At 36.2% G+C, this 1,153,433-nt stretch overlaps 55 protein-coding genes, 4 long non-coding RNA genes, 1 other non-coding gene and 1 pseudogene across 97 annotated transcripts; 31 read left to right on the forward strand and 30 right to left on the reverse strand.

The window, feature by feature from the left end:
- The first annotated feature begins 107,046 nt into the window (after positions 1-107,046).
- On the forward strand, positions 107,047-107,165 carry LOC114804323 (U5 spliceosomal RNA). Its single transcript, XR_003752540.2, has one exon. It is a non-coding gene; the product is annotated as a U5 spliceosomal RNA (small nuclear RNA).
- Positions 107,166-160,816: 53,651 nt separating this feature from the next.
- On the forward strand, positions 160,817-397,446 carry LOC105213673 (uncharacterized). Of its 6 annotated transcripts, XM_054230205.1 has the most exons (8): positions 160,817-161,304; positions 215,246-215,892; positions 272,868-272,925; positions 299,906-300,631; positions 368,599-368,701; positions 383,024-383,046; positions 395,372-395,694; positions 395,936-397,446. In XM_054230205.1, exons 4-8 carry the CDS (start codon positions 300,064-300,066, stop codon positions 396,287-396,289), a joined length of 1,371 nt encoding a protein of 456 aa, XP_054086180.1. In that variant the 5' UTR covers positions 160,817-161,304; positions 215,246-215,892; positions 272,868-272,925; positions 299,906-300,063; the 3' UTR covers positions 396,290-397,446. The 6 variants fall into 6 exon arrangements, with proteins under 6 accessions (XP_054086180.1, XP_054086178.1, XP_054086182.1 ...); XM_054230203.1 differs by lacking the exon at positions 272,868-272,925; XM_054230207.1 differs by lacking the exon at positions 272,868-272,925 and having other exon boundaries at positions 395,372-395,640.
- Positions 397,447-397,898: 452 nt separating this feature from the next.
- On the reverse strand, positions 397,899-400,022 carry LOC105213666 (zinc finger protein ZFP2). The gene is made up of 3 exons (XM_011186651.3): positions 399,096-400,022; positions 398,466-399,032; positions 397,899-398,408 (listed from the first exon to the last, which is right to left on the reverse strand). Exons 1-3 carry the CDS (start codon positions 399,660-399,662, stop codon positions 398,034-398,036), a joined length of 1,509 nt encoding a protein of 502 aa, XP_011184953.2. The 5' UTR covers positions 399,663-400,022; the 3' UTR covers positions 397,899-398,033.
- Positions 400,023-400,158: 136 nt separating this feature from the next.
- LOC105213660 (nedd8-activating enzyme E1 regulatory subunit) lies at positions 400,159-402,358 on the reverse strand. The gene is made up of 6 exons (XM_011186638.3): positions 401,872-402,358; positions 401,442-401,814; positions 401,220-401,355; positions 400,702-401,166; positions 400,399-400,647; positions 400,159-400,339 (listed from the first exon to the last, which is right to left on the reverse strand). Exons 1-6 carry the CDS (start codon positions 402,102-402,104, stop codon positions 400,227-400,229), a joined length of 1,569 nt encoding a protein of 522 aa, XP_011184940.2. The 5' UTR covers positions 402,105-402,358; the 3' UTR covers positions 400,159-400,226.
- A 267-nt stretch (positions 402,359-402,625) lies between these two features.
- On the forward strand, positions 402,626-413,204 carry LOC105213640 (F-box/WD repeat-containing protein 7). 4 transcript variants are annotated; one of them, XM_029041669.2, is made up of 9 exons: positions 405,680-405,818; positions 405,937-406,690; positions 406,751-407,259; positions 407,323-409,425; positions 409,509-409,690; positions 409,763-409,988; positions 410,124-410,334; positions 410,415-410,586; positions 410,662-413,204. In XM_029041669.2, exons 1-9 carry the CDS (start codon positions 405,720-405,722, stop codon positions 410,771-410,773), a joined length of 4,368 nt encoding a protein of 1,455 aa, XP_028897502.2. In that variant the 5' UTR covers positions 405,680-405,719; the 3' UTR covers positions 410,774-413,204. The 4 variants fall into 4 exon arrangements, with proteins under 4 accessions (XP_011184929.2, XP_011184912.2, XP_028897502.2 ...); XM_011186627.3 differs by lacking the exon at positions 405,680-405,818 and adding an exon at positions 402,626-402,854 and having other exon boundaries at positions 405,937-407,259; XM_011186610.3 differs by lacking the exon at positions 405,680-405,818 and adding an exon at positions 403,482-403,823 and having other exon boundaries at positions 405,937-407,259.
- Positions 413,205-413,778: 574 nt separating this feature from the next.
- Positions 413,779-417,300, reverse strand: LOC105213632 (kinesin-like protein KIF23). The gene is made up of 5 exons (XM_011186596.3): positions 417,141-417,300; positions 416,329-417,078; positions 415,720-416,266; positions 414,751-415,638; positions 413,779-414,684 (listed from the first exon to the last, which is right to left on the reverse strand). Exons 1-5 carry the CDS (start codon positions 417,149-417,151, stop codon positions 414,181-414,183), a joined length of 2,700 nt encoding a protein of 899 aa, XP_011184898.2. The 5' UTR covers positions 417,152-417,300; the 3' UTR covers positions 413,779-414,180.
- Positions 417,301-417,414: 114 nt separating this feature from the next.
- On the forward strand, positions 417,415-419,106 carry LOC128921805 (uncharacterized). The gene is made up of 3 exons (XR_008471110.1): positions 417,415-417,541; positions 417,620-417,684; positions 417,808-419,106. It is a non-coding gene; the product is annotated as an uncharacterized LOC128921805 (long non-coding RNA).
- Positions 419,107-419,575: 469 nt separating this feature from the next.
- On the reverse strand, positions 419,576-423,441 carry LOC105213623 (sulfide:quinone oxidoreductase, mitochondrial). Its single transcript, XM_011186585.3, has 6 exons — positions 423,144-423,441; positions 420,983-421,088; positions 420,689-420,913; positions 420,422-420,622; positions 420,149-420,358; positions 419,576-420,079 (listed from the first exon to the last, which is right to left on the reverse strand). The coding sequence occupies exons 1-6, from the start codon at positions 423,254-423,256 to the stop codon at positions 419,579-419,581; spliced, it is 1,356 nt and encodes a 451-aa protein (XP_011184887.2). The 5' UTR covers positions 423,257-423,441; the 3' UTR covers positions 419,576-419,578.
- A 13,038-nt stretch (positions 423,442-436,479) lies between these two features.
- Positions 436,480-468,110, forward strand: LOC105213611 (neural/ectodermal development factor IMP-L2). Of its 2 annotated transcripts, none has more exons than XM_054230167.1 (4): positions 436,480-436,848; positions 463,223-463,516; positions 463,644-464,138; positions 464,476-468,110. In XM_054230167.1, the coding sequence occupies exons 1-4, from the start codon at positions 436,843-436,845 to the stop codon at positions 464,488-464,490; spliced, it is 810 nt and encodes a 269-aa protein (XP_054086142.1). In that variant the 5' UTR covers positions 436,480-436,842; the 3' UTR covers positions 464,491-468,110. The 2 variants fall into 2 exon arrangements, with proteins under 2 accessions (XP_054086142.1, XP_011184874.1); XM_011186572.3 differs by lacking the exon at positions 436,480-436,848 and adding an exon at positions 457,616-458,750.
- A 2,899-nt stretch (positions 468,111-471,009) lies between these two features.
- LOC105213602 (neurobeachin-like protein 1) lies at positions 471,010-548,686 on the reverse strand. 2 transcript variants are annotated; one of them, XM_011186541.3, is made up of 35 exons: positions 548,478-548,686; positions 547,608-547,811; positions 547,388-547,537; positions 546,652-546,838; positions 546,503-546,591; positions 545,907-545,978; positions 545,223-545,372; positions 544,873-545,148; positions 544,483-544,805; positions 543,944-544,414; positions 543,626-543,878; positions 543,379-543,552; positions 542,728-543,271; positions 541,940-542,667; positions 541,274-541,874; positions 540,998-541,134; positions 540,851-540,937; positions 540,495-540,788; positions 540,089-540,425; positions 539,687-539,874; positions 526,677-526,826; positions 525,785-525,942; positions 495,922-496,065; positions 495,585-495,857; positions 495,400-495,514; positions 495,008-495,176; positions 494,797-494,921; positions 494,426-494,733; positions 494,201-494,362; positions 493,663-494,133; positions 493,392-493,564; positions 493,033-493,325; positions 492,853-492,967; positions 476,752-476,929; positions 471,010-473,250 (listed from the first exon to the last, which is right to left on the reverse strand). In XM_011186541.3, exons 1-35 carry the CDS (start codon positions 548,526-548,528, stop codon positions 473,085-473,087), a joined length of 8,316 nt encoding a protein of 2,771 aa, XP_011184843.2. In that variant the 5' UTR covers positions 548,529-548,686; the 3' UTR covers positions 471,010-473,084. The 2 variants fall into 2 exon arrangements, with proteins under 2 accessions (XP_011184843.2, XP_011184852.2); XM_011186550.3 differs by lacking the exon at positions 545,907-545,978.
- Positions 496,331-497,709, reverse strand: LOC105213562 (cuticle protein 21). Its single transcript, XM_011186481.3, has 2 exons — positions 497,549-497,709; positions 496,331-497,334 (listed from the first exon to the last, which is right to left on the reverse strand). Exons 1-2 carry the CDS (start codon positions 497,561-497,563, stop codon positions 496,585-496,587), a joined length of 765 nt encoding a protein of 254 aa, XP_011184783.1. The 5' UTR covers positions 497,564-497,709; the 3' UTR covers positions 496,331-496,584.
- On the forward strand, positions 507,281-508,775 carry LOC105213571 (cuticle protein 7). The gene is made up of 2 exons (XM_011186491.3): positions 507,281-507,419; positions 507,557-508,775. Exons 1-2 carry the CDS (start codon positions 507,408-507,410, stop codon positions 508,187-508,189), a joined length of 645 nt encoding a protein of 214 aa, XP_011184793.1. The 5' UTR covers positions 507,281-507,407; the 3' UTR covers positions 508,190-508,775.
- On the forward strand, positions 513,080-520,303 carry LOC105213591 (uncharacterized). Its single transcript, XM_011186515.3, has 6 exons — positions 513,080-513,238; positions 513,363-513,753; positions 514,236-514,282; positions 519,018-519,074; positions 519,220-519,462; positions 519,555-520,303. The coding sequence occupies exons 1-6, from the start codon at positions 513,224-513,226 to the stop codon at positions 519,879-519,881; spliced, it is 1,080 nt and encodes a 359-aa protein (XP_011184817.2). The 5' UTR covers positions 513,080-513,223; the 3' UTR covers positions 519,882-520,303.
- On the forward strand, positions 531,593-539,257 carry LOC105213597 (uncharacterized). Its single transcript, XM_011186525.3, has 2 exons — positions 531,593-531,732; positions 536,504-539,257. Exons 1-2 carry the CDS (start codon positions 531,709-531,711, stop codon positions 539,255-539,257), a joined length of 2,778 nt encoding a protein of 925 aa, XP_011184827.2. The 5' UTR covers positions 531,593-531,708.
- Positions 548,687-549,360: 674 nt separating the features above from the next.
- LOC114804259 (odorant receptor 30a-like) lies at positions 549,361-551,334 on the reverse strand (annotated as a pseudogene).
- Positions 551,335-553,733: 2,399 nt separating this feature from the next.
- On the reverse strand, positions 553,734-557,744 carry LOC105214995 (odorant receptor Or2-like). The gene is made up of 7 exons (XM_011188726.3): positions 555,528-557,744; positions 555,311-555,461; positions 554,540-554,807; positions 554,375-554,474; positions 554,190-554,291; positions 554,017-554,124; positions 553,734-553,928 (listed from the first exon to the last, which is right to left on the reverse strand). The coding sequence occupies exons 1-7, from the start codon at positions 555,816-555,818 to the stop codon at positions 553,815-553,817; spliced, it is 1,134 nt and encodes a 377-aa protein (XP_011187028.3). The 5' UTR covers positions 555,819-557,744; the 3' UTR covers positions 553,734-553,814.
- A 5,709-nt stretch (positions 557,745-563,453) lies between these two features.
- LOC105213516 (protein tipE) lies at positions 563,454-584,905 on the reverse strand. Of its 2 annotated transcripts, none has more exons than XM_054228456.1 (3): positions 583,708-584,905; positions 571,735-577,478; positions 563,454-564,064 (listed from the first exon to the last, which is right to left on the reverse strand). In XM_054228456.1, the coding sequence occupies exons 2-3, from the start codon at positions 573,117-573,119 to the stop codon at positions 564,001-564,003; spliced, it is 1,449 nt and encodes a 482-aa protein (XP_054084431.1). In that variant the 5' UTR covers positions 573,120-577,478; positions 583,708-584,905; the 3' UTR covers positions 563,454-564,000. The 2 variants fall into 2 exon arrangements, with proteins under 2 accessions (XP_054084431.1, XP_054084430.1); XM_054228455.1 differs by having other exon boundaries at positions 583,182-584,905.
- An 11,160-nt stretch (positions 584,906-596,065) lies between these two features.
- On the forward strand, positions 596,066-600,646 carry LOC105213527 (uncharacterized). Of its 2 annotated transcripts, XR_008470767.1 has the most exons (3): positions 596,066-598,675; positions 598,816-598,922; positions 600,432-600,646. XR_008470767.1 is itself a non-coding variant. In XM_011186416.3 (2 exons), the coding sequence occupies exon 1, from the start codon at positions 597,316-597,318 to the stop codon at positions 598,663-598,665; it is 1,350 nt and encodes a 449-aa protein (XP_011184718.1). In that variant the 5' UTR covers positions 596,066-597,315; the 3' UTR covers positions 598,666-598,675; positions 600,432-600,646. The 2 variants fall into 2 exon arrangements, 1 of the variants encoding a protein (XP_011184718.1); XM_011186416.3 differs by lacking the exon at positions 598,816-598,922.
- A 1,175-nt stretch (positions 600,647-601,821) lies between these two features.
- On the forward strand, positions 601,822-607,592 carry LOC105213540 (protein tipE). 2 transcript variants are annotated; one of them, XM_011186454.3, is made up of 5 exons: positions 601,822-602,188; positions 602,270-602,465; positions 602,626-602,799; positions 602,898-603,134; positions 606,866-607,592. In XM_011186454.3, the coding sequence occupies exons 1-5, from the start codon at positions 601,966-601,968 to the stop codon at positions 606,909-606,911; spliced, it is 876 nt and encodes a 291-aa protein (XP_011184756.1). In that variant the 5' UTR covers positions 601,822-601,965; the 3' UTR covers positions 606,912-607,592. The 2 variants fall into 2 exon arrangements, with proteins under 2 accessions (XP_011184756.1, XP_011184738.1); XM_011186436.3 differs by lacking the exon at positions 606,866-607,592 and adding an exon at positions 605,021-605,184.
- LOC105214986 (cilia- and flagella-associated protein 298) lies at positions 604,670-629,352 on the reverse strand. Its single transcript, XM_054228457.1, has 4 exons — positions 628,807-629,352; positions 628,479-628,748; positions 628,298-628,414; positions 604,670-604,930 (listed from the first exon to the last, which is right to left on the reverse strand). Exons 1-4 carry the CDS (start codon positions 629,179-629,181, stop codon positions 604,913-604,915), a joined length of 780 nt encoding a protein of 259 aa, XP_054084432.1. The 5' UTR covers positions 629,182-629,352; the 3' UTR covers positions 604,670-604,912.
- On the forward strand, positions 615,668-624,072 carry LOC105213554 (uncharacterized). The gene is made up of 9 exons (XM_011186467.3): positions 615,668-617,114; positions 619,133-619,343; positions 621,030-621,114; positions 621,202-621,404; positions 621,533-621,696; positions 621,766-622,060; positions 622,248-622,385; positions 622,483-622,626; positions 622,700-624,072. The coding sequence occupies exons 1-9, from the start codon at positions 616,969-616,971 to the stop codon at positions 622,853-622,855; spliced, it is 1,542 nt and encodes a 513-aa protein (XP_011184769.1). The 5' UTR covers positions 615,668-616,968; the 3' UTR covers positions 622,856-624,072.
- On the reverse strand, positions 629,196-633,207 carry LOC105213507 (ero1-like protein). The gene is made up of 6 exons (XM_011186393.3): positions 632,616-633,207; positions 632,290-632,553; positions 631,095-631,771; positions 630,872-631,025; positions 630,645-630,799; positions 629,196-630,580 (listed from the first exon to the last, which is right to left on the reverse strand). The coding sequence occupies exons 1-6, from the start codon at positions 632,751-632,753 to the stop codon at positions 630,529-630,531; spliced, it is 1,440 nt and encodes a 479-aa protein (XP_011184695.1). The 5' UTR covers positions 632,754-633,207; the 3' UTR covers positions 629,196-630,528.
- A 584-nt stretch (positions 633,208-633,791) lies between these two features.
- Positions 633,792-635,204, reverse strand: LOC128921560 (uncharacterized). The gene is made up of 3 exons (XR_008470999.1): positions 634,795-635,204; positions 634,362-634,485; positions 633,792-634,277 (listed from the first exon to the last, which is right to left on the reverse strand). It is a non-coding gene; the product is annotated as an uncharacterized LOC128921560 (long non-coding RNA).
- A 3,952-nt stretch (positions 635,205-639,156) lies between these two features.
- LOC105213500 (protein masquerade) lies at positions 639,157-651,086 on the forward strand. The gene is made up of 11 exons (XM_011186380.3): positions 639,157-639,384; positions 646,268-646,483; positions 646,545-646,694; positions 646,859-647,131; positions 647,194-647,352; positions 647,417-647,490; positions 647,550-648,429; positions 648,497-649,466; positions 649,779-649,977; positions 650,082-650,160; positions 650,223-651,086. Exons 2-11 carry the CDS (start codon positions 646,378-646,380, stop codon positions 650,543-650,545), a joined length of 3,213 nt encoding a protein of 1,070 aa, XP_011184682.2. The 5' UTR covers positions 639,157-639,384; positions 646,268-646,377; the 3' UTR covers positions 650,546-651,086.
- A 3,008-nt stretch (positions 651,087-654,094) lies between these two features.
- On the forward strand, positions 654,095-669,405 carry LOC105214981 (NGFI-A-binding protein homolog). Its single transcript, XM_054229300.1, has 6 exons — positions 654,095-655,206; positions 665,415-665,696; positions 665,760-666,646; positions 668,370-668,461; positions 668,533-668,611; positions 668,827-669,405. Exons 1-6 carry the CDS (start codon positions 654,552-654,554, stop codon positions 669,184-669,186), a joined length of 2,355 nt encoding a protein of 784 aa, XP_054085275.1. The 5' UTR covers positions 654,095-654,551; the 3' UTR covers positions 669,187-669,405.
- A 3,513-nt stretch (positions 669,406-672,918) lies between these two features.
- LOC105213473 (venom serine protease Bi-VSP) lies at positions 672,919-680,115 on the reverse strand. The gene is made up of 8 exons (XM_011186345.3): positions 679,798-680,115; positions 676,048-676,187; positions 675,670-675,982; positions 675,209-675,608; positions 673,865-673,940; positions 673,555-673,639; positions 673,174-673,472; positions 672,919-673,107 (listed from the first exon to the last, which is right to left on the reverse strand). The coding sequence occupies exons 1-8, from the start codon at positions 679,853-679,855 to the stop codon at positions 672,970-672,972; spliced, it is 1,509 nt and encodes a 502-aa protein (XP_011184647.2). The 5' UTR covers positions 679,856-680,115; the 3' UTR covers positions 672,919-672,969.
- Positions 680,116-682,741: 2,626 nt separating this feature from the next.
- On the reverse strand, positions 682,742-688,421 carry LOC105213480 (venom serine protease Bi-VSP). Its single transcript, XM_011186358.3, has 6 exons — positions 687,987-688,421; positions 684,131-684,682; positions 683,672-684,068; positions 683,528-683,603; positions 683,080-683,463; positions 682,742-683,004 (listed from the first exon to the last, which is right to left on the reverse strand). The coding sequence occupies exons 1-6, from the start codon at positions 688,051-688,053 to the stop codon at positions 682,861-682,863; spliced, it is 1,620 nt and encodes a 539-aa protein (XP_011184660.2). The 5' UTR covers positions 688,054-688,421; the 3' UTR covers positions 682,742-682,860.
- Positions 688,422-696,291: 7,870 nt separating this feature from the next.
- Positions 696,292-705,639, reverse strand: LOC105213490 (uncharacterized). The gene is made up of 15 exons (XM_054229932.1): positions 705,508-705,639; positions 701,931-702,100; positions 701,353-701,713; positions 701,000-701,293; positions 700,706-700,914; positions 700,574-700,645; positions 700,337-700,467; positions 698,505-698,605; positions 698,244-698,422; positions 697,944-698,184; positions 697,413-697,788; positions 697,263-697,338; positions 696,884-696,968; positions 696,524-696,822; positions 696,292-696,463 (listed from the first exon to the last, which is right to left on the reverse strand). The coding sequence occupies exons 1-15, from the start codon at positions 705,590-705,592 to the stop codon at positions 696,323-696,325; spliced, it is 2,820 nt and encodes a 939-aa protein (XP_054085907.1). The 5' UTR covers positions 705,593-705,639; the 3' UTR covers positions 696,292-696,322.
- Positions 702,477-703,519, reverse strand: LOC114803931 (uncharacterized). Of its 2 annotated transcripts, XM_029039843.2 has the most exons (2): positions 703,084-703,519; positions 702,477-703,026 (listed from the first exon to the last, which is right to left on the reverse strand). In XM_029039843.2, exons 1-2 carry the CDS (start codon positions 703,172-703,174, stop codon positions 702,518-702,520), a joined length of 600 nt encoding a protein of 199 aa, XP_028895676.2. In that variant the 5' UTR covers positions 703,175-703,519; the 3' UTR covers positions 702,477-702,517. The 2 variants fall into 2 exon arrangements, with proteins under 2 accessions (XP_028895676.2, XP_028895672.2); XM_029039839.2 differs by having other exon boundaries at positions 702,477-703,519.
- A 1,906-nt stretch (positions 705,640-707,545) lies between the features above and the next one.
- LOC105213466 (adipokinetic hormone) lies at positions 707,546-708,267 on the reverse strand. The gene is made up of 3 exons (XM_011186331.3): positions 708,122-708,267; positions 707,913-708,053; positions 707,546-707,838 (listed from the first exon to the last, which is right to left on the reverse strand). The coding sequence occupies exons 1-3, from the start codon at positions 708,188-708,190 to the stop codon at positions 707,797-707,799; spliced, it is 252 nt and encodes an 83-aa protein (XP_011184633.1). The 5' UTR covers positions 708,191-708,267; the 3' UTR covers positions 707,546-707,796.
- Positions 708,268-710,250: 1,983 nt separating this feature from the next.
- LOC105213459 (ras-like protein 2) lies at positions 710,251-714,352 on the reverse strand. The gene is made up of 3 exons (XM_011186318.3): positions 714,091-714,352; positions 712,522-712,609; positions 710,251-712,463 (listed from the first exon to the last, which is right to left on the reverse strand). The coding sequence occupies exons 1-3, from the start codon at positions 714,202-714,204 to the stop codon at positions 712,054-712,056; spliced, it is 612 nt and encodes a 203-aa protein (XP_011184620.1). The 5' UTR covers positions 714,205-714,352; the 3' UTR covers positions 710,251-712,053.
- A 563-nt stretch (positions 714,353-714,915) lies between these two features.
- Map7d2_1 (ensconsin) lies at positions 714,916-738,576 on the forward strand. 10 transcript variants are annotated; one of them, XM_011186197.3, is made up of 16 exons: positions 714,917-715,104; positions 716,885-716,935; positions 720,878-721,134; positions 721,281-721,414; positions 721,670-721,791; positions 723,020-723,358; positions 724,632-724,775; positions 726,761-727,339; positions 729,301-729,474; positions 729,714-729,889; positions 729,968-730,816; positions 730,889-731,143; positions 731,210-731,730; positions 732,336-732,502; positions 732,566-738,251; positions 738,348-738,576. In XM_011186197.3, exons 1-15 carry the CDS (start codon positions 715,056-715,058, stop codon positions 732,580-732,582), a joined length of 3,834 nt encoding a protein of 1,277 aa, XP_011184499.2. In that variant the 5' UTR covers positions 714,917-715,055; the 3' UTR covers positions 732,583-738,251; positions 738,348-738,576. The 10 variants fall into 10 exon arrangements, with proteins under 10 accessions (XP_011184531.2, XP_011184499.2, XP_011184520.2 ...); XM_011186218.3 differs by having other exon boundaries at positions 714,918-715,104; positions 726,761-727,111; XM_011186262.3 differs by lacking the exon at positions 726,761-727,339 and having other exon boundaries at positions 714,919-715,104.
- Positions 726,161-728,301, reverse strand: LOC128921529 (uncharacterized). Its single transcript, XR_008470965.1, has 2 exons — positions 728,107-728,301; positions 726,161-728,028 (listed from the first exon to the last, which is right to left on the reverse strand). It is a non-coding gene; the product is annotated as an uncharacterized LOC128921529 (long non-coding RNA).
- LOC105213402 (myophilin) lies at positions 738,425-755,053 on the forward strand. Of its 2 annotated transcripts, none has more exons than XM_011186171.3 (4): positions 738,425-738,730; positions 753,273-753,492; positions 753,780-753,901; positions 754,003-755,053. In XM_011186171.3, the coding sequence occupies exons 1-4, from the start codon at positions 738,677-738,679 to the stop codon at positions 754,171-754,173; spliced, it is 567 nt and encodes a 188-aa protein (XP_011184473.1). In that variant the 5' UTR covers positions 738,425-738,676; the 3' UTR covers positions 754,174-755,053. The 2 variants fall into 2 exon arrangements, with proteins under 2 accessions (XP_011184473.1, XP_011184484.1); XM_011186182.3 differs by lacking the exon at positions 738,425-738,730 and adding an exon at positions 752,990-753,149.
- Positions 755,054-755,711: 658 nt separating this feature from the next.
- On the forward strand, positions 755,712-756,440 carry LOC105213386 (probable 28S ribosomal protein S6, mitochondrial). The gene is made up of 2 exons (XM_011186145.3): positions 755,712-755,866; positions 755,936-756,440. Exons 1-2 carry the CDS (start codon positions 755,822-755,824, stop codon positions 756,332-756,334), a joined length of 444 nt encoding a protein of 147 aa, XP_011184447.1. The 5' UTR covers positions 755,712-755,821; the 3' UTR covers positions 756,335-756,440.
- LOC105213394 (integrator complex subunit 7) lies at positions 756,346-759,825 on the reverse strand. Its single transcript, XM_011186158.3, has 2 exons — positions 758,158-759,825; positions 756,346-758,100 (listed from the first exon to the last, which is right to left on the reverse strand). Exons 1-2 carry the CDS (start codon positions 759,700-759,702, stop codon positions 756,520-756,522), a joined length of 3,126 nt encoding a protein of 1,041 aa, XP_011184460.1. The 5' UTR covers positions 759,703-759,825; the 3' UTR covers positions 756,346-756,519.
- A 203-nt stretch (positions 759,826-760,028) lies between these two features.
- On the forward strand, positions 760,029-762,750 carry LOC105213373 (nibrin). Its single transcript, XM_011186121.3, has 4 exons — positions 760,029-760,200; positions 760,275-761,114; positions 761,176-762,572; positions 762,634-762,750. The coding sequence occupies exons 1-4, from the start codon at positions 760,173-760,175 to the stop codon at positions 762,691-762,693; spliced, it is 2,325 nt and encodes a 774-aa protein (XP_011184423.1). The 5' UTR covers positions 760,029-760,172; the 3' UTR covers positions 762,694-762,750.
- Positions 762,654-763,912, reverse strand: LOC105213379 (uncharacterized). Its single transcript, XM_011186133.3, has 2 exons — positions 763,751-763,912; positions 762,654-763,693 (listed from the first exon to the last, which is right to left on the reverse strand). The coding sequence occupies exons 1-2, from the start codon at positions 763,830-763,832 to the stop codon at positions 762,714-762,716; spliced, it is 1,062 nt and encodes a 353-aa protein (XP_011184435.1). The 5' UTR covers positions 763,833-763,912; the 3' UTR covers positions 762,654-762,713.
- A 295-nt stretch (positions 763,913-764,207) lies between these two features.
- On the forward strand, positions 764,208-765,411 carry LOC105213364 (adrenodoxin-like protein 2, mitochondrial). Its single transcript, XM_011186108.3, has 2 exons — positions 764,208-764,613; positions 764,677-765,411. The coding sequence occupies exons 1-2, from the start codon at positions 764,435-764,437 to the stop codon at positions 765,014-765,016; spliced, it is 519 nt and encodes a 172-aa protein (XP_011184410.1). The 5' UTR covers positions 764,208-764,434; the 3' UTR covers positions 765,017-765,411.
- Positions 765,412-767,103: 1,692 nt separating this feature from the next.
- On the reverse strand, positions 767,104-795,276 carry LOC105213348 (cuticlin-4). 2 transcript variants are annotated; one of them, XM_011186088.2, is made up of 3 exons: positions 794,757-795,276; positions 773,368-773,587; positions 767,104-769,743 (listed from the first exon to the last, which is right to left on the reverse strand). In XM_011186088.2, the coding sequence occupies exons 2-3, from the start codon at positions 773,428-773,430 to the stop codon at positions 768,013-768,015; spliced, it is 1,794 nt and encodes a 597-aa protein (XP_011184390.1). In that variant the 5' UTR covers positions 773,431-773,587; positions 794,757-795,276; the 3' UTR covers positions 767,104-768,012. The 2 variants fall into 2 exon arrangements, with proteins under 2 accessions (XP_011184390.1, XP_011184399.1); XM_011186097.3 differs by lacking the exon at positions 794,757-795,276 and adding an exon at positions 775,113-775,226.
- A 15,264-nt stretch (positions 795,277-810,540) lies between these two features.
- Myt1_1 (membrane-associated tyrosine- and threonine-specific cdc2-inhibitory kinase) lies at positions 810,541-813,484 on the reverse strand. 2 transcript variants are annotated; one of them, XM_011186075.3, is made up of 6 exons: positions 813,349-813,484; positions 812,410-813,169; positions 812,151-812,349; positions 811,939-812,084; positions 811,442-811,836; positions 810,541-811,364 (listed from the first exon to the last, which is right to left on the reverse strand). In XM_011186075.3, exons 2-6 carry the CDS (start codon positions 813,154-813,156, stop codon positions 811,178-811,180), a joined length of 1,674 nt encoding a protein of 557 aa, XP_011184377.1. In that variant the 5' UTR covers positions 813,157-813,169; positions 813,349-813,484; the 3' UTR covers positions 810,541-811,177. The 2 variants fall into 2 exon arrangements, with proteins under 2 accessions (XP_011184377.1, XP_011184370.1); XM_011186068.3 differs by having other exon boundaries at positions 810,543-811,364; positions 813,286-813,446.
- A 249-nt stretch (positions 813,485-813,733) lies between these two features.
- LOC105213322 (calumenin-B) lies at positions 813,734-815,741 on the forward strand. The gene has a single exon (XM_011186058.3). It carries the CDS (start codon positions 813,928-813,930, stop codon positions 814,930-814,932), a length of 1,005 nt encoding a protein of 334 aa, XP_011184360.1. The 5' UTR covers positions 813,734-813,927; the 3' UTR covers positions 814,933-815,741.
- Positions 815,742-816,361: 620 nt separating this feature from the next.
- On the reverse strand, positions 816,362-818,750 carry Rac1_1 (ras-related protein Rac1). The gene has a single exon (XM_011186044.3). It carries the CDS (start codon positions 818,401-818,403, stop codon positions 817,825-817,827), a length of 579 nt encoding a protein of 192 aa, XP_011184346.1. The 5' UTR covers positions 818,404-818,750; the 3' UTR covers positions 816,362-817,824.
- Positions 818,751-818,895: 145 nt separating this feature from the next.
- LOC105213306 (vesicle transport protein USE1) lies at positions 818,896-819,975 on the forward strand. Its single transcript, XM_011186033.3, has 4 exons — positions 818,896-819,129; positions 819,183-819,391; positions 819,451-819,771; positions 819,830-819,975. The coding sequence occupies exons 1-4, from the start codon at positions 818,987-818,989 to the stop codon at positions 819,871-819,873; spliced, it is 717 nt and encodes a 238-aa protein (XP_011184335.1). The 5' UTR covers positions 818,896-818,986; the 3' UTR covers positions 819,874-819,975.
- A 4,409-nt stretch (positions 819,976-824,384) lies between these two features.
- LOC105213293 (60S ribosomal protein L18) lies at positions 824,385-825,523 on the forward strand. The gene is made up of 3 exons (XM_011186007.3): positions 824,385-824,490; positions 824,640-824,726; positions 824,887-825,523. The coding sequence occupies exons 1-3, from the start codon at positions 824,488-824,490 to the stop codon at positions 825,361-825,363; spliced, it is 567 nt and encodes a 188-aa protein (XP_011184309.1). The 5' UTR covers positions 824,385-824,487; the 3' UTR covers positions 825,364-825,523.
- Positions 825,322-827,670, reverse strand: LOC105213301 (folliculin). Its single transcript, XM_011186019.3, has 5 exons — positions 827,173-827,670; positions 826,587-827,108; positions 826,267-826,528; positions 826,101-826,203; positions 825,322-826,025 (listed from the first exon to the last, which is right to left on the reverse strand). Exons 1-5 carry the CDS (start codon positions 827,545-827,547, stop codon positions 825,905-825,907), a joined length of 1,383 nt encoding a protein of 460 aa, XP_011184321.1. The 5' UTR covers positions 827,548-827,670; the 3' UTR covers positions 825,322-825,904.
- A 287-nt stretch (positions 827,671-827,957) lies between these two features.
- On the forward strand, positions 827,958-838,119 carry LOC105213284 (zinc finger TRAF-type-containing protein 1 homolog). Its single transcript, XM_011185996.3, has 9 exons — positions 827,958-828,937; positions 835,531-835,589; positions 835,791-835,905; positions 835,994-836,117; positions 836,185-836,337; positions 836,452-836,612; positions 836,690-836,806; positions 837,268-837,353; positions 837,427-838,119. Exons 1-9 carry the CDS (start codon positions 828,437-828,439, stop codon positions 837,452-837,454), a joined length of 1,344 nt encoding a protein of 447 aa, XP_011184298.1. The 5' UTR covers positions 827,958-828,436; the 3' UTR covers positions 837,455-838,119.
- On the reverse strand, positions 837,498-840,517 carry LOC105213283 (ribosome biogenesis protein SLX9 homolog). The gene has a single exon (XM_054229967.1). It carries the CDS (start codon positions 840,387-840,389, stop codon positions 839,805-839,807), a length of 585 nt encoding a protein of 194 aa, XP_054085942.1. The 5' UTR covers positions 840,390-840,517; the 3' UTR covers positions 837,498-839,804.
- A 21-nt stretch (positions 840,518-840,538) lies between these two features.
- Positions 840,539-842,130, forward strand: LOC105213274 (cyclin-dependent kinase 8). Its single transcript, XM_011185986.3, has one exon. It carries the CDS (start codon positions 840,685-840,687, stop codon positions 841,984-841,986), a length of 1,302 nt encoding a protein of 433 aa, XP_011184288.1. The 5' UTR covers positions 840,539-840,684; the 3' UTR covers positions 841,987-842,130.
- Positions 842,131-842,263: 133 nt separating this feature from the next.
- On the reverse strand, positions 842,264-844,300 carry LOC105213263 (probable splicing factor, arginine/serine-rich 7). The gene is made up of 2 exons (XM_011185966.3): positions 843,648-844,300; positions 842,264-843,594 (listed from the first exon to the last, which is right to left on the reverse strand). The coding sequence occupies exons 1-2, from the start codon at positions 844,035-844,037 to the stop codon at positions 842,497-842,499; spliced, it is 1,488 nt and encodes a 495-aa protein (XP_011184268.1). The 5' UTR covers positions 844,038-844,300; the 3' UTR covers positions 842,264-842,496.
- A 231-nt stretch (positions 844,301-844,531) lies between these two features.
- On the forward strand, positions 844,532-853,473 carry Dennd5b_1 (DENN domain-containing protein 5B). The gene is made up of 18 exons (XM_011185956.3): positions 844,532-844,923; positions 845,021-845,645; positions 845,734-845,843; positions 846,457-846,627; positions 846,688-846,926; positions 846,987-847,276; positions 847,340-848,384; positions 848,453-848,659; positions 849,865-850,030; positions 850,096-850,408; positions 850,494-850,529; positions 850,596-850,725; positions 850,838-851,088; positions 851,157-851,302; positions 851,368-851,486; positions 851,550-851,929; positions 851,994-852,243; positions 852,390-853,473. The coding sequence occupies exons 2-18, from the start codon at positions 845,258-845,260 to the stop codon at positions 852,577-852,579; spliced, it is 4,431 nt and encodes a 1,476-aa protein (XP_011184258.1). The 5' UTR covers positions 844,532-844,923; positions 845,021-845,257; the 3' UTR covers positions 852,580-853,473.
- A 665-nt stretch (positions 853,474-854,138) lies between these two features.
- On the forward strand, positions 854,139-857,476 carry LOC105213225 (guanosine-3',5'-bis(diphosphate) 3'-pyrophosphohydrolase MESH1). Of its 3 annotated transcripts, none has more exons than XM_011185907.3 (2): positions 854,139-854,280; positions 856,833-857,476. In XM_011185907.3, exon 2 carries the CDS (start codon positions 856,856-856,858, stop codon positions 857,393-857,395), a length of 540 nt encoding a protein of 179 aa, XP_011184209.1. In that variant the 5' UTR covers positions 854,139-854,280; positions 856,833-856,855; the 3' UTR covers positions 857,396-857,476. The 3 variants fall into 3 exon arrangements, with proteins under 3 accessions (XP_011184209.1, XP_054085312.1, XP_054085313.1); XM_054229337.1 differs by lacking the exon at positions 854,139-854,280 and adding an exon at positions 854,296-855,945; XM_054229338.1 differs by lacking the exon at positions 854,139-854,280 and adding an exon at positions 855,982-856,074.
- LOC105213233 (choline-phosphate cytidylyltransferase B) lies at positions 854,140-870,564 on the forward strand. Of its 4 annotated transcripts, XM_011185927.3 has the most exons (6): positions 859,896-860,041; positions 860,165-860,412; positions 863,972-864,822; positions 868,988-869,311; positions 869,422-869,584; positions 869,716-870,564. In XM_011185927.3, the coding sequence occupies exons 3-6, from the start codon at positions 864,379-864,381 to the stop codon at positions 870,288-870,290; spliced, it is 1,506 nt and encodes a 501-aa protein (XP_011184229.1). In that variant the 5' UTR covers positions 859,896-860,041; positions 860,165-860,412; positions 863,972-864,378; the 3' UTR covers positions 870,291-870,564. The 4 variants fall into 4 exon arrangements, with proteins under 4 accessions (XP_011184237.1, XP_011184229.1, XP_011184221.1 ...); XM_011185935.3 differs by lacking the exons at positions 859,896-860,041; positions 860,165-860,412 and adding an exon at positions 854,140-854,280; XM_011185919.3 differs by having other exon boundaries at positions 859,913-860,412.
- LOC128921505 (tigger transposable element-derived protein 6-like) lies at positions 860,442-864,025 on the forward strand. The gene is made up of 2 exons (XM_054229335.1): positions 860,442-863,098; positions 863,152-864,025. Exons 1-2 carry the CDS (start codon positions 862,019-862,021, stop codon positions 863,542-863,544), a joined length of 1,473 nt encoding a protein of 490 aa, XP_054085310.1. The 5' UTR covers positions 860,442-862,018; the 3' UTR covers positions 863,545-864,025.
- A 1,650-nt stretch (positions 870,565-872,214) lies between the features above and the next one.
- LOC105213217 (RING finger protein 10) lies at positions 872,215-875,670 on the reverse strand. The gene is made up of 5 exons (XM_011185895.3): positions 875,067-875,670; positions 874,483-875,017; positions 873,329-874,422; positions 873,111-873,265; positions 872,215-873,049 (listed from the first exon to the last, which is right to left on the reverse strand). The coding sequence occupies exons 1-5, from the start codon at positions 875,149-875,151 to the stop codon at positions 872,558-872,560; spliced, it is 2,361 nt and encodes a 786-aa protein (XP_011184197.1). The 5' UTR covers positions 875,152-875,670; the 3' UTR covers positions 872,215-872,557.
- A 247-nt stretch (positions 875,671-875,917) lies between these two features.
- LOC105213208 (peroxisome biogenesis factor 10) lies at positions 875,918-877,124 on the forward strand. The gene is made up of 2 exons (XM_011185882.3): positions 875,918-876,317; positions 876,376-877,124. The coding sequence occupies exons 1-2, from the start codon at positions 876,009-876,011 to the stop codon at positions 877,000-877,002; spliced, it is 936 nt and encodes a 311-aa protein (XP_011184184.1). The 5' UTR covers positions 875,918-876,008; the 3' UTR covers positions 877,003-877,124.
- A 628-nt stretch (positions 877,125-877,752) lies between these two features.
- On the reverse strand, positions 877,753-898,241 carry Rbm12_0 (uncharacterized protein DDB_G0287625). Its single transcript, XM_011185782.3, has 4 exons — positions 898,036-898,241; positions 890,818-891,130; positions 879,902-885,513; positions 877,753-879,835 (listed from the first exon to the last, which is right to left on the reverse strand). Exons 2-3 carry the CDS (start codon positions 890,958-890,960, stop codon positions 881,784-881,786), a joined length of 3,873 nt encoding a protein of 1,290 aa, XP_011184084.1. The 5' UTR covers positions 890,961-891,130; positions 898,036-898,241; the 3' UTR covers positions 877,753-879,835; positions 879,902-881,783.
- Positions 877,769-880,381, forward strand: Dcaf11_1 (DDB1- and CUL4-associated factor 11). Its single transcript, XM_011185868.3, has 8 exons — positions 877,769-877,969; positions 878,028-878,301; positions 878,371-878,517; positions 878,576-879,163; positions 879,225-879,380; positions 879,521-879,627; positions 879,700-879,849; positions 879,922-880,381. Exons 1-8 carry the CDS (start codon positions 877,769-877,771, stop codon positions 879,937-879,939), a joined length of 1,641 nt encoding a protein of 546 aa, XP_011184170.2. The 3' UTR covers positions 879,940-880,381.
- On the forward strand, positions 891,981-896,897 carry LOC105213157 (myb-like protein U). Its single transcript, XM_011185768.3, has 2 exons — positions 891,981-892,298; positions 895,244-896,897. Exons 1-2 carry the CDS (start codon positions 892,284-892,286, stop codon positions 896,453-896,455), a joined length of 1,227 nt encoding a protein of 408 aa, XP_011184070.1. The 5' UTR covers positions 891,981-892,283; the 3' UTR covers positions 896,456-896,897.
- A 475-nt stretch (positions 898,242-898,716) lies between the features above and the next one.
- On the forward strand, positions 898,717-917,236 carry LOC105213166 (transmembrane protein 184B). 7 transcript variants are annotated; one of them, XM_011185803.3, is made up of 9 exons: positions 898,717-899,178; positions 908,711-908,978; positions 909,074-909,239; positions 909,312-909,570; positions 909,637-909,806; positions 909,876-910,042; positions 911,181-911,255; positions 911,321-911,405; positions 915,056-917,236. In XM_011185803.3, exons 2-9 carry the CDS (start codon positions 908,712-908,714, stop codon positions 915,334-915,336), a joined length of 1,470 nt encoding a protein of 489 aa, XP_011184105.2. In that variant the 5' UTR covers positions 898,717-899,178; position 908,711; the 3' UTR covers positions 915,337-917,236. The 7 variants fall into 7 exon arrangements, with proteins under 7 accessions (XP_011184105.2, XP_011184097.2, XP_028895741.2 ...); XM_011185795.3 differs by having other exon boundaries at positions 898,717-898,918; XM_029039908.2 differs by lacking the exon at positions 898,717-899,178 and adding an exon at positions 906,536-906,582.
- Positions 917,237-1,143,860: 226,624 nt separating this feature from the next.
- On the reverse strand, positions 1,143,861-1,148,477 carry LOC128921362 (uncharacterized). Its single transcript, XR_008470803.1, has 3 exons — positions 1,144,480-1,148,477; positions 1,144,180-1,144,405; positions 1,143,861-1,144,118 (listed from the first exon to the last, which is right to left on the reverse strand). It is a non-coding gene; the product is annotated as an uncharacterized LOC128921362 (long non-coding RNA).
- Positions 1,148,478-1,153,433: the final 4,956 nt, after the last annotated feature.

Raw genomic sequence — 1,153,433 nt, forward strand, 5'->3', positions numbered from 1 at the left:
AAGGAATTTCAATAACGCACCAGGTGACATGCGCCAATATCCTGGTGAACATAAATCCGACAATAAATAAGCAAAGGAACTCATAACAACCAAAGCTCATGCATACAGCACGTCATTCCAAAGGCCAAAATGGCCCCCGATTTCTGCTTCAAATGCCAAAATTGTGGACTGACACAGCATAAATTAGACTTTAAGCAAATACTAAAAGGTTAGTTAAGCAAATTTATACATGTAAATATGTACATATATACGCACACTTGAAAGGCCATCTGTAACTACAAATTCGGAATTTAATAAACTGAAGCCACTGCCAGTTTGCCAATGCGCTCGCTTTTTTTTTAATCACAAAACAATGAGAACAAATGTCCGACCACACTAACCCGATTATTATAAAGTATGCCGCACACACACAGACACAGTTATGCAGACGTATGCATTATGTAAAGTAAAAGTACATGCACAAGCATTTAACGCCAATTATCCAACTTATCATGCAGTTTGCTCGTTATCCACTGCATTTCATATTCGTTTAGTTTATTCATAATAAAAATCATCAAGTTTTATTAAAACGACAGCAAAGTTGCCTGCCTGCCGTCTGCCACACAAAACCGAATTTTACGGTAGCAGCTGTTGCAATGGAACGCTTATCGAGCTGGTTACGAAAATTTTCAATTAAATTTGCAAATACCAACTCACACATACATACGTACATAGAGACAATGTTTGTATGTGACTGCTCGAGTCACTTAGTCAGTCAGCGATTTTATTGCGCCACACAGAAGCGCCCACAAGCCGACACATACATATATATGGTATCGGTATGTTTGTATGTGTATTGTTAATGCCACCACACAAACCCGATGGTGGCCATAACGAGACGACCACGGCTGTCAAGTTAGAATTGTGCAATGACTGCGCTGCACTAAGTGACTGAGTGCGGACGTCAGTGGCGCGGCAGACACAGCGTCTGCATTTCAATTTGCCTTAATTCAAAATTATTCACACAAATTTTCGATTTTTTTCCAGCTATTTGTTTTCTTTAGCTGCTGGGCTTTTATGCAGTTTTTGATGTTTATACTGCTGCAACAAGTCGCAAAGCGTATAGTAGTTTTGTTCGCATAGTAGTAGTTTGTAACGGTATAAAATTGTGGAACTAAAGGTTGTCCAGACGCTTGTGAGTCCGTTTATCCGTACAACGAAAGGTTTAGTATAGTGAACCTCATAATTATTTGAACTGTTCAAATAAATCCGACGAAAACAATGAAATGTTGTGCAGGGATCTCTTTTTATTTGCTGGCACCAGGTGGAGCCGTTTTTAAACATGTCATTGATGAATACCTTGCGACCCTTAAGGCGGCGCTCAGCTTGTCTATTTGATATGATTTGATCCTTAGCCTTTACAGAGATCCATCGTTTTGTAAAGGTCAAAGGTCATATAATCATTTCCTAACTCCCATCCGCAGTTTTAATCGGTCACTTATTTCATTCCTTAATTTAACGACAACATGGACTCTGCGGTTCCAAACGAATATAGCCATCCCTTCCTTGTTGTGCTTTTCCCTTTTTGGTGTACTTTTTGTTGTTTTTGATTCTAGTTTTCATTGTACGATTTACTCGTAGTTGCGCAAAAGTTTAAGTAAATTCCATTGGCGAACGCCAACGTTGCCGGAGTTTTGATGTAAATGAGACCAATAGGTTGCTGGGTTATTTTCACACCAGCTCGATAAGGCACAAACGCACACATATACGTATGTATATAATATATGCCAAGCTTGCCACTTGCATATATGTAAGTGTGTGTGTGTGTTTGTTGGTTTATCAACTCTGTCTGCTGGCCATATCAGCATTTGATGAACTATGCTGCTCCCCGTTCGTTCGCCAACGGACGATTTAGTTTTAAGGGAACGGCGAGATAGCGCTCGTATAGTATTTTTATAACGCTTTGCCGCCATCGTTGCGGTTGCCGGATGTGGTGCGAATTGTTGCATATATGAATTTGCAATGAGCAATGCAACTGCTAAATGGCAAACTGGCAAACTGTGGCGATGGCGATGTGGCGTTGGCGATGACAGCAACACCGATGACGCTGCAAGTTGCCACATTGTCGGTTAAAAACTTTTGTTACACAAACACACACACACACATACACATAGAAGGGAGTGCATATAAACATCTTTACGGTTTGTTGATGGCGGTGGCAAGCAGTCGCATGGCAGTTGTGGCGGCATAAACAGCACCATCAAAATCCTTGTCCGTCTACCGAAGTCGTCTTGGCTGGTGCAATTTAAATTTTTCGCCTGTCAACGAACGAACGCACATACACACACACATGTGCGCCACTGTGCAGTTGTCTGCGCGTACTTTTGCATATAAAAATAGTTATGCCGCATTTAAGTTCATATGTAGCGCAATGTGCAATAAGTCTGTATGTGCGTTTGTGCCACATGCTCCGCATCCTTGTGTGTCTCTTGGGTGTCTGCTAGTTGCAAGGCGGCAACCTTATTTGGGTCGTAAATAGGGCAATCTCGCCTAGTCGTAACGCGCATGGTAGTTGGTTGTTGCTATCGCGCCAGTCGAAAGGTTGTTACAACCACTGCGGTGTTGCTGTTGCTGTTGAGCGCGCAGGCAGTTATGTTGCAGCTTGTTGGTGTGGCGTAGCTCTTGACTCGTCTCGCTTTGTGTGGCATTTTAATTTTGATTTTTCGCCTTTGCTTACACCTTTGCTGCTGCTTTGCTGTTGTTGTTGATTTGTTGCTTTGGTTTCCCATTGTTGTTTGTCATTTTATTTCGTTTTTGATTTGCAGATTTTTTAACGAAATAATGATTGATATGGTAAAGTGGTTTTAACGAGGCCATTTAATGGTAACTGCTGTGTACGGCGAGGTCTCTTGGGGTCTTTGGGTTATATTTACTTGTGTGCCACAGCTAACAAGGCAGCCTTGCTGCAAGTAGCAGCATTTGGTCTAGTGAAGGTTGCTGGTAGCATTAGTGGGGTTTTTAAAATAGGCAGACATGTATTTTTGTTTAGCTTGCTTTATAATAGTGGATACTGCCTTATTCTTGACTGACCAGATTTTTATAATCAATAATATAATAATGTTTGGACAACACTTTTAACAATTTTGTTCAAAATTATTATCACTAATAATTGTCTCTCTCAACACTCAAACAAATGGTAATCAAGAACCCTCAACAGGATGTCGATAACCCGCAGATACCTTTCAAAAACTCGCAAATAAACGATCCCCTTTGTAGCAGGAATAGTGTTAGGTAGCCACTTTGGAGGTTACGGGGTCCTTGGGAGCTGGACCGAAAGTCGCATGGTTTTGAACTTAGCCGAGTCAAATATTAAATTGGAATTACTTAGAATCTGAATCTGTTACAATTAATTTCTGGGTTTTCGTAAGTAGTTGAAAGGAGACTCTACTGTCAAAAAAGTATGTAGATTGGTTTCTAGTTGTAGACCTAGACATCTTCCGATGATTTGAAGGCTTTTATCGATGATTGTCACATACTACTCATAACGATTGTCATCGTATATTCATTCATTAAATTCCGTCCTTAACTTATGCACTTCTCGGATTCCGAAAGGTATATTCATATTCTATATTCATCTTGATCATCATTGAAAACGATTTTTTCGAAAATACTTTAACAAAACATAGATTTCTGCACTGGTCTGAACGATTTCTTTATGTTCTTGCCCAGGGACATGTTGCTGAAGTAAATACCAATGTCGAGTTGTTAAGAGGGCCATTCAAGAATCTGAAACTTTACACTTTAGCGAACTCCTAGACCCTTTTGTGAAATTAATTCATTCCTTATCTTAAAATCTATCAGACTCCACATATCAATCTTTGCATCGCTTGTAAACTACTAAAATTGCATGGAATGACCTATCGTGAAAGCGACTGGAATTTAGTGAACCTTCAATTTTCTGTTGCTAAATGTAATATGTGAGCAGCTAAACATGTTTTGAATACCTGAGCCAATGAACTACATATTTGTCTCGGTATTTATTGATGGTATCAAACTAAATTGGCAAAGTGTCAACTGTTGCCTATGGAACTGTGCCAAATCGGTGAAAGTCGGCTAGTGACAGCAAAAATTTCACACAATCTCCGTTGAGCTTCCAACGCTGGCGAGGTTAAAAAGTCAGTTCGCCTAAAAATGAGGTGACAACAAGGTTAACGAAATTCATATTTACCGAGTTTGTTTGAACTACATAAGCTGAACGCTCAATATTGACACTTCAAATACAGTTCATTTGGAGAAATTAGCATGACTAAAACATATTTTCACGTACAAACACATGTTTTTGTAAACTAATATGCAATATGTGACGAAATAGTACCTGTTTATTTATGTATCGAGGTATTAATGTATGGTATGTGTGTATGCTGCAATCCCGGAAAATTGCTTGCAAAGTGAAAATTTACAAGAAGTAAACAGCATTTTTCGACGGTTACAGCGACTAAGGCAACAATGATGTCGCCTGCAGAGCTATCGTTGTTGTTCTCGTTGTTGTTGTAAGTTAAGCTGAGTAATGCATCAGTCGTGTAAACAAAAACAAAGTGGCAAACGTGCAACAGCCATCAGGCAGAAGTTAGCAGCCCCATCAGCACCATGCTCGCTCTTCACTCAGCAACAGCCCGTCATCAGCAGAGGCATCCATCAAAGGCGTTGATGTGTTTACAAAAGTGCTGGGCGGAGTCGATGGCGACGGCGACAGAGACAGCAACGCTGACGTCAAGTGCATCTCCTTCGCAGCTGACTGAAAGTGCAGCTTTCGCCACAGTTGCGGGTGGATCCACACATATACAGCTATAATCAAACACACACTGAACACCAGCAACAGCATCCGCTGCCGCCTGCGCTGCTGTCGCTGTCAGCGCGCGAAGTAAATTTGTTTAGCTAACAAAGAAGAAAAATTGCAAACTATTTACCAAGTGCAACGTGAAGCGAGCAAAGAATGTCAGAGTAGAGTAAATATCCGTTGTTAAGGCAGCTAAAATGTAGTAGCTCAAGTGGTAAAAGCGTGCAAGTATGTATATTTCTGCAACATGTTGCTAGCATATGTATGCTTGTATATAAAAAGCATAGAAAATGAAGTGCGCATTAAGTTAGTCCGAGGTAAGTAAGCGAATATGTAAAGTGGCATGCATGTGTGGCACAAGCAATTATCAATGCTGATCGTAAGTACCGTTATCGTTGCATATAAGAATGCCCAAAAGCGCGACGCATTCAAGATGCTGATGACCGACACATGCAAATCCAGAAAAATGTGCTTTGTTTTGCCATTCCACACACATACATACACGAACACTTGCAACCAGTTTTAGCGGTAGTTGTTATTGCCACCCAATTCTAGGCAAAACTTTGACGCTGTTAGAGAGTATAGTGTAGCGTGTTTTGCATAAAATACAGGGTGCATCATATAGTCTTCTCTTCTGCTTGACTGGCGTAGACACCGCTTACGCGCTTATAGCCGAGCTCATAACAGCGCGCTACCATCTCTCCTTTTGGCAGTTTGGCGCCAACTGGTAACACCATGTGAAGCCAGGTCCTTCTCCACCTGGTCCTTCCATCGGAGTGGAGGTCTCCCTCTTCGTCGACTTCCACCAGCAGGTACTGCATCGAACACTTTCAGAGCTGGAGGACTTTCGTCCATTCGTTCGCTGAACTAAAATCCACAAAATCTTTGAAGCGAAAACTCATCGGCTCATCTGATGTTGATTTGTCCACGCTTCTGCACCATAAAGTAGGACGGGAATGATGAGGGACTTGTAGAGTTTAGTTTTTGTTCATCGTGAGAGGACTTTACTTTTCAATTGCCTACTAAGTGCAAAGTAGAACCTGTTGGCAAGAGTGATTTTGCCTTGGATTTCCAGGCTGACATTGTTATTGCTGTTAATGCTGGTTCCCAGATAGACGAAATTATCTACAACTTCAAAGTTATGACTGTCAACAGTGACGTGGGAACCAAGACACGAAAGTGCTAACTATTTATTTGATGACAGGAGATATTTCGTCTTGTCCTCGTTTACCGCCAGACATCGTATAGTCTAGAATATTTAATTTTAACGTGTCTCAAAGTTATTTCGAGGGGTTCGGGTAAAAACATTTAACCAATGTTACAAATAAATAAGGCCACGGTTATAGTGAAACAGAAGCTCAAACGGACAAAACCAAGAATAGAGTCAAGAACTCTATTCTTGTTGTTGCATGGGAGAATCTAAGCATTTACTGAACCACAAAACTGATACTAAGAAAGAACTTAATGCCATTATGCTCACTTATAACTTCTGGCACATAAATCTTTGAAATATCACACAATTTCTTCTTTCTTATGTCTTGAGCTTCTTGGTCGTCCTGTAATCTAACTTGGAATCACTATGGTAGATGTGAAATATGACAACAGTGCTGCGTGATTGAATTCCAAATCCTGAATTCAGACCTCCACTCAGCTGTTAATATAATTAGTAATTGTCATAAACACGAGTTAAACGAAATTTGAATTGAGAACTCTGGGAACACCCTTTATACACTTAGAAAAACATACGTGTACAGTTACTTACATATGTATCTCTCGATGCAGTACATATGTTTCATTTGGTTGGTTCTAGGCGGGTGCGACGACTACTCGTGTGCAACACACTCTATTGATTGACCGGCGACGCGCCTATTGCCGCCGCCATGCAACTGCCCCGCATCGGAATGCAATGCGGTAAGTAATGCAATTAATATTCAACGCCGATAGGTGCGCATAATTTACGTGCTGAGTTTATGATGTTGCGCGCCGCACCACACTATGCAACAAACACATCACACTGCACCGCACCGAAATGAACTGCGCCGCTTACCACAAGACTGTATATTTGCAAGTTAGCTTCATAATGGTGGCGGCCTGCTAGCTTTGCATCTGTGTGGCTGAAGGAGGGTTGTGTTAAGACTGCGCTACAGCCCACAGGCGTACAGCAAAGGAGGCGGCTTTGGTGAATTACAATGGCGAAGGCGATACTGCAACAGCGTGCAACTCGCTGCAACATTGCCACAACAATCAAACACACACACACGTGTTTGTATTATCATGGCAAGGCGCTGAGATTTGCTGCAAAATATTCTGCAGCCGCAGGAAAAGCATTTTTTAGCATTTGCACCAACAACAACAACAACAACAACAAGAACACCAACACATGCACAGCAACGCCCGAAAGCCTGGCAATAACAATAAAAGGCTAAGAAGGCGGGAAATATCAGCGATTGTTTGCATCTTTGTTTTTGCGCCTTTTCCACCTCGAGGTGTTTGACAACAATCTATGGCAGTTGTGTAGATTTGCTGCCAATGGCCAATGAATTTCGACCTTCCCTCTGCTGTAAACTTGTGACCATCTATGCGAAATTATGTGGTGATAACAAATGACAATGGTCACTGTGGCAAGTAGGCCTTCTATGCATGGCATTCATTGTTGTAAGCGCAATTATGTGTGTGTTTGTCTTTGTGTTTGTAAAAATATGCAATTTGGTTAGTAATACAATCGGAACTTAGATCTCTGGCGATAAGTTGGCATTGCTCGAAGTGCAAATATTTCAACTGATATGTGTATTGTAAACCCGAATAATTCTAAGAAATATTTAATTGTTCGGACATTTAGATGGTGAGTGTTTTCCATAACAATGAATTTCAGATTTATTTTTGGCATTTTTGATATTTTAAAATGACAACAGTACTCATGACCTTTTGAAATATACTAGAGAATGCTAAATCTCTAAAGCCGAATAACCGAACTAGTGGGCTTATCTGACCACTGAATAATGATCAAACGATGGATCGAGATTTTATACGTATATTGGTGACAACAGAAAGTTCAAATTTTTGCTGAAGCTGAATTCTAATATCGAATTAGAAAATGAGTCATGGACTTGGTAATGGGGCAAACATAAAGATTGCGGTGTTCTTTCGACACTAACAATTATGTCACTTAATCCATGAACCTAAATAAGCAGGTCTAATTATATCAGTTATTCAACCATTCCTTAGACTAAAGAATCTGTATAGCCTTTTACTTCTAGGTATAATACTGAGATCAAAAACTACTGTGCCGATTTCAAAAATTCTTTCACCATTGCAAAGCTACATTCGCCACGAGTAACATAGGCTATATTTATTTCTAGAAGCTTAACTTTCTGGAAATAGTTTCCAGGTGAGGGTATCAAAAAGGCTCCGTGATGGAGAAACTTAATCTGAAAATCGTCTTGCAAGTCACTCTCTTCGCATCGCAATCGTGTAACAGAGTGTCGAGTAACGAGCGCTTGCAACTGCTTGCAGAACAAAATATCAAAACCTTCCAAGTACGCTCTTGAGAGTCGAGAACGGAAAATTTTAGAAATATACAAGCTCGAACTAGGTTTCAAGGCCTGAGCGTTCCCAACGCCTTCATAATGAGAGAGAAGGAAGGACAACGGACACCAAAGACTAGAGGTCGTAATCAAGTTTTAGCTCATTGCAAGTAAAATATAATTTCATGTTCGAATTGTCCTCATTTTACTTTTTGAAAATGAACCCACTCAAGAAACGGGAAAGTACATATAATACATATGTATGGGTGAGTGTGTATAAGTGTGTAAAAACGTATGGGCTTTGAAATGTTTGTTTAAACCCGTGCGAAGCCGGCGTGGTCTGCTAGTAATTTATGTATATTAATTATACGATGAATTAAAAAAATCAGTTTTCAAATAACCTCCATTGCGATATATAACATTTATAGGTGTTTATTCTTGTTAAAGCGCCTAAGTATAGGCAACGTATTAGGTGTTTATTCTTGTTAAAGAGCCTAAGTATAGGCAACGTATTATTCTATATATATACTTATACCAATGGAAACGGCAGCAATTTTCTCTGCATTTTTATCAGCAAAAATCAAAATCTTTTCAGACTTGACTTAATAACTTTCCAAAACTCCTAACGTGTCCTCATATTACGCTTTTTTGTACATATCCAAAATAGAATCAAATACGGTCAAATATGGAAGAATATTCTGAAAAAAACATAAAATCAACAAGAAATATATTTATACAGAGACATTATTAATAGATATTCTGCAAGTAAATAAATGTATATTGCACAGCGCAAATAAATAAAGAAATCCAAAAATATATTTATTTATTAGTTTGCCCTCTCGTGGTCGCCACTGCAAATCGCTGTTGATGCTTTATTAAACTGCTCGTTCGTAAAACATTGACGTTTACTCGATGTTTATGCGGGTGATGCTTACGTTTCAACATTTTATTTGGTATTTTTGGTTCATCTCAGAACTGCAGAGCTCGAATCACAACAACAAACGCATACAGCCTGTTGGCATTTGTTTGCCGCTTTGCTTAGTATTGTTTGTTAATTTAGTTTGTTATTGTTTTTGTAATGCAAACAGCCTGAATTAGCCACATACACAAATCTAAACACACACCCACATTTGTTGTTGCATAAAGCCACATAATATTGATTGAAAATATTTAGACGCGACCAAAAATCAAACAATGAAATGAAAAGTACACCAGCGTTGGGGGAGAACGTGAGAAAAAAGTTTGATGAACGCTAAGAGTTTGTCAGCGCGGCGATTCGATGAGTAAATATGTGTATATTTATAAATATTTGTGTGTGTGTGTGTATTGTGGCAGCAGGATGTGATCATTTGTATGTTTTACATTATATTTGCCTTCGTGAATTGACTCTCTTACATGAGCTGAGTCAGCACGCGAGCAAAGATTTTTGTCAACAAGCGCATTTGTCCACAATAAATGACAGCTAAATAACAACAATTGATCCGAGAAGTCACCACCTCATCTTTTAGGCAATGCGAAGAATGCAAAATTTACAATTATCAGGGCAAATAGAGGGCTAGAATGAACTAAATGTGCTTGGGAGCTCGTTCAGAATATTAATGTGCTGTGGGACTATTTTACATTTGAGTTTTACTGAACAAGTATATGAATGATTTTGTTCAAGAAAATTAATAATTTAAGGATTCCCTTTGAAGGTATTTCAGTCGTGAAAGAGATTGCTACCTCCGAGTCTATATAATCTATGCGGCCCCTGATAGAGACAAAGTCAACTTTTTAAGACTAGATAGGAAGGTATCATTAGATCATCGATGTTCAGAGATCTCGTGTATGATAGTTTGTGATTTCAATGCTTTGTAAAGAATATAGAATAGGTTCCGCGGAGAAAACTTGACTTTTGATTTTTAGAATACGCTGAAGGTAGGTATTGTGGTTAAGTAAAAATATATTAGTAAAAAAGGGAACGAATCCTAGATTACTGATCGGTATGCGCCTCACGGTGACCATAACAACGACTAGAAAATACGATTTTAGATTACTGATCGGAATATATTCTATACTAACAATTGGACCGTTCGCGATTATACGAATAAACGAAATTTTTATCATAACAATTTATAAACTATTTTATGCTTAAAAAATATTAAAATTACTTACAGTTAATTTCCAATTTCAATTTTCTAAAAAAAATAAGAGAAGAAATATTGGAAAATTTATGGACAGGATATGGTGTTGCCATTATTAAATATATTTTTATTATAACTAGATAAATTCATAAATTATTTAAGCTAATATTTTCAAAATTAAATGAATAATATTTATTATCATATCTGTGAATTTGCGCCACATCAGTGTGCGCAATGGTTGTGCCTGCAGCGTGCAACATACCAATGCCAATAAACAACATTTTAATGTCATTAGCAACTGCCATATCCGCGCAAACACACATACACAAGCGCGCATACATGTGCGCGCATATAATAGTATCTCACCAGCATCAGTTGCCTTTCTTTAGGGTAAAAAGCCACCAACCCAACGCCACAGCCATCAAATTTCCAGCTTCTGGACTTGACTCAATTAATGCCAAGCGCTTGGCAGCAAAACAAACTAATCGCATTTGACCATCGAGTACCCCTTGTGTGGCACTAACACACACACACCACAAACCCACAATGCATTGTCAGCACAGTAGTGGTAGTAGTTGCAGCAGTAACAACAACTTGCTTGCAGCGCGTATTTGCATGCAAAATATGCTCCGGAGTGCACAATCACCGCAGAAATAAATCAAAAATCTACACCCGTGTTCGACTAATGACGGCGACGGCGCAACCTTTCCGTTGACCTCGTAATATTTAACATTTTCACAAAATTCTGCAAACAACAAAAGAAAAACGAAACAAAATACATAAAAACAGTTATTTTTATATGCTTCCGAATTTGCGATTGCGCGCGCCAATAAGAGCGCCGGCGGCGCTGCAGCCGCAACTCGCAACGCGGCAGATATTAAAGCTGGCAAAAGCTTACAGTTGTCCATATTGCATATGTGTATGTATGTGTTTGGTGTTGTGTGCCTTTACAGCTAAATAGATATGGCTTTAGCGCAAATCTGTTATTAGCGCGATTTTTTCTAACCAGGTGGCAATTGGCGCTATAATTGTTTAGCGCTTATTCGTGCGCTTTGCATTAAATTTATGCTTTTGTTGTGTGTGTGTGTGAGCGTGTATTTTTTTTCACTGCGAATTCAATCAACAAAAGTATAATTTTTATTGCCGCTTCTGGGCTTTATTTGTGACTTTGATTACATTCTGCGGTTTTTCAGTGCAATTAGGCTACTTGAAAAAAGTAATATAAAAATGTTCTTATATATATGAATATATGTATACATATATACATACATAGAGGCATAAAACAAAGAACGTAATTTGTAACACATAAAAGTTGAAATTATTTTATTTTGCGGTTATGTTTTGTTAATGTGCACTTTTTGTAATGGCAATGTGGTGACCAATAAAGTACATGCCAAAGCTTTAAATGTCAGAAAGTATTTGATATTAGAGTTTTTAAAGTGAATACGATTTAATAACGAATTATTAAAGTTTAGTTGCGCCGCTTGGCATATTTTTGCTGACATTTAAGAGGTTATATACAGTTAGAATTTTCAAAAAATCGATTTTTTTTATTTAATTTCGGTGAATAATCATTTTTTTTTTTTTTGAGAAACCGCCATTTTGTCAAAAAATTTTATTTTGCTTATTCCTTCGATTAATTACTAGATTTAACATTATTTTAACGAAATCTGTTTGGTTTTTTAATTTCGGATGATCCAGTTCCGAGATATAGTGGTCACCGCAAAACGTCTTTTTTGAGAGGAGCTCCTGGAGATCAGCTGTAGCTCTTTTTCAAATAAATCGTCCATGACGTCATAAACTGATGTACTTTGCTGTCAAACGAATCCTAAGACGACATTTCTCTCCCTATCTCCGTTTCCTTTGATCAATGATATGTTCTTAAATTATAAGGAGTGAGAGAGGATTCTGATCGACTCTTTAGTTAAAATTGCAATACACTTAAGCTTATACTAGTATTTTATTACTAGGCTCATATATGTCTTAATAGATCAATAATTGAACAATTATTCCATAAAGAAACAAATTTAGAAAAACTGTTCAATTTTGCTGATTGAATCACCTTCCTTGAGAAATAACATTATCTCGATATAAGATATTTATTACAAGCATTGTAATCAGCAAAAAATTTATATTTATATTACTTTATGGAGGATTTTAAGACAGATATATTAGAACTATGGCTTTGTAACAACATATTGCCTCAGCTATTTAAATGATATGAATTTGGTTTAAAATTAAGACGGGATGCCTTCCACTTGTCCGCGTTGGAAGAGGAGTGCTTAAGAGGGAACTGTGCCACCATTATGAATTTGTCTTTAATGGTATTACTAATTACCATTAGCCATTTAATTGATTCAATTACCACTTTTTGACTCAATTAATAGGCTTTCCAAACCACTAGTGAGGCAGTTAAAGGTGCAATCAAAAATAATGAGACCACTTTAGTCTAAGAAATCAGGAAAACACTCTAAGATGAATGTTTTAGGTCTACAACTTTGCTTCCGTCGTTTTCCAATAGATGTCTCTAGGGTCAAGCACTGATCGATTAAATCGATTTTTTTATATCGATCTTGGACATTTGTGTCAACATTAACCCAACCAAATATTTGTAGAGATCTGTTTGCATCCCAAACTTATTCCCAACAGAAAATGTCACTTTTTGAGCCGAATTCTCGACATTTACACGGAATACGCATGCTGCCAAAAAGATGGTCAAAAGTAGTAGCTAGCGACGGCCAATATTTTTAATAACAGTTTTGTAACCGTTTTGATAAAGAAGCAAAGTTGTAGACCAAATATATATAAGTATTATAGTGTGATTCGCTAAAAAATTTATATTTAAATATTGTTTCTCTCAACCTACTGTCTCTAGAACTACGTAGTATTAAATTTCAGTGGTTCATCGAAATCACAAAAAAAATTGTGTTTCCGTTTTGACTATATCGTGAAAAGAAAGTTATTTTAAGATTCTGGATAGAGTTGACACTAATGTTGAACCAGCTTAGTGCGATATATCACATATATGCTGGGCTAAAATAAGGTGTTTAATAACATTATTGTCCGACTCCAAATGTCGCTAGCCAGCAAATGAAATGATATATATGATCCAATTGACTTCTACCTATTAATCTGCCTTATTAGATTTCAAATCGAAATAAAAATATTTTTGTTTCAATGGTATTATCTATCACCTTGCTGAACTCGCTTAACGGAAATGAATTTCATTAAGTGCCGGAAGGGGTGAGTTTAAGTGCCCAAACTTGTGGCATTAGTTAAATATATTATATTTGCAATGCTTGAGTATCGTTCCCAACAATTTTATTTGCCAAAATATTTAAGAAAATCAAATGACCCAAAAATCCAAAGAGTTTCCTTCCTTCAACTCCAAGCCAGCAGCAACCAACACAACCTGCGACAATAATTCACCTTTTATGACCAGCGACATCTTTCAAAGAAATTACGTTTTCCCCCAACTGCGGCAAATAAAAGAAAAACAAAATGAATTGCTTCATTTACTCGTAGCTGGTTGCGGTGGCAAGGTCCAGCTGTGTGCACTACAACCAAGCAAACACACACACTCACTGACACATATGCACCTACACCGGCATAATGGCGCGCGAGTTTTATGAATACCTTTGAAAAATCAACCATGAAGCATTGAACGCATTGAATACTTTGCTTTGCCGTCGCGCAGCGATTTCGCTTTTATGTTACGAGTAGGTGCTCCGGAAAACTGCCAATATTCTTGTGTAGGAAAAACGTAATCGAGGAAATTTTTTGGCGCAGCTGAAACGCGTCACACACTCGATGCGATGTTGCATTTGATTGGTTGCCCCAAATGTGCCCCATGTTTTATAGCCAATTTTTTAATACGGCGAGTACACACACACATGTGGCAACCTTAACCGCGACACAAGGCGCTTTGAATGCAAACGCATACACATACATATATAGAAATATATATATATATATACATATATGTGTGTATGTATGCTTTATATATATTTGTTTGCATTTATTCGCGGCGATATTGATGTGCAGTCATTCATTTGTATTTAGCGGAATACATGCAGTTATATAACAGTGCATATGTGTATGTTTGTGTGTGTGCATAAATGCAAGAGCGCTCAGTTGCCACTATTTACTCGCACTTATTAACCCGTTTTGTCGTAAATCAAACGAAATTACTTTTTCGACACACCATCAAAATGCAATGCACAAACATACTCACCACACATACAAATGCACATACATACACAATATGCACATAATATATGAGCCAAATGTGTTCGCAAGGAAAATCAAGTATTTCCTCTTCTCTTTTGCGCTTTATAGCTTGCCGTATGTATATGTGTGTGTATGAATGCATGCGGTTCTTATTTATGTTGCAGAAATGTTAGAAATTGTTTTCGAATGCATTTTTAATAGAAAAAGTGGCGAGTATACATTGCAGCAGGTGAATAATTGAATTTTTTTTGAACCTGTGGCAAGAATTTTCGATTTGCAGCAATGTTGAATATTTTCAACGCGTATAGAATTGTATTCGATGACGTGATTTGAATATTTTAGATATTTTTATTTAATTGAAAATAACATGAAAGTGTAGCGAAAGCTTTAAAAGTTGTCAAATTATATAAAAGTTTTATTAAGCGAGTTGGAAAAGCTAGTATAAAACTCAAGAAAGTAATTATATAAGTCAAGAACTGCAGTGAAAATTTGTTTTCGAAATAGAGTTACCGCATACATATGTCGTAACATTTTGTTTTCAAATTGGACTGTTGAAACATTAGCAAAGAAAGTTAAAGAAGAAAAGCTTCTAAACATATAAAATAGCTCAGTGCTTGCCAAATTTTTAGGATGACAAAAATTATGAGATTTATAAAAATAAATAAAAAGCCTGCTTTAGAAGATTCAAAAACTTGATTTTTCCGAGGACTTTTTTTGGGAAGGAAAGAAATATTCGATTGTAACGAAACTGCCAGGTTTTATTGTTATATATTTCAACAGTCTTCTCAAGTTTTTTCATTAAAATATATGTCATATTATGCCTGGTATAAGCACTTCGCCGAGGCGCCTCGAGTGTGCATGTGTCGTGCGGCGGGAAAGATGTAGGTCGCAATTTCCATACATTTACAATAAATTTTGTGTCGTTTCAATATATATATATATTTGGCGTAGAAAACGCTTTAAGCGATTATAGCCGAATCCACCAGAGCGCGCCACTCGTTCCTCCTTTTTGCTTTTTGGCGCCAACTGGAAACACCAAGTGAAGCCAGGTCACTTTGCACTTGGTCTTTCCACCGATCTTTTCATAAAATTTTCGAGCATTACCCATGTCGGCCAGCTTTTCAAGCTTTTCATACTCACGCATTTCGACCTCTTTCTTTTGACGTCTGCAAATGCGTCTCGCTTCCCTCTTCAGTTCTCGATATCTGTCCCACCCCGAACGTGTTGTGGTCTTTGCAACGTTGCGAGGTAGGCAGTCTGTTTTCTCTCCACTGTTTCAATAGGACGTTTAATTTTGTCCCTATCTTTCCCGCCAATTAAGAAAAATCGTAAAAATTAAAAAAAAAACGAGAAATCGGGAGTCAAAGTTTTCGTATATAAAGTATACCTGCTCGACGCTTGCTCACTATTTCACCTGTAACTCTAAAAATATTTTTAATTTGTTTTTGAAATTTTAGGGACACATTCTTGGATAGTTTGGGGAGACATTTATGAATAATATCGATTTTTGAAGCCTCTAAAGCAGGCCCCTCTTAATGTACATATAAATAAATGTATTTCAAAAATAATTTAAATAAGTTTCAATTCTATTTATACTTCCAAGCGACGCTTTCATAAAATAATTAACTTAATATATTAATAATGATGGATACACCAAAATTATTTTCAAATTTTTGAAGCCAATTTGATTTGAACCAATGTTTTCTTGAAGATTTTCGGAACTTTCGTTGCAAAAAATTGCCAGAGGAAATGTCAAATATTTATAGATTGTTCCATACGTAAAAAATTAGTAACTATAATCCAAATTAATTTTAAAGGACTTAACACCTGGATCTGATCTAACAAAAAACATTTTTTTATTTTGCATTGCATCGCAATTTAGAAATATCATATTTAATGAGCACACATTAAGGTTGACCGGAAAGGCTGAACATCTTAAGCAGTCACACAAAGTATTTGCTACAATCGACGAGGTTGTGCCACGCTGACGCACCTCAGTCACAGATAATGCTTGCTTGCCATTCATTTGACAACTTCAACACTTTTGTTGCACCACTATGCTTTGACAAGCCTATTAGTCAGGCTGATCATTACATTATATACCAACAAAAATATAATTGGCATATCATCTTTTGCATGCATTCAACTCAACTCAGCACAACACAATTCAACTCAACGCACAGCAACCAAGCAAATCAACAGCACAATGAATACACAACTATTGCTACAACAGCAACAGCAACAACAATAGCGGCAACAATCAAAACAAAAGCAACATAAATTAAAGCTGCACAATAATAAATGATGATTTGAATAATACAATGTTCACCATAAGTGCAAAAGTTAAATGCTAATCACTCAATTAGGTAGTGAAGGAAATCACGTTGACCACAGACCAAACCAGACAGACAGACCGAAAGACGGACGAACGGGACGAATGGACGGATGGATGAGGCAGACAAACAGGCATTGCATTAAGCTGCAAGTAATACCCAAAGCAAGCAGATATACACAACCGCAGAGAGCCAAGTGCATATGATGCACAGATTGAAGCACACAAAAATACAAAAATACATATATGTGTATGTATATATGTATGTATGTATGTGTATACAATGTTTAGCTAGCCATATAAATAACCGGTTTCCGTGCGCAAATTTATTGATATGTGAATATTTATATATGAAAGCGTATGCTAAGGTGTTTGTATGTATAAATATGTGTGTCTGTGCTTAGTCTTCTTTGACGTGAAGATCCTCAGCACTCTTCACTGACGCTGACGCAACTGACTATCGATTGAAATTTACCTACTCTGTCTCAATCATTTCTTTCAAGTGTTTTGAACAGCTTGGTTGGATTGTTTTGGTGTTGCAAGTAGTGTGGCAACAAGTTGCTTTGTTGTTGCAAGCAAATATTTATGGAACTATGCATATATCTTTGTGTTGACCGGTTTACTTAAATTGAGAGAGTTGTTTACTAAGTTTCTATTATTTATGAACACACTCGCATGCACTTATGAACTTAATCACTGGAAGTGATGTATAAAACAACAACAACACACACAAACACACGTGAGGCATGAATTCTTCAGAGAGATGTGTGTGTAGTAGATATTTTGCAAATTTGGTTAGTTATTTTAAGAGCTAAATAAATTTTGCATATTCTGTGAATTATTTCATCAAAATTTAATTGAATAAATCCAGCTAATTTTATATACCTAATATATAAATATTTACTAGCACTCAGAGGTTAAATATTAGATTAGGAATATTCTCAGTGATATGGACGCTTCTGCTGCAATTAACAAATTGATAAATTGTGAATATGTGATGAAGTAGTATGTTGCCGAAAGGAATACGTCGAAGGCTACTTAAGGTCGCCTACGATTGCATGCAGGCAAACGTATTTAATAATATAATGAATGCTTGGGAACCAGCGCATGGTTTAAGTTGTGCGAGAGAGCGTTAAACAGTTATAGTAGAGAGGTTCGGCAGTATGCATCGAAGGTATATTGAATGGTTGATATTAATAAAATGAGGCTTCACTGATTACCACTCAAACTCTTTATCTTTCATTACAGACATATTTATATCAAAGTCCTTTAGAGTATTCGTGAGTCTTCGTGAAATGTATCGGGGTTCTGAACTACACAGTAAGCTTTAAAATCTTCTTAGCTACATTTGCCTACTTGCTTACACTTTGAAACTTCAGCTTCCGCTTGAGCTATTGAAATCTTATGGAGAATCAACAACAAATGAACCCATTCACCTTCACCCACGCGTTTTTGAGGGATAATATTAAAAAAAAAGCTATGGAATTATAAATATCTCACTCCATATTACGCTTTTTGAAAACATTTCACCGCGGCAGTTTATAATCTATACTACTATTATAAAGAGGAAAGATTCGTATGTATGTTTGTATTGAATAAACTCAAAAACTACTGAGCCGATTTCAAAAATTCCTTCACCATTGGAAATCTACATCCACCCCGAGTAACATAGGCTATATTTATTGCTAGAATCTCAACTTTCTGGAAATAGTTCCCAGGTGAGGATATCAAAAAGACTCCGTGATAGAGAATCTTAATCTGAAACTGAAAATCATTTTGCAAGTCATTCCATTCGCAAGTAATGAGTGCTCGCAGCTGCTTGATGTACAAAATTTCAAAACCTCCCAAGTACGCGCTTGATAGTCAAGTACGGAGGGTGTGCAGCGGCTTGGTATCTTTTAATATATCTCTATTCAGTATTTGTTCGAACTTCATGCTCTTTTCAAAAAAACTTTATAATACCAAACAACAAAAATATAGTACAACAACTAATAGTAATCTTCAACTACAGCTCACACAATCTGCAAAAAATCACTTGCACACCAATCGTAATATCCACTCAAGTTGCAAATCTATTATTCACAACAATCACCGCATTTTATTCACCACCTGATGACTGATGAATGATTAAAATGTAATCTTGCCGCCATTTTGGGACGGCCTTTCACATCGCTTTACGAGCATGCAAAATCATCATAATTCGCATGCTATAAGAGCATTACACTGAAAGCAACAACAACAACAACAACAATAGCACTCAACGCATAATCCATTTGTGGTATCCTTTCAACAACAACAGCAACAACACAAACTAATCTGCACTAACTTAAAAAGTTTGCTGACTGGATCTTGTCTTTGTTTGGTAGTTCATCGCTTTTTATCTGCACTCGCCGCTTATCTGCTATTTGGTGAATTTGTGGATTGGTGAGCGTGCGAGATGGAGAAAGGCGCAAAGGCGGATTTTCCATTTGAGCATTGAAATATAACAGACTCCCAGGGGCATTTCGCTTGAATTGGCGCGTTGCCATCATGCGCCAATACATGTGTACTTAAGCACAAACAATTGTATGAAAGTGTATGAGTGAGTGTATGTGTTGATGCTGATGCGTGTGCATATGTCATGTCGCACAGCTTTTGCATGTGTTTCTTGTTGGCGATTTTCGGCTTGCCAAAAAGGGCAAACACCCAATTTAGAGCCGCCGAAAAGGCAGTGATTTATGCACGTACGAAGGGTAAACACGGTGTCATAAATAAAGTGCGTGCATACTATAGACGATGGCATTGTTGTAATTGCAAACTTGTTTCGGTGCAGTGATTTGTCCCTAAGCGAAACTTAAAAATTTCAAGCGAAAAACGAATTTCGAAATGTCTATAACATTTAGTGAAGTAATAGTAGGTCAGTCGACGTCGGAGACTCAATGATATACGAAGAAGTCTTAAGAGAGATCTAAGTGGAATCTAGAAGGATTTTTATCCGGTTAAGGACTGTTAAATCGGCCATATTTCTCAAAAATATTTGGGGAATGTTTTATACCGCTACCGCTTATCTTCCGAAAACTCTGATTGCGCTTCTTATCAGCATCTGGGCCTAATGATGAATGAGGACAAAATATACTACGAGGGCTGCTATATATATTTCTGGCCTTATAATGAAAATACGAAATGAATAAATACGAAAATAGATTTTTTTTCTTTTGCATGCGCTCAAATGGAGGATGGGATCATGTGTAGAAGTTCAGGAGGATGGGATCATGTGTAGAAGTTCACGCAAGTGAGGAAAGTTTTTGATTGTCACTCACTTGGGAGTGGCCAGAAACGATTCTTCTCCACATGGTTCAAGCAGCTCACTACTTCCGGTTTTAGACCAAGTATCCTCTGGGTAGCCAACAGACATCCGTTTGAAGGCGAGCTAAAGTGAGAAGGCGAAGCCCGCTTATGCGGTTGTGCGTAGGGTTTGGGACCCACCACATAAAAACACCCCCCCAATGAAAAATCTACGAAAGCCTCGGATGAGACACCCCCCTTTTGATGACGACCCCTGCAAACGTTTTAAGGATAATGATATAAGGGCATGCACCTGGAATGTCCGGACCCTTAATTGGGAAGGTGCCTCTGCCCAGCTGGTTGATGTCCTCATACGACTTAAGGCTGACATCACCGCCATCCAAGAAGTGCGATGGACGGGACAAGGACGGAAGAAGGTGGGTCCTTGTGACATCTACTACAGCGGCCATATAAAGGAGCGCAAATTTGGTGTTGGATTTGTGGTGGGAGAGAGACTCCGTCGCAGAGTCCTGGCATTCACCCCGGTGGATGAACGTCTAGCCACAATCCGCATCAAAGCGAGGTTCTTCAACATATCGCTGATTTGCGCCCTCGCCCCAACGGAAGAGAAGGACGATGTGACCAAAGATGCTTTCTATGAGCGCCTAGAACGCACCTATGAGCGCTGCCCCCGCCACGATGTAAAAGTCGTGCTTGGTGATTTTAACGCCAGGGTGGGTAAAGAAGGTGTCTTTGGCACAACAGTCGGAAAATTCAGCCTCCATGACGAAACATCGCCAAACGGCCTGAGGCTGATCGACTTCGCTGGGGCCCGAAATATGGTCGTCTGTAGTACCAGATTCCAGCATAAGAAAATACATCAAGCTACTTGGCTGTCTCCTGATCGAAACACGCGGAACCAAATCGATCACGTTGTGATAGACGGAAGACATGTCTCCTGTGTTTTAGACGTGCGTACGCTCCGAGGACCAAATATAGACTCGGACCATTATCTGGTCGCAGCGAAGATACGCACCCGCCTCTGTGCAGCAAAGAATGCCCGTCAACAAACACAAGGAAGGTTCGACGTCGAAAAGCTGCAATCGCAACAGACAGCCACGAAATACTCTACTCGACTTGCACTCCTGCTCTCTGAGAGCACTCATCAGCATCTCGGTATAAGGGAACTGTGGAACGGCATCTCAAACTCACTGCGTACCGCTGCAGCCGAAACAATTGGTTTTCGGCAACGACAAAAAACAAGCTGGTACGATGAGGAGTGCCGTCTCGCAGCGGAGAGAAAACAGACTGCCTACCTCGCAACATTGCAAACGACCACAACACGTGCGGGATGGGATAGATACCGAGAGCTGAAGAGGGAAGCGAGACGCATTTGCAGACAAAAAAAGAAAGAGGCCGAAATGCGTGAGTACGAAGAGCTTGAGAAGCTGGCAGACAGAGGGAATGCTCGAAAATTTTATGAAAAAATGAAGCGACTTAACGAAGGTTTCAAGACCGGAGCATCCTCATGTAGAGACCAAGGTGGTAATCTGGTAACCGATGTCCAGGGCATACTGGGATTATGGAGGGAACACTTCTCCGAACTGCTGAATGGCAGTGAGAGTACAACACCAGGAGATGGCGAACCCGATCCCCCAATCGATGACGATGGAATAGATGTTCCATTACCCGACCATGAAGAAATTCGAATAGCAATTACCCGCTTGAAGAACAACAAAGCAGCGGGGGCCGATAGATTACCGGCAGAACTATTCAAATACGGCGGCGAAGAACTGATAAGGTGCATGCATCAGCTTCTTTGCAGAATATGGTCGGAAGAAAGCATGCCTGACGATTGGAATCTCAGTGTGCTCTGCCCAATCCATAAAAAGGGAGATCCCACAATCTGCGCCAATTACCGTGGGATCAGCCTCCTAAATATCGCATACAAGGTTCTATCGAGCGTATTGTGTGAAAGACTAAAGCCCACCGTCAACAAACTGATTGGACCTTATCAGTGTGGCTTTAGACCTGGAAAATCGACAACTTACCAGATATTCACCATGCGCCAAATCTTGGAAAAGACCCGAGAAAAGAGGATCGACACACACCACCTTTTTGTCGATTTTAAAGCTGCTTTCGACAGCACGAAAAGGAGTTGCCTTTACGCCGCGATGTCTGAATTTGGTATCCCCGCAAAACTAATACGGCTGTGTAAATTGACGTTGAGCAACACCAAAAGCTCCGTCAGGATTGGGAAGGACCTCTCCGAGCCGTTCGATACCAAACGAGGTTTCAGACAAGGTGACTCACTATCGTGCGACTTCTTTAACCTGATGCTGGAAAAAATTATAAGAGCTGCAGAGCTAAACCGAGAAGGTACAATCTTCTACAAGAGTGTACAGCTCCTGGCGTACGCCGATGATATTGATATCATCGGAAGCAACAACCGCGCCGTTTGTTCTGCTTTTTCCCGCATGGATAAGGAGGCGAAGCGAATGGGTCTGGAGGTGAATGAGGACAAGACGAAATATCTCCTGTCATCAAACAAACAGTCGGCGCATTCGCGTCTTGGCTCCCACGTCACTGTTGACAGTCATAACTTCGAGGTCGTAGATAATTTCGTATACCTGGGAACCAGCATCAACAACACGAACAATGTCAGCCTCGAAATCCAGCGCAGAATAACTCTTGCCAACAGGTGCTACTTTGGACTGAGTAGGCAATTGAACAGTAAAGTCCTCTCTCGACGAACCAAAATCAAGCTCTACAAGTCGCTTATCATTCCCGTCCTGCTTTACGGTGCAGAAGCTTGGACGATGTCAACATCAGATGAGACGACACTAGGAGTTTTCGAGAGGAAAATTTTGCGCAAGATTTATGGTCCTCAGAACATTGGCAACGGCGAATACCGCAGACGATGGAACGATGAGCTGTACGAGTTATACGACGACATTGACATAGTTCAGCGAATAAAAAGACAGCGGCTACGCTGGCTAGGTCATGTTGTCCGAATGGACGAAAACACTCCAGCCCTGAAAGTGTTCGATGCAGTACCCGCCGGAGGAAGCCGAGGAAGGGGAAGGCCTCCACTCCGTTGGAGGGACCAGGTGGAGAGCGACCTGGTTACACTTGGGATCTCCAACTGGCGCCGAACTGCGAAGGAGAGAGACAGGTGGCGCACTATCGTCGATTCGGCTATAACCGGCTAAACGGTTGCAACGCCAATCACACATGCGCTCAAACCAATTTTCGAAGCACTTTTTTTGAGCCTTTTCTTGATCAATTGTCAAATTGTGCGGGAAACGCAGGAACGAGAACAAACCTTTTTACGGGCAGGTGTTCATGCAATATCGAATGTATGCTGGTGGGAGAAATGCATAGGCATGCCTCTATCTGAAGGTATGTTACATGACGGTCTTGCAATATCAGTTCACGTACGGCATCGATGTTTTCTGGCACAACGGCTGTTTTTGGACGACCTTCACGGAATTCGTCTTTGAGCGAGCGTTGGCCACGATTGAATTCGTTGTACCAGTTTTTCACAGTGCTATAGGATGGTGCCTCATAGCCATACAAAGATTTAAGTTCATCGATGCACTCTTGTCGCGATAATCCACGTCGAAAGTTGTAAAAAATGATCGCACGAAAATGTTCACGAGTTAATTCCATTTTTTGACCGAGATGAATTTTTTAATTCCCTGTAAATAAAACAATTCACGATTAAATGACAAAACGTTCTGACAATGGAAATGTCAGATTGCACCTGGCAACACTTAGTGTTGCCTAGGCCAGAAATATATATAGCAGCCCTCGTATAAGCACATTTGCTACTTCTGACTCATAGCTTCAACAACTCCTCCGGTTAGCTTAATTTATGGAACCTTGTGCTTAGGAAATTGAGCTCAGAACTTTTGTAAAAAAGTAAAGCATATAAGTTAGGATTAAAAAACAAAGTCTATCTTGGAACTGATATATTTACGATGAATATGGTAAAGTATGATACAACACAAGGTCTATGCTGACTTTTAGATTATATTGTTCGATTGCTCTAAATGCCAACAAAATTCAAGCTTCTCAAAGAGGTAACAAAGAAACAGAGGTGACGTTCCCACGAAAGACGAATCTACAGCATCAAATTTGCGGTCAGCTAAAAACTGTCAAATCGGAAGTATTACTCAAAAATATTTTTCAGGGTTAATTACCGTTACAACAACGGTAACAATACATAACAACATCAACCACTATATTAAACAAAGAGCTATTGATAAATGAGGGAAACACGTATTTCCTTGAACCCTATTATATTAAGTTCAAATTAACGCAGCTTCACTGTATTTGATTTCCGCAATTTGTTATCCAATTTTGTAGTGTTGCACCAGTTGCATTTGCTTAAAGTACGAAGTGAAAAACAAAAACAAAAAAAGTTCAACCGCCCTGATTACTTGCTTATTAAGGACACAGCGCTTTAGGCTCGACAACTTCATTAATTTCACGCTTGTACCACGAATTTTTCAGCTAAACTCAGCACAACCCAAGACGGTTGCGCGCATCTGATGGAGAATGATTTCGGAGCAATATTGGTGTACCAAAAATATGAGTTAATTTGGACAATGCTACCCTTTACTGCATGGCATATTTAAATCTGCCTTTTCTGCGCCAGCCACAGGACATTCAAGCAGACTACTTGAGCACATGTGTATGTGTGTGTGTGTGTGTGTGTGAGAGAGTGTGCGGTGGCTTTAACTTTAAGCTTTATTTTTATACTTTTCCTCCGTTTAATGTAAAACAGTAATGCGTTAGCATATTTTATACCCTCCTTTATGCGTAAAATATGCAAACGCTAAGGGGAAGGAAGACGTCGGAAGGCAGGCAGTCGGTCGCCACACAACCAACCGCCTTCCTCGTTATTCAAATGCTATAGGAGCACCAACCAAAAAGAAGGCAAAAAGGCAACACATCAAGTAAAAAGCGGTAGAAAAAAACAGTCAGAACTCTGCTATGCAGTGGTAATTTGCAAGGCAAATGTCATAACAATAAAGTGGTTGCAACAGCAGAGGCAGCAGGCAGCTTTAAAGGCAACAGTAACCACATACTACTACTACTACTACCTGCCACAATGGTAAGCACTTGTGTTCACAGGAGTCCAGTGTCTTGTTGTTGTTGTTGCTATTATTGCTGTGACAATTCAGCTCGACGACTTTAAGGCAATTTTTATGCTAATCACCGGGATTATGCTGACGAAAGATGACATTCGCAATAGCGGTAACTGCCACCGCCACAAGCAACCGTACGTACGCTGTTCACAGTCGGTTGGTGCCGCATATGCGCATACATCGGTACTCTTATATGTTATGAATAAAAATATTATTTGCTCTTGCTCTGGTCTGCATATATTTTGTGACTCACCTGCATGTTGCAACATGATTAAATTTTATAACTAAACTTTTCCGGCCCAAAAGGTTTGCACTTTGTTTGCATTTGGCAAGTCACTTGGCGGAGTTACTTCTGCTTGTTCTTTCGTTTTTTTGGTGCAACTTTGTGTTGCATAAACAGCACCAATTAGGGCAGAAAGCCATTGGAAGCGACTGCTTGCATACCTGAATGTCAATTGTCAATTATATGCATTTGGTGCTCTTCTTCGGCGGATTAACATTTGCCATTTTGTATGAATTCCTTGGAGAATGTGGGTCAGCGGTAAATTAGCAAGTCAGGCCATTAAAACTGAACTGAACTAGCAATTTCTCAGTGTGAAGCAGTATTTAAGAAGAAGCTCGGAATGTTTTTGGAATATACTTCTGGGTATCTGTACAATGTTGAATGCTTTTCGTTGTTATAGAACAAAAGATTCCGAGAGTCTTCGTTCCGATATAATTCTATCGAATTTCTGAATAGTTATCTAAGGTCTATAAGGTAATGCAGTAGTTTAAGAGGCCTGGAATTACAAGAATTTTGAGATAAAATGCAGGATCCGTATTTGTTACCAATATTTCAAGATTTAAACCACAAGTAAGAGGAATATTTTCGGTGGACAATTTACTCATTAATATATTAATAGTATATCAGATATACTTTTTTCATGCAGGATCTAGTTGAACTCACAAGATCGCTGACCGTACATATCTTGAGTGTTACGAACTACTTCCATATATTGAAAATGTAAGCTCCCGACGAACAATATTTTCTGAGTACATTTTAGGGTAATTCTAGGTGAAGTACCGTTTCTTCGGAATTCTTATAAAAATCTAGAGACACTCAGAATTGATGGAATAACTATTGCTGGTTTTAAAAATAAACGCTCTGTGCTCTGAACTGAATGACCTTAAATGGTCTTTAAAGAATGCTTTAGGTTCGCGAGATTATATATATTTTGGGTATCGGCTGTTAAAACACGTTTTGCTCACGGGGTACACAATCTGACCTTACATATGTAAGTTGTCATGCATTTTTTTTGCATGAACTTACAACAAATGATCGAAATGCCATTTTTGGTAATAACTATTCCACGGTTGGCTTGTCAACTTAAGCGTAAAATGCAAAGAAACAACGCGGAAAGCAGAAAATCCAAATAAATAATAAGCGTGAACAATGTTTTGAAGAGACAGAAATTCTTCAGCGCTGCATGTTTAGCTGACATTGTTTACAACTACACCTATTGGCCAGCCACAGACAGGCAGATGTGTTTGTATATAATTTTTTCATTTTTTTTTTTGGGTTTTGGACCTTTTTTTGCTCTTGCGAAATACAGAATAAATAAATATTTTTAAAGGAAGTACAATAAATGATGTCGTTGCGGTCGATTTGCGCGGCTATGGCAATGTTGCACGTCGCCACCGTGCAACTTTCACCAACCAACCGCAAATAAATGTTATTGCCACAAACTATATTTTTGCTCATTATATGCATATTTGTATATGAATGTGTGTGTTGCACGTACACAAGTTTCAGAAGCTCTCTTGTGTGGCTTACAAATGTGTTTGCTAATTTAACAGCCCCAGTTTCACGGCTTGAAGTTACACATTTGCCACATGAATTAAAAACATTCTCCATGGCAAGTTATATATTTTCGTGCCTTTCTAATTTTATATTTTATATTGCAATAGTGATTTCTCCTTTAATGAGTTATTTTATTTCTTGCCACATCGTAAGTCTCCTTTGAGTTATCGGAGTTGGCACAAAAAATGCTTTTAGAGTTCTGTTCACAAGTGTTTAGAGGCCAAAAGAAGCCAGAATTGAGCTAAATTTCATTTCTCTAGAGTGAAATGTGAGCGCTTCTCAGTATCTCTAGATCAAAAATACAAGAGTACATAAATATTGTGTACCTGAAGATTGGAATTCAACAACAATTCACCCAAGCTCCATTTGCAAGCTTTAGAGTTGCCTGCTTTAATAGCAAATATTTTTATTCACAACCTACCGAAATGTATACATACATCTCAATGAGTTAACGATTGCCGAAATTTCGCAGAATCGCCGACCTCTCCATAATTCACAGCTTATTTTGCGCGCTTAGCTGTCTTTTCAACCGCAGATCGCATGAAATATCACTTAATTAAGACATCAGACTGTTTCACGGTTGTTGTTATTGTTGTTTCTTTTCGCTGCTACAAAATTGACTGCCAAAAGCAGCTTTGTATTGTTGGCTCAACGCTTTTTATTAACATAAACGCAACAAATTACCTGGTCGCGCTTTTGTTCGCCGCCGGTGATCAGCAGTCATATACAGTCGCTGTCGCTGTCACCGTCGACGTCACAGCAGCAGCAGCCGCCGATAAAACGAAAATGCTAACAATTTAACTTATGTTTGTAAGAATATGCACAATCACATATGAATATTAAGAAACACGGAATGTATCATAGCCGTTTTATATAAAAGGCTCATGCATATGAGCATTTGTTTTGAAGGCAAATGGCTGCAAGGGAGCAGAGAATAATATACATATATTTTTATAAAGAAATGTGTATATGTCTCCTTATTAGCCACCCGCGCAAAGCCGCTTAAAACAATAAAAAGCTGCGAGTGTGACTTTGGGACCATATTCATATGTCAAATGCTTAAAATCTAGCTATGCTTTTACATCTACAAGCGTATGTTTGTGTGTTGCCAGCATTCTAACGAAATGACAACAATTAATTATGACTTTTAAGCTGAACCTTTTCATGAGTTTTGCCGACTTTTTTACATTCTTTCGTATAAAACTATGGGGGTACACAAAAAGTACAAAAGGTTCGTGATTATTATGCTTTTTTATATTATTAGTTATTGCTATATATGGATACATATGAGTTTTATATGTATATAAGTTTGAAAGTAGAAGGGAGATGCATATTTTTTAGTCGAATATATAGTACTCAAGCACAGGTATATCTCAATATTTATTAATAAAAATTATCTAGGCAAGTGTGTTAATAAGTCGTGTGATCGGTTTTGTGCTCTAATAAGCTACTGATTATACGTTTGACCGCCGACTACATTTATGTTCCAGAAGTACTAATTCTCAGGGCTTAAGCTTGCTTATTAGGAAGTTATATTTCATTGTGTTCTGCACATAATTTTACATAAGAAAATTCTCACACGGACTTTATGTTACGCTATTTATTAGTATATTTGATTTGATAGTTGAAATCTACTAAAAGTGGCTTAACTCACTAACAAAAAATACAGAAGCACAAACTTTTACTGAAAGGATCGCACAGAAGGGCTGCCTTCAGATTGGCACGATCAATTTCAACCAAATTTGGTGCGTAAATTTTCATAATATTCTGATGTGGATGGATGGAAAACGAGAAAAATCATATCTCTACCACGCCTTCTTCCCATATAACATAACTTTAAATTCCATATGACACTTTGCAAAATTTAAATCAAGAACTAATAAAGATGTCGCTCAGTTCAGATAGCTCATCTAAATTTTTTCGAAATCGAATTATAGCTTTTCAAGGCCACAGATATCAGACATAAGGACTTCACTGTCTGCGTCTAATCTTTCATTATATTCTATAGAAAGTCCGAATGAATAATTTCTTTATAATACATATTGTACCCAAAATTGGTAAATTCCTCTAGCTCCCATATACCTAATATTATGATATAACCATATACATATATCGGTTAGTATCTGAGATATGTTAGCAGAGTTAAGTGAACTTATAACCTTGTATATAATGTTGTTGGTGACGAAAATAAAAAAATCGGACCAACTCCAGCTTCCGTTTACTATTTATAATTATTTCTGTTTTCTTGTGGACTTTATTCAGAATATGTGAGTCAAATTGTGTGTTATCATTTTATAAAAAATATAAATATTAATAACATTAACTCAGTCATTCCTTACTTGTTTGATGATAGAATTATATCTCTGAAGGATTGGAAGCTAAAGTTACGACTTCATCAGATGTCATATGTCAGATGTTCTATTAAAACGGTAAATGCCATTAAATTATTGAAGTAATTATGTCAAACATTAATGATTTCAATGGCCTTTGGATGTTTTGTTCTCATTTCTTTTATCAAGATAATTTATTTAAATGAATTTAATAAGGCACTTATGGACTTATGAGGGCTCTAAGCAAAAATATTAATGGAAATGCAATGAGCATTACTGCGTTAATATTAAAACTGAATAGCAGGCGATAATAGGGGATGTCAAATTTAATATAATATTAATCAATGAAGATACAAAATTGAAAGCGCACGCGTAGGCAGTTATACTAATATATAGAAATAGAGTAGAAGAAATGAATATGCAGTCCCTAATATGCAAAGTAATTACAAAAACAACTCTTAATGGGTGCTGAAATTTTTAGTTCGATCAGACATATTTAGAACATAACCTATACCGGTTAAACACCCTGAATTACAATAGCAAAAAACATATTTTCAGTTCAGTCTCTCATAGTCAAAAACATACTGTGATGTGTGGTCGGTTCGGTCCAATTCTTTCATTATATATTTCAATTTAAATATAATATTAGTTACAGTTCTGATATATTTTTACCGTTAGAAAGCTTTAAACAAGAGCATAACAACTAGACTGGTACCCATATTTTCGAATTAAGTGCTTAAACCCATTTTAAAAGCAGCTTCCGCAGTAGTTAAGACGCGCTCCAGCAAAGCAATGATGATATCGTAAAAAGAAATAAATTTGTGCGAATATTTTATTAAATGTGTGCGCGACCCACCCCAGCGAGCACGTGACCAAACGATCCGATAACTCACCGCCACTGACCACTGCACGACCTCATATAAAATTTATAAACTAAATGTGCGTCCGCTCACAGAGCAAAAGAGATGCCAAAAGTTACTAAAAATTCCAAAGCATGCTTACATATCCACATACACGCAAAAAGAGCATAACTTCAATATATGTTTGTATGTGTGTATGTGTGTATAATGCATAACTTCATTTTTATTATTTTAAAAGCAAACGTGATTGCATTTCACACCTCATTGAAATTGCGAATTAAAATGTCTTAATAATTTTACTAAACTGCCGCGATATTGGTGTGGCAGCCAGCTTGTGGCAACAACAAACAGGCCGTGCATGCAACATAGCAGCAAGTCTACTCATCTGCTCAGCGCAGACTTTGGCACTCGTACACACTTACATTTGTATTTGTTGTTATATGTTGTTGGCTCGTTCGTCCCGTTTATTTACTTACGTTCGAAGATCGCCGTTGGGCATGCGCAACATAAAGTATCCTTTGCGTGCTGATACTGTCAACATTCACAGAAAAGCAGCGTGAAAAAAACTCAAGAAATAATAATTTAAATAAAATCACTGCAGAAGCTGCACTTTGCATCGATCGCTTGGGTTGCAGTGGCCAACTTTTTTCAGTCAAATAAATAAACGCTTATTTATTACCGTAACTACCACGTTTGTGTGGCACGTAAGTTTGTGCGTGTGTGTGTTTGTAGTTATTATAAATTGTAGTGATTCACATTGAGTGGCATATTTATGGATATGTCTTCATTCGGGCGATCAGCTTTCATGGCTGCTCAAATTGTTCTTGTATTGGAATCTTAGTGATTTCCAGCAAAATTATTCCGTAAAGATACGAAATATATTTTACGAAAATTAATTTTGGGGTTCAATAAAAATATTTTTAGTTTTATTTTGCTCCCGATGTTTTAAATCCATACAAGTTGGAGCTTTTCGTCTGTCTTACTCACTTTCCTTTAATTTCCCTCATGCTTCTCGAAAAAAATTCTTAAGAAGTTCTAGTATTTATTTTAAATCAACGAAGAACCTAACCTTAAAAGAACTCAAAGAGCTGGAACGAGCAAAATTTTTAAATCGAGAACACAAAACATCGCCAGTTGCCTTTTTCGTTTTTCAAATTAACGCCAGTTCTACATTTCAAGTGCAGAGAGGTCACTATACACTTAGTCCTTATATTGGATGCATAGGCGCCCTTGCTTCCATTGTCCATCAAAGAGATTTTCATTGGAGCATCGTAGTCTAGTGTTTCAAGAATCTGTGATCCAAATCTCTATGGATCTACAAATGACGAGATCATGACTGATCTACGTTTCTAACATATGTACTCAGAAATATTGTCATTGAATATCAAGAAGAACAAGTTAAACGGAATGTGATACAACAAGTTACTGGATCCACACTGAGGTTACATGCCATTAACTCCAAAGGTCGGTATTATTTCGATTCTACACAACTTCATACATTATGAAATGCACCCTAGTGCTGAATGAATCCTTCGAGGCACAAGAAGTAGGACGCCGAAAGACAGTTTTTAAAGACTTCATATATTCGTCACCTACTATATTTTTGGAAAGTCTCACTCATTTTTTGGTTCCAAACATACAATTTTTTACAGAAAGGTAAATTAAATAAAATCTCTCGTTGTCTTGTTTAAGTTTAATTCAATAATTTTTGGAGTGGTTTGGTTGTAGCGGCAAAATGTGTGCGTCGAATTTGATAAGCCACGCAGAACTGTCAAAACATTCAACATGATTGCACTTGAAAAGGCTTTTCAGTGGAAAGAAGCGAGGAGCTGAAGTAATTGGAAAAGATGCGGCGGTATTATTTCAGACAGAAAATTAAATAAAACGCGAAGAAATAATCAAAACGAATAAATGTAAATGCGACTACAACTAAAACACACGCGCACATACAAGAAAAGAATTGTGAAAGAAAAGGGAAGACAGCGGCAAACAGGATATGCTGACATCAAATGAAAACTGACAAAGTGTAAAAAATGAAGTACAGGCGCACAGCGTGAAATATTCAAAAATTATTATGAGATCTCATTATGAGAGCATTTCAAAGGAATGCGTGCGGGAGAGCACAGGTTAAGGGATTTGGGGAAGGGCACTGAATAAGCAGTCTTGACGCTTGCAAGGCAAACAGCGGCGGGCGTAATGAAGACCGCAGAAAAGGGTTGGAGGCACAAGAAGTTGCGTTGGGTTCGGTCGCGCTTGTCGCCCAGGAAAGAGGCGGCCGCACTGCGGTCATTGTCACTCGTCGCGACCAGACAACTGTTGTCAACGGAAGCGTTAAGCCTTACGATGTTTGCGCCGACAGTTGAGCTGGAAAAGAGTGGAGTCGCAGTCGGAGTTGTAGAATTGGTATTCGGTACACATGTAATGATGAAAGGCGACGAAGAACGCGAGCTGGGCTGAGGAACCTGGCAGTTTTCAAATGAAATATAGCAGGAAAGGAAAAAAAGAACTTCTTTTTTATTTTAATTTCATTATAATAAGAGAAAGGCTGTCACCGAAGGATACTTTAATTAAAGGCGAAAGAATGGGGGTATACGGTAGAAATGTATTCAAGCATATCTCGAGCGCAATGAACACGACGTATGTGTGTGTGGCATAAATAAGATTGGACACTTGTTGAAAGTGTTGGGACTGAAGTGTGCTCAAGCATTGAAAAGGGTATCGCAATCTTGTTTATCATACATGAAAGCATAAAGCAAAGCAAAAGCGAACGAAAAAAAAAAGAGAAGAACTGAAGAGCATTCACGGCAATTGCAAATCGAAGCCCACAAAGCTAAGTAGCCGAACATAATGATAAGTATGCAATGCCGAATAAAAATATATGCTATCTAAGCCAGCTGCTCTCAAACTTTCACCAAAAAATGTGCGCTCATACACAATTGTGGCAAGTAGACACACTTTGCCACAAGTAGCATCCACACACAAAGCATATTGGTGGTCTTTGGTATATGTTACAGCCGAAAATTCACCAGCCAATAATATAAACAGTTTGAATTGCTCTTGAGGAGGACGAACGGAAAAAAAATGAAAATAAATTCAATCAACATGTTGCAGCTGCACTAACGAATTCGACAAAAAAGGCGCCTCAAAGCCAATGATGAAAGCTGAGCACCAACAAAATTTACTAGATGTGTTCAATAACAACAACAGCAACAACAATAACGGAAATCTGCCTCACGTTGCACGTAACTACGGTAGCCGTAACTGCTTTTAAAGACGCAAGCCAAGGTGGATCGTCGCTACCAACGTTGTTGTTGTTGCCGTACATCGTTGTCGTCGTCTCCGGTATTTGGGTGGCTTGCTACTGCATTTGAGCTTGAGCTTGGCATTTGGCCAAAAGTAGTTGCCAAAAAAACGTGGCAACAACAAAAGAAAACGGCAAGCATTTTATGGATATCGGTCGGAAGCATAACGCTGCTATTTTATGCACACACAATCACACACACATGCAGCTCGAATGTGCACTTCGTATCGTGCCGCTTGTATGCAAACAATTTTCAATACTCTACTCTGATTACAAGCGGCTCTCACTGCAATCACTAGACATGCGACACTAACACAGGCTTCCAAAAGGACAGTGGACTTGAAAACTAATAGTGACAGAGTGTTCGAAAAATTAAGCGGTTGTATTTTATATAGTAGGCGCACAGACACTGCTGTCTCTTGATATATGGTAGATATCTGGAGTGGAATAAAGCCTCCAAACTTATACACAATAGTTATATTTTCTAAATAACTTTGAGCTGTTAATGTTCATACAGGTAACAGGCTACAAACCCGAAGCAGTACTGGTTACTCAAGCTTGAGTAATGAGCGATGAGGTCTCCTAGAAATTTAGTTGAAGAGTTCTCCATATCGATTTTTTTTTCGTGCGCATTTTCGCTCCACTGTTCTAAAAACTTTCAGTTGAACTTTGCCGTATTCGATATCACATACAAAATAGGTGGCGTGGGGCATGCCACATTGGAAGTTCTTACTAGCTGCAATTGCCGCCGCTGCCTACTGCTTATGGTGTTGCTGCGGCGAGCTCTATATATTATAGTTACTTTAGTTTCGGCCTTCACTGAATGAGCCAAGCGAAACAACGAACAAACGAGCGAGCGACCCCAAACAGCCAATGCCTGCCACGCCAGTCGCACTCAGCGCGTACGTATGCACCGTTAGCTGGTGTGTGTGTGTGTGTATTGCAATTTGTTCGAATTTCCATTTCTGGCAATTGTCTGGACATAACCAAATCTTCCACTTATAAGTGCAGTCTAATGCAATTACCATATGCTAAGTGCTGACTACAACAACAAGAACAACAATAAGAATTAGCAGCACTGAAACAATAACGTGAAGGAAAATAATAGTAGCTGTCGATAGCTGAGGCCAACTTCATCGAACTTTGTTACCACAAAAGCGCTGCTTACCATACGAAACCCCAAGCGGCAAGCAGCAAGCAATGTGCAACATGCAGCAAGCAGCCAGTTAGACAGTTAGGGCAGGCAGGCAGCAAGCAGTCAAATGGCCGTGGCGAGCAGTGAGGCAATAAAGACTGGAGCATATCCATAATTTAGGACATCATCGAATTTTCAAACAAATCTGAAACTTTGTGGCATGCAACAAACACACACACACACTCACTAATATGCGGCGTTGCACGTTTCATTGGCCAAGACACAAGCTATTCCACTTGAATGTGTGCGAAAATTGCATTTGCTTCGACGATATTTCCCTTTTGGACATTCGGCGGCGGCTGTGACGGCGATCGCTTCAAACTAAGCAAACAAAATTATGGCCGCAGCCCAACAACAACACCAACGTTAGCAACTGCAAAAGGTTGCAAACAACGTGCCACCGCAATACAAACACGGCACTTGAACTTCAATAGCAAATAATAACTCGGCTGTTAAATGGAAATGGCCCTTTGTACGATGTTATTGTTGTTGTTGCTGCAACCACACTGCATGCCACCAAAGTGCTGAGGGTGCAACGCCGACAAAGCAAACAGAAAAAAAACGCAAGGAAAGCCAATCTGTGCAGCAAACAAGCCACAACGGAAGCGCTTTGCATATTCGCAGCAATAACAACAACAACAACAGCAGTAGTCGCAGCAGCAGCCACTGCGAACTTCACTAGCAATTTTCAAGTGAACGCTTCGGTATTGGCTTCTTCAAAGAAATTTCTAAATATAATTGCAACAGCTGCTTGCCGCAACACAAACCTTTGGGCATAAAGTTTTCATACTTGCAACACAAGTACGTATGCGCTGCTCGGCTGCGTCCCTGTCGGTATGCGCTGACAATTTAACTTGGTGAATGGCTAACATTCTCCAAATCCAGCTTCAAGTCGCCACAAATTCAACTCGCCTGAACCCTAGACTACCACGGGTGCAGACACAACCACACGCTGTGGCACTCGCATGCGCCTGTCGTTGCAAGCAATCCACTGACGCGGTGTACGAGTATCATTGCTGCATGATGTATGTGTGTGTGTGTGTTGGTCGCCGTCGCACGTGTGAATGGAAAAATTGTCACTTAATTGCCAAGGCGAACGTGATCGCGCACAATTTGCATGCGGCCAGCGAATTTTCAGAAGGTTCCGCCGCCAACCAAAAGACGGAAATATATTCGTATGCGCCTATGTATATGTATGTATGAGTGCGGCAAATTGGTGGAAAAAATTCCCCAGTGCTTTGTGCGCATGCAAACCTTCCAACGAACACACACTCACCTATATGTATGTTTGTTTGTATGCGTGCAACAGAGGAACTTGTACGCGAGTTCCATTCCCAAATCAATTTGGTCGGAATGACAGCGGAAAAGCGAATATCAAATTAGGAAAATTCTTTGAGTTTGTTTGCCAAACAAGTTGCAGTTGCACAGAAAATCTGTTGCTAGAAATTACGTTAATCAAAGTTCGTGTGTGTGTGTGTGAAAGAGGGATTTTGAAAATCAGAAATTCTTAACGTGTCCTTCCCAGGCTGCGCATAATTCATTTTGCTTCACTTGCGGCTTTTGATTAAACGAATTGCGGATAGATCTGTGAAATTCGTGCATGTTGTTGGTATTCAACTCGAATCCGAACGCATAAGCGCATACAAGAATGATTGATAATTTAATTATTTGTGAAGAAAATTGATTCTTTTGTTGTTTACGGAAATAGTTTGTGAATACGAAGGATAGTAGCGGAAGAGATAGGAAGTTTGATTTGGTTTGGCGCTTCGATTGGATTCTAAAAATAGTTTGAGGTAGAACCGATATTTTATGGAATGGCTCATACAGACAGATCAAACGGAATGTTGGTCAAACACCGTTGAATCTTAATATCTTGCTGTGGTCTTGACTAAGTGTAGTAGAACAACACAGACCATACTACGATATCTTCCCGAAAAATTTCAAAGCAAAGCACTGAATGTGACATAAACACATTGGTGTCCAATGTGTGCGCCAAGCGATTTTTCAGCCGACCTAAAACACTAACAATAATTTCCATCATGACTTGAAGCTGTTCGATATGTGACAGTGGATGCAATTGGTCTCCATTACTTTACACCGAAGACCAATCGATTGTTATTCGGGTTTCAAAAGCGAAATTTCTCCATTTGAGGACAACGTTGTTTTTCGTCGTATTTCATTTCTCTACGGATATTCTCCCTACTAAAACCTCAAAACCTCTGGAAAAATCATTTTTAAAGTTTGAATATCGGTATAAACGTTGTATCCTTCGATGGGAGCTTAGGAATAGAAAAATAATAGTTGGAAATTAAAATATAATTTTTCCAAAAACAAATATTTTCCTCAAACCTTCACGAATTTATACGAATATCCCAGAATTCACAGAATAATTTATGCCAGGTTCCATGAAATGACAAATTTTAGCGAAGGTATAGGTTACAGAGAGCTTGAAAGGTTTCTCTCCGATCTCTTAAGTTTTTTAACCATTTTCATAGATTCTGCTGAGATCTTCTTAAAATATTTTTGTATAAATTATTCTAAGACTATTTATAAACTGATATTGTACTACACTTCGAAGGACTTTGGAGATTCTACATATAATCGATCACTGAGATTTACAAGATTTATATTTAGATTCTCAAAATCAAGATGCTTCATTAATATTGAATCATGTGATACATATTGGTACTCTACAACACTCCATTAGGAATATATTGTATCGCTAATCCAGATTCGCTACCTACATAATCGCTAACAGTGACTCCAATTAGCTGTTATCTAACTCGCACACGTCAAGTAGCGTTAGACTTTAAAATATCTTCAAGCCTCTAACAGAAGCGCAACATCGCTGGTCTTGAGTGGAAATATGAAGTGTCATTGCTTATCTGACAAAAATGTCAAACAAAGCTTACGTTAATAATCCAATTTCCCATATAAACGCCGAAGCCTCAAATACAATGTGGTCAAGTAGGCAAAAAGAATACAACAAACACGCAAAAACCAAGTGCAACACAAGCTTTTTTTGCTTTAATTGACAATTATGGCGCATTTTTGTTTTGTGGCAAGGAACGGAAACCACAGTGCAAAAAAGCAAATGAGATGATGGAAATTTTTGCAACAACAACAACAGCAGAAACAATCGAATGTTTGCATCTCGCAACGGCTGTGGCACATTGTTCTCGGTTGTGCAACGCAGTGCTTTATTGTTGTTGTTGTTATTATATGTGTGTAGAAAGGTATTGACTTGGTGGCGGTGTGCACTGAGTATGGAGGAGTGAAAAAAGCCAGTCGGCGAAAATGCGCCGGTGTGGCATTGTTGCATGAAACCATAACCGCAACGCACACTTACCATAAAGCACCGTTACATTGTTATTTTTCTATTAACACAACAACGCAAAATAGAAACGACAACTTGCAGTGGCGGCAACAGCAACGAAGCCACTCAGCGCAAGTCAAAAGGCATGCGCAGATGCGCATGCGCCGCAACAACAGCACCTACACACTTATACACACACACATTTTTACAGATGTAGCCTTTGCAGTGGCTTCCACAACTTTTGTTCTAACTCAACGCGGCCGAGGCGAGCTTGACGCTCTGCTACGCAGATAATGAGAAGCAAACAAGCAAATAGCGCTATGGCAGCGGAACGCCGAAAAACAAACAATGCCAAAAACAAAGTAAATAAATAAAATCACTAGAATGTGGCAAGCGGCAGGCAGTGCTGCAGCAATGCGTTGCCGAAATGCTAAGAAATCGCAGCGATGCATTCACCCATTCCCCGACCAACTTTCACAGCCGCCAACTCCGTGGACCATTTTACTCCAGTACACAACCGAGTACGCGGGCAACCGACTTGCGGCCGTTCGATTTGTTGGGATTTTTAATTGGACACTAAATACAAAAAAGGAAATCAAGCATGGCGGTTGGTGTTGGGAAGCGAGGTCAGTTGCAAGCGCTTACCCTTCCAACTGCAAATTCAGCCACCATCGCAGCGATGGAGCGGCCACAAAGCTCTTCTTGTTAAGCGCAACTTGAGCGCTTTGTAAACAACTGTGCTGCCAATGAATGGCAAATAAGTGCAAATAATGAACGGTAAACAAATAAATTTAAATAAAGTGCAAATATTTGCAAATAGTTAAGTGAGTTCCGCACGCGCACACATTTATATTTACCGTAAACAATATGCGTTTCTAGCAATTAGCTTTAGTTTTACGATGGGAGCACATCTTCTACTCTTTTGCTGAAGAATTACTGTTGGTTTTGTAATAAAAGTCGTTTATTTATATTAATTCGTGGGAAAGGTGTGAGCTTTTAAGTCTCTAGACGCACTTCTAACAACATTACTTATTGACTTTTGTTTACAACAACTATTTATATTATATAATTTTTTGAGTATTTTTTTTTTCAAAAAGAAAATCAATTGTTCTACTTCCTTTATATGTAAAATAATTAACTAATTTAGATGATGTCCAAGACTACAAAATAAATAAGGACAAAAAACCTTCGTCCAAGTCCTTGTAAATTGTATCTCGAAGACTTGTCCAACATTTCATTAAGATCGTTTTAGTAGTACTCGAGATGAGAAACGTCTTTTAAAACATAATTTGGAGAAACCCGGCTGTATATCAAAACTAACGGTCGAAACCACCTGTAAATTTTGACATTATTCTAGAGATGTTGTAACTAGTATGAAATTAAATAACCCAATCGATTGTTTGGAACCTTGAAACCCATGTAACATGATCGTACTGTAAACTAGTAATAGTACTATGTCATAACGTGTTTGGTAGTTCATAACGGCATATATATATATATATATATATATATATATATCCACCAGAGCGCGCCATTCATTTCTCCTTCTTGCTTTCTGGCGCCAACTGAAAACACCAAGTGAAGCGAGGTCACTTTCCACTTGGTCTCTCCAACTGAGTGGAGGTCGTCTTCTTCCACGGCTTTTTCCAGCGGGTACTGCATCAAACACTTTCAGAGCTGGAGTGTCTTCATCCATTCGAACAATATGACCTAGCCAGTGAAGCCACCGTCCTTTTATTCGCTGAACTATGTCAATGTCGTCGTATAAATCGTACAGCCTCGTTTGCTATCGAAGGGCTCTGAGAGGTCCTTCCCTATCCTGACGGAGCTTTTGGTGTTGCTCAATGTCAGTTTACATAGCCGTATTAGTTTTGCAGGGATACCAAATTCAGAGATCGCGGCATATAGGCAGCTCCTTTTCGTGCTATCGAAGGTAGCTTTAAAATCGATGCAAAGGTGGTGAGTATCGATTCTTCTCTCTAGGGTCTCGTCTAAAGCCACACTAATAAGGTCCAATCAGTTCGTTGACGGTGGGCTCTAGTCTTTCACACAATACGCTCGACAGGACCTTATATGCGATATTGAGGAGACTTTTACCATGGTAGTTGGCGCAGATTGTGGGGTCTCCCTTCTTTATGGATTGGGCAGAGCATACTGAGATTCAAATTGTCGCGCATGCTTTCTTGTCTGCATGCTTTAACGGCATTTAGTCTGACTTTTTACTAGAAAATAAGATCTGTAGAAAAATTATAACTAAAACTCATTAAAGCGTAGAATAGCGAATGGAACAAGCTCTTTCTGGTTATGAGAAAATATCATATTTCAATTACTGGTTGTGATTGTGAGGTTGTGGCCACAAATACTTGTTACATCAACTGATTTGAAATAACTTGGACAATGGACCAACATATATGACTACTTCTAATACTAGAATTGATGAATGAGAAGACGCTGTATTAAAGTGCTCTGTAGATAGCGGATCAATTATATGATAAATTATGGAACCTACAATGTTTTAGACGACTTCGAATGATTGTATGTTAGCTCTCTGAGGAATCAGAGCAATTAGAATAAACTATTTTAGGTTAAATTCAAAGCTACGATATTTCTCCTTGGCGTTTGTTTTATAGGTTCGGGACTAGTCTTAAAAAACTAAATAAATCAGAAAGTCTGTCTTTTGATAACTTTAATAATCGAATAGAACTAAGCTCTTAATGTGATTATCTTACAAAAAAGCATAATTAGATACAAAAGTTGCAGAGTTAGTTTTACTTTTCTGTATAACATCAAGCCACGCACCAAAAATTTAACGAAAAGTACAAAATGTGTGTCACAAGTTATATACATATATTATATACATACATGTGTACTTATACACATAAGCTTTTCTTACTGATATAACACGTTGCCATACATACATTATACTTGTTTGAACTTCATGGCATACAAATATTATGATTGCATATAACAACATTTCACAATAGTTATAGGCCTTTCATAAATTTTCCAAAATTTGAAAGAAAAAAATCATTCATTGTGAAGTTAAAAGGGTTTATTTCTTCATCAAAGGTCTTATGTAGCCTCAATACACAACAACAACAACGGTTAAAGATTTTCCACCTCACAGGCTGCCACCCCAGCTTTTGTTAGATTGTGTAATAATTTGAGTATGAAATTGCCTAATGCGACTGTCAATTTTTCTCTCCAATGCCTCTGAGCAGCTTTTCTTGCCTCCGCACACCCCACACCACACACGATCTGTGAATACAAATACATGCGCATCAAGATAGCTAGTAAAAGCCATGCTTTTATGCTATTTGCCATTGTGTATTTAAATAAATTTATGCAAAGTTTTTTCTTTTGCCACAGAAAAACTTCAACAAAACGCACACACATGTGCACATATGCATACATAAGCACACATGCGTACTTAAAAAGTTTGCCATAATCTGATATTAAATTAAAACTCAGCAAAAAACTTCATCCGCACGCCAATGCCATTAGTTCAATGAAAATTGAAAGATTTCGCGTGCACAATATTAATTTTAAAAGTATTTAACAGAAATAAGCCATGCGATAGAAGGCAAAGGGGGGAAATAAAAAAGGAAAGAAAAGTGAAAGAAATTCAGATAAAAACACTCCACCTAAAGAGTGCTTAAAACTTTTGTAATAATTTTCACACATTTAATGTGGCAAAGTTTAAATTTAAAAGGCAGACAAAGGCAGCAGCAGAGCCCAGCGTGGCGAGTGCAAACACACACACACACAAAGGCAAACAAATGGCGATACATATGTAGAAAATGTTGTGGTTCAATAAACCGATGGATAAAGCACAAAAGCGAAGCTAAGAACGAAAGGATGTGCGATAATGTGGCTGGGCTTCTATCTGTATATGTGCGCCTGTGTGTCTGTGTGTGTGTGTGTGCTCGATGGCAAACATGTACGACAAGGATATGATATGAGCGTGGTAAAAGTCAAAGTCGCATGTAAACACAAACACTGAACTTGTGAAACACATGCTCACACATAACGGCATATGCCAGCCGACAGTCGACAAGGCAGGCGTAGCAGCGCACTCTGGCGATTTGGATGAGTGCGACTACATGAGAGTATATACATGAGTGTGTGTGTGTGTGTGTGCGAGCGTGGATCTGTGTGTACGCTTTACGGGCAGCTATAAAAATATTTAACTTTGAATATCGGCAAAGTAGCGCAAGGATTTGCGAACAAGGCAAAGGATTCTATGTATTTAATATGGCATGCTTGTAAGCAGGTATGTGTGTATGTGTGCGCGCTTGGTTAACCAGTTACGAGCTGAAATGCTTTTGTTGTTGTGCAACTTGTTTTTTCTGCTTTTATTTCTACACAACTCTCTATGACGTTACGGTATTTAATTTTATTCGCATTTGAACTGAGGCGAGTAAATGCGTATGAGCATAAAATTCCGGGAGTATGTCTGTGTGTGTGTGTATGACCTTATTCACACAGAAATAGACAGCAGAGTGAGCAAAACGTTTATTTTTGTAAGCAACGCCGTGTGTGTGTGTGTGTTTGTGCGCCCATTATTTACTTGCCAACAAAAATCTGCAAGTCAAACACCGAAAAAGCCTTTTGATTTCACAAGTAAACAGGATTTCACACATTGACAGCGCGGTGTGAATATGTGGCATGAACGCAAAATAATGATATAAATAATAAGAACTTACTAAAAATATAAATTTACATACCGACACACATATATACATAAAGGCAAGAAATTTCAGCCTCGGACAGCTTAGCATGCACACACACATAGAAATGCGAGCGCTGCGCAAAGCAGCAAGGAGCAAGCCTGTTCAGCCAACTGTTAAATAAATACTTATGTGCAAAAGGAAAACAATTATTTAAGTGCGAAAACGGAAGTTTAACAATGCGAACTACACAAAGCAAAGCAACGCAAAGAAATAAAAATAGCATAATGCATAGTTCACACTTATGCGCACACGTGCAGGCTGCCATATGTTGGGGTTAATACCAGTTAGTCATTTTTCACATTTACTTTGCGGTTGGAGTTAAAGGCAACTAAAGGCGACAAAAGCCTGCATATTTCTACCATATCCACATGGTGGGAATTTAGTCGCTAACAATGAAATTATAATCAAGGATCAGTTGTGTTGAGAACCTTTTTAATTTTTATGCACGCGGAATTGGTAGAAATATAAGCCAGGGACATGGTATTGATAAAGCCATGGCTTTGCATCGAATTACTTTTCCAAAGAGTCAAGGAATTTTCTTTTTTCGAATTCTCAAAGATAAATTTATAGCGCCGAATGCATACAAAAACTGAACTTGTGGAACACTTGCTCAAATAATCATATTTGCTTTTAAATGGAAAATGCTTTCTAATCTTCCTTTAAAAATAATATTTTTAAAATATTCTTTGTAGTTTTTCATGAGTAATTGTCATATTTATCGAACATCTAATCGAACTTCAATTCTACTTGTTTCATCAAAAGCGAGACTACATCATCTAGTAGCATGAATTAATACTCACAATTCCTCATGTTTGGAAAGGATGGACGTGTTTACCTTTTCTCACGATTCTGTGTTGTGTAATGGAACACGAAAAGGTAAAAGACTCTTTATAATGTGGACTTTGAATATTATATGTTTATATTAGGTTGATTTATTAATCTCCCTTCCTCTTTTTTGCTCGGATTTACTTCAAATATGCGCAGTTTCGTCGACCGCCTTCTTTAAGCGGTCCAGTTGTTCGCAGTAGATGGTAGAATTAAGCGTCTGGCCATATGGGAGCAGCTTATTGTGGATGATTCCCTTCCAATCCCACCAAACCCACAGCACTCAGAATGTTTGGGCCGATTCACCGGCCCTCGACCACGACCGTTTTCGCTTGATATTGTCGTATGTGAGCCATTTTTCGTAGCCAGTCACCATCCGCTTCAAAAATGGGTCGAATTCGTTCCGTTTCAGCAGCATATCGCAGGCGTTGATTCGGTCCAGAAAGTTTTTTTGGGTCAAATCATTCGGCTCTCAAACATCAAGCTTTTTTGTGTATCCAGCCCTCTGCAGATGGTTTAAAAAGGTTTGGTGCCCCCGGATTTGCCTTTAAAGATATACATTTGCTTCTGTGGCACTGTGATGTGAATTCATGCTTTCCAAGAACTCTCTGGACTTGGATATTTACAGACTTAAAGGTATTGCATCAGTAAATTTTATAAAAAAAAGTCGATTGAGAGCTTTTAGAAGTGTAATTAGCTTAAATAGAGTTTCCTTTAAGCTATTTAGTTATAGAGTGTTATTAGAAACCGTAGATCCTGACAAGCTTTTGACTTAAAAGGACATGCTACTGTAACCTAATTCCATTTGTAAAAGCTTAAGTGCTTGATTTGCTACAAAAATTAAAGCTTTTAAAACTCATACTCTTACTCCACATCACTCATCCCAATGCCATTAAATATATTGCACTTAATCACGGCAAAATCCTTACAGCGTAAATAATCCTGCTTATGTGTGTTGCATAACAGCTGCATACCTTCACCTCTCATTTCACTCTGAACTGATTACAAATCAATTTGAATCCACACAGTTGCACATTCATATGCAATCACACATATATGCATACACACACATAGACACATTTATAGTTTATATTTATTAAGCAATATATTGAGTGGATCTCCGCCGCACAACTCTTAGCCAATTAATGCTGAAGTTTAGCTAATGGCATGCAAAATAGCCTTGCATTGATTTATTCTCATACGAGTTGGCTTTATGAAACTTTTTCCACTACACTAAGCTGTGTGCCGAGCTAGACGACGGGCCAATAAATTCGTATTCATATGTGAAATGGCACATGGATGCCAAACAAATAAAGACACAATAATCGGGTGCGCACACACACTCAAATAGACATGATGAAGTGGGGAGAAAGGGCTTGATGTTTATGAAAATATAAAAATTCACAGTTATTTGGCAAATATAGCGATATAACAGCTTTTAGGCGCCAAAGGGCGAGCAGCGCCAGTAGAGAGTTGTTACGAGCAAATTGATATGAGTATTAGGGTGGGACTGGTTTTTACGAAAAATATTTCTTTTTTATAAAGTTTGCAGGTTACATACGACATGCAGTGACATATTTCGTCAATTATAAACATATTTGTTATCGTTTTAGAATATACCACCCTAATGCTATATATTTTCCCATATCATATATTAATACATTTACAAATGTGAATGGATATTCGGCTAGTCAAATATCAGAGGTTTTCTAATGGATGGAGGAATTTACGGCAGCAACTAATAAATATACCAATACATTCTTACGTACATCTATACATATACAGATAGATATGTAGACAACATTTCGCATGGAATGTATGAGCTCCGAATATTTCGTGTTTATTTGCGCAAACAAAATTCGCAATTGCAATAAATTGAAAATATCTATGAAAACCGAAATGGAAGAGGAATGAAAAAGTGATTTATGCGCCGAGGTAAACTCATATACATAAACACACACACACACCCATACACACACATAGAAATATCTAGACACATACTATACTCGTGTATGCTGTTTGGGAAATCAAGTGCTGTTATATGGTTAAATTTTCGGGATTTATGCACGCATGAGTGGACAGTGATGAGCACTCAACTGGTAGGTTAATGGCATGAGAAAGCGAGATAACACAGACATTGGCATATAATAATACTATATCGGCAGAAAAAACCATATATTTTCAATATGATACGGTGCATTTGGAATATGAACATAAATTTGGAATTTACGTAAGGTATGGTTGTATCTTTGTATGTGTACTTTTATGGCTTTTTAAAGTGAATGTTTAAAAGTAATAATAATTGCTGTAGCATCCACGATACCTTTAAATCTGGCTAAACATTTACATACTTGGTGGAGAATTATAAAATTAATTATACATATGTGTCGTCAGGTTTCATTGTTTTTGAGGTTAAACAACCAAAAAGTTGTTCTAGCAAAATAATATAATATAAATAATAATAATACATATATTCTACATACTAGAGATGTTCGGAAAAGCTTATCTTCACATCATGGTTTCTATTTCTATTTCAAACCCTTCTCCTTGAATATACACATGCTCTTTCTAATTTCGAATGCATTTAAATAATAATAAATCATCTTCGAATAGTATTTCCCATCATTCGACGGTTCCTAACTGCTTGTACATCATGAGTCTTGAGTAACTTCAGATTCCTATTGGTGGGGTCCATTTGAGTTCAATACTCACATCGAAACACATTTAATTATGAAAATATTACTAGGCCTTATACGAATACTCAAAGACTTGGAAGTCGTTAGTCATATAAATACTCAATATTTCCTATTAATCTCCTAAGATAGTGAAATATCTCTCCACCTCCCACTTCTTTGATCTGGATTCCGATATAAATATTTTTCTAACCTAACATTCGTTATAAATTAGGGTCCAAAACTAATCCCACTCTCCATTTTTTTTTTAATTTTTCGGCTTAAATATAAACTAACTATTAAACTTGTTGTATAAGTTTAGTTTCGAGTAACGAAAATACAAGAAGGTGAGGCATTTTTAAGGTGTTTCGAAATAGTGTTCCAGATTACCACTTGGCGCCAAACTTCCAAAAGGCGAGATGAGTGGCACGCTGTTGTGGACTCTACGCCAGTCAAGAAGAAGAAGATTAGCTATTCTTAAGATCTGCTCTCTTTATAAAGAAATTCTCGTCATACTAGTTTTATGTTCGATTTGCAATTCTTTAAATTTCGGTTATTATTAAACTGTAAGACCCCCGATCTTCTATACCAAAATTTTTCAAATTGGGTAAGTTTATATTTGATTCGCAAAAATTACATAGACAATCAAAGCTGTACATTTGTCGAACGAAATAATCGATGCCAACGAGATGTCATAGCCTGTCGTGGACTATCTATAGATTCTTTCAAAAGTTTCGAGAGATTACTTTGAAGACACACAGATTAAACTACGGAAACACTTGGTGTTACTACTTGGACGGCATTTAGTAAACCACTTCTTAAGTCCTTGAAATCATACTCTGAGTAGTGCTATCTTTTCCAGTTCTTAATTTCTTTCAAATTCCAGACTGTTTCAATTTGTAGAACAATTTAAAAAGCGACTGTAATCCTAATGAAATTTATACTATTATTTATGAAATACTATAATGAATACACATTACTTACAAAAGCATTAACCAGCATATTCACATTTGATAAATTACTTATTTTTCGGTACTCCATCTGTATTCAAGGTACGAAGTCAGACTTAATTTTCATACACCATTTGCATGGAAATGTAACTCTGCCATGCGTGCAAAAATATATATAATATACATGTACCGTTGTACAGTGACATTATCAACTTGCAACTTTGCTCAACTGTGGCATTCAAAATATAAAAAGTAAAAAAAATAAATAAAAATGGACTACAACAATAACAAGGCGGAGTAGTAAGTACAAGTATATAAAAATCCGCACTTTGTGATTCAGTGGTCAGTCACGTGAGAATTTTCGCATCTCTGCCTTTCATATTTACCAACGTACGCTTTTATCACCGAAAAGTAAACAAAATAAAACCGAAATACCTTTTTCCCACAGCAGTTTACGCATAACTGCTTCTAAACTATTTCGATTTTCTGCAGAAAGCAAAATTTTCCGCAGCAGACGAGCAGCCGCAGCGCTGCTCCAGATACATATGTGTATTTACATACAAAAACAAAAAAGTGAAAAATATTTCAAATTATAAAATGCAGAAAAATCCAAAAGTATAAAGCGAAAGGGAAAGGAAAACCGGGAGGAAAGTGTACCAGAATAGCAACAAAAAATAACAAAAACGAAATAATTCCTGTCTGCTATGGTGTGCTTTGAGTGGCGGATGTGGCATAATGGCAGTCTGGGGGTTAGCTGAATGCCTTTGAATTTGCACAGCAGAGCACAGAAGAACTTGCTCACTGATATACTGAGCCACAGCGTCCGCAGCGTAAGAGCCGCAAGTGTAAGGGAAATACTCAAGTCGTCGTCCGTTGTTGTTCCTGTTGTTGTTGTTGGTTGCTGCTGGCTGGTTGTCGCTTTGTGTAAGATGGTTACTTACTTCCGACCATGTTACTTTGGTTGCGTTTTTTCTGGCAACCGTGCTTGCTTCCACTTGCCACATGCCACATGCCACATCCTGTATTGAAGTGCTGTGCTTTAGCAGCAGCAAATGTGTTTGTGAATAAATTTTGGCGAAATTCTCGAGACAGATGATTGTTAGAAAGAAATGCTTTTATATGCTAAACATTGCAACAAAGTAAACAAGCCAAGGATTTGTCATTGTCTGGCTCTGGCTAGGCATACTTAGGTAAATAGCTTGTTGCGAACTGCCAGTTGTGTGGAATAAGAAGACGTTGGTTTAGTAAGACGCTTTAAGAGAAAGTTTAGTAGAAGACTTCTCGTGATGCGTCCGCCAATCATCAATATATGTATAGATGTGTGTGTGCGTATAAATTTTAATTTATCTGAGATTGGCTTGAGTGCTTCAGTCTAAACAATCAGTAGCTTTGACGAAATGAAACTTATCGTCTGCTTGATAGAACAAAGCAATGAGAGTGCAATTGAAAACGTACTTTTGAAAATAAATTGTACAAAAATCTGGTCTGTTTGTCATACTGGATTCAACGAAGTCTGATCTTTGAGCTATTAAGGCAAAGAGTCTTCGGGGAATGCTATCATAGTGACTGTTTCACACGTTTTAAATCAGAGACACAAAGGTTCTTAAAATGGATGATGCTTCCTTAACTCTGCGCTTGTTATTCGGATGCCCATCTCTCCAAAAATTAGTTCAATGTATAACATAATCCAAAGCATTAATAGGAGCCCTTCGAGTTCTCGAGATCGCCACGGTGGTAGGGAAAGTATTTTCAGCAACTCAAACATTCACCACCTCGATGTAAACTACAAAATGTCGAAGTTCCGGGAGCTTCACTTCCTACTTGAGAAACGGCATATTCTATACAAAATTTAAGAACTCGGACTAGTTCTTGGAAATGTTACCGATAAATGGATATCTAGACAGTACTTCCGGACTTCATATACACAACTAGATACTTTTGAAACAATAGTATGTTAAATGCATATTCTTGGGATCTCTGGGACCTTACACGAGAAGTAGGGAATTTGGGAAGCGCTTGATTATATATTCAGTGAATTCAATTCTATATATAAACGCTTCAAAGGTATACTTACTTTAGCCATTTGCTGTTTTCTAATTCCGATTACAAGAATCTGTAGAAGTCGGAAAATTTAAAATAGTTATTTCATTTTAGAGCTCTATTTATCATCTAGAATCGCCGATGAGTTGGTTATTGAATTGTATTACCAATAGAGTACAGTATTATACAGAGCTTTTCAGCAGATGCCGTATTACAACGACTTCCTTTGGTTGGTAGTAATACTTTCGTCGACGTTTTTCTCTTTTCCTTCAAAGCGTGTTAAAAGTACATTAAAACTTAATACTTAGATCCCCTCACAGCTTTAGCAAAGCCTTACTTATTTAAGCATCCATTTTAAAAATGAAATGCCATTTGCATTTCCTTTGCACGAATTCAATGCAACTTTGCAACACTCGATTACTTTGCTACACTTTGTGCTACCTTTGCCGCGTCGCTGCAACGACAAAAAAATAAGCAAATAACATTTTCACGCTTAATCGCCCGGACCAGCTGTCCATCAGCAGACCGTCCACTCAGTCATTCAATCAGTTTAGCTGTCATTTAGTTGAAATGGACAGTTTCTCTTATTGCTTTGCACAGCTTCCGTATTTTGAGTTTGTCATTATTGGTGTTAGTGTTGCCATTTGCAGCAAAAGAAATAAAAATTTGAAACAAAACAGTACTTTTATAGGTTCAACAGCAACATTCAGGCAACTGCACTAATGTATGGACGGACGGACGGACGGACACTCGTTTATTTATCTTCATGAAATTTTGCCAGAATTTTTTTTTGTTTTTTTCATTTTTTAGTCTTTTCATTTTTAATGGCAACAACATGAAAATGCTTTTAGACACAAAGACGTCTATATTAAAGCACTGCATAGCTGAGTAATAGATTTCTAGTTTACTATTTGGCTAAGAAGGTGACCGGTAGGAAATGAGAGTGGTGTTTATAGAGATTTTTGAAGGTTTCATAAATTGCATTTCCATTTTATCTTTAAATTACTCCGAGTGGTTTGGAAAACTATTTTCAAATGTCTAAATAATGCCCTGAACAACAAAATTATACATTTTTCATCACCCTCCTGATATATTTCCTACAGGTTGGTGCAGCACGTGTGTGTATTCATGAGCCCACTCCGCTTGTCTCTTATAAATTTGTCCAAAATGATGTGGCAAAGACGGATGAGCAGCTGAGTTGAGTGCTAAGGAAAAACTTTTCCATTGTTTCCACTTAAAGCACAAGCAAACACTCACATTAAAGCATTCATGCTATATCTATGCCTATGTAAAGGGTGATTTTTTAAGAGCTTGATAACTTTTTAAAAAAAAAAAACGCATAAAATTTGCAAAATCTCATCGGTTCTTTATTTGAAACGTTAGATTGGTTCATGACATTTACTTTCTGAAGATAATTTCATTTAAATGTTGACCGCGGCTGCGTCTTAGGTGGTCCATTCGGAAAGTCCAATTTTGGGCAACTTTTTCGAGCATTTCGGCCGGAATAGCCCGAATTTCTTCGGAAATGTTGTCTTCCAAAGCTGGAATAATTGCTGGCTTATTTCTGTAGACTTTAGACTTGACGTAGCCCCACAAAAAATAGTCTAAAGGCGTTAAATCGCATGATCTTGGTGGCCAACTTACGGGTCCATTTCTTGAGATGAATTGTTCTCCGAAGTTTTCCCTCAAAATGGCCATAGAATCGCGAGCTGTGTGGCATGTAGCGCCATCTTGTTGAAACCACATGTCAACCAAGTTCAGTTCTTCCATTTTTGGCAACAAAAAGTTTGTTAGCATCGAACGATAGCGATCGCCATTCACCGTAACGTTGCGTCCAACAGCATCTTTGAAAAAATACGGTCCAATGATTCCACCAGCGTACAAACCACACCAAACAGTGCATTTTTCGGGATGCATGGGCAGTTCTTGAACGGCTTCTGGTTGCTCTTCACCCCAAATGCGGCAATTTTGCTTATTTACGTAGCCATTCAACCAGAAATGAGCCTCATCGCTGAACAAAATTTGTCGATAAAAAAGCGGATTTTCTGCCAACTTTTCTAGGGCCCATTCACTGAAAATTCGACGTTGTGGCAGATCGTTCGGCTTCAGTTCTTGCACGAGCTGTATTTTATACGGTTTTACACCAAGATCTTTGCGTAAAATCTTCCATGTGGTCGAATAACACAAACCCAATTGCTGCGAACGGCGACGAATCGACATTTCACGGTCTTCAGCCACACTCTCAGAAACAGACGCAATATTCTCTTCTGTACGCACTGTACGCATTCGTGTGGTTGGTTTAATGTCCAATAAAGTAAACTGAGTGCGAAACTTGGTCACAATCGCATTAATTGTTTGCTCACTTGGTCGATTATGTAGACCATAAATCGGACGTAAAGCGCGAAACACATTTCGAACCGAACACTGATTTTGGTAATAAAATTCAATGATTTGCAAGCGTTGCTCGTTAGTAAGTCTATTCATGATGAAATGTCAAAGCATACTGAGCATCTTTCTCTTTGACACCATGTCTGAAATCCCACGTGATCTGTCAAATACTAATGCATGAAAATCCTAACCTCAAAAAAATCACCCGTTATTAGTACGACTACGTGCAACTTAGTCACTAATGTTTTGCTACCTGTTCTATTTGTTTGGTTATTAGCCACTGTATGTCACTCTGGCTGTTGTTGTATTTTATTTATTTTGTTGTTGTCTACTGCCAACGTCAGTGTTCGTTCCGCTGTTGAGTACCTGCTGCTTGTTGGCGCGCTCTTCACTGCTGATGTTGGCTAATTAGTTAGTAGTTCTCAAGACAGTTATAAATTTAGTCATTTAGTGGGTACTAAGTAGGCGATTAGCGATTGCCTTATGACAGCCAGAGTGCTTAACATAAAAAATGTACAGTTAAATTGTTGTTCCCCTTTTGACTTGGCCTCTATCATATTTAGTACCGTAATTTCATTACTTCACATTTCTTGGCTGCTGTTACCCACATGTTTACATATATATATGTATGTTTATGTAGTATGTTAAATTAGGCCGAAAGAATCCATTAATGGTTAATGTTATCAAAAATGTTTTGAGGTTAATGCTTGCCTAACGAAGAATGTAGAAAAGTGGAGTACTTTAGATTAATTTCTTATTCGATAATTTTTTGGATAATTCTTGTAATTGTTTCAATTTAGTTTTATAATTATCTAGAACTTCATTAATTTACTTAGCTAGGCATTTATTAGATCTTAGATCCAGTTTGAAGAAAGTTTTCTTACTTGATATTTCGTATTTTTTAAACATCCAGCTGTCAGCAGTTCAAATAGTTTGTTCGTTAGGAGATTCATATTGAAATATATGTAAAATTGTAATCTTAAAAAATCTTCTATTCATAACCATCGCAACTGGTTGACGGCATGGCTCCATCTTTTAATAATGCAAATGAAATTACCGAAGAACATATGCGTTATACTAAGAACTTCAGCATTCTCTGATTCCATGTATTGATTGCAGTTTCTCTGAGACCATTTCTTAAGAAAACCCCTAACTCTATCCTTACCTTTGTAGTTGAGGATAGTTTGAGGTTTGGAACCGGGCGGTTTAATCAACTCGTTAAAATGTCCGAACAATTCATTTTGGCCGACCCATGATTATCATGGTGGGTGGGTTTCCGACTAACCATCTGATGGCATCTGATGTTGTTCCGAGTGCGAGATACTAATAAATATTAGAAAGTAAGATAGTTCCGGAGAGATGATATATATGTATATATATATGTATAATATATATATATATATTTGGGGTAGGAACCGCTTTGGCGATTATAGCCGAATCCATCAGACCTTGCCATTCATCTTTCCGTTTTGCAATTTGGTTATAGGTCCCTTTCCGTCGGATTGGAGGTCGTCCTCTTCCTCGGCTTCCTTCAGCAGGTACTGCATCGAACACTTTCAAAGCTGGAGTGTTTTCGTCCATTCGAACAACATGACCCAGCCAGCGTAGCCGCTGACTTTTTATTCGCTGAACTATGTCAATGTCGTCTTATAAATCGTACAGTTCATCGTTCCATCGCCGTTGCCAATATTCAGAGGGCCATAAATCATGCGCAAAACCTTTCTCTCGAAAACCCCAAAAGTCGTCTCATCGGATGTTGCCATCGTCCACGCTTCAGCGCCATTTCATCATGACGGGAATAATAAGCGATTTGTAGAGTGTGATTTTTTTACTTTTCAATTGCCTACTCAGTCCAAACTAGCACCTGCAGGCAATTCTGAGTTGGATTTCGAAGCTGAACGGCTCAGAGAGATACTTCCCGATCCTGACGGAGCTTTTGGTGTTGCTCAACGTCAGTTTACATAGCCGTATTAGTTTTGAAGGGAGAAGAGATGATTCAAAAATTAAAAAAGGAACTTAATAAAACCTGTAAGTCAATTTCTCTATATTTATGTAAGTCTATAATACACAATGCTGAAGTTATCTGATCTTTAATCACATGAGTATACAACCCACTTTCTTCTTGACGTTCCTACACAAAGTCCACCAGTTTATTACAAAGATTATTATAACAATCGTATAGGCCGCAGTCTTGGTAGTAAAAAACGGCAGTCCATATTGATGAAAGCTTGTCTTACATGTAGATACATACTAACATACATATATGTAAAGAACACTGCGTCGCATTTCGCGAAAACAATTAGTACGCGCACCTAACACTTAGATAGCCATCAACAACTTTCTTGACCATTGTCCATATTGGCTGGCAGCATGTAGTATACCGCACTCCACCCCGTAGATAGCGAAACAGCAGCTTTGGCAAGCACGTTGCAATACTATGTGGTATTTGGTGGGCAAATCGCCAATTGTAATGCATTGGTGTGGCGTTGAGCCATGACACTTTTCCCCCGACGACTGCCAGCTAATTGCAGCGTGTAAATGCTAACAAATGGTAAGCGTGGAAAACGGTAGTATCCCCTAAAGAGTGAGAATGTGCCAAAAGATAAAATCACTTATACGCTCGCTGGCTGGCTGTCTAGTTGGTGTATGTGTGTGTGTGACGAGGAGGCGTGTGAGATGCCAACGGTCATTAGGCGAACGACACCGAAATGGTGAAACTGCGAAATACACGCGCTCACGTAGATGAACGTGTGGCCACAAGTGAAAACAAACAAATGCGTATGAATACCAGGAAGCAGTGGCATACGCACATTTGCCACAAAACATTTCAATCTGCAATCTAGATACAATCAGCTACGCAGAAGCACTTCAGGAAAAACAAATAGAAATGGACATTAGTGGCAGATATTTGTGTGAAAACTCGTATGCGCGTGTGTATACTGTGTGCCTTGTTGCAAGTGCATGTGGCAAGGTGAAAAAAGCATTTGAGATAATGGAAATGTAACACAGCGATATACACACGCACGCAATAATTAACAAACACGTCTACTAATCGTGTTGTCTACAACATGCCACGTAACCCCTTTCACACGTTGCACGTAACATCCTTGCTGCCACTTTATATACCTACAAAACACCGCTGTGCGTGTGCGTGTGTGTCTATTTTGTGTCCTCGGGCGATTTTTACACGAAAACACTTTTGCTGCAAAGTGAATTGTTGAAATGTTGTTGTTGACTGCCCCAAATGCCGCTCGCATGTCGGCCACCAATATGTGTTGGATTAGATGTTAGCAACAACAATAACAATAGCAATATAAGCTGTAGCAACAACAAATGACAGCCGCAACAAGCACACAGCATTGGACTGGACAACAACTGTAACATAACAACAACAACAAAAGCAGCAAAGCGCTGATGAACGCATGCAAAAACGCAAATGCTGCCACAGCAGCATGAAGCGGCGAGAACTCTTAAGTGTTGTCCGTTGCAACTACATGCCTTGCTGTTGCCGGTGTGTTGTGGCAGTTGTTGGCATTGCGTGCCACTCAGCTGCTTTGGCACTCTGTCTGCTGTTGTTGTTGTTGTTATTGCTGTCCGCCTTGTCTGAACGCATTTTTCACATTTTGCATACAAAATGTTGCACGCTTCATACTACGCATGTTGCATATTTAAATTTTGTTGCATGCATCGTTCACATTACTGTTGTTGCCAGCAGTATGCTGCCAACGATATCGAGATAGTTTGCTGCTACGCCACAAGCGTTTAAGACAACCAACTATGCAATGAAGTTATGTAGAAAATGTTATTAACTTTAATATTGCAGATAATATGGGTACGTGGGCAAGCAACACATACACACAAGCGGACAGGTAAAAGGTGAAGAGTGGAAGTGTGATGTTGACAGTAAGGAAAAAGGAAGTAATTTATCTTAGTTGGCGTCATTTTGGTATAGTAATTTCTTTCACGCGAAGGTCAAGGTTACTCCGACTCACCAAATATAGTTTTCTGGACCTTATCCGGGAAGCGAAATACTAAGAGCATAGTAAATATAAAAGCCGAACAGCAACATAGCAGCAGTCTTCTAGTTAGACAATGTAGAATAATATGTTATAAAATCTAATCAACAATATGACCTCCAAAGACACAGCAAGTCTCTACAACACCAATAGGTTAAACTCGGAAACTCGGATCCCGAAAAGGGACAACAACGTTTCAATATATTTACTTTAGTTAAAAGGCTAGGTTAGGTTAGGTGAAGGGGTAGATCACCGCAAATGCAGAGAATCTCACTGAGACAGATTCGACTGTCCATTGTGACACGCGGAAAAACTCCTAACGGATCACTAAAACCCTTATGTTGCGACGAAGCGCTTGGACTCAATGATAAAGTTCTTAAGTCGGCTAATTTCGATTCTAGTCATTTCGCTGGATTCGCAGAAAATAAGCCTACCGAGGTGCTTTAATCTAAGTCTGGCGAATGCTGAACATTGAAGGAGGAAGTGCTTGGACGATTCTTCTTCGCATTTCTCCAAACAGCTTTGGCAACTAGCGTCTGACAAGATCCCTAACCTCACCGCGTGTGTGCCTATTGAGCAATGACTAGTAAGCACTCCAATGATCGCGGAGAGATGAGCCTTACTGAGCGACAGTAGCTGGGAAGACCGTTTTCGATCCACTGTGGGCCAAAAGGACCTCGCTACTGCGCAGCTGCTGGTTGTTCTCCAGCGCTTGGCTAGCTCACTCAAAGACAGTATGTCCAGCGCTCTGGAGCAAATATTTAAATAAAATATTTAAATGGATACAAACTAATCGAAAGATCTCTAAAATTTATTAGGGTAACAGATGAATCTATAGTTCCAGTATATTTCCTCAAAAAATGTTTGTATTTCCTGCAAATAAACCTAGGTGACCGCAAATCCGGATCATGTGAAAAACAGTTATCATAATTTTGTGACGTGCGCTGCATAAATAGGAAGTTAATGCGCCTAAACTTTCTCCCTCCCCCCTCAAGCGCTGCGGATTTAAATTTACGATAACAATTTTGTTTGCACCCCACGTCTCTTAAGCCGACATAACTAACTTACATACAGCTTATCTATGTTTTTATATTAAAATCATATAAATATGCTTTTCCTAGGGGAAATCTCCCCTCTCCCTTACGAACAATGCTCGCCAATGTCGCAAACTACAGTTGGACAAAAATCTTCGGCATGTCCTCGTTTAGCCATAACAATTTCCAAACGATTATCATCAATTCTCGGCCGAATGATTAAATGAGCGACGCGCCAGTCACCAATACTCCGGCCAACAGACTCGGACTGAAGCAGATGGAGATGCAGAAGAGGGAGCGGAAGATGCTACTAGCGGCGTATTGAACGCGTTGGCGCGGTTTGTTGTTGTAAGCTGCTGGGCTTACGGCCGAAGCTTAAAGGAATTTGCCTGATAAATACAAAATACACACAACGCTAATTTTCTGCTGCTCCTGCCAGCCTCTACGGCTACTGTTTGCATGCCACTTGCCACTCTGCTTCTTCTGCAACTTGCTCTCGCTTCTTGTTTCTGTTGTTCGGTGTAATTTGTGTATTTTACTTGATTTTATTTTATTGTATTTGCTTGGCCAGAAATTGACGATGCGCAGCGAACAAAAGCGTTAAAACGAAATCAAGTGGAAAACAATCGCATTTTGTGTGAGTTCTTGTGCTTGAATAAGTTTTTCTCTCTTGTCCTTACGTTGTTAGTTAGTTGGTGTTGTCTGCGTAATTGTTGTTTTTGTTATTGGTATTTTGTCGCTGGTGCTAGTAACTCTGTGTTGTTGTTGTAATCATTATTGTTGCTAGCTATTAAGGTTGTTTATTTTGCGCCTTTCGGCTTATTAGTGTTGTGTCCTTATCGAAGGGTCTCCCTAAGCTATTGGCAATACATTGGAAAGCAAAAACAAACATACACAAGCTTAACTAGATATATCGACAAATAAATAGTTTCACTAAACAGCAGCTTAAATTGTTCTGTCCAAAAGCAAATTAGTTGATAGACGAAGGACAGATGTGTGTAGCTCTGTGAAGGGGTGCGTGTGCGATCGATGCTTACGGTACTTACGATGCTAACGAAAATGGCACAGAAACATACATTCATATAACTATACTACAAATACATAGTACAATGTTTCTTCACTGTCGACCCCCCTCTGCTTGTCCGCCTGCTTCTAATGAAGTTGCCATTTTGGACAGTTAGCTTTGGTAAAGGTCATTATCATAAATTTTGAAGCGTAATGCCACTACAGTTGCCGCTATTTTCCATTCCACTTCGTACCGTGTTTTGGCGCAATATTTTTAATGATAATGTGGGCATTATTTTTGCAAGGTTTTGGTGCCGGAAGAGTAATGCTTGTAATTAATAGAATTTTCTATGAGCTCGCCGGCGCGTTATCTTATCAAGAAATTAGTTTGCTATAAATTAATTATTTCGAAATTACCTTTGACTGCTTCTGATACTATTAAAGCTTTAGTAGCAATTTCTAGCAATAAAATGTGTTTAATGGTTCAACTTGAAACAAGTTTCTTCATAAAATCTTAAAGTCTTCTGTGATTTTGGATAATAATAGTTCGAAATGTTCAAAGTATTTATTGGTTAGTAGTAAAAGCATCATATTGTATTATGGTAATCTTGAGATAAGTTCCTCAATTTCTGAAACATATAGTTCTCATTTTCAGCTTAGAATTTGAGAACACCGTTGATTTCAGCTCAAAACCTACATATTTTTCGAATTCTTTCAAGTTCTATTCAATCTCGAAGTATAATATCGATAATTACTTTAAGAACTATACTTTTTGAAATGATCTTTCCTCTTGGTTCCATGATTAATTATGATTTTACGGTCGGACACATTACTCCTCCTTCCCTCCGTCAGGCCTATTAAAATCGGTGGCAATTTCTCGAAGTTCTCTTTTCATTGTACTATTATATTTTCGTGGTGTGTGGTAAGCTATTTTAACTTATGTTAAACTTTTTTCTTGAAAGGCTTCTGCCAAGACCTCAACTAGTCCTTAAAAAAACTAGAAGAATCATATAAAATTTAAATATGAAGAATATGGTTTTCAACATCGGAAACTTTTCGAAAATGTATTCTCGGAATTTTGTCGTTTGTACCGAATGTTTTGTGAATGATTTGAATTTGCGGAGTTGAAATATTCTTCTTTCGAAACATTGAGTCTTTATGAAAAATAAATCGATGTATAATATGTCATCAATTAGAAGAGCTGGTTCTGAGGGAAATTCGAATATCTATTAATTTTAAATATACTTCCTTAGTAATAACAGTTATATGTTCACCATGCTCTTCAATCTACTAAGCCCTTAAACTTTGCTCCATCTTTATACAAATTAATATATTCAATGCGAATTATGGGACACTAATCTAGCAACGAATGCCTTCATTTTCGACACATTCACCTTCCTTCATCCCATCTTGAAACATAAAATTAAATATTCATGGAATATTTAGGCACAACACTCACCATTATTGCAAATTGCGAGAAAGCGCTATCTAATCTGTGAAAAAGAAAATGAAGCTAATATTAAATGATGAGGCCTACAAACAATTTTCCTTACATAATATTACCTATTACTCACTTAGTTTAGTACAGATATACTTGAACCCAATACACATATTTATAAAGCATACTGGAAATCTTATATGTCTTTGCCACCCTCATTGTTCGCCTCATGCATCAATATTAATTGAAACTGTCGAATAAGTGAATAAAATATGAAATTCAGTAGTTTGAGTGACAACGAACAAGGGAACAAAAAGCAAAGAGTCTTAGCGAAAATAGCGTGTTGCCTGCAACATCCATATGTGAATGTAACCTACTGGCACAGCCACTCATGGAAGTTAGGCCTGACTATTTCATACGAGTGAGGCTGAACTGGTGACACTTTGTATGTGTGTGTGCATTTTGTAAATCATGTCGAAAACTTCAAGCGAATGGCGTTAGGATGTTTCGTGTCACGCATGTGGTACATAAAAATGCTAATAGAAAGATTGATGATAAATGGAGTGGCAAGGTGAAATGTTTGGAAATGAAATGCGAATCAATGTTTGTACTTACATATGTATGTATGTATGTGAAAAGCAAAATGCTATTAGGCACGTGCTTTAACCTGTGGGATTTCTGTGGAAAATGTAATTTCATATTTACAGGTGACAGACATTTTTCTACTATAAATATTACTAAACCGAAATGTACACAAATATTATACATGTGAACAAATGTTAAAAAATTGAGGTTTCGCTCTTAAGACACTAGGCCACGCCTATCAGTCGATCAGATGACATACAGTATGTCAACTATTTGATCATATACATTTAAAAATACATTATATTTTGTTCTTTCTATGTTAAAAGAAACTACTGAATAAAAAAAGTTAGTTCACTAAGTAGGCCCATGAAATTACAGTTAGTAAGTGCAGAATTACTGGAAATATGCCGCTAGTTTTCAGGGAATATTAACAAATGTAGACAAAGGCATGTGATCAATTAGTTGACTTTGTGAAGTAAAGAAGTATTGAAGCCGTAATATTGCTCTGCGATTCAAGTTTTTCTTCTTATTCTATAATTAAATATTGTGGGATCGTTTTGTAAAACGTGAGTATTTTTCATAGTTTTTCTTTGATATTTTCGTAAATTTGGCTTTACTATAGATGAAACAACTAAATGCAACAAAAATAGAAGAAATCAAAAGGCTTATTGATTTAAACACAACGCATAGGGAAATTGCAAGACTCGTTGATGTTTCTGTGGGCGTGGTTTCAAAAATAAGACAATCATTGAGTCCTTTATGCAAAAAAAACCCTCCTGGACGAAACCCAATTTTGAATGGAACACTGGAAAGGCGCATTGTTAGAATGATAAAGTTTGGTGTACATGAAAATGCGGGTCAAATCAGGCGTGAATTATCCCATAGGGATTAAATAAATGTGACAAGTGAAGCTATCAGGAAGAAATTGCGAAAAAACGGGTTACACGGGCGTGTCAGAGTAAAAAAACCACTGTTGACAAAACGACACCGTATATTGAGGCTTCAATTTGCAAAAAAATATGAAACATAAACCCAAAACGATTGGATGCGGGTCATATGGTCCGACGAAACAAAAATAAACCGTTTCGGAAAAGATGGGCGGCAATGGATTTGGAGAAAACCTCGTGAACCTTTGACAAGCCGTATTGTTCAACCAACGGTGAAATTTGGAGGAGGTAATGTAATGATGTGGGGGTGTATGAGGATGGAGGGGGTGGGAGAGTGCGTAAGAATTGCCGGACGAATGGATGCCAACCAATATGTTGATGTTCTTCAACGAGGTTTGTACAGGAGTCTAGAAATGTGGGACAAGGATGTGTCGGATGTCATCTTCCAGCAAGATAATGATCCTAAACACACTTCTCGTGTAGCTAAAGCTTGGCTTCAAAACAATGGGTTTGAAGTACTCGACTGGCCCCCTCAATCGCCAGACCTCAACCCAATCGAACATGCTTGGGTTGAGGTCAAGCGTGCGATTTCTGATACTCCAGGTGAGTGTCAGAATCTTAACGATTTATGGCAGAAGGCTCAAAATTCCTGGCAAAAAATTAGCGGAGATTTCTGCAAAAAGCTAGTCGAGTCCATGCCCAAACGAATTGAGGCAGTAATTAAAGCAAAAGGTGGTCATATTAAATATTAAGTAAAATATTCGTTTGTGTCAACTAATTGATCAAATGTGCAGCGGAGAAGTTTTTAACAAATCTTTTAAATGAAACATGCGTTTTGAAAAAAAAAGTATTAACTTGAATTTATTACCTTTACTTGTTTTGTATATGAAATAAAATTGGATTGTCATTACAAATAAAAAAGTTCTAAACAAAAATTCTTTTCTGGTACCCAGGTGTGATCAAATAGTTGACATACTGTATATATCATTCTTGATATTGCCGATCGCTCTATAACACTCTAGCACTCTTAACTACCATCTAACTAAAACCCAATAAAATTTTGGTCTGCTAAAAATAGAAATCTTTCAGCTGAACCGAGAAAAGATAAGAAGACGAATATATAAATTGTTATCATTTATTGTTGGTGGATAAAAATTGTCTTACTCCAACTAAATCACCTCTTAATGACAATAGTGGTTCTAGATTGGATATCAAGGCTGACAATATTTTCAGTGGAGATGAGAATTCTAGGGAATGCATTGCTTTAAGTTCCACTTATTTTGGTATCAAAAAGTTCAGTGAGATGCCTTCTGAAAAAATATATAATAAAGCAATAGAAGTAAAGACTGGCTTATAAGCCAGCCATATATGATATATAGTCCCTGACCTTGTCTCGATCGAGTTCTATTACCAACCTTCTTCTTAACTGGCGTAGAAACCGCTTACGCGGTTATAGCCGAGTCCACAACAGTGCGCCACGCATCTCTCCTTTTGGCGGTTTGGCGCCAATTGGTAATACCAAGTGAAGACAGGTCCTTCTCCACCTGGTCCTTCCACCGGAGTGGAGGTCTCCCTCTTCCTCGGCTTCCACCAGCGGGTACTGCATCGAAAACTTTCAGAGCTGGGGCACTTTCATCCATTCGAACAACATGACCCAGCCAGCGTAGCCGCTGTCTTTTTATTCGCTGGACTATGTCTATGTCGTCGAACAACACATACAGCTCATCATTCCATCTTCTGCGGTATTCGCCGTTGCCAATGTTTAAGGGACCGTAAATCTTCCGCAAAACCTTTCTCTCGAAAACTCCTAGTGCCGTCTCATCGGATGTTGACACCGTCCACGCTTCTGCACCATAAAGTAGGACGGGAATGATGAGGGACTTGTAGAGCTTAGTTTTTGTTCGTCGAGAGAGGACTTTACTTTTCAATTGCCTACTCAGTCCATAGTAGCACCTGTTGGCAAGAGTGATTCTGCGTTGGATTTCAAGGCTGACATTATTATCGGTGTTAATGTTGGTTCCTAGGTATACGAAATTATCTACAACTTCAAAGTTATGACTGTCAACAGTGACGTGGGAGCCAAGACGCGAATGCGCTGACTGTTTGTTTGATGACAGGAGATATTTCGTCTTGTCCTCGTTCACCACCAGACCCATTCGCTTCGCTTCCTTATCCAGGCGGGAAAAAGCAGAACTAACGGCGCGGGTGTTGTTTCCGATGATATCAATATCATCGGCGTACGCCAGGAGCTGTACACTCTTGTAGAAGATTGTACCTTCTCTATTTAGCTCTGCAGCTCTTATAATTTTCTCCAGCATCAAGTTAAAGAAGTCGCACGATAGCGAGTCACCTTGTCTGAAACCTCGTTTGGTATCGAACGGCTCGGAGAGGTCCTTCCCGATCCTGACGGAGCTTTTGGTGTTGCTCAACGTCAACTTACACAGCCGTATTAGTTTTGCGGGGATACCAAATTCAGACATCGCGGCATAAAGGCAGCTCCTTTTCGTGCTGTCGAAAGCAGCTTTAAAGTCGACAAATAGATGGTGTGTGTCGATCCTTTTTTCACGGGTCTTTTCCAAGATTTGGCGCATGGTGAATATCTGGTCAGTTGTTGATTTTCCAGGTCTAAAGCCACACTGATAAGGTCCAATCAGTTTGTTGACGGTGGGCTTTAGTCTTTCACACAGTACGCTCGATAGAACCTTATAAGCGATGTTAAGGAGGCTTATCCCACGATAGTTGGAGCAGATTGTGGGGTCTCCCTTTTTGTGGATTGGGCAGAGTACACTGAGATTCCAATCGTCGGGCATGCTTTCTTCCGACCATATTTCGCAAAGAAGCTGATGCATGCACCTTATCAGCTCTTCGCCGCCATATTTGAATAGTTCTGCCGGTAATCTATCGGCCCCGCTGCTTTGTTGTTCTTCAAGCGGGTAATTGCTATTCGAATTTCTTCATGGTCGGGTAATGGAACATCTGTTCCATCGTCATCGATTGGGGGATCGGGTTCGCCATCTCCTGGTGTTGTACTTTCACTGCCATTCAGCAGGCTGGAGAAGTGTTCCCTCCACAAACACAGTATACTCTGGTCATCAACCACTAGATCACCGCTGGGGGTCCTACAGGAGTGTGCTCCGGTCTTGAAACCTTCAGTTAGTCGCCGGATCTTTTCGTAAAATTTTCGAGCATTACCCCTGTCGGCCAGCTTGTCAAGCTCTTCATACTCACGCATTTCTGCCTCTTTCTTTCTTTTTCTGCAAATGCGTCTCGCTTCCCTCTTCAGCTCTCGGTATCTTTCCCATCCCGCTCGTGTTGCGGTCGATCGCAACATTGCGAGGTAGGCAGTCTGTTTTCTCTCCACTGCGAGACGACAATCCTCATCATACCAGCTGTTTTTTTGGCTTTTCCGAAAGCCAATGGTTTCGGTTGCAGCTGTACGTAAGGAGTTTGATATGCCGTCCCACAGCTCCCTTATACCGAGATGCTGATGAGTGCTCTCAGAGAGCAGGAGTGCAAGTCGAGTAGAAAATCGTTCGGCTGTCGGTTGTGATTGCAGCTTCTCGATGTCGAACCTTCCTTGTGTTTGTTGACGTGTGCGCTTTTCTACACAGAGGCGGGTGCGTATCTTAGCTGCTACAAGATAGTGGTCCGAGTCGATGTTGGGACCACGAAGCGTACGCACATCAAAAACACTGGAGACATGTCGTCCATCTATCACAACATGATCGATCTGGTTGCGAGTGATTCGATCCGGGGACAGCCAAGTAGCTTGATGGATTTTCTTATGCTGGAATCTAGTGCTACAGATGACCATATTTCGGGCCCCGGCGAAGTCGATCAGCCTCAGACCGTTTGGTGATGTTTCGTCATGGAGGCTGAATTTTCCGACTGTTGTGCCAAAGACACCTTCTTTACCCACCCTAGCGTTGAAATCGCCAAGCACGATTTTGACATCGTGGCGGGGGCAGCGCTCATGGGTACGTTCTAGGCGCTCATAGAAGGTATCTTTGGTCACATCGTCCTTCTCTTCCGTCGGGGCGTGGGCGCAAATCAGCGATATGTTGAAGAACCTCGCTTTGATGCGGATTGTGGCTAGACGTTCATCCACCGGTGTGAATGCCAGGACTCGACGACGGAGTCTCTCTCCCACCACGAATCCCACACCGAATTTGCGCTCCTTTATATGGCCGCTGTAGTAGATGTCACAAGGACCCACCTTCTTCCGTCCTTGTCCCGTCCATCGCATTTCTTGGATTGCGGTGATGTCAGCCTTTACTCTTACGAGGACATCAACCAGCTGGGCAGAGGCACCTTCCCAATTAAGGGTCCGGACATTCCAGGTGCATGCCCTTAAATCATAGTCCTTTATACGTTTGCCGTGGTCGTCATCAAAAGGGGGGTTTCTCATCCGAGGCCTGTGTTTCTTATTCACTGGTTATTCGTTTTTATGTGGTGGGTCCCAAGCCCTACGCACAACCGCATAAGCGGGATTCGCCTTCTCACTTTAGCTCGCTTCCAGACGGATGTCTGTTGGCTACCCAGAGGATACTTGGTCTAAGACCGGAAGTTGTGAGCTGCTTGAGCCACATGTAAAAGAATCGTTCCTGGCCACTCCCAAGTGAATGGCAGTCAGAAACTTTCCTCACTTACGTGAACTTCTACATATGACTCCATCCTCCTATTACCAACCGCATTATCTTAAAATTCTACTTGGAATGCTAATAGAAATAATTATTTTCTCTCTCTTACCTCTCGATGAAGTCCCTCAGTTCCTCACTATTTTCACTTCTGTCTCCATCCTTTCTCAATGGTACACGGACTCATTCAAAGAGGAATTCCATAGAGTTTTGAAACTTTCCGTAAGACCATTTACTATTGCTGACTATTACAGCTCAAGCGAGTAGAATAATTCTATCTTAAGGATCACCGAGCTTTTACAACGAGATCCCGTGAAGTGAAGAATGTTTCTAACGAGGGGTTTAAACATTTTGGAAATATTTTAGTTAAAAAATATATCCTCATGTATTCGACATACATATACTCCAACAAATTCTCTTGGGAACTATTAATTTCTAACTGTATTCTATGGTACCTTTCAGAACCTATTTAGCAGCCATTATAGTCGTAGGAAGGTTAGACAGGTAGAAGACAATCTTTAATATTTTTGAAATCGGTACCGGTTTTTTTTGCATACTTTGCTTATATCATTCTCTGTTAGCAGTCATTTTTAATGTGCGTTTCTGCAAATTTGTTTGCCTTTGCTTTGCACTGCCATTACTCTTTGTGACTTTAAGAAGACAGCTTTGCAAAGGCTTCATTTTGGCGTATCCGCAAAGCTGATATTAAGTAATCTTGATACACTTAATTGCTTACGACGCATCAACTATGCGCACACAAACAACCACAAGCATACAACATAATGTGAAAAGGTATTTGTTAAGGGTTTAAGACAAAGCGCAACGGAGAATACGGCATTTGTAGATCTGTGAAGAACATTGGTGGAGGCCAAAACCACCAAAGCGGCCGAAAAGATCTGCTGCAAAGTCGCTTAAGAGGAACGCCAGCTACAAGCACTATAATTAAGCGCCAATGGAGCTTATAAGTAATATATTTGTACGTATGTATGCCACCACATGTGAGTCCCTGCATAGTGCAACGCCCAGCGTTTTTTTGAGAAGCTCTGCAAATGCGTCTGGCGCTCAAATCGAATTAAATTGTTGCATGAAGAACGAATGCGTTGCGGCGTGTGGCACAAACTGGTTGCCAAATCAGATATTGTCATTTGTTTAATCCCTATGTTGTTGTTTTTTTTTCGCTGCTTGTGCGTTGTTTGCTTTTTCATGCCCCTGCTGCTGTTGCTGTTGCTGGTGGTTTTCAGACGCTTTTTATGCATTTACTTGTGATTTTGGGAATCTTTCCCCCTTTTTCGTGTGAATTCGCAAATTGTGTGTACAAGCGTTGCTGTTGTTGTTGTTGTTTGCTTGTTTTTAGTGCAAATTGAATGGAACGCCGTTGCAATAACTTTTGTTTGCTGCTGCTTTTGGTGAGTTCATTTCACCACCGTTTCACCGTTTCGCCATTTCGGCTTTCGAAGCGATAACAGTGCAATTTCGCTGCTTGTTTATGGCCGAAATTTTTATTTTATTTCATTTTCACTTTTTTCGTCCATTTTAGTTGCGGTCCACTACACGAACATTCGGCATTAAATGTATTTAAATTTTTATGTACGACTCTCACACACACACACAAACATGTACACACAAGGCGATATATTACTTTTTTATCATTAACTCTGACGCCAGGCGTTTGAGAAATTGCATGCACTGACTCTTTTTACAAAAACAAAAATAAAATGTAAATAAATTGTGAAAACATTTTACATGCATTTAAACTCATTCTTACAATGAAATGTAGCATTCCACGATCGTTTTGTGTGATAAGCCGATTCTGTTGTTGTTATTTGTGCTGCATACTAACATGCCTGCTGCCACACGCGTGTGTGTGAGTGTGCATGTCAGTATGTATTTGCGCACAAACAAATTGATTTTTAGGACTTCTGTGCCCCCATAAGTATACCTATGTGTACTTAGTTGCTATAATTTAAAGGTTGCCGCGGGAGCTCTCCGAAATTTCGCTGTGTGTAAAGTATAATAAACTTTTATGGTAATTGAATTTATTATCAGCGAAACTCGTCTCGTCTGACCTTATCAAGCGCTTTAGGTGTTATTTCTGTAGTTTTCATTTCTTTGCTTGCTTTAAACACGGCGTTTATTGTGCAGTTTTCATTATGCTGTAGTACAAAACGGTATAACGGTAAACATTTTACTGCAATTTTTAATATATGGTAGCGTTTGTTGACTTAAGCATGATAATTGAGGGTAACATCTTGAGGTTATTGATGTATTCAAAGCGTACAGCGGCGATTTTAAAGTGTTGTTGTAACTCTTTCTTATTTCAAAAAAAAAAAAAAAATATTGTCTTATTAAATTTTAGGGCAGCTCTAGAATATTGTCCTAAATTTCAAGATGATCTGAGTAGTAGTTTTGTAGTTACAGTCTGAAGAAGTAGCGATCCAGGGTAGGGTAGGTGGGATCAGCGTGCGTTTTCAGTCTCAAAACGGTGTCTTCAAAGTCGGTTGCCGACATCTCTCGAGAACTACCCAACCGATTTTGATGAAATTTTGGACAAATCTTGCATAAATATATTCTAGTTTGAAGTGCTAACTAAACACTTATTTTCACTTCAGATGATGAGGCTGGGTATCAAGCTGTTTCTTTTTCGTGAGATCGACGGAAATGACTTCACAATAGCAGAGATTTTAATATTTTTCTTCAAAAATTTTTATAGGGGTTGAGGGATGAAATATAATTAGAATTTTTAAGACTTTCACATTCAATCATTTTTTTATATTGAAAATAGGCTGGTTTTTTCGAACCCGGAAACCCAAAAAACAAAACAAATGTGTTCCAACTCAAACGGTTGGCTAGGTCATGTTGTTCGAATGGATGAAAGTGCTCCAGCTCTGAAAGTGTTCGATGCAGTACCCGCTGGTGAAAGCCGAGGAAGAGGGAGGCCTCCACTCCGATGGTAGGACCAGGTGACTTGATATTACCAATTGGCGCCAAACTGCCAAAAGGAGAGATGCGTGGCGCGCTGTTGTGGTCTCGGCTATAACCGTGTCTACGCCAGGCAAGAAGAAGAACTCAAAATAAAGGTTTTCGGTTTTCTTTAATCATGAAATTATCTAATTTGTTTCCTTACATATAAGTTGAATCTTTACTCTAAAATCTAAAAACTCCAGAACCGACAACCTTCATCTTTAAGAACATTTCGATATGGATGAAACCTACCAATCTTGCTGAAAAAGAAGGAAGCATAAGAATCGTATTCAGAGACCTCTGCAAACTAACAATTCAATCTCGGTGTTATTAATATGAAGAAAGAAAGAAATAAGAGGTAAAGATTATAGAATACATACACCATTTTCACACTTTTATTAAACTCAATTCGGTGGGAAAAAATAAATCAACAACGATAGCCGAATAAGGCGATAATCTGCTGGCGAGACAGTTCACTACGTGTTCATGCACGTCTTCCGAAATTTATTAGTTTTCCGGTAAATCATGACAAGCTACCAAGCAAACTGTAACGCACCGCAAAAAAAGCCAATCAAGACAACAACAAACAGCTTATAGTTGGCAAGCTGTTGCAATAACAGTCAATGTTGCAACAATCGCTACCGGTATTACGTAATAAATGATGTAAATTGCCGTTAGAGCAGCAGCCGTTATATAAGCACCGTTTTGGTGCGATGCGTCGCCTGGAAAATGGCGAAAATAATATGGCGCAATCGAAGCCAAGTGTTTTGTGCGTGCCACTGTCTGCATTTTGCGTGGCTGAGTCAGAAGCCAGTGTTGCAACATGCATGCAAGTGGCAAGCGGTTGAGCGTTCTTATCAATGTGAAAGGATCTGATTGCAATGCGAGCGAAAGTGTCGGAGCGAATGCGGCGACAACAAACACACACACACACACGCATAAGTTTAATCAGTATCTTTGGTGGCAAGCGAGACTCGTGTGAATGCCGACTGGAAAATTGGAGGCAAATTCGTACTTTTTTGTGTGTCTTTCTTGCCTGCTTGCCACTGTATCGATGCTTATTGGCGGTAGCGTGTAAATGATGATGTCGCCTTATTTCGCTGCCAGACACACATAAATTTTCGCAAAAATCGCATTTTTATGCTAATTTTGCCGCAAACACACTCTGACACACACAAACACAATCAAAAACCATCCAGAATGGCAACTATTGTCGTCGATACTCTGGCCGACCAGTCGAAAAATTACAAGTTGTGTTGACAACAACAACGACAATCACACAGCTTCTGTAACGCAGCGCCCGCCGTCGCCGCCGCGCACCAGCTTAGACTTGGCCATGCCATGCCGTCAGCGCCTCCAGCGCTGCTGATCATATCGCGTCGATCTTTACGCCGCGAATGCTTTATTATTACTTTGGCGCTTTGCGTGGCACATTTGCGCGCTCGCACACAGACACACACATGGCATTTGCCCGCCTTACTCTCGTATGTGGAAATATGCAAAAATCACACTAAATACTTCGTACATCTTCACGCTTCAGCATATTGAGCGCAACGGATGCAAAAATTAAGGGGTTTCAACTGCAACTGCGGCTGCTGCAGCCAAAAGTGGTCCTTGTAGATTTGTGTATGCATATGTTGCTTGTAAGACAACGCTTTGTTGCTGTTATTGTTGTAAGTGCTGCCAATAATTAAGTTGTTAAGTTGTAGCACGCAACATTATGCATGTACGGCGCTGCCCTCGCAACGTCAGTGTCAGCGCATGCATCAGTGTCGGCGCTGCAGGGCCATTCATTTCGTTTTGCGTCGCCCTGTCAGTCGACCGCTTGCAATATAGTGAACTTGCTTGCGCGGCATACCCTTTAAGTAATGATTCCATTGAAATAATAAACAGCAAGAATTCGTGTTATATATATTAGTAATGGCAGAAACGATGTTCTACCGAAGGAACGGTGTCTCTTAAAAGATATTGTGATAAAATAGATTTTTAATAATATTTTATAGTGAATACTCAATTTTAATACATCTTTGTTAATCGTAACTCTCAGAGAGATACTCAAAATGAGACCTTCCGGAGTCAATTTAGTCTCTAAAACTGTGTTAAAACTTAAATTGTTCTGGATAGGGTCTTCCTTCATATATTTTTACAACTTCAGCTTTCTGAGTTTAAGACTTATCAGTTCAACCACATAAAACCATATGCTCGATACCATGAAATGTGAAATTATAAATGAAATGGAAAAAGCTTTTACAGCTAGCATCCGGTAAGATTTTTAACCTAAATCCCGATGGCCAGTAAGAACCCTTTCGACTGAGGAGAGGTAAGCTTTACTGACGGAAAGGTTAGGATACAATAAACTCTTAAATTTTCCAAAAAGTTGGCAGCTCTATATTTAAATGTATATCTCCAGAATATGGTTACTCATTCCAGAGATTATTTTCCTCATTTCATAGTCTCATTTTATATCCAAGTGATATCAAACAGTAAAATACCATGAAGGGTATACAAACCACGACATCAATAACAACTATGTGATTACCTCAAAAGCACACATGAGTATTCAGCAAGCATGAATATACATATGCAATCATGTCGACATATACTTATATGCAAATAAGTATATACATTTCACTTATTTGTATTTGTGATTGTGTTTTCGGGCCTTAAGCTTGGCTATTTCCCAACTGGGGCAGATAAATTACAAATCTGTGTCCTTGAGCTGCCGCAATGCAATAACTCCTGCGCTAGAGTGCACTGCAGCAAGCGCCTACAGTCATGTAAACAACAGCGCGCACACACACACATGCAGTTACGCCTTCATACACTTATTGGCTGTCCCGGCTGCCTTGGCGAATATATGAGTTAATTATGGTGTTTATTAATACAACGATCGCTATCGCAGCGAAGAAGTCAAAGTATAAAAGTAGAATACACATATGAGTGCACATGAGTATGAAAAAAGTTAAATATGAGAAATAGAAAATAATCATACAAGCGTAGTTCCATAAAAGACACGATCAAACATAGCAATTTATTTGGTTTATTGCCTAAAATGGCTAAGCAAGGGCCAACAACGTAACAACGTGCTGTGGCAGTCGTGTAAATCCTTCTGAGCGCATGCGAACACCGCTGCCAACTCCTGTGAGCTCTGCAACATTGTTGCGATACATGTGCTGCAACAGACTTTTTTCACAGCATTAACTAGTTGTAGCGGACATGCACAAACACACACAGTCGATTTTTTGTGTTGTTACAACAGCAACAACAACAAGAACAATATTAACAACAACAGTCCTAAAACAACAACAACATGAGTTTTGACAACAACAACAGCAAACAACATTAACAAGTGCCAAGCATCATGTTTATTTGAAAGCCATAAATTTAAATACCTGCTTAGCGTTCCAAGCAATGATTATTCGGTAGTTGCAATGCACCATTACACAAACAAACCAACACACATGTAATCCATGTGTAATCCTTGTACGATTGGCAAGCTTGTGCGCTTGTAATTTTGTGTGCACATGCTGCTGCTGCATGCCGTTCGCCTACATTAACAACATTTGCTGCAAACTGCTTCTTTTTCGGGCCACTTTTAATGACTTCCCTCAACTAAACTCAGCTGCTTACGTAATCTTTTTTGCCCGTCCACGCGCTGGTGTTGTTGCTGAGGTGTCAAGAACATTGCATTTTATTTATTAATTACCAATTGAATGTGAACAACCGTGTTGTACATTCTTGTAAAAACTGCAATTTAAAGTTAGTTAGCTCAACGGCCCACACTGTGCGCTGCCGTGTGTTGCAGTAGCAAGTAGCTGCCGATTGTACTATATATGATTGCTAATTTAGTGTGCAGTTTTATGATATCACAAGCAATTGAATGTGTACGTAGTATATTTTAATGGGTTGTTTTGTTGTAATTTTTGTTGTAACTTTCATTTGTAGTCGAGAAATTGCTGGCAATGCAACTGAGGTCTCATGTAAACTTTATACAAAGTGAAGATATTGGCAGGAGACGTTCTTCTTTGTTTGACTTTAAGTTTAACTGAGCTTCTTTTGGTATTTATGGGAGTATACGACTAAAGGCGAGGTCTATAAATTGAGACGAAGTCCTCAAAATAGTTGCTCGGCAAAAGCTATATTTATTTCTTTGACCTCCGAATTCATCGGACTGCGAAATTTGTACTGACTAAAACAAACAGAATACACTGTTCTAAAATATTTCTATAAACTCTTGTTAGATGTGCTATAATCTCGGTATTCGGTAATGATGGACTCTATGCTATATATTAATATTTGAAAAATGTATAAACTTATTTTGTTCCAAAAATCAGTCAAGCATGCCAACGGAGATCGGGCCGCTCAAAACTGCTTACTCCGTCAATGTTTCGTCAGTTTCGTCGAGCAAATAATTGAGAAGAACATTGCCGAGTTGACAGTTCTTAGTGAGGTATAAAGCCAGGTCCATTCTGGTAATGTATGTAGACCAGACAATCATGGGAAAGGCTTCGTTGCACGATTCCCGATGTACTACATAGAGACCGATAATGGCTCCTTACTATATTTGCGTATCTGACACATTTTTTGTATGAAATTGGCGTAGGAACCGTTTAGCCGGTTATAACCGAATCGATGATGACGCGGCACTCCTCTCCACTCTCCTCAACGGAGTGGAGGCCTTCCCCTTCCTCGGCTTCCTCCGGCGGGTACTGCATCGAACACTTTCAGGGCTGGAGTGATTTCGTCCATTCGAACAACATGACCTACCCAGCGTAGCCGCTGTTTTATTCGCTTAACCATGTCAATGTCGTCGTATAACTCATGCAGCTCATCGTTCCATCGTCTGCGGTATTCGCCGTTGCCAATGTTCTGAGGACCATAAATTGTGCGCAAAATTTTCGTCTCGAAAACTCCTAGTGTCGTCTCATCTGATGTTGACATCGTCCACGCTTCTGCACCATAAAGCAGGACGAGAATGATAAGCGCCTTATAGAGTTTGATTTTGGTTCGTCGAGAGAGGACTTTACTTTTCAATTGCCTACTAAGTCTAAAGTAGCACCTGTTGGTAAGAGAGATTCCTTTTATAGAGGAAACCGAGTATTTAAAGTTAGAGTCTCTTTCTACAAGGTTATGAAAGAATTTTCTATGTCGAACGATTTTGCAGATAATAAAGCTAATGAAACAAGATCTTCCAAAACCTAATTTACGATTGCAGGTCACTCAAAATTCACAGTTGAAGTTACTATGACGACAGTCAAGTTTGTTGTGTCATATATACGATATCTCATTTGAAAGTTTCAGAAAGAGTGTTCAATGTGATCAACCTAACAACAAACCAGCCAAACTAACTCACTTTAATATAAGACCACTTTGTCTGCACCATCCAAAGATGCAATCAAACGAAGCCACGCATAAATCATTACTTCGTTATGACATTTCGCCTTCACTTTTAAAATGTTAACACCATAAGCGGTAGGGTCAGAGGCATGAGCGACTGCGCTGGTGACAAAATTCGACAGATGTCGCGTGAATGTAACGCGATTGCATAACCCAAAGTGCATTATTTAAGTAGTTGCCAAATGGTGAGTACTTAAATTAAGTAAGTTTCGGCGCAAAGGTCCTCCAATAGCCTGACTAAAACCAACGACAACAAAGCATAAGCCATAACCTGCGACAACACTTTGGTATTAGCTAGCACCATAGGAGCTGAGCGTGTTGTCTCCGCACCGAAAAGGCATAAACATATCGATGGCAAGAGATTGGCGAATGGTTGCGAGCAAATAGCACGGCATTAAGTGGTGAAGTTGCTGCAAATAGCCACGCAGCTGCAGGCGCTTAATACACGCCAAACCAAATGCGAGTGCTTAAATGCTTTTATAAGCGTGTATGTTGGTATGTTTGTATGTGTGTTATGGGTATAAAAAGGCATATTGTATGTTTGCACAATGCAACATAAAAACCATTCCGAATTGCACGATCAGTGAAGATCTTAATGCGAATCTTGTAATTTATTTGTAGCGCCAGTCGCACACACACACTCTCACGATGAGACACTCGACAGATCGGCAGATCAACGATCAACCTGCTTTTCGCCGCCATGCACTTGCCGCGCTCCGCTTGTCTGGTTAAACATGCAAAGGTACAGCGCAGCAACGCTCCCTTGAACGCCTGCGATCACCTGCGAACACTTGCGATCAAAAGCGCTTACGTAAACATTCGCTTGTGTGTGTATATGTGTGTGAGTGCCTGCCATTTGCATTCCCAACTTTATTTCTTAACTCATTCGTGCGCCAATTGCCCACAGCGGCAGTGCTTACGCCAACGCCAACGACAACGTCGGCAGCACTCGTTGTTGACTTTATGGCTTTACGAGGAGACACCGCCGCGGCCGCTGCGATGCCCTTTCGCAGATAATTTGCATGAATTTGCGATCATTGTCGATGGCATATCGATGGATGTGATCGCAAGTGGCGATACCATGATTGCGACGACGTTATCACCGCTGGCAACGAAACCACCAACCAAAACAAAAAACAACAAAGAGAAGCACCAACAACTCAACTGCCTGCAGTGAAAAAGTGGAGGGCTCCGGCAGCATGCAACGTCCTCGCATGCAAATATGTAATGTCGCATGCAACAAATGTTGCGTGAAGTGCTTTTAACCCAGAGCGCAACAACAAAAACCAGCGACATGCTTCCGCTCACGCCGCTCACTCCCTTCACTGAGTTAATGATGGGCCAACCGCGTCCACGGCATGGCATGCCGTGTAATGGCGGCGTCGACATGCCGCATTTAAATGCGTTTTTATGATGCGTTCGCAAATAAAGTAGCCGCAGCTAAGTCGGCATAGTTTAGATTGTTATCTACAAATTAAAGGGGAAATAAATGACACGCAAGTTCAGGCAGCCTGCCAGCAGTGGTTGCAACAACGGCACGAAGCGGAGCGGGGTGCAGGCGTACTTAAGCCGGATGGCATTTGCGACAAAATATGTTCGAGCTAAAAGGTTGCAAGTCGTGGAAATTGAATTGAAAAATGCTGTTTTATGCACACACACACGCTCACACACGAATACAGGCGACGCTCTACGGCTTATGTCAATTGTGGCAATAAATTGTTGGCGTAAATGCAAGCAAACGAATTAAATTAAATTAAATAGGCAAACTTTAGGGCGAATGTTTACAGATCAGCCCAATGTTGTGACTAATTTCAGTGGCAGCATTGGCTGCTAAGTTGTAAGTATGTGACATTAATCCGCGTGGCGGCAGGTGAGGCGAATGAGTCACTGAATTGTAGGAACTCCAGAACGCGGAGAGCGCAATGGTTTTTCGCAAATACCACGATGAAGACAATAACGATTTTATACAAGAGACGCAAAATGAGACTGTCTTAGTTCTACAAAGAACTCAAAAATCACCAGCTTGACCGCCCTTGACTCTTACTAGTGCTCCATTTGAAGAGATCAAGCCGCAGGTCGCGTGAGGCCAAGCAAGAGGTCAAGAGAGGGGCCAGGTGTCCTAGTTCTAAGCAGATGAGTCAATTATCATCAACATCAGGTTGGCACTACTACTCGGTGTCGGTCTTGGTCATTTGGTCACGTCGATAAGCCGTGGTTGAAGATTTCAAGTTAGGCCAGGTCTACCACCACTTGATCCTTCCATCTGAGTTTGGGTCCACCTTTTTTCGTCGGCAACCAGGTGGTACCGCATCGTATATTTTGCGTGTTGGAGGGTTTTTTCCATTCGAACAGCTTGACCAAGCCAACGTAATCGCTGTATTTTTATCTGTCGCTCTATGTCCATATCGCCAAAGAGCAGTTCGTCATTCCTTCCTTCATCCCTTCATTCCATCATTGCTTTGGAGAACTTTTCTCTCGAATGTTCCTAAGGAATGCACATCGCGGTTTGTCATCGTCTATAATTCCGCAGCATACAGCTGTCAGTCAGGTCCCCATATTGGTATCTGGGGATTTTTAAGTGGGATTTCAAGCATTTTCAGCCAAGACCAGCCACATTTTAGAAGCAAATAGACAACGGCGACATTTCGAGTATTTCACAATTCACTGACCTAGTTTCATAATATTTGCGTGAATTTCAAATATACTAGTTTATCTTTATGCAAAAAATCGTTTCAGCTTTTTCTCTGGTTTATGAATAATTTAAAAGTTTGCGTGCAGACAGACTATAATTGCCAAAACTGAACAGCATTAAAAAGTTGCAAAAATAAAAATGTGGACTAAACGCCCAAAAATGTTTTTATAACTGAGATTTCATATGCATCTACACACACATATATACAAATACACACGCAAACTGGCTTTTAAAATTATGATTTCCCATAAAGTCGTGTCAAAATCCCCAGCCACTGCATACATGTATTCGACCAAATTGAGTTGTACACAATAAATCGCTACAGTGGCGGCTGCCGCCATCCCCGCACAGTAGGGGTCCGACAGCGCAGTCGCAGCGCATTTGTATCATATGCAACTACTTTCGGCAGCCAATATCCGTCACTGCGCCGAAAGTGGCAACAACACACACGCGCGCACACACGTGTAGTTGTGGTAATAACACAATAACCTCGAACCAATTTATTATCCACAACAGCTTACAAGCAAACACGCTTGAAAAAATATCATAAATCGACAATGTTTGACACCTTTTTTTGGTGGCAGATTGGCAAAAAAACAAAAAACAGTGAAATCGCGCATGTGTGGCATGCAACGCGTGGCTGTTATCACACTCGAGTGGCATTTTCATTATTAATACGAGAAAATATTGAATTTAATCTACCTGCGTGAGCTGATGAATTGGCGCACCAACAACCAAATGTGTAATTTGCTTTTTCAACAAGCGTTTGCGCGATTTCATGTGTAACGAGTAGCAGTGTAGCGGTCGTGTTTTGCAGCAGATATGAAAAAGCTGCTGAAAAAATACTTTTGATTATTTAAAAAGTTAATTTGCAGTAAACGAAAAAGAGTGTGTACACAAAACTGAAAATAAAATCTTCAAAAAAGTTTTAAAATAGCGGAAAATATGAATTCAACCGCACAATCGGCTTATTAGTACAACAACTATCAGCGGTGTATGATAAGAACAAATGGCGCTGAAATAAATATATGCCCAATAGTATATGGGCTTATATCTCCAATGACAGACCTCAATAGGTTATCGGATCGGATTATAACCAACTGATATCGTTTGGGATATATTTAGAACTGGAGTCTCTACATTTAGTGGCAGAACCAAGGTATCGTAGTCTCCGACTTTTAATTAATGCTTTCGTACAGCTCATCGATCCGTCTTCTTGATCGAATATACACCGCTGACAGAGGGAAAAGGTTCATAAACCTTTCTGCTGAGTTTTCTTCTGAAACACCCTAAAAAGTACATCCGTACTCAATTCCAACGAAGAAGAGAGCTCTGATCTTCAATTTGCGTTTTGTTGTATTCAGATTAAAGATCGACTATAAACTATAAGCATCTATTATGAGGAACGGTTAATGTTAGGAGCCCCCACCCCTTTTAAAATGTACCTTCAATTAGGGATACATAAGATATATATCTTCCGAGGGAATTCGCATTCAAAAACATTCGCTTTTGGTTCTCAAATCCAATGACATAGGTGTGGAAGTCAGGTTCGCTACGAAATTGTTAGGGTTTTTCGTCGGTTAAAAGCAAATATCTGTTAGAATTTTCTTGTTCAAATTTAGACATATCATATGCAGGATTGAACATTTTTTATAGCATCAGATTCCTATCGGTTTTATAGAAGTTTTCTTCCATTTTACCCTGATTTTTATATGCAGGAAAAGTGAACATGTATTTTAGCCGGGTCCAAGATAGATAGGATACATTTTTATATAACTCCAAGTCTCACTTGAGCTTAAATATTGTCGCTGTTTGTTGTTGTTAGATTAGACCCTCAAATTGGGTAATTAAAACTCATATTTAAAGAGTTCTTGCGAGATGAAAATTTTATGTAGTTTTTGAATGAGAATCCCTACACTAAGGGGGATAATTCTCGATAAGAACCAAAGCCTCTTTACAGACAATTCTATTTCCGAATAATCGCCAACAACACTAAAAAGCCTGAAACCAAAATACCTTTGAATGTGGTCCTGAAATCATTACCACAGCATCAACACGAAACCATTGCATTTCTCTGCAGGGTTGGCAACCCAGCTGGTGCTGCTGCAACCGTTGCCAAATATACAGACAAATTTGTTTGCCATGCATTTAATTAAAACGGAAAAGTTGTAAGTTATTGTTATGAAAAATATGAATGCACGCACACACATACACACATATATTCTCATGTGTTAGTATTTGTGTGCTTGGTGGCGGCATGTTGCATGCAGTTAATCGGACTCTCCTGCTGTTGCCACCGCCTTAGCGGCTGTTGCCGAGTTTATTAAACGCATTTAATGGCTTGTAGTGTTGCACTCGCAGTTTACCTTTGCATTTGCTTTTATAGTTGCTGTTGTTGTTGTTGTTCGTTTGTTTTGGTTTTTCTTTCCGTTTTTGCGGCTCACTGTGATGACTAAACTTTTGAAAAGCTTCGAAAAAATGCATATTAAATTTGGCGAACGCAAAAAATGTTGAATGTTGTTGACAGCCAAAGTAAATATGCAAGCAATCCAACTGCTTTTAATTGAATTGTTTGGTAGTTCGTTTTTTTCCACAAAAAAAGTCTACATGTCGAGATTTTTTCGCGCCAGAGTTCATGCGCAGGGAGGGGTCACAAAGTTTTTGATTGACAAGCTGTAATTTATAATTCGTTTCCTTTTCGCCATTGCTCACATATGCAATTTGATAAGTTCAAATGGGAGCGTTTTAATTAATTTCGAACAATTTTAGGTTATGTGCTTTTGGTTGTCTGCATGAGGGGTGCAATACTGGAGTTTTAGTGATTGCGAAAGTTGTGCGAGACTTTTTTGATCAGAAAGCTCTTCAAAGGCAATCTACTTTTTTCTAAAGACTATATTTTTGTTGGTTACCAAAGTTTTGTGGGAGGAGTTGACCGGATTAATACCAGACGAAGAGTACTTATACACATATCAGTCGTTATTAAACCAAAATCCAGATATATCGGTTCTCCTACGAACTGGAAACTAATTTCAGACGAGCATACATATAACATCAGTTCTTCTTTCTAGATTCAAAGGAGCTATTATGACATTTTTTACATTAAATAATTCTATTCAAAAACTACATTGACCATTAAAGGTGAAGAAAGATAGGTATCGCTTTATTTTAGATCCATTGGGACATCTAAAACTAAGCTTCAAATATAATCTAAAGAGCCTACTTTTATGGGTTGACAACGGCTTTGAAAATTGGAGCTCGCTACTTGAGCGAAAGGATGTTTTTCTGAGGTTCTGGCTTCATCTACAACAACACGACTACAGATGTTTTTAATGACCGAAATGTTCACCCTGAAACCGTTTAAAAGTCGTAATGTCCTGACGATAGATTTAGTACTTTGGGTTCCATTATTTTGACGTTGGAATCCTGATTGCACAGAAACACAAATAAATTTTCATTGAAAGACTTAGGGCTGTCAAAATTAAGATTTGCGTAACAAGACTGTTAGGGACGATATGGTAAAAACTTATTACTTCTTCGGTATTACCGGATCAGACCATTTGTTGAAGGAGGACACGATACCAATCGCACACTCGCTTTCAAAAGAATCTTATTAGTCATACAAGGTGCTAAATATAACTGACCTGTATGTACTGTAATCAAAATACGCTGGTACCAATATTTATATACATACATAAGTCCCGAAATCTTATAACAAACTTTTCTTAACTTGAGGGGTCCATTTACCATCATTTCCGTCGTCTACTAAAAGAGCGCCTCCTTTCGCGCGAACTGAACGAGCGCAAGGTGCAGTAGACACCTCCCTGAAAAGCTCATAATGTGCATTTTCAAGGCCTGTAAACACACATACATAGGGACTAAATGCATTTATGAACACGTGTAAACGAACTTACATGCAACCAGGCATGCCACACTTATGCTTGTTTTTTAACCTTTCAAGCACTTTTTGTCTAGACAGACGCTACAAAAGGCTGGCTGCTTGCATGCAACTTGCTTTTTTTCTCGTTCGCCTTTCTCTTTTTTCGGAGCGACTCCTTTGCTGCACGCCTCTTTAATCGCTTTTTTACTGTAAAATTAACGCACTGCCTACACAACTCCTTAAGGAGCGTAATAAAAGGAGCAGACAGACGGCTGCAATGCATTTGAGTATGCAAAATGCTGGCTGCGTGTGTCGTCGTGTGTTGCATGTCTCGCCTAGGCGTAAGATAGGCTTTGTTCCACACGTTTTTTTTTGCTGTTGGGTTGCAAGTATCGTTTGTCTCTGCTTTTCATGGTCGCATTCGCAAAAAATGCAGCGGCGGCGGCGGCGGCAGCAGACAAACAGACATTAAGCTAACAAGCGGGCGCATGAGTGTCGCGGTGGCTGTGGCATGGTAATGACTGCCAGGCATGCAGTTCATCATTTTGTCAAATGTCAAGTTGTGTCAAGTTGACATTCAGGCAACACCCTCTGCTGGCTGGCGTAGAGGAGTGCAACATTGAAAAATTGCATCAAAGGTTGCATGGCAATAAAAGAAGCGTATGGCAAGTCCTTTTTGTTAAGTTATTTCGTTTTCTATTCCGCCGTGCGCTCAAGTGACTGCCGCTTTGGCATGCCTTACTTGCCACTCATGCATTGTAAGCTGCAGCTACAAAGTTGCATTTACTTGCCACATCCAGCGGCTGAGTGCAATGCGCCACTTGTGTTGCTCAAACACTTGTCGCCTGCCGTGGCAAACAAAGTTAAGTATTGCTTTTCATGCTTTTTTCCAATTTTGCTTTGCAACTACTTTTGTTGCGTCTGTGCTTCGCTATCTCGATTGCTTCGACAGGCGTTGACACACCCACTTCGTGTCTTAACATTGTACTTAATTACGCTAATATAATATGGCGTTGAAGAATTGCCAACGTCCACTTATACACCTTTCAAGACACACATCAAATCTTGGCGGATAGCTCATTTTTATTATCGTTGTAAAGATATTGATGTATGTGGCAAGCGAGCCGATGTGAGCTAAGTAGATTTTTGCATAGTGAAGCGTTTAATAAAGCAGCAAACAGTTGGCGGGCTTTGGTAGACAGTAGGAAACCTCTGTGCATATTTTTTGAAGTATTTGTACCAATAGTATCGGTAAGATGCTTCTACAGAGTGCTTGATTAAGAATTTGTTTTACCTTAGATATCTGTTTGAGGAAAACGCTGTCAAAAAGTTCTCAGCGTAAATATTTAAATTGCAGCCTTTTACAACTCAGTTCACTCTCGATAAGTTTTATTAATATTCAGACTGGAGACGCTTCTTATTGACAGGTCTTAAAATATATGAGGTTAAGAGCGGAAGACTTCTGCTTCTAGACTTAGGTCCAAATTACTTTTCTTTAGGAAGCATGGTATCATATGTTCAATACAGACAGGTGTCTAACTATTTGGCTATTTAACGAAGCTTCTGAGTTTTTTCCATCCCAGCTGCCCAATTTCTCTTAGATTAGAGTATTCGGTGCTATGGAAGGTATCTCTTCTTAACCGACAGAAGGCTGGGCATTCGCAGAGATAATGCTTTCAAAGAATATAGTCCTCGGGTGTTGAGATTCTTTGAGATAGTCGCCTTGAAATATTTTTTTTCTTCTTCAAATGAACGATAAAATAAACCTAAGATCCGTGCTAGGCGGACTTCGCACTGACTAGTAAATTTAAGGAAATTTTCTAATAAGACTCCTTAGCAGTCTATATATGCTGCTTTAAGTTGACGCTTTGTACGCATTGTACTAATTTACATACTACATGTATAGATTAGTATTCACATTGAATTCCGTCAATAATTGTAAGCAATTATTCAATGCTGATTATTACATTTAATAATAGCACTTAGATGTGGCAACAACAAGCGGCAACAGCAGTTACATGATTGCATGCAACAGCATCTCATCATTGGCCATAATTATAGCGACGTTATACACGAACTGCCACCTTGTAAAAGCTAAGCTACATACGAACTTATGTAGCAGCCAAGTGGCTGTATTTGCCTATGCATGAGTGCGCACTCATATAGAGACGGATAGGGTTTAAGTTCCTAGTGCGCATTCAAATTAAAGTGCCTGCCACTAACGAGCCTGCAATTAATTTCGCTGCCACTTGTTATATCCTTTGCCAGCCTCAATTGCTTTGATTGGTTTATTGTCGCTCGTAGCTGTGTTGCTGCTCGCATAATTGTGCAGACATGTTGGCAAGTCGTCGTCGTCGTTGCCGTCGTCGTCGATACACGCAGGCAACTTCATTTGCCATGAACTATCACCAGTTTTCCTAATTGAGTTATTGTGTTGCAAAGTATATTACTCGGTGCGATTTTATTGGTTACACTTAAGCGCTATGTGTTGCTTTTTTTGCTGTTGTTGTATACAAAATATTCGAGCGACATTTTATTAGTTCAGACTGGTTGCAGAAAGATGTTCTAGGATTATTTATTCTAAACTGTATATATCGGAAGAATATACAATTTTGTTTGAAATTTTCGCAGTTTGCAATACCGTTATTTAATTTTTTCATATTGAAAGTAACATTAGGAAGGTCCAAGAACCTTCATAATCGAGTTCTGAGTACATTAAAGATGAAATATTTTTTTTTCGTTCCAGATCTGGTCCCTAATATACACCAAATTAGCTTCTGTATTTGTTTTTATTGGAAAAATTAACGGTCTTTCAAGTTACAAGGAACTTTCAAATGGGGAATGAGCATTATGGGAACATTTTATTTTTATAATACAGTCGATACGATTTCCAGAAATACAGATTCGACCGGAGGCCGATCACCATTACATGTCCTCAAAGCCATTTATTTCGACGATCTTGTTAGTAGAAAGATTGCAGTTTTTAGTGTAGATCACGTAGATAGCAATCAAAATTCCAAAATTCCAACTACCAGAGAAGTCAACAATTTTCATAGAAGGTTCTGTGTAAGATAACCACTTAAATACCTCGGAGATCAAACTTTCAGTCATCCAAATTAATTTGTTGGAGTCAAAATAAATTTCCTAGATAAATTTGTGGTGGGTTCCAAATGCTTAGCTACATGAGATCCACCTTTGGGAACTTTCTGTCGTCACAAAACACTTACGGTTGATTTGTAATATGATTTATAGAACCTAACCTAATTCCAAAAGCAGTTCTCAGAAAAAAACATATTCGGAAGTGCAGAGCTCTAATAGTCATATATTTGATTTCCATCACCATCACCAAAATTCGGTATCATTTGTCGGCTTTTTCGACCATTTGTGCTACGCAGACAAGTAACCGTAAATCCGTTTAGTAATTTACAGTTTAAATGCGGATGTTGAACTTTAAATTGAACATAAACTTCAGTCGCGATAGCTACACGCTCCAAACTAAGCGGAGCGGGTGAGTGAGGTGAGCGCAGTTGGCGCGTTATTTACGTCTCAGGCGCATTTAGCAAACTGGGCTTACCGGCCGCCGGTTCAAGGCAACCCTGCTCAGTGACTTCGCGTCGGTAATTTAAGGCGCTACATCTTATCTTATCTGCACAATTTATTACAACAAAGGCAATTGGCTACTTGCTGGATTTCCTGGCGCACAAATGCGGATTCTTACAACGGCGCACTTGCCACAAACTGAAGCTTTGCTTAATTTCCCCCCACTGCTACTTTTACGCGGCGTTTATGCAAAAATGCTGTCTGAGTGCGCTCGCAGGCGGTTGCTGACCTTGTGGCGAGTGAAGATGTGGAAATTGTTTTACCTAAAATTGCTTTTAATTGTCACTGGGCAGAGCGTATTTAGGTGGCAGCAGTAGCTCGGTAGGGCCGGTGAATATTTGCAAAACGCTAAACAGTTTACATAATAGTGCTGTTGGTGTTGCTAATATGGACGCTCGCATTGTGGCACATTAGCGAATTACATGTTAACAGCTACACAAGCACTCACATATACTCGTATGTATATAGAATACATCACTATATACTTGACAGTATGTCTCTACGTTTGCGTTTTTCTACGCCTCTCCAGCTTTTTCTCGCAAATTAATCTGCCGCCACTCGCTACCAAATGACATTTTAATGGCCACTTAAGCGTAATTAATTGAAATTTGCGGCCAGTGCAATGGACAAATGCTGAAATTAAATAGTGTGCTAACTGCCTACAAACACACGTACACTCGTACTAGCAGGCATACTGTTGCACAATAAAAGCGCTTCACATACACACACTCAGCGTGTATGTTTGTATGTGTATGAGCAATAAAAAAGAAATGGCGGAAGCGCTCAAGTTCGCCTCTTTATTGCTATGCTAAAGTTCAGTAATTTTAATAGGTTTTTTTAATTTACCACAGTTTAACGAAAAATAAATTATATCTGCTAATAATCGTAAATGATCTGCAGCATATAACAGCATATAGTATTATGGGCCTCTTCACTGTGGCGGCGCAGTTTAACGTGGCTCAGGTGCATTTAAATTGCCAATTTTTATGAACGTTAAAATGTTTTAACTAAAATTAATGTCTTTCTTTGTGAAATAAAAACTAATTTCGTTTCATACACATCAATTAATTATATAATCCAAGGTTTTTTTTGTGATTTTTTGTGTTCTGGGTCGTTGAACTTAGACGACCTCTCTCTCTTAGTTTTTCAGGTTGTAGTTCAACAAGAACAAAAAAGTTGAAAAATAGTTTCTTCTATAAAAGAAAAAATCTCTAACCTGTATGACTTCCATATGATACACTTCAATTAAATATCCTTCCAACAAATTTTCAAATATATCTGTTATTTATTGCAAATTCTTCTTTCTTAGCAATGGATTGCTTGTTCCAAGTAAATCTAAAAAAAACATTATTTTAAAGTATTTTTATATTTATTAGATATCTAGGTTAATTATTTGGAGGATATTATATATATAACATGGCTCAGGTTTTTCATGTCTAGCAAAACTTTGTTTAATCACTTATATCAATGTCATCATCTTCGAAGTATATATGACGTTTCTTTATATCCTCATAACATTCTTATAAATACATATTGGCCTTACTCCAGTTTTTCATGAAGTTTTTATTTCGATGTTCGTCGGACTCATAATTCTTCGTCAGTTATGGTTCTAAGAACAGTTAACATATATTGTTAAACCTTGAATAGCATGGCATCCACTCTACCACCCTACTTGTTGTGAAAACCCTACCCTCAGCGATATCCAAAAAAATAAATCCATTAGTTGCCTTTATTATAAAATTGTGTGCGATTGCATGTCAATTGAAGTCGCAGCATCTCTCTTCTGTTGATACAAATTAAGTATCTCTTAAGTTAGGTCAAGCGGTAGATCTCCACAACTGCAGAGAGTCTCTCTGAGATAGCTTCGTCGGTCCTTTGGGACACCCAAATACTCCTGACGGTTCGCCAAGAATGTCGATCCCAGTCACTTCGCTGGGTTCGCCGAAGATGCGCCTTCCGAGGGGTTTTGACCTTATTCTGAAGAATGCTGGACATTGCAGAATGAAGTGCTAGCATGAATCCTTTCCGCCTTCCTCAAAGCAGCTTTGACAACTAGCGTCTGACTTCATCCCTAATCTCACCGCATGTGTGCCTATTGAATAGTGACCACTAAACTCACCAATAAATACGGCGAAATGAGTCATCCTAAGCGACTTTTTCAATCCACCGCGAGCCAGAAAGACCTCGTTACTGCACAGGCTGGTTGTTATCCAGCGTTTGGCGAGCTCACTTGCAGTCAGTGTGTCCAGTGATCTAGCGCAAGTGGATTTCGGACTACCCATCTCTCTCGGAGGGGCACACCTAGTGTGAGATTTCAAAAAAATCAATTTTTTGTTTGTTTCATATTTCGGTAGATTACACCTTTAAAAATAACATATTAAAATTTCAAATCGATATCTCAAATAGTTTTTGAGTTATAGTAATTTAATGAGCAGCCGCTCGGTAACAGTGAAAACGATCATTTTATCTTTAAACGCGTTTTTCTCGAAACAGCATTTTCCGAATTTGCTGCAGTGATTACTCAAAAACAAATGATCCGATCACTATCGATTTTTTTTACATCTATATATATGTTCTCCGTATAATGACTTATCGATTTTTGATCTGATCAAAAAATCGGATTTTGGCAGGCCAAAAACGACCAAAATTTTGGATAAAATTCGACTATTTTTTTAATACGCTGCCATATTGTCAATTTTTGATTTTTCTTTTTTTATCGTAGGTCATTGTACAGACAATAATATCTAGTTTAAGGAAAATTTTATTTTTTTAGATTTCATCCACGGAGAATCACCGCAACAGTGAAGGACCTCTTTTTTCGCGCAGTTGGAGATCGACTATAACTTAAAAAATATTTAATTTTTTTATTAAAAAATTTCACTGTATATTCTTGAAACATGTATAAATATGTTATTAAAATTTTGAAATAATTGATAAAGTATTTTTTTTAATAACAATTCCCAAAAGTCACCTTTTTTAGGCCATTACACTAGGTGTGCCCCTTAAAGGGTGACAATCGCGCCTGTGAAGAGGCTTCCTCACCGCCTATTGTGATGGACACCAAGGTCAGGGATCCACCCGGCGCATTGTCCGTCTTCGAAGTCGATTTCGACTCGTTCTCTCCACATCCATTTTAGTGTTGTTGTTCATTTCGAATGGTTCTCCATTTTGAGAATTAAAGAGCATGAGATGGACAAGTTAAAGACCCTTTGTACATAATTTTATACAAATTTAACGTAGCATTGATAGAAGTTAATTCTATTTTAGGGCTAGTTACAATAGAACCTGTTCAAAATTGGGTCCAGCCAGACATGAACATAATTACAGAAATTCATAAAAAAAATTGTTATGATAAATATTATGGAATACCTGTAGTCGCTTGTGGCAAGAAACTTCTACGAAATACCTTAAACTTTTACCGATTCATTGCACTTCGTTGTCTGATTGCACAAACTTTATAGACATATATGTATATTGGTATGTGTGTGTATGCGGGACATGAATAATTTCCATAATAAAAAATATTTCATTCTTTACTTGCGAAGCAAACAATGCATTGTGTGTTTCCAGCTGAAAAAAATACATAAATAAATAAATGTAAAAATCTTTGTTTTTTTCTTCGCAAAACTTTTAATGTGACGCATAATTTTGCACAAGTTGAAATTTTTGTGTTGCAATTGCAATTAAATTATGCAAAATGTACAACGTGCAACTATCTAAAATATTACTCACAAAGTGTGATTATGCAGACAGTACAACAGCAACAACAGCAGAAACGAGGGCTAACAACAACACATACATACATATTCCAAAAATAAGTAAACCGGCAGCTGAGGATGCAGTCACAAGTGCCACACAATACCAATGTGTGTATGTGTGTGTATGGCTGGCTGGCTGGTTGAAAGGAGGCAAATTGGAAGTTAAACAAAAAAGCATTAAATAGAAGGATAACTCTGCAGCAACAATTGAACGGATACCGCAACAACCTCACACACACACACACACACACACTCATACATGTGTGTGGCAAGTGCATGCGGCATGCAGCAGTCGAGCCAGTGAAAGATGCGAATGTGGATGACAAAAGGCTAACAAAGAAATTATGAATTTCAAATGAGCTGAGCGGCTGGTGAGTATGCAAGCAAAAATATGCCGGTAATGGGCAGCTGCTACTGCTGCCACAAATGCCAATGCGCTAGCGATGCAATGCAGCAGCAACAGCAGCAGCAGCTTGTGGATCTTTCGCTCGTTGTTTGCTTGGTTGGTTCGCTGGATGGCGGTGCTGGTGCTGCACTTGCTCATACGCAACGCAATCAATCGAACATTTGCTCCGTTGAATTTTTGCAAATAATAAGGGCAACAACAACAACGCTGTGCAACAACATTCGCAAGCAGCAGAGTAAAAATGCGCTGCGATATTGTCAGGTTAATCCGGTGGCTGTGGCTGTCGCATCGCACAATAATGAAATTCATATTGCAAGTACAACACAATAACAACAACAACAGCAACAACATGATGTGGAGAGAGAAGCAGCAAATAATAAAGGCTTGTTGACTTTTTGCATAAAGATGCGCTGAACGCGCACCTCTTAAACGCTGGCCATCGCCGCTGTCCGCGAATGCGAATCAATGCGACGGCGTCTCGTTGTGGTTTGTTGCTCATTTAAAATGCATAAAAGCAAAGTGCGCAAATAACTTGTAAAACATTGCAACGCTGCGATACACGAGTGCCACACTGCAGCATTTGGCTTGCCTCTTGCCTTGCAAGGCCCTTCGCTCGATAAGGCTGCTGTGTGTTTTTGTGGCAATAATAACAGCCTACAATGTTGCCGTTCATCGTGCAACAATTGCTGATCGATTACTGTAAGTGCGAGCGCTTTGTGCAACGTGTGCAACACATGCGCGCACTTGCAACGGTTTAAAGGCCATCAGTGCGCGGAAATCAAATGTGACTGTTGTACTGATATTTGTTGTTGCTTTTGAACGTGCGGATTGTTAGCAGTCGGTGATTATATTCGGTCTTCTTGGATTGCTGTAATTGTGCATATTTGCAATTCGGCTTACAATAATGGAGCGATGATTGGTTGCATTCAACACCGTTTCCAGATTCAAAAAATATGGAATTGTTGAAACAGCTTTTATATGTGCATATAAATGGCTTCAATGTATTGCAGCGGAGCACGAACCTACTTCTCATTTATCGTCAAAGCTTCTCCCAACGATTTCGTCAAGTACAGGATGGGACTTCCTTTTACAACAATCTGAAAGGTTATTTTCCATTTTTTCTCTCATATCATATATGATATCCCCCAAGCTATATTAACTTCCTATTCGAAATCAAAGATCTCACAACCATTCTCTCCACTATTTTATGGTCGCGGCAAAATATATAAATATATGTCTAAACAATGGAATAAGATAAGCATTCCCACAATATAGGTTACTTTGTCTACAGATGGACCTAATTTCTCAATAGTCTTCCCAGCAAATATGTTTCAATAGGTTTCACAGTGTTGACGCAGACCGAACTCCAGTTCTTGCCAGTTTTTGAATAGTATCGTGTTTGAGTTTTTTCCCTCGGGATTAGTAGTGCTTTTGAAGAAAACTTGTTATTCTTCGTCCCTCCATCTCCTTCATCCTTCTCTTTCTATTCAAACGAGAGACAAAATTTGAATCGATTCATAGGCGAACTGTAGGGAATAGTACAAAGATAAAGTATTTGATGGCAATTGTGGAAACATTGATATGGTTTTTATTAAACATTATCCCATCGTCAGAGTACTCCTACCATCGAAATGTTTTCATAACTATCTCTCTCACAATGAAGGTTAGAACTCTTATAGAAATGCATTCCGTTGTTTTCTCTTTAATTCTACGCTCTCAGAGAATTTGTAAAAACTAAATCGTCTATCAATAAATATCTTAAAGGCGGACTCCAATTGATTATTGTGATAGAATAAGATTGTGATCAAATAAGGTTTCCGTTGAGCAGAAGTCCGGTTATCTGATAACACATTTTACCAAAATGGAACGTTCAGTAACCGTGAGAGAGTTATCTACTTCCGGCTGCTTAATAAGAGAGGTGGCACTCTTCAGACAGTTGCAACATACACTGCGGCATGTGGTTAGCGCTAATCTCATTTTGTTTGATTAATCTGATCTGATATTTTCAAAAATCAATAATTTAAAATAAAAGGAAAGTGAGAAGCCAGCAGCAAACGCTTTGGAACGGAAGATCGCTTTCACACAACACAACCATATAACGAATGGGCGCTATTGCTGGGCAGCGGCGAACACTTTATCAAATATGGCGGAGACACATGCAAAAGCAACAACAATGAGCAATGGGCTTGCGTGCAGGTGCTGCTGAGCGAGCGGAATGAAGCGAAAAGAGACAATACAAAACTGCCTATTGCTAGGCCTTAGCCCCCCTTTGAATGGTATGATAGCAGCTTGAACGCACTTACGGCGCTAAGAACGAACAGATTTCCATGCTGTACTTCGTTCCGAGTGCAGGTGTACGTGTGCTTCTTACTGGGCTATCAGCCATGTGGACCAATCTCAATACAGAAGCGCATAAATCATAGCGTTGAAGGCAGACGGGCACCACCTCTTCTACACTCGACTTGCCAATGGCTAAGCTACCGGCTTGTAGAACACATGCACACTCATATCTGGCTGTTATGCTAGTTATGCTACATATTGCTACCACAAAAGTCACGTAAACATACAACAGCATTAGTGCGCTTGAATGTGTGTGTGTGTGTGTGAGTGCGTTGCATGCACCTATGCTTTATTATGCATGCATTTGTTGCAAGCCGGCGCGAAATGGCGTGGCCATGCAACATGTTGAATTTAATTTTTCAGCAAATATATCAAAATTAATGCATTTATGATGAGATTACAGGAAACGCGTTTGCATGCAAGCGAGAAAGAATGAGTCAATGTGGCTGCGAATGCGAATTTGTGGCATGTTGTTGTATGTACGTATGTACATAGGAAAACAAGGCTTTCCCCAACAATACGCCCAGTTTTCGCACACACACACAATCGTACATGCATGCGCCGGTGCAATGGATAAAATGTCCGCTTTACAGGAAGTACAAATGTCTGCTGGAAAGCGCTTAGGTACAGAGGGTGCCAGCAGGTACACACCTGAAGGTACACACCAGAAGTTGAGACCAATGAGAGAAAAAATGGCATAGAAGTTGGTTCGATAAAGTCCGCATTTGGTTTGCATGCGTTGTACCCAACGTGCGGTACGAAAATGTTATGAATCGAGTGTTTGGAATTTTAGTAATCATTTTAGTCGAAAATTATAGTTAACCTCGTAACCCTCTATGGAATAGCAGAAAATCTCAGAAGTTCTGTTATAATTTTAATATAAATCAAACCAAACCCAGGTTTTTTTTGGTTAAGAGCTCGCCGTCGAATATATAAAGAAGCCTAATCATAGAACAGCTGCGATCTTATAGATCATCTATCAAGTATTTCTTTCAGCGTTACTCTCATATGGTTAGAAGATTAAGGGCTAATTTCTTAGGTTAAAAAAATAACCCTACATAGAAATATATGAATGAAACCAGATGGATATTAAGACGCCGAAACTGATAAGCAGGGAGTTCGAAAATTCGAAAGTGCTGCTGACAGATGTTTCAAAGTTAGGTACAAATTATTCAAAGATTATAAAAGAAGACTGCGTTTATGGGGCTTGAAAACACTATATTTTTCAAGGAATTACCTTCATGAGTTTCTGAACAGGCTCAACTACTCAGCGAATGCTTCACAATCCACAATACCCGTGCTTCCACAAATTTCATTAACTCTGGTGTTGTGAGGATGAAAAAAGAGTTAAGATTCGGCTCGATTTGTCACCAAATCGCTGTTACGACCTCCAAACGAGATTTGAATTTTTAAAAAGAAGGGTAATGAAGTGGGGCTCACAAAAGGGATGCTGGTCAATGAAACATACAAAACAGTAACGTCACTTCCCTGGAGCCAGCTCTAAACACAGAACCACATATATAATTTATGAGCGCATAAAAATTCTCGAGAAACACCACTAAAATGAGCATTGGGTATAAATGTTGCAAGAACAGTGCGCTAAAAAATGACTGCCGCACCAAGAAAGCGAGAATGTGGAGGTGGTAGGCATCAAAAATTCCATTACGCCCGCTCTGAATTATTAAAAGATGCACAGACGTGTGCGCACATTGTAGTAAACTGGCGTATGTAAGCGCTGCGGCACAGATTCCCTTGGCAGTAGACAAAACACAGCATATGTGTGTGTGTGTGTGACTAACGGACTAAATGGCTGACTGACTGACTGTCAACTGACCACACAATTTCCCATGTCTGCGCCTTGCTGACATTACACCGATTTACTGCGTGCAATTATTTTAAGTGAATGAATACTCGAGCTGTTGGAAAACACTGCATCCGTAAAGCATATGCACAAACAAGTAGTTTGAGAAAAAAAACAGCAACAAGAAAGTTTTCTAAAAACAAAGCTACATGCAACATTGTTGACTGCCGTGCGGCTGTCATTTGAATTTAATTCCCAAAACCATCAGCTATAAGGAGCAAAAACCAACAACCAACAACCTTTCTGTTTAGACTCCCCCAAGAACGTCTGCTCTGCAATGACAAGGCTTCTCAGTGCTTTTCTTTTTATTATTTTTAACTGACTTTTAGCTAATGAACAGTGTTTTCAATGTGTGTAGTTGTGTTGAAGTCTCGAATAACTGAAATGTAAAAATCTTCCGAATTGTTCCATTGCTACATGTTTCCATCTATCTATTGTATTTTCTTCGGCTCATCTGCAATCTACTCGTACAATCACTGCCATAATTCAAAGCGGCACTCATACATAGACGATTGCACAGAAATTTGCAAAAGGCATACCGAGGACCCTGTAGGAAAAATTTAAAAATTTTAAGGATTATTGTGTCCGTTAAGCTATCAAAACTAAATATTTTAGTTGCAACCCGGTCTAAAAGCAAAGATCGAAAGTGGGCACGTGAGGATCTCTCGAACTGTCATTGAATTAGACCATTTTTTCTGAGGGCTCCCTTGTGAAATACCAAAAGATTGAGTTGAAATCGAGTTTTGTCGACTCTTTTTACCTTGAATTCAATTCGTTAAGAAATTGGAGGCATTTCTCAGGAATTAAGCCAGTCTGGGACAAAAGCCACGCCCATTTTCGATATAAAAATATTATAATTATATAAATATAGGAAGCTTTGTCGGAAAAGAGCAGATATATTAACTAAAAGTGGCCTCCTAAGTTTTCGCAAAAAGTCTGTATCTCAACCAATCAGAAGAGCTAAAAATTTCCTACAGACCACACACACGTGTTCATTTCCACATGTATGTGTGTGTATGTGTAATTTTGCCCTTCAGTCAACTTTTAAAGCTTTTAGAGCAAGCAGAGCGCCTGTAAAGGAATCAACCGAAAATTCTATATAAACACATTCAGTGAAGCTTAAACAAACATCATTGTTGGCAACGAAACAAAGCGAATCCTTGGGGACGTGTTGCAGCAGCAGCAACAGCAGCAGCAGCCGCCGCACAAACAAAACAAAACAAAATTACAATAACTGCAGCAACAGCTTGAGCGCTTGGCAGACAACCACATTGCTATTGCCTTTTGTTGATTTCCACAGGTTTCATTTGGTGTTGTTTATGCGGCTTTTGTGATTTGCTTCGTTGCTGTTGCTGCTGCTGTTGTTGTTGTTTATGTTTTCCTTTTTTTATTGTATTGCTGCTGCCACTCTGCCTATTTCGCTTGATAGTGTCTATCCCGCTGCCAAACACACACACACACACATACATGCTTATTTGAATGTATCAGGACGCACATATTTTGTTGTTATTGCTGTGGTTGTACATTCTCATTCATTTTCAGTGCCTTTGCGTTTTCGCAAATGGAAAATAAACACTCTGTCGAGAGCTGAAATATATACAAATAGTTAGTGCCATTGTGTTGCCATGTGAAAGGTGGTGGGGTGTGAATTTAGTGCGTATGGCTTCCAACGCCTCGCCTCGACACAGCGGTATAATGAAATATCTTTGTTGCTGTTGTTGTTGTTGTATGCATGTCTTGTTCCGTTGTTAAGAGGATTTTAATCTCATAAAAATTTATCAATTATTCTACAACATTTTTTGAGGAAATTATGCATTCAATTTCCCTTATCCTCACAGAAAAAAAACTTACAACAACCCAAACTGAGGCTGTGGGCATAGACTGCGGAATAAGTGCTGGGAAAATAATGAAAGTGTGGCGTTAATTCAAGATTATTCAAATGAAGACTTTTTTATTTAAAGTTGCGTTAAGAAAGGAATATTTATTTTTTTGTTTTTGGAATTTTGGGATACTTGATCTTCAGACTCTTTCGATGTTATTACAATTTTTTACATTTAGTAGCCACCTCGAACAATATCAAATATACGAATTAAGCCGAACTGTGAAACCTCTTACCTCCTCGAATACCGTTTTTTTTCATTTTGCTGAGTCAGAATCCATTTTTTTATTTCATCAAGTTGAGTGAGTAATAATTTTGAAACAAGTGGCAACCACCTTTCAAAGTCTACTTTTCACCTTCCTAAACCTCTGTAATATACTCGTATTGCATCTTACCTTATGAATTTTAATGAAATCAGTTATTAACTCTCTCATTTTTATGTATGTATGTTTGTTTGTATATTTTTTCAGTGGCACTGAAACGGCTACTGAAACTTAAAATATTTGAGCGACACTGTAATAAGGCTATGTAGTATTTGAGCAGCTTAGCAAGAAAGAAGCTTAAAGCTGGTGTCCTATTGAATGTAAAAAAATTCTCTATCTTTACAGTTTTGCACTCTTTTACAGTACTTCAATTTGGGGTTGGTCAAAAGGGTGTTTTTTAGTTTTTTTTTAACTATACATTTTTATTATCATATAAAAAGTTTTCGATAGAAATTTTACACTACTGTCAACTTTTTAATTGTTGTTTTAAATCACTGGAGTATCCTGATCCATCCAAAAAATATCGGATCGATTCAGCCTCCATAAAAATAGAACTCTGGCGACAGATTTCAGAACATTACTAAAGAAATGTCACCTATCAAAATGCATAAGTCACCTAGGAATTACAGAAGAACGTTAAAAGCAATGAAATAAAACAAGTCCAAATCCAGAAGCAATAAGTACTGGGTAATGGTTTTAATGTAATCGTAGGTATGATTGTGAGTTTTCCGAATTTAAGGTAATAATGCAATACACTTTGATAAATAAAAAAGTTCTACGATTTTGTGTCTCTGAAGCTGATAATATGGTTAAAGAAACAACTTTGTCAAATGTGTATGGTGTTAATAATGATCATTTGCACTGGAGAGACCTCAATATTTAAAAATAAGTGAGTTTTTTGTGATTGCTGAAACAAAAGATTCAAGAAACAAACTTCATTTACCTATTAAAATCAAAGGGTAATGTTTTAGATGTATAGAATCATATATATTACCTTTTAGTCTTTACAATAAAAACTGAAGTAATTTGAAGAGACCCCTATAACAAATTCTACCGAAGTTAATGTTTGTCGCAATAAAGTTACCCTATAACACTGTCTTTCTGGTAACAATTTTGATTTGATTATTTTAGAAAGTCTCCTAAAAAGATACCCTATACAAATTTTGAAAATACCAATGGGTAATGCGGAAAAAAATAATAATGCGGAAGAATCTTCAAAAATCCCAAAATTGATTAATTACATAGAAATAAAATGTACAAAAAAGTCATACGCCCAGAAATAAGCCAATTGAGGCATATAATAAAGGCAAATCAAAGCGCTAATGAATATAATTAATACTTGCACGATTGCCACAAAAAAATAATAACTAAACGATTTGTATGAAACAAGTTGGTGGATAAAAATAAACACTTATAAATTCGTGTTTATGAAATTTGGATAGAAAAAATGAGAAATTAATAAAAAAATTCGCTATGCTTAGGAAATAAACATGCCATACAACAGTGTTATAATACATACTGTCACACATACCTTTAACAAAATTGATTATACTATCGTTTTACGAATACCAAATAAAATAAATGTAAAGGTTCATAACTTTTGTTTTTCGTTAAGAAAAAAAAAAACGCAAGAGAAACTGGGTTGGGTCTGTTTTTGATTGCGCACAAGCGTCGCCACTACGCCTTGTGTGCCACAAATCATTGCGCGCACTTAAGCAATAACAAACAACAACAATAAAAGCGAAAAAGTGTCTACTAAATAGTAGCAATAATTTGGAAAACAAGTAATTTCCGATTATTATCGCTGGTATTGAATTTGCGCGGCGGGCAATGTAATTAATCAGTTGCTGCTTTGAACTGCTCATTTTGCCTTCATGCTACATACATATGAATCTGAGCTAGATACCAGCATAAGTGTTTGAGTGCATATAGCCCTGACTTTTTGCCCTTTGTAGCCGTATAGCTTTTCAAACGCACAGTAGCTGAATGTGCTTGTGTGTGTGTACTGAATAAGCGAAGGCTAATCAGTTTGGTGTTTAAATGAAAGATGATAGCTTAAATGCGGTTGAGGTTAGTTGGTATATATGGTTAATTGCAAAAGTGATTATGGAGTGTATGTATTTAATTTTGAAATACTTCAAAATTAGCTTTAATACTGAACACTTGATGATTCGTTAATTACTGCTTATTGGTATTCGAGGCTGTTCGATTTCTATAAGCTCTTTGACACAGGTATCATACAAATAAATGGCATTTTTAAAGGTTTTTAACCGTTTATAAAATTATTTTCATAACAAATCAACACTGAGAGCATCCTCAATACGAAACTCTCGAGCAGAGACCCCACCAGATATCAATAATCCCTATTCAATTATGAGCTCTGTTATATTATTCCTTGTTTGAAGTCAAATACCGCTATCAAAAAGGTTCTTCTAGGCAACTCGAGCGCAAAAATCCAAAATCTGCAAAAATTTATATAATAAAGGATCCCACTTTCTCAGCAGTAGTACCACAAAGAAGGTTGAAATTGAGCTGTAATTCCAAACGAAATCACTTTAAAATATATTCCCTGTGATCTTAACCATATGAGTGGAAATGAGTGTTCTGATAACTCTTTTTCAGTCCTGAAAAAACACTTGTGGATTTTGAAGGTAATCTCGCTATTCATTGAAAGCCTTTTCTAGCAGTCGTAATAACCCTTAAAAGAGTTGGACTTAAAATATAATTACCCTATTTATTTTGTCAGAAAAACTATGTTCTCTTTCTTGGAGGTCTTTGATGTAATTTTTAAAAAATTCAATCCGGCTTCTCCGACGCAATTTATTTATTTTTTATCACTGCGTTCGATCGAAGTTAAGTTTTATGCTTTATCATATGTATTGAAGCAATACATAATCTCACACTTTTAACTTACCAGGCAAGTCGACAGGGGTGCAGAAACAAGCACACATACTGAGTTGCTTGTGGTTGGACGATATTCTAGGCCATATTTTCTTACGCTTGGTTAACCAGTAGCCATTTTGAATGAATATTACCAGCAACTTGCACATGCATATGAATATATATGTATGTAGATATGTAAATGTGTAACGAAGTGCGTACTCAAGCCCAAAGCAGCCAAAGAAGCCTCCTAAGCTCTTGCTGAAATAGAAACAGAAGAAGAGGCATTGCATTGAATATCGATGATGCTGCGCATGCGTATGAGGGTCATAAATTTTCAATGCGAACGCACAATAAAATTGCAAAAAGCTACAGTCGAATAGAATAGAAAAGCAAAACAGTTGAGTTCGCGCTCAAGTTACCAACAAATGTATTTGCAACTGCAACATTTGCAGCGGGCTGCCGTTACACGCAGCTTCTATGCCACTATGACTGGTCTTGCGCTTGGGCCAAAAGGCCGTTGCATTCTTCGTCTTCGCATATGCATTATTTACCGCCACTGTGAGATGAATGAAGCCATGCCATATGTTGTTGTGTGGCTTCACTTATAACCGTAGTTCATGCGGCATTACGTGTTTCGTGCCACCATCACCACCAGCACCACACCAACGTCGTCATCATCATCATCATCGATTAAGTGACAGCCACAACAATAAGAATTTGAAACATGTTCGCACCATTTTAACGGTTGTTCGCACAAGCACACGCGTGCTCACATGCGGCTCGACTTGGGACGAAGGCCGTCGGGGTCAACACCAAGACCGGGCTGCAAATACATGCAGCAATGAGAGCGCTGAGCACAATGCAACACAAAGGCAGTAACGTTGGTGCAACCACACCAACCAGCTAAGCCAAGCCAAGCAACGGTTGTAATGTTGTCAGTGGCAGTGAATTTATGAGTTTGCCGCAAACAGATGGTTGCCTACTCCGCTTTCAACGGAAGCACAATTGGCGCAAAAGCCAAACAAAGTAGCAACAGCAGCAGCAGCAGTCGCTTGCCGGTGTTATATGGCCTCACCGCATTTGACTGGATGTGGGTAATCTAGAGCTCAATTGGTTAGCTAGCCGTCGCCGCCACCGCCGTTAAGCTGGTCTGCGCTGCAGCGGCGGCGATAAGCTCAAATGACTGTCGAAGCGCGCGCGTTGAAAGTTGCCGAACCAGCTGAGCAATTGTTGGCGGTCACAGCTGCAGCTGCTCCTGCCGCTGCTCCAGCTACTGACAGCTCAACTTGTCGGTGGCTTCGTATGCTGCGCGCTGCTCTTATCAGATGCCATTCGCTTCGTTTTTGTTTGCCATAATACTACTTATATGGAAAATTATTTATTTGAGTATTGCGGAAAGTTCAACTTGGCCGTTAACTTGTATTGGCGATATTGAATTTTATTGAAAGTATGAAAAGGAAAAAGTCGACAGAAAGTGTCCAATTATTTATTTTCAATGCAGAGAAATACATATACTAAGCAGGCTGCCTCTGTACACTCGTTTCATATCCAGAATTATGTATTGATGCCCTATCAGAGGTATTGAAATCTGGTCTCAATGATATACTAAGAAATCTGGCTTATAGAAAGTAATTTGTTGTTCAAACAAGAGTTAATTTTGAAAATTCTATCAGAAATACAATGAGGTTCTTTCTCTATAGAGATTATTATTTCAGAACATCCAAACCGTTGCCTTTATTCTTCAACTAGATATGACTTTCTCGACGTTCAGGAAAACTCTGAAAAATAATTGTTATCAACTTGTTGCTAGACATATTTCGTAATATCCAAGACTCGTTTTAGACTCCACATAATATGATAGGGTGATCCCAAAAATATCGAAGTCTTCATGATCAAAGAAATTACATCAGTTGTTTCCGTTATTCTTTGGCTTTTAAAAGCTGAACTTTATGGGGCACATGCGTAAATCGGCTTCAGTACTCCTGTTATCGCTTTATACCTTTGCAAATAATTTCATATCAAACTTAAAGACATCAAAATTGAACCCTATTTGCAGACTATCTCCTATTCACTTAAAAGTCTAAAGCTCCTACAGGTAATTTTCTTTAGAAAAAGGTTTAACAACATTTGTATACTAATTACATACTCTTATATATATCTACTATATGTATATGAGTAAAAGCTTGTGCTTCAAGGAAGAGGTCTCCACGCTGTCCACATTAATCACATCAGCTTTGACAAACATTAGGATCGTGTGTCCAATTAGTAATTGATGTAGTAAATACGAACATATGCAGACAGATCTGTTATGTTAACAGGGTGGTACTTATGCATGTTCCTTTTAATAAATAAACAGGCTTTCCTTTCTTTTGAGCTAAAAGAGTAATATACTGACTGAAGTTGTCAGGAGCCCTGTATATCGGTTGAATAAAACATTCTTCAATGGAGGACTCGATTTCCAATCTGATCTTTTTCTAGATGATTTATATCTTTCGATGACAGATTTTTCTTCTCCAAAGCTAAAATTATTTTCTTCAACTTTTGCTTACAAATATAAATAAATTTAAGTGATTCAAATCGCATCAGGACCACCCGTTCTTCTTATAAACCATACGGAGTACACGGTGTGGCAGTCAGACAACATCTTATGTACACGATTGTGTCCTATATTATGCACCGACGAGTGCACCAACACACTTCGCCGCCGCGCTGACATGTGATACAATGTTTGTGAATGGCATGCCGTCCTCTGACATGACAATGCAAGTTCAGCTCCTCTCAATCAGATGTGCAATGAGAACGTCTTTGATGATTTATTTATTTATGGATGAATAGCAAAGTAAATGACCAAACAGCTACAGCGACAGCAATAACAAAAACAACTGCAATAAATATAGTAACATAACAATTGCAACAAATTGCAAGTGTGCTACATACAAATATACAAATATAGACAGAGATATTTAGCTTATAGGTAGAGCGCACGTTTTAGCCAAATATCAGCCAGTCAAACGGTCAACAACAACCAAATACATACATACATGCAACGACAATGGACCCGGCGCTGAGCAAACATCAAAACCCTTCACGTAGCACACACTCAACTCCATCTGACAGCAGTCGCAGCATCTAAACACACACACTCACATACAAAGTCAAGCACAAAGCTTATGACTCTCCAACGACTCAAAGCACTTGGCTGCAACAGCGACATGTATCCACAAATCCTGCCAGCTGTTCAGCCATATCCCAAGTCTGATCACTCTAACATTTCCACCTTAACGGCCTCGTGTTCGAGCTTTAGATTTCCGCCAAAGCAGCGCCGGTCACCGCATTTGATGAATGCAATCGCTTTGGCGTTGAATGTATTTACTACCAGCTAACCAACCAACCAACCAGAGGGTTGGTATGAATGACACGGCTCGGCTGTGGTTGCGCTCCTCGGTTCTTGAAGCTTAAATGTGCACGTGACTTTGCGACGTTGTCAAACACGGGACATGCTCGAGCACATGTGTGTGTTAAATAATAACTAAATTGTTGATTGTATGTCCAAGCGTGGTACATGCTTAGTCGCTCGTAAATTTGACAGCAGAAGATTGACAGCTAAAATCACAAATGCCTGCAACGCGTCGTGTGGCTCATTTCGCCCCTCTCATACAGCTAATTTAACTTTGACAGTTACAAATAAGCGCCAGAATTTGGGTCAAGGTGGACATCGACGATATGTTTGTGACTATGAAATTAATAGCAGCTTATTTCGTTTGTATGGGGGGGTTTGAGTGAAATTAATACGGAAAATTCGACAAATTTAATTTTAAGGGTAATTTGTTGAATTTGTTGAATTTGTGCACCTTAAGTTGTACTTCGAACTTCACGAATATTACTCAATTCTATACTACATTTTAATGCCTCGATTCTTGCTGTTCTACGTTAGACCCTTGTATTAAGGAAGCTTACAGGAAACAGGATGTGAATTTATTTTGACGACTCTGGGGACCTCTTATGGAACATAACATTAAATAACTGCAACTACATTAGCGTTAGAAGCCCTTAGTGTACGGGTGCAACAATCGAGATGAGCAGATGGATTGGTTTATGGACCTTCTCTAATAAATTTAAAACTCTACAAATACTTTAGAGAATTCTGGACTAGAATCAGTAAAGCCAATAGAAAACAGCATCCCATTAACTTATTAGTAGAATAGTGAAGTCACTTAGAGCTTCGATGATAGAGGAATTCACGGACCATAGTTTCATAAGGTTTCCCAGTATTTGATATGGGTCATCAAAGGTCACATAATCTGAGATCTCACTTTAAGAACCTACGTCGTCGTTCAGCCGTTCCTGTTATTGTCTTCCGTGTCTCGATCTTCCATGTTGCCCAATGATCCAATCTGAATGAAAATAGGCCTTAACCGGGGTAGACTGTTAAATCCAGCGAGTTATTTATTGAACTATGTTACGATGGACCTCAATGGAGAATTCCTTAAGCGTACTAATGTTTTAAGTGTGGTCACCAGAGATCAAGCTTTATTAAAAAATTAATCTCTTGTTATTTTGTGTACATAATAATTTTTTCCGAGCAGTATAATGATTCATTTCACAATCAATGAGCAAATTGCCAGCTTATAAATGTTTCAATATTTGTTTAGTTCATGTATTTACATATACTTATTGTTGTTGCACTTTAGATACTCATTGACACTGCAAATAGTTGCATATGTGTTAGCGAAGCAATATTGCAACACATCGCCAACTAATTGTTATTGATAATCAAGCGTTAAATTACGCTTCACTCATCTTGTTTGATGATGTCAGAATCCAGAGCTGAGCTGAACTGCAACCAATCCAAATATATACAGCGGTTTACATGTATGACCAACTAAATAGAGATTCAAACCGAGTGTTACTGTTGCATATTCACATGTATGTGGCATGAATGAAGTTGTTGCACCTACCATGTATGTATATATGAGTATGTTGCAACATGCTGCATGTGTCATGTGTGCCGCCCCTCTGCTTGGCTTAACTTTGCACTGGACGTGGCTTACAGCGAGATATACGAGAGATCCACATGTATTTGTGTGCATCATCAGCGTCGCTATGATCATCTGTATTCCTTCATCTGCCGCACACAATCCATGTGGATATTGTACATGTTCGAAATCACATCGTTGATGCAATATCACCATTACCATCAACAAGCGCAATGTCCATCGTTCATTCGTCAGCGTCATCGCCATCATCATCATCATCACCGACGGCGGCAGCGACAACAGCTACGTTGTGTTGCACGTCACTGTCGCTGGCAACATCGTTCGTCGTTTGTGTATGTGTGTTTGTGATTGCCTTAATAAAATATTGCAATAATCGTAAGTATTTGAGTAGTTGTGTTTTTCGTTGCTTTTGTTGCTGTTGTTGTTGTTGTTGTTGTCGTTGTGGTATCTTGCGTAATGAAGTCCACAATTGCAATGATTGCAGCAAAGTGCCATTGCTGCTGATTATTTTGATGTGCCACTCACTGCCAGTTGGCTATGTTGGCGACATTGTCAGTTTGTCGTGACATTTCTGACAAACGAAATGCTCTGACAATCAGTACAAATTGTTTTTTCCTTACCAAATCCATCACAAGTTGATTTTTATGAGTTTATTAAATGCACGTACATACGGACAACTCGTATTGATAGATGATTTCAAGTGACTGTGGATTGGCATGCGGTTTTAGAATGCTTATATGGTTTTCCAAACGTGTAACTGAAGCTTTAATTTGTTGTTTTAGCAGTAGAATACATTCAGAAAATATCTCGTTCGAGATAACCAAAGTGTTTTGGGAACCAGATCTTGGTAGTCAGGAAGATCGATAACGCACTGTAACGATAAGAACCTAGTTGGATTCGACGTTGACTTCCATCTTTACATTAATCCTTGAAGTGCCATGAATACTTTGGCAATAACAAAAAGATTTGGGTTGATTGTAGGACACAGTGAGTTCGGGCCCTTGAACATTGAGTTCAGTAACCACAAGTTCCACAGTTCCTTATCTATTGCCATTACCATTATTTCTGAAGAGATTAAAGAGTTTAGGGGAAATGAGAACTAGCAGATTTTTTCTCGAAAGTTTGAAATTATATTAATGGGGAAGGTGAATAAAACTATCCACTCTCGAAGACCCTATAAGGATTTTTCTGACTCTTCCACAGCTAAATAAGCAGGTTTCTTGATAATTATACAAAAGTAAATCCTAGCCTGTTAATGTAACCTTGTCTTTAGGAATCGACAGGAAATACGTTCGAACAACACAGTGACTACAGAGAGAGGTCGCTTTCCCAACTTTGCCTTATTTGTACTTGGCGAAGTGGCCGTTAAAGCTACAAAGTAGCCACAGCTTTGTTGCCTAATTGTAAGGTCACAACATTGTTAAGCGCATTTGCTGGTAAAAGTCACATCAATTTTATTAGTGCGCGCTGTGGACGAACGAATATTTACCATTTTAGTACATGAAATGCTCCGTACACCAACAAGCAGAGACACCGGCAACGGTCAATGATCGTCTTTCCCACCAGCGAAACATTGGCATTTGGCGACCTCCAGGGTTGTGGCGTTCAACTATTTCATATGAACGCAGTGTGTATTGGCAATTCTTTTGTGACCGTTAAAACAATAAACGCAGCGAGCCTTCACCACCTTCTAAACTAAGCCAATATAACAACATGCGCGTACACATGGCCATGCCACGGCGTGCCAATAACAATAACACAACAACAACAGCGCCGAAGTGCAACATCGGTGACAACATGGTCAACTAGCGCGCAAGCAAACAAACCTAGAACCACAGCCGCCTGCGAGATGGGGCCAAAATACGGGTAACAAGCACGCATATTCGTACGAATGCGCGAAGGCAAAACGCTTTGCGGCTGCGGCAGTGCACGACGGGCAAAGGTTGTCGCAAAATCGCAATAACTAGCGTTCGCGCCGCTTGCCACATCACAGCTGCGGCGTTGTATCGCAAATTTTATATGCATTTTGTTTTCGCCATGTTGAGGCTGCCTGCCGTCTAAGTGCTGCGGCGGCTATTGTTGCTCATATTGTTGTACTGCATTGCATTAGTTGTTGTTGCTGTTGTTGGCCATGTCATCGTCGTACGCAATACTTTATCCATTGACATATCCGGTGTTTAAGTGCCAACTCGTTTCGATTAGGGTCGTAGCCGGCCGCTGTAAGCGCTTGTAAAGTTATGGAATTTCTGTTCGATTCGACTCCATTCCGTGTTGTTGCTATTTTATCTGTGATTGGCTGGCTGCTTACGCTTGACATCGCTAGCTTTTCGGCGTACATCAGGCTTCTCGAGATTTCTCATTTTTAGTGCGTGTTGTTTGCTGTCCACTGCGGCATGCTGCCATCTTGTTGCGCATTTCTGTTGTACTCTCGTACTAATGTCGCCCTTTTGTGTCGAGCTTTAAGCATTAAATATCAGATTTCTCTTACGCATTGTACATGGAATAGAAATAATTCATGAAATTTGTTTCTTGGCCATATTTGTTGCCCATTAGACTCGAAAAGCGATTGCAATTATTTTGGTTGTTTCGTTCTTTAAAAGTTCGTGAGGTCGTTACTTGTTTCAAGGGAGTACCACTTGTACTACTTTCTACTAGTACTAGTAAATGTTAATTTATGGATTAATTTGCGGAGTCCCAGCTGACTTAAGAATCACTGTTTGTGAGTTTTTTGGGAAAAAGGTCAACGATTCCACCATTTCTTACTTACAAAAGGTGTGGAACTTAAAGGAAAGCAATGTCAGTAGATTCATGGTAGGATCTGTGACAAAACCCCAAACAATTGGGAGTTTTTTTTCAGACTAACTATTCACCAAAGCATAAATATCTGGGTAGGTTGAAGCTTTAAGGATAGCAAGTATGGTATTTATGAGAATCTGTTTTTTTATAAAGAAGAAGATCTCTTGAATTGCATACACCATGATAGCGGAGGATTCCTTCCCTCCTTCTCATCGTTTTGAAAATATTGGGACTTGAATGCTCTTCTCAAAGAAGAGATGTAATATTTTCGACTCTCTTTAGTAATACCTAGAGTCTAAGTGGATATCCTCGGCTTGTCAAGGATTCTGTCGGTCAATATTCGTTCACAGTTGAGATTTTTTCATGATAAAACTGCTGTGAATTTAGTGGATGCGTTCACAGATTCACCTTCTGAAAGATCAGCTGTTTCAAAAAAACACTATGGAATATCTTTGAGGCTGGTCCAAATCTATCAACGTACCGAACTACGAGAAGAAAGAGCCAAATGCCAAAGTGCATTTCTCACTAACAATTTAATTTTAATAAAACATCTGTGCCTCGTTAATAATTGAATATAATACAAATACATACATAAGGATTTGAAGCATTTCTTTTTAACCAAAAAAGTTAAGAGCTCCGCTCAAACAGCTCAATTTCAGGTGTTGTGATCTGATTAAACACCAACGGAGAACAGAATTGCAACAAAAACAATGCGCAAAAGTGGCTGCTATAAGTATGGAAGCCCATTTGGGATCATATCCAAGGTACGCCATGGGTAGACGTGTGTGCAACCTTAATCCATTGCTTAATCAAATCCGAATTGTGCCTTGCTGCGCTGAATTATCACACATTCCATGTAATTTAAAGTGGATTGATATGCGTAACGTAATTTGCACATTCCGTGCCGGGCCAAGACGATCAGCAGGATATGCGCGCGCACACTCAGCGCACCACTCATGAAAGCTCACAAGCAGCACTGCAAAACGGAAAGAAGCTGCTTGCGACTGAGTGCACGCTAGAGCGGTTTTACGCCCTTCGAGCGCGCACATACACGTAGCAATAAATATCGAAAATTATATGTGCAATGCGCAGCTTTCGACACGCATTTTAACCGACCGCCAAGCCGCTGGGCCACCGGTCCGTCGGGCCGCTGGCTGGCCGGGTTATTGGGCTGCGTGTGACCGCATGCAGCGGCGCGAACAGATCGCCTTCAACTGCACATCCTTGCGGCGCAGAGTTGCAAGCCGCCAACAGCCAACAGCCAACAGCCGGAGCAGCGTTGGAATTAGTCGCTGAGGAAGTGCAAAAATGTGGTCAATCGTTGGAGAATGCTGGACATTCTGTGTGTGTGTGCCACGCAGAAATAACGAAGTCATTTAAATTCACAGCTTGATTTTCAAAATCAACTTTTGTCCAATTTGGACTCTTGCTTTGTTGCATTATTTGTTTGTTTGCATTATGTTGTAGGTTGCACGAGCATTCTTTCTTGAAGTGCCCGAAACAAATTTAAGCAATTACACGCAAAGACAGACAGATGTAGGAGAACTGAGAACTGAGATGTATATGCTTGAATGCTTGTGTTGTTTTTTCATGCAACTAACTAACTAATATGCAGACTCGTATGCCACATGTGATTGCACTCGTACACAGACACACACACCTCCACTGGAAACGTGGTCTGGTCATCACAAAAGCGCTGGGTGCACAGCTGTGGCCTTAAATTGCCTACACAAAAATCGCAAATGCAATGGGAATAAAGAAAAATTGTTATACGAGTAAGGGCGTACGAGGATTACACTGCAGAGTATGGGCTCGCAGTTTTTGCTTGAGGTTAAGTAGGATCTCCGACTTCTCCTCAGTTGTCGAATAAATATTTCGCCTTTTAGTAAATATTTCCGTGGTGAGGAGCACTCTAATGTGTCTTTAAGAATTTTTAAGGGTTTACGACCATTGGTTGCGAACCGATAAGAAGGGCACAATAGTCCAAAGATCGGAGTGCACACCTCCTATTAAATCTAAGTAGGATCAAGGATCCTCAAAATAGTCTACGAGTTGATATGGGTTATTGAAGAAATTTGAATGAATCTGGCTTTCAATGTTGCCCTCCGAGGTGTAATTACATGAGGACAGGAAATTATTCTCTTAAATCCTGGGTTTCGGCGACCTTGATACAAACCGAATGTGGTTACAGGACAAATATTTAATTTTAGTAATCTGTAGCTTGAATAAATAGCTTCAGGCCAGAAAGAACATGCCTAAGAGATATCGCGGGCACAATGAATAAGCTTCTAATTATAGTCATAAATCTAGATGGATTGCTTTTACTAGTTATCTAATAAGCCGTACTACTGATTGGGTGGGCGTCTTGCAAATCATCATAGAAATCGGTTCGAAGCTTTAAAGCTTCCCTAGAAGTTACTGAAATTTGAAAGTTCAGGTACCACAACTAACTTCAACGCAATAAAGGAACTTGCGTCGGGTATAACTAGATGGCAGGCAATTAAGTGCAGTAATAGTTATAAAAATGTACCAACCATGCCACGGTAAGTGTCATACAAATGCGATTTTTCTCATGTGACTTTTCTAATTTGTAGACACATAAATTTCATGCCTGTCTCTCTGGCTTCTACCGGCAGTAATCTACGGCAAATATACATAAATATTTTTATTATGACAACTATGGGTATGAAGAGACACGTCTGAGTGACATGAACAAATTACGGGTTTGATTTAAAAACTCTAGTACTAGTGTGGCACGTAAAATATAGAAAACATTACTTAACTAATACCCACAAATGTAGACACGTATACTACAAATACAACATATAGAGAACAATTAAGTTTTATGACAACACATGTAATATGTGGTTGAGGATGGTAGTTGATAGCAGATGACTTATGCGGAGGTGTTGAGTTAATAGTAAGATTAAAAGAAGGGGAAAAGTATTGGGAGGATGAAAATGTAATGCTTTTTTTTACAAATACTAAAACATGTATCTTATGATTTTCAAACTATATCTACTTATATAACTTTACCTATATCTACTTATAAACTTTATACCACGCTTACCCTATTGGATCAAATTTTTTCGGTTGTCTTCAAGGGCTTGGAACTATTTTAATGTAGTATCGAAATTTTGCGATAAAAACATTATAGGACATTAAAAATGGTTTTTTCTGCTCTTCTTATGTATTGTTATTATTATTCCGAAGTAATATTTGTATTAAGAAATTCCTTAAAATGCCATTCACTTCGTGATTTCCTTTCAAAAATTCCCAAATTTCGATCAATCAGGCATTATCAAAAGGCATTTCATGCAACTGATCGCCTTATCGCGCTTTTATCTACGTAATTACTGTAATTGTTTGTCACACACGAGATTTCGCCACAATCAATTACTTAACAACAACAATTTGGTGGCAACACCATGTGCGGTCGTGAGTGACGAATTTACTGCCAGCAAATCTACTATACATGACAACTACAGGCACATATACGAGAACATACTATGTACATATGTACGTTTAGACGTGTTTATTGCATGCCATTCGGCAATGCAACTAATGACAATTGACCAAGAAAGGAGCTGAGTGAATTAGTGAGGGAGTGCGCATGCGCAACATTCGTGCCATTGAAACTGTGGCGGCACAATTGAAAATTTTTTCAATTTAAAATGCAAACAGTTAAATGCATGTGGACGTGCCGTTCGGTGCGATATATGGAGTACATAGATACATATTTTTTTCAACTAACGGTATGTGAAATATGAATCACGTGCCAACTGCCAACAGTTGGTGCCACCTAAATGACCTTTGTCATTAATTTACGATTGTAAAACGTAAATTGGTGGAAAGAAAACGAAAAAAATTGTCGCTTTGTAAATACCTTTATTTTTTTTTTGTTTTCGATTTTTAAATTGTTGAATATGTGAGTTTATTTATAATAATGTATTTTGTAAATATTTCTTTTTATCGGGTGGAGTCGAGGATTTGGTTTATTTTCGATTTGCTTGACGTTGATGTTGAGACTGCTGGTGTATGAATAACAGCCAAGAATGTATGTTCGTATATCATACCACTTTATATTTTACGTCTATTTGCGATATAGATTTTAGAGCATATTTTCAAGAACGTAAATTGTCTGTATAAGAGCTCTTACGTTATTCATAAAAAATGTTATGTTACTCATAAAGAAATGTGTAGAAAGTGATATAGGGTATGATCTTATGGAAGACTCAAAATAATTTGAAAATATATAATGAATTCTGGGAACATAAATATCGGATATTTTTATTCCACAATATATGCTTGTGTTTCAGATATAATTTCAGTAGTATGTTTTTTAGTTCAGTAATTATACAAAGGACTCCAACCCAGCATCGGCTTAAAGCTTCGACATCCAAACGAATTATTCTTATATGACTTTTCACTATCAAGATCCAAGAATCCGCGGGAAAATCAAATACTTCAAACAATTATGGAACAACTTTATTAGAACAGTAGATCCACTCATTTATAAGATAAGGTTGTTTCACCTCAAAACCACTCAAACCTTGAAAATTTTAGTTGATCGAACTTAAGTTGTCCGAAAAGAAAAATAAATCTAGATAACTTTTGGAAGATAAAAAAGTTTTATTTTGCTATCTGTAAAGTAACAAAAACTAGAATGACGGAACCCAAAAGTTGATTTCTATCATTGGTTTCATTCGAACCCTCTTTAGTGCCCGAAACTTCAAAATATATGGCATATGATCTCTGCTATTCGAACTATATTTGAATATTTTCTCATTACATCGATATCCAGCTTCCCAATTTTTAAGTTTTAAGAGTGATTACTTATGATTTATAACTCAATAAACCCTCTCAGTGTAACGAGTTTACCTTTGTTCTTAATTTATTCCGTTTCTTTTTTTGCCACTGACCACAAAATCTTACAAACATAAAGAAAATATCTTACTTTTGCATAACTTTGCTGTTTAGTGCAAAAAATAATGATATTCTCTGGTAAAAAGAACTTATTAGTATTTCAAACGCCTGCAGGCCAAGGCAACGCCACCCCGTAGCGTTGGCTAAGCTTTCTACATTGCCAGACTATTCATCTGCACTTGCAGGTGCTGATGCCAAACGGCTGCTGAATACAGAACGCACTGGCTGCCGGTGGTGTGAGGCGCGCCGCAGGGCCCTGCAACGACCATCAGCCATATAAGGACGCAACTAATATCCCACTGTGCCTACGGCTGTCAGCAGGCCGCTGCTACACGTGTCTACATATGCAATTTCAAGTGTAGACATCTGTATGTATGTGCCGGCTTGTCGACAACGCTATTTAATATGCCAAACACACATCACCCGCCGGTTATGTGCAATAAATGCAGCAGAAATTACTAGAAATTATGCCAAAGTGCATGGCATTAAAATGCGTTATTTAAAATATGACTGAAAATAGTTAGTAACTAGTGAGTGCAGTTACAGCCTAGGTATATATGAGTATGCAGCCATAATTTTGCATTATAAATTTGAAATGGCAATACAACAACAGCAACAACACAAAGCACACGCTGTAGTCAACGCCACGGCCACTAGGCAACGCGCCCATCCAAACTAGGGCAAAATATTCAACTCTAAAAAGACGACTGCGAAGAAAGGCAGCGAAAATTGAGCGCAAAAAAGTGAAAAATCCAATAGAAAGAGAGAAATAAAAGTGCACAGTTAAATGGCAGTATTTTCATATTAAGAATCGGTATAAATAAGGCGCACAGGTTTTGGTTTGAAAGCGAAATAAATCACAGCACCTAACAGCAGTGCGCCAGTGCCAGAGCCCGGAGTGCCCATTATCCTTTGCGGCCACAGCGGCATGAAAACACTACACGGCATGCCTTCTCTCATACATACATACATATGAATATATTTATAGGTAGTTCGTTGGGTGTGTGTGGCTGTGTATTGGGTAGCTGGCAGACTGGTTAGCGCGACATGATTGTTAACAAGTCGCACAAACAAAAGACGCACAAGATAAAAGCGCACAAAAAGGAAGTGCCAGCAAAGCGTGAAGGAAATCACAAGAAATTGAAATAAAGTTGAATAAAATCGTATAAATTGTGTTAAAAAGGGATAAATTCAATTGAAATCAAAATCAAACTTAAACCCGCGTCGAGCGTTTTAGTTAACTACAATTCAACGTAATGATATAGTGGGACAATTCGGTTTTTTGGTGGATACAAATTTTGTTTGAGTAATGTTAATGATAGATATTTCAAACAACACGCATTGTTTGAGAGACTAAATCACGTGACATATGTTGAGCCAACCCCTTTGATTTCCTTCTTTGCAAAAATTGAATTACTCGAACCGCGAAGATCTGAAAAGACTGCTATACTCGTATCTTGAACTGAAATGAAACCTAGCTAGATGAAAAGTTTAAACGGATTAATATTACTGTGGAACGCAGCATTTTTTGATTATTATCTTCAAAGTTGGCTAGTTTTTACAAATATTTATCGAATAATTATAGGCAGAGAAAGAAACGTAACTCAATCAACTAGCTATTTGGAAAAGTTCATATATATTATATATTATACTAAAATCTTGTGCTGAGTGAATCTTTCCAAATAATTTTAAGCATTGAATTGATAATCTTTGATAAATCCTTGTCCAATAACTCGGATTTGTCGGAACAAACTTACTTACTTAGACCCAACTGCCATAGGAACGGATTATACTGGATAATCATTCTTGTCGAAGCCTTGAGCGTCCAAAATCTTGGGTCCGTTCCAGTTACTTAGCTTCAACTGCAATGGGAACGAATTATACTGGAACTTTTTTCTTGTCGGTTGTTGAATTATACATCTAGTTATTTCCTTCCGCTGATTTAAATAAACTTGGTTCCAGTTCCACAGCAACAGAACAAATAATCTGTAGAACTCAATAGATAATTACATCGAAATGGATCAGCTATAACCTAGAATACCCCACTGTACCACAACAGAATGTGAAGCCGGAAAAAAGATGAAATAAGCATAAAGAAGGTAAACAAAAATTGGTTAACCAAATGAGAAGGCGACAACAACAACAACAACAACGACAATGTACAAGACAAAAAGGGTTTAACAATGGTAAAATTGTAGAAATTGAACAAATGCGAATCGAGGCTGTGAATTCCAATATATAAAAACAACGGCAAATAAGAATAAGAAGGGACACAACAAACACTTAACGAGGAACCGAACGCAACGGAGGCGGTGTGCAGCTAAGGCAACCAAAGTCAACATAACCGCAGTAATATAATCACGCTGGAACCCAACGATCCCTCAGTCGCCATGGCAAGCGCGCGAGTTGAAATGATGGGAGAGACACACAGCCACAGCTAACAACCGGAGTAACAAAGGTGAACAGTGTCGATTTTCGCGCGCCTACTTTTTCTCGCCTTGTTTTTTATTTATATTCTGTGTACAGCATTTTATATGTATGTACACATTTGTTTGCTTTTATTTAGCTTTTTAAGAAATTCGAATTTCGAAAATCAAAAGCAAAAAACAACAAACAAACAAAAAAGGAAATAAACACAATCAGGCTAAATAAAGGATTTGTAAGGCGGCGAGGACAGTGGCAGTCGGACGTGTACACGAGTGTGTTTAACAAGCCGCAAAACAAACAATTTCGCTGTTCATCGCATTTAGTGCGAAGGCGCGTCCAGAGCGCTTTGACTGTATGTGCGGCGGTGTGGAGTCGGGAATCGTTAGTGCCACAAAATGCCAGCGGCACAACACCAATGACAACAATAACAAATCACAAATGCAAACGCCCAAACCGAGAACGGGGAAATCAGCTGTGGTAAGCAGCATTCAACAGCTCTCAAGTAGGCGCTGTTGTTGTTGTACAAAAACAAAGAAAACAGTCACAAGAACAGCGAGCATATTTGTAAGCTCAAAGTAGGCGTACGAAAAAAAGTGCATTTCCTCGCCTGGGTGGCATAGGTTAAGTGGAAAAGGCGTTCGCTAAAGTTCGCTGAAAATATCACTTTTTATGCGAATATTGAAAGAGAATATTGCAGGTCTCAAGTAAATTATTTGCGACTCACTTTTTCGAGTAAAAGGGTTTCTTAAGACATGAGGTATTTCAATGAATTTTTCCACGCGCATAAAATGTTTAGACCTCTGAAGACATTGTATAGTTTTCTAAAGTAAAATTTGCTCTTGACGGTATCCCATGGGAGTTAGAGGTTTAAATATGTTTCATGCAGGGAAAAAACCGCCAATTTTCAATATACAAAATTTTAGTATAAAAACTAAATATTTAGCTCTAACCAACTAATTGTTAGTTGGAGGAGGACTGTCTAAAATTTCTTCAAGATCGGTTGAGTAGTTCACGAGAAATCTTGTCAAACTACTTTTGAGAAAAAACCTGTTTAAAATTCGGAATGACAATGAAATGCGGACGTATCAAAAAAACTATTATCCGGATCTACTCGAATCTTTAGAATTGGAATTGGAATCTTCTATAGATACCTTCAAACTCGTAAACCTTTTAAGATAATGAGGAAGATAAGTGGTGAGGAAGAATCAGATCCAACCTCTATTATGATGAGGCAAGAGTTTGAATATGCATATGTCGGCGAGGACGTTTAACAGCCGTGAAGGAATGGCCAAGAAACTGGTGGGAACCCGCTATAGCCGTTCGCAAATCATGGTTCTCTTCGATTAACTCATATTAATCATCAATTTATTCGAATGGTCAGATAAATAATGACAGTATTGAGGAACTGTATTTAGTCGTTTTTCGCCATCAAGCTGGATCGTTTCGTTCAAAAGGGCCAAGTTCACAGGTAGATAATTTATGAATTATTCGACAGAATATATTTCAGCCAATAATTTTGAAATGTGAAGGACAAGTCACCACATTCGTTAGACTTAATTCAACTACTCGTAGCCTATATTGTTCGATTGAGATCCAAAAAAAGAACCTTTAAAGAAACTAAACCGAACGAAAACTTTTATAAATTAAATTTATATAATTGCAACATGCTTAATGATAGATTTGCTAATTTGCTTTTCAAATGAGATGTTCACTTGTTAGATTTTGATAATACTGAGAGACCGTCGAGAATTCCATACTCTTCTCAGTTTCAGGTTGCACGCTGAATAAGTGTCTTAATATATATATAAATTCTGAATTAAGAATTTTTACTCTATGGAATATATATCACATATGTATACAAACATATATTTTTTCAACTCAAACGAAACTCACATTAATCCAAGTGAATAAGTGTACAGTTATATTTGCACATGTGCTTACTCGAATGAAACTATTTTTGTGACTGACATTTTGGTAAAAGCCATTTGGTCCTATGCGTCAAATGTGTTGGCAGTTTAATTGAATTTTCCTGTCCAATTGGCAAAGCAATGCCATTAAATGTATACGCACGAGGCCATGAACACACACATATATACTTTATATATATATATATGATATAGTAATGGTGCAGGTGTGGGCGCGCCAAATGCATTGACGAACTATGCCGACGAAAGCAACAGTATTTCCTGTTAGCCTGTCCATTCAGCTGTCAATACCAGCACAACACTCAACGCCCGGGTGACGAGCAGTGCGAGCAAAGAGTGGCGACCAAATTTGCTATTGCTGGGCGCCCATTAACAAATGGCGTTTGCGTACGTGTGTCTGCAAATATTTGTGCAGTTGTTATTATAGGCAGGCGACTTGCACGATTATTTCACCAAAATTCACACGCAAACACGCGCAAAAATAATGAACAAATATACAAATGTACAGCAAATACAGCGAATGGAGTGAGACCCTGTAGGACATTGGATGGGCTTTGAGTGTGTGTGAGTTCTCGAGAAAGTATAAATCTAATGTAATACTAAAGATGTTTTCTCTCTTTTTTTATCGATTTTAAAACATTTAGTTAGCTCCTAGGTAAGAGGTAATTGGAGTCAAACAGTTTTAAAGTAACTAGTCAGTAACTAATTAATTTTAAACTATTGTAAAGTGAATTGCCTTTAACTTATTCGCGAATAACTTCGACCTGTGATTATACATATTTAAATGTATACCAACAGCTCCTAGCTAGGAGTAACTATAATAGCTCAGTGTATATTTCGCACTTGTTCATATTCTTGACGCCTATTCCCAGTATGCTTAAGACGCATTTGTTGTCTCGTATTGGATTCGACCAATGAAGTGAAGAGAGCGCGATAAACTCCAAAGGTCCAAGTCAAAATCAATCTAATCAAAATCAAAACCTTTTCAACACAAAATTAAGATTTATCAAGCATGAAGGTAAATCAGGATTTCCTTCGGCCAAGAACAAACACTTCTTCAGTCATTTCATGAACAACCTGATTTATTTTTCCTGCAGGGTTACTTTACAGTTTAAGTTACAAGCACTCGCACTCTCTCTCCCCGTCTTCCTCTCCGTCACACCGACTATTCATAAATTACATGCTTGTCAATATTGATTACAGAAGCTGTCAATTCCAGCTGCCAGTGCTGACTACAACTTTTACACGACTACTGGATTACTTGTTGTTGTTGTTGCAGTTGTTTTGAACGACGCGTATTATTAGCAAATGCGAATGTGTCAGTAACGCTTTTATTTGACTTCACTAAATGTTGCAACTATTTTTCTGATTGAATGCAACGTTTATTATTTTCTGCTGTTTTTGTTGCTCCCTTGTTGTTGTTATTGTCGTGTCCGTGCTGGTGTTGCATCAGCTGTGGGATGTGGCGCAAAGAGCTGCTCCCGCATCTTTCAAACAGCCGTTGCTTGGTGCAAAAAAAACCGCTAGCCGCATGCCACAACCGCTAGTTGCAACATCACACATACCACAGAGAGCGCAGCGCAAAAAAACCGCCGTTGCCGTTAGCGGCAGCAAAAAAGTGGCAACATTAACCGCAAAGCATCGAAACAATGGTTGTCACTTTGGTGAGATTTTTTTGTTGTTGTTGCTGCAGTTTTTTCGTCACTTTGGCTTGACTTTTCGACGCTTTCAAGTGTAAACGCCGACGCTGATGCCGCTGACGTGGTCACAGCTGCTCCCGCTGATGCTGCTGCTGCTGTTGTTGCTGCTATTGTTGCGGACGCGGCCAATGTCACCATGGAATTTGTTTATTTTTCGCCGTGCGCACTGTTGTTATTGTTGTTGTTTACTTATTTGTTAACTGCTGTTTGCTTCTCTTTTGGTTGTTGTTGTTGTTCTCGCCCAGAATTTTGTGTGTCGCGATTTTGCGCGATTTGTTGCGCTGCATTTTGCCAGCAACATTTCTGTTGTGCCACATTGTCACATCAATCTTCTTGGGTGTTCCGCGTCGGTCGCGACTGTTGCAGCAATCGTCGCTTGCGCAATTCATTGGCAGCTCGAGCGGCTGTTGCAAGTTGTTGGCACTTCGGCGTTGCTTTGCCGCGCTCAAGGGACCGTTTTCGTCACGCCAAGACGGTCGTCAGCAGCTCACAGATGCTGATGTAAGTATATGTATGTGAGTGAAGACCCAAGTGTTTTCTGTAGCCCACTCGGTGCTTTCAGTGTTTCGAGGCACAAATGCTGGTAGATATTCACTTGTAGGTGTGTGTGTCGCTCGCGCTGTGTGCCGTTGCCACATCGCGGTGGTAAAGGTTAAGCCCATTCGCGGACGCAACGCTGTTGACATTGTCAATCGATTGAATTATTGCATTAATGTCTTCAAAATGACACTCGCATTGATAAAGTGACATTAAAGTGACAGGCGTCACTAGAAAATCGCGTATGTGCGCTGCTGTGATGCAACCATGCTGTGCCAGCATTTGCACTGTGAAAAATTTATGTGAGTTCGATAGATCGTATTTGTGGTTTCTGTTTGAAAACGAACCAAATATTTTTGTACAAAATCATTTCTCTACTTCAGCGTATGGAACTAAACTCCTTTCTTGGAATTGATAAGCTAAGACCACATTGAGTGCTTTTCAAGAATTATTGAATAATGGAACTCGATGCTTCAATATTGTGGGAACTTTTTCCGACTTACTTTGATTCACTCTTACTAAGTTCAACTCGGTTAGTCTTTTTATAATCATTCGAATTCATACATTTCCCTTTTCGACTTTGGAAACATTAAGATTGGATATATCTCTATAGGGTAAGGTTCAGGAGCTTGTCCTCGTAATACGAAATTTTGAAGGATCCCACTTATAGATCGTCAAAAAGATCGCCTAAGCGCTTTGATCCCATCTCGAATTCTTAAAATGGGCCAGTCAATATGCTGGGTTTGACAAAGGTATGGCTACCGAGATATTTCAACGCTGGACAGCTTAGGGGAAAATTACCACATGTTCCCACACAACTACGGCAGTTTGAGTCTAACAGGATTACTAGCCTCATTGCACGAATGCCTATTGCACAGTGAGAACTTCCGCTATTGAATAAGTTGAACATTTTTAAGTTACCGAACTCACGGCAGATCCATTGATTCAGAGCTAGATCTTCACCGGCTTGTTCCAACGGGTGCCCTTTCTTGCGAGCTCATCAGTTCTGTAATTCCCAGCGAGCCCTCTATGTAATTCGTGCAGTTGCTTTAATCTCAGTACGACCTCTTCTAATGTATGGGCTGTCTCTTCTAATGTCTCTTCGAAACAATCCAACAAAACACTGTTTTGTTTCTTCAGAGCTACATATAACATCTTTGTTTGCTTATTTTTACTGAACTCCACATTGTTATTTCCAACAGAAATTCGAAAATCCACTTCCGTATAGTTGCGCGTACGTAAATACGCTTTTAATGCAATGCTGAATTAATTTTGATCGATTAATTGCCATATCAGTATATTCAAATTAAGAATCTTAAGTGATTATATGCAATCGTCATTATCTAAAGAGAAGGCAGAGCAAAGCGCACAGCAAGACTCGAATCAAAGGCATTTCTGTGTTGGCACCATGCTGCAAGCAGACAAAGTTTGAATGCCACATGTGGCATGGCATTCGCTGTTTTTTGCGATTTAAAATTTTTTCGTTACCTTTTTGTTGTTTTTTTTTTTATTTTATTCTGGGAGCATTTTTGCTATTTAGCTGCGCTGAAATGCAATCAACAATCGATTGGATTGCGATCACTATCACCAGTCAGGCAACGACAAGGCAATTACATTAATTAATTAATATGGCCCACGAAATTGCCAGCCAATGAGACAGGCAGAGCGACGAGTCGGTGTTAGTGGAAGTAGCGCTGAGAAAGGCTGGCAAGTCAATAAAGCAGTGGAGTCGACAGATCGGCGCTCTGGGTTGGGGACGGACGCCGAACGGTCGGAGCTGGTCTGGCATGCAATAACGTCAGTGGCATTGCGAAGCACGACTTTGTGTAGGAATGTGCGATGGTATGAGCAGGATGCACGCCAAGGGATGCTGGCTGGGGTGCCGTGTTTGAGATGCTTCTTTTATTTATTTATTTTTTTGATGTGGGATTTTTGTGATATTGTTGCACTGATTTTTCGCCTTTAAGCGCTTTTTTGTTCTATTTAGTATATTGTTGCTGTTGTTGGTTCTCTTCCGAAAAACAATCAACACCACACCAAATTAAAGCGCTTGATCACTCGATCATCGAAACGACTTTTTCTTACTCTTCTTTTAACTGACCTGTTCGCTCGTTTTTCTGCTCTCCATCGTGCTATCAAAAGAATGAACGATCGATCGATCGATCTCTTCGACTGAAGATGAATCGTGCGTCTGTTGTGATCTCGTTTAGCGAGCATGTGGAAGTTAAAAATGTATTTGGTGGTATGTAATACCAGCTGCAACAGATCAGCAATATGTGCATTTCACACATGTTTTGGTTAATCCTCGAGTTTGTCACGAAAAATTTGATATACGTTCTTTAGAGTTTGCTCAGGTCATTGATCTGTCGAAAAAACTCATGTTGAGATGGTTGTTATAACTGAATGATTTACTTGTGAGATTACTTCTCGAAGCATCCTGGTTTCTGATTCACTGAAATTTCAATTTTACTAAATAATTCTTTATGTTGACTTCCAAACAGAACTCTTCAAACAATGAAATATTCTTTGATTAGAGCTTATTTTGTTCCACATAAGGTTTCCTCGTCTTAAAGTGGATGCCATCAACCATTTGGAGATTTCATTCCATGTTCTGAACAGCTCATTTATTGTAACAATTGCTTGGTATTTGGTGAAAACTGAAAGCTGTTGAAATCAAGCTGCCAGATTGCAAACTCAGATTATTTGCAACATGGAGAATTGTTACGGTTTACTGCGTGCTGTTACAGCTGCCACAATCTTGTGCACATATTGAAATGTTGAATTCAGCAATGACCGAACGCTACGCAAAACTTTTGGACAGTTTAACAAGGGAGAGGCTACGCAGATTTCGCAAGCGGCATATTACTCGCCTAAGAAGAGGAAATTATGATTAATTGTGTTGCACACGCACGAATGGACCCAACTCGAATTCGAATGCCATGGAAGCCTTCACAACCATATGGCGACTAAAGTTTGGCCAACAGTTGTAGGTATGCACTGAAATATTAATGAGACGACGCCAGTATTGGTGGTGTGGCAAGTATTTGTTACAATTGTACGAACCTGTTCTCGTGTGCCGTTCGAAACGCCTCGCGTATGTGGGTATGTCTACAAGTATTGGGGCGACAGTGAATCGGGTGGACTAACAGCTATGTATTTGCTACAACAACAACTAAAGTTGAAGCGGCAAGCTCATTCATTCTCGAGCGTAAATGATAGAATCGGAGGCGCTGCTGAAAAATTACTGCTTACGCTGTCGCTGGTTCGGTTAAATCTAATAAGATTATTTATAAGGTGAAGTTGGTGAGCGATGGCGGTAGATGGAGAGTGGCGGGATGGCGGATGGTGATTGGATTGGGGAATTCGGTTGCATAGAACACTGGCGGCTGCATAGACGGTGATTTGTATGAGCAGCAGCGGCAGCAGTATTGGGTAACTGAACTGCCTGCCGCATACCCACATACGTACGCGCGTGAAATGCTCGATTAGATCGCTAACGTAATCAGAAGACATCATTTTTCTTTCAGCCGCGCATCACGGCCCATGCATTTTCCCCGCTTTTATCTTCCAGCACCAACTCAAACCCTCAACGCTCTGCGGTTAATTAATTCTTACGCCACTCGCACCCTACCACCATCTCCTCCGTCGGCGGACGCGGCGCATACTTAGTCAATAGCGCCAAACTCTAGTCGATTCATGTTGGCTTAATAAAAAATCGTAATTAATCAGTAGCAACGTTTAAAATAATAATAATCATAGAAGGCGAACGAGCAGCTGTGAAATGCGGAGGCGAAAGGAGGTGGATGGCATAATTAATGTGTGACAGCGCGTGAGCGTGTGGCAGCTTGTTGTTGTTGTTGCTGTTATGTGAGCAGGACAAGTGGCAGTGAATGTGTAGTCGCCTGGCTCGGTCACTGCTGTTCGCCGAGAATAAGTTTTGAAGTTAATTATAATCGTTTATTATTCTTTGATGCCTACGAAGGCTCGCAGTGATTTCGGTTGATATATCAAGCGTGGCAACCGGCAGCGGAAGCGTGGAGAATTTATTGTCTTAGCCGTTTACTTCGTTACGTAATTTATCGAGTTCTTTACCATGTATTGGTGTGTTTTTTTTTTGTTTTTGTAACCAATTGCGTGTTTGTTAGTTGCGACCGGTTTGAAAGGATTATGTAACTCAAAATTTAAGCCTTGCGCCAATGTCTACATATTTCAAATATTTTGTTGGCGTAAAAAAATTAATGCGATTTGGTTCGATTTCTCATGACTGCAAGTGACTAACTGGTTTCAGTGTTGGTGGGAATGCACATGTCTACTTTGAACATTACTTGAGCTAAGTACTATGCTTAGAAGTATTTGGGTGTTTAAATTGAGATGAATCACAGCTAAAAACAGTATAAAAAGCTCTTAGGATTATACTTGCTTAGACTAACTAAGACTTTCTTATTTCCAGTAGTCTTCTTTTTATACCTAGAGTATAGAAGCTGCCCCCTAAAACCAACTTATATTGCTTTTAGTCATTGAATACTTAAAATCAGAATCTTAAAAACAATTTCTTCTAAAGGATCTGATGTTTTTGTTGTTGTTATGTTCATACGAACCCTCTTTACGGATATAATCAATATTTTACTCTTACTCACAATAATATATATAAAGCCCATATGAGTAAGATTAAGAAAATATTATATATTCGGGATAACCTCATTAATCACTACTTAGTCGTAATATCTCAAATTTGTTTTCTAATCAGTCAGTAGTCAGTAGTAGATTGGTTAATCTGTATAGTCCTTAGCCGTAAGTCATTCTAATAGTCGATTAGTCAGTAAATAGTCGAATGTTAGTAGCTAATTAGTCATTAGTCGATACTGGTCAGTCATTGAACTTCAGTTGTTAACTATTATTTGTTAGTCAAAAGTCATCGATTATTAGTCTAGCCTTCTTTTTTCATCAAATTTCTATTATTATCTCTAGTTACAAACCTTGAGTTAGTTATAAGTTATTAGTCGTTATATGTTAGTGATTCGACTGGAGTTGTCAGCCTCTTTTTGTAAGTTAGTCGTTCATTACTCGGTTATCATTGTGGACATAAGTCTTTGGTTGTAAGACACTATAACCATTGCTTATTAGACCGTCTAACGTTTCTAGTCACTAATTAACTTTTGTGTATTAAGTACTTCTAACTTGACAGAGCCAACAACCTGTCATACTTCCACTTCATAAAGTTCAACGGTTTTTGCTGCCTCCAATGCACCGTTGTTTACAAAGCAGTAATAAGCAAACTTTACACGAGCGCCGCCAATAGCTGTCGGCGGTGAAAATTCGGCAAAATACAGGCAAACGAACTGCGAAACATCAACTCCCCGCGGCAAGAACAATCGAGCTAAAATGATTTATTATGCCACAAACGCTATTAACGAAGCCAAGCTGGCGAGTATGCGTGTGGCAAACAGCATTTGTTGTTGCAGCACATTGTCGCCACTGTTATTACTGCTGCAGCATTTCCGTCTAATGTTTCTACAGATGACGACGACGAGGTGGACAGTTAACATGACCCATCGCCAGCATATAAGTGTATGTGCACGAAAAAGGATGTTGCAACATAATGTTGCATAGTAGCAATTCTAGTAGGCAATAACCATACAGCAGCAATTTTTGTGTCAACAACTTGAACTACAAGGCACTCGAACTTTCTGTGGCAAGTTGTTGCAGTTGATAAATTACTTTGCAAATGCGTCGTGTTGCACATGGGTGCATGTGGTATGGATGCATATGCCGCCTAATATGCAAGTAAGGATAGCGAATGCGTGCGAGCAAAGACATGCGGTTATGCGGCGCTGGAGGCCATGCAGCCGTGCAGCAGTTCAGCAGTAAATTCCAATACAGAAGATTCATAAAAATTAAAAGTCAATCTGCAAAATGGTCACTTGACTACAAGTGCGTGGCAAGTTGAACGCATAGAATGTGGCGCTCGGAGACATTAACTATGATTGCTTTTGTATATGCATTCGGTTTGTGTTGCAATGTGGCAAGTACATATGTGAAATGTGTAGAAACACGCCCAAACAGAGCTGGGGCAAGTACAAGTACTTATGTATGTTCATGCGTCAAAAAGTTGCTGGTGAAATGTGTTGCAATGCGTTGCAATGTCATTAGTGTTTGCGTTAAGATGAGTAACGACTACTGTGGCAGCACTAACGATCTGTGCCAGCAATCGTCTTTGTAGCCTTCGTAGTTCACTGCTGTTCCTGCTACTTGTCATAAGCAAGCTTGTCGTACGCAATGTTGCAAGCACACAATGTTACAGACTAGTAAGCATTTATAGTTATTCTTGGTTTTTATTGTTTTTGTTTTATGTTGTTGCATTGCTAAACCAAGTTTGTCTTAGCAAGTTTTTATTTGATTTCATTTATGCCACATTTTATGCCACATTGCTATGTCCGTCTGCACGTCGTCCATTTGCCAGCCGCCACATGTTGCCACATCCTACTCACTTGCAACGGCTGCATTTGCGAATGTTCATCTGTTCATTTGTTCATTTATTCGCACACATGCATTGGTACGTGGTACGTCCACCAGCCAGCGATTACCGGGCAGTTAGCACCTGTCTGTGAGTCAGTCGGCGACTGCGCTGCAATTATTCAACTTGCAACTTGCAACAAAAGCAAAAACATACGCACAGTGAAATAATAAGCAATTGGAAATAGCGTCCGCCAACTTGCCACACAAGCACGTACTCGTATATCCTTGTATGTCCGCGCGACCTGACTCTTCTGGCTTCTGTTAATTACGCCACCAATGGCCGTGTGAATGTGTCGCCGCGACGACAAAAAGAAGGTTAAGTCAAATATCAAGTGCATAAAAAGAGCAGCGAAATTGTGGCAGATAACAAATTAGCAGCGACCACCGCTTGACATGCGCATAAATCAATTTTTTTGCGCTAACCACAGGGCGCCCTTTGCCGGCCGTTGGGCGAAGCAGCGCACTCACTCAGGTCAGGCGGTGTTGTACACTGTCACACACTGACCGCTTTCAATGTGCTCAATCAAATAATACTAGGAACTGGGCATGTTGTTGTTGTTGTTTTAGTTTGAAAAAATATTTGGACTTGGAATTTTAGGTGCATATGACTAATGCAGTTTGGTATGTTGCGGCTTTTTTTGTCATACTGTATCTCTAGTGGTTATCGAAGCCAATAATTTGTTGAAGTAAATTCAAAAAGGAAAATATCTTTGGGGCTTTGCGGTAGCGCAGCCTTAACTATCTGTCAAAATCACTTCATTCCCCTTGATTTATTGATATTTGAGTTCATTGAATAAAGTTATATAAAGATAGACCCACCTAAATTTTCTTCATATTTAAATAAGCATTGAATTCGAGGGGAGAAATTTACATTTTATGACGATTTTCAATTCAATCATCTCGAAATTCTGTCTAAACTGGAAAGAAGAATTCTTTTAAATAACATATTAAAATTTCAAATCGATATCTCAAATAGTTTTTGAGTTTTAGTAATTTAAAAAGCAGCCGCTCGGTAACAGTGAAAACGATCATTTTATCTTTACACGGGTTTCTCTCGAAACAGCATTTTCGAGAGTGATTACTCAAAAACAAATGATCCGATCACTATCGAATTTTTTTTACATGTTCTATATATCGATTTTTGATCTGATCAAAAAATCGAATTTTGGCAGGCCAAAAACGACGAAAATTTTGGGTAAAATTCGACTATTTTTTTAAAACGCCGCCATATTGTCAATTTTTGAATTTTTTTATCGTAGGTCATTGTACAGACAATATTATCTAGTTTAACGAGATTTTTTTTTAGATTTCATCCACGGAGAAGGCCGGAATCACTGCAGCAGTTAAGGACCTTTTTTTCGCGCCATTGGAGATCGACTATAACTTAAAAAATATTTAATTTTTTTCTTCAAAAGTATTTTTTTTAATAAAAATTCCCAAAAATCACCTTTTTTAGGCCATTACACTAGGTGTGCCCCTTAAGATGTTTCCTGTGAGTTCAGTATTAGCATAACAATTATTTTTGTCAAAAATATGGTCAATCATCAACTCTCCTATCGCACCTATCTTTGGAGGGATCAGTTCTAACATACCTTCTCACAAGGTTTAGTCTACTTCAGTGCCAATTAAGAGGATCAATTCACCGTCTTTTATAGATGCTAATCCAAACACCTTTTTCTTAAGATTTGATAACTTAAAAGGGGTGATTCATACAATTTAAACATCGCTTTCATCGATTAGCCGCTCTTTGACGAGGTTGATTATGAGATCTCGTGGCACTCACTTTGCTCATAGCTTTTATATACACAAAATATAGAATACAGCTTTTATGACGCTTCCATTCGTAGCAGCTTCTTTTAGACGATTATCCATCGCCTTCGATACTTTTATGGTATGCATGGAATTTAGGAAACCGCTCCAAAGTGTTTTGAAGACATCCATATAACTTCCTTGTAAAGTTTCCTGAGAAGAGACCTTTGAAAATTGTACACACAGAAGATTATGATGGATATTTTAAAATTTTAGTCCAGATTTTAGGCATATTTTGCTCTAGAATTTTGTAAGCCGGCACTGATACTGACTTCATTGTCATTTCTTAAGACCATTTGCATGTTTCAAGTAGTAAAATACCAGCGAAAAGAAAGTTAAAAACCTTTGAAATTCAACAAACAAACGTCCTTCCAAGTAATCTGAACGCAACTGCTGTGACTCCTGCTCCTTGAGTGTGAGTGAAAGCTTCTTTTCTCGATGGTAAATAATTAAAACCCCTCCAGATGGCAGACACGCACTCAAACCACTCAAATACAGGAGACGCTTAGACCACCTTGTACTTATGTACATATATATATATAATACAATCATATTAATTATAATATCACTCTAATTATAATCTTCACTTACATATGTACGAACGGCACTTTAACATGCAATAAGAGCACTTGTATACACTTATCCTTGCCACACTTTGTGGCACACCCCAATTAATATAGCTGTCATACGCACTGCCCCACACAATAAACTCACAAACAAACAACCATATCAAGCGTTGAGAGGGCGTATGGCCTGGGGGTAAAGTGTTCCTATTGATTTGCGCCGAAGTTGATAAAGTAAATATGCAACAATTTGCATATGGATGTGTGTGTTTGTGTGTAGAAGCACAAATATGTTCACTGATATCTACTAAGATGAAAGCGTACGCGTTCATGCAACACTAGATACATATCGCACAACGGCGTCAGCGTCTTCATGAGTATTTGATTTTAAGCACTCTGACACTTGTTAAGCTTAAAAGCTAACGGCGAAGCTGCAGGTAGAGCTGGCAAATGGGAGCAGCAATCAACTTGCAACGTGCATGAAAGTCCGTTGTCTGTGGTTGAAGGCATTGAGGATTATTGAAATACGGTTTATACACACACATATGAATATTCACTTATACACATGTATTGATAGATAAGTATGTGTGTGCCTGTGCTCGAGTGTGTCGAATTGTAAGCTCTGCCACACTTGAGGCACTCAACGATGGATTTATTGCACACTCAAGCACACGTACATGTGCTTGGCTCAATCAAGCAGATTGCTAATCAATTCCATAGATTTCTAGTCCATTTGAGAGATTTGTGTGCGCACATCTGTAAAGGTGTGTGTAGACACCTCTACTTCGTCAGAGCGTGTGTCTGTATCGCTGTGCAATTGTGAGGTTTTAATTTTAATCCTTTGACAGCGTATTGACATTTTGTGGCATTAAGTTGCGAATTCACTTCATTTTTGCTCGTCTATTATTGTTGTTGTTCTTGTTGCTGTCATTATGTTTGTTGTTGCTCTTGAAATAGCAGCAGCAATTTTTTTGTGTTGTTGTTGTGCTTGCCACATTTCTTTGTCTGCCATTTGTTGTGCAGAGCAGACGATGGACTCGACTGCCAATTGAACATTGAGTGGACATTGATTCACCATTGTTGCTGTTGTTGGAATGTTGCATGCCACATGCAGACACCTATGCTTTTTTTGTTGTTTTTGCTAGCTGGTAAAGCGCTACTTCGTTATAGTTGGTTATATTTGTCACACTCCTCAACACACTTTTACTTCTTCTTCTCTCACTCTCACTCACTTGCTCTCGCATTCTCCTCACCTCCTACCCGCAATGTGTGTGCTCGTTCGTGCTGCTAGTCATGTTGCAGTTGAATGCCTGCGGATAGTAAATTGTTAGATTTATCAAATTAAATGCCAACTTCGTCCGATTACGTGTGCAACGTGCTGCTTTCCGATACAACCAGCTACCAGGTACACACATAAATCGACAACAAGCGGTGTGTACACATGTGAGTCCAGTGTTGCCACAACTTCCACCACTACCACTTAGTGCATTTAGCGTTGCATATTGTTGGCTTTGTGGCAAGGAATGCAATCAATTAGGAGTTAAGAGCAAAGGTATAGATAAGCCACACCACAAAAAGCTACAAAAAAGCAAATAACGAAATAAAACGTACAAAATCAAGGTCTACGAAAACACGGACGCTAGAAAAACTACATGTCCAACTACTAAGCAGAAAGTGATGCACACACATAACGGTGTGTGTTTATGTGCATTGGCGTCTATTTAAATTTTAAATGTGTAGAGCTTAGAACAAATGCTTTTAGATTACGCTTTTAAATTATTAAAATGACCAAGTCGAGACGAAAAAGTGCAAACTCTTTGGAGGAGAATGGTGTAGAAGTGAAGAAGCTTTTGTCTTTTCTCCATCGGCAATGAGAATTAAAGGGTTGTGTGGGTGTTTTTATATTCACAATACGCCACCTATGGAGCAAATCTAGTCTTAAATTATTTTTTATAAAATTTAGTATGTGGTAACCCTATATATATTATAAAGCGTTCCGTTTGATATAATTCTTATATAACGTTCTCAAAACACGTCTGTAATCTAATAAAGGGTAGGTTAGGTTAGGTTAAATTAAAAATCTTGATCGATTTTGTAGGTATGACTTCATACTCGCAGACACTTATAATAACGCCTTCATATAGATATTGATTCTATGACCTTGAATGAAGCAGAGGAGCAGCTTTTAATTGCTTTTGCAAGTGTTCGACTTCTCGTATAAAGCCTCTAGATACTATCGATATATAAAAAATTGCTATAAGTTTAGAAATCCTGATGATTTTGGGAACCAGATGAGACGGACAGCGACCACATAAAATTTCTATCAAGTAAAGTCACTTATTGAGCTTTCATTAATGTGAATTTATGCCTGATAAAGACATCGTTGAACTAAGGAGTAGTTTCTATTTTGGAATAGACTCTTCAAGGATGATTTACATTTCACTTATGGTCGCTCCTGACATCAGGAGCCTTTCCTATAAAAATTTTGCGAATATATCGTCATTGAAGAAGGCTTTAACATATTGAACTAAACAATCTTGATATTAGTCTGTCTTAGAGTGACTACAGGGGAGAAGACTTGAATGGAGAGTTGAAAAATCTATTATTTAATGAAATTTCGTTTCAGAGTATACTTTTGATACCATTTAAGTCAGTGTATATATGAATTATAAGACAAAGTTTATTGAGACACAAAGCGCTAGAGTAAAGCTTAATACAAATATATATAATTTCTTATTCTATAACGAAGCGAGCTTAAATATATATTCTTGTGATATTTTCCTAAAATTTAACCAATCCCAAAATTGGTAATCTTTATTTATTTCACTTGGTATTCTTAAATAAATGCGGGTGCTGTTGTCAACATACGAGCTCAAACGGGCATGCATGGACGTTGCAAGGCAAGGCGGCAATATTTGCCCCAGAATGCTACATACGCTGATAACACAATCGGAAAGTACACACACACACACGTATCTGTAGAAACCAACATTATTGAAATAACGAAGAGAAATGGCGGAGAAACTAAAGGAAGGCAGAGAGAATAAAATACTTTATGAAGAATGCCACAGTATCAACTGCTGGGCCCAACTGGAATCAGCTGAATTATGGGGCAACTTGAAAGTTCCAGCACAAAGCACAAAGAAAACTAAGAAAAGGTGAAAAATGTTTCACTTATGCACAAGTTGGCGCCACAAGCGCATGAACCGTAGGAATATAAGTAAGTAAGTGCTTGGGTGTTGCCATATGGAGATGCTGCAATCGGACGCTTTGGCAACAATGTTGCAAAGTACCCAAGCATGGCGTAGCATCCCTTTGCCATATTTAAAGCACATATATGTATGTTTCTGTATGTATGTGTGCGTGTGTGTAAAGTATGAAATTTTATTTGGCGTTCAGCATCCGAGTGCCAATTTCCGTGGCGCAATTTTTAAAAGTGTTCTCATGTTTTGATAGTGTTGCTATCAGTGGCGCATGGAAATAAATGTGGCCCATAGAGATTAAAAGCAACACACATTGCCAGCTACACAAGCACACACACACGAGAGTGCTTCAAGTGGCAGTTTAGAGCGTAAAGTAAAGCCAGCCAAAAATACTTTAGCAATAATAAAATAAAGTAAATAAGGAAAAGCCAAAAGAGTTATCACACAACAAAAACACACACACACACTTACACGAAGTGCACATGCGCATGCCCATGCATATGTGCCAAAAATCGTACGAGTATATCGTGCTAAAAGGGCTAGCGTAAACTTGAATACACACACACACACAAACAACACTAGTAAACTGCTGTTCGCATTGTGCGGCAAAAGAGGCGCTTGCAACGCTTTCATGTGGCAATGGACCACGGCTGGCCACTCGCTGTTTGCTGGCAACTGACGTGCATGTTGTTAATATTATCTTTGGCAGCTTCGCTATTGCGTTGCCAGCTTCAGAAGCAACCCAACGTAAGAGTCACACCTTACCGCTCCTCTCCACCTCCACTGTAACTATATGCTCTTCGGGTTTTTTAACGTGTGTGCGCTCTGAGTGTAAGGCTTTATGTATTTGGGCATTCCTTGTCATTATTTGGCAATATTGACGTAACCTTTGCGGTTGACCCAGACCACCACCAATCGCATATGCCACATGTAGCATATTAAATATTTGTATGTAAATTTGAAGTTATTGTGGGCACTCAAGAGTTACGGGGCGATAAGATAATGTGTGGCAACTTAAAAAATGAAGCGCTAACCAAGTAGAGAGGGGTTTCAAGCGGAGAGAATGGAAATAAACAATTTTAGGTTATTGGACAGACTTAAATAGCGACAGATCAGAGTTAGGTTCCAGGGTGCATAATGCATGAAAAAAGGTCTTCAACTATATAACCTCTCTGAAGGGAATTAAATTTCATGGTAATGGTCTATTATAAAATTTGTGATAGAATAATTTAGCACATGTGGTAACCTTTTTTATTATTTCCCACTGTAACCTATCATAAGTCACCTTAAGCTTTACATTTCTGTTATGGTTTTGAAATGATCAATATTTGGAATGAATTTAAAACAACTTTAAAATAGGTGGCAACTCCCTGAAAATATTTTTGATAGTATTTTCATAAAAATGTATAGTTTGTATGTTTACAACAATTTAGCAATGCCTTTGACTTAAAATTTTCAAACAGGTGGCAACTCCATAATATTCTCAATTGTAAATTTTCCTAAAACTTAAAGTCGTCAGACAAACTTATTTACAACAATTCAGAAATATCTTTGACTTAACGTTCTCAAATAGGTGGCAACACCAGCTTAGTTATGTTCCTTAATTAAATTAAATTAAAATTGAAGACTCTTCATAAACCTGAATCAGATCTATTTTTTCTTAACAAATGCAAGAATTGCCTATCAAATTCACAATAATTCTCCGTTATTCATCACATTAAAGGCACAACCCAGACTGCTAGTCAAAATAAGAGTCTACCTCCATTCACCACAAGCAATTTAATTAAATAGATTTTACATTTCCTTGAATGATGCACCACAGTGTTTACACCTAGTAGCATACAAAAAACAAAAAAAAAAAGATGCAAAACAAGGAAAAGCTACGCGAATCGCTGCGCAGTTGCAAAGCGGCTGTAAATTTCATTTTAATCAACTCCGCGGCCACAGTTAAATTTTCAGCAAATAAAAGCAACGAACAATGGCGATGGGTATGTAATGAAAAAGGTAATATAACTGAACATGAAAACGAAAATACTAATGCTAATGTTCGCGATGATGAGTTAATTTAACAATGCAACAAAACGCAGCGGCATAACAACAGCAACAACACCAACCAAGAGACAACTAACAGCTAACAGCTAGTATGTAGTTAGGCGGGAACAAATGGCAACAGTGTACTGCGGCACAGTTGGTTGCCACAGTGAACGCAACGTGCAGCACGCAGCTTGAAATGTAATTTTTGCAACTTTACAACGTTGCGCTTTAATGTTGCACTTAAGTTGTAATACACTTACAAGCTCACACACACACACACACTCGCATACAACTACCTGCCGTGAGCTGCATATTTTGCGGCATAAATCTCAGCTCAGCTGGTGTGTTGTGTGCAGCGCAAAGACTAGAAAGTGTAGAAAATCAGCCATTAGATTAACTGCCAAGGCAGCAACAACAACAAAGTACAAAAACAAACGCTAAACGATGCAAGCAAAGGCGTTTATGGCGTAGGCAATTTCCCTTTTGCGAATGCTTTTGCTTTTTTAAGATTTTCATTTTCAATGCAGAAATATGCCTTATGCAAGTGAATTTCACTTTGTCGCACAGCTGCCGCCACATATTACATTATAATGCATATTTATTCATTTATTCATGTATATATGCTGTGAATGCACTTATGGTGGATTGCTTCCTTAAATATGTTTAACCATTCATACAAATAGCATTGAGTGAATCTTCATAACTAGCATTTTGGGTATTATATGCTGACTTTATTCAAAATTTCTTACATAAGTAAAAAATATGATGATCGTAAATACGAAATCTGTATGTAACATACATACTATATGCCGGCCAGTTTATTGCTTAGGATAGCTGAATTCAAAGCCTTTTATATTCTCGCAACAAAGTTGCTAGAGAGTATTATAGTTTTGTTCACATAACGGTTGTTTGTAACACCCAAAAATAAACGCGTTATATATAGGGTTATATACACCAAAGTGACCAGGGTGACGAGTAAAGTTAAAATTCGGATGTCTGTCTGCCCATCCGTCCATGCAAGCTGTAACTTGAGTAGGAATTGAGATATCTTAATGAACATATCTTGGAACACGTGTTCCTTGGCACCATAAGAAGGTTAAGTTCAAAGAAAGGCGTTATCGGACCACTGCCACGCCCACAAAATGGCAAAAATATAAAGAGCTATAACTAAGCCATAAATTAAGCTATGAAAGTGAAATTTTTTAAAAAAGATTGTTCTAGCAAGGGCCCCTACTAAGTTTTTTGTATATGTCTCGTAAACTGCTAAAGCTATATCAACGAAACTCTCAATAGTCGTTTTTTCAGGCATATTCTTATATAGTCCAAAAATAGAGGAAATCGGATTATAACCACGCCCACCTCCCGTACAAAGGTTACGTCGAACACTACTAAAAATGCTTTAATTCAGTAAGGAAAACCAACAGAAACCTTAAATTTCATTATAAAGAAGGTACAGAATAGATTCACTCATAATGGTAAACAAAATTTTAAACGGGTGTGGTTCCGCCCACAAAACCTTGAAATGGATGAAAGTGAAATTTGATTTGTGATATTTTCCTTACATGATATGTTGTGAAAATTGACCAAATCGGTTCACAACCGCGCCTACTTTCTATATACTGGAACTTTGAAGTCAATCCGAATCATTTGCTTTACAATATATAAGTTAAGCGCTAGTGAAGATATCGGAACAGAAGCATAGCTCTTCTAAAAATCGTCGAAATTGGACCATAAGTTTTAAAGGCCCCATATATCGAACATGAGGACCTCAGTGCTTGTAATTTTTTTTACCGAAAATATTGGTAAGCCTCTCACGTTTTTTTATCTTACCTTTATTAGTACTGCTCTATAGTGGATTTCCGCAAATACTTTACTGTTAACAATTGGCCCTCTTAAAAATCCAATTTTGGAACTAAAACTATATCTTTAAGAAGCTGCAGAACTCATAAGTATCAGTTCATCAGCACAAACTTCATACTACAGCTAAACTAAAACTAGAACAGTAAGCCAATATCGCTAGATTGCATTCGCACCGTGTGAAACTTTTGATACTCACAACAGGCACGCAAAGCCATAAATATAAGTAGTGTTTACACGAATGAGTGCGTTGTTAATTAGCGTTTGTGCAAATTAGTCACGATCCGCCAGCGACATACTTCACTTTAATAAATAAATTATTAAAACTGAACAAACAATTATGCAAGCCGAAGATTTTATTATTCACACTGAATAGGTACTGCGGCATGATGCACAACTGCTACCCAATGGTCATTAAAACTGACTAAGCCTGCACTGACACTCGACAAAGCAACAAAAAAGGAAGCAGCGCTATCCTTGCATAAACAGAGCAACATGTGTCAAACACTATTAGCAACATGCCACATTATTCATATTCCTTGGAGAAGTGTACAACTTGTAGACATTGAATTTATTATGAACTTTTCAATGGATGACTAGACTAGAAAAAAAGAGGTGAGAAACAGAAAGGAAGAGGTGGAAAATAAAAGCAACCACACAAATAACTGCACTTTTGCTTTGTGCTCCCACCACAGCTCCTTGCAACGTCACAACTCCTGCGCGCTCCAACTTCCTTACTCGCGTTCCTTGCTTCGCCTGCAGTTTGAGTAAACTTGTGTTTTTTAATTACCAAGCAGACAACAAATGGCCGTTGCAATGGTAAACACTTCACAAGCCACGTCGGCAACCGCATCGCATAACATGCCACGCAGCACAAATGCACAACAACAACTATTAGCTGTCGCTCTCAACTAGCATCCTCCTTGGAGTACACTTGTTTTCCTCTCGGTTTCCAGCTGTCTGTTGTGAGTTGTTCACTGCCTTTTACTTGTTATGCTCCTCCTTTCATTATTCGCAACTAACTATATATTTACTATACTCGTATATGTATATGTATGCGTGTGCTTGCTACTTCGTAAATTTGTTGCAAGTGGCAACCAATAATATAACAATTTTAATTTTCTGCCTATTTGGTGTTAATGTAATTATGTACTCGTAGTACCACTTCAAGGCATTTGGGAATACGTGACTACACCTTCCCGGGCGGGCAGCTCCTTTACGGGTGTTGCGTTTTCCTAAGTAACTTCTACTACAACATCTCCGTTTGCCACATTTTATTATAAATTTTTCGCGCATTCGCGTACACTTGGTGTGTGTTCTTGCCACATTGCGCTTTGTGCCACTTAATATGCCCGCTTTGTTGCAAGTTGTGCTGCCGCAGTAGACACTAGTGGGATTCTTGGGCTTACTATTGTTGGTTGGTCAGAAGGTGTAAGTACATCGGTTGCATTTAGGTGTTTTGTACGACTTGTTTGGGTGTTTGATTGGTACATTGTTGCAGCATCCGTCTGCGATGCGGCGCACTATTCACTATGCAACAGAGGTGTGATGCCCGCCTGTCGCTCGCTATGTCTTATCGATTGTAATCATGTCACTTTCGCATGATTGTCGCTTTTTTACACGCATTTGGCAAATGAAAAATCGCCCTTTTGATTTATGATGGAATTAATTTGCTCTTCGGGGGCAACATACCGATTTGTTGGGTGCAATGAAAGATTTTCATCAATTTATGGGATGTGACTTTATCGTGTATATCTATCTGTTGCTTCTGAGAGTATTATATTCTACCCAGATGAGACTAATAGATATGGAATCAGGTCACCAACAATGGATAAATTCTAAGTCAGGCAACCGAAACAGTCTCGGCAAGCTGTACAATGTGCTGGAAAGTCATTCTTGACATTCTGCCGATCAATACCTACGGCTAGTATGAGATCGACGTTTCGATAGGTTATTCGAGAGATTCCGAAGTTTAAATTTTATAAGTCGAAACTTTGCTTCCGCAGTTTTCCAATAGATTTCTCTAGGGTCAAGCACTAGTCGATTAAATCGATTAAATCGTTTTATATTGATCTTGGACATTTGTGTCAACATTAACCCAACAAAATATTTGTAGAGATTTGTTTGCATCCCAAACTAATTCTGAACTGAAAATGTCACTTTTTGAGCCGAATTCTCGACACTTGCGAAAATTTTGCTTTTCTTTTTTAATTTCAAGAAAAGTGCGGCTGAGGCTCATCGAACGCTTTCGGATACGTACGGTGAGGCTGCCCTAAGTGAAAAAAGCCTTAAATTTATAAAAAAAACGGCGGAACCAAAGTTGTATATCTAATAAAATAAAAAATGATCTTATTGGAATCTTTGTGATTTGTTCAAGTCTATTTGTCGGTACATAAACATTACGAATTTTTTAGGAGTTTTCGACATTACCCGGGAGTTGTCTTCAATTAACAAAATGTGAATGTTTCTGAAACAAGCCTTAAATAATAGCCTTTCTTAGATAGTACAGTTCCTCAATAATTCCTTCATGATTTTTAGCGGCTTCAAGGCTGAAACAACTTGGATTTCAAATTTTCAATCAATTGAAGAAAGCTACCGGAATCAAAGAAACTCGCCTAGACAGAGTTATAAAGGTCTTAAGGCGCTCTACCGATAAATGAGACTTAAATTTAGAAATTTTGGTACCAAAAATTACATTTCTTTAACGTTTATAGAGTGACTTGTCTGATAACCCAGCCTAAAACCTATTCTAAGCTAGCTAGTTCATTTAGCTAGCTTCATTATCCAACTTTATGTATACAAATATATGACAATAAAACCAATTTTATGCTGAAACTCATCAATCGCTTAATTTTGCCTGTTTTTCATAAAAATGTATGGACACATTGTAACTTCAGAACGGAAATAAACTTGAATCGATACTCAATAGTAGCGCTATAATACATTTGTACAATTTCCTGTATAATTCATTTTACCACACAATTCCAAAAATTTATTTACTCATCATCACTTAATGAGCGCTAATTTTGTCATATTTTCTTCTATTAAGATAATTTCGAATACAAATATGACGAGCGCAAAAGCAGCTTGTCATATGACAAGGCAAATATGCACAAAATGTTTTCTTTATTATCTAATTCAATTAAGTTCTTAATGAACTAATTCGTGGCAACCCCTGACGGCTAGCCGATCGTCGCAGCCGGTCGGTCAACCGCAACCGGCTACCAGCCACTTACTTACAATACAAATTGCCCGAATTCACTGTCATTGTCATCACAGTTTTCATCAGCGCGCATCAGCTTCTTCGTAATTCAATTCGTCTGTCTGCCTGTCTGTCAGTCGAGACATTGCCGGCTTGTCACCCGACGCAGTGTCGCTGTGTTGTCATAGTCGCCGACACTGTGGCTTGCAATTGTGTTTTGTATTTTGTACTTTCAGTATATTTGCTATTTAATAAAGTCATTAAAACTTATTTTAAAAACTAACTGTCCGTAATTAATAACCGTCGCGTTGCATTATCGCATGCAACTGAGCGCTGCGCATGCAGACAAGTCATGACCGTGAACAGTGTCACGGCTCTCACACAATTCATGCGCTGCGCTGGAAACAGAAGTCATCCAACTACAAACACTTTGGCCGCAATTCGTACTCATACTCCCTCCGATGACTGGCCACAATTTGTATTATCTACTTGGTGTTGTTGTTTTTGCTATACAGCCACTAAACGCCCCTCTTCATCATTGGTAGGGTAACATCCCAATTGTGAAATTATTTGCCACCAAATTTTGCCAAGTCACCGCGTAATGATTTGTCAAATAGCGCGTTGGCAACGTAACCAACAGCGCAGCGGTATGAGACTCGGACCCCAACCTGCCGCACGTTTTGCAACTGCACTGTGACTAATGTGATTGCTTGCAGAGTGATTTGACTTTTTCTATGTACTGTACACTTTAAGCGTGTTGTTGTTGTTGTAGGTATATGTTGTACAAAAATATTATAAGTCACTCGTTCGGTTCATGTATTGTTTTAATGTTGCCAGATTAGGGGCGTTGCGGTCGCACGTTTTTTTATATGTACCACGTCATGTAACAAGCCAAAAAAGGGCGGTTTCAAAATTTATTATATTGAAATTTATTTTTAGCTTAAAATCTTAATTTTTTACATAATATTTTTTGGTGCTTTTTAGATAAGCGGTTTTGAAGGCCGTGCGAATGGTGTGGTAGTAATTGTATATTCGTATTGAATTAATTTGAGTAATTGAACATATTATTGGTTGGTAGTGAATTTCAAATACTATTTAAAAAAAACTATTTTCGAATTATTTGAATATTTTCGGAAAACTAAATTTTGTCCGATTTCATGAAGTGCGGCAGAATTTCTTTGAAATCCGTCAAAATGTATCGTTTAACACCCCACTTTTATATCCAAATAAATTTAGTGTTTAACATGTGGTCAGTTTTGAAAATATTTACTTGATTTTAAACATACTGTCTCATGTATTATTTTAACTTTAATCACTTTCAAATCGATCGAGAGTATCGAATTTTTATAAGCAATGCCATTGAAGATATCCTATTTCCTCACGGAATGCTAACTATAGATAACACAAGTGAGGAAAATAGCTCTGAATATAAATAATTCTCAGTTTCTTTTATAAGGTGAAGCTGTGCACACTCTTTTAAGATTGAGATCATTCTAAGAAAAAGGAGTTTCAATTAGCCTCCAAGGTCTATGTTATGTAAAATCGTTTGGTTGAAGTAGTTATCCGTAGCGAAAAGTTTATACGGTCTTATCGAAAAGATTCAATGGCAATACATTTTCATGGTGCATATATGTCCAAAGTTATACTCGAACCTGATTTTTCTAAATAATAAAGTTAGAAATAGAAGTTGTGATCCTTTTGAAATACCTTGCAGTTTGGTTAAGGATTCTTCAGTGTTATAAACTTTTTGGATACGCTGTAAGTTCTAACTGAGCTTTCATTTTATGTTATTTGAACCTCCCAAATACTTAAAGAAAATTCGAATTTTGTCGTTTTAAAAATTTGAAATCAAGAACTCCTAAATTCGAATACAAACTGCTGCTGTTTTTAAAATATAATATGGGATACCAGTAACAGAGAATTAGGGTGATGGATCTTTGAGCTGATGGCAGAGTCATGTATGGTAGTGTCTTCTTCTGTGAGACCTCAAAGTTCGGTTACATTTCTGCTTTTTATACTGATGATCTCTTCATACTACCGAAGTGCTGTATACCGCCGGGTCCATCCTAAAATAAGCCCAGTAATATTCGAATGCTCACAAAATTTTTATATCTCCACTTTTTTTCACCGACAACAACAACCCACTGAAACTTCTTTCCTGTTGCACTTAACATTTCACGAGTTCTACGGCAATTGAAGCTTTCACTCTGCCACTCGTGCTGGAATAAATGAATGTTTCGCCACTATCGTTGGCAATTAGTGGCCAAGAAAAGTATTACACATCGTGTACGAAGACAAACAAACGGCAAGCGTTCCATTCAAACAAATTAAAGCGGAGCAAACCAACAACACCTACTAATTTCACTCGTCCTCGGCGATGCTTGTTAGCTGAGGGAATTAACAATGTTGGTAGCTTTCAAGCCAACAAAGTCGCCAGCAACAGCCACACGCAGCATGCACGTTTCCATACTGGCATATGGGAGCAAAGCATCAACAAGAACAAGTACAAATAAATGGCAAAGAGAGGAGTGTTTGGGATTGTTAAGCCATGAAGGCGCTGCAGCCGCCGAAGAAGAACGCCGAGTAAATGGCTATAGGGTTGAACAGCGTTAATTTCGACAAAAATGATGCGCGAAATTCGGTGCTCATCAGCAGCAGCAACAACAACAACAATAAAACGAACGACTTTGAGATATAGCAATTACCAAATTCTGCAGAATACACTGCTGCTATGGCTTCGAAGAATCAGCATAGTTGACGGCCATTAAATCATGCAACCGAAGTGCAAAACCCACTAAAGTAGAAGACCCCAACAACAACAACAACGCTATTCAAAACAATTGCGCCAAACACTTGCCAGCGATTTGGTGCGAATAAATCACACAGTTGCAGAACAATAACAACAAAGCAGACGGTAAGTGGGTAGGCGGGCAGAACCTACCCAAAAAACGAAACACGAAGATGTATGTGTGTGTTTGTGTGTGCGGAGGGAAAGAGAAAAGAATTCAAGCGCAGCTTTCGAACTGAATTGAGTTCACTTTCCGAATGCCCCGGCGGTCAACATGTTTCCGTCAATAGGGCGGACGGACACTTAGGTAGTGTAAATATTCGCACACTTCGGATAAAAATTAAATAAAATGCCAACAAAAAAAACAGTTGAGGCCAACAATTTTGGCAACAGCTGAGCTCGCTGCTTGCTCTGGTGTTGCAAATTGCCAGGCATCAAGCGCTTGCGAAGCGGCACGTTGTTGCCAATTTAGTTGTCACAGCAACGGAAGAATTATCGCTTTTGGCTAAATGAATTTTGTTGTCAACGTGGCCCAACGAGTTGAGGCTAAACTGCAGCAATCAACAATAACACTGAGCTTGCTAGTGTTGCCGCTGCTGCTGCTGGGTACACAGGGTGCCCGAGCTGCCGCTCCAATTGCCCACCAGCCAAATTCACTGCTTTAAAGCTGTTTTGCTGTTTTTTGGGGGAAGCGTGTTTCCGTGTAAACAGGCGTGACTTTATTATTAGCCAGCGTCAGCCAAACGTATGTTTAAGTAATTTTCATTTTTCGATCAGACCCTGGAACAGCGCAAACAACAGCACGCCACCACCGCCACCAACACCACGATTAGCAACTTCACCGCTGCTGCAAACTTATTCGGTCAGGCGAGGCGATCGCCAGCCAAAAATGGCGAATGAAAAGCACAAAAGTGCAGCGAAAAATTTCGGCAACTTAATAACTAACTGTTTGCGGTGAACTTATTTTGTGATCCCTCATTTCATTTCGACTTATTGGCAGACGCACCAAACTGCGCTGTTTGCCAAACAAAAGACTTAAGCGAGGAACTTGCTCTGCGGATACAGCGAGAACTTTTCACAAATGATTAAAATTGACGTAGGACTAATTTGTGGGCTTAACGGGCGATTAAGTGCCAAAAGCGTACAGGTTTTTCTTTCGTTGGTGTTGTTGTTTTCGTTTTTATTGTTGAGTGTTAAAAAATAGAAGCGCCAAAGCAAAAGTGGGGCTAACATATTAAATTGTACTGAAGACACCCTACACAGTGCGCAAAGTACACACAAGTGGAGCACTTAAAAATAAAAGGTTTCATATAAAATTGCTGAGGATTTTGAACTCCAATTTCAGCTTTTGGCAGCATCTTCAGATTTCGGAGTTTTAAAATGTTAATTTCACACATTGACCGCTTTATTCGACTAACAACCATCCAGAAAAAAATGTATTATATTTAGTATATGGACTTTATGTGCTTATTATGTGCCGATGTCCCCAACCCCTTAACTGGTATCCTGTGAGTCTTAACAAACTTAACCTCATTAACCGCTCGAATGTAAAACATAGGCCCGTCGTGACATCTGAACTCCTGAACTCTCTTTAAAATGTGAACAGACCTTCGTCGAGGTCGTTAGGTTTGGGTCGGTGAGCTTAAGGTCAAGTTTGTTTTCATTTTGGCTGAGATTAATGATCTTCGGCTGAGGGCAATGACCTTAAAGTCAAGATTGTTTTCATTTCGGATGTCACGTGAGTTCAGATTTGCTTACATTTTGGGATGAAGTAGTTTATTTATATTTTGAAGTCACGTGATCAATTCTGAGGATAACTTAATTTTAGATTTTTTATATTTGGTGGAGTATGAGATTAACGGTTTTTACTTATTTAAAAAGTCACATCAAAAGTCATTACATTTTGTGGAATCGCACGTCGCCAGGTGTCGATGAGGTCAGGTGCTTAGAGGAGTATTGATTTTAGATTTTCCAGTTGACTTTGTGCGAAATATAAAGTTAAATATGTAAAATATTTAAAAATTTTTAAGACAGAGAATATGAAATCTATTTAACAAATTGGTCGATGATAATCGATTCAAATATCTCAACACCGCATCGAATAGCCATACAAAATAGTCGTGTAAATCCTTCACAAATATCAAGACAACCTCAAAACAACATAACCAATACAATAACAACACACTCGACCTTGACTTATGCATGCGACAGCGCTTAACTCATTAGCGAATCACCTGTTGCCACCGCTCTTCCAACAGCAGTCCGTCGTTACCCGTGGCTTCCTTTAGCCGCGCTTAATGCATAAATAATTTTTCGATTAACTTTTTTCATTGCCATTTTATACAGCCATTCAACCGCTTATGATATTAAAAAAAAAGCAAAAACAATCACAAATGTGGAATACAATAGTGACGTCCGCCGCGGACTGATGTGCCATCACTTTGCATCACTCAAATGCTTCATCAATTAAATTTTCCCCCGCAACATGTTGAACAACCAACGCGATTGGCCGGTAGGCTGCCACCTAAAGCATATTTACTCCTTTGCAAAGCTGCAACCGGGAACCGGTAATCGGCGGCAACGGTCGCCGCGCCACTATCTTAAGTGATATTAATTTAAAATCCATTAATATCTGTATTTATGTATGCAAATAGCCGAGCGATGGTGCAATCGAGCGTGTTGAAAGCGAAACAGAAGATTGAGTTGGGCGCGGGGTAAGGCAGCGCCAAAGCGAAAACAGTAAATATATCAGCAAAACAAATTATATATTTTAAAATGATTTATGAAGATAAAATGGCATGCTGCAATACCAGTTTAGTGTTCGAGTATGTTTATAGATATAAGTATTCTACAAGCTAATTAAATGACAATTACGTGAAGTCTTAATCTCCAGTCGTTTGAATCTGTTTGAGCTTTTATTGGCGATGACAGTTTCCTTCTCATAAAAAGTGTTTTTATTCTAACATTTACTCAATTTTGCGATGGAGGAGACCATGATATGTCTCAAGAGGAAGTAAGAGTAATTATTATTCGAATTGTAACTTGATCGGTTCTTCGGAACATCCTCCAAAGAGGATTGCGGATACTTATTGGTCCAGACACTCTCGCCAAGTCAATGAAGTCTCGTCAAGCATTCCTCAAACCCTAGACAATATAAAGAGTTCATCATCATAGAAATTTTGGGAATGATCTTTATGATCAGATCGAGAAATTTCATTCGAAAGGTAGGAAAAGACTTTGACCGACAAAGCCGTTAAAGCTGTTGTATTCGAAATTTCGGAAACCTCCAAGTGGTATTGAACAAGTCTATGTCTACATTTTAATCGATTCCAACCCAAAACCAGAAGCTTTGGTTTTCAGCTATCATTGTCTTAAACTCTGAAGCGCTGAAACCCCAAGGACCAGAAAAGACTAGTGCGAAGTTAAAATTTGAAAACTTAAATAACTCTCTACGGAGTTGATCTGACCCACGGCATGCTGAAATCTGGTTCCATAAATAATAATAAAGTTTCATTATCTCACCTACCCTAAAGATCGTTAGATCGCCATAGATAAACTCTTTTAAGGCACAATAGCTACATCTCTACTTTATATAACTCAGAGCGTTATGTTTCATCTCTCGCAATGACTTGTCCAATTACGAGTACATCTGATATCAGCATATTTACCTTAATCCACTCCGTCTACTAGTATTACAGTACAAACAAAATGGCAAAACTAGTTCCTAGAAAGCCATCAATTCCGAAACATATTGAGACATTTCTGCCCACGTCCAGCTATCTTATAACAACGTCCATTTATTCACATACAAACACACACATGCGAGTAGAATGTATTCAAAATTCCTTCAAGGCAAGGTCATACACACCCGTCTTCGTGCAACTAGAACATACATAAGTGCCAGCGTTGGTGTGCTCAGCGCTTATCATACATATTTATGCATGAACATATTAACATATATAATTTATACGACCAGTAAATGCATGTGTGTATGTGTGTGCGTGAGTGTGTCTTGTGCAAAATAGCTTTGACTGACGTATTCAGTACAAGTTGGAATGATTGATGGCAAAATTACTTTTGATATATGTGCGCAAGCACCCTTCGTCTTCAATTACCCACTGGTCAGCAAGCGAGAGCACATAAACAAACACACATGCACACCGTTATATGTGTGTTGGGAAAAAGGTGCCTATGGCAGTCGGCCGGGTCCTCTGTGCAGGCTGAGCTCTTGTGCTTCGTGCCGTGTATTCCATTTCGTACACATTGTGGACAATCGACAAGCAGGCATGCGCAGCCAGCACTCAACAAGCGATACACGCATCCCGTCAAAGAGGACGACGACGACGAGGTAATCATGCGACTTGCCGCAAAGTCAACTCTATGCGGCAGCTACTGTGGCTTAAACTGCTCTCACTCTTCGCACACACACACTCCCATACTCGCATGGGAGTATTACTTTGAAGGCAATGCCAAATAAAGTGCATGCGATCAACGTGAATTCCCTTAGCCCCGTCCAGCCGCTCGACTTTCAAGCATTTCATGTGTCGTTGGGAATCTGTCTGCACTCGCGCCCCGTCGTTACCCCGCTCCGCTGCATGAAAATGAAAATGAAACTATATCAGATTTGTTGCTGCCGATAAGTTTTTCGCTGCTGCCGTTTAGCAGGTGCCATCTATGTGCGCTTAGCTCGTAAGTTGGTCGGCTGGTCGGACGCTGGCTGCTGCTTGAGTGATTTCATGTCGCCCATACTCGAGGCATGCCGACATATTCTCACATACCAACCCTATATACATATACATATGTATGTATGTATGTATGTCTGTATGAAGTAAAGTATTCCTAGCGAATATGTTGCTGCACATGTTGCAGTGACAGCACAAGTTGTATTGGCCATAGCCAAGAGCCAATTTGCTGAATTCCTGACGTCAATGCGATCTGCCTGTTCTGCCGTCCGCGTGTACATCCTCTTCATTCTCATCTTTCTAAATGGTTTTTTGTTTTGTTTTGCCTCATTTTCCTAGTTCATACTCATGCCAAGTACAGCTGTTGCCACGATGCACGCGCGTTTTTAGGCATCCAGTTCGCTTTTTGCTTCTCTTTTTGCGCATAGTTGCGGAGAACTCTTCTATTTACACCATCGCCTTCGTATTTACCTCGGTCCCTTGTATGCGAGAGAGATTATCATGTTATGTGCTATTTCCAATCGAATTCCAAAAGTACTGTTTGCTTTAGTGGCGTGCTGCAACAAGTGTGCTGTAGATCGGTGGAGTTCCCAGCCGATCGTGATATTGAATGACAAAGTGAAAGAGATCACTTTTATGGGATCTAAATTATTGCAACAACAATTTTTATTGTAGAATAATCATTTGAGAAGTAAAAAATGGAACTGGATGCCACGGAACCTTGCCTAAACTCAAATAAACTTTAATCCAAAATGTAACAATTTTTTTTTTACAAATTTCAGAATCTTCTTTCCCAAGAAACTATGATCTCTTGAGTACTACTTACAAATTTCGAGTCCAAACGTTACATAGTTCAAAGAACTTTCGGCAGCTTTCTTCAGAAACTACTTCAGATAATTGATGGAGTCTTGGCAGAAAATAGGTCAATTAACCATTCGGGATTTTGTAGAGTTTCACTTCTACGAATTGAACCTTTCAAATATGGTGGGAATCGAACTCAAACTGATCAGATTCAAGACTAGACTCTGTTCTTGCTACTTTCGTATCATGTACAATTTTCCTAGAAGAGCACTACCCCTCATATTATTATTGCAATACTTGTAGCACATTTTCACGTTCTTGTCTTATTGCACACTTTATGTCCTCTTCAATTGTGCATTTTTCCTTCAACAGTCCGTACATACTTAACCGAGCCTTGTCAATTGCCAGCCGCGTTTTTACTCTACTCCCCTCGAGGGATCGATCGCCTGTTGGCTGCTCGTGATTTTGATGCTTGTCACTTGTCGTTCGGTGGCCGCCATCCAAATCGATCGTTGTCAGGCGATAAGCTCGCATGCCTCCGAAGCCTTTCAACTCTTTCGACTGCGCATTTTGACGGCGCGCTGCGGAATTGCGCGCAGCCGATGCGGACCAGCACCGTTGAATTCGCTAATCGGCCGATAGAGGGTACTAGCGATCGGCAAGTTTTGCTAAACTGATTGAAAGATTGAGTGTCACCGATACTGTCAGCTAGCCGAGACATGAGTGTGCGCTGACATCGTCTGCTTCTCGGTGTTTGTGTGTGTGTGGACATGTTGCTTCTGTAAGTTGTTGTTTCTTTTGTACTTTTTTCATACTTTTTTGTCAATCGATTGTTGTAATTTTGGGTACACAGTGTCGACTTGTAGTTCTCTTGCGAACAGGTGCATGTCGGCTGAAAAAATGCTATACAACAAAAAATTGTGCCTGGTAGCCTGTCGAGTTGTTGAGGAAGAGTTGTTGTGGGTGCCAGGCGGCGGACTGAACATGTAGTACGACATTCTTCACATTCCTAATATGGATTAAATATTTGACATTTTGCCTCAAATGGCGTTTTTGCGTGTATGATAGACAAGTGTTTCAGTGATATTGCGAGTTCGATGGAATGTTGTTAGAAATTTCAAATAAATTAATGATTTCAGCGATTTGTGTGGCCAGAAGGAGTAATTTTCAAGCTAATTTTACCACTATCGATCGATTTTAATCAAAAAAAAATTTAAGAAAAACTGTTGATGCTCTCTTTGAAAAGGATTTAGTATGGTAAAACTTTTCCTAATGTTAGTTTTCTTGGTAGTGCAGTAATACTTGGACGCTACAAATTTATTTTACTAGCCCACAGCGAAGTTTGAAGTATCTCGGATCCCATTTCATTTAGTACTTGTCACAAAATGCTCTTCATAATCCTGAAAATAGAAATCTACATTTTTGGAGTGTACTCAAATTGTGGTAGTCAACCAGAATACAGTCAGTGTTCTGAGGGAGTTAACGGTACGGTCTAAGAAGAGATCTTAGTTGTATAAAAGTGAGTTTTAAATTTAGCTGGTTTCCCAAATGCTGTCTCGGAAAAAATCTTTAGGACACAATGAAATTCCTGTGGATCTGAAGTGTCTTTTTCTTCTTTCATATATATGATATTAGGTAGACTTATTCTGCAGTCCACCATAGACAAATTTATTTTTATTTCAGTACTTCTCAAACTACGAGATCTTGCACGGACTACTGGAAATTTGCAAGGTTTGGACTCAGATAAAGGTTTTGACATTTCTCAATTCAAAAGACCAGAAAAAGAACCCTCCTCTTACAGTCCTGGTGGCTGAAAACAAACCATCGACTATGTAATCTGGTTTCCAACTTCGGAACTTCTCATTCTAGTTTTCTCATTTCACAAGGCTTGGTACAACCCTCTCCATTCTATAAATAAACAATACAACTTTCGTGTTTTAAATACCACCAAAACAACACTTAATACTCCAAATGGTCTTTAGGAAAGACTTTTCGTGGGGTTAAGCAATAATTTTGAGCGAAAATTCCGCCTCGGCCTATTAAGGCTGCATGCGTAAAACTATTACGTTATTATATTAACAAACTTCATTAGCAAACGAATTAGATAACTAGTGAACGGTTACGCCACTCAAGCAGGCTGTCCGTCCATCACGATAATGGGTAATTTATAGTAGCTTCATTAACACCATTTGCCACAATCGAGAGATTTTCCAGGGCACACGCAACACACCCATACTCAGTCGTCTGCACGTATGGATGTGTGTTTGTATGTATGTATATGTGTGTATGTGTGACATGGCTGGCAGTGTTGCCACGCTTCATTGCTTACAACGCTGTCACTGATGGCCAAGCGATAAATTCATATCTGTCGCATTAATGTGTTGTCTACAATTCAAAATTTATGCCATTGCCGAACCCCGAGGCGAAAGAATAAGAAGCCTCTTAAGTGTAATCAAAAACAATGGCAAACATAAATAAATAAGTAAACATAAGTAATGCAGGGGCGTGTATACATACGCGCCGTTAGATTAGATGGATCTAATAGCGTAAAAACCGAAAAAGACACCTTTCCTATGAGACAATGGCTTATTTAGGGCAGAGGATGTTATGCCACCACACATTACCAGCGCACCATAAAAAACAACAACAAAAAACAACGAAATGGTAGTTGAGCGAATATAAATGCGATTAAAAATGCCGGTTAGTTGTGGTGGCAGCGTTGCGGTTGACGTTTGTCAGTGCGCCGCAGCCGTTATAGCGCGGCGCAATCAATTGTAACAATCAACGCGCTAAAATCGCTTCAACACGACATGCTTACGCGCACTCGCAGTGACATGCATACAAACAAACAAATGTACAAATGTCAATGCGTGTGTCCGCCGAGCCGGAGCGTTTAACAAGAAATGGGCGCGCTTTGAAGGGCCCCCGCAGTTGGCACGCACTGCAGTTGCATGGAATTCAACGGAGGTGCTGAGCGCGCTGACATGTGTTGCCTTCAATTGACAGCTATTCACCGAAAATGGTGAAATGTGTAATGCCACACCGTCTGCGAACGGCCATGGAGCTGTGCGTTGCAGTAAGCTTGTAGACATGCTTGAAATCATCATGGGTCATTGATCAACGTTCGGGTCATGATTATTCAAATGCAACTCTCCAGCTGCAAATAGCATGTAACCGCTGCATTGTTGTTGCTTAGAAATATTCTCGGTGGCTTGTCTCTGCTTGTTTCGGAAGTTGAGATTTGTCAGTTTGCATTTGTCAGCTTCGATAATTTCAATAAAAGGACGTAAATATGGGTGTGTTCTTGGCATGTTATGTGTTTGCCTTTATGGTTTTCCACTTCATTAATTTGATGGAAACATGCCAGATACTACTACTGAATTCGTGTTTCGGGAGTTAGGGAATATGGGTTGGAAAAATTACACGTTTTGGAGCTTTAAGACTTAAAGCCGTTGACAAAAATCTAAAGCTTTACTATATTGACTGGATTGTAGAATTGAGTATTGAAACTAAATTACAATTGAACTTCCCGACCTTAAATCACCATAATCCACAAAAAAACTTCGAGTTAGAGCGACTTTCGAGTCATGGAAGGTAATTTTTATGAAATTTGACTTCTATTGCCAATTCAAGAGTTCGATTTATGGAAGTTCAACTGTATTATAACAAGCAAACTTCGATATGAGTAATGATTCCTAAACGATATACTGAACCGATTTAATGTGTTTTGAATACTTTGTCACATTAGTATCGGTCGTTTAGAACGGAGGTCCTCATTTTGTGTATTTGGAGACTACAACAAGATTACTCGATTTCAACCAATTTTAGGGGAGAATTGACCGAACTGAAAAATCAAAATTTGTGCAAAGTTTCATTCTCATATCTGCAGTTTAGGTCAAAATGTTGTCTTATTGGAAGTGTGGTTGCTGTTCGGTCCATACATTTACAAACTGTATCATGACATTTCCAAAACCAATTTTTTTTCTCTAAGTCTGAGGGAAATAGCATTAGAAGCTTAGGTTATATGTATGTACATTAAACCAGTGAAAGTTTGAGAACCTATGAGGTTGGTGTGGTTCTCATTTCAAATCATCTCAAACTAGAATCCTCTATAACAAAGTTAAAGTTTTGGTTCTTAGTTTGTATCGCTTTACAGCGCTTTTCGTTTAATGAAATTTTGTGGACGTGGTAATGGTTCGATTTCTCCGATATCCAATAGTGGGATCTCCAGACCCTGGCACTCGTAAATTCCAAGTTTAATCAAGTAACATATATTTTTACTCAAGTCATCGCGTATATGGAGAGGCGATTGGACTGTCTCACATCCACTCCAGAACTTTGTGTCCAGAGCTTACTTCCACTCATCATCCTTATAATTTTTAATACATATTATTCTATCTCTATCCCGATTAGAATCTGCCTCACATCGCAACACTTCCTCGATAACTCTTCGCACAACATGCCGTCCCACCTAAACGCCCCTCTAGACAAACATACAAATTAAATGGCGCAAAAATACTACAAAGTCAACAGCATAAAATGCCAACTGTCAAAATAGGGCCAAAGGCACAAAATGTCGATGGAAATTAATAAATGACGAGCGCATAGCGCAGCCAGCGCATTGCACTTGATATGCGGCTGCCACACATGCAACAATTAGCAAAACAAACGCGAACGCATAAAATGATATGCATTTGTAAGGCGAATGCAATAAATGCAATACACAACAACAACTACAATAATAAGTGAGAAAACCTGGCAATAAATTGTAACAGTACGAACAACAAGGCTTTATGGTCCATTGCGACAGCAATCAAAACACTGTAACTATTATTACAACAACAATAAAAACAAAAGCAACAACAACGATGGCAATAATAATGCAATCAGCAACCAGTAGCTGCCAAAACGAAAAATGTAATGATCAGCGACTGCCAACCGCCAACCTGCCAATTGGCAACCCAACCGCCAACCAACGACCGCCTGCCTGCCTACCCTAGCCTAGATCACAACAAATACATAGCGTGGCGTCGATTTCGGCACAATGCGCAACGGTAGTGCGGCGCATGCGTAATAAGCACCTCTCAAACTGACATCACAATAAAATGTCATGATATGCCCCCATGGGTGTAACTACGACGGCCTCGTACCAGCCGCGCAATAACAACAAAAACAATTGCAAATAGCTTTTAGTAGCGTAAACGGCAGTTAAGCGCATCTACAACAAAACACCGCGCTGGCAGGCGTTCTCGACTGCCAACAAATGAGCTGTGTGGCACTTGTGCTTGTGTCCGCCTGCCTGCCACAGAAACAAATAAGCCATCGGCACTGCCGTAACGACGCGGCTTAACACAGCTCAGCGCGCGGCCTGGCCTTCCTGCCACTCATCGCCAGCGCGAACACTTTGACTTTGCCCGGATTTCGTCTATAAAACGTCTCACGTTACAATTAAAATCAATAAATCGACACTAATACCAAAGCAGAGCACGGAGCACAGAGCGCGTCGTGCCACAGACGTCGGTGAGCTCCGTTGGAACGCCGCAAGAATGTGCTGCGTCGGCATGTTGCATGCGGCTGGCTAGTAGTGGCGTGCGTGCCGATTAAAGGGTGATTTTTTAAGAGCTTGATAACTTTTTTTAAAAAAAAAACGCATAAAATTTGCAAAATCTCATCGGTTCTTTATTTGAAACGTTAGATTGGTTCATGACATTTACTTTTTGAAGATAATTTCATTTAAATGTTGACCGCGGCTGCGTCTTAGGTGGTCCATTCGGAAAGTCCAATTTTGGGCAACTTTTTCGAGCATTTCGGCCGGAATAGCCCGAATTTCTTCGGAAATGTTGTCTTCCAAAGCTGGAATAGTTGCTGGCTTATTTCTGTAGACTTTAGACTTGACGTAGCCCCACAAAAAATAGTCTAAAGGCGTTAAATCGCATGATCTTGGTGGCCAACTTACGGGTCCATTTCTTGAGATGAATTGTTCTCCGAAGTTTTCCCTCAAAATGGCCATAGAATCGCGAGCTGTGTGGCATGTAGCGCCATCTTGTTGAAACCACATGTCAACCAAGTTCAGTTCTTCCATTTTTGGCAACAAAAAGTTTGTTAGCATCGAACGATAGCGATCGCCATTCACCGTAACGTTGCGTCCAACAGCATCTTTGAAAAAATACGGTCCAATGATTCCACCAGCGTACAAACCACACCAAACAGTGCATTTTTCGGGATGCATGGGCAGTTCTTGAACGGCTTCTGGTTGCTCTTCACCCCAAATGCGGCAATTTTGCTTATTTACGTAGCCATTCAACCAGAAATGAGCCTCATCGCTGAACAAAATTTGTCGATAAACACATTTCGAACCGAACACTGATTTTGGTAATAAAATTCAATGATTTGCAAGCGTTGCTCGTTAGTAAGTCTATTCATGATGAAATGTCAAAGCATACTGAGCATCTTTCTCTTTGACACCATGTCTGAAATCCCACGTGATCTGTCAAATACTAATGCATGAAAATCCTAACCTCAAAAAAATCACCCGTTATATCGCCACAATTGGCGAACTTCATCTGTTACAGGCCACAACAACAACAACAACATAAAGTGGCAACAATAACAAAAAGCGCAATAAAGCGATTGCACGCAGCCACTTGTAGCGAAGCGCTGACGCAACCGCCAATGAAGCTGATGCGCTGCCGCTGCGTCTTGGTAGCCACAACAGTTCGTGCAACAACTCCTCTATGCACCAGTAATACTAACCATGTAACTAAATGTAGTATAACCGAATAGCAACAACAAACACAGCCATCGTCATGCCACATGATGCCACAGCGCCTGCGCCGTGCGATAAAGTATAAAATTTTATTACAATTTAATTCACAATAATTGCAGGCTGCCAGTTGATGTTTTCATACTTCTTATTTATTTGCACCAACCAAGGGTTAACGCACACACACACACGCGGCATGCAGAAAAATGTGTGGCAAGTGTGCGTTGGTGTGTATGAAGCGCTCTATCTAAGAGTGTGGAAATGTGCTTAAGCGGGCTCCAAGCGTGCGCAGACAAGCCAAACAAAGCGGAAAAGTTATGGGGCACTGCGGCGTATTGCGCGCCACATATATGTGGCACTTTTCCAAACAATGCTAATAAAATTACAGAAATGTTGGCGAGTGTGTCAGCAAATGCTGCTTTAATTAATAAATTCACTTGAAATAATTATCAACGCAATGATACAGGAAGTACAAATAGAGGTCTCTAATGTGAGACTTATGTAAGTGATTGTCACGATGTTCATATACTTTAGGCAAATAGTTAAGTGGCACATAACTCGTAATTCACAGATATTTGCTATTGAGAGTTATAATTCTTCTCACTTAAACGTGCTGTTTATTGCTGTTGTTGTTATCGTAACATAAAATAATGACTGCAAATATTTGCAGCGAAGTAAAAAACCAGCTTCGGTTTTATAGATCTATTGGGTTGGGAGCTCACCCATCTCTTCTATTTTTTATGTAAATCTTGTTGAATGATGTGCTTGCACTATAAAATTCTCAAAGGTCGCTTATATTTTCCTATATGGAGATAAATAAGTTAATATTTTACGAGAGGCCTACAGATCTCTTCGTTCTTTTTGTTCTTGCTTTTGTTCTCGAACAATATCTCTGACTCTGACTATTTGATCTCTCTCCTGTCTCTGTTTCGCTTAGCTCATAATAAGCTCTAAGAATCTTAAAAGGTCTTTACATTGACGTCTTCGTGGAATTTTTCTTCTCTTTAACATTAAATTCTACCGTGTAAATCGGCAACATTACTATTTTATAATTAGGTGAGAAGTTTCTGACAATATTAAGTTTTCTAGACATTTGGAATTATCGGCTGCTTACGACAACATCAACTCAAAGTAAGGATACACCTACAAATACTTTCTGTTACGCCCTAAAAACACTAAGCTTGTGAAGGCTTTTTGTCCGAGCTATAAAATCCGTTCCAAAGACTATAGGTTATGTACAGTATCCGATGCTTAGCAGTGTTATTAGGAAATATATCAGTTCTTTTTACTAATTTCAGTTGTTTTCCATTTCGTCGATAGTCGGGAAAAGATTTTCAGTGGCCTATAATAAAGTATCTCGCTGGCTTCTAAATCAAAAAAAGAAGAATAAGTACCGTAGAAATTTAACTTTGTTTTCCACGGTTCGGGTTCGCGTACTTAATATTTGCTTTCGTCATCTGAATCTTGATGGAAACAAAGTTCGATGCCAAATTCGTTGGAAATTTCTTAAATTTTTTGGAATTTGGAATTTTGGAATTTTCTGTAATGGAACATCGGAGTTAGGGTTCCTTCCACAACTTTTGAATATAATTTCCTGATAGAAGAAAGTTGAGGTTAAGTACGAGTAATCGATGTGCTGACTACGATAATTTCATAGCAATAAATAAAGGAAGGTTACCAAAATATCCTGAATTGAAAGGTCATCTAAAGGATATTTATGCTATGAATTCAAGAATTTCAACCCACTAAACTAGGTACTGAAGAAATTTATCCACAAACATTTTTCTGATTTGTCCAGAGCAAAATCAAAAACATTAAATTTTCATAAAATTATGGAATTTAAGAAAACGCTATACGTTGAGGAAGAGTACGAGGCCTTCATGCCAAAATCAATCAAGGCAAATCAACGAAGCATTAGCATTTAAATACATGCATACATATGTATAGTTTGTATGTAAATATGCGCTAGTAAACATGTAAACAACGCTGGAGCACGCTTCGCGAATTTTCACGAAATCAGTTATTGTTTTAACCTTAAATAATAAACACAAATTTTTGTGCAAATAGAAAACTTGAGTCAAACAAGCGTAGCGAAAAGCTAACAAAATTCGTAAATAAAATATAAGAACAACAAAAAACATAACAAAAATTTCTACAAATACAAGTATTAGACAAATAAGCAAGTCAAATAAAAATATTCGTTGCTCGTAAATCATTCAAAGATTTGTTCCCACACAAACTGAATGCCATCTGTATGTGTGTGTGTGTGAGTGCAACACAGTGTGGCGCTTTACTCGAGTGTATGTACATATATATGCATTCATCTACGCTTCGACTCACTCACTCATCCGTCGATTTGTGCCAACTTCAGCAACTTTCCGACATCGCAACAAATCGCTGCCACTGCGCGTCGAGTGGCATAATGAAGCGTTCCAATGTGTTGTTTTAAAATGCTAGCATATGTTCCATTGTTTACATATTTATATGCACATACTAGTGTGCTGTGTTTGCACAGAAATTAACGTAATGCTGTTGTCTTAACACAAATTTCGTCAAAACAACCGTAAGGAAACAATATGCCAAGTCAAATCATGCTAACTGTCGGTATTCAGTTTCAATGTTGGTAGAATTCAGCTTGAAATGAAATAAGCTAACAATTACTTATATGTATTGGTAAGTTCGAGTATATGCATATGATAAATACTTGGTGTTAGTGTAACGAGCATAAGCGCTTCGTAATGTGGGTCGACTTGCAACACCTGCGTTTGTTTTGTTAGAAAACAATTATGGTTGTTAATAAAGGTGAGACTATTTACATTGCATTCAGTTACCATCAAAATTAATGCATACATAAAGCTTTTGTTTAACTTAATTAATGTTATGAGCGTAATTTAATAGCGTAATAAAATTGAGAACTGTGATATTAGTAGCTTCTACAACCAGATTCATCAGAATCACAATCACACACATAGTGGTTTACTTTCTGTTCCCTAAAGTGAAGAGGTCCTTCAAAGTACTAATACCAGAAAACGGCTCATTGTTAAAAGTCTATACTTCCCTCAAGAAAGGTATATACCGAAGAAACATATCGATATATATTTAGGTAACCGCTGGACTCATTGGAGAATGCCTGATGATTACTGCGAGCTTTTGAAGAAGATAATGCAACCAACTTTACCGTTGACTGGTGGAGACACCGCTTACGCGGTTATAGCCGACGCCACAACAGCGCGCCATTCCTTTCTTCTTTTGGTTTGTAATGTCAATTGGTAATGCCAAGTGAAGCCTTGTCCTTCTCCACCTGGTCCTTCCAACGGAGTGGATGTTTTTTCCTCTTCCTCGGCTTCGACCAGCGAGTAATGCATCGAGCTGGAGCATTTTCGTCGCTGAACTATGTCAATGGCGTTCCATTGTCTGCGGTATTCGCTGTTGCCAATGTCCAGAGGACCATAAATCTTGCGCAAATCCTTTCTCTCGAAAACCCCAAGACTCGTCTCATCGGATGTTGACATCGTCCACACTTCTGCACCATAAAGTAGGACGGGAATGATGAGGGACTTGTAGAGTTTGGTTTTTGTTCGTCGAGAAAGAACTTTACTTTTTAATTGCTACTCAGTCCAAAGTAGCACCTTTTGGCAAGAGTGACTCTGCGTTGGATTTCAAGGCTGATATTATTATCGGTGTCGACACCAGGGTATTCAAAATTCTCTACAAAGCTATCCCAAGAGTGACGTGGGAGCCTCAGCTTAAAGAAGTTACACGATAGTGAGTCACCCTCTCTGAAACCTCGTTTGGTATCGAACGGCTCGGATAGATTCTTCCCGATCCTAATGGAGCTTTTGGTGTTACTCAACGTCAACTTACACAGCTGTAGTAGTTTTTCAGGGATACCAAATTCAGACATCGCGGCATAGAGACAGCTCTTTTTCGTGCTGTCGAAAGCAGCTTTAAAATCGACAAAAAGATAGTGTGTGTCGATCCTCTTTTCACGGATCTTCTCCAAGATTTGGCGCATGGTGAATATCTGGTCAGTTGTTGATTTTCCAGGTCTAAGGTCACACTAATAAGGTCCAATCAGTTAGTTGATGGTGGGTCTTTCACACAGTACGCTCGATAGGACCTTATATGTCACGTTAAGGAGATTTATCCTACGGTAGTTGGTGCAGACTGTGGGGTCTCCCTTTTTGTGGATTGGGCAGAATACACTTAGATTCCAATCGTCGGGCATGAAAGTTCACTCAATATGTGCTTCTATGGCGAAGAATCTAATCTGCGAGATAGATCCATTCGGAGGCCTCACACAAGTCTTGTAGTTCTTTCTAACTGTGGTATTAGGAGGAAGCTGGATTTATTGCAATACTAATACACACTTGTAAAGTTGACGCAATACCCTAGTGCCGCACGTTGCATGCCGCAAACACTTTTTTATGGACCTGCAAATTTCTACTACAGCTTTAGCGATTGTATGTAATACTTACGGCCATGCGACGTTGACCCAAGTCGAGGGTGTGGTATCTAGACAAGTGCGTGCGTTGGAGCTGGTGTCATATGCACATGTACAAACATACATCAATAGCAATGTGGCATCCACATAGATACATATAAATATATGATTTGTAGCGATTCTTAGCGGCTGACTTGCGCGTTGCCTGCTCGAGGCAACTCTTGCAAACTTTGGCTAAGTTGGCGACGATGATGCAGCACATGTGGCATGCGGCAATATTGAATTGTTGCACAGACCGTTAGGTTGCAATATGCTCGCGGCCATAGACAACGCATAAGCGATAAAATTATGCAGTGCAACGCACCGAAGGCAAGCGTTAGCCGACAGATGCCAGGCACTCGGCAAAAATTATAAGGAGAACCCAAAAAAAAGAAGTAGAAAAAAGTCAGTAAAAATAAAAAAAATGTTAGCAAATGTATGTAAATACGTTATTTGGCGGCAGAGGAGCCGCGTATGCAAGCAAAGGTGTGTAGTGGAGAAGTCAAACAATGCGGAAGATGACACTTGCAGTGTGAGGGCAGTCAGCGGTCTAGCATTTGTGTATGTGTGTTTTGTGCTTAAATTTACGGCTTTTTAATAACTCCCTTCTATATATACTTGCCACGCGCAAATATTGCTGCATGCAGCGGGCAAATAGTCACCTTTGATTTAAGCCGGCATCCACAGCATACGCTTTGTGCTCAGCGCTAAATATGCCGCCAACGGTTTGCCGACCAAACAATCGATGTTAAGACACCGCTTTGTTGATACAAACACACACACACACAGCTGCAACGCACAATGAAATTGTCAAGTTGACAAATAAATTTCAAGATTTCAGCAAGATTTACTTATGCTAATGACGAGCGGACGCGGACGCACTTGAAAAGCAAACACATACAGTGTGTGAGTGGTGCGCCTGCGCGCCGACGCAAGCAAGCAAAGCGAGTCAGCATGGCGCGCACGATGAACGGAGGGCATATCATGTGTGTGTGTGTGTGTGTGTGTGTGTGTACACATGTCGCTTTGCAAATATGTTTTCTTCACCCATTTACTCTACTCTTGCCGCAATTATTCATATTTATTTGAATTTCTGCGCGCCGTCGTCGTCGTCTTCGTCGTGTTGATGATAAATATTCCCATGCCCGCAAAAAGGCATAACTCATCCTGTGCGCATGCGCATCCTCCTCAAGAGTACATATTTGGCTTTCAACGAGCACCCAAAGTACAACAACTGCAAAAAAAGTAAACAAAAAAAACACAAACAAAGTATGAATAAATATTTGCGCGAAAAAATACCTTCAGGTGTTGTGCCAGCTTTTGAATGTGCGTAGCGCAAATGTTGTTGCTCTATGTATGTATGCATGTACAACAACATTTGTTTATTTATGAGCACATTTCTATCTGTTATCTTAGTTTGAAACGCGTGAAACTCGTTGCACGCGCAAGTCATCAAAATGACACGATTCCATCGCGTACTGGAATCATACACCTACATGTGTATGTGTGTTGGCCAATCTATGCGCACCTCTACTACGACCAGCTAGACAGATAAGCATCACAACACTTCTGTCTGCAGCAGCTACTCATCTACGCTGCCCCTCAACAGCAGCACACCAAATCTGAGTGTTCGCTTCGCCTCTCCTTTCGCTCAACACCCACCAATGTCAATGGACAGTACATCACTGCCAGTCGTCTGTCTGCGTCTGCGTTGTTCTCTGCCACCTTCTGTGTCATTTGTCTACCGCTCAGCGCTCGTGTGCCGCAGGCGAAAAACAATTAAAAATAGCACGTTCACGTAGTACGTCTGTCGCTTCCATGTACGTGTCGGCAGCCAAAACAAGCCAACTTGCGCCGCTCTCTAGCCCATAGCGTTCGGCTGGACAATATTCTAGCGTCGGTGGCGGCAGCGGCGCAGTTATGCGCTTCAACTTTCCACATCCACAGTTGTTGCTCCATTAGCCAGAGCACATGCAGCGCGATGTGTGCATATGCAAAAGTTAGTGACACCCTCGAAGATCGTCGTCATCTTTGTCGTTGTCCTCTGCTCGTGCTTTTGTTTGACTTGTCTCTGTGATACTCTGTCAACGGCCGGCAGCTAGACTTCTGAGGAATGCTTGCGTGCATGGGAGTTGGATAAAATTTGTCAGTTGTTATTGTTGCTGTTGTTATTGTTATAGCAGAGAGAAGTTATTCCTTTGCTTTTGCAAGTGCTTTTGTGTCAAGGATAAATAGCAGAATTTTTACTCGAAAAATAAAAAATAAGACTATCGAAAGCAACGCTCGGCATTAAAAAATTTTACGGCAGAAAATATATGTTCTGCGACAAATTCGATAATGATTTGATATCACTTTAGATACTGTAATTTTTAAGATTCTTTAAAATATGATTTTTTAAAACCTTTTTCGAACTTTTTCGAGAAAAGTTCATATATGATACTTAAGTCAGGCATTATTGTGCACCAAGGTCAGCACCGATATTTTCAAAGCTATCTACAATTTAGCACTTATAAAACGTGGTAATCACGATAGACAAGAATACCGATGGATCTGCGAAACTGTTATGGTACATCAACAGTAGATCTACTGCTCCGAAGTGCAGCCTCTTTACTCCAACAGCAGAGCGACAATAGTGGCTTTGAGTTCGATGACAATACTCTCAAGGCTTGTCAAGGAGTGTATGAACCTTTAGCATAATGTTACATGTGTACACGGTCTCGGCGGAATCACCGGTAACTGCAAAGTCGTTAAGCCAGCAAGAGAAGGTACCCAAGCCAAAGTGTCATCAAATTAGTAGTCCGTGGTCCACATGCGTGGACATATTTACATACCGCGAGAAAGCTCGGTAAACGCTGGACAACAACCAGCGCTTAAACGGTTGTAAGATCTTTCTCGCCCGGAGCGGTGCTTAAGAAATCCTTCACATTGCTCAGCAAGGTCCATCTTGTCGCAATCCTAGGAGTGCTAACTGGACTGTCCAATAATGCGATGAGACCAAAGATTTTGTCAAACGCAAGCTGCCAAACTTCTTAGGGAAAAGGGATGTGGAATCTTCATACAGGCAATTACTACTCCAATCTCCAACTATCTCCAAACTGAGGTCTAACCACCTTGGTAGTCATATTCGGCGAACCCGACCAACTGAGTGGCACTATTATTATCCAACATCAGAAATTTGTGAAAGACTCGTGATAGATCAGTCTCTTAACCAAACCTATCCTGATCTCATTCGATCTCATGTATTACGAATCTAGAGAAAGCAAGTCTAAGCCTATTTTTGGTCGAATGAAATTTTTAAATTCTTAAATATTGATAATTAAAAATTAGATTAAATATGATGTTTATAGATTTAGGAATGTCCCCCAATTCAAATTATGTATAGTGGCAGTTTGATTCTCTTCATATAAATAAAGAGTTCTAATTTTATTAATGTTAGGCAATAAAGAGAAACTCAATGTTATTCACTAGCCGCCGACTAAGTTGAGGAATAACTCACTCAACAAAAATAAATTCGGATTTCAAACTCAAACGGAGTAAATGAGCATGGAAACAACGCTGCATTGAAACACTACACTCACGGCCTTCAGGCAATAAGCATTTCTACACATAAAAGCCAAGAGAATACTTTGAGAAAATAAGCTCATGAGCTCAAAAGCCTGTTAGTGTATGAGTGAAATGCGCAGGAAATCACACTGAGCAGCCGAGTGTGCTCAAAAAGTACAAAGACCTTAAAATGTCGGGGGTATACAGTGAGCTGTAAACAAAAAACGCAAGGAAATGGAACGGTGCTCGTAAAAGAACTTAATGGGAATAATGCAAAAGAGATGTGCAACAAAACGGGGAATATGCTCAGATGGAGAAACATGTGTTCGTATGTGTGTGTGTTTGTGTTTCTACATATGCTCTTATACATTCGTAAGTTTATTCGAATTTTATAAAAAACATATGTATGTACTGCTGTGTGAGAGATGTGCATAAGTTCGACACACAAGAAGCTTGATAGCGCGTGTGGGTTGCTTATAAGCATATGATTGTATTAAACATACATACGTTCATATGTGTATGTAAACATAAAGCGACTAATTATCAAAGAAATAATAAAAAATATATTCCACATGATTTTATTTATATATTTATTTATTTTATTTTATTTTATTTTATTTTATTTTATTTTATTTTATTTTATTTTATTTTATTTTATTTTGTTTAATTTTATTTTATTTTGTTTAATTTAATTTAATTTAATTTTAATTTAATTTAATTTAATTTAATTTAATTTTATTTTATTTTATTTTAATTTTATTTTATTTTATTTTATTTTATTTTATTTTATTTTATTTTATTTTATTTCATTTTATTTTATTTTATTTTATTTTATTTTATTTTATTTTATTTTATTTTATTTTATTTTATTTTATTTTATTTTATTTTATTTTATTTTATTTTATTTTATTTTATTTTATTTTATTTTATTTTATTTTATTTGTTCTTCTTTCGTTCATTAAGCTTTATGCATTTATTATCATTTATTTATTAACTTAACAGTTCGATTGTCCAAAAATCAACGTCTTTCTCTTCATTTTCTTTTTCGAGAAGTAAATCCATTCGTTAATGCCTTAACCCCTACAGCTTTTAAGTGTATACAGTTAATGCAGCTAAAGTTGTGGAGGAACGAAACATGGCAGCTAAAAGCCGGTTTTTGCCTACGACTATATTTTCCAAACCAAGTTTCAATTCTCATTTCATATCATTTTTTAAGCGCTCCGCATTTATAAACACTGGAGAATAGGAAAAACCTGCGAAAAAGACACAACAAAATAAATAACAAATTGCACTGTTCCAATGCACGGATTCCCCACACCGAACAGAAAGTGCAACAGCAACAAAAAACTGCAACGCCAACACCAACACCACGACAATGTTCGAAAATTGCCAACGCGCCGGAATGTCGCAAACGCTGGAACAAAACAACAAAATAGCAGCCACATTGCGGTAGGCCGCTGCTGGCAGCAACAACTGCAGCTAACAGTATGCAATGCAAGTGAGTTAACAGCGCGGTGTCGCTGTTAAGCAGTTGAGTAACAGCGTGAGTTGCTCATGAAATCTGCGAACTCTCTGTTAACAGTGGCTAACAGCGTTCTGTTAATGACACTTAACAGCCGTTAGCCGGTCTTTTACAGCCGAGTTGTTTTTGCTGGTACTTCGCTTTGTTGGTGTTGGTGTTGCTGCTGCTGCCGCCGCTTGGCGCGCTTGTGTGCATCGTGTGCTTGTGGCCATTGCCAATGTGGTTGTTAGCTGCTGTTGCTTGTGTTGTGTTGCCATTGCCGGCTTTTTTCGATTTTCTGCTGTTTGGTTTTGTTCGAAAATCTGCGCGTCTCAGTTGAAGTGAGCCAGCCGTTTCGGCAGTTCGTTCGTACGTTGGCACGTTCGTTATTGGTTCAACATATCTCGATCGTTTGTTTGTTTTATCGCTGGCCGGTGGCGTAAAAATACGTTTTGTCTTCGTCAAAAGGCAAGTGGCGCGAGTTGGAATTGCTTTATGTTAACGCGAAAAAGAAATGTTTTCATGAAATTTGTTCAAGTGAATGCTTACTGTTCAATGTTGTTTGTGTGTAATGCTTAGTTGTTGTAAAGACACAGAATTATTATTGTTTTGTTTGTTTGTGTGTTTTGAAGCGAACAAGTATTTTGTTGCAAGTAAATAAAAATTCAAAAAAAAAATATTTAAAAAAAATGTTTTAAATTTTATGAGTTTGTAGCTTTAAATATTATTGAAAATTACATTAAATACGAATAATTTTATAAATATTTGTTGCCTCGTGCCTGTGCTTTGCATTTAATTTGCAACAATTTGCGAAATATTTTTCGAATTCTACCAGAGGTAAATCGCAATTTCTACATTTTATTTCAAAAACATATGCATGCCACATATTATTGTTGTTGTGCGCTTAAAAAGTTCAACAACATTTGCGAACAAAGTTTTGTTTTGTTTTGCTGAAAAAAAAAAATGAAAAATCTGCTGCGCGCGCCAACAACTCAATTGTCAAGTGATTACGTGCGAATTTGTTAACTTCCGCATTGCCGGTTCCGCCGCTGCCACAGCAACAGCAGACTGAAACCAATTTTCACTTGTTTAAATGCACTTTTTCCAAATTCCCGCGTACGCCAAACAATTTCTAGGCAAAAAGTTTGAAAAACGAACTACACTCTGCAGCCAGCAACAGCTGTGTGTGCGGCATAGAAAGCGCGGAAAATAATAAAAACAAAAAATATTTGTAAACATCATAGCAACAGCAACAGCGCTACAGCAGCGCGGCCTTGTCGGCGGAGCCACCACCCAGGCGGTCGCCCAACCGCAGCCGCCACAACACTGGTGTCCAGATATAAAGTTTCGGTGGCGTCCGAACGCGTGCGCGTGCTTTTGTGGTTCTTGCAATTTTGCGCTGTCGCTGTTTTGGTGTTTCGCATTTACAGTTGGTTGTTGTTGTTGCTGTTGTCTATTGCGGCTGCTGTTACCTATTAGCTAGTTGTGTATCTACACGCCGCGCGCAGTGCAAATAAGCTTTCAAAAGCTGAAAGGAAAATCGCCAGAAAAGCAAAAAACCAAAAAGTAAATAAAGGAGGAAGCACGGACGAGACGTTGCAAAGGATGATGATGTATGCAGCCAAAGGATGTGCAAAATGAAAAGAAAGTAAATGGAGACGAGCAATTTATAAATGGCAAATGCGAGAAAATAATACAGCAGAGCATTGACTTCGTTGGAGTTGCAACGCTGTTGTTGTTGTTGTTGTTATTGTTGTAAGCGTTGGTGGTGGCATGCTGCACAGCATAACTGGAAAATATAGCAAATGTGCGGGCAGCAAAAGCAGAAAATGAAAAGCGTAGCAAATCAACAAAATTGAAAAGCTTGAGTATATACATATATCTATCTAAATTGATGTATATATATACAGTTATATGGCTGACGGCTTTCCACCTCACTTGATTTATTGTCATTTAGAGCGGAATTCACATGCGTTTGTTTTATTGCACACACACACACACATACAATCGGATGTCATGCGAGTCCATCTAGTTGCCGGTTCTCTAATGTCACAAGTTGACTTGCGATTTTCGATGTGTTTGTTGTTTTGTTATTGTTGTTGTATACACAATAAAAACGCCTGAATTTCACGTATGCTGTGTGACATTTTTTTTCTATTTAATCACACAAACACATATGAAAATACATAGAAGCAGTGGACAGCACCGGAAATCACCAACTGGCAAGTGCCATGCTCTCGAGGATAAAGCCACACAGATACGCACATATATTAACTGTTATATATATACGGATTATAATACATATTCTATGAGCCTTACTGCCTTCCTCCAAACCACAGCAAAACAAACGACGATCCAGCCACTTCGCCATGCCGCCCGGCCGCCATTCGTTGCGGATGTGCGCTCCTAGACTGCCAGTGTCCACACACACACTCACTCGCACATACTCACTTGTGTGTGTCTAGTACGTAACTAAGTATCCATAACGGCGTTAGTGTATTCGCGTGTACAATACTGGATTTAACTCGAATTGCTCATATGTTCATTTGTTTGTACGTTTGTATGCCTCTTACCTGGCACTCATAAATTTATTATACTGGATTTTCCGGGCTTATTGTCAAAGTTGATTTTATACTCTTATTGGATTATGCGCAAATGATTCGCCAGTGTGCTCAGACCGGTAAGTTTAGTGCAACGTTGCATGTAATAAATGAAAAATGTATTACATATTTATTTTTTATTAATATTACACACAAACACATTCACACACTCACACATACATACATACTTAACAATACATGTATGGTTGTGTTGTTGTACGTGCTTGAATTTGCCATGGGATTTGACGAAATTTATATTTGCGAATATTTTATATTCACTTGAATTTGTGGCATATTTAATATGTTGCATATTTAAAATGTATTGATATGACCATCAAATGTGTTGCGCAATTCTATAATTTTATAAGCTTTGTGTTGGATGAAAAGTTTCATATTAGTAGTTTAATGTGCTAAAAACGAATTTATTAAATAATAAGATTTTATTCGATTTTGAAATGCATGCAAATTTTTAAATAGATATTTGTAACATATTGAGCTACTCGTTAAGAATTTAGCATTTATTCAGACTTAGTAGTATATCTGGGATGGGACTCTCCCACGCCAACAGAACTTGTTGTGAATTCAAGATATTGCGTTTAATTGTTAGTTTTCAGTGTCGATCTATCGATTTTATATCTATGTATCGCATGATTTCAATGTTCTTGTTACATATGTATCTTCAATATTCGGTTTGGATCGAACACTTCATCAAGACTCGAATCATTCTTTTTTACCATAAAATAATTTGAATGCATAATTTTCGCAAAATTTAAACTGAAAAATAATAATTTCATTGCTTGATTATCTACATCTCTAATTTATCGATAAGTAATGTAACATATCGTCTATGGTGATACGACTTTTAGGATTGTTAGATTATCGGTTTCAGTATGCCCCAAAAAAATTCAAAATTTACTTATATGATCATCGATAAATCAGATATATTTTCAAGTCAATTGTTTAGTTGTCAGGAAAACGAATAGCCACTGAAACACTAGCCCCATGTCTTACCAGATTTAAAACAAATATATATCTATAATGAGAATGCATCGAATTTTTAACTCGTCTAATAATTTTGAAATCGATTTATTTCGAGAAAATGTGAAGTAATCGATATTCACTCGACTAATCAATTTTAAATCAATTAATTTCGATAAAAACCCGAGATAATCGATATTTAACTCGACTAATATTTTTTTAAATCGATTTATTTCGATAAAATCCGATATTTTAATTCGACGAATCAGTTTCTAAATCGATTTATTTCGATAAAAACCGAGATAATCTATATTTTAATTCGACTAATAAGTTTTTAAATCGATTTATATCTATTAAAAACGTAATAATCGATATTACAAGGTGTAAAAATGACTCCGTTCTCACTAGCTAATTTTAATTAACGATGATTTAAAACCATGAAATAAAATTTTATTGTTTATCGATAACTAATAGGAAAGCGCATTTTATCGTTTTTTTTTTTCAAAAATGAAGAGAATATTTTCATTTTTGAAAAAAAAAAACGATAAAATGATATTCCACATTATTATCACCAAATACTCTTTTGACACCTTATTTTTGTTCATTTTGAATAACTTTAACGAACTTTTTCGAAGACAACACTTTTTCTATTAACAACATACCAACAACACAGACTATCTAAACAGCCTTCTCCGTTTTATATTACAAAAGATACAAAGCCAAATTAATATATCAACAATTCTAATCTAAAAATCGCTGTCTCCACCAACAATTAATACACACAACAATAAAGAAACAGAGTTTACCGTTTCAAATCGCAGAACAGCTCAATAATTTACTCGTTCCGCTTCATATATGAGCATGCGGCTAAGTGGAAAACCTGTTTCTATTAAGAAAAAGAAATTTCTACGCATCTTCCACACAACTGCACACTGTTATCATAACTTAATCTATCGATTCTGCGCAATCAGTTCCATTAAACGTGGAGGGACCAAGTCGAAAACTAACGATGAAATTCAGACATCAACACTAATGATCTGAATTTGAGAAATCACACCGAGCGGGCAACAAGTGTTGAGCGAGTATCAAGTGTGGACAACGGTGTGCTGGTGTCATTGATATTAACACTAGGGAACACGTACCAAAAACAACAAAAGAAGAAATTAACAAAAAGTTGCCGAAAGAAAAATTCGAAAAAATCATACACAGTTGAATGAATAGATGAAAGAATCAGTGAAACCTAAGCCAAAGGCAAAAATAAGAGAGCAAGAAGCAAAAGAAAAAAATGGAAAATCGTAACAGAAGCTACAGAACTCCCGCCTGCAGCTATTTCGTAAAACAAGTAAAGCATTTGAGTTGCAGAATAGAGATTACCAGTGGAATTTCACGCAAGCATAACTGTGTAAATATTGTATATAGGTACATATGTAGTTATATATGTATGTTGCAAGTAGATGAAAGCTTAAAGTAAAATATGCACAAAAGAAATATTTTTATTTTATATATTTTTTTGCGTATATCCAATGAAATTTGATATGATTTATGGGCGTACGACGAGCACAGGCACACTTACATATATATACATATACATATATTCATATATATTTATGTGTGTACAAGAAGATGTCTTCATAAAAAAAATATAAATAAGACGCCATCAGTGTTGCATGCTTCAAAAGCACGCGTACACTTTTCAGTAATTTTTTTAGGACTTAAATCAAAGGTGATTTGTGTAACTACATTGAGATTTAAGCGCGATAATGATGCTACACACACACACTTACATACATATACATATATGCTCGAGAGATGAGTTGCCTTGGCTGACTTGGCGATGATATAAGTTTACTTGGGTCATAAGCAATAAAGTGCAATATAACGAACATGAAAAGAAATATAGTAGATTAAGAAGAAGATCACAAAAAATATACATTTAATACCTACACACAACAACAACAACAACTTGATATCTTTGTGTAACTATAATTTAATGACTTTTGACAGCCAGAAAGCGCCAAAAGCATAATAATCAGCATGCTCATCATAATAATAATATTGACTTGAGCGCATATTCATAACTCACACATACACACACGCATACATACAAAGCTTTGCCGCATAAACGGCAGAGCATTGTCCGAAATGCGACACTTTAACAAGATTACTGATGACCGGCGGCAGATGTCAATGGGCAACTTTGATGTTGAACTTGTGAATTATTATATTGTACAGATGTATGTATGCATAAATGTACAATTTAGGTACTAACAGGTACATACAAATATATGTATGCTTGTATATATGCTACTTGTTGTGACTGCCTCAATTGATGTGGCATTTAATGAGCACAAGTGACGCAGTTAAAGCTTGAAAAAAACCGATTTATGAATCATTGTGCGGTTTTCATTGATGGAAGGTTGGTGTCTTATTAAAATTGTACTGCTTAGTCGGCATAATTATTGTGAAAAAATCAGTAGAATATACAGTTGAACTTCCATAACTCGAACTGCTCTAACTCGAAGTTCTCCATAATTCGAACTATTGAATTGGCAATAGAAGTCAAAATTCAAACAAATTACATTCTGTAACTCGGAAGTCTCTCTAACTCGAAGTTTTTTTTGTGGATTATTGTGAATCGAGTTAGAGAAGTTCCACTGCATTAAAAAATTAATTTTGAATCATTGTAATTTATATTCATATATGTTGTCTTGAGGGCAGAAAAAGCTATCTGGAGCGATTTTTCGATTTTCAATATATGGAGTAGGAACTAAAGATTTTCTAATTAAAACTAAGAACAGCAAAATTTAAGATTTAAGAAATTCGTACATAAGAAACTTAGTATCAAACACATTCTAACATTAAAAAAAAAAATCAAGACAGTTAAAAAAAGCTTAAAAAGCTTACTGAGTGGAAAACACCTCAAATATATGGACCTATTCTTGAATGAAGCAATTTTTACAATAACAAAATTTTACCTTTTCTTCTTCCTTAACATGACGATTACTCTAAAAATTTATAATACATTTTTGAGGTTCATTGATAAGCAACAACTACTACAACAACAATCATATTCAATTCAAATCATTTTGAGCAGTTTTTTTTGTTGCAAAATTACAAATACGTATTAATCAAAATAGTAACGCACAAATTACAAGTTCATCAATCACATTTTATTAAATTAATGCGTTAGTCTCTCTATGCGAGAGGTAAGTCTTTTGTAAAGATATTGATTTTGTAGATTTGCGATATTTCATATTCATCTACACAAATCAAACTATGTTGACTGAAACACTAGTCATTCAATTCATTGCACGCTCGAGGGCAGCAAATACAAAGAGAAGCTTGGAAAACATACAAACATACATACATTTTTATATAAATATGTATATATTTCTACACTCATGCATCACATATCACACAAAAGTCGCTAACAATAACTCAAGCAACAAAGACCAAATAAAATTAATTGGAAGACATATAAATACGAGTACGTCCATATCTACATATGTGTGAATATATATGTATGTATGTATTTGCATGTAAATACAAGCATTGTACAAATAACAATCGAGATTCACAAGCCAATATCAACAATAGACATATGACAAATTATCGTATTTATGTTGAATGAAATGAATATGTAAATTGAAAATTCTGTCAAATTTTGTGAGCTTGCAACAAAAGGCGGATTAGCTAGTTAATATAAAGCGTATAAAATGTGTATTTTGTAAATATGTTTGTGTGTGATTGAATTGTTATTTGAATAGACTATTTTGGGCTTTTCGAAATATGTTAGTACATACATATTTTCAAAATATTTATCAATTTTTCAGAGTTTAGAGCTTGCAAACATACATATGTATGTATATACCTGTATATGTATGTATCATAAGTTGATTTTCCTTTCAACATGCTGATTTGTGATTTGGCAGAACAGCATTGAAGCAAAAAAAAATCACTAAAACTCGACAACTTTGCAATCACTTTCAATATAACGTTATAACAAGGTCGAAAATCACTATATTAGGTACATCTATGAAAGCTGAGGGAAGTACCGCACAGATTCTATCAACTTTAATGCCATTGTCGTATTATTATTAGATTACCGATTTAATTGTATTAAGATATATATTAATTGATTGATATAAATTGACCGATATTTGTGGTATATAGTCAAACATAGACATGAAAATTGGTATGTTATGGCTTGAAACTGAACGATTTCGATAATTGTTTTAATCGAGAATAGCTTGGACATGCAATTTTACACCAAAGTGGGCGTTGGCCACGCCCTTTATCTTATAATTTTATTGGTACACATATAGAGTTGCTGTCTCTTCCTTATTGTTTGATGTTTCTGAAGACATTTATTGCAGATTTGACAAAGTTGTTAAAGTTAATATAATACATATACAAAGCGGTGAGCATTGAAATTGCAGAAGTACTTGGATTTTAATTTTATGATATTTGAAAAGTTTTAAAGTAATATTTGTGTAATTCTTATTATTACGTATTATTAATAAATATTTTTAGCATGAAAACGGAAGAGGAAATATCTTTTCATCTTATTTTGTATGTAACGGAATATTTCTTTATAAATGTATGTATGTATGTATTTAAATCGCATGCCACCCACTTCCACTTTGCCAGCTATTTTCATTAATTCTGATTACTGTTATTATTATTTTCCCCACGCATTCTTTGCACCAACTTACACACAGCACTAACATATACACTCACATACAAACATATGTGTGTATATATGCACATCCTCATTTCTGCAGAAAATTTTTGAAATTTCAAAATCAAATTTATTAAATCATAAATAAATTGCAAAGAAAAGCGGCGCACAAACATTCATTAACTTAATTTACTAAGCCCACGCACACGACCACTTGAGACCATATCGAGGTTAGTTGAGGTTGAGTGCCACAAGTTGCTATCATAAACAGGCGCAGCGATGAAAGTGCGCATTTACATAGCTACACACACATATAATAAAGTGTATTAAAATATGTATGTATAAATATAAATTATGTGTGTGTTTGTAGTGTTTTCGTGTCATAGTGTGCGTGTCATATGCACACACACCCAAGCACTTAAGTTAAACAAGCATTAATATTATAATGTCGTGGCATATATACATACATACACGCATACGTATGTGTATGTGTATTATTTGTGTAAGAAAAGCTACTTCAGCACCTGGCAGGTGGAAAAGTTGAGTGTCAAGAGGTTCATCTCATTTTATGAAGTTGTAAAAATTATTCTTTACCTTCTTATTTGCATTTGCTTAGTGTGAAGATTAAATTTTTCTTGTACAATTTCTAAAGTGTTGTATAAAGCAGTAAATGGAAAGGCAGTGATAGATATTATTCAAGAAATCCAAACCCTCGAAAAACGTAGGAGATCCGAGAAAGTTTTTTTTTTCATTTTCCAATTTTCTGAAGCATACTTATCAGGTAAATACTTGTATTCAACTCATTTCAATAAAATTTTAAATTTCAGTAATTTCCTCCAACGTAATCCTCTTCAACCGTCTATATTGATAAGTTGTTTGTTCTTTCTATCATACTCACCCGATTTTTACTTGAATAATCGAAAATAACAAATATCAAATATAATGTAAATATAAAATACTATCCCCAAACTCGGTATTGCCAGGTTCACTCTACACCCAAAAATATATAAGTATTAGAATTGACAGATTACAGATTACAATTTTTATTGATGACAGATTACAGAATATCCGTTCTCCCAACTAGATGTTATATATAATCAGAATGGACCCGTATTTTTATCTGGCCAAGGACTGTCAGTTACATTCCTCAAAATTAATTGGTGAATGTTTTATTCCGCTACAACAACAATAACACCATATTAGAATATGAGAAATATAACCGGAATAAATATACTACCAACATAAGGCCCCGTTTACACTTTGTCATATTACGGACATTAAATGATGAATTGTTTGACATTTGAATTTTTGTTACAGTTAACCGGAATAAAAAAAAACGAATATAGAAACTATTTAATTTATTATTTAGGCATCGAAAGCCATTAAAGCATTTCTCTTCCCAATCAAAATTAATCCCCCATTATATAATATGCATGTTGTATACAAACCTTGTGACAACCCGATTCCCATTCAATTAAAGCACAATGCAAAGCTCGCAAATTACAAGCGAAATAAACAAACAAAACCAACGGATTGCCGGCATTACTACGTGGCTTAATGAAAGCCAAAAAGTTGCATGCAACAAAGTAAAAGATTCTTGGAAAGTAAATAAACAAAGTGAACGATTTGCTTGTGTCTTCCAACAAAATTAAGACCGGCCATTAAGCGTTAGTTCTTTGGAATTTCGCCCTTTCTTTACTTCTGCCAGCCAGTACATTTTGTCACAAAGCGAAAAGCGAATTGAATTCGACGAAAACGACTTTTATTTATTTACAATGAATTTGTATTTATTTGTGCTGCTTGCTTTTTCGCCATTGACAAAATCCATTTAATGTGGCAGCTGTAATGCATTATTGCCTGCTGTGGCATAAAGTGTAAGCAGACACTTGTCAAAGCAGCCGCAGCGATCAAACCAATTTCAGCGACCAATATGGATTTATGTGCACATGTGCAACAACACATACATACATACAACTATAAGTATGTATCAAGTAGTCAACAGCGCATCGGCAAAGGGTAAACAATTGCATGTTGCCCCTTACAGTTGCATGCAACACAAAACTTTAATTGCTCTTGGCGGCTAATGAAAGCAGCAGCAGCAGCCGCTGAGTGGCGGAGTGCCTGAGTGTGGCTGACTACTGGCGGGCTTTGGTGACCTTTGTCAGCGCTTGCTGATTGTGTTTATGCTTTCTTTCATCCAGCTACACTGGTGTCATCAAATCCACATTTATCTATTCATTTACTCGTTAAATGCGGATAATTGTAAATGTCTGGCCGTGACAATCGCAATGTCGCTCAGCATAATAAAAATATGTTCCTATCTCGTATGTGTGTGTGTGCTCATATGTTTTCATTTATGCACTGAGCTTGTCTATTTGCATTTGTACATACAATATGTCTATGTTAAGTGTGTATGTATGTATGTCTGCTTAGACTGCTTGTACTTAGGTTTGCGTCACAGCGCGTCAGTGCCAATTACTTATGCGCTCATTCATGAACGCTTCCTTGCTGTCGGCCACAAAACGCCCGTCCATCGTGTTGGCTTTTAGTTCATTCACTTATGCATATCCATATAATAACTGCTCTCCCCGCTTTTCCAAGCTTCGTGTCGCCTTTGCATCACACTTGTGTTGTGTTGTTGGCATTTTATTTTTGCACACATTTTCTATTTGCCATATTCACCATTTTGCGTACTTTATTTTGCATTCCGCATTTTTCTCGCCAGCATCAGCAACTCAGCTTTTCTCACTTGCATATAACTGTATTTTGCGCTTGTATTGGCCACCTTGCCCTTGACATATGCTTCTCTCACACAGCATGCAACGGTCTGCTAACGGTGTTTTGTTTTTTTTTTGCTCATGTTTTGTGCATAAAAATTTCCTGCATTTCTCCCCAGTTATTCTATCACGGCTTTGTCTCCGTTCGCTATTATTTCACTTGCATAAATATTGAGGGTTATGCGTACACATATACACACATATACAGTTATACATATATACGTATGTATATTTATATTCTCTGCTGCTGCAAAAGTTATCCTACCAGACAAGTAGTCATCTAGCCAAGTACCAAGCGCTGCTGACAGCTATCAGTTCACCACAGCCGCGCGGTAGAAAGCATAAAATGCGAACAGGAAACAAAGGCAAAGTGAGAAGAAATGTGCAGAAATTAACAAAACAAAATGTGTAGATAGCAAGCCGACTGAGTGTCTGTGTGTGGAGAGAAAAGGGAGAAATTTGAACTTGAAATACGGCTTAGAAAGGCTTGAATCCGTCTAGACACACAAGTAGACAATGGGCGAGCAAGTATAACCACATATGCATACATACATACATAGTATATAATCATATATTTATACATATATTTCGTAATTCATAAAACCGTTGTGCATATCTGCACTTCTCAGAGACATACATGCCTCTAATTATGCAAAAACACATGCAATACGTAAAAAGTGAAGTTATTTCATTCATTGAAGTTATTGTTCGCTTGCGACTTTCTTATTCGGAAATGTCTAAGAGATTCTTTGGCGAGTTTGAAATGCACTAATCGAGAATTAATTAAGACATTTGTTCTTAAGTTTTGATTTTCATAATTCAAGTAGGTGGCTTGATTCCACGTGCCTCAAAGTTATAGTCACTCTCTCCATTAGCTCGCCAGCGAAGCTCACTCGGTATGAGATTAGGTTCATTCACACCAGTTTGTAAAGCATTGTTCAATACATAAATAGAATGCGACCATGGTAGATGTCAAGTTGTAGTACTACTTGGAAAATTACCCAATAACATATACCATTTTGAGCGACTTGGATTTTCCATTCTCCATTAAACGAACTTTTTTACTATCCAGTTCTTGAGATAAACTGAAGACGGATATTTGGCATAAGATAGTATATGTAAAACCATGCTTTCTTGTTAAATATTGATCAGGGTTTTTAATTGAGATGAGATGAAAACACCCTTCGAGGGTAGGAATTATAGTTCATTACTAGTTCCTTGTTTTCTTAAGAACTTTGTATCGGAGTCCATTATCAGGGAGTATTCTGTGATTGAAAATAGTATAAGTTCCGAGGTTTTGAGGGATGAAACTTTAAGAAATACCAAACTCATTACATTAAACCGATATTCATAGATAAACATAAAACGGAAAACTACTTATATTTAGAATGAAGAAAAGTAAGGGGTATTCCTACATAAATTTTTCAAAAACTCTTTGAAGAAAGAAAAGAACAAGGGAGACTCTTTCATATATTCTTTGCACTACTAAAAGGGCTTGGAACCTTCTTGGATTTTAATCTTACTTTCTGAAGATTATTTGTCCTCATAAAATGTATCGGGTCTCAAATATGCAAAAAGGTATCTGGTACGTTATAAGAACATGCAAGGAAAGAGTGTCTTCTAGATATAAACCAGGAAAGGAATTATAAAAGTGGCAGATTTTGAAGCGTGAGAATAAATTTCGAAATACGAAACATAGACCTTATAGAAATGTCGGTTCTATGAATAATCTTCCTTCTGGTCTATTAAAAAGTACTCAAAATATAACATAATAAAGTGAATTAGCGAATTTTTTAACTCGCTTAACACACTACAACCAGATGGAAGTCAAAGTATGGATAATTCAGATTAATAAACTCGGTAAGGAATTAAAATGCAAAGCGAAAATTATTCATAAGTCGAATAAATTGGCATATAAAACGGCAGAGCCAACAAAAGGCACCGAAAATTCAGCAAAGTGTAAGAGTAATAGCGTAAGAGTATAGTAAGAGTTGGTATGTGTATGTGTTGGTGTGCCGGCTGAAAGAAACCACAAATGAAGCGCACATTAACGCTTAATAACTTCATCAAGAAATGCAGTTGAGTGGGCAATTAATGAGTAGCAGCAATAAACAAGAACAACGAAAAACGAAGCAATAGCAGCTGAAAACAAAAGCAGAAGCAAAGGCAAAGCGCAAATCAAAATTAAGGCATAAAGAACAATCCCAATCATAAGTCAAGGCAGCAGTGGAAATGCAGTCAAAGCAGCGGTGGCCTCCGTGGTGGCACACAAGCGGAGAAAAGAGAGCCTTTAGCGGCGCAAATTATAGAGTGCAGTGGCGCAAGTGGCGGCAGCAGGTAAAGAATTCTACGAAATTTTTACGAATAAAAATTGAAAATAGAAGCTGCCAAGGCGCTGTTCGAAGCGCATGAGAACCGCGTTTGACTTTCAGGTAGCAAGCCACACACAATCACAGGATGGTAATCAAAAGTCAGCCATCAAAGAATGGCAAATGCCGCTAACTTCCGTTCGAATTTGCGTTAGTTAGACGTGCGCGATCCAATCGACCCTCGCCTCGCAAGGGAATCGACCCAGCGCCGCGAACTAATAAATCAAAGCGCGCCAAATTTCGACTGAATTAATGAGAAAACAAAACGAAATGTTGAGGGAAAAAGTCCAAAACAGCCTCAACATAAAAGTCAATAACTTAATTAGTGAGCCGAAATTACAAAAATAGAAACAAACGAATCACGAATCATAAAAAATTAAAAAATCCAACACTTTGAAGCAAATTGTCTTAGCGGCAGCGCTATTAAAGCTGGTTTAAGCGATAAATTATGATTGCCGCTGCGCGACAAAATGTTGTCAACACGTAACGAATGTGAGTCCAAAATTATGCATACCTCAAAGCAGTTATGTAAATTTATGATATTTTGGATATTTATAAGGCCACAAAGAAGGCGGATCGTTTATTAGAGAGCAAATGCTGACGCTCGTTTGGGAATTGGCAGAAATTGATCGAGAAGCAATACATATGGCATTAATTAAGCGCTTAATTAACAACATATTCTTGCATAATTTTGCATATTTGTTCTGATTTTTATTATTATTTTTGAAGAGTGTTCAACACGTGTGATGAGTTGTAAGGAAATTAGTGCGTAAGAAGTACTGTGCGTTCGAATGTTTAGAGGCAAATGTGGTGCCTTCATTCATGCGCAGTGAGAGGTGATCCCAAGGCCTATAGACTTTTTAGAACTTATGGTTTTCAATAAACTCAATTTTTATAACCGGAAACTTCCTTTCGAACTTTTGTAATGTAGTAAAGTATGGGTTAAATATATTGATTTGGTCAGTAAAACATCAGAAACTAGTTATAATCGCTCTCTATAGAACTTAGGATATGAAGAATACTTTAGATTACCCTATAATTTCATATTGAACCTGTGAATTAGACCTACATAGATAGCCCGTTCTAATCTGTTTTAAAGTATTTTTAAGAAACAATATGTCCATGAGGGTGAACAGAATTATAATGAAAACTATCACATGGAAAGCTTTCTGTCCAAATATAACTAGAAAGTTTCGAGAAAAATTAGAGCTTAGTCTTTTCAATGCCTCCCATCTCTAAGAATTTGTGTTTCCTCCTGTACTTTATGTTCCTTTTAAATAATATTGCAGAACTCTGATACGACTATGGAACAACCAAACGACAAATTCGATATTCGGTTCAAGAAAGGTTTTCAGAACATTTACTATTGGTATAATGCTAATATAATGCTTTTCGAATAATAAGAGAACTTATATATTTCGATGGGGCTAGGGTCGGATTAATCATAAAGACACCATAGAATACCAAGTTTTGAAAGGGGTAATTCAATTTTGAATCTTAAAAAGATAATGGGAGCCTGAAAATGCTCACTAGAATCATTGAGAGACAAAAAGTTTGTTGAAAAATACAAAAAACATATCCATGAAAAAATTGAGAAATAACCGATAGTTTTGACGCATAATTGAGTTTTATATTATTATTTATATTTTTGTTGAAAAATAAAAAAAATAAATTTCGATAAAATATAATAAATGTACGATAGCCGGAAGCCGTATTTGTCGAACAAGATCAAAGAATGGCGCCACAATATTTATTGCACACTCAAATAAAATTATTCAATCATTTTTGTTGCAAACTGCAAGCCAACTTAATGAGCTTTGTCATTTCATGCATCATACAAAAACATGAAATTAATCAAAATCATATTGATTAATATTGCAAAAAAGATTTGCACAAAAACTTTCATTTAACAAAAGCAAAAATAAATCATAAAAACATAATAAAAATCATAAATAAAATCTGTTAGCAAAAACTGCAAAAAACCTTAACCCATAAACTACCTAACAACTGCAGATGCCTCAAAAGTGTTCAACTCCACCTCAGAGCTTTATGCTCAGCAAACTCGTTGTGGAATTGTAATTTTATTTGAGTTCGTAAGAAATATTGGTAATTTTTTTACTGTTTTGGTATTTGCTTATTGTTGGGTTAACACTCACCGACAAATTAGCTCGCCTTACAGTTTTGTTCTTTTATTTTGGGGGTTTTTATACAAAAAAGCATGTTCGTTAGAAAAATTAATTTGCATGCAAATTTGATGGTTGTCCGCAACAACACAAGCACCAATACAACAACAATGTACGTACAGACAGACGGACAAATAGGCTGCGGCTGAGTGCGTTTATTTGGTTGATTGGTTTTGGCTTGAATTGCTAGCAGCTTAAGAGATCTTTTTGTTTTCATCCAATCGTTGTGGTTGAACTAAGAACCGGTTAAGCTTAACAGCTCAATTATTGGCTAGAAATTGAAAATTTACTTACGAGTTTTATTTGAAGGTAATTTGTGGGTTAGGAAGCAGATGAGACTCCATAAAGATGTGTGTGTTTAAATATGCTAAATATCTTCACACCAATAAGAATTGATAAATTCTGTCAGATGATGAACTAAGTTGATGTGGTGGCATAAGGTCTCAGTCATTAGAAGTGAGCTTCATTTTCAATATCTTCTACAAGCTCCTCAAGATCGAGAGCTAGCTATTCTCTGGAGAGGGGCGCCTGTGGTTTCTACCATCTGTAAATGCCTGAAAAAACTCTTCAGAACTCGAAATCCATTCATCAGAACGAATCGGGACTTATTCTTGAATCAATCAAGTAATGTAAGGAACCATGTTTTTTTATAACTATTGAAGATTGGAAACCATGGAGGTTAGTAACCGTTTTAGGGTGGTTTTGATCGCACAAAAATAGGTCATGTATATGCCTCTATAGATATTTTTGATTCCGAGAGGACCCCTAATATACAGACCTGCTAAGCAGAGATTAGTCGAGAAGGAAATCTGAAAGACTTTCAGACAATTTGAAATCAAAACTGAAGCAGCTTATAAAAGCCCAGATTATTTATGATCCAACTAGATCAAAGTTCTTATTCAAAGGTATTAATGAGACTAACAAAGTCAAGGTTCTCAGCATCCCTCTGCTGATTCCTCAATTAATAGCAATTGAAACATATTCACTTAAAATAAAATCATTTTAATGTCTCCCTTAAATTGCAATTTTCCATTTCGCGTATTTTTCTGCAAAAGTACTCCAATAAGCACTTAGTAACACAGCGGAGACTGCGTTGAATCGCAAACTTTGCCGCTGCGAATGTGTGATTGCAGGATAAAGCCCCTAAGAGTTAAGTCGCAATTAATTAAAATTGCCATTTAATCCTTTGACCGACACGACACGAACGGAACGCGGAAAGCGGCGCTCGAATTCAATCCCACACAATCAACGGCAGTTTCAGCGACAGCGCACGTTGCGAGACCGGGTGTTGAGAGTGCGAGGGCAGCGTGGGTGTTAGCAGGAATATACATTTATATTGTAGATCATGTATATACTCCCGTATACATATATGTACGTAAAAATATAAATAAGCACTTGAGCGCAAAGAACCAAATGCTATAAATAGCCAATACCATTTGGCTCAACGCAAAATTTCCATTTGGTCACTAATCAATGAATTTGACTGAAACATCCTTGCCTTGCCCAGGCCACTCAGTGGAAATGCTTGTCAACATATTTAGTCATTTAACTGTCAGTCGCATCGATTTCCACCCTCCCACCACCGGCCACAACCCTCGGCGCACAGTTCGTCAGCTAGCCAGCTAGCTAGTTGTTTAGCTTGATGGCTGGCGAGAGGTTGGGTCGCACGTTGTCGGTGGGGTTGTCGCCATTGTTTGCCCATTTCGTTGGCGAGAATTGCGGTTTGCTATTAGCGCTACACGAAATTAATTGATTGCCATTAGCGATAAACATGAATTTCCTTTGCATTTGAAAGCAGCGCGTTTGTCACAACGAAGGTGGAGCGGAAATTGGGTAGTGGTTAAATTTAAGTAGCTGGATTTTGACGCACACACGCAAAGACTACTATAATATATAACGAGCTGATAGATAAAAGACAGCGATAAAGCATGACGCTAAATTAATTAATTGGTTCTATGTCATATGTGTATGTTTATGACAGGCAAGCGTGCCAAGCGCTCATATGTATATTAGATTGAGTTGTTCTATGAAATCATTTCCCTATAATTCCTTACGAAATAATTGCCCGGGGATTGTGAAGTGATTGTATTTTTTTAAATTTATTGCTTGCTGGTAGCAGCACTTGTAATTGATTTATGCGAAATAATAACTATAGCGATGAGGAGTGACCTGAAAATAAAGAGATTATCCTTTCACTCCTGTCTTAGATTTTCATTTAAGAGATATGTTATGTAAAAAGGTATTCCAAAAAAATCTTTAAAAAATATTAGAGTTGTGTTGCCACCTTATTGAACATTTTTTAAATAATGAAATTGATAAAGTAATCGTAATCGTGTTATTGTAATAAGTGCAATGAAAAATATGTAGGAAATTGTATTATTAAATTTTTTTTCAAGTGTTGCCACCTGTTTGAATATTTCTCAATAAAATGTCTTATCAATGTTTAAAAGATAAACATATTAGTACAACATATGTATGAAAGGAGAGAGATTAAAACATATTTAATTTAAAAAAGTTTCTTGGTAGGGTTGCCAACTGTTAAAGAAAATGTTCGACTAAATAAAATAAATGTATAATATGAACATCAAATGTGTCTATTTTTAGAAATCATTTATTTTTTAGTATCATCATATTTGATAGGGTTGCCAAGTACTTTAAATATTTAATATACCCAAATTATCCATACAGTATATAGATTGAAAGTGATTATTAAAGTTCATAATATCTAATAAGTAAATTTTGAAATTTTCCTAATACTTCTCGTTCTACTCATTAAGCTCAATGTTTACAAGAAGCATAGCCAGGTTTCTGAATTTTCAATTTTAAGCAATTCTATTATCATTTCATTAATTGTATTCAAATGTGTTTCGTCCTTAAGCATGATTATATCCGAAGTAATTATAACCGAAGTGACAAGCAAAACAAATACAACTAAGCGGCTTCGAAACTGTAACATAACCAATGACAGCATGTATGAGGGATATACAGCAACTGACAGCAAAATATAAACAGGTCGATAAACATCTACAGAATAATATGCAACTAACAAACTCATTTAGTCAAAGAGCTTTTGTATCATATTTGGCTAACTCACACTGAGGCTGTTAAGTATTGGCAAGTTTGAAAAAACAGAAAATATGAATGGAAATCTTCGAAATATTGTATTTATTCTCTTATTTCTCAAGAATGTTTTGAAAGTCTCTATAATTCCTAATTCTACCCGAACCTCCAACCTAGTCTATTGATCAGATTTTGGAACAGTAAATAGCCGCTCTGATCCCAATGATATATTAGCATGACCTCATCGACAGATGAACATAAATTAGTGTTTAATGGTATATATTCTCCGAGAGAACTTCATTGATTTGAAGCTATCGAATCTTATGTTGTATTAAAAGCGATTATTGTATTGCAAAACGGCTTATCGAGATCACGCGACGCAATGGCAAGCATATTTTCAAAATGATCTCACATCATCTAAAACTCAATTTCAAAATTATATAAACCGTTTGGTTCATAACCGTTTGGTTGAAACAACCTTTCCACAATTAAACTGAATGTGAAAAGCCTTCAGACTATTTTTTAAGAGTTTTCTAGGTTCTAGTGACAGTGAAAGCGCAGAGTTGCATTTCAACTCACTCTATTTGAAGTATTTAAGAAACCACGTTCTTATCGAACAGACCTCGTATATATTGCACATTTTCTTGCAGCACATAATATGCTGTTCAAGTATTTCATTGCATATCACCTGCACTCACCGAGACTGACAAGCTGCTTGAAGAGACTACACAGTTGCTGAGGCCTCTGTGCATTTTGATGAAAATTGCCAGCAACATTGTTGTAGGCGTACGGGCGCTTAGGCGGCGTCAACCACAATGCTGACAAGCAGGCAATTCTTTTTGTTGGTGGATATTTCTGTAGTTGTTTTTGTTCAGCTGTGTGTGCGCGTTAGTTACAGTTATGTCAGTTGCCTAGTACTAAATGCACGCAAACACCAACATACACACAAATAAATGTCTATTTATATAAATATAAATGGGTGTGTGTGTGTTGGTGTATAATTTCTCTCTCCGAAACTATTATGTATTTATGCATTGCCGAGTGTTTTGTTAGCCACAAGTTGTCACACAGATTTTAAGCTACGTAATATTTGGGTTTTGCGCAAAATTGCTAACAACTGGCCAACAACAACAACAACGGGTACTCGTTGCTGCCACATAGCATTTGCAGACATTAGCGTGACATGCAGTCGTCGGCAGTTGTATGTGTGTGTGTGTTGTTGTTGCGCTGGTGTGCGTATTTTGCAATTTTGACATTTAAGTGCAACTTTATGAGCTCATAATTTAATCATGCAACATCACCAACAGCATCAACTTAATGCATAAATGGCTGCGCGTAATGGACGTTTGCCGCAGCTGTACGGCAAAACACAATAACAATAATAACCATAAACAAGAACAACAACAACAACAAATGCATACAACAACTCTCACTGGCGCACTTAACTGTAATTACGAATTCATGTTGCTACGGTGGAATTAAATAACAATATTTGAAAACTTATTCAGCCAAATGCATATGAATTTAATACAAGCGAATACATATGTATGTGTGTATGTATGCTGGTATATGATTGCATAACATATGTATGTATGTGCGTGAATATTCATTTGGTTGCATATTTATTCGTACTAAGTGGAAATATTAATTTTTAGTGTGTCTAACTTCAACTCAGGATCTGTGTGTGTGTGTGTATCCTTGCCACAAGCACAACCATATGAGTTGTGTACTTGCCACTACACTTTGTCGTTGTTGTCATGCCATTTGCCACTGCAACTACAGTCGCATTGGTTGATTTGCTTCCTTGAGCCGCCGCAGCCACAGCAGACGGCAGCAGCGACAAATTACGTTAATGTTGTGGCAACGCAAACGAACGCAGCAAAGCAAAGTGTGGTGTCCATGTTGCAGCTTAGCCAAATAGGCGTGCCAGACAGCCGGATAGACAGCCGAATGGTAGACGAACATACTCATACATATGGAACTAGAAGGGATACATGTGTACCCGGAATAGTTAAATACGAAATGCAGTTGGAGTGCCGTGACATGAGTAAATATAGAGAAATTTGAAAGAGAATATCTACTAGTTTGGATTTAGAAAGTTTAAACGTCGAAGAGTTTTGCACTTCTCCTCAATTCAGGCATTGAACAAATTTAGAAATGGTAGTTGATTGAAGCCGACATTGGTTTTGAGGAAGAAAGGATCACGAACGTTTTAGAAACGTCAAGCCTTCACAAAGAGAGATCCCGGTCTCCATCAACTTCTTTTAGCACCCAGAATTTCTGACTCTTTCGAAACTAGTCAACTTTTAATAATTTCAGTTTGCTCTTTAGACTCTATCGTACTCTACAACATATACGCATTTATGACACCAATTTACGGTTGGTTGCAATGGCTAAGCACCAATATGTTGCTCCCTTCACTATTTTGTCTTTGCTCGCATTGCTAACGAGCTGAAAATGTTGTATGCACGCCGTGTTGCATATTATGCGGAGGCAACAATAAGAAAAGAACTTCTCACAAATAACGCTGGAAAGCAAATAACTTGGAGCGCATTGTTATTGTAATTCTTGCATTTTTTAAGTTGCGTTGTGCGTCGTCGCATTTGTTGCAAGACGTTCAATATGGGTTGCATTGCCAAAAATGGCGAATTAAATAAAGCCTACATTTTCATATGCAACTAGCTCGATTTTTGTGCAGTATTGTTGTTGCTCATTTGTTAACTGACAACATTGTGCCCCGGAATACTACTGGATACAGACTCATTGCATATTAACAATTTGTGTTTGTTGGTATTCGATGCAAGTTGAGGGGAATTGAATTCTAGTCTTCATTGTTCTGTGTCTTAAATTCATCTGGACCAGATTTAGAAAAACATATACATATATATTGCTCTTCTATATTTCATAATCAACTGAAATAATGACGTGTTTGACTTTAATGGACCTTACGGTATGTTAACTAGTAACTGGAGAAGAAGCTATGAAGTTGAACTTTATCTCATGTTGGGGATCTTTAACATATTTGAACTAAAAATAGGTTCTTCTTACTATTACTCGAAAACAGGGATCCACACAGACTGACCCATTCAAAAAGGTATACTAATATCATTTAGAAAATGGAAGCCCTGGGCTGTTTTTTGCGGGTTTGTGAACAAGGCTTTGTGGATAGTCAAGTCTCTAATGGATTTGCAAAGGACAGTCTTCACTTCTTAGATTTTAATTAGTATTACCTTTTATCACTTCTTTGATGGTAACAACAGTTACATAAAAAACATAAGCTCTTTAAGCATCCCTGCATAAGAATACCTACTAACAATGGTGAAAGAAAACTCAACGATAGCAATAACAATAAAAATAACAACAACAACAATTTGTTACAACATCAGAGTATATGTATGTTCGTGCAACATAGACAATTACAGCGAAAATGCCAGCAAACGTGGTAGCAACAACAAGCAACTCTTACGCAGAGTGGTCAACGCCGTGATGTAAACATAAATGGATTTACACTCGCGAATGCATGTATTTGCAGAATCACACACACACACATGCAAACACATTTAACTTGTTTAGAAAATAAATGCGTGCGAGCGCATCCCGTTTGGGCTGCTGCAAATGCCTCTCAAGTAGAAATGACTTCCTACTTCACCACTTTACCGACCACCTCCCGCTCTCCACTGCGCTGCGCCGCGTACTACAACTTTTGTGCGCATGCAACTTATGATGAGGCTTCTGGCCACATGCGATATTTAATATTATTTTAAAATGTTGCTGCCAATTTTCCTCATCACTGCATTATGGCGCACTCGACATACCACTATGTTGCATGCCACATGCGCCGCATACTGCATAACTTATGCCTCTCGCATGTACGTATGTTTGTGTGTGTATGAGACAGTGCGTCTAGCAGTAAAGTGGTGGTGCCTCACACGCGTCGCAACGCAAGTTCTCGCAACTCCAGCGGTGTGGCATTTCTTTCTGCAGCCATTCAGTTCGCGCGCACTGCGAGTCTACTAGATGAATTGCCTTGTTGTTGTTGTTTTTCCTAGAAGACATTGGCGCGCACTTGCGGCAGTGTTGCGTTACGCGCGCACGCAGTTATGCCACACACAGGCCGCCTTTGCTGCCTTTGCTATAGTTGCATGCCACACATTGTACTTATTGTCTTAACTAGCAATGTTTTACTTCATTGCATTGCTTTTTTTGCTCGCTGCTTACAATGCCAGTTTGCTAGTTGTGGCCGTTGTTGTTGATGTACTAGCTTGAAGTACAACAGCCATTTCCCCTTTTTGCATTTTTGCCAACAATAATTCTTCTCTTGCCTTAGCTACAGCCACTCATATTCGACGTGCATAGTTGTTGCAGGCCCCGCAGCAGCATTGAAAAAGAGCCTGCAACAGTAGTGATAAAAAACGCCAAACTAAGCAAAAAATCGTGGATGAAAATGTAAACAAAAGTGTGCCTCTGCAGCGCTCGGTGAAGACACCACCCGCCTGCCCCACAAAAGCGCATCTGTATCCTGTTCGAGCGCCTCCTTCGCCGGTAGTTCATTCACAGTTGCTTCCTCGTCAATTTGAACTCGCTCTCTCTCTACAGTACTCCTTCTATTTGCTTCCGTCTCTACTAATTGTTCGTATGTCTTCGCTTTCCTTTCCCATTTTTTGTTGGCTATGTAAACTTCAACTCGCAACTCTTGCTAGGATTTTTCTTCATCCAAACTTCTGAAATTTGTTGTACATCGGCCTACATCCAATACCAGGGTTACTCAAAACTAAAGGACAATGAAAAAGTAAATTTCTCGAGTATAATAATTTGTTCCGATTCGATATCCATAGCATTCGAAGTTCTTAGATGTACCTCTAAGTTCAATTTATTTCTATGTAAGTCTGTCCAAACTCGTTCTCTCTCAACCAAAGTCGAAGTGTCTTTGACCCCATTATGACTGTTGCCAAAGTTCTCTATATCACTTTGTATAGTTCGACCAAGTAATTGATTCATTAAGAAGGCTATCCACCCAATTAGTAACTAATCTTTCTATATAGTTTCAATAATGATTGATTCTGGTAACATGTCTTTTTAAACTGTATGTATCCACCACCCAGGGATCTTAGGTGTTATCTTCCAGTACCGACAACAAGTATTAATTTCGGCAAGTATAAATCTTTTCTATATATTTCGTCACGGTATATGTAGGTCCATGAATATTGTAAAGGTTCTCACAGACAGTTTCCGAACGCTTGTGTTACGAGGTTCCGATGAAAATTTAAGGTATTCTTGTAAAGATCGGACCAATTTGATCATTTTTGTTTTAAATTAAAATAAATAAGTCTCTAGATTAGATTTTGTATCAAGAAAGCATATTTTTTTATTATGTTATGTGAGATCCGATCATCGTACTTAATAACTGTTTGAGACACATCGCTTCGACTTGCTCCATAATTTACAACAATTGCAAGTCGTTAAGGTTATAGGTACGAATGACTGATGGATCTCATGATAACCTTCTCTTCATGAAAATAACACGCTCTGGATATTATCGGCCTTTGAGAAGATCTTGATATTCAATTGAAATTCGGATCAAACCTCGGGCTTGTGACAAAGTACCACTCCATAACGACAACTCCCGAAATACTGTTTTCAGTGGCTGAAAGTTCTATATTCTATAATTCTTAAAGTCATTCAAAAAAATATTCCGCTGTAAAAACTATATTAAATGTGGAAAAAATTGATGACTTAAAAATACAACCCTACATGCATTTCCTGTTATGCCGTGCGAATGTACACTGAGTACGCGGCCCCACAGCGAGACTAAGCCTGTCCAAAGTACTTTTGCTGGTAGTTTTATATTTAGTAACATTCGCAGTTTTATTGTTTGCTTCTCGCTATTAAATAACACTCTTGTTTCGTTTCGCTATTTTTATTTGCAATATTCTTTTTTCTGCCACGCGGAAAAGCAAGAGTTCCAACTACATTTCCTCTCAGCTCGGCTGACACTCTTCCTCTGCGTTTTTGCACACACACACACAGGCGAGCTTTCAGAGCCTCTGCTGTATGGTTCTATTTATTTTTTTAAATACACAAGCGCACACATACACTGGTGTACATCCGATATTGTAGTGCGATTTTTTTCACATTTTTTCTATTATTTGTTCGTACTTTTTCCCATTTCCCATTGTTGTTCAGTGATGCAAGTTTTTCTCTACATTTAACATAAAATTTATGTTGCGGTATAAATGCATTAGCTTTGCTTCAGCGTGCCGATTATTTGTTTTACATTTTTTCTGGTCGCCCCTCAGCCGACCGCACTCGCTCTCGCGCGTTTTTGCTGATGCGAGAAATTAAAAACAAAATAAAAAAATGAAAGAATCTCTCTACAATTTGCAGGTGTTGAAGGTCGCAACAATTTTTAATGCTATTAATTTAAAGCTTTTTTCCTCTTCTTCTTCTTCTTCTATATACAAGTACACATTTTTTTGTCTCTATAATCACCTTCTAAATAGCTTTGGAACTGCAACTTTGTTGTGCGCTTTAGAGTGAATCACGGTAAATTAGGAAAATTGTGACAGTACGGAGAGAAGAGTGTGTAGCAAGTGCAAACTTCTAAATTTGAATACAGTTATTGAACTTTTTCACGGGGCTTAACTTTTATACTACGGTTTTTTACTGAGATCTCTAAATTCAAGCACAGGTAGGTAGACGCCTACGTGAGAGACTTTGACATTTTGCTCTTAATACCTGACCGTGTCGGCAAAATGTGGAAGGGAATTATTGAAAGTAGTATGAACTTTTGCGTAGCTTTATATCTTACACGGTTCGTCAACTCTGTCAATTTTTTCCTGAGTCAAAAGGAGGTGTGAATTAGTTGGGTAGAAAAGTTTGTTCCAGTTTAAATACTCATTTGCATATACTCGTGGAATCTATTGTGATGCAATTCAGTTAGGAAGAGCAAAGACTCTTGTACAATGGTCTTTAAACAAGTATTTGATATTGATATCTTGGACAATGAAATTTTTTTGAAATTAATTTAGGCTTCGGACGTCCTCTACACAGCCAGTTTTAGTTGAAGTGTCCAACATATTGCGATTTGTTATTGAAACTATCACACATTCAGCAAATGCCAATATTCCAAAGTCTAAATGTCTTGCCACAGCAACAATTTAGAAATCCATCTAACTACTCATACTCATAAAGTCCTCTAACTCTAAGTAAACTCATTTGAGAGCGATAAAAACTCAATCCAACGCATTGTCATTTTGACGCAAAAACTCAGTCACAGCGAGCATTGATTGATATCGAACTGTCAGCAGTCACTGACGATGACAATTGAGTACCAAGTGATTGGTCAACGCTGTGCGAATGACATTGAGGAGACGTCAACATAATTTATTTAATGGAAACATTTAACTGAGCCCCCAAAAAAGCAATGCGAGGCAGCTGCAATATAGTGCTCGGTAAACACATTACGTAAATTCTTTTTTTGTAATTTATTTGAAAAATGCATTTAACAAAGTGCGAAGGCCATTTACGGGTAAAAACGCAGAGCCATCAAATGCTGAGGCAGCGCAAATATTTCAACTAACTGCACTTGACAACAAGTACGAGTGCATGTGTGTGTGAGTAATAACCAACTCTTACTGCGTGATCTAAGCTTTAACAGCTTGAGACCAAATCACCACAAATCCACAGACGCAATCGTGGACCAAAGGCCGCGGGCACAGCGGTCCATCATCTGCGCGGCCCGTAAATCCACAGGGCCAGCAGTCAACTAAAGAGCAACGAGTAGCGGAGTGGAGCTTCTGCGATTGACATGCGACGATGAGTGACGTACCGTTGCGCCAATCGTGCTTAGCTGCTGTTGAGGAGAGAGGGACGCGTTTGCAGCGGATTGGGGTGGGAGGCGCCGGAGTTGAGCGCTTAGCTAAAGTAACATCTTACTGTATAATAGCGCAGACCACCTTGCTGCGCGAGGTTAAACAACGAAAGTCATAACTGCATAAAGCGAAAAGAATAAAGAAACAACAACAACTATGCGAAAGTAATAAAAAGCGTGGAGTAAAAAATTGACAGGCAGTTTAAACAACAAGTTCACCTGATGTCAACACACAACGCGTACGCCAACTGACGGATATAATGACGTACTGACGTGCAACGGCCGTTGAGTGCGGCAAGCGGGCGATGGGTGGAAGCCGCCAGACTGACTGACAGCGGGGCGTTCAACCAACACTGTCCGTGCTTACTATTTATATTACTTTACATTGTTGTTGTCTTCGCTGCTTTGGCGTTATTTTCGTTGCTTTTGCTGTTGTTGCTTTCTTTTTTTGGTATTTGTTCCGCGCTGCTGCGTGCGGTCTGTGCTGTGTGAAGCGTTTCGCGTTTCGCGTTTCGCGTTGACGGCAACATGTTGCGATTTCTGCGATAATTAGCAAAAATTTGCGCCCAACAACAGCAACAACAACAAGGATGGCGCACAAAATGCGCCGAAACAATGTTTTGACTGTGTTTGAAGTTTTTGCGCATTTTTGCAACGTTTTCATTAAACAATTTTTTTTTGGCACAAAATATTTTGCTTTGCGCCAAACAGCGAACTATGCAGAAATTAGTGAAACGTTAAACACAACTTTGCATGCAAAGCTTTAGCAAGGCTAAATATATTAAAATATAAGTATATTTTAAACTAAAAAGTGGGGTTCGCTGGAGTTGCATTGAAATTAAAATTTTTAATTATTTGTTGGAGTTGTATGAAAAAAATTGAAAACAATCCGTTATTTTTTCACATTATTATCGCAGATTTTTATGTGCATCTGTGCATAAATATAACTTTTTGAATTTAGCTAAGTGATGAGTTCGATAGCAAAACTAATTAAAAAGTTTTATTACTGTAGAAAAAATTGGTTAGGTTGCGTTTCCATGGCTTTAAAAGCTTTGTCTTATTACAAAAAGTAACGGTAAAATTTTCAGTTTTTCATTGCGAACATTGATTAAGTGCAAATTGTATTTTAATGATGAATTTTCCTTTTGTTGTATTTAGTTTATGAAATGCCTCTTAAAAATAAAATAGAAAAAGCTTTCAAAAAAGTTCAATTTTCAAATATCACAATTTTTGGATTTGTTTAGTTTTTTTATGCTAAAAGGATTACAAATCTAAATACAGTAGGCTTACGCGGTCTACTGCACTACGAATAAAGCTAGAAGCGTAGTGAAACATATGAGAATAACTCCGAGGGTTTTAAAGCTCTGTGAATACTTCCATTGTGGTACAATTTTTAAGAAAATCTGAACTTGAGTTCACTCGTTTTGTTGTATACTATAGAGAACTATGAACCGGTAAAATATTTCGAGAACTTTTAATCGAGCGTATGAATTTTTGTAAAATCAAGGTTTGTACTTGATAAACACCGAAAAAGTGTTGTTTAACTTGAGTAATCATAATTTTCTAGTATAAACTCTTTTTTTGTAAACAATGTTTAATGATCAACACTAGATTTATTCATATACCAGAGTTTAAATATAACTGGAACCTATTTTCAGTTTCAGAAAAAAAATAATAAAATTTAGAACCAGTCTTTACGGATATGCTTTTTCTTCCTAACATATAACAATAGCCCGTAGAATATGATACTGTATGTGGCCTATTTGAAAGTCCTACGTTCTGGGCTCACTTATTCGATTTTCCGGGTACATCCGGGAGGAATTCCAAAAAGATTTTAAGAGCCTTGAAGTGTTTAACTTCTTTATCTTACCTCTTTAGGATACATTTACAGTCCTCAAATTATATGTATACTACTTTGGTTCCATCTTTATTGTATCATAACGTGTGTGTATGTTCAATGTTCAAATATTACTTTATGATTTCCTGCCATATATTGCAGAGTAATATTAGGTTTTATTAGCAATCTGGTTCCGATTCACAGACCATTTTCCTGATTAGTGGGTTTTTCTTAGTAAACAGGGACTTGTGTTCGGTCTAAGCTCAATAGTATTCCTGACGAAGGTGGAAGATACGTCGGATTCAATATACTTCCAGACAAAATGTTAAATATTTCCAACCCCTCTTTACCTGATCCCAGTTTTTATTATCCAGACCAACATTATTTTAAGAACCTCATTCGTCGAAATAATACTTCTGTACTTTTCTGTAGTAAACCTTCTGGTCTTTGTTTACTTAACTTACTTATTGAAAGCATAATCGAAGAACTTCGTAATCAAATAAAATAATCAACGCTCCTCAGGCAAATCACACCAACAGCAAAAATATTAAGCAAACGGAGAGTCAACAACCAGAAGCCAAGAACCTACAAAGATGTGGTTCCTCAACTGTCCACGAGTGACCGCTGCAAGAAGCAGTACCCACATGCCGGGTGTTGACTGCCGGGAGTACCAATAACAAGCGTTATGAAGAAATCAAATAAAATGTTATGAATGCGAAAGTGCAACAACAGCACAAAAAAGAAGGCAACAAAAAAGCGAAAGCAAGTGAGGCAAGTGTGGCAAGAGAACGTTGAAAAACTGCTGCTGGCGGCGTTTGTCCACTGCATTTAAACTATGTGCCTCTCAAGTCTCCATGGCAGTGATACAGCAGCAGCAGCAGCAGCAGCTGGGACAACAATAATAACTGTGGCACTCCGTTTGATAGTTGCCACTGCTGAGAGTTGCTTGCTACTCACAGCAACTTGGCTGGCGATGCAACGCGTTGACATGTTACAAGCGAGAATTTGATGAGTTTTATGTGGCGGCAAAAGGCAGCTTAAATGCCGCGGAGTGTGAGGGACACGGCGGTGGCGGGCGGCAGGCGGTGTGAGGTGGTGCCAACGCCATGTCACAGTGCCACAATCACGAACGCTACCATAGATGGTGGAAGCATAAAAAGCCAGCTCGAGGAGCAGTGAGGATAGCGTGCAGGAGCATGGTTGTTTTTGCTGTTGTGTTGTTGTTTTTTGTAATTCTCTGGTATTGCTCGTTTGTTTATTTTTATTGTCAACCATTGCGCTCGCTTATTGTTGATGCGCGGTTGTTGCAACAAGATTTCGAAACAGACAGCTACGTTGTCAGTGTGTTTTTCTACATATTTATGAATGTCAACGCTCGCTGTTTTACAATGTTGTTGTCGTTGCTGATGTTGATTGACGACTGCTTGTGGGTGTTCGGCGCTGCTAGTGTGCAAGTGCAGCTGTGATGATTTCATTTTTCGCCATTTTCATTTTGTTTTTAGCTTTCTGTTTACCAGAAACTAAGTTAATTGTGTACTACTTAATGGTTGTTTTAACTAGACTTCGTAGCGTTGGCTTTTATGTGCTTTGTTTATTCGTTTGCTTGGCTTCCGAAGATAAGGTTGAATGACACAGTTATAAATATGTGCAAGCTGTTCAGTTAATGGAAGATATTTAATTACATTGAAAACATGAGATTTTAAATAAATTGCATTTTGGTTTTAAGGGAGTTTAAGAGCATGCTATATACTATATACATTTATATATGTCATATATTAAAATAATTATAATATAAATAATTAAAAATAATAGTTTTCTCTTTCATTGCAGGTAAGCATTTTACTCATATCAGCTGGTCAGGTTGGCAGGATGACTAGTAGCTATTATATATTAGTGAGTATGAGATATGAAGAAGTATCAATATTATAACTTTGAGGTGACAATTTTTATCCAAAAAGTTCAATTCAAAACGCCAAAGATATCTAGAGCTATTTTTCTATTTGAGTCAACGGAATGAATAAATCAATTCTTCTTTATATCCGTTTTGAAAGCTTATACTAAGTAAAGAATCTTTTCTGAAGTGAAATTTCGACAAAGTACAATAGACAGCATCATATACATTAGTGGACCAAAACCACCGCTGTCAGCAAAAATTTATTAAACCCTTGTCCGCAATTATTTCCAACTCTGTTTTAGTTTAAAACTCATTGAGTTTGTATTAGAGAGTGCATTGAAGATAATTGTGGTAAATGGCAAATTGTTAGTACTTTCCAACTTGAGCAGAAAATATGCGAATTTCGCTTTTTTCACACACACACCGACCACAGCATATTTAGCTCACTATAGCCGGAATATCTGGGCAACCGCTATCGCAGCGCGCGTGCGCATTAACGCATTTTCCAGCCAACTAAGTACCGGGCAGGCGAGCATAGCCTGCTGTACGCGTGTAATCTAGCTAAGTAATCTGGCGCAGGAAAATATCCCAACAATTTACCAACAAACTTTAAATGAAGTGAGCCATGCTGCCAGTTGGCCGTCAGCTCGAGCAATTTGTTGCCACATGTGCGCGCATGGCTTACAGCATTACCGCCGAAGCTTATATGTTTATTTGTGTGTGTGAGTGAGTGTGTTTTTTTAATGAAATTTTTGCAGTAGCTGCAATTTGTGCCCCCCACTTAACCACTCACCATGTTACCCCCCACCAAGCCACTGGCATTCACACCATAATAGCGGGCAACTAATCCGCGTTGTTGTTGCTGTCCCCGATAAAATCCTATGTTCGGCTTAGTGTTTATCGGTGCTCTAATGAAACAGTGTTCCATTGCCAGCCGCCTGGCCGTGTTTCGCATTGTCTGTCAGTCAGCTAGCCATTGCACCGGCGAAGTGCAGTTATTGGCGACACGACACTGACAGTGGCAGTGACCAACGTCACAGTCGCAGTTGTACAAGTAATGTGCAGCTGCAGCCAATGATCCAATTACAAATGCTGACCCAGACCTAAACTCCGGCGGACACATGTATTCACACTTACATACATATTGTATATGTTTTGTATGTATGAAATGGAGGCTTGTATGTTGTCTGCCACCGGTGTTTCGGCGTAAATTATATGGAAAATACATAGAGAATATTTCATATCAAATATCGAAGCGCACAGCTGGTATTTAAGCTAAACACATATATATTTACATCAACAGACAATAAAGGCCTTCAACGCACATAATTTATAGATATTCATTCGATTGAAATTTCTGTCTGAGATCGAAAAATGATCGTCTACTTCTGGACCAATAACTCTCCCATAATTTTCACATTCCTTTTTACTTAATATTTTTATCACTCAAACTTCTACTCTCCCTTTAAAAAAGAAATATGTGTTGTATAGTTCTAGTTCATCAAGTGAAGCGGTCTTTGATCGAATACTTTTTAACTTGACCTGGTGCTATTAAGTTGAGAATCAAGTGGGTAGAACAATACTTCTAAAGTTCTATGGTTCTTCTGATTATATCCTCCAATATTCTGTATTAGAACTCATATGAAAAAACTTACCAACGGAACTGGTTGATATCAACAAGAAGATGTAGCAGAAGCTATTTGGAATTCTCGAGAATTTTATTTTCATATCAGAGATATACAATGAGATAAACTAGATCGAAAAAAGTCGGCAGGACACGATAAAATTACTCCAAAAATACTAATTGAGTTACCAAATATTGCTTTAACAGTGCTCTCCTTGCTCTTTAACGCTATTCTCAGTTTCGGGTACTACCCAATTTCATGGAAGAAGATCATCATGATAGACAAACCAGGTAAAGACTTGACACAGCCGTCTTCATACAGCCCAATCAGTCTTCTAACCTGTCTTTCTAAAATATTTGAAAAGGTGTTACTATCAGAGATGTCTCCTTTCCTCCATGAAAATAATGTAATACCAACGCGCCAATTCGGTTTTCGTGGAAAACATGGCACTGTAGAACAAGTAAACAGAATTACTAACGAAATCAGAAGAGCGTTCGAGTATAGAGAGTTCTGCTATATTTCTAGATATGGCTCAGGCGTTCGATAAAGTGTGGCATGACGGGCTTTTATATAAGATTAAAAAAAGCATACCACTCAAAATGCATAAAACCTTGGAGTCTTATTTAAAAAATAGAAAGTTTACTGTCAAAGTAGGAGACTTCATATATGAAGAACGACCAATAAGAGTTGGTGTACCGCAGGGCAGTGTTTTAGGGCCAACTCTATACATAATATATACAGCAGACCTTCCAACAGCTAGTAATAATTTGACATCAACAAAAAAACAAAACTAGATCAATTTCCTTTAGGGAATAGAAAAAATGACAACTGTAGATGAGAAGTCCCTTTTACTATTTGAGAACCATGACGGGTTTTATAAGTGCATAAGTGCATAATATCGAATGAGGTCTGTTTTGAAGACGGCAACATTAATGTAGACGAATGAATAAATATTTTGTGTGAAAAACCTCGTAAGACAGGAGTAAATATGTATGTAGGTATTAGTTGTTCGGATGCCTATAGATTATTCAGACCTAACAGCTCAATTCTCAGTGTGGTTTCAACTTTGTAGGATAGGAAATGAGAAAAGGATGATATCTCCGCATCGTCCTGGCCTTCGGTTTAATCTGTAGGCTATTCAAGTTCCAATAAGAAAGATCTTTGATTAATTAATAAATAAGAGAGGATCTTTATGTAAAAGCATGCTTTCTTTGGACCACGTCTGATGAATTTAGTTCACTATGGGTCATAAATAGTTCCAATCGTTCCCTCATCGAGAATTTCTAAGCAGTTAAAATTTTAATAATTTTTAATAATATTCTTCGGAAACAATTTTTTTAATATCAATGTAGCGATTTCATTGAGCTATCAATGTGGATATCGTTTCAACACTCGTTTCCGGATATTTTTACGCAAAATTTACAACTTTAATCCGTTCAATAATATGCTTACAACCAACGCAATTTCTTTTGTTTCACTTCACCGCCAAACTGCTGACCCACATAATTTCAAAATATAAATGCAAAACGGAATATTAACGCAGCTAAATGAGTTGAGCCAAGCACTCGTGCATAAGAGACGCTTAAACTCACTGCATATCGAATTTCAATAAAAAATCATTAATAACTTCGCCCTCATAAAATTGAACTCGCCGTGTCAGCATATTTCTGTGTTATCTTTTATTGCTGAACAATGTTGTTATTATTGTTTCTACTGTCGCACCTTTAAACGCAACTTGACAACTCACTTGTCCGCTACAATCAACATTAACAGCACCTTCCCCCCTGTGCGCCACACTTCACCAATCATCGTCGCTTTAGTTACTTCCGCGATCATTGGAATTTTCTCAGCTGCCTACAGCAGCATTCATTGTCGTATGACTTTGTTGCACGACTTCTACGCGGCTTTTTGGCCGCATTGGACGCCATTAAGTTGTCGTTAATGCGCTGCAATTTCGCCATAAAAGCGGCTAAGACCCTTTCGTGGCAAATTCATAAGCCGATTAGACGCATTAATAAGAAGCAGAGCTACACACAAGTGTGTGGAGTCAGATTGCACACGCATTTCATGTTCGGGACACACACACTTAACGCGCTTGCCGTAACGCTGCGTTGATTAGCGGCAACTTGTGTGCGCAAATGCAATGGACGATGTGTCAAATTAAAAATCCCAGCTTTTGTATACATATATACATATATGTATATGTACGTATTTACACAAAAACTTATTACTTTGGTGGCACAAAAAGGGCACAGCAAGATACGTGTGACTTAGCAACAACAATGCAAGTGTGCGCTTACTTAGCTACTCGTGCCTTAACGCAAACATGCAAACCGTTATGGACACATATAAACACAATTCCGCACCTATATCTCCAACATTCCTGACAAACACACTCAACTTCACGTTGCCAACAATTTGTTGTCCACAATGTTGATAACCGCACCGCCACACGCAGCACACACCAACAACACGCTGCAACGGCAGCGAAAAGGCTTTGTGACAAAGAAATGAATCTTGACAAATACATTAAATGCTTAAAATGGACGTTGACGCCCTGAAATGGTATTGTACAAACTCGCTACTTGCTTCGCTTTTTATTGTTATCACAATCAACTCACGTACGTTGTTGTTGTTGCATTTTCATAGCTACTGTTCTGGTTTTGACTGTTGAGTCGTGCATAAAAGCTCAATAAATGGTTGCTGACTTTCAGCAATATTTTTCCATTCTTTGCTTTCGGTCAGTATTTATTTTGCTTGTAGCACAGTGTCTAGTGCTTGTCAACAGCAATAAACACATGCGGATGGAACCAGCCAGAAGTGTCGATTGGTAACCCATTTTTGGTAAGAGCAGAAAGTGACACAGTTAAGTGGTATGAAAGAGGTACTCAGAGGCATTGACGCGAACAATTTTAGGGGGACAAGTTATGGAATAGATGTGAAAAATATTTTAAGCGCCATTTTCAAATAAAATTTAGCCATATTTTTTTAAATTTTCTGCTAATATTGAAAGATTTACTATAAAGTAAATGTCAACCCTGTTCATTTTTTTTTGTTATTGTACTTCCTTATTGTAATTTGAACTCATGTGTTACCAATTTTACTGAATAATGTAATTGAGCATTAAACTTATTTTCTAAGAACTTGTGGAAACCCTGCTTGAAGGTCCAAAATTGTTAAATAAAAAATATTTATGAAAGGCATCAGTAAGAGGTATTAAAGAATATTCAATAAACGGGAAAATTATTGCAATCCTGTGCAAATAAAATTTTTACACTGTGGCAACTCTAAAATTTCATAGTACTTAATGTACATAATTTATTTTTTTGTACTTATTTCCATTAAAATATTTTTTATTCAAAATTTCACATTCGAAACTGGTGGTAACCCTATATAAATACAGATGTAAGCATATACTAATTGCTTGGCAACCTTATCCATACGATTAATTTTTCTTTAAAAGAAATAATAAAAAGAAAGGAGTGAAAATTTGTTTCGAGGCTTTTACTGGACTCTGTGATATTGATAAACTGTGTGCTCTTATACTCTTAAAATGTATGCTCAACTGAGTATTGTTAATATCTTAAACTTATATTTCTGATTCTATCAATATTCTTAAATCCGCTAGAAACCCCCTTTAACTACCCACCTGACTTCAGCATTCAATTTGTTTACTATTTCTCTCTATAACCACACGACTTCACAAGCTTTTCCAATTTTATTCCTCACTACTCATTCAAGGCGAAATCAAAAGCAATTTCACATTCGTTACTTCTTTCATACGAACACCAACTACGAATATACAGTTATGCAATAGTGTTTGTCTGACAAGTGTTTATGCCTTGTTGACATTTGGGCAAGGTGACATTTTATTGTTGTTGCTCGCTTACCCTTGTCAACACCACTATTGTGGCAATTGCCATTGCTGTCGCGCGATCGCTTTTGTCACTTTTGTTGCACAGGTGTTTTTTTGTTATTATTGTGACAATTGCCTCACTCATCAGCTCAACAACTGCCATCAGCTTACTTGGCTGGCAATGCCGGCGATTCAGTCAGCGATTTCTGTTGCTGCCCTTTACCTTTAGCTGCGCGGGGCCTCACGTGTCTGCATTGAAAGTGTTTTCATTTCATTTCATCTTTTTTTCAGTTTGATATTTTTTCATGCTTAATAACTGCGTGATTGATGCCCTTTTACATATTTACTTGGACCTTTTCGAAAATGGCAAGAGCTTGTCAGGAATGCTCAACATCAGAATGACAATTGGCATATGGAGTCAATTTAGTTGAAAACGAGTAGAGTGGATAAGTGATAAGCGGTGTAGGAAAGGAAAAGTGCCTATAAATATTTTACAAGGTTGTACAGCTAACTGACATTGCAATTACCTGTACTCGAAGCTCATCTACGAGGTTTTAATATAACAGACAAATCGACGGAGTCTCGAACTGAAGTTTGAGATACTCCTCATTGCTTATATCTTGGTTTTTATAGAACAGTTTGATGTTTAGACACTTATTGAATCTATGGGACACACTTGGATTATTTATGAATGAGCGTCTGTATTTTGAGTAATATTTACAGCCTCAGAGATAGTTCAAGGTGTTTACTTCATTTAAATTAATCAACTGATTCTCATATTAATCCATCTGCTTTGTTTGTAGAAAAGGTTATTCTTACTATTTTCGATAGTTTTGGCGAACCTAATTCTGAAAACTATTGTACAAAGCCCTATGCAAGCCCGATCAAGGAGTAAGGCGATGATAATTAAATAAATGTGGCTAATTTTCCTTGCCTATACTGCCAAAAGAAGATCGATAAAAGAAACTTAATTCTTGAATAATAAAAGATTGTCTGAAAACAAAATAAGTCTCTTCAAAAAATATTTCGACTAAAGAATATTCCTCACCTCAGTGTTTCAATAAAGTCAATAAGAAGAATGACCCGCCTCAACTATCAACTCAGCTGTCATGAACCAATACTTAACAGCTAATAACTATCCTCTTCAATAGCCAATATAAAATACTGGAGTGGGTATACATCTAAATATATACTATATACATATACATATACATATGTATATATAAGTCAAGTACAATAGCTCAGCACCTTCCGTTCAATAAGCTTGCTTGAAATCACTCTAAGTATTGAACGCTCGCATTTAAGTTGATCAGCTTTTGCGGCACTTCGTAATTGGAATTAAGGTGGCTTACTTGTCTATCGACAATGGCGAGTCAAGTTGATTGGAAAATCTCTTAATCCTGTCGATTAAATGCTACTCAATGTCGTTTTCTATGAAATTGTGCGTACTCCTGCCAAACAGCCACTTTGCCACACCTGTTAAGTGCCGCCTGTCGTCCGCTATGGACTTGAGCACTGGGCTCTCCAGCTGACAGTTGTAAGCAGTTCATTAGTATTTGTAACGTTTTATAAATACACAAGTAGAAAAGTAAATCAATTTTAGGTGTGAGAGTGTCTGTGTACGTATTGGAATGTTAATTGCTTGGTGCTTGCTCAGAATTTGTCATCAAGTGGCGCGGGCTTTGGAGCTCATTAATGATTTAAACGAATGCATTTTATGCGCTCCAATGAACTGTGCATTTGCATTTAAATATTTTGTAAATTAATTGCGAATGGTCTTAAATACACGTCATGGAGTAGAAATATGTAGACTGTCATTAGGAATATATAACTGCATTACCTTAAAGGTAAGGCACATTTAATGTAGCAAAAACAAAAATATTTTACTCGACCACTGTACTGACTTGGAATTAACGGTCTTCAAATTTTTGTCTCGCTATCAATTCATACCCGTGACCCCTTAGTCGGTATTAGCTCACTTAACGGAATCGGACGCGGCGTTCTGTGAGTATAGTTCTCCATATCTGAGTATTGAAAGGCAATTCTTCGAAGGTTCGAATTATATGGTTTTGAGTCTGAGGGATTCTCATTGAAAGCAACTCGATTAGCCTTTATATAGTCCGATCGCACTGAGCACTGATATAGATGAAAGCTATCCATCGATATGGAAAAGGATTAAAATTAACGACTGAATCCAGGTTACAAATATTTTTCTTATAGCAGAACTAGACTGAATAGCTAATCACTTTCCCCAGAGGAAACGTCAAGGACAAGGGTCTTAAGACCAGGACTGTCTCGTGACCTTACTCTGGTATATTTAAACAGCTGGCTAATTGCAACTCGGCGGCTTTAAAACCACCTAGCATGCCATAAAACAACTCATATTTACACATTAACGGCATTCCAAAGGCGTTCAGCATGAAAATTACCGCCAGCAGCTGCCACTGAGTTCGATTGCCAGTCGAAGAGAGAAAATACAATTTGCGCTCGCCACAAAATTTCATTAACGTTAATGTAAAAATCAATAAAATCGCTCGTTGTATTTACTTTTTGCTCAGCAGCGTGCCGCAGGCAATATGTTGACCAGAGCTTGCTTTCGCTGGCAGCGCGTGTTGAGTGAGTCTACAAAAGTCGAGTGGTCGCGGGGCAGAAGGCGATGTGTAAATATTTGTTGTTATTGTTGGATTATTTCACCTGCAAACTTACTAAAGTCGCGCTTCGAGGAGCGCTTGTGGCAAGTACTACTTTGCGAGCCCTCAACCTCACCTCACCTCCACCAGCAACCACAACAGAACTTTTAGTTCAATTTCATTAGCAAACTTGCGCTGTGTGCTGTCGGCATTGTGGCGTTGGCAGCGGTGGCTGCGATGCTGCTTGTTCGGGCATTAACCATACGAAAATTATGCATAAACTGTTGGGAAATTAAATTACCGTTTTTTATTTTCAGTTCTCGCAACGCAAACACTTTGCAGCGCTTTGTTTAAACATTTTATGTGGAAATTTTTGGAAATGTGTTTTGGCGGCTTACACCGCAGGATAACACAAACGGTGTGCTGTACTTGAAGGCACAACAACAACAACAAAAATTAATTTGGTTGGGGCATTTCAAAAGCACAAATTTCATTAAATATGCACTTGCCGCGCCACGTGGCATACGGCGAAAAGTTAAGCGGCTTACGAATAATTAAATAAGTTTAAGACCGCGATATTGGGTTGAAATTTCACAATAAGCTTGAAGATTTATTAACTGCACAAAGTAAGTTGGCGCATTAAGGGCTGCGGTGGCTGCCACCTGCGTATTGTCATAAGTCATAAGCGGGTTTATTTGAATATAAATTACTTTTGGCATCGCACATAGAAGGCTGCTGGCCAACGACAGCAGCACCACACGCCGCCACACAGATTGTCTGTGTCAAGTGCCGCGGCACATAATTAATTGATTTGTTATTCTTGTATAATGCTGAGGTATGCATAGCGAAATCCCGGGATAACCGAATACTTGTGTGGTATTAGCATACAGCTTCCGGCGGTTTTTGGTAGGATATTGGAATAAGACTTAAACAAAAAGGTCTTAAATCTTAAGTTTTCGTTAACACCAGAGGCTCTTTTCAAAGTAAAGTTTTTACTTTTGGGCGGTTTTCAGCAGCTGTCTTATACTTTATCTTTTATTAAATTTTGAATTTCTACGGTTTACTTTTGACTCGATTCTATGACTCCACACCTCAGTAATGATTCTATGAAGACTGTATATGTCATAAGCCTCCATTGCTACGATTCCCCAATCATAAAGTTTCCGTATATCCATGGTCTCACTGAAAATGAAAGGTTCTTTTCAGAGCGACGTAACTTATATAAAATCTATAGCTAGTACTCAAAGCGATTAAGAAATTTCACATAAATAAATAAAATATTTATATCAAATTTTATATTTTACCACTCGTGGGTCTCTCTGATGACTCATATAACATACAGTTTAGCGCCGTTAAATTGTCAGTGGGTAGGAGACACTCTCCACCCCTGCAGCTCCATAAAATTTAATTGAATTAAATAGCTACAGAGAAAGCATTCGCTCTAATGACACTCACACAGTTATCCACTGCTAATTTGCTGGCATTTCCGTGAGTTTAGGATTACTTTATTACTTTCCAGAGAGCCATTTCTATTTTGTGAGAACCAATGATGCGTTGTTAATTCCAATAAAAATCTGACTCATACCGTGCAGACAGGTGTTTAGGCCTTGCAGCATATGGACGACTGTGCCACTGGGTGGCAGGAAAAAATCATTTGAACTATTTTTATGATCGCTTGATGGCTAGCTGCCACTATTATTTTCGAATTAAACGCGTACATTAGGCTTCAAACTCAGCATCCAGTGTTGTATTTGGGAGCACTCGGCTGCGATGAGCGCCGCACATGTGTGGTAAATAATATAAAAATATTATATAAAATGTCAGTGGCGCCACATGCAACGCTGTGTGTATATGAAAGTATGTTGAAACATAAATTTTTTATTGGCAGTGCGCTAGTGGCAGCAACTTGTATGCATTCGATTACCATTAAGAACTAATCGAATTCTAGTGGTTATAAAATCTATAGACCGCAAATTGTTATGAAATTAGCTTTTATTTTTCACAGAGTGTGTGTATATGGAATAAATGTATATACATTAAAATAAATCTATATATATATTTGGCGTAGGAACCGCTTTAAGCGATTATAGCCGAAATAAATCTATACTACTATTATAAAGAGGAAGATTTGTATATATGTGTGTAATGAATAAGCTCACCATTCGAAAGCTGCATTCACCTCGATTAACAAAGGATATACTTATTGTTATAATCTGAACTTTCTGGAAATAGTCCCCAGGTGAGGGTAACAAAAAGTCTCCGGAGAATCTTAATCCGAAACTGAAAATCGTCAAAATATTAGAAATATACAACATCACGTGCTCATGGTAGGGTCATTGACCTGTAAACAAAAATATCACGTGACCTTGAAACGACCTCACGTGATCAGGGTGGGGTCATTGACCTCACTCAAAAATGTAAACAAAAATATCACGTGACCTTGATGTGACATCACGTGATCTGGGCGGGGTCATTGACCTGTAAACAAACATATCACGTGATCTTGAAATGTCATCACGTGATCAGGGTGGGGTCATTGACCTCGTGGGGTAACCTGATATGATGTTACCGGAACCGGACGGAAATGGGGCATCCGGGAACGGATATGGATAAGAGTAGTGCCGGAACCGGAAATGGTGTGGCTGATATTGGTTACTGAAACTGGAAGTGGGTCATCCGGAAACGGAATGAGCCAACTGAAACAAGATACGGGATAACCGATGGAACCAGGTATGGAAATCATGTGCCGGAATCGGAAATGAAGCAACCAGAAATATTTTATCGGAAACGGATGTTCGATATAGAGCGAAATTGGACAGGAAACGTCCCTTCTCCAGAAAGTACTTAGTGACGGAGGCAGCTTCAGCGATTAACATAAATGTTTCTTCTTCATAGAAGATGAGTTTGTATCATATCCGCTTCCGTTATAAGGCTTCCGTTTCCTGTAATCGTTATTGATATTGATGTAAAGTTTTATTGCGCTATCTTTAGCTCATTACACATAAAATATATTATCATGCCCGAATTTTCTTCATTTTACTTCTTTAAATGAACCCACGCAAGAAACGGGAAGTACATACATATGTATGGGAGCGTGTGTAAAAACTTATAACAATGAAATGTTTGTTTAAAGCCGTGCAAAACCTGAGCGGTCGGCTTGTATGGCATACTTATGTTTAAATGCGGCGCTAAAATGTACTAACTCTTCTATATAGTTCTTGCTAGAATTATAGTTAGTCAAATGTATGGCTGAATTCATCAACATTAAAGCTATTTATTTATTGCATATTTCTTTATCTCAGTATATATGCAACAATTAATTTATGCCGTTATTTGGCTTCTGCAAATATTATTAACTAACACACTACCTAGCAGGCACCCATAACTCGATATTAGCCACCATATCTAACTAATTAAGAGTATTGCAAAACAGTTATGCTTATTTTAATAAATAAGTAGAATTAAATAAATGTTCGTGTGTGTATTTATGAAATATTTTCCAATGATTTATTTATCAAGAATTCGTTTAATCGCGCTTAATGCTTCATGAAAGTGCCATTTAAAGCATTTACATGCGCATGCAAGCCACACAAGTAAAACACACACATTCACACACATTTGCTTACAATAAAACTCAACGCTGTGTCGACTGCATTGCAACGCGTCAATTTATGGCAAATATCGGCTTATCGCTATCGCCTTTCAACCCAGCTATAAGTAAAGCGGTTGGTTGGTTGCTTGGTGAGTGCGCACGAGACTTGCCACAGGCGCACCCTGCAATCGACCACATTGCATTTAATGCGCGCCATTTGCTTAACGGTTTTTATATATTCAGTTATTTTTTATTTAATTTTTTCTTTTTGCAATATGGGTAACTGCATTTGCTGTTGTTGCAGCAATTACTTGCATATATTATTTTTATGTATGCGGGAACATATGTACTTGAGTAAGTGGCACTATGAGTTGAGTGCAGAATAAATTCTGTGCGAGTAAGTGCTTTGAGTTAATTTGAAAAATCAATTACTTACTTAAATATAAAAATGTGTTTATATTTCCAAGTAGTTATTGGCAAGCACGTGGTAACTATGATTTTATACAAAATAAAAAAATTTAAATAGCGCTAATAGTAATAATGAAATTAAATAAATTGACAGTTTCACGAATCTTGAATTGTCATCTAGGTACCATAATCCATGCATACATACACTCATAAATCCATACACTTCTACTTGCAACACCTGCAGTTATTAGCATTAATTTGAAAATTACCAAGAGAACTGGTGAATATGATTTGAACTTATAATGTATGTATTTACTTGTAAATATGTATATTTGTACATTCACTGCTGTCAAGCACTATCGCTTGTCAATCTTCTTGCGTCGTGACAATTCAACAAAAAGCCCCGCAAGCAGCAGCTTATCTGCAAATAAAGAATAATTAATTAATTATTAATGCATATTACATTATCAGCATATAGCTTAACATAATAACGCTACGTGTTAACAAATGCCCGCTGTGATCAATCGCACAGAATTCATTTGAAAAATAATAATTTTATTTAAAAAAAATATATTTTATTTAATAAATTTTTGCAAAAATTATAAAAAAAAATTATATTTTTATAAATATTTTTATAAATATTTTTTAATATTTATTTACATATATTTACTAATTTATTATTATATACTCTATTAAAAATATTTATAATAGAAAACAATTTTTTTGTCATAATAGTTGATTTTCATATTTAGTTTAGTACTACAATCACTTCATAGTCGCTCCAAACATTAAAAAAAAAATTATAAATAATATTTTATATCTACTTTCTAATAAAATTTTCCGCAAGCTTCAGTTTTTTTTTATTTTTCAAAATATATTTCCACTTGTTTACAACTTCACGTGGTCAAAGGAAGTCCATCATAAAATTTTTACTATGCAACATTGGCCACATATGCATTTATGGCATGAATATACGCTTATTTGTATATATAAGTAAGCATCGATAGGTTTTTATGTTTCCAAGTAAAACATTAAATTTCTTGTTAACAGGATGTTGATACAATAAAAATGCTTTATAGTTTATGTGTGGGTCACTTGATGTTAGCAAATTTCAATTTGCCTACAGTATACTAAACTTAGTACAAGTAAACGCAGTGGTAATGTTATTATTCGCGCTATCAAAGTCTGCGTGTAAGTACACAGTAGAAGTGTAAATAATATCAGACCGGAAGACAACAAATAAAATAATAAAACATTGATTATGCCAAGTTCCTTCCACCTTCTACCTACCACTCTCAATATTAATTTTTATTATTCAGAGGCTTCTATTATGCACTTTGGTAGCCAAAAAATTGATTTGGCAAGCCTATTAGCTGCACTTTACTAGAATATATACCTGCTATAAACTAATTTGCTTGAAGGCTACTGTCTAGTGGAACACTTTCATATTGCTTTTTGCCAAAAACTACTACTAAAAGTTAGTGAAATTTTGTAAACTTGCACCATTACACTAACAAACACTAAAAAATCCATTAATTTAATGAAATTGAGCAAAGAAATATTTTTCATTTAATTAAAAGTAAAGTTAGTGCATATTTAATACAATATAGAATACAAATTCCCATCATAATATTCAATAAAACCGCATGCCACACAGCATTTCATCTCACCCGGTGATTGGCTGCTCGTACAAACAAGTTTACCGCTAAATCGTCTCGGCTGGTGAATGACTGGAAAGCCAATGCTTCAGAATTAAGCGTGGTGCAGCATTTAAATGCGCGCTGAGGGTGTACACTTGTTGTTATTGTAGCATGTGCTATTATTGTAGCCAAAGAGCAACAGCAAAAAAGGCAACAGTTTCCACCACACTTTCACACAAACAGCCATTGAGCTTATTACTATGTACGGCTGGCGCTTATCGGCAACATGTGCAGTCGCCCAGTGGCACGTAGCGGTCTAGTCATTTAAACTGAAAGCAACAAACAAGGATACACACATACATGAGTGAGAATGACTGTTGCTATTATGGATATTAATGCGGTCAGCCACCATAGCAGCAGCAGCAGTTATAGCAGCCTATGGTGGCAGAGAAGCGCGACACAAGTCTAGTTTGCCGGGGCATTTAAAATGATGAATTACACTTTTTGCTAACAACTTTGGCGGTAAAAGAATCATCTGGGAGCCGGTACATGCTCGGCATACAAATGTGATGGCAGCACACACGGTCGCGATAGTGGCAATGTTGTTGCTGTTGCTTTTGTTGTTTGATAGGCAATGCTAGTGCATAGCTGTAACAGCTGCCGCTTGAGTGACTAAGGTTATATTACGTAATATATATTGTGGTTGCGTGCGAAACTTTCCGGAAAAAAAAATTAATGAAAAACCCTAGACGAGCGAGTTTAATAGAAATGTTGACTAAATGAGGCAAATTGCTTTAAACAAAGGACACAAAGCGATTGTTGGCAATGAAGTTGAGCTTTAATTCAGAGGAGTTATATATTCGTTAAGAGAAAATATTTGTAGTAGGTTCAAAAAGCAAGTTTTTCAATATAATTTTTCTAATACAGTTGAGGAAAGCTTTTGGAAAAAGTTGTCTACAAGTAAAGTATTTTAACAAATTTGAATCCAATACAACAACAAAAAAAGTATAGCATGAAAACATCGTTATTTTCCACTTATAGTTCATATTTATCTGTCAAACAAAATATTTTCAGAAAAACAAAATTTACAAAAGGATATATAAAAAAATATTTTTGAAAAAAGAATTGAAAAAAAATATTTTTGAAAAAAAAAATTGAAAAAAAATATATATTGAAAAGCAATAAAAATTACCAGCAAAAAAATAAAAATTAAAAAAAAAGAAAAAAAAATAAATTTCAAAAAAAATTTGAAAAATATCAATTTTCGCTTTTTTCTACAGCTGTCAGCGATATTTTCAAAAGCCATAAAAATATGTCCCAGATATTTCAAAACTATTTTTTTTTTGTCTGCAAAAATGCATACCCCAAAACTGCCGCACAACTCAATTTTCTGCTTAGAGGCAGCTCGTTAATGTTGCATGCCAAATAATTTTCCAAAAACCCAAAAGTGTAATTGAGTGACAGTAACAAATCACTACAAGCACAATGCTACAAGGTAGTTTGTTTGCTGCTGTTTCTTAGTTTTATTTGTTCAACTCAACTGAAGTTACGGCCGCCAAGGCTGCCAAATGCCAGCCACAGTGACATGCCACTGCAACCGCTGACATTTGTACGTGGCACGTAAATTTGTGACACGCAACACACAACATTTCGGTATTTTTGCGTAGCATAGCAAAAATAAGGTTTCAACACAAAACGCAAAAATATACAAATGCCATAAAAGGCCAGTAACGGCTGACCAAGTTTGTCGCTTAAGTCTTTTGTTTATACGCGCTGTGGTGCTCGGTTTCATTTAGTTGTTAGTATGTATGCTAATTGATTTGCTTGTTGTGCACCATTTTTGATTTGGGAGTAATGCTTTTTGTAAGCTGGAGGCAAGTTGTTTACCTTTTAAGGGCACCAACAACTCACTTTCACTTGAAACTCAACGCAAACGCAGCGAACAAGTGATTTTTTGAAACGAAAACGCCTACAAACTCTCTGATTTTGTACTACATATGTATTTAACAGTATAGGTGTTGCAACTGTAAGGCGACTGCATGCAACTCACTTCACTGTGTCGGCAATTTCAAATGAAACACAGAAAAACATTTATCGGCATTTGATGCACCGCGCACCGTAAGAACCAATACTAACGCTTGGCCAAAGAGATATTGCTTCCATGTAAATTATTTTTCTTCCTCCAATATTTTCTGTTTACCTTTTGCGCCAAACACACGTGACGTGTCAAACGCTGGTCAATGCTAATATTATTGCATTTAATTCACTCCTTCGCCGTGCTTTGACAAATTGTCGCCATTTTTGTTGTGATCGTCGCCGCCAACACGAACGTCAAAACCACTTTGCATTACTGATTTTATTGCACACACTGACATATTGCTATTGCCGTACGATTAGCGCTGCAAATTGCACTTCATTTTTAATTTGAATTTCTATACGCAACCACTGGTGTTTTAGATTTGCTGGCGATAAGTGCTTGTAGGTCGGGAAACATGTAAGCCAATTCATATGAGTATATACATAAATATATCCGCGTACTCAGAACTTTTGTTGCTTATACTTTGTGTTGTTGTTCTCGTCGTAGCAGAGTGCTGCTGTTAATTATCGCGTTTTACATGCCATTTTAAAAAGTTAATATCTCTCGCAGGTCAAACTCGTTACACAAGCATTTGTACCTGTTTTTGCAGCAATTGAGATTCATTTTAATCAATTGAACACTTGAATGTGCAGAGTTTTCGCAAAACTAATAAATCAACAGCCTTTAATATGTACTGATTGCTAAAACTGGAAATTACTGTAATGTTGTTTTGATTGCTATCTTGAATAAATTATATTAAAAAAATAATAAAAAAATATAAATTACAAAAAATTATGGAAAAATTTAAAAGTCAACGTCTATAATAATTTTGTATTTTCCAGTTAAGATTAGCTACTGAGTCGGCCTACAAATTCTACAGTGATTTCAAGAAATAAAGGAAATCTTTAAATATATATATGAAATAGTTTTAAGAAGAGTTATCCTTAAGCTTTGATCTGAGATGTTGGAACTATTTCGGGCTCCCTTATATTTTTAGTGACTTGTCGAATAACACTATTAGCTCATTTGCTATCGTTACAATATGAATATTAATAAAAAAGAACACGTCACTGTTCACAGTCATGCCTTTGAAGTAGTAGATAGTTTCGTCTACTTGAGACCCAGCGTTAACAACACCAACAATGTCAGCCTTGAAATCCAACGCAGAATCACTCTTGCCAACAAAGTAAAGTCCTCTCTCGACGAACCAAAATCAAACTCTATAAGGCGCTTATCATTCCCGTCCTGCTTTATGGTGCATAAGCGTGGACGATGACAACATCCGATGAGACGTCTCTTGGGGTTTTCGTGAGAAAGGTTTTGCGTAAAATTTATGGTCGTCGGAACATTGGCAACGGCGAATACCGCACACGATGGAACGATGAGCTGTATGATTTATACGAAGACATTGACATAGTTCAGCGAATAAAAAGACAGCGGCTATGCTGGCTAGGTCATATTGTACGAATGGATGGAAACACTCCAGCTTTGAAAGTGTTCGATGTAGTACCCGCTGGAAAAAGCCGCGGAAGAGGACGACCTCCACTCCGTTGGAAAGACCAAGTACAAAGTGACCTGGCTTTACTTGGTGTTTCCAGTTGGCGCCAAAAAGCAAAAAGGAGGAATGAGTGCTAGTGAATAATCGCTTAAAGCGGTTCCTACGCCAAATATATATATATATGTAGTGGCATAAAACATTCTCCATTTAATTTTTGGGCATACTACCGATTTGACAGTCCTTGGCCGGATAAAGATCCGAATTGACCGTATTAAAAATATTTTTTCTGATTTAGAAACCTTTTAAAATATATTATTTTAGCGCCTTCACTTATGAAACAATTATTTTTTTCTCTTTAGATGCTAAAACTCTCAAATTAAAGAACTGCCAAGTTGCCACAGTTATAAAAAGTTCAACACCATTTAAGAAAAAAACATTATGAGAACCACAATTTTAGTAGGTACAGGATACTTAAAGTAATAAGCGTCGTACTACTCAAGTAGCCACTCAATCAAAAGTAGCTGTAAATGCAGGTAAAAACGAAAAAATATAAAATCCAAGCCCGCTGGCAACACCTGCTAAAAGCATAATTTTCAAATAGTTGCAACGAGCCACTGCAAAACTTTTTGGACACATGCGCCACACTGCACTCTACACCCATCGACAACAACAGTAACAACAAATAATGTATATTTCTATGAACTCTCTGGACAATGCCAATAATATTCAGTTACAATACTGTAAAAACTTTCGTAATTCGTAATTTATGTCGCCATAAATTCCGACATTTCTTGTGGGTCCACAATGCGAACAACGCGCTGCGGAGTGAGTGGCTGAGAGGTGAAATGAATGAAAGACTGGTCGCAAAGGTAATAATAATAAAACTAAGAAATTGCGAACGAACCAACGAACGAATTTTGCCAGAGGCCAGCAAAGAGTTACAGCTGTAATGCACACACACACAAACAATTTGCAGTTGCAGTTGTAAATGTAGGTGTGAGTGTTGTTGTTGTTGTATTTATGAGCGCAGCAGGCGAGCCTATAATTACCAGCTCATAAAACACAATCCACTTTTGTTGTTATTAGTAGGCAAAAGTTGTTGTTGTTGTTGTTTTTCTTATTGATGGTGGTGAAAATATAACTCTTAACTTGGTCGTTTAGCTGCATAACTGTATTTATTTGTTTATTTTCGGGTAGCGCTCGAGCCACTCAGCGCTTGACTGTTTGTCTGTGTAGGAGTGTAAGTGAGTGTGTGTGTGCGCATTTGAACTGTGAAAACAATCGCCGGAAACACCATTATTAAAATCATAACTAACCTGGCGTCAACAGCAACAACAACAGCAGCACCAGCAGTAAACCGAAAGTGCTGTTTTTGGGGGCAACATGGCAGTTTGTGATCGCGGGGAGTTAGCGAATGACAGCCAATGGCAATGGTGGCAAGTAAGTGTGCTGGCATAACTGTACTGCAACAGCGAGTCGGGACTGTGGCTTGGGTTGAAGCTGACACCACAATTGGCGCTGAGTGAGTTGCTATAGTTAACAAGCGGCTAAAATTTCGGCAGCCTGTCTACGGGTCCAATGCAGGGCATTGTATATATTTAGGCCTCAACGCTATGTTGCTGTTTTTTTCATACTTTTTTTTTCTGCGCACCTTTGTTGTTGTCAATGCTGCCACCGCCACAAAATATTCGCAGATTTTTCTTATGTCTCCATTCTACTTGCCTTTGCTGCGCTGCTCATATCACTGCAACATTTGTGTGGCCAAATTGCGAGTGACTAGCTTGTGTGTTGCACGCGTGCGCCAAACGCTCTGTCTGCAAGTGCAATTTAAGCGCCAAATAAATTTGCTCACAAAAGTTAAGCCTTCGTGAGGTTGGGTTTCGTTTTCCACCACGTCAATGGGGGCCAAGGGAACTATGGGTTTTGGCTGTATCTACTTTGAGTGGCATACAAATGCGCGGAAAAATGTGTGGCACATTTGAAATATGTTGCATGTTGCCCTAAATATGCCATGCAACTGAAAGAAATGTTGTAAATGTTTTGTTGTAAAATTAATTTTTACCTTATTTTGTTGCGATCAGAGGTAGACAATAGCTTTAGTGGAAGGTTGAGTCGGAATATTTTTAGGATTTGAAGAGATTTTAAAAGCCAATTGCTACTGTCTTATTCACAAATTAACATTCTTAGTTCAAACTTTTTCAAAATCTTATACCGTTATCGTAATATTTTAAAACATCACCTGCCTCGACTTTTTCGAAACAATTTTGTTGCATGTGAGGCAATTTGTTGCAACGCCAAAAAGTGGCGAGCGCTTTCGGTTGCATGCGTTTGACATTTAACAAATGCAACTTTTGTAACTCTTCGCCTGTCGCACACACACACATACTCACACATTTTCTGCTAATATTTTACCGTTGCTTTTTATTAGCTTTTCCGCCAAAGGTTTTCCTTGCATACTTTATTGCCAAGCGTCTGCGTTGAAAGATGTCAAAACAACAGCAAACACAGCGGTGGCAAACTTTTGGCATTTTCAGCATAAATATTTGTGCATATACCGTTATACAAATGTATATATATGTGTGTTGGGGCCTAAAATATAAATTTGTTGGCATTTTGTTGCATGTTGCATGTGCAACAACATGGGCATTGACTCGAACGCATTTAGGGCTTGGCGCATGATTAATGTCGCCAAATAACAGCGGTAATAACAAAGGTGAATTGACGTCGCCGTCTTTGGCAAACAACAGGTGACAAGTGGCAAACGCTTTCGAAAAATTACTTTGGCAAAAGGTCTTTAGGAGCTTTTAAGCTGTAAACGGTTTCGTTTGTGCATAAATAAAAAATATTTATGAATCTCAGTGAATGCATGAGTAAATGTGTGTTGTTGTTGTGTGCGGTTAAGTGCTGCCTGCAGCAGCCAACAATGCGCTGTGGATATTTTACTGTGAGAAAAGTTGAAAAAATAGGCAAAAATTTGGTTTAGTGACAATATATTTTTTTTAATTTTTAGTTGTAAAATTCACATTAAAAAAATTAATTTCTAAGTTCGAAAATGTATTTTCGAAATAAAAGAAATTAAGTCTATTTTTAAAAATCTTTCCAACTTGCGACAAATTATAGTTTTTGAAAAACTAATTTTCGAAAAACGAAAAATACTAATTTTAAAAATTTAAAGTTTCGAATTTTCTAAAAATTAATATCGAAAAATTAAAATCACTTAAAATTAAACACATAAATTCCAAAAAAAAGGAATATTTCAACATTTAAAATCCCAAAAAATTTGAAATCCCAGAAATTGCGTAATATTCTCTGTTCGCCTCCTGAACAGCCGTGCACACAACCGCCTCAATTTCCGCCTGCCAATTTCGTTTCAACGTTAATGCAATTACTGCCTTCAATAGCGCTAGTAAAAAAGCGCCAACAACAGCAACAAATATGCTACGCCGGCTGCCACTACCAATAACAGCACGTCAACGGCTAATGTGATTTATTGGCTTCATGTGAAGGCACACACACGCACACATACAAATATTTAGTTACAAAAACAACATACCAGCCGCCGACTGCTGAAGCACACACGAGTTTTTTCAACTCACATGAAGGCAAATGCAGATGTGTGTATTTGTGCCCATAAATACCTTAGAAGTTAATTGCGTGTAACGTATGTAGATGTGTGGGTATCCCTCCATATCTATATATGCTGTGGCACACTTCCACCCAAACAAATCGGCGGCACAGTCAGTGCCTTATCGCTGTCTCTTCGCTGTAAATTTACGGCTAATTTAATATTGGCGGAAAGTCTTAAGGATTCGCCTTGTGATTTCTTTGAAGAGCGCCGTTGCCGCTGCCGTTGGTTGAAGCCCCGAGTGAGGTGGCAAGTACAATTACAATTTTAATTGTGTTGTAAAAAGCGCTGAATTATTTCTACTTGCTCTTAATGGCATCACAAAGGGTAGGCGAAAATGTAATAATGTGCTTTCAGTTTTTCTCGTTTTTTGTCTGTGTCAGCCTTCTATGTAGCGCCAAAAAAAAAAAATAAAGAAATAAAACGGGGAAAATTAAGCAATGAATAGCGTCAATAATGCGAAAGTAAATTTATTTTGACGAAATTATGCGCTAGTGGAATTTTGAAATTGTGTTATGCCACTCGAGGGTTGTCGCTACTTATACGCAGCGTTTGAGCAACTCTAATTTCAGCATGTCAAAGTTGACAAATGTCACTGTAAAGATTGACATTTTATTTGTTTATTGCACAGTTTGTGGTTGGTGCCATATTTTGAAAGTTCAACTCAAATATCGGGCCTTCAGTAGAATTTTCATAGAGCTAGAAAATTCCATCTCACATGCCTTAGCTCTTATATGATAGAAGCTTGTATATGCGTCTGAAAACATTTAATACGAATCCTTTAAATGTTGAAATAGTACATTTGAAAATCATTAAAATATATGTGTTCTTCAAAAAATATTTCTTAACGTCAAGAAATTTAGGTCAAAGTGTCAAAGAAACAATGATATAGTATCTCTCACGTTTCTACTATGATCTCTCTAGAATATATAAAACAATTTGTCACAAATACTCGAGAAGATGTCCAAAATGAATTTACAGGTTCTAAGATTGTCAAGAAGAAGATTGTAATATATTTTACATGGATCAAACCTTTGATAACTGAAAAATGGGACATTGAGATCTCAAAATGGTACCCTGACATCATACAACATCTCTCTATAACATATAATTCTTCATACACCATACCATAGTAGGGGACTACTATTAGAATGTGGTCATATCAACCTTTTTTAATACAATCTACCCTGCATTTCTACTAATTATTCAAGATCGTGTCCAATATCCATAATATCGAATATCTGTAAAATTTTATGAAACCATATCTCGTGGAGAAAATTTTTTTGCTAATGAAATATTTTGGAAATACTTGGTCGATTCAAGCGACTAAAACTATTTTTACTTTATTTAGGAACCGAGCTGATTTTGTAACAAAAGTAGCCACTAGATGACGCTGACGTCGCTTTATGCTGGAAAAGATCTTTGGTATTAATATAGCACCATTGTATTAGAGGTCCAAAGAATACTATATTAAGGGATGTACACTAGGGTGGCCCTTATTTTCCAAAGTATTCCGATTCTTGATCGCACCCCCTAGAAATATGCGAATAGCCCAAAAACTAGTATATACAAAGTTTTGGGTCAATCAAAAAAGGTTTAGAGGTTGCGCAAGGAGCTTGAAATCCTGAAAAATTCAGAATTTTTGCCATTTTTATGTCTCCATATTTCAAAGCCACACTATCTGGTTCCCATACCGTAATAAGATCTGCATTTTATTACCTTTCCAAAATTACCACAATCTTAAAAATCGGTCGATTGATTGAGAGTTACAGAAATACAAATATGAAAGTAAATTTAATGTGGTGCATTCCCAAGCGTCGCATGCTCGTGATATACCGTTATAACGGTTCTAATGTTATTCTTATTATCTTATTACGGTATGGAAAACCAGTAAGGGATGGTGTGACTTTGAAATATGGAAGTCTAAGACATAAAAATGGCAAAAATTCTTATTTTTTTCAGGATTTCAAGCTCCTTGCGCAACCTCTAAACCTTTTTTGATTGACCCAAAACTTTGTATATACTAGTTTTTGGGCTATTCGCATATTTCTAGGGGGTGCGATCGAGAATCCAGAAACTTTTTTTATCCTCCATACAACTAAGGGCCACCCTAATGTACACATATGAAAAATGGATATGCGCTAGGTGGCGCTGTGACCAATTTTTTTAATAGATAATCAAATAATAATTATGATTTGAAATTATAATCAATAAAATGTTCCTGTATTTAAAAATTTTAATTTATTTCCTTCCCTTTATTTGCAGATAATCCAAAATTATTATCAAATTTATGCATCCAATCTGCAGTTCGCAGATTATAGCTAATAAGAATGTGAGTCTGGCAGCGAAACAATAAGGGATTTGGATTACCGTGTTCACATGAGCCTATATGGACCTCATACCATCACTGTGAAACACTAATAGCTCGACGATGTGCCATTTTATCTGATGCAATAAGCAGATAAACAGCAAAGTCCGGCGCGTTACAACAATAGCAAATAAAATTATAACCAAGTATATTCAAAAATAATATTCTTCACCAAATGCAAGCGGAGGAAACAAGCGCGATATTGCGAAATGTGAAATGCGAATAAAAACGCTTGAATTATAAAAAAGTGAGCTCGTAAAATGAAAACGGCGGCAATGAAATAATAATAGCTGCAAATAATAGTATGGAAACAGCAACAACACGTCGCAATAACAATTTCTGCACAGCGTCAATGCGTCTGCACGCACATTGCGTAGGCCCAACGAGTCGCACAAACAACGGCCGAAAGTGTCTTGCGTTTAATTAAACTTTGTCGGCGTGCGCATGCGCAGAGCCATACTCGCGCATATGAAAATATATGCATATGTATGTATATGTATGTGTTTTCAAATAGTCAAGTAAAGCCAAAGACATCGCGTGTTGGCACATGACGCATGCGTGAGTGCCATCTCCGGCACAGCCGAGTGCTCGCGCGGTTTTGTTGTTTATAGCAAACGACTGAGTGGGTTGCGCGCTTGCGCATGCGTCGACTCCCAAAGGAGTGTAGACAAATTTTTATGGGAATTTATTAAACAAACGCATTATGCCACAACAAACAACGCGACAAACAGCGGGCGGCGGCAACATGTGGTCGCGGCAAGACCTCATGCGCCTATAAAGTTGTTGTTGCTGGTGGTGGGGTCCACACGCATGCGCTTGCAAGTGTTGCAGCGTGCAATGAGCACTTTAAAGAGATACACACTGGCAACAACAACAACAACAGCAACAACAAATTGTAATAAAAAATAACATGAAAGCGTCCACTTTAACAATATTAATTTGCCCATAAAATTGAGTTTCTTATGTTAATTGAATGCGCCCGCTGCCAGAGGGGCCCACAATGGCCAGCAACAAGCCAGCGAGGCAAAGAGTCGGCGCACAACACAACAACAAGAAACAACAGCGCGCTCACTTGTAGACAACCAAGACGACGCTGACAAGCGACAATAAATGACAATAACAAAAACCATAATAATAAAATTTAAAATGCATATAAAATAGATATTTTCTAATAAATAAAATTCATTGCATTTTTATTCTTCTCTTTCAGCTAATTAATTGCCACGTATACGATGTACATGCAACACAGTTAGATGCAGTGCAAGCAAGGAGTTTAAATAAAGTGTTGTGCCACAAAAAACAACAAAAATTTAGTTTGGCGTTCACTAAACCAGTTAAATATTCGAAATTAAATAAGTGTTTGAGCAAAGTGTTTATTGGCAATGCATATGCATGAGTGTGTGTGCGTGCAAATACATAAATATTGGTTAAAGTATATACAAAAGTCACAGCTCAACGCACACTTGCCACAATGAAGTGCGCAAATTCTTAGCAAAATGCAAATTTAAGTTATACATTGTTATTGTTGCTGCGTTTCTACGGAAATAAATAATAAAATAAAGAGTAAAGTAATTGACTAAAAGTGCCTAGTGTATATGTAGTGTATCTGTGTATATGTCTGAAAGTATTGTTTGCATTTCTTAATAAAACCAAAAATTCAAGTGCATAAAGGTAAACAACAACAACCACAAAAAAAAAATATCAGCAACATCAGTGCTTTAACAACAACAACAAAATAAGAAATCATAAATTCCGCATGCAAACAAATGCGTTGAAAGTAGTGGAATAACGAATTTTAGGCCGGAAGCGGTGGCTAACGGAAATTTGCTGAACTGCAGTGCGGAAATCAGTGAAAAGGTATGCAAATAGAATTTACTTTTTTTCGATTGAATACAAGTTTTGCTTTAAAAATGCATATAAATTGTGGAAAAATGTTGTATTTGTAAAAAAGAACTTTTATTTTTGGCAACAAAATATTTTGCTATCTCTATTGTTATCAGGCATATTATGTTGAAATAATTTATGGAAAAATTTAGCATTGTAATTTATATTTTTTGCCTTTTGTGCATATTCTAAATTCTATTTTAGTGCTGTGAGCTTTAGCCAGGTGGCAACACTTTTCATTTTTGTAATTTTTGCTGCCATATTGCCATTTAATATCCATATAGTTCTGTTCCTCACAAAAGGTGGCTACCCTCTAACTTGTATTTTGTTCATTAAATTCGATTTCCTTTCGGTTATATCCTAAAAATGCATATATAAGTATTTTTATATTAGGTTGTCAAATATCTCCCTTCCTCCTTTTTGTCTTTTGAATTTCGCGGCTACAGAGCTCGTATCTGGAAATACTATACATCTTTGAAAGGCCTTGACATAACCTACAAAACGACGCTATGCATGATTAGTTTGGATATTACGTTCAACAGTTATAGATGTGTAAACATGGAGTTCACTAACGCCGAATGCCAAAATTCACAAGGCAAATCCGCTAGAGAAAAATGTCGTGAGATTAATGGTGTTTTGGAGGATGATACTCTATCACTTCAAACTGCGGAGGAATGGTTTCGACGATTCAGAGCGGGTGAAAACGACACCATGGATAAGCCAGCAGGCGGAAGACCTGTGACGACGAATACCGATCAAATCATGAAAAACATCGAGTTAGACCGGCATGTGGCATCTCGTGACATCGCCCAGGAGATGAGAGTTAGTCACCAAACCATTTTAAACCATCTGCAGAAGGATGGACACAAAAAAACTTGATGTTTGGGTGCCACTTCGTTGATGACTCGTCAGAAGCAACGGGAGCTCGGATGGAAGGTTTTATCGCATCCACCATATAGCTCGGACATAGCGCCAAGGGAATACCGTCTGTTCCTGTCTATAGCGAGCGCTCTTGGTAGTATAAAGTTGAACTCCAAAGAGGCTTGTGAAATGTGACTGTCCGAGTTCTTCGCAAATAAGGAGAAGGGTTTCTACGAGGAGGGTATTATGAAATTGCCGTCTAGAGGAAACAGATTATCGAACGAAACGGCGCATCACTGTGACACTTTTTATAAAGCATTGAATAAAGAGCAAAAAAGCGGAAGGAAGATAGACTTAGGATGAGTTTGACTAGGATAAGTTTTCTATTTTTTAGAAACCTAATCCTGCGCTGGCATTAAAAAGAAAAATAAGATTTCTTTTGATACGGTTTTAAACGATTACTAACCGCTTGTTATTGATGGCGATAGTCCTACCGGCTCTATTTATCAGAAAACTGAAAACACTAGTTTCTATAAAAATATCAAAATTGTGGCCCTACGCTCCTTCAGTGCCCCTATGCTTCTTGCAGGAGTAACAGGAACTAATATATATATAAACAGCAAAATTGATAAACTGAAAATACTAGTTTCTATATAAATATCAAAACTGATACACCAACAGCCAACATTTGTTAAGCAACGATTTGATAAAACGAAAAAAATAAATTTTGGACAATACACTCTTTGCATAAAGTTCTCAGAGCTATATTACAGAACCTTAAATGTAGGCAACATTATTTTATTTAAATGATAGTCGATTAGAATAATCCTTCCAGTTTCGGAAATATTCGAAGAGTTTACCTAGTGGACCTCTCTATGTTTTCATTTACTTAAAAAAATATTTTTCTATATTTTATCAACGCTGGTCATCAGCTGAAATTTTTTGCATTTTGAGAACGATAATAAATTAATTTACATAAATTATTGAACAAAATAATGGCATAAATAAATAATTGCTTATGGAGCACAAATTCAGCGGCAGCTGCTTAATGGTGTCGAGGAAATATTTTTCCGGGTATTTGTAGAACAATTTTATTTTATTCCGTATCCAAAAATAAATTCAATTTTAAATCGAACGAAAGTCAAATGTTTTAAATACTATGAACCGTTACTTATCTTTTTGCACCAAATCAGACAGTTTGCACAACCCAATTGCACAGTGCGAAAAGCAGATAAACTATTGAAAGGTTTAAATAAATGAGCTGCCACTGAACGGCCGAATAGCCACGAATGTAACATATCAAAAACAAAAAGGAAAAAAGAAAAGGTAGAAAACATGGATAAGCATTCAACAAAGGCTCGCATGGAAATCGCATATTTTTCGGTAGATAAATTCTATGAATAACTCATGCGGCAGTTAAAGTTAACAATGCGCTTTTAGGTCAGTGCAAAAGCTGGGCAAACAGAGTAAAGAGCGAAGAAAAAGTGCAAATACACACATACTTATATGCATAAATAGATGTCAGGAAAAATATTATTTGAAATGTATGCAAAAAATAATGCCAACAAATGTATTAAACTATGCGCCCCGCCAGTGCATAATACAGGGTGCCCATTTACATAAGCAAAGTAGTGTTGGAAGGCAACTAACATACGCGCTTAAGAGCGCGCGCGGAGAACAGGCGGCAGACAAAAGGATGTGCGCCCAGCAGCTGCTGCTCGTGAGCGTAGGTAAATCCCAACGGACGCGGATGGTGAATGCAGCGCATTTGCATTGAATGGGCGGAAAGCTGCCGCCCCACCGCAGCAGGCCCACACCTTCGCGGCATAGATGGCATAGAAATAGGCAAATGCGCTGGAGCTGGAACGAAATTATTTGCGCACATGTGAGCTGTGCCATGCAGGTCCCACACGTAGGTCCACAAACACACATGAAGGTGCAACAAAGTTTTCAATCAAATTTTTATGCATTTTTCGCTCACACACACATACCGTTAGCTGCAGACAAACCAAAAATGGGCAGACAAAAAATGAATTTCGTACTTCTTCTTCTTCTTCCTCTTTATGGAATATTAAATTAAGGAAATAAAACTTGCCATATGAGAATATTACAACAACAAAAAAGAGAAACTTGAGTGTGGAAATTGTTTGATAATGCGGCCTGAAAAATGGGCGTGCGCCATGTGCGACACCAACTAACACTCGGCCTACCAAGCCCACGTACACTAGCGGTTTATTAATGATGCAGCCACCAGGCCTCGACCGCCCAGCCAACTAACCTACCGCAAAGAATTGAAAGCGTTGAAAAACTACTGCCAACTGCCGACTGTGCACGCGACTGCAATGTGGGTCATTTAAACCACGAAAAGTGCGCTGTGAGTGAAAAGCGTGTGGAACATAACGGCGCAAGGGAGGCGTGGCAGCGGGCGCGCACATAAAGAAAATGCCTGAAGACGAAGGAAAAATTTTGCTGAGAAAAACAAAATCATAACGAGTGAAAGTGAAACAAAGGCGGCATATTAAAGTTCTTTCAAGAAAACAGAAAAAAACAAAAAAAAAAAAAAATATAAAAAAAAAAATTCCAAAAACAAAAAAATGTGGGTAGTCTTTGCATTAAAGTAAAAATGAGAAAAATAATACTAATAAGAAGAAGAATCAGCAGCAGCTGAAGAAATTTGCATGGTAATGAAGTGCTGAATAGTGAATACGAGCGCGCATATAGACACAGCCTCAGAGCTGCAAAGTAGTGCTATCAATGGCTTAGAGGCAGAAGATGAATGCTTATGTAAAATTATTACAAGAAAGCGCCAAAAGAAGAAGATGAAGAAGCGGCGAAAAGAACTCGTAAGAGCAAATCAAACAGATAATAGTGAAAAAATCTAGTATGCTCTGCCAGCAGCTATTCAACGCGAATGATGAATTTGATTGAGTAGATGAAGTGGCGCAGATAAAGAGATAGTGGCAGTTTTATTTTGTTAAGTGCTGAGATAACGAAAATAAGCAGCGACGTAAGGTAGTGCCGTGAAGGAAAGCCAGTGAAATTAGTATGCAAGCGCCAAGGACTTTGGAAAGTAGTGAATGCATGACTGCAAAGGAAATATAATTGAAATTATTTTCAAAAGGCGAAGCGGAAGTAATTTCGTGCGAAATCTTGAAGTCCTTCGAAATGATATCATGCATTAGTTGCAGTGCCTTAAAGGGTGTGATTTAGGTCAAAGAGGCAAACAAATTTATTATGAAGGACTTTTGAATATAAATATTAAATAATTCTGATTTTAAAAAGGTGTAGAAAGGTACTTTTCCAATATTTATTGGACAAATATTTTACTACTTGCCATTATTTCGCCTATGTTCATTGACAATTTCATTAAAATTCCTATAATAAGTCTTATCATTTGGAAAGACTATGTATTTTGACGTGCCCACGACAGTCGGGTAAATGTAACCAGAACGGACGCGGATTTTTATCTGGTTAAGGACTGTCAAATCGCCAATATTGTTCAAAATTATTTGGGGAATGTTTTTTCCGCTCACAACAACAACAAGATAAACAATATTCTAAGAGTTTCGTTCAAGCGAGGAGAATTATATACTTTTATAGAAGCAAACTTGTACTTGAGAGAGCAGTGCCACTAGATTCTGAAGTCTAAAAGAAATTCAAAGTTTATTCAAAGACAAGGGGTCTCTCTTTGACTTACCGTTTTAGCAACTCTCGTGTACAGTTGAAAAGAGAATTACTTTTAGTCATACTTCATGTAGTCAGAAAAAAAGCTGGCTTTCACGTTTTAAAAACCCCCATTTACTAAACTTTTGATTTGCTATACGATGTTTCTCTGAAATCAGAGCTCTATTGGCGCAAGAGATTGTTTGAAAAATTTGTTTTTGGTTATACTTTGGTCAAAAACAGCACTGTTCTGGGTTTCTGTAGTCTTTATGAAAAATGCCGTTGGGTTAAATATTTATTACAGAGTAAAATAGAGCGAATTGAAGAGGTCTAATTAGGCATTGAGCACATAAAAGATATGAGAAAGTTCATATGAAAAAGTCAGACGAAGGAATAAGTACAAAAGGGAGATAAAGTTTCTTCTTAAACGGGGTTACATCTCTATAAACCTTAGGACGAGTTACAGAATATGTTTTTAGGAGCTGATATTTAAATGAGCTGATGCCGATATTTAATCCCTTCCTATCAACAACTATTGTTATGAAGTGGAAATTTTTCATTTATCCATTTCACCTAAGCATTTAAGGTCTGCCCCTGTAGTTGAAAATTATAGAATATTCGTACTAGTTACATTTAGCTCACCAGTGCCTCCAGCCATTATTGCTACACTAACTAAAAACAACACCTTCATAATACACTCATTAAAATGCGTGGCAACACTTTGTTTTCGCAAGTGCACGCCTCTGCAGCGTTTAGCTCATGCTCGTATGGATATTTCCAACCAACACCTCTGCCAATATTTGTCACAAGTTATGTGTATTTTTTCACAAAGCGTCGTCGACTTTCTCAATAAAAATGTTAATTTATGCTCATTAAAGGTGTACATTAAACAAAAACAACAACATCAACAACACACCACTTAACATTCACACCAACTCAATCAAGCAACGTTGAACGCAACGCTGCATGTAATGCAACTTCAACAGCAACTGCAACTACACCAACGACAACGTGGCAACCACCAACTCAAATCAAACTAAATCTCAAAGTGTTTAGCTTTTGATCGCCTGGCGCTTGTTGCCGCGTCGCCGCAACGCTTTTGACACTCGCACTCGCGCTCGCGCTGCTTGAGTGTTATTAGTGGTGTAAATCGCTGTTTTGTTGTTGTTTTGTTATTGCTGATGTTGTTGTTGATGTAATTGCGTACGCGAATTGTTGCTGTTGCTTTGCTCAAATTGTTGCTTATACATATGTAAATGGAAGTGTATGCAAATCTCATCAGGGTCCCCTTGTGCTTAGCTTCCTCATATGTGTGTGACTGTGTGGCGCCATTCCCTGTACTAAATTAATTTCGCCGTGTTGCAGCAGTTTGTGGCACAAGTAATGACGCGCAGTTTCTCAGTCTCAGTGTCGCATCGCTCGTTTCGTGCAGCAACTTTGTTGCATGGTTGTCTTGTAAGCGTTGCAGTGGAAGAAATTCACCTAAAATATAGGATTTTGTTTGATAGAGCATTCAGTTTAAGGCAATCGATTTTGGAAATTTTATATATCAAAGTTCTAGTAAAATTCAGGGCATAGTTCCAGTAAATAGAACTCGATTATAGTATAGGAATCCCTCTTTCAACTGAAGACTCCGAAGTAATGGGATATCAGTCTTATTTTTTGTAATTAATTATTTAAAGAAGCTCATTAACCATAATTTGGTAATTTATATTTAATATTTAATATTTTTCATTTCTCGAGAAATCAACCCAGAGCAACTCTGTAACTCATTAAACTCGTTTTACTTCGAAAAATTAATGATTAATATTTAAGCTTAGGTGAATTCATGCGAGACTCAGTGACCAAAGAATTTAATATATGGAATTTTTCACGAAATACTTCTAATTTAATAATAAAGTGGACGATAGGTGGCGCTGTTCCCAACTTTGTTTTCTGCGGGGTTTCAAAGCTTTAATTATTTTAAATAAAGGCTGTGATTTCTTTAGCGTTTTCGATGAACAAATTTTTTATTAATTATATATTAGAATATTTAAAAGTAATAAAGCTTTGGCTACAATGAAAAAGCTCTTAAAATTTTGAACTTGGTAGCTCTAAATAGCTTTCAGTATTGCAAAATTCCTTCAACATTATGCTACGCGTTGACCCAACTAATTTGATTAAGCACGAATTGACAGTTAGCACGAACAATTCAAACAAGTAAAACACTCAATAATACCGTTATGCAGGCATATGTGCAATTATTTGAAAATACATAGCCGTTGCTTGAAGGCATGTCGATCGAAATAATATGCAGAATTGAAAAATCCAGTGCAACATTTTCACAGTGTAGCCAGCGGCGATGTCAAACATGATTGCAAGTATGTGTGTTTGAGTGAGTGTGAGTAGCGGCATATGCATATGTAAGCTGTTATTTATGTGAGTGCATGAATGTGTCATAAATTTTAATATATTCATTCAAATAAACGCCTCGGAAACGCCTCAATGTCTGACAGCCACAAGCTGAGATACAACACAACAAGCAGTTGATATATATGGCAGGAACACAACATATGAACACACATGAGCAGATATACATACATAGAAGCGCATAGCTGCATATGAGCGGTTATGCTATGCGACACATGGATCAAAGCAGACTGTGCTTGAAAATATCTGCTTCTACATACATACTTTGCATGCGCTTAATCAACAACAGCAAAACTTGGTGCAACAACTAAGCGATTAAGGTAAAATACTGATTCAAAGCGATGTGGCAGCGCGCGGCGGCCACTCAAGCGCATCGACCAACAACAAAAGCGGGGCGTTGAAATTGACACCTTGAGACAAAGCACAAAACAAAAGCGTAATGAATTTGAGCAAGAAAAAAATAAAAATAATAAGTACAAAAACAATATTCAACAACAACAATGACGAAAATAAGTAAAACCTGTATATTTAACCCTTTTTCGAGCGCGCCATTGCTTAGCAGGCGTTAACTGGCATTGTGCTCTAGCGCTATGCATATTGCTTTGGTTGTTGTATTTCCGTTGTTATTATTGTTGTTTTTCTTATTATTGCATATTTTTGGCGAATTGTGCTGTCACACTTCATAACGAGCGCATATTTTTTAAATGCTTAACACTCCAAATGACATGTGTACACAGGCAGCGCAGCAACAACAACAAGACCAACAAAAGCAACAAATAATAAAAATGTCAGCAATGAATACAATATGTAAAGGATGTTGTCGGTTGGCATTGCACGCGCAGCGACACACGTAGGCAATTCATTTAATTATTATGCACAGTGCTGTGAAGTGCCACAGCTTTGTTGCAAGCAAAGAGAAGTGAAGTGAAAAAAAATGAAATTCTTCTTCTTCGTTTCGAGGCATAAGAACAAGCAATTGCTTGAGAAAGGAAGCAAAACAGTAATCGAAAAAATGTGCAGGAAATTTGAGAATTGCATATATGAACGAAAGTGTCTTCATATAAAATCTGTGTATATGTTGTTACGAGGATGTGTTCAAAAGTTATTTGCCTTGGTAAAAGTTCCCTTATAATTTATATTATATAAGTGAAAAGCAAAGTTTTTCCCAATAAATCAAACCAAAATCCATAAATATAGGCTTGTTCTTGAAGAAACCCTCTAGATTGAGACTTACTGCTATAATTTCGGAAGGCCAGTATAGAGCTTTCATGTTGGATATATTTACCTACATAATTTTGTAAAAATACCTCAGAGCTTTCACAATTAAAGCGTTCACATATGACTTCGAAACGTCACAGCAGAACATTCATGATTGAGATTTTTTCAAATATCATAGTAGCAAAACAAAGCTTTCATGATTAAAGCTCTACTTTATATAATTACCGTATGGCACAACGGAACTGTCATAAGGAAAGCTTTCACAAATATACTTTTTAAACGCCACAACAGGGCTTTCATGATTGAAGCTTTCACTCGTACACTTACATAATGTCACAGCAAAGCTTTATGAAAGCTTCCACTCGTATGAAAGCTTTCACTCCTAATTGAAGCTTTTACTTCTATAAATTTGGAAAGTTCGAACAATTCGGAAAATACAGTTTAAAGGCAATGTAATTACTTTGGCAGTTAATATACTGTTACTTAACTGCTTTAAAGGGCATATTTTTAACCTCATTAAATTTCACACTCCTTTCTGTGATAGGTAGAAATTTATAGATATACATTATTTAAATGATTTTGCGCATTTATTAAAAAGACACGCACGTTGTGGTTCATTCTGCGATGTCATGACCAACAACCACATTGCTACGCGGCATGTTTTTCGCGACCGTGGACACAGACATTGCTGTGGCTGCCAGAGTTGTCACCGTGTGCACTTTGACAATGTGACACACCGCCATCAACAGAACACACAATCAACAGCCTACCTATTTTCTTTAACGGGCGAGTATTAACGCTTTCAGCCACGTTGCATGCTACATGCCGCAATGTAAATGCAAACATTAATAGCCATGACAACCGTAGCGCAGCTGAAAAACTCCATGGATATCATACACCGGAGCGTATATGTAACTGTAACTGCATGCGCAGCAGCCTACAGCCCGCTTACCGCATTTTCAAGTAATTAATCTGAAAACCACACACGTGAATCTCGATCTGCAGGATATTCGCACCAATCTCTCTGCGCCGATGGTGAGCAAGCATTACGCGTGGCTCCCTCAATCACACACATAGGTATATATGTAAGTATGTAGACATGCGTTTGTTTATAAATTAAAAATGTAGAAGCTTTCGCTGTTTTTACGAGCACGAAAAGGGTTGTCCAATCGCGGCGCTTCATTTAAATAAAACAAGTTGCATGCGAAAGAATTTTCCTTTAATTACATTGACTGGGTAGACCGGAAGGAGCTGTCCGTTGCATTCCTGTACACACACAACTACGATTGCATATTATATATCGAGCGTATGTTCATCACAGCACTTTTGTATTGAAAACTCCCGCATTTAATGCTCTCGCCAGCATCCTTTTCTCACAGCTTTCCTTATTCATCAGCAATGACCGCTGCAGAATGCAATTGATACTTATGCGGTTCCACGCCAGTTGCATTCTTGGTTTTCCTTTTTTCTGGCTTCTACACGACAGCTTTCACTGTCGAATCTGCGCAAACCGCAAGCTGAAGCCTTATAACATGCGGTAACAGAAGCTGTGGATATCAAATAAAGTGTTCGTTAAAAGGTGGGGTTTCATGCGAGAAAATATTTAAGCTGTAGTTGTGATTAATTTCGCAATATTTTGCAACAGATTTTTTAATTATTTATATATTTAATTATTATTTGCATATTTAATAAGAAAATATTCCACTGATTGGGCGAGACATTTAAAAAGCTTGCTTAAATGACGTCACACTAGCGAAGCTGTTGCGTGAGGGAATGAAAAATTTCAAAGTGGAGTTTAAAACTATCAGATGGTCTCAAAGTGGTTCAAAGCCCATTGAATTATACCAAATAATATGATATTAATAGGATACTCAGGTGTATTTAGGAAACGTAGGTTGCTTGAACTTAAGGAACTTTTGAGAGAAAAAATTATTAGAAGCTCGTCCTATGTAAGTCCTACATATATTAAAAAGTATCTTAGACAGATATGTATTTTATGGTCAGATAAATGTATGAGAACTTGGCACCTTACGGAGATAGTTCGTTATAATACATAGCAGCTCAGTCACCAAAGGAAATGCAGTTATTTTCAAATATTATTATATGTGGCTGAAAAGATAACTACGGCATTATATTATGTATTGGATCTCCGAGAAACTCAGTCGATGAAAATACACAAACAATTTTTCTGCGTTCTGGGGAATTCTGGTACAGTTTAATCACATTTATTCTCTTCCTCTCCTTTAAACTATAATTATATCCTGAACAGGGTATATTAAGTTTGTCAGGAAGTTTGTAACACCCAGAAGGAAGCGTCGGAGGCCCTATAAAATATATATATAAATGATAAGTATATATACGAACTAGTCCTTCAGTTTTTAAGATATCATTTTGAAATTATTTTCTCTCCAAGAAGCTGCTCATTTGTCGGAACTGCCGATATCGGACCGCTATATCGTATACAAACTGAACGATCGGAATCAAGGACTTGTATGGAAAACTTCCGCATTTTACTACATATCTTCACGAAAGTTGGTGTGAGTTATTATTGATCATAGAAATAATTTAATCTCCGAAAAAATTGTTCAGATCGGTTAATAAAATGTTTTCTTTTTTTTACTTACTTTTTCTTACGTCTTTAGATTTGCTTAAACATATAGTTACTAAAAGAAATGCACCTGTGAAGAGTTTATTAGCTTCGGTACAGCGGAAGTTAACGTTTTTTCTTGTTTTAGTAAGGTTTTTCTAGATGATGGAACTGCTAATCAAGAGAGCCTGTTGAATATTAGATATTAAAGGAGTGTGGTGGAGGTTCTCACCTCGGGGTTGCCAACTATAAATATTTATTAGAACAGGTTCGACAGATCTTCTTAGATATTTCGAATTCTGCTGAAGAATCCGAAACCGCCGCGCTGAGCTGTCAATCTAGAACCATTCAGGTACTCTGTAGAAAATAGTTTTGGTTTACAAGGTCGCCACAAACTGATTTAGAAGTTTTGGACGGGTTTTGACAAACTTCAAAGGGAAGTCTACAAGTTTCAAGAATATTTTACGAGGAGATTTATCAATATGATTATAGTTGTAAGTTGTTCCATGACGTACATAAAAATAGTGTTGCCAGGTGAAGAAAAAAATAGAAAATAATGAATCATTATTTTGTAATATTTTAAAAATTCGTTATCTATGTGATATATGTACTCATACATATTTCTATATAATAAATACTGACAGCTTATGCCTCGAAATCATTTTGAATACGTATACAAGTACACATAACACTCGTTGGCAGCTATAACTCACTCCCATATGCACATCATGTGGCTGGAATGCAATCAAATGAAAATTTGTACGAATATCAAGTGTAAAAGCAGCAGTGGAACTAGGCAAAAACAAATATTAATATACATATGCGCACAGACACCTCGGTACGTGTTGGTTGCTGCCAGCAACTGCTGTTGCTGCTGCTGCTGGCAATTATGTTGGCAATGCTTCCACTGGTGTTGCCTGTTGGCGCGCTGCATGTACGCCAGCTCGCCCGCTGACGGCTGTGTAGTTGTGACAAGTTTGTGTCGATTAGCATAAATTTGCAATTTTTACGACTGACAGACGCGCACAAATAGTAAATACGAACGCTCCAACACAAACAAACACACGAACACAGAGACGCGTATGTACGTGTGCGGCCATATGCACGTCCATAAGTGATTGCATGAAATGCAGTAAAAGCGTGCCGCATGTGGCAAGTAAATTGCTGCTTTGCACAGCTGAAAATTATTACATGGAATTGGCAATGAAATATGCAATTTTTCTAAATTTTATGAAAGGCCTTTTGGCCATATTTTTTATTTCCGTTTTCCAGTTTTTATGAGTTTCACCGCAGCACCGAAACCACCCACGGCGCCACATATGCGCTGCTCTCCGTCGACGCCGTCGCCTGATTGGAATGCATGGCGTGCAAGAGCGCTTGCAATTGTTGTTGGTGGTTTGTTTTTGTAATTGTTCAACGCTAGGCAACACTGGCGGCCATTTCCGTTCCGTTCCATTCGCTGCTGGTCAACACACATTGCAAAGCGCATATTTTCATATTTTAGGAAATTTAGTTTATTTTCTCTCCTTTTTTTGGTTTCAAACCAAGCGCAGACACAACTAATTGGTTGTTACTATTTTATGGAGTCCAATGCGAGCGCTGACGCAGAGCACAATGGCGCGACAGGATATCAATTAAAGCGCAGATTCGGCCACCAAGCGCCGCACCCCTCCGCAGGCTGACTGTCACAAAATGACGCAAAGATTATTGATTTAGCTGCGATTTTTGTGGCCACTCTGCGTGTGTGGGCGTGGCACACCGGCACTGGGTGTTGTAAAGCTCTGATTGCACACTTTTACTGCTAGTTGCCACTAAGCGGGCAAATGCTCAGTCAGCCATGTGAATTTAGTTGCCGGCTACGCACGTCTAGACGCGTGTGGTGCAAAGTTGCACAAACACACACACACACACAGAGATACAGCAAACTGCCATTAATTGCACCATATGAAAATTCCGCATCACAAATACCTATCTGTGTATGTGTGACCCCACACTTAGCATGCCGCAACTGCCCCATGTTGCATGCGTACTTAAGAAGCCATACAAGTCGCAATGGCGTGTAATTATCGTCTGTTTCATTTGCTTATTACCGCCGCGCACATATAACTGTAATGTACACCATAAGTTGTTGCATTCACATAAACAGCCACATAAATTGCTGCCATGTGCTGCATGTGTGTGTGTGTGTGGTATTCGGTGTCCGTTGCTTGGGGTGAGTGTCAAGCCGGGTGTTAGTTGCAACACCCCACTGTGCGGTTTTTTATTTCATTGCGTGCCCGTCCGCTTATTCTGGTCTAGAAAACTTTGCATACTGAGCTCTTCTGCAAAATTATTGTTTGGCAGTTAGGAATTTCTGCATACAAAGTTGAAAATCCATTTAGAATTGGTTGGTGGCTTAACGCCAATTGTGCGTAAATATGAGCGCAGCGTGTTGTCCATTGTTGTTTTTGCCTTGCTGCGCATTAATGGTGCAGTCTGGACTGGAAAATATGAAATAATATCTTGTAAATGTCTGGAAGACTTGAGTGGTAGTGTGTATTGTTGACCTTGAAAGGCAAAAAATTTATGAAAAGTGAGTTTTTTTTACACATAGACCCTGAAAGTTGTTGAAAATATTATCTTAAGTTCTTTAAATGTATTTATTTTAAGCTAAGAGAGTTACATTTCCCAAAAATAGTTTCCAAAATCCTTCTGAAAAACTTTCTAGATTTCTGTTAAACAGTTTGAGAATTACCACGTCACAAAGTTCAAGCTTGAACTTTTGCTATACAAACCTCTATTAAAAAACTTACAAAAAAGTAGTGAGTCCGAACATGGTTTGTATCTTAGCTTATCGCTCCGCTTTTCACAGCTGATTCATTAGCGATAATCGCACTTAGTACTCTTCAACAGCTTTAGTGAGTTGCGCTGGCAAAGAGAGTAAAATTTCTGCACGTAGAAAGTCTTCTCAGTACTCCATTTTCATAATTTAGAACGAGCTCGACCCATTTTCGAAGCGGATGGTGACTGGCGACGAAAAATGGATCACATACGACAATATCAAACAAAAACGGTCGTGGTCGAAGGCCGGTGAATCGTCCCGTACAATGGCCAAGCCGGGATTGACGGCCAGGAAGGTTTTGCTGTACATATGTTTGGTGGGATTGGAAGGGAATCATCCACTATGAGCAGCTCCCATATGGACAGACGCTTAATTCTACCATCTACTGTGAACAACTGGACCGCTTGAAGCAGGCGATCGACCAGAAGCGTCCAGAATTGGCCAACAGGAAGAGTGTAGTGTTCCACCAGGACAACGCCAGACCACACACTTCGTTGATGACTCGTCAGAAACTACGGGAGCTCGAATGAGAGGTTTTATCGCATCCTATATGGTGGCTATGCCCGGACATAGCGCAAAGTGATTACCACCTGTTTCTGGCCATGGTGAACGCTCTTGGTCGTGTAAAGTTGAACTCAAAAGAGGCTTGTGAAAAGTGGCTGTTCGAGTTCTTCGCAAGTAAGGAGGCGCAGGAGGAGTAAGGAAATTCAAAGCTTCTTTGTATTATTTAATTCTTAAGATTTGGCTAATTAGCTAAGTAAAAACCATTCAACCCCATCTCTTGTCATTTAATTGAAAAGAACTCTTTCAAAGTGCTCGAAGCAGTTCTTTTGCACATTTGCTGTCTTTTACTGAGAAGTTTTCATTAAAAAGAAGATTTAAATAACATCAAAAGTTACACAAATTAGCTTAAGCAAATAATTAATTTAACAACATGAGATTCGCATTTCTATAGACTTTGCAGAAAAGCTGACATTCTACGCTTCATTTCATAATGCCGTCTTTATACAAACAATTATTTTGAAGACATTCCTCCAGCCATAGAACGAATTATCATTTATACACAACAAAACCAATTCATCTTCATTAACAAATTACCGTAATTCACTGCTACAACATCGCCATCAACACACTCACACTTTGTGCCGGAGCAAAGCAACAACATAATAATCCATTGAGACAAACAAGCCAAAAACAAAGTTCAAAAAGTCAAATTGTCTACTTAACTTTGATATTATAGAATTAAAAGCACAAAATGGAATATAAATGTAGAAATGAACTGTCATTAAAATCGCCACATTCCTTGTGAGCAGTCAAACGGCAAATAAGACAAGCCACAAGCAGACAAACACAAACAATATTGCAACAACAGCAACAGCAACAGCATATTAATGTACAACAAAGTAGCAGCGAACAACTAGCAACCCATCCATCATTCAATGCGAGCATTTTATAACAACTTGGTAGACAGTTGATATATCTGTTGTTGTAATGCAGAGACATTTAAAATGACAGCTGCAACGAAAACAAAAGTTGTTGAAAAATTAGAATTTATGTTAACTCTCGCGACTATGACTGCCAAGCAAAAATTAAGCTGAAGACCAAAAGCAAAGCGCAAAAAAAGCATAAAATAAAAGAGCTGTAAAAGGTTAAGTGCTTAAAATAAGAACAAGAAAAAATGCCAACAACATGCACGCTAATAAAAAGCAATAAGTAAAGCGAAGTATGAAGCAGATGAATGACAATTACTAATGTCAACAATGACGTCTGCATTAATGCAACTCTGCGCGCTAGACATGACGGATGTATGTATGGCCGAGCGCGAAAGAGTGATTTGCTGGTGCTGTGTCGTCTTTGGACGGGAGCGGACGATGAACAATGACAATGAATGAGTCTGACGTAAATGAAAGAGATGTGTAAGCATTAGAGACGATGAATTTTGTAGCTTTTTTTTGACCGTTTGCAGTTTTTGAGTTGGCATAAGGATAAAGAAAAATGTTTAATCACAAAAGCGAATTTCATAAATTGCAAAGCGAGGGATTTTTAAATAATAAAATATAGACTTATGGATCCAAATATATTTTTGTGCCTTTGGGTTTCGACTTTTTGAGTTACGCCCATTTTTAGCCGATTTTAAGAACGTCAGGCGATTGGTTCTCGTTTTAGATCAAAACCTTTTTGAGTCAAACATAAAGATAGAAGACTAGTAACATAGATGTCAATCGAAGATTATTAAAACTATCGACGAAATAACAACACTCTATGATTTACGGCACTTTCGCCAGCCCGTAAGACGCTTTTAACTTTTTTAATGCAAAATTTAATTACTTTCTAAGCTGACTTAGAGGGGTTTTCCATTCTGGTAGCATATTTTTAGGCGATTAATGCATTTTGTTTACAATTTTGTTCATCAAATGACATCTTAGCAATTCTCAAACGGTTAATCAACATTTTTTTATTCTTAAGATCACTTTTTCGGGATAAAAGTCGTTGAAATATGAAATGAGATTTGTTACTTACATCGAATTAGTTTGCTTTACTAAAAATCATTGATATTTATTTTACTTTTGTATGAAAGTTTTCGAATATCTCCGAAGACATCGTAAAATGCCGATTAGTAGAGGCTGATCTTCGCGAAATGTGTGCCGGAGGATCTGCTCTAAGCATTTTTCATTATTATCTTGATATTATGGTTTTATAGTTCCATCAAATCCTTAGTAAAATAACTTATAACTACCTCCGATGAATTATTGAACCACTGAAGTTCACCGAAAAAACAAACAAAGCAACCAGCAGGACTTCAGGACTAAACTGACAGTGTCTTCATTACGCAGACTGCACTCACTCACCACCATCGACAATGCGGGCATGCGACTCTAATACGCAAGTAACTCTGTATATTAACAAGTAAGCATGTGTGCCAGCATTATCCGACTGCTGCTGACAATGTCAGCGTCCCTGTCACTGTCACATTTTGAACGACTGTCAGCGGAGTTTTGCGTTGATTCACCGTCCCTTTTGTTTTTGCACAAATACTTTTCATAAACAAGCTTCTTGTATGTTATTGAATGCGTTTTTTTTTGTTGTTCTTGCAACACACTCATTGAAGCACATAAACAGACAGTTTGTCTCCGGTCACCCTTACAGTTTTATTGCAACGCATTGTTGTTGCTTTTGTTAGCGTTACAACTTTTTCCCATTGTCACTTGTCACTTTCGTTGCGAAATCATATCTTTTTGTTCCATTAGCTTGGGCGACTACCACTTTGCCACAAAATGAGCCACCAAATGTGCTGTGGCATGCACTCGCTGACTGGCAGCTGCCACTGGCAGTGGACACACGCACTCGCAATTTGCTTCGGCATTCGTCGACTACTTTATCCATGCGCATCATCTCAGTGGCAGCGTCAGCAGCGTCGTTGCATTGCTGATTGACATTTGACGACTTTTGATGCGCGTTGCACGCTGCGCGCTTCTGCGGCAAGCAGTCTGGTTCCCATGACGAGGGCTCGTTGGGCGCACGCAGTCTAAAAAAAAACAACAAAAAACTAATCACGCACAAATGTATTTTGAGGGCTATCCACGCAGTGTAAGCAACTTCTTGTTCTTATTGTTGTTTTTTCTTCCATTCATTGCTGCTGATTTGGCACTGCACCATGGACGTAAGTGACATGCAACATTGCGCATGCGTGTAATCAAAGTGGCATTCTATATTCCGCGCAACATGCAAGCACACCTGTGCTTCTCGGGCGCTCTTCTCCCTCTCCCCAACGCTATGGTAAGCAAATTTTCTGCACGCACGGCGAGCGCACGAATTGGCTAACTGGTCTGGCTGCCTCAGCTTTTCTCACTCTGTCACAAGTTAATTGCCATTCATTTACTTTACCGTGCGGCTACTTATCGCTGCTAATGCTGCGGCACTTCTTCAATTGCACGAGTGTGTACGTCGCTTATTATTATGATTATTATTGCTGCTGCTTTCTTGTGTTGCTTAAACACCTTTTAGGTAAAGTAATTGCATGCGTTGACTTGTGGACAGCACAATTGATTAAAATAATTTGCTGGCGATTAGCCATTTCCGTAGTGAACGTGTGGCAGCCGCAAAGCGTGGCATGCAACGATTGGAGATTCTGAGAAAATTCCAAATATATCTCAGACTTCACCCGCTCTAAGGATGGGGGATCACTGTTTAACGAGTTTTCTTTCTCGTGAATATTTCGATTTTTGTGCTCTCAAATTCAATCAATATTTATTCCATTAAAAATCACTCAATTCACCTCAAACTATTAATTATTCAGAGATATATAAATATAATATAGAGAACTAGTGCAAACATTACCTTCTTCTTCTTCTATATAATAAAAGATAGTATTGTGGAAGAACGTTATTTCGACTAATTAGTACCGAATATCACGAATCGGCGTTTGATGTCCGTACACGACCGCACAACGATGCTTTCAAAATACGACCGATTTTCGGCACGAATGTTCAGTATAGAATACTCTTAAAAACATCTGGGAGATCCAACCAATTATTCCAAAGAACTCAAGGAATGTTCTCGCAATGTCTATGCTATTTCCGATGACATATACTTAGACTTATACTTCTTAATGACGCAGTCTTTAGGCTTGGTGGTAATAATTTCGGTTGAAAGAGTCTTACGTTATACAATAGAATTGGAGAAAAATCCGACTTTGACAATATTTTGGAACTGACCTTCGAGGACCTGATACCTTATCCAAAACATCGAGTGTAGTAAAAAACTACTTAAACGAGACAGAACTTAAGACATCCACCATATAAGACATACGAGTACAAAACTTCATTGCAAGAAATAGTGGGTGGCACAATTTCTTGCCGCTTGACACAGTTTCTACACAACCAAAACATCAGCTAAAGAAAAAAAGCTACAAACAAGCTTACACTTGTAAAAGCGCCAATTTATAGCTTTCACATACAAACAGACAAACAAACTATGATATCCAATTACTCATTTATACAGTCAATTCTTTTCTATTTAATTTTATCGTCTGCCAACTTGGTCAGTGGGTTTATTGCGTGACTAGCGCTGGCAATTGATTTTGCTCAACGACGGACAAACAACTGGGCGGAGATGACATACATACAAACATGCCACACTAGTCTGTTTGGCAATAAAAACTTGCAACTGCTAATTTCTGATGATTTCGCGGCGACAAACAGATACACTTGAACCTGTGTGTGTGCGATCGCTGCGATATCGATTACAATCGCCGTGCGCACTCAGTCGCCCAACATAATACATCAATTGAGAGCAGCGTTCGAGCTCATTTCGAAACATTTATCGTCTGCGGCGGCTGTTGCGTCTGCGTGCTCAGTGACATTTGGGTGGTGGCGCATAGGTAAGCAGGCATCTGGCTGGCAGTTGGCCACAGTCGCAACTTTATGACTTTGGCAATTTCCGCTTAACTACCGCCACTTATTACTGACATTAGCGCTGATATGTCCTTCCGCCGGGGGGTTGGTGGCGGTAGCCGCAAAGCAAAGGAAAACAATTTTTATGAAATTCATTTGATCCACGGTTGCAACCGAGCCGCCGCCTGCCGCAAACAATGGCCAAACGCCAGTTTTCACTCAAGCAAAACTGTGCCGCCGCCGTCGGAGTAAGCCAAACCCACATAATGGTGCCACACTTTTGGCTGCCAGATGTGGCATTGCTACGTTGCGCTCCTCGAGAAAGTCACTCCGCGCTTATGCTAAGGTAAATATTTGTGGCAATGCCAAGGCAGCGCATGGCAGTATGCAACGCATACTTGCCACAGCTGTGGTCGCGTACATTTCTACACAACGCTTGGCATTCATTTTCATTTCGCTTAACGCCGCCAATGTATTTGTGCCGCGCAAATGCGTTTACAAGTGTACCCCCACGTTTCTTTTCGCGCTTTTTTTGTTTTTGTTTTTATTCGCGTTTGTTTGCTTTGGCTTGGTTGCACGAACTTCTAATAAATCGACAGCGAGACGTAAATGTAAAACGCTTCCTTTTGACGCGTGCATGTGGCGCATTCTTTGTGGCAACACCGGCGACGCTTTCCGCCATTTCGCCAAACAAGCCGCACCACCAACCGCACACGTCCGGTCCCCACACCGTCTCGGTCTGTCTGTTTGTGCAACATTATTCTCTCCGCTCACATGCCACATACACACTACTCTAAGTATTCGCTTTTTGGCTGCTGGCGACCAGTCAACCAGCGAAGTCGACCACGCGAACCGACGCGCCGCTCTCCACACAGCATCCTCGTTTGCTGCCAACTTGGCTATTGCAGCTGCTGCTGTAATTGCGTTTTTATTTTTTGTTGTTGCCGACTGCGTATGCAAATTTATGACTGCCTGTTTTGGCATCAAAGGAGCCCGTTCCTACACTACCTGCTTTCCGCAATTGAACGGCACTTCAATACCCCGTGCGCGATGTGGACGGACCTCGCCCGGGCTCCACCAATTGCTTTAATGCGAGTGCAGCATACGCAGGTTATTAAATTCTTAAGCACATCTGTACACACGTCCAAATAATACATGAGTATGTAAGTAGCGCTACGTGGACCATATATCCCAGTTATCAAAAGGATTACGAGAAGTGTGAGTCTTAGTCTCCAACATAATTCGATTTTCCATGTTCTCGAGGAACTTATAATATTAAAAAAGCAACGAGACAAGGAATCTATAATGTCGAATACGATGGACGAAGCCCACCAAAAGCTAAATACGGTAGTATGACTTTCTGCTGAGTGTTCTGAAATGCCGTAGTTATCAAGCCACAAAATTTTGACTAAAAGCTCTGAAAACTCTTCAGAACTAAAATGCTTCCTTTTTACGATCCAAAGAAGATGCTTCGAACTTGAAAAGTTCGCTAGGTATGGTAGTAGGGGAGTTCGCCTTGGTCTAGTAAATCCTATATGAAATCGGGACAGAAAGCTACTTATTTTATTAGATCCAGCAATCAACTCTTTATGTCGCTGGAATTCTTAATACTCGGATGAACTCGCTCTGCCGTTGTAAGAAACGAGTACGAAACGAGTAATCTCTCCTTCATACTATTTGCGATCTCTATTTGACTGAATCTGTAACTCTAAGATCAGCATTTCGGTTTACTGGGATCATTAAAACTTACAAGAAGCTTCTGGTCCCCATTGTCTTTTGTTTTTATTTCGAATAACGAATTTTTGTTTTTCTTTTGTTATTGCAATCTTCCTACTCTTTGTTTGAATTGACATTAATAAAGTTGTTTGCCTTTATACGAGTACCATATACTTCCCACATTTGCTTTCTTTGCCGACTTAAATATTTCATTTCGATTCTTTCGCTTTTAATATTTATGTGTATTTCTTTCTTTCAACTTTTCATTTGCGCTCATTTCGTGTTCGCGGAAGTAATGAAAAGTTGCACATTGCCGGCGTTAAATGTTGCCGCCGTCGCAATTGCTCCAATGGCATCTGTGTGCCGCATCACCTCTGTCTCTGCTTGAGCTGAGCTGTTTATGCGCTTAATGACTTCATTTACTCGTCCGATCCTTATTTACGAGTATTACAACGCGCGGCCACAGCCACAACGGAAACTCGAAATGTTTTCTTATAAATACTTCAGTGGCGCGACGGTACTCGGTAAGCGGCTTGTGTACTCAAGGGCGGAGCATGAGACGATAATTTTTCAAAGTAGGTGGAGCCTGACAGACTTTCGCATTTCGCTACTGGTTGTTGTATGCAGCTGATGAAATAAAGGCATGAGGTCCAAGGGCGATCAGAAGAATGGCTACTTTTCATGTGTGTTGAGACCGCATTATTTATACGTTATAATATAGATATGGCCTGTGTGTTTTGGGGAAAATTGCATCAGCGCGTTAATTTTCGAGGGCGGATTAAATAATGATACAGAATATTTACTATTCATTTATACAAAATTTAATTAAAAGCAGAAGGGAGACTCTAGATTCGGTGGAGAAAATTGTATCTTTCACATTGAAGGATGCAGTCAGTGTTGATTTACCTTAAAGGATCTAAAGTAGCACATAAATCTGTTTTGTTTGATGACTGAACATTTTCGTGCTATTCTCAATAAAAAATAATTTCATAAGGTGCCTATATCTTTATTACAACTGGAACACTATTAGTAGAAATAAGGCTCAGTCCCGCTTATAATCCTAGTCAACAGGCAGTCGCAGTCATAAGTCAACTAATTAAAAATAGTCTTGGTTACAAAACTAATCATATTCTTAGTCTCAATATATTTAGATTTTTTCATAATCAGAGTCACACTCGCAGTCTCTCATATCCAAACAACCATATGCAGTAATTTGCATATTGAACAACACACCTTTCCCGACCTCGCAACCCAAATGGAGCACCACAACTGCGAACAATAATAAATAAAACCCATTTACTTCGTTTAATTGATCTCTTGAAACTTCTAATGCACTAATTCACCGAGTTTCCAGACACTTAACCCTGCCAAGCAATTTCCTCCGCGCAATCTGCGCGGAGATCAGCCAGCCCAGTGCTTGTGAAAAATTTTCGCTAACGATTAAAATCATCTCGGCGCGCGTTGTGTGCTTTTGTTGTAACCGGAAAAAGTTAACAACTCAACGCAGCGCAGAAAGGCGTACAAGAACAGCAGCAACAACAGCAACTATATGAGCAGCAAAGATTTAAAGTGCGTCTGCACGCAATGAAAAATACACCTGGCATATTTCCGGAAAACTCGAACTCGAGAAATACTGCAACCACGAGCGTATAACTCAGACACCTTCCTGTGTGCAGCTCGAGTGGCGAAAGTCTACATGCATCGTGTTGCGCTGTTACTTTTTTATTTCTTGGCTGTTGGCTGCTGCTGGTTGCACTGAAGCTTAGCCCCAACAATGAACTTCTGAACTGCTGGAGAACTTCAGTGCAACCAATTTGGTTGGTTACTGGTGTGCTTCCACTTGTTGTTGATGTTTTTTACTCTCTCTCACTTTTATTATGTATTATTATTGTTGTTGCGCCCGCATACAGCACAAAGGTAGCATTGGTAGCAATTACACACAAGCAAACATGCCGCGAGATATGCTGGTTGTGGAGACTCTGTGGTTGAAGCTAGTGGCAAGAATATGCAAGCAAAGAAAAGCAACAAAAATAACATAAAATATAGAAAACAATAAATGGCGGAATATTATTTATTAGGACCGCGATTGATGCTATTGCCGCCGTGGCTGCGGCTACTCGGTCCGCTGGGGCTGCTGGTCGCCGTCGCAAAGCGCCGTGCCACGTGCAGCGGCAGCAATAGAAACTTCAGCCAACAGCAACAATAAGCGAATAACACAGAAACAGCATAGACACCAGCGCCTTTAGCGTCCAGTTCGATGATGGCAGCAGACAGCTAACAGCAGCGCACCAATCGGCCAGCATTGAGGCAAGCGCGACAGCCAACAACAGAAGTTGTAATGAATTATTGCCCTCATCACTTGAGTTGAATGATTTTGTGGCGGCCACGGTGGCGGCGGCGGTGTCTGATTGCCGCCGCGCTTGGCTGGTTGAACAACGACTTGTGGCTGCCACCAAAACCTCAACCATGCAAAGACAACAACAAGCAGACAAACAGTCAAAGAGCCAAGCCACACTACAGACAGACACACAGAGTCTAACTAAGCAGCCAACTAGTCAGCTAAGTGAGCGGCAGGCGAGTTGCTGGAAGATGAAAAAAACGAGCTGCTTGGCATAACTGGGCGCAGAGCAGCAAGAGGCCATAATGGGGTCAAACTATTCTATTATTCTTATCATCGTCATAATCACCGCAACAACCCGGCAGTCAGCCGCACAACGTGGTGGCACTCCGCTAGTGCATGTGTGTGTGTGTGAGTGTGTTTTTGGCCAGCAAAGGCACATCCTAGAAGTAAAGTATACTGACGTACAACCAATAACATTTTTCAGGGGGCAGCGCTTGAGTGCGCCAAGAAAATTGAATGCAGTCAAGTAGCAAAAACAAAAATCGGTAATAGCCATAAGAAAACCACCAGCAACAACAACAACAACTACAATACACATTGCAAAAGCTAAATATTAGCGTTATTTTGTTGGAAAAACGTTGAAAATGCGGAAAATTTACCATTGTTGTTGTAGCAATTGAAATGGAAAATTGTGGCATGTCTACTCTACTCTGACTCCGTCGTCAGCCATTGCATTTGTGGGTGGTTGCTGGCGTTCACTTGTGACCGCGTGCGCTGACGTTTGACCACCAAAGCGTAAAAGTTCCACTTTCGCTCCACTTAATTTCGAAAATAAATACAATCGCATTACCGAATTGAATTGGCAACACTTTAGCATTGTTCCTAGCAGGTTTATAATGATAGATAACTAACCAACGATAATGGTTGTTAATGGCGCAGAGGTATCATTAAGTGAAGAAATTGGCGTTAAAATCAATAAGTGGTAGGGCAGCTCAATTGTTGAGTGATCAATGAGGAGTGTGAAAGATGTAATAGTTATTAAAGTAATTGTTGTGAGATTGGAGACCGAAGATGTGAAAATTTATTTGCTTTTATTTAAATTAAACGCATACGTATATGTATTATTTTAAGCATTTTAAATAATTCTTTTAATATTCAAAATCTTATCCCCATAATCATAATCATAACTTAAGTCATAAATTAATCACATTCATGTCATAACTCACAACCCAAAAATTACACTGTTGAATGCCATTATATCATATTTCTAAGTATGATCCCAAGTCGTCGATGGATACAATAAGAATAATACTAATAATTTTTATTGATCGTTTCACAACTGAATCATAACTGTAATCAAATACATCCCTATTTCAGTTTGCAGTCATAATCACAATCGAATAGTCACATATACAATCGTTTTGTCATAGTCATAATTACCTTCTTGATCATCTTCTGATCACTTGAGCACTTTCAAACGATATTCAACTAAATATGAAAATATGGATATGGAGATCTGGTGGTCAGTCAATATCCGCCCTTTAAGACAACAGGTTTCAGAGCCTGATTTATTAACGATACAGATCCATCGATGTCGATGTCTGTTTCAATTTGTTATAAATAAAATATGTTCGAATATTGACATTTAAAATATTATCGCATATCCAACATGCATATTTATTATTAATATATGAAATTTATTTTAAAAAAATAATGGTTTTAAAGTTTCGAATTAATTAGTTTTTTTTCTTCTATTCCAGGTATGTTCTGATCATATTCGAAAGTGGTACTCACAGACGTTATAAAAGAATTGAGAAAACTGGTAAATAATGATAATATTAAGCAAATTTAAATAATTTCATGGTATCCAATAATATAAATATATGAAAATTATAATTCTTTAACATTTAAAAAAGGAATTTCTCCATTGAAGTATCTAACATACCATACATTTTTACAAAAATAAATCCGACAATTTCTACAACCTCCCTATTCAGACACTTTGGCATTTGATCTTGACACAAAGCACTATGTAAATTTCAAGCAGACTACACGATTACTTATGTGAACATACATACATACATACATACAAACGAACTGGAAGTTGTCTCACGTATTCTCAGAAAATACATGACTTTGTGTATGTGTGTATGTACTTTGTCGCTCGCCTGAAAGTTGTACGCTCTTAGGGGAAAACTTTAACTTCAAATGTTGCGACAAAATTACCAATCAACGCTCCAGCCACAACCACATGGCAGCCACACTAAGTAGAAAATGATAAAAATAACTCGAGAATGTATATATATTTTATTTGTTTTAATTCTCAGACGACAAAACTTTGTCATTGATAATATCCGCTAGATAATAGTGAGCACAAGAATGACTGCAGGGCACAACAGAAACATACATGCGTACATAAATTCATATACAAATATACAAAATAGAAATATTGTGGAAATATATGAAAGACGTATCTATGTTCATACTATACATATTCAGATGTATGTGGAGCGTAACCCAGCAATTATTATTTTTATTTCTGAGCTGATTTTAATTGGTTTTGGTTTACGTCTACCCTAATATACATGCCTCGCATTGGGTTACGTCCTCATTTACTGACTTTGAAGCGCTAATTAATTTTTGCTAAATGGTCTGTGAAGTAAGAGTGCTTGTTTAGAGCTTGATCTTATTTTAATTGTGATCTCCAGAACTCTTCTTCTGAATAACATAGATAGTCCACTAAAGGATTAAATAATAATAAATTTATTTCGAATTCAAGACCATACATATACAAATGTTCTAGTTCGAGTCTCAAATTATTTTGTGTCTAATTATTTCTAACTTTTAGACTAAGTTTAAAAGTGGCTTAGATTACTCTAGTACTTGAACTATGAAATTACCTAACCCGCACATCTCTTCGGAAGACTTACACTCGTACAACCTGCATTATTCCTCAAATCTGCCACCCATCATTCATCTTACGTATGATTACGCTTCGCTTTCGCTAATCAGCGTCTCTAATCGCTTGTAATTCCCACAACGCTCGTCGTTTTTCTGATTTAGCAAGTTTTAGTTGAGAACTTTTGGATTATTGACTAAAATTGCGGCGAACGTGTCATCGCCAATAACCAATGGTGCTCGTGCCATTCCCTTACAGCTGGGAATATGGCGTCACCCAACCACAGCACACGTGCCCATGCATAAATACACAGACACACAAGCACACGAATGGATGTGCTGCGCTGATGATGGCCATCATCATCTGACTATTTATGTAATCATGAGTTTGCTCAACACTTTCACACTGTAAACTCAGCTGGGACCCAACAATGGACAATGCTTATCTTAGACAGCCGCAAGCGGAAAAGCAAAAATAAATGAGAAAGTAAATGAACACACACATACACCACTACATATTCGCATATAAGCAACGCTGATAGTGAATGTGTGAGAAGTTAGCGGCAAGGAAGGAAGGAAAGCCGGCAAGAACTGCGAAAGTGTGAGAGCAGGAAGTGTGAAAGTATAGATGTATGTGTGTGTGTGTGTGTGCGGCAGTAAAGCCGGAAGGATATACGGCAAGTTCGATGCCACGAGTGACCACTTGCACAACAACAATCGAAAAGTTTATCTGCCTTTCAGCGCCTTCATATGCACAGAGTATGCTGCTTGTTGGCGAGCGTAACTGAGCAACAAAAACAAAAAAATGGTGAAAAAACTTTATGCGAGTGTGAAAAACTTTAACGATTACTTTAGCATAAAGTTGTAATGGTGATTACGAATACGATTACGCTGGAAAACGTGTTGTGATTGTGTTTCAGAAAGTATTAAGTTCATGTTGCATGATGCTTATTTTGCAGTTACGGGTGTAAGTTGCACTGCAACTGACTTTAAATGTGGCTTGCAGATTTTAATTTAGAGTAGAATAAAGTCTGAGTAATTATTTGTGATAATCAGTATAAATTATAAATTATTATAACTGAGTAATTCTATAATGATCCTTAATCTTTGATCCGATCCTAGTTACAAATTCTTCTCATTCACTTGATTTTTTACCATTTGTCCTGATTTAATCTGAAATTTATAATACGTTTTCTCACGTTGTTGGTTGGTTGTTAAAACAGCAGAAAATGTGATCCAAAGAATTTTACGGAATGTTTCCAAGCCCACTTGTACCCAAGATGGTTTCTTCCCGGCTAGATTAGGTTAGGTTCTCTGACGGATCCCCATGAAATATGGATCACACTTGGACTGTTTAAGATAGTCTTATGTGAACTAGTACATCTCTAGTTGGATATTAATTCTCGACAATGTGTCTTGAATCTATCCCAAATTTTTTTAGGAGTTTTCCGCTTACTTAGACCTGACTTTTTATGGACTGATTTGACTTCAGTCTGATTTATGATTACATCTCTTATCGCTGTCTCTGAAGTACTGTCATGGAAGATCGTAGTAATAAGAATTGATGGATTTGCTTTACTCAGAACTTGATCTCGTAGAGTTCGTTGATTTTAAATGCCGGTCTTGGTATGGAACAGGTATCATTCCGGGTACTAGAAGTCTAAATTTTATATTCAATAACAACCTTAAGATTTGTCACTTAGCAGAGATTCATCCATTTAACAAGTGATTCTGTTTTTAATGAATAAAAGTCGAAGGATTGAGCCCATAGAATACATCCCATCCTGCACAAATCCCTTTACAAAACACTTACTTGTAAGATGAAACGTTCCGATTTTATTTGTCTCTCTATTTTATACGAAATTACCAATGAAATATGCTAAGAATGATATCAACTACCACCACACATACTTACATACCTATAAAACATAAAAACAATAAGAACGAAGCTTTCATTTGACATTCAAAGTCATTTGCCTACAAAAACATATGTTTTTCTAAATCTGTCAACATGGCAAACTAACATCAAAAACCGCAAATAATGCATGAAAATACTCTATGTACAAGCTGCACAACAACACTACTGCAAATACACTTGTTTCTACAATCGCTGCGCTCATATCTCTACATACTCATGAGTGTGTATTTATGTACTCAATACCGCATAGTATAAATAGGCTATGGTAAAGCTAAAAGGCGTGAGGTAATAATGTGAAACCGAAGTACCAAAGCTATTTTCATAGTGGCAAGCACTAGTCGAAGCAATGACAAGGAAGGTAATGATCCCCTGCCCGTTGGAGGTGCTGCAGGTGGTGCATGTTGTTGCAGTGGCTTGTACAGAGAAGACAATAGCTGGAGTTCAGAGTGGAAACCAACACAAACAATACCGATAAAATGGTGAACCGACAAGCGGGCATGCAGGCGCAGAGTCAGAGAAATGGAGAGTTGTAGAGACAAACCCACAGACAGGCAACAAACAGTTAAACCAGGATGCATTTAGAGATTTAAAGAATTTATGCACAGAATAAACACAAAAATATGTACGACAAATGCTCTTCAATGTAAGGACCTGTGAGAAAAATATATCAATGTAATAGAATGAACTCGAATAGGTAATATATGAGTGGGAATCTATATCCGACACTGTCATATAAACTGTTTTAAGGGCGTCGATAAGAAACTGGACTTCAATAGATGCTTATAGTTCAGGTTTCTTTCTAGATCCTAAAAATAAATGGATCGATGAGAGATGAGGATCGTCTGAATCTATACCGACTGTTCTAAAATGTGCTAGGACGTGATTTCAGCAGTCTTCTCCGAGGAATCCAAAATGTCGCATCGAGCTGTAGGACACTAAGAAAAAAATAGCAGACCCATCATAAAGTATCATTGGTCTTTTAGAAGCTTACATCAAAGAAAGGCCTGGACAGATGTTTTATTTATGGTTGTGAACTTTAAAGGAATCTGGAATCATATCACTATTTTCAAGAAGAGTGTGTAACTCTCTCATTCTAGGACCCCTATAAACTCAGCTAAAAATGTTATTGACTTTATCAGGGGAAAACTTGGAATTCAAGTTTGATTGAATAGAATACTACTATCAGTGTATTATAATCTCTTTAGCGTTATCCAGTTCCAAAATTAGAAAATCTTGGAATCACTCCAACTAACCGACCAACCAAGATAGTATGATTTTTATGGTTCTACCCAAAGTCCCGCTAAAGTTTCGTTTGATATTTGAAGTATGAGACTGACTACATGTTTCCACTGAAGGCGATGATGTTTTCAGCCGAGCTCTCTTCTTTCTTGCTGGGTCACTCAATAGAACGGTACTTTCTCTCTCCGTAGTATGTCTCCCCAGCACCTCGCCGTCACCGCCTCACGAATTATCATTGAAATTCTACGCTTTTAGTTGCTATAAAATGTAAGCTATTTAGTATTTTCTAAAATTTATGCATTGTTTATGCAAACACAGCGCGCGCACAGTGGCAAATGTAAGCCAACGTTTATATGAGTCTATGGCCAGGCATGCCACATACATACGAGTACATGCACAGCAGAGAGCATAGAGCAGCCGGAGTAGCGCGCACGTAAAGCAGACAGGATTTTTAAGGATAATAGTAACCGCTTTAGTGACAAACAACTCCAGCATATAAATACACGCATGCTCTTACATATAGTGTATGTGTGTGTGTGAGTGCTTTATGCAGATTGTAAATCCTAGACTAACTAGGCAAATGAACGTGGACACATTTTTCCTTGAATTGTGGTTTCTTTTGTACCGAAAAACTACTAAACAGCTAGTAAACAGCAAAGCACCACACTACATGGGTACTTTGTTAAATGGATTTGTTTACACGAGAATCGCTCGACATGCTGCAGCAACATAAAAGTTGTGGCAGTGTGTGAGTGTGCATATATGTGTGTGTGTGAGTTCGTATAAAATACGCTCATCATTTGCAGTTGTACGTGTTAAATATGCACATTTTATTTTTGTATTTGTTGTTGTTGTTGTTGCTATTGTTTTATCTTTGCCATGCCGTTGTCTCTGTGATGTGCTAACTGCCTCCGGGCTCAATCGTAATCTCACTACAAATGTGGCATTCAAATGACTGTAAATACAGGCGAACACTATGCTGTACATAGACATATATATATATATATATGTTAAGGATGAAGGACTGAGCTTGTATGCGTGAATGTGTGTGTTAGTTTAGTGAAAGTGTTTTCTTTTTCAACTATTTGTCTCTTAATGTAATTTTTGTAATTTGCTTGAGTGGTTTTACATGTCACAAAAATGTTGTTACAACAACAATAAAAAATAAAAACAACAAAAATACAAAAAAATAAATTCCTATTTCCTCTATTTTATTTAAGTCTATTTCATTTAAATTTAATCCGTATCCTTCACATTTGCTTTTGTAGCGTTGTTGTAGCGCAGTAAACCATTAAAAATGAAATATGTTGGTACTGTTTTTCTGTTTGCCGCCCAGAAAAATAAACTCATATTTTTCAAATGTAAATTATGATTCCTTCAGATCTTTTTCCATAATCTAAATAAGGTCTGCATGTTAATTTAGATCCTTTTCATCAAAAACTGCTTGGACACACACACCTACGTGAGTATATAGTGTGGGGGGCCTCACAGGACATGCGAAAAGGGATACCTTTATTTTTTGTGCAACACATTTGTAATAACAAGCTGCTGCAAACATAGTACGCACCGCCATTTTTCACATTAAAATTCACGACACAAAGCAACTTCAATTTTTATGTTCCAAACAGTTGATGTTCGGGGTTGTTTTAAAATTTAAATTAACCTTTTTATGTGCCACCGGTGGTGGTGTTATCATTGCAAATAGCATACTATTTGTCCAATTCAGAGTGCTGTATAGCACTACAAAGTAACTAGACCTTCATATACAGATTTGTAAATACTATACACGTGTATAGGAGTAGGGGGAAAATATAAAAGCTGACTGAGTGGAAAGTTAAATATAAAATATCGCGGCGATTATAAAGTTAACTTTCTTTATATAATGAGTTGATTCTGTCGTCTGTTTTCCTGGTTAGATGTATAAATTATGTTACAGATATCCGAGTTAACTGCTTGCCTTTCTGTCATAGATAGACTTATACTTCTTCGCCGAACAGTATTCATCATAAACATTACTTTATTGGTACAAGAGGTGATATAGTGAAATTCTAATATCTGAGCCGTTATTTGTCCCACAGGGGTCACTAAGGTCGAGTATCGCTAATTTTACTTTATATCCTCTCTTCGAAATATAATGTATTACTTTGTTATCCGACTTCCGACGATATTTTGAAACATGTAAATCTTTATTTTTCGACTGCTATGTAAAAAACTATCCAATATTAAAAAAACGGTTAATTCATAGCATGATAAATTTTCAACGATTCGTAAGAGTTCCGATATTAATCGAATCAATATATCCAGAATGGATGAGGAAGCGAAGGGAATAGGTCTGGATGTGAACGAGGACAAGACGAAATATCTCCTGTCATCAAACAAACAGTCAGCGCATTCGCGTCTTGGCTCCCACGTCACGTTGAAAATCATAACTTTGAAGTTGTAGATAATTTCGTATACCTAGGCATCAGCATCAACACCGATAATAATGTCAGCCTTGAAATCCAACGCAGAATCACTCTTGCCAACAGGTGCTACTTTGGACTGAGTAGGCAATTGAAAAGTAAAGTCCTCTCTCGACGAACCTGATGGCGCTGAAGCGTGGACGATGACAACATCCGATGAGACGGCACTAGGAGTTTTCAAGTTTTATGGTCCTCAGAACATTGGCAACGGCGAATACTGCAGACGATGGAACGAGTTATACGACGACATTGACATAGTTCAGCGAATAAAAAGACAGCGGCTACGCTGGCTAGTTCATGTTGTCGGAATGGACAAAAACATTTATTTATTCCAAGACTCTTAAATCGAATGTACTAATATGCCAAGATTTTTTTTCATTCATTTTCCTTAGAATAAACCAAATCTACGGCAAGAACTTTTTCATAAAATTTGTCGATCTTCTTGGGGTATCATTCAGTGCTTTTCCACGCTATTTGCTAAATTTGGATTACTTAATGTTTTGATCTGTTGTATTGTGAAAATAGTTGTCTTTCGGCAGCTGCTTCCTGCTTCGGATCTAGCTGTTGTCCCGACGTATAGTCCATGATATCTGTTTGTGATAGATCAGATAGCTACGGATGAGATGACATCCGGTTTGGATCTCTTGACGATATTTTATACAATTTTATCAAGAATTTCTTCGATGTTCAATGAAAACTGAACGAGAGTCTGTAAGGTTTCTCATCACTGAACATATTTATGCTTACCGTTTTACCAAGCCTCACATGCACATATGTATGTATGTACCCAAAAGTCCCTTGATTGAGAGCGATCACTTCGTTTTTCGCCTTGTCACCAACTAATGAACTCGACGAATTCGAACTGTCAACCAACAACCGCAATGAAGTCCCTTAACAGCAGCACTAAGCAACCAATCAACCCTGCATTGCATGCAAACAAAAAGCAAAAAACACAGCGAAAAATTAGCAAAAAGTGCCAAAAATTAAAGTGTATGAAAAGCAAGATGTTTGTGCGAAGAGCGAAACAAATGAAAAAATACGACAAATTAAAAGGCGAAAAAACGCAAAAACAGTACAAAAACAAAAAAAAGCTCGAATGCAAGCAGAAATCCAAGTACTCGTGCATGCGTCTCAATTGCCACTTCATGTCAGCGAAATTGGGAAGTGGACTTGGCAGAAACAGCGACGAAACGATGAAATGTGAATGAACGTGAAGGACTGTGTATACACACATACAGACAGGCACATATGCGTAGATGTGTTTGTTTTGCAAGTTTTTGTTTTGGCAAAGTGATTGTTAACCCTTTTTGGGTGGTGAGCGGCGGTTAGTGCGCTGCAAGTATTGTGCAAGTCTTAAGCAAACGTTTGGCGCAGAAGACTGTCGGACTCTTAGACAGCCCAACAGCCGGTGCACTTCCTGCATGCTGCAGTGGTGGTGAACATACATATGTATATGTATATGCGATGTGTATGTGTGTGTATGCTTGTTGTTCTGAAATTTTATTTTATTGTTTATGTGCTAAGCACTTAATTGGATTTTCGGCACACAAATTAATAGGAATTCCACGAAATGCAGTCATCCAATACAATTGAAGAGTTGAGTCGTCGCTGCCACTACAAGCAACAGCGCATCCGTGAATGAATGAGCGAGCCAGCGAGTGAGCACCCCACAAAAATTGCTGCTTCCTTTGCAGAAATTTTTTTATTTTTTTTTTTTATTGTTGTTGGGCTCATGCAGTGGTTATTTCGGCTGCACTCCGCTGCTTCATTGCCGAATGCCTGCAACACGTCCGCGAATTTATGCTGGCAGTTGTTTTTCTTGTGAGTGTATGTGGCAAGCAAAAAAGCAAATATTTGCAGTGCAAATTTTTTTCGGCCCAACTTTTTATTGCGAATTTTTCGTGGCAAACCCTTGCCTCTGTTAATTTAAACACATACAAATGCTGATAAACACACATACATACCTATGAGTGCTGTAAATTTGTTTGCTTGCAGTTTATCCACATAAATTTACGAGCTTGTAGCTTGACGTCGGTTTGTTGGTACTTTCGTTTTTTGCTGATTTTTTTTTATATGGCGTAGGAACCTTGCATTTCGCGCCTTGTCATTTTTATAACGCTCCAATATTTATTGTTCTCCGGCATTTGCTTGCACGTATCATATGTTTGTATGTGTTGTTGTTGTTGTTGGGTTTGTTGATTTATTTGCTACCGATTTTCACTGACACTGCCATTCCCATTCCCAATCGGTGGCGGCGTCACACACAAAGCTATAAAAAATATACAAAAAAAAAAATTAAAAAAAAACTCAACAACAACAACAAGCATGATTGCAAAAATTTGCTCAGTTTGATTGCCAGTAGCCGCTGTCGGCCTACTCCAACGTTCTTCATGTAGTCTTCAGCACCTCCGCCTCTTTTATGCTGTTCACGCCTATATTTGCCTGCTTTATTGACTCGGCTCCACTCACAAATCATGCGCGCACACACACACACAAACTTAAGCTTATGTGCCTCACATACATATGCACAGTGACAACATTTATTGGTTTATTTACATTTGAGTTCTCGCTGTCATTCGCAGGTGTCTGCGCGTCCAGTTTCACTGTCAAAAATTCATCAAAACACGAAACTGTAAAAGCTGTGCGCACTTATACTACCCTTTTATGTGCTCAGATTTTTATCGCCTCTTCAAGGTTTTGTCGCTGTTCTACCGTGCCAGCGTTGCATTTATTTGTTGAGTAAACAATATTTTGTCACTTTTCCAATTCCATAAGCTATAAACTGTTATGTGATTGCATGTAAGCTAAGGCTCTGGAGTATTCTGTTAAGTGATTTTGCAACTCTACCGGGATACATCATGCAGACTGTTGTTTATGTACTCAAATCTGTTGTTCTATATGTAGTCATTTAGCTGATGGAGTCAGTATATTGAAATATTGTACCTTAATGACAGACACAGTGTCATGGAAAGAGAGTTTGCTGCAATTTTATGATAGTTTCTTTCAGAATTTAAAGGGCGTTGTTCTTAGGTTTCCATTTTTGATTATAACTCAGTCCAAGAAATTGCGTTAGATTGTTCTCTTGACTACGCTTACCAAAAATATACTGGTGGTAGTTTAGAATGGCGCTTTATATTGTAATCCCAGCATTATCAATTTTATTCAGTTTAATCGACAAATATATATGACAATGTTAAAGATGGTTTGAAAAGAAATCTAAGTCGCGATACAGTTTAAGGTTTTATCTTTATAAAGAACTCTGAAGTACTCTCAGTTGAGCATTGAAAGAATCCGGTGTCAACATAATGGCTAAGATGGGAGGGAACGATAATAAAATCCGCGTTTGTGATAATTTTTTAATACCAAAACTTCAAATTTACCTATAAACTCGAGTGTGGAGGGCAATTTGAGGGCACATTTAGGTAGTCTTCCCAAATTACATCATTTTAGATAAGAACATCGACTTCATTTTCGTCTTGCTCATTTGAAACTCATAACTGAAAGAGCACACCATCATAATTTTGAATCTTCTAGAAAGAAAATCTAAAGAGAGACTTGTATAAAGCTTTATAAAATTTATCTAAAAAGAGACTTGTATAAAGCTTTATAAAATTTACTAGAGGAGCAATTTCATATCGGCAAAGCTCTCAGTATTTGAACGCTCTTCGATGGTACCAATCATTATTCTCAAATATAATGACATTTCTTTAGGAAAAACCATCTCTCAGATTTCATTTACAAAGAAAAGGGCTGTCGTGAATGTGTTCAAAGTAAGGAACTTGGCATGGTTCATGGGTTTCATTTTATCAAAAATAGATTCCTTTGCTTCATTTTCAAAAAAATAGGCACAGAGCCTTTGAACAATGAACTAAATAAGTAACTAAATATGTATCTATATTTCCCAGAAAGACGTGGGAAATTTTTAATATAGTATATGAAGATCAGAAGTCATATTCTAACATATGGTCACATATGTTCACAGTTTAGCTTCCAAAATCTAATAAATTCACTTTTTGCAATATTAAAAAAAATTATATTAAAACCCCAAAATACACAAATCAAACGCCAAAGTTCTCTCAAATATACACAACATACCGTTGAAATTGCCAAATATATGCGCTTAAGAGCATCAAACAGACTCTTAAATCAATATTCGCCAACACAGGCGTCATGCTACTTCTACACCTCGCACACTTGTCTGTATGCCAGCCTTGCGGCCGATGCAGAAAAAGTAAATAAATTTTAAACAGAAACAGGCATAGCACAACAGAAATAAATTAAATACGTTTTAAAATGGCAGCACTTCAATTGGATTGCAACTGATGGCTGTTAGCATTCCGTTTTTTCATTCCAACACAGCGCAACACACAGCAATAGCAACAGATTTTATTGCTTGCAGGCAGCAGTAGCAGCAGCAACAACAACAGCAACAGAAAAGGAATACATAATAAAAATCATATATGAATACTCAGGCACTAGCAGCAGCAGAAGGCGACAGGCGACAGGCGACAAACGACAAAGGAAGCCAAGCAAACAGGCTGTCAGACAGGCAGATGCACTTGTCATGTGTAAATACTTGCATACTTGCAGGCGCCCAGCAGCCAAAGGCGATAACAACAAGGCGACAGATACAATAGAGCACTCTCACACAAGATCCAGTGTGTATGTGGCACAGGCATGTATGTGTTGAGGGCATATATAAGTGCATTGCATATGTGAAGACATAAACATAGCACACACACACACACTCACGCATATATGTATATCATTAAATATAAATGCACTTGCGACTGTCTCCGTCTCAGTGGCTACAAAAAGAATACGCTTAAGCGCAGCCGGAAGAAAAGCGAGTTGAGCGGAACGGAAGCGTTCATGAGCGCAGCGCAGTGAAGAAGTAACTGTATACTAGAGTGCATATGTGTTGCATTTTATGCATGCGCGTCCTGTGTGGTTGACGGAAGCAATTCAGTGCTTGCCAATTGCAACAATGGACCATTTTAAAGTTGTTGGCGAGAGATATTAAAGCCACGCAGTTTATTTATTTTCCAACAACAAATTCAACTATTTCTTTTATATCAGATAACTGTGGGTGGGTGTGAGTGTTCGAGGGGAATTTGAGCTTAAAGGCTCTGGAGTGTTTATGAATGATTGGCGCCGGTGTGTTGAAATCAATAATAAAAAAATATTACTCATAAAATTATTTTATACTAGCCGACATCTAGTCTTTGGTGTTCGCTGAAGATAGCGGAATAAAACCTTACACCAATATCGATAACGACTAGGAAACGGAAGTCTGAAATCTGAAGCTGACGCTGCTTCCGTACCTAACCACTTTCTGGAGAAGGGATGTTTCCTGTCCAATTTCCACTTCCGCCATTTTGACGCCCGCTCTATATCGAACATCCGTTTCCGGTAAACTATTTCTTGTTGGTTCATTTCCGGTTCCTGCACATCATTCTCATATCTGGTTCCAGTTGCCTCATTCCGTTTCCGTTCCGTTGCAACATGCAGAGATCAATATTCAGCCACCCAATTTCCGGTTCCGGAAATACATGTCCGTTTACACAATATCCTGTTCCATCGTCTATATCCCGTAATGCCATATCCGGTTTCCATCATTTTCGGTTCCGGCAACATAGTTATCCATGTCCGGTTCCGGATACCCCATTTCCGGTTCCGGTAACATCATATCATTGTGATATTTTTGTTTACATTTTAGAGTGAGGTCAATGACCCCACCCAGATCTTGTGATGTCAATTCAAGGTCACGTGATATTTTTGTTTACAGGTCAATGATGTCCCAGATCACGTGTTGTCAATTCGACGTCACGTGATATTTTTGTTTACATTTTTGAGTGAGGTCAATTACCACACCCTGATCACGTGATGACATTTCAAGGTCATGTGATATTTTTGTTTACAGGTCAATGACCATACCCTGATAACGTGATATCATTACAAGATCACGTGATATTGTTGTTTACATTTTTGAGCGACGTCACGTGATATTTTTGTTTACATTTTTGAGTGAGGTCAATGATTTCACCCTGATCACGTGATGACATTTCAAGGTCACGTGATATTTTTGTTTACAGGTCAATGACCACACCCTGATCACGTGATGTCATTACAAGATCACATGATATTTTTTTTACATTTTTGAGTGTGGTCTTTGGTGTCCGATGTCTTTCTCTCGGATTATGAGGTGAGCTTGTATATTTCTAATATTTTGACGATTTTCAGTTTCAGATTAAAATTCTCCGGAGTTTTTTTGTTACCCTCACCTGGGAACTATTTCCAGAAAGTTGAGATTCTAGCTATAAATTTAACCTATTTTACTCGAGGTGAATGTTGCTTTCGAATGGTGAATGAATTTTTGAAATCGGCACAGTAGTTTTTGAGTTTATTTATTACAAGCACATATAAATATTTCCTCTTTATAATAGTAGTATAGATAAATGAAAAAAATAAAAACATAAAAATAAAATTTGAAATTAAAATTAAAAATTAAAATTTCAAATTAATAAAAAAAATATTAAAATAATTCTTATTATGAAAATTTATATAATAAAAATGCTTAAGAGGCCTTATAAAATAATAATTAGTACAATATTAAAGCATTATTTTCAGTTATCCTTTCGTTGCGGCTTAATTAAAACTACTTCACTTGCAACAAAAAAACTCCCAAAAAGGCAAATTCACAACGCACTTACTTGCGCTGCAAGCCCTGAAGTATGCTACAACTAACCATAGGCGCAGTCAGTCAACGCCACTGCATAACTACAACAACAACAGCAGCAATGCGTTGCCGAAAATCAAATGTGCATCAAGCGAACGCAAAGCCATGGCAAAGTGCAGTGCAATGCACTTTCAATGACGACGTTCGACATCAACACATACAACTTGACGCTGCAAGAAGCGTGAAACTACACAACTACAACAAAAATATAATCACCAAACAAAACGAACAAATATTATTTATATTCGCAAAAAAAAAACGACGAAAAAAGTGTAAAGTACACAACAACAGCAACTATAACGGTACAGCGAAATAAGCAAATAAAAAGCATAAAACATAAATATGCAAAAATAGAGAAATAAACAAAAGTCTCTTTTTTCGTTTGCAGCGTCGTTATATGTATATGTGTGTGAGTGTTTGTTGTAATGCAAAAAAGCAGTCAAAAGCATATGTAAACAAACAATGCATACTTACACGCTTGCAAATTTTTGCACACACTTACGAGGTTCATACATATACAAATTGTAATAAAAATTCATTCACTCAATCACACATACGTTCAAACAACAAATGATGCTGTTTTACCCAGTGAATATCATGTCTCGGACTAAGAAAAATTCTTAAAATTAGAAATTTTCATTTCGTTAAGGTTCGCATCTATTTCTGTGGTGTGCCACTTTGCTATTCAAAATCCTTCAAAAAAAATTAAATAAAGATTACGTCATACAAAATTTTTACAGTCTTCATATACACCAAATACCTTTTAAAAATTGTTCTTGTAAAAGTGATATGGTTTATATATTAAAAGTACTGAGAGTATAGTACTCTGTAATCAGGGTGAGAGCTGTTATCAAGATATCCATTTGTACAAAGTTATTGAACCGATGAAGTTACCTGAAGAACCTATAATTTTAGAAATATTATGAACGAAAAAACCCACTTCTTTAATTCTAAATTCAAACTTGATACATTCAGCTTCAGAGAAAGAAATTATTCAGTTTCCGATTTCTTTTCCTATAAACGGATCAACTATGCTCACGGATCCACTATGTATTCTAAGATCTCTCAATCAACGAAGATTTTCATTTTGTATTTAGAATATTACACTTTCCTTCGAAGGCGAATCTATACAATGGGTTCTTATAATATGCCGGAGCTCTTGTTTTGCTTTAAAATACTTATTGCAACGTTACTATTTCCAATATGAAGATGTCGTTTTATCACATATATTTAGATAATGTTGGAACTTTAATAAAACATGGAGATGGGAGTACTTTCTGTTTGGTTTCATAAATACTCAATGATTGATGAAATGTTCCATCAACTCATCAGGAATGTCATAACATAAGGTAATATGTTGAGAATAACTCAAATTTACTTATTCATATCAAACTCATTTCGTTAGGTTAATGTTTTTCATATCAGGTTAAAGAATTGGGGATTATACGACGGAACGATAACTTGATTGCACTTCGACAAGTCTTAAAAGTATTACCTCAATTCATACTAATTAATATCCATAAGATTGTGGGAGTGTGTCTTATACAATTCGACTCTTTATCATCATCTAAAAATATTGAGGTCATCTTACCATAGCTATTTTCCGTCATAGTCACTTATTTATTAATGTTCATGGACTATTGTTCCAAATTACACCTCAAGGAACAAATTACTATCTTATTGAAGGCCGCGTGGTTCCCTTCTATTTTCGAAGTACTTGGACTCTCAAGATTGTTTAGTCATTATTTTAACATTTTCGATTTAGAAGAATATTCTAACATTTCAACTTGAGGATACGCCATAGTAGGACACATTAAACTGGTATTCTTAACATAATTAAAATAAATCCTTCACTGGGTTATTGACAGTCGACGCCTGAGCCTTCTTCACTCTGCGGCACAGTAACAACCGTATTATTAACGCTTGTTGGCTGTGCAACAGAAATTGTTTGGCTTGTTGACAGGCCGAGAGCGAGCGAGTGGCTGGCTGGCTCGCAGGCGTAGCGGATTGTAAATGCTTGAGTGAATTTGCGTTTTTTTGTGTGACTTTGCAAAGGCCTCCGCGCAAACTTTTCCAAACACACACATGTATGCGTTGCCATTGTTGCTGTCACACAGTAGAAAAACGAACTTCACTTACTGCTGCAGCAGCAGCAGTCAACGAGCAAGTGCAATGTGCATTATTTTTATAGTTGCCACTTGCAACAAGCCAACACCCGCCGCTCCCACTTACGCAAAAGTGCATGCATCCTGCAAGCATATTTAACCACTTTGGGTTTTTTTAATTGCATTCTGCACTTTTTTTCGGCTTCGGCTGCGGCTTCTGGTTTTGGTTGCGTTCTTTTTTTCTTTATTATTGTTTTTGGAGTCATCACACGTCTCACCGCACATGTTAATAATCCGGCACTTGTCAAAACTGCCTGTGTTGCATGCAACGAAGCAACCGAGCATGCAGCCAACCAAACGACCAACGAACTTGCCACAAAGCCTATGAAGCACACAGCATAAAAGCCAACAAGCATGCCAGCAAGCGTCAGCCTAACGTCATGGTACGCGCTGAAAGCCTAACCGAAGCCGAAGGCGTAACACGGAGCCTACTCAGCGGCGGCGACGGCCGTGCAGCATCCTTGTTTGCTTGCGTGCAGCGCACTCGGAGCAAGCAATGTCCTGGTTGTAGTGCTGTGCAACCGCAACGACAATCACGCGACTGCTGCTCTTCTGCTCTTTGCTGCCTCGCTGATGTTGCCACATTACGCTTTTTTGTGTTTTTGTTGTTTTTCTTTAGTTTTTGGTTGTTTTTTGTTGGCTTTTAATTTTTCGTACTTTGGTCTGTTTGCGCATTCTTATTTAGTGTTTTTATGAGTTTTTTACTCTTCGCTTGCATTTGCTTGCTGCTTGCTGCTTGCTTTGTTTTGCTGCTGCTGCCTCATCATGGCCGCTTGCATGCGGCTCAACTTTGCTCGCATGTATAAGTAAATAAATGTTGCATGTAGCAGCAGTGTAAGTTGAGTCAAGCGAATTATGCACTCAGACGCAAAATGTCTGTCGCCACACACTCACATGCATATGTGGATGCTTAAGCGAGCAGTTGTGTGTGTATGCGCGCTTATCACATGTGAATATGCATCAGATTATTTATTTTTATGCGTTCGTATGTGTGACACTCTTGCTTAACGTGCAGCTTTATAAGCAAGCATCACTAAAAGTGAATGCATTGCAGTGTGATGACTTTTATGCTCTCTGCCGCCTTGAGGTAGGCTACAGTTTTATACAATTTCTTCAGTTTCGACGTTGGCGCGGGTTTTAAATAAGTTGTCCTTTGCTTTTTTCACAGAAAGATGCTTCTATTTAGCTTGTGAGAAGTTTTGAGTAACATTTTTTCGGTTGTTTGAGGTTAAGTTTTGTATATTCATTTATAGTAGTATATAATTTGTAGTTTTTGGATCATTTTTAAATTGCATATATCATATTATTTGAATTATAATATTTTTTTAATGAAGGGTTAAAGGGTCTTACCAAATATTTTATACTGTCTCACTTCGGAAAAATTTATATTTTCACAATTTTGTCGAGATATCTCAGATGGATATCTGGCTATATCCGCTGTAAATAAACAATCGATTTGAAAGTCCTAATAACAGGTATAAGGAGGGTTAGAGGGTGTATTAGCACCTGGACACATTATTCTCTGGAAAATATACCTACTGACTTCTATTACAAAATATCTCAAATGTACTAATATTTTTAGTATATAGTAAGTTGTAGGCACTGAGACCTCTATTTCTGGTGTCAGGGGGCTTGAAAAGTTATAGTCCGATTTCAACTATTTCTAGATGAGATACTATGATCTGCAATTTCTTGAAATTCTATAATGGTTTGAGCGTATTAACTCTTAGATTCCTAAACATCCAACAATGAATAGAGGATTATGGTCTAACATTTTATGTTTTAACATTTTGCCAAGAAGTGATGCGAAAACTGATGACATAATCATTTCGATTTCTTGACAAAGCTAATTTAAAAATCGGGGCTTGAAACATTGGTGTTTTACTTGAATGAATGGATGAACTTTTGTGTTTACAATTCCCTCACTACAACTAAGGGTTCTTAGAAGAAGTTTTTGGCAGTAATAATGCTAGTCGAAGTAATGATTCCACATTCCGAAGGTTTAATAAAGAAAATGCCATTAATAAAATAGGTTTTTCTAATTTTTGCTTTCTCGGTAGCAGGTGTTCGAGTCAAGAATCTCTATAATGGATATTGCACGCTCTAACGCTCAGCCTACAACCTTAACACAGCAGACGGAACTAAATGGAAAATGACATTGACAGGGGACCCTCCGTTAGCGCATCCATACAATTTGGGTAGAACATTAGGCAGGTTATTGTCAGGCCATCTGTCTTCGGCGCTTAATGCTTCACGCTGTTAATGAGCATCAAATCAGACAATGCTCATACAGCGAGAATGCTGTGTAAGGGTTACTAAAATCAGCGCTTACAATAACAATGCAGCATTAAGGGATGAAGATCGCTATATAAATAATATAGCGAAAGGAATATTGGTATTACAAGCCACCGCATTAGTATACACACGTAACCTCCCGTCAACTTGTACGGTTAAGACCAACGGTCCATAGCGAAATTATTATTACAAGCAGACCGAAACTCACGCCACCCAAAAGGCAGTTGGGAGTATTTATTACAGTAGAAAATTGCTTTAGCAAAATACAATTTGGACTAATAACGCCGGCGTGTAACTGTAATTTTCGGTCAGTGTCAGCCAGCAAAAATAGTAATTACGAAAAAGGGTTGTTCTGCACGCCCTCTACTGCTGCTCCTGCTTCCGCGCCAGTGTTTGTAAAATAATAATAAGCGTGTACGTGACACATGAAATTTGTTTGCATAAACACCGTTATTATTGCATGAATCCAACCCCCCAAAAAAGGAAGTGACAACGGAAATAAGGTGACGAACTGGAAAAATTAACAATGAAAATTTATGAATGAGCATTTGGAGCGCCAAGCAATTAAAAATAGAAAACGCTTCAACAGTGAGCGTTGAATAATTGCAAAAACGAAATACAGTAGGAAAATCATACACACTTCTAGACAACGTCAAGGTGAGGCGTTTTTAATTAGACAACGGAAGTTGGTGAATAAATAAATGAATGGCATTGCCATATTTGCAGCCAACTAGCAGGCATGATTTATGGCGCTGGAATCTGCATAATCCATAACTGTTTATCCTTGCATGTCGATATGTGTGTGTGCTGCTGCTGCTAAACCGCACTACAAAACCACAAAGCCGTTAATTAAGAAGGATGAGGCACTAAGGTTAAGTGTGTAAGTCAACAGTGTACTTGGCTTCTGTGCACACATGTTGGTCTCAGGCGGCGCAAAACACATTACTGCATACATACATGCACATAACTGCACATATGAGTTTATGAATAAACAGAGATAAGAAATACGCACACATAGAAAAGCAAATCTTTTGTATTTCCGGCCGTTTTAATTAGTTTCTAAAGCTAATCAAATATTTTGCTTGGGGCTGCTCAGACGCCAGCCACAACTTTACTGCTAAGAACCGTTATGAATTTCATTGCATAAGAATATTGCTTAGTGCTTTGCATACACCTTCGTGCATGCGCTTGTGTTTAAGTGTGTGTATGTGGGCTGATTTGCTTAGGCTTAAAAGCCTTGGAGGCAAAACCACAAACGCTGCTGTTGCAGACAGGCGCTCACAAATACACAAGAATCTATGTTTGTGTGTGTGTGTTAATAACATGATATGCCTCCACGCGATTTCTTTGCTGAAATGAAAGCCGCGCCACCTTTTCGGTTTCGTTATCCACTTGCTAATTCCGTCTTCTTTATAATTTCTCGGAATCCCAAACGTGGCTGCGTTGATTTTCTGCAACGCTGCACACAAACACCCACCACAGCTCTATATAAAGTAGCACATCTAGCCTGATATGGCGCCCGCCAACTTCTGAACTTTGCTGCTGGTGTTATCGCTCGCTCATATCCTTAATGAAATATCCTTGTTTACGTGTGTGGAGCATGGTAAATTTAGCGAGCGTTTAATAGTTTTTGCTTACGCAATGGCACGTTCTACACATACACATTTAAATTAACACACACACTCATATATTTCTATGCGATCAAACATAGCTTAGAAGCGCTAGTTTTCGCTAGTTGGCAGCAGCTGTGTATGACATGTCATCTCATATAGTATATGTATATATGTGACTGTATGCATATATGAAAACTAAAATAATAGTCGTGCCGCTGCAAAGCACAAGCTCATTAGCGCGATAACTAAAAACCATATTTAATCAAAATTGAATTAGTTAATTTATTTGATAATACAAAATAAATAATATATGCATGAGCTGTATAACGGTATTCCGGTTTGCATGCGGTTTATTAAATACGCAAATTAAATTTTAGTATTAAAATGCAGCGATTTTTATTTTACTTTACTAAGGTAAGCGCACATCAGTTAAATGTTTAATTTACAGTACTTGACAAACAAAATGTGTACTAAAAACACTTAAAATACAAAATTAATCATTTTAGAGGTAAACGATTGAAAGCAATCCCATTTTCCATAAATTCATCTAGCGAATAGGCATATAAATGACGTTGAAACTACTTCGGCAATTTTAGAGTTCGGCCCTTATAGAAATGTTAGATTCGTTCCTAAAGATCCACTTTATCTGAGCCAGTAGCCGCTTGCTATATCAGCATTCCACGACACAATACAGAATAATCTTTATGATGTTATATACTGAGTGGCTGAAATGTTGGCTACGCTTTAGAGAAAACAATTTATTCCATAGAGTTGGCATTGAGGACGGCACGCACATTAAAGCGATGTTAGAGTTTTCCTTCGCTGTCGCTTTTTGGTAAGATGTGACTTTCTGTTGATGCGAAAGGCATCAGTCTTGCCGATTATCCATATATTGTCGCGAAAGCATTTGCAACTATAATTCTTGCAATTTTACTGCCGTTTTCATTGATCTATGATTTGGATATATATTATACCTTGATATGGTTAATATGAGATATTCTTCTTCTATAGGATAATTCTTCGACTAAAATTATTCCCTGTATCCCAAAATATATAAAACCCAACTTTTTCAGCGGACGGTTGCGTTGTTTCACACTTTGGATACCGATCAACTTCATTTAATAGTTATCCAAAATCATTTGTCGATAATTTGGAAGTCTTCTGTTTTAATCGCCTTCGTGTCTTATATGGTCAGTAAATTATGTATTCGATATATATATATATATATATATGTATATATATATATATTATATTAACCCTCTCATGCCCGAATTAAAATGGGCGGAGATAACATTTTTTTAATACAGATATAGATTAATCTTAACTCAAATATGAAGTGATTAATTAGTTAATTAATTACAGGATGTTACCTATAAACAATAACTAAATTATTATTGTAAATAAACTAAAAACTTTTCTCATGACTATTTTTTTTTAAATAACTCTCTTATCTTTATTTATTTATATAGTACACTTCGATTTGCAATAAAACAATTATTTTATGTTTTTGAACACTTTTGAACACACTTCAGTATAACTTTTTTCGCGAAACCGATTTTGACAATTTCACTCTGCGGGAAACGCCTACTGAATGAACACGTGCACGGCTCAGAACAAAACAAGTAACTGTAAGCTTGCACAACACATAAGTCTACATAATCGAAAAAACCGCTGGTCTAAAAAATTCGAGAATTAGAAGCCGATAAATACAATGTCGCCTATAGGCAACATTGGGCATGAAAGGGTTAACTATAGTTAGCCTATATCGTTTTTTTTAATATCACAGTATGTTAATATGTAATATTGAAAGCACATTTTGGTCATCTGAGGCCAGTCAAGTGGAAGTCAACAATAATTCAGGGTCGATCAGTACTTTTGAATAACAATAACAGTCTAATATAATCAATTCTATTGGAATTTACTAAAATATTATTCTACGATGTTCTTATTTTTCAGGAATAAAGTAGGGAAATAATAAATATTTCAAGAATAATCATATTTAGGTTTGAGTAATGCTTTAATTGTATGTATTATTTGATAGAGAAATATTCAAGTACTTTAAGAAATAAAAACATTAAGAGTAAGTGGTATAACAAAATAACTATGAAAACCTTATATGAGGCATCATTATATGTTCAGTTTTTGTGCAAATTAATTTGGCCTAAATAATGAAAAATAAAGAATTAATAACAAAGTAAATTGAGGTCAAATAACAAAACACTTTGAGTTGAGAGTTTACAAGTAATAATACTTAAAATGGAAATTGATTAATTACAGCAGCGAGGGACTCTTACTTTGATACAACAGAAAAAAATAATTATTTAGAAATAGAATAAAATAAAAATGGGGAAAAATATGACAAAAAAACATGACAAAGCAATCAGCGATCAATCTTCCACGGCACTTTAAAATAATTACGCAAAATTAAAGCAGCTTCCAGTTAAGAAGCAAAAAATACCAAAGCAAACAAGAAATGTAAATATTTAAACAGCACACACTTAGAGACAAAAAGCACAAACACTTTATACAGAAGCAGCAAAACATGCTGCTTTAAAGTCAATAAATAGAAATAAAAATAAAAACAAAACGCCCGTAAATCAATCTCAATCAATTACCGCCAGCACATGAATGACGAAAAATCACATAATGAAATAATAACAAATAATATATTTCATGGCACAGCAAATGCGATTGACAAACGTCAGCGCCGGCGGTCAGCCGGTGAAATCAAATATCTGCACAGTGTCTCAGCTTGCCGCACGCAATCGGAATTATTCAGCCATTTGTTTGCTTTCACGTATTCAACTCACGCGTGAGTGCGAGTGTGTGTGTGTGTGTTTTAAAGTGTTTTTTGTTTTGAGTTTTTTCTTTCACCTTGCCAGAGACTGTGTTTTTGTCATTTTGCCAGTGGTTACCGGTGACCACTCACCTCCGCAGCTCAGACGCTCAGCTCTGCGGTAAATCTCATTTGAAAGCAATCAATTTCTATTTGATTACTTTCATCCGTTTATTTATTTATTATTTCTTTTACAACAACCACGTTTTTTGTTTAATTTTATTTGTCTTTCATCTGCAGAAATCTCATGTGGCCGCAAGCCATCACACGCACACACGCCGCATGAATGCTCAGAAATCCGTTACACCGAAGTGCTTTCAAAGCAAACATTATTGTCATTGTTGAAATCGTGTCGAGTGTCACTTAATCCAGTTTTCATACTTATTTGTATTTCCACCATTTCACTCTCCGCCGTTGTATTGTGTTTTTCTATATCGCATTTCTATTTTTATATATATTTGTATAGGCTATATTTGCAAGTGCTTGGGTGTGTGTGTGTGTTACGCGTGACTTAGATCTTTGTTTCGTGCGTGTGCGTGAGTTGGCTACTTTGCGTTTGGATTTCTGCCATTCACATTTCACATTTGCAGCCAAAAGCCACTTCTCATCTCATTCTTCGTATTGCTTCCCATGCAATTACACACACACATAGCTAAAGGTCTAGATTTTTTGCAATGTCAGCCAGTGCGTATACGTAATCAATGAGTTCATTTGAGTTGAAGTGTCGTGCTGCACAGTGTGTGTGCAGAGTTTGCCTATAAATATGGATAGATATGCATTTACTATAGATAAAAGGTATATAATCGAAAAAAAAAATTCAAATCAATAAAATTATTAAAAAAATATTTAAAAAAATATAATTAAATTAAAATTAAAACAAAAATAAATTCATTACATAAATTTCAAAGCATTTAAAATATTTAAAAAAAATATATTAAAAATATTTGCAATTATTAAGAAAAATATGAAAAAAAATATAAAAAAAATTTAACTATAAAATTTGCATTAACATTTTTCAAATCACTTAAATTATTAAAAAAATATTTAAAAACAAGTAAGGAAGGGCTAAGTTCGGGAGTAACCGAACATTTTATACGCTCGCAATTTATTTATTTAACTTTATTAATATTATATAATACACAATTACCGAGGTCCTCATGTTCGATATATGGGCCCTTAACAACCTTTGGTCCGATTTCGGTGATTTTTATAATGGGGCTGCCACACTATAAACGTAGTATTTGTGCAAAGTTCTGCATCGATATCTTTACTACTGCTTACTTTATATATTGAAAAGTAAACGATTCAGATCGTCTTCAAAGTTCTGGTATATAGGAAGTAGGCGTGGTTGTGAAGCGATTTGGCCTATTTTCACAACATATCATTGAGATGTAAGGAAACTATTACAAACCAAGTTTCATTGAAATCGGTCGAGTAGTTCCTGAGATATGGTTTTTAACCCATAAGTGGGCGACGTGCAGCTTCCATCTGGAGTGCAGCTTCCATCTGCCATTTCTTATGTGAAATTTAGTGTTTCTGGCGTTTTTCTTTATTGAGTTAACCCACTTTTAGTAGTTTTCAACATAACCTTTGTATGGGAGGTGGGCGTGGTTACAATCCGATTTCCTCCATTTTTGAACTGTATAAGGTAGTACCCAAAAGAAACGACTCTACAAAGTTTCCTTGATATACCTTTGGTAGTTTGCGAGATATGTACAAAAAACTTAGTAGGGGGAGGGGCCACGCCCACTTCCCAAAAAAATTACATCCACATATGCCCCTTCCCAGTGCGATCCTTCATACCAAATTTTACTTCCATAGCTTAGTTATGGCACTTTAAGTGTTTTCGGTTTTCGCCATTTTGTGGGCGTGATAGTGGTCCGATTACGCCCATTTTCGAACTTAACCTTCTTATGGTGCCAAGGAACACGTGTTCCAAGATATGTTCATTAAGATATCTCAATTTTTACTCAAGTTACAGCTTGCACGGACGGACGGACAGACGGATTTGAACTTTTCTCGTCACCCTGATCATTTTGATATACATATATAACCCTATATCTAACTCGTTTAGTTTTAGGACTTACAACCAACCGTTATGTGGACAAAACTATAATACTCTCGTAGCAACTTTGTTGCGAGAGTATAATAAATAAAATAAAAATTAAATAAAAATAACTTCATTAAAAAAATTTCAAAACATTTAAATTATTAACAATATATTTAGAAATAAATTTAAAAAAGTTCCATTCCTTTTCTCTAAACATTTAATTTAGATTATATTACATATTTAGGATTGCACAGCGACCTAAGGTCTATCGTGTCCAGTTATCACAGTAAACCTTCTAACCCCGTCACGTTAAGAAACCGAACAAGGTTCCAGGGCTGATGGATGCGATACTACCTCTTTAGGGATACAGAGCCCCAATTGTCTGACCCCTTTTCTTGGCGATCGCCGCTCAATGCTCAGGTGTCTCCGCTACCAAATCGCAAAATCGGCAAAAATCCGACGAGTAGTTTGGAGTGGCGTAGTCCCTGCATAAGCAACCAACAGCCTTCTTGCCATTTAAATCATTAAATAGTGAATTTTCAGGCCGATATTGTCAGCTTATCAAATGTCATTCAAACTTGAAGTAATAATAGTTTTCGGAAGTTTCGATGAAGATAAAAAAGTATCGGAAGGGTTCAATTCACTCAAAACATGAAGATGCGGAATTCGCTTTACTTGTCACCAAAGTGATGTTTCCCATATTGGTTTAGATCTCAGATATCCAGGAACACATGTGTAAGTTATAATGGAGACTTTGTTGACTTGTTTGTTCCGAGTTAATTCAGTTTAGATATGGTCCGCAAAAATTAAAAATTTGTTCATTTACTTAACAACTTCTCCAAATTCTACCTTTTGCCGAAAGTCTATTAAATATTTAACCGTAATATCTACAACTTTTCCAAACTACTTTCCATTTTACACACACTTAAGCGTAATTTACTTACCAAGCCTCTGATTATCTGTAGCTTTGATGCATTTTGTGTAATTTCGCACTGAAGTGCTGGAATTTCTCAATTCTCTATTCTCTGCTTTGCACTCACTCATCCACTTAACTACACTGACGGCATTCGTATAACCCAATTTGCTTTACTATATTTACTACGTTCTCTGCACTTCCAAAATCTCACTTGGGGTTTCTCTATGGAAATTTTTGCCATTGCCTTTTGCGTACAAATGCGGTTGAATGCAATAAAAATGGTATACAAATTCTTTGTGGCTTTTAGTCAAGCGCCAGTGTATGTGTTTGTGAAAGTGTTTTTGTTTGTGTGTGTGTGCGAAAGCTGGCATTCAATGCGGTTGGCTTAGAACTCACAAAGGCAAGCACTTAACACTTCGATAATTTCAATTTTGAATTTCACAAACTGCACATGGACTTGTATATATAGAGGTATAAATGTCTGTATGTAAGTATGTACATATGTACATCTATGTACTTTAATAAAAGCTGTTAAAAGTGAATGAACAGAGAAGAGAGCAAAAGGATTCCACTTTTGTTTTTATTTTTATTTTTAATAGTTTGCGGTTGCATTTCTGGTATGTCGTTTTTTATTAAAATATTTTACACTCGTAGTCGTAAAATGAGAGTCAAAGCCTGATTGCAAATACACGAACATTTTGTCATATGTGTTTGAGAATATTTTATGTAAAATGTTTTTAAAAATCAATAGTTAACTCATGTGTCTCTTTAAAGCGACTTTAAACTATTTACTGAGAACTAGTTTTTGAAAAATTTAAATGAATAACTTATATTTTAAATTTTAGCTGGAAACAGTCCAATAATAAGAAGAGATCTTAAAATCCTCTTGGATTTCATATTCATATTAACCGATTGAAAGAATATCAGAACCATTTTCTTATTCTTAAGGGGCTATACCAGAGTAGCCCATGGAAAATTCGGCGATTTTCGTGAATTTTTTTTAAAGAAAGTACTCGATCTAATGTTTCGAGATTTTTGGACATAATAAGCTATATATTTTCTGCTATACTTTCAAAATTTTTTTTTTCATCTGAATCAAAAAAAATCAAAAAGGTTATTAAAGTTGGAAGTATTTTCTATACAATGGCCTACGATTATTGAAAAATTTCAAACATTAACAAAAAGGCGTAAAAAAATAGGTTTTGGGTAAAAAAATGGTCCTTTTTTATTGCCAAATTGTAGTCATTGTTTAGGAAATATATTCAAGAATACTGAGCTTAAATTTGAAGTCGATCGGTCAATTTCTGGTTGAGTTAAGGTTAGCCTCTTAATAGAATTATTTCAGTTTTGAGCACAATAAAGGATAATAATATGGCTGCCGGATCCATTTAAATTATTTTCATGCCAGAAACCGTGACCATTTTTTATAGCAAAAATATCAAAATAATATATCATTGATTAGGAGTAGTTAATTTGCAGAAGAAGCTCAACCAACTGTCTTACAAAATGTCATATAAAAATATAAGGGAAAATACATTAAATCAGTTAGAATATAAAGCCAAGGTCATTTAAATGCACCGTTCGCAAAAAAGTCTCACTACCTTCCATTAAAAAAAAAAACACAAAAACAAATATCAGCCTTGAAAAGGAAGTCCAACAAAAATTGTGAAACAATGAATCACAGCGACGAAACACCCTTAAAAGCATTTAAGTGCTTACTTATGCACGTATGACTGACTGCGCCTGATGTTTGCGAACTGTCAAATAACTGACAAAAGTTTATTGTGCAACTGTCAAAAACTAACAACAAATAAGCGTGAAGATGAAATCTGCCAAAGACAAATGGAAGAAAATCTGATGTGATGAACAGCAACAATGAAGCCGCTACCACCACCAACACCGCTGTCAACTGTCAACTGTCATTGTTACCTGTCAAAAGACACGCACAAACTCAACTTAAAATGCACACATACATACATTCATATATATACAGTTATATTATATAAACTGTTAAATGTGAGGGCGTAGGTGAGTACTTTAATTTACATTTGTGTGCGCGGCGTAATGCTGTATAAATATGCATTTGGTTGTATGTATGTGTATGTGTTTCCTCGTTGTGATGAGCAAAAAGTGGACCACCCAAGCGCTGCATTTTGCGGGTCATTTTCGTTGACCACACACTGCTGGCCACCAGCCACCGGCCGCCGTCGCACAACGGTGTTGACAGGTGTGCAACAACAACATACAGCATATATTTGTATCAATCCGAAAATCAAATAAACACCGTGAAAAGCAAAAAACAAAAAAAAAATATTAAGAAAATATGTAAATAAAATTGAAAAATAAAGCGAAAATTCGAAACTGTCTCAAGTGTGTGCAGCCAGCACTTCAAAATAAAACACGTCACGTGCAGCAGCAGTGTGGTGTTTGATTTATTTACATTTATTTATCTTCTTTTATTGTTTCGAGTGTCAACAAACACACACACACACTCACTGGCGCACGCACACCCAACTCATTTCAATTATTTCTGCTGTCAGTCACTCGATTTTTTGCGCTTCAGCCGAAATGTGAACACACACATACACACAGCAACTGGTATGTGGCATTGTTTATGCGTGTGTTTTTGTTTACCTTGCACTCGATTATGACATTCCAAAAACAATAACAAAAACAGAATCCAGAAAAATAAAAAAACAACGCGCTCAGTGTAAAACCGAAACATTTAAATTGAAATTTTTATTTTTAAATGCACTTTTGCGTATTTGTTTATTTAAAGGGACCGGAGAGCGCTGAGAGTGCTGTGCACTTCAAAAAGTGAATATTTATTTTTTCAGTAAACATTCGCTTGTCACGCCCGCTGTCATTATCGCTTTGTTTTCATCAAATCATTAGTTAGTTGAGAAATTCGTTGAATAGCTAACATTTTGAAGTGCCTTTGCCATTAGATTTAATGCCACACACACACACACACACATGTACATGCATGTGCTTACGGTTAACCACATACAATTGCATGCTTTCAACGAAATGATGATTTCAACGAATTATGCCCAAGTAGGCTCAAGTGATACTCAACATTCAACAGAATCACCGGCGAGCGGTTTATTTAACAATAAATACCATAAATAAAGCAGAACTAGAGGAGCCTCTCGACCCTTGAGGTTATGTATGAAGGAAGTGATGTTAAGTAGTTTATTGAGAAAAACATATTGCAAGATCCATTGTATACCTTATTTTTATGGGGCAATCCTACTATTATCCAATCGTACTTTCAATTTATTTAACTCATTATAACCCTTGTGATCGCAAAAACTGTAAACGGCCCCAGTTCCAACCAAGAATAGAGTTTGTTGTAATAGTAATTTGTCAATGACAAATCACAGAACATTTTCAGGAAAGTCCTTTGGTGTCCATTTACATGAGATCCAAACGAATACACGAAGAATACCTCTAATGGTTTTATGGTATAATCAATAAGCATGATTCCTTTTAGAGCTCTAGATTATCAATGATTCATAAAACTTTCGATATCCATAACAATGCAATCTTCCTTTGGAGTTTGTGATATCTCATGCCTCAAAGGAACAACTTAAGCTTGGGCTAAAAAGCAGACCAGACTACAGGTGTAGGTGATATCTTAGTGTGAATTTTGAGAATAAAGGTTTTAATATTGAAATACAACAAATAGTTTAACAGAACGAAGAAGAAGAAATATAAAACAATAATACAGTAAAACAAATAAAGAATAAATAAAAAAACAGCCGCCAAAGCCTTGCATAAGACCGGCTATTTATAAACCTGTCTCATATTTTTCCATAATTAAATATTTATAAACAAAAATATAACAACAAACACAAAATTTTCTTCTTTATCTCCCACCTACTTAAGGTATTATAGAAACCCAATCAATCAATCAACGCTTAATACCATAATTCCCAGCCGAAGTGCAACTGAGCTTACACTTACACTTTGCATTCGCTTCTTTTTCCAAAACCGCTTTTCACAAGTTGCTAACACACAAAAGGTGTACGCCTGCGCTTTCAACAGCTTATCACTAATCCACCATAATTTGCCTACTGATTTCATTATCTATATCCCTCTCTCTCTCTTTCTCTCTGTCTTCCCATGTTTGTGCCACAAACAAGTAACGAGTGTTGAGCGTTTGTGTTACTTTATAATTATAACGCCAACCCAAATCTCGCCACAAACTAGCGCGCATTAGTAGTTTTGACAGCTCTGAGCGAGTGGGTCGGCCGATCCAACGGCGCGCCAGACCAGAAGTCAAATCGGCTAACCGCTGTTTGTAGCTGTCAAATAATTGCAGCCTCTTAACCCGCTCAAATTGGTGGTCTGGTCATTCACATACAAACAAATAAACAACTTATTCACCGCAGAAGTATTAATTATCTAACGGTTTTGATTGACAACATTGTTGAAATGCAGGAATGTTGGATTTACTTAAATCGCCTTAGAGGCCAATGCGCTTGAGTAGGTGTATATTTGGCTAGGCGTGTGGTTCACGAAATATTCCGTAATAGTTGAGACGATAAGTAGTAATGGTACCTGAAGAGTATGGTAGTCAGTTTCTCGACACACTTAAAGGCCGTCAGTTGGTTGGAGTGGTTGTTTGTCTAAGAAATCGGTCTCAATATTCAGTTCACCTAATAATGGTAAAGATGATCATCTCTGAAGATCCATAAATACCGTTTGAGATCTTTCTGAGAAGAACAATCTTAATCCATACTTAAGGAAACTCTCCATTCTATCGGTTATAGGGTCATGAAAGAGCTGAGTAGTATCGAACTAAATTTATGCCCAACATGGCCTTCATTTTTCCTGAATTTTTAGAGAACTTCAATGAGATTACATAAATTTGATAGGTGTTGACTCACAAAGCTTACAAATCGTTTGAAAGCTGAAACATAATTCTCGAGATACCACAAACATTAGTCTATTCTGTCTTCCCTTAATTCCAGTCTCAGCTAGACAGCTAGATTTAGTGCCGATCTCACAAAAGTAACCAAATATTAAGCTATCATCTCTCCTCGTGGCCTAGATAAGCTGCCAATTTGGAAGTGTGTTAATAGATAAATGCATAAATAATTTCATTCTAACTGTAATAAATCAGGCGAACCGAAGATGTCTAAATGTGTCATTGCTTCGAAGAATTTTACTTCAGAGAAAAGTCATAAACTAAATAAAAAGTTTTAGCCGCTAAAACAATAACCACAACTGACCGAACAACAGTGGCGCAATGCAACAACAACTACAAATACCGCTGTCACTGCTGATGAGTCAGTCTAAAGTCGCAAATTGAATGTGTTACCAAAGCGATGATCAACTAGAAGACCGCATGCATACAAGAATACAAATCTACATGCACTCTTAAAGCGCTTAAACACTTACTTCACACACATAAAAAGGCAATAATAACAACAACAACGGCAACAAAAGGCAAACCAGTTTGCCGCCAAATCATCCATAGCTGTCATTATGGCCTCGCAATTCGGTCAGTCTGTCAGTTGCACAGCCGCGGCGGCCGGCGCGGTAATTCCCTTAAAAAATCCAATCATCTTTATAATTTGCAAAACGGTTATGGTGCATGCAACAAAATGCAGCAGGCATTATTGTTATTGTTGGCGCTGCAGATAGATATTTGTTGGCTTGTGGCAGGCAACAACGACGTCGATTGGTCGCCCCAAATGAACAGCCAATAGCCCCCAGCTAAAGCGCTTAATTTCTTATGTTTTCCCGATATTTTCTTTCTTTTGCATTGTTGTGGCATTTTTTGCGCTGCCAAAATAACTATAAAGCCACAGAGAGAGGGGGAAACAATGAAATTGCCGAGTTTAACTGCGAAATTAGCAATAAAAATAAAAGTGCAAATTTCATGGCACAAATCAACACTTCGGGAACAACTTCTTGCGTCGAATGCTGGCGAGGAAGTCGTCGAAGAAGAAGAAAGCAACAAAGCCAACAAGAGAGCGGTGATTGAGTATTTTTGAGTTATGCCGAAATCGCCGTTGATTGAACGCTGAAGTTTATAGATTTTTATGCTGCGTTAAATGCCAAAGGCGGCCATAAAAACAACAAAAAATCCAAAAGAGAAAAGAAAACAACACAGCTCGCCTCAAATCAGGTTAATTGTAGTGTGGCGTTAGTAGTTGTAGAGTTGTTGTGTAGCTACTGCAGATTATCATGAGCGTTTGTGAAATTTTATCTATCTAACCATCCGCTTATCGCACGATATAAGATGCCAATTTCAGTGAATTATGCGATAAAAATGGAGAACTTGTTAGTCCCACGAAATTGAGTAGGTCCATCATTTGATGGGGCTATTAAATTTTTTTATTGCTGTTGTTTCGGAATGTTTTTCAACGAAAACCAATCATTTTTATCGCTGAAGCTTTTTGTTATAAGCACGTCATAATTATTGATCGTAAAGGCATTTAAGTGGGTGTGAACATTAGTCTTAGTTAGTGAGTTAGTTAATGAAAAAGCAGCAAATTATATGTTTTGAGTTTAGTGTCTGAAAATTTATGTAGTGTAAAAAATATCTAGTGGGAGAAATTTACTAAGCGTGTACGGAAGAGCATTAACTTACCAAAATTTTGTTAATCTCTTTTGCTTTTTATCCTAGAAAATATTTGGAATTTGATTAAAAGAAAAGAAGGCTCTAAGAGTACTGTTATGTATATATTTAAGCAATATTCTAATAATGAAAATTTAATCGAAGATTAAGAGGAGATTTTTACACATGAAATATGAAATTTATATGACAAACTTCTTTCTTTTTAATTTTCAGGTATGCATTCCCTACATTGATGTAGTAAATTTAATATTAATGGAGCAGATAATCTAAGGTAGGAAATCTAGGGATTATACATATGAATTTTATTTTATTTTATTTTATTTTATTTTATTTTATTTTATTTTATTTTATTTTATTTTATTTTATTTTATTTTATTTTATTTTATTTTATTTTATTTTATTTTATTTTATTTTATTTTATTTTATTTTATTTTATTTTATTTTATTTTATTTTATTTTATTTTATTTTATTTTATTTTATTTTATTTTATTTTATTTTATTTTATTTTATTTTATTTTATTTTATTTTATTTTATTTTATTTTATTTTATTTTATTTTATTTTATTTTATTTTATTATTAGCACCATATTCTGCAGCCTCTTCAAATTAAGACGGTGTAATAAACAATACATTCTTTAATGATTTAACGACAATTGAATTGCGCAGAAACGAGCTCAACAACAGATAATCTACAGTTACAAATCTCACTGCCCTTCTTGCGAACATATTAAATATTAGCGAAGAAAATCTTAAAAAAGAATTTAATTAAAAACCGCAGAAACAAAACAAAGAAATGCGTAAATCAAATTACAGCTTCCAGCTGACTCATGCCGAAAACGAGCCGAGGCTGTGAAAGTGTCCGGCGAGAAGAAGTGATAATTAATAAAATGCGGATAATGAAGTGGCTGCTCACAAGGCTTTGGAATGTGTTGTCACTGTTGCACTGACTCATGCGATTGCCACACAACAGTGACATTCATATATGCAAACTGCCAACGGTCCGTAGCTAACGGAAGTGCCAACGACAGACCACCATGTAAGTGCAAACAACAACTAAATAGCAAAATCTCAGACTATTTAATGGCCTCTATCGACACATAAAATCTTAATGATAGTTAATTTACGCGAAATCCCCGTCGCGCCCGCACTGCTGAGTCCATAGATAGGCAAATCAATCAAAGCTGTCACACACGACACATGGACACATACAAAAGTCCCGCTACGATAGCCCAACCCACACATATTGAACCACAAGCCAACGCTAAGCTGCCGTCTATGCCACAGCGGAAAGCCCCAAATCGGACAGACAGATAATCAGCTTGTGATTAGAGATCATTAAATTTGCGCCTAGAAATAACTAATGCCTCAACACAAATACACACACACACATATACAAACATATTCGTACTTGTATGTAGAACGCCAATCGCACCGCCTAATCACTTCCGCAATTCTAAGGTCGTCGCTGAGTTGGTGAGCGTGGTAAGCGAGTTCAGGCGACTCATGTCAGCGCCTCGATGCCTCCAACTGTCATGCCTCAAATTAAATAGCTGTCGTTGGTCGTGTGCGATACTTTCACTGTGATAACATTATTATCGCCAGCGCGCCCAACGACGCACACACATACATGCACACCTATCGCGATAGATACTGAAATGCGGAGCGCTGACGTGGAGGCACATTTTCAGACATCTGGCTGGAGTTCGCCTCCCATTTAGTATCGGCAAATTGTCTGCATGACAAATGCTGTCAATTTTTCTCCGTCTTTGCGGCCACTGTGATGAATACCCAGTGTTCATCCAATACTTCAGCGTTGACTTTAATAGTTTTCTTTCATTCAAACAGCTGGCACTAATTAATACTGACTAACACAGTCGCACTTTTGACATATGGATGAAATGGTGGAAAGTAGTCGCCCTGCAAAGGCCTGTAGGAAATGAGTTGTCTACTGAAAGTACATCTACGGACTGCCTAGACCCATTTGGAGTAAGTAACACTAGACAGTTAGACCACTGAATAATATTGCTGAAGTAACAGCCCTTGTCCGGATATAAATCCGGACTCGTTTTGACTTGGTTGACCAACCGACTGCCGAGAGCGTCGGCAATGGAGACTTCACCTCAATCTTATTGTTTTGGTTACCTTAAACTCTTAGTGGTGGTTGTCCCAATTTTCAAATGAATTGACAAACCGTTTCCAATTCTCATGACTATGGACTGCAAGCGAGAAAGCCTCTGCTCAGCTTACCTCAACTATAGAGACCGAAATGAAACGATGCCTTATTCGCATGAAATGTGGATCGTTCCGTGGTATTTTGTTTCAAAGTGATCGTGAACGTCTCTCGACCAACCATACGACTCTCGAACTCAGGACCCATTGTATTCCAACGTGTCCGTAAAGATCATTACTCCGAGACATCTTGAAACTGTTAATATTGCTTAATAACAATCAAGGTTTTCAAACTACTTTGTTACTCTCAAAAATTAACCTATATGCGACACTCAAAAAGGCAACCGAAAATATCCAATTTCTTCAGAATTTCTTTTATGAACCCAATCTTACCACACAAACCATTCTTCAAAGGCCTCTTGCTGCCTAATGAGTTGTCATTGCCTACGTCACTTATGTGCCGTCATCTCAGCGAGTCATTGCGCGAGAAGTACGAGCAGTGGCCGAATGTGTGTCGCAGATAATGACTGTCAATATGTCATCAAGTCAGATATTTTACTGTGATAAGCTCGTCGTAACTTGTGCCATCGTCTAAATTACTTGGGTTGGCCGCCTGACATGACGCTGGAACTCTGGCTTTTGCATTCACGCTGCCTTTCCGCCGAAGCTCCAAATGACAACGCAGACTTTAAGGTCGCCTTTTCGTCTCGGCTCACCTCTTTCGTCTTATTTTCTTTTGATTTAGCTGCTGCCACTTGCGACCGTTGCGTCCAACCGCCTGTACCGTCCGCGCGGCCGTCGGTAAGACAGTCTGGTTCAATGACTGCCTTATAGATGCCTTATCAGATTGTCACCTTAAGCAGCTACAATACAACAGCAAACAGCCGTAATCAGAAAAAGTAAAAACAACAAAAAACAGCCTACAACAACCAACCAACAAGATAAATAAAGAAGGTGCTAGCGCTTGACGGCAGACACCATTCAGCAGCCGTCTTTCTACAAGACTTTTCCTTAACAGATGTTAAGCACTTCATACAGCGCTCGGTATTAAGCAGCAGTAAGCTACAGCCGCGCTTGGCTAAGTACCTTCGTTGGCTTAGGCTTGTACTCTTTCAGTTTTCGTTCTTGTTGTTGTTGTTGCTGTTGTTTGCTTATGTATTGGCTGGCCGTTATCGCTGCTTTTGGGGCAAGTGTGTCAGGTTTTTTGTTTACTGTTTGACTTTGCCTCTGACACCTAAACGGTTTTTCATTGGAAGTCATTAGGTGTGAGGCTAACTGTCAGTGTGTTGGTTGTTAGATTTGGGTGTGTAAAGAACAATAAGTCGCCACACTCGCCGCACAGCCGTCTTGTACACACTCGTATATAATAAATTGTAATTTACGAGCGATCTGTAACGAATGATTTTGATAGTCGCGCCGGCTGCTTGATTAGCCTCTGCGACAATCTTAGATTTATGCCTGCTTGAGTGTGTGTGTGTGTGTGTTTTGTATATGTGCATGTATGTGTGTCTATTAGACATTTGCGCCAACGACCAGCGCTGTGAAAGTGTCTTGATTTAAATGAAGTGATTAGAAGTTAAAGCGTAGTGGCAGCGTTTATTCCATTCGAAGTAACAGGTTACATTCCTTAACGGTGGATTAGGTAATTGATAGCGATGGAGTGGAGCGAGAAGGAGAGAGAGGGAAAAACATGTTAAACCGTAAGCTACTTAAGAAACGCTACGTGCGCCGTGCAGAGGAAAATTGAAGAAATTTCGATTAGCTTGCTAAGCAGTTAATTGCTTGTAGCAAGTGTGTCAGTCTCTGAAATTAATGACATTATTATGTACATATGTTTGAAAAGTTAATGCTAAGCCATGATTTTTTCAATTTTCCCAAAAAAAAAACGAATTTAATTATAATAAAACAGCATGGTTATAAGTATAGAATTTCATTGTAATTCACATAAGATATTTTTGGGATTTTCATTATTACATATATACTTCATTTGTATAGTGTTCTGCTTAATGAAATGAATCATTTTAGAGCGATTTCAGCGAGAATTTGAAAATGTCAACAAGAACTTTCAAAATGCAAAAGGCAGCAGATTTCATTTTAGCAATTCTTTGATAAAAATATAATATTTTCAATCAAATTTCGTATATAAAAATTCCTATCCGTCCCATATTTTAACAAAATTCATATTTTTCGAATTAGAATTTTCCCAAAACAAAAACATAAATCCCATAGCCATAGAGATTAGACACCACCAACTAAACTTTATGTTTGGAAATTTAAAAGATAGTCACAAGAAACATCCTGTTACAAAATACAAATTTTCCTTGGACTCCATGACTACACGATGAGCCTAGGATTTTCAAAGGTTTCCAATATGACATTCGTCCGTTTAGAGAATATTGTGAATGATCAAATTCAAGGCTATGAAGAGTACAAAATGTGATAATCTCCTTCATTACCGTTAAATCTTTTACCATCAATTTTCGATAACTTATCGAGCCAGGAGATTCCACAACAAAAATTATTTAATACAAATGGGAAGTTTATATTTTTGAAGATATGTTATTGCAATGAAGCACTCGGTGTCTCTATTATTGTTCTGTTCATTCACTATTCCAATTTTTGGAAAAAAACATTTTTTGTGTTTCATAGCTATGAATCATGGTCCCAATTTTTTCCAAATAACGAAGGCTTTTGGATTCCAAACTACCATAGCATCTATATGATTTTTTTTAAATGAAAATTATTGAAGTCGATGTTTAGATTTCACTTAATTAGTCCCTGAGAGTTCTGGTTTCCACGTTTCTAGTATAATCATATTAGGTGTTACCTTGGTTGAATTGGTGACTGGAGACAAGAACCACATATGCATATTACTAATATAATAATATTCGATTCAGAAATTTTCTGGTCCGTCAACGTCTCTAACACAGACTTTTGATCACGCACAAACCTAACACTCCTAGGAGAAATCTCTCAGAGAAAATGCGAAATGAGATCCAGATGAAATCACCTGGAACGCGATCGACTGAAAGCCACAAGGTAGTTGAAGAAAAAGCCGACCTGCTCTAACCTGGAGAAGAAATGTGGACTTCGAAATATCTAAGGCCCAAAAAAAAGTTGGAGTCAAATCCAGAGGTTAGCACAAGATCGTAATAAATGGAGGAATCTTATTATGGCCCTTTGCTATCCCGTGGAGGCATAGGACTCCATACATACACGTGTATATGAATATTTCTTGTTGTACTTTATTATGAGTTTCCGCTGTCACTCCCCGCTTCAGAATCACAAATTAACAGAATCGCGTCCAAGTTAAGAAATACTAATGTATGCCTAAGGAGGTGTGCCAGTCATAAATGCCACAATAATAAATGTTGTAATATTTACTAATTCTGCAGCGCCGAAGGCTGCAACACTAGCGCTCACCTTCAAAACGACAAATTATTATTGAATATTAACACACATTTAACGGTAAATGCATACCGCTGTGCCTATTTAAAAATCATTAAAAATCATGTTTATTTTATTTTATTCAAATTCTTTTTTCGCCTCGCCCACTTGTGTCGCTGTGCGTGTGTGCAACATAAAATTATTGGAAAATTACTACAGCAAATTACCGTTATGATGTGGTACTTTTAAATTGCAAAATAATTGAATAACATTATCAAACATGAACAGGAATAAAAAAAAACACTGCCGATACAATATAATATATAGAAATATGCAGCAAAATTGGCTTGGACGCTGCCGCTGAGAGTGAGAAAAACGGTGCACATTAATGGCCAATTATAAGGCAACACGCAAAAAACACTGCACAAACGCATTAAAGTTACACCACAAAGAAGCAACCGGAAAAAACAACAACACACCAACAGCAACAACAAAACACGATTTTAAACATGCTACGGCAGCATTGTCGTTGTTGTACCTGAAAATCTGTTAAACTGTGGCAATTTTTCAATTCCGCTCCAAAATGCCAACGCAAATTGAAATCAATCAATTCGGGGTCGCAGCGAGCCCAAAATGTGCGCACACAACAACTGCAACAACAATAACAAAAACAGCAAGTTCCATGGCAGCACAAGTGCGCGCAGATAATCATCAGCAACAGTCGCGGTGCATGGCAGGCGGCGGGCGGTGGACCGCGGGGCAGGCGCATAGCACCAGCGGCTGTTTGGCGGCCATTAGCAGCGGCGGCAGGTCGATTGGCAATACACTCAATAGCAACAACAACAACCACAACAACCTTTAGTAGCGACTAAATATCATGCGGCAGGCAGACAAACACAGCAAAGGCCAACAACAACAACAACACGAGCATTGAACATTATTCATCCTATTAAATTGCCATCAATCATACGAATATTGGGAAAATTGAAGCGTTCATTATGACAAGCTTTTGCGGTAAACACGTACTGCGCCAGTTGGTGGTGGTGTCGGCGCCCGATTGCCCGACTGCTCGTCTCCTCAACCGCTCGTTTCGTTTGGCTTTTCAAAAGTGATTTCACAAAAAGGTGTGAAAGTTTTATGCAACACGTCGTCGGCGCAGGGCGGCGTTGAATGCCTGAACTAGAGAAGCAGCGCTCGATATTATTATTATTATGTTGTAATGTTGTTGTTGTTGTTGGTTGTTTTTGTTGTCGTTTTCGTTTTACCTATTACCTAAGTAGATGAATGTAGGTTGATGAGACGTCAGCCAAGTTGAGAGATCAAACGTTGCTTACGCAATCTGCTAACACCGGCGAAGGCATAAACAGCAGCACACACAAACATATACAAATGGGTGAAACACTAACAATTCACTGTTGCAATAACAGCAGCTCGTCCGCCGAAGTGTCAATGGGCGGTGTTGTGGCAGACACACAAGTGGCAGCGTTTGTACCAGCGAATGAGCTGGAAGATTGCACTGACCCAATTTCCGACTTACAAACAGATAGCCATAATTGATGGCTGTCTGTCTGTCTAACTCACTCCCTTCGTAAGTGTGTGTGCGTGGGTCTTTTGACGCTGTAAACAAGCAGGAAGCGAGCAGCCATCGCCTAGGCGAGCAATCAGTAAGCGGCAACTTTAGTTACTACTTGCGGACTCGCCGTGAATTATGATGAGCAAGTTGATGGCTGTTCGATGATTGCTTGATGCTGATGCCTGCGATAGCGCTGACATCTGACGTCGTTGGATAAACTTGCTGAACTCAGCTGTGCACAGTGCAAAATTCGCCTGATGCACATTTTCGTATTTTCGGTGCGCCTCTCTGGCGTGCGTGTGTGCTGGGGTGCACAAAATTTATTAGTTAAAGTGTCTGTTGAAGAGTTGTGTTTGTGGTGGTTTTGATTACATCACCAAGAAATAAAAGAGTTAGATATGGGGTTATATATATATAAATGATCAGGATACCGAGTGGATTTGAAATCCGGATGTCTGTCCGTCCGTCTGTCCGTCTGTCTGTCTGTCCGCCTGTCCGTGCAAGCGATAACTTGCGTAAAAATTAAGATATCGTAATGAAACTTGGAACACATATTCCTTGGCACCCTGAGGAGGTTGCTTTCGAAAATGGGAAAACTCTCTCCACTGCCACGCCCACAAAATGGCGGAAACTGAAAACCTATACAGTGTCATAACTAAGCCATAAATAAAGTTATTAAAATAAAATTTGGAACACAGGATCGCATTAGGGAGGGGCACATTTGGATGTAATTTTTTTGAATAAGTGGGAGTGGCCCCGCCCTCAAATAGGTTTTTTTGTATTTATCTCGCAAATCAATAAAGCTATATAAAAAAAACTTTCTGCGGTCGTTTCTTTTAGCCACTTCTTAATACAGTCCAAAAATGAAAGAAATCGGATATTAACCACGCCCACCTCCCATACAAAGGTTAGGTTGAAAATTACTAAAAGTGGGTTAACTCGCTAAGGAAAAACGTCAGAAACACAAAGTTTCACATAAGATATGGCATATGGAAGCTACACTCCGATTTTTTTACAAAATGGAAAATAGGCGAGGCATCGCCCACTTATGGGTCAAAAACCATATCTCAGGAACTACTCGACCGATTTCAATGAAACTTGGTTTGTAATAGTTTCCTTACATCCCAATGATATGTTGTGAAAATAGGCCAAATCGGTTCACAACCACGCCTACTTCCTATATACCAGAACTTTGAAGACGATCTGAATCGTTTAATTTACAATATATAAAGTAAGTACTAGTGAAGATATCGGTGCAGAACTTTGCACAAATACTATGTTTATAGTGTGGCAGCCCCATTCTAAAAATCGCCGAAATCGGACCATAGGTTTTCAAGGCCCCATATATCGAACATGAGGACCTTGGTGCTTCTAACCTAATATTAGGGTTTCCAACTTTCAATGGACTTTATACAATATATATGACGAATATGTGGATCAAATTGTGTATTGTGTAATATTAATAAAGTTAAATAAATTGCGAGAGTATAAAATGTTCGGTTACACCCGAACTTAGCCCTTCCATGCTATAGTATAACAATGTGATTTCACTATCACGGACAACCCCCGATTATTATCAAAGAAGGGTGGACTCTTAGAGGTCCGACAATATTTATGGTCCGTAGTCATCCAAATCAACTACTGAGGTTATGAGAGAGCAGAGATCCGTTTGCCTTATAAAATTCATATTCAATTTCTTGAGATAGAGCAGATTAGTGTGTCTGTCTTGTAATATCTTCGTACATCGGTTGATATATTCGATAAAAGTCAACAGAAGCCTATCATCTTCTTCGTTTACATTATGGCTTCATTGTTTAAATATGAAAGATCGAGTTAAGATCTTCATAGCAATACTGTCCTCAATTCGAATAAAAAAAATCTTTCTAATATATTTGCTCGACTTGAGTTGAAAAAATGCATACGCTTTCAAATCATTTAAAAGTACGTATTTTACTCTTACTTATGCCATATAAATATTTAATAATGCTAATGGAAAACTTGAAAAAAAATATTGGACTCATTAGTGGCAGAGTCACGTACGAATGACACTGAAAGTTTTAAAATGACCTCAATCAAAATTTTTTCCAATAATTGCAAATTTGATTTAAATTTAATTTATTCCATGCAGTCCACAGCACACCTTCTACGAGTTGTACGACGAAAAAAAGTCAAACGCAAGAAATAAATTTTCCCCGAAATCAAATTAAGTTTAATTAGCCAAATTGCTAATCTTGGCCAAGCAGTTTATGCCAAACTTTATCGTCAAAGCTCTAGCTTGCACACTACCAATTAAACTCACTTTCCCAGTTGATTGCTCATTCGGGGGTGAAATCAATTAATCCGACCTGCAATTCGTATGTCCTCAGCACTAATTTACGACCGTTCGCCTGTTCGCCTGTTCGCCCGTTCATCCGTTTGCTGCAGCTTATCAACACATTCATTTGGCTGCTCGCTTTTTCGAACTTCAATTTCATTCCCGCATTGCTATTGTTGTTGTTATCAACTGTTTTTATTTTTTTGTTGGTGTTGTTAACCCTTTTTGCCAATTCGTTAGTGAGCTGAGCTGAGCTGAGTCTCTGTGTCTGTCGCTGTGTGTCTCGGTGCGAGCGTTTGTTTGGCCTCATTTATCATTTAAAGTGCCAAATTGATTCCATTGCTTGCAACAACAGCAACAACAATCAAGTGGAGCAAAGTGTGCGGAGGAGCTGCAAGTGTCAGTTGTGGATTTTAATTTCCTTTTTTCTCGCTTTATTTTGGTCTCTTTTTGCATTTCCTCTTCTTATTTCGGCGTTGTGCTTGCGTTTGCCCTGCTTGCAACGCCCACATTTAAGTTCAATTGCTTTGGCTTCCAGCACATTTTTTCCCTCTTCATTGCCAGAACTCACTTCTCGAGCTCGTTGCTGCTGCTGTTGCTGATAATCAGACAAACGGAAGCAGATTTAGCTGTCTTAATTCTATTGTACATTTCCCATCTCTTATCCTTCCTCATTTTGCTGGCACTTGGCTCGTGCTTTAACAAGTTTCTGTGCTCTTACTGTTGTTGTTGCTGTATTTTTAATTTCTGTACTTCTGTGTTCGCACTTGCATGTATGCAAGTATTTGTTGTAGAGCACACAACGATTTTTCAGCATTTAAAAGTGCTCCAAAATGCAGCGACGACGGAGCGCTTATCCGCCTAACCGGCCGGGCTCCACCGGCACTGCGTCCATCTGGCATTCTGGCAGTTTGTCCTTTTCACTTGTCTCTTCACGTGATTCACTGCTTGGCGCCGGTCTCCTCTCACCGACTTGTTCTTCTTTGCTGTCGGTCCGTCAATCCGCCAACCCGCCAGCCTGCCAGTTCAACGCTCCAAAAAAGTTGGCTTCATTTTAGTTGCTTTCATTTTGGCATTTGTCCATTTGTCCACTTGTCGGTATCTCATTGCTTTCACTTTGCAGCTGCTTTATTTTCGGTTTCCGACAAATTTTTACTTAATTTTTTTGTGTTTTTTTCCACTGTTTTCCAACACTACACAGTTCCATCCGTTTTTGCACTGATTGTGTTCTACTTTTTACTGCATTTACAGCTCGACTGATGTTCTGCTTCGTTTTGGCGTCTCAAGTTCCTCAAAGTCTATGCGCTGCAGCACTTCTCTTGTTGCTGCTGTGGTTGTTGTAGTTGCTGTAAGTGTTTACGTTGTTGTTACTAATTCGAAAAAAATGCCAGCTTTTTGCGATGTCACGGCATGCGGTGCCCTTTTTAGACACCGTCGTATTGGTGGTGGCACCAATGACGCTACTTGTTGTTGTTGTTGCTGGCACTTGACCAATAGTTGACGTTCTATTATCCAAAGTGCACTTTTAAGTGCTTTTCCCTTTTGCTCTAATTTTACAAGTTTCATTTTCGTTACAATTTTTCGAGTTATATTTTCTATATTTGGCCACCATAGTACTAGATCCATTTATGAAAGTTGAAATGGCACAATTCCACAGACATAATAGCGCTTTTGAGTGAATTTCGTTTTGGTGAGTTGAAGTAATAATTGAAAATATTGAAGCATTTGCACTCGTAATTAGCGAAAATGTAGTGGCGTTGAAAGTTTTTATTACTACGGTTTAGATGGAAGAAATTGAGGTGCATTTATGATGGAGGATTTAAGGTAGAAAAGTGATAGTGAAGATATTTAAAGAATATTTAAAAGTTGAAGAAGGTCTTGATTGAAAATATCTCTTAATAATTAACAGCTCATATTGGTAAATAAGTCGCCGAAAGCTTTGAAGATGATTTCTCAACAGTTTGTTGAGATGCTATTGAGAATCTACTATTTAACCTTAAAATCAACTACATAAGAACTATAATTATAGGTTTTAAAATATTCTTATTAAATCCCTCGACTTTGTTTTCAATTAATTATGCCAAAAATCTAGTGTCTCAACTGTTTATTGAAAAACTATTGAGAAAATTTTTTATTACAGAGCCATAGAAGTTTATATTGAAAAATATCTGTCCCACACTGACTAACCTTATCCAACAATTGCCATAATTGAGTACTTAATTTTCTCACATAACACTTTTGCCATAAGTCCGCCAATTTTGGTAGCTTTTGAATTATGGTGTTCAAGTGAAAGTCTATAATTTGCCACCCACAACTTAAACGATTTCACACAAAATTCCAAAAAATTTATTAGCAAATATGAATTATGAAAAATGATTTCCTACGGTCAAAATAAACACATAATAAAGGGAAATATAATGGTGCAACCCGAAAAAAAATCGAAAAACTTAAAAGCGCAATCATCGAATGTCTAAAGGAACGAAGAGTGACGGACGAGCGAAATATTTTTTAAATCGCTGTTAATGTCTTCATTACATGCAGTATTTTCCCATTATTGTTATCTCGCTATGCATATAGCCGTATTGCATGTCGAGGTAAACAGAATATGCAAAAGAAAACCAAAGTGATGCCCAAAAAGATCACACGAAACCCAAGTGAGGTGTTGTACCCAATAAACCAAAATAATTCTATAGAGTGTGATCTCGTTTTATTGTGGATTGAGAGGAAGAATCTCACCCATTGAGTATCATAGTCCTAGTCTGCTAGAACTTCCAAGGTTTGGAATTAGAGAACTGATCAGAATTTACACTACGCCGTAGCTACCTATCTTCGGGATACTCATTATTCTTTAAAATGTTGATTTAATGGGTAAGGAATTAGTAATTGCGTTCCTGAGAAGTAGAGAGGGAATGGATTTCGGTAGAACAAATTGGTTTTCGGTTACTTATGTGTTCTCTACGGCAATGGAATGACTTTAAAAGCCATATATCTACGACAAGATCAGATAAGTCGAATGAGCTGCTTGGAATAGCCCGCACCGCCAAGTTATTGGTTTGGGTTGCAACAACGCACGGTCCGTTTGAGTTTCATAATTTTAGTTTCCATTATATTCCTCGTATATTGCCTTGATCATCAGTGCGAATATTATATGAAAGATGTTCAGATCGATCATCTCTCCATTAACCCTCCTCCTTCTTTCGGAGCATCGAGCTTGGGAGATATCTTTTTATATCGATTTTAAAATGTTAATATGTTTATAATTTTACTAGTCTATGTCTATCCGACCTTTTCCCATCTTCATCCAAGCCGACCGCAGGTTTCCATGAACTCGAATTTGTAATCTCAGGAAAACCAAAGTCAAAACATTAAAGTTCTCTCCAATTTGCTTGCTGGGTTATGAGCAGCTATCAGCATGCCATAAAAATCGTGTAGGTGTAATTGAAGTGGAGGAGGAGAAGAATAAGAACAAAAAAACTTCAGCTGCAACACTGAAGGTAACCGAAGGCGGCGGAAGATACTTGCAAAGCTCGCACACACTCCACTCACAACCATAGCCAGCATATAAACAGCACACAAAGCGCGCAGATGAAGATTGATTGCCGCTGTTACGGTTAATGTTGTTACGACTATAGCACGAGGTGTTGCTGTTGCATGCTGCGCCAAGTTGCACTTAAGCGCTTTTTCGTGGCCATCAACGGCACTTGCAGGTATTTGGCTATTATTACTGTTGTTATTGCGCTGTTTATTACATTGCATTGGTAGCAAATTGGTTTTCACTTTCGGGGGAAAAAAGTGAAAAAGCTGGAAATGTGGAAGTGATTGGATAGTTATGGTATGTGAAGCCAAAGCCGGGCTTACCGTCAGCCAACCATATTGCACTTAAACGCTGACGCTGCGCTATGGAAGACAGCAACTTTGCATTGCGGTTTAGCCACGGCATCACTGGTTTAGTGCCCTTCGGCGCACTGTGCTGCGAGTCTTTACCGTGAAGTGACGAATTATGGAAAATTGCACATGCCGCAACCATGAGGGGAGTGCGAGAGAGCTTGAGAATTGCACGGCAGCATTTATTGGCTACACTTATGTGCTGCGAAAATGACCAATCACCAATATGAACGTATATTCATACGCCTAACCCCCCGCAACCACAAAGGGTCCGCATAGCCCCCTTTACAGCGTTTAGGTATTAGAGGCAATGTTGCAAGTATAGAGATACAAACTTATGCAGCAGTTTCGACATTGCTGTTGAGTTGCACAACCTTTGTGTGTTCAATTAGAGTTGTGTTAAACACCAAAAAAGAAAACGATCCGCAGACGTGACTCAACCGGTGGCAACCGCTTACCTTACTTACAAAAATCGAAAATAATTTTTTAGCAAAGAAATTAAATTAAAAATACTTACGTACTCATTCTAATACGTTTTGCAACATGCGCAACACTTTGTTGCAAGTACGGTACAAATTTTTATCTTGCCCAAACACGCGACTATCAGCGCCATCGACCTCGGTGTGCGCAAGTCGGCAAATCGACGAATCATGATCAGCGATCTAATGTTGCCACCGAGTACAAGTTGAGCTGTATACCAACGGCAACATGTTCTTGCAACAGTGTAGATGCAAGACTTTTAAAGCCCAGGTTGGTATGTATGTATTGTTGCCACACTATTCTAACGAAATCTAAAAACATGTGAAAACAAATTAAATTAAATTTCCAAAAAACAATAAAAAAGTTAAATTTTAGTTTTTGTGATGACAATTCGTTAACGCAGACACAAGGTATTTTGTGCGCATGCGCAACATTTAGCCAAGCGGAAGCGATACGCAACAGTCGCGCAGACAATAAAATTACATGAAAATCGTGCTGTTTGCCGGCCGCAACAAAAAAATAGTTTGCACATTCGCAAAAATAAAGCACACTTACGAGGCAGTCTTTGAGCCAACAACAACAACACAAAGCGATTTTCATACTTTACGTAGCGCTCGTAATCGATTGGAAAACGTAATTTAGTCAGGTAGCACTCCGCACACCTCGCTTTGTCATTGCGCTCGTGTCCACCCGCACTGTTCGGCAGCTAGGCACAGTGGATCTTGCCTAGCACAGATTTAGTTATTTTGACTAACGAAAATTTTAACTCTCGGCGTGCTTGACAGAATCTTAGAAGACGTTACTTACATATTTCCTCAAGATTGCCATGACAACCTCTTCGAAATTCAACCGCAGATCGGAATTTTATATTTTCTCCGTGATTAAATCGCACCTCAGCGTTCCGGGTCTTTTCGAGGTCTTTCACTTTTGAGTCCATGTTGGGTCAATTTCCACCACTGTGCGTCCAAACATTATATTGTACTCGAATCGATCGCAATGTTGCTGAAACCTCAGCGCTTAAAGAGTCAATTGGTTGCGCATGCGCGCTGCTGCCGCATTGAAAAGATCACACAAGCAAGTTGTGTGTGTGTGTGTGTGTGTGTAATCAAAGTTACCTAACAATAAACATATTTAGGCGACTTGGCAGCGTTTATAACAACTCGCTATCAACTTGTATGTAAGTCTCAATTTTTATTGCCTTACATTTGACTTACTGCTCTTCCACCAAAATTTTATTGGCCCTGCGCAACCCCTTCAACATTGTTTGTGCGCTTAGGTCGCTGATTGGGAGCGCGACATGACGTAACTCTGCCCTCAGGTGCGCTCCCTAGTCTCCACTCCCCAAAAGTGCCCAAAATAGCATTTCAACTACCGCCCTCCCCCTCTAAGCCTGCCTCTTCTTGCCTGTCTGCTGCCACTAGCGTCGCCTTGCTACGCTTCCACTCTCCAACTTTCGTTCACAGTTCACAGTTTGTTGTCAGCAACATTTATTTATTGCAACTCCGTGCCCGACTTGTCCGTTTGACTTCATATCCATTTGTTGTTGCTGCTGTGCTGCTGCTGCTTGTTTATCAGACAGTTGGTTTGTTTGTGCTCATTCTGTGTGCCATTTCACTTTTTTCCAAATGACCAGCTCACCCTGTGCCCAGTCACAAAGCATTTATTATTATTTGGTGGGTTCGGTGCTGCCGTGCCGCCGATAACTGTAATTCATTGCGTTAACGGTGTTTGTGTTGCTGTTTTATTGTTGTTGCGAATATTATGTTTTTTTTTTGTTTTTTGAAGTTTGAAAAATGGTCCATGCAATGAACTGTCATTTTCAATTTTTGTTGGGTTTTCAGGTTATGTGTTTTGTTTTTGTTGTGGCTGTTCAATACTTTTAATGGCAGGAAAACGAAAGTGACAATTGAAAATGCATGCGGAACTTTATTTAACAAAACTCGCCGCTCAAATGATAGACAATTTTTGAAATATATTTGCGATATGACAATTGCTGCTGATGGCGCAATTTTCCGTTTGCAACGCTTAACAATTGCTGTGAAAATGCATGTTAATTAATCAAAATTTCAATGCAATCAAACTTGATTGTTATTACGCGCTCTGAAATTCATGCATTCACAATGGAAATATTTTCGTGTATTCAAAATCATAACGGGAAATATTTCCAAATTTAATGTATCAATTGGACTTGATGACGTTTATTTGACAAGCTGTTGAAATGATGGATGTGTGTTATTCGGATTAAGAGTATATCCATCATTCACTTTTTACTAAAAATTACGAAATGAAATTATGATAAGAATTTCTCAACAAAAATATCAACATCTTGTTGAGATTATGACAGATAAATTAGAAAAAAATACGAATTTTAGAAGGATAAAATTCTTACAGTATGTCAATAAACAGTTTACACATTGAAAATAAATACACTTTTTTCACTTTCCGCAGCAAAATTTTTTACTTTTTACTTCAGTTCAACATATTTTTTGAATCAGGGATGGTTACTTACAGTATTTCAAGAGATGTGATAAAAAAAAGCCGCGAAAGCAATGCAATAACCAACCAACAACAACAAAAAAACCAAAAATCATTTAATTTTGTTAGTGTCAAGAAAAACTTTACACACTACGATTATTTTACTTGTTAAGCACGTGTTATACAGTTAACCGTACTTCACCGTTACCTATTCTTCGCAAAGGCATTTGCAATGAATTTGTCAATTAGTTGGTGATTAATTTTTGCTTTTTTCATATCTAAAGTACCCGATATTGTGTTTTTAATATTCCATGCAAATTGTTTAGTTTGAAGAGGTCCAACTAATTGCCCCATAATCCCCAATGGAGTAAAAACGTTTGAGATCTAACAGCAATGTTTTCTTTAGCGCTCTAAATAGTGTATAATGGCTAATAGTATGTTTACATATGAAAATAATCTCGTTCTAAGCTCGTTCAATAATCTAACCGTTTACATATAGCCAAATGAGATTATCAATTGTCAAATGTGTTGCATTTGTTGTTGTATTACACAGATTTCCCTCGCTGTCCGCCATTGTTGTTTACATTTTCATTTGACATTTATCCTTTTCTTCGCAAAATTATCGATAAACCTAGGAATAACACCGAGAATCTAGTTGTATAAAACGAAATAATCTTATAATCTCGGATTATCCAGAGAGGAATTTTGTATGGGAAATCTCGTTTCTTAATTACAGATTATCGAGTTAAGCTCGTAAATGGAGATAATCTCGTTATATGTAAACATAGTATAAAATTTATCAGAAAATATGGAAATACAATAACCAAAACCAGAAAAGGGCCCTAAATTATAAATAAGTGGACATGTACAGGGCATAATGTCTCGAAAACTTGACCAAATTCCAAAAATTTCGATCAGTGTTACACATGTTAGTATATGCCTAATGTTAAATAATTACAATGTTAAATACAATGTATGTATAACTAAATGCATAAATAGTTTTCTCTACACCCAAAGCGTGAGTTCAAAATTCTCAACGGTTAGTTGAGAATATTTTTAATGTATTGCTAAGTAATGTTTATTTGAGAAATTAAAAAAATTAGCACTCACCTGTTTCAAATACTCTTAGTAGCTATAAAAGCTCTAGACGAAAAAGGTATTCTATAATCTATAAATTTGATGAGTCTGTTTATGTAACATATGTTTAACATCAAGCATATTTGGTTGAATAATTTAATTAATAAACAAATCATACCATAAACTTTAATTTGGAAATAAACTGTTATTTAAATTTCTCAACAAAAATCTCAACAGTTAGTTGAGTATTTGACTAAAATATAGTTCAACACTTCTTTGTCAAAAAGTTCATTAAAAATATAACCTTTTACACAGAATTACACTATTTATTAATAGAGGAGAGTGCTTAGCGGTTTAAATATATTTAAAGTCTACTTTAAGGTAACATGCGCATGCCATAATATTATATGTGTCTATAATTGCAATTACAAAAGATATATTTCTATTTTATTCTTTCCTCAGTGTCCTCTTGATATTCCTTTGTATTTAATTTGATACGAAATCTTACATCTTATTTACCTTCAACAATTTCGTTGGCAAAAAGTGCTTCGAATGGCATTGCGCGCGAATCATATTAACAAAATATTTATGCAACGTGCTTTTCGCTAATTTTTGCCACCCTTCCTGAATTTTTGCAACACAACGCTTGAACTCGCTGAACATTTATTTAGATGCACACGCTGATGTGTGATCGTGTAATCATAAATAAATATTTCCATAGCATATTCAAGTTGCATTGTTGCTATAGCCCAGAGGGATGATAAGGATTCACCACCCCCAAGAGAAGCATATTCAGCATGCTGTATTGCGCTTCACTCCACAAATGCTATGTAAACAACAAAACATATTTCTATTTGTTCAACAGTAATTGCAATATTTGCCCTACTGATTGCTGAGATGGCCACGAGCTGTTAAGTCGGCAAATCACTTGCTGAAATTGTAGAAAAAATGGGATATGCGAAAAAATTAGGCACACAATAGAAATAACTTAATTATAAATGGCGCACATTTGCTTAAAGCTCAAACACTCATCCATATATAACATATAGAGCCATTCATATGTATGTATAGTCATGAAATTACATTTATTGCATTCATTAAAGCAATTTAATTTTTTTAGCTTTCACACTTATACAAATCTGATTTCAATCATTCAATTTAGCATGACCTAATTGTGCTTGAATTTTTCGCTACTGTCAAAAAATAATTGAATTTTTATAATCACCACTCTCTTTCACTCTCACTCTCTTTTGAAGCACTAGGGATATACCCACTCGATGAAAATCTGTTACGGCCTTGGGAAATATGGCATACCGGAACCATTGAGCGGCAAATTTAATGCAAATGAGTGCTCCCAGGAGCCACAGTGACTTCCCTATATGGCTTATACAAATATTTTTATGTTTCCGTTTTGCTTTAGTGCTTTTATAACAAACATATACATGTAATTATTTGCATGTGTGCGGGTGTGTGAAAATATTTTCCGGAACCCCCGACACTTGTTGCGCCTCGCAGCGCGCATTACAAACCGTTATAGCACAGCTGTTGCTCTTGGCGAACTCCACACTGGACTAATTAAATTGTCGTAAAAATTGAAATGAAACAAGTTATACAAATTCACCGCCTATTTTTATGCCTTTTTTGTTTCTAATTAATTTTCGAGAGATCGCCACGCAACGATTCAGCCTTTTAATGTTATTTATTTATCATGAAAAACGCAGAAGAACTCACAACTCACAGCGCGCCTTGTTAGCTGCTATCAAATCAATTTTTATTGCATCTAATTTGGTTCAAATTAAAAAAAATAACAATAAACAAAGAACTCATTAAATTTTTCAACAACAACACTTAAACAGTACTTAGTCCCGAACCAAAAATTTATAGTTCAACCGAAAGAAAAACTAATTTAATTCAAATGACTGTGACTGTCATCTTGTTATGGGCACTTAGTTATGTAGATTTCTTCTCATCTATTTTGTAGCGTTCAGTATTTTATTGGCTCAACACGCCATTTTGAGTTGGAAGTTGAGTTGCCGAAATGTCGTAAAATTTCGACAATTTAAATTTCAACCCAATTTGAGTTAGTTCGCCACTGCGTATTTAATTTATCAATTTTCGAAATGTATATGAAATGATATCGTAAAAGTCAAAATTTGAAATCGTCGCTGTGTTTATTTACACAAACAATTCGTTTTACCGGTTTTATGAGGCAGCGCTGTGACAGCAACATATTTATGGCTAATTGCTCGTAAAGACAAACTAAATGCGACTTGAAGTGGTAGCGTGGTGTATAACTGTATGCCATGATATACTGCTTATATAGTATGATATACAAAATAAAAATTCAACAGAATTTGTCAATCTCCAATTGACCAGTTAATTTTTATGGGACTAAACGAATAAAATTGTCTGAAGATTCTTAGTTTTCATATTTATCTCTATTTATGCTTTCTTGATCTCTTCTCCACATAGCGCTATTGAACATCTAGTATAACCAGGCTTTCTTTCACGAAGGAGAAAACTATTTAGCCGAAAATCGTTTGCGGAAACCGGAATACCTATAAACGATATGGTTCTATGAGCTGTAATCTGATTTGGGTCTTCAATTAGATGTTATAAAAAGATTCCGCCGAAAATATATTTCCAAAAACACCCAAATATAATTTTATAAAATTCTATCGAGCCGACAGAGCTTAACCAAGTGTTTTCCGGAATCTCCCTCAGTATATAGACCCGACAGTCGTGAGAACATTACAAAAATCAACCACAGAGATCAAAGCTGCTTATGTTATAGAAATGGCAAGGATATCACTTTACAGTGTTGTTGTTGTAGCAATTATACTCGAACGTATTCAGAACGGATCGTTCAGATATAACTTAGTGGGCGTGACTGTAATCTTACTAAGTCTACAATTAATGCCACCCTTGTCGATCCATTGGTATATCTCAAGCTCTCTCAATTTACTACTTACAATGAAAGTCCAACTGGTCTTCTCGCTCCAGCTCCATCACTGGACGTCATTACTATGCCACCGTTAGTCAAACAAAACTATAATCTCAGTGCGCTAGCTAATTTAATATTAGCATGTGTGTATGTATTGTGATGTGATTTAGTACTGTCTGCGGAAACTCTTAATTGCTCTATTATGCAAATACATTTGGTGGACTTTCATAGCTGTTTTGTCTATGTGCTCCTTTCGATTTATTTCGCGCGAAATATTAGCCATAAATTAAAACTGTATCTAATCAATGCTGCCATCTAGTTTTCTATGTTGCTTTCCACGTAAAATTGCGCCACTTGCAACATACACTACACAGACAATATGCAACAAACAACAATTCTTACTGCTTTAGTGATTAAGATCGTTCAGAAAAACAACGCAACAAACATACTTATATATTTATATCTGTATCTATAAATATATATTTATACATGGTCTTGCATATGAATCGACTAATGACGGATATGGTGAACCAATTGCAGTCACTCGCTTTGCTAGCTGTAGTCATATACTCTCGCTGTGTATGCACCTGTGAAAGCAACAACAAACTGGTTCACATACACGCGGCCAATTAAAATAAAACTAACATTGGGGCACTCATTCAATTAGCAATAAATTTTCCAATAGTAAAAATTACCTTGCTTTTTCGAAATTTATGACACTATTTATGGATTTTATCGCCAAATCAAATTGCTACAACCAGCACAACAACAATTACCGCAATGGTGGAATGGAGGAATGAGTAATGCCAATAAGAAGTACAGCAGAGTTGGCTGAGTATTTGTTGGAGATTGCTTAGCAATGCTGATTGTTGTTGTTGTTGCATAGAAATATGAATGATGATGGAAAATGTAATTATTGAAGGTGAAAAAATCCGCGTAAAATGCAAAAACCAGAATGCAATAACAGAAAAATGCTGCAATTGCAGACAAACCAACAACAAACACACGCGCATACACACCAATTGACTTACATAAGCGCTGAAGAAGGGATGCCGTTGTAACAGCAAAACGACCTACAAAGGACGTGCGCTAAATTATGAAGCAATTGCGAGTGGCGGCCACCCGGTCGTACGGGTGAACCTTTGGCCCGTATGGCATGAGTGTGTATGAGTATATATGTGCGTCACTTCGTGTGGCAAGCAATGTTGCATACTTGCAAATCGTGTTTGTTCCAGCTACAAACACCCAACAAGCACACAGAGAGCTGCCTGGCATTAAACACGCCATAAGCTGAAAACGAAAATGCATGCCACAACTTAATGCCACCAAAGTGAGAGTAGCACACGAAGGGAGTGCAGGAAGAAGGTGCAGGGAAGTGCAGCGCAAAACAAAAGCAATCTTTTTGCCGGGCAATCACTGAAAATATCATCAAAAGTGAGATAATCGACGGCCTAAGCATAACCACAAGGCGCTCAGCTGACGCGAAGCTGACAGCGCGAGCTGCAACAGCCAGCCAGTCGGCCGTGCCACAGGCGCGCGTATGTGGTTATGTGGCTGTTTGGGAAGCAATAAAAGTGCAAAAGACAATCAGCCAGCAAAATGAGCAATTTTCTGTGAAAAAGTATTGTTTTCACTTTATATTTTGTTGCAGTTACAGCAGTGGATGCGCAGCAATTGGTTGCGCACAATTCGTTGCGGTACAACAACAACAACATGGAGCGCAACAAAAGTGGCCAAATAACAACGAGTTGCCACCATCAACGATGCCCTGCTGCTTCCTCCACCACAAAGTGCACACGTTCGTCGTTGAGCGAGATAAGTAATGCCAAGAAGAGGAAGATGCAACAACGTGTATTAATCCCTAGATATATATGCATCTGTACGGTCATATGTCGACCGGCGATTGTAAGCAGCTTTGTCTGCATTTCTGACTCATTCTGACACAATCAACGCTGAGCTTTTATTGGCAACACTGTGTGGCAGAGGCCAAAAGAGATCACGGTGTACGAACACAAGTGCGCTGCCACATATGGCTATAAATCCTGGTGCCCACTTGGATATGAAAATGAAATTGAAAACCAACGCCAACTTAACCACTTATGATGAAGACGTGATCACGATCACTGCCGGATAAAAATAAAAATAAAAAACAAAAAGCGAATCGCATAAAAAATCGCAAGAAATAATACATTCAATCGATTGCGGTTAAGACTAAATCGATGGTTATTGGTGGAAAAGTGCTGGTGTGTGCGAAATAAATAAGCAGATAAGCAAATATACCTTCATCAAATACGTGGAATTTCACTCTTTATAAAAGAAATCTTGTTGTCTTATTGCGATTATTACTCACAATTTGATACAAACTCAATTTTCAAATTCACGGCTATACGACTGAAATTAGTTGAGAATGCTATCTCTAGAGATTGTACACCACTTTTAAACATATTTATATTAATTTGGCTAGGGTCTCCATGGGTAGTGGTCGACAATGAAAACTTTTATAACACCATTCTTAAGTTAAGATAGCCTGGTAGGCCACTAAGCCACGAATAGAGCAGTTTTGGGCTTCAGCGATGTCAGTTGGTGTGCCGTCACGTAGTCCATGAGGAGTACTCATATATAGGATGCCTGTGATTGACGCCAATTCCATGCCATGTTCCAGGTTACCCTTTAGTTTGGGACCCCCAAATGCTTGAAGCATTGCCAATGCAGGACAAACGCACAGGAGGCTGTGGTCAGTGAGTATGCCAACCATGCTCTTATAGTTTTTCAACGGTCGGTGAAGGTAAAAAGTACGTTTTTAGCCCTAAAAATGCGCCATTTTGTGGCTGTAAAATCGAATAGAAGCAAAAAATAAATAAAATGGGACCGTTGGCTGGGATTCAATTCTATGTTGGACAAGTGTGCAAAATTTCAATACGATCGGTGCATAACTTTTTGAGTTATCGTGGACACCGACTTCAGAAAAGGCGTTTCGAGAAAAACGCGTTCAAAGTTTTGGGATTTGTCAAATCTTTTCACATATTCGTAAGCACTTGGGCCGGTGGTGACTTCCATCTTTCTCCGAATGAGCTGAAATTTTGAGACAACATTCTTCAATAGTTGTACATTCGATTTAACAAATAAAAAAAAATGATTTTTTTTTAATTTAATCCCATACCCCTCCCCCCCCCTTAATATAACAAACCAACCAGAAAGTCTCATATATTGATATAATACTCAATACCTCTATCATTCGAACATCAGAAAGAAAGTCCTTCAAGGTTTGACTGATGGAAACTCGTTTATTATATACGATATATAAATAGTGTAGAGGCTTCGAGTCGACAAAAAACAAAAAGATTTGGCATAGCCACTATTCATCTATCTCTTCTAGCCCGCATGACTCACTGAAAGGCCAAGCGACGGTTAAAATAACATTATTTCATTGACATAACTACAAATTTTAAACTCATTTAAATAGTGGTCTACGTCATCAGTATAGAATTTTTAAATAGTGAAGGTCCGCAAGGTAGTTAGAAGATGTCTCAAACGTCGTGTAATGCCTTTAAACCCAATTAGAGGCTTTATTATGGGTTGCAAACTGAACTCAAATATAATAATTGGTACCTGAAGAGAATATTTAGACTCATACGGCTCCTCAAAGCACTTGGTTTCGATTATGGAAGACCTTCCAATGAAAACGAACGTGGTCCAGATAAAAGCAATATTTCAGAACAAGCGACAGAAACTTGACTGAAAAGGAGTTATGATGCAGGACCGAAGTCAAGTTCCATTCGATGGGCTCCAGGTTTCCAATTCTGCACGAACCTTTTGAGATTATAATAACCGCCCCAGAAAATATCTGAATTAGACAACAATTCTGGCGAAGATTGGCGCCGCGGTCACTGAAGACACACGAAGAGATTTAAACGTGGCTATAATTAAAACATCATGAGAGACATTCAACCAAATTGTAAACTAATCACATTCATTTCTATACAAACGAAATCATAACTATCGTGGACATAACTAGCTCTGAAATGGAAGCTTAAAGCGATCATTTGAAATAAAATTGGAGCTTAATAAAAATAATATAACCAAAAACAAGAGCGTCCAGTTAGCGAACCCGTCACTAAAATGCCAACCGAGATGCCGACAACAAGCAGTCAAAACGGTTACGCCGCGCAATCAACAAACGTGGGCGTGTACAAGCAAAACACAACAACTTGAAAAACGCTGATGCTGTCTTTTATCAGTCACACGCCTAGTTTCTTGTGTAGCGATTAAATGCCGACAATAACAGGTACCACAAAACAATATTACCGTCATTACAGCAGCAACAGCAGTCAACGCCAACGCTGATACCGACGTCAACGGCAACGCCACCGAAATGCCAATTTTAATTAAGACCTCGTCAACAAAAATATGTATTTTACTAAAACAGAAAACAATTCATGCAAACAACAGCAATTTTATGAACGAAATAATCGGCAAACATTGCGAGCAACAAGCCGCACCGAAAATATCTGCTACTGCCACAACGCGGACGAGTGGTGAATGCAAAACAGTTGCCATCAGCTTGTACGTGGTGCTTGTATTAATAACAACAATAAAACTAACAGCATGTATTTGAGCGCCGACAATCAGCAACGTGCCACACTTACACTTACCACGTTTGTGGTTGTTGCATTTGCATGCGTTGTTGGCGGCCAAACTCGGCCGACTGCCTGGCAGGCTGCTTGGCTGATCCGGCAGTTGGCGCGCTTAAGCGACCATATATCAACAGGTTATATAAAAATGACGTTAATGAAGCTTGTTAACAAGATTTTGGCCAATGATTATGCTGCGGCTGTGGCAGCAATTGCGACAGCAAATATGAGCCAGCAAATTTATTTGTATTTCTTGGAGCGTAGTTTTTTGGGGTTTGCAAATTGTGTGCGAATAAAATTAAATATATTTTTATATAATATATTAAATAATATTATTTTTCTTTTTTTAGATACCTAAAACGTTACCTTTAACCTTAGATCTAGTTAGCACACATTTCGAGGGTCCCATTAAATAAAGCCTCGGTTAAGTTTTCTCTGAGGCCTCTCAATACAGCATAATCCTAAAGGCTACCACAAAATCGTGTCTGAACCCCGCTCCGACCTAATCTAAATATCCTCATACCAAATATAAACCGAATTATAATCATAATTTCGAATACCGACCAACAACTGGTTTAATAAAGATTAGAATTACTTATAACCTTAGAGAGAACTTGTTAGGACACATTTCAATTTCGTAAATTAAGTAAACCTTATGACTTCTCACTGTAGCACAAATCCAAGAGGTTCCACAAAATCAACTCTAAACGCCCGCTCTAACTAAATCTTAGCGACCTTATACCAAGTTTTGTTCATTGCAAACTTTGTCTCTCCAATTGAGGTCATACACAATGCCTGTTTATTGGGTCAATTAGTGATTACACCACAAATCGATTGCAATCAAACGAAATTACACGCAGCGCACAAAAGCCATTGATATCTTTGAGTCAAAAAAAAGAACGCCCAAAAAATTCATATTACGAAATTATGAGAAATATTCAAATAACTGCTTACACATTTTATGTGAAAGTGAACGCTTTCGCACCATTAAAGCTTGAAAAAGCAGGGTAATAATGTGAGTATACTTTATACACACGCATATACTCGCTTTGGATCATTAACCGGCGCAATCGAACGCGCTGGCAACCGCAAGTGTAACTCCCCAAAGACAATTACAACAAAAAAGTCGAAAACAACAAATTCAACAAAAATATCTAAATAACCGCATGCGCACAACAACAATGCCATAATCATTTATCATAATCATTGTGATTGATTCGTCTTAAAAAATTATTATAAATCGGGAGTTGTGGGCAACAAACAGGCAACAACAATAACGGAGGCATAAAAACTGTGGTATGAATATTGGCTGCAAATAAAACGCGATTCGTTCTGGTCATAAAACAGTGAAGTGCTATGTGCTCGAATATTGATGGAGTGAGTACGTACGCCAGCAACAAGTCGCTCTGGTAACAACCGCAAAAGCAACGCACCAACGGAAGAAAAAACGTATGAATTGAGAAAATCGAATTTTTACGCTTCGCAGCCAACCGCAAACGCCGCAATGATTCGCACAATTATGAACCGCTGCTTGATATAATAATAATGCCCGGTCTCGTAGAGACTCTACTACCAGGCTAACTACCACCAGCGAGCGAGTCACTCGTGCACTATTTGCGGCGAAAGTGGTTATAGCGTTTCGCGCCTATTAACGTCATTGAACGCAGAACGAAACCGAAGCACTCGTTTCTGGAGATTGGTTTAAGAAGTGAAAAAGTTGCACGAAATCTGTTGTACGTGTCACGGGAAGTGAAGGAACGGAACGAGGTGGGAGAGCAGCATGTTGATATTCAACACCACAAGTACTTATTTTTAAACTTGTTGCCGTTGCGAGTACTTAAAGCCCGTTGAGGATCATTTTCCCTCAAATTTTTCTCTAAGCTTTTCCGGTAGATTAAGAGATTCTTCATGGTTTATTTGAAGATAGTAGGAAGGTACAGAAATACACCAAGTTTTTAACGGCAGAAATATGTTTAATAGATCATGAAGACTATCTCTTAACTTGACTTGACGAAGGGAATAAACTTGTAATGATTAATAGTTCTCAATAAGCTAACTGCCAGATTTTTAATCTTATATCTCACAATTGTGTGTTTGACAAATTAAGCTAAAAAGGTTCTGAGAAATATTTTCAATATAACTATTACAGCGAACTCAAAACATACAATCCGTCTCAACTGCATTGATTAGCACAAAGTTCCAATTGCCATACCAAAAATGATGTAATACATACACATAATATAAGTACAAATAACAAAATCCTGCCACTAATCTTCTCAACTCAAACAAATCTCACTTTTTTCTTTCTCTTGCAGATCCCAGCGGCAACAGCTGTAGCACTTAATCATAGACTAAGACAACAAAAAAAGGCGAAGCGACTTCGAGCCGCCAACTGCCAAGCGTCAACCAGTGACAGCTACTGCCAAAGTAATCCGCTTGGCAACAGCTGTCACCACTCAGCTCAGTACGGAAAATGTTTCCCCGCCTGCCCGGTCCAATTGGAGCGGATATCTTTCTCGGTGCCACCACCACTGTGCGCACTGTGTTCCCGAACTCGCGACTAGATTCGCTATCCGGCAACAGCGGTGGCGGCGGCAACAGTGCACAAAATGAGCATCATCACACGCATCACCAACAGTCTCACGATGGCACCGTCACCCCAGCGCCCGCTTTCGGCAATCAGCTGCAATCGCCGAGCAACGCCAATGATTTCGCTGCGACGATGGATGCTGACAGTGGCGGCGGTGGCGTCGGCGGCGACAGCAGTAGTTTCAGTCCACTAGCTGCTGCGGATGCGGCGAGTAATAATTACCTGCCCGAAGACGATGCAGATTGGTGGTCGAATGCCATCGAAGAGGACACTTTCGACTCGCCGCTCGCGTTCGATAGCAGCGAGAATGGTTTGTGGAATGGGCGTTTTGTACCGCCACCACCACGCCCACCATTCCTGGATGACGGCGTCGCAGCGGACGGACTTACCACCTGTGATTTATGTACGTGGGCATGGCAGCGCAATGCCTACTCGCTAGATGGATCGATTGGTGAGTAATCAGCGCTAAGCTAACTAACCGCATATACACGTCCATCCATGAATATCAAAGTTTGTACTATGGCAGAGGCCAAAACTATATCAATAGCAATAACAATAACAATAGCCGATTACTAGACAAAAGTGGGCTGTGTCCACACTACTGGCGTTGGGTGGGTTTCGCATTTTTGCTGTCTCAACAGCAATTTATTGTGAAATGAGGATTTATGAGAGCAGCATATTGGCTCTAGCTTCGCCTTCGCGCCGTGGATACCAGATACCAGACCTACCTCTTTTTTGTCCGTAAACTATACGATCGATCGGTTATCTCATCGCGCATTTATTTTTGTTCTTCACTTTTCAATTAAAAACGTCGAATTTTTTATTCCCTTCTTTCATACCCTTTTTCCACTTAATCTGCCCACTTGTTTTGCGTTGCGATCCGATATCCATTGCCATAACAATCGATGGCGCAATAATTTATCGCTTCGATCGCGTCTAGCGATTTATCAAATTTTTAGATCTGCGCACAAGCGCTCGCTTACTTACAGATATGCGAGGCTCTGTATTTGTTGCTGGGAAGAAACTTGATTGCGTCGGCTTTTGGCTGCCACTTGTTGCATGAACGTTCCGTTAGCTTTTTTTATTTCTTATGAAGTATTATTTGGCGTAGAGTTACATATATTTTCCCGGAAGAATTTATGAGATTTTGTAGTTTTTTGTGCAATGGCCATATAAGGACAAAGAATTAGACTTGTTAACGATGTCATCTAACGTTAAATCTAAAAAAGATACGTGTGTTTTCAATGAAGTTGACTATCGACAGAGAGCTGTAAGATTTGAGTCATGCGAATAATTAGTTAGTGTCAGTCAAAACTGAGTTCAAATCTTAATCGTTGGTATGGAAGAACCAACAACAGTAATAATAATGCAGTTTAGCAAAGGTTACTCGGCCTTCAAGAGTCAACATGAGCTTTCCAATTGTAGAGGAAGACTTAATTTATGTGAGTTAACGATTTCAAGTCGGTTTGTAAGACATCGCTTCTTTAGAATATTATGTAAGATCCTGAATCTCGTCAATTTGCTAACTAAAAAGATGAAGGCATGGGATTGAATACATTATATTTTAATATTTTTATTTAACAATATAGTAAAAACGTATTACTTACTCCTCGGTCTATATAGATTTCTCGGTCTATATAGATTCTCATATCGGTCCAAATGGTCGCTGGCGCTCAATCCCTGCTTAGTTGATGGCTGTTCCCCAGTTTTGTACTGATCTTGTAACTTGTCGATTTTCAATACTGGCGTTACTATCTAGTAGACACTGAACCGGTCAAGTACTGTTATTTTAGCGATATTATTTTGTGGGAATGACTTATGAACTCTCCAATTTACCAAGACATCATAGACATTCGACAGATTATATTAAATTTTTCTCAATTAAAAATCGATAAGAATGGATACTAGGACTATATTTTAGATATTTAACAAAAAAAAGTGCTCCGAGTTCTGAAAGATTTTAATATGTTAACTTCATTTTCGCAACCAAAAAGCTCCTCATTGTACATATTCCTTCGAAGAATTAGATAAAAAAATTCAGTTTTTTGCATTTTGGTCTCATCTTCTGAAGTCTTCTATATAAAATGACCATATCCTGTCGACTAATATCCCAAAAAGATCAGCGAGGCGCCACAAAACAAGTTTTTAGCGAACATTAGCCAGTTTGTGATAATGACAGCGCCGCAACTGTACGCATTATGAAACCTAATTGTCAAACCTCAAACCCTAAATTTTAGCTAATAACATACGAAGCACTAATAGCCGGCCAGCAATATATTAAACTCGCACCTTTTGCACCATAATGACGCGGCGGAGTTTCACAGAGTTTAGCAGCTGCAATTCCAGTGAAAACGAGCGCTTTAACAAAGTAATCCTCAACACGGATTCGCACTCATTTGTTGAAGTGCAAAAAAATTGTGATTTGGCCATTCATTGCAATAAAAAGCGAGAACCCACACCACGATGCATAAGCCGGCCGCTAACAACCCTGCAGAACGCGGCGACACACCGCTACCCCGCATTAACATCATTTATATGTATGTATGTGTGTGTGTGCGCGGTTGTGTGCGCGGTTGTGTGCCAACAAATAATATTAATTTTAAATGCGCTCACTCGTGATGTCGGCTGGCGCATTAGTACGCCGCTATTTATGTATATGTGTGTGTACGGCGCGTACGTGTTAATCACACACAAACTGATTACATGGAAATCCGTCCAGCTACGCCTTGTCTGCACTGTGCCACACACTCTCGCTGGCGGACAGTCAACAATTCCACGTAAATGCCACTTAATGACCACCACAGTTGTCGCGCTTCTTTCACCTTATCCCTCTTATCCCTCGGCGCTCGGTCGTCACTTGCCTGATTGCCGACTATTTGTTGTTGTTTAATGGTTGTTGTTTGTAAGACTAGCTAGATGCACGTCACATGGGATAGCGCAGCCCAAATTGAGTCATTATGTGTTTACAAATTTCGCTACTCGCACACCCATACATACACACACTCATACATGCTTGCAACTCCACTTAACTCTTCCGCCAACGAGTGCGTGTCAGAGAATATTTTTCATAGTCGTTTTCATATTTGATTCCTAATGTCGAATTCAAATGAATTCGCTTGGCGCCCAAGCTGGTTGTTGGACGAGTGGTGCCACACTGCTGCCTGCCGCACCGCTGCCATTACAACAACATCAACACTAGAGTGTCGTGTGTCGTTATCGTTAATCTGTTTATGGCATTCATTGTTATGCGAAATGTCGATTTGCTCGGCTAGTCGCTTTTGTTATCACGTATGGCAGGCATGTTGCATGTGTGTGTGAGAGAGTGTTAGTGTCGAACTGGGCATTCGCATGCCACAAATTTCGTATTTGACGTTGGAATGGTGTCAACCAATTTGCAAATTGCACTCACATACAAGCGGACAAACATATTTTTTAACACCAATTCTCTGAGTTGCTGTCATTAATGGTATATGTGTGTATGTGTGTGAGTATATAGAGGGTACGTGCTTCCCTGTTGGAAAATTACTTAGTCAGAAGTTAATTGCTCAATTAGCGTTGTATAGAGAAGGTTTAAAGGAACAATTTTTTGAAGATTTTCTGTTTAAATGAGAGATGTGTAGTTATACATATATGAAAGATAAAATGTTAAATATAAAATATAAAATATAAAATCTAAAATATAAAATATAAAATATAAAATATAAAATATAAAATATAAAATATAAAATATAAAATATAAAATATAAAATATAAAATATAAAATATAAAATATAAAATATAAAATATAAAATATAAAATATAAAATATAAAATATGAAAGTTCTTCGCCTTCGAGGGTCGGCACTTTTTTACCCACAAGGTCCCCTTTTATTCATATATGTATATCTACAAACTCACTTCTGGCTGCCTCAATCACTTCCATACGAATATGTTAACTGTCGCCTAAAAAAACACTACCCTACCAGGACGTCCTGCTGTTTTTTAATTCGCTTTTGCATTTCCTTTTTCCAAATACCCTTCGAAGTGTTCGTTACGATTTCATTTATTTGGTGAACAAAAATAATAACGAGCCGGGGAAAAGCAGTCCAAACGAGTCCAAATGACTGGGCGTCATTTAGCTGTCGGCCATATTAACTGACATCATAACAAATGTCTTAATTTGCCGTTTGCGAATTTTTGAATTCATTCAACATTTCTTTTTTTCGTATTTATGGACATGCAAGCGTGTATTACAAACATTCTTATTCATACATATGTATGCAGTATTCTTCAGGAAACATATGAAATGTACAACAAACGAAGACTTGCTTCAATATCAAAAGTGCCCACAGAATTCTGTGGTCGGGTAATTGCCAACGACTGATCCTAAACTCGAAAGCTATAATTATGAGCTTATTCGAGCAATGAATGTTGGCTCCTTAAAACGTCACAAGCTATTAGTCGCTTCTCTCAAAACAATCGGCTACTTTGTTGACTGGTTGAAAGTGATAGCTTGGCACCTGGTCGTGAGTATGTAATGCTCTTGATCTCTAACTAAACGGTAGTTAGCAATTCGCAATTCGAATGGAAAAATGTTCCAATTTCTTGCATTCACAGCAAAATGTGGTCTAGCATTAGCCCTTCCACTGTGCCGAATATGACACAAAAAATTACTTACCATCATATTTATCCACGTTTCTAGATCTCATACGTATATATAGTATCCTGAACAAAATATTCGGGATTTAATGAATAATTATGATATTCTTTCTATTTGGCTGAAATGAAATTCGTGTCTATCATAAATTTCCGATTTTAAAAGGATTGTCTATATTGAAATGTTCAGGAAAAAGTACAACTCTCTACTGAATATTCCTTAATATGTTAGGTGATCGGTAAAAACGAGTTTGGTGAAGTTTCGGCTCCAATTTGCCATGGCATCATTGGAGATCTCTCACAGGCTATCACAGTGTGATCAAGAGTCTGTTTCAAGAAATGTCGATCGTCTCCAAGACTCTTCTAAGTATTTGTCATCTGCCTATATAACTAAGCTTGTGTCAACTGTCTTAAAGCGTGACAGCATTCATAAATTACTGTCCTTCAAAGAAGTTTAAGTATGAGGAGAGAAAATTTTGAGATATATATATTTTTTGTTTGCTTTTATTTTCAACAGACAAAGTCCTTACTAGGTTTATAATAATTATAGCTAAAAGGCATTTAGCGGCAGTAATAACATGTCACGTCTCAAGTCGCGCAATATCTTGCATGCCATTTACAATAAATTGATTGGCTTATTGCATGACAAATGAATGACAAACGGTGATTTCAAATGAAATCGGGTTTAAGCACCAGCTGAGATATTCAAATTAGAGTTGGAAAGCGATTTTTATACAAAGCGAGCACTTATACAAAGAAACGCATATGAGACTCGCCTACAACAAGAAACTGCAAAGTTTAGAGGTTAAATGCAAAATGTTGCAACATTACGTACTTGCCACATGCACACTTATGCTTATATGCAGGCAATACTGTCGTCATATGTGTGGATTATGCAACATAATTTTATAAAAAAAAAATAAAAGTTTAATGTAGATATTGTGTAAGAGCTTTTGCATCATACGTACATCCATACATATATCATACATTTATATAGTATCGTATAACAATACAACGACTGATGTGAATGAGAGAACACAGAGGCTACACAGTGAATAATGCAATTTGAATGCGACGTCGCGCAGTTAAACGGTCAGCAATGGATCATTAATCACGTTGCATTCGCATAATAATAATATGCAAGAGTACATGCAACAGCATGTGGCAAACGACAAGGAACAAAGCAACAAGACAACCGAATGATTCAACCAAAATACATACTACAATATAGCAGTGTGTGCGAGTATATGAGTGCATATGTGATTGCAAATATACAAGCGATTGCATTGCGTTGTTGCATGAATGGCGTGGTCATTCAACAATGAAATTGCATTTTAATTGCTTGTATTACTATACCGCTATACGGAGTCGGAAGGCAGGGAAATGTTGCTTAAGGCAGCCGCAAGGTGACAGATTACAAGCCAAGCAGCAGTGGCAGTGGCAGCGGTAGTGACTTCAGTGGCAGTGATGGCAAGCGGCAATACTGGCAAGGGACGCCCAGTTGTTGCGTTAGGAAATATCCATTTTGGGCATTGCGATTACAATGCAATTCGCATACAAACGAGCACATATGTTTTCGCATAGTAATTACAGTTGCATGATACGATTACCGCTGCGACCACTTCTGTTGTTGGCTGCGCACTGCCAGCTTTTCCTTAATTGTTGCCCCGCGTGCCTTACCGTAGGGCGAATTATTAATTTCTTATTTAAATTGCATTTACCTTAAGCGATTTAATTGCTGCAATATTGTGCAATGCATTGAACTTTGAGCGCTTTTAACTGTTAAATAAAGTTGATATTGAAACTCTGTTGAAGAATACTATATTGATATTTTTCTTAGAAGTTTACTTGTACCCCTAAATATAGTATGCTGCTGAGAGATAGACTCCCTTAGTACAGGATGTCTTAACTGCCAGTAAGTTTAAATTATACTTTAACTAACCGGTGGTTACCAATATTAAGTTACTATGACTACGAAGTCTATTTATCTAGTTCGGATTAGTAGATTTATAGATTCAAAACTATCTACAAGATAATTCTGGACAGAAAATTCTTAGCATCCCAAACATTAATATAACTGAATTTAATGAAATAAAAAATATTTCTGATTAACAAGGGATTATTGCAAGAAAATTGCGGCCTTGTGAAATACTTTTGAGAAGAAAAGCTTACCAAAAGCTTTCCGAAAGCTTTTCATCAACATTTCAGTAAATAGAACAGATATGGATTCACAATGACGAAGAAGTCTCCAGAATCTTAGTCCAAATACTGAAAATTTCCCTTATTATCACTCGACGTTTTCAGCGTTATCTACTCTTGAGGTAGCTGAAAGCTGAAAAATGACAGAAAATTTAACTTTTTAGTATAACAACTCTTTATAAAAACAGAGTAATCTCATTTCTAAAACTCTCTAGGATATAATTATATTATCCAGTCGATGAAGTTTCTGCAATAAAAATATTCAAGCTTATTTGAAGGTTCTTTCAGGGGTTTCTCTTTCTTAATAATACTTTAATGAAATTATTAACTCAATGAATTCTGCGAAGGTCCAAAACTTTCAGTTGTGAAAAATTAAACTAAATTTCTTCAAAAATAACACATAATTACACAAACCAACAACTTTCTTTCATGTGGTCTAAATCCTTATGTCGGCCACATACGCAAACCTGCAACCAATTGGCGAACCGAGTAAATGTCTAAATTATGAGGCCGCAACAAATGCGTCCAAACTAACAACAAAACAGCGCTTATGATTGCCAACACTCCACAACATATGTGTGGGGCATGCAACAACACCAGCAACACAATGGACATCATGCCAGTGTACTCCTACGAAACTGCTGACACTCACCAACACTTTACCCTTTCTTATTTCTTTTACTTTATTTTTATAAATTTTGGAAGTTGTTTTTGTTGCAAGCATTGTCCAGGAACGGTTCCACTGCTGATTTTAATGGCGGCACCGCAACGAATTTGAATCGCAGTGCGAATGTGAGTATGTCTAACCGTAAAAAATATATGTGCTGCCACAGTTGTCATTGTTGCTGTTGTTGTTGTTATTGTTGTTGACGGCGCCATTGTTGTTGTCCGGTCTAAATTGCACTTTATGGCAAATTAAGTTCTCAAACGATCCCTTCACAAGCACTCAAACACTTTTTTTTAGTAAAACCATTTATGCGCACACAAACACGCATACTTACCTTGGGTGGGTCTGTGTTGCTTGTTACAAGTGGCCTTTAACTGTGCCACACACTGCTTGTCAATTCGTCATTTGTTGGCCAATATATTGGTCATTTCGTTGGAATAAAAGGTTGTGTTAAAAATATAACAACAACGACGCAGGTTGTGCCTAGCCGAATGTTTGCATATGCCATGGGCAGACACACACACATAGATACTTCAATGAAAAGAAATGACTATAAAAACTACAAGGGCAATAAAGCTCATGAAAAAAAATCCTAAAAGCCATACACTTGTATTTCCGCCTACGAAACGCAGAGGGGTGCCCCTCCATCCACACCAGATTTCCACTGTGCGCCCTTTGCATATGGAGCACACATATTCATTGACGAAATGACTGACTAACTGCCTGGCTGGCTGTCTGTCTGCATTTTTATGGGGTTTCACTATTGGGGTTGCTCTAGCGCGCACTTGCCTCCCACCAACAACGGCACGGCTGTGTGGCAGCAACAACAGCGGCGCGCCGCCACCTCCACCACCGGAAGGATTATTGACTTTGAGTGATGTGCGTTTTTATTGTACGAAAATTATGGCGTCGAGTGCTGCGGCTGACAACAAAAGCGGCTCTGCTTGAACCCCGTCGCTTGGGGAGAGTTGTGGGCAACAGCTGTGCCGGCAGCGGCTGTCATTGAGCGCCATTTGGTCTTTGCCTTCTTCAACTGCCGCAAATATGGATTTGGCACAAATGAGTATGTACTTCCGTTGTATATGTTAGATATGTAAAATGTGGGGTCTAACAAATGTTGCAGCGCCCTCACAATATTATTTGAAATAATCTTTCCTCGCTTTGAGTTCCTTGCGTTCAAAATCAAAGCGAACCTTCACTGGCAGCCACGCGAATACGCATTTAATACATCTGAACCTTTCCATATTCTTCAGTCAATTGCCATTTACCGCAAATAAAATATGCAACAACAAGAAAAACATAAACTGACGAAAAAATCGCAATGTTCGACTTGGTATCGCCGGGAAACCAGCTGCGTTAAAGTGTAATAAAAATAAATTTTGCAAATTGGCTACGCGTTAATATTCCCGAATCGGTCGTTTCATTTCCCCTTGTCGCACCACTCCACATAAATTTCATTGCACTGCATTGAGACAATGTATATGAATACATACTCGTATATATGTATATAATATACTACGTTTGAGCGAATGTGTAATTGGTTTTGTATTTTCGTTTTTGTTTTTTTTTTATTATAATGCCGCTCTTCTCTCTATAGAGTGTCGTCTTATGTACCTGCTTTAAGGATTTGGCGTTAAGCTTATGCTTGGCAAAGATTTTCGTTGGGCTTTAAAGCTTTCGGTTATGTTTTGCTTTTGCCTTTAATGCTTTGAAAAGAGAAAAAAATATGGCCAGAAATTGATGAATATTGTGGTGCTACATAGTTGGAAATTTTTCTTTGATTATAGTAATCAATGCAGTGTTTAATATAGAGACTTTAGAATTTTATTTTAGTGGTCGCGTATAGATTTTATTCATTCATTTTTAGGCATATTTATGTGATTTTATAATTGTACTTTTTATATTATCAAATATGTAAATGAAATTGTAAGATACTCAAGTAGAAGTTTCTAAAAGCGACTTAATTAAGTCAATTAATAAAATGACAATACAGGTTAATATACTAATTGATTTACTAAGCATTTTTCTAATACTTCAATTGCTTCCACACTATTCAATTAGGTCAAATGAACTTGGAAGACTTAACAAAATAGTATTAAAGAATCAGGATTTCTAATATAATCGCGCTTCAGTGGAGTTTTATCCTTAATCGACTCTGGGGTTGGATTATTTTCGTAACACGAATAACCAATTTTAAAACTATCTTCCTACCCATTCCAAATTCAACTCTACATTTGAATTTTCCATTTTTAGTGCATTAGATCCATGTTCAATCTACTTGATTAAGAAATATCATAAATAATATTCATATTTATTTCAAATGTGTTGTTAATTCTCCTAATTGTCAATTAAAAAATAATAATACACTTGACCAGAAATAATTTTTTTCACTGTCTCATAATTTTGAATTACCATATATTATTAATTTACCATATAAATCCAAAATTGGCTACTTGTTTGACACCTAATTGACTCTCAATTTTAACTAAATTGAGAGAACAAACTTTCTTATGAAAAAAATAGATTGCAGAAATAGAAGAAGAAACGTTGCATTGATTGAAAATGATGATTAAAAATGTCAAACTGGACGAGGATATGGCTTATTCACACGTGTTATGGATATTTAAGTAACAAATTTATTATATGAGATATCCCGACGCCGATTTAGGTATTTAAAAAATGCTTTATAAATGTTAGTTTTCACCAATTATTTTTGTCACAACATAACTGAAGGGATTCTATTATACATAACTCTGTTCAATTCACTTTCTGTATTGGTACAGAAACTTTGTTAATTGACTAAATTAAAGTGCTGTGAAAAGTAAAACATCTCCCTCAGATTGTTTTGGATGGGCTCACAGTACTAATTAATAGTTTTGTAAAGGTATCGTACTGAATGTGTATACTTGTTTTCAACTGAAATTATCGGTCACGTCTCTGCTTAGACTTAAATGATTAATTTAAAGATCGATACTTCCATTTCAAGAACCGATACTTAGTTCACAAATCCTATGTAAGCAACGCCCTGTTAGTCTACTTAACTTCTTCTCTCTTATCAACCAGAAATAATAATAAGTCCCCACTCACGCCTTTTGCTCGGTACACTCATTAAATTCTGAAGTTAATTAAGTTGAAGCAACAACCGCGCCGTTTGTTCTGCTTTTTCCCGCATAGATAAGGAGGCGAAGCGAACGGGTCTGGAGGTGAATGAGGACAAGACGAAATATCTCCCGTCATCAAGCAAAAAGTCGGCGCATTCTCGTCTTGGCTCCCACGTCACTGTTGACAGTCATAACTTCGAGGTCGTAGATAATTTCGTATACCTGGGAACCAGCATCAACAACACGAACAATGTCAGCCTCGAAATCCAGCGCAGAATAACTCTTTACCCGCCGGAAGAAGCCGAGGAAGGGGAAGGCCTCCACTCCGTTGGAGGGACCAGGTGGAGAGCGACCTGGTTACACTTGGGATCTCCAACTGGCGCCGAACTGCGTAGGAGAGAGAGAGGTGGCGCACTATCGTCGAATCGGCTATAACCGGCTAAACAGTTGCAACGCCAATCACATACACATCACAATTAATTCAATTAAGAAAAACTAAAGCATAATTGGCTGCAAAATTATGTTATTGAAACAATTAACTGAGCATATAAGTTTACAATCACATTTGCAAATAAATTTTCTGCTAATTCCCAGTCCATTAGTAACATATTACACAATCTCTAGTACTTGTCAAATAACCATTACTTTCCTCAAATTACAACCTTGAAATTTTTAATTAAAGTTTACATAATGCTGCCTTTGCTTACTTTTCAACAGCATTTTCACTTAAATAAACATTGCAATTTGCATAACCAGTAAATGACCACAACGAAGTATTCATATATCTAATTAGTAAGAGAGCTATAAACGGTTGTCACTAAATATAGACAAATGTTAATTATCATTGATTTTTAAACTCGACGGCAATTTAATTTTTCTTATGCAAATTACAATTGCACCTTGAAAACGCCAACAGTCACACGAAGCTCGTCGTTGAGGCGCAGCGGCACAGACACCCAAACTTGTGCGATGTGGCAACATTGTGAAGCAGATGCCACACGAGGCAGAACTGTCAATTGCCATTCAGCGCCTTAAATAGTGATTGGTGGTGTATATATAGCAGCTACTGGTGATTGTCTGGCTGCCTGCTTGCCAGTCTTCCCAGCTTACTTGACTGTCTGCCCCACTGAATGCCTGCTCGCCGCGCTGGCTGTCTGCGACTCTCGGCGCGCTGATGTTGCCTGCCATTCAATTAATTAACTCGATTGCCAAAATTAACGCGCCTCATTAAAATGCCATTGCATTGCGGAGCTGCTAGCTGCATGCCGCGAATGCCTTTAAAGAATTCTTCTTGATGGAATGAGCGCATACACGAGTATAAATAAATATGTGTGGACCTACATTTAAAAGTGTGTGTGACGCTGGACAAATTTGAATGACGCAAAATGCAATGCTGCCACTCAAAAGTCGCCCCTAGGGTATATAGATTCAACAGATTTTTTTATTTTCTTCGACGCTTCCATTAAAGTTGTTTTGACTGCTTTAAGCGAAAATATTTTTTTTGATTTTCTTGTTCGCTTAGAGAAAATACTAATTTTGTCAAAAATTTCCACGAAAAAGTTTTCTCGTTTTCGCTCGCTGCTCCGGTCGAAATCCCAAATGTAATGTTATGTCATTGTTTTTGCCGTGCTTGCGGTTACTTGAGTCTTGTGCCATCACTTTTTCTTTCTCTGTGGGTGTGTGTTTGTGTATGACGCGGTGCGCTTTGTTTGCTATTGTGTCGCCAAGTGCGTGATTGCTACTGGCAGCTGTCCCACAAATTTGTCGCCTCGATGCAAATGGCAAAAACTTTTCTCAATTTAAATAAAAATCTTAAGTAGATGGCCAATTTTTCGCTACCACACCGCAGCGCCTTGCTAGGGAGCCACCCACTTGCAGCGACTACCACAAAGAGGCATTGCTCAGAAGACTCTACTGCCATATGCCGCGTCTGCCTGATGATTCACATTGTTTTTGCGCCCTCCGTCAACGCCTGCTGCCTACGTCTCGCCCTCCCACCGCATCTGTTGCACGTTGCCGCTAATGAGCTGCTGCCACATTCGAAATACTTTTTCCAGTTGCAGCAGTCGATTTTGCGCGAAATACCGCTGAAATAGCAAAAGACTTGAGCATATCACATAACTTTTCGCCAAAGCACATAAAAAAGCAAAACACAAAAAATAATTCGACGCCTCGAAGAAATTGAAAAAAAATGGAAATTGCATTGAGGAAACTAGCGCAAAAGTAGATAATGAAATTGCGAAAGAAAATTGTAAATTAAGAGAAACTTTTCAAATTGATTTTTAATTTTTAAACCACCACTGCCGCCATGGCATTGCAACGTGCCACATCGCTACGCTACGCGGTTTGTGTTGCGGCGGCTATTTTTACTTGTGCGCGTCTAGAATTTCCCTTTGATGCTGCCACTGCCACTGCTGTTGTGGTTGTTGTATACCAACGGCTGCTGTTGCTATTACTCCGTTGCCAACGCCTGTCGGTCGGTCTGTCTGTTTTGTCTATACTTCGTTTTGACGCCCCATCAAAAATAAAACTGCTTCGCTTTTTCCTGTGCCGCTGCCTACGCCCGCGCTACGAGCAGTGTCATTGAGAAATTGCTGCACTGTGGTGTGGGAGTGGCAAATGTTGGTATTAAAATTCGTTATTATATTTAAATGCTTAAAAATATTTGTTTATATATAAATAAAATATTAAAAATTTCGAAGAAAAAAAAAATGTTATACTAAATTTTTTTTGTTTAAAAATTTAAAAAAAAGTATGCCATAAATTTATTCCTCAAATATAATAATTTAATTGTGTGTATTTTCAGACTCCAGTTTTATTTAGTATTTTTTATAAATTAAAATTGAAAAAATTAAATTAAATTAAATTAAATTGAAAAAAAACCATGTAAATTTACCAAATGTTGCCTACCTTTAGGCGCAATATACTATAAGTAAAAAATAATAATTGAAAACGATCTTAAATTTTTAATAAACATTTTTTTTTTATTATATATTACACATATTTTTACCTTTGTAATTCTCGATTTATTCACCCACTCAACCCACTGTACACTATTAAGCACGCCGTTGCCAGCACTGGGCCCCGCCGCTGTCATTTTGTCTAAATATTTATTTTTTCCTGCTCTTCGCTGCCACTGATTTACTATGCTACAAAAGTCTGCTTTAAGCTGCTTTGATCTTTTGTTGTTTGTTTTAAAATTGGAAACAAATCCAAATATGACAGCAAATTAGGTGGCAGTGGAACTAGAGCTGAGACTGTGCAGCAATATGTTGCAACATACATACATATGCATATATGATTAAATAAACAACAGTAAATAATTGTATTGAAATACATACATATGAAGCTATAGATTGATACAAACAAACACTTGAAATGAGTGAAGCTGGGAGTTAGAGGCAAAAGTCATCGCTTAAGTATACATACCTACTACATACATATATATATAAGTATATAGTGAAATATGAGCACTGTTTATTTATTATTTATTTCAAGCGCGCCTTTTTTTCGCATTCATTGAACGAAAGAATGAAGCAAATATGCAAACATTTGCCAACTCAGTGCCACCAGCGCCTGGTGTGTGGTCCTGGTTGGGGTTGCACACTCTAATATACACACACTTGCAACAAGTGCGAGCGCCTGCAACAGCGCTGACTTTCCTTTGTTTTGTGTGTAAACAGCAGCAAATATATTAAATTTTGTGCAGAGCAAAAAATGGCAGCAATTTCAATTTCGCATTTAATAACACATTTTCCACCGCCTCACTGCCTCAGCGTCGCGCGCTGTGCGTCCAGCGTTTACGAGGTCATCACCATGAACATTATTGCATTTAATAAGCTGCAGCGCAATGCCACCACAATTCATAAACAAAAAGAACGCTGCCTAGCCTCGCGAAAAAAACAACAATAATAAATATTTTCTTCATACCATAAACAGTGCATTGTTGTTGTTGTGATTTTTAATTTCATTTCTTCGGTTCGGCTGTTGAGTGTGGAGATAAAGAAAAATCGATTTCTTTTGTTTATAAAATGTGCCATTAACCAGACCACAAAATAGGCCAAAAGAACAGCAGCAGCAACGTTAGGTCAATATACAATACATAAATATGGCACCGCTGTTGAACGGAAAATCCGCCAAGCGCTAAAATGCTCATTACTATTGAGCAGCGCGACGCGGCTTGCATACTTATTGAATAAAAATGAAATTCTTGCGAAGAAATATTTGCTTGATCGCACTATTTCCCGCTTTCAATTATCCATTCTTTCGCCATTCGCGTTTTCATGAGATTTTTTTTTGCTGCCACATCCGTTTCTGCCGCAATACGCCCAGTGCGCTGGACGGACCACGAACTAAAATGTGAAAGAAACACGCTGAAACACATTTTGAGTCTATTAAAGTAGAATTCTTGAGAAAACTGCGCTGTTAGATAATACGATTTTTTTCTCGAGAACAAAGCATAAATATTTGTTTGAAATTGCAGTGAAGATGCTCAAAGCAAAAGGCGAACAACATGAAAAGGGAAGTCATTCAGAGTTTCCGTCAAATTTTAATGAGAATTCGAAAAACAATTAGAATTTGTGTGCAAACATGAAATTCGACGAAAAATTCGGAAGAATTCAGAAATACACAGAACAGAACGATAATTGTGTTGGTGTATGCCTGAAGTGTTCTAATTTGGTTGAGAAAAGCCAAAATTTCTGGAAAAATTATATTGAGTGCAGTATTTATGCATTAATTTTCAGGTTATGGCTATATGAGTTGTTTTCGTAAGACGCTTTAATAAACAGCAATTACTCTATTGACCTAAATACAACCTGAGGTTAAATAGTTTAAAAAAAAATATTATTATTTTACAGTATTGTCTGTGCTCATAAAATTAAGGACCGGATTTTTCAGTTATCAGATCATTAACTTTGCTCATTTGCATAGAGAAAGCGTAAATCACTTCAAAGAACCCGGCGATTAATATCGTTTAGCTTGATACCATTAACAGTGAAATCTGTGATGGACATTGATTACTATTACTTTATCCAAATGAATATAGCATTTTTCTTAGACTCATACACAGGATGCTTTATGATGCTATCTCTTTCTTGAAACAATTGTTTCACCTTTCGTAAAGAAGTGGACCTCCGAGTCCACGAAAAAACTCTGCATTTTCAATGATAGATTGCTGAACCTCTTTCGGCTCATCATCTGCAGCCTAATGTCCTACGAAACCCCATTGCATCAAACCGAAGTCAAGTGGTAACATATTATTTCCAAAGAAAATCTGAGGGTTACCAAAAAAATCCGTGTTAAATTTCAAAATAAAATGTATATTCAAAGCTGGTCGTAATGGGTTTTTCGCGACTTGAAAATTTAATCATTAATAAGCTTATAAATCCTTTCTTATCGTTTATTTGGAAACAGTCCAAGATCGATTCTTCATCCTGATACCTTCGCGAAGTTAAACCAGGGTCATTTGATGAAATTGTTAACGACAATCACAAAAGCATACATTTTTAGTAGAACTCGGCAACTATGAATATCGAATAGAATAACCGTTCTTCTCGATCAGAGTTTCGAACATTAAGAATACTCTAATTAACAATACTCTAATCCTTCATCAGAATCCAAAATGGAGTCCGATTAGAATTGGTGGTGACATACATAAGTAGTTCAGGCAATACATAAAACAATCAGGTATGGGGTAGGTACCAACCTCCAACCTTCTCAAAAATGATGAAATCCGAAAAGACTCCATCTTTAAGAAAATAATTCGAGGAACTTAACTCCACCTAAGGAAGTTTCAAAACATTTTTTAGGATTTTTGTAAAGGCATCAAATTAAGAACTTGTTTATTATTCCATTAAGAACTATAAGTCCAAGTCTCACTTAATTGCCCAACTCGTGCTCCGACTTATTATTCGAATAAAATATAATTTTACTTTTGTGATATGCCTTCCGCAGTGCATATCGTTAGCAAATACGCCAGAGGACAACTGTAACTGCCTGACAACTATCAATTCTAATTCACAGTTATACCGCAACTATTCACCTTTTTTGTTGTGTTGCGAAAATGCCAAGAATACTTTCCTTCAATTAAAAGCAAAAAATTTGCTCGCACATTGAAATTCCCAAAAAGCTCGCACTTCAAAATTCAACTCAACCGAAAAGTTTTCTGGTCTACCGCAAAAATGTACAAGGCCTCTCTCCTGCACCCTTCTCCATGCAAGCGGGTGTGTGGTGGCCCACATATTTATTGCCAAACTGAAATTCATCTAACCTACTCTCGTAAACTTGCGTTGATGTTGTTGTTGTAATTTAATCCTATTATAGTGTGCAAGCTTTACAACAATTAGATGCAAAACTTTGCAACTTTCTTAGCTTGGGCAACAAACCAACCAACCAACACACAAACACAAATACAACTTTGTAACAAAGCAACAAAGTATTAAGGGTTCTCAAGAATACGTCTGAATATGTGTGTGTGTGTGTGCAATTTGTGGAGGGACTCTATAAAATTGTGTTGAAAGAGTTTTATCGAAATCCTGCGGGCACCTTTGCCGACAATGAAATGAAACTTTAAACTTGCCATAAAGTGCTGTTACAATCAGTTGCTTACTAACAATGTGGCGAATGCGATAGCTACGCGTATAAATGCATAGGGTTGCCACACATACATACCGATTATTTGCACTCTTTTTCTCTTTGATTTCATTTTCTACCATTTAGGGGTGTTAAGTTAAAAGCTTTTCAATTTTTAATTTGCACTACAGTCAGCAGCACAAGAAACTTGCTCAAGTGAGTGGCAAAACGGAAAGAGGTGTTTGAGAGAAAAAAAACACCGGAAGAAAACCGTTAGATAGTTGTTGCACTCATTGCGGCTGTCACCTAGCGCTTGTTGTGGAGAATTTCTGCAATTTAAAAGGTGACACAGTTTACGGTGCAAATAAGTTCAGCTGCATGCTTGTTTTGTTGTTGTTGTTGTCTTTTTAGAAGTATGCCACTGCATTTATTTCGAGAAATATTGTTTTGTACTAACTTGCAACTTCGTTCTGCTTGCGCTTTAAAAGTTTCAGTGTCACTGTTTATGTCTTCTTGTGTATGAGTGTCTGTGTGTGTGTGCGTTGAACTCCTGCAGACATTATTAATTCTTGAATTTCCTCTCAGCGTTTCCTCTCACTGCTTTTTGCTTTGCCTTGTTTTACGAAATTTCGAGTTAATTTGAAAAAGCTGCCAAATGTCTGTTTGAACTTCGTCCTCCTACACTTTTCTGCATTACTGTTAGTTGCAACGATTTTTCATTTCTCCGAATCGCGACGAAAAAAGACTGAAGCTAACAAACAGCGCAGAAATGGGCAACATTTAAATGGCAGCTCACTGCGAACGTAGATAATTCTGAAGGCTCTAATGTCAGGGGTCGTCAACTAGTGATCGCAATTGGAACTTTCAAAATATTTGTTTTTATACTCAAATAATTCCATTTTAATAAGAGAATACGGTTATTTCGTTCACTTAACGCTATAATTCTCATCCGGTTTAAAACTTAAATTATGATTCCCAATTAACTCTCAACAATAGAAGATAGAGTTTTGAGCGTCTTTTTTTAAGCCCTAAAAATATCTTCCAGTAAGCCTCAAGCTCAGTTGAGGTTGCTTGCTCTCTCGTGTAAATTGGCATGCAATATCTTCCCTCCGTGGTTCCAAACAACTTTCTGTCATAATCTACCACAAAAATACCACAGTTTCATTAGCTCATTCGGTGCCTCTCCATTTCGAGCTACATTTAATAATCCATTGCAAACCGCTGGTAGACTGGAATCTATCTATCCTCAAACGGCACCCACTGTGCCGTCACCTACCATCTTCATCTCCTCTGCAACTAACGGTATTTCGCTCCTCTCTTTACTTATTTCGCTGGTATCAGTTCTTCAAAACTTCGCAGCCGGCTTCAATTTCAACTCCCACTTGCCGACTTTTTCGACATTTCACCATTTCTTCGCCCATTTGTAGTGTGACAGGCGCCGCATTTCATTTACCCAGAAAAACTTTGACAGTTAGCCCGAAATGACAAATGAAACAACAACGTCGCAGCACAGCATAGCAATGGCGGCGGGTAAATGATAGTAAAGTGCGGGGTGCTGGTGCTGGTGGGGAAAAAGTAGCTTGTATTTAGTTGTAGGCGCGGCAGGAGTGCGAGGCAAGTGGCACGCTCGCAGACAGGCACGAAGGAAGTATTTATTTATTACTTAGCCAAAAGTTTTACAAAAGTGAAATTAACAAAAGCAAATAGCGGATGATGAGGAGGGAGAGGATGGAGAAGATGAAGAGGATGTGGAGGAAGAGCGACAAAAACAAAGACAAAACTCAACAAGCACACAATGACACAATGAAGCAACGTTATAGCGGGCAAAACAGCGCTTTACAGAAAACAACAACAACAACTGCTGCTAATGTACACAGCAATGCGTTTGAAAGATTTGCGTTCAAGCGTGAGTTTTAGCCTGAGCTTACAACTTGGTAATACGCTTCATTGCCAAAAAAAGTTGCGCTGCGCACTCGCTGCGATGGCTGACTGGCAGTCTGGCTGTACATTTCAGTGCCTGCCCGCCTTTCTTTATTTTCCATGCTTAATTAATTACCTTCTGGGTTTCATTTAATGATAGACAAGCTGTTTGTGCTGAAGGCAAGAAAATTTTAGCGCATTTAACATGCGGCAGGCGGTTTGAGGAGAGGGGTGGGGTTGTCTTCAAGCAATACTTGGTTGACAACAACATGAAAATGGCAGCGAAAAAGTTGCGCGCCAAACTAACTACGTGCAGGTATACTTATAAACAACTGAGAAAATAAAAACAAAAACAAAAACAAGAACGAGAAAATGTGAACTGAAGATTGCAAGCGCTGAGGGAAGAGTGGGTGCGCGGACGCTCGAAGACACTACCAGCACCTTAACAGCACAGTTATTGTGTTGTTGCTGCGATAAAAGTAGCGCACAACAGTAGATGAGCCTTTAATGCGCGACGCTTAAGCAGCCAGCAGTCCGCCAGTCAGCACGCGCAACGTTTTAGATAAGACGAAAAATATTTCAGCGAGTTAGTGAAGCATTTGAAAGCAAGTGACTGCACAAATTAACAAATATAATGAGCTTATTGATCCGACACTGATTAAAAAAGTGTGATAACAGCATTGATGTATGTTGTTGTTGTATTGTTGTTATTTCTCATTTTTAATTTCTAACTGCCAACAGATGCTGGCTGACAGGTGGCAACCATAAATTATAACACGTACAAAATGAGTTCGTACAAAAAAAAAAACAAAATAAAATCGAAAAAGAAAACGAAAATTATCAGCTGAACAAAGCACAACAACAACAACAACCAAGCAACAAAGTGAATACAACATTTTAATTTAAAATTGTTTATCGGCGATTTGAGAACTGTTGACAGCGGTCACCAGCTGTGCAACATCAATATTAAGCAAGCGACAAACTAGAGAAAAAAATACAACAACAACACACAGAAACACGAACAATCGATACACACACACACATTTCAACACTAAACTCTTAACTTGCCTTAGCACTTGCGCACGCTTGGCTCTACATCGTCGACTGTTGACAGTTGATTTGGGGTCACTCAATAGCTCCACAAGCGTCCGAGCGTCCAAGCGTCCACTAGGCCCAGCAAGTACCGCAACAATTCAAATTTGTACCACTTTGAACGCCTGTGGTGACGTGAATGGCTAATTTATGCTGCGACGCTCTCACCAAGCAAACGCTTTTCTATAGAAATCCACACACACACACACACCGCGCGGCGCGTACAGCAAATAGCGGTCATTAGTTATTTCATGCATACGAATTACATATTTTACCTTTTCCACAAAATCAGCTACAATAATATTTAATCTGGATTTGGATTTGGATTTGATTGCGTCCAACTGGTTGCTGTAGAAAAATATGCATACTTAAACACTGAAGCACTGACATTATAAACTAAATGCTTTTGTTTGTTGGTTGCTGTTGTTGTCGCTGTATTTGGTCGTGTTTAAATAATGAAGTGACAATGTCACCGCTGACGATCAATTTCAGTGTAGATAGCCATCTTAACGGCTCAATATGCTACTCGGTATACTCGTCTATATGCATATTTTACCTCGGATTTACATACATACATACGCAATGAGATGATTTGTATGCCTCAAAATCAGCTGGAATTTCTTTTTCATCAACCGTGGCTAGCGTGTTTTTAGTTGAGGCACACAAATTCAACGGTTAATATTAATCTAAAATCGTTGCTTATCGCAAGAAGATCAAGAAATTTGATATCGAAAGTTCTGCTTCGGACATTTAGTTATGCAAAATAGTCGACAACGATGAAGTTGTGATTAAGTTGACATCTCAACTTGTTCAATAAAAAGCTAGTTTTGTTTTTGTAGTTAATAAATAAAAGTTGTTGTTGTTGTAAGAGCTTATGATTAATACAAAAAGTTATATGCTAGGAGGCATTTTCACCTGCAACTAAATTTTAAAGCGGAAAGCAGAAGATCTGAATATATTGAGCTTCGGGAGATACATATATTATATTCATGGAAGCTTTTTCGTTTCTTTCTTCTTTACTAAGGTCCAAATATTTACTGGAGAATCCCTTTTTCATTATTTTCGTATGTATAAATAACTTAGGCGACTTTGATCTAATCTGGTTCATGAAACCGGAACAGGTATATTCTTCCATTCGTTAGTTGGTACAATACTAAGGCCAATTTTGACATAACTTCTTCACTCTAATTATGGAAAGTGGCTTATCAGTTTCATTTGTCATGCTTTCTATATTTCGACTAAACTTGAGCCACATGGTTCAAAGCTAAAACAGATCGAACTTTAGTTCAATTAATCCAATAGCAAACATCCATTATTTTTGAGACACGACCATAACTTTTCGAGACAAACATATGTTTCTCCTATTGCAAAAACCATCAATTGTACATGGCACCATGATTAACCTTTAGTTTACTAGCCCCAAGTAATTTTGTAGTTTGTCCCATACTGGTGCACAGCTTTTTCTGCGTTAAAGACTCTGAAAGGTCTGTGTTATTATATGTCCAATATTGGTCACGATGTATTAGTAAAGATTACTCGATTATTATTTGCTCAGTTACTATAGTTAAAAAAAAAAAAAAAGAAAATAGTGGTGTTTCTCGGTCTATATAATAGTTTGGCAGTTCTTGATCGAATAATTAGTCGAGCAAACTTACCAGACAATTTCTCGATACGGGTCAAGAATTACAGCAATGCCTGGATTACCTTACTATTTAACGGAGTAGAATAAGGATCTCTACGTCATGGCTGGGCTAGGTTAGTTCCAGTTCGCTGGGTTAGCCGAAGATATGTCTACTTCGACGCTTCGACATTAGTCTGGCAAAAGCTCAACCTTGAAGGGAAATGTACCTAGATGAATCCATTTGTCCTTCTTGCCGTCTTGCCGTCTTGCATACAGCTTTGACAGTTGCAGCTTGCACTTGACAAAACCTTTAGTCTCACCGATATATTCTAATATATTCTTGTTACGATATGAACTCGAATTTAAAAGCCATTTTCGAGTTTAGATCTAAAGACACACAATATTACTTTACCAATAATTATTTTGACAGTGCATCAAATTAAAATCAAGGACTTAAACAACTTATTGAGAAAGTCATATAATGAAACAAAGACTTGTAAGATTCTTAGTGTGCGGCTAATAGAACTATTAGTAAAAGATGACTAATTTAAATACTTTTTCATATTCTTAGAAAACACTTCTTCATAAATATTTCAAAATTCAAATTCTCCACTATTTGTGTTGACTTCCAGCGGATTGATTGCTACACCTACAAATAGTTGTGTATACATATGTATGTAGATAAGTGTGCCACATAAGAATACAGCATGCCCTTCGGTCTATTCGAAAGATCATAGAACACAATTTAAGCAAATCTCTAATAGTTCATTAAATTTAAATTAGAAATCACTTCATCTGCCCACCGTCGCTTGGATGGTGACACTAAAATGCTTGGAGTTTTTTGGATTTATTAGCTACGCTTGGCCGCGGACAGACGACATATTTTTTGATACAATATTTGTTGTTGCAGCGGCTACCTTAGCTATTTGTATGTTTGTCTGTTTTATTTTAATGGTTATTAATGTCACGGGACAGTGGCGGCGGATATAAAACATTTTTGGATTTTACTCGCTTGTTTTAATCTGCTGCTGCTTCTTCTTCTTTCACTATATTTCATTTTTTTTTATTTCTACAGTAAACAAATCTGTATGTCGCTAAACATGCGTGACAACAACAATAATAAATATCACAGCGACATTTTTTTGTCTACAAATTTTACGATTAAGATGACAATGCAACAACAACAACAAGCAGTAGTGGTAGTAGCAGCAACAAAACTAAATTGGCTGATAAACGGAAATTCCTTTTGTTTTGTTGTAATGAAATTTTTCGAATAGCTCGCTTACGAGTGTATATACGAGTGTGTATATTTGTTTTTTCTTTGATATTATGGAAATGACAAGCGACCACTTGGGAAAGTTGTTGGCGATGTTGTTAACAACTGGTGATTATTAGGTTGACTTTTTGTTGTTGCTGTTGTTGTTGCTGGTGTGACATATGTATAAAAAATATTTGAAAATAAAATAGATAAATCGCTAGGCGTACATGCGTGCTGCGAATAAACTGTCGGCTGTGTGTCTGAATATGTATATATGTGTGTATGTATCACTGAGTGTGTATTTGTGTTCGTATTTTGATTGGCGGCAGTTTCTTTTCGCTTTAAACTAATTAAGTTCTTGTCTAATGCCACATTTGTGTCTTTAAGTGAGTCAAACGAATGAGGCCAAAGTGATTAGGCGTGGCTGGGCGCAGGTTGCGGCGGCAAGCAACACATACACACACACTTCTATATGAAAGTGAATAAAATATATGCGCTGCGGCTGCGGTGTTTCGTGTCCAAGCGCTTAAATTTCTTCATATACATTAGTGTATGTGTGTGTGTGCGGGCCTGTGGTGTGGCAATTGCAACATTTGACTGCCGCCTGTGGAAATTAAAATTTAAGAGCGGCATGTCCATAGCGGTCTGCGAGTGAGTGGGTTAATGCAGCGCTTAGCGTGTGGCACATAAACTATTTCAACAGCAAACAGCATGGAACCGTTATACACATGTACCTCTATGTATGTGCGTGTGCAGATAAAATATATAAAATCATTTAATGTCTTTTATAATTCCTAAGACTTTAGCGCTCTTTCTTCCATCCGTCAATGCGCCTGCATGAGGTGGCTGCTGATGAGGAAGGTACTATTACCAGCGCCCACACGTCACCTACTCGCTGGTGCATAATCCACTGTTTAACAACAACCTGACTTTTATTTCATTGCCTCTACCATTTGTTCCCGTTCTTTCTTTAATTTTCACACAATTTCAGTTTTTTTTTTTTGGTTTTTAATTTGCGTTGTTGTTTTTACCCACTGCTGCTTGTGTTTGTTATTGTTTGTGCTTTAAATGTTGTTTTCATTCCATTGAATCTTTCAATTAATTAAAGCTTTTATTATTTGTTTATATTTACGAAATAAAAGCGAAAAACAAAAACACAAAGCGCACGCGGCACAGCATGTCAATTGCTACAATACAAATACAAATACAACAACAACAACGTATTACGCCAATTTGTGTGTGCAACATCTGCCCCATTGGTTGGCCCACAAAGCGGCAGGTTGCCGCGGTTGCCCATTCACGCGCTTCGCGGCTGGCCATTCGCCATTTATGGTCACTCCGTGCAATCGCATTTGTATATGTATATATATGTGTGTGTGTTTGTATTTACGCCGTGAGCTAGGTGAGATTTTGTGCACTTGCCACTGTGTGGTGTGCTGCTCCAGTTTAAAGAAATGCTTTCCACGACTTTATTTACTTGGATATACATGTGAGTGTTCTCGTTTAAAGAACGTTGTTTGATATTAAAACTACAATAACAATCATTTCAACAATACTATGCAACGCTTTCGGGATTTGTTAATCATATAATAATAATAAAAATTCTTCAAAATTTAATTAATGATATTTTATTAATTTTTTTTATTTATTTTTTTTTTTCATTTTAATAATATTTACAATATTGAAGTTCAACCAATACCGGTTGTCTAAGAAATTTGAAAGTGAATGCTCTCTTACTTTTCAGCACTTATTTACATACATACATATATCAGTCCATTTAATTATCACAGTACTATGTTCCATTCGCCACTCTCCAATTCTTGGCATACTCCGCATAAAACTTCAAGGCGGAAACCTAACTATACCTATACCACTTTTAAAAGTGAATTTTCTAAAGCCTTGTTATCATGGAATCCGTTGGAGAATTATTTGGAAATTTTCGCCAAATTTTTACTTATTAAAGAATGACTGTTGGATGAAGATATAGTCACAGCTTGAATATATCTTTCCCAGACTTCCATAAATAAAACAGTCCAAAAAATATTTGTTGCAGTTTTCTATTTCGAAAAAATTCGAATTTTATTCTCAGTTATCACTTTCAATTGATCAAGTAAAGTATATTATTGACTGATCTTTTGACAACATCTAAATTAAGTCCAAATAGTAAGATTAAATAAAAACGGTAACCAATCCACGTCACTGTTGACAGTCATAACTTTGAAGTTGTAGATAATTTCGTTTATCTGGGAACCAGCATTAACAGCAATAACAAAGTCAACCTGGAAATCCAATGCTCTCACTCTTGCCAACAGGTGCTACATTTGTCTGAGTAGGTCATTGAAAAGTAAAGTCCTCTCTCGACGAACAAAAACCAAACTCTACAAGTCCCTCATCATTCCCGTCCTACTATATGGTGCAGAAGCGTGGACGATGTCAACATCCGATGAGGCGACGCTAGGAGTTTTCGAGAGAAAGGTTTTGCGGAAGATTTATGGTCACTTAAACATTGGCAACGTTGGAAAGGTGTGCCGTACGATTTATACGACGACATTGACATAGTTCAGCGAATAAAAAGACAGCGGCTACGATGGCTAAGTCATGTTGCTCGAATGGACGAAAATGCTCCAGCTCTGAAAGTGATCGATGCAGCGCCGGAGGAAGCCGAGGAAAAGGGAGACCTCCACTCCGATGAAAGGACCAAGTGGAGAAGAACCTGTCTTCACTTGGTATTACCAATGCGCCAAACTGTCAAAAGAAGAGATGAGTGTGGCGTTGTTGTGGTGCATGTAAATTAAGTTGGGTTAACTTCTTCCTACAGACCTAATTTTCGCATCTGACAATACATAATTTTCACTTGCATCATAGCTTGGACTTTTTAAAACAGCCATGGTTATTCTTCGAGCAGACTAGATTTTCTGAATAAGATGAAATAAGAGCTTGAATGAGGCTGCGATTTGGCGATTACTCTGAAAAGCAAATTTCGATCATAGCTGGACATCCAGAATAGTAAGGACTATCAACATGGTGGAGGCGAAGAAGGTACACTAGAAAGGATTGGCCCTTTGTTTCGTCTACTAATTTTAGATTTCCTTAATGACTTTATGTTAGTTAGAAAGCGCCTTGAATATATTTTGTCACTATGCTAGCGATCGCGATCTTATACAATTGTTTGTTTGAAGGAAGATTAATTTAATTAGTGAAAAGTGAGGCTTTTTGACCTGAATTTTCCAAAATTTTTCTTTCATATGTAGAGGTTGCGAATTTAATACGAATACTAACTAACTAGGTACATGAAAATGAATTTAAATTGTTTATTTTTTTTATGCAAAGAAAGTTAATGTTCCACAGCAAAACGTTAATGGTGGCAACGCTCCAAAAATTGTGGTGCTTTAAAAGCGCAAATTGCCAACTAAAAAAGCAAACGAATGAGCGGTCAGAATTTGCTTTAGCGCCGCTGCCACGCGCTGGTTACCACTACATATAGGTACATGCATGTTTGTGGCACGTTTGGCGCATTGTGGCAGCCACAAAAGTAGCGGCAATAATTTATGGTAACTGTAAAATAAAACATATGGCCGCAGCGGTCAAAGGAATGCCAAAAATATACATGTGCAAAATACAATAACAGGAACAGCAACAACAACAACAACAACCACTGTAAATATTTGCTGCAAAAAGAGCACGAAACCAAAATAGGATCCACCGAAAATTGCTTTCCAACAGGAAGCTCGCAATTCGCCGAAATACAAAACGGCTGTCCGCATAATTGTAACTTCAACTCCAATTTCAGTTGGCGGCGAGCAAGTCAGCCGGTCAGCCAGAAAGCCAGCCAGCGAGCCGGCGAGCAAGCAAAGTTCAACGCCGCCGATGCCCACCGGTGAAATCGATAAAAGCGCACCAACACACACATACATGTTGATGCCATGTTGTAGAACATTACAACGCTGGATGTTGCCACAATTTTCGGCAGCAGCAGCAGCAAGTCATGGTCAAAATGTGCCACAGTAATCGACCCAAAAGTCAACCCAAGCCAACTAGCAAACACAAATATATGTGTGTGTGTGCTTTTAAATTGTTTAACCATATAAAAATAACTGTGCTGCTGCAGCTTGAAAATTTTCACAGTAGGTGTAAATTTATCGCGCGAGTTCGCAACTTTTTTGCTCTCTTTTTTGTGATTTTTTTAATTTTTGAGTTTTTGTGTTTTTTGGCCGACAGTAGTTGGTTTTGCGGCTTTGGCTTTGGCTTTTTGTTGGTGTTTGTGTTTATGCTTTGTACTTTGCTTTCATTCACCACCCAAATTGGGCCAATACACGAGCGCGGCGGCGCACACATGCTCGTAAATCCTTTGGCCTCAAAAGTCTAGTTTTTACTTCATTTGTTGTTGTTGTTGTTGCTACATTTTTGTTCAAGTTGTTGTTGGCTGAAAGTCAAATAGCGCTTTTTTGTTTGTTTTTGTTTTGGTGGTTTTATTAAATTTTCGGCTGAACATATTATAATTTTAATTTTTTGCTTGTCTTTGTTTGTTGCCTTTGTTGTTGCGTTTTGCTGGTATATTTTTAAGCCATTGTAATCGCTTTGTAATCTGATACTTTTCAGAGATTTCGCTTGCAATCGAAAATATTTTATTGGTTGACTCTTAGCTGACATTTTGCGATTTTTCATGCATGCCGTCCAGCTTGGCGGACCAGAAGAAAGCCGAAATTAAAAAAGGAGAGAAGAAGAACTCATTTAATCGGCGATGCGTTCGTAATTTATGGAATACGGTGGTGGTGCGATTAATATTCGGGGCTAAAGTTGAAGTGATGAGGTTTGAGAACGTGTGCTTGATAGTACGGAAATATATGGTAGATAGCGTTAGTGTTTTAAGAAATGTCACAGATTCAAATATGAAAACTTTCTTATAAAACCAGTAGACTTATTAAACATTCGAAGAGCAGTGCAGACCTCCAATTAAGTAGGTTCCATATGAAAAAAACAATCTTCAATAAATAAACGATCTTTTATCTGAACCTTAACTAGGATAGGTTTCGAAGTATGGTTCTATGTTTTGAAGTAGCCGAAAGTAAATATCGCCGAATTTCGCCTTCTTCCAAATATTGTGAGCCATTATTGGGAATGGAACGACGGCGAATTCGTAGAGTTTCCAAAAGCTCCAACACATTAGTGGTTTCTTTTATTGATATTCCGAGGACTAATATCAATAAAATAATTATTTCATCAAATCGACAACTAAGAAAAAGTAAAATAATTCTTACAATGAATCAAAAGAGAACGAAATAATCTGCAACACAACTACAATATTTAGAATCCAAAAAATTGGAAGAAATATACAAATATGTAAGTACATATTTTGTAAAAGAAAAATTAAAAAAAAATGAAGATAATCTCGAATTCCGATGAAACCGAAGTATAAGCAATAAAATAAAAGAACATACTTCATTTAATTAAAAATTGTACAATCTGTATTTTTATATACTCGCATATAGAATACTCGACCACAACACACACAAGCGGAATTAATTAAATTAACTTTCAATTTCCTTCAATCGAACGCATGCTGAATGAACATCAGAGAGCCAATAAAAATTCATCTGAGCTTTCCTATTACAGAAAAAGAATTTCGCTTTTTTTCCTATTATTTGTATAAAATGAAAATACTTTTGGGTTTCAAAGCAAAGTACAAACATCTCTCGAACCTCAAAAATACAATAACGAATTAGTGTAATAAAAACAAAATGTTTATCAGCGCAACGCAATCGGCTAAAGAACAAATTAAATTGTTGACGCAACAAAATGGAAAGTCAACACCACATACCACTTGTATACATACATATATATATGTAACGATGTGTGTGTTTGTGTGTAAGTGTGCTAAGCACAAACAGCAGCGATCAAACAACCCCAAAATTGGAAAATCGGAAAAGCGAAAAAGTAATTCGACAGCTAATCAGAAAAGTTCGGTTAACCGTCGAACAGCCACCAGGTCAATAAAATAATATTTTAACAAGCGAAAGGGACTAAACAAATAACGCCAGCGTGTGTATGTACAAACATATGGCAGGCGTTGTGCGTATTAGGGTGGTTCTAAACTTTTTTGGGTTAAAATTTATGTAATAATATTAGGTTGTCAAATATCTTCCTTCCTTCCTTTTGCTCTATATTCAATGCTTTATAAAAAGTGCTAAAGTGATCGGATTTAGTTCAAATATGCGCCGTTTCGTTCGATAATCTGTTTCCAACTAGACCGCAACTTCATAATACCTCCTACGTAGATGTCCCCCTCCTTCTTTGCGAAGAACTCGGACAACCACTTTTCACAAGACTGTTTTTAGTTCAACTTTACAACACCAAGGGCGATCGCCATGGATAGGAACAGGTGGTAATCACTTGGCTATATGGTGGATGCGATAAAACCTCCCATCCGAGCTCTCGTAGCTTCTGACGTTCAACGAAGTGTGTGGTCTGGCGGTGTCCTGGTGGAACACTACACCCATCCTGTTGGTCAATTCTGGACGCTCCTGGTCGATCGCCTGCTTCAAGCAGCCCAGTTGTTGCAGTAGATGGTAGAATTAAGCGTCTGGCCACGATTCACCGGCCTTCGACCACGACTGTTTTCACTTGATATTGTGTATGTGATCCATTTTTCGTCGCCAGTCACAATCCGTTTCAAAAATGGGTCGAATTCGTTTTGTTTCAGCAGCATATAGCAGGCGTTGATATGGTCCAGAAGGTTTTTTTGCGTTAAATCATACGGCACCCAAACATCAAGCTTTTTTGTGTATCCAACCTTCTGCAGATGGTTAAAAATGGTTTGGTGACTAACTCCCATCTCCTGGGCGATGTCACGAGATGCCACATGCCGGTCTAACTCGATATTTACCATGATTTGATCGGTATTCGTCGTCACAGATCTTCCACCGGCTGGCTTATCCACGATGTCGTTTTCACCCGAAGAATAATAAATGAATTTTGTCCAATTATTATGGTATTTATTACATTTTTAATTAGTAGTACTACTGTGTTACTACTGTTCAGCTTACTCAAAAAAAAAAAAAAATCGAACCACCCTAATGCCCAAATCTTCCTATGTGTATAGGGACTTATCTTTATGTGAGCAAATATGCGCAAAGGTAAAAATCAAATAAGCAGAATTTCCAAATCCAGAAGTAATATGATTTTCAAAGCTTATTTGCACAAGCAGTTCAAGTGAGATTATGAAAATTTTCAATGCGAAAGCGATTTCCAACATATATACACACTATATATAATTATGTATGTGTAAATGTTTATTTAAAAAGGGATCTGTTGCTACATTGGTGTTGGTGTTTGCAACCATTTTTGAGCTGCTTATTTAGCATTACTCGTAAGCGAGTAAGTGTGAGTGTGTCCGCTTGTAGGCTACAAAGGCTACAATGTTTTTGTTTTAGTCTACCTTTCATTTACACTTGCACTTCACACATCTGCACGGTAAATAGTAGCCAGCCAACTTTCAACTAAATCCCTGGCAATTGTACGGGTTAAGTGTTTAAAGGGTCAGCGCCAGACGCACAGCCGCCCAGCCACACAACACAGCAGCCAGTTACAACGGTAACTTTAAGCTTGTATGTTATGTGTTTGTGTGCAATTGAGCGAAAATCAATAACTGTACACAGGATTTGGGTAAGTGGAGCACTGGAGCAAACAAGCAATTTTAAATTAACCGCCTAAACGATTATTGGCTTTGTCAAAGGACTCGCAGCGTTTGTTTTGCTGCTGCTCACACATAAATATTTGTGCATATGAATTTTAATGACTGCATGTAAGTGTGTGAGTGTGTGTGTTTGTGTAATGAAAATGTGTACTGTAGTGGGTGAAAAGTATTTAAAAAGTCATTTAATGTCGCTCGCAGGCATTTAGGCAAATTTAGGCTGCTAGTTTGCTTAGTTAGCCATGCAGCCCTCACTACGGGTATATCTGCTCACATTAGTTGTCATTGATGCCGTAAGAATGGGTGAGCAAGCATTTACCCTACAGCCTACAGCTTAGCAAAATAACAATAATGAAGTCATCATATCTGATGTGTAATGATATACATGAAATTCGAAATAAAAACGAAGTGATACTTGCTCTAGGGCGCGCAGGAAGCATGGCTGAGCTAGTGAGTGACATAAAGCGTAAGCGTCGAAAGGCCCGAAAATGGTTGTGAAATACAAATACAAGCCTGAATTTTAAATAGAGGTGTCACTTACTATCTATCTACCTGTCGGACGGACGGCCGCCCTTCTAGGTGACATTCGCCTACTGCATACAGCGCACCGACCTTTTATGTGCGAGCACACGCGTCACACGCTCGCTGTGCATGGTATATAAAAAGACTGTGCGATGTTGAATAAGAGATATAAAAAGGTTACCCTTTTCCGGTCGCTGGCTACTCAGCACAACTTGACTTACAATACAGCGGCGATAACGTCTAAAAATGTCGCCTTAACTGTTGTGCTGATATTTTTAGTGTCCTCCTACCTATCTAATATATATTTGTTTGTATGTATGTATGTATGTTTGTTTGTCAACGTATGCAAGTCATTCTAATGACATTTTTATTTCCCCATACGCACGGTTGCTGAGACTATGTTACACAATATCTTTATTTACTTAATTTTCAGGGTTTTCAGCTTTGTTGACAAGCGTTTGCTTGCTGTTGTTGTTTTGGCCATCAGTTCATTCGATACATTTGCTTTTGTATTTACATAGCCAGAACGCTTGCCTTAATTTAAAATAGAGTTTTTATAGCGCTCGAACCTTTAATCAAAAATTGTTGGAAGTGCAGTAGTATAAGCGTGTGTGTGTGTGTGACTAAGTTACAGTTGCTTTATTTGCTTAACTAAATTTCTATTTACCCATTTTATTGTGTATATTTACCTTTAACGCTACCCAACACAGTGCAGCGTACGTTTGACCAATCGATAGTGTAAACAATAAAGTAGCATATGCTACCTAGACACACACTCACACACATACAGCGTTAGATAACGCAACATGCTGCCAATAGCTTGTGGTAAGCACCCTAACTTTATATTTGAAAATACATTTTTTCTACTTAAATATTTTCAATACCGTGCGCTCAAGCGAAATATACAAATTACTCCAGTTACCAACTCAATCACTCACTCATACTCTCACTTAGCGGCAACTCAAGGAGCTCAAGGTGCTCATTTGTGTGAAAATACTTTCGATTTGTTTCATTCTCACCTCATTCACAAGCAATTTTATTATATTATTATAACTTAGATTTTGTTTTGAGTAACCCACGACTCACACTCCACTCCACTCACAGTCGCACTCACACTATGTGCACCTTGAGCCACACTCATTGCGTCTAAAATTTACTCAAAGTTGAAAAAATACTTGAAATGAAAAATTCCAACTTTTTTTTATTTCAAAATTTCTTTTCTTCTTTTTTTCTACTCCCGCTTTCATTCTTTTCCGCCACTCAATTACTTAGTATTTATTTTTCTTGTTCGCCGCCACATTTTGTGGCAAGCTTTAAGTGTACTTTTCAAGCGCTTTAAAGTTAGCTTGTCAGTTTGTTGGCAAATTGTATTTGTATTTTATATTTTCTCATTGGCTTTATTAAGTTTTAGCCAAAGCATACCAAAAGCCAGAGCCAAAGCAAAAGCGTATTTTCACACACAGATTTCTCGACTCTTCTCTCCGCTGCGGTGGTTGGTTGGCCGTGCAAAATGTGGAACGTAGCAGAAATCGTATTCCGCATAAATTGAATTTCGTTGGGGAAGGACACGTTTAAGAATGACAAAGAGCATGAAATTCAATTACGCACAGACTGCGTTAGAATTTTCCCTTAAAGTCATTGCATGCGTTGTCAGGCATTATGATTAAATCCCGCTAGCGAGTGTGCGCATGTGTGTGTGTGTGTCACAGCGTATATAATTAGATGTCGGCAAGGCTCAGCGCGTAGGCGCTGGAGGAATTTAATTTGCCACAAAATAACATTTTAACTTAATTTTTAAAGCATTTTTGTGGTTTAATTGGTGTGTGATGAAAGTCGATTTTTGTAGGCGTATATTTAATATACCTTTCTTTCAAGTGCGTACCTTGCGGATAATTTCAATTTTGGCCAAAGTGCTTTAGTGCTGTTAGCGAAGCGCACAAATTGCGATAGACAAATTTGTGTGTTTTTATCGTAATATTTAGCATTTCTTGGTTAGGAAGGAGTAGACATTTTTTCTTTGATTTTGCATTTCATTGCTTCTGAAATACTTGTGTTTTTATAAACTGGATTTTTTGTAGTTTAATAAGTTATGTTGTTGTTGAGCAATTATTAATTTTGTAATAAAATAAAATGTTCAAGCATGTAAAAATTATTTGGTATCTAGGGATTGTTTGGTAGATCTGGTGTGACCTCCATGGTTACAGTTTATAAGATTTACATGTCACACATATTTAGGAAGACATTACTTTTAAATTGTATTCATATCTGCTCTTCACTCATGACATCATACTATAATATCACTTAATGTTTTTATGTTGAAGAGAGATTTCTTAATCAACTTTAATATTTATTACCCTGAACCACAATTATGCTTGACAGAGGATCCGTTACAGGGATGAATCTGAACATTTAACTTGGTTAATCTATCCTTAATTTAGCTAATTATTATCCTATACCTGAGACTTCCAAAATATGGAATGCCAAATTCTTTAGAACACTATTGAAATCGCTTCCATGAGAGAAAACCACATCCTACAGGCTCTCATTCGGACTATGGATAAAGTCGTACTTTATGTAATAAGAGGTCTACTTTTATATGTTCCATTTAATCTTGAACTCGAAAAGACTTTATCTCATAAATCTGAAGCCATATTGGTAATGTTGGTTTACGACACACAACCTTTGCTCAAACGACCTGCTTCTAAAATAAGGTCTTATATAACTTGGTTTGAACAACACGTAAGAAAGAGGGATCCAAAAAATATAATTATTGATAACATCTGACCTTATCAAAGTCAATTAATACGAGTAAGAAACGAAGATACTGCTACAGTATTAACTTAGTTTCCATCGAACTTGATAGATTGGGCATTAGGTGATTTGATGCGACCAAGTTATATTTAGAGCGTTATGATATAGTCCACATATCTTAGAAATTTGAGTTATTGCTTAAAATTTTGATTTTCTATATATTAAACGAGCAAAATTGTCTACAAAAACATAATCTATTAACGCTTTCCATATTCGTAGTATCCTATATTTTCTGCATTTAATTTCGAATTTGAAATCCAACGCAGAATCACTCTTGCCAACAGGTGCTACTATGGACTGAGTAGGCAATTGAAAAGTAAAGTCCTCTCTCAACGAACAAAAACTAAACTCTACAAGTCCCTCATCATTCCCGTCCTACTATATGGTGCAGAAGCGTGGACGGTGTCAACATCCGATGAGACGGCATTAGGAGTTTTCGAGAGAAAGGTTTTGCGGAAGATTTATGGTCCCTTTAACATTGGCAACGGCGAATACCGCAGAAAATGGAATGATGAGCTGTATGTGTTGTTCGACGACATAGACATAGTCCAGCGAATAAAAAGACAGCGGCTACGCTGGCTGGGTCATGTTGTTCGATTGGGCGAAAACACTCCAGGTCTGAAAGTGCTCGATGCAGTACCCGCTGGTGGAAGCGGCGGAAGAGTACGACCTCAACTCCGTTGGAAAGACCAAGTGTAAAGTGACCTGGTTTCACTTGTTGTTTTCAGTTGGCGCCAAAAAGCAAGAACGAGGAATGAGAGGCGCGCTCTGGTGGATTAGGTTATAGTCGGTTAAGCGGTTCCTACGCCAAATGTATATATATACATATGTGACCTGGTCTACGAAAAGGGAGCTAACGTGCGAAAACTAGTTTTCTGGGAAACAGCTGTTAAAAATAAACAACTCTCATCTTCCATCCGAATCAACTAAAAAGTGAAAATTGATTTTTTGACACCTAAGCCACCTTTCCGTAAACCAGGTCACATATATATATTCTCGAACACAATTTAAAGGAACGCCAAATAGTTATGTGCGGTAGGATGGTATAGATGGTGTAGCTTTAGACTTTCTAAAACGATCTCAAATGAAACAAATTCAACTAATTTATAAAGCAAGTTCATCAGCAACTTTCTATCAGCACCAATCATTCCAAATAATTTAAAAACGAATTCTCTACGCTTCAGAATAAGAGAACGCGCTTATTTTCATAGGCAATTTTTCACGCTACTCAAACAAATTATCTCGTATTAATATGCATATTAGTATGCAAAGTGAAAATTACCACAAAAATGCTGTTCAAAGATGAATTTATTATACAAAATCATCGGTGCGCCATTTGAAGCCATTGTCAGACGTTAATTTAGCGCATTTTTTCAAAGCGAAGTGGCAAATTGACGTAGACAAACACACGTAGGCATACACTCAAACCTCTATACACACACATACATATATAGATATCAGTTATACATATTTTGTTGCTGTTTTCTTGTTTTTTTGTAAATTTTTTGTGGTTTTTAAGCGGCACACACAGTTAAATAATTACATGTCATTCATAAGTTAATTTGTTGGAGCGTATTGTTATGTTAAATAAGACAGCTGGAAGCACGACCAACAACAAGACTAACTTAAAGAAGCAGCGCTTAATGCGATGCCAAAAAGTCGTCGGCACCGAAATGAGATGCGGAGCGCTGCAGAAGCGTAGCAGTAAGTGGAAATGAGTGGAAATGAGCCGTGATTAAGTGACAGGCAAGAGTGGCGAGCCGAACCGAGCGTGGAACCGGCAGACCGAAATGGAAAGAGTTGTTAGGCAGCCGTCGCTGCACGAATGTGTTTTATTGTGCGGCCTAAAAGCTTGTTCGCCTCATAATTAAGACGTTAACTTTGCATATTAAAGTATTTATGCAAATTAGCCGAGGGAGCCAAGTAAAGTGAAGCAGTAGGTAACTCGCAGGCGTACACACGCACACTCACTGAATTTGTTTTAAATGTACTGTTGGCATATAATATAAATTAACACAGAATTTTAGAGTAAAATAAAATATAAAAAAGTTACGCTTTATAGTCGCGGCCACCAGCTGCGCTTAAGTTCTTAAAATAATATTGTTTTTTGCATTTTAAATGAGGCTGCTGCGTTAAGACTGTGGTTTTTACTTGTGGAACGTTTCAAGCCCTGCAAACAACGGTCTAAATACTTAAGTGTTTATTGTTTTGGATGAATTTTTGAGAATGACATAAAGTGAATGGCTTAATCGTCACTGAATATTTTAGTTATGTATGGTAAAATATTTTAGATATTTATTTTAAGAAATTTAAAGCTTCATCAACATATTTGGAAACATTTGCGCCATTTTTAGTGTGTATAGTATATATTGGAAATTAAGATATCTTCATCAATGCTACACAAGACTGAGGATGATGAGTTCCTGAAACAACCGCTGAAAGACAGTCTGATCATGGGCATAGTGCTTTCAATGAGCTTTCAGCAAAGTATCACGGAAGTTGAAAGTGCGGTATGATCTGTAGGTTTCAGAGCAATTTGCTGTTGTTATACAGATGAGGCAAAAATACACAAATTCGGTTTTTGTTGTCACATGGATTCAACTTCCTTGAACCAGAATTTACAATCGATTATTATTGTTGTTGTAGCAATGGGAAAGCCTTTTAAATGTTTATATAAGAATTCTGCTGAGGCAATGGATTAATATCCATCATATATAGTTATTTATACCTGTTATCATGCGGCAATAAAAAAATTAATGATTATTATGAACTAGAGATGAACTCTACTTAAAATTGAGTCCTGTATTTTATAATAACTCTATCTGTGTCTTTCAAAATCTAGATTGGTTAGTTGATTTTTATGTTAAGGGCACACAAACTCTCCAAGACGGTTTTGATTATGGAGAAGATCTGCAGAAGTCACAGTTTGCAGTTTGGCTTAGTTTGGCGTATCCCTAAGAATAATACCTAAAGAGATTATTAAACTTTAACTTCTTGTTGCGATACAATATGGACCCAGGCATTATCGGATTTCTTTCAAAATATACAACATGTATTTAGAAAATATCTGAGTTCGCTTAGGGTATTTATCACTTTTAAATCATTCAATGGCATTCAGGTCTTTTTTGCAGATCTACTATTGAAAGCCATATAGTGTTGTACTTCTTAGAATACTATTGTTTCCAAACAAGAACATCTCCAACATATAAAGAGACTTCTAAATCGAATAAAAGGTCCAAGAGAACAGGATGTCTCCTTTTCAGACTTCTTCGTCTTGACTGGCGTAGACACCGCTTACGCGGTTATAGCCGAGTCCACAACAGCGCGCCACGCATCTCTCCTTTTGGCAGTTTGGCGCCAATTGGTAATACCAAGTGAGGACAGATCCTTCTCCACCTGGTCCTTCCATCGGAGTGGAGGTCTCCCTCTTCCTCGGCTTCCACCAGCGGGTACTGCATCGAAAACTTTCAGAGCTGGGGCACTTTCGTCCATTCGAACAACATGACCCAGCCAGCGTAGCCGCTGTCTGTTTAATCGCTGGACTATGTCTATGTCATCGAACAACGCATACAGCTCATCATTCCATCTTCTGCGGTATTCGCCGTCGCCAATGTTTGAGGACCATAAATATTCTGCTTCTTCTCATCGGATGTTGACACCGTCCACGCTTCTGCACCATAAAGTAGGACGGGAATGATGAGGGACTTGTAGAGTTTAGTTTTTGTTCACCGAGAGAGGACTTAGAATAGTACAAATTACATGAACAATCTTTGATATTAATCTCAATCTTTGTTTTGTATACATATGTGACTACACCTCGAAGATATTGAGCTCGTATGGCTCGCATTTGGTAAATTTATTAATGATGAGCTTAGCATTGTCTTAATCTTCCTGACAGTTTTATAGCTTATAAAATATTTAAAGATTAACCTTTAATAATCATGACACGGAGAAATAAATGAGCAAGCAAAAATTATGTGCCTTCATTTTCGCCTTTAATAAGCTGTGATCCATTCCCACATTAACACAAACCCACATGCGCACAATAATATAAGCTTTTGTTGTACATTTAACTAGAACAAATTTGTTTTATTTGTTATTTTTGCTCTTATTGCGCGCTTGTTGTTGTTGTTGTGCACAACGCGCCGCTTGACAAATGACAACTCATATTTTCCGCCAGCTCAGCGCAGCGCCTACAAGCCTAACATGTGGCGTAGAAGCACACACACACACATATATACTTATTTTAATATATACATATGTATCTTTTATGATACAAGAATGTGTGTGCACTCACTGGCAAACTCAATTAACATAAGCGTTAATTGAATTTTTTATAAGTGTGTAGAAATATGATTAAAAATAAACAAGCTTGAAAACTCTCTTAACACAGCGCCGCGCCGCCGTCTTTTATGTTTAATTTTCATATACAAAGAAAATAAAAAAAAATTAGAAATATATTTTAAGATTTTTATCAGCTTGTAATGCTTAATTTATGTGGCCGCAGCGCTTTATACTCGCAAGTCAAGTTCATTATTATTAAAATTTTTTTTGGTTTTTGGTTATTATTATTATTTATTAATATGTCCAATTTATTGTGCTGCACCGCTGTGTAGTGTCTCTTTATGGCCATTATATATGCTCTTACGAATTTTATATTCAAATTAGTTAAAATATTTTTTTGTACTTAAGCTGCTGCTGCTGCTTCTTCTTCCATATCCATTTGCGCTTAACTACGTGAAAAGCCGGCTTTTATGAGCTGCCAAATGGCGTAGCACAAAAGACAACAAAAACAACCCCCATCGGGCATTTGTTATTATATAAAGAAAAACAAATTTTATTTTCTTATTTTTATGTATTTTTAACTGACTACAGGAATTTTATTTGTTTTATGTTTTTATTATATACGACATACACACACCTTCTTATATAATGTTGTTTAGGTGTGTGCTCAGACGTATTTTTATTACAATTTTAACTGTAATTTTTCTATTGTTATTTGCTAATTAATTGCGCTGAAGTATTTCTCGCTCAGTTGCACGCACAAACACACATACATACATACATATGCATATGTAGACACAAGGTATTATTTACATATCTACGCGTAGTATTTTCATACTTTTATGAGGAATGTGTGTATTGCAACGCCTATTTGCCACACCAAACAAACATTTAGCTCCTCAACCGGCTGTACAACCTGGTCAGTTATGGCCAATACAAGAGTACACTGTATATATGTTTGTATGTATACACCAAACAGCTGCTTGACCACCCTTTTTATGTAGCCAATATGTAGGTACAAGCTTGTAAATATTTTTATGTAGTTTTGAAATTTTTTCCAAAATTTTTCTAACCTTCATTTTGAGCCACGAACATAATATTAATCGCTCTTTGTGCGCTGGTGTTGCCGCACTAATTGTTTTTGATCATAAATCAATGTTTATGTCTATTTTAATGTGGGAAAGCTGCCCTGCACTCGAAACTCTTTCCGTTCGCTAGATTTACGATCTTCGATAAGCGCGTGAAAGTTGAAAAATTTGCTACAGCAATGCATAGCTCGCCACTCGCATATTAACATTTATAATTAAAATATTTATTTTTTTTTTAATTCTTATATGAGTGTGACGAATTGCTGTGAGCTGTGTGGCACACAACTGTGTGTGTATTTGTGCTACAAAATTAAGTCATTTACTCTTAAGGCCGTGTAATTTTTCCAAAAAGTGCACGCACCTTTATTTATTATGAGTGTACTCGGGCAACCCTCCAGCGTGCAATATGCCACAGCAGGTGGGTGGGTAAAATCATTTTGGTGTGGCATGCCACATGCGTACAATTTGTATTAAATTATGTTATTAAAGTAAAATGTGCGAGAAAAAAAAAACAATTTTTTTCTAATTTAACGAAATATATGTTAGGATTTAGATAGATATTAGGGTTGTCCGTTTTTGCTAGGAAAATTAGTTCACATTATCATAGAATTATTACCAGATTAAAAGTCATCTCAATACAGTTTTGTTGCCCCGATAATCAACTTTTAAGAATATTCATATCGTTTTAGATCCCATAGAGGTCAACGTCTATATATTTGTGAATATATAAGGGTTTAGATAGATTTTAGGGTTGTCCGTCGTTTGCTAGGAAAATTAGTTCACAACATCATACAATTATTTATCAACTAAAGCTAATGTATCAACTTGGTTTCAGGGTTTTCAACTTTTAAGAATCTTCCTATCGTTATAGAGCACAAAGAGTTCATCGTCTATATATTTCTAATGGATACATATTAGGGTTATCCATTTGTTAAAACAGTTCACCATATCATTGAACAGTTCTCATAATTGTCCACTAAAGCTCCAGGTTTCAACTTAGTTTCGCATAATAATATTCTCCTCCGGATATTTTAAGGTAGAACGTCTCTGCTATTCAAAATCATTGGTCTCGCCGATAGAACTTCTTTTTATGTAGTCCTCTCAGTCGTTAAATGTTTTTTTTTGCATTGACCTGGAAAAATATAAATTTTTAAACCGAATGGCTTAGACAATTATTTCAAAATAGAAAAAATAATATTTCAAAAAATAATATAAGCCCTTTCTTCAAATATGAATTTATTTCATGTTCGAGTTAAATATATAACTTCCAAATTCTAAAAAAATATATTTTAAATAAATATTTCTTAATATTGCTGCAAATCTCTTTATACTAAGCAAATTTAGTAATATTTTTCAAAACTTCCTTATAAAAAAATTTCTTAAAAATTATTTTTTTCCTGCAAACAGCACCACCCTAATAAAATTGTTGCCCGCATATAGTTCATGTGCAAGTATGGAAGGCAGTCAACCTGGCGCCCCATAGTCATCATTAGCGGTTGACCGCGTGTGCACCTGTATCCGTCGCATTCGCCATAACCCTACCACTGACTACTCATAATAGGCTGTATTTGTGCATGCCACAACTATAATAAATGAATGAATGCTGGCAACCGCACACACAATTGAGTTGCAACATGTAGCACCTTTCAGTGTTGTTGTTTTAGTATTTTTTCTGCCGATTCTAACTACAGCATTTCATAGAATTCACTGCTACAAGCGGCGCACAACAACAAACGCGTCTGTGTGTGTGTTGTTTGCGGTCGCCACAATTTCATTTATAATTACACATTACACATTTACTATATAGGAAAACAAGCAAAGCGCCAAAGAAATACACAGAAAATATAATTGCCAAAGGCATTTGAAATGCAATAGGCAACCACAATAAGTAGACATATTCAAATGGTTGCTTATTTTACGGCTGGAGAAGGTAAAATATACAGCAACAACAACAACAGCGGCGGTGAGGAAAATAAAGCGCCTGTCTTCATTACACACGTGAAAACAAATAGAACTCCACAGGGAACACGAGTAACTCCGGTGAATTTTATTTATTTCCTGCTTGTCCGCCGTTAGCGCTAGCGCACTCCCTCCAACCACCACCATCGCCCGCGCCATCAGTTTTTCCACTTCCAATTTCCAGCAACTGCACTTCATTTGCAGCGCCGCAACGCCAACTAGCGGTTTCACTGACTCACCGTTGTGCTGGTTCGTTATTATTAATACCTTTATTTTGCCAACTCATTTGTTTGTGGCGGCCACGTGCATACATATTAAATAATGTACACGCCAGCCAGCGTTATAAGCCTGTGTTTATAAATAAGCATGCCGGCATACGAGTATGCGCAAATGAATACATATGCACTACTTAATTAGTCTAATTAGATATTTGAATCGCTTACAAAATTGAAATAGAGTTATTTTGCTGCTCACCAGCCTAGAAAGGACCACATTTACAAACGCAAGCATGTATGAATATATTCTTATAGAATATAGATGTGAGTGCTCATGTAAGCGCTGTGAGGAAATGAAGGAAAATATTAAGAATTTGTAATATGTGACTACTTCACAACTAGACCGAAATATACTAGTTCAACTTTTATGAGTTTTTTCGACACAAATATTGAAAATTAGTGTATTCAATATTAAAACTATTCTAATTAAGAATTTCTAGTATGTAACTAGTTTCCAACTAGTCCAAAACATACTAGCTGACTTTCTTCGACTTAAATTTTTAATATTTAATGTTATTTCTAGAAATATAAGGCTCGTTTGTGTTAGTGTGATTTATATAAATTTACGTTAGAATCATATGCGATAACCTGAAAGAATGGAAGCCTAAGATAATTTTTTTTTTAAGTATACAAGAAGATATAACATTAAAATGACCTCAGACTTTTCGCCTAAGATCTTTTTAAGTTCTTTTCGAATTACAAGAAAACAAATATCAATCGAAAACATATTTTTAGAAATAATTTTCCCTATTTTTCTCAAAGCAGTGCTCAATAGAAATTTTTAATAAGAAGATCCCGTAAATTCTTATCCTAATTTCGTATTTGCTGCTAAAATATAAAGTTTTTTGTTCAGAGACGAGGTTTAATTGTTCCGCCGTAGCCCTGGAACTCTCTGGAACATAAGATCTTCTCAAGAGTAGTTGAGCTATTTAACTAAACTACTTCTCATTAACTTCTCTAATTCGAATTATTCCAACCGAGTACTTCTTTTAAAGTAAAATTTGTTACATTAGAATGGCTTCGAAGGTAATAGCTTACTATCTCAAAAATGTCCACATAAGTCTAAGTCTAGATCTGATTTCATTCATATCTTAACTAACTACCTTTGCATCTGCACTCGTTTCTCATGTTCTCAGAGCACTAACTGACACACAGGCAAACACAATTAAATGGTATTCTCATTGCAAACGGTATTGTAATCAAATAGTATTTAGTCTACGTTATGAATACTGAATACGAATGCACACAGTGAAATAAATAGAATTACACACATACATATGTATATATATGTAAATTCGTATTGTATGAGTGCTCATTGATTCATTATAAGTAGAAGTGCAATTATGTTTTATTCAGGTTAATAACTTAATTATGAATGGCGAGCGAGTACATTGCTTACCAACCTGCCTTCCTCGCTGGCTTCCTCTCTACTGGCAGCGCGTAATGAAATGTAAAGGCGTAGCGGCTTTAGGTTGTTGTGTTCTTGGTAAGTATATACGGACATACGTATGTCTGTAAATAATAAATTCATATTATGAGGCTGCAATTACATTCAGATTTTCGCGCAGCAAATAAATTCCTAACAAATTAATATCAAAATCTCGTGGAGAATGTGGCAGAATGACAATTCGTTTTGGTAATGAGTAATTATTTTGCTAAGTGGCATCAGATGAAGGTTTTCTATGAATTAGTGTTAATGAATTTAGTTTTATGTGAAGAATTAAAAAATAATAATTTTTCTTCCTTCCCCAAAATAACATCTTCCAAATACATATGATTATTTGTAGTCTGTGCTATCTAAAATTCCTACCGGAATGAGTCATGATTCTGAAGTATATTTCTTTATGTCTATCGATTCTTGGAACGTTCCCAGAGTGAATATAAAGGGAGATCCATTTCGTGGTTCCCTATTTTTTTAATGAAAAAAAAAAAAACGGAAAATTCAAATTTAATGGTAAATGTTTATTATCATTCGAGAGAACATTCTTTGGAATTTATTTTTAAAATATTATCCATTTCTACTATTGACCGCGGCTACGTCTCAGATAATCCATCCTTTGAGTTCAATTTTCGATGACTCGTTCGAGCATTTCGACTGGCAACTGACGTGATGCTTTGCTCCAAGGCCGGAATCGAAAAGGGATTGACCGCATAGACTTTAGACTTTACATATCCCCACAGGAAAAAGTCTATGGTGTGATATCACACGTTCTTGGTGCCCAATCGACCTCCCCACGTAAAATTATCTGCTCACCGAAGTGTTCTCTCATTATATTATTATATCAATATAATATATATTATTTGAAATTATGAACAATCCCATTTAGTTCAGTTCCAAAGTGTAACGACGATTAATTGATGACAATACATACAATAATCAATTAACTTGATTGATTGCTCTTTCTTCATAAGATGTTTTGGAAACATTCTGTTCGAAAAAAAACGGTTTTTCGAAATTATAAATTCATGAAATTGAGTATTATGAAAATCAATATCATATATCATAACTTCAGAACAATATTTCTTCATTTTGTACTGGAGAAGAATCGGATAAACATCCTTCACACAACTGGTTGGAAGCACTATAATATTTATAAGTGTTAAGCTGTTAACAGGTCTTTTTATAGCAGATTTAAACTCCTAACAGATATAAATCAAAACAAAGAAGAGGTCTCGAACGAACAAGATTGCTTTGTATATAACGTTTGTATATGGTATATATGGGAGTCCGCTCGCTCGCTTAAAGCTGTTACAAACCCAGCACACCTTTTTTCGGAATTAATTGACTTAACTGACGAACGAAATAAATTAAAAGAAAAAGCAGAAAAACGCTTGAAAAATGACAATAATGCAATAATCCCTCGAGTATTGGCCTACATTACCAACGAAAAAACGCCAAGCGACCAAACGACCGACCAACATTAATTGCAACTATCAACGGTACAAAAGAATGGCACTTAAATCAGCAAACCGAACTGAAAGTGCAACAACAAAAAGCGCGCTGCATTTAAACGCGCTAATGATACCACAAATTGACCACTAATTATTACAACTGCGATGCGGCGCACATTTGCAACGCGATGTCAGACAACAAAAAACCATAAAAGCAACAACAATAGTCGGCAAGCGATGTGGACAAAAACAAAAACACACAGGCACAAATTGGGTTATCAAAAGCATTGAAATGCCGCTGAGCCATGCAATGCTGAGAACACAATCAGCACAACAACAACAACAATGTGTAGCGTTGAAAGCAAGAAAGGCGCAGAGTTGACTACACTTTGTCAATGCAGCGTATTTGGCGCAGCGCGCTTTTGCCTCATCAAATTGTCTTCATTTGCGAGAAATGTCGACGCGCGCACAGGCGGCCGAAAAAAGCAACACTGTGCAAAAGTCAAGAGCAATCTGGAGATGCCAACGTTCATCAGCGTGCCGGCCACGCAAATGCACGAAAATGTCAGCAACAACAAGAACAACAGCAGCAACAAGAAAGGCGAAAGCAACGGCAATTGCTTGTTGCATGTTGCATGTGGCAAGCAATGACGCGTCGCCATATCAGTGTCATTCATTAGCGTTACTGCTTGCGCTTTACTCCGCGCATACCCTTTTAGCTGTGCGCATGCGCTTAAGTATGCGCATGCGCTTAAGTATGCGCATGTGTGCAACAATTGTTGGCCACCTTTTCGCTGTTGCTGCCGCCACTGACGCGCCACTCGCACGCATAATGGGCGACTTTCCGTTGGTTTGTTGTTTTTTCTGTTTTCTTCTTGCCTCAATTGGGTTGCATGTTGGCGCCCTTTTGGGAGGTCCGCATATTTGCTGCATCGAAATTTCTGTCAACGAATTTTTTCGGCATAGCTTTTAATTTCATGCGCGCAACTCTAATTTTGGCGAACTCTGTGCGCATTTGTGTTGTTGGTTTTGCATTTCACCCAAAAATGCGACAGCGCACACATAAATTACATTGGCTGCCATCATTTATTTCGCTTACCGCGCTGACACATTGATTCCGTTTGCATTTCATTTGTGCGCATGCGCGCCCCTGTATGTGTATGCCTGAGAGTGTTCTCTTCATTTATTGGTTGTTTATTATCTGCGCTGCTTGTGTTCATTTGATTATCGCCAAAGTGCGCGCTTGCGCACTGCCACCAGCGCGATCGCATCGATTTGCGCGCGCACTTCTTCGCCGTTTTCATCTCGCCGCCGCCGCCACCACCGTCGTTGTATGTGACACTTGCAGCTGGCGCAGCGGCAGCACAATGACAGTCGTAATGCATCTGCTGCCACTGTCAGCGCATTGTACAATTTGTCATTGCGCTTGTTCGTAGCGCATGTACTCGCCTTTGTGTTTGTATTTAAGCGGTCTGTAGGTTGTAGTGTCACCATTGTTGCCAAATGTGCTCATGCGCAGCCGCAACGTATTCAAACGTATTATCCCTTCATTCATTATTTATTGCTTTTTCACTCCGACTTTTTTTAACGCAAATTTCGTTTCTGGCCTCCGTCGTCGTCGGGTCACCACGTCCAAATTAACAAATTTCGGCAACATGTTGCAACGCTTCCACTTCGCAGCGTGTTTCGACATTTTTTCCTTTCATTTGTTTGATTTCTTCTCGTTGTTGGCAGCAAAATTACCACCAACATTGTGGCACGTAAATGAGTTTTGACCTTAATATCGCGAATGTAATGAAAATAAACAAAATTTAAGCATCTTGAAATATTTTTCAAAAATTTCAGTGACAAAGCAGTTGTTTGTGTATGTGAAAATATGCAGCACTGGCGCCAGTTAATCATTCCGTTAGGTATTTTAAATGTTTCGTTATACGCGCATTGAAATTTCGAAAATTTCTAGAAATGAACAACAGCACTGAACTCGTCATGAGCTCAACAATATTAATATGAATCGAAACAGTTAAAATACTTATGTTTAAATGATTTTTATTAAAAAAATTTAATTAAAAGTTTTTCAACTGAAGTAAAGGTGCATAGAACATCAGTACTTCCCTTAGAATAATTTGTATCATGCTTTCAAACCATTGGAGACTGTGGAATCTTGAGAGCTTTTAGTTTTTTGTTGCCACTCTTTCATATACACATACACACTTTCGTTGAACGAAGCTTTCACTGTGATCACATAAAAAGCTTTCACCGCTTAAGTGAAGCTTTCATGTCTATTTCAATTATATACTTCGAATTCCATTTAATATCATTTAATTTCAATACGAGGTCTGCTATATATATTTCTGGTCTAATAATAAAAATAGGAATATTTATCAACGAAAATGGTTTTATTGTTTCTCAAAATATTCTCCATCAAGATTTATACACTTTTGCATGCGCACAAACCAATTTTCGAAGCACTTTTTTTGAGCCTTTTTTTGAGCGATTGTCAAATTGTGCGGCATCCAACGAGAACAAACCTTTTTTACGGCCAGGTGTTCATGCAATATCGAATATCGAATTCGTTGTACCAGTTTTTCACAGTGCTGTAGGATGGTGCTTCATAGCAATACAAAGATTTTAGTTCATCGATGCACTCTTGTCGCGATAATCCACGTCGAAAGTTGTGAAAAATGAAGGCACGAAAATGTTCACGAGTTAATTCCATTTTTTGGCCGAGATGAATTTTTTAATTCCCTGTAAATAAAACAATTCACGATTAAATGACAAAACGTTCTGAGTGATGTTATGCTAAAAAATGTCAAACTTTCCAATGGAAATGTCAGATTGCACCTGGCAACACTTAGTGTTGCCTAGGCCAGAAATATATATATGTTGCAGAGCTTCTCATTATTTTATTAAAAGCTTTACAGAAGTCCACTTTGACAAATTCCACTATTAAATAGTACATGTAATAGCTTTGCTTTGTTGCGGTAAAACACTTGAAAAGCTTTTAAATTAATTTAATAAGACCTTTATTATATAGAGTACTATATTTTCGTTTGAAATGCATTTATACAAGGCAATTAAATTGTCGATTCTCACACGTAATTATCATTTTCACAAAGCAAATCGAAAGCTTCCTTCTCCTTCTTCTTGACTGGCGTAGACACAGCTTACGCGGTTATAGCCGAGTCCACCACAGTCCGTCATGCATCTCTCCTTTTGGCAGTTTGCCGCCAATTGGTAATACCAAGTGAAGACAGGTTCTTCTCCACTTGGTCCTTTCATCGGAGTGGAGGTCTCCCTCATTCTCGGCTTCCACCAGCGGGTATTGCATCGAACACTTTCAGAGCGGAAGCACTTTCGTCCATTCGAGCAATATGACCTAGTCAGCGTAGCCGTTGTCTTTTAATTCGATGGACTATGTCTATGTCGGCGAATAACGAAAGATTCCTTACCATATCCAGTTCTCCATTCCTAAATGGACTATTAGGACATCTATTAACTATTGTATATCTTAAAACGTTTGTTGTCTCTACAAAAGAGATTGTATTGTAATTGAAATCAATTGAAATTACCTTTGAACGTAGGGAATAAAGAAAAGTTCTATACTTCAGTTTCTCCTTCCCTCAAAAACTCTACCATTATTATAAATTTTTCCAGCAATCCTCCAAAATATTGCTACAGAGTCGCACATAATGTTTAAATAATATTATTACGAGTACATTCGCGTGCAATAAATGAGCATTGCAGCACTTATATCAACCAAATTGCTTGTCAAGATGGAAAAATACTCACACTTAGCAAATAATTAATGCGCTTTGATTGCATTTACCGCTTGCACTTCGCGCTTAAATGCATAAATTTCTATTGGCGACAAGGCAACGAGACACAAATTTGCATATATTTACATACACACATACATATATGTTATCGTCATTGTATTAAAGTGCGCCCTGTAACAATATTGTTATTACATTATTATCGCGAATATTAAGTCATTTTTGAGCGGAAATTTAATTAAGCGCGAATGCGTAGCGATAAGCCAAGACGCAGGCGCAAGCGCACTAAGAAAACGAAGAATGCAGTCAGCTACATACAGGCAGACAGACAAACATACACACATTAGTGTAAGAGGCTTAATTAAACGTGAAGGAGACGAGTGTGAGACAGCGTAGCGCTGGCAGGCGTCACTTAATGCGCCCTTTAGCACCTTCGGAAGACAGGCGCCCAGACTTGCATAAAACCGGGGCGCATACAGCTGTCTTTGAGACGTCTTCGTTTAATTTCTTTTTTTGTTACTTCTTTGCTGCCACGAATGCAGTTCTGACAGTGGCTTTGTAATTTCAACTAATGGCGCAGGAGGGGCGCTGCAGAGCTTCAGCTAAAGTGAGCGAAAAGGTGTGGTGGCGGCGCAGTGTCATATGAAATTTCTGTCGCTTTATGCAAATTGTGCGCAAAATTACAGAATCAACAACTGTGGATGGCAGCGCCGAGCGCCAAACAGGTTTTCGCCTGCAAAATCACCGCCACTCGAGCTGACCGGTTGCTGCGCTCGTTGGCTGCTTATTTGCTTGCCTGCTTGAATGCAGCTCCGGTGGTATACATTTTGACTGCGCCTGCGTATCTAAATGCAGCAATCAATTGCTACGTTTATCTGCCGTCGTTGGTTGGGCGCTCACCAGCCCAGCGGCACAGCCAGTCATTCGTAATATTCACCGCTTGGCCTGGTCTTCCGTGCTAGCCTCTCACACTCACCGGTGTTTTTGTAATTGTTTGTTGTTCTTTCGAGGCTTGAAGTTTGCTTGAAACTGCAGCAACACTTTCCATTTTCAGTTTGGCGACGTGACAAAGTGCAATTTTTACGCTACACAAGTGTGCAACGCGTCGAAGTGCCGGAAAATGCGCCAAGGCGCTTGAACAAATGCACACACACAGACAAAAAGACAAAAGACATGCCAAAGCTTATGCTAAAGGTTTGCATAGGTGCAGCACGGAATTAAGCCTCTGTAGCACATATATCCTCTCAGGTGGCTGCCACTACTTTAGTACCGCGTTGCATGTGACATTTCATTTGCCAGCCGCATGTTTGCCATTTGCAAGTTGTTTTCCAACTATATTTTTCTACTCTTTGCATTTGTTGTTGTTGTTGTTGTAATGCATTACGTTTGTTTTCTGTGTCGCCAATGGAAATTGGTGAGAAATTTAATTGAATTATTAACGAGTTGCAAGCAAATTTTAATGCGCAATTTCACTGTTATCCATTTGCCGCACGCTGTCGCACAGCCACAAGGCTAGCCACCTGCTTGCACCAGCGATTTTGTCACCGCTAAGCGTAGTACTTACATGCATATCTGCATACAAATATACGCCAGCCATGCAACCACGATTGCCAGTTGTGCGCTTTTGCAATTTGTGGCACGTTGCTCTTTTGTGGCAAGTTGTAACGCTGGTTAAGTGGCATACGTATTTGCAATTAGTTGGCATAATAAACTTACTCGACAGCCTCTGCGTCGCAACGTTGCCGCGCCATTTTTCACTCGCGTGTGTGTGTGGCTGTGTTTGCTTGCGATTATGAATGCTTTCGCTAGCCGTGGGCTTGTTTTTTTTTGTTTTTTGTTTCTGTTGTGTTTTCCTGCGCTGTCTAGCCGCTCATTTCGTAATTTTTATTGGTTTTTATTGCTTGTGACTTGTTGTCAGGTTAATAAAGTCATTTTGCAAAAATCTCCACTATGTTTGACGTTTAAATGAGTTAATGACGGCAATTAACATTGTTGTAGTCGCAGCATGAACTTTAATTGACTCTGCATTTGCCATGCATTTGACAACACACTCGCTGTTTGCCTACCTGCCTTTCTTCCTCCGTGTCTATGTGTGTGTGTGTGTTTTAACTGATTGCCGTGAGCATTTGTGAGATAGTGGAAAAATGTAGCCGAAATGATCGCCGATTTTCTTTAATGACACAAAGCAATGCAAAGCGCTTAGCATAGTTTACTTTACTTCGCTTTGAATATGATTTACAACAGTTTTGTGAAGTTTGTTGTTATGCTGTGCCTCTTGTGGGTATATTGAGAGGAGAAAAGACTTCGCTCGTTAGTTTTATGAGGTAGAGGTTCATTTAGAAATAGATTTTAGATACATACATATATAATAAATACATGTATACAAAATTTCAAAATATTGTAATTGATTTGATTTAACGTTTGGCTTCGGTAAATATAAGTTTATTACAATAGATAATAATTGAAACTGTTTAAGAAAATAATTTATAGAAAAATAATATAAAAATATACACACATCATGGTTATACACATATTTTTAACAATTAATATAATCTTTAATACCAAATATAATCATTTGAGCCAACTTTTTAGGGACTTTTTTACTCTTCTCTGAACTTCAGTCAGGATTTTCAAAAAATCGATTTTTTTTTGCATTTTCATTAAGTGAAATATATTAAAAATATTCTCTGAAAATTTGAAGTTGATCCAAAAATTAGTTTTCCAAAACGCTCAGGCGGCAGCTATGTTATACTTTAAGATGTTGAGTGAATTCTAGAATTTCCTTCAAACAAACTAATATGCTTTTAAGCTCTAATTAAGTAGTTAATTTCGTCTAGCTTTATTATACTCTTATAAAATTAATTAGTATACTTTATATAATAATATTTCATCAAACACTCTATAGTTTCCTATTTCTTAGAGGTGCTCTTATCTACTCGTTCAAAGTTTATTTCTCAACAGTTGAGTAAATATATTCTAAATTAGTTTTAAATCAAGTTTAACTGAGTCCAACTACATTATACTATTTTAGATTGAAATGTTTTGGCACTTCCAGAGTTAAAATTGTAGAAAAATTCGCTCCCACAAATGTTTCTGATTAAAAAAGTAACCTGTTTCCAATTTCCTGTTTAATCCCCTCCTTTTTATTTTATTTTACAAAATCACTGTTACATATTCGACAGTTATTTTTCTACTTACTGTATTTTTGAAACTAATTTTCATGATTTTTCTTCATATATACTAATGTTGATTTTAATTTTTCTGAAATGAATATTAAATCCACTGATGTTACTCATACGCCAAGTGGAACTCTCTCAACAATTTTTAAATAATATACTGTATTATATATTCCATTTAAATGAGTAGTTGTTAATTCCAAAATGGCACAAAAACGAAAAATAACCAAGTTACAATAACAACAACAAATACAACATCAAAAAAATGTAACCTCACATAAATCAAATGTAAAGGAAATTAAACTGTGACGTAAAAGGATATTGAAAAATATATTAATGGAACTGTTTAAATATAGAAAAAATAAAAATTATTTCCATTTCAAAACTTTGAAAAACATGAATCTCGCCTTCTATGTCATCTAGACCTAAAAGCTACTATCATTGCTGTAAGCACCATTTTTTATGTATGTAAATATTTAAATACAATAACTATAAAATACGCATTAATTTATTTTTTAATTAAATACAATAAATGCATGCCTGCAAGAATGTTTTATAATCTACAAAATGTGATGTATGTGATTGGCGTTGCAACCGTTTAGCCGGTTATAGCCGAATCGACGATAGTGCGCCACCTGTCTCTCTCCTTCGCAGTTCGGCGCCAGTTGGAGATCCCAAGTGTAACCAGGTCGCTCTCCACCTGGTCCCTCCAACGGAGTGGAGGCCTTCCCCTTCCTCGGCTTCCTCCGGCAAGTACTGCATCGAACACTTTCAGGGCTGGATTGTTTTCGTCCATTCGGACACCATGACCTAGCCAGCGTAGCCGCTGTCTTTTTATTCGCTGAACTATGTCAATGTCGTCGTATAACTCGTACAGCTCATCGTTCCATCGTCTGCGGTATTCGCCGTTGTCAATGTTCTGAGGACCATAAATCTTACGCAAAATTTTCCTCTCGAAAACTCCTAGTGTCGTCTCATCTGATGTTGACATCGTCCAAGCTTCTGCACCGTAAAGCAGGACGGGAATGATAAGCGACTTGTAGAGCTTGATTTTGGTTCGTCGATAGAGGACTTTACTGTTCAATTGCCTACTCAGTCCAAAGTAGCACCTGTTGGCAAGAGTTATTCTGCGCTGGATTTCGAGGCTGACATTGTTCGTGTTGTTGATGCTGGTTCCCAGGTATACGAAATTATCTACAAAATACTCCACAATAATTACGCAGCGCTCATATGCAATCAACTGTCACCACTCCCCCGCAGCAAAGCATGCACATACTCGTGTGTATGTATTAATGAATAAATGTGTGGAGATTTTATTTCGGCATTTTAACGCAATTTCACATTATTTCGCATTTTTACACACCACTTTGCGTTGCCCTGACTTTTTGTGTGTTTATTTCCTTAATTTAATTCATTTATTGCTGTTTTTGTAATTACATGCATGTATACCGTAATGGTTGGCGCGCGGCGCATGTCATGTTTTCAATTGTGCTGCAATCTCGACAAAAATTTGTGAAATTTCAACTGCAAATGCAAATGCATGAGTCAGTTGGTAGGAGGGCGGCAAGCAAGAGAGAGGGTGAAGTAGTATGTTGCACTGTGGCAAGTCCGGACTTGGTTTTGCTTTCGTATGGCTTGAGGGCAGCACAATTATTTAATTGTGGCATATTTATGTTTTCACAATCAAAATTTAATTAAATTGCAAATAGAAATGTGAACGGGCGAATTGCAATGGAATAATCATGCGCTGGCGACTAGATAGTGTAGATAGTTAAGTGTGGTGAATTAATTGTATGGTTTTCGGTACATATATTTATATAATTTTTAATAAAAGTTAGTTTTTTACTCTTCAACTGGCTATTTTTGCTTTCATAAATATCATAAATAAATATGCGTTTTATTCACTCGAATAATGACCGCTTTGAGTCATTAAAAATATTTGAAATGCTGATTGTGTGCCAGATAATTTAGCATTTAATAAATCATGATAATGATGAAAAACTGCCTATAGCAACATTTTTTGTATATAATTTAGAGCTGTAGATGAATTTTATTTAACTTGAATGGTCTCTTCTATAGTGAATGTTTTTATTTAGTCAAAGCGCCAAAATGTAGGAAACACTTTGATATTTAGAAAGTGAATACGTAGTTTATTGCCTACCTTTAGGCGCATTGGTGCTTAAAACTTGTATATACACTGGTTCAAACTTAAACAAATTTAATTTGCTAAGAAAGGTTCATTTCCGAACCTGTCTTGTTGTACCTCGAATAGATAGTTGAAATATCTACCTGAAATTTTACTCGCATAAGCAAATTTTGTTGCCACACGAGATATTTTGAGTCACGAAATTCGAATAAAAGTGTATTAATCAAATATAATTTCCTCTTATTCACACAGAGGCTCAACCTTATTATTTATTTATTAATTAAACTCTGACACGCTGTGACATCTAATTGTGAGCGTGTAATAAAGGTGTGCGCTTTGCAGATTGCAGAAAAGTCACAATGCAAAGTGGCCACAGGCAGTGGCAACATTTGCGGCATGCCACACGCATTTTTTGCCAGCCATGACAGCCGCTGTAAAAATATATGATTCACACAAATTTATTTGCATGCGGTTCGCTTTTCGGCTGCAACAGCTCTGCAGCTGCGCACAATCGCCAACCGCTTTGGCAGCACTAACGTTTTGGCTGCCGGAAAATGCGATTGTTGTTGTTGTCTATTTTCAATTTTGTTTTAATTTAATTGAGTTGCACTTTCGGTTGCAAGTGTGCTAAATAAATTGCGTTTTATTTTATTACAACTATTGTTGTTGTTGTACTTGTGATTAGTTAATGCCACATGCACGCGTAGCGAACCAGTTCAACCAACCATCCGGCAACGGCGCAGCCATGCAACCGGTGCTGCGGTCCGTCCGTCCGTCCGGCCATCAGATAAAAGTGTCGCAGCCGAACTTTAAAAAGCCACAGCAACGGCATTTCAAATGCAATTGCAACCGCTAATATGGTCCAGGCAGTGCTTGCATTGTGCTTGTGTTTGTTGTCACGGCATTCAATTTTATCGCATTTACGCGACACCGCGATTTGCTGCCTATCCGCTTTGGTGCGATAATGCGCTGCCACTTTGGCCGCGATCGGCAGCCCGGATGCCCGACGGCCGTTGGCCAAAGTGTCGCACAACAATTTTAACGAATTTTCCCCCAAAAAAACTTTTGTTGCAAGTGTGTGTGTGAGTGTGCGTGTGAGTGGCAGCAATGTGTTGCTAATGATTAACAACATGTTTTCGGCAGCAGGTGGCTGCGCACCACGCTCCGTGTGTGTTCTGTGTTATTGCCACCGTTGGCAACAGCGATTTTATTGAAATATTTCACTTATTTAGATACACGTTGGCATTTTGTTGTTTTGTTGTTATTGCTTTTTTATTTCACTCATTCAAACATGCATATTTCTGAAACACAAACAAAAAAATATATACTTGTTGTTGGTGTTTCTGTTTCCGAGTGCCATTTAAAGCTTAATTGCAGTTCGATGTGACAAAATTAACATAGAAAAGCAATCAAGCGCCGCTAACGGTAAAGCCAAACTGAGCGCGGCACTTCATGTGACAACTAATACGCTTGCAACTGCATTTGCAGCTGCATCTGCGTATGTATGTGTGTTGTTGGCAGCCTCTGGGGAATTTCAATTTCGAAATTTTATGCGAATGTGATTACAATCGTTTTTATATTCTCCAAAATGTGCGGTTAAATATATTATATTTGCATTATTTGTTGTTATTATTGTAATTTGTATTTATTGCAAACGAGTTGCAAATGACACTTTAATGACCTGCAACATACACAAACACACACACAGCTGTATAGAAATCCGCGCGTAAAACTATGAAATATAGGCATATGCATTTGCAACATGAAATCTCGGCTTAATGATGATTAATGTCAGATGAAAATCGAATAAAAGCGAAATTGCATATTTTCCATTTCATTGAAGTGAATGTTGTTATTGTTATCATATTTTTGCTATATTAAATTACCGTTGTGGGTTTTGTATTATTCAGGAATTTTTCAATAAACATAAAGCTGGGCGCACAGTGGCGCGTAGCATTAGAGAGCAATTAGAGTAAACACAGAAAACCAAATACGAGGACATGGTATAATTTAATTAAATATTTATATGAATCTTATAGAGGTCCTCCTGCAATTTGTTGAGTCAATAATTATACCCTCTGTCACAATAAAAATACAAAAAGTTTCACTTGGTTTTAACAATGGCTTATAGTCTAGGCTATTATCTTCAACTAGGCTTCGAAATAAAGAAGTTCTCTCCAGGCATTTCAGTATCTTTGATATAAAGGTTGGTAGTATAAATGTTGTCAGGGCTTGTAAATTGTATTAGATCTACAACTTTGCTTCCGACGTTTTTTTTTGTAAATTTAAGGCTTTCTTCGTATAAAAAAGGTTACAAAAATGTTATTCAAAATATTGGCCGTAGCTAGCTACTACTTTTGACCATCTTTCTGGCAGCATGCGTATTCCGTGCAAATGTCGAGAATCCGGCTCAAAAAGTGACATTTTCAGTTTTGAGGATAAGTTTGGGATGCAAACAGATCTCTACAAATATTTTGTTGGGTTAATGTTGACACAAATGTCGACACAAATGTCCAAAATCGATATAAAACGATTTAATCGAGCAAAGTTGTAGACCTAATATTAAAACTATGGATATTTCTTTTCCTGATATTTATATTTGTTCATTAAATTTATTCGCAATTCTCTCCTCAGTATTCCGATTTTTTTGTCAATAAGAAATATATTTGAAGGCTTTTATTTATGCACAATCTTCAAGTTTTGACACTGAAGAGTTTTTTAAGTCTGAGTTCATATTTACACTGGTAAACTGAATAAATAGCGAACTTGTTCAACGATGAGGTCAAATTTATAAATCGTTGGTGGGAGTTTAACTTAATTGTTTTGTTCGAAGAGTAATTAAACTCAAGTTTATGGTGGCACATGGGTTTTTAGAGTTTTCACAGGCACCTTTCATATAACGTGAGGTTAGATTAGATTGTTATAGGGCAGAATCTTGCGATGATTTGAGCCTTTCATAAAGTTGTTGAGGCGACTGAAATGTACTCCGGGCAGTTCGTCTGGCTCGCCATAATTCGTGCTATGGAGATATTTTAGCCTCAATCTGGAGTAATGAAGGAGAAAGACTCTAGACGTTTCAATCTCACCTCTTTCGATACAATCATACTCCTAACATTGAAGCGATCTGAACATTGATAAGAGCAAATAGTTCAGAAAATCTAATATAACGGTACTTTTCAAAGAAGTTACACGACACGGCATTCATTCCTAACTTAATCAGTACATTTTTTGGATTCAATTAGTTTAATAAAATCGCCAATTTCCCTGGCCTAACTCGGCCTAATATTATACTAAATAGCACATCTGGCAAGAAAGCTATATTCTTCAAAAATGTGAGGTTACATATATTTCCACAGCCTGCTCCAAAGTTATCTTTGAATAACGAACGAAGACGATGCGAAGTTTCAATATTTTAAGAACCGAGTTTGAGATAATAATAGTTACAAAATTTAGAAATCAGAACGAATCGGGAAACTATCACAAGAACTTAGAGTGAAATAAGAGTTAATGTAGAGCAAATAAAATACTTCAAAAAATGACCTGTTATATTCAGGTCAGATTGCTTGTAACTGTATAAATTATAAATTATAATTGCATAAATTATTAATTGAATTGAGATCTTGCAAGTTACTATAAAAAATGCATAATACCTGGAAAGGATTATCAGTAGCTTACAATTATTACTATCTTTTTCAACTAAAAAAATATATTTTTCAAGTCTCAAACCATGTACCTTACAGTTTCCTTCATAGAAACCACGCAATATTATTTTTGAGAATTCACATTAAAAAGGTGCGTAGAGCTTTTCCTCCGCCTGTATAAGTATTTAAGCTGTCAGCAGCTTCTTTCTCCAACGAAGCTTGTCAAATATTTATTGCTCTCGTCCTTCAATATTTGCTCTGCTAAACGTTTATTTGTGTTTGTTAGTAATTACTTAAACAACTCTAGCAATATTATTGTTGTTGATTTCAAATAGTGAGTTACTTTTGAAATCTTTGTTATTGTTGTTATGGTAGATGCTCAACATTATTTGTTGCCACAATTATGTTGTTCAGCGTTGTCGAACAATTTGTTTGTTTAAGTTATATTTAAACAATACGCTATGTTGTTATTGCTGTTGTTGTTGCATTTGTCGCTGTCAGCCATTTTCATGCAGCCTTCAACATTTGACAATTTCTTCCTTCGAGCGCTCAGCATGTTGCAGCAATTTTCAGCTGAAAATCGGCGATTTTCGTCGACGACTTGGTCAGCTGTCATGTTGCAAATCGCTGCTTGAGTCGCTACAACAACAACAACAACAAGCAAATGAGAATAATGCCAACAAAGTGGGCAATGATCATTGTTATAAGCTAGTCTTTTGAGCTAAGCTAAGCTAGTGCTTGAAGTGCAACAACTTCACTTCATGCCACTAGACACTGCCAGCCGCCTTGCCACACGTCATTGGATTGCATGCCACAGCACTTTGTGCTCATTCCACGGCTTGTTGCGCGCTCGTTGCATATCGCGCTATTGTTTTAACAATCTTTTATCGTTACACTACTTGTTGTTGCTGTTGTTGTTGCACTGCCCAATAGGCGGTGGTTACATTGTATCGTTCCGAAATCCCCAAACAAAGTACTTCCATTGATTTATTTGTTGTTTTCCTAAAATTGCTGTCCCCGCGCAAACATCGTAACTCAAAAGTCAACGGCAACGCTAGATCTCAACTGCCTCCACCACATGGCAATCAGCCGCGACATTCTGCGCGCCAACAGTCACTCACAGCGCTCACTCCGCGTACGGAGTGGCCAAGCAGGAGGCCGTCAAATCAAGCAGTCAGTCAGTCAAGCGTAGCGTTCTAACGCGCCCAACGGTCCAACAGGCCATCCAACCGTCTAAGCCTGCATGCATCCGCTGAGTCGCCTCCGGTGAGCTGGTCGGTTTTTTTTTTGCGTCGGCGCATCGTCGTCTAGTGCCCAATTTCTCTTGACACACAGTGCAGCGACAACAATAACTTCTTAGATGGCGTTTTCGCAGAAACGAAACATCCATGCTCCCGCCTCACTCCCCCCAACGCCTCCACACTCACTTGCACAATTCGATCCATCAATTTGTCTGCCCATCTGCTAGCGGTGCCTCCTTCAGACATTTCAGCCTATCTCTCTCTGTGTGTGTGTGTGCTACGACATTGCCCTGCAGCCCCCTAATCCAGCCATTTGTCAGTTTGTTTGCATTATTAGTTGGAATCTCACGTTTGGAAAGACAAATGGCTGCGCTATCAGCAACTGGAGTAATCGATGTTCAATGATGATTGATTAGCAGCAATTTCGCTGTTGTGCTGCTCGCCTCGCAACACCAACACCAACAACAACAAGAGCAACAGCAAACAGCAAAGAGACAGCCACAGCAACCATGACAGTCGTCTCGAAACATAGACCAAAACAATAATAACAACAACAACGCAGAACAGTTGCCTGACTTTCGATTCATTCCATCTCGACAGCCCAACGTGCGGACGGACATCAGCCGTTGGATTTGTCGGCGCAACCATTTCGCCCGCCGCTGCCATTGGCGTGAATGATTTTACGCGGCCGCCTAAATGCCAACGTTTGATTTGTGGCTCAACTCGTCGCGCCCATCGCTTCGTTGGCCCAATGACTCAATATGCCGCTTGGTGATTCCACTGTGGCGTTGCGTTGCTCTGCGCCTGGCAGCTCTGTGGCATTGTTAATGCAGTCGATTTTTCGCCATTTCTATTCACCAACGACCCAAGTGACTACACGAGCCTATAAGGTTACACACCAGCCAAGGGCCGCAAAGTACTCGAATTATGTGTGAGAGACTTTGTATGTGTGTGTTTTGCGTTTCATTTTATTTTATTTCACTTAATTGATGCATTGTTTGGTGCGAGATAATGAGCTATGAAATTAAGTTGTACTCTTGGATAATTTTGTTCGCGCCGCATCAGTGACCTTCCATTAGTTGATATTGATATTGATTTTGGAATTGAAAACTGTTGTATAATGAAATTGAAGGAGTTTTAAATTAATAGAATGACTTCATGGTATATAGACGCAGAAAGTTTGGCATTAAAGTTGAGGTATGGATTGATTTAGAGTAGAAACTTTGCACCAAAAGTTCAAGGTACTTTGAAACAAATTAAAAAATTATATTTCATTTAATTTCCAAAGTATATCAAAATCGAAAAATTTCGTAAACAATTCCATTTGTATATATCATCTATAACACCGTACAACACTCGGCTGGGTATTGAACCAAACTAACTCGAAGTAACTGCCCAAATTGAAATATATTTGCTAAATAATTTCCAATTCCTAAATTTTTGGTTACATCGACCAACTTCTGAGTTCTTACAAAAGCTTGATGAGAGATTTTAAGTTGGTAGAACAAAGTGATCGAAAATAAAGGTACTCTTAGTGAAGCCTAAAACGTTTTTATATCTGATATTTGAAATATTGCCACATGTTCAGAAAGTCTGAGCAAGGATAGTTAGCATTAATACAACCGAACTGTTTATCTTTCATATGCTTTACAAAAAAAACATAAAATTTTATTTCTATACAATTTGACTCTAATTCTTCCCAGTGAGACTATTTTTATAAAATCTCGAATTTCAAATATACGTGCTATAAGAATTTCTATCCCAGCGCCATCTAGCGGGTTTTTGAAATCAGTTGATTAATTATACATCGAAATCAGAACATATTTAGACTTCGTTTCACTTCAGTAATTTTAACCCCCAATAAATCGTATATATAGAATTCAACATTATGGTAGGTCCTTAAAAATGCTTGAAAAGGTATAACATAAACATTTCATAGTAATGCACCGAAAAACATAAAATTAATTTAAATGCTTAAGAAATTATTTTCTAATACTTAAGGATCGACTTAATGTACGTAAAGAAGATTAGGTAGAAGATTTGCGCAAGAAATGATTTATGCTGTCTTTTCTACTTTCACCACAATAATTCAAGGAATTTCTTCGTCTTATATAATTATCAGGAGTGTCAAAAGCACACAGTTAATTTTCTTACTTACATGTGTCTGTGTGTATGTATATATATTAAGACTGGATATAAATTCTATGTACCATATACATATATTTATATTGCTTTGATTCGCCATCTTTGCTTGGTAACAAGCCAACGTTTTAGACGACACCAACGCAGAAGCTCATATATTCCTATGAATATATGTATGTGCGTTTGACCAAACCCGAAAGATTTATGTTATTGTTTTTGCACAAAGCTCTCACTATAATCAGTGAACATAAATCGATGCATATTTTTATTGTAATGTTCAATTATGACTACAGACTCTAGTTTGCGCGGGTAGAAACATATCCATTTATATATAATAAGTATGTGCGTACGTTTATACTAATATCTATTCAACTCTAGAGTGAATTTTCCGCTTACATTTATATTATATAATTTCTTTATGGGCATGTTCTATGGCAGTCATTGTAATTTTCTAGGGTGTTCTTTTAGAGGTATATACTGTAAATGCAATAGAACTGTCAAACCAGCTGTCAAATTTAACATAGTTAACTTAGGAATGTTACCTTGCAATGACTTTTCCAGGAATAAATCAATCGCTCAATAACTTTTTTCATCTATTGAACATCTAAGTTGTGGAATAACTCTAAAAAATATTAGTAATTTCACTCAAAGTTTTTTATCCGAAATAAAATCCCAAAACAATCTAAAAAACCACCCTATACCTGCTAACAAACCCATCCTTTGCGCAGATATCGTTAAACAACGCTCATAAGAGCCATGCCAATCGATACAAAAACAAATCGTTACAACAAAAAGAAATCATTAATTTATGTTTTTCACATTTCGATTGCCATTCTACAACAATTGTTAACAAATACTCCAACTGCAAATCAGCGACATTCACATCCGCTGTGACGCCCACTTTGACATGCAGTTGTTACAACAAAAACTATTAGCTGGAAAATTGAATTGAAATGAAGTCTTTATTTGTACATACACTTATCCAGTTTGCCGCCGGAGCATTGAATTGGAGATGAGGTGAGTTAGTTTACACAAAGGATATTAGCGCTTGACTGTAGAATACTTTCATGACAGTCGTGGGCTCTTTGGCATTCGCTAAACAGTTGTTAGAACAAAGCTAGAAGTATCTTGCCTTCAATTGTTTTGTTAGAATTGTTGAGTAGGCTGTTAACTGTTTGCTTGACTGACTGTCTGGCTGTCAGTTTCTTGCAATTAGTGTGTGGGTGCCAGCGTAAGAACATCAGATGCTTATCAAAATTATGTCTGTATGTATGTATGTATTCGCATAAACCATTAGCTTTGTGTGGGCGCAAATGAGTTACCGCTTTGATGTTGCTGGATGAACGCTGGTGGAACGCACTCTCGTAATTGTCACCCAGTTCTAATTGAACGAGCAGCTGATGCTTGGCTGCGTCACCCTGAGTGGAACTGCGCTCGATGAGCAGGTTTAAGGTAATTAATGCGCACTCGTTCCGCAAATGCTGGTAGTCTCCAAAGCACTTATGAGCACTAGTTTGCTTTGGCCATTTAATGCTTAAGCGGCAATTTCATTCGACAGCAAAAACAATCGAAGTGAATCGAGGCCAACTGTGGGTGGTTGGGTGGCAGCACAGCTCCGCCAGTGAGACCGGTGTGTGTGTGTGCATAAAAAGGATTTATGACATGTAATGGCAACGTGAAGGCGTTGTGGAATACATAAATGCTTGAGAGGACATCGCACAGTGGTCAGTAGTTCGTAAAATTTTACGCAAAATTTTGAATTCATATTTGAAGAGACGATTTAATAAAACTTTAATATTTTTTGAGAGAATTCAGAATATACTAATTTCCTTCGGTCACCGATTTAATGTTTCAATTTCATTGTAATATATCAGTAGTTCAATCACTTAAGCATTGCTTCTACAAATAAAATCTCGTTTTCACTCCCGATTCTCTCTTTCAATCTTATCTCTCTCTCACTCTCCCTCCCTCTCTCCCACTCTCTTCGTCTTTCTTTTTACGTCTCGAACTCTCTTTTCAGACCAAACTAAATGAATTAGGAGTTCCTTAAATCCTTCTCTCAACCACTCAAGATCCTTATTCGCTAAATATTGTCATATATTCGTAATATCACCGAATAAAGGACCTTCCTAATCAATACCTTAAAAAAATATAGAGTCTTGTCTTGTTTTGTAAATCTTTAGCTTGTCAACATAGGCTTTGGGAGGCAAATTGGGGTATTTTTTAAGATAATATTTTCAACTACGGATTTTTTTAATATTATTTTCCGATATTCTCAATATTTAACTTGTGCTCACCGTTCATTCATTTTGCTAACACTCTCCACTTGAAGTCGCACTGCCTATCGATTTTATTTGCATCAACGCCTGCAATGTTTGCCGGCAGCATCCCCAGTCAGCGCACTTAAACGAGCAACACACTGTTCCACCACTACATATAGTACAAGTTCACACTGCTATCTGCATTGTCTATTCATTTTTATTGAGACTCGTAAAATTCATTCATGACCACGAAACCACCAACGGACCACTATCACCCATATCGACTGCGACGGCAAGTCCAAACCGAGCGACCAACAACAAATCGGAGTCATCATCAGCAACAATCAGCGCATCGTAAGCAACTGAGTAACACACCGACAAGCACATGTATACATATTTAGACAAGCTGAGAGGGGGACACAGTGTTAGTTACGAGTGTACAATTGGCAATTTTATTGAAGCCGCAAAAATTGCATTTGGCCACGGCTGTGTGGCCGACTTTAATGGTGTTGCAAGTTGTACAAGCTGCAATTGCTGGCCTTGCCAACCAACCAACTGCCGTGCTGCTGCTGCTTCTTCTACAATTTTCGACATTTTCCTACCAAAAACTTAACTGCATTTGCCCTTTAAATGGAAATGTTAGCGACGAGCTCGAACAACGGCGGCGGCAGCAACGGGAAACAAGAGAGAAATTTGTGGTAAAAACTAGAATTAGAGCATGAAATTGCCGTAACATGACTGTGTGTAGGGGAAAGTGCTGTTTGACCATGCCTGCTTGCAATGTGGCAATGTTCGAATGTGCTTGGGTGTGTGTGCGTGTCGGCAATATTTCACACTTCATGTTGGTCCTTTGGCCGCCTTTTGGTGGTTGCACTTTTGCCACCAAAACAACAAGGCAAACAAAACCAAAGTCAAATGAAAATAAAAGTTCGAACACGCGTCGCTGATTGGATTTTCTCGGGGAAAAAAATTCAAATGAGATTTTTCACAGCCCAATAAGTTCTTTAACATTTTCATCAACTCTTTACCGCGTGAAATGCAATTTTTATTAGTTGGAAATTTTTAGCAAATTTTTCCGTTTTTATTTTTCGCACTACTTTTCATTCAGCACTGATTGCCCTCAATTGCTTTGCTGATTTCTGTCAACGCTGCCAAAAAAAAACAAAAATCGATAACTTTTCCAACTCCTCCAAATTTCTGCTGACAGCGTGTATTATTGAATTGTTCGCTGCGCGTAATCCCACACAATTGCAGCACGCTTGCCAAAAAATTCTATCGCCTGCTTAATGCCGCTGAGATAAGCAGACAAACGGCAAACGACTTAGGAGGCGCCTCATTCATTCGCTCGTTCGTTCATTTCGTAATGGCGTTTCCTTTAATTATATCTCGAAATGTTTTCATCTTGCCGGCTGGCAAATTCGTTTTAATTGTAATTGCGACAGTAAGCGCGCATTAAGTAGGCCAAAATGGACCAACGCGCCCGAGCTGGCACACAGCGCAGGAAGTATAAATGTAGAAGAAGAAGAGATAAAGTAAAGCTTTTATTATGTGTTAAGGAAATTGTAAAATGTTATCTCAGAGCCAAGCTATTTCAGGGCAATAATGAAATGGGCGCTTAAAATTACAGAGTGGTTGAGTATGTGGCCTCTTTTAAGTGATTCGTAGTTCAAACTCCAAATATTTATATAAAAATGAGAAATAAAGTAAAATAAAAGCATTCAGTACCTTCCAGCAACGACTGGAAATATCGCTCTTTAAAGGCCAGATAAAATATTGTTTGGCTCATTTGTCCTATAGTAATACATCTAAATAATGTTCTAGCTTAAAAATTTCTAGTAAAAGCCATCAACAATTCGTAGAATATAGAATACTCTCAAGGCTCTCTTCCTTGCTGTAAAAACTGGGTCATATTGTAATCGATGTCTTCGGTATTTTTTTTTTTTGCTTTCACAATTATTTTATTTGATTCTAATAAAATAGGAAAATAATTTAACAATTAAACCACATTTTTTTCAGAATAATCTTTTAATCGCGTAATCGTTGTAAAGAACAAACGATATTAATATCGATAAAAATTCAAAAAATAGTTTTATAAACTCATTTGAATAAAATAACATTATATGAATCAATTGAGTTCATTTAAATACATATCTGTAATCGATAAATTCGATTAACTGATAAAATAGTTTTTATAAACTAATTAAATGCTTTAAAAAGAAATAAAAATCGATAAATTAGATTTATCGAAATCGATATATTTTTATTTATCGATAAATTACTTTCATTTTAAAGCAATTATTTTGCTCGTTAGTGAATTAAGGTGAGGTGCAATATATAAGAAAGTTCAATAGTAAATTTATATTATTTAGGAGCTTACAAATATTTTAACCAAAAATTTCTAAGGAAAAAACTAAAATATTCAAACCAAAAATCGATTAACTAGGATATGATATTTATGTATATACTATGTCAGTGAATAGAAATATCAAACTAATTGATGGCACTTTAACCAACAGAGCATTAGTCACCAATGCCCCAATTCCCTCACTTAATTTCAACATATCACTTTCGTTGATCATCAATTTGCACCGCAACAGACGGCATTAATCCACACACAGCTGTTGAACGCTGCCGCTGATATCAAAATTAAGAACCCCTATGACCCGCTCACTTAGGCGCACTCGAGCACGCATTTACTCGTACTCTTTGAGCAGCGCCATTTATCACAAAGTGACAATCTTGGGCACAAAACGCCAAGAGGATGAAAGGCTCGCAAGCAAACAAATACAAACACAACAACTACAAACACACGTGGACGAATGAAGCACAAAGAGACCACACTAAGGACGCAGACGACGACGACTTTGGACCTACTTACGTACTTACTTACTTACTTATCTACACGAAACTATAAATCGTCGAAAAAACAATAAACATTTCAACCGCTTGATGTTATCCTTTCGCCGGTCGGCTACCCCTTTCGCACACCCTGCCCGCTGCGCTGCGCCGTCCAACTGTGTGCGGCGGCGCTGCCAAAAAGGCTCGAGGCGAACAAATGTTCGCTGTTGTCGGCTTAGTTGAAAAGTTTTCGATAAATAAATAAAGCAAAAACAAATATAACAAGTACAAAGGAGAAGAGCGTAAAGCGAACAAGCGAAAAAGGACGAAGGCAAGTGAATGGAGTAAAGCGCGAAGATGGAGATGAAATCGAATAAATTGGCCAACAAAAGCGAAGTGAGGCGGCCACCGAGTGACCTCCTTTCGACAGCAGCAACAACAACAACAGCAGCAGCAATGAGGCAGCCGTTTGCCTCGAATATTTATGCGCTTTTAATGATACCAAAGTGCAGAGCGCTTCTAACAGACAGCCGGTGCTGCCTTCAAGTGTCCGTTTGTAAGCGGCTGAATACATAGTTGTGGCAAGTGTGGCACGATTTTGTTGGCGCTTAGAAACTTGCGACGCCGCCGCAGTGGTATGAATGAGCTCAAAGTTAAATTACGGGTGAAATAAGTAATTAAAATACACACGCTTACAACAATGCGTGGCCATTAAGTGCTACAACAACAATAACAATATCCAAACACGTCCATAAAACGACGAAATAAATTTGTGGGGCGTCAAAACCGCAAATCATGTGACGAGTAAGCAAGTGCAAATGAAATTTCCAAAACGGCACGGCAAGCATACAACAACAACAACGCAAAACACTATGTTAAGCTCCTCCCACACGCTGCGTGCCGTTTATGTGGACAGGAAATGAGATAAGATCGTAAACGGAAGTTTGTTCACAAGAGTAAAAGTAGCTGCAACAACAACAACAGTTAATAATACCGTTACTAAACATACAACAAAATGTAAGACAAAGACCGCCATTTATTGCTTGTAAAAAGGAAAGTACTTCAAATTTGTAGGCCAGCATATCGTCAAGCATGCAATTAAGCGGCAAACAGGGTGGTACAGATGGACATTTTTTTTTTTTGGAAATATAAAAAGGAAAATTTTTTCAGTTTGATATATAAAAAGGTTTTATGATATAAAAAGGAGCATTTTTTCAGTTTTGAGATATAACACAAGATAGTATTTCGTAGCAAAACCTCAAAAATTTTTTATACTTTTCAAAAAGTAGTTAATCCTAAATGTAGGCAACGATTTTTAAATCGCAAATATAAAAACCGTTACCAAAAAGTAACTTTGTTTTATATTTAATAAATTTCAAATATATTTATTATATTCCTAACCAATAATAATAAAATATTCATGTAAAAAAAATTATTTTATTTTATCCTTGCATTTGTATCACCCTTTACAATTACCAAACTTGTAATTACAAAAACACTCGTAATTGTTATTTATTTGGCACGTCTAAAGTACACCACATGATGCTCTAACTCAAACAATTGAGCAAATTGATAATAATTCAAACAATTATAGAAGTTCCAATGAAATGATAGTGGCATAAGCAAGAAAAAAACTGTCAGAAGACGGAAGGAAGTAGGCGTGTTGCTTTACAAGAAGAATTATACACCTACGACCAAGCTGACCAAATCATCTCTGTGCAAACTTAACATTTCAAAAGTAATATAACCATTATTTCCTCTTGGGACACCAGCGTATCAGTAGCAAGTGTCTCCCAGACTGCTTGTATTTATTGCTGGCTGACAGTCGGATGCTTTAATAAAGGGAAAATATATATTTTGTTGCCGCATAAATTACTCACTTGGTCAGAGGGAGGCAACAATTCAAGAGAGCTTGAAAGCTTTCATGTTGAATTTCACTGACTTTTGTTAAACAATTTGCTTGCTAATGAGCTGCTCGCTTTCGAGCTTTGCTTCTATTCGTCTATTTAGCATAATAAATTTCACTCAATTTATTTGATTTATTAATGGAAATTATTGAAATTGCAATATAAGTGCTGATGTTTGTGGAAATTATTAGGCAACGGAATAATTGGCGCTTTCAAAGTGGTGATTTCCTAGGATAAGAATTTTTTAAATATTTTTGAATACACTTAAGTTGACATTTTTATATCTTAGAAAGTTTTCAAAGCCTAAGATTTTCAGGTTTTTTAAGCTTATTGGTATATAAAAAATGAGTATGTTTACTAAAATAAAATTTACACAAGAACTGGAAGTTTTTGAAAATACTTAAGTTGATACTTTTATATCTTAAAAAGCTTTTAAGCCTTTCAAAGCTTTTAAGACTTTTTAAGCTTTTAAAGCTTTTAAAGATTTTTTAGGCTTTTTAAGCTTATTTTTTTAGAAAAATTAGTATGTTTACTAAATAGAAATTATTATTTAATTTTTAGTTTTTAGTTTTTAAAAGTTTTGACTTACTTTTATATATACAATCAGCCACCAATTACTCAAAAAAACTATTATCATATAATTTCATTTCACTTTAAATTGAATAAACTCTTCATGAAATTAATTAACCTCACTTTTTTAATTACAGATCATGCCGGCGAACTCGGTTGGGCGTTCACCTTAATCATAGTTTCAATCATATCAGCTCTTATAGGTGCTATTGTAATGGTCATAGTTCTAAGGTGTAGAAGGTGAGTCACATTGCTAACACTTCAAACTTTATTTTCTATTTTACACACACACACACACAGAAACAGACAGACAATGACAATGGCAGTGTGAGTTAATTAAGCCATAAAACGAAAGACTTAAACGACAAACTCGTCAACAGGTAGGCGCCGCTTTATTATACAATTAAGTTGGATATGTAACAACGTGACAATTAGTTAGCTGAAGCGTGCGATAAACATACATACATACATACGTATACTGTTATAAGCAGCCAGCCAGTGAGTCAATTAGTCAGCTGATAGATGACAGTACACTCGCGGCATATGCCATTGCAGTTATGTGCTAATAATAGAAATGAAATCAACACGAGCGCTGCGCTGCGCATCGCTGCGGCCATTGAATGAGCCGTTAATTGGTGCGGCGCGCATGACAGCCAAGCGGGAATGCCAACAGCAATAAAAGCGCTGATGAACTGCTGAATATGCACTGTGTGAATTATGAATAACGCAACACATAGCTGAGTGTGTGATTTTTTTAAATAAATGAGCTAAATGTATTTTTATTTTGAGTTACAAAAGAATTTCGTGTTTGCGTTTGGAATTTGAGCTGGCGCTTAGCCATTTAGACGATCATTAAGCTGCTCTTTTTTGTATAAAATATTTATTAGCTTTTATTTATTTTATTTTCATTTTTTTTCATTTGATTTTATTTTTCTAATTGCCATTCAATGCTGTCAAATTAAGTCACGAATTCATTTCAGGTAAAAGGCAATTTTGTATATCATTTTCATTTTGCTACATTAACGGCACTTTGATGTATTAATAATAAAAGCCTCATAAATGCTCTTGAGGCATGCAACCATTGAAAAATCGTGCGTTTTAAATATTTAACTAGGTTTATTGTCATTTTAGTGCCAGATTCCCGGCACTCTGCGGTACAATGCCGCTTTAATTACATTATGCTGAGTTTTTCGAATTTTTTTGTGTATTCAAAACTGAAAATTTTTCACGAAAAAAATCAAAGCCATAACTCATTTGCGGTCTTATGGTTTGGGTAGTCCATTCATCATGCTCATAAAGCGCGCTTGTAGCATTCGTTGCGCTTGTGTGGGTGGCTGTAAATACCCCTTCACATTTTTGGCCAGCGCTATTGCATGCTTTTAATGCATATAAATACATATATTTATTAGTAATGACGTAATTATTGCTCAATTAAAATGTCAACATGTGCATAAAAATTTATTGCAAGGCTATATAAAAGACGAAATTGTTTTAAATTGCCCGAAATTTGTCAAATTGTTAGCTGTTTTTTATAGCAAAAAGTAATTGCAACATTACTGGTTGTATTGAAAAACGTCAATAGCTAAATGTTCCGTTGAGGTCATGAATGAAGTATTGTGGCAGACAAAATTAAGCGCATCGAATGGATTTATGTTCATGCAACAAACAAATATTTTTTTAAATAAAAAAGAAAAAAATATTTTCGGCATCAACGTGTAGCTTTAATTAAATAACCGGTCTCTAGTTCAAAAAATCAAAAAGTTCAAAGTCACAATTTTAGTGGCAAAGCACAGAGGCGTAGTTATTATGGGTACTGATATATATTTTTTTTTTTCATTAACAGAGCTCTTTGAATTAAAAAAAAAAATATTTATATTATGAACATGAAATCAAAGCTAACATATTTGAAGACAATATACAAAAGTCTACTAAGAACTACAAATATTTTGAATTGTTCCAACAATCCTTTCAAAAAGTAATTCAGCCTAAGCCCCTGTTAACTGCCTCGCCATCCATGCATTATGCCATTCAAAAATAATCATGTCAAAGTGTGGTATTAAGCGACAAATTCGATAGCACTAATGTTGCAGTTAATTGCGCTGACTTGAACAAGAGCAAGCTTACTGGCATTTACATATATGTCTGTATGTATGTCACATTTAAGTTCGAGTATATTGCAGTAATAAAACGCCAGTATTGCAGTGGAACTCCTACAACAAATTTCTCATGCAGGCTTTTTTTATTGTTTTTGCTGCAAAGCCATCAATTTGGCGCAGCATATTATTGTCGCATTGAATTGGCAAGCGTGGGACGGTTGTGATTGGCCATATCACAGCTGAAAATGAGCAAAAAAAAATAAAAATTACAAAAAATATTCTCATGATACAAAAAGTATTCAGTATTTTTTTATAGATTTTATTCTTAAATTTAATTCTACTGTGATATGTTTTCAGAAATTAAATAAAAAACAGGAAAATATAAAATATTAAAAAATAAAAAATAAAATAAAAGAAAAATATTAATTTTAAATTTATTTTTCATATTTATTACAAATTTTTATTAATTTTATTGTATTTTATAATTTTAGTTATATTTTACTTGTGAAACTCAAAATTTTTTGAAATGGAGAATTTTCGTCATGCAGTATTTTTTACTAAAATAATTTAATCATTTTAGTTTTAATATTTTCCAGTGTGTTCATTAACATTTTTCACACTTCCAGCACACTTTTCCAACGCTTGGTCATAGACAAGTGTCGCTTGTGGTTTTAATTGCGAATAATGACCAATAAAGTCGTTATTGTCGAGTGTGAGGTGCCTAACACAACATAACTAATACAGACAACAACAACAATAATAAACATTATGGAAAAAACAATGTTCTTGATTACAATAAAAGCGTGAAACAAATTTCTCAGCAATTAACTGCGCTTTTATGCAAATTTCTGTAATAACCATAAAAGTTGCTTATGAGAAATTGAACTGTGGGTGAATTATGAGAAATAAAATTAAAAAAAAAATATTAAAAATTATTTTTGTTAAAAATATTAAAAATTATTTTTGTTTTTAATTTTAATTGGATCCAACCATATAGGATGTATATATGGGAAATTAAATTTCATAAACAATCTTATCCTAAATCGATCTTAATTAATCAGTGATATTTCAATTAATAGTTTTCACTTATTTCTCTGCTTCTCGATCTGCTCGATCTTCTACTATATGTTTGGCTTTATAAAGATTATAAGCTAGTAGAAATCGAAATAACGAAAATATATCTACACACATATGTCTCCAGCTGAAATCATATTATATTTTGGGTCTAACTTTTTCTATATAAAAAATTAATTCAAAACCACACCAAGCTCTATGCATACAAGACCTATTAGTACCAAGTATACCTATACCATACACACCACATAGAAAAATGTCGGATTATTTTGATTTTTTCCTTCACAGCACCTCACATGTATAACAAGACACAAGTTTATATATATTTTCATACATACATACATATGTACATATGCCAACGTGTTCATATGTGAGCTGGGCTTGTGGCCTCGAATTACGCGTATAACATGTAACATGGTCTTTGGACACTTGTTGTCTCGTTAGCAGTACATTTTGCTACTGTCTTTATTACTTTTATTTTAGTATTAAGTTTATTGTTGTTGTTGTTGTTAGAAAATATACTCGTTCTTTAGCCGCACTCATATTACCGTCACTGCGACTACCGCTAGCAGGCAGCGGTCGTGCTGCACAATTCTATATTGTTGCCACATTAGCTGCACAATTGCATTGCTATGTTGTTGTTGTAGTATATATGTATGCAAGTAGCGTAGAGTTGTAGTGTCGTTTGACATGTTAAGCGCCAAATTAGTCGCAATTACATTGCAATTTCAGTTTAAACATTTTTCGAATAAATATTTCACGCGCACACAAACACAAACACACACATGCACACATGTATTACTCATAGGCAAATAAATCACTGGACTCGGTATTTATATGAATTACGGTACATTGCATTCTCCCGGGTAGATTTGTAGTTGGGTTTAAACGACTTTTAATGTCATAAATTTTACATATGCAATTATTTGCATTCAGTGTCAGATTGTAATGCAAAAGTAATCACTAATTACCCAGGAAACTGCTACTTTTATTTAAAAAGAATTCTAGTTAACGATTGCAGCAACATATTTTGGTATGAAATGGATATACTTCAGAACAAATTTCGGATTTTTTTCAATAGGATTCTAATTTGAAAAGGTACTCGTAAAAGCCTACGGCGTAACTGATCACCACCAAATAATCGTCTATATTATTTCGAAAGAGAAAAATATCAAATTCAATATGAAACAAAAACTCTGGTTCAGAGCGATCCGCCTATGCTCTCTTTTATGTGATTATTCTCTCTGCATGATTTATACCAGATGTAGTTCTATTGAAGATTATCTACTATAACATGTGTATTACTCATTAATGCGGTTTAACTAACTCATATTCCATAATTTTTTATTATACCAGTCTATGCGATTTATACCAGTTGTTGTTCGATTCGCCAACTGCCGTAGAATGAGACACACAACCAATTAAGATGGTAAAACTGACTTATATTCTATGAATTTTCAGTTATACCAGTCTATGTGATTTATACCAGTCATTGTTCGATTCGTTATTCTTCATGGTACACTATTCACAGGTCATTATGGTGGTATAACTTGTTTTATGCTATCTTTATTTCATTATACCAGTCTATGTGATTTACACCAGTTGCTGTTCGATTTGTAATTTTCATTGGTTTGGTATAAGTATGCAGTTTTTCCAACTAGTTCATTTTTAGAATAGAATTTCCAAATTGTAAAATAGTATATTTGCCGGCAACCGTGTAGCTATATTTATATGTACATTTGCGCATATTTAACTATAAATAATTTTGCACATACTTCACTGTTAGCAGATAGATATGTACATATTTACTCAAATTTTTTTTCCACCACACACGCTTCAAGGCTCATTAATCAATTGATTAAGCATATTTACCAAACAATGACAGGATGAATAAAATGTAAAAGCATTCACATATCAGCCGCAATCACACAACAACAACAACAACAAAAGCAACTTATAGTCAAGGCAACCAATATAACCAATGACAACAATAACAATAAAATAGTGATAATAATAAGCTATAGTTTATTAAGGATAATTTCAACAACACAACCGCAACATGATTGATATATAAACCTCCCATCACTTTGTATGTGTATGTGTTTATATATGTGTGTGTGTGTGTTGTATGTGCATAGCTACTGTTGTGACAACAGCTACAACAAATAAATAAATAAATAAGTAGCAACAACAAGAGCAACAGCAAAGATTGCATTGCAACTGTCAACTGTGATGCATTGACGTTTTATGTCACCAATTAACTTTCATTTACCACAACACTTATTCGGGGGTATGTATGTCGAGGTGTGTGCTGTGTGCTGCTTTTTGCACGCCTCATACTACATGCAAGTGTGTATTTATGTTCATGCAGATTGCTGGATTTACGCGAACAAGTGCACTCAGTTGTACTATCAATAATTGTCAGTTAATTGGGATTTTTTCGGAATGTAATATATTTTATATATACCATAAATATATAACTGTCTGCTTGTATTTGTATATATATTAAATATATGTATTTTTTAAATACACTTTACGTGTTATAAAAATTCTGATTTCATTCATCATTTTTTGCATTTTTTCGCATTTTAATGCTTTTTCATATGCCATTTATACACACACACACACTCTCGCAGTGGTATTTATGAATTGTAAATTAATCTGCATAATTTGCGCTGCCGCTGCGCTCGATCGCTTTGATTGTATTTTTACTCGCACGTTTACTGATTAACTGTTTACTCATGTGCAATTTTTTTTTCTCGAACAGTCCTTCTGGCATTAAAGCCCTGCAAATATTAAATATTAATTAACTGGTACACACCTTTTGTCAATTAAAGACCAATTTTCGATTTTTCCACCTCAATACTTGAATTAATAAAATTTTATACATATTTATTATATTACAGTTAATATTTAACTGCACATGTAAACTCCTCGTTATTCGAATGTGAATTATGAAGTGCTATGGATTCAATGATTTTATGAGTAGTGCTCTTTCATGGAAATGGGATTTATGATTTATGATCCACTACTAGGTACTTGGAAATATTAAAAAAAAACAAGTAAGGAAGGGCTAAGTTCGGGTGTAACCGAACATTTTATACTCTCGCAATTTATTGATGTAATTTTATAAAGATAACATAAGTTGACCCATATATTTTGTATAAAGTTCAATAGAATAACGAAAATCATCATAAATAGTATATGGGGACTGAGGTAATTCCTAAACCGATTTCACTCGTTTTCACCACCAAGATACAATATATCGAAGACTATACTATTATATGGGAAGTAGACGTAGTTGTGAACCGATTTCGCCCATATTCCACCCGTGTCATCAGGGTGTCAAGAAAGTGTTATATACCGAATTTCATTGAAATCGGTCGAATAGTTCTTGAGATATGGTTTTTGACCCAAAAGTAATTTTCAACCAAACCTTTGTGTGGGAAGTGGGCGTGGTTATTATCCGATTTCTTTCATTTTTGGATTGTATACAAAAAACCTATTTGGGGCGGGGTCACGCCCACTTTTCCAAAAAAATTACATCCAAATGTGCCCCTCCCTAATGGGATCCTATGTTCCAAATCTCATTTTCATAACTTTATTTATGGCTTAGTTATGACACTGCATAGGTTTTCGGTTTCCACCATTTTGTGGGCGTGGCAGTGTACCGATTTTGCCCATTTTCGAAAGCAACCTCCTCAGGGTGCCTAGGAACATGTGTGCCAAGTTTCATTAAGATATCTTAATTTTAACTCAAGTTATCGCTTGCACGGACGGACGGACAGACGGACGGACAGACATCCGGATTTCAAATCTACTCGTCATCCTAATCATTTATGTATATATAACCGCATATCTAACTTTAATATTTCTTGGTGACACAAACAACCGTTATGTGAACAAAACTATTACACTCTGTGCAACAGGTTGCGAGAGTATAAATATTTGAAATACAAAAAAAAAATATAAAAAAATTGTTATGCACCATTTTTTAATAAATTGGCTAACTAGGAAAAATTAAAAAAAATGCGGGCTTTCAAGCCTAAATACATTTCATAGAATGCTTAATATAACCTTATTTGTAATCTACTTTACCATGAAGTAATTTTTTTTCATATTATATGACTTATAAACAACCATACATGTATAATCCATGACCCGACGAAAGCAGCAATTAATAAAACACCAAAAACGCGCCAACAGTATAATTCAACCTGCCACAGTTTGCACCAACACTACATAAATATATATTGACTAAAGCAAAAAGGTTTATCACAAAAGCTAAGAACGTTTCTAACGAGCTCAAGGCTGCTATAACTCAAAAGACTTGACTTTGCTTGACTATTTCACTCCGCCTTGTAAACAGCTTGGAGGCGGGCTAACAGATACAAACACACCGACAATGCACTTTACTCGAGTGAGCACTTTAGTGACTTTTTGTGTTGAGTATAAGAATAAGGCTAGTATATAGAATATAAATGTGTATATATGTTTCGAACAACACTTAAAAATCGCGTGCATGCAACGATTAAAATTAAAATAGCAAATTTGATTTTTCCATTTGATATGACCATATAAAGATAGAGGTACGAGTCTAAATTATTTATTAAATACAAATGTATATGTCTACGAGTATATTTAAAATTCTCATATAACTTAAAAATTCAGTTTTCTGAAGTTTTCACTAGCCAATGGTTTGGTAGGCGTTGAACCATAATGGTTAGCTGATCAAAGTTAGCAAGCATTAAAAAAAAAATACCAAAAAAAACAATGTGATTAATTAGAAATACAATTAAAATGTAATAAAAATGGGCGGGGCTTGGCTTAAGACTACAAACAGCATACAAGTAAAGTCTAGCCAGTGATTTACAACTGCAGTCAGTAAAGTGGTGTGTGCAAGAAACGATTATTTTTAAAATGTTCCAATCAATGTGTTGGGTATTTGTTATCAAAGACCCACACCAATATCAGCAGAAATATTCCTCCGGACCAGGGTTCGGCTTAATGCCTCTTAGAATTGAAAGGGTAATGAGCAACACTGCTGCAAGGTGTTGCTCAAGTAATGACAAAGTTGATTCATTACTTACCGATCCAAGGAGGGTTAAATCGCCGAAAGAACAAGCCTTGGCTGGATAAAATCCGGGCTAATTCCGGTACCGCAGAACCGATTGTCGTGAGAATTGAAATCGATGGCATGTGTTCGAAAGTAAACGTCTATCTCCTCAACCTTCCTCTCCTGCTAGGAGCGTAACACTCTCCCCTATTCAATTTACAGTGACCACATTCACGAACTGGACGAAAGAGTGAAGTGGATAGCTAAATATTTCTGTCCTTGACAATAAAACTACTAATGTGAGCAACCCCTAAATCTTGTTTATTACCTGTACTCTTTCACATCGCATGCAACAGTGATTGTTACCAAAGTACGGAGCTGCAACAAGATTCTCAAGTCGTTAGCTGGCATTACTTGAGAAAAGCACAAAGAAATGTTTGCTGGCAACTTAACAGGCAATCGGCCGATCGTCACCTTTCATAAGAAAGCTACAGACTTCCCAGAACACCGCACTCCGGACAGTCACAGGAGCATAACGAAATGATCTCCAAGCAGGCTCTGTCAGGGTGCTTTCGCAGAAACCATCTCTTCAGGAAACTAAGGCGTCTCCCATAGCGATCAAGAGGACTTTCCTGAAATACGTGACTTCAGACAACCATTGAACACCATTCACAGAAGAGCTGTTTACACCCTCCTTGACTCCCTCCCAGTGAATCGCGTCCTTGGAGTCAAAGCAAACTTTATTTTTATTCCAAGGATGAATGAATTTTCATAATGAAACGGGTCTAGGACACAATTATGACGCCAGGACTTGACTTCTAGTGGGATGATCTTGAAATAATTAAAATTCTAAAAAATATATCAACTGGACAGTTAGGCATAAAATTTCATTGTCAACCAAATTTTACGCCACAAATTAACTGTTTTTTTTTTTTACTTTTAACCACACTCAGGGGCGAACGCAGGGGGGGGGGTTTTGGGGTGTTAAAAGTCCCCCCCCCCCACAGTAATTGAATTTTTAAATAATAGAATTTAATTATACATAGTCATTTGAAAAATTGTAATTTGTTGTTTTCAAAGCAATCTTTCTGCCGACGATGTAAGAATATGTAAAATCACTGAATACATTAGTCACTAACAGCGTTGCCGTTTTGATACAATTGTATATTCTAAATTTTGTGATTTGAGACTTTTTTGTTCACAAACGGCCTATTTTGATACTTTTCTGCTGATAGAATTTAATTTTTTGAAACTATGAAAATGTTAAACTAAAAACAAACCTATTGTATCTGGATAGTATTAAAAAGTTGTGGGAATTTAGGCCAATTAAAAAACCCAGAAAAATATAAACTGGACTTTGCCTTATAACTCTGTGGCTGCTGAATTTTTTTAGATTTAAGGGGAATTGTGAGCCCAAAATGGACTTCTTTTGAAAATTAGTTCTGAACTGAAAAGTCACCAATAAGGTTTCTATTATTTTTTTTAGAGTTTATTGTTAATCTTAATACAGGAAAAATTTGAAAACATTTTATTATGACTTTCAGTTTTCGTTCCATGAGCGAACTGTTGTGAAATAAATTTAAATTTAAATAAATTATGCTATTTGCAAAAAAATACTTGAATGTCTTAACTTAACCGCTGGTGTAGAAGATCCCGATGATTTCGTTGCTGAATTTAGAATGTGGAAAAGGTTAAAAATCTTTTCTTCAGATTATATTTTCTAACAAAAATTTTGAATATATTTTCAGGAACTGGTTAAATCAAACAACAAGATCCAAAACTTTTTTAGACGCGTTGAATTGTTGCGATGCAAAAATTTTCAAAACAGTGCATCGTTTTTTAAAGATTGGAGCAATAATCCCTATATCTGTCGCTTCAAGTGAACGCTCGTTTTCCTCACTTCGCAGGCTTAAAACATATTTAAGAAATAAAACTGGAGAAGCACGCCTGAACGGAGGACGTGACGAAGGAAGAGATTTTAAATGTTATCGCCCAAATTAAAAGAAGATTAGACTTCAATTTCTGAATAAAATAATGAAACATTGTCTTTTTACCTAAACCCCCCAAATTTTTTGCCTGCGTGCGCCACTGACCACACTTATGATTTTTATCCTCATAAACCTACATTTCAATAGCATTTTATGTATTTATGAAAAACCACTTCCATGACTACAGCTCATATGCAAAACCAAAAGTGTGCGTGAATATTCATATAGGCTCATTGCTCATGTGTATGTATGTACATATGTATGTATGAAGAAATCAGAAATCAGGTCAATAGTTTCCGTTGCTATTAACACCGCCTCGCATGCGAAGAAGGCAACCACTTTGACCGCCACTTTAAATACGCCATAACCATTATCATGAATTACCGCAAATGCCTACTCTGTGGCATTTAATAATAGGGCTACGCGCTCGATCAGCAAGCATTATGTGGCATGTGGCTGTTTTTCCCCGCCCCGAATGCAGGCAGCTTTTAAAGTGTTCAATGAAATTGGGTTGTTTGGTTATCTGACTGTCTGTCTGTCTGAATGGCCACATTTTTGCACGCTCACTACGCGTTGCAAGTTAAAAACTTTGTTGGAAATTTGTTGCAAATACTTTGCCACACACATACTCACACTCAAATGCGCGGACATGACTGCTTAAACATATATATGGATATGTATAAGTGCGCTACATGTGTATGCGCTAAGTATGTGTCAGGTTTACAACACACAAATCGGCACTTGCAACATAGTAAAAACGTGCCAAAAAAGTTGGAAGTAAAAAGTTTCTGATTTGGTGCGAATATTATTTTACTCTTTTTTTGTACTTTTGTTTTTATTTGTGTTCTTCAGCTGCACTTGCAACACTTGCAGCGTATGTTGACTCACATATGTGTGGCACGTACATCCATTATGCTTATATGCTAGCATATCTATGCATAGGTGTGTGTATACGAGCATATATGTGTGTATGTATATTTGCGTTGTATAAAATCACGTTTGCCCCAGAAACTCATTGACTTTGCGCTTTGCACTCATTTCATTTGAAAGCATTTAATGACTCCAGCACACATTTAGCATCAATGCGAAACTACGGTCCGTTATTCATTCAGTCCGTTAGTAGTACGCTCATTTTCGAGCTTTTGGGTTTAAATGAATTTCACTTAAATTGAAGCGCAAATTATATATTTGCCAAAGCAAATGAAAGTGTGGCAAATTGCATTCAGAGTTGAAAGTTCAAGTATCCACGAACACAAATGCAATGGAGAGCGTGCGCACAAAAATGCTGGCAAATAAGATGAAATGCAATGCAATTAAAATTTCCATTTAACTTTATTCTATTCTATTTGCCACATACTTGCACAATGTCAGTGGGTAAGCGTGCAGCAGCAGCAGCAGCAGCGGCAGCAAAAATGCCATTAAAAACGACTACAAAGCGGTGAAAAAATGCCAAGTACTATTGTTGTGGCACACACACATACACACACACAATGAGAACGCATAGCAGCATACACGCTTATCAAGGTAAACACTTGTGCAACGTAATTAAATCACCAGCGGCAAGCAAAGTGAGAAGCTTTGTAACATAATTTAACTTCAGCTGCCTAGTCACCGCTTTAGCTGCGCTGTTAACCGCTTTTGTTCCTTCAGGCGGCAACTGGCAAGCGAGGAGCTGCCACACTGCCACTGCCACACTCAGCAGTCAGCATTCAGCCTTAGCGTCCCGCTTCTTTTCGCTCTATTTAACTGACATTTTTATTTGACTTGAGTTGATGTGCCTGTTCCACCTGCTTCACATACACTGCGCAAACATACACACTCACACACATGTATATGTGTATGTACTTGCAACTTGTGTCCGCCACAATTGTGGCCCAACAGCCATAAATAGTGCAAATCTCATTTGCTACCAGCATCAGCAGTCAGCAGTCGGCAGCTGGCGACATTTTCTTTCACTTTGTTGCCTGCAGTTCTTTACGCTTCTTTTTTGTTTGTTTCTTCTTCTGCTGGAAAATCACTTCGGTTTGCATTTCGTTGAGTGCAACATCAACTTCCTTTCTACTTATGTTCCAATTGCACTAGCTGGACTGAGCCTTTCAATGGTATGCTATAGTCCATGCTTTGTTACAAATGTTGTTGTTAATGGATACGAGGTCGTTTTGATAAATATGAAAAGAGGAATTATAAGAAAAAAATATTAAAAAGTGTACTTCAAGAAGTATCTATTTTAGTGAAAGCTCGCATTGTCAGAAAACGTTGCCTACCTTTAGGCGCAATAAATAATAATAATAATAATAAAAGCCTATTCTCTGATAACACAGTAAGGAAGTTTTTACCTCAGGCACTCGCTTACACTGGTATAATATCTTTTCCACTTCTTTTATTTGGTGACCGGATTGACAAAAACTAAAAGCTCATAGGGCATCTTAAACTATAGTATTTTTAGCATAAGAAGTTGAGCCCAAAGACAAAGACAGTTATTAAAATTTGATTAGCTTTAAAAGCTTCCAAGAAGTTTTAATAGAACTTCCATAAAAGCTTTCATGTACTTTCATGCACTTTCATGTGCTTGCTTCAAGAGTGTAATTACTATTTGATTAGCATTAAAAGCTTCCAAGAAGTCTTAATAGAGCTTCCATGAAAGCTTTCATGTACTGGCTTTAAAAGTTCGATGAATTAGTTAGGCGTATTTTTCTAGCTGTGCTCGTATAACCTATATATAAATTTGTAAACAATACAAAAGACTCTGCATTTGCTCTTTTTAAAAAATGTCTCGCAACCTGCCACCGGTACACCCGACGCCAACAGCTAAATCTCATCCCTCGTCGCACTCATGTACCCCCACATACATACGCATAGCTAAATATACTCTCCCAATACATACGGTCGCTTATTGCCTGGTCATTTCACAGGTTTTTTCTATTTCGTTAGACTCAACAGCAATCGCCTCAAATCGTCGCACATTAAGTTGTAAACAAAGTATTTTTGCGATTATTGTTGTTGTTGTTGGTGGTGGTGGTAGTGGTGGCAAATGCAATTCTGTTGTTACGCAAATGGAAACGTCATAAACATTTCACAGCCGCATGACGCAGGCGCTCGCTGCTGCCTCACTTTACTTCACTACACTTCAGTTGAGTTTTATCGCTTTTCTTTCTTTATTATTGTTGTTGTTGTTGTTTGATTTCGTTTTATATCACAGTGTCGTTTTATTACTTTAAATTTCTGCATTGTTTTGCTTTTTATTCGGGCGCAATTTCACAGCCAATCTAAGTTTGTAATTCGATGTCGTTTAAAGTTGAGAACGCTTATCCGATTTGATGATTTTGTGACCACTGTTTGCTATTTGCAGTTGACGAATTTATTACTTTGCTGCACACACACCAAGTGCTGTTGTGTGTTCCTCTTAACGGTTTTATAAAATTACGCAGGCAATTGTATGAAAGCTTTGCTGCTGTTGGCAGAATGGCAGAAAAAGTATTTTAACTTTTGAAATAAAGCGGCAAATTGCTTTAATTTAGTCATTTGCTGGTGGATAAGTGCTGTAGTTGGGATTTGTATTTATAGAGGCGATCATTTATACCTCTAGAGGTGATTTGTTGTATTATATATCACGGGATGAAGTGAGAATTGCAAGTTCTTCTTCATAATACTACAAGTAGGATGCAAGTAATTTCTTTTTAAATATTTTGTCCGTTAGATTAATTGGTTATATGTAAATCTAAATTTCCAGATTTTTTAAAATAATTAATAAATCTATACAGAAGTATTATCTTTTGTCAGCGATGTAAAACAAACGTGAAGAATCTAAAGCTGTAACTAGTTACCAAACATGAAGGTGTTTTGGTATATTTAACGTTATTCAGCTTAAGGAAATGATAGCTGAATGCTTGAAAACGCCTGAAAAGCCCAAAATTGAGTTTCAGCTTAAGATTAATCTGTAATTTTTTTACGCACTAGGGACTTGCTTACATACTTAGAGCTGGATCTGGTTCGGTATAAGCTTTGACTTCGTAGATAGATGTGATTATGGTATCTTAATTAATATGTCTACTAACTAATGAGACTATTTGCAGGTTGAAGCAAAAATTATAAATAAAATTTATCATTATAAGTATTTTTCAGTTCAATCTCTACTTGTTGCGTCCTTCAGCAAATGAAAAAGCAATAATAATAAAATTTACGAAGTTTGTCGCTTAAGTCTTTAGTTTTTAATAACATTCATATATCATATAACAATTCTCAAGTATTAACATTTAATGTAGTAACTCTTAATTTATGTAACTGTAAATATCACCGTTATTTATGCCAACTATATAACTGTACTTTCTTTTTCTACTTTTTATTACAGAATAAAATCAGCTAACGGTAATGGTGAGTATAAAGACAGATTACAATATGAATTATAAGGATTACACATGCAAAAACAAAAAAAAAATAAGGAAAAAATGCGATGAATCATGGGAATGTGTGCCAATATTTTGTTGTTGTTGTAAAAACGCTAATCGCCGCATGATTGTTAGGAAAAATAGCTGAGCAAGCAACTTGCCACATAGCGAACATGTGTATGTGCCACAAATGCTGCATAAACTATGTCACATAAACAATAAATAGCCACACTAACAACAACTACAACAAAAAGTGTCACTTTCAAAGGCGTTTTGTGTGTGGCGCACACGGAAACTTAACTTAACCGTTAAAATTCCACCGTCGCGTAAAGTGACAAATGCGCGATAAAATATTTCCATTTTTCTTTTCTTTCGATTTTTTTTGTTTTTGTTGCAACAACAAATTATTATTCGCTAGCGCGTTTTCCAGGTGATTTGCAGACTTATGAGCAATGAGTGGCGCGCAAATGGCAGCTGCGGTAGCAACAGTTTGGCAATATCTCACCAAAAAGCTGTCGCATACTTACATAACTGTATATTAGAAATATACATATACATATATTAACTACAGTTTGCCGCAAGCCCTTGTCCGCGCAGCGCTATCGCGTCGGCTTATCTGCCAACGCGCGTTTTAAGAGCCAGTTGACTTAGACGCCAGATTAAATTTGAGTGTCAATAATGTCGCAAACGCAAATGCAAATACAACAACAACAACACAACTTAACTAAGTAAACACAACTTAAGGCGAACGTGCAACACGACAACAAATTGCTGACATGCGCCGTGTACCTACGCGCCGCACTGAGTAGAGCTGAGTTGAGTTGTTGAGGGTGTGCGCCAGCTCACTTTACAATTAATTGATGCACTGCGACGATAAACCGTTTTTCTGACGAGAATTCGGCGGCAATTTCAATTTCAAATTCAATTTGCATTTTAAAATGTAATTTCGTTAATGCGCCGCTGAAACGCAAAGCTGCGTGTAGGCGGTGGCGTTGCATGCAACTAATGCCACAAAAAGTGAGCTAAACAATAGACGAAGACGCCGAATAAAGTAGAAACCGGTGAAAAATCGCGAATCTCACAAATTGTGTGAAGCAAACTGTAAATGAAAATGCCAGCGAAAATACCGTTATATTTTTGCGACAACAAGCACACACACACCCACGAACATGCTAAGATGACAAATTTAGTTGTGATTATTGCATTAATGTGCGCTGCCTGTCTACAACAGCTGCTGCAGCGTCAGTGTTGCGCACACCCATACACACACACACACAAATGCACTGGAAAATTAAATTATTTTTAAACCAATTTTACACTCGCTGGCATCTTGTTATGCTCTATGCTGCGTAGCACTTAACAGCAACAACGACAAATGATCTGCAGCGTCTAGCATGCGAAGCTCGCTAATTTAATGCCAGCATTGCCACGCAACTGCCATGCTGTTGTGATGTTGCATGTCGCGATCTGCGCGCTTGTTGCATGCAACCATGCGCAACCGAATATTCACTCTACTCATAACTTAAATGAGCCAGAAACACTGCAATGAAATGTTAATAATAGCTAAAGCAAAACGAAAAGCAACTACAACAACAACAACAACAGCAAATTGCACATTTTACGCAATTGCATGCGTCTATGCCGCTTGTTGCAACAGCAAACATTGCCGCAATTCATCGTAAATGTGGCATCAACGCAAGCGACAAAGTGATGGAAGATAGCGAATATTTTAAATGTACAACAACAAAAACAACAGCTACAAAGTAATGTGCTTTGAGATTTTAATTCTTCGCTTGTGAGTTTGTATGTGTTTGTGCCTCTGTGAACCGCTTGCAATGACAGCGCAGCAATTGAGGCTGAAACATCGGCAATTTGCTCTTGCTTAAGTGAGCAGTTCGGCAGCTAATTAAGTAAAAGTACGCAAAATGCAAACTTAAATGGGAAATAAAGTAAAGTGTACTTATACACACATATACATAGGTAGATACTTACAAGGGAATTGAATACTTAGGAGTACTAATAATTCTGAACACACAATGAGATGATATTGTATTTCTCATCCACATTTCTTATTTGCAATTCTTTTATTTTGAAAATATTCAAACACGATTTCAAAAATTTCTACTTTATTTTAGAAGCATATAATTACTCAAATTAGACTGGGAATATATGCATTATAAAGAGTTCAAATCTCGAAACTTTAATTAACAGCTGGCAATTAAGCTAATTGAGTAAACTAAATTGAGTATGTGTGCGAACATTAAAATATAAGGTTATCAAATATCCTTTCTGTCTTCTGAATTTCGCAGCTGTGTATAAAGCGCTGCAGAGCTCGTATCTGGCAATACTTTACATCTTTGAGAGGTCTTCAAATAACCTACAAAAAGACGCTATGCATGATTAGTTTGGATGTTGCATTCAACAGTTATAGACGTGTAAAATGGAGTTCACTAACGCCGAAATTCATGAGATTTTAAAGTTTTCCTTCATTAAAGGCAAATCCGTGAGATTCATGGTGTTTTGTTGAATGATACTCTATCACTTCGAACAGCTTGATGTTTGGGTGCCGCATGATTCAACGCCTGCGATATGCTGCTGAAACGGAACGAACTCGACCCATTTTTGAAGCGGATCAATATCAAGCGAAAACGGTCGTGGGCGAAGGCCGGTGAATCGTCCCAAAGAGTGACCAAGCCGGGATTGACGGCCAGGAAGGCCTTTTGCTGTGTGTTTTGTGGGATTGGAAGGTAATCATCCACTATGAGCTGCTCCCATATGGCCAGACGCTTAATTCTACCATCTACTGCGAACAACTGGACCGCTTGAAGCAGGCGATCGATCAGGAGCGTCCAGAATTGGCCAACAGGAAGGGTGTAGTGTTCCACCAGGACAACGCCAGACCACACACTTCGTTGATGACTCGTCAGCAGCTATGGGAGCTCGGATGGGAGGTTTTATCGCATCCACCATATAGCCCGAACATAGCGCCAAGTGATTACCAACTGTTCCTGTCCATGGCGATCGACCTTGGTGCTGTAAAATTGAACTCAAAAGAAACTTGTGAAAAGTGGCTGTCCGAGTTCTTCGAAAATAAGGATGGCGGCTTCTACGAGGGGGTATTAGGAAAACAGATGGAAACAGATTATCTAACGAAACGGCGCATATTTGAACTAAATCCGATCACTGTAACACTTTTTATAAAGCATTGAATAAAGAGCAAAAAAAAGAAAGGGAGATAAGACAATCTAATACATATATGACTGAATTAGAAAAAAATGTGCTCTTCCTCACCAACTACTTTAAATTCGAACTAAAGTACAGATATACAATTTTGAAATTACAAAAAATTTTGAATACAATCGATCTAGGCTATATTGTACGAAATTTACCTTATTTTCTCTTAATTATAATTTTCTGTCTGTCAATTTAAATTTCCCGCAATTTATTTGATTAATTGCGCCCTAATTCTACCTGACAAATGTGCAAACAATTCTTAGACAATTTTTAATTCTTGAGAAAGAACCATACACACTGACGAAAACAAATGCTCACCAAATAGAAATAAACTCCAAATGCTCCGAACGCCAACGAAAAAAAAATACTTAAAAATCCAAAAAATTTCTGCATCTCAAATAGCGAGGCTCCTCTGTAACCTTGGACGACGCATTCCCATGCACTCCACACCGAGGAAATGACAAAACGGCAAAGTGTTGTTGTTGTTGTTGGGACACTTTAGCTTTAGACCAGCAAGCGGCAATTGTTGCTGACATTGTCGCAGTGAAATTATTTTCGCTTTTGCATAAATTTACAATACAATGAAGTGTTGTGCACTTGTTGTTGTGTGTTGTTGCCTATTGCTGTTGCTGCTGCCGCTGCCAGTGACTGCTGTGGCAACAATTTAATTAAATGGCCCATGGTGGATTGCTGGCTGTAAATACTTCATGCACTTCATCGTGCTCAAGCGTTTGCCTTGCATTGCATGTGCTTATGGACCAGGTTCGCCTTCGCTGCCTCATATGCATAAGAAAGGGAAGAATCGGCGCATGGAGACTTCACGTACATAAATTGCACGATTCAGTTGCATTGTGCCAAGCGACACACAAACATACTCGTACTCCTTGCCTTCGCCAATTTGATGCTCATTCAGCGTTTTGCCTGCAACCTCCTTGAGTGTTGCTCAAATCATTTTTAGTGCGCGAAGATCAGCTTCTTGCTTACTCTTTCTCTTGGTATTGTTTTATTTTTACACTTGTTGTTGTACTACAACTCCAATCAAATTCTGCATCCACCGTCTCTTCAAAACTCTCTCATTTTGATACCGAAATATTTCGCTGAAGATTTGTTACTTTAACGCCCATCGGGTATTTTTAATTTTGAACTCACACACACACACACACACATTTCTGTATATTTTTAAGCGCAGCATAAGAATGGCTGTCTCCTAGGTTGGGGACACACTTACGGTAATGACAGTTTCTTCGTTCTGTTCTGCTCACTCATTTCGCACATCTTCATTTGCGCATTTAGATTCCCACTTGACGGGCTGTTGCATGCCACATTTCCCTGCAATTGCATACATATGTGTCACATTAAATCTTCGCCATAAAAAATAGTCCACCACTGTACTCTTGTCATGGCAGGTCATGTTCACGCTTAATTTCGATTTTGCTAAATAAATATCACATAATAAAGTGCTGCAGTGTCATTTTGCGGCGTATTTTATAAAGATTTAAAACCTCTTAATATAATTCATGAGCATGAATCTATGAGCGGTTAGCAAGCTAAGTTCACAATGGCCATACATCAGCTGGTTGCTACAAAGTTGTCTGATATGGATGTATGACCTTATGAACATACACGTTTTACTAAAAGTCGCTACAAGGAAAATTTCTGCGTTTTATTGCTTTGCATTCTTGGTAATGGTAATGGGATTGGTAATGGTAATGGTATTTGTAGTCGTAATAATATTGGTATTGGTATTGAAAATGAAAATAAAATTGAAATTGATATTGGTCAGAGTCTTGGTATTGCGTTAGTATTGGTAATGGTATTTGTAATGGTTACAGGGTAACAGTATATGTATTGGTCTTGGTAATTGTAATGATAATTAAAATTAATAGTAATGGTAATGGTATTTGTAATGGTAATAATATTGGTATTGAAAATGAAAATAAAATTGAAATTGATATTGGTTGTTTAGTCTTGATATTGCTATTAATATTGACAATTGTAATAGTAATGGTAATGAGAATGGTAATGGTAATTGTAATGGTAATGGCACTGGTAATGGTAATGGTAATGGTAATGGTAATGGTAATAGTATTTGGCGATTTGCTATTGTTACTGAGACTGGTCTTGATCTGAACCACTCATTTCAAATACAAAACTTTGTGAAGTTCTTTGTTAAGCGCGCAATTTTAGTAAGGTTTAACATATCGTTAGCTAAAGACGTGGTAAGCCTCGAATTGCCAACAAATACTAATGATTTCATAAATCAAGCCCACATTTTGCTACTTCATACCAGATACCATAAGATAAGATATCTATAAATACTTACAACTAAACATCCTTTTAACAAACATGCCACAGCGACCTCATTTACAGCTTTATTATTTAAAATGAGCGACAACAGCTCCGTTGGAAGAACTAGTTTTCACATGCAAAGTCAAAATAAAAGGTCATATCGTTTATGTAACACTGTCAAGATACACATGCGATTTTGTAAATAGTCACATAGACGCGCACGCTCGCGGCTGGCGTGCTGGCTGCAGCGGCACATACAAGCTTTAATATTTATTTTATTATTATTTAAAATAAAAGTAAAATGTTAACCATTCTGCCTGAGACAAAATAACGGTCGCACACGAAACTGTACACTTCAGTGCAACAATAAATTATTTATGTGCAATTGACATGTACAAAACGGCGCTGCAGCCGAGCAGCTGCGATGCATTCCGCAGTGAGCGTTCGGTAGCCCACATTGGCGCAACCTACTCGTAATTTAATAATCGGCATTTCCTACTTGAGTGGTGGAGACAGGGCGCACTTGCGCGACCAGCAATCAAGCCGACGAACGCTACGAGATAATACTGCGTTGATAAGCAATTAATGCGAAGCTAATGTACCGCCGCATATAACGGTTTAGTGGCATGCAACGTATCTATAAAACATTTAAGCAGCTTAAAAGTGACATAGCGCTTAGCTGATAGTAAAATTAACTAAGGCTGACTTACATGCATAAGGGTACCCATATTAGGGTAGTACTTATTTATTGTTATGATCAATATGATTTATTTTAAATTTGCAAAATATTTACAATAAATGCATAAAATATATTTTATTTTATTTTTTAATTTATACAAACAAAAAGTGATTTCATAAGGAAATTATTTTGACAGTTGAAATATAAATATCAAACTCATATGTTTACTTTGACAGCTGATTTGACAGTTGTTTCCTAGGAAATGGTATATCTATGGTAAACTCCCCGTAGATTCAAATTAAAATAGTGTATATAATTCTCTTAAGGGGTTTGGGGTAGTCAGAGACACGAAATTAGAATTTTAAGTAATTTTATTTTTTGCTATTAAATCATGTTATTTTACAAAAGTAATAATATGGCAATATTATACAATGTTTTGACTTAAAGTCACGAAAATTTGAAAATAAAAAATTATAATTTCCCAAAAGATCCTTGCGGTGACAATCACAAGGTCTTGGAGATTCATCTAAAATCAATCGGAAAAAAATACTTTTATAAATAGATAATCCTGGGCTTGAACCAAACTTTTTTTTCAAAAATTTACAAAATGGCGGCCTCAGGAAATTTTTTCCTAGATTTTCGGGAAAAAATCAACAGTTCGGGAAAAAATCGGAATTTTTGAAAAAAAAATCTTTGGTTCAGACCTGAGTTCATTATGCATTCTAAAAGCTGTAGAAATTTCATTAAAATCTACCGAGCGGTTTTCGAGTTACAGCATTTAAAGTTTCACACTAGCGTGTTGGAGTTGGAGAGCGAATAACTCTAAAAGCCGATTATCCGATAAACTTCAAATTTTCAGAGTATATTTTAAGATATTACACGTAACGAAAATGCAAAAAAAAAATGATTTTTTATATTTATTGCACTTTGCTGCCACTTTTACTGAGGAAAAAATTTCAAAATGTTGGAACACCCTAATATGACCTCTATATATTAGGAAATATATACATATACCAATAGATGACATATGTGCTTTCTTGCCAATCTTCAAATTAAAGTTCAGACACTGGGTCAAGAGGCCAACTCGTCAGAGTAACAATTAGCAATCGTTAGTATGCTCGCAAGCCCATTACATGTCTTTCAATTTCGCCAAGACTGTTTCTTTTTTCGCCAAACATACATACAAACAGTCACTTTCTGTCTATTTCGAAAACGATTTTCCGATTGCGGTCACACGCAAATGCGGGTCAGTGATGTCGCGTAATTGCCAGCGCCTGCGCCCATGTTCAACTGTCAACCGAACTGAACTTTTACACACAAAGCACTGTTATGCTAACTGCTTTGCTACGCATACCTACAAATCTCAGCAACTTTTAATCGGCTGACAAATCACAAAAACCAGCGAGGAAACACAACAACACACACTCATACACCACCCAGCACCGCCCCACACGTACTCGTACACGCTTAGCGCCACAGTGAGAAACGGCCAAGGATAAGTGACATAACTTCCGCCTGAAGAGCGGCAAAAAAAAGCGGAGCGCTGGCCGAATAAGCGCCACATCGGGTGATCGCTGACCTTTTGTGTGTGCGCACGCCGCGAGCGACATCGAAACCGCGTGGCTTGTCGTGCGTGCATGCACCTCATCGCCAATCCCGGGCACACCTGTCCTCTACAGTGAGCAGCCTACTGGTGGAGCGCACTGAGCCGCCTTTGAGCGCCCGTCGATTTGTGTGCGCTTGTATGTGTTGGTCTTCGTTGTGTTTTTTTTCGACAGCTGGTTGCTGGAGCCTCTTTTAGGCGTGTGTTGACAAGAGGAAATAAAAGTGCAAACGTTTAATTGCCAGTTTGCATTTCGGCCAAAAAAAAGGAGCGCACAAACATCGCGCAACCGCCGCGAGTTGCGTTCCTTACAATTTGTTTGCCTTTTTATTTACAACGATTTGCTTGGAATGTTTAACTGTTTAACTGTTTGTATTGCTGTACTCCCAACGGTTTTAACTGTTTGTCGCATTTTTTCGGCCTTTCGGTATTTTTTACAGTTTTTTTTTTATTTCGGTGTGCCTTTTGCTCTGTGTGTGATTGTCAAAGGATTTGCAGCGCGTGTCTTTTCGTTCTCAACAAATCGTTAATCTGTTCGCTTGTTTCACTTTGTAATCACTTTTTGCCTCTCACAGTTGTACATTTGTATAAACCTCACCCACATTTTTTATGCGGAAACAATGTTTTTTATTCATGTATCTCTTGGCGCCATCTTCGTAAAAATTCGTAAATATTTCATGGCTATTGTTTTATATCAATATATAAAGGGGTTATATCAATAGGTTCGCTTTGTATTTGGAGCAATCTATTGATTCCAAAATTTTTTATATCTCATGGACCATTATAGATGGAGTTCTATAATTCCTATTTTAAAGAGTTTATAGAATAGAATCTGAAAATAAAAGGTTATGTATTCGAACTATCTTTTATCTACTTAACCTTATCTATTCAGATCAACCGATATCCAAAACTCTAATGTTCCAACCAATCTAGTTCCCGGAAACGAACTATAAATCGGGACATTATTTTCTATATTGTACAGTTCAAAATAGCGGGATTTTGTGGAAAAATATAATTCCTACAATCCCTAAAATACTAGTTCTATAATAATCGGAACCTGGATTTATAGTAAATAAGGTGTTCTATAACCTCTATTTTGGATCAGTGAAGAGCATGTTTTATAATGAGACAAAAATCTCCACGATAGTAGGTTCTTACATCTAAACAAAACAACATCTAACCTCAAAAAAATATATTTTTTTATACTGTTACAACAACAATAACTAACATTTCACGCAACTCCTTTCCCTTTGCTAATTTGCCATGTGTGTTGAACACATTTACAAGTGAAACAAAAACAATGAATGCAGAATCTCCCGACTGGTAGTCACGCACTCGGCTATTAACATGCCAGATCGTTTGACAATTTAACGATTTGCTGAATTACTTAATTTTTTTCTAATTTCTGACAGTGTAGAAAATAACAACAACAACATGCATGTTGAAGCTAAGCATTACAACAATGCGCCGAATTACACACGCGACCTAACTTAGTTTCGGTGATTTAAGTTGACTGCGTTGCACTAACAAAACTTTTGTTTTTGTTGTTATTCTCTGTTTTCCAGTGTTTTTACCTTTCTCCAAATGTTTGTTGTTTTTTTTTCTTTTTTATGGGTTTGTTTGCTTAACTTTTCTGCCATGCAACATGATGCCAACTTGCGCTTAACGGTTCTTGCCGAAAAAATTCGAGAGTAGCGGTGTGTAAAACAACAAAAAACGTACAACAAATTCCGCAACTCTACGTTGTACCACGCCAATGGCTAATTGGCTTTTCGATTGCAATTCTCCCCGTTTATTGGAGAAATGCTAATGGTCAATGGTCAACATTGGCGATTTGTCATCGGTGTAATTCGGTTGACAAAGTCGACAACTGCAATAACATGCAGGGACATACAGGAATGAGTGATACTTGCATTGCAATTGATACTCGATTGCTTCAGATTTCTTGAGGAAAATGAAAAAAAGAAAACTATTTTTTTTTTTTTGCTTTTATTAAAAATTTAAATTGATATGGCAACACTAGTGATATTTAAATCACTAAAAAGAGCTTTTGATTTCAACTTTTTGGGTTAAAAAAATAATGCTACCACACTTCGAAATGACACTCTAGCTGAGTATAACTTCAAGAAGATGCTAAAGTAGAGAACAAGGTGGCTATTATCACTTTGTTAGAAGGTTTTAAAGTTAACTTATATCAATAAAATCATATAAAGTATAAGACCATATCCCTTAAGGTCAAAATATTGTTCAAAATAAGTTTACTAATAGACAACGAACTCTTTTTAAAGTCAATTCTAAATTCTGAAAATTTTTTTTATATATTCAATATTATATTCTTATATTCAATTACAGAGGTTTTCACCCATTTGATCTATTGTCAAAAGTCGTAAAAAGCTCCTTGGCTCCTTTCGGTTAGTAATGAAAGCTATATAAAAGCTTCCACTCCCGTTCTTCGCCAAATATATGGCATGACTTTAATTTCTACTTATATATGTATATTAAAAATTAATCGCATTTAATCGCATATTCATATATTGCAAATGTACACATATCTGAGTTCCACAAAACTGACTCATAAGCCTTATTAATTACTAACGTTTGACAAGTGAAAGTTAAGCGAAACGCAAGCACACACACCCTCGAGGCTTTTTTGCTCCTAATTCACTGAATAATCAACAAGAGATTATTATCAAATATGTTTGTAATTTTTTGTTTGCAAATAAACACAAGCAAATTTCAAACACTCATACACACGCATACATCTGCATTGTTCAAGCAATTACACACATAATCACACAAATGTTGTTGTTGTTTGTGAGCAAACAATTTGGATTTGTATAAATAATTGAGTGTGTAATCGAATGCGAACGCTCCGCAAACAGTCAAGCAAACAGGCAAAGGCAAACAAACTTGAACGAGCGAGTGACATGCAGTCACATGTGTAACCAAATGCGACACCAGCCAGCTGAGGCCACACCCCCAACTGCTGACTGTCAACGAAGTCATTCATAACTATGAAAGCGATAAATATTGGATTTTTAAAGCGTTCGCATATCCTTACCACTGCCCCTCCCCACTCACAATCATATTTATTTAATATGCGCGTATCTATTTACACAGCCTCCAAAGCGCGAAGGCGCTCATATCGGAGCATATGTATGAGCAGTGTATGTATGTGTGTGTCTCTCTCAGAGTTTTCTTTGATCTTAATGTGCGCTATTAATGACACGCTAAGATAAAAGTCAACACCAATTTGTATTGTGACGTGTTTGTTTCAATGCACCGTAGAAATCCAAGTCAGCACTTATACATATTTAATAACTGTATGTGCGTATGTTTATATGTTTGTACAAATACTAGTGTTCCCATAGCTTTGAGTTTATGCATATGACTATTTGTAAGTCATAAATAATGGCACTTTAAACTGCCTACATTACTCATACGCCTCGGTGTGCCTTTAAAGTATCGAAAACAAATGAGATACATAAGCCAACTGTGCCTGCGCGCCTGTCGCTTTTCAAATCATACACTATGCATTTAAAATTGTACTGAAATGTGAATGAAAATCTTAGCTTACAAATATACAAATGCTCATACTCAGAAAAAAAATAAAAAAAATTGATAAAATGTTATAATTCCATGGCAGTGTCTCATGCACTCAGAAAGCAAGGAGTTGTCAAAGCATGTGCTTGTTGTTGTTGTTGCTGATTGGAGTTCAGCTCTTTTGGCAACGACTAAACATTAACTTATTCGATAGATGACATCCGTGTATTGTGGCACTTGTAAATATCTGCATACAAGGTGTGTTCAAAAAATAACGGGAATTTTAAAATTTAAGAGTTCAATTGTCATTTTTTTTTTATTTCGTAATTACTATTTGATTATATTATTTATTAAATTGATATACATCCACCTGAAGCACGATAAGATTTTCAGCTGTATCCATTGCTTACTTTGTCTGCAGCAGCCGCTAAGGTTAGTCGTTTCTATTATGAGCTTGCCGATTTTAGTTTATTTTTAACATACTTCTCATACTTTGTTGCTTGCTCGGGAATTCTTGGCCAAAAACAATACTGTGACTATGCTCCAGCCTCCATTTGGCTCCCTGGAACCTTTTCCTATTTTCAAAAATAAAGATAACCTTAAAGGGACACAAAATCTTAAGGATGGTATTGGCTTTACATTCACGAACCATTCTTCTCAAAGCTTACTTTAAGGTTTTGAGATGAGGAACAAAAAAACATAGAAAATGGACCGAAAAACTTAAAGGGTCGTTAGTGATATATTAACACATTCTGCTCCGCACTGCTTTTACATGGTTAGGCATTTCTTCTTTGCTTCGAATATTCGTTGTGACAGCCCATTTATGAATAAAAAAAATTCCGCGAATACCTCGAAAGATTGAAACCAATCGTATTTAAATATTGTACTTCATCCACTTAAATATTTCTAATATTTCCAGAACTTAAAACCTTAATTAACCATTATCTTCCCCACTCATTGCAGCTGGTCGCACACAACCCTGGTGGTGTCGCAACAATCGCAACGGCGGCTCGAATGGTCGTTCCACACTATCCATCAAACATCCCGCCGACAGCATACGAAGACGTCCGAATAGTAATTCTGGAGTTTGGTCATGGAGTCGTCGTTCATCGGCTAGTCCAGATCAAATTGGACCACCGTCATCGTCGCCCGCCGAGAATCATTACACGCACATGGATGATGCTTACAGTCCAGTTAATGAGGCATTGTATGCAGAATTGGATCGCGAATCGGTACGTTCGGCAAATCCGTCATATCAAAATACGGCCTACAGTCAGTGTGGTGAGGTGAGTTAAGGCAATGGTAAACTGGAAATGCATTTTCAGACATTTTTTCGAAATCTGACTTTTTTTGGAAATTAAAGCATGCTAACGGCAATTGAAAATTTGTAAAATTTGTTTGGTAGTTCATTTTTTATTAGAAAAAAAACAACAACTTTCCAACGAAAACCACACTCATTGTTACGCAATTATCTTCGAATTCGAAAATCAATCAATACATTAATTCCACTTCATTTCCACCTTACAGAAATACAACTTCCAACAACACGAACAGGACATTCCGATGGTGGTGTCATCCGCGCCCAGCAGCGCCTATTACTCCGACCTCTCGGTAACCGCCGTGCCAGGCGGCGGTAATGAGCGCGCCTACGAAATCGTTGGCTTAACGGTCATGTCACAACCCCTTCCCAACTGGGAAGGCGGCAGCAGCGCCGGTGTGCCCGTCGGCGGCGTTTTGGCTATGGGTGGTGGCGGCACATTGGGTGGCCTCGGCAGCGGCGGACCGAATGAAGCTTCGCAGCGACGCATACCACGCTTGGCGGCCATCAATGAGACAAGCACCAGTACCGTCGCGGCATCAGTGCCCTCGGATTATGTATGAGATCAGGTGGATGAGCGGCAGTGCGAGGAGGGTGTATAGCGATTTTAAACAGCATTTAACTGGAATTATTACGAACATACACTTGCAGAAATTTATACTTTACAGGTGTTAGTTGTTAAGACGGGCAGTGGGGGTAGGTTATTTGGAGCGGGAGTGTAGTAGTGTAAACAAAAGTTGTTTCGAAAAAAAATACGAAAGAGGAAATTCAACGAGCTTATATTTGTTAGTAAATAATTTATTGTGAATTATTCAAAACTGTTGAGACAGTGAGATTCTTGAAAGCATAAAGCGCTATTTATATATAGATTTTATGTTAGTTTAACATTTACATATATACAGTATACATAGTATGTGTATTTAACGTATAAAGTAAGAAGCTAAGTGCTTACGATTATCAAAAAAATTACCAGAATTACTATATTATGGTATGATATGGAAGTTAAAATAAATAAAAACAAAATAAATTATTTGTAATTATTCGATTGTAATTGAGTTAGTATGTAAGTCTGTTAAGATTTAACGATTTAATCGTTGGTGATATTTAGCCTAAATATTTAGTGTGGCGTTCAAATATGAAAGTAAACTTTGTATACGTTTAGAAAAACACACACACACACACACACACACATGCGTACATAAATATGTTTTAGACTTAGTGACAGCAAGCTATGTATACAATTTGAAAATAAGAAAATAAAGTAGAATAAAAAAAAATATATTTAAAAAGCTAACAGAGTTAAAACATAATTAGAGACATATTGAAATCCTTAAAGGAGCATATTAGCATAATGTATACTTAGCTGTTAAGCGTGAATGTATGTAAAATGTACATATATATGTTAAACTTAGTTTGTGTATGTACATATAAAGTTATTTTAATGGAAGAAAAAATCACATATTTATATAATGTAAGTGTTTCCGTATTGACTGAGCCTATTTACTTGCATATGTCTTTTAACTACTTGTACTATTAACACAATAACACGTAAACCAATAACAATGACCTTGCCTAAATAATGCATATTGCATACATACATACATACATTATTTTTACATGCATACGTATACATACAAGTACATACATATAATTATTTACAACTTAATTGTTATAGAAAATATACATTCAATATTTACAAGCTGCTGATTTCAAAGAATATTCTAATGTGCTCTAGCAAGTAAGCGTTAAAATAAATAATCTGAAAAACAAGCAAACCTGTTATCCGATATGAATTTAAATAGTTTACCTCTATCAGACATATTGTACATACATACATACATATTTACAAAGTCTACATTCTATTTGAAGTTGTACTTATTTTGAAAAACAGAAAACATTTTCGACTTATATGAAAGTTTTGAGAATATTCGTTACTCCACATATGTCCTTTTATTTGTTAGACTTTCTTCCATGACTTTTTGTTAAACAAAACATACGCCTAGCTGGTAAACTTAGCGCTAAATACTTAACATATTAATTATTATGAAAATACTGTCTATTACTTTCTGAACAATCTAATTCTAAAATTTTCATTCTTGACTTAAAAAGTATGTAAATTATGAAATATATGTGGACTTAATATAGTTTAGTATTTTTTAAGAAAATAAAGAATGAACTTTTAATAAAAAAATGTGTTGTTGTTGCTTTATTCATTTTTATTTTTTTGCACTGGTTCTTATCACTCACTCCCTAATGTAACCTAACTTCACAGAACTTGGTTTCCTATATTATTACAAAACACTTCGCTCAACATGCAGGACTTTCTACAACACCTTGGAGCACACTTTCTTCTTTCGGTTTCTTCTTTACACTATTTTTCACTTTTGTACTAGGCACACTGTCACGCTGATGAATCTTTCGATGTGTGCGCAATGCTGCCGGTTGTAAAAACCGCTTGCCACATTCAGGGCATTCATTTGGCTTCTCACCCGTGTGTGTCATTTCATGGTATTTACGCGTGTCCGGCTTGGCGAAGGTGCGTTCACAATAGCGGCAGGCATAATCTTTGGCACGCTCATGCACAGTGCGTATATGTGTTTTCAGATTGCCGGAGCTATTGCAAACGTGTGTGCAAAAGCGACATGGCCATGTACGTTCCAGTGTATGATAATTAATATGCACCTGCAATATGAATGTATGCATAGAAATTGGTTTTTGTAATGCATAAACTGTGAATACCTTTAACTCGTTCATTGTGGTCTTACGCATGCCACAGTGTGGGCACACATAGTTTTTAATACCCGCATGTCGCATAAGATGCACCTTCAGTTTATCTTTATTGGAAAATCGACGCATGCAATTTGGCTGATCGCACGCGTGTGGACGTTCAGATTTGTCCTTGTGCGTGTAATGATGGTCGTTCAGCATTGTCGTCGTTTTGAATACTTTGCCACAAATCTCACAAATGTGCGTCTTCAGCTCCGGGCCCAATTTATGACATTTACGCTGATGCATCACTAATGTTGGCTTGTGCTTATACACTTTGTCACAGCCCTCTTGGTCGCAAGCATACTGAAAGCTATGTCCCTCATGCTGTCTAAGGTGCCGGGCAAGTGCGTTCCAACGATTAAATGCTTTAGTGCAGCCCTCTTGTGTACACGGATACGGAATAAGGCCTTCATGTTCACGCTTGTGCGCCAGGAGGCGGTGCTCAATGAAGAAACGTGATGTGCAGATATCACAACGATAAGTTGGCTTTGTTTCGCTGTCATTCAACTGCTTTGTACACGTTGAAGTATCCGAAACCTGTAAATAGGAAACTAGTTTAAAATATAAACAATATTATGGTTTATGTTAAAACTGTCTTACTATTGATTTATTCATCGTTTCATGATTTAATTTGGTTGCAGCTTCATTGTTTTCATTAAGAAATGAGTTGTTATGGAGGCTATCGACATCAGAATCACTGTCAGCTTCAACGTGACTATGCTGATTTGGTGTTGACATGTCTTGACGCAAGTATTCTGTATTTTCCAAGTCATGATTTACTTTAGTTTTCCTCTCAAAATCTTCCTCATATTTGTCTGGAATATTTTCAAGATAAGTTTGTTCATCTAAAAGAGTAACATTCTCCTCCTGCACTTCCAATATTGAAATGGGTTTTTCATTCTCAAAAACCAATGGTTTCTTAGGCTTTAGAACCTCTTCAAAATGTTGGATTGATTCCCTACACATTTCTCGGAACTGATAGAAATCGTTAACTTTCTCATAACAATATGCACATAGAAATTTTGGATATTTGTCTGCTGGGCATATTTCCAATGAGATACAAATGGCTAGTTTCTTAAGGATATCCGGTGTTTCGAATATATTTAATTTTTTGTGTGAGTTTAATTCTTTTGTACAAGCACGACATGAATTGGATATCTTATCCATATTAAAGAATTTAAACGAATGCACTTTATTTAGATAGGTATTAGAAACTGAATCAATTTAATTTCATAACCTCTTTAAAAAACATCCTTTATTAACAGTATATTAGGAGTAATTATCTCCCCGGTAATATAAAAACACAACCTAAATTAAGAAATTCTTTTCACATATCAATTCCAAATTATAAAATATATTTGTTTACTGAAGTTTATTTATGTGCATTTTATATTATCAGCTGTTTGATAAACCAAATTGCAATTTTTACAGGGTTGCTAAGTATAATTGATGCTGTCATGGTTCTTGACTCAGCTATTTGAAATAAGTGCATTGCAGTAATTTCCAAAAAATTTATAATCCGAATTATAAAATTCTTTACTGCAACTTTTTGAGCAACTTTTTGAATGGAATAAATGTTTAGAAGCATATCCAGTATTAGTATGTGTAAAGAGACCAATTTCTTAGCCTGTATCAAACATTTACAAATGTTATAAACAACAAATTCTAATTGGAAATCGATAACATATATTTCGGATACAATTTTCGAAGTATCATACAAAATTCAAACGTTTACAATTTAAATGTTGTTGTTTCGGATGTAATGGCATTGTATAAAAACGTATTATCGATTGGTTTGTATTGTTTAGTTACTATTTTTATGACCTCCTGGGCTACGCAACCACCTGTTAGATAAATAAACGTTTTTATTATTTATCATATGATATAAATATGCACACAGTACCTATGAACGCTGATATTGAATGTATTTCCGAGCCACCGTAACGACATATTTCATGTATCAAATCATCGCTAATGGATGCATGAACTCCCCAATCTGAAAGCATTTTACTTGCAACCGTTTTAAGCTCCTTCACATCGGTTTCTACATAACATTCACCGGGCACATTGCCACATTCCGATACAAAACGCTCGTATGCACGTAGGGCCACATAATGCTCAGCAAGTGTGCCTTGAATCTCTAAATCATCAACTAAACATAAATGGTTAGTAAAATATTAAACAGAAAAGAATTCATTTAACAAACCGAATGAAAGTATATTACTGCTTTTAGCGTTTTCATCAGTAATTTTAGTTCCACGTATAACTGCCAGACCAGCTGATTCTCTGCAAAATAAGCGCACTGTTTTTTCACTAATGGTGTCTTCAGGCAAACCCAGCTCCTTTAAGTATTTTTGACATTTGCGATACACATTGTCGGCATCATGTAAAGCTTGGTTACGGTAAATGTTCTGCAGTGTTATATATGGTTCGGTATCCGCAGTCATATCTGGTAGAACACCAGGCAATGGTAGCAATCCCTTATTATCGTTCTCTACAAATTCTTTTAAAGCTTTAGTTATTATCCAAAATGGGCTACTCTGTTTGTTAAGGTTGGTACAAGCATTATCCTCGAAAATCGATTTGATTGAAGAAGGCACATTTCCACCACCTAAAGCAGTATTCACTGCTTTTATGGCTTCTTCATAGTTTTCCTCGTCCGCCGTCATTGCTGAAATATCATGAATGTAGGATATACAAACTGTACTTAAATATACTAATTACCTGAGCGAATCATTTCCTTCAATGATGACTTTTGCTTATAATTGACTGGAAATTGTCCACAACTTTTCTCCTTCCATAATTGCAGAAATTTATTAAGCACCAAGAGCCAAGGAACTTTGCTTGTGATTTCTGTGCTCTAAAAAAGTTACACAAAATTAATTGCCGCTGTTAATTAGCCTTTAGTATGTTAAACCAATTTACTTATATTTATTATAAATTTACCTCGAAATGTTTTTTTAATGCGGGAAAGGGTTGTTCTAATCGAAGGTCATATTGTCGGTTATCAGGATGTGATTCAATTACACAATGTTCTTTTATTTGTAAGCGAATGGAACCAAAAAAGCCCAATGATCTGCAATACACAAATGGAATATTTGCCTCCCATAGACGATCCGATAATCCCCACAAAGCTTTTTCACTCAAATTTGACGCAATGACTACATCAAAAGTATCGAAAAATGCCGGTCGATTTGATAGTATCCAATCAACACTTTCATCCACAAAATCACCATTAACATCTGTATTTAATTCTTGCAGCAACTGCATACAAGCTCTAGCTTTTGATTGACCAACAAAGGAGGCGTCCAAAAAGAAGCTAAATCAATAAAATAACTTTAGAAATTCTAAAATATATACACATTGTTTTAAATACTTTATTCCCAAGTCATCTTCCGTAACAATATTGCCATCTACGATAGTGAAGCCACCAATGCCGGGTAAGACTAGACTTTTCAAAACTTCACATCCTAATGCCGTCGCATTCAGCAAACAAATTGTTGAACTTTCCAATAAGGTTTGTCCATGTTCTCCCCATAAACGAATTTGACGGTCATATTTTCTACTTTTATCCGATTGTTCAGGAGATTTTGGCGCCGGTGATGACATTTTAAGTTTGCTATTTGCTCTATGTTGATGGCAGTCGGTGGCAGTTCAAGGAACCCAACAAAAATCAAAAATATCAGCTGATTTCTGCAAATTGGACTGTTTTGTTGTTATTCGAATTTTATTGGGGGCTGTTTCAGACGAGAGATGCCACAGTTAATAAATTATTTTATAATTCCATGTCATTTTCAAGAGAAATTTAAAACCATTTATTTGGTGCATATGTATTTAATTTAGCAATAAAAAGCAAAATACTATTAATATTATTAAAAAAAATTAAGTTCAAAACATAAAATAGAAAAAGAGAATTCATGTTCAGAATATTGACAACCAGTATCAGAATGTTGTTAGAGTAATTTACGTTAAAACACAGTGTCTTCTAAACGCCTTTTCGATGCTTTGGCATGAATTTGTGAAAATAAAATTGATCGTGTGCTGGCAAAGCTCACCTTGAATTCATTTTACAGTTATGCGAGTTTAGAGAATACGGTAACGCTACGGTTAAACTTGGATGCACTGGTTTCACGAAGAAATACGAAGTTGTCTTTTTTTAATGGCTGGCAATTTTTATACGTCTCACTCACTGAAGAATTCGACAGTTTGCAAGAAAGAACTCAGAAGTATTTTAACATTATAAAATTGCATAGAAAACTTTAAATAATACCAAAATAATTGAATTAACGCTAAAGGGCGTAGCAATCGCGGTGGATAGTGAAGGCCCAATAATTTGATTCGTGTGAAGTACACAGAAAGGTGAGAGCAAGCTTTTCTATATTTCAAGAATTGAAATTCTTCAAAGTGCTATGTGACAGCAACAAAGGCATAAAACGAAACGTAAAAGAAGTTGCAATCATCATTGAAGATGTTCTCCAATGTAAAATGGAAAAATGTGCTGAATTTCTGAAATTTTCTTATTATGCATCGTGTGGAGGCCATTTGCAGTGAAATTTTTCGTTAATTTGCAAGTGTAATCGTCCTCGTTGTACGTGTGTGTGGTGTGTGCATCGTGAATGGAGCAGAGCAGAGCAAAGCAGCAGTGAAAAGGTGGGGAGCAGCCAAAGTAGTAGAAGAAAAAACCAAAAATTCCTGATTTGGGGTGCGTGACGTTTCTTAACAGCGGTGCGAGCGCGTGTGCGATTTTGTGTATGTGGTGGAGTACCAGTGGCAATATGTCTGTATATGCAGTAGTGAAACTCATGGCGTCGCTGCTTTGCTCTGCTACGTCGGCATTTTCTCATTTATTTTTTGTGCTCATATATGTGTGTAGTATGGTTTGTTTTTTATCCGTTTAAAAACGTTAGCTGCAGCGGAACTCGATGCGTCGTTACCCCGTTTGTCGTCTTTATGCATTTCCTGAGTAATTTGGACCGATTTAATTTGCTACTGCAGCTAAATTGTATTATTTTGTGTTGTTAATTTTAGTCCATTTCTATTTTAAACAAGTACAAAGTAAAATGCAATTGTGTTTCAATGTTGATCCGTGTCATATCAACGGATATATGACCATATTTGAATTTGATTTGAAAAAATTGTTGATCTAAGCTGAAAGTGGTTACTTGAAATATTTTCCTGTAATAATTGAATACAAAAGATTGTTACTTAGAAATACTCCAGCATAAATATCATATGTCACTTGGTAAATTCATTATACAAGTAATCAATTTCCGTTGCATGTGTAAAGAAGCAGCTCATCCTATTCAGTCCCCGGCATTTTTCTGTAAGGTATGAGTACCCTTGTATGCACACACAACTCGAATTTTACATTCGCAGCTGTGACAGTCATGGTGCTGACTTCTGCCCGCCCAGCAACTATCATTTAATGTAGTATCAGTTTTTCGGCTATGCTCATCTTCTCGTCTTCATTTTGTTAGCAGCCTTTATTCACACAGGTAAGAATCAGTGTGTGAGAATTCTACTGTCCAAGTGACACAGCAAGATGCTCTAAACTGCTTACAATTTCATAGGTACGTGCAACGCTGTCAAACCACGGACATTGATTCCCAATAGTTCGCAGAGCATACCGACACATAAATGTCGCTAAATATACTTGTGGACGATAGTTATATTGGTGGTGAGAAAATGTAACGGACGTTAATAAAAATAAATTCATTTGATGAGGTGTAATGAACGTGTGGCTCTAGTTTTAAAAGAATTGCCGAATTAATTATATCGTGTCGGTTATGTGATAAAGTGTTTTTCTAGTGAAGTCTAAAACAATTTGTAAAATTAATATAGTAAAAGATCCAATAATAATAATTTTTGTCATATGTACATCACAAGGCCGTATATTTACATGTGGACTAACATCTTCTTGTCTAATTTTGAAACATCAAATTGTGTCATTATGTATTATTTATTTAGTAGATTTGAAAATGAATGGTTTCCAGATGTGTTAACCTTTCAAATTTCTCGTGAACCATCATAAAAACGAAAAAAAGTTGATTTCTCACAAAAGATCGTATATAAACGGTAATATAACAGCTGGCATGCCGCAGTGTCTATGTATGTACGACGAATGCAACCGAAATACCTATGTATGTACATATATGTGTATATATTTTTTGTTTGCGGCAGAAATTTTTGCCGCAAGGTGCACGCAGCATTACGTTTCATCGGTCATCAACATATGTACGTTTATGTGATTCTCTACTGTTTTTGCATTTATGTATATCTTTGCCCCTCACAACTTTTACAATATTCGCCAACACCAGTTGGTTGCAGTTCATTCGACTCATTTATTACGTTGATCACTCGATCATTCGCTCCTCCTTTTGACAGGGTTCGTTTCGGCTCATTTACACATATCCATTGAGTATCGTCTTCATTCTGGTTACACTCGATCGTTGCGGCTCGTTCACTCTACTTTAATGCACTTTTGTGATTTCCTTTTGATTGTAATGCAGTTGGTATATCTTTAAAATTGTTATTTCGTCGTTGTTGTTGTTATTTTCATTTTATACTATATAGGCAGGCAGGCTGGCAGCAGGCACTTTGATTGTTGGATCGTGTGTTGGTTAGTTGTTCGACAGTTGACTGGCTGCTGCGTGCTTATATACTGTCTTTCCCACCGATTCTTTTTTGCAGTTTACATGTTTGTATGTTTGTATGTGATTTTCGCTTTATTTACTTTTCCTTTATTTTGTTTTTGTACTTTTATATAGATAAATAAGTGGACATGTGTATGTGTGCATGGTATGTACTCATGAGAATCGCCATTTGAACGTGAGACAATGGGTACTATTTGTGATCAGTTGTTGAGTATACATAGTTGCTATTGTTGTTGTATACCATCATTGATGGTGTAGTACTAAATGTTTTTTTTTCCTTTGTTGTTGGTGTAATTTAAACTGCTTTTGTTGTGCTAGCTTACTGTCTTTTTGCTTTCGTAGTGTATGTATGGGAATTTTTGAATTCGCATTTGCACTACCCGTCCACAGCGAGATGAGCTGAGCACGCCGCAACGCCTGCGAGTTTGAGTACACGTTTTTACCACACAAACAAACAGTGTGTGTAGTGTGTTGTTGTATGGTTGCTGAATACTTGTGGGAATTTCGTGCGAGAAGATCATCGTCCGTACAGACTTGAGTTCTTTGATTGTTTTTTGTTTGCTTTTAATGAATGCATATTGCGTTTTATTTACTTCATTTTGCTTTACATAATCGCTGTGCTGTGGGTGAAATATCGCATTTCTGCACTTGCATATTAGAATCGTGTCTGGTAACGAAAAAACCTTAATAATATTTATTATCAACTTATTTTTTTATTTTTCGTGATTATTTAAGTTTGTAGAATATGATCAATAAGTATTCTGACAAAAACAATTTCTTCACTACAGCGTACAATTTTGGGAGACATCTGCTGGTCGTACCATATTATGGAAGAAACATGTCCCAAATCAATTGATTCAATTACATTAGGCATTGCTACAACCACCGTTGTTGCTGCCGCTATAGATCAAAAGGAACAATCGGATTCATTGTTGCTGAATCAAAAACCTTCAACTTCCTTCAACTTGAATACATCCTCAATGTCGCTGTTGCAGGAAGAATTCGTTGATTCACGACATGATTTTGCCGAAGTTTTGGACGACGAAACTACTACTTCAGGTGTATTGGAAACATTTGAGATAAGTTCGTCCAACTCGCTTCCGCCAAGCAGTTCAGATGAAAATCGAGAGGTTGTAGTGGACGACAGCTCTTCTACAGATACAATTAAACTGGTGGAAGTATCGGATGACACACGCACCAATAACAAATTTTTCGATGTCTCTGAAGTTTTTGTAATAAATGATGATGATGATGATGATGACGATGAAGCCGTTGTGCCGGAAGGGGAAGAAGCGGAAATGGAAGATGAATCCTTAGCGCCTGTGGATGAAAAGGATATCATTCAGCATTGTTTGGAAGACAACTCCAATCAGCATGAGCACAATCGATTTTCGACAAACAGCACGAATAGTCATTTGAGCAATGAAATCGGCAGCGTTATTGTAACGAACGGTCACGGTGCGACAATTTATTTGGAAACACCAGTGGTGGAGGAACAAAATCAACATCATGCTCAGTTAAATAATGTGGGAGGAGAAACAGGCGAGTTTGTCGAGAAAACAGGAAAACCCAAACGTCTAAGCGATGAATTTATGCTTACAGATGAAACAGATTCATTCAACAAAGTTGATGAAAACAATGCTCGAAATATAAATGCGGAGGATAAATCTAACGTGATCGCAGCACTTTTAGGACTTGATGGCGGTGAAATACTTCCGGATCGCATGTCATTTCGACTGAAAAAAATGAACATAAGCAATACGACGAGTGAAAAGCCACATGAACGTCCTTCCAGTTCGAAAAGCAATGAAAATGTAGTATTAGCAAGGCCCAATATTGCTGATATTGTAGCGATTGATGCAATAGAACGCACCGATTTCGAGGAGGAACAAAGGTTGACGGGCGGTATTATTTTGAAAAATAGCACCGTCGCGAAAAAGAACATGCTTAATTTAAGGCTGATTAAATCGTCGTGTATGCAAAATCAGCAAAAGAACTCAGGAGGCCAACAGGATCAGTTGGAGTTGGGAGATGATTGTCCTAGCAGCAGCAGCAATATAAATAATAGTAGTCACAGCGGTGTTGCCCGTGCCGTTTCATCTGACAGCAAGGTATTTATTATTGCTTTAAATGTGATGATAATTAGTGTTTATTAATGTCTAACTTTTTTACAGTGCGCTTACAAGGATCCAGCGTCTACGCCAACAAGCAGTCGCCCACACACCAGTCGTTTAACCAAATCTACTGCCAAACTTAATTTGTGCTCTTCTCTAAGTCATCCCCTACATCATCGGCAAGCACAATCATTTCAGGATCGAACCAAAGGTGCCAACAATTCCAAAACACAACTTAAATTAATACAAACTGGCAATAAGAACAGTCTGACATCATTAACCTCATCTTCACAAACATTTACGAATTCCGTTTCGTCTGCATCTACATCAGCTTCTTCGTCCTCCTCAACTGCATCATCATCTTCTTCATCTTTATCTTCGTCTGCATCATCTTCAGTAATTGTAGAGGCACCGACTGCCACTTCGACTTCATCCTCATCATTGCCAGGTGCCTCGGCATGCACAGTTGGAGGCGGTGGAGCGGAAATATACTCAAACTCTAATTCAAATGACAGTCTTATGAGTAGTTCATCGACAACCATCAATTGTGGACAGCGACAAAAACAGCAGCAGCAGCAACAACAACAACAACAACAGCAACAACTGTTACCGTATGTATTAGTTGATAGATCAGAAGTAGGAGGCTGTAGCCGCACCAGTTCTATGCATGCCGCTATAGCAATAGCAGCAGATAATGCTGCACAAGCTGCAGCTACCACAGAATCAGAAGCCATTCCTGTTTTTGATGACGCTCAACCCTCAACTTCGTCTGCTCGCTGTCATTATGCTCCGTCCATGAAGAATTTGCGTCAAGTCCATGCGAGCGCTCAAACAAATGAGCGTTATCTTGGTCGTTCAGTTGGCTCACAAAGTACAGGAAATGGCAATTTCCATTTAACTACAAGCAGAAATCGTCGTCGCGCTGATTTAGTTGCTCAGTTGAGTCGAAGCCATCCTCCGGAGCAAATGTTCAATGCTGCTATCAAGGTGATGGCCGAAGCTGCTGCAGCACAAGATGTTGCTGACTACAATGATGAAGCTTCATGGGCCGACTGTGATGAAAACACATCCGATGAGGAAATATGCACATGCATTCATAGTAGCAGCAGCAGCGCCAGCAATAGCAGTCACGGCGGCAGCAATACCAGCCTGAATGAGACAGATATTGATGGCGGTGACATTTCTTCGGTAGGTGCTGGTGGCGATGTCAGCGGCAATTGCACGGTCAAAGATGGCGATTTGTCAAATTATATACAAATGGTTTCGATATCGGAGGAGGTGGGCAATAGCGGCACTAACAACACGCCGGAGAGTACAACCACCTGTGCACACATTAACGCGCAGCAGCGTAAGCGAAAATATGACAGTCGTCTGATGGATGCTAACGCCAGTGCTGTAATCACCAGCAGCGGTAATGCCGCCAACATTGACGATGTTAATGGCAGGAAACGTATAGCTTATGATTTTGCGTTAACGCCACGCCACTCTAGTGCTTTAGTAGCTAAACCCTCCACAACTTCAACACAATTGGTGCAGCTATCATCAATCAGCAATTCACCTGTGGGTCGTCGTACACCACGTTCCATTATACCCACACGTGAGAATCCACCGCCCGAATTACAGCATTGGCTGACACAATTTCAACGTTGGACACACGTTGAGCGACTGATGGCCATCGACCGTTTGATTGAGTATTGCGAGCCAACACAAGTGCGTCACATGATGAAGGTGATTGAACCTCAATTCCAACGCGACTTCATTTCGCTACTGCCGCGCGAACTAGCATTACAAGTGCTCACTTATTTGGAGCCGAAAGATTTGCTGCGTGCCGCACAAACTTGTCGCAGTTGGCGCTTTTTATGTGACGATAATTTGTTGTGGAAGGAGAAATGCCGCAAGGCGCAAATACTCACGGAGCCACGTACGGATCGACCGAAGCGCGGACGCGCCGGCAATATGCCACCAATTGCCTCACCTTGGAAAGCGGCATATATGCGACAGCATATAATCGAAATGAATTGGCGTTCGCGACCAATACGCGACCCGAAGGTGTTGAAAGGTCACGACGATCATGTTATCACTTGCCTGCAATTCTCGGGCAACCGCATAGTGTCCGGCTCAGATGACAATACGTTGAAGGTTTGGTCGGCTGTGACTGGCAGGGTAAGTTGATTGCTATTTGAGAATAACCTAACCTCAATATTTATACATATTAATGCTGTTGTTTCCATGTATTTTGCTTATAGTGTTTACGCACACTGGTTGGTCATACTGGTGGCGTCTGGTCCTCCCAGATGTCAGGTAATATAATAATCTCAGGTAGTACCGATCGTACACTAAAAGTCTGGGACATGGATACCGGTCAATGTCTACACACTTTGCTGGGGCATACATCCACCGTGCGTTGTATGCATTTGCATGGCAATAAGTAAGAGCAACCTAATTTTTCATTGTTTAGTATGCACTTCATTCATGTATGTTGACTTTCTGTTTAATGTAGGGTCGTCAGTGGTTCGCGCGATGCGACTTTGCGTGTGTGGGACATTGTGCAAGGTTCGTGTTTGCATGTTTTGGTGGGTCATTTGGCGGCAGTGCGTTGTGTGCAATATGATGGCAAGTTGATTGTGTCGGGCGCTTACGATTACATGGTGAAGATTTGGCATCCCGAGCGACAGGAATGTCTACACACACTCTCTGGTCACTCAAATCGCGTCTACTCCTTGCAGGTAACTTGTTCTTACTATTTTTAGCACGGAAATTTAAGTATTTTTCACTATTTCCGTATCTTTAAGTCTAGTGTTTATAAAAATATATCGTTGTATATCGATAATTGATTAATTTAATACTCTCGCTATTTATAGTTTGATGGTATACATGTGGTATCCGGCTCGCTAGATACCTCTATACGCGTTTGGGACGTTGAGACTGGTAATTTGAAACACATACTTATGGGGCATCAAAGTCTGACATCCGGCATGGAATTGAGACAGAATATTTTGGTATCTGGTAATGCCGATTCCACGGTGAAAGTATGGGATATCACATCAGGGCAATGCTTGCAAACTTTGTCGGGTGAGTGCAAATCAATTTCCCCACCAAAATAGGTTCAATTTGTACAATATAATATCAAAATATATATTTTATATATGCAGGTCCCAATAAACATCAATCGGCCGTAACATGCTTGCAATTCAATTCACGTTTTGTCGTAACGAGTTCTGATGATGGTACAGTGAAACTTTGGGATGTGAAAACTGGCGAATTCATACGTAATTTGGTCACATTGGATTCGGGCGGCTCCGGTGGTGTTGTCTGGCGCATAAGGTATGTACAAAACGATATTTTTATTTTAAAAATATTTCAACTCTAACGGTATTGTATCCCGTTTGGTTTGTTTAGAGCGAACGATACGAAATTAATATGCGCAGTCGGTTCGCGTAACGGTACGGAAGAAACCAAACTCATGGTTTTGGACTTTGATGTCGAAGGAGCTTGTGTAAAATGTTCATAGAAATTGTGGCCATCAAGTTGCTGCAAATAATTACTATAACTAATTAAACATTTAACAGCTAAGGAGCAGAAATTCATAAGCGTGTGAAAAAGCGTACACTCCTCACAAAAGACTCGGTAAACGCGACACATGTATGTATGTATACGGATTTCGTTGAAATTGTCGAAAACCCGTTGAAATTTTTGTAATGTCAATATACACGAGCGTCACACATCTTTCGGATGGAATTTTACCTCCTAAGTTAGTACGAAAATAATGGTTAATCATGTGTTGTTGAAGAAATGCCTCACTGCAAATGAAAAATATGAGATAGAAAGGCGTTACCTAATTGGAGGATATGCATACACAAAAGTGGCTCTAAATATTTAGCTTATCTTGTTTAAAATTTTTTAAGATTAATCTTAATTTAGTAGAGAACTTATACGAATTCATTTAACCATGCAGAAATGAGCAACCATTGAATATACCTTCCAGTTGGGTATAGCTTTTGATTGCTATGCAATATCGATACAAGTTTTGTATGTCTCCGCAACAAGTTATGGCAATTATACATATACATATACCGTTATAATCGCGTGTAAAAAAATGAGAGGAAAAAATTGTAGAAATTAGAAAATTTAATTTTGGTAATTCGTTTTACATATTCGCACATACAAAGGAAAACAAATTGAAAAACATTTATACACATATTTTTTGTGTTAGTAGTACAACTAATTTGTATTTTTAATGTTTACATATTTCAAATAATTTAAGTTATCCGAGTTTGAATTTAACACATTTTAAACGAATTCGTCTGTTAAAAAGAAAACGTGGAAAATAATCGAAACAATATAGATCATATTTATAATGAGAGCTTTATAATCTTATCATGTACGAGTATGCGTAGCGATTTGGTTTGCGATTATATACATACATACATACATACTTATAAAATAATGTCAATTGAATTTGTTGTAAAAATTACATGTTTGATTCTTCAACACTTTAGTTACATACATATATATATATATACGAATATATATATATATAAATTTCTTTATGCAGTTTTTCCTTGCTGTCTTTCTGTTTTCCCGTTTTCTTTACTATTGTACTGTTAAACCTTTTTATGTTGTTGGCAAAGGTTGAAACTACTAGCAACTACTTGCGAGCAACAAGTAAATATTTCAAGCATACTCATGCACACATTGAAGTAATTGTAAATGATTTTATTTAGACTTTCAATTGAAAATTATGTTCTTCCACAGAAATCACCAGTCGCCAGTTTTCCGTTGTGGCTTTGGTGGTGCGTAATTTGTTAACCAGAAAAAAATTAGTAAATTTCTGTTTTGCTTATTTTTTGTTTGAACAACTCGAGTTTTAAGAGTCATCACGTTAATAGTTTTGTTTAAATTGTGTTATCAAACCAAACATTCGCACACACAGTTGTTAGGTAGTATTTTTTTTATTTTTATTAAAATAATTTGTATTTTCGCGATTTGTTAGCTTCGTTCAAAGCATTCTGAGTGTAAACACTGAGCAATTGTTATAGTCCGTTTTCCATTTAAGCAACACACGCTGTCAGTATCTTCAGTTGATTAATTTGAAATATGGCTTGTTACATTTAAAATAAGTATAGTACATATGTAGTTGCCACGAATATTGCCATGCCGATGATTTTTACGTAAATTTTCTGCAGAGAAAATCCGAATGCATATTTATAAACAAAAGCAAGCTAAACGAAATTGGAACAAATGCAAACCTATCGCAGTTAGTAATTGCAGATACAGCCTAAGTTTGAATGTATAAGATAATTTTGTGTAGCAACGCACACATGCATAGGCTACACGCCTCACAGCATGCTACAATAGCTAGAGTATATAAGCGAGAATATTAAGCCTTCGATTCAATTGTTTTGATAAGCATAAAAACCATTTAAGGTTTTTAATAAAAATTATTATTTTTTGTGTCTGTTTTTTTTTTTTGTTTAAAAGCTGCAACGACATTTGCAAGTTCGTGCGCTCGTAACCCCCTCCCCCTCCCCAATTCATGTGCGTATGTGTGTGTGTGTGCGTCTAATATAATATCTATTAAGTAAAGCATAAAAAAGAAGCAAACAAATTGAATATTAAATTTTAATTATAGACTGATTTATTAGTAACTAATCTATATTTTAATAACATTACTGTATCAGTTTAAGTATAACAAAGTATAAGAAAAAACAACGCAAAACGCAAAAAGAAAAAAAAAACGATGCGTCAAGTATGAAATAAAATGCATTAAGAGTTCAGGTCCAAATTTTGCCGTCGCATAAAAACCACAACAACAGCAGCAACAAGCCAAGCGAAAGCAGTAAAAAAAGCAAAGTGTTGGCTACTCACAACAAAACATAATCAGTATATACAAGCGTACATATATATGTACATACATAAATACAAATAAATATATATATATACATATAGTTATATAGAAATGAAGCATTAATTCATCAAATCATCTCAATTCAACGTTTCATCACGCCATGCGACTGGGAGACGCCACAAACGCTTGCCTGCTTGTTGTTTGCTTGATTTGTGCGCGCGCGCATGCGTATCAGCTATTAGTGTAAAGCATCCAATAATTAATATACTAAAAACTCTAAAAACAAATTAATTGCATATATACTATAATGGAATGCAACAACAAATACATACTTATATCTATAATCGCAATAAATTCATAAATTGATTAATAAAATACAGTAAATGTAAACAAAATATATCAAATGCAATTTTATTTATTACGAAAAGGTCAAAATGGTAGTTTTGAATTGTCAAAGTGTTATTGTGGTAGCAAGAAATATGCTTTCAATAGATTTCGGAATGTTGTTGGGTGAGGGTTCACTTGGTAATCGAACGCATGGAGACATTTATCACTCGAAATTCTAAACCATCCAGAGACGGCTTAAAGGTTGTAGGTCAAAATCTAGAATACAAATCTGAATCCAAAATCACAAAAATAAAAATTCTTTGTTTTGTTTTAAATTCATTTTTATTTTCTATTTCAAAATACTTCGTTGCTTGCAGTTTAAAAGCTTAAAAGCCTGCAAATACATTGGTTTTACGAGTATATATTGAGTTACAAGTAATATGTAAGTATGTATAATACCGTGTGATAATACAAAGTTCAAAGGTAAATGTAATAACAAAAAAAAATACAATTAAATACCGTTCAGCCAGTTTTAGTTACGATTAATTAAGTAAACAACGATTAGAATAATTAATACCACAATATATTGAAACTAAATAATATCTCTGCAAATATATGGGGGGATTAAACTATGCACTGTGGTAACTGTTAAAAATTAAAATTAAAAAATAAATTTAATACATCGTGATGGTTTATCGTCATCATTATTATTGTAGTTATCAAAGGACGGTTAAACTGTTTGTCTACACTTTGGTGCGTTTATTATTGTGCCCCTCGATGCCAACGCTACAACGCGACATTAACTCTTGCGCCGCATTGGTGCCGCCACTGAATGCCGCTGCCGACATTGCCGAAGAGGTGCCAACACCCAAACCACTAAGCGTTGCACCGCCGCTGTTACTTGGACGCTTGCGATTTGGCGATGGCACTGGCGATTTTTGCTTCAAACATTCTACGTCATCGAAAACCACTTGCGCTCCACCGCCACACGTTGGTATGACATTACCTTTGTAGAGCTTTGTTTCGACATCCCCATCGGTGTCGGCCTCTTGTGAAACCAAACAGTACTTGGTGTTCTTGTGATTCGTCAACTCTTTGGCGTCGGTGAGTTTGGTTACAGATTTACGATTCTTCAGATATGGTTGTAGAATGGTACCGAGTGGCACTGGATTGGGTGCACGATGCTCGATCCACTTTTCGCCGGCAGAACGTGAGCGACGATGTCTATTGTTAGCTGCGGCCATGCCCTGTCAATGAAATAAACAATTTAAAATACTTTTCAAAATCAATGTTTTTTTTATTTTGAAACTTACCCTCACATGACGCGGCGTGCCATACAGTTCTGTTCGCGCGCTATTTATTTGTGTAGATTCGGCACGCGTAGCTGATGGCGGCTCGGAAATCGCCAATTTATTGTCCAAAATATCATCGTTACTATTTCGACGCACCAGACTGGGTATATCCTCCGATTGTATAATATTGGAAACGAGACGTAGTTTTTCATCGCGTACGCGCATCTTTTCGCGCATTTTGTCGCGCTGCTCGCGTAATCTAATCTCCAGTTCACGATCTTTTTTATCCACCTCCACCGCTAGTTTAGAAGTGAATTTCTTCTTTTGCTTCTCTTTTTCTTGCTCTTTTTGATTGATCAGATTTTGTTGATCTCTTAATTTTCGTGTGAGTTCATCGATCTGTCTCTCGCGATTGCCCAATTTGTTGTTAAGTTCATCAATTGAGCTTTCATGTACGCGTAATTTATTCTCCATGGCTATCATGCGTTCTCGTTCTTGTTTATAAACGGTCTTCAATGATGCCAATTCCGTGCGTAACTGTAAGTTCTCTCTTTCCATTTGCATCAGATGCGCTCTGAAATTATCACAACGGGTCTCTAGATCAGCGCACAGTATTTTTCGTTTTTCTATGCGTTGCATTAAGTACTGCATCAACTCTTGTATGGCAGTCTGAGCTTCAGGACTATCAATCTTGTAATCCGGAAAACCGGGTCCCAGTGAGTACACCAAACCAATATCCACATCCAGTTTGTTGGCTTCGGTGTGTCCCAAGTCATTGAGATTGTTCACCGCTATCTTGAAGAGCTTGTTGGCCTTTCGACGTCCGGGAGTTAAGCCAAGATCCGGTTTTATAGGTGTGGCGCGCGCAATCTGCACCTCTTGAGTCATTTCGGCGAACTTCATTACTTGCTGAAAGTACACAGTTAATACGTCAATAAAATGTCTCAAAATATTAAATTTTCGAAAATTTCAATTCATTTTTTTCCTTACCGTATTTTCGTCATAATCCTCTGCGCGTGGATTGATACACACAATCATTGACACTTGTCCCTCACCATCGAAGTAGTTCTTGAACATATGTGTAAGCTTAGAGTCGCGATAGGGTATCTTTTTTGGTGCACTATTTGTAGGCGCCTGTTGATTTTCGCGTAGATATTCCAGACATGTGCGTAGTGTCATTAACGAATTGTTAATACTCGAAGCTTCGCGCAAACGCATTCCCGTATTTTTTGTACGTGATGAACGTTCGCTACCCGCCAAATCAACTAGTGATAGCTGACTGACCACAATAGTGCGTTTATCTTGCACAACATGCTCCCCTTGGCAATCAGTCGGTGCTTGCACCAAACGTATATTAAATACAGAATGACTACGACTTGATTCCGCGTTTAACACTGTGTGTCCCATACGTTTACGCTTTTGACCGAATTGAAAAGCCTCAATAGCTTCTTCCACTGATTTTATTTCTATTTCAGTCACACCATGTACGAACATATTGTGATTGGCATCTGAACGAATAATTTTGCTTTGCAAAGTTCTAAAAAAACAAATATGTGATATATGTAAATTATATACAGTTGAAATAAAGCAATATCTTACTTCTGAGGTGCATCTTCTTCCAGCAGGTCATAGACACTATTATTGTAAATCTCGATGTAAGTAACAAAGACCGCAAACATATTATCTTCTTCCAGCCCATGTAAAGGTGCTGCATCACATGAAGCTTGTGAAGCAATCTCAGGATCAGAATCTTTACGCCTTAGTGCGCTGCGTTCACCGGCTGCAAAACGTCTATTCATTTCTGCTTGTCGTTCAAGTAAAGCATCTGCTTCAGACAATATTTCAAATCCGTTTAATTTGTCGGGTTTGAAAATATATTTCTTCGCTTGATAGTCTGATATTGTTTTGAATAATGCATCCAAACAACGGGGCATAACACCGCGATGACGGGAATCTCCTGTCATTGTGTATGTCTTACCGCTGCCAGTGACACCATAAGTAAATAGAAGACTATTACGTCCTCGTATTAGATTCTCTACCAATGGTTGTGCCACAGCACCAAATACATCAGCTTGTGAGACGTGTGGTTCAAATACATGTTTGAAAATATATTGCATTTCACGCTGTGCTCCCTGTTTATGTTGCAAGGCTTGATCTGGTGGTGTCAAGACCACGGTGGTTGAGTTTTTTACTCTTACAGAGGACAAGTCCGCATCCGACTGCAATGGTCGTACGCGACAATAAACATGCACAGGATCGCGAGGCTTATTGGGATCATGATCAGATTTACGCTCATTATGATGGGTTTGACAGCGTGGCGTTTTCGGTGGACGCAATGGCGTGCGTGCGCTAAAGGAGAATTATAGCAAAATATATTACTTCACATTAGCAAGATTAACGAGTTTACTTACATTGTCTTCATTGTGTGTTTAGTATGGGAATTCTTATTTTTTCAATTTGAAGTGTAAAATATTTTTAACAAAGCACATTAAATCGAATTATGTATTTTTCATTCCATCAAACAAAAACTGGATTTTTTGGGTCCTTGCGCCTATCAGTTATTTTGAACATAAGCTGTCATTCGAATGACGCGCTAATTCAGCTGAAACAGGGTTGCTTATCTAAACAATTCACACGAATTGTATGCTATAATTGTGAATGCGAGTATAGTTCACCTGTAGATGGCGCTCGTGAGGGATAGGAAGCCAGCGTTTGTCAAAAGTTGTGATTGAAAAATCGTAAAGATGTATTTCTAAAATATGTAGGAAATTAATATTAAAGATCGGATGTTAGGGACAACTACGGAAATAAGGTAAATATAAGTTGTTTGAACATTATCTAGTATTGGTTAGGCAAAAAGAGGACTATAAAGAGTATTTTGGTATTGTAGCAGCCTCATCCGTTTTGTAATGTTGACTCAAGTATCATAGGGAATGGTTAAGCAGACAAGCGTTTGTAAGTTGCCAAATTCTACGCTATTGGACATATGTATGTATTAGTTTCTTTGTTGCATATATTTCGCAAGGATTGGGTGAGTTGTTTTTCTATAATATTTTAAGGATATTTCTCTGCTTTTAGCTGAATCTCGATGAACTTGAGGAAATCAGTTTTATTGAGGAAATCAGTCGACCATAGAAGTTATTCTATAGAGTATTTAATAGTTAGTAACGAATACAACTCGAACATCCGCCCTGACTCCGGCCCTTCAACTATATAAGAACTTTGCATGCTCCAAAATTTGGACAATGGCCATTTTTCTTTTGAAATAAATTAATAATATCTGCAGTAATTAATTTTAATACATACATATGTGTATATATTAAGTAATTTCACACAAAAAAAGTAATTTTGAGCAACATGAAAAAATCTGCATATATTCTAATAGATTTGCGACCAGCATAAATATGAATTCAAATTTTAATTTTTCGATTTCGATTTCCGCAAATCTTAATTTCATCATTTGTATGCAAGCTGTATTCCAAATGTTAATTTGCTTTGAATTCGGAGCCTACATATGTGTATTCGTATGTGCGTGGACACAAGAATCCACGGATATAAACATGTTTACCTGCGAGCATTTCGGTACTTTATATTCGGTTCAAGTTTCTTTTAATGCCAACAGTGAGTGTGTACAATGCTATTAGAATCTGCAACTAGAAAGTTTGTATATATGTGCATGTTAATGGATATGCATGGAGTCAACAACATATTTTGCGGATCACAAGTGTGCCGTTAGATAAATTATGATTGTAAAACAATTCTGAAAACACTAGCATATATGCATATCTCACATGTATTTCAAATGTACATACATACATATATTTATTATACATAAGGGTGGTGGGTCTTATTTATTTCGACTATTACACTAATTTCATCATATTTTCACCGTTTAGCGTTATAACTAGAATTAATAGTTATAATAAAAGAAAAAGGAGAATTATTTAAAAATACTTTTCACATTAATAGACATAATTATTCGAAATATTATCATTAATATAGTTAATAGATATTTAGTTCTTTCTATATGGACAAAATGTATTACCCTAACCTGTATTAGAAATTTGTGTATATGTACATACATCTTGGAGTTCTATGGTGTTATAGCACTTGTCGAGAATTCCAACTTTGTACTTCTACTAAAAATAAATATGTGCATAATATTGACAGATCAATGGCCTACTATTCGTTGGTTTATAAAAACAGTCCTGAAATCAATTGAATTTTAAATAAAACAACATCACAAACAACCGATATACCACATCACCTTACACGAATTCGAAATCCTGGAGTCAAAATTTGCACATGCACATAAGATTTGTGTTAATAAACTCTGTGTTAAATGCAGATCCATACATATGTGTATGTATGTAGGCTTACCTTTATTTGGGCTTGTTTTATTTATTTATAAATATTTAATATTACTTAAATACTCGATTCAAATCATTTCAGAAAGAACTAAATGCCTTTTGCTTTGTAATGTAAGAAGAAGTTGGGCAATTTTATTCAACATTTTGTATAAAAATATATTAAAAATGCAGTTTAATCGTCTCCTTACAGTAAAATATCTGGAAAAATCGACACTTGTATAACTCCCTCCTTCACTTTGCCGCTTCCAGAGGCTGCTACAGTATTTTTGGACGACCTCTTTAAGTTGTTTAAACTGCAGCGCTAACACTTTGCGATGCTGAAACAAATATAATACATAATTGTAGCACAAATATTTCGAAATTTTTATATTTAAATATTTTTTAGCACCTTTAACGCGCGCTTCTTACCATTTATTGCAGTTATCTCCTCACAAATACATTTATAAACCATGATTTACATTTATGCTGTCTCTTCATATTCACTTTTTTCCGAATTTAAATATAGACAAGGCGTTACGCATAAGCGCCGGGCCGTTCCAGTAGCCATTCATCATGAGTTTCCAATAGAGCGTGGGCATTAAAGCCTTCTTCATGAAGAACATTGAGTAGCGTTCTTTATTCTGTGCAATCGGGAATGTTTCCAATGGCTGCAGATTATAATCGAACTCAGCTAGAATGCAACTGCTGTAGCCGGTTACCAGCGGACAGGAGGCGTAACCATCATAGCTGCTCTTCAATTCTTTGCCCTTCAACGAAGCAATCATATTTTTGTAAACGACAAGCGATTGGGCGGCCGCTGAAGCGGCAGTCTTTGAGTTGGGCGATGCCGAGCAATCACCGATTGCAAACACATTTTTATAACGTAAATGTTGCAACGTCGATTTGTCCACATCAACGAAACCGGTTTCATTCACCAGCTCCTTGCACTGCGCCAACACCGGTGAAGTGCTCATCGGTGGTGTGACATGCAACATGCCATACTAGTGATAAGATATAGAAATATTATCGTTATTATTATTTCGTTTACATTTGTGTATATTTATCCATACCTTCTCCTCGAAAATCTGCTCCGGCTTGTCGAGGTCTTGGAACACCGCGATATCCTCCTGTGGCCGCACCTCAATTAGGTTTCTACGCAAATTGACTTTGATATCACGCTTCTCCACCACTTTCCACAGCGCGTCGGCATAGTGTTTCACGCCGAAAATGACTGGCAACGATGTATTATATGTAACCGTTATCTTGTTGCGTTTATTCAACTGAGAATCAATAAATAATAAATATTAAATTTGTGATTTATTATTTTCTTTCAGTGTATGTACCTTGCGGAAGTAGTGCTCGGCAATGTAGACAATCTTCTGCGGTGCGCCTGGACATTTGACGGGTGATGCGGGAAAGGTGAAAATGGCGTTGCCACTCTGTATGTTTTGCAAGCAAGCATACGTGCGATCAACGTATTTGGGTGAGTAATTTGAACAAACTTTGCCATCTGGTATTGAGAGTGCTTCAACTAAGCCGGGTATCTGTGGAGGTTATCATTAAAAATAATTAAAGCGGTGCAAAGCTTAGCATGCTTCTCCCACACTTACCTTATCATAGTTCAACTGCAGACCGGTTGCCAATAGCAACATATCATACTTGATATTTGTGCCGTTGGCCGTTTTCACAGTATTATTTTTCGGGTCGAATTCCACAGCTGAGGACTTGATCCAATTGATGTTTTTCGGTAACACCTCTGCCATTGGTTTATAGGATTGCTCCAAACGTTTCATGCCACCTCCGATCAGTGTGAACATCGGTTGGTAGTAGTGACGCTATAAGAAGTTTTTGATTATATAGTATATGGAACACAGTGTAAGTGACTTTAAATGTGAGGTGCATACCTCAGCTGGCTCCACAACGGTCACTTTGTTCTTCCCCAATTTCGAAGATAACTTCGCTGCTAGCGCGCAACCACCGGAACCACCACCGACAATCAATACTTGACAGCTACGAATTTAATAAAGGGAAATTTTTGGAAATTGTAATTTGAAGTAATAACATTTATAAGTTCAAGTTAAGTCAAGTTCTTTAAGGTATTTTAAAGACAACTCTTGGAACAAGCTATTTAATATACGAAGTAGGTTTTTTTTTGTTGCAAGTGTTAGGAGTTTTATAGGGTTGGACAGTAACTAGCACTTGCTCTTTCGCATGATCCTTCCGGCCCAACGTAAATCACAAGTGGTCTTGCGAACTCTTCGCCCTCGGTAAAATCAATTTTTTTACTGGACGCTAGCTACAGAAACTGCTTGGAGAAGGATAGGGTGGAATTTTCTCAACATTTCCTTCTGGAATACCCCGGCGATTAGCCGATATAGTAGTGAAAACAATTTGCAGATTTGCATTAAAATCTAGGCGATTCTTAAATCTAAGTAAAGGTATAAAATGTTTGGGATCTTAAAGGCCTGTCCTTAATAGTCTAAATTTGTTTTCATATGATAGGGAAAGGGTGCCACAGCACCTAAACTAACCATGAAGCAAAATTATGTCATCGACATTATCTAACGAGAGGCTCAAGGAACGTTTTGTAGTGTCAGGGTCGGACTATAAAGAAAGGGGTTTAAGCGTATTATTTGTAGGAAACATGGTACGTCCGGATCAAGTCTGGATATAAAGAAATTTGCTTAGAGAACTTAATTGCGCGAGGGTCATTCTTATTTCTCGTGGTAACACGATTTTTTTCCTGTAATTGAGCGTCGATTTTGACGGTGTCTAATGAACACAATTTATTACAAATTTCTAATACTTATCAATTCTAAGTTGCTTCGTTATCTTTTAAGTGTTGGATCCGATACTTTTGATCCATATATAAGTATCTAACGGAATGAGTGCATCAATCGAATCGAATAAGTGCTGGCAGTAACTGATTTTAATTTCGCATTGAATAACTATCTTTTTAATCAAATCATTAACCGGAATTATCTGAGCACCGCAATTTTTGAAAACAAAGATTACTTTGTGCGCATGAGTGATGAGCAAAATTTATTAATTAATTATATATTTGGCTAATATTAATTTCAATTTATATTTATAAGAATGCGTATATCTACAACTTAAAGTTTGTGTAAATAATAAAGAAAAAAAATGAAATGACTTGCAAAAATTTTCGAACACTATATTCTACCGAATATATTCGGTGCCTCGGCAGGAAATATAGAAACAATTCTAACTATGATGAAATGAAAATTTAAAATTTCTCAAATTTCGTTTCGTTTTCCCTACAGGATATCAATTCGCTTGACTTCATTTTAATTAACACATTGATTTATATTTGTATTTGTGTGCGTTATCTGAATACTGAGAAGTCATAAAGTACATGTGTTAGCTGGTACAATATGGAAAACACAAAATATTGTTTACATATACAAATATATGTATTTATATTAGCCATAAAATTGGTAATTTGCATAAAAACATACAAATAATCTACACTACCAAATATATTAGTTGCATACATGCTGGTTATCAGTAGAGCGTCGAGTTGTCTTTGGGGATTTCAGCATAGCGCTCTTCAAGTAATTTACTTACAAAATACGAGCATATACTGAATGACGCAACCAACAATTATCAACTCGTGTACCATTCCTTCTGGATCTCCAATTTTGTTTTTTTTTGCTAATTTGGTGAAAACACAATAGATATATGTATGTACATATACATACATATGTACATATATACTTACATCATACATGAATTCTAATTTGTAATAATTTGAATAGCAAAATTTATTAAAATTTTGTAAAGTGAAATTTTCCTAAATACCAGCTTAAACAGATTAGCATCTATGCTTGTTTATACTTTAAAAATAATATTTTTTGAATTTAATACGTTTCTCTATTTCACCTAGAAACAACCACCGATCTCGGATATTATCACAAAATAATTCCCACAATTTATATTTCCCTAACAACAAGTTAGTGAATACCCCTAAATTAACATGTTCTTAGCTGTCTTACATATACATACATATGTCTTACATATCTACAAACATGCATATTTACTTACTCGTGTTGATCTCTCAGCGCTTGACTGGTTACAAAAGTGCGAGCGGCAATGCCTCCACTGCCCACATAACGTCCAGCTGCGACGGGTACTTTAGTTGAGATTACTTTCAACATTTTCTTTAATACTTATTTATTATTGTTTATGAAACGATATTTATTATTATTTTTATTGCACTGCACAGCACTTGTTCCTTCACCGTCGAAGTCACATGTATTACTATTCTTTAACTTTGTGTCCAACTGAAAGTATACGTATTTGTAATATGTTTTTCACAAACATCTGCACATATATCAACCTTGAAAGTGTCGTCCACGAGTTTTCTATGTTTTTAAAGTCCACTATATTATTCATTTTGCGTCCGCTTTTCGCTGTATTTCGCTCATTAACTACTAAAAGCTCTGCGACGTGCCTCTTTCCTGCGTTAATTAATTTTTAAAATGCCATAACTCGAAATTTACTGATTTAGTTGTATTAATGATAATTATTATGGAACATAATAGGTGTAGTCAGTTGTATGAAGAAAAATTTACAAAATATATGTTTCAGAAACCTTCATAAAAGTTATTGAAAATATTGCTAAAACCATTAATATTAAGAGAAAGTGGTGATATCTTCAAAATAATGAACTTTTCGCCAAGTTCATGGCTTTAAATTTGTTTTCGTTTAAAGGCGCACTATAGATATACATACATATAAATAGATATAAAACTTGTTGTTATAGTTGTCGGTTTTGATTTATACGCTTCATTAGCCACTACAAAAGTTGAGAGAAACCTACTTATCGCTTAGATTAGAAACCAGAGATAAAGAGATGTACAACTCTCATATCACTGGAAGTGAGAGCGCAATTGTAAACGTCAAAACCACCTAAACTTTGACAGTTCGTCGAGATGAGGAGGTTTTGACGTTTCGCAATTGGGAAACTGGAAAGGCCAGATTGAAATGTTCCCAAAAAAATAATGCGATGGAGACATTTTTAGCCGCCTTGCAAGATCAGTAATAAGAACTTTAAACAATAAATATCAATGAAAACGCGTAATTTATAAGTGGTTTAAGAATATTTTTGTGAATTGCAGCATCGAGCAACTAATTTTTCATGGAAAATTATAAAAGAAATTGATTTATTTTCAGTTGACATTTAATAATTGACCATATTTATTACTGAAACTTCGAAAACCGGCTATTTTAATATACCATTTTATCGCTAAATGAAATTGAAATAAGTTATTTTATATTAAACATTCAGTATATAATAATTTTTAACCTTAATAAATGTTAGGTATTTTTATTTAAATGCCCAAAAATTAGTATTTTGTCTGATCTGGTAATAATGCAAAATGTTATAAAAAACGCAAATTTTGAGGCGCTCTCACACTGGAATAAGTTGGACATCCCTTTATCCCTGTTAGAAACGTTTAGTAGCTTTTTTGATTTCAACCAATTTTTTTGTTTTGAATATCTCTCTCTTTCTCACTCTCTCTGTCATATATAATAATAAACCGGCACCAGGAAAGCAAATACAAAATTAAATTTTCTGGCGATAAATTATCCATTTTTAATTCTAGTTACAAATATGTTTATGACACCGAAACCCATATACTTAAATGTATATGTATGTATGTATGTACATATGTAAGTGGAATGACTTGTTGACAAAGTGATTTTTTAATGGTTTTGCTTTGATGCGCTCTTTCTTTGTTATTAGTTTTTGCATTTACTCATATATGTGTATATTGGTAATTTAAATTTTCTCTCTCCTAAGTGTAAACGAGCGAAAGCTTTGCTGCTTGTCTACTTTGCTATCAGTACTTTTTATGCTCCACTCTTTGTGTATTTTCCTTTCGACATAATTGGTCGCGGGAAACAGTGTTTTCTGCTATAAATTTTTTGAAAATTTTTATAAAATTTATTTTTTAACAAAAAATTTTTTTCTTTATAAAAATTTATTTATTTTTTCAATTTAGTGTTATGAATTTTTTATTATATGTAATCGGAAGAGGTCGCCTCTAAACAGCAGCTGTTTTAGATGACTTTTTTCTCCTATTAAACTACGCTACTCCATCGCTTATGTTATAAACTTTTTATATATTATTCTATTCTACCATTGCCGGGTCCATTGACCTAAGGCAGTATCAGCATTAGACATCTCTATATATATATATATATATTTGGCGTAGGAACCGCTTTAAGCGATTATAGCCGAATCCACCAGTGCGCGCCACTCATTCCTTCTTTTTGCTTTTTGGCGCCAACTGGAAACACCAAGTGAAGCCAGGTCACTTTGCACTTGGTCTTTCCACCGGAGTGGAGGTCGTCCTCTTCCGCGGCTTCCTCCAGCGGGTACTGCATCGAATACTTTCAGAGCTGGAGTGTTTTCTTCCATCCGTACAACATGACCTAGCCAGCGTAGCCGCTGTCTTTTTATTCGCTGAACTATGTCAATGTCGTCGTATAAATCGTACAGCTCATCGTTCCATCGTCTGCGGTATTCGCCGTTGCCAATGTTTAGAGGACCATAAATCTTGCGCAAAACCTTTCTCTCGAAAACCCCAAGAGTCGTCTCATCGGATGTTGTCATCGTCCACGCTTCAGCGCCATACATCAGGACGGGAATAATGAGCGACTTATAGAGTTTGATTTTGGTTCGTAGAGAGAGGACTTTACTTTTCAATTGCCTACTCAGTCCAAAGTAGCACCTGTTGGCAAGAGTGATTCTGCGTTGGATTTCAAGGCTGACATTGTTGGTGTTGTTAATGCTGGTTCCCAGATAAACGAAATTATCTACAACTTCAAAGTTATGACTGTCAACAGTGACGTGGGAGCCAAGACGCGAGTGCGCTGACTGTTTGTTTGATGACAGGAGATATTTCGTCTTGTCCTCATTCACCACCAGACCCATACGCTTCGCTTCTTTATCTAGTCTGGAAAACGCAGAACAAACGGCGCGGTTGTTGCTTCCGATGATATCAATATCATCGGCATACCCCAGGAGCTGTACACTCTTGTAGAAGATTGTACCCTCTCTATTTAGTTCTGCAGCTCGTATTATTTTTTCCAGCAATAGATTGAAGAAGTCGCACGATAGAGAGTCACCCTGTCTGAAGCCTCGTTTGGTATCGAACGGCTCGGAGAGGTCCTTCCCGATCCTGACGGAGCTTTTGGTGTTGCTCAACGTCAGCTTACATAGCCGTATTAGTTTTGCAGGGATACCAAATTCAGACATCGCGGCATAAAGGCAGCTCCTTTTCGTGCTATCGAAGGCAGCTTTAAAATCGATAAAAAGATGGTGAGTATCGATTCTTCTCTCTCGGGTCTTTTCCAAGATTTGGCGCATGGTGAATATCTGGTCCATTGTGGATTTTCCAGGTCTAAAGCCACACTGATAAGGTCCAATCAGTTCGTTGACGGTGGGCTCTAGTCTTTCACACAATACGCTCGACAAAACCTTATATGCGATATTGAGGAGACTTATACCACGGTAGTTGGCGCAGATTGTGGGGTCTCCCTTCTTATGGATTGGGCAGAGCACACTAAGATTCCAATCGTCAGGCATGCTTTCTTCCGACCATATTCTACAAAGAAGCTGATGCATGCACCTTATCAGTTCTTAGACATCTCTCCAATAAAATATTATCGAGTTGGGTCAAAAAGTTAAGTGATTTTTGTTTAAAAAAAAACCCGAAATAACCCACGATTACCATATGGTAAAGCAAAAATTATCCCTATATCTTCATAAATAACTTCAAAATTTCACTATACAACTACAAACTACGTTAGTTCTTTGCATTTTCCGGAAAAGTTAAATATTGAATATAATGAATCGTAAAACAGATTTCATTTTCGTGCTCAGGGGGCCAAAATTCATGTGTGTATTTCAATTCAGAAAAATCAGAAACGTAAAAGATTCTGGGCAGTACTGGGTTGAAGTATTCTTCACAATAGCCGAAGCAGCTTCTACTTCTCAAAACCAGTTAGTTAATCGAAGATCTTCTCTATAGCTCTGCCACTGACACGATAAGCTTAGGTTTCGGCACTTCTTTCGATGGCCCTAATGAACGACGTAATATGCTCCAATTAAAAGAAAAATATTCATGGAACATCAACTGCAACTTCTCTTTCGAAATCTTTGGTATTTTTCGCTGTACTTTGGAGCAAACCTCGTAATGCAAAAATTACAACATTTTGTTTGACAAATTGATAGCTTTTGAGTGTTAAACTGCCTTTGAACGATAATTTATATCTATGAGAAACTTCTTTCCTCCTTAAGGAGTTATATACAGTTAGAATTTTCAAAAATTCGATTTTTTTATTTCATTTTCTTAATGTACATATATTTAAGAATACACACAGAAAATTTCATATCGTTCTGGTGAATATTTTCAAACTTACAAGCAAATGAAAAATTTGAAAAGGCGTTTCAGAGTGCTTGGAAGTACAAGGTCCAAACTTTAAACGCGTTTTTCTCAAAATGGTGTTTTCAAAGTCGGTGACCAACATTACTCGAAAACGGCTAGACCGATTAGTCTCAAATTTTAACACGACCTTCTTAAATATATTTTTTAGTAATTGATCGAAGATTTTTTCTCTCAGATAAATATTTTTTTTTATAAACAATTTAAGGCCGAAATTTCGATGAAAAATCGATTTTTTTTTTGAGAAACCGCCATTTTGTCAAAAAATTTTATTTTGCTTATTCCTTCGATTAATTACTAGATTTAACATTATTTTAACGAAATCTGTTTGGTTTTTTAATTTCGGATGATCCAGTTCCGAGATATAGTGGTCACCGCAAAACGGAGCTCCTGGAGATCAGCTGTAGCTCTTTTTCAAATAAATATTTTTACTAGTACTAAGTCTTAAAATACAGTTAAAAGATACCATAATATGTGTATAAATTTTTGGATCAATAAATTAAAAAGTTTTCTCAGAAAAAATTCTGGAAAATTCACTTTTTTTCGGCCGTCTAACTGTATATAACCCCTTAATACTTTAAAAATAGATCTGACCTTACCTTATCGAACCTGTTCCTTGATATATATATATTTTATAGTTGATAGAAGAGTTTCCTTTCCCATTGATATGACTCATCTTCAACTAACTCGGTATATATTTGCTTAACGTCGATTCGCCAATTTGAAATTCTTCAATTGATTATTGATTAACTTAGAATGTCTACGCATAGCTGTTATACAACATCTTTGTCCTATATAAAAAACTGATCGTCTTCGGTTTCGATAGTTAAACGGATGTCATTAACTCAATTACACAACTACAAAATGCATCGGCATACATTCGTTCCATAAAGACACACAAAGGCGCTTCTCATATACCTATCTGGTATACATATGCCACACCCGTATGTACTTTCTTTACAAAATGTATGACGCATAACCGCCTTCCGATTTGCATAAGAACTAAGAAGTGACTGGTTGCTAAGCGAAAGGATTTCGAAAACTGGACAAAACTAGTACAAAAAATAAATGTCGACATGTTAAATGCTGGGCGAAAATTTGAAATTGTAATCACATCGTTGCACATCGATCGCATGATCGCAAGAGATTGCAATTGAATTGAATTATCGGCGAATACTCGTACGCGTTTATGTCGGAGAAATGCTAAATGCATGTGATGATGAATTAAATTGGCATTCAACGACATAAAAATGTTAATATTAACGCCATGACTGGGTGATTGGATGGATTGGCCATGTGATTGCACGCCAAGCCGGTCGAACATCAAACCGCATATACATATTTATGTATCTGTGGGTATGAGGATTTAATTCAAAGAATCAATATATATTTATATACAGAATTTTCGATGTCTTCTATATGAAATTTGCAATATATATTTTTTATATTCACATACATAATATACATTGCATATGTACTGCAACTACTGTATTTACTATTTTTTTTGGAAATGCTCAGGAGTTTTGAAATATAATTTAAAAAAAATCGTCCACCACAGTAGTATTCAAGTCAAACAACAGAAATATTTTTGCAAAAAAATAATCAAATTTATTTAATAAACACATTTTCAGAATCAAAATACATTTTTAATTTTCAGTCCCGGACTTTTTTCGGGATCTCGATATCAGCAGAGTTCAAATATTTCAGAGTTAAGTATCTATGTACATATGCATAAGTGTGCCTTAACAAATTTATTTTTATAATTTAGCTCACTTATAGGCTGAAATATCCGCCTTTAACTGAATGGGACAGACTGAAATGAGAAATATTTGTTATTTGGTGTCTGGAGATAATGACCGATGCAATAAACTTTTACTAAGGGAATATATGGTTAGACCGATTTCAACCTTCATTGGAAGTCACAAAAGTACTTCATCCAGCATCATCCATATTAGAGGTCATGACGAGATATATGGCTTTCTCTACTGCAATTTCATTTAATTCTTTTTCGACTATTTTAAGATATAACAAACAAGTCTCTGCAACATGTTGCGAGCTTAGAATTCAACTACAATTTAAAATTTTAGTCTTCCTTCTAAACACTTTTCGATATATGTAACTGTTCTAGCAACTTTTCTGAGAACATATTCGGGCATACCTATGTACATATGTATTTGCATACACTGTTTTGATATTCTAATGCAATCAAGCGGTGGAATGACAAATCAACGGGTTATGAACTCCCCCCAAGGATATATTATTCAAAGATGCAAAAAACATATACTCGTATGTGTTTAGAAGCTTGAATTGAAATGAAAGCTGACGTCATTAGTCGAGTGGCCATAGTATGTTAATGTATTTCTTTGCATATTTCATCTAAAAGCCGGGTGAGAAATCGAAAGGAGTTATACGATAAACAACTATATTTTTTGGTGGAGAAGGATCTATAGATTATGTGTTCTGATTATTGAATTTAAACTTTCAAATATAAACGACGAACTTAACAAAGATAAAGATACATAATTCCGAGGTCACATAGGGTTTGAACTGTTAGAAGAAAGAGGACGTAGTAATGATTTAACTTAATTTTGACGATTTTCAAGGACTGGTAAATGAACATAAATTATTTTTTAAGGTTGTAACTTTGTATACATTTATTTGAAAGCTTAAAAAAGAAGAAACAAAAGTTACATAATTTGTTGTTGTTGTTTTTGGTGATCTTTTCGGCGGCGCCTGTGATTTCCGCTCACTGGAACACTTGAAACCAAAATTTCCAACGAGATTAGAAAGAGTACACGTTTGGCTCTAGTTTGAACTAAAATTAACAAAATGACGGACCTTTGAATTTTTTTTTTTTTGAAAATTGCTTTTTTAGCCACAAATCAAGTTGAAAAGTAAAGAAGATTTTCACCGATTTGATTTATCCTAGTTCATACCATAGCTATATATGTATAGAATAACGTATCTTATTTGGAACCGATTGTTTTTTTTTGAGTCATGCGCTAGTCGTAAAAACACTGTTTCGAGAAAAACGCGTTGAGAATTTTGAGGCGCTCTCGCCGTCGCCTGACGATTCCACCATAAATCGGTTATATCTTCAAGAGTTTTTGAAATTTTCACTTGAAATTTTAAAAGAACATTCTTGAATAGTTATAGGTTCGAATTAAATAAAAAAAAATCGATTTTTTGAAAACGAGAATGGGCATATGACATATGAATATTCAAAATTTAGAAACAAGGCTTTGGTTATATTATTATGTGACGTCTGATTCGGTTGGGTTTGAGGTATTTAGTCCTGGATTATTGCACTGATACAATTCGATTTCTAAAATTTTGTCTAAAAAAATATTTTTAAAGAAAATATGCAGAATTTCTTACCACAGGTTATTTGTTATATCGCTTGTTCCAAGCCAATCACTTTACGTACTTAAACTCGTCACTGCCAAATATAAATATCAAACTGTTTCTTGTATCATCTAGAATAAAACATTTTGTTATAGATTTAATGACTTCAATAAGCTTAAGAACCCACCTACGACCAACAATTGCATCACCCGACGCATTGACATATTAACTTACCGCCAGCTGTGTATCTAAAACACCGTTAATGAGTCATTGATATGATTAAATGTGTTATGGAAATAATATTAGTCTATGTAGGCATATCCGTTATGGCATTATGAGTTTTCATATTTCACAAAATGTCAAACAACGGTAATTTGCCGCACATAATTTGATGCCGTTAAATGCGCTGATACAACAATTTTGCTCGCAACATGAGCAATTGAAATGTCAATTTAAGGATTATCTATGTCCTCAATAACCCGTTTGATTGAGTGACGTTATCACCGAGCGCGACTGATTGACTGCAATGTTATACCGTTAAATTGGCTAATGGCTAATCTAAAAAAAAGTACAAGTTGACTAACTGTTGTTGTTAATTGTGTTGATTGTCGCCAGTAGAGCTGACTAGTTAACCGACTAATGAATGACATTTCAACCAATTGATGACATGCTGTGGTGAAATGGCATGAAGCCCTATCAAGAAATTGACTTGAATCATACGTACCTACATATTTATGTAGCCATTGTGTTTATGTCTATAGATGTGCTCATGTGGTTCCTGTCTGCCGAAACACATGCAGCGTATGGTGCTGGATGTATTCATGTCCTAGAAAGTGGGGGCGGTGCGTTACAGTGTTCCTTCGTGAAAAGGAAGCAAATTGTTATTCATACTTAGTATTTTTCTTGAATGTGAAAAAATTTAGAAATGGCAAATACTTTATAATACTTAAAAAATATTTGTTAGTTGGAGTAAAATGAGCATGGTCTATTTAGAACACAGTTACGAGACATTTATACGGAATTTGGCGAGCCATATGGATACAAAAGTGTACAGGTTTGATAACCGGGCAATAGGTGATTAATTTCTTCTGCTTGGTACTTATGAGAGCATAATCATCCCTCGGTAATCTCAAGGCACGCTTAATATATAAAAAAAGAAATATATAGAATTCCAGATAATTCAATATAATATCGATAAATCAATTAATATTTCGTGGAAACAAGTACGAAAGTATATTTGAATGTAAGTGTTAAGTCCTTTAACTGAAGCTGTCTAAGTGAGATTATCTGTTGTCATGGGGATCTAACGCTTGACCTAACCTAAGTCCTTCATAAATTATGCTGATTCCATGATCTATCTTATTATTATTTTACAATAGTAATTTCAACTACGTAAAGCACAATAGTTTTGAGTTCTGACCTTATATAGCCCACTGTACCTATAAGGCACAGAAATGGCAATTATTTGTTTGAAAATATCTTTGAGAAGTTATTTTGTTTGGTTTTTTTTTGGAGTTGAATTTAATTCTGTAATATTTTCGGAAGCACTTCAGATACTTGTATCTTGATAAGTTCACTTTACTTGAGTCCAAATTAATTTATTTTCACTTCGGCTTAAAATTTGTAAAAAAAAACTCTTGTTTTGAAAATTATACAGCTTTATTATTTTAAGATGTGTTTTAATTATTTTCTTGTACAGTATATAGTATTATTGATTTCTTCCTTCCTTCCTTTTTGCTACCAAAATATCTATATATAACTTACCCGGTTTTTATATTAACCTCTGTATGCCAGTCTATATTTACAATCAAAATATGGAGAAAAAATACCAGATATGATTGATGATGTGTATCCTTCGAGAAGCCTTGCAAATGTAGTTGTTTTTACTAAATAAACTGTAATTTAAAAATTGACTCATCAGTGGGTTTCTATATGTATATATCTACATATGGTTTCAAATAGATTGGTTTTAATTAAATTTTATTTTTATATTTTATTGTGACATGTCAACAACTGAACGAAAAGAGGTACAGTATTTCAGCTTTCAAACTTGCTGATGGCTCAATTTATGCGTCATTTGTATACATATTGTATCACGTTTTTTGTGTTTATGAATGAAATGAAAGTTATAATTGCTTTAATATGACGTCAATGAAAATAGATATTTAATTTTTGAGAAATGTAATTTTGCTTTGTTTAATAAATGTCTAATAGACTTGGCTTCCCATAACATAATTGAAAATTTGTCAACAATGGGTCTCTACTAATATCAATGTAATTAATGACTTTTCCTCAAACATTAATAAAATGACATGTTTGCAGCTACACTAACTCCATTGAACTTGAACTTGACTTGAAACCACTCCTAACATGTTATTACCAATTCGCTAGAGTTTCAACTAACTTTGATTGATAATTTTTTGGGGACAGATCGTCGCTGATGAAGCATACATTCTTTAATTATGACATACAAATATTCACATTCATTAAATTGAGAGTGAGTGTAAATAATGAAATAAGCAGATTTTTCAAGAAATTTGCACTCTCTTTAAGTCGGTGGTCGCGATTATGAAAGTTCATTGCTATTAAGGGCTGCAGTTAGCCCTACAGCCGGATACGAGTATGTGGGATCTCTACTAGTGTAGCTTTGACAAATGTTTAAATTGGCGATAACTTAACTGTAAGTTTACAAAGAGCTTAGGTTGAGATAGGTTAGGAGCTTAGGTAACCCTATAGGAAATGCTAATAATCTCGTAACTAAAGCAAGTGCTAACAAAGTAGAAAGTGTCATGACACATTTCTGCTATCGCCAATAAATATGTATATGTGTGGTAATCTACCACATGATTTTGAACTCAACTCAAATGGACACTCGCTGTTTGTTAATATCTACAAATATCCTTGAAGACCAAACGTTATTTTATAGTGATTATCCTAAATAATCCTACACACTGATAAACGATCTCATCTCATTTGACACGCTTTTGCTCACGAGATTAGCATTATTATCTGTTTCCGTGCTGGACAAATGCAACAATTTCTGCTGGTTGTCTTTACCGCTTATCGTTTCCCATGAAGTGCACTGTTGGCGGCGCCTAAGCGCATAAGAATACGTGATATGGTACATTTATTTGTTCCGGCATACGATTCATTAAATATTAGCACTTACTACTTACTATTTATCAATGAAAGTTTGTTTGAATATATTTTATTTGGGCTCGTGTGCAACATTCACATGTTTCACACGGTGTACTCGTATTATAGTTTTGTACAATATATTAGTATGTTTGTACATTATATAATAATAATCGAAAATTAGTTCAAAAATTATGGAAATTTTAAAATCCTTATATTTTTATGGCATGCATTCGTCATTTTCTTGCGTCCTGGAAATTGTTCTTTGGCTCTGACGGCTTTGCTTTGTGTTTGACGACGATTTTTTTCTATTTGTGGTTTTCTTTCTCTAAAATAAAGTTCAACTATTTTTTATGATGCTTTAGACTTAGGTTTTAGGGTTTGGCTTCCAACAACAAGGATATTTTTAAAAATTTTTTTTTATATGTATATACAATCACATATTTCATTTAAACAATTTGGCACATCAAAGATATATATTTAAACCGTATTTTTTGAAATTCCTAAAACTCAACCGTTGGTGCCACATTTTCCATGATGTGTCAAAAAAAAACTCGTGCTGTCGATATCATAACTCATTATTGGATCATCTAAAATTAATGAATGAAAAAATATTTCGATAGTACACAGATAAATCGCATTAGTGATCGATGGAAAGGAGAAAATATTAAAATTAAAATTTTTGACAGAATTTCAACAAAAAAACTTACTTTTTTGACACAATTTTAGCCATATATTGACTCTTTTTATACCCTGAACAGGGTATATTAAGTTTGTCAAGAAGTTTGTAACACCCAGAAGGAAGCGTCGGAGGCCCTAAAAAGTATATATATAAATGATCAGTATGTTGAACTGAGTCGATTTAGCCATACGAACTAGTCCTTCAGTTCTTAAGATATCGTTTTGAAATTTTGCAGATGTTATTTTCTCTTCAAGAAGCTGCTCATTTGTCGCCGATATCGGACCACTATATCATATAGCTGCCATACAAACTGAACGATCGGAATCAAGAGCTTGTATGGAAAACTTGCGCATTTTACTACATATTTTCACGAAATTTGGTGTGAGTTATTGTTCATAGAAATAATTTAATCTCCGAAATAATTGCTCAGATCGATTCACTATAGCATATAGCTGCCATACAAACCGAACGATCGGAATCAATGCCTTGTATGGAAAATTTTCGCATTTGACATGGTATCTTCACGAAATTTTACATGGATTACTGCTTAAGGTAATACTATAATCTCCGAAGAAATTGTTCATATCGGTTAACTATAGCATATAGCTGCCGTACAAACTAAAAGATCGAAATCAAATTTTTGTTTTTACTTATTTTTTCTTACGTCTTTAGATTTGCTTAAACACATAGTTACTATAAGAAATGCACCTGTGAAGGGTATATTAGCCGAACAGTAGTACAGTTAGTACAGCCGAAGTTAACGTTTTTTCTCGTTTTGTAATAAAAATAAATCCTTCCTTCATTAACTAGATAATGTTATTTTAAAGATGTGTGTAAAATTTGAACCAAATGGCTTTATCACTTTTCGATAAATCTAACGCGTTTAAAGTTTTCAATTGCAAGCGACGTGGTTTGATGAGCGGAATCTCCAAAGGGTATATCTCTGGATTGTTTGTTTTAAACATAACATTGTACTTCAAAATTTTGAAATTTTGAAACCCACCTAACTCTTAATCTTGTTATTAAAAGAAAATTCATTACATAATATTAGAGCAAAACAGTAATTATGGTAACAATTTGTATATTCGAAAATATTTACAATTTTGTAGAATTTCTTTTAGAAAACCCGTAACTACGCATTTTCATATTATTTGAATATGTGGTAGGCGGGAAATTCAAAATGCGCCTATCTCCGATCGCGCCAAACACTCTCACACATACACACATGAATATTCTCATATTTGCATATGCAAACACATACAGACATACATATAACTGCCAAAAATGAGAACGGAAAAGTCAAACACACACACACACAAACATACGCACAAACTAACTGACATGGAAGTCGGCCCACCCATGAATTTAACCAGTGCTAATACCAACACAATCACCACTACAAGCGCACAAGCGAAACCCCAATGCCAGAATGACGTCGCAGTCAGCTGCAAGAAAGTTGGCGTTGGCGTCACACGGCGGTGAGCAAGCATCAATTGGCATCATTGTGGTTGTCGTTGACAACAGCGCCGCGGCGGCCATAATTGAGCTCCACTGCACCGCACCGATAGGAGCAGTACCAGCACCAACAGCAGCCGCAGCGGCGCCACAACGTTGGCAATGATGATGACGGCAGCGACGGAGGCTGCTGCGCTGCGTTACGCTCTGCGCTCCATGCTCAATGCTCAACAAACAGTAGCGACTGTATTGAGGGATACTTGTTGATTCTGATATAAAAGCCTGGAATGCCGGAGCACAATTCACAATTCATTTGAAGAATTCCACAGCAAAGGATGTGCTAAAACAGTGGATTTGACAGCGCGCTAAACACACAAAACCGAAAGGCAAATTAACTGTTGATTTCAAAAAACCCCAAAAAAAAAGTGCGCCAAGTGAAGTGCGAATTTTGTGCGAACATAACGATTGTTATTACTTTGAAAAATATACAAATTGTTATTGTGTTTATGCAAAATAACACAGAACTATAAACAAATCGTTAAAGTCAGGCCATAAAGCGTATTCCCGCTAAAGTAAACAGCGAACGGAGATACACCAGCAATTGCAGAGTTCGTTAAGGATTCGTTGACAAATTCGACAACAACAAATAATCAAAGCGGAAAATTTTAAAATGCAGGTATGTTTATACACTTGAGAGTTGTTTGTGTTTTGCTTTGATTTTGCGAAAAAAAAGCTAAGCAACCGGTACTATTGTATCATAATTTATTAAGTTGTTTACAATTTTTCCGATACTAAAGGGTTTAGGAAGTAGAAGGCAACTACACGCTCAAAGCATAATTTGTATCAATGAAATATGTACAAAAAGTTCCACTTAATTGCTATATTTTCATATTTCTTTTCCTAAAATATTTATAATCAACCGAACAAAATACTTTTTCTTGCAAATACTAGTAAAAATTCATAAACAAATTATGCAAAAATTTCCGTAATTTTTCTCACTTAAGCTCATTCTATACAACACCGTATACTACATAAATATAATAAAAAATAATTAAAATATTTACGGAAAAATTATACCTAATATTTAAAGTAAAAAATTAGATTAATAACAATATAATAAATAGTAATGGATAATATAAAAGAACGCAGAAAACCCTTTTGTCAATCTATTTAAAAATTTGAATTGGGAAAATAATAAATTTAACAAGATGAATTTTTCATTTCTTTTAATTGGGGACTTATTATCATTAAACATTTTCGTAGTAAATAATTTGAGTATTAATTATCGCGCTAGATTTGTTCCATTTTGAGGGACCTACTCTTGGCTAAACCTTTTTGTCAAACCTTTAACCCTTTGAAATTTCATTTTAGAATAATTGTATATAATTTTACTCAAATATAAAGCTGTTAATCAGAGTACATTATTCATTATTTCGTATTTGAAATTGATAATAAAAACGAATCAACTAATTTACCGACGGACAATCGTAAAAGACATGTCTTTCATATAAAATTTTGAAATATTAATATTATTTCAAAAAATAAGCATTTTTAATCTCAATTATTTAAAGAAAAAAATGCTAACATTTCTTTCAATACAATTTTTTTCTATTTACTCCTTTAAGTTGTTTAATATAAACAACCGTCACTTGCATATACAACTGTGTGGCTTCCCAATTGTCTAGCAGCATCAGTCAACTTTGAAGCCCTAAAAGTATGCTTTAATTTCATCACAAGCAACGTTATTGCTGCTGTTAATGTAATGTTGTTGCAGAAAATGTTAACATTCAGTCAGAGATACTTAGAACTAAAGTTAATTGATAAGAATTAATTTTTTACTCTGATTAAATTGATATTGTTTTGTAAAAAAAAATCTTTTTTCGAAAGGAAGCACTATAGAGAATAAAGAAAAAATTGAAAAGTTAAGAATTTAAAGGCGACACCTTCTGAAAGCTCAAAATTTTGAATGTGAAAATATTTAGCTTTTTATGCTGTAATATTGGCGAATGCAAATTATTTGATAATTTATTATAATTTATAATTAAATATTATTGACTATAGTTTTATAACACAAATTAACTTTTAAATATGTAGTACAATAGCTCTTATTTTTGAATATTTTAATTATCGAAACTAATTTAAAATTTTTAATTAATGTAGGAAAAACTCGAAATTTCTAATGAAATCAGTTTGCTTTTTCTTTATATTTATTTAACCTCAATTAGCTTTTTAATTATCTTTACTGCTCAGTATTCAATAATAAAATCCATATGAACAGTTTTTGAACCTTTCGATCAAGCTTGGAACTCCTGAACTGAGCCATACATAAATTAGTAAGAACTCCATTTAAGCAAGCGGTAGCAATATGTTACTCCTTAAAATTTGATTTGATATCAAACTCAGTTTTGATTTTATTTTGTTGTAAATTTAGACACATTAATTCCTTCTTTTGAGATTGAAAAATTCGAGAAAAAAGAAAAAATGGTCTTATACGTTGAAAATGGTCTTAATCTTTTCTCGACTCATTGAAACGTGTATTAAAATCAAATCTCTTACAAAATCAAAAATTAGTAACAAGTTTGATTAATATAGACCACTTCTCAGTTCAAAGGGTATTTCTTTATAAATAATAGTTGACACATTTAATGATTTAGAGGACCAGATAACTTTACAACAAAAATAGCGTGAAAATTCCATCACTGAATATATATTTTATTAATTTGCTACCGTTTTAAATATTGAATAGAAAGAATAATTAGAAAAATATAAAAAACAAACTTTTTGGGAATTGCTTTAAAAAAGGTATTTAGAAAAGCTTTTTGATAATTTTGAATTACTTGGATTCATATCTGTCCATATTTTAATTAGTCCATTGTTAATAAGTGGTAGTCTTTAATGCCTATCTAGTCGCATATTGTAGTTAAAATTATCAATATAGGTGTTGAGAAAAGGGAAAATATATAATTATATATTATTAATTGCATTCGAATAACCAAAACCATCGGAGTGCTGAATCGAACAAACATCTGGCAAACTGAATTTATATTAGAATAGCACACTTTCTTTATATTTTATTTTCATAATTAGGTAAACACATACATCCTGTGTACTCAATACAACTGTTGTTGCTTTCACATATACATTTATATACTAGAAATGCCGTGTCGAAGTCCACGAAATAAAAATATTTCATTGAGTTAAATCTTATTTTAGCGAACTGAAGCAAAAACCTAAATACAACCTCATACATTCATATATGTATAAGTATGCTGAAAGCTATACATTCATACGTTTTTTGAACACTGACGTTCAGTTTCTTTTTTATTGTTATACTTTAGTTAATCAGTTCATATTTGTTTATTAACTATAAATTAAGCGATTATCTGCCTGTTTAAACGATTAGCTGCGTGCTTACGAACGCTTTCACATACCCATACACATATCTCTCGCTAGCTGTGCGACGTGAGACGGCACATTCGCCAACTAATTGACGCATTCGATCAAGTTACGTGTGGGCACGAAATGCGGCTAAGTAAATATTAACAAATATTATTGTTATTAATTTACATTTAATAATTGTCTATAGTGTGACTAATGTTGCTTTTGAATTATCCAAATCAAATTGTTCACTCGAAATCGAGACAATGTCAATTATAGGCGACCAAAGTGCCATGCTGCATTCAGCAATAATATAATATAATATATGCACATGCTTAATTGGAGGGAAAAATTCTACTAGTTATCATTATTGTTGTTGGTGGCCAACTTGTGACTACGTGAGTTTTCCAGCGTCACACGATCGAGCTGATGCCACATTGAGCAAGTGCGCCGACATTGCAACGGCGAATGCGCAATGGGACACGCAAGCCAACCGAAATCAAAGCCTATCTACAGTGCTACAATTAATTCTCATATACATATCACTATACATATGTACACTTTGTCTATATGTATGTAGTATGTGCAACTAAAAAAAAATCAGTTTAGTTTGGTTAGCAACAGCGCGCCAAAAGACAATTATTGTTGAATATGTGTAGACGTGTTGGGCGGCTGCAATGCAACTGCTTGAACACACACACTCACAAATCTAGACACATGAAAATGTAAATTGATGCAAGTAGATTTGCATGCAACGCATTATTTCCAATCAAAAAGCTGAAATGGAATTCCTTGTCATTGGCAAATTGCAGTTTCAGATGTGCAAAAGCGCACGCAAGCCACCAAGCGAACATGCACAGATTCATACATATGTATATATATATATATATATATATACTGCATAAGCTTACAATCGTATGTATATTTGATCTTTATAATTGCCAAATGACAAAAGTAAGTCAATTTGTTGCGGTTGGCAAAATATTTGCTGATATTTCGAAAAAAATAAAAATCAACAAAAGTTGTGAAATTCTATAGCAGCACAAGCGGACAAGATACTCATGTACATACATATATGTTTATACAAGCAAAAGAAATTTTGAAAAATGTTGCTACTCACTTAAGTAAACATGTATGTATGTATATACATATGTTATACAGTATTCCTTAGGGTTGTTTCTATAATATGAAGCCACTTTTATTAAATTAATGAAAAATAGTTGAAAATATGTTTCAAAAACATTAATATTTCTCAATATGCTTGTAGAATTTTAGATAATTTCAACTATTCAAATTCCACAATACAATACATTCCAAGAAAACAATAATTCAAAGATCTTTAAAGAGGAAGCATTAGATATATAATCTCGTCTAGGTTTCTTAATGGCTGTTTAGATTTCTTCAGAGTAGCGATTGGTTAATTTTCTTTAAAATTAACTTACTAACTTCTTTTAATCATTGTATAATTAGTCTGTTCTCGATTAAGAGCATTTTAAGGATTTTAAAAATTTTGTTGGAGGTTAGAGACTTCTTCATGTACTAACTTGATTTTATGGAATCCATCCTTACTTATACCAAAACCTTTATTTATTCATATACGAGGCGTGCACAAAAAATAAGGAGAATTTTAAAATATCCAATCGTCCGGAATTTTTTTTATTTAGTTGATATAGATAGGATATTGATATACCTCTGAAGAATTATAAAATTCTCAGTATTCTCAAAAATAAAGAGAACATAAAGGGCCATCGTTTTGCAAGCTTCCGAGAAATCGCTGAATCAAGTTTAATAAGTGTTTCCACGATTGGTAGAAACTCTGGCATCTGTGCATAATATCGAATAGGGCCCATTTTAAAGGCGACAACTTTAATGTAGACGAACGAAATTTTTATTCGTTTCGTTTTCATGTTTATTCGTACATCATAACAAGACATTTCGCAGTCACATACATTAATGAATATAATAAATATCATTAAAGCTTTGCAGATAGCCCAAATAGTTCAATTGAAATGAGTTACTTAATCTTTGTAACAGAAATATATTTTAATGAAAGCTTTTTTATGTCTCGGAGGTTCGAGATTGTCTGCTAAGTTATGATCTCTTCATCTTATTGTATAACTGTTCACTTTAAGAATGCATCAGATATATGTTACAGTACACACAACTGATACTTCTTAAGTGTCACCTTAAATTAAACGGTTCGCCCTCTGCTTGTAGAGCACTGTACTTGTGAGTTAAAGAAGCCATATAGTACCTTCATTAATACATGCAAACACAGAAAAGATCACGTGGTTTCAACTCTTCTTCATACATGTTTACGTACACATGCTTAATTACAAATAAACATATTTTCAATAAACATAAATATATATCACATTTAAATACATATGTACATTCATACAAAAATATGTTATCGAAGCCGATACGCAAATGTCACGCAACAATAAACGCGCCTACCGTCTCACGCATGCATATAATCGCCAACACACAGACATACATTCAAGCGTAAAGGGGGCGCGGCGCGCTACGAACAGCGTCAACAACAAGCGCAGCGTCGGCAGTCGCAACAGCAACAGCAAACAACAACACCAACAGCAGCGACAGCGATGACGAGGTCACATTCATAAAAACTGTGAGACGAGCCCCCAAAATCAATTCGTTCGTTGATTGAGCAACGCAACGCTTCGTTCGCATACTCGTACATACATACAGCCACAAAAGGCAATCGCACACACACACACACACACACACATACAAATCTGTACATACGAAGCGTTGTTTCACATTTGTAGCTCTCGTGTGCGACGTGCCAACATTATTCGCAGCATTTGAATGGCTCACGACGTGTCGTACAAATATTTGTGCACACCTTCGTGCCTACATACATAGAGGTGTCTACTTATGTGTTTGTGTGTGTGCGTATGTGCCAGCACAAGTAGCGGAGCACATAATCGTGCTACCCAACGGCTCAACGCCAGCTTCGTCAACGAAGTTAACGATTGTGTTTTTTATCGAAAGCTCGACTCTTTGACGTATAATTTTGCCTTGCCATGCACATGCGTTTGTATGTATGCATGTGTGTGTCTGCCTGTATATTTTTATGTGTGGATGACGCTGTACGTCGCTGCTGCCGTTGGCCAATTAATATGATGATGCAAATTGAGTAATTATGTATGTGCATGTGGTTGTGCGTCTCATTCGTAGAAGTCTACATACGTATGTACATATGTATTTCTAGTTAATTTATTTGTTTTTATCTACGAGCAACAAGCCCCCTTTTTGCCAATTAAATTGTTTTTCAAATAGATTACAATAACAACGTCACGTTCGTTACGTTCGTTATTCACTCAGCGTTGCACAGTGAACAGAGGTGAAGAAATGATTGGAAAAAGTAAAAAAAAAAATTAAATATAACGGTTGTTTTTAATTTGCACTTGAATAAAACTAAAAACACAAAGAACTTGTTCTAGGAAGCAAAAATAATATTTCTTGTTTTTAGTTGTCTCGTACACTTTTTTAATCCGTTAATTTAAATTTACAATTTTCGAAAGCGTTTTCCATCATTCGAAATTATTAAAATACTAAAAAATTTAGCTGACTTTGATAATACACTCTATAGCGCCTAAATGTAGGCAATAACTTTTTTAATTAGTTTAAAAATTATCAATAAAACTTGAGATATAGTAAGAGATATCGTGAATTAATTAAATATTTTAATAATAAATTAATGAAATATTTCATAATAAATTGCAAATATTACTTAAAATTAGTATTATTGTGAATTCTTCAGCTTGACGATTGGACAACAATTGGAAAACATGGCAAAATATTTCATTTTTACTTATAAAAAATTAGCTAATACAGTCTTTCTATTAAACGATGCGTGGCTTCGAAAATATTCACTATAGCGCCTAAATGTAGGCAATGAATATTTTTTACTAGTTAAAGCTTGGTAATAAATCTTGAGAAATAGCGAAAGAACATAAAATAATTACATATTTTAATAATAAATGGTATCGTAAACCTTGTGTTTGTCTCTAAATTTAATTTAAAAATAGTTTACTTTTTTCGGATTTATTAAATGTTAAAATATTTAATTTTACTTAAAAAATATATTTATAAATGACTTCGCTATAACGCCTTAATGTAGGCAATAATTATTTTTATTTTACTTATTTAAGTAATAAAACTTGATAGAGATCTCTTTTAATATTTTATTTTTTTTATATTTTTAATTTTTTTATTCTTACAATTTTACTGATTTCCTTACTCATCTTATCTATTTCATCATCCTATCATACGCTCTTCAACAATAATTGCCCAGTTAGTGAACACTGTGCGTTGTTATGTCTTTCTTATTAACCTTCCACTACCATTGACCTCGATCTCGCGGTTAAATTCCATATCGACTTCGATGCGATATGACACACACACATGAGTAAAGTCACAAGTATACTCACATACACATACATATAATCATATCAATTTCTATTGTCTCTCTGGCGTATGAGTCATCACCAGTTCAAACGGTAGTTTTGTAGCTGCAAACATGTTTGTACCTGTAGAAATGTTACCTAAGCACCGCCGTAAGTTATGTGCTGGTTTTCATGCGCTCCGAACCATTTGAAATCCGAATGACTGCACACCACATTGGATTTGCTCTGATTGCTACTTAGTAGGTAACCGATTGCTCGAAGTACACACAGACACTTACAAACATATATGCATACATATTTATGCTTGAGCAGATAACGTAAGTTGACGCTTAAAAATTCACACCTTGTTTCACACTTTTGCGTTTAACATACCAAATCACTGGCTGTCTCAAGTCCACCAACTTGTATATGTGCATGTATGTATGTATGTATGTGTTTGCGTTTCATGCCCCTCAATGTAAATATGTTTATATGTGTGTAATGAACTGTGATTGCGGCTTCGACTTAACTCGACTTGACTCGACTGGAACGCATTGTCACCTTCATTCGGTTCGTTCGCTCATTGTTTGCTCTACATGTCTCTGCTGCGTTACGTACGAGTATGTAAGTAAATATGTAAGCGTGTACCATACGCTTATACAAATGATTTGCTTGTATAACTGTCGGTATTTCACACTCATTACGGGGGGTCAGGTAGCAAGAGTGTCGGCGGCGACTCTTGTTTGCTCTTCAATTTTCGACATTTTTATGATCATGTATATATGTATGTAGTACATATTTATCTAGTAAAACTGATATACATATGTCTGCGTATTTGCAGACTTACCGTAAAGCGGTTGGTGTTTTCAGAAATGCACTGCATGTTTCAAGAGCGCATATGTAGATACATATGTATGTATGTATGTTCGAGTAATTTGCTGCTTTTGTTCTCTGCCAAATTGGCTGATGTAATACAGTGTCGGAATTATAGCAGACGTCACAGACATTCCAACTACTCACCGTTGAGCATTTATCCACGCGTCTACCCTCATAGTTCAAAGCGCGTCTACAGGTCGACGCGGTAGACTCCGTCTTCATCGGCGATAGAGTAAAGAGTACCTACAGCGCTGCGGTATGTGAGCGCAAGCAATGGCAGGTCGACTACAAATCATGCGGAAATACATATGTACATACATGTGTATGTACATGAGTACACACGAAAATAGGCGGTTAAATTGCATTGTTTATTTTAGTATGAAAATGAAAGTCACAGTGTCATTGCTCGCTTTGGGATTTTCCCTATGCCAACAGTGATTTACTCGTTAAACATTTGTGCTGCCATTAGATGAGCATTGTCACGTGAGTGTTTTACACTGCGCTGCCAATGAGTTAATAGGAAAAATACTTGACAGCAATTGTGTGCGTGTGTTTGTCTAAGGGTCTTTCATTTTAAGTACGTACTTGGTACATAGACAGACAGATAGTGGAAAAATCCCTTAAAATTCTCGATATTTTTTTTTTAAACAATTCAGAACATGCTGATGTAATTTCCAATTAAGCGAAAATAAGCGAGTGTGCTGAGAGCAGGACAAAACTGTTAATAAGCGCGAGCAACTATTAATCTATTGTTATATGTATGTATGTATGAGAAACTATTAGCTAGTTCTATAGTCACTTAGTTGTCTTAAGTTTTTGGAATTTCCTCTTATTATAAATATGATAAATTCGTACTTCAGATGCCAATCTTTATGGTTAAATGGATTCTCTGACACATTTTTATGTTAATTAACAGATACTGTTAGCATATACTATACTCTGTTGCTGCTGTTAGTAACAAAATGTAATAGAAAAGAGTTTTTAAAATTCATTGAAAAAATTGATAAAAAGCTAAATTTTGTCTAAATAACTGCATATATTAAAAAAAAAAAACTATTTACACTAGATTTATGTATTTAGATTATAACTAGATTTATACCGTTTAGAATGAACCTAAACTTATAAGAATTCGGTAGTAAATACTTGCTAGTTTTTAGTCTATCTAAAAATAGAAGTGTGTCAATTTGTATAAGCCTACATATGATGATTCACACCTTACAGACTATTGGCTATGCTTGACGTAGTATTTGATTTGAATTTTAAACAATTTTGCTAGCTGATAACATACACGTATGTTGCTATTAATTGACATTTAAGGGTATATATGCACATATGTTTAGGTGAATGAATTTCCGTGAATGATTCCAAGAAACGTTTAACTACGAAAACGTGTATTACGCATGTATTCAGAGAAAGGGTTATTGATATCATCATATGTTATACATACATCCATATGTACATATATATGTGTGTATACGTATGACTGTTCATATATGACATATATCATATGACTGTATAAACTAATTAGTATGTCAATTGGTTATTTTGAAAAATAATTCTAATTTACATTACAATTAGAAACACGTTTGGTCTAAAAAAGAGTAATAATAAAGGTATATGCTAACATAAAATTCTTTGTAATTATTTAATAACCTTCCCATTAACCGATTAAATGCAAATTTAAGGAATTGCGATGAGTTGGCACGAAAGTGACATGCAAAATATAAACAGTGATGAAATAATATTTTTTTTAATCTCATGAGTCAATTTGTATCTAACGTAAGCTTTAAAATTGTTTCAAAATTCAAAATGTTTAAATTTTAGTTGCTTTGAGTTGAATTATCTCATGTTTCCAGTTATTTCAAAAATTGCTATAATAATATTCCACGTTTACTATACATGAAGCAAATTGGAAATGCTAACTTTTTGAAATATTTGAATTAATATTTTACATCTCATTTTAGACCCATCATTTCGAGACATTTTTCGTTTTCAAACTTTTTTTCTATTTATTAATTATAATTAAGAATCTTCCATTTCTATAATGAAATGAAAAGAAATAATTCAATATAAATCGATATATGTATACATATAATGTTTTTCATACGGAAGGTTTCTCGCTTAAGTCTTCTGATTTCTCTAATTAGTTTATATTTCTAAGCAGAAAATCGGAAAATGCATAGCGAGAACTTATGATGGCCGTTTATTAATGTTTATTAATCATTTTTGGCACGCAGACATATTATTAGAAGAAAAATATTCCCTCTGAATTTCTTCAAAATATTTGAGAGACTTCCCTATAACTTCGGGAAAAAAATTATTAGAAGCACTGAGGTCCTTCATGTTTGATTTATGGGACCCTGATCACTTTGGTATATATAGCTCTACATCAAACTCTCTGATTAAAAAATACAATTCGTTGATTTCGATTTCGAAGGTCGAACCTTACATAGAATTCAAACTAACGCAAATTTTCATAAGAATTTTATGAAATCGTACCATTTAAAAAATTAGACTGCCGCGCAATAACTTTTCCAACTATATTTCGCAGAATTTGCTGCAAAACGAATGTTCTAAGAAAGAAATTACTGCATTATAAGCATATTCATGTGGATTCATAAGAAAGAAAGAAAGAAAAGTATATTCGTGTCTATGTGTGTGTGCGGTTGTGTCAATGAAATTAATTGCTTTCAAATGTTTAATAGCCAGCAACACACATGCAAACGCTTATATGTCTATATGTATATGCCTGGGTGTTTGTATGGGTTTGTAAAGAAAAAGCCGATAAGCAATTTACTGACGCCAGCCTAAGGCCGTTATAACGACTTGTGCCGATCTAAGCTAATCCATATCCATACATGACAAATGACTTGAGATCGACTGCCAACGGTCAGCCGGCAACAACGACCAGGCCAGACCAGACCAGGCCAGGATGACGTGAAGAAATGCATGTCGGCATGCAGGCACACAAGAGCCGCCGGTGAATGGCTCACCAATGAGGCTAACTGCCTCAACGTGCTGTTGCCAAAAGCCTATAATGCTACACACCCATACAAACAAATACAAATATGTATGTGTGTGAATAGTTATGCTCACGTTTCATGCGGCAACTAGCTGGCGGTGCAGCAGCTTATCTCCAGGTGGCCACGAACGGCAGCAATTTGTGCGCATAGCAACAAGCGACGAACAACCGGTGAACAAGCCGGCAAATAGCAGAACAAATGCACACACATACATACAAACAAGTAATGTAAATCTGTAATGCAAGTGTATGTGTGTGTGTGCACGCCGCCGGTGGCTTCACCGAAACCTGTTAACACAACGGCAGCTCTGTGGCTTCCATTCACACTTTTTTCTTTGGAGCTCTGCTCATTTTTCGCTTTGGAAATTTGTTCGAATGCAACGTATGGAATTGACCAAATGCGCTGGACCAAATGACTGCAGTCTCAACGCAGTACATACCTTCGCCGCCGGCAGCACTCGCCAACTATTTATTAATGAATTGGCACATTGCTGCTTCGTCTTCTTCTGCTTCGAGTTAATTTCTTTTGTAACGCTTAACATTTAATTCAATTCATTTGAAAGTGCTCGCTTATGTAGTCCTCGTGTGTGTTTCTTTTATGCTTAGAGAACTCTGAGTAATGGAATTCATTCATCCTTCTCTCACAATTCAACCTTCTGACACACTCTTATATGTACTTATCACCAATTAACTAAACGTAACAGCCAGTAGAATTCGAAGAAGCAAATATTGCAACTTGTGTGGACTTTTCGGCATCGGTTCGTAGAACTTTCCAGAAAGCGGCCAAGCGGCCCGCCAGGTAACTCCATTCGAGCTCAGCTCCTGGCACATACATTCCAGTCTTAACAATTGCTTTTGACCCGCTGAGGTCAAGCTGTTTGATTGGCTAGCAGCATGCATCGAATGGCACTTTAAGCGTTATTCCATGGAAAATTTTCGAATTTAATTCGACGATAACGTGCGCCAACTCACGTGTTGATCCTACTACTCTTTTCATTTGCTGGCATAGCAACAATTTTCTTCTTTCACTTTTTCCCCCTAATTACGCGGCAGTTGCCATGTGGCTTTCATTTCTGGCCCAGTGACGGCCCTTCAAGGTATTGAGGCCGTGCGCCTACTTATGTGCATAGACTACAATTTCTGGCATGTCTAGCTCCTAGCAAGCACATTCCATTGTTTGTGTTCACTTTACTTTTGGGCATGTAGTTAGGTAAAATTTTATTGCCAGTCATGTTGATCGATTTTCCATAATTCTGCACAGCACACTTAAGTGCATAACATACCATAGATATGAGTCATGCAATCGGAATGCAGCTTAAAAAACGCTGGAATGTTTGTATCTACTTTTGTATTTATCAGTTGTCAGTGGTTGGTGGTTAAACAATCGCATTATTGCATCGACAACGTGGGAGTATCGCTTGAGATCAGCGGAGTAATGGAGAAAAGTGCAGTATAGTTGTTTGAGAACTTCTATTTCTATTTGTTATATGTTTTCTATTCTTAGTTGTTATATATTTTTCCTATTATACATTTATGGAGTTCTGAGTATTTTTAGGAATTATTTAAATTCGAACAAAATCATGGTTATATTGATTCGCAGAACAATGATAAGATCGCGGTGATCATGATCGATCTTATGTTGATTAGACGCTAAATTAAAGTTTTGGAAAGTTTTTCGTATCAAATAAATATTATTTCTAGTCTCCACCTTCTATTAAAGTTACTTTTAGAGAATCGATATCTTTTTTCAATAGAACACATAATCTATTTAAAAACAAATGAAGTTATTTCGATTGAAGCGCCATCTGACGGATGCTTTCAATGCGCAATTCCAGAAAATCTACTGCTTTAAATTCAGTCACACTTTTGTTCAGATTTTCGAATACGAGATCTTTTTTTTTACTATAGCTAAATTAACATTAATTTTGCATTTCATACGCAGATTTATATATATAAATATATGAAAACTGAAACTCAATAATATATTATGTCTTTAACATACGCAGTTAAGTCTCAAATAACTTTTTATATAAGAGTTTGAATGTGTGTATGTTATATTAAAACAGTAAATTTACGAGTATACCTATATATTATATACATACAAACATATTAAAATATTGGGCAATATAATTAATTTACGCCGTTAAGGCGACATCAGCGTTTGGCCTGCCGTCATAGGGCCTTGACTATGCCGTTGTTTGAGTTTGCGTAGACGATTGAAATAGTTTGCACCGTTGTCATTTATAAAAGTTGTAGAATACATAGATAAGTTGGTATGATAACTATCACAACCGATTCGAAAATGAACTAGTCCTTTATTACTTACTTTGTGATGAACTCGTTACTAGTTGCAAAAGGTTTGAGTGTAGGATTCGTCATTTTCAAGAAAAATAAAATTTTTTCATAATTTCTGAAAATCATAAGAAATTTGATTATAAATTCTGCGACTATTGTCACACCCTTCGAAGAATATAAGTTCCTCATTAGTCTGTGATCACTTGGATTTACGGCCGGGTTGCGTAGGAAATCCAAAATCACCTCGTTCGTTGATTGGAGGACACCTCGAGTTCGTTAAACGCAAATAACACAAATTGGAGCCCAATCGATGAATGTCTGCCTTCGCATTAATATGCTGATAAATGAGTCTCTTCTGCGGAATTACAGTCTATTTGCATATAAATAACCCAAAACATCGTTAAAAAGATACATAAATATTAAAAATATACTAAATAAATTTTATAAATAGAATTTCGCTCATATTTTTTTTTCGAAATATTTTTTTTTTCAATAACGAAGTGAAATGTGGCTGTAGCAACTGACATTGGGTGGGGGATCGTCGATTCGTCATTGTCAGCGCTGGTGACGTGTGGTGCACAAACCGAAAATCCGCTAATAAGACTCGTTTGCATTTTTGAATATTTCACTCTCTTTTTTTTTTTTTTTTTGGTTCGGCGGTATTTTATATAAATGGATTATTTTAAGTGGCGCGATGTCATGCACGTTTGTGGTTTTGTGCCAAAACGGTGAGAAGACCGGTTGACGTTTGCAATCGTTTTGGGAATCCAAAAGAAATGCTAATACATATAAAATAGTGAAAATGTGAGCGAATAAATTAAAGAGTAGAATGACCGTGAGTTTATTGTGAAATTACACATTTTTTTGAAAATGTCGACATATGTATATATATTATTTAGTTATTGGTGTATATGTATAGAGGGATTCTTGTTAAGAATCGTAGAAGTTTCATAATCATATTTAAGTTAGTTCACTTAAGTCGAAAAGGGTTGCCACTTTTAGTTATAAAGCGATTTATATCTAAAGGCTATATCGCCTAGGCTGTTCCAAAAAAGTTGCAGTTGATAACCGCTAGAGGAATAATCTTAAACAAATTGAAAATTCTTAATATTTTCACTATAAATCAGGCCATTAGTTCAATTCAGATTATCCATTTATATATTCTAAATCCAAGAACAGAGTATCAATGCCCATTTATCTCTAGAGCTGCCGCCTAATTGCTTGCTCTTGCATATTAATAGCCTATATGAATTGTGACTTGTAATATTTAACGCGACATGACAGCTGTTGCAATTTACACAGAGTTCGCACAAATTGCACACACTCGCCAATAAATGCATTAGTTAAGCTGTATAAACGTTTATGCAAGTAACTAGAAATCAAATTGGCTTACTTAATTACACACGAGGCATTAATTTACTCGTACATATTTATATATTTACAAGTAATGAGACAATTAGTCTTGGGTTAGTGGTTAATAGCTTGATTTCAATAGTAATTGAATGCAGTCACGTACAAAGTTTCCGCTTGTAAAAGTACTTTATACACCATATATACATACATATATCTAAAGAACATACATACACACAAGTATAGTAGATTTCAACACATTAATTGGTTGCAACATTTATTTCACAATTTTTTATAATAGCAGTGGTTTCGTACAATGCAATGATTTGTGTAAGACATACAAAGTTAGCAATCATTTATCTTTCACTGCACTGGCTGCTATATACAGATATATACATACATATATGTATACTTGTTGCAATAATTTCTAATAAAATAAATTCACGCTGATGTGCTTGCCTTTCTTGTTCAAGTTAATTGCGTTTCGTTTTATGTGAAATTTCCTCATTTTTTCGGCCTTGATATTTTGACATTTCTACAATTTCATTTGTTAACTAAATGAATGGCAAGTCACAGAGATTTTTACACTATACTCAACAAGTATACATTTTAAGTATAAATATACATATTTACATACAGACAGCCATTAAATATCACATGCTTAGACATTATAGTGCCATATAAGGAAATAAGTGTCGGTAGCTGCTTTAGTGATTATTTGAGAGATTAATCTCTCATCAAATAGAAAGTATCCGGCTGAAATGCACTTCAAAGCTGAGAAATCAGCCAGGAATCGATTACTGAACGAAAGTTCGCCATAAAACCCGAGGAACCTTAAAGACAAGACCCAAACAGTCGATATGCCGAAGAAAAGATTCAAGCACTTTTTCTATTGGACCAGATTTTTTTTTGAAATATTTTTTAGAAATATAGTAATCGAAAGTGGATATTGATATATTGATTTAGACTTTCTTGCAGTTTACATGTCTTCCAGACCTATTTGAGATTCTCTGTACTACAATTTTTCCTAAAATGGCAATAAAAAATACCATGAAGACTTCCAAAGCATACATGGGATAGTTAATACTAGATAAAGAAAAAAACCAATAGATGAAAAGAAGCACTAACATGTTTCAACGACAGTCGGGTCTACATAACCATAATGGAGCCTATAAATTGTGTTCAGAGTCGCAATATAATACCAATTATAAATAAGCGCTATCTAAAAGATAATATTTTCCTTATTTCTACCTAGAACTTTTATTAAGGAAGCTCAAATCGGTCTGCAAACTTATCGACATACGTACACCTGCCAACACTAGAATCCTTCCCTATAGATTTACAAGCTTAAACGCCAACATATGCATAACTAGTATTATAAGATCGTCGCACTATGCAACTGGCCTATGAGCCAATACTTATACATATCGAAACACTCACATGCAGTTCAGCCTCTTTACATTTATCTTTCGCTTGTAATCTACAATTGTTTTTCGTTTTGCTTCATTTTTGTTTTTTTGCACAACAAATGCTTTGTTGTTTGCCGACACCGACGCGTACCTCATTCACAGCCAGTTCGACCGGCAGCAATAATTCTTATTAAATTATTTGCAAAAACTTGAAAAGTAGAAGAGAATAGTACTTTGTCACGCTGCCAGACAGCGCGGACAACTTTTTGTACCATACGTATAGTATATATTCACACGAGTTGAGCGATATATCACTTGTTAGCGTTTAAGTGTATTACGTGTACTTGTGGCGGAACATTGTCTTGGCACAGGTACAATCATACATATATGTATGTGTCTATATTATAGCCTAGAACATGTTGAACTGTGACAGCTGCTACTTATTATCCCCTTTTTGCTGCCGTTTCGACGCCTACTTTGCCACCGATCGATTCTGAAGTGATCTGATCACTTCGGCTCCAACTTAGCAGCATGTAGAATAGTGTTATCTTGGCAACTGACTTGTCTGAGCTGTTTGCACTTCCATTGCTGCCCGCTCGATTCACCTGCCTCCACCCATTCACTTTCCCAGCTGTCACTGCCAGTGCCAAAGCAATTGTGGCGAACCGAGTTGCCTGAACAAGCTGTCGCGTGTTCGAAAACTGTATAGTCATGGTAGTGGTGTTGCAATTCATAAGTGAAATATTAATGGGTGTTGCATTTGACTAATCGCTACTAAAATTTTGAAAGCTCGGATAACAACTAGTTTCTTTATATAAAACACTTGGAAGTTGAGAGTATAGTTCTTTTCGATAAGAAACTCGATCTTACGTGTCAAGATCGTCGATCACGCTTTGGAGTCTTATCAAGGTTCTCCAATTTCAGTATCATTTATTATTGCAGTGTGGTTCTCAGTCGGTTATTCTCGATCCTTCGATTGACTTTTATTACCGCCAACGATCATAAGAGAAGTAAAAAGATCATTAATATATCGTAGGACCACTAAATTTATGATATCTCTCCGTTAATTTTGTTAGCTTTGAGGTTGGGTAATATTCTAGTCAATCCCTCCGGACAGTTCTGGTCAAAAAACATTTAGTTATATGTATTATTATATTTTTTGCTTTCTTCTCCAAGTCACCTTAGCTCACCCATTATCTTCAAGTGCTCGTACATTCACTAATGTACTATATAGTATATATGTATGAACGACTATATATGTGGGGTGTATGTGCGCTTAGTGACATGAGAATAAATTGCTTCGTGCTGCCACTGTGTCTGCCACGTTCGCCTGACGCAAGCGTCTTTATAAGAGTCCGGTGCTTTTCATGCCAATTGCTATGTACTGTTGGGTTGGCTTGCGGACGGACCGTGGGACGGGAGTAGAGAGATAAATGTCGGCTGAGGTGTTTCGTTTCTGTTGGCGAGGCCCACCATGAGGTTTCTGCGGCTTTTCGTAGGAGGTACACACACACGCTTATCTACAATATACCGAATTGCGGTTTGCACATGAGTAGAGGAAACTAATATTGCATTAAATCATGCACTTACATATGAACAGACGGACAGACATGCAACATGTGTGCTTTAAAACATTTCCATTTCATTTAATTTGTGTAACGTGCAAAAGATCATCAGCCTACATATAATATACACACACACACCTGCATGTGGTTGGGTTGAGATCAAAGCACTAGCGATCCGCACCCAGCCGGAACGCGAATAGTCGGCCAGCACAGACAAACTGGCAACTATCATTCAAACTGAATTAAACTGATATTAATGAAAGAGGAAAAGTGTGCAAAGAGTAGCACACTTCCTCTGAATGAGCTAAGCCGCTTAAATATACATACATATATTATACATATTTACTTATATATCAGATATTATGTGGTCGGCAGTGTATTCTGCAGCATTTGTCTTACCGCCGACAAGTGTGTAATTAAAAAAATCTGCCAGCACCGCAACTGTGATACTCACCATTCGCCAAATGTCTGTCGGTTTAGCTAGTCTCGCGTGTGGGGCAACGGTCTGTCAGTAAGTCAATGGAGTGTAGGATTGCATACACGCCAAACTGTCTAGGCTGGATGCGGCACAAAGCACATGCAATTTCTTCCATTCATATATATCTATATACATATGTATATAGTATATATGATCTTTCGTACATACATATAAAGGCGTGTTTCTGCACGTAGGCCAGCCGTTGCACATTGCATGCAAAATTTTACAAGTGATAAATGTGATAATTATGTAAATTATATATACTCAATGAGATTAATTGACAGTCCCCACACGGCGGAAGGCCTGATTTATCTATTAAATATGAAATGTTAGGGAGGAATATTGATAAAATGCAATAAATCTTCAAATGGTCTCTACTTATTAATTAATAGATGATTCTATGTTACAAGTATTTTGACCTAAGGCCTTAGTTACTTGGACTACATTGTGAATTTACGCATTTTCACCGCGGTAGTTGGGGTTCGAGGGCATTAATAGTGATTTGTTATAGCGATTTGCTTTGAGAAAGTGTACTGTCCAATATAAAATCGGAGCGGGGAACAAAATCTCAGCGGGTCGCAAAACAGCAATCCGCGTTTTGGTCTTCAAGCCAATTTAGGATCAATAACCATTATCGATACTAGAAGAAATATGTGTGTGATGTGATTGGCGTTGCAACCGTTTAGCCGGTTATAGCCGAATCGACGATAGTGCGCCACCTCTCTCTCTCCTTCGCAGTTCGGCGCCAGTTGGAGATCCCAAGTGTAACCAGGTCGCTCTCCACCTGGTCCCTCCAACGAAGTGGAGGCCTTCCACTTCCTCGGCTTCCTCCGGCGGGTACTGCATCGAACACTTTCAGGGCTGGAGTGTTTTCGTCCATTCGGACAACATGACCTAGCCAGCGTAGCCGCTGTCTTTTTATTCGCTGAACTATGTCAATGTCGTCGTATAACTCGTACAGCTCATCGTTCCATCGTCTGCGGTATTCGCCGTTGCCAATGTTCTGAGGACCATAAATCTTACGCAAAATTTTCCTCTCGAAAACTCCTAGTGTCGTCTCATCTGATGTTGACATCGTCCAAGCTTCTGCACCGTAAAGCAGGACGGGAATGATAAGCGACTTGTAGAGCTTGATTTTGGTTCGTCGAGAGAGGACTTTACTTTTCAATTGCCTACTCAGTCCAAAGTAGCACCAGTTGGCAAGAGTTATTCTGCGCTGGATTTCGAGGCTGACATTGTTCGTGTTGTTGATGCTGGTTCCCAGGTATACGAAATTATCTACGACCTCGAAGTTATGACTGTCAACAGTGACGTGGGAGCCAAGAAGAAATAAGTTATCATAAATTATTGGGGTTTCGAAACTCAACTCCGAAAAAAGTAACTTTTATCTTCATCTTAGATTTAATTATATTATAAGTTCAAAGCAATAAGAAGATTGCTTCTAGAAGTCATAAGAAAGCATGAAACTGTGGGCAGTGCTTGGAAGATCACTGCTCTCACTTTGGTATGAACTCAGAAAAATGCATATACTGGACATATATTAGCAATTTGCCGAATTTTATCAAAATATTTGTATGACTTTATCAGCCATTTTGAAAACTAATTTCAACATAAAACAATGCAAGTAGGTGTAGCTCTCCGAGTATATGCGCGTATAAGCAATTAAATAAATGCTCGTCTGAAGACACGCATCTGCCGCTGTGATCTCAAATTCAACAACGAATTGGATAGAAGAGGCTTCGTCTAGCGCCACTCGCCATGACCAAATTTCTTGAAGAGGTTGGACCACCGTCAACTGGTGAGGGCTCAACAGCCAACCAACTAACACTGCTCACAACCACTTTTATTTTATTCAATTTGAACATATCCACATTAGCCAGCAGCGGCTGGCAAGAGCAAGCCAGTGCTTTATCAGATTTATCAGCACCTTGGAGGTGTGCGTAAGCTCCAAAAATGTACGTACTTGTAGGTATGTATGTATGTACATATGTTCGAATGTGCGAGTGTGTATGCAGCGCAGCAGAGCTCAATGCTACCGCCACGATCTCTTTATAATTTCTATGCACGAGTAAATTTATGTTATGGCGTTGCCAATTAATTATGTTTTTAATTTTCTAAATGGTGTTATATTATCCGCTTGAGATGTTATATATATTTTCATGGATTTTACTTGGGATACATTTAAGAGAATATTGTGATACAGGGGATCTCACTATATAATTCTGCAGTTTTAGATTCTGGACACCTACACTGTCTGAATATTAAGTGAATGTATTTTGTAAACCGAAAAAAACTTCCGTTTTGGCTGTAATATGTCGAAAATGTGCCTATTGGCAACACTGCACGCGCTTATATACAGGTTAGACAACTAGTCATAAAGTGTGTGACCAACATGACGGTGAGATCGACGGTCCAACGATCTGACCGACATGCCCACAAGTGCGCCATCACGACAAACACACGAAGTCCAATTCAAACCAAAGCAAACCAAAAGCCACAAACTCAATAGCAATAGCCGAGCGTAGTAAACCAATCACGATCGAGTCAGAGAGTACAAAGAGAACGATGAGCGACACGAACGTGTGGCAGCGCTGCGCTGCCGCTGTCAACGTCAGACAGGCATATGTGGGACTATAAAATGCAGCGAAGGTAGAAAACTCAATCAGTTCTGTTACAGTTTTCAGCTGTAAAACATAACTTGTTAGAAAATTGAGATTCACAACGTGTCCAAGCTTCCGCTCCAACTGAGAAATTATTCCATAGAACACTATTGTACAACAATTGTAAACGGAAATTTCGTGTGATCGTTACTACTTAAAAGATAATTCATGTTTGTTTAATTGTCGGAATTTGTTTGAAACAAAAGCGTTACAACAATTGCAACGTACGCCAACAACAATACTGTGCGAAAGTAATCTGTAATGTCAACTTTTTACTGTTTGAAGTCTATCGATCGTGTCGTATATCGTGTGACTAAGTGTCAAAAGCAACAAAAACCACAAAAGTATCAACCGCTCTTGAAAAGGCTATAAGAATTGCAAAAAAACATAAAGAGACTTATTGAAAAGCATTAAGAAAAAATTGTAAAATTGAAAAGCGATACAACAACAAAAGAACTTTAAACAAAAAAATCAACGTTAATACCAACGAATGTCATATAAATTGCCAGCATTGCAATTGCATATCAGTGTCGAGATAATCACCAAGTATCAGCTTAAAGCGCTACTCCAGTAAAGCACACATACAAACCCCACCACAGAACGCGCTGTGCCGTCAATTGATTATTTCGAAATTTTGTGAAAAAGCGACATAACGACGAGTCCCAACAGCGAGTCCACAGCGTGCATAGGAACGGCAGCAAAATCTCGTTAACAGTGCAAAGAAACTTTGCCAAAACGGAGTCCATACGAGGACCTATGTCATCACAAAGCTATCTCTTGTTATTACTGAAAATCAATACAAATCTACAATCAAGGACTCAACATAGTCTAGAGGTGTTAAATTCATTCATAACATAACACGAGCACAGTTGATTTGCGAGTTTCACAAACAACCCAAAAGTGAATATACAAATTAGCTGCTGCCCGCCTACCAAAATACAAAGTACGAGTTAAAAATAATTATACGAGTGAGAAAACTCAATTTCGGTGCGTATCCAATTAGAAAGCATATCCTGTACGTGTAATAACACGACGACGAAGAAGACGACGCTAACGAAAAGTTAATCCTTGAAGTGAAACTTTTCTATACCGCAATCATTCATAACCGAAGGAAAAAGAAGAAAATCAATGTGAGTATTTTGTGGCGGAAGAGAAAATTATTACTTTTGACTGGTTTTGAATTGTTGAAGAATAGGGGTTTTATGGTATAGGGGTTTCGGATAGATTGTTGCAGCAAAAAATGTGTTTGCTTTGAGACAATAGGAAATTGAGTGCTAATTGTTTATTTGTTTAAAATAATGACAAAATTATGGTCCGAAATTTCTAAGAAATTTTGAATAAACTTTGCTGGGACTTTAGTGAATCTTGTGATTCTTATTATTATTCTTTTTTAAATATTTTATAAAATATTCTAATCATTCTTATGGATTTTTGTATGGTTTTGGTATTTTAAAATTTGTTATTACAATATTTTTTAATATTTTGAAATTTTCTAAATTTAATTTAAAAAATATTTTTAATTTGCTCCTGTATTTGTTTCCTTTAATAAATTTATATCTAGTTCCGTTCAAGCTTATGGTATGAACCACCAAATTCTCTGATTCTTTATAAATTTGATTGCAAATCGTACCGAAATATATATTAAAACATCGTCATTTCCAAAATGACTAATCATTTAGCTAAAATAATCACTTTTTCGAAGGTTTTTCCCCAGCACTTCTTTATTTCCTACATATATTTACATACATACGTCATATTATAATAAAAATATTTTAATTTTCTGATGCAACATTTGTCATATATTTGCTCAAACAAAAGCAAGAAAGAATGAATAAATGGCAAAAACCTCAACTTGACACTCTATTCATACAAACATACACATACATATGCACATACATAATATGTGTGTGTGTAGACAGTCGACGAGTTAACCAGACAGCGATTAAATGAAGAGCATTTAAGTGCCTACGGTGAGTGTGCGATCACCTCAAGTGTAGGCAAAAGCTTAATAGAGCACACTTAATGTGTGAAGTAGCATACAACATACAACCACACATATGTATTTAATGATGGAAACAATGCAGTAGTACATATATACATACATACATGTACTTGTCGCGATCGTTTACATCAGACGCTCCAATTATACACACAGCAAAAAAATTAAAAAAAAAGAAATGGAAAAAATCTAAAAAAGTGCCACTTAGCCAGACAGCATACTCTATTGATACATATACATTCGTATATATGTATGTATGTGCATTTATTACACTGTCACTGTATCTAAAAATAATCGAGCACAACTTTTTCTGCAGTTAAATGAAGAAATTTACGTCACCACATTTAGATTTTTTTCACGCAGAAATCGTATGTGGCGACCCTTGGTTGATACCTTGGCCAAGAAATTGATCGTTGTCTATGGCTAAGCATTCGCGGCAGATTTGAGCATTGAAGGAAATGCTTACAGTTTATATATTCTAAATTTATATTTGTACATATGTATACTCATTCATTAATTAAATCAGTTTCCAACATACGTGTTGCGAAAAGGAAACGATCTTGGCACATGATCTGCAATAGATTTGATTGAATATGTATTTTAGTGCTGTTGGTTAATATATTAAAATATAAAAATCGAAAGTACTCTTTAGTTTATTATAACAGTTACTTCTACAGTGCTTTCCATGTATATTTTTAGTGTTATGACCAGCAAGATCACTGATCTAGCTTTTGTTTAGAAACACATTTGGTTCAAATTAATGTGTTTGTAATTTTTAGAAAACACTCTTCTAGATCACTCCATCAAGTTCTACTAAAAGCTCAGTGTTGTTCTTGTTTGTGTTTGTGCAATTCATCCCAGCAGTCAATGGTGAAATTTCGCACATTTCTGCCATGAGAAGCGCCCAGAAAACGAGAGAATTTTAGTATGTTATATATTTGTATGAATGTGTGAAGATTTTTTCTAAGAAACCCCATAATAAAACCTGTCAGCTTTTTGCGCTAAATATTTTCCATTTTGACTGAAATTATTCATTTAGTATTTTTGGTTTTTTCGAATTTCTACAAAAGTCTGCGAAAATCTTTATACTTATATCTCAACAGACGACTTCTTCACACAGTAATTATATAATATATTTAATAATCCATTTAAAAGTACTGAGCTCACTCAATACCACCCACTTAACGAGACACATTCATTGAAAAAAAAAACCATTCAAGCAAGATCGCGCTTACTGACCCATTTAAAGCAAAAAAAAAAAAAATACAAAGCAACAACAGCAACATATCAGTATTAAGCAATTAAACTAATCATAAATGTCGCCCAGCGCTTAGCCATAACACAAAATAATAATGATGTGATCACTATAATCAGGAGCTTAACATAAATTTACGGATCTATTAGCGCACATTAAAAATAAAAATTAAAACTCTTTTACGAGCGTTTAATAGCGCGCATTAAATGTTGAGGGGATTGTGCTCGAACACATACATTTGATAATAATACACAGCCACGAGACATATTGTTATATACCCAGTAGGAAATAAATACACTTGTTCTCGATAATTTTGGAATTGGCAAGTTGAAAGTAGTTTCTGAATAATAAAGAATATTATACAGTTGAATTCAATACAAGTACGCTTGGAAATACAACACTAAAGTGCTATAAAAGCTTGCTATTCTAAGCTTAATCGCTTAAGCGAGCTGCTTGTTCGATTCGTCACTTACCAAGATATAAATTCTTATATTTCATTACATAAAGAAATGTTTGATTTTATCGTTTATGGCAAACATTCAATATAAAACTCATTAAAGCACTACACACTAAATTACTTCATGAGAATTTGTTGAGTAATTTAAATTAAATTAAGTAATCTATGCTGCGGGTGTGAACCAGCCTTCATAGACTGCATAGAGTGCCAGAAAATGCTCACCAAATTGCTGTTTGACTTTATAGCAAAATTTAAATATTATAGTTTGTCATTTGTCAGAAATTTGGCTTAAAATAATACAGTTAATACTTAAATTTCATCCCAAAAAAATACACAGCAAGGTTTGAAATTTCCGCGTGGGTCACCTATATTATACATCTATGTAGGTATATGTCTCTGTAGAAATTTGTAAAAAAAATTGTGATTAATTCGCACATTCAAATTCGATTGTGTACTTCAACAATTATAATGTTGTATTTATTTCTTTTTAACGCCAATTTTGTGTGTGGATTTTGTGCATGTGTGCATTACATATATAAAATATTATATTACGACTGATATATATATTTTTTGTTAACCTGTTCATTAGTGGGCAGTCGCCGTAGAGGAAGAAGGCAAAGTTAATGTGGCACACGCATGACTCATGCCGCATGACATGATTTCCATAATGATTTGACTTTTTTACTTTCTTTCTACTTCATTTTCATTTTTTTTTTTGTTTAAAATTTTTTTTATTTTTTATTGCTGTTGCGATTTGTGTGTTGAGTGGTTTGCAGCGCTCGACTGGTCATTTAAGCGTTTGCTCGTCTTACCTAATTAGCATGACAATTAGTGTGATGCTACCACCGGTACGACGAGCACCTTGTACACGCTGAAGAGGCTTCTGGATAGAAGCAATAAATCGGTAAAATACCTGACAGCGCTGCCGGCAAATACATTATATATATTCAACTACAACTATATAGTATACGAAAAATAAGACAAAAAAATGAATTTGCCAAGATCACTTGCTTTATAAAAGTGTGCCGACTTATCTACGGGCTTTCTAGTACGCGCAGTGACGGTCAGTAGGTAACAAGTGTCTACCAATCACCACCATACCGCTGCTTGACAATTATTAATTTAATTAAACTAAATTGATTTCGTTGCTGCAGTGAGCGATAAGCTTTGATCGTTGAGGAATTTGATTTTTCGATAACCTCCGTGTGTGCGTGTGTGTTCTATGCACTGATCGATTCTGTATGCGCGTGGCTACTAACCACGAATTAATGGCTACTAAGTGGTAACACAGCTACAAATATCTATACTATATCGAAATATAGTGTAGACGCACGCGTTCGTTCATTTCGAAAATGTGTGTAGTGACAGTGGGCTCTTCGAGACTATACAAAATGTTCTTTGGAATGTCACGTAGGCACGATAGTAGATTTCTTAAAAAAAATGAAAAAAAAATGGAATTAAAAAATAAAATTAAATCAAAGGAAAAAATATTAAAATATATACAGTAGTAAGTAAGTAAGTGAGCTGCGTTGGCTTTTTGAGCAATTTACGTACTGTATTTAAATTTGATTTATTAGTGCTGCGCGCTTGAGTATTGCTGCCCCTCATTCATACTAGATTTTTTAATTGATATTGCTGTAGCGCCATTCTCGAGTACATTTCAATAAATTTTAAAATTCTTTTTTTTTGCTGCTTAATTGCATTCAATTTGCGTTATCTTTGACAATTACGCGCGCAGTGATATGATTTCCTGCGGTTGATTGACCTATTTATGCTGCATAACTTTATGGCCGCATATAAATCTTTCACTGATTTGATTTTTAAAATTTTTGAATTTCACATTTCGACAATTAATCTTAATCTATTATCTTTGTTTGCATTTCATTCACAGAAGATGAATATAAACATATTATTAATAGCACAGCTTGTGCTTTTTGCTGCCTGCATACAGAGCAGAGCTATTGAGGATGTCGACAATTCGATTGAGAATGCCGGTGAAGGTGATGGTGAAGGACAAACGCCGAAGCAGCGTTCACCCTTCGAGCAAGACTGGATTAAATTCGCTAAGAAACCACCAACTAAATTGCTGCAGACGCTCGGTCAGCCCGTTGAGATTGCATGCGAAGTGATGGGCTCGCAAGTGCCCACCATACAATGGGTTGTGGGACATTTACCGTTGTCAGAGGTGAGTTTCAAAGCCAAGCCATGCAGTGGCTACATATTTGCAATTCACTCTTAAAAAATTAGAAAAACTGTCACTTTGCTTAACTAAATTCATCATCCCTGCTCTCTCTCTCCTTTCGTTTAAACAGATCGACAGTGTTGAATCCAATGTTATATCCGAATCATCAACGAGCGCCATCGTGCGTGTACGCTCTGTACATGTCATCGATCATATGCTGAGTGAGGCACGCACCTACACATGTGTCGGTCGCACCGGTGGCAAGACCATTTACAGCTCGACAATTGTCTATCCACAAGCGGACATGAAGGAATTGGTGCAAGTGCGCGACAAACCATTCCCTGGCCCACAGAAACCACGCATTGTCTACCACGAGAAACTCCATTTGGATCTGGTCGACTCGAATATCGTATTGCCATGCAAGGTGCATGCTCGCCCACGTGCTGAGGTCTTCTGGATGAACGGTGAAGGCAAATTGATCGAACCAAATCATCGTTTCAAAATTTTGCCTTCCGGTGACTTGTTGCTCTCGAATATCAAGTGGGAAGATATGGGCGCCTACAGATGTATAGCACGCAATGCTATGGGCAAGGATAGTGCGGATACATTTGTCTACCCAGTACTTGTAAGTATTCGAAAAATTTATATCAAATGTAATAGAATTACAAACAAATGAACAAATAGTAACTTTAGTATTAGTTTGCTGATTTGCAAATTTCAAAAATAATTTAAAAAATTAAAAAAAAAATTACTTTTTCTAAAAATAACTTTCAAATAAAAAATATGAAAATTAAATAAAAAAATATAAAAAAATAAAAATAAAAATTTAAAAATTTTTCGATTAAAATATAAATTTAAATTTTTTATTTTTTTATTTTTTTTTTACTTTTTCTAATAATAATTTCCAAGCAAAAAAATTTTCGTATACTAAATCCATTTTCTTTTTGCTCTTATAATTACAGAAAGAAGACAAATAAACCAATTGTGGATATGTAAAAATGTCGTCTCCCCCCACCTAAAATCAAAACACACACACAAACACACATGTAAACACTAAACAAGGCAGTTGTACGTATGTAAATGAATGCACACGATCATAAAAAACGGTTCCTAAAGTGAAATATGATACCATTGTATTGTACGTTTTATTATAAATAGTTAAAATGCCTGCAAAGGTGCTACCCCATATTTGCGTATGCTTATTAAAAAAAAAAACTACAAAATCAAAAAAAATATTAAAATTATAAAAAATCAAAAAAAAAAAATATTATAAAAACATTTCCAAAAAAAAAACAAAAAAAAAATATAATATATTAAAAGTTTCAAAAAAAAGCTAAAAATATTTTTTAAAACTCTTAAAAAAAATATATAAGACACACAGAAAAAAATGTACAAAAAAAAACATACCAAATAATGATAGGCTATTTTATTAAATCATAATGTAAAGCAAGTATACACAAACAAAAAACGCTAATGAAATGTAACCAGCTCAGTTTCTTTAATACTACATGTTTAACTGCACACACACACATATATATTTACAAGCACACGCAACAAGATAGTAAATATATAAATAACAAGCACACGCACTAAAAATACAAATTATATCATCGATTTGTTGTACGAGTTTACACACAAGTCCACAAAAACACACTCACACCCATACATATATACCAACCTATGCAGTTAAAACGTCTTTGTTTTTTTTAATATTATATAATTATGTATTAACAGTTTTTTAAAAAAATATATTAGCTCAAAATTTCACATTCGCAAATTATAAATTTGTTTTTTTTTTTCTTAAACCTAATTGTTAATTTATTATTTTTTCGTATTTTCCTGTCTCGAATGCAAACAAACAACGAATTACGCTCCACTTGCATAACAATTAAACTTCTGTCTTTGAAATGTTTGTGTTTTAGCCCGTAGTTTTGTGTTAGTCATTAGTTTGTTAGCGTTTTTTTTAACAACAATACCAGTCACTTATATGTGTACATATAATTTAGTTTTAGTTTATTTAAATTAAATTTAATTATAGTTTAAAAATTGGCCGTACTTAATTTTCACTTAACTGAAAAGTATTTTAAATTTTGTTAAAACATATTAAGTTCTACAAATTTTTTTTTGGAACTAAAACACACAAACACAATGTATTTACACACACACACACAAACACAAAATATTTATAATTAAATCTTATAAAAATCTCAACTTAGCAACGCCAACACATAAGCATACATACAAACAAACAAACAAACAAGAATCCATTCATATCACTAAGCATTAATTTATTTATTTTACCAAATATCTCATTACAATAGTAATTTAGCCGAATAAAATGAAATAAATACCCAAATCAGTAACAATAACGACAAACACATATGCTCTCTAATTTATATTAATTTAACATTGTAATTCCACACAATTACTTATATAAGTTGTTTTTAGTTATGCCCCATAATTAACTTATTAATTTAATATTATATGATGCCTAATTAAGTTAATTACATTTATATTTAATATATAGTTTTATACCGAACTGATGTTTAGAAAAGACACACAATTTAAATCGCTGAAATAGTAATAGAACATGTATAATTTATGTGTTGAGATTGTGTAAAGAGTATATACAATGAAAACGATGAAAAAAATTCAATAAAATTCAAAAAATAATAATTTTACATGCATTTTATTACATTGGGTTTGTCATGGTAATTACAATTTTATATATTTATTCACGAGCGCCAAACAATAATATACATATCATAACCTCAAACTTGCCGGAAGTATACCTTCTTTATCTGGTCACGCTAGAAAAATATAAACGGAGAAATCACAATAAAATGAATGAATAACCCCAAACAGCTCGAAAGTGTGCCTCTTTATCTGGTCGCCCTGGAAAAATATTTTAGCGTTCGTGACTGGCCACTCGATTTTCTGTTCCCCCGATACGTTGTTCATCAATATCCATCACTTCGACAAATTGCTGAACGTCGTCAGGTCTTAATTTTTAAAAGAAGCACGTCTACTACTAAAGAGATGGCCGATCAATTGTATATAATCGTTCCCCTTATTAAATAGAGAGAAAGAGAGATCGATCCCTAAGGAGTTGCATTTGACGATTGTCTTATGCTGTCGTTTTATTTTTTATATTTTTTAGATATCATGTAAGAAAACTTCAAGTTTTAATAGGTGCACAGAAATAAACAGCAACACATTAATATCGAATAACAGTGAGAGTCTTCGCATATTCGAAAGCTAGCGAAGAGCTTTGTTTAACCAATCAGCTTCGAGTAGATAAATGCACAACTGTGTTGGTATTCACTTTTAAGTGCAGCGGACACGTACTGCATTTGCTGCTTACCTGGTATTTCAGCGTGGGTTTCTTCTTTTTTCTCTTTTCGATGGGTGGATCAAATATAATCAATCTAAGTTGTCCGCTGACAACTCTGGTTTCGTTGCCAAGAATCTCTATTACCACTAGTTATCTAGGTATTATTGGTGCTTAGCAGACGGCGACATGCTTTAGCTGAAACTTAATAGAAATCTTCTCTCTTGCATCGACCTCAGTGCCATCACATCATAAATGGCTCCTTGAAAACTCCAAAAGCTGCCTAAAATATTTTAAAATATTTTCAATGTTCCCGTTGCAGAATTTCAAATGCGAACACGATCAAATACAATAAAAAAGTGAATTCTTGACCAAAAACAATAATGTAGCGATGACCTCCATATTCGTCAGACATGACTCCGTGATTTTTCGAACTTTTCCCAAAGTTTCCAAAAATAAAGAGATCTTTAAAGAATCGTCTTTTTACAAGAATACAAGAATTCGCTGAAAGAGTCAAAGGCTATCCCAAAAATCGGGTTTGAGAAGTGTTTCGAAGATTCTAAGAAGCACTTGTATAATACCGAATGGGGACTATTTTGAAGGAGACAACATTAATGTAGACCAAAGATTAAATAATTTTTTCAAAAATCGATTTCTTTTAATAGCCCTCGTAGTATAACCTTCTGAAGTACCCACCCAATCTGCTAACGAAAAAAGAGAGCCAATTCAATTGATTCATACATAATTTTATAAATTTATTTAATATTTCTCAGCTGTTGCAGTTCTACATATAAATTATTCATTCGATATACATACGTAATCATAATGCAATACAATACAATTACAATACAATACAGTTAAAATTCCATACATTTCAATTATTTGACACTTTCGTACAATTTCTCTTAGCAATGCATCTTAAGAAACCTAATATGGTACGTCGAACACACTGGACAGTGCTTTTTCGCTAAGTTCTATGTGCTATATTTTCTTTATATTTTATTTTAAATGTACTTATGTATGAGTTTCAACAATTACTATAACCAATTATAAGTATGTATGTATATGTAGGCATACAAGCCTTTGTAAAATGACAGAAGAACAAACGTAACTTTTCATATGTCTTCGTAATAATGCCTATGCCTCTGTCGAACTTGTATGCATTTAGAATTTCTTTCAACGATTACACTACATTACATTGGATTACAATTAACATAATGTAATTATCGCTCAATTTTGTTTGCAGCAAATCTGTGAATACCATTAATACAATATGCGTTATACATAAATGTTAGTACATACATACATTCATATATAGGTTCACATTTTCTTTGTTTTTGTTATATGATTAAATTTAAATACAATTATTTGTATGTATGTATGCCACATTACATTGTTGCGTATTCATTACAATAGATTTTTTGTAACCACCTTAACACTTATGTTATTACTGTTAAAATTATTATTTTTTTATTTATTGTTTTTGCATTAGTCTGTCTACAGTTATCTTTCATAAAATAAATTTTTATAAGTTTTTTTGAATAATTTTAGCAAATAGGTACCTCCATTTTAGCAATACTTAAATGAAGAGTTGGAAGCTAATATTTAGACATACGTACACTCAGTAATCATAATATACTCATTTTTACGTAGATATGTAAAATCTGCAATTTAAATTGCTTTATAAGCCGCTTTTTGAGACACCAGTTAAACACGTATAAAGTTTTGAAACAGTTGAAAATACCACTCTTCCTACGTGGAACTAAAACAACATTGAACAAATACAAACATATGATAAATATTTGAGGTCTTACAATCAGTTACGGATATATTATTATACCTTTCATTTCTAAGATTAACAAATCCAATCCTTTTTTTTTCTTTCAAACCCTTCTTTTTTTTGGCACGGATTTCTCGGAAGCCATGATAAAAACCATACAATAATAACTACGAATGTCATAGAAACTTTTCAATGAACTTAAGCTACTTTTTAGAGCTCCAATATATCGGAATCATTAAAGTGATGTCAAATTAATATATCATAAAGTTCAACTTTCATTTACTAAATTAACAAAATTAGTCATTACAACTCAATTAGCTGAATTCAGTTCAAAATTGACTCTTCGTTTCAGTTCTTCAAATTTACTCAATTAAGCTAAACAATTAGTATTTGACAGCTGTCAAATGTGTAGCAAAAAAGTATTTTGAACTTATCCGCATACTCCACTAGAAATTTGGTTACAATTTCGTAAAGAATAAAAATAATAATTATTTAAAACTTAAAGATTTTTCATCTTTTTTCACTAAAAATATACATTATTTTCGTTATTGAATTGACTTTACACGGTTGCAGGAAGTTTTTTACAAAAATTTATTCTAAATTAAATGTTAATTGGGCAATTAATCAATTGATAAATTAATAGTAATTCGGAGTTCAATTACTGAAATGGGATTAATTAATTTCTCAATTAGGAGTGTGTCAGAATTTAGTATTAGAAAATTGTATAAATATGATAACCAATTCCAATCGCAAGTAAGCATATTACACTGCACCAAAGAGAGATACTAAAATTTGATATCACTCTATAGGAATGAATTAAGATTTTTATCACATCAATGATAAAATAAAACATAGAAATAATGGAGACCTTGACAGTTTTCCTTCACTTTAATAGTATCGGACATCTGCAAGGTAACTGTTTTGGTGACATACTAAAATTATAACAGCAACCCCAAAGAAACATCAACTGTTTTATCAACATTTATACGAAAATAATCTCGTTTTCAGGTTGGCAACGAGACCGCAGAAATATTCTAACTAAGGAATATAAAATATAATACTCCATACACTATCTTAACCTTTTACTTGATATAATCTCACAGAGCTAATAGACGCCGCAAATATTGTTGGTCAGTGAAAATATCAAGTGTGGATAAAGCACCTGCATATGCCAAGTGCAACAACACTATCGAAAGAATTTATAAGTATGTATGTATGTTTGTGTGCTCAACTCATTGACGCATGCTCCAATGCTATTCATATGCTCTGTGTTGAATTGGTGGCACACTTTTTTTTTTGAAATTTATTTCTCTATTATTACTATGTGTTCATTGACAAATTCAATGTTGTGAAATTAAAGTTTTATCTGAATGATATTGAGTGCGTCAAACGATGGCATGCAGTGTTTGTGTGAGTATCGCGCCACTTGCACACATTCCAACATACATATATACTACTATGTACACATATTGTCGCCATGGATCTTCATGACATTCCAGTATACATAGATAGTATATGCTTGAGTTGCTGTTGCTATGCGGAGTTTTTTCCCCCGCATTTCACATTTTATTCATCGATGGCTGGCGGTTAGCACGGCAATGATCAGTTGACTGTATATATGCCGGTGTTTCGAGCATAATGTGGGAAGTGGTTCGCTGTGGCGTTCATTCATGTAGTTTTCTCGTAGTAAATAGTACAGTGACAGCTAAAATTGATGATTAAAGTGAGGAATGGCAATCGAAGAGGGAATTGAAGGTTCTTTCTTTGTGATTGCATGAGCTGAGAGAGTTAAATATGATAGAAATGTGTGATTGCGGTAAAACCAACATAAATTCGGGACCGAGACTAATAAAAACTTTATTGTGCCTTTATTGACCTTTCAATATTTTTTTTTAAGATAATTCATAAATATTCTAATACTTTGAAGAAATCGTTAAGAATACTGAGAGAAAATCGTTGTTATTTAAAAAGGATATTTTTCCTTTAAATAATATAAAATATTTTAATGGGCCTAATCATTGAATCCGCAGCGAATTCGATTTCGATACGATAAAGATATTCCATCGAAAATATTCATGCATACATTGATTCCGTCGATAAACTGCTTTACCACAAAGTGAGAACGTAAAACTGTTTTTATCGACCTCTGTCGACAAATTTGATAGTGTCTGTGCTTTTTGCTTTGTTCAAAAAATAAAACTGACCTTTAACTATTGCGAAATTTCTTCAAAAAAATATTTAATTCACCTGAGACTATTTGAGAAAATTCTTTCGCTATTTCGGGGTGTAACTTTATATCGCTTTTTTTTTTTTTTGTAAGTCTGTTTTTGTCTCTAAAATACACATTTAAAATATAATTTAGTCCGTCATCAGTAATTGTTCACATAAAAAACTTCCAAATGGTTTACTTCTTTTAAATTTCCGCAACTCACTCATCAACGGATAGATTTTGAGCAAAATTTTCGATTTTGCGGATTCAATGATTTCGTAATTAGCGACGTCTATTAGCCGCGGAATGTATTCTTTCGAGTCGGGTCGGTTTCAATGATTCCGACGTAAAATTTTTCGATCGAAACGGATAACATTTTAAAATTATAACCAAACATTTTTTATGCGAAACAATTAAAACATATATCTAAGAATAATGCAGGGAAATTGCTTATATTTTTTTAAATCGTGGTAGCTTTAAATACAGAAGAGAATTTTTGAATATATGAATGAATTTCTAATTTTTTCAGCATAAAAATAAAATATATATTTTTTAATTTTTTAAATTTTTATTTCAAGTTTCAACATGCATAAAGATTATACAATATTTCATTTTCGGAAGATTTTATATATTGGGTCGTTCATTAAGTAATTTCATTTAATGGCAATAGCTTTTTTTATTAAATTTTTCGCAGCCAACTTCACACTTAACCGATTTCGAGTAACAGTTTGTTTGAACAGCTGACGTAGTAAAGCCTTTTCGTAAAAAGAATGTTCAAAATTATTGAAATAGTTTTTGTTCGGTGCCCTATCGAAGACGGAAGATCGAAATCAGCATTTTATAGATAGATAGTAGATAATAAGTGTGTATTTAAGCTTTCAAAGGTCCTTAAGGAATGTTGTTTTTAGATATACATACTATTAATCTAGGAATTTAGAAAAAAAGAACTGTCTTTATCCTCGAAATATACAATTGGTATTATTTCTATATAATTTTTAATCATTAACAATGCAAATCTGTCGTTGAAGGAAACAGCTTGCTCAAAATCGATTTAAAACATTTAATTCGACTCTGATATCTTATGTTTGAAAGTAAATAAGCAGTAATTAATTAAAAATTTTGGAAATATTTGTAGAAATTTAGTAGACTTATTTGTTTAAAAAATTATTTTATACAGCTTTTATAAGGATTGAGTGCTCTGATTAGACAGACAACAATTTAGTGATGGGTGATGTGAACTGCTGAGATGAGCAGATATTAAGAAGAATTTTTTGTTTCTTTTTTTTATTTAAAACAAGCGAAAATGGGACTTAATATTTAATTGGACAGTATTTAATGCTAATTCACAAACTTTAATTACATCTAGATTACATGCAGACGAAAATAATGAATTAGTAGTAATAAGATTACAATACAAATGTGTTAAGGACTTTTAATCCATTGCAAATCACTAAGTAATTAATACAATTACATATCAGTACATACATACAAACATAGAAAGAAATATGCTAAGCGACAAACGAACTAGTAAAATGGGTGCTGAGTAAACAAATTGCTGCTAGTGTGCACAACAAATGAACAGTTACTAGTTAACATATAAGTAACTTGTTTTAGTATATGCTCCCAACAACTGTAGCGCGCTTTTAGGCGCTCAACCTGTTTCTGTTTACATTTTTTGCTTCAACTGTTTACAGTTTATTTTTAAAACACAAATTTTTCCACTGTAACTCCTACTAAAGCTTTTTTGCACTATTCTCATTATTGTTTGCTTTGAGTTCTATTTTTAACGATTCCCCGCTGTTGTAAACATCAGCAGTAATCAGCAATTCATTATCAGTGAAGTGGATATTTTGTATTTGATCCTTCAAATTAGCAGCTGAAGTGCATACAATTGTTGTAAAGTGTTTTTTGCTTCTATATATGGATGTGTATAAATATATTTCTCAAGAGAATAGCACTCAAAAGCACTTCTCAGCCACTAGCAACGAATTGCGTGGGCGCTTATTGTGCTGACAAACATACATATGTATATTTCATTTTTACTTTTTAAATTTATTTTTATTATTTTCTTCTCACTTTGAAGTTTTCTACTCGTCTCGGTGCTGCTCCAACGCCTAATTCGCCGCTATACTAATTACAAGCACACATTACAACTACACACCCACTATGAAATTCGTTTGCTCACTTCATTTATTTGCCACATAAAGTTATTTGTTTTTTCGTTTCGGTTGTTAAGTAGTTTGACTTTTATTTAAACGTTGAGTACGGAATGTTTTTTATTGTTACCGGCCGGCACCTGCACGGCAATTACCGCCAAGCGCCCATCGCGTAGCGGTGCCAATATGTGTGTGTTCCCAGGTGTCACCACAACTGTCTGTATCGGAATATGCAGTGGAATGTCAAACACAGGTTTCAAGCTGAAATGAAAAGTGAAAAAATTGAGAAAAATGTGAAAAGCAAATATTTACAATTAAATTTACATATCTCAGAGTAGTGAGTTCACTACCGAAAAATGGAGACAAAAGAAATTGTACTTAAGAAATTTATTGCGACATATTAATTACAATTCATATTACAATATAAGATATGTATCAGTTAGAAAGATTTGAAAAAAAATAAGTAATAAAATAAATATAAATAAAAATAAATATTTAATTAAAAAAATAAATAAAAATAATTACATAAAAATTACATAAAAACAAAATTAAAATGATAAATAAATTACACAAAAATGAAATAAATTAGAAATTAAATATAACAAACATAAAAAAATTTATTTTTAAATAAAAAAAAAATTATTTTTATTTTTTCTAAAATTTGTGTTTTTAAATGTATTTTGTTAAAAAATTCAAAATTTCTTCACCTCTAATTTTCAAAAAAAAAAAAAAAAATTAGGAATTTCGCACGTTCATCTAAAAAAAAGTAAAATTTTTTAAGTAATTTTCATAGATAATGCGTTTATTTGCTGTCAAGATTTGAAGATAAGACTTACGTGACCTGCCAATTGTATGTGTTTTCGCAAAAATTATTTACTATACAATCATTCTACTATTTTATAACTCAATAATCTCAATGGGCAATGTCGGAAAAGGTATCTTAAGTCCTTAAGCTCATGGCTTATCGTACTAATTGCCTTGGTATCTATAACAACTTCATAAAGTTCACCTGCATCAATAAAATAAGCCTATAAATGTTTAGGTGGATGTAATAAATGTTACTACACCAGAGCTAACAAAGCGATAGAAATGATTCATATATACTTATATGATTTTATGACGCTGGTATTGAGTAATCGCAGCTGGGATTGATTTTTAATTTGCTAAATTTTTATACTCTCGCAACAAATGTTGCTAAAGAGAGTATTATAGTTTTGTTCACATAACGTTTGTAACATCCAAAACTAAACGAGTTAGATATAGGGTTATATATACCAAAGTGATCAGGGTGAAGAGTGGAGTTCAAATCCGAAAGTCTGTCTGTCCGTCCGTCCGTCCGTCCGTCTGTGCAAGCTGTAACTTGAGTAAAAATTAAGATATCTTGATGAAACTTGGCACACTTATTTCTTGGCACCATACTAAGGTTGCTTTCGAAAATGAGCAAAATCGGACCACTGCCACTCCCACAAAATGGAGAAAACCGAAAACACATAGAGTGCCATAACTAAGCCATAAATAAAGCTATGGAAATAAAATTTGGTGTGAAGGATCACACTATGAAGGGGCATATTTGGATGTAATTTTTTTGGGGAAGTTGGCGTGACCCCACCCCCAAATAGGTTTTTTGTACATATCTCGCAAACCTATATAGCTATATAAACCAAACTTTCTGCAGTCGTTTTTTTTTCAATACAGTCCCAAAATGAAAGAAATCGGATCATAACCACGCCCACCTCCCATACAAAAGTTAGGTTGAAAATTACTAAAAGTGGGTTAACTCGCGAAGGAAAAACGTCAGAAACACTAAATTTCACATAAGCAATGGCAGATAGAGCTGCATTCAGATTTATTTAACAAAATGGAAAATGGGCGTGGCGTCGCCCACTTATGGGTCAAAAACCATATCTCAGGAACTACTCTACCGATTTCAATGAAACTTGGTTTGTAATAGTTTCCTTACATCCCAATGATATGTTGTGAAAATAGGCCAAATCGGTTCACACCCACGCCTACTTCCTATATACCAGAACTTTGAAGACGATCTGAATCGTTTACTTTACAATATATGACAGCCCCATTCTAAAAATCGCCGAAATCGGACCATAGGTTTTTAAGGCCCCATATATCGAACACGAGGACTTTGGTGCTTCTAACCTAATATTATGGTTTCCAACTTTCAATGGACTTTATACAATATATATGACGAATATGTGGGTCAAATTGTGTATTATATAATATGAATAAAGTTAAATAAATAAATTGCGAGAGTAAAAAATATTCGGTTACACCCGAACATAGCCCTTCCTTACTTGTTATAGCCTAATTTTATGAGGGATAAGTTTAGTTTGCTCTTCTATAGATTGTTGCGTGATTATATAAGCTCACCAATTATTGCATAAAAGTGGTTATATCTATTTTTTTCAGTTCCTGGGGGTTTCTGGAACGTTTTCTATCAAGAACCTATCGAATAATATAAGAAAATTCTACCTTACTATGCTGTTTTTACTGCATATTCGCTAAAGGGGCAAGCACCGGTATTCCGGTTTTGCAGTTTTGGGTTAGATTTAATCCCACTTTGTCCTCTCTTATGTTTTAAAAGGCTAATATGAGGTTGGAGTCATCTGTACATCAATATAGAGACATATTGGAAGAACAGTTGATTTTATCGGAACTATTCTTTGATGACTGCTTAAAGGTTCTAAAGCTAATTTCTTAATAATTGACTGTCACACTGTAGAATTTTCTTGAATATATTACTAGAAACTTACTATCTGACTTATGTGTGTTGAGTTCAGATTTATGTTAAACTATATTTTAAGTGAATGATATTACTGTGGCATTCTTCGGTGGGATATAAATCAGAGTCCATATTGCTTGAGTTAACAAAACTGTCGGTGGAAAAAGTTTCTTACTCCGATCTAGCTATGCTGTAACAGTTAGCATTTGTCATAATATTATTTTTCTTTCGTTCAATAGTCATCATTTGACTCAAGAGGTGACATGCGACGAGAGTACAGTTTCGAACTGTGACCTTTCAGACATAGCGGAGAGAATATCGGTAACACGGCATCGATACACGTTCCTTAGTATCAGGGCTTACGGTCACCTAAGGAAAATCCTACAGCAAGTTGCTATTAGTTCGTCGAGATCTAAGAACTCGGCTCGGCATAATGAACCTCTACTAAGAATTAATGATAGCTAGTCATGTGATTTTAAACATACTCATGAATTTGTTTGATTTACTTATCACTAAATTGTCTAGTAATATAAAATACAAATATATTTGTTTAATTATTGTTACTCGACTTACAACTGAGTATATTCGAGAAACTTTATTAATGACATAATAATACAAAATATATATTCCAGACGCGTTTCATAATTACATCTTTCAATCACCTGACAAGACACACTCAAGGACAAACTGTTGAACGCGCAGCTTGTAAATGAAAAGTTTTTTTTTTATTTGCCTGTCAGCAGTTTGAAATTTACAATTGGACTTTTCCAGCAGTTTGCATTATTAAACAGCCACAAACACACACATGTACATACATACACATTATATAAATTTTTTATATGCACGGCCTATCAACCGAGAGTAATCAAGCAGTTTGCCGGCCGGCCGGCAAACATTTATTAAAGCAAATCTACAAAACTACCCATATCGCTGTCAGATGAGCCTCCCTCCACCCCACAGAACAAACAAATGCCAGCTGGCAACACAGCTTGTTTAACAGCCGCTCACACGCGCTTACTACTTACCCATGCAAACGACTCATGGTGATATCACCGGCATCGTCCGCCACCACCAAGTAGTCGGTTGCGGTATCCAATCCAGTTACACGTCCGGATACGTACTTGGAACCGAGACTAGTGCCGTTGATACTATAGACATGCACCGAATGCGAGGTATCGTCCAGCGCGCTGAATGCAATGTGACCTGGAACAAACCAGAATGAGCGAATTAAATTTTTAATTTATTTACTAAAAAAAAACAGAGCTATAAAAATGTTTAAGTGGAATTGAAGATAAATTAAATAAATGAAATGCTACAAAAAAAAAGGCAGAGAGAAAATGCACAAACCAATTCAAACATTTTGCTTGGCAATTTACAAAGCCATTAAACAAACAAAGACATGCATGCACTCGAATAGGAGGGACCCTGCAGAGAGATGATGCTGACGGTGCAATGAGTTGGTACTCTATCGGGATTCCTTTGAATTAATGGAAATCGAAGTGATGGAACTTAGATAGAAATTATGGTTCAGTTCTCAAACTTGATAGTAGGTTTTGCAGTTTTGGATCTTCAACTTCAACTTCAATTTTTACCCTGCATATTTGAGACGGATCTCTAGTTTAAAACATCTAATAGAACTTGGCACAACTTGGCATTTCCTCAATTTGTCTCTGTCTCTTTCTGTGGCAATTATTTCGAATTAGTGGTGTTTCGTGATGGATCTTATAGAAATGAAGGTTCATTTCACAAAGAACCTCAACCTCTATCCTGCGTATTTGGTACTGAACTCCAGTTTAAAGTATCTAATAGAACCTCGTGATGCTTTCATTGACACAACTTGACATTTCCTCAACTTCAAGAATAAGCATCATCCTGGATATTGCGTGAAAATAAACACACAAGGTGCTCTAGATAGTTTGTGATATCGTTATTCTTGAAGAATCAGATTCTAATGATATATTCGAAGAAATCAAATTAATAAACAATGAATGTGGAAGCTTTGAGACGTTCTCGAGTTCAAGAACCGCTTAGATCATTTTAAGAACTACCTTAGTGTGCAGGAAAGCAACCCGACCAAAGATCTAGCTAAGCCTAATATACCGTCAGTTATATAGGTTTACACAGAATATGCTGCTAAAAGTCATCAAGAGTGTTCCAGCATTGTTCTCGGTCATTTAACATGTATTAAACAGTCTAAAGATTTTAGCGGATCTTGTTATTCAGAGAGAGAGAGAGGTAAGAGAGAGAAGTGTAGATCATGAAAGTCTTTTGTGGTACTAGAGACAATAAAGATGCTGACGGTGTTCTAACGTGTCAGAGACCTACGGACTACTTTCCATTAGTGGACTAATACATTTCAGTATTTTTTGATTATCAATCACATCATTTCTCAGATGGGCTTTACAACCATAAACACATACAATAAACTTAAACAAAAGTTTACGATCACTTGTGAATGTCTAGGCTGACGAGCCTGCCCACACCAGTATGCACCGGTTACACAATAGCAGCAGTAGGCATCTACATTTCTAATTGACAACTTGATTAAGACCAACCAAGAAAAGAGCAGCCGCCATAGCAACAACAGCGACACAATTGCCGGTAGGCCGGTTCGACCTGATAGTCAAAAGAGCACAACGGAACGACAAGAAACAAAAAAAAAAATAAAACAACAACAACAAAAAGACGTGAGAAACTCGGTGTGATTGAATGATTGCACACACACACACAGCGGCACACCGGCGAATGTGATGATATGCAAGCCTGTCATGCACAGCACTTGTATGCACACACATACATATGCATATACAAACAGATATATGCAGTTAAATGGCACTTAGATAAACCAGCTGACACGCGAGATTTTCAAGATTTACAACTTGATGAGTTTTGAGTTGCCTGCCGGGCGGTCGGTCGGTCGGTCGCTTGGTTGCTTGGTCAGTTGGCCGCAAACACTGTGCCGTAATACATTATATGTATGTAGGTGAGTGAGTGTATGCGTGTGTGTTTGTATTTAACTGGCTGAAGCAGACTTTCAGTTACGACTGGATGCGGTTGGTTTGGCCACCAACCACCAACAATACCACCTTCACAGTTACGACAGCTAATACATGTCAAACATTTTGCACACACTTCACACACACACGCACAAACATACATACAAACCCGCATATAATCAAATACAATTGACCGCATGCCAATTTGTAAAGTAATAAAGTTTTCTTTTTTGTGGCAAATCATTGAATTTTTCGTTAAATCATACTCAATTAAGCCCGCAGATGCCCACACAAACACACATACATACACACTTTCACACAAGCTACTCAAATAGGCCTGTGACTTTTTAGTGCCGAAAGGAGGATAAGTAGCACTTCTGGTTGATGAGTTGAGAAATTTATTTAACAGCTACATTTCACAAAAGCCAACAGCAACAAAAAACAGCAATAATTTCAGCGGTGTTAACTAGTTTTATAATAATCCCGCAACTGATAAGCCTTAATATGTAGGTGTGTGTGTGTATGTAGCGTTACTTAATTAATTGCACTTACTTAACGAAGGTGAGTGCTTTTAATCAATCTGCTGTCAAATGCTATTAAAATAGGCATATATTATAACCTACATACGCACATACAGATAGCCATAATATACATATATGCATTTTATAAGCGATTATTTCCTGTAGCAAAATGATTTGAGCTGCTAATTTTGTTGGATTGAGATAATGCTTGTTTGATTAAATATTTTAAAAGTGCATTTATGGATTTTTATATATTTATACATATATGATCTTTCTTTTCAATACATATATATATATATATATATATATGTCTGTGCATAGCTTTGAACGTTAGTGTGGGCACGCCTTTTTATTATTTTAAGGAGCTTTCGATGAATAAAATGTTAAAAAGAGGCCAGCACTTTTCAGTCAGACTATAAAGAAGTAACAATTGAGTTATACAAATTTCAAAGTTTTAGCAAAAAAACCTGACAATCTATTCTTGGGAATACCTTGAGAATATAAAGGGGTTTATAAAACGGACATCTACAAAAGTAGACCGTTAGGTACAGCAAACGACACCATATTTCTCACGCTCTTTTAAAATTTCTCTTCAGTAAGGTTTGCCATTTCATCATTGAAAGATATACGATCCAACGAGTCGAAATTATTAAAATTTACCACCGAAATTCAGAGGCAGTGACCTCAACTTTAAGAGCGCTACGTTCAAATTATGGTCGTCGCAATCGTCCAATCTGACCGCTCAATGAATTTTTGAATATTTTTGGCCCAAATTGGATGATCTGAACTTGGACAATATGTGGTTCCAACAGGAAGGCGTCACAAGCCACACAGCAAATGTCACAAACGATTTATTGAAAATCAAGTTTGGTGAACGTGTTTTCTCATGAAAATTGGATTCAGCGCCTGGACTTCTGCAAGCGTGCCCCTGGTGACCTTGCAAAATAAATCGAGCTCCATACATAAAGGCATCGCATGTACTTTCACAGGAATAAAGAATTTCTATGATATCCCAAACCGTTTTTGTTTTGTTAAAAAAAAAACATTTGTAGGGCTCTTATTGAAAAACCCCTAAAAAGTTGATTGTTCTACCAATCATTATTCTCTCTCAGTGCAAAATACGACAGCAATATTTTAAAAAAGTGAGTAGAGCCTTAACATAGCGAGTACATAATTGGCGAATCGAAGACGCTTAACTGCTTTAAAGTTCTGAGAGATATTATAAAATGATTTGAACTACAGTTGAACTTCCATAACTCGAACTTCTATAACTCGAAGATCTCCATAACTCGAACACTTGAATTGGCAATAGGGTTTAGAAGCCAAATTTTATACAAATCTCTTTGAAGTGGCAATAGAAGCCAACTATCATACAAATTTCCCTCCATAATTGGAACTTTTTGGTCAGGGCATAACACAAAATTTAAATTTTTTTATAGAGGTTGAATTTTAGAAGAGTCCATACATATCTTATGGAGGCGAACAAAAAGTATAAATTGTAAAATATAAAGTCTCTCTAACTCGAAGTTTTTTTGCGGATTATAGTGATTCGAGTTAGAGAAGTTCCACTGTACCTCATAAAGTAAAACTTAAAATTTCATCAAACAATGTATGCTTGTGAGCTTCCAAAATACCGATGATTTTTACTGAGACAGACATGATAAGGACTTTTAAAATTAAATATTTATAAAGATATAATTATATAGATACTACACTTGATTTTAAGACTAAAACTGAAAAAAAGCTAAAGCGCTCGAAATTATTTTTTTTATTTTAATTTTGCTCAAATAGCTTCCTTAAACAAATTTAAATAGTTTTTTTTTGCTGAAATATATTCTCGTATGTATGTATATATTACATTATACATTGATGGATTGCTTCCGGAGTGTTCAACGAGTTCATGGAGGTATTTAGATCAGCATTTATTTATGATCATATGTATATTTATTTTTAAAGAGTCTGCGATATTTTATGCGAAATAAAAATCTTAATTTTATTCTACTTAAAACTGATAATGAATATTTGAATGCACAGATACATACAAATGTCTAATTTTTAATAAGATCTTCTACGCATTAACATACTCAAAAGTGGATCACCATTAGAATTACATCAGTCCAGCTAATTATTGTACGGTAACCCAACAAACGATCAAATACCAAAAACTAAAAAATGTATGAATCTCAAACTGTCCTTCAACACTTTGTCACTGGTTCTAGACAACATTTTTTGTGGATAACCTTAAGAGAAATATTATCTATAGACGAAAAGTTAATATTCGATTATTATTATAAAGAGGTGTTATAAAATATTCGCGAGTCCATTAAGTTTGAATTTGATTCTGGTATTAACTCAGCATTTTTTCGTTGAATTCAAATCAAAAAGTTTACTGGGTGCATAGAAATATTTTGTATTGTAATTTTTTATATGAACTCAGACATATGTGTGCATCCATGTTTGTATGTATTGGTGTTTCCAATATAGATTTAAATTTCGTAATTATTTATTAATTGGATGACGACAATGAGGCCGACAGCGCGTCCAACCATAATGAGATTGCCGACTGTGATGCAAGGGCGCTACGCTGTGGAGGAAGTGACCGTTGGCTTCTATATATTGTACATTAGACTACATACTAGAAATATTTTCTGATAAGAATAATTTTATAAATTTCAAGTAATGACGGACCTGCAGCGCGAGGGGCATTTTTGTACTCTTTGAGTGTTAAAAGTCAAAATTTCCAGATTTATCAATATTTACATATATCGATAAAGGTTCTGATAGATGTTAGCCGAAAGTATTACAGAATAATGAATGATTTCAAGAATTCAGATTTCATATAATAAATTTTAAACGCCAGCTGCCGGGTTTAACCAGTGCTATGTGGAACATCACCTAAGAAAGCCCAAGTTGAGCAAACGTTCTGAAGTGTTGACTCTCTTAATGTCAGTTCAAAAAGAGCTGCCTAATTAAGGCACCCACTATATTACTTCTTGGCATTTTCTATGAAGTCATACTGAAGAATCGATTGAAATCGAGTGTGAATTCAATAAATCTGCGCAGTTTACTTGGACATGATGGCACTTGCCACTTGTGAGATAACGAACGAGTGCGTTCGGCATGCCAGCACATACTGACAAACACATTAATGACATTTTTTTTTTCAAACAAATCAATAATTATAATTAAAATATGTACGTTTGTATTTGTGTCAGTGTGCTTTACATGCCTGCATACATTTTTTACTGCGACTGCTGATATGCTCGTAATACGTAAATTCCCGTATTTCAACACACAAACTGCGTTCGATTGGCTTGAAAATGAAAATGAAAAAAAAAATCCAGCAACAATAAAAAGAAGTTATCGACACGCTAAAGCCAATGTGCCGCCGCGATCGATGATAACGTCAATTGTCGCACGACTTGCTCGCATACGCAAGTGCAGCGGGCCTTTCGATTAAGTTGTCAGTGTCGGAGGGCGAGACGGGACGGCACGTATGTGGTGAACACGCGACGTGTAATGCGTAATTTCTTACATTACGGCGGGCGATTCACTTTCAGTTACTACCAATTGAGTACATTTTTACAAAATCTTTTTATTTTCGAAAGAAATTAGAGACTCTGGGAGAAAGTTTGACAGATGAGCTCGTAAACATCGAAAAATTTAAATTTTTAATGCAAATATTTATAATACTGCTATAGATGATGAGTGAACAGCTGTAATGAATGGTAGAAAATTTCGAACCTCAAATCGTCTGACATGTGGATAGCTTAATTTTACTAGATAATATAGTACGATAAGGTAAAGTTTCTTATAAATTCCCCTAAAATCAAGAGATTTTTAAATGATTTTTAAGGTGTTTTAAAATATTTCTTAATGGTGTTTCCAGCCCTTTACATTTATACCATTGCCGTTGTGGCCGAGAGGAAAGACTGTTGTACATATATGAAGCTATGAGATGTTGTCGTATCAGACATGAAAAGACGTCTTGACTAATCCGGTGTAGATTGAACCTAAGACCAGTCAAAACTGTTTTTTTTTTACAAAAATAATTTATTCAATATGTCACAGTTTTATCAAACAGACCTCGTATACAAATGTATGAAAATAAAGCACTAAATTCCCTGCCTTAGAAAGTCACATGCCAATTTCATCAGAAAAGGGACCGGATGTTATGTCTAGCACTGCTTCGCCCAACATACCCATTTAATTATTGAAACATTATCGCAACATTTAATCAAACTATCAAATGGATGTTAAGAATTATGTCTGAGTAGTTTCGTGTCTGCATTTAGAGAATTTTTGCAAGTCTAAATGTAGAGAGTAATATCAACAATTAGATATAGACAATAATACTTCTTGGAAAAAAGCAAATGACAGTTGTTCGTTGCAATAATTAAAAATGTGGATAGATAAATTGGATATGAATCTTACGATATATAACAGCATATTTCAGCTAAGCTAAGAATCTAGATTCTTCTCGAAACATGATTTGGGGATTCCCGTCCATCAGATTGATCTATTAAAGACGGAAAATGAGTCAACATTTCAAACAGAGTTTCTTGGGGGTTTTAAACATATAAAAAGGTATGTAAGATTGGCAGTTTACCATGTGAGACAGGGGAAGTTGTTACCCAGTCATCTAATCTTCCAATATGTTTAATTCGAGAAATATCGACAATTTATATTTTGCTAAATTCATCTCTGTCTATTACTAAAAAATATTATTATATTAAGTCACATGTATTTTCCAAAGACTAATCAACCACAAGTAATCACTAATTTTCTGTTGAACACCTACATATGTGTTAATTATTTGAAGTGTGACCGGAAACATTTTAAATATTTATTGACTTACAACCATGCGCTCAAACTCTTAAGACGCGCGTATTGAAATATATGAAACTCATTATGAGAAGTCACAAGCAGAAATTCATTGTGGCTGAGATTTCTCGATCTAATTAGTGCCTCATTCAGCGCTGCTACTAATATTTAAGTGCAAAAATGAATGAATCATTTAGATAAATTCAATTATATTTTGCATACTAATTTTTTATGCATATTCGATATTTTTGACAATGGCAACACACACTTTCGGCACGACGCCATTTACATGTAAATTTCGGAGCTTGTTGCCATGCCCCTACCTAGTGTAAAACCACGTAATCGTTTAATCGCTCACGTTTACACCTTACAATTTACTATACCATATATAAATAGAACACTCATAAATACTAAAAAAACTAAAATAGACACTTACGAAAAGTAGGTGTAAAGCGCATACTAATTTACAGCACTCAATTTATATTATGTTAAGTAGGTAGATAAAAATTTATGCATGTAGATATGTAGTCGTATAACCACATATGAGTACTTATTGAGTTTACAAAATGGAACTGGTACAGAGAATGGTTGTTAGAACTCTTTTATATTTTGTTTTTGATTTACTATTAGAACTCATTATGAAAGGCTTACACTGATTAAAGCCATATCGATGTACGAACTAATAGCCTTTTCGCACAGGAGTTTATTGATCAATTAAACAGCATTTGCTCGATTAAAGCGTTGATTTAAATCGATTTACCATACAAAACCATACAAAAGAAAAATCTTATTTTACTACATTAATTTTTAATGGAATACAAATCGAGTCAAAGCTTTGGAAGTCTGTTTTATCAAATTTAAAAAAAGTGTGTGTAACAAAGCAGAAAGATCTTTTGCAAAAGTGCTTTTAAAGACTAGTGCTGTATCAAATTGTCCCGCTCAGTTTTTGAATTAAAAATCTATGTGTATTACTGTGAGATTTACATTTGCTTAAAAGCAATGTGCAAATTACGTCGTGAGTCGAGTAATAAATATTTAACTAGATAGTGATTTATTGATAAAAGGTATTATAATACTTACAAAATTATACTTTGAGTAATCACATGAGTAATTCAATAACTAAGTAATGAATAAATACAATAAGTGTAAGTAAGTATGTATGAATAGGTATCAACAATGAGTTTTATTGTTTGGATGATATAAGCACTTAAATTTACTGTTATTTAATATTACGAATTATTAAAAGAAATAATTTCGAATCAGAAGTCAAAATTCCGAATAAAATATATACTCTCCATGTATATATGTTTGTATGTGACATAGGCGATAGGCGGTTCAAATTAATTTTGTATCAGTAAATGTCGCAAGCTGACGTTTTAATTGATATCGGTTAATAACTGTATGAGTTATGAGTAATATTACAAAACACCTGTGTCTTCGGAGCATTTCGAACACTGTAGATTAAGAATTTATGGACTCGTAATCAAACAGACATTTTTACCAAATTTAAAGAGCACAAAATATTGGCGTTTTAGCAAAAATAAGAGAACAAATTTAAATGAAGAGATATTCGAGAGTACGCTATTTCCGTTTTGCTCATATCAACATATGCTGTCATGTCATTATAATTAATTACAAAAAAAGTAGCAAATCTGAATCTTATATCATCAAAAGTACTTGAAAGTGACAAACTATCACAACATATTATCTTATCGCAAATACTTATGCAGGCTCTCGTACAACAAAAGAATGCGTCTACTCAATGGTGGACTCAATGAAATTACGAGATATTACGCTAAGGCAGCTGATAGAGGAAGCCAAGTGAACACGTGATATTAAATGTATTATGGCTATTAATTCAAGTGACCATTTTTATGCAAACACAGACTATCACATGTGCCTGTTTATCTAAGAAAATATATTTTCCTCCACACCACACGTAGTCGCCAAAGTGGGCGAGTAGGGTCGGGTGTACAGCCGTATGGTCACACGGTTATTTAATTTTTGGCCGTTCCGTCCCATGTAGGAAAAATGTCGCAGGCATAAAAAGAGATTAGTGAAACTTAAGAATTCTCAAACTGCAAAATTTTTCCGAAAATTCCTCACGTGGAGGGGGCTTATGAACGAGGTGTTTGAAGAATTAAAATATGGAGATGTACGAGGTATGTTCAAAAAAATAACGTGAATTTTAAATTTTTGATAAAAATATATTTTTTTTTCGTTCATCTACATTAATGCTGTGGCCTTTAAAATATATTCTATTCGATATTATGCACTTATGCCAGGGATGGTTCCATTTGAATCACTTCTCAAACTCGATTTTTGAGATAACCTTTGACTCTTTCAACGATTTCTAGTATTTTTGTGAAGTGACGGCCCTTTAAGGATATCTTTACTTTTGGAAATAAGAAAATTTTACACTGTCATACTATGCCAGCCATGTCTAGTGAATATTAAGGCTGGGGCATCGTACAGTATTGTTTTTGGTCAAGATTTCACGAAGAAGTAAGGAAGTGTGAGCTTTTCACGAAAGAAAATATCCAAGGTCATAAAAACACGTTTAATCTGAATTTTTAAATTTTATAATTACTGCTATTTTTTAACAGATCACGTATATTGGATATATGCGATTAAATTTTCGGAGCTGTCTGAACTTATGTCCTCTTCCATAGTCATTTCTTAATTGAACAACTTTTTTTATGGAAAATCATTCATGCAAAGTGAAATCTTAGAAATTTTTAGACGACAGGTAACTTCGCAAGAAGAGAATAGTTCATGATGAATACAAGCCGAACGCTCTATATAATTAAAAGTGCGCTTCTCAAATAAGAACCGACCATACTCAGGGCAAAAATTGTGCAAATATAAATATCGTAGAAATACAACGTCTGGAGACAGTCTATTTTGCCGCAGGTGCTGTCTTGCGCGCACAAATGATGACATAAATTTCTTAGACCACTTTAATGAACAACAAAATAAATAAACTATAAAAGAAACGGTGCGATACGGTGGTCTCGACGAAATAAAACATAGTCCAAAAGAGCACGACATACATATCTACATTTGTATGTATGACTCGGATATAGGTGACTAGGCGTAGTCGATGCGTTTGTGTTCGTCACATTTCATTCTTATTCATGGCGTTGGAACTGGTCACCGTTGCTAGTAGCATTACTCGCGCCCCTTTGGCGCCAATTATATATATGATATATATTTATACTATATGTCCCCTGTACATATGGCTATATTGGTAGGTGTGTGTATGTATAATTTATAACGGAGCGTAAGAACTTAATACGCAGTAGAGAACATTTTCTTAATCCACTTGTCCGACACATATATTTTTTGATAGTAATTTGTTTGATTAATTTATTGAATTTGCCGTGAGAAATGCTAACTTGAGTGCGGCGCGTAGGCTGCTGCTTCCTCTACTCACACATGCACACATACTCAAGTGGCTACACTATGCCCTTCATCACGCCGCCACGCCGCAACGTTGCCCAACCAACGCATTTCAACAATCGAGTTTGATTTAGCTTTCAGTTGAGCTTTAAAAATGCGACGCACAAGTTAAATTGTCCCAAAAAAAAAAGTATTCAAATCAAGTTTTTGATGGCAAGTCAAATGCACACATACATACACATAGCCAAGCACACAATAAAGAAATTTTGCATATTGATAAGACAGGCCCACTTCTGCTGTCCGCTTGTGTATGTCCGTGTGTGTTGTGAGCAATGATTTACGTTTACGTTTATATGTATGTACGGCATATAAATTAATTTCAATTTTGATAAATTTATTTATGATGCCATATTACGGGGAGTATATTAGAAAACATTTGCGTTAAAAAAGTGAAATTCACCGATCTACACACAAACATGTATTTATATCTATGAGTATACTCATATCAATTCATTTATTGCCGTTTAATTGTTCATAGGAGGCGCGTCAGTTGCCATCGCTCGCGTTATACTTAATAATTATAACGGCATATGTGATGACAGGCAAAAAAATATATATGCATATATGAGATATTTTATACTAAAAAATAAATAAAAAAATAAATCAACACAAAACACTTGTTGTTGTGTGCAAATTAAAATGTATATGCAAAATATTCTTATTGTCGTCGCCATTCGAATGTTTTCAATGGAATTTTAATGCCACATTCTCACATGATCCAAATATATTATTTATTACATTCGAATTTTTGTTTTTTTGGTTTTAAAAATAAATAAATTTAGTCATATCGTCTTAAGCTGTTGTCCTTCTTCTACTTTAGCATTATGTCTGGTGTGCGGGAAAATTAAAAAAAATAAATCACAAGCACATCCTACATAATATTTATCGTACACACCTGGTGATTATATAAAAAAACACTAGAGTCATACAGAACAAAAGAAACAAATTCTAGCTCATTAACATCTGAGATACATATGTGGTCAAATAATATTCGGCTAGATTTAAAGTGTTTTAAAGGAAATAAGTATAATAAATAATTTCTGCCAATATCAGTTGGGATTTTTCAAAATAATTTTTTTTTCGACCCTTCATAACATCTGTCATATAAACTGGTTTACAACATTGAAATTGAGGAAAAATTAGATTATAACCTTAGTTCTGATTTCCTTCTGTTGTTTTTCATTACGTCTGTTTTCGAATTTCGAAGGCAAAATTTCGATTTTAGTAACTTACTTCAAAAACTGTGAAGTTACTTACTTCTTTAAGGGGCACACCTAGTGTGAAGTTTCAAAAAAAATCGAAATTTTCCTTTCATATTTCGGCAGATTACACCTTTAAAAATAACATATTAAAATTTCAAATCGAAATCTCAAATAGTTATTGAGGTATAGCAATTTAAAGAGCAGCCGCTCGGTAACAGTGAAAACGATCATTTTATCTTTAAACGCGTTTTTCTCGAAACAGCATTTTCCGAATTTTCTGCAGTGATTACGCAAAAACAAATGATCCGATCACTATCGAATTTTTTTACATGTTCTATATATAGTTCTCCGTACAATGACCTATCGATTTTTGATCTGATCAAAAAATCGAATTTTGGCAGGCCAAAAATGACCAAAATTTTGGGTAAAATTCGACTATTTTTTTTTAAACGCCGCCATATTGTCAATTTTTGATTTTTTTTATTTATCGTAGGTCATTGTACAGACAATATTGTCTAGTTTAACGAGAATTTTGTTTTTTTTTTTAGATTTCATCCACGGAGAAGGCCGGAATCACTGCAGCAGTGAAGGACTTTTTTTTCGCGCCGTTGGAGATCGACTATAACTTAAAAAATATTAAATTTTTTTTCTTCAAAAATTTCACTGTATATTCTTGAAACATGTATGGATACATTCTTAAAATTTCGAAATAATTGATAAAGTATTTTTTTTAATAAAAGTTCCCAAAAATCACCTTTTTGGTAGGCCATTACACTAGGTGTGCCAATTTTTCGAAAAATAATGTTCATTTGTAAATTTTTTTCACGGTCTTAATGCCTTACTTTTAACAATTGGATTCCATGACATCGAAGGTTCCGATATATCCATGCTATAATAATGGTATACAATTTCCACTGCACTGATGGCATACCTCCCTTAAATCTCTACTTCCCTTTTTTATAATAATTTCTACTCCATTTAGTAATTATAATCCTAATAAAATGTAATACTAAATTAATTCGACATCATTGAGACTTCTGAGCAGTCTGAAATAGTATTTTTCTAGGGTAAAGCTTTATATTTGTCTGTCTACCATTACCAAAGAACGTTTACTATACGTTCTTTGTCATTACTCGCTAGTTACAAACATGTGTTGTCCCCCTAAACTTATGTATTACTCAAAAGTATTTTGTTATTATTCATCATTTTTTCAAATTCGTTGCTGTTGGGATTTCTATCCAACAACGCAACAATTTATATACATACATTAATGTAAATACCTTAAAATTATTCATGCTCTTAATGAATTTTGAGATAATTCCAATTTCCTTGGAATTCTTTTGGAATTTCAATAGCTTGCGTCAATTTCCTGTCATTAATTATGATTTCATGGAATTTCTTTAATAAATTATAAATACTCATTCATGCAGTGATAAGGTACATATTTAACAAGCGTATTCGGGGGCTTACTTTATGAATGCTGAGGAAACTTTTCATTTTTAATACATAGGAATGTAAGTACATATAGATTTGTAAATATTTTAATTTTATAGCAAATTTTTAAAACACTTTAGTGGTTTTCAGTACATCCTAGTGTTCAAAATTGCTGCGTTTTCCACAGATTACTCAATTTTATATGGCATTGAACGCACAGTTTACTATTTTTTTTAATTTTGGGCCGAAAGTTAAAGTTTGAAGAATAAAAAAATGGCACGTGTAGTAGTTTAGGTTGGATTTTGGGAGGGGTATGCGTATACGTAACATTTTAATCCGTTTGTGATACCCTAGCGAAAGAATTATGCACAAATTAATATTTGTATACACTATAACTGTATAATAAATTTCTAAATCTTCTTCAAGATGTTCTCAAAATTTAATATTTAAAATGTTTAGCTATACTTATTCTATATCATGTAGTGGTAATAATACAGTCAATACCAAGCCAGTGCGCCTGAATTATACAATATAATATAATATTAATTGATTAAAATGTTTAGAACTTAATTAAGTTGGCATTGCTGTTTTAAATATTCTGAGCACGCGTTCACACTAAAGAGATTAACTAATTTCGTTTAAGGTGGCTTCTAAAATCTTATAAAATATTACCGGAAGTGTGTGACAAATGTTGGCGGGGAAAAATGCTCAGTCATTGTTAAAAGTGTAAAAAAAGATTAAATTGATTCTAAAATTTTTGATATGCTTCGACAAATGATTAATAGACCACCTTTACTACATACAATCATACATATGTATATGTAAATATGTATTTATGAATATTTGTATTGATATCAGTGCTACACATTCCTTTACTTAAAAAAATGTGTACTTAATACTTTGATATATAGATCTGTACATATGCCTTAAATGCGGTAGGTGGGTATGTGTTGGAGTTGACTAGTCCAATTTCCTCGCTGATAACGCCGTGCAAAGTGAACGGCATGCACAAACGTGTATGAACACACAAGTGTATGTCTGTATGTATGTATGCATGTATGTGTGTGTATATGCATTATGATTCTTATTACGTGTATGCTTATGAGCTCTACACACGAGATAACACCATCACGTGATATACTATGTTCACGATTTGTATAACGCCTTTTTTTGTTCTTATAACCGTTTAGCTACATTTGTACGTGCATATGTATGTACGTGTGTATGTGTATGTCGGTATGACTAGACAATTTCAAATCATAAAAGCGCACAGTAGTTGTTAGCTTAGCTTAGCATGATAAGAGCGTATGCAATTACTTATTTCGAATGCTCTGCAACGTGTTCCGTTCCGTTGTGTGCGTTTGCATGCATGTTAGTTTGTATGTGTCCAATGGAAATTGAGGCAAACTATGAAAATGTTGTCGTAGGTCATTGACTAAATACTAGTCGTGTTAGGTTAGTAGCAGCCGTTCATGGACTTTAGAGCATACATATGTGTCTATGTTCTTGACTAAATCGAATGCTGATAGCGCAAATCAAATGTAAGTAACGTGTGTAAATGTAACACACATGTATGCATGTGCTTGTGGTGTTAATGTATGTTAACATCAATTTGCGTATTACAAATATAATCTCATATCAAATAAAATAATTTAATCGCTTTAAACAAAGAATTGGAGTATGCGTTTTATTGTTGTAGTTGCAGGGGTGAGGGTTATTTGAATTTGAAAAGTTTGCCGTTGATAAGTATTTTATGAATTTTTCGTAACATATTTACATTTAGTTTAATTAGTTAAATATATTTTAGAAATTGAAAAACTCCTTTATTTCTCACGCATTGTTGCATAAATATGAGAAGGCATGGAAATGGTTCACATTCTCAGTAGGCAGCTTTAGCAAGCTCTTACAAAATTGAAAGCTAAGTTTGTAATATGAGATTACATTTAGATTTCATATATTACAGTTTCATAATAATAATGTACTATTGAGATTTAACTTTTTTTTTAATTTTTTACGATTTGATTTAACAATAAAATTTTTCAGATTCTGAATGTATTGCTTTTCTACTTTAATCTTATTTTTTTATTTAATTTGAATAAAAAATGAAACAGTCAGATTTTTAGTAGTTTCCGCAACGAAATAAGTACTTCCGAAACAAAAAAATTCTGGGTGTCAAAACCGACGTTATCCATACATTTTATCCGGAAATTTTAAATAGTGTCTAAACACAATTTCCACAAAAATTAGTCATTAAACATACACATTTCTTATTTATAACATTTTAAAATTTTTTAAATAAAATTTTAAATTTATGAAATTTGTTATCCCATAAAAATCCCATTAACATTCTCTGTTGATAACATCAACATTCACTATAACATTAATAGGGGTTTTTTATGGCATTTATGAATTATTTCACATCACTGTTAATGTTATGTTCATTAACATTAACTGTTCTGCCTCTGTTAATATAATGTTAAATAACATTTTTCGATATGACCAATCAGCTTGATTATTGTAGCCTACTTTCAGGCTTACTTTTCAGCAAACGAAGCACTTCACGTAAAATATTACGACACAATATTTTTTTAACGTTAAATATAAATGAGTTTATATATAAATTTTGAAATGGGCACAAACAGCAATTTTGTAAATTTTTAAAATTATTTAATTTATATAACACTCACCATGATATGAAACTGTAACGTATGAAATTTGTACGCAGGTCTCAGTACAGCCAATGGGCTTCAGTGTGCGCACAAATTGACCATCCTGTATGGTATAAACGTTCACAGTGCCGTCCTAAAATCATATGATAGCATTAGTACTCAACAAGAGCCAACTAATTGCTTATTTAAGTGAATTACCAGTGATCCCGAAACGACCATATCCAATTCAGTGTAAATGGCGACACTCGAAATGGCATCATCGTGCCCATAAAGTGTGGTTAATGGTTTGGGTGAGAATACATTTTGCGTATTCAGTTGTGTGATAGCCTGCAAATGCGCCTGCCCTGTAAGCGCATGCATTGGAATGTTCGAACTGGCCGGCACATTGCCATACTGTTGCGTCTGAATGCTCCAAACGATGCAGGTACAGTCGCGTGAACCGGTCACTAAGTAAGAGCCACAGTTGTCCAACGCCAGACAGGTGATGATGTCTAATAGAAGTGAAAAAATAATTAAATTGTTTAAAAAGATGCAGTATGTTAAGTTTAAAAGCCCACCTAAGTGCCGTGTGACGGATGCCACCGCCTTCCCCTTATGTAAATTATAAACACGCAGTGAGTTATCCCAGATGCCACCCGCATACAAGAGTTTGCCATCTGTGCTCACGGCGAATAGTTGCGAATGTGGATTCTGGGAGGGATGGAAGGGACCAAATATGCGTTTGCGGTTTCTAAAAGAGTGAAAAGTTTTAATTACAAAAAAAAATTAGTAATCAGAGTTTTAAAGAGAGTGTAGTCTACATAATCACTATCTTTGGCTTTCACTCACTTCAAATTTGTAGTTGTTGCATCGATTTCCAGCAGAAATCCTCGATCCTTATCGTAGGACATCCATGAATTAGCACCAAGTATACATGACTTCGATATGCTGACTAGCACATCCGGACTGAGTTGTAGAAATGAGCGCGGCGGACTGCGAGGAGCGCTCAGGAAGACAATGGGATCTTTTGGTGTTGACAGCTCGCAATAATATTGCACAACCTTATCGAGAAATTGCGTCAGATCCGGCCGTTTCAATTCGGCGCGCACCAGCTTGAGTGCCGTCTCTTCTTGTGTCAAACGACGCGGATGTGGTTCACGCAACAGTTGTGATGGCACTTGACCGAAGTTGTTGATCATACCTTCAACAGCTTCACGTTCAACGGGATTGGTGATTTTATCCAAATCGACCGCACCTTCGTATGAACAATAGTAAAAAACGTTGAGCGCTTCGACAGCTTTGGGGCCTTTTTGTTTGTAGCTGTGATTAAATGAGGTTAGAAACTTAGTAAGCTGCAGATTAAAGCTTTTCTTATGAAGAGACTCACCCGAAAATCAAATCGATCCAATGATGTAGATTTTGACTCACATATTCCGATTCTAAAGCACGTCGGTGTATAGCTATAAACTCCTCCGGTGTGTTGGCCCATGTTGGCAGTATGACGTCATCCACTTTTTCTTTTGTGATCTGCAGGTGACCCAAATCAAATCTAAAATTGGTAAATGATTGGAAATAGTTCATGTATATGATTGGATGAATTAAATTAAATTACTTGTTCATATTTTTGAGAAACTCAGGAAAATAAAAGAATTCCGGTATGAGCTCCTTCACATCATTCGGATTGTCCATTAGCAATTTCCATGTTTGTGGTATCGAGTGGAATTGCCGATCGGCCACATCGAAGCGACCACTTTGCAACTCAATATGTAGCGAAGTAAACGGTTCCACGCGTAGCAAATAGTGCAGAACACCACCGGAATTCGAGTAATGTGTGCCGTAGTGGAATTTCGGTATCGCACCTGAGGGGTCTTCAAACGACTCGTATTTGATGCGTACGCCAGCCTCGTTTTTGGGATTGATCTGATGTGAGAATGTTATAAAATTTACAATTTGAAAATTTGAGAAAATAACGGCATAACTTACCACACCAACAGGTTTGGAGAGATCGCGAAAAGATTTTGGATCAGTTAAGTCTAAAACATCACTGGTATAGTCAGATAAAATCCAGGGAAAAACTGGGTACTGGCTGAGATCGTTATAAGAGCGGCCTAGAAGGTAGGGAAAACAAATTATGACGCACAAAAGTATACTATGAAATGGTGATTTCAATATAAACATTAAAAAAGTGACTTACCAGCAATTGTATTCAAGTACATAAGATATTCGAAATTTGAAATCTCACGGTTTAACCATTTCTGCGTAAGTCCCGAAGCGCGCAATAATTCGCCCGGAGAACGTCCCGAGCCATATAAAATATTTGGCGGTTGCAAGCTCAAAATTTTCGTAAAAACTTTGTTACGTGTCTAAAAATAAAATAGGTAAAATTACAGAATTTTACGATTCTATCCCTACAGGACTGTTCTGTATTGCGATTCGGTTTGGAAACACCTTTATATGCCAAAAAAAGTTTCTCACTATTAAAATAAATATTTCCTATTCAAAAAATTTTCAACGAATCGAATTTCAAAACACACCTCACATTATGTCAGAATCTTTATACACACTCATATGGGCTGTCGAACTCACCTTTGTGGTAAAATTGAGAAAATAACTAGTTTGATCGATTAAAAATATCTCTAAAGCGCTGCGCCGCAAATTGAATTTACGCAAATGCACCTCGCGTATTTTGTTGATTGGAAAGCTTTAATGAAATTAAGAGCAAATTTATGCATTTTCAAATTTTTAATCAAAAGCGCGTTAGTAGTACTCACCGAAAATCATGCTTGGAGCCATCTTCCGAGGGCGGACTCAAATCAATGAAAGTGAAAAGCGTTTGATTCACCTCGATCTTACCTTTCACCTTCGTCATGAGTGTAATCAGCTCACAGTCTTGTGAAATAACTGATTTCTCCAGTGGCACATCTTGTTGCGATTGCGCTTCAATCGATTGGCGCAACTCCTCTTCGAGTTGTAGATTCTCATCGTCCGCTAAAAAGTCACGTACAACGGCGCTCTTAATTGTCGAATCGAATTCCGAGATTTCTCTAAATTGTTATTATTATTTTTAATATTTTAAACAAATTATAAAGAAATTGTTGTGCTCCCTACCTTGGATCGTAGGCATTTGTGGCATTATCACGTAAATTCGCCGCATTCTCGTGTTTGTTCGGATACAATTGTGGTTCGAGTTTGAGACGCATGCGAGCGACATTCTCATGATTGGAGAGCATCCAATCATCTTCATGAGAATTACTGAAGGTGGAAAAAAATTGAGGTTAGATTTGGTTGGAGGCTAGTTGAATTTGATATGCCCTATATTCTCTAAGAGAATATATATTTATAAACCATTAAGTACTCTCAGAGAAAGATATGAATTCTAGCTGAAGAATTCGTAAAGTAGTCGTGGATGGTAAGAAGCAGAATTTTCATGGGAAAGCTGATCTGAATGATATTTTTTTTAATTTTGATATTCAGTAAGTCCTTAAAAAATTGTTATAGCTCAAATGAAAAACAAATATTTTTTTGTTTTAACAGTTTTTTTTTATTAACGATGAAAGTTTTCAACAAAGACAATGAGTTTTTCTAGTTTATTTACAAATGGATGTCCTCCGTTGAATTGCATTGTTCTACCAATAGTTGGCGCGCACAGCGCTCCCAAGTCATCCGGCAAGGCAAGCAACTCAACAAATAGCTGACATTTTGGACAAGAGTGTGTCGGTACGTTCGTTATCTATGGGTCAATGGTCAATAATCCAAGCGGTTTCCTTTTGTTTAGACAACAATTGGAGCGGCAAGGGTCTTGGCGACGACTGGTGCTGGAGCGGCCACAACTGGGGCAGCGACAGCCTTGGCGGCAACGACGGGAGCAACAGCGGCGACTGGCACATCCTTTTGGACGACAGCGTTGAAACCGTTGATGGGATCAGCGTAGTAGTTGACAATACGACGGGAACCATCGGGTTCGATGAGCGAGTATGAGCCACGGACGATATCACCATCGCGGGTCTCCTCTTGGGTCTTGGAGTCACCGGTCAAAGCATCTTGTACATTGTAGGCGTAGCTGTATTGTGGGTGCGGGTCAACAATGTCGGAGGCAACAGCAACTGGAGCGGCGACTGGTGCAGCCAAAGCTCTAGCGGCAACTACGGGTGCTGGGGCAGCCAATGGAGCGGCAACAACTGGTGCTGGAGCAGCCAATGGAGCGGCAACAACGGGTGCTGGGGCGGCCAATGGAGCGGCAATTGGTGCAGCGAAAGCTCTTTGGGCAAGGAGTGGTGCAGGTGCGGCGGCGTAAGCTCTGACTGGTTTCACAATTGGTGCGGCAGCGGCCAAAGGAGCTGGAGCGGCGTAAGCCAGAGGAGCTGGGGCGGCGTAACGAGCAAAGACGGGACCAGCAGCGTAGGCAGCTGGTGCTGCGGCGTAAGCCAGAGGAGCTGGTGCAGCAGCATACGCCAAAGGCGCAGGTGCTCCAATAATACCAGCGTTGGCAGAGAGCGCCAAAGTAGATAGAACAGCGGCAAACTAAAAGGTAATTGAATGAAATGTAATTACACTGTCTGAGTGGGTCTGCTTATTCCAACGGACACTTGGACACTTCCAATGACGATACGTAGGAACATGCCGAGATCTGCAACTGAACCATTTACGTATCGTACAAATGCGTAATCCAAGCGCCCGTTGCCTTCGTACGTTATGAAGGATATTAGTGTATGTCTCAGGAGCTCAAAATACTTACAACGAATGGACTCATTGTGTGCTTAAGCTGATTAGATTCTCACTGTCGGTTGATTAAAACAAAACTGACATACTTTTTCCAAAATCGCGACGCTTTTTATACTTCAAAAAATTCAAGTCTCGTGGGCACGCGATGAGCTCGCAGCTCTCGAAAAAGATTTCCAAAAATTTGAATATTTGCGTTGTAGCGGCAGCGGCGCGCTCTTCTACCACCAGCCCCCCAAAACTAGAGGTGTTGCGGATTGTACAAAAAATTTGCTCTACAATTATTTTGTTGTTTCAATTTTTTTTTTTTTTTATTTTTTATTATTGTATTTTATTTTTACCTTCTTCGATCGCAATACATAGCGAGTATATGACCTCTTCATTGCAAGCAACACTTCGCGCACGAAGGGCGGGTGGCGTTAATTCAAGTAGCCAAATACGAAGCCCAACTACCAATGACCAAGCGAACACTAATTTTGAAATGCCACTAGTAAATTCTGGGCACGTAAATCGGGTAAGTCAGCAAGGCAAGCGCGTGAATGCATAGTTTTCAATATTTTCGTATATTTGTATGACAGTGCGGGGGTGTAAGCGAGTTTCATGGCACAGCTTAGTAAGCTACAACGGAGTGCGACACTCACGCACGTGGCTTGTGCGCTACCTACTCCGAAGACCTGCGCTCTGGTGGCCATAGCAAGGCAGCGCCGTGGGGAATGACATCTAATTATTGGAATCAGTCGCGAAAGCGCCAACGCATATCAATAATTGCAATTCAATGCAAGTAAAAACAAAAAATACGTTTTCTCATTGTCTTAGTAATGGAAATGTTTTGCTACAAAATAAAGACATTGTAAATTTGCTTATAAAAGCTAGAAAACGCCAAAAATGTGAAATAAAAAAATGCGATCGATGAAATAAAAACCATGATAACGTACTAATTTCATTCAATTGTTGAAAATTTGTGAGTTCACCAGAGGCATTTAAATAACTAAAAATAGTTATTTGGTAGTTTCTTTATCGTCAGCTAATTTGAATTGATTGGCGTAGTGAAAAATGGAAAGCTTCACAATGAGTTGAGTTGCATATTAAAAAAAGAGGCTCACGCGCGTGAAGAATGTCAAGCAATAAAATAAAAATAAATTCAAACACATTTAGAATAAGGAAAATCAAATACACACGCGTACATCTATATCAGAATAACCAAAAAAGTAATGAATCCCAAGAATTCAGGCCGCATTTTGGGGCCGTCGAAAATGTGTTAAACAACAATGAGGAAGAATTCGCGCGCGAATATTTCAACAGTCGCAAATTTGGCAAACATTTTTGTGCAAACAACCTGTTTTTATATCTTTACATTGTACATTTAAAAGAAGTTTAGAGCAGCCAAATTAATTTAATACATTAAGGTTGTAAATGTGAACTAGTTTGTGCCCTTCGCACAACTGGCTACTCAATCAACGATCAGCTTTTAAATATTTTTGTTTTTGCTTCACATAAGTTGGTAAGTTGCATCAGCTGATTGTAATTTTATTAATAAATACAGTTATATTTACAGGGTGGACAACTACCCGTAGAGTTGCATTCCAGTTTCTCACTTTATTTGTATTCGATTAAAAATATATATAGTAAAATAAGATTTTTGTTTTGTATGGTGATTTACTTTAGTCGAGCAGAGCCCGGTTAATTGATCAATTAACTCCTGTGTGAAAAGGATATTATTTTACATTTATCTTTGATGAATGTGAAGAAAACATAACAGAACCTTATAAAATTGATTGCATAATATTTTAGGATTGGGAAGGCATGCGATCTAGTTTCAAAGAAGATACGGTCTGGTAAAACGTTTTTATTACTGTAAGTACTGTATGGAAAGCCTTTGATATAATTCTCATCTCGATGTCTACCTGGTGCGATAACACATAGTAATATCGTTCATAGATTTCTTTACCAGGTTCGAGGTAGACAAATAATTACAATTTCCATTATTTAAAAAATAAAATTGGCTGAAACCTTGTCAGTGGATTATTGTGCTTTCGGGCCTTTTTAATGATTTTCTTCTGAGATTAAACATTCAGCGGACAGACGATCCAATTTGACGATCTAATTTGAAAAGTGTCAGATTGTCAGTTGAAAGTCGAAAATTTGGTCTTATTTGTTCACGTTGTAAACCTTGGATCTTCATCTTGAGAATGATACTATTTCATCCAATCGTTAAGGTAAATGACAAAGTTTTTGGTTTATAACGCGATCTCTCCAAAAGTCAAAGAATTTACAGTTTGTATAATATTCCAAAAACAGACAAGTTCAAACTTGCAAATTTAATTAATTTTATCTTTAAAGCGATCAAAGAACGTGGAGCTTAAACATATCCATAAGTTAAAATATCAAGGCATCTGGTAAAACTCAGTTTTGAATTCTAAAAACAAACCTCAATGGTACTTCATATCCACTTTATATTAACTGTTGTTGAAAACTTTTAGGCAACAATTAAACAATGCATATTCATATGAAGTCTAGTTTGCCAATATAATAACTCCTTTCAAAAATCGCATCAATTAACAGACTGAAACAGTTAAATTAGGGATTCTGCGTTTGCGAAAGCAATGCGTTGAAAATTGTAACAAATGCACCGGAGTGACTTATGACAATGCGCGCACCCAAGCACATGAATGGCGACTGGCTACACCTTTTAATCCATTTCGCGAACAGGTTATACAATCGATGCCTAATTGATGCATTTTTAATAATGTGCCATTTTGGTCACACCAGAGCAGCAGATCACCAAGCGGCAGACAACAGGCAGTTGGCAACAACAAACGCCACGCAACAACAAACGCCACGCAACAACACTGTGGCAGCGACAGCGGCGGCGCAGAACAAAATCACCGAACAACAAATAGAAGTGCGACAAAAGTGAATGGCAAATGGCCGCGGCGGCTGATTGCACATTGTGATATGCAGCAGGCCGACGCGGCCCAAATGAGAACAGCAACCGCCGCAGCCGCGGCCGCAGCAATAGTCGGGCGTTACCGAAACGTTTTGGCTGTGGCATATGTTGTGCAATTATTCCTTTTATTTTTGCGACGCGTTGTTGTGTTTGCTTTGTTTTGACTGTGTTCGCATCTAGTAAATTTAGTTATTAATTCATTTGCAGGAGCGAGTAGCCATTAAACATTAAAAGGGTAAAGCGGCCACGCGCACACGCAGCAAACGTAAGCACAAGCCAACCATTTGTATGCCGCGCAAATAAAGCATCTACTGAGCTATGAAGACAAGGCGCGAGTTGTTGTGCGCCGAAATCGTTTAAGCAAATCTCTAAATCTCCAGATCGCAACACCGTTTCCGCCAGCGTAAGGCGAGCGGCATGTCATAACGCCAAATCTTACAAAAACAACAAAATGTCACACGACACAAATGTCATGCGCATTGATAGCGTGTGTGTGTGCGTTATGAAGTATGCCTTTTGAATTTGATCAAAAGTTCTATTTAAAATTTATTTGTATGCCCATCACGTCATTTCTGTCACTATTGTCTACGTGGCCCGTATCAACTGACGTAATTTTATCAATTTCGAAATGACATATGTATCTCCAAAAAAGGGTCCATATGTTGGGGTCCTCAACTAGTTTACGCTTTTGTATAATATCTTTATATTTAATAGGTGTTTACACCTCGACTAGATGCCTGTCCGTTCATTTCTTTGTATTTCTACTATAATTTGTTTCTATTATTTGACAAACCGAAGTATATACATATTTCTAGCCGACACCGAAAGGCTTTGAGTTCTTATGATAATCATTTTTCTCAGAAACAAATCATTTTCCGGTCTGCCATTGTTCTCCGAGCGATAAAAGCTTTGATATCAGATATCGAACTAAGGTCCAGCATAATAGTGGTACTCATCTCTCCACTGAAAAACATTCGGTTCGCGTTAGAGAGAGATAGCAGAGGCTTGTAGTACTTCTTATCGATCGCCTCCTTTGGGTATGAATACGTATTAGATAGGTTCTAAAAATAACGGGATTCTTCGTTTTTTGAAAAAAATCTCGAAACACTTCTCAAACTCGATTTTTGGGATAGCTTTTGGCTCTTTCAGTGATTTCTAGTATGTTTGCAAAAGGATGCCGCTTTAAGATTCTCTTTATTTTCGGAAATAAGAAAAACTAAGACGGAGTCATGTATTGTGAATAAATGATCAGGATGACGAGTGGATTTGAAATCCGGATGTCTGTCCGTCTGTCTGTCTGTCCGTGCCAGCGATAAATTGAGTAAAAATTAAGATATCTTAATGAAACTTGGAACACATATTCATTGGCACCCTGAGGAGGTTGCTTTCGAAAATGGGCAAAATCGGTCCACTGCCACGCCCACAAAATGGCGGAAACTGAAAACCTATACAGTGTCATAACATAACTAAAATTTGGAACACAGGATCGCATTAGGGAGGGGCACATTTGGATGTAATTTTTTTGAAGAAGTGGGCCCTCAAATAGTTTTTTTGTATTTATCTCGCAAATCAATAAAGCTATATAAACCAAACTTTCTGCAGTCGTTTCCTTTAGCCACTTCTTAATGCAGTCCAAAAAAGAAAGAAATCGGATAATAACCACGCCCACCTCCCATACAAAGGTTAGGTTGAAAATTACTAAAAGTGGGTTAACTCGCGAAGGAAAAACGTCAGAAACACTAAATTTTACATAAGCAATGGCAGATAGAGCTGCATTCAGATTTTTTTACAAAATGGAAAATGGGCGTAGCATCGCCCACTTATGGGTCAAAAACCATATCTCAGGAACTACTCGACCGATTTCAATGAAACTTGGTTTGTAATAGTTTCCTTACATTCCAATGATATGTTGTGAAAATAGGCCAAATCGCTTCACAACCACGCCTACTTCCTATATACCAGAACTTTGAAGACGATCTGAATCGTTTACTTTTCAACAGGACTAAGGACTAGTGAAGATATCGATGCAGAACTTTGCACAAATACTACGTTTATAGTGTGGCAGCCCCATTCTAAAAATCGCCGAAATCGGACCATAGGTTTTCAAGGCCCCATATATCGAACATGAGGACCTCGGTGCTTCTAACCTAATATTATGGTTTCCATCTTTCAATGGACTTTATACAATATATATGACGAATATGTGGGTCAAATTGTGTATTATATAATATAAATAGAGTTAAATAAATAAATTGAGAGAGTATAAAACGTTCGAACTTAGCCCTTCCTTACTTGTTTCTAATAATTTCAGCGCATATTAGTAGAGAAATAAATATGAAACATATAAACTAATCAGTATTTAGTATTTCTACCAACTTGACAGTTAATCATTAATTTTTTGCATCATTCGACTTTTGTTTAGCAAACTTGCGAACTATTTAAACCTTTGCCAATTTTCGAGGCCAAAACATGGTATTGGAAAGCAGGCTCCCGCACATCGCTAACTCCCGCGCTACCAAACTAGCCGGGGTTTGCTGAGTACGTGCGAATATAGGTATATATCATATATGAATATATTTACATTATATAACTAGCATTGTTATATAGTAGGATTTAAAAAGTATTTTTGTTTTGTTTATTTTGTTGTCACTGAGTAAGTATATAGTAAATATGTAGAAACAGCAATGCATCATAGCGCCGAAGTACATTTTGGTCTTTGGCCAATACAACACAAGGTCGTCGGTTTTTGTTAAAACCGTCACGTCACGCACAATAACATGGCTTAAACGTAGCATAATATGCAGAAAATAAAAGACAAAAACAACAACAAAAACTGCAGCAATTGTGTCGGGAATGCTAGTATTTTTGTTGGTGTTGTTTTCATTTTTTCTGCGCATGCGTACATACACTTATGTGTGCCTGTATCTGCGTACTGCCATTTAAACGCCGAAAGCGTGGCTCATTGTTGAGATAACGCAAAGCAAATTTTAATTGGTATTTGACTGGAAATTTTGTGTCCACGGCTTAAAGCCATATTAGTTGCGATTGTTTTTCCGTTTAAATAATTAACTTTTAAGAGTAAGGTATCTGCTACTTTGGCGTGAACTTGCAACACAAATATTTTGAACACTATTGGAACAGGTTCAGTACTAATCAGAGCGTTTTTTTCTTGAGAATGGAGATACTGGTATTTTAATTAGTGGTAATTACTTGAGATTTATTTATTAGGTCTACAACTTTGCTTCCGCCGTTTTCCAATAGATGTCTCTAGGGTCAAGCACTGATCGGTTAAATCGATTAAATCGTTTTATATCGATTTTGGACATTTGTGTCAACATTAACCCAACAAAATATTTGTAGAGATCTGTTTGCATCCCAAACTTATTCTCAACTGAAAATGCCATTTTTTGAGCCGAATTCTCGACATTTGCGGGAAATTTTGCTTTTCTTTTTTAATTCCAAGAAAAGTGCGGCTGAGGCCCATCGACATCAGTAACATCGACATTTATAACCGTTTCTATATAAAAAAAATTAAATTTACAAAAAATAAACGGCGGAAGCAAAGTTGTGGACCAATATATTCAAGGAGCTTAATTACTTCGAAATATTCTCAAAATGCTTGTTCAGAATTGTCTATTAAATTGATTTGCTAAAATTGATAGATGATTACGGCAATTGGGTCCACTTTCACAACTTAGTTCACAATTATTAACTAGAAATTGTTCTTCGCACTCAATTATAATGTCTCTGTATCTGTTAGACAATATCTATCGTTGAACCATATCTGGTCAAATGACCATGCGGTTCGGTTCGGTGACGACATATTTATGCTCAAAGTCTGCAGTAATACCTTAGATAACTATATAGAATTCCATTTGAGTCCTAGTTCAGGTTACGCTTGGTTTAGAAAACGTACTGAGAGATAGTCTGGAAATCGTCGGAGTAAGCCATGCTATTTTTAGAAACATATGGCAAACTGTTCCAACATTTTGGTAATGCTAATATATTCAAAAAAGTCCACATATTTAAGAAGTAGAAGTCCATGTGAGGATGTGAAATAATTTCGAATTAATCTTCCGAAAAACTTATATAAATGTAAAATGTCTATAGATCAAGACTTTTTAGGACTATCACCACCATCATATCAACAAGGTTAATGACCTTGCTGAGTCATGTATGGTGGACATGACACCGTAAGACATATATACGTAAACTCTCCATTTATGTCTCTGTTACAATTTATATCATCAATGCTATGTCACAATTCGATTGGCATGCGCTTGCATATCGGGTTCCCCTATTAACAATGACAAATGCGGCCCTCACTTGTGTGATGGTAAGCGATAAATATGATGAAAAATGCATTTGCGTGACTCTGACTCGCAAATAACTCTCGCTATTGCAGGCAGGCGACAGCCTAAAAAAAAACTTAATAGTTCAGACCATATTCTATTTCAACTACAACTGCAACAATTAAGATTCGAAGGCGTTTCGGCAACATTACCAAGCGTTTCGAAGTGCTCCAAATCAAGATGCGAGTGTGTAAAAGTACGCTTCAAACGGACATTTTAATTAAGCCGACATAAAATGCTCTACACGCACTGCCGCCATAAGTGTTGTCGTCATGCAACAGCATTGTTGTTGCAATTATTTACACAAACAAAAATGTGCTTGTGGAGGCCCCTCAAGTAACGTGGCCGTTACTTTAAATGTGTCTGCCAAGGCGTCAAAGGCTGCACAGAAAAATGCGTAAAGAGACCAGTCGGTGAGTCGGTCAGCAAGCCTGTCGATTGGACGATAAATTAAAAATGTTTTTGTATTTTTAATACTTGCACTCAATGTCTAATATGTACTGTCGACGCTGGCAGCGTTGCTTACAACTAACTAAATAATATTACGTCAGCATAATTTTTGGGGCAATTGTGGACTAAGCACATTTATGCGTTGCTGGGGCACACATGCTGGCTGCCACACAGCGAAATATATATTACATGGTGCAAACAGATCTCCACATACATCCAAACCGCTTGCCAATTGATGCATATGCGCATGTTCAGTTGCTTAACGGTTACAATGTATTTTTAAGTTCAATACGAACAGCGGAAAACAAGTCCAGTACACTGCACTAAACTCTGTTAGCCTCATGAACTAGTTAGTATAAGTGAATACCCTGTAGGAAAATCATAACTTAAATTTGCAGAATATTTTCGAAGCCTCTCAATAATGAAGTATACTTTTCGGCGTGGATAAAATATTATCCTTCGTTTTTATAATTTCTTTTATGAAAAAATTTGGAATTTTTTTGTTAGTGAAAACTTCTTACGGGCTGAGTCGTGATAGATCGGCGCGCTGTTAGTTCGACCTTCTTTAGGCTAGATAAGGAAGTGAAATGTATGGCTTTGGTAGTGAAGGAGAACAAGACGAAATATCTCCTGATATCAAACAATACCAGCCTCGAAATCTAAAGCAGAATCACTCTTGCCAACAGGTGTTATAATAGGTGTTAGATTGAGTAGGCAAGTTAAAAGTAAAGTTCTCTCTCAACAAACAAAGACCAAACTCTATAAGTCCCTCATCATTCCCGTCCTGCTTCATGGTGTAGTGGCGTGGACGATGTCAACACCCAATCACACGGCAATTGGAGTTTTCCAGAGATAGGTTTTTGGAAGATTTATGATACTTTAAACATTGGCAACCGCAAACGATAGATCTACGAGCTATATGAGTTATACGACGACATTGACATAGTTCAGCGCATAAAAAGACAGTGGCTATGCTGGCTAGTTCATCTTGTCCGAATAGACGAAAGCACACCAGTGTTGAAAGGCTTCGTTGCAGTACCCACTGGTGGAAGTTGAGGAAGATGAAAACCTCCACTCCGTTGAAAAGACCAGGTGGAGAAGGACTTGGCTGAACTTGAATGAACGGCGCGCTGTTGTTAATTTGGCTATAATCGTTGGAGCGATGTCTATGAGTGGGCAAACCATCCAAACCCCTTTCCGACAGGGTTTGCGCGCACACAGGTCTATAGCTTAGTAGCTAACTCTCGCAGTGGTTAAAATGTTCGGTATTTTGGTCAGTGACGCCATGCGCACTTCAAGTGCGTATTGAAAAACGCCGTTAAAATGCGAGCATTTTGAAAACTGAACCGTTTTTATGATGTCAAATAAAAAATTAGTTTGTATCAGCCGGAGACGGCAGTTAAGTTCTCGGCGCAAAGTGATTTTATGCGATTTGAGTTTTATGAACATGACACATGTGCAAATGGGCGATGAAATAGATGTTCACGCGCTTGGCAAACGCTAACGCTGCATGCAGCTTGCGGTACCGCACGCTTCCATATGGTCAGCTGAGCACATGGAAGCACGACGCCCAGCGCGCCTTATGGCAGCGCAATTCGATGCGTTCATTGAGAAAACGCTCGCTGTGAGTGCACAAAGCGCGCGGTGTGATGAAATCCATTGCTGACCATAAATTGTGCTGGCGCGCTGCCTTGCTGCCTTTAAACTAGATGATTGCAATGTGCAGCGGCGCAAGTGGATCGTACGTATGCGATCAATGCAATGGTAACCAATTAGCTGCGACTGACTGTTGCGATGCCAATCACATTGAATGAAAATGTCGTCGAACGTCGTCAAAATCTTGAATGGTTTGTGCTCTTGTTTGTGCACTAAATGCAGCGTTTTTGTGATCCTAAGTGGTTTGCTGTTGTTGTACATGTGAATGGTATGTATCGCAGCAAAGTCTTGGTGAATACGCGCAGCTGCTGGCGTTGCAGCTTCGTTCGATCTTCGCACGAATAGCCAAGTGACTCTGAAAATTCTTCACATTCGATTATAAAAGTGCACGCTTCTTGGAGGAATTATCTCAAATCACAATCGTATTTTTGTACGCTAACATCGTCGCAACCAGCATACACAGTAGCAACATGATCACTAAGGTAACAGCAAACCAACGATTGCATTTGCTACAGCGCACTGAACTAACGGATAACTATCCTGACGCACTACCGCTCAATTCTTTTCACAATTAAATTCGTCTACTAATTAGCTTTTTCTCTCCGCTGCTCCTTTGCAGGTGGCGTTGATCCTCTGCTTCAGCCTCTCGCTTGCCATTGCCGGCATCATCGATGGCTACGGCCATGGCGGTCTCAGCTTGCAAGCGCCCATTTCAATTGCCGCCGCGCCGGCCATCACATACGCCGCACCGAAGATCCTTGCCGCCGCACCAGCTATCAGTCAACAGGTTATACACGCACCAGCGCCAGCTCTCATCGCCCACGCAGCACCCACTTACGTGGCACAAGCAGCGCCCACCATCATCAAAGCTGCACCAGCCCTTGCTGTCGCCAAGGTAATCGAACCCGAGCCATACGATCCCAATCCACAATACAGCTTCGCTTACGGTGTAACCGATCATCAAACCGGCGACTCGAAAGCGGCTGAAGAGTCACTGGTCAATGGTGTCGTGCACGGTAGCTATTCCCTCACCGAACCAGATGGCTCTGTGCGCAAGGTCACCTACACCGCCGACAAAATTAACGGTTTCAATGCTGTGGTTGAGAAGCAAGGTGGCCCCGCACCCGTTGCTGTAGTGGCCAAACCTGTTGCCGTCGCCGCTGTACCCACCATCACTAAGGTCGCCTACGCTGCACCCGCCATAACCAAAGTGGCGTACGCCGCACCGGCCCTTGCGTATGGTCATCACTAAGCGCTGCCACTGGTTAACCTCACATACACATCGAGGTTACTCCACGGTATTTAATGTAATTGTTTCGTATTGTTGACCGGGCTGCTGAACTATGGACATATGACTTCTGAACCGAACAAAGGAACTTATATAACAGATATAAATATATATACATACATATATTAATAACTAAACAATTTACGTGTTAACTTATGAATACACTTATAGTCTTAGCAGAGCGCTCGTCTGCATGCGGAAACAACCAAGTCAACTAAAACTTCTTAGCTACAATTATATAAAAGAAAAAAACAACAAACAAACGAACACACACTCTCGCGATCGCGCGCATCACTAGCGATCATCCACGCCCATTGTGGGACATCGCGCTGCGCGCCCCAACACGCGTGACTCACCACTGTGGGTCGCGCCTCAGTCCGCGCGCTAAAACAACAACATGGCGGCGGCTGCTTTTGTCGACACAACATGCTGAGAATGTGTGCGGCACGCAGCAGCATTGGCGGCATAGTCATGTACCATGTATCTATGTCGTTGCATGCTTCAACCAAGAGCCATCATTCTCATTCATCTCAACTATTGTGCATCTAAACTAAACTCTTTATTAGCAATATTGAATATTATAATTAATTAATTATTTTAATTTTCGAATTTTTTGTTCATTGTATATATGTAAATATGTACGTGGAGAGAGCAGTGTGCCGGCGATTTCCAATTTGAACGCACACACACACACACAAACACAGTGTGATAAGTGAGTGAGTGTTCGTGTATTGGTGATCGCGGCAAAGTGTCTCGTGTATTAGCTTGTGCACTTACTGAAATAAAGAATTCAGTACAAAAACACTAAATTCCAGACATTTTATTCCAACATTTATTCGCCGATTTCGCAGTTATAACCGTAAATGGTAACTGGTCTTGCACACACTTTTTCGCTTTTTTCACCTTTTTCAGCGGTTTCAGTGCGATTGATGTCTCTCGGCTGTTGATGGCTACTGTTGTAGCCAACGGTGCGGTCCATTTATCAAATACACACACACTCAACAGTAGCAATATGTATAACTATGGTCTAGCGCAATTCGCGTCTGCGCGCATGCGTTTTTTGGTGGCGAGCGCATATGTTACATTTTCCCGCTACTACAGTCTGGGGCTCACTAGGTCAACGTGGTGATCATTAATTGTACAAGCCAGCAATTGGCCATATTAGTAATGCAATTGCAATTGGACAAAAGTTGTGGAAAAGGCGTGTCGTGTGGACTTCGAATAGAAATATACCAACACATATGCATCACATATATAGAGAATATAAACATCTGAACTGTGTGAACTTCAGCTTCTGAAATTTGTATATTGCTCTGTGCAAAGTTATGCGTATTGATTTCGGACCTCATGTGAGTCCACAGTGAATTAGAAAAAGGAAGAAGAAAACATTTCATTGATACCAAAAAATGTACTGAGCATAATAATAGTTTCTGTAAGTTTTTTTAAAAACATAAAGCAGCCACCTAAATGTAGGCCACACAAAATTGTATGTAAAATGTCGTTAACATGAAAAACGGCAGTATTTTTATACTGTTGCCTACAATTAGGCGTTATAGACAATTAGCTGAAAAGGCTAATAAAGTCTTTATTTTTGTTTCTCCGTTCTTGTAGTATTTTTTAACAGATTTTCACTGTATACCAATTACAAGAAGATTTGAGAAAGTTAAAAGTAAAACAAAAGTCTCAGATTGTGGTATTAAAGTTTCACATTTTACAGCCTAAAGGTAAGTCTCATCTATTTACTGGATTCTGAAATAAGTATCTTAGTCAAAAAGGAATTAAAATTCAGATTTTTTCTATGTCTTCTTATCTGAGTTAGGCCAAATGTAAACAGGCAAACAATCGGAACGAGCTTTGGATCAGGAATTGAAATCTCCAACTATACCTAACTCATTAAGTGGTTTACGGTTGTACAGATCTAAACTAGACATCTAAGGATGGTTGTTGTACAGAAAAAAGACCCCAATCAGTGTGGGAATGCTGTTTCGAAAATTGGTTCAAAAATGAGTTGGATCTTCATGGAAAATGTTAGGAAAAACAATATAGAAATTTTCAATTACAAATATTTGTTTTTATTCATTTAATTCGACACATTAGCAGAAAACATTGTCATTGTATCATTCTACCGATTTTGTATATATTTATTCATAGATACATATATGTTATAGAAGTTTAGAAAATTGAATATTTGGAAGACAAAAATCATAGGAAAGATCAATAGACCTCTTTCATTTAGAACCTGTGAATATATTAGAGGCTTTGCGGGCTAGCATTTTTGGCACAGCTCTGAAAATATTCAATGCGATCACAAGTTTTATTATTTTTCTCACAAAGAATTGTCATATCTACCCTTAAACGGTAACTATTTAGTTAGAATAAAAACGAAAAATTCTCTTTTTCAATCAAGTTAATAAGTTTACGTAATTTTTGGCCCACTGTGTTCGCGAAAAACATGGCAATTTATGAAAATATATTCTAACGCCGAATTCGCTGAATTCACACACCCATCGGTGTAGGCCATATACGAGTGCGTACAGCAATCGCAATGTATGAGCATGCGCATAAAATAAATAAATTCAACGAATAAATTTGTTGTTGTTGTTATTAGTTGTGTGTACGCAGAATTATGACCCTAACGGTGGTGAATTGTGAACTGCAAATAAAAAGTCATTTTGGCGTACCGTCAAATTAACCAGCGAACAAGAGTGTGTCAGCACAACGATATGCAAGCGGATATGCAATTCAGAGCAGTATATATACAGATATGTAAGAAAATATATAAATCTTTGTAAATGTGCAGCTGCCTGAGTTGAGAAGTGCCGTCGTGTAACTCACACGTTGCCACCAAAGTATTTTTCGCCTGCTTTGCTTGACCACCTGTTATCGATCACGACGCTACGGTACATGCTTTTGTGTGTGGCAGTGTTGCACCGTTAACAATTTAAAAATTGATAGACTGACAAGCGCTTAAATCACCATCGATTTAATTGTGTTGATTTTACAAGCGAGTGCTTGAGATTACTTCTACTGCGTTTGTATTTATGTACATATGTCTGTGCGTTATCCATTGAAATTGTATATGGAAATGCAAGCAGTTATAGGCTGTAACTGTAAAACTGGCATAGCGCCAAATTGTTGTATGATAAATAGGGTTATGTTACCATTTAATTTATTTAGGGGTCAAGACTTTGGCGTAGTTAAATAGGAATTATTATTTCAATGGATATATTTGTTTTTAATGTAAGCATCATATACTATGTACTCAAGAGAGCTAGGGTGGTCCGCGTTAAAAAAAATATTTAAATATTATTTTAAAAACATTTTCCACTCAAAACCATACTTTTCAATGGTGTTAGCGCTTGGTCTGGTTTCTATGACAATTTTTCTTCGAAAGAGTTTCATCACAGTTCTGTTAATAAATCAGAGAACAGAGTGTTTGAGATACGGATCGTTAATAATTTTTCGCTTAAGATTGTACAGTTACAACTTTCGATAGATTATGTTCTTTAGATGGCGAAGGGTTCTCACCTTGAATCGCAAGGCAGAGATAAAATTATGTTTAGAGGGGACATTCTCTTTAGGGACGATGAGGTATATTCTTCAATATATGAAAGTTTACGTTTTGATTAAGTTTTAGAATTATCATCTTGATCATTTAGGGATTTAAATGTTTGAAACGACATTTCAAAATGCTTAAATTATTCCGCAAGGCTGTCAGCTTCTCGATCGATTTCCTTGAAAATATTGCGCGACTTTTCTTAAACTTTAATGTCCGTCGGACTATATTTTAAGCAAGACTAGCGCAAACCCTTACCAAACAAGAATATAATCTAAGATTCTAACTGTCAGTGAGCACAATTAAGATGAGCAAGTCCGTCATATAGTCAACAAACAATGCGCCCAGTATCATCTTTAATAATACAGTTCGGGAAATTGTCGGGGAAGTTCAATCAAACATCTATCGAGATCTATTCTACAAGCATATTAGATATATCTGCGAGACAAGGCGCGAGTACATTTTCTTCGGATCCGCAGTAAGGCCCATGTTTTGTAATAGAAAAAAAAACTTTGCCCTAACTGCACGTGAAAAAAGTTAGTGACCCTAAAGGAAAACCCATTAAATATGTATATGTTCATTCCATACATTACAAAAATAATTGAAGCATCTGGTTTCTTTGTGTCTTCCAGTGCATTTTGGGTGCGTTGACAACCAATCATAATTGTACATTCCACAACAACAGCAATAAGAAACACTCATATGGCGCACGACGTAACGTAAATATTTTCATTTGGATGATTAATGTGCGCGTTGTGGAACGTGAGAGCCACAGGCGTTGTGGCGCTCTAACGCGCTGAAGAACAAGCGCATTGTAAGCTTATAGATATGTAAGTTCAAACGAATGTGTGACCATGGTCGGTGGGCGCGAACTCATATTACTCATCCATTTAATAAACACTTCCACTTTAAATAACACCTTCCACACACACACACTTGCGCAAAGGCAAAGCCATTTGTAAAATGCATTTATGTTTTGAAATCAAACATTTAAATGTCGCTACGACGCCACAGCGTTGGGTAAGCCCGGTGGCCAAACAGTTGGCACAGCGCGGCACGTCCGTTGAAGTAAATGGTGTTGGACGCGCATGCGCCAAAGCGAATATTGCCACACTAACCAACCATAATTGCAATATTTATAATTTCATTTGTACTGCGACTTATTCGTAAGGCACATGGAGGGCAGCGTAGAGCCCAACAGCTGTTGGGTTATTATGTCACTCCAGCGTTTACTTTTCTGGCTATCATTTCACAACTAACATCCATAAACGTATTGATTTCAAAATGTCAAGTCGCCGCCAATTCGTGCGGGTGGCTTTTGGATTTTGTTTATAAGCCCGACAGATGGGACTGATAACATCATTCCAACGAAAGTAATCAAACACTAAGTACAAGCAACACACTTCTTTGTGTCACAAATCAACAACAAATCAAGCAGTAAAATGGCTTTCCTCAAGGTAGGTCCACAAGTGACAGGATCTAGTAGTGGATTAAACGCTGCACAACTCGATTACATTCTTAACTCATAAAAATTGTTGAACGTTACCTTAAACTTCGTTTTTCTTTTTCACTATCTTCTAGTATACAATTGTCGTCTGCTTAGCGCTCGTCGGCGTCGCTCAATGCGCTTTGTTGCGCGCCGCGCCAGCGCCAGTCGCCTTCGCCGCACCCGCACCGGTCGTGCCCATCAACACCGAGGTTGATCCACATCCACAATACGCTTTCGCCTACAACGTGCAGGACGCACTAACCGGCGACAGCAAGAGCCAACAGGAGGTGCGCGATGGTGATGTGGTTAAGGGCTCCTACTCCGTCTTGGACGCTGATGGTTCACTGCGTACCGTCTTCTACACCGCCGATCCAATCAATGGTTTCAACGCTGTGGTGCAACGCGGTCCACCCGCGCCTGTGTTGGCCGCCAAGCCCGTTGTGCCACTTGCAGCAGCGCCACTGCCAGCTCGCTTCATCCAAGGTTAAGACCGTACTTGGAGAGTTCCTGACAGCCACGATTGCTGTACTATTTAACTTATACCTAACCTCACACAATAATTACTTGGTAGACTAGTCAAGCGGATTTGAAGGAGTGGACATTGTAGCGAGAAAAGCGTGAACGACAAAGATTTGTGTACTTGTTGTTGTACGTTTACAATTGTCAAAAGTCAATTTAGTTTAATTATTGCTTTGTTGTTTTTGTAGCTAATATTTTGTAGCGTTGTTATGTAATTTTTAACTACATTTAATATACATACATACAAAGAAACGCATTAACTTAAATCCATATGTGTGGACCCAAATAGCCCAACACATTCACAGATACTGCTCAGTTATTACAGATTTAAGCTTTTTTGTGTAATTTTATATGTTATTTTTGTAGTAATAAATCACTCAGCAACACTTTTGAGATCGAAATCAAACAAATGTTTTTCCATGTTTTGCCTTCTTTTTCCCTTGTAGCCAAGCCAAGCGGCGGCCCAATGCTTGAACTTTTTCTCGAAATTTTTGTGATTTTTTTTTCTTATTTTTCGCATGTGTCAATTGCGTATACGCCCAGTGGTCCGGCCTTAAATTGCAGCCGCAACAAATGTCGCACGCATTTTGACCAGCGTTTTTGTTGTTGCTTTGATATTTTTCCTTTTTTCGCTGAATATTGCGAACATTGGAACTGTCATACGACATGCGTAAATCATTTTCAAACGAAAAGTCGCAGAAAATATGCAGAAAATCGTAATGTGGTAGTTGTTGTGTGTGTGAATATTTTGGAATTATGAGTGCCATTATATGCTTGCCCAACCCTTTTACGCTACTTACATTTTAAATGTGCGTAAATAGTTTATTATTAGCCCCGATTAGCCCGATTAAATGGATGTCAAATGGCAATATGCTCACCAAAGCTTAACAGATCACTTATAACCTAACGATATTTCGAACATAATGAATTACAATACGACGATTTCAACGACAAAAAATGTCAACTGCAAGAGTACTAATCAGAATATTTCTATTAACCAGGTATGCACTTTAAATTGCCCAAAAGTCCAATCATTTTCTTTATCATGTTGATATCGGATGATCCAAGTGGAGGTACTTTTTTCAATAGTCCTTTTTTGACAGATCACGCGTGAATGGTGTCAAAAATATAGCGGCCGTAACAGAGAGTGTACACGGAGACCGTGGAGAGTCGATTCGGCACCGTTCGCAGCAACTCGCACTGACGTATTGAACGAATGACTTGGCACATTTTATGTCGAGATCTTAAATAAAAAAAAAACGCACAAAATACAGTTTGTGCAAGAACTGAAGACGCTCGACCTCCCCAAGCGACATCGCTTCGCTCTATGGGCTCTAGAAAAGTTCCAAGAAGATCCGATGTTTTCGAGCCTAATTCTGTTCAGCGATTAAGCCCATTTCTTTCTGGCTCAACAAACATTTGGGACGAAGAGCAACTTGAAGAGATTCAAGAGCTGCCATTTCATCCTGAAAAAACAACGGTTTGGTGTGGAATGTGGGACGGTGGAATCATCGGTCCATATTTCTTCAAAAATGATGCCGGTAAATAAAATTTGGTGTTCATCTCACTTCGGTTGTTGATCACAAGGCATGGAAAGAAAATAGCAGTAATAACAAAAGTCGACTAAAAAATATTCACTTCCTGATTGTAGCAAAACAAAACCACTTCTGCCATGTGGTGAGCATTATGTGAGCTGAGATAGATTAAGAAATCAAAATTGAAATCGTTGATCTCCCTTCTATTTTTAGCATAAATTACATTAGCATTTGCAATTGATTGGCGAAGTTATCGCATTGGAATTCGTCACAAATAATTGATATCACTAAGCTCTGCAATTCTGCAATATAAATTCAGGCACTACTCAGTGGCAATTTACGGTGGATTTCGTTGTTAAACTGTCACTTGGCATCTAATTGCATTCGCACAAGTGGCATGCCAAGAAAATTGCCACAAGCAGACACACATACATATTTATATGTTCGCTCATATGATACGCTTACTGTAACAACAATGTATCTGCAGGCATACATCGGTGCAAGTGTGTGTTGCGACAAAATAAGAAGCAAAAATGTTGACAACGTTGTAATCGCTGGCAACAGGCGAATTTCAATACTGAATGCAACAAGAAAATAAATATATATTTTATGTATGCATGTTAAACATTACAAAGGAGCGAGCAGACAAGCGATTGTTTGGAAAAAAAAGTTATGTGAAATATTCAGGCAGCTAATTGAAAGCAAACTTGACGTTTGCGCACACGCGCATGTGCAAACAAATTAACGCGCGATGGAGAATAAGTGAATATTTCCAAAACAACAAAAAGAAAATAAAATGATGAAATGTATAATTTGAATTGTAGTACTGGATCAATATGGTGTATAACGGGACATTTACTTGTTAATTTGCATTTTAGTCTGTTGATTAAATGATTTGAGACTTTTTCTATTAACACAATTTTGCCAAGGAGTAGGAGAGATTACTTAAAAGTCACTGACGAGCTCAAGGCATACATTCGAAAGATTAATGTAAAAAGAGCTGATCCAAAAATCCTATTATACTTCTTTGTTTGGAAGAATTTTTTTCTGACAATATTCTGCTGCTTTCGCGGTTTTTATTAGGGGTTCAATGTCCATTTTACCCGAAATAGCAACGATACCTAATCCTATACTAAAGGAAAGTCTCGTATATAAAAAATATAAGACATCAACGTTTGGAACTTTAATTAGTAAGAGTTAGAACGATGAATTTAAACACATAATAGGTTGGCAAATATCTCCCTTTCGCTTTTTTGCTCTTTATTCAGTGCTAATCACTTGGCGCTATGTCCGGGCTATATGGTGGATGCGATAAAACATCCCATCCGAGCTCCCGTAGCTTCTGACGAGTTATGTGGTCTGGCGTTGTCCTGGTGGAACACTACACCCATCCTGTTGGCCAATTCTGGACGCTTCTGGTCGATCGCCTGCTTCAAGCTGTCCAGTTGCCCGCAGTACATGGTAGAATTAAGCGTCTGGCCATGTGGGAGCAGCTCATAGTAGATGATTCCCTTCCAATCCCACCAAACACAGAGCAAAACCTTCCTGGCGGTCAATCCCGGCGTGGCCACTGTTTGGGACGATTCACACGCGACCACGATCGTTTTCGCTTGATATTGTCGGATGTGATCCATTTTTCGTCACCAGTCACCATCCGCTAAAAAAATGGGTCGAGTTCGTTCCGTTTCAGCAGCATATCGCGGCGTTGATTCGATCCAGAAGGTTTTTTTGCGTCAAATCTGCCGCATGCCCAATCATCAAGCTTTATTGTATATCCAGCCTTTTGCAGATGGTTTGGTGACTAACTCCCATCTTCTGGGCGATGTCACGAGATGCCACATGCCGGTCTAACTCGATGTTTTCCAAGATTTGATCGGTTTTCGTCGTCACAGGTCTTCCGCCGGCTGACTTATCCATGTCGTTTTCAACCGCTGCGAATCGTCAAAACCATTCCTCCGCAGTTCCAAGTATTAGAGTACCATGTACCATCCCCCAAAACACCATTAATCTCACGGAACGTTTCTCTAGCGGTTTTGCCTTTAACGAAGAAAACCTTAAAAAAAAAACCGCCTTTACACGCCTATAACTGTTGAACGCAATATTCAAACTAATCATGCATAGTGTCGTTTTGTAGGTTATGTCAAGAATTTTCAAAGGTAACCGCGAAATTCAAAAGTCAAAAAGGCGGAAGGGAGATATTTGCCAACCTACTATTATTAGCTGTATAGTAACTTCTAATTCTGATCGAAAGATTTTCTTCAGAATTATAAGATGCTCACAGAACATATTAAAGGTGAGAGTAATGATCTGTATTGAAAGCTTTGAGTCATCCATTATACAATGAAGGGATTAATTACAGATAAACACGATCCACTTAATATCCGCGTCCCATGTAAATTCCCAAGCTTTTAGATTAAAGTGTCATTTCAATTATTTTAATATCTGGTGAAAAGACGCATAAATCGTTCATCTGTCCATTTGTGCGCAACGGTACACTTCTTTCATTTCCAAGCACATTCGCCACACTTAGGTGACAGCAGGCATAAAACTAATTACCAACACGATTTCGAATAAATCATTATACTTAGAACGTTGAAAGCATTGCATGATTTTAGGGACGGTGCTTTTAAATTAAAAGCGAAACGAAATGCAAAGTTAAATTTGTCAATTAAGAGCGAGCATTTAAGGCGGAAGCCGCCATAGATTGAGGGGTGCAGCCAAAGCAACAGCGCACAGCCAGTGACAACGAAAGGAGCCGCCAACGAATTGCATGCCACTAAAAGTGTATACATGAGTCAGTGTGTGTGTGTGGTAGTATTTGCATTTTTTAATCGTTAGTATTTTGTCCACTACTCGACTTGGCCGATCGACACGCGTTCGCTGTGGTGCTCTATGTGGCTTAATAGGCCTAAATAGTGCATTAAGTGGCATGGCGACCAGCGGCCTATGGAGTGGCGAGCGATGAAAAAAATGCCCTGCCACCTCGAGACGGCTGCAGGCCGGCCAGGCTGAAAAATAGCATGCGCAAGCGCGTGCGTATACAGTGCCCACTATGTGTACTTGGGCGACGCCTGTGGGGCATGCAACACATTGCGCCGCTGAACCACCACGCCACTGCGGCAGTGCACCAGTTACGAGATGGGTGTGTGCGGCGGGGCTTGTGCCATGGCGGAATGCGTGCTCTTGTCATTTGCTGTTCTTATTTTTCATTGTTGTTGTTGGTGCGGTGCCAACATGCATTGGCGTTGTTATAGGCCTAAGCGCATAAGCGCCTAACCTATGCCTAAATCGCGAATGTGGCCACCGCCGCCTCCGCGTTCGGCACCACAGCAGTGAGCTAAATGTGCTGCCGCGCCGCCGTCACCAGCGTCGCTGTTGCCTTCACAAGCGAACGACGAAAAATGAATTATTTTAATTTCGCTCAAAGATACATTTTTTCTACACGTCTAAATACGCCTTTGTGTTCTGTTGTTGCTGTTGTTGGACACTTTTTTCTATTGCAACTTTTGCATAAAGATATGTATAAATTGTGTGTTGTTGTTGTTGCTGTTGCGGCTGTTTGTCGCTTGCATCAGCCAAATGGCAAGTACAAGCGGGCGTAAATTTCAATGCACACACATTTTCTGCGAAATCTGTGGCAGCAAAATCGGCTGGCTGCTGCGCCTATATAAAGCAATTGCTGATCTTGCATAGAACCACAGAGTAATTTCATTTGTCAAACGCAACAGTCAAGCAATCATGGTACAAAAGGCAAGTGTTTGCTTGTGGGTGTGTGTGTGTGTTCACGCACTTTCAGCAGAAGGATTACAAGAACTCGCACACAACTCCTGTCCTAAGCAACGGGATGCTTAGAACAGTAGGTTAACGCTTGTTGACACTTTTCTTCTTCTTGTAGTTCATCATTCTTAGCGCTTTGGTGGCCGCCGCCAGCGCCGTCGCAGTCCTGCCAGCACCCGGGTACGCCGGACTGGGGTTGCCCGCGCTGCCCGCCTTGCCTGCACTGCCAGCTTTGACGAAGTACGCCGCGCCTGTGTTGCCCGCCATCACCAAATACGCCGCGCCACTTGCCGTCGCCAAGGTAGCCGCTCCCGAGCCATACGATCCCAATCCACAATATAGCTTCAGCTACGATGTACATGTAAGTATAAGTGCTGTCTAATAGCCAACGCGCCGAGCTTTGCAATGGATTATAACCTCTGAACTCTTTCAACACCTTCTTTTCTCCCGTAGGATGGTTCAACCGGTGATGTAAAGAGCCAACAGGAACAGCGCAGCGGTGATGTGGTGCAGGGCGCCTACTCGCTCATTGAACCCGATGGTACTCGCCGTATTGTTGAATACGCCGCCGATCCAGTGCACGGTTTCAATGCAATCGTTCGTCGCGAACCACTCGCTGTTAAGGCCGTCGCTCCAGTTGCCAAGATTCTAGCTCCAGCTCCTCTGTTGCACGCTCCAGTCATTGCCAAGGCTATTCCAGCCTTGCCAGCATTGCCAGCTTTGGCGGCTTTGCCAGCGCTCGCTCATGGTCCTATTGCCTCACCTTACTTGCACGGTTAAGGAAACTCTACAACCACACAAGAACCACAACAAATACACTACACTTAGTCAATTCACATATGAGAAAATGTGAAGTATTGCCGTTGCCGACCTCTTGCCGCTGCCATCACCCTATGTACGAATGAATGACAACAACAACATTACACATTACAACATTACTAGCCCTCTGCAAGCCAACAAACCACCAAACAAACAAACAAACAGACAAACCGTCCGTCAAACGAAAGCATTTGCATTTGCTCCGCCTCCGGGTTTGAAGTGTTCTCGCAAGGCAGCAGACGGAATTCTACTGTACAGGAATCAACAAAGAAACATAAGAGAAAACGTATTACTTGTGGTGGTAGTCGTAGTTAACACAAACACTCTCACATCACTTACATACATACGCACTTCGGATTCGAATTTCAGCTAGTGGTCTCCACTCTCTGCTGCACGCGTTGGAGTCTCTCAGCCGAAGGACGTTGACAAGGAGGCTGCTCTCAGCTTTCTGCTTATTATGTTAATCTCGTTGGCTTGTTATTATAATATTTATAGATGTTAAAATATCCGAATATTTCATACATATGTACATTCACGCGCTTTACCATACTTTCTTCATACTTAAATATTATCTTCGTTATTCGTTACAATTCTCGTTTTTTATTAGTTATTTTAAGGCTGTTTGACCGCGATAAATACCTACATTACAATTATTGTATGTTAATACTCATATGTAAACCGAATAAAGTGTATCAAAGTATGCAATTTCAAAAAAAAAACTTTCTTTTTATTGAAAAAATATAGCAATCTAAAATTCCTTAATATAACCTGAAGGACCTTAAGAGAACATAAGGACATAAACACAAGAATTTTAGATTAGCTAGTATGTGTAGAGAATTTAATCTACAAACTACTGATGATGATTTACTCTGAACAACAGTCCTGATGAAATATTCATCCGATAATTACTAGCACTAAATTATGTAAAAAAGTTTATAAAATGATATCATTCGAAGATTCTCTAAGAAACATATACACGTCTTTAAGTGATATATACATACAATACGCGGACAGATCGTTTTTTTTTTGATCGTTTGAGGGGGTAATCTCAAGTCCAATGATGATAATGTCAGTTTATCAGCAATGCTTAGGTGGCAGTAGATCCATTGCTGAAGCACAGCCACGTTCAGAGATACAATAGTGGTGATATTAGTTAGTTAGTTCCTCATGAATACAGCGGATTACTATTGGATGCGTGTCCTGTGAGCTTTGGTTGTGATCCAATCTACGTCCGCGCATTATGGTTAAAAATCTTATCAAAAGCCAGTTGTCACAGTGGTTGAAAGTAGGCGAGCTAGAATCAACTCAATACTGCTAACGGGAATATAAATAAAACTCCAATGAAGTTGTGGTGGGTTCAAGACCATTTGTCGACAAATGAGATCCAAATACAGGAGTTTTATGGTTTCAAAAAGAACTTATCTTTGAATACTTTAGATATCAAAGAATATTGAAATGAATAAACTTCGAGTTCTCTTGTCATTCACATATATTTTGTATCAAAGGTATGGAGGACAATGAATCCAGGATGTCTTATGTGTGACATCAGTATTCAGTGTGAACAAATTATTGCCAAATAACGAAACTCTTTGTGGAATATAAATCTACATTTGCTCAGAGGCCTTAATAAGTGAAATCCTAGAAAATTTAGAAGGAATGAAGAACACAGCTAAAGCAAAAAATAAACAATTTTTGTGTGTTTTAGAACATTTTTATTTGAAATACGCTGAATTAGAAGATAGAAAAGTAGAATATAATATTAATGTAATAAGCGACTCGAATTCCAGTATTGACATAATATTTCTAATAAGTACAAATTTCAATGACTGGGGCGGTAGGTATTCTAGAAATCTCTAATACTAATAAATAGAGTTGCCAACTATGGAAAAACCAAAACAATGATCATCACTAAGTAAGAGATGAGACGTTTAGGCAAACCTCAGAGAGTTTCAAATAGTTTTTAATATAAATATATAGAACAATTAACTGCCCCAGATCCTCCTTCACACGGACTTCAGAGCTGATTGCCTTATCACAAAATAGGTGGAATTACTATCAACGTTGGTCACGAATTTTAGTTAAGACATGAAAAGCTCGAATGCCCACAGAAAATTCCATAAAATGTTTTAAGTTACGGTCAGGAGGGAATACTATTTGTCAAAAAGTACAAGAGTATCTCAAAATCCATAATGGGTTTTCCTTACGATTACTGCCCATATTAAGTAAAGTAATACTAAGGTTCATATCATTAGATTTGTGGGCACGTTGACATCTACTTGCATAGCTCAGTTTGATTTACTGCCTAATCTAGTTAATAACATATTTCATAAAATATGCGTAAAATTTAAATTGGAAAATTTCGGCGGATATTACATCAGCTAATGCACTTTCAATGTAGGCCTATTTATATATGTGAGTAATTGGTAGCATTTTTGGTGGTTTACAAGCGGTTTGGGTGTGGACAACTGAAGCATAAAAATGAAGTCGAATTATTTATTTAAAATAAATATATACGCACATGGCATGTACAGTGTACGCCGGCATGAACAGAACTTTATAAGAGCATTATGATTGTCAAAATTTAAAATTTTCTTTTTTTTCTATTAAAATACCTGATTTTCCGAAAATAAGTACATTGCAAAATGAATTGAACAAGAATTCAAACAATAATAATTAGTAGCAATAATCAACATTGACCGCCAAATACTGACAGCTCCGAAAAATACTGGCATAGTTACGCTTGTTTAATGGTAATTCTAATGACAAATGCGCAAAGCAGTCCAATTGGCAAGCAGAATGTTAAATATTTGTTAATGAAAACGTTTTCAAGGTGTCAGCAAATCAAAACATTGATTACAAGTCAATTAACAGCTGAGCGCATTTGGTATACACAAATGATGAAGTAAGAATTTCAAATGCCCCACACACACACACACACACACACACACATTTAAAGCAACAGTAAATAAATATTAAGCAGCAAATGAGTTGTAATAAATAAAAATCAAACCAAAATTTGTCTCAATCGACAACTCGCGCGAGCTTTTTCGCATTGCAGTTGCAATTGCTGTCTGTCCGGTTAAATTAGATCAAGTGCAGTAGTTGTTTTTGTTGCTGTTTTTACTTTTTGCATATGCAAATGTGACTATCAAATTATTTTTTTAAATGCAATTTATAGCGAGCAATTAGTGGACGCACCCCACCACAGCCGCAGCAAAACGGATTTCGGCACGCATGCGCGGCTCACGCATACACATATACACTGCGGTGTGTATGAAAAATTCATAGTATTTCAATTTGTATGTGTTTGTCAAATATGTCAAGTGGCTATTGATATTTAACTCACCTAAGAACCCGATTTCGATAGTCGAGGACACTTGTCGCAGCGAAACTGTCTTGATAGTGACCGTTCTACGCGCGAGCTTTGCACGCATGCGCAACGTGCACAATGTCAATGAAATTGTGAAGGTGTTTTGCATTCAGTAGTGGTTTCTCAAATATATAATTTTTATTTCGAGAGTTATCCTTCACGGTAATACATTGAAAGTATATAAGATGCTAAATTAGATGAGTTCTGTGTATGGTGAGGGTTCGATATACCGGAGTCAAAAACGGCGTTTTGTGCAAACGTGAGTTATCTTGAAATCAACACTGAACCCAGAGTAGTCTAGAATAAATTTAGGTACGCATCTCTACTCATTCCAGTCTTTAAGATGTAATTTGAAATCACAAATAGTCTATCAGGCATTATGAGACATATTTTTTATCAAAAAACAGTAGACTGTAACTTTCAAAATATACGAGTCTTTACTTTTTGAGTTCTTTGGCGGCACTTCTGATACAAAATATATTCTGAAACTATAAATATTCTCAAAATTTTAAATATCGAGCTGTATTTCTGAGAGTTATCAAGATATATGACCTTCCTTTTGTTGTGACAGGGAATCACATAAGGGGTTATATACAGTTAGAATTTTCAAAAAATCGATTTTTTTTATTTCATTTTCTTAATGTACATATTTTAAGAATGCACACAGAAAATTTCATATCGTTCCGGTGAATATTTTCAAAGTAACAAGCAAATTTGAAAAGGCGTTTCAGAGCGCTTGGAAGTACAAGGTCCGAGCGGCAACGCGTTTTTCTCAAAATGGTGTTTTCAAAGTCCAACATTACTCGAAAACGGCTAGACCGATTCGTCTCAAATTTTAACACGACCTTCTTAAATATATTTTTTAGTAATTAATCGAAGATTTTTTCTCTCCGATAAATATTTTTTTTAATAAACAATTTAAGGCCGAAATTTCGGTGAAGAATCCATTTTTTTTTTTTTTTTTGGAGAAACCGCCATTTTGTCAAAAAATTTTATTTTGCTTATTCCTTCGATTAATTACTAGATTTAACATTATTTTAACGAAATCTGTTTGGTTTTTTAATTTCAAATGATCCAGTTCCGAGACATAGGGGTCACCGCAAAACGTCTCTTTTGAGAGGAGCTCCTGGAGATCAGCTGTAGCTCTTTTTCAAATAAATATTTTTACTAGTACTAAGTCTTAAAATACAGTTAAAAGATACAATAATATGTGTATAAATTTTTGGATCAATAAATAAAAAAGTCTTCCCAGAAAAAATTCTGGAAAATTCCCTTTTTTTCGGCCGTCTAACTGTATATAACCCCATAAGACAAAAAAAGATATAATTTTGTGCAAATATTTCTTAAAACTCAAATTTTCATACAAGGGAGTATGAGGTCTTGAAATTTGAAAAATACCAGTACAAAGTCTGTATGAACTTTCGAGGAATAATTTGAATTAATGCATAAATTCATTATACTGTTATATGGCGCCTGTGGAATTGAAAAGAAGCGTGTATAATCTAAAAGCCAACAATCGTACTGTGTAATTAGTAGAGCTTAAGTTATCAAGCATAAACCACCGTAAACACGATCACACAGTACATTGGCCATCTAACTAAAAAGCGGAATTGACAGACACCACCACCACTAACCAATTAAAGCCGAAATCATAAGAGCAAAACAAAAAAGATAACAGTTATCACATTAATCACAAATACAAAAGCGTCATCGAGAGTGTCGCATGAATTCGCAATTAAAAATTGCAAAAATAATAACAAACTTCATTTCAGTTTAACAAATAGAAAGTAAATCGATATCGAGATAGACACCGTGCGCGCTTTGTCGGTGGAGATAAAGAGAAAAGCGTATTAAAAGTACAATCACACGTTTCAATTTAAGCTGAGCTGCATTAATTTCTCACAAAAACCGTTTAAGTCATAATACTTGCTCATCACTTAAAGACGCTACGTTCAATCCAGTGCGATTGTTACGAATCAAACGTTGATTACCTTGATTACTGCAAATGAAATGAGCGACGCAGCAAAGAGACTGTGCAAAAGTAAGAAAACAAAGTGAAATAAATGAGCAGAAAATATATGAAAAGCAAATGAAACACATAAAATTCGTCAGCGAATTAGTGAATTCGTTTGTGTCTTACTAGCGGCTTAACCACAGCTTAACTAAATATGAAAACTTAATTACTCGTCTTACAAATGCCGTGGTTCGTTGGCATTCGGCACGCCACAACAATGCGACAGCCAAAAATAAGTAAATAAGTAATCATGGACTGAAATTATAATTACATAGTACTTAATACAATTTGTTGCACAGTTATACGCTGTGAATTCCATAATTAAATCACAAGCGAAAAGGGAAAGGCGTGCGATCGCTGCTAGTCATGCTTATGTCATGACGCTTTCGAGTGCACAAAACACAGCACACAAATAGCTACTGCCCACTATAAGTTGTACTAACTGGCACTAGTACACCTGCCCGAGCGCTTTTCACTTACCCCGTAAACCATGGACCACGCGGTCCATACAAAAATCGTTTAGCCATCTTCCAGCGCTTCTTGATGTGACTCGTCGTGGTCTTTTGCGTCAGCGTAGCTGCATTCAGACGTGTCATCTCCTCGACTTGACGTACCTTCCATGGCATTACGATTTTTTGCTGTAATAAGACGATTATGAGAATGAAATCTTAATTATACTTATTGAAATTATTATTGTTAGGAAAAATATATGGACTGAATCCGAAAAAGGATACATATTTGAAAAATGAAATTAGATTTATACAATTAATGTATTTCGTTGTCTTAGTTATGAATTTAAATCTTTCCAATTCAATTTCAATTTGGTTCAATCGTTTTAACCTTTTAATCTATGAATGATATGATATTCATGAAATTATAGTACATCCATGCAATTCAATAGTAGTCTATTCAATAAAGTATCATTCATCTCAATTAATACTTATAATATTTTAATTTGATTCAATAATTTGTTATGAAATCCAATTATTTCAATCAAGTTAACTTCATTCAATTTACTTGTATGATTAATTTAACTCAATTTAGCTTAGATAAAATTAATTTAAATCACCAATGGAACTGAATTCAAGCGAATTGGATGTACTAAATTAAGTAAATACGATGTCATATATGTTTGTCCATTTATACGTTACGATTTAATTAAAATCATACCAATTCAATTTAGTTAAATTTAGTTAAATTGAATTAAATTTAATTAAATTTCAAATTTCCTTAAATAACAAAATTTAATATATTTTCATTTTAATTGAATATATTTGACTTTAATTGAGCTAATTGAATTTAATTCAACACAGTTGTAAAAATTTCGAGTTAGTTTTTATAAATCCATTAATTTTTACAACCAAATACTCACATTGAATATGCGTCTATTTTCCGCTTGATAAGTGCCGCGTCTCTTGGAAGCTGCTTTACAGGCCTCATAGCATTCAGCCCAATAACGATTGATTGGCTCCCAAAGATTTAATTCGATTTCGCGTTGATACACATCGTGCAATGGTTTCACCTAAAAGAGATAAAAGTGAGATCCAGATTAGCAAAAATATTTGGAGCTGGAAACAAAAAATCAAATGTTGTTGATAATTACGGACATATTGAAAAGAGATGTGAGTTCTTAATGGATAAAGATTTCCGATTGGAGCCAGTGTTACCAAATTATCTAGAACAAGGGTAATTGGCATTCACCACGTAAATACGAGCTTAAATTAATTACATTTTCTTGAGTTTGGTTCAAAGCGGACTTGAATGCTATTAGAGATAATTATTTCACACAAAAAGCTCTTCGGGATAATACTTCTTCCCGAGCGTAGTAGTACATAGTTCTATATAATGTGTTCAAATCAATTAGACAGGCGAAAATTAAATATAGAAAATTTTGGGAAAAAGCATTTGGTTTGTCTTATATAAACATAAATATTAGTAGAAAAATCTGAGGAAATTCAAAAGTTTGGCAATAGGAAGATTCATGCTTGTATGTCTTACGAAAAGTCCCAGATGTATGTAATTGTATCCTCCTATTTGTCTAATCTAAAGAATTAAAGATACACCATGAATCTTTTTTTGGTCAAATCGAAAACCGTTCTCAAAACAGTAGCATATGCCTAACCAGCAGATCGTGTATTTTTATCTAGCCAACCCAGTAACATTCCTCAAAATATTTCAGAGACATCATAAGCTAAAGAAAAACAACAACGAAGTCTCTTAATATTTATTATATGAATATGTGGCTCTTTAAGGTATGAGAGACATTTGTGGAATATCACTACAGGGCGCGCCACAAGCCAAAAGCGAAAATCCACGCGTTCAATTAACAACCACAAACACTTGCGAATATTTAACATGCATACATATGTACATGCAAATCATTCACCCACAGCAGTGCCTTCTTTACTGTCGAATTATGCTAATTGTGACAATGATCTACGCTTATTTGTTAGCGCAGACAGGGGCCACAACCCAACATTGTCGGCTGGTAAACGAGACAAGTGAATCATCTGCGAAAAATCTGATGCGCAACCACAACAACCACTTGCAAATGCATTTTGTTGCTATTACCAAATGTTATGTCATGCCAAGCGTGGTGCTGCAGCAATAGCACAACAAAAACAACAACAAATGCCACTTAAGCAAAGCATAATAGCAATTGTAACAGCGGTAATAAGTAAGTGATTAAGAAAGAAGAAAACCCACACGAATTTTGCACGCATGCGCAGACAACAAGTGATTGCAATGCATGAAATTAGGAAACACACAACAACAAAAACAACTATAAATATTACAAAAAGCATATAAATGTACATACATATGTAAAGATATGCTTGACAGTTACAGGCGCACAAAAGACGGACGGAAAAATGTTATGCACAAGCAGATAATTGACTTATTGTGTATGGATGTATATAAGTGTAAGTACATATGTATGTAGATGTGGCGATAGTGATGCTCCGCAGAGAAATAAAGCCATTCATTTAATTCAATTTTCAAAAATACACTTAAACGTCGGAGTTGTCTGCATAAAATTGCAATAAAGTCAATTGTTTGTGTGCACATCTCGTGACTCAAGCCCCCATAAATCTGCATGCCGCCACAAAGAAATGTCCGGAAATATCTAAGAGCGCTCAAATTCGATCGTAATATAATTTTATTGATGTTATATAATCAAGTAGTTCATAAGTGCTCTTTTAGGTTAGATTATTTCCCTCCGAGGCGCGGCGATCTCAAAAACTATTTTGAAAAATTTTCGAGGAGGAAGTGCTTGAATAACCCCTCTTCGCATTCCTCAGCGGTCTTGACAACTCGCGTCTGACTTGATCCATAATCTCACCGCATGTGTACCTATTTGACAATGACCAGTAAGCATATCAATTATTGCGGGAGGTGAAACTTCCTAAGAGACATCAGCTGGAAAGACGGTTTCCGGTCTACCACTGGCCAGAGAGACCTCACAACTGCATAGGTGCAGGTTGTGTTGTCTAGCGTTTGGCGAGCCCACGCGAAGTCGGTGTGTTTAGCGCTCTAGCCCAAGTTTCCAACGATTCTGCGGTGATCGGGTACTCAAGTCGTATTGCAAAGTAAATAATAAATACATATATTATAGCTACCTCGTTTCCTTTACAGTTTAATATCTTTAAGTGAACCATGTTGTAAAACCCTAGTATAATTTCTTCTGCACGGGTATAAAAAAAGTGTTTAGAAAAGGCGTAAAAGCCTTTAAAAGTATAATGAAGTCAAAATGGATTCCCCTAGGGCGTAACGTAAGCAAATGGGCAAGTCATTGCAATCTTTTACGATCATTTCGCCAAACAAAGTTGGGAGGAAAACAAGCAAAAACAATAAAAACAAATGAGAAAACAGAAAATCACAAAAGTTCAAGTTCAGCGATGAGGAAACATCACTGCCAACAGGCAAGCAGGCAAGTGGTAAAAAATCACTTTCCCGCTTGTTATGCGCCGAACCATGCTGAGTGGCTTTCAACGACCCGACGATGATGGGTGGTGTAACGACAGGGAAAAACGTCAGACATTTAGACATGACTTAATTGAGTTTGGGCAAGCTCCATGAATTATACGGTTGTTCATAAACAATTTGTGACACTTTTTCTTACAACAACACAAGAACTAAATGAATAATAAGCGACGAAGAAGCCAACTTCGAGGCGAATTGTGGAAAATTGCGACGAAATTTGTTAACAAATTTACCAATGTCAGCAACAAACAAATTGCGCAACAAAATGCTTTGTGGAAAACTTAAAGAGTTCCGCCTATTGTTAGTTGGGAAATTATTCCGAAAATAAAAGCTAAAGAAAACTAAAAAATATTAGAGGAAATAACGAACATAACAAAGAAAAGAAAAATGTAAAGATTTTTCAAAGCAAAGTAAAAAAAAGTAGAGCAAAATAGGCTAACCAAGTCAAGCAAATAACAAAACAAAAGAAAATGATCAATGAAAAAAATGGAAAATTCAAAATGCAAAGCAAAGACAACGCAGACGCAGTCGCCATGTCATTGGGTCAAAGCGACCGCAACAGCTGCGACGTCATAAATATTTAATATACACATCAAATACAAAAGCAGACGGGTAAAGGAGACGCAGTAAGAAGACACATAAAATCGGAAAATGGACTTTAATGCTTGCAATAAAGCTTAAGTCGTGATAAAGTAGACATCATCAGTGCGATTTACTGCAGCGGAACTAAATGCGAACTCAACCCGTTAGTCACCTGTGGCACCATGCGCACGTCACTAATAGCTCACTGAAGACACACAGTGGCTTTGAGCGCGACTTGAGTATTATTTTTAAAGCGCTTAAGCGGCTCGGCTACTGAAAAGTGGAGTGTAGCCACAAACAGTTGATGATGCTCAGTAGCACAACGAAAATTCGTTTTGGAAAATTGTGATTTCAAGTGGAAAATTATGAGGCGCTGTGAGACCTGACATAGGCGGCGATGGTATTTTCTTCAATGGGGAGAAAATGCTTGATATGTATTAACTTCAGAGGATCTAGCAGTGGTATTAAGCTATTTCCTGACTGTTTTGTTTTGCTGTTCATCTTAAAAGATCTAAGGAACGTGGTTAAACAACAAAATCAAAATTTTAACCGAGTTGGAGCGTTCGTTTGTATCTCGCTTATGTAATGGACCCGTATAACCAAACTAACGTTATATAAGTCAAGAGCGTTCAAGAGGAAAGTTCTCCAAATGTTTTTACGTGTAGGCGAAGGTAGTATAGAATTCTGTGGATGAACCAGCTGTATGTACACTTCGGGAATAGGGACGCCTAAAAATACAGCAACATTGTTGACCGGATGGATGAGCGTTCCCTGGTCAATGAAGAAAAGGACGCCCCAAACTAAGATGGAAGGACCGAGTTCATGTAGAACTGGCGAAACTTTCAATCTGCAACTGGCGCCATCGGGCGCAAAGCAGATGCGACTGTTAACGGCTTATCGACGTGACCAAGACCGACACTTAGTTTTAGTACCAACCTCAGGATGATACAACTTTAATTTTTACTGGTTAATAGTAGATAGACATCTTGAGAGAATCAGTGGTGAAAGAAGGAATTTTTACTACCCAAACTAAAGATCTATTGCGATGGACTCAATCAAATAGGCTCAACCCTCCTCGAAAATTGATCGAAAATAATGCACTCGTGTCTCATCTTGTGAAAAACCGGAAACCATACATATACATATAAGGAAAAGCACGCCGCCAGTAGAATTCGTGAATGCACCAAGCGATGATCGCGCTCAACTCACCGACAACCAGCAAATGGAAATAAAAACCAACATGTGGCGCCACGCCGAGCTAAACAAAGCGCACAAAGCGTGCGCAGAGTTGCGCGTCCACTGAGCAGGAGGCAACAATTGCTGCCACTTAAGAGGTAAACAATCACAACAACAAAAGAAGCCACTGAGGTGGCCCTGGCAGTGGCAGAAAGAAGCCGAAAAAAGCCAGCGGCAACTCCATTATGAACATACGAGGTTTATTTCCACGCACAATGGTTCATACAACTCCATATAACGTACATATGTACACTTATGGCTTTAGCAGTGGCAAACGGCAGCAGCAACACGATTTCGATAGTCTGGCTGTCTGCATTTTCATTAAAAACAAGACCACTTTCTTGCGATGGGTTTAGTAGCTGAAAGAAAGTCAACGTGAAAGACGTGATGAGCGCGACTCAGTTGGTGAATGTGCAAGTGACGAAAATTTGGTGAAAAACTGAATCACAAGCAAGAAAAATAACGGTGCATCTGTAGACAGATATTCAACAGAATAAAATTTAGTTGTTATTGTTGTAATTAAATGCAAATTTGTGCGCTCTGCAGTCGTTTAAGTCGAAGTCGAATACAGCCCGTGGAGTTAACAGCTCAACATAACGGTGATCATGCGGCGATTGTGGAAATTTGTTGTAAGTTCATCAAGCGAAAAAAAAATGAAATTATTAGTTAATAAAAGTGGTCCAAAAGCAGCTTGTCGCTGCATTACATAATAACACTAATCTAAAACGTAAAAAAAATATTGTAATTAAAAATTAAATTACGAGGCTCATCGTCAGGTACTTGGCAACCAGCCAGTTAAGAGTGAAATGTTCATGCTGATGGTGTAAATAAAAAAAAATAAAAACAAAGTTATGTATTGTATTAACTCGCGTGTGCGCTTCGAAACTATGTAATTTTTTATTAATACCATAAATTATCAAAAAAATAATTAGCAAGAAAAATTGTGTTAAGAAAATAAAACAAATAAAAATGCGCTTTTTTTGTTAAGTTCGGAACATGCATATAATAAAATATTTTAAAATATATGCTCAGCTGTAGGCAGTGAAGTGAAAGCTTTCCGCGCTTCCGCGAAAATTGATTTCGAAAATGCATTAGTTACGCGGAAAATGAAAATGCGATTAGCGCATCGACGATAAGCGGAAAATGTGGGCCAAGCTGGAATTGGTGCAAGAGTGCAAAAATATGTTGATATTAATTAAAAGTAATGGAAATCGAAATTGAAATTGCAAAATGAAAAAAAATAAAAAAAAAATAAATGTTTAACATAAATACCAACACAACGAAAACACGCACTGCACACCTAACGTGTAAGGCTCGTGCGAAACTGCAATTTGTAAAAATTAAAGTGTAAAATATTTACTCAGATTATTTGTGCGTTAACTCACTAAGAAATAATAGCCTTTACAGAAAAGAGTTGCACGCTTCTTAAAAAAATGCACGTGCCATGCACCACTTTTGGTTCAAAAACCATATCTCAGGAACTACTCGACCAATTTCAATGAAATTTGGTACACGATATTTTCTTGACGCTCTGATGTTATTGATAGAAAATTGAAGAAATCGATTAACCACACCTACTTCCCATATAACACAATTTCGAATTCCATCTAATTTGATCACCTTCCAATCTATACTACTATTATAAAGAGGAAATATTTGTATGTTTGCTTGTAATGAATAAACTCAAAAACTACTGTGCCGATTTCAAAAATTCTTTCACCAATGGAAAGCTACATTCACCCCGAGTAACATATGCTATATTTATTGCTAGAATCGCAACTTTCTGGAATTGGTTCCCAAGTGAGGGTATCAAAAAGACTCCGTGATGGAGAATCTTAATCTGAAACTGAAAATCGTCTTGCAAGTCATTCTATTCGCATCGCAATCGCGTGCCAGAGAGTCGAGTAAAGAGCGCTCGCAGCTGCTTGCTAAACAACATTTCGAAACCTCCCAAGTACGCGCTTGAGAGTCGAGTACGGGGCGTACGCAGCGGTTTAAAGAACAAAATTTTAGAAATATACAAGTTCGCACCAGGGCGTCGAACTCTGAACATTCATAATCAGAGATAAAGACAACGGACCCCAAAGACAAGAGGTCGTAATCAAGTTTTAGCTCATTGCGGTCTGCCAGTATATGTATAAAGCAAGTACATCTTCGTCGGAGCAAAACTTTACACAAACACTGCATTTGAGGTGTGGCATCAGTCATTTAAAAATGTTCGGAATCGGACTAAACTTTTCAAGGTCCCAGATATCGAACATGAATACCCGAGTGTCAATGGATATTTTTTTTACCGAAAATACCGGTGAAACTCTCAGAAAGTTTAAAGAAATTTTGAGCGAACCTTGTTCTACTTATAATTTGTGTCAGTGCCGAAAATGGATGATATCGGGTCATAATTTCTATTAGCTGATATATACCTAATATTAGGGTTTCCAAACATCCGATGGGCTTTAAACCGTATATATATGTGAGGTATCTTAAATACTTGGATATAGTGTAGCTTGATGATGAATACGAGTGAAATCGGTTAAGGACTTACCTCAGTCCTCATATACTACATAAAATTATTTCTGTTATTCTAATCGACTTTATGCCGAAAAGAATGGGTCAAACTGTGTAAATTAAAACTAAAGTGACAAAAATTAATTTGGAGATTATAAAATGTGCGATTACACCTGAACTTAGCACTTTCTTTTTTGTTTATGATTTTACTTGGTTAAAACCCTGCATATATTTTTGTATAACATCATTATATTTGCGTGACAATCGATTTGCTCCCCAGAGTATCAAGTAACAAGAGATCTCAATTATTCACCAAGTTCTCGCCTAATCTATCAAACAGATATCACAAAATAGCTACATGTCGATTATTTAAAGACTTTAGATGGAGTACAACTGTTTAAAATGCCGGTAATTTTGGATGCGATGATACTTGTTCTGTCATCAATCTTAGTTACAACTATATTATTTTTTAAGCTTACGTTTCGACACAATCGTAATTAGGGTTGTTTTTACTCGATCTAAAGATCTTATGTTAAACCTTGATTTATATAAAAAATACTATTTTCCCTTTATCGAAATTGATAAATTCTTAGTTTAAAGCATTAGTATAAAGAAACGTTATACCAAAATCATTGGGTTTATATTAAAATAAATTTGAAAATAATTGCTATATTTAGTTGAATATCTGTCAATTTTTAGCTATTAATTTAAAAAGTAAAAGTAAAAAAGTCAATAATCTCTCGAGACCATGTGCAGGGTTAGAGGTTTCTTACGGCATACCAGCTGCAAGAAAGTGCACATTTATTATATGTGACTGAAAGTGAATATGGTGTAAAAAACTATTAGCAGCTAGCTTCTAACACATTCACGGAAAGCTATAAAAGTTGCACTAAACGGGCCATACAAGTTTATGACTCAATTGCGGCGCAAACCGAAACACGATATTCGATACTTTATGTAAATATTTGTAGGCAAATCCTCGCAAGTGGTAACTGTAATGTGCTTGAGCAAATGCGATTGCGTCGACGAAAAGTGAAAGTGTCAAAAAAATAGAAAAAAAAAATTGCCAAAAGTGTGCGCATGCGCAACGATAAAGCGTGGGAAATTTATACTATTTATAAGCATGCTGTGGTGGGCCAACAACAAGGACCCACAGAACGGCGACACATAACAATCTTGTTATCTATCGGCGGAGGAGAAACATACGAAAAGCGTAAACAAAAGCCAATAGAAAAGTTAAAAAAAGTCATTGAACGATAGCGGTGCTGTGCTCGATGGCGACAAGCGTGCAAATAAGAAATGCATAACGCACGCAACAACCGGTGTGATCGTGTTCACCTAAAACTGGTTAATTGGAAAATAAATGAATGAATTGTAAAGAAACCTGTGCGCCGCATTGGTTATCCAGTCGGGATTTCTATGTTTATTTATTGGCATTTTTGCCATTTATAATTTTATTTATTTGATTAATACACCTATGGTCACCAATGACCATTTATATAAGTGCGCACACACATGTGTACATGGGTGGGAATATGCCTTTAGCTCGCCTTTAAAAGCATAAACTGACCACAACGTTCACGCATGCGCAGCTGTTGGACGTGTTAGCCACACATGGACGAAGTCGTCGACACACAGCTGTGCAGATTACAATTGAAAAATCGATAATCGATTGCTACATATGTGCACAAACACTTCTTATAAATGTAGAAGGTGTGTCGGTAGGGTCGAAGAAAACTTTTGAAAATCAAGGAAAAACATTTGAAATCAGGCTTCCTGATAAATCTATAAATCTAGAAGTTTAGATGGCTTATAAAATAACACGGATCCAACCACTCACTCAGTAAAGCGAATGTATCAAGGAAAAGACGAGATATCTCCTGCTTTGAAGGCTCGTATTATGTCCTTCAAAGCTGAGAAATTTCTGTGATTTTATGTGATTTTAACCGGCATCTATCAACCAACTTGTAATGTTTGATTCTGTTTTTTATGATATTTAAGGCTAAAATATCTTTTATTTCCAATGATGACCCAACCTCCATATTCGAGAAACACGATAAATCGATTTACCAACATACGAGTAATCGATGAAATAGTCTAAGGCTATATCAAACATCGAGTTGGAGAAGTGTTTCGACAATTGGAAGAAACGCTGGCTTTTATCGAATGAGGACTATTTTGAAGACGACAATAGTAATATAGACGAATGAATATATGTATATCGTTTTCAAAAAAAAACGAAAATTCCCGTTATTTTTTGAACACATCTCTTACATAGTTCTATAGGGTATATTTATGAAATATTTTTTTTTATATAAATTTTTAAATTTCTAATGAATTCCTGTAGACTTACCCTGTATTTGTATGCAAAAGTTTTCTTACCATTTTCTGCATTGTTTTGACACTCGCCAGCCAACACATTTCAGATTGGTTTTTACGCGAAATTCATTGTAAAATTTAATTAGGAATAACCACAGAATGCGTACATATGAAATTGATAATAATTAACAATGTTTGACAATCAACTTCTGTGTGTCAGAAGTAGATATTCACTGAAGAATAAAGTGAAATATTTCAACCTTGATTTTCGCAGAGGTGCGATCAAGGTTGTTGGGGTCGAAGATGAAATATACAAAAAATAAGAACGAGGCGACGGTAACCAGTGAGATCAAGTTATGATAGATTTAATTTAAAAAAAATTAAATTTTCTGAATTTCCATTCCATTCTAATTTGGAATGCTGTTGACCTATAACCTATATTAAGAGAGAAATCAATACTAAAACTTTTCCTCAGATTTGCAAATAAAGTTGGCTGTTGACCTAATGAGTTTTGTGTCTCGTTAATCCTCAAAAGTAAAACTTATATTAATGACATCATCACTCTCTTCCCAACAGATTTGTGCAGCATTACTTTCGTTATGCAATGTATGTGACAGCCAAACAACCAAAACGCATACAGAAGTTGACGCGACAGTAACAACAATACCGGTTACTACAACAATAGCGAACTCAAACACACTCGAAACAACAACAATAACAACACCAACTAATTTATCAGAACCATTGCCCACTTTGGCAGCAAAACTGGTACGACAGCGTCGTCAACATCCTTACACCATTATACGACATGTGGTGCGTACACCGAAACGCGGCACGAAGTCACGGCGACGTCAAAAGTGGCCCAAATACAAATATGGACCACCAAATTATAGTGTCGGTCGCCCCATTCCTTACTACAAGCCCACGAAGCAATATTTACCCGAAATTTCAGAACCACCGAAATATTCGTCAATCGACGAATTGGATTTGACGAATAACTTCAATTCCGCCGATTACGATGTGCATCCAGCAAAGGGTAATCATTACGAAGATCAAACCATGGATTTGGATTTCTACAGTAACACGGAACATACGTTTCCGGAAGCGCCTAAAGTGACGCATATAGAATACAGCACTTATGATGCGGATAAGGAGGTGCCCACCTATTCATATACGTCGACGAAGACGGAAATAAGAAAGCCACATTTGAAACTGCAAGGCTACAAAGGGGCGAAGCATCACGGTGGCGCTTATGAAATGTCAAGCAGCAGCAGCGGCGATTCCGGTTATGAGGATACGCACTCCTTTATACCGCCGGACAATGTTTACGACATGCATCCGATGAGCAGTTACGATACGACTTCTCCACAGCAAGACGATAAATTTTACGAGTACACTTCAGGGGACACAAGTTCACATTCGAATACACACATACCGGCCGCAAAGTATGGCGTACCAGATATGAATATACCGCTTCTTTTTGCACCGCCAGCCAAGCAGCCTGCTTATCATGCCCCAAAGCCGACAGCTGCAGCAGATAGCTATAGTATTTACGATAAGAAAATACCGAATGCTGCCTACAATTCGGTTAAAACTTCGGGTCATCATAGCTTTGCCGAACCACCGCCGAAAACTAATGTCGAAATCACGTATTCACCCTCTTATGAGATCACCTTACCACCTGCGAATCATAAGCCTCCGTCAGTTGATGATTATCGACCAGTACCTGGGCATTTTGCAGAGCCGCCAGCAGAGCCAACACCTTCTTATCATACACCTATAGGACCACCACATCAACCTACCACTACATATCACATACCCGAAACACCTGCACCACCTGCATACAGTCCACCGCCACCACCTCCACCATCTTATCATCCGCCTGCGTCGTACGCACCGCCCTCGTATCAAGCTCCACCAGAGCACCCCTCACATGCACCGCCATCATATGATGCACCGGAATCACATGAAATTACATCTTATGAAGACACCGATTTGCATGAACCACCGTCTTATCAACCACCCGACTTGCATGCACCTACATCTTATCAAGTACCAGAATCGCATGCCCCACCTTCATATCAAGCACCAGAGCAGCCGATACATCCACCATCGAGTGGCTTTGAGGTGCCCGCGCCACATCCTCCGCCAGCATATAGTGCACCACAGCCTACACCGCAACCGCCCTCCACATATGGCCCACCTGACCCGAACTTTCCTAGTCCGTCCGCACCTTCGGAGTACCCGCAACCTGACTACATAACACCTTCGAGTAATTTGCCTATAAATTCTAAATACATGCCGCCAGCATACGATTATCCCAAATCCAGTTACGAAGTACCCATCTATGACCCAATACCCTTTGAGGCATCGAACACTGAAGAACACGAAGCATACCCGCCACACACATTCGAGAACCCGCACACGGATCATCATGCACATTCCACATCCTCGCCTATACCCACCGCAGATGCACCATCTACACGGCATCCTGCGAATAACTTCCAGACACCGACGCCTACAAGAGTCACGAAGGGATTCAAAGTAAAAACCAAGCGGAAGCGTCTACGCAATAGCACTCCTGCTATTACCACCAAACATATTTTGGACGCACCCGAGTTAGAAGAGGCGTTCGAGGCAGGTCAACGTTATAAGAATCAATTGGCGCTAAACCCCGACACAGACGTCAATGAATCCAATCATGTCGAGGCGCAACCACCAGAAGAACCCAATTATTTTTTACCCACCATCACGCCAGATGTGGGAAACGATAACAGTTACGTTAGTACCGCATGGAATCCAATACGCATACGTTCCCCAAGTACACCCACAGCACTACCAGCCGCAGCTACGGTAACGAAGAGTCAAACATCGTCGGTACCGGCTACCGCAGCGGTACGACCAAAAGAACGTCGACAAAACTCTGGCCGTCAACGACAACAACAACAATCTATGGTGCCACATACGCAGACTATCGGCGCAAAGACGAGGACGCGACAAACAACAACACCGCTGCAAAGCGCTAGTGAGTCTGTTGCCCAGGTAACGGTGGATAAGTCGCGTTCTTATAGTTACTATGGCGGCAGTTCGACCATACCGAATGGAAACGATCATAGTTTACAACGTACACGAGCTAACATCTATAGACAACCGACAAGAGCGCCACCTGTTACACGAGAAAAAGTGCCCACAAGAGAGGAGACTGTGCCGCATCGCACAACGAAGAGTGTTTTCGAAACGACTTATTTCAAAAGTCCGCGAAATGAGCACTTGGAGCGACATCTGAGCGCATTTGCGCAGAATCTGCCGAAGAATCATAAATTGTACTGAGTGTGAATACTCGTATTCAGAAAAGGGTTGGGTAGAATTGTAAAAATGGGAAAAAATTGCCGGAAAATTTGGTTCCGTTCAGAGTGCTGAGATTTTCGGATTTCAAATATTTATGTATGTAGTATACAAAAATTAGATTAGACTGTTCTTAGCTGTATGGGCTAAGGTTTTACATGTAATTATTTGAAGAACATTAAAATAAAGCCGTTATCGATTAAAAGATTTCTCGTGGGCGAAGAGTATTCTGCTCGTAAATAAGATTATAACTCTCAGTTGTATCTAGAAACCTTGCTAACGGTTTATTTTGAAGCGAAGATTTAAATAGAAGACATTTGTATATCTTTTATCTATTTATAAAGCGACTTATTATAAAATAATAAATGTTGTAATAGGAATTGTAAACGTGTTTTACTATGGAAATGTACTTACGATGCGTTCGATGAAATTTCGCCACTTTTTGCTTGTGCTATACATTTGGAAATCGTTGAAGAACACAGGTCCCGATGAGGTAGGCGGTAAGTCAGGTAAGTTTATATCCAAATTGAAAACTTTACGGCATTTTTCCAGCAAAGCTTTCATAACCGGCATAAGAAAAGAATATTCTTCGGGATTACCAACTGGAAAGAAAGAAAGCGACAAATGTTATAAAGAAGAAATGGAGAGAGCGAAGCCTGATACTCAAATCAATATTCTGGCTAAACTTTAAAAGAAGATAGAATCACTCAGTTTACAACACAAGTGTCAATTAAACTTCAATCAGTTTAATGTTTAAATTGTCGATTATTCAAGTGAGCCGTTGTAACCAAAAACTATAAAATAGAGAATACCAACCTTCAATAGCATTATCCAAAGCGCGATTAATGCTGAACAACAAATACGCCAATTCACTGGGATCTTCTGTGTGACGACTCTGTAGAATAGCATGCAATTTCGCCGTTGCCATAGCAACCACACCTGGATTGGGATGATATGAACATTTCAGTAGCAAACCCAAACACAAACGTATCATATCCGACCAATCATCGGAGGAACCCTGTTGGAATATCATCAAAGCATCTAAGAGTGCTAAAACACCGTCTAAAAGCTTCGTGGAACATTTCTTCGATTCATCCTCATTCGAACCAAGCACGACCAGGTCATAGACCATGCGTAGAATTTGTGAGGCGTTCTAATGTTAAAAAAAGAATACTCATAAGAGAAGAATGTCATTACAGAATTATCATAATTAATGGCAAACCTCTTGGTTTATTAGCGTCTGATTGCCATTCTCGGATAGATCGAAAAGCGATGCCTGCACCGCCATTTCCAATATACGCAGACGCAAAGAGAGATGAGATGTAACTAAATCATTATTCAGCGCCAATAAATTTATGCAGCCGAGCACTTGTCCACGTTCCTTCCAACACTGCGGATGATCATTGCCCACGCCACGCCAGAAAACGGTGAATAATATATTGGATACCAGGTACACAAGCTGCTCTTCGCTATCCACATCGGCATCGGGTGGAAATTCAAAGCCGGTGGTTTTGCTCTATAAATAAAAGGGGAGTCGGTTAAATATTTGTTGCATAGAGCAGCTTAAGCAGTACTTACCTCCGAGTCGGTCTTTTTTAAAACTCGCTTTGGCGATTGCGTCGAACTATCCGAGCTTATCGACTCCGTGCGTTGACGCGAAAGGCTCTAAATAAAGTAAAAAAATAGGTTAAAAAAGCGTGTATATATTTACAGTTATTTTCTTACCGTTGTCTCGGCCTCAGTAGAGCCACCCAAAGTCAATGACTCAAATGTGTCTTGTATATCGTGTGTAGTTTGACGTATTACTGAGAAAACCGACGAAACATTTTCCACAACAGCACCCGAAACAGATTCGGCCAATTCTGTAAGACAATTAATTGTCAAAATAGCAATAATGGCATTCAGTATAATGTATAAGATCACCCAAAAGTTCCAAAGAAATTTTAGAGGTTAAGTCTAAGTCTAATTTTAGAAGTCATATTCGGACTTACTAAGCTTTACCTTTAATTTCACTCTCAATGACGTTGGCAGCCTCCGTAACGCTCGCTTGTATCTCGTTCAATATCAGGCCGCCATCGGTTTGCTCATCATCATGCTCTTTGGCTAACTGATCCAATTCTACTTGCTGTTCGCAGAAACTAATCAAGTCTGACTGATTCGCAAAGTCATTATTATCCTCCAGCAGGACATCCAAACTAATGCCAAAACTCTTGCGCTTCTCCTCATCGGGTTTTACATTCGTAATTGGTTTGTGTATTAGCAGACGGGCAATGGATTCCTGCCAACCCGATTGCTTGGCTATGGCTTGCGGTGAGTTATGCTTGACAAATGTGGTCTGCAGTAGACGCTTGGCAATCTCCAACTTAATGGGCAATTCGCAGGCGCTGATGTGATGCACGAGGAAGATAATGCCCGCGTAATCCGCATCAGTGCTCAACATTTCGTCCACCAGATGGAAGAGTATGGTGGAGCTGAGCGTCATTGGTATGGTGTAGGAGAAGAAGCCGGGAAAGAGTGAGCTATCGCTGGCGTTGTCATGCAGGCGCAATATTTGCTTGTATTTCTGATTCACACGCGAAGTGCTCAGCAAGCAATTAATGAACTGTGTAAAGGAAAGGAAAGAAAGTAAGTAATTGAAAGAGCAAATAGTAATTTGAGGTTATGTACCCTTATAGCCGCCTCTTGCACCTCGGTGCTGTAACTCTTATCCACAAAATAATTATACAGCAAATTTGCCGTTTGTGGTTCGTGCAGCAGCAGTATCATTTGATCTTTGCAATTTTTGCCCTTGATGTGGAAGGTCAACATCTCCAGAAACTCGATGAGCACATTCTCCTGCCGCACCGAAGCCAGGAAAGCAATCATCGTGGAAATCTCTTTGATATTAACATCTTTCTGCAGATAAAACCGCACAATGGCATAGAGCGTGGCGCGCAGTGTCTTCGCATCCTCGGGCGTAATGCTGTCCGGCGCACTATAGTGATCGCGCACCACATCCAAGAAGAACTGTATGCCGAATTTCTTGCGATAGTACTTGCGATCGTTCTTAATCATGGCGCTGAGGTACTGCACATGGCCGAGCGTGATTTGGAAGTTCATGCGCGCCCAAATGTGAAAGTTGAATGCGATGTCCGTGTACAGCACCTCCAGCAGCGCCGAATTGCCTTGCGCATTGCCACTCTCCGCCTTCTGCCCCTGCAGCGACTCTATGAAGAGATGCGTGGCCATCAGCGCATTCACATCGAAAATGCTGGGCGAGCACTTTTGCAGCATGGCGCCCACCATTTGCAGGCACTCACTATTCAGCATATTCTCCTGGTTGTTCTCGTGGCCATGCGTGAGGTAGCGCAGAAAGCAGATGAAACTGGCGACGGGGAATTGTATCATTTTCCATTCTGTAAGTATTTGGTGTATTATTAGAAGAGATCGAGTATAAAGTGATGCATGATACACACCTGTGTAAGAATTTGATGATAGCATTTCCCAATCGGAGAATTCCTCTGCGGTTGGTGTGCGCAGCTGCTCACCGCTGCCCAGTGAATCATTGCCATCGCCGCTGGAGAGTGAAAAGTCATCTTGCTGCTTTGTGAGGCGATGTAAAATCGGCAAAATCGCCTGTACGCCGCCAATACTATTGATTGTGTCCTGTATCTTTACGATGGAGCAGTGATGTGCCTGGACTTGCGATGGAAAACGACCGCCCGGTATGAGATCTTGACAGCTTTCGCTCCAATAACCACCGGGTGCATAGCAGAATACAAAACGCGTTGTTAGCTCGAGCAAATCATTGTCTTGCGAGAATATCGAGGGGAAATGTGCTCCCGCATCGAATATGGTCTTGATATTTGTGGTGGGCTCTGCCAAGAGTACAGCACCCACTTGACCGCGCAGACACGTTTGCTCGCCGAACACAGTGTCTTGCATGCCGATGGGAAAGTTTTTCACATTCGGATCGAATGAGCTTTGTGTGCGCAGCGGTAGTGTGAAGTAATTGGAAACCTGCGCGCGAGAGAAGTGTGTATAAATAAATAAATATTTAATTAACAGTAATATTATTATTATATTTGAGTAAATACTTGCTACTTGATAACCAGGTTACTACTCACATTGGTTGAGAGTGTGCGCTCAAGCAGGCTGGGCAGCACACCCTTATAAGAACTTCCCGACTCTTGTGATGATGAACGCGGGAAAGCTGAGCCAGTAGCGTTGGCTGCATGATGTTCGAGCTGATGACCACGCAATGGCAACGCTGCTGAACCGATTGAGCAGAAGTTGAAAGGCTGAAATTCGAGCGCAGAATAATGTTAATATTTACCAGAAAACAATGAAGAGCCAAAATGTAAACAAATTCACCTCATTTATTGCCTGCACTTTGAGCGTCGCGCTCAGCTTCTGCATGAAGTCAATGTAAACATTGATTTGACTGTAAGAAAATGGACGCTTGGGCGGCGTAATCGCGACGGTAACATAATGCCATTGTCCGTCCAGCAATGTTTTCGTATGCACCACTGATGTGAGATATTCGCGACGCGTCAACGCCGCCACAACCAAATTGCCGCTATTCTGTATGAACACCTCAAAACCGGTGTGACTCGCAGTGCGCAAGCTGTAAGCGTATAAAAGTTAATGTTTAGGGAATTTTATATGGATACAAAAGCGTAAAATACTTACTTCAGCAACATGCGTCGACAATTTGGCCGATCAGTATCCTTTGCGTTCGCAGCATCAGCAGCTTTGCCGCCTTTCTTACTACTACTCACATCCACATTTTCTTGCAGCCGCACGAGCATGTGAAATATGAAACCGTAAGAGCCCGACATGGACCAATTCTTGATATCGGGCACCACAATGCCCTCATTCGGGGCGCTAATGGTGAAAAACTGCGCGCAGACATTGCTGTTGTTGAGACTCTGCAGCGAGCAGACAATCAACGTTTGTAGCAATTGTTTGGATTGTGGAAAACCGCTCTCCTCACGCAACAAACTAAATATGCGCTTCAATTCAATCGGAATGATGCTAATTTTGCTCAACTCCTCAATGAGTTTGATGAAATTTTGTATGCAACTTTCAGCGAGCTGCTCGTACTGATGCAAGCACTCGCAGACAGCTTTAATGGTGCGATTGTCGCAAGCAACGGATTTACTAAAAGTTAAAAAAAAAAACATTTTTTAATTAAAAAATTTAATATTAATAAGATATTTGTTACTTACGTTGCATAATTGGTGGTGCAGCCGCGCAGTATCACATTGCTTAAGTAAATCTGTTCGCGCTCGTTCATCTCGGGCAACCACTCAATCAGTTTGATGACAACTTCTGGTAGCACAAGCAAATGGCTGTGCTCATTATAGGCCATATTGAAGCAGGCGTCCAAGAGCGTATCGTTAGGCACTGCCAAAGCTTTTAAGCTCTTGAAGAATTTCTCTATTTTATCGTACACACGCAAGTGTTCCGCAATACTGGGCGAATTGCGTGTAATCACCGCTAATGCTTTAGTGGTAGCGCACAACACTGGCGCATAGTTCATATTCCAACCCTATGGGAGTGCAGAATTTTACAATTAATAACGGTTTATTATTATTTAATTTAATTTAGTGGCATACCTTTATTTGCTTTGGAATGCTTATTAGCGCATCCACAAGCGCCGTCTCGCTAATCGCTTCACAGATAATATGCGCCTTCACCACATCGGCGAGGAAGAGACAGACATTCTCGACGGTCGCCGCCAGCGCATTCACATCTACAATCGCATCGCTGGCTTCATCATCACTAGCGATTTCAAACGCTACGCTATTGCCGTTGAGAAAGTGATCAGTGGTTAATAGCGTTTGCAGAGCATCACAGTAAAGCTGAATTAGCGTAACTAAGTCTATTTGGCGCTAAAGTAGGTAGAAAGAAAAAGAAATTATTTCAATTTTGCTAAATCTAAATTGATTTTTGTGCTGTTACTTACTTCTTCAGGACTAGATTTTTGTAATACAACAATCATAAGAGCACAGCATTTCAGCGCAACTGCACGCAGTTCACTGGCACTTTCCCACTGTGAAATAATTTTCATAATGACTGAAACGGTTGCGGGGCAAATGGCGCGCATGCCATTACGCTGTGTGTGTGTCGATGGGAAAGGACATTGTTAGAAATTGTTAACATTTTTATAATTTATTTTCGTAGCAAAAATATATATTTTTTTATCCATTGTTTACGTTTATAGCAATAAACATAAATAACAAATTTAAAATAACAGTTTAAAATCATTAAATAAACATTTAAATTTAATAAATATTAATTTGAGAGAAAAACGGGATTAATTTTTTTTTTATGTGTTTAGATATTTTTACTTTCCTTTCGAATGTAAAACTTTTATTTAAAAAATATATATTTTTTAATTTGGAATATTAAAAGCAAACCAGCTCTCAAACCAGCTTTGCTCTCTACAACCATTAAAAATAATTTTAATAAAATTTAGAAACAACAATAATTACGTTTTAGCACTGTTTTAGCACAAAACACCAAATAAAATACAGAGAAACATTATAAGCGATAACAGTATTTAGCAATTAGAAAACAAACAAAAAAAATATTCGAAAATACATTTACATATTAAATGACATTTAATTACGCTGGTTTAACCACTCACCAAATTATCACAGATTTCTTGCCCTTCACCACAATTTGCTGTACTTTTAGTTGTCAGAGTTGTTAGCGATTTCTGCAAGTGTGTTTGTACAGAATTTGCTTTCGTTTTTTAAAGTACGAGTACAAATGTTTTGGTAATTCAAGTAGTTAAGTTGCAACAAAAGCACATCACAATAAAATTAAATAAATGAAATAAGGGATATAAGGAAAATGTAACATTTACAATGTATATAGGTTTGAGGTTAGGTTGAATAAATTATAAAATTAAAATAGTAATAGAATGTTAGGTGACAGTAAAGAACCGAAGCGATTAAAAGGAATATGCATAAAGACAAATATTGATGTAGGGTCTAACTAAACATTAAACAGTTTTGCAACACACTGAAATTTAAAATTGCGCCTGCTAAGGACTAATCTTTATGCATATTGCAAAATAATTTAAAAATATATACGTATTTCAAAAGCATTAAGGTTTCAAGATATACACGCATACACATACATACATACATTTATGTGCATTAATATTTTATAATAATAAATGAAGCACATTTTCATATTTTATGGGCGTAAAATATGTTCCGCAACATATCAAACTACCTGAGATCCACATATAACAGCACCCAAAGCATTCACCAGACATTCCCCAATCGAAGGAAATTTGGTAAGCTCTTCCCGCTGGAAGCAATCTGAAAAAATATAATTTTTTTAATTATCTTTTATGAAAAGTATATATGTATAACACTCACCATAAATAAAGGGCACAATTTCCACATGCACTGTGTGCGGTTTATAAGGTATTTTATGAAAATCTGCATAGACGCCGCGTAAGAAGCTACGCCAAGTCAAATACGGATCATACATAACTTCCAGGAATTGCGAAAAACTGCGAAATAGATGCACTACTTCGGGAGATACCTGCTGGTGGGTCATGCACTAGAAGAATAAAGGGAAATGTATATGTAATTATGTTCACAAGAAAATTTAAAATTTTTTAATGAAATGAAATATTTAAATAATTTAATTAAAGATGTATTCTTTGTATTCATGTTTAAAATTTTAAAATAATACTTTTTACAAAGTTATAAGCATTAGTCATTTTAAGAATTTCATAAGTTAACAATTTACTGATATTGGTCTTAATATGGTTTGGTTTTCTTTTCCTGTTTTTTGTTATTTTTTTATTTCAATTAATCTTTTTTTATTCATATATCATAGAAGTTACATGTTCTTTGTGTTGTTGTTGTTATAACAATTATATTGCTTATCTTTCACGGCTATTGAATTCTAATTGAACTTGTTATTACCCATGCTTATCAATAAAAGCAAGGTGTCTTTTATTGCTTTATGATTAAAGAAAATAATGGTAAACACCAATATGTTAGCTCTGGTAAAGGAAATTATGCATTTCAAAAACCATTAATGATGAAATTCATTTTAATAGGCCCACTGTGTAATGTGCTAAAAATGCCTCAATTAATTTACCTCTTTGAATGTGTTGGCCAAAATTGCAATTAAATTCGATTTATATTCATATTTTATAATTGCCAAAATATTATCAAAATGTCGACAAACAATCACCAAGCAATCTACCAGTACAGCAATCTGACGTATCTGTTCATCGTCAAGTGTACCCTGAAAGATAGTAAACAACATGAAACATTAATTTTGTGCACTTATCACATTACAATGTTTTATCACAAACATTTTCACTGCTATCGCGTGCAATTATGATAAATTTTCCGATTGCTGGCAGCAACTCATCTGGCAAGCGGCCGAGATGTGGACCACTATCTGGACGCACCTCGTGCCACAGCGGTAGATCATCACGTTCAAAATCCACCGGTAATTGACTCTTCCAAATGCTCACAAAACGTTCGATAAATTCACGAAAATAAGATTCATCATTCTGTTTTTGTGCCAAAACAATAGCAACCGCCGGAAAATGGAAAAATAAAAGAGAAGAAGAAACAGAGAGCCATTAGTACAATGAGCGCAATTTTGGCATTAAATGAGCAAATGCCTGCAAAATCACTGAGAGCAACAGCAAGCGTTTATTTATTTTGTGGGTGGGCTGTGTCGGTTTTATTGTAATGCAATTTGATCCGCAACATTTTGCTAAGTGGGGTGGTTAGGTGGTTTTTGTTATCAGTATGTAAATCATGTTTATCTAGGTAATATCCGCAATGTTACATAATCCTACAGAAAAAAAAACAAACAGAAACAATGTGTATATCCATTTCTGTTTATCTTCGTATTATAAAGCAAATATTCTGGTTTATTAGAGTTGTGTAGAATTTCATTTTATTTTTTCACTGTTCACTGCTCACATTACATATACGCAATGCGATAAGACGAATTGTATAGAAAAATCCCCTATTCGAAATAGGACAACAATCTCTGAAAAATTGATGATTAATGCTTCAAACACGCCCATCAATAATTTACGGGTTTTGGCGATACGGCTTGGCGGTGTGGCACAATTACAGGTGACACTTGTACGCATTTTCACTTTCCAATTAGAATAGTTATACTTCTAGCAATTCTTATTTGCATTTGAACATTCTCTACTCGCCTTGGTCGTATACTGCACCCATAGATTGTAAATATCCTTTTTATTTTCCATTATGCGACACTTTTCACAAAATTGTTGTTGCACTCATTTAAACAAAACTTGTTTAAACATTTGCTTATATTTGTTTACAACACAACACTAAAATTTATAAGTTTTTCACCGGAATTAAAAACACAACCATAGAACCGACAAACACAAATGGAATGAAGAGAAAAATCAAGAATTGCATTCAACTACAAACTCACCACGAGGTGGCAATAAGCAAATGTCAAAATGTGTTCGCTGGTGTTGGCACTTTTGGTAGAAATGGAATTGTGTTTAAAATAATTAATTACGCTATTTTCTAATGGTTCAATTCTATTTAAAAATATATATATGCATCTATTTCAAAATATTATTAATATTAGGCGCTGCTTTTGTATGCAACAAGTTGTTTTAATTTGCCCTAAAAGAGTTGTTAGTGTATTTTTTGTTGTAAAACCAGTAACAAGGCGAATTCATGTCGACTTATACGAACAGCTGATTGCTTGTTATTCTTAATTCTTATAAGAATTCACTTCCTTCAAACAGAAAACATTTTAGTAAAACAGCTGACATTTTTATATTTCTGATAATTTAATTTAATATAGCAATGTTCCAAACTAACTAAAAGCAACAAATGAGGAACCAAATTATATAATTAGTGTGATAGGAGTATGCAATATGCAAATTTTACTTGCTTGCATACATATGTATGTGTGGGTATGTATTTTCACAGATGTATATCCGGCGGAGGATATAACAACAAAAACAGCACTAGCAATATTAAACAATATTGTTTTATTAAAAAATATGTGAATGCGTATTTATTGTTTGTTTAATACATATTATAATATGACATCTATATAATAGTTATTTGAATAACTTTGCTAGGTTTTATTCACTTTGGTATTGTTTTATTTCCGACAATGTTGTGAAATATTTGAATTTGTTATTTTTAAGAATCTCCTTCCGTCTTCATTGTAAATAGGACGGTGAAGAGTGAGTAAGGGCAACGCAGCATGGTCAGAAAAAACTCCATAATTATAGGTTTAAGACCGCCAGCAGTGAGCTTAAACAATATAAATGAAAAAAATGTATACGTTATGGTAAAGGAATGCAAAACATTCAAGATTTTAATAATTTTCTCTTCAAACCTGCAATGGCTTCTGACTGTTGCCGATAACGGAATTTACGGAATTCCTTGTTACGATCGACACAATTGCAGTTATAGGCAGCATTAGCAATGTTTTCACTCTGTTAAATATTAATATAAAGTTGTGAGTTATAATAAACACACTGATATCGAAAAGCACATATAATTCAAATGTGGAAAATGAACCCGTCTCACCTCGTAACAGAGAATATTGGCTACCCAAAAAATGATAAATGTCGAAATCATCACCATAACAGACAGCTGAATATCTACGATCAACAGAGACATATCGTGGTCCTGCAAGTGGAGGATATGTGTGTAAAGTGAATTTAACAATTATGTTAATAAATTCAAAGTGACATAAATAAAAAGTTGTTTTATGTATTTCGATATTGAAAATCACCGTGTCATAAATAGTACTTTGAGTTCAAATAAAGTCGGGTTAAAATAAAGTTGACCTTCAATTTAAATTTCATAACTTTATAATCCTGACTAACATATCAGTAAATTATGGATTATGCTACGGTTGCTACTCGCCATTGTTACAAACACGATTATGACACAAGGAATTAAGCCGAAAAATGAAACATCTGCAAAACTTCCAACCGAAAATAACACTTCCAGATCGTGGTGATACCTAAAAACTATTAATTAATAACCTTGGAGTTTTTAGTTATTTACAATAGAATACACTTACTTTAAAATCAAAACATGATCTTTAACACATTGCTTAATACACTTTAATGCTTCCTGTTCGGTCATATCGTTCATACTTTCAAATTTGCATTGCAGATCTTTCATCAAGAAAATGCCAAACGAAATGGCTATTAAAGTCAATAGTAAATAGGAAACGTATGAAAAGAATGTAAATGGTGCAATGACTAAACATTCCAGAATGGACACAATCTCCCAATATGGACTTTCATATAAATTAATACCCGGGAACGCGACATCAACGATTAGTTCTAAATGCATAAAAATGATTAATGTAGATTTGTATATATTAGATCGGATGGTTCCAGAATATTAAGATTGAAGAGATGGGGTAAAGGTTCCTACTATATTATACATGTACATATTTACTTCGATATCCAATACCAACAGTTACTAGTAACTGAACCAAGATAATGTAAGATAGAATAATTGTCGTGATAATTAGAAGAGCTTTTGAAGCTTTATTAACCTTCCGTACAAATTCGTGTGTTCTCTTCAAAGTCATTTCATCACTATCGCACTGAAAATATAGTAAATTATATAATTATTATATAGTAATAGTATGCTTGCTAACATACCTGCAACTCTTGGAACCACTTATCTACACTAACGAAAAAGTCCATGAATGCTTGCGCCTTATGCATTACAACAAAAGCACGAATTGTTGTTACAGTGGCAGAGGATATTTTAAATAAATTAACAATAACTTCATCGAAATCATTCCGAATCACGTAAGTGCGATAAAATGCGCTAAGACATAAAGATATTGGTGCTATGAGCAAAAGCAATGCACGACGATGCTGATCAAAGTAGCCGACGCGCTTCATAAATGTGAAGCTCCAGTTAAACAATTCCTCACAGAAGCGCATTTTATAAAGCAAAATTAATGTACTTTAAATTTACTGAGTTTGCGAATTTAGCCATCACCGATTGCGGTAACTCTGACAGGAGCTTCCCTTATATAAGCGCCGATTTTTACCAAAGCTCAGGGGCGTGTTTTCGCATTAATTACATGCTAATTTGCGAGGTATTGGTATTATTGGATACACTATAAAATTAATTGCTTTTTCATAACCTACAATCACATCCGAATAGATTTCTAGTAAATAATTATTAAGTCCATATGCGAGAACCCCTTATGCTGGAAATCTTTTCTTAGTTTTAATTATACGGGACCAACTACATATTATCGGTCACATTGAAATTCTTTTGTCCCACTACCGCCTCTCAATAACGTATCAATAGTTACTCTAGGCTCTGCTGGAAAAAACGTTTCTTAACTCTACAAAAAAAAACTAATAGATACGGTTTAATTTTCTGGATCGCTTCTATTAGTTTCTATTGTTATCGAATTCTTTTCCACCAGCGTCTAGATTGGAAAGCACAAATCGAATTTTACTGTGACCGTTAATAACTGGTACCCTATAATTACAACTAAGAAAAGATTTCCAGCATAAGGGATGCTCTCACACTTTTTAGAAATTATGGTTCCTAATAATTATTTACTATTGTCTTATATCAAGAAATTAATGGAATGTGATTGTAGGTTGTAAAATAGCAATTAATTTTATATCGAAGGTCTTCGTGTTTAACACATTCACATAAATAGCTCGCAAATTTGCACTTATAAAATATTTAAAATGTGAAAAATACGCCTCAGTGATTTGGCGAAAGTCCGCAGATATATAAAGGAAGCTACAGTTGAGGTAGGTTCAATTGAAATCTAAATTTTCAAACTCAGTAAATTTAGAGTACTTTAAATTCACATAATATGATGTGCTTCTATGAAGAACTATTTAACTAGAGCTTGGCTTTAATGAAGCACAATAGTTCCATGTCTTACTGGATTTTATCGCACTTATGTACATCATTAGGAATGACTTCCATGGAATTTTCGTTAGTGCTAATAAATGGTACCAGGAATTACAGGTATGTTTTTACAAGGATATCTATTTTTATTTTTATTAATTACTTATGTAACATATTTACTGCAGTTTCAGTACGACTGTGATGAAATGGAATTGAAGAGTACACACGAATTTACGTGAAAGTTTAAAACGGGTTCATTTAATACTATTTTAACATTTGAAAAAAATTTGAATTTGTGTTTTAGGTACCACCACGATCCGGCAGTGTTATGGTGAGTAACAACACAATCACAATCACAATCAAGTTTGACTTAAAGGTCCTTTGAGACTATATTTGAATATTTCCACTTGCAGGACCACGATATGTCTCCATTGATTGCAGATATTTTCCGTTACGAGGTAAAACGGGATTATTTACACATGTGATTTAACATTGTTTTTATATTTACCAGAGTGAAGACATAGCTAAACGCCGTCTACAACTGCAACTCTTTGGCAGGAAAACATTTTTAAGTGAGGTGCCATGGCTACTTTCTTAAGGGGGTATTCTGGTCTAGAATTTTGAAAAAATCTATTTTTTTGCATATTTTGAAAATTTAGACTTTCAAAAATATGACCTTGGAGGATTTTTCAAAATTCGATTTATTTTCGGAGATACAGCCGATTTTGTGACGTGGCGTCCGAGCCGGCCGAGCGATATCCTAAACTTTAAACGCGTTTTTCTCGAAACTATTTTTTTTTTGAGGTGGTTGACATGATATCTCAAGTTCTACTGAACTGATTCCTTTTAAATTTGGTATATATCTTCTTTATACAATGCACTATCGTGTCTGCCTTGAATTTCCAAAAATTTTGATTTGAAGTATTAAATAAAAAATTCGAAAAGGTCGAAAAAATCGGGTCAAAAAAATTGTTTTTTTTCAAGTCGACGCCATTTTTTTTTTTTTTGAAAATGAAATTTTTGAATTGAAACATCAACCAAGACACATCGTTTTTTTTGAAGCCCCCACTCCACCGGCCCGCATCTGGACGAATTTTGTTTTTTTTTCTTGCAATATTTTTTTATATTATTAAAATGTCAATAAAAAACATAAAAAATGGATAGTAAAAATGTTTTTCATTTTTTTTATCTTAGTTAAAAAAATTCCTAAAATTCATGCGTCTAGACCAGAATACATCTTTAAAAAAAATTATATACATTGCTGCCTAATGTGATCTTCTGTACTAAATTTATAGTTTTATGGCTGAGGTATAGCACTTTACACTTTTTCGGTTAACACCATTTTATAGGTGTGGCAATGGTCCAATTTCGACCAATACCAACCAACTGACACACAGCATATGCTTCATATAGGTTTCTCAATGGATTACTATACAAACAATATTATAATCTCTTTAATTCCGCAAGTAACATTTTAATTTTTATTTAATATATTTTAATAATCCAACTACACAATATTGCATCTACTACTACTACTAATATTAATCTAAGTTGTGTTACTAGCATGTTTTCGATCTTGTCTTGTATTACATTCCCTCCTACTATTTGAACTTTTTGCTTCCATTTCTACTTATTCGACTTTAAGAGTCTCCTCCTGTCTTCATTGTGAATAGAACGGTGAAGAGTGAGTAAGTGCAGCGCACTATGGTCAGGAAAAACTCCATATTAATCGGTTTTATGCCGCCAGCAGTGAGCTTAAAAGTTGAAATATATATAAACCATTTAGACTTTACGGTAAAAATAAATCAAAATCATAAATAAATGAATAGTTGCATTACAAACCTGCAATTGCTTCTGACTGTTACCGATAATTAGTGGGATGTATTTCCGAAATTCCTTGTTACGATCTACCCAATTGCAGTTATAGGCGGCGTTAGCTATATTTTCACTCTGTTAAATATAAAGATAACGTTATATATTTTAATAAATAATACAATCGAATAATCCGAGATCACCTCGATAACGAAATTATTGGCAACCCAAAAGAAGATAAATGTCGAAGTCATAACCATAGCAGCCATCTGAATATCTGCAATCAACATTGAAATATCGTGATCCTGCAAGTGTGGTTTATATTAAATAAATCAAAAATTCTATGTATATCCAGTAAATTATGGTTTTCGAAACGGTTTGCTCTCACCATTGTTGAAAGCACGATTATGACACAAGGAATGATGCCGAAAATGCACACATCGGCAAAACTTCCAACCGAAAATAATGCTTCCAGGTGATTGTGATATCTAAATGAATTGATAGCATTACAGTTGCAACAGATGTACTTTGTAAGACAAGTAAATACACTTACTTTATAATCATAACATGAGCTTTAACACACTTCTTAATACAATTTAAAGCTTCTAGATCGGTCATATCGTTCATATTTTCCAGTTTGAATTGCAGATCTTTCATCAAGAAAATGCCAAACGAAATGGCTATTAAAGTCAAACATAAATAGGAGACGTAGGAAACGAATGTAAATGGCGCAACATATAAACACTGCAGAAAGGACATTATCTCCCAATTTGGGCTTATATAGAAATCGATACCCGGGAATGCGACGTCAACGATTAGTTCTAAATGCAAAAAGAGTAAATATTAACTGAGATTTTATATATACGTACATTAGAGTGGCTTAGAAACTCGAATGATACATCGATATTTCCATAATCATTCAACTAATTAATATTGATACTGATTGGATAAGATTTAGGTTCATACAGGGTCAAAGGTCAAATTATAAGATATATAATTTTAAATTTTGAATACAGTTGAACATTCCAAACTCGAAACACCATAATTCACAAAGAATACTTCGAATTAGAGAGACTTCTGAATTACTTAAAGTAATTTGTATAAATTTTGGCGAATATTGCCAATTCAAGAGTTCGAGTTATAAAGAACTTCGATTTATAGAAGTTCGAGTTATGGAAGTTCAACTGTAATTGAACTTTTACCACTGTTCAATATGGCTTAACTATTTTCAACAGTGGCGTAGTTTTAGTTTTCATAGTTTTATAAATCCCTTGCATCGTTCATCGCTTTCGAGCAACACCCTAAGATACAATAACATATTTACTTCGATATCCAATACCAACAGTTGCTAGTAACTGTATCAAGACCATGTAAGATAGAATAATCATGGTGACGATGAGAAGAGTTTTTGCAGCCTTTCTAATTTTTTGCGTAAATTCGTGTGTTTTTCTTAATGTCACCTCCTCACCGTCGCGCTGAAAATGTGGAAAAGTAAGTAACATATAATATGAATGGCGTATGTTTTGTTTTGTAAAACGGACCTGTTGCTCCTCGTACCACTTCTCAACAAAAACGAAAAAGTCCAAGAATGCCTGTGACTTGTACATCACAACAAAAGCACGCATTGTTGTTACAGTAGCCCCGGATATTTTAAACAAATTAACAATAACTTCATCGAAATCATTCCTAAGGATGTAAGTGCGATAAAATGCCGCAACACATAGAGATATTGGTGGTATGAGTAAGACACTTGCGCGACGATGCCGATCAAAGTAGCCGGCGCGATTCATAAACACCAAACTCCAGTTAAACAATTCTTCACAGAAGCTCATTTTATAAAAAAAAAATAATTTTCTCAAAATTTATCGAGTTTGAAAATTTCGCGAAGAAGGATTGATCCTATTTCGACAAAAACTTCCTTTATATATGCTCGGACATTTGTCAAACCGCAGGGGCGTTTTTCGCATTTTAAATTTTTTATAAATGCAAATTTGTGAGCTACTTATTTATGTCAATGTGTTAAATGTGGAGGCCTTTACTTTAAAATTAATTGCTATTTTATAACCTACAATCACATCCGCTTAATTTTCTTGATGCAAGACAATGGTAAATAATTATTAAGTCTCTAATTATTACGAACGATATTTTCTTAGAGGTGTGTGAGAATTCTTTATGAGAACAAATGTTAAGAAATCCTGTTGAGTAACCCATAAAATCTTCCACAGAGTATTATAGTTTTGTTCACCAAACGGTTGTTTGTAACACCTAAAACTCAAGGAGTTAGACGAGACGAGTTGAAATCCATATGTTTATCTTTTCATTCGCTCATCGATACATCCGTCCACCCATCCGCCTGTCCGTTTGTTGGTGATAACTTGAGTAAGAAGGAAATCGGATTAAAACTGTTCACAAATACTAAATTCGCTCATTTCATCTATACTATTGAAATTCAGTGGGAATCTTCCCTTATAATATTGTACAAGGGGTCCACTAATTTCCTCAGTTCTTTTATAATATATACACCGACTTTCATATTTTTAGTGGATTTATGCCGAATATATGGGTCAAATTGTATCTTAATAAAATTTCGTGAATACAGGGTTTTGAGTATAGACCTTCTCCTAGTCTTGCGCATACTTGGCCCCACAATTTCGTCGAATCACGAATTTGAAGATAAATCACTTAATTTGAGCCTTGTCACGTTCGAACTTAGTTCCTCCTTACTTGTGTTTTTATAGCCTTAATTATTGTTTACTACTATTAACAGTCACATAGAGACCCCAAATTGTGTTTTACAAATACTAATTTTCAGAATTTGGAATCCATTATGTCTCTAAAACGATCTAAGTAGAACCTAAGAACCTGAAAGTTAATAAACTTTAAATTTGTTGCTTTGCTGCCCACGACTATACAAGTAACTGGTCTAGTCTCTAATGAAGAAGTGTGACTCAACAAAAAAACTAACAGAAGTGAACCAGAAAGCCGAACTATCAAAGGCAATTACTTAGCTTAATCCTCAAGACATTAATCCTCGACTATAATCTCAGACAAAATATGTGACCTGGTCTACGAAAAGGGAGCAAACGTGCGAAAACTAGTTTTCTGGGAAACAGCTGTTAAAAATAAACAACTCGTTTCTTCCATCCGAATCAACTAAAAAGTGAAAATTGATTTTTTGACACCTAAGCCCCCTTTCCGTAGACAAGGTCACATATAACTAAATCGATATTGATACTTCGGCTGTTGTTATTGACGATTTCCAGCTTTTAATTTTTCCAGGTTACAATAATAGATTGGCAGTCGACCTCGCTGAACACGTAAAAATAGCCGAGTTTGTATAACTTGCATTAGCGACAGTGGCGGATCCAGAAATTTTTTTGGGGGAGTTTTACGAAAATTTTTATTACTCAACGTATTTTTAATATAGCAGTTCCATCGCGAAAATTCAGTTATTATAGGATACATTTTTTGCTTTTTTTTGTGTATTTTTCCCAAAGTACGAATTTGACGCTAAAAAAACTCGAAAAATATTTTCTTTTTATGAAAGAGTGATCGACTGTTCAGAACAAAACTTTCTTGGGGAGGTGAAAATGTGGAAACAGCGAACTTCAGGCAAGCATTTTCGGAATGCTCTCGAAGCTTTAGAAGCAGTGAACAAAACGTCTTTTGGGAATGTTTTCAAGATTTTACGCATATTGGCGTTATTGCCTGTTTCAATAGCATCACCGGAAAGAAGTTTTTTCAAGTTTAAAGAGAATTAAAACCTATTTATGAAATACGACAGGTCAAAATAGGCTTAATGATCTAGCATCAATGAATACTCATAGGGATTGATTGATCTGTCAGTTGATGAAATACTAGAAGAATTCTTTCAGAAACCAAGGAAAATATAACATGAAATGTGAGATCCCGTGTAATCCTCAATTAATCACTGAACTTCAGCGATACTGCTTGTACATATGTAGATAAAGTTCAAATTATATGAATAACAACAAAAATCTTGTAACTTATTATAAATGCTTATAATTTGATGTGATTTTTTTTTATCATTAACCTTACTCCAAACCCATATCAACAAACATTTATTTTTCTATGAGTTTAGGGGGTGTTTTAACACCAAAAACCCCCCGTGGATTCGCCACTGATTAGCGAGTATTCTTTTGCCACTCGCTTATAAGTACTGAGAGATTATTTATCAAACCATGTATTCGTTAGAACTTCATTAACTTGATTAACTCATCTTTCTCAATATCATCGAAAGTTTTGTGGAAAAATAAGCTGTAAGAGAATTTTTTCGACATTCTTTGAAAAAGCAGACATCTTTAATGAATAGAAAAACACACAGCTAGGCTTCTAAATGCGTTGATTTTTTTTTTATTTTTTTCTTTATTTATTATTGTTTGATTTCTCACCTTTTATTGTTTCAATTCTAGTAGCATTACAATATTATATGGTACTTCAATAGTTAATTAATAATTTTCATTTAAAAATGTTGCACTTTTATGCCGCAAGTAATTTACTGTATTTATTTTAGGCTCTTTTCGTTTCTTCGAATTTTTGTTATTTTTTATATTCTTTGAATTAATTAATTTGTTTTTCCATAATTTAGATGTGCAAATGCAAATGCGCATAACATATATGTATGTATATATAGAATAATTGTAAAAAAAGGAAATCACCGCGTATGCTTTCACTGTTTGTTTGTGTTGGTTTTTGTTGCATATTATTATATTATAATTAATTTTGTTTTGCTTTTTGCTTTCGGTAGTTAATAAGTATTAGTACCTATTTTGCTAAGAGAATCTCTTGTGAGGCTTAATGCTTTTGCTCAGCTTAGCAGTTAATATATACGAGTAGGCTTTAAGTTTTATGTTCATTTAATGCTAGAGAAAGTATTTTTTTGCTTTATTTTTTATTTTTATTTTTTAATGCGTCTTTCTTTATGATAAGTTTTAAGCTAATTTTTTTATTATCTGCAGCAAATATTTTTTAAATTAATATTTTCCTGATTTTATATTTTTTTATTTATTTTTAATACTAAATATTTATAAATATGAATATGAATGTGAATTTTTTGTAGAAGAAAATATTTTTATGATTTTTTGTTTTTTAATTTTTAATTTTTAATTTTGTTTTACAATTTGTTTAAAGCTGTGAGTTTGCGTACGCATTTACTTATGTTAGTATGTATGTATATAATTAATGCTTATATATAAATTAATTTTATTTAAGATAATATCGAGGCCTTCCCTTTATTTTTTTTTTTTTGTAATGTTAGTTAAATAAAATATTTTCTCATTTAATTTTTTTTTTGCTTTTTGGTTTTTCATTTTGCTTAATAAATCAATGCTTGTAAGCGAAGAGCGTAAGAGCGCGAGCGAGAGAGTTCTTCAATATTAACGTTTAAAAGTATTTAATGCTTTTCGAAATTATTAGAAAAAATATGTTTATTTATTTTTTCTCTTTTTCACCGTTATTTTCACGACGTATGCATGTACTTATATGTAGTTTTTGTTACTTTTACTTACGACTCAAGTTAAATTACTCGATTAAATTACTAATTAATCCATTAAAATTGCAACCGAAATTTTCGCCATCACTCATTTTAACTCAGTCCCAAATGAAAACAATTGCGATCCCGGACATGATTAAGCCAGTCGAGACCTAAATATACAACTCGTTTGCTGAAATGTTCGCTTCACTTGGCCAGCCTTGGCCCACAACCTCAATATTTGCTCGTAAATGACTTGTTGTTGTTGTTGCGGTTACTAATTAATTTGAATGCATGTGTGCATAGCTGCATTAGGGTGTGCCTTAGTTGGCAGGAAGTGCGTAGGGATAAAAAAATATGATTTATAAAAACTCTATTAAAACTAATTATTATTTTGACTTAAGGGGTTACATGGGTTTTGTCGCGTTAAAAATGGCCTATTTTCAATATTTTTTTTCTATGTAAAAAATTGTTTATTTAATTCAAAGTTTTTCCTGTCTTATAGATACATATTTAAAGAATAATATCTGAAATTTTCAAAACAAAAAAATTAAAACTCCTCCATTGCGACGTCATTTACGGCGACCCCTCGGAAAAAAGGTGCGTTTGCGTTGTCAGCATAACTCCTGACAGGATCATCCAAAAAGAAAAAAAGAAAATAAGGTAAGATCATAAACTCGTGCTTGAACGAAGGAAAGACATAAAAAGTAAAATTTGGAATTTTGGCAGACATTTTCCCAAAAAAATAAAAATTGCAGTAAAATTTGCTTGACATTTTTTTTAAATAGTTGTAATTAAAAAAAAAATGAAATCTTACGTTCAAGCACGAGTAAATTGTATCTCGAAACCTGTGCAAAATTTCAGGATCGGTTGAGTAGTTTTCGAGAAAATTTGACAACCAATTTTGGAAACACGGTTCCGAGAAAAATGCGTTTAAAGTTTTGAGTAACAGTAATACCTACCTTAGAGCGCACAGCTTCCAAAGGCTGTACCTCCGAAACTATTATTCAGGTCGACTTGGAAATTTAGGACAATATTCTTGAGATGTTGTAGAAATTAATAAGCCAAAAAACAAAAAATCAATTTTTTTAATCCACGAAACCCATGTAACCCCTTAATTAAGTTATAAATAAAAAAAAAATAAAATGAAATTATTTTGTGTCAGATTTTTCGCAATTCGTTATTCATATTATATATGATTGAAATATAATCGCTATATATAATTAAGATTCGATAGCTGAAATTCCTAGTATGGATTATAACTACATTACTGCAAATATTAAGTTTAAGTAATATATGAAATATTAGGCGATTTTCGCGTATTTTTCAAGAAAAAGTATTCGCTAGAATATTTTGAAGTTTTTTGAACATAAAAAGGTATATTTTTTTACAAACCATTAAAAAACAAATAAAAATTAAAAATTTATGTGCTGTCTTCGGAGGTGAAAAAAATTCCTAACAGCTGAAAAAAAAATATTCAAAAAGGTTATTAAAGTGGAAGATATTTGTTATAAAATGACCTCCATTTTTTGAAAGAAATATCAAAGATTAATAAAATGGCGCTGTTCTGAAACAATTATCGTAGTTTGTGGTAAAAAAATGGCCGTTTGTTTAATGCCAATTTGCCAATTTTTACCCGAACAAAATTATAGGTATTTGTATGGCAAATATATTCAAGAATACTCAGTTTCAATATGAAGTCGATCGGTCAATTTCTTATAGTGTTATGATTTGAAAAGTTTTGAAAAATATAGTTTCGAGAAAAAGGCATTTAAAGTTTCAAATATAGTGGTTTATACCAGCGGGCCTTTTAAAAACTGTTCAAGATACGACGACATTGCCGCTTTTACTGAATATTTTCGAAAGTATAAACAATCGAATAAGCCAAAACAACATTTTTGAAAATGAAACTATTAGAGCTTCTTAAATTTGCACAATTCAATTTCACCATCCAATTTAATATCTAAAGTGGGAATTTATATAGAATATATACATTTAATTGAATTGTTAAGGAAGTAGTCTGCTTTAAAGGCTTCAAAAAATCGATTTTTTTGTTTTGTTTAAAATCTCTATCCAAGAATATGTCTTTAAAATTCCAGAGGCCAATTCGACATATTTTCGAAGCTAGAGCAGTTTTAGTGGCCGAGCGTCGAGCAGGTGCGAATGCTCAGGCAGACCTTTAAAGCGCGTTTTCTCGAGTTTTCATTTTCACAAGTGTTAGAAAACGGTGCCGGGAAAAGAAAGAATATGTGTCCGATCGAAAAAAACCAAAGTGATCTAGCTTCAGTATTAACCCTCATTTGTACTGATGGGTCCAGCCAGACCTTTTTTGAACTTTAAATCACTATTTCATATACTAGTACACATGTTTATGTTTCAATACTTCATGATATCCTAGATGATATATTTTAGTATGATTTTGTTCATATATATATTTATAAAAATTGATAAATAGTTTTTAAATTATAGTTTTCAACCGAAAAGTCATATTGAGTACTAATGGGTCTGGCACAAATTCTGGGCGCACAATTCAAAATTTTCCACTTTAAATTTATGTAAGCGGCTAATAAGCTTGGGGCTGTCCTTCGAAGAAAAACAAGAATAGGGCAGTTCTTTCATCTGAGTTTGGATTTCATCAAGACAACGTAGCCATTTGTTGCTTTAAGTGCATAAAAGAAACTTAATTCTATTTTCAATTTTTTACTTGCTTTTCGTGAATACTTTATTTGAGTTTTTAAAATGTTATTTGAAATAAAAAATTAAAGTTTCTCCAAAATGATGTTAGGTTTGCTTTTGGGTCCAGCCAGGCCCATTGGTACTCTATATGACAATCCAAGTATCCGTCAAAATGAGAGTTAACATTATCTTCTATTTGAACTAAAAAAATTGGACAAAAGTATTATTTAATCTACTTGTTTTGCAACTTAAAGTCAATTTTTTTCTTAAAAAAGTGATTTTTTTTTCAAACTTCGAAAAAATTTGGAATTTTATGACTTCTTCGGTTTTTTTTAGTTCATAAAGAAAATAAACTTATAAAAATTAAAAAAAAAATTGGTTCGACTGTTTCAGATGCATCGCACGACCTCCATCACCGGCACCGATTTACAAGTGCAGACTCCAGGCGCAAAAGAAAAATACTTACAACTTTGAAAAAATTTCAATATTTAAAACCGACTATAACTTAAAAAAAAAACAAAAACAATAAATAAACTTGTTATCAGTTGAATTAAAACTGTTTACTAATAGTAAATAATAAATAAAAAAAAATGTTGAACCCTGAAAAAAAATCACAAAACTAAGGCACACCCTAGTATACACACTCAGATTGGATTGGCTTATTTTGCTAGCTCAGCCGATTTATTGCGCATCAAATGCCCGTGTGTGACGCTTTGCAATTTTTACTTCACAATTCAATTTCGATATTTGTGTAAAAGTGGCTAGCTAAATAACATTTATATGTTTATTTTAAGAGTTAGACTAATATTTTTTTCTTGTTCTTTTTTTTTTTTGGATTCATACTGCTTACACGCTAATACTATTTACTATGCAATGAAATAGTTTCCTTTCGTAATTCATACTTTTTGCAACTGTTAAACATACATACGAGTATGTAAGTGATGTGTGTGTGTGTGAATGCTCTAATATGTGTGTGTATGTATGTTTGTATGTTCGAATGCTTGTATGTATGTATGTATGCACGCTGTCTGTGTTCGATTAATGTAAGCGTCAGTGTGGCTGTCCCCTAACACAGACTGGGTATGCCTCGAGTAAGAGTTTTAATTTGAAAGAAAAATAGTAGTATATATGTAGTGTGTTTGTTGAAATATATATTTTTATATATGTATGTATTTGTGTGTGTTTGCATGCATACGCATTAGCTAATATAGTAATATTCTTGTCTGCAGCATTAGAGTTTAGATTAGCATAGTGTGTACGAGTATTGCATTAGTTTTGTAGATAGATACACACGCCTGGCAACTGTTTTCAATTCATTAACAAAATTAATTTATTTTCAATTATATGAGTACTCGTATAATATAAATTTATATCATCAACTGCCATTCGCATAACAGCTAAGACGCTCTAGTGTGTGTGTGTCTGAGTAAGTCGCTTATTTGTTTTACAATACAATCGCATCTGTACTTGAGTATACTATATTTAGTTATTAAATATGTAGTAAGCAGCGCATAACTACAAGTTTATATTTTTTGTTTGTATTTTGCTAGTTCCCTTTCTTAGTGTGTTCACTTAATAATTACTGAAATTTATTGCATTGTCCTTTGTGTGAGTTTGCTTGTGCTGCAGTGCTGCATATATGTATGTACTAGATTGCCTAACTCATATACATATGTACATACATACATATGTATGCGGCGATATTAGCTAATTGTATCCTTTATAATTACTATCATTTATGGTAATTTCGTACGATAGCTGAGACTTTAAAAGCTAAATAGTTGGTGCGCACACATTTCATTGTCCAATGCGAAAACGTACATTATCCATGCCGTGGACTTTGCGTTTTAAACTGCTGCCGTCGGCCCAGGTGGAGTTGAGATACTCGTCGTCATCGTCTTGCTCAAGTTTCTGCAATTACATAATAACAATCAACAATTAAAATTAACATGAAATTGAGGTAAGTTTCATTTGTGTTGCATCATTTAGAGGGTAGCGAGATAATAAGTTCTTTTGCGTTTATAAACCAATAGCTGTGTTGTCAGTTATATATAGCTAAAAAAATTAAAGACATTATTTCATGATATTTATTAGCTTATATGTATAAACCATTTTGTTTCTATTATTTAGTTCTATTTTATATATTCATGTAACCAAAATCATCTGAAATTTGCTAACCTTTTGTATAATCAAATCTTAAGGAATCTCATTTAGGATTGTCAAGCTCATTCAGAAGCTTTTCTGTGGAATATTTAAATAATAAAGCTACAAGAAATAAAGGTTGCTCATACGCCGTGACGTTTTTTTATGTGTAATCACAACACATATAAATACACTACTACAAAATATACAGAGGTAGTCAAAATTATTTGTTTTCATTGGGGAGATTTTTTTATGTGGTGGGTCCCAAGCCCTACGCACAACCGCACAAGCGGGCTTCGCCTTCTCACTTTAGCTCGCCTCCAAACGGATGTCTGTTAGCTACCCAGGGGATACTTGGTCTAAAACCGGAAGTCGTGAGCTGCTTGAGTCATATGCAAAAGAATCGTTCCTGGCCACTCCCAAGTGAATGGCAATCAGAAACTTTCCTCACTTGCGTGAACTTCTACATATGACCCCATCCTATATGGCTATAATCGCTTAAAGCGGTTCCTACGCCAAATATATATATAGTCAAAATTATTTACACATCGGACGTTTTTTTCCAAGTTTCACACAAAAAGCTTTCGCTTGTTGTTGTTGTTGTCGCAGGGTAACAAAATGCGTTGTTGTTGTAAACCTTGATCGATTCTTGAGCGAATGAAGTCAGTTTGGCTAGAATAGCTTGAAATATGGCGGAGATATAAGCAAATGAACTGAAGACTCGTTGTTTTTAAATTATAATTTTTTTAATTTTAATGTTTAGTCTAAGCTACTATTCTAAGACGATAAATTCATAATTGGTTACATCGTCTTTGGCATCAATAACAACCTATTTTATGGTCCGAATTGATTAAACACATATGGACGCTAAGTTAATTGTTAAATTAGACCAATTGACCTCTGATATTTAACGAAACCCCAAATATTTTCAATAAAGTTTAGGTCAGGACTCTGCGGAGGTCAACTTGATTTGCTTCACTTAAAAGGACTAATTGTGGGATTTTGTATGACAGTTCCTACTAATCTGCTACATTATCTTCGAGTTATCACAGGTTTCTGCCCAGTTCTCTTTAAAGAATCTCTCTTTGCAATTGTTCGTCTCCTTCTTTTTAATAATATTATAAACAGTATTCCTTTAAATTCTATAAATTTTTACTAACTCCGAAGACGAAACCCCAGTCTTAAACTTAGTAACAGTCTCCGATCTAGTTATAATCCTTAATTCCTTTGGTTTCTGCATTTTATTTACCAATTTTTATATTTTAAAGCTGAGTTAGTTTGTTTTAAATGCCATAGAATCCAATTACTACTTTTGCTCCAACCAAATCCAAGGATAAAGGCTAAATCGCCGTGTGTAAATACTTTTGACGCAAAAAAATCTGTGTAAATACTTTTGACTACTGCGAGTCTGTAGTTCATTTGCTTATTTCTCCGCCACATTTCTAGCTATTCTAGCCAAACTGACTTCATTCGCTCAGGAATAGATCAAGGTTTAGTACAACATTGCATTTTGTTACCCTGCGACAACAACAACACAACAAGCGAATGCTGTTTGTGTGAAACTTGTAAAAAACGTCCGATGTGTAAATAATTTTGACTACCTCTGTATATTGTTAAGACGTTGCTTTTGTATTAATGTCCTACAAATTAAAGCCAATATTCGAGGAAAAATTTTAAAATAATTTTTTTTTCGGTAAAGAAGACATGTTCGATGCTGCATAGTCCTGCCATAAATTTTTTTACAAGTACAGGCTGTTATAAAAATGAAAATATAATAATATAATTTACTTCATAATACATATACAAATATATTAAATGACACTTTCTATTGGTATTAGGGGGTTAGGAGTAGTCAGAGACACGAAAAAATTACAATTTTCAGTATTTTTTTTACTATTAAATCATGTTATTTTACAAAAGTAATAATATGGCATTATTATACAATGTTTTGACTTAAAGTCACGAAAATTTGAAAAAAAAATTATAATTTCCAAAGTTATAGCTATATGTGTTGACCCAGTTTCAAAAAAAGGTCCTTGCGGTGACAATCATAAGTCCTTGGAGATTCATCTAAAGTTAATCGGATAAAAAAAATTAGTTTTATAAATAGATAATCCTGGGCCTGAACCAAACATTTTTTTTTTTTTCAAAAATTAACAAAATGGCGGGCTCAGGAATTTTTTTCTAGATTTTCGGGAAATATTAATAGGTCTTAAAAATCGAAATTTTTGAAAAAAAAAATCCTTGGTTTAGGCCTGAGTTTATTATGCATTCTAAAAGCTGTAGAAATTTCACTAAAATCTACCGAGCGATTTTCGAGTTACAGTTGTCATCAGTTCAAAAAACATAGTTTTGAGAAAAAAGCATTTAAAGTTTCACACTAGCGTGTTGGAGTGCCCGAGCGCTCGTTGTTATTTGTCGAATAACTCTAAAAGCAATTATCAAATCAAATTTTCAGAGTATATTTTTAAGATATTACACTTAACGAGAATGCAAAAAAAAAATTGATTTTTTGAAAATCCTGAGTACCCCTAACCTCTTAATCACAACAAAAATTGTGGAAAAAATGCTGAAAAAAGTATATGGCCCATCGAATGGGTAATGTTCTCAAACTCTGACCGCAAACCTTAGTCTAAAGTATTCAAATGTGAACTTCCAGGCAGCCAATTATTTGTAGCTTAGAAACCAAGAATATTGTGTGTTCTGGAGTATGATCTTTTGTCTACATGTTTTCACTGAAGTGAAGAGTTGTAACTCTTCTACAGGAGACTCCCTAGCAAACCACAACATCAGCTAAATGGTGACCACTGAAACCCTCGAAAAACATTTTACGTGTCTTTGAAACTTTTTGCGGAGATTTTGTCGATTTGCTTCTTCAACAGTTCATCTATAAAAATGATACTTTCATGGTCCAAGTCGCATTTTGATTCAAGCGTATTGTCAGGACCAACGGTAGGCTTTCCTTTGGAAAGTCCTGTCATTGATCTGGTTGATGTATCAATTTCCCTTGAGATAATTTACTGTTTCCTAAGGGGATTTCTGTGGATGTGTTCGGGAACATGATTCGCGCTGATGATCACTTCTCTTTCTGTCATCAACTGTAGACATTTGGGAAAACGATCAATAGTGCGGTAAGCAAACAGTCTCGAAATATTAAGTTTTAAAGAAACTCATAAATTTTATTTTCGCTTCTTACACAGTTAAGTAAAAATCACCGCAATTCAATATACTTTAGCTCCTTTTTATTAAGCAGAAAAAACACTGAACTAATTGGACGCCGTATAAAAATTATAATAAAATGTAATGGAACATTTTTCAGGGAATTTGTGCTGTATGCATTGTAACTTTGTAACAAAATTTATGGCAAGACTAAGTATTGCTAGTTCGGGCTAGTCACTCAATTATTAAGCAGGCATTTAGTGGAGAAAATCTACACTACTTACATTATTAAAAACTGTTCTTGTCAATTACAAGAAAGTTCCATGCTCAATATCCACTTTTAAAGTGTGACAATATTTTCTAATATGCATGAATATGATTTAAGACACAAAAAAAATTAAAGATTTCAAGACTTACAACTAGAACAATGCACACACCTCAGTCAGACTTACCTTTACTGTAATAAGCTTACTAAATTGCTCTATTAGAATACAATTTAACAATCCAATTAGTACTAAATGTGTTTACATTGGACAACTACGAGACTACTCATGTACCCATACCACACAATTGAATATTGGACTTGTAGCATACAACTACAAATGGATCGCATTTGCTCAATGTCTAGGATGGATATCGACACATTTCTGTCATTTATTTTCAATTCTACTAATCATTGCTCATTATGGATATGCAGTGGAAGGCAAGCAAGCGAGGAAAGAAGGAAATACGGTGTGTACAATAAGCTAACCGTTAGGAAAAAATGAAGCATCTTGATGATATCAAACTACTAATTGTTGTAGGCTGATGTTTAGCGAATGACAGAGCTTTTAACTAAAGAGGGAAATTGTATATAATTTGGTTCCAATTATTAACAATTTAATTTCAAATTTATTCAGATATAATAATTTGTAAGTAAAGTGACCTTATTCAATACTGAAAGATATTTCCCACTGGGTACATACAATTATAAATTCACTTTTATTGTAATTCCTTACAATAACAAAATATACCTTGGCACTCGCGCTACTGACCTAAATCGAAATGCAGTTTTGGGCCCCTTTTGAAAATTGCCGTTGACACTTTGCACTTGTGTATTTGCTCGTGTGTGCAAATAATGCTTGTCACATTTCCGTTGTGGCCATAGTCGCCACTTCTGTGACCATTGCTGTAATATTTGTTGATATTTTTTTTCCGTACTTATTGTTGGCCACAATGTTAAGTGGTCTTACATTGCTTGCCATTTGTGCTGATGTGCGGGCATACAACTATAACGGTGTGTGTGTATGTGTGTTGTGCGCGCTGCTGCATGTGTGCGTGTGTGTGTGTGCATATTAGTGTAATGAGCAAAGCAAATGACTAAGAAAAATTCCGCTTCTGCACTCGTCTTTTGAAACGAGATGCAATGAAAGATGGCCTTGGTTGCCATTCGAGTAGCAGTTTTTCCACTTGTCCGTTTGTTAATATACATTTACCTGCATGTGTATGCGTGTTTACGTGTGTTTAGCTTCGTTTCGTTAGGTTGAGATTTTCTTCAAACTGATCGATATTTAGAAGGAGTTTTGATTGTGAATTTCACAATTATTATATATTTATCGATTTAATTCACTCCTAAAACACGTCACTTTATTTTACTGTTGTATTATTGTCTCCCATTTATCTTTTTTAATATTGACCTCAATATATTATCCTTTGATGTTTTGAGTTATCCGCCTAAATGTAGGCAATGTTTATTTCATATACATATTTAACAATACTTTTTTATAAAGCAAAATTCGATTTTCAATTATATAAGCGTAACATACTAAAATTATAAAGGAATTAAGGGTGGGGTCTGGGTTTCAGCGCAAAAAAAAAAACACTTTTTTTGTGATTTTTTATCTCAAATATCGATTAAGCAATTTTATTCAAACCTTCTATACATTATTGAGCATAGTTTTGACTATGTTCTGTACATTTTTCATGCAAAAATATTAAACCCTTAGCCCGTGATAGAGCTTCCCCTAGCACGTCTTGAAAAAAAAAAAAACAATTTGCGGTGTTCACTGTAACTCGGCCGGAAATTATCCGAAAATGAAAAACCATAAAAATTTAGTTAAATTTTAAACAAATCTTCCCCCCAACGTTCTCTGATTATTATTTTTTTTATTTAAAAGTTTTTGGCGGCCATCTAAAGTGTGAACCGTTATTTTCGACTAAAATTTCCGCCATTTTCAGGGTGGGAAACACCCTTAATATTAAAAAAAAAATTTCTTAACGTAGGGGGAGGTATTTTATGTGAAGAAAATGTGTACCAAGTTTGAAATGAATCGGTCGAGTAGTTTCAGTGAACACGGACTTCAAAAAAGTAGTTTAGAGCGTTAAAGGCCCCGAGACTAATTAAACAATAACTTCATGAATAGTGCTTAGATCGGATTAAAATTTTGAGGACATATTCTTGAAATGTTAAGCAATAAGATAAAAGAAAAAAAAATTTCGAAAGTGAAAACCCAGACCCCTCCCTTAAGGCAGAAGGTGAAGAGGCATTGATTTAAAACAAAGTCTTTCTAAAATCGTCAAGCAAAGCAAGTGTTGAATACATCTAATATATAGTTCCAATGAATTAGCAGGGGTTCCGTCGTGAGCAACGTTAACGCTGGAACCGGAACTCTTGACAAAGGAAGCATTAGCGTTTCATACAATTTTTGATAGTCTCAGAGCGCTAAGTGCCATTTTCGAGATAAAGTCTTTTCTTTTGGCATCACAATGGATCGGTGGCTTGTCTGTTCAAATGGGACACTTCGAAACAATTGTCGCGAGGGTCAGCATCTGTACCTAACCTAACATTTGACCCCCAAACCTTTGGTTTATATGAAGACTCCTCTTCGAAGAGATTTATCCACCATCAGTAATATAGTAAATTAATTAATTGTTTTTGGGATCAGAAAGTACATGTGCTGTACACTTGGAATTAAAAATACAGTGTTTTTGACTATATTTTGCGAATATCTCCTGAGACACTTTGTATCTAGACACATTTATTAGTAGTTTGAACCTTTATATGGTAACCCCCAAGTTATAGTTTTGCTTGGATTGGCCTCTCTCCTAGTCTTTTCTTCTTTATGGGACTCATTTATGATATGGAGACTCATTGAGATGAAAGGTTCTGGTCACCTTATGTTTGTAGTAGCCATTTGTTTACACGAATAGATCATAGAGAATTGCAGAATCGTCATCAAACAAGTTTAAAAATCAATTTATGTTTATATATTCTTTAAAATAAAAATAAGTGATTTTTGGTGTTCTATTATCGAAAGCAACTCATAATGAAGACAAAAACTTGTACTTGTTTTTGCTTTTTTTTTTGGCTTCCTACATGATTTGCTTGTTTATACGAGTAACAAGCGTCAGACAAACGAGGTCAAGTCAACATATTGAAAAGATTTATCAGAAATAGCAACCAAAATAAATAATGAGTATGAATTTGGTTTATGGATTTGTTTACACACAGTTTGTAACGGAAAACCCTTTGCCACACTTTTCCCCGCAAACAAATTGTAAAAGAAGATAAACTGCTTACGTCATCATGTATAGGTCAAACTGCTGGCGGAGTGAATAATTCTATTATATATAAATATTATGAAATATTATATATATGTATGAAACTTGTTCTACATATGCATCAACATATTTTTACAATATTGATGTAAAGACAACTCAAGGCCACTTGTATTCTGTACGAGTATAGCCGCCATGTACGGTACTCGAGGAGTGCTCATTTGTGTTGTATCAAGATGAGCCATTTTCATGATAAAATCTGGATTGACTAAACGAAAGACAAACACAAAAGCAAACAATGTTCGCATTGTGGGGAAAAATTGATAAAGTAAATACCGTTAGGCGTGATTAATTAACTTGTAGTGAGTCATAAAAGTAATTTGAGTAATTTGTTAAATCGATGTAATAAACAGAAAAATATCAAATTATGACATACAAACAATGAATTTTCATATTTATTTACAGTAAGCGTGGGTGTTTGGAAATTATGTCATACTGTGTATACTTTACCCATTTAAATTAGTGATTTATGTGACATAAAGCCATACTATTTATCATTAGATAGATGCTCTAACTCTAAAAGCATAATAATTTCCACTTTCAACCAAAATTAAGAAGAGTAAGTCACAACCTAAACTCAACTAGCGCTCCCTAGTATTCCATAATAAACTTTTAAAACTTTTATAATATACTTTATTCCTCGATATACAAAAGATGTCAACCACCAAGCACTTCGTACTTACCCCTGCACCGAGTTCGATGTCGACAGCACACCATTTTCCAATGAGTCACGCGACAATTCGTCCGCCATTTGCACCTTAAGCTGATGACCGAACGAGTTCATATCGGAATTGGGTGTCATTTGTGAGCCGCCCGGCGATTGCGCCAAATACTGACCCGGCGTTGTGACCGAACCGCCCTGCGATATAGAGGTCGTCATGCCGGGGCCACCATTCGGCAGTACCACATCCACGCAACTCTCACCCGTCGTCGAGTCCATATTGATGATCTGACTGCCGGCCGCATTGTTAGCCAACGCAGCGCCATCACTCTCGTCCACCTCACCCTCATCAATATCCATATCTTCGGCATTCTTATCGAGCGGCGCCGTTTCTTCATCCTCATTATAGATTTTGAAGTATGCATATGTCAGATATATCACCGATATAATAAACGATGGTATTGGTATGGCCATCGAATAGATCAGATTCAATGTGTTCTGCCAATAATCCAAATCGCTTATCACCAAACTTGGATCGACTTTCGAATAGTAGCATGGAAACTTAATACCAATCTTCGTATAACGTTTCAGCCAAATCGTACAATTGAGCATGGGCGGATAACCGCAACCCTTAACGTTGGGAAAGAGACGTGCGCCCACATAGAAATACATTGAATTATTACCCATGAGACCCTCATTCAGCTCGGAGATCTCATCGAATGGATGACGTTCTTCGTTGAACAATATACTACCGGGACCGCCCACATCCTCATCGAGCGGCTCCTCATCGACGAGATAACCACTCGTGCCGTCACCGCCAATGCCCGCAGCCTCACTGCCGAAAGTGATCGTATTCAGTCGTACTTGTTCGCTTGTCGTCGCCGCCGCCGCTGCGGCCAACGCCACTGAGGGACTGGACATTAGAGCCGCCGCCGCGGGCACATCCATTTGATTCGCCTTTGCGGCATCACTCGTGGCCGCATCGTAATCGTAATCGCGTATGGCACGTTCATAACGATCGGTACGCTTGACTGGCGGCAATTCGCGTTCCGCCTCAGCCAAATTGATGTGATACTCAGTGAAATTGAATTCATCTGTGTAATTGTACAAATTCAGTCGATAATTGACGCGTATCTGTGTACACGTGTAAATATCCTTTGTGCAGCCCTCGCGACACGATGCCCACGAGCAATTCTTGGCGCCGAAATATGTCTCCACATCGTAGGTTTCGCACAGTGCGGGCACCTCTTCGAATTGCATAAAGATCGTCGTGAAGGCGGGCTCTATGACGAACGGCACGAGAAAGAGGAAGGCAAACATGCTAAATGTGCCGAGTAGTATGAAGAAGGCAGTGGTGTAGAAGAGCATCTTCTCCTTGAAGGTGCGCTCTTCCTGTTCGTCACCCATTTTTGGTTCGTTCTGTTTGTTGTTGTTGTTGTTGTTGTGGTTGTGTTGTTGGCTATTGCTGTTGTTGTACGAGTGCTTGTTTGTTTTTGTTGTGGTCTTTTGCGCTTACAAATGTTTATTGAGCAAATGCATGAAAACGCGAACACACGCTTAGCTGTTGTTGTTTTCTTTTTTTGTAAGCAACGAATCGATAATCGTTGCTGGCGCCGCTCCCAAGTATTACGAAGTATTTACGTGCGGTTTAAATGTGTTTTCGAAGTAGTTACAGTATTTTTATGATTTTTTATATAATTTTAAAATTAAATTAAAAATATTTTAATTTTTTTATTTTCTTATTACGCTCTTTGCTTCTAGTTAGCGCTACAATTTTTTAATTTAGCTTTAAGTTCGCAAGTTTTTCGAAAACCGTTGAAAGTAGTTATTTTCTTTTCTTTAAGGTTTTTTTTTTTTAATTTCTTTATAATTTTATAAGTTTTCTAATATATTTTGTTTAATTTTTTAATTTTAATTTTATTAATTTTTATATTTTTTCTATGATTTTATTAATTTTATTTTATTTTATTTGTTATTATTTTTGTTAATAATTCTTAAAATTTTTATTTTGATATTTTATTTTATATTTTATTTGCTCTGCTAATCGTATGCACTCGAGTGTATGCGCTTAATCGTGCTTCTTAGTTTTAGTTTTGCTTTAAATAATTTTTACTATTTGCCGATTTATTTTACGTTTTTGACAATATTTTATGTTTAAATTTTTAATTTTAATTAAATTTTTTTTATAAAATTTAATTTTTTTTTTAATTTTTTTGAATTTATTTCTATTTTAATTTATTTATTTTTGTATTTAATTTTTTTTATATTTAATTTATTTTATTTTCTGCTAATTAATTAATTTAAATAAACTTACAGTGCAATTTATATATATCACAGGGTAGTTGCAATCGCTCTTCTCACTTCTTTTCACTTCTCTCCACTGATGGCACGCGTGACTCGTTTCCTTGTGTGTGAACGCGTCTCTGCTGCTTATACCTTCTCTACACGTACACCAACAATATCTTGATCCCAAATGTGTGTGCGTGTGTGTGTGTGTGTGTAAGCTTATGTTCGCCTCGACGTTTTTAAGTTTTTGTTGTTATCAGTGTCATATACACATGACAATGACAAGCCACAATATTTGTATTTGCGCTACTTTTATGCATAAGCTTTTTTCAACTTTTTTTTTGTTAATTCTTATTCTTATTGCCGCTTGCTGCTCTGCCTTTATTCGCTTGCAGGCAATGAAATGAAAGCTTTAGTAGACAAACTGTCAGTTGGGCTACAACGATTTATGTCACGCATTTATTTTGGTTGCGCTCTAATTTGTTGTTATATTGCCGCGTGTTGTTGTTTTTGTAGTATTTAAAGTTGTTACTTATGGCTTGTCGTGTTGTTGTTGTCGGCAATCAACTGTCACAGTGTCGCCAAGAGTATTATGATTATTGCCACTATTGGTATGGCTGTTGCTGTTGTTGCTCTAATGCGTCGCACTGTCTGTGTCTGTGTCTCTGGCTATGTCCTTTTGTCGTGTTAAAACGATGCTTAACGTTAAAAGTTTCTTCTTCGTTATGTATTCCGCTTTTATTTCATTTCATTTCATTTCTTTGTTGATTTTGTTGTTGTTTGGGTTTTTTTTTTGCTTCTGAGTGCAGGCGAAAATTTGATGTTGCTGCTCGTTTGGCGCGCACAAGTGGCAAGAGATGAAATGAAATTTTTATATATGCAGTGGAAATATAAAGATTTGACTTTATTCGCTGGTTTTTCCACACTTCAATTCTTCAATTGTCTGTATGTATTTGCTTACGGCATGTAACAATGCGCTGATTGCAAAGTTGCTTTTAAAAAGTATTGAGCGTTTTTTGAATATTTAATTGTCTCTCTTTATTAGCTCATTTATGGTTGTCCGTTGTGCAAAATCTGTTAACAGTTATATAACTCCTTATGCTCAACTCCAGTCAACTTCAGTCCATTAACATTAGACTGTGCTTGGCTTGTGCTTCTTCTTGCCTTTTATTTATATATTGTTTTACGCATAAAATATTCTTCAGCTTGCTGTCTTGCCAACCATCTTTCATATACGCTTAATTAAGTTTTAAGCTTTTTGCTCATTAGGCGCTTCAGCTGACTCCACACACAACCACCTCTGGCAGTTGCGGCGCGCTGTTTAAGTAAATGTACGCGTGAGTGTGCTGCTGCTCTTAACACCTTTTTAATGTTTTTACTGTTACGCGCTGCAGTTATTTATGCTTCGCGCTCACTGGCAACCAACAATTAATTACCTTTTCTGCGGCGTGTTACTCATACGCAGTGGCGACCCAACTTTTATATATAACTTAAAAGGCTGCTGCGCTTTGTCACACAGTTGCGACTTTACTCACTCACTTCACTCTTAATGAGCGCGTATTTGTGTGCGTGTGTGTGAGTTGTAGTTGAACATTCAATTAGCAGCCCACATATGCACACGCTTGTGGGCGGCAATTAGTTTGTGTGTGTGTGTGTGGCGCTGAGTTGCATGTGCCAACGCGTAATTATTTTATAGCTTTGGGTATTTAAAAATTTTATACTTTAAGTATTTTATGCACAAACACTCACATGTAGTATGTAAGTATATGTACCCTGTGTTTTTGGGTCTCCACCTCTTACTCCATCGCACTCGTCTCGCCTTAAGGGTCTGTTTGACTGTATGGCTCTGCGTCTGTTGGTCTACATCAAAAATTCATATGCTGATGACAAAGTTGACATTCGAGGCGTATGTAAAACATACAAAAATAACAACAACAACAACTACTACTAGTGGTTAGTTGTTGCTGTTGTTATACAATGTCCAATTATTATACAAAATCCAAGTAGAGTGCGTGTGCCTCAAAGTGGTCACTGGTGTATTGACTGAGTCAGCATATTTTGTTGTTGTTATTATTGTTGTTGTTGTGATTGACTACCTTTAGTTATTCAATAATGAAGCTATCTCCATACGAGTCAATATGGCCACTGACCAGTTCGTATATGTGGGTTGTTCGCAGTGCCTGCAAGTGATTCAACCTTTTCCAGTATATAATGCTGAAGTTGATTATAAATTTATGCGCATTATGTCTGTGCATGCACGTCATACAAACTTATAGTTTACTAAACTGAGTAAATTTTATTGCTATATTTAGTTGTAAAAACAAACAGGACAAATGTTTGTATGTACTTGCGTTCAGTTATTGCCGTGACTACTAATTTTAGAATTGAAGGCGTAGGAGCATTGCTTATATTTTATTTAAAAAATAATTACAATTTCTTTTTCAGTTTTAGTTTTTTTTTCACAACGATTTTGTATGCTCGGAAATATTATTTAATACATTTCTGTTGCATTATGACCCAATGTGGCAACAACAACAAAAATAAAAACAAATAATTGGAAAAAGGCGAAAAAAATTAGTTATACATATATATCACTGGACGGACTTAATTGCGGCGTTGTTGTTGTTGTTAGCGTTGATTTTGTTGTTGTGCGTTATCTTATACACACACTCTCGCTCTCTTTCTCACTCTCTCTTTGTATATTACAAAATGTAATATAACGCTGTTGTTGTTGTTGTTCTTGTAGTTTTGTAACAAGCGAATTTGTTTCACAACAATTCGAACTGATCTGATCTGACTGACTTTGAGCTCAGTGTGTGTGCGCGCTGGCGCTCGGCGTAGCTCGATACTCGAACGTTTTGCCAAAAATTACTTTGCTACGCTGGAGTTGTTGCTGAGGGGAGGCGATGCTCTCTGCTAGCTGGCTAGCTGGCTGACCGGCTGTTGGCAAGAGTGCTGTGCGTGGTAGTGTACTGCAGGGGGTTGCCTGCGTAATTTGCTTTTTCGTTTGTTGCTGTTTTACTGATTGTTGCAATAAATATCACGCTTATATTTATTGCAGCTCAATAATTTGTTGTTGTTTTGTTTTTTTGTATATTTAAATAGCACCGCCATCTTGTGGCTGTTGTTGTTCTATATGCTTTTTTTTTGCTTTAGAAATAAATAGTCTTATTTATCGTCACAACAACAATGCTTATGCTGGCAGTCGACGACTCATGACCGTGTTCACAGCTGACGTTGTTATTGTTTTTGCTTTATTTTGCAGCTAGCTTTTTTATTATTTATGTCCGCTACTGCTTAACGAGTTTGCAAAAGTTCGTTGTGGAAGTTTCTTCCGTATTGCGCTTTTAACACACTTTCTTGGTATGTTTGGTTATTTATTTTTTTTTTTGCGCTGACATAGTTATACTTCATAGTTTTGTGTGTACTTTATGTGCAGCGCATAATTTGTTTTTGTAATGTTTTAGCACCACTTTTGAACTGGAAGTAAAATCATATTTTTCAATAAAAAAAATTGTTTTCTATTCTTACTTAATAGCTGTTGGTATTTTGCATTACAACACATTACATTTCCATACTTTAGTGCGTGATCATTAGCATATATCAGAGATCGGTAATGAACTTTTAAATAACATACAGTCATTTAACGTATTTAGTTTTCATTTTTAAGAGAAACACATATTTTTGAATAAAAAACATTAATTCAAATGCAGTTTGTAGCCGAATGGAAGTGATCGAAATGAGTGCATATCACCAGTACAAGACAAAGAGGAGAAGGATTCATTATGTTTTGTGTGCAAAATAAAATATGGAAAAGGATAAGGAAATAATATATTCGAGTGGAACGTATTTTTCACCAAGCTTGTAAATTTTTATCGTACCGACTACTAGTTCTTTCATTAAGCCATAGTATTATCCTAAACTTGGAGCTAATCAGAGACTATACTCCTATATGTTATATCGAGACTAATATATATGATATGAACCGCTGTTATACCAATTATAATACGAAAGCACTTTATACGTGATGTGTTCAATATAAGGGGAATTGTAATTTTTTTTTTTATTTAACGGGGCCCAATTGTCAAAAAAAAGTTATTACGTTGATATTCAGCCCCTGAAGTAAAGTTTCTAAAAACTAAATTTTCAGCTGTATTCATAGTTTACTTTGCCTGTAGCTGCCGCTAAGGTTAGAAGTGTTTTTATAAGCTTTGAGCTTTTCGTTTTTTAAGGGGCACAGCTAGTGTGAAATTTCAAAAAAATCTATATATATATTTCGGTAGATTACACCTTTAAAAATAACATATTTTCAATTTCAAATCGTTATCTCAAATAGTTTTTGAGTTATAGCAATTTAAAGAGCAGCCGCTCGGTAACAGTGAAAATTATCATTTTATCTTTAAACGCAGTGATTACTCAAAAACAAATGACCCGATCACTATCGATTTTTTTTTACATGTTTTATATATAGTTCTCCGTACAATGACATATCGATTTTTGATATGATCGAAAAATGTATTTCGGCAGGCCAAAAACGACCAAAATTTTCGACTATTTTTTTTAAAACGCCGCCATATTGTCAATTTTTCATTTTTTATTATCCTAGGTCATTGTACAGACAATATTATCTAGTTTAACGAGATTTTTTTTTTTTAGAGAAGGTCGGAATCACTGCAGCAGTGCAGGTCTTTTTTTTCGCGCCGTTGGAGATCGACTGTAACTTAAAAAATATTTAATTTTTTTCTTCAAAAATTTCACTGTATATTCTTGAAACATGTATAAATATATTCTTAAAATTTTGAAATAATTGATAGAATGTTTTTTTTAATAAAAAATCCCAAAAATCACCTTTTTTAGGCCCTTAAAAACGTAAGCCTCGTTAATTGTTTGAGAATTCTTCAAAAACAATACTGTAACGATGCTCCAGCCTCCATATTCTCCAGACATGATTCTGTGTGACTTTCTCCTATTTCCAAAAAAACCTTACAGGAATACGAGAAATCCCTGAAAGAGTCAAATGCTCTTTCAAACGTCGAGTTTAATAAAGGTATCGAAGATTGGAAGAAACGCTGACATAAATGCGAATATATTATTTCGCTGACATAAATGCGTAATACGGGGACAATTTTAAGGGCGACAACATTAATATGGACGAATGAAATATTTTTTTGCCAAAAAACGAAAATTCCCGTTATTTTTTTAACACACTTCGTATGTATATTATCTCTGTTCGGTTAAATTTTGTACATTTTTTACCGATTTAACCCATTTCTGGAACTGGAACTATCTGATTTTGGCAGATGAAATATTTCATTCTATCTCAAGGATATCTTACATATTACCCGATATATTTGGTAGATAGATGTCAAGAGGATAGAAATCAAAACTGTTACATGTGGTTACAAAAACAATAAACATTTTCCCTATTATATTAAAAATTTTCCTTAAATTTGTACAGTTATTGCTTATAATTGCCGACCAAAAATCTAAACAACAGTTACAAATATGTATTACAGATGAAATACGCTCAGGAAACCAATAACCTGCAGTTCTCAAGAAATGCAACGATTGTTATTTTCTTCCTCCTAAATACACATCAATCTGAATATAATACTCTCTTTTGTTCTCTTCTAATGAACTGTTTTTATTTATTATATTTTGGTTTTGTTGTCATCGTTTTTGCACGCTGCACTTCGACGAAACACTTAAAATTAATCATTTCGATATTTCGCATTGTTTTCCACGCTGCTTTCAGTCACTTGAACACATTCAATCGCTGGCTTGCAATAAAATAGTATAATGATTTACTTTGTTGTTGTTGTTGTTGTTTGTGTTTTCACATAATACACAAGCTACTCGAAATTTGAATTGTGCAATTTAACCCACATTGTTTGTTGTTGTAGCGTCTATTGTTGTCGGCGCAGTATTTACAAGCATTTAGTTTGCCACCCACTCAGCAAAGCACGCTACTGTTGTTGTTGCTGTAGTAATGCATTTGTAGTTGTAGTGTGCTATTTGATGCATTCTATTCATGACCTCTATTGTTTAATGGCAGTTGTTATTGTTATTGTTATTGTTTTGTTGTATTTTGCTATTGTTAGCCTACTTTTCGGAGTTTTTACCCTTTTATATTCCACACACATATTTATGAGTTATTTTTGGTGCTACTATGTGATTTGTTAGTGTAGTTGTAAGACATTGTTTTTCTTAGTTCTCCAGCTGATTCTTATTCTGTTTGTGTTGTTTTTGATTTTGTTTATTCATTTTGGTTCGTTTCGGTTGGTTGATTTCGCTTCACCATAAACTTAACCAATTAACCCAGTGCTATAATTATACTTGTCTACCGCCCTTAGAGAGTATGAGTTCTACTGAGTTGTGTTCTTTCGATTCGAATAGCCTGAAGGAGTGTTATGGGCTTGGCTAAGTACACACATATATGTATGTCTGTGAGGGTATTATGAGAATAAGAACAAATGCTATTTTAGCAAATTATGGAACTGCGCTTTCTTCGCAAGTAGTGTCTGGACGACTATTTCACTCTTGTTCATATATATGTGGCCGTTCATCTGCACAAATTTGTTTTATTTTCCTGCAAACATAGACTATAAGGGCTAATGGCTAATGTTCTCAAAAGAGTGATGTCAGACGTAGAGGATGAGAGCACCTTTAGAAAAAAACGTTTAAAGTTTCTTGTAGCTAGATATTGTACAATCACATCCACAAGGCATTGCAAAATTCCATAGATTTATAATCAAAATTTAAGAAATATTATGTCAGATCGAAACACCACAAAAGTTCAGAATTCTTTCAGAATTGATAGGAGTATTCAAACACTTAAAAAATAAGGACAAAATTTTATAAATGAAAAAAAGAACACGGACTTGATTGTGTGAAGAGGTTATGAACTTTACTGTGTACTTTATTTGCAACTTAAGGAGTTATAGCCTTTTCGCACAGGAGATAATTGATCAATTAACCGACCTTTGCTCGATTTATGCGCTGATTTAAATCGATTTACCACTCAAAAGAAAAATCCTGTTTTACTTTACTGTACTTTAATTTTTGATCGAATACTAATAGCGTTCAAACCGCAATGCAACTCTGGGGCTTGTTCTCCACGATGCAAAATTAGGCTGTGTTTATTGATAAAATAGCAATCAGCTGATGAAACTTACCAACTTCTTATGGACTGCAAAAATAGAAATTTATTACAGCTGATGGTTAATTGAGTATCCAGCAGTGCGATGGGCAAAAGCTGGTTTCTCAATTATAACCTTAATTTGGCTGCTCGAAAGGGTATTAGTTGGATTGGGAAATTAGAAGTTTTTTGTCTGATTGTATTAAAAATTATTTAAAAATTTCAAATCGATTTTAGTAAAATTCTAGGAGATAGACTTTAAGAACACTTTAAAACTTTAAAGGTGTTTATCTCAAAACTCATTATTTTGAGTCGGTAGACAAGTTTCTCGAAAAGTCATGAAGCGATTTTGTTCGATTTTTGCACAAAATATTTTTGAAAAAATATTATCTACTTAATGAACGAAGAATTTTTTTTTACTACGACTAATTTTTTAGAGCCAATAGATGGCGATATTTTTTTTCAAAAAATTTGTTTTACAAATTTCAATTTGTAATATCATTCGTCATTCGTCCAATAACGACCATGGCAAGAAGATTTTTTTGTGACGTCAAGGGAGATGAGGAACCAACGGCTGAGTTTTCGAAATTTGTAAATAGATACTTAACAAAATACTGCTTCTATCTTTGTTATGATGAATTTTTAAATTAAGTATATGGCTGTATACAATAATAATGCTATTCGACCACTGAAACCCGCCTAACATCTTAAGCTGAGAACAGAAAATATCTCATTTAGAAGTATCAAAATCTTAATGTAATGTATCTGTGGTTCATATTGGAATTTATCCCGGTACTGCCCAGAACTTTTTATGTTTCAGAGTATTCTGAAATGAAATACACCTAAATATTTTGACCACCTGAGCACGAAAATTAATTATATTTTGCGATTCATTAGATATATTTAATATATAAACTTTCTGGAAAATGCGAAAAACCGTACCATATAGTAATCGTGGGTTAATTCGGGTTAGTGAATATTGCTAAAGCCGCACAGTGCTTTGAGTAAGAGATGAACTTTTCAGTTTTCTAGAGAAAAATGTGGAAATTGTAATGTCAAATTATGATTGTCTCAAATATATGTTTTGATTTTTGAATGTCTAAAATTTATTATTAATAAAAATAAACAATGAGATAGTCGATCATTTTCATCTGTCTATGCTTTAAAGAATGCATATTTTCATAAAAAAAAATTTGTAATATTTCTCATGTTATGCAGCAATAGATTACAATGAAAGTTATAATCCATAAGATCCATTCTCTGGGTAGAAATATTGTTTTTTATTGTATATTCATATTATATATGGCAATGGAGTTTGGTTAAATTTTGTAACTTTTTTAAGTCTTAGGATTGGGAAAAATTCCTATTTTGATCCTTTTGATATCAAAAAAGGTTAAGAAGCTTTCTGTCCACCGAATACACTCATTTCGATCTTTATTATTGACATTTTTAAATTTTTGAATGAGTTGAATAATTTCCATTAAACTCCAGATATACTATTTCAGATTTATATATGTGTAAATTTCATCAACATAAGTTTCCCAATGAAAATAAGTTGTATTTTATGACTTTACAGTAAGAGATAAATATTGCTTTACAAATTATATTTTGTACTAGCACTATATTTCACTAGCAATTGATTTTTTCCGCTTTCTGAAAATTACTTAAAGTGGCATGTGTTTGATCAACAAAGGATGTATCAATGAAGGGAGAGAACTATATTTTTTCTTGATTTTTTAATGAATTTATTTTTTCGCACCACTACAAATATGAAGAACGACGACACCCTTTCGCGTATTATACACATACATATGTACAATTTAGTAGATATGTAAGCAATAACTGTGGCAATAAATTCTCCATGCTGCCACATGCTTGTATGATTTACAATATTCTTAGCTCACATGACACACGCCACATGCCACATGCACTACCTCAACAAATATGTATGTTGCTATGTGTGTGTGTGTGTGCGTTGCTATACCTTTCCACACCTTTTCACACGCACACACATGCACAGACACGCGAAACACACACTTATTTACTCGTTTACGCTGATGGATTTTTTCCAACACTCTTATGTATTGTATTTGCTCTGCCACAGCAAATTGCTCTTTCGCTGCTGCAGCGCTTTGGTGTGAGTATGCGTGTTGGCGGTGCTTGGCTTGGCTTCGCTTGGATTGCCGCTGCAAACTCCGAAAGAATGAGTTTTGTGCCAAGCATGAATCGGCACAGGACACGTTTTTTTAATTTGTTTGTTAAATATATATTGCACTTTATATTATTTTATTATTGTTGTTGTTATTGGTTTTTGTTTGCTCACTCTTTGTGTCTTTGCTTGTGTGTTTGTTTTTGCACTTTTTTCGCATGCACTTTGCCAACATTCAGCATTCAGTCGATATATATGGTGGGCGTTCCGGGTCACACACGCGTTCACATTATTATTGTTGTTGTTGTTGTTTTTTGTATGTAATTTGCATGCACGTATGTATTGACTTTTGTTGCAATTAAAATTTACAGTTAATAATTTGCGCTTTCGTTTTAGTTGCACTTTATTGCTCTACTACTCACTTGTGATTATTATACCGTTATTTCTTTGACTTTTTTTTCGAAATTCATTCGAATTTTTTTTTCTTTGCAACGCAATGATTTATCTTTATTTTGTGCGCTGACATTTTCGCCTTTTATGTAATCCACTCATTCACTTGGTCCTCCATTGACGTTCGTTCGCACACTGACGACTCGCGCTGACTCACTGACTCACCGCTTGCCAAATGTGGCACACACACGCCTCACCACTGACGTTTTACACGCGCACTCCGAACGCCTGGCACTGCCACACTGCCACTATTTACCAATTTTATTTGTTTTTGTTGTTGTTATTTTGTTGTTTTTTTTTTCGATTTTAATTCAGCTGTTTACAAATGTCACTTATTCACTCGGCGCACACAAATGGCTGCACATAAACAACGGACTCGTATTGGCGTAATAAATACAGCTATTCGCGCCGTGTGTGGCTGTGTGCGTTTGTGAATCGAATTAAATCGAATTGTATGCGGCACTGCGAGCGCGTTTGCCACTGCCACCACTGTCGCTGCTGACTTTTAGACGTCGAGTGTTACGAAACGGAAACCACAAGCGCCGAAGTATTTCGTTTCAGCAATTTCACTCGTCGCCAGCATCGTTTGCACGCCGCGACGACGGCTTGACTTGACTCTGCTTCGCTTTGCTTTGTATTTGCTTGACTGTGGAGTGGTCGGTGGCTCTTAGGCAGCCGCAACGGCAGCGGCAGCCACAAATATCAGCAGCACAACAAACAGCAGCGCAGGTGTGAGCAGCGGCTCAGAATCCAATTGTAAGAGTGGGCACTGACTACCGTCGTCGGCCGACATGATTTCGCGTGTGATTTAATTTAATGTTGTTTTTGTTTTTTTTTTTTAGATTTAAGGTTGCCTGTGTATTTGTAATCCCTGCGCTACACGCTTGTTTGCGTTTTTTCTCAACTGTTTCTCGTTTTAATTATCCTGTTTTGAATATATTTTTGTGTTTGGCTTGCTTTTGTTGTTGTTATTGTAAATACAGTTCAATGTTAACTACATACAAATTGCCAATTGTTGTTCCTAGTAATTGTGTGAACTCAAATATGTATGTGTATGCGTATGCGTGAAGTGCACGTCATGAATGTGAGGTTAGGTTGCCCGGCAGGAAATTTTGTTCGAATATAAGTATTTGTTTGCGTATTAGTGGAGAACAACTAAACGTATTTTAAGCAAGTAAAAGTTAATTTATTTATAAAAGATTTTAATATTTTTATATTAATATTTAATATTAATTTTATTGTATTTGTAAGGAAAAGTTAAAGTTAAAATATTTCATCAATGAAATGAAATTAGTATTGTCCACCACCATCTGGCGAGAGAACTGAGAAACAGCTGACTGACAACAGCTTATCATTTCATTTAATTTAATGTTAAGTATAGTTAAGATAAGAAAAAATTCTAAAAGTGAGGTTAAGTTAGTAAAAATGTTCTTCTAGGCCTTATATACCGTATAATGTAATATCTTACTCGCTTCTAATCAAAATCGCAGTGGTATTATCTATTCGAAAGAGAAGTGAAAGAGTCTTGTGGTGAACGAAGGCAAGACAAAATACCTGGAGCCCAAAGATGCCTCACGCCTTGGGAACTATTTCATTGTTGGCAGCTAATTATTTCAAAAAGTTAAGGACTTTGTTTATCTCGGAACCAGTATAAATGCCACCAACAAGTAAATTTTTTTTGATTTCTACTGCAACAAAAAATCAAATATCTCTCTTCCGCCGTTTTGTCTTTTGCATTTCGCGGCTATGTATCAAGCACTACAGAGCTCGTATCTGGCAATACTATACATCTTTGAAAGGTCTTGACATAACCTACAAAACGACACTATGCATGATTAGTTTGAATATTGCGTTCAACAGTTATAGACATGTAAACATGGAGTTCACTAACGCCGAAATTCGCGCTTTTTTATGTTTTCCTTCATTAAAGGCAAATCCGCTGGAGAAACGTTCCGTGAGATTAATGGTGTTTTGGGGGACGGTACTCTATCACTTCGAACTGCGGAGGAATGGTTTCGACGATTCAGAGCGTGTGAATAAGCCAGCCGGCGGAAGACCTGTGACGACGAATACGGATCTAATGATGGAAAACATCAAGATAGACCGGTATGTGGCATCTCGTGACATCGCCCAGAAGATGGGAGTTAGTCACCAAACCATTTTAAACCACCTGCAGAAGGCTACACAAAAAAGCTTGATGTTTGGGTGTCACATGATTTGACGCAAAAAAAAACTTCTGGACCGAATCAACGCATTCTGAAAGGGAACGAACTCGACTCGGTGCATCTTCCCAAACAGTGGCCAATCCGGCATTGACGGCCAGGAAGGTTTTGTTGCTATGAGCTGCTCTCCAGACGCTTAATTCTACTATCTACAACGAACAAGCAAGCTTGAAGCAGGCGATCGACCAGAAATGTTCAGAATTGGCCAACAGGAAGAATATAGTGTTCAACCAACAACAACGCCAGACCACACACTTCGTTGATGACTCGTCAGAAGCTACGGGAGCGCGGATGGGAGGTTTTATCGCATTCACCATATAGCCCGGGACCTGTTCCTGTCCATGGCGAACGCCCTTGGTGGTGTAAAGTTGAACTCAAAAGAGGCTTGTGAAAAGTGGCTGTCCGAGTTCTTCGCAAATAAGAGGGGGGCTTCTACGAGGGAGGTATTATGAAGTTGCCGTTTTTGAACTAAATCCGATCACTGTAACACTTTGTATAAAGCATTGAATAAAGAGCAAAAAAGAGAGGAAGGGAGATATTTGACAACCTAATATTATAAATTCTGGCTCCGACATATAGCCTTAACATGCCAGACAGGGTATACTTGATATCTTTAATGGAAATTTATGAAATGCAGATGTGAGATGTTGGAAGCTTATGGAGTTTCAAGTCTAATAAAAAAATGTTGACATTTTATTTATAGCGCAGCTTTAATTGAAAATAATATCGCTGTTAACACTTTTATGTAATTCTTTTTATTAAAAATAAATAAATAAAATAAAAAATAAAATAAAAATAAATATAAATAATAAATAATAAATAAAATTAATATTATAATATTAAAAAATAAATACATAAAATTGTATTGTTGCTAGTAAAAATATTTTCTAACAAAATTATTGTGAACCAATTGAGTACTCATGTACGTGTAAGTAAACACAATAGTTTAATACTCAGAAGTAGAGCAAACCTCAGATTTTTGTTTTTAACCACTTTGACAATAGCCACTAATAACTTGCTCAGTTTTCCCGCAGGGCAATCAAACACTTGCACACATACTCATATGAGCATGAGCACGCAAAACTATATATTGACCGGGCAATTATTTCTGTTATTGTTGGGGTGCACACAAACACAAGCGCACACAAACGAGTTGTGTCCATTAAATTTTGATTCGCATGCTCAAAGTTGTTTCTATATATTTTTTATTTTCCGTTTTCGATTTAATTTTTTCACACGCTACAACATGCTACACGTACTCGGCGAGCAATACAATACGTGTACCATGGCGTATACGCGACATTCATATTCATATGTGTAATTTTGAAAACACTCATACGCCCTGTATTACATGCAAAGCTTTTACGCAGGTAAGCAGCAAAACTCTATTACTTCATATGCGCATACACATATATGTATGTACATGTGTATGTATGTTTGTACGTTTGTATGCGTTCATTTGATTAATAATTTGCGTACAAACAAGCATCGCTGTGTTCGTTCTTTTATGACGAAAAGCAATTTTACGTGCTCGAATTTTTGCGCATTTCTCCTCTCTATTTTTTCAGCAGTTAATGATTTTCACGTATTTTCTATTAACCTTAGTGGCCTGCTGTGTCACTGCACTCGTTCAATTTACAAACGTTTTTATGTATTTTTTCACGTTTTTTGTTGTATTTTTTCATGTCGAGAAGTTTGTTGTGTGTTTCTTTTGCTGGCTTTATCTCTTGCTTGATTACACACTTTTAATACTTCCGCCACGCAGTTTTGCACTTGCCTTTTTTTGCCTTACATTACACTTTATTCCCTTCAATGTCACTTTTATTTGCACATTTTTATTGCTTTGACTTTGTAAATATTTTATATACTAGCTACTCATATGCTGCAGAGTGCTGAGTGTATGTACATATGTGAGCTTAAAGACACTTGCTTATGCCTATATATACTCATATACATATATATATGTATATTATATTGAATATCGCGTTGCTATATATAGCGTGACATGTGCATGGCATATAATAATACATAAGCAGGGGTATATATATACTATATGCTTGCACACAAACACACACACACACACTCGGTTAGGCATTAGCATGTGAATGTGTGTCTGTTTGTATGCTGCTCGTTCTTTAGTCCTTCAAATAATAATACAACTCTTTCGCTTCCTACACGCTTTCGCAGAGATATTATCGCACAATGTTCGAGCGCAGCGCAAAAATAATTCAGCCAACGCCAGACACTGCTTTTACCACTTTATTACTATATTATGTATTCTTATTCGCTTCGCATGCTCCTACTCACACCTGATTCTGCAATATATATATTATATATAGAATATTCAATTTGATAGCTCCCTTTTAGCGGAGTATCACGTACTTTACTGTTTAAAATTCTTTTTTTTATTATTTTTTAACATTTTCCATTTGCTTTTATACTCCGTTTTTTACTGTATTTAATACAATTCCATTTTTGCCAATTCCCTCGTTGCGACCTGATTATATACTATATATACTCGCGTACGATACACTGTACAATGTCTTCAGGTCGTGGTAGCGTTTAAGTGCAAAACCTTTTGCCACACACACTACGACGGTCGGTGGCCATTTCAACGGACCACACCATACAACCACGGACGCTCGAAAAAAACCGGAATGTACAAATGGCTGACTGGCTGATTAAACTCTTCACAGTAAGGACTAACGCGCGACTAGAACGAGGCACCTACGAAACACTGCATAATCGCTGTGACACTAGCCCAGGCTGAGGTATTCGAAGAGAACGTTAGCGGAGCTTATGACTGGCAGAGCGCAATTGAGTGCGTGAATAGAGCTTTGATTGAAGCAAGTGAGTGTGGTTGAAAACTGCATGGGAGCACAATTAATTTAATGAGAAGTTTGTGGAAACTAATGAGCGCTATCAAGAAATGCTCTCTTGAGTAATTAATATGCTTTATAGAGAGCCACTGTCAAACTATTAAACAAATGTCAAAACTCTAAACAAATGTCAAACTGACAGTTATAAACGAAATGTTAAACTTTATACAAAGCATAAATTAAATCTTAAAAATATTGCGTGAGTCAAAAATTCAAATGTCATGCCATATATAAAATTTGGTTCAATGTGTTATGGACATCAGTCAATTTAAACAAACTAATTTCAAATCAGCTTTTATTTATTTTTACAAAATTTGACATTTCTTAACCGTTATTTGCTCTCTAATAATTACTCTATCACTTTATATGGAACATTAACAGTTTAATATGTCAAAATATTATGCTCCCTATAGCCATCGTTTGTGCTCCTCGCCTTCCACTTTACTATAATAGCTTTTAGTTAAACTCATTTACTTATTCTTACTCTCACAGCACTGAGTATCTCTCACACAAACCTTAACTTTGAAATCCAGCTGTCAAAACAAACATTTCCATTCATTGATATTTGTTTACATTTTCTAGTTGTCTTAAACGCTCTCAACATTATGTGTCAAAGTTGACATTTTCATTCATTGTTGTCCGTTCTTTTCGCTCTCATTCGTATTAATCACACTTCTTAGCTCCCTCAGTTGGAATTTTGATATAAAAAGAGCACCGTTTTTTTTCATAAACCTACTTATTGACAATTTGTGGAGAAAATGTGTTTCTCAGCGCCTCTCCATTTAGGCACATTTAGCATAAGCTTTCTTTATACAATGTACGTCATCATGTGTGACCCAACCTAAGCCTGGTCAACATGAAATGGTGAGAGAATGGTTTACTTAACTGTTTACTTTAATCTCCATTACCAATAACAAATTTTTTACAACAAATAATGGAGCTGATCATATTTCAGTATTGATTTTTAATATTTGTAAATTTAATAAAAATAAATTAAACATTATTTCTAAAAGTTCATAATTATAATTATATATACATTGAGTTCATAACGGGATGTATTTATAACTTTTTGAAACATTAATGAGGCCTAAAGTAGTTCTAGGAAAGGGATTTGATCTTAAGACTTTGCTTTAACAATTTGTTAGCATAGAGTTATGAGCATTTTAACTCATCTAAATAGTACGGTTCATTCATTTTACGCTCACGATATAGATACTGTATTAATATTGGTTCACCATATATAGACTATAACTTACTTCTTCTAGATTCGACCCATCCGTAAGCAAAACAAATATTACCAAAGAGGCTACGAACTCTGACCTATACCTTCGCGCATAATAAACCAACCTACTCAAACGCCATACCATGTAGTTGTAGTTAATGTTGAAAAACTTCCAACTACTCCAAATGACTCATTGATTGCTTGTGCAAGATACGAAAGCACTAAATAAAGAAAATAAGCAAAAACAGTTATTGGACGATGACGTAAAATTGTGCAAAAGGACAAGCCGCGCCAAACATTCATACACTCTCTTCAATACACACTCTATTTACGCTCTCAATCTCTTGAGAAAAACTCTCTCGCTGGGAAATGATACTCCTAGCTTTACTTTTATTGGCCAACAAAACTTTGCTCTCATATTATTGCTCACGCTCTCTCTCACTCTCCATTTATGTTGGCTCTCAAATGTCCATCCAACTTCACATTCCATTACACACGCCTTTCGCAGGCAGGCAGGCTGGCAAGCCTCAACATCAAATGGGTGAAACCAAGTGACAGCGCAATGTGGATGGCATTCCGTTTTGGTCGACACATTTGGGGAAAAGGACCTCTCCGAAATGGTGGAAAACAAGTGTCAGTCTGCTCGTTGCGCACCAGTCATGTTGTACGCTCTTCGAACGTGGAAAAGAAAATTCTCGTTCACCGTGTGACACTAAATATTTCAATATTATTGATATTTCTGGCTTGAGAAGTGTATATTGAAGCTAACTAAAATTATTTATTGCACTGCATTGCAGCTGCGTATGGAATTGGAATTAATTAATGTACGGTGTGTTGTGAAGTGCAGTGTAGTTTACAATAACAAAAATGGCTATGAAATATGTGGCTGAAGTGATTTCATAATAACAACTTGAGCGTCGAAAGGAGGCCATCAAGCAAAAAAAAAAAGTGGCAGAGCACATGTACCTGCACATAAGTACTAGATACTAGTTCGAGTGTATAATAAAAAATATATATCCGATGGACTGCAGTTGAAAAACGATTTGTAAACAGAGTAAGCATTCGAAAGAGGAAAGTGCGGTTGGAGGGAAATTCGGAGGCCACACAGAAGCAGGTTAGTGCACTTGAGCCAATGCAATGACGTAGAAATAAGATGCAATTTCGTGCTATAAATAACGATGCACAATAAACGGCGAAAGGCAAGGGCTTAGTAGCAAGGATTAGGTGCACAATTCACCCTATTTATACAATTTAACAAAAGTCGATTCAAATATTTAGTGAATTTTAATATTTTTAACATAACGTGTGTCATTTATTGGTGGCTCTAGAAAGCTTTTGGTTAAAAAACGACTGCTTGAAGTGAAAAGTTTTTATTTTGTGATATATTTTTTTTATTTATTAATTTTTGTCATGGTAACCGTCATAATAATATCCTTAGAATCCATCCGCTGTAAAAGGCTTTTATGGTTAATAAGAGCTGCACCAAGAAATAGCGCACCGTTTGGCGACGTGGAATAAGGTGAATAAGTAAATAAAGTTTATCATAATACTAGAGCAGTGGAAGCTAATAAATATAATTTCAAGAGATGAAATAAGAAGTTTATCATTTGATTTCTTCGAAATTAATATTCGGTTGAACTCAATGCAGTGCGTTAGTCATACATTTCCCAACTCTACTGGTTAACGAAGCATTCGAAGTTCAGCATACGCCGTGGATCACCCTCGCTAATAAACTAGTGCATGAACGATATGCTGTTTTTATCTTCTTATCTTAATAATATTCTGTATTTAAACAAAATCTCATTTGATTACTATTTTATTATTTCCAATGTCTTATATTTTGGCTGATTGCAAATATCTTATATAAATAATTCTTCTGTACGTGTGTTAGTCATTGAACTCCTCCTAAATGGCTGAACCGATATGAATGCAATTTTTGTGTGTCTTCAGGTGGATTCGAGAATGCTTGGTAGTCGAGATACGGTCCAATTTAACTATGCATTTAACTAATTTTCCTTTATACATTTTTTTGTGCTTTATATTTGTCAACAATATATGGTATAATTGTAACTGTATAGTAACTGCCTAAAGGTATATAAAAAAATTTTGTGGGAAAATTTTTTTGAGAAATGTTTTATAATCATATGTCGCTACTGTCGGTGTACCAAATCGTCAATCCAATTAAATATATAGTACATCCAATTATTAATTATGTGTTTCATTTCATACTTTTTTTAATATCCCAATAGCTTGAAATATCATGCAGTACGTCCGCCCTATCCGCTAGTTACTTATTAAATATAAAATGTCTGCGTAAAATACGATGTTTATATTTGTCCCTGTTAAATGGAGTACTGTCGTTGGTGTTAAATGTCGAAGCAATCAAAATTTTTTCAACTTCATACATCTTCAAAGTTTTATGTTTAGGTAGGCTTATAAACAGAACCCTTCCTCATTGATCAAATGTGACTCACTTGGACGGCGATGCCGGTAAATGTGACTAATGAAACTATACATAATAGGCGTATAGGTATACTATGTTAGTGCGTACTACTACCATAAAGTAGTCAATTTTCAATTATAAAATCGTTCATGGGCGTCTTGCAATATTTGGCATCGCTACCTCAATATGCATGATCAAGGAAGATGTAAGGGATAAGTATTGAGAAATATCTACATTCCTTGCAGCACACAATGGAAGGAGCCTTCAACGATATGAAAATCATAATTATATTCCAATCTCCAGCAAAGTTCGGTGTAATGTTTAATATAGTTCGCCAAAATGGAGAATGGGAAGTTCGTTGCTCTAGTGATGGTGCTGAAAGTCAGTATGTACGAAGCAATATTAATGGAGTGAAAGATATTACCGTTGAGAGTATCCTGCGGTGATATTAACAATCATGCTTATCTCCTACTATAGCAAGGTTTACATTCAGTAATTTAGAGAACATGGATGTAGCTTATTGCACATTAAAGGCACAAAGAATACTCAACAGAAATTATGGAGTAAGACTAAAAGAGTTCTTATTGACGTATATGTAAAGATAAAAGCTGTTTTAATTTACATTATTTAGTAGTTAGTGATTTTTCATAAGTGGCAAGATGATTAAAGCATATAAGAGCCAAGGGACTATTTATCGAATAAAAGTCACGTATACCAAAAACAGTTACATTTACAGTTCTTTTTCCGAAAAAGAAAATGTGTAAGCCACATTTCTGTATATGATTGCACATGGTGGAATCAAAAAATAACGGGAATCGTAAAATTTCATTGGTTTGGTGAGTTCAATTCTAATTTTTTTTTTCATTTGATCGCTTATTTTGTCTGTAGCAACCGCTAAGTTTAGACGTGTTTTTAATAGCTTGGCGATTTGCGTTTGTTAGAACTTCACACTTTATTGCTTCTTCGTGAATTATGTCCAAAAATAATACGATAACGATACCACAGCCTCCATATTCGCCAGACATGACTCCGAGTGACATTTTACTATTTTCAAAACAAAAGGGAATCTTAAAGTTCCGTCCTTTTACAAGCATCCTAGAAATCACTGAAAGAGCCAAAAGCGGCGGTTCTAAGATGCTATGTCATAAGTGCATAACATCGAATTGGGATTATTTTGAAGGCGATAACGTTAATGTGGAGGAATAAATTTAAAAAACAAAATTGCCATTATTTTTTGAACACACCTCGTAGATGAATGGGTTCAAAATAAACAAGCTTACTCAAAGCATTTTTTAGTGAAAATTTTCAATATAAAATGTAGAAAAAAATTGAGACAATGAGTTTTTCAAGCATCCCGACCGAATAGGCTATATGTATGTATGTTATTGGCGTTCAACCGTTTAGCCGGTTATAGCCGAATCGATGAGAGCGCGCCACTCTTCTCTTTCCTTTGCAGTTCGGCGCCAGTTGGAGATTCCAAATGTAACCAGGTCCCTCCAACGGAGTGGAGGCCTTCCCCTTCCTCGGCTTCCTCCGGCGGGTACTGCATCGAACACTTTCAGGGCTGGAGTGTTTTTGTCCATTCGGACAACATGACCTAGCCAGCGTAGCCGCTGTCTTTTTATTCGCTGAAATATGTCAATGTCGTCGTATAACTCGTACAGCCCATCGTTCCATCGTCTGCGGTAAAATTTTCCTCTCGAAAACTCCTAGTGTCGTCTCATCTGATGTTGACATCGTCCAAGCTTCTGCACCATAAAGCAGGACGGGTTTGATTTTGGTTCGTCGAGAGAGGACTTTACTGTTCAATTGCCTACTCAGTCCAAAGTAGCACCTGTTGGCAATAGTGATTCTGCGCTGGATTTCGAGGCTGGCATTGTTGGTGTTGTTAATGCTGGTTCCCAGGTATACGAAATTATCTACGACTTCGAAGTTATGACTGTCAACAGTGACGTGGGAGCCAAGACGCGAGTGCGCTGACTGTTTGCTTGATGACATGAGATATTTCGTCTTGTCCGCATTCACCTCCAGACCCATTCGCTTCGCCTCCTTATCCATGCGGGAAAAAGCAGAACAAACGGCGCGGTTGTTGCTTCCGATGATATCAATATCATCGGCGTACGCCAGGTGCTGTACACTCTTGTAGAAGATTGTACCTTCTCTATTTAGCTCTGCAGCTCGTGTTATTTTTTCCAACATCAAGTTAAAGAAGTCGCACGATAGTGAGTCACCTTGTCTGAAACCTCCCTTGGTATCAAACGGCTCGGAAAGGTCCTTCCCAATCATGACGGAGCTTTTGGTGTTGCTCAACGTCAGTTTACATAGTCGTAATAGTTTTGCGGGGATATAAAGAAAGCAAATATCTAAGAGCAGAATCTCAGTTAAAATAGTTAGCCTCAAGGGCGACGTTAGCTAAGTGGGGAAAAATAATATTCGCAAAACCAGAAACTACAAAATAAATCGCTTGTAGAGCAACAAACTAGCTGCTCATACCATAATTGAGACTGGAGCTTTTTATCTCTTGTTAGGCATCTCAACCGACCAATTCGCCAATTAAATATTACCAAAACAGCATACAACGCGTCGAATGAATTTATATGCTAAATAGCAATCACGCGACTCTTTTATGACGACCCGTTTTCTAGGTTCACCGCTAGATCGATAACTACCTACCAGCTAAGGAAGCTCATTAGCATGATTAACAAGTAAGACTGGTAAGACTGGTACTGCAAGTACAACCGCCATAGTTTTATGGAACTTAGTTTATAAAATATAAATTCATGTCAATAGCAACAACAACATAATTGAGTTCAATATTAATTCAACAAATACGTGTACAACCCATAAAGCGCAAAGCACAAAGCACAATTGTCGAAAAAGAACAAAGCACGATTTGTACACGCGTGTTGTTGTAATGTGTGCGTCGACCCAATAAAAACACACCCCAGAAACACATATGAAGTCGAATGGGAAAACGACAGCAGAGGCTAGCAATTCAGCATATGACGAATAAAGAGTACACAAGGCGGGCGAGGCAAAGGACTGTCCGACTATATTGCCAAATGTCATGCAATGCCGGGGCGAAAGTTGCGAAAGTGGCAAAAAAGCAAAAGTAGCTGTGAACAACAGACAAGCAGCGCCAAGTTGGCCATAAACTGAATGGGGGGAAAGTAAGCGGCACAGTGAGTGAGGTCGAGCGGCGACGGCGAAATGGGCAAACTGCCATCAGCGTGAAGAATGTCAGGACCAAAACTGCTGTCGCATAATGAACAAAATAACTCGAGAAAATTATAATAAATAAAACAAAAACAAAAACAAAAACATTTGACATCGATTTTTTTCCAACTGCTTTGCTCCAGCATGTGGAGCGCATGCGCATGCGTGATAGCTTTGCGTTTTTGTAATTGTTTCTGCTTCTACCAAAGCTTTCACAGCACTTTCAGCACCAATTTATGTTCCATGTGTGGCAGTGTGAGTGTGTGTATGTGTGTTTGCGTGCGCTCACAGATTCTCCGAAATCTCAGCTCTCCCAGCAGTTTACGATGATTACTTTTCCACTTTTGGCTTTGGCGTATAGGCATTGTCTCGGGTTGCCGTTTAGACATTTCGCAATACACACAACATACTCATATTGCCCGTGGTCGGAACGGTGCAACGGACGAGAGTATACGAAAAAATATAAAAATTGTTTAATAGTTCAACTGAAAAGCAAAAACTAAAATCTAATTAATACCAAAACAATAAAGAATTATAAGCCATTAACTGTATGTGTGTAGGTGACATCGATCAATCTATAAGTGAAATCTAATATTTAGGAAGAATATGGCGTGTCATTGAGAGTCGACATACGACGCGGTGTGGAGTAATGTGCCAGCAGCAGGACACGCTTCGGTGCAGCTGTACCAAGTGCTTGAGGCGCTAGCCAGTCCGTGGTGCCGTGCGATTTGAGGTTCAGCATTTGACCTCCATTTTACAATATTGAATTGCTGGTTAGGCGACACAGCTGTGTGTGTGTTTGTGCGTAATTTCATTGTGACCAAGTCACCACAATCCTTCTAAATACTTTCATACACCGTGGATGTGTATGTGTGTGGCCATTATTGACATTATTAGCCACAAAAAAATTTAGTGCTCAATCAAAATTTATGACAGACAAGACCAGGAAAAACGGTAAATTTAACGTGCACGAAGCCTAAAATAACCAACAGCTACGCCAACCAACTAACTGCCCGAAAGCGGAAAAATCAATATTAGCAACATTTTCCCGAACAGCACATAGACAATATGCGCGTGATTAAACGTGAAAAAAAGTAAAAAAATCCAGTGAAAGTGTGTGTTAAAGTGCAGAAAAGCGCAGAAAAGCGCAAAAATACAAGAAATTATATAATTTCAAAGAAAATTTTTAGCGCAGCGTAGGCGCGGTTTTGACGGTACCACACTCTGTGCGCGTTCATGTATGTGTGCGTGCTGATGTGTGTATGTGTGTCTGGGTCAGCCATATGCTACAATCGATTTACATGGCAGAGCAGCAATAACACAAATTCATTGAGGCGCTCATTTCACTAAAGCAACAACAAATAAACAACAACATCTATGCATACATACACAAACTACAGTGGGTTCCACACAGCGACGACGCCTACGCGAACTGACAACGACGAGTAGTTGGGAGAAACTTCCAGTTAAAGTAAACTGAAAACAGTCAAAAGCAGCTAAGTGTAAATAAAAAAATACAAAAACCAAACAACAACAAAACAACAACCAATTTAACTGCCAGCGCTTAACAGTCGCACACCGCCGCAACCGCCACCACAATGGGTAAGAAGAAGGTGCCGAGTGAGGACCTCATTGTGCCGCCACAGGATCAGCGCATTTGTGGCACAATTTGCGTGTGCCAAATGACACTCGTGCTGAGCTCGGTGGCGCTGGTCTATCTAACGGTCGCCATTTACATGCCGTCGACGCGCGCCTTCAAGAGCGGCATCGATCCAACGCCCGTCATGTGCACCACCACGCGCGCCGTCAACAAGGACAACTGTGAGTGGGGCTCGTGCGGTGAGTGGTGCTTGAGTAAGACATCGGGCGCCTGCATACAAATCTATGTAAATTTGCGTACCAACGGCACGAATCTCACCTTTCAGAATTGTACGAATTCGGCGAATAAGACATGCTATGGCATCGATCAGGACCGCGCCGATAAGGCGCGCTGCATAAATGATGAGTGCAAAAATTTGACGGGTACATTTAATTGCACCGAAGGTCAATGCTTGAATATAACCGATGCGTTCGAGTGTGTCTTCAAGAATAGCGATTCGCCGGTGAAGTGTTCGGGCAGACGGGGGAAAATCAATTGTATGGACATAAACGGTTTGTTTTCGTGTAATCGCGGCACGTGCCGCAAAATACGCACACCCTACAATTGTGACCGACGTTGCGTTGACATACCGACACGCAATAAGAATGTGGTGGTGTTGAGTGGTGATAAAGTGTATTTGTCGCAGTGTCAAAATGCCATCAATGCAGAGACTAAAGAAGAAGTGTGGAATGAATCCGCGGATAATGTGGTGATGGCATCATGCTACTTCATAAAGAACACATCGGATCGCGTGGAGGCTTTGGATTGCATTAACGGCTCGACGTTGGAACACAATATGCTCACGGATCTAACCAATTTCACATATTTGAGTCATCTGCACATATCGGTTTCGGTGCCGACGCCGGAAATAGCACCGCCCGACTTTGATTTGACCATTTCAAATGAGTCGAAGCTCATGATCAATCTGGAGGGTTGTGTCAACACGCTGATGGATGAGTGCAAGGAGTTCTTGAAGGATTTCGGCCGTGATGGCAGCGATCACAATGCACGTGCGCGTTTCCCTTGCTTCTACTCGCCATCGAAGAAGGAAATAGTCGTGGCACGCTTCGACTTAGAGGTCACCTATCGGCAGTTTGTCATCGCCTCAGTTGTGCCGTCGGTGTTGTTTGTGGTGTCCTGTCTGGTCTTGCTGCTCTGCCAGAAGACCGTCTATGTGGGTGATGATGCGAAAATGCGTTTCAAGGGTTGTGTGGACACGGATACGATATTGGCGAAAAATAATATTGGCTCACAAACTAATTTGGGCGATACTGGTGGAGGCGGTGGTGACGACGTAATGGCACTATGAGATCCGTCACGTAAGCATGCGTATCCATTGTTGCACTTATTTAATGCGCTTTATGCGCCACAAACCAGTTACCGATCACAATTTATGTTTACTCAAATTTGTTCAGCTTAAATCGATATGTAAATTGTAATGCTTATTTTACACTTGCAGCATACTTTCAGCTACATCAACGTGGATTGAGACCTGAAAGTTCGAATATTTATCCACATTTTTGAACATTTGTGCTGTTGTTTATGTCTGTAAGCGTCGTTTATGATGTATGTAGGTTCGCTATGACCTTTTGTGAATAACGGCATTTAATTGTAGAAACAACGCATACATTCAAACATATTTAGTTGAATTGCATTTAGCTTTGTGTGAAAGCTTAGAGCTTTTGCGACGTAAAAAATCATACGTGAAATCATGTGTGAAAGCTTAGAGCTTTTACGAAGTAAAAAAGCATACTTTTATATATAACCGTAATAGAATATATTCAAATTTTTCTTGTAAACCTGTATTTTTAGCTTTTTACAAAAGTTTAGAGTATTTATCCAGTTTAAATACAAAATGATATATTTCCCATGTATGTAGTACTCATATCCGTACATTAAAATAAAGTCTTCTCTTACTATCGATATAATGGAGATTTTGTATAAAATTGTAATTTAATTTCTGTTCTATTACTCGTGTATTTTGAAGTATACATTTGTACAAAAATCTGTAGTAGTAGATGTAGAATCGGATGTTCTACATATTCATCGTAATATTGAAAGTTTTGTGAAAGCTTCGGTTGTTATTTAAAGCTTTCAGCTTCTGCAGGCCCTACTTAATTTTCCAGCTACATATTCTTTAAAAATACACATCAACATAATTAGTGAAAGCTTCGGCTGTCATTTGGAGCTTTCATAGTGAATATATTCACGATATTTAGAAGTCTTAGTAAATGTCAGCAGTTTAATTCTTGTTTTCCATGAAGTATATAATCAAGTCAAAATTATAAACTTTTCTTTTACTGGGAGTTCATAGTAGACATTTCAAGACAAAACTATCCTATTCTAGTTTAAAGATATAAGTTTCTCAACAAATGAATTTTTCTTTTGCCTCTAGGAAATCATAGTTAAGCTAGTGTTTTTTATGATCGCTGGAAAAAATCAATGATACTCTCGACAATTTTTTTTTCAACTAAGCGAGTGCTGTATAAGACTCTAATGAGTCCAGAAAGTTGTTTATACTCCATGCAATCCTATTATACAATTTGACCGATTACTGCACGATTAGTCTGATGTTGAGGTTGAAACACCTCTGGACATTTCGTTGAAATATAATTCTCCTTCGTTGCAGGAAGTGTGGTATTACAAAGACTGCTTGAAAGAGTTTAATTGTAATTTAAATCTCCGATCAACCTCAACTAATCTAACCAAATTTCTATCATTTTTTTAGAATTCCTTATATTTAGTTCCTCAGCGCACTGTAACCAGTTACCATATTGTACCTTGCTGATACTACTGTATATCGATTTGAAATTACTTGAAAAATATGTAAAACTAGTTTTTTTTTTTTGAAATTTGTTTATAGTTTTTGTTAAATAATTTTTGAAAATCTCCATCTCTAGTAATGTATAGTGTTTTTATATACAAACTTTGTACTCTTCAAGTTGAAATTCAAGTGCAGCTTAAAACATTCACTTAGTTAGCTGTCAAATGTAATAACATTTTTCTTATTTTGAATTTCAATATCGCTTTTCTATTCTTCTTTTCATTAAAATTGTGACTTTCTCAATCTTCTAGGCATTCCTCTGCTCCAAGAAGACAGTCCCGTACATCAGGCCGGCGTGTTTGCCATGCAATAAGGGCAGCAGACAGTCCAGCAGTAATAACAACAATAACAACAAAAGTTGTACAAAACCACACTCACTTCACCAACTCAAATCAAAAAGAAACCAAGAAAATTTTACATCAAAAACAAAATATTTTAATCAGCCCAAAAATTATAAAAAAAACAATTCAAATTCAATGCAATTTCACTCCCCGCAAAATGCGCTTGCAAGCAACGAAAATCTTAAATTAAATTAGTAGAAATGACAAAAATATTAATTATGTACTACAAGAAATCCACAAAGAGCAAATAATTTCTGCAAATTACAATCAATTGAAAACACAACAAAAATAAAACCCAAAAAAATTAAAAATAAAATTTTTGAAAATATGCTCGAAGGCAACAAAAATGCTGTATTTTAAATTAATATTTATGCACACCAAAGAATTAAGTAATACAACAACAACTGAAGGGACACAAAGGTCTTGAAAAAGTTATTCATTCAGACAATATTAGATTTACAAAAACAAAAATTAAAAAAAAAGATGTTTAAAAAAACTTACAGAAATTAATTCAACTAATTTTGTAAGTACACAATTCAATGTTGTAAACCCAAGCAAAAAAGCAGAAACAAGAAAACAAACAGATTCCACTTATGTTTATGGCTTATAGAAAATATTTACAACAACAACGCAAACAAATTTTGTGTTACGCCATTTGAATTAAATGTATATTAGTTAGTTAAAGATCTATATTCAAGCGCTTATTGCACTAATTTCGTACAAACGGGCACTCAGACACACACAAATATCTTACCACAGTTACTCACAAACACACACAAAAAATTCACACTTTATACACCAACAACAACTCACTTGTTATGGAAAGTCAAACGGTTTGGAGGGATGCGTGATCAAGCAAATAAATATTCAAGCAAATTTTGGTACAAACAAAAACAAAATATATAAAAATTTAACAATAACCTACAAAGAGACGACCAAACAAAAACAAAACGTACGATAAACTAAAAGTAGCAAAAGATAAATATAAATAAAACAAAAGCCTAATCGACTTGGACTGGATATAGTAAAAGACAAATAGACACGAAAAAGAAATTAGTTAAATTACCGTTCAAATTAGTATGGACCGTATTTAGTAAATATCGAATATAAAATTAAAAGAAATTAACTTAGTAATAGTACAGAAACAAGTATCACATAGAATTAAAGTTTAGAAATCACCGACGTGTTACGAGACTCCAAAAACTTGGACAAACTGCAAAACAACACTGTTTCTAGTACTTCAACAACACCAAACCAATAACCGAACATACAATTAGCGACCGTTAGTAGCGCACGAACAATCGAACCCAAACACAAACAAGGCTACAAACGACCAATAGCTGTAGTCTGTACACAAACCGTCTAACGTACCACAGACACACACCAGCCGTGAGGCGTATTAGTAAAAACGAGTAAAGAGTAAGGTGGAGTATAGCGCAGCAAGATGAAGAAAAGTTCGACCGCAACAACCACAATGTCACTACCGACCAGTCCGACAATTTCGGCGCACACCATTACCGGCAGTAAGCTAAGTTTAAGCAGCACAAAGACAGCGACTTCGGGGCGTTCGAGTCGCTCCGGTTTGCAATCGCCACAGAAGAAGAAGAGCGATCTCGAATTGGAGTCGATACTGGAGAAGGCTAAATTTTACACATCGTTGTGCCTTGGTGAGTGTGAGGAATGAGAATTACTTTTGCGTTTACTATTCGTTAGTATTGTCTATAACACATTTTTGCTTTCATCTATAGGAACCACTGCAATACTGTCGGTTTTTGCCTTCCTCTTTTTAATACCCTTCGTGGTGGATCCCGCAATATCGACGATTATTGCAGATTATGATCCCGTGCCAGTGACGTGTGTTGTCATTGATCATGTCTACGCGGAGGGCATAAGAAATTGTTCGTGGAGTTCATGCCGCGAGGGCTGTACGTCATCACTCACCAAGTAAGTAATGAAAAATATACGACGGAAAATTATTTAATTATCGATTTAGAACACACTTAAGTCAAAACATCTTATAGTTTCTAGTACTAAATTCGAATATATCGCTGCATCTTTCTCGCAACTTCTAATTTAACATTTGCTTCCCTTTTTTGTCTCTCAGGTGCCATCAGTTGTACGTCAACTACACACGCATACCATACAGTGAATGGGAGAAGAGCCCACACGAGCTGGATAAGGTGCAATGGGACGTGAGTTATACGAAATTTCTCATCAATTCGGAAGGTTGCGGTTATCCACCAACAACGAATTGTAGTGTCTTTGCGCGCCAATATGGGTGAGTAAGCTAAAACAAAATATGCAGTTTCATGTAATGCTCATTGTACGACTTCTCACTTGTACTCTTACGCGCTCTCTCTCGCTTTCTTCCAACAGCTACTCGCACATTGGCGAGCCATTTCCCTGTTATTACAGTCGTGCCTACCCGGAAGTGGTGATCGGTCGCTACTCGTGGGAGAACAATTTGTATCATCTCGTGCTATCGCTTATCATACCGAATGTTCTATTCGCCATTTCGATTGGTGTGCTCAGCTATTGGTACTGCCCCTGTTGTGACAAAGCATGCAATAAATCATCACGTGTCTACGCGGAGAAGTTTCCCTCGAAGGAAGAGTGAGTTTTGAAAACAATTGTTTTAAACAATAATTAATCATCACTACCAACTGAACTTAACTACCTAACTACTTCATTCAAAACACATACATATGCTCGTATTCCTCCCTCAGTATGCATTACTTTTACATACTGTATCTTAAGTTTGTTGTAATGAACGTTAATTACTAGTTAAACAAGAGAAAGAGAAAAAAAAAGAAAATGAAATGGAATGAGAATATAATTATAATCATAACTATATCCAACTGTACCTGCATAAAGAACCTGTGTAATTTGGAATGTTTTTTTCAAAATTTGTTATTGCATACGTAAATTATTAAATACTCGTTGCATAAATATATATATTTATTTTCATAATCGTATTTTCATGTGTAGCAAACATAGACATATTCAAACATAAAACCTACTTTATAAATATTTATACGCATAATTGTAGTAAATGCAGTTGTACCGTTAAGCATTCATGTTATTTTATCGATTGAATACTTGTGTTTTCCTTAAATTACCGTAATGTAATGTATTTTTGTAGTTAAGAATGGCATATCTCCCCCAATACATATTTAAATGGTTGAGTATTTTAATTTATGAAGAAGTGACAGTAAGCATGTACATACATATTTGTAACGGTTAAACGATTTATAATGAAAATTTTTCCAAAATAATTGCATTTTTTTCAGTTGAATTGTAATATTTTTGGGTTGAATTGTAATATTTTTCGGTTGAATTGAAATTTTTTCAGTTGAATTGTAATTTTTTCAGTTGAATTGTAGTTTTTTTCAGTTGAATTGTAATTTTCTTCAGTTGAATTGTAATTTTTTCAGTTGAATTGTAATATTTTTCAGTTGAATTGTAATTTTTTCAGTTGAATTGTAGTTTTTTTCAGTTGAATTGTAATTTTTTCAGTTGAATTGTAATATTTTTCAGTTGAATTGTAGTTTTTTCAGTTGAATTGTAATTTTTTCAGTTGAATTGTAATATTTTTCAGTTGAATTGTAGTTTTTTTCAGTTGAATTGTAATTGTTTCAGTTGAATTGTAATTTTTTTCAGTTGAATTGTAATTTTTGTCAGTTGAACTGAAATTTTTTCAGTTGAATTGTATTTTTTTTCAGTTGAATTGTAATTTTTTTCAGTTGAATTGTAGTTGTTTTCAGTTGAATTGTAATTTTTTTCCGTTGAATTGAAATTTTTTCAGTTGAATTGTAATTATTTCAGTTGAATTGTAGTTTTTTTCTGTTGAATTGTAATTGTTTCAGTTGAATTGTAATTTTTTTCAGTTGAATTGTAATTTTTTCAGTTGAATTGTAGTTTTTTTCAGTTGAATTGTAATTTTTTTTAGTTGAATTGTAGTTTTTTTCAGTTGAATTGTAATTTTTTTCAGTTGAATTGTAATTTTTTTCAATTGAATTGAAATTTTTTTAGTTGAATTGAAATTTTTTCAGTTGAATTGTAATTTTTTCAGTTGAATTGTAATTTTTTTCAGTTGAATTGTAATTTTTTTCAGTTGAATTGTAATTAATTCAGTTGAATTGTATAAATTCAGTTGAATTGTAATTTTTTTGCATGCTCTTAATATTCCAATAAACGAGTATTTCCATAAAACTATATTGGCATGTTGATTGGCGCTATTGTTGTTGCATTTATGTTGTCAAAATTAACAGAAATTAAATTTTTCCTTTTTCTCCTCTCTACTTTTCATTTCTCGAACTTACTCTCTCTCAACTCAACTCATATTTTACTCGCTCGTAGTGTACTCGTTATAGTCATTAACTTTAGTGAATTCATTTAGGATCGAACGCCTTTTAAATAACAAACGAAAACGTACGAAAAAAAAAATCAAAAACAAAAACAAAGTTAAATAAAATAATAATAATAACAAATATTTACAGGATTGTTAACTGCATGAATTGCAAGCCGGAGAAAACGTTATCCCTCAGTAATTTTTAAGCGAAATGTATGCAAGTGCCTATTGAAACCGTTTGAAATGAATTTAATTAATCGTTAAATGCAAAAAAACAACAAAAACCTTAAATAATGTTATAAACACAGTTTTGCAATTTATCGAATACCTTTTTCTATTACTCGCGCACATTTTTAAACCCTTGATAGCAAAATATTGAATTATATCTAAATATGAAATACTAGTTAAGAATGTAGTACGCGTAGTCTAGTTAAATGGCACTTATTCGAAAAAAGTAGCGCACATAATCTTATTAAAATAAATTTAGAAAACTTGTTCGAGTAACTTACACTTGTGAGCGGTAAATTCACACTTAGTAGTAGTTAGCATATTCGAATGATTTTATTTTTCAATTTTCACTTTATAATGGGTCTTTAGTTCAATAACTCATGTACTAAATTAATCAACGGATAATTTAATAAGTTGATTGATTGAAATCAGCTGATGATCACGTGACGTCACGTTAGCCTGACAGTTTTAGATAATAGCCTTGACTTTGAATCTCTTATGAATTTAAAAATATTGAAATTGAAAGCACCAAAGTACTCGTCTGTTTCTATTTGACATCAGTTTTAAATTAATTTTATTCTGTATTTATAAGTGTTAAAAAAAATAGAGGGAAATTTAAAATTTCTTGGCTTTGGATAGTCCCATTATCACATTATTTTGAAGACCTTCAAGTACGATAAAATCCCAGCTGCATTCATTGTTTACTAGGTCTGTAACAGCCGCTAGGTCAGACCAGTTTTTATGAGCTTGGTGATTTTCATTTGTTAAAAGCTCACATTTCGTTGCTTGTTGGTGAATTCTTGGCAAAAATAAAACAGTTACAATGCCTCAGCCTCCATTTTCACCAGACATGGACGCCGTATTTTACAAGAATACGAGAAATCGCTGAAAGAGCCAAAGGTTCTCCCAAACGTCGAGTTTAAGAAATGTGCAGACGATTGGAAGAAGTGCTGGCATAAGAGCATAATATCGAATGGGGACTATTTAAAAGACGACAACATTAATATAGACGGATGAATAAATATTTTTCAAAAACATATATTCTACAGCTAATGGAACTCTTTTGGCAAAAGCGAGGTTTAATATTGTATATTTTTTAAATTTTTAAATTAAAAGGAAGTGAATGGAATGGATTCAAGTTTATTCTTAACAAGGAGCTTTAAAAAGGAGAACTGTGAGCTTGAAGCTTAACGTTATATTTTTAGGAATCTGAAATGCATGACTAGAAACACTAAATTATATTTTTTAGAAAAAATAATTGTTTCTATTTATTTACAAATTTGTATAATTTTTGAATATCACAAATTTACTTTTTTTCAAATGTAGTAAGTTGAAAAAAATATTATTTTTTACTAGAAATTTCAGGTTTATATAAACCTTTCTTTAAAATTTTTCTTAAATATTTGTCTGTTTGTAGTACTAACCACGATATAAGCGAACATTTTTTAATTGTATTTGTAATTTTGATTTCCCGCACGTTTTCAGATATTAAATAGTAGACAATTTTCTTAGAATTTATAACAGAAATTGTGAATTCCATACTTAAATGTTTCAAAACGCATGCAATCCTGTAGTCTTGTACGATTTGTCTGCCTTTCGTTTCTCTCAAACGCACGCGCAACAAATTTGCCTGATTTTCGTAGTGACAAACAGCATAGAAAACAAGAACACCACAAACATAACACAAACGCAATAATATAGAAAGAAAAACAGCAAAAAGCACACTCAATTTCTTTTCATTCATTCATTCAAATTTCCGTTGTAGAAAACTTCTGTGTCAAAGTGACGACGAAGATGATATGGAATACTAGTGAACTAGCGAGTCTAGCGATGCGCTAGATATACTCGTAGCATTAGAAAAGCTGCTTACACAACAACAAGAACAATACTCGTACTCGTATGCGTATACGTAGAATGAATACGTTGTAGAAACCAAAAAAAAAAATAAAACAAAAATCGATAGCCACATTTTGTATTCGTACACAACAGTTACAAATAAATAACAAATATTTATCTACCTACGCTCATACACACATGGTACTTATATACATACATAACTGTATATGTAGCTAGTTAGTTATGGCGCTGTGTATGTACATATGTATTTAGGCAATATTAAAGCTGAAAGCGTTCGTGACTACAGTTATGTACATGCATATGTATATATGTATGTACAGTATTCGCAATTTGATAAGTAAATAAATAATAAAAAAAATTGACAATTCGTACTGTTCTCCATCCACCCTCCTCCTTCACAATAACGCTAAACACAAGCGCCAAGCAATAGTCTAACGCAACTCCAATAGTATTTACAATAAGTATGTATGTATTATGCTTATTACAAAACCATCCAAAGCAGTATTTATGCTACCATTTATTTAGTAAAAAAAAGCTTTTAGAATTATTTTTGCAAATTGCAATTGCACTTGAAGTAAAACTTGATATGCAAAGGCTAAAGCACCACATGTAAAATAGCAAAAAAAAAACAAAAACTAAAACAAATATTTATATGAAAATTATTAAAATTAAAAAATAAATTAAAATATTGTAGGGCTTGTTTTGCATTTATATTATTAATATAAAAGAGTCTTATAAATAAATATTATAAGCTAAGTACAACACATATGTATGTTTGTAGCATAAGAGAGTACTACATATGTAAGTATCGACGACAGCTTTATTTGAAAAAAAAAAAATTAAAAATAAAATATCAGCAATTCAAAATATATTCGTATATATGTATTTAAAAATAGCAAATGCCACACTTTTCTAATAAAACAAAAAAATATTTTAAATTTATGAAAGCTCTTTCGAAAAGCTTTTTCTTTCGCGCAGCAAACGAAAGCGCTGCTGCAAGCTTTAAATTTATGAAAGCTCTTTTTTGTTCAGCAAACGAAGGCAAGTGTAAGCGCTGCTGCAAGCTTTAAATTTATGAAAGCTCTTTCGAAAAGCTTTTTGTTTCGTGCAGCAAACGAAGACAAGTGTAAGCGCTGCTGCAAGCTTTAAATTTATGTAAGCTCTTTCGGTAAAAATGAAAGCTGAAATAATTTTTCACTCAATAATAACACAGCAGCTGCGCTATACCTTCATAAATTTGCGTAAAAAATATACATTTTGTTAAACTATATACTTTTGTTGTTACAAAAAGAAATGTTTTGCTGAAAATTCTAAAAATTCAAATTATGTAACTCAATATGTTGAATTTGACTTAGAACAAAGCAAGTTATTTATAAACTATATTGAAAAAAAAAAAACAAGGATTGTGATAATAGTCATAATTATATGTATGTTTATGTTCTCAGCGTGTTGTACCCTAGAAAAATCCGACTTTGTTTAATGTTTGAAGATGTTGTATAAGTAATGTAGGAATGGAAAGCCACAATATCAAAGCAAATAAATAGTAAATGAATTGAATAATGTACTTTGGTAAGGTTTGAGAATTGTAATGTAAATCGAATTTGGCTTAAACAGTTACTTAAGTTAGACTAGACAAATATGTAGCATTACAGTTAAGCTAAAATGGTAAATATACTTACATATGTATCATACTGTGTTAAACAATAATACAATACTAACGACACACACACACACACACACAAACACATAGGAAACAAATTTCAGTTTCAGCAAATGTGTAAGCAAACATTTTACGATTTTTCTTCCCCAAAAAACGTAACTATCGAAAACGGTTTTGAAAATTGATTAAAAAAAAAACAACAAAAAGTACCTTTCCAAAACGATTTTGAGAAAATTCAATAATTTTATAATAATAAAATCAATTTCTTTGAATTTGTTGCAAAAGCTTTAAAAGCGCTTAAATCTTCAATTGTATTGAAGCGCGTATAAATCATAAAAAAAAATCATTGTATATATAAATATGTGCTTACAAAGCTTTGCTAAAACTGTGCGAAATATGAATTTCCATAACATAAACTTAATAGCGGCTTATTGAGCTAAAGTAACCAAAAAATTTTGCAATAAAGTTATCCAAATTCGTTTTGATTAACTGCTTTAAAAAGTGAATATTTTAATTTTTGTGTAAAAAATGCAACAGAATTAGTTGTGTGCTCGAGCACAAGCTGGCAATGCAGTATCCTTGAGTACCTTGAGTTGTGAGTTACTATCTGTGGCAAGAAGTTGAAATAGTATAAGTAGACTTGAGTAAAGAGTGAGTATTCGACTTGTTTTGATCAATATATTGGAGGCTCCACTGTTGTGTTTTAACTAAAATACTTTACTTTATATATACTTTGAATTTAAAAAATTTTAATATTCAAATTGAATTTGAGGAAATTCCAAAATTGTTTAATAGAAGTAAAAAAGCCTACATTAAATTAATCCAACTTATGCTATTTTAATATAATACGCCAATAATATAGTTTAAAAACTGCAATAGCAATAGCAAACGAATCAAAACTCCAAAAGAAAACCACTTAATTAACCTCAAATCACAAATGAAGCATGTAATTATATTACAATCTGTTACATTTGCTGAATTAATTTATATTTTTGAAAAGAAAAAATTACTTATTTTTTATAACTGAGCACACTTTCTTCCCAAAATTCTCAAATAGCATCGGCGCTATTAGTTTTTGGCTATGGAAAACAAAAGCTAAAAAAACAACAACAAAATCTCACTTCAAAACGTTTTGCAAAACCTACCTGCATACTAACACAAATACAAATTGTAACAAATCGATACAGGATTCTATTTACAAAGTAAAAACTAAAAAAAAAAAAAATAAAAATATTTTTCTTCAGCGCAAAATTGTAAATCTTCAAATAAAGATAACGGCAATTGCTAAATAAAATTCAAATGAAAATCCAAATCAATTCTGTTTTTGTAATTCAGCAATAAGTGGAATTTATAGGCAAATCATAAACGAGAAAATGTGTAAGTATAATGGTTTTTTATGTACATATACCAAGAGTTAAAGTTCACTTTGAAAATGTTACGTATACGCCGCGTACAACTAACGCAGGTTAATGAATAATTAATGCTAATGTGTCTTAGGTTAATGATATATTTTTATGCTACGTGGTTTCAACACTATTAAAACTTTGGCATGCTAAAATACTTTTTACACAGGATAATGATACTATGTGTTACTATGGTGACTTATGATACATGACATGATAATGTTAATAATAATAATAAAATAAATCGTAAGCAATAATATTTTTTAACAACAACAACCTTTTTATGTACTTGGTAACATAGTTTTCCATTTCCATTACTTTAATTTCTGCCAGATATTTTTAACTCCTTCCATATATGATTTTTATTGGATGGAGATTTTGTCATAGTAGCAGCAATAAACTCGAGTATTTAGTATTGTCATTTTCGAAATCGGTTACAGTTAAATGAAATTAAACATTTCCAGCCGTCCAAGTGTGCCCTAATTACGACCAAAATCGCAAGAATCAGCTTTCCAACCTTAGCTCACCACCCTAATACTCTTATCTGCTGATACAATCCGAAACCTAAGTAAGACTCTCCCCTTTTAAACAAACCATGAAATCTCAGAAACGAACTTTGAGTGGAAAAAGGTTCGAGATACTTAAGGGGAACACCTAGTGTGAAATTTCTAAAAAATCGAATTTTTTTTCATATTTCGCAAGATTACACCGTAAAAAATAACATATTAAAATTTCAAATCGAAATCTCAAATAGTTATTGAAGTATAGCAATTTAAAGAGCAGCCGCTCGGTAACAGTAAATACGATCATTTTATCTTTAAACGCGTTTTTCTCGAAACAGCATTTTCCGAATTTGCTGCAGTGATTACTCAAAAACAAATGATCCGATCACTATCGAATTTTTTTTTCGCATGTTCTATATATAGTTCTCCGTACAATGACCTATCGATTTTTGATCTGATCAAAAAATCGAAAATTGGCAGGCCAAAAACAACCAAAATTTTGGGTAAAATTCGACTATTTTTTTTTAAAACGCCGCCATATTGTCAATTTTTGATTTTTTTTTGTTTATCGTAGGTCATTGTACAGACAATATTATCTAGTTTAACGGGAATTTTGTTTTTTTTTTGTAGCTTTTATCCACGGAGAAGGCCGGAATGACTGCAGCAGTGAAGGACCTTTTTTTCGCGCCGTTGGAGATCGACTATAACTTAAAAAATATATAATTTTTTTCTTCAAAAATTTCACTGTATATTCTTGAAACATGTATGAATATATTCTTAAAATTTCGAAATAATTGATAGAGTATTTTTTTTTATAAAAAAATTCCCAAAAATCTCCTTTTTTAGGCCATTACACTAGGTGTGCCCCTTAAGGATATTTTAAGTTGCTTTAGCTTCCATTTTTATACATACATTTCATTTTTTTGTTTCTTTTGGACAATGTGACATTTTAAAATTCCCGTTATTTTTTGAACACACCACGTATATGCAACTAATTAACGATTGCTCAATTACCGTCAAATAATTCCAGAGGAATTAAAAGTAATTCCTCAATTTACATCAAAATAAGAAAGTACAAAGATGGCCTAAAGCATTTTCGCTTTATCTCACTTTGTAATCTAAACTCGCCTCTCGCATCATCAACAACTAAAAATAGCACTCAAGTGTCATGTGTTGTTTTTGTTTTTGCTTTTCCTTATTTCCCCTTTTTAATTATTTAATTGAATGTGCAATTTGTCCTTAATCCGTCACTGGTGAAAAGTGAGAAAAGCTTGACGCAAAACGAAGCAAAGGACGACGCCAACTCGCCATGACAACATTGTTAATTTATTTTCTTGATTGCTTGCCATCCACCATCACACACACACACACACACACACACAAATATTCATTGCCAACAATCTGCAAGGCAAAACTGTTCAACTATTTGACTGTGTCTTCTAACTGTTTGCTCATTTCATCACTTCACGAATCATTTGTGCACTGCACCTTGTTGTTATTGTTGTAAAATTAATGTGACCTACAAATGTACAAATATGCGCTGCACAATGCCAACACACACAGACACTCGTACGCAACAACAACAACAATGAAATCGTTGTGAAAACAATGAAGTGGAAGAACATGGAGGAACAAGAACAAAACAACGCCAACAACAGCAACAGTAATTGACAAGCGCCAACAAACAATGAGCACACAAAGCACCATGGCACCATGGCACCAGTGCAATATACTTAAAAGGCACGCCGAGATGCCGATGACTTCACTGCAGACCAGAGCTGCCAGACCAGAGACTGCAGTAACAATTACGTACCCAAAGTGGTGTGGTTATTGTTGGTGTAGTGTTGAGTTTGTGTATTTAATTGTTTATATTTCCGCTTGCCTTTGAGATTTGCGCTCTTTGCAACGCAAGTAACGTTGCAGAATTCAACTGAAATCAACAACAAAAACAACAAGTAATAAAAGTAAAAATATAACCGCCACAACGCTTAGAAAATACTTTGCATTTCGCGCACTTGGCGTATACGCAACATGCCATGCTGTTGCGAACAACAACAATAACAACTAGGAAGAAAGCAACGTCTGCCAGCGCTACAAGCGGCTCCAGTAGTGTTTACTAGCGCACAGAGAAAATTTACATGCGTCCTCTTGTGTTCAAGTAATAGAAATGTTTATTTTATGAGTGCAAAAAAAATCTAACAACAACAACAACGACCGCTATAAAAGCATCGTAATCAGTTCCATAGAGACAGTGCGTGGTGACCAGTCCAGTTTGCGTTGTTGGCACTCAGTATTGACGTTGCTGACACTGACGTCGCGACTCAAGTAACAAAATTGGCAAACAGTGCGAACACTGTGTGGACTCAACACCGAGCAAACAATCTCATAACTCATGTACATACATTCATACATACATATATGCATATATTTAGATGGTGTTGCCATTTTTAAGCACACGCATGTACTAGTATGAGTGGAATGTTTTTTATTTAATTTTTTAAGGTATACAAGAAGGCTTAACTCGAATTTGGCAAATTTTGAAGACAGTGCAATTTAATGCATATTTTTAATATTCCAACAAAGGGAAATGGTCTCCCAAGAAATCTGGCACCGTACACAAAAATATTCTAAAATAAGTACTCTGAAACTAAATATTCTAAAATAAGTACTTTTCAGACATAATCGTAAGAAGAACTACTTCTCATTAAATTTAACCTCAAAGTAAGCTTGGGTTTAGTTTGTACTCTAAATCAACCAAAGCAGCGCGATGTCAGTTAACGAGGCTAACATTATTATGACTCATTCTCAAAACGTTACAGACATTGAGGGCTTAAGAACTAATAACATATACTATAATGTAGTTCTTTTAATGGAATTGTGCAGAATTCTTTGAATCCTAAGAGGTGTATCAGTTAAGTTAATGTAAAAAATCATATAAATTGTTATATATGATTCATAATTACAACAAATATTTACAAGGCTATTCAGACGAATTAGAGAAAAAAGTTTCTGTTTGTAAAGTTAAGATCCATTCTCATCTATACTACCATTATAAAGAGAAAAGATTTGTATGTATGTTTGTAATGAATAAACTCAAAAACTACTGTGCCGATTTCAAAAATTCCAATTTCACCACTGGAAAGCTACATTCACTCCGAGTAACATAGGCTATATTTATTGCTAGAATCTCAACTTTCTGGAAATAGTTCACATGTGAGGGTATCAAGAAGACTCCGTGATGGAGAATCTTAATCTGAAACTGCAAATCGTCTTGCAAGTCATTTTCTTCGCATCACAATCGCATGCCAGAGAGTTGAGTAACGAGCCCTTACAACTGCTTGCTGAACAAAATTTCAAAATCTCCCAAGTACCAAATTTTAGAAATATACAAGTTCGCACTAGGGCGTCGAACTCTGAGCGTTCATAATCAGAGAGAAAAACAACGAACACCAAAGACTAGAGGTCGTAATCAAGTTTTAACTCATACCAAATATAATATAATTTCATGTTCGAATTTTCCTCATTTTACTTTTTTATAATGAATCCACCCAAGAGACGGTACATAGAGAAGGTACATACAAGGCCGGAGCGGTCTCCTAGTCTATAATATAAAAATGAATCGTTAACAGTGTTGCTAAGCGCATAACTCGAGAACAGCTGATCAGCTTGATATTCCTTGAAATACAAAGATGGTTCTTACTGAGAAAAATTTCTAATTCCCCATACAAACAATTTGTAATCTATAGATATTAAAAGTAATGAAAGGTTAAGTTCGGGTCAACCGAACATTTTATATTCTCGCAATTTATTGATATAGTTTTATTAAGATAATCGACAGAAATTCCACTAGAATAACGAAAATAATCATATATAGTATATTAGGGCTGAGGTAAGCCCTGAACTGATTTCACTAATTTTCATCACCAAGGCAAAACGGGTATAGGAGCAACTTGGTACCTGTTAGTAGGCAGATAGACAGTACATTCGGCCTTGAAATTACTCCTAAATTGCAAAGCTGACGAACTAATCGCATGCCTAAAATCATCTAATTTGTGGCAAAACGTAAAGAATCGCCAATTAATACTAACATACGAGTGGAAAGATAAATAGCGTATTGGGCGAAGGACCCAGGAAGAAAACATTTAAAATTAGACCGATTTCGATCGATTTGAATTTTTTGGAGAATATTTTAAAAATATTGCGCTATTTATAATAATAAAACAATTTTTGTTATTCAAATTTTTAAATTTCGAAACTCACCTTACCCCTTAAATGCAAATATATTCACAAACATAATGAATTCTTCACCAGGGAAATTAAAAAAAAAAAAATAAAAAAAATATATTTTTTTTTAATTTTTACTTAAAAAAAAACATTAAATATAAAAATAAAAAAAATATTTTTTTTTAATTTTTAATTAAAAAAAAAATAATTAAAAATTAAAAAAAAAAACAAAAAAATATTTTTAATTAAAAAAAACAAAAATTTTTTTTTTTTTTAAACAAAAAAATATATTTTTTTTTTAATTTCCCTGGTGAAGAATTCATTAAGATAAATTAAAAATAATACGTTGGGCTTTTGACTAACTTTATTTGGTTTCATCTATTGTATAAACCTCACCAACTAGTTCTACAAAACTCGGATGTTTTTCTTGGCTATAAAATTTATTTATTTTCATAAAAATTTTATTACAAAAATTTTTAATCTAACTTTAATTAAGCAAATTATATGAATTTATTAAAATGGTAATAACATAAAGCAGACTTTAAGGCTCAACATAACGGCAATCAGCTACTGCTTCTTCTACTGCTTCAACCGAATCATATTTACTCACGCACAAAAGCACACACACACACACTCTCACCAACTTCCTTTTGCAATTTTTATAGGCAACGCTTGCACAGTGTGAATGACATTGTGAGCTTTGTGGACGAAGCTTTTGCTTTTGCTTTAGCCAGTCGAAACGAAAGCGCGCGCTCAAACAAATACTCTAAGCACACAAACACATACATACGATTCTGTATAGAAAGCACTGCAGAGTGTGCGCGCATATTTTAGAAAGTGTGTGTCCTTCTGCAGCTGATAACTAAACTGCCTCAGCGAAGCCAGAATTATGAGCGTTTAGTCTCACTTGGATACTCGTTGAAAGCGGTTGTGTGCGATAACGGCGCACTGCCAATTTGTCTAACGGAACAAAACGCGAGCACAACAAACCTACATATAGCCGAGTAAAACGAAGAAACAACAAAAACTTATAACTGTATATTCACATTAATGTTGTAAATACTTGTGGATTCGTGCGTTTACGAGGGAAATGCCAAGAAAATAAAAATGAAAGTGAAAGTGAAAGAATTAATTATACAAATATAAGTGGCGAATTGCGATAAAAGCGATTAATATGCAATAACGGTGTTAATAAGCAGCATTTTTTTTAATATTTTTATGAGTGTATGTAAGTATTGGTGTGTATTTGCTGCAGAAATGAAAAAATAAAAGTGCGGAATATTCACAGACACAACTGAATAGTAACTCCGCAGGCAGCAGCAGCAGCAATTTACATACTCCAAATATTTCGCTCACTCTCCACCCCCAACAACAGAACACACCCACCTACACACCTTTCATCGAACGAGACTCAGTGGAGTGGGAAGTGATACATAAATAAATAGCACAGAACCCCAAGCAGCAACGAGGCAAACAATCAGCCACTTGGGTTATGCCTCCCTGCCATTGTGTGTGAGTGTACTTGTTTGCGTGTGTGTGTGTCGGCCTCACCACGCAGCAAAAGTTTGTCGAAGGACTAAATTTGGCATTTTATGCGAAAGAAATTAATTTAAATTATGCATTCGTGGGTATGTGTGTGCTCCTATGTATTTATCTCTGCCTGGTGATAGTTTAAAAACTGCTGTGTGACTAATGGTCATGGGCATGTGTGAGTAAATGACATCAACAAGTAATAAAACAAAAATTATACGATCGAAAACACAAAAACAACAATCAAAAGAAGATGCTGTAAAACAGCGATGAATGTGCATTTAATAGAAAAATATATCAAAAAAGTGATATATATATATATACAACAAAAGCGTGTCACAGCAATCATTTAACGGTAAATAGTGTAGAAACAGTTGTCCGACAAAGACAACACACATATATAATATATATACACAAAGTCAGTGTGAAAGGCCACCTGTGAGTCACAATCATAATAATAATAACAACAATAACAACGATATATAAATATTTACATAAAGAAATTCGCCACCCAGATGACAACACAGCCACCTAAAGCCACCGCATTGTATAAGTAAAAATATATTTAACAAGCGTGAGTACCAACTATTATCGCAATTAAAGTGCCCACCTTGGCAATCCTTGCAACCCACCTACGCGTACACACCACATCGTTTAGTAATATCGTCGCTTACGACGCCACAGCCTACACATGGGTCGCCGCAAAGATAAGCCGCGTCTCATACCGGAGCAGGATAAGCGCATCTGTCGCGCCATTTGCCTCTGCCAATTGACAATGGTGCTGTCCTGTGTGTCCATCGTTTACCTGAGTGTCGCCATCTATTCGCCATCACTTAAGTGAGTAATCATTGGTATAATTGCTTGTAGTGTCGACGACGTGTGGCGTTGCACGTACGCAAACTCCTTATTCAATGCAATCAAAATCAAATATTTATATGTATGTATATATTTATGTACGGGTGTAACACTGTGCGAGACAAATATGAAAATAATCGTGATCAGTGATTTGCCAACCCCTTTTTAGGTGTTTGATTGCGTCTTGGAAATGTTTGTATATCATGTCTTTGAACGCGATATTATTGGGAAAGATAAAATAGCTTTCATATCTATTTCATATTTTAGCATTGATTTATGTATATTTTATATTTATATAATAATATAATAAACTTTTGGTCTTGAATATGACATATATTTAGTTCCCAGAATATTCATGGAAAAGGAGAGAGTTCTAAGTAATTATAAAATAATATTCCCATGCGTGTAGCCAAGAATTTCCGATTTAGATAAAAATTTTAGAAAAATTTTAGTTTTGCTCAATAAGGTTTCATATTCATCTCCCAAACTACCTAATGCATAAAAACCAAACTTACTGGACACATTTCCCACTAGAATCCGATTATACACTATGAAATTGGGTGAAGTCGGATAATAACCACGCCCACCCCTATAAGTTATATTGAAAACTACTACTTTTGGTTCAAAACCCATATCTCAGGAACTACTCGAACGATTTCAATAAAATTTTGTACATCATATTTTCTTGACACCCTGATATTATCGAATGCAAATCGGTTAACAATCACGCCTACTTTTAATATATCTCAATTTTGAATTCAATCGGATTCGTTCACTTTACAATATATATACATCAATGAAGATATCGGAATGAAACTTTGAACTTTTCAAACCTACATCAATGAAGATATCGGAATGAAACTTTGAACTTTTCAAACCTTCGGTTGACTTTATACCGTATATATCGGTTAATAAATGAGATATTTTAGAGCAACTAAGTGAACTAAAACCTAGGATATAATGTAGATTGATGGTGAAAATCAGTGAAATCGATTCAGGAATTACCCCAGTCCTCATATATAACATCAAACGATTTTTAGTTATTCTAGTGAACTTTATTAATCAAATTAAAACAAAAATTCTGAGAGTATACAATATTCGGTTGAACTTAGCTTTTTCTTACTTGTATTTTCTACCGTTAGCAGCTGGACTGGGTGAAAAAGTATTACATCTTGTTTTTAGGGAGACACAAGAAGTTGTGACTTTTTGCTTCGACAATATAACCATAAATGCTTTTAGAAAAATCCAACAATTTAAGAACAAATATTTCAATACTCCTGTGATATAATTAAATGTAGCAAATTATTGAAGATAGGGACCACAAATCTTCTAGGTCATAGGTCATGTTGTTCGAATGGACTCCAGCTCTTGAAAGTGTTCGATGCAGTACCCGCTGGTGGAAGCGACGAGGAAGAGGGAGGCCTCCACTCCGATGGAAGGACAAGGTGGAGAAGGACCTGTCTTCAAGGACCAATTAGCGTCAAACTGTCAAAAGGAGAGATGCGTGGCGCGCTGTTGTGGACTCGACTATGACCGCGTAAGCGGTGTCTACGCCTTTCAAAAAGAAGAAGAAATTATTGAAATCTCTTCCAGAAATAAATTTTTCGAGCAATCAATGGTATAACTTATAGTCAATTACAGCAAGATTACTCGGTCTCACTAAAAACACGACGAGAAATAGACCATAACACGAATTTCTGAACCTAACATTATCAAGTCTCTAGATCACGTTTCTCTCCCGTAACTTGGAACAAATACGAGACATCCATAGACAATTTGTTTATTTTTATTTATTTTTAGTTTATTTTTTTTAGTTTGTTCAGAGAGTGTATTATATACTCCATTTCTTAGCACTAGGGGTAATGAAGGTGACGGGCTTTTTATCTACACACTTCATCCGACTGAATATATTATTATTTGCAATTACAGGACATATATTCAATATGTCCATTGATTTATTCAGAAACTAATCAACAATTTTAACAAAATTACAATTACAGAGCATTCAAATCCGGTTTCGAACTGGACCCCGTTATGTGCCAAACGGTTGATCGTCAAATGCCAAATAACTGCCCGTGGGCCTCATGCGGTGAATGGTGTTTGACGCGTACGAGCGGATTTTGTCCACAAATACATTCGGTGGTGCGGCGTAACGGTACCGATATACAACTCAATAATTGCACACGAATCGCCAACACATCCTGTGCCATGGTAAGTGCTGAAAATTTCAATTTGACTACTTTTTTCTGGGGGGAAAGTGGACAAAATAGACACCAAAGTGTGAGATTGTGAGTGAAGGAGTGTGTGCTGTGCGTGAGAGCGTATGTATATGTGTGTTGGGCTCACCGCATGCTGTTGACAAGTGCAGAGTTTTGACATTTACTCAAGAGCTAAAGTGTGATTTTCGAGTATTCATCGATGTCATTGATGGCTATTTCCGTACACTTGTATATATTTAGACTTGTGTGTGCCAACATAGTCATAGAGTGCCGGAAATGTATGGCAATTGGCAATTTACGTAGAATGGATTCGATGAAATTGTGTGCATGATTTGACGTCATTGATGAAAGTTAACCAACATTTCGTTCAACTTGGAGACTCGTGTGCTTCCGACATTTAATTTAATTATAATGTTCTCGGAAAAATAACATCAATCTACATTGTACTCCAAAATAGTCGAAATAGTGGGGGTAAAAATTTATAGTTACGCCCATGATGTCAATTAACTGTTGACTGAGTTGTTCCCAAATTTAGTTTAAATAATTTATGAAGGTGAATTTTACAATGGTCTGGAATAGATAAATAGTACGTAGGGATGGTCAAGTTAGGACAGAGTAGAATATGGGATACTTTCAATCGCTATCGGAGTAAGAATATGCGACAGAAATTTTTACTATACAAATTTGTGACTTAAACATATAGCTTAGGTTAGGTTGAATGACTGTTCGAAGGCCAGAATCACCCCCTTTGTTAGGTATTAACATTCGACAAAGCGCCCTGACCTTATTAAAATCTGCAGAAAATTTTGGCTTATATATTCGGAACTTCGCGCGGTTGTTCGAAAAAGTGAGATCCAAGAAGAGTTTGTATTGATCTCGCAATGGCGGGACATTCCAAAGGAAAGTGATCAGTTGATTCCATCGCGCCATACTCGAGTCAGCTTCTACAGCTAGCATCCGGTGAGATTTTTATCCTAATAGCGTGGATCCCGTTGAGACAATGGTCAGTTAGAACCCATAGCTCGCTAGACATCTTCCGAACCACCTTAGGCCGGAAGTATTTGGCAACTGCACAAGCCCTAGTGACTGACCATCGTTTGCCCAGCTCAGCCGAGGCGCACCTGTCCAATAGTAAACCACAATAGGATAACGGGTAGTCCTACATGTTCCTTTGCTACTGTGAGCGAGACAGACGAACCTTACCTAACAAGCTCATAAGCCTTACAATTTCCTACGATTCCGCTGTGGCCAGGAACCCAGCCCAGTCTAATCGGAGAGTAGAACGATGCCACCATTAGTAAAAAATAAGCATTTCTTAACCAGCCTTGAGCGTATAATAAGTGAGGAAGCTCACCGTGCCTCTCCTCCAGCGACTTCTTACCACCCAAACCTCACCTGAAGGAATAAGGGTAGAGAAGTTGTTGCTAATCCTAGGCTCGGCGACATGGTGCTGATCCAATAACCTAAAAATGAAGCCGATGCGTGATTTTGAGAGCTCAGTCACGCACTCTTAATTCAAATCTTATTAACTGTAGACTTAATTATGCCTTCGTAAGTCTCATAACATTGTATTGAGAAGCAATATCCTTCTCAATCTTATCAATTCGAATAACTTTAATGAATTATTAATTAATTTAGCTAAATTATTCCATAAAATAATTTTTGGTTTCGTAAACAGATCGACATGAATCGTTTGAACAAATTCAACTGCAATAACGGTACAGTTTGTAATAATATACGTGGCGTCTTCAACTGCTCGAATGGTAAGAAAGCTTTATGAAATAACCCAATTGCATATCTTCTTAAATATTAGATACCAACACATTAAAATCTTCTCCTAAAATATCTAGGTCACTGCAAAAATATGTCGGAATTCTTTTTGTGTCATCACAAGCCGGATGGGCCCACCATCAACTCAGCAAAGGACAATACGAAATTGAATGGCTTCTTCGAATGTCACGGAGTGCATTGTACGAAGATCAAGAAACCATTCACATGCGATCGTTACTGCACGAAGATCACAACGACTTCGATCAATGTGCTGTTAATGCATGTAAGTTTTTTAGATAACTATATTGAACACATGTTTTCTAGAGAGACTTATGTTTCTTCGAACTGCTATTTGAGGTTATATGACAAGATTTGATGAAATAATTTCGAAATATACTTTATGTTTAATAGGAAGACACTGTGATCACCGCCGATTGCGACACCGCTGTGGCCTTCAATGAGGCACGCGGCAGCGAACATGGTGTAAAAATTGAACCCACCGAAATCTGGAAGGATGAAGATGGTCAACTGCTGACCAATTGCGCCACAGTGAAGCGCGAGGGCGACAAGATATTGTATGTAGTTAGAGTAAATTAAGTGAAATTGTAAGAAAAATATCATAATTTTTTTTTTTCAATTAATAGCGCAACGGATTGCCTAAATGGCACCATCTTGGAACCGGGCACACTGCCACAACCATTCATGAATTTCACACAATTCTGGAGCATATATGCGAACAGCACACATTCCGTCGATCCGGAACAGCGTTTCCTACCCAATCAGGCCAATCTGACAATCTACACGTGGAAGAAATTGTTCATCAACTTGGAGGGCTGCGTGAATACGTTGCGCGGCGAGTGCAAGGATTTCGTGGCACGCTATGGCAACGATGGCGACAACAACACGGCGCAGTCACGCTATCAGTGTTACTACAACAAGGTGAGCTCCAACTACTTAGTTACTAAATGAGGTGAACCGAAGAGTCGTTGCGGTGGGTGGGCGCAAAGGGAAGCCGATTGAACTTCAATAGTTGGCTTTCCGGCACGCACATGCCATTTAGAACTACTACTTATGTATTTATGACGATTGAATTCATTTGCGAAAGTATTGTTTCGTCAACATACAGGATCCAGCTGTGGAGTTTGTGGTGGCACGCTACGACTTGGACAAGGTCTATCGTGAGCTGCTGGTCTCGCTAATTGTCCCGATTGTGCTGTTTGTGGTTTCATCGATTTCACTTTGCATAATAACAAAATTGGTCAAGGTAATTGCAAAAATGACAGTATTGCCATCATATTTATTTCCTACTTAGTAAACAACAAGAGACTTAATTAAATAATTTATTAAATTTCGTAACAAAGGTTGGCGACGATGCCAAAATGCGTTGCGTCTGCTCAGGCGAAGACTCCGACTTGGAGGATAACTATCGGGGCAAGCAACGCAAGCAGAGCACGCAAATATACGACACAGACGACGATATGGATATCAGGCGTAGAAATATCGAGGTGAGTTGTTTTGGAAGACTTGAAAAAAACATCTTATATTAATAATAATAATTATAATTCCAACAATTTTCAGGATGAACCACCTATCGACACACACGAGATGATCGGTAGCACAAAATCACTGATACCGTTAAGCCCCGCCACCGAATCGGGCGCCAGTGATCGCACATACGACGATGAGAAAGCTTCCAGATGTGACGCACCCGAAAAGCCACTCGTTGAGCTTTAAACGATACGACGACGTTTAAGCGGAAATTCAAATATGCACAACTACACATACAGAAAATAATCATGCCGTCATTTATAAAACCGAAGAAAACACGAAAATTTCAGCAGCGGAGGAGTATGATGACATCATTTGTATTTAATATCGCTTCATTATTAACGATCATTTGATTATACGAAGACACCGTAAAATACAATGACTGCCTTATACGAAAAAAGAAATACAAATACAACAACAAAAAGAGAGGAACATGTTTAGCGAAGTAAAAAAAAAATCAAACAAAATTTATTGTAGTACTCATACATATATATACCAATATCTCGTGGTTATATAACTATACAGGAATATGTATTTAATTTACTGTTAGGCAAAAAAAATATCTAACTATTCATTGAGAAATGTTTCTGAAACATAAATCATGGAAAATGTTTCTAGTGCAATGTCTGAACGCACCTTAAAATATGTGCGAGTAAACGGAGATAATGGTGCGGTTAGACATGACATTGAAATTGTCTTCATTATTTCAAAAGATATAAAAATTATTGCTTTTACGAAAAATATGGTTAACAATTCTAGTATTCTCTGTCAAGTTTCAACAAAAAATACTTTAAAGAGACTAAATATGACTACATTGATATTGCGGGAATATACCTATAATTTGTGATAGACCCAACAAATATAAAGCTTCTTAAATATATAAATTCTTTTTATAAAAAGTCAAAAATTTAGAAATCTTGATTTAGGCAAATTGTAGATTACTTCTAGTGTATTATGATAGATTTCAGTAAAATTTAGTAAACATTTTAATACAGCTTTGTGGCTTTAAGCATTGTCAACCGGTATTCTTTCTGCGGTAGTGCTTCATTCTTACTTGAAAGAATAGAGAGCATACAAAAAACATCTTATTGGCTTCAAAGTGTGTCGGTAAACTTCACTAATTAAGTATGCTTTTTGACACTTTAGTCTATTTATTAGATGTTGCTGATATTATACTCATTTTAGTATCAAAAATTAAGACGAGATTTTTATATTTTTAAAAGCAAAAAAAAAACAATAAAACTAAAATCAAGTCAAGAAATCTTAAAATATATCTATATACTTTAGGTAAAATGCCAATATTTTAAATTTTACAAAAACACTAACAACCAAAATAATATATTCATAATCACAAAAACACATGTGATCTTTTATTTTGGACCTCTATGACCCAAAATAAAATTATTGCGTTATCTGTGTATATTTTTTTAATTTATTGTTTTCTACAAAAATAATTCATAATTCATGTTGGGAGTGTATAAAAATATATATTTATACATATACATATAGTACTTAACATATATTTTGAAAAAAGTTCTAAAGTAAATGAAGATTGTCTTTGACATTACTTTTCCATAACAAAACAGGAAGGAGAATATTTTTGTCCATACAAATTTTACTATTAAGTTTCGAAGCAACATTTTTTTAATATTTGCAAAATATTTTTTCTTATAATTTCATATTTTTTAAGTTCTCAGAAATATTTCTTTGATTTGTGAATCTAAAGTCACTTTAAGATCACTTGACTTGATTTTAGTTTTGACAATTGGGAAGAAATCTCTCTTAGTTGCCCTGCTGTTATCGTTATAGTATATTATATTGTTTGAACCGTTATAATTCTGAGATAAATATACACTTTAATTTAGAAAATTCTCATATTTTGAGAATTGTCAAAAATCAAACCATATTTTCTCCAGCACATGCGTCTTCAAACTATTTTCTGCGCTCTATTGCACAACTAGACGTTAACTAATATTACGATACAACCATATTCATATAAATTAACTAAAAATTAAACATTAGAAGACAATTTCTAAAGTTCAACAAATGTTAAAAACACATTTATAACTAAGGAGCTTTACTTTATATTAGAAATATATATATTTTTGAAATATAAAATCAGTAAAATATATAGTACTATCGAAAATGCATTTCTTAAAAACCACCGAAGCGAAATTTAGTAATGATAACTAGACTAGAGATCAAATGACACCTTGAAAGAGAATATACAAATAAAATATGATCTGCAAAACTAAGAGCAACTGTTTGCTATATATAAAAAATATAAAATACAATACGAAGCTTTTTGCGAAGGGACCTAAGGCTAAGTACGGATTGGAGTGGAGACAAATGAAAAAAATAACAGTTTAAACTTTACTAATATATTTGCTTGCCATAACATGTGGCAAAATTCACATTAAATTTTCAAAATTTCATCGCTGCTTGTCTCTACGCGCCACTCTGTGCTCAGCCTAAGCAACAAAGAGCGTTGAGCATTAAATTGAAAATGCATTAAGAGAATAATATAAATGCAAAGAAACAAGATGTGTAAATATGTATGTCTTGTATGCGAGCTTATAAATATGTACGCGTTCATTATGTGAGCACAGCCCTAGGCAACGAAATAAGCACGATACCAACGATTTGGCAAAGTATTACACATTTTACAGTTAAATGTTGCAGATTTAGAAACTCTATGTAGTATGCAAAGCTTAGTAAGCACAAAAGTTACTAAATTAGAGCGGCAAATGAGTAAAGTAACGGCAAGTACAAGTGTACGATCGAAATACTATATAAACGTACGATCGTTATATGTGTTTATGTATGTAGGTATTTATGTGCATTTAATCAAATGTTAACGCAAAGCTAATGAAAACAAATCAACAATCACTCAGTCTGTTTTATGGAATTCACACTACTTACTAATATACACAACAACAAAAAATCAAAATATATATATATATGAATTTATAAATGAAAAAACTTTGAGGAAAACTACTAATACTTTGTAATATCAAATCAAAAACAAAAAACTTTAGCAAAAACAATTACGACATTATACAAAGAGCATGGATTTACTAATATATTAGAAACTGATTTACTGTAAATATATATATACACACATTTATGTATGTATGTGACGCGACGTGTATGCAACATTTATTTAGATAAATATATTTATACTTTATGTAACTATGTAGCTATCGTTGAAATGTATTGCGGTACTACGCAAGTAATATATCTGTACATACATATATACTATATATTCCGTATGATTTACACTTTCTACAAACGCACTTTATGCAGCATTTATGCACCAAAAACTAAAAAAGAAAAGCTAAAAGAAAAACTAAAGTTTACACTCGTTACATTTTGTGTAGGGCTATTGTATGCATTTTGTTGGAAAACCAAAATAACTGTAATGTTATATATATGCCTTATTTGTTAGGTGTAAGATCATCAATAGCATCGAAGTCACGCATACTCATTAAATCTTTCATATTTCTCGTTATATAGATATACTGTAGTTAACAAACAAGAATTCGAGTTATTTTGAGCAATATATTCGAGATTCGACGTTATGTTTCAGCTGAAAAAATAACTTAAATTTCTAAATTTAAAATATCAAAAGAAAAGTGTTGTCCAGTTTTACTAAAAATAAAAATAAATATTTTAGCTTAAGTCGACTTCAGCTATTTTAGCATGTTACCACTGAAATATTGATCTCAAACGTTTTCACATTTAAATTCATGTAAGACCTTGGCTATCCAACTACTTCGTTTTATTTTCACATGCCAAAACATTTTTTTTCTATGAAACTAAATTTTAAATTTTCAATGAAAAAAAAAATTTAGTTTTTTATGGTCTTAATTCTGTAGTTCAACTCAAAGAGTTTCACATTAAAATATTTCATATTCGCTTTAGAAATTCATCAAAATTTATTCAAAACTCCACTAAATAGCATTTTCTTAAAAACAACAACAACAAACATAACCGAAATTTATACAGGATATACTCTGTCGATCTATCAAACGCTGTTAACGCATTATATTTATACATACACTGGTGGCCACATTATTAGGGACAAAATAAAGTTGAGTAAAACACGCGATTCAGTTCAATGTTTTTAGCACTAAATTTTCGCCTACAGACCCACTGTAAATTGCAACGGTATATTATAACTGTGCTCAAAAATGTAGCACGTTTTTGAGTGACAAATTTAGACACTTTTACTAAAATTCGGCGGTTTGATGAATTTATTGTATTTTGAGTGTGCTGGTGCTTGGTCACATAATTAAGGACACCAATTTTTTTATTGGATTTTTTATTATTTTAACACAAAAACTTGCGGTAAGTTGTATAAATCATTTGTATATTAACTAAATATTCAATATCAAATAAAATAACTGTTGGACATGGGTCGAAAAAAGAGTTGTACTCCAGAATTGAGGAAAATGATTATTTACAAGTACGTGAAGGAAAAAATGTCCATTAGAGCCATACCGAAGGAACTTTTATGCTCAAAATCAATGGTTCATAATGCCTTGATTCATTACGGAGGACAGGGAGTAAAATAAGAAAAAAAACGGCCCAGAAAAACTACTTCAAAGGACGATCGTGTAATTTGTAGAGTTTGCAAGGCGAATCCTTTTTTAACTTCCAGGCAAATTTTTGGCACGATAAAGGATCAACTGACCAACGATGTATCAACACGAACCATCAGATGTCGTCTTCTTGAATCGCAAGAAAAAAACCGCACGTATCAAACAAAAACTTAAAGAGTCGTATTAAATTTGCAAAGGAGTATATCGGAAAACCCTTAGATTTTTGGAAACAAATACTGTTGAGCGATGAATCCAAGTTTAATTTGTTTGGTTCAGATGGGAAACAATTTGTTCGTTAAATTTTCAATAAATCTATACCTTAGAAGATAATAAATATGGTAACTGAAGTTTAAAAAAATATGTCGCTTTTAAATTATAAAATAAACCAATATTTTAAAAGAAAACGGAGTGTCCTTAATTATGTGACCACCAGTGTATATATTAATATTCATACAAACATACATCCTATACTTGAAACTATGTAGTAAACCTTTTACATACATATATTTACATAATAATTAGCTAAATTAAATAAATTAGATTTAAATAGATCTAATATGAAATAAAATAAAAAAAGGCATAAGCAAAAAAATCTACGAGACTTTTATTTATTGAAAAAAAAGACAAAAAAATTCCCAATTGAATATTGTAATGAAAAAAGTGAGGTTATCACCCATTCAAATTTGAGCTTTCGAAATAGAATGACTACTAGTTTACAGCCAGAAATTACAAGCAGTTGGTCAATAACGACAAAAGTAAATGTGTTCAGTGTCCGAAAGTCCCCATAAATTTTATTGCTGGAAGAAGTTTTCGAAGTAACGTATTAAACTATTTTAGAAAAATAATTACGTATTTGTAAAGTCGATAACACGTACCCCTTAAACGAATCCGAAACCCCTTAACTTAAAACACAAATCTATAAATACTTGAAAGTATTATCTATTTTAAACTTTTTATGTACTACTGCACGGGCATAGTTAAAGAAGTGATTATCTTTCCAATTCTTAAACCTATCACCACTTACCTTCAATTGTTCCTGCCTGCGATAAGCTTCGGCCATCATACGTTTACGCATATCCTCCGTGAGCACAGCCTCGCGACTAGGTGGACCTTCACCTTGTTTATTAATTTTGACAACAACCTAAACAACAACACATTGAAAGAAATTAATTAAACACAACGATTCATAGCACACCACCACTTACTTTGGTCTTGTCATTCTTGCCCACGTATTTGTATAATTTATTGTCGGGCAGTATTTGCTTGCCAGCGAACCACAATTGGGCCTTCACCGGTTCGATAACTTCGCGTGAGGCTTGTGTGCCGCTCAAGTCCTCCGTATTATTGAATTCCATGCGTATGATGTCGTGCGGTGGCAATTGCATGGGATAAACAATAGTTAAAGCACCGCGTAGTAAATTCAAAGCCTCCGAAACGTTTTTCAAATTCAACGCTTGACGCGCACCCACTAATTTCTGATATAAAAAATAGTTAGCTTTAAATCATACTGCGCACGTTAGCTAGTACACTTACCTTATCGATGAAACTCTTGGCATCCTCCATTGACTTCTTAAGTATCTCACGCATTTTCTCTTGCGGCTGCTGTCCATTACGGCGACCCAGTGGATCCTTGTTCGTAACGTAACCACCAGATGGTACGCATTTCTCAGCCCAAATATCCTTCAATTTCAACTCAACCACTTGCTCATCGGTCAGACCAATCATTTCGGGTGGCAACATGGTACCATGCTCGACGAGTTCCTCAATTTCCGAACAAACGCGATAGACTTTCAAGCGCCCGTTATAAATAGCAGTGATGTCCCTTATGACATCGGTGGTGTTCTCATCGACGCTGGTCTCGTAAATGAAGAGATTCTCGTCGCCACGTTTCACTTGAAGCAACACCATATCGTTGATTGGTAAATTAAATGGGTGTTCTGCAAAGAGTTGACTTTTCTGTTTGGTATCAAGTTTTGCTTAAATATGGCTCTATAAACAAATATTGTTTTTCACAAATTTTTTTCAGACAAATAACACAAAGTGAATTTCGTATAAAAATTCCGGAGACCGGTAAACAACGTTACTACAACAAATTTACAATTAAAATGAAGCTATCAAATTCTGACATTTGTTACAAAGTAACACATGTGTCCTTAGCGTCCTGCTGTTGTTAAATCGATGTTAAGACAACTAAGGTTGCTATAGTAGTTTATTATTTAGAAAAATAAAAAAAACATTATTGCTTTTGTTGTTGTAGCAACAATTTTCAGCATTCGTAAACAACTTTTTCGAGTTTTTTTTCGCACAAAAGTGGAGGCAACGATGTGATGTAGTAATTTTTAATACTTTGACAAAATATTGTAATTAAAGATATGAGTTGTGAAAAATAATAATAAAGGTTTAAATTATATAAAATAATAGCGTACAAAAATGTATTGAAATAATATTTTTAAAAATAAAAAAAAATATTTTATAAAATTAAAAAAAAAATTTTATAAAATTAAAAAAAATTAAAAATATATACATTTAACAAAAATAATAATTTCAATCCAGCATTTCCTTTCCTTTAATTCATACCACAGCTGCCATTTATCGCATTATAATTTCATCTCACATACATTTATTTCCAATTTACAAACAGCAAATATGTATTTATTTTATTGAAACATCATTTTTTTTATTTTTGTTTAATGCGCTTTAATACGTATACCCATCCCTGTCATATGTACAAATCACATACATTATTTTTGAGCATTACACTATACACACACAAACATACATAATAAATATTTTAAAATCTTTCGATAATACATAAAGCTATTTTCCACATTTAATGATTGTTGTTGATTTTAATTGTTTTTTTTTTTATTATTTTTGTAAAACTATAATGCATGCTTATAGATCAATTCAATCTCCAACATTTGATTGCACTGTTTGATGGGAAGTATTTAAGTAACGATTTTCTTTTAAATAATAACAATTTCAATAAATAAATTTGCTTAAAATTAAAAACCTAGTTTTAACTACTCCAAGAATTATCTACAACGCCGATATAATTTCATTTTTTGTTTTTGTTGAGGTAAAAAGGGAAACCATTGGTCGACGTTAGTGTTGAAAAATGTTTGTTAGCGCCTCTGTGGTATCTACTATATGCTAAATAAATACTAGTCGTACAACATTGATATTTGTTTTTACTGTTTGTTGCATCATCTAACAAATATGACGGTAGCGGCAAGTGTTTCGAACATGTGTTTATTACCGTAGCACTTTACGGAAGTTCTCCATCTCAAAAATGCTTGTTGAAAGTCTGATTAAAAGAAGGAAACAATGAGTAATATTTACTTTTAGCTGTTATAAGAGACAAAGCTCACCGTCCGAACGCGTTGAATAGCGATACAATTTCTGTACGTGAAAGTTTGAATAGCGGATTCTCCTCTATGTGCGGACGTTCCCACAATCCACTCTCTGTCGCCACATTCAATTTTTCGGAGTAGAGAATTTTCAATGCTGTACCAAGGCCTTGAGTCTGTGAAGTTGCAATATTGTATGCTTTATTAATGAATTTTTATGAAAATTTTATCATTTGCTTATGGCATACCTGCAATTTACCCCATAATCTGCATTTATCACAACCCACACAATCCATTATTCTGGAAATATTTCTAAATTTTTCTTTGTACTCATTTTTGAACTTGAGTGATGTAACGCCATTCGAAAACAGCACGTTCTCATTGAAATGCGAGGAAAATGATCTGTAACAAAATATAAAAAAGTTTTTTTAAGCAAAAACACTCATAATGCAATAAACAAAATTTACTCACTCTATAACAGATAGCAAATCATTTATAGCCAATTTGACTTCCTCATCTTCCTCTGCAATACCCGTGTAGTACTCCTCCAGTCGCAAATACGGCGCCGCTTTGGCTAATGCACGCAATTCCACTAAATAAATAAAATAGAGATTTCGCAACCAGTGTGGTCCCTCACTATTTGTTGTCTCCGGACTAAATCGTCGTTTAAACTCCTCCACATTTGGTCCCCAAATACCCTGGGGGTCCAGAAAATCTTTTGTTTCCGATAGTAAATATTTGGCCGACAAGTGTATATTGATGCTAGTATGTAGACCCGAAATTATGCGATAAAAGGCGCGTTGCTCCAAGCACACTTCGTTTAAATCGAGATGTGGTATGAAATCCGAAAGTGATTTTGATTCATTTTTACGTCCAAAACAGTTCTCCATATAAATGCTACGCCAAATGCGATGCGCCGATTCACCTCTGTAGCCCGTATAACGTTCGGGGTTTATGAGCAAATCTACATACTGCGAACCATTATTGTGATCCTCCAAAATACAAAAATCTTCCTCAGCTTCATCGTGTTTAGCCCAACGCTCGAATTCACGGTGCGCCTGATCGCTGAGACTCGTATCCAAATAACTCAAAACACTATTGTAGTCCTCGGCTTCAGAGCATTCCGACGATTGCGCCTCTTTAGTGTACTATGCAATAAAGAAATAAGTTATCATTAGAAAAGTGATGCTTGTACGTGGACGGGAAATTGATATGATATAAAAATGTATTTGTGTTTGATATTGCTTATAAAAAATCACTGTTTCATTAAATACACACACATATATAAATATAGCCACTTAGTTGCGATAACAATAAATATGTATTATCTTTCTTAACGCTAAAATTAAATATTATATGTACTCAATTTATGGAGATTCCGCCTTCAATAAAATCACTTTTTTTTTAATACAGCCCTGACATACATAGGCAATTACTGAGGTATTGCGAGAATTGATAACGCAACATTGTTGTTGGAGAAACCCATAATAACTACTAATATCACACGGTTACTTCGAGTTTACGTGGCAAGCACTATTCATTAACATTTTTCAACAAATTAACTGAAGATAAGCCAGTAACGCTGAGTTGGCTTATAATTGATTTGTGTACATTACTTATTATAATACCTATTAATGAATACTAATGCACTGCACAGTACGCCTACCTTAAACGCCGGCGATTTTGAGTTCTCGCTTTTCTCAATTATACCTTTTGGTATATGCTGTTCATCACAATTTTGCACTTGACAGAAACGTATTGCACATTTGCTGTCATCGGGCCAGAAAGGACACGTATTTTTCAAATTTACTTTATAAAACCGAAAGAAGTTTTTCACCAACAGCGATTTGAGACGTGGATAAATTTTGATGTTATTAAAATGGTCCACAGTGTCCACGGTGCAACTGCAATCGTTTATTGAGCCTTTCAACTGTAAAAATAAAGAATTAGCAAAGCGAAAACAGTTTAGTGTAATATTTTTGATAGACTCACCTCACAGAAGCAATTTTTACTTGCATCCAAATCATCGTAGGCGGTAAAATATCCACTACTATGACGCACCCACAATATAAAACAGAGCGTCAGCGTTAAATACCATGCTCCATCACGTATTAATCGGTTTGTAGCCATTGGTCTGCCTCTAAGCGCTCACCTTTACAGCTGACCTTTCACTCGCTTATTAAATTATTTTCCAAATTGTACGATATACTTATTTGTAAACGCCTAATAGCATTCACGAAATAATAGTTCCGTCCGCCCCTCACTGTTCGCTTATAAAATCGTAAACAATTGTTAGTGAAAGTTCAAGTGCACCAGCGTGTATTTGCTTGTTTTAACAGTTGTTGCACTTCACGCTTTGTAATTATATGAATTGAAACTTTTCATTCAATTATTCTTATATATCCATGCAAATTTTGTAATATTCACACTTCACAACAAACTAATACAATTCAAGAACTGTTGGTAAATAATTTTTTTTGTGAGTCAATATTTTGCTGCTTTCGTGATGCAAATAACGTAGACGCTCTATTCACTTACGTGTCTCTTTTGTTGTTTTTGTATGTTATGTTTTTTGCTGCAGTCAATTACGTTATCAGGCTGTCAGATGTTAGTAGTGCCATTAGCCGGCCAACTGCGAAGTGTTGCCATTTAAAGAAATTGTTGGAATTTTATATCGTGGTGAATTTTTATGGGTTGTGTTGAATAAATAACAGGAAGTTCTGTCATTTGAATTCAAACACATGAATGTCGGAGTTAACAGCACTAAATAAAATAACAGAGATTTTGAAATATAATAATGAATATGTAAAACATATGTTGAATAATAAATAAATAAGAATAGTACCTAAAATTCATTGTTAATCATTTTGTAAAAATTTGGAATTAATTTAATATTTTGCACAAAAGTATAGATTAATTTATTAATTTCTTGCACTAATTATTCCTTCACAGTTTATGTTAGTTATATAAGATCTAGATTCTTAAGAATAGGGAATCATAACGCCCAATCACGATAACCAAAAGAAATACGGTATCTTGGCTTTCTTAGTTTATGTGAAAATAATTTCTTCAATCTTTATCTTTCTCTCTTGGAACCTAATTTAAATATATTAGTAATATATATTATCATATACATATATCTCCATATAAAGATGTATTCGAACCTTTTACCAGAATTTAACATTTCTCTGTCCTCCAATTTCTTTTACAAAATCAAGAACTAACTAGTAGATTATATATTTTATAAATTGATTATACTTCCACATCTTCCATCCACACAGCATTTACTTAATTTACATGCTTTCATTTCCATTATTCGCTTTCTTCATCAATCACATTTGATAATTAATTACTAAAAATATTGATTGTACCACCTTTGTGCACAGTTGAATGGCACCTTTGTTCCCATAACCGCGCTTATCGTTAGTCCTGCCGAGATCGTTTGGGCCAACTAATGTCCTTGCGCACATACACGACATTATGCAAATTTGCTTGAAAGGAAAAACCCTTTGAATCATCGTCAGTATCGTCACTCAAGGTATGACACCACGGAATAAAAAATGCGATCTTAGGTTATGTCAACTTGTAGACCAACCCTCACGCTTACAGACCGCTAAGTTAATTTTGAAGATTTTTCTAGGCAAACATCTACAACTATATGCAAATGAGAGGGTAAGGCGATTTAAGAAATAAATTAAGAGCATGATTGCGGCGAAAAAAAAATGAGGCAATACTTACCTCAAAGGGACTAAGAAATTTTAAATAAGGAATCAATGCGCGCATGAGTGCGGAGGAAGAAAATCATCAAAATTGTTTAAAATTTAAAACGCCCAGGTAATACAAGTATTAGGATGAATTTCGCCTGAAAAAAGGAATCAATTTTTTTAGACATTTACTCATTAAGATTTGAGGAGGTATATATGAGTTACTAGGCTAATATATTCTTATATTAAAAATTAGCTAAAATAACAGTTTGACAGTTCTGTACTGTTACAATTTTGAAGCGCCTTTGACAGAAAAACACATTAGTTTGTGACGTCATGAACAATTTTAGGTTACGATTTTTTAATACGAAAGTTTGACAGCCAGATTTTTACTGTTCACAAGGCTTTGATAAATGAATGCGGCAATCTTAAAAAAAATATTTTTCTCTTTTACTACCTTTACTTACTTTAAATAAGTTTTGTGAGTTCTATTGATCACATTTTAACGAAACTTCAAGTCAGTGGAACCATTTAAATACCGTTGTGAGCAGAGTTGATTATGAGAACTGTAACTTAAAATCCCAGCACCTTAAGTTTATGTTAATATAAGCAAATATCAAATAAAAAAGTGAAATTATATACAGAAATGCACATCAAACAATTTCTTGACAAACAAACAAATGTCTTCTCCATTTTATTAGCCGATCTTCAAGGAAAAAAATTGTAATTCCACAAAGAACTGAAAAATTCTCACGCGAAAGTGAAATTAAAAATAGCATCAAATATCGTGCTTTATAAAAAAAATTGAAAAAATCCAAAAAAAAAATATTAAAAATGAAAGGGTTTCAGCATTTTTTTCTAAATACCTTAACTAATGTAGAAAAAATTAGAAAATAAGAATGCTTACGTGACGCACCGCCGAAAACAGCAGCAGCAACAGCAGCATCAACGCAAGCAGCAACCGGATCATCAACATCAAACCCTTTTGTTTAATCAAATCAGACAATGCACACAGAAGAAGACCGGCGAAAGGACACGCACAACGGAGCAGCGCAACAGCAAAAAAAAACTCATCTGCATACAGAATCGCCTAAGGACGAAAGGCGCACATACACACACACACATGGACTTATGCAAAGTACTGCCACCACCACCAGCGCCAGCGCGTACAAGACAAGCTATACAGCCGCCGAGGATACTTGCTGCCGCGAGCATTTATCTATTTGCCTAGGTAAACGCTTAACATGATAAATATGAGCATTTTTTTCGTGATTTTTTATTTGATTTTTCACTTATTTACCACTTTCGGTTGTGTCTTATGAATTCGATTTTTTTTTTAATTTTTTTTTTGCCTTTATAATGCTGCTTCTGGTCTTGGCTTTTATTTACGCTAGCGTGGCGACGGCGATTTATTCAAATTGCTTGCAAGAAAAGCGTGTGAAGATGATTTTCGAATTTTTTTTATCATTTTTTTTTTTAATTTTAAATTTTCCTACTTTTTTTATAAGTATTTTATTAAAGGCTGAGAACTTTTGGTGCAACATAAGAAATTTTGACGAAACGCTGCATCTGTTCTATTTGCTGAGTGAAAGGAGTAGCTGTTAGTGGAATAAATTTTGATTTTTAATTTATAGAATACAAAATGGAAAAATAACGGAAGGCAAGAGAGCAAATTTTTTAATTTCAGGAACTAAGGCGCGCTTTCTGGAGACTTACATATACTTATGTACATAAGACTGTTTATATAAAAAATTGCTTGAAGAAGCAGCTCGCTTACATCTTCAAATCCTTTATATTTGTAAACATATATTATAATGTTTTGAGAATTTGCATACAATTTCGCACATAATCCTTTAAGCTACTCAAAAAGTTTCCACACGCGAAATGCAAACTAATGAAGTTCGCTACAACACATGATAAATGAAGCTAATGGGTATAGGAGAGCAATAGCATACTCATTTCAGCACATACTCACGGGGAGCAACAGCTCATTTTTTTTTTGGCGATCATGCAAATATTTGAAATTCTCACGCAAGAGTTTTACAACATGTCAAGAGGAGTTCATTAGGCGTCCCGTTAATCTTGTAATAAGCACGTATACACAACAGAAGACGCTGAGGAGACCAAAGAAATTAATATGTAAAAAAAACAACAACTAATTTGCATACTTTCTTCCTTCGAGCCAAAGCAAAAAAATGATAATAATATTCGCAAAAAATCCGCTGCGAATGCAAATTGTGTGCGAACAACACTTAAAATCGCATTTAAATTCGATTTGCATAATCTGCACACACGCACACACACAGAGATTGAAGAAAATTGCCAATTCAGCAAACAATAACTCACAGCAAATGAACATAGAAGAGCGCGCCCCTTGCAGAAAGTGCATCCTTTTTGCACTCCTTGTTAGCTGCACTGATCTTTTAATGCCTACAAACACACACACACTTACATATACAACAGTTACTTGCGTGTGACCACGTGACAAGACAGCAGATTGCGATCGATTTCAGCACCTTCGTTTGCCAAAAAATGCCATGCCGAATGCGCCGCCGTAGCCGCTTGCGATGATTAGCGAAATTTATTGGCACAGTGCTGTAGAGATCAACACACAAACGCGCATTCTTATACGAATATGTGTCGAAGGACTCTTAGGGTTCGTAGTACAAAGCGTGCATTGTATGCTTGTCAGCAGTTCCTTGTGTACACAGACAAGTCAACAGCCACAGTTATAGAGACTATTATTGAGACATTGGCATTGGCATTTGTGCGGCCACACGCCTGTGTGCAATGTGTCCCATTTGCCATTGTTGCACTGCTTTTCGCATCTTTATCCGCCTCAATATTGGCACAATAGCAATAAATCGTCGATTGTTAATGATTCTACTTGTAAGAGATCAATGAAGTTGTCAAACATGATAATGGTCGGGTTTTGGGATGTAAGTTGGCATATAGTAGTGTGAGTAGTGTAAAATATGGCTTATCAGCTGATTGTGGTCTTTGTTTATGAAGATCGAGTTGATCGTTGTGGGTGTCAACAATTTGGGTATTTTTTATAAGGCCGGATATTCTTGGAAATGTATTACGATTATTTTGGATGGCATAAAATTTGTTTTGATTCCGAAATGCAAATTATATTCTATATTATTTAAGATGTATTATAAAGACTTAATGATAGTAGACAGTGGTAATAACAAGTGTTCAAAAACCACCAGGGATTTTAATTTTTTGAAACATTTTGTATTCATTGATCTACATAAAATGTTGTCGCCTTTAAAATAGTCCCAAATCGATATTATGGCCATATGATAGCGCTTCTTCCAATCGTCGAAACACTTCTCAAACTCGATTTTTAGAATAACCTTTGGCTCTGTCAGCAATTTCCTTTATGTTTATAAGAAGGTGGCCCTTTAAGGTTCGCTTTTTGTTAGGAAATAGGAAAAAGTCACACGGCTGCCATATCTGGCAACGAACAAGCAATGAAGTGTGAGCTTTTAACGAAACTTGCAAAAACACATCAAAAATTAACGACTACTATAGACAAAGTGAGCAATGGATACAGCTTCAGAGGCACATATACATATAAACATTATACAAAAAATCGGCAATGGGACTCTCCAAACCCGAGAAATCTTAAAATTTGCGATTCCCGTTATTTTTTGGCCTCCTTTATATGGCCACTGTAGTAGATGTCACAAGGACCCACCCTCTTCCGTCCATCGCATTTCTTGGATTGTGGTGATGTCAGCTTTTTTCTTACGAGGACATCAACCAGCTGGGCAGAGGCACCTTCCCAATCCCAAGGGTCCGGACATTCCAGGTGCATGCCCTTAAATCGTAGTCCTTAATACGTTTGTAGTGATCATCATCAAAATTGGGGTTTCTCAACCGAGGCTGTTGCTTCCTGTTCGTTGGCAATTCGTTTTTATGTGGTGGGTCCCAAACCCTACGCACAACCGCATAATCTTGAGCCACATGCAAAATAATCGTTCCTGACCACTCCCAAGTGAATGACAGTCAGAAACTTTCCTCACTTACGTGATATATTATTCAGTAATTACTTTGAGGCAATGAGGATAAGAGGAGGAGTAGAACTCTTGAAAGATCTAGAAGTGTTCCTGTGAAGGATTTGTATAGACATATGAATAAGATAAGTCTTAAAATAAGCTTCTTAATGTTAGCAATTCAATATCAATACTATCTACTTTTTATAAATACTCTTTTTCCTACAGGGTCTGTTTATGACATTACTTTATGGCTATATTTAATAGTATTTACATCTTGTATTATTACTCTCTTTTATGAAGTCAAAACATCTCAACTCATTGCAGCAGCAGCAACAGGTGCGCAACTGGACATCCAAGTACCAAACACAATAGATTCGTTACTCACGCGTGTCAGAGATTGTCCGAGAACAAACAAAATCTACCTGTGCATGTGCACTACCCAATAACTCTCACTACAAACCCATACACGCGTAATTCTCTTTCGCATGTCTTCAGGTGAGAGTGGTATTTTGGTTTTGAGCTGCTTTCTTTTACACGCTACAGACAATTCTTTTACTAACAACAAAGACACTGTTGCGCTCTCTACTCTTGGACTTGGACTTGGCCTTGGTTGCTGTTGCGGCGTCTGTGGCTGTGGCTCAAGCCGGCTAGTGTGAAAGAAGAAAACTGTCTCGATAATGTAGAAATTCTTTTACAGCGCTGTCTCGCTGTCGCTGTCACTGTTGCTGTTAGCGCTGCCACTTTGTTGGCCGATTAAAGATGTTGGCGGCTTAACTGTTCGTGCGTGTAGATTTCTGGCCTTTGTCGTCCACTTGTTGCGGCTGTACAATTCAGTTTGCGTTTGGCAATCGGGCGGAGCAGACAAGTTTCAATTTACATTGCGGCATTTCGCCAGTCAGTTGACTACAAATAATTAGAAAGCGAAAAAAAATATAAAAACACAATTGCTTGTAGAAGAAGTGCAGTGAAATTGTTGTTGTTATATACAATAAGGAGCTAAATTTGCATAAAACTAAAAGGAATACACAACCGTTGTGATTTAAAGTGAAGGTATAAAAATATGAAGAAAATGTTAATTTTAAATGTCTCAAGCACATATAGAGCACTAAAATTGTATATGTGTGTGTGTGTTGAATTACAATTTCCGGTTTCCTGGCTGTTGTGTGCTGCTGTTGGCCAGTGTCAGTTTCAACTTGTTAATGACTTGATTGTAGAAATATGCGTAATACCGTTAGAATAACAAGTGGAAAGTGGCAAAAGTGGTGCAGCTGATTGACAAGCGAAATAATTTTAGTTGGCAGCTCGTGTGTGTTTTATTTTATGTTAAAAAATAATGTTTTTTTATAAAGTGCGCAAAAAATTTTAAAGAAAAACTCGAAAAATTGTGGAATTTCGAATGGAAGTTATGTGAATATTAAAATAAAAAATTGATACTGGAAAATGAAATCAAGCAATTAAAAAGGAAATGCGAAAAATTTTATTTTGAATGTTTGGAAACCAAATACATATTAATAGAAACCATATTGCGGGTTGATGAAATCTATACATATTCCATTACATATTATACTTTTTACTTCATTTACTTCTTTTATTACATTCTTTAGTTAATATTACTTTATAAATAAATAAGAAGTCTTCAAAAAATATTTTTTATAGTTGTGGTATCAATTGTATATTTCACAGAAGGTAGAAATATTACATATAACACAAAGTCAGTCAGTTCTGGAGTTAAAATCAAACTTTAGTTGAAAAATAATCCAAAATATATTTTAAAAAAATAATAATTGATGGCAATCATGATTTAGAAAAAATAAATCATGTATGCGAATACAAAATGTCCTTGAATTTATTTTTGAAAGCATAAAAATAAATTCAAAAATTTAGTTACATAAAATGCTTAACTCAAAAAATGGTAATAAATAAAAAAAATAATATTAAGAAGCATTCCAATATAAATATTTCAAAACCTTTTCGAATGATTATCAAAATAGAATATAAAAAAATATATATTTAAATGCATCTCTTAAAAACAGATATAAAAATATTAAAAAATTATAATAATTTAGCAAACAAAATATAAATTAGTTCTGAAATAAATACATTTTTTTGCCAAAAAAATAGACTCCTGATTATCCAATTCTCGATTTTTGTAATAAACCGAAATTAATTTTCTGAATCTTTAATTAAAAAGCATTTTTTTATCATTTTTAATTTAACATTTTTTCAAACAATATAAGACTATATTCAATTTTAAATATACAGCACAACCATATATAAATTTATTGTACATTTCTCTCCAAGTCATACATATACATTTATACATTCTATATTTCTGCAAACCCTTAAAGCCACTGAAGGAATGCTTGTCACCCAAATACCGAACTTCGCCAAAATCAGAAATGCAAAATAAAATAATAAAAACTCTAAAAATACCAATAACTACAGCAACAACTACAAGAAGCGACATTATACTTATGTACTTGCGCATACAATATTTTCTTTTCCCATTTATAAGCTGACTTTTTTCCATTTTATCAATATACATACATACATACAAACAGACATATGTACAAACTTATTTGATTTTTATTTACTTTATTTTCATTTCTGTTATATGTTTGTTGTTGTTGATTACTTCTGGCTCGCCAGTTAGCTAGTGGCTCTGACACACTTTCGCGCGCGTACTGAACTCTTCTCTGTGCGACGCTGCCTGCTCATGGCAATTGTGCAAATGTGACTTACAAACAAACAAACACACACACACACCTGCATTTCGAAGCGTATGTATGACAACAAAATGTACAAGAGTATGCGCTTACTTACTTGCGCGGTGAAAAGGTGGGGCGTGCGCGGCGGCACTGTGGTATGTTGCTAACGCGCATGCTCAAATACGCCGGTGACAGTTTCATTTCAATTAGTACGAGTACAAGCACTCACTACTTACTGTGTCGTCGTCGGCAACCAGTTGTCCATAAAATCTATGTTAAAGTAATTGATCGAAGAAGCGCTACATATTTATATATACATACATACATATGTATGTGTGCAATTATTGTTGTATATATACTAAAATTCCTAGATATATATGCAAGTATGTATATTTTGTCCAAATTCTGATCACGTAAAGTAATTGAAAACTCTTATGCTATATTCGGTTCTTGCTAGAAATTTCACTGCAGCCCGAATTAGACCAACATAGTATGCTTAGTGGCATAGTTTGAATAAAAAGGGCTTATGTTGTTGCATTTCTGACAGTGTATAACCTTAATAAGCGCCTTAAAAGACCTTAAAGTATAGAAGTATAGAATTGACGAATATTTTACCAACATTAAAAGCTTAAATTATCTCTAAATCATAGCAGATTTAAATCAAATGAAATTGGAAGGTCTTAATATATTAGATCTCCTAATATATCCGTTATTATTTCATGAAACTCATATTCCAATAGCCATATTATTTATTTTGTAACGGTAAAAAGTCCGGCTATGTATTTCGGATTATTTATTTCAACCCCAGGTCAAATCAAATTTAATCCAAAACATTGTAATCTAGTCTTTTCAAATTTTTCGCTTAAACAAAATGATACATATCTATTAAGAACCCAACTATAGCACCTCAACATCATCGGAACCAAAAATCACTTCCTCTTTACTCGAGAATTATGTATAAGGTCACTAAATAAAGTTCCGTCTTCGCTTATTCTGCCATTCATCGGATTTCCGCATCTAACTAACGGGTTATTAAGTTAGATATTACTATTTCGGAAACCAATGGAGTTTAGTGAAACATAAATTGAAATAAAGAATCTTTGAAATGAATCTCGACCTCTATCACTCCGCTTGTGCTTTTAGGTACCAGGGTTTAGCTACATAGCCCTCCCAGCAAGAAGTGAAGACCCTTATGAATGCTTTTGTTGAAATGTCTCTTCCTTTTTGAGCCAATCCTTCTGAGGCTATTCAATAAATGTAATTAAAAAATAAACCTTCGACCGGGTTGTTAATAGTCATCAGCAGACTATTCACAGTTTTAAACCAAAAGTATCCGACATTTCATTAGATTCGTAGAAGTATCAAATTTGTTATGAAATACGAATATATGTATGTACTTCAAACGAGTATTTATAAATCACTTTGGAAGAGGCATTACTTCAACACTCTAAAATATGACACCGAAGTCTGCGTCTCCAATTAGCAAACACAAATTTGGCAACAGAATAATAGCAAAATTGCAAAAAGCCAATAATTGCAGGTCATTCAACATTTTCGAAGTGAAAGTATGTATTCGATGAATCACCCTGTTTTGCGGGCGTTTAGGTTCAGTACACTCATAAACGTTTTGTGAATTGTGGCCGAAAGAAATGTGTGTCAGTGTCGTCATAAGTAACGGTGCTACACCAGGGAGATTACCATACAAAACATACAATACACAACGAGCTTGGAGATCTCTGTATGAGATTGTGTGTGTGTGAGCGATTGTTTAATGTAAATAATATAGACGAAGCGAAAGAGGCAAGAAGAAAGATGCCCGAGCGCTTTTTTCGTAATGATCATGACCATTACGATTGACTGACTGACTAATGACATAATGCTAACGACACCAAAGAGATTCTTGAGAAAAAAGCCAATCTGTGTTGTGATTAATGGAGCGATAAGCAAATGGTGAAAAAAGCGCCAACAAAACGTGTTTGCACATAATTGTTGATTTATTGATATCGTTGATCTTGCGGTTGATCTTCTCAACTGCTGCTCATCTTCATCAACTGACTGACAAGCCATTGCGCTAAAAGCTTTGACCCATAAGACTCGAAGTGGTGTTGTGTTAAGCCGCATTTTCAAGACATCCATTGTGTTATTTTATACTTCATTGTGCTCTGCACTTGTTGCTTGCTCTGTTATTGTTACCACAAACCACACACACACAGAGAGCAACATATACACATGCGCAGCATCACAGCTTGCATGCTAATTGAGCTTGGCTTCAGCTGGAGTCACGATGTGCGCGACAATGCCAGTAGCAATGCAGCAGGTATCGTGTGGCGCGAGCAGCAACCAACAAGCAATGCCGTTCGTTCCATGAGGAAAGCATCAAACGAGCATGCATACTTACTCTACGGACATTTATTAACTCATGCTTGCTTGTCTTTAACATTTTGTTATTGTTATATTTTGGCGTACCCCATGCCATTGCTGTCTTGCTGTCCGTCTGTCTACTGTTCTTTCGGTCTGTTCCATTTTTTAAGTTACGCGTCTTGATTTCATGCCAGAATGTTGGCGCAAAACCATAAATTAGAAACATAAAACCCCACACACAAGTGCCGAAGACAATGGCTCAAGCAAAGACGGCCGGCCAGCGACAACAACAACGCCTCCGTTGGCATCTCTGATTTCATGATTTGTTGTTGTTTGTGGATTGATAGCACATAATTTGTGTGTATTTAGGTTGATATGTTAGAAATGTAAGAAATTTGAAATTTCCTATAAAGCGACAACAAGAAGAAGAACAACAACTTGTGAGTAGGCGAACAGGTTTGCTGCAATCTCAATAAATACTAACGAAGGCGAGAGCTTTCTTTCTAAAGCGGCTTAGGTTGAAAATTTAAATAATTCGTTTGTGCTTTGGAGAGACTAGAATTTTAAATGCTAATGTAAAGAATTTTAGAGTTAGCCGGAAAATTGTAGAAATTTATTATTGAAGATGTCTTATAACAATATAGCATTATTTCTGCTTCTACTAAAGACAAATACAATATTAAATAGATGAGAATGTGTATATTTCATTGTCAGCATCTCTTTTCCTGAAACTGATATTTCTTCATTTATCAGACCCACAAGTCATTAGAAACCTGAAGACAAAACTTTATTTCAAATGTTCATATAAGATGCAGAGAGCTCAGTAGTAGTGGATTCAATGCATCCAAGATATATCTAAAAGATATCTCCAAATTTATTGAACACAAGCGACTGTGCTTGTTTCTGAGAACAGCTCCTTCTATATAAATATTCATTTCAAAAGTTAAAATCTTTTTTCGTTACCGAAGTTTCTTTGAAACGAAAAATAATTTATACATTCTCTAAAGTTGATTTCTCACAACGACCCACTATATCCAATAGGGTTTGAATTATCACTTGTCACAAAATTTCACAGAAAGAAAGTAAAAACATGAAACTTCAAACTTTACTCAATCATCACCACAAATAACTGTATTTCATTGTATAATTTTTTGAAAATAAAAATATTTAGCTTGCGTTGCCAACAACACACAATATCCTCAAACCAAATACTTGGCAATCGCTACAGGAAGCAACTGACAATCCGAAGCCGTAGCTCACAAACCCAAAAGCCGTTAAAATCATTGTTGTTGTAATGTGTATAAACACTCACACGTATATTTACGTAAAACCTATGTACTCGTATGCACTTGCCGCATGTTGTCATTACGTTTTTACCCATCTTCCAATGCCTATTTACAATACACAGTTGTCCAATAGAATCGCTTTTAATGAAATTTTCATTTTCATTTCATTTATAGCGAAAGTGAAGCGTGAGCAAATAAATAATTGTAGTTAAACGACAACCTTCCGTTGTTTGTTCGTCACTTCGACCGACCTCAATAAAAATAAAAAAACAAAAAAAAATTGAGAAAAAAGTATTAACACTGTGTTGGAAATGTTGAAAATGTTCGCTGCTAGCACTTTCATTTTGTCAGTTACTAACAAGTTAATACGTATTTAATGATGAGTTATGTATGTGTAAGTTATGTTATTGAATCAGTTATTGAACCTTCCTATGTCAGCTATAGTTTCGAATTTCAATAATCAATACTCCAGTACTGTAAAAGCTTAGGAAAGTCTATCGGATTGCTCGAAGAGCAATAGATTCGCTATCTTGGTCGTTGTGTAGTTCTTAAATTTGTATTAGAACTCTAAAATCAGGATAATTACTTTTTGAGATAGTGTGATCTCAGCAGCAACAACTTCGAAACGATTTGGGAAAATAATTGCTATGATTTTATAAAAACTTCGTTTGAATGTGAAGTGAAAAAGAAAAAAAAAATCAAGTGATGTGTTCGTGAAATCGATGGTATGAGCTCATCTGATAATGGAGGAAACAGATCTATTATATATCTATCACACCTTTGAATAAAGTCCCTTTTATTAAAGTGTTTTCAGCATTTATACACATATACATATTTTTACAGTTATATGCTAAGTGTTAGCTATAAATATTTGATTCGTAAAACTGTAGCACAACTAGCAACCCAAAACAACAAAAAGAAAGCTAAGCACTGCATATATTTATGTACATATGTGAATACAATTGGGTATTTAAGAATGCTAGTTTTGGCCATAAAAATCAGACTCGGCGGCTATGTGCTATGCCCAAAAGCGGTTGTACCGGTGGCTATTAAGGAAAGCCTAAATATCGTACAACAAATTTTATGAAATGAAAGTTCGCACAGACAGGTGTGAATTAATTTTTGTTTGCCTTTGCTTGATATATATACATACATACATATCTATGAGTATAAATTTAAATATATTTTTGCATACCGAACTTTCATTCATGCAACGACTAAACATGGTTTGTTCTAAATATTTTGAACCGCTTTTTAACTAACCGGAAATCGATGATGGATGGTATAACATTGGAATACATATGTATGTACAAAAATAGGAAATGTCGGATTTGTAGCCATGCTAAGCATTAAGTAACTATAAAGTTATAAAGGAGCAGGCAAAGCTGACAAAGACCGATCTTATAAAGGACCTTCGTAAAAGAAATCGGTTATTTTTCGTTGTCATAAAAACGTTTGATTTTGTTTTTAATCCTTTATGATTTCATGGCTTTACCCTAATATAAGAAATGTCAATTATTTTCCTCCTTTCTTTAACATTTTCCACGTTCTAATTCATTCTTCTTCTCCTCTTTCCAGATATAACTGATGTGCGCCTGACAGGCGTTTAGATAACACATTCAGAGTGATAAAGTCTCAACTATTTTTTGAGTTTACCACAAGTCTACAATTCCATTCGAAACTAAGCAATGGGTTTAAATTTAAAGACCGCTTTAGTGGTCTGTTTGGCGCTGCTTAATTTACCCTTGGGAATACACAGTCAAGATGATTCTTTGGCGGGAAGTTTTCTATCGGGTTAGTGAAAAACAGATTTTTTAAATTCCAAGAAGTCAAAAATTCTAACTATTCTTCATAGGTCTCTTGGACACCATTACAAGCACAGCCGATTCGAAGGATTGTCCCGGCGTTTGCGTACACACGTTAGCCACACTCATCTGTTACGAAGTGCTCGATGATATACCTTGTCCATCGCCTAGTATGAAGTGTTGTATTGAAAGTGCACAGGGTATGTATACAACAACATCAAACAATCAAAGATTTGTTCTTCAGTTTTTTGAAAATAAATGAAGTAATTGTGGGTCATAAGTCCGAAAATCACTTAGACTCAAACCGAATATAACCCAGCTAAAACTTATGTTCCTTACATATTGATAAAAACCGATTTTGTAGGTAAAAACGTCACTTTGGCTCATGCCACGACCAGTACCACAACGACAACAACCACAACCACTAGTACAACAAAGCGTCCAACAACTACAACAACTAAAGTGACAACCACAACGACGGCGAAACCGAAGACCACTTCGAAGCGACCCACGACAACCACAACTACAACGACTACCACTAAAAAGACCACAACAACCAAGAAACCAACGACAACCAGCACTTTGGCGCCCAAGAAGGGTACCGAGAAAGATGCAGGCAGTGCTGATGGCGGAAAAGGTAAACTTGCAATCAAATTTTCAAAAAACTTATCTGTATTAAATTTTAATTTTGCTCACCAGTTCAAAACTGTACGGGTGTTTGTGTGGCCGACCGCATTGCTGAATACTGTGAGGCCTATTTGACGACTAACGGCCTCTGTACTTCGGGCACGAAGTGTTGCGTCTCGCTGAACGATTACGCGAATGCCAAGCTGCCGAAGGATATCTATGTGCCAGCCAGTAAGTCATGAGCTTTATCAATAATATAAATTATAAAATTACGAAATTAATTATATATTTCCAGAACATATGACGAATCTGAGTAATATGCAACACAAAAACAAAACAAGCTCTGTAGTTAAGCAAACAACAACAAAGGTTAGTGAAAAGACTTTAAAGCACACTAAATATCTCTAAATTCTAATATGGCTCAACAGACAACAACTTCGGCTGCGACAACAACAAGCACGACAAGCACTACCGCCGAACCGGCGCGCACCAAAATCAGTAACAATGTGAATGCCAACAAACCAGTGAAGCACAAGAAGGCGCCAACCACCACAACCACCACTGAAGATCCGGCCGATGAAGAGCAAGAAGTGGAGGAAGACGATGCGGAGACGCAAGACGACGCCAACAACGATGCCAATGATAAAGCTGAGAACCCAAATGGTCAAACGCTGAAGGAGTGCGAGGGTGAATGCATGAATGGCATATTCGCCATTTTCTGTGATGACATCGACTCGGAGGCCTTCTGTCCTGGTGAGGGTAGCTGTTGTGTTACTGGTGTGGCCTCAGAAGCCCCACCAGCACAACCAGCCACCAAGGTGACACCAACCAAACCGGCAACGAAAATTGCAAAGCCACAGCCACAACGGCCGGCAGCGAAGCCAGCACTGCCGCTACAAACTATGGCACCATTATTACAAGCTGTCGGCGGCGGCGGCAATGACTTCTTCTCACAAATACTTTCATTCGCCGAGAATACATTAGGTGGTACCGGTAGTCAGCCAGAACCAGCGACACCGCCACCAGTGCAACGTTGTCCCGGCTTTTGCTTACTGAATATAATGGCTGCTTTCTGCGAGCGTCCATCGGTACTCATCAATACACCAACAACGTGCGCCAAGGGCTCAGTGTGTTGTGATAACAGCGCTTCGCCACCAAAGCCGCCACCACAGAATAGGCGCCCACCTACGCCACCACCAACCTCAGTTGCTACGGCCCCTTATGTTGTACCCAGCACACCATTACCCGATCCGCGTGAAGAATGTCCGGGATCCTGCATTGTACCATTACTCAGCTTCACATGCTTTAGTGAGTCTCAAACATACATACCACTTGAACAAACTTTAATAATTTCATACGCTCTCTACCTTTATAGAAAACGCCGAGATGAGCGATCTATTCAAGTGCAAACGTTCCGGCCAGATTTGCTGCGCTCCCAAGAGTCGCATACTCGAGAAACAACAGTTCCAGACACGCAACGACACACTCTACGCAAACTATCCACCACCGCCACCAATGGCTGGCATACCACAACCCTACCCACCGCAACCATCATATCCCCAGCCACCACCACCACCGCATTACATGGTGACACAACCGCCACAGCCACATCATCACTACCCACCACCGCCGCCACCACAAATATTGCAACAGCAACACCAACCACAACAACAACAACAACCCACATATGATTACTCTCACTATGGCGCCGCCTTGATGCCTCAACAGCAGTCGCATCTGCCACCACCACCGCCACCAGCACCGGCACTACCACCCACCACAACAACGACCACTACCACAACCACCACCACAACACCGCGTCCCCATGTCTACTCGAAATACGTTTGCGGCGTCAAAGGCACGCTACGCAGTGGTCGTTCGCGTTCATCACCGGCGCTCTCGTTGGTCTCCTACGCACGCGCTATGTATGGTGTACAGCGTTCATCGCGACAGCTAGGCCAGGTGTATACGCCACAATTGCAATTGAACAAATCCAATGAACGCCTCGTATTAGGATCAGCGATAGTGCCCATTCAAATACACAATGATCTGATACCGACCGATGAGTGGCCGGATGCGAACCAGCTGCGTTCATACCACGAGCATGAGTCGATTTCGGCGGCAGCTGTACAAAGCCGTTACCGCCATTCGGTGGTCGGTGAGCCAGTCTATGCGATGAATTACAATGTCTCGAGGCGGCGTGCGCGTGTTGTTGGCGGTGAGGATGGCGACAATGGCGAGTGGTGTTGGCAAGTGGCGCTGATCAACTCGCTGAATCAGTATTTGTGTGGAGCCGCTCTGATCGGTACGCAGTGGGTACTGACGGCGGCACATTGTGTGACAAAGTAAGTTTATGCTTTGAGAAAGAAGTGAGAAAAATAGGGAAAATATTAATACAATCATAAACTTGCGACATCACCAAACTCTTGGATTGGGTCTAACAGACTTCTTAACTTAATTGTGATCTCTCAGGTTTCAAGAACATGTTGTCTTTGGAAGGTCTAATTAAAAGCTGGTCTTCAGCTGAAGAGCTTATTAAATTTTAAATTCCGTCGGACAAAATCTTAAGTCTAACCTCAAATAAAAATCTTCCTATGTACTTTTCTAAGTTTATTACCGTCATTCCCTAATTAATTTGGTTTACTTTTTCATTTAAGTATCGTGCGCTCTGGTGACGCCATTTACGTCCGAGTTGGCGATTACGATCTGACACGCAAATACGGTAGTCCCGGCGCACAGACCTTACGTGTAGCCACCACATACATACATCATAATCACAACAGTCAAACGCTGGATAACGATATAGCGCTACTGAAATTACACGGACAAGCAGAACTGCGAGATGGCGTATGCTTGGTGAGTACAAGTTTAAATCCTGCAATTCTTAATTGTTTTATGGACATTTTCATAAATTTAGTCCAAAATGAATACTTATATTTCAACTTTCTTCCCTTCAATAGGTCTGCCTACCAGCACGTGGCGTCAATCATGCTGCCGGTAAACGTTGTACAGTCACTGGTTACGGTTACATGGGTGAAGGTACGTTAAAATTTTTTTAAATTAAGTGTTTCCAAATTTTTACTCAATCTCTCCCCACATAGCCGGTCCGATTCCACTGCGCGTACGTGAAGCTGAGATACCAATCGTAAGCGATGCCGAATGCATACGCAAGGTGAATGCGGTCACCGAGAAGATATTCATACTACCCGCCTCGAGCTTCTGTGCCGGCGGTGAGGAGGGCAACGATGCCTGTCAAGGTGACGGCGGCGGTCCACTCGTTTGCCAAGATGATGGTTTCTTTGAACTCGCGGGTCTGGTGTCATGGGGCTTCGGCTGCGGCCGCGTAGATGTGCCGGGTGTTTATGTGAAAGTCTCCTCCTTCATCGGCTGGATCAATCAAATCATTAGCGTTAATAATTTATAGTCACAGCAAGTGGGCAATAGAACAAAGAGTTGGCGCAAAATATGAAATTTAAAACATGAAATTTAGACAATAAATAGAAATTAATTTAATATTTATTTTATAGTGGATGTATGAGTAGCGCGAACCCACACACTTGTAGACCGCTCTCCGCGGTGCGGTTCGAGTGCTCTACGAATGTGTGGTTCATTTAAGTTTAAAATGGCACACATATTTTCGACTGTTGATCCTTCAAATATTTTCTGAAATAGTGAATTATGTAATACTTATGTATTTCTACATATATATACATACATACAAACATACATACATATATATATTTAGGTTTACAATTTAGATTAAGTCACATGAACTGTTTACTATTATAATTATTGAATGCTCCGAATACACAAACTACTTATGTACTAAACTGTGTATTATGTATGAACAAATTTCAAAAATTTAACTGCGAAGCAACGATATTAGTCTTACAAACATTCCCATTTATCCATACATACATATGTATGTTTAATACAATTTGTACATAATTTAAGCCAATTTTATCTTATAATTGCATTTGAATTTGCTTAATAAAGTACACAAATAAATTTAAAAAAGTGTTTCTGTCCACTTATTAAACTAAAAAAAAGAACGTACTTCCTAAAGAGGCCAATACACTAGACAAGCACGTTTCGTTTTTGCTCCAGCTAATTGTACATACACGCCACAAGAACACACACGGTGTCTTAAGTGACTTAAGTGTCTTCTTTGTATGTACCAATACCAATGATACTTTTCTTGAAAAATTATATTTTTGTTATCAATTCGTATATACTTTTATTTATAAACCAAGACCAAGACGTGCCGTTCGAATTGTAACAGTAGGTCCTATTCCATTGGCTCATTTTATTTCATTGGAGTTGGACAGGGACGATGTAGAAATAAGTATCTATACAGATGAATCCAAACTAGATAAATAAATGGGAGTGGTGTCGTTCCACCAATGTTGGATAGCAGAAGCGTCTTCCGACTACCAGATCACTGCAGTGCTTGCAATTCATTAGATGTTTGACTATGTATACTTCTGCTCCAATTTATTTAACTTTTTCGTTGACAATTCGACGATATTCTTTAGAGAATAACACTCTCACTCAATGAGATGGATACTATCGACAGCCCATTTGATGAGAAACAAAAACTCGAGAGATACTCTTAGCATCTAAATTTAGTTATTTGATTTTGAGCTTTCTTCGAAATATAATTTCTAAGAAAAAAACGTCAAAGTTGAGCATTTCATGAAAGTGTTTCTTCTATCTATTAGTTATAGTGATTCATGTCAAATTAGACTCGCACCGTTCTGAGCTGACAGTATAATCAATACTTTGAAATTTTTCAAATGATTTCGTGAAAATGGTGAAGAAGTGTTTTTACCTTATATAATGTTGGGCATAGACATTAAGTATACAACTTTGTTTCCGCCGTTTTCCAATAGATGTCTCTAGGGTCAAGCACTGGTCGATTAAATCGATTAAATCGTTTTATATCGATCTTGGACATTTGTGTCAACATTAACGCAACAAAATATTTGTAAAGATCTGTTTGCATCCCAAACTTATTCTCAACTGAAAATGTAACTTTTGCGGGAAATTTTGCTTTTCTTTTTTAATTCCAAGAAAAGTGGGAATGCTTTCGGATACGTAGCCCTAAATTTACAAAAACACGGCGGAAGCAAAGTTGTAGACCTAATATTAATATTTAAATATAGTTTATATATACTATAACATTACAACTATTTTTAGTGAACCCTCGTTTAACTCAAAAAGTCATCATATTTTTTTCGAAAACAAATTCAAATTATTTTTTCATGCAAAAAAATATTTTTTTTTTTAATCTGCAACTTAAAGCGAAACGACTATTTTATTATATTATTGTGCCTTTTTTTGATTCGAAAATTCTACACCAGTTTACTTTCAACACAAGTTGAATATTCAAACATAAGCTAATCCAATTAAAATTGTAATTTGAATGAAACAAGAGCAAAAGCTGAAAAAATTAAAAAAATGGATATGAAAACACCCTTTCACTAAGTTAATGGTGGAACAATTAACTCAGCGCTGAAACAATAATAAAAGCAACACTATCCTTTTTGAATGTTAAATACATACATACATATTTATCACATATCAAATTGTGTTTGTATTTGCGCGCCAAAACTTGAAATGTGCTTAATATTTTTTCATAAATTATTTCTCTATTACTCACTTGCATAAAGGTATCGTCTCATATAACCCTTTCAACCAAATAACGTATTTCAGTGAATAGTGAATTTTAACGGAAAATGCATAAAAAAATTCTAACATGAGAACACAGCACCCATAGCAAGTAGAAAAAAACAGTTAATGAAATAGTCGACACATAATGATCAAAATGGCATGAGGAAGTGAAACTGCGCGCAATCTACACACATAAGGACATACAATACTCCTATACTACCCAAAAATTATATTAAAATGTGGATGTATGTGTATCTATTTGCATAACACAGCGACTGTTATGTAATTACTAGTAGTTAAATTATATAAGAAAGAGTTGAGTTTCTTCAAACAATAGTCTGCATGTATGTGTGTATTTCTATATATTTGATTTTTTATTTGTAAGACATATTGCATTATTCTCTAAAGACATCCTCGCATAACCTTGAGCGCACCCAAGCATCCTTAAGTTACCACCAAGCTAAGCAGTCACGCATACACACAAAAATCTGTGAGATCTACAAATAGTAAAATCGCGAAAACTAGGCGGAGTTCCTTGTTATATAGTCTACATTTCCTATTACAAACACATGCATGCCACTGTATATTGCCGTTCTCACGCACGCACGCACTTTTTACGACTATTTCGCGCAATGCGTTGCTCTCCAATTCAGCTTAACTTCTATAGTTCTCTGTAGTCTGTATGGCGCATGCGTTACTTAATTTCTGATAAGAATATCACAGCTTCCAGCAAAGGTGCACCTATATGTAGCACTATGACACTCTCCGGTCACGGTGAGTGAGCGCAAGCGTTCGGTGAACTGTATGCTCACCGGTTGGCTCACCCCTTACGCGTTACCCATCCAGACTTCGGCCAGCCAGACGGCCGAATGTCAAGCCAGCCCTGCTCGTTGGTGTGCTTGACTATACGACTGCGCGGTACACACAGGAACTGAAAACACGCGTGTGTGAGTGTGTTAGTATGCGCGTGATTTCTCAGTTTTCACTGAACGCGCTCCGCTTCACCACTCTTTTTTCACTACATAGCTACGTTCGGTGACAGCGCGCTCTCGCACAATTTAACCCTTCCCTATGGCTATCCTTAATGTCGCACAGCAGACAGCAGAGTCGCGGTTGCGAGTGTGTGCTTGTGTCTGATTTTAATATTGCTGTGTATGTGTGTGTGCTATCTGCCCTTTTGTGTCTTCGCTTAAAGACTTTTCCCTCCAAGAAAGCAGAGCAGCAACCTCAGTGACGGTCACATACAGACACAGCAGTCAGTAAGCCTCCTTGTAGTCTTCGGCAGCACATCACAGCCACTTCGACTTCGAGTTCGACAGCCAAAGCGTGTACATTCGTGTGAGCAGCAAATAAGCAAGCGACCGGCCGGCTTCCACACAGAGCACAACAGAACACAACAGTTGTCCAACGACGACGCGAGTGACTAGAACTTTGTCTGCCAGCAATTAGAACGGACGAGTGGCGCGCACTAACGCGTAAACGGTCCTTAAAAAGCAAAGCAAAAAATTATATTTTTTAGTTTAACAAAAAACAAAGAAACTACTAATTAAAGTGGATTTAACGAAAAAGACGTTTTAACGCAAAATTTCAGTGAATTCCTCAGAAAGCACGACGTTTTGTTTAGCTTCGTTGTTATTGATGTTTTTATCTGTTTTTTGTTCATTAATATCTGTTTGTGACTAAAACGCGCCTGCACTCAGCCTGTGTCTTGTGCATCTCATTTAGTGCATCTTGTCGTTGTTGTAATCGTAGTTTGCATGTTTTCTGACAAACACGCTGCGTGCGGCATTTTGTATTTTGTATGTGTATGTTCAATTTATTTCAATCATTTTGTATCGAAATCCCAAATCCTCTCCCGTACCTTCCTAAACTTCCGCATCCTTTGCAACATCAGCACTGCTGTATTTACAAAGTTCCCGCCCACAATGGATTCGAGCAGTCAAATTAGTGTTACTACCGCAACGACAACAACAACGCCGCCCAACGCCTCAACATCCACAACAGTTGCCATGCCCGCCAGTACATTAGCCACAAGTGCGTCCACAACCGCATGCGCATTAACAACAGCAACTACAACAATCTCCAGCACCAGCAATGCCAGCGCTCCCGCCTCCATTGTAACATCCGGCTTAGCCGTCGGCAATCAAAGCGCCACGGTTTTAGCGCCGAGCGCGTCGACTGCCGCTGTGGGTGGCCCGCTTAGCCTAGCGTCGGCTGTGAGCGGTCAACCCACACAGCCACAGCAGTCAGTGCCCATCATCGATCTAGTGCGGGGTGAAGATGCCAACAATTCATCGTTACCCAGCGTTATTTCGGAAGGACAACGTTCACTCTCTGGAGCGCCATCGGCCTCATCGAGTCCGATACTGAGTCCGCCCGGAAAAATATTCGGACGCAATGCGAATGGAACAAGTAAGTTTTAGTTTGTAAGTTTATTTGAAATTGAATTATTTTAAAGTATTTATTAATAAATGTAATTCGTCAGAAAAGAGTTTGGTGAGTGCAAAACTGTGATTATAGTGTTATTACAAGATGAAAGTCTAATACAATGAAAGTATAATTTAGTGATTAAAAAACATATGAATTCAATTTGACAACCATTTTGCTCAAATTTAACGAATTCCGCATCACATTTAAGTGGTGACCTTTCCGAGCCACAAAACATATCTTACTATGATCAAATTTCCTTCAAAAATTGATTCCCAAATATCGGTCTTAAAACAGTTGGTTCTAGATTCTAGATAATCGGTACAAAAGCAGATTTTTATTCGGTCAAAGACTTTGAGGTATTCTCAGGGAGTACTGCTATCCCTAAAACATATTTTAAGGTGTGATGTTTTTTTACTACTACAACAACATAAAGTGATTTGGGCTAAATAAGACGTAACGGGTGATTTTTTTGAGGTTAGGATTTTCATGCATTAGTATTTGACAGATCACGTGGGATTTCAGACATGGTGTCAAAGAGAAAGATGCTCAGTATGCTTTGACATTTCATCATGAATAGACTTACTAACGAGCAACGCTTGCAAATCATTGAATTTTATTACCAAAATCAGTGTTCGGTTCGAAATGTGTTTCGCGCTTTTTTATCGGCAAATTTTGTTCAGCGATGAGGCTCATTTCTGGTTGAATGGCTACGTAAATAAGCAAAATTGCCGCATTTGGGGTGAAGAGCAACCAGAAGCCGTTCAAGAACTGCCCATGCATCCCGAAAAATGCACTGTTTGGTGTGGTTTGTACGCTGGTGGAATCATTGGACCGTATTTTTTCAAAGATGCTGTTGGACGCAACGTTACGGTGAATGGCGATCGCTATCGTTCGATGCTAACAAACTTTTTGTTGCCAAAAATGGAAGAACTGAACTTGGTTGACATGTGGTTTCAACAAGATGGCGCTACATGCCACACAGCTCGCGATTCTATGGCCATTTTGAGGGAAAACTTCGGAGAACAATTCATCTCAAGAAATGGACCCGTAAGTTGGCCACCAAGATCATGCGATTTAACGCCTTTAGACTATTTTTTGTGGGGCTACGTCAAGTCTAAAGTCTACAGAAATAAGCCAGCAACTATTCCAGCTTTGGAAGACAACATTTCCGAAGAAATTCGGGCTATTCCGGCCGAAATGCTCGAAAAAGTTGCCCAAAATTGGACTTTCCGAATGGACCACCTAAGACGCAGCCGCGGTCAACATTTAAATGAAATTATCTTCAAAAAGTAAATGTCATGAACCAATCTAACGTTTCAAATAAAGAACCGATGAGATTTTGCAAATTTTATGCGTTTTTTTTTTTTAAAAAAGTTATCAAGCTCTTAAAAAATCACCCTTTATTTAATTCGACACGCTGCTCGCTATTTAATATAAGGGAGTAAATACTATAACCAAGGCACAACAGCAGAGTTGTAATATAAATATTTTTCATTGTATTATTTGTGGATTCGTAAATGTCAGCTATTTGTATTCTTTCTTCTTTCTCAATTTAATTCCTTTTCTGGCAGACTGTTTAATTTATATTAGTTGTTAGTTCGATTCGCCATTATTCAAATTTAAATATGTGCTTCATATTATAGTCAAAATTGGCCCATGTTCTCATGTAGATAATAATATTGTTGTCATCCTTGACTGCCTACTTACATACATAAGAATGAGATGCGTCCGGTAAATTTTCCTTTTTTGAAAAAAAAAATCTCTTAAATCTCTCGCCTTTAAAATAATCCCCATTTGATAGTACGTACTTGTTCCAGCGGTTCTTCCTATCGTTGAAACACTTCTCAAACTCGATTTTTGAGAAACTTTTTGGCTTTTTCAGCGATTTCTCGAATGTATGTAAATTGACGGCCCTTTAACACATCATGAATATTATCTGGAAACACTAGTTCATTCAAGAAACACACTTTTGTTTTCAAAATCAATCATGTTTTCAATATTGCGCATACTAAACACCCGGTAAAAAAGATTAACAAATATGTGTTGATATTGGCTGGAACATTTTTAATTCACAAAAAATTAAATAAATTATATATATTAGCCTTCATTATAATTAGGAAGAAAACGCTAAAAGCTCTACAAAAATCTATATTAAAGCTCCAAAAGGTTTATAATAAACTGTTTCATAGGAGAATGTCGCTTTGTGATTTTCCATTGTTTTTCCACAAAAAGACCTCCTTAATATGTTGCTTATTACCTTAAATAATATGTTGTTAGTATTATGTAAAACTCTGTTCTAGTCTAGTTTAGGGTTCTAGATGTCTGTAGCTGCTAATAGAAAAATTCTATTAAAGATGATAATATAGTATAAATATGACAAAATCAGCATTGAGAATCTGCGTCTAAATATTTTCAATATATTAAATCTCAAAATCAAATACTTTAACCGTTTACCAGCAACAGTTATGTGGATAATAGCTTCGACATAATACTCAGGGTATAAAAATGTGTCTGCATCATTGCACAACAAAAAATGCACTCACCCAGTTAGACGCCAATTTCTTTCACTCACCGCCAGAGTAGAAGTTTTTGTGAGTCTATGTCAATCAATGAAAAAATTTAAGAAAAAACATAACGCAAGTTGACAATATCTAAAGCCATGACATTACTAAAATTATGTGAAAGGCAGCTAAGCCAGAAAAAGCTTTAGCTTCAGCAAAAAGGAAAGTTATTTCGAGCGAAAAAAAACATGCGGCGGTTTTTTCCACCCTCAAAGTATTTAGTAGCGCATATTTATACTTATGGTGTATGGGACATGGAGAAATGTGTATGGAAACATATATATATATACTAAGTGAATATGAAATCTGAAAAAACGCGCATTTTTGTATGAAAGCGTAGAAAAAGCGTCGCAAATTGTAAGGATATGCAGTGAGATATGTCTTGAGTTGTATTGTATGCAGCAGCAGAGCCGCATAGGAAGCTCAATATTCATTTGTAAGACGTCGACTTTTTCAGAATATTTTCATAGTCGAAAAAGCTGGCGGGAAGACGCGCAAAAAGCTATCTTATTGGCAGGCAAATAAAAGAATTCGCGCGTCACTGGCTTTTTACGCTTAATTAGAACGCGTTTCAACGTATTTTTAACGGGTTTCTGAGTTTATAAAAATATTGTAAAAAGCACTTCCATTGTCTTCAAAGATAGCAAAAGTCACAAAAAAAGTTATTTCTCAAATAACTAAAAGCTAAGCTAGAAAAAACACCCTTAACTCTCAACATACTTAAATACGCACCTTTTGTCTACCTAAGAACGCCATGTTTGAAAGCAGCAACAACAATGCCATACTACAAAATGCAATAGCACCCTTGAAGAGATCTTGCGACTACCGTTAGACGCATACATGCACAAGTCAGGGAACAAAAGTAATGAGATCTTCAAAAAATGTGGAAAGAAAAACAAGTTTCTAATATTTGATAGGCTGACAGAACGAAGAATATGCGTAAAGAGAACACAAGCACACACATATACAAAATGAACTGTAAACGTAACGACAGTTAAACCAACCCCAGTCAGAGAAGGCACCCCTAAAAATAAGGAGGGGTGTTTTTTTTCGGAGTTACTAGGCAGAGTGGCATACACACATACACACACCAGCACAGACGCTCAGTGCGCATGCGCGTCCTACTTCGTTTATCTTCCAATTGGCAAGCAGCGCGGTACTGCCGACTGCATTAATAGGTGCTCAGGGTAATTTGTTGCTAGCTGCCGCTACAGCATTACATACATACATACATGCATACACATATGTGTGCATAACAACATGCCGCCCATTAAGGCGAAGAAATTCGTAGTTGGCCTCATCAGGAGCAAAACATTTTGTAACTAACGGCCACAATTGTCATCAATCTTAAGGTAATGCTCGAGCGCCGCCACACTACGACTCCTGCTCCTCCTTCTCTACTCTCCGGCTGCCGCTCATTACACGGCGGTGTTGAAGATGCGCCAAGACACTTTTGCATTCCACGTCAGTGCAAAGTCAGCTAGCTAGAGGCTGCAGTCATTGTGGTTTTTATTGGTTTTTTGCTTCTGCTTTTGTTGTTGTGCATCGTGCACCCTTCACGCTTGTGATTGGTAAGCGAGTGGCTGACTGGCTGGTTGACGTACTGGTAGGCTGTCTCTGGCCCAACTTTTGCGCCGTTTGCCTGTTGCGCATGCGCAACGCAACGCACGCATATTGGCATCAAGTCATCGACGAACTCATCGACGCATCGGCGTTATTGCCACCGTTGGAATTTTGATCGACAAGAATTTGGTCGTTTAAAAACTCCTTAATTTATCGTACGGGCATATGAGAAATAGTTTTGCCGTATATCGTTTGGCGTTTTTTCTTGCAAATACAGCGACGCGCATGTGTGTGTGTGTGTTGTTGTTATTGTTTTAGCTTTTTTATTGCGTTTTATTTCACTTGCAATGCATTCGTTTTGAGCGCTTCCCCAAATAAATGCGCCAAGTTGACTTTTTTGCTGCGTTCAAGCTGGCGGCCAACTGCTGATTGCTGACTACTGGCTGCTGGACTGTTGGGCTGATGGCGCGTCGGCTGGTTGGCTGGTTAGCCATGCAGCGCCTATAGCTCATCAATACTTCAACGGTGGCGCGGCGCAGCGTTACGCTGTTCAACACCATTGCTGACAACAGCAACAACAACAACAACAACAACAGCAGCAGCAACATTATCAACAGCGACAAGAATCTGCGCTCTGCGACAATGTCCGTCCGTCCAGCCGTTCGCCTCATATGCTGGTTCGTTGGTATGTGACAGCGTTGACTCTTGTCATTATTGCCTTCAAGTGGCAAGCCAGTAAAAAGCTTGCAGCAGCCAGCTACTTACTGTTTTTTCGCGCGCGCTCACAGTAAAAACAGCATATTTAGCAAATGACAACAACAATAACAACAACAAGCGTTCAAATACATGCTTACATATGCATGTTTGCTTCTGTATGTATGTGTGTGTGTGTTTGTGGCACTTTGTTGGCTGCAAAAAAGTAACAATGTCTTCTAAGTGATGCCACGCAAGCGCAGCATCATGTTGCTACACACACACACACATACATTTGTTTGCTTGTTTGTTTGTAGGAAGTGTGTTGGAAAAAAAATCGTAAATTAAATGAGAAAGAAATGTGGTACATTATTTGTGTATTAAAATCACGTCTCATTTATTTATTGCTGCCAATGCAATTCCAAAGAGACGAATAAATAAACAACGCACCGCACTCACATCATCACCACATGCTCATAACAACATAAACATTGGTGCAACGCAGTGAAATGTGTTTGCTAAATAACAACAAAACAACAACGAAACCAGCAAATGACAGGTACAAAATTACACAAGCATTACCGTGTGACTTTAACCTCTAGAATGGCCTAGTTGGTTGTAGTCACCTTTATTCGCAATATCGCTCTAGTATTGTTCAGTTTTGCTCATAATTCGATCTAGAATTCCTAATTAAAAAATTGGATTTTATTATAGGGAGCTAAGGTACATATTAACCCTCAACATCTTTCTAAAATCATCTTAAACGATGGATTTAGGGTTCTCAGACTCTAAACCCGTTTTGAACTGAGCTCTTCATATATAGAGTGGTGATGAAAAATAATTTAGACTGGTATTGCCGATTAATAGAATAGGCGTCGTAAATAATTTTTACATCTCCATAACTTAAGACTTGAGGTTCTTATATGTATATAACACAAAAACCAAATTAAAAGAGGTATTTTCGAATTCCAACTTGAAAAAAGCCACCACATTCTTAAATGAAAAGTTTTATATTCGAAACCTTCTCACTTATCTTAGACGTTGGACTAATATTATTTGAAACTGATCCATAAACTGTACAACATTAGGAAAGCCTTCCGATAAAAACATTCTTCATCTAACTGAGTATGGCACTTTCGACTCTTACCAATGTTTATTCTTATAACTCCTTCGAATAAATTTAGAGCATTTTAATGCTCACAGCTTTAAATTCGACCACTTCGCTCCTCCTTTGGCTTTTTGAACTAAAGTAATTTCTAACTGATAACTGATAGCTGAAATTAGTTATAAAGCAATAAGCATACACCTGGGTATGGTATTCCCGACCTTTAACCCCCAACACAAGGGTTAATATTATCACCACTTGTTAGCGCTTATGTAAACTGTGTCTTTCTCTCGTTCTCAGCGACATCGGACTTTTTTATCAGCGCTGCTATCATTAATACCAAAGAGTGTGTGCAACATGTTGCTGTATTCTGCCACACGGCAGATAACAACAACAGACACAGCACAACACAACGCATCAAAGAAATCATGCCACAAGTTAAGATGGCTAGTACACACACATACTAGCTACTGCATACTCATCGCATGTATAGGTAAGGTGAAGTGTGGTGGCGTTCAAGTTAACGTACCCTCCCCCACCAAGACCGCACCAAGTCATACTAATTATAATTTTTTGCAACCATAATTTGAGCAGAAACAAATGACATGTAGCAAAAAAACGGGTGCCTATCAGCAGACAACGTAGTTGTTGTTGTTGCTTTTTCTTTAGTCGTGTTATATTGTTAATGTCCAGTTCGAGTTCGCTGGCTGACGGCCGTGCCGATGTTGACGATCGGAACCAACCGGCGAGTGCCACCAGCAACAACAGCCAACGCAACTGTGGCAGTAGGAAGAATAACACCAAAGAGCAAGCAGCTACCGTTGCTGTCAGTGCGCTTGCATGGCGGCGGGTGCAACGCTGGCCGAGTCTGTGTTAGCTGCTGCTGGTGGCAGTAATTGCTGCAACGGCGACAGTTTGTGCAACAAACGGCGACTTGCCACCAACACAACAACAACAACAGCAATCACATCTGACTGTCTGTGACTTACTACCACCTCGCCTGCGTCGCCTTGCGCGTGGGCCATACGCTCTCGACCTAACCTCACTTTCTGTTCACTGCCCGCGGTCTGCCTCGCTGCCGCATTTTATGGCCGTGCGTACGCCCAGTATTATATGTTCTCACATAATTATTTACGATTTCACATTATCATGCAGCATTGCCATATAATTTTATTTCATTTCATTTGCTTGCATTGTTTTTGTTTGTTCGACATTTTCACTTTTCGCTGCATCAACATTACGCGCGCCTCATCGCCATCGTACGTCCGTCAGCGACTCACTCTTCCTTGGCCCTTCAATCACTTGATTTTGCTGATTTTCATTAGGTTTTTTATTCGCTTTTTATATATTTTTTTTTGCATATATGTACATACATACATACGTATGAGAGTGTTGTGTGAGTTTTTAGTGCGCTAATGTCAATACTTAGCGTTCGTTCGACTGACATTATCGTCAACATCAACAATGGCAACAACAACAACTGAGTGGCACATGGCTACCCATAACGATCGCAATCGATAATGAACATACTTAAATGGCGACTAGCTGATTTGTGTTTTCTACACGGTGTTGAGTTGCCATTTTTTTTTCATACAAACGCTTTTTGCGTATGTATATGTGCATATTTGTATTTGAAATTGAAGGGTGACGCTACATATACTTGCTATTTTCTTGGTTTAATGGCAAAAGTCAGTAATGATAACAATAAAATGAGTTTTTTCTCAAAACAGAAACAATTCTTTGAACAATTTAGGCAGATAAATCTAAAAAGTCGAAATCTTAACTTAGAAAAAGTCTAAATTATGCAGCATTTTTTGGCAACGCTTTATTTCATATCCTCATATCACAATTATTTCAACTTTTTTTTGTTTATAAAAAAATCCCAGAAAGAAGTTTCCATGTCATAATTTTTGCCACTTTTTTCAAAATTTAGAAAAAAATTTTCAAAAATCTAAAATGGATTACAATAAAGGTTTCCCTAGAATTTTTCCAAAAGACTCTGAATATTACAAGGATCCAATGCCAATTCGTTTGCTAGCAACACTATTGGAAAAGTTTTCCATAAAACTTTTACAGATCTCCATAGGATTTTTTAGTTCTTGATCAAATGAATCCAGCTAATCTCATTTTTGCAAAATTCTAAGAAAACTCCAATGGTAAATAGGTCTGTTTTTGTGGATAAGTTGTAATCTTACAGTCTCCCAATTCGAATATTGCAGAATCGAGATCATTATTCAATAGGCGTATGAATAAAAAATGTTCTCTATATGGATCAAGAACCAGTTTACTAAACACTTTTCGAAAGTTATTCGGTAATAATCAAGTATTGCGTATATTTACAAAAAGATAAAAAATTTGGTACCAAGGAAACATTGAGAGTGTTGCTTTTCAAGGCACAGAAGTTATGCTTCGATGTTTCGATTATTAAGACTGTCAGAAGGGCGACTATATAAGTATATCTCAGCACTCACCGAAATATCAACTTGAGAAAATAAATTAGTTGTGCATGGAATAAGTTCGGAAACAGAGCTTCTTCGAAGTTTAACCATTTCATCACAAAATGAAAATATGTAAAAGATATTACTTTGCTATGACACCGAGGAAATCGTAATTAGAAATACTTGGAAGAAACATGGACTGCTCTCCTACTTATGTATGACAATATGGTCGTCAATTCGCTTAAGTTTGTGATTTTCGAAGGATTCCTTAAACAATTAGCTGTACTTTTCTTTTCTAATACTTTATATGAACAGATACAAGTACATATAACTCAAAGCATGACCACATAAAAAATTAAGAAAAAATCCTTCTATTCTCCCAACTCAGTTCTGCATAATTCCCACATATTAACGAGTTTTTTCTATCATTTCACTTTTTATTCTATGCCCAAATCACTTTGATCAAACGGCGCAGCATCTTCAATATTTCACACGCTTAATTTGAATACGCAAGCAATTTTTTCTTGCTTTTACTATCAAAAAAAATATCGAAAGTGTTGAAAAAACACACAAGAAAAAAATCGAAAACACAAATATCGTCCTTCTTGCCGCCGTCGCCCTTCTGAGATTATCACTCAGCGCTGCTCTTCTGCATGCGTATCTAACTCGAGCGAGCAATGCTGTTGATGATCCTTTTCAACATTTTTTTTTCTCCACTGCTTGTGTGCTCACCTTAGCGGTGCGCTGGTCTACGGAATTTGAATGAAGCGCGTAGCCGCACCGCTCAATCAACCACCGCTGCTTTTCATAGAACGGGTTGTGCGCTTCTGCGCAGGCGCAGCACAGGCGCATATTGTTTACGTCACTGTGCTTTGCATACATACACAGCGACTTCAGTGCTCCTGTATAAATATGTACGTGCGTTTTTTATGCACATTGCACACCCATTTCCTTATGCAGATTGTTGTGCGGCGGCCGTAGAGGTAGCGGCGCAGCGTAGTCGACCGCTTGGGCAGTTTTTTATGCAAACAAATTACTCACAGCTTAGTTTAGCTTAGTCCGGGTTGGTCTGGTATGGTCTCTCGTCTGGCCTGCCCTGTCTGGCGTTTCATTTTTGGGGGATTTTTTTACGTGTCCCTTTTTTTGCTATGGTCGTTTGAAAAAGGGTTATGGTCCACATATGTATGTACGTCGGCGGTCGTCATGTTGGTTGAGTCCTGTTTTTTGCTTATCACAAAAAAGGCTTTTTATTGTTTTTGCCTTAAATACTGCCTACCAAGTTTAGCTCGACATTGGCTTTGCTGCATTTTTTTCTTATAGTTTTGAAAGTGTTGTGGGAATCTCATTAATGTGCGGAGAATCTCATTTGCCTTGACAAGAGATATTTTTACGCCAGTTTTTGAGGTAAAAAACATGTTTTTTTATATAATCTGTGCAGTAGGCTTTAATATGGACAGAATGAATGTACAAAATATAGGGCTAAAGGATTTTAAATTAATTGATTTTTTGTTTTAATTCGGGTAGGTATTATTCACTACCTATTAATTAGCAGCATAAATTTACATATTTACATTATTTTCAATTCACTTAAAATGAAGGAAAACTTACTAAAAAGACTTAAAATTGTATTAATTTTGTTTAATGATTTAATCCCACTGCCTTCTCTCACAGTTTTAATTTTAACGCAGAAAAGAGAAATTATAAAGCAACACGTTGCCTACATTTAGGCACATAGTTAAATACCCTAAGAATTAACTTAAATTTTGTATCAAATTAATTTATTTAAAAAAAATTTTAAACTAAATTCCCATTATTTCATTTTCTTTGTAGTGGTCGCCACATCTCGTCCCAATAATGAGGCGGAAACACAGCTTTATCGCGTGCTGCAACGCGCCAGTCTACTCGTCTACTATGACACGCTGTTGGAAATGGGCGGCGATGATGTGCAGCAGCTTTACGAAGCAGGCGAAGAAGAGTTTCTCGAAATCATGGCTTTAGTAGGTATGGCATCGAAGCCTTTGCATGTACGTCGTCTACAGAAAGCATTACACGAATGGGCTAATAATCCATCGTGGTTTCAGGGTCCCATAACGTCCGCCTCCAGCACACCGGGTAAGTACATGCAATCAAAATTTTGCTTAACCCTCACCAATAACAAATTTCTTTTCGCTGCAGGTCTTTTCGACACACCCACCAAATCGCCTGCGTTACATATGAAACAGGAAGTCTCACCTTCGTTTACGCGCACCGCATTTCCCACTTTCACTCCCACACCATCCGCCTTTAATCCCACACCACTCGCTGCCACATCCTCTCATTTGATTTCACAAATCTGCCCGCCCGTTATCTCAATGCCTGTCATACAACCACATACCCCACTACCGCTCCCGACAGCTGCGCTACCCACTGCCGCCACCCCAGTTGTACCGCCCACATTGAGCGCCTCAACGGGTGGCAGCACCACTGCGGGTGCCACACATCAAGTATCGTCCAGCTCGCCACAACTCACACCCGTACTCACAGAAATGCAAGTGGCGCGCATAACACAAGGTGCTGAAAAAATCGCACGTCAATTGCCACAACGCGAACCACGCGCGCACACCTCGAAGAAGCGCACGAGCCGCGAGCTCGAACAGGTCATCGCCATGCATGAGAATGATCCGCGTCGCATGGACGAGATTCGTAAGTACTCGGCTATTTATGGACGCTTCGATTGCAAGCGTCGTCCTGAGAAACCGCTGACGCTGCACGAAGTCTGTGTGAATGAGGCGGCGGCGCAATTGTGTCGTTTAGTGCCAGCGCTATTGACACGTCGCGACGAACTCTTTCCTTTGGCGCGTCAAATTGTCAAAGATGCGGGTTTCGGTCACTCGGCGAGCATAGCACGTTATGGTGGTCTATTACCGCAGGTAATGCAGGCGCAGCAGGCCATGACACGTTCCGCTGCCGTTTTGGATTGTGAGTCGAGTGATTCGACGGCTTCGGCGTCGAGTAAGCGTGCGCGTTTGGCCTCCACTGAGACAACGGCCGTCGTAACGCCAGCCGATTTGGGTTTGAGTCGGGTAAGCAAATAAAGCTCTGCACTGTTCGAAAATGCTTACGCCAAATGCTGTGTTATTTTTACACCAATTTAATCAAGTTTGCTTCTTTTGCTTTATAACACGCTTTAGCTTCAGCTTCAGCTTACGGTTGCAAATATGGTGGAGAAAGCTTTGAGACCAAGTGCTTACAATGCGGTGATTTAAGGTTATGGGCTTCATTCATTGCTCATATTTTAAAATGATTCGGCATTAAAAAACAAATGTTCTTTAAAATTACAGTTCTATTAACATCTGACGGCAGTGCTTCCCTTAGGTTGTATTATATAGACTGAGTATTAAATTCGTCCACGGAATCGAAGTAGTTATAGAGCCTTCTTTAACGATATATAAACAGATTCGAAAGTTTTTTTTTCCAAGTAGTTATTCTTTCATATCCGCAAGTACTTTGATTACAGTCAGGCCCTACTTCCAACTAATGAGTATTCTCTATAGAATGATTTTTATAGTTTCGGAATGGTACTTCCAAAGTACTACTCGTTCGACTTTGTTCTTTTGACTAAAGAGATTGAACATTTGATTTCTTAATTATGATCTCAAAAGACTTTACTTATTCATCGATAAACGAAAAGGGTATTTAAGAAGACAAAAATCTGACCCACACTATTAGGAATTTAGAAGCGATTTTGGCCTAGGGAATCTTCAGAAATTGTTACCTCCGAAAAAGAACAACTACATATGAGATTGTATCCTTTCTCTACCTAAAATGAATATTGAACTTGAGTGTGAGTGTGTCTCTACGACGATCAAGTAGAAAACCTCAAAGTAGAATACCAAAAAAACTTAGATAAATGGAATTTAGACAGTATTAACCAAAGTATTTATATTTTATAAAGTATTATTTTATTACTAACTGTAATTTAGACTAACTGTATAAGTAATTTGTTTCATTAGTAGTACTTATTGGTATTGGTGAATAGTTTGTATGTAACTCATTTTAATATTGTTGATAATAGTTAAACTAGCGGTTAAAACGGGAACTTATGATAAAACATAACAGTAAATTAGTTAATAATTATATTTAATATGATTTTTATAACGTTTGTATATATTTTAAATATCTGTGTCTGATTCGTAAAGTCTAGGAGAACTGAGAAGTTAAAGATTGAAGATATTATCTCCTTATATTTATAGTATATAACATGTAGATTTTAAGCTTACATGTTGAGAGTTGTTTTTGTTCATATTTTTTTTTAATCTTAGACTATTTCTAGATTTTTTATTATAGTCAAAACCAACCATTTCTTCTTTTTCATTTAATATACAAAGAATATTTTTTAACTTTTGTTTAGTACTGTAATATATACCTTCTTTATTTAACTGTAGTTATTTGTTATAAGTGTAGTTGTTGCCTGTTGATTTTTATATTTTTTTAGCTCTTTTCCCACACATAACCTCAATTTTCTTATTAACTAGTTGTTGGTATCCTACTTGTTGTTTATTGACTTTGTTGGTTTATCGGTTTTTATTTTTAAATTTATTTAAATGAATGATTAAACTAATGAATAAGTAAAATATAAACTCTCCAATTATATTTCTTCACAAATTTGCCAATAAATTTTATGCTTAAAAACAAAACAGAAAACGCTTTTTTACTTATTTGCTTTGCTTTGAAATTCTGCGTGCTTGCCATTTTCTCATTTGTACACAATTTTGCGAAAATATTTAATGCATTTCCAACTTAAAGGAATCAACTGAGGATTCGCGCTATAATCTCTTCGCGATGTATCAGAAATTTGCGAAACCACCATTCGATCTAACAGACATCAGCAAATTCAAGTAGGTATATCGGTGATATAAACCTATTGATATGAATTTAGTTGTATTATTTCATAACTTTTTCTTGACAGCCTCAGCAAGAGCGAATATGATGACAATGATAATGACTCACGGCTTTCGTTCAGCAATTCCAGTTCGCCTTCGATGCCTGTGAGTATATAATATTCTCTCTCGAATTATTGGCCTCCGTACCTTGTAATGTTAAATTTTCTGCTAAGGATTTCATTAAAGTGGACCACGATACTAGGGTTATATGAACTTCGTACAATCTATAAACATTTCTCTCACTAAGCTTTTCTAATTTCTAACCTCACTAATTTGTCTTTCGTTTTTTCTTCTCCATTTTCTATTTCCTCATCATGTAGCCCAGTTCACTCGAGCATGAACGTGACCTGCCCGAGTCGATGAAGTTCAAGAGCTTAACCTCTTTTGCGCCCAATGTGATTTCCACCACAGCAATACACAGCGGTACAGAGCTATTAGACGCTTCAAATCACAATAAATCTTCACCGAATCACCAGCAGCGTAATCAACTGAAAATCATGAATTGTCCAACGACCGATGCCACAGTTGGTATGCTGAGCAGTTCACCGCTCGGCGGCGTGCAAGTCATTTCAGCGGCTGGTGGACACATCATTGCTGTGGCGAACCCCGCGCTGGCGCTGAGTCCAACGCTTAATGAGGCACTGAGTCTGAAGAGGGAGGCGAATTCGCCGGAAATGTAAATAATGAGGAGGAAAGTTGGAAAAGTTATCTAGATATAATCTAATTGTTATAAAATTATTGAAAAAAACACACAAAATATGAAAAAAAAACTATTTTTATGAAATCGTGCAATTTTTATAGATTTAATAATTTAAAGAGTATCTTTTAAATATAGAAATATAAGAAATTATATAATAATGACTTGCACTTTTTAAACTAACACAAATGACAATGGAACTACTGCCTTTTAATATAAAATAAATAACACAAAAACTAAAATGGAAAACTTACACGCTTTTTATTGAAGAGAAATATTAATATATTTGATATAAAATTAAATTGGAATCGTGTATAGTAGTAGCTGTCTTCGAATCACCAAACATTGACAAGTAACGAATCGAACAAACTATACCAACTGCTCAAACAGAAGAAACCTTTGTCTAGATCTCGCAAAGGCGTGGCATTCCAAAATCAACAGTTGGGAAGACTCGACCTCATACTCCTCCACGCAGTAAAAGATTGAGCTTACTGAGGTCGAAGAGTTCCCTAGACCTCTTGCGATTTAGCTTGAGGCAGAAGAATCTTGCGACAGAACAAGTGCTAGTGATTGTCCAACGCTTACTCAGTTCACCATCTGAGGCTCATCCATCCAGAAACAAATTTCAAGAAGTTAGTGGTGCTTCTACTTGTTCCAATTCCACTGTAAGCGAGACTGACGTATCTAGCCCAGCAACCTCATTAGCCTCGCAAATTCCGCCGATTACTATGTGGCCAGGCACTCTCAAACTATCAAAAGTTTTCGAAACTCAAATAGCGCTTTCAGAGAGGTCTATACATTTCGTGATCCAAGATGTCTATATTCGAATAGTTAGAAACTACAGCCGATGGGGCGGTATTTTAGGTGTTCTAAAAAGTCCAATATGTATTTATGATCCTATCTAAGAGCTTTTGTTCAACGTATAATATAAAAGACAAGAGATTTCCACAAAGTATAACAAATACTTTATTTAAATAAGAACAATTATTAAATCAAACAATTTACGAATTGATTGATCGATTACACTTATTACAAGTATGTATGTCTTCTCCAAATATTGTCTCAGTCAATTTGACTACCCCCTTTTGTATGCCAATCACTTTAATTGCACGCATTTATCTCTCAATTTCGTCATAACTCCGCTTTCGCTCGCTTTCCTTTCTATCGCCTAACTGTATGCCATTCAATTCTGCTCGATTACAATCGTAACACAATTAAGTGTATTGATGATATTTTGCCAACATTGATCTCACTGATCAGCGATGATATCTATCGAAGGCAAATATTGATTCACCAACCATTCTACCTTTAACGATTGTTGTCTACCTTTGTTGTGGCTGACTTACGAGCGCCTTTGTGCGGACACACGAAGCCTGTTCGCCGACGTGCTTGTTGAATTGCGGCAGCAACCCTCGGCAAGCAAGCAACAATATGAACAATGCAAAATGTGATCGTATTGCCAACATCCCCTCCACTCACACACACACACACATTATTTGCCATTCTCTGCACTCATCAAATGTCAATAAATTCGATAATAATAATATTTAGCAAACGAAAGTGGAAGTGAAGTCGAAAGGGTATGCAAATATTGCGAATATTCTTCTATAGGGCTCTGTGTGTGTGTGAATGGCTCGGGAGATGATCGCAGGCAATTGAAAATGCAGTGTCACGTGTGCTTTGTTCGCACGAGCATTCTTGTTGCAATTCTGTGTATTGATATGCAGTTAGGGGTGCATTGTTTGCGAAAAACGTGTGTTTATGAGGTTCTCTAACATAACTCCTTACAAGCCTCCTCACTGTTGATACGTTCACTTTGCCCATCGGAATGCAATTTTCCTTTTTGATGTATGCAAATCATTTAATGCAAATGCGATTTTAAGTGTTGATCGCAGATAATTTACATGTTGAAATATGCAAATCTTTGCAATTCGAATTTTTGCGACCACCCATTGGCATACTTGAGTTATTGAGTATTTTGCTTGTGCTGATTTACAGCCTCTTAATGAACTCTGCGTGCGAGCTGTGTGAGAAATCACGCTTTGCTGCGCATTAATACTTTCTTACTTGAATGTAGTAAGTATTATCTTTATGTAAATACTCGCGCTTAATCCTTTCGTTCCATTGTTACATAAGTCATATGTTCTCTTCTCCTGTAGGAAAACCATAATCCTCGCCGCTTAAATATGTAAAGACATGTTGGCACGAAAGAACATTAACAGTGAACAGCTGTTACGAATTTAAATAACAAAAATATGTTTGAAGAAAAGAAACTTATAAATGAAAAGTAAAGAAATCTTACACAATATCAACCGTGGCATGTGGCAGCGTTCTTATCGGCATTCTAACAGGCGCACCGTGAAAAGCGCGGGTGAAAGTAATTTCCATTGCATACATGTATACAAAGGTGCTTGTGGCTGCTGTTGTTGGACGACAACAAAGCGTTGATGATGTGATTTAAATAGGATAAGAAAACCATGAACGATTGTATTTTGGCGTAAGCGAAAGGGGTTTGAAGTGCATGAAAAGTCAACAGCTGCAATGCGTCAGAGATTTCTTTCTCATTTAGAAGTAGTTACAAATTTTAAATCACAATTAGATTTGGAAAGAAATTACAGGCTCCAGGAAACATAAGGAGAAAAATATTCCAGAAATTGTTTTTTATTATATTCACTGAAAAGTTAGATTAAGTTAGATTTCGTAGCAGATTCATGACCGAGAGAACACATTAGAATCATTACATCATCATATGTGTTCCATAAAAATACTTGAAGACTGAACAAATCTTCAACTGAAAGATTTTTAAAGTAAAAATCGATTAATTTTACTTGAAATTTCATTTGAAAACACTTATTGAGATGTTCGGATTTCATTGATGTACTACACAGTGGCCTGACGCATAGATCGCGGTACACGAAAAAACTGTCAAAGTCCACCGCTCCGGCTCATTTAGCTTGTACTAAGGCTGATAAATTGAAGGAATAAGACTATAATTAGTTTCGGAGAGACCGTATTCACCAGATTTGGGTAGTATTTCCTTCATCTCGACGCAAAATATGACCTGCTGGGAAAAGATTCTATTCAAGAAGGAGTTCAAGATGGAAGCATTCGCTAATTTGAAGACACTTTATCAAACCGGTATCGAAATGTTGGATGAATGCTACAACCAATGCATTTCTATAGGAAGAGTGAGGTCACATTTCCAAATACTACAAATATTCTAAAGGCCAATATGAGCACAATCTTAGTAGGGAGTAGTGTCTAGAGCAAAAAAAGTTAATTTAAAAATTTTGAAAAGTTTTACATCAAATTTTAAAGCAATCTTGAAAGCATGTGAATATGTATATCATAAAATCATTTTCTGAAGACAGTGATGGATGAAGTACAAGTATGAAAAGAAGCTGACAATATTAACCCCTTGACAGACAAACGGGCTCCGACGAATGTGTAGACTAATTTGCATATGCATAATGCATGCAGCGGTGCCGAAGAGAATGCAGAGGAATGCACGAACCGGATTAGGAGCTACAAAAAACTCATGGGAACAAAAAGGGTACGTAAGTAAATTTCCAAAAAAAATAAATTTTTTTTATAAAAATGAGTTGATATAATTTATCAAGAAAAAAAATTGACAGATTTTTTCACCACACTAGGATCTTCTTCTTTTTTCGCCAGGTATACCTTATATGATAAACGAAAGCGATATCTAATGTTTAACTATAAATATTATTTTATTGCAACTTAAAGATCATTATGCATTTCAATTCTAACTAGAAATTTTCGCCAAAATCCAATCCACAAAGAACTGTACACTCGTGTAAACACCGGGAATTTCCGGACGCGCACAGCCCACACCGTACGAGACGACGCCAATCAGATAGAATTGTATGTTGCCACCGACAGTCTAACAAAAAGATAATAAAACAGCAATAATTAAAATCAAAGCAAGCAATTGAAACGCATTTCTTACCTCCGGTATCATCAGTGGACCGCCAGAGTCGCCTTGGCAGGTATCCTTACCGCCGGATAGCACGCCTGCGCACAGCACACCGGTATCGAATTGATCGGCGGTGATTAGACGCCTAGCGCGTTGATAACTGTCACGACAAACTTCATTGGTCAGTATCGGTATTTGCAGCTCCTGCAGAACATTCGAAGAGACACCGCCTTCCATGGTTTTGCCCCAACCGGCAACGAATGGTGTATAGTTTATATATGATTTGCTACGTAATTGCTGTGAGCTGGGCAAGCAAATTGGTTTAATATTCTCTACAGAGGGAGAGGAAGAGACAGAGTTGGAACAAATAATTGAGAAATATAATTTGAACTTGTGATGTCATATATAACTTACTAGTGAATTGTACGTCACGTTCCAGCCAGACTATACCGATGTCATTACGTCCATTAGCGGTGTTATAACTCGGGTGCTTTTCTTGCTGAAAAATTTAAGAGAAAATCTGTTAACGAGTTCTGCCAAACTTCGCAATTTTGTCTAGGAATTCCACAAATTAAATATTTTCTTCAGCGCCACCTATCGGAAATATGTTTTTCTAACTAAGAAATGGACTGTAAGAATATACATTATGTTCACACAAAGATTATTCCAAGCGGGCAGGCTAGGATGATAGTGAAAAGATATTGTATAAAATTACACTACTTACCTTCACTACACGCAAATCCTGATGCTGAGTTTCTGTATTTGTGCTCAGATCGTATTCGCCAAGTCGCACGTAGCTTCTAAAATAATGAAATGAAAACACAACACGAAGAGAGAAGGCAATTAATTAACGCAATTAATCATTTTTGTCTAATACAATGTAAACAAGTAAGGAAGGGCTAAGTTCGGGTGTAACCGAACATTTTATACTCTCGCAATTTATTTATTTAACTTAATATTATATAATACACAATTTGACCCACATATTCCTCATATATATTATATAAAGTCCATTGAAAGTTGGAAAACCTAATATTAGGTTAGAAGCACCGAGGTCCTCATGTTCGATATATGGGGCCTTGAAAACATATGGTACGATTTCGGCGATTTTTAGAAAGGGGCTGCCACACTATAAACATAGTATTTGTGCAAAGTTCTGCACCGATATCTTCACTAGTGCTTACTTTATATATTGTAAAGTAAACGATCCAGATCGTCTTCAAAGATCTGGTATATAGGAAGTAGGCGTGGTTGTGAAGCGATTTGGCCTATTTTCACAACATATCATTGGGATGTAAGGAAACTATTACAAACCAAGTTTCATTGAAATCGGTCCAGTAGTTCCTGAGATATGGTTTTTGACCCATAAGTGGGCGACGCCATGCCCATTTTCCATTTTGTAAGAAAATCTGAGTGCAGCTTCCATCTGCTATTTCTTATGTGAAATTTACTTCCCACATAACTCAGTTTTGAATTTCATCTGATTCCTTCACTTTATAAGATATACATAAGGAACCAATGAGGATAGCGAAATAAAACTTTACACAAATACTGTATTTGAGCTGTGACATCACTTGTGGAAAAATTGTCAAAATCGGACCATGACTTTTCAAGGCCCCTGATATCAAACATGAAGAACTCAGTGCCTAAGGGTAATTTTTCACCGAAAATATAGGTAAATCTCTAAATAAATTGCGAGAGTATAAAATGTTCGGTTGCACCCGAACTTAGCCTTTCCTTACTTGTTGGGATAGCATTTAGCTGTTTCAGCGATTTCTCTTTATTTTTGAAAATAAAAAAAATCAAATGACGAATATAAAAACTTGCAGTAGTTTTTTTAGCCAAGACTTCACGAACAATCAACGACTGGACAATAGAAAATTTTAAAATTCCCATTAGTTTTTGAACACACCTCGTAGTTGCACATCTAAATATGTGCTATATTCTAGACTTTGTACCTAAATGCTAGTAGCTATATAGTACAGCGTTCATACAAGTATTTTTAAAGATTTCATTGAAATGTTAAGGAAAGATAAACTCAAAAATATATGCATATTTTCAAACTCACAAATCATTACGAATGCAATGCGCCGCCGTTACCACATGCCGCGAGGAGACCAAAGCACCGCCGCATTTAAATGGCGAATTGGGATCCACATTGGGATAGGCTAACAAAGCCATCCAAGGCCAGTCGCTTATACGACTCGCTTTGCCGCCAACGATCTTCTTATATGTGCGTACAACAACACCACAACTGCCAGCAGAGCTTGCTTGGCTGGGCGCTGGAGTTGGTGCTGGAGCTGGTGCCGGTGCCGGTGCCGGACGCGAAGGCGTTGCGCCACCGGGACAGCAAACGCTGTACGAACTACCGCCGCAGTTTCTATTCGAAGCGCGCACGTATTGAACGAAGTTGGGATCTGTATAGCGTTTATATAGCTGACTCAACAACACTTGACAATCGTTGATTTCTAAAATAAAGCAACAATGTTAAAATGAAATCTTCGACAAATTAACGGCATTTTCACCCACCAATACATACTCCTCCGGCGTTGTCGGGCGTATTACACAATTGTCCGGCTCTATAGCCCACAAACGAGGATGGAGCTTGACTGTATTCGTTCACATCGAAAATGCCGCGTAAATCAATTCTTGGCTGTTGACGTACTCGACGTCGCTGCTGTTGTGGTTGTTGTTGTTGTTGTGGTGCAACAACACGTCGCACTTGTTGTGGTTGTGTGGCAGGCGCACGTCGACTTTGTTGGACTTGTACTACTAAAGGATTGCTAGGACGTTGAGACACCGCTTGTCGGCTTGGTCGCTGCTGTGGTTGCGCGCAGCAGAACTATACAAATTTAATTTTGGTATTATTATTTACATAACTTTTTGGGGTATTGCAGGAGTACTTACCGAGCTGCCACCACACGCTCGCTGTGCAGCTGCCACATATTGCTGATTGCGCGCTGTCTGAGCACTCACTATTTGTGGGCAAGAATTGAACGAAGAACAAATGCCATAATAGTTCTCTGGAGTCACACAGTTATATTGAGCTGAAACAAAAAGTTTTAAATTTTAACTGATATTTTAGCTTTTTAAAATGTAAAGCTGGAAGTAAAATATGGTAATCTCTGTCATCAGGCACTTCTTTTGGTCATTCTTGAATCTCATGAGAGCATACGTAAGAACCTAAAGTATATAGTTTAAAGGAACTCAATTCGATAGAAAATTTAAAAAATTAACTTTGGCAGTTTCTTGAAAAATTATGCACTTTTTAGAAAACTTTGTCGTGCGATTCATTCGGTGCTTCTATTGCCGACTGTTTTCTCTGACGCAAGTATTATTATTATGATTATCTTAAAGAGAGCTAATGACGACATCATCCAGTTCAACGAATGGAGAATATAAAACGATTTTTAGATGGTTTTTTCGTCAATTAACTATTATGCTTCTAAGAGCTTCCTACAAAGCAAGTTTTTCTAGAATTTGCATATTTTGATGTGGTGATTATTATAATTGTATGTTGAATGTAGAGATGCCATAACATGCAATTATTCTTATATAAAATCGAAATTTTATACTGGTTTAACTCCAATAGGTTCCTAGAATAAAGCACATTCTTATGAAATAATGATTGCCTCTTAATAAAAAAATGTTTTAGTAGCAAGGCACCAAAATATTTTTAATCATTTTGTTTTTCCATCAATTAAATTTTTTATTAAGTATATTACGAATGAACTATAAGGCAAAATCGGGACTTTTTGAACACGATGTTATTGGAAAGTATTGAACGAAGTGTTATAGGTTCTAAATTATTTCATATATCACTAATATGGATAGAATTAGTCTGCGTGTGCTCATACCAGAACACTTATACCGCACCGGTTAATTATTCTCAGAAATCTTGGTCCCAATCCTGCTCACTGAATATACATTTTAAAAGCATCTGTGATGATCTATTGAAATTTAAATCAAATGGAATGCACGAAGGTGAATATGAGATATCTTGAAAATGTGGCATAAAGAGTTTTAGATGAACTACAACTTTCGTAATAACTATAACTAAAAAATTCTGTGATTTACTTAACTATAATTAAAAATGTTTTTATTAAGAAAATAGCTAACAATTTTCAACTGAAATTCCAATTATGGTACGTTTAGTTATTGGAAAAGAACCATTTCACTTGAAAAACATTTAATTTAGTTTATAATGAATTGAGTTTATAATGTACTTTTAATGAGCTTGTAAATTGTGTGTAAATAACTTAATTACTGAGCAAATAAAGCAGAACATTTAAGATTAAGTAGTTTCACTTAAACTGCGTATATATTAAGTAATAGCGATTGACATATATTGATATACTCGTGGTGAAAGTTGAGATTGTCATAGCCGAACACCTGACAAATGACTGTGCCGATTGAAAATCGTAATTAATGATCATTAATCATCTTTTAAGTCAGACTTTAGCTGCGATGGAAGTCAACGTGGCACATTCAACCAAGAGCAGATATGTGTATATATGCGTCATGCGTTAATCTGTACATTCTTATTTTTATTTTTAATTCAATATGTCCAGGACAATTCAAGGGGGGACCATGAGAATAGTTAATAGAAATTTTCATGACATTTTTATAGTAGAGCTATCAAAACACAAATATTCTCTTTCCTAACTTCTACAAGTATATTTTTATACCCTGAACAGGGTATATTAAGTTTGTCACGAAGTCTGTAACACCCAGAAGGAAGCGTCGGAGGCCCTATAAAGTATATATATAAATGATCAGTATGTTGAACTAATCGATTTAGCATTGTCCGTCTGTATGTATATATATGTATATATGTATATACGAACTAGTCCTTCAGTTGTTATTTTGTTTTCAGATGTTATTTTCTTTGCTGCAAGAAGCTGCTCATTTGTTGGAACTGCCGATATCGGACCACTATATCATATAGCTGTCATACAAACTGAACGATCGGAATCAAGGGCTTGTATGAAAAACTTCCGCATTTTACTACATATCTTCGCGATTTGGTGTGAGTTATTATTCATAGAAATAATTTAATCTCCGAATTGTTCAGATCGGTTCACTATATCATATAGCTGCCATACAAATCGAACGATCGGAATCAATGGCTTGTATGGAAAATTTTCGCATTAATGTGATATCTTCGCGAAATTTGACATGGATTACTGCTTAAGGTAATAATATAATCTCCGAAGAAATTGTTCAGATCGGTTAACTATATAACCTTAATGTTTCTAGCAAACAACCCGGCTAAAAAGAATTAGTAAAATGTTTTCTTTTTTACTTAATTTTTCTTACGTTTCTTTAGATTTGCTTAAACACATAGTTACTAAAAGAAATGCACCTGTGAAGGGTATATTAGCTTCGGTACAGCCGAAGTTAACGTTTTTTCTTGTTTTATTTTTAAATTAATATGTCCAGGACAATTCACCATAAGAATAGTGAACCAGAGGACCATGAGAATAGTTAATAGAAATTGTCAAAACACAAATATTCTCTTTCCTAACTTCTGCAAGGATATTTTTTTTTAATTCACACTTTTAAGTGTAGTCAACGGTCAAACCTGTATAACTATTGCATTCGACTAACTAACACGAATGCTATATATGACGTTTACATCGTAAAAAATCCACGAAAGTGTTTCAACTACTCCGACAACTTTTGTTATGCGCTTTTGAAAAAGATATGCTGGAGATGGCAGTGGATTTGTATAACAGAAAGAGAAGTTTCCCAAACTCAGCGAGACAAAAATTAAAGAGAGAATATTTGTAAGAAAAGATTTGATGAAAACTTAATGATCAGAAAAATTTCGCCGGGAAATGTTTTGTGAACGTTCTCCAAGATTTTCTTGGAAACCACAAATCTGAAAATTACAAAAATTTTATAAAATAACTTATAATATTATTAAAAGCTTTGGGGTGAAATAAAAATATATATGCTATACTCTCATCAGTACTTCTTTTCGGCAAATTTGAGTGTTGTGAGTAACGAACAAGGTGAGAGGTTCCATCAGAGCATTTCCTTAATGGAGATCAAGCGAAACGGAGCACAGGAATGCTAGCAGATTATTGTTGGAGACTAAAAAAGACCATCCAGAAGACAAATATTCGCGAAAATCATAAGTACTTTTTCTATATTAAGCAATAATTTCTCTAAATGTAGCTGATGTTTGTACTTTTTAAGAAAATATATATTTAAAAAAATATATATTGTTTAGTGGCCGTAAATTTTATTAATAAATATGTCTTAAATCCTAAATTTATATTTGTACTGAACTTTTGAGCAATATTTTTAACATCAAAAATTAAAAAAAAATGTTGGTTTAAATATATGTACGAACCTTCACTACACCAAAGGAAATTAAAAAAATTTCAAATATAAAACAACTCAGCTGGAAAATTACACAATCTTGCACTCTATAAATACATATTTGCCTTAATAAGCATCTAATCAAGTTATCAAAAGTTTTATTAGCCATTTCATTAAACAAATGTTAATTAAGCTTTCGAATATATGTCAAACTTGTTTCTGAATTCCCCAGCAAAACTCGTGTTTAACATATTTTTTGGTGAAGTAATATTTAGTTAATGAACTTATAATAATAATATTAAGAAATAATTTTAAAAATTTGCGTACCTTTAATTGTTAATATTTGTAGTGAGCACAGAATAAGTAAGACTAAAGTAGTTTTCATTTTTTCACTTTAAAAAAAAAAAACCAAAAAAAAAGTTTTAAGAAATTATTTTTTTTTTTTTCAATTTATGGTTTCGCCTTATTTTAATTTTGAAAATTAAATTATACAACAACCATCACAGCTTAAAAATGTAAATCAGTTTTTTTTTAACACAAATATATTTTTGTAAAAAAAAAAATATTTTATTTTCTTCTTCAAACACTGTTTACGACGCGCTTTTATTGTACCCTTTCGAACGCGTTCACTTCGAATTCGCAACTGTTACCAAAAATGTTAATCAAAACTAAACAGAGCTATCAGCTAACCCAGATTCATACATTGTATATCTGTATATATACGAACATATTCTATTTAGCTGTACCAGTTGGAGAGGTTGTGCAATAATTTAACATTTATGTTTTCAAAATGAATCCCAGCCGGTTTTCTTATATTATTTGCTATCTGCCTTAAGTCAGAATTGGTGATTCCCATAAACCAATGAGTTTTTCTTTGTATTGCTTGAGTCCGTCTCTCTGCACACTTTTCGAATGACTTACTCACAGTCACATGAATGTAAAACAACTTCGGCGGAGATGAAACAATAAATATGTATGAATTAAGCAGATGAGTTGACAATTGGGCGGATGTACGAGTTGGTATGTAGAGTATCGGTTGGTTATGTGGTTAGATTATGGTGTTCATGCTCTCCACGCCGGAAAGTATGCAATGTTTGAGAAATTACAGACTAGTGTTGATGTAATCGATATTTTTATACTCTCGCAACAAAAGTTTCTAAAGAGAGTATTATAGTTTTGTTCACCTAACGGTTGTTTGTAAGTCATAAAACTAAACGAGTTAGATATAGGGTTATGTATATCAAAATGATCAGGGTGACGAGACGAGTCAAAATCCGAATGTCTGTCTGTGCGTCCGTCCGTCCGTCCGTCTGTCCGTGCAACGGATAACTTGAGTAAAAAGTGAGATATCTAAACGAAACTTGGAACACGTATTCCTTGGCACCCTGAGGAGGTTGCTTTCGAAAATGGGCAAGATCGGACCACTGCCACGCCCACAAAATGGCGATAACCAAAAACACATAAAGAGCTATAACTAAGCCATAAATAAAGTTATGAAAATAAAATTTGGAACATAGGATCGTATTAGAGAGGGGCACATTTTGATGTAATTTTTTTGGAAAAGTGGGCGTGACCCCGCCCTCAAATAGCTTTTTTGTATATAACTCGCAAACCAATAAAGCTATATAAACCAAACTTTCCGCAGTCGTGACTTTCAGTCGTTTCCTTATACAGTCTAAAAATGAAAGAAATCGGATAATAACCACGCCCACCTGCCATACAAAGGTTAGGTTGAAAATGACTAAAAGTGGGTTAACTCACTAACGAGAAATGTCAGAAACACTAAATTTCACATAAGAAATGGCAGATGGAAGCTGCACTCAGACTTTTTTACAAAATGAAAAATGGGCGTGGCATCTCCCACATATGGGTCAAAAACCATATCTCAGGAACTACTCGACCGATTTCAATGAAATTCGATATATAATACTTTCTTGACACCCTGATGACACATGTGAAAAATTGATCAAATCGGTTCATAACCACGACAACTTTCCATATAACTCAATTTTGAACTCCATCTGATTCCTTCACTTTATAATGTATACAAAAGGAACCAATGAAGATGGCGGAATAAAACTTTACACAAATAGTACATATCATCTCTGGCTTCACTTGAGAAAAAATTGTCGAAAACGGACTATAACTTTTCAAGACCCCAGATATCGGACATGTTGAACTCAGCGCCTAAGGGTAAATTTTAACCGAAAATATTGGTAAATCTCTTAGATAATTTAATGTAATGCAGAGGAAATTGTTTTCTTCTAATAGTGTGTCTCTGTTCCAAAAATTATTAAAATCGGATAATAACATCTCCTAGGTCCCATATGCCTAATTATAGGTTTTTCAAAAATACGGTGGGCTTTAATCTACATATATGTATTGGTTAATTTGTGAGATACTATATCTTTGCGAAATTAAGTGCGTGTATAGTTTTGGATATAGTGTACCTAGCTGATGAAAAGGAATGAAATCGGTTCGGGAATTACGTCAGCCCTCATACACTATATAGGACGATTTTCCGTTATTCTATTAAACTTTGTGCCGAATTTATAGGTAAATTTGGGTGTAAAATTTCTTCAATAAATTGCGAGAGTATAAAATGTTCGGTTGCACCCGAACTTAGCCTTTCCTTACTTGTTGGTTATAAAGAGTTTCTGAATTTATACTTTCGCAATTTAATCGAGTAATTAACTCCTGTGCGAAAAGCCTATCAAATTGAGTTCAAAAGACTTAAGACACGAACCTGTCCAAAAATTTTATGATAAATGCAAATTTTTACTTCAAAATCAACGATTGCTTTCCTTAACAGTTGCTATGTTAATTTATAATGCGCTTTCATTAACTTTTGTTTTTCTAAATCATTTAGCCATTCATCATTCATTAATTTGTGCAAACTTCCATTAATGAAATGATCACATCATGCTCAACCCATCAAAGTACACTAATAAAACTGCAACAAATCATTTTATTGCCTTAATTAAACTCAACAAAAATGCTTAAAATGAACTAAGTATATGCAAAATGACAACCCAGTAGTCACCATTTACAGATTTTATGACAAAAATCAGAACGTGCTTGGCACACAAATCAAAATGACGGCACTACACCCCAGCGGCAGAAGAAACGGTTGAGAAATAATGGATTATGCGCTCACTTGTAGATCCCAAAATGTGATAAAGAGGTCATTTGAAGGTGACATATTTGGCAGTTGCCATAGAACCGCCTTGCATATTAAATAAAAATTACTTTTCATTTCATTTTTGTAATTTTATTTTATTAAAAAAGAAATTGTATCACTTTTTTGCGTTAAAAAAAGCTGCAGCACTTTGTTGTTGTGTTAATATTAAAAGTATGTAATTAATTTAAATAAATGTTAAAACGAGAATCTCAAGGAGTATCAGCAATCTTCTCCAAAATCCAGTCGACATAATGCTGTACGCTGGAGTAAACACCGGGCACATCGGGACGCGCACAGCCCACACCATACGAGACCACGCCGATCAGGTAATAGCGCACATTGTTGTTGTAAGGCTACAAGTAAAAACAATGACGAAATCAGTTTGAATTCTTCTATTTTCATTTGAACTTAAATGGAGTGGTACTCACCTCCGGTATCATCAGCGGACCGCCCGAATCACCTTGGCACGTATCCTTGCCGCCCGATAGCACACCTGCGCACAGCACACCTGTGTCGAATTGGTCAGCGGACACCAACCGATTGATGCTTTTGTAGCTCCTCTCACAGACGTCATTCTTGAAGATCGGTATTTGCAGTTCCTGCAGCACATTCGATGAGACACCGCCCTCCATGGTCTTGCCCCAGCCCACAACGAAGGGTGTGTAAGAGACGTAGGACTTTTGACGTATCGCCGCTGCTGTGGGTAGGCAAATTGGTGAAATGGTTTCTCTGAATTGCACGTTGCGTTCTAGCCACAGCACCGCCACATCGGACTTGCCATTGCGTCGGTTATACTGTGGATGGGCTTCTTTCTGTGGAGGAGAGGAGTAAAGAATTAAATAAAGCTAGAGTGATATGTGGCTGGCAGAAACTTACCCGCACAATGTTCACATCCTCATGACGGGTTTCTGTATCGGTACTCAGATCATGTTCTCCCAAACGTACAAAGGTGCTGCAAGTGAGCAATAGCATATTAGATATAAATATTAAGTAGAAGTCAATAAATATTTCAACACTCACAGATCACTGCGTATACAATGCGCCGCTGTGACGACATGACGCGCCGTCACCAAGGTGCCGCCGCACTTGAATGGTGAGCTCGACGAGCCGTCGGGATAGGCCAACAACACAGCCCATGGCCAGGCGCCCTTCTTGCTCACTTCGCCGCCTACGATTTTCTTGTAGGTGTTGTGCGTGTAACCGCAACCCTCCTCCAAGGTGGGCGGACGTGTGGGTATTTCATCGCTGTTCACCACTGTGACCGTCGGATCCTTAATCACTTTATCGCTGGTCGGACAACATGCCACGGAAGCAACACCGCCACAATTGCGATTCGATGCGCGCAAGAAATCAGCAAAGCTGGGATCATTCGATTTGGCGTAGAGCTCGGTAACCAGTTCGTTGCAGCTGGCGATGGCTGGAAAGAAGAAAGATTTTATGGTAGGGCTTTTAAATCCTCAAATAAATTAAAACACTTACGAACACAAACTCCACGTCTCAGTTTCGGATCCACACAAGAGTCGCCGGTCAAACGTTCGCCGATATCGACGGGTGCACTTGTTGTGCTCACAGTTGGCGCTGCGGTTGGACGAGCCGTTGTGGAAGGTTGACCTTGATTTGGCGGTGGTCTTGGTTGAAGTATGACTGGTGCCGATGTAGTGGTGGGCAAGAAAGGATTTTGTGGACGTTCAGTGGAAGGCTGTGGTAAAATTGAAGGTTCTGGTAGTGGCTGCGGGCGTGGTTGTGGTTGAGGCTGTGGTAGTGGTTGTGGTCGCGGCTGAGGCTGCGGTAGGGGTTGTGGACGTGGCTGTGGTTGAGGTTGGGGTTGCGGCTGTGGATTTACAGGTCGTGTACAGCAAACCACGGGATTACCGTTAACACTTCGTGTACCACACGAGCGCTGTGAGGCTATAACATAACGTTCGGCTTGATTGCGATTGCGCACATTGAAAACGTTCGCTATTTGTGGACAGTACGTTAATTGCACGCAATAACCATAATAGTTTTCCGGCGTCACGCAATTATACTGAGCTGAAAGATCGAAGTTAAATTATTAGAATATCAATGCATGTTTGAGTCAAGTATAAATTAAAATAAAGTGTCTCTAAGACCGGTGAGACTAGCGTTTCTCAGACTGGTTCGAATACAGTCTGTTAACTCACACAATTTTTCACTGTGGAGTTCCCATAAGTTAACACACAAATATTAGCTCACAGATGTATTTCAACACAATTTTCTATGAGATTTCTTAGTCTTTAATTATTGCCTCTCAAAGCATGCGCGTTTAGTGTGCGAGCGCTGTTACTTATTTAGATATGGTTATTTCATTTGACACGTGCTGAGCGTAAACGACGTCATCAAAATAAATAAAACGAACTAAAATGAAGTCCATGCGAAGTGGAATGAGAACTTAATAAATAAGCAGCGAACTGAATTCAATACAAATTTGTTTATCAAACAATAATTTTAAATCACTCGACTGTTAAAGTAAATAGTGTTTTATAGAAGTATTATATATAACCATAAACACATTAAAATTTCTTTAGAAAAATGTCTAATTTTATTTTCAGCAGTTTCCCAATGTATTGTGACGCTGTTTGATTAGCACTTCATTTTACTTTGCAATTTTTTCACTTTTATTTGTTTTTTTTTTTCTATTTCAAATTCACTGTCATGGCTGTTTATCATTATTTTGCAAATTTATTGCTTTTTTGTGATTGTGTTTTATTTACTTTTTAATTAATTTTGTGTTTTGTTGATTTTTTATATTTTTTTTTATTTTTTGCATTATCAAAATTCGTAACCTTGAAGTCGGCTACTACCTGTCCACTAACTGGTTTACTGAACTTGCATACGAAATATACCATAAAAAAAATTTCAAAATGACGCGCACAGCAGCTTAATTGGTGATTTGCAATTATATATGTGTATATATAACAGGTGTTTTTAATATTGATGAGCCGGCTATTTATTTCAGCTGCAAGCTCTCGACTCTGCGACTAAAAGGATTAATTGAAATCTTACAGCGGTTGAGTTGCAGCAGTGAAAGGAGCTTTGTAATATAATATACTTACATACTATGTGCTGCATTAATATTATACTATATTGTATACTGTTGTCTTCAGAACACAGATATCTACTTTGACCGATGGATACGCAAAATATATTGTCCTTGTCTGTATTTTTTCAGAATATTAATTGTGGTTTCTCATGACATGTTAAAACTAGTTAATTTAGCCTTGTAATATGTAATGCCCTCTTTACTCATGATTTCTTGTGTGGGAAAAGCCGTAAAATATTCAAAAGTGAAAGGCAGAAAAAAAATGTAAAGTTATTTGAACCCACTTTACTCCTTTTATATGAGTTGCAAATTTAAATGTAACTACTAAAGGGTCCAAGCAATGAACTGATCGAGATAGATTGTCTTGTCCGAACTCATTGAAATATCGAAACTTTTAGTAAAATGTCCATCAAATATAAAGGGATACGCTCAATCCCAATGAAACTAAGAAACAATCAATGACAGACATCGATTTAAATGGTCGAAAATATGAGCTTTGGCTTAATTTGTATTTTTGTATTTGGTAAAAGTGAAAAATAACGCATAAATATTTCACCAAAGGGAAGATCGTATTTGAAAAATACAATTCGTCGTCTCTTTTTATATTCTTGAGTCCTCAGTAGTCAAATATATTCGTCAGTTTTATTAAAATTTCAGTAGGTTCTTAAGTGCTCTACTTAAGAGGACCCCACCCCCCATTTTCGGTTTCAAAAATCGATTTTTTTAAGTTAATTCGAACTACTCAAGAATGTTCCTTTAAAATTTCAAGTAAAAATTTCAAGTGAAAAACTCTTGAAGATATAGCCGATTTATGGTGGAAGCGTCAGGCGACGACGAGAGCGTTTCAAAACTTTAAACGCGTTTTTCTCGAAAAAGCGTTTTTACGACTGGGGCGCATGAGGTTACCCAAAACCTATTAATCCAATCGGTTCCAAATTTTAATACGTTATTCTATACAGTTTGTTTCCAGATGTTCCAGTGAGCGAAACACAAAAAACAACAACAACAGAAAACAAATTTTTTTTTCTTCTTTTTTAGGTCTTCAAATAATTATATGTAAAGTTACAACCTTAAAAAATAATGTTCATTAACCAGCCCTTTGAAAATCGTCAAAATTTGAAATCGAGAATGGGTGGGTCCCCTTAAGTGAATAATAGATAAGTTAGAGGTAATCTCTAAAGCTAATTTTTTAGGAAAGACGTCGAAGATGCTTTCTTGGTTTAATCTAAGGCTTCTCAACAAGAACGTTACATATAAATACTGGCAGATCGCTCCGGCTTCGCACTGGATTGCGATGCGAAGAGAATGACTTGCAAGCGATTTTCAGTTTCAGATTAAGATTCTCCCTCACCTGGGAACTATTTCCAAAAAATTAAGATTCGAGCAACAAATATAGCATATGTTACTCAGAGTAAACGTAGATTTCCAATGGTGAAAGAATTTTTGAAATCGGCACAGTAGTTTTCGAGCTTATTCAATACAAACTTATATATAGAAAATACATATCATACACCATGTGATATGGTCTATATGATACTGATGGATAGTTATTGAAGCAGCAGAAAACATGTCCCAAATAATTTTGAAGAATAATTCTGAATGGACAGTCCTTGGCCGTATACAAATCCGTACCCTATTGTTATGGACATGGAATGTCTCTTTTGGTGATTCAAATAAAACGAAGTATCAGGGCGTCGTGGCTTCGTGTCTCGGAAGTGAAGCTCGATACAACACACAGCTTTGGTGAATTTTGAACAATTTCACAGTAGTTGAACACAGATTTCCGACACAATAATATGTGCGATATTTTTTGGAAGACATCTTCAAATATATCACATGTCACTCAAACTTAACTTAAAGTAGATACGATCTTACTAAAGTACTGCAGAGACAACATTTGCTAATTTTACTAGCTTTTCCATTAAATATTTAATATTTAATTATTTTTTAAGGTTTCAGGCACATTGGGTTCTGGTTGCTGTCACAAACTATTTTTATAGAACTTATATATCCCATACTTTCAACTGTAAATAAAATTACTCATACATATTTGTTCTACGTTCAAACAACGGTCATTTGGCACTTAACCTTTACGTGTGTTCCGTTGGGAATTTTGCTTGCGTTTTGTTTATTGTAAATAAAATATTTACAAAATTTAATTAACGATTTGCTAATTGTTGATGTAATTTAATGCATTAAACAAAAGTGTTTTCACACACTATTATTAACAAACACAAAGTATGAATTCGTTGCATTTCCTTTTGGAAAACCTACCTTGTGAGAGAACAGCGGGCGGCAGCACAACACAGGCGAATATTAATAACGGAATGATCGCCTTCATTTTAAATTTAAATATTTTGCACTTGAATATAAGTGATTTTTTTTAAATCGCAATTGAAAAAAATATATACTCGTTACAATTAATTAGAAACACTTAGCATAACAATTGTAATTCGTTTTGTTCACTTCAAATATTTTTTCACACCATCACTTAGATGTATGTATATATTACACAAATATATATTTACTGCGTCACTTTATACGCACTAGGTGGCGGAGCGCGTACTCTACACTGCGAACGCGTTTAAATCAGAACTGTTTCCGAAAAAGTCGCGTTCGAAACTTCGCCAAAACAGCGATTGATATTTCTACGTTTTTAGCGGATCTTTTTAACACAAACCGCTCGGCAGCATTCGCATAAACAAACTGACAGCCGGTTTATATTTGCATTACACTTATGAAGCTGAAATTAGTACTACCACTTGTAGAGGCAGCTGGTTGAACGTAAAACGAGCAATTAAGAGTATGAGAAGCATGTTTTGTTTGTATATGTGTTAGGGTGATGAAAAACATGATTTTCAAATAAACACAACACAGATTTCTCAACCTAAGCTTGCTTTAATATCGGACCAATTTCAATATTCACAACAGAGGGCGCTATGACACACACATGAAATACACAGATGCTGCTATTTTGAACTTTAATAAGTACACGAGGTGTGTTAAAAAAATAACGGCAATTTTCGTTTTTTGAATTAAAAAAAAAAGTTATTCATTTGTCTAAATTAATATAGTCGCCTTTGAAATAGTCTCCTATCGAATGGAATAATGCACTTATGCCAATCGTCGAAATACTTCTCAAACTCGATTTATGGGACAGCTTTTAGCTCTTCCAGCAATTTCTCATATGCTTGCATAACGACGGCCCTTTGAGGTTCACTTTTTGTTTGGAAACAGGAAAAAGTCTCACGGCGGCCATATCTGGCCAATATGTATGTATGTATGGGATTGGCGTTCAACCGTTTCGCTGGTTATAGCCGAATCGATGAGAGCGCGCCACTCCTCTCTTTCCTTCGCAGTTCGGCGCCAGTTGGAGATTCCAAGTGTAACCAGGTCGTTCTCCACCTGGTCCCTCCAACGGAGTGGAGGCCTTCCCCTTCCTCGGCTTCCTCCGGCGGGTACACCATCGAACACTTTCAGAGCTGGAGTGTTTTCGTCCATTCGGACAACATGACCTAGCCAGCGTAGCCGCTGTCTTTTATTCGCTGAACTATGTCAATGTCGTCGTATAACTCGTACAGCTCATCGTTCCATTTTCTGCGGTATTCGCCGTTGCCAATGTTCTGAGGACCATAAATCTTGCGCAAAATTTTCCTCTCGAAAACTCCGAGTGTCGTCTCATCTGATGTTGACATCGTCCAAGCTTCTGCACCATAAAGCAGGACGGAAATGATAAGCGACTTGTAAAGTTTGATTTTGGTTCGTCGAGAGAGGACTTTACTGTTCAATTGCCTACTCAGTCCAAAGTAGCACCTGTTGGCGAGAGTGATTCTGCGCTGGATTTCGAGGCTGACATTGTTGGTGTTGTTGATACTGACTGGCCAATATGGTGGTTGGGACATCATCTTAATTTTGACCACTAATTCAGGAACATGGAACGAAGAGTGAGTTTTTAACAAACAAAACTCGCAAAACTCATAAAAACAAGTCTAAACTTGGCGGCTGCTACAGACAAAAGCAACTTCGCCCTGTTATATTCCTTGCGCGCCTAAGTATAGGTAACATGACAATATTTCAGATGAGCTTTTTGCAAGTATCGAAACTAAATTATCAAATGGAAAATAATTCTGTAGCTGATTAATTCCTCAAAATCTTGTTTAATGTCATTTTATAGGATATCTTCTGCAGCTACTCGTAAACAATGTTACAAAATTTTTGATTTTGCACGTGATTTGAATCAACGAATATAGAAGAATAGTTCATACAATCACAAAATATATTTTAGAATATAGCAAATGGAACCTCCTCAACACTTTAACTTTGCAAATACTATATATAATGAACCACCCTAATGAGTATATAAATATACTCGCACTCACATATGCGAATGATAATGAATGACAACTTTATTAATATCAAGCAATTAATACCGACTTTGGCATGTACTTTACCTAAAAGCCCAGTTAAGTGGCAAAATATTTAAATGAATCTCCCAATTTGCATAGCTAACAATGAGGCACAATGTTTCAAATCACAGTGAATTATACACAAACAGTCCCCTTTTTGCTCAAGCAAAGGCTGGACTGCTGGATACACCTAAAACAATTTCAAAAGAATATTAAACAAATATGAGTATTTATTCAAAATTTTTTCAAATTAGCGACTTTTGTATTTCGGAGCGTAAAAATCGCGCTACAAATTCACTACATACAAATCAATAGCAGAGCACAGGTGCTGTGAAGAGAGCACACGTAAGCGTGAGTAAATGTAAATGAGCACATCGTAAACAGAAGACTGAGGAAACGAACTTATACTGTTAAATCATGCGAGTATTTTCGAAAGTGATCGCAGTAATAACAGTTATTAAAATATACATATTTATGAATATTTTATTTATATTTCCTTGCTACGAAAATTAGCAGTTTTTTTTCAAATATAATATTAAAATCTATATAGGCTAGTGCGTTACTAAGTAATAATATATATATATACATATATCCAAAATGATCTAGTTGTGCATGAAATTCAGCTATCGAGGCAATTCACTAGAAAGTTGTTATAACATATCTGTATACATATATTCAGACATACATACATTATATTCATAGATTCTCGCTAGAATATGACAAATTCAAAATTCAAAATTATTTGATGAATTCAGACATTTAAAATTCTTCGAACATTACACAGGATATTACAATAAAAAAACAAAACAGAATTTTAAGCGTGTCCGGCATTCGAATTATGGTCGGTGTGTGTCATCATTTGGTTCAGCGTTGCGCGGTTGCTGCATGGCAAAATGCTCGAATTGTGGGCAATAACAATAACAACAACAGCGCTGTCAGCATACATAATGTCAACGCTGTGTTGCAGTTACACTTTATTTTAGTTTATTATATTTTTTTTCGTCAGACTGGCGTCTATTTCACGCGGATATTCCAAATTATAAACGGATTTGCGCCTCAAGGTGGTTTTGTTTGTACATACATACATATGTGTTTTTTCTTCGTATGATTAAGTTTTGTTTTTGTTATTCATTGCTCTGGTATTGCGTGTACACACTATTTTCAAGAATTCTAAGTGAGTCATCACATTTGATTGAAATTTTAAGCAAGTGAAACAGGCGACAATACCTCAAATGACTGTGATTTTATAGAGCAGTTATTTGATAGATTCGTTTTTTAGCAGCTTTGGTGCTTTATTTCGCTTTTGTCTTTTTCTTGCAAATTTGGTTTATTTAATTCTCTAATTTGGAAATTCCAATTATCAAAATTGTTAAAATTTTCAGCTGCATGCATTACTTACTTTGTCTGTAGCCGCTATGGGTTTCGCGATTTCGTTTGTTAAAAGCTCGCACTTCGAAGCTCCAAAGGCTCTCAATAAAATCGAGTTTGAGTAGTGTTTCGACGATCCGAAAAACCGCTGTCATAATATCGAATGTGGACTATTTTTAAGTTTTCTCAAAAAACGAAAATTCCCGTTATTTTCTGAACACATAACATATATACATTTTCCTTTCAACAAACTGAGCGAATTGTTGGCGGATTGGAGAAACTAATTAAGACAAACATTAAATTTACAACATCTCTAAGAGAGATGATTTAATTTAACGGATCTGCCGAGTAGTACCCAGCTCTTTAAATGCAAGAACTAATTCACCAAATGTGGATGATAAAATGAGGATGATAAACAGAAGAGTAGTGTTCGAAAGTTCCTAAGCGTACTATCAAGTCTGAAATCTCAACCAAAGCAAAATACGGAAATATAACTCGTATCCGGTGCCAGAGCAAAGCACCTTGAATGAATCATAATCAATTAGAAACATATTCTACTTAAAAAATTATTTTTAAGAATTACGCGGCAGGATTCTTCTTGTTATGAAAAATCAACTGTCACACTGACATATCATCGCATAAATATAGTAATCGGGGGAATTACAAATGTTTCATCAATTTAGCAATCACTTCAAACGCGGCACCCTCACAATATGTAACAACGAAAAATAAACGGGTTCAAATTAGCCAGTTTACATCTTCCATTCGCTAAACTACACTCATACAAACAGCTACTTCAAGCGATCGTTCCATATAGATATTGAAATATTCACACAAGCGCTCATCTGCTCTGATAAGAGCATGCCATTCTTCTCTGCTTGAAATGCTCAGCCGTTAAGTGTGCGTTGTTAACAAGTTGTTTAACCGCAAACCAACCTGTTCAATAAAGTCATTTAGTTAACAACAAGTTATGTGTTAAAGCATACGAACTTCAACTTGTATTTAATGCGCATACTTAAGTGTTTAGTTTACAGTTGTTGCTGGTGGTTTAGTTGTGAGAACTACGCCTTCACATCAACAAAACAAATACTTCAACATTGCGTGTGTTTTTTGACGATATTTTATTGTTGTTTTAGTGTTTATATTCATACTTACTCAAATGCTTTACTGTTTAGATTTGTTTATTTATGTATGTATAAGTATATATGTTTTTACCCTCGCTTGTGCTAGTAATTACAGTAAAGTGGTGGGAATCTTTACTAATACTCCTAGAGAACTCAATTGCTTGGGTTTTAAGTTTGCGTGATTTTTATGAGATACTCTCTTTGAGTATAATTATATTTGAGTTTGTGTATGAAAATAATAAAAATGATATTTATATCTATCGTTAATGGATCTTCTTGGTTTATAGTATTAAACTCATGACCTATAATAGAGTAGGTGACCTTATTAAATTTTAAGTAGTTTCACAATCACACGCCAAAGATGAAAATAGTGTAGAAGTTTTTAAACAGTCTTTATAGGAAGTTGGTTTACAGAAGTCCCCTACTTCTGATCCTCAAAGTATCTTAATTTCTGCGTAAATTTTTTTGGCAATTTCGAGACATTCAGAGATTGTGTTTGACTCTTTTAGAGATATCTTATTAAGACTGTGTGATATCTTTCAACATAATCCAAACCAAAGGGGGGAATGAACTTTACCTTAGCATGGTCGAAACTGTTTCGTGATGAATGAGTTAGTCATACATATGCATGAACATAATATGTATAACAGACAATATGCTTATAGTTATGTTTACATTTTTTTATAGTCTCGCAACATGTTGCACAGAGAGTATACTCGTTTTGTTCACATAACGGTTGTTTGTAACCTGTATCTAAAACTAAATGAGTAAGATATAGAATTATCTATCAACATGATCTAGCTGTATAAACCAAACATACTGGATACACTTCTATTTGATACTAGATTATGAGAATGAGTGAAATCAGATAATAACCACGCCCACTCCTTATACAAAGGTTATGTTGAAAACTACTAAAAGTGCATTAACTTACTTAGAAGGACGTCGGAAGTATTAAATTTTATAGTATATTCAAATTGGCGGCAAAATTGGTACAATTGGGGTGACACGGCCTACTTTTGGGTCAAAAACCATATCTCAGGAACCACTCGACCACTTTCTACCATATTTGGCACCTATAGTATTAGTCGAAATCGGAATATAATTATGCAAGGCCTCAGACTTCGAAAATGATGACCTCAGTGCCTATGTATAATTTTATGAATCGTGTAATGACTTCCTCCAGCTCCCATATAAATAATATTGGAATTCGCAAACATCTGGTGGGCTTGATAACGTTAATATCGGTTAAGAAGTGATATCTTAAGATAAATTTGGACTAGAAAAATCTTGGATATAATGTAGCTTGGTGGTGAAAATTAATGAAATCAGTCCCAGTATTACCCCAGCCCCCATATACTGTAAATAATGATTTTCCTTATTCCTGTGGATTTTACACCGAATAAGTGGATCAAATTATGTCATCTCTTAATAAAAATAAATAAATAAATTTAAAATTTTCGGTTACACTCGAACTTAGCCTTACCTTACTTGTTTTTATTTATGTAAAATCTTCAAATTTAAAATTTGAATTTCATTTGTTGTTATTGGCTGCATGCCAACTTACAAATTTGGCAAAACCCTAGGTGACGTGATCGCATAAGAGTACACAAATACACACAAGAGTGCAGGCATAAATATGTTCATGTATTGTCGCTACAGAGAAAAGCGAGCATAGATCCAGGTGTATGTGTATTTTTATTAAGAAATACACGCACACACTTATAAGTTAGCCAACTCGCTCACCTGCACTTGTTAATAAATTCAAGTTCAAACCGCAAACCAGCATTTTGTATAATAACCGTTAATCATTGACAATTTTGATTTCACCTTATTGATATAGATATTAATATTTTCAATGAATTCACGCATAAAAATGGCATAAATATTAAGTTGATAGCACGTAGTGTTAATTGTAGGTGTTAGCATAATGAAACGTTTCTCAGTCACAATTTTGTAGACTAAGCATATGTGTATTGAATTGCCTTTGAAGTCTACGGAAAATTACAATTAAATATTCTGTATAATTATATTTGAAAGTTTTCTTAATATGGCTTATATCAAAATGATTTATCTTTAAACAATGTGAGACATTGGCATTTTTATATAAACAGGAGAAATTGCACTATTACCAGGCCCTAAAAATTAGTTGAAATCTTAATCACAATTTAAGGGGGGGGGGGTAAGGTTTGACAACTTTTTTTTCTTCATTATTTTTTTTATTTTTTCCTGAACCATCAACATCTCAAGAATATTGTGTTAAAATTTTAGGTCATTCGGAGAAAAACTAACGGAGTTACAGCAGGTTGAATAACGGTAGCTCCAGCTACCTGCGCTGAGTGTACAAAACTTTGAATCGATTTTCACAAATATGTCCAAATACAGCCTACAGAAAAAACTACTGCATCGATCGTTTTGAAATTTTGAACAAATATTCTACATATATATAGCTCTCGAATGACGTCAAATTTTGCCAAAAATTTTAATTACTAACAATTTTACAATAACAAATAGGTCGATTTTTTCGTCTAAAATCGTCATTTTGGCTTGAAAATGGTACCAAAAATTGAAAAATTGAAAGATTAAAAAAAACTCGACGTCAATTGAAAGATAAACTAATAAACTAAAGAAAACATTTTGATTTTTTGGTTTCGGATGATCCAGTGATGCTGTAGGCTGGTCACCGCACAAACACTTTTTTTCGAGGTGCCTGCAGAGATCCACGATAAATCCGTTATTCCTCGCTATTTTTCGATAAAACTTTTTTTTAAGTATCCTTCAAATGTTGTACTTTCATATAATAATAAGTAAAATAAACCAACAGCAATATTTTTTTCTAAAAAAAAATTCATGAAAAAAGGTCTTTTTTCGACGAAACAAACCTTACTCCCCCCTTAATCGATTTTTTTGCATAATATTTACACTTGTTCATCTTAACGACTCTCTTAGATATATTTTTGAAAATACTCTATATTTTTCTCTAGCCTCTTTTACCGATAACACTAAACAGTTTAAAGCGATTCATAACTCTTTCTAGTTCCCTACACATATAACCAGGGGACTGTTTCATGGGACGGAAATGTAATGACTACAAACTCTGTATTCACAAGGTGTCATACACATTTACTACCAGGAGAAAGGTGAAACGGTCACAAAACAAAACGATCTCATTTGCCGAAATGGTCTTTCAGGAGTTCGGCTATGAATTAAACTACGAAATGTTGCTCTATCCACCATATCCATCTCCAGAGACGAATTTGAGTCGAATGCAGCAGTTATCGCTGTGACCGAGACCTACTTTGGGTTTGGTTGGTTGGTTCCGATGGGTAAAATGTACCGAGCTAAGAAGAGGTTACGTTGCAAAATTAATAGCATGGGTTAATTATTGTTACTTTATTCTAGTTGAATAAAAAAATTAACTAAAACTAAGTGTGCAGTTTCGATAACAAAGGAAATATTCACAAACCAAGTGTTTATATAATTTTAGTAATGGACATTATTTATAAACTCGATAATTGTAATTGGCTCTTATAGCACATCAAATATCTACTCAATTACGAAACTGCTGTACTAAATTAAAGTTAAATATGACTTAAGCTAATGGCCCATTACACGCTTTGTTGGTGGACGACAAATCAAGTCAACAAACCGTCTAATACGTCACATACTTAAAATTAAAACTAAATGTAAAGCCCTTCTTTGTATGCGGTGCTCACGTCTCCGCTAAACGTTCCAATATCCAGTCTAAAAAGCTTTGGGTATTCGTATAGACACCCGGCACACCAATGCGCCCACAACCAATGCCATACGAAACCACACCGAGTGCATAGAAGCGGGTCACACCTTTATATGGCTACACAAATAAAAAATTACTTAATATTTAGTAATAGATAACTTTAACGACGTTACACACCTCTGCCACCATTAGCGGTCCACCGGAATCACCGCCACACGTATCACGTCCGCCACCCAAATCGCCGGCACACACTATCGTATTGTCGAACTGTTGATTGGAGACAAGTCGATTGTTGGCCTGGTAGGCTTGTCGGCATACCGAATTATCCATAACCTCAATTTGTAGTTCTTGTAAAATATTTGATGAACGTCCACCTTCCATCAAACGTCCCCAACCGGCAACGAAGGGATGATAACCCACATATGATTTACTACGTAGTTGCGGAGAGCTGGGCAAACAAATGGGGCATATGTAATCTATGGATAAAAGAGATTTAATTGAGTATGCTGATCGATTGAAGGTTTATTCTTTTCTTGCCTGTGAACTCTACATTTTTTTCTAAATATAGTACTGCAATGTCGTAGCGTCGATCTTGTGCTCCGAAATTGGGATGTCGTACTGACTGTTTAGTTGAAAAGAAATTAGTAAGGATTAAGAGATATATAACAAAAGTCATAAACAATATCTCATCCTAATATTGGGTTTGTCTTTCTTTAGAGTGTGCCGAAAGCTTGACGGATTTTGAAAGCCTAGGGCATGTAAGGTGAAGTTTTTGATCTCAAAATCTCTGACGATCAATCCGAAGTCTCAAAGTAACAATTCTGGGTTGTATAAACTTTGACCTATGCTTTCTAAAGAGGTTTTGTGGGTTTGCAATTTACCACCACAAATCTCTGTATGGTTTAATAACACTCACCTTTACGACATCGATGTCTACGTGTTTCGTTTCCGTTTCGGTGCTCAAATCATGTTCGCCTAAACGTACGAATGATCTGAAACGATGTCAAGATTGTTTATGATTTGTTTTATGACTTCGAATTAGCGAGTACGATCCCGCGTCACTTACAAATCCCTCAAAATGCAATGAGCTGCGGTCAGCACATGGCGCGCTGTTATCAACGAACCACCGCAACGAAAGGGTGACAAACTATAACGGTCATACCCGATTAGGACCATCCACGGCCAAGCGCCTATATGGCTATCACCACCACCCACCACTTTCAGCGATGATTGATGCGTTAGTCCACAACCTTCATCTTCCGACGGCAAATGCCATGTAGCGTCATTCGAACGCGTCAATGCTTTTCGCTGCACTAACGGACAGCAAACATTCGTGCCGATGCTATAGCAGATAGCATTGGAGAGTTCCAATTGTTTGCGGAAATCGGTATTGGTGGGATTCTGTTTGGCGCGTTGCAGCAAAACGTCGCAATTTTCTAAAGCTAAAGTCACGAAGAGAGGGAAAAATATAATAAAAAAATCATAATTTTTATAAATAGGAGGTGGTTGGAAGGAGAGGGGGGGAGAGAGGATAGAGATAGAGAGTGAAAACAATGAAGCAAAACACGCCAAGCAGCGATACAGAAAGTGCACTCACGCTTGCAGCTCCCCTCACTGCCATCGTGTGGAACGCGGCAGGTTTCCGGTGGTGAGTTGACGCCATCCGACACGGAACGATCATCACCGCTGGTATCTGGCGAGACTGTTGATGTTGTTGTTGTGGATGTGGTTGTGGTTGTGGTTGTTGTCTGGTTTGCTGACGTGGGCACGGGCGTAGTAGGAAGTATTTGATTATCGTTCTGATTTGCGTCTTCGAAGGTCGGGCGAGTGCAGCAGAGCTATATACATATATTACAGATTTTTGTAAATATTAAGCAACAGTTATGCAAAAACTTACGATCGGATAATTGTCAGGAGTTAAGCGATTAAAGCAAATATTACGCAAAGCCTTAGAGTACCGTGTCGCTTGATTCATGTTCAGTTGTTCATAGAGTCTCAACACCTCCTGACAGTACTTCAATGAGACACACATACCCCAGTCGCCGAGTGGGGTGCGACAAGCATTATTTGTTGGTGCTTCAAAGAACATACAAACATATATCAATTTATATTTATTTGATTATAATTTCAAAACAAAGCAATTGTATTGATTACCAACCTTCATACGACATCCAACGATGTGCCGTTATTTCACAGATAAAAACGGTAAGCAGCAATGCAACTGAACATTTAATGGTTAACATTTTTTTTGATTTATTTTACTCCCCTTTTGCGCTTTAATAGCTAATAATAAACGATTGAACCGTAACTGTGCTGAGTACTAAACTAGCGGAAAAGCGACGCTATACTAAACCTTGATTACAGTTTCCACTAGACCCAATCATGCAATTGCATGCTCGGAGTGCTCAACTATATGTTGGTAAATGTAGCAGAAAGGGATTATTCTGTTTGTTGATTATTCTAAAAAACCCATGAGTTTGGACTTCACCAAATTGCATTTCTCTCAGCGCATCTTCACGAACTCAACTAAACTGCGATCAGAACAAGTAAAACAAAAACAATGTCAGCAATTTTATTAATAGATGCAATTCTAGCATTTTGATCAGTCTTGCACGATTTGATTGTGAGCTACACATTGCATTTAAACTTGAAATCGATAAGTAAACATTTCTAATTTACTGAAACACCTTCCGTTGCATTTTCCGAAGTTAAAGCTTTTAGCACTGTAAAGGCAGAAGAACCTGTGAGAACGAGTTAAAAAGAATATCTGCAATCTTATCATAAAAACCATCGGATTTCAATAACACATTACATCGAGTGGTACCTACATATGTATGTTCTGTCGAATAACAGAGACGGAAAGGAAATCTCAAAAGATGGAATTGATCAAAGAGTAAAATTTCTAGCGAGCTGTAAATCCAGTTTTGTACAGGAAAGAGATTATTGAAACTCAAACCTAAGCGATCGAATCGAATACTTAAAAAAATTTTTAAATGTTTTGTTGAAGAATTGATGAGTTATTTAATACCTATGTATGTCCTAGTATCGGACATTACTAAAGCTACACTTTACAAACTTGCTATATGACTGCGAGAGTTTCAAAGTTTTCAAGAAACGTGGCTTAAAGAAGACATTTTAAAATATAGTATGATGTAATTTTTTTATTAATAAAATAATAATATTTCTCTGTTACCTAACTATTTACTGTAGCTCTGCGATTAGATTTGATAATGTATTTCTATTTTTTTGCATCAATATGAATATGTAATTAATACTCGTTTTACTCAGTGTTGTTGTTTTTCCAGCATCAATAGCAACATGTCACCGGCTCTCTTGACTAGAAAACTAAATAGCTAATTACTCATGTACTCATCAATTTACGACACGCTGCGAGAGTACATATTGTGCACTGCATAATCAAAGTTGCAATTGTGCTATATTTGTTATTGGCTCTCTTAAAAGTTGTGATTAGAAATATCTGTTTACATTTGATGTATAAAGAGAGTATTGTTAATGGATAATCGATTAGATTAAATCTAATAACTGAGCTGCTGAGGGAGACATCATGGTGAAAGCAATGAGTCACATACTCGAAAATAACATATATTATCAAACACAATATGTTAGAATAATGTAAAGTACAACTGAAACCCTGTATCCTAGTCCTATCGCCTTCTGGTTTAACATTTTTCAAAATTTCTCCATACTCATTATTATCCACCTTATATTTAATTTCAATATACTATCTTACATATATTCCAAATGGTTAACTTAGTTATTGCTTTGAGATATATTTCTTAGAAGAAAACAAATATTGCGGAACGGAGGTAGACTTTTGTTTAGACTAGACTTTTTTCAATTCTAATTTATTTTTGAATATTTCCATGCTCACTAGATACCAATTTTATAGATTCTTATTCGAAAACATAACAATGAATTTTTATATTTTTTTTTTTACATTTACAACAAATATTTCTGAGATTATACTACACCATATGATTGAGTATCCATGGTATGTAGGAAGCCACACGTGTATAAACACCAGGAAATCCGGGCCGAGCACATTCATAGCCATAGGAAACCAAACCCAGTATGTAATAATGATAAGCGCCATTTTCCAGCTGAAATAAAAAAGTGGAACAATTTCAAGGGATTCCCGTCACTTTGAAGCCAAATAAGTTGACTCATATGCGTAAGGCGTGATATAATATAAGCAAATATGACTACCATCGGCATCATTAAAGGTCCCCCGGAATCCCCTTGACAAGCATCAACATGAGAATTGCCAGCGCAGATAAACTATAAAGAAAAAAAACGTTAGAATCTATATAGATTGAAAATATATTCTCAAAAACTTACCCGATCTGTGAATATTAAATTTTGAAAAACTGCTTTATAAGACTGTTCGCAAGTCTGTTGACTGACAATTGGCACCTGCACGTCGCGCAAAACATTGGAACTGGGTCCTTGAAACTTCACTGCACCCCAACCTGCGACGAACGGATTGTTTCCGACGAAATCCTGCGCGAATAAATCACCTTCGGGTAGGCAAATGCTGCTTATATAAGCTAAGAAATATACCATTCTTATATTTCTTATTTAAATGAAAGGGTTAAATACAATTATACAGATTCTTATTTTGACCCCACTTACCGGTGTCTGGAGCTGGAGCGCTTAACCGCACCAAACCAATATCATTAATTACATAACGCGAGTCATATTGTTCATGTATGATTTTACGTTCGATTGGTATGTTTACCGCGCCCGCCTCATTGACATCGCTCAGATCGTGTGCACCGAGACGTGCTGTGATCAATAAAGGATTAATACAATGAGCCGATGTTAATATATAACGGTTCGATATTAAACTGCCGCCACAGAGGTATTTCAATGTATCCGCTTTAAACTCATCGCGATAGCCCAAAGCGACAATCCATGGATATGCATCTAAAACGCATACAAAGAATTGAAAAAATTGGCATAATGGACATCATAAATACACCCACCTCGTCTCGCTTCCGTGCCACCCACAACTTTATTCGTATAAGCCGAGCTCAAGCCGCACTCACCGCCTCTTCTGTTCGGTGGCAAGCGTGTGGGTAGTACTTGTATTGTTGTGGTGGTGGAACTTATACTTGGACTATAGGACGGTAATAGCGGTGGATTAGTCGGACTTGCGGATGGTTTTGGACTTTCTGGCATATTGATAGGCGGCAAAAACGATGGTATTATGGGCGACGTAGCTGCTGTTGGCAGCGCAAGCGTTGGTGCCTGTACATTTGGACTTGAATTTAATGAAGAAAATTTAAATGTGGCAGCGTACGGATTAGCTGGAGGTTGATTATTCCGGATGGAAACACAGCAGATCTGGAAAATGCATAGTTAGGATATGTTATAAAGAATATTCTTGGAATTTGAAAAGTGGTCAAGCGTAATCAGTATTAGAGCTGACCGGCGATTTTAAGAAAAAGACATGTATATAGGAGCTTCAGTCGAGATCAAAACCTTCGCTACCGATTTTTCATCTCCTCCGATTACCTATATTTTTAGGCATTTATAGAGTAATTAATAACTGCCTACTCACCATAAAATTGATGCCATCAAATCCACACATTGAACCGCTCACAAAACTTTGAAAATCCGGAAAATTTGGGGAAAACCTCGCAGCATCATAGTAATCCTGAACCAGTTGTGGACACGAATTCATATACACACATCGGCCACTTCGTTGACTAGAATCTACACAACTTTGCGCTAAGGGAAATCATAAATTGAAAAAATAAAAAATAAAATGAAAGGAAAATAGTAAAAAGAAAAAAGTAAAAAGTAAAAAGGGGGACAATTTGAAACTTTTAACGGAAATTAATAATATTTAATGAAGCTTCCCATATGAATACTGAAAATTTTAAATTTTTCTTTTTATTTAAGCGAGTTTTATGATAATAAAAAAATAATCGATAATTTATACTTAAACTATTACAGTTATACAGTAATTATGTATATGATAATAGATATTTGTTCCGCTTTAAAAATATTTTTTATAAAATAAATGTTTTTACTAATTTAAAATGTAATATTCCTTTCGACACTATCATTCTGTGAAATTAAATCAATATTGATTCTCCTTTATCGTTGATTAAAATTTAAATACAAAAACATAAAAGAAAAAAGTTATTCCATATGCACATTTCTCTTCCGACGCTTTCTGCGACGCCGGCCACTTAGCGAACTGAAAACCATTGTATCCGAGCCGAGTCCGACTGGGCTGGGCGCTGCGCTCGGCTGTACGCCATTTCGCACGCCCGAAGGCAAGTTGAAAAAGTTAGGATTACTACTTGGTTGTGGTTGTAAACTGGAAACAACGTTCGATGGAGCATTATTGACCGGCATAAAGGTTAGACGATCCGACGGTAACGCAGTATTTTGGAATTCGACCGAGGCTGCACCCACACGAGACGCCACAGATGGTGCTACTGTTGTTGAGCCCATCGTATTTGCTAGACCACTTTGTCTCGGATCGATACATGGGCAGTAGGGTATCGGACGAACGCCACCATTCAAACACACCAGCGGCTGCACCGGACATGGTGGCAGTGTTGTGACCGTTGGTGGTGTTGGAGAAAATGTTGGCACTGTGGTTTGGGTTGTAGTGGTGGTGGTGGTTGTTGTTGTTGTAAACACTGTGGATGGCGTAGTCAATATAGTGCCTGGTGGCAGTGTGATTAATGGAAAAAAACCTGGATAGAATGGACATATTCCTTTGATCCCCGCCAGATAATTCAAAAATGGCCAGAAGTAAAGTTTATAGCAGAGATCGTTCCACAGCATGCTGTTCAATGAAATACCAGTTGATATAAAGAAAATAACTGTACTGTACACGCAGCTACATAACCGAGCGTGAAATGAAAATCCGTTTAAACGCGTTCAAAGTTAGTGTACCGTTGCGACTAGACGCCGCGGCTTATTGCATTCAACTGTATTAGGCACATTTGTCAACTCGTCATCAACATTCATCGGCAGTTAGTTAAACCTTTTTGCAGTTGTCGAGTTGGCCCATAAAGTGTGCAGCAATTTCCTGCTTCGTGTACTCCAAAAATTATTTTATAATCATATTGGCTTTTGCATTGTTTGCTTGCCATAAAGAACGAACGCATCGTCACCTATTAAATTCAATTATGCATACAGCTTTAATTGACCAGCCTCATACAGGGTCATAAGTGAGGATAAATTCTATCGAAGGTCGAATATTGCACTATTGCACTCTTGTTAATAATATTGTATAATTTGTTAATTAATAAGTTCCATTACAGCCACTCTTTAACATCAGCTGGTCAGTGAGCCCATCAATGACTACTTGTGCTATGAGAATTGATTGCTTCTTCCATTCACCGATTATTATATAAAATCTTGGTATTATGTACCTATTTATCTGATTATGCCAGTTTAAGTGAGTTATACCAGTTTGTTTATTCGATTCAGTACTTTCCAATCAATGAATGGTTCTCATTTTTCATTTATACTTATTTACTTGGTACACTCATTATCAATTATTAGCATCAAAGAATAATTACGATACTTATATTAACGTAGTTTCTTATAGACAGATTAAACCATCCATGTTCTATATATGTATTTCAGTACTTTCATCGTTTGCGAGAACGATCTCAATGTAAGATCTGGGTATACTGAGACAACCACATTTGACAAATGAAATCCCTAAAAGCTTTACTTATGTTTGAACAAATTTTATTTCTAAAGTAAAGTTTTATAGGACCCCTATATTTCAGAAAATAAATTTTTAGATATTGAAAATTTGCTATTAAAAATTCTCAACATACTTTATTAATTTAATTCACACCCACTACCCGTTCAAAAATCCGTCATTCTATATTACAAAAATAGTACTAAACTGTATTGTTTTAAGCCTTAGATATATGAATATAGAAAATGTGTGATTTTTTTCGATTGAAATCATAATTTCACGCATGACGGTCTCCGAAAGAACAAAGTGTTTATTTGATCAAATTAAAATAACTCGGCCAGTGGCTTTTTTATCATTCACACTGATTCAATTTTATTGATGCTACCGCTGACGAGCTGGTTTACCCAATTCTTAATTGTGTAGCATTTTGTAATTGCTGTTGGCATGTGTTTGTATTCACACTTAGATATGACCGGTAGGAAAAAAATCTGATCCCAACCGATCTATTTAGAGTTTAATGAATAATTTCTTTATTTTCTACCAATAGAAAACGCAATTACTCTCTAAACGAGGCATTAAAACACTCTATGGGGTCTTGAAATTATATTTATTCCACCGATTAATGCTTCCTGCATAAATGGAGCATATTCCCATTTTACCGAAACTACCGTATGAAGTGCTGTCGATTAGTAACCAGTAACTTATATCTACAGCTTTTTCGTTGTCAGTGTAGACTTTAGTGACTAGTCATTGAAAGTTGAAAGCTAACGAAAAGTTTATGATGACAGATATATTAATAGTTATACAGTTGAGCTTCCCTACTGGAATCACCATATCCACAAAAAAAATCGAAATAGAGGGACTTCCGAGTTACGTAAGATAATTTGTAGGAAATTTGGCTTCTATTGCCAATTCAATAGTTCGAATTATGGAGAACTTCGAGTTATAGAAGTATTAGAGACAGTAGCTCTTAGACTGCCATTCCAAGTTGTAGTTAAATATGGGTTCGACTGATTACATAGACCCGACTGTACTTGATTCCAATAAAGGCCAACTAAATCCATTTTGGAATTCCCTCAGTTATAACTAAATTATTTATGAGAAACAGAAGAAGAAGAAGAAGAATAGGCTCTTAAAGGGCCGAACATTCTTTCAACAATGAAATAACAATGAATATGTCTATGATATTTGGTTGACTGCAATCAAAGAGGAAGAGAGGCTTTACGAAGCATTAGCTCTGCGAGGAATCAAAGTACTCTAAGTTTTCCAATCCAATATTCGCTGCTTATATCAACTTTATAAACTAAGCGGTATCTATATTATTATTATGACTTTCAAATGTGTAATACTAAATTGGCACTGAGCATTCATATTCACCGTTATTATCATTTCACTATAATGATATCATAGATAATTTGATATTGCACTCCAAAGATAAACAAAAACAATTTTCACTTACATTCACTGAACTCCACGGAGCTTAATAGCCAAGCTATGAAAACAATGCACCGCTTCACTTTAGAATTATACAATTTCCGTTTCATTTATGTAGATTATTAAAATATCTGAATTTCAAAGTTAAAGAGGTCCCCAGACTTAATGTTACAACTGCCCGGTTGTAAATGTTATCATTGACCGATTCAAGCCGAATGTGATACACTTTTAAATAGTCAACCATTGAGTAAATCCCCGAAACATCATCGAACGCTTAGTGTCAAGCGAAACATTTTAACAGCGGATAATGGAAATGATGGGAAAAAATATTCACTTAATCATGGTAATGGTATAATTGTTACAATATAATCACTACAACAACTGCAACAATGTGTGCGCTTTGACAAACAAACAAAACCAAAGAAAAAACTAAAATATTATTTGAACTCGCTGTATAAAAGCAATGAACATCAACATACAATTATAAAAACAATTGTGAAACTGAAGGCCAAAAAGTCATTAACAGCCAAAGGATTTGATGCTCACATACTATATATGTATTTAAGTTTGAGTTATTATTTATTGTTTACCAAATCCGTGCATAAAAACTTTCATTGATATTTAGACAACTAACAACCATGGCTAGTTAGGTTCGTTGCTCTTCTGAAAACGGGGATTGTATCACTAACTATGATTCATATATTTTCCTATAAACTGACTACAATACACAAAACTTTGTGATAGGTGTAAAGAACAAACAACTGGTATAAATACAATAAACTGGTATAAACATTTTGGATTGAAATAGCAAGTGATTATACATTAAATGGTGTTTACTAGTATCTTGAATTTGTTTTTTTTTATATTCACTTTACTCACCATTTTTACTATCACATCTTATTTGTTTTGGCATGGGAGTAATGCTCAAGCGAACGAATCGATGATGATGCTTTGGACATCGTCGACAAGGTATTTCAAAACGATTTATTTTGGCGCAAATTGAACAAGATGAAAATGTAGATTCAGAAAGATGGCACTTCATCTGTTTCTGTTAAACACTTTAGTGGTGTTAAGCTTGGCCCATACATCTTTAACGATCTTGTGAGTTTACCCAAGGGTGTTAGGAATAACTTATAACTTTCCGATCGAAACAGAGTTAGACAGGTCTTGCCGGATAAAATTCGAGTTAATTCTTGTACCTCAGAACCGACTGTCGTTGGAATTGTAGGTATTAAGTCTATTTCAACGATCAAAATCTACAAAACAACTTAAACTACGATTCTACACCAAATATATGAGGCCAAACTGTGGCTAATTGAATCACTCCAAAAAATGTTGATGGCAGTATTGAATGGGAACGGACTTTTATTTACCGCAATTGACGTATATAAATTCGACATAGTTGCCCAGCTTTCATCTCATTGAAACATCGAATACTCAAGTAACATCCTTAGAGCTATATCGTATAAGGATTCTGAATGATTTGGCCAACCGAAATTTCTACATCTCACTCTTTATCTAAATCAAAATATAGTTGCCAACGCAAACCTTATTTTTGATCACTGTTAGAACATATATATGTATGTATTAGGAAATGGAAATTGGTTTCATAAGGAGTAGTACAAGTTATATATTTTCAATAATAAATCAGAATATCTGAATATCAACAATATACAGTTAAACTTCCCTAACTCGAATCACCATAATCCACAAAAAAATCTCGAGTTAGAGCGACTACGAGTTATGGAAGGTAATTTCTATAAAATACTTTACTTCTATTGCCAATTCAAGAGTTCGAGTTATGGTAGTTCAACTGTATATAGGTTCTATGTTTCCTGTAAGGTATGCACTGGGCTATGAACATGCTTTGTCACTTTTATAGCGCTAATAACATTGACATTGAAAACTCGCTTACAGTTATTGACACAACGCCAAATTAAATTGCAAAATTAATAAATTGGTATATAAATACAAACAGAAACGCACACAAAACAGAAATTTTTTCGGCATCACTAGTAGAAACCTGTCCGCCTTACAGTGAGTTAGAAGAAAGTTGACGCAAATTTGCTTTACTGGCATGCATTCTTTAATATTTTATTTGTAATAATCATTTGACATAGCATCATTATTTCATATAATATAATATACATTCATTGGTATTATGCTATATGTTATTCATTAACTTTAAATAATCGGATTTCATACAAACTAATGCCGACTACCCCAAATAAGGAATCAAAAACAATTATACATTTCTATTAAAAGTATTGAATATTTATGTGGTGATCCTGGCCGAGTGCAAACAGCCTGTGCTCTACTCGCGATGCTTGCAGTCCAAAAAGAGTTGCGCCTCTGCCTGCGTGTGATGAGGGCAAAGGTTTAAAATATGTTTATAAAGAAGTTACTCATACGCCACGGTCGTATTTATACCTGAACAAATCGGAATATTTCGAGCAGCATCTCATTCGAGGTCTTGCAGTTGCCGCTGGGCTGTGCGTCGAAGAAACCAGCTGCGCCACCGCCAACGCTGCCACCCACCGAACGTTTGCCCCAATCTGGCGAGAATGTCAACTGTAAATAGATTATAACTGTTTTATTTACCAATTCATTGGCCGTCTTTTCACGAGCAATATGTGCACCTGACAGTTGACCACAGCCAAGAAGAGCAAGACCATAGCGGCGAAGAGTTGTGTACGTGTCGAATTCATCTTGAGGACTGTGCTAAACGTTGCTTGCTTATCGTCACTTTATTGAGGCCTTTTATATGATTCTGATTTCTTTCAGTACATTGCAGGGCATACACTATGTCCTTTTGGTCCTTTGGTATACATCATTACTTTTTTAATTAGTTGCGCACTTTTCGGGCTTCACTAGTAATGACATGATTGGAATTTGATTGGAAACAGCAAATTTATACGGAGAATCAAACGAATGCGTTTGGGCGTCTTTTATCAATTTTTTTTTTTTATTCTGTAATGGTCTGACACCATTTACAACATATTCCCTCCATATACGTAAATATAATATTGACTATATTGCTGTGATGGCTGTATTAGCATTATACGAGTATTTTTCTTGAGGTTTTGTACAATTGAGTTCATAGAAATTATTGTGTCGAATATATATGATACGTTCGTTCCGGTTACCATAAAATGCAACCATCTTGCGAAAAAAAGGGTGAAAGGGATATTTGAATCATCTCAAATTTGAGTTTTTTCTGATAAGGCAGCTAGAAATCCAACTCTTCGATTGCAAAAATATAGATAATGTGCTATAGCCGATAAAAGTAGAGTGGTTGGACATTTAGATAGTTCAAGAGCTAGTATGGATCAGATCTGGGTCGCAAGGTTACAGCTATTGCTCTCAAGGCAACGCTAAGATATTATTTTCTCAGAAATAAATCACCGATAGGTTTCCAAAAATTTGTATATTTTGCCCGGTTTGGAAATAGATATTATTTTATCGACCAGAGTTTGGTTCTTAAATGCATTGAATGTCGAAGTAGCATTCGTGTAGGATTTGTGTTTCTTCTTCTTGACTGGCGTAGACCGCTTACGTGTTTATAGTCGAGTCCACAACAGCAGGATTTGTGTTTGGTCGGATTAATAGGGGTCTTAACGGTTCTTCATGTCTTAGTGATGCCAGCATTGAGGTTACTACAACTCTTGACTGACTCGTGATTATGAATTTTATTTAACGACAAGCAATTGAAGATCAAATTGATTACATTCATTTGCGAAGGTCAACGCTTCAAAAGGAAACAGTTGGATTCTGGAGAAATTAGATCTGTCAATTGATTTTGAAAAAAGTAAGTTTTGCTTTACAAGGATCTGACATGTAAACATTTTAGATCATTGCTCAAGTGTCCCATGATACATATGAAACTCTTAGCTGAGGAGTAGACTGCTAATTGGTGATCTCCATTCTGGTCTTGGCAGGGGTTATGTATGTTGCTCTACTGAAACAAGTCTACTGAATGCTTTCAGCTTCATTGAGCAAGCCGTCTATCGATCGATAAAAGTATAGTTACCTCCGAGTTTACATTAAAGGCTATCAAGTTGATTGTTATTAAGCTGTGGAGAATAAAGCGGTTTATGGCCCAGGCGAGTTGTAATTATCAGTCCTTGTGGTGTGGTTATATAAAAATTGACTTTTCTGTTGGTTAAATTGGGTAGTTCGTTCGGTCCATATGTTGTTAAAGCGAGTTATTGTTGTAGCAACTGGGCGAACATAATTTTGAGGAATGCCGCCGAGTTGACATACCTTGACTGGATTAAAGTCCACAGATCCGATTATCGTGAGAACGGTTGCGAGGGCGGATTATTAGTGTTAAGGAGTGTCTGTTCTGATATGGGAATAGAGTAGGGGGTTGAGGGAAGTACCAGATGACTTTGAGTGGGAGGTACGCTTGCCTGTTTATCGAGCCGTGAGATAACTCATTAGGGGATAGCGGTTGATCCAGCAGGACGATCTCTAAACTCTATTAAAGGGAAAGACCACTAATAATTTTCCTTGAAGAAATCAGGAGTAAAAGTAGAAGAAGAGTTCATGAGAAATACAACGAATGAACAAAGTTTAGAATGTACTCCAAATTTATGATCTGCGTTATAAGGCGAGCTGAATAGTATTTATATTATATAGAAGATAACATTTGTGAAGCTTTTTTAATTGGACTAACACTGGAAAAGTTTATAAAGTGAAAATTATATTTTTGCAGAAGATTTCATATACAAAACAAAAATTAATAATTAATAATTTGAACACTTGATTTTTGTTTTACAAAAATTAGGCCTTGCTTTATTAAATTTATTTGTTTTTTTTTTCACATAAATGTATACATGTAAATATAACGCTAAAATATTTTATTTAATTAGTATTATACGTACCATAATGTATGTATGTATGTATGTTTTTGTTTGTTGTATTAAGTCAATTGCTGTGAATTTGAAATTTATATTTGCCATTCGAAAATGCTGCAGTACTCGCTTGTTCTTTTTCGAAATTAAAAATTTCTTTTTCTTTTTAAGCATATTGCATAAGTGCAAACAACCTTTGCTGCACACACATACACAGATACATATGCATAAGCAAACATGCAGTTATACTATATTAGCGAAAAATAGGCATCACCTTCAATATGACGCTTACAAATGTGTATACATATTTGTGCGTGTACATTGCCTGTATGTGGTTTGTGCGATTCAGATATGTAAATATCAGTGTATGAGTTTAGCGACAGAGTGTATGACAAATATTTGAAATTATAAGACAATATATTGCGTAAATAAAATGCAAACAACTCATTTGTTCGCAAAAAAAGCGTACATTTTTATCGTTTGCAATGTTTTGGGGAGAAATGGAAACATTTCTTGAGATTTAACTTTTCAATATAACTCTTGGCAAATTGCAAATTTTAGCATTCCTCAATACAACGTAGTCTTATTATTTTTAGACTTTTAGAATATGTGGGTTATTCAGCAGTTTCAACCGAACCGAATATTTGTATATATATTTGGCTGTGTTTGCGCTTACATACATTATACGCATACATACATTTGTACATATAAAAACGTAGGCACTCAAAATTTTATTTGTTTCGTTTAACTGTTAGTTAATATTTGTTTTTGTTTCTCTTTAATAATTTATCGATTTGATTAACAATGTTTTACATTTTGAATTTTTTATTTATACAATTTTCTTTCGATAATAATTAGCAAACAATGGTGTCTCAATATTAAGCATAAAAATACAAATCTCTTTTGGCATAATCGTAACGATTTTCGCAATGCAATTTTTATCACTTAATGAATAAACTATTATTTTAATATTAAATACAAAACTCACATACTTATTTGTTAAACATTTTAATCGCCCGACGTCTGGTCGTTGTACATATGTAATTAGTTTATAAAATTCACAAACATATATATATTTATTTATTTATTTATTTCCTTACTAGTATAGTATGTGTATAAAATTTTAATTGGTGTTTTGATTTTTTAGCGTTTAGCATAAATTTGGTTAACAAGTTTTTCACTGACTTATTAATTTGATTAATAAAAAAACATTAAATATTTTTGGCGGTATTCGATATTTTCGTTGATTTAGTGGCAAAGCACATACATAATTAGCTTACCACTCTGCTCTATTAGGTGTATACTATGGACTCTGGTGGCTTGCATTAGAATTTCGTTTTTGTACAATAAATGTAGCGTTTCACTAAATGTATTATCATAAACTATTGCTTGTTGCATGTACAAACAGATTTTTCAAGTTTTCAAGTGGTACGCTGAAAACTTTCGCCTTCGCTTGTATTGCACACATGTATCGTTGTTGTTTGCTGCTTCTCGGGGTTACACTGGTGTGCTACGCAATTATATAATTAGCGTAACATTTTTCTGTTTGTGGCTTTTTTCATGTTTTAGAATAAGTATTTTTTATGTAATTCAGTTTATTGGCAGCTTTTTCGTCAATTCCACTTCGATATCGAAAATTAGTAATCTTCGAAAAATCATGTACCGTCTTCCAATCATTATTTCTGCAAAGCTGTTAACTGTTGCCTAATATCACATTACAAAACGCAACATCTTCGCTTGCTTTTCCTTTTATAGCTCTCCTCTAAGAATGGACGTTCGGCTAATTGGAATTTCCGCACAATGCGCACAAGCTCATGAAATGCTTGATCCACATTAACACGCGCCTTGGCGCTGCACTCGATGTACGGTATCATGAGATTTCTGCTTACGTTTTGTGCCTCTTCCAGTGACACTTGACGGTGTTGTTCCAAATCACATTTGTTACCAACCATCAACATGGGGAATTCATCACGATCCTTGACACGTAGAATTTGCTTCTGGAATTTCGGTATCTCATCAAAGCTGGAATGATCGTTGAGAGCGAACACAAGCAGAAAACCTTCACCAGAGCGCATATATTGCTCACGCATAGCACTGAATTCCTCTTGACCGGCAGTGTCCAAAACTATATGAGACAAATTGATTACAAAGCGTTAAAAGCGAGAAACGACAACTATACTTACTATCTAGCTTTGCTGGGGTGTCATCGATAACACACTGTTTGGTATAAGAGTCCTCAATTGTCGGATCATAGTCAGTTACAAAGTAGCTCTGAAATATGAAAGTAAGTAAAAAAGTTGTATGCTTATTTTATATGACCTTGAGTTATTACAAATACAAGTATTTTCAAAAGATGACACTTATTTTTATTCTTGTCTAATTATAATTACTACTTACATACTTACAACAAAACAAAAACAATGTGGGTATCTAGACTAGAAGATCTTGCTATCAATGGTTTATTCATTTATATAAGTGCATGTGTATATTCTCTGTATATTTGATGTACTTGGCGTAATTTTTTTTAATTAACAATATTTACTAACACAAATTGTTTACTAGCAGTCTGATAAAAACACGTTAGACTCATGAAAGGCTGTACTAAGCAACGTTATTGTGCTGAAAAATTATTTACGGGTTGGTCACACGAAATACATAACTCAAAAAAAAATTAAATACATTTAATCTCGAATGAAACAGTGGCAATTCTCAGACACATATATGTATGTATGTATATGAACAGCAAGGAGTCTTTTGAACTTGATACAATAAATGAGCAATATTTCGTCTATCAGCCACGCATACGTATAACTAACTATTGCCGTCATACTAAACAATTTTTTCTTTTTAATTTAGAATCCAATGAAAATATACACAAATAATGCAAATGACGTAAAATTCTAAAAATACGCTCAGAAATAAGTGTATTATAGCAAGCAAATCTTTCTTTTTCAAACTTGTGTACATATGTAGATATATACTTAAGAAAAGTAAATATGAAGCCAAATTTATTTGTCTACAATCCTACAATAACCTACTAGCACTAACCCCTTTTCATATGTGCACATATACACATATGTATATTCTTAAATTTCAATTGAAATAAGGGGAAAAATCTCATTGAGTCTCATGAGCTCGTAGCATTGTAATATTTGATATTTTTATAAGAATTGATGGACAGCAGTGTATTAAAGAGTTTCAAATGCGTCATACTAAGTATAAAGATTAGAGCATTTACATATATACATATGCAGATACATATGTACCTATATACACAACATAAACATTGTTGAAGTGGGTGTTGAGTTGCTTATAAATGCACACATAGATATGTATATTTTAGCATAAACCTTAGTATCAATATCTCATAGTTATGTTTGGAATTAGAAATTTTCTTAAGATGACGCTACAATGTGGGCGTTGCTCAAAACTTACTTACGACGATGGTGCGTTAGCAACGAAAACCGCGCATTTATGAGCTCGATATTCCATAGAAGACAACAGCTGCTGCCCCAAATGGTAGCAACTAGTTATACTAATATTAAACGACAACGAATGTCAAGTTTTTTGGTGAGGCTACATTCATCCAAGGTCTTTGCGTGCGTATATTCACAAATGGAAATGCGGGGAGAGTGCCCCGGAATCGTCTAGCTGTTAACCAAATCAACTTGTTACGCTTTTGGTATTCTGAACACTCCTCCCCCATACACCACTCTTCATATGACTGCTGCCGTTTGCCGTTTCAAACATACCTGAATAAACTGTATTGTTAATGCCGATTTTCCAACACCACCACCTCCAACAATTACTAATTTGTATGTTTGCACAGAGGATCCACCGCCTTGGGCCGTATTATTTCGCGACATTTTATTAAAATATTTTAATAATTTATTTGCGGTCCAATGTTTTCAAAAGGAATCTGACTGACGTTTGCAATTTAGCTATGGTTCCACCCGAAAAACATTTCACTACAACAACGAACACATTAATGATCAATGATGATGTCTGACAGTTGACGACGTCGACTGAGACAGCATTGGAAATAACTTGACAGTTGAATTCCAATAAGAAGAGGTGCCAATTGGATTATTTCTAATATTTAATAAATTAAAGTGTTACAGTATATTATATATATCTTCGTATGACGACTATACCTAAGCAAATTTTAAATTAATTTGATATAAATTCTAATTTAATACAAATTCTGTTTTTGTTTTCTTATTGAAATGAAAAGATTAATAACCTTTAACCTAACCTACACAGCGTTATCCAAGTTAAATCCGATTGTAAAAACTATAAAGCAATTGATTTTTCAGAATCTAATAGTATTTCTGCAATTTTAGAATATCTTATATTAATGCGCATAGCTTCATCAACAATTATGTATTTAAATATAGAAAAACTTTTTATAACAATATTTATTATTAATTCTAATAAAACTTATCAACCCTACTCTTGACAGTTGTACTAAAATGTTTAGCACTTGAATAATATGGTCATCTCTTCTACTCCTTGGCAATAGAAAGCATTACCAATTCAACGTCAACATACAGATCTCTGTCAAAACGTTTTTAGGCATTTCTTTTTGCGGCAATCATTCGTCTCGTTCGTCGAACTTGTGCCGTTTGCCGTTTTCGTTTTTTGCTTTCGCAGTCGTCGTCATTATTAGTTCTAAAACTGTGAAAAATTCCAAGTGACTGATGTAAAAGTGAAAAATATGGCGAGTCTTGTGGGCGAACAGCAAATTTCATCAAATAATCAAGAAGGTAAACTACTAATTCATCAAAAAATCTTACCTAAATGTTCCGGTGGAGGCAGATGACATTTTCGCGTAGAAATTTTATTAAATTGATTGGTTTTCCTGTATGAAAAAACAATCGATTGGCGAAGAGCTGGCGAACAACCTTGAGGGCAGCGGCGCAGCTGAGCGAAATACAGCGGTAGCCGTGCAGCAAACATTTGCTATTGTGTGAACCTGAAAAGAAAATACTTTTTTATGGTCTCCATGGTACACCACTCCAGGATGGAGTGCGTGCAGGAAAAAACGTACATGATATGAAAATTTCGAATTGCTAAGCGCAGGGGCCAACGCAGTGTAGTACACAATTGAGCAGATTTCAGTGCCGAAGAGTTTAAAAATAAGTCAACCGAGTTATTCCAGAATGAAAACTAATTCGCTATTGCATTATGTTAACCATCTGGTGTGTTGCACTTACATTCCTTCTAAAGCTAAGACTGTGCTTTCCAAATTGACAATTTAACATTTATTTTCTTGTTCACCGAAAAAATGAATCGATGCATATTAAATATTTTGTGTATAGGAAAGAGTCAGGTGTTTTTCAATTGTTAAAAATTTATATAAATGTTAGCAAAGAGTGAATTATGTATATGAAAATTCGCAGCTATGTGGCAAAATTTATGTACATATGAGTGGCAAACATTGTTCGTGACATGCAGCGCAGTCATAGACGTACCAGTGCTGAATCATCCATAAATGTTTTTTAGTGTTCACCGAAAAATATGTAATTCCTTTGTCCTAGTTGTGTCAACGCAACGACCGCTCCCTACTACAGTGGTTGTAAAGTCGTTGGGTTACTGACCCTTAAGGACCGAAATAAGTTTAATTTGCTTTTAAATTTGAAAGTTCAAGAATAAATCAAACAAATATTGTATGATTTTTATGTATTGCGAATGCTACATATAGACTTCACAATTTAAAGCCAATTTTCGAACGTTGAATGTGGAAAAACTATTTTTTTTTTTATGAAAATCGGTAGAGTATAAAATGTGATATAGTGAAAGTCAATGATATTTCTAAGGCCATAGACTTATTTGCTGATATATTAGAAGTTTGTTAAATACTCAAATGTAAAAGAAAAAAATCTCTAATTAGTCATATACATACATATGTACATAAAGTTTTGATATGATATACTAGCAATTGCAAATTATTCTTAAACCGATATTGTTCAAAGATAACTTGCATTTGTACTGATAGTGTTTCCAGCGATTAGTCAAATAATATATATACATATGTACACATGGTTAAATTCATCTCTGTTTCTTATATTGACTGTGAAATGCCAGCACGATTGTTTTCTTTATCATGTAAGACGCAGTATCTTGAAGGGCATTTACTGTGAAAGTGTAGTTGAAATATATTTTCACTATTTTCCCTTATTTTTGATTTATTAGTAGCTGTATAATTGTTATTGTTTTCATTAGTTCCCCTAGTTCTCTATCTTATGTTTGTTTTACTCTACAGCTGATTCGACTAATACATGGAATTGTATTTTAGAAATGTTTACCTACATCTACATATATACGTGAGTATATATGATTGGCTAGTGTGAAAACGGCTAAGAATAGTGATCCAACAACAAGAGGCACAGAATTTGTTAATCCACCACTGATCCACCGAAAATTTGTTGAATTAAAATTTCCTATAGATTTCTTAATATCGTCTGCCTACACCCTTTGATGTTTTTCCCACATATTTTCTTTATTCCATTTTTTACTAATCGTGAATTTTCTTTTATTTTGCAGCTGAACCAGTTCAGAAAGTCGATAGCCGAGAAGGCAGTGTCGAACGCAAAGGTAATTATAATCATTTTGAAATTACTGCACGCGCACAACTTTAGTAGACGTTATACATGCAGACATACATATGTACACGTTTGTAATCTTTTTTTTTTTTTTTTGCTAAACAACCATGCTAATAATTTCACATTCCATTTTTCCCAATCTTAACTGCAACGTGATGAAATTGGTCCAAACAAAAAATTATTAACTCTAAAATTGCAATCAAAAGCGAATTTCGCACTTAATCCGTTTTGTGCAACGTTTGGCGTGTATTCCCCAAATCCCATGGATAGTGTAAATGCTAATAGAACTACTTTACATTGGTTTGCGCAAGTGGGTGAAGATGATACTGAAGCGCAAGGTAGTTGAGTATACCCCCCAATACAAGTTAAAAAATTGTAAATATAATAACAGCTTTAACCAATGTTGGAAAGAATTTATGAATCAGAGTTTAGCTTTGTGCATGGGGAAATTAAGTTAAGTTGTAAATAAACACATATTCCTGTTTATGATACCCAAATTCCTATTAGGGATTACAGAAAAGTACGTTACTACAATTTTACATCTAAACTAATACCTTGTACCGTTAACCGCGAGTTATTGCTGGGTATCATGTCTTGCAATCCCCCCTACACCTTGTTGACGACTGAAGTATTGAAATGCTCAATATTGCTCTCACCATACAGTCGTTTCGAGTATAGTTCTTTCGTATTGTACAATTGCTTGTGTGAGTATAAATTGATTTTCCGCCGCCACATTCCCCTCCTTTGACTTTTGCACTTGTGCTACTTGACTTTGTCGCAATTATACGAGCGAATATACATTGGCAAGATGCAAAATATGGAACTTCATAATAGAAAATGTAAATTCATATATGCATGGCATGTAGAACATATGTTTCTGCATAGCCTATCATGTAATCAACGAACTGCCACTAAAAACCGACAATTAACAATCCAACCTAAATTACTAGAAATACATTTTTGTTGATGATGCAAGCGCCTCAGCTACGTCTAAGCAGGAATTCACAAACATAAACGCAAGTAAAACGCTCGACATTTAGCAAAGAAGACGCCTGTATTACGCATACAAACGATTCTAGTATATGCCATATACATGTGTACTAATTTATATTTACTGGCTATTTACTAAGTATGTTAGTGAGCAATTGCTATAATTGACATTTTGATATTGTTACAAGTCTAGTTGTCTACTAAGTCGTCTTGTTTCCCAATCTCTAGCGTAATATAGTTATACGCTAGCTATTTAGCGTGCTTTTTATACCACATATACAAATGTATGTGTGTGTGTGTTTATGCATAGACTGGAAACGCAAGGTGGAGCAAACGATTTATGCCGGCAAATACCACAAAAGCTACCGAAAATTACTCACTTATCACACAAATATTCGCGACAAAGACCATGTTGGTAACACGTACATGCACACACACATTTGTAAATATGCATAAACCGACTTTTATTTGTACATATATAGTTACTCAATATTAAAAAAAAAACTGACCTGTAGTTTTATTATTTACTTTTCAATTGGTAAAGGAGTTAATATTGCAGTGGGTAATTACTATTATTGACACACATCTACATACCTTAAGCAACCTTTGATTTAAAAACACAAACTAGACAAATTCATAGTTAATGAAATAAAATATGAATTATTAATGAATTCGAGTTTGAAATTAGTTAGTTATCAGCATGTTCTCTATGCAAAATCGGTGACTAAATCGCAATGTTTGCACACCAATCAGGCTAGTTATGAAAGTACATGCACATGTCGTTAGCAAATTATCAAGCGTGCAAATTTATTAAAAAATTTATATAACGCTTCACAAGCAAATCAAATATACACCGAGTCTGTGTACGAGTATGTGTGTGTGTGTGTGTGTGTGTGTGTGTGTGGGTAACACTTTCCAATTTCTACCATACCTCCTACTGACATGCTGTCAGTTTAACCACATAACCATTGATTGACCGCTTGTATCTTTCCAGGCGCAATTTGCTATCTTTTCTTTCTCCTTAAAATCGCTATTTTATGCTATACGTATTAGCAATTTAAATTAAGCTTGGCATTGTTTGTCGTCTTCTTTGTTTTCGGCGCCCAAAAAAAAAGCGTAGAAAACAATTAAGTGCTTCAATTTACTAGCACTTTGTGTGCTCGTATGCCGGCTGCCTATTCATAATTCGATTTCTGTATGTTTGCTATTCCATTTTAAGTGGCTTTCAGTCTTTGTAGAACGTGGGTTGGGTCTTGAATCTTGTGCGATTTTGCGCTTCTCTCGATTTTTATGCTTTGTTTTTGCTTACATTCTTATTTCACAAAGGAAAGCACACCACTCCTATACTTAATATTGGGATTTTCATTTAAATGCCGAACAGAAGTTTAAATCAAGAAGCATGATAAGAAAGTACCTACACTATATGTATGTATGTATGTATATTCTTGACAGCAAATGCCATATTTATTACGATGACGTCAGTTTCACAGTTGGCTCTTCGCTTGCTTACTTGCCTGTTGAATACATTATTCCGCATATATATCAATTTGAAAGTGGGCATGAAAGTTGTTGTTGTTGGTTAGAACATTTCGAAAGTATGAAAAAGTATAATCGCTGTTAGATTGCACTCAATTGCTAATTCTTATATACAAAGATATTGCTGTATGTGTTTGTAATTATGTTTTTGTACAGACATCACGTCGCTTTCTAGATCTAAAAGATTAATTAATATTAGAAGAAACCTAAAAATATTAATAGTGTTCGGAGTTATCTATATTGGAAACCTAAATAGATCATATTATTCTACTATTTGGATGTCACAGCGGTGATTTTGATTGAAATTATTGTTGTTAAAGCGGCAGAAAACATTCTCCAAATAATTTTATGAAATTTTGCCCAAATTGACAGTCCTAGGCTTTTACTTACCTACTTTTCATGTCGTATCATTTCCATATCGGATACTGAATAATATTTCTTACACCTTTTGAAGCTCTTTATACCTTTAGACTATTCAATTTCAATACATTATATACTTTTTATATTGTTATTAGATACAAGACATTATTATTCATTACCGACCTTGTGCTAAACTTGTAAATTTATTTAGAATTATACAGAGTGTACATGTGGTTGAGGTCCATTTGAAATGTATTACCTTTTATTTCCTCATTTCCATAAGTGCACACAACGGCATTTTCACAATGCCGCATTTCTCCACATCTTGGATACATAGTAGTCACGGCACGTATTTGCGTTGTTGCATGCAGCGCTTAATTTGAATTTAACAAACTGAATGCACTTGAAATCTATTAAATATTATACACTCTTTGCTGGTGAACTTGTAAACGGTGCTTAGTAACTTGCCGCATACATATTCTAATGTGATTTTTATGTATGTATGTGCAACGTAAAAGCTCCAACCACTTCACTTTCCTCTCTCTTCAACGCTGCATGCATATCGTGAAGCAGCAACTGCTGCGCTCCACCGCTAAAAGACATTGGTTTTTACTATTTTTATTTGCACTCATTGCGTTTTTATTATTACAATTTTTTTGTTGTTGTTTGCGGTTGCACATGTTTCACTGCCGCAAAAGCGCAACATTGAGCATTGCTATACACATACATACATACATACATACATACATAAATAAAAATATGGTAGATAGGCAGTTTAAGACTCACGCAACAACAAACACACTATTATTTAGATGTATTATACATAAATATCATATAGTTGTACATATGTAAATATGCGCTTGTGCGTATGTGTCTTTTCCTGACTAACTAATTGCGAATTCTCCAACATTCCATGCACCAACCAACCAACCAAACTTAAAAAAAACCAACAAATCAACGCATCACACACACTCACCGGTTCGAAACGAAAACCGTATTTCAAAAAACCACACATTGCTCCAATTCGTATGTGAATGCGAATATTTAGTGTGTAAAGACCGTGACGAGAAGCTAAAGTTGGCACGGGAGCGTCAAAATGAAGAAAGACAAAGGAAAATCGAAGAGCTAAAAGCGCAAGCGGAAGCGGCGCAACGATATCGCGAACAAAAAGAAGAGGAACGTCGCCGCCGCATAGATGAGATACGACAACGCGACACGGAGAAGCGACACCAAGTCGAAGAACGTAAACGCGCCATAACCGAGGCGGAAAAGGAGCGCCGCGAATATATATTGCGGAAGAATCAGGTATGACAGAAATGTAACGCATACAGAGCGGGAATGCAAGTGTTAATGCACTTGCGGCTTTGGCATTTGTTGTTGCATTGGCGGCAGGTGAAATTGAAAATTATGAAAAAATAATAATTGATGTGCTTCTTTCATACGTTTGTTAGGAACGCGAATCCCGCTTGGAAACAAAGAAAGGTCCCCGCAGTACAGTGGCCTTTGCTTTTGGCTCATCCACACCACGCCTACTGGAGCCCGATTTTGGACTGGTATCGCCAAGCACTTATCTGGGTCATCGACGGTGAGTAAAAATAAAACTGATTATGCATATATAACAATTGAAAGCCTCTTTTGCCAACCTTTGAAGTAAATCCAAAGTTATATGAAGGTTAAAGGTTATAACTTTACTTTGGATACCACAAACTCGCTTGTAATGAATTCAACAGCTTAGCTGTGTTGTGTGGTAGGAAGCTTTTGTTATATATACATACATACATACACATATCTATATCGAACATCACCAACAGTAACTTTTTTTTTTTCCAATTTTCTACAGATCGACGTCGATCTCGAATGTTACTGGTGCTTCATTATCACGTCGTAGTTCTGAACGTGAACTGAACGACAGTGGTGCCAAGAAGCGAGCAACATCAGCCGGTGGCACGGATCGGCATGAAGGTAAGTGTAGTCATCAACTCTCACGCACCACCACGTATCACGTTTGCAGGTTGTAGAAGCACACAAGTTAGTCAACGCAAGGGCGACTCACAGAAACACAAATTGAGAAAGCACAAATGCAATGGTGACCGTATTCAACTGCAACTAACTGTATTAGAAAGCAAAATTCTGTTGAATCACGGCATCATTAACCAAGTGTCTTACTTAATTTCACACTTTGATAAATTATCTTTTATTAATGGTTTTTTATTAATTTGCAGTCGAGAAACATTGATTTATAAATGTTTATTTTACGTTTTACTTGTGTGTGTATTTTCCACTCTTCGTTATAGTTTCGCGCTGCATTTATTGCGTATAATTGTGTGCGTGTGTGCATTAAAAGCAAATTTCTGTATTCTTCGTATTATCTATGACGTAAATATTTGAAGTATTTAATTTTGATTTAGTTCGTTCCCAATGTGAATTTGCTCCTGCTTTATTTTCGACTTCCCCACTCTACTCTCTCTTGCGAATTATTTAGCAGTTCGTAAATTATAAATATGTTATACATATATTATTTGCATATTTGTTTGTGGAATTGCAACCGATATGCAAGAAAAACTTTTATTTTCCGTTGATTTTTAGTTTTGAAATTCGTTTTTCTTTTCCCTTTAATTTTGAATTTTCATACAATGCATAAGCCTTGGTTGATACACAAATCACTTTCTTTTATAATTGGTTAATGTGTATGTGTGTGTGCACATAAAAGAAAGTGTGTGTGCAACGCATTACACCACTCTTCTTTCTACTGTTTCGGCATCTCAATACAATATTAATCATAACACGCAGCTGTCAAACAAACAATTTAATCTCTTTCAAGCATCAACACCTTCATTCTTTCTTACTCTCTATAATTTTCCCACATTTTGTTTTCCAAAAAAAAAAAAAAAAAACTACTGTTATATGTACATGCAGTCAGCAGGTCATTAGTAAACATATGTATGATTTTACATCCGCATATGCATTTACTACATACATATAAACATATTTACATTTTGTATAGCATTGTTTGTTATATATACATACATATGTACTATATATGAAGTTAGTATGCAATTATATATATATACAAACATACATACATATAAAACAAAATTAAAAAAAAAAATATTATAATTAACATGTATAAAAAAAGCAAAATATCCAATCACCCTTTGTACAAATACAATACAATCAATACACCACACAGATCATCGTCGTAAGTCATCATCCATGTATGAAGTTTTCAATTGGGGATACTCGAACGATGAGCCACCCAAACGTTTTTCGCTATCCATTGTGGGCAGTGAAATCAATATTGATGATCCCCCAGCTGCCACAGGCACAGCTACAGCAACTGCAGGCAACAATTTACGCACTCACACTGCCCATCAACAGCCACAGCATCATCAGCACAGCAGCAACAACAACAACCATAGTAATACAAATACAAGTGGGCATAGACAAAATGTTGCAATAGACTCTACACGAACAGCAACAACAAGCAGTCAATCGGCTACCGCAGCAGCAGCGACATTTAATTACTCTAGTAAGACGATTGAGGAGGCTGTGTGCCCCACAAATCCAAAGAGAAGATTTACACCCTCTCTGCTCTGCTCGAATGCTCAGAATGTTTTTTCGTATAGAATTGTTTTTTTTTCTTGTTTTCTCGTTTTGTACTTACTAATAATGAATAGTCCAGTCTAGTTAACGTACTCAATTTCCAAAGTTCATTAAAAGATACTATAACGTATTAAGAAAGTCAATCGGTGTTGAAATTTAAATTTAATATTTTATATTTTCACTTATTTTAGACGAAAAAGTAAATCGTTGATCGATATAATAACTTTTTTTTTAACAGTAGAACGTTTTTGAAAATTTTTTGTTTAATCTGTGTTTTTTAATTTTCAACATTTTTGGAAAATTTGCATTATTTTGAACTTTTAAAATTGTAGTTTCCACCACTTTTGTATTATATTAGGTCTCAAAACCGAAACTCGTACTCACTCGTACAAATTTTCACTACTACTTGAGTTGTTCTTAACTCAGTGGCTTCCCTGCAAGGTCTAAGAATAGATCACAACCAACTGGACTATTTATTTTTGAACATTTTTTTTTTACTTTCATAACCTCACATTAACTTTTTTGTGTTCTTATGTTTGTTCGTAAATTTATTTTCTAACGAATGAAAATTAACAATGAACAGTTTTCGATAATTAATTAATTTAATTTGTAAAAAATAATCCCAGCATGATTTTGACAGTGTTTGTATTGATTGCATGTTCTTTAATCGTAATATTGCTCGTTGAGTCACTTTTAGTGTGTGGCTCCTTCAGTTATTTGCGCGGACGTAAACGCATCGAATTCCAAGTCTGTTAGCTAAATTATACCCTTCAGCACGATATTCAAGTAATTGCTTTGCAATAGTTTCACTTGTTTTGGAATGCATACTCAGAATCTCTTAATATGTTTTTGTTTTTCTTTTGATTTGCATTTTTTGCTGTAATGCTGTGTGGCATGCTCGCTCAGTTCCGTGTGAAGTACACGCGTACTTACATACACACATACTATATAGTGCGATTAATAAGCTGATCTTGCTGCTTTGCGCCTTTTACCCGTATTTTTTTCGTAATATATACCTACTTTTCAAAGGTCTTCAATTTGTTGTTTTTTTTAAATAATATACAGAATTCAATACTGTACATTTGTACAAATTCATAAACAGAATGAAACCATTATAATTTAAACAAATGTAAATATCTATGTACTTACTCAAACCAAACTCTCTGTACAAACAAAAACACTGTACCACAATTTTACAGACGATAGCGTCGATAGTCATGCAACACAAATCGTGTTTAGAAGTGTAGCCCGCAGAAAAACCGATTTGATGCCGACAATACCCAGCCCCAGGGACGGGCATTACGGTTCCAGATCGTCACTGAGCCACACGCCACGCACCCCAGGTAAGCCAATAAGTAACTAAAACGACAAAAACCAAAAACAATTTCAATTGAAAAAAAAAACATCTAATCAAATCCATACAACCAAACCAATCAACAGTAAATAATCCATATCCACCAAACCAAAACTTTGAAACAAACAAGAAATTAGTAATTAAATACATATCTACATACATACATATTTACATGCATATATCCGTACTTTATAAGTCTTCTTGTAAAAAAAATCCATCAAAAAACACAAAACAACTGCATCATCATCATACAGACTTCATAAACTTCATAAAAACACACTTCCACAACACCGTTTCTCTTCCAACAGTCACGCGTCTTTTATTATATAAATATGATTTCCTCCTTATTGATCTTCTATCGTTAATATTGGATGTTTGACGTTTAAAAGGAAATGTATTTCTGAGTTCGTTGTGGCATATTTTCGTTCGATACCCATCCTGCAACTCGTTAATTCATATTTCTTTTGTTGTTGTTACTTCCGTTTTACTCTGCATATAAATTTTCAATAAAATTTTTAGTATTACGAGTATAATTACATCGACTGCTTGATCGATTTTCGTCTTATAATCATAATTTGCTAAGGAAGAAGCGTTATTGAACTTTGTGTGCTTTCGCTTTCTTAATCTGTTGCATACTTTTAGGTGCAAACGGTAAATTTTCAAAGAGTAATACATAACCTAAATTAAATTAATTGTCTATAGGGCAGAATTTGGCAATGTACGCACAATCACTGCTATTTTTCTAATGTTTTTTATGTGAATTTTCTAAAATTCTAAATTTCTAAAATGAATCGTATTGCTTATTAAGAGTAAACCTTTATTGCTTACTTAAAATTTCCTACCAATGAAAATAACATATTTTTAAAAGTATCAGTCGGAGGCCTTTTGAAGAACCCTGCTTTAAAAATTTCCACGAAAACATCGATGTTTTTCAACAAAACTAAAAAATTTAAAATTTCTGGCATACTTTTAGGATGCGAATATATTATAGATAACTTGTCAACATTAAATTTAAATTATTGGATTTTTCTTATTACTATTTTTTTAATGTAATCATGCTTTTTCCAAACAAAATATCAAATAAATACGTTTTCCTCGCTTGCATACTCGAACTATCGCTATATCGTATCCATTAATTGTTCACTTATAAATTCGTATTTGCGATGTCCATGTTTTATAGAAAGCTTTTACCTCTTAAGCTTTAAAAGTGGTGACCTATGAACCTTGAGGATTTGCTTATAAATATAGCCTTTTATGGAAATCTGGAACTTGTCGATTTGCTTTACATTCTCAATACTGATTGTTACAAATCATATTGTTTACTTTGTTTTAATTTCATTTCAATATTATTTGTTGCAGTATTTATTGTTTTCGTTTTTTGTTTGAATTCTTTTTTTTTTGTTTTTAATTGAAATCTGATTACTTCGCAAGTTTTTCGCTGCATGTCTTAAGCCACTTCAATATTTTTTTTCACCCAACTGTATTTTGTGCCGTCCTATGAGTTGAACCACATACGCTTTTTCACCTGTACAATGTTTGTAGTTTCACTGTGATTATTTGCACCGAACCAAAGCAGCAATCTCATGCGCGTTGTGTTGTTAGTTGCGTCTGCGCCAAACACCATATGCACTTTGAGCGAAATATAAATATTTACTTATACTCGTATTATATACATATATATAGGAATATACATTTACTACATCAACATATTTAGTTATTCCTTTCGTTCGATTAATTTAAGTTAGTTAGCTTAATACTAAGTATATTTTAAAATCATTATCTAATATTTTGAATTTGCAATTTTGTATTTATCAATTTTGATCATTTCAAAATACTTATTATCAACCGTATATATTTCAACACAAATTCAACAACTCACTCAACTCAAAATTCAATTCAATTCACTGCTCCTCTCCTGCATCATAACCAACAAACAACAACAACAAACCACCACGAATCAAAATCGCCAAACAGGACGTGCCTTCTCCATGAGTCGTCTGGACCAATTGGCTCAACCGATTCGTCGCAATGGCGAGCACATACGCGCCATACTCGAACGTGAGCGTCGCGAACAGATGGAACTCTTGGACGAAACCGAGTCGCTGGGCGGTGGACGAAGGCGCGGCAGCAAACCACGACACGGCAGCGGTAGCAGTAGTGCCGGCGCCGGTGGTGGCAGCGGCCCTATGTCGCGCAGCATGACACATTTGGCCAGCGGACGCGCCAAATACACGCTCAGCAGCAGCACAGGCGGCAGCGGCGGCGGCGTTGGCGTCATGTCGAACAGTTTTCGTCCACTGAGCGGTGGCCAACGTGATACCACTTGTAAGAGTTTAACACAGTTGAACAATTCGTGGTCGAGCGCTACACCGCGCTCGAATTTGGGCTTACAAACGGCTGCTACTAGAAAGTATCTGCAATCATCATTAGCTTCATCACCATCAGCGATTGGGACTAAACGCAGCGAGCAGCTACTAAATCATCTTACTAACCCCTACCGTTTCGATCCAAACTCATTATTGATCATGAATTCTAGTTTCTCAATAACAACAGGTGTGTGTGTGCGAAGTTTATAATTTTTTTTTTTCGTTTTTTACAACTACTACTTCTCCCACTTCTTTTACTCGTAACTTTAACAACCAAGCAACCAAGAAAGCTAAACTCCTAAAATAATATACTAGTAAATGACTAAATTTTCTATCGAATATAGAATTTTGCTAATCTACCTCATTGAAATATATTATAAAAACAACACCATTTATGATTCTTCAAATGCTAAGTATTTGTGGGCCTACTTCTACCATGTATTTCACTCATGACTCACTCACTTGTACTCCGTGTTAATCACCACTCTGTCGATCCACTGCAAAACACTTACTTTCGTTTGGCCATTTGTTTGTGGTCCTTCTGTGTAACACTACGGCACTTTTGACTCATTTCAATGTCTCTGCGGCTACAAGCAATCTTATTATTCAACACATTACTGCAACTTTGCTGTAGTAACTTATACAATACATTCTATCATACTAGTACTTTCCAATTTGTTTTCATAAAACTTACAATATTTGTGTAAATGCGTTATAAAGTACTTCCTGTGCGAGATTGTGAATAATTTACCACATCGGAAGCGACTGTTAACACCATGAAACAACATACTTACACTTTTTCACCACACTTTCTTTGAATACCTCATTATTGTAGCCTTTTCGCGAAGTTGTGGAGCAAAATTGTAATTTTGAATTCTTAAAAAAAATTTTAATTATTGATTGTAAGTAAAATGTATGTATATCATAACATATTTTAATTAAAAAAAAACATACGATTTTGCTCAACAATTTCAAGATTCAAATTGCAACCTTCTTCCTTTCTTAATTTGAAAAATAAATCTGCTGGCGGCTTGCTTGTTATAATACAATACTATATTATTAGTTGTACAGAGCTCTCTAAATTTTTTTGAAAAATTTAATTTAAAATTTCGAAAACCACTCAAAGCATACTTGTTGAATTAAGAGAAAGCAGTAATAAAAATATTTGTTTCAAAAAGTAGATCCTGAAATGGTAAATATGCTTGCTATTCCAAAATTTTGCTCTGAATAAAATTTCGGGATTAGCAAAGCGAAAAAACAGTTTAAAAGCTTAACGTAAAATATTTTTTTTGCAGTATTTAAAATTTAAACTTTATGCAATATAAACGTATCAAATGACTTGGTCTACATTTAGGCGCATTCAAAAAAAATTTATTGCTTTCTACTGTGGATAGAAATTTTGTTAATCTAATTTCTTTATAAATCGTATATAGTCGTTCCAAAATTTATCGCTATGCTAAGAAAGTAAAAATCTTCAACAACAAGTATACATATTCATCAGTATTTTTCACTTATTTGAAAATATCATCATTACTTTGTAGTTATTTAAAGTGATAAACGAATTCTAACGGCATTTTATGCTAAAAAAATACTCCCAAATATTATTCTAAAAAATGTTTGTAATTAGTTCAATGTTGTATACCAGCCAATTAAGTATTTGTTTGTTTGCAAGCATTGGTCTTTCCGCCCCATAAGCTAGTACACAGTGGTTCTATGTCACTGAATACCAAAAAACAAAAAAAGGCTTGTATTTGCTTAGCTTTAATTGGTTTTGGGTGTCACCTAAATGTATATTTATATGTATGTAGTCTATGTAGACGAATTTCGGTTATTGTGTTTTGAATTTTTGTTTCTTAAGCTTATCTTCGAAGCAGTTTTTTATTTGTTTTCAGTTTTGGTGGTGGATTTATTTATTTATTTGCTTTTATGACAATCACACATTTATAAACATGATTTTTGGTTATGTTTAATTTGCCATAAATCCATCATTTGTGACTACTCATTTACCGATTCATTTTCATTCAGCTATTCAGCTCCTCATCAGCAAATTCATTTATTATTTCTTTGTACATATGTACGTAATTTCTTTATTTTTTTCTTTAACATTTATTATTCACATGTGTCGTTGTGTTGTTGCATCGGTGTTAGGTTCACGTTCTGGAAATGTCACCCCAGGCGGCAACATCAGCACTTCAAGACCGGGTAGTGCAATGTCCACATCCACAAATTTATCCACATCTGGTTACGTGGCTAGAAGATCCGTACCGGCTACACGTAAGCAACGGCCAGCCAGTATTGCCGGTACTGGCATGTCGCTGGAGGGTGAGTAAATGTGCTTCTCATACATGTACATACATACATACATACATAATACATACTACATACTTACATGCATATATGTACATATTAATTTGTACAAATGCAGGCGCGCCAAACATTTAAAGCCGTAGTTCTCTAGTATGCGTAATATGCTTGGTTGTTATGTTTCTTTGTTCTGTTAGTTGGAAATATCATAAATCTAGCAAAACGTAATTTTACTAACATTTCGCGATAACTTACAGACCTAAATAAACACAAAAAAGATAATAGGCCGCCAGTGAAGGCTTCAACGCCTTCATCTACGACAACATCAGCACAAAATACCCCCAAACGAACATCAAATTTGATGTCAACCTCAATGATTGTGTCATCGTCTTCACGTTTGTCCAGCGCTGAGAAGAAAACCCCAGCTAAACGGGTAAGTTACTCACATAGATCATGTTGGAAGCAGCAGCACATTTTAAACTAATAAACAAAATTGTATTCGCCTTTCCAGGAGTCAGCGACACCCAAATCATCCTCCACACCCAAATCGCTTTCGAAGACGTCCAGTTCGGATCGCTTGAATAGAGCTAGCAAGGATTTAATGAGCAAATCGTTAATCTCACCTTCTCCGAGTCAGACACTTTCACGAAGTGAAAAAGACAAGTCGTCAACAATTGAACGCAAGAAAGAGGACGTTCCTGCTCCTCCGGTGCAAAGCAAAGAAGAAAAGAACTCTTTGAATATTGCGAAATCCGAGGCTGAGTCTACGGCCGAAGCACTTGCTGCACCGATTGAGCTAGCTCCAGCCGCAGCTGAAACAGTGAACTCAGATCATGTAGCAACTACAGCTGAAAGTGTAGAAGCTGTGGCGCCAGAGACAACTGTTAATGAAACAGCAACGCAGCAGTTGGTCGATGCTGAGCCTGTAGAGTTGAATCAAGCCGGCACCGCTGTCTTGCCGCCAGTACAGCAACAGCAAACAGCAGTAGCACAGCCACAGCCCCAACCACAACCACGCTCGCAAAACGGCAGCAAAGAGAACTCGGAAGTGCGTGAGCTTACGCCCCCAACACAAAATGGTGAGAATAATGATTTGATGACCGCCTCAATGATCGCCAGAAGCAAGATCACAACCGAAGAGGAGGCGAAGGCCGCATTGGCTGAACGTCGTCGTTTGGCACGTGAGGAGGCTGAGCGACAGGCCGAATTGGAGCGTCAACGCCTCGAGGCCGAACGTCTTGCCGAACTGAAACGTCAAGAGGAGGAGGCCGAACGTCAACGCGCTTTCGAAGAGGAAGCCAATCGTTTAGCTCAGGAACAACGTCGTGCCGAGGAAGAGCGTTTGCGCCAAGCTATTGAAGTGAGTTGAATTGAACACATCAAACATAAGTTCAATGCACTAAAATGCCGTAATTTATGTTTTTATTTTTAGGAGGCAAAGCAAAAAGAAGAAGAAGAGCGTCGCAAACGTGAAGATGAAGAGAAGCAACGCGTACAACGCGAGGAGGCCGAAAAGAAGGCCAAGGAGGAAGCGGAGAAACAACGCATTGAGGTTGCCGAACGTCTTAAACGAGAGGAAAAGGAGCGCGAAGAACGACGCAAACGCGTTGAGGCGATCATGTCGCGCACACGTAAAGGTGCCAGTGGTGGAGGTAGCGCGACAACACCCAACTCCACGCCAGTAAAGGTGAGTGTGTGCGCAATCGCTTGTCTTCTTTACTCGTACTAATCACTATTATATGTTTAATTATAGGAAAGCACAACGCCCAAATCGGCAGCTGACAATTTGCAACAGCAAACTCAACAGGAACAATCCTTTACAACTACAACAACTGCAGTGACTAATGCTGTCAGCAGCACTGATAGCAGCTCAACATCGGGCTCCACAACGACTGCGACCACACCAAATCCGCCACAAAACATTGCCGCCGTTCCCACAGCTGTGGTGAGCGTGGTGCCCACAAATGAGAAGGTGGAGCCGCAAAATACGCAGGCTATGTACGAGCAAGCTGTAATTGACAAGGAAGCTGCGCTTATAAACAGTTTCTCCAATATGCTGATAGATGAGAATGCGAAAAATCTCCATCAACATCAACAACAACAGCAACAGCAACATTTCCAGCAACCAACACAAATTCTCGAGGTGAGCAATGGAAAATTGCCAATTAACAGTGATGTGCTATTGCAAAATACCACAACAACAGCAACAACAATAAATACGACTGCCGTTGCAAACGGCAACGGCCATCACATCGAAAATTTGAACAACAAAAAGTAAGCAAGCGATTGACTTCAATGCGATTGACTTTAATATACATTGCACGGCTGGAAAAATATGCTTTTGTAAACTGTTTGCATAGGTATTAATTTCGAGACACTCATACCGTTGGGCTAAGACACAATTTAATATGGTGAAAGGAATTGGGCACTACATGCATACTTACATAAATGCTTGACTTCATTTTTATCACGAAAATTGTGTAAAACCTTTCGCATGCTACATATACATACATACTTCCACGTATTAAATACGCTTTAACTTCTTTGGCAAATGAAGCGTTGAAATTGAAACTACATATATAGTATATTGCACCTTATTAATTGCTGATATCGTGCGTATTTTAAGTAAATTTTATTAATTTTTCCGCATTCACTGAAACGCTTCATTTTTCAATATGTCGCGCTCAAATGAGACTTAACTTTCACACTGCATGTCCTGAAAAGCGTAAATATTTGGTTTTATGGTTTACTTTGCTTATTTGTAATTGCACTTTTCACTTATTTATTACGATTGATTTCGAAATTTTCCTTATCTTAATTTGCTAACCGCTTTGATTAATGTTTTTTCTTTTACCTTGAATTTTCCTCTCCCTAAAAAGTGATATCAATAACCTGCAGGATGCCGTAACACCAGCAAATCAGTTAATTGATTTAAGCATTGAGTCACAAGATATCAACAATGCAGTTAACTTCAACAACAACAACAGTTTGTTAAACACAACAACAACCGCAACACTAGTCACTGCAGATAGTCACGATAATAAAGGTTTGCAAATTAAATAAAATACAAAAAATTTATTTTTTGAAATTAATATGTTTCCGTTTACAGATATTTCACTGCTGTGAGTCTGAGCGTGCTAAGAGCCTGCAATTATTGGACGCGCAAACTAAAAAAACTGCAACAAAGATATAATGCTGTATAACTATGAGAATTAGAAGACGAATCTATTGATTGTGGCGCGTAGGCGTTAATTGAAGTTCTGTGTGTATGTGCGACAATTTATGGTTACTTGACATTTAAGGCGTAATTAATACGAGTTTAACTAATTTAAAATTATATATATATAATATAGAAGATGCAAAACAATGCTAAAGCCAAGTGCATATTAAGAAGATATTAGCAAAACAAACACTGCTTCAGCTCATTTGATATATTAAAAAAAAAACTTGAAAAGAGAAAATGAGAAGCAAAGTGAAAAAAATATAACCTTTAACTAGGCTATAAAACATAAATCACAATAAATTATGAAGCGAAAGGGAAAAGCATATAACCTACGGCAATTGTTCCTCCCGAAACAAAAAGCAAGCAAAAACTAAGCATAGTTAGACAGTGAAAAGAACGTGAAGAATATGAATAACTAAATGCTTGAAAATACATATTGTGTATGCTAAATCCAAAAAAATATATATATATGTTTAAAAAAACAGTAAAACAAGCAAGCAAATAAGAGACGATTTTCAAAAGCATAGTACCGAAAAGTGAAGTCTTTAAAAAAGAGCAAGGCATTAAAATTATTAAATGCCAATTTATGCGAACTGTTAAGCAAAAAATCAAAAACACAAATAATGCTATGAAAACTCAAAAAAATTCATAAAAAAATGCAAATTTTCATATTCATGCAAACTCAAGCAAAGATATAAGATTTATGCAGTCCATTAGCTTACATGCATATTCAACCATACAATGGCGGAAATATTTAGCAAAAGAGAAAAGCAACTATTTCAGGTAACTAAGGGAACACGCACACCATGCGAAAAGGTGTATAAATGAAATGATACCCAATATATTTGCAAATATATTATACCAAATTGAAAGCGATGCTGGACGCACTTGCACTCGCTGTGCGCTGCACAAAAGTCAAGCGTAGCATAGCGCAACATGTGCTTTATAATCTGTCTGTTGTTCATGAATTCACTTTCTGCTTAAAGCAAAAAGCCAGTCAATAATCGCATATTTATTTTGGGCTTTAAAGCATATTTTGAATGTATGTATTTCCGTCTAATATTTGTACTTGTTATATTTATTTCATACATACTGTGTTACGGTATTGTATGCCCTACAATTGTGTTTGCCTGTGTCACGACAATATTTCTAATTTGTTATATGCTGAGAGTTGTGCTAATACTTATGCGTAATTTTACACGCGATTGATATTGTTTTAAGCCAAGCGCTAAATATATGCAACTACATATATCACTTTCTTTAAATATATAGAAAAGTTGAGAAATTATTGATTACTAAGGCCAGCACTTTTGATGAGTTTCGCGAGTAATTCATTTTGTCTATAACTAGGCTAAATTTAACTTTTGTCTAGCAAATGCTTTTCATCTTCACACGCCCAATGCATATATTGGGTTTTAGCTGCTTTCTTCTTTCTATTCGCTCATTATTTTTAAACTAATTCATGTTTTCAAAAAGGCTAAGCGCATTCATGATGCGTACATTAAAATTACGGTATTAAGTCTAACTGATGAAAAAATCAATTGGGTAAACAAACCTTCCTCCTATTATACGCGCATATTATGTACGTTATAAAAAAATAGTAGTTTTATTAGTGTTAGAATCTGCTAAATTGCCTTGTACCTTAGGCACCAGATACGCAAGCAGGCAACACTTGGCAGTTATACTATGGAGCCAGTTTGGGCAGCCAGTTAATCATGCAAAGGATTTGTGGCTAAACAATCTAATCTAAACTAACTAACTGAAAAGTGAAGTGGTGGACGGACGCGCTTTAAAATGTTATAAATCAAAAGAGAGAGCGAAGCAAAATAATGTATATCAGCAATTTAGTGTGCGAGTTAGATTATATATATATATATATTTATGTGTAGTTAATGTATTTTCTGATTTTTGATGCATATATATATTTTTTTAATTTTTATGTTATCTAAATTTACATTTACATATACATATATATTTGCAAAGTTTATACTTAAAAATTAGAAGAAAAAAAATCAAACAAACAAAATGTTTTAATTTGTTAATATAACTTATTTATATATACACATTGTAATAGCTGATACAACATTAAAATATAATTTTTTCATATAATAACTTCGAGCTTATAGAGCTTACTTAAAACAAAAAACGAATGGACTGAAATTATGGCGGTCGTTTCACGATTGATGATAAAAAAAACCGTTGACTCTTGTGATCATTTCACAAGTTCACGCTTAAAAGTCAACCACACATTGAGTATTCGAGCTTTTGAGAATATACATATTTATACATTTTTGTCGTTATTTGGAGTTACTGGTGATCCCAAATATCACAACATTTCACCAAATAAATCAACGTGGTCGGCGTTTTCAAAAACCGGCACAGAACCAGCGATTTGTGGAATCGATGGTGCATCGCTGAGCGTTTGCATATTTACACTTGACAAGTGAGAAGCCTAGAATTGAATAGTTAGTCAAACGCCAGGTATGACGCAAATGCATGTACATGCATGCAAATGCATTTACTGAATTTTATGTTTACCGCTAAATATATTTTTAAGTCTGTAATCGGAAATTGTAACGGTGAACGAAATTATGCAAAATAATTTAAATTATTTTAATAATAAATATAAAGACAGCGCCAAAACAAAACGGGTTTTGAAGAAAAACCCGAAAAACTAAATTTTAAAAACATGAAGTAGAAATTTTAAAAATATTTCGTTGTAAAAATTGTTAATATATGCCTCGGTATTGCCTTAATTTGTTTTCAACTTTTCGAAGCGCTCATAGAGACTTCAAATGTGGCAGCTTATTTGTTTTTTGGCGCTGTACTTTCAACTTGAAACCTAATTAACCGAAATTGTATTGAAATTAATTGCAAATCATCTGCTTTACCGCTGTTTTAACAACTACTAAAACTTACGAATACAATATGCACGAAAATCCACTGTGTAACTAATAGACGAAAGCTTATTTAAAATATTTGAAACAGTAAGACATGCGTGTGTAAGCGCTTAATGTGTTGGTGCACTAGCACACTTTATACGCCTACATCTTGTCCGTTTGCATCTTATGTATAGTTTAAAGTGATTACTAAAATATGCCACATACATATATTTTATAACTGAAAATACACACTTACACCAGCATTGCTTAAGTTTCAGCTTCATAACTAAATCAATCGATTAACATTGAGCTAACAAACAAAAAATAATTAAAGCTATCATGCATAAACATACATAAATAAATGCGTAGAATATACATGAATGTATCTAAAAACTTATTTTAACTGTAATTCCCAATTTAAAAAGTCTATCTATCGTTATCGTTAAATTAAAATAATTATTAATAATATTAAAATTTATTAAATTATAAATCGATGTAACTAACTTACGAAAACAAGTAATCATGCAAACAGACAAAGCGATGCCGAAAATATATAACATTATGAAATTGATTTGAATCAACACAGCAAGGAAGATTCAATAAATACAAGGAGATGAAAATAAATGTGAACAATGTTTTATTTCAATGGAGGGATACAGATTTAGATCAAGGACTGTCAACTCGGCAGTTTACAATAAAACTGACGTCGCAACAAAAGCAGCTATAATTACATAGACCTACAACAACAAATATTATTTGTTAGAAAATTATAATTTAATTAAACAAAAATTAAATTTAAATTAAAAATAAAGCGCCGAGTTTTTAAAACATATATTTCAATTTTATTTCATTATAATTTCATTTTTGGAAATATATTTACAGAATAAGATAGTAAAACTTTCAATATTGCCGTTAAAAGTATATTGAAAGTAGTATTCCGTTACTAATTTTCGCGTGGTGAACAAATGTAACCCGGACGTTACACGGGAAAGAAATTGCTTTCAAGTTGCCATACACTCACACTTTTTTACTATACACTCTCACTTTCCGAACTTGAAAGCCATCTTGCTTTCAATTTTGGCGAGCAAGAAGTGTTTCAGTTGAAATAAGTGAATTATTCCCTTTTACGAAATTGTACACAAACAATCCATTTAATGGAACATGAATCTTCCGACGTATCTACAGATTGATTTAAAAATAAAGACTTATTAATCCATTTTGGCGATAAATGAAAGCAGTTTCCTGTAACAATAATTGAATATCAAGTTGCCTGCAGCCTACGTCATGGCTTTCAATTGATGCCAATTTTGACAATTATTTCGTGTGATCAACTTGAAAGCAAGTTCTTTCCCGTGTAACGGCAGCGTAAGTTCCAGTATTAGACTACGAACTAAATTTCATATTCAATACAGACGAATAATCTTCATATTACATACATATATGTATATAAAAATGAATAATTACAAACTTCTATTCGAAATGATTTTCATATACCAATTGCAGCTGATGCATATATCAATATTTTTTTATCTACGTACAATAATATTATTATAATACATATTAAATTAACTTCGTAAAAATTCTTGACGCTAATGATGATTAAAATGTAACTGATCTTGAACATTTTTCTTATTAAGTATTTCTAATTCCAATAACCTGAGCCGGTGCATCTCTTTTCGATGTTGCTCTTTCTTCTTTAACTCTTCCTTCTGCAGCCGGAATTTTTCAACTTTCAAACGATACTTCCTTCTATTAATACGTTCCGAATCTTTTAAATGCGTATTGATTTGATCTAACTTTTCTTTAATTTCTTTGTACAATTTTGCTTGAATTTGTAGTTGTTTTGTTAGTATCGTTTCTATTTGGCTTGTGGCGAACTGTGCCGTTGAGGAAGTTTGAAATGTACCTTGTTTTGTTTCAATGTTTACTATAGGATATTCATACTCCTCAAGACACATTTGGTCGTTCGGTTTTTTCATCGGTTCGCCATCTTCTGGAAAAACCAAAGTATTATCGGATGAGTGTTCACTTGTGACACTTTGTAAATCAATAGAAGAATCTTCCTTTTCATGATTTTCCCTTCGTTTCTTTTTCTTTAAATTAGCTCTTGTTGAATGGTGGGTTTCCTCGTGTTCTTTTTTAATTTCATCGATTTCATCATCTTCTAAACAAACCAATCCTTTATTCAGATGCAATAGAAATTCTTCTGTGTGTCTCTTCTTCAGATGGGCGATAAGGCCAGAAGTGCAACCACCTTTGCGTGAGAAAATCTTTTTGCATACACGGCAACGAGCCTTTTCATTGCTATCTGCATCGAAAAAACTCCAAACAAAGCTGGATTTTCTACTTGAGGGTGTTTTGGACATTTAAATGTAATTTAATAATTGATTGAAGAAATAAACAATATTTGAAAGTTTAATAATTGTAAAAACAAGACAACAAACAAATTTTGACGTTGGTAGAGCGTTGCCGGTAGTGCAGAAAAAATTGTAATCCATTTTCTATTACAAAGTTTGAAAAGTATAAAATATAGAAATCATAAGAATAAGTGGTAACTATGGTTACAATTTACCACAAGGAAAGAGATGTGTAACAAATTAAACATTTTAATATTAGAAATTATTTATACATTTGAATAAAAACACACAATAAATTAATTCAGTGTGCAACAGCGTACTTATATAAATGTGGTAAATAAAAAAGTTAATTTTATTAAATTTTGTGAGCCAGCATTTATCTGACAATATGGCAATCAGAGAGCTTTTTAGTGAGCTTTTTTCTTTTAGAAACCTTTTTGGACGTTGGGTGAATTGGGTTGTTGATTGATTCTGCTCCAACTGCAGTCACAGTAAATTTTTAAAATTCGTTGCGTGTGGATGCGATTATTCGCTCTCTGTGATACCATAAATTAACCGAAAATCCCGTTCAACACCTACTCATCTACGCCAATTTGTTGTATATATTGTGACCAGTAATCAAAGATTGTCACAAGAATTCCAGCCGCTAATTAATAACTCACTTCAAACGCCTGACGTTAACAAAAATCTGCTAATTTTAGCGAATTTTCCAAATATAAAAGGAGTAACCTTAAATCTAAAACCCGTTTAAAGCCAAAATGTCTTCGAATCGTGCACCAAAGTCCGGTTTTGCTGCTGAGGCACAACGCAAAGTAAGTACAATAAAAACTTAGGAAGGGAATAAGCAAATTACAGTTCATAATAAGTTTGTAGCAAGGAACTAGAAATTGAAATTGTGTGATACCAGATTAAAGACATACATGTGTATTTACTTTGTGAAACCCTTTTTCCATATATTAACTTATGGAATAATTATTTATGTATTCCTGAACAAAAGCGCGGCAAACTTTGACTGCCAATGGCATGCGTTTGGCTTCACACAAAGATGCATTTGGCGACCTTCAGAATTTCAGTACATAAATGCAGTGAGGCCTCGATAATTTGGATGATATAATGCTGCAGGTTATTAAAATGGACACATTGCTCCTTTTGAGCTTTTTACTTTAAGGATACATACATATGTATATTGAAGTAAATATGTACATACATACATACATAGTTTTAATTATATAAAACGACTGTCAACACCTTGCTATGTTTTTTAAACACAGATACATCTAGATATTTAAATATGCGCTCTTATGTATAATTTATCATCTAGATATTTATTTTGTGATAATAATAGAAATTAATTTTAAAAGCATCAAAAATTTGAGTATTTGATTAATTATATAGATAAAGTTTTTCGGTCGTTAAATTATTTAGTGTTTTAAACCCATAAATGTACTTCGAAGCTACTCTTACAAATTATAAATAGAAATATTTTCAAAGGAAATGCAATTCAGTTTATTTACTAGCTTAATTGCCTTCTTTTTTGTAAAACTCAATATGCAAGTCAACTATTTTTTCACCATGTAAATGTGTCCAAAAAAGTACCTCTTCCGCCGATTAGCCCTAAAAGGTGGTCAACACTTAATCGTATAATCTACAATTACGAATTAGGGTAAAATTACACCCTCGCAATTTAAAATGCACCAGCTAAAGCGATGAAGTGAAAGCGGTAATTCTATATAACCAGATGCATCGCGTGCTTGATAGATGGGAACTGGTAACTGTTAGCATGGAGGCACATGTGCACTTTTCTAAATATATTTATTTATATGTGAGCCGCGTATGCTGTAATATGCGAACTGGTTTCCTGGCTTATATGTCCTCCATTCAATAGCTTAGTTACACATCTGATTATTGCACGCTTCAATTAGTGTTTTGGCACGAATGTAGTAGACAGTGCAAGGGGATCATCGCTTTACCGGTGTATGCATTCAATTGTTGGTACGTCTCGACATTTGTTATGGGTGAAATAGATATTACATACGAGCATAACATTACATGTGCTTTGTATTATATATAACTACAAATATAAGTATGTTGGTATAAATGTGGCGGGAACCAAGTTGGTGTTATCAAAGCAGCTGTTTAAACTACGAATGGTTCAATGATGTCATCGCATTGTTTTGTGTATTACTCATGTCCCCTCTCAAACTTACTTATACACTTGAAGATGATATATGTACATACATATGTACATAAAAATATTTATTGCTACATATACATACAAATTTCTAAGCGTTACTTGAGCCCTTTATCATTAATGAAAAATTACTTTCCAAACTATGGGTTTCCTAATAAAAATGGCTATTTGTTTGCTATTTTAACTTTCTGTCAATATGTAAATTTTGTATTTGTCGTAAAGATTTCCACAGCTTAGCTTTCATTTCCATTTCAATAATATTTTCATTTTTATTATAGCCCAGGAAAGACAGTTTTATATGGCAACAACGAATTAGGCAAGCAAAGTCAAACAAAACAGTTGAAAATAAATCCATATAGACTACTTTGTTCACCTCACCACGTCATGACAGGCGCTTTGCAACGTCGAGAACACAAGTTAGCGAAAGCTGAGTAGACGAAAATGTGTTGCTTCACATTAGTACAATTGTAAATACCTGTAGTATGTAAAATACATGATTTGTAAATATACATACATATGTATGTACACAAATGTGTGTTAAATGCATATGCATTCATGAGTTGAGTTCTGTTTGTCCGCACAAGCACTTTTAAGGCAGTAATTCTTTCTTTCATTCTACACGAAGCGTGTTCACCCTTTGAACGAAATACCCGTACAATATAAGTGCACATGAATGTATGTATTATTTACATATAAGCTATATAGGCCATAGGTATGAGGAGTATGGAATGGTCGGAAACGTTTGGTATCGTTAAAACAACACTGACGATCGTTATGATCACACAACACATACATTTAGAATCATATTTGTTACTCGTGTCTGCCGTACCTATCTCTCTCTCCATTGATTTCGCTGTATGTCTGGTCAGCTGCCTCCTCGTTCAGCTGGGTGATGGAATTTACACTCGGTTCTTACGTGTTTGTTATTTAATTTTTATCAGCAATTTACTTTTCAAAGTACAAAATATGAATACGAAAGTCAACACATTCGTAATTGCAAAAGTACGAGTGATAACCATTCTGAAAAATTGATTGTAACAAAACTAGCACAATACTAACCTTTTTCAGGTCGATACTAGTCGGCTTGTACGTTCGTACTTTAACATTTTTAAGTGACAGATTCACAATGCGAATAACAAAATGTAATAAGTAATTATTTCAAAGCTGGCTGTATAATAAAGTCATTAAATAATAGGAATGTTTATATTAAAAAAGGTGAAAACGCAATTATAGTCCATACTACACTTCAAAATTCAGCTTTACACTTCTGAATTCTACCATGGGGATTTAAAGCAAGCAAAAATTGAAAATTTATGACTTAGGTCGCCGTCTGCGACAACATTGAGGCAATGGAACCACTTCAAGTGTACACACAAAATCTAATAAAGGGGAAATATCCAATTTTGTTTGAGTGTTATGATGACTGTGGCAATCATGCGAGACCTATTTGCACTTAAAAATTAAGAATAATGATTTTAATGGAAAACGCATTTGAAAGTTATTGTGAGGGGAATTGAAAATGTAATGTCATGACAAATGGGGGGAGACTTAAAAAAAAATATTTATACATAAATGATGAAGTTGCTGATAAACTGCATGTGAGTGTTTTTAACCGACACTTCATCTGCTGTTGTTTATTCGCTGTGGATTACAATTACGTTAAAAATTTAAAATTCGCAATTTTTGCAAAAAACATTTATTTTTGCCATTTCTCATTTTTTCATTTGTATACAAAAGCAAGTGTCATGTACTTTGGAAAATACCAAAAAATCGCGTTCAAGCAGTTAAGTAATCAACCAACTGAGCAATCAAAACATTTCACAATATTTCACCTACTTTTCTCGCCTTCAACACTGACCGATTTACTGGTAAGTGTAAGTGTGAGTATTAATGTCATGCAAAAAAAACTCAAAAAAAATCCAAAAATAAATACACTTACATATCTACAAAGTATTTTAAAACTGCGATGACAATATGACTCTCATTCAAGCAATTTGCACAATAATAAAATGTTGATCTGCATTGCATAACCAACTGTTAAAAATCACATTGATTCACCAGAAAAATCAACACTTGACAAACACGTAGATGAGCTGGAAAAAAATAGTCGTTGAACAATTGAAAATAAATAAAGAAATGTGTGCGCACACTCATGTATGTATGTATGGGTGTACATAAAACCGGATCAAACTTAGCGTGTCGCAAACAAAATTTAGCCGGCTCTAGGTTACTTATCATCGTCAAAATTAAAAAAAAACAGCAACAATTATATGGGGATCGAGTGTATCGCCGGCGCCAAAAAAGGCAATAAGTGATATTTCAAATTTTCGCCGTTTATTGAATATATTTATATATATATGAGTGCACAAATCCATGTATATATGTATGTATGTATGTATGTGTGAAATTTATATGTTTATGTTTGCATTAGAGCTACATATACCCATACCCTCAATTACTTATGTATGTTGGCAGACGCGAGTAAATAATTATTAAGTGTGCGCGCATGCGCCTTCTATGACCAAATTGTCTTCTATGGCGGTATCTCCAACTATCTTTATCCCCTATGGCCATACATGCACACATGTGACCATTCAACCGTTTGCGTAAAAACACCGAATTCTTCATTGTTAATCAAATGTTTGGTAGTCACTCGAAACGCTAACCACTGAATCACCACTATAACGATGACATCATCATAATTTCGCGATATTTAGTATACCAAATTTTTTCAGCAACTCCAACGCCAACACAATAATATTTATCATGCATATTTGTATATTGACTAGGGTTTCGTTTTCTTATTCGTTGTCTATGTACATACTTCCTGCTTCTCTGGCATTAGCTGGAAACCGATTTTTTTCGTTACTCGAGTAACAAATTACTCTTGCAGATGACTAAAAAATGCTTGGTTGGTTGTTGTTGTATCTGTGCGAAAAAGAAACTAATTAGTCACTTCAAAGAACCAATGAATTTGTCGATGTAGGTAAAGAACATCATTTATTAAACAGAAATTATGCGCTTTTAAAAAATATTCAGAAATTTCAGGCGAGCTCGATTGATGGCGGTAATAAGTTAACCATCGATTATGGCGTGAAATTTCACTAAATAATAATTGGTTTTGTGCGCTTAGCTTGTGCTTGATTTGTTTATTTGTATGGATAATAAGAAGTTGTGTTAGAAAAATGGCTTTCGGCTGCGGCAGTTAATGCTATAGATTTTCTCCAAACAACAATTTACATACAAAAGCACAATTTATTATTAAATCGCAATTATGTGTGTATATTTGGCACAGAGACAATTATAAAGTCGAAAAATTTCCGCTTGGAATTCGCAAGCATGCTGCCATACAATGGAATATCAGCACAGCAGCGTGAAAACGTATTCGCTAATGATGATTATCACAACGAAATGAGCGTAGCAATGTGCCCAAGGGTCATTTTACTTTCTAGCTTTTGTTTCTGTTTTGAGATAAAAATCTTTTTTTTTTTTTTTTTGAGTTCTAATGTTTATTGTGTAGCCTTTGACTTTTTTATTTGTTAGCTGGTAGTCCAGTTGGGGTGGCCATACCTGTGTTTTCATGCAAACAAACACGTGTTTGTATGTTGGTAGCAAAAAATATATTCTTACATATATGTATGTATGTATCCATGTATAGATGACGCAGCTTAAATTTTAATTCAAAATTAACGCTGTAATTTGTTTAGCAGCGTGAAATAGAGTTTTACTCCCATTCTTGGCTGAAAAGAGCAGCACTGTGGTCCACTGATACAAATATATTATTTTTTTGTATCTGCATATTTTTATAACTTTATAACATTTGTTACTGGGCAAAGAACATGCATTAAACATATGTTCGTTAGACTTAGAAAATAAAGAAATAAAACAAAACAGAAGTTGAAAACATCTGCCGCTTAAAAAAAAGCAAACAACATTAAGTATAATATAATATAAAATGCAAATTTTTTATTTGATATCGCAGGAAATGTGATAAAGTGGCGTTTGAATTAGTTAATGAAAAAAAAATAAATAAATAATTAAAAATAAATAAATAAAAGAAAAAAATAAAACGTTTTAATCTCAATGAAACAAAAATTAAAAAAAAAAATAATAAATATATTTCTATTTTTATCGATTAATAAAGCCAAAATAAGCAGTTTCAAGATATTTTAGCATATAATTCAACACTTTTATTGCTATGTTTGGTGCAAATGTACCTTGGGATTTCCTCAATAATGTTCAAGCAAACACATTTCCTTAAAAGCAAACGCATTCTTAAAAAACGTATTTTTATCTCACATTGTAAGTTTCCTCTCTATTCACTTCAAACTCACTCTCGGAGCTCAAGGTTGAGTTTCCTCATGCTATTCAGTAGGCTGTTACTATTTACATTGTAAAGAACATTGTGCGCTTCGAAACACTGCATATTTAAGTGAATACGTGAAAACTTTTTACAGCAATCAGTCTTGCCTTGACCATGATTTCATACAAAATACATCACAGAGCCGCTAAAACTCGGCTAGAATGCTAAATGCTGCAAATGGAAACAATATGCGAACGTAAATTTGATATTTGCGCTTACAAAGCACTTGTGTATACACTTATATATGGGTGTATATGGGGATATGTCTCGTACATACAGACGCTTATAAACAAACGCCACCCCTGTACAAAGTCAAAGCTGCTATCTGGTATGTGCGAATGATGTATCTACGGGTATGCACTATATAATGAAGCTATTTACTACTTTGAAGATGAGTCACTTTTAGAATATGTTCATTTATGTACATACTTACTTGCTGCTATGTACAAATGTTTGCACTTGCCCATACGATGCGTGTTCTGTTTGTTGTGTTTTATTTCTGTCAACTATCTGTACATGTATGGCTTTAAAATGAGCATTAACGTAATTGTGCTGGCATTTTGCTTTACAGTTGCCTAAACAATAATAAAAATGTATATTTACTAGCTTTTATGGTAATGAAAGTGACCAGGCTGTCAAGGTACTAATTATTTATTACTTTTTTACTTTAATTAACTTTGGACATGCATACATACATGGATACATACAGACATACAACTTTAAATCTTTTTGTAGTAAGCATATATAGAAACTAACAAATAAACGGAACGAATTCGGATGAGCTCATTTTAATGTATGAAACTTTCCGATAGAAACCTGCTGATACTTATGCTTTCGGGATCTATTTTTTTATTAACGGAACAATATTTTTCAGCTGGATACTTAAACTATGAATTAGAATATAGAAATTTCAGAATTTTTTTTTTTTTTGAAAATTTAATCTCAGAAATGATACATTGTCGCCTACATTTCAGTATTTCTATATTTAATTAATACAACATTATATCTTATCAATTTAGGTGTGTGTTTTATATATGTATGTATGTAGATATGTAGGTGCCTATGTATTTACAACGAATTTCATAAAAAAAAATATTTTTGTGTATATTATCTCTGTAGGTGCCATGTTAGAAGATTGATGACTTCAGTCAGATAATTTTTATATAGAAAATAAACTAGTAACAAGCGTTTGCATAAATACATACATACTTACTATCATTAACATAATGTATTCAAATATTTCTAACTATATTTTGCAGATAACTTGTAATAATACAACTCTGGATAAAGAGAAGTTCTTTTGGATAAGCTCAAATCGATGCGAGCTTTTACTTTTAAGTCAAGTTGTTGAATCTCTTCAATGCTTATTTTACCGCTACACATTCACCTGCCTCACCATAGAGACTTGTGTCATTAAAAGCCACAATTATTGAACACACATTTACATACATACATACATACGTTTGTTCATGTGTATTGTTAGCTTTTGAAATGGGAAATTGAAAAACTATCGAAAATTTCCTATGTAGGCGATCCACTTCATAATACCCGTTTTTCTATTAAAAAATCAACTATCTACATAACGGTTTGTCTTTTGTGCTTTAAATGTGTGTTTATTTGTGTGTCACTTTCCCAACTTGTTTAGCGCTATAGCACAGGTATTGTATGAAAGCACTTAATATCCACCACTTGCATATGTAGGTTTACGACGCATTCGACCACACTGCATGTGTTCAATAGATGTTTTGTGCGTTTTCTCGAAGTTTGGAAATGAATCACCAAACTCAGTATTATCATATCTAATTTTTTTGGTGTGATTCCTCACACATACATATATGAACGCTAGAGGTCCACGTCCACACATGGTCAGCCATGTTATTAGATCGTGAAAAGAGGTTAATAAAATCTCGAAGAGAGTTTCTTACTCATATAATTTCAGGTTTTCAGAAAAGCTCGACCTTAGAGGTATATGGGAAGTGGAGAGTTTCTCATATGAAAATTCCAATCTATTCGTAAATCAGTAATAGCTCGCTTAAATATTGATCTAACTTACATTTGATTGGAAGTTTAATTTAATTTTTTCCCTTTAAACTAAATGATTCGCATAATTTCCCTTCTGCATATAATTGATTGTAAATATTCATGAAAACTATAATAAAGTGTATCCATTTACCACCAGTTGAAGAACAGTCCTGAAATGTGTAGTACTCAAAATAGTTATCATTTGATTTTCTATCGCTGCATTTCTGGTGAACCTCATGCCCATTTTATGGCATATTAAAAGCGCGCATATAAATAAAAAGTGACGTATGTCGCCAACACCCACTGACGAATGTTGTCATTGTAGTTACATTCCGCTATGAGGTTTACGACCGTAGGCACGAGTGTTGCCCACAACTACTCGCAGGCACTTAATTAGGCCGGTCTCCGACACCGTTGAGGGTCTATTTGTACGCATAAATACAAACATACCTACTCATATGTAAAGACATGCTTATTTGGAAAATATGTTTGTGTGCTTTTGAGTGCAACGCGGTTATTTTCCACTCCGAAATCAAAAAACAAACCTCTTTTGTTTATCTATTCAATTTGTAAGCCGACTTGATTGTCTGTTTTCATGCTCGTATATGCGGCGCATACACGCAAGTCGGTGTATTGCTATAAAATTACATGCGTCGCATTCCACTTTCAAACATTCTGCTAACGTTTGCTTCCTTCTAAGTTGTGGGCATACCACTTTCATTCACATAAAAGTGTTCTACCCAGCCCCGACATTAATTAGCTGCGTGCGTCTGTTAGTCGCGAACGCGTGTTACCGTTTCATTTCCTTACACCAAAACGTATGGCGGCAAGGTGTCAATAAAAGGCAGAGCAGACATGTAATTGTGTGTTTCGAATTACCCATTGGTATTAGTTTGATTGGGCGGTCGCCACACCAACTTTGGCAAGTGGCCAACAAGCGTTTTATTAACTCAAAAATACTCATATGCACGCGTGAGTGTGAGTATGTGCGCTGTCTAACAGTCAATGACTGATAATTTTGGGCTACCTGTTGATTTACAACAGAATTGTATAGCATAAATTGGGTGAATATTTACATATTTGACAAAGGCGAACCAAAGTACTTTGTTAAATGCTGATATTTGACAGCTCTGACTTTCTATTGCCTTTTTACTTAATCACAAGCTTAAATGGCTTAGACTTTTACATTTTCTTCTAAAAGCGCAAAGGTTACCAAATATTTGGAGACTTAGGCGAACATATATGTATGTATATAAAAAGTCAATATTTAGTGCGGTCTCTTATTGTCTTTGCAACGTTACAGACTTCCATTGGAAACTGAAACATTTTCGAAACTTAGAAAGCAAAAATATACCAAGCATAAAGTGGTATGTTTTTGAAAATGAGGAAAATAATTTCTCAACGGGTGCTGAGTTGAAATACTACTAAAGGGTGATTTTTTAAGAGCTTGATAACTTTTTTTAAAAAAAAAACGCATAAAATTTGGTTCATGACATTTACTTTTTGAAGATAATTTCATTTAAATGTTGACCGCGGCTGCGTCTTAGGTGGTCCATTCGGAAAGTCCAATTTTGGGCAACTTTTTCGAGCATTTCGGCCGGAATAGCCCGAATTTCTTCGGAAATGTTGTCTTCCAAAGCTGGAATAGTTGCTGGCTTATTTATGTAGACTTTAGACTTGACGTAGCCCCACAAAAAATAGTCTAAAGGCGTTAAATCGCATGATCTTGGTGGCCAACTTACGGGTCCATTTCTTGAGATGAATTGTTCTCCGAAGTTTTCCCTCAAAATGGCCATAGAATCGCGAGCTGTGTGGCATGTAGCGCCATCTTGTTGAAACCACATGTCAACCAAGTTCAGTTCTTCCATTTTTGGCAACAAAAAGTTTGTTAGCATCGAACGATAGCGATCGCCATTCACCGTAACGTTGCGTCCAACAGCATCTTTGAAAAAATACGGTCCAATGATTCCACCAGCGTACAAACCACACCAAACAGTGCATTTTTCGGGATGCATGGGCAGTTCTTGAACGGCTTCTGGTTGCTCTTCACCCCAAATGCGGCAATTTTGCTTATTTACGTAGCCATTCAACCAGAAATGAGCCTCATCGCTGAACAAAATTTGTCGATAAAAAAGCGGATTTCACATTTCGAACCGAACACTGATTTTGGTAATAAAATTCAATGATTTGCAAGCGTTGCTCGTTAGTAAGTCTATTCATGATGAAATGTCAAAGCATACTGAGCATCTTTCTCTTTGACACCATGTCTGAAATCCCACGTGATCTGTCAAATACTAATGCATGAAAATCCTAACCTCAAAAAAATCACCCGTTATGAACAAATAAATAATGTATGAAACTGATTTCCCTTAAAATGAATGCTTGATTGTCCGAAGCTAAATTGGATGTTCGAACTTAATTTAATTACAAAAATAAAATAACACATATGACTTCAAAAATTAATACTAAAAAAATAAGAAGAATTTAACCGTTTCTTCTTGCTTGTGAACAAAGTAGCTCGAAATTATTGAAAATATGTTATTATGTAAGATTACTACATATGGAAGGTAAACATTTAATAAAAAAAATCAACAACCCGATAAAAAGAGCTATATTGTGCAATTCTTTAGTCCAAACACAAAATAACTTTTCTGATATGGTTGATTATGCAAGTGAATTATGTATGTTTTTTAATCTCAACCACAACTTAAACATTAAGCCCTCTGCTGACCTTCAAAAAAGTTGTGAGAAAAAATATTTCCACATGAACTTGATAAGAAATACAAATAATTGTTTTTAGTGTATAAATATATTATCGAAAAATATTCGATAATCCAAAAGCATTGTTTTATTACAAGGTTTAGAAAGAAGATTTCTTATTTTGTAAATCAACTGTTTAGAAAACAAAATAAAAAATAAATGTGCAGCTTTACTAAAATCCATAAATATATTCATATTAAAATAAAAAAAAAAGAAATATACTGTTATTTTTTTAACACACCACATATGTATAAATGGTGTTGATGCAAATAAAGCATGAATGCTGTTTATCAACGCTCATACATACCTACTGACACACAAAAGTTGTCACAATTTAGCGAGTCAGGCAAAACTTGCGTAATCGTTTTTATTTATTTCAATTTCTATATAAACCTCAATACATGTACATACACAAGCAGGGAATAACAATATTTACTATAAATGTACTGTGGCCTCATTAATTTACCATTTTACTGTAGTTGTAATTTATAAATTGCTTATTTGGTATTTTTGTTATACTCATACATATGTACATATGTGTGTAAATAATAATGATTCATATGTCAATTGAATTTCTATTTAACATTTTATTAACTGCCAAAATTATTATGTTTATGTCTTCTACTGCCATCCGCATAATTTCTTCTAGCATGCTAAATTCACTGTGGTTTCATTACCATTTTGAAATAACGGCTTCATTTGCATATTCTCTATAACGTAAATTATTTCTAGAATGAAAAAGACACTGGTGTTTTTTTCTGCATAAATAAATTAAAATTTATTATAAAACTGTCAGCTAAAGGCGTCAGTTATTGTGGTCATCGAGTATATAATGTGGCCGGCCACCAACAATGACAATGAACAGACGGATAGACAGTAAGGGAGTTTTGCTGACCGCCGGGAAACCACATAATGATATGTGTATGAATTAAAAATGCTGTATGTTTGTCAATTTTATAAATATATATATATATTTACATATATGTATTTTTGTATATAAAATTGACGTTTGTAATATTAATTATAGTATGTCAATCAGAGGCAAAAGTTATTGTTCGCCGTACATCGACATACGCGAAACCGATGCCATTCACGCAATCGCCAGGCCGTGGCTCATACATATATTTAAAATATATTTGTATATATGTACATATGTATGTATGTACGGCTTTATATCCACCGCTCCTATTCGAACTTGCACATTCCAAGCTAAGCTCGGGCGCTAATCATCTTTCCTTGTCTCCATTAATTATGCAGCAGCAAATTCTAAAGCTCAAACACAACTCAGGCTTTGGCAAGATTCGATGAATAATAATAGGGTATTTTTTAACTCGTGTTTTGTTTTATTGTTGTTTTTTTTTTGCATTTGCGAATTTGAAACCGTGCTATTTTTGCCTACAAAAGAATATTCTTTTGTTTATCGACACGCTTATGACTATTTTTGTTTTACTTCTTGCGTTCACATATTTTTGGATTTTTTTTTTTCAAAATGAATACTTATTTAGCTTCTCCAATTTGTGATGTGTGTATTGTGGATATTCGACACATGCTTGGTTCTTGAATTTTTACAAGTTTTTGAAGAGATTATTACTAATCAAGATTGCAATCTTTGAAACTTTTGCATTTGCTCGTTTTTGGAAAGTGTGATTCTATCACAATGCACAGCGCTGTATATTGAAATAGATTGTACTGTACATTCTGGAATAGTTTCAAAATAACTCAAATTACTTCATAGCACATACATATGTATGTACATATGGACATATAAACAACACATAGATAGTAAACCTTCAGTACGGTTTGTCTAGCAACTTGACACATTGTCTCCGTAGTCGAGTGTAAACTTTCTTTTCTTTGTAATCTTTAAGTCATAAATCTCGACCGTTTAGTCAGTAACCTCGTTCAGATATGGAATGCTGATTAAAAAACATGTTTCGTTATTTATGTGTATTGATAACCTACGAAAACGCATTCTTACCTACAACCAACAACAAAACCAACATGCTTATACGCACGCACACTTCAGCACTATATATACATACATACAACGACATATATTTAATATTTTAAAATAGGTAACTGATTCAAGTGCCGTACTGTTCCATTTAATAAGTATTTTTATACAATAAGCGATAACGCTTACTCAAATTAGCCGCATGTGTGAGTGTTTGTTTTTAACAATGAGATCATTCGACTTAATAAAGCGCACCGCTGGATGTGTGTAACTGACGTGATCGGGAATTGTTGCTTTGGTTAAAGTATCGGTTAAATTAACCTGTTATATTTCACTTTTTATAAAATGTTTATGATACATGAATTCGGCAAATTAAAACTCAATCGGTTTTTAATCGTATAGCGGACGACTGAGAAATGTTAAGATAAAGGTGTCTTCAAGATAGTGTTTGTATTAAAAAATTAGCAAATTAATTAAATAGTTTGAAAACATAGATCTATTTTTTAATAAGTTTATTTTCATAAAATTTCATGTAATCTTTAATTGAATTCATAATTAGACGTATGCTCGTACTTGTTCTTTTATTTGTTGTCATTGGCTTGACATTATTCCTCAAATGATGTTATCGTAGAAGTTTTAAGCTACCTACTGTTGGATTTCATATTTATTTCATGTCAGAAATAAGTTCGGTACCATGCTTTCGTATACTGAGGGTTGTCTTCCAACAGAAAAACAGTTTTTTTATTGGTAAAAATTTGAGATCGCCACACCTCTGTCAGCTACTTGTATCCAAGTTAAAATTTCTTGTGCTCAAGATCGATTTCTTGAGATTTCACCCAGCAGCAACATTAGTACATATATAATAGTTTTTAGAATTAAGCCACTGACAACATATGAATGTATGTACTAATATAACTGTTGGTCAATAAAAGTGTACTTGCCGTTGTTTTCAAGCCCAAGAAAAATAAAAGCGTCAAAAGCACTTTCTCGAAGTGTTAAACAAATTTATTTTACAATAAAACTGAATAATCGATTTTGCCTCAATCGAATTGATTTTAGTTGAGTAGATGGTCTATTTGAATTTTTCATTGGCTTCTATGGATGCATATACATTTGTACGAGTATGTAAAGCACTTTGCATTTAACATTTATACACACATCACTGTTCAAGTCCACCACTATATACTATATTATGCCACTTGCAATGTCAGCATGTTTTACAAGCTTGAATTATGTTGCGGTCGTTTACCATATACGGGCTGGCTTTTTCTGAAACTATATACAAATGTCTATGTGCTAATTCAACCAATATGGACTGCCGAAAAAGGTGTAGTCGACAAAAATAATTTTGTTTGAAAAAAAAAAACAACAAAAATTAAAAGAAATGCTAGAGTTCGCAAGGTATGAAAAAGCATAATTGGCTAAGCCCGCACCATAATTGGGCAGCATAGGCATATTCATATATGAGTATGTACATATGTACACTTACAACTTATTTGGAGCAGCAGTGATTCATTTGAGGCAGAAGAAAAGATTGCGTTCAATCGATCATGAATCTAGGGAACAGAGCGTACCGCTTGTAGGGTGTAATAAAGAGCTAATAAAAATAATTGCAGGTGTGTTTGCAATATATTTGGGTGTGCCCAAGTATGTGCTATGCACAATGAGCAAGTATATAGTGAAAATACAGCGACAAATCAACAACATCGGCAATCTTATCACATTGATAAGCGCAATTTCCAATGATAATGATACAAGAAATAGCAGTGTACAGATTCTCGGCACTCGCCATTTTTACACACCAATTAATTGCGAAAATTCTTTTAAACTATTGTACTTAAGTGCATACATTAGTAATTTTCTTGCCTCACAAGTGAACTGCACATCGAATTCATAGGATCGTTTTAAACGTTTAATTAGAGCAAAATGTATCAAAATAAGGTTAGATCTTGATTTGTTACTCAATTCAATTAGAAGATAAATCTCTTAATTTTGAAATTGTACAAGTACCGTTTGTTATCCACATTTAACTGATGCCAAACAATTTGTTTATGCACATTGCAGATTAACTCCAAATACAGCGAAGAGTTGGCACAAGAATGTCTAGAATGGATCAAGATTGTCACCGAAGAACCAATCAACACAGCCGGTGATATGGATAACTTCTTTGAAGTGCTGAAGGATGGCGTTTTATTGTGCAAATTGGCCAACGCATTGCAACCGGGCTCAATCAAGAAAGTCAACGAAAGCAAAATGGCCTTCAAGTGCATGGAGAACATTTCCGGTGAGTAATATTCGAATGCTGAGCAATAAGTATATATGATAAACCAAAAAATTTAAGAATTTCCCGAAATCTACATTTACTTTCAAATTTTTGTTAGAAAAGTAGATTTCTTCACCAAAGTGTTCTTTTATAAAAAAGTTGCATATATTTGTGTATCACATACATATACATATGTATGTATATGTACATACATCCTTATCTTTTTTATATAGTTATCAATTAGAAAAGACTTGTTGTGTCAAGTGCCTTGCAAGTGTATTATATTCTATTGTTTTGTGTTCTTACAGCTTTTTTGGCCTGTGCTAAGAACTTTGGCGTACCCACACAGGAGACATTCCAGAGTGTTGATCTTTGGGAACGACAAAACTTGAACTCTGTAGTCATATGCCTGCAATCGTTAGGCCGCAAGGTAATAAAAACGCGCAGAGTTCACATTCATATTAAATCTAATCACACAGTTTTATTATAATTGCCAATAAAAACGCTTGTCACTTTTTTTTCTTTACACAGGCACAGAACTTTGGCAAGCCATCAATTGGTCCCAAAGAGGCCGATAAGAATGTGCGCAACTTCTCCGAGGAACAATTGCGTGCCGGTCAAAATGTCATCTCGCTGCAGTACGGCTCCAACAAGGGCGCCAATCAGTCGGGCATCAATTTCGGCAACACTCGGCACATGTAAATGCTATTTCTGCTGCGCAGCAAATAGTATAGCGGGTGTGCGTGCGCTTATACCAATTCCATTGGTACTCACATAGACGGGTGTGGTGTGGTGGCACGCATCGTTATATATTTAGCGGCATTTTAATATTTAAGCATTCCATAAGTGTCCAAATTTATAATAAAAAAAAGACGCAAAACCCCAACAAACAACAAATGTATTCAAAATTTTGCATTCCTTGTATTTTTTTTTTTTGTAACTTTATTGAACTTATATTGAACGTATTCTAAGCTCTATTGTAAACAACAACAAAGAAAAATTGTAAACTTTTTTATGAAAGAACATATATTTGATTTTGTAACTTGTAAACTCTTTATGCTTATATTTAATAATACACTATTTTCTAATTTGTACTAAATCGGCACTTACGAATACAACATAAAATGGGAAAATAATACATTGTACAAGAGGCGTGTATGTATGTATGTACATAACATGTAAATGCCTCGTTCGTGCCATTAAGCATTTATATTGAACGTATTTATTCTTCTACATACATATATGTACACAAAACGAAATTCTCTCTATAACTCTTTTACACAAATGCATAAAATAAGATGAATATACTATATTTTCTAAAAAAAAGAGAAATTATTTACAATAAGAACTTTTTGGAAAAATTGTATGCCTTTAAAGTGTAAAACGCAAGATAACAACCACCTGTAAAATAACAAACAAAGAAATGAAACAAAAGTGTCTTCTCCCATTTAATTACCGTTAAAGATAAATTAGAAAGTATTTATGAATCATATACAATAACATACATACGCAGTGATGCATATTAGTATACTGATTTGATCTGTTAATTCATGTTGAAATAAAATTTATTACATAATAGTTACTACGAAAGGTTTTTCATTCAATAAATAAGTATATATCCGATATGGGTTAATACTTTTGGTATTTTGGGATTAATTATTTTCCTTTTTCATACTTCCCACGTACATAGCGCTGTTTTAAAATGGAAAGATGAAAGTTAGAGATCTTTACTTTATGTTCTGAATTTGATAGTCGAGTAATAACCCTCTCAACGAAGCCATTTAAAAATGCCATTCAGAGTTTTAACTAAAGCATAGTCGAATCATTTAGCCTCTAACACACAAGGTATAATCCACCCCACTCCTAATTTATACTTTTAATAGTGTTCACAAAGACTCTATCCTAGTCTGAAGTCCAATCGCCATCCGCTAAATAGTTATCGGAAACACTTTTCTAAAACTATGACATGGAGATCTTTCACCGACTACGTCAGACATTGTAAAACAATACAATATTTCTGGGGGTTATTAGATTGATTAGCCTTCAATAGACAGGCCACTTTAAAAATATATATTTTACAATTGTCGTTTACTATTTAGACTCGTTTGTTTTTAATTCGTTATTTCCAAAACGTAAATTAAGGTATAATGCAATCATGCTATTTGTCACATTTTCCGTTTCCTTTTGGCATTTCCTCTACATCCCCATTTACCCATGAATTACTTGGGGATAAATTTTTAATATGGCATCACTGAAATCATTTTGTTTTTTGAGGTTACTTTTCCACTTTGTTCACTTTCATAACACAGTGCTCTTCTATTAATTTTACAATTTTTTTAATCAACTAAATATGCCTTCCTATGAATTGGCAGTGGTTTTGCGACAAATGTCCAGAGTAAGTTATTTGGTTTTAAACATTTTATTCACATCACCTCATTCCCTTCTTTTTTTCTTTCACAATTAGCCGGAGGTTGTTTCGGTGTTGAAGCGCACCGCCGGATCACTTTTGGACAGAGGCTGCGTAATCAGGAAATTGGAGAATTTAGGCACAAGAGCGTTACCGCATAAAATCAGTGAGCACGGTATAGTGCATCGCGAAGGCACCTACTTCACCATATCGTTCGATGCAGCACCAACAAAAATAAGTGATTTTATGGAAGAGTTCGGACGTGATATTGACATTGTACGACGACGCATATTTAAGATAGAAGAACCTGAAGAATTCCAATGCACATTACATGAGGAAATGTTGCCGCCAGCATATCGCAAGGATGTCCAAGAAATGATAGATATAGCGAAGCGCAAACAAAAGAGAAAATTCAAATACAATTCTGGTTTAGATTACTATCCTTTCCAAAAATAAGGGGACAAAAATATAATTGTTCAATTAATTTTTATTATAATAATAATTAAAGTTGTTGATATACGAGTAAAATAAAAATTAGTGCTGTAAAAAACCTCGATGCAACTACAATATTTCGATAAGTACTAAACATATTTAATACACACTTTAGTACATTTCCACCATAATTCAGTTCATATATTCATTTAAAATCTACGTGTCTGACCAGCCTGCGCTGATGTTGATGGCGTTGGTGCTGCTGCTTTTGCGGGATCTTCTAACAAACGGACAAGCATTGAGTTTTTCGGTCCCGTACACCATGTGATGCCATTCTCATCGATTACATAGGTTTCCAAGGTAACCTGCCATTGGCCACCACTTGAAATCGGCAAAAGAAAACTACCAGTCAAGAAGTCACGTTGTGGTTTAACCGTTTGTGTCAGTGTCACTGTATCAGATGTTGCAGACTTGGGCGTTTCATTTGCAGGACGAGGTGTAACAAGTTGTGATGTTAGTGTTAGCTGTACAGCATCTACACTGCGATACATGGAACGTCGTTTACCATAATGCTGAATGACTCCTTCTACTTTAATTACTAAATTACTGCCAGATTGAACTAGTACTGGTTCACCTGGACTACGTGGCTGCGGACTAACAGATAATTTGATCTGTGTAGATTGTAGAACTTGGAAGAAATAACGCGGCAAGCATAAAGGAGTTTTAGTGATCAACTCTATTTCAGAAAGAATAATTTCCAAGTGACGATTACTTATAGTCTTCGCGTTCGATGGTTCTTGTGGTAAATTGCGTTGCATTTGTTCCATGCGATGACAGCAGGACGCAAAATAGCGAGTTTCTGGACATTGGTCAGTAGTTAAAAAAGTCGGTGGATCTGAGGGTGTGGCAAAACAGATCGTTTCAACGATGTGTGCGAACAAAGCACATTGATATTCGGCTATTTCCAAAAACTCTAACGTAACTGGATCCGCATCGAACGCCGATTTGTAGAGGCGTGAATATGATTCTTCACAACTTTTCAATGCCTTCACTAGTTTACGCAACTGATTTGTAACATGTCCGAATTTTTGCAAGTAATCGCGTGAATTTTGCGCCAAACTGCCTGCGATTGCCGGGGGTGGCACAATGATTTGCGCATTTTTCACTGTAACTGCCATATAAAGTGTCTGTAAAAATTGTGCACGTAATTTTAGATACTCCAGCTGAAAGGTAAGCGGATTGGCTGGCGATGAACTAGCACGCAGACTGGCAAGCGCTTGCCAGTACAAATTGATGGAGGATTCTAAACGCTGCATGAGAGGCATCTGCTTTAGCGCAGTAGTTGTTGTGTTCGTAACTTTATCTTCTGACTGCACGTTGGCTTGTAAAGGTGCACATTGCTCATAGTTGTCGCGCATATATTCATACTCCACACCGTAGTTCAGTATGCACTCAGCTTTTCCCATTTGTGCTAAACCCATCAAAAAGAAATGTAGTTTGTCCACTACAGTGATCTGCGATATTTTGGAAAACATATGTGCAGCAAGATAATGTTGACCAAAACGGCTGGCAGATCTTGCTATGCGATATTGATTCCAACAATTAACTTTGCTACAGCTACGCTCAAAACATTCTATAACTTGCTTGGGTATGAAACAACCAATCATCGACTGCAAAGCAACGGACGCTAAAATTTCAACCGTATGTAATTGATCTTCTTTTGCGCCAGCATCCATTATTGCATTAAGTTTGTGTAAAATGAAAAGCAGACGATTAAGCACTGGGTTTTCCTGTGGGAAAAACGTATTAATTTGAATAATTTAACCAAAAAGTATGCAGATACTTACAGTTGGCTCTCCACATGTGACGGCAGATTTGTCTTCGTCTTCATTCGCAGCGCCCCCAGCGTCAGCCTTCACTTGCGCTGACAATGCAACCAGTGCCGAAGTTGATGGCTGCACGTCATCAATGTCCATGGGTTCATCCGTACACAATGGTTTTACTGCGAATTTCCGCAATTGAAAATGCGAACCAAGTGCGCCTAGTGCATCGCACATCATTTCAGCATTCCGAGGTGGGTATTCTACTTCTTCCGTGATTAAGTCAGCCAACATATTAACAAAATCTGTACCGAATTCTGTGTTAACACTGGCTATTTTAATACCACAACAAAGTATTTTCTTCAATTCGCGCTCATTTTCTTTTTCACCGACCATGCAGAATATTAAACCTTCCATGTGTATATTTACTATTTCCATAATATTGGATGTAATTTGTTTGTCACCGCCCGAGTAAGTCATAAGAGCGGCTAAGATTGACATCGCTTGACTGGCGGTGGCATAGTCATCTAAGCAAATACATGTAAGACACAACTCGGTCACTGATTCTTGCTCTTCGTTTAAGAATGCGTGACAAGTTAGTGGGCAATCACATAGTTTTAACAGTATATTTAAATAAAGGTATTGCTCACGTGAATCCTCACAACCTTGTGCCTTTACTATAAGTTCACTCATGGTATTTTTGGGCCAGGCATGTACACACTGTGGATCAGCTAGTTGTGTGAGTGACTTCAGCACTTGCGCACGGACAGGCTTTCGTTTATCTTGTAAAAAGTCGAGCAACAATTTTACTTGGTCTGGCACACCGGTTAATGTACGGATCGAAAGTTGAGTGAGGGTATCAAGTATAGCCACCACGAAGCTTTCGGCTGGGTACTTCGGTAGCAAATTAAGACAAAGGTCTTTTACCAACGTGGATGTATTCGAATCGTGGTGCATGTGCCTTAATACTGGAATGAGTTGTAACTTCATCGGTACTGGTATTTGTAATGATTCAATCATATCGGAAATTTTAGCGCACATACTAATTGCAAACGAACGGGATTGTGCCGCAAACTGACCACTCGCATATATTGCGGCTTCCACCTCTACTGTATCATGACTGTCTAATGCTCGCCGTATAGCATGATGTACTTGCTGTTTTTCCGGTATTACACGTGACACAGCGCCCAAGGTCCGTAAAGTTAATGCACGCGCAACAGGATCATTCGAGTGTATAACCATAAATATACGTTTGACAAATGCTTCGATATTCAAAATTTTATCCAAATGATTTTCACTTTGTTGGCATACACGTAATACCCAAAATCGTAAAAGATTGGAACCGTTCCAAAAAAATTCCGCCAATTTCAGAAACGAAGAATTGATTAATATTGGGAATGGATACTTTTCAAACAGTCTGGGAAAACGTACAATAGCTTCGCACTGCACACCTAGCTTTGCAGAGCGTAATCCTTTATCCAGTTCTGTCAACACCGAATTGGCATCCTGTTCGGATTCATTAAGGAAATTCTCGTTGAAGAGATTCACGCGGACGCCCGATAAAGAAGACATCTTTTTTAAACTCTATTAAAATTGAATTCACTAATTCAAAACAATTGTTAAATATACTACCCTTATAACAATTTCTACGATTATAAACAAACTGCAATTGTTCTACTGTCACAGCCGGCACAGCCGGCAAAGCGACCAGTGTATCTTTTAACATTTTTTTTATTGATCAAGACATATATGAAATGATTTTAAAAATTCAGATATCATAAAATAATATCTATATTACGTTTAAATTAAGAATGAAATTAGCACTACTTATTAAATATTTTATAAATAGATTGTTACTAAAATAAAAATATTAAAATGTGAAATTGAAATTGTCGTAATTAATAGGTTTTCCCCTTTTAATACAAAGGATTGGCAGTACTGGTTTTGTTTAAATATACATGTGTGTATGTTTTGTATTTTAAATGCAATTGCAAATTTTCGTTTGATATTTTTTTGCAAAAGTGAAAAAATTTCACAACAAAATGTGGGTTTTAAAAAATATTGCAACAGGTAAGTCCGCAAAAAACCAAATAAAAAATTATAAACTAAGAATATTAAATCGAAGTTTCTTACTAACAATATAGGTAATGTCCTTATTATGGTCAATGAGAAACCTAAATATGCTGTTGGACGAGTTGGTGCAGATTTGGTGATATCCGACGACTCTTCCATTAGTCGTACACATGCCTTTCTACATCTTACGATAACACAAAAGAGTCATATTGATAATGAGGGTCATCAAAATACGGAGCTGTTAGAGCTTGAAGATGCTGGCTCTAAATATGGTACCTTCCATAATACTGGTATTGAAAATGGTGTAGGTTTACCTAAACAAAACCGTATTCCTCTATCAGAAGGGGATCGTATACGTTTTGGTGTTTTAAAGAGCTTATGGATTGTTTCAAAAATGACACCCATTGTTACGGCATCAGCATTACCTATAGAAACTGCAAAACAATTAAAACAATGTATTCAAGTTCTCGGAGGCATTATTTTAACTGCTTGGAAGGCTACATATACGCATTTAACATTATCAGAGATTAAAATGACTCCGAAACTTTTGCATGCTGTACTCGATCAGAAACCTATTGTAACTTGTGATTATTGGTGTAGTTTGGTGCAGGCGGCACGCCGTGGACGGCATACGCTGCCTAACGCCTCATCTTATGTGCCACCAAATCCTGAGAATCTTGACTTGAGATATCGTGAGGAAAGAAAAAGTGTTTTCAAGAATATAACATTTGTATTTTTAAATGCTCGACACTTTAATACTTATGCTCCGATAGTGGAGAAGGCTGGTGGTATGAGTAAGCATTTAAATGTAGGAATACAAAAATCATTTCTAGTGCGAAAAGATGTCGTGGTTATTCATTACGTACCATCTACAGAGTCACAAAGTTCACAAACCATTAATACTATAGAAGGTAAGAAAAAGTTATTATAATGTGTATAAATAGAATTTTCCTCTCTACAGTTTTTCTTAAGATTGTCTTAAACAGCATTCACGACGTACCGTACCTGAATACGAAATCTTTTTAGCAATTATACATTGCTCAACCAAAATTCATTGCAATCCGAGTTACAAAATAGAGGAGAATTTAGATTTTGAATCCGAAACAAATGAATCCAGTGTACTGCAGAGTTCTGTACAAAGTTCTTGCAATCAAAACGATGTATCGCATCCTTTGGAGGGGGACCAAACAGAAGTTTTTATACCTGAAACTGATCGCAAAAGCACAGCCAGTACACATCTGACAGATAAATCCGCCGTTGAGTGCACTGTCACACGATCGGATCAAAACGATTCAGTAACCATAGAATCGCGAAACTTAGAACAAAAAGACACCTTGCCAAGTGATGTGGTGATGTCATCACTCCAAGTTACCGAAAGTGCACAGGAAGCTAATAAGCGTAAACGAACAAGAAGGATTCAAAAAGATCTCGGTAATGTCGATAATTCTGCAATGGATAGTGATGAAGATGATCTATTCAACTTTGCCGCTAAGAAGGCACATTTGGAAGCTAAAAGGATTTCACCCGTTACGCGAGTAACGAGACAACAAAGAAAATCGTCAAGCTCTCCACTTGACGAGAGTGCAACAACATCTGCTGCAACTATTGCAAAGCAAACACCAAAGCAGACACCTAAATCATGTGATAAACAATTGCCAATTGCAATTAATAGACGTTCCCCTAGACGTGCGATGATCAATATGTCAGGATTCCTAGAAAAGTCCCAAGCGCCACATGTAAATGATCAGAAAACAGATGTAGAGAGTCAAAATATATCAATTGCCAATAATACATCAAAGCCGGGAACTAAGCGCGCACGTATTGCCGTCTTAGATAACAGTGATGATGATGATTTGTTTTGTTTTGGTGGAAAAACTAATTCGAAAGAAGAGTCAAATCTTGCTAAACGATCACGTGCTAATGATAACGGTTGCGACTCGGATGAGGATCTATTTAACTTTGGCGGTGCTGAATCTGATCATAGACAGGAAGATGTTATAGACACCGATTCAAATAAGCAGCCACAAGCTCAGAAAAATAATTCAAAGTCAATAGTTATGCCAAAACCAAAAGCATTACCAGCAAAAATTTGTGTGTCAGATTGGCTTGACTGTTCATTAAGCGCTTTAAGTATCAAAGCCGAACAAATGAAGGATGAAATGGACGCGAATAAAAGAGAAAACAACGATTCAGGTGTAGAAGGTGATAGCAAAGAAAATGTTGATCCGTTTAAAGGTGGATGCGTGGTGACAACACTGAGCCCCCAAACGCTAATTCAAGAAAGAGAGTGGAGCAGAAATACAGATATTCCTCAAAATGAAGATTCTAATGTAATTTCCACAACCAAAAACTTTAAAAAATTTGTTAAGGTAAGTGCTGATTTTATACTACATTTTTTTATTTCTTGATGAAAACAAAAATATTTTGCAGAAATTTCAACCAAAAATGCATAAAGTGATTCGCACTGTGTCGTCCACTGTAAGCGGTTGATCAGAATAAATTTATTCATGTTATGAAATTTTGTTTACAATAAATTTTCTAAATATACTTAAAGCTTTTTTGTGATCATTAGATAATAATTTCCTTTCGAAAAGACGCGTAGCTCCAATCCACTCATGAGGCATTATATCCTTGGTAACGCTCTGTTTCAAAGATTGCTTCCGTGACACATTTTCGTTATGAATGAAACGTTTCGTCGTTTCAACTGTTGCTAATTCTACGTCCGCATTGAAAGTTTTCGTTTGTGGCGATGGATTAGTAGGTCTACTCACCTCTGTGCCCAGGTCTAAGGGTTTTAGCATTTGCTTTGGCTTCACAGGTCTCACTGCTGTCAACGACTTTGTTGATGAAACAGTCACCGAGGTATCATCTTTAAACACAGTTCCCTCTGCACTAGATACATTCAGCGTTTGGTGGTCTAAGAATTTTTCCAGTTTCTCCGGCATATTTATATTATAATGCACACTTTTTTCTGACAGCGGAAATTTCTCTCGCATCGGCCGCAACTGATTGTACAACTCAACACACTTATTACCTAACAATGCGCTAAGGCTATATAGTTTTGCCAGTACAGCGAGTAGGAGTGTGCAGGTGTCCATAAAGAAGTTATTGCGCATTAATTTAGAAAAGTATTCAGCGGCTTGTAGACAACACGCTCGTATGCGTTCATATACTCCATGCGTATTAAGTAAACGTATTAGTACATAATCGAAGTTATTTTGTGTTGGCATCTCTATCGTGTCGGCAGAGTTGAGCACGAAATCGGGCAGAGATCCGTGAAAAAGTTCAAGTTCCCTTGTAAGATCAATGCGAAGCAGTCGGCATGTAGCTGTATTACATTTTACAATCGCTCGGAATCCTATCATTCCATGAAATGAATTCTTTCGTCGTGCCATTAACCTACCCAAAAGAGCAGAAGTCTCGGCGAACTCCACTTCTTGGTGACGATGACGCCGAAAGTATTGTTGAATTGCTGTCTGCAACCGCCGAACTGCCAAAATGGTAATGTGTAATTATTTTGTATATAGTCTGAGTATTAAAAACTTACCATTCGGTGCATTCTTATTTGGAATAGTCACTGTGAGTTGAGGAGGTTTCTTTAACTCAAATTCGTTCCAGAGATCGCACATGATTACAAATTGTTTGATATGTAAACAAACTTTGTATAAAATACTACACTCTACAAACCTACAAATTTATCAGCTGTTTTGGAGAACTAATACAGAGTTACCATTTCTTATTTGAAAGTTGGTTTTGATTCCACATTACTTATACGGATTTTAATGGCGTGAATGAATATATTACATTATTTTAAAACTGCAGCATCAAACCATTATATTTTATTAAATAAAAATACAACTATTATTAAGTTCCTTAATTTTTAATAAGATATTCAATGTAAACATAGCACAGCTTTAGGCTGAAATAAAATTTATTTTTCTGGTCACCCCTTTAACATATGTGCTGTATTGTCAATTAAATGTCATTGTCCAATTTAAAGTGCGAATGTGTGTTTCGGTTTTATTTTCTGCTGTAATCAGGTATCGTGCACTTGATTCCAAAATAAGTTGATTGTACTCCCGCAACAGCGAGTGCTTTTTGTTTAATAAATACAATTATATATAGGTGCTAAATTGATAAAAAAACGGGCAAAACAGCCAACACCCGAGCTTGATTGCATTATTGAACGAGTAGAACGTGTGAGTCTTTTCAACACCAACGAAGTGATATTATGGCATTCGCCCAAAATTTAGTCAGGTGCAGCATTAATGCTGCCGTACGCAAAAGTCCCAAAAACTTAGCAAAACATGCGAATAACTTTAGTTTCCTGCAAAGGTGGGCGAATCTTAATACAATAACGAATCAACAATTTGTGCGTACATTTTCTGTTGGCACACAGCTTCAGCAAGAGTAAGTTATCCTGATTTTGATTACATTACTGCATTTATTCTAATAAATATTATTTTTTATTAGTGTGAATGTTACATTTTTACGCGCAAATGGCCAGAAAATACAGACAAAGGGAAAAGTTGGTGATACATTACTGGACGTAGTGGTGAATAATCACATTGATTTGGATGGGTTTGGTGCATGTGAAGGAACTCTTACCTGTTCCACATGCCATTTAATCTTCAAAATAGAAGATTTCGAAAAATTACCGGATAAAGCTAGTGATGAAGAACTAGATATGCTGGATTTAGCTTATGAACTTACTGAAACCTCACGGTTAGGTTGTCAAATAACCCTTTCGAAGGATATGGATGGATTGGTTGTAAGTGTGCCTACAACAATAAATGACGCACGCAGTGCGTAACCGCGGTTAAGCACTTGTTAAACTAATTGCACACTTGACGGAACTAAACAACTATACAAACATAGAGACACTGTTATATATATATATATAAAACAAAATGTAATGTAGCATTGTGATAACACCGACAAAATGTGTTCGCCGCGTCTACGTCAAATAAATTGATTGCCCGGATGTTGCTTGCATAAATGAATATAATATTTGTATATAAACCAATGCATATTGTTAAATTTTATGTATATACATATGTACATTTATATATAGTAGTTTAAATCGTCCCAATCCTGTTGAAAACTAAACCAGTAAGAACAAAGCAACATAAGTGTAAACAAAAAATTTAGAAGAATTTTAACTGCTTATTTTTATAAAATAAATATGTGCTTTAAGCGAAAATTAAATATTTGGGCTTTTACATTTTCATATTTATTACAACACTTCGCCAGTGAACTGGAAAATTCCTTTCAATCAGCGCGATCGCATGGATGTCTGTTAAAATTTGACGATATTTTTAAGAGAGATATTCTAATTAGATGTAGCATCTAATAGATATGATTTATTAAATACTCATTGCGTTCCATTTTAATTCCAATACATGTTTATACATATTTTTAACAATCGTTATGTAATGATGACTTTGCACTATCGCAAGTCTGTTTACTTTTTGTTTTGCTACCTATAAATGGTATATAGCCGATTGCTGGCAAAAGTTTTACACAGTTCAAGTAGCTATCAGTCGTAGATAAAGATATACATATTTGTAATATTACACAACTATATGACTATATATGGAAAGAAATCATATTAACAGCCTTTACGCTGTGCGATTCTCTTATAAAGCAATTCTACATGAATGTATGTAAATCAAATTTCCTGAAACCTTATGCATTGTGTTGCAATTTACAAAGTAAAAAAATTTATTTAAATAATACTCATATTTTCCCTACAAGGCATGTTTTAGGAAATCTCAATATCATTGCAAATAATAACCTTCAAATGCATTCTTATCTACTTGAATGATATTGTTGTACATACATTGTGTTGTGCATACATACTTATGAAGAACTACATCTCTATTAGGGTGTGATTTATTAATAATAATAAATAATAAAGAAGACAGGCCCCTGGAGTGCATACATATGGACATTTTGATTAAATACTGTAATGTACATATATATATGTATGTGAAATATATATTTTTCTATGTTTGTGAACATATGTATGTATGTTAAGATTTTAATTATTATTAATTGAACATGCGCATTTTATTTGCTTAGAAAAACAAGTTAAACATATTTCTTCTAAATTAATTACACTTTAATTATAGCAGTTATAAACAATAGCTACTGATAACAAGCAGAGAGGGCTAAGTTCAGACGCAGTGAGATGTTTTAACACTGTACAGCATTGTACAATTAAAAATGTTTACTTTAAAGCACTTATTAATTACCATAGATTGAACGATTGTTCCCTTTATGGGGATTACAATATTCGTTAATACTATCCTATATCGGTTTAAAAGACACTTCGCCGACTTACTTATATGTTTTATGAATAGTAAAAGACCAATTTTCTAATCTAAATATGATGATGGACGCACACTCTTATAATCTGTTCAGTCGTCTCTTCCGACCGTCAACACAAATAGTTTCTATTGTGTAGAGTGTTTGCTTTTATCGTGGAGAAACGTTCGAAAATAATGAATGAAAATGCGATGAGTTGACAGTCTATAGCTGGATATAAATGCGGAACCCTTTCCCTTATGTACACCCAATTCTTGTGGGTGCGCTGTATATAAAATGGCATCTTGGCGGTCGATTCGAATCAGGATCCACTATCCCCGTATCAAACTTTAACCATTCCAATTTTGTCTGACCATCCAATTCGGAGCACCTCACCTAATTAGCTTGAGAATGATGTCGTTACCTCGCACTTGTATTAACGAATGTTTTATTGTATCTAGGATACTTGAGTTCCCAAATTCTAAGGTCTTGATGAATTCCAACTCTGTTCTGTAAGTATCAAACGGTCCCAATGAATATTCGTATTTTTTATTAAATATTAAACAGTAACAACAACAACAACAACAACGCTTTTATGTCAAATACAAATTTATTCAGGTCTATTAAATAAAAATAATTTAATATATACACAAGTTGCTACATTAACTTATTTGTAAGATTTTTTGATTTTTTGTTTTTTGTTTTTTTGTTTTTCCTCCATTCTCATTTCTCTTCTCTTTTCTGTTTCGTATCGTATAATTCATCAATAGCTGATTAATATTTATATGTAATTTAATTTTAAAATTGTTCCTTAGTTTAAACGACTGATATGAGCTGGAGCAACGTACCCACGTACGTCATGCCCCAGTCGATGAGTCGAAATTATTCACGCGTATTTTAGGGAAGCCTAACAACATAATATTAAAGAGACTGTGTCTTTAAGAAGATGTTTATTTCTCACATTTCGTACAATATGTATGTAGATAGAATAAATAAATAAATTAAATAAATTAGAAGCAGTGAAGTATATATGTATAAATTAGGTTCGTCGGGTTTGGTGATGGAATGAAGAATGGACCGCAGCTCAACAGTGTTTTCACAAGTTTGCACCCGCTCCAATTTGCATGTTCGATTGGGTTTCCGCCTCCGCTGGCAGCCGAGCAAATAAATACAGGTGTTGTCGTCGTGATTGCGTCCACGTACCATACATACTACATGCATGCACGAACTTACAAACGAAAGTTTTAGCGGATATCTGATTTGTTTGTCGTTCGAATGCGTTTCTTGGTATGTACGGTCTTGTTTGTTTATGTGTTTCGGTGTTATTTAATGTGTGATGACAAATATCGTTTTTGTATAAGCGTCAGTTCGTATGCTCAAACCACTTCCGACTGGCATCCACACCTTATTTCGTTACTCTAGGTATCTAGGTAGTGTGTGTGATAGCAGACAGTGGTTGTGGTTGAATTATTCGCTTTGCGCATTGAACGTTTTCCTTGATTAGTTAACATACGCCATGGAGGCACCCTTCCGATCGAAATGCCGCACGCGCACGAAGAGGAATGCAGCGACTAGAGATGCTACCGCCAGCACCAACAATAGCATGACAAGGCCACCGACGAAGCTCGGCACTGACATACAAATCGTCTCAGGATCAGCTGATCGTGCCGATTGTATGACTACGGTCTCGTTGTTGGAATTATTGTTGAGCGCAAAGTTGACATCGCCGGGCGCCACCACTTGTATGGTGCGGCTCGTGTTCACGTCGGTCATCTCCTGCGTGTCTCGCTTGTAAATACGTGGTTTCACGACAATATCCATTGTATCACGTCGTCTGCGTACGCCACGCAAATCGTCGAGTCCCTCTACCGAACGTGGACGTCCACCTAACGACACTAGATTTCCACCCTCGATATCGTCTTTACGCTTCACAGTGCTATAGAGGCCAGGTTGGCCGGGTAATGGTGGTGGTGGCATATGCAAATCATGTGCGCCTTGTGGTGTCGCTTGTGAACTTTGTAGAGCAGCCTCGGGTGTTGTGACGCCAGCAGTTTGTGCTTGTGGTGAGGGTACTACATCGGGTTGGTTTTCAGAGTAGGCGCCGGTAGCATCGGCAGCTTGGTGACGTGGATCTGGATAGGCGGCTGGTGGCAGACCACCTAATGGATAATCATTGCGGTCATATGGTTCTGGTGCGCCATATTCAGCCGAGAGCGCATTATTACCAATCTGTGGCACACCGTATTCACCACCTGGTAGTCCTGGTCCGCACTTCGGTTCAGGGCAGTTGTAGCGGCATACTTGTATCACACACTGGAAGTGCACATTCATAGAGTCGGGGAATTTGAAGGCTTGGAAGTAGGCGAAACTGACAACCGACGCTGATGGTCCGAAATTCTTAATCTTCTGGAATTTGCTCATAATCTTTGGACGTACAACACAACCATTCTGATCAACCAATTGTATGGGTGCGCGTTTGCCATCGTGAGCTACACAATTACGTACCAACATATCGAATTTGTTTTCGTCATCCTTAATAGCCAAAACCATAGTCATTGTCTGTCCAATTTTCACAATGCCAGATACTTCAGAAGCCCATGGACCTTTGCCTACTTGAATTTGCATCCAACACTGTAGATTATCACCGAGGAAGTTGGCAGTAACCGCATGCAACATATCAACTTGGAATGGACGGAATGTGACAGCCTTTTCGTAAAAATCATACCAAGTACAACGCAATTTTCTGGCCTGATCCCACACCTCTTGCACATAAGGATCATATTGTATGATAATCGTATTCTCCACATAACTACCCGAAGGCGTTGGCGCGCCATAACCGGCCGCATTGTGATTAGCCGAACTTGTCATGCCGCAACTGTTGAGGAAGATCTCAAATGTGGCGCTCAGATGACCGGTACCAGGTTTCAGGTGCACACAGTGTGGATCGCTATAAAAGCCCTTCGAGAAGATCATACCGTAGAAAGGACGATCGAACTCAATGTTAACACGCATATGTGTCTTCTCGCATTGCACCTGCAAGTGTTTAATTTGTGGACTATCATTGGTGGCAGAGAGCGGCCAAGCATCGTCGGAGATCTCGTTGCTAACTCCAGCGGGCACGGGACCTTGCTGAGCGCCGTACACGGGCGATGGTGCAGGCGGGCCGTAAACGGATCTATGTTCCAGCGGTAGTGATGCTGAGTCGACATGTGGTCCTTCGCAGACAGCGTCCTATGTGAAGTGAAGAGAAATGTGATAAATATTATATTTTAAATGTTTTTTGTTTAGATAAGAGGGGTTAATGAAAAGTATGGGCTATTTATTACTACACCAGGAGATTTGATGAGAACTCTTGAACTCTCTCGAAGGTTTTATTTCTCAATAAAATTTATAAAAATTAAAAATATTTTTTTATTTATAAATATGTAATTATATTAACAGTTGTTGGCGAACCTTATCAGCATTACTTAATGCAAGGCATTTACAATGCAAATTAACATGATTAAGCTGTTAACGCAGCGTTGACTGTCACGTTGAAAGCGATTCATTGCGCAAATACCATATTTTCATGTGTTCGAAGTCAACATTTTGACGAAATCATTACGGTTACGTAACGGCATAAATACACACGTATGTGCATATGTATATGTTGAAGAAAAGTGAAACATAAATCAAATTATTGCTGACTATAAAGAAAATGGTTATAATTTTTTGATTAAATCACCATAGCATCGAAACGCATTTCAGGTACAACAATTTATATTAATACCCTGTGTATATATATATACACCTTTTGCAAATTCGATACACCTCGCTGACGAAAAAGTTACAAAACACCAAGAGAAGAAGAAAAAAATGTTATGTCTTCAAGCAGCCAAACCTTTAAGGTAACAAAAGCCGCTGTAATTGCCTTTTTCCAGTTGCATAACAGCCAACGAAACGAAAAGCTTCAAGCTACACTAATTTCGCTGAGTTGGGTTTTTAATATGCCATAAATAAAAACGATTTTATGTGCAACTGTGTGATTGTGTGTATGTATGTACGCAGCTGCGTTTTGTAGGCTTCAGGTAATCTTCCGACCGACAAAAACAGATTAACGTGCGCTTGTGAGGTTTTTTTTTTAGCTTTTTGGTGGGTACAGCCATCAACAAATTAAAGCGAAAGAGCTGAACACCGTCCCAAAATAATGCGGTGTAAAAACCCGAAAATTATTTTTGTCATACATATGTACAAGTGTAACTACATAGTATATGCGGGCATAAGCAGTTGCACTTAAAATGTGGCATTAGGGTGGGGCGATTTTTTATTATAAAACAAAGCAGGTGAACTTTTGGTCTCCCCAACTCTTTAACTTTAAATAGATAACGAAATTTCGAGTTTTATAAGAACTTGAATCGTAGCTATAACATACATATAACAACAAAAATTAGAATATTAGCAACTGTGTTTTTTCGAATCTCAGATTGGTATAAAAATGTATCATATATTAGGTCTACAACTTTGTTTCCGCCGTTTTTTTGTAAATTTAAGTTTTTTTATATAAAGGGTTACAAATATCGATGAGCCTCAGCCGCACTTTTCTTGGGATTAAAAATGAAAAGCAAAATTTCCCACAAATGTCGAGAATTCGGATCAAAAAGTGACATTTTCAGTTGAGAATAAGTTTGGGATGCAAACAGATTTCTACAAATATTTTGTTGGGTTAATGTTGACACAAATGTCCAAAATCGATATAAAACGATTTAATCGATTTAATCGACCAGTGCTTGACCCTAGAGACATATTGGAAAACGGCGGAAGCAAAGTTGTAGACCAATATATGAAAGATGAATGAAAAACGTTTCCACTATATATTAATGGTATTCTTCATATGTTCCTTTGGCAAAACCGACCCAGCTTAATGCACAAAAAGTATTATACAACATTTGCTGCAGCCCTTTCTGAGTATCCCGCAAAGAGTTAATGTGGTTCGAAGTGACTGGCGCTGTTACTACAACAACAAGAAGTAAAACCAACATAAATGTGCAACTACAATCATACCAGTGCAGACATATGAGATCATTGTTGTTTTGGCTGTGAAAATTTCCGCCAAACATTTTGTTAAGAAATCAGTTACAATTTTACTGGAATGTGTACGAATGAAGCGGATGTTGTGACTTTTGTCTTTTTGGCTTAAACACACACACATACACAGTCACCTACGTATCTTCTATCTATATATGTACATATGTATGTAAGTAGGCACAAGTAAATCGTTCGTAAAATACATATATTACCTTGTCATTTTAATGGTATGAGTGCGCATGCATTGCTGTTGTTGGTGTTACAAATTTTCGTTTTTAATGTCGGAATGTTAAAATCGAAAGTTGTTTAGAGCGAAAAAACAGTTTAAAGATAATTGAAAAAACAAATAAACGAAAGAAATTTCAAAAGAGAAAAAAAAGCCGAACAAATGGAAGCTGTGAGTTTAGCTGTGATTTGGTGCGAGTTTCGAAAGCCGAAATTCGGCAGAACTGGTTACATAAGCATGTGGATCCGATAAGTAGACCCATAACAACATGTGTATGCATAAAAATGCAGCTAATTTGCGTAATTGGAAAGTATGATTGGGAGCAAAATGATGATCGTTTTAATATTCATAATTCGTTGTAGGCCTTCGAATAAAATTTTCCATGCAGACTCTGGTTGAATGATCGAGTAAAACTTACAAAAATCGTATTAATGGCAGTGAGCAATGGTAAGAAGAGCATTGGAATATTATTATTACTAAATATACCACGAAATCTGTTAATATATATTTTTTAGTACGATAACTGCTTCACTGGGTTCACAGTGCAATATCTCTTAAATTAATATAGATATGAAAAGCAGTGAAAATATCTGAATGAACTCTAAACTGGAATCAGGTGGCATATTGGAACGTTGAAAGCAAGGAAACAAGTATCGAAGTCAGTTAGAGAGTCAGAATCTGAAGTGTCTTTAAAATATTCGCTTGCGTGCCTAAGTAATAATGAGCAAATTAAGCACAAAAATACTTTCATATATAAGAAGATTAAGATTAAAAGAGTCTGTGCATTAGACATGTGATTAATAAAGCACGAAAATAATATTTGTAGAAGAAAGTCAAAACTTGAACAAATTAGAGCATAACTGCGCTGTAGCGCTAAACAACTCAGCGAGTGGCAAAACCGGCATGTAATCTATGGAAAAAGTGTCTTGTACATATGTATGTATGCATAAAATGGCATTGTACTATATGGTGTGTAAATATGTACACTTGAGGCATGAAGAATCAAATAAATATAATTTATGGAGTAAAAGTAATTTTTTCACTCAACTGATGCCAATTAATATATTAATTGCTCATAAATGCATGTTTGCTTCTACTGAGTTATAATACATATGCATTTATTGCATGTACGAGTATATAAGCTGATACCGAGTATTATTTTGCATGTACTCTGGAGCATATTCTCATTTGCATATAAGCGCAGAAATGTACATGGAAATAGTATATCACAGCACAATTAAATTTTGCAGCTTCTACTGTCTGCCGTTATTCTTGGCCGTATATGCCGCAAGCAAGAATCTCCGTTCGCTCTCCTAAGAATAGCTCCCGATAAGTATGTATGTACATAGTTAAATGAAGAATTGAATTTACAGTTGAAAGGAGCGTTAAATAAAGCAGATGACCTCAAGCGACATATTTTTTTTTAACCATATATGGTCCTATTGTATTCCCCTGGAAACCCAACTCATCAATGGCGGTAACAAAATTAATTGTTCCAATTTCAAATATTTGCTAAAAATCTTCATTGGCTATGTATATAGTGTGCGCATCAGCGTTATACTCACCTTCGCTATGAACACTAAGCAGAATAGAGTTGCGAGCACAGAAGGCCGCAATTGTCGCCCCATTTTATTGGTTTTACTGTGTTTTGGTTTGATTGAGATTTATTGAAATTTTGTTGTGTGTAATTGTAGGCTTTGCTCGACTTTTAGCTGTACTTCTCCGACATGCACATATACCCGACTGCGAGGCGGAAGGAAACCACCGCACCGTTTAAAGAGTTAACTGAAATTAGAAGAAGAAGAAGGAGAATGTTAATAATACTTTAACAATAAAAATTTTAAATAAAAAATTACTAAAATGATTAAGATAGAGAAAAGGAGAGCTTGTTAGGTAGTTGTTAAGAATCTGTATTGAATAATGATTGAAATTAGCATTTGTACTCATTGAGTCGTAATTTGATCAGAATTTCAAATTTGATAAAATATTATATTCAGTCAACAAAAATATATTTTTCCTAGAGGTAATCAATCAATCTGGCTAATAATATTATTTATGCTCAAAATTTAATTTTTAATACAACTTTAAGCTCCTCTCAGTTATAATTTTGTATTTGTATATATATATATACATATGTATATGTCATCATTTGCGAATATTTTTTGCTTAACTCAAAACGCGATTTGCGGTTTGGCATTCACAATGTGAAGACGTTGAAAAATTTACCGTTGCACAAATCAAATGCGCGTTGTAGCGACAAAGTGAGAGCACTATGGACCACTTTCTATTTTCACTACAAAAACAATATGAACAACTATACATATATATGAATATGCGGCATATTCTATCGCCTTCGACTAACTGAATGGTAGACGACTTAAGCTAAATACAACAAAAAAACACGAACTGAGCAATTTAGTTTGTAGGCAATTGATAATACAAACCAAACAAGCACCAGCTGCATGAGACTACATGCATATACCATATTTATATACATACATATTCACCAGTCATGAAGCCACGAGTGTCTGTGAATTGATGCAAAGATAAAGACACAACAATGTGACAGTCACAACAACAAAAGAAAAAAATTAGCCGACGCTTAAGCATCAACGCCAACGCGCATGCGATGAAGAGCTTGAATGAAACTCACATAACTGACGCATTCATTAGAGTCTTGAGGAGGTCTATCACTCACTCACTGCTATTGGTATGCATGGATTACTCCTCTAAGTGTAAAGATATGTAAACAAATTTATGCATTAATTATATAGTAAGAAGTCAGTTTTTAACTTTAATGCAACAGTGCATATCACATCATCCTAAATGTAGGCAACATATTTTAACTTTTTGTCCAATTCTGTGTATTCTAACGAAGTCTCACACTTAATATTTTGTGATTTTGAAATTTCGTGGTATTATAAAGCGGTTTTTATACAACTCTCTACAAGTTTGTGAGTTTTTCAAAAACACAGAAAAAACAGCATCGTTAATAAATATTGCGCTCGAATAAGGCCAGAGAAACATATTTTGTGACCTCTGATTAATTTTCTTGAGACATGGTTGCCAGTTTTATAACTTGACGACGTCATATATGGTTTGGTTTATTGGAAAAACCAAAAATTTTATTTAAAAACGTGTCTATATTCTAGCTTAGATTTGGGCACAATGTGTCTTCTTGTTTTTGTTTTTGAAAGTCAAATAATAATCTTAAAAATATTATTAAACTCCATCATAGTAAAGAGAAGATTACAAAATTATTTATAATCGCCGTCAAATTTACTTTTCTTAGTTAATTCACTAAAATTACCTTTTTTCAACTTCACTGAGCAAGTAAATCACAATTTTATTTAAAATTTGTTACAAAATTCCGCGTTGTGCGAGTGCAGAATATATCAGTTATTAGTGTTAAATTCAATCTGAAAGATTTTTTTTATTATCAATATTATAAACAACTCACTTGTAAGAATCAGTTTAATATTATAGTTATATATATTTCAATATATATTTTATTAATTATATTTATTTAATTATTGTTCACTACACATTTGTGTATTATTCGTCATGTAATTATTACAAAAAAAAAATCAATTAACGGTATTTTTTTTTGTTTTGTTGACAACACGTGACACCGATCAAATCAACATTTAATTGTATTTTATGTGTTATGTGTGTGTGTGTGTGTATGTGTGCACAAATGATGACAATCCGTCCGCTATGCGCGTGCAACTTGCCACGACAACGACGACACAATGCTTAACAGACATGAAATGACTAACTGGATACGCACAGTTAGATGCGGCTACAACGCTACCCACTGACCGACCGACCGACCGATCCGCTGCGATATTGAACTAGCGATGCTGCGTACGCGAGTAAAATAAAACATGAAGAAAATTCAATAAATGTGTAACAAATGCAGATGTGCAACTGAACGCGGTTAAATAGACACGATTATGTGCATACATAAATACACATAATATATGCATAAATATGTAGACGAATGAAGAAGCGCAGTAACGAATATACGAAAGCAATAAAAAAGAGAAAAAAATTACTAAAATTCATAAAGAAAGAAAGAAGAAGAAGTCTAGGCCGCAAGCTTACCTGGCCTAAAGCCACATATAGCACTTCCAATAAGCAACAACACACCGTTAAAGATTATCATATATGTATATGTATGCATCTATGAGTATGTACTAGTATGCATGTGCAACTGAATTTATTTTGTGTAAATATTTAAATATAATTTTTTTTTATATCAGCGTGTGTGTGTGTGTTTGTTTGTGTTGTGCATGCTGAGTGAGAGGAATGTCACTTTCCACTTGCAAAAATCGGTGAGATGCGTCGCATCATCTGCTTCAACCAGCCAACCAGCCAACCAGCCAGCCAGTTAATCATTCATCACACCGCCACCGCCAGTGGCTAGCCTACATGTCGTACATGGCGTATGGGTAATGTTGTACCAACCTGTTATGTGCCTATGCATATGTATGTATGTGTGTGTATTGTGATGTTAGCTTGCTGCTTATTATACACTCGTATATGCACAAATATGCTTTTGTCAACAAAATAAATAAAGAAAGTCGAAAAAAAATGTAAAAAGCAAACGAATGAGCGAATTCAATCACACACATACATATATGTAGCTGCAGACATACATAACTGCTTTCGGCGTGCGCACTTTTATTAATGTTTTTGCTTTTATTTTTTGTGTTTTACGATATTTTTATTTTTATTTTTTGGTTAACTTTTAGCAACGAAAGCTGTTGCTTATTCATTCACCTTTTAGTTGCTCATTTGAAAGGAAATTTAATTACCGCGACTATTTGGTGGTCAGCCGGCCCGTTTGAGCTTTATGCTAGTATAGGTTTAAAGCAGCAATGACCGACCGGCATGCCGTATGAGTTATGTGTCATTATGTTTCATTTATGTTTAGATGTTGTTGTACTTGTACGCATTGCAACATAAAAGTTTAATGTCACCATAAAAACCAGATGCTAAGTATTTTTAACATAATGAATGAGAATAAAAAAAATAGTTTTTAGTTTAGTAGCCGCATGCGATACAAGAAAATATAGAGTTCAAGTTCTCGCGCGTCACAGATTTCCATTTTATGAAAATGCGTTTATTTGCCACATAAATGGAGGAGAACATGGTGACTAGCATTATACTAATATATTTATTATTGACGCTTTAAAAATATTTTTTTTTTCGAATGTATGTATTAGCTTTGAGAAATGCTTAATTGTGTATTTTCTTTATTTTTTTGTCTTTTTTTTTAAATAAAATACATTTTTTTTTTAAGTGGAAACTTGAAATTTTGCTAAAAATCAAGTAAAAATTAAAATTCAATTTTTTTTAAATAAAATAATTTTTTTTTATGTGGAAACATGAATTTTTGCTAAAAATCAAGTAAAAATTAAAATTCAATTTTTTTAATTTTTTTTTAGTGGAAACTTGAAATTTTTTCTAAAAATTGAGTAAAAATTAAAATTCAGTAAAACTCATATCTCAAATGTTTCTGAATATAGGGAATTCCAAGTGGACTGTGTTATTTTTTTTATAAAAGAAAAGCTTTCCACAAAGCCTAAGTAAACTGCAGAAAAATAATTTCGTTCACGGCAGACCTCTATTTTTCTTGGTTTATCGAAAATTTGAGTTCAGTATCTAAAAAATCTTAAAAATTTTACTTCTTAACAAAAAAATCAAAAGCAAAATAATTATTATTTTTTTTCGTAAATAATGTAGTCTCACTGTATAAAATCCGGGTGATGTACTTTTACTAGCAGACTACATATGTACATATTTTTCTGCACACTTACATTACAAACACTAATGGAAAGCATGTGAATACTCATAACCAGTTCCCTAGCGGCGACATCTTCAACCAAATGATAACCAAATACTACAAGCATACTTGCAAACACACACCGTTACATACATACATATAGCCATAGTTGGGGGGACCACTGAGACACCAGCTGTTGCCGCTGTTGAGCAAGTGTGCTATTAACCTACTGAAATGGTAAACAGTACAAGCATGCCGACTAGCCAACTAATGCGACTAACTACTGACCACATTTCGGCCTCCGTTTGTGTATTGTGTCGCTGAAGACTTGGCGTGATCGCAAAGCTTGTATTGCTTGTAATTATGCTCAACATTGTGGACAGCGGTTTGATTTTTTAAATGGTTACAACTCTTTGAGCAGTCATACTAATGATGTCTACTGATGTGTGCTATGTTATGTTTAAGTAACTTATGTGCGCAAGGGCACAAGAAAATTTAGTTCATTTAAATGTCAGTTTTTTATATGAAACTTTTTGAGGTTATATAGTATCAGTGTAAAAAACGTGTGATAATTCCTGAATTCTCAACATCTGTTGTCCCTTAAAAACTTGTGTCGTTTTTTTGATTATGAAGAGAGATTGAAAACGAAATTTAAAGGTGTTTTAAACAGCGACAAGTGAGGTCAAGGTGCTTTCCATACGTACCCACTAAACCTCATCCTACCTGAACACGAAAATTTCTATAAATCAGTACTACAGCTACTTTTGTTTATTTGAAGAATGCCAAGATGTCTCCTTTTTCTCGCGGAATAAAAAAAAATTGTATTAAAATAATTTAAAAAAATATTTTTTTTATAAATTTTTTTTTTATGAAATATTTTTGTTTAATTTTCAAACTAAAATACTACAAATAATATTATTTTGTATTTGAATGTTTAAAATAACAATTTACGTTAAGACACTAACTTACAGCTGCCACATAATCTGTCAGATGTGGCACTTCAGCGGGGCTAATAAGCAAAAACTTGGCAGAAGAGCCAACTCCAACTGCACCATAAAGCAAGCACGCGCTCTTTAAGCCCACAACAAGCTTACAAGCTATTGAGGCGCCATACGCTTATGACTAGCAATGAGAGAGCACGGAAAGTTAACTGTATTTTAAGCCGCCTGGCACTGATGTGCCATGCATAGAACTTGAAATGTGAATATAGAGAGCTGTCAATTGTAGCAGAGGTTGGCTCTCACTTAACTCACGAGTATACTAGTTTGCTGATAACACTCGCAAATATTGCTCGCTCTATGTGGGTATGTCTGTTTGTATTCGTAACGGCTATATTTGTGCAGTTATATTTATTATTAGTTTTTTACTTTATTTTTCACTATTCTTCTCTTGCTTCTCTGGCGGCTGCTTTTTATTTACTGTTTACCTTTCTCATTTTTCAACATTTTTTTTTTGTTGTTCTTTTACATTCACAGCATTTTTTGTTCATTGAATCGCCGCTGCTGTTGTTGTTGTTGCTGTTTCAGTTTGTGTGCGGTTTTTTTCTCGCGGCATGTCTTTAAGTTTTATTTGCTTGTTTGTCGTAAGTGAAAGTTGTTCGAAACGGTTGAAGGCAGCGATGCCGGAGTAGTAACACTGGTGTGTACTCCTATATATATTTAAATGCAAATGCGAGTGTTTGTTTCTGAGTGTGTGTGTGTTTGTGTAGAAGCAATGCTGGTTATTGCGTGAGTGTGTTGTATCTTAATTTGCGTGCAGATAAGGTTATCTGTAGGTTTCATATCCAACGCGCATCTTTTTAATTATGGCAATTTCAGCGCAGCATTATTCCATAGACACTCGTCTCGATTCTACGTGAGAATCTGCCTTCGTGCTTTGCTTAGTAATTAGTGGTTGCATACAGTAGATGCATAGTGGTTTGTGTGAAGCTTTACACCTGCGCACATTTTATTGGTTTTGCGCATGCGTGTGACTGAGAATATGCGCGCGCTTGTGATATTCAACTTGATGTTCTACATTGCACAGACAGATTGGTATTTCACGTAGAAGCACTTAGTTTTTTGTACAATTTGGGTTTTTTTAGTGGGAATTTCACTTTTACTCACTTTATCGTGTGCTTAATGAATTCATTCTATTTGAAGGTCATACATGCATACATACATATATATAATATGTAGAATGTCTGTACGCACCAAGCATAGCCAGTAGAAAGAGTTGTTAGCCTTCAATGAGTGATTTTCACATTTATGCTTCTACCCAATGGGTTTTAAGACCAAATCAAATTTAAAATTTCATCTACAGTTAATAATTTTATGTATTCAAAATTATGAAGCTGTTAACGCTAATATTTGGTCTTTCAATTTTATAATTTCGTTTTATTTACATAAATTTTGTATGTGAACTTTTTTTCCGCACCCACATTCGCCAGCCATAATAGTTTCACTCTACTTCATCGACAACAACAACAGCAACGCGCAAAATTTAATTTCACTTATTGATTTGAATTGCCACAGCCGGTATGAAACGATGTGGGGCAAATTGGTGTAGCACAGTTTAAAAATTTCGCTCAATTTTCAATGTGAAAACGGCGCTGAGTGGCGCTGAGTTTCGTACATCACAACAACCAACCATAAAAACAACAACAACTTTTAGGCAAACATACTTTGAAATCAGTATTCACCTAAATGTGCAATCATTAACAAGTTAACTACTTGCAACATTCAACAACAATGCAAACAACACACGATACCACAAGCAGCATTAACAGCAGCAGCAGCAACAATTTCCAGAAGTGGCAGCAGCAGAAAAATGGATTTCCTTAGCACTAGTTTCTTTCTTAAGTCTTTCGTTTTCCTAGCAGACTGGCATCAATGGCTAGCCACACGATTGCAGCAATTCTCCGCAATTTCTTTTTAGTGTAGAAATACAAATATATATGTGTATAAATATATATTGTTGCTTTAATTTTAATGCGTTGGCAATTTATTGCTTCGTTTTTGTATTTATTTTTCATTTCCATTTAGCAGTAGTGTACTTGTTTAGTTCAGCATTGCGTGAGTTTTGTTTAATTAGCAATCCGCTATATTTCACGCTTATCTTAGCTGTCTGCAAATTTTAATGCATCTTAAGCTTAGCTGTGTTCATAAATTTCAGTTTTAATGCACAACTGATTAAATTATCAAACAAAAATATAAAATATAAAATATTTATTATTTTATTATATTACTTTCATAAAATTGCAGTTATATTAAGAGAGCAATAATAATTAATCTTATTTTGTGTTAATTTTCCAAAAAAATAATTAATTAATAATTTCTATAATAAAAAAAACTCAATTCAATACATTTAAGCAGTGAAAAAGTCAATAATTAACTTTAGAAACTCATAAACAATCTCATATAATATATATCACAAATGCAATAAACAACGTTTAACTTCTATATATCCAACCCACTCGTTGCATATTCACCCCATTATAGTTGGCTAAATCTGTCAACCCAATGGTTTAACGCATCGCTTAAGCAAGCAACACACACATAAACCTATCAACCATACAGCAGAGTCTATTCGAATCAAACTAGGTGAGCCAGTAGCCATAATTTCTTCAACTGATTTATTATTAGAAAATGTATGACAGAATGAGCTGACCGCGCTAGCGCTAGCGGTAGCCATGTGACAAAGCATACTAAGGCGACCTGACAAATAATTCACATTCGCTTATTTATTCTCAGCTCGCACTCATTGTTCACTATTTTCGCTTGATTAACAGTTTATCTGTCATTGGTTGTGGTCAATCCGGATACAAGAGAGAGAAAATTTGTTTTATTTGCAGGTTGCTGTTGTCATGCGATCGATATTTTCACTTTGTATATATGTATATAAAATCTAGAATCTCTTAATAAAATTGTGAAGAAACGAATTTTTATGTTTTCAATATTTTTATTTCATTGTTTCGAAAAAAATATTAATATCATATAAAGCTCATGGAGTAATTCTTAACAACTTAGATGTAGAAAGTTTATAAGAAAATTTTTGATCAGTACTTAAGAAAGAGAGACTATTAAAAAAAATCTTTAAAAAATTAAATTGTTTTAAGGCAGTAGTCTGCTTTACAGGCTTCAAAAAATCGATTTTTTTGTTTTGTTTTTAATCTCTTCCCAAACTACCCATGAATATGTCTTTAAAATTCCAGACGCCTATTCGACATATTTTCGCAGCTAGAGCAGTTTTAGTGGCCGAGCGTCGAGCAGTTGCGAATGCTCAGGCAAACCTTTAAAGCGCGTTTTTTCGAGTTTTCATTTTCACAAGTGTTAGAAAACAGTGCCGGCGATAGCAAAAAGAATATATGTCCGATCGAAAAAAACCAAAGTGATCTAGCTTCAGTATTAAATTATCTTCTATTTGAACTAAAAAATTTGGACAAAAGCATTATTTAAACTACTTGTTTTGCAACTTAAACTACCTTTATTTAAAAAATATTACATTTTTATAAATTTTTTTATTATTTTAAATATATTTTTCTTATAATTTCTTTATTTTTAAATATTTTTTATACCCAAACTCGCTGCCCAACTTTACAGCTTAAGCGCTTTAATTGCCACCCCAAAAGCACCTGCTATAATTTTGCTAATTTAACGATTTATACACACACTTTCCATTTTATCTTTATTTACTCTAAAAATAGTTGCCATGTACATTTATTTCACTTTTTTCGTTGTTTCTTTTCGGTTTATGGCTAATTTCGCTAAAGTGCGTAAGCTTGCTAATTGTTTCAAAGCAAATAAAAATGAAATAGGCGCCTTGGGTGCCGTTTCGTTTCGTTTCTACAGAAATGTCTACAGCGAGACTTTCAAAAGCCATGTGAAACAATGAATGCCGCATAATAATGATAAAACAAAAGAAAACAAATAAAAGATAGCGATGAGGAATTCGGAATTTCTTCTCGTCATAGCTTGCGCCAGCTGTCGATTAGGCGAAATTATTGCCCAAAGCGATGTTTCATTGAGTGTTTTGAGCATTTTTATTTACTTTTTTTTCAAAATTTCGCATTTACATTATGACTGTCAAATGGTGTAGCGGCTTGGCTATGCATATATTATAAAACATTTCATTTTTATGCGGGTTTCAAATGCTTCAAAATACATGTATTGACATTTCGGTATTTATATACATACATATGTATATGTATATGCATGTAAATATGTTTACACAAATTTCTCCGCACTTGTTGTACACATATGCATATGCATATATGTATTTATGTACGAGTGGCTGCAACAACAGTTAACTGCATCACCAAGCGTCCGAGTTTACATGCACGCCGCTGTCGCCATCATGACCGATCTAATGGCTGATCATAGCGCGTAGATAAATATGCCGATACGATTTATCTTACATGCGGACGGACAACAACAATAAAAGGCCATGATCGCTTGTACGAACGTGCCACTTGTTGCCACTGATTTTCAAAGCCAAAGCTGCCAAAGCAAACGGTAGCAGAGCCATTGAATGCAGTCGCAGCCAATCGATGCCAATCCAATTTTGGTTAAAGTCAGTTAATCGTTATTGTTTTGTTGTTGTTACTGCGCACACACGTGCACACATGCATGAGTGCATGTGTTTGTTGCTATTTACTTTCGAATGGATGCTGACAATAAATTCACTCTTTTGAATTTGTCAAATTCGTTTTGTTTGCTTTTTTTTGTTGTTGTTTTTTGCTTTGTTACTCAGCGTTCGCGTCATTTCGTGGTTATCATTCATTGCTGATCGATGCTTAGAAATTTTTGCGCGAGCCTGCTTTGACATTGGCAACACACACAAATACACATACATGCATACCGTTATGTACAACATGCGCTTGAAATGCTTTTAGAAGAAATTCATATTTGTTTGTTTTTGTTGCTTTGTGCAAACGTGCAAACAGTTGGTATGTATGCATATATGGTATGATGGATAATGATGTGTGGTTACGCGGCATTTGCTTGCTGTGAAAGTGAAATTGCTATTTTGTCAGTGGCATGGTTGGAATGTCTCTTTGACTTTGTTAAAATTGCTATTTGCTGCTTTTAAATATGTCTTCATATTGTCTATAATTATTTCCAAGTATATATATACAGTTGATTCGTGTAGGTCAATAAACGGCGGCTGCTGGTTGTGTGTTTCTTGGAAAAAATTCAAAATGCTATCTTTGCGTTTAATCTGGAAACTATTTAAGTATAAATTAGCAGCAACAGTGAGATCCAGCTGAAAATTAATTATGCTAATGAGTTGAAAAGTGGCTGCGGACTTCAACCAACTGAAATACACAAATACCGAAAGCCTGATTCGAATTAAAAAAAAAATTACTGTAGACCGAAAAACTAATTATAAACTACAATTTGTATAATGGACAAATAATTTTTGAATATTTCTAGTATTGGACCACAATTTTTTGCTTATATATTTTATGTAAAAATCTTCCATAACTGGTAAATATCTATATCGCTTTAAAAGGCTGCTGTTAGTAGTATTGTGCTTACTGACCGTGTGGTCGAATCCAGATAAAGATTGATTAACTTCACTGCATATTGATATTGGTATCTCATCATAGTGAACTATAATGCTGAGAACACCAACGTCTGGTTGAAGTCCCCTTGATTTCTCATTGTTTATTATTGAAGAGTTGAATCAACCCTGAATGAATGAATGAAAAGCGCGATCTCGAGGTTCTTCATCTGAATCGCTTAAGGCAGTAGTCTGCTTTACAGGCTTCAAAAAATCGATTTTTTTGTTTTGTTTTAAATCTCTTCCAAAATTATCCAAGAATATGTCTTTAAAATTCCAGACGCCTATTCGACATATTTTCGAATAAATAGCTAGAGCAGTTTTAGTGACCGAGCGTCGAGCAGGTGCGAATGCTCAGGCAGACCTTTAAAGCGCGTTTTCTCGAGTTTTCATTTTCACAAGTGTTAGAAAACGATGCCGGCGATAGCAAAAAGAATATATGTCCGATCGAAAAAAACCAAAGTGATTTAGCTTCAGTATTAAATTATCTTCTATTTGAACTAAAAAAGTTGGGCAAAAGTATTATTTAAACTACTTGTTTTGCAACTTAAAGTCACCTTTTTTTTTCTTAAAAAAGTGAATTTTTTTTTTCAAAATTGTAAAAAATTTGGAATTTTATAACTTCTTCGGTATTTTTTTAAGTTCATAAAGAAAAGAAATTTAAAAAAAAATTTGTTCGACTGTTTCAGATGCATAGCACGACCTCCATCACCGGCACCTATTTACAAGTGCAGACTCCAGATATTCCAAAAAAATACTTACAACTTTGAAAAAATTTCAATATTTTTTAATAATAAATATTGTTTTCTAAGCCTTAAATATAGAACACTATCGTCTTAAAATTCCGTTTACCGCAATCATTTCCTTCCTTTCAAAAAAAATGCCAGAAAAACGCTTTTTTCGGCTTCTAAAGCAGACTACTGCTTATAAGTAACTTGAGCTCAGAATTACACATTTATAAATTCGTATCCCAACAGCTTTGAGGAATGGGGAAAATATTAGCATAAGTAATATATCTCTGTCGTGGCTCATTTGTGGAAGACAACACTTATATTTGTGATTGAGTATTGATTTTTAAAAATAATAAATATTCACCGTCCTACCAGAGTATATCTTATATTTAAAAAAAAAAATTAAACGTTCTTTTAACTGTTAAATTGTATAACACAATTGATTTTTGTTTATTCGGTATTCAAAAACTAATAAAATGTAAACCATTTCAATTCCTAAATCCATAAAATCCAAAAGTGTATAGAATGGCTCAAGGGAAGTGAAATGTCTAACAAATTAAAATATATAAGTAAATGCATATGTTTATGAACCACTTTTACTGGCACCATAATCACAAAGCACTAGTTAACACTTAACATAGCATAACATAGCATAAATGTTTTGGCGATTTAGTGTTGTGGTGAAGCGCCGCGCACAATATCCCGCTGTGTGAATGTGCGCCTCTAACGTGCGTACAGTTATAAAGTTGTGCCAATAAAGACGCAACAACAAGAAAACAACAACATCAATTAAACCATTTACGCTGCACCTGTGCGCAAGTGTTAGACATTTATTTTTTTAATAACTCGTGAAAGTAATTTAAAACATTTTTGATAACTGTGCATTTTTCCACACTCACATCTCACTAGCAATCTACCACAGCTACGTGAAATACGTGCTGCATGTGTTGTTGTACAACATTGTTGTTGTATATGCATTATTTAAATAAAAGTGTTGTAAATATGTAAGCGATGGCGCTGCTGCTGCATGTGCCTGCATAACAGAGTGGCCAGACGCGCGATCAGGCCAACAGCCAGTCAGTCAACTTATTTTGGAAATTTACAACATTTTAATAGCAAATATAGTTGAAAACTTTCATACTAATTGCCAGTAATTTTTGCATTCACTAACGCCGGAGACCCGCCGGCGTTTGTAAACTCGTTTTCGCACCAAAGCAAAGACCAAACCAGCAGTCGACCATTAAGCCGACGCTGAGCGCAGAACGCCTAATCGCCTAGTGCTATCATCTAGGCGATCGGCGAAATGTGAGGCACTGCGAACGCAGTCACAATGACAGCAACAACAAGAACAGCAGCAACAACAAGTGCTGCCTGCCACTGGCGCAGGAGCATTTAAGGCAACTGTAAATTTTGTGCCATTGTTATTGTTTGGCCGTTGGCAGCTGATATCACTCGTGTGTCGCTCGTAGGAACATGACAAGGTGGTGGCTCTGTAGACTCCCGTGGATTGTGTGCGCACTTGCGCTTATGCCACCCGATAAGCATTTGAATTATGTAAAATAGACATGACGACAATTAATTTTCTTTGCTCCAGTTTTGTCAACGGCAACGACAACGAAACTACCAACAATTACTGCAACAATGTCGTTAAAAAGATAACACGAGCACACACACATACATACATACATACATATGCAGTTTTGTTGTAGCGTTGAAAAGCGAATCAGTTGTTGCCAAAGCAGACGAATTGCCGCTGAGCCCAAATAAAATCTACTTTTACTGCCTTTCAAAGCATACATATGTACACACATGCGCTCAGCTGCTAGTGTAGATAGCGTCGCCTCATAAATATGCATGCGCCGTTATCCAGAGACAGTCTCCCCCGGTGAGGCGTGTCGTGCTTTGCTTTGATGTTGGTTGGCGTTTTTAAACCCATTTACAAAACGGTGCTGGCCATTTATTTCGATAGGGAAAGTGAAAAATCCTGCACAGCGAAAGACATACCAACAGCCATACATACACAGGTGATTAGTGTTTTGTGTTGCATGGAAATGTTTGTTTTTTACGTATTTTCTAGCGATTAATTTGAAATATTGTTTTTCTTGTCACTGATAAGACCTTTAGAGAGCACAAAACTTTACCTTCAAAAAATAGAAAATCCATAACTACTGAGCGCAAATGTGGTATACACTTAAGAGATTTAACTTTTCTATAAGACTGATTTGGGATTTTCACAGACCCTATTCTAAATTCTCTAAACCAAGGCTCACCTATAAATATTTAGATAGATCTCTCACAACTTCAAAACTGTTTCAGTAATGTAAACATTTTTCGTTTATTATCCTAATTAGGACCAACGTCAAAAAATCGATTAATCGCCACGCCTATTTATTAATTAACCGTTAGTAATACTATTAAAAAACAATAATTTATCTACTTCGCTAGTGTCTACCACTCATTGGTGGAAGTAAGAGTGCGGAAATCAAGAATATTTTCAAATACGAGGGCTGCTATATATATTTCTGGCCTAGGCAACACTAAGTGTTGCCAGGTGCAATCTGACATTTCCATTGGAAAGTTTAACATTTTTTAGCATAACATCACTCAGAACGTTTTGTCATTTAATCGTGAATTGTTTTATTTACAGGGAATTAAAAAATTCATCTCGGCCAAAAAATGGAATTAACTCGTGAACATTTTCGTGCGATCATTTTTCACAACTTTCGACGTGGATTATCGCGACAAGAGTGCATAGATGAACTAAAATCTTTGTATGGCTATGAAGCACCATCCTATAGCACTGTGAAAAACTGGTACAACGAATTCAATCGTGGTCGTCGCTCGCTCAAAGACGAATTCCGTGAAGGTCGTCCAAAAACAGCCGTTGTGCCAGAAAACGTCGATGCCGTACGTGAACTGATAATGCAAGACCGTCATGTAACATACCTTCAGATAGAGGCAGGCCTATGCATTTCTCCCACCAGCATACATTCGATATTGCATGAACACCTGGCCGTAAAAAAGGTTTGTTCTCATTGGATCCCGCACAATTTGACAATTGCTCAAAAAAGGCTCAAAAAAAGTGCTTCGAAAATTGGTTTGAGCGCATGCAAAAGTGTATAAATCTTGATGGAGAATATTTTGAAAAACAATAAAACCATTTTCGTTGATAAATATTCCTATTTTCATTATTAGGCCAGAAATATATATAGCAGCCCTCGTATTAGGTCTACAACTTTGCTTCCGCCGGTTTTTTGTAAATATAAGGCTTTTTTCACTTAGGACAGCCTCACCGTACGTATCCGAAAGCATTCGATGAGCCTCAGGCGCACTTTTCTTGGAATTAAAAAAAAGCAAAATTTCCCGCAAATGTCGAGAATTCGGCTCACAAATTGACATTTTCAGTTGAGAATAAGTTTGAGATGCAAACAGATCTCTACAAATATTTTGTTGGGTTATCGTTGACACAAATGTCCAAGCTCGATATAAATAAAATCGATTTAATCGACCAGTGCTTGACCCTAGAGACATCTATTGGAAAACGGCGGAAGCAAAGTTGTAGACCTAATATATCCATATGCTCATATATAAAAATCGTAAATCCAGATAAAGTTAAGATTATTTTTCAATTCTACTTAACTATGTACTTTACTTTGCTATTTTTTATCAAATCATTTCTTCAATGTGAAAATTGTATATATAGACCTAGAAAAATATATCATTAAGATGTGGTACATTTAAATTACAACAATTTCCATTAATAATTATTGTTTATGCGGTGAAGCATGCCAGCGGAGACACCTACAACAAAATAACTGTTGGTGCATTGCTTGTGCAGTTATGCATAACCCTTTAGCACCGCATATTGGACAGCCATTAATTAAAGCGCGCAAACACTTTTCCAACTAACAAAAGACTTAAGCGAGCAACTTGGCTCGCCAATCGGCGGATTGTTTACGCTTTACAGTTTACAGTTATATTAAGAAAGTGAGTAAAATGTAAAATGGCAGTGATGGTCAATTGTATTATATGAACACAATAAAAACAACAACAAATCAGCAATCGCATTTATAATAAATGGAAAAAAGTAACCCGATAAAAGGCAGTCACTTCACCTTTTACGGACAATACTTTCTGTTTCAATAGCAGCTTGGGCGACTGTTGCAAGCAATGCTGGCCTGTTATTATTGTTGTTGCTGTTATTCGTACGTAGTGAAGCTAACGAACCCAAAAACCGGTTCACGTATAAATGAAAGTAAAAACTCAAGGGCTCGTTGCACTTTTTCTGCTACCACTGCCACTGCCACAGCGACGGCTGCCACACGGTGCCAAACAGGCATGGCATTAAATTTCAATGCAACTCGTCTTACCCCTTTCCATGGCTTTCTTCTACGCCAAGTGAACAGTATTGATTGTTGTTGTTGTTTTTTTTTGCATTTTCAACTTGTATCCTCCCCGCTGTTGCTAGTCACTGGCCGTAACTGGCGAGTGTCGAGACTGCAATGCTTCGTTGCGCAGCAGCGACAGCGACGCCAGCCGAAGTGGTAGGAAAGCAACGACAACGTGGAAAACCGGTAGCTTATAGTGGTGGCAGGCAATTGCCGTTATTTTTACGTTCGTTGCATGCGAAAAACAGCAGCAGTAACAGCAACGGCAACAACAACATGCGACTGCATTTCATCGCACTAATTATTGACCCAATTTCTGTTGTTGGTTTAGTTTTTTTGAACGGCACATGTACATATGTATTGTTGCTTGCATATGCAGCATATTTGCAACCGGCCTTAGCGCTAACTATTGCATTGTTGCTGTGGCTGTTGTTCTTGTTGTTATGTGTTGTGGATGTTGAAATTTATTGCTCGTGTTGCTACTATTTTTATACACTCGCATATTGTTGTTGTTACTGTTGCTGTTGCTGTTGCCCGGCGCATTGTGCACCAGATGCGCATGCAGCGAGACAACTGCAAAAACAACAAGAGCAGCAACAACAACAACAACAACAGCAATGTAGGCAGTGACAGTGCCGCTGCAGTGCTCAGGTTTTCCTCGGATCGTTTGTCAGGCATGCGAAGAAAGTGGTTTTCATTTTTATTATTAAATTACAATAAGACCAGCAAGTCGTCTGCGATGGCAGCGAGCGAGCGCGCATACGCCGACGAGTGATAAAGTCGCAGGCGTTGTTGGTCTGTCTTTAAGTGCTGGCGCTTTTTTGCACAATGCACAGCCACATACATGAATACATGCATACATATTTATATATGTGTCTGTGTGTGTGTTTACAGTAAGTGCAATTACTATATATACATTTATGAATCTTTCTTACTCTTGGGTGCTTTTAGCTCTGCCTTTGTGGTTGTGTGTTGCCTGTAGCCTGTGCTCACCAGCCGCCACCAAATGCAAGAATGCAAAAAAGAAATTTTTAGCAAACAACAGTAAGTTTAACCAGCCAAGCGTGTAGCCCAACGACTACCAACTAGTAATTTCGCACTTTCAATTGCAAAAGGCAGTAAAGATATACACAAAACAAAGAAATAATTTCAGTGTGTATATGTATGTACGTAATTATATTGGCATTTCAGATAGAGTGACAATAATGTATAGGAAGTGTCAAACTAAAATGCTTATTCCGGTGGCGCATATTTCTTTTTCACAGCCATTTTTTGTGACTTCCACTATTTCTAATTTAAATAATTTCTCGATAGACTATGCGTATGAAATTATTTAACAAATTATTTTACAACAGGATTGCAATTATAATGAGCTGATTTTCGCGTAGTATATCTTAAGAAATGGTCATAGAAATATATATTTTAATAAAAATGTAATGAAATAGTTTAAAAATATTCGCCAGAGGTTGCTTAACAGAAGCAAATGGTTTTTTATTCTGCAAAAAATAAGAATTTTTCCGCCCTAATCTATTTTTTTTTATAGATAATAAGTTATTTAAAAATGTGTTTTGATAAAATACATACTTATAATGAAAATTAGAACTTTTTTAAATTTATTTTAATTGGTTCCGTGGTCACCCTTTGGAAATTTTTTCCAGTAAAAAATACTAAAATTTCACTATGAATGCTGCTTGAAAAATGAATACACAGTTACCTCTCAAGTTTAAGCGATTATGTTTTTTTTATTAGATCTACAACTTTGCTTCCGCCGTTTTTTTTTTTGTATAAAAACAGTTACAAATGTCGATGAGCCTCAGGCGCACTTTTCTTTGAATTTAAAAAGAAAAGCAAAATTTCCCGCAAATGTCGAGAGTTCAGCTCAAAAAGTGACATTTTTCAGTTGAGAATAAGTTTGGGATGCAAACAGATCTCTACAAATATTTTGTTGGGTTAATGTTGACACAAATGTCCAAGATCGATATAAAACGATTTAATCGATTTAATCGACCAGTGCTTGACCCTAGAGATATTCCGCAAACGTCGAGATTTCGGCCCAAAAAGTGACATTTTTTCAACTGAGAATAAGTTTGGGATGCAAACAGATCTCTACAAATATTTTGTTGGATTAATATTGACACAAATGTCCAAGATCGATATAAAATGATTTAATCGATTTAATCGACCAGTGCTTGACACTAGAGACATCTATTGGAAGTAAAGTTGTAGACCTAATAATTTAGAGTTACACTAGTTAAAAAACATACTCACTTAGAGTAACTATAACCCTAATTTTATTTATTATAAATACAACTCGTGACTAACTTTCTAAGGCTTATAAACTGAGTGCGAGTATATACAATAAAAATATTTATTATTTTCATCTAAGATAAATTTAATTATCAATTGAATATAAAAAGCTATTCACAGCCTTGACCCACTTCTATAACTTTAATATACATGTTATTTATGCATAAGATAATTATAACAGATTGCAACTCTGCCAGCGATAGCGCACATGCACACACATATGTATATGATTGAATGTGTAAACAATTTCCAAGGCTTAATTAATATTATTAAGATATTTGTGCTCGATTTCTCAAACAATGGCGCATTTGAGTACCCCCGCTATACCCGCAGCCGACGACTGATACACAACTTCATAATTTTTCCACCATTTCCATTGCAACAAAGCAGCGCAACACTTGACTGCGTAAAAATGTTGCAGCAATAGGTAAGCTGGCACTCGAATGTGTAAAATTTGTAACGGTAATGCGCAGTCAAATGAAACGATAAGCTGACGAAATGAAGGGCCACCTCAAGTCACGCACACAATCATATGACACCTGCTGTGGCAAAATCAGTCGGTGTCGGTGTCGGTGCGTGGTTTTTGCGATGTGCGTTGCAAGTGTTGTTTTTGTGCTCATCTACCGCATAGACACATTAAAGTTTATGGAATCTAATACAGTGGCGCCAGCTATGCCTGCCATGCCAGTATTGCATTTACTTTCTTTTACTTGCTGTCACATACAACCTTGTTTTTTGTCACATGCATGGGTATAAATACCACATGGATATCTTTTTGCACTCGTCTGTGCGCGATGCTGTTGGCAACTTGCACTTGTTCTGTCACTTTAGTGCACGATTTCAAGTTGCCACATTGCCACAGCAGCAAAACCAGCAGCGCCAGTACCATCAGCAACAATTGGTGGTGCGCTCATCACACAAGCAATATTTAACCGACTTGGTGATGAAAGTTGCCAACTGCAGCACTGGCAGCACCGGCAGCGACCAGTAAAGCCAGTAAAGCGCCTACAATTGGATCGTAATGTGAATTGTAACGCAACACAGCACAAAGCATCGTCGCATACATTCCAACCAACGAATGGATTTGATATTTGCTGCCTGTAACAACATATAGTATGTGCACAGTGTGGCGCACGCGCTTACTCGCACACCTACATACATACATATACATTCATATATGCAAACGTATTGAATTGCCACACAAAGTGGAGCAAAATTTCAAACAAAACTCATTTCGCGATATTGTGTCGACGATTTTTAATCGCTGCAGCAATTGTGGCAACAGTGGGGGCTCAACACGAAGCAACAGAAAAAAACAACAACAACTAGCAACAAGCAACCAACCAACACAAACTGCAAGGTGATATAGCTAAGAAAATTGAAGCTGCGGCGGCTGCTGCTATGTGTTTTTGTTGTTGTTATTGACATTGTCGGCAGTCTTGCCATCAGTGCAGAAAACTAGTAGAGAAAATCGGCATAAACCACACAGTCAGTCAATATACGAACGAGTATATCCTACCATTGAAGCAACTTATGGCCACGCGATTGAAACAAAACTCACAAAAAAACAAAGAAAGAAAGAAAGATAAAAACAAAAAAAAAAAACAAGCAAAAATATAAAGAAAAATAAAACAAAAAACAAGCAGAAAACACCACAATCAGTCTTTTAGCCACAATGAGAGATGGATAATTCCATACTTTCATTCATTCGCACGAAAGCACGCGCGCGTATTAAAGTTGCGGAGAAATTTCACCACAACTACTAAGAGCAAAACGCAAATACTCGCGCTAACACATGTATTGCCACTGCAGCGAAAATTTTCAAACCATGCATACACATACACACATATATAATATATATAACATAGAAGTGTACATATGTATGCATTTATATATGAAAATATATCTGTATGTATGTTTCTGAAACAGCAGATGCGTTGCAACTTTTGTGCGAAGCTCTACGGCTGTTGTTGTAGTAACTGTAATAGTGCTCGATTAAAGTTGCGTTAGTTGTATTTGTTGGTGCTGCTCTGTGTGCCAATTGTTTTCGAACAAACCTACTTACTTAAAATATATTTTTTTTTAAATATAAATTTGAAATCTGTATAAAATTAACAGACATCAATGTTTCACAAAATTATGGTTTCCAAACGGAAGTGTAAATAATCTAAAATCTTTCATACTTAAGCGAACTGAAATTTAAATTTTGGAAAAGGCCAATTCATTATTTCATTTCGAATCATTGTTTTCGAAAATATGAATTTTCTTTTATTCAATCGAAGAGTTTATGCTTTTCTTCTTGGAAGACGGGGTTTTCAGATTATTAAAGCACCCGTTATTTTGTCTCTAAACGTCATATGATCATTTATGTTTACAATGTATCGAAATCTCCTAAATAATTCTCAAGTTGATCTAATTTTCTTTAACAATAACTTTTGGGGTTATAATGTATTTCATCTCTTTGAGGTTGTAGTGAATTTTATATAATCTTCAATACAGGGGGGTTTCTATTCCAAATTATGTGTGTCATTTATACCCAGGTTTTGAAAGATCTTAAGAAAGCAAAATTTTAGGGCTGATAAATAAACTTCTATATCTCTCAAGTGTTTTGAAAAAAGTCTCTCGGCATTAAATTTAATGTTAATGTTGGGGTAATATTCTCTATATCATTCGTTGGAAAATCCATTAATAATTATAATTCTGTTAACTTCATTGGTTAAGATCATAACACAATAGATATCACTATCGGTGTGTGTTTCAATGAAGATCGGGGGTCAATACAACGAATGTACTCTCAAGTTTACTAAACTACTGAAATTGTTCGTAAATATATATATCTTCAGACATATATAAGTTTTGGAAAAAATTTAAATCATCAAGTTTCAACAAGACCTTCAGGATAAGATTCAAGATTCAAACTGCTAATTATAATAAATAATAATGATATAGTATTTTTGGAAAATGACGACGATTCCCTTTGAGGTCTTGTGAAATGAAGAAAAATTATTTATAAATGTAAGTTACACATTTTGTTTCTTGATTAGATCATATTGTTCCAAAACCCGCATGGCTGTATTGTTTCAAGCTCTCGTTTGTTTTTTGACTTAATAATTGCTACACGAAAATTTTTCACTAAAATCCTTTTATTATATTTTCTTTTTCGCAAATATCACAGTTTGTATAGAACAACTCACCTGCTTGGGCAGTTGCTGTAATCCTTTCACTTGTGTTCTGTGTTGCTCTACGCTTTCCAACTCTACTGCTTCCCTATCGAACTGTGTGTTTCGTTAAATCCAATTGAGATGGCACGTTAACGTTTATTATTTTGACTTCACAACTGTTTCAATTTTCGTATTGTGTTTCTTAAATCACTTTCGTTTTGAATTATTCGTATAATTCTGAAGCTGTTTGCAATTGGTTTTGATTTTTCAATTCTCGTTTATGAAAACAGTGTATTTTTCGCACGCACAATATTTATTGCTTTCAGTTTAGTTTTCGAAATTCTTGCACTTTGCACTTTTGGTTTTCAAAATTAAATAACCGTTATTTTTGGTAGTCAATTGAAAATATTTTTTATATATGAAGGACGTCAAAAATCACAAGCGTTTTCAATTTACACTTTGACTCGCAGCGAAAAGTTTCAGCAAGCGAATAAAAACCAAAACACAAACGACCTCTCTTTAGGCGGAGCGTTGACGTGAAAATGCGGTCCGGCCGAATTGGTATCATGATTTTTATATCGCGTGAAAGTTGTGACCCCCTTTCTTTCTTCACTTTACAATCTCGCATTTGCTTTCTCTGTCTGAGCGCCACTTGGAGCGCAACGAGCTTCGCGCCAGCAGTTTTGCAATCGAGAGCGAGCAACTCGTGATCTTACCATTGTGGCGAGTGTTGCAAAAGCGCTAAGCTCGCTTCGCTTGCTTCGCTTGCTTGTACCGGCACGCTCATACACTCATTTGTTGCACAACCCCTCGGCTTGAGCTTATGACGCTCCATCGCTGTGACGCAGCGAGTACTCGTACACGTCTTTCAACAGTTCAACACTAGCTCTAGCAGAGCGGTATAGTTGTGGCAGAGAGCGCTGAAATGACATTCACCAAGTCTCACTAACACGATACGCTCGTGCTTTAACTAACAACTGTTGTAAGTGAGAGTTAAAATTTAGGCAAATTAGTCGCTTGACGGCATGCTTCTCACTTCACTCTATTCGTGAGTGTGCAGTCTTCTTCAAAGTTAATGATTTTTTTTATTTCCTTTTGCTGATTATTCACTCGCCCACATGTCTTCCATTTGGTAAAAACAACAAAAAATATTCGTTTAAACCACCAATACTCAAGCTATCGGTAGTTGCCCTAGCCCTAACCACCAAATTCCACTCATCTTACTCATTCAAACCTATGCTGCTATTTAACTACATATATGCCCATAATTCTCCTCATTTCAGCCGTCCTTGCCAGTTGGTGAGCTTTTCGCTTTCATTACACGTTCCTCATTGGGTGTGCCGATCACGAAATTCGCCGAAATCGCATCTATTCAGTCAACAGCGCTGGGTTATGTCAAGGTAACTTGTGACGTAGAGACTATACTCACTATTTACTTTAAGCTGCTTACCGCCAATATGTTGACTCAGTTTTAAGTGCATTTGTGTGTAAGGGTTTTCTGTGGTTTATTTGGCACTTTATGCAACACTCATATGACGAATTGCTTACTAGTATAGAATAGAGAATTGGTCACATTGTACTGCAATAAGTCAGACATGGTATTGATCTTTATTTTTGATTTTAAAAGCGGATTAGTAAGTTTTATATAGTAACTGATTATGATGACTACACCTATGCCAAATCTTGAAGACAGAGATGAAAATTATAAATAAAGCGAGTGAAGCTGCGAGTAAAGATCTGTTTTCAAAAATGTATTAACATTTTTAAACTCTTATAGCTTATTTAATTCAAAAGATATAGTAGGGTTGTCTTTTAGGAAACGTGGCATCTGAATGTTGGCTGAATTTATAGACCGATACACCTATTGTTGGTATTATATTATATATAATACATCTCTTAACAAGTAAGGAAGGGTATTAGGTTAGAAGCACCGAGATCCTCATGTTCGATATATGGGGCCTTGAAAACCGATGGTCCGATTTCGGCGATTTTTAGAAAGGGGGTGCAACACTATAAATGCAGTATTTATGCAAAGTTCTTTTCCGATATCTTAACTAGTGCTTACTATATATATTGTAAAGTAAACGATTCAGTTCGACTTCAAAGTTCTGGTACATAGGAATTAGGCGTGGCTGTAAACCGATTTGGCCTATTTTCACAACATATCATTGCGATCCAAGGAAAATATCAGAAACCAAATTTGAAATTGGTAGAGTAGTTTCGGAGATAGGGTTTTTGACCAATAAGTGGGCGGAGCCACACCCATTTAAAATTTTGTATACCAATTTGAGTGGAGGTCTAACTCTATATCTAACTCGTTTAGTTTTGGGTGTTACAAACAACCGTTATGTGAACAAAACTATAACATAGGCCAACACTCAAATTGCAAAATAAGTGGAGGGTATAAAAAAGCTATAGAGCTGATAGAGACAATCTGATTACAGATTTGAATTCAGCGCGCCCAAATTAACTAGAATCAGTTGATAAATTCACAGAAGCAAATTTTTTTTAATTTTGTCGGGCTGTGTAATACTTTCTTAGCAACTTTGTTGCGAGAGTATAAAAATATTTACTATTGGTATATTGGAGCTATTAGAATATCTATTATGCTACAATACATGATATGTTGAAGCATATGTTGTGTAACCAAATACTCGTAACGTAATAGAAAACCAAATATCATTATAGACCAATTTTGCCTACAGAAAATAATGGGGAATTATATATGAAAACAAGAATCGCATAAGCGGTTCCTACGCTAAATATAAGTATATATGTAATATGAATCCATATTTTATACATAGATGTTGCTAATAAAACTATCACAGCGAAAACCCATAGTCTTCCGAAACATGTGAACATCAACCGAAAATTACTTAAGCATATAGAAATTTATTTTTGGTGTTCGCTAACAAGTCACAGCAACGCACCCAAACACGCAATGTTGCATAAGCGGTAGTAATCCATGCCATGCTCGTACCATTCTTCCGTACCGCCATCAACACAAACAGACAAAACCAAAAGGCTATACAATAAAAAAAATATGAACAACAACAACACTACGCTATCCCCGACTTTCCATTGCCTTGTCAATAATATACACACACATACTCCTTCATACATAGCACACAAACATATGCATGTGCCAAAATACCAGCAGCAGTAATATGACAACCATCAACAAAAACAAAACAAAAAGCAGCGCAAAACTAAAAACCAACAACGGGATTAGTGAATCTTGGCGATATTCGTATTTGCTCTTTTTTCGAAATCACTTTCACTTGTGTTGGCGTTGGTGGAATTCTTTATAACACAATTCCCGGCTTATGGTGGTACAACGCAAAAAAGCAACAACAGCAATAACAAAGCAGCGAAAACTACAAGGAACAACGTAACGCGGCGTCACGGTATTTTGGCGTTTACCATCTCTGTTTGCCATTTCATTTAGGTGCTTTACTGCCGCTATTTTTCGAAAAGATTTTTTTCTTTCTTTTATCGGTTTTTTGTCATTTTAACGCTAAGGGCAATGTTGAGTTGAATCATTTTATTTTGTAACATTTCTACCTGTTTTTTTCTATATGAGAAACATAAATTCCTGACGAAAAAGTGAATTAGTTAATCTACGGCCGACACGAAACAATCACATTTGCATATGCATATTTATGTATATTTTGTACGCGTATATTTGATATGTGAGATACTGTGGCGCTTGGCATTCCATTCACACTATAATTTCTTACTTTCCCGCTCCCGTCCACGGACTACTTTGAAATTGACCCTCGAAACACTAAAGCGCTGTATTGTGTAGTGTGTTTGTATGTGTTTATTTTTGGGTGTGTGTGTGTACGGATTTATGTGCCTCGAAGAAATAATTTCGCTTTCATTTCACAAGCTGACGTAATTTTTAATAATACTGTTATTCATTAAGCGTTGCGTTCTATCCGATTGTCGCCGGTCTCCCTACATGGCATACTTTTATCGTCGAGTTCGTGCCTTAAGTCTTTCGTTTGGAGCAGCGAGCAGCGCAACACACGCCTTTTCTGCTTCCACTCTGTATTTGTAGGTCAGGGCCGTTGTGCACACTCATACACACACACACATAGCGCGCGGTAAGTGCTAACGAGCTGATACGAGTACTACGTAAGTGGAAAGAAAGAAGGAACAATAAGCGGGTGGCTTGACTCGTCGACTTTTTTGCTGTTTTTTGTTCATCGCTTCGCTTTTTCAAGAACTTTTTTGACTTGTTTTGACTTTTACTTTTATTCTATGTATGTGGCGTTCTACTTTTGGACAAACGGATTGTTCTCTTTTATTGCACATATTCTCTGTTCTCTTTTTTCAACCTTTTTTGTTGGCTTTTTTATGCTGGTATAAGCATATATTGTATTGTTTTTCCAGCTGTAAAATTTTGTGTTCTATAGTCTCTTTCTACGATGCGTGGGAAATATTTTTAGATGCCATAATTTTCTCCTTTTTCTAATTTATAGAACTTAATGTATATTAGCTAGCCTACAGAGTTTTAAATTAACCAGGTGTGTTCAAAAAATATCGGGAATTTTCGTTTCTTGATATAAATAGTTATTCATTCTAGACGAATGTTTTCATATTTAAAATAGTCTCCTATCGAATGGAATTATGCACTTATCGCTTCTTCTAATCGTCGAAACATTTCTCAAACTCGGTTTTTGGGATTGGCTCTGTCACTTTCAGTGATTTCTCTTTTGCTTATAAAACGACAGCCCTTTAAGATTCTCTTTGTTTTTGAAAATATGAAAATAGTCACACACAGTCATATCTGGCGAATAGGGGGGCTGGGGCATTGTTACCGTATTGGTTTTGGTAAGAATTCACGAACAAGCAACGAAGTATAAGCTTTTGATTCTGGACATTTGTAATAATCTTGAATGTATCTGAGATAATTTCTTCTTGACTGTCGTAGACACCGCTTACGTGGTTATAGCCGAGTCCACAACAGCGCGCCTCTCTCCTTTTGGCAGTTTGTCGCCAAATGGTAATACCAAGTGAAGATAGGTCCTTCTTCACCTGGCCCTTCCATCGGAGTGGAGGTCTCCCTCTTCCTCTGCTTTCACCAGCAGGTACTGCATCGAAAACTTTCAGAGCTGGAGCACTTTCGTCTATTCGAACAACATGACCTAGCCAGCGTAGCCGCTGTCTTTTTATTCGCTGGACTATATCTATGTCGTCGGACAACACATACAGCTCATCATTCCATCTTCTCCGGTATTCGCCGTTGCCAATGTTTAAAGGACCATAAATCTTCCGCAAAACCTTTCTCTAGAAAACTCCTAGTGTTAGTCCTGGGATAACATGTCACATTAACGCATCTGAAATTGTATAGGTAGAAGGACATACGATGGAGAGTCAGATATAGAGACCTATCCTTCAAGAAATCTGAAACTTGAATAGAGTCGTCAAGTTTAATACCAAACTTATGACATTTATTTCTAATTTCAATATATTTATGAATACACAAGTCCTCATGAAACTATATGGGGCTATATAATTTAAAATAATCCTGTTCAAAAAAAGTAAAAAATGAGGAAATCGTTGAATACTTTACTAATTCTTAAATAATATCTCACTAATCGGACTAAATACACTCTCCTTGGATACATTAGATCTGATGTAATCTGACATAACCATGAGTATGTATGTTGCAACACTAAAAAGGTCACAGAAAGCGTTAACTGTACAACCAGGCCAAACAAATTAACAAAGGTCATTTGCGAAAACCAAGCGAGTACAACAAAACAAAAGTAAACAAATGATTACGAAAAAAGTGTCAACGAAAACTTGAAAATGTTTTAAATTTTAAATAGTGTAATTATAACGGCAAATTGCCCGATTAAACAACGGCATAATCGCATTGTAAACTACAACCGTTATTGTGCAATAATAAAATAAGCAAATTCACGCACTCAAATATGTACACATACTCGTATCCACTTGGGCTGTGAATTAATAACAAAAAATTCATGAAAGCTTACAACAAAGCACGCATGTTCATATACATATAATATATGCATAGCATATGTACGTATAGGAAATAATAAAATAATAATAATAAAGTTAACAATAACATTTGTATTATTATTATTGTTGTTATCACTTCAATGCGGACATGCGGATATGCGGACATGGGAAGAGCACGGATGTGCCCATTTCTTCAATATTTCGCATTTACCAAGAGATTTCGGTTATGTGCGCGCTTTTACTGTTATTGCAAGTGAATGCTGCATTTAAATATGCGCATTGGGGCCTGTCTGTGTGTGTGTGTGTTTGTGATGATGACATAAATACTTTATTGTAAATAAAACCAAACTAGTATACTCTTCTTCACTATCATTATTATTATTTTTTTTTTTATTTTGTCTTTAATTCGGCATTTTTGTTTACCTCAAACGGTGTGCTACGAAGTCGCATGCGTGTGCAACTCACACAAGCGCATTGGGCATTTAGCGCGCATGCGTGCGACATTCAAAAGCTAAACGCATTAACACGTCCCAGTGGCGACGCCGCCGACAATGGCCACAATCGAAACAATGGACATTCACACAACAACACAAATGTTGCACATGTTGCAATCGACATCGAATTCACTTTCAATTTCATTTTAAGAAAGCCAAATAAATATTTGGAAAAAGCTGCAATACTCAGCTGTGACTACAACACCAAACGAATTGGAGAGAACATTTTTGAACCTCTTTTTCCTTTATTTTAAGAATCCCTTAACTTTTTAAAGATTTTTTAATGAAACAAAAAATTTTCGGACAACTTTGTGCACTCTCCATACTCACCACCCTATGAGCAATAGAAATGATAAATAAAACTTTCATAAAATACTGGCCAAAGGGACGCAAATGGGTTGGAAAAATATTAAACGAATATCGACAGTGGATTTCCGATTCACAAAAATTAACGAGCGTTTAAAGAAAGCTCGAAATAAAACAAAAATAAAAAATAAAAAAATAACTATGCAATTATTTAACTTTTCTACTCATCTCACCAAAGCAAGTATTTACCCAACTAAATGATTAATTCGTTCGTAAGTTCGTTTGTACGGCGGTCTGAGCGGCTGTGTGTGTGTGTGTTTGTGCGCTTATGGAAGTGGTTTTCTTTTTATGGCAAATTATTCGCATTTCAACGGTTGAAATTGCTTTGGCTTTCACTATCATTTGCCGTTTACACAAGGCGCTCAAGAGCTGTAAACAAAAAAATTAAACGAAAAAATATATTAAAAAAAAAACACAAAATTAATACAATAAAATGCGCGCAATAATATGTATTAGCACCTAAAAATTCCATTAGTTCGCAAGTCGCTGCCATTAACTCACATTTGGCCAAGCGAGACCGGCTAAAGCTCTAAGCGCACATTAAAAGCAATCATTAACGCGTTACTATTTCATATAAATATCAATATGAGCAGATTTTTGCTTTCAATATTTTTCAATTTCTATTTGCATAGCCAAAGCCAAATGTATATACATGCGGAGATAACTGCTTTTTATTTATTTTTTATAATTGAATATTTGCTAAAAAGGAAAAACACCAAACGAATGGGAAGTAGTCAAAAGTAGTTGGCATATTTTCATGAAGCTGTGGAGGTAAATTATAGACAACCCAAACACTCGCTAAATAACGATTTGAAATGAAAATATGTATTAAAATTTTGAATTTATTTATTTTATTTTATTTATCTTAAAATATAGATCACAAGTAAATAGCAAAATACATGGGCTTTCAAATGATTAATCCTCAAAAGTAGGGTTAGAAACGCTTTCTCTAGCTAAATTTGCTCCAACGTACTCTTTTGGATGACATTACATTTTACTTCTATTTCGGACATTTTGTTTTTAATTCTACACATCCGAGCGATTCGAAATCCATTGATTATTACATTATCCGAATTAACAAGCAAGAGATTATGAACCAAATAAAAAATACCTTGATATTAATGACAATATTCCCAAAATTCAGGCAAATTCAGACTTCTTATACCGGAAATTAACGAATAAGAATCTTGTTTGCTTGTCATTGAAAAGTCTCTAAAATACTAAAATGTTTATATTTTATTTACGATTTTTAGACTTTTAGGAAATCCATTGTACTTCCAAGTCATTGCAACAAAATTGGTAAGCGTATTAACTATCGATCTATAATAATGGAAAAAGACAACATAAAATATATCAAGGCCTCAGAGGTTTTTTAGAATTTTAAGCTAAAGATATTGTGTAGAACATAAGTTACAGCGTTCAGAACTCCCCTCCTCGCAAAAATGAGCTCGCTCTTCCTTCACGATTCCGGCTGCTTGGCTTATGGGAAACAAAATAAATTAGCGGCTTTTTAATCTGTAAGCTTAAATGCATGGAACACACTATGATCAAGTAAATATACCAAAAATTTAACTTTTTGCTGACATCGAATCCGAATTCCATAATCGAATTTTTGGAGTTTTTGATTATTAATAGATCGTTCCATGTGTGTCATTCGGTCATAACATCCAGCCTGCCAACTGAGCGCTTCGAACAGCTCCTTCTTCTAACCGCTGTAACTTTAAAACGACTTCGAATTTCTAAAAATCCCTCTACTTCCGTAATCTAGACATGTAAATTAAGCAATTCATGATACAAAAAAAAATTTGTTTGTGCCCATCATATGGGATGACTCCCTTAAAGGAACATTTTACACGAGAGACTTCGAAAAGAGTTAATAAAATAAAATAAAATAAAAGGGATGACTCCCTTAAGGGGTTACATGGGTTTTGTCGCGTAAAAAATTGCCTATTTTCAATATTTTTTTTTCGTATAAAAAATCATTTATTTAATTCAAACTTTAAAGAATAATTTTTGAAATTTTCAAAAAAAATTCAAGTAAAACTCCTCCATTGCGACTTCATTTCCGGTGACCCCTCGGAAAAAAGGTGCTTTCGCGTTGTCAGCATAACTCCTGACAGGATCATCCAAAATGATCAAACAAAAATACGTGTTTTAGGTAAGACCATAATAATCTTCATAATCGTTCAAGTACGAGTAAATTGTATCTCAAACACCTGTTCAAAATTTCATCAAGATCGGTTGAGTAGTTTTCGAGAAAATTTTTACAACCGACTTTGAAAACACGGTTTGAAAATTTAGGACAATATTCTTGAGATGTTGTAGAAATTAATAAGCCAAAAAACAAAAAAATAGATTTTTCGAATCCACGAAACCCATGTAACCCCTTAATGGAACATTTTACACGAGAGACTTCGAAAAGAGTTAATAAAATAAATCGCATACTCCAATTTGGCGATGACACGCAATTTTTATGTTCTCATCCTTATATAAAATCAATATTTCCTTCATATTATATTGTTCGTTCACACCGCTCAACCTTGTTAATATTTCAACAACAAGTTTGCTCTATGCTCCCCCAGGAGGACAGTCTTCTGCGAATCATCAAACACTGCCAAACACTAATTACGTAAAGTTCATTAATGAAAACTGCAAGAAACAGGTGTGAAAGGTGAAAACTAATTAAAGATATATTTTCGTATTTACGAACATGTGCGCTGTCAAGCATACATTTCCAATGAAAATGTGAAAACACGCACACACACACGTGAAGCAGGCGAAGAGTTAATTAAATGAAAAGTATAATAATGAATTTATGTAATCGATGATGATGATAATGGCGTAGTGCTACAAGAAACAAAAAACAATGACAAAAGAGATTAAAATAAGCACACAAACACAGTGACAGACATATAAATATGTTCGCTTACATTTAAGGTACATGAATAGAATTCCAAAAAAGCTGGTTAAATTAATTATTTCCCATATGCAAAGAAAAGTGTGTGAAGCGAGGCAAATACGCATTAATCACCAAGAGATAATACAAAATGGTAAATTGCATAACGAGCTGACAGTTAAACCTATCAAAGCCAACAATAACAACAAAGTGGACGTGCAACAAAATGACCAAACCAAACAGTTCGTATCCCAACTAAGTGTGTGTGTGTGTGTGTGTGTGTGTGTATGTGGTGATAGAAAGTGACTTGTTGGAGTCTAGTTTGTATTTGTTGCGAAATTTCGAAATCTTAGTTGCCATTTCTTTGATATGTATGATTTGTTTTTGTTGGTATTAAAGCCGTAATGCTTCACACAAAAGGGCTGCTCAAATGCATATGTAAGCCTACAAACACATATACTCGTATGCATATATATTAGTGAAAATTGAAAAAAACATTTCAGAAATATTGAAATTGAGATATTAACATATATACCTACATACTCGCTTTAAATATATGATAGTTGTGCGTCGGCAACCGGCAGACTGGCTATCATGAAAATATAAAAGTAGATATTTAATATGGATATGTAAACAATACCATTGTGATTTGACCATATACATTTATATAGAGGGATTTAAAAATAGTAGAAACAAGCATACAGTACCGTTGAACATGTGAATGGCCGGCCGTCACTTACATTACGTTGTTGTTGCTGTTTTTTCTTACGTTTTGTTACACATCAGCTGAACCAACTGTCTGCTACATTTGACTTTTGATGTTGGCCTTTCATCTCAAATAAAATACATACCTACAGCATATACCCACACATGCTCACAGAGTCAAATTTATACATGCATATGTATGCAAGTGTGTGTGCAGACCGATATTGTATAGCAAATCAATTTGCATAAGCGAAAAAAAACTTAACCGAAATGAAAGTGAAAAAAATCATAGACGGCGCTAAATGTGTATGCAAATCTATACATGTATATGCATATGTATTTATGATGTATAAACGCACATATGCGCATATTCACCCAAAGCTAACGATTTTATTTCTATTGGAGCTATTAATTTTCTAAAATATGTATTATTATTGTTGTTGTTTGTATTTTCTTTGAAAGTGTTCGAAAATAGTTTATGTCTGAGTAAGAAATATTTCACAAATTTGTTTAATTTAACACAAGACGCCTCAGTACTTGCATGTTGTACGCTTTCAAAGGAAGTTCGTTGCTTAAGTCTTTTGTAATTTTGCTTTTCTCCTGTGAAATGAAAAATCCTCAAATGTAGTATGAATAATGGCTCACTGATTGATTTCAATCTAAACTAAAGTTTGACGTAATAAAGTATATAAAAATAAGTAAAAGTGATTAAGGTTTCTTTCGTCTATATGAGGAGCCTTGTAGAGTACCCAAAAACTAAAAAAACTTTGAAGAGTTGTTCTGTTGAAACAGAAATTATTGCATAGACTTAGGGGGGGTAAGGTTTGTTTCGTCGAAAAAAGACCTTTTTTCATGAATTTTTTTAGAAAAATGTATTGCTGTAGGTTTATCTTACTTATTATTATATGAAAGTACAACATTTGAAGGATACTTAAAAAAAGTTTTATCCAAAAATAGCGAGGAATAACGGATTTATCGTCGATCTCTGCAGGCACCTCGAAAAAAAGTTGTTGTGCGGTGACCAGCCTACAGCGGTGACCAGCCTACAGCACATCCGAAGCCAAATAATCAAAATGCTTTATTTGGTTAATTAGTTTATCTTTCAATTGACGTCGAGTTTTTCATAATTTTTCTATTTTTCAATTTTTGGTACCATTTTCAAGCCAAAATGACGATTTCAGACGAAAAAATCGACCTATTTGTTATTGTAAAATTGTTAATAATAATTTTTTGGAAAAACTCGACGTCATACGAGAGCTATATATATGTAGAATATTTGTTCAATTTCAATTTCAAAACGATCGATGCAGTAGTTTTTTCTGTAGGCTGGTCACCGACTTTAAAAATGCCATATTTGGGAAAATCGATTCAAAGTTTTGTGCACTCAGCGCAGGTAGCTGGAGGTACCGTCATTCAACCTGCTGTAACTTCGTTAGTTTTTCTCCGAATGACCTAAAACTTTCACACAATATTCTTGAGATGTTGATGGTAAAAAAAAAATAAAAAAAATGAAAAAAAAGTTGTAATAATCGCTTGCACAATCAAATAGACAACGTTGTATTATCTTGAATATTATTTTGTATTTATTATTGTATCTCATTGTATTATCTCATAAACTCTATCTAACTAGATTAATTTAAGGTGTTACAACAGATTCAAAAACTGTTCGGTAAAGCGATCTCACTGAAATCAGAATTTTCTATCAACAGCTCTTCTTATAAGAGACATTTAAAGAACAAGATTCATAACTACTGGTCTCATGTGTGCTTTATGAATAAATATTCGGCAATCCATAATCGAAAGGTACCAATTAGAATAGCAAGGCCAAACGTTTAACAAAGTTGAACCAATTCTTCTAGGAATATTGTTTCCGACTAAGATTACATATTAAGATGAGACAGATGTCGATTCTTCAGGTTATATGTATTAGTTATAAACACAGATATATAACTCGATTAGTTTAAGCTGTTGAAAACAAAACTATTAGGTGCGAAGTATCTCAATTCCGAGTATTCTATCGTCATTCCTGCTTATAAGAAACAATTTGAAGACTGTATTCATGATCACTGGTCCAAGGTGATCTTCATTTATAAATACTATATTCAGCAGTCCATGATGAAGAGTACCAATTGGAAAACATATGTTTATAAAACCCTAGCGGGTATCAAACGTGTTGCTGATATGTCAAATCAATTCTATATAGTGATTGAAAATATATATAAAGAGACAGTGCTCCATTTTTTCAAGTCTACACTTCAAATACCTACGCCCACGCACTGCTAATTATTCGATAAGCCCAAAACAAGCAAACTAAATTTGCTGCTGCTTATGCAACTCGCACCATCGAATGTTATCGCATATAATGAGTCACAGCAGGAATGGGTGAGTTGGTAATTAACAGCGCCTTGCACATACACACACACACACACCTACATACATACATATTCATGTATTTGGCAACAAATTGTGAATGGTATTACTTTGGCATTTTCATCAGTATTGCACACCATGCATTTTAATTATGATTGTGACGCAGATATGCAGGTAATTTATTGTAATTGTAAATACTCGTACCAACGAAAATGAAATGAGTTTTCTGCATTTGGCCAAGCGAGCGGGCACAACGATATCCGGCAACCGTCGGCGGTAAGTAAACAAACTCACGGCTAATTGACACAATTCACGACTTCAATACGTGAGCAAGTTCGAACACACACACACACACATGCACATATGCACATATGTACATATATGCACGCATTTAAGCAGGGTAATTAGTACACGCACACGCACACACACTCAGAAACACCAGCAAGAACTGTTTGCTAGTTTTTTTTGCATAAATTTCTGTGCGTAAACTTATCTTTGAACGCTCATAGGGGTTTTCCGTCCATCGAAATGCCAGAACGAACGCATGCAGGCACATCAATTTTGTCCTACTTCACTTCACAACACTTTGCTTCCGACGGCTATGCCTCATTCCCGCCGTCGCCGTATTTGTCATACTTGTACGTGCAATAATCAGGCGGCGTTTTGTTATGCCATAAGGCGAGACAAAATGGCTTAGTGCTTAAAAAGTCGACTCTTATATTACACTTCATAAAAACTTATAGATGTACATATGAAGGTGCATGCATACCTATTGATACATACATACATACTTATATAGGTACATATGTTTTGTATCCCAGTTGTAACTGGCACTGTCATTGCATAGTATGTAAGTATATTAGGTGCTTGCATATAGCTCCACAAGATTTGAGACAGAGGTGAAACACCTCATAGCCAGTGAAAGTGAATTTTCAGGCAGCAAATGAGTCATTTTATAACGTTCGTATACATATTTACACTTACATGCATATACACACACACACACACACACTTATATTCATATATGTATATATGTACAAATTTATATAAATATATATAATAATGAACGCGCATTTAGTGCTATTTTTCGTGCTTATGTAGAGGTGCATGGCGTTATTCTCATTGTTGTTGTTTGTTTTTGTTTTGGGACTTTAGCTTAGTGACATAAAACAGTTAACGTTTAGGGCTTTTGTTGTTCACTTCTTGTTTTTTTGTATGTATGTATGTATGTAGGAAATATCGATTCGAAGTTATGAAATGATTGAAAATTCGTTACATAACTTCGTGTCGATACTCTCATGGGCATACAATTTTTTATATTACATTGTTTAATCACCTAACGGTTGTCGCCAATGTGGTTGTTGTAGTCGAACAGTGGTTGCAGTTATGCTAAAAGGCTCTACTAGCAAAAGAAATCATAATTTAAATTTAATATTTTGTATCTTGTCTCTATACTATTAGAGTAGTGCGGGAGACAAATCAGTATATAAAGAAAAAAATTTAGATATTTCCACCATCTAATTGGATTTTCCTGTTTTATTAACTTCTTAGAATATCTTAATTTTTTTTCGTTAAATTCAATAATTTAGTCATTTAGCGCTTGAATCTTCTCTTTAAGGCAGTAGTCTGCTTTAGAAGCCGAAAAAAAGCGTTTTTTTAGCAATTTTTTTTGAAAGGGAAGGAAATGATTGCAGTAAACGGAATTTTAAGACGATAGTGTACTATATTTAAGGCTTAAAAAACAATATTTATTATTAAAAAATATTGAAATTTTTTCAAAGTTGTAAGTATTTTTCTGGAGCGCCTGGAGTCTGCACTTGTAAATCGGTGCCGGTGATGTAGGTCGTGCGATGCATCTGAAAGAGTCGTACCAAATTTTTTTTTAATTTTTATAAGTTCCTTTTCTTTATGAACTAAAAAAATACCGAAGAAGTTATAAAATTCCAAATTTTTTCGAAGTTTGAAAAAAAAAAATCACTTTTTTAAGAAAAAAAAATAGAAAAATAGAAAATAATTTAATACTGAAGCTAGAGCACTTTGGTTATTTTTTCGATCGGACATATATTCTTTTTGCTATCGCCGGCACCGTTTTCTAACACTTGTGAAAATGAAAACTCGAAAAAACGCGCTTTAAAGGTCTGCCTGAGCATTCGCACCTGCTCGACGCTCGGCCACTAAAACTGCTCTAGCTTCGAAAATATGTCGAATTGGCCTCTGGAATTTTGAAGACATATTCTTGGATAGTTTTGGAAGAGATTTAAAACAAAAATATCGATTTTTTGAAGCCTGTAAAGCAAACTACAGCCTTAAATAATAATTATATTTTTCCAAAGCGTTTTTACAGAAAATTAAATTTAATTTAAACATAATATTTCAAATCTGTCAGCACTGAGTCTCTTGGTTTGTTTCTGATAGTAAAATCAATAAAATTTCTGATTCGAACATCAAACCTATAAAATCAGAATTCATGACATCAACCCGAATTGTTTGTCGGTTTGAATTCTGATTCCGCCATCTATCAAATTCAACAACAACTCTGCTTATTGCGTCGATTTGTTTTATTAGCCTGCCGTTACTTCCTCGTTGTTGGTGAATCCTTTCCTTTTCCAGTCTCGTATCACAGAACTTTAGGCATTATCATTGTCTTGAATACAGTTTATATTATTATTTTATGTTTATTGGTTCTCGAACTATAGGTCATTATCATCATTCATTCATCATTATAATCCATGATTATGTTGCTATTTACGATTTAGAGAAAGACAAGCAAGAATTGTTAATCAGCTCAAAAATAAAAAGTGACCACATCACTTGCTTTGCTTTCCTCACCTCAGAAGGGTGATATAAAGAAGATTACTTAATGAACGAGGTCCACTTATTCAGTCGCTAAAACAAATTGAACAACTGACGTTAACATTTTACCAAAATCCATCATGAATAAAATATACAAAAACGTTTAGCATTTCTTCTTTTAGCATTTATCTATTTATTTTTGATTTGTTTTCAAATTTCATACTTAATTTGGCTAAAGGAGTTATGCATGAACAGATAAAAATTAACAGGCACCTACTTCTATCCATCTATATATATATATATGTATATATGTATATGATTCATAAAAATCAACAAAATATGCATTGTGCATTTCGTATATAATATTTTTATATAAGTTTGTATGTATGTATAAAGTATATTGTATTAACATATCACATATGTATCGCCGAAAATAACTTACATTCCTAACAAACTACAACCACATTTACAATTAATATTATAAATAATTGATTGGTTACAAATCAGACATTATTTGAATTAAATTTTCAGTTAAGATTTTGTTGAGCAATATCACATATTACAGACGGTAATTACGTGTGTGTGTGTGTTTATGTGTGCTCCCTGCGTAGTATTTCTGTAAATCTGCTTACATCTAACGTAAAAAAGCATACGTTTTTTCCTGGAAGCTTGTATGCAATTTCTTATTTTTGTTATATTCATATTATAATAATTAAATTTATAGTATTGAACTTAAACGCTTGCTAATTTGGCGTGAATTTTCAATTATTACCAATGCAGGTTTTTTGTATATATCAAGTGGTTATCTATGTGATATAACGCATACATTATATTGGTTAATTATCCATTTTCGAGAAGAGTTTCTTTCGGCACTCTTGAAGACTCGATTTATCCAACGAGACGAAAGCTTGTGAGTTCTGTTCCAAATCCTCTAAATTTAGGAAACTATTTGGTCGGCTTATTGCGGTTGGTGAAGATTGGATATCATTAAAATTTTCTATACCACAGTCGTTCTCCACCGCTCTGTAAAGTAAAGAAAAAGTCACAACATAATTTGAATATTTTCAATTCAATTCAATTACGCATAAATAGATATTTACTTAAAACTTGTCTTGGTTAAGTCCTTGCGTGAGCGGAAACTGTGATTGTTGTGATTTACAGGAGTTGAGTTCACAATTTTATTATGCGTCGCAAAGGTTATAGGTGTACTTTGCTGAGATAAATTCAGGCAATTCTCGCCTGGTAAAAATTCGATGGGAGTATTTCGCACATTTCCTGCGGTGGGTGTTGATGCGTGTAAACGCATGGAGATCATAGGTGGTCGCTTATCTCTAAGATGCTGTTGGAGTGGAGAACCATTAGGTTTGTGTTCATTACTGATTGTATCGCGGTGCATGTAAGCAGTAAGAACCGATGCGACGAAATTAAAAATTATTTGCTTCAAATTGCATAATTTTGACCACGCCACTCTACGCGAACGCCGTATCGTTTGTTTCTTTAAGATATTAATATTATATGATTTTAATTAACATACAAATCACAATTAAACTCAAGGTAAGTACAATTTGTGAAATTTGTTCAAGAATTGGATATTTACCATTTTTATTATTAGTTTCCATCGATTTCTGCACTCCATTAAGGAAACTAACTTTTTATGACTTAAAAGTTGATCCACTGTGGGTCGGGAATCAGGATCCGGCGACATCATTTGTCTAATTAGTCCTTCTAGTTCCGGTGATATGTCTATTTAAAATGTATTGTTATTTATTACTAATTATTTATCTTAGCATCATAGCTTAAAATACATACTTTTCATAAAATCTTGCGGCAGAACTCCACTACGTAATTGTTGCCATAATGGCCCATTGTGAGGCAAATCCAAATAACAAGATAATTCAAGCATTGCAACTCCCAAGCTGAAAATATCAGCGGCTTTTGAGAACTTTCCTTGTAGTATTTCAGGCGCCATATAACGGGAGTCTCCTTCTGTTGCTTGATGACGGTTTGCCTGCGTTAAAATAATATTTTTCAATAAAAATTTATAAAAATATCTTCATTTTATACTTACTCGATCTACATCAATGACCAAACCAAAATCAGCCAATTTGCAACTGTCGTCATCGCCTATTAGAACATTGTCTAACTTGATATCCAAATGAATAAGATTTCGATCATGAAGATTCTTCAATGCCAGCAACAAATCTAGCAATATATTCCAAATTGTATCTTCGGGTATATGTTGACGACGAACTAAATATCTGTCTAGACTTTCACGACATAACTCCATTTGCATGTATAAGCGATCATTTTGCTCCCAGGCGCGGTAGAATTGCACAAAATTTGCATGACCAGAAAATTGCTCATAACGTCGCACCTCCTCCAGTCGCTCTTGGCGATAATTCTCACTTCGATATAACTCTTTTGACATTTTTATAGCATACATCCGTCCATCTTCGTTAGAACGAACTTTGAAAACTTCACCAAATGATCCTTCTCCAATTTTCGCAAGGCGCGTAAAACATTGTTCGAAATAAGTTTCATTCATTGAACGATCATATGAACCGCTCAGCGCATTGGGATCTAATTCAGGTAATGCATTGCTGTTGCCATCTGATTCACCACGGAATGATATTGCATGCGCTGTTGTGGACATACAAGCCGACAAATGGCTACGGTTCGCCAACCTTAGCTTCGGTGGGCGAAGTCGATATTCTTGTAACCTTTGGTTTTGTTTCTGAGAGTGTTGGAACGCTACTTCGGCACGAATATCCGGTACGGGTAGACGAGGTAGCGGAAGCGCAGATTCGGTAGTCATATTTTCTAATTTACTGCAACATAAATGCCAAACAATTATTAAATAATGAATGTATGTATATAAAAAAGGTATATGTATGTATATGCAAAAATGCTACTTTATTCTCCTTTATATGAAAATCTGTTTTACTTTTTTTCTATGTTTACGATCACGATTAATCACACATTTATCTCAATTATTCTTAAAATGTACTTTTTCAGTAGTTAAAACTCGAGAAATATTAAAGAAAAATAGATTTTTCACATCAAGAAAGAACCGCAACAACAAAACCAAAAACGCCGTTTTCAAAATTGAAAGACAGAGCCGCCGCGCTTTCAAAATGTTTTACATAGTTCAGCTTTATGTAGTAATTCCATATGGGTAAAAAAATTTAGAAAATTTGCTTAAATGTACAAGTTTTTTGCGATAGAAAAATAAGTGTTTTAGGTTTTCATTAGAACTAGTATAATAAATGTTTGGTAAATTTGATTAAGATAAATTTTCCTATAAATATTTTTAATCAATTGCATGAATATATGGTTTATACAAAAAAGTAACGCTGTGTAAGAGGGAACTTTTACTAGTATGTAAACGAACAACACTGGTCGTAAGTACACGTATCCGTTGACCAAAATTGATTTAATAGAAGGCAATTAAAAACATATTGCATTATTATCGCGGCGCTTGTTGATTCTAAAAGTTTTCTTCGCGGAGAAACTTCTTATTTAAAATTTAGTAAAAATAGAATTTTTCTGATAAGACAACCTAAAGAATATTTGTATTGGTATAAGGATGCTGCTGCTTCGTTTATCACTTGCTCTTTTACTACTTTTGAATGTAGTTTTCTTGGCGTATGCTATTCCTAAACCTGACGATGAGGAAATTATTGCTGGTGACACACTACACACTCCATTAGATCATGATTCAGATGGTGAGAAACATTTCGAAGGAGGTCATCACAACAAACAATATGATCACGAAGCATTCTTGGGTGAAGATGAAGCAAAAACATTTGATCAACTATCGCCGGAAGAGAGTAAACGTCGTTTGGGACTTATCGTTGATCGCATTGATGATGATAAAGATGGATTTGTTACACTTTCCGAGCTGAAACGATGGATTGAATACACCCAACGTCGTTACATCGACGAAGATGTTAACCGAACATGGAGAATGCACAATCCAGATAATAATGATACAATCAGTTGGGAAGTATACCGAGATAATGTGTATGGCTTTTTGGATACCATGGATCAAGAAGAAATTGAAAACGATGAGCATAGCTTGTCTTTTAAACGCTTACTAAAGCGCGATCGGCGTCGATGGGGTGTTGCTGATAAAGACTTAGATGATAAACTAACACGTGAAGAATTCACAGCATTTTTACATCCAGAAGATCATCCTACAATGAAAGATATAGTACTAACTGAAACAATTGAGGACATTGATAGCAACGGAGATGGTAAAGTTAGCGTAGATGAATACATTGCAGACATGTACCGCAATTCGGAACCCAACGACGAAGAACCTGAATGGGTTAAAAGTGAAAGGGAAGGATTTTCTAAATTCCGTGATATAAATGGTGACGGATTTTTAGATCGTGAGGAGGTACGCGCTTGGATCGTACCGAAAGATTTTGATCACGCAGAGAGTGAAGCAAAGCATCTAGTGTTTGAAGCCGATAATGATGACGATGAAAAACTAACAAAAGAAGAAATTATAGAAAAATATGACGTGTTCGTTGGTTCCCAGGCGACCGATTTTGGGGAGGCGTTGGCGCGTCATGATGAATTCTAGATTAAATATATCAACAGATTTGAAAGCCACAAAGAACAAATCCACAGTCTCGAATTGAAAGAATCAATGTTTTAAAATCTAATTGTAGTACTATATTAGTATAAAAGTTCTCTTGTGTTAACACTTGCCTTTTGTAACTCTTAATAATCTTAAAAATTTATATACATAATTAAGTTTAACCGGCATAAAAAGCTGTCAAAAGCGTGTGTTTAAGTCAGCTTGGCCACAAATACCTTATGTTACTTACCTGTGCCAAAAATGTTCATTAGATGTACTATAATTCCTACTAATATTTACATATTCGTTGATAACGAAATCGAAATTGTACATTTACATAAATACATCTATATACATATGGCCACACAAGTGAAATCTACAAAGTTCTCCAATTTTATTTGAGATGGACTGCACTTGTAATAAAAGCCAAATACAACCATGAAAAGTTTGTTTTTTAATTATACCTTCTGTTTTTTTACGGAGAGAAGTGAAGCATGTAAATGCGTTCTACTGCAAAGGTCAGCAATATTTTATATGCCGGCCACTATGTACTTACGAAATTTTGAAATCCTACAAACAAAAATTACTGAATAAAGTCACACAAAAAGTTCCAGAATAGTCAAATAATTGTCGCGATGGTTTAATGGGGTTGAGATAAGCAAATGTGTCTATTATTTAACTTCCTCTATGTATGTATTGTATATAACACCATATTTATATCAATTGTGTGCTTATGAACTGTTTATATGATTTAAAAAACATGTATGTACAAATATGTAAGTAATCATATGTTATACAGTGTATGTATGTATGTATAAAAAAATAAAGATTAAAATACAAAATAGAGGCGTCAGTTATATAGACATATGTACCCATGTATGTATATATTTTTGTATCCGCCTGGAAATGCAAGCATAAAAAGAGTGTATGTATACAAATGCACATATGTTTATAAGCGTAAAATTATTTTTTCTTCTTATTAGTGACTACGTAAACTTTATTTTTAGATTTTTTTGTTTAGATATAGTTTGCTGAATGAATACATACTGACACAAGGCATTAAATACAGTTGGTATTATCACACATATATAAAAGTAAAAGCATATGTAGAACATGTATACTGTGGTGGTCAACCAGTGTGCATGCATGATGACTGATGCTGCATACATAACAATTGTTACTGGAAGTAATACATATGTAGAACTTCCGCACAAGCACCGGCATAGCATTATCGATAGAGCAAAAAAACTGTATTGGACTGCAAGAGGTTCCATTTGATTTATAAACCAGAGTTATTTGTATAATTTTCCACTAAGTCACCACATAGTATATACTAACATGTATTAATTTTTTTACCAAAAACATTGCTCGTTCTCCCAATATATGTATACCGTTTCTCCTTATAGCATTGTTAATAAAAATACTGTTAAAATATTTTATGAATTTTTAATTAATTTATTCTTTATCAGAGACACACATTCAATTAGTATTATTAATTCCATCAATATGTAATGAAACTAACTTCAATTATTTCTGTTGTAGTAATCATAAGATTTACTTGTCTGCATGTATTTTTATTTTTGAATATGTATCGATGATTCGTACTTAAATTTACGCATAGAAATACATAATTATTTAAACGCATTACAAATTGTACACAAGCAGGGAAATGCAACCACTTGTGAATTTCTGGTTCCATATGAGCATCTGCATATATTTTTGGTATTAAATACAACTACAATAGATTATACATACAATTTGCAAACATCTTATTAGTTTTGTATATCCGTATGTGAGTTCTATAAACTTTTATCGTTTTAAATCGTAGTTAATTTTTGGTTTGATGGCTAACATTTGGTTTACGGCAACTATTAGTAGTTAAACATTAATGCCTATTTTACTCTATGAACTGTTCTAAACCATTTTCAATTCAATTACACACATATGTTTTTAGTTATTCAATTTATGATTCATTTTCCGTTTTTGTTTTTATTTTCTTCCTAACTTCGTTCAATCCAATATTTTTTTGATTTACACACTTTACTTTATATGATTTTAATAAAAAAGCACTTTTATATTATAAAAGTTTAATCATTTTCATCGTTTATAACCGATATCTATTCTATGTATTCCAGTGTGATTGGTTCATATCCTTTGCATTTTTATTTTTAAATAGACATCAACACTTTCAAATGAATGCGCATGAAAACAGAATTTAAATTTTCAATAAAGCAACAAAAAGTGCACATAATACTAAATAAGCACAAAAAATTTTGAGATATATAGTTTTCACAAATATTCCAGAACAATTGGTAATTTAAACTAGGTATCCTCTTTCAATCTTAATATACTGTAACTGCTATTTAACTATTTATAAGAGGATAGTCACTATCGCAATTGGTTATTTAGCTCGCGAAATTATAGTCCAAATAAAAAAATAATGCAATTAGTCATTCGCTCTGATTGTGCATCGATGCCAAGAAAGATATATGGCATAAGGTGGAAACAAATGTATGTTCGATCTGTCATTTGAACAAGCACAAGCAGTAGTTATTCCTATTTAAGTTTAGTAAAGAAATTTTATAGACGATAATGACAACATTTAACATCAAACACTTGACTGTCTGTAGTATTTTGTTGGAGAAGTAGCATACTATAGATGATGTCGGATCACCCATTCATCACAACACTTCCGAAGCGGTGTTTACATCGTTCTCTCCAAATGTTTTAAATTTATTATATTTTTTTTTTTTTTTGGTTATTTTGATTTTTCTCTTTGTTTTCGATTAATTTGTTTACATGCGATGGGCGTATTCCCTTTTTACTTCAATAATTTTGGCTGTCGCTGGGATTCCGACGTCTAGTATGCGACGCACGGCTTGATGTAGCGGCAAATTAGAGTAACGTACATTTACGTTTAGATTTGGGCTGCAGCACTGGACAAAGGACGGAGCGAATGGCTTCATCAAATACTGTTTTTAAACCTTTTTGCGTGAGTGCTGAACATTCCAAATATTTGACAGCACCAATTTCTTTGGCCATAGATAATCCTTGAGGATAAGTTATAGGTGCTAATTTTTTGTCACGCAGTTTTTCAATAGTGTTTTTATCGTCGCGCAAGTCCAATTTTGTACCCACTAATATAATGGGCGTGTTGGGGCAATGATGACGCACTTCCGGATACCACTTAGCGCGTACGTTCTCAAATGACGCTGGATTTACCAAAGAAAAGCAGATAAGAAAAACATCAGTTTGTGGATACGACAACGGACGTAGACGATCATAATCTTCCTGTCCAGCAGTATCCCAAAGTCCAAGGTTGATGGGTTTCGCATCAACCATTACATTTGCTGAGTAATTGTCGAACACAGTGGGGATGTATTCACCAGGAAAGGCATTCGTTGTGTAGCTGATAAGTAAGCAAGTCTTACCGACCGCACCATCGCCTACCACGACGCACTTAATTGCTTGCATGTTTCTACTGGCGGGGAACTGAGATTATCCCACACGAAATAGATATACGAGACGGAAAAGTAACAATTAATTAACTAAATGCTTTTTTCTGTGCGGATTGGTTATAGTTTTTTATCAAAAACTAATTGGAATCTACAATTTTCTTCTTTGTTGTGTGATTGTGCGTTTAGTTCACTTTTCCGCAAATTTTCTTCCAATTATGATTTTTATGTAGTGAAGTGAATACGCGTTCAGCAATGCAATCTGTGGCGAGGTATGTTCAGTCTGACAACTTCAGAGAATTGCTCGTTTTTAAGAAATCCATCATTTGCCACCGTCATAAAGATAGATAAAAAACTAATGTTAGCAAATAAATTTTTCAAAGTTTTTATTTAAAGTGATAAAGCTTAATTAGTAACAGTTAATTATTTTGCACTACAATGTGTACAATTCAAATATTTTTATAATTTCACAAATCCATTATAAAAAAATGGACAACTCTGTCGAAAGCAATTGTCAATTGAGTGCATTGGCTAAATGACGTTTCAGTTTTCTATCAATTGTAATTGTTTATACGTGTTTTTATGTAAAATATTTTCATATTATGGCTACTAAACTAAATGTTAATATTAGAACGCTTCTGTCCAACTGCGAGGAGCTATCAAAGGACGAAGCAAATTATTGGCGTCTCAAAAAGTTTATAAAATCTTTGGACACTATGATAGAGGAACTCAAAGAGTTTGACGAGTTAGTACAACAACTATTAACTGAACATTATGATAATTATCGTTTACTTTCAGTATAAGTAGTAATATGAAAATTGCAGATTATACAAAACGACTGCAGGCTCTCAAGATTCTTACGAATTATATAGATAGTCCACCACCTGTAAAGAGTCTGCGATCTAAATTGCGTCCTGCATATGAAGCAGGTGAGGATGCACTTAAGGAAATGCAACAACTTCAAAGTTCCAAACGCTATGCAGATATACGAAAGGAGTTATTAAACGGTAAGTTAAAAATACACCATTGAAAGTTAACGAATCTATTGTTTCTGTATTCTCTGCAGAGGATACACTTCGCAGACGAAAGCCAGATGATAGCGCACCTAATGCCGAAAACATGAACGAAGCAGTTAAATATTACAATGAGGCTCAAGAAAAAATTACGGAGCATATGCTGTCGTTAACGCGAAATCTGAAAGAGCAGACAGAAACCGCCAATAGAATAATTAAGAAGGATACTGAAATAGCATCAAGATCAACAAATATGGCTGATCGTAATATTAACTCATTGAATAAAGAAACGGAAAAATTAGCTGAACACTCACGCAATGCATGGAAATGTTGGATGTGGCTTATGTTTGCATTCGTTATAACAGTATTTATTGGTATGTGAAATGAAATGGACCTTAGTGCTGTATTTATTCTCATTTTTTCTAATTGTAGGTATGGTGTTGTTCATGAAAATAATGAAAAAGAGGAAAGCTTAGACCATTCACAGTGATACCATAAATATTTTAATTTTACACATTTAGTTAAGGAAAAATATAACGAAACTAAATAAAGATAAGTACAAATACCACTCACACAAAGCAATGCTCCAGCCAAGGAAACAACAACACTAATGAGCTAATAAATCGCCCTTCAACATCAAATAAACAGTACGAGTCTTCACAACTGACAGAAACGAAAATCAAAATATTCCCTAAATCAACCTCAAACCGTACTATCAAGCAACTAAAAGCTAAAGCTAAAGAACAAATAGGCAAAAACAAACTAAAAATGATCAATCATAAACAAGATACAAACAACTCTAACTCAGATGATAGTGATGACTTTGACAGTCTCACTATGGAAGAGTAAATGTTCTTACAACATTTCCCTCATTTTTTCCTTTTCTTTATATTATCATATATCTGCTCATTATATTACTATTATATTTACTTAGTATTTAATATAATCTACTAACATGCCACTTACCATACTCCAATGGAATATAAAAGGTTACACAAACAACTACATCGACTTACAACTACTGTTAAAATCACACACTCCGAAAATAGTTTCTCTCCAAGAAACACACATACAAAACGAACAAAATATACCGATACCTATCAACTACAGTTTATATACATCTGGACCCACACGAAACGCGTTCGGTGGCTCCGCTCTTCTTATTCACAACTCTCTGCAACATAAACATATCAACTCTACAATTAACAACTTTGATGTTACGAACGTTATCATTCAATCTAAGATGAAATTCTTAATCAACTCCACGTACATTCCACCCAAAACACCATTTACTTACAATAGCCTTGAAAACTTAATTCCACAATCTAGATTACCTGTACTAATTACGGGTGACGTTAATGCACATCACACTAGTTGGGGCGCCAAAAACAATAATAAAAAGGGGAAAATGATATCTAAATTCATAACACAATCGTTACTAACACTCCTAAACGACGGTTCGCCAACTCACTTCACCACCCACCACACATTCACACATATCGACCTATCAATCGCATCTCCAATCATCGCCATTCAAAGCCATTGGAAAACAGAGTCGCAGCTCTTTGGGAGTGACCATTTCCCTATAATAATATCTCTCTTCTCCGACAGTAACACTGAAATAGCCCCTAACCGCCCAAATTTCAATATAAATAAAGCAAACTGGACGCAGTTTCAGCTCCTAGCAAGCCATTTCAGCAACAACAGACCGGTTAGCTCAAATATCAACAAAGAAACTGCAAACATACACAGGATTTTACTTCAATCTGCCAACGAATCCATACCCCAAACATCAATAAAAAGAAAATACACAGTCCCGTGGTGGAATAATACACTACAAGAATTAAAAATATTGAAAAATCACCATTGGAATAAACTAAAAAGAAACATCACGAACGACAATATAATACAATATAAAAAGGCTCAAGCAAAATTTAGGCGAAACCTAAAACTAGCAAAAACTGAGTCTATTAGTCAATTCACCTCAACTATTAACCCTCTCACACAACCAGGAAAAGTATGGGCAACCATTCGCTCCTTCTGCGGATTAAAACCCAGATCGTCAATTCATTGTATCGATACGCATCTCTTAAACGGAAATACAACCACAGATAAAACGGAAATTGCGAATATGTTTGGACTATCTTGGTCGAAAGACGCTCAAAACAGTAACTTTTCCTCAACATTTCAGCAATGTAAACAAGTCACCCTCAAAGAGACCTTCACCCTAATACCAAGCAAATCTGCTTCCTTCATCGAAGAAAAAATCAGCTCTTTGGAGTTAGACATTGCACTAAATAGACTAAAAGGCAAAACACCCGGTCATGACCGCATATCCTACCAAATGTTACAACACTTACCAAAAACCGTAAAACACCGACTCCTTACTCTTTTCAACAATATATTCAACCAATACTTACCTCAGATATATAAAAATAGTATGGTAATCCCCTTACTAAAACCAGAACTTGATAAAACTCTAATTAAATCGTACCGACCTATTTCTCTTAACCCATGCTGCTCAAAAGTACTAGATAAGATCATCGCCAATAGATTATGGTGGTTTGTCACCACAGACAAACTCATACATAGTCACCAGATGGGATTCAGGAAGGGAAAATCAGTGTCTGATTCTCTAGTATATCTAGACTATCAGATCACTCAATCTCTCTCAGCCAAAAAACACATATCAATCGTCTCTCTAGATTTCTCCAAAGCTTTTGACAAAGTGGGATTACACTCCATTTTGGATCAACTTAGACTCTGGAATATCGGTCCAAAAATTTTCCGATACATAAAGAACTTTATGACCAATAGAACCATCAAAATAAAAATAAATTCCCACTACTCTCAACAATATCCCCTACAGAATGGTATCCCTCAGGGATCACCATTATCCGTTATACTCTTCCTCATTGCGTACAATAAGCTTAGTAACATCATTTCTCTTCACAAGGATATAAACTTTCTTGCATACGCCGACGACTTCATTATTATAAAAAAAATGAATAGATCAAAAAACACCCCGCTAGATCTCAGCAACCTACATAACGACATTAGCAACTGGTCCCAATATTCAGGAGCCCAATTATCACTACCAAAATGCAAACATATCCACATATGTAAAAAACATAACTGCCAGGTTAACACCCTCTGCAACAACATCAACATAAGTTCTGTTGACAACCTAAAAATACTCGGACTTATATTTAATAAAAGATATAAATGGAATAGTCACATCGACTACCTAGTTTCCGCGCTTAAAAAACGACTCGACATCATTAAATGCCTCGCAAGCACCAAATACAATTGCAACACAGTGTCATTACTATTAGCAGTAAAAGCGTTGATTATATCAAAAATTAACTACGGCATATACCTGTACGCATACGCGCCAAAATCGACTATAAGAAAACTGAATTCAACCATCAACTCTAGTATACGCACTGCCCTTGGCGCTTTCAAAACAACTCCAATCATATCCCTATACTCCGAGGCCGATATCCTACCGTTGAACATCAATAGAGATTTTATAACATCGAAACTTATAAAATCAGTCATAATCAACGACCAATCCCCCCTTCCCGCGCTCCTATCCAAAATCCCCCCAAAAAAAATCAACAAAACACCATCCTGCCTAAATAGGATAACAAATTTGGCTAAACAATTCGATATCCCATTAAACTTTAAACCTTCTATAAACTCTAAAGTTCCGCACTGGAAACTGGATTACTCAACAATAGACACAAATCTAGCTCATTTAAAAAAAAACGATACCCCTCCACTAGTATATAGAAAGCAATTTTACGCAATTATAGAAAAACTCCCAAATTTCAAATTCATATACACGGACGGCTCAAAAATCAACGTCAAAGTCAGTTACAGCATAATCGTAAACAAACGAAAAATTATAAGAATCTCACACCTACCCATTTACAGCTCAAATTTCTCTGCCGAACTAATAGCCATTCACGAAGCTATCAAATACGCCACAAAACTACCAGGAAAATTCGCAATCTGCACCGATTCCCTCTCTTCTATTGACTCGATAAAAAATGTTAACAACCAAAACTTTTACTCCAACTCAATTCGTAGATATCTACTAGAGAAACCAAATAAGTTAAAATTAATTTGGATCCCAGGTCACGTACAGATAACCGGCAACGAATGTGCTGACATGGCAGCTAAAAATGCCCTAAACGCACCACTCACTATTACACCCAACCTACTCTTCTCAGACATAAAATGTTTCTTAAAATCTCACTTCCTCCAAAAAGACCAAAACTATAACAACAATACTTCACAATGGTACTCAAATATATCACAAAACTCCAAGACAGTCAACGACTACTTAAAAATTAATACAACCTCTCTGACTAGAAAAGACCAAACAAAAATTATAAGACTAAGACTAGGACACAATAATCTCACACATAAACACTTAATTGACAAAAACCTGTCCAACATATGTAACTTTTGCAATAGTCAGACAATTAGTACCCAACACATCCTTGATTCATGCACATTCTTCGATATCTACCGACTGTCACTCCCAGATCCAACACCCTCAAACCTACTCAAAAACCCTTCAACTAAAAACTTAATAACACTAATAAATTATTTAAAGTTTTGTAACCTATACAATAAATTATGAACTTACTATTCCTTCACATCTTTCACTCACGCTAACATGTTCCATCCCACCTAAATTAACTGCACTACTATATATCCTCACATACATATTAGCTTAAGGCCCCAGATGCCATAGCTTTAACTTAATATATTGTTCTATAATTTAGTTATAGCTTCAATATTCTTGTAAATAAATAAATAAATAAATAAATAAATAAAGAAAACAACAAATTAAATAATATTTAACAAAACTCCATTTCCATTCAATTTTATGGTTCAATAGGAAACGAAATAATATTTGCAGGGTTGCAAGCGAGCAATGTAAGACAATTTTAATTCTTTAGTGTTCACTAAACACAGCCAATGGAAGTGTCAAATTGACAGCTGTCAAAAATAAGCCAGTATTACCAATCACACGTATCGTTTCTTCTTGTCTCTTTCTTTTTCCGGTCACCACAATGGTAAGACCTAAACTAAATTTTTCCAATAATTATTTATTTTCAAACATCGTTGTATATTCTTATTTTCTGCAATATACGATGTATTTGAAACTTGTGGAAATTAAAACAGTGCAATATGTAATGAAACTATTTTTTGTGCACCATTTCAGGGTATTGATATCAGCCACAAATACGATCGCAAAGTTCGCAGAACTGAGCCCAAATCTCAGGATGTCTACTTGCGTCTTCTTGTTAAGGTAAGTACTTTTCCAATAAATTGATGGTGTAATTAGCTGGACGTACAAATTTGCAATGTATTATTTCACAAGACATATATTGTACGTTTCGTTAATTAAACTGTTTGCCTCTATGGTGTTGTAATTATACTACAATAATTCTTATGTTATTTCTTTACAGTTGTACCGCTTCCTGCAGCGTCGTACAAACAAGAAGTTCAATCGCATTGTGTTGAAGCGTCTGTTTATGAGCAGAATTAACCGCCCACCAATGTCGTTGCAGCGTGTCAGCCGTTTCTTCAAGAAAGCCGCTCAACCCGAAGCTACTATTGTTGTTGTTGGTAGCATTACCAATGACATCCGTCTTTTGAAAGTACCCAAAATGACAATTTGCGCTCTGCATGTCACACAAACAGCTCGCGAGCGTATCATTAAGGCTGGTGGTGAGGTATTGACTTTCGATCAGCTGGCACTTAAATCGCCAACTGGTAAGAATACATTGTTGCTGCAAGGAAAACGTACTGCTCGCGAAGCCTGCAAGCACTTCGGCAAGGCTCCTGGTGTGCCACACTCTCACACCCGGCCCTATGTCCGATCAAAGGGACGCAAATTCGAGCGTGCTCGTGGTCGTCGCTCCAGCTGCGGTTACAAGAAGTAAACAATCGGTTTTACACGTTTATACTTTAGTTATTAGATTGTGTACATCCGCTATATTCATATTTGTGACAAAGGTTATACCTTTAGAGTGCATGTCATCCTGCACTATATGAATAATACAAATAAAAGATTAATTACTTTTAATGTTTTCCAAAGTAAAATATGTGTTTTTAAGTGCTTAGTTAGTTAGATGAGGTTAATTCTGTGCTATGGAAATGTGCCGCAACGTAGATACAAGTGGGTTAACCTATATTTATGCTCTTTTTAGAAATACTACTAAAAGATTAAACCAAAATATATTCTGCAACTATGTGGACAAAACGCGATTTAACAAGGTGTAGCACTAGTGCTTTAAAATCATTGAATCTGTTTCGTATTTATTGAAATTACAACCAATGATTGATTACCTTTGAAGTTGAAAGTTTTATAATATGTACATCAAATTAAATTAATTTGAAATATATAGACATCCTCACTAGTATTGTTATTGTAGTGTTTACAATACACAGGTTTTTATTTGAGACATATTTATACATTTGATCCTATTGTAAATGCCCACTCCAGTAATTAATTAATGGCTGGTCCTGAGCTTGCACGCCTAAAACTTTTCTTAGCTTTGCTTGACCATTGGCAGACTTTGCGCGGTTTAGACATATGACTTTGCTGTTAGACACATAAACAAAAAAAAAACGTTAATTTTAAGTACAATTATTGAGGGCACATATCGAATATACGAACTTTTTCCACTCTTCGATTATCACTTTTGTTTGCTTATTTAACACCAGTGGTGTGAAACGTTTTTCGTCCACTGCCTTCATCAATTTAACCATCAAATCGGGCCCTGCAGAAAATATTTGCATTAAAATAACAGCGACATGTTCATATAAGATCTTATTTAACATACATTTTCTCGGCAATTCTCCTGGCCATTTTACACAAACCTTCTGACCATCAGCGGAATCATCTAAAAAGTCTACACGATACACAGAGCTGCAGGCCATCGGTACTGCTATTTCGTTCGATACAGATATTATTTTATAGTCCGAACTAATAGAGTGTTGATGTTGTGCATCAATACGCATGAGATTATGCATAGGTTCTGGAAGTAGTTTTTTCAAACACAACATAAAGTTTAACGTACGATCTGAGCTGCCGCGTACAATTATCTGTAAGTTATGAACAAAACTGAATCAATCGATTTTTTTTTTGTTATATTATTTCTACTTTTATTCCAGTTAGAGCACAGTAAACGACTGTGTCAAATTCTCGTCGTACGACTTCCTTCACATGTCTTAGCGAATAAAACTCCTCACGCTCCGGATCATTAATAGTTTCCTCATACTTTTGTATCATTGGTAATGTTATGTTATAAGTCAAACGCTGTTGCGGTGGCCTATCACTGCTTTGTGGCGGTAACCAAGGCAAATTGCCGAAAGTTACATGCTCTGTTAGAAATCGTGAGCCCGCTAACAGTATCCACGAAAAATGTGAATGTAAGTATGCAAAAATATTCTCTTCACCAGTTAATTCTACTAAAGAACGTGGTGTTTGTACCAAAACTTGAGCACTGGATAACCGTTGTTGACGGGGTAATTCCTTGGTCTCATCATTAATTTTTTTAGCAGATGCTTGTATGTCTGCGGATATTTTGCGTAGATGTTCTGCTAAAAATGGTTTTGTGTTTAGAAGAAAGTACTTATCCTTCATCAGAACAATTATTGAGAAGAGTTGGTAGAATCCGCGTGCCTAGCATAATGGAAATGTAATACTGATTAAGCATATATTTTAATAAAATTAACCGGTAAGTTACCTGCAAATCGTTCACTTGAAATGTATGACTTAACACATGTCCCCTTGAAGAGTCACCAAAGAATACAAAACCTCCATCTTTATTGGAGTTAATTTCGCAGCTGAGACTTCGCACAGCTGCCTGTTTAACTAGCAGTTGTACATCCGCCAATGCGGCTGTCTGTGTGCTTAAGAAAGTAGCTCCGCTTTCATTATCTTTACTGTACATGCCATTAGTTTGTCCAAGGGAATTGCACGCAGAACAAATTTTATTTTCTACATGTTGTTGATTCAACTGCAGTTCTTCAAGTTTTGTATCTCGTAATGTTTGCGTACAGAATATAGCATTAGGGCCATGCGCTTCACAGAAGTGACACAGGGCAATAACTGCGTTCATATTATCACTATTAAGATTATTTAATTTAATAGATAAAGAAACTCAATAAAACTCCGATATATATTTTCTATTGTTTTGTTTTCTTAAATCAATTTTTATCTTCCTTTCTTTTACATTCGCAAATGACATCCAGCTGATTGTGGCGTTGCCACTAAAGAAAAACAAATCTGATAATTCAAATCTTAAAGATTTATATATCTCAAAGTGTATCCTAACAGTGCATATTTGTTAAAATTTGAATTATCTGTTGTTTTTTGAATAAATTTTCCTATATTTTGTTGTATATGTACATTAAATATATATAAAACCAAATAGATTGTAGAATATTTAGAAAAAAAAACGTGCTTTACTAGAATATTCAACACTGGCGTTTGTCTAATAAGAAGAATACATAAATACTTTGCACATTCGTTCTTGTGCTCATTCTTTGAGTTGAATTCGCCCGATAACGACATAATTGACAACGGTTCGGTTTATTAATACTGTTCCCAACAAAGAAAAAATAATATAACTACAATTCCATTTGTTTTCAATCTATCTTTTATTTTTGGAATTGGAAAAACTGAAAATTCTCAAACGGAAAAGTTAAAATAAAAAGAGCATTCTTTATAATTAGATTAAATTAAGAATTGTTTTACTTAGAATTTTTATAAGCAAAATTTTAAGCAAGAGTGAATGAACAAATTAGCCAGCAAAGGAAAATTAAGGCATCGTAAAACCGAAAAATCGATTAAAGGGGGACAAATAGGAGGAGTGCAATCGCATATGTATTAGCCAAAAATTGTTAGAAAAAACTCAGAATTGTGTTTCGTGCATCAATAATATTAAAAAAGTAATTTTTGTTAAAAAAGTAAAGTAGAAATACATACCGAAAACCACATATTAAAAAATGGCTGACGTTGAATCAAGTGCTGTTGTGCAGCAACCACCTTCAAACGCTAATAGCATGAATCTAAATTCTATTCCTCTATTGGCATCCGCCGAGCTACTCAGCGAAAGCAGTAGTGCTCAAGTAAGTCTCCAACAACAGCAATCACAGCCGATTGCTGGTGCTCTTGGTGGAGGTAATGGTGGTACCGCTGGCACTTCCTCAAATTCGGTCAGCAATGCTAGTTCCATGGCAATGGATGTTGCAACTAGTGAAAATACAAGTCTGGTCAATAGTGGTGTGATCGGGAGTGGAGTGGTGGGTGGTGGCAATTCTTCGAGTGTTGGTGGGGGTAAAATGGACACTGGTGAGCCACCAGCCAAGAAACAAATGCTCGATCATCCGAGCACTTCTTCGGGTAGTGGGAATAGTGCTTCGCAACATGAAAAACTCGAGTACCGTCTGGGAGGGATTTTATGTTGTGCTGTTTGCTTGGATTTGCCGAAGACAGCAATGTATCAGGTGAGTACCAATGTTACACAAAAATGCTAAAATTAGCATTATATAGGGGTAACATTTCATTTATTTAATTTTAACTAATTTGGTACCGTTAGTTAATTTCTTTTAATAAGTGCAATCAAGCCAGTATTTGCGATTTAGGCTAAAAAAAGAAATGTTAATTTTAAATGCCGCAAAAATATAGAGGTAAAAAAGTAACGGCAGTATAAAGAACAGATAGATAAATAGCTGGAGTTGTAGCTAAGGCAAAAATTAAGTTTAAGCTTGTGATAAAAATCAATTTATTTGAGTATACATATAACGCAGAAAACCTAATTTTCAAATAGTTATAAGTAGTAAAATAGATTTATTTTAGTCAACAATTATTGGCGTTAACTCATGAAATGAGTGCAGTCTAAATATCAGCTGTGCGTCGTTATATAATTCCACTTTTGTTGTTTCCGTTGCGTTGCATTACCTTTTCTACTTCCCCTTTCAGTTGAAATGTATATAACCTACTCAAAGACTTATTGACATATGGGGTTCATACACTTATATACATATGTACGTATGTATTCATATTTAATTTTGTTATTTTTTAACAATTGACCTTTTGTTAAAACTGGTGGATGTATGATTCGCAGATTACGGGTTTAATGGGTGCCTAAAGGTTTTTAACCAAATTCGAATAAGACTTTTTTTACCGTACTTTTGTTTTGATTATAAATTGCATTTATTTGCTGTTCTGGTTGGAAATGGTGGCAAATTATTGTTGGGCATTGGTTGTTGGTACGAGTATGTGTTGATGTAATTCGTGTAATACGTAGGAGAATCCGACTGCTTCACTGATTAGTATTTTTTTTCAAGGGACGTAGGGTGGGACTGTTTCTGAATGCTCGACTGACTGGTTACGTACGTATGGATCGGCTGATTGTGATTCTCAATTAACTTAGTTCTCAGCTGAGTTTGCTTTTATTTATCAGCTTGTTGTATACATACACAATAACAACTGCGTATTTTGTTTAGAATATCAATGCACGAGCATAGAGTAAGTAAAAAAATACATACATTTATATATACATATGCTTCTATATACAGCTCATGTATGTAGCTTTTATCTTATGTAAACAGTTTTTCGGTAATCACAGACTTTTTGGTATCTTTGTGACCTGTGATGCAGGGTCTTATACACATTTCAGACTTGACCTTTAGTTTTCTACATATTTTTGTTTCTTTTTAACATACATATGTATATAAAACTTTTGAGTATACATATATGTACATTGTTAGTGCAGGTAGTTACCGTCATATTGCACTCCTGATAAATAGTTGATATTTTCGTTGTTCATAGTTCTGATTGGCTATATGATCATACATATACATATGTACATATCAATATAATGTACATATGCAACTGTGTTAATTTGTCTTATATTTTGAATATGAAAGTTAGTGATGACTTCGTCGGTGGAAGCGTAATAGTTTTGGTGTAACTGGTTTGAATAGAAATGCCAGCAGCGAATATATAGCAAAAGAGGGGAGAATATAAAATAAAACGTAATATATGAAATATTCTATTCAATACATTGCTTTCGCCCTTGGTTATGTGAAGTGAAAAATGCATTCACTGATGTTAGCCCATGTGGCCGTTTTACATGTGTACATATACACATACTTTTGTACATACATATGTATGTATGTATGTACGTATGTCTACGGCGCAGTTAAGTTCCAACTATTGCGTCTTTTTATTTTCAGTGGTGGATTTAATTCTGCATCTACTTATATGTTTGTATGTATGTATGTGTTAAACTACTGTTTATGTACAAATGTATGAATAAAGAAATGTGGGTTTTAGAAGGTATTTACATCCAAAAATCTATTTAAACAAATACAACAGTCATATGTATATATTTAGATTTGTAGAAAAAGGTGTATATTTTTAGCTTAAATACGCTATTATTCAGACTGTAAAAGGATCATTTAGAATCCAGCTGATTTTCTAATCAGTTCTTCTTATCACCATATTAATTATTAATCTCTATATAGTCTACATAATCAGCATAAGGTTTTTGAAGTCATTTAATTTTCAAATTTTAATTTCTGTTTATGTTCACTCTCAATTTGTTATTCTCAGTGTTCTATTAGCAGCGACAAATCGTTTGTTGGCTGAACGTTTCTTTGTCATCATCGTGACGTTCTGATGCATTCTATTCCTACATACATATATGCATAGTGTAAATACGTAAATGAACTCATAATACCTAGTATTTTTTTAAGTCTTCTAGTGTCAGTTGAATTAAATATGTATATTATATTAATATATTTTTTCTTGCTAACCTAAAGGGATGCATAAAACTATTAGTTGATATATTTATTTATTTACGTATGTACATACATACTTACACATTTACAACATTGACTCCTACAAAGTTGTGTGGATATTGATTACGATCTGCGTGCGCATATGTACACAGCCATGCGTTGTATTTGTTTATAAATACACACAATTTTATATATGTGTATGTATGTATGTATGTATGTGATTATTATTATTTTTCTTTGATGCGAAGCAAGTGCAAAAAGTCAGCTGTTTCTGACATTCAAGGGAATACACACCATTGCACACAAGCCTAGAAGCGCATGCACACAGAGGCAATGTGTGATTTTGTTTTGAACTGGCCCAATGCGAATTCATTCACAAATGCTAATGATACATTCGTATATTTATTAAAACAAATAGATAATACTTTTAAGTATGAATATTTCAAATAGATTTTATTTAGTTTTTGCAAATTCAAAGTGTTCCACAAATTTGGTTCCGAAAGTTTATTCTTACAATTGTCTTGTAAATGTGGAAGCACTTGGACCATAGTTAACTTTTGCATATGTAGATATAGATACACATACATACATGTAAATATATGCATGTATAGATACGGTGTACAATGGGCATGGTATAAGTTACAAGTTGTCGTCTAACGGCAGCAATTGGTAAACAAAATCCAACCGACTGAACTACCAGAATTCACAACAATCATTGTTAGTCAGCTGAACTAATAAGAAAAAACAGGTTTTACAGGTTGTTATTGTGAAAGCTTTTGTTGTAAACGCTACAACTTTGTGTTATTGTTTTCATGAGTTATCCATATGTATTTAAGTGCATACATATACTACCTGGGTCAATTTTCCTCGCCATTACACATCGTTTCTGCTAAGATTTATTATTTCAAGGTGATTTTTAGCCCCTTTCTGCATTCTTTGAGCTGCTTAATATGAAATGACCATTCACTACGATCACCTCGCTGGCATTAACAAATTTGTACATTCGATTTTAGAGAATAGAGATATTTAGATGTTAGATGTAGCTTAAGCTGCTATTAAACTGATGTCTAATGTAAATGTGCTGCAGTAAAATTAATTAATTCAGGATTGAATCATTCTAAAATTGTTGTAAATACTAATTATTTTGCTTCTGTCTAGTTGAATCACGGACACTTTCATTACAGGCATTTCTAGTTATAAACTAGAAATTATATTTTTTTTTAATTAATGCTGGCTGTTGACTTTATAGTAACCTAAATTATATGAAAGAATGAACATTTGAATACGCTAGCACTTCGAATCAAATATGACGATGTTCTCAGTAACGCAGCTTCATCATACATCTCCATACAATTTACTATAATATTTTATTATTTTTATGATACGGGCGGATTTAATTTTCTGTCTGTATATTGATTATGATGCTGATAACGATAGCTACTCTATGGTCATGGTCATTGAATAGACATTGCAACGCAGAAATAAATTCAATTAAATGCAATTGTGGCGATGTAAATAAGAGCTGTATGTGTGAATGCATTATTAACAATATGGGAATGTGTGAGATATTTGTAGGTATATAGTAAGTGAATGTAAGTAAATACCATAGACACATATGTACATATGTATGAGATGCAATGAAGATCGTAAACAAAGAAATTGTTAATTTTCACACAGTCAATTTTCACTCATCCTCCGTTGTTCTATAGCGATCGTGTCAGCCATATGTAGCCACTACACCCAATTTTCTAGCAACTTTAGATAATGCATTTTAACAGATATTTGTGGGAATCAGAATTTGTTTTCATTTTGAATATTTTTTCAAATATATTTTGCCTTAGTCGATGACATTTTCCCTAATTTAAAAATAGATGCAAACGGATAGATACTTCCTAGCACATATTGGGAGTTCAACCCTAAAGCGAGAGGCACTTCATGTGTATATATTTTGGTGTCTACGCGTTAGTGTTCTATTGTATATTTCGTGGTTGCTAAAAATAATTGAAATAGCAGCATTGTTAAATTGTATACACGCGTACATATAATAGGAATGCAGCATATTTTCTTAAGTTTAATAGCAAGAGTGTATTTTTATTAACCTCTTAGTAAACGCAGAATTTTCGGTAGTTCAATGGATAGTCATTTGTTGAAAAATTCTCGCTCTTTGTTCACTTTGTAAATTTCGTTATTATGCGTTTTCTTTTGTATATTCGCTCTTGAAAAAATATTCTTCGCATATGATCCACTCTTAGCTGATCGCTTTATTCACATAATTCCAACATTTACTAGTATTTTATTTAAATGAATCCATTGAATCATATAACATAGGCACATACTATATCGACATGTATGTATGTATGTACATCGCAAAATTGCTTAAGAAAAGAAGCAATGCCAATGTGAGAATGCTAGGGACTCAATAAAATTTTCACATTTGAATGTTGATTCTTATACACCGATCCTTAAGACAATTTTCGAAATGTAGAATAAAAACCCAATGGAAATAATAAATCGATATATGATGGTTTTAAATAATTTTTTTTTTTACAAATTTACACAATTTTAATCGTGAAAAATTACATAACCTCTTAAAACACAGACAATTAAGCCGTAAGATGGCATTAAAAAAGTTTACTAGCAAATAACGAACGACTGGTTTGAGATTTTTCGCAAATTACGAAAATTAAAAAAAAAAATGGTTGAGAAAGTTTACAAAATCCTGAAAATATTACACTGCTTTGCAAATTAAAAATTTTTAAATAGTGGTTAGAATACCAAACTCGGTTTATTAAAAAAATAGATCGTTTGGCATTCGGTTTATTATTAAAAAAATTAAAATCGGTTTTCATCCGTCAAATTAATCTAATTATTAGTTGTTATTACTTTTTTAACTAACATAATGTATAATTTATAGTTTTATATAAAAATCGTTCTTTAGAGTATTTCAACCTAATTTTTAGTGATTTTGCTTTCATTCTCTCAGTTTACTGACTTTTATGTTTTCCACTGATTTTAATTAAATACACACATCACTTTTTAAATATAATTTTAAATTATTATTATTAATTGAATAATTGGAATACTATCGTGTGCTTTAAAATTCTAATATTATGTTTTCATTAGTTTTATTTAGTTAATTTACACCAATAGCCCATTTATCAATTAGATAATTAATACAAATTGACGAATAAAATTATTTATATAGATACCTATGATTATGAGTACCTATATGGTACAAATGTATAAATGTACCATTTTGTAAATGCAAACAAAATGTTTTAAATAAAAACAAACATGTAATCAATAACTATGCAATAAGTGATGAAATAGACAAAAATCTGTGAATATGTTGTAATTGTACCAACACATACATATATGCATTAAACTTCCATTTTGTTGTCACTATTTTAGTAAGTAAAAGTGCGAATTTGAAAAAAAAAATAATAACACAGAAAATGAAAAAAAACCAAAACGAAAAAAATAAACATATATGGTATATATAAAGAAATAAATGAATGACAACAATAGCAAGCTTTCGCCTATGAAACGTATTTATTGTATAATACTAGAAAATATCGACAAGTTAAATCAATAAAAAAGTTCACAATATAGATTGAAAACCAAAACAATGCGCTTGTTTTTATTTAAAAGAAAAATATAGAAAAAACGGCTTACCTATTCACATAGCCACCGAACAGTCATTTCCACAATTTCCACATAATATTATCCTCATTACTGAAATATGCCGTCATATACACTCACTCTTCATTTAATTTCTTCACATAAACAATATTTTTCATACAAGTCAAACAATTAATTTTTTTCTCCCACGCACTTACCCAAATTCACTTTTGCCCTAACATTTCATGCATTAAATTTCCCATCCTGCTATTATTCATATACACCTAGGTTGTCCAGCTGAACATTTACTGCTGCCTGTTACTGCAAAAACCACCACTCTTGTGTAGACGCAATTTAAAGTGATTCCGGCTCGCATCCTCTCATGTGCTATGGAACAGCTTTGAATACGTTCTACTTCAATTGTGGTATTTCTAACAGTAATATGTTGTGTCAGCCTCACATTTCACCATGCTATTATAAAATTGTTCAAATCGTCAAAGATTTCAAACTAATAGATTCTTTTTTTTCTTTTTCCCGTTTACAGGATTTCACTTGTTTATTCATAAATAAAATTATACATACACAAAATTTACAAACAAATAATTATTTATTAACTCATTTGGCATTTTCTTGAAATTCTAACTATTTACCACTTACCATTCTCATTACAGTGTCAAATGGGACATTTAATGTGTGCAGCTTGTTTTACACATTTACTCGCAGATGGACGGTATGACATATACATAAAATATATATACATGCATATATATATATATATTTATACCAATATTTACCAAATATAACTCAAATTTTCATTGATAAAATGTTCATTAAGCAAATATGACAGTATCCTTTTCATTTCCAGCTAATTAATTGAAATGTTATATTTTTTAAAATTCTGTTTATTTTATATTTGTACAAATTGCAACAGCTTGCGTGATCAAATTGCCACTTGTCCAAATTGTCGTGTGGAGATTTCGAAGAGCACAGCATCGCGTAATTTGGCCGTGGAGAAAGCCGCCTCTGAGTTGCCCAGCGAATGTCAAGTATTTAAAACTCTTCCAAATATATCTGCACACGTGCATATATATAATAGAAGAACATTTTAAAACTATCATTCTATATTTTTTTAAGTTTTGCAACAAAGAGTTCCCGTACAAGTCGCTTGATCGCCACGAACAATATGAATGCCAAGAACGACCAACGAATTGCAAATATTCACGAATTGGTTGCCAATGGCGCGGACCGAATCATGAAAGTACGTACATACATACATAGTTATTTAAAATAATTTGTATTTACATTCTATTTGCTTGGATATGTAGCTAACGAACATGAGCGCAACTGCTTGCATCCCACCAAATCTGGTTATGAAGTAATGGCTGCACTGGAAGCACATGACGCCAGAATTAAAGAGGAAAAGAAAATGTTTAATACATTAATCGATTTGTTGAGTTATGAAAAAATTATATTTAACGGTAATTAATATCTTCGAACTAATGCTAAATTTTCCTTCAAATAATGGCAACAAAAATATTGTATTGTTATTTTTATTTTGCTGTATTTACCTAAAATATATATATTTTTGGCAGATTTGCAAATGAAACCGTATCGTACCGATGAATATGTACACAAATTGTTTTATGAGACAGCTAGATTTACGGCATTCAACCAGCAGTGGGTGGTGAAGGCTCGCATTAATAATAGCCAACGTGATCCACATCAATCCAATGAGCGTACGATAACTTATCAGGTAACTCATTGCACGCAATTTTGCTATGTATTGCTTAAATAGTTGTAAATAAAATGAAATAATTTTCTCATTTATAGCTTATATTGAAAACAAAAACCAGCACACCAATGAGTATTCACTTCTTTGCTTTAAAAGGACCGTTTTCTGATATGAAAGTGTCCACTCAAATTTACAAACATGAATTCACGGACCAAGTAAGTAGAACTCATTTAGACTAATATGAAGTCGTAATTTTTTTTTTCAAGACCATATCTTTATTAGCTTAAAATGTTCGTAGCTTCTAACGCGTTCATAACGTAAATTGTCTCAACATTCAATTATTGGATACACATTACTCATTCAAAAACCTCGCTTTTTACCAATTTCTTCCAGAGAATTTATGTAAATAAAAAACTTTTAGAGAAACTTTAAGAAAAATAGACTTTAATTGCATTAATCAATCATGTAAACAATCTCTGTCAATAGACAATTTCTCCCATCCCAGGGAATATACAATTTGTATAATTATAGTTTGCAACACAGCTTACTATCTGAATCAACCAGACCTCGACAATATCTTCGGGGAAGACACAATTTTATTATTATTATAAGAAATTACGAAATTGATTTTTTTTATATACAACAAGTTCTTAATTTTCCTAATTTACCTCCACAGAGCAGCGAAAGTGATTACTATATACTGCCACTGCCGGATAGCTCCGAATGCAATAGGCTCTTATCAAACAAAGGAATCAATTTCCGGTAAGTTCTTATATACATATGAATGCATAAACTGTTGTTTTCAATCGGTTAATAATTTGTTTTCTCTTTGCAGCCTTCTGATGTTTTTACTTAATAAATAAATGTTTTATTGGTCTATTTATAATTGCAAGAGAATGATATATAGATATATATATTTTTCAATTAAAACTTCAATAATTATTCATAGTTTAAGTTATGATTTACATATACTTACATACATAAGTCGTTTGTAATGCTTAATAATTTCTTTAAGTACTCATCGGTGCATAGGGGTTAATATGAATTGGCGAAGCACGTTTCCATTTGTGTTAAACTTTCGATCTATTGGTTTTATACTGCATACATATATATTCATATATATAAGTATGTACGTATTCACGCATGTATAACACACTTATCTAAAAGTTAGTTTCTTTAAAAACCTATACATTAAAATTATAAATACGTTTTAAGTAAAAAGTGAAGTTGATATTTACACATACATACAAAACAATTGGACAACATTTAAACACTCGTTTAAAAGAATGTTAATATGATAACGAACATGGCTAAAAAAACTTCATAACAAATTGGCAGCTTACACGGGATTTATTTGGCGTGAACTCAAAGATCAAATGAGAAGTACAATGTCTCAACGGATATCCCGTTCAATATGCCTTTACAAGCCATCTTATATGACAATTAAATTGTATTTCACTATAAAAATGTATTACAATATTTTTAAAGTGTAATATTAAATTTAAATTTAAAATTTTTCCAAACACTACACATGTTTTTGTAATTCTTTACGAAAAATACATACATTAGTTAATTTTCAACAATTCATAATATACTTACAACTTTCAAATACACTAAACACAATTCTCGCTGTCATTTGATTCAATTATAAACATAAATGGGGTAACATTATATATTTCTAAGGATCTCAAACATAAAACAAAAATATAAAACATTAAAATCAGAATATAAGAAATAATACCTATAATGTATAATTGCAAATATTAATCTATTAATAAAGTAAATAGCAAAACAAATATGTCGATGTACCAAATAAAACATTAATTCATACATACATAAACACACACATGAAATGAATATTGATATTCTCACTTTCGTCTCGTATAACATTTACATACATACCTACATATATACATAGATAAATGTACTGTAGATTGTACACTACAGCGCTTACATTATAAATTAATAAATAAATGTATTACATACAAATTTACTTTTTAATGCTTCTATTAAATCAATAAGGATTACCGTGTCTAAAAGTCACATCACTGTAAGAGCCAACACCACTTGATATGCTATATAAAGACAAATGATACATCGAATACTAAAACATTTTTAAACATTAAACTTCTGCAACTTGTGTAGCCTCATTTAAGTGTAAAATCAATTGCAGAATAGACCCTAACTTACTTAAACCGAATTTTAAATTCAGACATTCTAATTCATTAATATTAGCAGGATTGGTACACCTTCCATTTAATATTTCAGCTAAATTTTAGTAGCATTTAGAGAAAGTCTTACATTCAAATCTAAATGAAAAAATATTTTAACTTTAGTTGTCAAACAGTTACATAATTCTCAATAATTATTTTTCTACCAAATTTTTCGTATAATTGTATTTTTTCACCTTATATAAACATATGTATATATATACCTTTCATCTTCATTATCCACTTTCAAAATTTTATATTTATCGCAACGCTATATAAATTATAAATTTATTAAACAATAGATGCTTATGTTCCCAATTAACACCTGATCGGCTTGATATTACTATTGAAGCTAAGCAATTTTAGTATAAAGATACCCATAACGTGTAGTTCTTTTAAATTGCGTATTGTATTCAAAAATTGCGTTTATAAGCGGCTCGTTATGGAAAAGTCAGATTATTGTGTAAGTACAGTGCGTAGTTAATGTCATATGATATATGATTGACTTAAGTATAAATGTTTAATATTACTCGAACAACTGACAAATGAAAAGTTATAAATATAATCTTAGTGAATAAAAAATATAGGATTAATTTTGTTTTATTTACACCAGACCAAACACAAACATATATTCTTTACCAAATGTAATAGTTAATTACTTGGTTCATGTAAGAATCAAGAAAAAATCAAATAAAAATCATTACATGAGATTAGTAGAAAAAAATATTAAAACAATTTTTCTATTTGAAGATTTTGATATGTTTTTAAAAGTTAGTTCAAAATCTTAATATTATGAAAATCAGTTAGTTGCAACGAATTAACATTTAAGTAAATGCTCACATTTTTAATTCTTTAAAATAATAACGCGAGTTTCAACGAATTAGTATTTTTCTCATTATTTAATATTGAAACATTCATATATTTTTACGTTATATATAAATAAATACATATATATGTATAATATATTATTAAAAAAACATTTTATTTATTGTTTAGGTCTAATTTATTCATCTATAAGTCCACGTGTGTATTTTATATGATAAGAAATAGCATCTCGAGGATTTTTCTTAAAATCTGGGTCCTTGAGTAATGCCTGGTAAGAGTTAACTTGTCGTACAAGTTTCTCTTTCTTTTTCTTCAACTTTTGTTTAACACTCAATTTCTTATCATCTATTGGGGTTTCCTTGGATGTCGGCTCATCGATGTGTTTGATTCCTGTTTTACTATCTGGTTGTTTGCTTAATTTAAATAGTTCGTCTAACGAGGGTAATGCATCTTTGAGTGGTTTTAAGTCACCGATAACCGCTGTCTTTTCCCGATTTTTACGCGCAGCTTCCTCTTTACGTTGCTTTTTTATCAATGCGAATTTATTCATTAAACCTTTGTGTTTTTGGCGCACCTTTTCGCGTTTGGTAATAGCTTTTTTCTTAGTAGGCGTCTTCGGTAGCAGGAGTTTGTCCTCTGTGACAATCGTATCCTCCTTCTTGCCGACAGTTTGAATTTTTGTTTTTATATTGTTTGTGGCAGCAGCCGCCTTCGACACTGCCGCCTTGGCTTTCATGCGTATGTTTTTGTTGACTTTGCCCATTTTAATTTATTTGTATGCCGCTCTTAATTTTATCTCATATAATTTATTTAAAATGCTTCTTTCAAATATATTTCTTTATTTTGACAACCATGCGCTATTGACATGTGTAGGGTTGTAATCTGTTCATCAAGAAGCAACTCTATTTCTGGGAACAGTTTATAAAATGCCGTATATTTGACAGGTGTGCAAAAACTAAACAGCTGACAGACGCCACTACAGCAAAAGTTTTAGTTGATAAATTCATTTTAGCGCGTTTAATATTACTTTTGAAACGAAATAATTATTTAATTTCGAAATGGATTACGATTTTAAGATGAAAACGCAAATGGAACGAACAAAAGTGGAAGATCTCTTCAATTACGAAGGCTGTAAAGTGGGACGTGGTACATATGGTCATGTCTACAAAGCGAAATGGAAGGAGCGTACTGACGGCAAGGAATATGCACTGAAACAGATAGATGGTACTGGTTTATCCATGTCTGCTTGTCGTGAAATCGCACTTCTACGTGAACTCAAACATCAAAATGTAATCACATTGATTCGGGTTTTCCTTTCTCACAATGACCGTAAAGTATTTCTTCTAATCGATTATGCAGAGCATGATTTATGGCACATTATTAAGTTTCATCGTGCTGCAAAAGCTGCCAAGAAGCAAGTAATTGTACCGAGAGGAATGGTGAAAAGTTTACTGTATCAAATTTTAGATGGAATACACTATTTGCACAGCAACTGGGTTTTGCATCGAGATTTAAAACCGGCGAACATTTTAGTAATGGGTGATGGCAATGAAAGAGGACGCGTAAAAATTGCTGATATGGGATTCGCTCGTTTGTTTAACGCTCCACTTAAGCCGTTAGCAGATTTAGATCCAGTAGTTGTGACATTTTGGTATCGAGCACCTGAATTGCTTTTAGGTGCACGCCATTATACAAAGGCAATTGATATTTGGGCTATTGGTTGTATTTTCGCTGAATTGCTTACTTCCGAGCCAATTTTTCATTGTAGACAAGAAGATATTAAAACTAGTAATCCATATCATCATGATCAACTAGATCGTATTTTCAATGTAATGGGATTCCCTCAAGACAAAGATTGGGAGGACATCAAAAAAATGCCAGAACATCATACGCTTATAAAAGATTTTAAACGTTCTACTTATTCCACCTGCTCTTTAGCTAAATATATGGAACGACACAAAATAAAACCAGATAGCAAAGCATTCCATCTTTTACAGAAACTTTTACTTATGGATCCTAATAAGCGTATCACTTCAGAACAAGCTATGCAAGATCCATACTTCCAAGAAGATCCACTGCCAACGCAAGATGTATTTGCAGGTACACCAATTCCTTATCCGAAGAGAGAATTTTTAACAGATGATGACCAAGAAGATAAAGCAGACAACAAAAGGCAACAACAACAGCAGCAGCAACAGCAACAACAAGAACCGAATGCTAAAAGAGTGCGTTTATCAGGACCACCCGGTCCTGGTCAACAGCAACAGCAAGTACAACAGACACAAGACTTTCACCATCAACAACAACAGCAACAACAAATGATGTTCAATCAACAACAAAATTTTCAGCAACGTTTTTAATTATTAGATGTAGGGCAGAAAGTTTGAAACTCTTTCAATACAATTCATTTCAATATACAATTTGCTATAGATCTCTTATAACTCGATTGACGAGTAAAAAGTTGATAATTTTCAATGGAATAAAACACATATTTTTAAAACTAATACTTATTGTACTTTTTTGTATTAAACTATGGGATAAATTTCTAATCACTAATTAAGATAGGTCTTTTTCAATGCGTCCTAGATTTGATTAGAACATAGCTTTCACTTTTCCTAAACAATAAAAGTCGGATTTTGGCGGATAATAGAGTGGCTTCTTTATTGTAATAGCTTTGTCGGAGGAAACATAAAGATATATTTCTCAAATAGTATATTAAGCATTGATTCTGTAAAAAAACGTATAATATAATATGATAATGTATAAATTATTATACATGAAATGTAAACTACTATCCTGAAGAAAATCCAAAATTTAATCTTTAACTTAACGTTAAGAGTGACTTTTTTATGCAATAGCTAATAGGATTGTTATGGTGAATTAGATATATCCATGTTGTCCGATTTCTCCACGCTAACAGATTTGCGCGACTTGGAGTCCACACTCGATCGTGTGCTTTTAACTTCTAAATCTTCGGAAATTGGTTTTAATTTGCGATCTGGAGTACGCGAACGTCGTTTAGACGATGACGATTTTATTGGTGGAGCAATATCTTTGCTCCTACTCGAACGGGAACGTGTCGAGGGAGATGGTGAATGACGTTTGCTGCGTGACCGCGAAGAGCGAGAACGTTTTTCATCACGGGTACGATGCGAACGCTTGCGTTCACGGGAGCGCGAACGTTTAGTACGCGACCGGGAACGGCGTGATCTCGAGGTACTACGACGATGACGTGAACGGGAACGCTTAGCTCGACGGTCACGGGACCTAGATCGTCGTTTAGAACGTGAGCGGGAACGACTTTTACGGCGAGAACGAGAGCGTTTTCGTGACCTGGAGCGCTTTCGTGAACGTGATCCACGAGAATGCGAACGAGAACGTCGTTTAGACTTGCTACGTGAACGCTTACGTGTACGAGACCGAGAGCGACGTCTTGACCGTGAACGATGTGAACGTGAGCGACTGGTGCGACGATCACGAGATCTTGAACGAGAGCGGGAACGTCGACGCTTATCCTTAGCCAACATTCCAATTACGGGATCAATTGCAGCTGAAATCATATTTTGAGCTTCTTTTACAATAGTCATTGCCTCTTCGATTTCAGCCTGCGCTGCCTCATTTGATTTTGCTTCTGGCTTAGTTATGGAGTCGGTAGAATGGTAAACATTTAGATATCCACCCTTGAATTCTTGGCCTTGCATTTTAAGAGCATGTATAATACTTGGCTGATCGCAGAACTCGATCATACAATAAGTTTTACTATCTTTTTCTGCCCATCTTGCGTATTTCACTTCACCCGCACGTTGAAAGCATTCCATCAAATCGTCAAGACGCCATTCATTCTTCACATCGCATACTATGATAGTTCTACGTATTTCTTCGATTTTCCGAGCGTCATAAAATGAGGGCAATGCTGGGTATTCGGGCAAGTTGTTGTCTAACAGTTTAGGATCGTAAGTTTTAATAACCTAAAATAATATTGTTAGTACATAATTACAAAGGCAAATACATGCACACTAACCTGTTGTGGTGATTGGCCTTCAATACGGTTAATCACTTCTGGAGGCAACTTGGAATCCGGCTTTTGTAGTCCTGGTACGATTGTACCATTTTTGGACATCTCTAATGCGCGATATTCTTCTGGAATTGCCAGCACAGGTATAACAATCAGTGCTCGATCAATAAATACGGTGTTGGTTAGATGTTGGGCAACCGGTACACAGCTACTTTCCGCATATTTAACATAGCAAATACGAGATTGAACTGGGCACGATACATCACGCACAGTTGGATAGAGTCGGATTTCCTCGATTTTCCCAATGTTACCGAACAATGTTTGCATTTGATCTTTCGTCGCTTGGGGTGCAATATTCGTCACTTGAATGACGCGCGCTTGATTTCCACCAGCCATGCTTTCATCAAGTTTTTTATTTCAGTAATTGAAATGCTAGAAAATGTATGCAATCTTCCACATGGGCACCGTGCTACAGCTTAACTGCACGGATGCCCAAAGGATCAAAATTAAATTAATTTGATTCTGTTAAGTATTACAAACGCGAGTTCAATTCCTAAACGTTTATATTGATTAATTTTCACTAAAATATTAAGCGAAAAGTCACATCACAAAATATTAGCGGCACTAATTTCGTTTTGCAATGAAAAACCTACCACTGAACGATAACTACACAAAGGGATGCTATCAAAACCCAGAGTTGCAAATTAAAGTATGTCATACATGAACATAAAATTAAACTAAATATAAAACTGTTACAGTTTTATATATAAAATATAAGAAATATTTTTAATGAATATACTTTTAAAACCATCTGGAAGACATTGTGTTTTAATTTTCTCTTAAAGTCATTCATGAATCGCCTAAACAATTATATCTGTTCTGTGGCAAATATTTAATTTCTATCATCTATACCCAGCTTTATTTTGCTGCCATCTAGCCATCTAGCGATGGTGATGAAGTAAATTTATTTGTGTGAAAAAGTTTCCTCTGATGTTATGAAAAATAATCACATAATAAATAATAAAAGGAAATCGAATAAATGTGAAAATGGAGTTCAATGCATGTAAAAATTAACACTCGTTGTTTGTGATCAGAAATTTGGCAAAGTGAAAATGTTTATTGTGTATTTGATGAACCCAAAACGAAAGAGGCAAGCGCAGAAGAGGCAGAAGGAAATAGAAAATTCAACAATATTTGAATCAATTGGACCAGCCACAACAACAAATCATTTGCTGCTGCCAACAACAAATAAACATAAACTACGTACGCAATATACATACATGTAAGAAAAGAAATTTCTAACTTTATAGCCAGTTGGCAAATTTTGAATAATTTTTGTACTTTTATTGGTATTTTGTTCATTTCTTTTTTACTTGCAGAAAAATCAATATTTCCGGAAATTATTAAACAAAGCAAAATTACCTGAAAATTATATAGAAAGTGGTGAATGTAATAATTATCTCTTTAAAAAGTTCGTTCCTCAATTGCAATTCTACATTTTGTGTCCTTGAAAATCTCCTTAACTTTGTCTGGGGCCTTAGTGCTCAACCAAAGTACCTGACGTTGCTGGTACTGTCAGTGAGTTGGGAGGCAGTGTATGAATGTAAAGTGAAACTATGACGACGGAGAACAATATTAAACGAATGACGAATTTAATGCTTGCCGATCAACAACCACATCAAAATTCGCCAACGGGTACATCCGCGCCAACAAGCAATAATCAGCTTGCTAGCAAGGTGGTGATGAGAAAGTTTAATAACAGTAGTAATAATGGTGCAAGTGGCAGTAAAACTACTAACAGTAATTGCCAGCGCAATGAAGTGGGTTCTAGTGAGACAATGGTTGATTGCGTGGCCACATCTCCAACTTCACCTGGTGAAATGAGTTCCAACGAACTTAGGCAGCTAAAACGAGAATCAGATCCTCAATATTCACGATTCGCCGACTATTTTGTGATATGTGGTTTAGACTTAGATACTGGTTTGGAGCCGGATCGTTTTGCAGGTGCGTGATGAGTTATAATAATATAATGTGATTCGTGCTAATTAATTTTCACCAACATCTTTTACTTCTTGTTTACTTGCTATTTAAGGTGATAATTTGCATTGTTCGCCTCTCGATCGAGCCTACAAATCGAAACCATTGGCACACTATCCCGAAAATGTTCCATGGAATCCCTTTGATGCACATGGTATCTGTATGGTATGTAGTGAAATATGTAAAATAATTTTAATACGATAAATTGCTTGTTTTGGTTAGGCTGCATCTTTCTGTATATGTAATAATGTATATACATACATATGTATGCGCGTATGTACAATGTAGGTCTATTTATGTACATACATACATACATATGTCTGCTTATTACACATAAAGCTGCTCTCAATTGATTTCAATTAAAGATTAAATTACTTAAATTCAGCAGTGATGTACAAGACGTAGCGATAAATTCACATTGTAAGCTACAGTGGGGAGATACACTACCAATACATTTTCTTAGGAATTAATAATTATGAAGAAATAATAAAAATTATTTTCTTAATAAAAAAGTTTTTATTTTCAGTATAAAAAAAATGTAAAAAATATTCTAAAATCTCAAATTTTTAAAAATCGTCTGTATGAATTGCCAATAAATTTTCTTATCATTAAGCACTCTTTAAGTGGTGCTCTTCCATTAACTTGAGGCATTGTTGTTCCAGAAGAGATAATCTGGAATGTTAATATTTTACAAAAGTGTTATATTATCGATAAAAAATCTGTATCTGCGCCTTTACAAATATTTACATAATATTTGTTAAAATAAATATTTTTTCAGCTTTCACTGCCACAGGGATTGCGGTTTCGAACTCAAAAACATGATATTGAACCGAAGCTTCACTCATTTGCTACTACTAGGGAAGATGGAAAACGTTGCTACGGCTTCAGCCTAGTGTTCTATGAGGAAATTCGTAATCGCAATATATGTAGTGCTATGCACACATTGCAGGTAATTCTAGTTTAAATAATACTAAAATAGCTTTTGTCAGTAACTTGTTTTCTTCTGCAGTCCATGTTTATAACGGAATTATCAAGCGGTCAACAAACACACTCGCTTGGCCGTATGAGGGAGAGTCCTGTAAGTCGATCACTTCCGCGTCATTTTAAAGTTGCCGGACAGGCACCGCAATCAGCACAAAGTTACTATGACATCGCAAAAGATAAATTGTTTGTCGCCAAAAGTATTTCACTAATATGTCAAGTTCCGTATGCATTCGCTGCTCATGTTTTCCTCAGCAATCTTTATAAGTGCGTAACTCCGAACAATGAAATTTGCTGAACAAAAATCTGAATTTGACTTATTTTTAGATGTCTTCCACGTCAACCAGGACCTGGGATAAGTCTCGAATCCTATGTGTATAATATTTTGTACGAAGTAATGTTGCCACAATCGGGAAAATCTATACGAATTTACTTGCCTCCGCCAGAGCCACACTTGCCACCCTTAGCTGTGGTATTGCAACGACCTGAGCCAAGCTCAGAACTGCCATTACTGGACTTCCCACTGCGTTTGTTATTCACCTACCTTGGAGTAGAATGTGTAATACAATTATTGACTTGTGTCCTTCTCGAAAATCAAGTGCTCTTGCGTTCAAACGGTATGAATAGCCTTACAATACGATTTCAGTACACTTTATATATTTTTTATTTACCACATTTAGACCATCAAAAGTTAATGATCGTTGGCGAGTGCATTACCTCAATTCTATTTCCATTTGTGTGGCCCCATGTATATGCTCCAATATTACCTGCTGCCCTCCATCACTTTTTGGATGCCCCCGTGCCATTTGTCATGGGTCTCCATGCCGATTGTGAGTCCGCGAATAAGATCGGTACTGAGGCAACACTTTGTTTTGTGGATATTGATAAGAAAATCATACAATTGCCAGAAGAGTTGCCTGTATTTCCGCATAAAATAGATTTCATGGCAGAAATCATATCCATTTTGGACAAATTCGAAATTGAAAGAGATCGATCATATGAACCAATACTCAAAAATGGTTATGCCACTCGTGACCATGACGTTATGATTAGTAGTTGCACGCTGCCGTCGGGTATACAAGCGGCTCGAAGAAGCAAGGAACGCTTCAATCAACTGCAAGAGACTGTTTACACGCTGGCCGGTAGCGGTCATGGCAGCCCAACTGGTGTAGATAATGGCATTGGTCATCATATCGAATATCAACCACTCATTGCACATCCCTCGAAAATCGATCATGTACCACGCATAGCAGACTTTCTTCGTCGTAAAGGTGTGCGCACACAATCCCCTGGTGCGGGTTCACTTAATGACGATGTCGTCGATGCAACAATGTCACCAACTAAAGCAGCAGCGGCTGCACGCAGAGACGCAAAGCCAACAACTACGCTGTCACTGGAAGAGCAATACTATCAGGACTTGCGTATAAATAATGCTTTGCGCGAGACCTTTCTTAATCGTTTTGTGCATATGTTTTATGCATATGAGTTTTTTGTTATCTATCCGAATCAAGCACGTGACGAATGGATTTCAAATCGCGAGACTTTACAAAATTTTGACAAGTCATCATTTTTATCCGACCAACCGGAACATCATCGCGCGTTTTTATCGCGCTTTCTCGAATCTCAAATGTTTGCGACACTAATCGACAACAAAATTCTTTCAATGTGGGAGAAGGAGCCAGATGTAAATTTACGTATATTCGATCAGCGTGTTAAACTCCTAAGGTGAGGCTTACATACAGCTGACTTTTAGTTCATTCATCTGTTATTTACTTATATTTTGTTTTCGGTAGAAAGCGGCATGGTGAGAATATGATTTGCGCTACCAGCTATGAACCGTGCGTTATGTCACAAGAGGCGCAACAGGTGTACGAGAAACGTTTACATTGCATCGACATTGAAGTAACACCGCCCAGTGAGATACTCTCCAATAGAGCTGCATATTTTCGTAGTTTTCCCATACTTGAAAAGTCCGTGCTAAATCAGGAGTGTGCTTCGAGGTAGTGTTGTCGTTGTTCTCGTGTTGTTGACATATAAATGCAAGCCTTCTAAAATATATAGATTAACATGCACGATTTCTAAGGGTTCAAATATCTTCGTTTGTTTATTTCTACAACGCACACCTAAGTATAGTATATGCGTTTACCCTTTTCGTTAATTGTGTATCATATAATATTTTAGATGATCAAATGCTCAGTTTGTGTTGTTAGATAATTATAAATACAATGATAATGTGCATAGTAGTGTATAAGAGTTGTAATGTAATTAGTTGATTTTTTTATTTCACTCATATTTCTATTACTAAATCGGCACTACCAAGTAGTTGCGTCACAAATCTGGAAAATATTTATTTGAAACTGCAAATCGCTGCAGATTGATATTATTTTATGTATTAAAAACTACCATTGATTTTTTCATGTAGTCAGAAATAATATTTAATATTTTAATTGAAAATCTTCAAATATTCAAAAAAACGAAGGTCTTCCAATGATATTTCTGTGAACACTTATATTTTTTGTTCGTTTGTTAAATTAACAGTTAATGATAATAAAATTTTATGCATTTTAACTGTTGAGTAAAATCATTTTGTTTTGTTGGCATGCCAATTACAAATTATTAAATATTCAAGTTTTTGAAACCAATGATATGAAAAATTGTGTATTTCATTTTATTTAGTTAACATTTTTTAATATAACCATAACACATGTATTTACATAATTTTAATATTTGCTAACAACAATACGGGCACTATTTATATAAGCTATAGGAAAAAATGCTAACACTTTTAAAAATGACAAAAACGATAACAGTTAGAATTCAAACTACTATTCAAAACAATAGTTCCAATTATTCTTATGCCCAAAAGAAATTTTGCATTCTAAAAAATTTGTGTATATTTAAAAACCCGCACCTAAAGCTGTATAAAATCTAGATTTATTTATTTAATATTATTTTTTAATCAAAATAACATATTTTTATTTTGTTCAGTAACTGTAACAATCATTGAATTTGTATTGCCTATACCTTTTAATTTGGGAAACCCGCACACCCATAGACATTTGAGTGTTCCTAATTATAACATTAACTAATAAGAAATTCTAATTGACCTCCCCAACTAACTTTCAAAAATGTTGCCACAAATTCGGGTATTTTTTTCTTTTTTCTCGTTTGTTTTTTCTCTCTCGCGTATAACTTACGTTTACAGGGGCAACAGTTTGCGCCGTGTGAAGAACGGTAATAAATGGCGAGCCAAGGAAATATCCATAGACCAGAAACAGATAAATCGTCTTTCAGCGAATCTCTCAACCGCTGAAGTTAGTCCAGCTTTACTGGCACAGGCCAATTGGACCTTTGTGGAACGTCTACTAAAAGTATAAATATTTTAATGTGTACTTAATATAAACGGAAATACATATACATATTACCCCAATTTCAGGACATCAAATCGAAAACAAAGCGTATGCTTTTAGAGAAAATGGGCACAGAAGCTGTGGCATTAGGACTTAAAGGTGATGGTATTGAGGAGAATACCTTAATTGCTTCCCTATGTGATTTACTGGAGAAGATTTGGTCCCATGGTCTGCAGTCCAAACAAGGTAAATCGGCATTGTGGTGTCATTTACAGGCATACCTGGAATTGCAAGATGCTCGTGCCAATAATAGCACCACGACGACGATAACAAATCCTGCTCCCAAAGCACTCGGAGGCAACAAAATTGGTAGTGGTAGTTACGCCGGTACAACACCAGGTTAGTAGAGCATAAAAATATATTAAAATAAAGTAGATTTACCTATACCACTTTTACTAAAAAAATTTAATATTTTACCATTAAGCACTCGCCTGGAATGTAATGCGCAAACGAATGGATTGTGAGTATTTGTACTATAATATTAGACAAAAATATAGTTATTATAAAATTATTTTTTTTTTTGTAGATTTGTCCACATTCCAAACTGATATTGACAATCCACCCAGTCCAAATCGTAGTCGTTCGCGTGATCGTAATAAATTTGTAGGTCTTGAACAACTGTGCCCGCTGCCAGAGTCATTGGAGTTCGATGTAAAGTACGTTATACAAATTTTTGGTTTAAATCATTTCATGATACCGCCTTGCATACTATTATTTAAGTAAATACATCAAGAGGGTTTTGTATTCATTTTTTATGTTATCTTTTAGGAATGTTCTTGCCATGGCGGATATAAAGACACACATCGGCTATACACGCGCATGGGTACGTCTCTCGCTTGAGAAAAAATTGCTATCGCGTCATTTTAGAACCTTACTCTCGGAGGACTCGTTGCTACGCTCCCTCTATAAACGCAATGCCTTCCTGCGTTGTGAAGAAGAGAAGGAACAGTTCTTATATCATCTACTTACACTAAATACTGTGGATTACTTCTCATTCACCAATACGTATCCGACAACTAGTATGTATAGCAATACAAGCGATTTAAAATAATTTTGTAATCCACCGCACGATTTTGTTTCCATTTAGAGCTACCATATAGAGTGGTGATTTTTCCATCTCGCAAATATGGTTCCTATCATACATCCAGCAATGTTTGGATAATTATATCGGGTACTATGAATGAGACACAGCGGGTGCCAGTACCCAAAGGGTCGCTGGAGTTTATTTTTCACGTGAGTTTTCCTTATGTTTAAATAATCGTTTTTAATCTCATCGACAAAATTGTCATATATTGCAGTATAAGAATCTCGGTTTATTGACAACGATGCGTATTGGCCACGATAACTCAGGTCCTTCGCACAAATGGTTAGTGGAGCATGTAGTAATGCGCAATGAAGTAACTGGCCACACCTACAAGTACGCAAATCAACTATTTTAAGTTTTTTTTTCCATTTTATATGACGATTTTGCAATATTTAGATTTCCTTGTGGTCGTTGGCTTGGCAAAGGAGTCGATGATGACTCCACCGAACGTTTACTAGTGGGGCAACGCGTCTTGACTAACTCTAAGAATACTGAGATGCCGACTGTCACTAATCAGACACCGCCACGCACTCGCAGCCCAAGCATTCAACGCCAGGATACAGTTCCCACTTCTGAGCTGCAACATCAGTTGGGTAATTGTGTGAATGTGATTGTTAAGTGGCACTATAAGCCGAGTCGCGATCGTGATGTTGGAACATTGACGAACTTGCTTTGCGGTGATGATGGTTTGGTGAAATGTCTTGAGCGTGTATTTCTATGCGGCTTTCGTTCAACGCGTTTCTTTGGAAAGAATCTTTATATTTGGGATTACTTTAGTAAATTAAAGTCATATTTGTTTATTATTAAATCAATATATTAATTACAATTTACTTTATATAGCTAAAATTAAAGAACAATTTGAGGTATACTTGCAACACGAGCAGCAACAACAATTACACCAGCAGTTGGATGACTCCGCATCTAGTATGGACTCTTCATTTAGTGATGGCAGTGGCGCAAATAGTTTGCAACGGCGTGAATTGTCTGCCATTTGGAGATACTATGTACATTTAATGGACGAGATAAACGCGGCCGGTAGTCAACTGGGAAAAGATGGAAAATTTCAGTTGCTGATTTGTCTGAGCTTGCGGTAAGCTGTAGTGCAAAATGTTTATATGCAAGTTTAGAGCTAATGGAAGACCAAACATTTTTAGAAATTTGTGGCTGTCAATTCAAACCCTATTATTTGTTGTAATTTCATTTATTAATTATTATTGTACTTTTTAACATTTCTAGTGAACATTTGCTAACACGCATGATAAAACCCATGGCCATGACGAAAATCACACATGAGATGTATGAAGAGGAAAGTTTTCTTCGTCGTAAAAACCTTCTCACATTTCTAATCCAAATACTCGAACCACTGGATGATTGCCACATTGTGTTAGAAAACTCAATCACTCAAGGCATTCCATCACAGTGTTAATTTAAATATAAGAAATAATTCGCACACATGTACAATTATAAGTAAGCTAGCTGTCTTGTTGATATTTAAAACAGAGATATAGAGAATATGATTTTTTAACAAGATTTTTTTGTGCAGCTAATGATGCGAGTCATGTCCTGTGGTATCTTTTTGTCACAAACAAACACACAAATGATAATTGTATACACATACTCATATTTATACATTTATGGTTGAAAATGGTTGAAAGTTTATAAATTAGAAGTCAATTTCTTGCCGAGTAACGTTAACCAAAGACTTCAGACAGTTAAAAACTTTTTTTTTTTGTTTACATATCTTAATTTTATGGCTTAAATAACTTTTTAAATTAGATCAAGATTAAAGACTAAACAAAGACATTTAATTCCAAAATTAAGTGTTACAAATATTTTTGTGCAATTATTATTTAATAGTTAATAAGTGAAAAGAAATAACACTTTTATATTGTGTTTAAAAATTAACTCTCACACGGTGTCAAATCTTACTATAAATATTTTTCATTATCGGTACATACCTACATATTTCCTTACAAAACCAAAGATACATATTTGCTTATTCACAAACTTATTTTAATAAGATTTTTTTACATGAGATTATTTACATATTTACATTCTTTTTGTTAATTTTTGTTTTCATATATACAATAAGACTAAACATTATTCAATTTATTTTTGCTACGAGCGATATTATTTACTTCTTTTTGAGGTGCATAACTTAGGTAATACATAATAATGTACTTGCAACATTCGAATACTTAACATTTAATACTCTATTCTATGGAATATTCTCAATTCTATGAAATACATGTACACAAAACTTTAAATGTGAATCTCTGCAAATTGTAAAGACAAAAATGCATATGAATAAAATTAAAATACAAAAGTGTTTACAAACCGTGTTGTTAATATTTGACAGAATGAAAATAGTTTCAATTCGAGAATGATTAAAAAATATCACACAAAATCTTAGTGTTCAGGTTTTAATATTTCAACGGTATTGTATTATTAAATAATATTTTATTTTATTTAAATACGTTATTTTGAAATTTACAAGAAGCAGTAGGTATGTATTGATTTATAATATAAAACCCAAACTAAGTCATGCGTCATAAAAATTTCTCCGAATTAAATTTTAATTTTTGAAAATATTTTTACGGTATTTAAATTACGGTATTAAATTATCCTTTGAAATTATTTAAAAAGAATACCGGAATGTGAAACACTTTCAAACTTTTCGAAGTTACGAAATTCATAACACTGCAACATTCCGTTCGAAATGCAACACTGTTACTTCGAAATTTCGAAAAAATTTTCTACTGAAAGTGCAGGAGGGGAAATTGTTATTCGTATATTTAATTTTTGTTCAGACGCGAAATATATCATCTGTGCATAAAATATATTTAAAACTATCATTATAAAATCGGTTGGAAACATGCTTACTATTTAGTTTTAAAAAGGTCTACATTTGCTTAAATTTTTCAAAAGCACAAAGTGAAATCATCGATACAGTTCAGTGCGAATAAAGTGTGAATTTACCCAAATCGATTTTCCCCGTCTGTAATAAAATTTCTCTCCGCTTTAAAGAGTATCAACAATAAAGAACTAAAATTAGAAACGCAATTCTATTACCCTAAACACAAATAAAAAAAATAGAGATAAAAACGTATGCTTATATTTATCACAGGTAAGAAATACAATTGGTTACTAATTAGAAGACTTGCTATGTTTTTTTTACAATGCATTATCAGGGTAGGGAGGCTGTAGAAGTGACGAAGTGACTGTCACAACGTGGACAGTTTTCTATTTTATTATGCATTCGTCATATGTTATGCTTGTTGGAGCGGATAGTTTTACTTTGTTAGATGCATATGCCACGAAGACATCTTATTATGCGCTCAAAAGCCTCTAATTGCTTGTTTTCATTCTATTACACATATTGTTTCATTTATAATATTGATTGCATAATGCGCTTCGTAAATTTAAATAGCACTGATTAAAAAAGTTCCCATATTTTCTTGACTTGTCACCTGCATACTATTTTCGTATATATATACATATATTACTCCTAATAAGCCCGGTAAGCAAAACAAACCTACATATCTATGTACAGCTTCACTATGATTAATATGCTATTGGGGATTATTTGTGCTATAATGCATTATTTATAAATGAGATGATTTTGTTAACTGAAATCTACTGATAATGATTTAATAATTGTATGACAAAATCTTTTTGTCGCGCTATTAGGTGGTCAATTTAACGGAAGGAATACTCCTATACGTGGATTCAAATTCGCTATTTTATAGTATAAATTAATATATTTGACTATTTAAGCGATATGAAACATTTTGGACTATAGCATCAAAAATTAGTATACGAATTAGACAATTACATTCAATATTATTACAAATAAAAAAATGTATACTTAAATGGAATCATTACGTCAATTCTAAAAATTTTAATTTAATACCCAGTTTTCCAAAATGCAAATGCATTAGTTTCTAGACTGTGAATTATTGAAATTTGTAACATAGTACCATAATATTAGACATATGTTTTCAATTGCTAATTGTACAAAAGTACGTGCATTACATAATAAAAAATTGCAGTATACATAACACAGTAAAATAAAAGTATCTATATTTTATTGCACGGTGTTATGTATATATTTAATGAGTGAGGGAAATATTTGTGTATGACGAAATTAAATAAATCAACATATACGGTTATTTAACCATACCCATATTTTATAAATGTTTCATGTAAATTATACAAATATTCTAAAAAATAAAACGTATAAATCAAAATGATATAGAGGTTCACATCATAAAACTCCAGAATCTAAAATGTTTTTATTATCTAACTGGGTAGAGTGAGTACGAGTACATCGTTAGTCAAATCAACGCACATTACGTTTGCAATTTTTTATGAATGAAGTGTTGTGACTGGGATCTCAATATCGTAGTATTTACATACATAACATACCTACATATATATTTTTATGTATAAATTAACTCAGAGGAATTGCTTTTGTCTCAAAAAATACTACAAACTCATGATAGTATAAAGGTTACTAAGCACATTTATGATAAGCCATGTACTTTGTTTGATTCAAATCATTTTGAATGATTTTTTAAGTGCATCATGCGTAATAGTTTGCCAATTGAAAATGTTAAAGTTAAATTCTTTTTCGTATATCATCGTGTAAATTCGTGCATTACGCCGGCTACGTGGCGTGACTGTTTTCACTTCGTGGCTTATCGCCAGTTTCGCTCATCCGCGGTTTTTGGTCAGTGTGTTTTGTTTCAATTATTATTTTTTGTTTGCTTGTATGAGAGTATATGTATATGTACGTATTTTATTAGCAAAACTAAGGCGAAAAACGTTCTAAAATGCTTGCAAATGGGTAGAACGAATAACCTGTTTTTTGAAATTTCTAATTGAGACAATCACTTGGCAATTTTATTTTTATTTTTAGGTAAATGAACTTTTGCCATCACTTTGACCTTTTCACTAAATATAGCTAAAGAGAACTTTGTACTTAGTGCAGTGTTAATTGTTGTCGAAACCAAATAATTCTATTCTATTTGATTATGTTTACTATTGCTATTTGACAAATGACAGTATTGTTATATAAGTATCAAAATGCATGAACATATCTACAACATCTCAGCGGTATTCATGAGTTTTTATAGTGGAATCCTAATACACATATATAGATTTAAAATCTGTAAAAAAAATACCGGAGCCATTACAATTTTAGAACAAAGCGTTTTAGAATAAAGTTTGGGAAGTACTCCGGGTATCCCGTCATAAAAAACGTAAACAGAAAGCTACAGGGGTTATTTTATTTTTTCGCATTATCAATCCAGTGAATGCGTTGTATATAGTGATAAGATTTTAAAATTTAGGTGTATATAATATTTATTAAAAGCTTTCTACTTCTATCCAATTTAGGTGCTTATTGATAGGAGATTAATTGACGTTGAAATCAATATTGGTTGTGTCACATACATATATAACAAACCTACATATTGAACATACTTAGTTCTAAACAAATTTTTAACTGGCCTTAATAATATATTTTAACTTCGCAATTGTTTGTTTAGTCGTTCGGCATTACAAGGTCAACGCTATAAGTAATCATAGATAGAATGAGTAGCTATTTTCAAAATGTTTTAATATACATAGCTCCAACATAATATTTGGCTGAAGTATTGATTGCACTTCCACCAGGTCGGTTGTGATTGTTCTTAACTATGGAAGTGTTACATCCCACAGCGAAGTTAATGCAGGGACTACAATTTGCTGCCAGGGCACATCGTACACAACTTCGCAAAGATAATGAGACACCCTATATTAATCATCCTATAAATGTGGCAACCATACTCGCTGTGGAGGGTGGTATCTCCGACGAAACTGTACTTATTGCTGCTCTTTTGCATGACACTGTCGAGGATACCGATGTCACATTTGAGGACATTGAGACACATTTCGGTGAGGAAATTTGCGGAATTGTACGTGAGGTTACCGACGATAAGACTTTGGAGAAACAAGAACGCAAACGTTTGCAAATCGAACATGCGGCAACCTCGAGTAAGAAGGCAAAATTGGTCAAATTGGCGGATAAGTTGGATAACCTGCGTGATTTAGGCAGAAAAGCGCCAATCGGTTGGTCGCTTGAACGTCAAGAGCAATACTATGTTTGGGCTAAGAAAGTGGTGGATAATATGCGTGGCACAAATGCAGAGTTGGAGCGGAAATTAGATGATATTTTTAAAGAGAAAAAACTACTTTAATTTCTAAAAAGATACAAATTTAATATTTTATAACCTAATATTTTTTGAATTTAATAAAAATTTTGTTTGCAAACAAACAAACTCGTAGACTTTTTATGTTATTCCTAAACGCAAACTTTTTACTAGATATTCAATTTTACTTTTATCTACGTACCAAGTTATATACATTTATAATTAATTATATTTACAGTTTGTTTACCTTTTGAAGACACTTATCATAAGCACTGCTGAAGCAATGTATTAGCATAGTATACGCATAACTTACTTTGATATTATACAACTAATTTAAATTTCAACACTCGATAAAGATAGTTAGGTAGACAGACCTGCCCACCGGTTGGGAATTTCCCTCGACATTTTTTTTAATAAAAAACTTAAAGACGTTCTACAAATTTTCTCTTTAGACCTATTGCTTAACTGGGAACGAGTAACCAGTTTTGTATAGTTGGATGATTACAGCATAATTTACCTGTTATTATTTTAAGCCAACGAGCTTTTTTTTATCATAAAGAACACATTTCGCTAAACAATTCAACCAAAGAATGTGACGTCAACGAATTTTTCGTCGCTTCTATAAAATTAAAATTTCAGCTGTTGTCGGCCAAGGGCAATTTCGGTGCTTTCATATCTACTTATGTACATATATAAAAATGGAAATATATATATTTATATGTTTAAACATATAATTATGAATGTATATATCTATGTTGTTAGGGGTCTAAATGTGTGTCATGTATTCAATGCGTGCTTCTTTCATTGACTTTCGTGTCTATTAATTACTAAAAGGAGGGATATTCACCTCGAAACTAAATTTGTCAATTAACACATGGCATAAATTTAACAGAATTATACGGGTTTATGGTTATAAAAAGATGGAATTAAAAATTAAAATGTTTCGTGTAATAAGCATATTTATTCTATGTAAATGTCAAACGTCAAAATGAACTTCTAAAATATTTAGAAGTCACCGCTTTGCTCATCATATTGCTTTTGATTGCTGTTTTGGTTCTCTAAAAATAGATTTATTTTAGTTCGGTTTAAAAGTGATGAATTCTGAGAAAAAGTTCATATATTTATTTTCGAATACTGTCATATCTTATTCCAATATCCACGTTAATGCAATAACAAGCTGTCTGCCGACGGCGCTTATTTTTTATTTCCATTGAAATGGCTCAAAAACTCATTCAGTAATTTTTTTCGAATATCATTTAGTGTCACCTCAATAGTTAATTTGTTTTTTAATATTATATTAATTTTTAATCTCCTGATTTAATAAATTATCCGACACCACCTCTAACTGTTATATCATTTTTAAACAGGTACAAGCAAATATGTAGATAAAAAATAATACCTCAATTTCCCACGCCGTTAATACATACCATATGATATGTTACGTATGTTGTATGTATGTATGCATGGATTTTTGGCAAACTCACGCGTTTATCTTTAAGTATGTTACGTATACGCACTCAAAGCAAACTTAAAGCCCAGTAGACTGCATTCTTCACATAAATATGTATATATGAATAATTATATATAAACGAATGCGTGTACGTATTAACCTATTATGACGTGTATTTTGGCACAATTAAACAAACAAAGCAAACAAAAAATACAATAATAAGTATTGTATGTATATATGTATATGCATCTAAATAAGTGTATTAATACAAAGAAAAATGCTGAAAACACAAACCAAAAATTTGGTTATGAGCAAACAGCTATATACGTGGCGTATATGTATGACGGACACAAATTTGAATTGAATGAGTCAAATGAGATAATTATTATTTTATTTGTTTGCGAAAACTATTTGCTATAGTATCACTGCAGCAGCACTTCGAAATATAACATGCATTTGATACATACATACATAAGTATAAAAGTGCGTTTATATGTTAATCAATTTGAATTTAGGAGCAGTATTGAACCGATGAACACGTGAGTCACCTGTAGACATAAAAAGCAAAAAAAAAACACCAACGGTAGTAGTTATTTTCTTAACGCTGAAAACAAAATTGATAAGCCTGAAACGGAACAAGCCTTCGTGATCACGCCACGATCGTGAAAAGATAGTGCACACCGCTGTTTGCTTAGTTGGCGCATGGCTTTTTGCCGGTCGGTCGACACTTACTCGGTAATCTTTCATTATTCGCCAACACGTTCAACGACGTCGTTGACTACGTTGACTGTTGTTTTGCTTGTCAACTGGCTCGTAGTCGTGTTCACGATCATTACCAAGAGCAATAAGGTGGTTCTCTTGTTACTCATTCTTGCAAATAAATGAATAATGAAATAATAATACATGCTTACATACATACGTTTACTAAATAGAATTGAGAGAAAAATTGTTTACTACATACATTTGTGCACATACCACGTATTCATATATAATATGTATGTCACAACCTATTTTTGTACATACATACGTACATACATGTATGTATATACATTTGTTTGGTGCTTCCATATACAATCGTCGCCTTTCCACCGTCCAATTCACTAATTCATCGAAAAGTGCCGTCAGTGTTGTTTCACTGTTGCTAATGTTCACTCGCGTTGTGCTGTACGTTTTGCCCACTTCTGACTTGAACTTTAGCAATAGTACATTTAACCTACGCTACTACGTGTCTATCTAAATACTACGTACATACACACATACATATGTTATTCGTAAAATAACACATTTGAAAGAACTATTTGGCACTAGTGTGAAAGCAATTGAATTTAATTAAGTTTTTGATTGTTTGTTCCCTTTCTTCTACGCAGTATTATAAATTTAGACAACTTTACACAACAGAGAAAAATAATATCCATACGAAAGTAAATTACGTGTTTGTTTTATACAACAATATGAATAAATCAAACTAATAAGGAAATATAACAATTTGTGCACAGCAGTAAGAACATTTTCATCAAAGTGAGTGGCAAGACTATTTATAGCAACAATTGTGACGTTCAGCCAGTGACAGCATTCATGTTTATTTACATCGCAGTACTCTTGTGAAAGTTAAAAGGTAAAATGCAAATAAATATTCAAAAGTTCAAAAGTAAAAAATTATTTACCAAACGACGTTTATAAGTGTATGGAATTTTATCGAAGTGTACGAATATATGTGTATTAAATATAGTTTGATTTAATTTAAAGTTAATTTTTTGATAAAAAACAAAAGACTTAAGAAGGAAACTACACTTCAAGGATACTTCAAACGAATTAACTGAATAAAGAACATAGTGATTGTAGTTAATTTGTAGAGAAAGCATCTTTTTTTATAAATATACTTTCAATTGTAGTTAAGAATTTAAATTATTTATAATCAGCATAGATTATTGCTTCAATACTTCACGTTATAATTCTTGAGGCACCTTTAAAAATGGAAGAAAATGTAATACAAAATCGTTTAACTATTCATAAAGAGGTAGAAAATAGTCTGCCGAACTTAACTTTTGCTCACAGTCAAGTCGATAAAGTGAAGAAAAACGATTTTAGTATATTAAGCCACATTTATCTCACATAGCTTGATATGCTGTTAAAAGTACTAAGTAGTACTAAAGTAAGAACACTACTAAAACCAAAGTGAATGTCTAATTTATATTAAAGTTTAAAAAATGCCCATATAAAGGTCACCCAAATGTAATTTTGCTAAACCTTCAATCTCCTTTCATTAAAATGTAATAATAAAAGTACTATTTACTTTCAAAAGTACTTAAAGACTTAATTACGCACTGCTTAATTGCTTTTAAGTGATTTTAATGAATCGTTTGACAAATCTCCATATTAAAATCTCTTATACAGAACTATGTACTCATAATGCAACTAAACACATGCAAATATACATACATACATATAACATGAGTAAAGGGACCGTGAAATTGAGATAAACATATGTTTCTATGCTTACGAATACGTCTATATTATATAAAGGTTGTACTTTGTTTTGTTTTTTAAATTGTGTGCTTAAAGGGAATTTGAAAAGTTACACATTGTTCCCTCGGCACTTATCAGACATTTTTTCACATTGCATTTGGTTTGATTTCATTGTAAAAAGCTATATTTCTGATTAATAACAGAATTTGACCCACTCCCACAGACTTCTAAGTGCAAGTAAAAAACTGTCACCGAAATTCTATTCGAGAATAATGCTGAATTATTGAACTATTTTCGTTATAACACATATAAACATTAAGGAAGGCAATAAAATATGGGTGTGGAAGTATTTAACAGCGTAATATCGATATTTTAGCGATAAAGCTACATTTGTTAATTAACAACGTAACATTTGCCTTGAAGGATAATGGATGTGTCATTAATATAAATGTACATACATATATTATACAGTAGATATCGGTTATATGACGAACCGCTTGTATGCAAATTTTGGTTATATGCAAAATTTTCATATTTCAACGCATTATAGAACGTTTTATTATATGAATTTGGTTGTTTGAATGCAAATCGTTTATAAGCAAATATCGCATTTATGCAAAAAAATTTCAGCAAAATTGAATCGTTACGTACAAATTTTAATCTGTTTTAAGCAAATTTTCCAACACTGAAACACTAAATTTATTCTATCGATTTATCGATTGTCAAACATATGATTTTGTGTTACACTTGTTACAATGTCGCGTCGTGTTGTGTTAACAGCGAAACAAAAAATTGCGGTTTTAAACGATTTAAAGACTTCCAAAGACCGAAAAACCATTGCTGCTAAATATAAAGTTAGCTTAAGCACTATATCGCGCATTCAAATCCAAGAGAACAAAATCCGCGCCATAACAAATCCCAATAGGAAACGGGATAGGAAAGGCGCACACGTGAATTTGGACAGAACCTTGTTGTCCTGGTTTAACCAAATCCGGTCCCAAAATGGAATTGTTACCGGACCTGTCTTGCTTTCTAAAGCACAGGAATTTGCGTTAAAATTAAACGAAAGTTATGTGCCAGACCGTAGTTGGTTGCAGCGTTGGTGCGGGCGAAATGCCCTTAACTTCTCCAAGATTTACGGAGAAGCTGGCGAAAATAACGCAACAAGTGCAGAAGTTTTCACTACTAACCGTTTGCCTCATATTATTGAAAAATTTTCGCCGGATTGTATATTTAATGCCGATGAAACCGGGCTGTACTACAAGGCGTTGCCAAATGGAAGTTACAAAGGCAAGTATGAGAATCCAAAGGGATTCAAAACTCAAAAGCAACGCCTCACCTTTCTGTTTCTATGCAATGCAACCGGCACGTATAAACGTGCATATTGCATTGGAAAGTCGGCTAAACCACGGTCTTTTAAAGGAAAACAGCTACCGCTGCCATATTATAATAATAGAAGTGCTTGGATGACGAGTGTTATTTGGAAAAAGATTCTAATAGATCTCAATCAAAATCTTGAAAAAGATAACAAGCAGATATGTTTGATTGTTGATAATGCTCCTTGCCACAATACAGATGAGAAATTCTCAAACATTACGATTGAATTTTTGCCACCAAATACAACTGCCCTTATACAGCCACTTGATCAAGGTATCATCCACTCCTTTAAAATGGAATATCGACAAATACTAATAAAAAAACAAATTTGTGCGTTGGAGAAGGGCTTATCTATAGTTGAATTCCTGAAATCGCTCACTATTTTGGATGGTATCAATTATGCAAATCGCGCTTGGAACCTTGTTAAGCAGCAAACAATTAGTAATTGTTTCAAAAAGGTAAATTTCGTGTTAAAGATGGTACAAATTTAAAATAAAATTGTTCATTTCAGGCAGGCATTGACAACATTCAATTCATTACAGATGAGATTGCAGCCACAGAAGGCGAAAACTATGAATGGTGCACACTCGATAATGAATACATTCAATGCGATAATGAACTTGTCTGCTTTGGAACCATGTCGGACGAGGATATTGTTGCGGACGTATTGGCCGTCAATCAAAATTCTACTGAAGATGAGGAAGTGTTCGCGCAATCTGAGGCTTGTATTAAACACCCCTCAACGAAAAATGCCTTGCTAAGCTTAGATTCGCTGCGTGACTATTTTTGTCATAACAATATAGATCCCTTAGAGGCTTTTGAAGATATTGAAAATTTAATCCTAGAGAGTTCTGAAAAACAGAAATGCCAGAAGAAAATAACAGATTTTTTAAGTAAATCTTAACAATTTTCAAATTAAATGAATTGACTGAAGTGAAATATAATTTTTATTAAAACTGAATAAGTTTATATATTCTATTTCTTGTGTGCTATTTTTTGTTTACATCGAATTGATTGTGTATATGCATATATTTTGCATATAAGCGAATACCGCTTGTTTGCAATTACCGCCTGTATGCAAATTTTTTTTTGCATTATAACAATTGCATATAACCGATATCTACTGTATCTGTTTGACTACGTCTTTTTTTAATGTTTGCGTAAAATGCTGCTTATCTTTATTTTTTTTTTTCAAAATATTAATTAATTTTTATACCTAACCATGTCTGTATTTAATATGAGTACATTTATACATATTTTACCTACTATGTATGTATGCATGTGTGTCGAAACAAATGCATTAAGTAATTGTTTTTGCTCTTTAATTGCAGGTCATTTCAATTGAAACGCGCAAATAAAAAATAATATTGCGACATAAGCACAACTACTGTTTAATTACCGCATGAGCATTGAGAAATCGCTGTGGCCGCTATAGTTGGTTTTTTATAATTGAATCTCTACAGTCGACACAAAATAAATAAAACAATTGTCGCTTTAATATATAACAAATTGTTTGGCGCACATGCTGTTCAATTAGCTGCCACATACAACTACAACGAGAAGTGAGAGAGAGGGAGAGTGAGCATTGCACAAAGTTCAAAACTGAAGACGTCAGCCGGTTCACCAATTTCGTACGTCGCATCATTATCATCCTTTCTATCTTCACACGTACTATTCATCATAGCTGCTATATTGTTGTTGTTCCTTTAAATAATTTTATTTTGAACGTTTTGCTGCTATGGCCACTTCATCAGTGCTCGCTAACAATCCAATTTCGACACTAGCATCAGCGGTCGCTGTGAATTCCTCATCATCGTCTACGCCAACTACCTCACCTACTTTAATTTCAACACGTAAACGCACCTACGAGACTGCTATCTCAATGCCCGCTGTCGCAACAAAATCTCGAGGAGCAACTGCTGCTGTGGCTAAAGCATCACTTGCCAACAAAATGAATGCGAATGGGAATGATGTTGCGCTCAATGATATACTGGTGGATGGTGTTAGTACAGCAACTAATACAACAACGAACAAAGATTATACACGCACAGTTTCACAATGTGAACCGGATGAGGAAGCATCTGGCTCATCCTCTGCATACTATGATAGTCCTGTTAAGAAGGAGTACGTACCGGTGCCACAGCCGTTACCTACGATCAGTAGTGGTTCATCAGATTTTGCGGTGAGTTTACCTGCTGTTTTCTATGCATATTTGTTTAATATTTCACTTGTCGTACAAATTTCAATTTTTTGGAAGATTGTTGCAAAATATTTACGAGATTTATAAGGGTATACCGATAAGCAAACGAATAAAATGTAATTTCCATACGCATACTCACTTCCGGTTTTGTAGAATCAAATAACTGTAAACCCACAATCAAGGCTGTTTGTGTTTTGTTGTGTTTGCAAAGCAAATTTTGATAATGAAAAAGTGTTTGTTTTTGTTTTGATAACCGCACAACTTGAATTTTATGATTCGATAGATGATAGATCGCCGATTTTGCTCGTTCATATCAAAAAGAGGCTAAACGATTCCATTGTTCAATTTTATTGCAGAGATTCGTTAAGAATGTATAATTAATTACGCAATTACTGCAAATTAATGTTTGAAAGTATAGAAAACATAACTTTGAAGAGAAGAATTCCGTGATATTTTCATACAAATGAAGATTTGCTGCTTTGAAGCTCATATAAAAAATTTATACATTTGTTTGTTACATATAAAAAAAGAAATGGTATTTAAAACCACCAAAACAGACTTAAAGAAAGTGCTATAATAAGCTTTCTGCTTATTAAACAAAAAAACACAAGTTATATCTTTTGATTTTCTGCGCAGCTTCTACCATATATGCGCGATATCTGGCAACTAAAATTTATTAGCCAATTAATTTAGATAAGAACCAATGATTGTTGCTCTATTTTATTAGCAGAACAAGTGGGGTTATGCTCATAAAAAATCGATAAAAACACCTCATAAAGATTAATACTCAGCAGTGAAATCAGCTGATATATTTTTCATTAGGAAAAAACTGAACGCCATAACATCAAATACAGTTAAAAATAGAGTTCATTAAATGTGCTATAAAAAATATCTTTAGGAAAACACTTTCAAATACAGGGTTGGTGAGTTGTGGGTTAAAACCACTTGGGTCACAATTTATTGTCGGGTCTATGTAAACGGAATAAAATCAAAACTTTTTCATTTTGATTTATGCTGTTCTGAACCGATACAAATTTCCTGACATTTTTTGTACATAAACAAATTTAACTAATTTCAATTCCATTCTTCCCAGCTTTGCTTCATCGTTAGAAGGTACACGTATGTGCCCACAGCATATGAGATGCGTGACTTCAATAAAAATTTTAAATTAATGCTGGATCCTATTTCAATAAAATCTTAATTGAAAACGGTCACAAACCATTAATTTGTACTATATATAAATGTAGGTATGTATTTCTTCTGTTGTGGTAAACAAAGTATTGAATGCTCATTTCTTGCTCAATAAAACACATCAATTCAAATATAAATTTTATACCATACGCTCCCTAAAATACATATGTACGTAAAACTATTACGATCGCAATATTATTGGCAAAAATAAATTTATCTTCAATAAATCACTGATTTATTTTCAACCACAATGAATGTTACTCGTTCCCTAACAGTCATACAGTTACATACTACGGGTCGGGTGTGCAGATCTACAGCACAATTGATAAAATTTACGTTCTGGATTCGCAATGTGAAAATTGTACACTAGGTCGGCTTGAATACACCCTTCCATTGCTTAAAATATGCATAACTGTTGTTTAAAATTGTATAAAACCAAGTCTTCGATTGCGGCAAGTAGTCATTCGAGGATCAGATCGCAATGTGGATGTAGTGATGTGTATATTTCGGAATATATGAAAAGATACTATTTCTGCCACAAGTCTAATTCAGGTGGTTGCGCGTTCTGGGCTCAATTGAATGAAATTGACGAAGCCAAGCAATCTGCATCAGGCGGTCTTCAATTGATTGCTTGAGTAATAATAATACTTTTTTGTGGAAGTGAATGTGCACAGCTCAAGTATTACAGAACCAAGTGATGAAAGCGTTTTTATTACGAATAATTTGCAAAAAAATTACGCATTTAATTTAATGGATATATTTATAGTGAATTATTCAGTGGCTTTTGCAGGTCTTGCACATCAATCATTTCAATATCCGAATTGTGCTGTATAAAATCATAAGATTTGTTAGTTTATCATGACAAAAAATAATTTTGTACAATAACTAAAATGTCAAATGTATTAAACAAAATACAGAACAAAAACATTTATTGTCATTTATTGCAAAAAAACAATTTCAACAATTTATCTTAATTTTTTTATTTGTGATAATTATTGAATTGAATTGAGATTTCTACGCACAGAACTGCAATCAATTTAGTCTGCATGAAGATCGAATGATTATTCTTTATTTGGTACAAATGGGTTCAAAAGAAAAAGCGATTGCAAGAAATCACAAACGAATACAATGCAAAGTGAAATAACAATACCATAGAAATGAGAATCACGCCACTTTCATATTGACGCTTTATACATTTCTACATGCCTACAAACATACCTAACACATAAATATGTACATACAAATATACATACATATATCTTATTGGGACATTCTTTTATGGCCAAATGGTTTTATTCGAGTCACAAGTAACAAAAATAAACAAATATTTCAAGCCTTCCGATACTTTTTATCACTAAATTTTCCAAGAACTTAATCATCACAATAGTTGGCTTTCGGTAAATATGATTTAATAGTTGCTTAGTGCGAAAATTTCGAATATAATTTTGACTTTGACTGTGTTATTTAATATGTATGTACACGTTTACATATGTACAGTTGATCTCCTTTTTGCACGGTTAACTGGGACAGTAAATTACTCGTGTAAAAAAAAACCGTGCAAAAAAAAACAAATTTTTATATAAAACTCACTATTGGGACCAATTTAAGAAAAAAATCGTGCAAAAAATAGAAAACGTGTAAAAAATATCTAATTTTACATGAAATTCTATCTATTCGTACAGTGAGAATTTTCACTGTTGTTGTTGTTATAGACTTTTCTGGTATTATTTGTATGTAGATATTATTGTTAGAAGGAACAAACAACAACTATTCTGGGAATGGTAAAAAAATAATACATTTCAAAGTTCCGTCATTAATCGCTGTGTCTTCCTTTTTCTTACTTCTTCATACAGCGTCATTTATTTGTTTACGTATTGAAATTGTTGCAACCTTTTCACTGGCTTTCGAATCTAAGATTTCTATTTTTTAGTTTAAACCTAATTTAGAATTTATTAAATTCTATTAACAGCAATGGATTTGTGACGTATTGACGGATGGAATTTTGATTTTATTGCAAAAAAGTATACAATTAAAATAAAAAATCCGTGTAAAAAAAGTAAAACCGTGTAAAAATGGTAACTGGGAAGTGTTCAAAAACACCGTGCAAAAAAAAAAACCGTGTAAAAAGGAGATCAACTGTACATACATACACAAATGAGGATTAAAAATAAATAAAATGTAAAGAAAACACCAAAAAAAAAAACTTGCAACAAGTTTTTTCTAATGTTATAAATTCTTTGTAAACAATACCTGAGCTCTTAAAAGCAGATCACGACCTAATTCATATGTATATTGGCTCAGCTTTATGAAGTTTACTTAATTTCTATCCAAGAGCTTTAATCACCAACTTGAGCATAGTTAGTATAAGCTTATGTGTTTGAATTTTTAAAGAAAAAATTCTTGAGAAGTCCAACACTAACACCCTATATCATATAAATCAAATAAAATTATAAATCAATTTTCTTCTATTGATTTGATAGTTTTGTTGAAAGAAAACTCATTTAAATTTTAGTGTCTACCTTGTTTCCAAACTAGTTTTGAATTGCAAGAAAAATCGACGCATTTCCTGTCACTTCATTACAACAATTCTATAAATAAAAACTTCGCAATCTTAACCGCTGGTTAAACCAATTAAATTACATATTTACACCGTGAAAATCAACAATCAGAATCACTGCAAAAAGTTGTGCTTATTAGCCTACAGAAAAAATTTAAACTTTTTTTGACAAAAAAAATCTAATAAAATTATTAAACGTGTGAAAGATGACAACAAATTTGGTGACGGCCAAGCCGCTGGCCATTAAAATGCTGCCAATGGAAATGGATTTCAAAGATTATGTAAATGCCATAAACAATAACAATACCAATGATACGTGAAATATTAATATTATTATAAATATGCGTAAAATTCATTTCAATTCTTACTAATGTCGTTTATTTCGTTTTTTTCCTGCAGACAATTTGCAAGCCAGCACCATTGTCCACCGACGAAGAGGCTGTTGTGGAACGTGAGAAATGTGATTACGATTATAAAATCACCTATCAAATGGCGCGGTCTGGTCAAACAAAACGACGCGTACGTGTCTACGCCGATGGTATTTATGACCTTTTCCATCAAGGTCATGCCAGACAGCTCATGCAGGCGAAGAACATTTTCCCGAATGTTTACTTAATTGTGGGTGTGTGCAATGATGAGCTAACACATCGCATGAAGGGGCGTACTGTTATGAATGATCAAGAGCGTTACGAGGCATTACGCCACTGCCGCTACGTGGATGAGGTGAGCAATGAGATTATGCACATCTATATGCATACAATATGCATTTGTTTATGTTTAAACTCTTAAGAAATTAAAATAAATATGTAATTATGTGATGTTTATTTCGTTAGATTGTACCGGATGCCCCTTGGACTCTATCAGATGAATTTATTGCATCAAACAAAATTGATTTTGTTGCACACGATGACATTCCATACACTGGCGCTGGCGTGGAAGATATATATGCGCCATTGAAGGCCAAAGGCATGTTCGTTGCCACCGAACGCACAGAAGGTGAGTAAAATATATTATATATTTTTTTGCGTTTTAGAATTTACATCACTATATACTATACATAATATCAATAATTGTACAACAAATTCATATTATTAAATTATTCCTTATTTTCGTATATTTCCGTACAGGCGTATCTACTTCGGATATTGTCGCACGTATTGTCAAGGATTATGACTTGTATGTTCGCCGGAATTTGGCGCGTGGTTACTCGGCTAAAGATTTGAATGTCTCATTCCTTTCGGAGAAGAAGTTCCGATTCCAAAATAAAATGGATGAGTTGAAGAATCGCGGACGACGCGAACTGAACAAAGTGAAGGATGACATCATCACAAAATGGGAGGAGGCATCACGTGATTTTATCGATGCATTCCTTTTACTCTTTGGACGTGAACGTCTTAATCATTTGTGGAACGAATCGAAGGGCAAATTAATTCAAGCGCTCAGTCCACCCGGCAGCCCGAGTGGTTCGATAAATGGCGATGATGATGAAGACGATTTTGATTATGAAGATGATGATACTGATTTCGCAACTGTGCGCATACCGACAAGTGCAACGCGGAGTCGAGCCGCAGATAGTCCTACATTACGCGGTAAAACCGGTCGTGGTACGACTTCTGCCAAGGCCACCACCAAGGTGACAACACAAGTCAACGACGATGACGATGATGATGAAGATGGCGAATATGAACATAGAAGTAATTAGAGTAATATGATACCCAAATATTTCGTAGGTAATATTATTATTGTAATGCAAAAAATGCGAAATGAAAAGCAAGAAAAGAATTACATTAAAGAATAACAAACACAATTATTTGCAGACATGCAAATGTCTTTGGAAACAATGAAATATTTCGTCAATGATAAATCATAGGTGGAAAAAAAAACAAGAAATTAGAGCCCATAAGTAGCCTATTATGTGCAAACGAAGTTACTAAAGAATCTAAACACGTTCAATAAATAAATACGAACACAGACAACTTTTACGATGCAAATTCATTAGTAAAGTAGGAGAGAAGGCGGAGTGAGAGTGTGAAGTGTATAAAAGATGTGCTTTATAGTTATCGAGCCGAAGAGTAGCATTTTATCTACAGTTATTTGAATTTACACTTTATGAATCTATCCTCCGAATATATTTCAATAGAAAAAATAATTTCAGTTATAAATAAATTAATTAAATCTTGGAAATCTTATTGCACAATGGTTTGAAGATATGAACTGCAGAAATATTTCATAAAATTATACATGCATTCTACTACCATGTAGTTTATTCATTCGACTATGAATCCACTTTTTATTTAAATAATAATTTAAATGTTTATTTTTAAGTGTATATATGTTCATATATGTATGCTTTGCGGTTTCAGATGCAGTTACTCACTACTGAAGAAAACAATTCTTTAAATAGGGGCATGAGATAATCGCATATTGACGAATGAAAGGGCACGTTTTTTAACATTTATGTAAAAACCTATTGATAACACAAATAAATGATACGTTCAAAAACTGTCGATCAATCAAAAATCCACATAACAGCTGACAGAGTCTGTTAGACAAGCAAGAATTAGTCATTCAAAAATGCGACTACTTAGCACTTCATTGAAATGCTGCCCTGTCAGTCTAGTACTTCAAGAATTCCGCTCCTGCATATGATTGTACATATATACATATTCTAAATAAATAAATATGGAAAGCAATTCAGAGAAGCTATCAGTTATTTGAGGCTGTAGGACCCAACATTGGTGAGCGATGTGTCCATTAAGAATAATTTAAATTTGCCTTGCAAGAATTTCGAGGACAATTCATTGTATAGAAATATGTTTGTGCAACTCTGACAAATTATATCCGTGTAATCCCACTAATTTTAAGTCTTCAACTATTGCATTGAGAGCGACAGAGCTGTTATTTATTATACTTTGGATATATTTATTGTAAAAATATATATACATACATACATATACTTATTGACATGCATATGTACATATATATATGTTTTATACGCGAAATATGGTATTTTGTGATTATTTTCCCATGACTGATTTCCAATAAATATTTGTTACAAAGATATTAATTAAATAAAAAATATACATATAAAACACAACTAAGAAATCAAACACAAATATTAAATGACTAATAGAATATGAGCGTTTAGGCGCTAAAATACCAGAAATTGAATATTACTAAAAAAAATCCATTTTAATTTACGTACATACATATGTACATACGTATGTGTGTTTGCATGTGATGATATGTGATGTTTAGAATGAAAAAAAAAATAATGTCCGAATGAAATTATTAAATAAATTCAAGTGTCTTACACAAGAGTGTTGACAAAGACCTTAAAAACTGCTTACTGCAAAATTGGCGTTTTCTTCATTGAGACAAAGTTGTTCATTTCGTGGAAAGAATTATCAGCATGCATATCGCTTACACTTCATTGAGCACCCGAGAACAAAAAGAAAAAAACTCTACTCTAGGCTCCTCACCTCCTCGGCGCATATGGCAGTGGTAGTGAATGAAATAAGATACTCATGTTACTCAGCTACAAATAGAAGAGTAAGCTCCCTCCAATTCTTTACAAATACTCATACTTACCTTAACGTGTTTTAGTCTGAAAAAAAACGCAACACTTTTGCCAATTGTTTGACTTTATTGCATTCTAATTGCCTGTAATATTTGCATAAATGGCGCAATTCGATACACTATATGCACTATGGTATTTAAGTTAGCAGCGAATTTTGAATTCAATAGTCTAAACGTGTGGTGTATAAACAACATAAAAATTAAAATTTTAGCATTACATCTTGTCTGTTCGATTACTAATTCAATTCAAACAGATACAAGAGTAAGGAAGAAGAAAACAAAACAAAAGTAATAATTCATTTTGATAACTGAAATTACACCGTTTAGTTATGGGGGTATATTTCTGTTGAAAAATCTTAACGTAAATTTAAGCGAATTCTTTAGCTTCATTTATTTGCCAGCATAGTTTATGCCCGTGGAGAAGAGTGGCGTCATTTTTTTAGCCTTTTTATTCTTTTTACCACCAGCATTTGCTGTAGCTGCAACGGTTTGCTTCTTTTGTGTTATGGCCATGGCAAGCACATCACCTAAATCCGTACGCATTGGTGTTGTAAAACCAATGCTTTCGGCGAAATAGCCATCAAGCGATTCACATTCACTGGAGCGTTCGGAATTTATGGTGCGCGTGGTAACGGCTGTATTGGTCACAACAGGTTTTTGAGTGGGTACATTTTTTCCCCAAGTTGATAATTCATGATACATATTATTGCTGCTGCTGCTAGGCGATGCCAATGTAGGCCAGTATTCTTTTACGTTAGGCGATTCACCGACTACAGCTACAGTTGAATAAGTTGCTTGTGATTTTGTCTTGGGCAATGCAATTGGATTGCTGCCGTTTCGGTCCGTTGCATCGCTGCCGGGCAGTGCTTCTTCGAAACCCCACTAGAGAAAATAAATATTTTAGTAATGCAATTGGAATGATTACTCACATATATTTTCTTACAGTTGGAAACTCTTGTGCGGAAGTTAAGTTCAAATTTGCAGTGCTTGCAATCAGTTTTCCCATTTGACGATCATTAATTTCATTTATGTGTTTTTCACGACGACGCTCCTCGCGTTCACGTCGCTGCCGTTCTTTCTTGCGCATAAGAATATCGTCTAAATGAATTGAAATAAGAATTTAGTAAATCTCTAGAAACATAACTGACGATTATGCCATACCTTTGAAGACACGTAGTATATCATTAGATACAAATGGAGGCTGCATATCGACCTCGATTACTGCAAACTGACATGTTAGTGGTAAATGTCCAAGGCAAGTAAATTTACGACGATGCTCTTCATCCATTGAATGGTACTCCTTCTGCAAAACACGTGCATTAATTTCCAACGGTGCGTGTTCTAGTGCACCATAACAGGCTTGAAGCATTTTCACATTTAACGGATGCAAAAATATGTTTTGTCCATCCACAGATTGGTAGAAATAGTAATATTTTGCATGAACTTCTTCATAATCCACTGACGATAGTGCCAGACTACTAGTGTTAAGTAAGTTATCATCATTGCTAATAATGCTTTCAGTTCCCGATCCATCAACATCTCTCTCATCTGATGGGATTTCAGCACTATTAGCACCTATGTTGTCGTCATTTTCATTTTCTTCTTGAGGCTTATTCACAACTTTATTTGAATGCTCTTCTTCTTTATCCTCTTTCATTTCTTCAACTTTCTCTCGTCGCTCCTTTTGCAAGTCCAAAGCTTGCTGTATGAAAATATATTCCGGACTTGCCGGGTCTTGTCCTGCAACCAATTCACGTTGTTCCCGATCGATTATTTTTAAAATGTCACTGCGTTTAGCAATTAAGAATTTCGAAAAACTTTTTGAATCATTCTCGGCGGAAATCAACGGATAGCTATTTGTATTGCTTTGATGAGTATTTGGATCGAATTTCTCTATCAACATGCATCCTTTCTTGCGACGCATCAATTGAAAGGTAATTTCATCACCAATACTGAACTGGCGTTGTTGTTCAATAGTAGTACTTTTCAAATCAGCAGTATGGACTGCTTCATAGCAAATTGGGCATTTACGCCAAGTTTTGTCGCTCAGCGCTAAATAATGTAGAATACATGGCCAGCAATAGGCGTGACCACAACGCGTTAATTTTGCTGCAATCGGTGGATACAAGCAAATGGGACATTGCGGCTCCTCTTCAGTTTGAATATTGATTTGTTCAATAAGATTCCAATCGATTAAATTGTCAGGTGATGCAGACACACTCAAATTAATACCAGATTTTACAACGAATTGAAAACTAGAATACGTAATTTTAATTACATATATGATAATTTAAATATTTGGAAGAATAACTTACTTAGCTTGTAAGAATTGTTCTTTATTATAACGATGACGTTTATTCGCCCCGTTATTGGCTCCTTGTCGTTTCGTAGCTGCAGTTGAGCCACTACCACCGTTCCGACCAAAAACGTTAAATCTAAAAGCGTTATCACCGTCACGCGGAGCGTAATGAAAATTGAGCAGATGATTCAAATTCTGCTTTTTGCTCCCTGGTGCGTACACAGAGTTCAATTCGTAGTCAGCATATTGCTGAGATTTCTTTTTTGCCAATGCACCGGTAACCACCGGCTCAACTAACGTGGCTAATCCGGTGCTGGTAGCAGAAACATCTTCAGTCGCGCATGTAAGGTTGTCCTCGTTAATGAAAATGTCATTAACGTTGCTGGCATTATTGACGGTACCACCGCCGCGTTGGCGTGGCCGTTTATCGACATTTGGACGCGCTTTAACTGAGGAGTACTGCTTCGAATTCCGCTGCGAATCGTTACGATTGGTTGTTGGTTGTTCTCGACGTCGTGAATTACGAGGTAAACACTTATTGACTTGTAAATCTAAAAATAAATATCATATAATATATTAAGGTTATTAATATAATTTTACCTGAAGATGATTTGCGTAGAGAAGAATCAGTTGGTTGACACGCCTTCGAGCGTGCAAAAATGTTTTGTGGTTTTTTGTTCTCCATTGCAATTAAAATATATTTTAGACGAAGCGCAGCTAGTAGCTGGGCAAAGAAGGTTGGGAAATTTGAAATTAAAGGAATTCCTTGACAGCGAACTGTGGTTTATGAAAATTTCTCCAGATGGAGTGTTATGCACTTTATTAATTTTTAGGCGAGACATTTTTACTGAGCCATGATTTTAACTACAAAATACACGAAAAAAGTTGTCGCGTATATAAGTGAATGCACGAAGTATATTTATTTGCAAAAACGAGGAGAAGACTCGTAGGCGAGTAGACCTAGTACATCAATGGATGACGTCGCCAATTTTTTATTACTTCAGCAACCGTTTTCGGCTTACTTTAGCGCGCAGTTTCAGTTTTATCACACTAATATATTAGCTTTTGTATTAATTTTTATGTAAAAATTTTTATAGTAAATACAGTGAAAAGAAGGTATCCAAAAACTGTGAAAACTTCAGCTTTTTGCTATTCGAGAACAAAAAGTGGAAACGACGATATCGTGCCAAATAATTTTTCAACGAGTAGAAATTAACGAGAACAATTTGACAATGACTGAATGTCATGTGCTTGTCAATGATTAAACTTTGATTTTTAATTTAAAATAATTTTACAAAAAATTTATTTAAAGAACTTATAAACAACAAACTGCTAGGATACATATATAAATATTATTTGTAAGTTTAGTTAAGAGAATTACATTTATATAAGCCTATGCTTTTTTGAAAACAAACAATTCATTATAAACGTATGGTATCACTAAATTGACAATAAACAAACAAATAAACATGACATTTGTTATCATTTCGTACTTTGCTCAATTTAGAATTAGTATTACAATATTAAAATAAAAATAAAGGAATGACAAAACGTCGAAATATAATTGGAAAGAATCTATTAGATTTTCGAAATGCTCGAGCACGCCAACCGGAAATTGTACGATCTGTTCAAAAAGATGCAAAGTATACTGAAGAACTAGCAGAGGACTTCTCGGATCTCCTACGTCTAACCGGCGCTCGGAGTTGGATCAAATATAATCAATTGTGTAAGCTGTTTGCAGAAATCACTTACCATGGATTCGCATCAAGCAATAATTTACAAACACTTGGTGAGGAATATACGGGAGTTATCCAAGTTGATAGTGCATACATGAACATTCCATCCCGTTTGGTATGTTGCGAATTGTCCTTTTATGAATTGCTATTGCTCTAATTATCAATTATTACAGTTACAATTAGTTTCCATCATACTTGAATTCGGCGGAGATGCTCTGTTTCATCGAGTTTTGGAAAAACTTGAAAAATACATCAAAGATAATGAGGCAATTGTGCCGGATGCAAAGCAAAAACTACTGAAGGTGTTGTGGATAATGCATTCCTCTCCACAATACATAAAAGCCTTACATAAATCATTATTTTACCTGCGTTCCAGTAAATACCAAATTTCCAAACGTATTACTGGTCTAAATTACGTCCTAATACGACATTGGTTACAACCCGAATTTTCGCTATATGGCTATAAAATACTGGGAGTTATATCATTTCTACAAGTAACTGTGTCACTAATAATAAATGCATATGAATCTTGGAAAGATCATAGAAGAAAAACGTTAGAAAATATGAACAGCTCTTCGAGACGCTTGGTTAGCGCGGAGAGCAACGCGAATCCCGAAAAGTCTGATGCACCACAGTGCATACTTTGCCTTGAACCACGTATTAATACGACCTTGACACCGTGTGGACACTTGTTTTGTTGGAATTGTATTCTTGATTGGTTGGACGAACGTGATGAATGTCCCCTATGCAGGGAAAAATTAAAGAAGTCCAATCTAATTCCGTTACAAAATTATTTATAAATCTTAATTGTTTTGGATTTTGGTATATGGTATTTTGTGGTTATATGAATGAATATAAAAATAATTTTTATAAAGTTTACAATAAATATTACACTAGAGTTTAGTTACTCTCCTTTACCTGATTACAAATTACAAATTATTTTCGCCAAATACTTGGACATACGTATTTCAATAATGGAGTTAATCTCATATATAGTACTGTTAAATAAACAATATTTAAACAGAAGTGAAGCGTTTTAGCCCACAGTGCTCTATATGCCATTGGTTTTATTTACGAAAGCGGAGCAAACGACAATACGAGAAGAAGTCGTTAATGGAAAAAGGAATCGAAAAAAATTATATATCAGGTGGCAACATAAATTGAGTATTTTGTTTTCTTTGTTTTCACTAGACATCGCAATAGTTGCATTGTTGCAGCTGAACTGAATATTTTCACAGGTTGTGAGGTAATTAATATAATTTCGATTAAAAATTGTATTAAACATTTCGCTTTTGTATATTAAACAAGACATTTACAACTTTTGTTCCTGCAATATTATTGCATAGGCGCTGAAGAAGAAAACATAAGGATTACTTGCGCAGCGCCTCAATAACATTTGACGAAATCACAAAGTTAGCTGAAAAAAATAAACAACAAATTGAGAAAAATTTCAAACAAAAACAAATCGCAAACGCTTATCTGCATATTTTTGAATACATCTTTATATATAGTTTTGTCTTGTTACTAAGATTAGCGTAGAAAACTTTGAAGTAGTTAGTTTCAGGAATGGGTAACCATATTGTGTATGAAATTGACGAAGATGACTTCGATGATGAGGATGTGGACGATGTGCTTGGCGAACAATTGAGTTTGGCCGTTGGTACTGTAATGAATCAATTGGAGCGTCTGGAACGATTGAATCCTTTGGAGAGACCAACAGCGCAAATGCCTGTGATACGAAAGAAACCAGATTTGCGAACATTTCGCGTAAGTTGCTATTATAGAAGTGTCATATAGTTGTTTTACGCTTTTACTTATGTTACAGCACACCATGTTGTACAAAGAAATAAAAGCCTTATGTGCTTTACCAGCAAACAGCAATCGTCCCAGTGATCGTTGGTCGCTGACGCGTGGATTATTTAAGCGTGAGAATGGAATAGCCGCACACCCAGCCGGGTCATTTACACCAAATCAGCAACGTCGGATTGCAAATTTATTCGTGCCTAATAACAAAGAGGAGCGTCTAATGTCATTGGAAGCCAAAGTCTTCATATGCAAATTTAATAAAGATGGAAGCAAATTGGTTACTGCTTGCCAAGGTTATTATTTTATTTTTATTTTTTAATGTAACTACTATACTAATAATTGCCTATTCTTTTCCCTCGCAGATTCAGTAATTCGCGTTTTTGACTCTTCAAAGGGAACATACCACCGCATTAATCGTATTGTAACGGATATATGTAACTGGAGTATTCTGGATGTAGACTTTAGTCCTTGTGGTCAATACTTAGCGTATTCCACATGGTCAGATGCTTGTGAGTTGCAATTCAATGTATCTAATTCTCTTATTTTAAATCTATATCTTTCCTTCAGTTTTTGTTTTACCCGTAAATAGTGACGGTAAAGATGTGCAGTTTTTCAATTTAAATGCCGAACAATCACGCTCCGCTATATTCTCATTACGGTTTTCACCATGCGGGCAACAAATAATCGGTGGTAGTAATAATTCGTTAATTTATGTAGCCGATCGCGAGACACATGCTGTACGAATGATAAATACACAACGAAATGAGAAAGACGATATAAATGCTGTTAGTTTTGTAAGCGATCAAGATTCAAATATATTCGTTTCTGGTTGCAATGATGGCGTGTTGAAGTTGTGGGATTTACGGTGTGCTGGTAGCACCGTCCGTGGGCGAAATAGTTCAGGCAGTAGTTACAGTAACAACAGAAATAGCTGCACTAGCGTTAGGCATACACCAGTAGGCATATTCAAAGGTCATTTGGATGGCATTACTTACATTGATTCACGTAACGATGGGCATTATGTATTAACCAACTCCAAAGATCAAAGCATAAAAATATGGGATATGAGGATGACAACTCCCAGTAACAAATTAAATAAAGTGAAACTGCCACTTATTCCATGGGATTATCGATGGGATACAGTACCACGCGAATGTGAGTTTGCTATAGACATTTTGTTAATTAAATATGGTTGTAAGCATTAAGTTACTTTTAGATTACAATCCAAAAGCAACGTTGGAGGGTGACGTTAGCGTAATGACCTATCGCGGTCATCGTGTTACAAAGAGCTTATTGCGAGCCAAATTCTCTCCAGCCCTACAAACTGGACAGCGTTACATATACACTGGCTGTGGCACAGGCAGAATTATAAGTAAGCTTTTGTTATCTTAACATTTTTATTGTCCGCACTAAACAGATGATTTTTCAAATATTGACACTTAACGGTTTATTCATTAGATAAACTTAAGGCATATAAAACCTCTTACATTTTTGTTGTTGTTATATTTTCAGTTTACGATGTACTAACAGGGCAAATAAAAGAGGCTATTGAGGGACATAAAGATATTGTGCGCGACTTGTCATGGCATCCTGTTCGATCAGAGATTGTATCCGGTTCGGTGAGTTGAATAATTGATTTATATTTATGTAATAGCAGTATTTAATAATAATGAATGTACATATGTATATAGTGGGATTCACATGTCAACCTGAACACGTTTAAACATAATCCCTTACTGAAAAGACCAAGTTCTGGTCCAGGTTATCAAGGCTCCTTAAGGCGCTCGCTTCGTATAGCTCATCAAAACGGCGACTTAGACGATGATGCTGATGAAGATGAGGTGAATAATATCAATTGTTCAATACAATATTTTATAAAAAAAATTAATTCACCGCTTTTGTTCTAATCCTAGCCAGAGCAGTCTTGGTAGCAGTCGTCAACACATACAACATACAACTAGATTTTTGCCAGAAGAAACTTAAATAGGAAGGAAATTGAAAATCAACATCAGCAATGAATTTCAGCTAAACATAAACATACACAGAAATATTTTGACTTAAAAGAAGTATATATATATACATCCATGCATATATACATATATATTTCGGTTAGTTTGTATTCTTATTTTTAAGTGTTGTATAACTTAAAATCATTTTACGTAGCAACATGTAAATATGTAATGTTATGCCAATAGGTGATCGAACTATTTTAAATTAATGTTCTGCAGCAGTCGAATTTTAAGTTCTAATTTTCATGCAGCTTTGAAAATACAATAGTACTTTGACTGCCGCTCTCATTAGGTCAACGAAGTTTTGTAACACAACCTAATTGAACATATTTAAATTGAATAAAAATGGATTTACTCAGGCCTATAGCGATGTTTTTTCATTATCTTTATAATAGCAAATTTACTTCTTACCACTTTATTTGTAGAACAATCAACTTATCGCAACTTGAACCTAAACGCGTACTGTGTCCACGACTCGTAAATTGCTGTTTCTATTTAAGCCTCTAAAATAAACCCTAAGCTTTCTTTCTTTTATTCAACCCTTATTTAAACTCACTTCCTTTTCCTCAGTAACTTTGAAATTTCTATTGTTCGTGTAAAGAGCAATCCCCTTTCACTATACTACATTAATGCAAATATTTAATTTCACAAAGAGCTTCGCTATATTTAAAAGGAATATATTTATATATTTCAAATACAAACGTTTCTAAACAGTCCAAATATATGCATACATATCTACATAATAAATAAAATAGTGCACAAGCTTGACGCAAGCAAGAAATTGCTGGCCAAAAAGTTCTTAGCAGTATGTTCAGTGACTATGTCTGTACTTAAAAATATAAAGCAATATATTTCAAACTTCCAAATGAATTTCAACAACAACTTTAGCAAATCCTTAAATCAAAACTTAGTAATAAGTATGTTTTTATATAATAGATGCGACAGCAATTAAATATAATAATTACAAAAATTTATCAATGTTTTGACACTGAAGGCACACATTGAACGCGCTGCTAATCAAATCGATATCCGCAAGTAATTTTTTTTTATTCAATTTGAATTTTGAGAGTTATAACGATTTTAGTTTGAGAACACAAACCTGTAATTCCAGTTTATGTGCATGTAACAATGAAGAGTTAATGGTATCGAGACATGTTCTGAATAATTCAGGACTTCCGGATTAACAACACTAAATTCATTGCTATGTAATCAATATCAAACAAAAGCGAGCTGTTGTATCGGTCGGTTGCTCAATTCTTGAATTCTGCATTCATTGCCTCTTTTACTTCGATGGTGGGAGTCAAAAATGTATTTTACAAATTTTAGCGTCGTTTAGTGAATGGCACCGATATATGCTATTTAAGGTTATAAAAATTATAGTTCCCCAATAACTAATTAAATCGAAGTGAATAAATAACACAACATTTGTCTGGTATAACAGAAAGTATATTATACATAGATATACATTAATTATGTTTATGCTATATACATATGTACATATATTATTTACGTTAAACAAAATTTAATTCTAACATAAGTAAGTATGTTTGTGTATAAAAGTTCAACATCCCATCGTTGCAATTGTGTTATCTGATATTTCATTATCATATTGTCTCGTATTTACAAAATACAAATATTGAATATTAAGTAGCTCAAATCTTAGAATTATAACTTAATGTACATAATGTATGTATGTATTTGTGTATATCTAAACGTAATCTACCCCATATTTACAGCCACCCTTTTGGAATATGTGTTCCGCTGCCCTACAGCAATGACAAGCGTATAGTGCGATTGAAAATCTGTTTTCTTCGTCGTGAATTGTAGGCCGAACGTGCCATTGATGGCGAGGCGAACGCAACACGTGCGTCACCCGTCGCTGTACCGTCATCATTAAAGCGTCTTATAATATCATCTGGTGTTAAATCATAGCCAGCGAAAAACTTCAATATGTCTATAAGTTCGGCCTTGTAGGGCACATTTTCCATGGCTATCACACAGCCGGGGCGCGCAAATTTCTCTGGTATGCCGCTATTGTCACCATCATCGCGGTTGGGTCTGCTATCGCCACTAATAACCACATCGTTGCTGCTATCATCAATGACTTGCACTACATCATCATCCTGGTCGGAGTTGTGGCCATCGTGACTTGAAGCGCTGTTGTTACTGCGTCCACTGCGATTGCGCATTCCACCATTTGAATGATCATTGTGATAACTACCGTTGTTGCCGCCGCGACTACCGCGATTCATCATTGACCCACTGCCACTGCCACTGCTATTACCTCCACTACCGCCACGCCCATTATTATTGTCGTTGTTCATGTTGTTATTGCCGAAGCGCCCACCAGAACCACCGCCCATGTTCATCATAGACGGACCATCATTTCCCATAAATGGATTCCTGTCGAATGGTGGTCGTCCGCCGGGACCACCGCCACCACCACCAGGGTAACAATTCATGAATGGTTTGCCAATTTTGTCAGCGATCTCTTGGGGCATTATCGGGCGTATACGAAGTTTTCGTTGACGAAACGTGGTGTTATTGAATTGACGTAAGGCGTTTTCTGCATCGCGAGCATCTTGGAATTCGACAATGAATTCACCAGTGGGCATATTGCGTTCACCGCGTAATGGTTCAATGTGTTTGAGACGTAGAAATGCGCCCTGCAACAAGTCAGCGATATCATTTATACGCGTATTATAATCGCAGTTTTTCATAAGTATAAAATTGTTCATTCCGTTCGAGTTGTTCATCATGTTGTTGCTGTTCATGTTTCTATTGTTGTTATTCATCATTGGTCCCATGAAATTGCCACCATTGTTCATACCCATGTTGTTGTTCATGCCCATGTTGTTGCTCATACCCATGTTGTTGCTCATACCCATGTTGTTGCTCATGCCCATGTTGTTGCTCATGCCCATATTGTTGTTGGTCATATTCATGATGGAGTTCATATTCATATTGCTACTCATATTACTGTCCATACCCATGTTACCGGGATTCATATTCAGGTTCATGTCGTCTGTGGGTTTTAAAGGTTCAAAGCGGCTGGGCTTCTGACGACGCAGCCGTGGATCACTTGGTGTATTATTGTTCCCATTGTCACCTCTTGCCAAATCATCACTCCTTATCGAACCAATATCGAAAAGACTGGGTATCTTAGTATTTCTAGGATCTGTTGGATTGTTGCGTTCATTTTGATCATCTAACTGTATGTCGTTGTTAGCATCGGTGCATGCTAGACTGCTCGTGTCATCCGCTACATCCATATCATCTTCACCTTGATTTTGTTCTTCTTTTAATCTTTCCGCTTCAGCAAGCGCTTCTTCCTCTTTCATCAACTGCTCGTTAGCCAAACGTAGTTTCTCTTTTTCTCGCTCCATTTCTTCGACTGTTGCTGGACGTACACGAACTTTGCGGTAGCCAATCATATGCCGCGATTTGTCCTCTAAAGCTGCTTTTGCCTCTTCGGCACGTGAGAAGAGCACATGTCCTTTGAATTCTCGGCGATTTTCACGACTGGGTGTCAATAGGATATCGAAAATAGTGTAGGATGAGAACATGCGCATGAGGTCGTGTTCAACCGCCGATGATGGTATATCTTCAATATAGAGTACGGTGAAAGGTTCCGATTTGTATTCAATGTCAGAATTCGACTCGCGATCACCACGATTCTTCGTATCACCATCGTTGTCATCATCATTACGATCGTAATCGCCGCGATTATCTTGATAGTTGCGGTCTCCACGGTCACGGTCAAATCGTCCCTGCGGCCGATAACTGTCCTCCACTTGTTCGAATTCCTCATCAGTTACGATCTCCACTTTTACTGTTTTCGTTTTAAGAATGGAATTATTACGCATCAATGCTTTATGGACGCTGGATGTTCGCGAAAACTGTATGTACGCGACGCCGATGCGTAGACCATGTTTATCATTCACCATTTTGATACCGTTATGTGGTATAAATAGACCCATGAAGAATTTACGCACATCACTGTAAGTGGTACTCGCACACATATCGCTCACCTTGATACAGCAACTCTCTTTTACCGGCTCTCTAGAACGCTGCGTTTCTGGCTCTCTTGACTTCTGCTGAATGCTGCTTGGTTTGGCAATACTGGCAGCAGCGGCCTGTGCGAACAGATTCGGATACATCTGGGCATAAGGGTTGGTATTGGCAAATGCGATGGGCTCTTGTGACAACTGACTTACTGACGAAAAATTAGACGTCGATGCTGCAGATGGATTACCTTGTGACAAAGATATATCTGGTTTCTTGTCGACTAAACTTAGACCAGGGAACATTGTATTTGTCTTCTGTTGCGTGGGACTACGTATTAAAGAGCTGGTTGATTCTGTGGAGTTTGTATTCACTGTAGCCTGTTGTACCGCAGCCGTGTAGGGATTTTGCAGTGCAAAGGTTTTAGGCGAATCACTACTATTTGAATTAGAATTGAATAAATTTATACTGTAATTATTTGTGGTCGAGACCGAAGAGGAGTAGCTTTGAAATCCTGGAATGACATTGCCTGCTGGTATATTAACGGCGCCAATGCTAGATTGAGAATCAGGACTTTTGTTGTCGACGCTGCTGGTGTATGAATTCGCCATCTGTGAGCCACGTAAACCCGGAATAGCGTTACCCACACTAAATGGGTTCAGAATATTATTGCTGTTGGAGCCAGCAATAGAAAATGGCGTAGCACCACCAATGTTGTCTGCATTGTTTGTTTGATACGAGTTGAGGCCAGGTATACCCCAAGAGGAAATACTTGCCACTTTGGCATTAGAACTCTCATTTATATCTAATAGTTTAGGATGCGGTTTGTTGCCAAGTACATCGGTGCTGGGTTTATTAGATTGACCATTTCCATTTTCGCGTTCTCTGCTATTCATATTGCTTCTACTAGAGTTTCGGCTACGATCGGGACTGCGATCTCTATTTCTGTCGTGACTACGATCTGGGCTTCTTGAACGACGGTTAGATCGTCGACTCTTCCAATCGCGATCTCGCGATCGAGAGCGACTTCTATCACGTCGGCCACGGCGTGAACCGTTACGATCATTACGTTCACGTGATCGTGATCGACGACGGTCTCGTGATGTAGAACGTCGGCGATCGCGAGTCTTTTCAACGCTGTTGCGATATGTACTCGCCGATTCATTAGTGTTGGGTTCATTTGCCGTTTCCACAAGTGTGATGCCAGCTTGTTTTTGATATGCCAAAAATGATGGTGCTGCACTCGAAAGAATATTATGTAGACTATTTGGGGTAATGACTGGTGGCTGCGGATTGGATATGGACGGTGAAGCTACAGTAGCTTTGATAGCTGGTATGGAACCAGCATTTTTGAGGGCTTGCATAGACTGTAAACGTGCAGTTTCGATCACCTTTTGCATTTCAGCCCGCGACGATAGTAAAAGACGTACTTGAACTTCATTGATTTTTTCACGATCATGCATCATCGCTTGGCGGGCATCTTCGTCGGTGCTATATCGGGGACAGAAGGGAAAATAAAAAAAAGGCATGTGTAACATTATTTTCTGGGGCATATTTTAGACAACTAAAAGAGCAGGACAATTGAGTCATCTTTGTTTTGGTATTTCCGAAACAGGGGTTTAATGGACCAATGTGTTATATATTTTATTTTTTTCGGGATACCTTACCTTTGTCTTATTCGCCTATACCGATATTTTTGGACTATTAAAATTAAAAAACACATTTATGCCAGAGTTTTGTTGATCAGATTATTCATTATTTTCTATGTTTTACTTAGGAATATTAAATTCAACTCAATTTAAGCAGTGCTCGTTTCGAAAGCATTCAAATCAGAGTATATAGACTATACCAGATCTATATGATGAATTGGCTTATAACCTCCCTATGTTATCCATATCAATCGTTATAAACTAGGCCCCGTGGATATTTCATCTCACTTAGGTGTTTTTTCACCTTGATGTAAGGATCGTAACTGTTATAGTTTGTCCTCGGACACCTATTATTCTAGTCAAGGGACCTTTTCATAGCAGAAATACAATCGATTGTTCAACACTGGTTCCCCAAAAGAGGCCACAAATAAGAAAATTAGTTGTGCGTTTGCCTAAAACTAACGTATATCATAAAAACGAGTTGATTCTTTAAAAAAATTGGGGTTAAAGATTTGAACTTTAAAGGATTGCATTGGTTGTCCTTTGTGATTTATCGTAGGTCTCTATAATTTGAACTTCTGAGATTGATTTTTATTTGTTGTTGTTACTATATGCCTCGACAAATATTCGTACGCATGAGATTTTCACTCCTCGTAACGGCTTTGCGAAAGGATAGTAATGGTTGGGTTTATTATTATTTTAAAAGTAATCCTTTGAAATATATCTTTGCATTGAGTTCAGTAAGGTTACTGGTTATAGTGAACTGAAACTGAAATCGCTATTTGCAATTAGCTGTAATAATTGTCTGTTTGGACTGGTAAAAAGTTGTTAAATATAGTAAATTAACGCTTTGCATGATAAAAATGTTTCATATGCAAGTAGTTTATGCAACATGTTAAATACGAGACTTGTAACATTTGTCAGATTACTGTATTGAATCCAAACCTTATATAACCAAATAGTCTATGCGGTATTTACTTACCAATCATCTGCATTGCAAACGGGTTATTTAGTGCCGGGTTTCAGAATTGTGTATCTTAGTAGTTCCATTTTAGGAGTCAGTTCCCACAGATTAAAACTATGGACTCTTAAGAACTTCTAAACATATACATATGTATATGTAAGTAACAGTCAGCTGACACACTGACCATTTTACTGGGAACATCCGATTTAAAACTTATTAAGACTTGAGAGATTCGTAAAAAAATACACATTCGAGTTTAAAAATGTGATCACTTTAACCATGGACATCAGAGCACAGTCTGAAGAAAGACCTCGAAAACATTTGATCTCATACTTTCCCAGTTTGCTTTCTTTATTTCTGTGGTAAAGGTCTTATATGTATATTTTTCGAGTGGATGAATTTGTAATGAGCTTCCTCTTAATGTTTAAAATGTTAATGTTCCCGAGTACCTTCTCAAGTGCAACTGTTGTTATAATTATTGTGCTTAAAAAAATAATGGGGTCCTCTAGAAAGATTGTCATTTCATTGGTAAGGAGACAGCTTCGTAAAATTTATGACAGAATATTTGGATAAAAACTAACGTTACCTTGACAGACAGACTGAAAAGTTCGTATAGATTCAAAGAAGAGAAGTTTGTCGCCAAATTCGTCTTTATTATTCAAAATCGAATGGCATACACCCATTATAGTGATCTTCCAACTTCCAGATCCGTAGAATACGACGGAGCAGTTCGAAGCCTTCGCAAACTAAATTTTCAAGAACGGTATGTCTAACGGTACAGTCAACCAAAATCATGTTGGGATTTTTTCAATCTATATATATAAAATTAAGTGGCAAAACTTCCTGTTCGTATACTCCTCCTAGACGGCTTGCCCGATTTCAATGAAATTTTCAGGGGTGATTGGGGTCTGTTTGGAGGGTGCACATAAGAAATTTAATGTGTGTATTATTGCACGTTTTGCAACGCGTCAACGCGTTTATTTCACTGCAGACAATGTACAACAGAGCACGACCACCGGGGACAACACTAACTACCTTTTTCGAGTTGTGTGAAAACGATGAATTTGCAAGAACATTGCTATATTCCGAAATACCACAATATTTCACTTGGAATCCATCATCGAAAACATTTTAACGACGAAAACAAGGGGAGCGTGTTGATGGTTATCCAAATGTCCGTAAAACCGATGCCATAGGACGCATTTCCACCATCCATCCGAACAACGCCGAATGTTTCTATTTGCGTCTGCTATTAGTCAACGTGCGCGGACCAAGATCATTTGATGATTTGAAAACTGTTGACGGTCAGTTGTGTGCGACGTATCGTGAAGCATGTCAGCGATTGCATTTGTTAGAAGATGATATGCATTGGGCTATACGGTCCCAGCAGAAACTTGCGCTGGCAATTGCTTCGTCAGGCATCGCTGCTACTCTACTTGAACGCGGTCGAACAGCATATTGAAATTACCGTTGAACATCCAAGTCGTTGAAACACCAAAGTGCAACATATCGAGGAATTCAGCCAATGGCAAAAGTTTTGCGAGGAGCTGGAATAGTTCTATGGGATGAGTGCCCAATGTCTAACAAAAAGTCATTAGAAGCATTCTATAGAACAATGCAAGATTTACGCCAAAAGCAACAACTTTTTGGCGGAGCATTAGTCTTATTATCCGGCGATTTTCGGTCAGTCATCCCTCGATCAACTCCTGCCGACGAAATAAACGCATGTTTAAAATCGTCAGTTTTGTGGAGACATGTTCAAAGGCTGACTCTTACCGTCAACATGCGAGTCCAATTGCAAAACGATCGATCCCCAGAGGCGTTTTCGAAGCAGTTGTTGGACATTAGCTAAGACAAAATACCAATCGATGATACCGGTTTGATCACATTGCCGAACAAGTTTTGTACACTTTTACAATCGAAAGAAGTATTGATTGAAAGTGTAATTCCGAATATTGTTCAACACTATCAACGCCAGGATTATTTAAGTGAACGCGCAATATTGGCACCGAAAAATGTACACGTCAACGAAATCAATTTTGCCATTCAAGAAAAACTGCCAGGAGAAGCTACAACATATACATCGATTGATAGCGTTTTGAATCAAGATGAAGTAGTCAATTATCCAACTGAATTCTTGAATTCTTTGGATCCCCCCGGTCTGCCACCGCATCGTTTGGTCCTGAAAGTCGGTTCACCCATTATACTTCTACGAAATCTGAAGCCACCGACTTTGTATAATGGCGCAAGACTTTCAGTCAAAAAATTGTGGCCAAATTTGATTGAAGCAACAATACTAAATGGCAAGGCAGCAGATGAAGTTGTACTCTTACCACGCATTCCCATGATTCCAACGGACTAGCCGTTTGAATTTAAGCGCTTGCAGTTCCCAGTAAGTCTTACCTTTGCGATGACCATCAACAAATCGCAAGGGCAAACGTTTCAAGTGTGCGGCGTCAATTTGGAAGAACCGTGCTTCTCCCACGGCCAATTGTTCGTCGCATGCTCGAGAGTGGGAACACCAAGTTGCTTATTCATTTACGCGCCAGGTGGAAAAACCAAAAATGTTGTATACCAATATGTTTTATAAATAAGTAACAATTTTACAACAATAAATAAAACACAAAGTAAAAACCCTTAAGAGTTTTAATCGATTTAGGTGTAGCGAAGCGCACAGGGTAACAGCTAGTATTTTTATAAATTTACTTACTTTTCTTCGTCGCTTATACTCTATATCTCACAACAGATTGACCGATAGCTGTAAAATTTATATACAAGTCTTTTGAAGAATAGATCTAACTACCCAACTTATGGACTATTTCTTCCTTATATATATTATTTCTTATTGAATTCCGTTTTATAGAAACGATATAAAGTCTCATTTTCGTATCTGTACCATTATATGTACCATTTCCAATAAGGGTTATGCAAAAAATCTTGACTTCACCTCTATTCTACTAAGGATAGTCTCATCAAATATTTTATAATTACGTATATAGCTTATGTTTGTATTACAATAGTACCGAGTACCGATAAGTACTCGTCCGATAACGCCACTATCGAGAGATAGTTATTGTCGTGCTGTGCATTCTCGGGACCGTTACTTTTTGAATTTAAACTTAAAAAGTCCTTTATTTCGTAATTGCACATCCTGTATTGAAGGTGCACGACTTTGCTGGGGTAGTAGGCATCTCAAAAACTGTATGACATATTGGACGATCCGAATGACTTTTGCGTCGTAGATACCGTCGTCTAAGCATAGATTCACTAGTACAACACCAGAGACAAAGGACAGTGGAATTCATGTTGCGAATCCGTACCTATCGATCGATAAGGTGAGAGGTACCGTTTTCGGGGATTCAAAAGATGTTATTTATATCGGCTATACGCATAAAGGCAAAACGATTACAGGACTGACTCTACTCGCCGAAAAATATATATTTTTCAGAGGCGTAAACAGTTAGAGTAACTCGAGCTCCATGTACTTGTAGATTCATACTCATGATTCTTGAAATATTTATTTGACTTTAATACTAATCTTCGAAGACATAATTCCCTAATATTATTGATAGTTCCTATGAGATTCTTACTTTCCTTGTAAAGATGTGGATATTTTAGTCACTGTGAGGTACATACTCAATAAATGCATCGTATCAAAATTTTTCTGAGAACTGAGTCGTAAACTTACATTTTTCGGAGTTTACACGTTAATGGTTATAGACAAGGAATGAGATCAACTAGGTTTTTGTAATGAATTGAGAATAGCTGTGCGATTGAAAAAAGAATCAATACCAGTTGGGAAATGCTTCGTATTATCCATCACGCCACCGTATTATCAATCGATAGAGCCTGTCTTAAAACCAATTAAATTTTCCAAAAGGTAAATTGCAATAAATTGCTCTTATTTTTTAGCAAATTTAACATTATATTTAAAAGATTGGTAGTTTTATTAGATTCTTGCTTTTAAAGGGATTAGAATACTATATCGTCTCTTTAAGACAAAGGTATGTGGTCACATTAGACAAACTTTTTATCTTACCTTTTCGGCATAACCTTTTCATAGTCCGTTTATTTCACATTTCTTACCCAAACTAGAGTGACTCAACTGATCTGAAGCATTCTTTTAACGCTAACAACATATTCTTAAAACCAATACTAAAGTTAAGAAGTGTAAATATCTACCTGAATGCGATAAAAGCATCGCCCATTTCACCACCAACAATGTGAACACCTCCATCCGGTATTGAGAGACCTTTGAAAAACTGTCGTATATCCAATGCATTTGCCGACCACGGCAAATTTTGCAAACGAATTATAACACTCATCTTCTACTTGTCCGAGTTATGCTACGCAATTATTATTTATTTTATTACAGGTTCAAAACATCCATTTAGCGAACAGCCATACAATAGCTATTCGCGTTGTTTAATTAAATATGTATGTTAGAAAGTTGTCAATTAATCCAATACGGTTAGTTGTAGAGACGACAGGAACTCTGAAAAATACCATAAATATACAGGTAATATATATTTTTAAATATTAGATACATAGAATGTTTTAATATATAAATCGGAAATGATGTTTCCTTTAATAAAAAGGTGTGAATTCTTTTTAAATAGTTTAAAACCTCCGAGATTTTTTACCGGAATAAGCTTCTTTGTTGGGGTTACCAATTAAGTAAATCGATGCTAAACTGTCTTACAAAGCATCTTACCAGATTTTAAACGTGCGTGTAGCTGTTGTATGTAATAACTGCCGACAATTTGATCTAAATCTAAGGCTAGGTATTATGAACTTATTAACACAAGTCATATCTATGTTGGAAAAAATACATATCACAAGGGCGTTATCAAATATGGGGTTTGTTTAAAGTGACAAGGTTTTCATTTGTAAGAACCAAAGTCAAAACTTTGCCTTTCAAGCTCTTAAACCTCAAATGCATGTTGAATATTTACTTTTGCTCTATCTTTTTAATACACCCACCATATTACATTGTATATAAATAAATGCTTTAAAAGGACAATTTCCTAAAACCTGTGCTGTCATCATTAGTTGTACAATATGTAGCTCAACATTTTTGCTTTTCCTCATTAGGCACGTTTGAATACAAGCAAAAAAGATATAACCCAAATATGAAGATGTCAACTGATTCCGGCACCTATCTATAATCTAGCAGATAATAGTATGAAAACGAGGAAAGTGAATTTATGTTTGTTGAACTGCAGTCAACTCCCATACATACTCGTACACATGTAAGTATGTGCAATGATCCAGTAGTCCTAACTACTTGTCTTAAACGGGTTTCCGAGATATGAAGCGAAAAATATTACGAAGCAGATCAAATAAGATAACACAAGATACGAACTATTAGACGAACTGTCTGCAATTGTGGACATAACAAGACGTAATTGAACATTTCATCATTGTGAAGATCATACTAATGGTATTGGAACGAAAAAATGAAAAACAAACATTGGACTTCATTATAAAACTTGTAGAGGAAATCAATTTTCCTTATTTCCTTTGGGTATAAAAGCTCTCTCCACGCATTGTTTGCGGTTATATACGATTCAAACGCGTGCAGTAAAGTTCGCTAACGGTAAATCAGCATTCGGAATACAGAAAAGAAGTCGCTCGGATTATAGAAAATGAATTTTTGTATTGTGAGTTTAATCTAATAAAAAAAAAAAAATCTAAAAGAAAAAAAATAATCTAAAAGAAAAAAAATAATAAAGAAATAGAATCAAATTAAGTATGTTTTCATTCAGCTGATATCAGTTTCTAGATATTTGGTCCAGCTTCTCCATCGTACAAATACATAAGTGTGTTCCTTGTTCATAGATGAATTTGTGTCAAAACTCCCAAATTAAGAGTTCGAATCGGATAATTCTAAACATATTAAAAAATTTCATCATCTTTTTATATTGTCACCGATACTCAGTTAGTGACTCATCTGACTCACAACATTGTGTTTCAATTTAAAATAATTTTTAGAATACAGCTCAGCTGTCATTATTTGACGATGCGTTTAGCTAATGAAGAACCCATCACAGATTCTTGTATCAATTTGGGCAAGATGCTGTTGCCTCCGTTAGCCTACTGTAAGGCGAGAGATCTATAACTATATACACGACCTTATTTATCCTAATTTAATTTGTCATAAATTTTTATAGCTGCAAGAGTGAATAGCTTTAATTATGTACGTAAGTGGTTGACATTGAAGAGAACCATGGTGCCGATTGTGCTTTGACTGGTTATAAATTCAATCTAGGGGATTGGCGAAGATATTCACTTACCGATACGCTGTTCATTAATAAGATATTTCGGTTTAACATTTTATGTTTTTAGCTTTAGAGAGTAAGTTCGTGTTTTTTAAAAGGTTACTTCTTCTTTGGTGGATTGGATTGGTTCGAATTATAGTTCTACAGACGAAATCGATACTTACTGTCACACTTAAACCAGATACCAGTCTAATAATTCTATCGAAAAGCGTTTGAGTGACTAATATTTGAGGGTGTTTCAAACTAAACACTATACAGGCGAATATATTTCAAAATTTTTCTTTAATGATACAAGTCATGCAGTATGTTGCCTCAGAGTTAAGTACCAAGCATTTACTTCGCAAAATGTTACGTACAATTTGGTATTTAGTGCCACGTTACATGGAGATTTGTCAAGAAAATCAATTGAACTTAGGTGTTCTTTCGTTCGGAATTCAATTTCACAGTTGAGAATTTTAAGATCACTGGGATTACATGTATAGTTTGTATTAACATATTTTTATTTTATTTGCTTTGTTAAGCTGGCTAGGAAAGAAGTGCTATTTTGCCTTATGTAATATGCTAAAGTTTTTTTATTTTTCACAGACGGTAGAACGTTTTGAGAGGCTATTAACAGCGTAGAAGGGTTAGACAGGTGTTTTTCCTAGAAAATTAATGGCATTCGCATATTTTTGAATAGTATTACATCGCGTATTGTTGCTAATATTACGATCTCCAAGGGAAATCACTTTAATTTAGACAAATACTCGAATGAAGGGTATTCAGTAAATGGACGATATTTATTTGCTCATTCTAACAATATTTTTTTTACTTTTTACCTCAAAAAGGCGCTTTGAAAAACCAACAAAATGGTACTATGCTTTCAATCACTAAATCGAACCGAATAATTTTTTTATCTGGTTAACATTCGGGACTTCTACCTTTGAATTTTATATTTGGGGTACTCACAAGTTGTCGTAAAGTATCGTAGAATCATATCATCAAGTTTTGAATTTTTACACTTGTTTAAAAAAATTGTTGTTGGATTGCTTACAAAATAAATTTACACAATTACGATTCAGTGCGCTATGTGTTCTGTTCGTTGTATATTGATAATTTTTGTTTTTCTGTCAATCAGCTTTTTTTCAGATTTATCATAACAAAATTATAACGAGGTACTCACAACCATAGTATTTTTTAACATTTTCATTTATGACTTATAACTTTAACAACTTGTGAGTACCCTAATTGTGTTTAAAAATGTTTGTCGTTATTATATTTATCAGTGCATCACCTCTTTTTCATTGGAACATACATTTGTAGCTGTAAGAATTAACGGTGATTTACGAATATTCATAGCACACAAAATTGAGGTAATTCAGTTGTTTACAGTTAATGAAAGAAAATGTTACTACCCACCAACTAACTGTAACTTCTAAGAAAATTGTTTAACCATTATACTTAAAACTATTTCATTCCTTATGTTCAGAGGTACGTTATTTTCACAAATATATATTTTAATTATAATTTAAATTTTTTATGTCTATATACATATGCTTGAAAATCGTCTTTAATAATATTACACATATATTCTTATGTTCATACGTTTTTTTAATGCGAATGGGAACCGCATATCTCGAAATATCACAACACATGTACTTACCCAAGAAAATATTGGTGAATTCGTGCTGTATCTATAATGGCACTTAATTTTTCTGACAGAACACTGTTCTTTGGAGGTTCTTTTTAGGTTAGGAGAGAATATTTTGGATTTTTTACAGCATTAAATTGATATGCGATTGTCTTATACGACTTATAGCCCTCATATTTTTAGTTTTTCTGAACTACAAACCTACAAGTTCTCAAGTATGATAATGCGACCAATGTTTCGGTAATTAGTTGTAATTTTTTACGTTCTAAGTGGTATTTTATTAAGAGCACAATGTCATATAATAGGTTCTTATAGATTGAATTTCATTTTTCGATATTTTTAATGAAGAAGCAGTTCGCCTTTCGTCTATTATAAAATATTACAAATATTATATAATAGGCACGGATTGTTATTGTCGAGGCAGCTTAAAATAATTCCCAAATTGTTTTGCTGTTAAGGTATATGTTTAGTTTGGATATAAATCCATTTCGGTTAAGTAGTCTCTGCTGGCTCAGAGATAGTTTTCTTCGAATTGGAAACCATCCTTACTTAACATATAGGAAGATGATTTCGTGTTGGTATGTATACCGGAACCTTCAGGATAAGACCATGGATGCCCATTCCCAGAGTATTAGTACATAACTTACCGTCTTTTTAATTACTTATTATTAATAACACATTTTCTCTGTCTTTACAGATATATTCCTTCGTAATAATAGTACTCATACTTGTTGATGCATCTACAATATCTAAACATATTCAAGATTCAAATGCTGAAGGTTTAGACATATTTGGCACCAAAGTCGGCGATGCGAAATCCATTGGCCAAGTCAAGAGAGACACAAGTCTTAGCTATGCAGCAACCAACATTGATTCCAAGGAAGGGACACGTGTAAAAACTATAACTGTTATTAAAAATCACAGTGGTAAAAACGATGGGAAGTTAGTAATCAATCCAAATTTACACAAGAATGAGGATTGGGCTAATGCCTTTAGAGATAATTTCGATAGCTATGGTGGTATACCTGATGTGCCCGATATAGATGAACTATTTGATTTTGTGAAACATAAACCGAAGGATGATAAAAATGGCGATAAGAAAGATGTACCGGTTCTTAAACCAAAGGATGTCACAAAAAATGAAAACACAAAGCCGACTATAGAGAATTCATCAGAAATTGAATCAACTACATCAGCAGTAGTGGAAAAGATTAAGGGTGATGCAGAGGTAATATCTGGATTAAAAAAGAATCAGACAAATGCTCGTTCACTTTCACTGGGTCTTAATAAAGAGTTAACGCGCGAACCCTTAACTAATACAAATTATACTTCCACGGATAAATCGAAGAACATTTATTTTGAAAAATATATACAGGATGTTTCGAAAGGCTATGATTATCCCAAGCCATGTCCCCAAGGGGGAAAAGGTGCTGTTAGTATTACAAACCCATCTTCGGGGCGATCCTACGATATACCAGTAGCAGGAGATTCACCAGGCACGCCATACATAGCACCCTCCATCACAAAGAAAACCCAGGTGTCAGGATCGCAGCCGCCACCGAACAGCACACCAAATGTAGCATCTACCTTTGTACGACCGAATTTTTCCGTTAATTCGATTTTGCCATCACTTCAGCCAACGTCTGCAAATCCCACAATTCAGGGATCCCAGCAACCATCGAATACTTTGAATCCACAATCACAATTAGCACAGGATCAAGGAGGAACTTTTTACACAAGTCAGCGCCCATATGTTGCCCCAAATTTACGGAGTAGCTCTAGTGCTAATGGTGCAACGACGCCCCGATCATTATATAGAAACGACATTGGCACCTATCGTGGCAATACGTTTCTGTTAGGTGCAAATAGGGCGAATTCGGCTAGATCACGTGGTTTAAAGTATCGATAAGACTACAAATACTTTTAATATAGACGCATGTACATACATACAAATGCAAAGATAATTTCTTGTATAGAAAATATTTGCAAGTTAAATGTAAAGTTAGGACACGACCTGTATATTAACTGACGTATATGACATTTTCCATATTCAATACGCAAATTATGAAAGTAGGAGACTAGCTCTGTATCTATCTTTTAAATAACTTTTTTTTATTCAACTGCTTCCTAATATAAGCTTTATAATACTTCATACATACTACAATATGCTTCGGACAAATTCTCCAAATAGGAAGAGATGTTTTATTTCACTACAATTCCAGTTGGGTGGTTATAGAGATTTAGGGTAAAATAAAAACAATAATAATAATAATTCAAAATGTAAATATTTCGCTTAGTTATTTTAAGGATGTATAATAAATAAAAATTAATAAAGCAACTGAATTTCGGAACTATTGTTTTCAATTTAAAATATGATCACATTTGAAAGTCAAATAATCTTATCGATAACATCTTAATATAAATAATATACATTCCGCCAATAGTCAACAAAAAATTGTTTCAAGTATATATGAGGAACGAGCGGAAAATGAGCGTTCCAAACAACCGATATTTGATATTGGTTTGCTTGTTAGCATTAAATAAATAATACTTGCAATAAAACAAATACAATAACTTACTGTCAACAGAATTAGAAATTTTTTAAAAGTACTAAAACTGAAAGCACTCACCTAGTATAAAGGTGGCAAAGAAAATCTGTTGATTGAGACAAAAATTATTTCGCCTTTGATTTTAAGGAATTGCGGCGAGTAAGATATAAGTCCGGGTTTGTTCTGGTTCCCAAGAACTAACTGTTGTGGGAGAAAATTCCTCGAACACCTATATTTTACCTTAATTTAAATTGAAAACTGAGCACTTCGCATTATTTAAATAATGGTATTAGGTACATATTTAGAGTTTAAATCTTTGTTAGATGATTGGCGTCTGCTCACATTTGTGGTAGAGAGATGGAAAAATTTAGCTTAGTTTGAAAGACTTGAAAGATTAGATACGTTTTTTTAATAAATACATAGTAATAAAAGTATATATATAATATATGTATGTAATTTTTGAACAATTAAATAAAACAAAACCATGTAATTAATTAGATCCTCATGTTGAAATTGATCACAATCCTTCCTAGTAGCCATAATTTTTTATCACAATCCATTTTTTATTGCAAAAGTAATAGAAATATTCAGTTGCGCATCATTTATAAAATGATATAGGTATATGTACGTTGTATTAAAGCATCTACTTAATAATCAATACTATGTGCAACATATTATCTCCAGTCGTCTGCTGTTTTCCTTTTACGATTAAATCACACACTGTTTCAATAAGGAAATTTGCAAAAAATTGTTTACGATATACACACAACATATTTTATTATTATAAATAAAGTTGGGGCTTCGTTGATACAAACAAAAAATAATGTATACTTTCGCTTCTAGCAGCGTCGGCCGTAGCACTGCAAAGCGTACAAACGGTGGCGTTACATTTTTCACTCATTATGACATTTTTTAGAAAGTTTGATTGAACTTTACTCACCACTAAAACCAAGAAAAATTGAAAACAAACTAATCCAAAGAAGCCACTATAAATGGACTCGTTTTCGTGACTATTATATCTTTATTATTTTTAGTTGAAATTCTTTTAATTGTTCATCAAATTTTATTCGCAGCAAGAAAATCTTTTGTCACCTATTTTTTCAGCATATGACAGATATACACTTTCGTTAAATATAAAAAATGCCTTTGCAATATCGGAAAGTTCAGTGTTGCAACACACAAAAAGGCAGTGGAAACATTAAAATTGAGTGATGCCACACTCTTGAAAGAATTCAAATTTTATTTTAACTCATTAATTAATTTATAAAAAATTCTTACAAAAACATTCCTTTAATAACAAATTGTTACTACAAATAACTGCCAGTAGTGAAAGCAATATTAAAAACTAATTGTTGGTTATTTAATTTTTAATATGTAAATTAATATGAATATCTGAACTAATATATTATTATACAATTTTTGCATGGCAATGATTTTGAAGGTCGTATGCCTTTTCTCTTAAATATATAAATAAACCAGAATATTTATTTTATATGTTTATATGAATTATATCAATACGTGATTCATTATGCAAAATATCGTAAAATTAATACTCAACGAAAGTAAGTTGCGCGCCACCTGTTGGTGAACAGATTTAACTTTGTGTTTTGGCAATACTGCACAGCAGTCATTTCGTATTTATTTTTCATAGTAATCAGTGAGTTTTTCCTCCAAGTTTATAAAGTGTTTTTTGAAAAGATTGAATTCGGTTCAATTGCTTAAAAATATCGCATAATTTAGTACAAATTACGAACAACTCGCGCACAAAAATCGAATAACGAGTGTTTGAAGTTTAATAAGTGAATTTTAGCAACATACATGAAGTAAGTGAAAAAGGCAAAGCCAAAGAAAAAACGTCATCTTTGTCCAATTGATTCGCTGGCGACTACAACGACATTTGCAACAAAAAAATATTGGGAAGAAATAAAAAAAAGAAATTAAACAATAATCATATAAATGACAAGTGGTTCGTTTTAGTTGACTTTCTGGGACTTATTCAAACGCTATTAAAAAATAAAATTAAAATATTAAAGTGTCAGCAGTAATACAATAAAACAGCCTATATAAGACGCAGACAAACAAGGTTAGTGCCAATTGGAAAGTTGTATGCCTGTGCAAAATATATTGAAAAATAATAGACAGTAAAATTGGTACATATGTATATGCATATATTGAAATGGGTTTTATTTGTTTCAGAAAGGAGCAAAATATTGGGGATATACATTTTGTGTTCACGTTATTAGTACATACAAATGTTTTCAGAAAATTCTAATATATAGTGGTCTGATATTTATATTTGTTATATTTAAAATACAATGTATACATGTAAGCTAGATTTGTTACTCACGATTGTACATAAATATAAGAGCGGTCGAAGACCCTTCCAATTGACTTATCATTAACTTCAATGTCCAAGTATCTATACAAAAAGTTTATGACAAGTTTTTCATTCTGTTAAAGCTCTAACTATTAATTAGCCAGTAAAAGTAAAAATAACATAGTATTTTGATAAAAATTAAGAATTTGGTACATTTAGAATACGCGCTGAGTTTTAAATTAAAGCAAATTTAACTGCAATTTTTCTTCATAATTACAATTATGTTTCTCAGGCAAATATTCGCATACAGTGCAGCTTATAGCTCAAATATTGGAAGCCATATGTTCGCGTGGGGCAACGACACATTAATATGAGTTTTTTGTATTTGATTGTGCATCCGTATGTGTGTTTTACAAATTGTGTTTATCTTCTAAAACGTTATCGCCACGTTTGTGCAAAAACAGATTCAGTTTGACCGAAACTGCTAATGAGCAATCATCAAGGCATTGCTTTTCCCACACATGTTTAGAAGTTTGGTTTGTTATTTTTCGCAAAAATTGCAATTTTAAACCATTTTGTTAAATTCTTGATTGAAAAGCAAGCAAAGCGGAGAAAGCAATTGACATGAACAATTTTGAATTCCTGTATTAAAACAATATATTTTTTTGCTATATTAAATCCAAATCAGTTTCCGTCCTTATTAATATGCTTAGTTACTTTTGTTCAATGTGTTTGATTTGTATGTTGTACTCTATTATATTCGCTGCTTTTCGTGTCAATTAATTGGTCACTTTGGCGCACAAACATACCATACATACCAATGTGCATACAAACATGAAGTTTAACTGCCTCTATTTGTGTACTTCGAAGTCTTGTCAATATTTTCATCGATTATTATTTTGTATACCATACATACACATTTCAGTTTTCGTTATTTATTAATATTTTCGTTTATTGTTTGACCGTGAATTGTTTGTTGCATAGTTTGTTACTTGTCTCTCATCGCCTACCGTTTTCTTACAAAATAATATAAATCGCTAATAACAAATATCGGTAAACAAATAAATGTTTGTTTTAAACGTTATTTAAAGTCAACATGAATTTAGCTGTTTACTCTCTTCCTTAGTCTCATTTATGCTTCTCGGTCTCTTCGTTTTAATATTTTTTTTTTTTTTGTTTTTCATTTATTTTATTTTAACATGGTTTGTGGGTATTTTTGAAATTTAACAAGCTTTCTTTCTGTGAGATGAGTCAAATGCCAGCTGTGCGGTCATCGCGTGAATGATTAACAAGTTTTTCAGCTTTAAAAATATGCAGTTTCTGCGAGATTCACGTTTCCGTTAAAATGTGTTGCTCAGCAAGATTGTAGCGTGAACGTAGCCACAACTTTTTATTTTAAATTAAAATAAATCAACTAATCAATTTTGTGATTGAAGCTTTTAAATGTTTTACCGTAAATAATAAATATATAACAAATAGAGGGACGGATTGTACTTAAACAAGTGTTTTCTAAGCATTATGTTCGACCTTTTAAATAATATAGCCTAGTAACGAACTGATAGTAAAAAATATTATATATTATTTAACTGTAAATACTTGACATTAATTTTCCAGTCTCATTTCATCATCTGTCGTGTGTAATTTTCTACAAATTATTATTATTTTCAAAAGCTTTTGCTATCTGATAAATACAGATAAATTTTGTTCTCAAAAAAACATGTTAAATATTTACGAGCATGTATTTCGTTTTGTTTTTTGCTTTATTTTAGCTATTTGCTACTCAACTTGAAGTTGAAACGCGCAGCGCGAGAGATGTGTTCCGCTCACCAAATACTTGACTATCTGCGAACGTGTCATTAGCTTCGTTTTGCACAATTGTGGCTATCTATTTCCCATACTACCTTTATTGTTGTGATTGTCTGTGCGAATTGTGTGTGGTTGATATACTATTTTATTTTTATTTTGCTTTATATTCGCACAGAAGTATATGGTAATGTAACCATCATGCTTCTCAAGGCTAGCGGGTGTTGTTGGTTGAATGATTGTTGAGGTGTTTGATGTTCGCAGTTATGCTGCAGCGTTTAGATACTTCCTCTGCTATAATAAATTCTGTTTGTCTTCTCTATTTTCTCATATCTTTTTTCAACGCATAGCAGCGCATTCTTCTCTACAATTATTGTTGTATTTATAACACAGTTAAACATTACACAAATTGTGCTACACCTATTCGAGAGATAATTACATACATACATATATATTTACTTGTTTTTTGTTTCGCGCTGCATAAATAATAGGTTATTCATACGTCCTGTACGCCGCAAAGCACACAAACATACACATAATACAACACCATTAGCAACCACTTAAGTGTATGAACCCACAACATCACTCTTCCCTCTTCACTTTTCAATCTTCAAAAGTTTAAGCTTGTGCCTCCAAAGCCGTCGAGTCAGCGAACTACTTAGGCGCGCAGTCAGCCAGCCAGCCAGTCAGTCAGTCAGTCTAGCGTTCAGTTAACAAGTCTTACTTACTCATCTGTCTTCGCCCTGCAGTGGTCTCTCATTACCAGGTACCAGCTTCGTCATTGCGGTGTTGGATTAGCGCCTTTTCGCAATTGCCGGTTTTTCTTTTCATGTCTGCTGCCTACCTATGTACCTGATGTTACCAATTTGCTGTGAGCTCTCTTTATTTTCCTGTTTTTATATTAGTTTTCTTTCCTACATGTTTATCTATGTTTAAGCATTTCATGGACACATTACCAGCTCACCTCACCAACCATTGCTCATTATCGCACGACTTATGTGGGCATCGCCTTTATTTTTTCACATTTTTTCACTCCTGCTTTCTGCGTTTACCTTTTTCCTTGGTTTAATGAACTCTTGTGGGTTTACAAATTACCTTCCTGTTGTAAATTGAAACATTACTTTTGACATTAGCAACAAGCAGTCCATTGCTTAGACAAATGTAGACTCAGTTCTTCAATCCTCTCTCTGTGTGTGTAGTGATAAACACTCGCTTTGACAAATAATTATTTTTATTATTGGTGGCAAATTTTTATCTCGATAACGGTTATATCAGAGAGGATTTTTTATTACATTAACAGATTCGTTTAACTATCACTCTCGAAACAGATATGAGAAAGTTGTTGAAGAATTGGATTTTTTGGTCCTCAAACAAAAATTCTTCAAGGCTTAAGGAAGGTTTTTATTTGCATCAACTGCACCAAAATGAAAAAACCTTGTCAAATATTGTCGAAGAATTTTAATAAAAAATTCTAATCCCAACCGCAAGGTAATCGAAAATTTTCAAATATTCTCGCTTTACTGTCATGGATTATACTCTACACCCTCTATATACACTCGTTAAGTCTATGGTGTCTTCGCATTTACCAGATAATATACTGTATAGATAACGGTATTTATTTTCGTGTGCGTGACGTAGTGCCATTTTAATGTTCAAGGCTTTCAAGGTGTGTCATCTGCCAAGTTCCTTTCAGCATATGCCATCGTGGCCACTTTGCTCACCATATTCAGTAGAGCTCAACCCTCATAGCCAAGCAGTCTGACAGTCAGTCAGCTAAAAAACACACATGCATGTGTACATATATACGAGATGTGTGTTTTTGAAATATTTGTTAGAATGCTTCCATGATTTACATACATTTTTCCTGTGTAAATAAAAAGCCGCGCCGTTTTAGTTGGCTTTCCTGCTTTATTCAGCTAGCTTCTAACATTATTTTCTTGTGTAGATATAGTAGAGTATATTATTTTCGTTTAGTTAAACTCCTTCACACGTTTTTTGTTGCTTCATTTATTTGTCACAAATTCGTCGTTTCTTTATTGCAACACGCTTCGTGCGGCACAAATACCCTGAGTAGCTTAGTTCATAGGTACTACATAAGTGTCTATGTTGCTTTTGTTGTTGCTTGACGCTTTTGGGCAATCCCCGAAAAAAAAAATAAACGAAAAATCGCTACACTCTTACTACTCTTTGCTCGGCGAAGATGTGACCCAGTTTAGAACGGTATATTCGCTTTATGTGAACTCTTACACATCTGCATTTTTAATGCGGCACTTTTGCTTTTTATTCTTTATTTAAGTTCACTTAACCTGACAGATTTGAAGAAAAGCGAATTTTATTCTCAACAAATTGCTCTGTGTATCTTTGTGCAGCAGTTTGTTGCTCCAGCGTGCCACACTTTGGGAGAAGAGGTGTTCTTTTTGTATGAGTCTATGTGATCTCACTAGGAATGAATGCTTAATTTGAAGACATTCTTACTTTCTATTTAAAATTCAGAAATATTTTGTTTTATTTTTTTGGTTTTTATAATTGGAAACATTTGCTATCCAAAATTAGAATATTTCTTAGAATCTAGTATGCTAAGAACTCTTTAGAGTAGAATTGGTCAATTATCGGTTTATAATTTAATGTAATAACCCAAGAAGTCTATCAATTTCTTTCAATGTTACAGTCTGAGAATATTTCTACTCGTGCTCCAGATATCAGAGTAAATGAACAGCAGTGCATCTATTTTTAATGTCAGTCAAAACGGCTTGAAAAATGCGACAGGGGTCTGGAGTCTGAAACCTGTATTCATAGAAAGTTGACGACAGCGCCGTCTTTGAGAGGAATCAAAAACCTCTAGTTTTGTTTTTAGATGTCATGTTCTAGTTACAATAATTTTTTCTAGAGAGTTTGTGTCTACTAGTTCTTGTTTATTTTAGGTTATGAGCGAGACTTTAAAAGCAATTGTTCGAGACCTTAAACATTACGAAAAAAAAAATTTAATTGAAAATCACAAATTTCAAATCTATAAATCGACCTTTGCACAGCTGTGCCAATTTCGTGCTCGTTGAATAATAATTATAATTTGTAATAGCTTTTGCAATTAACCAAATGCTTTTTTCCATTTCAGTTTACACAGCCTAGTCAATTTTCTATGACATTAAACAAATTAGTCTGAACATTTAACATTTAATCGCAGTTTCACTGAATTTGCCGCTTTAAAGTCAGTCTCTATCGATTTTCCACCAACGCCATTGCGAAAGCAACAGTCAACCATTTAAATAATTAAAGGTTGAGTAAAATATTTTACTTGTTATTGTGGTAAAGTGATATCAGTAAATATCTGCAAATAGTGTATTTGTATGGAATTTTGTAATGGAAAATATTGCGAAAGCGTGGGCCTTTCTTCTACAACGTGCAAATGTATCTAACTACGGTTGACAGACAAAACCTGCTAAGTACTTTTAGACAATTTTGAGTTATCGTGTTTGACATAAGTTTTAATTACTTTTGTTTGTAACCAAACTTGTATTACAGCATTATCCCCGATTATTTAGTAGTTATATTCCAAAAAAAATTAGCAGGATTAGTTTTTTTTTCATTTCAAAATTTATAGTTTTTTATAAAAATGGCAAACGCACTTAAACCCTTTTTCCGCTTAGCTGCAACTATGTTATACATTCGCGTAATAACAGTACGTGATACACACCATATAACAGCGCGTCTGGTGACCATGACCATTTAAGGACGAGGCGTTGTTTTTCCTATCCCCATAACACGTAATCCTCTCGCCTCATTTGGCAACATACTACTGCCATAACAGTAGTTGGCTTCCTAGGTTTTTATTTGTTTTTCATGACACCATTTTTTGCATTTTTTATGCAACCGTTTGTGCTGTTGTGTTTAGTTTTGTGTCCTGTTTGTTTCCACGTATATTTTATCCGGCACTTCAGTGTCATTTTCACGCGATTAATAGGCACTGCCAGCCGGTGTATTTACAGACGTACGCGTATATTCGTCGTTTCATATATTTTCGCATTTATTTGCACCATTTTCTACGTAGTTTATATCGCTAGTCTGCAAATATTTATAGCGGCGCGTGGTTTTCCATTTTACGATGATCTAATAGTTTGCTTTATTTTCCGATTCCCTCATTCGCGTATCTACAAATGTCCATACAAGTAACGCGCACATATATCCACTTTCTCTCGACATAACCGCATGAACCGTAACTCTGCTGGACTTGAACCAGAGCTCGTGCGTGAGTGCAAGGCTAAGCGCATAGTGCAGCGTGGCGCAAAGTAGCGACCGAAGTATAACAAAAAGAAGCAGCTGAAGATGAGGTACGCTAGTTTCGAGCGTTCCAAATTGCGTTGTCATACCAGTTGCTTGGCTTAGGTTAGGTTATGTTAAAAGAGGCTGACTTCCGCGACAGGTTTTGCAATGGTACCCACTTGGACAAGTAAAGGCGTCAGTCCGTTGTGATTACAGGAGACTACTAAGTATTGATCGCAAAGTAGAGCTTTAGGTATCACCGAAGCGCTTGAAGCCTATCACAAATTTTATGAGGCGGTTATTTTCTAATCCGGCAAGTTCCCATGGTTCGCCTGAAGTACGGCTACCGCGATGTTCCATCTTCTGTCTTGCGAACGTGGATGAGGAAAGGACTTGTTGTTTCCACGTCGCCTTCTTCCAGACAGCTATGACAGTTTGCGTCCGGCAAGATTCCTAGCTTGGCTTACTTTCTTCAACTTTTTGTGGTCTGTCATTCTATAATTGCGCATCCTACATGGTTTAAGTCACTTTGAGACGGTTAACGTCGATCATTTTTGAGGGGAATCTTTCAAAGAAACCATAGTGAGATCTACCGGATGCAACAAAAAATTTTGTAGCATTAGTTGTAGCCAAGACCAAGTCATTATTTAATGAATATCATATTTTCCTAGTAGGGAGTTTGAATTTGAACATTTCATCTTTATTTTCAGCAACTCACTATGCCCATAGCCTAAGACACTTGATTATAACTGTAAATTGCGATGGAGGTGTAGCTACAAGGGTCTAGTTAATAACTTATAAGTATACTTACACGCGTTCGCATCACTTCTCCTGTCATTGTCAACATTCATTCAAATATGATATTAATATGATGAGAGATATTAAATGAAAAACGTCGCTTAACGACGAACAATGACGACGGCATGTATACGACGCAGTGAACGTGTGAATAAGTGAATGGGCGAAAATATATGGATGCATGTCATACATGGACATATAGTACATACATATGTATGTACTATAATGTGAATGCGTGTTGTTATAATTCAATTTTTATCTTGCCATACTTCAACATTTAATGGCGCATATTATAACGAATGATATCGAAAGGTACATGTGTGCATATGTGTTCAAATGTGTGTGTGCTTATAGTCATTTACAAATATATGTAAGTATTTGACTCAAAAGCTTTTCCAAGAAATGCTGTTCTTTTCACGACTTTCTTATCAGTGCGATAAACTTCGTCAAAAGTAGATTAAATGCATCGTGTGGTCACAGATACGAGGCGTTTTTCGTGTGTTCTCTTTTATCGGCAACTTTATATTTATCAATATTTTGAGTGAATAAATATGTATGTGTCAGCGCTTTGTGTGTGGAGTAAGCAATTTTTGTTATTTTTTGTTCTGGTTTCAGTAAGGTCTAGCAGGTGCACTGGTGTATTCAGAAACAAAGATAGTGCGTTTAGTTTGAACTTCGAATAAATTATCGGTAAAATGCTAATTTCATAAACGCATTTCATCGTGAGAATTCAAAGTTGGTGTGTAATGGCATATTGGCATTGTTTTCATAACAAGACATGGGGATAAGATAATGTTAATGTCGATCTAACAGCAATATAATTAAAATATAGTATTTTTATTATATTATAATAAATAATATTCTAGTTAAAATAAAAAGAATTCTCGGGAATTCTCCGTTTGCAAGGGTGTCATATTGATAAAAGTAATGGTTAGGTATTCTCTAATATCTGAAGTAAAAACTTGACATTAGAAAACAGTGACCAGTTAAATCACTTCTAAATTTATGATCTGATACACAACAACTTATGTTAAGACAAGCTTAAGGCAGTAAGTAGTCTGCTTTACAGGGTTCAAAAAATCGATTTTTTTGTCTTGTTTTAAATCTCTTCCAAAACTATCCAAGAATATGTCTTTAAAATTCCAGAGACCAATTCGACATATTTTCGAAGCTAGAGCAGTTTTAGTGGCCGAGCGTCGAGCAGGTGCGAATGTGCCCGACCGAAAACTTTAAAACGCGTTTTCTCGAGTTTTCATTTTCACAAGGGTTAGAAAACGGTGCCGGCCATCGCAAAAAGAATATATTTCCGATCGAAAAAAACCAAAGAGATCTAGCTTCAGTATTAAATTATCTTCTATTTGAACTAAAAAAGTTGGACAAAAGTATTATTTAAACTACTTGTTTTGCAACTTAAAGTCAATTTTTTTTCTTAAAAAAGTGATTTTTTTTTCAAACTTCGCGAAAATTTGGAATTTTATAACTTCTTCGGTATTTTTTTAGTTCATAAAGAAAAGAAACTTATAAAAAAAATAAAAAATTGGTTCGACTGTTTCAGATGCATCGCACGACCTCCATCACCGGTACCGATTTACAAGTGCAGACACCAGGTGCTCCAGAAAAATACTTACAACTTTGAAAAAATTTCGATATTTTTTAATAATAAATATTGTTTTTTAAGCTTTAAATATAGTACACTATCGTCTTAAAATTCCGTTAACCGCAATCATTTCCTTCCCTTTCAAAAAAAATTGCTAAAAAAACACTTTTTTTCGGCTTCTAAAGCCTTAAAATATATTTGTAATTAATTCTTACTTATATGTACATCAACCAGAGCTCCTATCTCACTTAATACTTTCGAATGAATTTTTTGTTTTATAAAATATGTCTAATTAGTAAATTCTAAGAAAAATAATGTTCCTAATTAAGAAATAAATATTAGATGTTATAATGAAATGTAGTGACAAGAAATATTCACTTTTACAAAGTGAACAAACGCGCAGGGAAGAGACCTAATCAAAATTCAATGAATACGGGTATTTACAAAGAAACTTATGTGAAATATATGATGTATGTAAAAATATACAAAACACTGTTGAACTAACAACAACAAATTGTGTACGAAACTTTTATCGTTTTATTTCAGCACTGATATTACAGACTTTCATAGATTTTATAGATTAGAGGAACGTATTTTGAAGTGCTGAATGCCACTTCTATTTGATAACTACTATTGCTACTGATTTTATTATAGCAATTTGTGCGGAATTCTGCATAAAATTTAGTGTTTTTATTGGGAGAATCAATATTTTATACTAAATTTAAAAAGTTATTTACTCATATACAAAAACAAAAACTAATTTCAACAATACACATTACTCTATTTTCATATGCGCCCTCATCTAACTGACACTTCCAATGAATTCGTCGCATACGCACACAGTATGAACAGCGTTGTGAATAGCACAGCGCCAAGTACAACGAGCTTCATTGACCCGAATGGCACAGCAGCAGCCGTCATCGCAGCCGCCGCATCGACGATGACCGAATCGACTACGCTGAAACCAAGTATCGTTGTACAAGCCAAACCAATGCCGTCGCCCATTGATCCGCTCAGTCACGTCGGTGATGGTATCTTCCTGCAAACAAAAACCGCCCAAGGACTTGCGACCGTATTCGTTTGGGCGGCACTTTTTATCACATGCCAACAGGTGGGTAGATAGTGCTTGCGTATTAAAAAATCGCAATTGTAATGCTTTACTTTGTTTGTTTTTGTTTTCTTATTGCATTTGTCTCACGCTGTTAGATTTATCAACATCTGCGTTGGTATACAAATCCACAGGAGCAACGCTGGATAGTGCGCATCCTGTTTATTGTGCCCATGTATGCGACATACTCGTGGATCAGTTTGTTTTTCTTCAATTCGGATAATGTGTATGTGTACTTCTTTACCGTGCGCGATTGCTACGAAGGTAAACACACGAAATTGCCAGGATTTGTTGAATTCTTTCTTATAAATAAGATTTGTATAATTTCTCCTTTAGCGTTTGTCATCTACAGTTTCCTGTCGCTCTGCTATGAGTACCTTGGTGGTGAGGGCAATATCATGTCCGAGATACGCGGCAAACCAATTAAGAGCTCGTGCCTGTATGGCACCTGTTGTCTGAAGGGTAAAACCTATACAATTGGTTTCCTGCGCTTTTGCAAGCAGGCCACATTGCAGTTCTGCTTGGTGAAGCCGCTGGTGGCATTCATTATTATATTCCTGCAAGCCTTTGGCCACTATCATGATGGTGATTGGAGGTACGAGCATGTGAAGACAAACAATATTTTGTAAACCTTTTTTAATATAATTGTACTGTTTTACAGCGCAAATGGCGGTTACATCTACATTACCGTTATCTATAATATATCCGTGACTCTTGCCCTATACGGCTTATATCTATTCTATTTCGCCACACGTGATTTACTCACACCATTCGAGCCTGTATTGAAATTTTGCACAATCAAATCGATTATCTTCTTATCGTTTTGGCAAGGTGAGTCACATACATTTTTCAAATTTTTTTTTATTTAATTTACTAATTATACGTTGTTGCCGCGCACAGGTGTTATGTTGGCCATTTTGGAAAAGGCCAAGGTCATTTCGCCCATTGTGGACAGCATGGGTACGGTCACCTCAGCTGGTACTGTGTCGGCGGGTTATCAAAACTTTTTCATTTGCATTGAAATGTTGTTCGCTGCGATTGCGTTGCGCTATGCCTTTCCCTATCAGGTGAGTTAAAATAATAACAACTATTATTCTTGTTTACTTTCTTCATAATTACTTTTCTTTGTAATTAGTGTTTATGTCTAATCTTCGCTTATATTTTATGTATTTTTTGCTTTGCCAACAAGTTCATTGAGTGTAAATGTTTGTCAGGCGGGCGTGTTGGCTTGACATGCTATTGTCGATTGATAAGATAAATATGAACTACTCATATACATACCTACATATTTCGCAGACAATTAACACTATTGCGTCTGCTTGTGTTGAGCTCATACTCGATTAGTCAGTAGAAAGCGTGGACAGTAAAGTTAGACGTTGGATCGGTGAAAATCGAAAGTATAAAGTTAATTTGGTATGTCGTTTTTATGGTCAATGCGTAATGGTTAGGCATTGGAGCGTGGCAAATATTTTGCATTTTTATTTGCCTCTTTATGCGCCTCATCTTTTTGCGCTGTTTTTTCTTAGCGTGTGTGGAGAGGTATGTGTTCATATCATGCAGATTCATAGTTGATCTAAATTTATTTTATTAACATAGCCGACTTTGTGTGGCCATATACTCAGTTGACTTGTTATCAGTAGCGTTGTCTTTATGAGTCATTAGTTGATTATTCACAAATTTTAAAATATTGGATTCTAAATACGCACAGACACAGGCGGGCAGTAAAATAGGTACACATTTTTTCCAAGTTTTGGTAATTTATTATTATTACTATATTTTTAATTAATTTTATACATATTTCTAAGTATTTACAAAGTTCACAAATTAAAAAATCAGATAAGGGATGCTGTCTGTAGCACCGTTTATATGAATCTACGTCTCTGCCGCTAATTTTATTAAATACTGATTCTTTAATTTATAAAAACCTCAACAAAATGCGTGGATTATTGTATACCTTCCAAAATGGTAGATACCTTCCACTAACCTCCAAATGCCGAATATAAGATAATTCGTACCACACACCTCCCTTTCCTGTCCTTATACAGCATATTTCTGGTAGTATAGAAGTTATCCAATTATATAAATTATCTAGATATAATAAATGGATCGTATTAGTACATACCTTCCACATACACAGAATACGCGGACTGCCTAGCAAACATGAGTAGATACGTTCTAATTAATATCGAATTTCTTCTTTTACAGGTCTATGCGCGTAGCTGTAATGCCGATGGCCAAGGACGCTCTGTTACCATGCAGTCAATTTCTAGCAGCCTTAAAGTATATAACCTCAATTTTATTTCATTATGTCTAGACCAAATATAATTTTGTTGTTACTTTTTCAGGAAACAATGAATCCCAAGGATATTATGACAGATGCTATACACAATTTCCATCCACAATACCAACAATACACGCAATACAGTTCTGGTAAGTCCGCTTCCATCACTTTCCCATGTGATTTATTAAATATGCATGTTTTATTTGTGGCTACAAACTCTGCTTTTCTTGTAAATTTGATATGCATCCTGCCTGCAACTATTTTATCACTGTAAGGTCTTACATCATACCACTGCTATATCTTATATACCTTAACATTACTACCATTCCATAGCCAACTAAACCCTGCTTTTGTCCCCAAACCATTTGCCAACATCCCACTAACCATTCAGAAATGCTTACAGCTTTGTACTGTTAAATACTAATTTTCATCATCACCATTTTACCCGAATCGCCTGCGTTTTGGTTAGTGAGTAGTGCTTTAGGTGTAGGGGGTATACAACAAAACCGTTATAACTCACGCGTACTCAAACTTAAACTATTTCTATCTCCCTTGCACTTGCATTTTATCTACCTTGAAAGGTCGCTCGCAATTGTAAAGCGCACCCAAGTTCAAGTCTAATGCGTTTTGTATTAAAAAAAAAACACACACAAACATTTTATTTTCGTTCTTTTCATTTTGGTTTTGGTTCTACTTGGGTTTCATTTTATGTTTGCCAACAATTTATTTTCGTTACCAACCACTTTGGGTTTCTTCAAAAATTTGTTTTTTTCTCTTCTATTCCTTTTACAGAAGTTACCTCGTCTCAGCGTTATGAGAAACTTTAAAATCAATGTCTGACAATGTGCTAATGCGCCGCCGAGCGGAAGATATGTAATGTTGTGAGCGTTGAAGCGGGTGAACAGAAACAGAAACAGAAATAGTACTTACATATAATTTAATAAAAAAAACAAAAAAAAAAAAAATTATTATTGAAAAAGCAGCAAAAAAAAACAAGAAAACAATTCTAAAGCGATATTTCTTTAGTGCTAATGCGTGGAAAAAATGCCTTTGCGTAGTGCATTTGCTTACCAAAATTGCCTTATACAAAACACATACGAGTACATATAAATATATATAAATATTTATAAATAAAAAGAAAACACGATGAATTTCAATCAAACGAAACGAAAATGGCGTAGCTCTTAAGTTTACATAAAAACAAAAATAATCACAGACACACACATCCACAGGAGGTATGCATTTTTTCGTTCGTTTACTCAATATGTTATATGTATGGACACTGTTTTTTTATTTTATACTTTTAAGTTTATACAAGCGTCTTTTGTTTAGCGTAGCTCAAGGTGCACCTGGTTCAAGGCACTGTCTCGTTTTAACATATAGAAAAAAAAAATCAAGTCAAGAAATAGTATATTTGCTACCACTCATTCCTATCACTTTTAACAACAGGAATAAATATTATCTATTTTTTATTAAATTCTTAATATTTTTATGTTTTTTTTTTTTATATATCTATTAATCTATGAATGTTTACCCGTTAGGTATATTATTTTTTCTTATATTCTACAGAAAAAAAATTTATAGGTTAGTATAAAACTTATAAATAGATAGAAATTTCCCAACACAACAAAAATTAGATACCCAAAATATTAGAAGAATCTGCCTTCGCGTACTTATTTAGTAAAATAGAATTTTTATGCTACTTTGTATGTACTTAAAGCTCAAAGTACTTAACTTGCACAATGAAAAATTAAAATTTGTTTTTTTTACAATATTCAATTGTAATTGTTTTTTTTTTGCACTTCCTTTAACACTCAAAGAATCTTGTATGTCTTCAGTTTATACATTTTACTCCGGTGCAGTTACTTTAAAGAGTTAATTTGCTTTATAATGTGTTCTTTTTTTATAAAAACAACTATATTGCCACCAGCGAAATTGTTTTTTGCGTTTTTGTTGTTATAACAGCGTTAATCATTCCAAAACCGTTTTTAACGGTATAAATTAGCGATTGTTGTTAGAAATATATGCTCTTTAAAGCAAATTTATCCACTTGCATTTAAAACATTTCTTCAATATATATAATACAGGCGCTATAACTATTTTTTCGAAAATCAATTTCGAAACTTTTATCTAATCATTTAATTTTATTGTTGTTGTCAAAGCGACATACATATTTCCCCCAAATTAGCTTTTAATTTTCGTCGCACATCTGACTGCTCTAGCCTGAGTGGTTTTAATAAGTCTTCTGGCCCCAAATGGGTTCTTCTGTATCACTAGTTTTGATTTTTATTGTTTACAGCAATCTTTTTCCGTTGGCATACTTTTTGGGCGTATTTTGTTTTATATCGGATTTAAAAATATATTTATATTTTATATTTATTTTTTGCAAAAAGTTCTCGCTTATATCTTAACAGTTATTGATATCATTTGAATTTGTTGCATTTCACACATTGCTCAAAAAAAAGAAATTAATACAAAAAAAATATTAAAATAATTAAATAAACAAAAAAATAATAATTGTCATTGCAAAATTAACTTATAATTATATTTTATTTTTTTTTCAATTTAAATTGTTTTATTTATATTATAACATAAAAATATAATACTATTTTTGTTTTATTTCTTACAACAACATTAAACTAAAAAATTCCAACAAACAATAAAAACAGATTTTTTATATATCTTTTTTGAACTTTTTTTAAATTTTATTTTATTGTATGTACTGTGTTTCTCCTTTACAAGCACACATACTATCGTATTGCACAATATTATTTTTTAGCTTTTATGTGATAGCCTTACATACAATACGCATGTGAAATTTTTAAGCATACCTAATTGTACTAAAGATTATTTACCACAATATATTATATATGTATTTGAAACTTTGTGAATTATATGGAAATTGCATATAAATTTAATTATTTTTAAACAAAATATTGTATGAATTTTTATTATAAATATTAAATAAAATATGTGTGCTTAAGTATGATGGTATGTGTTTTTTTTGTGATTCTGTTTTACATATTTTCTTTATTATAAAATATTTGTGAAGTTATTGGTTTTTTTACGTGAAGAGTTTGAATTAAAATTTTGGGGACATATTTTTTTATAGAAAAAATTAAATTATGTACCATTATATATACATAGCTGTTTCTTAACAATTTTCATAATATTGACAAAAAAATTAAAAAAGGAATTAAAAAAAAAATAAAAAAAAATTATTTAAAAAAATAATTAAAAAAAAATATAAAAAAATAATTTAAAAAAAATATAAAATAATACTAAAAAAAATATAAAAAAATACTAAAAAAAAATAAAAAAAAAATAAAATAATAATATAAAAAATGAAAAATTAATTAGAAACCTATTAACTGTGTTATTCAAGCTCTGTTATGAGTTTACAATTAGTCCAGCGTTCTTATGAGTTTGGATTTCTTGAGATATTTCTTCTAATTAATCTTCTTGCGTAAAACAAAGACATAAAATTATTCTTTAAAATATTTAAAAAAAAGGTGGCAACGGTAGGACGGTTTAGTTTCTCATCGAGCAATCTCATCAATAAAATTGGGCCCATATTCACTTGCACCTCGTACTATTATAGAATAAGACAATAACAAAAATTATTTGATTTTTATTTTTAAATTTTCATAAAATAACTTTATTTTTTTATTCTCACAACTAATGCATGTGGCATGACGCTAATTACAAGCTTACAATTGTTTTTGCAAATTATTTTTCTTAAAAAATAACTGTGGTTTTGCTACTATGCGAAATTTGCAATTCTCAAATTCTCATTCAGGTGGTAAAAGTTCACGTGGCATGCGTGTCTCCTCCTACGATCCGGACGAACCGAATGCCACACAACACGGCAGCAACAACACAGGCGGTAATAACGGCACAATGAGCAGTTTGGGCAACAACAGTCAAGGCACACCCGGTGGCAGCATCGCCAGCTGCATGGCATCGAAAACGCTCGGTAATCAGAGGAAATTCATGCCGGGCGGTCAACGGGTCGCCACCATCAGTCAGAACTATAACGAGAAGACGATGCTGCTGAGCAGTGATGATGAGTACCAGTAAAGCGAGGTGTCGTGTCGTCGATGATGTAGTGAGTAATGGAAGCGAGCCGCCCTAACAGCACTTTTTAAATACAATAACAACTCACTGATTACACTGAAAGAAACAGTTGGAAGAAACCGTTTATACTTTGGACGTGTGTTGGCGATTTGATTGTAAACTCTTTAATTTGCTGTTTATTTTGTTTTGATTGGTGTGTCAGTGTTGCCAGACTGTCATAACTAGTAATCTAAAGTGTATTTTGTAGGAAAATAATGTTTTTGCTTTGCAAACTTAGTGCTTTATGCAAATTAATTTTTATTTCAAATTATTCCTTTTTGTATTTTTATCAAAAATATGTAGTATCAGTACAAATAATTACGAGTAAATACAAAAAAAAAAACAAAAAATAAGTTTTAAATGCCAGCAAGCGCAGCTGAGGTGCTATTTATAGATTTCATAAAATTTTTACTAGAAAATATGCAATTTATATGCCACAATTTTTGTTGTTGAACCATAAGTGAGGTTATGTTATTACCATTTTATTTATAAACTAATTTAATTACGTTATTCAATGCAAATTGCAAAATGCAGAACTGAACTGCCGTTGTTTACTTTGTGCTTTTAGCAAACCTCAGGCACACACACACATACTTATGTAATTATTAACTATGTAATTATGCTAGCAAAATATGTAATCCTTTGAGGTAAACTTGGCGTGCTTCTCTACAGCAAACCCAACAAATGTCCAAAATTGTTTCTATTAACATTATTAACAATAAAATATTATGTATTATTATTAATGTACACGTTGTGTGTATGTACAATTGTATAGCACGCATCTCCGTCGTTCGGTGGTCGTGTGTGAGTGTGTATTTTAAAATAAATATATTGCAAATGAAAATTAACAAAAAAAAAAGGAAAAATCCACAATATGTATGCTTTGCATTAGAATTTTAAGCGAATTATGGATTGTAATGTTTGAACTAGTGGCAGGCGCAGCGTACACTTGTGGGTACTTGTAGAGAGCGACATTTGTATTTGAGTGGAGCGGAAGCGGTTAGATATAAGAACTTTTCAAAAATCTAGATAAAGCACTGAAATGTCAGAATGTGGTATATTAACTGAACTGAAGAGTGGAGGGAAGTGTGGAAATCAACAGGAATTTGTAAATTCATTTTAAATATATTAATATTTATTTATACAAGATTATTTTTTATAAAAAAAAATATTTACTTAATATTTATAAATTTTATTTTTTTTTAATAATTTTTTGTTTTATTTTATATTTAATTATTTGTTTTAAATGTTTCTACATTTTATTTATTTTTTCTTCATAAATTAATACTAAAACTTTTTCAAAATATTTTTATATACAAAATACATTTATTTACTAATATATATTTATACATATGTAATTTTCCTGTTAAATTATTTTACAATTTTTAATAAACATACATGTATATTTCTTAACCTCTAACATAAAACTCCAATTCGAAATTTATTATAATATTAATGAGAAATTATAATCGTACAGTTCTGTGGAAAAAATTACATCCAGTCCTCTTACACGCTTCTCATTCAGTTAGTTACAGCGCAGAGAATTTAATTATGTTAAAATATTAAAATAAATCAATTACTTTTTTCCTGTAAAGAAAATTTGTATAAAAAATGTATTAAAAATGAAATAAAAATATTTAAAATAAAAAACCTGAAATAAATTATTAACAATATATGTATGTATGTATGTAAGTTTACTGAAAATATATACATACTATATGCGAACATTGTGTGAAATTGTAGCCTCTTTATTCAATTAATTTTTGAAATTATTTGAATTTGCAGAAAATAAAAATAAAATAAATCACCAATCAATCAAGTAATAAACTGGAGTTAACAACGGTTTGAGCAAGGTACTTGAAATATTTAAAAAATCTAATTTTTCGATTTTAAATCAATAGATTACGGTTGGTTTGTGGCGATAATGAGAGAAATCAGTCTAGGAATTACCCCAGTTGTCATATGTAAAACGATCTGTTACAGCTGAACATAACACTTCCGGCGTATTTCTTTTTGGATTAGGATAGGATTGAAATAATCAATTTTCCCCAGCTAATTTCGTTATTTACAGACTTTTGCTATGAAATTTATTTCCATTTTGAACACATGAAAGTTTGACCCCTAGCTTGACCATCCCTTTCCCTTGCTTTGCCTACTTTCACACATCCTTGAAAATGTAAGCAAATCTGGCCCCACTGGACCTCCCAAAACATAATCATGAATTCGGATCCCGTGACTCGTAAAAATGTGAAGGAACCCGACCCACCTGACTCTCTAAATGTAAATAGACCTACTCCATTTGTCCGGTCGGAAATCGAAAATCGCGAAATTCAAGCTCAGTCGCCTTATTTACACCATTTTTTTTTGCTTGTACTAGGTATAGTACAAATTCAGTTCAGATAGTAGCCTAATAATGGGCCTAATCATTGAATCCGCAGCGAATTCTATTTCGATACGATAAAGACTTTCGATCGAAAATGTTCATGTAATCATTGATTCCGTCGATAAACTGCTTTACCACAAAGTGAGAACGTGAACTGTTTTATAGACCAAATGCGACAAATTTGATAAAGTGTCTATGCTTAAAATAAATATTTTTGCTTTGTTCAACAAAAATTAAATCTGACCTTTAACTATTGTGAAATTTCTTCCAAAAAATATTTAATTCCCCTGAGGCTCTTTCAAAAAATTCCATCGCTATTTCGAGGGGGGCAACTTTATATCGCTTTTAAACATCTTTTAATTTATTTTTGTTAGTCTGTTTGTGTCTCTTGTTGTTAAAATACCAATTTAAAATATTATTTAGTCCGTTATCAGTAATAGTTTAGATAAAAACTTCCAAATGGTTTACTTCTTTTAAATTTTCGCAACTCACTCATCAACGGATAAATTTCGACAAAAATCTTCGATTTTGCGGATTCAATGATTTTGTAATTAGCGACATCTATCAGTCGCGGGATGTATTTATTCGAGTCGGTAAGTGAGTTCAATGTGATCGTAAATTTTATTCTCGATACGGTTTCAATGATTCCGACGTAAATTTTTTCGATCGTATCGAACAATTTCTCGATCGAAACGGATTCAATGATTAGGCCCAATGCATTCTCCAATATTCTTTCGGATTCCAAGGGGTTGATTGATAGTGAAGCTAATACAGTATGTGAAAAAGTTATAAAATTTTTCATATTAAACCTTTAGGTACTCAGCTGCACAATAAATGCATTTTTCCTATAGACCTTCATGGCACCTAACGTGTAATTGTAATACGTAAGTGCATATTTACATATGCGTATGTACATATATATGTACACAAGCCCATGAAAAAGTGATGTGATAATAAATTAATGATTCTTTTTATTCAATTTGTTGCGGAAGTTCGTTTACTGCTCGTTGTCGGTAAATGTTTCACTCAAGTACATACATTTTTAGACTTTTTGTGATTACAGCTTTTTCAGCACTCATACGCACTGTTGGTCGCAAATGGATTTATTGTTGCGTAATTGAGTGTTGTAAGTGTACAGATGTTCACGTAGTCGTTGTCCGATATATATATATATATATATATATATATGTACATACTATTTTAAATGTTTATATTGTAAAATAATGGGATTTTGTAGACTTTCAATCGGTTCCAGACCACCTATGGTTTTAATTTCAAGATTGCAATGGATTCGGAGACAGGTTGTATATACATATAGGTAGATGCATAAACACAGAGTTGTTATATGTAAATTCATTCATCACTTATGGATAAGCACTATGCATCTTTTAATTATATGAATAAATTCACGCTGATTTGCTATCTACTACTTCCACATCATTTATTTCAGTGCCGCTTAACCACAGCCAGTTAATGTCTTAAAAGCCTACGAGCTACTTCTCTCCATGCTGGCGCTGAAAGGAAAATCAAGTTATTAACATTCACAGTATGTAAATTGTAGATTTACTTAAAGGACAATGTCAAATCTGTCCTTCATGGATTCATCATACAAGGTACTTAATGTGGATAAGTGAGGTTTTTATGTCCATAAGACCACATTCTCACAAATTTTAAGGAATTTGCTGATTCTTGGAAGTAGTTGAATGGGACCAGAGCTCACCTATTCTTTAATTTTCAGGTCTTGTATCACTCAATTTAAGAATTTAGAGGTGGTAGAAGATGTTTACCTTTCAGTCTATGGTCTATGGTCTATGGTCTATGATATATGATCTATGATCTATGATTTATGATTTATGATTTATGATCTATGATTTATGATCTATGATCTATGCTCTATGGTCTATGATATATGATCTATGATTTATGATTTATGATCTATGATTTATGATCTATGATCTATGATCTATGATCTATGATCTATGATCTATGATCTATGATCTATGATCTATGATCTATGATCTATGATCTATGATCTATGATCTATGATCTATGATCTATGATCTATGATCTATGATCTATGATCTATGATCTATGATCTGTGATCTATGATCTATGTTCTATGATCTATGATCTATGATCTATGATCTATGCTCTATGGCCTATGATCTATGATCTATGATTTATGATTTATGATCTATGATTTATGATCTATGCTCTACGATCTATGGTCTATGGTCTATGTCTATGTCTAACCCTTACTAATTTGCTATGCATAGTCGATGTTGACATTCAATTGAGGTTTCCCATTTACTATTTCTCATTTCCTAATGGGTATTTTGCCAAGAGCACATTACGTTAAAAGCAATGAAATTAATAGAGAAACAGTAAATGCATTTTATTGAATTATTTTGTGACAAAAGGGCAGCAACAGCAATTCATGGCCACACAAGCATTGCACACAAGCAAAAAAAAAACAGTTAACCACTGATAATTCGATGTGTGCAGGTGGCAGAAAATGCAGCGAGCATTGCGATAATTTTCACTCGGTGACTGGAGTCGAGTAATGTGCAGGCGGTGAGGAGACACCTGTAAATAAACAATACGCACACATACCAACACACACACTCATGTGTATATAGCTGGGGATGTAGCGGACAAACAGCGATTGCGAGCGTTTATTGTTGATGGTGATTATTATTTTCATGTTTACACGCAATGAGCAAACAAAAGTGTTGCCAAAAGTGGGCGGACATGTAAGCGGACGCATGTACATACATACATCGGTGGGTGGTTGTGTATGTGTGGCTTGTGGGCGTGGTTGAGTACAGCGGTCGCGACCGAACAAATAAATTAAAAGCATTGAAAACCGCAAAAGAGCAAACAAGCTGCTGCGCACACTGTTGACGCGACGCGTATCTGTATGTGTGTGTGTGTGTAGCGGAGCGTGTAGCCACGTATCACGCGCGCATTTATGCAAATGCCGTTGTGCATGTTGCATTCGCGCCACAATCCGCAATGGTTGATCGAACGTGCGGCTTTCGCTGGCTTCATGTTGCACATTCGCAGCGTCATTATTATCCGTTGCTGTCGTGCATGTGTATGTGTGTGTGAGTGCGTGCATGTTGGTTTATTTGTTGTATAGCCCCTCGCATTATTACAATTAAAATTAATTAAATAATAAATTTTAAAATAATTACATTACATTGCGCTTGTTTACACACGCACCGACGGCGATATGAAACCAATAAAAATGTCAATACGTGTCGAGCGCAAAAATTTCACCAGAGCAAATAAACACATTTAACAGTTATTTAAGTATGCGCATGCATATGTATGTGGTTGGGAAAATGACGGCAGGGAAAATTTGTGTTTTTGGAAGCTCACTTCAGTCATAAGATTTTTAAAATTATTATATAGTATTGAATAATCCGATATAACCGTTATTATTCTGGGAAAAAGTAGTCGAATACAAGTTGTTTGAAAGAGATTGTGTTATATTTAATTCAATGAAATTGTTCTTAGAAAAATACAAAAACATTTTTTTTGCTGTTTACAAATTGCCTTCCATTTTTCCTACTGTGCGAGTTGCCATCACTTGATTTGCATAAATGTGCGCATATGATAAATTCATTTCGGCTCTTAACTTTTAATTTGCATACTACTTGAATATTTGTGTAAGTTCGGAATTTATTATTATACCGTTATTTTGTTGCACACAAGTCACAGATAAGTATATATTTATATTGTTTTTGGCTCTTTGAAAAAATATACTGAGTCCATTTTTTTCGGTTCCTTATCTGTGCAAGCATTTGATATTATAGTATTAAGAATACCTTAATTAAATGTTTATAGACCTAAAGCTCCTTGCTTTGACGCCACCTATTCAAAACACTTAGTGCACTAAATAAAATTTAGTACAATAAATAAAGTGGTCCTACATGTGGTATGAGTAACCTATTTTAATGTAGTCAAGTTAGTCATATAATTCGCATGATACCATATCATAAAAAGCTGTAATAATGACGGTGAGACTTCCAACTGACTCTTATTAAAAGAAAAGCTAAAATTTTCCTACTTGAAAATCATCCAAAACTAAAAATAGCAATAAAATCTGTTTGCAGAATTTGCACTTGCATTGTTTGCATAAAATTGCGAAAACGCAAACTTTGATAATTTGATAAGCATAAGTGGATTTTGCGCTTAAAATGCTTCACTTGAGCTGGTAAATCTTCAACAAGCTGTAAAGTGAAACTTACGAAGCCGCCAAGAGTGCAGCTTGCATGTGTGGATGGTTGAAAACAACTCGTAAGGCTTCACTCAATCAAAGTTATTATTCTGCAACTATTATGTAATGCAAATTGAATTAGAAGTATTATGCAGTAATATTGTATTAGAAATACAAATTTTGCGTATGTATAAAATTTATACAAATGTGAGAGAATATTTGTATGTAGAAAATGCAGGCTTGTCCAATGCAAAAATGTTACGTATACGCACTGGTAGCGCTGTCATACTCATCCATTGTTGTGTATTGCACATTTTAATAACAGAATAGTTTATTTTGCACACTATTCTGACAAATAACAAATATTATTTTATCTACTGTTGAAAAGAAAATGTTTCAAATCTCTTAAATTTCTAGGAAAATGTTAACTTGACAAATGCTTTGATGTGTAAATACATCATTGCAATGCTGTGCGTGAGTGAAGCAGATGTATGTATTTCGCTTTGTATGAAAAGTCTGAATATTTTATGAATTTAATTTAATTTAATTGAAAAGTTCAGGAAAAAATAAAATCAATCTAAAGAAGCGGTGTTAGAGCAAGGTGTTCGAAATTTCTGTTTGTATTCGGTTTGAAGAGCATTTAAGAGCTGGAAAATGTTGCTTTTATTAAAAAAACATTTTTGTATTTTAAAGCCATTTCTTGCAACAAAATGTGTATGACAGTTTTTTTTTGGTATTTATTATAAGACACCGATCCCAACGAAACAATAAGAATTGTTATATGGGTGTGGTACTGCAAATTTTTAGATCTCATATCTTAGAAAATATTTCATTTACAGCAAACTTCGTATATTGTTTTCGTTTGAAGTCCTTATGTTATCTATTGAATATCCTTGAATTGAAAATGGTAGTACAATCAAGCCTACTTCTCATATGAACATATTTTAAACTACTGCAAACCACAGATGAACTTTCCTAACTCGAATCACCAACAACAATCCACAACAAAAAATTTCGAGGTACAGAGAAATTTCGTTTTTCGCAGCCAACTTTACTTCGTAACGCTCTGTCAAAATAGAATTTTTCAACCGCTCAGCGTCGCCGTCGCGTTATTTCGGTATGCCCCCTACAAATTTTTTGACAGTCTTTTGCCGCCGACGCTTTTATTTAGGGAAGGCAGTTAGAGAGACTGCGAGTTATATAAGCTTTAATTAAAACATAAAGTTTTCAAAAAGTTGTATAGCTTTTTTTATTTATTTAATTCGCATACAGTTTTTTTACTTATGTACATAAGTTAAAACATGTATGGCGCTAGAAGTCATATTCGTTTGGTCTACAATATCATCTTCTTCTTCTTGAGTGGCGTAGACACCGCTTACGCGGTTATAGCCGAGTCCACAACAGCACGCCACGTATCTCTCGTCGAATGTCTCCGAATAACACATACAGCTCATCGTTCCATCGTCTGCGGTATTCGCCGTTGCCAATGTTTAAGGGACCATAAATCTTCCGCAAAACTTTTCTCGAAAACTCCTAGTGGCGTCTCATCGGATGTTGACGAAATTATCTACAACTTCAAAGTTATGACTGTCAACAGTGATGTGGGAGCCAAGACTCGAATGCGCTGACTGTTTGTTTGATGACAGGAGATATTTCGTCTTGTCCTCGTTCACCACCAGACCCATACGCTTCGCTTCCTTATCCAGTCTGGAAAAAGCAGAACTAACGGCGCGGGTTTTGTTTCCAATGATATCGATATCATCGGCGTACGCCAGTAGCTGTACACTCTTGTAGAAGATTGTACCTTCTCTATTTAGCTCTGCAGCTCTTATAATTTTCTCCAGCATCAAGTTAAAGAGGTCGCACGATAGCGAGTCACCTTGTCTGAAACCTCGTTTGGTATCGAACGGCTCGGAGAGGTCCTTCCCGATCCTGACGGAGCTTTTGGTGTTGCTCAACGTCAGCTTACACAGCCGTATTAGTTTTGCGGGGATACCAAATTCAGACATCGCGGCATAAAGGCAGCTCCTTTTCGTGCTGTCGAAAGCAGCTTTAAAGTCGACAAAGAGATGGTGTGTGTCGATCCTATTTTCACGGGTCTTCTCCAAAATTTGGCGCATTGTGAATATATGGTCTGCTGTTGATTTTCCAGGTCTAAAGCCACACTGATAAGGTCCAATCAGTTTGTTGACGGTGGGCTTTAGTCTTTCACACAACACGCTCGACAGAACCTTATACGCGATGTTGAGAAGGCTTATCCCACGGTAATTGGCGCAAATTGTGGGGTCTCCCTTTTTGTGTATTGGGCAGAGTACACTGAGATTCCAATCGTCAGGCATGCTTTCTTCCGACCATATTCTGCAAAGAAGCTGATGCATGCACCTTATCAGCTCTTCGCCGCCGTATTTGAATAGCTCGGCAATGGAACATCTGCTCCATCGTCGTCGATTGGGGAATCGGGTTCGCCATCTCCTGGTGTTGTACTTTCACTGCCATTCAGCAGGCTGGAGAAGTGTTCCCTTCACAAACTCAGTATACTCTGGACATCAATAACTAGATCACCTTTGGGGGTCCTACAGGAGCTCTTGAAACCTTCAATTCACCATTGACACAAAAAAATTATAAAAAAAACACAAAATATCTGTTAACAAAAGAATCAAATTTCATGCCGACAACTGTGATTTGTTGTAGAAAATAAATCATTGGTTGTTAGCTGTGGGATGAAATCAATTACCAATTCGCTTGTAATAACATACATTACATAACACATGTGCGTGCATAAAAACAACAACAACCAGCAAATTGTCACACTTCCATCACAACACGAACGGGCTTGTCATGCGCACGCGTTTTTCTTTTTCAATAAAAATCAATTTGCCCAAACAATTAACCGCACATAAATCAAATTTATAATTTAATAACGAAAGCGCTATGCAATTAATGCTGCACTAACAGCACAAACAACAGCAACAACAAAATTGTAACACATAACCGAAGGCAAAACATTGTCGCTTGCATAAAAGAGAGAGCAGAGAGCGTGGTGGCGCCCTGCAGCACCCAGTGCGGCGCACTTACGTGTGTATCTGTGTGTATATATTAGGCAAGGCGACAAACGTACAGGTGACAAGCGACCATTGCGTGGCTACGCATGCGCGCACAGTTAATTGCGAAATATGACAGCCATTCAGAAGCTTCGCCTATGTTTCTTTTTGCGTTTCTGCGCTAAGCGTTTTTTTGTCTTTTGCCTATAAAAATAATGCAAACGCTAAACGACGACAGACGTAATTTACACGAAACCGACAATCATGTCAACAGTCACTTAAGACTCAGCGGCCATTGTTGTTGTTGTATAACAATTAAAATGTGCCAAGAGCACAGCGGTGGTAGCTGGTAGAACTACTTTTGCACAACTAACAGTAAAAAGCATTGACAACACTGCATTGACAACAACAACAACACTACTTGCAACAAAGGCGCAAGTGTTCTCATATTGCTGTGGCAGTGCTAAAAGCCAGCGTCTGCGGCAGCATCGAAATGTAATCAATCATTTGAGGTGGCCAACAGGTATTTCTTAAGTTAAGTGAGCAGCGACAGCAACAACAACCACAACAACAATGGTAATAATAGTAGCAACAACACATACTCGTACATATGAATGTTGCAAGTGCATAGAATGGCAAACCAGTTTCGCGCGGTTGCCTAATGATTTACTTATGCACATACTCATACATACATACTCGTACATATTTATGTACAAATGTGCGCATGCGCAGTTGTATGCTTCCCATGTCAGTGTTTGTATGTTTATGCATGAAGTGTTATGTTGCATTCATTGCCGCAATAGCGATCATTAATTCCGAAAGGAGGAGTAAACGTAGTTGGAGTTGGAAAAAAACACTGCAAAAGTCAATGACAGTGTACAACAACAACAACAACAACAGCAATGCAATAATAATTTTTGTAATAAAGCGCTTACATTAAAGTAGAAGGTTGGTGAGCCTCTCCTCCCAACTGCGCTGTGTTGTATAATAAATGGTTGGTGTTGTAGGTTCTAAGTTGCTTTTGAATGGCTTATTGACGATATTTCGATTTTCTTAATTAGGGTTTCAGATTTTCCTTAGTTCCAAAGAAAAATGTTGGGTCTTCATATATGATAAGTGTCTCGAGAAGATTTAAGGTAATATGCCCTTAACGAAATCAAAAGACTATTAGATTCTTGAGCTCTAAGTCTTCTTGCAGTTCTATTCGATGTTTGTTAAATTTGCCGACTCTTTAATCACATTAAGAATGATAAACTAATAGCACTTTATTCAACTAGGCTAAGAACAAAGTGGATCCAAGAATTTAGACTCAAGTAAAAATGAAAACAAGTAAGGAAAGGCTAAGTTCGGGTCCAACCGAACATTTTATACTCTCGCAATTTATTGAAGAAATTTTATTAAATTCAGCATAAAGTTTAATAGAATAACGAAAATCATTACATATAGTATATGAGGGCTGAGGTAATTCCTACACCGATTTCATTCATTTCCACCAGCAGGGTACACCATATCCAAAACTCTACGTTCACTTGATTTTGCTAAGATATCTCACATATTAACCAATATTTTTTTGAAAAACCTATAATTAGATATATGGGAGCTAGGGGAAGTTATTACCCGATTTTAACAAACAGAGACACACTATTAGAAGAAAACACTTTCTTCTGAATTACATTAAATTATCTGAGAGATTTACCCATATTTTCGGTTAAAATTTACCCTTAGGCGCTGAGTTCAACATATTCGATATCTGGGGCCTTGAAAAAATCTGAGTGCAGCTTCCTTCTGCTATTAGTTCTGTGAAATTTAGTGTTTCTGACGTTTTTCGTTAGTGAGTTAACCCACTTTTAGTAATTTTCAACCTAACCTTTGTATGGGAGGTGGGCGTCGGATAATAACCGATTTCAACTATTTTCATGGTGTGTGGTGGGGTACGTAAGGGAACCGACTGCAGAAAGTTTGGTTTATATAGCTTTATTGGTTTGCGAGTTATATACAAATAACCGATTTGTGGGCGGGACCATGCTCATTTCCCCAAACAAGTTACATCCAAATGTGTCCCTTCCTAGTGTGATCCTTTGTTCCAAATTTTACTTTTATAACTTCATTTATGGCTTAGTTATGACACTTTATGTATTTTTTGTTTTCGCCATTTTGTGGGCGTGGCAATGGTCCGATTTCGCCCATCTTCGAACTTAACCTATTTATGGTGCCAAGGAACACGTGTTCCAAGTTTCATTAAGATATCTCAATTTTTACTCAAGTTACAGCTTGCACGGACGGACAGACAGACATCCGGATTTGAACTTTACTCGTCACCCTGATCACTTTGGTATATATAACCTTATATCTAACTCGTTTAGTTTTAGGACTTACAAACAACCGTTATGTGGACAAAACTATTATACTCTCTTTAGCAACTTTTGTTGCGAGCCGGAGAGATACAATTGCATTGGACATACATACATTTAACGACTGATTTAATTTATTTGATCTATGCTCCGATGTCTTTTTACTCTGTCTTAGGATAGTTCCAGATCGTAATAGTTCTAACGGATATGGTCACTTCTTGAGAATATTAGAACCTCATTGGGAGGCGACAACGACAAAACAATCGGTGATTTGGGAAAATTGTGTTGTTGAACCTGTTCTGTTCCATCGATGTAAATACCAATACATTCTTCTTCTTCTTTGTCTGTACAACCGTGGGTCGAGTCGAGAACACAAATCTTCGCCAGTTGCCTCTATCCTATGCGAAATCCCGCCAGTTGTTCATCCCAAGTGCAGACAGGTTCCTATGCACTTGGTCCTTCCATTGGTTGCGTGAGCACCCTTGCTTCCGTTGTCCATACATGAGTATCGAATAGAACAAGCTATTCGCTGGAGCATCGTTTTCCAGGCGTACGACATTATCCAACTACCGCATTCGTTGGAAATTTATGCGCTTAATTATATTCATGTCGCCGTCGAGCTCATACTGTTCATGATTCCATCTTATTCGGTACACCTCGCTCACGCGGACGACTCCGAAGATCTTGCTTAGAACCGTTATCTCGAATGCTCTAAGGGCTTTCTCATCCGTGTTTGTCATGTTCTTCATCGATATTTATAAAAAATTCAGGCTGTATAGCCATAACTTTAGTTTTGATAAAGAAATATTATTCTAATGCAAATGAAAATTATAGCACGTGATAAGAATATGAGTGAACCGCAGCATAAAAATGCGACAACTTTATTAACCTTCCAGCCATTTATTCCCACGTTCTAATCAACTCATGCAGTTAGGAATTTTTCTAACGAAAAAACTGCATTTAATTAAGTAAAATATCTGCGTAACTCGGAAATGGTGCGAAAAAGTGCAACATCCGCGGAATGCTGACCGTTTCACACTAATTTATTGCCAGTTACTTTCCAATATGTGCAAGTCACTTTCCGCGCAAAGAATAACTTCTAGCGCTCTTAATTAACCGCCAAGCATTGTGGAAAATTATTGCGCATGCGCACACACGCATAAATACATGAAGAAGAAGAAATAATAAACCACTTTTATTGCTGCATTTTTACGGCCATTTTTGTACGCCTGCTGCGGCCTTAGACAATCTTCCAACCAGCTACTGAAGTAGAAGCAAATCAGACCAAAATCGTTTGCTGCAGGCTGGTAGTGGCGGCCTTACGCGTGGTGTGACAACTCTCGCACTCGCAACATATTAGATATGCAAGCAGCATTCCGGCTGTTAGATGCGCCAGCAACCGTAGTAGCGCAATAACACCATATTTGGTTTTCCACTTTTTTTATGGAGCTCGGTTGTTATAGATGGGCGGCAGCGGTGCTTAGGTGGGAGTGGAGTTAAAACATGTGTCTATATATATGTATATGAATATGGACGTGTATACCCATCAGCCAGGTGCAAATACTTGCAAGATATTAGCTGATATGACGGCAGTTGCTGCAGCTAATTGTTGTTGCTGTTGTCGTTAGCTGCTGCTCATTCAGAGTCGCACATCGTTTCCGCGAAAAAGTAAATTAAAGCACAGCGCTAACAAAAGTGCAAGCGGTGGAACGCAAAGAAAAAAGTGAAATATCTTAGCATTTCCCTAAAAAGGCGCTGCCAATGTGCCAATGAATGTGCGGCTGCTGTCACAGCAACTATGTGCAAATGTGTGAAGTCAAAGTGTTTCCTGCGCATGCCTGTCGTTGGTCTCTTCGTCATACACACACGTACGCACACATACTCATGTATATATGTTTCACTTCAGTAATATTTAATTGTACGGTTGTCAGCGCGGAGCGGCGCGGCGCTTTCATAGCGCAATCAATTAATACCTGCTTGTGCTTGTTCGCTTGTTGTACACTCGCTTTTAATTGGTAATGGTCAATTTGCTGATTGGCAGTTGTTGTCTGCGCTTGCTGGTTACTTGCCGTTCGCCACGCGCATGCGTACCTGCAGCGTCTTGTAATAACCCACATTGCTCGCATGCATTACAACATTATTTTGGGTGCGAAGTAGTGATATGGCGACATACACGACATGCTGAGGCAGTGCTTCTTCTTCTTATTTTGGTTGGGGCAGGTAAATTGATACATTTGTTGGTGATTCGCTGCGGGTTGTCTATCTCGAAATGAGGTGAGGAAGTTACTTTTAATGTGATTTTAAAGTTTTTCTTATAATTAACACACTCAGTCTCAAAGAAATCTAACCTCAAAAATCTCATGCAATCTTGCGAGAGATTTTGTTCAAGTTTTCATTGCTTCGTGGAGATGTTTCCCGACATTTTTTAATTTTTTTCTCATATTATTCATCTTATTTTATTTAGTCTCCAAATGACTTTCTACACATCATTATGCTAAAATTTATTCGGATGATTTTTAATTCATTCAGATTACTATTTTAGTTTTTATCTTCTTATCTTGATTTTACTATCAAAAATCATACTTCGTATTATTATTTGGAAGACCTACATATCAATCTGATAATATCGCCCATAAAGAGAAACACAGTGGATGAGATGTCAAGCTTGAATTTTGAGTTAATGAAACATCTTTTAGGTGAAAAATCATTTCTTTTTTAATGAAACAATCTACCTAAATCTACTTGACTGTCTTCAGATTTAACTCAGAAATAAAGCGATTACACAGTAGATACAACATCAGTGTATTTTTTACTGTCCTTCCTGACCTCTGAGAGTACAGCCGCTAAGGTTAGATGTGATTTTATGAGCTTGGCGATTATTGTTTGTTAAAAACGTACACTTCGTTGCTTGTTGGTGAATTCTTGGCCAAAAACAATACTGCAACGATTCCCCACCTCGAAATAGGATTCGTGTGACTTTTTCCTATTCTCAAACAAAAATTGAGTTCAGCGAATAAAAAGACAGCGGCTACGCTGGCTAGGTCATGTTGTCCGAATGGACGAAAACACTCCAGCCCTGAAAGTGTTCGATGTAGTACCCGCCGGAGGAAGCCGAGGAAGGGGAAGGCCTCCACTCCATTGGAGGGACCAGGTGGAGAGCGACCTGGTTACAGTTGGAATCTCCAACTGGCGCCGAACTGCTATAACCGCCGATTCGGCTATAACCGGCTAAACGGTTGAACGCCAATAACATACATACAAACAAAAATTGAACCTCAAAGGGACGTCGTTTAACAAGCAAGCGAGAAATCGCTAAGAGACCCAAAGGCTATCCCAAAAATCGTGTTTGAGAACTGACAATTGGAAGAAGCGCTGGTATAAGTGCATTGTATCGTATTCCTTTCCATTTTAAGACTAAGGAAATCTCCTTGAACACTTGAAACTTGCAAATCGAAAAAGCGACTGATATATTATTTTGGAAAGGGATATAGATTGATGCATTAAGAAGACTTAACTTTTCTTAACTTTTTTGAAAGAATTTTATAGTCTTTACTTCACTTTGAACACGATTAGTCTGCTGGCTATGTTTGGTCAACAACAAAGTTACCAATTGAATTCGTACAAGAGAGTATGCGGATACCTTATTAAATTGCTATGCGAATGCCAAGAAGAATGAAGTTTAGGTAAGATTTCTCTCCGATAACTTAAGAAGGCTGCTAACATCGCATTTACATGCATTTTACTATTTTCGCGAGTGTTCTGTATAGTGATGCTCACTTAAAGCATAACGGTGCTATTGTTATTACAACGAACTTATGTAGATAATTGGCTGTGCATTCGTCGAGTATTTGCCACTAAAATGCAGACAATTTGAGAAAATAATTACCACAAAAATGCCATCTTCAGCGCACCACAACGCTTACATAGAAACAAGTGCGACACATGCGAGTACGTGCAAGATGTTGCTGCTCGTGCACAGTTAAAATGCGCAAACAATTTTCGCCACTAAATTGACCAAAGTGAAGCGACAACTTGTTTACCACAATGACCATTTATTTGAGTATTTACTACAAGTAAATACCATTTAGCAGTTAACGCATGTTGAATTTAAATATTTAGATTTACTAAATAACCACAACGCAAGCCAATCAACCAGCCAAACCAACCAACTTGTAGGCACAAAGCACACACACTCGTAAAGTGTTGCTGCAAGTATGCCTTAGAGACACAACTTGCCACATGCTGCATGTTGCATATGCCAGTGTACACACGAGTGTGTGTGTATGCGTATTGGCCATTTGTGGCGCAGCTGCCAAACGGCGCACCACTTACTTACCACCGCGAATGCTGACTTTCTTCTTGTGCAGTGCGCCGTTCGTTTTTTGCTCGCTTTTGCTGCACTTTGCGCTGTTTGATCTGCCGTCGTCGGCGGTGATCATCAGCCACAACAAAAACACGAAATAAAAAATAATAATAAACTGAAATATAAATATAAAAAAATATAAAGACCGCAATAAAAAATATGAAAGCCAGAAGAAGCGGCAGAAGACGCGGAAAAAATGCCCACCGCAAATCGCAGGCAATGAAAAAATGCGCAGCTAAAGAAGAGTGGGAGAAAAAAATAGCGAGAGAATTGACTGGCGGCGGTGGCGACAACGTGTCGGTTCTGTCCAAAGCGCATTGCAGCAAATAAAAATTCTTGACTTCTACCAGAGCGCTGTGCAGTTTTCTTTATAGCCCGCTCACCTTCCACCGTTGATATCCGTTCGTTTGTCCGTCCGTCCATTCGTTCGTCTGGGCGGCTACATCTTGGCTATGCCTTCGTTTATCCGCGCATGCGCAACAGTTGAATGCGTCCGCGTTGAAAACGATGCCCTGTAATAACTCATCGTCCGCGCGCTCATTTGTGCGATCGTACGGTCAAGACGTTGTCGCGGTGCGGCGTCAATTGCCGGGCGCTTTCAGTTCGATGCGTTCTACCTGTCGGCCATACGGAGTGACTGACTGCATGTCTGTTGCAGTGTTGCAGTGTTGTGTTGTTGTTCTTTTTCGTTTCATTATGATTTGATTGCTGGCATACTAGCTGTTGTTGCTATTGTTGTGACGCAACTACAGAAACAAACAAGCGGAAAGTTAAGCGCAAATAATGCTGACAAAATACACGACACCTGAGGCCGCCGTTGTCTTACAATTGGCACAGCAGAGTCGGTGTATAATTGCGCTTGTTGTTGTTGCATTTGTTTTTGCACAGTTGCTGCTATTCTTTTTCTCGTTGTTATGCAGTTCATTATTGCAATGGTCGCACTGGTGCAGTTGATGAGTGAGTGGTGGTTGTGTGGCAACACGGCAGTGTTTCGCTTGAGTTACTAGGGTCTGTAGGGCATTATGCAGTACTATTTTCAACTCACCAAGTGAATGCAAGTGATTTTGATCTCATCAATGGTGTTAAAGATAGTACTTACTTGTACTAATGGTTGTATTGATAGCGGCATATATGCGTAAAGACTTTAATATATACACAAGTTCACAATATTCATTCTCGTACATATCTTATACACATACTCATAGATGTACTCGTACTTATACTCATATCAATATATGTTTACAAAAAATATATTTAAAGGTAGATATTACTCATATTATTCATACTCATACTCATAATCATACTCATAGGTGTACTCGTACTTATACTCATACACAATTATATTCATACTCATACTCCTTTTACAATCCAAAAAATCGCTTAAATTTCATCCATAATCTATAGAGAAAAACGCCAATCTCAAAACAACAACAGCAGCAACACTGCGCAAGCGCGAATAATGCACAGTTTATACATTTTTCGCCAAAGCTCTCAACCAAACTTTTCCCTCTTACTTTAGTGTTTTCCTTATTGGCCGTTGTTGTTGCATACACCACATTAATTTACATACTTATAATTGTATAAACAAAGCTACACATGAGCACGTTGTTGCCATTGCGCCTGCAGCAAGCGTCATTGTTGAACGTGCCACACCATGCCATGGCACAACACATCACAGCAGCAGTGGCAAGAGCGAAACTAAGCGATCGTTAACGTATCTGCCACAGTCGACAAATGTTTGACCAGCGGCAACATTGGTTGGCAAACAACAACAACACTAAAGCGTCTGTGCAACATGCACACTGCCACCAAAGTGCGCGCATGTGATAGGCATGCATACGAGTATATACAAACATACTTCACTGGGCATGCGTTCAAAGGTTTTGTTGCATTCGCTGCTGTTTGTTGTTGTTGTTGCTGCTGTTGAGCTAATGACGTACAAAAGTACAGGCAGTGTCTTATTTCACAGTGTTGCACCGTTGCAGCGTGATGTCTTGCCACAACTCCGCTGTGTTGTTGACCATTAATATACATATATTACTTGCTTATGTGTTCGTGCTGTTGTTAGTGTTATTATTGTTGTTGCTTTAGCAAAATATTTGCTTCGTTAAACCAACGTTTTTGGCCAAGTTTGCTTACTCGCGGGAAAATAGTTTTGCTTTGCACTTCCTTCTTTCAGTTTGGTTTTCGTTGGAAAATTGTTGCTGCTGTTGTTGGTTGTTGTTGTTGCAACTTCGGCAACAAGAAAAGCCATCACCAGCAGAGAAAACACACAAGCGTATGTGCATGTATATGTAGAATATTAATATGCGTATTAATGTGTACTTGGCGCTGTGGGAAAACATAAATTATTTGTGCTTCTGGAGTTAATGTCATGGTTTATGTGTGAGTGTGTGTCACCATTTAATTAAATAATATAATAGACAATTTTCTATAAAGGTCATTTAAATACTAAGATAAGTAAAATAGTTCTCATAACGACTATTTATAACACTTGAACTTAATACAGATAGATACTATATACGAGGTAAGTTCAAAAATAACGGAAATTTGTTTTTGAATTTTTTTATTCGCTTACATTAATAGTCTTTACAGATGAGTAAATAGTTTTATGACAATTCGACTTTCGAACAATTCGAAATTTTAAAATTCCCGTTATTTTTTGAACACACGCTTTGATCTCGGATGACGAGACTCTCACATTAACCTATATATTAGGAAAACCAACATCTAGAATAATGAAAAATATTATATTTAGTGTATGGACCTGGAGTAATTCACTGACCAGGTTTCTTCCCTTGACTCTCGCCATGAACTCTTTTGATCTCGCAAGACCCATAGCTTGATATCTGGAGCAGGAAGTCAGTTTGAATTCTCTTGACTCCACAGAATCAAAACAGTAGCTTGATCTTTTGTGATCACCAGCTTGTTTTCACTTATATTAGGTCTACAACTTTGCTTCCGCCGTTTTCCAATAGATGTCTTTAGGTTCAAGCACTGGTCAATTATATCGATTTTTCTTTTTTTATATCGATCTTGGACATTTGTGTCAACATTAACCCAACAAAATATTTGTAGAGATCTGTTTGAATCCCAAACTAATTCTCAACTGAAAATGTCACTTTTTGAGCCGAATTCTCGACATTTGCGGGAAATTACAACATCGACATTTGTAACCGTTTTTATACAAAAAAAAAAAACGGCGGAAGCAAAGTTGTAGACCTAATATTAAAAAAAAAACTTGACTTCACGTGACCTCATAAAATGTAAACGAACCTTTCATCTCGTCTCTCTTCAAAATGCAAACGAACCTTATCTCATGTGAATTTTAAAACAGGAACCTGATTTCACGCGACTCCTCAAACTGTAAACAAATCTGACCTCTTGTGACCCCTCCAAATGAAAACAAGCTTGGCCTAGCGTGACGTCTCAAAAGGTATACAAATCTGATTTTACGTGACCTTTCAAAATGTGAAGAAACTCGATTGCACGTGACCCCCGAAAGTGTACACAAACCTGACCTCACTTCACTCTTAGATATTAAGCTCTATCTTCATTTGTTTTAGGTTATCATATTTCATACTTTGGGGCATATTTTTTACTTTCATTTAAGTACCTAATTACCAGTATGAGGTGATTATGAAGTATTATGGGTTTTAACTTGGTCTACATAAGGATTAAATCATTATGTGGTTAATCAACAAGTCATCAAACTATTTTTTCATTCATTTGTAATGTACTCCACCGTTCTGTCAACCGATTGATTAATTAATACACTTTTAATTACGCGCCTGCTCCTCCAACTCGGGCTAATGATTTGAATAATATCGCGCATTATATCGCTAATAAATAATCCTGTTTTGCTCGCTTTCACCCTTCCATCATTCGGCCCTGTCTCGCTGCCGTACTACAAACAGTAAATCATAATTTATCATCACCATCGTGCGTGGTGGGCGTGTCAGTTGGGCTGTCAGTCAAAGCATTCACACGCGTTATGTAGCACACACCTTATCATTGTCACCTCGGCAAATTTTTCAACCGCAGAAAATTACTAGTTTTGCAGCAAATGGTGAATGGTGAGTGCAACAAAAGAAGAATAGGGATTGACTGGTTGCAGGGCTGCTGCCTAACATGAAAGGTGCTGGCAGAGAGTGAGCAACTATTGGCAACACGCAAATAGTAAATTGAGAGCGCAAGAGCAACAACAGCAAATGCTATAATGCGCAAACTGGATGTTTGTTGTTAAAATTCTTCATTTTCCCCGCGGTGTTGAGACGTCGGCGCTGCCTCTGTTGCTAATCTTGTATGATTGCGAGCTCGCCAGCAGCAGCAGCGGGGCTATTTTAGCAGTTCAGCCCACTGAGAATCCAAAGCGCACAAAGATCGAAAATAAATGGCAGACAACGTGAGCTGAGCTAAGCTATGGTTGCTCCGTCACTTCTTCAAGCTACATCTCATAGACTAATGGACCGCATATGCGCAGCGTAGGCTTGTAGTGTGTCAGAGCTTATTACTTATTTTACATTATAAGTTCAGTTTGAATCACTTGACTTTATTGATTCAAGCGGCTGGCCGATGACAAACTCATTAATGAATCATGGATTTGGATGACCCGGACCCTACTTAAGAGTATCGGTTTTTTAAATCGAAAGTGTTCGAAGTGGGTTCGAGTTTGGGGTCGGTAAGCTGATATGGACTTAAACTTAGTGAAAGACTTTAGAATTATCTGTATGCAGCTCTCAGGTACTGCCTTGGCAAGATCCTTACCATCTCTTTAATATATTTTTGAGGTACTGCATATCTTCGGAAACTACAGATCCGTCGTTTTGGTTTAGAACTTGATAAATAGGAAGAGGAAGGCACTCCCTAGAAAATGTTTCTACTGGGAGGATCGGACTCAACGTTCTTATGAATTCTCACTACAAAACAAATCTTTCTCTGTCGAAGACCTTCGTTTTTTTTCGGGACGAATTCATCGGATCACAGTGAGTTTGATCCATATTGCAATTACAAAGCCACGGTCCACTCCTGTTAAGGCTAACTATTTATCTTGGAACCTACAAAAGATTTTCTCATTAAACTAACAAAAATGAAAGAATAAGTTAACGTTCCCCAACACTGTCTCACGGTACTGCCAACGTATGTGTATGATATTGCATGCACTTGTGGAATTTCCGCAAATGTTGCAGCAACATTTGCAACCATCATAGTGCCAATTCGCTGCATATTGACCGTCATGTGGTGGCAATAAAAGTTTCAGCACGCCGAGCAGCGGCTCTGTCATGGGAAGCTAGCAACGAATTAAAGCAACAAAAAATGCAAAACGTAAAAGTCATAAAACAGCACAAATATAATTCTTATGGAAGAAGAAGCAGAAGAAATTTAACGTTGCAACACCACACGCTTTAATGGTGAGATGCTGCGGCAAATTCGCCTATTTCTGCTTCTGATTGTTCTTGCTTGCTGGCCGTGGCATTGAACGTTGAGCGCTAAGCTTTGGTGCTGACTTGATTCCGGTTGGATTTATGTGAATTTACCTAGCATTTGTTGTTGTTGTTGGCGTCAAAAATGCAACCAGCACAACAGTCGCCATGATAGGTGCATCATCTAGCCACGCTAGCATGTGTTTTGCGTCTCTCGCGCCAATCGGTGGCAAACAGTTGATCTGCAGATTAAGTGTTGCATGCAACTCTGGTTTATTGTTTTTTTTTGTGTGTTTTTGTATTTTGCCGGTCGGTACATATGCAAAGCTTTTACTTTGTTACTCTTGTTGGTGTTTCTCTCTTCCAGTTTGGCTTATTGATGTTTCGCGATTGCTTCATTTTATTTATTGTATATATTGTACTATATTGTTGTTTTTGTTAAATTGGTTTACCGCATTTTTCACTGTTTTTGCCACTTTTGAAGGCCAACGGCTATCGTTGTGGGTTGCATCTCCGGTTCTTTTTGCTTTATGTGTTGTTGTGCGTGTGTTTTTGTTATTTGCCTGGTGCGCCTTGTCTGTGTGGCTCCTCGAAAGTAGTGTAACACAAATGAATTCAAAGAGAGAAATGGCGATAATCATAACTCCTTATTATTGAATTGTTGTTGGCAGAGATGATTGGAAAATTGGGTAAATTGGCAACATTCACAGCTCGTAAAATGGCAAAATTGCTTTGATGGAATGTTATAAATAATTCTGTGTTGAGCGTGATTATTTGTCTTTTGAAATAAGTGCTGTGAGCAGAGAACTTGTGACGGGTAGGTTTAGGTTGTTTCAGTTTTCCTGATCTTGAAGCTAAGTCGGTTGGTTTAAATGGACTCTAGGCCCGACTTCTGATCTATAGATTCCATTAATTTTATCCTAAACGTTTAAACATCTTCAGAGGTTGTAGAATATCTATATGACGGCAGAGTTAAAAAATATGGGTTTCAAATTTTTAACGGCCCATTTTGAGCATAGTTGATGAGAAACAGAGCTAGGGATAGAGAGCGACTAATAAAAAATACTTTGTTCAATGCAATAGGACAAAACAGGAGTTGTCTATATTCTGAAAATGTTTGAAATGAAGAAGACACATTTTAGTAAGAAATAGCAATTTAAGCAATTTAAGGGGGGTCATCTCATATAACGAACTGTTTTTTAGTGATTTTTTGGAAATCTGGCTGTAAGCTAAGCTATCACATGGGATAGCTTGCATGGCCTAGACGCATGAATTTTAGGCATTTTTTAAACTAAGATAAAACAAAATTAAAAACATTTTTACTATCCATTTCTTATATTTTTTTATTGACATTTTAATAACATTATATAAAAAAAAACTGGAAGAAAAAAAACCAAAATTCGTCGTGATACGTGCCGGTGGCGTGGGGGCTTAAAAAAAAACGGTGCGTCCTGGTTGACGTGATTTCAACCCTTGTAGAGATCTAAAACACAGAAACACAGAACGTCGTTATCGGGTTAACCATTTTCAAAAACAAAAAAAAAAAAAAAATTTTTTGCCCCGATTTTTTCGACATTTTCGAATTTTGTAAAAATACTTCAAATATAAATTTTTGGAAATCGAAGGCAAAGACGATAGAGCATTGTATAAAGAAGATATATACTAAATTTCAAAGGAATCGGTTTAGTAGAACTTGAGATATCATGTCAACAACCTCAAAAAAAGTAGTTTCGAGAAAAACGCGTTTAAAGTTTAGGAAACACTCGGCCGGCTCGGACGTCACGTCACAAAATCGGCTGTATCTCCGAAAATAAGTCGAATTTTGAAAAATCCTTCCAAGGTCATATTTTTGAAAATCTAAACTTTCAAAATATGCAAAAAAATCGATATTTTCAAAATCCTAGACCAGAATACCCCTTAAACAGTATGATATCCTCAGCCTAGAGATACCGACCTAACCGAATTGAGAAACCTACTTAAGTTATCTTGCAAGCTTTACAACTGATATTTTTTGTAAAAATATGCGATTCCAAATTTTATTTTTACACTTTCATTTTATAGGTGGCAACTCTATCTCTACCAATAATTAACTAATCATACTTATTTAGCAATCTTTTATTATATTAATGAATATTTGCTGTAATATTTTCTAATTTCGATTTTGAAAATTTTGTAAGACTAGTGGCAACTCCATATTTCTCTTAACACCGAAAATTTTGTATTGTTTAATTTTTAAAATTTAAGATTTCCAAATTTTTTTGAAGCTGATGGTAGCTATATTTATTTCATAATTTTGGTAATGTGGCAACCATTGTAATAACTGATATTTTTTGTAATATTTTATGATATCATCTGTTTTTAATTCGTGTAAATATTTAAATTTTTAATATTTTTAAAACTAGGTGGCAACCTCATACCTGTCTTTTATTGAAAAGTTTCCATTTAAAAGTATTTGGTTGAGTTTTATATATTTGTATTCAATATGTATACTAGTTGGCAACTCTATAATCGATAACTTATAATAAACCAAATTAGATGGCAACTCTATTGTGCTTTTTTAACTAATTTAAAGCATAGGTTTATGCTCTTGCTTTTACTATGAAAATATGTTGATTTATTACCATCGAAATGCTCAAATTATTACTCACGGTGTAGAATATGCTTATTCATACATACCGACACACATATTTATGTATATGCTTACATACGTTTGCTACGATGAATTCGCACTGCTGTAATACGAGCGATGCGTTTTGCTTTCACGCTTCATTTGAGTGCTCGGTTTGAGTTGCTTAGAGTCGTTTTTAATAATTCTGAGTATTGTTATTGTTGTTGTTGTTTGCACTTAAATGTATGTATTCATATACACACACACAAGCAAGTATATCTAAACGGTCTACTGTCATTGACTTTGGGGCCTATTTGTTTGAGAATCTCATCGCATTTCGTTAGCACTACGCCTACTGGTTTGCCATTGTTGTTGTCGTTGTTGTTGCTGTTGCAGCACAGCAACTTAGCCAGAGGACAAATCGCTTATTATAAACACAAATGCACAAAAACACGCACACCAGCGAAACAAAATTAAAAAATATTAAGCCAGAGCCTTCAGAGCTGGCCACCAAATCCAACTAAACCCAGCCACTCAGCGGCTCTAAGTGCCTAAGCTATTGGTAATGTGATGCTGTTGCACATACATATTATTTTATGTTTCTATGTGTGTGTGTGTGTGCGTGTGTGTTGTGCTAATCGCGGAGTGAGGCGCTGGCGTTGGCCTCGTACACCTTGCCGCTGCTTGTCACCTTCATGTTGCACGTTTGTTTTGGCATGTGTAGCGCGCTTCCTTGTCGCAATGGCAAACCAACCAAATGGCCCAACTGCCTGCCACGCGGCTTGCCACATTGCCTGCCACAATCGTTGCGCGCTTGTTGTTGGACTCTGGTGGCTTGTGTGTGTGTGTGTGTGCCACATTGTGTCATGTTGCCAACTAACTTCCTCTATGCCACCGTCGCCGTTGTCCACCTTCACGCTGTCCGCTCCCCACTCCCCACTCCCCTGTATTTTGTAGCTTGTGTGCTTTTGTGGCTATTTAACTGCAATCTCATATTTAAGCTGTGCAAATACTTGCCATTTGCCACATGCAACAACGAGACGAGGCAGTGAGTAGTGCCAGCGGCTGTAGCAGCAGCACCGCGAACAGCTTATTGCAGCAACTAATGCAGCCTTGCAACAACGACTATCCATGCGAGTTGAGTTTCTAAGCATATGTGTGTGTGTGTGTGTTTGTTGCAATGTGTGTGTGTGTGTTGTTGTTGTTGTTGTGATGTGATTTGGACTTCTGTGGCCGTTCTAAGAGTTAAGATGCAAAAGTATCGAATTCCACGCGTAGTATTGACCTCGGCCATGCTTGTTGAAAGCAGTAGTGCAACAAGCAACAGCAACAACAACAAACAACAGCGCAGTGCGCACAACAGCATAAATAACCAGCAACCGTGTATGAGTGGCATAATAGTTTAGTGATTTTGGTTGTTGTTTTTGCCTGTTATTGTCGTTTTGGTTCTTCTATTTGTTGTTGCTATCGATGTTGCACATAGTGTAATGACCATGAGCGAAATTCTAATGATGTTGCTGCCGCTGGGTAAACATTATGTGCGCTGCCACAGAGTTTGTCCGTATGAAAAGTAACAACAACAACAAGAACAAAAACAAAAGTAAATATAAAAACGAGGCAATAAAAGACTGCCACCAACCACAAAGCCATCAGTTGACTATTGGCGCATTCTGCATTTGTAGTTGTTGTAGTGCTGGTGTAATCTGTGGTTTGCTGCACGTGCAACTGCAGACCCTCATATGGTTGTATATACAGCAGGCGGCTGTCTCAAGCTTCTCTAATAAAAGCTACATTTGTTGCAAATTAAATTTCGTTTAATTTGAACTGGTTACTACGTCTACCGAGTTCGAAATTTCTTTGCATCGAGGTTCGTTATTGCTTTCCAGCAACTCTACTGAGTTCATTGTTATAAAATCTTAGGTCTTCTTAGGGTTTTAAGCTTTCGTAAATTATTAATAATTCTGCATCAGGTTAGACCTGGCTCCGTTCCTTTTCGAGTATATGGAACCGATCGAAAGATCTTCTATTCCTGATAGAGTAGTTATAGGACCACCCAGAAGTTGGTAGTTATTTTAATCTAACCTCACCTTAATTCATGTTCCCCGATGGCCTGCTATCTTAAGTACTATAGTATATATGAAACGTTTTTAGGAACAACTGGAAAGATCCAGAGGCTTTAAACATATATTTCAAGTTCTGAACTTTTTTTCAAAGAGAGTTTCCTTAACATTATATCTAAAAACTGTATGCGTCATTATTCCCTCCGAAGAAATCCTTAAATTTAAAGGTGTAATTGATATTCTTTATTTTTATCAGAATCTATGAAGAGATACGTTTTAACTGTAATTTTTTATGGATTTTAAGGTCTGGAGCATCAGAAGAAAGCTGTTTCTGATTTCACTATAAAACTGTCGACCATTATAATTCCTCTTTGTAATAAGTTTACAATCTGCGCGCTCTCAAGTGCATCTACTTCCTTAATCTGTTATACAAAGCGTCTTCTTTTTGTATTTTTCCTTCTTGTGGCCTTGTTTCTGGTAGTTAATTTACAACACAATACCGTTGTCGAGCTGTTTATTGCAATGGATATTGTTCTTGTGTTGCCTTACGCATTTTAACGGTAAATTTTGGTCATAATTCTCGTGTGATAAATAAAGAAGTGGCTTAAAGTAAGCAAAGTGTGACGCTGAGCAGCAAGTTTAACACGGACTCAGAAGCAATTAAGTTATGTGGCTGATGTGAGCGCAGTATGGGTATGCTTACAGTGGTGTGCGAAATAAATGCATTCAGAGAGATAAACACTTGCTTTGTGCAACAATAACCGTTGTGTAAAATTGGTGAATGCTCATACATTTACATAATGTATTGTTAAGTAAACAAAAAAACAGACATACAGATCTACATATATGTATGAACACACGTGATCGACACTCTACATGCAATTCTCATGCGCAACACAGCAACCCAGAAAGGTCTGCACCATCGTCCGGTCACTAGCGGTCGGTAAATTAAAACAACAAAGAAAAACCACAACAACAACAACAACAAAATTATACATATATTAAAGACAATTTCCAGGAATTATAACAGCTGCAATGCTACCAACCAACCAACCAACCAGCTTTGCCACCAAGCTTGTGCATCGCAACGTATGCTTAATGTTGTTGTTGCCGTTGCCGCTGTTGCCGCTGTTATGGTTGTTATTGGTGCTTGTGTTGTTCTTGTGACCTGTTTGTACGCATTTTCGACTGCTCTTACTTAATACAAATTGAATTTTTATGATGAAAATCAACTGCGTAAAGTTTGGCAGTCGTGTAAAATCAACGTAACAACAATAACAACAGCAATGCAAGCTATAAAATGCTTATGCAACTGAACAGTCATAAATCGCATGGAAAGAAATTAAGTAATGTAAACAGTCCAAGGATTTTATGCGAAAAGGAATAAGTTCGAGGAATTTTTGGCGGTGGAAGCGCGATATTCAAGCTTATTTACTATGGGAGCCATATTTTGGAAGATCCTTGAGAACCAAATTTATGCTTTTAACATCTTTTGCAAACAAGTTCAAAAATGAGACTATATTTTGGATATATTTTCAAGATATTGAAGTTGGTGCATGCCTTGGTTAGTACCTTTTATTAATGCGCCTAATTGTAGGCAACTATTATTTATTTGCCTGTTTGGATCCGTCGATTATAATCCCTTGCTCAATACAGCTTATTTTCTTCCGAAATTAAGATGAGAAACCTTCACAGGTTATACGGCTATAGAACAATATTATTTTGCCATTTATGGTTGCTCTTTTGATCTCATTTGAATATCACTTCTGGGGCTGGTCTGATCATAGATCATTCTAAAATTGAAAGCATACATATACATGACAAATAAAACTATCACTCATTTGATCCTTAAATGTAATCTTCGGATAGTCCCTTAAATTTAAACAATCTCCTTTGAGGAATTTGGTATTGTAACATTATAAGATGATATATCCTCAAAATATCAATTTCAAAATGTCTGTAGCTAAATCAAATCTCATAGCAGGAAATTGCAATACCGGTGATGTTTGCAAGGCTAGACACGTCGGTCTCACCTACAGTGGAATGGAAACAATCACCACCATCTTCTTGCAATTTGCTTCTGGATGAATAGGTATCAGCTGAACTCAGCAAGCGCTGGACAGTTATTGTACTATCGGGATTCACGCCGTCAAACCCTAAATTTTATCGGACGCTAGATGCAGAAGCTGCTTGGTGGAAGATGAGGTAGAATCTTACCAACATTTCCTTTTGGAATGCCTCGCCTTTGCGAGATCGAGACAAAAGTTTCTTGGATCTCCTTTTTTTTTTGTGCATCCTCGCGAATTAGCGGATATCGATTTGTTGATTCTTAAATTAAAGAGACGGGGTGAATTTGGCATCACAAAGGACACTTTCCTTTGGGAACAGCCATCAAATCTAACTAAGCTTCGTTCCGCTAAACGTAAGTAACCTCTTGAGTCAAGGAGTTAAAAAAAACCCAAAAAGATCGGCATTAAAATGAAATGACTGAAATCAAAAACTCAAAAGTCGCGAAAGCAAACGTCGTTGCTTAATATTAAGTGCAACAACAAGCAGTAAAGACAATTCTCCCAGAAACACTGACAACGCCAACAACAATATTTGACAGTCATCAACCAACGATATTGGCACAAAATTCGCAGTTTTGCTTAAACTTCAATTTAAATTCGTTTCAATTAAAATTCTTCAGGCAAATAAGAGAAAGAGTAATAAGAATAATAACAACAACAACAAACAAATAAAATAAAAAAACCCGAAGAAATGAAAAAATGCGACAAATTTAATTTATATAAAGGACAAGTCATGAAATATACAAAATCATATATATGTATATATAACTATATGTATATATATAACTGTATGTATGTCTGTATGTAAATTCAACTGCAACTGCCGTGGACGTAAAGAAAAAGAGAGCGACTGTGAAAGAGTAATAAATTTTGGACCATCAAAAAATTAAAGCAAATAAAAGAAAGCTAATAAGTAAGAACAAAAGCAACGATGAATGGTCAACAACAAAAACAACAAAACGAACACATATTTTTTGCTTTTCGCTAAAATGGTCAAGGCACACAAATTTGCGGCGCAAAAGCGCAGCAAAACACTTTGCAACAACAACACAAAACGGTCGGTAATGCATACCACCGCATCGCAGGCAGTGACTTATGAACCAAATTGGGTAAACAAAAACAAGGAGGCCCAGCAAGCGACGGACGGTCAATGAAGTGAGCGCAAAAAAAAAAACAAAATGTCAAAAAAGCGCGTTGCTAAAAAAGAGACGAGTGCGAATAAAGGGGAAAAAATGCAGAAAGATAATTTAGCGATATTTTGTGCAGAAAAAATATCGAGCGAATTGTAGCAGCAAAAAATTAGTGCAGCCAAGATATAGTGATGCCTAGTTATGTTGTGTTGGCGGTGTTTTATATGAAGAGACCCTGTAAGAAAAAATTAAAGCGGTATTTGAATCTCTGAGATAAATTAGAAGAATATTTAAATATGGAAATTTAAATTTAAAAAATATTTTTTATTAACAATTTATCATTAATATATTTTCTAAAACCATATAATTTAAATATTTTTTTAATTTAATATTTCATATTTAAACATTTTTTTATTAAAAAATAATGATGACGTTTTAAACAATTTTATAAATTCATATTTTAATGTTCAAATCTTTATTTTTATAATATTTGGGTTAAAATATTATTCAAACATAATTTTCATTTATTTAATTTTTTTTTTTCGAAGATTAAAATTTTACCTCTTCTTTCAGCTGCCATATAAGCTTGATCGAAAAATATTATACACCGTTGAAAAAAATAAAATTTAGAATATAAGTTAGGTAAGGCTAATCTGGTAGGCCAATGAGCCACAAATAGACTGATTTTGGTCCTTTGCGATACCAAATGCAACGCCGTCACGTGGTCAATGAGAAGTAGTAAATTTAGATTATATCTAGATTTTGAATTTTGTTAATAAATATGTACATATATCCGGCAATTAATAATACATTTTTTAATAAGCCCTTTTTCGAACTTCGAAAGTAAATATTTCGATTTTGGAAGATAATTTCAAAAATCAGCGAATACACGTTTCTTACTTATGACTCTATCTCACGCAAAAAAATAAGTTTGGTCTAATGGCCAGAAATGGCAACGCAAAGAGTAAATTTTATCATATACTGTAATATATTATTTAAGTCTTCTCATCTGATTTGGATGTATCTGAGATGAAATTGAAAAACTCAATAAAATGAGACGCTGGATACAAAACCACGATTGATATCGAATTGTTTACCAATGATTCTAAAATAATAATAATTTTTAATTTTGGTTATTAAGATGTAGTTTTATTAATATAATCAGAGAGTAAATAAATTGAATTATATGTTAAATTTCGTGCAGGGTGCTTGCTACTACTTTCGCATAATATCACATTTACATACACAGTGCCATCTCGACGGCGGCGAATGCGCGCAAATAAAGTATAAAAAGACGGCGCACAAATAAGTGAGACACAAAAAATATAAGTAAGTGCAGCAGCAAAAAATAATAATAAAAATGCAAAAAATTAAGGCATAAAATGAAAAAAATCAAAAAACGGCAAAGTAAAAAAACAAAAAAATAAAATTGGAAGGCTCAAAATAATAATGAAGGCAAAACGGCGAGTCGCCAGACAGCGGACATCAAAGAGTGCGTTTTTGTCGCATTTTTTCTGGCTGCAATGTGCCCGCTGCTGTTGCTCTTATTGCTATTGCCCGCTTTGCGGTTGTGGAAAGACGTGCAACACATACATCATACACACCAGCCAGGCGAAAAAGAAGAACGCATCTTCACCCAAGCGCTGGCCGCCATTAAAATGAAATTAAATACAAAATGCAAAACATTTCCTAAAAAAAAAAAAAAAAAAAAAAACGAATGGCAACGAAAATTCCACGACACCAGCGACCGGTGCGCAGGTAAGCCATGGCGATTATCTGTTGCAACTGCTGTTGACTGCCGTCGTGAACTTGGCTGGCTTTGTGTCGCGCACCCGTTGATGCGAGTATATGTCGTATCGGCGTATCTGGGCGCATATTTTGCTCATATTTAAAACAAAGTCAAGACGATGATAATATGAAGCATGCGTTGTTGTTGTTGTTGTTTTAGTTGCAGCAAAACGCTCACAAGTGCGGACAGACGCTGGTGTACACGTGTGTGTTTATTGTTGTTGTAAGTGTTTTGGCAAAGTGAGTTGCACATGCCGTTCGTTGCGGTCATTACGGCTGCGTTGCGTTTAAGCGCTCAAGGACTCTCAGGTTATGGTTCAGAAAAGTGTTGCGCGTTGGAAGGACAAGTTGCTGTCTGTCGCCTGTTGCGTTTACAAATGTTGCGCGTATGTCAATCGGTTATGACATTGTGGTGCAGCAATAAGGTGCCTCTTCGATCGTTCATATTTTTTGTTGCACCAAATGCAAGAGTAATGCTAGCCATATGCAATTGGCAAGCTTATTTGTCGCTGTGCGTAAAATGTTATGAAAATTGTTGTTAAAAGTTACAAGTTGGCCTCTTTTCTAGAAGAAGTGTTAGAGTTGGCAGCGACGTTCCAAGAACTAAGAAGGCTATGCTGATGCTATCTTGGGACAGGAGTTTCTTCTAGTTTGGCAGGCGACGCCTCAGCTTGATAATTTCAGATTTCTATTCAGAATCTCTTAGAGTCCTAAAGTTTCACCAAGTGTGAAACAAGGATACCCCCAACTTAGACCGTTAGGATAATGGGATATTGTGGAAATTTTCCTAGAGACGTCAAGTCTCGTATAATATGGAATAAGGATACTCCAGACTCATGAAGATGGATCATAGCAGAATCATCGTAATTTCCACAGAATTTAAACTGAATTTATCAACCAAACAGAGTAAAAAATGAGTATGGATCTTTGAGAATTAGAGTTATAAGAAAGAGCCGTCAAGTCTCGCCTAATGTGGTACAAGGATACCCCAGACTCATGAAGTTGCATCAGAGCAGAATCATTGTAATTTCCACAGAACTTAATCTGATCTGATATCAACCAAACGGAGTAAAAAATGAGTATGGATCTTTGAAAATTAGAGTTATAAGACATTGGATATAGAATAGGCCTGGAAGTTTCTTTGACGGATATTACAAAACTTTTTACTAATTTTTGGCTCAAAACGCTTCTGATGAAAGTCAACTGGACATTGATGGTGATTGAAGATTTTCAGAAGGAGGAAAATTTGTCCACAACAGCTCTATAGATACTTAGGATCGCATTCTTGATTTTTATTTAATGATAATTTACAAATTACTAGGCTTAGTTTTACCCAAATCTTTTTTTTTTTGTATAAGCAGAAACTGCCGTTATGATTTCCAATTTCTTAAGACTTTTTCTTTTTGCAAAGCATTAAAAATTTTTTATTTAATATGGATCAATAAGCTAAGTCGGAGCAAAAATTATATATGCTTAAGAATCAACAGAGATTTCGTGAAGCAATTTCGTGTCCAAAATGCAATGCAGCCAGTGATAAGTGCCTAATAATCATCTTAATGCCACCAATTTCCAAACAATTACTTATGCCATACACCCCCACTCACGCAGTGTCGCTTCGAGACAGTCTCAACAACAAAAAAAAAAACAACAAAAAAATTTGTTAATATTTCCAAAGAAAGCATTTTGACGGCGAAGAAGTCAAAATTCGCATTTTGTTTCAGCTAAATTGGCGTAATTAATGAGTGAACAGAGGGCATTTCAGCGCCCAAACAAGCGGTTAAGCCCCGACTTATAGCAGCACGTATGTGTGTGTAGGTATGCTGGGCATATCGATTTATGTATATTTGATTTTTGCAAAACGCATTTTTATTGTGCGGAAATTTACGACTGCCGCTGCTGTAGACAAGACGACAGATAACTACACGACTGTCAAGGCGTTTAAGCGCTACAGGTCAGTCACCGGCCGCACACATCAGACGATGTGGGAATGTACGACTGGGCAGCCGGCACAGACAGGCGCACATCCGCAGGCGAACAGGGACCGCAGAGGAGCAGAGAGCACTAAGGCGCAGGGATGGAAGGAAGCACAGGCGTAAGCTTGGGCGCTGTGCGGTTGTCTCGCTAGTTTGCTTGTGTGGTGACTGGCTCATAGGGCGCGCGGGTGTAGGAGTACCGATCAACAAGTGTACGATTGGGTATATCGTCATCGTCACACATTTGCGCCTGCAGATGCAATCACTGAATGGTGAATGTGAGGCGCGCAATGCCAGCAGATAAACTCACAGCATCGCCGATAGGGATTCCAAGAAATTAAAAAGGCAAACCGACAAAACGACGAGACAACTCAAGACAAGACAGCAAGAACATACAAACATACACATTTGCGGTGTGTGTGTGTGCCTTGCATTGCGACAAAACGATCGTAAATAATTTTCATTTCATTTAATTTTATTTTGATACGCCGTTTCACAGATCGACAGTGTGCTATAAGCGCACATTAATACACAGACATACATACACACGTTCACTCATATTTGCAGTAAGTGGCACTGCGCATGCGTCTGCATTACCATCTTCGCTGCGCTGCTGTTTGATGTGCAGATCTCGCGCTCGCTTGACTGCCTGGCTGGTCGTCTGTCGATCGCATTGCCTTCGTAATCGCGGGTTGAGGCGACGACGTTTAAGCTAAAAATACTCGTACTTATGTATCGACTAATGATATATCTCCAGTGTGCAGGCGGGTAACTCACTGTGGCAGATGAAGAATGACGTGCTTGTGTAGAAATGTCTTCGAAGACACGTACATACGTTTATACATATATAAAACGGTTCATAATGTATAATTAGAAGAGCTAAATAAATATTAAAAGTTTCATTTAAAATTGCTCCCTTTCAACAGACTGATATTAGTGAAAAATATTGCGGAGTTTCTTATCCTCTCGATGGTTGGATATTTAAGATTCTATCAAACCTCCAACCCATAAATTGAGAGAGTCTGCACTCATCCATATTTGCCTTATCAGTCAACAGAAATCATTACAACTATATGTTTTTTTGGAGTAATTATATAAGATCATCAATGTTAGTCTACCGAAGGATATTTCAATATAAAATTCGAAACAGAATTCCAACACAGTACATTTATACCCTGTAATCCTTTTGATCTTAGGGATTACGATTTAACGATCCTTCGTTCTTTGATGTATACTGTGAAGGTATCATAGAAGGTATCCTTGGTCACATAGTCCTTCTCTTCCATTGGATCGTGGGCGCAAATCAGCGATACATTGAAGTACATCGCTTTACTGTGGATTGCGGCTGGACGTTCATCCACCAGAGTGAATGCTAGGGCTCGACGACGGAGTCTCTCTCCCACCACGAATCCCACACCGAATTTTCGCTCCTTTATATGGCTGCTTTAGAAGATGTCACAAGAACCCATCTACTTCCGCCCTTATCCTGTCCATCGCACTTCTTGGATGGCGGTGATGTCAGCCTTTACTCTTACGCGGACATCAAACAGCTGGGCAGGGGTACATTCCAGGTGCATGCCCGTAAATCGTAGTCATTAATACGTTTGGTGTGGCCGTCGTCAAAATTGGGGTTTCTCGTCCGAGTCTGTTGTTTCTTTTTCATTGAGGAGGTTTGTTTTTATGTGGTGGGTCCCAAACCCTACGCACAACCGCATAAGCGGGATTCACCTTCTCACTTTAGCTCACCTCCAAACGGTTGTCTCTTTCCTGCCCAGAGGATACTTGGGAAGTCGTGAGCTGATTGAGCCACATGACAAATAATCGTTCCTGGCCACTCCCAAGTGAATGGCAGTCATCAACTTTCCTTACTCACGTGAACACATGACTCCAAATTGAGTAAAAATTTAATAATTTCAATGGTATATGACACATACGATACGTTATTATTGGAGTAATCGAATAATAATCAAGTCCGCCTTATTTTCAATTTCATATTTCTATCTTTTGATTTCATTCTAGTTAAGTTAGGTGTTCAAAATCATTTTTAAAACAGTTAATTATGTAAGAAGTGATACTAATCGAGGGATATATAATCCTAAAGCTTCTAAACACCTACTTATTTAGTACACAGCCGCACAAGACGTGAGCAAGACCTGAGCAAGTCGATGTAACGGTATATACTACTTTCGTTGCATTTAAGCAATTACTACAATAGCTAATGACTATAATCGTATTAACGGTAATTGTTGTTGTTGTTGCTACGGTTGACCTATGTCAATGGCCGCGAAATTTTCCGTCTATTTACATGATATTTAAGTGCAATAAAGCCAATGAGGCTGCAACCAATACACAGTGCAATTGCAAGAGCGCTATAAAATACAACAACAACAATAGCAACATCTGACATTGCTAACTGTCAAAATAGCTAGAAGAAAACAAAAACCAAAAAAAGACACAAGAAGACATTTACGCCAGCGGCGTTGGAAATGAAAATGCGGCGATGAAGAGACAACAGCAACAATAAATAAGCAACACAACAATCACAACAAGAATACAGACATATAACTGTCAATTGACTAAGTGAGGCCAAGAGTAATCTGCAAAACTGGCTAAGCTGAACTGAGTGCATTTGAGTTGAGTTGAGCACACTGAAGTTGATCGCAACGGAGTTGATCACTGCCGAACTGTGGCTGAGCTCTTGCTCACTGGCTTGTAACAAGATGTGGCAACCTGAATTGCTGGCGATTTGCACCAAACAACAGCGAGAAAAGCGCGCAAAAATGACAACAACTCCGGCGGCAATATCGTCCACAATTCACAATGACTATTTGCAGTGGGAGGGAGGGGTATACAAGACGCAGTTGCCGCGTTTTACTAGAAGATTACAGTGGAAATATTCGTAAATTCGTTGCGCAGCCGCAAGTCGAAAACATACGCTTACCTTTAGAGGCACACACAGGGATACCCAGTAATCGAAGACTGGTAGCAACCTTTCTATAATAGTTTTGTACCCTGTACCCTGAAACTAAATGGGGTTCTCATATAAGTTTGGGGTTCCTAAGAGTGTAACTACCAAACTTTTTAGGTTCTGAAAAAAAGTGGACTTGTTCGACTATCAGGACGAGTCCGAGTCACTTTATTAGGAGTCGAGGACTTGCATGTTGAAATTTGCTCGCATTATTATCTTCCAATTAGAGGGTGTAAAATGTTGGATAATGGCAACATCCGATAAGGAATTACTCGAAGAGTGCTCCAGAGAAAGGTTTTGTGAAAATTTTATGGAGGTAGACTACAGGGAATATCGAGAGGCAAGTCGAAAGGATGTCCGACTACAACTGTGCGGTACCTACAACATTCTAGAGATTTCTCGCAGTTTTTGTTCACTGGGTGCATGCCATTGGTCTTGCTAGAATAGCACTCTGTCGCATAAAAAGAACAGATTTGAGATGAAAACTGAGCCATACACTGTTGTGGCGATTGTGCCACCACCGGTCGACTGGGACAGCTGTGTAGCGCCGCCAAGTGTTGAAAGTCAGCGCAATTACAATTTTCTACGAATTCTAGTCTAGTAAAAGTCACTGCAACTGCAGTTCGAAGACTTTGCATTCAATGTTAAGACAGATTTTGCAATTCGAAACTTTATTTGTGGCAATGGTTTCTGCATGCTTTTATTGTTGTTATTTATTTATGCTTCTAATGTTGCATGCTTTTGGCGCTTTCTCTGCTCTTTCTACAGCTAACACATTTGCTTGCCTTGGTTCCTTTTCGCCAGCGAAGACGGCTGCTGGCTTAATATTGTTGTTCTTTTAGTTTATTGTGATTTTTTTTTTATCGCTTTTGTGCTTCTTTATTTCGTCGTTAGTGCATTCTCTTGTTTATCGTAAATTTCGCTCTCCTTGTATGGCATTTGCCGATAAACTCGTCGCTTGGATTTTTCGCTCGTTCCGTTTGCTTCCATGAGAACTCTTTTTTATTGAAATTATCGTTCTTATTCACATCATCATCATCATCATCATCATTATTATTGTTGTTGTTTTTTGCAATTGCAATTTATGCACATTTCTCGGTAAATGATTTCATTTGCATCGCCGTCCTCGATTTATTTGAATTTAATCTTCGTTTTGACTTAATTTGTTGGTGTTGTGTTGTTTAAGTCGGACAATTGATTGTTCGCTTTAAGACACTTCGTCACCGTCGTTGCTGGAATTTCGTTGTTTTTGTTATAAATATTTACTGCTTCTAACTTTTATTTCTCAGGATTTTGCGGTATAAAGTCCGTTGCAACTGTTCGATATATGAAATATTTTCTGCAGTTTTACTCTTTATTTTTCTACAAACTTTATTTATATACAAACTGTATTATTGAAATTGTCCGATTCTGATGACGAATCCTACCATAAATATCTTCATTTGGATTTTCTTTCCAATGCCGGATCTGGTCTTGTCTGGGTTTTCCCTTAACCAGACATGGTTTCCATTGCCTTTATTCAATTCTTTACACAATACTGACTCGAGAAAGATGAGTAGCTGCCAGCTACTCCACAAACATATACGACAATGGTGTGTCTCCAAAGAGAATCCATAATTCAAATTTTTTTCTTCGACAGAAGTTTTCGAAATAATAAGGCCTTATAGGTCTTATACTTATGGTGTTAATAATTTTTCAAAGTAAGAAGACAAAGGACTGCAACCCCCATAAACCCCCCCAAATACAAAAAAATATAAAAAATATAAAATATAAAAAACTGATTTTTAATTTCTAATTTTCACACATCTTCCATTTGAATTACAATTGTGAGCATGCCAGCTTAAGAGCGCACAAAAACAAAAATGCCTCTGACATTTATTCCGCTAATAAACTGCAAAGCCATATACGAGTAAACAAACCACAAACCAGCGTATGCTGTGCAGCATAGAATGACGGTAGACCACAGCGCTATGGACCTGTTTGCAATAATTACACGATGCTTCATAGATTCTCATAGCATACCGGTGACTTCTTCGCGCTCGTCCGCATTCTCTTTTCTGCCGCCGCAAAATCACAGCACAATCTTCATGGCTTTCGTACATTTTCGGCTTTTACTTACTTTCTCACACATCGCAACAAATGGAAAAAAATCGAAGCGAAGAATGTAAAAGTTATATCTCGACTTTGACATTTTTTATACTCACGCAACATGTTGCAAAGAGTAAAATAGTTAAAATCTCGGACTAATGAAGATATGTATATATAAGGATACAACTTTGTACTACTACTAATGCTACATTAAAGGCGTGGCATCAGTCATCAAAAAATAGTTGAAATCGGACTACAACATTTAAAAAATGAAGTTTTGCCTCACCTGTCAATACATTAACAAATCTGACTTCATGTAAATCTTCAAAACACAACAACAAACCTGACCTCTCAAAATATAAACACAGCAGACTCCACGACAGCCTTCAAAATATAAACAATTGTGACATAAAATTAGTTCATACAATTTAAACAAATCTCTCACGAGAAACATCCAAATGTGAAGAAACTAATTCCATGAACTTCCAAAAAATGAATAAACTTCATCTAGTGTAAGCCCTCAAAATATAAACAATTCTCCTTTTACTTAACCCTTTATATATAACAAAACCCGACGCCACCTCTCATAAAATCGACACAAAACAGATCCCCCGAAAATCATCGAAATATATCCCCACCTAACCCCTCAATCTATAAAATAATCGGACTTCAAGTGACCCGCAAATTGTCAACAACACTAACGCCATTTTACGCCTTCGAATGTACCCAAAGGTCATTGACCTCTGCCAAAATGTAAATAAACCCCAGCTAAAGGTCACTGACCTCGCCCAAAATGTAAACAAATCTCTGTCAAAGACTGACTTCGGACAAAATGTAAACAAACCCCAGTCAATGACCTTTGTAAACAAGCCACTGCCAAGGGTCACTCACCTGAAAGAAAATGTAAACAAATCCCAGTCAAAGGTCGTTGACCTTGGCCAAAATGTAAACCTTACTACCAAAGGTCACTCACCTGAAACAAAATGTAAACCAACCCCAGCCAAAGGTCATTGACCTCGGTAAAAATGTAAACAAATCCCAGCCAAAGGTCATTGACCTCGGTCAAAATGTAAAAAACCCCTTTCCAAAATATAAACAAACCACTGTCAAAGGTGACGGACTTAGACTAAAATATAAACAGAGTGGTGAGTTTTTGTCGAGGTCGTGGCATTTGTCCACGGCTTATTCATGTTTTGAGGGCTGATGGGAGGTAAGATTTATGGACTTATATATTGGTTTTATTTTGAAAGTGACCTCTGGTGTAGTATGTTCACATTTTATGGAGTCGAACGAAGTCAGATTTGCTTCTATTTTACAGACTCACGTGATGTCTGAATTGTTTATATTTTGAGCAGTCACAGGAAATCAGAATTATAATTGTTTATATTTTGAAGAGCCACATTCTGTCAGATTTGTCAAAATTTTATGGGTTCACGTGAGGCCAGGTCTGCTTATATTTGGAAAGGTCACATGAGTTTAAGTTTCAAGTTTTACAGGCAGTTGTGTGTCTTTGAGTCGCTAAAATTGTGAGTATAAAATATTCGGTTAAACCCGAATTTAGCCCTTCCTTACTTGTTTACTTAGTAGTGTTTGCTGATATATTTCGCTTTAAAATTTGCTTGCGAATTTTTAGAGGTCACTTTCTCAGCAGCGGTGCTTTCTATAAAAGCTAACCAACAGTCTGCTTCTTTTTTGGTAATCGAGCTGTGGTAACAGAATAATTAATAGTGGTTGAATTAAATTACGAAAATGATGAGGTCCACGAATAACAACATAGTAATATAAGTGAGATAGACTTTTAGGGAAATATTTCGAATTGTTTGCGTTATAAAGTTTTGGATACCTTTAGAGTGAGATTTTTCGTAAAAATTGCAATAGTTAGCTAAATAATACCTCAACCACGCTAGTGTCTATGCAATAGCCTTTTCTATTCTAAATTTACATTTAAACACCCACGTGTATAAGCCTTTCTCATTCACCCATTCTTCTTGGCAACGCTTTTATGAAATCTCAATACACGTGCCGCCACGAATAAATGCGTCATCGGAGCCACAAGTATAAATATTCGTTAGCGATAATCTCCGCAAAGTGAAAATCAGTGAAATAACGGCGAAACAATTACAAAAACAAGTGCAAATAAGTGGCCTAAAGCAACAAATTTTGGGCTGGCGAATAGAAGCAGAGCCCGGGTGCCGCTTGTGAAGTGGAATAATATTAGTATCCTAATAATATTTATGTGTGTGTGTGCCATATAATATATTAGCGCATACACATTTGTACCGTTATTTATTTTGATTATCTGCAAAGGCGTAAGCGAGGTGGTTGTTGTGACCATAAACCAAATGTATGACGTCATTGCGCCACCCATGTCCGTCGACGTTGACGTCGCATGGATAGATTACTTAGCAATAGCTGGATAGAGTGCCGAAGGATATGCGGGAAAATAGGAAAGCATTGATGATTACGTCATTCAACAGCTCAGAAAATGATAATAGAGACCAGCAAATAAAGCAAATATGAAAAGTGAAAGGAAATGGAAATAGAAATGGAAACGAGCGCCACACAAGTTCAAATGGCCGCAAAAGGATCTGATTCAGTTAACGGCTATAAAGTGCGTGTGGGATTGTAAATATACCCTTGAGTAGTTAGAAGCGCACAGAAGAAGGTGGCATAGTGAGGAAACGACAATCCGTTGCGGTCCGTTGTTTGTGTATTTGTGGGCAGATATTGGCTTTTGTTTGTTTCCCTTCGTTTACGCAGATGAAGTAGGCTACTAGGGTGGATTTGAATAGACTAAAACGGTGGTAAATTTTCATTCAAAACTGGAGATGTGTGTGTGAACTGGATACTGCAAATACCTCTTATAATGAATTCGAAAAAAAAATAAAAATTTTTGCTTGGTAGATCACTCATATCTCTATTTTTCTTTAACGAAATTCCGAAAGTATTTTCTAGCACTGACCACCCTAATGCGAGTACCTGCCTGTGTAGGATGCAACACCTAGAGGCAGTAAAAAAATTACAAAAAAATCACAGTGGTGAGCTTAATGTGTGGGTGATTGTAGGTTGAAAATAGCAACGGTTTATATGTGGGCGAGTGACAATCTGTTGTGTCGATTAACATCCGGCTTTATCGCTGATGTCTTCATTCATCACAGTTGGAGTTCGCTTTGTTTGGCATAAAAATAGAAATTTTCTCAACAAAAATAAAATTGGAATACACTTCCGTTATGTAATTGAATTTACTGTTATTTTTAAAAGTAATTAAAGATTCAATTTAATAGAAATTTGCTGCAGAAGATTTGGAGCGAAATAGAACACTAAGGTGTGAAATATTTCTATAGATGAAGGGGCTACTGAAATCATATATTCAGTAAGCGAGGGTTTTGGGAAGATTTGGAAAATGTTTAACCAACTTTGATAAATAATAGCTAGAAATATTGCTCTTGCACTTGTTTACTAATTTTCCTATATAAAGCTTTATAAATCAAGTTAGCAGACGGTGTTCAAATAAACTTTTTTTTAAATAATGCGAGTAGATGGCGCTATTGGCAGATTGTGATTATTTTCGGTTTATTCCAATTATGAGAGTATTTTAATATTTAATTTCCATGCATATATTTTTAGCTTATTATTGATAGTGAGTTTTTCAAAAAGTTCGTTCAGACAATAAAAATACTTGGGACATACTTCTGTAGTTACTAGTCTCTAGAGATTTCGGAACCTCTACTTTGATATCAAAAAATCTCGAAAATTTGAAATTCAAACGGTAAAAGGTGTAAAATTCAGCTAGCAAAGTCCTGCAGTAAGTCCACTTTGACCTTCGACATTTCCTTAAGGCGAAAGTTTTCACAGTACGCATTAGTAACGCATGAAAACTTTCGCATCAAATTCCAATATCAATCAATAGAATGTTTTCCAATTTATATTGAAGCTTCACGCCTAAGTGCATAAGCATTTATTTGATTGTCTCTACTAATTCGAGCTCATTTATAAATAATAATTTCCTTCATTGTCTTTTCGCCTTGAGGCTACTGCTCGCTACAAACAAACATATCCATTTCTATAATACATTTGTGTGTGTGTCGCTCGATTTCATCGCAAAATAATTTTCACCTCAACAGTCAGTGGTGGCCGTCGGGGCACGTTGGCTCAATGGCGCCCTTGCTACGCACTCACCGCCTTCTCCGTAGAGAAAGAAACGAGCGCAATGTCAACATTAACTTGTCCTCGACCCACTAACAACCTTCCGCTACAACAACAACAACAAAAAAACACACACACACACACATCTTACAAGTGTAACTTTGTGTATGACATTGTTGTTGTTGGTTTCGTGTACGCGCAAAAAAATGCGTAAGTCCCTTTCGTGTGTGTGCGTGTGTGAGTGTATTTCTTTGTGTATTTATTGCTTTGCTATAAAATTATGTACACATAACTTGACGCTAAATGGAATAGTAACCGTGTAAATATTCCTTCGTCTAGCTATTGCAGTATGATGTTTTTGAGTGGCAGCAGTAGTCTACGGCGTTGTGGCTCGGAAGGTTATTTGAAGGTTGCCCAGTGAGGCAAGGACAATTATTTAATTAGGGAAATGTATTATACTTTTTGTGCGTTTGTCGTTAAAATATAAAATATATATACACTCACTTATATTGTTGTTGTTGTTTTTGAGTTGGGAGGAAGCAGTGGCAATTAAATATATAATGTGGTCCCGTCAATAATTATTTACAGCAGTTAATCTATCAAAGTCTGTCGAATTCAATGGTGCTATTATTAACTGTTGTGTAGTTAGAGCATCATTTTGAGCTATTAGACAGTTATTTTACAAGCTCATTTATTTCTTAAAACACTTGGTGTTCTATGAACTCAAAAATAGATCAAAAGTAGACCCTATTCCTGGATGAATTTGTATAAGTCTTGTTTTCTCTCAAATATTTATATGCTATGATGTTATGAGGTAATTTTCTTCTAGAACCCAAGCAATTCAAGTTTGAGGAGCCAACCTAAAACCTACTAAAACATATCGAAATTGTTCGTTTCAAGAACCTATAGTTGGGTGACTTTTTTTACTTCGGTCGTCTCAGACTCAGATGGTCATCAACTTGTAAATTCAGAAGAAGACAGCTGTAGTTCGGTGATTTCAATTGGTTTTGGCGACAAGTTTTGTTAAAACTGGAAGAATTCCTTATAACGGGAAATTGGAAATCCATTTTTAGTGAGTTCTTATATAAGTTCGGTCAACTTGAATATTTTCATATAGTGTTCTTGAGCTGAGCTCTTGAGATGACAATCATTAGTCGCATAAAACCGTAGACCCGCCTCACTTTCATGACTATCATGAGAAATATCGCATAAATATAGGATTCGGTTAATAGACCTGGAAGTTTGAGAATATGTTAACATGTATCTTACAGAGGTACTAAAAATAATGAACGCGATGTGTAAAATACCCACCAATTTCAATGAAAACTTTGAGGAAAATGGTCTCTAGCCTCAGGAAAGAATAGTCGGAGAAGCTCTAATACATTCTATGTCATCTTCAAATAATTATGAGGGATGCTTCTTTGGAATAGGTAACTGTTAAGTATAGTCAACAATTGTGGGAACGGATCTCAGTGGATTGATATTGGTGTTCAGTTTGAGTTGGCGGTTTCTAGTCAATGGTATGATGGTGGTCCAATGTAATAATAAGTATTTGTGGAAACAGCAATCGAACCGAAGCTTTTTTTATCTTCATTATTGTTTGAATCCAGAGTTTAGAAAATTTAAAACTGTAGTATCTAAATGAAGGAATTAAGGCCGGGTTTGCGTTAGGATCATTTGTAATAACGGCTTGGAGAGTGAGTCTAAAAATGAATTGAGGCTCAGTTCCAAATTATATATATGCATATATGTATCAATATCTTTTCCCACTGCCAGAAAATGCAAATTTATTTTTTGCTTTTAATTTTCAGGCTAAATCGCTGAGTGTGCCGTGATAAGGGTAAGTGCTCTTAATATTCTCAAATATGGATGTACACATTTTAGTAATAATTTCTCAACTGCTGCCTAAAAATATACTTATTTATGACTAAGAGCAGCTTTATTATACTGTCACACATACATATTTCATTGTAAGTGCATGTGATTGTGTGAAATTCAACCTGCTCGAAATCTGTTTCTTTTGACATTATGCGCCTGTAAAATTTAATTATATCATTAATTTGCCACCACACCAACGGCAAACCTTTTGAAAATTTATATTTGGCGCGGCTTTCTCAAGCCATAAGGAGGCTGGCACACACACACATACATATATACATACATACATTTCACATAAAACAACAACAACAATGAAAGCCAACTTAATAAAAAGTGGCAGCGAAGCGCATCAAAAATTTATGCTTCACCTGAGCACCCCCCGCGCAGTGTCAAGGGAGGGAAGGTGGCGCGGCGCTGAAGAAAGCTAAGTAAGCAAATATGCTTTGAGTGAGTGCGAGTGTGTGTGTGGGTGTGTCTCTTGGCTTCATAAGTATAAATGAAATTATAACAGCTATGTACTTGACAATATGCAGCGAATAGACAACCGTTATATACTTGCCGCCCAACTCCTGCCAAAGAAACCGTGGCCACCGCATAAATACCGAAGAGTATGTGTGTGTGAAACATTTAGCATTTGGTTTGGTGTGAGTGAAATATTATAATTCTCGCTAAATGCGCACTTCTGTTGTGTTATATGCTTTTTACTTGTTTAAAAATTGTTTTTGTTCTACCGTGCTACACAAGCAAACATGATTTTCTGGCTGTTTGTTTCGCCGTTTTTCTGTACGTCATTGTTATTATTACCGTTATAGTTGTTGTCATAATTGTTGTTGTTGTTGTTATGCATAAAATTGACAATATTTTTAGGCGCGCGAGCGAGCGAGCTTAAGTGCGCCTCTGTGAAAAGTGTAACAACATTTCCGGCATTAACAATGAGCGCCGTGACAACAACAACAACAACAAGCGTAACTTGCGGGTGGTGCGGGACTCTAGTACAACTAAATGAAAAGGTTAGCAAGTAGGTGTGACGGTGTAGGTGTGGTTGTGTGTGGAGGTGAATGAGCAAAGGTGCAATGTTGATGGCGCTAAATAGAAATTATTACTTTGACATCAGCCGTTATGGCAACAATTGCTTGAGTGTGTGTATGTGTGTTTGTCTCACTGTGTGGCTCTGTCCTTGTGGTACTCTTTGTACTCCTTAGTTGTGGTGATTTTGTCTAGCAAAGGTTGTCGCTTGACAGTGTGTATAAAAAGCTATTAAAACAACAACACAATTTATATTTACAACAACAATAACATCGCGGAAGTAAATATAATTAGATTTTCGGTGTGAGGTAAAAACTAATAATTGTAATTTTTGTAATAATAACATGTAAACATTTTTGCGAACGTCTAAAACGTAAAAGACTGTGCTTTAAATTTCAACGCAAATACATTTTTTACACAAAATTTGAGGTTAGGGAGACAATTAAATCTGAATTAAAAATCCTTATACTCACTTTATAAAAGAAGATATGAGAACTTAAAACTAATGTCTACTAAGTAATTTTTGAGGCTTTTTTAAGATTTGAAATCATTGAGTACTCGTTTGAAATTTATTATAACCTTATATACACATTTCTAGAGCTTATTACTTTGTACATTTCACAACCAAGTGCTTTCTGTAGTAAGAATATTCTATTGAGAAGTTTATACTTTAATAAAGGCAACACTCGACCGATTGCAATGAAATTCGGTACATAATACTTTTTAGACACCCTGATGTCACCGAGGGAAAACGAGGCCATCTCATATCTGGTTCCGGTTACATCATTTCCGTTTCCGGTTAACCCATATCCGGTTCCAGTTGCATCATTTCCGATTCAGGCGTCTGTTCCCGTGACATCATATCCGGTTCCGGAAACATAGAAATATAACTTCATTACCCAACATCCGGTTTAGGATGCCCCATATACGGCCACCTCATATTGCCCAATTTCCGGTTCCGGTTACCCCATATGCGGTCACATCATATCCGGTTCTGGAAACAGAAGGAACCGATAAAGATAGCGGAATAAAACTTTACACAAATACTGTTTATAATATGTGGCTTCACTTGTGGAAAAATTGTCGAAATCGGACTATAACTTTTCAAGGCCCCGTATATCGAACATGAAGATCTCGGTGCCTAAGGGTAATTTTTTACCGAAAATATCGGTAAATCACTCAGATATTTTAATGTAATTCAGAGGAAATTATTTTCTTCTAATAGTGTGTCCCTGTTCCAAAAATTATTAAAATCGGGTCATAACTTATCCTAGCTCCCACATACCTAATTATAGGTTCTTCAAAAACACGGTGGGCTTTATTCCGCATATATTGTTTATTATGTTAGATGTCTGAGCAAAATTAAATGTAGACTTGGATATAGTGTACTTTGGTGGCGAAAATGGGTGAAATCGGTTCAGGAATTACCTCAACTCTTATTTACTATATCTACATGGTGGTTTTCGTTATTCTCTTCGGCTTTATTACGAATATATGGGTCAAATTGTGTGTTATCCTAATAAAACTACATATGTCATTAAATGGATAAAGGAGTCAACAATTTTGGAAAATTTTATCGTTTGAAAACTAGAAGTCGCCACATTAAGGGGTTAGGTGTAGTCAGGATAATATTTTTTTTACATTTTTGAAAATTTCTCCGAAAATTTGAAGTTGATCCGATAATTACTTTTCGAGTTATACGACAAATAACACAGAGCGGTCGGGAACTCCAAAACGAACTGGTGACAACTATAACTCGTACAGTAGATTGTAATGAAATTTATACAGCTTTTAGAATACATAATAATCCTGGACCTAATAGGAGCTTTTTTTGATTTTCAAAAGGTAATTTTCGTGACTTCAAAACATTGTGTTATAATTCCATATTATTACATATTACCCCGGTTTTTATCAACTTAAATATTTGCAAAATGGAACGTTTATTGCTCAGTGGAATACAATTTGGTGCTCTCAATATCAGTCGAAAGAGAAAATTTTAGGGACTAAGAGTCGCCAAATCTTTAAAAATTCTTAGATTGTATAGTTGAAATGTTCTTTCTCGAGGAAAATCAAGAAAATTTAAATTACAGAAAAACGGGGTAATTCTAAAGCGAATTAACGGACTATGTACAAAATTTTTTATTTAACTATGTACTTATATATACATATGTACTCGTTTATCAGTATACTTAAAACAAAATAATTACATTGTTGCCGAGTAAACCAGAAATAAGAAGAAGCACAGCTTTATTTACGTGGAAAAAAAGCTCAGCAGAAGGTATGAGTTGTATTAGCGAGTGCCAAGAATAAGTAGATAAAGGCAGCTTGACGCAAGAAACAGGAAGCTAGAAATGGCAGCGACAACTTAGAAGAAAAAAACAACCGCGCAACAAATTACAACAACGAAACAAGCTGTGTAGCTGTGTAGTGCGACAGCAAACAGAGTGTTTATAATTAGTTTTGTGCTGCCGCAACGAAGGGATTGAGAGCGATGTGAAGCGAAGTTCGGTAATTAAAGTTGGTCTAAAAAATAAGTGTGAAGCTTACATACTATCTTATTTATAGGAAATCAAAACTAAAGATAAACGAATTGAAAATAAAGTAAAAAATGTTAATTAAATTCTATTTTTTTTATTAAATTAAATGATTCAAATATATTTTTAAAAAATTTCCTCCAATATTCAAATATTAATTTTTTTATAAAATATATACAATATTTTCTTCATATGCCTGCGTCTAATATGAACTCATAATTTAATAGCGAAGATATTTTCAAAAGAAGTAAGGAAAGACTAAGTTCGGTTGCAACCGAACATTTTATACTCTCGAAATTTATTGGTATAGTTTTATTAAAATAACACACAATTTGACCCATATATTCGTCCAATAGAATAACAAAAACCATCATATATAGTATATGAGGGCTGACGTAATTTCTAAACCTGGAAGATATCTCACGTATCTCGAAAGTATTATATACCGAATTTCATTGAAATCGATCGAGTAGGTTTTCAGATATGGTTTTTGACCTGGAAATGATGTTACCGGATCCGGATATGAGACAACAGGATATCATACCGGAACCGGAAATGGAGCAAGCGGAACCGGATATTGGGTACTCGGAGATGGTGTTACGAGAACCTATGTTTCCCATGAGGTGGTCAGATATGGATTAACTGGAACAGGATATGGGTAATTATGTTACTGGATATGGTGTTACCGGATATGGGGCAACCGATACCGGATACTGGGTAAACGCATAACGGGTACTACAGGACCTTATTTTTCCTATGAGGTAGCCGGATATGGGATAACGGGAACCATATATGGGGCACCCGGAACCTGAAATAGGCAATGGTGTTACCGGAACCGCATATGGCGCAACTGGTACCGGATATGGGGAAACCGGATGAGAGGAGGCCGGATATTGGGTAATAATGTTACCGGAACCGCAATGAGTCAACTGGTACCAGCTATGGAAGGTGGACGTGGTTATTATCCGATTATATCAATTTCGCGAGTAATGGGGTCCGTATGGGAAAGGACTGCAAAAGTTTGGTGTATATAGCTTTATTGGTTTCCGAAAAACTTATTTAGGTGCGGGCCTTCGCGATCCTTTATACCAAATTTTACTTGTTTAACTTTATTTATGGCTTAGGTATGACACTTTATAGGTTTTCGGGTTTCGCCATTTTGTGGGCGTGGCAATGGTCCGATTTCGCCCATTTTGAATAGTCAAAAGAAACAACCAAACTCCGTCAAGATATCTTAGTTTTTACTCAAGTTTTCCGTTGCACAGACGGACGGACGGACGGATTTCAACTTATCTCGTTCTCCGGATCATCTTGATATATATATATCTACCAAGCTCGTTTAGTTTTATGACTTACAAGCAACCGTTATGTGAACAAAGCTATAATACTCTCTTAGCTACTTTTGTTACGAGAGTATAACAAGATTTGCATTCAACTTTAACACATTCTAAAGAGATTCGCCTACTTAATTTAAGCGCAAACAGCCGAAGAGCCAAAGTTTGCGCCACAATTGTTGCGTATACGCCCTGTCGTTTGCCATTTTTTTCAGCGTTTCGCTCACCTCCTCGGCGTAGCAAAATGATTTGCTAAGCGCCAGCTGCTGATTTAAATTACTATTAATAATTTAGCCGAATTTTAGACGCCACTGCTGTGCGGCAACAAAAACAACAACAACAAGGGCGGCGGCGGCGTTTATTTTTGCATAAGAAAAGTTATAATGAATTGAGAGCAGCAAAGGCTGGGAAGCAGATGGGTAGATAAGTGGATAAATGCAAAAGGCAACAGGAAAAAAGTATATTTTACCGTTATTGTTGTTGGTTGCGGTGCACAGCAGCGTTGCTTATGCTCACAAACATATTTATAAATTGTACATACCTAAGTATGGGCGTGTGTGTATATTGTCTGCTTATATAAATGCTGATAACTTGGCTTGTGCCAACAATAACAACAACAAGAACCATATGAACGGTAACAACAAAGTGTGTGAGGCAATGGCGTAAATGTCGTAACCGAAAACTTTTCCAGTGCAAATTTTTACTCCTCTTAACCGCCACATGCTCACACTTTGAAGTAAGCGGCAAAAACAAAGAAGTTGGGAATAAAGCGTATGTAGATATTATATACGTATGTATGAATGTGTGTAGGCTAGCCATAAGGGTAAAATGGCTTCAGTTTAAGAAAAGGCAAACAAAAAATAACGATTACAACAAAAAACAATAAAATTATGCCAGCAAGACAGTTAAATGGAGTAACACTGAACATACATACATATGTATGTAGCTACACATGTGTGTGTTAAGCCTTGCGAGTATGTTTGTATGGAGGTGTAAAGCTTTATGCTTCATTGAGGCAAAATTTATGAAGTGAATTGGGGCCGACTTCTGAAAAAGTTGTACAGCTTGCTGTAGTAGTATTATGCGCATGTAGAAACACAGAAATGTACGTAAATACAGTAGCGTAAAATTAAAATAATATAAAATGAAATAAAATAAAATAAAATAAAATAATATAAAATGAAATAAAATAAAATAAAATAAAATAAAATAAAATAAAATAAAAAAAAAATAAAAAAAAATAAAATAAAATAAAATAAAATAAAATGAAATAAAATAAAATAAAATAAAATAAAATAAAATAAAATAAAATAAAATAAAATAAAATAAAATAAAATAAAATAAAATAAAATAAAATAAAATAAAATAAAATAAAATAAAATAAAATAAAATAAAATAAAATAAAATAAAATAAAATAAAATAAAATAAAATAAAATAAAATAAAATAAAATAAAATAAAATAAAATAAAATAAAATAAAATAAAATAAAATAAAATAAAATAAAATAAAATAAAATAAAATAAAATAAAATAAAATAAAATAAAATAAAATAAAATAAAATAAAATAAAATAAAATAAAATAAAATAAAATAAAATAAAAAATCCGTTGCACTTTATTTGCACACCACTGTCGCAGTAAACTTCTGCGCTTAAGCTCATATGCTATATACACACAACTCTAGATACAAGTGCTTGCGTTTGCCAGCTTTTCAACTTATCCAACAAAAATGCGCCCTTCGAGACGATCTGTGAACATTTGTTATTGCTGCTTGACTACAGAGTCTACTGGCAAGTACTACGTTTAATATTTCTCGCAAAAGTTTGCATGACAGTTTTCTTGTTGACTCGCTGCCTTTATACCCACGTTAATTTATATGTACATATACATATATAGATATATGTATCGACACAAAATATATAAAATTATCTACAAATAAACATATTTGCAACAATTGTCGACCCAACGTAGCTGTCTGTGCCACCTCAGATACAACAATCCTTTATATGCTCGTTCGCTGTGTGATAGATAGTAGGGGTGTGATGTAGGTAAAACAAATGACAAACCAAAGTAATGTGGAAGTAAGCAAAAGTTGCAAGAAATAAAAGAAACGTTGCTTTTAACTTTAGACATTGGGTTGTTGTCATTTAATGGTACTAGTTGTTGTTGTTGTATCTACAATTTGTTGGAAATAACAAAGTAATTATGCATATATTTTTAGCAGTTGTGTCAGGAAGATTCACTTTGAGGCGTGAAATTTCTCGAAAGTTTCATGCATCGAGTATAGAAGATAGTTTTATATGAGTTTTAGTCGTTTCCCCGAAGAACTTCTTCTAGCCATTCGACTTTATAAACAATATAATACAGCGTTGAGCGGTTTCCCGATTATTTTAGCTATTGAAAAGTGGCACTTTCAAAGGAAGACCCGAATCTATTTGTTTCAAAATTTGATCGAAATCCCGCTTTAGAGATTTTTTCGCAGATGATATATTCAATGTATATGAGCGCATAACTGTAATTGGAATCATACTTAACACGAAAAATATTCTGATATTTTTGCGTAAATGTGTAGGCACATAAGCGTAACCATCGCTTTAAGCCATACCAACCACTTTAATATGATGATATATGGATGTATGTATATACATATGTTTGGATGTGTGTGTAAATAAATCCGTGAATATGCATTCGCTTAATACAAATTGTTTACTGCCAGTAAATGTAAATTTAATACAATGGTAGTGGGAAAATAAATACCTTTTCAGCCGCACACACTCACACAAGTGCCAATTGCACTCGTAATGCATGTACATATGCTTATTTAAATGTATCAATATGTGTAATTTTATGGCGCATTGCCATCATTTCTTGTGGGCTGATATCAAAATGCTACAAATAAATAAAATAAATTCGCATTGTCAACTAACACACACAAGCACACACCATTTTTTGTATACAATCATATGAATGTATTTAATTCCTTTACATATGTGATGTATATATGTATGTGTGGTTGTGATTGTAAATCGATGTATTGGCGGCTGTGCGCATATGTCGCTTTATTGCCTCTTTAATAGTGGTATGAAAACTTCTGCTTTTCGTATGTTATAGCGAATTGATAGCCATAAGCCACAAACAACAAATACAAAAAAAATGAAAAAAGTAAAAAAATGAAAATAAATATTGAATTGAATAAAAGCGAAGTAAATGCAACAGTGCAACGCAATTCACTCGCCATCAACTCGACTGTTAACATTAAGTGAATTTTTTTAATGGCGTTGCCATATGTTGCATGTTAATTTTGCAAACGCGGATTTATTCTGCAACTGGAACTTTTTCTTGCCATTGTGTTTATGCTTAAAAAGAACCAATTGAATTTTTATACTCTCGCAACAAAGTTGCTAGCTACGAGAGTATTATAGTTTTGTTCACATAACGGTTGGTTATTAGTCCTCAAACTAAACGAGTTAGATATAGGTTTATGTATATCAAAATGATCAGAGTGACGAGTACAGTTCAAATCCGGATGTCTGTCTGTCCGTCCGTCCGTGCAAGCTGTAACTTGAGTACAAATTTAGGAACTTGGAAGACGTATTTTTGGCACCGAGAGAGGGTTGCTTTCGAAAATGGACAAAATCGGACCATTGCCACGCCCACACAATGGCGAAAACCAAAAACACATAAAGTGCCATAACTAAGCCATAAATAAATCTATGGAAGTAAAATTTGGTATGAAAGATCGCACTATGAAGGGGCATATGTGGATGTAATTTTTTTTGGGAAGTGGTCGTCGCCACTCCCCCTACTAAGTTTTTTGTACATATCTGGCAAACTACTAAAGCTATATCAAGGCAAGCAATTTTCTAGAGTCGTTTCTTTTAGGTACTACCTTATACAGTCCAAAAATGGAGGAAATCGGATTATAACCACGGCCGCCTTCCATACAAAGGTTGTGTTGAAAACTACTAAAAATGCTTTAATTAAGTAAGGAAAACAAACAGAAACCTTAAATTTCATTATAAATAAGGTACAGAAAAGCTGCATTCAAAATGGTATACAAAATTTTACATGGGCGAGGTTCCACCCACTTATGGGTCTAAAACCATATCTACGAAACTGCTCGACCAATTTCAATAAAATTCGGGTCATAATATCTTCCTAGCTTCCCAATGATATGTTGTGAAAACAGTCTAAATCGGTTCCCAACCACGCCTACTTCCCATATACCAGAACTCTGAAGTCGGTCCGCATAATTTACTTTACAATATATAAAGTTAGTACTGGGTAAGATATCGGAACAGAACTTTGCAAAAATACCGTATTTATACAGTATTCCTTCTAAAAATCGTCGAAATCGGTCTAACAAAGTTTTTTTTACCGAAAATATAGGTACGTCAGATATTTAAATCAGATATTTTGAAGAAATTTTGAGGGAATATGTTTCTACTAATAATATGTCTCCGTGCCATAAATAAGTGAAATCGGGTCATAAATTCATCTATCTCCCATATACCTAATATTAGGGTTTTCAAACTTTCAATGGACTTTATACCATATATTTGCCGAATATTTGAGTTATATTAATAAATAAATATAATTTGTTATATTAATAAATAAAAAAAAAATGCGAGAGTATAAAATGTTCGGTGACACCCGAACTTAGCCCTTCCTTACTTGTTTTTATATATTTTTTTTACTCATGATCTAATACTAATGATCTTTGAGATTTTTCCATACTTTAAGACCAAGTTCTTTAATGTGGATTTGTTGTAGGATAGAGGAAATCCATTTCAATTTATTGAAGAGTGGACATTCGCAAAGGTAATGCGGCTAAATTTCGTCATTATCATGCTTTATATTCTGACGATTCTGACTTTTTACTTTCCGAGTCAATAGTAAATGCTTTTCGATGATCTCACCGTGCTAAGCTCTATCTTTCTTTTTTCTAAGAGTAGGAGTTGTTGGCATGTCTTATCAGCAAGATTACTTTAGATTGTATCAGCAGAGCTAAACTTTCTTGAAACTGGTTCTATTCCATCTTTTCTGTACTTCCTATATATACATATTTTTCCAAAGTTCCGAAGTAGAACACAGGGCCTCATATTCCCCACTTTTCAATACATACACTTAAAGCTACAATAACTTTTCAGCTAACTTATCACTGCCTCATAATGAATTAATCGCCAAACTTATCGAAAGCGCTTCAATAATTCTTCACAATTATTAATCAGAATTAAAGAGCTAGCCACAATAGCAACTCGATTTGCGTAGCCACGTTGCGGCACCATGAAAATGCCATTTCAATTTAAATGCTCACAGAGCACACAGCCGAGACACAACCACACACCCACAGAGGCATATAAATAACGCGCAGTGATAAACACACTCAAATACACTTTCATACAAACACCAACAAACATACATACACGTAGAGAATATAACGGTATTTACTTACGCAAGCTTAAGCAGCCATAAGGATACAATGAAATTTCCACAAGTCGTAGGATAACAAAAGCAAACACTTGCAATGAATATGCGAAACCTACGCCACGCACACACACACACACACACCCAGACATACTGACAGCCACCCACCTACTCTTGCCTACTAGGGTGCTTACAAATGGAATGAAATTTATGGATGCATGTGGCACGAGGTGCGCTTACATACATACATATCTACACACATAAATACATAAATGTATATGCGCCCACAGACATATTTTACTGTTATGTATATATGTATGTATGTGTTGTGTTTTATGGTACCCCACTCCACTTTACTCTCCTGCCGCCATGCGCGTGTTGTTATCTCTCGTTTTGTTTGCACCTATCGGCCGCACGAAGCCGACCGGCAATTCGCAGATGAAGTGAACCTGTTTAACGGCTGTCACACGCAAACACAGACAAAGCGACGTACAAATTTATGTTTGCCCACTTACACAAATGAACATATACAAACATACTCTACTCTACAGTAAATATGTATGTATGTATTTTTGTATGTATGTATGTATGTATGTATATCTGTAGGTGTTTTTTGAACCTTTATAGACATGCTGCTGTTGGCATGATTTTAAATCACATTGCAGTTGCTGTACATACAGACTATCTCAGCTCTACTCTCTCTCTCTTACTTGCTCTAAAATTATTACTTTACTCTCTCTCCAAGATTTCGTTTTTTTGTGTAATTTTTCTCAAATGTCAGATATCTCAGCAGAAATTTTCATAAATATTTCATTGTCTTTCATGTTAGACTTTCTTCTAAAGGTTTTAATTTCAGCACGTTATACATTTATTCTCTCTATGGCTTACTCTCTTCAAGCACTAAATGTTACTCATACAACATGGTGTCCCTACGAGTGAGTATAAGCTCAAAGAAACCACTACTGGCTTTGTTAGTGACCGCTCTCCATTTATCTAAATCTTACTCTCTTCTAGACAAACAAAGTTGCTCATACAACATGATGTCCCCATTAACTATGAGTGCTCAAAATAGTTGTTAATGTTGTTATTAGTGTTGCATTTATTACGAATGCTTTGGCTCTCTCTCTCCATCTTTCTCTCTCTGGTATGTAAGATTTACTCTCTTGAAGATAAAAAAGTCGTTTATACAAGGTGTCCCCTTCGCTAAGAGTGGTGAATGAAATCGCTACTGTTCGTTGTTGGTGTTGTTTCTAGTATTTTTTGTTCTTGTTGTCATTGAGATATTGCATTCATTGCTGCCATCTCTGCTCATAATGAGTTGCTGTAGTGTGTGTTCGCTCTCGTACTGTCGCACTTCCTCTCTTGTAGTGCTTACTCTCTCGGCTGTTTATATCTCTATACATGGGTATTTAGCATTTCTACATTCATCATTTTGCTTTGTTTATTTCAGTTGTAAATTACTTATACAAATATACACATACATACACACACACACCTTCGCACACATGCATTTACCAGCCATGCTTTGAGTTTTAGCATAATTTCCAGTGCGTTTGTGTTAGTTTGCTCCATTTTCCGTATAACAGACTGTTTAAGCAACAACAAAGGCAGACAAGTTAAAAGGAAGAAATTAGATAAAGCAACAGCATGGCAATCGTGGTGGTAGAGAGTGCGAACGAGGTGGTAGAGAGTGCGAGAGGAGGGATAGAACAAACATGGCAGCTGGCGGACAGTAAGCGGCGTTCGTACGGCATTGCCATAGGCATCGGCGCCGAAATGTATGCTATTACTTCTGTGTGTGTGTGTGTGCATGTACCGTTAAATATTATGGCATACCGATACACTCACGCTTGTACATTGCTGTGCTGGTGTGTAATCCGCCATTGCAATGACTTAACTGGAGCATGTTGCACGCTGTGTGGAGTAAGACGCACACACACCTCCACACAAATACATAGACATAGCAGGTACATTTGCTTTAATGGGAATAATTATGTGTCGTGAGGTCTGTGGAGTCTGCTTGAAATTTTCATTATATGCAAATTCACCCAATTGCAAACTGCAGACAAATGTTGTGCCTTGAAGTTAAGCAAATTTCATGTGAAAATTCGACAACAAGACGAGGGAATCAACAACTTTTTCGGTTAATATTGTAATTTGGAATTGAAGAGTTTGGAATTGGGAACTATAAATTTTAGGAGAAGATTTAGGAAGAAATATTTAACTTTCTCAATAAAAGGTTGACTAGCTATATTTATGATTTGAGAAATATGCTTTATAAAAAGTGGACCTCGTTGACCCCGATTTATAAAAAATACTTGAATAAAAACAAATACTAATTATTGAGAAACCGTAAACTAATTATTAATCTTAATAAGAAGATTTAAGATTAAGGGGATATAAAGGACCAAAATAATTCATCAAAGTGGCCGCCAGGGTGCGCTGTGGCTCAAAAACATGGACGATTCCATATTCTAAAGCTTCTAATGGTCTATAAGTTATTGATAGGATAAAACAGCCAATTCTAAATGAAATTTTTATAAGTAAAAGTGATTCAAAAATAATTCTAATATTAGATAAATTTGTGTATCAAACGAGCAAAGTACTAATGGAAAGTAAGAATGTTTGGTGTGAATGAAAAGCTTAAAAAAGTGAGATAATGTCATGTTATAACTAATTTAAAGTAATCTTAGGCGAAGTATCTGTTAAAATATATGAATTTTAAAGCTATTGTACTATAGCGCACTCTGGCGGCTATTTCGCTAAACATTAATAATATATTAAAATTTTTAAATGCTCTGATGACACCGATAACCTCAAATAAAATAAAAAAATATTTTTTTTCTTTCTTAAGATCAACCCTAATGCATTAAGATAAAAATTGTTTAACTCTTCGTACTTATTGCTACAAAATCTATGCTTTGACCAAACATTATGTTTAAATTTACAAACTGATACTTAATATAATCTGGCAACTTGTACTCACACCAGTAAAACTATAGTAAAGGAGATATATATAACATATGAATCTTCACTTGAGAGATTTGTAAGAAGAAGCAAACGCTTTCAAGTCACTCAGAAGACACTCGAATATGTGTCGTAGCAAAGTGAGTATTCCGATGTACTCATTTTGGCAAATTATCTCAGAGCAGATAAGAAAAATGAGAGCTTTACACGTTTTTCGGACGTCTAAATTTGAGGTTATATGCAGAGTGAGTATAGAAAATATGTGTGTTACCATCAAATTCTCGAATAATATTTCTCAATAAGCAGAATATCTCACTTTATACGATAAACTCAGAGATTTTTATTATATTGCGCATACTAAGAAATCTCACTCTCTTCGTTCTCTATTGAGCACCTTCGGCTGCTTTGTCGCTTTGCGAAAACGTGCTACGTGCCAAAAGTAATGTTTCCTTTGTCTCGAAATATTAGCAAAGGATTTACAATATTACTCTCCTTCACTCACTCTCTTCACGCATTCCAAAGTGTCTCAAATATGTATATTTTGTACTTTCTTTGTTTATTTGACTTTTGTGCCACTTTAAGAAAAGCAGTCGCTAACACATGCTTATGAGAATATATCCTCAAGCCTTTTGTATATGTTTTGACAACTACAAGTGTTGATATCCGTTTTGACTTTAACGGAATGTCTTTTGTATGTTTATCTTTGGGTTTAAGTCAAGATATTGGCTTAGGTTTGGGCAGATTGGTTTATGTTCTGAGGCGTTGTAACGAGGATCACTTTGTGATAGTTGTAGATCCGCGTTTAGTTAGACTAAAAAAAGGCTAATTGGAAGTGATTTCTTTAACGGAATGATCAGATTGACATCTCTTGATATATTTTTGATAAACTTGTCTTGTTCAGAAATATTTTAAAATGATCTGTGGTTAGATCAGTATGAATGTCTTACCTGGACACTACACATCCCTAAACTCACTCTTCAGCACCAGGCTCTTGAAAATTTTAAGGTGCCATAAAGAGTATTAGTGATGGATATTACTCATTTAAGTCTTTATATATTAAATAAAGGATGATTTAACTTTTCTTTTATTTTTGTGGTTATGTAGTTCTTAGTATCAGCATTAACTGTATTATTTGTAATATTTGAACTATTTAACATTTCTACCGACTTTTTATGAGAGGTTTAAGTTAAAAAAAATGTATTCACTCACATGCTTAATGAAGTTATAACCTTCGCTGCAGCTGCTTTTACATAAAGCAAAAAAAAAGTGGAAAAAATCCCTTTACCGCAAATTGATAGAAACAAATAAATTAAATACTGAAACACCAACCAATACTAGCACTGCATGCCACTTTTTAACGCTGTGAAAAGGGCACAATAAACTTCTACAGAATTAATACATTAATGTGACAGCGCACACAACCCTATGCACGCAAGTGAAACCCCTTATCCTCCGCTACACCGCTGGCGTACATATGTCAATTTTATTTGCAGCTGAAAAAATTAATAACACGAATGCAAACTTTTTCAAGCACACAAACACACACCCGTTTTTGTATGTATATAGTACCTACTAATATAAAAAAACGCTTCAACGCCTGAAAGTATGCAACACATATTTCATGCCACAAACACACGCATACCGTATTAAGTATGTGATGCGTGAAATGTTTTACGCTCCGCTCGTTGTTGGTGTGCGCATATATATATAGTATAAATCGGCTAAAAAGTATGTTGTTGTTGTAGCTTTAGTATGAGTGTGTTGGTGTAGTTTTTCATTTCACAAAAAAAAACGGAAAAAAGCGTTGAATTTATTACAAATGTAACATGACAAAAGCCAGCAACAACAACAACAACACAACCACGCTTATGCGGCAGTATATTTGACAGCGTGCAACCGGAAAAAGAACTAGAACTACTGCATGCAACGCATGCAACAACAACAATAGCAAAAACTATTTATAACAGCAATTGAAAAAGAAAAATCGTGCAAAACGCAAAAAAAGAAAACAAAAAAAATCCAAATGCAAGTAAGTGTGCAAACAACAACAACAACTACGAGTGCCGCCACTACCACCGCTACGCCTGCTTTTGTTGCTGCCACTGCCGCGCCGCCGCCATTGATGTGAAGTGTTAAATTTGTACTTGTTGTGCCACCCACTTGTGGCAGCTGCCACACAAGTAAGCTGTAAGCTTAGTGCCGCTGTGTTGCTGCTACTTTTTTTTAGTTTTCCTTGTTGTTGTTGTTGTTGTTGTTGTTGTGGTGACAGCAGGAGCCAGCCAACATTGCTGGTGATAAAACGAAATGACTTTTGTGAACCCACTGTGCAGTGGCGCCACTACAACACACACACACACACACACCTCTCCACGCCCAGCATGCCACATGGTGTTGCTTGCCTGCGCCGCTCGCGCTCTCATCTCTCACTTAGCGCCTGCCATGTGCTTTGCTGCCTCCTCCTCTAACACTCGCACTCACTCTTTCCTCTTGCTCTTCATTGCTGTGCTCCTTCACGCAGCACTTCTAATAGCATTTCGCCATCATCTCGTCCTTTGCTAATAATTCATTTGCTTTTGACTGCATTTGCCTTGTTGTTGTTGTCGCTGTTGTTGCGCATTACTCTCCACGTTCACATTGACAAAGTGAGAGCGACGTCTGTAAGGGAGGCCAACAAATCCAGGCGCCCAGCACGCACAAGCGAGTGAATTTTCATTTTCATGCAACACACACACACACACTTTCACACACTCAAATAGGGAAAGTTTTCCCTGCACATGGGATTTTCGCCGTAAACTCGTTAGAGTGAGATCTTTGTGCTTCTTGCTGTTTGTTGCTGCCTTTACAGTAATACGATTGTTGTGGTTGTTGTTGCTTTTGTGTTGGTAGTTGATTTTGCTGCGTTTGCATGGTGTGATCCTTGAGGCGCATAGAAAGGCTACAGCAATACATATCTAAGCCATTTTATATATATGAACAGCTATTGTGTACACACACACATACAGAGAGTGTGAGATATTCAAGTTGGCTGGAAAAACTATTATAAAAAAACTTTCAAATAAAAACTGTGTTGTAGTAGAAAAATATGGTTTGTTAAATATGTCGCTGCAGCGTGTACATGTATTTACTCGTATGGAGCATAGAGTACTCGGTTATACTTATTGACTACGTATAGTGTGTCAAATTGATTTACTAAAATTTATTGATTTTATAAAAAATTAAAAACTTCAATGTCGAGTACTAGTAGAAGTTCACGCAAGTTAGGAAAGTTTTTGATTGTCATTCACTTGGGAGTGGCCAGAAACCATTCTTCTCCACATGATTCAAGCAGCTCACGACTTCCGGTTTTAGACCACGTATCCTCTGTGTAACCAACAGACATCCGTTTGAAGGCGAGCTAAAGTGAGAAGGCGAAGCCCGCTTCTGTGGTTGTGCGTAGGGTTTGGGACCCACCACTCAAAAAAACCTCCCCAATGAAAGACCGAACAGAGCCTCGGATGAGAAACCCCACTTTTTATGACGACCCTTGCAAACGTTTTAAGGATTCCGAATACCGCAGACGATGGAACGATGAGCTGTACGAGTTATACGACGACATCGACGTAGTTCAGCGAATAAAAAGACAGCGGCTACGCTGTCTAGGTCATGTTGTACAGATGGTTGAAAACACTCCAGCTCTGAAAGTTTTCGATGCAGTACCCGCTGGAGGAAGCCGCGGAAGAGGACGACCTCCACTCCGGTGGAAAGACCAAGTGCAAAGTGACCTGGCTTCACTTGGTGTTTCCAGTTGCCGCCAAAAAGCAATAAGGAGAAACGAGTGGCGCGCTCTGGTGGATTCGGCTATAATCGTTTAAAGCGGTTCCCACGCCAAATATATATATTTATATACATATTAAGTAATCCATTCGAAGACAGTTTTAATCTCGCCAGAGTAATAATGATACATTTTTAAAGATACCTCTAGATTTTATGTGGTAAGTACAATATGTTCACCATGAACCTCATTTTGTAAAAATTTAACTCAATCAATCGTTAACTCATAAATTTTAATATGAATGCCAATTCTTATTTAGACTTAGTGGCAATGACCGTTAAAACCTTCTAGGGATGAGATAAGCATATGAAGTTTACGAATAATTCGGCATTTAAATATTTTGCAGGATTAATTCTTATTTCACAAATTAATTCAGCTTCAAAAGATGAGTTTCTTACCGCATTGAATATCTCAATTTTGACGCTATCCATGAAGATTTCATACCATTATCATTTCACTACTTTACCGACTATAACTTGTATACTTTTAAACCCTCTAAATAATTTACCGAACCCTCTAAATAAATTCATATATTCGATTTCTTTTCCGAATATTTTAATACCAAACTTTCACAAAAGGTTCTTCTTAAACTCTTATAGTCTTTACGCACAGGTTCCTAATTCATTCAAATACCGCTAGCCAATTCTCGGCTTAAATTGACTTGAAGAATAGTTATTGAAAACCACAGGCAAAGCATATCGACATACTAAATAGACCTCAGACCTTTCATTATCTCAACCCTTGAAGGTTTTCAAGTTGAAGTAGAGGTTTTATAATACCAACATCATCCTACCGGCTTCGATTTAAGATTAGTGAGATCAGAGCTTATAGCATAGTAAACTATTGTGGACGAACAAACCAAATTTGATGGGAAAACCGAAAATTCTATCTCCAAATATAAGGCGTGCATAATGGTAGAATATTTCATCATTACTCTAAAGTCTACTGTTCCTTTATCAATAGCTGTACATTGTGATGTTCTTGAACGTATCTATTGTTTCATACTTCTGTTAATTTATTATTTATTATTTCTTAACTTGTGTTTAATGAAATTTGCTCTCACGTATATACCTCTCTTAACTCTTTGACCGAGTTTCTCATTATAAAATTTAGAAAATTTAGTTCAAAGGATCAAATTGTTCCAAGTTGTTCCACAGTTTTGAGGTTAGATCTGGAGAAATGCTGTATAGCTGTGTTTCATATGCATTAATATTTATAGTTGAAATACACTAAGCCAATATATGAACTTCAAAATTACAATCATTTCAAAACGGAAAATCCGGAAATTCTTATATATTTCACCCCCAATATTTTAGGAACCACCTCTAGTCTTCTATACCAAAAATTTTAGCTGCGGCAAAGTAGGTTCTATTCATACATACATTTTTCGAAAATTTCTCCATATTTATAATAAATTCGTACCATTGTGCGCGACCACAAGCGTACAACTGGCCAGTATGCGGTTCGAGGATTTTACGACGTGCACGCCTGTGAAATTATAGCGTGGTTCATGCGAATGCTTGTGTCTGGGTATGTGTGTGTGTGGCATTTATGGGTTTTTGTTATGCGCCTTTAATATACAAACGGACACTTAGTCAAATATGAGGACACACACACAGAGTACAAACAATAACAATTTTTTTTAAATAAGCTAAAGCACGCCAGCATCTCTGTGCGAGTGTGTGTGTGTGTGGAAATTCGTTGCGCCAAAGCGCTGCAGCATAAAATTCTTTCAAGTCTCAGACAAAAGCAACCGCGAAATGCGAAAATGTGAGAAAAGGGCGGTAATGAGGTGAGGAGTGAAGGAGGTTGGCACTATAGTGCAGAAGGACTCATACATAGAAAGCAGCTGCCATGCAAAGGATTTGACTTTTTCGTTTTCGTTTATTTTTCATGTCGTGTATTTTTTTAGTCGCCTTCTTTTCATTTTCTTTCTTTTCATTTTTATTATGCCTTGAATTAGTTTGTTTTGTGATTGCTTTCTTTCTGTTTTTGTTTTTGCTCTGTTTCGGCGTTCATTTGGTGTTAGTGAAGTGCTCTTTGCGGCCACTTAAGGCGGTGTTTTCTAACGCACTCACACACACACATACACCCACACACATACGTGTGAGCATAGAAATGCAAGTGGCGAAACAATTTATACCCCCTTTTGTTTGGTTAATGCTCAACAACAACAACAACAAGCACTTGATGGGCGTTTTGAGGTCAAAAGTGTGGTCTTTCATTGCTAAAAGAGTGTAATTGAATTTGAGAAATAATGAATGCTTCACCAAATCTCATTTTACTCCCATTGTGACATGCGATATGATTTCGTTTTCGGCTTGTTTAGCGCCTGTTTGACTTGTCGAGTTGCAATAATTAACAACAGAAGTGGGATTTCGTTGCGGAGTGAAGTTTCGGATGTCAAGCATCTGTTTTGAAAGCATAGATTATGCAAAAACATTCAAATATGTAAAAATGTAATCTGAGTCACACTGGTGCTTGTACTAAACACTGTTTACGTACCTGTTTACTCGACCTAAATATAACTATGCTATAACTGTTTTGTATAGTGGTGAATCGAACAAACAACTGTCATAATGAAATATAGACAGGATGGCAAACAAACTCAGCTGCCGCTCTTATAGAGAGCTGCGTTAAGTGGTGGCTTTCAATATTATTTCAAAGCCGTAAGAAATATCATATCCAAACTATCAATATTGTACGAGGGCTGCTATATATATTTCTGGCCTAACAATGAAAATAGGAATATTTATCAACGAAAATGGTTTTATTGTTTTTCAAAATATTCTCCATCAAGATTTATACACTTTTGCTTGCGCTTAAACCAATTTTCGAAGCACTTTTTTTGAGCCTTTTTCTGAGCGATTGGTAAATTGTGCGGGATCCAATGAGAACAAACCTTTTTTATGGCCAGGTGTTCATGCAATATCGAATGTATGCTGGTGGGAGAAATGCATAGGCATGCCTCTATGGCACAACGGCTGTTTTCGGAATTCGTCTTTGAGCGAGCGTCGGCCACGATTGAATTCGTTGTACCAGTGTCACAGTGCTATAGGATGGTGCTTCATAGCCATACAAAGATTTTAGTTCATCGATGCACTCTTGTCGCGATAATCCACGTCGAAAGTTGTGAAAAATGATCGCACGAAAATGTTCACGAGTTAATTCCATTTTTTGGCCGAGATGAATTTTTGAATTCCCTGTAAATAAAACAATTCACGATTAAATGACAAAACGTTCTGAGTGATGTTATGCTAAAAAATGTCAAACTTTCCAATGGAAATGTCAGATTACACCTGGCAACATTTAGTGTTGCCTAGGCCAGAAATATATATAGCAACCCTCGTATATTGAAAGGTCAATCATTAAATTTGTTCGTGATCGAAAATAGTTTATTCTACCGATTCCAGTGTTAGCATATTTCTGCATCCTTGATGATACAAAAATTATAACTTTTTCGTAGTTCGGATAAATTTTGAAGAAAAATAGTTTTTTTTTTAACTAGGCTTAGTAAAGGATCAATTAGTGCTCAGAACTTTAGGACTGTTTCTCTTTAAAAATTATTTATTTTATGGGCATGAAAATTTACGTTTAGAATACACTATGAAACAAAATTTGGTTAAATTTTCCAGATACTGAATGTGAGAATTTCCATGTAAAAAATAAAAAATAAATTATCCTGCAATTTTTTATTTATTTAGCTGGATTTATTTTAATAAAACGAAATAATACACAAAGAGTATGAAAAAACAACACAAAAAAAGTTAATACATGAAAGTTGCCCACAATCAACACATCACTCATGTGACTTCCTATGGCTTAAGTTTTCGACAAAAATTTTATCAATTTAATTTTTGCACACTTCCGTTTTCATTATATTCTACTTTACCTATTTCCCTTGCTGCCATCGCTCCTCTGCTGTCTTCTGCTGTGATGCTATAAAATGTTTTTTTTTTGCGTTTTTTTCTCGTCTCTTTTTCAATAACATTTTTGTTAAAGTTCGTTTATTTTTTTTTGTTATTTGTGAATAAAATAGATTTTCTCTAAATTGCAGTAGCATACGCTTAATGCTCGGTTACATAAGTGTCAGCAGAGTGCAGGAGAGTGCGGTGAGGACTGAGGAAGATTGCCACAGCCACAGCCACAGCAGTACGAGCTCTGCTGCAATGCTGAAACAAGAAATCAAATAGCAAATTGTAACAACAACAACACACAGACATACACACTCAAGCATGCATACCCACAGTGAAGCATATAAAAGCCGAAAAACCAAAAGTAGATAAAATGCGAAGGAAAATGAAAATGAAAAAAAAAAAAAATCGAAAAAATGGCAACATCAAAAAACACTTGCAAACACACACACACACAGAGAGAAAAAGTTCTGCACACAAAAGCCAGCGCTGAATATAAAACATCAACATTCAACAAAAACTTTGTAGATGAAGTGGGCGCACCGACGACTGAGGCGCCGAAAGGGGGTGCGCACTGTCGTTGGTTTGATGCAGGTGATTGCTGGCACATTCCATTTTCGTTTGCTTGTTCCTTTTCTCTTGCCATATTTTCATTTCTTTTTTTGCTTCACTTTTCTTTGGCGCTTTTGCCTTCCTTTGGGTTCGCATCCTTCTCTGCAGTCGCAGCTGCACAGCGTCGCTACGGAGACAATATACACCTATCCAATAGACATCTGTACATACATATTTACATGTCACTTGAGTGAGGCGCCGCTCGTACGCCCACTCGGCTGCCTCCACTCCCTCTCTGCCTCTTCTTCCCCAAGTCCGTTGTGCATCCTTGCCGCATGCTGCTTGCCGCCACGGCGTGGCAACTCTAGCAAGTTGTTGGCGTCGTGCTTTTTTTCGGCTTTTCCCATGGCACTCGACCGACACATTCGGTTCAGTTCAGTTCAGTTAACAGTTTCCACAGTGCATACAGTATATATATATATATAGTTATCAGCGCCACCGTCGCCATCGCCATCGCCAGCCGAATTCTAACAAAAATTTATATTTTTTGGCGCAAAAGCAACAGCAACAACAACAGCAAGGCACATAGTCAAAGTTGGCAACTTTTGGTTTTATATTTGTATCTTATTTTGATCTTATTTCTCTGGTGTGTGTATGGTTGTATGTGTGTGTGTTTGTGTGTGTGTGTTGCTTGGTCTGATTTTTTGCTTTCCGTTGCGCTTCTTTTTGCATTGTTATTATCTTTGTTTTTGTGTTTTTGGTGTGTTTTTTGCTCTCGTTGTTGGCCCAAAAAGCTTTTATGGGATTTTCATGTGGAAATTTTGCGCCTGGCCCCGCTAGCTCAACCCCGCCACCGCAACCAGCAAAAAGGAAAATATCACAGCACCAGCAATTGCAAAGTTTTATACAGTCACAAACACACATTCACACACACACGCCGAAATGAATATATTTGTATGCTTGTAAGCAAGGATACGCTTGCCACGTTTGCTTTTCTGTCCCTGCCTCGCCATCTCAACGCCACGCTGCCTCGACTGTTGTCTGTCTGTCGGCATTGCCGCAGCATCGACCGTATGTTGCCAACATTGGCTTATGCTGCAGTTGATATTCCTCGCATTGTTGCCGTTGTTGTTGCTGTTTCGCTTACTTTCACCATTGTGTGCATGTGACTGTTGCTATTTTTATTATCATCAGTTTCAGTTCAGTTTGTTGGAGAACTGGCGTTTTTTGCTCGCTTTTTTCGCATTTGCGCTGACAAACAGACAAACACACACACACTTTTACACTTTATATGTATGTATGTGTGTGTATGTTTTTGCTTGTGTCGGCGTGTGGCAAAGTGCTTTCTGACTGCGTTGTGCGCCTCCATTTCGGCGCCGGCAGTTAGTAGACAGATTGAATGCGAAAAGCTTTTGGTTTTTTGGTTTTTTGACGCCCAATGAGTTTTTCAATGAAAATCAATTGCAATATATTTGCGCTATTTCTTTTTCTTTTGTCTAATGTGCGCTAAGCTTTTCATATGTTTCCACAGTATTTATGTTTTTAATGAAGTAAAGCAACGAGGAAAAAAATTGGAATAATATTTATAATTTTCGATCACAAACATTTAATTAATTTGGTGGGCTACTTTGGTGAACGAGGACAAGACGAAATATCTCCTGTCGTCAAACAAACAGTCAGCGCATTCGCGTCTTGGCTCCCACGTCACTGTTGACAGTCATAACTTTGAAGTTGTAGATAATTTCCTTTATCTGGGAACCAGCATTAACAACACCAACAATGTCAGCCTTGAAATCCAACGCAGAATCACTCTTGCCAACAGGTGCTACTTTGGACTGAGTAGGCAATTGAAAAGTAAAGTCCTCTCTCGACAAACCAAAATCAAACTCTATAAGTCTCTCATCATTCCCGTCCTACTTTACGGTGCAGAAGCGTGGACGATGTCAAGAATTGGCAACGGCGAATACCGCAGACGATGGAATGATGAGCTGTATGTGCTATTCGACGACATAGACATAGTCCAGCGAATAAAAAACAGCGGATACGCTGGCTAGGTCATGTTGTTCGAATGGATGAAAGTGCTCCAGCTCTGAAAGTTTTCGGTGCAGTACCCGCTGGTAGAAGCCGAGGAAGAGGGAGACCTCCACTCCGATGGAAGGACCAGGTGGAGAGGGATCTGGCTTCGCTTGAAATAACCAATTGGCGCCAAACTGCCAGAAGGAGGGATACGTGGCGCGCTGTTTTGGACTCGGCTATAACCGCTTAAGCGGTGTCTACGCCAGTCAAGAAGAAGAAGAAGAAGATATATTATACCCATATCTGACATATTAACCGATATAAACGTTATAGAGTCCTTCGGGTGTTTGAAAATCGTTGAATTATATAGAAGCTAAAGGAAGTATTCAACTGATTTTGTTCATATTTGTCATAGAGACTCATTATAGGAATGAAAATATTCCCTGTGAATTTCTTTAAAATATCTGAGAGATTTACCGTTATTTTCGGTGAAAAATTATCCATTGGCACTGAGATCTTCATGTTCGATATTGGGGGACTTGAAAAATTATTGTCCAAATTTTAAAATGAGTGATGCTCAAATGCAATGCATTTGCAAGGTTTTATTCCAATATTTCAATATCTTCATTGGTTTTTGTTTCAGATGGAATTCAAAATTGTGGTATATGTGAACTTATTCGATTTCACCCATTTTCCATCGGAAACATCAGGGGTTCACGAAATATTATGTACGAAATTTAATTAAAATCGGTTCAGTAGTTTGTGAGATATAGCTTTTGACCCAAAAGTAGGCGACACCACGCCCATTTGACATCTTTTTATAAAAATCTGTGTGAAGCTCTTTTCTTCCATTTCTTCTGTAAAATTTAGTGTTACTGACGTTTTTCTGTAGTGAGTTGACGCACTTTTAGTAGTTTTCAACAAATTTTTGTATGGAGAGTGGGCGTTTTTTTTATCCCATTTCGTCCATTTTCACCGTGTAAGATTGGACACCAAAGGGAAAATGTGTCTAGTCAGTTAAATTTAGTAATATATACAAAAAAAAACTATTTATGGGCGACCACGCCCATTTTCCAAAAATTATTTTGTCCAAACATGACCGATTTCGTCCATTTGCAATAGCCAAGGAGGGTCAAGCAATATGCGTACCATGTTTTATTAAGATATCTTAAGCTTTACTTCAGTTATTGCTTGCAATTGGACAAAACTATTGTACTCCAGAGAGTATCAAACTATTTTAATAAAATTTGAAAATTAAAAATAATAATAACAAAGGGTGTTTCATCTTATGTCAGACATTACAGAACATGTTTTGGAAACCGCAATTTCGTACAATTGCAACCTTCTAACGGTCAACAGAGAAGCCACCACATTAACTCCAACACAAAGGAAACCTTGTGGCATACAAATTTTAATAATAATTTTTTTCGGTATTCCTTCTTTATAGTCATCCCACTCGGTATTAATAAACGCGCCTTAAGAATCATTTTACGAAAGAACATTTCATGCGAATCATTCCTTTCCGCTGCAAAGCTGCTACCGGTCAGATAATTGCGAGAAGCGCTGCAATTGACTGAATATTAAATCATTTCAGCTGCATGCGGCGAAGGCAGCTTCTCTTCTTATATTTCTTTCTCGTCCTACTTGCATTTATTTGTGTGTAATTGTTTCTTACATTTGCAGCTCCTCGTTGTCTTTTCTTATTTGCCGAACCTCTTAAAGATGAAATGAAAAAATACACACACACACACGCATACCCACGCATACCCACGCATATACATAGATACTCGTATTGCAATTTTATTTCATATTCCTTGAATTCATTTATTTCATTACTTTTTCTTCGTTTTCTTCGCTTCCATTTTTACACTTTTTTACTTTTTAATCTGCCTTAACGACTGACTGTAAAACGAAAGGAGAATGGGGAAAATGGAAAAATTCTCGACGAAAGTCATTTCGAAATGTTTGCTATTGTTGCAGTTGTTGGCTTTTTGCTGATGCTACCAATTTTTATTGCCACTTAGCTACCTCAACTCTTACACCATCTTCTGCATTTGTCTTATAACCGGCCACCTATATTTCCACACACACACACACACACACACACACACACACACACGCACTATTACAAACATATAGACTATATATAGAGGATATATATCAGATATATGGTTCTACTGTTTGCTTGTGTGAAGCAGTTTGCAGCCAACTTATCCATCGGATGTGGTGTGAATTTCTGATAAGTTCCGTTGCTGACTGCTGTTTAAATTTCACACCCCCTCTGTACCCCTAACGTTCTCCAACACGCTTGCGGTGTTAAGATTTCTTCGTTTTTTCTCCGATTTATGCTTAAATCTTATACTTGTGCTCTTCGCAATAATTCAACTTTTTACTTGCGCTTCACTCCTTTTGTGATTTTATTAAATATTTCAAGCAGCTGCTGCATCAATGAATGAAAGGATAAGAAATGGAAGGAAGAACGCAAAATAACTATGTTGTCTTTAAGCTTGGTCCTTTTATGGTCGTCTTATTTGGCATATTTTTTTTGTTAAAGAACAGTACCATTTATACTGTTTAATCGTCTCTCCTCTTTTGTTGCACATTTTTAAATCTGCGGGTCGTTTCGCAATTAATGAGGATTTTGGGCGCATGGAAATTTATATGGAAACTGTCCAGCTCAAAGCCGGTATTATGAATATATAAATACTTATAAGAGGCCTGTTAGCCCGTATTTAATAGTTATTTACTGAATCTAGTCAACTCAATTAGGGTTCCGTTTTATACTATACTTGGGTAGTAAGTTATCCCTAGCATGATGTATTGCTTGGAGATCTAAACTAACACTCGAAAAGGGGTGGGTTCTATCTCAGTTCCAGACTAATTTTAACCTCTTTGATAGGTCTCGTCCTCGAACTACTTCAAGCCTATTCTCATATCTGGAAAATAACCAGAAGCAGGTGGAATCTGCTAAATATTTCTATAGTTTAGTTATAGCTTGGAATCTCACTGAAGTTCTGTCTCTCTAATGGGTATTCCAACCATGTCGATGAGATATAAAGTCTGTTAGTGTAAAAAATAACAGTGGTTGATGTATACTTGGTTAATCTGAGGTCTCTCAATATAATAGGGGTCCGGGGTAAGCTCAAGTTAATCTAGTGTTAGTTTTGTGTCAAAACTACTGCGTCGAAAATATTTAATGTGGAGGCATTAGAGGAATAAGGAAACTGTTTTGAAAATATCAAGTGTAGCGAGACTTAACCCTACTTATTACAATCTTGGACCCGACTGAAAATACCTTTTCGGTTAAAGTGGGAAGAAGAAGAGATGCTTATAGTTGCTTTGAGTCAGTTTCTCAATTGTAATTCTTATCTTTTCCGAATAGGTGCTTGATCTTCGTCGATCTTTTTTTCATAGTCTAGGGTTTTTATAAACACTGATATTAAAGGAGTTACTCTTTATTTTAGTCCCTTTTCAACGAATTTGTGTTTCTACCCCATTGAAGGTCTATATTTATCCACATTGTTCTCACAAAGAACTCGTTCCTTCTTTGTTGGAAGTCCATTTTCAGAAGAACGGTATATTTGATACAATGCTATTTTTCAATTTCTTTCACGGTTTCAAATGAGATTATCATGAAACATGTGTTTTATAAAGATGATTTCCCATAGAGTTCCCATATAGTTGACGCCTCAACATACAATTTTGAATACTGGAAACTTTTTGATTTTAGCCATAAGAACTGTTGACTTAAATGTCGTACCTGATTTGCTGTCTCCATATATATTTACATAGTATATTAAATAGTCTAAATATCTCCCATACAGTCACTTCTATGCGAGCAGACAAAATAATCCACGACAGTTTGCTCGCTTGTCTCAGATTAATTTCCCACACACAGGCGAAGCAACGAGCATTTATTTACATTTACTTTGTATGTTGTAATGTTTATTTAACTATTTTGCTTGTAATGCAACACAGACTCGCATGCACACATTTACATTTCATATGAGCCGCCATGCACTTTGCAGCATGTTAGTTATGCAACATCAATTCAATAATCACAGGAAACGCTTAGAGGACATTCACACTTACTGCCAGCGCGCTGCAATAAAAACAAACAAAAAATGCCAACGAAAAAAAATGGAATAACTGTAATAAAGTAAAAGGAAGCGCTGCCAAGTGGCAAGGAGACAGCACACACACATATGTACATCCTTAACAAGGCGAGTTGATGAGCGTGTGGAGTGCGACGAGCGGAAAGTAGCCAAAAATACACACTCGATAGTGAGGAAGCACACATGCATGCGTGTGTGTGTCTACATATCGCTTATGGCTTTTAAGTATATTTATATGTGTGTAAGTACTTAAATGTCATTGCATCTGCCAGCCGACAGACGCCAAAGCACTCAGTCAAGGCGTCCGCCGCCATACAACGCCCTTTTCACTCCATTTAGCCGTGTCACACACGCATACACCCACTTGCACACACGTTTGCGGGGGAGCCGCTGCAGACGTTTGCTATCTGTATGGCTACGTGTGTGTCTGTGGCAGCAAGTTTGTTGCATTACACTCATATAAAGTCTTACATAAATGCATGAGTGTGTGTTGTCGCTTAGCGTTGTGTATTTGACATGTCGTCCTTGTTGCCGTTTGTCCTCGTTCGAGTACAGTGTATTCACCTTCATCCTTGTTGGAAGCGAATCGACGACATCAATAATGCAAGTGCACTGTTCCACTTCAAGTTCCACCGCACCGCACCACACCGCACAGCTGGCGTTGCACGTTCTCTGTACGTCGTTGCGAGAAGATGTCGTGCGCTTAAATGCAACAGTGTTGGCGGCTATGACGGCAAATGTTGCAAGGATATTTTGTGGCAGGAAGACGTAAAATGTACGTTATACTTCATTGAGCGGTAAAAAGAATGTTTATTTTTCAACCAGCAGTCTTATTGTACACTTTTGTACATTTAAATACATGTAACGCAGCGTGGAGGCTGCTGCTGTTGAAGAGGGCGTCTACAGATGACTGGGTTTTGCATGGGTATATGCAGAACATGCGTCATTATATAACCAAACAGTTAGTAAACACATATAATTTTAAATACATATAATTCTTTATGACGAGTTATGTGATTAATACTCAAAATTTAAAATATACTCATACTTACACTCGTACTCATACTCATATTCATAAATGTACTTATAATTTCACATTTTTCGCTATAGTTAGAATATAAATTTTACTCATAGTTATTGATACCTACTCTTACTTATACCCATATTCATACTTATACTCATATCCATATCTAAATTCGTACTCATACACATATTAGTAGTTATTAAATTCATGTTCACTATATTATTAATAGTTCATTCGTTATTTTTTACTCACTTTTCTACTCATACTCACTTTTCATAGCTATAAGTACTTATACTTACTATTCATACTTATTAATACTCATAACTGCAAATTTTCACTCACAAACATTTAAGAACAAATTTACACATATACTCGTTTGTACTCGTATTCATACTCATACTGGCTAGCCATACTTATACTGGCTATTCATACTAATTAATACTCATAACTGCAAATTTTCACTCACAAACATTTAAGAAAAAATTTACACATATACTCTTTTGTACTCATATTTATACTCATACTAGTATACATACCCATACTTATACTTACTATTCATACATATTAATATTCATAACTGCAATTTTCCACTCACGAACATTTAAGAAAAAATTTACACATATACTCTTTTGTACTCGTATTCATACTCATACTAGTACACATACCCATACTCATACTTACTATTCATACTTATTAATACTCATAGTTGCAAATTTTCACTCACAAATATTTAAAAAAATATATACACATATCTTTTGTACTCATATTCATACTCGTACTTGTACTCATATCAACATAAAACACTTACTCATAAAACTAACAAAGTAGCTGGTATATATTCGCGACTTATGTAAGAACATTAAATTTTTATAACAACGAATACCGCGTAACATTATAAGAGCAGTGTTGCTGTAGACTACAACAAATGCAAAAACAAACAAACACAACGGTTTTACATTAGTGCGCAGGTATGAGTGTGTGTATGTGTACATCCTCTCTGCTGGAGCGCAATTCACAAATTTCAGTTGCAACTTTACAAGTTTGCGTTTATTGAATATATAAAAATGTTAGTGGCAAAAATTAAAAAAAAAGGCAAAACCAACAACAATAACAACATGATGCAGCAAAAAGCAAGTTGAATAACACATTTGTAAAATGCAAAAATGTAAGCTTTGAAAAATTTCAAGTATCAGACCGTGCAAAAAGTCAAGAGGCGCAGTCGAGGCAACAGCAGCCGAGTTGAGACGAAGTGCGGTGCTGGTAAAATGTAGTTGAGTGCGCCTGCAGCAAGGCAAATGCGGTCGAGGCTTAAAAAGTTATGAATGCACTGCCAGCCATGAGTACGCAAGAGTAGCGGGCGAAGAGAGTGCGGAGTGGAGGTGTGGTACATGAAATTGAAGGATAAGCGGCAAGGTAAACAGTAGAATGTGCACTATCGTGTGCTGTAGCCGTTAGTGTTAGTGCGGAAATAAATGTGTGCTACAGCCATATCAGTCGACACACCGACAATGATGCAACATGCAGACGTTTTGCGTCCATCAAGCATCTCCACGGCTGTGCAAGCATCATACTTAGTAACGAACGGTGGTGCGGAGACGTGAGGCGGAACGAATTGCTGTGGCAACATTTTGCAAATGTGCTATGGAGCAATTGTTGAAAAGTGGTATAAGTGGGTGGATGGGTGGAGTGCAGAGTTATGCGAAATAGTTGATGGTCGGAAATATTAAATCGAGGCTAGTGCATACTCATTGTAGTGAAAAATAAATCAACTGATAATTTTTTGCTAATTTTTGGTAGGACTTCTAAATATTTTTGTAGCATATCACCTCTGTGTATCACCGAGTTACAACATATCAAATCTTGATTAAATCGTAAATTTGCCTACCATCATTATATATCATCTATCAACTGGTTATAAAAGGAACACAAAATTTTTATAGGGGAAATCACATGATCAAATCACATCATCAAATCATGTCCTATCAATATATACACAAAATTTCAGAATAACAAGTAAGGAAAGGCTAAGTTCGGGTGCAACCGAACATTTTATACTCTCGCAATTTATTTAGAGATTTATCTATATTTCCGGTGAAAAATTACCCTTAGGCTCTGAGTTCTTCATGTTTGATATCAGGGGCCTTGAAAAGTCATGGTTCGATTTTGACAATTTTTCCATAAGTAATGTCACAGCTCAAATACAGTATTTGTGAAAAGATTTATTTCGCTATCTTTATCGGTTCCTTATGTATACATTATAAAGTGAACGAATCAAAAGGATTCAAAATTGAGTTATATGGGAAGTAGGCGTAGTTGTGAACCGATTTCGCCAATATTCCACCAGTGCCATTAGGGTGTCAAGAAAATATTATAAACCGAATTTCATTGAAATCTGTCGAGTAGTTTTTGAGATATGGTTTTTCACCCATAAGTGAGCGACGCCACGCCCATTTTCCATTTTGTAAAAAAATCTCAGTGCAGCTTCCTTCTGCCATTTCTTATGTAAAATTTGGTGTTTCGGAGGTTTCTCGTTAGTGAGTTAACACACTTTTAGTCATTTTCAACCTAACCTTTGTATGGGAGGTGGGCGTGGATATTATCTGATTTCTTTCCTTTTTGGACTGTATAAGGAAACGACTAAAAAAAAACGACTGCAGAGAGTTTGGTTTATATGGCTTTATTGGTTTGCAAGATATATACAAAAAAAACCTTTTTGGGGGTGGGGTCAAGCCCACTTTTCCAAAAAAATGACATCCAAATGTGCCCCTCCCTAATGCGATCCTATGTTCCAAATTTTATTTTTATAACTTTATGGCTCAGTTATAGCTCTTTATGTGTTTTTGGTTATCGCCATTTTGTAGGCGTGGCTGTGGTCCGATTCCGCCCATCTTCGAACTTAACCTTCTTATGGTGCCAAGGAACACGTGTTTCTCAATTTTTACTCAAGTTACAGCTTGCACGGACGGACAGACGGACGGACGGTCGGACAGACATCCGGATTTGAACTTTACTCGTCCCCCTGATCACTTTGGTATATATAACCCTATTTCAAACTCGTTTAGTTTTAGGACTTACAAACAACTGTTATGTGGACAAAACTATAATACTCTCTTAGCAACTTTTGTTGCGAGAGTATAAAAAATCAACGACATGCCGATAGATTGTAATAATGGACCGATCATGTGGAAATTTTTGAATCATATGATGTAAAATCTATAGTATATCATTTATAGCTCTATTATTGGTTAATTGGAGTAAATTTTGTGATAAACGTCTTGGTACAAACCAATTATTCATATTTAATTATATTGATTTACCTAGTCGTGATTAATAAGATCACATGATGTAAGCCATAATCTAGATGTATCACATCATAATATATATTTCACTTCTTAAAATAGATATTCTATGATTTTATTACGACGTATCAATGTATGGTGTATCTCACCAGTAATGTCGGTGATCACCATGATTTAATCCATATGACATCACATACACTATAGCAACCGGTTAGTGGCACATATGTACGTCACATTTTATATGAAATGCAAAATCCTTCGGATATTGTGGCATTATATTTTATTATGAACTTACACTGCAACCTTTATAACACCATGTGATATCACATCAATATTACCTGATCCTATGATATCATATCACAATATGTCACGTCATATCACATGATTAACACATCGCATACATCAACTAACTCTAAAAAACTGTCACATATGAAGTAACAGTGGATCCTATAATATCAAATGATCTTCAACGCAATAACATATCACATGCAATATATTGTATATCACATGATGTCACATTAATTCAAAGCATTCGTTTAAAAAGGTTTATACCTTTTTTCTAACTATGGGCGTAGAGATCGTCTTTGTAGCACAATTAGTTCGCATAATTTATTATATCTTAGCTCGGCACTCACGTCACCTTATCATCAGATCACATCACACCATCATCAGCATAAGACAAAATATTAGTTTTTCCGAAAAATATCAGCTACAAGCTCTCACATCATCTATTTTTCACATACATATCAAACTTGATAACACATGATATCACACCTTCGAACAACTTAATTATTTTCTCAATGTTCTTTAGTTTGTCAAAGGCAAAGTACTACTTCCACTAGATAATTCCAATGAAGCTCTCAAATTGTTTTTCTATACCATATAAAAGGTAGTGTAACAAAAGATCAAAATCAAAATGAAACTTTGAAATTGCAAACTTACACTACTTAAGTGCAAGGGTCACATGTGAACCCGATAGTCACTAGAGTGTATGTGTGCGTGTGATGCGCTTTTGTGGCACTTGGTAGCAAAAAACAAAATTAACTCAATGTGCTTTGTACAACGTAAGCTGCTACAATAGAAAACCAAAAGAAAAAAAAAATTACAAAAAAAGAGTGAAAAAAACAACAACAACTTAATAAACAATTGTAATTACACCAGCACATAAATTACAAATATACAAATGTTTGCTTATGCCACACACGCACACACTGTGGTACAATGTGGCAAGTGAGTATGTTTGCATAACCATATTATAGCTTGTCTGCTTTACCCACCCGGACACACCCGCTCAACATTCAGCATTGTTGACTTAATGCCAAGCAACAGAGTTCTTAACCAGTTGCCTCAGACCAAGTTGTGCGCTCGTTTTTCTTATTTTATTTTCAAAATGCTTTAACACACATTCGGTGCACTTCTGTGCTTGTATGTGTGTGTTTGGTTCCGACTCCTGCTTGCTTGCTTGCTTGCCACTGTAACTGTAATTTCAGTTCAAAAGTAGTAAACTACGAAAGCGACAACAAACAACAAAAGCATACTTAATGTAAACTGCAAAAAGAAGCCATGAGGATAAAAATACAAAAAAAAAAACTAACAACAACACCAACAACAATAACGCTATACACATAGTTGTAGTTGTGCTGGCAGTGTAAGTGACAGTCGACAGCAAACTTTGACTTTTGACTGCATTTTATGCGATCCCCGGCATACAAATATACAGCACACACACACAAACAAACTACTGTTATTTTGTTGCAACACACCCAAGCAACCCACACCGCTGCACTGCCATTCAATTCACATATTTATACTTAGTGTGTGTATGTATGTTAGTGTATGTTGAATTGCAAATTGTTATTTTACTCTTGGCTCGCCTTAAAATTTATTTCACTTCATGCCATGCTTTCTTTCTTTCCCCACTTTCTTTACTTCATTTTTATGTCACACCTTTTACTCCGGCCCTTCGCTCGGTAGCGAATGTTTGTTGTTGGAAATTTTCCATGCAGCTTTGCTACCGCTTTCATTATTATTAGCCACAGCCGTAGTCGACGTCAATGCTTTGTTGTTGCTGCCACGCTTGCCACCATCATTCCAATTGCCATTGCCATCACTATCAAATTCATGCAACTGCAACATGCAATTTACTGCTTTTTGTCGCTTATATTTTTACTCGCTTTTTCCTCACTTTTTTTCTATTTCTTTTTATATATTTTTTTTCATATTTTTTCTATTTGCCTTTCACCACATCCTTTTCTAGACACTAATCGTACACTACTTCTCACAATTTGCTGGTGCTTTTCAACTCACTACTTGTATGCAGTTTGTAACGCGTTGACCTCATCCTCTGGTGCTTAGCTCGAGACTTGCTTGCGCCGCCGTCGCCGCCCACCGCCTTGTCACGCTCATACCACCGCAGCACACCTTGACTGTCGAACAAACGAGTGTTGTGTCAAAGTCTTGGCATCCGTTTATTCTTCGCTTGCTCGCGTGTGTGTGTGAATGTATGAGTTAGAAGGTAAGAATGGATATATATAAATCTATAATCATATATATAGTGGTGTATATAAAAGTAAAATTGTTCTCTTATAACTGCATTGTGTGTTCGCTTGCGTTTATATGTCGCCTTTTGTGCAATTTTATAAGTGTGTTTGTAAGCATATACTGTCAGCTGCCTCTTCAACCTCTTCTCCTTGCATTTAAGGCGTCGCCTGCTTGCATCCATCTTTATTTGCCGCCAATCAGCTCAACTTTAGTTCGAAAAAATGCTAGCAGTAAAGTAAAAGCGTTAAATATATTAAAAATGAAGTTGTAATTTAAAGCGAAAATGAAAAAGTGGAAATGCATAAAAGCTAAACGTTTAATTTTTATATATTTCACAAGTATTTTTTACCATTGAATGCAAAAAATATTAGCGCATAAAATAAAAGAAAAAAATGCCAGTGCTCATAAACTTTTATTTTTGGGAAATAATTTCTCATAGTTTGCACAAGTTCTGTTTAAATTGACTGTTATTTGAAATACATGTAACAGTGCGGGTCAAGAATGTGCGGAAATTCCACCCATATTAGGCAAACACTCTAAAATTGCTAATTTCTTAGACAATCTTTTTAAAAACAATTAATTTAAATTCTTATGAAAGATTATATATTTAAAAAATAAAAAAAATTAAAGTCGCCACGTCGTATAAGTAACCTTGTGCTTTAGAGGTAATAAAACGGATTACATGTTACGTATACGACCTGGCAGCCATAACTTTGAAAACATGAACATTATTTATTAATCGTCTAATAAACTCTTACTCCGTATAGGTCTCTGTGGAATTTTGAATTTCTGAATCCTTTTTGTTAGACGATACTTTTTCTATACCAGTTTTTCTTTAATTTTTTTATTACTTTTTACTTCATAAATAATTCTTTTAACAATATTTTTAAGGGGCACACTTAGTGTAAAATTTCAAAAAAAATTGAGTTTTTGTTTTTTTTTATATTTTTACATTACACCTTATTTTAAATTACACCTTTAAAAATTACATATTAAAATTTCAAATCGATATCTTAAATAGTTTTTGAGTTATAGCAATTTAAAGAGCAGCCGCACGTTAACAGTGAAAACGATCATTTTATCTTTAAACCCGTTTTTCTCGAAACAGCATTTTCCGAATTTTCTGCAGTGATTACTAAAAAACAAATGATCCGATCACTATCGATTTTTTTTTACATGTTCTATATATAGTTCTCCGTACAATGACCTATCGATTTTTGATCTGATCAAATAGTCGAATTTTGGCAGACCAAAAACGACCAAAATTGTGGGTAAAATTCGACTATTTGTTTTTAAAAGCCGCCATATTGTAAATTTTTGATTTTTTTCATTCATTGTCATTGTACAGACAATATTATCTAGTTTAAGGAGAAGTTTTTTTTAGATTTCATCCACGGAGAAGGCCGGAATCACTGCAGCAGTGAAGGAGCTTTTTTTCGCGCCGTTGGAGATCGACTATAACTTACTAAATATTGAATTTTTTTCTTCCAAAATTTCACTGTATATTCTTGAAACATGTATAAATATATTCTTAAAATTTTGAAATAATCGATAAAGTATTTTTTTAAATAAAAATTCCCAAAAATCACCTTTTTTTAGGCCATTACACTAGGTGGTCCCTTAATATGTGGTAACACTAGCGTGAAAAATTATTATATTTTACATCCAATTATAGTAATTGAAAATATATTAAAATATTTTAAATACAAAAATTATAGTAATTTAAACAGTGTGGCAACTCAAGAATTTTTTTTATAATAAAAAAAATTTTAATAAAGTTATTCTTGTGAAACACTTAAATATATTTTATTATAATAATTTATTCGCGAAAATTTTCGAACATCTGGCAACCTTACTCACAGAATTAAAAAAAAAAACATATATATAATAATTCCAAATATCTGCTAGTTAGAGCACCAGGACAATGTCATTGTAGTCTTAATTGTCTGATTTGCTTAATTTTCAATCACATCAAGTGCTACAGGGCGTATACGTAACATTTGGAGAAATGTGTATTCCATATAGAATTAATACTTTTGTACTTTTATGCTAAAGCAAATTAGCTATGTTTAGCAAAACTGTATAGCTGACTTAGCACTTTGAAGCCTTTTTTCAAAAAAAGAAAAAGAAAAAAATTAAAATTAAGTTCTCCGCACACTTTGAGCACACACTGTTGCTCTTCATAAGCTACACTTTAGTCAATTGCTACCCACACACACACACACACATACAGTTAAAGGCTCCTGCTGTAATGTTAGTAAAAATGCACTAGAAAGTGGGTAAGAAAAATTTGCCAAACTGCAGCATAAAAATAAAGCCAAAGACGTGAGTTGAAGAAGAGCGGCGAAGGCGGGTGGAGGGGGTTGCACAGAATAATGTGAAACGAAAATACTTAAATGTAAATAAAATAGAAATAAAAGGAATGACAAAATGAAAGCGACCATAGCACATTACAAGCAGCAATGAGAATGAAAATTCCAGGGCGAGAGGGGGCACAGTGACAATGGCTGCTGCTTGCTGCTGCAGGCAACTCGAACTGTTGATTTTGCACTGAAAATAGTTTTGCAGCAGCATCTTTGCTTTTTCTTCTTCTCTATCTTTTGTGACGGCAACTGAAAAGAAATAACATTTTTGTTGCTATTGTTGTTGGCCAAGCTCTTGCTCTTAAGCTTTTTACGTCTTTTTCACTTTTCCACTTTATTTTAGTTTTTGCTTTGTTTTGCTTTTCACTCCGCTTGTAAGTTGAAGAAGCTGCTGTGCGCTGCTGTGCGCTGCTGTGCTACCACTTCTGTGCGGCTGCTCCGCAAACCCAAAAAGGATCAAAAGAAAATTGCGAAGGTAAAACTTTTCAGCAGCTAGTGGCTAACTGCTGGCAACAACAAAATGAATTGCATTTATTTACTTACGTGCGCTCATGCACTTACATATATACAATCATATATCTGTGTGTGTCTGCGCTGCAATGCAACTTTTATTGCAAAGCAACGAAAACAACAAAGACACCGAGAAAAGTTGAAATTCAATGGAGGCGATGCAAACCAGTATGTGTGTGTGTGTTAACAGAGAGGAAGAGAGAGAGAGGAGTGAGCGGCAGCAAGCGAAAAAGCACAAAGTAGGAAGAGGAAGTGGTCGTAAGAAGTTTGTCTTTTGGTCGCCAATAACAACAACAATAACAGTAACAACAGTGCGGCACTTTGACTATAACAAAAGTAGTAAAGCGAAACTTTGCGAAACTAAAGCAGCGCACAGAAGGAAGCGGTAAAGACGACTGCCATGATGCTGGCGTTGTTGGCGACGTAGCTGCTTGTCTTTCGATCTTTCTGTCTTTCAAGTGTTGCTGCAAGTTAGGGATGTTGGTAGATTTTGCAACTATTAGGGTTGTGGGTAAAATATAAATTAATTAAAAAAATTAAAATTATAATTAAAATTAAAATTAAAATTAAAATTAAAATTAAAATTAAAATTAAAATTAAAATTAAAATTAAAATTAGAATTAAAATTAAAATTAAAATTAAAATTAAAATTAAAATTAAAATTAAAATTAAAATTAAAATTAAAATTAAAATAAGAAATTTAGCAAAAATTATGTAACAATTTAGGTGTTCAATTGATCTTAGATCTAGCTAGAGTTTATATTCACTCGCCTCGTCTCTGTGAACTCTCATTGGCCTTTATCTGAGTTTTAGATGAGAACTACCCTGCACTTGAAATTGGTGTCATACATATACATCAATGTAATAAGAAAATAATAGGATGAACAACAGCAAGAGTTTCGGAAAAAATCGAGCAGCACGAAGCATAAGAAGGAGCTGCGGTAACAGCAGTAGCGAATCAAGACTGCAACTGAAGTGAAGTTGTTAAAGTTAAAGCAAAGCGCAGCAAGCACATACATACATACAAAATTATATGTAAAGGGTGATTTTTTAAGAGCTTGATAACTTTTTAAAAAAAAAAACGCATAAAATTTCATCGGTTCTTTATTTGAAACGTTAGATTGGTTCATGACATTTACTTTTTGAAGATAATTTCATTTAAATGTTGACCGCGGCTGCGTCTTAGGTGGTCCATTCGGAAAGTCCAATTTTGGGCAACTTTTTCGAGCATTTCGGCCGGAATAGCCCGAATTTCTTCGGAAATGTTGTCTTCCAAAGCTGGAATAGTTGCTGGCTTATTTCTGTAGACTTTAGACTTGACGTAGCCCCACAAAAAATAGTCTAAAGGCGTTAAATCGCATGATCTTGGTGGCCAACTTACGGGTCCATTTCTTGAGATGAATTGTTCTCCGAAGTTTTCCCTCAAAATGGCCATAGAATCGCGAGCTGTGTGGCATGTAGCGCCATCTTGTTGAAACCACATGTCAACCAAGTTCAGTTCTTCCATTTTTGGCAACAAAAAGTTTGTTAGCATCGAACGATAGCGATCGCCATTCACCGTAACGTTGCGTCCAACAGCATCTTTGAAAAAATACGGTCCAATGATTCCACCAGCGTACAAACCACACCAAACAGTGCATTTTTCGGGATGCATGGGCAGTTCTTGAACGGCTTCTGGTTGCTCTTCACCCCAAATGCGGCAATTTTGCTTATTTACGTAGCCATTCAACCAGAAATGAGCCTCATCGCTGAACAAAATTTGTCGATAAACACATTTCGAACCGAACACTGATTTTGGTAATAAAATTCAATGATTTGCAAGCGTTGCTCGTTAGTAAGTCTATTCATGATGAAATGTCAAAGCATACTGAGCATCTTTCTCTTTGACACCATGTCTGAAATCCCACGTGATCTGTCAAATACTAATGCATGAAAATCCTAACCTCAAAAAAATCACCCGTTAGTATAACTGACATACATACATATATCTATAGGTTTTAGTAGGACTGCTATTTTGCACTGCACTTTAGACTCAAACTTTCATGAGTTAAATTTTATATACATAAGTACATACTAACACACATACATGTCTATCTATTTAAAGCGTTTTATATAAAAAGTATATATGCAAGTGCAACGAAGTAACTATATAAGCAACGCGGTGAAATTGCAGCAAAGCCGAAGAAAATTTACTTCACTCAAGTAAATGGCGGCAATCGTTTTAAAGTATGTGTGAATATAAGTGTTTGAGTTTGAGTGTGTGTGTGCGCGTGTTTGCGTTGAATTGATATTGTTTCGTGCTTTGTTGACTACTTGAGACGTTTACTTTATTTTAATACCGAAGACAAGTGTGCTCTGTGCATGCATTCTACATGCTCATTTCGCTTTATTGGTAAAGCCACGAGGTACATAAATGTGAAAGTTCAACGCTTGATTCTTTGTAGAAGTAGCCATTTTTAAGCATATTGTTCATGGCAGTGGGTAGAACGTGGATGTGGGTTGGAGTTGCCAACTTTTGAAATAAAATTTTAAAATTTATAAGTTATACTTGTATATCATATATATACAGTCATGTGAAAAATAATAGGGACACTTGCTTGAAAATACGTAAAAAATAAATTGTAATAAAATTTAAAAAAATTATCAAAAATGTAACATGCAATTGTTTGCTGGGATGTCAGTGATGTCAGGATGTCATGTGTCCCTATTGTTTTTCACATGACTGTATATAGCATCTAGATTGCTTGGATGAAATTTTGATGTTTTTTCACGAAATTTCCATTCCATGTGATATAACAAAATTTAAAATTAGTTTTGAAACTGAAATTTAATAATCAATGCACTTATTTTTTAATTCAAAACTTATAAGTGCACGACAAATTTTGGTCCATATTGGACGGTTTCGGTCTAGTACCAACATTTTTTTCAAAAATGCTTAAAATTTTTTATTTTTTATGCATAATAGTATGGTTTTATATGAACCGACTGTATATAAATAATATATTTACTATTTAGATACTAATATATATCGAGTATACATATACATTTCTATGTACATATGTATGTATGTAGGTATCTCCATTGGGTAGCACATAATAAAATTAAATAAAGCAACCGTAAAACTTTGAACAAAACTCAAAACAAATTCACAATACGCTCAGTGCAAATGCAATACAAACGAATCAAGAAAATCACTTGCGAAAACTTTGCCAACTGCAAATGGCAACTGACAACCACGAAATCCTGCCAAATAGACGCCAATTTTACACTCCACAACAACAACAAGGCAGTGGACTGTTGCAAATACAAACGACAAAACTTGCTATTCACAGCGGCAACAACAACTACAAGGTGAAACTTTTGCTGCGCAGCGCCAAGTTGAGCTAAGGATCAAAGCGAAAATAACCGTTAACCAAGCGCCGACGAGTCAAGAATTTTCTAAATAGACGTCTATTTACCTAGCGCCAGTGGGCAGAGAGAGACAGAGAGAGCGAGTGAGTTGTACACATCCGTCTTGGCCGCCCATGCCGTCAACACTTTGCCGGCCAGCAACAAAACGTTTGCGCATTTTACTTTATTAAAGTGTAACTTTTAGATTTCCTCGCTTTCAACTCCTTCCTTTTCTTCAATTTCTCTTATGTGCTTTTCATGCTTCTTTAAGCTTTGGTGGGCGCTGCCGCCTTTTTACGGCCATTTCCCGCAAATAAACTCCGCAAATGGCACAAATCAATTGCACATAGACATCGGCTGCATGCAATGGCAGCGCAAAGCGGCTAAGGAAAGTAGTAATTGCACGAAAAGCGTTGCGAGAAAATTATATGTTTAGACTGCCATTGCAGTTCCTGTCAAAATACGAGCAAATCGCATGGAGTTTGGCGCTATCGTCCGATTTTCAGTGCTTTGGTTAGGTTTTGGCGCTTTATTCTTATTCTTGTTGTTTTACTGTATGCTACGCCTTGCGAACTTTACTTTTTATTTTTACTTACCTTTTCTCGCTTTTGAAACGTTTCTTCCACTCTGACCCTCTCTCGTTTCCCATTATGCTACTAATGTAAGTTGGCAGGCGGCAAGTTTAGCTACTTAAAGTTTTCCAAAGTGCATCCACAAAAGCTTACGATTCGCTACTGTTTATTTGCCGCTTTTCAAGCTAACACAAAGTCTTTGAAGATAGCGTCGGAGTAAATACAATCACATGAAATGAAATTGTGTTGCAGGTAGCAGTTTTTGGTAAAGAAGTTAAAATAAAGAAATTAAAATCGAATAAAAGTAAATTAATTACTAAGATATATAAAAGATAATGTATCTACTTCAGAGCTAACTTGTCTGACACCAAATTACATTTTGTCTGAGAAAATAAGTATATTTACTTTCATTAATCTCACATTATGACATTCGAAACACACCATCTATCAGCGCATTCGCGTCTTGGCTCCCACGTCACTGTTGACAGTCATAACTTTGAAGTTGTAGATAATTTCATCTACCTGGGCACCAGCATCAACACCGATAATAATGTTAGCCTTGAAATCCAACGCAGAATCACTCTTGCCAACAGGTGCTACAATGGACTGAGTAGACAATTGAAAAGTGAAGTCCTCTCTCGACGAACAAAAACTAAACTCTACAAGTCCCTCATCATTTCCCTCCTACTTTATGGTGCAGAAGCGTGGACGGTGTCAACATCCGAAAAGTGCCCCAGCTCTGAAAGTTTTCGATGCAGTAACCGCTGGTGGAAGCCGAGGAAGAGGGAGACCTCCACTCCGATGGAAGGACTAGGTGGAGAGGGACCTGGCTTCGCTTGGTATTACCAATTGGCGCCAAACGGCCAAAAGGAGAGATGCGTGGCGCGCTGTTGTGGATTCGGCTATAACCGAAGAAGAAGAAGAAGAAATCATTTTGCAGTGCATTTTGAAAGATAATTTTGTCAATCGTTATTGGCTTTTCACACTGGAGTTAATTGATTAATTAATAAGCCTTTGCTCGATTAAAGCGCTGATTTAGATCGATTTACAATACAAAAGAAAAATTTTATTTTAGTTCTCGCTGGAAATTTGGTTGTGGTTATTGATAGCAAATAGTAATAGATAACCTGGTGATGAAACTTACCAACCTCTTATGAACAGCAAAAAAATGTATAACAGCTGAGCGTTAATCGAGTAGCCGGCAGTGCGAAGAGCAAAAACTTGTTCCTCAATTATATTCTTTATATCTTAAATTATTTTGGCTGTGCGAAAAGGCTATTAGACGTCTGATAGCAATAATCGGGGACCACTCACACTGTAGTTTCAAGAAGCAAAAAAACGCACATAATTTAAGGTTATGGCCAAGACTTTAGCTTCATTATAAATATAAGGGTTTGTCATATTGTTTTTGACTTCGGGCAAGTGACGGCTGGCTCGAATAAATTCTAAACGAGAGGCCCAATTTTCGACCACTTTTTACAGCAATCGGTGCCGTATGCCAGCAGTAAATGCTGCTCTGGAGTAATTCTATTCATTAGGAAATAGCAAACTAAATTCAGTATAGATCAAGTGACAGTTGACCAAAAAGGCCAACTTTGAAAAAAACAATGAAAAGCACATGACTAAAAAAGAATATCCCGTTGCTATGATATCTCAATTTTAGTCATAATATATATTCTAAAATTATCTCAATTAATTAAAATTAGTTTCAAACAAATGTTAGCTGCACTCTTGCGAAACAATTTGCGAGAAGAGCACCAAATGTTTTCAAGTTTTTAATCTTAATTTATAATACAAAATGTTGCTTCTACTTGGCGTCTTGGCGTCGCGACATACGGATACGCACGAGTACATTCACGTGTCTATTAAAAAATCTTTAAATATATAAGAAATATATGTAAGGGTATTCAAAAAGCAGATATTGAAGAACATAAACAATTAACTGAAGGAACAGACATATGATAGTCTAGATAATTTTGATTTTTAATTCCCCTAGCACTCTCTTGTTATGTCTTAGGTCCCATTTGGAACTCTGTCTTTCCTCTAAAACCTTACAGTGACTTGGGAAGTATTAGACTCTTGTATTATGAGGTAGTTTTTATTATTCTATAACATTCTGAATAATTCTATTAAATCAAGCAGTGCTTAGTCACACAAGCCGAATACCGTTAATCGGTCTAAATAGCGCTTTTTCTACATTCATCCCTTATGTCTGTGACAGTTTTTGGTCGCCACAGGTTGTTGGTGGCATGTCGGCGACTTTTATGGCAACGTCATTTTGGTGTTCGCGCGCTGATATGCGCCGTCTTGGTGTTGGTGACGGCGTTCAAAGCTGTTGTAGCTATTATGTGAATGTCCTGTGGCGCTGTTTATAGCCACGTCGCTTTCTTGTGGCTTATTGTTGTTGTTATTTTCTCCAATGCCATTCGGAGTTTATTTATATTCATTTTCAGCACGAATTTTGCCAGTCCCTAGATTTTGTTTGTTTGTATATATGTGCTGTTGTTGTTGTTGCGTTGTGCTCAATGGTTGTTGGATGGTTGTTTATGTGCTCGCTTTTTCGGTCCCTCGGTTGGCTTTTAGTTACGAATTTGTTCATATTACATTGGAATTTTCATTTGCTTTATATTTGCCATGGTCTTTGTTATTGTTGTTGTTGCTTTTGTTGCCGTTATATTTAGTTGGTCGGGTGTATGGGTTTTGGTGTGAGTGACATAAAAGTTTGGAAAATTATTTTGCTATGATTTTGTTCGCTTTGTAGTATTTCTGAATGCTTCTGAGCTCTGCTATGTGTTCGTGTGTGTGTGTGTATCCTACAACAACAACTAGTATGCCAAACAAAGTTATCCAACAGTTTGTCGTCGCCCACTTGTCGACTTGGTGGCACACACTCACACATTTGCTTGGTTGTGTGTGTTTGTTAGTGTTGTTGTGTGTGCTCAGTGTGGCGTAGACTTGTTTGAGTTAATTTACAATTTAGCCATTTGGCCAGTAAATACGTTAAGTTTTTTTTCCTTTCTGGCGCATTGTTGTTTGTCGTCTGCATAGAATCTTCTTCATTTTCGTTTCAGTTTTATTTCTATTTTTACTGCTACTTTTTTGTTCGTTAATCCCGTTGCAATGGCAGTCAGTGCGTATGAGTGATCTTATTTACTTGTCAGTGTTTGTCGTTATTTGTTTTTCACTCCTTGTTGTTGTAGTTGTGTATGTATGCGTGGTGTGTGTGTGCTGTGTGTATTGTGTTTGCTATTTGAAGTTCGACTATATTGGCAAAGTTTTTTGTGGGAGTTGCGCAAATTTTGTGCTCAAAGTGAAATTACTTTTGCAATTTCGTAGAAGAAAGACTAAAACTAAGAAATTTAAGTGTGGTCAGACAGCTTTTAGTTAATTAAAAAATGATAATGATGTGAGTGTATGGTATAATATATAAGATTAATATAACATTTTCCTTGATATTTATGCAAGTTCTGGATATATAAATATTTTCAATCAAAATTTCAACGATCTAATTTGAAAACATATTTAAATCCAAAATCCCGGCATGTTTATTTAGAAATCCTGAAAATTCGGTCGAAAATATTTGGAACATTTTTCAAAAATTATCGCTTATAGATATTATTGCCAATTAGGTGTGGCTTTACAATAATTTATGTTAACTTAACATTTTCTAAAAATTAATAAGTGATCAGTCGATTGATCGCTGTGTTCTAAATTTAATCCTCAAATATTTCTACTTATATGAAAATTCAGAAGAAAGTTGCTGCCCTGAACATGCCTTTTTTTAATACGAGGTAGATTTAAAAAATAAAGGGAGCTTTCGTATATTGAAAAAAAAAAATTTTTTCATTTGTCTAGTGTTGACAGTCTTCTATGAACAGGAAACATTTATGTTAAGCCCTATAGCTGACGCTGCTTCTGTCATTAAGCACTTTCTGGAGAAGGGACGTTTCCTGTCCAATTTCCACTTCCGTAATTTTGACGTCAGCTCTATATCGAACATCCGTTTCTGGTAAAATATTTCCGTACACTTCATTTCCGGTTCCGGCAAATCATTCCCATACCTGGTTGCATCGGTTATGCCATATCTTGTTTCAGTTGGCTCATTCTGTTTCCGGATGCCCCACTTCCAGTTGCAGTAACCAATATCCAACCACCCTATTTCCGGTTCCGGCAATATCGTTATCCATATCCGTTTCCCGATGCCTCATTTCCGGCTCCGGTAACATCATATCCTGTTACACCATGAGGCCTGCCGATCACGTGATGTCATTTTAAGATCACGTGATATTTCTGTTTACAGGTCAATGACCCCGCCTAGATCACGTGATGTCACATCAAGGTCACGTGATATTTATGATTACATTTTTGAGTGAGGTCAATGACCCCACCCTGATCCCGTGATGACATTTCAAGGTCACGTGATATTTCTGTTTACAGGTCAATGACCCCTCCCAGATCACGTGATTTCACATAAAGGTCACGTGATATTTCTGTTTACACGTCAATGACCCCTCCCAGATCACGTGATGTCACATCAAGGTCACGTGATATTTTTGTTTACATTTTTGAGTGAGGTCAATGACCCCACCCTGATCACGAGATGTCATTACAAGGTCACGTGATATTTTTGTTTACAGGTCAATGACCCCTCCCAGATCACGTGATGTCACATCAAGGTCACGTAATATTTTGTTTACATTTTTGAGTGAGGTCAATGACCCCACCTTGATCACGTGATATCATTTCAAGATCACGCGATATTTTAGTATACATCTTTGAGTGAGGTCAATGACCCCACCTTAATCACGTGATGTCATTTCAAGATCACGTGATATTTTTGTTTTCATGTTTGAGTGTGGTCTTTGGTGTCCGATGTTTTTCTCTCGGATTATGAAGTGAGCTTGTATATTTCTAATATTTTGAGGATTTTCAGTTTCAGATTAAGATTTTTTAACAAATCACATATGTAGATGAAAATTCTGATGAAATTGACTTCGCTAGATGAGATATGGGTTTTCTAATGTTCAATACCATTCTTCGATGCATTTCTTTAATCTTCGATATAAGTAATTAGTATGAAGAGCTTATTATCTAGCTTTATTTTTAATGGTTACCTAAGGTACTTCCTACTAATTATCCCTATAAGGTGTAATTTTTTTATACTGTGTCGATAGAGGTCTGTCGTCTATGCTTCTGTAAGGTCAAAAGAGTAGAGATTAGAGTTGGAATTATAGTCAAGTTCTATATATTTTCGATAAGAATTCCATACTCCTAGAAGTGGTTTATATGATCGCAGAAGCGTCTCCAAGGGTAACTCAGCTGTCAAATATTCATTAGTTTTCTGAAACAATTTTCTGATAACACAGTTTTCGGGTACTTCTCTAAGTGAAATCGTCTTTTGTACCAAAAATATAAATAACTTGCACAATTTAAGTCTACAAACCAAAGGCAATTAGTCAATGGCGATTATTAATTATATAAAAAATTATAACTGAACAATTCTATCAACAAATCAGCTAAATTATAATCAAAATATGTTTCACTCTAACCTCAATTAACTGCGTTAATCCATTCATAAACTCACTCACATAACTCGTCATTAATAAATTTAACACAAAACCCTCGACTAATTCGCTTTGTAGTGCCATCAAAATTTTATTTATGCGTTTTTAAATATACCACAATAAAGAAATAAATTTTCACAAAATCACTATTTTATTAACAAAATTTACGAGTCGCTCTATCGCCACAGCGGCAGTGCGCATTAATTACCAAATATTTATGAAAGAAAAAAAAAAAACGGACTGAGTTTAAAACAAATTACATTACCGAACACAAATTGCTTTGTATAATATATTTTATTAGTCTCATCATTTGCATTATGTATTTATGCGTGCAACACAAACAACAAGAACAACAACATGAAAGGGGTAATCATAAATTACCAACGCTAATGGCATTCGGCAACCAAATCCGGTTAGAATAAATCAAAAACTAACTAAAAATTTGCTTCATATTACAATCAAATTAACACATTTTTAAAGGCAATTCATAACGCAAAGCCACACACACACAGTCGCTCACTCGCGCAGTCGACCACGCTCGGCCGCAACGAATTTGAACAATAGGCCGAAATTCAATGAACTCGTTGAATTCGTGATTAGCTAAATTTACTTTTAGCATAAAATATTCATAAATAACTTGTTCAACAGACGCTGAGCTTATTTAGTAATTATGCAAAACGCAAGCAAATGGCTACATAAACACTTGGCGAGATAAGCTAATGAGTGAGAGTGTGCAGATGGCAGGTGTTCCAAAACTTTCATGAAATGAAGAGTAAAAATTTGGTTTAGTTCGAGATCTCTGAGCTTGGGTATAGAGAAATCGATACGTTATATATATAAAATATAGGTTCTTTGGGGCAACTTTTCATAGAAAGTTCAATAATTTATATTTTTTAAGTCATCAGTTGTGGAAATTAATTTAAGAATTCCTTTAAAACCAGAACGGAAGTTAATACAGTTGAACTTCCCTAACTCGAATCACCATAATCCATAAAAGATCTTCTAGTTAGAGAGACTTACGAGTTACGGAAGGTAATGTATGAAATTTAACTTCCATTGTCCATTCAAGAGGTCGAGTTATGGAAAAGTTAGAGTTATAGAAGTTCAGTTGTATATCCTTGAAAATATTTTAAAAGAATATTAAAATTATCAGTATTGGAGAGCCGAAATGTAATTGTTTGGTCTCAAAATGTCGCAATGTATGTAACAGTCCTCATGTAATCCAGTTTGGGCATCCCTGCTGTACATAAAATATTACAAAGTAATTCAAATGTGGTTAGCACAACATTCCTACATAAATATACCGTTGCATATTAATGAAACGAGCTGCCCATTTCTCTAAAATTATCTGAAAATTTAAGTATTTGCTTGTTCGTATGTATCAGGGTGGCCCAAAAGCAACGAAAATTTTGTTAAAATGAAACCGAAAAAAGTTATAAATAGATAAAAATGCATATAAATTAAATAAAAATGGGTTTGGGGAAGAGCAGCTGCTAACAAACCCGTTAAATATTTATTTTTATATTTATAATATATATTATAGACTCCATGTCTACTTCGCATTAACACGAAATTTGTATGCAAATCAATTAATTTATCTCTGTCTGGGGTAGCCAACCAAGTGTTAATTATAATTATCTTTTGATGTGCCTAAATAACGGTTTTATGTAAACAAAGTGACGCATTGTTGTTGGAGCGTGAATGTGGTAGCAGGTAATAAATAAAAAGTAGCTTTGAAATGGCTAGCCGTAGATAAGTGTGGAAGGTCAAATTTTATAGGCACACACTTTCAGCTTATTTATTTCACTTCTTCAGCTAATGTGAAATAAATTTTAAAATGAAATCATAGAATTTGGCGTTTTAAGTTATTTAATGTTGCTTCGTGTGTCGCAAACTGGTCCTCGCCGCGCGTTAAAGTTGCTGCGTGATTTTATCACAATTTCTTTTCGCACTCTGCTTCCTTACTGCTTTTTTGTTCTTTCTCGATTTTTAATAATTTATGCAAATAACAAGATATGTACATAAGCGCGATTTTGTTTGAGTCTAAACATTTCTTTGTTTCGCCGACACATTTTAATTTATTTTGGCAGCGCTTCCCACATAAATTCTCTGGCCACACACTGTTGTTGATCTACGCTTTTTACGCTTTGGCGACTTATATCTAAATTTATTTGGTTTTTGTTTGTGTTTTGGCTTTGCAAAGCAGTTCAAGTTCGTTTGGTGTTTGAAAAAACTGGATAGCTCTTCTTCTTCTATCTAGTTCTTTTTTTAATTGAAAGTTTTTAGTATTTTTGTTTGATTTTTGGGTTTTCTTATAGTTTAACTGGTTTTCTGCATGCGGTAATACGAGGTTGAAGTTAAAATATTGAACCATAAAATTTACACGCGCTTTAACTTTTCCATGCTCTTTCTCTGAAGAATTATGTCCAACATATGGTGATCTCATATACATCTACATCTACATTAGATGAATATTATTGTTTGTTTGACGAACTCAAGTCGTTTGGTTTCAAAATATATTTCATGATATCATCATTAGCAACATTCTTTAGGATTTTTTTAGGATTTAAATCTCCAATCTCCAACCTCCAAGGGGATCTCCTTATCTCCGTACTAACTTTAAAACTATGTAATCATTTCATAATCCACTGTTTATATAGTCTTCTAATAGCTGTACATTCTATAGCATCTAGTGGTGTAAACTCAACTGACGAAGCTCACTGACTTCATTCAGTATCGATGAAGTAAAACATCTACTATATTTTAAGTGTACATATTACTCAATCCATAACTTTTGCTAAAGCCACAGGATGGTTCAGAGAGAAATTGGTAGTGTGAAGGGATTCTAGTACCGGTGATTTCAGAATGGTCCTCCTAAAGGCCTAAGTTTTTTACCTACCTACCTATCCAGACCCACTCTGTTTTTGAACGAATATAATATTATAGATTGGTTGGGATCTCAAGGACAGTATTTTGATTTCGAAATGGGTTTCAACTGAAATCGAGTGCCTCGGTGACTTATTCAATATCTAGTTATAACCACAACTCAATAGTACTATAAATTAAAATTATCGTATGATTCTTCATATGAGCTGTGGAGCTCCTACTTTTTAGGCTTTCTTTACAAAAACTTAAAATATCTAAAAAACAATTATTCTTCTCAGAGTTTAAAAACAGAAGTTCCTAAATATCCGCTCTATAGATCTTCCAAACCTAACCTTTACTTTGCTCGAATTATACTAAGAGTCATCCAGAATTTATTGAAACAATTGTTTTTAGAGTCATACAATATAAAGAATGCCCCCAAAATTTGGACATCAAATTTGAAAATTATAGATGATTTTCTATTTTGGGAAATAGCATAGAACCTAAACTCTAATACAAACAGAGTTGCCTTATAATCAAACCTCACCTATCAACCAAAGCAAAATGCTTATTTTAATTATGAATTATCTTTATTATATGACAAAATACTTAAGTCTATATGAAATATGATGAAAAAGCAAGAAAAAAGCAACAACAAAAACTCGAGGTTCCAACCATACGGCTGCTAATAAAATACTCAGTGGCAACACAACGCTTGCGGCTGTTTGATTTCGAACTTTCCGCCTCGCTTTTTCGACTGCCTTTTAGTCGTTCGCCGCATTCATGTGTTGACATTAACGGCGTCATTTGCTAAATTAAAAGTATCTGAGCATTGTATCTACGTATCTGATAGCGTCTGGCTGCCTACTCACAGCCTCACAGCCATGCTGCGCTGAGCTCAGCTGCCGCAGCTACTAATTTACTGATTTATACTTAAATACTTAGATAGATGTATGTGTATGTGCTGTCTGCTTGTGTTTGTTCGTGCTGCCGTCTGTCTACCGCCGCCAGTTGGCCATTGATTACATTCGGCTTTGCTGTGACTGACTTCACAATATTTGTGTGTTAGACGCTTAGCGGTGTCGAGCGTGTAATTTGTTGAATGGCTTGAATGGTTTTTAATTTGGAATTATGCACAATAAAAGTGGTAGTTGCATAAAATGTTAACCTGTCGTCTGGCGTGACAGTGGCGCAAAGCTGCCTTACGAGGCAGGCAGGCTGGCAGTAGCTCGGCTGCTAATAGTTATGGTAGTTATTTGCCAAAGCGGTGACTTGCTGTGCGCGCTGGCGTTGATATTTATGTTCGTTCATATGCGAATGCAAATCGGTGAGTTTATGGTGTATTCCATGCGCAATCTTATTGGATGGAATAATTAAGTTAACTAACGGTTGTTGTGGGTTATATCGGTTCATTCATCTATATCTAGTTTTGAATTGAGGCTCCTGACAATGCCGATCCACAAATGTAGGGGTGGAATTGTGGGGAGGTTTTCGAGATCAAAAACTGGTAGACATATTGAAAGCTTAAACACATTGCTTGAATCCTTGAAGGGTAGATATTTGGGACTAGAATCACTTATGTATTAATAAAATATAGAGATCACCTACGGGTTGATTATAAAGGGTTCAAGTCGTGGGATTACAACTATAGATAGAAGAATATGAAAACCTAAGCAACTAGCAAGTAAATCTTCGCCAGATACTAAGTTTGTAAGAAATTATATATATATTCAGTATATTCGAATGGGATAGAAGGGTTTCGTTGTGTTCGTTTGAAAAATTCTGGTCTAAAGGCCGACTTTATGGAACTTTGACCTTTGCGAAGTTAATCTGGTATCAGTTCAGTGTTTTCAAATCGAGAGTTCATTTCTGCTGCGGATCAATTCTGCTCTACGGTATCAATACTGGAGTGTTATGGTTGACTCGACTTAAGATTGCATGATGGAGGACGCGACAAATCAATTTATATTGCTGAAAATCGCTTTGTCTTCCCTAACAGAGAATGGCATTAGATTAGGCAAGTCTTCCAATGACTAATATGGTCGCGTCTTTCATGTATGAAAGGGAGTTGTGAGGGTGTACTCTGGAGTATATTGGAGGTATATTGAGAAGACGCTCAGAGTTGTATTTGGTCTACCTTTCCTCGTGGATCAAAGAACTTCAGGGTAAGCTCCTTACTTATATAAAGCTGAACTAGTGCAGCTTAATGATCCACTTGAATATTTAGGATCCTTTGCGAAGCGAATATTAAACCAGTTTTCTAACTGCAAAAAATTAAATTTAAATATCTTCTCATATTTGAAGTGGAATGCGCCAACTACTTCTTCAATTATTTTATGTGTATTTATTTGAGCATTTGCTATTTATGGCTGCGCTTGCTGGTTCGCCGATTGCGGGTGTTGTATGTACCTGATTTGGCTGCTCTTGACGTACGCTGACGCGACGCTCGAAGCTGGTTTCACGCTGTCACACGTTTTATTAGTATTAGCATTTCGCGAGATTTGTTAGCCTTTTCCCGCTTGTTGCTAATTAAGTTTGTATTTCTTTGCCGGCGACAAGTTGCGCTTTTTGGCGGGCTGCCTGGAGCTCCGTCATTGATTTGCTCACTTCTTGGCTTTGCCGTACGAAGCGGGTGTAGTTAATGGCCTAGCGACAACTGGCCCAAGTGAAAGAGATTTATTTATTATGAATATGCTTTTTGTGCCTCGGCAAAGTTGCTATTTAAGCAATGGAAATGGAAATAGTTTGAGTGACTTATGAGCGGCGCGCATTTTATTGAGCATACGCGGCATAACTCAGCGCAGTCGAAGGTATTTATATATTGCAAATGCAAAATATTTCTAATTTTTATTTTGTTGTTGTTGTTGTTGGTATTTTTTTTTGCTCAGGTGCAGTCGCGTAATGTGCGAGTGTTATGTCATTTATTTATAGCTGCACTGTCTGCTAGCGGTTCACTAGCGGACAGTATCACTCTGTATGTTTGTATGTGTGTGTGTGTTCGAGTGTGTATGTTTCTGCGTGTGACTATACTCTAAGCTCTGTACAATGTAGTTTTATGTGTGTTTTCTATTGTTGTTGCAGTTGCGCACGCGCGTATATTTAATTTAGCGTTTGTTTTTTCTACTGATATATATTGTTATTGTTGTTGTTTGCTGTTGGCTTTTCGAAACATGCAGCCGCCAAAATATTTGTGGATTTCGCTATTTTTGTATTTTTTGATTTTTTTTTTCAATTTTTTTATTTAATTTTTTTTTTTTTTGTATTTACTGTTTTTTTAAACCTCTGTTGACTTTTGTGCCGCTCGCTCGGTCGCAGCGCGCAAACTTGTTTGAACTACTTGTTTACCCGCACCGCATCTCCCAGCTTCGCTTTGTTGATTTTTTCTCAATATTTCTGTTTGCATTCTGCGCTGCACTCCGCGGCCGCGTGCCTTTTGTTTTTATTTTAATATTTGCTGGCGTTTTTTTTTTGTTTTTTTGGTGCCTTTACCAAAAATACGCTCATAAAAATCCATTTTTGGGCATTCGCTTATGAAAGGGAGTTGCGGCGGCATTCCCATTGTTATTGTTGTTATTATATTAGTGTTGTTGCGTTTTTATGTTTTGTTTTGCTTGCGGCAAAAACTGTTGTGATTTGCTTATATGAGCACGTTGTTGGCTGCCGATTTGTGTTGTTGTTGCACACACATTGTTGTTTTTGTTGTGTTTTTTGCTAACTTGATTTTTGTTTGCTATTTCTAAATATAAATTTTTGGGTTTTCTTTGCTCAGTTTTGTTGGTTTTTTACTGGAGTGAGTTCGACTCAGGTGGTTATTAATTTATAGTATTCCGTAGTTAGTTGTTGCTTTTAAATTGTACAAAGTGGTGACGCAAAAATGTTAAACAAACTAAATATAACTTATGACATTTCTTTTTTAAATAAAAATTACTTTCAAAAGATATTTTATGAATTTTTATAATATCGATTAAATATATATATATATATTATATTTAAATATCTTTTCGATATTTTGGATAATCTAGCATCGTCAGATACTCACCTGGTGCTTTATCCACGGCTTCAATATTACCACTCAGTAGTTTTTATGGTTTCCAAGTCAATATTTTTCGGCTCCTCTATAAAATTAGAGATTTATAGAAAAGTAGAAATCTCACATTTGAAAATATTATTATTCTGTAGAAGGTTGCCACCTATTTGAAAGTACAAAAAAAGAAAATTTTTGAAGTGAAAGAAACTCTATAGTATTGTTATCAAGTTTAATAGATTAGAAATTACATATATTGTTATTATGTAGGGGGTTGCCACCTGTTTAAACAACTTACTTAATTTTTTATATTTTTTTTAATTTAGCTAATGAACAAAACCAATTAACCATTCGATTATTAGCTGAAATAATTTTTTGGAAGAAGTTTTAAGATTTATCCGGAAAAGTTGCCACCTATTTTATATTTAATAGTAATCAAATTGTCAATAAACTGATTGGACCTTATCAGTGTGGCTTTAGACCTGTGAAATCAACAACTGACCAGATATTCACCATGCGCCAAATCTTGGAGAAGACCCATGAAAATAGGATCGACACACTCCATATCTTTGTCGACTTTAAAGCTGCTTTCGACAGCACGAAAAGGAGCTGCCTTTATGTCGCGATACGCGACGCCGATGATATCGATATCATTGGAAACAACACCCGCGCCGTTAGCTCTGCTTTTTCCCGCCTAGATAAGGAAGCGAAGCGAATGGGTCTGGTGGTGAACGAGGACAAGACGAAATATCTCCTGTCATCAAACAAACAGTCAGCGCATTCGCGTCTTGGCTCCCACGTCACTGTTGACAGTCATAACTTTGAAGTTGTAGATAATTTCGTATACCTAGGAACCAGCATTAACACCGATAATAATGTCAGCCTTGAAATCCAACGCAGAATCACTTTTGCCAACAGTAAAGTCCTCTCTCGACGAACAAAAACTAAACTCTACAAGTCCCACATCATTCCCGTCCTACTTTATGGTGCAGAAGCGTGGACGATGACAACATCCGATGAGACGGCACTAGGAGTTTTCGAGAGAAAGGTTTTGCGGAAGATTTATGGTCCCTTAAACTTTGGCAACGTCGAATACCGCAGACGATGGAACGATGAGCTGTACGAGTTATACGACGACATTGACATAGTTCAGCGAATAAAAAGACAGCGGCTACGCTGGCTAGGTCATGTTGTTCGAATGGATGAAAGTGCTCCAGCTCTGAAAGTATTCGATGCAGTACCCGCTGGTGGTAGCCGAGGAAGAGGGAGACCTCCACTCCGATGGAAGGACCATAACCGCGTAAGTGCTGTCTACGCCAGTCAAAAAGAATAAGAATCAAATTGTTAAAATAAAGTCATTTTTCATTTTTACAATATTGTTTGTACTACTCCTCAGGTATTCCAGACTAATCACAGCTTTCTATGATGAACATTGTCGCTATATTAAAAACAGTAGTTTCATGAATGCTCTAAAATTTTAGTTGAGGAATCTTCCTAATACCAATCCAATTTTTTATTTGACTTAACATACTTAGGAATGTATCGATTCATTCGAAGATAATTTTTAGGTTAGGTACATGGGTTAATGCTGTTTCATTGAAACTAATGGATCGATGTTTATTACTATTTTAATTTCCATATCTTTATATATACTTATTTTTTGGTTTGATGGGGTTTCTAGAAGAAAATTTACGTCTACATTCATGGAATTTGTTTTGAAACCCTTCAAATACACATAATATACAAAATATGCCGTTTTAAAACTCACCTTATAAGTATTCTTCAAGCTAACTTACCGTTTAATTTTTTAATTGTTTATTTTCATTCTTCTTTTACATTCCAGACGGCCATTTAAAGCGTCGAGAGCGTAACGTATTGTGCGCTTTCTTAGCTGGGAGCCTTGGTGTGAGCACTGTGAACATAACGCGCTTACAAACAAAGCGAAAACAAACGCAATTCTCCAGCTGGCGCATTCTAATTAAGTTAATTGCGTAAAAAGCTAAAAAATCAGCAGTGGCCAATGTGAAAGCGCACAATTAAGTAACACACAGCGAGATCCTTGACGCCGCCACCATGCTATGTCATGCGAATGCGGAGCGATGGAAGGCGTTTGTCGTTGGGGTGAGTGCAAATAAACGCATCTTTTAGCATTTAATTTGTCATTGTTGTAGTTGTGGCACAAAGCAAATTGCGGCCAACGCGCTCACACACACCCCTACTTTAGACTCAATATTCATGTGAATGTGTGTGCTCTGCTTGGCATTTAGTATTTGGAAGCATATTTCTAGGCGCTCAGAAGCAATTGTGCGACTTTTGTGCGCTTAAGTACATATTCACGCCGCTTTCCATTTGACTTCTAAGAATTTTTCGCAAATGAGCGACTGGCGAACGTCGTTTGTTATTACTTGTGGCATTCACATATACATACGTACTTGTGTATGTATTTGTAAGCGTCTAACTTTGCTCCTTTGCTACTAAATATGCCATTTTCTTTTTTATTGCTTCGGTTATGTTTGTAAGTGTTTGTATGTATATTTCTACTTACATACGTAGACTTTCTTACATTCTTTGCTTATGCTCCATTATTGTTGTTACTTTTCTTTTATGTATTTTCTGACGCAAAAATGAATTAATATGCTACTTCGGTAGACAAATGCATATATGTGTGTATATGTATGTATGTGTATATGTGTGCGCATGAATTTATGCAGAAATGTCAGAAAAGTGAGCTTATTAGGTTGTGTGAATGATTGCTTTTATATGCATACTTATGTACTTATGTAGGCACTTACAGCTTTGTACACGCTTGTATGGGTAGAGCGAACCTATTGTTTGTGGTGTTGCCGTCTTGGTGTTTAAATGTTGCTAGTTTAGTAGGAAGCGTCAGGCAAGCCATGGAAATTGTTCTGATTGAGACATATTATAAGAAGTGAATGCAGAATACATGAAGGAGCTGTCAGAAAAGAAATTTATTTATTAAAAAAACCGTATAATGTTTGAATTTGATTTCAGTTTTACTAGAAATTTTGTATGTGATATTTTCAGTAGCACTTTTTTGATCTCTCTAACCTTGCATGTGCTAGACTAATCATTGTAAACAAATGCTTGTCTTATCTATCGTAGAAACCATAGACAGTCATAGCGTTACAAACTATGTACCGTTATATTTGTATGTATTACATTTTTATTGATTTATGTACTTTTCTCTGATATAGTTTACAAAACCTGTTGAGGTCAATCATATTCTGGATTACATTTTAAGGGGGTATTCTGGTTTAGGATTTTGAAAAAATCGATTTTTTTTTGCATATTTTGAAAGTTTAGACTTTCGCTTCAGCCAGCTGAACGGTCTCCTAAACTTTAAACGCATTTTTCTCGAAACTACTTTTTTGAGATGGTTGATATGATATCTCAAGTTCTACTTAACCGATTCCTTTGAAATTTGGTATATATCTTCTTTATACAATGCTCTAACGTGTCTGCCTTGGATTTTGATTTGAAGTATTTTTTAAAAATTCAAAAAGGTCGAAAAAATCGGGTCCAAAAATTTTTTTTTCAAGTCGACGCCATTTTGTTATTATATTTTTTTTTTATTTATTTATTTTTTTTTTTTTTGAAAATGGTCAACCCGATAACGACATCCTTACTAATGAAGAATCTTCTTGTTTTTTGTGCTTTAGATAGTTTTTATAAATCACGTCAACCAGGACGCACCCACTCCACCGGCCCGTATCTCGACGAATTTTGGTTTATTATACCCTGAACAGGGTATATTAAGTTTGTCACGAAGTTTGTAACACCCAGAAGGAAGCGTCGGATGCCCTATAAAGGAAATATATAAATGATCCGTATGTTAAACTGAGTCGATTTAGCCAGTTCCGTCTGTCTGTCTGTCTGTATATATACGAACTAGTCCTTCAGTTTTTAAGAAATCGTTTTGAAATTTTGTAGATGTTATTTTCTCTTCAAGAAGCTGCTCATTTGTCGGAACTGCCGATATCGGACCACTATATCATATAGCTGCCATACAAACTGAACGATCGGAATCAAGAGCTTGTATGGAAAACATCCGCATTTTACTATATCTCTTCACAAAATTTGGTGTGAGTTATTGTTCATAGAAATAATTTAATCACCGAAAAAATTGTTCAGATCGGTTCACTATAGCATATAGCTGCCATACAAACCGAACGATCGGAATCAATGGCTTGTATGGAAAATTTTCGCATTTGACGTGGTATCTTCACGAAATTTTACATAGATTACTGCTTAAGGTAATAATATAATCTCCGAAGAAATTATTCAGATCGGTTAACTATATAACCTTAATGTGTCTAGCAAACAACCCGGCTAAAAAGAATTAGTAAATTATTTTCTTTTTTTTACTTACTTTTTCTTACGTCTTTAGATTTGCTTAAAAACATAGTTACTAAAAGAAATGCACCTGTGAAGAGTATATTAGCTTCGGTACAGCCGAAGTTAACGTTTTTTCTTGCAATATTTTTTTATATTATTAAAATTCAATAAGAAACATATAAAAAATGGATAGTAAAAATGTTTTTCATTTTTTTATCTTAATTAAAAAAATGCCTAAAATTCTTGCGTCTAGAGCAGAATACCCCCTTAAGCACTTTATGGAAGCAGTCAGTTTCCATATCGAAGCATTGAATTGGTTTTTACTCGAAAGGTTATACAAGTCTGTACCTATGAATACATTAAAACTAATTAACTAAAAAATACTTCTAAATACAAATAATGCTCAACAGTTGAAATAGGTACTCGAAGCATCCTGAAATTTAGTATTTAAAATTTCGTAATTCCGATATTTCGTGATTTTCGGAAACTTAATAATTTTTTTTTAATTGTATTAATTTTTTTTGACGAGTTCAAAAACAAAAAAAAAAAAAAACAGTTGGTTCGCTCAATGCCCTCGAAAGAGAAGTGTTCTATATACACCAAAATGTTTTAAATTGTTTTCAATTAAAAAATAGCAAGACAGTGAATATAACGTTTTAAGAGTAGAACTATTTGATGCTTTGTTACCAGCATATTACTTTAATTTGACAAGGAAGGCATTCATCGATTCTAGTGAAAGTATTCCAAATGATTTCACTTAAGATCTCATGGTGAATTCGAATCGTTTTGATCATTTTATAAACTTTTGAATTTTATATTTATTCCAGATTTTAATTCCATTTCAAATTGACTTCCTTTTCGAAATACAGTGAAACTTCCATAACTCGAATTTCTATAACTCGAAGTTCTCCATAACTCGAACTCTTGAAGTGGCAATAGAAGGAAACTTTCATACAAATTTCCTTCCATAAATCGAACTTTTTGTTCTGGGCATAATACAAAATTTAAAATTTTACTGCCGAGGCAGAATTTTAAAGGAGTCCCTATATCGTATGGAGACGAACAAAAAAATATAATAATACACTTATGGATTGCATAAATCATTTAACAAAGTCGTCAAAGTCGACGATATAGACATCAAGAGCCAAACAATAGCAAAATGCAACAAACAAAATTACAGAAAACATCTTCTAACGTATGCCAATACAAATTTCAGTGTATAAATCTATATTTTACAGCTTTTTGAAAATTTATGTTTTTTATTGGAAATTCTATAGCTCGAAGTCTCTCTAACTCGAAGTTTTTTTTGTTCATTATGCTGATTCGAGTTACAGTAGTTCCACTGTATTTCTTTAGGTCTTTCTTTGAATTAGCAAATTATTGGAATAGTTTACTAATTATCCGGGCTTCTCCATCAATATTTGTAATTATTTTGCATTTCTCGGAATTGCCTATGTTCACGCAGTTGTTGTTTTAGTTCGTTTATTTGACAATTTTGAAGAATTCTTTAAAATGTTCACAAATAAAGAAGGCGTTCTTTATGCGAAATAAGAAACATTTCAAAGTATACTAGTGTAAAAAATTTTCCTAAACATATGCATTGCTTAATCAAATTCTAACAAATTTTCCAACCACTAATTTGTCAAGTATTCTGTTGAACTCCAATACTCCGTCGAAGTCATTAAAAGTTCTACATTTCAACGAATTATGCCACCCCAAGTGCTTTGTGAGTAAATAACTTCGTATATTTTTATACAATGAATTGTGCGGTGGAGCTTAATATTTTAACTATAAACACCCATATTTCTCTTTTTCTGCACCTTAACCTAAAAAAAATATATACACTTTCAGCCAGCCGAACCACCACCCCCAGTCACAGTGAAAGCTGATGTAATTTGAAAAATGTGCTTAAAAAATTTGCATGAAAAATTGAGTGACAGAAAGTGAATAAATGTATTTGCTTGCATTTATGCGTTTTGTATATGCATACGTATATACCGTTATATATTTATATATATGTATGTGCGTACAAAACATTGCGGTGAAATCAAAAATTATTCATTTTTCATTTGCAAACGAAAAAAAATGAGCGAAAAACATTGTTATTCCCCAAAGGACCCAACCTTTCCATAATGGCACGCCAAATTCGCATTCACACGCACACAAATACAAACTTAATGCCCCGCAGCAGAGGCGCACTAACGGTGCCAGCGTGCACATCATTGTCATTCCATTTGCATTTTCAACAGGCGACCAGCTTTGGGTAGCAGGCATGCGGCAGCTTTGCTGCTATTCCATTTGGCGCGCTATTTTTCGTCATCACACTTGCCGTTGTTTGTGTTGTTGTGCCTGCTTTTTCGGTGCGGTTGCTGCGCGTTATTAGCAAATGGCATCAACAACAACACAGCCGCCGTCGCCGCCGCAGCGAAGCTCTAAGCTGACTTTTATGAGCATGAAAATGTACACACGAGCAGTGTTGTTGTTGTTGCTGTTGTCGGCAAACTCTTTATTATTCTTGTTGCTATTTAAAATTTAGCGACAAGAACACTTAAATACAAGCAAACATAATGCAAATGAAAACCCATACATATACATGATTTTCTCTGTGTGTGAGTGTGTGTGTGTTTTGGTAGAAAGGCAAACAGCCACCCAACTTCAGTGCCACCGTCAACCGTAATAAAGGATATAGCAATTTAAATGCACGCACACACACACACATAAACACAAGCAAACATAAATTTTTACACTCCCTGCGCATATATACACACACACATACACATTCAAGCGAAGTGCACATGGTCTATCTATAAGTAGCATTCTGCAGCTTATCACGCAACCACACACCCGCACCCGAAATACACTCGCACTCTCTTCGCTCTTTGACACATACAAGCATTTCATCTGTGTTCGTGTGTAAGTGTGTTTGTAGAGACTATTTTGCATATTTTCTTGCATACCCACAGGCGCTGTGCCACTGGTTTCGCTTGTAATCGCACTTTTGCCGCCTCACAGTCCCACAGCACACATTCGCCTCGCACATTTCGCTTTCTCGCCGTTTCGCGTTGGCATTTATTTCATCTTGTTGTCTGCTTTTCGGTTCATTGTTGTTGTTTGCGCGCCTCTTTTTTCGTCCCCACCCTCCTTGGGCTCCGCCGTCGGGCGCTTTATTTGTGTCATACAGCGCGTCGAATTTGTGGGAGTCAAGGATTTTAATGCCGCTATCGCTTATTTTTATTCTTAACCGTAATTTTCCCATTTCTTTTGCTTTCAGATTTTTCTTGCTCAGCTTTTGCCTTCCCTCCGCTCGCCGTTTGTTTGTTGTTTGCGTGTGTGTTTTTTTTTGCTTTTTCCTTTCTTTAAAGTTTTTTATTACGTCGCTTATTTGTTGATTTTGTTTGCTTAAGAATTTTTCCTCGCTAAAGTTAATCGATAAAACGTGGCTCTTTACCGCTGCTGTGGTAGTGGTGCGTGTCTTCATTGTGTGCACCATTTATATTTGCCGTGGGTGTGTAAATGTTTTCGCGTTTTATGTTTGCTTTGATGGATTTTTTAAACAACGATTTAAGTATTGGAATTTAATGCAAATTACCCATATTTTATGGTTAATGGGAAATCGGGAAAGATATTATTTTATACTCGCTTTGGAAGGCAGTGTTGAAGATGCGATTTGTAGTTTAACTGTTAATTGAACAGAGTAGACCAGAGTAGAAACATTATATACAAAGTTTTTGCCGGTACTAAAAAATATAAATAAATACTAAAACTGTTTGTCCCACGTAGTCACGTAGTTACGTATCATCTGTTTTAGTCCCCTGTTTGGGCAATAATGTTATTACCTAGAAAAATATGTGATTAGACTGCTGTCAATATACATAGTACAATCCTTACTACACAGTATCATTTTCGATCTCAAAATCAAACAAAATATTAATCTCAATATCAATCTCAATTTCAATATCGTAATACAATATTTGATTTTTTTTATTCAATATCAAGCTAAATCTCAATATTAATCACGATATCAATCTCAGTTTAAATCTCAATCAATATCAATCTCAATATTAATATCAAACTTAAACTCAGTGGAAATATTAGCATCAGTCTAAATTTCAACAGTAATCCCAAACTAGCTCAATAGCACTACTAAAATTTAATATTCAATATCAATCTCAAACTATATCTCAATAGCAATATCAATATCAACCTTAATATCAATATCATTCTCAAACTAAATCTCAATAGTATTCTCAATAGGAATTTCAGCATCACTCTCAATTTCAAACTTATTAAATATTCCATAGTAAGTTTCAATTTACATCTCAATAGCAGTATCAATATCAACCTTAATATCAATATCAATCTCAAACTAAGTCTCAATAGAAAAATAATTCTCAACATTGAAATCTATATCAACAACAATCTCAATGTCAATCTTAAACTATATCTCAATAACAATATCAATCTCAATAGTATTCTCAATAGCAATATCACCATCACTCTCAGTTTTGAACTTATTCAATATTCTATATAAATTTCAACTTTAATAAATCTCTATTTTAATATCAATAACGATTTCAATATTAATCTCAAACTATGTATATCTCAATAGCAAGAACAGTCTCAAATTCAACCTTATTTATTATTCAATATCTACTTTCAAATAATAGTTCAATAACAATATCAATAGTAATCTCAAACTCAGCCGACCAATATCGGTCGCAATCTCAATATAAAATTCAATATCAATTCGAATATCATTTTTGGGTAGTATAAGGTTAAAAGCCAATTGTGAATAATATAGTACAAGTAACAAATGTTGAGAGAATCCTTGTGTTACCTACATTACCGATCGAGGGCTTGGAATATTCTAAATCTGCTTTCGAAACATGTTTTTCACCTGGTTTAAAGTTGAAAATTACACTGCTATTACACATCTATGGCAAAAGTGTATTTCAAATTAAATAATTTGCAAGTACATTTTCACACTGTCACTGCGGTTGTCACAATTGTACACCTGTCAAAAAGCGAGAAAAAATATGTGAGAGCGAGTCTTCTGCCTTAATCAGACTGCCGAACTAACACTGTTATGAGCTTATCACACACTCATAAAAATTTTCTTTTCATGCAATATGCCGCATGAAATGGCTGAGGCTGGTGGCACGAGAAGGTATACATACGTACTCGTATGAGGTAATTTATGAACACATATTCGCTATTAAATCATAAATACCAACAAACACATTTGCATATATTACCTGGCGAATTTCCCTTAATACATGCGCGAAGCTCTTATGTAAGGATATATGTACTTGTATGTGTATACTTATGTGTGTTTAAGCGAAATTCAAATGACAACTCGCGAAAGATAGCAACAGCAGCAGCAGCGGCAGCATATTTTGTAACTGTAAACAACAACAACAACAAGGCCGTCATGCAATGGTGTAAGCATACCTTAATGCTGTGCTGGCACAACAAGCTGAAAAATGACAGCTAGCTAGCGACAGCAACAAGCAACAAAAACAACAACAACAAATATATAAAAATAATTTAACAATAGCAACAATAATGCTGCCGTTAAAGTGTTGGCGCGTTGAAGCAACACATGCAACATGCCACACAATGCGGCTAAAAAGCAGCAGGCAAATAAATACCAACGGCGACAACAACAATGACAACAATATTGAGCGACAAACAAACACACTAACTAGATTTAATGGTACGGGGAAGTGTTGGCAACCCTGCAGGGATACTTTAAAGTTGACACAAAGTAATGAATTCAAGACTTTTGGATCTAGATTCTATCTCATATACATATAGATTGACCTGGCTTTTATTAAAATGTCAGCCATTTCATTTCAGAAGTCAATACTATTTAAAAATTTCTAGCAGAAAATAAAACAGAAATTTCACTCTTCATCCATATAAGTTTGCTTAATTTTGGTCTGCTTTCAACTAGTTCAGAAGTAACTACTTGGCGCCTAGTTCAGTAATGCATGAAAATAAGACCAGTTTGTAATTCAAATTCCCTTTAATAACTAATTAAACTACTCTCTACAGGGCTGACACATACCCATTCGCATATGTTTTCAAACCAGAGAGCATATTCACATATTTATCGCATATACTCGTATACATGTTTGTAGGCATGTCAGCCGCAAGCACCCGATAAATTCCAAATGAATTTCATTTTACAAACATATTAGCAACATTGTAAACAACATATGGAAATGTTGCCAGTTAAATGGCGGAAGGAGCAAAGCAGAGCTGAGCTGATGAGCGGGTGCAAATTTCACAATGAAATACGAGGGAGAGAGAGAGAGTGAGTGGGTGCATCGTAATGTGGCGTGTTGCTAGAGGGAGAACAAAGAAGGAAGCAGCCGATGCAATGGCAATGAGAATGCAATGCTGTTGCTGATAATAATGCAGTTGCAGCGGTGATGGAGAATGTAGAAAGGAGTGAGAGAGCGGAGGGGCCATCATATACAAGCTAGAAGAGAATTTTCACCATATTAGCTTGGCTGGGCGGAGAAGTGGTGGGTGGTTTATGAAAATTATTGATGTAAGCCAACATCATTTTTGTTGTTATTGTCGTGCTTTGCTGTCGCTGCTGCTGCTGCTGCAGTCATTTTTGTTGTTGCCGTGTTATATGCTCGCTGTGGCGCGGTGGCGATTATACCACATAAAGCAGACAACAAAAGTGTTTGGCAAATAAACAAAAGCACAAAAACACAAACAAAGCCAGCGCACGAGTAGTATCATTGAAGTAAGCCAACAAGCAACAAACAACAAAACAGAAAACAAAATACAAATGGTCCATAAATTCAGCAACAACACAATGGCAGCACAACATTGTCGCATTTGTGCTCATGCTACTCTAACGCCACACAACTGTGCAGTCGCTCGCGATCTCTCTCTCTCTCTCTCCCTCTCTCACAAAATGCATTACTAAATGTGTTTTCATGAACCACTGTGGCGCCCAACCCGTTCCCCTCCCAATCATGACCCGCTTAATTTTCACTCGCGCTACCTTACAGCCCATACCATTCAATCTTCGTGTCCGTATCATTGCTCACTTTATTTGTGCGCGCCCCCTGCCGCCCCGCGAAATGTATGCGCGTGGCTTATTTTAGCCTTTTTGGGGCAAATGAGGCACGAAAACTCCCACTAGCATCATTTAAATGCACTCACACTCAGCAAACAACAATATTTATGCACTCTGCCGTTCTTACTCTCTCGCACACTTTTTACTGAGCAGAAATGTGGTAGAGGAAATACGGGTTGCCGTTGTTAGCAGTAAAATCAGGGTTGCCTTTGCGTTCGTTTAGTGAGCAGCGAGCGTTTTTTGTCTTCCTCTCAGGATCTCTCTCTCTTATCTCGCTCACAACTCGTTTAGCTGGCGCTCACCAATTTAGCTTGTGTTTTATCATTCGAGTTAGATATCTGCAGTTGGAGCTCTCAATTGGCGGCGCCGCTCTGTCAAATTGCACGAATAAATTATTGAGCGCCGCGCCACCCGCTGCTAGGCGGGAGCAGGTGAGTTGATTTTATTTACTTATTTAACAAAGTGAAATAACCAATGTCGCTCGTGTGCGCCTGTGTGTGCGTGCGTATCAGAGAGTTTTGACTTTTGTGGGTGTATGTGTGAGCTGAAAATCAATTTGATGCCACCCAAGCTCCCTTCTCTCTCACCCACCAAAGATGAACTTATGCGAGTAAATTTACACACACACCCACACCAACTCATGTTTATGCATAGCAGAAGCACTCATAAATATAATGAGCACCCTCACCGCCCCCTGCGCATTGCTCATTCATTTTGTTGCTTCACATGCTTTAACGCTCGCTGCCGCCACCCCCGCGCCATTGCTTAATGCTGTTGAGCGCTGCCTGCGTTGGCGCTTACCTCCACCGCGTCGCTGCCACAGTCACTGCTCACTTTGACTGCGCTGCGCTGTTGCTGTTGCCGTCGCTGTTGACTTCTGCGCAGCCGTTAGCCGTTGGCGCCGCCGTCGTCGTCATCGTTTTGGGGCAACGAACAGCAATGCCATCCATCCATCCGTCCGTCCGTCGTGCGGTCGACCGACCAGTTTTCTTGCTGCCGTGAGCAGTCATGACTCGCCAGTTTGTGCGCTCTTTCACACTCAGGCGTGCAAGTAGTATGTACACACACGACGCGATAGCAACAACAATAGCAATCAAAACATGGGGGAATGCCACCGTCGGCAATCGCTGGCAGCAAAACAACAAAACAAACGTCGCACTTCGTTGCTTGCAGTCGTAACAAAAAGCCAATTTTGTTACTTAAATGTTTACGCTATGTTTATCTTTTATATTCGGTTTCTTATTAGGTTCTCATCTCTCATCGTTTAAGTATTTGATATGCTTAAATTGCGACAGGGTTGCCAAAGGAGTTCTTACTTTTTTCAATGGAAATTTGGGGTTTTGGTATGCTTTATTCAATTATATTTAGTGAGGAAACTGATTTGAATTTCTTATGTTATTACGAGGGCTGCCATATATATTTCTGGTCAAATAATGAAAATAAGAATATTTATCAACGAAAATGGTTTTATTGTTTTTCAAAATATTCTCCATCAAGATTTAAACACTTTTGCATGCGCTCAAACCAATTTTCGAAGCACTTTTTTTTAGCCTTTTTTTGAGCGATTGTCAAATTGTGCGAGAACAAACCTTTTTTACGGCCAGGTGTTCATGCAATATCGAATGTATGCTGGTGGGAGAAATGTATAGGCATGCCTCTATCTGAAGGTATGTTACATGACGGTCTTGCATTATCAGTTCACGTACGGCATCGATGTTTTCTGGCACAACGGCTGTTTTTGGACGACCTTCACGGAATTCGCCTTTGAGCGAGCGTCGGCCGCGATTGAATTCGTTGTACCAATTTTTCACAGTGCTATGGGATGGTGCTTCATAGCCATACAAAGATTTTAGTTCATCGATGCACTCTTGTCGCGATAATCCACGTCGAAACTTGTGAAAAATGATCGCACGAAAATGTTCACGAGTTAATTCCATTTTTTGGCCGAGATGAATTTTTTAATTCCCTGTAAATAAAACAATTCACGATTAAATGACAAAACGTTCTGAGTGATGTTACGCTACAAAATGTCAAACTATCCAATGGAAATGTCAGATTGCACCTGTCAACACTTAGTGTTGCCTAGGCCAGAAATATATATAGCAGCCATCGTATGTATCTTGTATATTGTTGAAAGGAAATTTTCGTATTCGAGATTTTAAAATAGATCTTAGATAATATTTTTTGCTTATAAAACACGTATTTATATACACTTGTAGACAAACTTAACGACGATGATGATTTCATAGACGTTCAAGTTAAATGAATAGTTATAATTTATTTCTCTAAGAAAGCAGTGTATTCCCCAGAAACATTATACAATTATTTTATACATCTCTCTCTCTTTCTCTCGACAAAGATGATTGGTATGATTTGCAGCTGTATATATTTTAGAGGTTAGGGCAGATATAAATCTTCTATAAATCTTTCAAATTGTTAATAATAAATAATGGATCGATAATGAATACTGAAGTTGGTGATTCCAATTCTATAAATAATACCAATTACTAATGAATTATTTCTTGTAGGAAAATAAATATTTGAATTCAAACTAGAATAACTTTGATTAAAAAACAATTTCATAGTACCCAGTACTCGGTACCTCACACTCAGCACATTTAGGAGGCATATTGGCATCCAATTTCTGTAGATTAATTTTGGGAGCATGGAATTGCTCAGCAATATATGATCTTTCATCGAATCTATATTACTATTTTCTAAATTTTGAACAATTCAGAACCAAAATGAATTTAAGGAAGTATTGCGGCGATATCTAGCGTTGAATATATGAAAATAGGAGGCCTACAGAAGTAGAACTTTACAATTTTTGCACGAGGAATGAGAGTATGCAAGCTTTGAAATAAAAATCTTTAATAAAAATAATGATTTCTTTGGCAAAATATTTCTTAAATATTAGTCAACTATTTCAAAAATTTACATATTTTCTTATTTAATTTAATTTATTTTATCTCTTAAATAATATAAAACTCCGAAGTGTTAACGTTAAGAATGTAAAGAAAAGAAATAAGTATTTTCCCAAACGCACAACAATTTCGAAATTCCAAGCGCACATGGCAACCCTACCATGGCCAGCTACATACATCGAGGTGATAACAAAAAAATTAAAGTCAATTTGAAAATTCAATAAGCGAAATGAGAACGATTTTGATATGTTAATATTAAAACATTGCGGTGCAGAACGAAGTGAACCGATGAATTTGTCCGATCCACACTCGCATCAGCGTTGCGTGCGTGTGTTCGTTAGTTGCTGTTCGTGCGCCCATAAATACTCGTACATGCATACATACACACACGAGTGCAGTGTGTTGATGATGGTTGTTGTGGTCGCTGAGCATTCGACCGACTATTGTGTGGCTGAATGGCTGTGACGACTGACTGCTGTGTGCCGACCGACACTAGTGTGAGTGTGTGTGTGTTTCGGAGGAGTGCGCTGTTGGCTACACAAGTGTGATGGATATACAAACAACACGTCGAGGAGAAGGGGAGCGCGCTGTGGGTGTGTGCGCGGCGGCGTTGGGTCAAGTACTCATATACTTTGGATTAAGCATGACACGAAACAATGCCGAAACAAGCTGTGCGCAAGCAGCATTCCAACACATACACAGGCACTCATGTGTGGCGCTCGCTCAAAAGCACGAAGCACAATCTCATTGAGCATACATTCGTACGCATTTACATACTTACACTGACTCGTATATTAACAATGGAGACAAGTTAGCACACTAACACTTGCCTTTTTGTTTAGCTGTTTGGCTGTTGGCTTGATGCACAGCGTGAGTGAGTAGGCTAAGTAATTGGGAGCAAGCAAGGTGGAGCAGGTTTTGACCATTCGGCCGCAGCGCTGTGTGTGCGCTCGTGTGTCAAGCGACTGCCGTTATACAAACATACAAACAAACAAATGGCATAATGAAAAAATTAAAAGAAAAAAATAAATAAAATCTCATAAATGTGTGATTGTGGAGAGCGTAAACTATGAGAGCGTAAAATGATTTTGTGGAGCATCGACTCCCTCAACGTTCGTGCCGCTCGGCAGCTGCTTGTTTGTTTGTTGGCAGCAAACATGTTGCAGTCACTGTTGTTGTTGTTATTGTTGCACGTGAGTACATCTGTGTTTGCGCATAACTTGCTGTTGTTGTGATTGTTGTGTTGCTACCAACGTACAGTAATTGCATCAGCTGTTTGACTTGAATTCCATGGCGTAAGTTAGTCTTTTGTCGCGTTGCGTGCCCTTGTTTGTGTGCGTTTCAGTTTGTGCGTCAGTAAGTGAGCTTTTGACGGTTCGCGGCGCATGCTGACAAACAAAATGACAGAGATATGCGCGTAAACATACACACACAAATGCATGTTTAATGTACTTACACGCAAATCTATGAGGTTACTTAGGGTGGTCGTTCTTTATTGGGGCTATTTTGGGCATTTAGTAGTAGGGCTAAATCGGTCAGATTCTAAATTGAATTAACATTTTTTATAGTACACTGGATTAAATGTAGTAAGCAGTGTACTCGGTAAAGGTAACCGAGACACTTGGTTCGAAAAGAAATACTCATCTATACCCTTTTCAAAAATCTCTTTCAGTTGCAAAGAATTTGAGACCTTGAGTATATACTCAAATTATTTCGATCAAGTTCAGATATAGCAAATCATATATTTTTTTAATAACCTCTTTCTGATCTTGTATCGAATTGAAATTATATATATTAATTTTGAAATATATATTTAGTAATATCTACATCTCCATCCAAAATAGTGGTGGTCTTTGAACCTTCAAAAAGTTCGAAAAACCTTGAACGATATTGGTGAAAATCTTAAATATGTTGCAGATGACAATATATAAGATCATAGGAGACCACTTTTTATTAAAACTCTTTCCTATCAAATTACTGGAGAGATTTGACAAAAATCAGATTAATAATATTCACATGACTTCCAATATGTAGTTCGAAATCACTCAAAATCTGATCCCTATTTGGATAAAACTCCTATATAAGTTAAGATGGGATCCGAGAACCAAGAATGTGAGGCATTATAGTATATCTTCATAGGGTGTGGTCAGAATGTTTTGATTTTGAGGTTCCTATGGACTTTTCCACGTATAAATTAGTAACAAGTATTCCGTTCCATAGATCATCCTTATAAAGGCCTCCAACATGCAGACAACCTATGAGATCTACATAATTTAAATGTATAATTAATCCAGCAGCGGATAATTCTGTGAAGAACCTAAAGATCTATGGCATTTTTGACTGAACATAACTATTTTCTTTTCATTTTTTTCAATTTTAAAGGGAGATATTTATATATATCGAGACTCTGACTAAAAACGAAGGAAAAGTGGTTCATTATGACTTTGTAGAATTGTCTAAAAATATATTTTTAATTCTCCGTTAAAGTGAACAACTCTAGTGCGGTTCTATATGGACTAGTTTTACATGACACAGTGGGTGGGTGCAACCAATATCAATAAAGTCCCACTATAGAAGCTAGGAGATGACGAAAAGGATATGACTGCGAGGGGCATGGGACACCTTATGTACAACAACAGCACAAAGTGTCTACAAAAGACATTTACTATTGTTTCATGCGTAGTTGTTTTGTTGCTTTTTGCGATTTGTACTTTCTTTTTCATCGTTTCTGTTTTTGCATGCTTTAACTCTCTTCCTGAAATTGATTTGTTTTTGTTTCAATTTGTAGCAAGTTTTCGTTTAATCAATTTAATATTAAACACATTTGCACAATGGAAAATTGAGAGAGTAATTGCAACAACAAAAAAATTTAATTTGAAAATAAAAACGTTAGAGAGCGGATATCCAAGTCACGTGTTAGAAGGAGAGCAGGAAAATTGTGGAAAAACGTAAAGCAGGACAAGAGCTGGAGTGGGAGCACCAATGAAGCTGGTGATGGGTTACAAAAGTTGCCGAGCGAAAGAGCGTGAACGAGAGAGCGCACAAAACGAGTGTGAAAATGGACTCATTACAGAAAAGTTTGCAAAAAAATGTGTGAGAGAGAGCGAGGTAGACCAATTGCGCCACTATCTGTGCGAAAGAGAAGGCAACAGTGCAAGTAAGTGAGCGTAAAGTCAGCACTGCAGAGCCGGTGTTGGGTGCGCTTTGCATGTAAAAAATCCGCTCTGTCGGGTGGGTGGGAAGGTGAGCGAGTTTTGCCGAAGCGCCTCGCATTCTTTTGTTGTTGTCGTTGTTGTCGTTTGCTATTAAGCCAAACAAGTTAACAGTCATAAAATTACAAAAAGCAGCGAGATGAAAATACAACAATAGTAGCAAATAAAAGTAGTATTGGTTGAACTGAAATGCGTTGGCTGCTCTCGCCCCAACTGTAGCGCCGTCTGCTACTGCCTGCTCTTAGCTCTTAGCAATCTTCGGTTGCGTTTAAGCTATTCTATTTAGTTTTGTAGCCTTTTTTGTTCTGGTTCGCTCTAAGTTTTTTTCTGTAATGTTGTTGTTGTATTGTTGGCGCTATTAAATCTGTTGCTGTGCTCTCTTTAGCAGTTTGGAAAAATTGGTCGCATGCACGAGAATTTACGAAACACATACATTTGTATTTCTATCTACAGCTATCGCTGTGGCGTTACAAGTTGAGGTGTGGTGGGGCAGACAGATTAAATATTGTCGGTTTGCTTTCATTGCGCATCACTTTGCACATTTCTCTTTTTCACACACACACACACACACACACACACACATACAACCAAAGCGATTTACTATTTTCCAACTGCTTGTTGTTGTTGTTCGTTTTTTTTCATTTTCCCTAATAACTTGACTTGTTTGTTTGTTGTGGCAATCATATACACGGCTTGGCAACCAGGGGGCGTGGAGGGGGTGCCTGCGGGAAAAGGGCGCAAATCGAGAATTGAGAATTGTGGCGCTGTCATGCGACGTTGCTGCCGACCTGAATGAGAATATTTCGAGTTTTTAGTTTTTGTTGTTGCTTTGCTGTTGCCTGTTGGCACTGCAAAATATTGTTATTTGTTTCATTTGTCGTTGTTGTTGCTGTTGTTGTATTGTAATTGTTTTTGGCCACTGATGCCATGATACATCTCAGTGCCATCGCTGCTGTGGCATTTATTGGTGAGCGTGATGGAGCGTGTGAGCATAAAAATGCTGACCGGTTTTTTCTCGCTGCATATCTTCATATGCGCTCTTGTTGTTGTGACAATACTTGTTCGCTTTGTTGTCCTTTTCAGCGCGCCTTATCCTCCGGCTGGTGGGTGGTTGGGCGATTCAAATGCCTCGGCGTATTGTTGTTTATAGAAGTGTTGTTGCTTGGCCAATGCATTCATATGCATACCAAGCTCGTGTGTGTATTTTAATGTTCTTAGTTTTGTTAGTGGTTGTGTGCTTGATTTTTATTGCCTTCTCTTCTTTCGATTTGTTTGTGTTGTTTGTATGCCTACACGTGCAAATGTCCATCTGTATGTATGTATGTATGTATGTGTGCTAGTGCAAAAATGCGCTTATTCGTCGTGTCACGACTTGTTGGGTCTAACTGTTTAACAAATAGTAAATATTTAATTTTTAATACGAGCTGTTTGATTTAAGAAATCAATGAAATTCAATTTTCAATTAAATTTGTACAATTACTAAGATACCAATACCAATAATCATCATATATTACGTAGTCAAAGAAATGTTTTGTGTTGTTATTTGCTCTGAAAATCTTGTCTCTTACAAAAAAATAAATCATGTGGCAACCCTGTTTGCATCTTCTGAAATAAAAACTTAAATTCATAGTTTTATTATAGTGTATTTTAGTACTAGCTATACTTAAGCTTATTGGATACGTTCTGCTAGTTGGCAACACTGTCAACTTTAAGGACTTTCTAATAATGACTATTTTTTGAGTAAAAATTTTCTGAAAAGAAATTCTATGGGATATTTTACTTATGAATTTACGTAATTTTCAAGAAAACTAAAAAACCTCTGGCAACCCTAAAATAGTCAATGAATAAGGACGCCATTTTAGTATTTACTGATTTTGCTTTGTTGATTTGGCTTTCGGGGTACTCGATGGATTAACGAATGCTTATCTTCACTATCATTGCTTGCAAGGTCAGAAACGTCAGTATCATTATCAGTAGCATGGAAACATGTTGGAGCAAGGTTGTCCTTTTGTGGTTTACTACTGGACAAAAGGACTCGGCTTAGTTGGACTACCATTTGCGCAGTCGACAGATCCTTCTGACCTAAGGTGAATCGTAGGAGGTCTACCGATCTCTTCGCCCTCAGTAAAGTTTACCTTTCTTGAGGAGTAGGGGTTCTACCTGGTCATAGTCCCATCGGGACACCTTCTTCTGAAATCTCCCGCATTTGCGAGATCAAGCAAAAGATTTCTCGAATCTCACTTTTTCTAACAACCGCGCTAAATAGCGGCTATGGAAATGAAAAATCTCTGCAGATTTGTAGTAGGTCCTGAACCTGTGTCGATTCCTAATACCTTATCTAGGTGTGATCCTGGTTTCATCAAGAACTGTCTTTCATTGTGGAAGGACTGTCTGGGGAAAACCCAACCTACCTATACTCGATGGATCAAATGGTAAAGAATGAAATTCAGAAGATTTCAGATATTTTCTTTATTGAAGGCTCTTAATTTTAATATATACAAGATTGGCTTCTCTATCGATAGGACTAGTTTTTATTGCAAGTAATGCCATTTCTTTTATCTCGATACCTTCGCTCGAGATTAATATTTTCCAAGTCCAAGAAATTCTGTTTAGAGGTCAATATTATTATGCAGCCCATTCTGAATCTTATTCACATTGGGATTCCTTATGAATTCTATATATATATAGACTACGTAGCCCAATCCTTTGATCATTTGACATTCGACATTCTTTGATTATTTGTAATTTTCTGGAGAGTTCAAATAATGTTAATCCACCGAATTATGATCCCAAAGAAGTCGAAGGTTACATCTTTTAGCTCCGATATAACAACCATTAAAACTAGAAAGACAAGACAAGGAATTCTATCCTGCCATATTCTCTGAAGAAGTATTCAATAGTTTTTCCTACAGGCAAAAGAATTACAGTACACAATTATACATGCTTACTCTCTAAAATGTGCACACTTGGGTTTTGGCAATGACAAAGTCGACATTATAAGCCGTTGCCTACAAGTATACACATATGCACAGCAACAACAACAACGTTGAAAGTATGAAGAGCAACAGCAACGTCAACACCATTCAACCAACAACCAACAAACTGTACTATACTGACAAATAACAACAACTATTTATACTATAATAATGTCGTTGTTGTTGTTTTCGACTGAGCCGGTTTGCGGCGATAGCGCGAAAGCGTGAAAGCGATAAGCCACAAACATGTTGATAGCATACAATAATACGAGCAAACATAATGCCAATAAAAGAAGAAGAAGAAGAGGCAAGAACAAAAATTAAAGCGCGCAAACTAACAACAGCAACAACCACATGCAGCGTTGCAGCAGCAGCAATGAAGACAAAAATTGTTTACGAAATATCGTTGCAACATGGTGCACTCAGCGCATGTGAAATGTTGCCTGCGCTCAGAGAGCGTTTTGCCTCAAATTGTATTGTCGAGTGAGGCCTCCTTCCCGATGACAGCAGGCAATGTGGAAGTGGTGGCACATGGTACAGGCGTAACAAACAGAAGGAGCAACGAAAATTACTGCAGCACATTCCATTTGTGGCAAAGTAGCCAACACATATGTCCAGTGTGTCTATGTATGTGCATGTGTGAGTGCTGATGTCCGTTGCTGGCATGTAACCGGTCAGTTGAGTTGTTGTATGGATGTGTGTGTGTGCGTGTGTTTCTGTCGACAGTTGGGTTGTTCTCGTTGGGTGACCGCGCCAAACCTGTTTGTTTGTTTATACACAAAATGCAGCAAATAATTGTAAGAGGCAACAACAAAGCAGTTATCAGTGAGCTTACTGCCTGTTGCCTGAGTTTGTGTTGCAGTGTTGCAGCATGGCAATCGCAGCGCTGTTCTCAATTTACACAGCATGGCAAGCAGGTGAAATTTCTCCAGCTGAGAATATAGTTGCATTTTATTGCTCTTGCTATTGTTGTTGTTGCTGCTCCTGCTGAGTTGTTGACCGCCAAAAAATGTGCTGAATGCATAAAAATGTTGTTGATGCTGTGCTTCCTTGAATTTGAATTTATTAAAATTTTTCAAGCTAATTTTCGTATTTAAAGTAATTGAAAGTAGTTATGTAATTCAAAGCGGTATTTATATAATTTAAAATTAACCGATTAGTAAACATTTTTAAGTTGAAAATTCCCTGAATATTTCATTGTTTTAAGTAAGCGATTTGATAAATTTTAAACTGAATGCAATTATTTCACTTTGCGCCTAATTGTAGGCAACAATTTTTGATTTATATGACTTATTTTAATATTAACTTGCTGCATTTTCAATTGAAAAATGCTTCTGCTGTAAATATAGCCGCTTCCAAAGTGAACTTATATTATTTAGCGTACAACTGAACTTGTGAAACACACCAACGTTTAAGTATGTGGACATAGAATGACACTGTTCTTCCTTCATCTACGGGTATATTATATTGAATAGTTTCTATTAAAGCCTAATTTTACATATTATTCGAGGTGAGCTTTAAGATAGGTCCCCAATTATTTTTTAGTCAATCCTTTCATTTTAAATTTCAGAATCAAGAATCATATTAAACTACAGTGTACCTACTTACCACGTCCACAGAGCCAACGAAAAATATATATTGGTATACCAATAAAAATCAGCTAATTTTCTACGAACGAAGTGGAGGTCTTCCTCTGCTTCCACTAACGGGTACTGCATCAGATACGTTCAAAGCTGGATTGTTTTCGTCCATTGGTCAGCTGTCTTTCGCTGAACTATTTCTATGTTGTCGTATAACTCGTACAGCTCATCGTTCAAAGGTCCATAAAACTTTCGCAAAACCTTTCTCTCGAAAACTCCTAGTGCCGTCACCTCGCATGTCGACATCGCCCACGGTTCTGCACCATAAATAAGAAATAATGAGTGTCTTGTTCGGTTTCGTTTCATCAAGAGAGGACTTTACTGTTCAATTGCCTACTCAGTCCAAAGTAGCACCTGTTGGCAAGAGTGATTCTGCGTTGGATTATCGGTGGTGATGCTGGTTCCTAGGTATACGAAATTTTCTACAACTTCAAAGTTATGACTGTCAACAGTGACGTGGGAGCCAAGACGCGAATGCGCTGACTGTTTGTTTGATGACAGGAGATATTTCGTCTTGTCCTCATTCACCTCCAGACCTATTCGCTTCGCTTCCTTATCTAGGCGGGAAAAAGCAGAACTAACGGCGCGGGTATTGTTTCCAATGATATCGATATCATCGGCGTAAGCCAGTAGCTGTACACTCTTATAGAAGATTGTACCTTCTCGGTTTAGCTCTGCAGCTCTTATAATTTTTTCCAGCATCAAGTTAAAGAAGTCACACGATAGTGAGTCAACTTGTCTGAAACCTCGTTTGGTATCGAACGGCTCTGAGAGGTTCTTCCCGATCCTGACGGAGCTAGGTCTTAAGCCACACTGATAAGGTCCAATCAGTTTGTTGACGGTGGGCTTTATAAGCGATGTTAAGGAGGCTTATCCCACGATAGTTGGCGCAGATTGTGGGGTCTCCCTTTTTGTGGATTGGGCAGAGTACACCGAGAGTCCAATCGTCGGGCATGCTTTCTTCCGACCATATTTCGCAAAGAAGCTGATGCGTGCACTTTATCAGGTCTTCGCCGCCGTATTTGAATAGCTCGGTCGGCAATCCATCGGCCCCCGTCGCCTTGTTGTTCGTCAAGCGGGTAATTGCTATTCTAATTTCTTCACGGTCGGGCAATGGAACATCTGTTTATGCCCCTTTAATCAGGTTTACTTTTTAGATGAGATTTCTAGTACTTCCAATGGCTCTCACTAAAAACTAATTTTTTTAACAATTTTATTTCCTACTAACCATTTCATATAATTAATGTTGCTTTATATGCACTAATATCGGAGGTTAAATTTATGTTACGCCGCTACCATCACATTCACTCAACAGCATTTCTTCGTCTTAATTTGCGAGCTTCAATTGGCGATGCTTTGATGTTTGTTGTTGTTGCTGTGGCGCAGTTGCGCTGTTGTTTTCAGCCACATTTAATGCAATCGCAATGTAAAATCGATGTAAGCCTCTTAAATTAGATAAATTGCAGTTGTTGCTATTGCTATTGCTAATGCCATGTTGTTTTTGTTGCTCATTTTTCGCTCGACCACTCTTTTTGTGATTGTTAGCCGCGGCTGTTAGATGTTGCTTGTTGTTTCTTGCCGCTTTCTGCATGTAATAAAATCGTTTGCTTTTGCTATTGTTGTTATTGTTGTTGTTGGCTGCCATCACTCCAGTCGCTAATGTGGCGACTGCGTCTATCGCCTGTGGTCGGTCGGTCGCTCATTGGTGCTGTGTGCTGTGTACCCATTGTGGTGGTGAACTGGTAAATACTACTTGGTGACTTGTATCGTACATTTTGTAACTTATCGTCGTCTTGGCGTTATTATTATTGTTATTGTTGTTTTGAGGCTTTTTTGGTTTATTTTTGCTTAGCGCTTAGCTTTGTTATTGTTTTTTTTTTTGTTTTAACAATCGCTTTTGGCATTATTAAAGCTTTGATTTTACTTATATGTAGCAGTTGGGCCGTGTAGTTGTTGTTGTTGCTTTGTTGTTGCTGTTTCTGCCTTTGCCTATGTTCCAGTTAACGCGGTGCAATTGATCTTTAGTTTAACCGTTTTTCGCGTGCGTTTGTATTTGAGTGTGTGTGTGTGTGTATTGGTGTTGGTGAAAAGAAAGATAGAAAAGCAATAACAGTTATTTAGCTGCATACATACAGGCATATTTATGTAAGTGTGTATTTCTGTATGCCACTTTAATCTCGCCTTGGCGAAATCTGCGTTTGTGCGCTTGCGCTTGTAATCAGGTGAAAGGTGCACACCAACACTCACACACACACACACTCACATTGAAATACGAACTGTTTTTATTATGTGATTGCCATTTGCACATCAGAAGGAGGTTAATTTTATTTATATGCTCTCACACACACACACACCTAAGTGCGCGTGTGATTAGTGATTATGGCTGTGTTTTTGATTTCATGTGGCGTTTAATTATTGCACAGTTAATGAACATGCCAATTCACATATTTGCAAAAGCTCAACACACATACAATGTTTACTTTGTTATTTGTGCCTATTTATACATATTTACTTTGTTGTTGTTGCGTGTTGGCTATTATTTAGGTTAGCTGTTGGAGCAATTGTCGCTTCAATTTGTGTATATTGGCCATTGGCGAAGAGTGGAGATTGTTTGGCGAGTGGTTGGGTGTTTATTGTTTTTGTGGCCAGCGGTATATTTTTACATGCGTATGAATATGTCTTCAGAAAAGAGACCACACAGCGAGGAGAGTGTAGTCCATTAATTGTTTTTTTTTTTTAGAAAAGTGGGCCTAAGCTGACGTTATAGTGGGTTTAAGCAGCTATTATATTAATTTTCATGGAAATGATGCATATCACAACTCCATACTTGCGGGATGAATGTTAGAAATAAAAAATTAACCACGCCTGTTTGCCATATAACGAAATTGTAGAACATTTTCGATTGTACTAAAATTATCTACAAAAAAATATTATTACACCCCACAAGTTCAGTAACGAGTGTTTTTTTTAGACGTGTGGTTTCAATGAGACAATCCTTTTTTCGGAGCTGGTCAGCTGTTATTTGATTTATACTTAAACACTTTCATTTATAACAATCCATTCCATGAGTTTTATTTCTTCATGAAAACCATCCTTTCTAATATTTAATTTAAAAAATATGAATATCGGAACATACCCCACGTGTACTAACCATATAATGACATTTGAATTCTCTCAGCTTGTTTGAAACAGAAAACTGAAGCATTGGTAATACTATCGGTTCCAAAAATAGTCAAAATTGGACCATCCCTGTCCTAACCTAAAAATTTATATTTATCATATAGAATTTGGCATCGGTTTCCATCACACCTTTAGCTCCCTTATAATGAGTCCGTAGGTTAAACTAAATGTAGGTATCGTGTAGTACCTCAGAGGTAGTTTTAGCATGTGATTACTCTTGGCATAAGATAAGTTGGTAAAAAAATTCCGATTTATCATTTTTTACTCCACTACTTGATATATTGACTTCGAGGCCTTGAACCACTCTTTACATTCTGAAAATATTTTATATTCGCCTTCCTCATTTTTTAAGATTTGTTTATTTTCTGTTAATATACAATTTTTTTCTTCATACTTTTCTGTTTTATTTCCTTAAAAAATAATCCCAAAAGATTTAGAAATGTATTTTTAAAGAGTCTGAAATGGTTCTCTCAATAAGACAACTCTTCAAAGTTTACTATGGTGTTTATTCCACAAGCTCCGATTCGTAAGATTATATATCATTGTAAAATGAAGTCATTACCCTTTTCAAAGTCTACTATTTTGATGACAATGTATTCGTAATACCAAAACTTGCCGATAGGTTGTGCTGAGTTTAAGGAAGTTTAAACGGTTTCCAGGGCGCCTTGAAACAGCAATTTTCGGAGGATGGACAAATTTGGTTGCTCTCACCATTATAATCTAGATTAGAGAATGTATTAAACTTAATAATCAGTGAAGAAGAAGAAGTAGAAGAAGAAGTAAAACTCAAACTACTGAAAGAGTACACACCCTAATGACCGTTTAAGTCAACAAATTTCCGTGCGACAGCTGCTTAACTTGCAACAAGTGGCAACTAGTATTGAATACGCTTCCTCGTGCATTATCACGAAGCCGCATGTCAACAAGCTGGAACACAATTTTTGCGTGAGTAATCAACGACAAGCAACTGAACAGGATAAGAGTATCTGCAGAGACACGCCAATATTTTGCAAGCAATGCTGAGAAGAAACAAGAAGCAAATATTTTGGAGTCCAATTCAAGATCGCTGTATAATTTACTAAAGAAAAAAACATTTTTCAATCATTATTGACAGTTCGCATATTTTGCTGTCAAAGAGTGGCTGTGCGCCTGTAGATACCAGCTATTTAATCGCCTTCTGCGCGAGCTTCAATGCGAAGTTTAATTTGCCAAAACGACGCGAAATCGCTCGATAAGAAATGCGCACACAAGTGGCAGTTGAGTGCAATAAATACAAAATTGAATTACAAAATAATAATTTTGCGTAGAACAAGCAGCAGCCCCACCGACGACCGCACTCGAGCTGAGCGAGGATGAGCGGAAGAAGAGCAGCGTCGCGCAAATTAGCATGAATGCGAGCAAAGCTGCCAACACGAAATTACGCGCAACGGTGAATGGGACTAAGCGCATGGCAACGGTGAAGCTTATTAATTGAGCAGACGACAAGAAATACCTGTTACTAATTGAACGCCAGACATGCCATGCAACAGCAGCAACGGCAACAGCCACAGCAAGGTGAGGCATGAAAAACAATTTTCAAGAGCACATGCCGCAAAGCAATGCAACGAGCAGCTGGCATTTTTCGTCGCTGCTGCTGCTGCTGCTCACACACGCTATCAGCTGTTGGCTGCTTGCGGTGAGCGCACACACACACACACACACAGAGAGACGCAGACGCTCGTAAATTTACATGCGAATCGCGTGTCGCGCCGCACAGCTGCTAATGGCCACCGCAAGTTATTAGCATTGTTATTAAGCGCTTATGCGTCTCTCTCTCTGTGTGTGTGTGCGTTGTGCGCCTTTAAAGCTTGCTTGCGGGTTTACGCCAACGGTTTAACAAAGTGTCAAATTGGTCTAATTGCTGATAAAGGAATACATTTCGGCTGTGCATGCGCATAGTTTACACTCTACGAGTATTTATGGTTACGGTTTTAACACCGTTGCAATTGTCGCTCTGTTTTGTACCCGAAAATATTGACTTTGAAGGTTTTATGTTTTCGAAGAAGTATCAAGTGTTCTCATTGAGGGTTCTAAACTTGATTCGACAGTTTTTTATCCACAGCGTTCATCTATTCAACTAAGAACTATATTACGAACGTTAAAATGTCATAACTAATCGTCTAACTAGCAGATATTGTCCACAACTTTAGTGTTCACTTCATTAACTTAGTTCTTATTATGTCAAATTCCATGACAGTAATAGTCAAACTCATGAAAATGTTGTCATTTTGTCGTGAAAGATATATGATAACGTTTTTTTGACTCAAATTGAGATCAGTGTGGAGTAAAGTCCCATGACAACTATTTCAAGACAATGCATTTGAAATTATATTCTGTCAATTTAACGTCATTAAATTTGACATATTGAAAACCTGGCATTATACTGTCATTAATTGGTATTATGAAGGGATTCCACTATTTAGTGATAACTTCGGTAAGTCTCTGTTCTAGGGTGTGTATATTATTCTTGCAGCTGGATTAATCAAATAATCAGTTGTAAACTACATGTCAAACTGAATGAAATACGGCAATTTTAGTTTAATAAGGGAACACTTTTCAGTCTTCTTTTAATACGAAATCAGCGAATATCTGTCTGTGAAGAAAAATTGATGTATTATACTCGAAATAAACATTGAATTGTTCAAAGCAACCCTGTATTTGTCTTCTAATAGTGAAAAAATTCAAAATTCAAAATTTGTGTATGCCACCTGTCGCTCAGCTGTTTGTCAGCTCGAGTCAACTCGCTGAATGTTACTGAAAGTTATTTATCTTAATAACTCAACTTGCTTGTACATATTTATATGTATATACACGTATGTATGTATATAAATATGCATTTTCGTATTTAAGTTTTTGTTCGTGACTCGCCAACATTTAAATTAATTACGGCGTCTCGTAAATTAACTCGCTTGAACGAGAGTTCATCTTCGCATATTTTATTTATTTTTATTTTTAATAAATGAAAGTGTTTGATTGCATTTATTTGCACTAGATATTCGCATGCTATTGTCTACGTTTATTTATTTATCATATTTTCTTTCAAATGTAATTAATTTTTGCAATTTCACTTTTTCCAAATAAGGCATTTATATATTTTTATTTCTATTTATTTGTTTTATTTAATTTATTTTATTTTATTTTTTATGAGCTTTCGAGCACTCGCCCAATTCATTAATCTTCAAAACAACTTTTGTTATTCTCATTAAATATTTATTTATTTTTAAACATTTTTTAGTCTCATTTGTATATACAGGTATATACATTTGTTTAGATTGTTTTTGGTCGCTTAACCCCCACTGCCGTTTAATGCATTTTTAAATATTTTCTCCGCTTGTAATTAATTGTGTTTTGCCACCACTGCTACGTAAATGACATTCGTCTGCTTCGTTCGTCTATAATTAACTTTTAGTATTAATTATTTTTGCCGCTGAAATTGTTTAATAACTCAATTTAAACGACCTCAAAGTAATTATTGTTTGTTTGCATGTTTTTTTTAAACATAAAAAAATTTGCTGAGCGCGCGATGATTTATTTGATTTTGCGAGCAGTGGTTCACAAACTTTTGTTGGTTTTGGAAAGGGCCTTAGAAGTATTTGTGTGTTATGAAAGTGAGTATTGGATTTTTCATTAGAAAGTAAAATAACTAATTAAAAGGGTTGCTACATAGTTAAAATTAAATAAATTGTGTAAATAAATATTTTATTTTAATTATTTTTTTTAATAAAGAGCTTTATTTTTTTTTCTTATTTTTTAAGTATGAAAAAAAAATAAAAAATTAAAGAAAATTATTATTGATATATTTATTTATTTATTTAGTTGGTAAAAAACTATAAAATAATCGTTTTATGTTTTTATATAATTTCTAAACTCTTTTTGGGATTTTTTCTTATTAGTTCTCAATTATTAAATTAATTTTAAATTTTAATATATGTCTGTATATAGTATATTTTACTTTTACATTATTTTTTCATTAATTTAATTATGCATAAATATTGACATAAGCATATACAAAATCGTTATTAATTAAGTTTTTTTATAGTTTCCTCACTGCTCTCAACGCACATTTAACTTTTGCTCTAGGTTTTGCAAAAATTTTCTTTCATTTATGCACCTTAATTTACGCCCATTTTCAATTGGCCTGCAAAAAGGAGCAAAAATACAGACCTACTCACGCAGTATTTGCAGAGCAAGCTGGTCAAAATTGCTTCGACTTGCATACATACAAATTGCCATCAACAACCTGCCACCGTAATTGCATACATACATATGTATATATATGCTTAAATGTATATATGTATACTCAAGCCCTTTTCATGCTTCTTACCTTCGTTTTACTGCTTACGCGTTTGTAAAATTAATTTTAATAATTTATGAATTTAGTGCGTTTGTGTTGCCACATTTATGCTGCCGCTACACCTTGCCACTGTGTTGAGCTGAAAATTTCAGCGAATTCCACTTGCTAGCAACTTTTTGTTGTTGTCGCTTATGTTTCATTTCAACTCTATGTATGATAACATGTATATGTATATATGTAAGTATATGTAGGTCTCACTGTGTGTGTGTATGAGGTTAGCACCTTTAATCATTTCATTTTGCTTGCCACTTTTGTTTACCATTATCCACTGAGTCGTCTTCTTTGACTTTACAAGTCATTTGCGTTAAATAACAAGAAGCAAAAGTCCACAAAAGTACAAAAAAAAAAAAATAAACAACAAAAATAAAAGTGAAATAAAAGCGCTGAAACAGTGCAAAAAGAACGCAAAAAAAGTAGAAAAACGGCAGTTGGCAGCATAAAATATTTATGTGCGCGCCTTCACTGCTCTCATACGCAAGTTTCTTCTACTTCTTTGCTACTCTTTACATCCAGCAATTTTTTTTGGTTTTTTCCCATTTTTCCCTTTTTTTTGCTAAAAGCTCTGCTGCTCTTCACCTTGCGCAAATTGTTGTTAATAAATGTAATTATGTCCTGTGTGCGTGTTCGCTCGTTCTTTTATTACATTTTCCGCCTCACTCCGTTCGCATACAATCACTTTATTGCTGTTGTTGTTGCTTTAATTTTTTATTGACTGCCGCTTTGTAATAATTTCGAGTTGATAATGAGGCTCCTTTCCCGTCCCTGCCAACCGTAGTTGCCATGGTCATCTCGCAAACACACACACACACTTGCAAGCAAGCATACACTTGCCGTCGTGCTGTCGTGCCGTCGATCCACCGCGTTGCCTGTAAATAAAGTTAATGACTTCAATTCGCCGCAGTTGTATGAAGGAAGTGTTGATTATGTCTTTTGCGAGCTTAAATTAAATTATGTATTTTTAATACAGAGCCGCCTTCCGTCGCCTGCCGGCGTTGCTATTGAACCAATTTTAATTGTGCAGAAAATGGATGATTTCCATTGCCAGCTCTGGCGTATCGTCATTGTAAAGTGCTTGTAGAGTTGCTAGGCGACAGGAAATGAGCTCGAAATGCTGTGCATGCTGGCCGTCAATTGTTTAAGTACTGTAAGAATGCGGTATATAGTATACAGGTGGAAGCGCATTCCAAGCTCATTTTTCATCAGAATGTTGATATTAAGTTGTGTGCGTTGGTGATTAATGTCAGACTGTTGAGGTATTTTTTTTAAGTGTAATGGGTCGAGATTAGTGTAGATTTTGTAACACAAGACTTACGCCAAGAGGCAATAAATGGAAAAGCTACTTCTACCATCCATTGGCCGTGCGGAGGTAGTTTGTAAACGTGTGACGAATCATTTGCTATACAAAAATGTATCTTTGTCGATGAGTATGCCAGTCTTTCATACACTTCGTAAGTTGGCTCCGGTTCCAAATCCGAAATAAAATGTTCATCCTTGTTGTTGTAGAACATGCCTCGAATATTATTGCCGTGCTGACTATTTTGGATCTGAATTCAGGTCTTTTGTGGTAATTGAGTTGACTCGGAACTGTTCCACAGACTTTAGTATATTTTGCGGACGACCTTCCTGTCTGATAACATTTCTGTATGGTCAGTTACGTTTCTTTTTAGTTCAGAAAATCTTCGCTTCTTTTTAAGCTCTGCTATAACCCGCCTTGAATCTTACCATCGCCATCGTATGGTCCAATTGTTATAGCGCGTCACTTTCGGTCGTCCAAAATACAGTGGTCAAGGTTCAGAATAAAGGGCCATTTCATTGCTTCCTTATATGTATGTAGTAAGTGATCTTAAAATAGGAGCGATACTGCACACGTCTAAGATATTGTAAGAAGACCTTTCATCTTTCAAACACTGACAGGTTCAAATGCATGACAAACACCCAGTTTCAAATGCAGGATCAGTCAATCTTTCGTACCGTAGCGAAGCGGAGGAGGTCGAAGGAGAAGGTCTCTAAATATGGTGGGAAACGACCAAATAAACTGAGAGGGTGGACTGGAATTTATGATGTTATGTACTTTAGGACTACAAAAGGAGATTTGTTCTAGAATTATTTACAGTGTCTAAAATTATTTTTAAATCATCTAATTAAATATGCACCCACTCCATAAAATCATACTGAATGTATCACCCAGGTTTTGTATATATAATAAGACGTACATACGTAAATACGTAACCATGTACAGCTTTGTTTCACGAATTCTCACTTTCGCATGTAAATTATACTAATTCGATTTGTTAGACAAACAAACGCTTTCGCTTTGTAATATACTCCGCCACTTTCGAAGACAACAGCCTAACTCAATTACTTATGCTGACAAATTTATTTTGGCGCGACACGCAAAAAAACTCAAAAAACAACAAAGAAACAATAAACAATGGAAAGTCAACTTTGTTGTACAACTACAAATTGCATTATCACTCATCAATCATGCGCACCACAGTCACAGCGGCAGCAGCAACAACAACTCGACTGCAACAAATCAACAGCATTTCAATCGTAAACAAATCCAACAGTAATTGTCTACAAAAGCCGACTACATACCGGCCGTCCGTCTGGCCGTGCGTTCGTGCGCCGGCAGTTAAGCAGTCGGCCCATCCCCAGCTCCGTGGCAGACATGCGGGCTGACACCGAGCCAGACACATTTACTTGTCAAATCCATTGTGTTTCTTAATCAATTTTGACACTTTCAAATGACACTTAATGCATGCAGCGAAACTCATTATAACTATTAGCGCTCTGAAATGTAGAATGCGAATACAAAGGCAGACGGGCGGGCGGTCGAGCGAGCGAGTGCGCGAGTTAAATGAATGAATCGAAGAAGCCATCGAGTCAGCCGGCAAGCGATCCAGAGGACGTACTTATATGGCACACGCAGGAGGTGTGGCATGCGCTGCGTTGATTGAAGAAGCTGATGAGGAGCGCTCTTGCGTGGAACTGTCAGCACTGACAGCGACTGTCAGTTGCAATGCGCCCTTTTTTGGACGCGTCATTCCGTTGCGTACTTGAGACGCTCCAACCAAATACACTTGCTCTTGTTATTGTTGTTCACATCTTTGCTCGTATTTCTGTTGCTGTTGTTGTGATAGCTTTTGCAATTTATGCTTATCCTCAACGTAGATTTGTATCGGTACTTATGCGTGTACTTTAGCCTGATTACGACGCGTTGGTTCCTACTTGCCACACGCCTGTCGTCTACGAGGCTGCGCGCAGTCATAATGTTTTCGGTGTTGCCGTTGACAGTTGATTGGTATGCTCCGTGGCTGTTGTTGTCGTTCGCCCAACCGTGATTATCCACTCGAAATGGCTCGAAAGCGATGAGTGTTAAATATTGCGCTTTTGCGTTCGAAAACAATTTATTTTATGATTACTTAAATGACAAGTGCTGTGTCGGCGATAACGAGTGTGTGGCGTGTAAAAGCGCAATATGTACGCGATGAGAGTGTTGTAATTTCCGTCGCAAATGTCTGCAAGCGTAGAAAGCAGGAATATTTTTTGTCGGGTTTAATAGGAGATTTTATGTTTTGGTTTTTTATAAAGGACGAAGGATTTGTTAATTCCCCAGAAATAGGTGTAAGAACAGTCGGTTTAGTAACAGTAAGCATGACTGGAACATCCAGCGATCGAAAAACTTCCAGAATTCAATTCTTCTTGAGAGAGAAGACTTTAACTTGGAGGAGCTTCAGTAGCTTCTGGACGTCTACTTAGATTTGACAAAACCAATATTTGTATGCACTACTTCACTATTAATATTTTCAGCAGTTTCAAGGACTAATCTTTCAGTTGAGATTTGACGACGTTGAACCCTTTTTGAACTCTCACGAAAGAGGAAACTTGTTTTGAAGAATTCAGATCCTTAAGGCTAACAACGAAAACCATTTTTGGAGAGAAACAGGGAGAGAAAGATATTACGCAGCATCTAGATAGCTAAAACAGATATAGAAATAATGCTATTTCTTCCGACGAATCAATTTCCAATCCATATCCATTCTAAAAGGAGACTTCAACTCATTAGAAATCTAAAATGATAGGAAGAGGAAACTTTTAGAGATCTCATTCTCTCGTCCGAAAGAATAATTTTAATGTACTCGAGTTCAAATGTTGATATGTTCATTACTGTCTAACTTATTCCGTTTATAATGGCAAAAAAATTTACTCTAAATCAATGTTCCATCCACTCACGTCCCTCACACAGTAAGACAAGTACACAGCGCGGACCTCACTCACTGCTCATCCCACTTGAAGTCAAGTCAAGTCAACAAATCAACTGCTCGATAGTAAATCATTATTATCTTACAACAGCAATTCTCTTGTTATTGTTGTTGTCATTAATATTTTGACAGGGTGCTGAACGCTGAATATTTAACAATAATTGTGTGAATTGACTCATAAATTACTTTGAATGAGCCAAAATGTCAGAGATTTTTGTGCGTGTGCGCATACACATTTGGCGGCAATCAACAAACAAAAAGCAACAACAAAATAGCAACAACAACAACCACAATATTAATGAAAATATGCGCGTAGTCAACGGAGCGTGCAACAAGGCGGTTGGAGTGATAAATTTGCGCGAGCAACGGTGAATGTGTGAGTGTGTGTGATCTAAAAAAATTATCATAAAAAGTTCCTATACACACACAACCTTTATACTGGCATGTGTGAGTGTTTGTGTGTGGGTTAGTGCGTTTATTTGCCACATAATTTTTTCAGCGTCAACTGATATGCTGGCAAATGATTTTAATAGCTTCTAGATTAGCTTTTTGGGCGTGCGAAATTGTTTATTGGACGCCATCAGTGTTTATTGAGAATGTATGTGTGTAGGTGAGTGTGTGGAATCTCGATAATTTTTATTATATTCTCGCTTCCTCTTCGTCCTCTGCGCCCTTCGTCTCTTGATCCCTTCGCTTTGGCGCTTTAGCCGCTGGCGCTTATTGCGTGGCATGCATGGCGGTGTGAGTAGCTGATACTAGATGCTGGCGCTCGATAACGGTGTTTTTAGTTATGTGCTTTTATAATATATTAGCTTGTGGGAATAGCGCGCTCATTTGCTCTCAATGCCCTGTGTTAATTGTTGGTTATTCGCATATTTAAAACATCGCGTCATGTGTGTGTTGTTTTGTGCTCTCATTTGCATACATTTCTGAGTGCGGGGCTGTTGGCTTTTCATTTTTTAATCGCTATTGTCAGCGATGGATTAAATTTAGATTATTAAGCGATTAATGTTGCTAATGCCAGATAAAAATATTTAATAGATAGAAAGGCAAAAGCAAATATTTGCATATGAAATATGTGTTATGGCGACCATTAAGTTTAAGTCGGTTTAATTTTTAGCATTTAATATTTATTCGCAATGATTTATTAAGGGGTATGTAGTACGCTATGTTGTGTTGTGCTATGCTATGTATGCGACTTTATTTGTTAAGTTGTGTAAATTTATGCTATGTTATGTTAAGTTTAGTTAAGTTATTCATTAATTTTGCGCAATGATTTATTGAGGAAATAAAAGTGTGATATTTTTTTATGTTACGTTATGTTAAGTTAAGTTAGGTCGCATAATATTTGATTTTTGAATATATTTATGTTAGGTCTACAACTTTGCCGCCGTTCACCAATAGATGTCTCTAGGGTCAAGCACTGGTCGATTAAATCGATTCAATCGTTTTATATCGATCTTGGACATTTGTGTCAACATAAACCCAACAAAATATTTGTAGAATGTAGAATGTAGTTTGAATCCCAAACTTATTCTCAGCTGAAAATGTCACTTTTTGAGCCGAATTCTCGACATTTGCGGGAAATTTTGCTTTTCTTTTTTAATTCCAAGAAAAGTGCGGTTGAGGCTCATCGAATGCTTTCGGATACGTACGGTGAGGCTGTCCTAAGTGAAAAAAGCCTTAAATTTACGAAAAAACGGCGGAAGCAAAGTTGTAGACCAATAATTACATTCTTACTTCTGTAAACTGTGAAACAATAGTTACTCGCATATATGTATGAGGATAGATATCTGGAGAGTGGAAATTCTATGTTAATGTTAATTAAGGTAATGTTAAGCTACATTAAGGGGGTATACCAGTGTAACCCATGAAAAATTATACGAATTTCGTGAAAGTACTTGATCGATTGTTTCGAAGTTTTTTTGCACATAATAAGTTATATTTTCAGCTATATTAAAATTTTTTTAACAAAAACTTAGAAAAATAACGGAGTTATAAACTGTGTAAAAAAAGTCTCGCAACTCCTGACATGATTCCGGTCGAATGAGTAGCTGAAACGAAAAAATGCAAAAAGGAGGAAGGGGGGGGGGCGGGGGGGGGGCTTTTTGTATGGTTTGACAACTTTTTTTTCATTTTGTTTTTTTTTTTTTCTGAACCATCATCTCAAGAATATTGTGTTAAAGTTTTAGGCCATTCGGAGAAAAACTAACGAAGTTACAGCAGGTCGAATAACGGGACCTCTAACTTAGGTTTGCGCGCCTTTCAGCTACCTGCGCTGAGTGTACAAAACTTTGAATCGATTTTCCCAAAAATGTCATTTTTAAAGTCGGTGACCAGCCTACAGAAAAAACTACTGCATCGATCGTTTTGAAATTTTGTACAAATATTCTACATATATATATATAGCTCTCCAATGACGTCGAGTTTTTCTAAAAATTTTAATTACTAACAAATTACAATAACAAATAGGTCGATTTTTTCGTGGTAACAAAAATTGAAAAATTTATAAATTAAAAAAAAAAACGCGACGTCAATTGAAATATAAACTTAGAAACTAAAGAGAGCATTTTGATTTTTTGGTTTCGGATGATCCAATGATGCTGTAGGCTGGTCACCGCACAAAAACTTCTTTTCGAGGTGCCTGCAGAGATCGACGATAAATCCGTTATTCCTCGTTAATAAGTAAAATAAACCTACTGCAATAATTTTTTCTAAAAAATTTCATGATAAAAGGTATTTTTTCGACGAAACAAACCTTACCCCTCTTAAAGTTGAAGGTATTTCCTATACAATGACCTACGATTTTTGAAAAATATCAAAAATTAACAAAATGGCGTAGTTCTGAAAAAATGTCGTCTTTTAGGTAAAAGAAATTGATAATTTTCAACAAATCAAAAAGATCTTAGGTCATTGTATAGTTTATATATTCAAGAATACTCAGTTTACATTTGATCGATCGGTCGATATCTCGTGGAGTTATGATTGCAATTTTATAATACGTACATTTTGAGAAAAACGCGTTTAAAGTTTTGACTATAGCGGTTTATACCTGCGAATGAGCGATCTATAGAACGCTGCCATACAAAAACTATTCGAGATACGACCTTACCGATATCACAGTATATTTTTTAATGTATAAACTATCGAATAAGCAAAAAATACAAAAAAATCGTTTTTTTTTTTAAATGTCCACTGGTATAGTTTTTTAAAAAATGTGATCTAAAATTTTAATTTCGTTATAAATCTTTATTATAATGAAATTTTTAAAATTTAAAATTAATAGTCATTTTCAGGAGATAAGGATCCATACATTCTATATTTAATATTTATATTTTCCTTACCAGATGAGATGTGATGCATATGTATGTACCTTCATTGAATATTCGTCTATCTGATATCTACCTTAATAGATTAATCCACAATTATTTCAAAAATTTCAATTACATATGTACATCCTACGCGAGATTTTATTAAGAGCGCGTAATTATTTAGCCGAATACTTTTTGTAAACACTTCTATTATTAAGCACAAATGCAAATATCTATGTAATCATGTGTCTAATTAACACTTCCTGTTTTATTCATATATATACTACATACAAATAAATATACATATGTACGAACAGCGCCAACACAATTCTACGAGAGCAATATGCCAACAACGCTTATGATAGCTGATGCGCTCGCTGACTAATTAGTTAAAAGTGTATAAATAAAAAGTATTAAAAATATATCAATTGGCAAATTCACTTGTGTATATACATATCTACAGATATAGTACATGTTTATTCACATGATTTAAGTCGGTGCGGGCGCGCAAGGTCATCTATCAAAATCAAATATAAATTTCCTATTGTTGGCAGCTGTGAAGTGGCAACAGCAACAACAAACAATAAATTAAATTTGAAAAAAATACACGATTTCATACATACAAACTATGCTATATATATTATTTATATGTTTTATACGAGTGTGCTACATAATTGAATATGCACACATTTGTGAATATTTGCTGTGATTCGATCAAAAAAAAATATAAAATAAAATCAAAACAACAACAGCAAAAATATTCTATGGCGCTCAATTAATCGCTGATTTCGTGCTAACAATTCATCCATCTACCCAAACGCAAATTGAGCAACGAAAAATAATTTATTTTTACGAAAAACCGCGAGCCGCTCTTGTCATCGTGCTTGTTGACCGAGCGAGCGAGCGAGCAGCGAGACCAGCATCGGCAAATTAGGTAATTCCGTTAGATAAATAAAGAAATAAGAATGAAATCGGGGAGCAAAAGGTATGCAGCAAGCAGCTATTTATAATTAGACAGCGGATGATTCGCTTGATCGGCGAGAGCCAAAGCCAAAGTGACCAAGGTGCTTGGCAAGCGAGCTTTGCGTTTACTTGCCGTTTTTGGTAAGTGGCGGTGGAATTTATTGTGAGCTTTTGTATGTATGTTTATATGAAAATAAACAAATATCGCCAAAATGTGAACCGTGTACAGAGTAACGCCTCACTTAGTGCAATAATTGTATTTTTAAATTGTTAAATACTGAGATATTTGCGTAGGGTTGCCATTAATTAATTTATTTCTAAGTTTTACAATTATATTCTTAAGCAAATCCACAGTTAATCTACATATATGTATCAAATCACATCAAAATATTTATGTTTAGAACTCATTATATGTAACAATTTTATTTCATAGGGTTGCCACCAATAAATGATAAATCCAGTTGTCTGTTTTCGTACGCTCGTTAGTTCTGATGACGAATTTGCTAGGTCAGGTCTAAAGCTGGATGATTTCTATAAGTTTTAGACATATGTATTCTCTAGAAACCCCCTTTGAATCTATTACTAACTGAACAGCTACGGATTAATTGAGGTTGTGGAAAATACAGTGAAACCTCTCTTGGACGAGGACTCATCGGGTGACCACCGATGGTCATTTGCTCTAAAAAGTGTGTCTGCCTAATAGAAGTGTCCGTTAGGGGAGGTTTTTCTATATAAGTTTTGTCTCCCGATCAACTTCTCTTGAAAATTCTATATATTTTCGACGATAACTTGAGATCAAACTTGTTGTTTAAGGAGTTACATGGGTTTCGTGGATTCAAAAATCGATTTTTTGTTTATTGGTTTATTATTTTTAACAGTATCTCAAGAATATTGTCCTAAATTTTCAAGTCGATCCGAATAATAGTTTCGGAGATACAGCCTTTGGAAGGTGTGCGCTCTAAGTCAAGTACTATTGTTACTCAAAACTTTAAACGCGTTTTCCTCGGAACCGTGTTTTCAAATTTTCTCGAAAACTACTCAACCGATCTTGTTGAAATTTTGAACAGGTGTTCGAGATACAATTTACTCGTGCTTGAAGGAAGGATTTTTTTTTCAATTTCAACTATTTAAAAAAAAAATGTCAAACAAATTTGGCCGAAATTTTTATTTTTTTGGAAAAATGTATGCCAAAATTCTAATTTTCACTTTTTTGTCTTTCCTTCGTTCAAGCGCGAGATTATGGTCTTACCTAAAACACCTGTTTTTGTGTTTTCATTTTGGATGATCCTGTCAGGAGTTATGCTGACTACGTGGACGCACCTTTTCCCGAGGGATCACCGGAAATGACGTCCCAATGGAGGAGTTTTATTTTTTTTTTTGAAAATTTCAGAAATTTTTCTTTAAATATGTGTCTATAAGACAGAAAAAAGTTTGAATTAAATGAATAATTTTTTACATGGAAAAAGATATTGAAAATAGGCAATTTTTTACGCGACAAAACCCATGTAACCCCTTATGGGCAAAATGAGCCTGTTTTTTACCAGGTCAAGGCTGGCAACTCGCTAGAAAACCTGTAAATTATTTCTCTTTTTTTCCTGTCGTCACAACAACAATAACACATAGAATCGATTATATAATTATTTAAAGCTTGTTGTATTTATTTCAAGTATCATTCTCATTTCACACTCCAAAAAAAGCGCCTTTGTCAATTATACAAATAAATACAAAACAAAAGATAATTATTGAAATTAAATTTTTTTGATCCTCAAATTGGTTAGCTAACAATATTAAATTACTTTTATCCTTTTAATGTATGTATTGTAATTCAAATAAATTCGCTGCAATTACACACATACACACACACACTCGTACGCGCAAGTGCTTACCGTGAATTATTGTCACACGCGGCGTTGTTATCAATTGAATATATTTGTTTTTGTTTTTGTACAAAATACAAAGTAGTCGAATTATTAATTAAAACTGTCAGCTATGCAGCAGGCGAGCTCATTAGCATTACCAACACATAATGCCGTTACACGCATTTGGCTATGGAATATTTAGTCGCGCTTTAAAAGCGTTTGCAATTTGTTATTGTTGTTGTTTAATTGCGTGTTTGTTGTATTTATGAAATTTTGTGTTTTACGATTATTTGCGAACAATACTGCTGCTGGTGGCCAACAACAATGACAGCAATAAACATAAAATGCAATAAAAATTATTTGGAAAAAAGGTAGACAAACCATAAATAATGGCAAAGTTGAAATTTCAACGAAAAAAGTTATTCTGTGGAAATTGCAAATTAGTCGCGTTCCTGCGCAGCTTATTCCGTATTAATTCATTTTTATTGATTTTCATTGTAAATGTTTGCGTATTAAAACAGAAAAAAATACTAAATATGCTTGGATAATAAGCGCAAAAATGCTGCACTAATTTGGCTGTAATTTCCATTTTTATGCTCACTAAGTTGGGAATTAATGAAAAAGTTTTTATTGAATTACCATTGATATTTTGGCAAATGTTGTGGATTTACGCCAATGCATATTGTTTTTGAAAGCATTGTAGTATTTAACGCATTTGAATATTATACATTGGGGTGGTTCTTAAATAGTGGGAGATAATTGCAATAAGGATATAAAAAATTAAAATTATTTTAAATAATTATTTCACTATTTTTAATAAATCTTTTGATTTATTTTTACTAAAAAAATCATCAATTAAATTATTCAAGGATCACCCTAATGGTTTCAGTATATTAAATATAGTTTTTGGAATCTGTCGAATCATTTTCCCGTTTAAAGTTCCTTTCATTATTATTATCTATCGTATCAATAACACTTTTATACAAGAAATAAGTTCTTTCGATACTTAAAGGGTTACATGGGTTTCGTCAGTTCCAAAAATCGTTTTTTGGCTTATTAATGTCAACAACATCTCAAGAATGTTATCCTAGATTTTCAAGTCGATCCGAATAATAGTTTCGGGTATACAGCCTTTGGAAGGTGTGCGCTCTAAGTCAGGTCAGGTTAAATGATCAGGATGACGAGTGGAGTTGAAATCCGGATGTCTGTCCGTCCGTCCGTCCTAAATGTCATGACTAAGCCATAAATAAAGTTATAACAGTAAAATTTGGAATAAAGGATCACACTAGGAAGGGGCATATTTGGATGTAATTTTTTTGGGGAAGTTATCGGTTATTTGTATATATCTCGCAAACTAATGAAGCTATATAAACCAAACTTTCTGCAGTCGATTCTCTTACGTATCCCACCACACCATGAAAATAGTTAAAATCGGATAATAACCACGCCCACCTCCCATACAAAGGTTAAGTTGAAAATTACTAAAAGTGGGTTAACTCACTAACGAAAAACGTCAGAAACACTAAATTTCACATAAGAAATGGCAGATGGGAGCTGCACTCAGATTTTTTTACAAAATGGAAAATGGGCGTGGCGTCGCCTACTTATGGGTCAAAAACCATATCTCAGGAACTACTCGACCGATTTCAATGAAACTTGGTTTGTAATAGTTTCCTTACCTCCCAATAAAATGTTGTGAAAATTGGCCAAATCGCTTCACAACCACGCCTGCTTCCTATATACCAGAACTTTGAAGACGATCTGAATCGTTTACATTACAATATATAAAGTAAGCACTAGTGAAGATATCGATGCAGAACTTTGCACAAATACTATATTAATAGTGTGGCAGCCCCATTCTAAAAATCGCCAAAATCGGACCATAGGTTTTTAAGGCCCCATATATCGAACACGAGGACCTCGGTGCTTCTAACCTAATATTAGGGTTTCCAACTTTCAATGGACTTTATATAATATATATGACGAATATGTCGGTCAAATTGTGTATTATATAATATTAATTAAGTTAAATAAATAAATTGCGAGAGTATAAAATGTTCGGTTACACCCGAACTTAGCCCTTCCTTACTTGTTTTGTCTTTCCTTCGTTCAAGCACGAGTTTATGGTCTTATAAAAAAAATTTAATTGACTAGCTGATCGTTTTAAATTGATCTTCTTCGTTCTGTGATCTGTTGATAGAACCCTTAAAACAAACTAGATTAAACTCAAACTCCCCATGTATGTGGTTTTTCTCCAATGTATAGCCTCCATAATAAGTGATTTCTTACAATGTGTTTGCTCTTTTGCTCCTGTCATTGCATCTACAATAACAAAAATTACTCAATAATTATTTAAAGAATTAAAAAATGCCACGCAATACATACCAAATAGACACAATCATACGCTATAATTAACGTAACCTCAAAAATTTGCTAAAAATAATAAAAAATGGCGCACACTTATTCGAGGGGAACCAAATTAAGAACTAGCAATACACACAAATTAAACAAATCAGCTCGAAGTCTCTACAAATTAAAATGAGAGCGACTCGCGCTTGTTGTTGTTGTTGTTGGGTGACTTTATTTTCCCCACACAAATCGTAAAGTATTTTGTTAGCATTATTAATTGTCATTTATTAACAATTTCACAGATTCTTTAAAAAATCTTCGCAACATGCTGTTTGCCTCCCACAATTTATCTTCGCTACAGATTATTTATAACATCAACACACAAGCAGGCACACACACACGCGAAAAATATAAAAAATGTTTTCACTTTCCAACTTATAGATGAATTGTGTAGTTAGCTGCGTGTTGAGTCCCGCATGTTTCTGCCATATGTCGCCTGGCTACGCAGCTGCGTGGCGGGTGGGGCGTATGAGTGACGTAGCGCACGGTTGTCGGTTGTCAAATTGGCTACCGTGCGCGGGTGGAGCGGCCACTTTTCTCCACTATATTATCCACTACAATTTAGTTGCCTCGGCGTGTGTGTGTGTTTCCTAATTTCTTAGTTAGTTGTCGCCTACTTTATGTCACAAACGTGGCCACCTGAGCTGCGACGCGACGCCTTGCCAACGACCTCATTTGTGTTGTTTTGCTTGATTTATATTTGATTTTTTAATTTTCATTGTATTTATAGCTCTTAATAGATTGTTAAGCCAATAAAATCTTTCTTCAGCTGCGACATTTGTGAGAATTATGTCTTTGCGGTGGCGATTTTAAATAAATTTTCTGTCTAAATATTTGCCACTTGTGGCGCTGCATATGAAGTACTGTAATTTATGAGCTCAAATGTGGACTGAAAGAATTTCTTAATAAGAAATTTAAGAATGCATGGTATTTCTATGCTAAATCTATGGTTTTTTAAATAAAAATTTTGTTATTACAATAATTTTGAGTGGATTAATGAATGGTCATATATAAAATATGATAATAATGAAAGATTTTTCTCTGCAAGATATGGTATCTTTTAGAGAACTAACCATTAATTACGATATTGACAATGTTTCTTATAGCATTAATCTCAATAAAAAAGTTTCTTATAGTGATTGTTATATTCAAGAAGCTTTCCGAAAAGCTTTAAATTGATTAATTTAAAGCTTGAAGCTTTAATCATAATTATACTATTTAATATACATATCTACATTACTGTTGAACTTGGATAATAATACTAAGTTAATACTATAAAAGGAATTGCAAAAAAGCTCATGTGAAAGCTCAATTTTTAAAAGCTATGAATATGTACATACGATATTTAAACATATGTTAAAAGGATGAAAAAATTAAAAAGTTAAAATATGAAAAAATCAACCAAATCCTTCTGTAAAAATTTTCACTTATTATTAAGAATATCTGATCTTCCGGAGAAAGTATAGATTAAGCTTTTTAGTCACCCAAAAATTTATTGGTTAAATAAGCTGATATTTCGAACAGATATTTGTGGTCTACAATAATCTTGATGTGAAAAATCATGTGAAAGCTCAAAAGCTTTCAAAAGCTTTGGTGAAAGCTCAAATTTATTTGGATAATCGGTGATATTAAACAACATATATTTTAATTTTTAATTTTTTTTTTATAAAAAGCGAAAGCTCATAATTACTTCAAGTAAGCTTTTATGAAAGCTCACCCTTTTTATATTCACAAAATAATAAATTAAAATAATACATATACGTATTATTAGCTATACGTATAGCTTCCGAAGTCTTTGTAACATTAACAAAGCTCAAAACAATTGACTCTATTACGCCTAAATTAACTCAAACGACCTAAAACCCATTGAAAACAGAAATAACCAAAAATTATGAATGAATAATTGCAGTAAACAAATAAGTAGATTTGCTCACTTCGACATCTGTATGCCTATAAGTATACATATGTATGTATAAATGTAGTCTCGTAAGCTCAGTATCGCACAGTCGAAATGTTTGTCAGCAATTATAAGTGTATGACTACTTATGTTTACGAGTATGCATAACAAGTGTACGTATGTATGTATAAATAAATAAGTAATTGTTTGTGCGATACGCAAAACATTTTTCGGTCAACTTTCGGCTTTTGTGCCGCACTTGTGCCTGTGTGCTGCTCTGATGTGCCTGACCTTGTGCCAGTTTGCTTTGCATGCGGCGCCGCCTTTGTTGCTTCTTAACCTCACTTACTTATGCATATACCTCTTTATAGGTATATATATGTGCATATATATATTTATGTACATACAAGTGTTTACACATGTTTACTCGGTTAACTTAGAAATATATAGCGGTATCTATGTATATGCCAATAAATTTAATTTTATATTTTTTTATCATTTATTTACTGCAATTCTACATACAAACACTTTGTTTTTTGGCATAGTCGACCTTAATTGGGAACTCCCACCAATAATTAAATACGCGAAAAATTTTCGAATTTCTCAAAGCGAAATTGAAGTTGCTTCTCTTTCGATATGTATAAATCTATGATCTATATTTAAATATGTATGTATATATGTGTTTATGACTAACTAATTTGATTATAATGAGTGATCTTTGTGGTTGAAAGAGGTAACTAATTTAGTCGCTATAAAATTTTTCTCATTTCCTTTTTTCCAATTTCAAAAATATATATATATAATTTAATAAAAATCTATATATTGTCCTAACTTTATATAAATAATTGAAATTTATAACAATTAGAGAATTAGACACATCCCTCCAGAACCCCCTCAAATGATGACAATACCCATCTTATCTTTGCAGCAAACGGATTATCAAATTTAGCATAATTGCTCATCGAACTGGCATCCATCGAATTCCATAAATATTCTCAAATGCTCACCATTTCAATCGAACAACATGTGGCATGCACCTACTCATTTGCATACTCACCGAGCGCTGCGATCATCCAACCAACCGATTTGTCGCCTAACCGCCGAGCGCTCGCGAGATTTATGTGTTGATCGTTCGCGTCGTTCGTTTTGACATTTCAGCACCGTTAGCCGGCTGTGACAGCGTTGGCCACTGTGGCGCGCCGCGTCGCGTCGGCGGACCGTGTCATAAAGTGACAAATTTGTGTGTGTTTCATTCCAAACAATTCATTTGTGTGACATTCTTTTTGAACTGCTCTCATGTATTTATTTACATAGTATGATTTTATTTTAGAAATTTTTTCAATTTGCTGTTGTTGTTGTTGTTGCTTTGTTACAATGTTGCAAATGCTAATATACATAAATCCATATTGTTTTGTCTTGCGCTGATATTTATGAAGTTGTTGGCAGCCATGTTAGCTGTGCATTTGAATACGTATAGACATCGGTTCAATTAGCATTTGCTGTGCATATTTTATTTTATCGTTTTTTGTTTTCGTGCCTTTTAATATACAGTTATTGTTTGTCGTTTATCACCTTTTTAGAATCTCGCGCAGTGGCTGTCATGTCATGCGCGGTCATCAAAATATTCAAAATTATTTCGGGAATTTATAAATAATATTCATGTAGATACCTGTACAAATACGTATTTGAGAAAATGACAAAAGCTTTTTAAATAAATACACTTCAAATTATTTTAAATTGAAAATGCAAAAGTTCAGATTTTATTTTTTAATTTATGGGTGGGATCTGCTTGAAATATGTACATATGTGCATATTCTTATGACATTTTCTTATTTGAATAACATTTTGTGTGCAATTTCATTTCAAACAAGTAAGGAAGGGCTAAGCTCGGGTGTCTCCGAACATTTTATACTCTCGCAATTTATTTATTTAATTCTATTACTATAACAAACAATTTGACTCACATATTCGGCATATATTTGGTATAAAGTCCATTGAAAGTTTGAAAACCCTAATATTAGGTATATGGGAGCTAGGGGAAGTTATGACCCGATTTCACTAATTTTTGGCACGGAGTATATATTATTAGAAGAAACATATTCCCTCTGAATTTCTTCAAAATATCTGAGAAACTGAACTATATTTTCGGTAAAAAATTTGTTAGAAGCACTGAGGTCCTCATATTCGATACATAGGGTCTTGAAAACTTATGGACCGATTTCGAAGATTTTTAGAAGGGCGGTATTTTTTCAAAGTTCTGTTCCGATATCTTCACTAGTGCTTACTTTATATATTGTAAAATAAACGATTCAGATTGACTTCAAATATCTGGTATATGGGAAGTAGGCGTGGTTGTGAACCGATTTGAACTATTTTCACAGCATATCATTGGAAAGCCAAACAGATATAATATACCGAATTTCATTGAAATTGGTCGAGTAATTTCGGAGATATGGATTTTGACCCATAAATGGGCGGAACCACGCCCGTTTAAAATTTAATGTGGTGCCAAGAAACACGTGTGCCATGTGTTAATAATTTTTACTCAAGTTACAGCTTGCACAGACGGACGAACGGACGGACAGACAGACATCCGGATTTCAAATCCACTCTTCACCCTGATCACTTTGGTATATATAACCCTATATCTAACTCGTTTAGTTTTAGGTGTTACAAACAACCGTTATGTGAACAAAATTATTATACTCTCTTAGCAACGTTGTTGCGAGAGTATAAAAATTACAAGGTTCTTAAGAGTGGAACACATATTTGTTTCTAAGAAATATAAATACCCAACTTAAGTTTGTTTTAAGTGTTGCTTTCCGATATAAAAATCATACTTGGAGCATTAAGTCCAAACACGAAATTTTAACAATCCTTTCACTACTTCTCTTTCATGATTTGACGAAATTGGGACTACCCCGGGGCATTCATACTTACGTAGTTACAATAGTGTTTTGAACTTATAATTAAGAAATAGCTGATCTATCATAATACGTTTTCGACTAAAACTTAAGCAATATCCAATAGGTCAACACGATGATTTGAGGTTATGTGGCCTCAGGTATTATTACTATTTACGTAATAAATATTGATTGTCTAGAAGCAGCTTGTTCAAGAATACTGAATTGTGACGAATCGTGACGGCAGTAGAAACAATGGTCTTACGGAACTGAACCAGCGAACCAAACAGATCTCATTTGGCTCGATTGAACATGCTTGGAAAATATGTTTGGTTACATGACGCATTGACCCAGATTCAAAAAGATCTAAGTTTATTGAATGTCGTATCTAGGAAGCATACGTAGTCCAATTTATATGCCATTAGGTTTTTCTTCCGTTTTTCAAACTAAAATAATCGCCTCAGAAAGAACGCAACCAAGCGATTGTGGTTAGGAAAGGAAAATGGTATAGCAAATTGACTGGACTGAGGCTTGTAAATAGAGTGTGGGAAGGATATATATCATATGGATTCGAGATGAGCATATTTTAATGGTAGATTATGCTAAAAAATATAAAATTTTTTTTATAAGAATCCAGACAATTCCGGAACAAATAACGAATCAAAATTGTCTTCATATGATATGTACAGAAATGAACGTGTGGCAAAGAGCCTTGAATTAAAACAACTAACAAAGTGAAATAGATAAATCTGTGGAATTCCAAAAAACAACAGCAACAACAACAACAAATTGAAGTAGTTTAGCAATATTTATTTAACTACATAACATAAAATCGATATTTTTTATTGAACAACTACAATTAATTAACTTGCATATGCAATAATTTTAACACTGTTTATTTGAGCGATGAATTATGATTATTTATTGCAAAATCATACTGAGTTCATAGCAATTTGCCGTACACATAAATTAATGGCGCACATAAATTGTTTATGTCAGGTGCATTTCAGTGTGTGTGTGTGCTGGTAGTCAATATGCCACATACGTGAAAAACAACAACAACAACAACAACAAGCAACTAAAAATGGCATAAATTTTAATTAAAACATTAACAACAATGTTGCCACCCTACGCGCATTGTTGTTGTTGTTGGTTGTTGCTATATTACAATTGTGCAGCTTGTCTGTCTGTTGTTGTTTTATGTTTTTTTTTTCGTTTCTTTAGATTTACAATGAAATAATTCATTTTTTATGCGCTATCTGATGCTGTTAAATCGGACATTAGAACTTGTTTAGCTGTCTAATACCAATTAATGTTTTGATAAAGTTTCGACGCCGGCGCAACTGAGGCCGCTGTATGTCGCGCATGCGCTAAAGCGCCGACGCACACTGTATAATATGTGGCTTATGGCTGTATGTGTGTATGTTCGTGCCAGATCACCGCTGAAACGGCACACTTTTGCGCCTGCTGAACTGTGGCTGGCAGCACACGCGTGTATGAAATTAATCATTTGTTGTTGTAATGCTGATTTGTTGCGCTTGTCGTGATTTTGTTTCGCATTTCAAGTCTATAAAAATATTATCTTGTTTAATTTGTAAGTGATAATGTTATACAACTGAATTTAATTAGTTCTCAACGAACTTTCCTTGCTTGGCCTTTCTGCTGATTTGACTTTGTAGTACTGACTTTCGACAAAGCCGTTGCGTTTACACTAATTAAAGTGTCCATCATTTGTCAGGCAGCGCTTGTTCGCTGTTGCTTGACCTTTTAGCACTCATTTTAGGTTTAGCAAATTAACTGTCCAAGTAAAAAAAAATAAATATGTTATAAAGAGTTGGGAAATTTCCATTCTCGCATATCATATTTTGAGGAGATGGCAATGGGTGGGTATAGTCAAGACCTTTACATTTTGCCATTCGAGGTTAAGAGATCTTAGAACAGAGCACATAATAACAGATTGCCATAATGAGGATCGACGAATGCTGTGATGAGAAACCTATTCATCCTATTGTGAATGATACCAGCACGTTGTTCGTTAAATTTCATCAATAGAGCCCTCTTATACCATCAAAACTGCACAAACAACGATGTTAAATATTGGACCCAAAAAGATCACTTCGAGCCAATTTGGACTTTGCTAATCCAAATCATGCAATTATTTTGATTTTCCACGAAATAGATTTCTTTTTAAACCAATTTATTTTCTAGTTCAACTATGTGTGATGCCTCCAAAAGACGCTACTTTCTCCGGCAAACAAATCAATTTATTACTTTTCAACACGTGTGTTTTTTTATATATTTTTTTTATTTTCAACAACAAAAATCGAAGGGAAATCAATTTCGCGCAATCAATCCATCAGTGCCGACTGCCAAATGTAGCAAATGACAGACCAACGGTTGAAGACTTGTGGACGCAAACGCACTTTTTTTTGCCCGCTATGGTCAATAACTTCATTTGCCACGGTCTGCAGAGAAGCTCTACACAATATACTTACAAATGTAGTTACGTACGCTGCGAGTTCAACCAACTATCACAGTCGCCACATGCAAATTCACGCAATTTTTCATTCCCAACTTGCGTCGTTCATCACCAGTCATTCACCGACGGTGCCATCGATAGTCAGTCGAACAGCCAACCAACCAGCCACCCGTGCGCGCCTAGTCAATACAGTCAATATTCCATTGTCCATTTCCGAGTTTGTTCTATGGTAGTTTGTTTGTTGCTATTGCTACTGTTGTTGTTGTTATACTTGTTCTATTGTTTGTCCATTTTTAGTGATCAGTGATTTTTGGGTCATCGATCGCAGAACATTTAAATTTATTTGTTAGGCCAACAGCTTCATTTGTGTTTATTTGTGTTCTTACAACAACAAGTTATTGTTGTTGGTATTTTGATTGGTGATTGGTGTGCGATCTTGGCTCAGTATGATCACCAGTTGTTGGATTGATTGCTGTATTTTGTTGCTCGTTTTTTTTTCTGTTTGGTTCGCTGACCAGTCAGTCATTGATCCAATCTCGTTCTGTGGTTCTAATTTCGTTGGATTATCCCATTATGCGGGATTTCTTTTGTCGGTTATGTTTATATATGTGTTGTTGTGTTCAATTAGACAACATTGTTAACAGTTATTTAAAGTGTTGTATTATTGCTGTGTGCGGGTAGAATACAAGTGTTTTATGTGTTATTGTTGTTGTTCTTTTATCCAAATGCGTTCATTTGGCAATTTAGATTTATTAGAGAATAATGCTGTAGCGCATAGTGCTTTCTCTCCAAACGAAATGTAGTAATAACAATAACTGTTTTGGCTTCATTAACAGTTTGTGCGTAAACGGTTTTTGTGAACGCTCTTTGTTGCACAGCTTGATGGAATTCTTCTCGAATTTACATCATTTTTCTTTTTCGAAGGCTTTTTTAACATCTATTTTTTTATCAATGAAGGTCTTCCATTAATAAAATTGAGACGTGAATATTATGAGCTGGCAATAACCAGTTTTAGTTTTCTCGTTTTTTAATATCTAGAGTTTGGTTGGGTTGTTCGCCTCAAGTCTGGATATATTAATTTAACCTCACCATTTCATCTCATCGATATACCACATCATATTGTTTGTTCTTAAATTCCTCTCGGTAGGAAAAATCGGTGAAGAGATCTTCTCCGTCAGAACCTAAAATTATTTGAAGACATGACACTACGTCTTGATTTGGGGGTCCTTGATATATGTCTGCTCTACTTTAAACAAAAATGTTTTACTTCTTTTCGTCTTATTTTTATACTCCCGCAACAAAAGTTGCTAAAGAGAGTATTATAGTTTTATCCACATAACCACTGTCACGCATAAAACACATAAAGAGCTATAACTAAGCCATAAATAAAGTTACGAAAATAAAATTTGGAACATAGGATCGCATTAGGGAGGGGCACATTTGAATGTAATTTTTTTGGAAAAGTGGGCGTGACCCCGCCCCCAAATATGTTTTTTGTATATATCTTGCAAACCAATAAAGCTTTATAAACCAAACATTCTGCAGTCGTTTCTTTTAGCCGTTTCCTTATACAGTCCAAAAATGAAAGAAATCGGATAATAACCACGCCCACCTCCCATACTAAGGTTAGGTTAAAAATGACTTAAAGTACGTTAACTCACTAACGAGAAACGTCAGAAACACAAAATTTCACAGAAATGATAGCAGAAGGAAGCTGCACTCAGATCTTTTTACAAATTGGAAAATGGGCGTGGCATCGCCCACTTATGGGTCAAAAACCATATCTCAGGAACTACTCGACAGATTTCAATAAAATTCGGTATATAATATTTTATTGACACCCTGATGACATGTGTGGAAAATGGATGAAATCGGTTCACAACCACGACTACTTTCTTTATAACTCAATTTTGAATTCCATCTGAATCCTTCACTTTATAATATATACATTAGGAACCAATGATGATAGCGAAATAAAACTTTACACAAATACAGTATACGATCAGTGGCATCACTTGTGAAAAAATTGTCGAAAACGGACTATAACTTTTCAAGGCCCCAGATATCGAACATGTTGAACTCAGCGCCTAAGGTTAAATTTTAACCGAAAATATGGGTAAATCTCTCAGCTAATTTAATGTAATTCAGAGGAAATTGTTTTCTTCCAATAGTGTGTCTCAGTTAGAAAAATTATTAAAATCGGGTCACAACATCTCCTAGCTCCCATATACCTAATTATAGGTTTTTCAAAAATTCGTTGGACTTTATTACGCATATAGGTATTGGTTAATATGTGATATATCTTAGCAAAATTAAGTAAGCGTATAGTATTGGATATAGTGTCCCTTGCTGGTGAAATTGAATGAAATCGGTTCAGGAATTACCTCAGCCCTCATATCTATATTTGACGATTTTCGTTATTCTATTAAACTTTATGCCGAATTTATGGGTAAATTTGTGCGTTATCTTAATAAAATTTCTTCAATAAATTGCGAGAGTATAAAATGTTCGGTTACACCCGAACTTAGCCTTTCCTTACTTGTTCATTCTAAAAATAAACATCGGGTGACCAACTCAGGCTTTAACCATTTGTATATGTAATATTGTAATTTTCACCAGGAGATCTGGTTAGTTCACAGAGAAGATCATTTCTAATATTTTGTTTTATCGATTCATCATTTTTCTGCTCGCTATCATTGAGTGTTGGTCCTTGAAGTAGTATAATCGTTCTATTCAATTTTGCTTTACAGATTTTGGAGTATTTATTGAACAACCATATCCCTGAAGATTTGGTAGAAATAACTATTAGACATGTTCTTCAGAAGATAGCTTAAGAGTGACTTAATTATTAACCAGCCTCGCCGAACTCTCTGGAAAATAGTCGAGTTAGTCAATACTTAGCGAGTGTTCTTTTGGACGCTTACAAAAAGTTCATTTATAGCTTAAAACATTATCCGATTTTGAGAGAATACTTTTTACTAAGAGCACTCAATGTTGAAAGTAATATTTTTGGTGAAAGCTTTAACTGTTTAATTCTCGATTCAAATGAGCACGTGCTTCCACACAGCGTGCATAAATTAAGTGGAGCGATAAATACACACAGATCACTCGCTGACTGTACTTATGGCTATGCAAAAATAAATTTCTTGGAAAATATCGAAAAAGCATATTTATAGCTCACCTTGTGTGTATATTTAACAGATTTGTTAATAATATTTAAACTACAAATACACTCACGTATACATATATGTAAACAAATATATTTGCTTCGACTCTATTTAGATTATTTTTCGGGTTTGTTTATTTTGATTTCAGTTTTGGTTTGAGATTGTGGCCTATTAACTTTTACTGTATGTAAGGCGAAAATAACCGTCATACCAACAGGGTCGCCTCCTTGCCTTACGCGACGGTTAATGAGGTTTTATTATCATTTTATGAAAAAACTAAATTTGGAAACCAATGCTGACTATATTTTTTTGTTAATAAGAAATTCACTCGCCATTTTCATTGTATAAACAACAACTTGCACGCTTCTCAAGTTCAATTTGCGTTATTTATAGTTCATCGAGGTGAAGGTGAATTAATTACCGCGCATTTTTATAGTTTAAACAAAAGCAAATATTTACAATTTTAGGCATATGGAATTTCAATACACATCTAGACATAATTATGTGCGAACTTAAAATAATTTCCAAAAATTGCCACGTGCCTTTAACACAGATACTACGGAGAGATAAGAGGTGGTTAGTTTGTAAAGTGGGTGGTGTGGGTTTTGGTTCTACAGAAAAAGGCAGAGTTTCTGCCGATTGAGGTTCCCTAAACGATCTTATGACAAATGAGGGAATAATATGGTGTTGAAATGTCATGCAAACACATTTTAAACAAAATAATAAAGCTTTCATTACTAGACTGAGAGCTTATAAATCAGATCAACGGAGTGAACAAAAAATTATTAATCTTCCAGTAATTGAAATTATTGAAGATTACTAATAGTCAATTCGATTATACGATACTTAAATATTCGTCAAAAATCTTGTTTCAAGTAGGAGCTTAGGATGGATCAAAGAAAAATGTACTTCTCAAATCAGGAAACCATGGACACGGTTCAGAAGTTTCTTGACGAACTATTAGTTCTTTGAATATTTCCTAATATCTGAATGGATCTTGTTACTGGCTACTGTAAATATACTGCTAAGAGATGTGATTTCTTGAGAGACAGCTTTATGTCAAAGGGAAAGAGTTTCAATTTACTAGCGACCACTTTTAGACCGATTAGTCTAACATAATTGCTTTTCAAAACCTTGAATAGGCAGTTGGGACCGGATTTTAGTAAAAAAAATATTTTGACAATCTGGCTCTTCTCTTGACAATACTTCATCTTCAATATTGTTCTGTTGAAGCTAAAGTTGAGGTAACCAAGATACTGAATATGGTGAAGATATCGCAACGATACGAATCTGACCTATAACTCATAACGCAGCCGAGATAAATCCGATCGTTCTGATAATGCATGGGAGATGATTTGATCTTATTAAGAATAATCGAAAGCTTCTCTCATTATAGGAAACACTTTAGAAAACCGAACACTACTACCCCCAAGTCTAATCGATAAAATATGGTATATTAATCGATTATTTCACATCCAAAAGCACTTGTAGAATTTTCAATTTTTGTAAATACTTAAATCTGCTAAACCAACTCAAAATGCACTTTTTTCTTAAATTCAACATCTAATGACTGAAAATATTTAAAAATCGAGTAAAAAGCCACTTTGAAAACATGGAAAACTACACATTTATCGATCGCTTGTTTGTTGCACTTGTCTTCGGCGCATTTGCCTACTCGCTGGCAGGCGATGATTATGTGTGTGAAAGCGTAGAAGCGTGAACATTTGCGCACATGACCCGCTTGGCGTCTCGACGCCCGACTGCTCAGGTTGCAATTCGCCTGACAATGCAATTGCCTGCGCCACTTTGCTGCCACGCGAAACGCAACATTTTATTAGCCCAAATTACTCTCTGTGTTGCACTTGTACGCACAACACCAGCAGGAGCAGCAACAACAACAACAACAACAGTATTAGCAATGACTATTTACCGCATAAAGGCAAGTAATAATTAAATGAGCACTTTGTGTGGATGGAGTGTAGGTAGGAGGAGGGCGAAGCGGTGTGTGTGTCGGCGCTGCATTCACCATAAATCTACATGCGAGTGCGTGCAACATTGCAATAAATTTGTTGCATGCTTAAAATTGTGTGCGCGAATAGAAATGTCAGCGGTTAAAAATAAAACGTCAGCAGTAATGGTAATGGTGGCAAATAAGCGAACGAGCTGGTTGGTGGCAAAAGTCTACTCATCTATGGGTAAATACATATGTAAGTTTTGTATTTATTTGTGCAACGACCATTGCCTGTGCACCTATTATTATTACGTGTGTATCGGTCGTCGCCACCAACACTCGCAATGCTCGCTTTGAGTCACATGTGGCAAGTTGCAAGGTGTCGCTTGCTCGGTTGGTTGGTAGGCATGAAATTCCATTACATAAAATCATAAATGTACATAAGAATTACATATATACATAAGCACTCACTTATATATAATGGTTATATGCGATAATTGTGCGAGCATTTGAAAAATCGTGCATTTATTCACTTCTGTTGCCGCGACAGTGAGCTGAGGCTTCGCAGCCAACTTAATGGTATATAAAAAGGCATATACTTTTGTTTGTGTTTTAACTGTGCTTGAAAGTGTTTTTCTCCACTTGCAGTTCGAAAAATGTTAGTTACCGTCAGCGTCTGGGGTTAAAAGGCTTCAAATGTTGCGAAAGATATACAGATCTAGATATGCCTGTGTCATATATTGATTTTTTTCTTCAAGTGTTTGCGTAAATGTGTGCGCTCATGTTTGTAAAAGTCCATTATTTAATTTGGAAAATGTGCAGTCACACGCGGCGCTCTTTCTTTTTATAGCCACTTACAGCTGCGGCGGTTACTTAAGACATCAATAAGGAAATCGATATGACTTTTAAGTTTTTCTTTCTTCCTTGAGAGTGTGCACTCGAGAGTTTTAATTATTAATACATGTTTTAATTAATGAAGTGTTTGAATAAATGGTTAAATTTTGGCTATTAGTTAATTAGCAGAATTGCGCTTAGTTAAAGATCACTGCTTAAGCATTCCATTTTCACATTTAAGAATCGAATTTGTTAACGGAATCCGAACACTTTAAGTGTCACAAGTAGAAAAATTCGATAACAAATTGATATTTGGTTTTTTTACTTAGATAAATATATCCCAAAGCCTCAGTCCCCGTTGAGCTAATTTTGAGAACAGTTTGGTGGGAACTTCTGGGGTGCTCCCGTGATTTTCTCTCTATGGTATTCAGGTTCTAGCTAAGTGAGCAGATATTTGTTTTTGTCGAAATGAAGAGGATGACATGGCTAGAAGGTACTGTCATAACTGCGAAAATACATCGAAACTCATTTCAATAATATATTATTTGAAGCAATATCAAATTGGGCCGATTCGTTGGGCCTATGTTTTGGTGATTTTTAGGTACTCCATCAAATTAGGACGCATAAATCTTTAGCGTTCAGGTGTCTAAATGTTGACTTGGTTTACAGAGGCGTTTTGAAGTCTTTCATTGAGGGAATTTTACACATTCTCATGGAAAAATTATAATTTATTGATATATGTATTAAACTTATGACTTTTTACAAAACCCCGAATCGTGCCTTTTAGTCGGAAGTGTTATTTAACAAAAGCTCAATTTAAAGGGTTAAGGCTTAGTTTAGTATTAGAAAAAGAACTATTTTTGGTTGAAAGTGCTTTCTTTACTAACTAGTCTTATATGGACTAGGATCCGAACTTCATTGTGCTGGAGATTGTATAAGTTCCTTAAATCACTGCCATCCGCAGAGACCGTCCGCCATTTTGTTTTATTAAGTCCGTACAAAAGATATTTTAGAAAGAAAGAAATGTCGCTATTGTATTTTTTGTGACGGCTGTGGGCTAGTCTCATTTTATTTAACCTAGAGTAGTAATGATGTAGATCAAATCTATGACTGAATTACTATAAATTTGAATTGCTTTCAAAAATTAACAAAATGGCGGCCTCAGGAAATTTTTTTCTCGATTTTTGGGAAAAAATCAATTAATTTTTCTTAAAAAATTTTTCGAAAAAAGCAAAAGCTTCGATCAATTCTAAATTCTGTATAAATTGCATTAAAATCTACCGAGCGGTTTTCGAGTTCCAGTTGTCACCAGTTCAAAAAATATAATTTTGAGAAAAACGCATTTAAAGTTTCATACTAGCGTTTTGGAGTGCGAGTGTAATTTGTCGAATAACTCGAAAAGTTATCAAATTTTCAGAGACTATTTTAAGATATTACACTTAGCGAAAATGCAAAAAAAAAAGATATTGTTTTTTTGAAAATCCTGATTGCCCCTAACCCTATACAGCTAGAATTTAAATTTTTTTTTGCAAAGTTTAGGGACCTTTTATTAATCCCAATTGGTCTTGGGTGGCTTGTATTTATTTTCACCTTCATTTCACCTTTCCTTATATGCCGGTCGGTCGATATGTCAGAAAAATATAATTTCTTCTGCAGATAAAGTTAAAATGATCAACCATCTGGTAACCCAAGTGTTTACATGTAAACAGAAAGATCGAACGGAAAAGAAGCATTCATTGAAGATATTTTAATTAAATTCAAAGACAAGACGCTCCTAAAACTTAATAATTTTCTATTATGAGCACATTAACTCACCGTTATTGAATAAAATTTAGGTTATGTCTGTTTTAAAAACTTAAAATCACGAAATTAATTTAATTAATTACAATATAAACAGCCGTTTCCCACACATAAACGCTATGATTGACCATATAATTCATGCTGACACCTATTAAGTAATACGCGAATGCCATACACAATGACTATATTAAGCCGATTTTATAATGGCGTTTTACCACAAATAAGCACAACTTAAGACGTAATAAATTGTTATTAACCGAAACTACAATGCCAAAAGCGCTAAAAAATCAAGGCGAAAACCAGCGAAGCATGTGGCCAACAACAAAAAATAATTTATAAAAATGAAATAAATTAAAAAAATGAAGAAAATAGTAATAAATAATAAATAATGAAGCTTCAAAACGAGAAATAAAATAACCGAAAGCCTTTTGACAGAAACAGGCAATTTGCTAATTTGCCAACGCACCCACACACAAAAGCGAGAGAGATAAACTAATAATAACGCAGAAGAAGGCAGCGAAATCAAAACCAAAAATAAAAATAAAATAAAATAAAAAATAAAAATATTAACCAAGCAAACAAACACGAAGCAAAGTTGAAGCTGAAATAAAGCTCGGTGCAAAATATTTTTATTTATTTAAGCCAAAAATTCCAAGTCAGCTTACTTGGCTGAGAAAGAGGTAGAAGAAGCGGTAGTAGAAGGTGCGTGAAATCATTGTCCAGCGGCTAAATAGCGATAACAACAACATACATATATAACAAATAATAAATAAAAAACAACAACAAAACAGATACATATATAAAAAAAAAATAAAAAAATGGAACAACAACAACAACAACAACAAAACCTACATATCAACATGTGCGAGCACGCCAACGATTCTTCTCAAGCTACTTAGCAGCGCCGCGAGATTCTCATAAATTTGAAACGCTACGTAGCAGAACGAAATGTTTAAGCCACCAAATGACAAACAGCGAATTAACAAATTAATAAATTTGAATGCCACGCCAGCTGCCGGGCTGACGAGGTAGCGCGCAGTAGGGGCGATAAAACTGAAATTAATAGAAGTTGGCGAACAAATAAAATAAACTACAGTGTACATAAATAAATGGCGATAACTATATAAAAACCAAACAGCAACAACAACAGAAGCAGCAGAATTTAAAATATGCAAAGTCGTGACTGTTTTGGCACTTTTGAACGGGCGACTATTGGTGGCAGCCTGCTGTTGTTGTTCTCATTTATGCTTGACGTTTTTTTTTAATGTTTTATCGGCTTGTTTCGCCTATGCTAAGCGCTGTTTTCCGCTCAATTTCATAATAAAGTTAGCTTACATTTTATCTGCGTGGCATAAATTAAGGTCGAGCAAGCGCTCTAATCATCATCTCCGTTAGCAGTCCGCTTGGCTACCTGAGCGCACAGAATTAAGCAAAAAAGCAAGCGAAAAGCAAGAAGCAGAAACGCTGTCGTCAGCATCGATAAAATACCTCAGGTGTGTGTTGATCTTGCACGCTTCCACGCTTCTACTCAGCTCCGTCCGTCGCATTGTCTTACAGCCTCCGCACTTTTGGAGCGATCCTAGTGCGAGCGCTTGCCGGCAGCACTCAGCAGCAGTCAACGGCAGTCAACCGCGCTGCGACACGCCCATTATTAATGCATATTAATTACTTTTAATGCGACATGTGTCGGCCACCTACTCGATTTGTTTAAAGTTTACGACTGCTCTTGCTGCTATTGTAGCTGTTGTTGTTGTTGTTGTTGCTGGCATTTGCTTCTGTTGTTCCGGCAGCTTTGTTGATAGTTGGCTTGCTTGCCTTGCCGGCTTGTTTGTTTTTGTTATTATCATATTTGCTAGCGCTAATTTGCTTGCCACCGCCGCAAAGCTGATACTCACTCGTTTGTAAAGAATTGCGGTAGTTCGGTCGGTGTGGTGAAGGTGTACCCATCTGTTTGATTGCCTGCAGTGCGATGGTTTGGTGTGTGGCACTACCTTAACCCTTGGGTTAGCAGCTATATAATAGTAGATGCCCGAAAATGGCTGTGTTGGTAGTATGTTCAGGTTTCTAACTAACCGGAATCTAACTTCTGAAGTAATTTTTCAAGTGATCCGCAATTGTATCCGAAAAATCTTCATACACCGATTTTGATTTCGAACCTATGTCTCTGATTTCGTCTTAATAACACAGATACACAAAAAAAAACATGATTCTGACCTATGTGCACCTTATGTTTTTGGTGTCGCTTAATACGAATTCGAGGTCCATTTAAACCTATCATATCAAAATTTTTACATAACCCTACAAAACCAGTATGAGACAGTGTGTTAGAAGTGCATTGAATTCGCTTGAAACGCATTACTCGGGGCTTCTCGGAGCCGCTGAATTGCGAATCCTGTGTTGGTTTTTTTAAATTCAAATGCCCTCATCCAAAGGACTTAACAAATATCGAATAATTTGAGATTACTCAAGACATGTTCTATTTTTCTGCGGTCTTGGACGGTAGGGCTTTCCGAGTTCCACCACTTTTTCTGTTATTTTTCATTTTTTTTTGAGTAAAATATAACTTTGTGTCTTATTTTTTTTAAATTTCAGTGGTCCTCCCTTTATGACTTTTAGCTTTACAATAACCCTAATAAAATAAAAAATTCTAAAATTTTTTACTAATTAACTACATATTTCCATCATAGTACTATTTGAAATATGGATGGCTTAGAACAAAAAAGGATTCGACGTTGCCACCTGTCTAAAATGAGTTAGTAAAAAAATTATGTAGCTTGAATTATTTATTCATAAAAAATTTAAAAATTTCAGAAAGTAGAAACATTTTTTGTAAGGGTTGCCACCTAATAATTTTAAATAAATTGAGAAAATAGGAAATAATATCGTATGAGAATCGATGTCTACTGTTTTAGAAAACGTTTTCGTCGGAGAGAATTATGAAAGAGGTTGCCACCTGTGTGAAAATGTCAAGCATTGCCATATCTTTATTATAATATTTATAGAAGTATTGTTTTGGTGAGGTTTTCGAAAATTGGTTTAAGGTCAAGGTCACAAAGACTTTTAGTTAAGTAGCCCTTTTCAATATTTAACCCAAAATATTTTTTATGAGGTTTCTAAGACCACAAAATCAATGCTGAAAATTTATGACAGCTAAAAGGTAATTTGTTTTCAGAACCGTCGTAAAATGGGGCAACTTGTATATCAAAAATTGGTCTAAAAATTCACTGAAAATCTGTCAAGTTTATCTTCGGATCACCAACGGGTTAACGGTGTGTGCACATCGCTTGTTTACATTATTCCTGCTAACGAATTGAGTGCTCGCCGCTGCGCTTTGTTGTGGCGTATTAATTGTTAAATGAGGCGTGGCGCGTTGATAGTGGTATTTTAAAAAGGATTTATGCAACAACAACAACAGCAACAACAACGGCAGCGGTAACAGAAAAGCTACCCACAAACACTATAAAATTAAGCAGCAGCTTTCATTAAATAACTACACGCTTCTGCGCAAAACAGATTAATTAAAAGCGACACTCCGCTTGGTCAGCGCTCAGATTAAGCTCCGCTGTGGAATTGCGTGTGCGTTGTGCGAAATTAATTAACGAAAATACGAGTCGAGTCCACAAATCTATGTTCGACTGGTAACCGCCATAAAGCAAGCGAGAGTCCAACAACAACAACGTGCAAAACGACGCAGCCATAACAAAAACAAAAACACAATGCCGCACACGGCGCAATTGAAAGGCAAAAATTAATTAGCTGTCAGGCGGTTGTCAGGCGTTTAAACGCTTATCGGCTCAGCGAATGCGTTCACAGGTAGAGGAGGAGGTGCCCGCGGCACCCTCGGCGCAGCCTTAATGATGACGCTTTTGGTTGCTTTTTAAGTGGCGCGAATCGACGTGCTTCGCATACGAAACGAACTCTCGAACGCGCCAGCCAGCGATGGATGAGTCGTCGTCGTTCGCGGCGCTTCGAATGACGTGGATCGGTCGATTTGCGCATGCGCACCGTCGCATTAGAAAAAAATTGCCAATATGTGCGCGTGTGTTTGCTGTTGGGTTCTTTGCTGTGTTTGTTTTGGTTCGGGTCGCGATTTATTCGCCTCGTTTGCGTGCTATTTATGCAAATGTCGAAAATGTCGATTGATCCCACCGAATTAGTAGGATCATTGCTCTTTTCCGCAGAACTGTCTGTTCCGAGAATAAATATGAATGTTCAGAAATTTTTTGTGTGGATTTACCAACTAAAAAGTGCAAATGAGCGACTCCATACATATACATAGATATAAAAAAGAATTTAAATTAATTTCGACACAAAAATAAGTAGCTTGTGCGCATAATTAGGATTTTATTATCGCATTCAGCCTTGCTTGTATTAATGTTTCGCAATAATAATCTATCTATATAAATAAATAAAAATGAATGCCACTTTTCGTTATAATTTTTTAACTAAATATGGGCACACCTCTCTAAACCAAATGGTTAGGCTTTATTCGGATTATTTAGTAGAAGGTTTGTGTGAAGTTTGCACAAAATCAAAAAAGTGAGAAGATTGCCACCTCTCGAAATTTTTTTGACAAAACAATTGCTGGATAAAAATACGGCTATATTACAACAAAATATAGCGCTTTCTGGGTAAATATTTTCAAATATTTTTAGTAGGGTTGCCACCTATTTAAAATTTTGAATAAAACGGAAAATCTTTTGAAACATATCATATGAGAAGTAAACCAAAGTGTATTTGATGAGCCATCTTTTGTAGAAAAATTTTAAAAAGAGTCTGGCAACTCTTTTAGATTTTACACGCTGACAGTTTAATATACTTTTTGTAAGAGAGTTGATTAAATTAATTCAATATTATTTTAAAACATAATTAGGTCTCAATGAATTTAATTTGTTTTAAGAATTTATACTTTATGTACTTTTACTACATTATTGTAAAACCATTTTTATGAGAGTGTATTAAACCGGTATATATGTATTATATATATTTCTTTTCAGACTTTCGAACAATGAACTATTCTCGGTAAGTCCATGTGTGCTAATTTATAATTTTAGAGTATTTTCTATTGCAACAACAACAAAAATTCCATATAACTCAAAGGACCCTTTAAAATTTACGCATCCTTTTGCGCCCATCGCTGGTCTTCGAGTAATTCAATTATGTTTTACCTTCTCTTCTTTCATACAATTTTTCCTTTAATATTGAAACATATTTATTTATATTTTTATAATTATGAATGCTTTCCTTTAAACACCAAAATTTCGGCTGGGCACATTTAATAACCGCAAGTTGACGCCGCCAACGCTGCTGACATCGCTCGTTGGCTTCGCAAAAATCGCGCGTCAAGGTTAAAATGTTGTTAACATTGCTGACAGCTTTTGACATTCATTAAAAATTATGTGATGAATTTCTATACGTTTCGGCTGTCCATTGCTGCATACATAAATATTACAAGGGATTACCAGTTGCCTGAGGTATTCCAGTATTTCACCTTGTCTTACATCAATAAAAATATAAAAAAATATTGAAATTCGAAATGTTTGCGCTGTCGATACAAAAGCTAAAAACGCATAATTAAATAAGGTTAATCATTTTTGAGTTAAAGTACAGCCGCGTTAAAATAAATAATATAAAATTTAATCATATAAGTCACTAATGAGTGATCTTAAAGGGTATGGAGTTAAGCTATGCTTCTACAACTCAACATAAAGGCGACAACATCGAACTTGCAATACATTTATTACCGTTTTCTTAGTGGTTGCGATAGTCTTTTAAAATGTGAGGGAACATAAATTATTGTATTATAACTCCACTGAAAGAGCTGTATGTCGTTAAAGAAGTTACTTATTTTGATCGCTGGAACTTTTTAGAGAATTTTGTTGCTAAAAGCTGCTATAATGAGGAATCATAACAAGCCAGAATAATGCTGTTTGAATACTACTGATGACAGATTTTTGTAAAAATAGTGAATTAAGGGGCTATACCAGTGTAACCTATGAAAAAGTAAGCGATTTTCGTGAATTTTTTTAAAGAAAGTATTCGATCGATTGTTTCGAAGTTTGTTGCACCTAATAAGGTTTATTTTTCGCTACATTTCAAAATTTTTTTTTTTACAAAAATATTGAGAAATTACTGAGTTATATGCTATCTTCGAAGGTGCAAAAAAAAAAACGTTCCCTAACTGCTGACATGATTCTGGCCGAATGAGTTGCTGAAACAAAAAGAAGAATACTAAAGTCAAATATATTTCCTATACAATGATTTACGATTTTTGAAAAATACCAAAAATTGTCAAAATGGCGTAGTTCTGAAAAAAATGTCGTTTTTTTAGGTAAAAAAATGGTATTTTTTTTAAAGCCATATTGACAATTTTTTAGCAATAATACTCAGTTTAAATTTCAAGAATACTCAGTTTAAATTTGAAGTCAATCGGTCAATTACTCGTTGAGTTATGATGTCAGCAATTTTGAGAAATGTCGTTTCGAGAAAAAGCGTTTTAAGTTTCGACTATAGCTGCTGATCTCTGCGGTCGGTCGCTTTTTAGAATCTTTTCAAGATACGATCTTACCGCTTTCACACGATATTTTTGAAAGTATAAACTATCATATAAGAAAAAAAATAAAAAAATTGATTTTTTGAAAATGTCACACTGGTATAGCCCCTTAACAAAACCTACTGACCTACTGTGGCATCTGACAGCCATTTGACAGAAGTTATCTGATAGCTATTTAACTGTCAATTGATTGTCAGAATCTCTTATATATGCTATCTCCCTCTAAATACTCTCTGTATCTCTTATTCAAATGGCTTGCACCTTAGGTACTCTCTATATTTGATTATAACAGTTCATTTGATGTATACCAGTTGTTCGTTCGTTTCAGCACTCTCCGAGTTTTAGCCAATTAAAGAGGAATGGTCACCAATAGGTATAAGTATTAAGTTCTTGATTAGTCTGTTAACTATAATGAGTCCTAGCAAACCGAAATCGTCTAAATAGAACATCAACCTCTGCTAATTACTTTTAAATTTCAGCTAAGAAACATCAATCTCTAAGTATAATTTCTCAAATTATACTACTTTCAACAATAAACAAGAAGACTCTTCATTCTTATAATGCTTGAATGTGCAATCTATTACCTACCTTGTTGCTGTTACTAAGCACGTCTGCAATATCTTCATAAATGTATCAAGTATACTTATGTAGCTATGTAGAAATGTGTAGGCAAGCTTGTAAATCATGTTGAAGTGTATAAATAAATTGGCGAACAAATTAGTTAAAAATAAATGCTATGCAAAATTTCAAATGCCATCCATCATGGCACGCTTGAGCGCAGGAGCGCATACCCAGTTCATTATGCGCTCACGGCTCTTTTGCAGTGCAAATGCCAAAGCGCAAAGAGAGAGGTGAAGCGAAGTGAAGACAAATCATTGCGAAATCAAAACACAGAACTAGAGAAACGCAGCAGAGACGCGACAGACAAACGCAAGATGAAATACTTTTACGAACGTGTCACAAGAAGACGCGACGCAGCAGCGCTGCGGCAAATGCAAATATTTGAGCGACTTTGTATGTGTGTGTGTGCGCGCGCCGAGATGCAAAAATTACAGCGGTGAAGACATGTTGTTGAGCTGATTGAGGGGGTGATGCGTTGACAATAGCAATAACAACACGCGCCGTTGCCGTTATTGGTTGCAGCAACAACAACGCCGAGATATCAACTACTTTGCACTTTGCCAGATACTTAACGCGCAGAAATTTACAAGTCATGCCTGCTGCAAATTGCGATGCGTACCAAAGCGGCGCAGAGAAGGTAAAGTGGCAAGCATGTGGCATGCAACAACATGCGAACGCGCCCAGGAATGCGCTGTAATACAGCTGTAGGGGCATGCAACATACCATATGTATTTATGTGCGATTGTGTTGTTGTCGCGTGTGCGCGAGATCACAAATCGGCGATCGGCGTGCGCGCCTCTCAACTGTGTAATGGATGCGCTGCGGCAGCAACAACAACAACAACAACGGCAATTGGCAGCGCGAACAACTTGTAATATATTTAGCCAATTTTCAACGCTTGTTGACAAAACTGTCAACAAAATAGCAACAAAATTGTGCATGACACCGAATGAGGCATCCAAATTGTGCATCCAAACACATGTGGCAGGCAACGTACGTACGCACGCAAACCGTTATATGCCGACATATACTTAAATGCGAAAAAATCGCGCATAAAGATGTACTCATATAAGTATATCTGTGTCTATGCGTTTATGCAATGGAGTGGCAAGCACATCGCAGCAACGGTAGCTGCAATGCTTGACAGACACTCCGGCACACAGTGGAAGCAGTGCGGCAGTTGTGACGAATTCACAGATTGCCACTATGAAAGATTGCCAGCGCTCATAGCTCTTTGCGCCCCGCCCCAGCCTGAATGACTGTCTGTCTGTCCGTCCGTGCGCTTGCAACTCAATAGTCAGACATGATTCCGCAGACAGCAAACAGGATGAGTTAGCGACATTTCGATATGCATCAACGATGTTGCCGCTGTTTGGTTAAGTGAAAAATTTTCTTTCGAATTGCCTGCTATTTTCGAAAATGGCGCAATTAAAAAATTTCATTTCATTTTCGCTCGCAAAGTACTCGAAACTCATTTCGGCGCGCTGCCAGTGCCGGTGCAAAGTATTTAAAGACTGTGAAGTGATTTTGAAGTTTTTACTTTTGCTGTTTTTGTTGCCTTGGCTTTTTGCTTAACACAGGAAATGGTCCATGACTTGACGTTTGTCACTGGAGAGGGGGAGAAAGGGAGGTGGAATACCAAATACCTTGAGTAGCAAAATGATTTTGTATGGAAATGATTTTCGTGTGTACATAGAGAGCGGTAGTTGCCTTGGAAAAATAATTAATTATTTAAATTATATTTATGAAGTTTCTTAGATTCTAATTGGTAATATAAATCTAGAAGAAATTCTCTCAGCATCATCTGCCGATTTTGGACCCAGTATAATTTTATATAGAAAATATAGAAGATATTTGTTACGAAAATCAAAAAGTTGCAAATAACTCCAGAATCCTTATATTAGAGTATGTTCGGTAGTTGCTAGATCTAACTAATAATTAGAATTAAAAAAAAAAGTAAAAAAAAATGAATTATAACAGATTACGACTAGTATTTGGAGCATCACTTAAAATAAAGAACAATTAAGAACCATGTTTCCTTGTTTCAATATAAGCTTGCTCCAAAAATATAGCATGTATATGGTTCAAGACCCGACTACTAGTACTTATCTCTATAAATATAGAGAGAAAATTGTGCGATATTACTCAAAGGCATGAAGAAGTGAAGGAAATATTTTCAGCCTAACCAACACTTTGCTTCTCTACTTCTCATTCAGTTCTACCGCCAGTAAAATAAAAGTTGGAGTAATTTCTGGACCGATTTCACTTACCACTCAGCTCCTTTACAGCCAGGTCTCTACATTTACTAAATTTTGTTAAGAGATTTGAAATACATAATAACCAATATATAGGGTATAAAGCACACCGGAGGTTTGAATATTAGGCATAGCGGATCAGGGGGAGTTATGACTCAGTTTCACTAATTTTCGGCACAGAAGCGCTTTATTATATAAAAGAAAAATACTCCCTCCGATTTTCTTTAAAATATCTGAGAGATTGCCGATATTTATGTTAAAAAATTATCCATCGGCACTGAGGTTTTCAAATTCGATATCAGGGGTCTTGAAAAGTTTTTTTAATGATTGATGCCACACCTCCAACGCAGTATTTGTGCGACGTTTTTTCCGACATATTCCTTGGTTCTTGATTTACATATTATAAAATGAACGAATCAAATAGAATTGTAAATTGTGTCATATAGGTGTAGTAGTAGGAAGTAGGTAGACAAGTTTTGGCTATGATCCGATTTTGCTGTCTCTGCAAAATGTTGCGAGTGTAGAATTAGGAACAGTTCTTTCTCCACTCAATACGAGATTTCACCAATAAAGTATCATATTATCATATATATGGTTGTGCGGCTATGGAGTGATAAGGAAGATAAAGACATATTATTTTCAGCTTATTTTTCAGTCATACAAAAATAAAAATAAATCGATTATTACTAAAAATTATTCTTCTCTAAGGTTAATGTATCCCGAAGAAAATCCGCTTAATTTATCTTTTATTCTCTTCTATTCACATCAAAGTATAATAATTGCCAAAAATTCGCTTATTAATTACTAGATATTAAAAGTTTTCCGACAGTTCAAGTACATTCAAGTACTGTGATAATATTGTATAAAAATTTTGGTTTTCCAAAATTTGCATGATTTTGGCGCTTGAGAGCAACTCACTAAGCGTGAAAATCCAAAACAGCAATCATATATACTTGTACAACAACAATAACAAACGGACACACACTAAGGCAAAATAAACAATTTACTGCACAAATGAATTTCAATTACAAAAACAAACATTTGTGTACTTTAAAATAATTTCACTTCAACTGACAACACAACAACAACAACAACAACATCGACAAAAGTAAGCCATCGGAATATATTTAGCCAAATTTTCGAGTGAAAAATTGAAAATTCCGACGAAAAATCGAATTTAGTTGATATGCATGATTGGTTTAGCCGTTTACAATTTACTATTTTTAGGCGAATTCTTTGTGCGAAAATAAATGCAAATATATAACGGCGGAGCGCTGCGAATTTGGGCGAACGCGCTGGCGAATGAGTGTATGCATGTGACTGTACATATGATATTGTATATATATTTATACATATATATGTATGTATATTTGTATTGGCGCACATCTAATTGAAGCAATTATTGAAAATGATAAATTCGAAATTTATTTCGGCAGCACCAACAGCATCAACACACATACACTTCAAAATTGAATAAACTGATTGTATATGTGTCTGTGTGTGCTTAAAGGTAACGGCGCTTAAATTGTTGTAGGTGCATGACATACATAACTGTGCATGTGTGACACTTTTGCAAGCCATTTTGTATGAATATATATACATGTATATATGTATGTATGTGTGTATTTATCATTCACTACTCGGTGGCCGCTGATTTTTGACAGCCAACGCAGCCTTTTTGCAACAAAAGTCATATCGTATCTGCCCCACCACCTTGCGGCACCGCAGCCGTCCGCTGTGCCTTGGTGCGAAATTTGCCGCCGAGCCTGTGGCGCTGCAACAATTGCTGCCGCCAAATGGCAGCGCAATTTTAGATTTACCGATTTGCACATACACGTAAGTCCGTTCATTTGCGGCGATCATTTATAGCGCAGTAAATGTGTCGCACCCGTGTTCGACTGCCACTGCTGCTGCCGCTTTTCGCTGCCGTCTAATAATAAATAATCAAAATAGAGAAATTAGTTTCGTAGATTATATTTGTGCGCAAATAATTTGTTTGCGGCTGTTTGTGTACGAAATTATTTTTCGAATTTATCTCAATTTTCGCCTATGCGGCGCTGGGTACTCGCTGATTGCTTTGTAGTGTCTAGCGCGCGCTTTTTTTGCTTTTTATTTTGCTGACCGAGGCGGTGGCGTATGAGCAATGCTCGTGCAATTATTTGGATGATTTTTAAATAGTTTAATGAAGCGAAAATTTACGTATTTATACATTGTATTTTAATAATTATTCTTTGCCCATAAATAAATAAATAAACAATATTTTTTTTATTTTTTTTTTTAATAAAATTAAAATTTTGTTGGCTGATCGAAGTCAATGGTTTATATGGGTTTTGTTCGCGAATAATCGTCGTTTTCAAGAATTATTTTTATTGTGAAAAATGAAATATTTAATACAAACTAGTTTATTATCTTAAAGAGAGATTACAGTTATTGAAGAAAAATATTAAATACTTTGTCACTTTGACGTAATTTTCGGCGATCCCTCGAGTAAAAGTTGCGTCAATAACTGGTTGACAACATAACTCCCCGCAGGATCATCTGAAGTGAAAATAATAATAACATGTTTTGTTAAGACTTTAAAACAGAACTAGAATTTGGACGAAGTAAAAAAGGGGAAAATATTGATATTTGGTTTTTTACTACCAAAAAAAATTATAAAATTTAGCTAATTTTTTTATCGTGACAAAATATCGTTAAATAAAATATTCAGAAAATAATTACAAATTATTAAATTGTTAAATCTAATGTTGATAATAGAAGTATATTTATCATCTGCTTAAAGCCAAGGAATTCCTGCTAGACAACTGGTTCACCTACTGGGAATATTTGTATAAAAAACATATTGCCAGGATATAGTTTCTACAAATTCTTCCAAGTCTTACCAAATTGTGAGAAAATAGTCAGTAGAGAAAAACTTGTATTATAATTATAAGAGGGAGCTTCACGGTCACTTGGAGTCCTATTTAAAAAATGTAAAATTTGCTGTAAAAGTAGGTGATTTTATATCGGATGAACGTTCAATGAGGGCGGGTGTACCACAGGGCAGTGTATTAGGCTCTACTCTATACATAATATATACAGCTAGATTTAATTCAGAGATTCCAATCAAAAATACTTAGAACGTGCTTCCCATGGTACATCCGTAATGAAAATATCTATAAAGATCTTGGAGTTCTTATGGTAAAGAAAGAAGTAGAGGATAGCAGAAAGAAATACATAACTAAACTCCGAGATCATCCAAACCACTGGCTAATGCTTTAGTACAGCCCTGTAATCAATCACGTATAAAAAGAAGGGAGCAACGTTTCACCAAAACACCGTAATAACTTAATTGAGCTGTCCAGTTTTAAATAGGTTTAAGATTTTATAACTTATTGTTAGGCTTTAAAGAGCAGGTTAAGTAACTAATGAAATATTAAAAAAAACATATGAAATCAAATAATTTTCTTTTTTTATGTTAAGAGATAGAGAGCAACAGCAATTCTTAACAAGCGGTACTACTAATGAATCCAGTGACCTGATAACCGATTTTATGGAAACTCAGATTTAACTCGTTGTAAAAATCTTACCAACAGGTTAAATACTCGTAATTCTGAATTATACAAAACTTTTTTATATTTTTACTACTTCTTTGACCTACTTTTATTATGTTTTTATAGAAACACTTGTGAATATATGCATAATATTTTTTAAATATAAGCTCCCTGCTACTTTATGCTCTAACGATTAACGAAAATTATTTCATTTTGTAACTCGCTACTCATTTATAGTGCATTGCATACTCGTATATAAGTAATAGCACACTCGACAAATAATTGTAGGCTAATGCGAAAAATCCGACGTTTATGAAAAAATATGCTCACAATATTAGTTGGAATTGTGTATGAATGAGTGTGTGTGTGTGTGTGCTTGAATTAAGTTATAAATTTTGATATTTTTTTATTTCTGCTTCGGCTAAGTTTAATAATGATTATTATTTTTAGTTTGATTTAAAATGTAAGCGCACACACACGTGCACACATTTCTATAGCATTTAGCCTAAAATGCCCGCGGCAACAAAATTAAAATCACACACACACAGAGCATACACAAGCAAACGGTAATTTTATTAATTTCGCACAAGTGATTGCAAATTGCATGTGTGTGCCGATGTATGCCAGCAGATCACACCACAGCGCTTTCCAAATTTATATTATTAATTTTCTAATAAATTTTCGACAAATCGCAAAATGTCAAAACCGCATAAATCGCCCGCGGGATGCGACGGCAGCGGACGGCGCACAGTGGACGCCGGTGGACTGCTGGTGGACAGCCAACGTGACGTTATAATTCATAAACTAATTTTCGCGCAAGCACACATGAAATTGCACAATGAAACATTTTATTTTACTTTTTTGTTGTTTTTGCATACATAGTACATATATATATCGATCTATATGCATAGTAAAGGGTGATTTTTTAAGAGCTTGATAACTTTTTTAAAAAAAAAACGCATAAAATTTGCAAAATCTCATCGGTTCTTTATTTGAAACGTTAGATTGGTTCATGACATTTACTTTTTGAAGATAATTTCATTTAAATGTTGACCGCGGCTGCGTCTTAGGTGGTCCATTCGGAAAGTCCAATTTTGGGCAACTTTTTCGAGCATTTCGGCCGGAATAGCCCGAATTTCTTCGGAAATGTTGTCTTCCAAAGCTGGAATAGTTGCTGGCTTATTTCTGTAGACTTTAGACTTGACGTAGCCCCACAAAAAATAGTCTAAAGGCGTTAAATCGCATGATCTTGGTGGCCAACTTACGGGTCCATTTCTTGAGATGAATTGTTCTCCGAAGTTTTCCCTCAAAATGGCCATAGAATCGCGAGCTGTGTGGCATGTAGCGCCATCTTGTTGAAACCACATGTCAACCAAGTTCAGTTCTTCCATTTTTGGCAACAAAAAGTTTGTTAGCATCGAACGATAGCGATCGCCATTCACCGTAACGTTGCGTCCAACAGCATCTTTGAAAAAATACGGTCCAATGATTCCACCAGCGTACAAACCACACCAAACAGTGCATTTTTCGGGATGCATGGGCAGTTCTTGAACGGCTTCTGGTTGCTCTTCACCCCAAATGCGGCAATTTTGCTTATTTACGTAGCCATTCAACCAGAAATGAGCCTCATCGCTGAACAAAATTTGTCGATAAACACATTTCGAACCGAACACTGATTTTGGTAATAAAATTCAATGATTTGCAAGCGTTGCTCGTTAGTAAGTCTATTCATGATGAAATGTCAAAGCATACTGAGCATCTTTCTCTTTGACACCATGTCTGAAATCCCACGTGATCTGTCAAATACTAATGCATGAAAATCCTAACCTCAAAAAAATCACCCGTTATATGCCTGCCAAAAGTCACACTCACTGTTTCGTGTATGCATATGTTGCATTTATACCGTTATACCGTTATGTTCATATGTTTATTAATGCTTTTATTTCACTTTTGCACTCGAAGCCTGCAACAACAACAACAATGAGCGCAGCCCAGCAATTTCATTTAGATTTAATATTCGAATTTTATACTTGTTATCGCGCTGGTGGCATCTGTGAGTGAGCACTTACATACATACATACATGCATATATATATTATATTTACGGATTTTTATGTTAAGGCAGTGTGAGTGGCAGCAGGGGTGTTATGATTGCATTATTATACATCGTGTACAAATATTTTTGATTTTTCGGTTTACTTTATTTTAAAAATTTCTCCAATCTTTATTATTATTATTTTAGACGAAGTGGTGTGTGACTTAGCTAAATAAAAAATATTGTTTTTGAACTGTGTATGATACCTACACTCCGTTGACTTATGAAAACTAAGTTTAGGGCTGCCTCAAAAATTGTGAATAATATTATGAGAATCTATTCTTATTTTGTACCAGAATTTGTTTTCTATTTTCTTTTAAATTTTTTGCTAGTGGTGTGAGTCTTTGCTAAACTTTCTCATGCTTTTTGCATATTAGAATAAGCTAAACATGAGTTTAAAGCATTTTGGGGCTAGAAAAATAATTCTAACTATACTTTTCATATAATTTAAAAAATTAAATTTTTCGAAAATTCAATTTAAATTTTTTTTCGAAAATAAAAAATCAAAAATTTTTCGAAAATAAAAAAAAATCGAAATTTTTCAAAAATACAATTTTTAATATAAATAATAATAATTTTTTTAAAAATTCAATCAATAGCGCTCATTTAACATCAAATACCCTCTTCGCTCCGCCCTTGTTTTAATACATGATACATCATAGACATACCTACCTACCATACCTTCAACGCCTTTCCTCCCTTTTTCACCATTTCATTTCACCCTCCTCACACGCTCAAACTGATTGCTGTGAATTTAGTTGCCTCGATTGCTGTCGATTGCGCTTATTAGCGCTTTGTTGCTGCGCTTGCGGTCACCGTTGCTCACTGTGTGTGCGACTGCTGCTGTTGAAATATATATTTTAATTGTCGGCGTATTTTTGGCAGGTGGCAACGCTGTCTGTGGCGGTATCGCAGCCTTAGTTGTGAAATGAAAATGCGTCAATTTTTCAAATGCAAAATTACTCGCTAAATAATTTGTGCGCATTGAGGCAAACTGGCACAACACCAACAAATACCAACAACAATAACAACAATTTTGAAATTATTGCTCACTAGCATTCGGCTTGTGTATCGATTGCAGATGTAGGCAGGATTTTGTTGTAAACGTATGCAGCTGTTGCCATATGCCGCCCTAACCATAATGATATTTTTGTAAGTGCAGCTATTGGTTGAACGCGTCGTATACGTAACATTATTATTCAATATGTACGAGTATGTTAGATGCAAATCTATTTTTGCTAATAGTGTTAGTGCTTGTTGTTGTTCATGCTGGTAATATTTTTGTTGTTGTTGCATATTCGGCGTTTTTATCGCCAGCTCGCAGGTGCGAACTGCTGACGTCGACTGTTGTGGCATATTTGATTTAGTTGCCACATGGCTCTCCTACTGTTTCGTCTACATATGCTGCATAGCTGTTCTGCGTTCTACTATGAGTGTGAGTGTGTTAATCGAAAAGTGAGTGAAATTGCTATGACAAGTGGGCGGCATTGTTGATTTCTGTTGGAAATTCAATGTTGTTCGTTGTGCGCATTTACCGTTTTGTACTGCCAGTGTTTTTGTTGCTTTTTCTAATAACTGAATAACTATGAAAAGCGCGCCTAACAACAATTCTGCGTAGCCTTTATTGGTAATTTTAATTTAAGCGCAAGTATATTGGTATATACCTATATACATATGTCTGTAATTATATATTGTATATGCTTATGTACCAGTGGTGTCTGTGTATATATGTTTGTATGTATTCTCATTGTGGTCTAATGAATTAATGAATATTTTGCACGCGGCAAAATTAAACGTCACTCGCGCCTGCAATATTTATGCGACCAAAGCACCGCAAGTGTGATATCACACATGGAAGTGCCACACTGTGAAGGGTCAAAAGCCACTGACAAGCATTCTGTAATAGAGAATGAGAAATGTGGAGAGATAAGTAGTGCTGCGGTTGGTGCCACTTGACTATTTAATGTAATTATATGTGGCGACTTCCTACTACTCATCAATAGTACAGTGAGTTGGTGGTTATAACGGTGGTTTATTTAGGCGTGTGGGTTTTAATGTGGCAATACATTTTTCGAGTTGATCTTTTTTAACCTTTTGATGACTAGACATGCTTTGAATAAAACAGTTGTTGAATATATCTATTTATAACTGAAAATAAGCGTGAAAAAGAAGATAAAAAAATTTAAAATTAAAAAAAAAATTATTCAACCGAACTATAGTTTGGGTTTCGAACTCCTTAATAACAACTTCTTCTTTTGTGCTGCTTAAAAGGCCAGCAAAGAAGACTCTCTTCCAGTCCTTAATAAGTCCGAATATCGATATCTATCCATTTTCACCTTCCTTTGAACAATTCGATACATTCCGAGCATATTTTGAGCCTCCGAGATTTACATATTTTTATGTACCGAACTTAAAATCGCTAAAAGTTACTTTTATCACAAGTACTCATTTTCTAAATATTCGCTTCATTCGTTCATATTTAGAGAGATAGATTTTTTTCAAAAATGTATATACATATAGGGTATTCTTAAAACCAATCGAAGCTTCTAAATAACTCTTTATTTTATAGCGCCTGTATAATCTGTTGCTGCACATCTCCAACAGCGACAATTATTTATTTTTAAATGTCACACCGGGCGTACAACATCATTTGCCAATGCTTTATACTACCAAACAAATGTTGCGCAACATGTAGCTAGCAACATACGACTAAACTAGCCTAACACCTCTATCACTGATTACAACAGTTTGCTTCTTTTTCGCTGTCTGCTTACTTAGCATATTATTCATAACGTTGTCAGTGGCATTGTCACTTGAAGTGGGCGCAGCAGCAGCAACAACAACAACACGCGCATTGGTGGCTCTTGTGTATCGGTAATCAGCACAACAACACGGTGACGCATAATTTACAATTATTTCAAGGACACACAGCGATGGTGACTATGATGGTGTCAGCGCTACTGTTGCTGTTGCTGCTGGCCAAGTGCGAAAGCGCTTAACATTAACAACATGCCTATAAAATGACAAAAACAAAAATAAACGGAGACATGCAAACAAAAGCAATAAAAACAACAACAATAAACAAGAAAAGAAGAATGTCAACTGCAGCCGAAGCAGCGAGAGGAGGGTATACATTCAGCCAAATATCGCTGTTGACTGCTGTAAGACGTGCCAGCAATGCTTAATACAAATGCGTACTTGTCTACCACAACAACAACAAGCGAAACAACAACAGCAGCGACAGTGACAATATTAAGCATATATAAATACAATAACAACAGGAGCAATAACATTGCGGCTGGGTGATTTTAAGTGAAAAATTGCAATTTTAACGCCCGCGCGCGCATTCACAGCCGCGCCGAACGTGCGCTACGTGTAAGCAGGCAGCCACACAGCCGCATAGCCGCATTGTCAGCCAGGCGGACAACGAGCCGACGCGCTGATGCGACTAATATGCAGAGTGGATACGGCACGAGCAATCTCATTATACACACTTAACTGTTGGCATTTGTGTGTGTGTGTGTTCGCCAAGACACCGCTGGGCCAGCCACTGGGTACGTCCGCCTCGTTGGGAGTTGTCTCCGTGTCGGAGTGGACAAGCAGGCGGGCAGACAAATGGGCAGACGTGCCTAGACAGCGACAAAGCCTTTCAGAAGCAGACGCACAACGGACACCGACACACGCATTTAGATGCTCAGCTCTCGACATTCGGCGGCGAGGCATGTCGCCTGCTAGCTTGCCACTGCGTCCGCCAATCTGAAGTGGTGGGTAACTGCGGCGCATCCAACTTGGCGTCGTTGCTGTCGCTGCTGCAGCAATTGACCGTGATGAAGGTGAACCGGATGGTTTTAATTCTCTTTCACTTCAGCTATGACAACAACAACAGCAAGCAGTAAACGAAGAATAAAATCATTTCAATTTCATTATATCGCTTTGTTTGTGAGCTCCGGGTGAATTCGTGTGTGTTTGTTTGCTTGTGTCCTTTTCGCTTCGGTTGTCGTTCCTTGGACGTCTGTCATTGTAGTCGTCGTCGATTTACTTATTATTTCAATATGATTATTTTTAATTCTGGTTGGTTGTGATTAAAATAGCGCCGCCAAGAAGTTGTTCTGTCAAAGTTATGCGTCCAGCCCAGATCGCAGATGCTTTCAAAAGTGCAAAACTAAAAATCAACTGCAAGGAAAACGAACCGAAAAAAGTTTAAACGAAGGCGAGGCAGTTTCCATTCAAGTTCTTTACATTACGTTTGCTCAAGTTTATCTTCTTTGTTGTATGGCAATGTCTAATACTTATCACATACAGGTTGAGATAAAAAAATAACGGGATTTTGGTTTTTTGAAAAAATTGTTAACTCATTCATCAATAATTCATGTTGTCCCCATTCGAGAGTATGCATACCAGAGCTTCTTCTCAGACTCGGATTTTTGGGATAGCCTTTGGCTTTTTCAGTGATTTCTCCTATGCTTGTAAAACTGGCACGGCTCTTAAGGTTCTCTTTATTTTTGGAATTAGGAAAAAGTCACACGGAGCCATGTCTGGGGCATATGAAGGCTGGTGCATCGTTAGTTAGTATTGTTTTTGGCAAAGAATCAAGTTTTGAGTCTTCTCCCAAAATATGAAATTAGATTGACTAGATGGCATGAAATTGGTTTTAGAATAAAAATATGTCCAGACTCAAGTTAAAAAATGTCGTAAAGGTTTCGAGATAATTCAAATCCATTTTGGACCGAGGATTCTTTCACTACTGTGCAGAATTCTTCCTACCTATTGCCTCCGACACAGTTTTTATTACCATATTCATTGCATTTTTAACAGTAATTTTTGTTATACTTTCCACTCAACCGAAGTTCCTGAGAAATGTCATTCTTCATCACAATATCACATCACGAAATTAGTATCCTTTCTTTTAATGCGTTAATTCATTTTGTTTTTTGTTGATTAATTTTTGAATATTTTTCGCTTATTGGCACATTTAGAGATGCCACCCAAATTGACAGTTCCACGGAAATGACTTACTTGTCCTCAAAGAATTCCAATGAAGAGTGTCAACACATACATATGTATCCAAATCTCTTTTTATTTTGCTGCACTTCTGTAGACATACATATGTATATATATACTTTTATATAGTACATAACGTCACACACGCTTAGAGTATTTATATGCATCTCCTCTTAAATTCCATAAATCAAACTTTTTTTGTGTAAACAATTCACCCAGAAAATCGCTCCAAATAAAAAACTGGTAAATCAAAATTTTTTTATTGTCTGCAGAAATGTTGACACAGTCTTCTTGGAAGAGAAGAGTGAGCTGTTGGTTGTTCTTTGGTATATGTTTTGAAGACGCTGAAAGAATTTCTGCATTGCTATGTCACATTGAGACGACACAAATGCAGCTCAGGTTTCAACAGAGAGATGGTGAAAAAAATTAAAACATATAAATATAAATAAAACAAAATTATGACAGATTATCCAGAACTGAAGCATCTATACTGCAGGCATCAGTTATTAGTGCATTCAGTGTTACCTAAGAGAACAGATCAGAAACTTGACATACATATACATATATAACGATTTAGCAAGTATGTACTACTTAATAAGTATCATAGGATCAATACCTCTTACGAGTTCTGATTAAGCTCTAGAGTTTATCAAACCAACGGCACTTTTCCGGTTCGATTAAAACGTTGATATAGCTACTCTATAAGTAATCACTAACCTATTTTTAACTTGTTTCCTGATCTCGGAGGTCAATTAGATATTTATATCAAAATAAGGAATAAGGAAAGTGATCGTTATTGAAAGGCAGTGAAGAAAATAATGATTTAAGGCTCGCTAAGGTGTTGTTGTCTTAAAGTGGCGATATAAGACGGAGCTGCTTTAATATTGTGAGTCATATGGAGTAACAAAGCTATGGTCTAAAGCGAGGTTGGGAGTCATATAGAGTAAGAAAGCCGTGGTCTAAAGCACTTCGGTGATGACAGTCTTTTGAAGAAATCACCGTTAAATTTTTTTTAAGAAACAAAGTTCGACAAACAACATTTTTCAATATAAATTATTATAGATTATACCTGGAACCTCTGAAAATCATTACCTACTTACTGGAAGTGAGGAAGAGATCTCACGTAGGAAAGAAGATACATACCTTAATAAGCTTAGATATTTTGCAATCTGATGACTGAAGCTGTATTGGATAATTTTGATGAGTTTAGATGTGCTTTGGGATCATGTTCTTATTTATTCTTAAGAAGAAAATTCAAGAAAATAAGAGAAATATTTACAAAGTGCCAATCTGACAATCTTACTTTAGCTTTTTCTGCTCAACCTCCACTGTGTCTTCTATCTGCAAAGTGCGTGGCGTGGGAAATCTTGGTGTTAAAAGTTCAACCGAAACACCAAATAAGAGCGCTGAGCTTTGTTGAACTCCGCAAGTGTATTATTTGCGGTTATGAAGCAAATTAAGTAAAAGAATACGCTTCCGCGCAAATAAGCCGCCGAGGAGGGAGAACAAAAAAAAACTCTGTGTAAGTTCCTTGACCCGCGTTGGTTTCTTTTTTGATTTATCTTATTAAAATCACTTACCACTGCGGTATTTTTAGCATTTGGCCACAAAAGCTTACGGTTAAGAGCGACGAATACGGCGTGAATTTGCTTACTCGCTACTCAGATGATCATACTGCTGTGTGTGTGTGTGTTAATGTGTGAATATGGCGGTAATCTTGATATGATTTGCTCTTAAGCTATTCGCGTTTATTACAAAATTACAAGTAAATATAACATTGAGTGGCTGGCAAGGTGTGTGCATATGTGTATTTTTTAGTTTCATAATTCTTTTTTTCTGCTTCCAATTTCTGTTCTTATTCTCCACCATATATACGAGTGTAAGTGTTTGTGTGTGTGTCAGTATGTTCATTTGAATTCTTGCCTTTCTTGACCGTCGCGCATGCGTGCGAAACCTGATTTGAATGCGAAGCTGTGGACGATTAATTCTTGTTTGATTTTTTACAGGATTTTTACTTTTTTTGCTTTTGTTGGCATTTTTTGCCACTGATGTGCCGCGCATATGCGCGCGGATTGGCAGAGGAGAGTAGTTCGCGCAATGGAATCTGATCGCTTGATGTTGGTTGTTGCTGTTGTTGTTATTCGCAGTAGTGTTGTTGATTTGTTCTTTTTTTCGCTTGCTGCCTGAGCGCTGATCTTGCCACTTGATTTCTACTGGTGCTTTTTGTATTGTTTTTGTTGTAGCCTCCGCTGCCCTTGCTGCTGCTTTCTTTGTGCTGTTGTGCCACAACATTTACAGTTGTCATGTTGCTGCTGACTTTTCTTCAGCTTGAGAGCTTGCTACTTCCATTGCTCGTTGCTTGTTGTTGTTGTCTCTGCACTTTAGTGCTCTTGCCGCTGATCGTTTAATATGCTGATGTGCGTTCTGGTGATCACTCACCACTACCAATGCCAGCAGATACATACTTGTTTATAATATTGTTGTTGTTGCCTCCGTGTTGCTCTGCGCTGTGGCTGCAAATTGAAATTTTATTTGCTCAATTTGTTTGGCAAGCGCGAATTTGCGGTCACAGCCCGTCAGCCAACCGACCGACCGATCGACGAACCCACCGTGCGTCAGTTGTCAGCTCGTTGCCGCAACAGCCCGCCAATTTTCTTGGCCAGATTGCGCGGTTGTTGCCTTGCCGGCGCGCACTGAGTCAGCGGCAACCAGCAACAACGCAAGCAAGGTGGGTATAAATATAAAATTTTGTTGTTGTTGTTATTGTTGGTTTTTTGTTGTCTGCAATTGCCTTGATCACTTTGACCGTTGGCTTTTTCTGTTTCTGTTTTCTGCTTTACATTTTATTTATTGTTTATTTTCATTTAATTTGTACTCCTTTTTGTGCGATTTTATTACAAGTGGTGTTGTTGTTGTTGTTGTTGTTCTGCTTTTTGCTGTGGAGTAGCTGGTTGCGTTACATTTAAGTGGATTAAGTGCGCGCTTCCGAAGATGTAGAGATACAAGAGACCAAGTGAGCGACTGGTTGCCAGCAATGCTTGCTGTTGTTGTTGTTGTTGTTATATTGCTGTTGGTGTTGGTGGTGGCCTCATAAGCGTTGGTTTGGCCAACGGCGTTGCTCAGGCGTTGTCTTTTGAGATTTTCGCTTAGTGTTGTAGTTGTTTACTGTTGTTGTTGCTGTTGGCTATGGCTTGACTGTGCTGCCAGCTTGGCTTTCGAGAGTTTAACTAGTTTGCAAACATTTCAAGTCATCGTGGCGTTGAGAGCGACATACAGAGTTGCAGATTTGTTGTGGTTACCGCTGTTCGTTCAACAATTTTAATTATTTCAACGCGCATGCGCAGCAGCTGATTTGTGAGAATGCGTGTGCTTGGAATTCGCAAGCTCACCAGCGGTCAAAACAGACACACAATCAGCGCTGAAAAATCAAAATTGATGCATGTGTGTGTGTCTGTGTGCGTTCGTGTGCATATAATTAATTCATAACTGTACAATTTTGTTGCTTGCTGCTTACTCATTTGTATGCCATTCACATTTGTAGCAACATAATGCGGCGCTCTTGTTGTTGTCGATCTTGCTACCATTATGCCTTGCATGATTGCCATTTTTATTACCTGCCGCCTGGTGGCCAGCTGACTGACCCGAACGCACGATCGGCTAACTCATACATAGTTGCTATCTATCTTTGACTATGAGAGAGAGTGTGTGTTTCAGGCTGCCAACTGCTGGGCTTGCAAATTTTATGCTTTATCACTTTATTTGCCCTCTTCTTGTTGCTGTTGTTTGCTTTGTGGCATTTACTTGAACGCCAACACTTAGTCATTAAATGTGGCATCACCACTCCGCACACACACACCGGCACTCATTCGCTTTGATGATCGCTTTGACACCTTTAGGCAAAATATACGCGCACGTTTGCCAGCGAATAACAGCGTTTGCGCTTCGTGCGCTGACGAAGCGGAGCCGAAAGCGCAGTGCAAAAAAATTACAATAAATTCATCGTAAAATGCAGATATCGGTTATTAAGATTAGCACTTTATTTGTTAATTCCTTGGCACCATTAACTTCAAATTGAAAATTAGCTTTATGCGCGTAGTTGTTGTTGTAAAATCAATATTAAAATGATTGATCTTTATCTCATCTAGAAAATTATTATGAGCGTTCGTTTATTATGATCGCATGTAGATTCCATTTTGGTTGCTGATTCGCGCAATATATAGCGTTTGCTAATTATTTCTGAATTCTTTTAGTGACTACTTTAATGGTTAGAATTTAATTTTTCCTAAAATATAGATTATTGTTTAGAGATTAAGATCAGAGCTGAGATTAAGATCAGAGAAGAGATAACGATCATCAAGTGCTATTAAATGCTTATTACTTCATTTCGAATCGGAATAATAATTACAGATCAGTATACTACAAAAGAGTAATCTCTGCATAAAAGGAGTTGACTGCTCTTTCGAAAACCTCATCTCCTCAAAGTAAGTAAGTAAGAAAAGTAAGAATTTCATTACACAGGACTAGAGTTCGATTCATGAAAAGTGTTTTTAAAGCATAATCGCCTTCCATGACTCACCAAAGGCTTCTCATAAAATCTTCAAACAATTGTCTTGACACTTTCTATTTTAAAATGTAAAACTCAAGAGTTAAGATTTCAAAGGCAAATCAAAAGGAATAAAGAAATTCTTCATACCGCTTTTCGCTGCTTAGCAAATTCTGTGAACAATAAAAAAGACGCAGCTCCTTAATTCGAATAACTTTGAAACTTTCCAATGCAATTTGAAATGTAATCGAAACTTTTAACAGCTAGCAGCAGCGGCACAGACGAATCCACCGTCGTTCACCTTTCATGTCGTCTTCTCGTGCCTTCGACATTGGTGAGTGCGATTGAAGGCGACAACCATGAGAAGCCGGCAAACAAAGCGCCTTGCAAGGCAGACTTGGCAGACAGACGCAAGAAGAAGACGACTTGAAGCAGAGACACATGCACCGCGTCGCCACCAAACCGTCAATAGCCGAGTAATTCCCATACATTTTGGATTACATACACATCTTCGTATGCATATAGATACAATTTGTAGTTGTTTGTGTGCAGACTTTTGAGACGACAAAGACATTGGCTCATTTGTGATTTCTTCGCTGAGTATACCTTTCATGTACGTGAGTGGTATACAAAGGTCATGTAGGGTAAATCTACAACTAAGCTGCGACTTCCGAAGTTATGGGACCAGCTGATCAGAATCATCATTGGAATGAAATTATCAGGAGACTGATGCTGCTCTGAAATGTCATAAGGTGGTGTCCTTGAGTACCGCTTAAGCTATTCTTAACGTCGGAACGCGAAAAGGAATCGCTGACAGATGATATTATTATAGTATTATAGTCTATGGAAGCAAAAATTCGCATGGTTTCAGGTAAATGCTTCAAACCGGAAAATATGATCCAATCTGAACTGCGACTGAATGGATGGAACTCATGATGTATCGGCTTCCCCAACCAAATGAGAATGAGTGTCAATAATAGTCTGAGTTAAAATAGATGCTATTCTGTAGCTTTATTGGATCTTCCACTTTGAACTAAGTTCGACGGTAAAGGGTGAGTTTTGAGGTTAGGACGCATGGACCTCCAAAGTCGTAGGAGGAGTTCCGTACGGCCTACGGTTAAGTCAGTATCTACATAGTATTCACAATAGTTTCGTGTTCAATCAACTCATAACCAATACTAGAGTTCGACGACGTTCATCTAAATCTGTGAAACTTTTGAGGTTAGAAAATTGGAATTTCGCTTCTATTAATGAAGAGACTTCAAGAGTTCGGCCCAACCACATACACGATGCCCTTACTTTGACGTTGAGTAGAGTAGAGAGTATCACAATTGTTGTTTTTGTTTGTCTCGCTATTTCCACACCAACGTGCCAGGCCTGTCATTGATGCCACCAACAGCAACAGCAACGACCAAAGCCAGAAAAGCGAGCAAAACGAAACTAAAAAGGGCAAGACGAAAAAAACGAAGACATCCGTGCAGCGACAACAATCCCTAGTGGCGGCAACACACAGTAAACGCAACAACTAACCAGACGTGGAGAATGCGCCGCCGCTGCTGGTGGCGTTGGTGGCAGTGCTGGTGGTGCTGATGATGATGATGGTCTTGGCGAGACGCAACGCAGCGAGGCATGAAATCAATTGAGCGATCAAGTGTCTTGGGGCGAAACGGAAGGTGGAATAAATAAAACAATAACCATGATAATGAAGTTAAAGTGAATTTTGATGAATTCCACTTTGGCGTTGCCATTCGACGCGTTGCAATGTTGTCTCCCGGAACGAGCACAGGCTGCTTAGTCGCAATGCCGATGGTTGTTGTTGGTGTTGTCGCTGTGTTCGTTATTGTGCGCTTCCTTGTGATTATTATTGTTCAGTTTCTTTATTGCTGCGTTGATTTTGCTCATTATAATTGTGTGCTGTCTTGCCACTCCACTGTGTCTTGGAGGCACTTGGCCGCCTCTTCCCTCCTTCACGGAGTCTTCCTACATTCTGTCTTCCATTTAAGGGTTAAATGGCGCTGACGGCATTGACGGCGGCCACCACTGCCATGCCCACGCCCGCACACACACACACCGCCTGTGTCGGGATTAATGCAAATATGGAATTTGCGGAATTCGCCGTATACAACGCAATGGATTCGCCAAGCTATAATGCGGCAATGTGCCACAGTGCCACTTATCGTAAATTATATTAAACGATAAATGTCAGACATATTTCGAGTGTAACTTAAAATTCATTGCGAATATCAGCGACTGACGGGCAGCAGCAGGCGCTGAGATCCCACAAGTGGCGTGCGGCAAGCAGGAAGCGGAAAGCTGCAAATAGCTAATGGCAAACAATAAGCAAGGAGCAGTCAGCCGTGTGCAAAGTAAGTAAACAAACTAGCAAATTTGCTGCTGCTGCCACGCCACTGCCCCACTACTCGCAGCAACAGTGCATGCCACACATATCTCCGCGAATGTTGTTGTTGATGGTTTTCCGCTTGGAAGTGAATCATTTCATGCTGTGTGTGCTCAGCAAACTCTTATCATGCAAATGACAGTGTGAGACCAGCATGTCGCATTTGCTCACTGCCATGCATGCCACATATGGGCGTATATACGTGTGTGTGTGGATATGCAAATTTCTTGGCACGCTAAAAGCTGTCATAAATCAAAATTTGAGCGATTACTGCGGTAACATTCATTTGTGCCATTTCGATTTACTGACATTTTTATTACCAACTCTTGGCGCAGAACATCGAATTCCATCAATTAAGCCGGCTCAGGTTGCTATTCTTAAGTTGTATACATATATGTATGTCTGTGTGCTTATCTAAATGGTTATGGTGTTCTGTGAATCAATTCCGAATAAATATATCACTCACATAAAGATAAAGGACAACAAATAAAGTAATAAAATGTGAATAGTCTTCAATATTTATGACTTTCGACAAATAGCGGTTTTGATTTTTTACTTTCGAAAACATTTTTTCGTATAAGTCTGGCTGTCTAAATCACGGAATTTTTTTTTATGTTGAAGCAACTAATTCTTTCAAATATATTAAGTAAGCAAGAAAGATTTATGGTTATGAATGGATTAGTATACAAAATATCTTTAATAGGGCATCCAATGCTCATGAATTTTTTACCAAATGAAGATAGAATAAATATATATATAGCTATATGAAACTTCTGAATCATATATGAGAAGTTGGGCTGAGACTATATGAGAACAATTAACAATTATCCCTCGAAGAAAATATTATTTTTCTTGTTAGCATAACTTTCTCGTAAATTTTTGATATTATTTTAGCTAATTTTTTTTATAATGACCGGTATAGTCAGAATGGAGTTCTGTTTCTATGGTGATTTCGAATCGTAGTTGGGCAATATAAGCATACATGGATAGTGCCTTGTTATATGCTGGATATCGTCCACTCTTGATGTCCATAAATATGAATTTATATTGGTCGTTCTTCGTTTTTCGCCATCCCTTCTCGAACTCCTCTATTTAGCTTCAAACTAAAACGTAATATCTTCAATGTAAATAACTTTTCTGAGTTTAATAGGTAAAGTTCTTTTTCGATAGAGAACACCAACGCCATTTTCATCATGTCCGACGAAAAAATAGTTTACCGATGTGTAGCCAATCAAAGAACCCAGCAATCTAGATGTTTGAAAAAATCATTGCAACTAAGATATAGAGACCTTTAGAATTCAAAAGCGTGTATTGCATCTGTGATTGTATTTAAGGCGGTTTTTGTAGGTGGTTACAAAGGAAAAGAGAACACCGTTCCTGCTGCTAAGGCCAAGTAATAAAGGGTTTCACTTGACTTGGTGTTTTAAACTGGGATCAAGATTTCAAAACAAACTCCGTACTTGATGCAACACGCTGGGTCATGGGTATGGAGTTAGTGCAGAATGCAACGTGGAACTATTAAGATTTTGATGAAAACTCGATGAAGTTATTATCGCCGAAAGGACAAACTCATCGGAAATATAAATCTGTGAAATGTAAAACCTTAGAATTTAGAATCTTCTGGTTCTGGGTGTAGAACTCTGAAGGACCTCCCTCTCCCTTACAGTAAACAACACATCAGAGTACAAGCCTCAGTTTCAAATTTAAGTACCTTCTGTTTATCTCTAAGTTAACTAAAAAATTATTTTCTATAAATCCTAAATCATAATTCCCAGCAATTAAAGAGCATGCTCTAGCGCAATCGATACTTATAAATGGCAAATATTTATTAAAATACTTGATTGTTTAGCCATACATATGTATTTATTTAATCATCTATCAATTGAAAGCACTCAGAAGTAATTTTCTCCGCAAGTAAACACATTGCAACATCAAAGGTAAGCACTTCATGGATAAAAGCACACACCCAGCTCTAGCGTACGCACACCTACAACACTGTCAACACTAAAAGCAAACACCATTCCCACCAACAATGCTGCTGGTGCAACACCATGAGCATTCAAACTCCGGCATGTACCAAAGGTATATTGCCCATTATATACCCTTCGACGTGGCTTAGAACTCTCATCCGCATTCCGCAGTGACACAACAACCAAACCGAAAGCACTAAAATTGCTAAATCTCACCGGCCACAGTGTGAGTTCGCCAGTTGTCTGGTGCGACGCGGCGGCGTTGGTGGCGTTGTATTGTGGATATAACTACAAGCGGCCAGACAGCTCCTATATATTTGCCGTCGCTATTGAGTAGCGACCACCTGAAGCGGTGGCATGTCTCTGTTGGCCATGTTGTAAACTCGCAACGCTTTCATGTGCCGATGCACTCACTCTTCTTACACCTCATCTCTCGTCGTTCTAAAGCAATCCAAAGCTATGTGACGGCATTGGCGCGCCAGCCATCCAACTATCCTTTCATTATTGTGTTCGCTGTTGCTTTTGGTGCGTTTTAGAATTGGCGACTGTCATTCGGTCTGCAGCTTTGCTACACTACTTGTCTATTTGTATGTCTATCTTCATACTCGTACATTATAAACATCGTAAACGTCATCGCAACTGGCGGACTGATGTTGCATTAATGTTTGTTGTAATATATAGGTATGTTCCGTCCTAGGTAGGGAAAAGCATTGAACTTGAGCTAAGAACTTCTGAAAATCTCGGATAGTTGCACTTTAACATTTCATGAGATGATATACTCGTATACTGTGGTCTCAAGAACAAATCCCGGTTTCACTACTTTTGGTTATTGGCTAGTAGACCCTACTAAGACCACATCAATTACATCATTTCTGAGTCGTATTCGCACCACGATTTTGTTTATCAATATAGTTCCGATTTCAATGAACCCTACTTACTATTGTTCTGGCTGGAATACACTTCACTTATCTGGACACCTTATCATGTAGTAGCCCTGGAAGAATTCATTAAATTCACCCATTTCCTTCAAGATCTACCATATAGAGATATCCTTCTAGAACTAACCATGAATTAGTGAAATTGTAAGAACATAATTTTCTACTGAATAATCATACACATATACTTTCATACGGACCTATTCCTGTTGTCAACTATGTACCTCCAACTAGTATATTGAACTCGGCAAATGCTAATGCGCCTCATATGCTGTAAATAAATTGCCATATAGCTACGTATTCAAGCGTAGGATCGCTTTAGATATGAGTGAATTTAGACGCATATATGTATGTATGGCTGTCTGTGCATATGTTGCCTATCAAAACATGAGCAATCTCGAAAATGTTTGCAGTTTGTGTTGCAACTAGATTTACTTTAGCAGTAGTCTATATCATTGTTGTTGGTTTTGGTGCGAGTTATTGTTGCTTTTGTTGTAGTGTAGCATTGATGTCATTTTCGTATTGAAATGCGCCATGGCAACCTTGTAAGCTTGCAATCAAAGTTAAAAGTACCCAACAACAACGAAAAAGGCTGGTATTTATAGCAACTGCTGGGAGGAACTGCTTAGTATTAGTACCAGTCAGGCTCAACAACAACAATGATGCGTTAAAACAACACTAGCTCATGGCTGTGCAGTTGTGAACTGGTGGCAATGGAAATGTCAGCAGACAATGCTTTAGTTTGGTTTAGTTTAGGTGTTTACCACATGTGGCAGGATATGTTGCACAGTGCTGTAGGATGGATTAATAGATATGTATGCATACATACACAATATATATTTTTTACTATAAAGAATACCGAAGTCGAAGCCGATCGAATCAGACATATATTAACAGAGGGCCTATATTTAACTTTAAAAGTCCATATATTTCATCAACAGAATCTGGAAAGATAATTCATGTGTCTAATGTGAGTTTCGAGCTCCGAAAGCTATCACTTTGTGCCAGAATATGTCCAAGGACGCATTAATGGTGGAGTAAGTGCTGTTAGTAGATTTTGAAACGACCTGAACTAGTTAGGGACTATATGGGGATTTTTTTTTATAAATAATACATTCGGCGATTCGATCTCGGGCAGAGATATTTTAGTTAACATTTTTAATTTTTGTTAGGACGCAGATATCTAACGATCGAGTTATTTATGGGATCTGCAATATATGGAAAGAAAAACGGGTATTTAGGGATTCAGATTGGTTCGGCTTTTCTACCGAGTTCTAATCGGAAGTTTTTCTGTTCCTTTAAAGTTAAAGATTTTTCCATCAACTAAGCTTTTGTACCGATCTTTAGAAAAAGTTGACATTAATAAATTAATAACATTTTTAGAATGCTCAGCTTCAAAAATCGACACACTGTGCATCGAATGAAACGACTCTTACCTGAATTATATACATATCTCTGTATGTGTGGGACATCTCTGACGCTTTACTTAGCTTAACAAACCCAAATAAACTCACTGGTCCTAAGTCTGCATAGTTGAAAGTTGTTGTTGTTTTAATTGTTGTTGTTGTTGGCGTAAAAGCATTGCCTATTACCTGTCGGTTTGTCTAGCTATATGCTCATCTATCTGTCTCTTTGTCTGTCTGTCTGTCTATTTATGCTTTGGCCCAACTGCACCCATTTCACAGCGTTCTACAATCGTAGCCGAGACCAATGCAACGCCGCTATGGCAATGTGACAGTCCAGCGGAGTGAATGAGTGTGTGCGAATGTGAGTTGGTGAGTCCTTTGCAACGTTTCCTTTTGCCAATACAACAGTCAAATGCCACTAACTTCTTCATGCTGCAGCCGCAATTGCTAATATCTATGGATGGACGCATATGTATGTGTGTGTGCGTATGTGGCGTTGTGCGCATTTTGATTTCTAGCTTTTATCTGTTCGGCTATTTTTTACGCCTTTTCCTTTTCATCATCAATTTTTGCTGCTTAACTCCTTTGCCACTCCGCAGCGCATTTCTGTTGTTGTTTTGTGGTGCGGTTACAAGTACATATGTTTGAGTGTATGTGTGATTGTGTTTTGCTGTTGTATATGGTAGGCAGATTGCATTGCTGCTGCTTGTCATTGCCATTGAATGTGCCACATACACCTATTATATAGTTTAAGCTGCTGATATGTGCATATTGAAGTTTTTAGTAGCTTCTATTTGTTGTTGTTGTTGTTAGTTGTTGTTAGTTGTTGTAGCAGTTATTGCTTTATTGTGGCCAGTATGCAGTGTGTATGGGCAGCACTCACGTGGGATGAGCCAAACGCAGTGCTCAGGCAAATGCTACAAGCTATACATATGTATATATGTTCGTGCCGCACAATTGCTGTTGCACGTAGCTAGGTGGTGGCATGTAAAAGAAATGCAACGCAAAGTTATGAAAAAAGCCAAAGCCTGGCATGGGATGAGGTTAGAGGAGTTTTGGATTTTATGATTTCTGGCGCGACTAGCCTGGTTGCCATTTGCCTCGGCGGCGGCGGTGGCGACGGTCATCATCAACGGCATTTATTACTGTCGTTCTAGTGTTAGTGTGTGTGTGCGGCGGAGTCGGGAGAAATAAGGCATATAGGCGAGTAAATGACATGTTGTTGTTGTATTGAAATTGAAAATCAGCAATGCCAAAGAGTAAGAGCAAAATAAAAAAAAAGAAATCGCAAAAAGCATGCAACATGCAACATGCCACAAGCTAAAGCATAAAGCACTCCGCGCTAGGTGGTTTTGTACGAAATAGTAAATAACACATGCTACAAGCATACACACACATGCAACACTGGCAGTCCGTTTGTGCCACAATGCATTAGCAGCGAGACTGCACTCAATGCTGTGTGGTTGCAAGTGTCTTTTTGTGTTGCACCTAGAACGATTTGCTACGCACAGCAGCTTAACCGTCCTGCATTGTTGTTGTCAGTACTTTTTGTTGTCCTCTGCTGCTGCATGTCAGTGTCCACCATTTGACCAACTCTTATTGGCGCAATGGTCGATCAATGCTTGCAAGTTGAACGCTTGCGGCTTAAGTCGGTTACATGCGGTAGTTTGATGAATGTTCTAATTCAACAACAACAACAACAACTCGGTTGCATGGTAATAACACTGTTGCATTGCAGACACACAGGTTTTGCACGTCCTCCACCTTTGGTCTCCCTTTAATGTGTTTCTTTGAAATTTGTTTATCAAAAGCTTATTCGCTGCCTTGTACACACTCACACTTGTGGTTTTTGTCATAGTCCTCTTGTTATAATTGGAGTTTGACAGTTATTGTCTGTTGTGTAGTGATCCTATCGCTGGATATTGCTGCAACTGCATCACTTTCTATGTCTCTGCGTTTTGATTAGTATTTCCAATGGGCACTTAATTCTCATTAAGCCAATAAAAAGTAATTTCTTCATTTCGTGTAACTTTTGAACCAAACGAAATCGAAAAATCTTACTCTCTCTTCTATATATAAGTAGCAAGTTGGTATAAATCTAGCTCTTCCAGAATAACCCTTCGATAAATATTTCCGATTTGTGGTAAATATTTGTGCCCTAGCGCCATCTAGCGGAAGTTGGCTTTACCATAACCTTTTTTTACTTGCCGATAGTAAGTAGATATCCTGTATAAGTCAAAACTATCTTAGTGGTTTCTTGTCAGTTGCTTCTAATCAACTTGGATCCTAAGAAATAATTATTACTTCGACAGCTGGAGCTCGGTTTCTTCAACTATCAAACTATATGGCATTATTTTGAACTGAAAAGGAGTCAAAAGTCAGATATAGTTTTGGAGAATTATATGACACCTGCATATGTATTGCGGCTGTTTTGTTGTGTTGACTCTTTCACAAATCCTTAGATGTTGAAACTGGAGCGTAATTTCCCCTTCTATCTATGTCACAACTACAGCGCGATGGTCGCTTTGTCGCTGTCACTCTAAGCTTCAAAAGATTTTTATTTCTTTGTGGCTTTTGTGTCCTGACGTCTAACCGAACTGAGCTGCTCGCGAATAGCACTCCACTACAACTGAGACTTGGAGGTTAGGATTTTGAACCACCACATACAAGTACAATGTGCGAATCCAATATTCTCTTTTTCAAGAGAAAACTCAGAGGGTTCTATGAAAAACCATAATACAAAGTGGGTTCTCCTTGCAAATCACAAAATTTCCACAAATTCACTGGTTGTTGTTTTTTTGTGATCAAAGGGGAGGTAGTCTCCATTACTACCGTTGTTGCTGCTGTCTAGTACGAATTTGTTGTTGGTTTCGGAATATTTTTGCTTTACGACTGCAACTCGTTAGTGTAGAAGTCAGAGGAAGCAACGCTCTACTCGTTGCTCTGTTTACTATCAAAGTTCGAACTGTGGCACTTTCCATGGACGAAGAGGGTTAAAAGGGAGACGCATACTTAGAAAGCAACAAAATAACGGTATAACAACAAAACGCAGTAGAGCTGACAATGCCAACGTTAGGAAAAAGCGCAGTGAAAAATTGCGCGCCAAAAAGGAAACATTAAAAGCGTCATCTATTGCTGTTGGCAGCGCGCTGTCAGGATGTTGCAAGTACATATCAGTGAAAGCATACTTAGTATTGTGCGGCATGTGGCATGCGGCAGCAGGAGCAGGAGGAGTGGTAGTTGCATTGTATTTAGACAACATTGTTGCATGCAGTGAGTTGTTGCCTCATGACAGTGGGTGAGAGTGGGTACTGTGTAGCTGTAGTTACATAGCTGCCACACATGTTGCAACTACATGTGGCAAACAAGTTTATTTTTCAAATCACATTTGCAACGTTTCATTTGTTATGCATTGTTGTTGATTTGTGCATTTTGCTGCTGTTATTGCTATTGTTAATGTTGTTAGTTTGTGGCACATTGTTTTCATGTGATTCATGCTAGTTGCGTGTATTTATGTTGGTACATAATGTGCTTGGCATTTAGATGTGGCCGTTGCCTGGCGAAAAAAATGCGTAAATGTTGGAAAAGACACACATGTTGGAATGGAGTTGCCACCTGTTAAAAAAAAGTATTGCTAAAGCGTTTAGAATGCACATTAGAATGGATTCACACACGATTCGCCTAGATCCCAACTCATCTCGGAGTACACAATTGCAGCAATTTGTTTGTAGTTGAGTTTCATAAATTAATTAGTCTGCTCTAAAAATTAAAAATTACGAGTCTAAAATGTAGTGTTCAAAATGCATTTAGTATAATATGTATGAGTAATATTATAATTTAGACACATAAATAATTGCTGTTTACCGCTTCGATTATTTGACATTGCGGTTTTTGCGGTATAGCTGTACTCAATTGACGTTGTCGGCCTTTTTTTACTCTCCGTTGTCCTTGTTATTGTTGTTGTTGACATTTATTCTCTCTTATTACAGCTATTACAGCCAATAATTTGCTTCGCACTCACTCCCATGAAGCTGAGTTTCCTGTCACAACTCCAAACCAAACTGTCAAACAATGGCTAATTCAATTTGGGCAAAATAACCGCTACAAATACGAAGCCTAATTTAATTTTACAGTTTGTAAGTGATGCTATTTCATGCTTTGTATTATAAATTTTAGTTTTTCGTTTAATTGTTTCGAACTTCTATACAAAAGAAAGATTAAATTGGCTAGAATTAACTTTAAAATCTATGAGAAGTGCGAAAAATGAGTGAAAGAGGAAGAGGAACAGGGGAATACTATTCAGATCTCAGCTTTCGAAGATATAAGTGGTAATTCTATGATGACTTAATGACTTGTGTTATGTATCCAGCTCTACTGAAATTATCTTCACGATTCGAAAGTGTATCCATAGGTTCGGTTAGGTTAGTAGGCAGATCTCTTCATATGCAGGAGGATCTCAATTGGACAGTTTTGTGCGCTGTCTTTTGTGATGTCAATAAACTGCTGATGGATCAGATGGACCCTTATAATTCGGCAAAACGCTTGGAATCTATTATAAACTTCGAGCTCATGTGATGTCGGTGTGTCGAGCGCTCTAGTGCGGACTATGGACTGCCATTCTGCTCCAATTCCGAACTCAATGTTGCCAGAGTACCCTCTCTTGCAAGCTTGTCCGCTTTACAGTTACCAACGATTCCGCGGTGACCGAATACCCAGACGGATAGCAAAATAGCTAGAAGCCATGAATAAGGATGTTAGTTAGTGTAGTTGTACTTCATCTTCCTCAAAAATGAGGTCTCAGTTTCGGTTATAATCTATGTAAATACGTTCCACAAATTTTTAATCTATTTTGTCTGAGAATTTCTTTCAATTTGTATTACTTATTATTTCAATTGCTTTCAAACGCTAAAATAAAATAAATGTGTATGCCACATGCAACACTGCGTAGCACTCAAGTGTACACAGACAAACACACGTCTGCTCACATAACGGTAGCCTTTCACAAAAATATTCAATTAAAAAGAAAAAGTGTAATTAATGTTGGTGTAAAAGTTTTCATTAATCAAAACGACAGCTACCAACTGCAAAAACGAAAATAACAACAGCAACATCGACTCTTCACAACACAAATGAAAATCGTAAGTTAAGAGATGCTAAGTGTAACTGTGTAACAAATTACAACAAATAAATCAATAAATTTGTTGTTTTTGTTTTAAGTTGCAAGTAATGCGCTACAGGTGCATGCAACGCGTCGCGGCTGGGCTGTAGCGAGCAATTAGCAGACGGTGAATGTTGGACTGAACGACGATCATTTGTTGGCAGTGTTGCATGATCACTGAAATCGAATCAATGTGGCAACAAGCCTATCAATAGCCGTTCGTTTTTCTTATATTGTTTTTAGTGTTATTGTATGGGGTGTAGTAGTTCGAAAAATCAATAGGAAGTATTATTAGAAGTGAGTGAAAAATACATAAGAATAAATTTGGCCAATAAAGGCTTAATTTTTTATTGTTGTTGTAAAAGTATTAACAGATTGTCGGCAATTGATTTTCGATATTCGAAAAATACTGTAGTTGGATTTACGCCTCAGCAAAGAGTGCCTCACAAATTCATTAATTCATTTTATGTGTTTACTTTTCTAATGCCCAACTCTCTTTGGATCAGCGCCTGCGCTATCTTCCGTCAATATTTATCAAAAATTGTTTTTCATTTTGTTGTTTTTGTTGTTGTGAAGATCATGTTGTTCGTTATGCGCTGCTTTTCGTTTTCACATTTCGTTATTTGCCGATGATTTGTGGTCAGTGAAGTGATTGTTTGCTAGTGTCGGCAATGTGACTGCTGTTGTTGTTGTTGTTGCTTAGCTTACTTAACGCTTATTACTTTCACCAACAAAAACTGTTCGACAACAAATGCCTACCAACAGCAACAACAACAAGAGCTCAGCCACGAATGCAACATCATTAACCAACTACTGTAGCAAAAACAATAGAAACACCAACAACAGCAAAGCACACCAAGCGATTGAAAACGCTCATAAAAGCCAAGCGGCATATGAAATATGCTCGAAACATAATGAGGCCGACAGCACCGGCGCAACATCAACACCAGCAACAATACAATAACATGGAGGCAGCAACAACGCAGTGTGACCGCAGCAGCAGCGGCAGTGACAGCGTTGGCGACAGAGCCGCAAAGCGCCAACAAGTGGCAATAAGCTAAGCTTGGCATCGGCAAATGTTGGCCAAAAGTGCTTTGTTGCTCTCACAAAGTGCCATTGTTGTTGCTGTCACTCTTTAAATACATACAAACAAATGTATTATCGCGTCTATTGAATTAACCGCTAAGCTAAGCGATAAACTCAGCACCTTGTCACATTGCGCCGCGCCGCACCGCTCAACTGGGCGACCGTAGTGTTGCTCAATTGAGATCAGCTGCGGCTTAGTGCAGCTTAACTAGCAGGCAAGCACTCCGCTTGCTCTCGGTTGCAAGTTAACGCCGGCGATTGTCTACTCATTGGTTTGCAGTTTACTTGTCACATTTACTTACGAGTACACTTTGTTTATTTGAAAGTGACCCATTGGAAAGTGATCACCGAGAAGTGGGGCAAATGTTGGGACGGCATGTGAATACTAATTTTTGCCAGAGCAGAAGATTGTTCACTGATGCCGGTGGTTTCTGAAGATATTTTGACGACGGAATGCTGAGATATTCATGAAAAAAGTGGGTTACCACCTTAAACTTGTATTAAACCCAGAGAAAATTTAGAGATTTTGGGTATTACTTGGTACATAAGACCGATGTTGTTATTGTTGTTGTATTATAAGACTTTTTAAAAATATTTTTGTAGATTTTTCCTTAGCCTTCCTGCAATCCAGATTCGTTCCGGTTACTTCAAATTTAATATCTCAACAACAATGTATATTTCCGATTTCCGGTTAAAGATCAGTACCGCCTTTCTAATCCGATGTTTATTTTTGGGATTATCGGCATTGAATAAATATTGTTAGACTAATATTGTAAGGTTGTTCTAAATATATTTCCTAATTAGCTTACTGACGTCACTCAACAAAGCCGTTATTTATATATGTCTAGCGATCATTTGATCATTCTCCATTTGTTCGGCGATCGTCGATGTTATTTGTTGTTGATTTTAAATTGTCTTAGACTAAAGCGATTCGAAATTCAAACATCTGAGAAGTTTTGAATTTGTATAGAATATTAAAACCGATATTAAAAGTTTTTGTACAAAATATTAAAAAATATTTGTGGTGTATAAGCCTTTATACATATTTTTGGGAAGCTATGTGGAATATTTTTTTTTTCACTTTTGTTGAACTTTTATTAAATTTATCTTATACTATGTTCGGACCGACATTGAAAACATGTTTTTATAGAAAAAATCGGTTTTCGTACGAAAACTTGTGTTTTCATCCATGCAAAATTTGTCAAACGAAATCACAGTCTTCGCTGAAAACTACTTGAAAACTTACATTCCACTCATTATAATCGGAGCCTGCTGTAGTTTAGTCGATATTATTGGAAGACAGATTTTGCCAGCTCTAAATTGTCATTTGATATTGTAAACAGATTCCACTACTTTGTCAAAATAATGGAGAAACAGAAATAAAAATAAGAAAGGAAGGGCTATACTCTCGCAATTTATTTGTTTAATGTTATTAAGCGCGTTTTCTTTTGCGAATGGTGACTTTTTATATTTCAACATTATATACATGCTGCATTACCTTTTTGAATCTGCTCCATTTTTACATGATTAAAGAACAAAAAAATGTCACTCTATTATGCTGGTCATCTCTCACTGACAATTTGATAACTAGAGTACAGGGCAGATTAATTTAAAAAATTTTTGAGAAAAAAAGCGCTTTAAAATTACATGCAACTCGACTTATGTGTTGAGCACAAAGTCCACTGGAAAACAAAAATCATTATATGAAAGATGGTGTAATTACTAAAGTTTCATTAATATATCAGAAGTTTTACTCAAGTAATCGCTTGTACGGACAGACAGATTTTAACTTGTCTCGTAATCCTGGTCATTTTGATATTTACAACCCTATATCGTTTAGTTTTATAACTTACAAACAACATGCGAACAAAACTTTGATACTTTCTTAGCAACACGTTGCGGGAGTATAAAAATGCTCAAATGTAAACAAACAAATAAATTTGTGAATTGTCAATGAAAACGCATCGAAAGCACAAAATGTCGCTCAGAACGACTGTGGTTCTACAATCCACAAATTGTGTTTTCAAGATGTTTTCAATGTCGGTCCGAACGTAGTATTAGATAGGTACAAAATCTTTATGTATAAGCTTTTATTATATTATATTTATTTTAAGTCCTTAATGCCTATTTTCCGTCTTTATCATAGTTTTTATTCTTTATAGATCATCCCAAATGTAGGCAACATTATTTAGATACGTGTCAGCACCCAACTTCAAGCCATAACACGCTGTCAAAACACATTTGCCGGTGCTGAATATATGAATAAATATTGAAATCACAAAGTGACCCTAATTTTTGTGTAATTTTTAAGTAACTGTTATAGTTAATAAATAAACAAAAGCGCATACATGCAAACACACATATGTAATGTAGCATCAAAAGCGTGCAACGAGCGCTTTCTTTTTGCTCCACTTCAAATGTACGGATGACTTTTTTTTCTATAAAATAAAATTAAACCAAAAGCAAGTGATCATAAACAAAAACCGTTGCGCATGCGCATTGCCGCGTGTACAAAATTAAAAACCGTTAAGGCGCGAAGCAAAAACAAAAGCAAACGTGTACCTAAAAAAACAACAAGCAACTACTTTCTTCAACACATTTCTTTTTTGTTTTCGTCAAATTCCCCATGTACACAAAGCAATAATAAATTCCGGTCCAAATTTTTATTTTCATCACAGTCATAACGACAAAGATATACGAGTGCGTAAGAGGCGGCAAATACTCGAGAAAACAGAAAAACAACAACCGTTAAACAATGAGAGTTATAATGGTAATAACAGTTAATGTGATAACCGGCAGGGTGTGGGCGGCGCGCTAAGCGGCAAATGTGTGTAACGACAAAATATCTGCGTGTGTGTGTGCAAAGGTAAAAAAACACCAAAATTCAGCGCGTCATCCACCAGCGGCTATTTATTTTGCCCGTCAATAGTGTTTACCACTTTACGTTGTTGTGATGCGCGGCGCATTGTTTGCCGCGCGGGTGGCGCTTTTCTCCGCGCCGCTGGCTTAGCGGTTTCGGCTACCGTCTGCCGCGCCTGCTATACGCTTTTATTCAAATGTATATGTGTTGTCTCGTGACTGCGTTATTGTTGTTTTGTGGCGCATACAAACTGATTGTACATCCGCATTTGTTGGCATCCGCTCTTGCAACAGCAGCCGCCGCGCAATGCGGTCAAGTTGTTTCGTTTTATATCTCTTTGCGCTTGCTCGCGGCGCGTCGTAAATTGAATGCTATTGCGGTCATTTTGAATGAGTTTACATGTGGGCATAGAAGCGACGAAAGCATGAAGCTACATAAATCCGCTGCGCCTGCGCGTCAAATGAAGTTCAACTGATGCGCGCGGCTTAAAGCGGTATGTCAGCGCGCGCGGCAGCTAGATAAAGCGTCTATATGAAATTGTATATTTATGTGTGAGTATGTAACAAATGTTTGTGCGTCCGCGCTGTGTGTTGAGTCAAAGGTTTAGGCGACGCTTTTGACGTAAAACTTTCCAATTTTTACAATTTATTTGCTGCTGTGACGTGTTGTTGCGTTTTTGTTTACTGCAGTAGCTACTTTCGGTTATTTTGCTTTCTTTTTCATTTTTTGATTCATTGAATGTTGTTTTGGTACTTCGGTAGGTATGTGTAGTTGTTTTCGTTGTGCGTTGCGTTCCGTTGCGTTAATGTTGCCAATGTTTGTGATCCATCACCGTTGATGTTGCAGCGCCGATTGCTTATTTTTTGGTTGTTATTGTTTTTGTGTACAACATTGGAGTATGTCGTTGGTGTTGTTTTCTGTATTTTCAAAAGTATTAATTTTACATATTAGCAGTTTTTATTTTAGTGTCTATTACTGACTATTACTACGATAAACACTAAATAAACACAAGAAGCCCAATTTTCCATCATTTCCTCCAGTTATTGGGGAGGTCTTTCAGTAATAAACGTTGTTCCGGAGTAAGTCTGTGCATTATGAAATGCCAAACCAAACTGAGTACAAATCTAGTTACAGCTTTCAAAACGATGTCTCGTCTAAAAAATTACCCGTTATTTGTAGATTGTCGGATGTAAGAAGGCCATTCGCAACGTTCTTTCATACATAATGTCTGTATTAAAAACGTCATATGTGTTTTGATACTATGTAATCTATAAAGCTCTTAAGATTAGATTCACCATAACCTCACTATCTAATTGAGCTACTTATTCTTTATTTGACTAGAGTTTGTCACTCGCAATCATTAATTCTCAGTTTTTACTTTAAGATCGAGTGTTTTGCACTTCAATTGGATCATTTTTGAAATCTTCATAAACCAGTTGAGAACTAAATTTTCATTTATTAACGAACGAAAACTAAAAAGCCTCAGCCAAAACATCCATCGAAGTGAGAAAGTCAAACACCGCAAAAAAGTGAAGCAAAAAACTGTGAAACACGATTGACGTTGAAGTGTTCGCCGTGATTGATTGCGAGTTTGTGACAAATCACGAACAAAGTCATACAATGAACCAACTGTGAAATTTCCATACGCGCATGTACTTACATACTACATATATACATATGTATATAGTATGATTTGTATGTATGTAAATTTGTATAGTTGTATGTGCAGTACCACTTTATGTAATGCTGTTGATACAATTACTAAGTAGGGTATGAAGTTGTGATTTGCAGACCCCCTCCACTCCCCATGCGCTGCTTTAAGCTTGAATTATTTTATTTCATGTTTTGAGTGCTTTCTTCAACAAATTTCTTTTATTTCATTTCATTTCACTTCACTTCGCTTGCTGGTGTTTTTACAATCTTTTAATGTTGTTCGTGTTGTTGTTGTTGTTGTTTTTTATACATATATTCGCTAGTTTGCTTAGCGTGCGATTGGCATAATTGTTTTTCGCCATTGTTGTTATTGTTGCTGTCGCTGTCGCTGCCGCTTTCCACTGTGCGCAATGCTTATTAGCTGCATGTTGTTGTGCTTGTTGTATGTACTACCGTTTGTATGTGTGTAAGTACATAAAATCAGTTGACCTCAGTTGACCTCGTTTTGAATATTTGCCTCGCGCTATTTGTTGTGGCTCCAATGCTTAGCAAGTACAAGTGTTGTTGTTGTCGTTGTTGCAACTCTAGCTGTTTTGTTGACGCTGTTTTGTTGTTGTTTTTGTTGTTGTTACTCGTTGTTGCTATTTGGCGCTGTTAATTCTCAACTATTTTTTGTTTTTTAATTTTAATGTTTTTTTTTCACTCCAACTTTTCGCTCGTTTTATCGCAACCTCGTCATGCTCATGTGTGCGTGTGTGTGTGTGGGAATAGTTTGTGTGTTCAAGCAATTGCTCTGCTTTTCGCTCGTTTACTCTTTCCTCTGTTGATACTTACATACTACGCGTTGTTTGTGTACCCATTGCTTGTTGTCCGTCAATTTTTCACAAAAAAAAAAGTTTATTTTATTTTTATTTGGCGTCACTGTGCCCTGCTTTAATTTAATTTCAATTTTAATTCGATTTACATTTTGCTTGCTGGTGAAATTATTTTATGTTGAATTCATGAATGCAATATCACGAGTTTCATTTATTTATTTCAATAATGAATATATCTATGGAACAATCGACATACATACATATGAATTCAAAATTGCTATATGTTCGAGATGTGTTCAAAAAATAACGGGAATTTTCATTTTTGAAATCATATTTTTTTTATTCGCCTAAATTAATGTGGTCACCTTCAAAATAGTCCCCATTCAATATTATGCAGATTTCTAAATTCCCGTTATTTTTTGAACACATCTCGAAAACAAATGTTCGATATTTTTTCCTTTAATATATAAAAATATAGAAAGCCTTCTTCCGCACCTAAAATATATAATAAATGAAGCTAAATTGAGCCAATTAGACTTTCTAACTAATAATTTAAGAACTTGACAATCTAGAAAGATCATCATAGAATGAGATTAAAGACAATTTTAAATTAGTACCTCGAAGAAAAATAAAGATTCAGAACACTAAAAACAGTTACGATTTAAGAACAGATTTTTACCTAACAGTCGTAACTTAAGTTAAAACAGATCAAATCAGATTTCAATAAGGACACTTGAAATGCTTCTGGATATTAAAAACATGTTTCTTTTAATAACAGATTTAATACGAAAGCATCGAATGCAAATGAAGCCCGATGTCATGCAAATATTTCAATTCGTGCGCATATTTAAATACAATTACAACAAATATAAAATCATCGTGGAAGCGGGGTCAACGCTTATTTAGACACGCCTAATAATTAATGTAAGTACAAACAACTATTTATATATATAGTCGTACAAACATTCATATATTTACAATTATGTCAGCTTGCTACAAATCTACATATCACTTCGTTCGAAGAGGTGGACAAGCCATATAAAAATAGCACTTTTCTACATTTCTCGCCACATTCACAAAGCTACTTGTTATTTTTTTCCAATCTTTAATGTGTTCTTTTTTTGTTTTTTTTTGTTGCTTGTGAACTCCACAACAACATAAGCTGAGCTGTGATGAACCCGACCAACTTCAATTCGTATACAAACATCACGCCACACCACACCCTTGACCATTCGTTCGTTCCGTTGGCGAATTGGCGCGTTGGCACTTGTTGGAAATTAGCACAAATTGCCCGTCGACAATGACTCGACGACCGAAATGGTTGTTGAACTCAACCGGGGAGTTGAAGTTGATGAGTTAAGATGTTGTTGTTGCTGCTTGGTTTGGGTTAAGAATTGTACATGCATTCTTACTTAAATTCATAGGAAATAAAAATGGGGATCCTGTGAGAAAATTCTTCACAAATATTTCGTAAATATAGGAGAATTAAAATTCTTTTAGTTTTAGAAAATATTGATGTTAGGAATATATATATATGGAAGGCAAAATAATTTATACAAAAATACTAGGTATCAACTAAATTTGTATTGTTACTTCATAAAGTGCAAAGATTTAGTGAAAGTTCACCTTTTTTGATATTAAATAATAATAAGTCATACTTTTTGGTTTGAGGATGTGTTTCAGACCTTTGAAATTCTCTTTTTTTTCTCAGTCCATATAGTTGTTTATAAATACTAAGTAAATACCACATTTACTATCTATTTTTGTCGAAATCTTGTTGAAATGTTGTTGAAAATTATACCCTATAAGATCCAAAGGCGACAATACCCCTTTTTATGGTAAACTGTTTCAATTCAAATGGTCAAACATTTCTAACAATATTCTCCATAAAAAAAGAGAGCACACATTGTCCCAAAAATCCAGAAACCTTCGGCAGTTTGATATCAAAATCGATAAAAAAATATTCTAGCTCATATATTTCAGTTTTTCCTACAGGTCACCTTCGGTCACTTAAGTTAGCTTTTCCTTAACAGTGATTGGATGTTTGTATTCCCATTGTCGCTGTTGGGTCAATTATGTGGGCCATGCGAATACCTATAACAACAAAATACCGAAACAATTTTTATAAATAATTATATTTATACACACGGATGAATTACCTTATAATCACATATGTACGGGTTACATAGAGTATTATAAATTATTTACTGTCCAACACTAGGGAAGTGTATAGCATATCGCAGCTAAGTACAATTATTGTAATTGTGTTTTGTTAATTTCGAAGAATTCGAAGTAATTACCATTATAGCACTTTGCTCTTGTTCACAGCTCAGAAAGGTGTATGAAATTTGTTTGCAAATAATAAAGTTGTTGAGCGCTTGCGGAAGTCGAAGGCAATAATAAAGTATTTTCAAAAGAATTTTTGTTAGTTAATGATAGATGTTATATATAGTATATTTATATGTATTTTTTCTAGAATATTAGAGATTTAGGTGCATGACGGTTTTATAGAACCCTGGTCTATGTTAAAAACTTGCGTTATTTAACAATCACAGAAACAAGAAACATCATAGATCGATTTGGATCAATACTAAATTCACTATTTATTTGAAGATTCTCTTTGTTGAATGAGAAAACTAGAAATAAATTTTTTTAAAAAGGTTTCATGATAATTCCTGATACATTAATTGTTTTACGCGTCACTTATATGAGTTCCAGTGTCATGTTTCTTATTCAGAAATCTGAAAATCTACATTTGCATTCAAGAAGAAATAAATAAAGTAGAAGAAATGCAGAATGAACAAATGAAGCAATCAATGTCCCTGAAACAGTCTATTAACGTCATGAAACAATCGCATACAGTCTGAGTTACAAGTGATCGGCCGATCGATCAAGCGATCAATCGATCGCTCAACTCAACACATTAAAATGCAAACAATGTCAGCGAAAAGCGAAATGAAACTCAACTGAATATATTTAGACATTTGTAATTGAGCAAAGAGGAACCAAATAAAGTAAAAAAAAAATAAAAATACATTCAAATATATAACTAAATATGTAAATAATAAATAAAGAACCGCAAAGAATATTGCTGCTCAAATTCACGCGAAAAAGTGTTGAGTAAGCACTCATTGTCTCGAAATGTAAAGCGAATGGATAAAAATAGCTTGTAACAAAAAAAAAATAATAACAGTAACAATAGCAAGTAAGGAATATCGTATGAATTTTATTAATAATCAAGGAAGTGGCAATTAAAATGATTTGACAGCTCTATGCAAACACATATAGGTATCTATATAGTTTCATATTGACAGTCACAGTTTTTTCTGCAAAGTCATTCTGCGAAAGCAACCAACTGCTAGTGCGCAAGCAGCGACAGCATTTAAATAGTGTCAACGAGGGTTAGTTGCATTACTTTTGATTGCCACTGTAACAAATGTAGGTATTTATGCGAAGCAACAATGTAATAAAAGCGCAATGATTTTCGTATTTCGTTAAGCCCTCGTGAGTGGCGCAATAATTAATAAATTTGTGTCAAAATATGCAAATTTCATAATGAAAAATTTCATAAATTCGTGGCACTTGTGCGCCTTTTATTTGTGTTGCATGCAACATCATGGCGCGTGAAACTAAGGTGGGGAAATTAATTGATTATGCTTTTATAGAAAAATTGTAAACATTTGCATTTTTATATGTATTTTGTGTTTATATACACTTTGATTAATTACACGCGAACAACAAAAGTAGTGGAAAATACAAATGAGCGAAATTATATGCAGTCGTCATTGCTTCTTATAGGCGGCTTTAAATTGTTGAAAATCATAAAGAAAATGCCTTTAATATGATATTCATATAATTTTGTTTAGAGGAAGGGAAGATGAGAAGCTAAAAATATATGCCCCGGGTGAATGGCATTCATGGCCTCTGAGTTCTGAATTTTCAATATTGTCACTATTTTAAGAAGTGATTTTCAGAGAGCAAAAAATAAAAACTCACGACGAAAACTTTTCCTGATTTTTGCTAAACATACGTTAGAAAGAGAGGGGTATTCCAGTATGATCCTACGAATTTATTATGTTGTACTTACTATAAATCCAAGACCTGGCTTCAATTGGAACGAAACACCAAAAAATATTCATAAAATAGTGATGGCAAATTGGTAGTTAACAACAACCCAATAGTGCGCTGTGAGAGCTTTTCATATAATCCATAAGTTCTTAGACATTGCTTAAAATTAATAGGCCTCTCAATCTATTAAATAATATCAAATAATTTAATCTATTTGGATAAACTTTGGTCTGTTTTTATACTCTCGCAACATGCTGCACGGAGTATTATAGTTTTGTTCACATAACGGTTGTTTGTGTCACCAAGAAATAAAAAAGTTAGATATGGGGTTATATATATATACATGATCAGGATGACGAGTGGAGTTGAAATTCGGATGTCCGTCCGTCCGTCTGTCCGTCCGTCCGTCCGTGCAAGCGATAACTTGAGTAAAAATTGAGATATCTTAATGAAACTTGGAACACATGTTCCTTGGGACCGTGAGAGGGTTGCTTTCGAAAATGATCGAAAAAAATCGGTCCACTGCCACGCCCACAAAATGGCGAAAACCAAAAACACATACAGTGTCATAACTAAGCCAAAAATGAAGTTATAACAGTAAAATTTGGAATAAAGGATCGCACTAGGAAGGAGCATATTAGGATGTAATTTTTTTGGGGAAGTGAGCGTGGTCCCGCACCCATATCGGTTATTTGTATATAACTCGCAAACCAATGAAGCTATATAAACCAAACTTTCTGCAGTCATTTTTTTTAGCCACTTCTTAATACAGTCCAAAAATGAAAGAAATCGGATAATAACCACGCCCACCTCCCATACAAAGGTTAGGTTGAAAATTACTAAAAGTGGGTTAACTCACTAACGAAAAACGTCAGAAAGACTTAATTTCACATAAGAAATGGCAGATGGAAGCTGCACTCAGAAAAAAAATGAAAAATGGGCGTGGCGTCGCCCACTTATGGGTCAAAAACTATATGTCACAAATACTGTATTTATTGTGTGGCAGCCCATTTCTAAAAATCGCCGAAATCGGACCATAGGTTTTCAAGGCCCCATATATCGAACATGAGGACCTCGGTGCTTCTAACCTAATATTAGGGTTTCCAACTTTCAATGGACTTTATACAACATATATGACGAATATGTGGGTCAAATTGTGTATTATATAATATTAATTAAATTAAATAAATAAATTGCGAGAGTATAAAATGTTCGGTTACACCCGAACTTAGCCCTTCCTTACTTGTTATTGTTGGTTTTTTTCTTTAATTTATTAGAAAGGTTTTCAGACTTCTTTAATATGTGAAGTTGAGGGACCGGTAGAGTCTTTTGACTTTTTTCGTGTTATGTTACTTTCACGAACCAAGTTATACGGTATATTCGAGAGAAAAATCATCAAAATAAATAGTCTTGAAAATTGAATATTTTTCAGAAAGATGGTTAAGGCTTTAAGTCAAAAGATGAATGAAAATCAGTATTATATTAAGTGTCTAGCTTAACAACGTCTGCAAACCTCAATTTTTTTTAAATCTGTTATACTACCTTCTTCATCTAAACTTTGCTCAGTCAGCAAGCACATCCGCTAGTGTAACGCACTGTTCCATTCTTTATTTACTAAGAATTCTTCAGCATAAATATTTGTTAGTTTCTTTATATATGTATGTATGTCCATCTCATTATTTGTCTGCGCAGCATCTTTGCAAGACCACATCTTCTTCGGTCTATCCATTCCTCCAGCAGCAGCGCAGTCTAATTTAATTTATGCCACCGTTCTGCGACGAGCACAAAGCACTCAAACGTCTACGCTTTAACTCTTCAACTTCGACTTCAGTCATTGACCAATTAACGAGCATTCGCGTGCGCTCCACGTCGGCCCCACCCAGAAGGCCCTTTAACGTCTGGCAGCCATCCAGCCAGCTAGCCGCCGCACAGTAGCTCTGATACAGTTGCTGGATGGCAAGAATTGCTGTGGCAAGTTCGCATTTAGCTGCGCATCTCCCGCTTTGCGCTGACGTAGAGTAATATTTAAGCGTTAATAATGCTTTTTTTGTTGTAACAACCTGCTACTGCGTTCTTTTATATACTATGTAGATAGATATATAGAAATTTTTTTAATTTTCTCAGCTTTTACGCTTCTTTGACGTTAATTCCTCTGCTTTATATTATATATTTTTATATTTTAGTTTTTCATTGTTGTAACCATTGTGTTGACTCTCCATCTAATTTCATAGTCTTTTTTGTCCGTCTGTCTGTTCGTTTAACGAAGTGTTGCAAAGACTGTCTGCTATGCCGTGTCTCCTCTGTCTATGCTGTCTGTCCACCGTGTTGTTTTTTTCTGTGCTTTGCTCATTGGCAACTACAGCTATGTGACTTTTAACTCGTTTCTTTTGATTGTTTTGCTGCGTCTGCCAACATTCTTTCATCATATTTTTTTCACAGCTTACTTACATTTATTAATCCGCCTTCAATACACCGTCAGTGGCGGCAACGAAGTAGCTATTGTAGACACTCCACATGCCACAAACACACCCCACCGCACGACTCCCACCGCGCAAGTCTGGGCCCCAACAAGAATGCCATTATTCTGCGTGGCATTGTCCGATGCAGTTTATCTTTTAGAAACGGTTACACACATAGTCGTTTCTTGATTACCGCTTTTGTTGTTGTCAGTTTTTGCTTCTTGCATTCTTCCTATTTATATTTCGCATTCCTGCCTACTTTTATTATTGTTGCTACTTATCTGCATTGCATTTTAATATCTGTATCTCTTTGTGTTATTGTTGTAATTTGAGTTACTGTTGTTGTTGTTGCGTTGTTCTAGCAAGATTTTGTTCTACGATGAGTTTATTACTGAAGGAATGTGTGGATTGGCTTCCTTACTTGAAGCACTTTGGTCACTGGATCATTAAATAAATCCATAAAATGAAAAAAAGATCAAAACTATCATCTTGACTTTTCTACGGATCAATTATGTAAGGTTATGAAACTCAAAAGTGCTCCAGAATTTTCTTCTTCACTATACGATTTATTCCCAAAGTTTTAGATTGTTCTCTCAATGTTGCTCAAATAAAATGTGGCATCTTTAGTTCCCCAAAGAGTGTTCTTCGAAGAGTATAGAATCAATTCTTCATATTCAAAATCCATTAAATAACCTTTCTTTCAAAACTAAGTTAATGCAGTTACTTTTCATGGAATTAGTAATCAAATTAAAGAAAGGAAATCGTGAACAATTAACTCCATTGAGAGCCTGTTCGTACTTGGTAAAAACTCTTCAGGAAGCAAAGCGTTTATGTTTTAGAAATTTTGTAAATTTCTAGAGTTCTTGAGGAGGCAAAAATCGTAACAGGTTAGGTTAGGTTGTAAGGCCGTTTCCCAAAGGGAAATACACGTAGACTTTAAAATATAGTCCTTTGTGAAGCCTGGAAAAAAAATTATAAGAGCTGCAGAGCTAAACAGAGAAGGTACAATCTTCTTCAAGAGTGTACAGAACCTGGCGTACGCCGATGATATTGATATCATCGGAAGCAACAACCGCGCCGCGCATGGATAAGGAGGCGAAGCGAATGGGTCTGGAGGTGAATGAGGACAAGACGAAATATCTCCTGTCATCAAGCAAACAGTCGGCGCATTCGCGTCTTGGCTCCCACGTCACTGTTGACAGTCATAACTTCGAGGTCGTAGATAATTTCGTATACCTGGGAACCAGCATCAACAACAGGAACAATGTCAGCCACGAAATCCAGCGCAGAATAACTCTTGCCAACAGGTGCTACTCTGGCTAGGTCATGTTGTCCGAATGGATGAAAACACTCCAGCCCTGAAAGTGTTCGATGCAGTACCCGCCGGAGGAAGCCGAGGAAGGGGAAGGCCTCCACTCCGTTGGAGGGACCAGGTGGAGAGCGACCTGGTTACACTTGGGATCTCCAACTGGCGCCGAACTGCGAAGTAGAGATTCGCCTATAACCGGCTAAACGGTTGCAACGCCAATCACATACATACATACATTTCGCTATTTCGCGAGCCTGTTCTAAAAACTGAGATCCAAGAAATCTCTTTCTTGATCTAGCAAAGGCGGGACATTCCAGAAGAAAGTGATGAGACGATTCCACCCCATCCTCCTCCATGCAGCTTCTACAGCTAGCATCCAGTAAAATTTTTTACCTTACAGCGTGGATCCCAATGGGGCAATGGCCATTAAGAACCCCTACGACTAAGGAGAGATAAGTTTTACTGAGGGCGAAAAGTTCGTTAGACCTACCGCGGATCACCTTAGGCCAGAAAGATCTTGCGACTAAGCATGTGTTGATAACTGACCAGCGCCTACCCAGCTCAGCCGAAGCCCATCTGTCCAATAGCAGACCGCAGTAGGACAATGATGTTTCTACATGACTCCATGCTTCTAATAGTGAGTCCGTTGTTCCTGACCTTGCAAGCTAATCAGCCTTACAATTCCCCGCGATTCCGCAGTGGCCAGGTACCCAGACTAATCTAAATGACTAAATCGTAACAGGTGTTACCTAGATTTATTTTTTGGTATTGAAGACCATTACAACAACTATGAGATTAATGAAGCTGGAAAAGCTAATGAATAGTAATTTTCGTAATCTTATTAAAAATGAATAATTATAGACGAATCTCAGTATGCCTCTGAAACTCTTTGAAATTTTCGACTACAATAAAAGACAGCCAAACAAAAGAAAATTGCATAAGATGCCAATCAAAGGCGCGAAATGCGCACAAGCGCCAGCGAACCCAGCTGTTTGTCGACGATTACCGAATGCCAGCCGCCAATCTTTAGCTGCCAATTTCCAATTTTTCATTATTTTTTTAGTTTATTTATCTATTTTTATGTTTTTTACTTTCGATTTGCGTTTTTAATTCGCTACAATTTTTGAGCAATTCAGTTCAGTTCAGTTGTTGTTTTTATTATTTTCCTATAAAAACACACAAACACTTTTCAGCAACAAATTCCATTTCTCTTTCATTCGAAAAGTTTATAAAGAAATATTTGCAAGATTACTTACATATACATATGTACATATATATGTGCGTGTGTGTCTGTCTGCCTCTTGTGCATTAAAACAAATTTGTGGTAAATCACAAAATCGGAGAAAATAAATATTTCTTCACAAATTCGCAGACACACATTATGGTTTATCAAATATTATTGAGTTATTTCTCATGTGGCGCTTTAATTTAATAAATGTTTATTTGATTTGTCGAACGTACATTGTGCGCCACAGACATACATACGAATGAGTATGTATTTGTGTGTGTAATTTATTGTTGGCTATGGTTAATGAAGCATTTGACTTTCACCTTGGCAAAAAAAAAGTAAAAGAAAAAGTGATTGAGATGATATAATCAGCAAACATGAAAACTCTCTTTATGCGTTTCTTTGTAATGAAATTGCGCATAGACAATAAATATTGCACAAATTAGTTTTTATTGCTTCATAATTTGTCTTTAATAAGCGGTGCTCACAAAGCTTTGGTCTATGTATACCTTAAATAATTATTAATTTGAGTTTAGTTGATATGCCTATTACTTTCTTTCAAAAATATTACTGAATATCCGTAATTTTTAAGTTATACCAAAATATTGCGTATGAGTAAGTAGCAGAAGATCTCGGCCCATTATCAATATTATTGCTCTTTGATAGATAAATTTCTTGACGAAAACAAGCAGGAGCGATTGATCCTTTTGTATTTAGAAAATACAACCAAAATACTTACATAGAATCTAAGGTATCAAAAGTGTCAAATTTCATAAAGGAACTGTCGAGTTAACGTAGGATAATGTTGAAAGTTTCTGAAAGTGAATAATGTGTGGGTATGACGTGATCTACCCTTTCCTTTATAAATAGTTTTTTCCTCTTTCAAATTTAAAAATTACAATATCAACGAGCTCAACTATCATAAAGCTATCTTTTAGACAGAGATAGTGTGAATTACAGAATGTGCTAAGTAAAAGGTACCCTGATTTAATTCCCTGCTAAATTCTCAATCGCTGATTTCTGTATTCTAATATTTTTATAAAAGTGCATTTCCATAGGAGAAAAGTTCGAGCTTTACGTGGATAGTACAGATATAGAAGATGACAGATAGTCATACCTCATTCTTTGAGGTTCTAAAGTGTATATAAATGTATAATAAATTTTAGGCCCACAAATTTTGGTGCAACTCTAATATGGCCCAAACTTAACCAAACTGAAGATAATCTCTGAGCTTAGTTCGTATAATAGTCATGGTTACTTAACTGGAACGGACTCGAAATTCGGATTATTCGTCAAAGAACTATTAATTCGACAGCATTCTTCCAAATTATTAGTTGTCCATTGCTAAAATAAAAACCATCTCTGAGATTTTAGCTAACTAATCTATAAAGGCAGAATTGCCAATAACTAGGCCAAAGGCTGTTGTTGAGAAAACAGTAGAGCCTCCCTCTATGAGTATCCCGCTTTTAACTGGCTGAGATCGAATATCGTCTATGTAGTTCTATACTTAAATCAGACAGAAAACAGCTTATTAGATGGACGTGTAGCTGACTTGGGATCTCTTGAGAATATATATGAATATACTACGTGCGGTTCTCAGGTATCTCATTAACCCAAGCTTTCAACCAACTAGTTTTTCAATCAACAATTTCGGTTATTAAAATCATCATATGTGATCACGTGTATGCCATTATAAGCCTGATTAACTTTATATTATGTAACATTTGAAGTCTGTCATAGTAACACACTATTTTATGATACCTCATACGCACACATAGGTATGTGTAAATATCTATATATCATATTAGATCTATGCGTACACAAATATAGGGTGATTTTTTAAGAGCTTGATAACTTTTTAAAAAAAAAAACGCATAAAATTTGCAAAATCTCATCGGTTCTTTATTTGAAACGTTAGATTGGTTCATGACATTTACTTTTTGAAGATAATTTCATTTAAATGTTGACCGCGGCTGCGTCTTAGGTGGTCCATTCGGAAAGTCCAATTTTGGGCAACTTTTTCGAGCATTTCGGCCGGAATAGCCCGAATTTCTTCGGAAATGTTGTCTTCCAAAGCTGGAATAGTTGCTGGCTTATTTCTGTAGACTTTAGACTTGACGTAGCCCCACAAAAAATAGTCTAAAGGCGTTAAATCGCATGATCTTGGTGGCCAACTTACGGGTCCATTTCTTGAGATGAATTGTTCTCCGAAGTTTTCCCTCAAAATGGCCATAGAATCAACCAAGTTCAGTTCTTCCATTTTTGGCAACAAAAAGTTTGTTAGCATCGAACGATAGCGATCGCCATTCACCGTAACGTTGCGTCCAACAGCATCTTTGAAAAAATACGGTCCAATGATTCCACCAGCGTACAAACCACACCAAACAGTGCATTTTTCGGGATGCATGGGCAGTTCTTGAACGGCTTCTGGTTGCTCTTCACCCCAAATGCGGCAATTTTGCTTATTTACGTAGCCATTCAACCAGAAATGAGCCTCATCGCTGAACAAAATTTGTCGATAAAAAAGCGGATTTTCTGCCAACTTTTCTAGGGCCCATTCACTGAAAATTCGACGTTGTGGCAGATCGTTCGGCTTCAGTTCTTGCACGAGCTGTATTTTATACGGTTTTACACCAAGATCTTTGCTGCGAACGGCGACGAATCGACATTTCACGGTCTTCAGCCACACTCTCAGAAACAGACGCAATATTCTCTTCTGTACGCACTGTACGCATTCGTGTGGTTGGTTTAATGTCCAATAAAGTAAACTGAGTGCGAAACTTGGTCACAATCGCATTAATTGTTTGCTCACTTGGTCGATTATGTAGACCATAAATCGGACGTAAAGCGCGAAACACATTTCGAACCGAACACTGATTTTGGTAATAAAATTCAATGATTTGCAAGCGTTGCTCGTTAGTAAGTCTATTCATGATGAAATGTCAAAGCATACTGAGCATCTTTCTCTTTGACACCATGTCTGAAATCTCACGTGATCTGTCAAATACTAATGCATGAAAATCCTAACCTCAAAAAAATCACCCGTTACAATCCAGGAAAACAGCGCTAAAGCTTAAGCATATATGAAAAAAGACCATATAAAATTGGTAACAACGTATTATTGGCAATAAGATTACATAAAACTATTTATTTGGATTAATCAATAAATCCAGTTTATTTCGCGAATCAGAGGTCCAAGCGAATGCGCTGTTGCAACCACAGCAGCAACAACAAGAGAGCAAAAGCCAAAGCAATACTAACGGCATATGTTGTTCACACCTTCGCGGCAGCAAAATGCTGCTGACCAAGCCGTTGGCATATGTGCGCGTTAACTGTTTGTTGTTGTTGTGCTACTACAACACCGCGTTCGTGTCGCGGTGGCTTGTAGTTTCTCATGTTTTTGCAACATTTTTATTTCGCTTCGGTTTTTTTGGTTTGCTTCTTTTGAACAACTTTTTATTGGCAACGCAATCGATTAGACAGTCGAACCGCACTGAAGCACTCGAAAATATAAATAAATACTAAGTAGAAAAACAAATTGAATGAACTAATAAATTCAGCAGCACAGCAGCAGCGAGGCAAAAGTTAAACGCCACAACTAAATGCGGCGCGCACATCGACAAAACGCGTGTGAATTCAGAGCGCGCGCATGCACAGCTTAATGCTTGCAAATGTGCAAATGTGCAAATGTGCCCAGCAGTCAGCCAAAGGGGAGCAATGTGAAAAACGCTTACAAAACACATTGGCCGCTCGCTTGACTCGCACGACTTGGCGCGCTGGCCATAAGCGTCGCCGTACTGCGAACCGCAGGCTTGGGCCTGATTTTAATCGCAATCGATGGCCACAACATGATAAATATGCAATGAGGCGTTAGGCCTAAGCGCGCGCACTCACTCATTCAACACATTCACACACAGACAACGGTATTTAAATAAGCTTGCAACAGCATTTGTGCACTTCTTTTGGTCAGCAACGGTGTGTCGTGTACATGCTGTTGCTGTTGTTGTTGTTATTGGCATGTTTGTTGGCCGCTACTGCCTTCGATTGCAAACATAATCAATTAAGCATTTTGTAAGCTGCTTAGCCAGCGTCTAGGTGTGATAATCCGCACAGATAAAAGAGATACAATGAGCCAATGTGTTGTGCCACACATGCCAGACATACACACGCATGCAAATGTGTGGAAATATTCACTTACAGGCTTGTATATGACTCACATATAGGCTGTGTATTTGTATATTGGAGGAGCTTGAGTGCAACTTGCTGTTTGCTTCGTAGATAACAGCCAACCAACGGCACTTGTTGTTGAACTATGTATGTTCAAAGGAAAAAAAGAAATAGGCGATAAATGCAAGGAAACACGTATTAATTAAATCGCTTGTGCACTAATCAGTTGGAAATCTGCATGCGACAAAATTAAAACGATAAGTGTTTAACCATTTGTAAATTAGGTTGGTCCTAAAAAGATGAAAAGATTTTAAAAAATTGCACATAAAGTGTGACAAATTATATAATCTATTAAAACTTTTATTTTCGACCACCAAAAGCTCCAAAAACACTACCTCAACCAATTATTTCGCCCACCTCTGGTGATTCCAACTGTTAAAAGCACTACCAAAAAAATGTCTTAAACCTTGTACAAATCTCCATAAATTGCAAAAACAACCTCATTCACTCGATGCGTTCATCACTTGGCTCACGCTTCATCATTGCAAACAACATGATCACTGCGCCAAAACAATGCTGTGGCGTCTCCATTATGTCAAACAACATTTCAGAAATAAAAACCGTTTCAAAGCGAAACCGAGTTGTGTGTTGAAAAAAGTGCCACCAAAATGGGCATTGAGCAAAAACGAAGCGTACAACAACAAAACAATTGCACGCGAATGAGAGACGAAGCGTCGAGCAATCGCATTACAAATTGTCAAACGTAGCAGTTGCGTTGCTTGAGGTTTTTTATTTTTTTTTTGCGCTGTAATAGCTTTTATACCCAATGCACAAACTAGTGGAATAAAGCGGTATACTCTGTGAAACATGTTAGGAATTTTTTTTAGGTCTAAAAAGGTTTTTGTTTTGCTATAGTTTTGAGAATATTTGCCAAGGTTTTAAAATAATTGGGAAATTCAAAGAACTTGAGTGAAAATTTACTTTCGAGACTTTGAAAATTTCCGAAATGACTCAGCTGTTGGTTGTCATAATTTCTGAACTGTGAGGTCATTCTTAAAAATATAAAACCACAACAGCGTGGAAGTTGAATGCGTCAACCTCATCGGTTAATATCTTAACTAATCAGACCACAAACTACATTGACTAATTTCACTGGATTTACAATAAATACGAGTATTAAAACGAAAATACTTAGTGCGTGTTTTTGAACTAATTCATTGAATATTATACTCGTATGTGTTTATATATAGTATTTGTTTTGTTTAATTATGCTGACTAAACATCTGTCATACTCTTATCAAAGGTAGTGTTAATGCCAGTAAATCTGTCTTGAAAACCACAAAGTTTCCAAGTCGGTCTTGGAATTTTGAAATATTTGATTTACTTTGTAGTGATCGATGTTTTTCGCAATCTTCCAAGTTTTATGAGAAAAGTGATTTGGTTATCATTCTAGCGTTAAATACAAAAGTCTCAAATATGACGTTTATCTATATGAAAATCGAAAATTGTCTAATGACGTTCTGTACTTTTAGAAGGTAAATTCTTCAAACGCAGATAGTCGTAGGACCTTTTAATTTTATCTCGTCTCCTGAAATGGTAGACGAGGCCTTGAAAATAGTCTGAATTTGTTCTTTAGAGATTTTGTTTACCAAAAAATCAATATCCCACGGAAAAATATTAATTTTTCATATTAAAAAAATTCCCTTCTTGAATTCACACGCTGGGTATAAAAGCTCCGAACTCCACCCAAACACCGCGTTTACTTTATTCGTTTCATTTAATATTGAATTAGCAAGTTGTTTGTGGGGCGAATGGGCCGCGCAGGCGCAAATTAAATTCACGCACCAGGACACAATGAACACAGTAAACGTGCGACCGGCAAACACAAAGCCATAAAATGTAAAAAGCAAAAAGGCAAAAAAATGAGGTGAACAAAAGCAAAAGCAAAAGCAAACAACCAAAGCTGTAAACAATCGCAGCAACAACATTGTCAACAAATTGCTCGACACAACGCGGCACCAAGTGGATGCCCACATATTTAGTTGACATGATTGTGTCAACGTTTTGTTGCGCGCTGCCTGACGTTGTTGTTGTTGTTGTAGGCGTTGCGCTACCACTTTTTCACCATCAACTGGTAGTTGTTGTTGTTGCCGCTTAGGCGATAAAGATTACCTAAACGCAGCGAGTGTGGCAAGAGAGGGGGGTAGAGAGGGGTGTGGTGCGGGCGTGAGCGGCCAACTGCTTCAACACATAACAAAAGCGTGAGCACGTGTGAGTGTGTGTGCGTGTCCCTGTGTCGAAAAATTGTAATTTGTTGGCGGCACATTTGTTGTCAATTGTTGGTTCAATGAACTCTCAATATGTCAGAGCTGCGTCACCGAAGTTGTCTGCCTTCACAGCCTCCAATAACCTCCCCCCTCCGCAAGTGGCGGCGGCGACAACAATGGACGCCAAGTGATAATGCGACATCACACGCTTGCAGGCGCTTAGCAAATGCATGTGCATATGTGTGTGTGTGTGTGCGTGCAAGTGTTTATGAGACTGTGACAGCTTACGCTAAAAATGTGGCGCATAAATAGCCGTTGTTGTTGTTGTCGAACTGATTATGTCACACAGCTGCTGCGGCGGCACTGCGGTGCAGTGCAATGCGAAATCCAACAAGTACAACAAGTGTGCGCCAACAGCAAAAAAGACAATTGTCATACTGAGCGCAACAACAACGACAACAACAATAGTGAATTATTTTGTTGTTTTGTTTTATAAGCGCTCGTGTGCACGCGCTCTTTTATGGCATAACCACACACCAACAACAACAACCTCCACATCGGTGGCAGCTTCAAATCATTCGCTGGTGCTACTGCGGCTGCAGCGCTGATACCATAATCGTGTTGCTGCTCCCCCAACAACAACAAAGTAGTTATATGCAGCTGTATTTGTGGAGTTTGCGTCTGCTTTTGTGTCCCGTGTTCATAGTGCAGCGCCAAGTCGCTGATATGCATATCTCTATATAGTTGATAAATATTGTACAATAAATTAACATATTTCTAAATAGATATAGGCCCTTACATAGTATGATATATATGTACATATGTATTTATGTTATAGAATATACATAAGCTTGCATCTTACATATCCATATACACGGGCTTCTCAAATATTAAGAATTGCCTTAAAATTGGTTAATTTTATTATTAATGGATCCAAAGTTTTGGTATCTTCATTTCGAATAACCGCTTGCCAGAAGTTTCTTGTAGTGCTTTTTGAAAATTCGCGAAAAGCTAACACGGTGATAACTTCCCTTTATCCCTGTTATATTTTGTTACCCACTTGACTCATACTTATAAATATGGCTTTTATCGCTTTTAATCAATTCTAAAAAAGGCGGTATTCTCGACAAGATTTTACTATCCGAATCACTGTTCTTTGTTTCTGATGGTTTGTAGCACCACAAAGTATGCTCTAAACGATCTGACATTATTCCATAGTCATTGAAACCCCTTCCTCTTCCATTGTTCATGACGTGAAGAACCAAAGGTATATTCACATTAAAAATTAAAAAAAAAATCTTGAATTGACATCACGTCATCAGTGTGGGGTCATTGACCTCATCCAAAAATGTAAACAAAAATATCACGTGACCTTGAATTGACATCACGTGATCTGGGTGGGGTCATTGACCCGTAAACAAAAATATCACGTGATCTTGAATTGACATCACGTGATCTGGCCGAGGTCATTGACCTCATCCAAAAATGTAAACAAAAATATCACGTGACCTTGAATTGACATGACGTGATCAGGGTAGGGTCATTGACCTCATCCAAAAATGTAAACAAAAATATCACGTGACCTTGACATGACATCACGTGATCTGGGTGGGGTCATTGACCCGTAAACAAAAATATCACGTGATCTTGAATTGACATCACGTGATCTGGCCGAGGTCATTGACCTCATCCAAAAATGTAAACAAAAATATCACGTGACCTTGAATTGACATGACGTGATCTGGCTGGGGTCATTGACCTGTAAAGAAAAATATCACGTGACCCTAAATTGACATCACGTGATCAGGGTAGGGTCATTGACCTCATCCAAAAATGTAAACAAAAATATCACGTGATCTTGAATTGACATCACGTGATCAGGGTAGGGTCGTTGACCTCATCCAAAAATGTAAACAAAAGTATCACCTGACCTTGACATGGCATCACGTGATCTGGATGGGGTCATTGACCCGTAAACAAAAATATCACGTGATCTTGAAGTGACATCACGTGATCAGGGCGAGGTCATTGACCTCATCCAAAAATGTAAACAAAAATATCACGTGACCTTGAATTGACATGACGTGATCTGGCTGGGGTCATTGACCTAAAAAGAAAAATATCCCGTGACCCTAAATTGACATCACGTGATCAGGGTAGGGTCATTGACCTCATCCAAAAATATCACGTGACCATGAAATGCCATCACGTGATCTGGGTTGGGTCATTGACCTGTAAACAAAAATATCACGTGATCTTGAATTGACATCACGTGATCAGGGTAGGGTCATTGACCTCTTCCAAAAATGTAAACAAAAATATCACGTGACCTTGACATGACATCACGTGATCTGGGTGGGGTCATTGACCCGTAAACAAAAATATCACGTGATCTTGAATTGACATTACGTGATCTGGGCGAGGTCATTGACCTCATTGGGCAACCGGATATAATGTTACCGGAACCGGATATGGAGTAACGGGATATGAACGATGGAACCGGAAATGGGGCATCCGGAAACGGAATGAGCCAACTGGAACCAGATCGTATGTATGATCGGTATGTATACATAATAAAGTAAATGAATCAGATGGAATTCAAAATTGAGCTATAAGGAAAGTAGTCGTGATAGTTCGTTCATTTTCCATCCGTGTCATCAGAGTGTCTAGAAAGTATTATGTACCGAATATGATTTTAGACCCATAAGTGGGCGAGGCCACGCGCATTTTTAATTTTTTTTTTAATCTGGGTGTAGCTCTTCTCTGCCATTTCTTTTGAAAAATTTCCATTAGTGAGATAACGTTCTTTTAGTAATTTATATACTCACGCAACAAAGTTGCTAAAGAGAGTATACTAGTTTTGTTCACATAACGGTTGTTTGTAAGTCCTAAAACTAGTTAGAAATAAGTTTATATATACCAAAGTGATCAGGGTGACGAGTAAAGTGCAATCCGGATGACTGTCTGTCCGTCCGAACAAGCTGTAACTTGAGTAAAAATTTAAATATCTTAATGAAACTTGGTACACGTATTTCTTGGCACCATAGGAATGTTGCTTTCGAAAATGAGCAAAATCGGACCACTGCCACGTCCACAAAATGGGGATAACTGAAAACATATAAAGAGCTATAAATAATCTTCAGTTTTTTGAAAGTAAATATTAACATTTTTCAATAGTTTTTATCTCATTTATTACCTACAAATTATCTTCAAATATTTCGTTCTTGTTTTTATAACATTTAATATATGAAATATACCCAGGTTATCTATTCCAACACTTCTAAGTGACTTAAAAGCTTTTTTGATACACAATTTTCCACTTGATACTTAAACAGTTTGACATTTGCCTCAGCTGTCAAGTGCGCTGACATGAAAATGAATTGTCAACTGTGAATTGTTTGAGCGCGGCGAATTGGCAAGAATTCTTTCAGCTATGAATGTTAGTTATGGGGTCAAATGCTTTATATGGAGTAAATAGAAGTATATACCCTTGATATATACAATAAATTTATAACAGATTAAACACCGCGAATGTCATATACAAATATTTTTAAACGGAAATTTAATGAATTTCAAGCAGCACAAAAGCATGTGGCTATGAGAAACAGTTAAGTAGTTAATTTTACCGAATATTTCTTTTGTCACCTTCTTGATGGCACGTCTCAAGTTTGTTGCTCTCCGTCCGACACATACATCTGCTAAATTCCCAATTTATAAATATAAATATGTAAAGTAGCGAGTTTAATGTACTCACCCACGCAACATAAAAATTCGTAAATATATTTACTTATTTACGTAAACACTCGCTTGCGTTTCTGTGTGTCGCTGGCGATGTGCATGCCGCGCAGTGTTTTTACTCACGTTTTATTTTTTACTTCCGCCACACGCGCACTCAGTTCCACCGAAAACGTCGCGCAGCCGCAGTGGCAGCAGCGTTTGTGGCGTTGTGTGTGGGTTGCTCGCGCTGACAGAATGAAGTTCAAACTCCATTTAAGCTTTAAATTAGTAGCTATTTGAGGGGGAAAGACCGCGACGCAGCGCACAAATGCTGCGTGAGACGTGGGTGCGGTCGTCCATTCACATGCACGCCCTCTCTCCCCTTCTGTGGGCCACAAGAACGTCAACGCTGCGACTTTCACGAGTACATGCCACATAACCTTCAGCGCGCTCTGCTGCGCCATGTCGCTCGGTTATCGTCACCTAATCGCCTCGTCTCGTCTCGCCACATGCCAAGAAGACAATCGCTGGGAAATTTATTTTTGTTTGCCTTGTCGCTCGTGTGTAAACAACACGTCGCAACAGCAAACATCGCTTGGTGGCTGTTGCCTCCTCAGCTGTTCCGCGTGTATTTCTTGTTTCGTTACAATTGCTGCCATTGTTTTATTTCGGCATATGATTTTCGTGTATTTAATTTATTTCATTTACTTCTCTCTTGTTTTCTCGCCGACTTTTACCGACAATTACAAGCGTCTTTCGAAATTATGATGCGTTGTTGTTGGCTCTTGTACTGTTGCAGTGCGATGATTTCCACTTTCCGGCTTCCCACTTATGTCATGATTCCGGTAGTCGGTTTTTCCGCCACAACTAGTAGCAGTCATAATTAGTTTCCTCCACTTTCTAAAAATAACAAAGAAAGAGAGGTTAATAACCAAAATACCCCTCGGGCTGTGTTTGGGAAGAAATTATGAAAAATTAATGAAAAGCATCTGCAGTGATACAATCATAAAAAGAAGTGATTACGATTATAAAACTAAAACTCTGACCTAAACTCTAATCTAGCTAATTTCATTCAAAGTCTGCTGATATTAGTGGTATTTATAGTCATGTGTTTTCATATATTCGCACGTATAAAATATATTTGTCGGTAACCTTCAAATTAAAGCAATAATGATCCTCTAAATTGGAGCTTAGAACGATCCTCTCAGGATCTCACATGACTTGGAAACCACTCCAAAATATGTTACTTTAATTTGGATTCTGGATAAATTCGAGTAGTCTTCTTCAAAAGATAAGAACTCAAATATATAATGCCGAAATGATATAATATTATAATTTACGTTCCGAGGGGCAGTCATCACAGTAAAAAAAAATAAATTTAGAATAGAAAGATATTAAAATTACGAATTTTTAGAGTTTCTCCAATTCTAATCTGGCAGGCAATATAATTTATCATAATCCTTAAATAATCTTGTTTGTTTTGTGAATTCAGCTTTGGGATTTGTATCGAGGATCCTGTTTTGATTATCATGGATAATGTATTCAAAAGCTATGAAATCGATATTATCACCAAAGATATATCGGAAATGAAACCTGGAAATTGTATTTTAAAATATATAGAAGGACATTATACGATGTTTTCTAGATAACGATCAAATGCAACTCACCAAAATAATTTTTAGTAGATTTAAAATATTCTCAAATAACTATTATTTCTTAGACTCATGAGTAATAAGAAAGTTACTCGTGAAATCTCCAGTCCCAACATTTCTGATCCTGAAATAGTGTTTTCTTTGAAATTCATGTTCATCGTCGGGTTCGCAAAAAGATATCTACTAATGAAGAGTTTTTCACGCTATAAGCTATATAGATTTTAGAACACTCCAGGGGATTTTTTCAGGCAATCTCTAACTAGTACATTGTTATAATTATTGAAGACCGAATCGATGCCTTCAGCAGAGCTCCCATTGATTTCTCCTGATAACAATGATTTCTAAAGAGAACAAAATACTAAAATTAAAGATTTCTGGGAAATTCTTCTTAGAATTCACAAAATAGTAAGTTTTTCTTTTGAAAATCAACTGGTAAATTTTCTAGTAAAGTCTCAGAAAATAGTTTCCAACTCAAAAAAAAAAAAAAAAAAAAAAAAAAAAAAAAAAAAAAAAAAAAAGAAATACTTCAAAATTTATGCGAACCACAAACGTGTTGAAGCACCCTAATGGCCTTGCTATTAAGAAAATCACTCAAGCATTAATAGAGTCTCTCGCGCATATTTGTATAAACAATCCACTTTATTTGCGTCAAAATTTTCTATTGTTGTGCATAATTTCAATTCACAGACTTTATTACGACTTTTTTTTCGCTTTTCAACTTCTCAACTCTGCTTTGTTGTTTCACGGAATATGCGCTGGTGTTATTGGTGCTGTTGGTATTTGCGTAAATGTAAAATTAGCAGCTTATCTTTGATATCTACGGCGAAGTAAAGAAAACGCGATGTGACGCGCTGAAGCCTTTCAAGAGCCGCACAGCAAGCAAGCGTCTACAAGGGGTGACTCGTCGCTTCAAGACACCACCGACACCGCCACCGATCGTCACTGAGCCACTGAGCCACTGAGGCGGGTGTGTGTGTGTGTGTTTAAATGGCTGACACTGACATTGCATTACGCGTTGTTTCATGGCTATTAATACGTTAGCCGACTACTAACTTGTAACTAAATAGCCGGCTAAGCTGCCGAAATGGCGAACCAAGCAACTCATCGGCCGGCGCGGCTGGCTGACTACGCCACATCACACACCACACCACTTGATGGCATAGTTGACGCTTCTGTGGCTGTTAATGAGTGCAAAATATACTCCAATACTAGACTAGGTCTGCATTCAAGTGTGTAGTGTGGGAGTGTATGTGTGTGTGTGCGTGTGGCAAGTTCAAGTTTTATCGGCTGTGAAAATCGCTGAAGCGCTGAGGCGCACACTTGTTTTTGTTGCTTCTGCGGTCGTTGGTGGTTTGTTGTTGCCTCAATATCATGGTAACTGATTTTAATTTTCATATAATTACTATGGTGTGAATGCGTCAAATATTTTACGTTTCAACCGCTTCTGTCGGCTTAGCATTATCATCGTGCCGTGCTTTGCCTTTGCCGTCCAAGTTTTACTTTTAAATTTTTGTTTAATTGTATTAGATTAGGCGAATTGTGGCTAACAACGCGAACAACATAAACAACAACTTGTCGGCTAGATAATTAAACAAACACTTAATTACACTTAAGCCAAATTGATAGAATATTTTAGTAATAATATACAGTTGAACTTCCCTAACTCGAGTGGCCATATTCCACAAAGAAGCTGCGAGTTATAGAAGTTCGAGTTATGGAAGTTCAACTGTATATCATACGCATACAATTGTGTATATAGGGTGTTTTTACTGAGTTATATAGCCATATTTATACCCTGAACAGGTTTGTTATCGGACCACTATATCATATAGCTGCCATAAAAACTGAACGATCGGAATCAATGGCTTGTATGGAAAAATTTCGCATTTGACGTGGTATCTTCACGAAATTTTACATGGATTACTGCTTAAGGTAATAATATAATCTCCGAAGAAATTGTTCAGATCGGTTAACTATATAACCTTGTGTCTAGCAAACAACCCGACTAAAAAGAGTTAATAAAATGTTTTCTTTTTTTTTTTACTTACTTTTTCTTACGTCTTTAGATTTGCTTAAACACATAGTTACTAAAAGAAATGCACCTGTGAAGGGTATATTAGCTTCGGTACAGCCGAAGTTAACGTTTTTTCTTGTTTTAAATTAATTACAGAAAAAATTGGGAAATGGAAACTGTTTTGACTTTATTAGCTCGCAAATTTTTTTGGAAGGTTGGTTTGCCATTAGGTTTAAAAAATATTTTCAGGCAAATTACCGCCGCGGCTGGCTAAGTTCCAGCTCAGAGGTCCAGTTTACTTTTTGCAGCAATTCGGTTCGTATGTCAGCAATAAATCTTGTTCCGGAGTAAATCTATTCATAATTGAATGATAAACCCAACTGAGTATAAATCCCGTAACAACTTTCTCGAAGACCAACTACGAAAAAAGTATTGCCTCATTGAAAACCACAAGTCTTATAAAGTCTATCCTGCACCACTCTTCCAGCACAGCCAGACTTATTTCGACGCATCTAGTTTATCAGTATTTAACTTCCTTTCTTTAAAACTAATTTAACTTGATCAAATCAAATAAGATCTTCAAAAGTTTACCCCGATAATATGATAGTGCTTTATCGCATTATGATCTGTTACACTTTCATATTGGAAGTTTTCACTTAGACGATTGATACTGAAGTTGGGAACCAAAGGGTGCTGAATATGACTATAGCGTGTCCAATTTTAGAAAATTATTAACCGATAATATCTTCAGCATAGAAACTATTCCAAACGGGAACTTCTTTCCGAAACAAACGAACCTATAACATTTCCTAGAAAAGTTCGTACTAAAGTGAGAAGAGTGTGCCGTGTCTGAAATTGATTTATTGTAAACATGTAAGCAAAATTACGAAGTAATACCTACTTTGACAGCTCATTTGAGGTATTCCGCTAAGCAATTCTGAGCCTATAAAAACACACCCAGTATTTGATATCTGAATTTAGAAAGTCTGTAAATTGTATGTCTCTATTCTTTAAAAGACCTTATGAAGAATCTTTAGACACTATAAAACAAAAAAATATGAGCTATTTTAGTCAGATGCTGTCTGTAATTTACAACCTTTGAGTCCTTTCCATAAATCAGTAATTCAAAATTGCTCATCTACATACGAAATCAGGAAACTAACCTTTTGAACTTTTTTTCGAACAAAAAAAAATGTCGTGAGATTTATCTTTTATCCATTAAGTTGAAATAGTTTTTCTAGTTCTATTTAAGGATGTTTTAAGAACTGTACGTGCCTTCGTGAGACCATTTTGCTTTTCCAGAGAGCACACAATTGTTTTGAAACACCAGATGGTGATAAAAAATATTTTTATAACAAAATGAACGCGAGTAAATCAGAAAAGTGAACATTCACGCTGACTTCTGAGCATCTGCGGCTGCCTTGCTTTGGTAAACTTAAGTACATATTTGGGTCACATAATTAAATGTAAACACAGTACACTTAGAAAATTGTTTTATGTGAATGGAAAACAATAAAAAAAATTAAATGTCACAATGGTATAGCACACCCCGCAGTAGCCTCTCCCCACTTTCTAATTTTTCAATTTCTAATTCTAGAAATGTGTGTATCTTAAATAGCGCCTTTTGAGGGCACAAAAACATAAACACGGCTGCCGCACTAAAAGCTGCAAATGCCAGGCCATGTAGTTCTATGTTTGTGTGTGTGTGTGTGTGCAAGCAATTTCTAAATCTAAAGCACTCCCCCACCCAAAGTGGCGCACGATTTGATCGAAGTAACAAAACAATAATGAATTAAAAATTAAAGAAAGAATAAGTCATTAAGAGCGCAAGTAATAAGCAGAAGTCAACGGCAGCGCCTTCGCAAACACCACCACCAGCAGCAACAGCAACACTAACACCAACCACTAGAAGCACCAGCAGCGCGTAAGAATAGCAGCGGCTAGCTCCGGCAGCTCGCTCGGCAGTGTTTGTTGTCGAAGAACAACACAAGTACATCAACAAAAGACGAAAATCAACAAATGTGGCATGCAACATCATCCACATCCCCATCCACCAGCAGCCAACAAATCAACATTTGCTGCGCGAACTACAATAACAGCAACACAATTTTAGTAAAACAAAATATTTTCTCAACAAATTTGCTATCGCTGGGCGAGCGCAGAGCAGCGCGGAGAGTTAGGGTGAGGGGCTGACAAGCTATTTTCCTTAAATGCATGCAGTTGAGTATGTGTTTACATGTGTACTCGGTGGTGTGACGGGTCTGCCAATTAATAAAGTGTGGCCCATACTCCACTCAGCTCCCAGCCGGGCGACCCCATCAGTTCATTGCCACACTTACGGGCACTGTTGGTTGGTTGGTTACAATAACGCGCTATCACATCAATTGCAATGCGCTCCCCTCGATCGGGCTATTATTTCTATTTTAATTATTTACAGTTGTGCGCTGTGGCGAAGTGTCTGCGCGCGATGTATGTTTGTGTATGTGTGTGTGCGGGTGCATGCTCAAGTGTTGAAGAATTTCCTTGCTCTGGAAAGTTCTCAGTTCTGCTTTGATTTCCCCAAGAATTTGAAAAGTTCTATTTGAGATACAGTGGGTGCCTCAGTCTATATGTATGTAGTTTGAATTCCCCTTCAATGCATAAATATGTATTTCTCTTACATAAGTTGAATTTTAGAGCAACTTTATCTGGAGCGAGTACTGCTTCGGAAAATTTAAAATAATTTCAAGTTCTATCTGAAACAAAAACGAATATATTTTATTACATATAACTATGTATATCAACTCATCCAAGATAAACAGCTATACCACCATTGCTGAAAATCATGAATCAGATTATAGTATTCCTTCCTCAATCTTAGTATTGTTTAGTATCTACTTTTTAATACTTTAAATCCTACGATACGAGTTGAGATAAAACAAATGTTTCTAATTCGAGAACATCGGAAAACTCAGAATTAATATGAATCCCGAAGGAATCTGCAATGGCTCTCACAATAAAATCAAGGACTGAGATAATAAAATCTAAAGAAAAATGTTTTTCTGAGGTTATTTTTTCCAATCTTCCAAGCTGCTCTCTAATCATAATAATGATTTGAAACCGTCTGAACAAGCGATGAAATACTTCAGAACATTTTTCGTATTAGAAATTATCGGCCGATCATAGTATTTTTCCTACTGTAAGTCTTCACAAGAAGATCAAGTCTTTACAGGATATATTCAATTTCTTCTTCTTAGGCCTACAAAATGTATAAGATGTAAGATCTGAAATTAATCTAAATAGTTTCAAAAGCCTCAATTTCTTTTTTTATTATTCATCTTTAAGGGGGTATTCTGGTCTAGACGCATGAATATTAGGCATTTTTTAAACTAAGATAAAAAAAGAAAAACATTTTTACTATTCATTTTTTTATATGTTATTGACATTTTAATAATAAAAAAAATTGCAAAAAAACCAAAATTCGACGAGATACAGGACGGTGGAGTGGGGGCTTCAAAAAAACGGTGCCTCCTGGTTGACGTGATTTCAACCCTTGTAGAGATCTAAAACACAAATAAACAAGAAGATTCTTCATTATTAAGGATGTCGTTATAGGGTTGACCATTTTCAAAAAAAAAAAAATAAAAAAAAATGGCGTCGACTTGAAAAAAAACTAGATTTTTTCGACCTTTTCGAATTTTAAAAAAATACTTCAAATCAAAAATTTTGGAAATCCAAGGCAGACACGATAGAGCATTGTATAAAGAAGATATATAGCAAATTTCAAAAGAATCGGTTCAGTAGAATTTGAGGTATCATGTCATCCACCTCAAAAAAGTAGTTTCGAGAAAAACGCTTTTAAAATTTAGGAGACCGCTCGGCCGGCTCGGACGCCACGTCATTAAATCGGTTGTATCTCTGAAAATAAGTCGAATTTCGACTTTTTCGATTTTTTCAAAATCATAGACCAGAATAACCCCTTCAGAAATTCCAGCAAAACTAAGTTTTGTATATTTTTATGGATTTATTTAACAATATTACCCGTGCATGTGAGTCATCGTTGTGTTGCAAAATGTGAAATATATAAATTTGTGTGGTTTATAAGAAGGTCTCTCTGATGATAATGGTGTGCGTTCATATATTAATTGTTTTCCCCATGATTTTTCCAAAGACATCCACAGGTTTTCTGAATGGGAAATACAATGGGTACTTGCTACAAAATTAATGGCAATCATTTAATTCTTTTAATGTATAAAGTTCTTTTAGTTGTCAATAAAGTTCATTGTTTCAAGGATAAATCAATGCTTCCAGCTGAGTATTTTTTATATAGCATTGATACAAAGAAATATTGAATAGGTCTTCCGATACATCAAAAATATTTCTGAAAGTGAAGTATTAAAGTGATTACATATTCTTGCTTTCCAAATTCAATGAACAATATATAAAACCGAAAAGCAACCCCTTTTTCGCCACAAAGTTTCCTATAGTGATAGCTCCGCATTTGCCCCAAATAAATATGTTGCACATATGCGTGTTGTTGGCTTATGTGCGGTGTCATTGGTGGCATCAATATGCTATCTATAACAGCGACTACAGCATACACCCTCCCTCCACCCAAATATTTGATAAATATGTGCGAAAGCCAATTCAGGCATACATATGGTGCTTACACAAAACCGTTATTTATAGCCTTCAGCACCTCTTCGCGCTTGTGTGTATTTACAGTTACTCCAGCTTCATGTGTGTGCGCGACTCATCACGCCGCATTTTTGATGCATCATCAGTTGCAGTTAAAGTCTGCTTGCAACATTTCCGCATAGTTGCAGTGTGGCATGCAACTGACTGCTGGTGTGCTCCCACAAAACTCCAAAGCCAAAATGCATTTAAATAACACCACATTTGAATATATCTCTGTGTACGTGTGTGTGTGTGTGTGTGTGTGTGTGGCACTGTCACCATTTTCATTCGCACTTTGCCGCATCTGTGGCACAGCAGCAACAGCAACAACAAACTCATATTCAGCAACTTCTTCAATCAGCAGTGATTGCTGCGCCGCGCAGCGCACATGTGTTAAGATGTGGCAATAAAGAGTGCCTTAGTGAAATATTATTGTACGTCCCTCCCCCCAACCTCTCCATCTACCGCGCGACACTCGCATACCACAAGCACACGTGTTGAGGAGTTGGCGAAGGAAGCAGGAGAAAGCAAAATGGGTCGTCACTCTAAGTTGCCAGCCACGACGGCCTCGCACTCGTTGTTCTCCCCCTCCGCGATGTGATTAATTCGCCTTTTGTTTTTGTGTGTTCAGCTTCCGAGCGACACTTTATATTCATTGAATTCCACACCGCCCTCGCCTGGCGCGCGTGAGTGTGGGTGTGTCATTGGTGCGTCACACGTTTCCTTAGTGTTTCTGCGCTCGCCTCGTCTAAATTTATATTCCTCTAACGCTGTTCTCAAACAGCTGTTGTAAGTTAAGCATTATTGTTGTTACTACTGCCGTCATTGCTGCCAATAAAAGGTGGTGTATTCAAATATTTTACTAAAAATAGCTCGCAACCCCACTTATACCCCATAGCGACTAGTCTAAAAATAGGTTCCATATTACTTTATTGGATTATTTTTTTTATTTTCGGTGTGTGCAACAAATCTAGAATCTGATTATCTAGAGTTTATTGAAAAAATATACTTCAAATTTCTGAATCAAACTATTTTCCTTTATAGAGGCTAATCAATTTTTATTTAATTTTTTATTTCTAGCGCCTGTTCAAGGTACTCCGTATGTGAAGATATGACTGCACAGGAATCACAATAGGGGAAAAGGGAGAAACATTATAGGTGTATTATTTATTTTATTCCAATAATTATAAAAAAGATTTATTGACGTTATGTAATAAAAGCTATTTGAAATGAAAATATAAATAAATTTAATTTATTGGTAAATATATTCACAGATTACACTTACAAACATTTTGCCAACAATTAATCAACGACTAATGCATTGGCTACAAATAGTTACCAATTATTTAGTTACCAGTGGTTCATTAATACAAAATCCTCCGAAAAATTGAATTCGAATAAAGTGAGCGAAATACCAGGCGCACAAAATCCAACAGTAGGCTACGACAACCGCTGTAAATTTATTGTTGCGCAAAAAAATGTTTACACCGACCACCCCCAACAATAAAATATTCGTTTCGATTATCACAAAAATCCAACAACTGTTTTCGATGATCAAGAAATGCAAGTGATCACAATAAAAATATTTGTTACTGCATTACTGCTTTGCGCCAAAAGTAAAGGAATTCAGTGAAAATGTTAGAAGTGGCGACTGTCTGTTTATTCTACTTGCCTGGTATAGTAGATAATGTAGTATTTACGAGAAAAATGCATAGAATTTTTTTCTATTCAAAGTGAAATTACGCATTGGCCATTAGTTTCGGCAGTGAAGCACCAGGCACACATAAACGATCCACCAGTATAATGTAGCATAAGAAAGTAAAATAATCAAATCGAAAATATGTTTTGCATAACAAATGCACGTTCTAATATGCCTGTTTCTACGCAGGAGGCATAGTTGCCACCCAAACCATTATTATTTATTTATTTATAATTTTATTCCTATTTTTGCGGGGTAGTACAACTTTTGCTTAATGAAGATTAGAAATTATATCCCTAAAACTATTTATATTAAAATTGTGATAGCACAGAGTACCTCACATGAGTTTCTTAAATTTATTATACAAAATACCACAGAAATCATTAAATATCCGCGGAATATTTTTGAAAAAAAAAAAAAAATGTTTTTTTTATTCGTTCAAAATAATTCAAGATGTTTCTTATAGAATTATATTTAATTTCAAAAATATTGAAACGTTTTTTTAATATATATTTGCCACTTTTGTATGGTATTTATATCGGTATAGGTTGGTTTTGCAGTATCATCCAAGTTCCATTAAGAAATATTATAAAGCTTCCTTTGTTCCATAATGTAATGAACTTAAGTATTAAATGCCTCGTTCTGGATTTCAGAATCTGGATGTCGAACTACAAATAAAATTAATTACAATTAAAGAATTTTATTACTTCATTATATTATAATAATCACCTTTTTCTATTGCTCATTCGTCGGCCTCTCCGGCTTCAGTTCACACCATGCGGCTTCTCAGCAATGACTAATTGTTTCGTTTACCAAATCATTCCCAAATAGTGAACATTTTCCTGTAAACAAAAATCCCAACAACAGTGCCAATATGACTATCCGCTATGTCAGTATAGGTATGCCGAAGGTATTTTCGCGTAACGGCGTACAATGTTTGTTATTGCAGGTGATTCTGGATGTTCGAAAAACAACAAATTGTTAAAGTTTGTGTTATAATTTGTTATACTTTTACATTCATTATAATACCTGGTGATTTTCATGGGCCCCTGGTAGTTCGATAAGTTAGCAAACACTTATGTTTCGTGGGTAAATAAATTGTGGAAATTGAATTATTATTATGTTACTTTTTATGAAAATTATGAAATATATAAACAAATACACTATTATCAATTATGTATATTATACGATTCCTTTGTTGATGTCACATAATTGGTTTTTTTAACTATCGAACTCCTTTAGAAGTCTAGCTTGTTTAAAAATGGTCTTAAAAAATCAAAACAATCAGTTAGGTTCAGGTAAAATGATTTAAGCTTTTGGATATGTTCTCAGTGTGTGCTTCCGTTGGAATCTAAATTCGGTCACTTTATGCAATGTTTACCCGGTATAAATAATGGTTTATCTTATTGTGATCAGTATGTCGATTCGATTAAGTTCCAAAACTTTATATAAATTGGTAACAAATTATGGATTCTTGGAACACTATATATTTGTTGAATATTTCGAACAAATTTAATCCTGAGTCAAGTAATATTCAAAGGAAGGACTGGTTTATGTTCCTGAGGTCAAGTTTTGCGAGTTAGATCAACGGAAGAGGCAAAGAAAATTGTCTTGAATCTAATCTGAAGATTACAGGAAATGTGGTGTTATTAATCCAGATTCCTATTTGATTATGAAGAATGCGAATCGCAATAATTTTACACTTGCTGAATAGTTTTACGTGTGTGTTTATTACAAATTTACAATACGAACATAATTACTACGAGCACTCGAAAGGGAAGTTATTGGTTCGCAAAGTGCAGCGACCTTCACAATCGTCCAAGCATGCAACACAAAAGCCACTCATAACACAATGCATAAAAATATGCAACAACAACACACACATAAACACATTTGTGAATATTTAGAAAATTAATTTCACTACATATGTATGTACGAGGAAAAACAACACGCGCCCCCATTTGAATGTCAGCGAATCCTCCAACCAGACCAATGCAAACTATTGCACCAGAGAGCGAATCGAAAAGAGCAAAAACAACAGCAAATAATATGGCAAGCAGTCAACCACTCAAGCAGCGAAACGGGCCAACAATCCCACCACAAAACAGCCGAACAATTGAATAACCAAGCGTGGAATTCAAGGTGGATGGCGGCCACAATGGTCATGAGACGCCGCGGAGGAGGAGGACTGGGAGAGTCGCTGAAGCGTCGTCACTCATAAGAAGTGCGGGATTTTGAATTTTTGATTTTTCTGCAAATAGCAAATGCAGTGGCGTGAGTTTGAGGGGGAAAGCGCGGGAGGTTGGGTCTTCTGTCAGCTGCCTGCGCACTTCCTAAACTTTTTATATGAAACTGGCCAGCAAAGTTGCATAAAAAGCGAGTGAAAAGCATTGAGAAAATTCGCGTGCAAAAAACGAGGGTTACAACAATACAGCGTCGTGTCTGGAGTCAGCTGTGGGGAGACGTCATAACTCTTTATAAACTCCGCAGCTAAACAAACCAAACTGTGTAGATTTGTATGAATATGCCTTTAATACGCATGCAAACACTTTCCAGTGAGTGAATGCATAATTTTCCTTTATCTGCTAATTCACAGACAGTGCAAACAATTGTTCGGAAATCATCTTGGCAACCAATTCAGCTTGTCTTCATGATTTCCATAGCATTTCGTTGACTTTAGCATTTCTTTCTTTGTTAATTTCTAGTAATTTTTTCACTGCCTCAATATGTGTGAATAACAAGACGAGATAAAGTGTTTATTAGAGGTGGAAATATTATACGTTTAATAATTTTATGTCTACAAGTTTTTAATGCTGGATCCGATTTCAGATTTCTTATATCCCTTAGATATGTTTTACCAAGGAATAATCGAAAAAAAAATCGGAGGAATGTCTATTTGGCTTAATTTGCTATATTCGATGTTTGAAACCATGAGCTCAAAGGTGAATACTCCATTGCTTCGATTAAAATGCTGAAAAAACAATAGATGGCGCTGATGTATAAAGATCGTTCTTACCGAACTATTTGAAAAAAATTTAATTCTTAAGAATCATTTATATATTACACCCATTATATACAGATTTGAGATCTTTTCTTAATTTCATGAAATTAATATTAGTAATACTGAAAATTGGGTTAAAATCTCTATGGTAGATTTGATTCCGAACGATTTTTGAGGAAGAGGAATTATATGCCGTGTTTCTCTGTTGGCCGTCATAACCTCTAATTTATATCGTCAACTTGGAAACCAGCATTAACCTTAACTACAATGTCGAATCACTTTCGCAAATAAATTATAGCGGGGTCTGATGAGACATCTCAAAAATATAGTTCGATGGAGAGAAAACGATTGTAGATGCCGGAATACTCGATAGATACATTTTTAAGGGTTCCAGAAAAAACACTTCATTTTAGATTTTTATACCTTCGAAGACTGTAAACTTTGAATATGGATCAATTTTATTGCATACGAGTGCTATATGTACATACAGTATACACACATTTTTATATGTATCTCTTTTGAAGCCCAACTTACTATTGTAATTTTATATACACTTATCAATGCACAGCAAGTGTAACTAGTGCAAAAATAAATCAAATGCGAAAGCTCCAGGGTTTCAAATACAACAATGCTGAATTCAAATCTCTACACTTAAATACATATGCATATATATACTTTCATAAATGCCTACTTGTGCATCGACTTGCATGGCTATTTATGGAGATTTGAGTTCCATTATTCAAAACTCAAGTGATTTTCCAAGGCGTCATGCTTGATAGTTCAGATAGACGGGCCGCGCACACGAGTGCAACAACACAAACGTGCAAATCTACACTTGCTCAAATTAGTATGTGTACGATGTTACAAGATAACGAGTGCAGCAACGCCAACAAATGCAGTGCAATAAACATTTCTCACACAATTTTCACAAATAAAATGCATAAATTGCAATCCAAAACAAATAAAGCAAACAGACACAATTGCCTGGCGGCTGACGTCTGCCGACTGGCGATGAGCACTAAAATGGCTTGGAAAATTGTCGATCTGTAACGATAAGTTGGTTGGTCGTGTGCTTTGATATTCAATCATACATGTGTAATAAGGTAGTTGTAAAGGGTGTGCCATTTTGTGTTTAAAATTCGAAATTAATGATTTTATGTGGATGTTGAAGGGGAATCGTTGAAATATTTTTTGTTTAATTTTTTTTATTTTTTTTTTTTATTGGCACCATTAAAAATTTTAATATCATTTGTATATGGTAATTTACCATTAATCAGCATTATATTTTATAGCTTTGTCTGATATGTTGCATGCAAAACTTACATATATAGACACCCTTTATTTAATATGAGCAACTACTCTAGACATACTGATTAACATGAAATAAAATATACTTGTAAATTATAGTATTTATGTAAGTAGGAATGCTTAAATGCCTACAAGTATGTAGGCAATATGACAGCATAATAGCCCTTTTAAGACGCTTCACGCTGTAGCGCTCTCTCAAGTAGCTGTGTATAATTGAATATATAACCGTGTGTTCGCAGTAAAGTGGCAAATGTTAAGTTATAAAGATTAAATATAATTTTCTGTATAATTGAAATAAATCACTATATTTTCTAGTAGAACAGATTTAAAATATAATATACACACACTTAAGATATCGTGATCAACGTTACGTTCAATCTAATAGAAGAGTTCGACGAGATTTAATCTGCCAAAAGGTTCATTTACCGAGGCAATACAATTGACTCTAAAAATTTCTAGATAGAATTCCAAGTACATAGAATCTACAGTATGACATGACACATAAAACAAACTGAAGTCTAAACTTCATCTAGTAAGCATAAATTGTCTTACTAATAGTACTTGATATATGATAAGAAAATTCAAAGAAAAAAGGAGGTTCTGCCATCAAACCACCGCTCAAAAATTACAGAAGACATAACCAAAGGAGCGTGTTTCTACGAAACAACCAATTTTTACTTAAAAAAAATATTATATTATTATAGATTGACTTAAGGAACCATGAGATTTCGTGTAATTAATTGACTTCTTGAATTCATTAACATAATTGAGCAGCCTAGTAAAGGTTACTACAAACTTAAAAGCGTGACTCTTGCCATTAGTGAATATAATTAAATTTAGCAAGCCAATTAAGGTTATAAATCTTCGAGAAGTCATTGTTAAGGCAACTACCTGCGTTGTGTAAGAACAAACTTGCGAACTATGCGAGCTCGAACAATTACTAAATCATAACTAAGACTCTATTTTATGCGCATTATTCAATTAACACGTGTGTTTGTGTGTGACTTTGACAGTGATGCTCCCTTGAGAAGTAGAAAGAGAAATGCGCATGTGCAGATGCCTAGCTACACTTTGCAAATTATTATATTATACAATACAATTTATTCAAAGCGCTCGAACTCATTATTTAGAACAAAAGGAAGGAAAATATGAAAGTGAATAAAATGAGAGTACTTTGGAATATTTCATATACTAATAAATAAAGTAAATAATAAGTTAATATATTATTTAAAAATATAGAAAAGACTAAAGCCTTACATATAGTGTACTCTATTGAAAGTCTAGATTAATTCCAAATATCCAACATAATTTTATACTTTCTCCATAAAAATATTAAATGATATTGAATATACAAAGGGTGTTTCTTTAGAAAGTTTAAATTTGAAGTAATGAACAGAATAATTAATGAATTCACCATTATTTTACTTCTATTAGTTCGAAGATTTTATGACAATTTGTTTTCAAATAACAATTTTGGACTTTTACCCTATACAGATGGATTTTGTGAAGATCTTCTTCTTCTTGACTGGCGTAGACACCGCTTATGCGGTTATTGCCGGGTCCAAAACAGCGCGCCACGCATCTCTCCTTTTGGCAGTTTGGCGCCAATTGGTAATACCAAGTGAAGACAGGTCCTTCTCCACCTGGTCCTTCCATCGGAGTGGAGGTCTCCCTCTTCCTCGGCTTCCACCAGCGGGTACTGCATCGAATACTTTCAGAGTTAGAGCACTTTCATCCATTCGAACAACATGACCTAGCCAGCGTAGCCGCTGTCTTTTTATTCGCTGGACTATGTCTATGTCGTCGAATAACACATACAGCTCATCGTTCCATCGTCTGCGGTATTCGCCGTTGCCAATGTTTAAGGGACCATAAATCTTCCGCAAAACCTTTCTCTCGAAAACTCCTAGTGCCGTCTCATCGGATGTTGACACCGTCCACGTTTCTGCGACATAAAGTAGGACGGGAATGATGAGGGACTTGTAGAGTTTGGTTTTTGTTCGTCGAGAGAGGACTTTACTTTTCAATTGCCTACTCAGTCCAAAGTAGCACCTGTTGGCAAGAGTGATTCTGCGTTAGATTTCCAGGCTGACATTATTATCGGTGTTATTGCTGGTTTCCAGGTAGACGAAATTATCTACAACTTCAAAGTTATGACTGTCAACAGTGACATGGGAACTAAGACGCGAATGCGTCCTCTTTATTTGACGACAGGAGATATTTCGTCTTGTCCTCGTTCACCACCAGACCCATACGCTTCGCTTCCTTATCTAGTCTGGAAAAAGCAAAACTAACGGCGCGGTTGTTGCTTCCGATGATATCAATATCATCGGCGTCTCCTTTATATACTTTAAATAAATATAATACTTAAAATATATATACATACAGAGGATGTTTCTTTAGAAAGGTATGAAAGTTTCAATGTGAAGAAATTAACAGAAAAATTAATAGACCATTGACTAGACATTTCTGTACCAAAGTTATACTAACGGAGCCTATGATCTATGGAAGTGTTCACGTGCCATAGCAATTTCTGGATTTGAGTAGGTCAGTAGAATTTCGTCACAAAAAATTTGAGTTTGACAGCTGATTTGACAACTATCCCTACAGAAAATTATAAACAACTAAAAAAACACCCTTTATCTTTATACATAGTCAAAAAATATTTTATTTTTAATTGAATTATGTAAATTTTAACCGTAATTGCAAAAATAACAATTTTCAATACTTGCAACAAAAAATATTTTGATTATTTGCAACGCTAAATACTTGAGAACATATTCAGCGCTTAGCAAAATCGCGCGCTAAAATAATAATAAGAACAAGCAACGTCAAAGCGACAGCCAATGAAGTGGCAACAAAAACGACAAAAAAAAATCAAAAATAGCCACAGCGATTGACTGCTGTGCAGCAATTGATGTCATTTGTTATGTTGCCGCATTTTTCACCTACACACACACACATACAATGGTGCCTTCAAAAGTTTACAAATAAGCAAATATTACAATTTATTTGCGCATACAATATATTTATGCATTTCTGCATCTGTGTACGTGTGTGTGTGCATGTGTGTCAGCGAGCGCACACGCTCCACAACCTTGTTCCAAATTTTCCAAAACGCTGCGATTCATTGCTTTGATTTGTTGCGCGATTTTTATTTTATTTTTTTTTTTGTCATACTCAAGTTGCTACTGCAAAGCTTATGCACGCTGTTGTTGTTGTTGTTGTGCCCCACAGGCGGCAAAATGAAATAAAGTTTAATTTAAGCGTCAATAACACCGAAGTGCAGCAACAACCATACGAAATCTTGACAGTCACTCAAAGCGTCACCTAAACCAAACGCGCAATCTGTCAATGTATTGGACACTCAATGAGTTCAACGACTCACGGACTGACGGGCTGACGCTTCGCTACTATGCCACACATACAAGGCCTATAATGACATTAGTTCGCGTTATGGCTGAGATATTGATACTAAATGCACACATATTCTATACAGCTTGTATTTGGCTATATGCGCTCGCTCTTGTGACCCCGCCTTCGAGTGGCAAGCGCTGCCGCGGCTTCGAGAACCTTAAAGGTAATTATTGACAGTTAACTTTTTGCTTGCAACTTTGGCAGCATTTTTCGCTTTGAGCTGAGTCTCAGGTTGCAACGGTAGTGATGTGAGAATTTAATCACCAGATTGACTATTAAAGCGGTAACTGTAATTTAACTTGGTTCGCAAGAGGGCAACGAAGTTAAGGACGTCTGTTTAAACCTAAATCGATAGTGTATAAAAATATAGATATAAAAGTCAATAAATAAAAAAGAGAATGAAACAGTTTAAGATTAGAATTCATTAATTTTTGACTTGAGAAAGCTTTATACTATGTTTACATATAACGAGAGTATCTCCATTTACGAGCTTAACTCGATAATCTGTAATTACATTTACATTTGTATACAACTAGATTTTCGGTGTTATTCCCAGTTTTATCGATAATTTTGCGAAGAAGAGGAGAAATGTCAAATGAAAATGTAAACAAAAATGGCCGACAGCGAGAGAAATATGTGTAACACAACAACAAATGCAACACATTTGACAATTGATAATCTTATTTGGTACATATAGCCACGGTTCGATTATTGAACGAGCTTAGAACGAGATTATTTTTATATGTAAACATACTATTGGACTGGTATCATCTACTTTAGGATTTAAGCACAGAAGAAATGCTCGCGAAAATATTTCTATTAAATTGTATTAAGATTTAACTCACACATTAACCGATATAATTGGAAAACAAATATCCAGAGAAGAAATGTTACATTTAAAACCCTTAACTCGATCCAACGTGATCCCTTAACGACCTGCCTTCATTCGTGTCTTGAACTCCTTTAACCTCGCAAGCTCCCAAGTTTTATCTGATGTGACCCATAAAATTGTAAACAAACCTGATACGTGACCCTTCAAAAAGTAAACATACTTAAACTTATTTGACTCCACCTTGAGCCCTTGAAACCACCATAGGTTATTATACTCTCGCAACAAAAGTTGCTAAAGAGAGTATTATAGTTTTGTCCACAGTTGTTTGTAAGTCCGAAAACTAAACGAGTTAGATATAGAGTTATATATACCGAAGTGATCAGGGTGACGAGTAAAGTTCAAATCCGGATGTCTGTCTCTCCGTCCGTGCAAGCTGTAACTTGAGTAAACATTGAGATATCTTAATGAAACTTGGAACACGTATTCCTTGACACCCTAAGAAGGCTAAGTTCGAAAATGGGCGGAATCGGACCGTTGCCACGCACACAAAATGTCGATAACCAAAAACACATAAAGAGCTATAACTAAGCCATAAATCAAGCTATGATAGCAAAATTTGGTACAAACGATTGTTCTAGGAAGGGGCATATTTGATGAAATTTTTTTGAGAAAGTGGGCGTGGCCCCGCCTCCTACTAAATTTTTTGTACATATCTCGTAAAATACTAAAACTATATAAACGAAACTTTCAGGAGTGGTTTTTTCGGGTATTTCCTTATATAGTCCTAAAATGGAGGAAATCGGCTAACACCCACGCCCACCTCCCATACAAAGGTTACGTTTAAAACTACTAAAAATGCTTTAATTCAGTAAGGAAAACCAACCGAAACCTTAAATTTCATTATAAAGAAGGTACAGAAGAGCTGCACTCAAAATGGTATACAAAATTTTAAATGGGCGCGGTCCCTTATGGGTCAAAAACCATATCTCCGAAACTACTCGACCAAATTCGGTTTGTAATATTTTCCTTGCATCCCAATGATATGCTATGAAAATAGGCGAAATCGGTTCACAACCACGCCTACTTACTATATACCAGAACTTTGAAGTATAAAATGTTCGCTTACACCCGAACTTAGCCTTTCCTTACTTGTTTTCTTTTACATTTGGGAGAGATCACGTGATAATTTTGGGGGTTTATTACATATTCGGGAAGTCTCGTGACCAGGTTTTACATTCTGTGGTGTCACGAACTCCCGACAAAGGTTGATTGACCTCGCATAATGTTTGTCAACATTTTGGATAAGTACCGTGGTCATTTTGGGGATCACGTGCGCTAAGGCTTACTATTTTCATAATTTAAACAATTTATTTTAGATATTACATTAAACCTATTATGAGGAAGGGAGCACCAATTTCTGAACCA

Source organism: Zeugodacus cucurbitae, chromosome 4 (genome assembly GCF_028554725.1).
Source record: "Zeugodacus cucurbitae isolate PBARC_wt_2022May chromosome 4, idZeuCucr1.2, whole genome shotgun sequence".
Classification (NCBI taxonomy): Eukaryota; Metazoa; Arthropoda; class Insecta; order Diptera; family Tephritidae; genus Zeugodacus; species Zeugodacus cucurbitae.

Coding starts and splice junctions, on each gene's coding strand:
- LOC105213490 (XM_054229932.1), bottom strand. CDS start 705,592: ATGAAACGGAAATTGTATAATTCTAAAGTGAAGCGGTGCATTGTTTTC. Junction 702,101..705,507: donor CTCCGTGGAGTTCAGTGAAT/GTAAGTGAAAAT, acceptor GATTTCCCTTAG/CGCAAAGTTGTGTAGATTCT. Junction 701,294..701,352: donor TGGCACGGAAGCGAGACGAG/GTGGGTGTATTT, acceptor TATGCGTTTTAG/ATGCATATCCATGGATTGTC.
- LOC105213306 (XM_011186033.3), top strand. CDS start 818,987: ATGGCTACTAAACTAAATGTTAATATTAGAACGCTTCTGTCCAACTGC. Junction 819,130..819,182: donor GAACTCAAAGAGTTTGACGA/GTTAGTACAACA, acceptor GTTTACTTTCAG/TATAAGTAGTAATATGAAAA. Junction 819,772..819,829: donor CGTTATAACAGTATTTATTG/GTATGTGAAATG, acceptor TTCTAATTGTAG/GTATGGTGTTGTTCATGAAA.
- LOC105213527 (XM_011186416.3), top strand. CDS start 597,316: ATGGGTAAGAAGAAGGTGCCGAGTGAGGACCTCATTGTGCCGCCACAG.
- LOC105213166 (XM_029039908.2), top strand. CDS start 906,551: ATGGCGCATATTATAACGAATGATATCGAAAG. Junction 908,979..909,073: donor TTTTTATCACATGCCAACAG/GTGGGTAGATAG, acceptor TCACGCTGTTAG/ATTTATCAACATCTGCGTTG. Junction 911,406..915,055: donor ATACACGCAATACAGTTCTG/GTAAGTCCGCTT, acceptor ATTCTCATTCAG/GTGGTAAAAGTTCACGTGGC.
- LOC105213233 (XM_011185935.3), top strand. CDS start 864,379: ATGGCCACTTCATCAGTGCTCGCTAACAATCCAATTTCGACACTAGCA. Junction 864,823..868,987: donor GTGGTTCATCAGATTTTGCG/GTGAGTTTACCT, acceptor TTTTTCCTGCAG/ACAATTTGCAAGCCAGCACC. Junction 869,312..869,421: donor ACTGCCGCTACGTGGATGAG/GTGAGCAATGAG, acceptor TTATTTCGTTAG/ATTGTACCGGATGCCCCTTG.
- Dcaf11_1 (XM_011185868.3), top strand. CDS start 877,769: ATGGGTAACCATATTGTGTATGAAATTGACGAAGATGACTTCGATGAT. Junction 879,164..879,224: donor GGATACAGTACCACGCGAAT/GTGAGTTTGCTA, acceptor AGTTACTTTTAG/ATTACAATCCAAAAGCAACG. Junction 879,628..879,699: donor CAGAGATTGTATCCGGTTCG/GTGAGTTGAATA, acceptor ATATGTATATAG/TGGGATTCACATGTCAACCT.
- LOC105213473 (XM_011186345.3), bottom strand. CDS start 679,855: ATGAAAACTACTTTAGTCTTACTTATTCTGTGCTCACTACAAATATTA. Junction 673,941..675,208: donor CATTGCATTCGTAATGATTT/GTGAGTTTGAAA, acceptor TCATTATTTTAG/AAGCTACGTGCGACTTGGCG. Junction 673,473..673,554: donor ACGTGACGTACAATTCACTA/GTAAGTTATATA, acceptor CTCCCTCTGTAG/AGAATATTAAACCAATTTGC.
- LOC105213263 (XM_011185966.3), bottom strand. CDS start 844,037: ATGGCTGGTGGAAATCAAGCGCGCGTCATTCAAGTGACGAATATTGCA. Junction 843,595..843,647: donor AAGGCCAATCACCACAACAG/GTTAGTGTGCAT, acceptor ATATTATTTTAG/GTTATTAAAACTTACGATCC.
- LOC105214986 (XM_054228457.1), bottom strand. CDS start 629,181: ATGGTGTTGCTTCAAGTGAAACGTGGCGACGAGAATCTCTTCATTTAC. Junction 628,749..628,806: donor CCAAGAGTTTCATCGATAAG/GTAAGTGTACTA, acceptor TTTTTATATCAG/AAATTAGTGGGTGCGCGTCA. Junction 628,415..628,478: donor GCAAGAATGACAAGACCAAA/GTAAGTGGTGGT, acceptor GTTGTTGTTTAG/GTTGTTGTCAAAATTAATAA.
- LOC105213386 (XM_011186145.3), top strand. CDS start 755,822: ATGCCTTCCTATGAATTGGCAGTGGTTTTGCGACAAATGTCCAGA. Junction 755,867..755,935: donor TTTTGCGACAAATGTCCAGA/GTAAGTTATTTG, acceptor TTTCACAATTAG/CCGGAGGTTGTTTCGGTGTT.
- LOC105213602 (XM_011186541.3), bottom strand. CDS start 548,528: ATGGAAAATAAAAAGGATATTTACAATCTATGGGTGCAGTATACGACC. Junction 542,668..542,727: donor ATCATCAAATTCTTACACAG/GTGTGTATCATG, acceptor AAATACTTACAG/AATGGAAAATGATACAATTC. Junction 540,938..540,997: donor CTACTGAGGCCGAGACAACG/GTAAGAAAATAA, acceptor TACTTTATTTAG/AGCCTTTCGCGTCAACGCAC.
- LOC105213507 (XM_011186393.3), bottom strand. CDS start 632,753: ATGGCTACAAACCGATTAATACGTGATGGAGCATGGTATTTAACGCTG. Junction 631,772..632,289: donor CAAAATCGCCGGCGTTTAAG/GTAGGCGTACTG, acceptor TTTATTGCATAG/TACACTAAAGAGGCGCAATC. Junction 630,581..630,644: donor CTATTCAACGCGTTCGGACG/GTGAGCTTTGTC, acceptor TCTTTTAATCAG/ACTTTCAACAAGCATTTTTG.
- LOC105213301 (XM_011186019.3), bottom strand. CDS start 827,547: ATGAACGCAGTTATTGCCCTGTGTCACTTCTGTGAAGCGCATGGCCCT. Junction 827,109..827,172: donor TTCAAGTGAACGATTTGCAG/GTAACTTACCGG, acceptor CCATTATGCTAG/GCACGCGGATTCTACCAACT. Junction 826,204..826,266: donor AGGAGAATTGCCGAGAAAAT/GTATGTTAAATA, acceptor TATTTTCTGCAG/GGCCCGATTTGATGGTTAAA.
- LOC105213480 (XM_011186358.3), bottom strand. CDS start 688,053: ATGAAGGCGATCATTCCGTTATTAATATTCGCCTGTGTTGTGCTGCCG. Junction 683,604..683,671: donor CATTGTATACGCAGTGATCT/GTGAGTGTTGAA, acceptor GCTCACTTGCAG/CACCTTTGTACGTTTGGGAG. Junction 683,005..683,079: donor GTCCGCTGATGATACCGGAG/GTGAGTACCACT, acceptor TTTTACTTGTAG/CCTTACAACAACAATGTGCG.
- LOC105213459 (XM_011186318.3), bottom strand. CDS start 714,204: ATGTCGCGAAATAATACGGCCCAAGGCGGTGGATCCTCTGTGCAAACA. Junction 712,610..714,090: donor TAACAATACAGTTTATTCAG/GTATGTTTGAAA, acceptor TTCATATTTCAG/AGCTACTTTGTAACTGACTA. Junction 712,464..712,521: donor CACCCCAGCAAAGCTAGATA/GTAAGTATAGTT, acceptor TGTCTCATATAG/TTTTGGACACTGCCGGTCAA.
- Dennd5b_1 (XM_011185956.3), top strand. CDS start 845,258: ATGACGACGGAGAACAATATTAAACGAATGACGAATTTAATGCTTGCC. Junction 845,844..846,456: donor ATGCACATGGTATCTGTATG/GTATGTAGTGAA, acceptor ATATTTTTTCAG/CTTTCACTGCCACAGGGATT. Junction 848,660..849,864: donor AATCAGGAGTGTGCTTCGAG/GTAGTGTTGTCG, acceptor TTACGTTTACAG/GGGCAACAGTTTGCGCCGTG.
- LOC105213322 (XM_011186058.3), top strand. CDS start 813,928: ATGCTGCTGCTTCGTTTATCACTTGCTCTTTTACTACTTTTGAATGTA.
- LOC105213225 (XM_011185907.3), top strand. CDS start 856,856: ATGGAAGTGTTACATCCCACAGCGAAGTTAATGCAGGGACTACAATTT.
- LOC105213611 (XM_054230167.1), top strand. Junction 463,517..463,643: donor GACATTTACCGTTGTCAGAG/GTGAGTTTCAAA, acceptor TCGTTTAAACAG/ATCGACAGTGTTGAATCCAA.
- LOC105213500 (XM_011186380.3), top strand. CDS start 646,378: ATGGGTTTAAATTTAAAGACCGCTTTAGTGGTCTGTTTGGCGCTGCTT. Junction 646,484..646,544: donor GGCGGGAAGTTTTCTATCGG/GTTAGTGAAAAA, acceptor TATTCTTCATAG/GTCTCTTGGACACCATTACA. Junction 648,430..648,496: donor ACTCAGCTTCACATGCTTTA/GTGAGTCTCAAA, acceptor CTACCTTTATAG/AAAACGCCGAGATGAGCGAT.
- LOC105213597 (XM_011186525.3), top strand. CDS start 531,709: ATGCGGCGATTGTGGAAATTTGTT. Junction 531,733..536,503: donor GGCGATTGTGGAAATTTGTT/GTAAGTTCATCA, acceptor TCTTCCCAACAG/ATTTGTGCAGCATTACTTTC.
- Rac1_1 (XM_011186044.3), bottom strand. CDS start 818,403: ATGCAAGCAATTAAGTGCGTCGTGGTAGGCGATGGTGCGGTCGGTAAG.
- LOC105214995 (XM_011188726.3), bottom strand. CDS start 555,818: ATGAGCTTCTGTGAAGAATTGTTTAACTGGAGTTTGGTGTTTATGAAT. Junction 554,292..554,374: donor TAATCGTGCTTTCAACAATG/GTGAGAGCAAAC, acceptor CCACACTTGCAG/GATCACGATATTTCAATGTT. Junction 553,929..554,016: donor ACAGTCAGAAGCAATTGCAG/GTTTGTAATGCA, acceptor TCAACTTTTAAG/CTCACTGCTGGCGGCATAAA.
- LOC105213348 (XM_011186088.2), bottom strand. CDS start 773,430: ATGGGGCGACAATTGCGGCCTTCTGTGCTCGCAACTCTATTCTGCTTA. Junction 769,744..773,367: donor GCTTAGTGTTCATAGCGAAG/GTGAGTATAACG, acceptor CACTTCACATAG/GACGCTGTCTGCGAAGGACC.
- LOC105213373 (XM_011186121.3), top strand. CDS start 760,173: ATGTGGGTTTTAAAAAATATTGCAACAG. Junction 760,201..760,274: donor TTTAAAAAATATTGCAACAG/GTAAGTCCGCAA, acceptor CTAACAATATAG/GTAATGTCCTTATTATGGTC. Junction 762,573..762,633: donor ACTTTAAAAAATTTGTTAAG/GTAAGTGCTGAT, acceptor AATATTTTGCAG/AAATTTCAACCAAAAATGCA.
- LOC105213284 (XM_011185996.3), top strand. CDS start 828,437: ATGGCTGACGTTGAATCAAGTGCTGTTGTGCAGCAACCACCTTCAAAC. Junction 835,906..835,993: donor AGTTGCCCAGCGAATGTCAA/GTATTTAAAACT, acceptor TATTTTTTTAAG/TTTTGCAACAAAGAGTTCCC. Junction 836,118..836,184: donor GCGCGGACCGAATCATGAAA/GTACGTACATAC, acceptor TTGGATATGTAG/CTAACGAACATGAGCGCAAC.
- LOC105213540 (XM_011186436.3), top strand. CDS start 601,966: ATGAAGAAAAGTTCGACCGCAACAACCACAATGTCACTACCGACCAGT. Junction 602,466..602,625: donor TGTACGTCATCACTCACCAA/GTAAGTAATGAA, acceptor TTTGTCTCTCAG/GTGCCATCAGTTGTACGTCA. Junction 603,135..605,020: donor AAGTTTCCCTCGAAGGAAGA/GTGAGTTTTGAA, acceptor AAATATTTACAG/GATTGTTAACTGCATGAATT.
- LOC105213554 (XM_011186467.3), top strand. CDS start 616,969: ATGGGTCGCCGCAAAGATAAGCCGCGTCTCATACCGGAGCAGGATAAG. Junction 619,344..621,029: donor CCAACACATCCTGTGCCATG/GTAAGTGCTGAA, acceptor TTTCGTAAACAG/ATCGACATGAATCGTTTGAA. Junction 621,115..621,201: donor CGTCTTCAACTGCTCGAATG/GTAAGAAAGCTT, acceptor TAAAATATCTAG/GTCACTGCAAAAATATGTCG.
- LOC105213640 (XM_029041660.2), top strand. CDS start 405,720: ATGCATATTGCGTTTTATTTACTTCATTTTGCTTTACATAATCGCTGT. Junction 409,691..409,762: donor ATGCATTTGCATGGCAATAA/GTAAGAGCAACC, acceptor TGTTTAATGTAG/GGTCGTCAGTGGTTCGCGCG. Junction 409,989..410,123: donor ATCGCGTCTACTCCTTGCAG/GTAACTTGTTCT, acceptor CGCTATTTATAG/TTTGATGGTATACATGTGGT.
- LOC105213660 (XM_011186638.3), bottom strand. CDS start 402,104: ATGTCATCACCGGCGCCAAAATCTCCTGAACAATCGGATAAAAGTAGA. Junction 400,648..400,701: donor CAGTAATATACTTTCATTCG/GTTTGTTAAATG, acceptor ATTTATGTTTAG/TTGATGATTTAGAGATTCAA. Junction 400,340..400,398: donor TTCAATATCAGCGTTCATAG/GTACTGTGTGCA, acceptor TTTATCTAACAG/GTGGTTGCGTAGCCCAGGAG.
- LOC105213293 (XM_011186007.3), top strand. Junction 824,727..824,886: donor ACTTGCGTCTTCTTGTTAAG/GTAAGTACTTTT, acceptor ATTTCTTTACAG/TTGTACCGCTTCCTGCAGCG.
- Map7d2_1 (XM_011186197.3), top strand. CDS start 715,056: ATGGCGAGTCTTGTGGGCGAACAGCAAATTTCATCAAATAATCAAGAA. Junction 721,135..721,280: donor ATATATTGCGGAAGAATCAG/GTATGACAGAAA, acceptor TACGTTTGTTAG/GAACGCGAATCCCGCTTGGA. Junction 731,144..731,209: donor CCAACTCCACGCCAGTAAAG/GTGAGTGTGTGC, acceptor GTTTAATTATAG/GAAAGCACAACGCCCAAATC.
- LOC105214981 (XM_054229300.1), top strand. CDS start 654,552: ATGTTTTCTGACAAACACGCTGCGTGCGGCATTTTGTATTTTGTATGT. Junction 655,207..665,414: donor ACGCAATGCGAATGGAACAA/GTAAGTTTTAGT, acceptor TTTTCTTTGTAG/TGGTCGCCACATCTCGTCCC. Junction 666,647..668,369: donor CCGATTTGGGTTTGAGTCGG/GTAAGCAAATAA, acceptor TCCAACTTAAAG/GAATCAACTGAGGATTCGCG.
- Rbm12_0 (XM_011185782.3), bottom strand. CDS start 890,960: ATGAGTGTTATAATTCGTTTGCAAAATTTGCCGTGGTCGGCAAATGCA. Junction 885,514..890,817: donor GATGCTTTTATCGCATTCAG/GTAGATATTTAC, acceptor TCCCCGATATAG/CACCGACGAAGATGCCCGCC.
- LOC105213666 (XM_011186651.3), bottom strand. CDS start 399,662: ATGGATAAGATATCCAATTCATGTCGTGCTTGTACAAAAGAATTAAAC. Junction 399,033..399,095: donor AAACGATGAATAAATCAATA/GTAAGACAGTTT, acceptor TCCTATTTACAG/GTTTCGGATACTTCAACGTG. Junction 398,409..398,465: donor CCACAATGAACGAGTTAAAG/GTATTCACAGTT, acceptor TTCATATTGCAG/GTGCATATTAATTATCATAC.
- LOC105213217 (XM_011185895.3), bottom strand. CDS start 875,151: ATGGAGAACAAAAAACCACAAAACATTTTTGCACGCTCGAAGGCGTGT. Junction 874,423..874,482: donor GAACAATTCTTACAAGCTAA/GTAAGTTATTCT, acceptor TACGTATTCTAG/TTTTCAATTCGTTGTAAAAT. Junction 873,266..873,328: donor TATACTACGTGTCTTCAAAG/GTATGGCATAAT, acceptor CAATTCATTTAG/ACGATATTCTTATGCGCAAG.
- LOC105213364 (XM_011186108.3), top strand. CDS start 764,435: ATGGCATTCGCCCAAAATTTAGTCAGGTGCAGCATTAATGCTGCCGTA. Junction 764,614..764,676: donor GGCACACAGCTTCAGCAAGA/GTAAGTTATCCT, acceptor ATTTTTTATTAG/TGTGAATGTTACATTTTTAC.
- LOC105213632 (XM_011186596.3), bottom strand. Junction 415,639..415,719: donor AGGATTATGACGAAAATACG/GTAAGGAAAAAA, acceptor GTGTACTTTCAG/CAAGTAATGAAGTTCGCCGA. Junction 414,685..414,750: donor GCACGCCGCGTCATGTGAGG/GTAAGTTTCAAA, acceptor TTTCATTGACAG/GGCATGGCCGCAGCTAACAA.
- LOC105213208 (XM_011185882.3), top strand. CDS start 876,009: ATGACAAAACGTCGAAATATAATTGGAAAGAATCTATTAGATTTTCGA. Junction 876,318..876,375: donor TGAACATTCCATCCCGTTTG/GTATGTTGCGAA, acceptor CAATTATTACAG/TTACAATTAGTTTCCATCAT.
- LOC105213623 (XM_011186585.3), bottom strand. CDS start 423,256: ATGTTGAAAGTAATCTCAACTAAAGTACCCGTCGCAGCTGGACGTTAT. Junction 421,089..423,143: donor GCGCTGAGAGATCAACACGA/GTAAGTAAATAT, acceptor TTAAATTCGTAG/CTGTCAAGTATTGATTGTCG. Junction 420,623..420,688: donor TGCAGTTGAACTATGATAAG/GTAAGTGTGGGA, acceptor TAACCTCCACAG/ATACCCGGCTTAGTTGAAGC.
- LOC114803931 (XM_029039839.2), bottom strand. CDS start 703,174: ATGCTGTGGAACGATCTCTGCTATAAACTTTACTTCTGGCCATTTTTG.
- LOC105213402 (XM_011186171.3), top strand. CDS start 738,677: ATGTCTTCGAATCGTGCACCAAAGTCCGGTTTTGCTGCTGAGGCACAA. Junction 753,493..753,779: donor GTGCATGGAGAACATTTCCG/GTGAGTAATATT, acceptor GTGTTCTTACAG/CTTTTTTGGCCTGTGCTAAG. Junction 753,902..754,002: donor TGCAATCGTTAGGCCGCAAG/GTAATAAAAACG, acceptor TTCTTTACACAG/GCACAGAACTTTGGCAAGCC.
- LOC105213283 (XM_054229967.1), bottom strand. CDS start 840,389: ATGGGCAAAGTCAACAAAAACATACGCATGAAAGCCAAGGCGGCAGTG.
- LOC105213591 (XM_011186515.3), top strand. Junction 513,754..514,235: donor GCCAGCTCGCTTCATCCAAG/GTTAAGACCGTA, acceptor TTTCCCTTGTAG/CCAAGCCAAGCGGCGGCCCA. Junction 514,283..519,017: donor AACTTTTTCTCGAAATTTTT/GTGATTTTTTTT, acceptor GATCTTGCATAG/AACCACAGAGTAATTTCATT.
- LOC105213274 (XM_011185986.3), top strand. CDS start 840,685: ATGGATTACGATTTTAAGATGAAAACGCAAATGGAACGAACAAAAGTG.
- LOC105213673 (XM_054230205.1), top strand. CDS start 300,064: ATGTTTCCCCGCCTGCCCGGTCCAATTGGAGCGGATATCTTTCTCGGT. Junction 300,632..368,598: donor CTCGCTAGATGGATCGATTG/GTGAGTAATCAG, acceptor TTTTAATTACAG/ATCATGCCGGCGAACTCGGT. Junction 383,047..395,371: donor AAAATCAGCTAACGGTAATG/GTGAGTATAAAG, acceptor CACTCATTGCAG/CTGGTCGCACACAACCCTGG.
- LOC128921505 (XM_054229335.1), top strand. CDS start 862,019: ATGTCGCGTCGTGTTGTGTTAACAGCGAAACAAAAAATTGCGGTTTTA. Junction 863,099..863,151: donor TTAGTAATTGTTTCAAAAAG/GTAAATTTCGTG, acceptor TGTTCATTTCAG/GCAGGCATTGACAACATTCA.
- LOC105213466 (XM_011186331.3), bottom strand. CDS start 708,190: ATGAATTCGACACGTACACAACTCTTCGCCGCTATGGTCTTGCTCTTC. Junction 708,054..708,121: donor TGGCTGTGGTCAACTGTCAG/GTGCACATATTG, acceptor ATCTATTTACAG/TTGACATTCTCGCCAGATTG. Junction 707,839..707,912: donor AAATATTCCGATTTGTTCAG/GTATAAATACGA, acceptor CATCACACGCAG/GCAGAGGCGCAACTCTTTTT.
- LOC105213379 (XM_011186133.3), bottom strand. CDS start 763,832: ATGTGCGATCTCTGGAACGAATTTGAGTTAAAGAAACCTCCTCAACTC. Junction 763,694..763,750: donor AAATAAGAATGCACCGAATG/GTAAGTTTTTAA, acceptor CCATTTTGGCAG/TTCGGCGGTTGCAGACAGCA.
- Myt1_1 (XM_011186075.3), bottom strand. CDS start 813,156: ATGACTACCGAATCTGCGCTTCCGCTACCTCGTCTACCCGTACCGGAT. Junction 811,837..811,938: donor GGAAACTAATAATAAAAATG/GTAAATATCCAA, acceptor AATATCTTAAAG/AAACAAACGATACGGCGTTC. Junction 811,365..811,441: donor TTAACCAAGACAAGTTTTAA/GTAAATATCTAT, acceptor TTTACTTTACAG/AGCGGTGGAGAACGACTGTG.
- LOC105213516 (XM_054228456.1), bottom strand. CDS start 573,119: ATGGGTGACGAACAGGAAGAGCGCACCTTCAAGGAGAAGATGCTCTTC. Junction 564,065..571,734: donor ACATCGAACTCGGTGCAGGG/GTAAGTACGAAG, acceptor ATGTAATTGCAG/AAACTTGAGCAAGACGATGA.
- LOC105213394 (XM_011186158.3), bottom strand. CDS start 759,702: ATGTCTTCTTTATCGGGCGTCCGCGTGAATCTCTTCAACGAGAATTTC. Junction 758,101..758,157: donor TCACATGTGGAGAGCCAACT/GTAAGTATCTGC, acceptor TTTTTCCCACAG/GAAAACCCAGTGCTTAATCG.